This window comes from Ammospiza caudacuta, chromosome 7 (genome assembly GCF_027887145.1).
Source record: "Ammospiza caudacuta isolate bAmmCau1 chromosome 7, bAmmCau1.pri, whole genome shotgun sequence".
NCBI lineage: Eukaryota > Metazoa > Chordata > Aves > Passeriformes > Passerellidae > Ammospiza > Ammospiza caudacuta.
Genome location: NC_080599.1, coordinates 7,921,645 through 9,072,434, shown reverse-complemented (window position 1 = coordinate 9,072,434; position 1,150,790 = coordinate 7,921,645). Strand labels below are relative to the sequence as shown.

The 1,150,790-nt window shown below is 49.5% G+C and overlaps 15 protein-coding genes and 5 pseudogenes across 15 annotated transcripts; 8 read left to right on the top strand and 12 right to left on the bottom strand.

Annotated features, from left to right (window-relative positions):
* Nucleotides 1-87,620: 87,620 nt before the first annotated feature.
* LOC131559846 (olfactory receptor 14C36-like) lies at nt 87,621-88,553 on the top strand. The gene has a single exon (XM_058808353.1). It carries the CDS (start codon nt 87,621-87,623, stop codon nt 88,551-88,553), a length of 933 nt encoding a protein of 310 aa, XP_058664336.1.
* A 31,169-nt stretch (nt 88,554-119,722) lies between these two features.
* Nucleotides 119,723-133,579, top strand: LOC131559626 (zinc finger protein 3-like). Its single transcript, XM_058808042.1, has 4 exons — nt 119,723-119,992; nt 133,025-133,132; nt 133,165-133,169; nt 133,306-133,579. Exons 1-4 carry the CDS (start codon nt 119,723-119,725, stop codon nt 133,577-133,579), a joined length of 657 nt encoding a protein of 218 aa, XP_058664025.1.
* Nucleotides 133,580-144,005: 10,426 nt separating this feature from the next.
* On the top strand, nt 144,006-144,937 carry LOC131559845 (olfactory receptor 14C36-like; annotated as a pseudogene).
* Nucleotides 144,938-201,336: 56,399 nt separating this feature from the next.
* Nucleotides 201,337-942,319, bottom strand: LOC131559625 (zinc finger protein 345-like). The gene is given in 7 exon segments (XM_058808040.1): nt 201,337-201,697; nt 709,222-709,374; nt 850,764-851,406; nt 927,738-928,074; nt 928,126-928,233; nt 941,261-941,470; nt 942,167-942,319. Coding segments are annotated over 7 exon segments (1,965 nt in total).
* LOC131559860 (olfactory receptor 14J1-like) lies at nt 219,886-220,830 on the bottom strand. Its single transcript, XM_058808365.1, has one exon. It carries the CDS (start codon nt 220,648-220,650, stop codon nt 219,886-219,888), a length of 765 nt encoding a protein of 254 aa, XP_058664348.1. The 5' UTR covers nt 220,651-220,830.
* Nucleotides 289,139-294,368, top strand: LOC131559851 (cell division cycle protein 20 homolog). Its single transcript, XM_058808357.1, has 10 exons — nt 289,139-289,343; nt 289,883-290,028; nt 290,659-290,755; nt 291,684-291,812; nt 292,167-292,363; nt 292,692-292,786; nt 293,128-293,359; nt 293,469-293,594; nt 293,766-293,883; nt 294,193-294,368. Exons 1-10 carry the CDS (start codon nt 289,151-289,153, stop codon nt 294,366-294,368), a joined length of 1,509 nt encoding a protein of 502 aa, XP_058664340.1. The 5' UTR covers nt 289,139-289,150.
* On the bottom strand, nt 303,898-304,845 carry LOC131559859 (olfactory receptor 14J1-like). The gene has a single exon (XM_058808364.1). The coding sequence runs from the start codon at nt 304,828-304,830 to the stop codon at nt 303,898-303,900; it is 933 nt and encodes a 310-aa protein (XP_058664347.1). The 5' UTR covers nt 304,831-304,845.
* LOC131559858 (olfactory receptor 14J1-like) lies at nt 327,316-328,266 on the bottom strand. The gene has a single exon (XM_058808363.1). The coding sequence runs from the start codon at nt 328,246-328,248 to the stop codon at nt 327,316-327,318; it is 933 nt and encodes a 310-aa protein (XP_058664346.1). The 5' UTR covers nt 328,249-328,266.
* On the bottom strand, nt 425,890-481,015 carry LOC131560135 (synaptonemal complex protein 1-like; annotated as a pseudogene).
* Nucleotides 581,127-581,750, top strand: LOC131559863 (olfactory receptor 14J1-like; the record flags this gene model as incomplete). The annotated part of the gene is made up of 1 exon (XM_058808368.1): nt 581,127-581,750. A coding segment is annotated over one exon (624 nt), but the record flags the coding sequence as incomplete, so codon positions are not given.
* LOC131559839 (olfactory receptor 14C36-like) lies at nt 601,791-602,723 on the bottom strand. Its single transcript, XM_058808347.1, has one exon. The coding sequence runs from the start codon at nt 602,721-602,723 to the stop codon at nt 601,791-601,793; it is 933 nt and encodes a 310-aa protein (XP_058664330.1).
* LOC131560134 (serine/threonine-protein kinase pim-1-like) lies at nt 677,836-680,355 on the top strand (annotated as a pseudogene).
* LOC131559847 (olfactory receptor 14J1-like) lies at nt 700,316-701,233 on the bottom strand. Its single transcript, XM_058808355.1, has one exon. The coding sequence runs from the start codon at nt 701,231-701,233 to the stop codon at nt 700,316-700,318; it is 918 nt and encodes a 305-aa protein (XP_058664338.1).
* On the bottom strand, nt 916,283-917,214 carry LOC131559844 (olfactory receptor 14C36-like; annotated as a pseudogene).
* Nucleotides 942,320-955,609: 13,290 nt separating the features above from the next.
* LOC131559624 (olfactory receptor 14C36-like) lies at nt 955,610-956,542 on the bottom strand. The gene has a single exon (XM_058808039.1). The coding sequence runs from the start codon at nt 956,540-956,542 to the stop codon at nt 955,610-955,612; it is 933 nt and encodes a 310-aa protein (XP_058664022.1).
* Nucleotides 956,543-972,692: 16,150 nt separating this feature from the next.
* Nucleotides 972,693-973,625, bottom strand: LOC131559843 (olfactory receptor 14C36-like). The gene has a single exon (XM_058808352.1). It carries the CDS (start codon nt 973,623-973,625, stop codon nt 972,693-972,695), a length of 933 nt encoding a protein of 310 aa, XP_058664335.1.
* A 29,767-nt stretch (nt 973,626-1,003,392) lies between these two features.
* LOC131559840 (olfactory receptor 14C36-like) lies at nt 1,003,393-1,004,325 on the bottom strand. The gene has a single exon (XM_058808349.1). The coding sequence runs from the start codon at nt 1,004,323-1,004,325 to the stop codon at nt 1,003,393-1,003,395; it is 933 nt and encodes a 310-aa protein (XP_058664332.1).
* A 102,726-nt stretch (nt 1,004,326-1,107,051) lies between these two features.
* LOC131559623 (olfactory receptor 14J1-like) lies at nt 1,107,052-1,112,704 on the top strand (the record flags this gene model as incomplete). Its single annotated transcript, XM_058808038.1, has 2 exons — nt 1,107,052-1,107,513; nt 1,112,516-1,112,704. Coding segments are annotated over 2 exons (651 nt in total), but the record flags the coding sequence as incomplete, so codon positions are not given.
* Nucleotides 1,112,705-1,130,593: 17,889 nt separating this feature from the next.
* LOC131559622 (olfactory receptor 14J1-like) lies at nt 1,130,594-1,131,556 on the top strand. Its single transcript, XM_058808036.1, has one exon. The coding sequence runs from the start codon at nt 1,130,624-1,130,626 to the stop codon at nt 1,131,554-1,131,556; it is 933 nt and encodes a 310-aa protein (XP_058664019.1). The 5' UTR covers nt 1,130,594-1,130,623.
* A 9,504-nt stretch (nt 1,131,557-1,141,060) lies between these two features.
* On the bottom strand, nt 1,141,061-1,146,292 carry LOC131559852 (cell division cycle protein 20 homolog; annotated as a pseudogene).
* Between the last annotated feature and the right edge of the window lie 4,498 nt (nt 1,146,293-1,150,790).

Sequence of the window (1,150,790 nt, the reverse complement as noted above, 5' to 3'; positions counted from 1 at the left end):
AAGCAACATTGCAAAGTTCACAGTGACTACCTGCAGAGAAGTAATAGAGTCTAGACCCTTACCAACAGGTACCTCTGCACAGAAAGCTGAGATAAATGCATTGACCCATGCCTTAGAAACAGCAAAAGGCATTCAGAATTGTGCATGCACATAAAGCCATCTAGAAAGAGAAAAAACTGCTGACCTCACAAAGAAAGAAGAGACAATCCAGCTGCTAGAAGCAGTTCAGCTACCTGAAAAAGCATATTAAAGCACACCAAAGCGTGAGCTTAAAATTAGAAGAAAGAAATGAGCTAGCAGATAAAGAAGCAAAGAAAGCAACAAAGAGTGAAGTACAAATTTTCCTCGAAAGTAAGCCATAATACAATAATACTAATCAAAAGAGATGTACAACTGCAAGAAGTGAGCTACCATTGAAAGAGAGCTAGTAATCCCTTCCCATTTTCGTAGTTACTAGTGAAAAAAGAGCACTAGAAAACACACTAAATCCTAACTACTTAAAAGCCTTTTATAGAGTGTAGCTCCTTTCTTGAAACGACCAAAGCTGCAAGTGATACAGAGTGCATTGAAATGAAGTGTTGACTTTAAAGTAGTAATTTCCACAAGCTTTCTAAAACACACATCTAATTGAAAGAATCGTTGTATCATTGTCAAGAATTTATATGCCACTATCACTCAAGTAAGCCGACAATGTGATCCTTGCCTCCAGACTAACCCCAAAGTACCCCCCCAAGCCAAAACTCAATCAGACTGAGAGAAGCCATGAGCCTGTACAGCAGCAGCAAATCAACTTCTCAGAACTCCCAAGGAAAGGGGGGTATCAGTATTTACTAGTATTAATAGATACATTTTCAAAATAGCCAGAAACATTCCCAACCAAAACTGTCAAAGCTCAAAAAGTAACCAAATTATTTTTACAAAAAATAATACCATGCTTCAGAGTTCCAGCCACAATATCCTCAAATAAAGAATCACATTTCATTTCCAAAATAGTGCAACAAATTAGTAGCCATCTAGACCAAAGAGTTAGATAGCCTAGAAATGATGTATATGTTAAGTCTATTACAGAGAAGACTTCAGAACCACAGTAAGAAAAACCACTGCAAGTACTTCTCACTACCTTCACTGCAATCAAAATCAAGGAGCAAAATGCCTAAATCCATCACTCTCAAGTGAAGAAAGCCCAGAAGCCCCTTCAAAAGTGACACCAAAAGACAATGAACTGAGACTAAAACTTACTCGAGCAAAATGAGTATATTGCAATCGAGAGTAGTTCATACTTTAGTTTACAAAATTGTTTTGTATAGAATTATAACTAAAGTTTTAGAACTAGAGAGTACCTCTACCCAAAGCAATGCTGAATAGCCTTAGTCCCTAGCATTTAATCAGTATACTAAATCCATGAGAAAACCTTCTGAAATAAAAGATTTAAACATATCTACTATAGTAATCCACGAGAATCAAGTATGTGAAGAGCAAAAATAGCAAGAACAAAAACTGCAGACACTTCAAAGAATCAGAAGAAAAAAGATCAAAGTAAAGTGCCAAGTCATCAATAGAGTAGCTTATGAAAGACCAGATGTAATTAATGTCTAAACCTCCCCTAGTGTATATGAACACCAAAAAGTCTGTAATAACCTAATCAGTTTCCTTAAGTCATTTTCCAAGCTAGTTAGCTGAACACCCAAGCAATAGCTAGTAAAGAGTGCTAAACTGCAAGTAGTAAATTAACCCAAGCAAAAAAAGTGATTTTCTTTATTTATAGCTATCCCTTTTCCTACTGAGATTTAGATCAGTGATTGTCCCAGTCTGAAACAGTTAGATTCTGCTTAAAAGAAGTAGAAAGAGACCCCCCTCAGAACTCAGCAACAAACTGTAAGATTTTGAGCGTCGCTTTTGTGCTGAGTGTTTCAAGTAACAGAAACCTAATCCCAGTTTCTTCTAAAGCACTGCAATAAATTTAAGCTCTTCTCTCAAATTTCCCCATCATTATTTACTCAAAGCTTAGACCTGAAATATTTCTACCCAAATCCCATATGTTCCAGCCAGTTTTATTCTCATCTGTTTGACAAATACTGTTATCTTCTGCCCTGAACACAGTCCACAGCTTGATCTTAGCTAGAAGCAAAGTAAGTAAAGTTTTGTAGACCAAATGAGACATTCCTGCTTGCCACACATCTAAGAAATCAAGTGCTTTAGAAAGAGAAAGAGAAGTTAGATTCCCTGAAGTCTCTACATTTCAAAACAAATATCTGCCTCAAGTATGACCTAAACCTCTGTCAAATACGCTTGTGAAGTGTGTCTGAATTTACAGTGTGAGCCCAACACATCCCTCTGACAAGAAAAGACAGTCATAGACAGAAAGCAATTCCTAGTCCCCGTAACAAACATCTAACTAACATATTAAAGACAAAATTAAGAGTTTTAAATAAAATTAATTCAAAAATACTAATAAATAAACTAGCCACTGCAGCAAGTAGCCTAACAAAATTAAAGCAGCCTTTATAGTAATCTCTATTAGCATTAAGAACTAGCCAGTGACAGATTTCAAAAGTACTGCCAAAGTAAAGAAGTATAAAAAAGCCAAAGACCAAGACCACAAGTTGATAGTAGAAGCACTTAGTATAATTCAAGATAATGTATCTTTAGCTTTCAGTTGTATGCAAGCACAGTTAAAGATGCAAGCAACAGCAGCTCTAATCATATAAGAAAAGAGTAATTTTCCGGCTAAAATTAAAAAAATTGTGTAAGATAATGCAATTAATATTAAAAAGAAGTTTCAATCCTAGTAGACTATGGTGAATTTCACCTATAATCCTGTTTCTAATGTGGCCACTGCCTTTGTGCTTACCATACGTAATGCCACTGTTTATGTTATCCATCCCATCATTGCCCTAAGATTAAACCATGAAAAAACAATACTCTATCCTTCAGAACATAGAGTGTGGGCACGAAAAGATAAACGAAAAGTAACAGACAGTAAACTGATGTGTTTAGACACTAAACAAAGTATTTGCCACTTTGAAATTCATCCAGTCACTAACCAAAAAGCTGGGCTCATATATACTAAAAAAAAGTGTATGCTTGAGAACTGCTTGTGCTGCTGTACAAATTGATAGCAATGATGTTATTCTGTCTAATAAAAACCATTCTAATCTCTATATTTGTAATTTTGTTAAAATTATTGAGTGTGATTTTTTGTATTTAGTACCAGTAACATCCCACCAACTGATTACAGCCAATTACACAATGTATCACAGACTACCACCTACCCCTATTGAGATGAACCTTATATCAGTAAAACAATTAATTGAGCACCAAGACCTACTAGAAGTCTTAAAAGAAATCCAAAAAAGTAAAAAGAAAACCTTAATTGCTGTCCAACATAATACAAAAGAGATAACCAGAGTTCTACAAAAAATAAAACAAAATATAGATCATCACTAGTAAGATGTGATCTTCAAGTAGTCACCAACTGCAAATGGAATCTTTAATAAGTTGTGCCACCCCATTGTAGTTTTACTAATATTAGTTGAGATAAGCTTAAGATGACCTATTATATTATTAATTTAAAACTAAAGAATACTAAAACAAATAGCTGTGCTAACCTCTTTATCAAACGTATATAGTGAAGCATTAAAAGACACTTATTGTCATAAAAGTTTCCATTAAGTAAAAGAATTTACTTATTTCCAAGGAAAGGGGGGAATGAGACAAAGTAGAGATCCATTCTGAATTAAGTGACGTTTCTAGCAGCAGTGAAAAGTCTGTGAAGCCAAAGCTGAAAGAAAAACTCGCATGCCGAGACAGCAAAGAGACAGAGAAAAAAACCAGAAAAGACCACAAAGTCAATTTGCCCCCAACCTAAGAATTCCTTTAATAAAGAAGAACTAGCAATAAATGTCACGCAGAATGAATATGTATGAACCTATTGTGAAACTGTATACATATGCATTTAAAAAAAAGAGATAAAAAGAGACCTGAAATCTTCAAGAGTACACATGCATTTTGAAGAAAATTTTCTCCGTATGCGTACAACGCCGTAAATAAACATACCAAGCTTTACAACTTTTATAAAGTTGTGAAGTTTCTTCTTTTCTCCGCAAAACAGTGAAGATTTCTCCATGAGTTCAGAATTGTCCTTCCAGCTGCTTTGAGCCTCTGTCTGCTTCTCTGCTCTCAGGTACCTGCAGGCAGTGCCCTCAGCCCTGCTGAGCTGGGAGAGGAGCTGCTCTTTAAGAGTAATGTCTTTTTGAAGTTCTTCTTGGTTTCCAAGAGCTCCTTCTGTGCCAGGAGCCTGGGCCAGCTCATCAGCACAGCTCAGCAGCACAAGGACTTTAATGAGCCTCTTGGGGATTTGGTGTTGTTTACATCAGACTCAATCCCTGAGTCAGTGTTAAAAACACTTCTCAAGAACTCAAAGTCAGATTAAAACTTCAAATTTTCTAAAAGTTTAATAAGTCTCTCTGAGAAAGTGTCCCCAGGTTCCAGTTAGAGCAGAACAGTGGAGGCAGTGATGACAGCTGGAGACAAACAAGGAAAAGGTGTCTCTGGTGCTGAGCAAACCTGGATGTGTTTCAGGAATGCAAAGGGCCAAGGCCTGAGCCCCAGCCCCTGGCCAGGCAGATCCTGTCCCTCCCTCCTTGCTCAGGGCTCTTCCCGGGATGGGCACTGGCATGTGGGGATGTGCAATGGCAAGGGCAGGAGCATGGGGCGGCCCCTGCCAGGCTGCTGAGCAGGGACAAGGAGGCAATGAGGCTCCAGGCCTGCAAGGGTCACTTGCCCCCTCGTGGCCTCAGGCCCAGGCCCAGCAGCCACGGCCAAAGTGCTGCCCAAGTTGGCTCTGGCAGGGCTGTCTTGCAGCTGCTGCCCATCCCTGTGCCCTGTGCAGCCCAGGCTGTCCCACAGTGTCTCTGCCTTGCGCCTCTGTCCCTGCAGGCTGTCGTCATCCCCCGGCTGCCCCACCTGGCTGGGCCCTTCCTTTGCACCAAGCTCTGCCTCCTGCCTGCCTCTGCCTGCCCACACAAAGCCTTGGGCTGCTCCAGGCTCCTGCTGGGGACATGCTGCACCACAGCCCTGCGCTGGGAGGGAAATTCCTTTCTCCTTGTTCCCAAACTGGGCCTCCCCAGCCACCCTTAGCATTGATTTTTTCTATTCAGGCTGTTCTCTACTTTGTCAGAGCTATTCACCAACTCTGAAAGCACCCTTCAGTCCCTCCCAGGGCTCTCCTCTGCTGTCCTCAGTTTCTACCCCGCTGAGCACAGAGCTCCTCTGTCCCTATACAGTGCTCATCTGCTTGAGGCCATGGGTGCCTGGATAAGAAGGACAGTTCTTTTCTACAGGAAGGAAACCACAGAGCCCCAGGGTTTTGAAGGCAGATCAGAGGCAGTCACCAGAGGCCAGGGCTAGCCAGACCTGTCTGTCCTTGCAGCTTTTGTCTGAAAGCAACCCTTGGGTATTTGTGGACTTTTGGAGGTGCAATTCCATTTCAGCCATGATTGCTTGGACCAGAATGACTATTCTTCTCCACATGAAGGAAAGAGCAGAGCCTCAGTGTTTCAAAGGCTGATTAGAGGCAGCCCCAAGGAGGCCAAGGCCAGCCAGACCTGTTTGTCTCGGCAACTTTTGTCTGGGAGCAGTCCTTGGGTAGATAGATTTTGGGAAGCCAAATTCCAGTTTTGTCCATGAGCACCTGGACAAGAATGACAGTTCTTCTCCATAGGAAGGCAAGTACAGAGCCCCAGAGTTTCAAAGGCAGATAAGAGCTGGCCCTCAGGAAGCCAAGGAAACCTAGACAGTCCTGGCAGCTTTTGTCTGGGAGCTGTCCTTTGATATAAGGAATTTTGGAGGCAGATTCCCAATTTTGGCTATGAACACCTGCACTTGAAAGATGATTTTTCCATGGAAAGAAAAGCACAGCCCCCCAATGTTTTGAAGGCAGATTAGAAGTGGCCCCCAAGATGCCAAGGCCACCCAGAGCTGTCTGTTCTGGCAGGTTTCATACAGGAATCATCCTTCGATATAACTGAATTTGGACGTGGAATCCCAATTTCAGCCATGAACCCCTGGAGGAGTGGGAGAGTTCTTTCCCACAGGAAGGAAAGCACAGAATTCCAGGGTTTTAGGGTCAGATGAGAACCAACCCTCAACATGCCAAGGTCAGCTGGACCAGTCAGGCCAAGCCAACCAGAACTTTTCCATGTTCTTGGATCCTTGGGGCCCTGCAGCATCACAATTGCCCCTTGGTTCCATGAGGCCCCATAGTATCACAACAGATCTTTGTTTCCCCAAGTCCAGTGATTTCACCATGGTCTCTTTGGGTCCCCATTGGCACAATGGCCCCTTGCTTCCATGAGGCCTTGCAGTGTCAAAATGGTTTCCTTGGTTCCAGGGGACTGCGCAGAGTGCCACAATGGCCCCTTGGTTCTGTTGGGCTCCCCAGGATCACAATGAACCCTTGGTTCCAAAAGGCATGGCTGTGGCACACTGGCCTCTTGCTTCCATGAAATCTTGCAGTGTCACAATTGCTTTGGTTCTATGAGACCCTATGGTGTCACACTGGCCCCTTGGTGCCATGGGGACTCAGAGTGCCAGAACAGTCTCATTGCTTTTATGAGGCCCTGCAGTGTCACAAAGAGCTCCTTGGTTCCACAAGGCCCCGCAGAGCCCCTTGACTCAACAAGGCCTCAAAATGCCATAATGTTCTCCAGGATTCCATGAGGCCCAGCAGTGTCACAAGGGCACCTTGGCTCCATGAAGCCCTGAAGTATGGAACGGCCTCTTGATTCCATTGGGCTTCTCACTGTTACATGAGTCCCTGGTTCCACCGAGCTCTGCAGTGTCACAGTGGTCTCCTTGGTTCCAGAGAGTCAGCATGTCCCCGTGATCTCATAGAGCCCCACTACGATCCCCTTGATTCCATGAGGCCCTGCCGTGCTACAATGACCCCTTAGTTAAATGAGGCCCTGCAGTATCACAACGACCCCTTGGTTCCATTGGGACCTGAAGTGTCATAACGGTCTCCATGGTTCCATGAGGTCCCGGAATGTCACGATGAGCTTTTGGTTCCATGAGCTTTTTTACAGTCAACAACATTCTCCTTGTCTCCACAGTGTCATAATTGATCCTTTGTTCCATGACGTGCCTGGCCTCCCACAGGCTCTCAGAGACCTTCTCCCCCTCAAGGTCCCCAACAGCCTTTCATGGCCCCTCAAAACTCCTCCTGGCCCCTCATGACACCTCACAGTTCCATCATGGCCCATCACATTCCCTGACAGCCTCCCACAGCTCCTCACAGCCCGTCATGGCCCATCCCAGAGCCCCTCCCAGCCGCTCACAGCCCCTCACGGCCCCTCACGGCCCCTCACAGCCCCTCATGGCCCCTCACAGCCCCAGGCCTGGGGCTCCTCCCAAAGGAGGAGGGGTCGGGCCCTGCTTGTTCTCCTTTCATTTCAGTCCTTTCACAGCCATGAGTGCAGAACGGCTGAAATGGAGCCTTTCCACAGCGTTTCCCTCAGGGCTAACTGCGGGCTGAAGCTCTGTGCTGGCGCTGGCCCGAGCGCCACCATCCCTGCAGCCGCCAGGCCTTTGCTGTCCCCCTGTGTCCGTTCCCTGTCCCCGAGTCCAGCCCGGCTCTGGCAGCAGCAGCAGCCGCAGCACAGGGAGCGCCGGCCCGGCCCAGCCGGGGCTCCCGGCCAGGAGCAGCAGCAGACCAGGCCCCTTCCCGCCTGCTCCTGCCTCGGCTCCCGAGGGCTTTTTCCAGCTCAGTTCTGGAACAGAGCAACCAGCACCCACACAGAGCCCTGACTGCTCAGGGCCCGCCTGTGCTGCCCTGAGCCAGCCCTCAGAGGAAGACAGGATCGGGTTCCAGCGCTGTTTTCAGCTCTGTTTGACTCACCCTGAGGTGACAGCAGGAGGCTGCTGCTGCCTTTGCCTTTGGAATTGGGGATCATGGTTGCTCTTGGCCCTCTTGTGCTTGCCACTTGAATTTTATCCATAAAACTGCAAATGCCTCTTTCAGTTGGTGCTATCCATGGTGCTTTCAGGACAGTGAAGTCAGTATTATTGTAGCAGTCATAAAGATCAGCAGATACTGGAATGCCCACCAGCCCCTGAGCACTAAGGCGAGGGGAATTAAAGCCACACAGGCCACATTTGCAGAGTTCAAACAAAGCCCTGTTACTGAAGCTGTTGAAATAGAAAAAACTGACAGAGGCCACCACAGAAATTGCCTCCTCAATGTGGAATTAAATTAAAAAATCCACCAGGAGAAACAGAAACCAGAACTTCTTGACTCGCTTCATTGCTCCTTCCCAGCAGCAGGAAACACAGATGCCCAGAGGTGTTTTGCACTGCTGCTGCCCCCAGTTTGAGCCCAGGCTCTGCCCAGTCCCAGTGGGAACCTGAGCCCAGCCCAGGGAGCTCAGCGCACGCGGGGCCAGGCCCAGAGCCCCGGGCACGGCCGCCCATTGCGGGGCAGCGGCACAGGCGGAATGTCCTGCAGCCCAAACCTCCTGCTCCTGCCACACAGCACCAGCGCTCTCCCCCTCCTCCTCCTCTCCCAGCACGGCACAAATTCCAGCTCAGAGGAGGCTTCCCCATACAGGGCTCGGGCTCCTGTTCCAGCCTGAGTGTCCCTGCAGAGGAACAGGGCATCTTTCAGGCGCTTCCAGAAGCTCAGGCTTCACACTTCATGGGGAATCTGGGATGCAAATGGCCTTGTTAAGAAAGACAAAGACGAGGGAATGGATTAGCAGTTATTAGATAAAGATCACTTTTCTTCCAGGCAAGATTCACCAAGTCATTCTCTGCATTTTTCCTTTTCAGATTCTTACAGTTGGCTGCTCTGGGAGGCCCAGCTTGTTCTGGTGCTTCTCATGAACTGATTGTGCTCTTGATTTATGCACCAAGCACCAGATGTGGAATCATCTACACTGAACTCAGAAACAAACTCCCTCTGTTAGAGCATTTTCACATTCCAGATAATTTTCAAGATGTCCAGTGACAGGTTGGAATGATTATCACACAACTCTCCACTTGTGGCTGCAGGCTCTGGAGATTCTTCCTCTGCATTCAGCCAGGTTTGTATTCTCTAACAATTCCTGGTACCACCTCCTGTTTTCTTAGCCTGGAACAGTAACAATGAAAACCTTACCCACAGCACAACTCCCCAGTCCACCAGGAAAAAAAGGACAAGATGTCAAGTTCTCCAAACCTTTGTCCTGCTTTGCTGCAAGAGTCCTGCTGCATGCACAGTGCGGAAAGCCAAGAGAAGCTGCAGGTGGTGGCACATCTTGTGACAGGAGCTTGACCTCATTCTCCAGGAAAGGTTTTTGAAAAGAACAGACGGGATTACGGAGAAGATTACCGAAAAACTGAACCAGCGTTCCAGAAATGAAATGAAAATGGAAAGAAACCATCTGAAATGTTTCCCTCAATTTATTTCTATGCTCCCCTTTTCCATCTTGCACTACTTCTCCATGTCATTCATTCCAAATGGATCTCACCTTTAAGGTTTAATGACTTAGCGAGTTTTAGACACTGTAAAATACCACAAACTGCAAACAGTTTGCCTTCCCGTGTTTTTGTTGGAAAGCAATGTTGGAGCCATCAGTGCAGTACTTGGGTCGGGCATGAATCCTGCAGCCATGACCGTGGTCACAGGGGTTTTCAGGATGAGAGAGAGAAGAGAATGTTGACTCCATGATCAGAAGGCTTGATTCATTATTTTATGATATATATATATATTACATTATAACTATACTAAAAAGAAAAGAAAAGGAAAAGTTTCCTCAGAAACTCCTAAGCAAAGAATAGAAAAGAATGATAACAAAGATCAGTGTCTCGGCAGAGAGCAAGAGCCAGATCTGCTGTGAGTGTTCAGTACGTCCAAACATCCACAGGAGACCAATCATGGATCCACTTGTTGCATTCCACAGCAGCAGATAACCATTGTTTACATTTGTTGCTGAAACTTCTCAGCTTCAGCAGGAAAAATCCTAATGAAAGGATTTTAATGAAAAGATGTCTGCGACATGCAGGCAGGCAATGTGCCCCGGCAGTGTGTGACCCTCAGCAGGGACAATGCTCAGCAATGCTGCAGGCAGGGAATGTGCCCCGGCAGTGTGTGACCCTCAGCAGGGACAATGCTCAGCAATGCTGCAGGCAGGGAATGTGCCCCGGCAGTGTGTGACCCTCAGCAGGGACAATGCTCAGCAATGCTGCAGGCAGGCAATTTGCCCCGTCAGTGTGTGACCCTCAGCAGGTACAATGCTCAGCAGTGTTGCTGTGCTCGGTCTCCATGGAACCATGCCAGGAGCAGCTGCTGAGCTCAGAAGCCATCGCAGCCCCCGCCCTGCTCCAGAGCCCCTTGGCAGGGTGGGCTCCTGCCCTGGCTCTGTGTGCCAGGAGCCGGCAGCGCTGGGTGCAGGGAGCCCAGGGAGGGCACAGAAACGCTGGGTGAGAAATGCTGGGGCACAGCGAGATGGGTGAGTGCAGCCGGCCAGGGCAGAGGAGCAGCACGCACAGGGGGCACAGCCTGCAGGACAGATGGCCAAGGGGAGAAAAAAACAAATTGCTCAGGAGGGTGGAGAACAAACTTTTAGTTGCAAACTTCAGAGAATGATGTACTTGGGAAATCTTAAACAGCATTGAATTATAGTAAAGCACTTCATATAGCACTGACTTAGCAAACTCTAACCTGTCCAATTGCAAGTTAACCAGATTTTGAGAAGAGGAAGTCAGGAGAAGAGAGAGAGGGAGAGAGAGATCCATAGTCAGCCTTGGATCTCAGCTGCTGTGAGCTCTGGGGCCGTGGGACATGTCAGTGTCACACCCGTGTCACAGCCTGACCTGCTCTGGTTCCTCTCCCAGGTGGGGTTTGTGGGGTGCCAGGGGCTTGGCTGCCACTTTTGGGCTGGGCCAGAGACTGCAGTGGCTGGGGTGGGGCAGTGACCACTCCATCTTTGCAGAACTCTCCCTGCCCCCAAACACACACTGGAGATGTCTGGGGCTGTTCATCATTTCTCTGCTCTCCAGCACCAAGGCAACGGACTCTGGCTACAACTCTGAGCTCGTGCCCAAGGCAACCACCTCTGGCAATGGGGGTCCATGGAGCTGCTCTCAGGAAACTCCCATGAGCTGGGGAGTGCCCCAAAACTGCCTCAGAAAGATGAGAGACCTCAAAAATCTCTTCAGGAATGTGGATTATTAAAAAACTCACTCAGTAATGGGCTCCCCCTCCCTTCATCATCCCCAAACTTTGGCTGTCTCATTTCAGACCCCAACCCACCTCCCCAATCCCAACCCCAACTCATCCCACCCCTCCTGGACATCAAGACCCCCTTCCCAAGCCATATTTCCCCCATTTTCCACCTCCCAAACACCACTCCACCCATCCTGTCCCACCCAATGCCCATCTCAACCCTCCTGATTTGAAGCCATCTTTGCTCAATCCCCTTCCAACCCCATTCCATACCAAAGAGCAGTGGAATCGAGGAATTTTGGGGTGGGATTGAGTAGTTTTCAGTGGCATTGAGGTGACAGATTGAACCCTCTTGTCTCTTTGAGTGCCAAGAAAAAGGAAATGAGTACACCAAATACCCTCCAAAACCCCAAATTCTCGCAATTATTTCCCTGAATCTCAGATTCCCCTGAAACACAAGTAAAAAGTGAGGCTTTAGATGCCTTTGATGAATTTATTGATTTTTACCCCAATTTCCTCTGGTTTTAAGGGATGAAGATGAATCCAAAGAAAATTAGGACCAAAATAAAAGAATAACCATCCCAGTGTCTTCCCAACATGGATCACAGGGAATGTGGATCGCCAGGGCTCTGACCAATGTGGTTCCTCCCATGGGGGATGAAGCTGGAGCAGTGCATGAAGCTCCTTCTGCAGTTGGGGCACTCACAGAGCTGCCCTTACTGGTGACTCTGTTGGTGTCGGGTAAAGAACGAGCGGTCTGAGAAGCTCTTCCCACACTGGGGACACTCGTAAGGCCTCTCCCTGTTGTGGATGCGCCGGTGCCTGATGAGGGTAAAGTTGTGCTTGAAGCCCTTCCTGCAGTCAGGGCAGTGGAAAGGCCTCTCCTCTGTGTGAATGCGCTGGTGCAGGAGAAGATTTGAGCTGGTCTGAAACTTCTTCCCACATTGGGGACACTCAGAGGGCCTCTCCCCAGTGTGGATGTGCTGGTGCCTAACAAGGTTGGAGCTGCCCTTGAAGCCCTTCCCGCATTCAGGGCAGGTGAAGGGCATCTTCTCGGTGTGAATCTGCTGGTGGCAGAGGAGATCGGAGCTGGTGTGAAACCTCTTCTGACACTGGGGACACTCATAGGGCCTCTCTCCAGTGTGGGTGTGTTGATGGGTGACGAGGGCGAAGCTGCAGCTGAAGCCCTTCCCACACTCCCCACACTCGTAGGGCCATTCCCCGGTGTGGATCATCTGGTGGCTGATGAGGTGGTTGCTCTGTTTGAAGCTCTTCCCACATTGCAAGCACTTGTGGGGCTTCTCCCTATCATGAAGCTGCTCATGAACCAACATCTCTGAGCTCTGCCTAAAGCTCTGTCCCCCTTCCTGGCTCTGGGTGGTTCTTTCTTCCTCAGAGAATCCTGGGCTGGCTTTGAAGCCCCTCCTCCTGTGGGATCTCTGGAACTTTTCCTCCCCACTAGAATTCTGCACTGTGGCACTGCTCAAAACAGCCTCTTCCACGAGGTTCTGGTGCAGGGATTTGTCCTCCCTGGTCTCCATCCTCAGCTCCTTCTCTGGGGTAGGAAGGACAAGGAGAGGATGGGATTTGCCTCCATGCCACAGGGAAGGGGAAGGAGATCCCCCCAGTGCATCCCCAGCAGGACGGCGTTGACAGCAGGGTTGTCCTGCAGCCGGGGGCCATGCTGGGCTGGGAGACGGAGCAGGAGAGAGGGGGAAAGGGGCACTGACTTCCTCCTCACCTGCCTGGGTGTCCCAGGGCATATTCCTCTTCCTTGTAGCCTTCTCCTCCTCCATTCAGCCAAGGTTTGGGAATGGGATATCCTGGTTTGGGAAAAACAAGGTGTGAATCCCTTGGATTGGGAATTCCTCCCAACCAAATCCATCTCCAGAAGTCATCTGGTGTCCATAAAAACTTCCAAAAATCAAGAAAAAAAAAAGCCACCAGGAGTGTCCCATTTCCAGTCTCATCCCTCTGGGGTTCTGGTGGTTCCCCTCCTCAGGGATGCTGAGAATCCCATGGGTCCTGGGGATCCCTCTCTCCAGGGTCCTGCTTAGTGATGCTGGGGGAATTTCAGGGTCCCCCTCTCCAGCGTCCCCCCACTCCAGCCACTTGGGGATCCTCTGTCTTCCCACCACCCTGTCCTGGATTTGGGAAAATTTGGGAGAAAACCTCCAAAAGGGTTTTCTCTAAAAAGAAAATTCAAGCAGCCACTCCCCCAACCAGATCAGGAAAAGATTTCCTCAGAGAAAACGGGAAAAAAACCTGTTTATTTAACAGGCAAAACATTCACCAGCACAAAAAAATGAACAATATTAAACAATAAAACCTCTTGCCGCTACAAAAGAGATGACAAACTCAGAAAGTCCCTCTGTGGGCAGTAGCTCAGCTCAGTCTCTTATCAGTCCCTCTGGCACTGGAAATGCCACAGCCCAGGCTCAGCCTAGTGGGCCGCAGGTGCAAGCTGCTGGTGCGGTCGGGGTGTTCAGTGCAGAGCAGGTTTAAACAACTCCAAAGAAAAAGAAAAACCACAGTCCAGGGAACTTCTCTGTCTCAAGTGATCTAAAAACTAACTAAAAGCAAAGGAGAGCTCTTTCCTGCTGTCTGTCTGTCAGCAGACAACTGATACCTTAGGTTTTAAGTTTTTCTATTGTGTTTTGGTGTGCAGCTTTTAGCTGTATATTAAGTGCTACTAATAAATATCTTTTCACAGAGTGGTGAAGACAAAACAATCCTGTTCTAGCTGGATACTCAAGGACAAGCTCTTCAAACTTCAGGCCCAAAGCATAAACAACATGAAAAGAGGAGGGCAGGCAAGCAAGCAAGGAAGACGAAACTTCATAATTTGAAGCTATTAATTGGGCAGTTAACTCCTATATATAAATGTACTAAAATTTACAAAAATGTGAGATCTCGTGACCAAGCCCTCTTTTGCTCCCATCTCAGAGCCATCCAGGCAGAGCCACATCTGTGGCTCCAGTACTCCCAGGGTGTGACCTTTGAAGGCACTTCAATAAATATCTAATTTACTCCACTTAACTCAGTCTGGCCTCTATTCCAGCTCCTTAAGGCATCACAACACTCCGGGAGCCAGAATGTGGAGGAGTGAGTGCAGTATCTGAAAACAAACTGCAGCTTCTTCCTCCTGCCCTTCACTCTCAGAGCCAGCCTTCAAGGTGCAGAACTCATTTCTGGGCTAAACAGACTGATGGGGGTACAGGCATCATGAAGTCACCCCAGGACACGCCCCTGTCAGGGTCAGGGGGTTCCGTCCCCGCCTCATCTCCGGGCTGCCGGGGGGCCCGCAGCTCCGGTATCGCCCCTTCCCCTCTCCAGGCCCCGGGGGTCCCCCGTTCCACAGCCCCGGCTCACACGGGGATCCCCAAAACCAATGTCCCGCCCCGTTTGTACCCGGGACCCCCCTGAGGGGTGATCGCGGCTCCTCTCACCCAAAAAAAGCTCCTCTTAGGGAGCCCAAAGATATCCGGGGCTCGAGTCCGGGTTCTGCTGGCTCCGAACACTCACCAAAAAAATCCTCCTGGAGACCCCTGGCTGGAGTAATTTGGGAATTTAGCTACTTGAGCTGGGCTTCTTCTGGGACTTTTAGCAGCCTTGTGTTCCTCACCTTGGAGTGAATAAACCTTGTCAGTCTTGCTGGTATCATTTGCTCCCTTTCCTCCAGTGATTTTAACAAACTTTTCAAGGAAGGACAAGAAAATATTTTCTTTTTCACTGGCCATCCACAACAGCCATTTTCCTCATAAGTTCTCCCATAAGCTCCCCAGGAGGAAGGAGGGACTGTGTCCAAATTTCCAAGAGTTCTTCCAGAAAGAACCACAATCTCCTCAGAGGAAGGAACCATGCTGTTGTCAGAGGCACTTGGGGTCAAAGAACAGTGCCTGAACTCACTGTGCCAAAATATTGTTGCAATATGGTTAAGAATACTGGTAGAGAGATGCCTCTGCTCCAATTAAGGTGCTAACGAGACCAAATCCAAAGTAGATTTTATTAAACAGTAAATGTGAGGTAAAGAGAGAGATCGAAAAAAGGGAAAAGGAGGGGAGAGCAAGGGAGTGACAGGGACAGAGACCTCCCCTGGAGAAGGGCAAGTGTGACATTGTGCCCTGTGTGTGTGTTGCCATCCCACGGTGGGGGTTTTACAGCTGAGCCAGTTTGGGTAAGGGGAGTGGTGTTCACCCCCTGAGCAAGGATTACCCCACTGTTTCAGGGTGCAATGTAAGATGTAACCAAATGCATGTTTTCAATCCCCATCTTCATCAACTGTTATAAACAGGTGGGGCAGGGTTCTTTATCTCTTCCATGACTCACCCCTGATAACGCCCTCCAGGGGAGACATCTTCTGTGAATGGGCCATTGAATGTCACTGCAGGACTGATAAAATTCCATCATCCCATTGTGGGATGCTCTGCCCAGGGGGAAGAACCAAGCATTCCTACCTGGATATAAGCTGAGGTATGAAAGACCAGGAGCACCTTGCCTACTGGATTCCCAGAGGACAAGAGCTCCATAACCACCACTGGACCTTCAGAGGAAGACCAGACCCTTCTACAGGATCACTGCTTTGACAGAACCACATTCATCACTCCAACAGGACTGCAGTCACCATTTAATGGGACTGCTACCACCACCTTGACCAACAGGGTGTCAGGATATATTCTGACTCTGTCAGTTTAAGGCAGTGTTTCTGTATCATTGCCTTGGTCCTAATTTTCTTATTAAATTGTAATTCTGACTTAGACTTTCCCTCATGTTTGCCGTCAAACCAGTACAAAACTCAATGTGCTCATCCCTTGTTTTCCTCCCAAAACAAAATTTCCCATTCCCAAACCTTCACCTGATGGAGGAGAAAGCTGCGAGGAAGAGGAAGATGCCCTGGGACACCCAGGCAGGTGAGGAGGAAGTCAGTGCTCCTTTCCCCCTCTCTCCTGCTCCATCTTCCAGCCCCGCACAGCCCCCAGCTGCAGGACAACCCTGGTGCCAGTGCCATCCTGCCAGTGATGCACTGGGGGGATCCCCTTCCCTCTGGCACAGAGGCAAATCCCATCCTCTCTTTCTCCTTCCTTCCCCAGGTAAGGAGCTGAGGATGGAGACCAGGGAGGAAAAATCTCCACATCAGAACCTTGTGAAAGAGGCCATTTTGAGCGACTCTAGTGCAGAGTAATCCAACATGGAGGAAATGCCACAGAGATCCCACAGGAGGAGGGGCTCCAAAGCCAACCCAGGATTCTCTGATGAAGAAAGAACCACCCAGAGCCAGGAAGGGGGACAGAGCTTTAGGTAGAGCTCAGAGATGGTGGTTCATGAGCAGCTTCGTGATAGGGAGAAGCCCCACAAGTGCTTGCAATGTGGGAAGAGCTTCAAACAGAGCAAGCACCTGGTCAGCCACCACATGATCCACACTGGGGAATGGGCCTACGAGTGTGGGGAATGTTGGAAGGGCTTCAGCTACAGATCCACCCTTGTGACCCACCAAGGCATCCACACTGGGGAGAGGCCCTATGATGTCCCCAGTGTCAGAAGAGGTTTCACACCAGCTCCAGACTTCACCAGCACCCACAGATTTACTCGTAGGAGAGGCCCTTCTGCTGTCCTGACTGTGGAAAGGGCTTCAACCACAGCTCCCACCTCATCAGGAACCAGCGCATCCACACTGGGGAGGAGCCCTACCAGTGCGCCACATGTGGGAAGAGGTTTCACACCAGCTCCCATCTCCTCCTGCATGAGCGGATTCACACAGATGAGAGGCCATTTTGCTGTCCAGACTGTGGGAAGGGCTTCAAGCACAACTTCACCCTCATCAGGCACCGGCGCATCCACACTGGGGAGAGGCCCTTCAAGTGTCCCCAGTGTGGGAAGAGCTTCACCCAGAGCTCTCACTTGACAAGACACCAACAGACCACCAGTAAGGGAGGCCCTGCAAATGCCCCAGCTGCAGGAACAGCTTCATGCACTGCTCTATCTTCATCACCCATGGGAGAACCCACATTGAGAAGAGCCCTTGTGATCCATTTTCCCTGTGATCCATGCTGGGAAGACACCTGCCTGTCATCCTGCCCCTGTCCTTGACATGATGTGGGATTGAAGAACATGAGGGTCTGGCCATGGCCCTGTCATTACAGTCACTCCCACCTCAGGTTATTGCCAGGGGCAGGAAAGGAACTCTCTATGTCTCTTTCCCTGAGGAGAGGAGTGCCCTTTCCAGGCAGGGGGAAATTGTGGCTAGGGAGACCCAGTAAGTTGTGTTTTAGTTTTCCCTGTAAAGCTTTATTTATCCCTTCTCTTATCAATATTGTTTCTGTCCTGTATGTTTCTTATCTCGTTGCTGTTCCCAATGAATTGTTCTTATCCCAGCCCAGGATCTTTGCCTTTTGTGCTTTCCATGGGAGGCGGGAGGGCAGTGAAGGCAGAGCAGTTTTAGCAGGAGCAGGAAATTGGGGAATCCCATTCCTGAACCCCAGCCCGTGGAAACCGAGCATCCCAGCTGGTGCCAGCCCTGGCGGCCATGCCAACAGCCTTGGGAGCGGGTCCCTGGCTGGGCCTGTGGGAACCTCTTCCCTCTGGTGCCCAGGGACAGGAGTGGAGGGAACGGCTGCAGCTGAGTCGGGGCAGGCTCAGGTTGGATGTCAGGAAAAGGTTTTTGCCCAGAGGCTGCTGGGGCCCTGCCCAGGCTCCCCAGGGAAGGGTCCCAGCTCCAGGGCTCTCTGAGCTCCAGCAGCGTTTGGACAGCGCTGCCAGGCCCAGGCTGGCATTGTTGGGGTGTCTGGTGCAGGGCCAGCAGTTGGACTGGAGGATCCTGATGGGTCCCTCCCAGCTCAGCCAATTCTGTGGTTCTGGGATCCCATGGCAACCACCCCTAGCATGGGGTCTCCATGGAGCTGCCGAGGGACTGACCATAGCAACAGGGGACTAGGGATGGTTGCCATGGAAACTGACCATAGCAACAGAGTCCTGGTGATGGTTGCCATGGAAACTGACCATAGCAACAGGGTCCTGGTGGTGGTTGCCTGCTAAGGATCAGATTTGTCACAGGCCATCACAGGGGTTCCCTGGGGACTTTCCATGACTTTCTTCCAGAGCTGGAATGTCACAGGCAGACATGGGCTCTATGGAGACCTCCCAGGGCTTTCTGGGGATGGTAAAGAGCCCTGTGGTCAGAGGCAGTCACAGCCATTCCATGGTGACATCCCAGGGGACCTTGGGCTGCAAAGGCACCAATCTGTCACAGGCACTCACGTGGGCTCCACGGTGACATCCCAGGAGTCCCCAGGCTGCCAAAGAGCCGGGATGTCCCAGACACTCACAGGGGTTTCTGTCATGGGCACAGTAGGAGCTTCAGGCAAAGTTTATTAGAGAAGCTCCTGTTGGGTCACAAGGTGCAGAAAGGATTCCCAATAGCCCCCATAGATCCCCAAATGTCATTGTTGAATCAGAGATGACACAGACTCAGATCAGAAGGCTAAGGGCTCAAAGCCACCCTTTTTACAATCCTCTTCTTTTATACGTTAGTTTGCTACACATGGACCTCATTGGTCATTTAATCAACACATTTCACATGATTGGCTAATTAAGACAACATTCTTCATTAAACAACTTTATGGAAAAAACAACCTATTATAAATATTGTCAAGGTGCCAGTTATTGATATTTGTTTTACATTCGGCCTTTGTGGGCGCTCTCTGGATGTGGGAAACCCTCCTGTAGCAGTTCTGTGCCAGGTAAAAGGAGATGCACAGGACTTTTTTGGTCTTCAGCTTCTTGTATATTGTTATCTTCTCTAAAGTTTTGCATGCTGTGCATACCAGGCTAAGCATGCTGGATAAACACCTCAAAATGGCTTTAAAATGTACGGTTTCAAGGTCTTTTAAAGTTGTCTCACCAATTAACTCTTAAAATGTATATTATTTCTACTTATCTACCAATTACTCATCCCTTGACTGTCCACATAACCTCTACACTGTGCTTTCCTCGACCAATGACCCTGTGCCACCAACACTGCAGAACACGGAGTAGATGAAGAAGATGAAAGGGACTACATCCAACTTCCTCCATCTTGCTTCCTATCTACATCATATTAAAAATCCCAAGACCTAAATTTCTCACCCAAGGCACATGCTATACTACCCTCTAATCTATTTTGGACTTTGGTAAATTCTAATCTCTCTCGAAGTCCTGGAAGTCCTCTCTATGGGGGACGGTTAAAGGCAGCGTTTCTCTGGGGTCAGGACCCCTTTAGAGCAGACAGAGAATAATTCCCTGTGCCCTGGATTACCACACATTTAACCTAAAACCCTTTAATCCTTGACATGTGAAGTTACCCCAAAATGCTCCAGCTAAGTAGGATTAGAAGGAGAAGAAATAGAGAACAACAGAAAGACAGAAGATCCATAGAAAGAGATGCACATAGGTACCAACTGCTGGGGTTCCAGCATCACCAACAGAGAAACCCCAGGAGAAGGCAGGATCCAGACCATGGGCTGGCCTCGTGCTGCAGCTGTTAACCCCCTGGGCCTTCATGGCCCTGGGGTGGGACTGCCAGTTGCTTGTCCAATCAGAGCCAGGGTAGGCACCAGCTGCTAGTGTGTGATTGATTGATTAACATCTGGGCTAATCAGAGCTGGGTTAGCGCAGTCCCTGCTGTGTGATTGACAGCTCTGCCAGACCAGGGCTGGGGGCGGGGCTCGGTTCCACCACAAACCTGACCCGGCCCTGGCCCCACACGGGCATTCCAAGCATCCCAAGGTGCCTTGGGACATCGATCTCATCCAGCCTCTGACAGCGACCACGGTGACACTACGGAACCTCATGGAACCAAGGGTCAGTTGTGACAATGCATGTCCAAGGACACCACAGTGACACTATGGAATCTCATGGAACCAAGGGGCCATGGTGACACTGTGGTGCTTCATGGAATCAAGGAGACCATTGTGAAACTTGGGGGCCCCAAGGAACCAAGGGTCCATGGTGACCTTGTGCAGCCCGTAGTGTCACAGAGGAGCCACTGTGACACAGCGAGGGCGCATGGAGCCGAGGGGCCATGGTGACACATCAGAGCTTTGTGGAACCAGGAAGCCATTGTGACATTGCAAGGCCTCATGGGAGCACAGGGCCATTGTGACACTACAGAATCAAGGAGAACATTGTGACACTCCAGGGCCTCATGGAACCAAGGAGACCATTGTGACACTGTGGTGTCCCATGAAACCAAGAGAACATGGAACAGGTCTGGCTGGCTGGGCCTCCTAGCAATCACCTGAAAGGTCTGGCTGACCTTGGCATGTTGAGGGCTGCTTCTCATCAGCCCCTGAAGCACTGGGGCTCTTGGCTTTCCTTCCTATGGGAGAGAACTGTCTTTCTCCTCCAGGGAAGTACGGCCAAACTTGAATTCCTCCTCCAAATTTCCGTATATGCACAGATTGTTCTCAGATGAAATCTGCCAGAAGAGACAGGTCTGCCTGCCTTGGCCACCCAGGGGCCACCTCTCATCTGCCTTTGAAACCCTGGGACCATGTGCTTTTCCTGCTTAGGGGAAAATAACATCTATCTCGACCAGGTGCTCATGGCCAAAATTGAGAATCTGCCTCCAGAATTCCCAATATCCAAGGATAGCTCCCAGACAAAAGCTGCCAGGACTGACAAATCTGGCTGGCCTTGTCTTCCTGAGGGTTGGTATTTAACTGCCCCTGAAACACTGGGGCTCTGTGCTTTCCTTCCTAATGAAAAGAACTCTTTTTCCGTCCAGGCACCCACGGCCAAAATTGATGTTCCACCTCCAAAATTCCCTATGTCCAAGGAGAGTCCCTAGATAGAAGGTGCCAGGACAGACAGGTGTGGCTCTGTTGGCCTAAGGGTGGCCACCTCTCATCTTCTTCAAAAACATTTAGACTTGGCATTTTTCTTTCCTATTGGTAAAAACCATCCATCCTGACCTGGTGCCCATAGCCAAACCTGGAATTCTACCTCCAAAACTCTGTACATCCAAGGATTGCTCCCAAATGAAAGCCAGACAGGTTTGGCTGCCCTTGCCACTTGGGAGCTCTCCCTCACCTGCCTCAAAACACTGTGGCTCGATGCTTTCCTTCCTATGGAAAAGAACCATCCTTCTTCTCAAGGAGTCCAAGGTCAAAAGTGAGATTTCTCCTGTGAGATCCAAGGACCCTCCATGACAAAAGTGGCCATGACAATCAGGCCTGGCTGGCTTGGGAGCCAGGACAGGAGCCACCTGTCCCCTCTTTTGCCTTTGAAACACTTGGGCTCCATGCTTTCCTTCCTATGAAAAAGAACTGTCGTTCTTATCTACAAAGAAATGGCCAAAATTGGGATTCCACCTCGCAAATTCCCTATATCCAAGGGTTGCTTTCATACAAAAGCAATTAGACCAGAGAGGTCTGGCTGACTTAGGCCTCTGATGGCCACCTTTCATTTGCCCCTCAAATATTGGTGTTCCCTGCTTTCCTTCCTATGTAAAAGAACCGTCCTTCTCCTCCAGGTGTCCATGTCTGAAATTGGGATTCCACCTCCAAAATTCCCTATACCAAGGGTTGCTCCCAGGTAAATCTGTCAGTACCGTCAAGTCTGGCTGGCCTTGGCCTCTGGTGGATGCCCCTGCAACACTGGGGCTGGGTTCTTTCCTTGGGAAAGAAGGAAGATCACTGGGACACTCTGGGGACCTCGTGGAACCAAGGGGATCCTTGTGGCACCACTGGAGCCCATGGAACCAAGGGGCCATGGTGACACAGAAAGGCTCCATGGACCCAGAGACCATTATGACTCTGTGGGGCCTGATGGAACCATGGAGACCATTGTGACCATTCAGGGCCTCGTGTCACCAAGGGGGCATTATGACACCTCAGGTCCTCATGGAAGCAAGGGACCACTGGGACACTGTGGGGCCCCATGGAACCGAGGGAACAGGGAGCAGGTCTGGCTGCGAGTACTGAGCCCAGCTGGGGTCACGGAACCATCTGCAAGCCCCGGGTGAGATATGAACTCTTTCAGTGCTTCCATCCTCCCTCAAGTGAGAGAAAAGGAAAAAGTGCAGGCACATAGAGGAGCAACATGAAGACACCGAGGTCAGTGAAGAGGAAGTTGAGTCCCAGATGGGAGGGATGAGGAGATGTCCTGATCTTGGGGCTGAAATCCTCTTGTAAAGCCATGGAGAAGGATGTAATTGATACATCAGACTCTCTTTTTCCCTGTATCGCATTGAAAAGTATGGGGATGTGACTTGTTCAGCAAAGGCCTCCATGCTAAAGTAGCAAATGTCAAAGTAGCTGTGATCCAATGAGAAGTTTGAACATGGAAAAAGGGAAGGGTGATGAGATCCTGTGCCTTCACAGGGAGAAGAAAAAGATGTCCTCAGAGATGAAGATTATTTCAGAAATAGATGAGGAGAACCTTTGCTCTTACACAGCTCATCTTTTAAGTAATACCCCATAAGTTGACATGGCCCATAAACACAACTGTAAAAGAGCTTTGAACAACTGGGAGGGATGTCACAATTGCAGATTTTTCTGGGCAGTTGCTTTTCATGGAAATTGAGAGCGACAAGAGAAGTGTCTCTTCTGGAAAAGTCTCCATAGCATGAAAGAGAGACTCCTCTCCCTAAGATAACTCAAGAAAGACTATTTTAGTTGGGGTAAACTGACTGAAAATTCTAGGTTTGTCTTTACATTGTCAGTAAGAAAGAAAAGATTGTAAGGAGACGAGAAGTGTTCTGAAAGTTTTGTTCTTATTACTCTTTCTTTTAGTTGCTATTAATGAACTTTTCCTTATACCCTCTTAAAGATTTGAGCCTGCTTTGCCGTTCTCCTAATCTTATCACACAGGAGGAAATGAGTAAGTATATTCTGGTGAGTGCACTGGTAATTAGCCAACACTGAAGCCACCACAATAATTGCTGCATTCTCCAAGAAATCTCAAATTGGTGAACCAAAATCACTACAGCAATATTTCTGATGAACTGCACTAGAGCAGAGGGAAATCAAGGCAGAGCCATGGTTTGTCAGGACTTGCTTGATCCTAATGAGCCCCGTGGTGCATTTGGAGCTCAGCCCTGGAACCTCAGGGTCTGAGAGGAGATTGCAGAAACATTTCTAGGAGTCAAAGTCAGAAGAAAACCCCAAAGTGTCTCAAATCATGGATGCATCCCACTGAGGTCCATTCCCTAGACAGGCTCCTCATGGACTCCTTGGAGGAGAGATCTGGAGGCCAGGATGGCACAAAAACTTCTCAGAGATTCAGTGTGGAAAGGAAAATCCAGACTACCTAAAAAATCTTGAGTATCTCAAAGTATTAATGAGCCCCACTACATGTCAGTGCAAAGCTCTCAAGGGACTCGTTAAAGCAGATAATTAGGGCCATGATTGCAGAAACCTCTCACAGAGTCTGTATCAAAAGGGAAACACCAAGTACCTTAAAATAACTGAAGTACCTTAAAGCATTAATGAGCCTACTGAATGTTGTTACTGACAAAGCCTCTCCAAGGACTAATTGCAGCAGATAATTGGAGGCCATGATTGCACAAAGCTCTCAGAGACTCCAAGGCAAAAGCCAAACCCAAAGTCCTTTGAAAAACCTGCAGTCCCTACAGGGAGAATTAAGGAGCCCCCAAGGGCATTCCTGAGCGAGGCTCCCCAGGGACTCCTTCCAGCAGATCCTTGAGGCCCCTGGGATGTGGGCTAGGGGGGGATGCTGAGGGCAGGACAAGGGACTGACAGTGCCCAGCCTGGCTGGGGCTGTGCCAGGAGGCCCCAGGGCCTCAGGACAAAGTGTCTGCTCACAGCCCTTGGTGGCAAAGATCCTGCTGTGCCCCAGGGCACCAAGACTTGGCTTCTCTTTGTCCCCACCTGTCATCACTGCCTCCAGTTCTCTGCTCTGCCTGGGGCCTGGGGACACTTTCTCTGTCCTGTCCCTCAGTGGGACCCATTAAAAGTCCAAGAAACTTTGGAGTTGGATTCTGCCTTGGAGTTCTGGAGAGGTTTCTTCAGCTCCCTCTCAGGGACTGATGTTCAGGGCCTGAGCACAAAGCCCCATAGGCTCATTAAAGTCCTGGTGCTGTGTCTGTGCTGCTGAGCTGGGCTGGGCTCCTGGCACAGAGGCAGCTCCTGGTAACCAAGAAGAGCTTCAGAAGCACATTTCTGTTGATGAGCAGCTCTTCTGCCAGCCCAGCAGGGCTGGGGCACTGCCTGCAGCCATCCCGGGCACAGCACAGAGGCACAGAGAGCTTCAATCAGTCAGGGCTGGGAAGGTGCTGAGAAATGCCTGGGGCAGAATCACTGCCAGCCCTTGGCACAGGAACCTCTGGCTACAGGACAATGCAGCTGCAGCTCCTGGAGACATCTCCTGCAGCTGGAACATCCCAGTGCCTACAGACCCTCTAAGTACAACTCTGAATATTTTTGGTGCAGGGTAGGTGAAATGCTCATGAAACTCTGACATGCTGAGGGGTTCTAATCAGTCATAGAATATTTCCAAGTCAAGGATTTTAACAAAAATGAGAAAATTTCCTAAGACTTTGAAATCAGTTTCCTGCTTTTGGAGAATGGCAGGGAGGGGGGATAAATATTAAAGGTAGTTTATGAATTATTTATTATGAATTTTGACAAGTGTCTGAGACATCTGAACTGTTACTTTTGGTGATTATAGGGTCACAGGAGATCCCTAATGTGCTTTAAGCCTTTCTGTCCGTGGAATGTGCACCAGCATCGCCTTTGCTGGAGCCATCAGGCTAGGTCTGAGCTGTCCTTTCTCCAAGCTGCAAAGAGAACCTGCCCCATCCAGTGCCCTGCAAACAGGCAGGGTTCTGTCAGGCCAAGGAGAGGGTACAGAGATTTGGGGTCTGTGAGTGTTGGCAGGGAGAGATCAGGCACAGGGAAACACCTGCAGGAGGAAAATCTGCAGGAAGCAGAGAGAAGATCAGGCAATGAGAGAAAACAATATCCAGCAATGCTGTGGCAGGGAGAGTTTAGAGATGTCCACAGGAGCCCCTCCAGTGCAGCCCCTCCCTCTGAACAAGCCCCCTCCCTCCTGTGCCCCCAGCCAAGCCTCTGCCCTCAGGGCTGGGGCTCCAAGGCATGCAGCCCCTCCTGTGCAGGCAGAGCTGCAGCAGAGCCGTGGGGCAGCTCTGCAGCCCAGGGCCCAGTTCCCTCTGCAGAGCACAGGGCTGGGAGCAGCTGCCCGGCCCTGGGGGCTCTGGAGGGGGCACAGCTGGTTCAGGGTGATGCTGTCCCCAGTGCCCGGCTCTGGGCAATGCTGTCAGTGCAGCCAGGGAAGGAGCTGCATCTCCCTTCATCCAATGTCAGCATAAGGACACTTGGGAGTCTCCCTGAGATTTCAGTCCAAGCTGGGAGCTCCAATCCAGGGTGCAAACCTGTCCTAGAGCATCTCTGAGTTATAAGATTGATGAGGAGATGCAGAGGTGTTCTGACACTGAAAATGCTGCTGGGTTGGAGAAATGAGCAATATGAGGTTTTGGCTTCAAATGTGGATCTGGGCTGTGGTGGATCCATTTGCTCTCACCAGGACCTTGTGACATTATAGGGGAATCATTGGAATGTGACCCCCCTCCACCTGAGAAAGGTTAAAGCCCAGAGAAACTCTGAACAGGTCAGAATGTGAGACCATCTACCCTCACTTTCCATTCATCACTTTGCCTCACAGAATGCACTCTGTTTCCCTGGGGGCAGCAGAAATTCTGAGGCTTTCTGATATCCAAGAACAGCAGCAGAGAAAGGGAGAAGCTTTTTAAAAGAACCCCAGAACTCCAAAGAAAAAAAAAAAAAAGAGTGTGTGTGTCTATTCCAGAGGAGGGTATATGGGAAACGGCTTTTATTTTGGTGACAGGTATCTCCTCTAAATCTTTGCTGTCCTTTCTTCATGAACAGGTCCCCATGGCCAGCGGCAGCAAATGTCCAACAGCAGCTCCATCAGGCACTTCCTCCTGCTGGCATTGGCAGATACGCGGCAGCTGCAGCTCCTGCACTTCTGCCTCTTGCTGGGCATCTCCCTGGCTGCCCTCCTGGGCAACGGCCTCATCATCAGCGCTGTAGCCTGCGACCACCACCTGCACACGCCCATGTTCTTCTTCCTGCTCAACCTGGCCCTCAGCTACCTGGGCTCCATCTGCACCACTGTCCCCAAAGCCATGCACAATTCCCTCTGGGACACCAGGGACATCTCCTACACAGGATGTGCTGCCCAAGTCTTTCTGATTTTTTTTTTTCTTGCAACAGAGATTTGCCTCCTGACCATCATGTGCTACGACCGCTACGTGTCCATCTGCAAACCCCTGCACTACGGGATGCTCCTGGGCAGCAGAGCTTGTGCCAACATGGCAGCAGCTGCCTGGGCCAGTGCCTTTCTTCATGCTCTGCTGCAAACAGCCAATACATTTTCCCTGCCCCTGTGCCGTGGCAATGCCCTGGGCCAGTTCTTCTGTGAAATCCCACAGATCCTCAAACTCTCCTGCTCCAAATACTACCTCAGGGAATTTGGGCTGCTTGCTGTTAGTGCCTGTTTATCATTTGGTTGTTTTGTGTTCGTTGTTTTCTCCTGTGTGCAGATCTTCAGGGCTGTGCTGAGGATCCCCTCTGGGCAGAGACGGCACAAAGCCTTTTCCACCTGCCTCCCTCACCTGGCCGTGGTCTCTCTTTTCTATAGCACTGGCACATTTGCCTACCTGAAGCCCCTCTCCATATCCTCCCCATCCCTGGATCTGGCCCTGTCAGTTCTGTACTCAGTGGTGTCTCCAGCCCTGAACCCCCTCATCTACAGCCTGAGGAACCAGGAGCTCAAGGCTGCAGTGTGGAGACTGAGGACTGGATGGTTTCTAGAACATTAAACCTCTGGCAGTATTTGCAAATCACTTGTAATAAAAGTAACCTTTAATACTTCTTGGTTTTTTTCATTTTGGAGGTTCTTTGTCCTTGTTTAAAATTTTAAATATTTTCTACAAAGTGATGTCATTGTTTGTGCCAACTTGGTGTTGCCAGTGCTGCTGCTGTGGCCCTGCCCCGCTGCCCTGGTGGCCCTGGTGTTGCTGTAGGGCCTGAGTGCTCTCGGGGCCGGGCACAGCCCTGGGGGTGGCAGTGCAGGGGCTGCAGCAGGGACAGGCCAAGGGCACTGATGGGGCAGCAGTGACCCCTCAGCCCAGGGCCTGGGGGCTCCAGGCTCCTTGCCCAGGCTCTCTCAAGAACACACCCAGGCCAATGCTCAGCACAGAAACCCCCGTGACCAGCCCCAGGCTGGCCGTGGGCAGGCTGGGGGCAAACAGCATGGCTGGGGCTCTGCAAGGGCCCTGGGGCAGATGGGAAGGAGCAGCAGAGCAGGGGCTGATCCATCCCCAGTGTGCTGCACAGCACAGGGCAGCGTCCCAGGGCATCCTCATGGAGCTGCCAACAACATCCCCCCTCTGCAGCCCTGGCCTCTCCCCCAGCTCACACAGGTGCCCCATCCTTGCAGGAACAGACACGGCAACACTGGCTGAGCAGCCCCTGTTTGCATTGCACAGAGCAGGCGGGAGCACCCCCATGCTGTTGCTGTGGGGACATGAACCTGAGGGAGCACAAATGCCATCAGCCCCTGGGGCCAGCAAGGGCTGGGGGTCACCAGGGAAACCACTCAGCTTTGTTCTGGCCTCTGCACTCAGCCAGAAAGTTTGTTCCCATCAGCTGGGAGTTTCCTGTCCCACTGGAGACTCTGTTGCTCAGAGCCAGGGCTGCCTGGCAGCCACCCCCAAACTGCCCTGAGCATTTCCTTGGCTTCACTTTCCTTTACTTTCTTTACTCTTTGCTTTCTTTACTCTTCCTGCTACAAATTTCTTTGCTTCCTTTACGCTTCCTACTACACATTTCTTCTTATTTCCCACCCCTGTTCCCTGCCTTGCAAACAGCCCATCCCTGTTTGCCCTTTCCTCTCTGGCCCCACTTCCTATTGCAGTTCCTGACTTGGCCCCATGGGAACGTCCCTTGGGCCGCAGGATCATCCTACAAGTGCTGCAGGAATTTTCTGCAGGCTCCTGCAGTGCCTGGTGCTGCTCCCTTGCCAGAGGCACCCCAGGCCAGGGGGGCACATCTGGGCTGCTGTGTCTGGCTCTGGGGCTCCCTGTTCTGGGCAGTGAGGAGGGGCTGCAGAGGCTCTGCAGGACTGACAGGATGGGCTTTGGGCCTGGCAGGAGAAGCTGAGGGACCTGGGCTGCTGGAGCTTCTGAAGAGGAGGCTCAGGGGTCCTCCTGCAGCTGCTCCAAGGGTGGTTCCAGAGAGTCACAGAATCTGCGATGTTGGATAAGACCTTGGAGATCATCAAGTCCAACCTGTGCCCTGACACCGCCTTGTCTCCCCTGAGCCTTTTCTTCTCCAGGATAAACAACTGCAGGTCCCTCAGCTGCTCTTCACAGGAGTTGGTAGCTTGTGTTCCAGACCCCTTCCCAGCCTTGTTGCCTGTGGAGAGTTTAGTTCAAGCATGGCTTAAAGGAAAAGGCCATGAAGGCATACAGTTGAGAGAGCAGTAAAAGGTAGTTGCGAAGCAGTTCCAAAAGCAGTTCCCAGGCTGATTTCTATAAACAATTAGGCTCTCTCATGCATCACTTTATAAACAATAAGGTTCTCAGACAGTCTTCCCATAACAAGCAAAACACCCTCTCTGGGAAAAGATGGCACCCTGGGAACAGATATGGAAGTTTTGGGAACCTTTCATATCACAGTGGGAACACTGGTTTTGTTTTTAATAAACAATTATAGGAATTGTAAAACAAAGGGAGTGGTTAGAGTTTTCTCTGTTAGCCTATCGTGAACCTGCATTTTGGAATATGCATGATGTTAATTAGCACTGTTATTTAAAGTGACTGATCGATTAATAAATCGGAGTTCGATGCATTAAAGGATGGTCGTCTCCCCTTCACTTCAATAGTTGCCCTTCTCTGGACATGCTCCAGCCCCTCCATGGCCTTCCTAAATTGGGGGGTCCACGGCTGGACACAGCACTCGAGGTGCTGCCCAAGCAGTGCTGAGCACATGGGAACAATCACTGCCCTGCTCCTGCTGGCCACACCATTCCTGATGCAGGCCAGGAGCCATTGGCCTTCTTGGCCCCCTGAGCACACTGTTGGCCCATGTCCAGCCTGCTGTCCATCAGTCCCTGCAGGTCCCTTTCTGCCTGGCTGCTCTCCAGCCACTCTGTCCCCAGCCTGTAGCACTGCATGGGTTGTTGTGGCCAACATGCAGGGCCCAGCACTTGGACTTGTTAAACCTCACCGTGTTGGATTTGGGTCCTGGATCCAGCCTGTCCAGGACCCTCTGCAGAGCCCTCCTACCCTCCAGCAGATCCACACTCACAGCCAGCTTGGTGTCATCTGCAAATTTGCTGATGCTGGACTCAGTTCCCTCATCCAGTTCATCAATGCAGATACTGAAATCCATGCTGGCTGGCTCTGACCCCTCGGCCATCCTGTGGGTGCCCTGTGATGGCACTCAGGGTGATCTGTTCCATAACCTTGCCGGGCACCCAGGTCAGGCTGACAGGCCTGGAGTTCCCCAGCTCCTCCTTCCAGCCCTTCTTGGGGATGGGCTCACATTGGCGCCTCCAGTCCTCTGGGACCTCCCTGCTGAGCCAGCACTGATGGTGAATGATGGAGAGCAGCTTGGGGAGCTCATCCACCAGCTCCCTCATGCCCCTAGGATGGATTCCATCCTGTCCCATACACCTGTGAGCATCTGAGTGGCTCAGCATGTCACCAACTGCTCCCTCCTAGATTAGAAAGGCTGTTCTGCTCCCTGTGCCCATCCACCAGCTCAGGAGAACACTTGTCCTGAGGGCAACCTGTCCAAATACTGAAAATTGAAAAACAAGATATTAAATAGCTTTGTCTTTTTCTTATTTTCAGTTACTTTATTCTCCCTCCTTCTCCCTCCTGTTGCTATAAATTTTTTTATAAAAACATTTTTCATTCTTTTTAGACAAGCCTCCAGGTTAAATTCTAATTGAGCTTTCACCTCTCAACTTCACTTTCTTAATAACCTAATGACATCCTTATACACTTCCTGCAATTCTGGTCCTTTCTTCTCCTGAGTTCCCAGAAAAGCTGTATGGGAAGCCAGGACAGTCCTTTTCCTCACTAGATCATATTTTGGCACACTGGGACAGGCTGCTCCTTCCCCCTTAAGATTACTTTTTTAAAATGTGTCCATTCTTCCTGACTCCTTTGTTTTTAAGGGCTGTTTCCCTTCAAAAAATCAGTACCTGATTTGGTACTCCCAAAATCAGCATCCTAAACAGGCCAAAGTCTGCCCTTCCTAATTCCAGTGCAGAAGTTTGTTTGCTGCCCCTCCTTCTTTCACAGAACATTGAAACTTGATTATTTCATGGTCACTGTGCCCCAGGCAGCCTCCAACCCCCACATCTGCCACCAGCCCTTCTCTGTTTGTGAACAGCAGCAGAGAGAGCTTTCCTTGGCAGTGGGTTGTTACCAAAAATTTCGTAAAACAGAAAACTCCTTAACACCAATGTAGCATTAAGAAGTAGTATTCTTTATTCAGCTGGATGCACAGGGGATAGCTCCTCCCAAAGCTGTGCATGCTGAGTACAGGGAAGTTTCTGTTTATATTCTATATATTGCACACATATTCATTGATTTTCCCAGACTCAAAATAAATATGATAATCATTTCCCCAAAATCATTCACATATTTCCCCTCCCATTAACCCATGCATTCTTCTGTCCTGGAGGTCTCTCTGGTGGTCCCTGGTGGTCGTGGACCCCAATGTTCCAGTGGCACTGGCTGTGACATTGGTCACAAGGGCTGCAGTCGAAGAGAGAGGCGAGAATGTTGATCCATGATCAGAAGGCTTGATTTATTATTTTATGATATATATACTACATTATAACTATACTAAAAGAAATAGAAGAGAAAGGTTCTCAGAAGGCTAGCTAAGCTAAGAATAGAAAAAAAAAATGAATACCAAAGATCTGTGTCTCAGAGAGTGAGCGGGAGCCAGCTCTGCCGTGACTGGTCAGTAAATCCAAACATCCACAGGAGACCAATCATGGATCCACCTGTTACACTGCACAGCAGCAGATAACCATTGTTTACATTTGTTGCTGAAACTTCTCAGCTTCAGCAGGAAAAATCTTAATAAAAGGATTTTAATGAAAAGATGTCTGTGACACCTGGCTGAGCTGGCAGGACACTGAGGCTGCTGAACTTCCAGTTCCCCTTCTCACACAATGGGATTGTGTGGTTTCCATAGGCCTGTGGTTTTGGAGAACAAGCTCCAGGTGTCAGCTCACCTGGTGGAGACAATTTATCATCTGGTAACATGAGGTCACAGAGTGGGCTATGACATCACAGAGTGGGTTATGTGAGGTGTTTGGGCAATATGACATCATATACTGCCTCTGTGACATCACAGAGCCGGCTGTGACATCAGAGGGCAGATGTCTGACATCACAGAGCAGACTGTGACATCACAGAGTTGGCTGTGACCAGCTGTGACGAGCCATCAAAGATCAGCTGTGGGGCATTGGAGAATGGGCTGTGCCATCACAGAGCAGGCTGTGACATCCCAGAGGGGCTGTGTGACATCCCAGCAGGGCTGTGTCAGGTCACTGGGTTGGTCACTCAGAGGAGGTTCCTGGACTTTTTCATCTTTAACATTTGTGTTTCACAGAGACGTGTTCAGTATCTCAGTGGTTTAACAGATTGTCACTTACACGAAAAGTTTTACTTTTTAAAATTCTTCTCATCTCAAATTATAACAGACATTCAGTCAACATAAAATACTTCTCAAAGCATTGACTTGAGCCATTCAACTTCACAAATTCTAAGCCTGTTCCATTTAATATTAATCAAAATTTGCAGTAGCACAGAAACAGAAGAAGACGCAGAAAGAGAGAAAGACAAAAAAGATCCAGAGGAGCACACACAGAGCTACCAACTCCTGGATTCCAGCACTGTTCAGGTGGAAATTCCAAGAGGAGGTAGGGCCAAGATGTGTGCTTGCCGTGTGGTCAGCCTTCAATACCCCTTGGTCTTGCTGGGCCCTTCCCCCAGGTGGGACTTGGGCTCATTTGGTCCCTCAGGAGCTGTGTTGGGGGCTGCAGAGGTGGCTGTGGAGCATTGCCTGTGCTGTGCCAGGGACTGGCAGACACTGCTGGGCTGGGATAGAGGCTCTGGGGGGATTGGGGTTCCAGGGCAGGGCTGGGCTGGGCTTACAGGGCTGGGCAAGGCTTGATCTGCCCCTTCCTCCCTCACACATGAAATGTTTTGAGCCAAAAATCTCCTCCAGTCTGACACAACAGGCAGTGTTGGAGGTGGAACCCCAGTTCTGGCCATGGGCACCTGAAAGAGAACGGCAGTTCTTTTCCATAGGAAGGAAAGCACAGAGCCCCAGTGTTTGGAAGGCTGGTGAGAGCCTCACAAGGCCAAGGCCAGCCAGACTTGACAGGAAAGGCAGATTTTGTCTGGGAGCAGTCTTTGAATTTAGGGAATTTTGGAGGTGAAAACACAGTCTCGGCCATGGACACCTGGAGAAGCGGGACAATTCTTCCCCATGGGCAGGAAAGCATGGAGCCCAGCAAAGTCACCAGGGTCCCTTGGTCTCACAGGGCCCCACAGTGTCACAATGGTCCCTTGGTCTCACAGGGCCCCACAGTGTCACAATGGTCCCTTGGTTCCATGGCCCTGTGCTGCTGCATTCCCCCCTCCCCTTCTCAGGCCGCCCTGCCAGCTGAGAAATGCTCCTTAGGCCTCGGCCTTAGCCAACAGCCCCTGGGCTCAGCTCCTCTGCCGCTCATCAAAAACACTGTCTGCTCCAGGCACTGCTGCTGCCCAACCAGCTCCTGGTTTCTCTAGGAGCAGCCCTGGGAGGTGTTTTTGTTCCCTCAGTGGCACAACATCCCTGCTCTCACCCTGCCAAAGAAAGCTGTTGATGCCAAGTGCAGCCAGGATGAGCCATTGCTGGGACTGCAGCCCCTCTCTTGGGGCCCTGCACACAGCGCTCCAAAAGGAGCCCTTGGAGCTCTCCTGGGCCAGCGACTCCCTCTGAGTGGGGCCTCTCCCAGCCGGGAACTCTCCCGTTTGCTGCACTCGGGGATCCTGAACAAGAACGGAGCCTGGGCCGATCCCCTCACTCCTCCAGGCTCAGCCCTTCACCCACTGGGGAGATGCCAAAGGATCCACAGTGAGCATTCCCTGCCCTCAGGGGAATTTCTCACAGGTGCCTTGCACTGACTCTTTGTGTCTGTGTGTACACAGGAGTGCCTGTGCTGGGGAAATGTGGCAGAAATGCTGCTCTCTGAGGGGTTGGAGTGCCTTGGATAGCTGAGTCAGTCAGGCCTGTAAGTAAGGTCAAGTCATGAGGTATAAGCTAAGTCAAATGCTTTTAAGAGTTGTTCTTTTGCTACGTATGTTAAATATAACTTATAAACTAAGTTGAATATTGTTAAGTTTTATTCCTCTGTTAAATTTTTAACATAGGTTAGAAAGACTTGAAAAGAAAGGCAGATTTTGTCTGGGAGCAGTCTTTGGATTTAGGGAATTTTGGAGGTGACAACACAATCTTGGCCATGGACACCGGGAGAAGCAGGACATTCCTTTCCCAGAGCAAGGAAAGCACAGAGATTTCCCCAATGTTTTGGGGACAGATGGGAAGTGACCCTTGTGAAACCACTGCAGCCAGATTTGTACTGGCAATATTCCTATGGGAACAATCCCTGGATATAAGGAATTTCGGAGGAGAAATCCCAAATCTGACCATGGGTTCCTGGAGGAGAAGGAGAGTTCTTTTCCACAGGGAGAAAAGCATGGAGTCCCCATGATTCAGCATCAGATGAGAAGAGATCCTCAACATGCCAGGGTCAGCTGGACCAGTCAGGTGGCCCCTGGGAGGCCAAACCAACCAGACCTCTCCTTTGTTCCTTTGGTTTTATGGGGCCCCACACTGTCACAATGGTGCCTTGGATCTATGAGGCCCCACAGTGCCATAATGGTGACCTGTTTCTATGGGGTCCAGCAGTGTCACAATGGTCCCTTGATTACTAGAAGACCTGCAGTGTCACAATAGACCCTTGGTTCAATGGAGTCCCACAGTGTCACAATGGCCCCTAGGTTCCAGAAGGCTCCACAGTGTCACAATGGTCCCACTGATTCCATCAGCCCTTGCAGTGTCACAATGGTCTCCGTGGTTCCCCAGGTCCCACAATGTCATGTGACTCTTCTTTTCCATGAGCCTTGCAATGTCACAATGGACCTTCGGACCCTGGGGGTTTGCAGTGTCACAATGGTCTCTTTGGTTCCAGCGTGTCACAATGGACCATTGATGACAGGAGGCCACTCTGTGTCACCCTGGAGCTTTGGTTCCATGCAGCCCTGCAGTGTCACAATGAACCCTTGGTTCAATGGAGTTTCACAATGTCACCATGGCCTCGAGGTTCCGTGAAGCCCTGCAGTGTCACAAGGTCTCCTTTGGTGGCCCAGTGTCACAATGGACCACTGATGACACGAGGCCCTGCAATGTCACAATGGACCTTTGGTTCCATGCAGCCCTGCAGTGTCACAAAGGACGTTTGGTTTCACAAGGCCCCACAGTATCACAATGGTGCTCTTGGTTTATGGGGACCCCCAGGGTCACAATGGTCTCACTGGTTCCATGAGGCCCTGCAGTGTCACAATGCTTTGCTTATTCCATGGGGCCTCACAGTGTCACAATGATCTCCATGATTTCATGAGTCCCCTCAGTGTCACAATGGCCCCTTGGTTCCATGAGGCTGTCAAGTGTCTAAGTGAAGTTAAATGCTGCTAAGAGTGGTATTTTTGCTAAGTTTTAAGTTTAATATAAGCTAAGTTAAATATTGTTAAGTGTTAGTCCTCTTTTAAATTGCTAATTCATAGGTTATAATTGAAGTTAAATACTGTTTAGCAGCATTTAAATTCACTTAGACCTTGTGACTTAACCTTACCTACAGGCCTGACTGACTCAGCTATCCAAGGCACTCCAACCCCTCAGAGAGCAGCATTTCTGCCACATTTCCCCAGCACAGGCACTCCTGTGTGCACACAGACACAAAGAGTCAGTGCAAGGCACCTGTGAGCAATTGCCCTGAGGGAAGGGAATGCTCACTGTGGATCCTTTGGCATCTCCCCAGAGGTGAAGGGCTGAGCCTGGAGGAGTGGGGGGATCAGCCCAGGCTCTGTCGTTTTTCGGGATCCCCGAGTGCAGCAAACGGGAGAGTTCCCGGCTGGGAGAGGCCCCACTCAGAGGGAGTCGCTGGCCCAGGAGTGTCATTATAGGACACAAAAGTACACAAGCTCACATCGTTGTTCTCATGGTGAAGAAAAAAGGGGAAGTTTATTTTCTGACTCCAACATTTACAGTTTTCCAAAAGTGACAGTGGATTGGAGGGTGACAGTGACACCTCTCCAATAACACTGGACAAACCAACAGTCCATCAACTGTCTCCTCCTCCATAAAGGAATGCAAAACAATGAGTTATTTATAGAAAGTGTGTGAGAAAGTTCACTACAAGAATGTCAACATCAGAAGGCTTAGAAAATCTTAAAAAACCAGGGCAACATCTCACCGTTTTCCTTTAAAAAAGAAAAAAAAGAAAATGAAGAATATGATAAAGAAAACATGAACACTGTTCAGTGTCCACTTGCAGAGGAATCATCAGAGTGATCACTCTCATCATCTGCATCCAAATCATCACTTAATGATTCCCCCGCTTGATGCCTTCCAGGTTGGTCACGGTTTCCATCTTGCTCATCAGCTGGATTCTGTCTCTGCGGTTGCAGGTCAGGGTGAACACACTTCGAAGGTACCCAGCGTACCCCAGTGTGTGTGGATACACAAGCATACCCGCGCCCCGAAGCGATAAGGTCATAGGGACCTTCCCACTGTTTGGTGACTAAATTCTGCACCTGTACCTTTACTCAAGGCTGATGTGCCTCGTCCGCAGGCTGCAATGACAGATGGTGATTCAAAATGACAAGGTTATTTGAGTTCTGCGGCACAGTGAGATGATTGATTGTGCACAAAGATTTGGCAACCGACTGTGCGTGGTTTCACCCTGCATTCCCCGTTTTTGTTTTTGAAGAACCTGCTCCAGAGTACCAGGAGCACGTACTACAATAGCTTGACCAGTCAGAGAATGAGAGATACCAAACTTGTGCAAGACACCCCACAACTGCAGGAACTGCCGCGCTTTTGCAATGCGTAAGCAGGACCATTGTCGGTTTTCACAGCAGAAAGTATGCCCAGAACGGCAAAGGCCTGCCTCCAGTGGGCAAGGACATCACGGGCCTTCTCCCCAGTGTGAGCCGAAGCCCACATTTCAGAGGAGAACGTGTCCACCGTGACATGCACATACTTGAGCCAGCCAAACTCGGCAATCTGGGTGACATCGGTCCTCCAAAGCTCCAAGGCCCTAAGGCCTCTGGGGTTTACCCCTGCCGGCAAAGGCGGAGCAAGTGCATGGCAGTCATCACATGACTCAACAATGTCACGAGCCTTAGCTGGCATCAGCTGAAACTGCTTCTGCAAGGTATGTGCGTTTTGGTGGGAAAACCCATGCAATGCCTCGGCCTGCGCGAGTGTATCAGGCTGAGGCGCTACCCACGCTGGGTTAGCCAAATTGTCAGCCCTCGTGTTACCTTCCACTATAAAGCCTGGCAAATTGGTGTGACTCCTCACATGCAGAACATAGAATGGATGAACCCAGGCCTGAATGGCACACCACAAGGTCTTCAGTAAGTGAAACAAGGCAGGATTACTGACCTCCTTCAAAATGGAATGACTCAAACTCTGTGCAGTATTGGCCACATTGGCGGAATCCATGACCAAGTTGAAAGATTCCTGGGAAAATTTCCCAAATGCCATGACAGCAGCCCTCAGTTACAATCAATTGGGCCGACCCATCCTCATGAGCTTCCAGAACCTGCCACTCAGATCCATCCCTCCAGGTAACAATGGCCTTTCCTGTTTTCCCTGAACCGTCAGTGAAGATAGTGGGTCCTTGCACAGGTTCCTGGGTAGTTTTGGGCTGCAAAGGGATTTGTGTGAATTTTGCCATATGCGGTAACTTATGACTGGGCAGATGATAAATGATCTGCCCTGAAAAATTTTCCAGAGCACTCTGCAGGGACACACTGTTTGCAAAGCTCCAGTCAAAATCCCCCGTTGCACCGGGAGTATGATCTTTGCGGGATCCACACCCATCAATTGCAAACACCATTGCCGGCATTTGATTATCAAGCGAGCAATCAGCTCAAACAATGCAGTTGCCGTCTTCTGCGGCAGATGGGGCAGGAAAACCCATTCCAACACATGCAAGGAATCGGACCATTTGTCACTTCATTGGCCAATGATGCCCGTGGGATGTGAATCTGGAGTGCTGATGAACACAGTGACATCAACAGAGGGATCAATGCGATAAACTTGGCAAGCCAAAACAGCTTGCTGAACCACCTGCAATGCCTGACATGCCTCAGGGGTCAGTGTGCGAGGTGACTTTATATCAGAGTCTCTTTTCAACAAATCATACAGAGGAGACAGCTGTGCATCGGTTAGCCCCAAGTACAGATGTAAACAAGTGATGACACCTACGAATTTCTGAGCATCATTCAGTGTCTTCACAGAATGCACAAATTGCACCTCCAGGTGACGGATCATGCCTTCCAGAAATTTGATCCCCAAGTACTTCCAAGGTGGTTGTTGTTGAACCTTTTCTGGAGCCACGTGCAGTCCATGAGCATGCAAAGCATCGAGCAACCGAGGCTGAATCCTCAGCAGCTCATCCTGGGTGGGCATACCCACCAGAATGTTGTCCATATAATGATACAGATGTGCATCAGGAAACTGCTTGTGAACAACAGACAAGGCAGGAGAATTCTGCATGCTTTGGGCAACGTCCTCCATTGATATCTCTGTGTGGGTTCAGCCTCGATAATCGCTGGCACTGAGAAGGCAAACTTCAGTCTGTCATCAGGATGCAAAGGAATCGTAAAGAAACAATCCTCCAGATCCACAATGAGGACTGACCAGTCTGGGGGAAGCATGGTAGGCGATGGCATGCCCGCCTGCATTGTTCCCATGTTTCTATCACGGCATTAACCTTTTGGAGGTCTTGCAACAACCTCCACTTCCCAGATTTCTTTTTGATGCAGAAGACAGGAGTGTTCCAGACACTGGTAGAAGGCTCCAGATGACCCTGTGTGGGAATCCACAAAATTAGAGGATTTTGGGAAAGCTTCAAGATGCAGGCCTCAGAGACAGCAAAACTGTGAGCAGAGCTATGCAGCAGCCCTGAGATAGGTCAGCAGAAAAATTATTTAAACTGTAGAAAAGCAAGGGCAAATAGAACAATGCTCTGTGTGTTAACACTTGTCTAGAATAGCTCTGTAAGCTACAGAAAGTTTATCTAGCAAGATATTAGGAAGATTAAAGTTAATAATGGAGCTCTGTGCATTGTGTTTTAAGGCTTCCAAGCAGGTATTGTATTCAAAATAAGAAAGCATTGTTTTAACCAAAGGTATGTGTGCTTATGGTGATTGGCTAGAACTGCTGTCAATGTGCTTTTGCTTTGTGTGATTGGTCAAGAAACTTATAAAGTAAGTTGTAACATTAAGTTCCTGGTCTGCTGCCTGGAATGTGAGCTGCTGGCATCTTCCCATTGTCATAACCATGTAATGAGACTGATGCTGAAAATTAAAGCAGCTCGAGGCACGTTCTACAGCAGCCCTGTCTGGTTCGTGGTTTGTACAAAGCCCCCCTGCCGGCTTCACCCTGGTCCAACTGCTTCTTCACCAGATTCTGAAGGGCGACCAATTTATCTTGAGGGAGAGGCCACTGCTTCTCCCAGACAGATTTGTCCACCAGACACCGAATAGGAGGCGTAAGACACTCTGCGGAGTCAGCCTGCCGGCGAGTAAACAAAGAGCCCAGCGCAGGGGGTTCGCCCGCTCCAACACACGCGCCACGGGACTGGAGCGCTTTTTCAAGCAGGAGCGCTTCTCCCTCCGCCCCGCAGCAGGCAAAAGCTACAGTTTGAGATCTAACAGCCGTAATGAATCTGACTCTTGTCAACAAAAGAAAGATTCCTACTACAATTAAGAGACCAGTGATAACAAACAAACGACACCAAGGACCATTGCGCGAGCGTTTCTCACCCAAGTTAGAAAAACCCTTTTGTTTTTCCTAGCAGAGACTGTGAAAGACAAATCAGCGTAGTGAATGTGGGAGTCAAATTTGGGCCGAATTGGCTCAGCATTCATTATGCTGTCTTAAAATCACCTGTATTAACAGAGACTTTAAACATCAGAATCACAGACTTTAATCGGTGGAACATCAAACTCTGAAATCATATTTTGAAAAATTTAAAAATGTTAAAAATGTGTTAAAGTGGTTGTAGAAGTAAGAAGTAATGAGTGTGTTTTTTGTATTTTTTAAGCTTTGTTTAGATGTGATAAATGTAAAAGCAAGCACTGAATTCAAAAGAATTTCTCCACAGGTATACCTTGAAAAAAAACTTTTTATGTTTAAGTGCATTTAAGTATAAAATTGCTGCAGCAAATACGTGAAGAAACTTGTTTTTAGTTTAGTATTTTAGAATCAGGCCTGTAAGTAAGTTATAGTAAATGCTATATTCTCTTTCTATAGTAAGTTTTATTTGTTACTAAGTAGTTTAAGTTAAATTATCTATTAAGTGCCGTTAAATGTTAAATATTGTTAAGGTTTAGTTTTGTTAAGTTTAAATGTTTTAAGTATTTTAATTCTAGGTACTATTAAGTTTAAGTGATGTTAGGTAGATTTATGCTTTTATGATAGACGTTTATTTTATGACTTGTGTGCAAAGTGTTCTTGTGTGAACATCAGAGAAACTTTGGTTAAAAGAGACAATCAGAAGCATTTGTGAGTAAAGCTGTTCCTGTTTGAAGCATATCTGCTGTTTGAGAATAGAAAGCAAACTTACAAGACAATCAATGCAGGTGAAACCTGCGCACATGTTACTCCTTTAGCTTATTTTTGTAGGTTTTATTAGCACACCTGAGTTTTGTTTGAGCCTTGTAGCACATAGAATCCTTTTTGTATCTGTTATATAGCATATCTTATAAATAGTGATAGCCTTTTCTGTTTGTTTCCCTGGCTTACATCCCTTGTAAGGGAGAAACCTTGCTAGCTGAGAATATTGTTTAGTTGTTAGAATTGCCTATTTTTGTGTTGCAAAGAGTGTGACACAGTTATCCCATAGACTTTTGCTTTTCTAAAAAAATAAAAACAGGGGAGATGTTGGGAATTTAGCTGCTAGAGATTGGAAAATTACAAGGCTGTGGCTAATCTTAAGTCCTGCACCTGTGAGATAGTGTGTCCTTGGGCCTAGCTGTAGTAGGATAACAAATAGTAAAAGAGACATGAGAAAAGAGAGATGTAACGCCTAAGGAATGAGGAAGAGTTCATGGTATAGTTTAACCAATAGATTGCTTGGCTTACAGAATATTCATAAGCTTATTATTTGCTGTATAAGTGCTTGATGCTTTCTTCAATAAACTGGACCTGTGATGAAACACCTGGTGTCCTGATCCCCTTCCTATGACACCCCCAGACAGAAGAAGATCCCTCCCCCAGAGGTTGGGAGGAGTTGAAGTAACATGAGGCCTAACCCAGGCTGTCTGTCACTCTGGGTTTGCCACCAGCATGGGCCGCAGGCTCAAGTAGCATTGCGCCATCCCTCCCAGGCCTGCGACAGATGTCCCCACCGGATGCATGGGCCACTCTGGGGACCAGGCTGAAAGGGAGAGAACCATGATGTCAGCACCGCTGTCAAGAAGCCTGCGGAGGTGGATTTCCGATGGCGTCGCACCAGGAACAGACAGGGTACACAGCATCTCGGGACAGTCCTTGGTCAGGACAGCAGTCCAGCGAACTTGAGGCGGCCCAGTGGATCCAAAGCCACCAGCTACACGCAACCAGTCAGCTGTCCTGCCAACAGAGGACTTAAAAGGCACAAGTTGAGCAAGTCGCGTCCCTTTCGGGATCGTGACGGGAGGGGGTGGGTGTGGAGACCATGGCACAAATCTGCCCTGTGAAATCTGCATCAATGAGCCCCAGGGGCACAATGATGCCCTGAAGGGTGGCACTAGACCTCCCCATCAGGAGAGCACTCATGCCCCCACCCAAGGGATCAAAGGAATCCAGGGGAGCCTTGTGTATTTTACAAGATTCTAAGACAACTGTTGCTGTGGTGCAGACATCCACACCTCCTGATCCACGGGTGCTGGCTGCAAGCTGGCAAAGGAGACCTCCATTGGCTCCAGGGTCTGGAGAGAAGCTTGTGTCTGGGCACATCCCTGCTGCACACTCTGCTTCATGTTTCCCGAGACCAGTAAAGCCTGGCCATTAACATGAAGAGTCGCCTTGCAGACACTGGACATGTGATTCAGCCTACCACACCAACCTCATAAGAACATGGGGAATTTGACCTTCTGTGCTTTCCTCCCCCGCTTCTTGCCAGCCTGCACAGTCCCATGCTGTGGCTGCCTGCGCTGCGGTGCTGCCCAGACTGGCTGCACAGCGGCAGCTACGGCAGCCAGCTTCTGACCCAAGGGGATGATGTCCGCACAGGCCTCCACCATCTGAGAGACAGTAGGAACACCAGGCACAGCCACTATGACCCTCCTACAAGCATCCTTGCAATTACACCTCGCAAGGTTTGCAATCACAATCCTCTTTGCCACAGGATAAGACACCTACCTCTCCACAGACCCAGCCAGCCTTGCCGCAAATGCCATGAAAGCCTCATCAAATCAACCCCCTGGACAATGGTCGCAAATGGCTGCCTTGGAGCAGCCATTTCCAGGGTCTGAACAATCGCTGCCGTGCCCAGCATGTGGCACTGGTCAAGCACAAGGGGATCGAATCCAGCCTTGTCCTGAACATTGGCATAAAGCCCTGTGCCCAACAGCACGTCAGTGACAACCCCACGCCTGGGGTCCTGTGGCGCCAGCACAGCATTCTGCACCACCGCTTGGGCCACCAAACGAGCCCACTTGGTCTCAAAAACACCAAATTGCACTCGGTCAACAAGAGAATATGCCACACAATCGAGGTCATGAGGTGACAGCACGTCCGTAGCAACCCTCCCGAGAGTCTGCATAAACTCAGCAGACCCCAAACCATGCTGAGCAACCGAGTCATGGACTTCCCTCTCCAGCTTATATAAAAGTGGTTTATGAGTGTTATCAGTAACACCCCTGAGCATAGGGAAAGCCTGGGAACCTCCTGGCAAAGCCACAGCACCTGTTGTGTCCTGGTACTTGGGCCCCACAGGGACAAGAGGCGATGACTGACTGAGAGCCAGGTCAACACCACTCACCCCCACGCCTCCTGCAGCACTGGCAGAGCCAGAGGAACCTGCTCCGCGACCCAGCAGATGCCGCGAGGAGGCAGGCTCAGACATCTCGTTAGTCTTAGTTCTGGCTTCTTGCCAGAAACGCACGGCATCCCTAGGACACACAGTCACCTGGCACGAGGGAAGCGTCCACATATTCAACGAGGAGACGCCATGGCCCCAGGAACCCACCGGCCTCCCACCGGCTGTGTCGGCATTCGCGCTAAAGGTAAATACCTCAGTGCCCTGTCGCGCCGCAGCCCCGGCAGGGGGCGCCTTGGCAGGCACAGGTGCCGGCATGGCCTGCAAACCCTATGTGGGCTGGCACATGTGACTGTGGCCACAGGGGTTTTCAGGATGAGAGAGAGACAAGAATGTTGACTCCATGATCAGAAGGCTTGATTTATTATTTTATTATATACACTACATTGTAACTATACTAAAAAGTAATAGAAAGGAAAAGGTTTCTCGGAAGGCTAAGCTAAGAATAGAATCAAAAGGAATGAATAACAAAGATCTGTGTCTCGGCAGAGAGCAAGAGCAGGTCTGCCGTGAGTGGTCAGTAAATCCAAACATCCACAGGAGACCAACCACGGATCCACCTGTTGCATTCCACAGCAGCAGATAACCATTGTTTACACTTTGTTGCTGAAAGGTCTCAGCTTCAGCAGGAAAAATCCTAATGAAAGGATTTTAATGAAAAGATGCCTGCGACAGGACGAGACTGGCGCAGGGCCCTGTCCCTGACATGGAGGAGTGGAGGGGTGCCAAGAGAGGTGCAGCCCGTGGAGCCGCATCACTGCAGAGCGGCACAAGGGAGCCTGGCACAGCTAAATCTACCCCGGGGGCACCATCACCATCCCCTGTGTTGGACCCGTCCCCTAGAACACCGTCCCAGGGTGGGGAGAGAGCTCCACATTGCACAGAAACTCAAACTTCCCCTCGTCCATGTCCAAGACAGAAAGGCTCCACTGGGAACTCCGAGGGGTACAAGAGCCAGACCCCTGCCAAAGCTCCTCACACTTTTTCCACTGCACCAGCAGTGATCCCACGTCTACATGGTGCAATCATCAAAGAGGGCCTCCATGAGGTGTACCCCCAGAAGAGACCACTCCTCCTTGGAGAACACCTTCTCAGAGTCCGAAAAGAGCCCTCGCTCTCGGGCCCACAGAAGCAATCGCTCAAAATCATTCCAGGAAATAGAAACCTGTTTCCACTCCAGGACCCCCCCCCTGCAGAGATCCAAAATGAGGGAATCCTTCTTGAAACCCACAGAGGTTGCCATCACCACAAGAACAGCAGGCAAAGCACCAAAGAGGGGGGATGTGGGATCTCAGCACCTCAGGATGGAGGTGCAGAGAGGCCGAGACCACCCTTGGGGGGGCTCGGGAATCTTGGAATGTTGCCAGAAGTGTCTGGTGGCAGGATTTTGATCCTACACAGGAGATGAGACCTGTATGAAGGCTGGGGGGAATTCACTGGGTGAATGGTGAAGGGATAAGTTAGTTAAAGTGTAAAACACAGGGTTTAGGATTTTGGTACAGGGGGGTCTAAAGAAGTAAGATGGAGGAATTGGGGCGTGTCCTGTCCTTCTTCTTCTTCTTCTTGGCCTCCATCTTCTGTGGTGGTGGTGGCACTTTGGGATTGGTCATTACTAAAAGTGCACCGGTTAATAAGGGTAGAAGGTATTGGAGTAAAATGATAAATATTGTACACGTAACTTAGGGTATAAAGATAAGTGACCGCCCGGGGGCTTCCGGAGTGTGCCCATGGCTGACTTGCTGTGCAGACCTCTGTCGGGCTGAAAGAAAATCTTTTAGATAAACAATTAATAAACACCAAGACCGAGACAAGATCAGAAGTCTCTCCTCGTCCTTTGAAGCGTCGGCTCTCCAAGGCCATCCCTGGGAATTCCCTGAGAATTCCAGAACATCTAAACAGCAGAAGCAGAAAACCTTACAAGCCTAAACAGCCGAGAAACCGAGCAAGTGGCATTCTCTGAGCTATCTCTCGCCGGTCATAAATCAGCAGCGAAAAGAAGAACGCCGGAAAATTTACAAATGGCGTTCGTTGCGTGGGCACCCCCCACCAACCCTTTCGGGGGGGGATCAGCCCTGAAGAGCTGAAGAGCTGAAGAGCTGAAGAGCCGAGAGGGCAGCTCCTAAGGAGAGAAGCCTGAGGAAAAAAAAAAAAAGGAAAAGAAGAAAGAAGAAAAGAAAAAAACAGCCAGAAGAGTCTGCAAAAAAAAAACCAGCAGTCACTGAGAATTCCATCTCTCAGCTTCTGCCGAAGACAAGTTCGTAGCAGAGCAGCCTGGATCGGAACCGGAAGGCGCCTCTGGATCCTTCTCCTGTGACCTGCTGGACAGAGACGGGAGCCTTCGGACAGCTCTGACGACAGATTCGGTGAGAAGGTCAAAAAATAAGAACATAATTGCACACTCTCCCAAAAAACAACGGGAAATTTTGTCCGCCTTACAAGGCGTGGCTCAAGCATATACAGAAGGGATCCCAAGAAAGGAATTAAAACAGCTGTTCTTGTGGGCAAGGCTTAATTACCCACTGGCCGAAACATGCCTGCTATTCGAAGTGGGGTCTTGGCAGGAAATTAATAGACACTTATATTTCTTAACAAAAAAACAAAAAAGGACGAGACAGCATTAAAGCTGCTCTCGCCGGCAAGAGTAATGCCAGAAAGGCATTTCGGCACAGTCGAAAAGACTGGGAGAGCAACGAAAAGTTGCCGGCACCCTCAGAAGGAGGGTGGGGAGCAAAGCTCCAGGAAAAAAAAAAAAAGAAAAAAATTTTAATTAGCTCTGGCCTCAAGAAGCCAGGGGAAAGGGCTCTCGAGAAAAGAGAGCAGGAAATACTATTAAAGCCCCGGTCCCAAAACCCAGAAACCCCAGGAAGCTCCTAAAGCGTCCTGAAACTCCAGAGAGTACAAGGGAGTCAGGATCGGAGGGGGGGGTGCAGGGGGGAGAGAAGGGATCGGGGGGGGGAGGCGCTTCCTCGCGGGGGGCACGGCGCGGCAGCGGCGGAGCCGGCGGGGAGCGCGGGTGAAGAGATAAAGGGAGACATGAGTGCAGACGCGGCTTTTATCAGCGCGGCGCCGGGGGGTGGCGGCCGGCCCGGCCGGCAGAGTAGCGGGAACGCGCGCGGCGGGCAAAACTCGCAAAAACCCGGGAGCGAAGTCGGGTCGAATTGCGGGGCGGGCCCGGGTGCCGGCGGGGGGCGGGCTGTACACACCGGTGGGAGGAGCCAGGGACACAACGTCAGAGGGAGAGGAGACAGAGTCGGGACAGACCGAGGGGAGGAGATTCGGAGGTGGAACGAGGGGGAGAGAGTGACGTCTCAGGCGAGGAGGGGCCGTGCTCGGGATCCTATGTCCCAGCAGCTCCACACCCTCTTCGGAATTGGCACCTTCGGTTGTAACCCTCGGAGTCCCAGTCCCTTCCCTTCAAGGGAGACGTTCTGGTGTTCAAGCTCCATTTCCAGCTGAATTAAAAGCCAGGCAGACACGGTCTCAAATGAGATCACGAACACGGCAGTCGACAGGGGCGGTAGAGCTCAGGCTGTCACCCGAGCTGGGGAGGCCGGTGACAGCGCCACCTAGTGGGGGGCAAGGCTTTCGCTTGTATCTCCACAGATCGAGACGTGGGTGTCGGCACGACACGTGAAACCATTTCGAGTGCGAGAACATGAAAATGCGGATCCCAGAAACAAAGATCCAAGAAAAAAAAAGAGACGAGTACTCAGACAGGGGTCGAGACTCAGATTGCCAAGACAACTCAAAAGAAAAATAAGAAGAAACTAAGGACTTTGGGGGAATTCTCTGTTAAGGTCCTGAATGAAAAGCAAAGCAATGATGTCACACAGAAGTGAAGCCATGAGTTTCATGATGCTTATGTGCATCATTCTTTCATTCATTGAAATAAGCAATGGGGGTAATTTACCTATTAGTCAGCCAAAGCAAAATGTATGGTAGAGTTCTTTGACATCTCTCCCATTTGGAGAGGAATTTTAAGAGTAGGGTTCTATGTTTTAATAATTCTCCTATTCCTCATACTTGTCATCCCATGCATATTTGCATGTTTAAAACACGCTATGAATCGGATAGTAAAAGAGGTCTTCCTGGTGCAAACAGAAGGGGGAGATGTGGGATCTCAGCACCTCAGGATGGAGGTGCAGAGAGGCCGAGACCACCCTTGGGGGGGCTCGGGAATCCTGGAATGTTGCCAGAAGTGTCTGGTGGCAGGATTTTGATCCTACACAGGAGATGAGACCTGTATGAAGGCTGGGAGGAATTCACTGGGTGAATGGTGAAGGGATAAGTTAGTTAAAGTGTAAAACACAGGGTTTAGGATTTTGGTACAGGGGGGTCTAAAGAAGTAAGATGGAGGAATTGGGGCGTGTCCTGTCCTTCTTCTTCTTCTTCTTGGCCTCCATCTTCTGTGGTGGTGGTGGCACTTTGGGATTGGTCATTACTAAAAGTGCACCGGTTAATAAGGGTAGAAGGTATTGGAGTAAAATGATAAATATTGTACACGTAACTTAGGGTATAAAGATAAGTGACCGCCCGGGGGCTTCCGGAGTGTGCCCATGGCTGACTTGCTGTGCAGACCTCTGTCGGGCTGAAAGAAAATCTTTTAGATAAACAATTAATAAACACCAAGACCGAGACAAGATCAGAAGTCTCTCCTCGTCCTTTGAAGCGTCGGCTCTCCAAGGCCATCCCTGGGCCTTTCCAGGCCACCAGAACAGCAACACAGAAAACCTTACAGGGGGACAATACCAGCAATCTGGACTTTGTCTCAGCCTAGGCTGCAGTACACTTCGGCAGTCACCAGATGTCACTAGAGGACAGGAAAGAACAGAAGCACACATCACTGTTCTCAAGGTGAAAGAAAAAAGGGAAGTTTATATTCTGACTCCAACATTTATAGTTTTCCAAAAGTGACAGCGGATTGGAAGGTGACAGTGCCACCTCTCCAATGATACTGGTAAAACCAACAGCCCTTCAACTCTCTCCTCCTCCATAAAAGGAATGCGAAACAATGAGTTATTTACAAGAAAGTGTGTGAGAAAATTCACTACAAGAATGTCAACATCAGAAGGCTTAGAAAATCTTAAAAAAACAGGATGACACAAGTCTGGCTAGGCTTGTCCTCTGGTGACTGCCTCTCTGGTGACTGCCCCTGCACCACTGGGGCTCACTTGTTTCCTTCCTATGGAGACCATTGTGACACTGCGGAGCACTGTGGAAACAATGGACCATGGTGACACTGCAGGCCCTTGTGGAACCTGTTACACTGTAGACCCTTAAGAACCAAGAGGAACATTGTGACCCTGCAGGGTGGATCCCAGGGGCCACAGTGACACTGTGGGGCCTTGTGGAACCAAGGACATCTTTGTGGGTCTGTTGGGCTGCATGGTCCCAAGGGGCCAGTGTGAAGCAGAAGGGCTTTGTGGAACCAAGAGGCCATTGCTGCATTTCAGGGCCTCATGGAGCCAAAGAGCCATTGTAATCCTGCAGGGCACCATGGATCCATGGAGAGCACTGTGGCATTGCAAGGCCCTGTGGAATCATGGAGACCGTTGTGACCCTGCAGGGCCTTATGGAAGGAAGGGGCCATTGTGACGCTATGGGAAGTTGTGGAACCAAGGGAATCATTGTTGCACTACTGGGCCCCAATGGAACCAAGGGGCCATTGGACACAGTGAGGCTTCATGGAAACCAAAGTCCATTATGGCATTGTGGGGCCTTGTTCTTGTGGAACCATGGAGACCATTAGGATCCTTAAGGACTTGTGTAACCAAGGAGCTATTATGACACCTCAGGGCATCATGGAAGCAAAAGAATCCTTGCGGCACTGCGAGACCTCATAGAAGCAAGGAGCCATTGTGACACTGCAGGGCCCTGTGGAACCAAGGCAACAATAAATAGGTGTGGCTGCCTTGGCCTCCCAGGGTTTACCTGACAGGTCTGGCTGACCTTGGAATGTGGAAGGCCATTCCCATCTGCCCCTGAAACACTGAGGCTCTGCACTTTCTTTCTTATGGAAAAGAACTGTACATCTTTTCCTGGCATCCATGGCCAAAATTAGTATTCCACCTCCAAAATTCTGTGTATCCAAGGATTGCTCCCAGACAAAAGCTCCCAGGACAGACAAGTCTGGCTGGTCTTTGACTCCTGAAGGGCAGCACTCACCTGTTTTCCAAACACTGGAAAGGGCTCTGTGCTTTTCTTTATATGAAAAAACCCCCATCCCTCTTCTCCAGGCACAAATGTTTTCAATTAGGACTCCACATTCATCATTTCAAAAATCCAAGTGTTGCTCCAAGCAAACCTGCCAGGACAGACAGGTCAGGCTTGCCTTGGCCTCTGGTGATTGCTGTTCATCAGCTCCTGAAACATGAGGGCTGCATGGTTTCCTTCCTATGGAGACCAATGTGACACTTGGGAGCCTTGTAAAATGAAGGGGCCATTATGACACTGCCAAACACCATGGATCCAAGGGACCATTGTGACACTGTGGAGCCTTGTGGAACCCAGGACATCTTTGTGGCTCTGTTAGGCCAAATGGTCCCACAGGACCAGAGCAAAACAGCGGTGTGGGAGTTAGCCCAGCTGTAACTTAGTCAGACAGATTTTACCTCGGAAGTACTGGGCTCGAGTTTCAAGCCCTGGGAATCATTTGTTTAACTTAAGGTGAGTTATAGAGTTGCCCCATGAGCCTTTAGTGTTGTTATGCTAAGTTGTCCAAGTTCTCCTCCTCTACTGGTTACTTGTGTCCCCTATATGGTTATTGTTCTAGAGTGTTCTACCCTCAAGTGTATATATTGTTGCTTCGCCTTTATCTTAGGTCTTTGAATGCCACCCCTTGTACTGTCCTCGACTTCTCCATGTTTATTGTTTTTCACCCTGCTATTAAAGTTTTTTTTTTGGCAACTCCATTGATCCTGCTTGTAGGGTCATTGGGGGCTAGGACGGTTGGGACGGACAGAGACGTCTGAAGCCAGGTCTTGGAACTTGTGGTTTATTGCAAAGGGTGTGGGTGCAGGGACCTTGTTTGGAGCTGCCAGCCACAGCTCAGAGCAGGCCCGAAAGAGGAGCTCGAAAGAGGCGCCCAAAATGGATGCCAGAAAGAGGAGGGGCGTTCCTGTTACAATACAATAAATCTTCTTCTGTGCTGCATATTCTGTTTTTCACTAACCAGTCTGGTACAAGACAAATCTTATAGCATTTACATACAGCCTATAAGAATCATTACATTACCATACTGTGTTACATTTTAAACCCTGAAAACAACTCTGTGGACTCCTTCTGCCAAGTTAGTAGGGTCTGCTCTGACCCTTGGACCGGTCTGCAAGCAGAGGGTATTGTTTCATCAAAAGAAGTTTACCTTCAGCCGGCCATACCATTGTTTTCCAGTTGTTCAGTAACCAAGGCTTGGTATCTCAAAGCTTGCTTTTATTTCAGTCTCACTTGTAGTTTCTATATTCTCAAAATCTTTTGCCAGGAAATCATATTTAGAAGGCCTTCCTGTTTCATCTTCCCCAGCATCTGCTTCTTTTCATTTTCACCACCCTTGCCCTGAAGCTGGGGAACCAGAAAGGTTTGTCACAGCCACCCTCATTGTGACCTTTGGCACCTGAACAGGGACCCTGACATTCAGTCATTTCAGCTGGGGTTAGCTGATGGATAGGCCAGTGCTCCTCGGGATTTTGGATTGTGCTGGGCCAGCAGATTCATCATTGCTTTGAGGGACCTTGGCCAGGATCTCCAGGGACAATGATGGTTGCACCTATGTAGGATTGCAGGTGGGTTTGGGGAAAGGCAGAACAATTATTGCCCATTTTGCCACTGTGTTTTTACAATATGCATCCACATCCCTTAACTGATTTGGGGTGTTCCAGTGGCTCTTCCACCTAAGGCAGAGAAAGAGAAAAATGGGCAGCTGGAAGTCCAAAGTAGAAAGGTGTGTATATGGATGCTTTAAGTTAATTCTCACTGATCATGACCAAGTATCTTCAAAGAACAAATTAAAATCAATTGTGAGGTGGATCATTAAAAATTTTCCAGATGCCTGTGAGCCTGACCGTCCTCCCTCCACCTTGGCTCCTCCACTTCCTGCTACCACAACCTTCCCTTCCACCCTGAATGAACTCCAGACTCCACCCCCAGAACTGCAGGTCATGCCCCCACTTTCAATCATTCCACCTCCACCCTGGGCCATGCCTCCAGAAGACCAGCCCTGAAGTCTGCCATCCTAAATCAAGGCCCTTCCTCTCCAACACCTGACAAAATGGCAGCGCCATTTACATCACCCTCTGGCAACAATATAACCCTATGCTCAAGGTACTAAGCCCAACTGTCACACTATTTCTAATCCAAATAATTCTCCTCCAAGTTATTCTTCCTCCCGAGAAGACAGTTTGGATTCCCCAGAGCCACCTCGCCCCTCACCCCAGAAGATCCCTAGGAAAGGATCTGGAAAGAAGCAGTTAAGGAAGGAGACTGGCAAATAGTCTCAAAACTCCTTGTGGACCCTGATTGTTATGAAAGAAGGGGGCAGAATCCCAGGTAACAGCCATTGGTTTACGGGGAAATAAAGGATCTGTGTAGGGCAGGTAAAGACCATAGGAAGGACTTACCTTGTTTTAATGGCCTGATGAGGGCCATGTTTACAGCACATGTCTTAACCCCCTATGATTTAAAATATATTATGACCATGTTGTTATCACCTACAGAATACACCCTGTGGGAAGCGGGATGGAAGTGTTTGCTGAATCAATTAATAGCAGACTATGCTAATAATGAGGCAAGGGCGGAATTGACAAACAACCATCTAGCTGGAGAAGGACAACACAGCCTACCAGAGGATCGGCCAGTAGGTATCGCCAGAGAAGTATTGAATGATACCAAAGAGATGGCTCTGAAAGCTTTAATCCAGGTATTGGATGGTAGCACTCCCAATTTGGACTGCCTTGGGTGGCTGCAGCTAAAGCTTTAGGACAATTAGACCATCCTGGGTGCCTGTTAAGTAAGCAAACCAATGCTACCTCCCTCACACTGAGTGGCCTGGTCTCAGAGACAGAGACCATCAGACATGCCACCTTGCAAAAGAGAGATAAAGTTTTTACTCTGGGCACATGGGCATGGCTGTGTAGACTCTGAGGGCATGTGTTCCATGAATGTCTCCAGCCACAGCGAGTCAATCCATAAGGGCATTAAGGTACTGAAGAAAGGGTTCAAGAAGCTTCAAGTGGAAAACAATGACTGGGTCAATAAACTCTCCCAATCCAAGGGACTAAAGGGTTGGATGCTGTCTAGCTAAAACAGGACTATTCATTCTCTTAGTGATTGTTGTTGTATTGTTAATTGTCCCATGTTTGTTTGGATGCTTTTAGAAAGTCTTACAAAATTCTTTCAGTTACATCTTTATTATAAAACAGAAACAGGGAAGGTACCCAACACTGGCTCCTCATGGACTCCTTGGAAAAGAGAATTGGAAGCCAGGATGGCACAAAAACCTCTCAGAGACTCAGTTTGGGAAGGAAACACATTAAAAGTACCTAAAAGTATTCTTAAATCCATAAAGTACCTCAAAAATCTTGAGTATCTTTAGGCATTAATGAGCCCCACTGAGTGTCAGTACAAAGCTCTCCTGGGACTTGTTAAAGCATATAATTGAGGCCATGATTGCACAAACCTCTCACAGAGTCAGTATCAAAAGTGAAAAACCAAGTACCTTAAAATAACTGAAGTACCATGAAGTAATAATGAGCCCCAATGAGTGTTGTTACTGACAAAGCCTCTCCAGGGACTAATTACAGCAGATAATTGGAGGCCATGATTGCACAAACCTCTCAGAGACTCCAAGGCAAAAGCCAAACCCAAAGTCCTTTGAAAAACCTGCAGTCCCTAAAAGGAGCATTAAAGACCCCCCTAGGGCCATTGCTGAGCAAGGCTCCCCAGGGACTCCTTCCAGCAGATCCCTGAGGCCACTGGGATGTGGGCTAGGGGAGGATGCTGAGGGCAGGATAAGGGACTGACAGTGCCCAGCTTGGCTGGGGCTGTGCCAGGAGGCCCCAGGGCCTCAGGGCAAGGTGTCTCATCACAGCCCTTGGTGGCACAGACCCTGCTGTGCCTCAGGACCCCAGGACTTGGTTTCTCTCTGTCCCCACCTGTCATCACTGCCTCCAGTTCTCTGCTCTGCCTGGGGCCTGGGGACACTTTCTCTGTCCTGTCCCTCAGTGGGACCCATTAAAAGTCCAAGAAACTTTGGAGTTGGATTCTGCCTTGGAGTTCTGGAGAGGTTTCTTCAGCTCCCTCTCAGGGACTGATGTTCAGGGCCTGAGCACAAAGCCCCATAGGCTCATTAAAATCTTTGTGCTCTGTCTGTGCTGATGAGCTGGGCTGGGCTTGTGGCACAGAAGCAGCTCTTGGAAACCAAGAGGAGCTTCAAAAGCACATTTCTCTCGATGAGCAGCTTTTCTCCAGCCCAGCAGGGCTGGGGCACTGCCTGCAGCCATCCCGGGCACAGCACAGAGGCACAGAGAGCTTCAATCAGTCAGGGCTGGGAAGGTGCTGAGAAAGGCCTGGGGCAGAATCTCTGCCAGCCCTTGGCACAGGAACCTCTGGCTGCAGGACAATGCAGCTGCAGCTCCTGGAGCCATCTCCTGCTGCTGGAACATCCCAATGCCTACAGACTCTGTGAGTACAACTCTGAGTACTTCTGGTGCAGGGCAAAATAAATGTTCAGGAAGCTTTCTGATCAGTCTTAGAATATTTCCAAAGCAAGGATTCTGCCAAAAATAAAGACATTTCCTAAGACTTTGTATTCATTTTCCTAATATTGGAGAGTGGCAGGTAGGGGGGATAAATATTAAAGGTTGATTATGAGTTCTGACAAGTGCCTGAGACATCTGAACTGTTCCATTTAGTGATCAATAGGTTCACAGGAGATCCCTAATGTACTTTAAGCCTTTCTGTCCGTGGAATGTGCACCAGCATCACCTTTGCTGGAGCCATCAGGCCCAGTCTGAGCTGTCCTGTCTCCAAGCTGCAAAGAGAACCTGCCCCAGCCAGTGCCCTGCAAACAGACAGGGTTCTCTCAGGCTAAAGCAGAGTGCACAGAGATTTGGGGTCTGTGAGTGCTGGCAGGGAGAGGTCAGGCACAGAGAAACACCTGCAGGATGGAAATATCCAGGAAGCAGAGACAAGATCAGGCAATGAGAGAACACAAACCCAGAATTGCTGTGGCAGGGAGAGTTTAGAGATGCCCACAGGACCCCCTCCAGTGCAGCCCCTCCCTCTGAACAAGCCCCCTCCCTCCTGTGCCCCCAGCCAAGCCTCTGCCCTCAGGGCCGGGGCTCCAAGGCATGCAGCCCCTCCTGTGCAGGCAGAGCTGCAGCAGAGCCGTGGGGCAGCTCTGCAGCCCAGGGCCCAGTTCCCTCTGCAGAGCGCATGGTTGGGAGCAGCTGCCCGGCACTGGGGGCTCTGGCAGGGGGCACAGCTGGCTCAGGGTGACGCTGTCCCCAGTGCCCGGCTCTGGGCAATGCTGTCAGTGCAGCCAGGGAAGGAGCTGCATCTTCCTCCATCCAATGCCATCATAAGGACACTTGGGAGTCTCCCTGAGATTTCAATGCAAGCTTGGGAGCTCCAATCCAGGGTGTAAACCTGTCCTAGAGCATCTCTGAGTTATAAGATTAATGGGGAAAGGCAGAGGTGCTGTGACACTGAAAATGCTGCTATTGGGTTGGTGAAATGAGCAAGGCGAATCCTTGGCTACAAATGTGGTTCTGGGCTGTGATGGACACATCTCCTCTCAGCAGTGCCTGGTGACATTTTAGGGGAAGCATGGGAAGGTTATCACCCTCCACCAGAAAAAGGTTAAAGCCCAAGGAAACTCGGAACAGGTCAGAATGACAGACCATCTCCCCTCAGTCTCCACTCATCACTTTGCCTCCCAGAAATTGCTCTGTTCTCCCTGAGTCAAGTAGAAATGCTGAGGGTTTCCTGATATCCAAGAATACCAGGAATAACATTGGGGAGCTTATAAAGAAAACCTCAGATCTTGAAAATACTAAAGACCATATCTGTGTGTTCCAGAGGTGGGTGTATAGGAAATGGCTTTGATTTTGGTTACAGGAATCTCCTCCAACTCTTCACTGTCCTTTTCTGCATGAACAGGTCCCTGTGCCCAGCCACAGCAAATGTCCAACAGCAGCTCCATCAGGCACTTCCTCCTGCTGGCATTGGCAGACACGTGGTAGCTGCAGCTCCTGCACTTCTGCCTCTTGCTGGGCATCTCCCTGGCTGCCCTCCTGGGCAACGGCCTCATCATCAGCGCCGTAGCCTGCGGCCACCACCTGCACATGCCCATGTTCTTCTTCCTGCTCAACCTGGCCCTCAGCGACCTGGGCTCCCTCTGCACCACTGTCCCCAAAGCCATGCACAATTCCCTCTGGGACACCAGGAACATCTCCTATTGGAAAAAATGCTCCCAATATTACCAGTTAGATTGTGCCTGGGCCAGTCTGACCCTCGCTGCTGGGCCAAAGGCAGCAACTGCGGCGTGTCACCCCAGAGATACCTTGGCTAGCTGGTGGTTGCAGCTGGGCACTGAACAAGTCCAGGCTTGTTGGAACCCCGTTCACCTCAGGAGGAATAGCTTCAGGCGATGGTGAAGAGAAAAAGGAGAGGATTCCGCTGGAGGGTTTAATGTCCAGAGGTTTATTCCATGGTTACAGAGGTCTGAACGTGAGCAACTGCTCCAACAGAATCCCGACCGCATGGTCTGATGACCTTTTTAAGCTCAGGGACAGGGGGAGGGGAGGTACAGGTGAGCCACCAACCAGGTGAGAGGGGCAGGGGCCCAGTGGAAGATGACACCCAGACAGGCCAATGACCCCTGGGCCTGAGTGGCATCCTTTGAACTTGACCAACCACACGATGCCTTGCTGGAATGCTGTCTGAGTGACAGGACTCACTCAGCATGGGGGTAAGGGGGAAGGGAGAGAGTATAGGCACACCTGGGAAAGTGACCTGGAAGGCCAAAATGGGACATTACAGCACAACAATCTCCTACTCCGGATGTGCTGCACAGCTCTTTTTCTTTATCTTCTTCATCTCAGCAGAGTATTTCCTCCTGACAATCATGTGCTACAACCGCTACGTGTCCATCTGCAAACCCCTGCACTACGGGACCCTCCTGGGCAGCAGAGCTTGTGCCCACATGGCAGCAGCTGCCCGGGCCAGTGGCTTTCTCAATGCTCTGCTGCACACAGCCAATACATTTTCCCTGCCCCTGTGCCATGGCAATGCCCTGGGCCAGTTCTTCTGTGAAATCCCACAGATCCTGAACCTCTCCTGCTCACACTCCAACTTTAAAGAACTGGGGCTCATTGCTGTAATTGTGTCTTTTGGACTTGGATGTTTTTTGTTCATTGTTTTCTCCTGTGTGCAGATATTCAGGGCTGTGCTGAGGATCCCTACTGAGCAGGGACGGCACAAAGCCTTTTCCACCTGCCTCCCTCACGTGGCTGTTCTCTCCCTATTCCTCAGCACTCTAATCTTTGCTCACTTGAAGCCCCCCTCCATGTCCTTCCCATCCCTGGATCTGGCCCTGTCAGTTCTGTACTCGGTGGTGCCTCCAGCCCTGAACCCCCTCACCTACAGCCTGAGGAACCAGGAGCTGAAGGCTGCAGTGTGGATACTGATGACTGGATGCTTTCAGAAACATTAAACCTCTGGCCAGTGTTTGCAAATCACTTGTAATAAAAGTTATTTTTGATATTTCTTGTTGGTTTGGTTGTGGGTTTTCTTCCCCTTTTTTTAGGTTTTTCATATTGTCCATAATTAAATATCAGTGTTTGGGCCATTTCTCATTTTCTTTCTCTCCACCTTCCCTGAGGCCAAAGACTGTGTCAATGAGGGGCTGCACTGTTGGTGGCTTTAAAGGAACTAAAGGATCTCCCAGCAGAGTTTTCTGCAGAGATGCCCTTGTGTTGCCTTCTCGGGAGCTGCAGCAGCAATGTCTGTGTGCAGAGCTGGGGGCAGATCAGTGCTGGCCCAGCAGCTGTGCCCAGCAGCAGCAGCACTTGGTGTTGCCAGTGCTGCTGCCGTTGCCCTGCCCCGCTGCCCTGGTAGCCCTGGTGTTGCTGTAGGGCCTGAGTCCTCTCGGGGCTGGGCACAGCCCTGGGGGTGGCAGTGCTGGGGCTGCAGTAGGGACAGGCCAAGTAATATAATTAATTAATAATATAAATAATTTCTAATATAAATATTCTTTGATAGTTCTTTTGGCTTTGTTCTTTTTTCCCCCCTGTGTTTTAGTTTTTCAATATTGTTCATAAAATAAAACCATTGGTTTGCCATTTCTCTTTTTCTTTTCCTCCACCTTCCCTGGAGCCACTGACTGTGTCAATGAGGAGCTGCACTGTTGGTGGCTTTAATAGAACTAAAAGATCTCCCAGCAGAGTTTTCTGCAGAGATGCCCTTTTGTTGCCTTCTCTGGAGCTGCAGCAGCAATGTCTGTGTGCAGAGCTGGGGACAGATCAGTGCTGAGTACAGCAGCCCTGGTCCTGCTGGCTGCACCATTCCTGGTCCAGGCCAGGAGCCATTTGCCTTCTTGGCCACCTTGGCACACTGCTGCCTCATGTCCAGCCTGCTGTCCAACAGTGCCCCCAGATCCCTTTCTGCCTCGCTGCTCTCCAGCCACTCTGTCCCCAGCCTGTAGTGCTGCAGGGGATGTTGTGGCCAAAGGGCAGGACCCGGCACTGGGACTTGTTCAACCTTGCCTTGTTGGATTTGGGCCCTGGATCCAGCCTGTCCAGGGCCCTGTGCAGAGCCCTCCTGCCCTCCAGCAGATCAACACTCACATCCAGCTTGGTGTCATCTGCAAAGATGTCCTTGGTTCCATGGGGGCCCTCAGTGTCACAATGGCCTCTTGGTTACACCAGGCCCTGCACTGTCACACTGGTCTCCTTGGTTCCATAGGGCCCCAAAATGTGACAGTTGACCCCTTGGTTCTGTGGGTCTTCACAGTGTGATAATGTTCTCGTTGGTGCTGCAGTTCCACAGTGGGCCCTTGGTTCCATGAGGCCCCAGAGTGTCACAATGCCCCTATGGTTACATGAGGTCCCACACTGTCACCATGGTGCCTGTGGTTCCACAAGTCCCCTCAGTGTCACAATGGACTCCTTGTTTTCACAAGGTCACACAGTGTCACAACATTCTTGCAGATTCCTTGAGGCTCCATCGTGTCACAGTGGCCCCTTGGTTACACAGGATCCGGCAGTGTCACAATGTCCCCTTGGTTTCACTGGGCCCTGGAGTCTCCCAATGGTCTCCTTGGTTTTGCAGTGCCAAAATGGTGAAACCCCTTGGTTACACAAGGCCCTGCAGTGTCACAATGGCCTCTGTAGTTCCATGAGGACCCAGAGTGTCATGGAGCACTCTGTGGGTCCATTTGGCCCCAGAGCACCACAGTGGACCCCTGGTTCTGTGGGCCTGCACGGTGTCACCATGGTCCTCTTAGTTCCACTAGGCCCTGCAGTGTCACAATGGCCCCAGAATATCCCAGTCATCACAGAATGACAGAATCAAATAGGCTGGACAAGACCTTTGAGATGATGAAGTCCAACAAATGCCCTAATACTGCCTTGTTACCCACATCATGGCACTAAGTGCCACTGGAGAGGGACAGTGACAATGCCACCCCCTCCCCGGCCAGCCCATTCCAATTCCCATTCACCCTTTCTGTGAAGAACTTCTTCCTATTGCCCAGCCTGAACCTCCCCAGGTGCAGCTAAAGGCTGTGTCTTCTTGTCCTGCCCTCCAGCAGATCCACACTCACACCCAGCTTGGTGCCATCTGCAATTTGTGAATGGTGGACTCGATCCCCTCACCCAGATCATCAGTGAAGATATTAAACAGGACTGGGCCCAGCACAGATCCCTGGGGGACAGCACCAGTGCCTGGACACCAGCTGGGTGCAGCACCATCCCCACCACTCTCTGGGCCCAGTCTCCAGCCAGCTCTTTACCCTGGGAGGGGTGAACATGTCCAAGCCATGGGCTGCAGTTTTTCCAGGGAATTCTGTGGCTCATGGTTTTAAAGGCTTTGAAGTCCAGGCACACAACATCCACAGCATTTCCTGCATCCATAGGTGGGTCACCTGGTCATAAAAGGAGATCAAGTTGGTCAGGCAGGACCTGCCACCCCTAAATCCATGCTGGCTGGCTCTGATCCCTCGGCCATCCCATGGGTGCCCTGTGATGGCACTCAGGGTGATCTGTTCCATAACCTTGCTGGGCACCCAGGTCAGGCTGACAGGCCTGGAGTTCCTCAGATCCTCCTTCCAGCCCTTCTTGGGGATGGTCTAACAGTGGCACCTCCAGTGCTCTGGAACCTCCCCACTGAGCCAGGACTGATGGTAAATGTTGGAGAGCAGCCTGGGGAGCTCACCCACCAGCTCGTTCATCCCCCTAGGATGGATTTCATCCGATCCCATACACCTGGGAGCATCTGAGTGGCTCAGCAGGCCAGCAGCTTCTTCCTCCTAGATTGCAGGGGGCTGTTCTGCTCCCTGTGCCCATCCACCAGCTCAGGAGAACACTTGTCCTGAGGACAGCCTGTCCTAATACTGAAAATTGACACAAGATATTAAGTAGCTTAGTCTTTTACTTATCCTCAATTACTCTGTTCTCAACTGCAATCAATAAAGGGTTGTGGTTCTCCTTCTCCCTCCTTTTGCTATAAACTTTTTATAAAAACAGTTTTTATTCTTCTTATAGAAACTGCCAGGTTAAGTTCTAATTGAGCTTTCACCTCTCAACTTTTTTTCCTGCATAATCTAACAACATCCTTAAACACTTCCTGAGTTTCTGGCCCTTTTTCCCTGAGTTCCTACAAAAACTCCATGCCCTGCCAGGCCAGTCATTTACCTCACTAACTCATCTTTTGCCACACTGGGACAGGCTGCTCCTTCCCCCTTAAGATTACTTTCTTGAAACGTGTCCATCCTTCCTGGATCCCTTGGTTTTTAAGGCCTGTGTCCCCTAAAAAGATCAGTACCAGATTTAGTACTCCACACATCAGCATCCTAAATAGATCAAAGTCTGCCCTTCCTAATTCCAGTGTAGAAGTTTTGTTGCTGTCCCTCCTTCTTTCCCAGAACATTGAAAACTTGATTATTTCATGGTCACTGTGCCCCAGGCTGCCTCCAAGCCCCACATCTGCCACCAGCCCTTCTCTGTTTGTGAACAGCAGCAGACAGAGCTTTCCTTGGCAGTGTGAGTGTCACCAAAAATTTGGTAAAACAGAAAACTCCTTAACACCAATGCAGCATTAAGAATCAGCATTCTTTATTCAGCTGGATGCATGGGGGATAGCTCCTCCCAAAGCTGTGCATGCTGAGTGCAGAAAAGTTTCTGTTTATTTTCTGTATTTTGCACATTTATTCATTGATTGTCCTAAACTAAACCTATATATGATAATCATTTCCCCAAAATCATTAGCATATTTCCCCTCCCCTTACGCATGTGTTCTTCTATCCTGGGGTGGTCTCTGGTGGTTGTGGACCCCAATGTTCCTGCAGGCCTTGCTGAGCTAGCAGGAAACTGAGGCTGGTGGACATCCAGCTCCCCTTCTCACACAATGGGCATTGTGTGGTTTCCATAGGCCTGGGGCTTTGGAGAACAAGCTCCAGGTGTCAACTCACCTGGTGTAGACAATATATCATCTGGTAACATGAGGTCACAGATGAGGCTATGACATCACAGAGTGGGTTAGGTAAGGTGTTTGAGCAGCTATGACATCATATACTGCCTCTGTGACATCACAGAGCCAGCTGTGACAGGGCAGAGGTCTGACATTCCAGAGCCGACTGTGACATCACAGATTTGGCTGTAACATCAGAGATCAGCTGTGGGGCATTGGAGAATGGGCTGTGCCATCACAGAGCAGGCTGTGACATCCCAGAGGGGCTGTGTGACATCCCAGCAGGGCTGTGTCAGGTCACTGGGTTGGTCACTCTGCCCCAGCTCCCCCTCACTGTTTCTCCCAACAAGTCCAATGCTGTTCATGCCCAGCAGGGTCCCTGTCCTGCGGGATCCCCCCGGCCCACCTGGAGCCACAGCTTCCACCAAAGGATGTTCCACAGGATCCACCCCAGAGCCTGACATGGGGACAAGGGGCCAGGGCTGTGTGACCAGGACATCAAGGACAGGGATTATCCAGGTCACTGTGGCCTGGGTGGGGTTCCCCAGGCTAGGAAAGATGACTGGCAGCTGGAGCAGGGTCTGGGAAGGGCCTCCAAGGTGGGGCTGGAGCCCTTGGGCTGTGAGCAGAGGCTGAGGGAGCTGGGCTGGTCCAGCCCAGAGCAGGGAAGGCTGAGGGGCTCCTCATGCCAGCCTGGCAGTGCCAGCGAGGAGGGGATGGAAAGCACAGAGCCAGGCTCTTCACAGGCTGCTGGGGGGAGACAAAAGCCAATGGGTGGAAGGGGAAAGAGGGGAGATCAGCCAGGACAGGAGGAGATGAAATGAGTCAGGCTGGTTTCAGCATTTCCTCAACACCAAGAGCAGCCTGACCTCCCTTCTCCATTCACCAGTGACAGCTTTGCAAATCAGGAATTGTTTGAGCTGTTTTGTCCCCACTACAGAATGAGCATCCTGATACAAGAACTTAATTGTGTTTATATCTATCACAGAACCACATTTGTCTGAAATTACTTTTTAGTATGGAAATCACTTAATGGATGGTGGACTCATCAGGTACTGCTGGGACACTATGCATAACTCAGGGAAGAGCGTGATTGCTAGTAAATTCTGTCCTGTTCAAGTGTGGTCTGTTGGCCATGAAGAGAAACTTTCTGTGCCTCTGAGTCTCAGCAGTTCCTGATCCCTCAAAAGACAAAACCTTGATGAGTTGTGGCTCCGTCTCCAGTGGTGGCACTTGGACATCGCTCCACATCCAGAGCAGAGCTCCCTTGTCCCAGAAAGTCCCTGGCAATGCAGGGATGAAGGAAACGGGACAGGCTGTGGGGATCAGGGGCGGGCAGAGCCAGGAAAAAGAACGACTTTTGCATTTGATGGAGCTGTGACTTGCCTTGGCTTTGTTGGCTGACAAGAAATGAACATCCCTCTGTGTTTCAGGCAGCTCCTTCTCCAAGGAAAGCAGGTGGGAGTTTGAGCCAAGGAGCTGAAAGCTGCAGGTGCAGCCTGTGCTGGAGGGAGCTCAGGTTTGCACAAGGCTGCTCTGAGTGCCAGGGCTGGGATGGGGGACATAGTGGGGTGGGGGTAGGGACAGAGTCTGATTGATTGTCAGCCAGGAAGGGTCTTGATTTCATATCTATTCAAACTGCATGATGAGGTCCTTGGATTCAGTGTCAGCTGGAGATAGGACGTATCAATAAATTAACAGGGAGAAGAAACCTAATTTGGACCTAGGAAATCTTTGCTGGGGTTCCAGGGCAGGGCAAGGCTGTAGACCTGCCCCTTCCTCCCCCACACATGAAATGTTTTGCAGCCAACAATCTCCTCCTGTCTGACACAACAGGCAATGCTGGAGGTGAAATTCCTATTCTGGCCATGGGCATCTGGATGAGAAGGAAAATTATTTTCCATAGGAAGGAAAGCAGAGTGTCCCTGTGTTTGGAAGGCCAGTGAAAGCCTCACTAGGCCAAGGCCAGACAGACTTGTCAGGAATGGCATATTTTGTCTGGGAGCAATCTTTGCATTTAGGGAATTTTGGAGGTGAAAGCCCAATCTCAGCCATGGCCACCTGGAGAAGAAGGACAGTTCTTTTTCATAGGAGGGAAAGCACAGAGCCTTCCCCAATGTTTTAGGGGCAGATGAGAGGTGACCCTTGTTAAACCATTACCTGCCAGACTTGTCCTGGAAATATTCCTTTTGGAACAATTCCTGGATATAAGGAAATTTGGAGGTGAAATCCCAGTTTTGGGCATGGATGCTTGGAGGAGAAGGAGAGTTCTTTTTCTATAGGAAGGAAAGCACAGAGCCCCAGTGTTTCATTAGCAGAAGAGACAACTGAGTTCTTGAGGGTCTTGGCACCAAAGAGCACCGCATTCCATGGGGTCCAGCAGTGTCACAATGGTCCCAATGATTCCATGAGCCCTTTCAGTGTCAGAATGGTCTCCATGGTTCCACAGGCCCCACAATATCACTTGACTCCTCTATTCCATGAGCCCTGCAATGTCACAATGGACCTTTGGCTCCATGGGATGTCACAGTGTCCCAATGGCCCCTTGGTTCCATGATACCCCAAAGTGTCACAATGGTCTCCACAGTTCCAAGAGGCCCTGTGGTGTCACAATGGACCTTGGTTTGTTGGGGCCTCTCAGTGTCACACTCCATGGAGCCACACAGCTGGCATTCCACACATGGAATAGATGTGTGTGGTTCCATGGAATGTAGGGATCATTGTGACACTGGTGGTGGGACCTGGGGGCACAGGGGACCCCACTGTGCATGAGCAGGGTTGGACTGCTCTGGGGGGAGCTGTGAGGGGGGCCGGGGCAGAGTGACCTCCCCAGTGACCTCACACAGCCCCCGTGATGTCACACACCATCATGTGATGTCACACAGCCCCTGTGATGTCACACAGCATCTTGTGATGTCACACAACTGCTCTGTGATGTCACAGAAGACTCTGATATAAAAAATCACACCGTGATGTCACTGTCTCTTCTGTGATGTCACAGCCTGCTCTATGATATTACACAGCCACCCAGTGTTGTCACAACCCACTCTCTGATATCACAGAGACACCCTCTATAATGGCAGGATCGGCTCTATGGCCTCACACCCTACTCTGCAATGTCACGGCCAACTCTGTGATGCCAAAAGCCCTCTCTGTGATGTCATACTGCCGCTCTATAATATCACAGCACACACTTTCACATCAAAGCCTGCACTATGACATCATACAGCCATACAATGGGGTCACAGCCTATTCTGTGATGGCACAGAATCCCCTCTATGATGGTGTAGCTGTTCAATGACCTCACTCAACAACCTCTGTGATGTCATAGCCCAATCTGTGATCTCACACAGCCCACTCTTGCCTGTCACACAGCCCCTTGCTGACATCACAGATGCTCTGTGCCTCTGTGACACAGCCCCAGAGAAGCTGCTGTGACACAGCCCCTTCTGGGCCATCCCACAGTCCCTACCAGTACTGAGCCCCTGTGAGCTCTGTCTGTGCCCTGCTGGTGTCCCTGAGGGGCCCTGGCAATGCCCCAGCCCTGCTTGGCTGTGCACAGGAGCTGCTCCTGGCCAGAGCTGTCTCTCTGCAGCGCTGCCTCTGCCAGGAGCTGCCTCTGGGCCAGGAGCCCAGCCCAGCTCAGCAGCACAGACACAGCACAGGGACTTCAATGACCCTCTGGGGCTTTGGTGCTCTTTGCATCAGACCCAGTCCCTCAGAGTGTGCTCAAAGAACTTCTCAAGAACTCAAAGTCAGGTAGAAACAGTGAAGTTTCTTATACTTTAAAGAGATCCCTGTGAGGGATATGACTGAGAAAATGTCCCCAGGTTCCAGTTAGAGCAGAACCCTGGAAGCACTGATGACAAGCAGGGACAAGCAAGGCAAAGGTGTCTCTGGTGCTGAGCACACCTGGATGTGTTTCAGGAATGCAAAGGGCCAAGACCTGAGCCCCAGCCCCCAACCAGGCAGATCCTGTCCCTCCCTCCTTGCTCAGGGCCCTTCCTGGGATGGGTACTGGCATGTTGGGATGTGCAATGGCAAGGGCAGGAGCATGGGGTGGCCCCTGCCAGGCTGCTGAGCAGGGACAAGGAGGCAATGAGGCCCCAGCCCTGCAAGGGTCACTTGTCTCCTGCTCCTGCCTCAGGCCCAGGGCCAGCAGCCATGGCCAAAGTGCTGCCCAAGTTGGCTCTGGCAGGGCTGTCTTGCAGCTGCTGCCCATTCCTGTGCCCTGTGCAGCCCAGGCTGTCCCACGGTGTCCCTGCCCTGCGCCTCTGTCCCTGCAGGCTGTCGGCATCCCCCGACTGCCCCACCTGGCTGGGCCCTTCCTTTGCACCCAGCTCTGCCTCCTGCCTGCCTCTGCCTGCCCACACAAAGCCTTGGCCTTGATATCAAAAGGATTAATTCAATTTTTACTGTGCCTGTGAACTTTTAGCACAGAAACAAGACATGCAGGGGCTGCTTTCTCAGAAAGAATGGTTGGAAGTGAAGACATCTGGCTCAAAAATGTAGCAATAGAAAATCGAAGGAGTGAATCTGGGAACTTGGGGTGGGTTTTATGTAAGTGAGTAAATTGTAATACACACTTACTGATGCTGGTAGAATAACATGTCCACATAAGGTTAGAAGTTATCCCTCACGAGACCTCAGGCCTGAATAAATGATCCCCTCTTAAAAAGCAAATTAGTGTTATTGGGTCTTATTCTGATATTTTCGAGATTTGGTGATGGCGAGGCCTCACAGAACAAGGAGTCAACTGTGATACTGAGCAAACTCATGGAACAAAGTGTCCATTGTGACACAGCAGAACCCCATGGAACCAAAATCCATTTTGGCACATTGGTGCCACGTGGAAGCAATGGTCAATTGTGATACTGCGGATCCAAGGAGACCATTGTGACCTGAAAAACCTCCCTGAACCATGGGACCATTGTGACACAGCACGGCCTGGTGGAACGATGGGTCCGTTGTTAAACTGCAGAACCTCATGGAACCAAGGTGACCGTGTTCTACTGCGGAACCTCATGGAACAAAGGGTCCATGGTGTCACTGAAGAACCAAGGAGACTGCTGCTGGCAGTGTGAGAGCTCATGGAACCAGAAGTCCATTATGACACAGCAAGGCCTCATGGAGCCAAGGGTCCCTTGTTAAACTGTGTGGCCTCATGGAACCGTGAGCCATTGTGACACAGCGTGGCCACATGGAGCCAAGGGGCCACTGTGACACTGTGGATCCAAGGAGACCATTGGGACTGAGGAACCTCATGGAACCAAGAATTCATTGTTCCACTGTGGGGCCCTGTGGAACCAAGGGGAGCACAGGGACATTGCAGGGCCTCATGGAACAATGGAGACTGTTCTGACACTTTGGGACCCACATGGAACCAAGGGGCCTGTAGAGCATGGCAGGGCCTGGTGGAATCAAGGGGACTGCAGGGAACACTGTGGGTGTCCATGCGATGAAGGGTCCATTCTGACACCATGGGACGAAGGATACCATTGTGACACTCTGGGGCATCATGGAACCAAGGGTCCATTGTGACAATGCATGGAGGAACCATGCAGGCCATGGAACCATGGAGGCCATTTTTACACTTGGAGGCCTTGTGGAACCAAAGGGCCATTGTGGCACTTCAGAGTCTTGTGAAGCCAAGAGGACTATAGTGACACTGTGGGGCTGCATGAAACCAATGGTCTGTGGTGACACTGCAAGGCCTTACAGGATCATGGAGACCATTGTGACACTACAAGGAAGCAAGGAACAACCTCATGGAAGCAAGGAACCATTGTGACATTGTGGGGTCTTGGCAAGCCAAGGGGCAGTTGTCACACTGTGCGGCACCATGGACCCAAGGAGGCCATTGTGACACTCCAGGGCCCCATGGAACTAAGGATTCATGGAACAGTGCAGTACCCCGTGGAACCAAAGGTCCATTGGGACATTGCGGAGCCTCATGGAATACTGGAGGCCATGATGACACTTGGAGGCCTTGTTGAATCAAGGGGCTCTCCAGGGCCTCATGGAAGTAAGGAGACCCTTCTGACATTGCGAGTCCCCATGGAACCAAGGATCCGTTGTGATACTGCAGCACCAAGGAGACCCCTGTGACACTGCCAGGCCTCATGGAAGCCAGGGACGATTGTGACCCAGGGGACCTCATGGAACCAAAGGAGCATTGTGACACAGCAAAGCCTCATGGAACCAAGGGCACAATAGTGACACTGTGAGGCTCCAAGGGACCAAGGGGGGATTCTTAAAGTGCAGAATCAATGAGACCATTGTGACACTATGCGGCATCATGGAACCAAAGGCCATTTTTACACAGGAGGACTTCATGGAACCATGGAGGCCATTTTCACACTTTGAGGCCTTGAGAAACCAAAGGGCCATTGTGGCACTTTGTGTCTCCATGGAACCAAGGAGTCCGTTATGACACTATGAGGCCCTGTTGGGTCAAAGGGCAATTGTCACCCTGTGTGGCACCATGGAACCAAGGGACCATTGTGACACTACAGGGCCCCATGGACCTAAGGATTCTTGGAACAATGTGGGACTCATGGAATCAAAGATCCATTGTGACTTTGCGGGGCCTCATGGAATTAAGGGAGGATAATTGTGATACTGTGGGGCTCCATGGGACAAAGGGGCCATTGTGATACAGCTGGGCCACATGGAACCATGGGAGACCATTATGACACATGGGGCCTCATGGAAACAAAGGAGCATTGTGACACAGCAAGGCCTCAGTGAATCAAGGGAAGACAATAGTGACACTGTGGGGCTCTATGGGACAAAGGGGCCATTCTGACACCAGCTCATGGAGTCATGGATCCATAGTGAAACAAAACAAGGCCTTATGGAACCAAGGAGACTATTGTGACATCAGGGAAACTCATGGAACCAAGGGTCCATTGTTAGAGTCCAGAACCAAAGAGACCATTGTGACAGTACAGAACCTAAAGGGACCAAGATTCCATTATTATGCAGCGGAACCAAGGAACCACTGTGACACAGCAGGGCCACATGGAACCAATGGTCCATGGAGATACTGTGGATCCAAGGAGACCATGGTGATGCAGTGGAACCTCATGGAACCAAGGGGCCATTGTGACACTGTGGGGGGCCCGTGGAACCAAATATTCATGGTGACACAGCGGGGCTGCTTCTGACCAATTGTCCATTGTGACACTGCAGATCCAAGAGACCAGGGTGAAACTGTGGCAGCTGATGGAACCAAGGGGCTGTTGTTACACACCAAGGCCTGGTGGAACCAAGGAGAGCATTGTGGCAGTGCAGAACCAAGGAGGCCATTTTGACAGTACAGAACCCAATGGAACCAACAGTCCATTGTTATACAGAGGGGCCTCATGGAACTAAGGGGCCATTGTGACACTACAGTGCCCCATGGAACTGAGGATTCCTGGAACAACGTGGGGCTCATGGAACCAAAGGTCCATTGTGAAATTGAGGGGCCTCATGGAACTAAGAGGGCACAATTGTGATGCTTTGGGGCCCCATGGAAGCAAGGGGCCAGTGTGACACAGCTGGGCCTCATGCAGCCTAGGGACCACTGGGATCCTGAGGAGCCCAAAAGAACCAAGGGGCCATTTTTTTCACTCTGCAGCTGTGGAGACCCTGAGAGGCATTCCCTGGGTTAGGTAGACACAAGAAGCTTCCCTCATAACCCATTTGACCCCATTGGCTCCTTCCCCTTGTTCTGTGTCCCTCAGCCACTCCCTCCCCATTCCTCCATTGGCCCCATCTTTGTACTGCCCTCATGCCACTGATCAGCCCCTTCCTCTGGAGATACAGAAACCTGGACTCCCTCCAGGAGTCCTGCCTTGTGACCCTGAACATCTCACTGCATGGCTGAATTAAACATCTGTGCATTCCAGAATAGAAATGTTCCACAGTGGTGGCCAGGGGCTGGTCACTGAGGGATGTCACCAGGGCGTGGCTGCCAAGAGGACTCTGTACCATGGATGACATTTGACCCTCATTGTTCAGCCAAACTCCCACCCAGCCCATGTTCCACTCCTTCAGCCCAGCTCTCTCCAGTCTGGCTCTGAGGAGACCACAGCAGAACCTGTCCCAGGCCTGGCTGAAGTCTGGGCACACAACATCCCCTCCTTTCCCCTCCCACGTGGGTTCTGCAATGCCTGCCCTGTCCTGCCAGTGCCTGAAATGGCTGCAGGAGGATTTGCCACATCCCCTTCCCTGCTGAGCCTGACCAGGCTGTGACTCTCCCAGTGCCCCTCCCTGCCCTGTTTGCAGACTGGTTCCATGTCTGCCCTTCCCAAGTGCCCAGGACCCTCTGGGATGGCTCTGGCCTTTCCAAGGGGTTTGAGAGAGGTCCCACAGTGACACTGCCCAGCCTTCTCAACAGCCCTGACACCAAAGGCCTTTTCCACATCCCTCAGTGCCAGCTAAGTGCCCATAACACAGCACAGCCCTGTCAGGTCCTTGGGCTGGTTCAGAAGGGAGGCAGCTCTGATTTCTCCCCACAGACCCTCACTCTATCCGATGTCCTTTTGTGCACTCCATGGCTGCCCTGAGCATTTTTTCCCGGGAGCCTCCCTGCCTGGGATATTTCTCTCTGTGCAGTCCTAACCACAACCCAGCAAAGAATTCAGGTGTTTTCCCAGAGGACGTTACTCTCAGAGTGAAGTGGCCTCAAGGCCCTATTTGTGCCACTGGAATTGTGCCACCCCCGGGTGCTCCTGATGCCCAGGAGGGCAGCCAGGGAGATGCCCAACAAGAGGCAGAAGTGCAGGAGCTGCAGCTGCCGCGTGTCTGCCAATGCCAGCAGGAGGAAGTGGCTGATGGACCTGCTGTTGGACATTTGCTGTCTCCAGACATTGGAACCTTTTGAAGAAGGAATCACAGTGATAATTGAGAGGAGGTTTCTCCAGAAGAGTCAAAGCCTTTTCTCATAGACCCTTTCTTGCCACTAAACACCTGCCCCCATCTACGTCTAGGAGACCTTCCTTCACCTTTGTTGCTGATTGCTGCTGGCCAATGTTGTGTCAGGAGCTGGACCTTGGCCTGCAGGACACCTGGGAGTCAGACCTGACCCTCAGTGCAGGGGAACAGTGAGAGCAGGGACCAGTCCTGGTTTTGGGACTTGGATAAAGAATGATCCCCTATGGAAGAGGACCTGTCTACATGAAGGGATGGGGGTAACAGAAGGCAGAATGAGAGATTCTGCTGCATGTGGGGAGAACAGAGAGTCCAGCGAGGCAGGAGGATTGTCTGAGGCTTAGTGCAGACTGAGGGGAGCTGCTCTGTCCCTCTCTCCTGTTCCAACTGCCCTGCACTTGCATCTTTCTGAGATCCACTCCTGCGTTAGCCTGGACAGCCATGAGACACTGCTGAGAGCAGAGGGATCCCTGGCACACAAAGTGGCTCCTGCCTTTCCCAGAGTCAGGAAAGTGGGCTCATTGCCAGCCTCCCAGGCTGCCCTGTCCAGAGCTGCCTGGGCACAGGGAGCTGGGACACCCCATTGCTGTGCTCAGCCTGCACAGGAGGAGCCCAAGGTCTGGGCCTGGCCCTGCAGCTGGAACTGCCATTGCAGAGAGCCCCTCAGCAATGCCAGCAGCACCTGGGCAAGGCAAGGAGAGAGAGAGAGCTGGGCCTGAGGAAAAGCCTTTCCCTGGCCAGCCCTGCCCAGCCCCTGCCAGGCAGCAGCAGGGCAGGACAGTGGCCCTCAGGCCCTGGTCAGCAGGGAATGGGCACATGGCCGCAGAGATGCCCTTCATCTCTGGGGCTGCTCTGCCAGCCCAGGAGGGACTGAGGGCCCCGAGCACCCGGGCCGATGGCTGTGCTGGCTGCGAGGGGACACAAGAGCTGTGCTGCTCACGGCAGTGTTTGCCCTGCAGGGCAGGCCCGGCAGGTGCCACATCTGCCCTGCAGCAGGGCTGCCCTCAGCACTGCCTCCCTCCCTGCTTGCCCACAGCTCTGCTTGCTGGAGCTGTCCCATCCCCAGTTGCTCCTGTGGCCCCAGGCTCCTTCCCTGCCAGAGCTGCCAGAGCCCAGCCCAGCCCCTGGGCCAGCCCTGCTCTACAGCTGCTGGGCCCTGCAGGGATTAAAGAACAGCTCCCCCAGCCTGGGCACCATGGGAAGCTGACGCTGCATGGATCTGGAGGCTGGGCAGGTGCAGGCACTTGCTGAGGTGCCCAGGAATCCTCAGCCCCTGCTCTACCCTGCACAGCTGAGTTTCCATTGCCACCAAGCTGAGCCCGGGAAAAGTTGGAGCACACATTCAGGAAAGCAGAGACCCGAGCAGGAAACTCCTGCCCTGAATGAGTTCATGACAAATCTTCTCAGAAATGAGCAGGGCATGAGCTGGAGCTCTGGGCAGCCCTGGCTGCAGCCCCAGCTTCACCCCCTGCAGCCGTCCCTGGCAGCATGAGCTGTCCTGCCCTGTCCCTCTGACGGTGCCCAGGGCAGCCCTGCTCTGCAGCACATCCTCCTCCTCCACCTCCTCCTCCTGTGCCACAGAGAAACTCAAAGAGTCCTCCTGACACATCCCCCAGGCTGTGGGGTGTGCTGGCTTCAGGAGGTCCCTCCAGGAGCAAAGGGGACATTGCCCTGCATCCACACACTCACCATGCACAGAGCTGTGGAGATCTTTCCCCAAGTGAAATCTCAGCTCAATGTCTTCCCAATCCTGATTGCCTTCAGCCTGTCTCTGCCTGGCTCCTGTCCCCTCAATGCCTGCAGGCAGAGCCCTCGCCCTGCTGGGCTGGGAGAGGAGCTGGCCCTGGGAAGAGCTGTTCCTTTAAAGCTCAGCAGTACAGACACAGCACAAGAACTTTAATGAGCCTCTTGGGGATTTGGTGTTTTTAACATCAGACTCACTCCCTGAGAGAGCATTCAAAAAACTTATCAAGAACTCAAAGTTAAATCAAAACACTGAACTTAAAAAAAGTTTTAATGGGTTCTGTGGAGAGACACGACTGGGAAAGTGTCCCCAGGTGCCACTTAGAGCAGAACCCTGGAGGCAGTGTTGACAGCTGGGGACAAAGAAGGCAAAGGTGTCTCTTGTGCTGAGCACACCTGGATGTGTTTCAGGAATGCAAAGGGCCAAGACCTGAGCCCCTGGCCAGGCAGATGCTGTCCCTCCCTCCTTGCTCAGGGCTCTTCCCGGGATGGGTACTGGCATATGGGGATGTGCAATGCCAGGGACAGGAGCATGGGGTGGCCCCTGCCAGGCTGCTGAACAGGGACAAGGAGGCAATGAGGCCCCAGCCCTGCAAGGGTCACTTGTCTCCTGCTCCTGCCTCAGGCCCAGGGCCAGCAGCCATGGCCAAAGTGCTGCCCAGGTTGGCTCTGGCAGGGCTGTCTTGCAGCTGCTGCCCATCCCTGTACAGCCCAGGCTGTCCTACAGTGTCCTTGCCCTGCGCCTCTGTCCCTGCAGGCTGTCGGTAACCCCTGGCTGCCCCACCTGGCTGGGCCCTTCCTTTGCTGACAGCTCTGCCTCCTGCCTGCCCACACAAAGCCTGGGGCCGACCCAGGCTCCTTCTGGGGGATGTGTTGCACCACAGCCCTGCTCTGGGAGGGATATTTCTCATCTCCTCATGTCCAGTCTTGGTCTCCCCTTCTGCATTTGTGGTATAATTTCTCTATCTAGCTGTTTCCCATTATGGAGAAAAAGCTCAACCGTTTCCTAATCCACCCTTCCAGCCCTTCCAGGCCACTGCTGTTCTATCCTCAATCTCTTCACAGGTGAGCCCTGGCATATCAGCCTCCAAACATTAGTTATGTTCTTGAGACCTGAAAATCCCAGCCTGGGAGATCTTTCTGCCCTCTCCAAGGTGTTTTCAGATGAAAACATTCTGCTCATAGTCTTAGAATATCACCAGAGGCCAAGACCAGGCAGAGCTGTCTATCTGGCCAGCGTTTGTCTGGGAGCAATCCCAGAATAGATGGAATTTTGGCAACCAAATTCCAATTTTTGCCATGGCCCCTGGAAAAGGCCAGTTCTTTTCCATAGGAAGGCAGGCACAGAGCCCTTGTGCTTCTAAGGAAGATGAGATGTGACCACCAGAAGCCCAGGCCAGGCAGATCTGGCAGGTTTTTCTTCTGCGAATACCCTTGCATACAGGAAATTTTTAGCGGGGAATACCAATTTTGTCCATGGGGTTCTGGAAAGAGAGACAGTTCTTTCCATAGGAAGGAAAGCATGGAGCCCCAGTGTTTCATGGGCAGATGAGAGGCAGCCCTTGACATTCCAAGATCTGCCAGACCTGTCAGGTCCCCCCTGGGAGGCCAAATCAGCCAGAGTTGTTCCATGTTCCCCTGGTTCTATGAGGCCCCACAATGTCCCAGTGTCCCGTTGCTTCCATGAGGCCCTGAGGTGTCACAATGGCCCTGTGGTTACATGAGGCCGTGAAGGGTCCTAATGATCTCTATGGTTCCATGAGGCCCCATAGAGCCATGGTGGTCTCTTGGTTCCATGAAGCCCCACGGTGTCACCATGGTATCTCAAAGTGTCACAATGGTCTCCATGGTTCCACCAGGTCCTCACAGGGTCCCAGTGGTGTCCATAGGAAGGAAACAACCAAGCCCCAGTGTTCCAGGGGCAGATGAAGGGTAGCCATCAGAGGTCAAGGGCAGCCAGATTAGATGGGTCTGGCAGATTTTGTCTGGGAGCAATCTCTGGATATAAGAAATTGTAGAGGTGGAATACCAGTTTTGGACATTGATGACTGGAGAAGAAGGACGGTTCTTTTCCATAGGAAGGAAAGCACGGAACACTGGTGTTTCAGGGCCAGATGAAAGGCGGCCATCAGAGGCCAAGGCCAGCCAGAGCTCTCTGTCCTGGCAGCTTCGGTCTGAAAGCAGCCCTTGAATATAGGGAATTTTGCAGGTGGAATCCCAATTTTGGCCATTTCTGCATATATCTATGATATCTAGGATGGTTTTTTCCACAGGAAGGAAAGCACAGAGCCCAAGTGTTTCAGGGGCAGAAGCAGAGAGAGAAGGCTCCTGAGAGGCCAACTCAGCCAGACCTTTCTCTCCTGGCACCTTTCATCTGGGGGAAATCCTTCCATATAGGGAATTTTGGAGGTGGAATCTCAGATTTGGCCATGGGCACCAGGATAGGAAGAAGAGTTCTTTTCAGTAAGATGGAAAGTACAGAGCCCCAGTGTTTCAAAGGCAGATGAGAGACAGCTCTTCAGAAACCAAGGCCAGCCAGACCTGTCTCTTCTGGCAGCTTTTGTGTGGGAGAAATCCTTGGATATAGGGAATTCTGGAGGTGGATTCCCAACTTTGGTCATGGGTGCCTGGATGTGAAAGGTGCTTTTTTCCCATAAGAAAGAAAAGCACATTGACCCTGTTACCTTCTCAAGGCGTGGCGACCTGGTTCTTAGTGCGGCATGGTGGCCCAAACCCCAGGGTCACTCGGTCCATATGCTCCTGACACCAACGTGGTGGACAGCAAATGGCATTTATTGAGGGGTCACAAGGGTTTTTATAGCTTGGGCAGTCAGTGTCATTTCCTTCTGCTCACGTCTGGCTGGGTGCGGCCAGGTACGGAGCAAAGGTCTGACTGCGGGGGGGGGGGGGATGTCCTGACTGACCCTACAGCCCGATTTCTTCCGCACGCAGATCCCTAACTCTCCGCAGCATCCACACTGAAAAGAGGCCCTACAAGTGTCTCCCGTGTGGGAAGAGGTTTCACACCAGCTCCAATCTCCTCCGGCACCAGCGGATTCATACAGACGAGAGGCCCTTCCAATGCCCCGACTGCGGGAAGGGATTCAGAGACAACTCCACCCTCATCACCCATGGCGCATCCACACTGGGGAGAGGCCCTACGAGTGTCCCCAGTGTGGGAAGAGCTTCACAAACAGCTCTCACTTGACCAAACACCAACAGAGGCACTGATAAGGGAAGCCCTGGAAATGCTCCAATTGCAGGAAGAGCTTCATGTACCACTCCAGCTTCATCCCCCATGGGAGGATCCACGTTGGGCAGAGCCCTGCTGACCCACATTCAGTGATCTGTGCTGGGAGGACACCTGCCTGGTTATCCTTTGGTTTGGCCCCAATTTCCTCTTGATTTTTCTTTATCACTTAAAAACACCTGGAATAGGACTAAAAAGAAAGAAATTTAACAAAGATGTCTAAAGTTCCATCAGTTAACAGATACTTGAGCAGCAATTTATCATTTTGGGACATATTCTGGAAGATTTGTGGGTTCTTGGGGGATTTCAGGAAGTGTTCTCCCTATCTTTGCACTCCAAAAGTCAAGATGGATTGATCTGTCACCTCAAAATGACTCAGTCCCACTAAAAACAGCTCAATCTTACCCTCAAGGGGCTCAATCCCATTATAAATTGCCTTGTTCCCATCTCAAAAAAACTCAGTCCCTGCTAAAATTACTCAATTCCACAGCCTCCAGGCTGAGATGGGATTGGATACAGACTGGCAGAAGTGGCATCCAAATTTGAGGGTGTGGGATGGGGATTGTGGGGGGCTGGGTGTGTGGGATGTATTTTGATAGTAAATAATATTTTCAGAACTATTAGTTTCTGTCCCATTCATTTTCCATCAGTTCCAGTTCTGTTTTTCAGAGTGTCACCTTCTCAGCTGATTGTGTTTGTGTTCTCCTTTCTCTCCTGCCTTTCTTTGCCTGCTCTGTTTCTCTCTCAGTGTCTCCCTTGAGCCAGGACAGCTCCCACCAAAGACCCTGCCCTGATTTAATTCCATATCCATGATCTTCAACAGCCATGGGTGAAGTTATGAAAGCTGGCAGTGAAATGTCACTGTAAGATCTTGCTCCACTTGGCCTTTGGCTCCTTCTTAAGAGCATTGCCTCCCAGGGGAGGAACATCTTTTCTTGTCTGGGAACTGGAATTCCAGCCCCTGGGATTGTGTGCCATGGATCCCAGAGGGACATTCCCGAGGTTCCCAGGGTGCTGCTCCTGCCGTGCTTCCCAAGGAGCTCTGCAGGGCCAGGGCACAAGGTCCAGCAGCTCTGTTGGTTCTGCAGTGCCACAACGGCTCCTGGTTCCATGAGTTTCTTTACTGCCAACAGCAGTTCCTTGGTTCCCATGATGCCCTGCTGTGTCACCATGGATATTTGGTGTCATGAAGTTCTTCAGTGTCACAATGGCCTCCCTCGCTCCATGAGCTTCCGCAGTGTCACAATGGCCTCCTTAGATGGGCAGTGCCCATCAGTGGGTCACCATGGACTCCTTGGTTCAATGAGGTTCTGAAGGGGTCTCCATTGTCTCCTTGGACCCACAGTGTCACAATGAACCACTGTGTCGAAGGAAGGAGACCAGGACACCAGATGGTTCATTGCAGGTCCAGTTTATTGAAAAAAGCATCAAACACTTATACAGCAAATAATAAGCTTATGAATATTCTGCAAGCCAAGCAATCTATTGGTTAAACTATACCATCGACTCTTCCTCATTCCTTTGGGCCTACGTTCTCTACTTCTCACGTCTCTCTGTCCACTATCATACTCAGCTAGGCCCAAGGACACGCTATCTGCAGAACTTGGAATTAGCCACGGCTTTGTACTTTTCCAGTCTCTAGTCAAGTTAATTCCCAACATTTCCCCTGTTTTCTTTTTGGAAAAAGCAAAGTTCTATGGGCTAACTGTGTCACACTCCTTGCAACACAAAAATAGGCAATTCTAAAAACTATTACATTACAAGCAGTATTCTCAACTAGTAAGGTTTCTCTATTATAAGGGATCTAAGCCAGGGAGACAAACCAAAAAGGCTATCACTATTTATAGGATATGCTATATGACAGATACAAAAAGGATTCTATGTGCTACAAGGCTCAAACAAAACTCAGGTGTGCTAATACAACCTAAAAAAATAAGCTAAAGGAGCAACATGTGTGCAGGTTTCATCTGCATTGATTGTCTGGTAAGTTTGCTTTCTATTCTCAAACAGCAGATATACTTCAAACAGGAATGGCTCTACTCACAAATGCTTCTGATTGTCTCTTCTAACTAAAGTTTCTCTGATGTTCACAACAACACCTTGCGCACAAGTCATAAAATAAACACTTATCATAAAAGCATAAATCTATCTAACATCACTTAAACTTAATAGCACTTAGACTTAAAATACTTAAACTTAAAATATTTAAACTTAACAGAACTTAACATCACTTAAACTTATCTTTACTTAAACTTAACAGAAATTAAACTCAACAGAACTTACATGTAAAATCACTTAAATTTAACAGAACTTAACCTTAACAGAACTTAACTGACTTTAAAATCTACATAACTTAAACCTAATATAATTTAAACTTAACAGAATCTAACTTCACTTAAACTTAATAACACTTAAACTTAACAGAAATTAAACTGAACAGCACTTAAACCTAACAGGACATAAACTTAACAAAACTTAACCTTAACAGTATTTAACATTTAATGGCACTTAATAGATAATTTAACTTAAACTACTTAGCAACAGATAAAACTTACTATAGAAATAGAATATAGCATTTACTATAACTTACTTACAGGCCTGACTCTAAAATACTAAGCTAAAACAACTTTCTTCATGTGTTTGCTACAGCATTTTTACACTTGAATGCACTTAAACATAAGGAGTTTTTTCAAGGTATAGCTGTGGAAAAATTCTTTTGAATTCAGTGCTTGCTTTTACATCTACCACGTCCGAGCAAATCTCAAAGAATACAAAAAGAACACTCATTACATCTAATTTATACAATCACTTTAACATATCTTTAACATTTTTAAATTTTTGAAAATACAAATTCAGAGTTTGATGTTCTACTGACTGAGTTATCTGGGCTTCTGATGTTTAAAGTCTATGTTAATAGAGGTGACTTTAAGACAGCATAACGGATGCTAAGCCAAATCAGCCGAAATTTGACTCACACATTCACTACGCTGATTTCTCTTTCACAGTTTCTGCTGGGAAGAACAAAAATCTTTTTAACTTAGGTGAGGAACGTCTTGACAGCAATGCTCTTTGGTGTCGCTTGTTTATTATCACTGGTTTCTTAATTGCAGTAGGGATCTTTTCTTTTGTTGACAAGAGTCACATTTAGTATGGCTGTTAGGTCTAAAACTAAAGCTTTTTGCCGGCCGTGAGGCGGAGGGAGAAGCGCTGACGCTGGAAAAGCGCTCTGGTCCTGCGCCGCTTGTGTCAGAGCGGGCGACCCCCCCGCGCTGGGCTTCTTGTTTCGCGAGACTCGCCAGCAGCATGTGCTGCACCCAGCGATGCACCCATGGCAGCGTGGGTCACTCCCCCCGCAGCGGCTCCACTACCACTGCTGCAGTGCAGCACCTCAGGCAGCCACTCGCTGCAGCTGCTCCCCATGGTGCAGCACCCATGCCGAGTTCGGAGTGGCACAGCCCCGCAGGCGCCCCAAGCCACGGCTGCTGCCTTGCACTCAGAGACATGCTGAAGCAGTGTATTGTACACCACCCGCCATGGCTTACCCAATTTCTTTGCTGTCTTATCCTCTTCTAACACCGCTTCCCATAGTATATCCCCAAATTTTCTCCATTCCGCGAGTTCATGAACCGTATGTGGGTTAAGGAAAATCCCCTTAGCATATCCGTAGGCTAATAACCTTGGTAGCTCCTTTTTTAAATCTATCCCCTTTACCCCTTGCCTTTCTAGATACGTGGCGAATAAATCATATGCTGCTTGCCTATCCATACCTATTCGTGAGCGTGCTCTTTGAAGCTTTCCACGCTCCGGCAGCATGTATGGCTCGGGTCACCGATGTGAACCCCGAGGGTGCTCCTAAAAATTCTGGCACCGTCCCGGCTGCAAACAGGACCCAACTCCAGCTTCCTCGACCATGGCGTGTTCTCCTCCTTTTTCTTTTAGTGCGAGACGAGGGGGTCAACATTCGGGGTCACTATTTGTCAAAGGAAGGAGACCAGGACACCCGATGGTTCATCGCAGGTCCAGTTTATTGAAAAAAGCATCAAACATTTATACAGCAAATAATAAGCTTATGAATATTCTGTAAGCCAAGCGATCTATTGGTTAAACTATACCATCAACTCTTCCTCATTCCTTTGGGCCTACGTTCTCTACTTCTCACGTCTCTCTGTCCACTATCATACTCAGCTAGGCCCAAGGACACGCTATCTTGCTGGTGCAGAACTTGGAATTAGCCACAGCTTTGTACTTTTCCAGTCTCTAGTCAGCTAAATTCCCAACACCACTGGATCCACGTGGCCCTGCTGTGTCACCATGGCCCCATGGTTCCATGGCACTCGAGTGTCACAAGTGACTCCTCGCTTCCATGTCAACCCCTCAGTGCCAAAATGGCCCCTTCATTCCATGAGGAACACAAAAGTTTTGTAGAAATATTGAGCAAATCCTGCTGAAAACACCTGGGAACATCTGTTTGCATTCAAGAGAGAGGTTAAAGGTGAGGATGGCACCAGCAGCTTCCATCTGCAACAGAGATCCAGGGAAAGGACACAGACAGAGAATTCAGCTGCAAGACTCAGAGAATTCTGCTCCCAGAGATCATTTCTGCTCACACTGTCCCTTGGAGAAAGGTGACACCATTCCAGGGCAGCCTGGCCTGAGCAGGTGGTTCCTGAGTGGGGTTTGTTGTTTCGGAAACCTGCTCGGACTTTTCCATTCTTTCCTTTCCAACAGGAAAACTTCTCCTGGGCCTGTGTGCAGGCAGAGCCCTGAGGAGAGCAGGTGGGACATGGTGCATGGGCTGGACATGGAGCTGCAGAGGTCAGGGGACAAGGCTCTGCTGCATGGTACAGGGATGTCAGTGCCAGATGGGCCATGTCAGACATGATGAGGCTGGGGGTGAGGAGCAGTTTGTCCAAAAAGGGTCAGCCCTCAAGGGGCTCATTCTTCTCTGGGCCCAGACCTCCTAAGGAGACATTCAGCATTAGCATCACCTGGGGAATGCCTCTATCAGCTCTTCTCTGAACTGGGAAATAAAAAAATACTCACTTGATTAAAGAAAAATTTTCATGAGGTGCATTTTGATATCTTCATCCTTAAAGGAAGTCCAAACTGACTCCAATCATCTGCACAAGCCCTGGAGACTTGAAGATTTGGATTTGGGGCTGGGTCCAGGACCCTCAGGCACTGAGAGAAGGCTGAAGAAGCTTGTCAAGAAGTCAGAAGCAAAACTCCAAGTGCCTTGGAGCATCACTGGGCCCCACTGAGGGCAGGGAGTGCCAAAGGCTCCCCAGGGACTGGTAAGAGCAGATCCTTGAAGCCAGGATTGCAGGCAGCCAAAGGCTCTGAGCAGGGAACTGCAATGCTGAGCAAGGCCTGGGCTGGTTGGGGGAAGCAGAAAGGCCAAGCCCTGAGCCCAGCCTGGGCCAGCAGGGCCTGTCCCTCATGGGTGGCTCGTGGCTGTTTGTGGGGGAGCAGGATGTGAGGGACAGCAAGGACAAATGTCATAAACCTGTGTGACACTCCAGATCCTCAGGGAACCAAGGGGCCAGTGTGACACTGTGAGGCCTCATGGAAACAAGAGGCCAGTGTGGGCCTGCAGGGCTGGAACAGCCCAAAACACTGAAATGCTGGGGGCAACCAAAGGTTCCTTGACTTGAGTTTGGTGCACAGGAGAAACATCAACCAACTATTGTCAACATGGGCAGATGCAAAGAATATTCTTGGTAGCAAGGGACCCACAAGGATCATCAAGTCCACCTCTTTAGTGAATGGCCCACACAGGGATTGAATCCACAGCCTCAGCGATACCAGCACCATGCAAAAACCAGCTGAGCTAAGATGTCCAAATGACACAAAACTTTACTGGGAAAATATCAACAGTCAAGGAACTTGGGCAAAGGGTTTATTACAACATCCATTTCAACATAAAACTCTTATCAGAGCATTAACTTCATTAACTTAGCCCATTTAACCTAAAGACCTTCAACCCTTAAGATGTTAAGTTACCCAAAATGTTCCAGGTAAGTAGGATTATAAGGAGAACAAATAGAGACAGAAGATCCATAGAAAAACACACACATAGGTACCAACTACTCAGCTTCCAGCTACACCAACAGAGGAAACCCAGGAGAAACTGGGATGCAGGCCAGGGGCTGGCCTCGTGCTCTGGCTTTTAATCCCCTGGGCCTCCATGGGCCTGCCCCTGGGGTGGGACTGCCAGCTGCTTGTCCAATCAGATTTAGGGTAGGCACTGGCTGGTAGTGTGTGATTGATTGAAAGCTCAGCCAATCAGAGTGGTGTTGGCACAGCATCTGCCATGGTATTGACAGCTCTGCCAGGTCAGGGCTGTGGGTGGGGTTCTGTCCCACCACAAACCAAGGCCTGACCCGGCCCTGGCCACACATGGGCATTCTGAACATCCCAAGGTGTCTCAGGACATTGATCTCATGCAGCCTCTGACAGTGACCACGGTGACACTACAGAACCTCTTGGAACCATGGGTCAGTTGTGACAATGCAGGTCAAAGGACACCATGGTGACACTACAGAATCTCAAAGAATCAAGGGTACTGTTGTGCAACTCAGGGGGCCCTGTGGAAGGAAGGGTCAATAATGAAATTGTGGGACCAATATATAAAAGGAACCATTGTGACACAGCGGGGCTACATGAAGAAAATGGACCCTTGTGACTCTGTAGGGGCTCATGAAACAAAGAAGCCATTGTGACATTGCAAGACCTCGTGGAATAATGAGACCATTGTGACAGTATGGGGCTCCATGAAATCAAAGGAACATGGAACAAGTCTGCCTGGTTTGGCCTCCTGGAGGCTGTCTGACAGGTCCCACTGAATTTGACATGTCAAGGGCCACTTCCCATCTGACTGCGAAGCACTGGGGCTCTGTGCTTTCATTCCTGTGGGAAAGAACTGCCTTTCTTGTCTAGGCGCCTTCACCAAAATTGGAATTCCATGTCTAAAATTCTCTATATCCAAGGGTTACTCCCAGACAAAATCTGCCCATACAGTCAAACCTGGCTAGACTTGGCCTCTGGTGACTGCCTCTAATCTGCCCCTGCACCACTGGGACTCACATGTTTCCTTCCTATGGAGATTGTTGATTGTTGTGACACTGTGGAAGATTGTGGAACCAATGGGCCATGGTGACACTGCAGGCCCTTGTGGACCCTGTTCCACTGTAGGAACTTGTGGAACCAAGGGGAACATTTTGATCCTGCAGGGTACCATGGATCCAGGGGACCACTGTGACACTGTGGGGCCTTGTGGAACCAAGGGCATAATTGTGGCTCTGTTGAGCTGCATGGTCCCAAGGGGCCAGTGTGAAGCCGTGAGGCTTTGTGGAACCAAAAGACAATTGTAGCATTTTAGGGCCTCATGGAGTCAAAGGGCCATTGTGATCCTTCAGGGCACCATGGATCCATGGAGACCATTGTGGCATTGCAAGGCCCCATGGAATCATGGAGACCATTGTGACCCTGCAGGGCCTCATGGAAGGAAGGGGCCATTGTGACACTTTGGGAACTTGTGGAACCAAGGGAATCATTGTTGCACTACTGGGCCCCAATGGAACCAAGGGGCCATTGGACACAGCGAGCCTTCATGGAACCAATAGACCATTAAAATACTGGTCACTATATTGTTGCTTCGCCTCTATCTCAGGTCTTTGAATCCCAACCCTTGTATGTGCTTGACTTCTCCATGTTAATAGTTTTTCACCCATGTTAATTGTTTTTCACTTTTACTAAAGTTCTTTTTGGGCAACTCCATTGATCCTGCTTGTAGGATCATTGGGGGCTAGGACGGTTGGGACTGACAGAGACAAGAGATATTTGAAGCCAGGTCTTGGAACTTGTGGTTTATTGCAAAGGGTGTGGGTGCAGGGGCCTTGTTTGAAGCTGCCAGCCACAGCTCGGAGCAGGCCCGAAAGAGGAGCTCGAAAGAGGCTCCCAAAATGGATGCCCAAAAGAGGAGGGGACTTCCCAATACTATACAATAAATCTTTCTCTGTACTGCATATTCTAATTTTCACTAACCAATCTAGTACAAGATACAAATCTTATAGCATTTATATACAGCCTATAAGAATCATTACATTACCATACTGTACTACATTTTAAACCCTAAAAACTACTATTTGGACTCCTTCTGCCAAGCTAGTAGGGTCTGCTCTGACCCTTGGACCTGTCTGCAAGCAGAGGGTATTGTTTCGTCAAAGGAAGATTACTTTCAGCTGGCCATACCATTGTTTTCCAGTTGTTCAGTAACTAAGGCTTGGTGTCTCAAAGCTTGATTTCATTTTAATCTCACTTATAGTTTCCATATTCTCAAAATCTTTTGCCAGGCAATCATATTTATAAGGCTATCCTGTCTCATCTTCCCCAGCATCTGCTTCTTTTCGTTTTCACCACCCTTGCCCTGAAGCTGGGGAACCAGAGAGGTTTGTCACAGCCACCCTCATTGCGACCTTTGCCGTCCAAACAGAGACCCTGACATTTAGTCTCATCACAGTGGTTAGCTGATGGATAGACCAGTGCTCCCCAGGATTTTGGATTGTGTCAGGCTGGCAGATTCATCATTGTTTTGAGGGATCTCAGCCAGGATCCCCAGGGACAACAACGGTTTCACCTGTGTAGGATTGCAGGTGGGTTTAGGGAAATGCAGGACAATTATTGCCTATTTTGCCACTGTGTTTTTACAATATGCACCCACGTCCCATTATTGATTTGGGGTGTTCCAGTGGCTCTTCCACCTAAGGTGGAGAAAGAGAAAAATGGGCAGCCGAATCTCCAAAGTAGAAAGGTGCATATATGGATGCTCTAAGTTAATTCTCACTGATCATGACCAAGTATCTTCAAAGAACAAATTAAAATCAATCGTGAGGTGGATCATTAAAAATTTTCCAGATGCCTGTGAGCCTGACCGTCCTCCCTCCATCTTGGCTCCTCCACTTCCTGCTACCACAACCTTCTCTTCCACCCTGAATGAACTCCAGACTCCACCCCCAGAACTGCAGGTCACGCCTCCACATTCAATCATTCCACCTTCAGCCTGGGCCATGCCTCCAGAATGCCAGCCCAGGGGTATGCCATCCTAAATCAAGACTCTTCCTCCCCAACACCTGATAAAATGGCAGTGCCCTTTGCCTTACCCTCTGGCAACAATATAACCCCATGGTCACAGATACTAACCCAACTGTCACACTATTTCTAATCCAAATGTTTCTCCTCCAAGTTATTCTTCCTCCTTAAAAAACAGTTTGGATTCCCCAGAGCCACCTTGCCCCTCAACCCCAGAAGATCCCCAGGAAAGGATCCAGAAAGAAGCAGTAAAGGAAGGAGACTGGCCAATAGTCTCGAAACTCCTCGTTGCCCCGGTATGTTATGAAAGAAGGGGGCAGAATCCCAGGTATCAGCCATTGGTTTACGGGGAAGTCAAGGATCTGTGTAGGGCAGCTAAAGACCATAGGAAGGACTTACCTTGTTTTAATGGACTAATGAGGGCCATGTTTACGCACATGTCTCAATCTCATATGACTTAAAATATATTATGACCATGTTGTTGTCACCTACAGAATACACCCTGTGGGAAGGGGGATGAAAGTGTTTACTAAATCAATTAATAGCAGACTATGCTAATAATGAGGCAAGGGTGGAATTCACAAACAATCATCCAGCTGGAGAAGGACAACACAGCCTACCAGATGATCAAGCAGCAGGTGTCCTGAGAGAAGTATTGGATGATATCAAAGAGATGGCTTTGAAAGCTTTAATCCAGGTATCGGATGGTAGCACCCCCAATGTGGACTGCCTTGGGTGGCTGCAGCTAAAGCTTTAGGACAATCAGACCATCTTAGGTGCCTGTTAAGTAAGCAAACCAATGCTACCTCCCTCACACTGAGTGGCCTGGTCTCAGACATAGAGACCATCAGACATGCCATCTTGCAGAACAGTGATAGAGTTTTTACTCTGGGCACAGGGGCATGGCTGTGTAGACTCTGAGGGCATGTGTTGCATGAACCTCTCCATCCACAGCTAGTCAATCCACAAGAGCATTCAGGTACTTGAAGGATTCAAGAAGCTTCAAGTGGAAAAAAAAGACTGGTTCAATAACTCTTCCAGTCCAAGGGACTAAAGGGTTGGATGATGTCTAGCTAAAACAGGACTATTAATTCTCTTAGTGGTTGTTGTTGCATTGTTAATTTTTCCATGATTGTTTGAATGCTTTTAGAGAGTCTTACAAAATTCTTTCAGTTACATCTTTGTTGTAAAACAGAAAGGGGAAAGATACCCAACACAGGCTCCTCATGGACTCCTTGGAGGAGAGAATTGGAGGCCAGGATGGCACAAAAACCTCTCAGAGACTCAGTGAGGAAAGGAAAATCCTGAAAAGTACCTAAAAGTATTCTTAAATCCACAAAGTACCTTAAAAACCTTGAGTATCTCAAAGCATTAATAAGCCCTGCTAAGTTTCAGTACAAAGCTCTCAAGGGACTTGTTAAAGCAGATAATTGGGGCCATGATTGCACAAACCTCTCACAGAGTCTGTATCAAAAGGGAAACATCAAGTACTTTGAAAAAACTGAAGTACCTTGAAGCATTAATGAGCCCACTGAGTGTTGTTACTGACAAAGACTCTCCAGGGACTAATTACAGCAGATAATTGGAGGCCATGATTGCACAAACCTTTCAGAGACTCCAAGGCAAAAGCCAAACCCAAAGTCCTTTGAAAAACCTGCACAGAGGCTCCCGGCACAGAGGCAGCTCCTGGCAAAGGCAGCGCTGCAGAGAGACAGCTCTGCACAGGAGCAGCTCCTGTGCACAGCCCAGCAGGGCTGGGGCACTGCCTGCAGCCACCCCGGGCACAGCACAGGGGCACGGAGGGGTTAAACTCAGCCTGGGCTGGGAGCACAGAGCAGAGCTCACTCAGGGCTCACTAGAGCAGAAATCAGCCCAGGTTTGAAACAGTCATTCCCTGGCTGTGGGAAGAGAAGTTGCAGTTCCTGCCAGGATCTCCTGGAGCTGGCACATCCCACAGCTTTGAGGACCTTTCAGGAGGACTCTCAGAGCTGCTCCAGGGCAGGGCTCTGGCCCTAGGGCAGGGCTGGCTTTCCCTGCTGCCCCAGCCCAGGCACAGCCCAAGGCAGCTCCTGTTGCCAGGCTCTGCTGCAGGGCTGAGCAGCCGGGGCTGCAGACAGGGGTGCCCAGGGCTGTCCTGCAGAGCAGGGTCCTGCAGCCCAGGGCGCTGTGCTGGGGCAGGGACTCTGCTGCCTGCCCAGGAACGCTCTCAGCCAGCCCTGGCAGCTGTTCCCAGCCCAGGGGGGGAAGCTGTGGGGGGAAGGAGCCACCCTGAGCAGGGCAGGGGCTGCTGCTGAGAGGGGCTGGGTGGGGCAGGGCTGCTCCCAGCTCCAGATCAGCCTGGGCACAGCTCCGGAGGACACTTCCCAAAGAAGGTAAGCCAGGGATTGCTGTAAATGTCAGGAGCTTTCCTGAGAGTGTTTTCAATTTCCTACTTAGAGAAAGATGGGAATATTGGGGTGGTGACAAAAAGTTTCTTGTACTTTTTACATTTTTATATATTTGTAGCTCTCTAAATTACTATTATATAGTTACAATACTATAATCCTTACTTAACTCTATTAAACTCTTAACTGTATTAAACCACTATTATATTCTTATATAGCTTTAATCCTGAATTAAATCTAGTATGTTTCCTTACCTTTCTCTTAATAACCTGACTGTCTAAATATATTCCTAAAATGCTGTATAGTCCTATTCTTTTATATAGTCCTGAAATACTATATAGTCTTCCAGGAACTGGACATATAGGAGCATTTTGGGTTTTGAGAATGAGCAGAATATGAGCAGTCATTATAAAAAGTGAAGGCAAAGAAGCCTTTGCACCTACTCCAATGGGTTGACCCAGGGGTGTGTAACTAGGGAAACTGAATCTCCTTTTGGAGGTTCCTGTTAAATATCCTAATTATGAACCTTAATAAATTGTTGAAATCAGGAGGTGGGTGTGCCCTTTCCCACTGGGACACCTGGAAGCTTCCAATAAGTGTCTGGCTTTTACTTTACTTTACTGTTCTAACACTGCTGCAAGGGTTTTTTTTTTTTTTTTCTCTTTGGATTATAAACAACACAGGGATGAGAGAAGCAGAACAGGAATTGTAATCCCAGAATCACAGAATATTCTGAGTTGAAAGGGACACAGAGGATCATCAAAGGAATGTTTGAACATTTACACAGACTCCAGAACTGTAACTTTGGGTGGTCAGTATCTCTGCTGGGAGCCTCCCAAAGGCCCTCAGCCACTCCTCAGCCCTGGACAGCAGCAGCATCACCTCTGCAGGGCCCAGCAGGGCTCTCCTGAGCTGCCCTTGCCCAGCTGCACACAGAGCCTGCCCCAGCCAGGGCCCTGCACACAGGCAGGTTTCTGTAGGGCCCCAGCCAGGGCACACAGGCTGGGATGGGCTCTGTGAGTGCTGGCAGGAACAAGGCTCCTCTCAGGAGGGAATGTCCAGGCCCAGGGAGATACTCAGAGAAGGAGAGGGGGCTGAAGAGAGCAGTGCTGGGGCAGGATGAGGGCACTGTTGGTGTGTGGGAGGTGCTGGGCACAGCTGGGCACGGGAACACTGTCCTGAGTGCCCGGCTGTCTCTGCCCTGCCCTCACAGGCACAGCACCACAACATCTTCTCTTGGTTCTGCCCTGCCCTGATATTGTCACTGTTATCTGCTGCTCTCAGGGAGGCTCTGGCATTTGCAGCAGCTGAGTCAGGCACTGCCCTTGGCATTCCTGCCAGGCAGGGGTGTGTCCATGGGAATGGGGTGTCCAAGCTTCCCTGGCACCTGTGGGGCTGTGGGCAAAGCAGTCCATGGGAAAGGGGAATGAGCTGAGCCCCCTCCCTGAGATTCCATCATGGACACAGCCAGGGTTCTCCTTGCTGTGCCCTTCCAAGCTCTGAGCTGCCCTCCTGGGTTCAAATCTGTGCCAGAGCCTCTGGGAGTTCCCTGAATGTCCCGTGGGGAACTGCAGAGGTGCCACAGCTGAGGAAATGCTGCTGGGTTTGCCAAGGGAGCCGTGAGTGTCTTTGGCAGAAGGGGGGGCTGAGACCTTACCCAGACACCTTTAGAGATGGTAAGACATTCAGGGATCCTATTATCTGGGAAGGGGCTGGTTTATCCCAGGGTGACCTGGGAGTGTGACTGTGCTCTGATTGCAAACAAAGGTTCCCCCCAGAGCAGGAATGGGGGGTGAGTGAGTCCCAGCTGTAGGGACTGTCTACAGGGAATGGACCAGGTTTGGCTCCAAGCAGCCTCTCCTGACTTGTCACTGTCCTTTCTCCATGAACAGGTCCCCATCAGCCTCAGCAAATGTCCAACAGCAGCTCCATCAGGCACTTCCTCCTGCTGGCATTGGCAGACACGTGGCAGCTGCAGCTCCTGCACTTCTGCCTCTTGCTGGGCATCTCCCTGGCTGCCCTCCTGGGCAACGGCCTCATCATCAGCGCCATAGCCTGCGGCCACCACCTGCACACGCCCATGTTCTTCTTCCTGCTCAACCTGGCCCTCAGCGACCTGGGCTCCCTCTGCACCACTGTCCCCAAAGCCATGCACAATTCCCTCTGGGACACCAGGGACATCTCCTATACTGGATGTGCTGCACAGCTCTTTTTCTTTCTTTTCTTTATCTCAGCAGAGTTTTTCCTCCTGACCATCATGTGCTACGACCGCTACGTGTCCATCTGCAAACCCCTGCACTACGGGACCCTCCTGGGCAGCAGAGCTTGTGCCCACATGGCAGCAGCTGCCTGGGCCAGTGCCTTTCTCAATGCTCTGCTACTCATGGCCTATACATTTTCCTTGCCCCTGTGCCATGGCAATGCCCTGGGCCAGTTCTTCTGTGAAATCCCACAGATCCTCAAGCTCTCCTGCTCACAGTCCAAACTGAGGAAACAGGGGCTCATTATTGGTAGTTCCTGTTTAGGTTTGTGTTGTTTTGTGTTCATGGTTTTCTCCTATGTGCAGATCTTCAGGGTTGTCCTGAGGATCCCCTCTGAGCAGGGACGGCACAAAGCCTTTTCTACCTGCCTCCCTCACCTGGCTGTGATCTCCATGTTCCTCAGCACTAGTGTCTTTGCTCACCTGAAGCCCCCCTCAGTCTCATCCCCATCCCTGGATCTGGCCCTTTCAGTTCTGTACGCGGTGGTGCCTCCAGCCCTGAACCCCCTCATCTACAGCCTGAGGAACCAGGAACTCAAGGCTGCAGTGTGGAGACTGATGGCTGGATGCATTCAGGAACATTAAAATGCTGGCCAATTTCTGCCAATCACTTCTACTAAAAGACATCTTTCCTACTTCTTGTTGCTTTGGTTTTGGTTTGTTCTTTTTTTCCTTTGTATTAGTTTTTCATATTGTCCACAAAGGAATGTCATTGTTTTTGCCATTTCTCATTTTGTTTCTCTCTAACTTCCCTATGGCCAGAGACTGTGTCAATGAGGGGCCACGCTCTTGTGGCTTTAAAGGAACTAAAGGATCTCCCAGCCAAGTTTTTTTGCATAGATGCCCTTTTGTTCCCTTCTCTGGAGCTGCAGCAGCAATGTCTGTGTGCAGAGCTGGGGGCAGATCAGTGTTGGCACAGCAGCTCTGCTCCTGCTGGCCACACCATTCCTGATCCAGCCCAGGAGCCATTGGCCTTCTTGGCCACCTGGGCAGACTGCTGCCTCATGTCCAGCCTGCTGTCCATCAGTCCCTGCAGGTCCCTTTCTGCCTGGCTGCTGTCCAGCCATTCTGTCCCCAGCCTGTATGTAGTACTGCAGGTGTTGTTGTGGCCAAAGTGCAGGACTCGGCACTTGGTCTGTTTAAACCTCACTTTGTTGGATTCACCCCCTAGATCCACCTGTCCAGGTCCCTGTGCAGAGCCCTCCTATGCTCCCACAGAATCAACACTCACACCCAGCTTGGTGTCATCTGCAAAGATGTCCTTGGTTCCATGAGGCCTCTCATTGTCACAATGGCCTCCTTGTTACACCAGGCCCTGCACTGTCACACTGGCCTCCTGGGTTCCATAGGGCCCCAATATTTGACAATGGACTCCTTGGTTCCATGGGGCTTCACAGTGTCACAATGTTCCCATTGGTGCCACAGTTTCACAGTGGCTCCTTGGTCTATGGGGCCCCAGAGTGTCACAATGGCCCCATGGTTGTTTTGCGGAGAAAAGAAGAAACCTCACAACTTTGTAAAAGTTGTAAAGCCCGGTATGCTTTTATTACGACACGTGCCGGATGCAAGTCCCCCAAAAAGGCATGCGTACCTCTGAAGACCTCAGGTCTTCTTTTATCCCCCTTCCAAATGCATATGCATACAGTTTCACAATAAGTTCATGTATATTCATTCCGCGTGACATTTAGCACCAGTTCTTCTTTATCAAAGGAATTTCTAAGTCGGGGGCAAATCGACCTTGTGGTCTTTTCTGTTTTTCTTTCTCTGTCTCCTTGCTGTCTCGGCATGCAAGTTTTTCTTTCAGCTTTGGCCTCACAGACTTTTCACCTTTCTTAGACACTTCACCTAATTCAGAATGGATCTTTACTCTGTCTCATTCCCCCCCTTTCCTAGGAAATAAGTAAATTCTTTTACTTAATGAAACCTTCATGACAGTAAGTGTCTTTTAGTGCTTCACCACGTACGTTTGACACAGAGGTTAGTACAGCTATTCGTTGTAGCATTCTCCAGTTCCAAATTAACATATATAATAGATATATAATATATAATATAATAGATAATCCTAATCTTATCCCAACTAATATTAGTAAAACTACAATGGGGTGGCACAATTTATTAAAGATTCCATTTGCAGTTTGTGACCACCCAAAGATCACATCTCACCAGTGATGATCTATATTTTGTTTTATTCTTTGTAGAACTCTGGTTATCTCCTTTGTATCATGTTGGACAGTAATTAAGGTTTTCTTTCCGCTTCCTTGAATTTTTTTCAAGCCTTCCAATAGGTCTTGGTGCTTAATTAATTGTTTTACCAATGTAAGGTTCATCCCACTAGGGGTAGGTGGTAGTCTGTGATACATTGTGTAATTGCCTTAAATCAGCTGGTGGGATGTTACTGGTACGAAATACGAAAAATCACACCCAATAATCTTAACAAAATTACATATACAGAGATTAGAATGGTTTCTACTAGACAGAATAACATCATTGCTATCAATTTGTACAGCAGCACAAGCAGTTCTCAAGCATACACCCTTTTCCAGTATATACGAGCACAGTTTTCTGGTCAGTGACTGGATGAATTTCAAAGTGACAAATACTCTGTTCAGTGTCCAAACACACATCCTGAGCATTAATAGTATTGCTTTCACAAATGAATCCCATCTGTTCTCTAGTAATGCAGGATTCCAAGTTTACTGTCTGCCACTTTCCATTCATCTTTTGTGCCCACACTCTATGTTCTGGAGGATAGAGTATTGTTTTTTCATGGTTTAATCCTAGGGCAACGATGGGATGGATAACATAAACAGTGGCATTACGTATGGTAAGCACAAAGGCATTTGCCACATTAGAAACAGGATCATAGGTGAAATTCACCATAGTCCGCCAGGATTGAAACTTCCTTTCAATATCAATTGCATTATCCCACACAATTTCTTGAATTTCAGCTGGAAAATTACTTTCACCCCTTTCCCATATGATCAGAGCTGCTGTTGCTTGTATCCATAACTGTTATTGTATACAACTGACAGCTAAAGCACATTATCTTGAACTGTACTAAGTGCTTCTGCTATCAGCTTGTGGTCTTGGACCCTGGCCTTTTCATACTTCCTTACTTTGGCAGTACTTTTGAAATCTGTCACTGGCTAGTTCCTAATGCCAATAGAGATTACTATAAAGGCTGCTTCAATTTTGTTAGGCTACCTGCTGCAGTGGCCAGTTTATTCACCAGTATTTCTGAATCAATTCCATTTAAAACTCCTAATTTTGTCCCTAATATGCCAGTTAGATGTTTGTTATGGGGAACAGGAACTGCTTTCTGTCCATGACCATCCCTCCCTGCCAGAGGGATGTGCTGGGCTCACACTGCAAATTCAGACACACTTCACAAGTGTATCTGACAGAGGTTTGGGTCATACTTGAGGCAGATGTTTGTTCTGAAATGTAGAGACCTCAAGGAATCTCTTTCCCCCTCCAAAGCACCTGATTTCCCAGATGTGTGGCAAGCAGGAATGTCTCTCCTGGTCTACAAAATCTCACCCACCTTGCCCCTAGCTTCAGGTCCAAGCCTCAAGTAAATAATGAAGGGGAAGTGTGAGAGAAGAGCCTAAATTCATTGCAGTGCCTCAGAAGAAACTGGGATCAGGTTTCTGCTACTTGAAACACTCAGCACAAAAGTGATGCTCAAAATCCTACAGCCTGCTGCTGAGCTCTGAGGGGGGGGGTCTCTCTCTACCTCTTTTAAGCAGAATCCAACTGCCTCAGACTGCGACAATCATTGATCCAAATCTCAGTAGGAAAAGGGATAGCTATAAATAAAGAAAATCACCTTCCTTGCTTGGGTTAATTTACCACCTGCAGTTCAGCACCCTTTACCAGCCATTGCCTGAGTGTTCAGCCAACCAGCTTGGAAAATGACCTAAGGAAACTGATTTCTTGGTGTTCCTGGTTTTAGGCACCAGGAGAGCTGGCTCCTTCCTTTCTTGTCCTGAGATATGCCTGTTTTTGTAACCATGTTGTCCAGCCCTCAAAGGAAGTTTTTAGGAAGGAGGAGCAGGCTGGTTGGATTTTTGAGATGCTAATTTGCATTATCAACTCTACACATTTGAGAGACCATTCTGGATTGAATAATAGCTGTTGTTCAGTCACATCCTTTACTACGTTAGGTTCTAGTTTGGAGTTTGGGTAGAGTCTGAACTAGTAGGGGGTGTATAAGGCCCTGCTATGGTAAAAAGGGCAGTGTTCACTTTGAATTCAAATGAAAGTCTGATAGTAATTTGAGCTCAAAGGCAGGTCACTTCTACAGGCTGTATCAAGGTGAAATTACACCAACAGTCTGATTCACTTAGGTTATCACAGACTTCCTGGTGTTCATATATACCAGGGGAGGTTCAGACACTAATTACATCTGGTCTCTCATAAGCTGTCCTATTGATGACCTGGCACCCTACTTTGATTTCTTCTCCTCAGATTCCTTTAAGTGTTCACAGTTCCTGTTCCTGCCATTCTTGCTCCTCACATACCTGATTCTCGTGGATTACTACAGTAGATATGTTTAAATCTTTTATCTCAGAAGGTTTTCCTATGGATCCAGTATACTGATTAAATTCCAGGGACCAAGGCCATTCAGCATTGCTTTGAATAGAGCTACTCTCAAGTTCTAAAACTTCAGTTATGATTACACACAAAACAATTCTACAAACTAAAATATGAGCTACTCCCGACCGCAATGTACTCATTTTGCCTGAGTAAGTTTTAATCTCAGTTCATTGTCTCCTGGCGTCACTCCTTAAGGGGTTTCTGGGCCTTCTTCACCCGAGAGTGATGAATCCAGGCATCCTGCTCCTTGATTTTGATTGCAGTGAAGGTGGTGAGAAGTACTTGCAGTGGTCTCTCCCACTGCGGTTCCGAAGTCTTCTCTGTAAGAGACTTAACATATACATCATCCCCAGGCTATCTAATTCCCTGCTCCGAGTTCCAGCCACATGTACTCTGAGCTGTTTGCTTAATGCCACCATGTAGGTGGACATTCTGGACATTCTCTTTGTATTCTATATGGTCTTCTATAAGGCATTCTAAAAGGACTCAGCATTCCTTTAGCTCAAGATTTAGTTTGAATTTGCAATAGTGCTAGTGAAAGAGCTTGGGCTAGGGTAGATTAACTTCTTGCCCCAGTCTTATTCATTCTCTCCACCTGGACGCTTGATTGGTGGTGGTATGAGGTGTGAAGTTCCTAATCTATGCCCAGATGGCTACTAATCTGTTGCACTATTTTGGAAATGAAATGTGATTCTTTATCTGAGGATATCATGGCTGGAACTCTGAAGCGTGGTATTATTTCTTGTAAAAATAATCTGGTCACCTTTTGAGTTTTGACAGTTCTGGTGGGGAATGTTTCTGGCCACCCTGAAAATGTATCTATGAATACCAGTAAATACTGATACCCCCCCTTTCCTTGGGAGTTCTGAAAAGTTGATTTGCCACTGCTGTACAGGCCCATGGCCTCTCCCAGTCTGACCGAGTTTTGGCCGGGGGGTATTTTGGGGTTAGTCTGGAGGCAAGGATCACACTGTCAGCTCACCTTAGTGATAGTGGCATATAAATTCCTGACAACGATACAACGATTGTTTCAATCAGATGTGTGTTCTAGAAAGCCTGTGGAAATTACTACTTCAAAGTCAATACTTCATTTCAATACATTCTGTATCACTCGCAGCCTTGGTCATTTTGAGAAAGGAGCCACACTCTATAAAAGGCTTTTAAGTAGTTAGGCCCTAGTGTGTTTTCTAGTGCCCTTCCTTCACTAGTAACCACTAAAAATGGGAAGGGATTACTAGCTCTCTTTAAATGGTAGCCCACCCCTTGCAGTTGTACGTCTCTTTTGATTAGTATTATTGTATTATGGCTTACGTTTGAGGAAAATCTGTACCTCACCCTTTGCTGCTTTCTTTGCCTCTCCATCCGCCAGCTCATTTCTTTCTTCTAATTTTAAGCTCACTCTCTGGTGTGCCTTAATATGCTTTTCCAGGTAGCTGAACTGCTTCCAGCAGCTGGATTGTCTCTTCTTTCCCTGTGAGGTCAGCAGTCCCCTCTCCTTCCAAATGGCTCCATGTGCATGTATAACTCCAAATGCATACCTTGGGTCTGTGTAGATGGTTATTCTCCTCCCTTTTGCCCTTTCCAGGGCACGGGTCAGGGTAATTTTCTCAGCCTTCTGTGCAGAGGTACCTGTTGGTAAGGGTCCAGACTCTATTACCTCTCTGCAGGTAGTCACTGTGAACTTTGCAGTGTCGCTCTCCTGTCAGTGAACCAGGTCTCTGCATCGTCTGGAGGAGTGTCCTTTAAGTCTGGGTGGCTGGAGTAGGTAGCTTCAGTGGTCTCTAGGCAACTATGATGTACTGCTTCTCCCTGATTCCACTGAGAAAAGAAGCTGGGTTGACAATATTAGTCACCACTATCTCTACATAATCTTGCTCTACCATTATGGCCTGGTATTTCAGAAATCTCTGTGGTGAAAGCCAGTGGCCACCCTTTACTTCCAGTACTGCGACACTGTGTGGGACACTAGCACAGTCATTTTTGTCCCAGGGTAAACTTGCGTGCCTCTTGAATATTCAGCACAACTGCTGCTACAGCTCTGAGGCAACCTGGCCGTCCGTTGGCTGTTGCATCTAGTTGCTTAGAGAAGTAAGCAACTGCCCTTCAGTATGGGCCCAACTCCTGAGCCAATATTCCCTGGGCAATTCCTTGCGTGGAAAAACAGAAAGAGTGCTGGAAGTTTCAAAGCTGGAGCAGACATGAGGGCACTCTCTCTAGCTGGCGAAAGGCCCGTGTGGCGTCTCTTGTCCACTGGAGATCTCTGTTTCCATTGGCAATAAGAGCATAGAGGGGTCTGATGAGCAGTCCATAATTATAAACCCACAGCTGGCACTACCCTGCCGTGGCTAGGAGGGTTCGGAATTCTTTTATTGTCTGGGGTTTCGGGGTTTGGCATGTGGCTTCCCTGCCTTAAAGTCTGCTGCTCAGCACTCACTTCTTACCCCAGGTAGATTACCTTCTGTTTCACTACCCGTGCCTTTTTCTTTTGGACTCTGCATCCTTGGAGTCCTAGGAAATTCAAAAGGCTTACCGTCCAGGCTTCCCTCATCCGAGTGGCTACTAGAAGATCATCCACGTACTGCAACATCCTCCTTTCCTCTTGTGGAGCTTCCCAGGACTCTGGGTCTTTGCAAGGTGTTGTCTAATAGGAGTGGGGAATTTTTGAAGCCTTCAGGCACATGGACTATGTGAGCTTGTGTTTGAATGCAAAAATTTTCTGGCTGGCTTCGTGGATAGGGAGGCAAAAGAAAGCATCTCTTAGGCCTAAAACAGTGAACCAGGTTAGCTCAGATGTTAGACAAGTTAGTAAAGTATATGGATTTGCTACCACAGGGTATAAATTCTGTGTTATCTTATTGACAGCCCTCAATCCAATACTATAAATTATTGGGCTGATTCCTTTCCTATCTTGCTTTTGAGGGTACTGCTCACTTCTCACTGGTTGTGTTCCTTCCTTAAGCTTGATTACTATGTGGGAGTACTTTTCACCTTCCTTGGTACAGCAGAGGCCTATACCCTCGAAAACACTTATTTACTTACTGTAATATCTCTTTACTAATGTCTTTCTTAATTTCAATGGCTGTTAATGTTAAGCCTAACATCTTTATATCATTCATTTGCCTCCAGAGTAACCTTTCTCATTTGAGAATGTTTAGCAAATTGAGCAAATTGTACAAAAGCTTCTAAGCACACATAGTAAACATTACTTTAAAGGTTTGCAAAACTATACCTTCTCAGACTGGCCAGTTTTTCCCCACACTACAACATAAACATTCTCCACAGGTAGTAAAGCTTTATTTAAAACTGAATATATGGCCCTTGTGTCGACTAAAATTCTACCCTTTTCTTTCTTCTGATCTCACTGCCTCTCACAGAGGGGTTACATCCTAGTTCTGGATGAAATTGAAATGCCAGGAGCGGGATGGGTTCAAGTGGGTATACTTTTGGGGCCTAAGTCTTCTTCCGTTTTGGGGAGGTCATCTTTATCCTTCCTCCCTTACCTTAGGAGGAGCCTTTAACAAATCATATGTACTCATTTTGCGAACTGTAATCGCTTTGCATTTCAGCATGATAATCTTTGTTTGACTTCATACGTAGCTATCTTATGCTGCAAGCTGAACAATACATTTGATTTGTTTTCTCTTTGCCTTGTTTTCCTCAAGGGTCAAGACCAGAGGGTGGTCTGATCTCCCAGTCTCTTTGCCATTCTTGGTGATTTCTTAAAACAAAAAGACATATCAGCATACAAAACCCCATCCCATTTACCTTCCTATTTTAAAACAGTTTTAACTGCAATGAAGTATTATAAATCTTTTTATTTTCTGAGCTGCTTTTCTGGCAGTCTTCTCCCAGTGAGCCCCTCTTAAAAGGGGCTAATTTAGGAACTTCTTTGCTCTGGTCAGTTCTCATTATCTCTTTTTCCTTGCCCTGTCTCGGTTCCCCCCAAACTTCTCTTTACAAAGCTTTACAGTAGTTTCTCAGTCTTGCTCCCACACCCCCACACAGATCCAGGTGGCAGGTATCAGATGTGATTTCCCACACACCTTAAGATCTTAAGAGCCTTAAGATCTTAGGTTCTGAATCAGCTTGATCAGCAACCTTTAATTTACACTCGGGGCATGTGCCCTGATGCTCATTAGAACAGCAATACTAGCGTTTCTCACAAACACCGCACTGCAGTAATACCCAAGCAGCGTGCCAGCCTCTTGATGCACCAAAGGCTCCCCAGAATTGCCCGCAAAGGCAGGCTATTCTGTTTATTACAGAGAACTCTAAATCCTTCCCGCAGGCCGTTCCCAGTCCAGACTTATTATAGTACCAGCTGAAGTCTCATAAACTCATTCATCTCTTCTATCTAAACTCTGTTTTCCAAAATATCAATCTTTTCTAGTTCTCTTCTTGCACAATCTAATTAAGCACTGTGTCTACTTACACTTGTTTTACTGCCTTGCAGAAAGACTGTGCATGTCACAGCCGGAACTCTGATATGCCCACAGACACAGACACAGACACACATACCCCCCCCCTTTATCTCAAATTCACTAGAGCCAAGGCTTGAATTGCTGATGGGGGGAGAATTCTTGGAATTTCTTTAATTCGCTTTATCATAGTTAAGCATAAATCAGCATACCATAGTTCTTCTGTGTAAAATGTTACTCTTGTTGCAAACAAAATCTTAAAATCTCCACAAACACCACTATACAATCTGAGAATCAAATTACCACAATGCAGTGGAAGAAAATCACCGCACAAAATCACTGGGAAAGGGCATATCTCTCAAAGTGCCCACTTTTCTCAACACAACACAGCATACCATAATTCAGCATTTACTCACATCAGTTTTTCCTGGACACAATCAAAATAACAGCACACAGTCCAGAGATCAAATCCAAACATCCAGGGCAAAGGAACTCTCTGAGCTCGTACTCTCATTTAAAATGTACCAAATTTACACAAATCACTGCATGTAAACACAATAGATACCATCACTGACGTTCCTCCACTCGCTTCTCTGCAGGGCACTTCTCTCCCTCCCCCTACAGCCTGCTGCAGCCGGCACCTCAGGCCTAACTCAGCTGCTTCAAACACGGGACGTACTCACCCCCACGCACTGTAAAGCACTGTAGATCTACTCTCTTTTATACACCATACACTTATACACTTGCACGATTAGAAACACAGTGCACTGACCGTACAATGAATTAACCATACAGCGACACAGTGTTTGACACACACGCACAGAGAGATTCACTCGACCCACCCCCAGGGTCGCTAGCAGCTGCTCTATCAGACAATGAACCCCCATACAGTGTCCTGACACTATACATACACACACACATAGAGATTCATTTGACCCACCCCTAGGGTCGCTAGCGGTCTGCCCTGTCAGAACAATGAACCCCCATCTCTACTCCAGCTGCTCCATCAGCTGGACCCAGACATCTCTGAGTGATTTACTCCCTAGGTCTCTTTTCCCCCAGGGGCCCCTCAGTACATACCATATCTTCCTCTGCAGCCAGCAGGTCCTTGTCTGTCCTCGCAGGAGGCAAGTTGAGACAAGCGGAGACCCACCAGGAAAAAAAATCCTAGGGCGCGCCTTGGAGGTCCATTTATCCTCCCTGCCCCTGCGGGGACAGAGAATCCCTGGCTGGCTCGCCATAATGTTTTGCAGAGAAAAGAAGAAACATCACAACTTTGTGTAAAAGTTGTAAAGCTTGGTATGTTTCTTACAGCGCTGGACGCATGCGGAGATTGCTCTCCTAAAAAAAGGCATGTGTACCTCTCAGAACTTCAGATTTCCTTTTATCTCCCCTTCCAAATACATATGCATACAGTTTCACAATAGGTTCATACAGATTCATTCCGTGTGACATTTATTGCCAGTTCCTCTTTGTCAAAAGAATTTCTAGGTCAGGGCAGATCGACCTTGTGGCCATTTCTGGTTATTTTTCTCTGTCTCCTCACTATCTCTGTCCTGCAGTTTTTCCCTTCAGCTTTGGCCTTACAGACTTTTTACCTTTCCTAGACACTTCACCTAATTCAAAATGGATTTTTACTCTGTCTTATTGGGCTGGCCTCGTGCTCCTGGTTTTAACCCCCTGGGCCTTCATGGGCCCATCCCTGGGGTAGGACTGCTAGTTGTTTACCCAATCAGAGTCAGGGTAGCGCCAGCTTCTAGTGTGTGATTGATTGACAGCTGGGCCAATCAGAGCTGGGTTAGCACAGCCCCTACTGTGTGATTGACAGCTCTGCCAGGCCAGGGCTGGGGCAGGGCTCTGTCCCACCACAAACCAAGGCCTGACCCAGCCCTGGCCCCACACGGGCATTACAAGCATCCCAAGGTGTCTCGGGACATTGATCTCATCCAGCCTCTGACAGTGACAATGGTGGCACTACAAAACCTCATGGAACCATGGGTCAGTTGTGACAATGGAGATCCAAAGAAACTATGGTGAGACTGTGGAATCCGGGAATCATGGAATCAAGGAGACCATTGTGACACTGTGAGGCCCCATGGAACCAAAAGGCCATTGTGACCCTGCAGGGCCTCATGGAAGCAAGGGGGCCATTGTGACACTATGGGAACTTGTGGAAACAAGGGGATCATGATTGCACTACTGGGCTCCAATGGAACTAAGGGGCCATTGGACACAGCAAGGCTTCATGGAACCAATAGGCCATTATGGCACTGTGGGGCCTTGTGGAACCATGGAGACCATTAAGATCCTTAAGGACTTGTGTAACCAAGAGGCCATTATGACACCAGAGGGCATCGTGGAAGCAAGAGAACCATTGTGACACTGCAGGGCCCTGTGGAAGCAAGAGAACATGAAATAGATGTGGCCTCCCAGGGGTGATCTGACAGGTCTGTTTGACCTTGGAATGTAGAAGGCCACTCCCATCTGCCAATGAAACACCGGGGTTTTGGGCTTTTCTTTTTCTGGAAAAGAACTGCCCGTTTTTTCCAGGCATCCATGGCCAAAATCAGGATTCCACCTCCCAACGTTTGTCTATCCAAGGATTGCTCCCAGACGAAAGCTGCAGGACAGAAAAGTCTGGCTTGTCTTTCACTCCTGAGGGGCAGCATTCACCTGTTTTCCAAACACTTGAAAGGAATCTGTGCTTTTCTTTTTGTGAAAAAAAAAAAAAAAAACTCTTCTCCAGGCACAAATGTTTTAAATTGGACTCCGCATTAATAATTTCAAATATCCAAGGGTTGCTGCAAGCAAACCTGCCAAGACAGGAAGGTCAGGCTTGCCTTGGCCTCTGGTGGCTGCCATTCATCAGCTCCTGAAACATGGAGGTTTCCTCCGTGGTTTCCTCCCTATGGAGACCAATGTGACTTTTGGGAGCCTTGTGAAATGAAGGGGCCATTGTGGTACCACAGAGCACTATGGATACAAGGGACCAATGTGACACTGTGGAGCCTCATGGAACCAATGACATCATTGTGGCTCTGCTGGGCTGCATGGTCACAAGGAGCCAGTGCAAACAAGCGGTACGGTAGTTAGGCCAGCTGTAACTCAGAGTCAGCCAGATTTTATCCCAAAAGAATTGGGCATGAGTTTCAAGCCCTGGGAATCATTTGTTTAACTTAAAGTGAGCTTGAGAGTTCCCCCATAAGCCTTTAGTGTTGGTATGCTAAGTTGTCCAAATTCTATTCCCCTATTGGTTACTTTCCCTTATAGAGTTATTGTTCTAGAGTGTTCTACCTCCAAGCATACATGTTTTTGCTTCCTCTTAGTCTTGGATCTTTGGATCCTGCCCCTCATACTGTTCTCAGCTTCTCCATTTTTGTTGTTTTTCACCCTGTTAATAAAGTTCCTTTTAAACAACTCCATTGATCCTACTCCTTTTCCTTTTTGCCACCCTTGCCCTGAAGTCAGGAGAACTGGAGAGATTTGTTGCAGCCACCTTCATTGTGACAATTGGCATCCGAACAGGGACCATGATATTCAGGGCTCCCTGTGTCAGTCATGTCAGCTGGGGTTAGCTGATGGATAGGCCAGTGCTTCCCGGGATTTTGGATTGTGCCAGGCCCGGTGGATTCATCGTTTCTTCAAGGGACCTTGGCCAGGATCAGCAGGGACAATGATGGTTTCACCTGCATAGGATTGCAGGTGGGTTTGGGGAAATGCAAGATATTTATTGCCCATTTTGCCACTTTGTTTTTACAAGATGCACCCACATCCCATTATTGATTTGGGGTGTTCTGGTGGCTCTTCCCCATAAGGGAAAGAAAAGGAAAAATGGGCAGCCAGATGTCCAAAGTAGAAAGGAGCATATATGGATGCTTTAATTCTCACTGATCATGACATCATATTTTCAAAGAATGAATTAAAATCAATCATGAGGTGGATGTTTAAAAGTTTTCTGGAGGCCTCTGCTGACGAAATCCATACCACTGAATTTTGGGACTCAGTGGGAGTTAAACTGTCTTTCAATCAAGAAGGACCCCATTGCACCCCGCATGCTCCCCATTTTCCACACCAAATTTGAGACCCTTTACCAGCAAGAAACATGTTGAAAACCCAATCCGCTGGTAACTCCTAACTCAGGACCTCCCCTCAAACCTGCCCTTCTCAGACCTTTTGTGATGGTCCAAGATGGCAATGGCCACGCCGTCTTGGAGCATCATGCCCTGGAGAGTCAAGATGGAAGGAGCCTGAATGTGACTTGGGAGCCTGACCATTCTCCCTCCATCTTGGTTCCTCCACTTCCTGCTACCACAACCTTCTCTTCCGCCCTGAACAAATCTCCAGACTCCACCCCCACAACTGCGGGTCATTCCCCCACTGTCAATCATTCCATCTTCAGCCTGGGCAATGCCTCAAGAACTCCACCCCAGAAGTCCGCCATCCTAAATCAAGGCCTGGAATACCTGACAAAATGGCAGTGCCCCTTGCCTCACCGTCCAGAAACAATATAACACCCATGGTCAAAGATACTAAGCCCAACTGTCACACTATTTCTAATCCGAATGTTTCTCCTCCAAGTTATTCTTGTTCTCCAGAAGACAGTTTGGATTCCCCAGAGCCACCTTTCCCCTCAACCCCAGAAGACCCCTAGGAAAGAATCCAGCAAGAAGCAGTTAAGGAAGGAGACTGGCCAATAGTCTCGAAACTCCTCGTTGCCCCGGTATGTTATGAAAGAAGGGGGCAGAATCCCAGGTATCAGCAATTGATTTACGGGGAAATCAAGGATCTGTGCAGGGCAGCTAAAGACCATAGGAAGGACTTACCTTGTTTTAATGACCTAATGAGGCCCATGTTTACAGCATGTCTTAACCCCTATGATTTAAAATATATTATGACCATGTTGTTGTCACATACAGAATACACCCTGTGGGAAGGGGGATGGAAGTGTTTACTAAATCAATTAATAGCAGACTATGCTAATAATGAGGCAAGGGCAGAATTGACAATCAACCATCCAGCTGGAGAAGGATAACATAGCCTACCAGATGATCAAGCAGCAGGTATCCTGAGAGAAGTATTGGATGATATCAAAGAGATGGTTTTGCAAGCTTTAATCCAGATATCGGATGGTAGCACCCCCAATTTGGACTACCTTAGGTGGCTGCAGCTAAAGCTTTAGGACAATTAGAACATCTTGGGTACATGTTAAGTAAGCAAACCAATGCTACTCCCTCACATTCAGTGGCGTGCTCTCAGACATACAGACCATCAGACATGCCACCTTGCAGAACAGTGATAGAGTTTTTACTCTGGGCACATGGGCATGGCTGTGTAGACTCCGAGAGCTGTGTTATAAGAAATTTTCCAGCCAAAGCGAGTCAATCCACAAGAGCATTCAGGTACTGAATGAAGGGTTCAAGAAGCTTAAAGTGGAAAACAACAACTGGTTTAATAAACTCTTCCAGTCCAAGGGACTAAAGGGTTGGATGCTGTCTAGCTAAAACAGGACTATTCATTCTCTTAGTGGTTGTTGCTGTATTGTTAATTGTCCCATATTTGTTTGGATGCTTTTAGAAAGTCTTAAAAAATTCTTTCAGTTCCATCTTGGTTGTAAAACAGAAAGGGGGAAGATACCCAACACAGGATCCTCATGGACACCTTGGACAACAGAATTGGAGGCCAGGATGGCACAAAAACCTCTCAGACACTCAATACTGGAAGGAAATTCCTTAAAAGTACCTAAAACGTAAAAGTATACTAAAATCCAAAAAGTACATTAAAAATCTTGAGTATGTCAAGACATTAATGAGCCCCACTGAGTGTCAGTACAAAGCTCTCCTGGGACTCATTAAAGCAGATAATTGGGGCCATGATTGCAAAACCTCTCACACAGTGTGTATCAAAAGGGAAACACCAAGTACCTTAAAATAACTGAAGTACCCTGTAGTATTAATGAGCCCCACTGAGTGTTGTTACTGACAAAGCCTCTCCAGGGAATAATTACCACATATAATTGGAGGCCATGATTGCATAAAGCTCTCAGAGACTCCAAGGCAAAAGCCAAACCCAAAGTTCTTTGAAAAACCTGCAGTCCCTGCAGGGAGCATTCAGGAGCCCCCAGGGCCATTACTGAGCAAGGCTCCCCAGGGACTCCTTCCAGCAGATCCTTGAGGCCACTGGGATATGGGCTGGGGGGGTATGCTGAGGGCAGGACAAGGGGCTGACAGTGCCCAGCCTGGCTGGGGCTGTGCCAGGAGGCCCCAGTGCCTCAGGACAAGGTGTCTCCTCACAGCCCTTGGTGGTACAGACCCTGATGCTGTGTCCCAGGGCACCAAGACTTGGCTTCTCTTTGTCCCCCACTGCCATCACTGCCTCCAGTTCTCTGCTCTGCCTGGGGACACTTTCTCATTTGTGCTCCTCAGTGGGACCCATTAAAAGTCCAAGAAACTTTGGAGTTGGATTCTGCCTTGGAGTTCTGGAGAGGTTTCTTCAGCTCCCTCTCAGGGACTGATATTCAGGGCCTGAGCACAAAGCCCCAGAGGCTCATTTAAATCCTTGTGCTGTGTCTGTGCTGCTGAGCTGGGCTGGGCTCCTGGCACAGAGGCAGCTCCTGGTAACCAAGAAGAGCTTCAAAAGCACATTTCTCTTGATGAGCAGCACTTCTGCCAGCCCAGCAGGGCTGGGACACTGCCTGCAGCCACCCCGGGCACAGCACAGAGGCACAGAGAGCTTCAATCAGTCAGGGCTGGGGAGGTGCTGAGAAGTGCCTGGGGCAGAATCTCTGCCAGCCCTTGGCACAGGAACCTCTGGCTGCAGGACAATGCAGCTGCAGCTTCTGGAGTGATCTCCTGAAGCTGGAACATCCCAATGCCTACAGACCCTGTGAGTACATTCTCTGATTGTCTCCTGTGCAGAGCAGCCAGGGGTGCCCAGGGCTGTCGTGCAGAGCAGGGTCCTGAAGCCCAGGGCACTGTGCTGGGGCAGGGACTCTGCTGCCTGCCAGGGACAGCTCTCAGTCAGCCCTGGCAGCTGGTCCCAGCACTGGTGGACAAGATCTAGGTGGAAGGAGACAACTGGTGCAACTTGAAAGTGTTCTCCTTGTGTGGTGAGGATGATGCATTGTTCAGGACTGCTCCCAGTCTGACATTTAACTCCATAACATTTCCAAGTAGGTTATACAGGAAGCACAGCAAGGCAGAGGCTGCATAAAAGGGAAAATCCTGCTTTTATATTCTACTACTCTGGGTGGCCATGATAGGAAATTGCCCATAGGTATTCATCTCTCATTTCATGCGGAGAAAAATCAAAATATTTTCCCTCAGATCTTAATAAACCAGGCAATGCAGAATTAAGCACAGGAGCCTTTAGAGGCAGCATCAGTGTCACTTTTCCAGGCTCCTCAGGGTTGCTGTGATGTTGCCATCAGAGCCTGCAGAGCAGAGCTGTCCCTAGGAAGTGCCTGAGCTGGGAGGGGTCTGCAGGGCAGGGATGAGACCTCGGGGCTGGGCTGGGCTCTGGTAGCATTGGCAGGGCCCAGCCCTGGGCACAGGGAAGCAGCTGCTGGCAGGGACAGCTCCAGGCAGCAGAGCCCTAGGCAGGCAGTGGGGGGAAAGTGCCCCAACGCTGTGCTGGGATATTTCAAGTCCTCTCCAAATCCAACTATTCCATGGTTCCTTTTTTTAAAGATCCCCATGCCAAGACACAGCAAATGTCCAACAGCAGCTCCATCAGCCACTTCCTCCTGCTGGCATTGGCAGACACGCGGCAGCTGCAGCTCCTGCACTTCTGCCTCTTGCTGGGCATCTCCCTGGCTGCCCTCCTGGGCAACGGCCTCATCATCAGCACTGTAGCCTGCGGCCACCACCTGCACACGCCCATGTTCTTCTTCCTGCTCAACCTGGCCCTCAGCGACCTGGGCTCCATCTGCACCACTGTCCCCAAAGCCATGCACAATTCCCTCTGGGACACCAGGAACATCTCCTACACTGGATGTGCGGCTCAGCTCTTTTTCTTTGTGTTTTTCATTGGAGCAGAGTTTTATCTGCTGACCATCATGTGCTACGACCGCTACTTGTCCATCTGCAAACCCCCGCACTACGGGACCCTCCTGGGCAGCAGAGCTTGTGCCCACATGGCAGCAGCTGCCTGGGCCAATGCCTTTCTTCATGCTCTGGTGCACACAGCCAATACATTTTCTCTGCCCCTATGCCATGGCAATGCCCTGGGCCAGTTCTTCTGTGAAATCCCACACATCCTCAAACTCTCCTGCTCCCACTCCAACCTCAAGGAACTGGGGTTTCTTTCTGTCAGTGCATCTTTATCATTGTGTTGTTTTGTGTTCATTGTTTTCTCCTATGTGCAGATCTTCAGGGCTGTACTGAGAATCCCCTCTGAGCAGGGATGGCACAAAGCCTTTTCCACCTGTCTCCCTCACCTTGCCGTGGTCTCCCTGTTCATCAGCACTTGCATATTTGCCAATCTAAAGTCCTCATCCATCTCGTCGCCATCCCTGGATGTGGCCCTGTCATTTCTGTACTCGGTGGTGCCTCCAGTCCTGAACCCCCTCATCTACAGCCTGAGGAACCAGGAGCTCAAAGCTGCAATGTTGAGACTGATAACTAGATGGTTTCAGGAACATTAAACTGCTAACAAATTTTTGCAAACCATTTGTAATACAATTTCTCTTTGATAGATCTTCTTGGTGTCATTTTGAGAGTTGTTTTTTTTTTTTTGTTTTACTTTTAAAGTATTGTCCACAAAATAAAGTCATTGTTTGTGCCATTTCTCCTTTTGTTTCTTTGCATCCTCCCTGTGACCACAGACTCTGTCAATGAGGGGCTGTGCTCTCAGTGCCTTTAAATGAAGTAAAGGATCTGCCAGCCGAGTTTTCTGCAGAGATGCCCTTTTGTTGCCTTCTCTGGAGCTGCAGCAGCAATGTCTGTGTGCAGAGATGGGGCAGATCAGTGCTGGCCCAGCAGCTGTGCCCAGCAGCAGCAGCACTTGGTGTTGCCAGTGCTGCTGCCGTGGCCCTGCCCCGCTGCCCTGGTGGCCCTGGTGTTGCTGCAGGGCCTGAGTGCTCTCGGGGTTGGCACAGCCCTGGGGGTGGCAGTGCTGGGGCTGCAGCAGGGACAGGCCATGGGCACTGCTGGGGCAGCGCTGACGCCTCAGCCCAGGGCCTGGGGGCTCCTTGCCCAGGCTCTCTCAAGAAAACGGCCAGGCCAATGCTCAGCACTGAAAACCCCCGTGAGCAGCCCCAGGCTGGCCATGGGCAGGCTGGGGGCAAACAGCATGGCTGGGGCTCTGCAAGGGCCCTGGGGCAGACGGGAAGGAGCAGCAGAGCAGGGACTGATCCATCCCCAGTGCGCTGCACAGCCCAGGGCAGCGTCCCAGAGCGTCCTGATGGAGCTGCCAACAACATCCTCCCCTCTGTAGCCCTGGCCTCTCCCCCAGCTCATACAGGTGCCCCATCCTTACAGGGACAGACATGGCAGCACTGGCTCAGCAGCCCCTGTTTGCATTGCACGGAGCAGGCAGGAGAACACCCATGCTGTTGGTGTGGGGACATGAACCTGAGGGAGCACAAATGCCATCAGACCCTGGGGCCAGCAAGGGCTGGGGGACACCAGGGAAACCACTCAGCTTTGTCCTGGCCTCTGCAGTCAGCCAGAAAGTTTGTTCCCATCAGCTGGGAGTTTCCTGTGCCACTGCAGACGCTGTTGCTCAGAGCCAGGGCTGCCTGGCAGCCACCCCCAAACTGCCCTGAGCATTTCCTTTCCTTCACCTTTGCTTTCTTTACTCTTCCTGATACAAATTTCTTCTAATTCCCCACCCCAGGGGACCCAGAACTAGACATAGCACTCGAGGTACTGCCCAAACAGTGCCCAGCACAGGGAAAGAATCACTGCCCTGCTCCTGCTGGCCACACCATTCCTGATCCAGGCCAGGAGCCATTGGCCTTCTTGGCCACCTGGGCACACTGCTGCCTCATGTCCAGCCTGCTGTCTATCAGTCCCTGCAGGTCCCTTTCTGCCTGGCTGCTGTCCAGCCACTCTGTCCCCAGCCTGTAGCACTGCAGGGGTTGTTGTGGCCAAAGTGCAGGACCTGGCACTTGGACTTGTTAAACCTGACCTTGTTGGATCACACATCCTTGTTAAACCACACCTGGATCCAGCCTGTCCAGGGCCCTGTGCAGAGCCCTCCTACCTCCATCCTCCATCAGATCCAAACTCACACCCAGTTTGGTGTCATCTGCAGATTTGCTGATGTTGATCACAATCCCCTCATCCAGACCGTTCCATGCAGACATTGGAATCCATGCTGGCTGGCTCTGACCCCTTGACCATCCTGTGGGTGTCCTGTGATGGCACTCAGGGTGATCTGTTCCATAACCTTGCTGGGCACCCAGGTCAGGCTGACAGGCCTGGAGTTCCCCAGCTCCTCCTTCCAGCCCTTCTTGGGGATGGGCTCACACTGGCACCTCCAGTCCTCTGGGACCTCCCTGCTGAGCCAGGACTGATGGTAAATGATGGAGAGCAGCTTGGGGAGCTCATCCACAGCTCCCTCATCTCCCTGGGATGGATCACATCTGATCCCACACATCTGTGAGCATCTCAGTGGCTCAGCAGGTCACCAACTGCTTCCGCCTGGATTACAGGGGGCTGTTCTGCTCCCTGTGCCCATCTACCAGCTCAGCAGAGCACTTGTCCTGAGGACAGCCTGCCCTAATATCGAAAATTGAGAGAAACAAGATGTTAAGTAGCTCGGCCTTCTCCCTATCTTTAGTTACTATATTCCCCACTGCATCCAATAAAGAGTAGAGGTTCTCCTTATCCCATGTTTTGCTATCAATTTAATTGTGCAAACATTTTTTTTTTTTTTCACAGAAGTTGTCAGGTTAAACTCTAATTGAGCTTTCACCTCTTGACTTTTTTTCTGCACGACTTCACAACATCCTTAAACATTTCCTAAGCTGCTTGACCTTCTGTCCAAAGTTGATGCACCTCTTGTTACCCTTGAGTTCCCACAAAATCTCCACACCCAGCCAGGCCAGTCATTTTCCTCACTAGCTCATCTTTTGCCACACTGGGACAGGCTGCTCCTTCCCCCTTAAGATTACTTTCTTGAAGTGTGTCCATCCTTCCTGGACCCCTTTGTTTTTAAGGGATGTTTTCCTTAAAAAGAATCAACGCCTGATTCAGTACTCCCCAAATCAGCATCCTAAATAGGCCAAAGTCTGCCCTTCCTAATTCCAGTGTAGAAGTTTTGTTGCTGTCCCTCCTTCTTTCCCAGAACATTGAAAACTTGATATTTCATGGTCACTGTGCCCCAGGCAACCTCTGAGCCCCACATCTGCCACCAGCCCTTCTCTGTTTGTGAACAGCAGCAGACAGAGCTTTGCTTGGCAGTGGAGTTTTACCAAAAATTCAGTAAAACAGAAAACTCCTTAACACCAGTGTAGCATTAAGAATCAGCATTCTTTATTCAGCTGGATGCACGGGGGATGGCTCCTCCCAAAGCCATGCAGGCTGAGTGCAGGAAAGTTTCTCTTTATTTTCTCTATTTTGCACACATATTCATTGATTTTCCTAGAACAAACTTACATATGATAATCGTTTCACCAAAATCATTAACATATTTCCCATCCCCTATACCCATGTGTTCTTCTCTTCTGGGGGTCTCTCTGCTGGTCGTGGACCCCAATGTTCCAGTGGGTCTGGCTGAGCTGGGAGGACACTGAGGCTGCTGAACTTCCAGTTCCCCTTCTCATACAATGGGCATTGTGTGGTTTCCAGAGGCCTGGGGTTGTGGAGAGCAAGCTCCAGGTGTCAGCTCACCTGGTGGAGACAATTGATCATCTGTTGACATGAAGTCATAGAGTGGGCTATGATATCACAGAGTGGAGAATGGGAGGTCATGGAGAAGCTACAGCATCATAGATTGCATTTATGACATCACAGAGCAAGCTGTGACAGCACAGGGCAGCAGTCGGACATCACAGAGCAACTAGGACATCGCAGAGTTGGCTGTGACATCAGAGACCAGCTGTGTGACATTAGAGAGCAGACTATGACATCACAGTGCAAGCTGTGACATCCCAGAGGGGCTGTGTGACATCCCAGCAGGGCTGTGTCAGGTCACTGGGTTGGTCACTCTGCCCCAGCTCCCCCTCACAGTTTCTCCCAACAAGTCCAATGCTGTCCATGCCCAGCAGGGTCCCTGTCCTGCGGGATCCCTCCGGCCCACCTGGAGCCACAGCCTCCACCAAAGGATGTTCCACAGGATCCACCCCAGAGCCTGACAGGGGACAAGGGGCCAGGGCTGTGTGACCAGGACATCAAGGACGTGGATTTTCCCGGTCACTGTGGCCTGGGTTGGGTTCCCCAGGGCAGGAAAGATGTTTGGCAGCTGGAGCGGGGTCTGGGAAGGGCCTCCAAGGTGGGGCTGGAGCCCTTGGGCTTTGAGCAGAGGCTGAGGGAGCTGGGCTTGTCCAGCCCAGAGCAGGGAAGGCTGACGGGCTCCTCATGCCAGCCTGGCAGTGCCAGCGAGGAGGGGATGGAGAACACAGAGCCAGGCTCTTCACCGGGGGGCCTGGGGGGCAGACAAAAGCCGATGGGTGGAAGGGGAAAGAGGGGAGATCAGCCAGGACATGAGGAGGTGAAATGAGTCAGCCTGGTTTCAGCATTTCCTCAACACCAAGAGCAGCCTAACTTCCCTTCTCCATCCACCACTGACAGCTTGGCAAATCAGGAATTGTTTGAGCTGTTTTGTCCCCACTACAGAACGAGCATCCTGATACAAGAACTTAATTGTGCTTATATCTATCACAGAACCACGTTTCTATAAAATTAATTTTAGTATGGAAATAACGTGTGAATGGTGGACTCATCAGACGCTGCTGGGGTGTTGCACATAGCTCAGGGAATAGCGTGGTTGTTATTAAATTGTGTCCTGTTCCACTGTGGTCCATTGGCCATGAAGAGAAACTTTTCGTGCCTCTGAGTCTCAGCAGTTCCTGACCCCCAAAGGACAGAAACCTGCTGAGCTGTGCTTCCCACTCCAGTGGTGGCACTTCCACCTTCCTCCATAGCCAGAGCAGAGCTCCCTTGTCCCAAAAGTCCCTGGCAAAGGAGGAATGAAGTAAACAGGACAGGCTGTGGGGATCAGGTGTGGTATAGAGCCAGAGAGAAGAATGACCTTAGCATTTGATGGAGCTGTGCCTTCCCCTGGCTTTGTTGGCTGACAAGAAATGAACATCCCTCTGTGTCTCGGGCAGCTCCTTCGCCAAGGAAAGCAGGTGGGAGCTGGAGCCAAGGAGCTGAAAGCTGCAGGTTCAGCCTGGGCTGGAGGGAGCTCAGATTTGCACAAGGCTGCTCTGAGTGCCAGGGCTTGGATGGGAAAATGGTGGGGTGGGGGTAGGGACAGAGTCTGATTGATGGTCAGCTGTGAAGGGTCTTGATTTTTATATCTTCAAACTGCTTGAGGAGGTACTTGGTTTCAATGTCAAGTGGAGATTGCTATTAATAGGGAAAAAAAATTAAAAAAACTAAACAGGTCCTAAAAAATGTTTCCTCACAGTATTTTTAAAAAGAACATATTCAGTTGAACACACTTCTGAAATCTCCCTTTTTAAACACACAATATTTGGAAACTGAAATCAAATTATTCCCAGGCGCTTGGCTTGTTAAGGTGTTCTCAATGTTAATGAGCCCTGTGACACTGAATTCCTGCACTGAAGAGCTGAAGGCTGAACAAGCCTCTGCAGCAGGAAAATTCACCAGCAGCCTCCAAGCTGCTGAGGATGTCAGCAGCCCCCACTGAGGCCATCCCTGCCCAGAGACCGTGGGGGAATGGGCAGACAAGGAGAGCGTCCCTGGGGCTGGGGCAGCACAACTCAGAGGCAGTAGCGGCTCCAGCTGGGAAATGGAGTGTGGAATGTGGCTGGGAAAGCCCTGCCTGGGCTGTGCCAAGCAGGACACACAAGCCCTGACCCTCATCCCCCAAACAATTTTTTCAAGGAGACATTTCAAAGGAATTGCATTTGTTTGTCCTCTGAGTTGGACTCCCTGGAGAAATAACAACAAGAGATTCTTAGGAGCTCAAAAGAAATAAACAGCCTTTACTGGGTACTTTAGAAAATCAGAGAAACTTTGGCAAAGGGTTTACTATGACATTGTAGTGGTTTTGGTTTGATAATTCAAGATTTTTCTAATCTTGAGATTTCTTAATTATTGTATTGATGAATGTGGTGGGTTTTAGTATCGGGTAATTATTTATGTATTTATTTATTTTAAGATTGGATTAAGACAAAGGTAAAGTATGCCGAAAATTTAAAAGGGTATAAAGAAAATTTTATTAAAAGCAGGTAAAAGAAAAAAGGTAAGTAAGTATTAAAATAAATTCTTTAGAACACAGTTTTTTCTTTACAACTTTCCTTTTTTTTTTTTTTAACCTGACAATGTAAAGAAACTAAACGGAAAATTTCTAGTAGTTTACTATTTCTAGATTTGTCTTTTTTTAGTTTTAGGGAGAGACGGTTTTCTTGTTAAGTCAATGGAGGTTTTTTACACAATGAAATTCTTTTTTGGGGTGCTTAATTTTGTCATGGATAACAGTTGTCTGGGGAACTTCGCTACTGTGAAGTTGTTTTTTTGCTACAAGCTGTTTTACAACTTGTTGATGGGCCATGTTGACTTATGAGGTATAGTTTTAAATATGAGTTGTTTAAAGGTAAATGTTTTTATTATTTCCTTTAAAAAAATATTTTTATCTCTGGGAATAGCGATCTTCTCTTGGGGGTACTGGATTACATTTTCCCCCCTGTTTAAATTTTTATGAAAGTACAGTTATTTAAACAGTTGTTTTATTTTAGCATGGAGGTTTTTCTTTGATATGAATTTGAATTTTTTATAGCTTTATGTTTTTTAATGAAAAGAGTTTTTTCCTTATAGTTTATAAGAGGGTTTTAGTTTTAAGGATAAAGTATTTTTTCTTTTTTTTTTTTTTAATTTTGGATTTAATTTCTTCTTTAATGACTTTGATGGTTTTTAATTGTTTTTTATATGCTTGCATTTTGTTTTTCTTTTACTCAAGGTAGGATTGAAGTAGTAAAAGGATTAACACCTTACCTATCAGTAGCTTGTGGTTGAAGTTGTGGTTGGGTTGTGATAGGGTTTGTTTTATGGTTATGGTTGGTTTTTGTGGGGTTTTGTTTTTAATTTTACTTGTAGGGTTATTTTGTGTGGGTTGTAGGTTCTGGGGGTTTTTAATTTTAATTGTCTTGTGGGGAGGGGACTTGATGGTAAGATTTTAATAGCTGTGGCCAGCTTTGTTCTGGTTAGGGTTTTGTAGCCTCTTTTGTTTTCCTTTTTGGTGGCTGTTGGGGTTTGGTTTGGTTAGAATGGCACCAATGGCGGGGGGAGGGGGCAGCCTGGGGAGGGGGGAAGGGGCTTAGGCCACAGCAGGGTTGCTTGGTTTGGTTTGGTTTGGTTGAGATGGGGGCCTGGGCTAGGGCCCGCTACTTCTTTATTGATTGGAAAAGAAAGAGGAGGTTCCTGAGTTTTTTCACCTTTAACATATGTGTTTCACAGAGGCATGTCCAGTATCTTAGTGGTTTAACAGATTGTCAGTTACACAAGAAATTTTATGTTACTCTTTAAAATTCTTCTCATGTCAAATTACAACAGATATTCAATGAGCAAAACGCACTTCTAGAAGCATTGACTTGGGCCATTCAGCTTTACAAACTCTATGCCTGTCCAAATTAATGCTAATCAAAATTTGCAGATGTACAGAAACAGAAGAAGAAGACACAGAAGGAGAGAAAGAAAAAAAGATCCAGAGAAGCACAAACACAGATACCAACTCCTGGATTCCAGCACTGTTCAGGTGAAAATTCCAAGAGGAGGTAGGGCCAAGATGTGTGCTTGCCTTGTGGTCAGCCTAAATATCGCTGGTCTTGCTAGGCCCTTCCCCCATGTGGGACTTGGGCTCATTTTGTCCCTCAGGAGCTGGGCTGGGGCTGCAGAGGTGGCTGTGGAGCATTGCCTGTGCTGTGCCAGGGACTGGCAGCCACTGCTGGGCTGGGATAGAGGCTCTGGGGGGATTGGGGTTCCAGGGCAGGGCAGGGCTGGGGTTCCAGGGCAGGGCAAGGCTGGACCTGCCCCTTGCTCCCCCACACACAAAATGTTTCCAGCTAACAATCTCCTCCAGTCTGTCACAACAGGGAAATGCTGGAGTTGAAATCCCAATTCTGGCCATGGGCACCTGGCTGAGAAGGACAGTTCTTTTCCATGGGAAAGAGAGCACAGAGCCCCAGTGTTTAGAAGGCAGGTGAGAGCCTCACTAGTCCAAGGCCAGCCAGACTTGTCAGGAATGTCAGATTTTTTCTGGAAGCAGTCTTTCAATTTAGGAAATTTTGGAGGTGGAAGATCAATCTCTGCCATGGGCACCTGAAGAAGCAGGACATTTTTTTCCCATAGGAAGGAAAATACAGAGCCTTCCCCAGTATTTTGGGGACAGATGAGAGCTGACCCTTCTTAAACCATTACCAGCCAGACTTGTCCTGGCAACATTCCGATTGGAACAATCCATGGATGTAAGGAAATTTGGAGGTGAAATCCCAGTTCTGTCCACGGGTGCCTGGAGGAGAAGGAGAGCTGTTTTCAATTGGGAAGGAAAGCGCGGAGCCCCGTCATTTGAATAGGAGATGAGAAGAGACCCTCAATAGGCTGTGGTAGATAGGTAAAAGGCGCTGCGGAAGATCACGCGATGTCACGGAAAGCCAGGACCCTTTGTTCCTCTAAGATAAGAGATTACCCTAGGAATGTGGCCCCACTAACAGTAGGAATGTGGCCCCACTAACAGTAGTGCCAGTAACTTTCCATTCCTTACCCAGTACTTTTCCATTCCTTGCTAACCATAGATAAGAAGGACAAACCCCCTTTTGACGTAGAAGACCCCTTAGACTATAAGACCCCACGAGAAGAAGTAATAAACGCCTTTTGACCGTCCATCATATTGATGTCTGCATGTGTCCTTGGCCCGAGCGGCCCTGGGGAGTCGGCCGCCATGCTGATCCTCAGAACCAGGTCACCTGCCTTGCTCCAGAGGGCAACATTTGGTGCCGGGAACCCGGGAAGCGATCTGCGCCCGGGGAACGGGGATTCTCCTGGACAGAGGACAGCGGCTGTGGCAGCAGGTCTGACCACAGCGGGAGGGATGCCTCCGGACCAGCGTGGACCATGGAATCCACAGCGAAAGATGTAAGTCAAGCTCATGAGCAATGGGGAATTAAAGGTGAGCTCAGGAACTCTAATCTTGCTATTGCAAGGCTCCTAGAGCTGGGGACGATCGAACGTCTGGTAAATATATTATATTCGGAAGCGCGGGAGAAGTGCACTGCCGCCTCAGCAGAAGACTCTAAGTCCGCAGGCAGTGGTAAAAACCTCAAAGCGTGAGGGAAAGTAGAAGAGGCCCTATGCAAGACGTTAGAAGAACAGGAGACGCGGGAAGCCGCGCGTACACGTTTATTAGCTACACCAAAGCTGGGGGTGGGGGCCGCGACGCAGACCACCTCTGAGAGCGATTGGATTGAAGGCGGGAATATGCGGGGGCCGGGCATGTTCCACCCCTTCCCGAGCCCGAGCCCAGACCCCCTGGAGCCCCCAGGAGACCACCCGGAACCCCAGGGGACCCCCCGACCTTCCCGCGGAGCCCGCCGAGTCCTAGCCCCACCGCGGCCGATCTGGCGCAAGAAGCAGAGCAGGGCACGCGATGCTTCTGGCAGGGACTCGCAGAGGAGGCGCGGAACGAGGCCGGATTGTCGGACCCCACCAGGATTGGTAAAAACTCGCCCCCGCCATGTGCGTTTAAAAATGGCGCCGAACCACATGGCGAGGGCAGAAAGGAAGAGGCGGAGGGCGGAAACAGAGTCAGCCTGCTTAACAACTCATGCGCAGGTGAGCGGAGAGACGGGGTTGTCCCCCCGGTAGAGTGGAAAACCAATCAGAGCGCTCTATTCAAATTAGGTCCTTATAGGGTAAGGACCTCCCCCGGCAGGAGGCGGGGGGACCCCAGGGGGAGGGAGCGGCACCACCCCCAAAGGGAGGAGTGAGGTCGAAGCCGAACAAGATGGCACGGAGCGCCGGAAGTGTACCGGCAGTCAGCTTCCGGCTCAGAGTCAAGTAACAGCTGCTCAGACAGCTCGGAAGAGCCGACTGAGTCCGGCTGGGACTGGGAAACCGAGAGAGCAGAATTAATGCGGTTTCGAGCGAAACCGAATAAAGCTTTAAACAATATCGGGAAACAATCGCAACACAAACTCACCGATTGGGGAAAAATAAAAGCAGCCTGTGGGGACCGGGCACCGGCAGCCTCCATGCACGCTTTCCTGGTGGGGGTTGCCGGAGCGCGGGGGAACCACTAAGGGCATATACCCCAGTTAACCCAAAAGAAGCCAAAGCGATTTCAGAAATAGGGATCAACTCAGCTGTAGTACCCACTCTTGAGGACGACCTTTCTAGCAATAACAATCTGCTCACTTTTGATATTATGCAAATAAGCCGTATGCTTTTTGATGGGGCAGGGCGGATTGTATTTAAGCAGGAATGGCAGGACGACCGCGTTAGCCCAGGCTTCTGGGGAAGGGCAACAACTCAGCGAGCTGTCCCCAGCCGGCACAGCTTTCCCTGGCAGCACCCTCACTCCAAGCATCCCGGCCCCGGGGAAACGGGACGTCCTTTCCATGCTTGGATTTCGGATTACAAATTTATCATGAGGGCCACTGCCGTACACCCTCACTGCCAATTAAATTGACTTGGAAATCATCAGACCCTGTATGGGTTGAGCAGTGGCCCCTGACAGAGCCTCGAATGGCAGCCTTGCTGGAACTGGTCAACCGCGAACTGCAAAATGGTCACATAGAACCCTCCACCAGCCTATGGAACACCCCCGTATTTGTGATCCCCAAAAGGTCCGGAGAAGGCTATCGCCTCGTCCACGACCTGAGAGAAGTGAACAAGACGATCCGGCCCCTGGGTCCAGTCCAGACACTGCTACCCACGAACTCAGCCATCCCCACAGGGCAGCCGTGCACAGTACTGGATATCAAGGACTGTTTCTTTTCGATACCCCTGCACCCTGAGGACAGAGAACGATTCGCCTTTTCCATGGCGTTTCGAAACGGCGAGCGGCCCAACCTTCGCTTCCAATGGAGAGTGCCTCCACAAGGCCTTGTCGACAGCCCGACCACATGCCAAATCACCGTGGACAAAGCACTAATGCCAGTCCGACACTCCTATCCCACTGCAACCATCATTCAGTACATGGATGATATCCTAGTCGCAGCACCATCGACAAGCCAAGTAGATCACCTGGTGTCCACAATCACGGAGACCCTTCAGGCCAATGGCTTCGAGATCGCGAGCGCAAAGATCAAGAGAGGACCCTGCGTGACCTTCCTGGGAGTAGGAATTACAAGCTCCTACGTGACTCCCCCCGAGATGAAGGTCAACCGAGATGTCAAGACGCTCCATGACATGCAACGCCTGGTGGGATCGCTGCAATGGCTTCGCAGCATTGTCCTGATTCCTCCCGAGGTCATGGACCCTCTCTGAAAGGAAAGCACCCCTGGGAACCCAAGGAGCTGACCCCGCAAGCAACGAGCTCCCTCGACTTCATCGAAAGCCAGATGTCCACTGGCACACTTGCCAGGTGGAACCCAGCCATGCCACTGGACCTGTACGTCCACTTTACACCGAAGGGGGGAGTGGGAGCACTGGCCCAAGGACTTGCTGAAAAGGCCCGGCCAATCCAATGGGTGGTCCTCAGAAGACCCGCTCGTGCATTTTCCCCAGGAATCGAATGCATCGCCAGCCTCATCATGAAAGGCAGGAGACTCGCCTTGAAACACCTAGGGACAGAGCCGACAAGCATCCACCTTCCATTTCGCAAGCAGCCGACCACGGAGTCATCCACAATATCGGAGTACCTGGCCCTTGCTCTCTCCGGCTTCGGAGGAGAAATCTCCTACTCCTCCAAGCCACCCTGGACTCAGCTGCTGACCGTAGTCAACATGGACATGCCACCGTAGGTCAAGGACAAACCGCAGCCGGGACCAACGGTCTTCACAGATGCTTCCTCCATGACTTCAACCGCAGCAGCAGTGTGGCAGGCAGGAGAGCAATAGCACTGCGTCAGAGTGTGACCCCACACTGTCAGTGCAACAGCTGGAGGCAGCAGCAGTGGTTTTGGCGTGCAGACTCTTCCAAGATGAACACCTCAGCATTGCAACGGACTCTATATTCGTGGCAAGGCTCTGCCTAGCTACGGCAGGACCAGGAGTGTCAACATCAGCAGCAGCCCTAATGCTGGAAGGGGCACTCTCCTCACGACAGGGCACCGTGTCAGTCATCCACATCAACAGCCATGACCCAGTCAAAGGTTACTTCCAGATCGGCAATGTCAAAGCGGATGCTGCAGCAAAAGGCGTTTGGACCTTGCAAAGAGCTCGTCGACTGCACGAGTCGCTCCACATCGGAGCCAAAGCACTGGCGAAGAGATGCGAAATCTTGACAGCGGACGCGAAACATGTGGTAGCCACCTGCCCTCATTGCCAGAAGTCACCCCTTTGGACCTGCGAGGTCAACCCGAGAGGTCTCAAGCCCTCAGAAATCTGGCAGTCGGACTTCACCTTATGTCAACTGCTGAAGCCCCGAGCATGGCTTGCAGTGACAGTGGACACTTATAGCGGAACGATCATAGCCACACAGCACCCCAAAACTAACTCCAAAACCACAATTCAGCACTGGCTGACAGCCATGGCTTGGCTTGGTATCCCCAAGCAGATTAAAACGGACAATGGCTCCAATTTCACCTCCAAACCAGTACAGGAATTCGCCTCGAAATAGGGCATCACGTTAGTGCAAGGCATCCCATATAACAGTACCGGGCAGGCCATAGTTGAGAGAGCAAACCAGACCCTGAAAACCAAGCTAGAAGTGTTGGCAAAAGCAGAGGGCTTTGCCTACGCCATTCCCCCAGGAGATCAGGCACGTATGCTGGCAACCGCTTTGCTGGCACTGAATCAATTCCCTAGGGGAGATGAAACAAACAGTCCCGTCCAAAAACACTGGGCCACTCGAACGCTAGAAGAGGGCCCACAGGTGGTAATTAGAAATGAGCTAGGCGAGTGGGAATGGGGTTGGAGGCTGATGCTCACGAGGCGAGGGTACGCAGCTGTCAAAAAGGACGGCAAAATCAGGTGGTGTCCACTTAAGTTGATTAAACCGGACCTCCATAGCGAGCAGAATGAGACTGACGAGAATTGCGAGTCTTTGTTTACAGGACATGCTCATGGGACGTCCTCGTGACACGTACATCCCAGTTCCAGACGAAAGTGACAGACCACCAAGCCGTCAGGCAGCACCCAAAAGACCCGCACGGGTGACACCCAAGCATCAATGGTGTTTCTGTGTGATTTTGCTGTTGGGGCTTGTCGCCAGAGGGCAAGCCAGCCCAGATCACTACCCCCATCGGCCCTTCAGGTGGGTCATGCAACACCTTAGTAGTGGCGAAGTACTCAGAGAAATCACCACACCAAACACCCCATCCTTCATGCTCCGCATCACCAACCTGTTTCCAGGACAGCCAAGGATAAACTCTTATTCCCCACATGTCACACACTTGTACATATCCTACTGGTGCCCAGCTTCAAACCCTGGGAAAAGCTACTGCAATCACCCAGGGTGGGGATATTGTGGGCACTGGGGCTGCGGAACCATAGTTACAGATGCCAGATCATCGGGGCCTGGGTGGGATCCACAAGAGCCAGACAAATTCTTACAGTTCACCTGGGCACCCATCGGCTGCAAAACACCCTTCTTCTTTCACGAAAACTTCCATCGAAACCGATATAAAATCCCTAGATTTTGGGCATGCACTGATTACAACATGACGGTCTTGCAGCCAGATCACCCTAGCTGGGCCACAGGCAAAACGTGGACAGTAGTCCTTCAAGGGTCAAAAGAGAGGGTGAACGTGCAAATTATCAGGCTCCAACCGTCGGCACCCCGAGCGGTCAGACCCAACAAAGCGATTAAAAGCGTGCCGAAAGGGAGAAACGTAACCTACCCCAAAACCTTACCCACAGGGGTCAGGAATGTCCTGACCAGTCAAGCGGAAACCTTTCAGATGAGCCGCTTAACCGAGTCAGACTCAGACCCAATCCTTCGTATGTTAGAAGCTACCTTTGTATCCCTGAACAAATCCAACCCTAACCTAACCGAATCCTGCTGGCTTTGTTACGATGTCAAACCCCCCTTTTATGAAGGAGTCGCTCTAAACACTCCCTTCAGTTATTCCTCAGCCGACGCCCCTCACCAGTGCAGATGGGATACCCCTCACAAAGGAATCACCCTGAGTCAAGTCACAGGCTGAGGCAGATGCTTTGGCAATGCAACCCTAGCTAGGCGGAAAGGAAACATCTGCACCAAAATTGTCAAGCCTAACAGGAAAAACAACAAGTGGGCAGTCCCATCCGCATCGGGGATGTGGGTTTGCCAGCGATCTGGAGTGAGTCCTTGTGTGTTCCTTCCCAAATTCAATGACTCTAACGACTTCTGTGTCCAAGTTCTGATTGTTCCTAGGGTCCTGTACCACTCAGACGAAGAAGTGTACCATCTTCTTGAGGGACCCAGCTGGATCCACAAAAGAGAAATAATGACAGGTATAATTATTGCAATGCTGCTCAGCCTGGGAGCAGCCGGAACGGCCACGGGTGTCTCAGCCCTTGCGACCCAGCACCAAGGACTGTCCCAGGTGCAACAGACCATTGATGAGGACCTGCAAAGGATTGAGAACTCCATCTCCTTTCTAGAGAAGTCAGTCTCCTCACTCTCAGAAGTAGTCTTGCAGAACAGACGAGGCCTGGACCTCCTGTTCCTGCAGCAAGGGGGCCTGTGTGCCGCCTTGAAAGAGGAGTGTTGTTTCTATGCAGACCACACGGGAGTAGTGAGAGACTCCATGGCAGAACTCCGGAACCGACTGGCTCAGAGACAGAAAGACAGGGAAGCCCAACAGGGCTGGTACGAGTCCTGGTTCAATCAATTACCTTGGCTAACCACTCTGATTTCTGCCCTGATAGGTCCATTGGCGATGCTGTTTCTAACAGTTACCTTCGGACCATGCCTGCTGAACAAGCTGGTCTCGTTTGTTCAGAGCTGCCTGGAACGGACCAACATCCAGTTCTTAGGCCGACGACAATTGCTGTGAATTCAACCAGGGAACACTGCCAGTCACAAGATTTTCTGAACTTGTCTGGCAAAAGCTTACTCAGATTTCCCAAAACCCCTTTCCCTTGTCAAGTTACAACCTTATACCTCATTTTAGTACCTATGTATATGACTACCTCATTTATTTGTGAAAAAGGGGGGGGAGATGTGGTAGATAGGTAAAAGGCGCTGCGGAAGATCACGCGATGTCACGGAAAGCCAGGACCCTTTGTTCCTCTAAGATAAGAGATTACCCTAGGAATGTGGCCCCACTAACAGTAGGAATGTGGCCCCACTAACAGGAGTGCCAGTAACTTTCCATTCCTTACCCAGTACTTTTCCATTCCCTACTAACCATAGATAAGAAGGACAAACCCCCTTTTGACGCAGAGACCCCTTAGACTATAAGACCCCACGAGAAGAAGTAATAAACGCCTTTTGACCGTCCGTCATATTGATGTCTGCGTGTGTCATTGGCCCGAACGGCCCTGGAGAGTAGGCCGTCGTGCTGATCCTCAGAACCAGGTCGCCTGCCTTGATCCAGAAGGCAACTGGGGCTATGTTGGGCTGGGAGATGGAGCAGGAGAGAGGGGGAAAGGGGCACTGACTTCCTCCTCACCTGCCTGGGTGTCCCAGGGCATCTTCCTCTTCCTTGTAGCCTTCTCCTCCTCCATTCAGCCAAGGTTTGGGAATGGGAAATCCTGGTTTGGGAAAAACAAGGTGTGAATCCCTTGGATTGGGAATTCCTCCCAACCAAATCCATCTCCAGAAGTCATCTGGTGTCCATAAAAACTTCCAAAAATCAAGAAAAAAAAAAAGCCACCAGGAGTGTCCCATTTCCAGTCTCATCCCTCTGGGGTTCTGGTGGTTCCCCTCCTCAGGGATGCTGGGAATCCCATGGGTCCTGGGGATCCCTCTGCAGGGTCCTGATTAGGGATGCTGGGGGATTTCAGGGTCCCCCTCTCCAACCTCCCCCCACTCCAGCCACTTGGGGGTCCTCTGTCTTCCCACCAACCTGTCCTGGATTTGGGCAAATTTGGGAGAAAACCTCCAAAAGGATTTTCTCTAAAAAGCAAATTCAAGCAGCCACTCCCCCAACCAGATCAGGAAAAGATTTCCTCAGAGACAACGGGAAAAAAAACTCTTTATTTAACAGGCAAAGTATTCATCAGCACAAAAAATGAACAATATTAAACAATAAAACCTCTTGCCGCTACAAAAGAGATGACAAACTCAGAAAGTCCCTCTGTGGGCAGTAGCTCAGCTCAGTCTCTTATCAGTCCCTCTGGCACTGGAAATGCCACAGCCCAGGCTCAGCCTAGCGGGCCGCAGATGCAAGCTGCTTGTGCGGTCGGGGTGTTCAGTGCAGAGCAGGTTTAAACAACCCCAAAGAAAAAGAAAAACCACAGTCCAGGGAACTTCTCTGTCTCAAGTGATCTAAAAACTAACTAAAAGCAAAGGAGAGCTCTTTCCTGCTGTCTGTCTGTCTGTCAGCAGACAACTGATACCTTAGGTTTTAAGTTTTTCTATTGTGTTTTGGTGTGCAGCTTTTAGCTTTATATTAAGTGTTACTGAAATCTTTTCACAAAGTGGTGAAGACAAAACAATCCTGTTCTAGCTGGAGACTCAAGGACAATCTCTTCAAACTTCAGGCCCAAATCATAAACAACATGAAAAGAGGAGGGCAGGCAAGCAAGCAAGGAAGACAAAACTTCATAATTTGAAGCTATTGAAGCTATTAATTGGGCAGTTAACTCCTATATATAAATGTACTAAAATTTACAAAAATGTGAGATCTTGTGACCAAGCCCTCTTTTGCTCCCATCTCAGAGCCATCCAGGCAGCGCCACATCTGTGGCTCCAGTACTCCCAGGGTGTGACCTTTGAAGGCACTACAATAAATATCTAATTTACTCCACTTAACTCCGTCTGGCCTCTATTCCAGCTCCTTAAGGCACCACAACACTCCAGGAGCCAGAATGTGGAGGAGTGAGTGCAGTATCTGAAAACAAACTGCAGATTCTTCCTCCTGCCCTTCACTCTCAGAGCCAGCCTTCAAGGTGCAGAACTCATTTCTGGGCTAAACAGACCATTGGGGGTACGAGCATCATGAAGTCACCCCAGGACACGCCCCTGTCAGGGTCAGGGGGTCCTGTCCCTACCTCATCTCCGGGCTTCCGGGGGTCCCTCAGCTCCGGTATCGCCCCTTCCCCTCTCCAGGCCCCCGGGGGTCCCCTGTTCCACAGCCCCGGCTCGCACGGGGATCCCCAAAACCAATGTCCCGCCCCGTTTGTACCCGAGACCCCCCTGAGGGGTGATCGCGGCTCCTCTTGCCCCGAAAAAGCTCCTCTTAGAGAGCCCGAAGATATCCAGGGCTTGAGTCTGGGTTCTGCTGGCTCCGAACACTCACCAAAAAAATCCTCCTGGAGACCCCTGGCTGGAGTTATTTGGGAATTTAGCTACTTGAGCTGGGTTTCTTCTGGGACTTTCAGCAGCCTTGTGTTCCTCACCTTGGAGTGAATAAACCTTGTCAGTCTTGCTGGTATCATTTGCTCCCTTTCCTCCAGTGATTTTAACAAACTTTTCAAGGAAGGACAAGAAAATATTTTCTTTTTCACTGGCCATCCACAACAGCCATTTTCCTCATAAGTTCTCCCATAAGCTCCCCAGGAGGAAGGAGGGACTGTGTCCAAATTTCCAAGAGTTCTTCCAGAAAGAACCACAATCTCCTCAGAGGAAGGAACCATGCTGTTGTCAGAGGCACTTGGGGTCAAAGAACAGTGCCTGAACTCACTGTGCCAAAATATTGTTGCAATATGGTTAAGAATACTGGTAGAGAGATGCCTCTGCTCCAATTAAGGTGCTAACGAGACCAAATCCAAAGTAGATTTTATTAAACAGTAAATGTGAGGTAGAGAGAGAGATCGAAAAAAGGGAAAAGGAGGGGAGAGTAAGGGAGTGACAGGGACAGAGTGGAGCAGGGCAAGTGTGACATTGTGCCCTGTGTGTGTGTTGCCATCCCACGGTGGTGGTTTTACACCTGAGCCAGTTTGGGTAAGGGGGTGGTGTTCACCCCCTGAGCAGGGATTACCCCACTGTTTCAGGGTGCAATGTAAGATGTAACCAAATGCATGTTTTCAATCCCCATCTTCATCAACTGTTATAAACAGGTGGGCCAGTGTTCTTTATCTCTTCCATGACTCACCCCTGATAACGCCCTCCAAAGGAGATATCTTCTGTGAATGGGCCATTGAGTGTCACTGCAGGACTGATAAAATTCCATCATCCCATTGTGGGATGCTCCGCCTAGGGGGAGGAACCAAGCATTCCTACCTAGATATAAGCTGAGTAATGAAAGACCAGGAGCAGCTTGCCTACTGGATTCCCAGAGGACAAGAGCTCCATAACCACCACTGGACCTTCAGAGGAAGACCAGACCCTTCTGCAGGACCACTGCTTTGACAAAATCACGTTCATCACTCCAACAGGACTGCACCCACCATTTAATGGGACTGCTACCACCACCGTGACCAACAGGGTGTCAGGTTATATTCTGACTCTGTCAGTTTAAGGCAGTGTTTCTGTATCATTGCCTTGGTCCTAATTTTCTTATTAAATTGTAATTCTGACTTACATTTTCCCTCATGTTTGCCATCAAACCAGTACAAAACTCAATGTGCTCATCCCTTGTTTTCCTCCCAAAATAAAATTTCCCATTCCCAAACCTTCACCTGATGGAGGAGAAAGCTGCGAGGAAGAGGAAGATGCCCTGGGACACCCAGGCAGGTGAGGAGAAAGTCAGTGCCCCTTTCCCCCTCTCTCCTGCTCCATCTTCCAGCCCCGCACAGCCCCCGGCTGCAGGACAACCCTGGTGCCAATGCCATCCTGCCAGTGATGCACTGGGGGGATCCCCTTCCCTCTGGCACGGAGGCAAATCCCATCCTCTCTTTCTCCTTCCTTCCCCAGGTAAGGAGCTGAGGATGGAGACCAGGGAGGAAAAATCTCCACATCAGAACCTTGTGAAAGAGGCCGTTTTGAGTTACTCTAGTTGAGACGGAGTGGGGATCCATTCTGAATTAGGTGAAGTGCCTGGAAGAGGTGAGAGGTCTGTAGGGCCAAAGCTGAAGAAAGGCCGCATTCCAGAGACAGCAAGGAGACAGAGAAAGAAAAACAGAAATTACCACAAGGTCGATCTGCCCCAGACCTAGGAATTCTTCTGATAAAGAAGAACTAGTGCTAAATGTCACGCGGAATGAATATGTATGAACTTACTGTGAAACTGTATGCATATGCATTTGGGAGGGGGATAAAAGACGACCTGAGATCTTCAGAGGTACGCATGCCTTGTTGGGGGACTTGCGTCCGGCGCGTGTCGTAAAATAAACATACCGGGCTTTACAACTTTTATAAAGTTGTGAGGTTTCTTCTTTTCTCCGCAAAACATTATGGCGAGCCAGGCAGGAGTTCTCTGTCCCCGCAGGGGCAGGGGGGATAGACGGACTTCCAAGGCGCGCCCTAGGATTTTTTCCTGGTGGGGCTCCGCTCGTCTCAACTTGCCACCTGCGAGGACAGACAAGGACCTGCTGGCCTGCGGAGGAAGATACGGTATGTACTGAGGGCCCCTGGGGGAGGGAAAGGAGAGCAAGGGAGTAAACCACCCGGAGATGTCTGGGTTCAGCTGATAGAGCAGCTGTAATAGAGATGGGGTTCATCATTCTGATAGAGCAGACCGCTAGTGGCTCTGGGGGTGAGCCGGGTGAACCCGTGTATGTGTGTTGGGGGTTCATAGTTCTGATAGAGCAGAACCGCTAGAGGCTCTGGGGGTGAGCCGGGTGAACCCGTATATATGTGTTGGGGGTTCATAGTTCTGATAGAGCAGAACTGTTGAGCCCGTGTGTGCTTTGTTTGTATGTGTGTGTGATGTCCGGACATTGTGTTGCTGTATGGTTAATGTGTACATTGTGTGGTCAGTGCACTGTGTTTCTAATCGTGCAAGTGTATAAGTGTATGGTGTATAAAAGAGAATAAATCTACAGTGCGGGGGGGTCAGTACTACCCGTGCTTGAAGCAGCCGAGTGAGGCCTGAGGCGCCGGCTGCAACAGGCTGCGGGGGCAGGGACAGAAGTGCCCCACAGAGAAGCGAGTGGAAGAATGTCAGTGATGGTACTAATCGTGTTTAAATGTAGTGATTTGTGTAGATCTGGTACATTTTAACCGTAAGTATGAGCTCAGAGAGTTCCTTTGCCTTGGATGTTTGATTTTGATCTGCAGACTGTATGATGTTATTTTGATTGTGTCCAAGAAAAATTGATGTGAGTAAATGTTGAATTATGGTATGCTATGTTGTGTTGAGAAAAGCGAGCACTTTGAGAGATATGCCCTTTCCCAGTGATTTTGTGCGGTGATTTTCTTCCGCTGCATTGTGGTAATTTGATTTTCATTGTAGTGTTTGTGGAGATTTTAAGATTTTGTTGCAACAAGAGTGGCATTTTACATAGGAGAACTATAGTACAGTGATTTATGCTTAACTACGATAGAGTTAAAGGAATTCTAAGAATTCCCCCCCTCACAGCAATTCAAGCCTTGGCTCTAGGGAATTTGAGATAAAGGGGGGTACGGGTGCGAGTGTTTCTGTCTGAAGGCATATCAGAGTTTCGGCTGTGACTAGCACAGCCTTTTTGCAAAGCAGTAAAACAAGTGTAAGTAGGCACAGTGCTTAATTAGATTGTGCAAGGAAAGAACTAGAAAAGACTGATATTTTGTCTGATCAGAATATAGTGTCTATATCACGTTTTTGATTAGCATGCTGTGTGAGGTGACAGTGGCTGTCCCCTGGGCACAGGGACAACTCTGGCTGCCCCGTCTCCCCAGGGAACACGGGATTGGCCTGTGAGCAAAAGCTGGATGTGCAGTTATTATTGCAGTGCGGTGTTTATGAGAAACACTGGTTTTGCTGTTCTAATAAGTGTTAGGGCACATGTAAATTAGAAGTTTCTGGTCAAGCGGATTCAGAACCTAAGGTGTTAGAACTTGTGTGTGGGAACCACATTTGATACCTGCCACCTGGAGCTGTGTGTGTATAGGAGGAAAACTGAGAAACTACTGTGAAGGTCTGTAAAAAGGTTTGAGTGGAAGTGAGATAGGGCAAGGAGAAATAAATAATGAGAACTGACCAGAGCAAAGAGGTTCCTAAATTAGCCCCTTTTGGGAGGGGCTCACTGGGAGAAGGCTGCCAGTAGGAGCAGCTCAGAAAATAAAAAGATTTATAATACTTCATTGCTGTTAGTACTGTTTTAAAGTAGGAGGATAAATGGGATAGAGTTTTGTATGCTGAAATGTCTTTGTGTTTTAAGAAATCACCCAGATTTCTTGAAAAGGGAAAACAAGGCAAAGAGAAAGCAAATCAAACATGTTGTTCAGCATGCAGCATAAGATAGCAACGTATGAAACCAGGCAAGGATCATCATGCTGAAATGCAAAGCAATCACAGTTCACAAAATGAGTACACATGATTTGCTAAAGGCTCCTCCCAAGGTAAGGGAGGAAGGGTAAAGATGACCTCCCCAAAAGGGAAGAATTTTTGTTGACACAAGGGCCATATATTCAGTTTTAAATAAAACTTTAGTACCTGTGGAGAATGTTTATGTTGTAGTGTGGGGAATGAACAACTGGCCAGTCTGAGAAGGCATACTTGTGCAAACCTTTAAAGTAACATGTGTACTATGTGTACCTAAAAGCTTTTGTACAATTCGCTCAATTTGCTAAACATTCTCAAATGAGAAAGGTTACTCTGGAGGCAAATGATATAAAGATGTTTGGCTTAACATTAACAGACACTGAAATTAAGAAAGACATTAGTAAGGAGGTATTAGAATAAGTAAACAAGTGTTTTCAAGGGTATGGGCCTCTGCTGTACCAGGGAGACTGAAAGATGCTCCCCCATGAGCATCAAGTTTAAGGAAAGAACACAACTAGTGAGAACTGAGTAGTACCCTCAAAAGAAAGATAAGGAAGGAATCAGCCCAATAACTGATAGTACTGGATTAAGGGCTGTCAATAAGATAACACAGAATTTATACCCTGTGGTAGCAAATCCATATACTTTACTAACTTGTTTAACACCTGAGCTAACCTGGTTCACTGTTTTAGGCCTAAGAGATGCCTTCTTTTGCCTCCCTATCCACGAAGCCAGCCAGAAAATTTTTGCATTCAAACACAAGCTCACATAGTCCATGTGCCTGAAGGCTTCAAGATTCCCCACTCCGATTGGAGAACAGCTTGCAAAGACCCAGAGTCCCAGGAAGCTCCACAAGAGGAAAGGAGGATGTTGCAGTACATGGACGATCTTCTAGTAGCCACTCGGATGAGGGAAGCGAGAGAAGCCTGGACAGTAAGCCTTTTGAATTTCCTAGGACTCCAAGGACGCAGAGTCTCAAAGAAAAGGCACAGGTAGTGAAACAGAAGGTAATCTACCTGGGGTAAGAATTATGGACTGCTCGCCAGACCCCTCTATGCTCTTATTGCCAATGGAAACAGAGATCTCCAGTGGACACAAGACACCACATGGGCCTTTCGCCAACTAGAGGGAGTGCCCTCGTGTCAGTTCCAGCTTTGAAACTTCCAGATGTAAGTAAACCATTCTTTCTATTTTTCCCAAGCAAGGAATTGCCCAGGGAATACTGGCTCAGGACTTGGACCCTTACTGAAGGGCAGTTGCTTACTTCTCAAAGCAACTAGATGCAACAGCCAAAGGATAGCCAGGTTGCCTCAGAGCTGTAGCAGCAGTCATGCTGAATATTCAAGAGGCATGCAAGTTTACCCTTGGACAAAAATGTGTTAGTGTCCCACACAGTGTCGCAGTACTGGAAGTAAAGGGTGGCCACTGGCTCTCACCACAGAGGTTTACGATGTAGAGATAGTGGTGACTAACATTGCCAACCCAGCTTCTTTTCTCAGTGGACACCATAGTTGCCTAGAGACCACCGAAGCTACGGACTCCCGTCGCCCAGACTTAAGGGACACTCCTCCGGACGATGCAGAGACCTGGTTCACTGACAGGAAAGCGACATTGCAAAGTTCACAGTGACTACCTGCAGAGAGGTAATCGAGTCTGGACCCTTACCAACAGGTACCTCTGCGCAGAAGGCTGAGGTAATTGCCCTGACCCGTGCCCTGGAAAGGGCAAAAGGGAGGAGAATAACCATCTACACAGACCTAAGGAATGCATTTGGAGTCACACATGCACATGGAGCCATCTGGAAAGAGAGGGGACTGCTGACCTCACAGGGAAAGAAGAGACAATCCAGCTGCTAGAAGCAGTTCAGCTACCTGAAAAGGCATATTAAGGCACACTAGAGAGTGAGCTTAAAATTGGAGGAAAGAAATGAGCTGGCGGATGGAGAGGCAAAGAAAGCAGCAAAGGGTGAGGTACAGATTTTCCTCGAAGGTAAGCCATAATACAATAATACTAACCAAAAGAGACGTACAACTGCAAGGGGTGGGCTACCATTTAAAGAGATCTAGTAATCCCTTCCCATTTTTAGTGGTTACTAGTGAAGGAAGGGCACTAGAAAACACACTAGGGCCTAACTACTTAGAAGCCTTTTATAGAGTGTGGCTCCTTTTCAAAATGACCAAGGCTGCGAGTGATACAGAGTGCATTGAAATGAAGTGTTGACTTTGAAGCAGTAATTTCCACAGGCTTTCTAGAACACACATCTGATTGAAACAATCGTTGTATCGTTGTCAGGAATTTATATGCCACTATCACTCAGGTAAGCCGACAATGTGATCCTTGCCTCCAGACTAACCCCAAAATACGCCCCCGGCCAAAACTCGGTCAGACTGGGAGAGGCCATGGGCCTGTACAGCAGTGGCAAATTAACTTTTCAGAACTCCCAAGGAAAGGGGGGTATCAGTATTTACTGGTATTGATAGATACATTTTCAGGGTGGCCAGAAACATTCCCCACCAGAACTGTCAAAGCTCAAGAGGTGACCAGATTATTTTTATAAGGAATAATACCACGCTTCAGAGTTCCAGCCACGATATCCTCAGATAAAGAATCACATTTCATTTCCAAAATAGTGCAACAGATTAGTAGCCATCTGGGCACAGATTAGGAACTTCACACCCCATACCACCCCAATCAAGCGGCCAGGTGGAGAGAATGAATCATTTGATTAAGCAGCAAATCATAAGACTGGGGCAAGAAGTTAATCTACCCTAGCCCAAGCTCTTCCACTAGCACTTTTGCAAATTCAAACTAAAACCTTGAGCTAAAGGAATGCTGAGTCCTTTTGGAATGCCTTATAGAAGACCATATAGAACACAAAGGGAATGTCCAGAATGTCCACCTACATGGTGGAATTAAGAAAACAGCTCAGAGTAATTGAGAAACATGTGGCTGGAACTTGGAGTAGGGAGTTAGATAGCCTGGGGATGATGTATATGTTAAGTCTCTTACAGAGAAGACTTCGGAACCGCAGTGGGAGAGACCACTGCAAATACTTCTCACCACCTTCACTGCAATCAAAATCAAGGAGCAGAATGCCTGGATTCATCACTCTCGGGTGAAGAAGGCCCAGAAACCCCTTCAGGAGTGACGCCAGGAGACAATGAACTGAGATTAAAACTTACTCAGGCAAAATGAGTACATTGCGGTCGGGAGTAGCTCATATTTTAGTTTGTAGAATTGTATTGTGTGTAATCATAACTGAAGTTTCAGAACTTGAGAGTACCTCTGTTCAAAGTAATGCTAAATGGCCTTGGTCCCTGGCATTTAATCAGTATACTGGATCCATAGGAAAACCTTCTGAGATAAAAGATTTAAACATATCTACTGTAGTAACCCACGAGAATCAGATATGTGAGGAGCAAGAATGGCAGGAACAGGAACTGTGGACTCTTCAAGGAATCAGAGGAGAAGAAATCAAAGTAGGGTGCCAGGTCATCAATAGGGTAGCTTATGAGAGACCAGATGTAATTAGTGTCTGAACCTCCCCTGGTGTATATGAACACCAGGAAGTCTGTGATAACCTAAGTGAATCAGACTGTTGGTGTAATTTCACCTTGATACAGCCTGTAGAAGTGACCTGCCTTTGAGCTCGAATTAATATCAGACTTTCATTTGAATTCAAAGTAGATGTGACTGAACAACAGCTATTATTCAATCCAGAATGGTCTCTCAAATGTGTGGAGTTGATAATGCAAATTAACATCTCAAAAATCCAACCAGCCTGCTCCTCCTTCCTAAAAACTCCCTTTGAGGGCTGGACACTGCACTTTTTACCACAGCAGGGCCTTATACACCCCATACTAGTTCAGACTAAAACAGGCATATCTCAGGAGAAGAACAAGAAAGGAAGGAGCCAGCTCTCCTGGTGCCTAAAACCAGGAACACCAAGAAATCAGTTTCCTTAGGTCATTTTCCAAGCCGGTTAGCTGAACACCCAGGCAATGACTGGTAAAGGGTGCTGAACTGCAGGTGGTAAATTAACCCAAGCAAGGAAGGTGATTTTCTTTACTTATAGCTATCCCCTTTCCTACTGAGATCAGTGATTGTCCCAGTCTGAGGCGGTTGGATTCTGCTTAAAAGAGGTAGAGAGAGAGACCCCCCCTCAGAGCTGAGCAGCAGGCTGTAAGATTTTGAGCATCACTTTTGTGCTGAGTGTTTCAAGTAGCAGAAACCTGATCCCAGTTTCTTCTGAGGCACTGCAATGAATTTAAGCTCTTCTCTCAGACTTCCCCCTTCATTATTTACTTGAGGCTTGGACCTGAAGCTAGGGGCAAGGTGGGTGAGGTTTCGTAGACCAGGAGAGACATTCCCGCTTGCCACACATCTGAGAAATCAGGTGCTCTGGAGGGGGAAGGAGATTCCTGAGGCCTCTACATTTCAGAACAAACATCTGCCTCAAATATGACCTAAACCTCTGTCAGATACACTTGTGAAGTATGTCTGAATTTGCAGTGTGAGCCAGCACATCCCTCTGGCAGGGAGGGATGGTCATAAACAGAAAGCAGTTCCTGTTCCCCATAACAAACATCTAACTGGTATATTAGGGACAAAATTAGGAGTTTTAAATGGAATTGATTCAGAAATACTGGTGAATAAACTGGCCACTGCAGCAGGTAGCCTAACAAAATTGAAGCAGCCTTTATAGTAATCTCTATTGGCATTAGGAACTAGCCAGTGACAGATTTCAAAAGTACTGCCAAAGTAAGGAAGTATGAAAAGGCCAGGGACCAAGACCACAAGTTGATAGTAGAAACACTTAGTATAGTACAAGATAATGTGTCTTTAGCTTTCAGTTGTATACAAGCACAGTTATGGATACAAGCAACAGCAGCTCTGATCATATGGGAAAGGGGTGAAGGTAATTTTCCAGCTAAAATTCAAGAAATTGTGTGGGATAATGCAATTGATATTGAAAGGAAGTTTCAATCCTGGCGGACTATGGTGAATTTCACCTATGATCCTGTTTCTAATGTGGCAACTGCCTTTGTGCTTACCATACATAATGCCACTGTTTATGTTGTCCATCCCATCATTGCTCTAGGATCAAACCATGAAAAATCAATACTCTGTCCTTCAGAACATAGAGTATGGGCACGAAAGATGAATGGAAAGTGGCAGACAGTAAACTTAGAATCCTGCATTACTAGAGAACAGATGGGATTCATTTGCGAAAGCAATACTATTAATGCTCAGGATGTGTGTTTGGACACTGAACAGAGTATTTGTCCCTTCAAAGTCCATCCAGTCACTGACCAGAAAACTGTGCTCGTATATACTGGAAAAGGGTGTATGCTTGAGAACTGCTTGTGCTGCTGTACAAATTGATAGCAATGATGTTATTCTGTCTAGTAGAAACCATTCTAATCTCTGTATATGTAATTTTGTTAAGGTTATTGGATGTGATCTTTGGGTGGTCACCAACTGCGAATAGAATCTTTAATAAGTTTTGTCACCCCATTGTAGTCTTACTAATATTAGTTGGGATAAGTTTAGGACTATCTATTATATTGTTAATTTGGTACTGGAGAATGCTACAACAAATAGCTGTACTAACATCTTTGTCAAAAGCACACGGTGAAGCACTAAAAGACACTTACTGTTGTGAAAGTTTTCATTAAGTAAAAGAATTTACTTATTTCCTAGGAAAGGGGGGAATGAGACGGAGTGGGGATCCATTCTTAATTAGGTGAAAGTGCCTGGAAGAGGTGAGAGGTCTGTAGGGCCAAAGCTGAAGAAAGGCCGCATTCCAGAGACAGCAAGGAGACAGAGAAAGAAAAACAGAAATTACCGCAAGGTCGATCTGCCCCAGACCTAGGAATTCCTCTGATAAAGAAGAACTAGTGCTAAATGTCACGCGGAATGAATATGTATGAACTTATTGTGAAACTGTATGCATATGCATTTGGGAGGGGGATAAAAGACGACCTGAGATCTTCAGAGGTACGCATGCCTTGTTGGGGGACTTGCGTCCGGCGCGTGTCGTAAAATAAACATACCGGGCTTTACAACTTTTATAAAGTTGTGAGGTTTCTTCTTTTCTCCGCAAAACATAGTGCAGAGGAATCCAACATGGAGGAAATGCCACAGAGATCCCACAGGAGGAGGGGCTCCAAAGCCAGCCCAGGATTCTCTGAGGAAGAAAGAACCACCCAGAGCCAGGAAGGGGGACAGAGCTTTAGGCAGAGCTCAGAGATGTTGGTTCATGAGCAGCTTCGTGATGGGGAGAAGCCCCACAAGTGCTTGCAATGTGGGAAGAGCTTCAAACAGAGCAAGCACCTGGTCAGCCACCACATGATCCACACTGGGGAATGGGCCTACGAGTGTGGGGAATGTGGGAAGGGCTTCAGCTACAGATCCACCCTTGTGACCCACCAAGGCATCCACACTGGGGAGAGGCCCTGTGGGTGTCCCTAGTGTCAGAAGAGGTTTCACACCAGCTCCAGGCTCCTCCAGCACCCACAGATTCACTCGTAGGAGAGGCCCTTCTGCTGTCCTGACTGTGCAAATGGCTTCAACCACAGCTCCCACCTCATCAGGCACCAGCGCATCCACACTGGGGAAGGGCCCTACCAGTGCGCCACATGTGGGAAGAGGTTTCACACCAGCTCCCATCTCCTCCTGCATGAGCGGATTCACACAGATGAGAGGCCATTTTGCTGTCCCGACTCTGGGAAGGGCTTCAAGCACAACTTCACCCTCATCAGGCACCGGCGCATCCACACTGGGGAGAGGCCCTTCGAGTGTCCCCAGTGTGGGAAGAGCTTCACCCAGAGCTCTCACTTGACAAGACACCAACAGAGCCACCAGTAAGGGAGGCCCTGCAAATGCCCCAGCTGCAGGAACAGCTTCATGCACTGCTCTATTTTCATTCCCCATGGGAGAACCCACATTGAGAAGAGCCCTTGTGATCCATTTTCCCTGTGATCCATGCTGGGAAGACACCTGCCTGTTGTCCTGCCCCTGCCCTTGACATCATGTGGGATTGAAGAACATGAGAGTCTGGCCATGGCCCTGTCATTACATTTACTCCAACCTCAGGTTATGGCCAGGGGCAGGAAAGGGACTCTGTATGTCTCTTTCCCTGAGGAGAGGAGTGCCCTTTCCAGGCAGGGGGAAATACGTGGCCAGGAAGAGCCTGCTGTTGATGTTGTAGTTTTCCCTGTAAATAGCTTTTCTTATCTCTTCTGTTATCAATATTGTTTCTGTTCCATTTTTTCCTCATCTTGTTGCTGTTCCCAATAAATTGTTTTTATCCCAGCCCAGGATCTTTGCCTTTTGTGCTTTCCATTGGAGGCAAGAGGGCAGTGAGGGAAGCGCAGTTTTAGCAGGAGCAGGAATTTGGGGAATCCCATTCCTGAACCCCGGCCCGTGGAAACCGAGCATCCCAGCTGGTCCCAGCCCTGGTGGCCATGGCAACAGCCCTGGGAGCGGGTCCCTGGCTGGGGCTGTGGGAACCTCTTCCCTCTGGTGCCCAGGGACAGGAGTGGAGGGAACAGCTGCAGCTGAGTCAGGGCAGGCTCAGGTTGGATGTCAGGAAAAGGTTTTTGTCCAGAGGCTGCTGGGGCCCTGCCCAGGCTCCCCAGGGAAGGGTCCCAGCTCCAGGGCTCTCTGAGCTGCAGCAGTGTTTGGACAGCGCTGCCAGGCCCCGGCTGGCATTGTTGGGGTGTTCTGTGCAGGGCCAGCAGTTGGACTGGAGGATCCTGATGGGTCCCTCCCAGCTCAGCCAATTCTGTGGTTCTGGGATCCCATGAGCCTGGGGATGGGGCTGCCAATGGTTGCCATGGCAACGGGCTCTGGCTGGAGGCCTGAGCTGGTGTCCGTGGCAACCACCTCTGGCATGGGATCTCCATGGAGCTGCCATGGAAACTGACCATAGCAAGAGCGGCTGGTGATGGTTTCCATGGAAACTGACCATAGCAACAGGGGGCCCCTGATGGTTGCCTGCTAAGGATCAGATTTGCCACAGGCCCTCAGAGGGGTTCCATGGGGATTTCCAAGAGTCTCCAGGCTGTTCCAAAGCTGGAATGTCACAAGCACAGACAGGGGCTCTATGGAGACCTGCCAGAGCTTCTGGAGATGGTAAAGAGCCCTGTGGTCAGAGGCAGTCACAGCCATTCCATGGTGACATCCCAGGGACTTTGGGCTGCAAAGGCACAAATCTGTCACAGGCACTCACGTGGGCTCCACGGTGACATCCCAGGAGTCCCCAGGCTGCCAAAGAGCCAGGATGTCCCAGACACTCACAGGGGTTTCTGTTACAGGCAGAGTGGGGCCTTCAGGCAAAGTTCATTAGAGAAGCTCCTGTTGGGTAACAAGGCACAGAAAGGATCCCCAATAGCCCCCATAGATCCCCAAATGTCACTGTTGAGTCAGAGATGACACGGACTCAGATCAGGAGGCTAAGGGCCAAAAACCACCCGTTTATTCAATCCTCTTCTTTTATACATTGGTTTGCTACAGGTGGACCTCACTGGTCCTTTAATCAACACATTTCACATGATTGGCCAGTTAAGACAACACCCTTCAGTAAACACTTTCATGGAAAAGAACCAACTTTTTACAAACATTGTTGGGGCACCAGTTATTGATGTTTATTTTATGTTGAGCCTTTTTGGGGACTCCCTGGATGGGGTAAACCCTCCTGTAGCAATTCTGTGCCAGATAAAAGGAGATGCAGGGGACTTTTTTGGTCTTCAGCTTCTTGTTTATTGTCATCTTATCTAAAGTTTTGTGTTGCTGTCCACACCAGGCTCAGCACACTGGAAAGACACCTCAAAACGGCCCTAAAATGCACAGTTTCAAGGTCTTTTAATGTTGTCTCATTCAATTAACTCTTAAAATGTACATTATTTCTACTTATCTGCCAATAACTCATCCCCTGACTGTCCACATAAACTCTACACTGTGCTTTCCTTGACCAATCACCCTGTGCCACCAACACTGCAGAACATGGAGTAGATGAAAAAGAAGACAGGCACTACACCGCAATTCCTCCATCTTGCTTCCTATCTACAATATACCAAAAGTCCCAAAACCTAAATTTCTCATCGAAGTGACATACTACACTACTCCCCATTACCTATTTCACACTTTGGTAAATTCTAATCTATCTCAAAGTCTTGGAAGTCCTCTCCAGGGCGAAGGGTAAAGACAGTGTTTCTCTGGGGGTCAGGACCCCTCAGAGCAGACACAGAAATATTCCCTGTGCCCTGGATTGCCACACATTTAACCTAAAATCCTTTAACCCTTAACATGTGAAGTTACCAAAAATGTTCCAGGTAAGCAGGATTAGAAGGAGAAGAAATAGAGAACAACAGAAAGACAGCAGATCCATAGAAAGACATACACATAGGCACCAACTGCTGGGGTACCAGCATTGCTAACAGAGGAACCACAGGAGAAGGCAGGATCCAGACCATGAGCTGGCCTTGTGCTCCGGCTTTTAACCCCCTCAGCCTTCACGGGCCCGCCCCTGGGATGGGACTACCAGTTGTTTGTCCAATCAGAGCCAGGGTGGCACCAGCTTCTGGGGTGTGATTGATTGACAGCTCAGCCAATCAGAGCTCAGTTAACACTGCCCCTGCTATGTGACTGACAGCTCTGCCAGGCCAGGGCTGGGGATGGGGCTCTGTTCCACCACAAACCAAGGCCTGACCCGGCCCTGGCCCTACACGGGCATTCCGAGCATCCCAAGGTGTCTCGGGACATTGATCTCATGCAGCCTCTGACAGTGACCACGGTGACATTACGGAACCTCATGGAACCAAGGGTCTACGGTGACATGGTGGACCTCCGTGTACTGAGGAGTCCATTGTGGCTGAGAGGCAAGATGTCTTCACAGACTATTCAATGGGTGAATGTAGGGATGTTAGCATCTTTGAAATGGGTCTTAATGTCTCTACTAACTTCAAGAAACATTTTAACTACAGAGGCCGGACAGCTTGGTATAGGAACGTGCTTCTTGTTGACGGAGTGACAAAACTATTCTTTGTTTTCTTAAAAAGGAAAAAAAGCTCGGAAGTTTCTCTCCTCAATTATGTGAAAAGACATTTCATAGGAAGCCTCCTGAAACAGAAAAGGGTCTGCACAAGCCTGAACTTCTGAACTCTGGGTTAAAATCACTGGTTCAAGAGGGGAATATAGGGTAGGGGGTTCAAAAAGTCTGTATCGTCTGAGTACCTCAGCCAATGGGGAAAGGAAGGGGGCAACATGTGGCTAGGAGCTTTGATAAAAGGAGGCTGATCCCTCTTGAAACTTCGAGGAGAAAACTCCATGGGCATGTGCCCTGGTGGATTCTCTCCCTTTATTCCATTAAAGTTGAAGGACTCTGCTGTCTCCTTTATAGACACTGGCTTTTCACAGTGTGATTTTCCGTACATGACACCATGGAACACCACAGAACCAAGGAGCCATTGTGACACATCAAGGCCCTGTTTGAACAGAAAAACCATTGCTGACAGTACAGAACTCATGGAACCAAGGGGCCATTGGAACAATGCACATCCAAGGACACCGTGGTGACACTATGGAACCTCATGGAATCAGGGAGACCATTGTGATACTCTGGTACCTCATAGAATCAGGGGGACCATTACGAAATTCAGGACCCCTGTGGAACCAAGGGTCAAGGATGAAGCTGTGGGGCCCGTAGAACCAAGGAGCCATTGGGACACAGTGGGGCCGCAGGGAGCTGAGGAGCCATGGTGACACTGCAAGGCCTCAGGGAAGCATGGGGCTATTGTGACACTACAGAAGAAAGGAGAACAATGTGACACTCCAGGGCCCTATGGAACCAAGGGCACAGGGAACAGGTGTGGCTGGTTTGGCCTCCCAGGGGCTGCTGGACAGGTCTGGCTGACCTTGGCATGTCAAGGCTGCTTCTCCTCTTCCCCTGAAGCGCTGGGACTCTGGGCTTTCCTTCCTATGGGAGAGAATTGTCCTTGCCCTCCAGGAGCTCATGGCCAAAACTGGGATTCCTCCCCCAAATATTTTTATATGCAAAGATTGTTCCCAGATGAAATCTGCCAGGAGAGACAGATCTGGATGCCTTGGCCACCCAGGGGCCACCTCTCATCTGCCTTTGAAACACTGGGATCATGTGCTTTTCTTTCTTATGGGAAAAAACCATCCATCTCGACCAGGTGCCCATGGCCAAAATTGAGAATCTGCCTCCAGAATTCCCAACATCCAAGGATAGCTCCCAGACAAAAGCTGCCAGGACTGATAAGTCTGGCTGGCCTTGGCTTTCTGAGGGCTGGCACTCATCTGCCTCTGAAACACTAGGGATTTGTGCTTTCCTTCCTAATGAAAAGGACTTGTCTTCCTGTCCAAGCACCCATAGCCAAAACTGAGATTCCACCTCCAAAATGCCCTATGTCCAAGGAGAGTCCCTAGATGAAAGGTGCCAGGACAGACAGATCTGGCTGTGTTGGCCTAAGGGTGGCCACCTCTCATCTTCTTCAAAAACACTTAGACTTGGCTTTTTTTTTTTTTTTGGTAAAAACCATCCATCCTGACCCAGTGCTCATAGCCAAACCTGGAATTCTACCTCCAAAACTCTGTACATCCAAGGATTGCTCCCAAATGAAAGCCAGACAGGTCTAGCTGCCCTTGCCACTTGGGAGCTGTCCCTCACCTGCCTCAAAAACCTGTGGCTCAATACTTTCCTTCCTATGAAAAAGAACCATCCTTCTTCTCAAGGAGTCCAAAGTCAAAATTGAGATTTCTCCTCTGAAATTCCAAATATCCAAGGACTCCTCTATGACAAAAGCTGCCATGACAATCAGATCTGGCTGGCTTGGGAGCCAGGACAGGAGCCACCTGTCTCCTCTTCTGGCTTTGAAACACTTGGGCTCCGTGCTTTCCTTCCTATGAAAAAGAACTGTCGTTCTTATCTACAAAGAAATGGCCAAAATTGGGATTCCACCTCGCAAATTCCCTATATCCAAGGGTTGCTTTCATACAAAAGCAATTAGAACAGAGAGGCCTGGCTGACTTAGGCCTCTGATGGCCACCTTTCATTTGCCCCTCAAATATCGGTGTTCCCTGCTTTCCTTCCTATGTAAAAGAACCGTCCTTCTCCTCCAGGTGTCCATGTCTGAAATTGGGATTCCACCTCCAAAATTCTGCATATCCAAGGGTTGCTCCCAGGTAAATCTGTCAGTACCATCAAGTCTGGCCGGCCTTGGCCTCTGGTGGATGCCCCTGCAACACTGGGGTTGGGTTCCTTCCTTCCCATGGAGATCCTGGGACACTGTGGGGACCTCATGGAACCAAGGGGATCCTTGTGGTACCACTGGAGCCCATGGAACCAAGGGGATCATTGTGGCACCACTGGAGCCCATGCAACCAAGGAGCCATTGTAACACAGCGGGGCTTCATGGAACCCAGAGACCATTATGACTCTGTGGGGCCTGATGGAACCATGGAGACCATTGTGACCTTTCAGGGCCTCATGTCACCAAGGGGGCATTATGACACCTCAGGTCCTCATGGAAGCAAGGGACCATTGGGACACTGTGGGGACCCATGGAACCGAGGGAACAGGGAGCAGGTCTGGCTGCAAGCACTGAGCCTGCAGGCCCCAGGTGAGATATGAACTCTTTCAGTGCTTCCATCCTCCCTCGAGTGAGAGAAAAGGACAAAGTGCAGGCACATAGAGGAGCAACATGAAGACACCGAGGTCAGTGAAGAGGAAGTTGAGTCCCAGATGGGAGGGATGAGGAGATGTCCTGATCTTGGGGCTGAAATCCTCTTGTAAAGCTATGGAGAAGGATGTAACTGATACATCAGACTCTCTTTTTCCCTGTATCGCATTGAAAAGTACAAGGAAATTACTTGTTCAGCAAAGGCCTCCATGCTAAAGCAAATGTTGAAGTAGCTGTGATCCCATGAGAAGTTAGAACACTGAAAAAGTGAAGAGTGATGAGATCCTGTGCTTTCAGAGGGAAAAGAAAAAGACCTCTGTTCTCAGAGATGAAGATGATTTCAGAAATAGATGAGGAGAACCTTTGCTCTTAAACAACTCATCATTAAACTAATACCCCATAAGTTGACTTGGCCCACAAACACAACTGTAAAAGAGCTTTGAAAAACTGGGAGGGATGTCACAATTGCAGATTTTTTCTGGGCAGTTGCTATTCATGGAAATTGAGAGCCACAACAGAAGTGTTTCTTCTGGAGCAGTCTCCATAGCATGAAAGAGAGACTCCTCTCCCTAAGTGAACTAAAGAAAGACTATTCTAGTTGGGGTAAACTGACTGAAAATTCTAGGTTTGTCTCTTTTTATTGTCAGTAAGAAAGAAAAGGTTGTAGGGAGAGGAGAAGTGCTCTGAAAGTTTTGTTCTTATTACTCTTTCTTTTAGTTGCTATTAATGAACTTTTCCTTACACCCTTTAAAGTTTTGAGCCTGCTTTGCCGTTCTCCTAATCTCATCACACAGGAGGAAATGAGTAAGTATATTCTAGTGAGTGCACTGGTAATTAGCCCATACTGGACCTAATGAGACGGAGTGGAGATCCATTCTGAATTAGGTGAAGTGCCTGGAAGAGGTTAGAGGTCTGTAGGGCCAAAGCTGAAAGAAAAGCCGCATTCCAGAGACAGCAAGGAGACAGAGAAAGAAAAACAGAAATTACCGCAAGGTCGATCTGCCCCAGACCTAGGAATTCCTCTGATAAAGAAGAACTAGTGCTAAATGTCACGCGGAATGAATATGTATGAACTTATTGTGAAACTGTATGCATATGCATTTGGGAGGGGGATAAAAGACGACCTGAGATCTTCAGAGGTACGCATGCCTTGTTGGGGGACTTGCGTCCGGCGCGTGTCGTAAAATAAACATACCGGGCTTTACAACTTTTATAAAGTTGTGAGGTTTCTTCTTTTCTCCGCAAAACACTACTACAATAATTGCTGCATTCTCCAAGAAATATTAAACTGGTGAACCAAACCACTACAGAAATATTTCTGATGAACTGCACTAGAGCAGAGGGAAATCAAGGCAGAGCCATGGTTTGTCAGGACTTGCTTGATCCTAATGAGCCCCATAGTGCATTTGGAGCTGAGCCCTGGAACCTCAGGGCCTGAGAGGAGATTGCACAAACCTTTCGAGGAGTCAAAGTCAGAAGACAACCCCAAAGGTTCTCAAATCATGGATGTGTCCCACTGAGATCCATCCCCTACACAGGCTCCTAATGGACTCCTTGGAGGAGAGAATTGGAGGCCAGGATGGCACAAAAACCTCTCAGAGATTCAGTGTGGAAAGGAAAATCCAGAGTACCTTAAAAATCTTGAGTATCTCAAAGTATTAATGAGCCCCACTACATGTCAGTACAAAGCTCTCAAGGGACTTGTTAAAGCAGATAATTGGGGCCATGATTGCAGAAACCTCTCACAGTGTCTGTATCAAAAGAGAAACACCAAGTACATTAAAATAACTGAAGTACTTTGAAGCATTAATGAGCCCAACTGAGTGTTGTTACACACAAACCCTCTCCAGGGACTCATTACAGCAGATAATTGGAGGCCATGATTTCACAAATCTCTCAGAGACTCAGTGTCGGAAGAAAAATCCATAAAAGTACCTAAAACTATCCTTAAATCCATAAAGTACCTTAAAAACCTTGAGTATCTCAAGCCATTAATGAGCCCCACTGAGTGTCAGTACAAAGCTTTCCTGGGACTCATTAAAGCAGATAATTGGGGCCATGATTGCAAAACCTCTCACACAGTGTGTATCAAAAGGGAAACACCAAGTACCTTAAAATAACTGAAGTACCCTGTAGTATTAATGAGCCCCACTGAGTGTTGTTACTGACAAAGCCTCTCCAGGGAATAATTACCACATATAATTGGAGGCCATGATTGCATAAAGCTCTCAGAGACTCCAAGGCAAAAGCCAAACCCAAAGTCCTTTGAAAAACTCTGTGAGCATTAAGGAGCCCCCAGGGCCATTACTGAGCAAGGCTCCCCAGGGACTCCTTCCAGCAGATCCTTGAGGCCACTGGGATGTGGGCTAGGGGGGGATGCTGAAGGCAGGACAAGGGGCTGACAGTGTCCAGCCTGGCTGGGGCTGTGCCAGGAGGCCCCAGTGCCTCAGGACAAGGTGTCTCCTCACAGCCCTTATTGGCACAGACCCTGATGCTGTGCCCCAGGACACCAAGACTTGGCTTCCCTTTGTCCCCACCTGTCATCACTGCCTCCAGTTCTCTGCTCTGCCTGGGGCCTGGGGACACTTTCTCAGTCGTGTCCCTCAGTGGGACCCATTAAAAGTCCAAGAAACTTTGGAGTTGGATTCTGACTTGGAGATCTCGAGAGGTTTCTTCAGCTCCTTCTCAGGGACTGATATTCAGGGCCTGAGCACAAAGCCCCAGAGGCTCATTAAAGTCCTGGTGCTGTGTCTGTGCTGCTGAGCTGGGCTGGGCTCCTGGCACAGAGGCAGCTCCTGGTAACCAAGAGGAGCTTCAAAAGCACATTTCTCTTGATGAGCAGCTCTTCTTCCAGCCCAGCAGGGCTGGGGCACTGACTGCAGCCATCCCGGGCACAGCACAGAGGCACAGAGAGCGTCAATCAGTCAGGGCTGGGAAGGTGCTGAGAAGTGCCTGGGGCAGAATCACTGCCAGCCCTTGGCATAGGAACCTCTGGCTGCAGGACAATGCAGCTGCAGCTCCTGGAGCCATCTCCTGCAGCTGGAACATCCCAGTGCCTACAGATGCTGTGAGTACAACTCTGAGTATTTTTGGTGCAGGGGAGGTGAAATGCTCATTAAGGTCTGATATGCTGAGGGGTTCTAATCAGTCATAGAATATTTCCAGGTCAAGGATTTTAACAAAAATGAGAAAATTTCCTAAGACTTTGAAATCAGTTTCCTGCTTTTGGAGAATGGCAGGAAGGGGGGATAAATATTAAAGGTAGTTTATGAATTATTAATTATGAATTTTGACAAGTGTCTGAGACATCTGAACTGTTACTTTTGGTGATTATAGGGTCACAGGAGATCCCTAATATGCTTTCAGCCTTTCTGTCCATGGACAGCACCAGCATCCCCTTTGCTGGACCCATCAGGCTCAGTCTGAGCTGTCCTTTCTCCAAACTACAAACAGAACCTGCCCCCAGTGTGTGCCCTGCAAACATGCAGGGTTCTGTATGGCCAAGGAGAGTGCACAGAGATTTGTGAGTGTTGGCAGGGAGAGATCAGGCACAGGGAAGTACCTGCAGGAGGAAAATCTGCAGGAAGCAGAGAGAAGATCAGGCAAGGAGAGAAAACAAAACCCAGAGATGCTGTGGCAGGGAGAGTTTAGAGATGCCCACAGGACCCCCTCCAGTGCAGCCCCTCCCTCTGAACAAGCCCCCTCCCTCCTGTGCCCCCAGCCCAGCCTCTGCCCTCAGGGCCGGGGCTCCAAGGCGTGCAGCCCCTCCTGTGCAGGCAGAGCTGCAGCAGAGCCGTGGGGCAGCTCTGCAGCCCAGGGTCCAGTTCCCTCTGCAGAGCGCATGGTTGGGAGCAGCTGCCCGGCACTGGGGGCTCTGGCAGGGGGCACAGCTGGCTCAGGGTGACACTGTCCCCAGTGCCCAGCTCTGGGCAATGCTGTCAGTCCAGCCAGGGAAGGAGCTGCATCTCCCTCAATCCAATGCCATCATAAGGACACTTGGGAGTCTCCCTGAGATTTCAATCCAAGCTGGGAGCTCCAATCCAGGGTGCAAACCTGTCCTAGAGCATCTCTGAGTTATAAGATTAATGGGGAAAGGCAGAGGTGCTGTGACACTGAAAATGCTGCTATTGGGTTGGTGAAATGAGCAAGGCGAATCCATGGCTACAAATGTGGTTCTGGGCTGTGATGGACACATCTCCTCTCAGCAGTGCCTGGTGACATTTTAGGGGAAGCATGGCAAGGTTATCACCCTCCACCAGAGAAAGGTTAAAGCCCAAGGAAACTCGGAACAGGTCAGAATGACAGACCATCTCCCCTCAGTCTCCACTCATCACTTTGCTTCCCAGAAATTGCTCTGTTCTCCCTGAGTCAAGTAGAAATGCTGAGGGTTTCCTGATATCCAAGAATACCAGGAATAACATTGGGGAGCTTATAAAGAAAACCTCAGATCTTGAAAATACTAAAGACCATATCTGTGTGTTCCAGAGGTGGGTGTGTAGGAAATGGCTTTGATTTTGGTTACAGGAATCTCCTCCAACTTTTCACTGTCCTTTTCTGCATGAACAGGTCCCTGTGCCCAGCCACAGCAAATGTCCAACAGCAGCTCCATCAGGCACTTCCTCCTCCTGGCCTTAGCAGACACGTGGTAGCTGCAGCTCCTGCACTTCTGCCTCTTGCTGGGCATCTCCCTGGCTGCCCTCCTGGGCAACGGCCTCATCATCAGCGCCGTAGCCTGCGGCCACCACCTGCACACGCCCATGTTCTTCTTCCTGCTCAACCTGGCCCTCAGCGACCTGGGCTCCATCTGCACCACTGTCCCCAAAGCCATGCACAATTCCCTCTGGGACACAAGGACTATCTCCTACACAGGATGTGCTGCTCAGCTCTTTTTCTTTATCTTCTTCATCTCAGAAGAGCTTTTCCTCCTGAGCGTCATGTGCTACGACCGGTACGTGTCCATTTGCAAACCCCTGCACTACGGGACCCTCCTGGGCAGCAGAGCTTGTGCCCACATGGCAGCAGCTGCCTTGGCCAGTGCCTTTCTCAACGCTCTCATGCACACAGCCAATACATTTTCCTTGCCCCTGTGCCATGGCAATGCCCTGGGCCAGTTCTTCTGTGAAATCCCACAGATCCTGAAGCTCTCCTGCTCACACTCCAACTTTAAAGAACTGGGGCTCATTGCTGTAATTGCGTCTTTTGGACTTGGATGTTTTTGTTCATTGTTTTCTCCTATGTGCAGATCTTCAAGGCTGTTCTGAGGATCCCCTCTGAGCAGGGACGGCACAAAGCCTTTTCCACGTGCCTCCCTCACCTGGCTGTTCTCTCCCTATTCCTCAGCACTCTAATCTTTGCTCACTTGAAACCCCCCTCCATGTCCTTCCCATCCCTGGATCTGGCCCTGTCAGTTCTGTACTCGGTGGTGCCTCCAGCCCTGAACCCCCTCACCTACAGCCTGAGGAACCAGGAGCTCAAGGCTGCAGTGTGGACACTGATGACTGGATGCTTTCAGAAACATTAAACTGCTGGCCAGTGTTTGCAAATCACTTGTAATAAAAGTTATTTTTGATATTTCTTGTTGGTTTGGTTGTGGGTTTTCTTCCCCTTTTTTTAGGTTTTTCATATTGTCCATAATTAAATATCAGTGTTTGGGCCGTTTCTCATTTTCTTTCTCTCCACCTTCCCTGAGCCCACAGACTGTGTCATGGAGCACTCCGTGGGTGCATTAGGCCCCAGAGCACCACAGTGGACCCCTGGTTCTGTGGGGCTGCACGGTGTCACCATGGTCCTCTTAGTTCCACTAGGCCCTGCAGTGTCACAATGGCCCCAGAATATCCCAGTCATCACAGAATGACAGAATCAAATAGGCTGGACAAGACCTTTGAGATGATCAAGTCCAACCAATGCCATAATACTGCCTTGTTACCCAGAGCGTGTCACTAAGTGCCACTGGAGAGGGGCAGTGACACTGCCACCCCCTCCCCGGCCAGCCCATTCCAATTCCCATTTACCCTTTCTGTGAAGAACTTCTTCCTATTGCCCATCATAAACCTCCCCAGGTGCAGCTTAAGGCTGTGTCTTCTTGTCCTGCCCTCCAGCAGATCCACACTCACACCCAGCTTGGTCCCATCTGCAATTTTTGAATGGTGGACTCGATCCCCTCACCCAGATCATCAGTGAAGATATTAAACAGGACTGGGCCCAGCACAGATCCCTGGGGGACACCACCAGTGCCTGGACACCAGCTGGGTGCAGCACCATCCCCACCACTCTCTGGGCCCAGTCTCCAGCCAGCTCTTTGCCCTGGGAGGGGTGAACATGTCCAAGCCATGGGCTGCAGTTTTTCCAGGGAATTCTGTGGCTCATGGTTTTAAAGGCTTTGAAGTCCAGGCACACAACATCCACAGCATTTCCTGCATCCATAGGTGGGTCACCTGGTCATAAAAGGAGACCAGGTTGGCCAGGCATGACCTGCCACCCCTAAATCCACGCTGGCTGGCTCTGATCCCTTGGCCATACCATGGGTGCCCTGTGATGGCACTCAAGGTGATCTGTTCCATAACCTTGCCAGGCACCCAGGTCAGGCTGACAGGCCTGGAGTTCCCCAGCTCCTTCTTCCAGCCCTTCTTGGGGACGGGCTCACATTGGCACCTCCAGTGCTCTGGAACCTCCCCACTGAGCAAGGACTGATGGTAAATGTTGGAGAGCAGCCTGGGGAGCTCATCCACCAGCTCGTTCATCCCCCTAGGATGGATTCCATCCGATCCCATAAACCTGGGAGCATCTGATTGGCTCAGCAGGTCAGCAACTTCTTCCTCCTAGATTCCAGGGGGCTGTTTTGCTCCCTGTGCCCACCTACCAGCTCAGGAGAGCACTTGTCCTGAGGACAGCCTGCCCTAATATTGAACATTGAGACATACAAGGTATTAAGCAGCTCAGCCTTTCCTTATCTTTAGTTACTATATTCTACACTGTGTCAAAAAAAAAAAAAAGTAGAGGTTCTCCTTATCCCATATTTTGCTAAAAATTTATTTCTAGAAACATATTCTACTATTTTTCACAGAAGTGGCCAGGTTAAGCTCTAATTGATCTTTCACCTCTCAGCTTTTCTTTCTGCATGACCTAGCAAGATCCTTAAGAATTTCCTAAGTTGCCTGACCTTTTGTCCAAAGTTGATACTCTCTCTTTTTTCCCCTGAGTTCCCACAAAAGCTGCACGGCCAGCCAGGCCAATCATTTTCCTCACTAGCTCATCTTTTGCCACACAGGCTGCTCCTTCCCCCTTAAGATTACTTTCTTGAAATGTGTCCATCCTTCCTGGACCCCTTTATTTTTAAAGGCTGTTTCCCCTTTAAAAAAATCAGTACCTGATTTGGTACTCCCCAAATCAGCATCCTAAATAGGCCAAAGTCTGCCCTTCCTAATTCCAGTGCAGAAGTTTTCTTGCTGCCCCTCCTTTCAACAACATTGAAAACTTGATTATTTCATTGTCACCCTGTCCCAGGCAGCCTCTGAACCCCACATCTGCCACCAGCCCTTCTCTGTTTGTGAACAGCAGCAGACAGAGCTTTCCTTGGCAGTGGGAGTGTTACCAAAAATTCGGTAAAACAGAAAACTCCTTAACACCAGTGTAGCATTAAGAATCAGCATTCTTTATTCAGTTGGATGCACAGGGGAGAGCTCCTCCCAAAGCCATGCAGGCTGAGTGCAGGAAAGTTTCTCTTTATTTTCTCTATTTTGCACAGATATTCATTGATTTTCCTGGACTAAATTTACATATGATAATCATTTCACCAAAATCATTAACATATTTCCCATCCTCTATACCCATGTGTTCTTCTCTTCTGGGGGTCTCTCTGCTGGTCGTGGACCCCAGTGTTCCAGTGGGTCTGGCTGAGCTGGGAGGACACTGAGGCTGCTGAACTTCCAGTTCCCCTTCTCACACAATGGGCATTGTGTGGTTTCCAGAGGCCTGGGGTTGTGGAGAGCAAGCTCCAGGTGTCAGCTCACCTGGTGGAGACAATTGATCATCTGTTGACATGAAGTCATAGAGTGGGCTATGATATCACAGAGTGGAGAATGGGAGGTCATGGAGAAGCTACAGCATCATAGATTGCATTTATGACATCACAGAGCAAGCTGTGACAGCAGAGGGCAGCAGTCTGACATCACAGAGCAACTAGGACACCACAGAGTTGGCTGTGACATCAGAGACCAGCTGTGTGACATTAGAGAATGGGCTGTGACATCCCAGAGCAGGCTGTGACATCCCAGAGGGGCTGTGTGACATCCCAGCAGGGCTGTGTCAGGTCACTGGGTTGGTCACTCTGCCTCAGCTCCCCCTCACAGTTTCTCCCAACAAGTTCAATGCTGTTCATGCCCAGCAGGGTCCCTGTCCCCCAGGATCCCCCCGGCCCACCTGGAGCCACAGCCTCCACCAAAGGATGTTCCACAGGATCCACCCCAGAGCCTGACAGGGGACAAGGGGCCAGGGCTGTGTGACCAGGACAGCAAGGACAGGGATTATCCAGGTCACTGTGGCCTGGGTTGGGTTTCTCAGGGCAGGAAAGATGTTTGGCAGCTGGAGCAGGGTCTGGGAAGGGCCTCCAAGGTGGGGCTGGAGCCCTTGGGCTGTGAGCAGAGGCTGAGGGAGCTGGGCTGGTCCAGCCTGGAGCAGGGAAGGCTGACGGGCTCCTCATGCCAGCCTGGCAGTGCCAGTGAGGAGGGGATGGAGAACACAGAGCCAGGCTCTTCACCGGGGGCTGGGGGGAGACAAAAGCCGATGGGTGGGGGGGAAAGAGGGGAGATCAGCCAGGGCATGAGGAGATGAAATGAGTCAGGCTGCTTTCAGCATTTCCTCAACACCAAGAGCAGCCTGACCTCCCTTCTCCATCCACCACTGATATATTTGCAAATCAGGAATTGTTTGAGCTGTTCTGTCCTCAGTCCAGGACAAGAATCCTGATACAAGAACTTAATTGTGTTTATATCTATCACAGAACCACATTAGTCAAAAATTAATTTTAGTATGCAAATCAATTGTGAACAGTGGACTCATCAGACATGCTGGGACATTGCACATAGCTCAGAGAAGAGTTTGGAATTGTGTGATTGTTATTTTAATGGTGTAATTTTTATTAAGTTATATCCTGTTCAACTGTGGTCTGTTGGCTAGGTCCAGTGTGGGCTGGAGGGAGCTCAGATTTGCACAAGGCTGCTCTGAATGCCAGCCTTGGATGGGGAAAATGGTGGGGTGGGTGTAGGGACAGAGTCTGATTGATTGTCAGCCATGAAAGGTCTTGATTTTCATACCCAGTCAAACTGCATGAGGAGGTACTTGGATTCAATGTCAATTGGAGATTGCACATTTCAATGAATTACTAGTAAAAAAAAAATTACAGGACCTAAAAAGAAATTTTCTTGCTGTTTTTTTAAATTCAGGGTATTCACATTGAATTGGCTTCTGAAATCTGACTAATTAACCACACGTTTGATTTGAACAAATTATTAATTAAATCAAATTATTCCCAGAAGCTTAGCTTGTTTAGCTGTTCTGAATGTTAATGAGCCCTGGGACACTGAATTCCTGCACTGAAGAGCTGAAGGCTGAACAAGCCTCTGGAGTAGGAAAATTCAGCAGCAGCCTCCAAGGTGCTGAGGATGTCAGCAGCCCCCACTGAGGCCATCCCTGCCCAGAGACCGTGGGGGAATGGGCAGACAAGGAGAGCATCCCTGGGGCTGGGGCAGCACAACTCAGAGGCACCAGCGGCTCCAGCTGGGAAATGGAGTGTGGAATGTGGCTGGGAAAGCCCTGCCTGGGCTGGGCCAAGCAGGACACACAAGCCCTGACTTCCATCCAGTAGAAAACTCTGTCAAGGAGATATTTAAAAGGAATTACAATTGTTTCTGTATTCTGAATTGGACTTCCTGGAGAAATACCAACAAGAGATCCTCAGGAGCTCAAAACAACAAAACAGTCTTTACTGGGAACTTTAGAAAATCAGAGAATCTTTGGCAAAATCTTTAATATGACATTCAATCATAAAGAAACACTTCTCATTACATTGACTTGGCCCATTCAACTTCACGAACTCTAAGCCTATTCAATTTTAAGTCAATCGAAATTTGCAAGAAGAGGAAATTAGAAGAAGACACAGAAAGAGAGAAAGAAACAAAAAATATTAGAGATGCACACACACACAGCTGCCAGTCCCTGGAGTCCAGCTATGTTCAGATGGGAATTCCAAGAAGAAGTAGGGTCAAGATGTGTGCTTGCCTTGTGGTCAGCCTTCAATATCCCTTGGTCTTCCTGGGCCCTTCCCCCAGGTGGGACTGTGGCTCATTTGGTCCCTCAGGAGCTGGGCTGGGGCTGCAGAGGTGGCTGTGGAGCATTGCCTGTGCTGTGCCAGGCACTGGCAGACACTGCTGGGCTGGGATAGAGGCTCTGGGGGGATTGGGGTTCCAGGGCAGGGCAAGGCTGGACCTGCCCCTTCCTCCCCCACACACAAAATGTTTCAAGCCAACAATCTCCTCCAGTCTGTCAGAACAGGGAAATGCTGGAAGTGAAATCCCAATTCTAGCCATGGGCACCTGGCTGAGAAGGACAGTTCTTTTCCATAGGAAGGAAAGCACAGAGCCCCAGTGTTTAGAAGGTAGGTGAGAGCCTCACTAGGCCAAGGCCAGTCAGACTGGAATGGCAGATTTTGTCTGGGAGCAGTCTTTGGATTTAGGGAATTTTGGAGGTGGAAGCTTAATCTCAGCCATGGGCACCTGAAGAATCAGGACATTTTTTTCCCATAGGAAAGAGAGTACGGAGCTTTCCCCACTGTTTTGGGGACAGATGAGAGCTGACCCTTGTGAAACCACTGCCAGCCAGACTTGTCCTGGCAACATTCCTATTGGAACAATACCTGGACATAAGGAAATTTGGAGGTGAAATCCCAGTTTTGGCCATGGATGCTTGGAGAAGAAGTAGAGTTCTTTTTCTATAGGAAGGAAAGCACGGAGCCCCAGTGTTTTATTAGCAGAAGAGACAACTGAATTCTTGATGATCTTGGCACCAAGGGGCACTGCATTCCATGAGGCCTTGCAGTGTCACAATGGTCCCAAGGATTCCATGAGGCCTTGCAGTGTCACAATGGTCCCAAGGATTCCATGAGGCCTTGCAGTGTCACAATGGTGCCAAGGATTCCATGAGGCCTTGCAGTGTCACAATGGTGCCAAGGATTCCATGAGGCCTTGCAGTGTCACAATGGTGCCAAGGATTCCATGAGGCCTTGCAGTGTCACAATGGTCCCAAGGATTCCATGAGGCCTTGCAGTGTCACAATGGTGCCAAGGATTCCATAAGGCCTTGCAGTGTCACAATGGTCCCAAGGATTCCATAAGCCCTGAAATGTCACAATGGACCTTTGGGCACAGGGGGTTTGCAGTGTCACAATGGTCTTGTTTGATTCCCAATCGTCACAATGGACCACTGATGACAGGAGGCCCTGCAATGTCACAATGGAGCCTTGATTTCATGGGGCCTCTCAGTGTCACAATGATCCCCACATTCCATGGGGCCACAGAGCTGGCATTGCACACATGGAATAGAGGTGTGTGGCTCCATGGAATGTAGGGATCATTGTGACACTGGCGGAGGGGGACCCAGGGGGACAGGAGACCCCACTGTGCATGAACAGGGTTGGATTTCTCTGGAGTAAACTGTGAGGGGGGGCTGGGGAAGATTGACATCCTCAGTGACTTCACACAGCTCCTTTGATGTCACATAGCCCCCTTGTGATGTCACACTGCCCCTGTGATGTCATACATCACCTGTGATGTCACACAGCTCCTGTGATGTCACACAGCTAACTCAGTTACCCTGTAATGTCATACAGCAGTGCTGTGATGTCATAAAAGACTGTGATGTCACAGTCTGTTCTGTGATGTCACAGCCTGCTCTATGATGTTACACAGCCACCCGGTGAAGTCACAACCCACTCTCTGATGCCACAGAGCCACACTCTATGATGGCAGAGTCTGCTCTATGCTCTCACATCCTACTATGTGATGACACATCCAGCTCTGTGATCTCATAGAACACTCAAGAACTCAGTTACATTGAAACCCTGAAGTCTCTTGGACTTTGAAGAGATCCCTGTCAGGGACACAAGTGAGAAAGTGTCCCCAGGTTCCAGGTAGAGCAGAACACTGGAGGCAGTGATGACAGCTGGGGACAAGCAAGGCAAAGGTGTCTCTGGTGCTGAGCAAAGCTGGATGTGTTTGAGGAATGCAAAGGGCCAAGGCCTGAGCCCCAGCCCCTGGCCAGGCAGATCCTGTCCCTCCCTCCTTGCTCAGGGCTCTTCCCGGGATGGGCACTGGCATGTGGGGATGTGCAATGCCAAGGGCAGGAGCATGGGGCGGCCCCTGCCAGGCTGCTGATCAGGGATGAGGAGGCAATGAGGCCCCAGGCCTGCAAGGGTCACTTGTCCCCTCCTGGCCCCAGGCCCAGCAGCCATGGCCAAAATGCTGCCCAAGTTGGCTCTGGCAGGGCTGTCTTGCAGCTGCTGCCCATCCCTGTGCCCTGTGCAGCCCACGCTGTCCTACGGTGTCCCTGCCCTGCGCCTCTGTCCCTGCAGGCTGTCGGCATCCCCTGGCTGCCCCACCTGGCTGGGCCCTTCCTTTGCTGACAGCTCTGCCTCCTGCCTGCCTCTGCCTGCCCACACAGAGCCTGGGGCTGCTCCAGGCTCTGGCAGGGAAATTCCTTTCTGCTGCTGCCCAGACTGGACCTCCCCAGCTGCCCTTGCTGCCATTATTTCCTTCTCATGCTTATATCCTCCAGGAAGAAAAGCTTCAGCCTCTCCGAAACCACCCTTCAGTCCCTGCCAGGCTACTCCTGTTCTGTCCTCAGTCTCCACCCCACTGAGCCCAGAGCCTGCAGCCTCCACCTGCTGTAATGAGGCCTCCAAACCCCATCTTGGGAGGTTTTTGGGTCCTCTCCAAGGTCTGTGAAAATGGGAAAATAGAGGTCAAAGCTATTTTCAGGCAAATCTTGCAGTGGCAGAACACGGTCAATATCTCTAATGTGAATGAGGTGGGATTTACATTTGTTAGAAGGAGGAAATAATTTGCAATGATGAGAGTGAAACAAAACTGAAACTGTTTCTCCAGAGAAGTGGATGTGCCATCCCAGGAATTGTCCAGGAGCAGGAGCTTTGTGCAACCTGACATAGTGAAACCCCATCCCCTACCCAAGGATGGAATTCCTGTTGTGTGGGTTCTCTGATGTGCTGGGTGAGCTCACAAGGCTTCTGGTCAGAATGTCAGCTGAGGGCAGCCAGGCTGCTGCAGCAATTCAGAGGCATCTCCCTAATAATTTTAATAACCAGATGATAACAACCCACTGAAACTTGAACAGAACTCATTCACATTTAAGCAGTTAAGCAATCACTATAGGGAAAAAAAATGGATAGGATGGGATGGAATGGCGCCAAGTTGGCTGCAGGCACCGACCCTGTGGCCCAGCTCTGCCACTCACCCTCCTGCGGCAGCTCAAACGGCACCACCGCTGTTGAAGTGAGGGGGAGAATGACCATTGTGCATCGAACTCCGAATTTATTGATCGATCAGTCACTTTAAATAACAGTGTTAACGAACTTCATGCATATTCCAAAATACAGCTTTATGATAGGCTAACAGAGAAAACTCTAACCACTCCTTTTGTTTTACAATACCGTTGATTGTTTACATCAAACAAAATCAGTGTTCTCACTGTGATACGAACGGTTCTCAAAACTTCCATAACTGTTCCCAGGGTGCCATCTTTTCCCAGAGAGGATGTTACCTTTGTTATGAGAAGACTGCCTGAGAACCTTATTGTTTATACAATGATGCCCGAGAGAGACTAATTGGTTATAGAAGTCAGGCTGGGAACTGCTTTGAAACTGCTTCACAGCTACCTGTTACTTTTCTCTCAGTTGCATGGCTTCGTGGCCTTTTTCTTTAAGCCATGCTTGAACTACACTCCCGACATTTCCCCCGTCTTTTTCTTTAAAAGAAAGGAGGTTAGTTTGCCACATTTTCTCTATCATCCTACTAACCATCTTTTGGATACAGCTATAGAAACAAGGTAAGATAAGTAAAAGCAATAAGAGTACACCTAATATCCCTATAGCATATTTTACAAGGTTTCTTAGCCATGGTCCCAATCTTAAACTTTTAAGCCACTCATCAATACCCAATCCTTCTTCTTCCTTAAGGCTGTTAAGCCCTAGCCGTAGCTCTTTCAACTTAGCATGAATAGATACAGAATGATCAGACAGGTTCATGCAACACATCCCTTTAAACTCCTCACATCCATGGCCTTGAGCCAATAACAAGAAATCTATAGCAGCTCTATTTTGTAAAACAGTGTGGTTAACACTTTGTACATCTGAAGATAACATATCTAATATCTGTGAAGTTCTATTTAATTCACCCTTAGCCCAACACCCTATTTGTTTTGCAAGAGTCATTGCTTTGCTTGCAACACCCCATGGTAGGAGAGCTGGAACAATCACTTGTTTAAATCTACTCCAGAACCATGGATCTCCTATCTGACTACAGTCTAAATTGTGTAAGCTACGCTTTTGCCTGCTTATCTGATGACTTAATTGCATCAGCACAGATATATTAGGGTGAAATAGTGATAACTTGCCTAAATAACAAGGTCCACCCTGAGGTTGAGCTGGTATTCCACCTTGACTCTATCTCCACAAATTAGAAATATTCCTGTAGGTAATTTCTTAGGTGTCATGATGCTAGAGCCTTTACAATGATTATAAAGCTGTTTGGACACTATGTCTGGGCTTAGAGATGAATCCAGAGTAGCCCATGTCTGTTTATATGGATTCATCTTTTGAGGATTAGAATAATCAAAGCTAAACCATCCACTGTTGGAAGTGCTGGTCATGCTAGCATTTGCACTTCCAAAAAGCTCTAACTCCTCAGGTGGAGAATGCAAAGGAGTATTAAGTGATTGAATTAACAGACATTGTCGGTAGCCATCACTCTGACTGGCAGTATACCCTTTCTGTGCAGGCAATTTAATATTTACCATATTGTGCATACATAAAGCACGATTATTAATAAGACTGCAGAATTCTTGAGGAGACGATACTGGCAATGCTGAGACAAAGCGACGACTGATTAATCTGTCTAGCAAGTGTTATTCATACATTATCTCTAGGTTGATTAAACTGTATTACCCTTAATTCTTCAGCTACCACTACACCTAGCAATATAACAAAAGTAAACCTCATTTTTCTGTTTTTACTTTGACCTTTTTTTTTTTCTTATCAGTTTTTAACCTTTAACCCTTTTCAAAATACACTGTACCTCCCACCGATAATAAGCCAAGATTTTCTGCTCATGTGATTCATAAAGATCTAAAGCTGAGGCAGTGTTTAGTCCTGTTTCGTTCCTTAGAGCCCACTCCCAATTATGTTTTCAGGTATGTCTATAATTACAGGTGTTACACCATAAATGGAAAAGTGACAGCTGATCCACCCAAAAGGTCCTGTCACAACCTTCACAACACAGTGCAACCCAAGCAGCACATTTTGGGCTGTGACATTCAAGGCAGTTCTCTTTTGCCGGTCCTTTTATATGGAAAGATGATAATGATTCAATAATGTCAATCAGTTCCCTGGTCGTCCGGCAACAGCGTTTTATCCCAAAGGGTTAAAACCACCCTCAGCTGAGCCACAATGTCGGGCCTTATCAGGCATTGCACGGTAGGTGGTAATTGGACTAAGAAAAGAAAGCTGTTAGCTGTTTTCATTTATGTAAACCTGGAGAGGAGGTGAAAGGCAAGTCTGAAAACGATCCTTTCTGTCCTTGAGATTTTCACATCCACCTCTTCCCTGGGTTTCTCAAAAATGTTCAAAATCAGTTTTATAGTCTGTAATCCTTTAGTCATTTGGCTGAAATGGTATCAGCTGGGTAATTCTCAGTCCTTTGTTGATTTGGAGTGGTGAGAAAGTAGTATGCACTTGAAGCACTTAAAATACTTAACTTAGCAGACTTATTTTCAAATTAATAGAACTTAACTGGCTTCAAAATTCTATGGGCTAACTGTGCTACACTCTTTGCAACATAAGAATAGGCAATTCTAATAACTAAATAGTATTTTCAGCTAGCAAGGTTTCTCTGATGTTCACAACAACACTTTGAACACAAGTCATAAAACAAACACCTATCGTAAAAGCATAAATCTATCTAACATCAGTTAAACTTAATAGCACTTATACTTAAAATACTTAAAATATTTAAACTTAATAGAACTTAACATTACTTAAACTTATCTTTACTTAAACTTAATAGAATTTTAAATCAACTGAACTTACATGTAAAATCTCTTAATTCTAACAAAACTATAACAAAATTTAACTGATTTTAGACTTATTTGTAAATAATGTAAGATCAAACTTAACAGAATCTAACTTATCTTAAACCTAATATGATTTAACCTTAACAGACCTCGAACTTAACAGCAAATAAACTTAACAAACTTAACCTTAATAGTATTTAGCATTTAATTTAACTTAAACTACTTAATAACAGATAAAACTTACTATAGACATAAAATATAGCATTTACTATAACTTACTTACAGGCCTGATTCTAAAATATTAAGCTAAAATAACTTTGTTCACGTGTTTGCTATAGCATTTCTATATCAAAAAGCACACTCACAACATCTCACTCATACAATCAGTCTAACATATCTTAACATTTTTAAACTTTTCAAAATATAATTCTAGAGTCTGATGTTCCACTGACTGAGCCATCTGGGCTTCTGATGTTAAAGTCTCTGCCAATACAGGTGATTTCAAGACAGCATAACCAATGCCGAGCCAAACCGGCCGAAATTTGACCCATGCATACAGTACGCTGATTCCTGTTTCAGTCTCTGCCAGGAAGAACTAAAGTGCCTTTAACTTTCCTTGTTTACCATCACTTGTTTCTTAATTTCAACAGGGATCTTTTCCTTTTGTTGACAAAAGTTACATCCATTAGGCTGTTAGGTCTTAAACTGAAGCTTTTGCCGGCTATAGGGGGAGGGAGAAACGCTCCCGCTGCAAAAAGCGCTCCAGTCCCGTGGTGCGTGTGTCGGAGCGGGCGAAAACCCCCCCTGCGCTGGGCTCTTTGTTTACTCGCCGGCAGGCTGACTCCGCTGCAGGCACCGCTGCACCCGTGGCTCCCCCCGCGGCGGCTTCGCTCTCCCCCCGCGGCGGCTTCGCTCTCTCCCGGGGCGGCTCGCCTCGGCTCCCGCGGCGGCGGCTCCGCTCTCCCCGCCGCTGCAGTGCAGCATTTTAGGCGGTCGCTCGCCGCGGCTGCTCCCCATGGCGGAGCGCCCATGCCGAATTCGGAGTAGCACAGACTCGGAAGCGCCACGAGCTGCGGCCGCTGTCTTGCACTCAGAGAGATAGTAAAATAGTGCACCATATATCACTCGCCATGGCCTGCTTAGCTTCTTGGCAGATTTACCACTCTCTAAAGCAGCCTCTGACAATAAATCACCGAATTCACGCAATTCCGTTAACTCGTAAACTGTGTGGGGATTCACAAAGATTCCCCGTTCCAGACCATAAGCCAAAACACCTTGCAATTCCTTCCGTAAGTCTATTCCCTTAATTTGCCTTTTTTGCAAAAACATAATAAAAAGTTCATATGCGGCTTGTCTTTCCATACCTCTTTTTAAGTGCGCACTTTCACCTAGCAGCGTTTTCCCAGACTATGCCGCACGTATCAGCTGGTCCCATCTAATATGGTCGCCAGGGCACGGCGCGTATCGGCGGTTTTCTTTTTTCCTCCGCTTTAATTTTGCGCTTATTGCCGCTCCCGCTGCTTCGGAGCCTGAACCAGTCCTCACTTATCCTTTGGTGTTCGCAATCCCCGTGGTGGCCGCGATCGTCGTGGTGTCCGCTATCACGTCCGGGTGTCACCAATTTGTTGAAGTGAGGGGGAGAACGACCATTGTGCATCGAACTCCGAATTTATTGATCGATCAGTCACTTTAAATAACAGTGTTAACGAACTTCATGCATATTCCAAAATACAGCTTTATGATAGGCTAACAGAGAAAACTCTAACCACTCCTTTTGTTTTACAATACCGTTGATTGTTTACATCAAACAAAATCAGTGTTCTCACTGTGATACGAACGGTTCTCAAAACTTCCATAACTGTTCCCAGGGTGCCATCTTTTCCCAGAGAGGATGTTACCTTTGTTATGGGAAGACTGCCTGAGAACCTTATTGTTTATACAATGATGCCCGAGAGAGACTAATTGGTTATAGAAGTCAGGCTGGGAACTGCTTTGAAACTGCTTCACAGCTACCTGTTACTTTTCTCTCAGTTGCATGGCTTCGTGGCCTTTTTCTTTAAGCCATGCTTGAACTAAACTCCCGACACACCGCTTTGGTTGCATGTGCTGGGGCAGCTCCAGGGCCTTCTTCCTCCTCTTTCCCCCAGGCCACCTTGGGCGCTTTCAGGGGTCTCTGCTCCATGATAATGACTGGATTTGTGAGGGCACCTGCAGAAGAGAAGCCTCGGGAAGGCCACGGGTCAACAAGTCCTGTGGTCTGGCCTCGAGCTCAGCTGCAGGAAGAACGCCTCGAAAAGGCTCCGGGTCAGACAGGAACGAGTGCGCTGTGTGGGGGCTCCTCACAGCACCGCTCTGTCCCGTTCTGCCCAGTTGTGCGTTCCCAGCAGCCGGGAAAGCTTCTGTTTCCCACGTGTCACAAAGGGCCCTTGGTCACCAGGTTCCGTTCCATGGCACAGAGACCATGCTGCAGCGTGCCACCCAGGGCCCTTGCACACACTGCCTTCTGCCCTGGGGCTGCCCCCAGCCCAGCCAAAGTGGCCCAGCATGGAAGGAGTCCCTGGCCCCAGGTGTCTAAGACAGCCCGACAGGATCTTTAGGAAGGGCTCAGACCATCAGCAAACGCTGCCCAGCTCTGCGGGCTCAGTCCTATCCCCATATCTTTCCCTGAGAACATTTCAATTTCTAAATGAGAATCATTTGAAGGGAGGGGATTTGCATTTTCCATTTCAGAGAAGCCTTCTGCCTTCATTAGCCAACACCTCTCTCTTCAAACCAAGACAATTGTTTATCATCTTGCAGATGCGCAGTTGCTGGGGAGCCCCGTTTTACACCAGGGACCTGGAGAACCATTCCCAGCAATTGGGAAAATCCTAGGTGCTCCATCCACCCACAGATGAGGTCTCCAAATGTGCCCCGAAATTGGGTCCACCTCTTAGAGGCCTAAAAGAGCAAGTCCAAGTGACTTGATGATATTTTTAGCCCAGAAAGCCCTGCAGCTGATGGCACACTTCACGATCAGCAGGGGACACAGCTAGGCCGAAGCCCAGACCTCTGTTGGGAGCCTTTCTCCTCAAATACCCTTCAAACAAACCTGCATGCAAGTCACTTGGGAAAGTTTCTTCAAATGATCCATTTCTGCCACATGACTACACAGGCTTATGTGAAAGATTCTAAAGCAGCTGCTGTGGAGTCAAGGAGCCAGCACTAAGAGTCCTTGTCATCTCTTCGTAGCTAAATCCCACTTTGGGGGATGTGAGGGATTTTGGAATGAGCTAGAGAGCAGACCTCCGAGTTTTTTAGATGATGCCGTTGCTATTTTTTCTCTTCTACATAGACAGGAAGGGTGAGTTTGGCTCACATCTGCACTGCATGGCTCACAAGGCCCGCAAGACTTGTAGTTACAAGAGCTTTGAAGGATTTCTTGGCCAAGAAGACACTGCCAACAGGGATATTTATGTTTTGCAGCCAATCCTTCAATATTTCGTCTTAGGGACTCGTGCTACAGTGTAAGCTTCCTTAGCCAATCACGTTATGACACACAAACTCACAGCACTGCATCCGAAGCTTCTTGTTTACCATTGTAACTATTTATATTTTTTCTAGATCTTCAGCACTAAAGCTCTAAACTTTCCTCCACTTCAACATTCCTCCCTGTGTCTCTGCTATAATAAACTAGAAATTCACATTCTTGCTTCTAGTACCTAGTGTTTCAAGCCCTTTCCAAGGTCTCCGATCAAATCCTGTGTTTAATTCTAAGCTTTGCTGACAAGACCAAAGGTCTGAGATTTCCTTGCATTTGGGTTTCCAACAACACCGATGCTGTTAGTTCCAGAGTGCCCAGGGTCCGTCTTGCAAGTCAGCTCTGGCAGGAACAGGGCGCGCAGCTGCCAGGGGGCTGCTTGTAGCCTCTGACAGCCCATTGCTCAAGGCTTGCCAGCGCCCCAGCCCCTCAGGCTCTGCCCCAGCTCGGCCAAGCTGCCCGGCAGCAGTGCCGCAGCCCCACAGCAGCTCCAGAGCAGCCCCATCCAGAGGCACCTGGGAGCCCTCAGCAAGGCAGCAAGCAGCACACGGGCAGGAGGAAACGGCTGGCGCTTCCTGCCTGGCACAGGGCTTGTGGCCATCTCCAGGCACCGCTCTGGCAGGGATCCCCGCAGCCCCGGGCCCTGCCCACCCGCTCTGTCACCAGCACAAAGGCTTCAGCAGTACCACCACAGGACAAGGGGCTTCTGGCCATTTTCCCTTGACCACTGCATGCCTGGGCAGCTGGCTGAGCCAAGGTACCTTTCTCCCCTCTTCCCCTATGCCCTGCAGACCCTGGGTAGCAAAGGAAAGCCCCGGGGAGTCTGTGTATTATAACACTCTATATTCATATACTAATGAAAAAATAAAAAAAAGAAAAGAACAACCTCAAAGAAATGGAAAATTCCCGCTGACTCGGGTGGCCTCAGCAGAAAGAGGCATCAGCACTCGGCAGAGCTCCAGCAGCGCAGATAGCCGAGCCCCGACAGACGAGGCCGTGTCTTCCATGCCCAGCGCAGATGTTCTTGCACCCTCTGGAAGACGGACTATCGCTCACTCTGCAGTGCCTGGAGGACATCCAATGTTTGATGTGCCAGGTCCGACACAGTACTGCTGGTGTCCTCTGTCAGGTGTTCAAGGGCTGAAAGAGAAAGGAACAGAGCCATGGTCAGATCCCGGATCTGTGGGGAGCCGAGGAGAGCCCCCTGCCAGGGCCATCCCAGCCGGCTCTTGCCATGGCCAGGAGGGAGCAGGGACCAACGGTACCAGCCTGAAGCTGCTGGCCACGAATTTCCCCAGGTGGCCCTGAAATCTCTGTGTGCTCTGCCCACGCCGCCCCTGGTCTGCACAGGGAGCAGAGCCCTCTTGCAGCCGGGGCAAGGCTTGCAGCTCCCCCGGCAGCCCCCGCTGCCAGCCCGCTGCCCTCACTCACCGTTGCAGATGAGCCGGAGCTCTTACTTCTTCCCCCTCAGGCGCCGGCCGGCCATGCCTGTGAACACAGAGCCTGTCACGGCCCCAGCGGCACAGCTCCCTGCCAGCGGCGCTGCCGGCGCTGTGGCCACACGGGCTGCTGGCCCGGCAGGGCTCAGCCCGGCCCTTGCCGCACGCTGCCGGCCCAGGGCACGGCTGCCAGAGGGCGGCAGCAGCAATGCCCAGGCCAGGCGGGGCTCCACGGCGCCGGGCCCGGCTGGCGCTGCCGGGGCAGCAGGTGCGGCTGGGGCCGAGCTGCGGCGGGCCGGGCCGGGGAGGGAGCCCGGGCTCGTGGCTCACCCATGAACCTGATGGCCGCCGCTCGCAGGGGCTCCTGTGGGCTCTGCACGTACGGGAGGGCCCGGCGCAGGTGCTCGGCTGCTCGGCTCCTGTCCTCTGCCAGCTGCAGAGAGCGGCAGGAGGGAAGGGTTGGCGCGGGCTCAGCCCCTGGGCCGGGCGCTGCCTGCGCCCAGCCCCGGCCTCCCCTGCCCGCACAGCCCTGAGGCGCGGCCAGCAGCCTCTGGCGCCGGGCTCCCGAGGGGCGGGGCAGAGGGCCGGCTGCTGCCCGGGGAGCCGCGGTGCCGCCCCGCCCCGCAGCCCCGCCGGGCCGGGGCTCCCCCGGCAGCCTGGAGAAGAGCCCGCGCGTCCTCTGGCTGCAGCACCGGGCAGGACCACAGCTGCCCGCCCCGCACATTGAGCACCGTGCTCAGGGAGTTTCTCCGGGCTGAGGCTGGGGCTTGCAGGCTGTCCTTACCAGGCACTTGCTGAACTTCCACAGATTCTGGCTCTTCACCAGTCTTTCAAGATCTCTCCTCTTCAGGAACTCAGCCACACAAAGCAGAGTTTCCTGAGAAGCCTGGAGAGCAGCAGAGACACGGAGATGGCCCCACAGCCCAGGGCGCAGGACCCGCGTCCCTGTGCCAAGGCCTGCAGGAGGCTGCAGCCCAGCAGGTGCCAGGGCAGGAGGCAGCCGAGCCCCCTGCCAGGGGGACAGCAGCGGCCCACGAGTCCTCACCCGTGCCACAAGCCACTTCTCATCATGGCAGTGGAGGATGAGGGGCAGCAGGCTCTGGCGCAGGGGTGTCTTCAGGGCCTTTTTTTCCTTTTGCTGTGGAAGAGTCAGCAATGTTCGGAAGAGCAGTATGGAGATCAGCTGAACCTGCCAATTGTTCTGTATGGAAGGAAGAAAAAAGACCTCAGCATCGGCTGCACGGGGCTCAGCCTGGAACAGGCCTGCAAATTCACAGGGCACAAAGTGTCCAGACAGCACCCAGTGGCTGTGGCTGGGAGCAGTGAGCCTTACGTGGTCAAAGAGTGGCAGCAGCACCTCAAGCAGCTGCAGTGTGATGGGGCCCAGCATCAGCACGTCACTGTCCAAGATGATAAAGCTGAGTAGCATGACTGTCATGAAAACTATCTCTCCATCTGCATCCCACAGGAAGTCCACAAGACTTTCCGTCAGACTCCACATTTTTTTGGTCTGTGCAGAACACAAGTTTGTGAAACGCCATCCGGCTGCCGCAGGGCCCAGAGGCCAAAGGCCTGTCCCAAAGCACTTGGGCAGCTGAACTGGGAGGCAGGAGAGCTGGGAGCAGCTGCCACAGCGCCTGAAGGCCAGGCAAGGCCAAGCGACTGCGTTGTCCAGCCCCACGCTGCCTGCACGGCTTCAGCCACTGCCCCCTACTCACCATCATGGGATTCTTACCCAGCACTACGAGGCCTCGGAGTGCCAAGTAACGCCTGGCCATGTGCTCGCTCTGCAGGTTCTTTGCCATGATCTCCAGAACGCTGCCACTGCATTCCCTCAAGTCCAGGCACTCGAGGACCTGAAAGGCACAGGGCAGTGACAGGGAGCCAGCTGGCAGGAGCCCGGAGCCGCACGGGGCTGGGCCCAGGCAGCAGCACTGGGAACGGGCACTGTCCTGGCAGCTGTGCCTACGAGTGGGCAGAGAGCTGGGAGGCAGCTCAGCCAGGCAGCGCTTGCCTTGAGGCTCACCTCCACAAGGAATGCCAGAGCAGGGAAATCCCAGTGTGGCATCTCTTCATCGAGCATGGCGAGCAGGTAGAATGCAATCCCGGAACAAAGTGTATGGCTTAATGGCAAAGTATCCTGACGAGAGGAAAAGGAAACAAGACCCTGAGCCAGTGGGGCAATCCTCTCCCACGAGTGACTCACAGAGTTCTCATGTTTCCCCACCACCCTTCCAGCAAGGGGACCTGGGCCACTTGAGAGTTGGTTGCTCATGGGCACCCTCCTCTCCCAGCCTTTTCCAGTGTGCTTGTCCATCCCTCAGTGACAAGGCCCTCTGGCCCATGACCATGGGGACTTTGTGGGACACCTGGGCACAGAGCACAAATGTCAGAGGCAGTGGGAAGAAGGGGATCTCACCTGGCCAGCAGAGCCACGGCAGAGTGATGGGTGTCAAGAGAGAGCAGCATGTCCCAGGCACACCTGCGCTCCATTGCCACCACCACATCCTCACAGTGGAGAAGGCAGAGCAGCTTCTTCAGGGTGCACACTGCAAACCTGTGTGCACAGCAAAGCCCAGGTCACACTGGCAGCACTGGCTCCTTGGCAGGCCACATGGTAGGGACAGGAGGAGTGGGATGGAGCACCTGTTGGGGCTGGTGGCAAGGCCATGCTCTTCCTGGCATGCCTTGCAGAATGTATCGACCTCCTCTGGCATATCCAGAGTGCTGAAAAACACTTGGAAGAGCAGATGCACAAATAGGCAGGGGAAATACACCTTTAATATCCGTGGCAGATGGCACCTGCAGGATCTTCCATATCACCACAGTTGCCTGCAAAGGACAAAGCCCCCCGAGACAGCGCTCAGTGCCGAGGTGTCCATGTGGCAGGGCCCGAGCGTGGCAGGTAGAGGCCCAGAGAGACGCAGGGGGAGCATGGGGCCTGGTGGGCCTGAAACTGCCCCTGGGCCAGGTTTCAGGCCAGCGCCTGAGGCAGGGAGATGCAGTGAGGGAAGGAGGATGGAGAGCTGCTGGAGAGGCAGCCTTGGGGCCAGCAAAGGCCAGTTACAGAAACTCACAGCCAGGACAAAGACACCCGTTTCGTCCCCATCGGAGGTGCACATGCTGTGCTCTGGCCAGCTCCCCAGCATATCCAGGAGGATCAGCTGCGCCAGCTCCGTAGTCCTGGCTGAGCCCATGATGGTCTTCCACATGGCCATGGCAGCTCTGTGGGGTCAGAACTCTGTCTCAGGGGGGTCTCAGACACAGCCCCGCGGGAAGCTGAGCTGCCTGCCAGTTCTGCCTCTGCCCACTGGCCCTGGCTAGCAGCAGACAGGCAGCCCAGCCCTGTGGGGACAGAGCCCTGAGGGAGGGAGTACGGCAGCAGGCTCATGGGCTGACGTGTCAGGGCTGGGAATGGCAGCAGCCAGAGGGCCCTGGAACTCTCTGTTGCTCAGACACCTGGGACAGGCTGTACAGGCTGATGGGCTGGGGAGGCCTGAGCCCTGTGCACAGGTGGGCCCCATACCTGTCACAGGACAGGGCCACACGCAGGAGCGTCATGACTGCGTCATTTGGCTGTGCTTCGGTGAGATCCAGCAAGGTCTTGTCCAGCCTGTGCTCAGCACAATCATTGGCCAGGAGCCACTGGTGGATGAACCTCACCATGGAGGGCACCTGGATAATGCACCAGGAGACTTGGAAAGCTGCCAGAGGGAGCAATGTTCCCAGCTTCCCCAGAGAAGTGCTTCCCTTCCCACCCCACTGCCATGTGGCCCCAAAGGCTCACAGCAACCAGCATTGCTTGGCTTGGGAGGCCAAGCAATTCCTGGGAGGATCAAACCCTGGCCTCAGGCTGCTTACTTGGTTTGGATAGTAAAAATTTTCCTCTACAAGCATACACAGGAGGGCAGCGCTGGGCTTTGTTTGGAAGATGGGAGAGTAGGGTCTGAGCCCAGTGCCCATGGCGATGGTCTCTTCCTCCTGCATTCTATTGATGAATTTGCAGACAAACTGTAGGAGAAGGGCAGGAAGCTGGGGATGTTGCATGGAGTGCTGCACACACGGTGCTGGGCTGAACAGGGACAGCAGGCCCAGCCCAGGTGAGGGTGGCTGCAGGTACCTGCGCTGTGCTGCAGAAGCGGCCACGGCTTGACTCCTGCTCTTGTGTGCGCTCCAGGGCTGCATCTGGCAAAGAGCGAGCGCAGCCAGAGATGAGGGGCTGCGGGAGAGGCCGGACAACACGGCCCAGCCCTGCGCTCCCCAGGCAGGGACAGCCCCGGGATGCCCCAGGGGATGGAGCACGGTCCCTGTGGGGTGTCTGCCCGGCCCCTCTTCCATCCTGTCCTCAGGCACTTCCCCAGGGGATGGCATGGCATGGCATGGCATGGCATGGGGCCAAGCTGGCTGCAGGCACCAGTCCTACAGTCAGTCTCTGCCACTCACCCTCCTGCGATGGATGGAACGGCACCACCTCCTTGGTCTCCTGTGATGGGGCAGCTCCATGGCCTTCTTCCTCCTCCTCCACCCAGGCCATCTTGGGCACTACTGGGGGTCTCTGCTCCATATCTTTGACTGGGTTGGTGGCAAGTTGCAGGAGAGATGCCTTGGAAAAGCTCCAAGTTGCCAAGTCCTGCAGTTGTGCCTGGAAGGCACCTTGAAGAGGAGAAGCCTCATGAAGGCTGCAGGACAGCAAGTCCTGCACTCGGTCTCAAGGGCTCCTGCCACAAGGACGGGAGACTCCTGTCAAGGACTGTGGTCTGGCCTCGAGCTCAGCTGCAGGAACAAGGCCTTGGAAAAGCTCCGGGTGTGACACGATCGAGCGCGCTGTTGTCAAGGTCCGCCCGAATGAACGGGTGACGGATGATTTTTTGGTGCAAAAAATAACCAACAAGGCACAGGGGGTTTGCAGTAACAAATCAACAAAATGCAATTTTATTGATAATAACCACAGCTTAATATGTGTTTGTATTAAAAACATAAAGACATATAAAGCTTTGCTCAACCTCATCTGGGGTGTTGCTTGGGCCACTCCCCGTTTTCTTGATGTAGAATGGTTTTAGAGTGTGGTGCGTCCTTTCAACAATTGCCTGACCTGTGTAGGAATAGGGAATTCCAAAATGTGGCGAACACCCCAGTCCATCAAAAATGTGGCCAATTTTTGAGCTGTGTATATGGGACCATTTGTCAGTTTTCATCTTGTGGGGGATCAGTTTGGCGAGCTCTGGGCCCAGTGACACTGACAAGGACAAAAGCAAAAGACGAGAGGCGCTCTCTCTTCCCAGGACCAAGTCCCACAGCTTTAATGGAGAACAGCTCCAGGAGAGAAAGGGAGTGTCCAGGAAAGGAAAGAGGATGTCCAGGGGAGGAAAGAGAGCGTCCACTTTGTGGCAGGAGACTTTAAATGCTCGGAGAGGGGGGCAGTAGAAAGGAACTGCCATAGTTTAACATAATAAATCACCACACTGTAGTTTTCTGCATAAATTGCTGCACTTGTTGCAAACAAAATCCTGAAATCTCCCCAAACACAACCGTGCAGTCCCAAATGACCACAGTGTGGGAGGAAAAACCACTCAACCCCCCTGTATACCCAAGCACCAGGTGTCACAGGGAGCATCAACCCCTGCAACTAGAAAGTCCACACACACACACACACACAGGCTCACCGGGAAGGGAATATCTCTTTATGAGGGGACAGAGAGCTCACTCTTCTCAACACAACACACACCATACACCACATCGGCATCCACCCACATCATCTTCCTCAAACATTCACACACTGAAAACACAGCCACAATTACAACACACAGGAAAAATAGCAGCAATAAAACAGGATTTGCTCAATTCACCCCCAGAATTGGTAGCAGGTCCTTATTGACACAGCAAATCCTTTCTGCCATCAGCCAGACCCAAGCCCAAACTGTACAGGTGTACGTTGTGCACAGGACATCTCTGTGTGACTTGTGAACAGCCCTTCCCCTGCATACGCCTTAGGGTTACTTTATACAGAGTTAAACGTTTCTTTCTCCACAGTGCCAGCAGTCTTGTCTGTCCCCCACGAGGAGCAGCCGAGAGCGGAGGTGCCTCCAGGAAAGGAATGTCCTGGCAGCGCCCAGAGATGTCCAGAGCCCGGATGTTCTCGCTGGAGCAGGGAAGCGTTCCTGCCCCGGTCACCAAATGAGGTGTGGAATAGAACTCCCCACAGTTAAAGGTAGGAGGTGGTGTGTTTATTACAGCCAGGCACAGGAGGAGTTGTCTCCTAAAGGCATGTGTGAAGAATCACTGTCTCTCTCTCTCATCTCTACTCATCTAAAATATCTTACACATTCATATAAATACCAAAAAACCTAACACTTATTCATTAGATAACACTGCCTACCCTCCTTTGAATTAAAATGTATTATAATTGAGTCCAAAGTTCCTTCACATTTCTGCAGTCTTTCACTTCAAATGGGTTGGTGGGTTTTAAAGTGGGGAATGGTCTCCTTCTAATGAAGGCCAAGACGTCTTCCTCAATTTGACCTCTTTCCTTATGATCTGTTGGCAGGCTTTCACACCCCTTGGCTATAGTTGTAGTTTCGGGGCCCAGGTGCAGGCTACGGTCCTCTTCTTTGTCACAAAGAAATCCGCAACCCATCCTACTTCTTTAAACATAGTAAAGACAGGCAAGTGATATATTACCCTAGCCTTAACTACCTTATCTGATAAAAATTTACTATCCCTTATTATTTCTACTCTTCTTGCTATACTCTTTCCCCCTAACTAAATCTTGCTAAAATTTTAACTCTTCCAGTTCTTTTAAATCCTGGATTCATGGCCTCATCTCACACACCAGCCATGTGTGAGCCGATGCTGTAACTGGGAAATTCCACTCCTGAGCAGGAGATCCCAGGCCTGGTTCTGAGCTGGAAGGGTGAGAAGGATGAGATGCACGTGGTTTTGCTCCAGGGGATGTCCTGAAAGTGCACTGCCTACCTGCCCCTGCTGCCGAGCACCACGCTCCACCTCCTTCTCCCGCTCAGCAGATTTTTAGGAATCCAGGGCTTGGTATGTATTATTTGCTACTACAACAAATAGAATGAATTTGCTTTGCAAGCCCAGTTTTGTCCTGGGTTATTTTCTGCATGGGTCTCCTCCTGAACCTGGGGCAATGACCAGTAGGGCCCTACAGGACACTCCTATTCTCTTGTCAGTAAATTCAGAGAAGTGATTTAAGTATCAAGAAGTCAATAAGTATCAATCAGTAAATCAAATAATTTGGGGGAATATTTAGCCTGTGAGTTTCAGCAAAGTATGGAATATGTCTTAGATCCATGGATACAAAGTAGTAAGTGAGATTGCTGGGTGTGCACGTGTTAGGGAAGTGATTCCCCACACACCCAGTGCTGAGATCAAGGATTGCCTCTCTTCTAACCCTGAGCTGGCAGCAGGAATTGGGCCCTGCTTGGTAACGTTCATTTTGAAGACTTCTGTTGAGCAGGTAAGAATGGCCAAAATGAAATCTTTTCCAGCTGTTTCCCTTTGGTTTACCAGTTTGAGGGTTAAAATTCTGTGCTGCAGGTGTCCTGGGTGTGTGCAGAGCAGTGCAGCCCCAGAAACCCCTTGGCTTGCCCACAGGTTGCCATGCCTTGTTGCCAGGTGTGCCCAGCTGTGGCAGGGGAAGGAGCCCGCAGCGCAGTGGGCACCGTGCCCTGCCCAGCCGGGGCTCTCTGGCACAGAGCAGCAGCAGCGCCAGCGCCGTTCAACCCGCTCCTGCCTTGGCTTCCCCTGGCACACAGAAGCCTCTGGAAATCAGCACCGCCAGTGGCGTTCCCAGCTGGGAGCAGCTGCTGCTGGCGGGCAGATGCTGCCAGTTCCACTGCTGCCAAAGGGGAAGAGAGGCAGAGATGTACATGCACTGGAGCCCTGGGCATGTCCAGTAAACGTGCAAATATGTGGGGAGATTTGTTAGGAAACATTTCAGCTGTGATGCCAACAGTGGCTTCTCTCCTGGTTCTGTGTGTTCTGGACAAGTAATGCAATGGTTGGGTCTGACAATTAAGAAGCAGATGTTATGTGGATGTTCAAATGAGTAGTGATTATATTGTAATATATCCTCCCATAGTCCTCTTTCCCGTCCCCTTGTAACAGCCTGGGTAGTCAGGGCATTTGGGGAGGGCTGGCTTGTGACCAGCAGGCAGGGTGTAACAACACCTGACCTCCAGTCAGGATGCAGGAAAGTAATCTCCACCAATATACAGCAGAGAAAGAGTTGACTGACAAAACTTTTGGAGGGGCTGAGGGTATAAAAGGCAGAGCATCCTTTTTGCAGATGAGCACGTGGCTGCTAGTCAAAGAGACTCCCAATGCTGCAATTTTTCCTTATTCAGTCCTTTGTTAAGGTTTACTAAACCTTTAAAATTTTAAAAGTGAGAGTCATTTCTCACACGTGCAATGCTGTGGGCCATTATCTTGGTCTGGTCTCCTTTGCTTGTTTCCCATCTGAGTGCTCAGTTGGGGTACAGGCTGTAGGTGCTTGGGGCATTCCTGGAGTTCCTCCTGGATCCCCTGAACAACAGGGTTTGGCCCATGAGGGGAATTTTTGCTGCTTTGTGACAGATGAGAACTTCCCAGGCTCTTTTGTGTTTTCTGTAGGGAAGGTTGGTTATTGCTTTGCATAAACTCACAGACCAACACAGAGCTGTCCCTTTGTGATGTCAGGGCATGGTTGCCCCGTCGTCATAGTGGCATCAGAAGGTTGCCTTGGTGCACGGAAGGCCTGAGTGTCAGAGCAGCCCTAGGCCTTGCTCACATCAGGAGAACCTTCCTGGTCAAAGCATCTGTCAGTAGGCAGCTGCCCACTGACAAGAGGCTTGTTGTTTTAGCGTTTAGAAAAATTGCAGAAATGCCAATAATTAACCATCTGGCCACTGCAGCTTTTGCTGCATATGGCATTACTTATTCCATTTATTATTTCATGAATTTTGCACATAAGTAGAGGCTTCCCTTCTGCTTAGGTTAGGGTGTATCCTAACCTGGCTTTTGTATGTCTTCCTGCTCTTTCTTGGGGGCTGAGTTTCTGATTTTGAAAGAGAAAGAGCATTAGGATGCCTCTGCTTTGGTAAAGCTCCTGTCAAGTGGTTCAGCTAAAAGGGGGTGTCTGTAGCCACAGGGGCAGCATTTGCAGGGGAACCTCCAGGGCTTCCGTTCCCTGCATGGGAGAGTCTGTGCCAGCAGAGTCTGTAATTTCCTCAGGTTGCTGGGAGAAGCAAGACACCTTTGAAAATGTAGACTGGCAGACCTTCTTTAAGGCTTTCCAAAAACTCTGCAGTTGTTCCCAGAATTCAGAGAAAGCTTCTTTCTTTTTAAATTTTGTCATGAAAGGATTTGACTAACTTGACCTTTTACTAAATGCTAAAATAGTTGTTCCCTTTGAAAGGAAGTGCTGCTGTGCTTTTCCACAATAGAACTGCGCCACCTCTGGGGGATTTTGGGGAAGCTTTTCTGGGCAATGGTTTCCTGCAAGTTAATCAGAATTAGTGCATGACACTGAGCGGAAAAAAAAGAGTGCCTGAAGGAGAAGATTTCAGAACCTGTCTTATGTGTTTGGTAGAACAGGAGCATTGAGTGTTAAAAACACTTTGCATTTGCTTGATCATATTTGTATTCATTTCCTGGCTAAACTGGCTGCAGTGTAGGCAGAACCAAGAATATTGTCCTGATCTCTTGCTGGCTGTGTGAATGAGATGTGTCTCCTGGAGGGATGTTGTGAAATGGGAAATCATCTCTGTTTGGGTTGACTTGTTCTGTGGGATTCAGCAGCCCAGGCAGTTTTCTCACAGCATCTGGTTCATTTTCCCTTCCCACTACAGGACACCTGAGGCGTGTATTCAGCAGCGCTGAAGATCCTGAGGTGAGTGAGAAAGGAACATTTCATGTTCCTGGTGTTTAAGACTTGTAGAGCAAGCTGAGAGCTTGGCCAGTAGCAGTAGACTGAAGAGGGCCAGCTAGGAAGGCCGAAAGAAAAACCATATTCATGCCTGTAACAAAAATAATAAAGACAGCGATAGATATTTTTAAATTTCCTTCTCAGAGTTTGAAGAACTAAAAACCTAGTTTTGAAAAGACAACGATGCTTGCAGACAGCAGATAGGGAAAATTTAATTAAGAGCAATTTCCTGTACATTTGAATTGGATCGTTTTAATTTAAAGAGTGTGACTTAGAATCCTATTCCTATCAAACTTTATGATATCCACTTGGAACATGAGGTGGTAGGACAGGAAGGCCATCTTGCAATGGTGCCTGCAGTATCTGAAGTGCAATGGGCACCTTTGTGGCTGGGGAGCTGCGTGGGCCCAAAGGACGCAGGGCTGGCGGCCGTGAGCAGCTGAAGATGAGGCAGCGTGGGGCCAGGGGGCCAAGAAGGCCAAGGGCACGGTGGCTGTGCCAGCAGCAGTGGGGCAGCAGGAGCAGGGCAGGGAGCGTGGCCCTGTGCTGGGCAGCGCTGCGGCCACAGCTGGAGTGCTGTGTGCAGCTGTGGGCCCTGGGAAGCAGAAAGTCATGGAGGGGCTGCAGCGTGGGCACAGAGGGACAGGGGAGCTGGGCAAGGGGTGCAGCACAAGGCCAGGGAGGAGGTGCTGAGGGAGCTTTAGCCTGGACAATGGGGGCTCATGAGGGACCTTCAGGCAGACTTCCATAGATCCCTGCCTTGGATCCATAGAGCCAATGCTCAGCACGAGGGCTGTTTCCCTGCCAAACATCCCTTCACTGCATCCAAGTGCTTTAGACACTGGTGTGGGTAACACTTTCACATTTTGTTTGTTTATTTGTTTGTTTGTTTGCTAGAAGGAGAAGCCTTGTGTAATTTCTCCTTCTCCAGGGAGCTTTTTCTCAATCTTTCCTGGCCTTTTTCCAGCCATGGCAGAAACTTTCAGGTTAACGGCTCCCGTGTCTTTTGGCTGCCCAGGGAATCAGTGTGTGTTGTGTTTGGGAACTGAGTAGGAAATCAATGCCCTTGCATTCCAGCTGGTGCTCAGAGATTAGAGGAGCTGGGAGGCGCTGGGCTGCATTTCTGATTCCAGCCACTTTAGCACCATCAGTGTGGGTGAGTCCAAGCGAAGAACTTGCCCGAGCACAGATGCACAAAGAGAGCCGTTCCCAGTGCAATGCTCTGGGTCTGATTGCATTCCATAAGGATCTACATGCTCCAGATTCCCCAAGAGTGTGGGTTACTGAAGCAACAGGACAGCAAGTTCAGGATGGCTGCTGGTTGGGGCACTGCTGCCGAGTGCTGATGTGTGTAGCGACAGAAAGGACAGTAAAGGGAGATTTCAGTAATAAGATCTGTCTATCTATGTATCTATGTATCTATGTATCTATGTATCTATCTATCTATCTATCTATCTATCTATCTATCTATCTATCTATCTATCCATCTATCTATCTATCGAACTAACTAACTAACTAACTAACTAACTAACTAACTAACTAACTAATTATGTAGCATTTACATAATTGAATCTTCCTGCCTCTGGTCCAAGGCAGTTGGAGGTGCAAAGGTGACCTAAACCATCCCTTTCTGGAGAGGATTACAGACATGTTCCCCTGACTGATTCTGAGCAGGCAGAGATGTTTCCCCCTCCAGAGATGGTGATTTTTCCCCTCAGTGCTGTTTTCCTCCTCCAGCCTCTTGTGCCCTGAAGTCTCCAGTTAATTCTTTAAACTTCTGCCTCTCCTAGAGAGGTGGAACAATTCCATGTTTAGGTGGTCTTTGGTGACTCTGGTCATACATGCCATGCCACACATGACACATGGTTTCCTTCACTGGCATCCCCAGGGCTGTGTAAGTGCATTCGTTAATGGGGCCTTATGAGAAACTCTGTTACTGCTGGTCAGAATTCTCCGTTGACAAAAGAGGGAGAAGAAACACCTTGGTCCCCCTCCATATACTGAGGTGGCCATAGAGGTTCTCTGACTTCCATCAGAGATCTTTGCATGCATCCTTATCTCCTGAATGACCCGGTTTTCTAACAAGAGTGTGGATGTCAGGAAGGAGGAATGCTGGTGCAGGCCTGAAGAGAAGGTGAACTCCAGAAGTGTCTCTCACAAGGGCTGAGCTCACCCAGGAAGCCCCTGCAGAGCCAGGATGGAGCTGTGGGACAGGGCGGGGAGTCAGTCACTACTGAAAGACAAACAGGACACGGCAGAAGAAGAGGGAGGCCCTCAGCAGACCCTTGAGAAATGCCACCCCTTCCCTGTCAGCTGCCTGAGAGGCTGCTGGAGCTTCAGTCCCAGATGGCCCCTGGTTGTAGGGCCAGGGTCACTTTGGAATCTGTGCCTCCCCTCGGGCAGAGAACGACCCAGGAGAGCAGCAGCACAGTGCTTTGGGAACGTGTGAGCCAGGCAGTCTGTGAGTCTTGGCCCACAAAGGGCGTATGGGAAGTTGAAACCCATCTTCTCTTGCTTTCTGTGCAGGTGCTTCTAGAGAAAGAGCAGGAGCACACTGCCTCATCTGAGCTGCCATGCCAGACTCAGGGAGAGCTGTTCCCTGCCCGAGAGCAGGAAGAGCAGCTCAGGCAGCAGGTGGAAGAGCCACAGGAGAATGGCCAGGTAAGCCTGAGTGGCCAGGGCACAGAGGGAAGGGCAGGGAGAGGGGCATAAACCAGAGCTCTTGGGACTAAGGAGGCCAGGAGTCCCACAGGCAATGGAGGCACAGAGCCTTGCAATCTGCAGAGATCAGGCCTGGGACAGGAGGTTTGCAATGGAGGCAGATGTGGGGAGGGAAGCAGAAAGAAGGGGCTGAATAAATGTGATTTGGAGGCTGCAAGAGGAAAAAAGCTGAGCCTGATGGCAGCTCTCAGTCCCTTGCTCTGCTTTTGTGTGTACAGAACATCAAGGCAGAGCCACAAGCAGAGCTGCCCGAAGCTCAGAGTGACATCATGGCAGTGAAGAGAAAGAACAAGGAAGACATGGGAAGAATTCAAGAGGAGAATCTCCATCAGCAGAGGGGTGATCAACAAAACCAGGTGAATGAAAGAGTGGCAGCCACTCCACTCATGAAATGTCCTCTCTTTTGTTTATTAGAGAACATGAAGGAACGGCTGGATGCAGAGCTTCAGACAGCTCACAGTATGATCAAGGCAAGGCATAAGCGGCTGGAGGAAGAAATGAAAATCATCAGAGAGAAACTTAATCGCTTCCGTCAGTCTCTGCAAAACCAAGTGAGTGAAAGAGGGATGCAGCCACTGCAGTCACCAATCTGGTGGTTTCTGCCCTTCTTGCCTTTCCAGTGCAGAGCAGCAGGGAGTGGGGCCATGCCTCTGAATGCCATGCTGCTGTAGTGTGTGTATCACAGTCACTCTGAAGGACATTTCCTGGTGTGCTGAATCTCAACATCTGCCCTGGACAGTGAAACTTGTCCTTTGGCCTTTTGGCCAGCAGTCATCCAAATTGATTCCTGCTGGCCTGTTCCTGCTCTCCTTTTTTCTTGAGGTGTTTTTACAGTGGCACTTGGTGACCCAGATGGAGGATTGAAACAAGCTGTTGTATCCCCTGTCAATCTGTTCTTTGCCTTTCCTCACAGTCGATGACTCCTGGCTGACAGGGACAAGCTGTAGTGTCTGACTGCTTTGTTCTGTTTGACTTGAGGTGCAAGTGTTGACATCTCACCGGGCAGCCTGCAAAGACTTGCAGGGAATGTGTGGCAATGAAGGACCCCAAGTTAGAAGTGAGGCACAGGAGCAGTGCCCACCAGAAATGCTCCAGGTCCAGCACATCATGGGCTCTGAACCTGCTGCTGCAGCAGCATCACCTCGAGGAAGCCCTTCTGTGAAACCTGGGAACTCAGGCTCGGGCACATCCCGGGAACAGGAGATTGAGGAGGAGTACCTGGAGCTGCTGGGTGCGTCTGGGGTGTTTCTTATCTGAGGGACAGTGTGTTGTGTGCAGGTGTCAGCAGAGCTGTACCAAATGCTCCTCCTGAGCTCGGTGTCACAGGGCCATTTAGGACTCCCCAGAGGCAGTGCTGTGCTCCGAGGCAGCGAGAGAGCTCTGGGTGTTCCTGCTGCCTCTGAGGGCACCTGGGACTGGCTTGGGTTTGCCTGAGCTTCCCTCTCTGCTAAAGGCTGAAGCAGGGATTGTTCTTGGATCAGCAGAAGGCTGTGACCTTGCAAATGATCCAGGCAAGTCCTGTGTGCTAGTGGCCAAACTGAACAAAATTTTTAGCTTCCTAAACTCTCCTTAGACTCCTGACTTCCAACCAGTCATCACAGCAAAAAAACTTCACAGAAATGGACTGACTTTGGAGTTTTGTCATTTTGGTTGGGGATTTTTTTGGGGGGAGTGGGGTGGGATTGCTTTTCTGTTGTTCATTTTTGGTGGGGGTTTTTTTGTTGTGTTTTTCTCCATCCTGAAGGAGCCCTTCTACCCCACGTTTTACTGATGTCATTTTTATGACTGTTACGGTTACCACTACTACATCTGCAGTTTATTTTCATGAGAATGCTATGTTTTTGTCAAGAAGAGAATGCTATCTTTTTGTCAATAAGAACTACTTTGAAAGAATATCAGGTTACAGGAAAAATAGAGAGCACAAGGTATTTTCCATGTGCCCCCAAAGAAAAAACAGAGACTTTGATAACAAACTTTATTTAATCTTCTAGTTTTATGCTTATCAAGATGTGTCCAGGAGACACATCCAAGTGGCGTGATCAGATAAAACTGTACTGCGGGCATTTCTCAGGAGAGAGCCTCCAGCCCAGCCATGGTATATCCCTCATATCCATGGCACTTTTCCATACCTGATTCCCACTCTTTCCCATGACTGTTAGAATCGTACCCATTGGCTCAGGCCCTGCTCAGATCAGTCTCTAGGAAAACACATCAAGCCCTTTGTGATTCTGCAGCACAACCCAATGAATCTGCTTCTTGCCCGTAACAGCTGCCAGTGCTGTGCTCTCAGATAAGAGACCTGGTGGGGCTGAGACCAGAGCCCAGTGGATTCTGTGTCTGCCATCACCTGTTGGGACAAAAAGGGCACTGATCTGTGCCTCGGTGTGGCTGATCTCAAAGCCCATCCTGTTGTGTCTTGAATGGGGGCAACAGCTTGTCTGGGGCTCAGGCTCACTCTGGCTTCTTCCCATCAGTGCCTGTCAGTGCTCATGCTTGGGCTTTGCCAGCCTTGTTGTGGTCGCTGCCCTGTCCCTGAGGGCTGGAGGGACTGCAGAGGCTGGAGCCTTCCTTAGCTGGGAGAGGGGCATCTTTGAGCTCAGCCTGCTCACAAACAGGTCAGGGTCCTGATGCTGAAAGCCCCGTCAGGATCAGTTACAGCTTGAGCTGCTCTGGTTTACAAATGGGAAGGCATTCCTTTGGCAAACTGCTGGAAGGTGGGGAAGATGTCCTCCTCTCCTGGGATTGTATGTCCCTGTGCTTTGTTTCCTGTCAAGAGAACTCTTCAAAGGACTGTACAAATCAGTCTCTGTGCTGGCCACCTGTGCTGCAGGGCTGTCTGCCTGGTTGTGGTTGTTGTTACCCAGCCGACCACAAAGGGCTCAGAGCTCCAGGTGCTGGGGCTGCCTTTTGTATCTCCTGGAAGCTGGGATCTCTGCCTTAAAATCAGCATCTTGCATTTTGTTTCCCTCAGGAAGAATGGTGAACACCACTGAAAATCCCCTGATGAAATACACGCATCTGAATTTTATTGACAGCGGGTGAGTCCAACAGCAGTTACTCCTGCACAACCGTGGGCCAGGTGTTTTTGGGGTGGAATGTCTATCCAGCGTGAAGTCAGGCCAGCTGCAAAGATGATCACACACTGGGGATAGATTGTCCCATCTCTCAATGCTGCTCAGAATTTGTGAGTGGGCTCAGAAGGCATTGTCAGAGATGCCTTGCTACCGAGGTCTTGCCTGCATCAAGGAACAGGACCTGGAAGGTCTCCTTGTCTCTCAAGTGTGGGACAGCTCTGTGTTAATTTCTTTAGCATTTTGTGTATGTCTCAAAATCATACTGGAACACTAATGAAAAGAGAAGAAACTTGCTTGCCTGAAAGAGCAACCTATGCCCTATCAAAGCTGTGAGATAACAGTTCCCAGGAACAATTCATTCCCCTGGTTTGAAGAGGGAAACACTCTGTGGTCAGGATAGGAACCACACTGTTTAGACAGTGAAACCCAAGAGGAAAGACTAAACTCCCTTTAGAAATTGAACCCCAGTGCTTCAGGAACAGGCCCAGTGCCCATGCACTTGAGCGGAAAATGCATCATCTCTCTTCTGGCAGAGCCCTCCTGCATCCTGCAGGTTTTGACACTTCCAGCAGAGATCTCCTGTGTGGGCTGGCTTTCACTGCAAGATCTAAACAGCTTCTCCTTTCTCTGCTTCTGTTTTTTTTCTAGGACTTTTGGAGATGTTTACAGAGCACTCGACAGTGCCACAGGAGGAGAGGTAAATGTCAACAGCCCCTGCAGGCTCTGCTGCACTCGAGGCTTTCCCCTCTGGTGTGAGCTGTGGCTGGAGCTTTGGGCAGAGCTGTGCTGAAAAGGCACAAGAAGCACAGACTGGTGCCAGCCCACAGAACACATTTGGGACTTTGTCCTCCTCAGCTGCCGGAAGGAAGGCACGGAGGGCAGCGGTTCCTTTCAGAGAAGGATGCGCTCACTCGCTCTCCATTGCTAAAACAAAGGTGGTGCCTGCGAGCACCTCACTGCTCTTTGGGGCTACAGCTTCAGAGTCCTGAATTCTCATTTCTGGCTGCCAGCAAATCCATCTGAAAGTTACTGGTAGTTCCTTAGCCACCTGCAGTGCTGCACTTGGGAACTGCACGTAGGGAGAGATCTGCAAGGCATCCCTGAAAGCCCTAAGCCCTGCCCATATCACAAGATGTATCCACAGAGTATTAAGACATGGATTCCTTCTTCTGAGTCCCAAACAAAGCAGCAGAGAGTGCGGTCAGAGGTTTGTGGGTGATAACTGAGACACCGCTGTTACCAAGTGGTCAAGGCCAAAATGTCAGTGGCCCCACGTGCCCTGTAACTGGCTCCCAAGGGAGCAGAGAAATGGGCTCTTGGAATGTCAGTTCCTGATTACTGCAGTGCCTAATCACAAGGCAGTTTGGCACAGCTCAGCTATCTCATTGCAAAATCACTCGCTCCACGTGCCTTGTGGTCTCGTGCCACCAACCTCTCAAGTTACTGATTTTCAATGTCATTTTAGGTGGCAATAAAAATAATAAATCTTCAAGGAGTGAGGAGGAAGGAGCTAACCTTTAATGAAATAATGATCATGAAGAGGTATAGGAGTCCCAATGTTGTGAATTATTTAGACAGGTGAGAGGTCATGGTCTTATCCCATGGATGTGTGTTTACATAAAGCAAACATGAGAGGTTCAAAACCCACTTTGGTCAGTGGCAGCAAGTAAAGCTGTTAATTTTTATTTATTCGTATTTCTCTACTCATCTCCAATGGATGAGAAGAGAGTGCATCTTGTCTGCATGAGTCTTCCCTGGCACACCTAGTTTGATAATTACTCCAAAATTATTCAAAACCTGGATCAGCTGTATCTTCCTAACTCAATAGCCTCAAAGTTCACTGCCTCCACATTTATTTGGGATTGATTTTTTAAAGTTTCTTAAGTGCAGATGAACCATCCTAAAGTGGATTTCCCTTGGATTGTTGCCCCTCTTTGCCATTGCTATGCATGCCAGGAAGACTAGGTGCTTATTTCCAGAAACACCATGCCTGACATGTTTTTTATCTGGGCTGTTTCTAAACTGCACTTTTCATTTGCTGCCCATCTAAGACATCTCCTTTTTCACAGATGTGTCTTTCTCTATGAGACTGCACAGATTGCAAATAATGCACAGCCAAGAGGGAATGTCTATTCCTTTGATTCTGTCCTTGTCACAAAGGCATCTGGAAATAAGAAACCTGGAAGCAAAAAGTCAACGTAGCCATGTATGTCCATCTCTACCCCCTTGTTTCCTTCTTTCAGCTACCTTCTGGGCAAGGAACTCTTGCTGGTTATAGAGTACATGGATGGAGGTGTCCTGAGCGACATTGTCAGCCAGACCTGCCTGTCTGAAGATGAGATGGCAGCCATCAGTCAGGAGGTCAGCACTCCCAGCTCTGTTTCCAAGGGCTTGGGCAGGATTGTCTGGGAAACAGGGGCTCAGAACAGGGGAGGTTTCCTGTGCCGAGCTTTGTTTCTGTGTTGCTGTTATGCTATGGGCAAGTAAAAGCATCTCAAGTGAAAGGCCTGCCAGTGCCCTTGCACTCCCTGTACTCAGTGCCAGTACTCTTATCTCCTGCTGTTGTATTCTCGCTCTGTCTCTTGTATTTGTAATTTGCTGTTCTCCACCTTGCCTCTCTAAATGTTTGCCTGGAGTCTGTCTTCACTGCATTCCTTGCCTGTAAAAGCAAAGGTGCTGGTGGCAGGATTTGAAACAAACAGCAAAGAAAGAAGAGTGAGACTCGTTTCTCTCAGTGCTCAGCTAAAAAGGATAGGAGTGCAGCCAGAATGCTCTTTGCTTCTGAGCACATGCGCTGCAGCAGGAGTCATCCTGGCTGGTTGGCAGGGGACAGCCTACAACAGCAGGTGCTGTTGCTCTTTCAAAAGCTGACATGCCTTTCCTCAGAAAGGTCCTGCTCTGCAAGTGTTGGAGCAGCAAGCTCTTCCTCTCAGTGGCCATTACTGTTCTGCCATTACTCCCCATTCCCCTGGAGAGGAAATCTTTTAGATTCTTTGTTTCCTTTCTTGTGTGATGAAATCACATCACTCATTTTTGCCCTTCTGTTTCTGTTTTCTCGCTCAGTGCCTGCAAGGACTGGATTTTCTTCATGCAAACGATGTGATCCATGGAGACGTGAAGAGTGACAACATCCTTCTCAGAACCGACGGTTCTGTCAAACTGGGTCAGTATATTCTTGGTCAGGTGCAGCGTTCCAGGGATGTGGGTGTGGGGCTGCTTGGCGTGACTGCCAGCTCCCCAAAAATGGTGCTGGTGGCAGTGCAGGGACCCCTGCTGCGAGCTGAGGGCACAGTTGCAACGTGCACAGAGGTAGAAGGAGCCACAAGCAGTCAAGAGTGGCCTTGCTCTGTGTGGGTCCCTTCCAGAGGGAGGGAGTTACAAGTCTAAAGTTTCCAAAGAACAAAAGCCACTGCTAGAGGCAGTGTAAAACATGGGGGGAGTTTTAAAGTCACCAGTGCCAGGAGATTCAACAGAGCAATTTCAAACTTCTACTGGGGAATTCTTTTGCTTGCTTTCCTAATTGCACAGAATTCAGATAAAACCAGTATTTTGTTTTCTCCTCAGCTGATTTTGGCCTCGCTACTCAGCTCACCCCTGAGCAGAGCAGACGGTGCTCGGTAACCGGGACTCCTTGGTGGATGGCGCCTGAAGTGGTGACAGGTCAACCATATGGCCCCAAAGTGGACATATGGTCTTTTGGAATTGTGGGAATTGAAATGATAGAACAAGAACCTCCTTACTTGAGAGAAAGTTCTGGCACGGTAAGGAGCAAATACTAACTGATCCCACTTTCTTTCTCATCTCTCCCATGTCCTGTGTGCCACTGGACAAAATCCCATTGCCATCTGCTGGAACTACTTCCACCAAGGTCCCCTCCTACAAATGTCCCTGCAACACATCAGCATCTGCTGGACTTTTGGTTGCATCAGTGCGGGAACTCAAGCCTTACCACATGCAAACAAACTCCAAACAAACTCCATTCTCACTCAACACTTTCCTTTGGGTTAGTGGTTCCAGTTCTTTTGTCTTTGTAGATGGCCTTAATAACAGAAAAAAGCATCTTAAAACTGTTGTTATCTTTCCAGAAATGAAGGAAGGAAACCCAAACCCACCAAAGTTTCTAAAACCGTGGTCTTTAGAGAGGACCCTAACTGTGTGCAGTTTCTTCTCACTGGGAAACATGGGCATGAGGGTGTAATGCACAGAGTCTCTTCTGCTTCTTGTGCAGTGCTGCTGAAACACTCAGTGACCGTGTTTCTCTCCTAGCCCAAGCAACATTCTGCACGTCACCAAGCCAGAGCCTGGTGATGAGGAGAGCCTGCTAAAACCTCCTGTTTGTTTCCTGGCACTTTCTGGCATGGGCCTACCATTAATGCATTGACTTGAGCAGCCAAATGACTAGAGGGTGTCCATAGGGATGGAACCTCTCCTTCTTCTGACCTAGACAATTTTTCTTTTGCTGCAAAAATGGGAAGCTGAAATTTTCAGACTGCTGAGAGACAGAGCTGCAGGTGCCTCCTGTTTGCCCAAGCAGGCATTTTCATCCCAATACATTTGTGCAGGCATCTTAATGTGTCTGTGTTGAAGAGGAGCTTGTAAATGTTTGTTTCCCTACCTGGCTATTAACTGATGGATTTCCTTTCTTTTCTTCCAATTCCCATTGTTTTCAAGAACAGCACAAAAAGCTTGATGAGTTTTGTTCTAGGGCATGTGCGCTTAAAGGACCAACAAGCACTGCAGAGATGCCTTTCATGTACTAACCCTTCAAATTAGCTAGTATAGCAAAGTCCCTCTTCCAAAAGCCCTCTCAAGCTGGCATGAATCCTCAGAGAAGCAAATGTCCTTTTGCTGATGTAGTTCCCACTAACTAGGTCAGGCGATGAAATCAGCTGCCAAGGCAGGATCTGCAGGATGGTGGAAAAGCTGTGGCTGCATCGGGGTTTGGGTTTTTGGTTGGTAAAGGAAAGTCATCTCTAGGTCTGTGCCAGGGCAGAAACTGCCACTGAAGAACAGAGGTTAAACAAAGGGATCTGGGAGAGCCTTAGAGATGTGAAAGCAGGAGGTGGAGCCTGGTGTCTCCTTTCTCTCCAGGCTACATACCTGATAGCCACAGTAGGGACTCCACAGCTGCGGCAGCCCAAGCTCCTCTCGGCTTTGCTGCGTGACTTCCTGAGCTGCTGCCTGCAGACAGACGAGGAGCAGCGCTGGTCTGCCAAGGAGCTCCTGCAGGTAAAATGTGAAGGGGCTGCAGGTGAAACAGGCTCTGAGGGATGGGCTCCTCCTCCACTCAAGCCCAAGGCAGCAGATGAGCCCCCTTCCTCCTCACCTCCACTCTTGCTGCTCTTCAAATGAAAATGGTGAGGAATCCTAGACTGGGCTGGGCTGGCAGGGCCCTGTAAATATCCTCTGGTGCAAGTGTCCTGCAATGAGCAGGGACATCTTTAAAGAGATCGGGTTGCTCAGAGCCCTTTGCCACCGGAGCCGGAATGGTTGCAGGGATGGGGCACCTACAAGCTCTTGGGGCAAGCTATGCCAGGGTCACACCATGCTCCAAGTAAACAAGTTCTTCCTTAGACCTACTCTGATTAGGTGCCCTTGGTGTTTAAAAATATTTGTGCATATCCTATTGTAACTGGCCCTGTTAAAAAAGATGTCCCGCACTTTCTTCAAAGTCACTCTGAAGTCTTGGAAAGTGGCAATAAAGTCTCCCCGGGGCCTGTCCTTCACAAAACTGAATAACTCCAGCTCCCTCTGCGTTTCCTGTGAGGAGAGGTGCTCTGTCCTCTGACTGTGTCTGTTGCCCTCTTTTGTGATTTGGTGGAGTGTTCAGTTTTATCTAATGGCAAAAGAATTGAAGTAGAGCAATGCAGGGTACAGAGACATGAAATGGTGGTGGAGGAACCCAAGGAAGCCAGTCCCAGCCTAGGGGTCAGAGATTTGGCTGTGGGCAGGAGGGGCTGTGGGGGGCTCACTGTGAGCCTCTGAGGGGCCCTGGTTTGTGCCCCCCAGCCCACCCTCAGAGGTTTCTGCCACGCAAACAGGGACAGCTGTGAGGGACTTGTCCCAGCCCCATCTGCTGCCTGGCACGCTCAAGCAGACGGGAACTGTGCCAGGGTTACTGCCAGGTTGTGAGGCAGAGAGGGAACTGCAGGGCCCAGGGCCACTTGGGCTGGCCCTGCTGGGAAGGAAGGTGCCATCCAGCACACGATGGAAAGGCAGACACTGCTTTCTGTCCCTGTGGGAATCAGCACAGTGCCTGTCTTTCAAAGGCAGGGACCTATGTGAGTCATTGGAGTTTCCTGAAAGGAAGAAAACCCAGGGACACAAAGCACTATTTCTAGAGCACTGGCAGGGCAAAAATCCCAGCAAGATGAAGACATCACAATAAACAGATGAGTGGGATTCTGGGCCAGGTTTGCCTGTGATGGCAAGGTCTTGCACATTGGGGATGACTGGGGAGCAGATGGTCCCATTGCTCCTCTTTCTGGGTCTTTCCAGGAACTTCATGTATCCTGATTGAGTCCCTGAAGCAATGAGCTTGGAAAGTAATGGTTCACTGTTCTTTGTTGTATTTTTTTTTCCGGTGGACAGCATCCATTTGTAACTTCAGCCAAGCCACCATTCATCCTGGCACAAGTCATCAACTCAGTGAAGAAGACGAATAACCCTAACCCTAAATTATAAACCTAAACCCTAACCCTAACCTTAAATGCTAACCCAAACCCTAACCCTATCCCTATCTCTATCCCTTACCCTTTCCCTTACCCTTTCCCTAACCCCAACCCTAAGCCTAAGCCAAAGCCTAAACCTAAACCCAAACCTGAACCTAAGTCTAAGCCTAAACCTAACCCTAAACCTAAGCCTAAGCCTAAGCCTAACCCTAGGATACGAGAACATAGCAATCATGTCAAGATGTTATCTCTGTTACCAATTTAGAGTAGGATTGTAGAGTAGGGTTGCTAAAGAAATTTGTAGCATAGAATTATAGATTAGAGTTGTAATTAATAAAGTTTCTGAAACATCAACTCACTTGGAAGATTCTCCTCCTTCTGACCCCTTCAGAAAATTCAACATTTTTTTCTGAATTACCAATTGTTTCTTATTGGTACTAAGTCACACATATGGCTTTTTTTGTATGGTTTCATAAGTGAGGAGGGCTCCTCTTCATTCATCCTCTCCAGACCGCACTGCCTTTGGAATATGACCCACTGGCTGGTTATGGCACAGCTGTGGTATTTCTAGTTGAGGCAGGAAGGGCAATGGCATTTGAAGGCAAAACCAAAGGAAGAATGAGGCAGCCCAAACACCCTGTGCAGATGCAAGCCTTCAGCTGTGACTGGAGAGCAATGGGGTTCCTGCCACTTGGATTTGTATCCCTAAATGCAATAATCCCTTTGGCTGGAGGAGAGCCTTGCTCAAGTGAGAAAGCAGAAAGATCAGAGAGGGTGCTCGGGAAGGTCTCCTGTGGTGCAGAGCTGTCAGCGCCTGTGAGGTGAGAGCGGGCCCGGCCTTGCCCGGGCTGGAGCCCCAGCAGAGCCCCAGCAGAGGCCGGAGCAGCCTGAGCCCGGCAGAGGCAGGCTGGAAGGAGGCCCTTGGAGCTGCAAGAGGCAGCAGCCGGGCCCTGGGTGCCTCTTCCTGGGAGCAGGCGAATCCTCTGCTCTCAGAGCCCAGGTGGCAGCTGGCTGCTGCCAAGGGGAAGCGCAGCCATGCTGGGCACAGCCCGGCTTGGAGGCCATGGCCGTCTGGAGTGTGCCCAGGAGCAGAGAAAGGCCAAGGGCAGCTGCGGGCTGCTGGGCTGGCTGAGGATTCCTCCTCTTCTGCCGGCTGCCCTGCAACTCCTGGCAAAGGCCAGCAGTGTGTGCAGCACTCTGGGCACCGGGGCAGGGAGCCGGGCTGCTCGGCAGGCTGGAGCACAGGGCAGCTCCTTCAGGCCCGGCACTTGTGCCAGGGAAGCGAGGCCAGCGTGAGGCAGGGACAGCTTGGCAGGGCCCATCTGCAGGAGCCAGCGCCTCACGCAGCTCTGGGAGGAAGCGCCTGCAACCCTGCAGTTCTGCACTGAGCCAGAGCAAAGGTGTGAGATGCAGAGTGTTTGGCAGAAATATTCAGGCCCACCAGGCCAGCCTGCTTTGTGCTCTGTGGTGCACAGCAAGCGCTGTGCAATGCAGCTCTGAGCTGCTGGGAGAGAGGCAGTCGGGGATGTGCCTGAGGTGAGCCAAGGGGTTAGCTGAAAATGGAATTAGGATAATTGAAAAGCGCAGATGAGTCGAGGGGCCAGCTGGGAATAGAACTGGGATAGTAGGAGACTGCATGTTTTAGTTAAGATTTTAAAATGAGGTAAGAAGCTAAATTTGTAATACAGCTAGCAGCAATCATGTCCCTTAGTTAAAGAGTACCAAATATATTAGGAAGGTAAAGCTAGGAGTGACAGGGATAGAGGAAGCAATTGTGAAGAAGCAGAGACCATAGAAATACCTTGCCTTAAGAATAATTGAACAGTTAGGAGAGGCTTGGACCATGAGCAGCAGGTCCAAAGGTCTCGCCAGCTGGCCATGGGAGAAGAGTTCACTATGAGCAAGATGGCTTTCTTCCTCCTATACAACCACTCCCTCATTTCAAAATCCCACCGACCCAGTTAAGGGAGTACAATTGTGCAGCTGTGATAGATATTCAGCTGATAAAAATGCGAAGCAGGTAGGTAAGAACTATGTACTATGGGTCCGTAGAAACCCAATGTAAAACCTTTTCTGTAGAAATAGAGAACAGGAGTCTGCAGCTCCTTGCACATGTCTTTGGAAACTACATCACATGTGTCCAGGGCTACAATAAATACCCTTCTTTTCTACTATAATTAGTTGAAGAGTTGTTTGTCGGTGCTTCAAGGGTTATGCTGGAGTAGTGAACTGATTTGGAAGGGAGCAGAAGACTTTCAGCAGGCAATTTTTGGAAGAGATGGAAGGCTCTTGTGACTGAAGGGAAAGCTATTTGGAATGGAGAAATGATCCCAAAGTCCATACAATTTTATCTTTGTGTCTGAATTTAAATCAGAATGCTTATAGATAGCTTCATGCAATTTGTCTACAAATTTATCAAAGTCTTCATTCTTCTTTGGTGAATTTGTGTAAAAGACATAGTGTGTAACCCATCTGGAAGTGCAAGGATAGCATCATATGCCAGTTGTTGGCTCATCTGCAAGACTTGATCAATGCTCTTAGCCTGGGCAGTAGCAGTAGCCCAGGGCCCTTTGCCAAGTAACTGTTGTGCTGTTAAACCATACAGAGGATCACCCTGCACTCTAGGTCTTTCTGCTTCTTGAGCACACTTTTCCTCCCAGCTTTTATGAAACATCACCTGCTGATAGGGTGGCATTATAAGTCATGTTAGGGTATGCACATCAGCTGGAATTAATGTGTTAGATGGAAAAATAAACTGCAGAAGTGACTGTGCAAGTTGGGATTTTCAACCAAATTCTGAAATTACAGCTCTCAATTTTTCTAAAATCTTCCAATCGAAAGGTTTTCAAACTCTACTGGCAGTAATAGTTACTACAGGAAAAGCTTATATATCATTTGATAGAAAGGTCCCTTCTACAATAGCTTCTGGAATAACTTTTTTCTACTTTATTTTCTGAGCTGCTTCTATTTCAGGGTCACATTCCAACTCTAATTCCACATTCTTTACAGTGTGAGAGGGAGGATTTTGTTTAACTGTCTTGAATGCTGGCTCGGAGACAAAATGGAGAAGTTTTTGCAAGATAGTGGCCATATTCAGCCAATGCCCAATCCAGCCTGCTTGTAATAATGGACAATGAACACGTTCATAAAGAATGAATTATGGACATATTCAGAAATGGGCTCAGTATATCCTTGAAAAAGATACAAGAAGAAGAGTCATCAGGACTCAGCAAGTTTGTCAGCAAGTTTTGGAAAGTGAGCCATCGGTGGGCCAGACAACCCCAGCCAGAGACATGTGAAAAATTAGGTGATCCAATCAGCATTCTATTTTAGACGTGTGAACAGCTAGGATTAACCAATCATGTATTAGCTAGAGACACATGGACAGTAGAGATTTATTATAAATAGAGTCTTTTTAGGAATAATAAATTTAGCTTCACTGGATCATATTGGTTATGTTGTGATGTCCCTGAATCTCCGCACCATGCACTTAAGGGTGGGTTGGTGTTGCCCAGGAAATGTACACATCTGGGGAAGTGCCCTTGGCAGAGAGGGGCTTGATTCCCATGGAAACTGCTTCCCCAGGAGCCCCCATGGAGACAGGTGCAAGTGTCTCCATTTGACTCTCTGTGTTTCCTTCAGTCCTTGACGCCCCTTGCACTTGGCAGAGGGGCTTGCAAAGGGAGAAGGCTGTGAAGAAATACCAATTATGTTCTCTTGATGCAGAGTGTGATTTTATACACTCTCTGCTATGGTGCATATGCTCTTCATCTCTACTGTGTTGATTATTCTTATCAATACATATTTTCATTTGCTCTGGCATTCTTCCCATAGAAAAGCTTTCCTTGTGTATTTGATTTATGTCTGCAAATGTTGATACGTAACTTTAGGTACCTGAATTTAGCCCATTTCTCCTCTCACTTTAATTTCAGAAAATGTCAGAATTACAGATGTACGCACTAAAGTATCCAAGATTTCTGTGCAACAGAAAGATGAGTAAGCAGTAGTACAGTTCAATCTACACTACCTTTAGCAGTTACCAAAGCCAGTAGGCATTTAGAAAAGTGTGCCTTCTTTCGGCAATATTACAAATAGATTGTTATATAAAAATTATAATACTGGCTTTACGGAAATCTTAAAATGGATTCTATATGTGTGATGTTAAAGTTGTGATCTTTATAACTTTGTTATAAAGATAGAGTTTTTATTTCTGTTGTTAATTAAAGCTTAGAGAGCTCCCAAGGCCTTGAAGATACTTGAGACTGACTTTGTAATAAACTATCTTTTAAAACTCTGTTTGGAAAGCAGAAGGTAGGAACATCAGTCATCTGTTGTGTTTGACTTTATTGTTATTTGAGATTGTAGTAAATACTGAGCATGAGCTGGGATGCAGATTGTAATTGCTCATCTTTCCAAAGACAGATATGGATACTATTAACATGTGCCCTGTTTATTGTTCCTAACTGACTAATTTACTGCAGTAGTTTTATAGAGCATTTTTATTGTTGTAATGTCTAAATGTAGTGGGACAATATATATTTGACTTGGGGTACTATGGCTTTTGTTTTTCAAATAATAAAACCACTCTCTTCAGCCTGGTGAAGAAGAAATCTGCCTCTGTCCTTGTGTACAGCTATGGGTTTGTTCACATAGCTTCTCCTTCCCTTTTCTGCCTAGGCTTTCTCACCTGCAGTTTTCAGTAGAAAAGCAACAAACCTTTGAAAGGCTAAACCTCAACATAACTGTGACTCTCAATCAATATTTCTTTCTTCCAATTTCTTAAGATCTCTTTGTCCTGGGCACTCAGTATGGCCTTTTTCCTCAAAGTTCTTTAGCTGTCTTGAATGCTTACAGTGTAAAAGGTAATCCCTGCTCTATTTTCAACTCCCTGCTCAGATGCAGACTGCTGGAAGGGAGCTAGGACTGGTACTGGAGACCTGGCAGCTTGTCCAGGAAGCAAAATTTTTGAAATAATGGTAATGTGGAGAAGCATGCAAGTCCGGGTGGTAAACTCAAATATGCAAGTACTTGCAGTTTCCTGACAGGACTTTACAGTTCAAGGGTATGGTCTCTTCTTATTTCTGTCCCTTAATGCTCAATCCTTGCCACATTTCTTCAACTTCTTTTGCATTGTCATCTTCTGTGTTTTCTTCCTCTCTTCTTCTCTCTGTGATTTTCTATGCAGGATGGATAACCTGTCATACTCTGTCAGCTTGCTCAGTGACCGAGTAGTGATATGATGGTGTAGAAATTGTAGGTGCACAGTAGGCAAACGTGTCATGCTTCTGTGTGCCCTCTGCCGGCAGACCTGCGTCCCAAACCTTAAGTCAGACTTGGAAAAAAGGCTTGTCACTGCCACTTTGTTGTGGTTTATGCATTGATGAATAAACACTTCCATCTCAGCCCGCTTAAGCCACTGCAGAGCAGGAGTTGTTGCTTTGGTAGCAGATGTGCTGTCAGGGTCCTTACAGCTCCACAAGATGTGCCTCTCCTAGAACAGATTTTTGCATTTTTGTACAATAAAAACTATGCTTTAAATTGCACCAGTGTAAGTCATGCACTCCTGTAGATGTGTTTTCAGACATAGATATTTACATATATATGCCTAGTGAATGGCCTTGTGGGGAGCAGGAACAAATGAGGAAGGAAACTGGGCTGATAAAACATGCTTCTCCTTCAAGAAAAACCCCCCAGTCTTCCCTTTCCAGAGAAGGCTATAAACTTTTTCTTGATTGGCCTAAAGAGGATAAACAAGTCTCTCCATATCCTGATCTTTTACTAGTCTCAAATTATTTAGAAAAGTTTTAATTTCTTTTTTTTTTTTTTTTTTTGTTGGGGGGGTGGTGGTGTTGGGGTCTGCACTTCAGACATGTTCTCCCAGCAGCCAGGGACCTACAGCTGCTGTGGGTGGGGCAGGTGCTCAGGTAATTACCAACAGGTGCTTGGTAATTGCTAACAGCAGTTGAGGTGAGAAGTTGGCTGGTGCCTGGCTGAGGGCTTGAGGACTGTGGTGACGGAAGGGATAGGGAGTGGAGTGGAAAATATCAGTTACGCAGGCAAATCTGAGGTGTAGGTGGGATTTAACTGGATTAGGTACTGCATTTCATGGACTTGATCACATGAAGAACTGAACATGAGGTAGGACTATTTAGTTGTTATTCTAGATGCTGCATTTACTAATATGTAATGTAGTTTCTTCGTATTTTGCTCAGAAGCTGTCCCAAAAGCATTGAGGTCCAACTAAAGTCTTCATAAACACAAGTTAATAGCTTACTTTTTGTTAAAAAGAGAAGCTGAAAGGGTCAATGGCTCTTGCATTCAGTAATTCACACATTTTAAAAGAAGTGGCTCTCTCTTCTTCCTGTAGCTAGCTTGTCTCTTCAGGCTAGAAAACATTTCTGGGAGCATTTCCTTGCTGCTCCTATATCTCTATGCCCTTGGAATCTGATGCTAATACTATATTTTTTCTAAAATTAGAAAATTTTAAATGTCTGTAGGCCCTTTCATTTTGTAATCTGCACCTGTCACTCAGAGGGGAAAAAAGTCTGGAAAGTTTTTTTTCTTGTAGGCCTCTCAAATTGCAGCCCATTGCATTTAGCTGCAAAATCCTAAGTCATGCTAACAGGATGCCTGAAATGGACACTGGTAGAGAGTAAAAAAATTGCCTGATACAGATGCTATCAACTATTTTTAGTTCCTGACAGTCCAGTATTTCCCTTACCTAAGGGATACCTGTTCATATTTCTTTCTCTTTTTCTTGCAGCTCTCAGTTCTGTGATGACTGAGAAACAAAAATACAAAGTAAGGGTGTGCAGAGTAGATGGACTTTATGAGAATTAGGGGGCAATTTGACCATACACTGATCTGTATGATTGCCTTCTTCTGTGAGATTGTAGTGGTGTTGTAATATGTGTTGGGAAATAATTAATGCTATAAAGCATGTATTTCATATAAAGATTGCAAAATCAAACCATGTCTCTGATCACAAGCAACCTGAGAGGCAGGAGTCTATTCAAATTCCGAAATTCCTGAAGGTGGCCAGATAACAATCTGCACTTTAGCCCAAGAATAGACACACCCAGCACAATGATCACCATTATCCCGAGTCATGGGAAGACGCCTAAGAGCGATCATTGCCCTGTTGATAACATCGATCAAGATAGCCAAAGTCACCAGAAAGATACCTGTGAATAACGTGACTTCCCTGAATCTGATCAGCACTGGCTATCAACAAGGAAATGGCGATTGTCCAGCTCTGCACACTGCAAGAACCAACTATGAATATGCAGAGTTACAAAAGAAACTGGGACTTCTTCGCTCAGGCATAGTAAACTATATAAAGCATCCCTGCAAGAAGCAGCTCTCGTGAATGGTGGAGGGTCCGATGCAATAGAGGTGGGATCCAGGTTCACCCAGCACCGAACCCGGGCTCGACACTGTCTCTTTGGCTGTGGTGGTTTTGAAGACCATATTTTAGTCATGGAAAAAGATAAAGAAATCTTTTCCCATTTTTTATAATTTGGCTTTTGACTGATCATTCATAACAGTTCCACATAGATGATTCCACATTTGGTGTCTTGCTGCATAAATCAAGAGCACAATCAGTTCATGATTAGCACCAGTACAAGGTGGACTTCCCAGAGTAGCCAACTGAAAGAATCTGAAAAGAAGAAATGCAGGAAATGACTTGGTAAACCTTGCCTGAAAGATAGGTGACTTTTTTTTTCAGTAATCTATAATCCATTCCCTTGGCTTTTGGCTTTCTTAGCAAGGCCATCTGCATCCCAGATTCCCAATGAAGTGAGAAGCCTGGGCTTGTGCAAGTGCCTGAAAGATGCCCTGTTCCTCTGCAGGGACATTCAGGCTGGAACAGGAGCTGAAGCCCTCTCTGGGGCAGACTCCTCCAAGCTGGAATTTGTGCCGTGCTGGGAGAGGAGGAGGGGGAGAAGGCTGGCGCTGTGTGGCAGGAGCAGGAGGTTTGGCCGCAGGACATTCCGTCTGCGCCACTGCCCCGCAATGGGTGGCTGTGCCCGGGGCTCTGGGCCTGGCCCCGCATGCGCTGAGCTCCCTGGGCTGGACTCAGGTTCCCGCTGGGACTGGGCAGAGCCTGGGCTCAAACTGGGGGCAGCAGCAGTGCAAAACACCTCTGGGCATCTGCATTTCCTGCTGCTGGGAAGGAGCAATGAAGCGAGTCGAGAAGTTCTGGTTTCTCTTTCTCCTGGTGGATTTTTTAGTTTAATTCCACATTGCGGAGGCAATTTCTGTGATGGCCTCTGTCAGTTTATTCTATTTCAACAGTGCCAGCAACAGGGCTCTGTTTGAGCACTGCAAATGTGGCCTGGGTGGCTTTAATTCCCCTCACTTTAGTGCTCAGGGGCTGGTGGACATTCCAGTATCTGCTGATCTTTATGCCTGTGACAAAAATACTGACTTCACTGTCATGAAAGCACCAGGGGTAGCACCAACTGAAAGAGGCACTTGCAGTTTTATGGATAAAATTCAGGTGGCAAGCAGAAGAGGGCCAAGAGCAGTCATGATCCCCAATTCCCAAGGCAAAGGCGCCAGCAGCCTCCTGCTGTCACCTCAGGGTGAGTCAAACAGAGCTGAAAACAGTGCTGGAACCTGATCCTTTCTTCCTCTGACGGCTGGCTCAGGGCAGCACAGGCAGGCCCTGAGCAGTCAGGGCTCTGTGTGGGTGCTGGTTGCTCTGCTCCAGAACTGAGCTGGGAAAAGCCCTTGGGAGCCGAGGCAGGAGCAGGCGGGAAGGGGCCGGCGCTGCTGCTGCTCCTGGCCGGGAGCCCCGGCTGGGCCGGGCCGGCACCCCCTGCGCTGCGGCTGCTGCTGCTGCCAGAGCCGGGCGGGACTCGGGGACAGGGAATGGACACGGGGGGACAACAAAGGCCTGGCATCTGCAGGGATGGTGGTGCTGGGGCCAGCGCCAGCACAGAGCTTCAGCCCACAGTTAACCCCGAAGGAAACGCTGGGGAAAGGCTCCATTTCAGCCTTTCTGCACTCATGGCTGTGAAGGGACTGAAATAAAAGGAGAACAAGCAGGGCCTGACCCCTTCTCCTTTTGGAGGAGCCCTGCGCCTGGGGCTGTGAGGGGCCATGAGGGGCTGTGAGGGGCCATCAGTCATGAGGCGCCATTAAGGGCCTTGAGAGGCCATGAGGGGCCATGGGGAACTCTGAGAGGCCATAGGGGTCTGTGAGGGGCTGTGGGAGCCCAGGCACCTCATGCAACCAAGGGTCCATCATGTCCCAGCAGGGCCTTGTGGAACCAAAGGGACCATGGTGACACTATGGAGCCTCATGGTATCACAGGTCCATTGTTACACAGCAGCCACAGCAGGACTGCAGAACCAAGGAGATCATTGTGACACTGCACAACTGTGCAAACCTGTGAGCCTACCAGGGAAAAGGCAGTAGCAGTGCCCTGGAAAGACACACCACAGGCTCCAGGCACTCCTCACAGCTCAGGGTGCGAAAAAAGCTTCCCCATGGTGCTCTGCAGGACTATGTTAATTTATCCCAGTCCTGTCCTCTCCATTGGCCTTCTCTACCCCTTTTACACTTACATGTTCATGTTCTGGCGAGTTCTCCCTTCCCATTGGTGTATAACTCTGTCCATCTACCCTGGCATTTCCCACTGGTTCCTTCCCACTGTACCACCCCTGAGGCCTCAGGATACCTGGTGCTCTCAATTGCACCCTCTTTCCCTCCATTTATGCCCTGGACAATCCTTTCTCTTTGGCCTCTGGACACTTTCAGCATTTCTCACTCTCTGTGTGTGTGTGTTTGTGTGTGTATCTGTGTGTCTGTGTGTGTGTGTGAGGGTCCGCCCGAAATAAATGGGTGATGAATGATTTTTGGGTGCAAAAATAACCAAAAAAAGGCACAGGGGTTTTGCAGTAACAAATCAACAAGGTGCAATTTTATTGATTATAACCACAGATAAATATGCGTTTGGTTAAGGGATCCGGGGAAGAGAAGGGTAAGACAAGGAAAAAAAAGGGAGGAAAGAAGGTCAGGGAATAGGGTATAGCTACCAAAACGTGATGTCTTCAGGGTCCCGCCGCCGAAACTCGCTGGTACACGTCTTGGGGAGATCTCAGAGGACAGTCGAACCGAACCCCAATATATATACTGTTCTTGGTTGGGGGAAGGGTGGCTGAAATTAGGTTTCCATGGAGGGGAGAAGAATAGGAACAGGAGGAGGGGGTGAGACAGTTCCATTGTTTTCATGGTCGAATGCTCACAGGTACGTTAGGTTTTTCCCCCTCCCTGAGTTGGGAGGGAGTACAGTCCCAGTCTCTGGAAGGAGGTTGCCACGGGGGTGCCATGAGGGTACCAATAGGGTGCCAGAGGGGTTCTTGGTTCCTTGATGAGGGGATTCGCATCTCTGTTTGTCCATCACAGTGGTTGAAGACAGGCAAGAAGGGTCTTCTCATGGAGTGGGGGGGGAGCCACCCCAGAGCTCAGTCCAGCCAGGTCAGGAGTTTGGAAGAAAGTCCAGTTCAATTGTCCAGAAAAGGGCAGCATGCCCCCTTCGAGTACAGCATGGCGTGTTCTGCAAACATCACTTGTGAACACACTAGATAAGCAGGAGACTTTCTTTCCCAACTGGCTCAGCAGTTTTAACCCTTCGGCAGTCTTTTCTCATGACGATCGTGAGGCAAAAAATGAAGGATTTTCAGATGGACTTCTACACGACCCTGTGACTCACGATTGTCTTGAGGAATCTTCATCAGCTGAGCTCTAGAGTGTCTTCGAGACTCGTTGGACGTCGGTAGCATAACCCCGGAAAAGTAGGGATGACAGGAAAGAGGGGATAAAAGGGGAAGAGAAGGAAAAGAAAGAGGGAAAAAGGGAACCAACAAACATAAACATATTTAATATTGATCATCATAACAATTTCACATGTGGTTATCTGTTATAACAATTTCAAAAAAAATTATAATTAATTTTAACAATTTCAAAAAAATATTAATCAAAGCAATATCATTTGTTTAACAATGTCAAAATGATTAAGACAAATCACAAATAATCAAAACAACAAACAAATCATAATATAATCATCGTCTTTTAAAATTATTTTCTAAAAATTAAAGTAACTTTCTGTAAATCATACTTGATATTTAAGAAGTTGTTCTAAAGCACATATGCTTGATTCATAACTGTTTCGTATCAAGTGTTTTAGGGGACATCTATTGTATCGAGTACACCAGCTAAGCGGTGTGCATTGACTACAGTTGACAGTCTCTTAAGCTTTTTCATCATTCTCCAATTCAAAATGAATAGGGCTGCTGACACGATAAAGCCAAGCATAACTAGGATCAAAAGAACAACAATTGGATGGCACACACTGTTCAGAACACCTGTGGCAGTAGGTGACCACCCAAAGAGAGTATCCCACCACCTATGCTCAGCATCCTGCTTTACCCTCTCCATAACCCGGTGTATTTGTCTCATGTTGTGATGAACAGTCACCAGGGTCTTCTCCTTGATTTTCTCGAGGATGTCAACCAGGTCTTGATGGAGCAATAGTTGTCTCACAAGGGTGAGGTTCATTCCGATAGGAGTGGGCATCAGCTTCTGGATCAGTGTGTAGTTGGATTGCAGTAGGTGGTGAGAAGTAACTGGAGCTTCATAAGAGAAATTGCATCCTACTATCTTAGTAAAGTTACAAGCACAGAAATTTAAATGATTTTTAGTATCTACTATAACATTTTATATGAGCACAAAATCACAAATAGTTCTAAAGCATTCACATCTATCGCCTTTGTATATAAGAACTGTTTCAAAAGCCTCACTAGGACAAATCTCAAAATGACAGATATTTTGCTCTCTATCTTAACAAATGTCTTGAGCTATGATTGCATTGCTTTCACAAATGAGCCCTTGTTGTTCTCGGGCAATACAAGATTCCAAATTAATAGTTTACCATTTCTTACCAATTTGACGGGCCCATTCTCTGTGTTCAGAAAAAATAGAGAATGGCTCCATCGTAATTCAGTTCTAATGCTATAACAAGGAAAATCAAATGTACTGAGGCATTGCGTATGGTTAACACAAAAACTGTGGCTGTATTTGAAATGGGATCACAGGTCAAAATTCACTAGGTTCCACCAGGATTGGAATTCTCTTTCAGAGTCAGTGTCACTGTCCCAAATTATTTTCCAAATTTCAGTAGGAAAAGTGCCTTCTTCATCTTCTCTTAATAATTGAGGCAGCAACTGACTGCATCCATAATTGTGCCTGGATACAGCTGAGAGCCAAAGAAACATTGTTTTGTGTAGCACAAAGTGCATCAATTATCAATTTCTGATCATTTAATATGTTTGATAGCAGCCACTGGTGTGTTCACAAAAGCCAATAAGAATGACTGCAGTGGTTGCTGTACTTTGATCAAATCTCTAATTGTTACAGCCAATTTATTCAAGTTCAATTAATTTACATGTTATGTGTAATATCATCACCTGGTGTTACCATAAAGGAAGGGAAAACATTATTTCTGTTGTCCATCATTAGTGTTTTCATGGTTTATCAGGTCTTCATGTCCCTCGGAGTTCTTCTGAAAAAGCAAACACAACAGACTCTGCCACTAATAGGCAGAAAAATTTAGAATAATGGAATTGTCAGAGAGGTTTTGAACAGCAGTGGTACTTCCCCTACAGCAGCAGGGCGTCCACCAAAACCAGGTTGTCCAGGGTAATGTGCTGGGTTCTTGAAATCATCTGGTCCCTGTAGTGAAGGAATTGTGCTTGGAGCTGTTGGGCAAAAAGCAGTGATTTTGGAACACTCATTTACCCCCCATCTATAGTAAGAGGTATGAGAAGTCTATTTAATCTTTTCACCTTCTGCCCAATCCTGCACACTTTTGACAGTAAAGTGAGAAAAATTACCAGATTGAATTTCCTGTGGGTTTAGGAAAATCCCAAACCATCCCTGCATTGCTTTGACAGTATTATCTCCTGTAGTTCTTTTAAAAGCATCAGCCTGGAGCAACCCAAATATAAACATAGCATAGGACTTGGTGTTAATACAGACAAGAAAGTAATTCTGTCCCTCACTTTGGAAAATACTCCAAACAGTTAACAGTTCCCCAACCTGGGCATTGTCCTGTTCCTCTCTGTTAGCAGAAGCGGGGGAGAGAGGAGGGGTTGCTTTAGTCACAGGGGCAGGTTTATTTTGACTGCTACCCAAGCTGCCAGTTTCTTGGATTGCCCAGTTCTCCTCCATCTCCCTGGGAGCCAAGCCAACCACAAACACTCCCCCTTCCCAGGCAGTGTACCTTTTCTCAGCATCTTTGAAACCACAGGAATAAAAACCAACAGGCTTTTTCAGACCCTCAGGACCCTGCTGCCAAATGTGTACTGAAAGTTGTGAGGAGGCAAATCCCCACTCCACCTGAAAGGGGTCTGTAGGATGGATAGGGTCCACTGCCTGATGAGCTGTCACTTCAAGAATCAGCAATTGCAATGTTTCTTCCTGAAAAGAAGTCCAATCCCATTTTATTCTTTTTCTCAGCAAGTCATAAAGGGGAACAAAAGGGTCATTCTGCTTACTAAGAAATTTATCTGGTCTTTCTATAGGAGACAGAGCTACTATGGTTTTCTGGAGGAGAATTGCTGTAGGTTTAAGTGTTCCCGGAAGCCTTTGAGTTAAAGCGGTCATAATTTCCGGCTTTACAGGTGATTGGATTGGAGATTCAAAACCAGGAATTAATTTCTTTTCATTAATCGATTGCAGGCAGCCGGATTTGTGAATGTTTTCCAGGAGTTGGTCGGGGGTACCGACCAAAGGGTCTCTTTTTCCCAAGGGGTTAAGCCCCTCAGCCCAATGAGCTGTGTGCTGATTTAGGGACCATGGGATGTGTCTGTCTGCTGTTGTTAGGAATGCCCCATGTCCCCAGCACCCACCGGCTTCTTGTTCTGACAAAAGAATATGATCTCCCCCAGTGAGAGACAATTGACAAATGTGTTCTGTTTCAGATTTCTGGGGAAGAAGCCCGTACTGCTTTGCAAGTTTTGTTAATTCAGTAGCAGTGTACGGGATTTCTTTAGTGGTTTTGTGTGGGTTAAGATCTTCATTATTGATATAGTTGCATTCTGTTTCAATTAGAGGTTTTATGTTGTTACAGCAGTGTTTCCCGCAATTTTTCATCAGGGTTAATTCTGTTTGAGAACAATTTTGACTAGTGTGAGGAGTTTCTTTCTCCTCTGTTTCTTTTGAGGAATCAGAGTTCTGTGAATTTTTAACATGTTCCTCTCTCAGGGCAGTCCGTAACAATATATTTACATTTCTTTCTTCATCCAATTGTTTTTGCAAAACTTCAACTAGGTTTTGGAGGGAGTCTATGATAGCATTTTCCTCACTTTTTCGCTTAAAGCGAGTTTCTATGGCTGCTGTGAGACAGGCACCCAAGACTGAGCAGAAGATGGTTTTATTTGTGCCCAGTTTAAATTTTGTTTCATGTTGCAAAGAAGATATGCTATCAATAACATTTTCTAAGTTAAACCAATTGCAGTTTGCCCATTCTTCTCCCCCTGGAGAAGGTGTGGCATTGTATTTAGCAAGCAGAGCATAAAATTCAGCTTTACCTTTTGCACTGAAGTTTTTAGTCATTTTGTGAGGGGACCAAAGCTACACCAGGGAGTTAACTTAAGTTACACAAATAACACAGCCTTTTCACTGTCCCCTTACTTCCCTGGGTAGTTGAAGAGACAGAATCAGTCTGGGAGGCTCTGTGAGGTTGCTTCCAATTTGTCTCTTCCTTCCCAGACAGTGCAGATACACTCACATGAACACACACACACACAAATGTTTTCTTTGTGAGGGGACCAGAACCTAGAACAGGGGGAAAGCCACTCAGCCTTCACTGGGCTGCCCCTCACTCCCCTGTGTAGGTGAAGGGACAATATCTGTCTAAAAGGTACAGCTTAATTTCCTCAGGTCTGTCCCTTCCCTTTTAGACAGTCCAGGTACACAAATACAGCAGTAACAACAGTAACGGGTTCAGATTCAGCTCAAATACAACAGTAACAGGTTCGGATTCAACTCAAATACAACAACAACAACAACAGTATCAATATCAATATCAATATCAATATCAATATCAGTAACAGCATCAATATCAGGATCAGGAGAAGTATCAGTGTCAGTGTCCGTGCCAGTAAGATCAGTAACAGAAGTGACAGTAACAATTTCCCCTGCTTTTGCACCAAAAAATCTTTTGTGTCAATTCCGGAGCCTGTGTGCTCAGTCGAGGGTGAGATTTGGCTTTGGTGTGTGCAGTCTGCGAGAGGTTACAGACTACACAAAACCTGCAAAATCTCACTGGCTGCTGGAAATCCTGTCTGTGATGCCAATTATGTGAAGGTCCGCCCGAAATGAATGGGTGACGAATGATTTTTGGGTGCAAAAATAACCGACAAAAGGCACAGGGGTTTTGCAGTAACAAATCAACAAGGTGCAATTTTATTGATTATAACCACAGCTAAATATGCATTTGGTTAAGGGATCTAGGGAAGAGAAGGGTAAGACAAGGAAAAAGGGAGGAAAGGAGGTCAGGGAATGGGGTATAGCTACCAAAACATGATGTCTTCGGGGTCCCGCCGCCGAAACTCGCTGGTACACGCACTGGGGAGATCTCAGAGGACAGTCAAAACCGAACCCCAATATATATACTGTTCTTGGTTGGGGGAAGGGTGGCTGAAATTAGGTTTCCATGGAGGGGAGAAGAATAGGAACAGGAGGAGGGGGTGAGACAGTTCCATTGTTTTCATGGCCGAATGCTCACAGGTACGTTAGGTTTTTCCCCCTCCCTGAGCTGGGAGGGAGTACAGTCCCAGTCTCTGGAAAGAGGTTGCCAGGGGGGTGCCATGGGGGTGCCATGGGCGTGCCATGAGGGTGCCAGAGGGGTTCTTGGTTCCTTGATGAGGGGATTCGCAACTCTGTTGGTCCATCACAGTGGTTGAAGACAGGCAAGAGGAATCTTCTCATGGAGCGGGGGGGGAGCCACCCCAGAGCTCAGTCCAGCCAGGTCAGGAGTTTGGAAGAAAGTCCAGTTCAATTGTCCAGAAAAGGGCGGCATGCCCCCTTCGAGTACAGCATGGCGTGTTCTGCAAACATCACTTGTGAACACACTAGATAAGCAGGAGACTTTCTTTCCCAACTGGCTCAGCAGTTTTAACCCTTCGGCAGTCTTTTCTCATGATGATCGTGAGGCAAAAAATTAAGGATTTTCAGATGGACTTCTACAGTGTGTCTGTGTGCTGGTGCTCTCGTGGTTCCTACCCATTGGCACAAGACACTCTCGAGGAAGGTTTTGTCCAGACCACCTAAGACTGCAGCAATAACTCATTTTTTTTCATTTACTCTGTGGTGCAAATAAACCATTCTGTCTAATCATGATCAGAAAAAATCAGAGCAGTATTTATGTAAATTTATCTGGTATTCTATGATTAATCCTGTGGGACAAATAGCATTAAAGTCCAATTCCAATGTCCAATCTTTTACACCTTTGAGAAAGACTGGGGGTGGGCTTGGATCCAGCCACTCCCAGACTCCTCTCTTAGAAGGAATTTTAGAAGTCTAGGGGCCCTGCACAAGTTTGAGGAATCATGGTGGCTGTTGAGTGTCATTTTTCCACCTCACGTCTCGGCAAGAGTTTCTCCAAAAAAGAAATAAAGCTTTTGCCTGAAGCTCCCACTGTGCCCACGACAGAAACCCCCGTGAGTGTCTGGGACATCCTGGCTCTTTGGCAGCCTGGGGACTCCTGGGATGTCACCGTGGAGCCCCCGTGAGTGCCTGTGACAGATCGGTGCCTTTGCAGCCCAAGGTGCCCTGGGATGTCACCATGGAATGGCTGAGACTGCCTCTGACCACAGGGCTCTTCACCATCCCCAGAAAGCCCTGGGAGGTCTCCATGGAGCCCCTCTCTTGGCCTGTGACATTCCAGCTCTGGAAGAGCCTGGAGATTCCTGGAAAGTCCCCATGGAACCCCTCTGAGGGCCTGTGACAAACCTGATCCTTAGCAGGCAACCATCACCAGCCCCCTGTTGCTATGGTCAGTTTCCATGGCAACCATCAGCAGCCCCCTGTTGCTATGGTCAGTTTCCATGGCAACCATCACCAGCCCCCTGTTGCTATGCTCAGTCCCTTGGCAGCTCCATGGAGACCCCATGATGGGGTGGTTGCCATGGACACCAGCTGAGGCCTGCAGCCAGAGATCGTTACCATGGCAACCATTGGCAGCCCCATCCCCAGGCTCATGGGATCCCAGAACCACAGAATTGGCTGAGCTGGGAGGGACCCATCAGGATCCTCCAGTCCAACTGCTGGCCCTGCACAGGACACCCCAACAATGCCAGCCTTGGCCTGGCAGCGCTGTCCAAACGCTGCTGGAGCTCAGAGAGCCCTGGAGCTGGGACCCTTCCCTGGGGAGCCTGGGCAGGGCCCAGCAGCCTCTGGCCAAAAACCTTTTCCTGACATCTAACCTGAGCCTGCCCCGACTCAGCTGCAGCCATTGCCTCCACTCCTGTCCCTGGGCACCAGAGGGAAGAGGTTCCCACAGGCCCAGCCAGGGACCCGCTTCCAAGGCTGTTGCCATGGCCACCAGGGCTGGGACCAGCTGGGATGCTCGGTTTCAATGGGCTGGGGTTCAGGAATGGGATTCCCCAGTTTTCTGCTCTTGCTAAAACTGCACTGTCCTCGCTGCCCTCCCGCCTCCCCTGGTAAGCGCAAAAGGCAAAGGTCCCAGGCTGGGATAAGAACAATTTATTGGGAGCAACAATGAGATAAGGAACGAATGGAACAGAAACAATAATGATAACAGAGTGTATAAATAAAACTGTTTACAGGGAAAACTAAAACACAACTTACTGGGTCTGCCTTGCCACGTATTTCCTCCTGCCTGGAAAGCACACCCTTCTCCTCAGGGACAGAGTGAGAGAGAGAGAGAGAGTCCCTTTCCTGTCCCTGGCAATGTCCTGAGGTGGGAGGGAATGTAATGACACAGCCATGGCAAGACCCTCATGTTTTTCCATGCCACATCATGACACTGGTAGGGGCAGGGAAAGGGACAGGTGTCTTCCTAGCATGGATCAGAAGGAAAAATGTATCACCAGGGCTCTTCCCAACATGGATCCTCCAACTATGGATGAAGTTGGGGCAGTGCACAAAAGTCCTCCTGCATTGGGGCATTGGCAGAGCTTCCCTTACAGGTGCCTCCATTGGTGTCTGGTTAAGACAGAGATCTGGGTGAAGCTTTTCCCACTCTGGGCACACTCGTAGGGCCTCTCCCTCTCCCCAGTGTGGATGCGCCAGTGCCTGATGAGGTTGGAGTTGTGCTTGAAGCCCTTCCTGCACTCAGGGCAGCACAAGGGCCTCTCATACGTGTGAATCCGCTTATGCCGGACGAGACTGGAGCTGCTCTGAAACCTCTTCTGACACTGGGGACACTCGTAGGGCCTCTCCCCCGTGTGGATGCGTTGGTGTATGACAAGGGCAGAGCTGGAGCTGAAGCTCTTCACACATTCCTCACACTCATAGGGCCATTCCCCAGCGTGGATCCTCTGGCTGATCAGGGTGCTGCTCTGCCTGAAGCTCTTCCCACACTCCAAGTACTTGTGGGGCTTCTGCCCATCATGATGCTGCCCATGGACTACCAGCTCCGAGTTCTGGCTGAAGCTCTGTCCACCTTCCTGGCTCAGGGTGGGTCTTTCCTCCTCAGAGAACCCTGGGTTGGGTTTGGAGCCCCTCCTCCTCATGGGGGATCTCCAGGGCTTTTCCTCCCCATTGGATTCTTTTCCCATGGAGCCACTCGAACCGGCCTCTTCCATGAGGTTGTGCTGTGGGGATTTGTCATCTCTGATCTTATCCTCAGCTCCTTCTCTGGTAGAGGAAGGACAAGCACAGGATGGGATTTCCCTCCATGCAAGAGGAATGGGAAGGAGATCTCCCCAGTGCATCCCTGGCAGGATGGCGTTGGCAGCAGGGTTGTCCTGCAGCGAGGGGATTTTCTGGGCTGGGAGATGGAGCAGGAGAGAGGGGGAAAGAGGCACTGACTTCCTCCTCACCTGCCTGGGTGTCCTGAGGCATTCTCATCTTCCTTGAGGTGTCTTCCACCATCTGGCCAAGTTTTAGGAATGGGATATTCCTAAAACAAGGAAGGAAAACAAGGGTTGAGCACAATGAGCTTTGTACTGATTTAAAAACAAACCTGGGGAAGAGTCTAAGCCAGAATTCTAATTCAGTAACAAAATAAGGATCAAGGAAATGATACTGCCTTAAACTGACAGAGTCAGGATATAACCTGACACCCTGTTGGTCAGGGTGGTGGCAGCAGTCCCAGTAAATGGTGGTGCAGTCCTGTTGGAGAGATGAACACAACTCTGTCGAAGCAGTGATCCTGTAGAAGGGTCTGGTCTTCCTCTGGATGTCCAGTGGTGGTTATGGAGTTCTTGTCCTCTGGGAATTCAGTAGGCAAACTGCTCCTGGTGTAGCAAAGTGTCAGCTTATATCCAGGTAGGAATGCTTGGATCCTCCCCCTAGGCGGAGCATCCCACAATGGGAGGATAGAATTTTATCAGTTCTGCAGTGACACTCAATGGCCCATTCACAGGAGATATCTCCCCTGGAGGGCATTATCAGGGCTGAGTCATGGAAGAGATAAAGAACACTGCCCCACCTGTTTATAAGTTGCTGAAGTTGGGGATTGAAAACATGCATTTGGTTACATCTTGCATGGCAACCTGAAACAGTGGGGTAATCCCTGCTCAGGGGGTGAACACCACCCCCCCTTACCCAAACTGGCTCAGCTGTAAAACCCCCACCCCGAAAAGGCCACACACACAGGGGAGAATGTCACACTTGGCCCCCTCCAGGGGAAGTTTGTTTCAAAGGCTGGGGGACTTTGCCAAATGTTAGAATAATTTTTCTCTTTGTCCCTGTCACCTTTGTGACAGCTACACATAGCTGCCCCTTTCTTTTCATAATCTGTATTGGGCCTATTTTCCACTTTTCTTTTTTTAGAATGTGCCAGCAGCTGAGCTGGAGCTGTGCAGGACCAAAGGAATTTGGATTTGCCACAAAATAGCTTCTATTGTAAGTTTATAAAATTTTGGGATTTATTTGCCTTTCCATCACAAGTGACTTGTTGGAAGAGTAAATTCAAGGCATTTTATCTAGGGTCAATTTTGATTTCTGACAAGGAACAACATTACTTCTTCTGGTGCCCAGAGTATGCTTGTGAAGCCTCTGTTCCTCTTTCCCTGGGAGATGCTTGGGGGGGTTTTTCCCTGTCCCTGTCACTCCAGGCCATTCCCCAGGGGGTCTCCATCATTCTCACCCCCATGCCAGGGGGTACTCAGGGCAGTCTCTGTCCCTCTCAGCCCAGGGGATGCTCGGGGGTCTCTGTCCCCTCACCCTGGGGATGCTCGGGGGGTCTCCATCCCTCTGGCCTCAGGCAATGCCTGTGCAGGGCTGGGGACCAGGGGCTCTGTGTCCCTCTCACCGCTGAGGGTGCTCGGGGCTGCGGGGGCTCTCCGACCTTCTCACACCTGGGGAGGCCGGGGGGGTCTCTGTCCCTCTCAGCCCTGCTGTGACCCCACCCAAACATCATCGGGGTCAGAGGGACAGAGACACCCCCAAACCCCCAGAAGGGCTGAACCTGGGATTTGGTTTGGGGCTTAGGGTTTAGGAAGGGGCTGGAATTGGGGCTGGGCTTGGAGTTGGGGCTGAGATTTGGATTAGCGCTGGGATTGGGGTTAAGGCTAGACATGGAATTAACTATCGGGCTGGGGTTGGGATTGGGTCTTGGGATAGACGAGTCTGAAACTGGGATGAGAATAAATACAGAACTGTGAGTGTGTCTAAACATGGAGTGAGATTGAGACCAGGATCACTGTCAGGTTTGGGATTGAGCTCACCCAGAGTAGGACAGAGGGGATGTTACGGTGGGAAGGTTTGGGGAAAATCCTGGTTTGGGGAAAAACAAGGTGTGAATGCCTTGGCTTGGGGATTCCTCCCACCCACGTCCGTTTCTAGAAGTCACCTGATGTCCCAAAATCAAGAGTAATTAAAAAAAACCCACCAGGAGTTTCCCATTTCCAGTCTCATCCCTCTTGGGTTATGGTTGGTCCCCCATCTCAGGGCTGCTGGGGATCCCATGTGTCCTAGGGATCCCCCCTCTCCAGGGTCCTGCGTTTGGATTCTGGGAGGTTCTGGGGTCCCAGGGTCCTCCTCTCCAGCCTCCCCTCAATCCAGCCACTTGGGGTTCCCCCTTCTTTCTACCACCTTGTCCTGGATTAGCGCAAATTTGGTCGAAACCCTCCAAAAGGAGTTTCCTCTAGAATGCTGATTCAGCAGCCCCACCCTCAGCCAGTTTGGGAAAATATTTCCTTAGAGGAAAGTGGAAAAAAAAGTTACTTTACAGGCAAAGCATTTACCAGCACAAAAATTGAACAATATTAAGCAATAAAACCTCTTGCTGCTCCAAAATAGGTGACAAACTCCGAAAGTTCCTCCTTGGGTTGTAGCTCCCTGCACTCAGCGTCTTATCAGTGTCTTATCAGTGTCTTATCACTCTCTTATCAGTCTCTTTTCAGTCCCTCCAGCACTGGAAATGCTGTGGCCCAGGCCCAGCCAGGTGGGCCACAGGTGCGACCTGCCGGTGGTGTTCTGGCTGTTCAGTGCAGAGCAGATTTAAACAGCTCCAAAGAAAAAGAAAAACCACAGTCCAGGGAACTTCTCTGCCTCAGCGAGCAAAAACTAACTAAAAGCAAAGGACAGCTCTGTCCTGCTGTCTGTCCATCCATCAGCTGGAATGTGGAGAAGTGAGTGCAATGTATGAAAACAAACTGCAGCTTCTTCCTCCTCCCCTTTGCTCTCAGAACCAGCCTTAAAGGTGCAGAACTCATTTCTGGGCTAAACAGACCATTGGGGGTACGAGCATCATGAAGTCACCCCAGCATACGCCCCTGTCAGGGTCAGGGGGTCCCGTCCCCGCCTCATCTCCGGGCTGCCGGGGGTCTCCCAGCTCCGGTATCGCCCCTTCCCCTCTCCCCGCCCCGGGGGTCCCCCGTTCCACAGCCCCGGCTCTCACGGGGATCCCCAAAACCAATGTCCCGCCCCGTCGGTACCGGGCCATCCCTACATGGACCCGCCGGGACCCTCCCGAGGGGCGATCGCGGCTCCTCTCCCCCCGAGAAAGCTCCTCTTAGGGAGCCCGGAGATACCCGGGGCTCGAGTCCGGGATCTGCCGGCTCCGAACACTCTCCAAAAAACCCTCCCGGAGACCCCTGGCTGGAGCCGGGGCGAGCTCGGCCTCCGCCCTCCCCTGCGGCTCGGGGCTGGGGGCGATGCTCCCGGGGCAGGGGGTGCTGCCGGCTCGGCGTGCGGGCGCTGTGAGCGCCGCGATTCTCCCGCTCCCGCTCCTCCTCTCCCTCCTCTTCCTCCCGCATTTCCTCCGCTGCCAGCCCGGACCCCCCTTTCCCACCGCTCTGCCCCGCGGCCCCGCAGCCCCGGCTGCTGGGTGGGGGAGCCCCCGATCGGCCCCAGGGCTGGGCAGGGGCTCGGGGACCCCCCGGGGCGGATCCGTCCCCCCGGCCCGAGCCCCAAATTCCGCTCCGGAGCCGCCGGGCTCTGCGGGCCCGCCTGGCAACCGGTGAGTCATCAGCGAGAAAAGCTCTGGTTGGCTGGAAATTGGTTAGCGTCTCTTCTGATTGGCTGGAATTGTGAAAGGCGCTACGCCCGGCGGGTGTCCCCGAGAGCTGCGGAGTCCGGGCTGGAGCATTTAATATTTCTTTCTCTCTGAGAACATTTCTGATTTCTTTCTCTCCCTCACTCCTTTCCATTTCTTGTTCAGTACAATCCGAGTTCGAGCAGATCCACAGGTTGCGTTCCCACGGTGTCATTTGGACCTTCACTGAGGTGTGAGAAGGTGGGAGAGCCCCCCCAGCCCCGAGCACCCTCAGCGGTGAGAGGGACACAGAGCCCCTGGTCCCCAGCCCTGCACAGGCATTGCCTGAGGCTAGAGGGATGGAGACCCCCCGAGCATCCCCCAGAGGGAGGGGACAGAGACCCCCGAGCATCCCCTGGGCTGAGAGGGACAGAGACTGCCCCGAGCACCCCATGGCACAGCATCCCCTGAGAGGGAGGGAGACCCTCCAGGCATTCTCTGGGGTGAGAATGATGGAGACCCCCTGGGGAATGGCCTGGGGGGACAGGGACAGGGACAACCCCTCCAGCCCTTCCCAAGCATTCCCTGGGAATGAGGTACAGAGACCCCTCGAGCATCCACTGGGCGCTGTGTTATACATGAGAAGCTTGACTTGTCCAATATTCAAGCAGCAATCAATTTATTAATTAAAATGGTAAAGTATGAGCAATACAGCGCTGGGTACAGTGGGGGAAGTTTTCCCTCCAACTGCACACCGATAGTTGAGGCTTACAGGTATTTATAGGGATACTCATCAGCTTTCCCAGCAGTTTCTATTTCCAATTTTTACATCACAATTCTATACCTATTGTGATTTAGTTTTTCTCAGGATGTATCCCAGAAAGGAGTATCCCCAGATGGTGGGGGTCCAGCTTGCGAAAGAAGGAAGAAATCTCCCAGATGGTAAGGTCCAGCTCTCCAGATGTGGGTCCACCTTTTAATTGCAAGGACTATAAATCTCATAACAATGATATCCAGTTTCCCTTGGTCGAAACTATTAATCCTTGAGTTGATGTTCATCTTCCTTTCTCATGCTGCTTTTCACTGTTTTGTTAAGGAGAGAGATAAGCATGTTTCCTTTTCATATATTCTAAAGCTATAGTTCCAAAGATCCTTACTACAAGCAATATTATAAAATTATACTTCAAAAGGTTATTATTGCAAAACTCTTTAAGGCTTAACTACAAGCAGAAAGTTCCTGTCAAAAGGCAACATCCTTAACACTTTAATTCAAATGCTCCTAAATCAACTTAAGACTTATCAAGGTTAATTACGAACAAAAGATAGGTTCAAAGGCCTTCTACCATGCTTTACTTTCCTCAGTAATTATTAGAATTCGTCTTTATACCTGTCCCATGGTCGGTTTCCACACATATTACAATCACAAATACACACGTTGCCTGTATGTACCTGACACGAAACACAGCTTTGTATATCACAGCGGGCACAGGGATGGCTCCTGTGAGAAGCTGCTGGAAGCTTCCACCGTGTCTGGCACAGCCAATTCCTGGTGGCTTCAAAGATGGACCTGCTGCTGGCAAAGGCTGGGCCAGTTACAAATGGTGGCAATACCTCTGTGATAACAGATTTAAAAAGAAATCAAAATAGAGATTGTTGTGCAGTTTTGACTCCAGCCAGAGGAGAGCAGAGGGAGAACATGTGAGAAGAACAACTCTGCAGACATCAAGGTCAGTGCAGAAGGAGGGGCAGGAGGTGCTCCAGGCCCTGGAGAGCCAGGCACCCTGCACGAGAGCCATGGAGAGAGGGGCCCTGCTCCCAGGCTGGAGCAGCCTGTCCCTGGAGGAATGCATCCCCTGGAAGAGTGACCCATGCTGCAGCAGTTTGGGAAGGACTGGTGTCCCTGGCATGGACTCACACTGCAGCAGTTTGCAGAGGGCTGCTGCCCCTGAAATGGACTCACATGGGAGAAGCTCCTGCAGAACTGTCTCCCTTGGGAGGGACCCACGGGGCAGCAGGGGAACCACTCCTCTCCCTGAGCAGGGGCAGAAGCCATGGGTGATGAACTGACCATAACCTCCATTTCCTGTCTTCCTGCCCTGCTGGGGTGGGAGGTACAGCTGGAAGGAGGGAGGTGAGGGGCTTATTTTATTTCCCCTTTTGCTGCTCTGACTTTGTTAGTAATAAATGAATTTCACATCTCTAAGCTAAGCCTGTTTATCCAGGACTGTATTTGATGAGTGATCTCACCCAGTCCTTATCTCAACCCATGAATCCTTTATTAAATTCTCTTTGTCCAGCTGCAGAGGGGAGTGAGTGAGCAGCCCACATGGATGCCTGGCATTTGGCCTGGGTCAACCCACGACAGCTTGGGACTACAGGGTCACAATGGACCCTTGGTTCTATGGGGTCTCCCTGGTTCCATCAGGCCCTGCAGGGCCACTTCATTCAACAAGGCCCCAAAGTTTCACAGTGGTCTCCAGGATTCCATGGGACCCTGCAATGTCAAAATGGACCTTTGGATCCATGGGGGCCCATAGTGTCAGAATGGGCTCTTTTGGTTCTACAGCTTCACAATGGCCCCTTGGTTCCATGTGTCCTGCACTGTTCCATGGATCCTTAGTTCCATGGGGTCCTGTAGGGTCACAATGGTCTCCTTGGTTTCATGGTGCCGCAGTTGCCATAATTTCCATGGTATCAGAACTGCCCTTGGATCCCAAGAGGCCCCAGAGTGTGACAATGGCCCCTTGCTTCCATGACGCCCTGCAGTGTCACAATGGTGCCCATGATTCCATCAGGCCCTGCAGTGTCACCGTGGACAGTTGGTTCAATGACACTCCACAATGTCACCACGGCCACTTGGTTCCACAGAGCCCCACTGTGTCACTGTGGTCCCTTTGGTTCCAAGGCTCAGAAGTGCCAGAATGACCCTTTGGTTCCATCAGGCCTTGAAGTTTCAAAATGGTCTCCATGGTTTCATGAGTACCCCCTGTGTCACAAGAGACTCCTGGTTCCCTGAAGTTCTTCAGTGTCACAATGGGCCCTTGGTACCTAGAGGTTTGGTAGAGTCCCAGTTGACTCCTTGGTTCCATGAAGCCCTACTGTGTCACAATGCCCATGGTTCCATGAGTGTCCATGGTGTCACCACAGTCTCCTTGGATCCCCAGTATCACCATGGTCTCCTTGGTACCATCCAGGCCTTGTAACAAGAGACAGTGAGGCATTTTGTGCCTTAGATGAAAGGCTGCAGAACTCATGGTTGTGAGGCTGTGTCACTGACAAGAAACAAAAACCATCTGAATCTGAACGCCAAATATCAAGTACCTTCAATCCCAGCCTCAACAGAGGTAGAAAATACAAACAGAAATTCCACAGTGAATCAAAAACAGGGACCATATTTGGAATGCAGGCAAAATGCATTCAAGTGCATTCAAATGCACATTCAAATGCTATGATGGGGAGGTGATAATCCCCTATTCCAAGAGTAGACTTAAGAAGGGCTGACTATTGAAGGAACTGCAGAGAACCACAATATAAGAAAAGCAGGTGGCAAAGGTAATTCTGGGATAGGCAGACCAGAAAGCAAGAGCAGATGAAGCAGTGCAGTCCCCACCAAGAAGATCACGTTCACACGCTGTGGGCAGCAACCCCATCAGGCCGTGTCACCATCCCCTGGTACAAGGGGCGTCACGATGGTTCATTTCAGTGATCTGAGGGTGCAAAGACACACAGCAGGGCACTTTCAGTATTAACCAAAACAAATGCACCTTTTATTGAGTGCCCACAGCAGATGCAACAGAGGATTAGAAAGGAGATAAAGGATAGAGAGACAGAGAAAAGGAGGCGGGGAATAGCTACCAACAGAGAGATGAAATCCTTGTGGTCCAGCTAATAGATCCATGTGATCACATCGGGGAGAGTCTCAAAGCCTTTGTTGAACTCAGGGCTCTTTTATAATTGTTATGAATAAGAAGCTTGACTAGGCCAATATTAAAGCAGCAATCAATTTATTATTTAATATGGTAAAGTATGAGCAATACAGCGCTGGGTACAGTGGGGGAAATTTTCCCTCCAACTGCACACCCATAATTGATGGTTACATGTATTTATAGGGGTACTCATCAGCTTTTTTCAGCAGTTTCTATTTCCAATTTTTTACTCATCAGCAATTTTTATTCCAAATTATTACATCACAATTCTATACACTATTGTGATTTTAATTTCTCAGGATGTATCTCAAAGGAGTAACCCCAGATGGTGATGGTCCAGTTTCCGAAAGAAGAAAGACAAATTCCATCTGGTGGGGTCCAGATCCCCAAATGTGTGTCCACCTTTTAATTGCAGAGACTATAGATCTCATAACAGTGATGTCCAGCTTCCCTTTGGTCGAAATCACAAATCCTTGAGGTGATGTTCATCTTCCTTTCTTAAACTGTTTTTCTCTGCTTCACTAAGGTGTGAGATAAGCATATTTCCTTTATATATATTCTAAAGCTATAGTTTCAATGATACAAGTAATATTCTAAAATACACTTCAAAAGGTTATTATTGCAGAGCTTTTTATGGATTAAATGAAAGCAAAAAGAAACATCTTAATTCTAATGCTCCTAAATCAACCAGGGTTAATTGCAAACAAAAGATAGGTTCAAAGGCCTTTTTCCATGCTTTATTTTCCTCAGTTATTATTAGAATTCGCAACTATCCCATTGTCAGTGTCCACACATATCGCAATCACAAGTATACACGAAACACAGCTTTGTATCTCACAGTCCCCCCTCTGCTTGTATAAATTTTCATTTATCTTACTCATTCGTGTCTGGGCTTCAAATCTGGCCAAAACTTTGGAAGCTTTCTCTTTTTGGTCTCTTTTCTTTAATTTCATTATTTTGGTTATCTTAACTGTTTTCTCAAATCGACCAACTTCTCCGGTAGCCAATTCTGAGCAGGTTGCTGTAATCTGCATGTTTTGAATAACTGAGTAAATTAGTCAGATAAAACATGGAATAAGGCAAGGTAGAAACAATAACCCAGCTAATGAGCACAATATCAGCAACCCCAATTTTCTTCTACCAAGCTCCTCCTCCAAGCGTCTGGTCCCACCATGAGGCTTGAAGAAAGAAATTCCATTTTTTGGACAGGGATATGAGCTACCCTTTTGATCTCTGCTGCTAAACCCCGGATGGTTTCTCTGTTATCATCAATCTCAACACAGCATTCCGACTCACTGAATTTTCCAAACACCCCCTCTTCTTCGGCAAGCAAATAGTCCAATGCTATTCGATTCTGATACACAAAAGCCCACACCTGAGTGTGCTGCTGGCTTAACAAGTCCAGGGCCTCTGAGGAGTGATTTGAGACTACCTCTACCACTGCCTGCAGTCTAATCAACCTATTCAATAGGTAAACTGGGGTCTTATTTCTCCAGCTTCTGTCTTGAGCCTAAGTGGCTGGCTCATAATAATCTATTATTCTTTCTGCTGGCTACTCTTCTCCCAGTCCAGACAGTATGATTGCATTTGTCACAGACAGCCGGAGCAATGGGCTCTGATCCTGCAGCTTGCTCGTGGATTATGTGGAGTTCAGGAGTGAGGATATTAAGGCCCATTGCCTGGGATGCAATGATCAGTGCAGTGAAAATAATCTTCAGAGGGTTTAACTCTCTTCCTCTCTCAAGGCCCCTTGGGTTGCATCCCAGGGCCAAGATGTAGATCTTCTTGGTAGCAGAGTTTATACCTTGGGATTTAGTCACTGATATCTTTCGTTTCATTTTTGCCTTTCGCCTCATGAGCCTTCAGATCTCTATTTATGGTGGTTGTGGTCCGATTCTTTTTAATTCAGGCCAGTTGGCCCCTGAGTTCAGGGGATGTGTGACTACAATAGGGTTGGTGTATGTGCCTCCCCTTCATCCAGCGATACTTGTCTTCCTGCCACTCTTTTGCTTTAATTTGATATTCGTCCCGTATCCAATTGCTCTTGTTACTCTCTACTTTTTCTAATTTGGCCTTTGGTGCTTCCTGCAAATCAATTCCTGCTCTTGTTCCTTGTACCCAGGTCCTCTACCAATCTTTATCTCCTGTTTTAATATATCCTTTCCTTACTGCAGCCCACAAAGTTTTATCAGTTTCTTTCTCTATTTCTTTCATACAATTACAGCAGAGAGCATTAGGGATCTGTCCCCTTGGTAGGTTTGTATACCAAAATTCTTCACACTCTATACACTTAAAACAACCCCATGGATAACACTTACAGTTTGGAGTAGTACATTCTACCTCTCGTGAGTACAGTTGGTTTTGCAGCTTAAGGTAGGAGCGTTTTTGTGACATACATCAGTCCTTTTTTATCTTGGTTTTCAGTTCTCCGGGGGTAGATGCAATTCTCCACTGGGACTCAGCAGGCATCTCTGTCGGTGGTTCCGTCTCTGTCGGTGGTTCCGCTGGTCCTTTGACCCGCGACACCTGGGTCCAGCCTTTTTCCACAGTTTGGACAGCTGTATCAGTGGTCAGCAGAGTTAAATATGGACCTTCCCACCTAGGAGACAAACTTTCTTCCTTCCAGCTTTTAATCAGCACCCAGTCACCTGGTTTTATTTGATGTATGCTAAATCCAAGAGGGGCTTATTAAACAATTACTCCTTTCTCCCTTAGTTCTAGGACATGTTGTCCTATCTTCTGGATGTATTTCTGAATAGTCATATCGGCTATGATTACTGATGTTTGGGGTACTTCCTGGGAATCAGGCATCCCATAAAGCATCTCACATGCAGAAAGTCCCATATCTGCATTTGGAAGTGTCCTTATATTAAGCAATGCTAAAGGTAAACATTTTGCCCATGACGTTTGGGTCTCAATCATAAATTTTGTTAACTGCTGTTTTATAGTTTGGTTCATTCTTTCCACCCTCCCAGAGCTCTGGGGGTGCTAAGGGGTGTGATATTCCCAGGAAATACCCATAGCTTATATTACTCTTTTTATAATGCTGGAAGTAAAGTGGGAGCCTTGATCAGAATCAATGGCCCTGATAACCCCAAATCGAGGAATGATTTGTTCTAACAACATTTTATCTACAAACTGTGCCATGTCTCGGGCAGCCGGGTAGGTCTCGACCCAATGAGTTAGTTGATCTACTAATACTAACAAGTATTTCTTCTGCCCACGCTTGGTAATTCAGTATAATCCACCTGAACCCTTTCAAATAGTCAGTAGGCTATTTTTCTACCGCCAGCTGGAGCTTTTCTCATTACCTTTTTGTAAACCTTTTGACATGTCAAACACTCCTGTGTTATTTGTTTTGCTATCTCAAAAATTCCAATACATCCATAATATTTTAAAAAATTATCACATAAGGGTCTTTTTCCCCAATGAGTACGTTAGTGTAACTGGCTTAGAATCCTTCTAGCGCAAGCCTTAGGTAAAATCTCTCTCCCATCTGGCAGTACCCATTTTCCCAGCTCTTTCTTAGCTTCTAATCTTTTTATAGCTTTTTCTTCCTCTTGAGTACTATAGCATTTGGCAGCTCCTCTTGAATTTCCGCTATAGTGTTCAGCTGGATAGTTTCTTTTAATTTACATGCTGCCTCCTTTGCAGCTTGGTAGCTGTGTTGTTTCCTCTCACTAAGTAGCTTGACCCTCGTTGATGACCTCTTACATGTACTACAGCTATTCTCTTACGTTCTTTCAGGGCTTCAACCACTCTGATTATTAACTCCTGATAGATCGGTTTCTTCCTTTGAGTGTTTATCAAACCTCTTTCCATCCAGATTTTTCCAAATGTGTGTACAATTCCAAAAGCATATGTTGAGTCTGTAAATAGTGCCCACCTTATCTTTTAAAAGTTCTAAAGCTCAGTATAAAGCAAATAATTCACAAGCTTGACCTGACCAGCTAGAACCTATTTTTCCTCATTCTATTACAGACAGATTTTCTCCTTCTACAATAGCTAATCCTGAATTTCTTTTCCCTTTTATCACCCTTGATAGGCCATTGATAAAATATTTTTCCCCACTAGATAGCTCCATCTCACTTAAATCTGGTCTCACTTTTGTTTGTAATTCGATTAATTCCACACAGTTATGAGCAAGCTCTTCAGCTGGCTCCCCACAGAGGAATTGAGCAGGGCTCTGAGCCAGAGTGACTTTAAGTTCCAGTTCAGAGGAATGTATCAAGATAGCTTCATACTTTTAAAATCCGGCTATCAGTGAGCCACTTCTCTGCTTTTTGATGCAGTATGCTTCTAACGTTGTGGGGGGTATATATTACTAAAGGAGCTCCAAATGTAACTTTCTTTGCTTCTTCTACCAGAAGAGCAGTTGCTACTATAGCTTGTAAACATATTGGCCATCCTCGACTAACAGGGTCCAGTAACTTTGAATAATACCCCACCAGCTTTTATCTCCTCCCCAGTCCTGAGTGAGCACTCCATAAGCAGTTTGCTCAGCAGTATTTACAAATAATTGAAAAGGTTTACCTAAGTTAGGTAGGCTGAGTACTGGGACTTGAATTAGAGCATCTTTCAAACTCTTAAATTGTTTTTCATCCTCCTGGTTCCATTTCACTGTATTGACTGTTAGTTTTTCATACAAAAATTTCACATTTTGACTATATCTATCTATCCATTGTCTACAATATCCCAATAACTCTAAGAGTTGTGGTACTTCACTTTTGGTATTAGGGGAAGGCAGAGTCAGTTTTCCCGATATTCTCTCAGGATCCAATTTCTTTGTTCCTTTACTCAGCCAGTGACCTAGATATTTCACTTCCTCTTCAGCAAATTGTAACTTAGCCCTTGAAACCTTTAGGCCTTTCTTTCCCGAGAAATTCAACAGACTGATTGTTGCTTCTCTCACTTGCTCCTGATTCTCTCCTGCAATTAATAGATCATCTACATATTGTACTAGTTTAGTTCCTTCTGGTCTTTCAAAATCTTGTAGAACTCTTTCTAAAGCCTGGCCAAAAAGATTTGGGGATTCTGTAAAGCCTTGTGGAAGAACGGACTACCTTAATTGTTGTTTTCTCCCTGTGTCTGGATCTTGCCAGTCAAAGGCAAAATAGTCCCTGCATCCCTCCTCTAAAAGACAGGACCAAAAGGCGTCTTTCAAATCCATTACACTATACCAGATATAGTTAGAGGAAACCTTACTTAGTAATGTATACGGGTTAGCTACTACAGGAAATCTTGTGGCTTTTCGTTGACTGACACCCCTTAGGTCTTGGACTAGATGGTAGCTGCCGTCACTTTTCTTCACAGGGATATGGGGGTTTTGTGGGGTGACATACATTCTTCTAACTTGCCCTGCCATGAGTGTTCTTCAATTACTGGCTTCAGCCCTTGCCTGCCATCTAGCGGAATAGGGTATTGTCTCACTCTTACAGGAAACTCAGGGTTTACAATGGTGATTTTTAAGGGTTCTATATCCAATTTACCGATTTCCCCAGGAGTAGACCAGACATCAGGACATATTTTACTCTCATCCTGGTCCGTCAGTTTGTACATCTGTACCATTGGTTGATCATTTTGGTGTTGAATACCAATTTTTAGCGAAAGAATCAGGTCTCTCCCCAAAAGATTGCATTCTGCTTCTGAAACTAGTAATAGATCACTAATATCCACTTTTCCTTTTGCTTCAATAAGTACTTCTTCAATAATGGGAACCTTAAAGGCCTCCCCTTTTGCTACTGGTCACACAGCCCTGGCTTCTTGTCCCCATGTCAGGCTCTGGGGTGGATCCTGTGGAACATCCTTTGGTGGAGGCTGTGGCTCCAGGTGGGCCGGGGGGATCCCGGGGGACAGGGAACCTGCCGGGCATGAACAGCATTGGAGTTGTTGGGAGAAACTGTGAGGGGGAGCTGGGGCAGAGTCACCAACCCAGTGACCTGACACAGCCCTGCTGGGATGTCACACAGCCCCTCTGGGATGTCACAGCCTGCTCTGTGATGTCACAGAGGTAGTCTATCATGTCATAGTTCTTGATAATCTCACTCTGTGATGTCATAGCCCACTCTGTCACCTCATGTTACCAGATGATAAATTGTCTCCACCAGGTGAGCTGACACCTGGAGCTTGTTCTCCAAAACCCCAGGCCTATGGAAACCACACAATGCCCATTGTGTGAGAAGGGGAACTGGAATTTCAGCAGCCTCAGTGTTCTGCCAGCTCAGCCAGGCCATGGGAATATGGGGGTCCACCAGGGACCACCAGAGAGACCCCAGGACAGAAGAACTCATGGGTAAAGGGGAGGGGAAATGTGTTAATGATTTTGGGGATATGATATTCATATGTATGTTTAGTCCGGGACAATCAATGAATATGAGTGCAAAATACAGAATATAAAGAGAAACTTTCCTGTTCTCAGCATGCACAGCTTTGGGAGGAGCTATCCCCCGTGCATCCAGCTGAATAATGAATGCTGCTTCTTTATGCTACATTGGTGTTAAGGAGTTTTCTGTTTCACCAAATTTTTGGTAACACTCCCACTGCCAAGGAAAACTCTGTCTGCTGCTGTTCACAAACAGAGAAGGGCTGGTGGCAGATGTGGGGGTCAGAGGCTGCCTGGGGAACAGTGACCATGAAATAATGAAGTTTTCAATATTCTGTGAAAGAATGAGGGGCAGCAACAAAACTTCTGCACTGGTATTAGAAGGGGCAGACTTTGGCCTATTTAGGATGCAGATTTGGTGAGTATCAAATCAGATCCTAAATTTTTGAAGGGAAACAGCCCTTAAAAACAAAGGAATCCAGGAAGGATGGACACATTTCAATAAAGTAATCCTAAGTGGGAAGGAGCAGCCTCTGCCAGTGTGGCAAAAGATGATCTAGTGAGGAAAATTACTAGCTTGGCTGCCCATTCAGGTTTTCTGGGAACTCCGGTGTAAAAAAGGACCAGCAACTCAGGAAGTGTTTAAGGATGTCATTATGTTATCCGAAAGAAAATTAGAGACGTGAAGCTCAATCAGAATTTAACCTAAAAAAATTTTTTAAAAAAACTTTGTATAAAAAAGTGTATAGCAAAAGGAGGAATAAGGGAATGTCTACTCCTTATTGGATGTAGTGGAGAATATAGAAACTAAAGAGAAAAATGCTGAGCTACTTAACACCTTGTTTGTCTCAATTTTCAATATTAGGACAGGCTGTTCTCAGGACAAGTGTTCTCCTGAGCTGGTAAATGGGCACAGGGAGCAGAACAGCCCCCCCTGTAATCCAGGAGGAAGCAGCTGCTGACCTGCTGAGACACTCAGAGGCTCTCAGGTGCATGGCATTGAATGGGATCCATCCTAGGAGGATGAGGGAGCTGGGGCATGAGCTCCCCAAGCTGCTCTCCATCATTTAACATCTGTCCTGGCTCAGCCGGGAGGTCCCCGAGGACTGGAGGTGCTAATGTGAGCCCATCCCCAAGAAGGGCTGGAAGGAGGATCTGGGGAACTCCAGGCCTGTCAGCCTGACCTGGGTGCCCGGCAAGGTTATGGAACAGATCACCTTGAGTGCCATCACAGGGCACCCACAGGATGGCTGAGGGATCAGAGCCAGCCAGCGTGGATTTAGGGGTGGCAGGTCCTGTCTGACCAACCTGGTCTCCTTTCATGACCAGGTGACTCACCTGTGGATGCTGGAAATGCTGTGGATGTTGTGTGCCTAGAATTCAGCAAAGCCTTTGACTCTGTCTCTGACAGCATTGCCTGGAAAAGCTGCAGCCCACAGCTTGGGCAGGTTCCCTCCTCGCTGGGAGATTTAAGGGCTGGCTGGAGGCTGGGCCCAGAGAGTGGTGGGGATGGTGCTGCACCCAGCTGGTATCCAGGCACTGGTGGTGTCCCTCAGGGATCTGTGCTGGGCCCAGTCCTGTTTAATATCTTCACTGATGATCTGGGTGAGGGGATTGAGTCCACCATACACAAATTGCAGATGGCACCAAGCTGGGTGCGAGTGTTGATCTGCTGGAGGGCAGGACAAGAAGACACAGCCTTAAACTGCACCAGGGGAGGCTCAGACTGGACAATAGGAAGAAGTTCTTCACAGAGTGGATGAGTGGGCATTGGGAGGGGCTGGCCAGGGGGGGAGGTGGCAGAGTCACTGTCCCTGTCCAGTGGCACTTAGTGGCATGGTCTGGGTGACAAGGCAGTGTTAGGACATTGGTTGGACTTGATGATCCAAAAGTTTTTTCCAGCCTATTTGATTCTGTCACTCATTGATGATTGGGAGACTCTGGAGCCATTGTGACACTGCAGGGCCTTGTGGAACTAATTGGACCATGGTGACACCGTGCAGCCCCATAGAACCAGGGGTCCAGTGTGGTGCTGTGGGGCCAAATGGAACCAGGGAGTGCACTGTGACACTGTGAGTCCTTGTGGGACCACAGAGGCCATTGTGACACTGCAGGGCCTCGAGTAACCAAGGGGTTTCACCATTTTGGCACTGCAAAACCAAGGGCACCATTGGGAGACTCCAGGGCCGAGAGGAGCCAAGGGGCCATTGTGACACTATGGGGCCTCGTGGAACCAAGGGGACATTGGGACACTGCAGGATCCTGTGTAACCAAGGGGCCACTGTGACACGATGGGGACTCAAGGAATCTGGAATAATGTGACACTGTGTGGCCTCGTGGAAACAAGGAGTCCGTTGTGACGCTGAGGGGACTTCTGGAACCACAGAGACCATGGTGACAGTGTGGGACCGCATGTGACCATGCGGCCATTGTGACACCATGGGGCCCCATGGAACCAAGGGGCCACTGTGAAACTGTGGCACCAATGAGAACATTGTGACACTGTGAAGCCCCATGGAAACAAGTAGTCCATTGTTACATTTTGGGGCCCCACAGAACCAAGGAGACCATTGTTGCTCTGCATGGCCTCATGGAACAAAGGAGACCAGTGTGACAGTGCAGGGCCTGGTGTAACAAGGAGGCCATTGTGACAATGAGAGGCCCCATGGAACCAAGGACATCTTTGCAGATGACACCAAGCTGGATGTGAGTGTTGATTCTGTGGGAGCATAGGAGGGCTCTGCACAGGGCCCTGGACAGGCTGGATCCAGAACCCAAATCCACCAATGTGAGATTTAGCAAATCCAAGTACCGAGTTCTGCACTTTGGCCACAGCAACCCCTGCAGCACTACAGGCTGGGGACAGAGTGGCTGGACAGCAGCCAGGCAGAAAGGGACCTGCAGGGAGTGATGGACAGCAGGCTGGACATGAGCCAGCAGTGTGCCCAGGTGGGCAAGAAGGCCAATGGATCCTGGCCTGTATCAGGAATGGTGTGGCCAGCAGGACCAGAGCTGATGTGCTCAGCACTGATCTGCCCCCAGCTCTGTGCTTAGACATTGCTGCTGCAGCTCCAGAATAGGGAACACAAGGGGATCACTGCAGAAAACTTTGCTGGGAGATCCTTTAGCTCCTTTAAAGACACCAAGAGCACAGTCCCTCACTGACACAGTCTGTGGGCACAGGAAAGGTGCAGAGAACCAAAATGAGAAATGGCTCAAACAATGGTTTTACTTTGTGGACAATATTAATAAACTAAAACACAGGGGAAAAAAGAACAAATCCAAAATAACTATCAAAGATTATTTATATTACAAATTATTTATATTACAAATTATTCATATTACTTGGCCTGTTCCAGCTGCAGTCCCGGCACTGCCAACCCCAGGGCTGTGCCTGGCCCCGAAAGCACTCAGGACCTGCAGCAACACCAGGGCCACCAGGGCAGCGGGGCAGGGCCACGGCAGCAGCACTGGCAACACCAAGTGCTGCTGCTGCTGGACACAGCTGCTGGGCCAGCACTGATCTGCCCCCAGCTCTGCACACAGACATTGCTGCTGCAGCTCTAGAGAAGGCAACAAAAGGGCATCTCTACAGAAAACTTTGCTGTGAGACCCTTTAGTTCATTTAAAACCACCAAGAGTGTAGCTCCCCATTGAAATGGGCTGTGGCCACAGGGAAGGTGGAGAGAAACATAATGAGAAATGTCACAAGGAATTACATTTATTTGTAGATAATATGAAAAAAGTAAAACAAAGAAAAAGAACTTCCAAAGTGAAAACAAACAGAAGTATCAAAGATTATTTTTATTACATTTATTTGTAGAAATTGGCAAGCATTTCAACGTTTCTGAAAGCATCCAGTCATCATTGTCTGCACTGCAGCCTTGAGCTCCTGGTTCCTCAGGCTGTAGATGAGGGGGTTCAGGGCTGGAGGCACCACCGAGTACAGAACTGACACTGACATATCAAGCGATGGGGAGGAAATGGAGGGGGGCTTCAGGTGAGCAAATGTGCCAGTGCTGATAAACAAGGACACCACAGCCAGGTGAGGGAGGCAGGTGGAAAAGGCTTTGTGCTTTCCCTGCTCAGAGGGGATCCTCAGCACAGCCCTGAAGATCTGCACATAGGAGAAAACAATGAACATGAAACAACCAAATGCTAAACAGGAACTAACAGCAATGAGCCCAAGTTCCCTGAGGTATGATTGTGAGCAGGAGAGCTTGAGGATCTGTGGGATTTCACAGAAGAATTGGCCCAGGGCATTGCCATGGCACAGGGGCAGGGAAAATGCATTGGCTGTGTGCAGCAGAGCATTGAGAAAGGCAGTGGCCCAGGCAGCTGCTGCCATGTGGGCACAAGCTCTGCTGCCCAGGAGGGTCCCGTAGTGCAGGGGTTTGCAGATGGACACGTAGCGGTCGTAGCACATGATAGTCAGGAGGGAAAGCTCTGCTGAGATGAAGAACATAAAGAAAAAGAGCTGAGCAGCACATCCTGTGTAGGAGATGTCCCTGGTGTCCCAGAGGGAATTGTGCATGGCTTTGGGGACAGTGGTGCAGATGGAGCCCAGGTCACTGAGGGCCAGGTTGAGCAGGAAGAAGAACATGGGCGTGTGCAGGTGGTCGCTGCAGGCTACGGCGCTGATGATGAGGCCGTTGCCCAGGAGGGCAGCCAGGGAGATGCCCAGCAAGAGGCAGAAGTGCAGGAGCTGCAGCTGCCGTGTGTCTGCCAATGCCAGCAGGAAGAAGTGGCTGATGGAGCTGCTGTTGGACAGTTGCTGTGCCTTGGCATTTGAATCTGTAAAAAAAGTAATCATGGAATAATTGGGTTTGGAGAGGACCTTAAATATCCCAGCACAGCTTGGGGGCACATTCCACACACTCCCTACCCAGGGCTCTGCTGGCTGGAGCTGTCCCTGCCAGCAGCTGCTTCCCTGTGCCCAGGGCTGGGCCCTGCCAGTGCTGCCAGAGCTCAGCCCAGTCCTGGGGGCTCAGCTCTGCCCTGCAGACCCCTCCCAGCTCTGGCATGCCCAGGGACAGCTCTGGACCTGCAGGCTCTGATGGCAACGTCAAAGCAACCCTGAGGAGGCTGGATAAACAAGACAAAAAGCAGCTTCTAAGAGGCCCTGTGCTGATTTCTGTCACTGCCTGGTTTAGCAACATCTGAGAAAATTTTTTTATTCTCGTCCTGGACTGCCAGATGAAATTCTGTGTGCAATTTCCCATCAAGACAACCCAGAGCAGTACTTTAAAAAAGCAGGATTTTCCCTTTTATGCAGTCCCTGCCTCGCTCCGCTCCCTGCATAATCTACTTGGAAATGTTATGCAGTTAAATGTCATGCTGGGAGCAGTCCTGAACCATGCAGCATCCTCCCCACAAAAGGAGAACACTTCCAAGCCTTACCAGCTATCTCCTCCCACCCAGATCTTGTCCCCCAGTGCTGGAAGCAGCTGCCAGGGCTGGCTGAGAGCTGTCCCTGGCAGGCAGCAGAGTCCCTGCCCCAGCACAGCACCCTGGGCTGCAGGACCCTGCTCTGCACGACAGCCGTGGGCACCCCTGGCTGCTCTGCACAAGAGACAATCAGAGAATGTACTCACGGGGTCTGTAGGCATTGGGATGTTCCAGCTTGAGGAGATGGCTCCAGGAGCTGCAGCTGCATTGTCCTGCAGCCAGAGGCTCCTGTGCCAAGGGCTGGCAGTGATTGTGCCCCAGGCACTTCTCAGCACCTTCCCAGCCCTGACTGATTGAAGCTCTCTGTGCCTCTGTGCTGTGCCCAGGGTGGCTGCAGGCAGTGTCCCAGCCCTGCTGGGCTGGTAGAAGAGCTGCTCATCAAGAGAAATGTGCTTTTGAAGCTCTGCTTGGTTACCAGGAGCTTCCTCTGTGCCAGGAGCCCAGCCCAGCTCATCAGCACAGACACAGCATAAGGACATTAATGAGCCTCTGGGACTTTGTGCCCAGGTCCTGAACATCAGTCTCTGAGAGGGAGCTGAAGAAACCTCTGCAGAACTCCAAGTCAGAATCACACTCCAAACTTTCTTGGACTTTTAATGGGTCCCACTGAGGGACACAACTGAGCAAGTGTCCCCAGGCCCCAGGCAGAGCAGAGAACTGGAGGCAGTGATGACAGGTGGGGACAAAGAGAAGCCAAATCTTGGTGCCCTGGGGCACAGCAGAAGGTTCTGTGCCACCAAGGGCTGTGAGGAGACACCTTGTGCTGAGGCCCTGGGGCCTCCTGGCACAGCCCCAGCCAGGCTGGACACTGTCAGCCCCTTGTCCTGCCCTCAGCATCTCCCCCTAGCCCACATCCCAGTGGCCTCAAGGATCTGCTAGAAGGAGTCCCTGGGGAGCCTTGCTCAGGAATGGCCCTGGGGCCTCCTTAATGTTCCCTGCAGGGACTGCAGGTTTTTCAAAGGACTTTGGGTTTTGCTTTTGCCTTGAAGTCTCTGAGAGGTTTATGCAATCCTGGCCTGCAATTATCTGCTGTAATTAGTCCCGGAGAGGCTTTGTCAGTAACAACACTCATTGTGGCTCATTAATGCTTAAAGGTACTTCAGTTGTTTGAAGGTACTTGGTGTTTCCCTTTTGATACAGACTCTGTGAAAGGTTTGTGCACTCAAGGCCCCAGTTATCTGCTTTAGTGAATCCCTTGAGAGCTTTGTACTGACACTCAGTGGGGCTCATTAGTGCCTTGAGAAACTCAAGGTTTTTAAGGTACTTTATGAATTTAAGAATACTTTTAGGTACTTTTAAGAATTTTCCTTCCCACGCTGAGTCTCTGAGAGGTTTTTGTGCCATCCTGGTCTCCAATTCTCTCCTCCAAGGGGTCCATGAGGAGCTTGTGTTGGGTATCTTCCCCCTTTCTGTTTTACAACAAAGATGGAACTGAAATAATTTTGTAAGACTTTCTAAAAGCATCCAAACAAGCATGTGACAATTAACAATACAGCAACAATCAGTAAGAAAATTAATAGTCCTGTTTTAGCTAGACATCATCCAACCCTTTAGTCCCTTGAATTGGAAGATTTTATTGACCCAGTCTTTGTTTTCTACTTAAAGCTTCTTGAACCCTTCCTTCAGTACCTGAATGCTCTTGTGGATTGACTCGCTGTGGATGGAGAGGTTCATACAACACATGCCCTCAGACTCTACACAGCCATGCCCATGTGCCCACAGTAAAAACTCTGTCACTGTTCTGCAAGGTGGCATGTCTGATGGTCTCTATGTCTGAGAGCAGGGAATACAATGTGAGGGAGGCAGCATTGTTTTGCTTACTTAACAGGCACCCAAGATGGTCTAATTGTCCTAAAACTTTAGCTGCAGCCACCCAAGGTAGTCCATATTGAGGGTGCTACCATCCGATACCTGGATTAAAGCTTGCAAAGCCATCTCTTTGATATCATCCAATACTTCTCTGGGGATACCTGCTGCTTGATCATCTGGTAGGCTGTGTTGTCCTTCTCCAGCTAGATGGTTGATTGTCAATTCCACCCTTGTCTTATTATTAGCATAGTCTGCTATTAATTGATTTAGTAAACACTTCCATCCCCCTTCCCACAGGGTGTATTCTGTAGGTGACAACAACATGGTCCTAATACATTTTAAATCATAGGGGGTTAAGACATGCTGTAAACATGGGCCTCATTAGGTCATTAAAACAAGGTAAGTCCTTCCTATGGTCTTTAGCTGCCCTACACAGATCCTTGATTTCCCTGTAAACCAATGGCTGATACCTGGGATTCTGCCCCCTTCTTTTATAACATACAGGGGCAATGAGGAATTTTGAGACTATATGCCAGTCTTCTTACTTTCCCAGGGATCTTCTGGGGTTGAGGGGCAAGGTGGCTCTGAGGAGTACAAACTGTCTTCTGGGGAGGAAGAATGACTTGGAGGAGAAATATTTGGATTAGAAATAGTGTGACAGTTGGGCTTAGTACCTTGAACATAGGCTTATATTGTTGCCAGAGGGTGATGCAAAAGGCATCAGGTGTTGGGGAGGAAGGGCCTTGACCTAGGATGGCAGACTTCCAGGCTGGCCTTCTGGAGGCATGGCCCAGGGTACTGGGGGAGTGATTGACCGTGGAGGCATAACCTGTGGTTGTGGGGGTGAAGTCTGGAGGTTCATTCAGGGTGGAAGAGAAGGTTGTGGTAGCAGGAAGTGGAGCAGCCAAGATGGAGGGAAGACGGTCAGGGTGAGGGACATCTGGAAAATTTTTAATGATCCACTTCATGATTGATTTTAATTTGTTCTTTGAAGATATTTGGTCATGATCACTGAGAATTAACTTAAAGCATCCATATACGCACCTTTCTACTTTGGACATCCGGCTACCCATTTTTCTCTTTCTCCGCCTTAGGTAGAACAGCCACTGGAACAGCCTAAATCAGTTATGGGATGTGGATGCGTATTGTAAAAACACAGTAGCAAAATGGGCATTAATTGTCCTGTATTTCCCCAAACCCACCTGCAATCCTACGCAGGTGAAACTGTCATTGTCCCTGTGGATCCTGGCTGAGGTCACTCGAAGCAATGATGAATCTGCTGGCCTGGCACAATCCAAAATCCCGGGGAGCACTGGCCTATCCATCAGCTAACCCCAGCTGACATGACTGAATGTCAGGATCCCTGTTTGTGCACCAAATGTCACAATGAGGGTGGCTCTGACAAACCTTTCTGGTTCCCCAACTTCAGGGCAAGGGTGGTGAAAATGAAAAGGAGCAGATGCTGGGGAAGATGAAACAGGAAAGCCTTATAAATATGTTTGCCTGGCAAAAGATTTTGAGAATAGAGAAACTGTAAGTGAGATTGAAATGAAAGCAAGCTTTTAGATACCAAGCCTTATTTACTGAACAACTGGAAAACAATGGTATGGCCAGCTGAAGGTAATCTTCTTTTGATGAAACAATTCCCTCTGCTTGCAGACAGGTCCAAGGGTCAGAGCAGACCCTACTAGCTTGGCAGAAGGGGTCCAAAGAGTAGTTTTTAGGGTTTAAAATATAACACAGTATGGCAATGTAAAGTTTCTTATAGGTTGTATGTAAATGCCATAAGATTTGTATCTTGTACTAGAGTGGTTAGTGAAAATTAGAATATGTGTCACAGAAGAAGATTTATTGTATTGTAACGGGAACTCCTCTTCTCTTTTGGACATCCATTTTGGGTGCCTCTTTTGAGCTCCTCTTTTGGGCCTGCTCCAAGCTGTGGCTGGCAGCTCCAAACAAGGCCCCTGCACCCACACCTGTTGGGATCTCTAGCTGGTCAGATTGACCCTGAGAAAAGTTCAAAAGTTTCTTTTCCCAGCCCAGCGCTTGAAGAAGGAGTCAGGGCTCTTCATTTCTCCATCTTAAGGTTGTTTATTTTATGTTATCTGTAAAAACTTTTCTCCTGCCCTGCCGAGGTCAGCTCAGCAAGACAGTCCAAGGCATTTTGCCTGCCCCCAGGGCAGTTTTATGTCTTTATACTAAAAACTACATGTACAATGTTTACAATTACTTTCCAAAACCTATCACCTATGTTAGACAGTGAGCTTCTACTCTAAAGCAATCTCTAAGTGCCAACATCACAGCAGAAGATGGAGGCCAAGAAGAAGAAGGAGAAAGGTTGGATACACCCAGTTCCCTCCATCCTGCCTCCTGAACCCCCATACCAAAAATTCTAAAATCTACTTTTCTCCCCTGTGCTAACTTCACTGATATTCTACTTAACCTCTTGTGCCCTGCTGACCTTCATACAATGTTGGTAATTTGCTCCATGGGTCATAATCAAAACCACAGGCATTTTGGGCTCTGTGCCAGGGTCTCTGAGACCCCTGGCAGGAGTCTTGGTGCTCAGGACAGCCAGAGGGATGTCCTGGGTCCTGACACACACCCTTTGCAATAAACCACAAGTTCAAGACCTGGCTGCAGAGATCTATCATCTCCATCCATCCCAACTGTCCTACCCCCTGATGCTCCTACAAGCAGGATCAATGGAGTTACCAAAAAAAACTTTAGTAACAGGGTGAAAAACAATAAACATGGAGAAGTCGAGCACAGCATGAGGGGTGTGGGATCCAAATATCTGAGATAAAGGCGAAGCAACAATGCATACACTTGGGGGGTAGAACACTCTAGAACAAAAACCAAAGAGGGGAAACAAGTAACAAATAGGGGAGGAGAACTTGGACAACTTAGCATAACAACACTAAAGGCATATGAGGGAACTCTCAAGCTCACCCTAGGTTAAACAAATGATTCCCAGGGCTTCAAACTTGCGCCCAGGTCTTCTAGGGTAAAATCTGGCTGACTCTGAGTTACAGCCAGGCTAACTCCCACACCGCTGCTTTGCTCTGGCCCCTTGGGACCATGTGGCCCAACAGAGCCACAATGCTGTCCTTGGTTCCACGAGGCTCTGCAGTGTCACAATGGTCCCTTGGATCCATGGTGCTCTGCAGTGCCACAATGGCTCCTTCATTTCACAAGGCTATGGCTCCTTCATTTCACAAGGCTAACAAATGTCACTTTGGTCTCCATGCAAAGGAAACCACAGAGCCCCCATGTTTCAGGAGCTGATGAACAGCAACCACCAGAGGCCAAGGCAAGCCTGACCTGTCTGTCCAGGCAGGTTTGCTTGGAGCAACCCTTGGATATTTGAAATTATGGATGTGGAGCCCTAATTTAAAACATTTGTGCATGGAGAAGAGGGATGGGTTTTTTCATAAAAAGAAAAGCACAGAGCTCTTTCCAATGTTGGAAAACAGGTGAGTGGTGCCCCTCAGGAGTCAAAGGCCAGCCAGACTTGTCTGTCCTGGCAACTTTTGTCTGGCAGCAATCCTTGGATACACAGAAATTTGGAAGTGGAATCCAAATTTTGGCCATGCATGCCTGGAAAAAATGGACAGTTCTTTTCCATAAAAGAAGAGCCCAGAGCCCCAGTGTTTCCAGGGCAGATGGGAGCGGCCTTCCACATTCCAAGGTCCGCCAGACCTATCAGGTGACCCCTGAGAGACCAAGGCAGCCACACCTATTTCATGTTCCGTTGCTTCCTCAGGGCCCTGCACTGTCACAATGGCTCCTTGCTTCCATGAGGCCCTAAGGTGTCATAATGGCCCCTTGGCTACACAAGTCCTTAAAGGATCTTAATGGTCTCCATGGTTCCACAAGCCCAAGGCCCCACAGTGCCATAGTGGACTTTGGGTGTCCAATGGCCCCTTGGTTCCATTGGGGCCCAGTAGTGCAACAATGATTCCCTTGTTTCCACAACTTCCCATAGTGTCACAATGGCCCCTTCCCTCCTTGAGGTCCTGCAGGGTCACAATGGTCTCCATGATTCCATGGGGCCTTGTAATGCCACAATGCTCTGCATTGATCCACAGTGCCCTGCAGGATCACAACAGCATTTGGCTCCACGAGGCCCTGAAATGCAGCAATGGCCTCTTGGTTCCACAAAGCCCTGCTGCTTCACACTGGTCCCTTGGGACCATGGGGCCCAACAGAGCCACAAAGATATTCTTGGTTCCACAAGGCCCCATAGTGTCACAGTGCCCCCTTGGATCCGTGGTACCCTGCAGGGTCACAATGTTCCTCTTGGTTCCTTAAGGCCCAACAGTGTAACAGGTTCCAAAAGGGCTTGCAGTGTCACCATGGCCCATTGGATCCACAATGCTCCGCAGTGTCACAATGGTCTCCATAGGAAGGAAACTAGTGAGCCCCAGTGGTGCAGGGGCAGTCACCAGAGGCAGTCACCAGAGACCATGTCTAGCCAGACTTGTGTCACCCTGATTTTTAAGATTTTCTAAGTCTTCTGATGTTGACATTCTTGTAGCGAACTTTCTCAACCACTTTCTGTAAATAACTCATTATTTTGCATTCCTTTATGGAGGAGGAGAGAGTTGAAGGGCTGTTGTTTTGACCAGTGTCATTGGAGAGGTGGCACTGTCACCTTCCAATCCGCTGTCACTTTTGTAAAACTATAAATGTTGGAGTCAGAAAATAAAAGATCCCTTTTTCCTTCACCTTGAGAACAGTGGTGTGTGCTTCTGTTCTTTTGTGTTCTACAGTGAGATCTGGTGACCGCCTAAGTGTACTGCAGCCCAGGCTGAGACAGAGTGCAGATTGTCGGTGAGGTTGTATTGTTCCCCCTCTTTGGTGCTTTGCCTGCTGTTCTTGGGGTAATGGCAACCGCTGTGGGTTTCAAGGAGGATTCCTCATTTTGGATGTCTGGACAGGGGTCCTGGAGTGGAAACAGGTTTCTGTTTCCTGGGATGATTTTGAGAGATTGTTTCTGTGGGCCCGAGAGCGAGAGCTCTTTTCGGACCCTGCGAAGGTGTTCTCCAGGGAGGCGCGGTTTCTCATGGGGGTCCGCCTCATGCAGGCCCTCTTTGATGATTGCACCGTAGATGTGGGATCGCTGCTGATGCAGTGGAAGAAGTGTGAGGAGCTTTGGCAGGGGTCTGGTTCTTGCACCTCTCAGATTTCCCAGGGATGCGCTCCTGTCTCGGACGTGGACGAGGGAGAGTTTGAGTTTCTGTGTGATGTAGAGCCCTCCCCCTGGACCTAGGATGGTGTTTTGGGGAACAGGTCCAACTGGGGGATGGCTCTGTGGATTCGGCAGGTCATCCTTGCCTCGCCCTGTGCGGGTGGCAGGGCGGAGGGCGTGCTGTCCTCTCTTTGTGCCTTCTCGGCCTTTGAGGATCAGCCTCTGCCTCAGATTGAGTCTGATCCGGTGACAACTCTTTGTCCAAACTGCGGTGTTTCCTTGACATTCCCCCTGAGCACGGCAGGAGCAGGTCCAACCGCCTTCGAGTTGGGCTCATTGGTGGGGAGGGTGGCTTAACCCATCTCTGAGTCTGTGCAGTCTGCCAGGGATGCACAGTCAGTGGAAGCCTTGGGGGTGTGGGGCCATGGACAGTGTTCCATCTGGCCCCACTCTGGTAGGCAGGCAGCCCACCCCACTCCACTCAGCCGGGGCAGTGCCCACTGTGGAGTCTTGCGGTTCAGGATGGACTCTCATAGGGGCTGTGCCGGGCTCTCTTGTGCTGCTCTGCAGTGATGTGGCTCCGCGGGTCCCGCCTCTTACGGCATCCCCCTCCTCCCCCATGTTGGGGGCCGGGGGCCCCGCGCTGGTCTCATCCCAGTCCACACTGGGTTTGCAGGCTGTGCTGGCACCTGTGCCTGCCAAGGCACCCCCTGCTGCAGCTGCGGTGCGACAGGGTGCTGAGGTATTTACCTTTAGTGAAAATGCTGACACAGCCAGTGGGAGGCTGGTGGGTTCCCGGGGCCGTGGCGCCTCCTCGTTGAATTTGTGGATGTTTCCCTCATGCCAGGTGACTGTGTGTCTGAGGAACCCTGTGTGTTTCTGGTGAGAAGCCAATACTAAAACCAATGAGATGTCTGAGCCTGCCTCCTCGCGGCATCCGCAGGGTTGCAGAGTGGGGTCCTCTGGTTCTGCCGGTGCTGCAGGGGGTGCAGGGGTGAGTGGTGTTGACCTGCCTCCCAGTCAATCATCTACCCTTGTCCCTCTGGGGCCCAAGGACCGGGACACAGCAGGTGCTGTGGCTTTGCCAGGGGCTTCCCAGGCTTTCCCTGTGCTCAGGGGTGTTACTCATAACACCCATCAACCCCTTTCATATAAGCTGGAGGGGGAAGTCCGTGATGCGGTTGCTCAGCATGGTTTGGGGTCTGCTGAGGTTATGCAGACTCTCTGGAGGGTTGCTATGGACATGCTGACGCCTCATGACCTCTGTCATGTGGCGTCCTGTCTCTTTGACCCTGTGCAGTTTGATGTTTTTGAGACCAAGTGGTCTCATTTGGCATCCAATGCGGTGGTGCAAAATGTTGTGCTGGGGCCACAGGACCCCAGGCGTGTGGATGTCGCTGACATGCTGTTGGGAACAGGGATTTATGAAAATACTCAGGGGCAGAGTGGATTTGATCCCCTTGTGCTTGACCAGTGCCACACACTGGGCATGGCAGCGATTGTTCAGACCCTGGAAATGGCTGCTCCGAGGTAGCCATTTGCGACCATTATCCAGGGGGATGATTTGATGAGCCTTTCATGGCATTTGTGGCAAGGCTGGCTGCCTCTGTGGAGAGGCAGGTGCCTGATCCTGTGGCAAGGAGGATTGTGATTGCAAACCTTGCGAGGTGTAATTGCAGTGATGCTTGTAGGAGGGTCATAGCGGCTGTGCCTGGTTTTCCTGCTGTCTCCCAGATGGCAGAGGCCTGTGCGGACATCATCCCCTCGGGTTGGAAGTTGGCTGCTGTGGCTGCCACTGTGCAGCCAGTCTGGGCGGCACCGCAGGGCAGGCGGCCACAGCAGGGCACTGCGCAGGCTGGCAAGAAGCAGGGGAAGAAAGCACAGAAGGTCAAATTCCCCATGTTCTTCCACGGTCAGTGTGGTAGGCCGAATGACATGTCCATTATCTGCAAGGTGACTGTTCATGTTAATGGCCAGGGTTTACCGGACTCGGGAAACGTGAAGTGGAGCGTGCAGCAGGGACATGCCCAGACACAAGCTTCTCTCCATACCCAGGAGCCAATGGAGGTCTCCTTTGCCAGCTTGCAGCCAGCACCCATGGATCAGCAGGTGTGGATGTCTGCACCGCAGCAACAGTTGTCTTAGAATCTTGTAAAATACACAAGGCTCTCCTGGATGCCTTTGATCCCTTAGGTGGGGGCATGAGTGCTCTCCTTATGGGGAGGTCTTGTGCCACCCTTCAGGGCATCATTGTGCACTTGGGGCTCATTGATGCAGATTTCACAGGGCAGATTTGTGCCACACCCACCCCCTCCCGTCATGATCCCGAAAGGGACACAACTTGCTCAGCTTGTGCCTTTTAAGTCCTCTGTTCGCAGGACAGCTGACCAGTTGTGTGGAGCTGGTGGCTTTGGATCCACTGGGCTGACTCAAGTTCACTGGACTGCTGTCCTGACCAAGGACTGTTCCGAGATGCTGTGTACCCTGTCCATTCCTGGTGTGACGCCGTCGGAGATCCACCTCTGCAGGCTTCTTGACAGCGGTGCTGACATCCTGATTCTCTCACTTGCTGCCTCGCCCTCGGAGTGGCCTCTGGATCCGGTGGAGACGTCTGTTGTGGGCCTGGGAGGGACGGCACAATGCTACGTGAGCCTGCAGCCCGTGCTGCTCATGAACCCAGAGGGACAGATGGCCTGGGTTAGGCCTCATGTTACTTCAACTCCTCCCAACCTCTGGGGGAGGGATGTTCTGTCTGTCTGGGGGGTGCGCATCGAGACAGATTTTTGATGTGGGCCACTGCAATGAAGGACGCAGAGTGTCCTGCGCCTCCTATACGGTGGCTGCTGGACAAGCCTGTCTGGGAGAAGCAGTGGCCCCTCCCTCAAGATAAATTGATCGCTCTTCAGAATCTGGTGCAGGAACAGTTGGACCAGGGTCATCTGGAGCCTTCTACCATTCCCTGGAACACTCCGTTCTTCTGCATCAAAAGGAAATCTGGGAAATGGAGGTTGTTGCAAGACCTCCAGAAGGTTAATGCCGTGATGGAAAGCATGGGAACATTGCAGGCGGGCATGCCATCGCCTACCATGCTTACTGCAGACTGGCCAGTCCTCATTGTGGATCTGAAGGATTGTTTCTTTATGATTCCTTTGCATCCCGATGACAGATCGAAGTTTGCCTTCTCAGTGACAGCGATTAACGAGGCTGAACCTGCACTGAGATATCAATGGAGGACATTGCCCCAGGGCACACACAATTCTCCTGCCATATGCCAGTGGTATGTGGCCCGTGCCTTGTGTGGAGTTGGCAAGCAGTTTCCTGATGCGTGTCTGTATCATTATATGGACGACATTTTGGTGGCCGTGTCCACCCAGGATGAGGTGCTGAGGATTCAGCCTCGGTTGCTCGATGCTTTGCATGCTCATGGACTGCAGATGGCTCCAGAAAAGGTTCAAAAACAACCACCTTGGAAGAACTTGGAGGTCAAAATTCTGGAATGGACGATCTGTCACCAGGAGGTGCAATTTGTGCATTCTATGAAGACACTGAATGATACTCAGAAATTGGTAGGTGTCATCACTTGGTTACGTCCGTACTTGGGGCTAACCGACGCACAGCTGTCTCCTGTGTATGATTTGTTGAAAGGAGACTCTGATCTAAAGTCACCTCGCACACTGACCCCTGAGGCACTTAAGGCGTTGGAGGTGGTTCAGCAAGCTGTTTCAATGCTTGCCAAGGTTATCGCATTGATCCCTCTGTTGCTGTCACTGTGTTCATCACCACTCCAGATTCATATCCCACGGGCATCATTGGCCAATGGAGTGACAAATGGTCTGATTCCTTGCATGTGTTGGAATGGGTTTTCCTGTCCCATCAGCCGCAGAAGACGGCAGCTGCATTGTTTGAGCTGATTGCTCGCTTGATAATCAAATGCCGGCAATGGTGTTTGCAATTGATGGGTGTGGATCCTGCAAAGATCATACTCCCGGTGCAATGGGAGGATTTTGACTGGAGCTTTGCATACATTGCGTCCCTGCAGAGTGCTCTGGAAAATTTTTCAGGGCAGGTCATTTATCATCTGCCCAGTCATAGGCTACTGCATATGGCGAAATCCACACAAATTTCTTCGTGGCCCAAGAATAGTCAGGAGCCTGTGCAAGGACCCACCGTCTTCACTGACGGTTCAGAGAAAACAGGAAAAGCCATTGTTACCTGGAGGGACGGATCTGAGTGGCAGGTTCTGGAAGGCCATGAGGATGGGTCAGCCCAATTGGTTGTAACTTAGGGCTGCTGTTATGGCATTTGAGAAATTTTCCCAGGAACCTTTCAACTTGGTCACGGATTCCGCCCATGTGGCTGATATTGCACAGCAGTTGGGTCATTCGGTTTTGAAGGAGGTCGGTAATCCTGCCTTGTTTCATTTACTGAAGACCTTGTGGTGTGCCATTCAGGCCTGGGTTCATTCATTCTATGTTCTGCATGTGAGTAGTCACACCAGTTTGCCAGGCTTTATAGTGGAAGGTAATGTGAGGGCTGACAAGTTGGCTAACCCAGCGTGGGGAGCGCCTCAGCCTGATACACTCACGCAGGCCAAGGCATCCCATGGGTTTTTCCACCAAAATGCGCATACCCTGCAGAAGCAGTTTCAGCTGACGCCAGCTGAGGCTCATGACATTGTTGAGTCATGTGATGACGGCCATGCACTTGCTTCGCCTTTGCCAGCAGGGGTAAATTCCAGAGGCCTTAGGGCCTTGGAGCTTTGGCAGACTGATGTCACCCAGGTTGCCAAGTTTGGCCGGCTCAAGTATGTGCATGTCACGGTGGACACGTTCTCCTCTGCGATGTGGGCTTTGGCTCACACTGGGGAGAAGGCTCATGATGTCCTTGCCCACTGGAGGCAGGCCTTTGCCGTTCTGGGCGTACCTTCTGCAGGTCCTGCTTGCGCATTGCAAATGGTGTGGCAGTTCCTGCAGTTGTGGGGTGTCTCGCAAAAGTTTTGTATCCTTCATTCTCCAACTGGTCAAGGTATTGTAGAAGGCACTCATGGTACTCTGAAGCGAGTTCTTCAAAAACAAAAACAGGGAATGCAGGGTGAAACCCCGCACAGTCGGTTGGCAAAAGTTTTGTGCGCAGTCAATCATCTCACAGTGCCACAGAACTCAAATAATCCTGTCACTTTGAATCACCATCTCTTGTTGCAGGCTGCGGACAAGGCATATCAGCATCGAGCGAAGGTTCGGGTGTGGAATTTATTCACCAAACAGTGGGAAGGTCCCTATGACCTTATTGCTTTGGGGCGCAGGTATGTTTGTGTATCCACAGATACTGCGGTATGCTGGGTACCTTCAAAGTGTGTTTGCCCTGACCTGCGACCGCAGAGACAGAATCCAGCCGACGAGCAAGATGGAAACCGTGACCAACCTGAAAGGCATCAAGCGGGTGAATTGTCAGATGCAGATGATGAGAGTGATCACTCTGATGATTCCTCCGCAAGTGGGCACTGAACATTGTTCATGTTTTCTTTTTCATATTGTTCATTTTTTTTTTTTCTTTTTTAAATGGAAAAGGGTGAGATGTCGCCCTGGTATTTTAAGATTTTCTAAGCCTTCTGATGTTGACATTCTTGTAGTGAACTTTCTCACATACTTTCTGTAAATAACTCATTGTTTTGCATTCCTTTATGGAGGAGGAGAGAGTTGATGCACTGTTGGTTTGTCCAGTGTCATTGGAGAGATGGGACAGTGACCCTCCAATCCACTGTCACTTTTGGAAAACTGTAAATGTTGGAGTCAGAAAATAAACTTCCCCTTTTTACTTCACCTTGAGAACAACGAGGTGAGCTTGTGTTCTTTCGTGTCCTATAGTGACACTCCTGGGCTAGCGACTCCCTCTGAGTGGGGCCTCTCCCAGCCAGGAACTCTCCTGTTTGCTGCACTCAAGGATCCTGAACAAGGACGGAGCCTGGGCCAATCCCCCCATTCCTCCAGGCTCAACCCTTCGCCCACTGGGTAGATGCCAAAGCATCCACAGGGAACATTTCCTGCCTTCAGGGGAATTTCTCACAGGTGCCTTGCACTGAAGGTGAGGGTCTGTCCGAAAATCTTTCATTTTTGCCTCACAACTGTCATGAAGAGAAAAGACACTGAAAGGTTAAAAACTGTTGAGCCAGTTGGGAAAGAAAGTCTTATGCTTATTCAGTGTGTTCACAGGTGGTGTTTGCAGAACATGCCATGCTGAACTCGAAGGGGCATGCTGCCCTTTCTGAACAATGGATCTGGACTTTCTCCCTACCTCCTGACCTGGCTGGTCTGAGCTCTGGAGTGGTTCCCCCTCTCCAAGGGAAGACCCCTTTTGCCTGCCTTCAACCACTGTGACAGACAAATAGAGATGTGAGCCTCTTCATCAAGGAACCAAGACAAGACAAGAAAAACCCCCTTGGCTACCCCCTGGCACCCCCTGGCACCCCCTTAGCACCCCCTGGGACTGAACACCCCCAGCTCGGGGGGGGGGGGGTGTGCATGAAGGGGGAAAACTGCCCAGAATAAACGCACCTGTGACGCATTCGGCCATGAAAACAATGGAATAAGCACCTCCTCCTTTTGTTCCTATTCTTTTCCTCTCCTTGGAAACCTTATTTTGGCCACCCTTCCCCCAACAAAAAATGGTATATTTTGGGGTGCAATCTGACCGTGCTTTGAGATCTCCCTGGGACATGCACCAGTGAGCTTCGACGGCTGGACCCCCAAAGGACAATGACACGTTTCGGTAGCTATACCCCACCTGGCCTTCTTTCCTCCCTCTTCCCTTGTCTTACCCTTTTCTTCCCTAGATTCCCTAATCAAATGCTTATTCAGCTGTGGTTATTATCAATAAAATTGCATTTTGTTGATTTTTTACTGCAAACCCCCTGTGCCTTGTTGGTTATTTTGCACCAAAAAATCATCCGTCACCCGTTCACTCGGGCGGATCTCGAGAACTGACTCTTAGTTTCTGTGTGCACAGAGGAGTGCCTGTGCTGGGGAAATGTGGCAGAAATGCTGCTCTCTGAGGGGTTTGAGTGCTTTGGATAGCTGAGTCAGTCATGCCTGTAAGGAAGGTCAAGTCACAAGGTCTAAGCTAAGTTAAATGCTGCTAAGAGTTGCTCTTTTGCTAAGTTGTTAAGTTTAGGTTATTAGCTAAGTTAAATACTGTTAAATGTCATTTCTCTGTTGAATTGCAAAGTCATAAGTTATAAGTTAGGTTAAATACTGTTAAGTGCTGTTCTTTTGTTAAATTGTCAAGTTTAAAGTATCAGTCAAGTTTATGTTAAGTCCTGTTAAGTTTGAGCTCTGTTAAGCTTTAAGGCCGTATTCCTTTTATCCTTGCCCTCACTTTCCTTGTGACACACACACACACACACACACACACACACACACACACACAGAGGCAGTTCTCGGGTAATTTCTGGTTTGATTGCCTGGATTTGGTTTGGTTTTGTTGTTCCTTGTTTCCTTGGTGTGCCTGAACTGTCCAGTCAGGAGCAGAGTGATTCTTACCAAGGAACTTTGCCATGCTGTCCCTTAATATTAAATCTGGTTTTGGCTGATCCCTTGCTGGGGACTTTTTCAGCACTCTCAAGCCCTCGTTCATACCAGGGTGAAGGAGCCCTGGCCCAGGCTCTGGCCCTGGGGGACACGGGGACGCTGCTGGGGGGTCCCTGTCCCCCTGTGCCACCCCCAGGGCCCCAGTGCCCCATCCCCGTGTCAGGCTCTGGGCTTGATCTCGTGAACCATCCTCCGGGGGAGGCTGCGGGACCGGGGGCAGTGGGACCCAGGGGAACAGGGAACCCCACTGTGCACGGGCAGGGTTGGACTGCTCTGGGGGGGAATGTGAGGGGAGCTGGGGCAGAGTGACCTCCCCAGTGACCTCACACAGCCCCTGTGATGTAACACAGCCCTCTGTGATGTCACACTGCCTCCTGTGATGTCACAGAGCCAACTCTGAGACGTCACCCTGTGATGTGATACCGCTGCTCTGATTTGGTGGTGTTCACAGGTGTCCCAGGACAAGGGAAAAGAAGAGAATCTTGACTCCATGTTTCAAAAGGCTGATTTATTATTTTATTATATATATTACATTAAAAGAAAATTATATATTAAAACTATACTTAAAGAATAGAAGAAAGTAATTCATCAGAAGGCTAGCAAGGAGTAGAAAGGAATGGAATGATTATAAAATCTTGTGACTGACCAGAGAGTCCGAGACAGTCCTGTGATTGGCCATTAATTAGAAACAGCCAATGAGACCAATCAAAGATGTACCAGTTGCATTCCGCAGCAACAGATAATTATTGTTTACCTTTTGTTTCTAAGGCCTCTCAGCCTCTCAGGAGAAAAATCCTGGCAAAGGATCTTTCATAAAATATGTCTGTGTCACTCTGTGATGTCACAGAAGACTCTGTGATATCACACAGTCACACTGTGACATCATAGTCTGTTTTGTGATGTCACAGCTAGTTCTGTGATGTTACTTAGTCACCCAGTGATGTCACAACCCACTCTCTGGTGTCACAGAGCCACCCTCTATGATGGCAGAGTCTGCACTGTGGCATCACATCCTACTCCATGACATCACAGCCAGCTCTGTGATGTAACAATCCCTTCAGTGATGTCACAAAACCCTCTCTGTGATTTCATACTGCCACTCTGTAATGTCACAACACACACTTTGACATCACAGCCTGCTCCATGATGCCATACGGCCATGCCATGGTGTCACAGCTTGCTCTATGATGTCCCACAATCCCCTCCATGTTGCTGTATCTGCTCAATGACCTCACACAAAAAACTCTGTGATGTCAGAGCCCAATCTGTGACCTCACACAGCCCACTCTGTGCTGTCACACAGCCCATTGCTGACATCACAGATGCTCTGTGCCTCTATGACACAGCCCCAGAGGCGCTGCTGTGACACAGCCCCCTCGGGGACATGCCACAGCCCCTGCCAGTGCTGAGCCCCTGTGAGCTCTGTCTGTGCCCTGCTGGTGTCCCTGAGGGGCCCTGGCAGTGCCCCAGCCCTGCTGGGCTGTGCACAGGAGCTGCTCCTGGCCAGAGCTGTCTCTCTGCAGCGCTGCCCTTGCCAGGAGCTGCCTCTGGGCCAGGAGCCCGAATGAGCCTCTGGGGCTTTGGTGCTCTTTGCATCAGACTCAGTCCCTCAGAGAGGGCTCAAAAAACTTCTCAAGGACTCAAAAAGAGAGTGAAACACTGAAGTTTCTCATACTTTAAATAGATCCATCTGAGGGACAGGACTGAGAAAGTCTCCCCAGGTTCCAGGTAGAGCAGAACACCGGTGGCATTGATGACAGATGGTGACAAGCATGGAAAAGGTGTCTCTGATGCTGAGCAAACCTGTGACTCTGTCCCTTCAGGCTGTCGGCATCCCCTGGCTGCCCCACCTGGCTGGGCCCTTCCTTTGCGGACAGCTCTGCCTCCTGCCTGCCCACACAAAGCCTTGGGCTGCTCCAGGCCTCTTTCTGGGGGATGTGCTGCACCACAGCCCTGCTCTGGCAGGGAAATTCCTTTCTCCTGGTGTCCAGTCTGGGTCGTCCCCGCTGCTCTTGGAATTATTTTTTTCTTTCTCTGGTTCTTCTCTACTATGTGAAAAGGATCCACCATCTATGAAAATGATAGTGGAGCCCTGGAAAAAGTTAAAGATAGAATCTAAAATGTTACGTTTTGTGCTTTCCCAGATCAACTGCACCTGCATAAGCAGTATGATAAATTATATAATTGTTAGATGTGATGATTGTTTAGTAATTAAATATAATTATTATATAACCATAAGAAGAATAATGAGAAACTATTTTGGAAATTCAAAGAGGGGCTAAATTTAGGTATACAATAGAACAATAGATGTTTAATATTTAACATGAAAGTTATGTAATGATAGAGTATAAAACATGATCATTTTGGATGTTTGGTCAGAGTCAGATTTGGGTTGAATATACCCCTGACACTCAGAGCTCTTAATAAAAAGCACCGCATAAAATCCCCCGTGATTATGTTTTTGAACGTTAACATTTTGGGACCCCCAGATTGGACACTTGTGGGTGCTGCTGAGCGAGTTCGCAACTCGATCACGCTCCAGCCAGCACCGAGGGATTCTCAGGGAGCCCATCGGCCGCGACCGCTTGCGCCACTCACAAACGTCCCCGGGAGAAAGGTAAGGTGCTTTTTACTTTGGTTTGGGTGCCTGCCAATAAGACGCAGCGAAAAGCTACGCTTGGTTGGGCTAAAGGAATTCCTGTTGGTGTAAGCCTAGGCGCCGTTCCGTAAGACAATCGCAAAAGCGTTGCAGGTTCAGCATTTGTGGTATTTTTGAAATGGAGAAACTTAAAGGGATTTTGGGCAGTAACACCCCTATCCGGCAAAATTCTCCTTTGGGGTGCTTATTAGCACATTGGAAACAGGGTATCTTTGGGGAAGAATTATGTAAAACTAAGTTGATTGATTATTGTAATTCATGGTGGCCAGAATATGCCTTGGAGAATAGCAAAAAATGGCCAAAATATGGTACTCTGTAATATAACACTATTTCATGGTTGATGTTGCTTTTTAAACAAGAAGGAAAATGGGATGAAGTACCATATGTTGATCTGTTTTTCTACTTACAGGGAAAGCCAGAATGGCAGGATGAATGTGGATTATTAGTGGTTAAAACATCTGCAAAGTGTGGGGTTTGTGAGGAACGTTGTTTAGAACACTTGGCATTAAGAGAAAGCTTGAGTAGAGAAAATTATACAGATATTGATTTACAAGTAGCTCCAATAGGAACAAGAGAACCTAACCCTATCCCACCTGTTTCACCTGTTTCACCTGTCCCTATCCCACTGCCTGCTCCTCACCCACCTAGTCCTGAACCTGTCTCATCTAGTACACCTTTCCCTCTTTATCGTCCTCTCCCATCATCACCTGATCCCTCTTCCTCGAAAGATGAGCAAAACCAAAGTGTGATAGAAAGGAGAAAGAGGTATGCAAGTGAAAAAGATAGCAATGGTAATGAATCAGTGACCCCAACAGCCCATAGAAACCGGGGTCGGGCAAAGCTCGCTCCAGTTGTGCATAGAGATGGCATAAGCAAACAAAAACGGACTGTGATTGCCCCCTTGCGACAAGGTGTCGGAGTGGAAGGGCCAGTATTTGTAAAAGTGCCTTTTTCCCCGGCAGACTTAGTTATTTGGAAACAGTCAGCCAGAACTTATAGAGAAAATCCTGATAAAGAGGCACACGTAGTAAAAATGGATATAAAAACTCAAAATCCTGACTGGAATGACATACAAGTAGTATTAGATACTCTGATGGATTCTACTGAAAAAGAAATGGTACTTAAGGCGGCCAAAGAGAGGGCAAGAGAGGATATAGTAACAGGGAATTTAGTTGTGAATTGCCCAATTGAGGATCCAAATTGGGACCCTAATTTATTGTGCCATATGAGGAAATTACGGAAATATCAAGAGTGGATCCAAATAGGAGTTCAGAACGCTGTGCCCAAAACCATAAATTAGTCCCAACTATATGAGGTTCGACAGGAAAAGAAGGAATCTCCCACTGCGTTTCTGGAGAGGCTTAAGGAAGGTTGCTTGGAAGGTATATAACAATCACGAAAGAGAAGTTAGTAAAAAGGAGCACCAGAATGTTTTGGCAGTAATACATGGAAAAGGGAACCCAAATTTCAGGGGACGTAACAGGAATCGTCAGGGTAGGATACCAGTTACCCAGGGGTTAAGCCTGAATCAATGTGCATATTGCAAGGGGGTGGGACATTGGAAGTGAGATTGTCCAGAATTGTTTCACCAGGACAATCAGTTCCAGCAGGGAAACGCTGCCAAAGCCATGGTGTTAGGAGAATATAACTAACTGAACCTGTGGAACAGGTTCAAGAACTCACCACAAATATACAATAGAATTTAACCCACCAATATTTCAAGTAAGGAAACCAAATAGGTGAATATAGGTTAGCGCAGGATTTGAAAGCAAGAAATAAAAAGGGCATTTATCCAGTGGTAACAAATTCTCACACATTGGTAACATCCATAAAGGGGATACATAAGTGGTTTACTGTAATTGATTTAAAAGATGCCTTTCTCTGCATACCCTTTGACAAAGAAAGTAGGAAACTGTCTTTGAGTGGAAAAACCCAGGGAACGGAAGAAAGACCCAGCTCACCTGGACACGACAAGAACTCGCCAACCTTATTTGGAAACTAACTGTCAAAGGAACTGGAGATTTGAAGCGAAATTGGGCAAGTACCAAGAGACCAATACTTATTGTTGCAGTATGTTGATGATATACTAATAGCTACAGAAGAAAAAGCAACCTGTATAAAGGTAACCACTGTAATTTAAATTTCCCAAGGGCAATGAAAACTAGGTACTAACCATATCCAAGCAATTTGTGCTATTCCAGAGCCCCAGAATTTACATGCTGTGAGTCTTCCTTGGGATGGCAGGATGGTGTCGCTTGTGGATCATGGACTAGGGACTGATTGTGAAACCCCTGTATGAAGCTCAGAAGACGCAGCCATTCACCTGGGGCAAACCACAGAAAGAAGCCTTCCTAAAATTAAAGGAAGCACTGATAACTGCTCCAGCATTAGGGTTACCTGATCTGTCTAAAGATTTTCAGCTGTTTGTACATGAAAGGCTGTACCTAGCACTAGGAGTCCTGACCCAACGTCTGGGAAGCTGGAAAAGGCCAGTGGGCTACTTTTCCAAACAACTCGACAACATAAGTGCCGGGTGGCCCCCATGTCTGGGGGGAAGTCGCAGCTACTGTGATCCTGATACAAGAAGCCAGGAAACTTACTATGGGAAGGCACATAGATGTCTATGTACCACACATGGTAACCACTGTCTTAGAGCAAAAGGGGCGCCATTGGCTATCTCCAGCAGGATGATGAAATTCCAGGTCGTCCTGACTGAGCAGGACGATGTCACATTAAAAACAACTAACCTTTTGAATCCAGCTTTGTTCCTAGGTACCACAACTGAAGAAGGCCCATTAGAACACGACTGTGTAGAAGTAATAGAGTACACCTATTCGGCAAGAGAAGACCTGAAAGACGTCCCACTAGAGCAGCCGGAGTGGGAGCTGTTTACAGATGGGAGCAGCTTCGTGGAAAACTGAACCAGATACGCTGGATATGCGGTAACAACAGTCAATACAGTAGTGGAGGCAAAGGCATTACCACCAAATACATCTGCCCAGAAGGCAGAACTGGTTGCTTTAACCAGGGCACTAGAATTAAGTGAAGGGAAAAAGGTAAATATCTGGACTGACTCAAAATATGCCTTTGGAGTGGTGCATGTACACGGAGCACTGTGGAAAGAAAGAGGACTGTTATCTTCTCGGGGTACCCACATTAAACATCAGGATGCAGTCCTGCAATTGATAAAGGCAGTACAAAAACCTGAACAAGTGGCAATCATACACTGCAAAGCACACCAATCAGGAAACTCCAAAATCTGTGAGGGAAATTGAAAGGTAGACTGGGCAGCCCGACAGGTTGCTCGGGAGGTACAAACAACAATGGTATTGATACCTTTGAGGCTTAATGTATCCCAATTCAATATGCCTCCAAAACCAAAATATTCAGTAGAAGATGAGAGACTGGCACGTTTGCTAAATGCACAAAAGAATTCAGAGGAATGGTATGTGACTGCACAGGGACAAATAGTGGTACCCCGCTTGATAATGAGAGAGGTTCTACAAATTAAACATAACGAATGTCACTGGGGAGCAGAGGCATTGGTAAAATTGCTAAAGCAGAGTTTAATTTCAGTACGGATGTTAACAATGGCAAAATCAGTAATGTCAAAATGTGATATCTGCTTGAAAAACAACCCAGTGGCCAGGCGACAGGCACAGCTAGGAAGAATTTGGATAGGAATAGAGCCAGGAGACTATTGGCAGGTAGATTTTGTAGAACTACCAAGAACCCGAGGATACAAATACCTGTTAGTGGGGGTTGACACATTCTCTGGGTGGCCAGAAGCCCTTCCCTGTTGCATGAACCAAGCAAAGGAAACGGTTAAGTGGTTACTACAGGAGATTATTCCCAGATTTGGGGTATCCCTAGGGGTATCATCAGATAGGGGACCCCATTTCATAGCTACAGTAGTAAGAGAGGTAAGTAGGTTGCTGGGGATAAACTGGGACCTCCACACACCGTGGAGACCCCAGTCAAGTAGACAGGTAGAGAGGATGAATCAGACACTAAAAGGGCAAATCAGTAAAATATGCCAAGAAGCCAAATTGCAGTGGCCCTAGGCTTTGCCACTAGCACTGTTGAGGATTCGGATAAAGCCTAGGAGTGGGATGTCAGTCAGTCCTTATGAGATATTGTATGGGAAACCATATGAATCTCCTGAGCCTAACCCTAATGTACACGTCACAGGAAAGCAGGATGTATATAATTATGTTCTGCCTCTTGGGAAAACTTTAGCTCAGCTCCGGAGTATCCTCGTGTGGAATAGACCACTGACTCTTGAGAACCCAGTTCATAACATACATCCAGGAGACGAGGTGTACATCAAGAACTGGAATGAGGAACCGCTGAAAGAAAAGTGGAGTGGACCCTATCAGGTACTACTGACCACCTTTACAGTAGTCAAAGTAGCCAGCGTGGAACCCTGGATCCACTATACCCGAGTGAAGAAAGTCCATCCTGGATCACAGACTGTATAAACTCTGGAATGAACAAAGGCTGCAGATAAGATGTGTTTAATTGCTTTCAGAATGCTATCAGTAATTGTGCTAACATTATGGTCATTAATGTCTTTGGGATGTGGAATGCAAAATGATGAACTAACCACTCTTCATTCTAGAATGAAGAGAGAGGTACAAATATAAACACAGGTGATAAAGGTTTCTAATGCAGTTCGGGCTGAGAATGTAATGATCGGATTAGTCAAAGATTTTGCCAAAATGCAAAACACCAGCCAAATAACTGCCTGTCTGCCAATACCAAAGGCAGCAGGAGACCCAGTAAATTGGGGAATCATAACATCAAAACTACCTGAAATACAAAGGAACAAAACAATTACATGTAAACAGGTACCCGAATCGAGGCAAGTTACAGAAACAACTCTGGTATGGGAATGTGAGGCCAAGGATAGGAAAGATCAGATGGAACCTTGGGACAGTGCGTGGTCTGTGAGTATTCTTCAAAGATTCCAATATATGGCAAACACCCCTTGGTGTATTAAGTGGGAAGGCCCTGAGAATGAAACAGATCCAGCAATAACGAACACTGACACTAGTAGCAGAACGAGGGCAGACAAAGTAAGTTGGTGGGCATGTAATAAAACTTACGACTGCACTTCGGATGATGAAGAGATAAAACAGATGCCACCCCTGGCAATAGCCCTACAAACTGGTTATGCTTGCAGAGAGATTAAACATAAACAAGGCGGAGTGAATTATAGAGTAATTACAGGGTGTACCAGGGTTACAGTCCGAGGTCCAGGACAATTTGTATGGGCAGCAAGTGATGGTACCTGGACAATACATCTGCCTGTAGACGGGAAAGTAAAGGAGATTACTTTAGGCCTCCCAACCTTATGTCCAATTTGGAAAAAGTCCCCATTTAATGGAAAACATGAACTTCTGCAGATAAGAGCAAGACGAGAAGTTCTAGACAATGAAGATCCAGATGACACTTGGCAAAAACCCTTTAGTGGAGTGAAATTTGGATGGGCCCTAGAGTCATTGCTTGGTCCTATAGCAAACTATCAGAGTAGAGAGATGCTCTACAAACTTACAGGTCAGGTAGATAGAGTGGCAAGAGTCACCTGGGAAGGATTTAAAGAATTGAATATACAATTACAAGCCACCACAAAAATGACTTTACAAAATCGATTGGCCCTAGATATGTTACTCCTGAAAGAGCATGGAGTATGTGGATTTTTAAAGGGACGATCATTGCTGCGTTCATATCCCAAATGTAACTGCAGATGTAGAATATGACATCAATCAGTTGAAACAAATAGAGCATGAAGCACAAGAAGAGCAAAAGGATTTGGCTACAAGCTGGTTTGGAAAAATCTTTAAAGGATTAGGGGGGAATGTGAGTTCATGGATTAAATCTATCATTGAGAGTGTGATAATCTTACTAATTGTATTCTTAGCAATTTGGTTAGTTTACAGCATCTTAAAGGGAGAGATACAGAAGAAAACGTCCTGGAACCAGAGGATAATGAAGGCACTAACACGAGATCCACGCCCACCATCTTCTGGTTCTCCAGTTCGTAACAGCATCCACGACAACGTTTACATCAACCCTGGATTTGAAGAACCAAGTACGAACTGAGGAATAAAGGACAGTATCAAATGAAAACATTTACACCTATAGTGAAGTGAAAATGCTTTCAAAGCGAGGAGAATGATAGTGGAGCCCTGGAAAAAGTTAAAGATAGAATCTAAAATGTTAGGCTTTGTGCTTTCCCAGATCAACTGCACCTGCGTAAGCAGTATGAAAAATTATATAATTGTTAGACTTGATGATTGTTTAGTAATTAAATATAATTATTATATAACTATAAGAAGAATAATGAGAAACTATGTTGGAAATTCAGAGAGGGGCTAAATTTATGTATACAATAGAACAATAGAAGTTTAATAATTAACATGAAAGGTATGTAACGATAGAGTGTAAAAACATGATAATTTTGGATGTATGGTCGGAATCAGATTTGGGTAATACCCCGATTCCCAGAGCTCTTTAATAAAAAGCACCGCATATAATCCCCGTGATTATGTGTTTTTGAACGCTTACACAAGGAGAAAACTTTTGTATGGAAAAATGGGGAGGGAAGGAGATTGGAAAATACGTGGTTTGGGTGGTGTTCAGCACGTTTGAGGCATGGACTTGCGAGTCCTTGTATGATCACGTATTTGATTGCCGCCCGCAGGATTTTGAGGAAATCGAGTATGCCGACATGTGGAGGTACGCTTGTATGAGTTTATACCCAGTATGAACCCTCCGACGCGCGGCAAAGAGGGGAAAGGAATGGGAACCCTTTGACAATCTTCCACCTCTCTACCTTGTTCCTCTACCCCAGCCCAGACTGGCTTAGGCACCACCCATGCCCGCATTGGCTCTAGAGGCAGCAATCCCACTGGGTCAGGTCTTGGCACCGCGGCTCCCACCAGGGCCGGCTGCAGCGCCTCTCCTCCATGTGAACAAGCGGCGGCACCTCCGCTCCCATGTGAGCAACCGCTGCCGCCAACCCTTCTCAAAACAGGTAACCATCACCAAAACCAGCTCTCCCCTGGCCCATCAAACGAGGCAGTGAACGAGGAGGGCAACCATGGGAGACAGTGGGGATGAGGAAGAGAAGCCTGGCTTCTTCCCTTTACGGAGGTGCCAACGGCTCCTGGAGCGATTGGCTTCATACACGCGCCAATTGATACCAGAGATGTGAGAATGTTCAAGAAAGAGATGGGAAAATTAATGGATGATCCTTTGGGGGTGGTGGAAAGGCTAGATGAATTTCTAGGGACCAGCACCTACACCTATGAGGATCTCCAAGTGATCCTGAGATCGCTGTTCAACAATTAGGAGAGGGACATGATCAGACAAGCCGCGATCATAGATTGGGAAAAGAGAAACACCACTGGGGAAAGCGGGAATGAGAGCTGGCCAAACCAGAAACCATTCTGGAATGCCCAGATGGAGAAGGGGAGGCAGAAAATGATAAATTTGAGAAATATGATAATTCAGGGTATCAGGGAAGCCGTACCCAAGGGACAGAACATGAGCAAGGTACTCAGGGAGTGCCAGGGGAAAGGTGAAACTCCCATGGAATGGTTGGAGAGGCTCTGCAAGGGTTTGAAAATGTATTCAGGGACGATCCCGATTCTCCGATCGGGGCGGTTTTGCTAAAAACTCAGTTTGTGGCAAAATCCTGGGAAGGCATTCTGAAAAAGCTAGAAAAGATAGATGGTTGGCAGGACAAGGGGTTGCAGGAACTGCTTCGGGAAGCCCAAAAAGTCTACATGAGATGAGACAAAGAGAAACAGAAGATTCAAGCTAAGATATTGGTAGCTGCGGTAAGGGAAGCACAAAAACAGGAGCAGGACAGAGAAACGGCAAAGAAGGTGCAGGCAAAGAAGCAGAACTCTTCCCAAGGGAAAGGATCAAATGATCAGAGGAGAGATTTTGAGTGCTATTACTGTAAGCAAAAGGGACACATCCGAAGGAATTGTCCCAACAAAGCCAAGGACCAGGCAATGTTTCAGGAAGATTAGGGGTGCCAGGGGCTTTTCAGTTTGGGGTCCAGAACACCGAGGGAGCCCTTGATAAAATTAAAAGTAGGACCCCACAGGCAGGAGATGTGGTTTATGGTAGACTCAGGGACAGAACAGACAGCTGTGCAGCAGCTGCTGCAGGGGTGCTCCCTGAGCGACAATTCCATGATGGTAATTGGGACAAAAGGGGAACTCTTTGAGGTCCCGATCATAAAAGATGTAGAAATAGAAATGGAGAACAAAAAACATACAGGAAACATATTATTGATATGGGATGCGGTATTCAATTTGCTGGGGTGAGACATGATGGTTGCCCTAGAAATCAGCTTCGCAGTGGAGAATTCCCAGCTCAGGGTGAGGATGTATAAACTCACTGTCCAGGATGAGGAGAAAATAGATCCAAAGTTTTGGTATGTCCACGGGGAAGCTGGGAGGTTGGACATAGAGCCAATCCACGTTGAAACTGAGAGACCAGAGGACCCTTTCAGTTGTTTGTGGACGTGAGCAGTCACACAGCACATGGGGTGCTGACACAGGACTGGGCAGGGGTCAGGAAACCAGTAAGTTACTTGTCAAGGCTTTTGGACCTGGTCAGCAGAGGCTGGTCCACCTGCTTGCAGGCGATAGTCACCGCAACATTGCTGGTAGAGGAAGATAAGAAGGCCACCTTTGGCGCATCATTGGTAGTATTTGTACCACATAATGTGCAGGGCATACTATAGCAGAAGGCAGATAAATGGCTCACTGATGTAAGGTTGTTGAAGTATGAGGCCATTTTGATTCACTCACAGGATTTGGAATTGCGGACAATGACTGCGCAGAACCCTGTGCAGTTTTTGTTTGGGGAAGCTTCAGAGGAGCTTGTTCACAGTTGCGTGGAGGTGGTTGAATTACAAACAAAGATCTGATAGGATTTAGAAGAGGAAGAGCTAGATGAAGGAGAAAAATGGTTTGTGGATGGATCAAGCAGGGTGGTTGATGGGTAAAGGAGATCAGGATACGCAGTCATGGATGGACAAATGGGAAAAGTGATTGAAGCAGGTTCCCTGAGCGCGGGTTGGTCAGCACAGGCTTGTGAACGGTATGCAGTTCTGAGAGCCTTGGAAGGACTGAAGGGGAAGAAGGGAACAGTTTTTACAGACTCTAGGTATGCCTCTGGGGTGATTCACACATTTGGGAAAATCTAGGAAGAAAGGGGGTTGGTCCACACACGGGGCAAAGGACTGATGCATGGACAACTGATCCGGCAAATTTTGGAAGCAGTAAGGGGGCCAGAGGAAATTTCAGTTTTCCAAGTGAAAGGACACCAGGCAGGGATGCAGTTCCGAACACGAGAAACAATTTGGCAGACCAGGAAGCCAAGACCGCAGCACTGATGATGGTAAGTACCCTGGAGATGGAAGGGTTCAAGGTCCCAGACAACCCTCCTCAACCCTCCCAAAATGAGATTGAAAGCTATGAGAAGATTGGGGGGAAACTGGAGGAAGGAAAGTGGAATTTACGAGATGGGAGAGAACTAGTCTCTAAATGTTTTACCAGAAGGATTTTGAGGAAACTGCACCAGCGAACACACTGAGGGGCAGAGACCCTGGCAGAATAATTTTTGAAATTTTTCAGGTGCAGGGAAATTTATGAATTGGCCAAACAAGACGTACAAGGATGCCTGATTTACCAGAAATTAACAAGACTAAGGCCATCCTCGGGAGTCACCCCATCGCGTATCGATGATTTGAAAGGATTCAAGTCAATTTCACTGAATTGCCCAAAGTGAGGATGTTCAAATTTGTGCTTGTAATCGTGGACAAATTGACCCATTGGGTGGAAGCTTTCCCCAGTCCACAGACAATGGCTCAGACAGTGTCCAGGAAATTGCTGGAGGAAATTGTGCCCTGATATGAGGTGGTGAATTACATTTATTAGGATCAAGGAACTCATTTTATGTCAAAAATTATTAAGCAGATGGCAGAGGCGCTAGGCATTTGGTGGGAATACCACACTCCGTGGCATCCCCAGAGCTCAGGATAGGTGGAAAGGATGAATCAGATCTTGAAAGCACAGTTGTGTAAATTAATTTTAGAAACTCGGATGTCCTGGCCAAAATGCCTACCTTTAGCCTTGCTTATTATCAGGAAAATGCCTCATTCAGAGACGGGGCTCTCACCCTTCAAGATGCTATATGAAATGCCATATAAACATGGGGTGCCAGTGGGACACCCCAGACTTGAGGACAGCCAGATTCAACCGTATTTGGTTGTGATACACAAAAACTTCCAGGAAGTAAGAAAACAAGGGATAGTATCTCAGAGTGCTCCTCTGGGATTTGCTATCCACAAAATTCAACCAGATGACAGAGTGCTTGTGAAAATGTGGAAAGCTGTACCCCTCTCTCCTCACTGGGAAAGTCCTTTCCTTGTGCTGCTGACAACAGACACAGCCATTTGGACGGCGGAGAAAGGCTGGACACACGTGTCTAGGGTGAAGAAAGTCGAACACCAGGAGGAAGCGCCCCAGTGGAGGGTCACTTCTTCCCCAGGCAACTTGAAACTCAAACTCCAACATCATTGTAAATGACCAACGGCGAGCTGATAGGTTGTATACTGTCTGACTGTGTATGCTATCCGTTTGTACATTTCAAGTGTGAATATTGTCAGGAGGTGTTTGTAGTACACTGTAGAAGGGGACAGAGGCCGAAGGGGTTGTGCACTCAGTGTCTGAAGAAGGAGCTTGAGCTGACTGACCAAATCCTAACCCTAGCCACAAGCCTAGGAATCATTGAATTAGATTTACAGGAGTGGTTTCAGATTCTTCAGAACAGGGTGCATGGAAAGCTTAGATCAAAGGCAGAGGTTCTGGATGTGGAGTGCTGGAAATCAATCAAGGTACCGTGCAGCTCAGATGCTGTCAAGGTTTCACGGTGAGGCGCCTTTAAAAGGATGTATGCGGCTAGGTCAGAGAATGTGTTCCCGGAAGAATACTCCTGCTGCCACGAAGATGGTCTTCCTCGCTGCTGGTGGCACCCCAGGGGGAGGAGGCAAGGGCAGAGGAGTACGCCTGGTGGGAATCCTGATTGGCCTGAGCCTAGCCGTGTGCAGGATGCAGAGTCTGCACACTGAGGTCACAATGAGAGGCGGAAACGAGAGCTCTGCAGATGAGTGTGGAAGTTGCACTCAGGTGGTCTGAGTTGAGCAAGGGGATGGGAAACCCTCAGCATACCAAGCCCCGGAGGAGTGCATCAAGGAGCCTGGCAGGTACTGTTGGAGAACCGGCATGAGGGTCAAATTATGTAAATTGGACAGAGGGATTTGGTGTATCGATCCCAAGGCAGGGTCAAGGAACAGGCAGTCAGACAAGCACAAACATCAGATACGGAGAAGGAATGCAGAAATAATGTCAATCCCTATTTGGAACCAATGTAATCGAACAATGTGGGTTGGGGGAAAAACGGAATCAATTTTTGTAGCATATCACCAGGTGAATCCATTGTGTTATGACAATGCAAGGCTAGGGATATGCATGATGAATGGGAAAATGTATTGGATGGGAAGAAATGTTAAATTTGATAGCAAGTTTTCCTTGTGCAGGGAACCAATCATATTGGATTTGGCACAGGCAAATGATGATAGGGTGTGCCTGCAATATGACAGGGTTTCTGCTTCGTGAAAAATAAAGATGGTGAGGATCCTGAGGGAAGAATGAGGGAGATCACTCAGGAATTGAAGAGAAGGGGGTCAGAACTGAGGAAGAAATGAATTGAACAGAAAAGCTTAAAACTCCAGGAGAACAGTATTAATTACTTGAGAAACAATACGCTGATGGGGAATTACCTTAGGAACCTATTACCTAAATAGGAACATATTTATTGATTTGATGCAATAAATAGCAACTCGGATTTGTGGGGGGCTGAAGTCAGCAGAGAAATGGCCATGGAAAGGGGAAGGTTTGGCTCCAGAACAGCCTCTGAAGTGGGACAATCCAAGGGTCTCAAAATTGGCACAGAGGCCTGAGGGGTGGATTTTGGACCAGAGGGTGATTGGAACCATGTTTTATCAGTCAGGAAGGAAAGGAATATACCGAGATGGTGGAATACACTCCCTGGATAATTACTCTAACAGTAAATTCAAACAATAAGGGCAAGGTTGGGCAACTAGAACCCCCTCTGGGGTACTGAAGTCAGAAAAATGAGACCAATTGTGAATGGAACAGAAAGATAGGACTTTTCTGGGTCAAAAATCCGGGACCCAACCCTTACCAATACTTGGAGGGCATGAGAGAATACTGGGGAGACCCAGGGAGAACAAACCTTAGATGGAAAGCCCCAGATGGAATTTATTTGATTTGCAGCAAAAAGGCATACAATGAGTTATCTCCAAGGTGGAAGGGGTCATGCACTCTGGGAATGATCTGGCCAGTCTCCTTTAGTCTCCCTCGAACAAAAAGTAACCTACTAGGGGCTCCTCTGTATGAGACCCTGAGGAGGGAGAGAAGAAGTCTGAAAGAGATGATGCCTGTCATAAGTGGCAAACAAACTTGGGGGGACAAGAGTGGCCGGCTGAAATAATAATTGATTATTATGGGTCGGCCACGTGGTCCATAAGCTCAAGATGGAAGCTATGGGTATAGGACTCTAATTTATCTACTGAACTGGCTGATTCGGCAGCAGGCAGTGGTAGAAATTGTATCAAATCACACCTCTGAGGCCCTGGATTTACTTAGTCGGCAGCACACCCAGGTAAGGGCATTTGTGTACCAAAATCAAATAGCTTTAGACTATTTTCTGGCCAAAGAAGGGGGACTGTGTGGAAAATTCAATGAATCGGAATGTTGTATTGAAATTGATGATTATGGGGAAACCATAAGAGGATTGGCAGCCAAAATTAAGAAGGTGACCCATGTCCCAGTCCAAAAATGGAATTCAATTTTACAATTATCCGGGTGGGACAGATTATTTGATGAGGCCTGGTGGAACAAAATAATATTCTTTGTGCTGTGTTCAGTAGCAGGAATCCCATTTCTCCCGTTTCTAATTCCTTGTTCCTAGATTGCCATTGTGAGTCAGAGAGGAGCAGAGGGAGGAGCTTCCTGAGTTGCTGCTGAGTGGCTGATTATAAGAGGTGTCTGGGGAGTGCGGCAATCCGGAGCGCGGCGAACAGGAGCAGGCAAACAGGGGTGTGGTGAGTCTCTGGGGCATATATGAGGCAGTTTGCGCGGCATTTTGCGCAGGCAGGGTTGCCAGCTTTCTTGCTAGTAAGGAGTCCTCTGTGCTGTTTGAGGTCTTTTTGCTGCCTAGTTGTGTTTGAGGTGTTTGTCAGTAATGGTTTCTACATGGTCTAAAACTGTGGCTGGTATAAGTGACCAAGTCGAGCCCTCCAAAAAGGATGTGCCTGTACAGACCCATCCATGCCCAGAGTGTTTGTGCTTATCGGTGGTTTAAGGGAGTCTTGTGGAGGAGACCTGCCTGCGGTGTGAACAAGTGAATGACCTCCTTTCACTGGTGGCTGAGCTTAGGGAGGAAGTTGAAAGGTTAAGGAGTATCAGGGAAAGTGAAAGGGAAATAGACTGGTGTAGTTCAGCCCTACCATCTTTAAGGGAGGCTTCTGACCAAGAGACTGAGGACTTATATGCCTCCCGCTCTCAGGCAACAGAAGGGCACCTGGTAGATGAAGAGGAGTGGAAATGGGTCCCCATTCGGGGAGGTAATAACAAAAAGTCCTCCCCATCCCCATCATCCAACCAGGTACCACTTCAGAATAGATATGAGGTCCTAGATCTAAAAACCCAACTAGATGATTTAGGAGAAAATTGTCTGCCCAGTGAACCCCCCAATTATAATTCATCTGTAAGACGGATCACTACCTCTAACATCAAGAAAAAAAGAAGGGTAATCGTAATAGGTGATTCCCTCCTGAAGGGAACTGAGGGCCCCATATGTTGACCAGACCCATCCCACAGGGAGGTCTGTTGCCTCCCTGGGGCCTGGGTGCAAAATGTCACTGAGAGACTTCCTGGGCTGATTCAGTCCTCTGATTATTACCCACTTCTGATACTCCAGGCTGGCAGTGATGAGATTGATAAAAGAAGTGTCAAGGCAATTAGAAAGGACTTCAAGGTACTGGGTCAGGTAGTTGATAGGGCAGGAGCACAGGTAGTGTTCTGCTCAGTCCCTTTGGTGGTGGAGGAAAATGATGAAAGAAACAGGAGAATCTGCATCATCAACAAGTGGCTCAAGGGTTGGTGTCGTCAGCAAAATTTTGGATTCTTTGATCATGGGGAAACTTTTACAGCATCTTCTCTGCTGGAACATGATGGGGTACACCTCTCTGTTAAGGCAAAAGGTTTTTAGCTCATGAACTGGCAGACCTCATTGAGAGGGCTTTAAACAAGGTTTGAAGGGGGAAGTGGAAGAAGCTGAGCTAACTGGAAGCAGGCCCAAGGGTTGCAAGGCTAAGTTAGGGCTGAAGTCAGTAGCCCAGCTGAGGTGTGTGTATACCAATGCACGCAGTTTGGGCAACAAACAAGAAGAGCTGGAGGCCATGGTGCAACTGCAGAGCTATGATGTAGTTGCCATCACTGAAACATGGTGGAATGACTTGCATAACTGGAGTACTGCACTGGATGGATACAAGCTCTTCAGAAGAGACAGGAAAGGAAGAAAAGGTGGAGGGGTGGCCCTTTATATTAAGCAGACTTTCGATGCCATGGAAATTGAAACTAAGGCAGATGGAGTTGAATGTCTATGTGTAAACATTAAGGGGAAGGCCAACAAGGCTGACACCCTACTGGGAGTCTGTTATCATCCACCCAACCAGGAAGAAGGGGTAGATGACTTATTCTATAAGCAGCTAGGTAATGTTTCAAGATCATCAGCCCTTGTTCTTCTAGGTGACTTCAACCTACCAGACATCTGCTGGGAACTTAATACAGCAATAAAGAGGCAGTCCAGGAAAGTCTTAGAATGTATGGAGGACAACTTTTTGTCGCAGCTGGTGGGTGAACCCACCAGGGAAGGGACTATGTTAGATCTGATATTTGCAAACAGAGATGGGATGGTGGGATATGTAGTGGTTGGAGGTCGCTTGGGGCAGAATGATCATGAAATAATAGAGTTCTCAATATTTGGTGAAGTCAGGAAGAGCACCAGTAAAACTCTTGCATTGGACTTCCGGAGGGCAGACTTTGGCCTGTTTAGGAGACTTATTCAGAGTGTCCCTTGGGAAGCAGCCCTTAAAAACAAAGGAGTTCAGGAAGGGTGAGCATGCCTCAAAACAGAGATCTTGAGGGCACAGGAACAGACTATCCCTGTGTGCCGAAAGATCAGTCAACGGGGTAAACGTCCAGCCTGGCTGGGCAGGAAGGTTTTGGAGGAACTCAGGAATAAAAAGAGGATGTATCAGAGTTGGAAGGAGGGTCAGGTCTCTAAGGAAATATTCAAGAAGGCTGCTAGAGCATGCAGAAAAAAAATCAGGGAGGCCAAAGCTCAGTTTGAACTTAGAATGGTGACTTCTGAAAAGGATAATAAAAAATGTTTTTATAAACACAATAATGCTAGAAGGAAGGGTAAGACCAGCCTTTGTTCTTTATTGGACAAGGGAGGGAACTTAGTATCTGCAGATGAGGAGAAGGCAGAAGTGCGTAATGCCTACTTTGCCACAGTTTTTAGTGGGAAGATGACTTGCCCTCAAGACACCTGCCCGCCTGGGCTGGTTGGTGGTGTCAGGGAGCAGAATGGTCCCCACATTATCCAAGAGGAGGCTGTCATGGAACTACTGAAATGCTTGGATGTTCATAAATCTATGGGAGCAGACGGGATCCACCCCAGGGTAATGAGAGAGCTGGCAAATGAGCTTGCAAAGCCACTCTCCATCATTTACCAACAGTCCTGGCTCACTGGTGAGGTTCTGGATAACTGGAAGCTGGCCAATGTGATACCCATTCACAAAAAGGGTGCAAAAGAGGATCCTGGTAATTATAGACCAGTCAGCCTGACCTCAGTACCTGGCAAAATAATGGATTAGTTTATATTAAGTGCCATCACATAGAATTTACAGGATGGCCAGGGTATCAGACCCAGTCAGCATGGGTTTAGGAGGGGTAGGTCATGTTTAACCAACCTGGTCACTTTTTATGACCAGGTAACCCACCTAGTGGATGCAGGGAACGCTGTAGGTGCTGTTTATTTGGATTTCAGCAAGGCCTTTGACACTGTCTCCCACAGCATACTCCTAGACAAGCTGGCAGGCCATGGCTTGGACAGGAACACTCTGCTGGGTTAGAAACTAACTGCATGGCCGGGCCCAGAGAGTGATGGTGAATGGTGCTGCATCCAGCTGGCAACCAGTCACCAGTGGTGTCCCTCAGGGGTCTGTGCTGGGGCCAGTTCTGTTTAATATTTTTATTGATGACATGGATGAGGGTTTAGAGTCTTTCATTAGCAAATTTGCAGATGACACTAAGCTGGGAACGTGTGTTGATCTATTAGAGGGACGGAGGGCTTTGCAGAGGGACTTGGAACGGTTGGATGGATGGGCAGAATCTAATGGGATGAAGTTCAATAAGTCCATGTGCTGAGTCCTGCACTTTGACCACAGTAACCCCCCTACAATGTTCCAAGCTGGGGACGGTGTGACTGGACAGTGCTCAGGTGGAAAGGGACCTGGGGGTGCTGGTTGACAGTCGGCTGAACATGAGCCAGCAGTGTGCCCAGGTGGCCAAGAAGGCCAATGGCACCTTGGCCAGTATCAGGAATGATGTGGCCAGCAGGAACAGGGAGGTCATCCTTCCCCTGTACTCAGCACTGGTTAGACCTCACCTGGAGTATCGCGTCCAGTTCTGGGCCCCTCAGCTTAGGAGGAACGTTGAGATGCTTGAGTGAGTCCAAAGGAGAGCAACGAGGCTGGTGATAGGCTTGGAACACAAGCCATATGAAGAGCGACTGAGGGAGCTGGGGTTGTTCAGCCTGGAGAAAAGGAGACTCAGAAGTCACCTTATCACTCTCTTCCTGAAGGGTGGCTGTGGTGAGCTGTGGGTCGGTCTCTTTCTCCGGGCAACAACAGACAGAACAAGAGGACACAGTCTCAAGTTGCACCAAAGGAGATACAGGCTAGAATTAAGGAGGAAGATTTTTACAGAAAGAGTGGTCAAATACTGGAATCATCTACCCAGGGAGGTGGTGGAGTCACCATCCCTCGATGCGTTTAAAAAGACTGGATGTGGCACTTGGTGCCATGATCTAGTTGAGGTATTAGAACATGGGTTGGACTCGATGATCTTAAAGGTCTCTTCCAACCTAGAAATTCTGTGATTCTGTTCTATTAGACTGATTAATTCCATGGTACGGGGTATGCAGATAGCAATAGTACCCATGGACCCAGAGTTGGCTTCTGGAAACAACACATCCAAGATCATGAGCTTGGGAGAGAGAAAGGGTGCAAACAACGCTGCCGAAGTCTTGGCAAAATTTGAAAAACAGGTCAAAACTAGTGTGAACAATAATACTGGTTATCAGGGAATCCCACAAGGAGAACATGGAATAAGGATCTAACAAAGTTTTTCTCTTTGTAGGAGACACTTAAAGGTGGAAGGTAGAAGCAGAGAATCAAAGAATGTATTTTATAAAGATTGTTAAATCCAAATGTGTCTCTGACCACACACAGCCTTAGAGAGGATGCCTATTCAGATTCTAAGGATTCCTGGACAGGGCTAAGATAACGATCAACACTTTAGCGTAAAAATACACGCTTCCAGGAGATGATAGCTGGTATCTCGAGTCCTCGGAAACTGCCTAAGAGCGATCATCGTTGTGCAGATAAGATCAATCAAGATAGCCACGCCAAGAACATACATGTGAATATATGACTTCCCCAAACTCGATCAACCAGGACACGGCCTTTATCCAGCTCTGCACAGTGAAAGACCCAAACTATGAATGTGAAGAGTTGCAAAAGAAATTAGGACTCCTTCGCCTCGGGCAAATAAACTGTGTAAAATCTCATCGCTGGAAGTGACTCTCATGAATGGGGGGATCTGATGTGATAGACGTCAGATCCAGAGGTTTACCCAGCACCGATCCCGGGCTCAACGCTGTCTCTTTGGCTGTGATGGTTTTGAGGATCGTATTTTGGGCACATAAAGATAAAGAAATATTTTTGCATTTTTGATAATCTGGCTTTTGATTGATCATTTATAGCAGGGCTGATCCCCTTGGTCCCTGCTCCCTCCTGGCAATGGCAAGAGCTGGCTGGGATGGCCCTTGCGGGGGGCTCTCCTCAGCTCATCGCAGCTCCAGCTTCTGACCGTGGCTCTGTTCTTCTCTCTTGCAGCCCTGGAATGCCTGAGGGAGGACACCAGCAGTGCCGTGTCATAGTTGGCATTTGGAACACTGCATGTCCTCCGGCCAATAACATGTGGGCAATATTCCATCTTCCAGAGGCTGCAAGATCAGCTGCGCAGGGAATGGGAGACTCGGCCTTGTCTGTCAGGGCTTTGCTGGCTGCTCTGCAGGAGATGTGCAGAGAGCTGATCTGAGAGGCACTCTTTGCTGGGACCACATGAGCAAGGGGGAGTTTTCCTTTTCTTTAAGATTTTTCTTTTCTTCTTTTCCATTTTTTATCTCTATTATAAATAAATAAATTTTAGAATGTGTTATGATACACAGACTGTCAGGAGCATTCCTTTGCTACAAAGGGTCTGCAGGGCAAGAGGCAGGAAAGGGTGAAAAAGGAACCTTGTGCACAGCAGCACAGCAGGCTGAGGGGTGATGAGGCCCTGAAGGGGGAAAAGGATGCTTGTGCTCAGCAAGCTGCCCAGGCGTGCAGTGTTGCAAGGAAAATGGCCAGAAGCCCCTTGGCCTGTGGTGGTTCTGCTGAAGCCTTTGTGCTGCCCACAGAGCAGCTGGGCAGGGGCTGGGGCGGCAGGGATCCCTGCCAGAGCGGTGCCCGGAGATGGCCACAAGCCCTGTGCCAGCCAGGAAGCGCCATCCGTGTCCTCCTGCCCGTGTGCTGCTGGCTGCCTTGCTGAGGGCTCCCAGGTGCCTCTGGATGGGGCTGCTCTGGAGCTGCTGTGGGGCTGCGGCGCTGCTGCCGGGCAGCTTGGCCAGGCTGGGGCAGAGCCTGAGGGGACGGGGCCAGGAAGGGACGAGGGGCTGGGAAAACCTGACAGGACGCGGCAGTGGGAAGGCACGAGGGGAATGTGTGAGGGAGTGGGTGGCTGTAACGTTGGCTGGGGGGGAGTGGGTTGGAGAAGGACAGAGCACTCACCCCTATGTTCATGTGGCAAACAGAGAGCGTTCCTTCTCAAGCCCTTTGTTCTAAAGGGCCTTTAAAAAACCCAGTCTGGATATTTTCATTGCTCTGATCTTTATGCCTTGTTAGATTCTGGCCAGTAAAATGCTGCAGCCCTGGGAGAGATGTGACTGGGCGAGGCCCCTGGCAATCAAACCAGGGCTGGTACATTCACACAGCCCGAGCCAGCGTGCACTGTGACACACGGCCACAGAGTGCAAGGCACAGCTCCGGGTGCTGCCCAGGAACCTCAGCTCTGGGAGCACTGTCTGCCCCAAGCTCCAGGGGCTGCAGTGGGAGCCCGGCTGGGCTCTGCCCTGGGGCCATCCTGCAGGGACAGCTGGAAACAGGGGGCATTGCCTTGCCACAAACAGCCAAGCCAGGGCTGCAGGGCAGCTGCTCCAGCCCGGACTGCACTGTTGTGTGCTGTGCTCTGGGGCTGGGGCTCCCCGCACAGGGCACTGGACTGATGTGCCACAGGAGACAGAGAAGCTTCAGCTTCAGCCTAACTGAGGGGGGTGCATGGGCTGGGAAGAGTGGGGAGGCTCAAGGGGATTCACAGAGCTCATCCTGCTGCAAGGATGAGGAAAAGGGAGTGGGAGCTCAGCAGTGAGGAGAGCTGAGGGCTAGAGAGCGGCTTGGAATGACACTAAAATCCCACTGGACCTCTGAGACATTGCTGCTCCTCATCCAGTGACAGGATGAGTCCCTAAGCCTGGGGCTCAGCCTTCCTTGGGGTGAGGGGCATCAAGGAAGGCAACAGTGTGATGGAGACTGCAATGGGCTGGGAACTCACTGTGGGAAAAGAGGGAGCAGTTGGGAAGTAAAAGGCAGCTGGGGGGTAGAGAACTGTTCAAAGAAGGGCTGAGCTACAGCTTCAGCAAGCTGAAAAATGTCATTTGGGGTCATCCCAGATTCATTTCAGAAGTTATTGAACAAGTTTGTTTTTTGAGGGGTGTCATGTTTTCCCTTGGAGGTGTACACTCTGCACACTTGAGCTGTGCTGTGCCAAAATGCTCAAGCAAGTCTGTGCTGCAGGTCACACCATTTCTTCTTTGGCTGATTCCAGCCCAGTGCTGAGCTCCAGCAGAGCCCTGGCAGAGCCCAGAGCAGCCTCAGCACCCGCAGAGCCCGGCTGCAAGCAGAGAAAGCAGAAACCGCCCGTCAGCTGAGGGCTCCTGTGCCCTTGTCCCAGCCGCCCATGGTGCCCAGGCTGTGCTGGCTGTGCTCAGAGCGGTGCCCAGAGCTGCCCATCGCTGTTGCCTTTGGCACAGAGCAGGAGGGCAGGACATGTGCCCAGCCTGCAGCCATCCAGGGCACATCCACCTCCTCAGCAGCTGCCCAGAGCAGGATGCTCCTGTGCTCGCTGCCATCTCCCAAAAGCTCTGATCCCACCATGTCAAGCAGACGGGGACCCACCTCACGCCATCCCCCGCTGGAAGAAAAGCTGGTCCCAAACGATGTCCTCAGCCTTCTCCAAGGGCACAGCCCATCCACGCTGCAGCTGCTCCCCAGCACTTCCTGATCCAGGCTGGAGCCCACTTAGAATGATTCCCCTAGAAAAACAAATGAAAAAATTATTGAAAATAGATTACAGACAAAAAGGGGAAACAAGAAGAAAGGTAAAAAATCTTATCTCTTCCAGGGTCTTGAGGAAGGCCCAACCCCTGCATGCCAGGGAAAAACCAACCCACAGGTAAGGGAAGCCCAGGCTTTCTCCCTTCCTCCCTGCACTGCTCCCCCCACAATAACGGTGATCCCAAAGCAAACACGGGCAGTGGAGCAGCCCAAGCCCTTCCTTGCCTGCACAGCAAAGCAGCTGTGCACAGGTTCTGGAGCTCCACCTTTGCTCCCACCATGGGGGTTTGTTTGTGTCGGGCTGGCTGCCCCAGCCCCAGCCCCAGCCCCAGCCCGGGGCACGGTGGGTGCTGGGGGCTGTTGGCAGGGCCAGGAGCCCACTCCCATTTCGTACCCACCCCAGCCCCTCCTCCCAGCCCTGCCAAAAGCAGCTGGGCAGCCGACTGAAGGATCAGCTGCATCTGCCCCAGCAATGGGGGAACCTTTGGTTCCCAGCTGGGCTGCGCAATGCCCAAATCTGGGAGCATGCCCCTGTGTGTGGACTCATCTACAAATTCCCTGTGGAGCCTGGCTTTGAAGAAGGTGCCAGAATCAAAGTCCATCATCTTCAGCTGGCCAGTGGCCAGGTCCAGGAAGAGGTTGTCATCCCTGATGTCATCCTCACTGTCCCCAGCAGCAGCAGCCCCACCTGGTACAGCTTGTTCAGGGGCTGCTTCTTCTTCCCTGGGGGCAGACCCGGCTCTCAGGGCTCTGCCCAGGGCCCCAGCTGTCAGGGAACCAGGACAAGCAAAACCAGCTCAGATGGCAGCCACCAGTGCTGGGCAGAGCAGCTCAGCTCCAGCACAAGGGCTGTGTTTTCCCATCTGATGAGCCCTGGGCAGTTACACAGGCAGGACAAAAAAGTCTGGCTTCCTTTGCTCATTATCGCCAAGACATGTGTGCACCTGTAAATTGCCAGGGCCCTGCATCACAGTGTGCCTCTGGCTCTCTCCCTTCTTCTACGGCAGATAAATATCCTGCATCCAAGGATGACAGAACAGCTCCTCTAATGAGGGCCTTTCCAAGTCCAGCATGGATAAACACTGCCTGATCAGATCTTGGCACTCTGGGCAGAGAAACCAGAAACCACCGGGCAGTTGGAGAAGGCTCCTCTTGGCTTTGTCCCACTATTCCCATGCCCAGGCCTTGCTGGATGTGCTCAAAGCTGGGCCTGAACTTTCCCATCAATTCCCTGTTTTGGAGGAGAGCAGGACACTTGTCACCTCCTCAGCAGCTGCCAGTGCAGGATGCTCACGAGCCTGCTGCTGGCTCCCAGCACTGGGATTCCCCCCATGCCCAGAGATGAGGATCCACCTTGAGAAAGCCTTTGTGGCAGTGAGAGCTGATGGTCCCAGCTGATGTTCTGGCCCCTCCTGAAAGGGTGCTCCCCGCAGAGCATCTGGCGCAGCAGGATGCCCAGGGACCAGATGGTAGCTGGCTTGCCATAGTACCAGCCAGAGTCCATTCTGGGGGGCTGTATGACCATGTTCCTATGGAATACAGATGGAGTTCATCAGGGGGATGCGGCTGCTCCCAGAGCCTGGTCCCAGCATCCCTGGGCATGGGGGGCTGCCCCAATGGCACACAGGGTGAGCATTGCCCTCTCACCAGCACCTGGGACTTGTGTACAGACTTGGGGTTGGAAAAGAAGCCACCAGTGATGGAAGAGGGAAGTGGAAACCATGGCAAGGCCGGACCATGACAAGGAAGAACCCACTCAGTGCTGGGAAAACCATGCCTTCATCCTCCCTGCCTGCATTGCCCCAAAAAACATTATGAACCCAAGACAAACCAGGTGAGTGGAGCAGTCCAAGCCCTTTCTCACCTGCAAACCAAACTGGCTGGGGCACAGATTCTGCCCCCCCTCTCTGCTACCCCCACCCACGGGTGTTTGTGTTGAGCTGGCTGCCCCAGCCCCAGTTCTGGGCAGAGTGGTGGCCAAAGGCTGCCACCACAGCTGGAAGCTGACTCCGCACTCAGCCCTGCTCAAAAGCACTCAGCTGAAATCTCAGTGCCATGAAGGGCACTTAAAAAAGGGAGAATCCCTGCTGCCACACCCAGCTTGGGCTGTGAGATGTTGGGTAACGAGATGCCGGGACAGGGAGCACACCTCTGCATGGGCTCACCTGCAAAGTGAGTGTAGGCTGTCTCTTGCAGGTAGGTGCCACAGCCAAAGTCAATGAGTTTGGCCTGCCCGGTGTCCAGGTCAACCAGGATGTTCTCTGCTTTGATGTCCCTGTGCAGGACCCCGCAGCTGGTGCAGTGCCCCACGGCCTCCAGCACCTGGCGGAACAGCTCCTGCGCCTCCTCCTCGGGCAGGAACCACCGTGCCCCAATGAAATGCTGCAGGTCCTGAGAGCGCTCCAGGTGCTCCAGCACCATCACGATGTTGTTGGGGAGCTCAAGCCACTCCAGCAGCTGGACCACACCAGGGAAGCCAGTGGACACCTTGGCCAGCAGCACAAGTGGCCAAGGCGTGCGCTGGTGCCGTCGGGCTGCGGGAGGAGCACGATGCCATCAGTGGGGCTGATGCCGTGCCAGGCCTGGGGAAGCCCTCAGCCAGCCCGGGATGCTCTGCGCCCTGCGCTGGCCCCACGCCCGCTCTCCCTCGGGGCGTCCTGGCGGCTCCCACCGTGCCGGGCCCCGGCTCATCCCCGGCCGGCAGCCCCGGCTGCTGGCCCCGCTCACTCACCAGCTCGCCCCAGTGCCGGACGCGGTTCCGTGGCACCCTTTTGATGGCACCTGCAAGCCAAGGCCAGCAGCAGGTGCAGCAAATTTAGCAAAGATTTATTAATTTGTCTGTGTGACCGAATTTCAGTCTTTGAAACCACCACAGCCAAAGCGACAGCGTTGAGTCTGTGTTCGGTGGTGTGTGAACCTGGATCTGACCTCCCGGTTCATGCACGTTGCTTCTTGCAGCCACGTTTTATACAGTTTATTCTGCCCGAGGCAAAGATGACCAAATTTCCTTTGTATCTCTTCACATGTATCTCTGTTTCTTTCCATGTGCAGAGGTGGACAAAAGCCGGGTCCAGGTGTGCCACTGGTGTCAATCGGCTCCAGGAAGCCGTGTATTCAGGTGTATCAGTCTGGCGCCACTGACTATCTTGATAGATGCAATCGGCAAGGCAATAATCGCTCTTGGGTGGCTCCCGATGACTCGGGATACCGGTGATCATCGCCCTGGAAGGTTCTATTCTTACGTTAAAGCGGCAATCGTTATCTTAACTTGTGTCAGGGAACTTGCTGAATCTAAATAGACAGCTGCTCCTGGCCGGGGTGGTCAGACACATACTTTTGGGATTTTACAATATTTTATACCATATATTAATAGAATCTGCTGCTTTCCTTATCTGAAACAAAGCCCACCTGGTCTTCATTAATTACACTATCATTTCATCTAACCAGGATGCTACTAATTACAGTTATCTGTCTGTTCTTCACCAGATAATGCACAAAAAAATTGTTATCCCTGCCTGTATCTGGATTAGGTGGAGCTGTAAGGGGGTTGCACATGGTGATGGGTTTTACAGGTGGAGTGCAGGTATTTATAGGCTGTCTGAGGGAATGATGGAGGAGTGGCTGCTGTCCCACTGGCTGTGCTGCCATTCCAAGACACCTCCACGGCAAAACATACAGCAAACACTGCTTAAACACAGAAAAATCTGATTACTGCAGGGTGACTGGAGCAGGCCAGCTCCACAAGAGAGGTGATGGAGTCCTGGGACATCCCAGACCCACCTGAGCACAGCCCTAGGGCTGGATGGGACACTGCTTGAGCAGGGGTTGATCCCAGAGGTGTTTCCAGGCTCAGCTATCAGGGACTCTCTGGCAGTGCCTTTTTTGAGACAGAAAATCTCACTGGGGCTTCATAGAGGGCTGCAAGCCCTGGTGGTGGTGCTGACTGCGCCCCCACTAACATCAGCTGCAGTCTGAGCGGGGCAAGCACATAAAGGGCTCCTCTGAAAAGAGGCAGCAGGAAATGTCTGAGCTGCTGGGGAGCTGTGGGTCCAGAGGGCTGGAGCCAGGAGCCAGAGGCTGCAGGGAAGGGGGTCCATGAGGGCAGAGCCTTTGCTGGAAGAGAAGCCAAGGGGCTTTCACTTGACTCCTGTTTCATCATCCTTCCACACACTGATCTCTTCAGATGCTCTCCAAACCTTTGGTTTGCTTTCTGAAGGGGAAAGGACTTGTCCTGGAGGAGGAGCAGAGCCAGGCTGCTGAGGAGAGCTGGTCACTGTCAGCTGGCAAGAGGGGAGGGACACGGAGGCCAGAGGGGGGACACTGGGTGAGGAGATGTTCACACTCAGCTCCATCCACTGTGAGTGCCAAACACACCTGCACTCCTGTTTGTACTGTTTGCTGTACTTGATAAACTGATAGATGTGAGTTTGGGCATTTTTGTTACCTTTTTGTATTCTAAAGAGAACTAAAAGTGGTTCACATGATTTTTTTTGTGCCTTCTGCAGTGCAGGTGATACAGACAGGGATGGAACAGCAGCATCTTTATACTTGTCAAGTCTCCATCCACACCCAAGGCACTGCCTGAAGCTCAAAGTGATTTTCTTGCAGGCTTAGAACACTACACCAGCAGGGAGAACAAGAAACTCAGTGGAGATTATGCTCCAGAAAAACTGTATGCGTGGCCCAAAAGCTAAATATGGAACCATGGAAGTGCACACTGCAGTGGTAGGGGAGGTGAGAATGCTGAATGGGGAGGTTTCCTGCCCTTCTGGCACCAGGAACCAGGGGTCCTCTGGTTCTCCATGCTTCTCCTTGAGGATCTCTGGTTCTCTATGGTTCTCCTTGAGGATCTCTGGTTCTCCATGGTCTTCCTTGAGGATCTCTGGTTCTCCATGGTTTTCCACGAGGATCTCTGGCTCTCCATGGTCTTCCATGAGGACAGAAGCATAGGGAGACAATAAATACAGCCTTCCAAAATGCCATTTTATGGTGCCACTCTTCAGAATTTATTAAGACTTGGTTGCAGCCATGCCTGCAGCCTCCTGTGCTGGAATCCATAAATTGTGTTCATTATCTCCAGCACTTGCTCTGACCTGCTGTGTTTTACAAGGGGGGAGACACAGGAGGCTTGGGGACACCCCAGCTGCTTTCTGCAGCCATTCCCCTGGTGCCAATCCAGCTTTTCTGGGATTGCTGGGACACACCAGGCAGTGCTTGGCTGTGTGGATGGACCCCAGGTGTGATGTGATGGTTGAAGAGAACACTGAGGGACTGAGGAGCTGCCAAAATCACCACAGCTCCACGGGGAGCAGGGAAGGAGCTGGGCGAGGGGGGAGCCATGGGCACCTTGGAGCACACTGGCACATTTTTCACTCCACTGTGGGACCACTACAGCAGTCTTGGATGTGCTGAGGATGCTGGAGGTGGAAAAGGGCTCACAGGAGCTCCCTGAACTGCACACAGGGAGATGCTACACCCTTGCTTGGTGTCCTCTTGCATCAGTGTTTTCAAATGAAAGCACAAATGAAATTGTGCTCCTTTCACCCACTTTTTGTCATGACATATCCCTGCAGCAGCATGTTTGTGTACCTTCATCCTTATCCTCAGCATTTAGGTCCAGGATGGAGGAAAACAAGTTCAAGCCCAACCTCCTGATAATTTATTATGTTCCTTATGCTTAAAGGCAAAATTTAAGTTGCCAAATGCAGATGTTAGCATGCTCTTTTTTTAGCTCTCAAAGTACTTTCTGTGTGCTTGATTGATGGACGTCCCTGTTACATTAATAGCTGGGCTTTGCAGAAAGCTGTTATTACCAGGAGAATCTGGTGTGGGTTTCAGTTTTTCTTCTTGCATTGAAAATCCATTATTAATGTCTTTCTGAGGAAAAAAAAAAGTTTCAATTCAGGCATTTTACTTTGATTTCTCTGGCTTCTTCTCAACTGTCTTTACAGAGGTGCTTTTAAAATCAATATTACAATTGTTCTTCATATTTTACTGAGTGGTTGAGGGTTTCTGCATCTTGCTATTGATTTCTGATTGTACTGCAGGACATGTAGGTGCACACAGGTTGTTCTGTGATGGATAACTTCATATGTGTCTTCCTAATCATCACTGAGTTGCCTTCTGCATGTTCCCTCTTGCTGGATGCTGCTGCTGAGCTTGGAAGGCACCAGGAGAGCTCTGAGTGCAATCCTGAGACACCAAACTTATGAATTCTCATTTAATTCAGTTTGGTTTTCAATCAGACACAGGGGTCACATGAGGCTTGTGGGGTCTCCTCTTTTGTGTTGTCTTTGCAGAGTTCTTCTGCCCTTGCTTTTCAGGCAGCTTCATGTTCTGTGTTGTAGGAGCAAAACAAGTTATTGTCCTGGCTTTGTGTGGGGTGGTCATAATGTACCTTTAGCTTTCAGCACTGACCTTGGCCCTTGGGGCAGCTCTGCAGGCAGATCTCAGCATTTCAGAGGTGCAGAGTCATTGGATCCCAGAATGGTTTGGGTTGGAAGGGAGCCTTGAACTCATCCAATTCCAATCCCCTGCCATGGCAGGGACACCTTCCACCATCCCAGGCTGCTCCAAGCCCCAGTGTCCAGCCTGGCCCTGGGCACTGCCAGGGATCCAGGGGCAGCCCCAGTTGCTCTCGGCACCTGTGCCAGGGCCTGCCCACCCTCACAGGGAACAATTCCTGATTCCCAATATCCCATCCATCCCTGCCCTCTGGCAGTGGAAGCCATTCCCTGTGTCCTGGCACTCCAAGCCCCTGTAAAGGTCCAAGTCTCAATGAAGCAATGCAGAAGCCCAGTGTGCATTGGTAACTGCTGTAAAGCTGGATTTGCAGACTGAGGCTCTTGGAGCACATCAGCACTGATGGCACAATCTGTGTGAGAGCTTGTTGGCACCAAAGGAACCTCTGAGGAGTGACAGGACTGTGGCCAGCACGGGTGCTCCAAAATGCATCCATGGCTCCAGGTGGGTGTACAGAGGAAGAGCTCTGTGTGTGGGCACAGTCCTTCCCAGCTCTGCATGCCCTGGCACAGGCTCCACATCTGCCAGGGGCTGTGGCTGTGCCAACAGGCACTCTGGAGAGGGCTGGCTGTGCACAAACCTCTGCTGGCTGGAGTGGGCTGTTTGCTCCTCAGGCTTATCCTGGACAGGCTCCTGCACCTTCACACATGGAAGCTACACCTGGCTTCTGAGGAGCTGGTTGTTGCAGTTTGTCTGTCTGTGCTGGGGACCAGGACAGGCACAGGAGCTGGTCCTGTGTCCCCAGGGTGGCAGGGCTCGGTGGTGGCAGCGCTGGCAGGGACACAGCAGAGCTTGGGAGGGGACAGGGCTGGCACCCATAACAATGGGCAGGCTCTGGCCTTGCCGCTGGAACTCACTTAGCAATTCTGTTGATGTTCTGGAAATGAAAATATAATTCAGGCCACCTTCTCCGCCATGCTGACCCTGAGAATCTGGGAGAAGAGCTACTGAATAATTAGGGGCTTTTTTTTCTCCCCCCTTTTTGCTGGAGTTACTGCTAAGTGTTGAACTGTCCTCTAGAGTGTCATCAATTCCCTTGAACTTACTGCTCCAAGTGTACTTAGCATTAATATAATTACATAAATTGCAGTCTCATTAATCACTGGGGGCTGCAGCACATCCTTGTTGTGCTGTTTCATGGGTGGCTTGGCTGGTGGGAACCCCCTGGCCAGGAGTGAAGGCTGTGGCTGGAGCACTCCCCCTCTGCTCCTGAGCCTGGTTTAGCTGAGCTTTGTGTGTCTCACCCTGCAGGATCTGGAGTGTTTGCCAGCACTGCCATGATTGCAGCCTTGCTGCCGCAGAGGAGAAAAGGGAAGGGTGGGTTTGTCCCAAGGGAGTTTGGCTGGACCACATCCCTGCTGCTGTCCCTGTGATTTGGGTCTCTGGGGTCCCAAAATGCAGAGCCCAGCCTCGTGGCTTGGCAGTGAACACCCAGAGCCAGAGCTCTGTGCAGGGTCTACTGCAGGGCTGTTTGATGATGCTGTGCTTCTGTCTCTGTGGCAGAGCTCTCAGCCTTCCTGGCAATGTAAATTCTCCTGGCTGCATGCTAAAATTACACTGAGTTATTGATTTGTCTTTGAGAGGATTTCCTTCCCGAGGGACATTTCTGGCTGCTGTAGTGATTTAGTTCTTCTGCAAGTGCAGAATCCATGGCAGAGCAGAGCCACCCTCCTGCCCTCGAGCCTGCAGCTCAGGGTTGCGCTCCCTCAGGCTTCCTCTGCAAGCTGATTTCTGTTCCAAGGCTGGGACAAGGTTACATGGCTGTTATTTCCGTGTAACAACTGCAAATAAAAGGGCATTTTCAACTTTCCACTGCAGAAGCTGCAAGTCTGGGACAAGCCTTTGTGCCGTGGCACCAGCATTCTCTTGGGCATGTCTCCAACCCAGCTCCAAGGCTGGCACATGGGACATGTGGAGCCATGCCAGCCTTAATATACTCGGACTCCTGGGAATATTTTAGTTCCCCAAAGTGGGGTATGATGGGAGTAGGAGCATGCTCTCCTAAAGCTGCAGGGTACAACATCTCTTTTCTTAGCTTTCTGTTGACTCACCATGGACTGTCTCTAAAAACCAGGCAGATGAGTTCTTGCTGGTGGTCCTGAGGAAGCCAAGACAGTTTTCTTCTATCACCAGTTTTCTCCCCTTGACCCTGAAATCCCACTCCGCTAGCTGTGGCTCAGCTGGTGAGCACCATCAGTAGAAGGACCTGACCCTTCAGGACATGGCCCAATGTTTCAGATACTCTGTGGCTGGAAAATGCCCAGCTCTGTGTCCTTGGGTGCCCATTTGAAGCATGTCCCTGTGGGTTCCTGTATCTAACCCCACTATCTAGTGGATTTGGCACCAATCTCAGCTGCATACTGATTAAATGGGAGGCTGCTCGTGCATGTCGTGTTATAAAACAGCATCCACCAATTAGGCCCAGGGAGAATGTCAATTTATTTTCCTGTGAACCAAGTGTGGCACATCTCCTTCCTTTCCCAGTGATCTATCTGTGAGATAAAACACATCTTTAGTGTCTATCTTAAATACTGCAGTGTTGACAAGTTCTCTTGACAGAAATTAGGCTAATGTCCCTTACGACTGCATTAGCTGTAGAAACAAGGCTTTAAATTGAAGCTTCGCAAAGCGCTATTCCAGCGCCCTCTCCAAGGCATCTCCTTATTCCAGCTTTTATTATCCAAATTTGTTCTCACTCTGCCTTGGCAGCAGGGCTGGCAGGCAGCTCTTCCTATCCATCCTGCTGGTCTGGCAGCCAGGGGTGGGAGCAGCACCTCCCAAGCTGGACCAGGCAGTGCTGGCCAAGCCCCGCGGAGCCCTCGGCCCTGGGGAGGCTCCGGGCTCGGGGGTGTCAAGGTCTGCCCGAGTGAACGGGTGACGGATGATTTTTTGGTGCAAAAATAACCAACAAGGCACAGGGGCTTTGCAGTAACAAATCAACAAAATGCAATTTTATTGATAATAATCACAGCTGAATATGCGTTTGGTTAGGGAATCTAGGGAAGAAAAGGGTAAGACAAGGGAAGAGGGAGGAAAGAAGGGTCAGGTAGGGGCTATAGCTACCAAAACGTGTCGTTGTCCTTCGGGGGTCCAGCCGTCGAAGCTCACTGGTGCATGTCTCGGGGAGATCGCAAAGGATGGTCGGATTGCACCCAAAAATATACAGTTTTTTGTTGGGGGAAGGGTGGCCAAAATGAGGTTTCCGTGGAGGGGAAAAGAATAGGAACAGGAGGACGGGGATGTTATTCCATTGTTTTCATGGCCGAATGCTGGCAGGTACGTTTATTCTGGGCAGTTTTTCCCCCCCTCCCCGAGCTGGGGGGGGGTTCAGTCCCAGTCTCTGGAAGGGGGTGCCAGGGGGGTGCCGGGGGGTTTCTTGTCTTGTCTTGATTCCTTGATGAGGGGATTAGCATCTCTGTTTGTCTGTCACGATAGTTGAAGGCAGGCAAGAGGGGTCTTCTTTTGGAGGGGGAAGCCACCCCAGAGCTCAGACCAGCCAGGTCAGGATGTAGGGAAAAAGTCCAGATCCATTGTTCAGAAAATGGCAGCACGCCCCTTTCGAGTTCAGCATGGCATGTTCTGCAAACACCACCTGTGAACACCCTGAATAAGCATGAGATTTTCTTTCCCAACTGGCTCAACAGTTTTTAACCTTTTGGGGGTCTTTTCTCTTCATGACAATTGTGAGGTAAAAATGAAGGATTTTCGGATAGACTCTCACACGACTGCGTGACTCACGATTGTCTTGAGGGATCTTCATCAGCAGAACTCTGGAGTGCCGTTGATAAATCTTTGAGACTTGTTGCAAGTCGCTAGCATAACCCTGGAAAAGTAGGGATGACAGAAAAGAGGGGATAAAAGGAAAGAGAAAGAAAAGGAAAAGAGAGAGAGAGGGAAAAGGGAACCAATAAACATAAACATAATTAATATTGATCATCCTAACAATTTTCACACGTGGTTATTCTTTTGTAACAATTTCAAAAAATGATTAATCATAACAATTTCAAAAATGGTTAATTAATAAAACAATATCATTTGTTTAAAAATTTCAAAAATTATTTAAACAAATCACAAATAATCAGAACAACAAGCAAATCATAGTATAAGCATTGTCTTTTAAAAATTATTTTCTAAAAATCAATGTAACTTTCTGTAAATCATACTTGATAATTAAGAAGTTGTTCTTAAGCACATATGCTTGATTCATAATTGTTTTGTGTCAAGTGTTTCGGGGACATCTATTGTATAGAGTACATCAGCTAAGCAGTGTGCATTGATTACAGTCGTTAATCTCCTAAGCTTTTTCATCATGTTCCAATTCATAAGGAATAGGGCTGCTGACAAGATAAAGCCAAGCGTAACTAGGATCAAAAGAACAACAATTGGATGGCACACACTGTTCATGATACCTGTGGCAGTAGGTGACCACCCAAAGAGAGTATCCCACCACCTATGCTCAGCATCCTGCTTTACCCCCTCCATAACCCAGTGTATTTGTCTCACAGTGTGATGAACAGTCACCAGAGTCTTCTGTCTGCTCTCCTTGATTTTCTCGAGGATGTCAACCAGGTCCTGATGCAGCGGCAGTTGTCTCACGAGGGTGAGGTTCATTCCGATAGGAGTGGGCATCAGCTTGTGAATCAGTGCGTAGTTTGATTGCAATAGGTAGTGAGAGGTAACTGGAGCTTCGTAGGAGAAATCACATCCTACTATCTTAGTAAAGTTACAAGCACAGAACTTTGAGTGATTCTTTGTATCTACCACAACATCTTCTACAAAAACAGAATCACATATAGTTCTAAAGAATGCACAGCCATTGCCTATGTGTATAAGAACTGTCTCAGTAGCCTCATGTGGACGAATCTCAAAATGACAGATGTTTTGCTCTGTGGCTAAACAGATATCCTGAGCTACAATTGCATTGCTTGCACAGATGAACCCTTGCTGTTCTCAGACAATACAAGTTTCCAGATTAACAGTTTGCCATTTGTCATTGACCTGACGCGCCCATCTCCTATATTCAGTAGGATAGAGAACAGCTCCGTCATGGTTTAATCCTAATGCAATAACAGGGAAGACCAAATGTACAGAAGCATTGCGTATGGTTAAAACAAAAGAAGTGGCTGTGTTTGAAATGGGATCATAGGTAAAGTTCACCAGGTTCCACCAGGATTGAAATTCTCTTTCAAATTCAGTGGCACTGTCCCAGATTATTTTCCGAATTTCTGTGGGGAAGGTGCCTTCCTCGCCCTCTCTTATAATTGCAGCAGAGACTGATTGCATCCACAATTGTGCCTGGATCCAGCTGAGGGCTAAGGAAACATTGTTCTGTGTAGCACTAAGTGCATCAATTAGCAATTTGTGATCATTCACATTCACTCTTTCCCAATTTGGCAAAATGTTTGACAGCAGCCACTGGTGTGTCCCCAAGGCTGACAGAGATGACCTCAGTGGTTGCTGTAATTTGGTCAGGTCTCTAGTTGTAGCAGCCAATTTGCTCATTAGTACTTCAGAATCAATGCTATTCAGAATTTCCAATCCTGTACCCACAACACCGGTCACATCCCTTGGTGTTCTCTTAAAGGAGCTTCGTTTCCAAAGCCAAGTGATCCAGCCTTCAAAAGAAGTTTGCAGAAATGGAGAGCAGGCTGGCTGAATATCTGAAACATTGTTCTGCATTAGCAATTTGACCTGTTTGAGAGACCATGCCGGATTGAACAATATTTGTTGTTGGCCAGTTTTCCTGATTACATAAGGTCCAACCTTGAAAATTCTTGGGATAAGTATGACCGGTGGTGCGGATGAAGTGGTGACAGTGGTAACAGTGGTTTCAGCATTTATTACAAATTTGAAAGAAAGGCCTTGAGTATCCTTGGACCAGAGATAAATTACCTCTGTAGTATGGGTTAATGTGAAGCTGTGCCAGCAATCCCGTACACTTGGATGCGTACAGATTTGCTTCTGTTTGTTTTCCCAATCTGTAGAAGCACTGATAGACATTGCTTTGCTGTAGTCAGACCCATTAACCATTCAACACCTAACACTAATTAGTTCACCCACTACTCCTTGAAGCTGCCAGGTTTTGTGTTTCTCCCATTCTTGTCTAGTGTACAACTTATCTTCATGTGTGACTACTGTTAGTAAGTTCAGACCCGTGACATTTCCCATAGATCTGGTGGATTGTAGGAAGGCTTGAGACCAGGGCCACTCGAAGGGGTTCCCTGTTGCCTCTGCCAATTGGGGTGTTACGTTAGAAAAAAGGTTCACACTTTGGGTCTGAGAGAGTGTAATTACAGCACTCGGTGTGGGTTTTGGTACAGTGTTTATCTTGAATGTGTAAACCAAGCCTCTTAGTCCTAATGGACTAGCTGTGTCATCATCCCAGCGGCATGTCACATAAGTGGGTTTGACCAAAGTAAAACTGTACCAGCAATCAAGTGATTCATCATTACAATCCCTTGTAATTGCAACATTGGTGGTTTTGGTATTGGAAACATAACTACCAACATGTTCCTGGTGACAACACAGAGTAAGGGGACTTTCTATATTGGAACACCCCCATTTCTTCGTGGGACATAATTTTGCTGAGGGGATGTCCAGATGATTCCTTCCACCTGCTTCCATAAAATTTCCAGGAATTATGATGGAGGTGGCTCTTTCATGGAGGGTTCCTTCCACCTTTCTGCATGTTACCACAATTGACTCACCAACCGTTCCCGTCAGGGTTCTGATCAACTCATTCTGGTCCCATCTCCACTCATTTGGGCGGTAAACCTTGGAGTCATGCTGCACTAGGGTTGCAAGGCTCGGGTAACGGCCCTTGGGATAGGTTCCAAGGGCACTGGTGTGCTGAACGATGGCTTCGGGTCACAGCTGCTCACCAGGGGGTTGTCCATGAAATTGTGGTAAAATGCAGAAAAGTATTAGCAAGGTTATCATGTTTTCAGATGATTCTCATGTCCCTCGGGGTTCTCCTGTAAAAGCAAGAACAACAAAAAATCCTGCCACTGAGAGGCAGAAAGAGTTTAAAATGAGGGGATTATCCAGCGTGTGTGTATGCGGTGCTCTTTTCCAAGAGCGACAGAGGCTACCCACGCTTATTTATTCAGAGGGGTTTTCAGCGCAAGTGGTACTTCGCCCACCGTGAGCTTTCATTGGCCTCCTAATTGCTGGGCCTTGTCCTGGGGGGCCCTCTGGGGCTGCAGCCAGTGCTGGCTCCCACTGAGGCTGCCTGGCCAAGAGCACCCCCAGGGGCACAGGGCGGAGGCAAAGCTCGGTGGGGAGGAGAAAGAGCAGGGACGAGATTGCCCTTGAAAAGCAGAGGCGCTCTGGGGCCCGCTCCTGGCCAGGGAGCCTGCCCAGAGCCATGCCCTGCTGGCCGGGGCCTTGAGGGACAGCTGTGCAGCTGGGCCATGCTGTGCCAGCAGCTCCAGCCATGCTGGGGAGCCTTGCCAGCTCTGGGCCCTGCTGTGCAGGAGGCTCCCTGTGTGCCACTGGCAGCTGGGGCCTCAGCCACCCTCTTTCTTCACAGGAGCGCCTCTGCAGCTTCACAAGACAGCCAAATAACTCAGGCAGGGAGAACTCGACCTGTCATTTCTCATTTCCGTGGCAGTGTCCGTTGTCCCTGCCATGGCTGCAATACCAGTTTGTTGCTGGGGTCATGCTGTTGCCACCACCACCCAGAACAGGACCCTCTGTCCCCACTGGGGCTGGCTCTGCTCTACAGCCAGGCCAGGAGATGCAGCCCTCCAGACAGGGAAGGGCCTGAGTACAGCAATATCTTTGGCCTTCAGCTCATGTGTCCGTGAGCTACCACCAGCAAAGGCTGAGCTGTTTGTCTGGGCACAGCCATGGGTGGGCAGGCAGTGGCCAAGCATGGGGCTCCTGAGACACCATATTTTTGCTTAGTTCGTCATTTTATTAATTAGAAACTTTTAGAAATAGTTAGGGATTATTTTTTTCCTAATAAAGAAATCACCAAAATTTGTCCCCCTTTTTCCATAATAGTTAAGGATTTTTATAAGTAGTTTTAGAATTCAGAATAACTTTGAACATTTTTACACTTCTAGAATCAACTGGACTTGTCATCTTGCATCTCCGTGCCAGTGTCCATTGTCCCTTCCCCACAGCTGCATTACCAGCTTGTTGCTGGGGACATGCTGTTGCCTCCACCACCCAGAACAGGACCCTCTGTCCCCAAAGGTGCTGGCCCTGGTGTCCAGCCAGGCCAGGAGTTGCAGCCCTCCTGACAGGGAAGGGCCTGAGTCCACCAACATCTTTGGCCTTCAGTTCAGGTGTCTGTGTGCTACCACCAGCGCTGGCAGAGCTGCTTGTCTGGGCACAGCCAGGACTGGGCAGACAGCTACTGGGCACGGGGCTCCTGAGAAAAAGCGACCCCATTTTGTCTTCATTTTACATTTTTACAAAGCAGAAATTGTTCAAAATATTCAGAAACAGTTTTTGTTGAAAAAAAATCCCCATATCTTTCTTCCCTTTTCCCACAGGAGTTCAGGATTTTTCAAAGTAGTTGTAGAATTCTGAAAAATCTAGAACACTTTAATACTTGCAGAATAAAAAATAAAACTGCATTTAATTGGTGATCTTTACTCTAAGAAGAACTAAGTCATCACAAGGCACCCAGCGTACTGGAGAGGCTCTTTTCCCACTGGACATCCTTACTGAGCATCAACAACCAACGTAAAACCTTTTCCCTGATATTTTCTGGGATTTCTGAGAAGCTCACCTCTCAGTCTTCAGAGGCAAACTTTGAGCACAGTGGGAATCTCCTGCTGGGCAGGAGGGTCTCTGTGTGCCAGCTGCAACTGGGAGCTCAGCAACCTCCTGTCTCAACAGGCGTCCATCTGCAGCTTCACAGGAGCAGCCAAACGCCTCAGTCTGGGACATCTGTACCAGACATTCCCCATCGCCATGCCCATGCCCGATGCCCCTGTCACAGTTGCTTTACCAACTTGTTGCTGTGCAGGTGCTGCCACCACCCAAACAAGGTCCTCTCCCCCTGAAGGCACTGGCCCTGATCTCTGGCCCCTACTGAAGGTGGGCAGAGCTTGGCCCAGCATTTCTGTTGCAATAAAGAGATGGAGCTGTCAGCCCAATGTCCGGGTGGCAGCAGCAGCAAAGCCCATCTGGCAGCCACATTGGCTCAGCCCCATGCCCAGGAGCAGCCATGGATGCCCACGGTGTGGGCAGGCAGGAGCCAGGCAGGGGCTGCTGTGACCAGCAGCAGGGTCCCGAGGGCTGGGGGAGCCCATGCTGAGCGTCCCTGTGCTGAGGGCACATTTCCTTCCCTGGCATCATCTGGGCCTGGACCTCCTCCAGTGGCAAGCCCAGGAAAAGAGGGAAGCCATCAAGAGCATCTCCATGGACACAGTCTGACCCACAATGTCAGCAGGTGACAATTAAGGTTTTGCTGAGCAATGGACCTGGGATACAAAAAAACAATCAAGGCAGCCCATTTGTACAGATGTGGGCACACTCTGGGGTACAGCTGAGGCCATGAGGTCACAGTAGGCTCAGAGCTCACAGCAGGCTGAGGTCACAGTTGGCTCTAAGGTCACAGAGATGCCAGACCCGGTGGTTGCACAGCAGCACAAGGAGCGAGCACTCAGTCCTTGAGCACAACTGTTGCGGCAGCAGCGGCGGTGGCAGCAGTGGTGCTGACATTGGGACAGCACTGTCAGGACAGTGGTGGCAGCAAGAGCTGCGGGACTGGCAGAGGGCAAAGCACCATGGCCCTTGCTCTGCGCCTCTTCCTCCTGCTCCTCCTGGCCGTGGCCCTGCCTGCCAGGGCTGCCCAGGCTGCTCCGCTGCAAGCGTGGCGAGCACGTGAGCTGGCAGCCTGGCTCCCCTTTCCCGGGACAGCGCTCCCTGCTCCCTGGGAAGCGCTGGGGATGGTTTTCCCCAGGCCTTTAGGGAGGGTTTCCTCTGGGGCAGGGAGAGAGCCCCCATGGCCCTGGGCAGCCCCAGTTTCCTCTCCAGGGATGTGTCACAGGGCCTGCATAGAGGGTGCAGAGTGACCAGGAGCCAGGCCAGAGCTCCCCGGGCCCCTGTGCAGTTTGGCCTTGTCCATTCACATCTAGGTCCCGTAGTTTTAACCAACCCCCTTGCAGTGCCCTGTTCCCAAAGGCAGAAGGGGCTCCCAGCACACAAATGAAATGGTTCAGGTCTTTGCTCCATTCTAGATTTGGATCACACCTTGGAAGATTTGGAAGTCCAGGTGAATGACACTTTGAATGTCTTGGCGAATGCCAGAGGCAAGTTCTGAATTTCCCTTTTTACTGGCAAAATAATCAGTGTCCATGTGGCAAGAGCTCACCCATCAGCCATTTGTGTTAACGTTAAATCAGGGCTGAAGAATTCTGTAAACCTTGCCTGCTTCTTTCTGGAGCACCAAGGGATCACACAGGATCGCTGTCAGTGGGAGGAAGGAGCATTTAGCTGTCCATCCTCCTCCCGTGTGCAATGCCACTGTGTCCTTCCGTGTGCTGTGTGCAGTCACAGAGAAGAGCAGAATGGGCAGGGGTCAGGCCCAGGGCTGTGCCCAGGGCTGAGCCTTGCCTGCAGCCTGAGGATCTCCTACAGTGCCACAGGTGATGTTCTGTCCTGCCTTTCTTTGCAGCTGAACCTGTTGGTGAAGGTGATCTGGCTTCCCAAACCACATCCACGACTGAGCCTCTGGGAGATGGCGAGGGTAGGTCAAGGCCTTTCCCCTGGGAGAGCTGCCAGCTAAGAGCCCAAAGCTTGGCCAGGGGGGCATCGCTGCAGGTGCCAGGACAGAGCCATGCACATGTGTGCCCTCGCCCTGCGCGATCCCCTCACCGCTCCTGCGGCTCAGTGGTGCCCGTGCAGCTGAGCAGAGATGGCAGAAGCTTCTGTGGCTGATGTGTTACAGATGTGTCTGCAGGGAGGACTTTTCCTGTCCCTGTGATGATTCCTACACAGAAGCCAGTCTCCCGTCGCAGGGGTGAGTAGTGTGTCCCTGCTGACCCCACAGGCTGAGCCCTTCTTTTGTGGCATCCATTCATGGGAAATGGAACCATGTTGCTCCAAGGTCCTCCAAGGGGAAAGAACAAAGCTACAGGACAGAAGAAACCCCATGAGCCATCTGAAAAAATGAGGGAAATGCTGAAGGAGATGCAGCAGGCAGGACAAGGTGGGTGCATTCCCTCAGCCTTCACCTGGAGCTCAGCAGCCGAGGCTTTGGCAGCATATCTGGACATGCCGAGCCCGGCACAGCAGGAAGGAATCCATGGCAGCCTCACTGCCCCGCTGCTGCTTCCATGCCCTGCAGGGCAGTTTCCCAGCCTGGCCTGGCTGCAGCTTCTCCCCAGCCTCTGCAGGAAGGCATTGGTCATCAGCTGACAGGCAGCCAAAACTGCACCACAGGCATGAGATGCCCTGCAATTTCCCATCTCCAGGCAAATCAGAAGGGGCACCTATATGGAGAAGGGAGAACCTTGGCCTACCCAAAAAGTTGAAAGGGATTTCTTGAATCTTAACCATGTCTTTGAGAGGCATTGCCTCCTGAAGATGCCACCTCTCCAATGGGGAACAGCCCAATCTGATCCAGCTCTCTCTTTTCTCCAGAAGCAGATGGAGAGGCTGTGCAGAAGGAAGCATTTCCTGGAAGAAGCAGTGGCTCATGGACAGCCTCTTCTGCAGGAAGGGAGGCGATGCCAGGCACAGCCACAGGAGGTAATTACTCTGCCTCTGGGCCTGAGCCCTACGGAGGCTTGAGCTGCCCTCTCTGCTGCTTGGCACTGCGGGTACAGCCTGGACAAGATGGGCACAGCCCAGAGGAATTATCCCGAGCAGGCTCAGGGCACTTGGGTACTGAGCTGTCCTGCTGGGCTCCCTCCGTGGGTGACACGTCCTGAAACCTGTGAGGGGCTGCACGGGGTGCCCATGGTGGGAAAAGGGCAGAGGGAGAGAGCAAGGCTCCAGTGTGTCATGAGAGGGCCTGGCCATGTGCCTGTGTGCTGGGGAATTTGTCCCAGGGGAAAGACGGTTGGAGAGACTGAAGTAGGTAGAAAGGGAGGGAGAAAGTGCAGAAGGGGGACAGGGGGATAGCTGTGGCACTGCCTGCTGCAGTTTTCCCCAGGGATTAAGTAAGAGTTGCAGCTGTGGAAGTGAGAGCTCCCAGGGCCCTGGGTTGCTTCAGCCGCCCCACCATGGATGTTGCACAGGGCATGGAAAGAGGGCACAGAGTGACCAGGAGCCTGCCCAGAACTCCCGAGGCCCTTGTGCATTTTGACCTTACCCATTCACACCTGGCTCCCACGGCCTTACCTGACTCCCTTGCAGTGCCCAATTCCCAAAGCAGAAGGGGATCCCAGCACACAAATGAAATGGTTCAGGTCTTTGCTCCATTCTAGATTTGGATCATGCCTTGGAAGATTTGGAAGTCCAGGTGAATGACACTTTGAATGTTCTGGCGAATGCCAGAGGCAAGTTCTTAATTTCCCTTTTTACTGGCAAAATAATCAGTGTCCATGTGGCAAGAGCTCACCCATCAGCCATTTGTGTTAACGTTAAATCAGGGCTGAAGAATTCTGTAAACCTTGCCTGCTTCTTTCTGGAGCACCAAGGGATCACACAGGATCGCTGTCAGTGGGAGGAAGGAGCATTTAGCTGTCCATCCTCCTCCCGTGTGCAATGCCACTGTGTCCTTCCGTGTGCTGTGTGCAGTCACAGAGAAGAGCAGAATGGGCAGGGGTCAGGCCCAGGGCTGTGCCCCAGGGCTGAGCCTTGCCTGCAGCCTGAGGATCTCCTACAGTGCCACAGGTGATGTTCTGTCCTGCCTTTCTTTGCAGCTGAACCTGTTGGTGAAGGTGATCTGGCTTCCCAAACCACATCCACGACTGAGCCTCTGGGAGATGGCGAGGGTAGGTCAAGGCCTTTCCCCTGGGAGAGCTGCCAGCTAAGAGCCCAAAGCTTGGCCAGGGGGGCATCGCTGCAGGTGCCAGGACAGGGCCATGCACATGTGTGCCCTCGCCCTGCGCGATCCCCTCACCGCTCCTGCGGCTCAGTGGTGCCCATGCAGCTGAGCAGAGATGGCAGAAGCTTCTGTGGCTGATGTGTTACAGATGTGTCTGCAGGGAGGACTTTTCCTGTCCCTGTGATGATTCCTACACAGAAGCCAGTCTCCCGTCGCAGGGGTGAGTAGTGTGTCCCTGCTGACCCCACAGGCTGAGCCCTTCTTTTGTGGCATCCATTCATGGGAAATGGAACCATGTTGCTCCAAGGTCCTCCAAGGGGAAAGAACAAAGCTACAGGACAGAAGAAACCCCATGAGCCATCTGAAAAAATGAGGGAAATGCTGAAGGAGATGCAGCAGGCAGGACAAGGTGGGTGCATTCCCTCAGCCTTCACCTGGAGCTCAGCAGCCGAGGCTTTGGCAGCATATCTGGACATGCCGAGCCCGGCACAGCAGGAAGGAATCCATGGCAGCCTCACTGCCCCGCTGCTGCTTCCATGCCCTGCAGGGCAGTTTCCCAGCCTGGCCTGGCTGCAGCTTCTCCCCAGCCTCTGCAGGAAGGCATTGGTCATCAGCTGACAGGCAGCCAAAACTGCACCACAGGCATGAGATGCCCTGCAATTTCCCATCTCCAGGCAAATCAGAAGGGGCACCTATATGGAGAAGGGAGAACCTTGGCCTACCCAAAAAGTTGAAAGGGATTTCTTGAATCTTAACCATGTCTTTGAGAGGCATTGCCTCCTGAAGATGCCACCTCTCCAATGGGGAACAGCCCAATCTGATCCAGCTCTCTCTTTTCTCCAGAAGCAGATGGAGAGGCTGTGCAGAAGGAAGCATTTCCTGGAAGAAGCAGTGGCTCATGGACAGCCTCTTCTGCAGGAAGGGAGGCGATGCCAGGCACAGCCACAGGAGGTAATTACTCTGCCTCTGGGCCTGAGCCCTACGGAGGCTTGAGCTGCCCTCTCTGCTGCTTGGCACTGCGGGTACAGCCTGGACAAGATGGGCACAGCCCAGAGGAATTATCCCGAGCAGGCTCAGGGCACTTGGGTACTGAGCTGTCCTGCTGGGCTCCCTCCGTGGGTGACACGTCCTGAAACCTGTGAGGGGCTGCACGGGGTGCCCATGGTGGGAAAAGGGCAGAGGGAGAGAGCAAGGCTCCAGTGTGTCATGAGAGGGCCTGGCCATGTGCCTGTGTGCTGGGGAATTTGTCCCAGGGGAAAGACGGTTGGAGAGACTGAAGTAGGTAGAAAGGGAGGGAGAAAGTGCAGAAGGGGGACAGGGGGATAGCTGTGGCACTGCCTGCTGCAGTTTTCCCCAGGGATTAAGTAAGAGTTGCAGCTGTGGAAGTGAGAGCTCCCAGGGCCCTGGGTTGCTTCAGCCGCCCCACCATGGATGTTGCACAGGGCATGGAAAGAGGGCACAGAGTGACCAGGAGCCTGCCCAGAACTCCCGAGGCCCTTGTGCATTTTGACCTTACCCATTCACACCTGGCTCCCACGGCCTTACCTGACTCCCTTGCAGTGCCCAATTCCCAAAGCAGAAGGGGATCCCAGCACACAAATGAAATGGTTCAGGTCTTTGCTCCATTCTAGATTTGGATCATGCCTTGGAAGATTTGGAAGTCCAGGTGAATGACACTTTGAATGTTCTGGCGAATGCCAGAGGCAAGTTCTTAATTTCCCTTTTTACTGGCAAAATAATCAGTGTCCATGTGGCAAGAGCTCACCCATCAGCCATTTGTGTTAACGTTAAATCAGGGCTGAAGAATTCTGTAAACCTTGCCTGCTTCTTTCTGGAGCACCAAGGGATCACACAGGATCGCTGTCAGTGGGAGGAAGGAGCATTTAGCTGTCCATCCTCCTCCCGTGTGCAATGCCACTGTGTCCTTCCGTGTGCTGTGTGCAGTCACAGAGAAGAGCAGAATGGGCAGGGGTCAGGCCCAGGGCTGTGCCCCAGGGCTGAGCCTTGCCTGCAGCCTGAGGATCTCCTACAGTGCCACAGGTGATGTTCTGTCCTGCCTTTCTTTGCAGCTGAACCTGTTGGTGAAGGTGATCTGGCTTCCCAAACCACATCCACGACTGAGCCTCTGGGAGATGGCGAGGGTAGGTCAAGGCCTTTCCCCTGGGAGAGCTGCCAGCTAAGAGCCCAAAGCTTGGCCAGGGGGGCATCGCTGCAGGTGCCAGGACAGGGCCATGCACATGTGTGCCCTCGCCCTGCGCGATCCCCTCACCGCTCCTGCGGCTCAGTGGTGCCCATGCAGCTGAGCAGAGATGGCAGAAGCTTCTGTGGCTGATGTGTTACAGATGTGTCTGCAGGGAGGACTTTTCCTGTCCCTGTGATGATTCCTACACAGAAGCCAGTCTCCCGTCGCAGGGGTGAGTAGTGTGTCCCTGCTGACCCCACAGGCTGAGCCCTTCTTTTGTGGCATCCATTCATGGGAAATGGAACCATGTTGCTCCAAGGTCCTCCAAGGGGAAAGAACAAAGCTACAGGACAGAAGAAACCCCATGAGCCATCTGAAAAAATGAGGGAAATGCTGAAGGAGATGCAGCAGGCAGGACAAGGTGGGTGCATTCCCTCAGCCTTCACCTGGAGCTCAGCAGCCGAGGCTTTGGCGGCATATCTGGACATGCCGAGCCCGGCACAGCAGGAAGGGATCCATGGCAGCCTCACTGCCCCGCTGCTGCTTCCATGCCCTGCAGGGCAGTTTCCCAGCCTGGCCTGGCTGCAGCTTCTCCCCAGCCTCTGCAGGAAGGCATTGGTCATCAGCTGACAGGCAGCCAAAACTGCACCACAGGCATGAGATGCCCTGCAATTTCCCATCTCCAGGCAAATCAGAAGGGGCACCTATATGGAGAAGGGAGAACCTTGGCCTACCCAAAAAGTTGAAAGGGATTTCTTGAATCTTAACCATGTCTTTGAGAGGCATTGCCTCCTGAAGATGCCACCTCTCCAATGGGGAACAGCCCAATCTGATCCAGCTCTCTCTTTTCTCCAGAAGCAGATGGAGAGGCTGTGCAGAAGGAAGCATTTCCTGGAAGAAGCAGTGGCTCATGGACAGCCTCTTCTGCAGGAAGGGAGGCGATGCCAGGCACAGCCACAGGAGGTAATTACTCTGCCTCTGGGCCTGAGCCCTTCTGAGGCTTGAGCTGCCCTCTCCGCTACTTGGCACTGCGGGTACAGCCCGGACAAGATGGGCACAGCCCAGAGGAATTGTCCTGAGCAGGCTCAGGGCACTTGGGTACTGAGCTGTCCTGCTGGGCTCCCTCCATGGGAGACACGTCCTGAAACCTGGGAGCGGCTGCACGGGGTGCCCATGGTGGGGAAAGGGCAGAGGGAGAGAGCAAGGCTCCAGTGTGTCCTGAGAGGGCCTGGCCATGTGCCCATGTGCTGGGGGATTTGTCCTAGGGGAAAGACGGTTGGAGAGACAGAAGTAGGTGGAAATGGATGGAGAAGGGGCAGGAGGGATGGAGGGGGACAGGGGGATAGCTGTGGCACTTCCTGCTGCAGTTTTCCCCAGGGATTTAGCAAGAGTTGCAGCTGTGGAAGTGAGAGCTCCCAGGGCTCTGGGTTGCTTCAGCCGCCCCACCATGGATGTTGCCCAGGGCATGGAAAGAGAGTGCAGAGTGACCAGGAGCCTGCCCAGAGCTCCCAAGGCCCCTGTGCAGTTTGACCTTACCCATTTACATCTGGCTCCCACAGCTGTACCCGACCCCCTTGCAGTGCCCAATTCCCAAAGGCAGAAGGGGATCCCAACACACCCTGAAAAATGTTCTCATCTGTGCTCCGTCCTAGATGAGGTTGCTCAAAAGGCTTCCCCATTAGATTGGTTGAGAAAAGTGTTGAAGCCTTTGGGGCCTCCTTCAGGTATGTTCTCACTGTCCTACACAGTAATACTTGTTGACAACTTCACAGCAACCAGGTTATACAAGCTAGTGTGGCTGTTGTGTTACAGATGTGTCTGCAGGGAGGACTTTTCCTGCCCCTGTGATGATTCCTACACAGAGGCCTGGCTCCCATCGCAGGGGTGAGTAGTGTTGTCCCTGCTGACCCCACAGGCTGAGCCCTGCTTCTGTGGCATCCATTCCTAGGAAATGGAACTACTTTCTGTTAAGGTCCTCTGAGAGGGAAGAACAAAGCCCCAGGACACAAGAAACCCCATGAGCCAAACAACATCTTGAAACGAATAGTGACAGAACTGCTCAAAGGGAATGGTGAGAGCATTTCCCTCAGCCTTGTCCTGGGGCTCAGCAGCCAAGGGCTCTGGCTGCACGTCTGGACACGCCGTGCCTGGAACAGCAGGAAGGGATCCATGGCAGCTGGAACCCTGCTGCTGCTTCCATGCCCTGCAGGGCTGTTTCCCAGCCTGGCCTGGCTGCAGCTTCTCCCCAGCCTCTGCAGGAAGGCATTGGGCATCAGCTGACAGTCAGGCAAACTCACTAGGGATCCCCTGCATTTTCCCGGTCCCCAGTCACATCCTGAGGTGTGGCTGTGTCGAGGAGGGAGGGCCATAGCCAGCCCCAAAGGCCAGGGGGGATCAGGATTTTCCTGATCCTTACCCATGTCTTGGACAAGTATTGCCTCCTGAAGAGGCCACCTCCTGGATGTTCAATGATTCCATCTGATCCAGCTGTGCCTCTTTCTTTACAAGGGATGGACAGAGAGGCTCTATGGAAGGTGGCATTTCCTGCAGGAAGGGAGGCGATGCCAGGCACAGCCACAGGAGGTAATTACTCTGCCTCTGGGCCTGAGCCCTGCTGAGGCTTGAGCTGCCCTCTCTGCTGCTTGGCACTGCGGGCACAGCCCAGACAAGATGGGCACAGCCCAGAGGAATTATCCCGAGCAGGCTCAGGGCACTCGGGTACTGAGCTGTCCTGCTGGGCTCCCTCCGTGGGAGACACGTCCCGAAACCTGGGAGCGGCTGCACAGGGTGCCCATGGTGGGAAAGGGCAGAGGGGGAGAGCAAGGCTCCAGTGTGTCCTGAGAGGGCCTGGCTATGTGCCCGTGGGCTGTGGGAGCTGTTCCATGGGCAGGTGGGCAAGCAGGAGGGAGGGACAGAGGTTGGGAGTGACAGCTGTGGCACTGCAGATTTCCCCAGGCATTTAGTCAGGGTTTCCTGTGTGAGAGGGAGAGAGCCCCAGGGCTCTGGGCTGCTCCAGCTGCCCCTCAAGGCATGTTGCACAGGACCTGCAAAGAGCATGGAGAGTGACCAGGAGCCACAGGCTCCCACAGCCTTACCCCACCCCCTTGCAGTGCCCAATTCCCCAAGGGAGAAGGGGATCCCAGCACACCATGGAAATGGTTCTGTAGCATCTGTGCTCCCTTCTCGACTGGCATCATGACTTGGATTAGTTGGAAATGCTGGTGAAAGGTACTTTGAAGACCTTGCCAGATGCTGGAGGCATGTTTTGAATGTACCTTTCCTGACAGAATAATCCGTGGCAGTGTGGCAAGAGCTTACTCATGAGCCAGTTCCCTTAAGTTCCTCTGAAGGTTGATCAGTTCTGGAAACCTTACCCTGCTCCCTTCTGGAGCCCTGAGGGATCCCACAGGATTGCTGTCAGTGGGAGGAAGGGGCATTTAGCTGTCCATCCTCCTCCTGTGTGCAATGGCACTGTGTCCTTCTGTGTGCTCTGTGCAGCCACAGAGAAGAGAAGAGAGGGAAGGGGCCAGGCCCAGGGCTGTGCCTGGGGGCTGAGCCTTTCTCAGCTCCTTTGCTGCCCCCAGGGAGCCCGAGCTGCTTCTGCTGCCACTGCCAAGCCCCGGCCCTGCCTGGGGCTGGGTTTGGAGGTGCTGGCAGCTCCAGGGAGTCCTTTCTGCCCCAACAACCCCGCAAGGCGCTCCTTCAATCCCAGTGTGGGGCCACTGCAGGCACGAGGTCCCCCTGGCCCTGCTCCTGAGTGGAAGGCAGAGACAAGGGAATGCCTTGGAGGGCACCAATCACCCAGGTGCCTTCACTGCCACTTGGGCCTGAAGGAGAATCTTCAGCAGTGCCATTGGAGCTGTTGTGTCCTGCCTTTCTTTGCAGCTGAGCCTGTTGGTAAAGGTGATCTGGCTTCCCAGCCCACGTTCAGGATTGAGCCTCTGGGAGATGCTGAGGGTACGTCAAGGCCTTTCCCCTGAGAGAGCTGCCAGCTCAGAGCCCAGAGCTCAGCCAGGGGGGCATCGCTGCAGGTGCCAGGACAGAGCCATGGCCATGTGTGCCCTCGCCCTGCACGATCCACTCACAACTTCTGCTCAGTACTGGCAGCTGTTTGGAGGAAGGTGGGCCATGGCCCAGCGGAAAAAGCCTAGATGATTTGTTGATTTTTTCAGATTTTGCATAAGCATGACGTCCTGAACATGCCATCAAAGTAATGGAGAACAGTTCCGTCTTTTAAGGTGTACTTTTTGTTTCTCAAGTGATAGGCCAAAAGTCAGGACAGAAGGAGGTGTTTCCCCAACGAAGCAGAGGCCGACTGGGAGCCCCTGCTGCAGGAAGGAAGGCCAAGCCAAACACAGGCATGGGTACAGGCTCAGAAGGTAATTTCTGTGCTGGGCTCAGCAGGTCTCAGCCCTTGGCAGGGCTGGGTGGCTGCAGCTCTTCCCCCAGGGCCTGCCCTTGCACGGCACAACAGCAGCCAGAGCTGGAGGCGTCTTTGGAGCTCGTTCACAGCCCTGGGGTAAGGGGACTCGTGCACCAACATCCCTCCCACTGCAGCTGCTCCAGAGCTGGCCCTGAGTGCCCAGAGGCCCAAGGCACAGGAGCAGCCCTGAGCGGGAGCCCTGCCGCAAGCCCAGGGCCAGAGCCAGCCTTGGCGCCTGACTGGGCAGGGGCTGCACTGGGTCCTGACAGGGCCTGACTCTGCACCTGGGGCGGGGGGAGCTGTCACGGGGCAGGGAGGGCCAGGGCTGGCAGTGGCTGCTCAGGGATGGGTTTGGCCCATGTCCCTCCAAGCAGTGACTGCCCAAGAAGCTGCGCTGCTCCCGGGCTCTCCTCCTGGCCTGCTGGGCTTTGTTGGGTGGCACAGCCTGTGCCAAGGGGTGGCAAGGTGCCTGCAGGCCCCAGCTCTGGGGAAAATGGAAAACGGCCTGCCCACATACACCATGCTGCCAGCTCAGCAGTGCAGCACAGCACGGGCTGACGCTCCCCATTGCTCCCACAGGTGCAGCTGGAACCACAGCACATGTTCCTGATGCCCAGAAGGGCCTTGGAAGGGGTTTCTGTCAGGGAACAGGCTTCTGGTTAGGGTTACTGGCAGGCCTGCTTCTCTTGGAGCTGATCTTCATCTTAGGCTGTGTCCGAATATGGACTTGCTGGAAGAGAAAATGGTGAGTGTTTAGTTCACCTTTCCCTCAAACAGCTTCTTTTGAAATTGTACTTCAGACAGAAAACATTGCCAGTGAGGCTGCAGTGTAGGTGTGGCCAGTCCATGATTGTCCAAAGAACTCTGCTGAGGGTTCTGCTGCTGCCCAGAGTTTTCATTGGCCTCCTAATTGCTGGGCCTTGTCCTGGGGGGCCCTCTGGGGCTGCAGCCAGTGCTGGCTCCCACTGAGGCTGCCTGGCCAAGAGCACCCCCAGGGGCACAGGGCAGAGGAAAGCATGGTGGGGAGGAGAAAGAGCAGGGACGAGATTGCCCTTGAAAGGCAGAGGCGCTCTGGGGCCCACTCCTGGCCAGGGAGCCTGCCCAGAGCCATGCCCTGCTCACCCGGGCCTTTAGGGACAGCTGTGCAGCTGGGCCAAGCTGTGCCAGCAGCTCCAGCCGTGCTGGGGAGCCTTGCCAGCTCTGGGCCCTGCTGTGCAGGAGGCTCCCTGTGTGCCACTGGCAGCTGGGGCCTCAGCCACCTCCTCTTTCCTCAGCTCCACCTCTGGACAAGAGTTGTAAGACAGTGGCTGCACCTCACACCCAAACAGCAGGAGCAGCTCCTCCAGCAGTTAGAAGGGCCTGCGCAGCCCTGTCAAGAGTTCTGAGAAGAAGACTGCAGAACAGCCATCGACAAGGAAATCTCCTATTCTCCTGGCGATCCCACTGCCACCTCCTCTCCTCATGTATATCCCCAAGCTACTTTCATTTCTTTTTTGATCCTCCTCTGTCCCGTCCCGACTACTTCTATAGACCCCAGGAGCAGCGTAGCACCATCCAGCCCCTCCTGAGCCCAACATGTCCCTTCCTCCCCTGAGACCCCTGGCCCTGCCATTTAAACAACACTGAAGTTAACCCTGCTCTCTGCCAGGCCAGGTGATGGCCCTTTCTTTTGTTGCACTAAAGGGAAGGTGCCATCACCCCAGTGTTTGGGTGGCAGCAGCAGCAAAGCCAGGCCGGCAGCAGCACTGGCTGAGCTCCATGGCCAGGAGCAGCTGTGGATGCCCATGGTGTTGGCAGGCAGGAGCCAGGCAGGGGCTGCTGTGACCAGCGGCGGGGTCCCGAGGGCTGGGGGAGCCCAGGGGGCAGGCAGCAGCATGGGGCCCCCAAGAAAAAGAAACCCCATTTGCTTCATTTCTCACTTTTAAATATTAGAAATTTGTAGAAATATTTCAAAATCCTTTTTCTGTAGAGACACATCCCCAAATATTTCTTCCCAATTCCTATAGTAGTTAAAGATTTTTCTAAGTAGTTTTAGAATCCAGGAAAAGTGACCTCATTTTGTCTTCACTTTTCATTTTTAGAAATATTTAGAAATATCTCTTGTAGAGAGAAATCCCCAAATGTTTCGTTCCTGTTTCCACAACACATCCGTATTTTTGAAACTACTTTTAGAGTTCTGGAAAATATTTTGCCCTCATACAATAAAAAATAAAATTGCATTTCAGTGGTAATCCTTATTCTAGAAAGAAGTAAGACCCCTTCAGCCAGCCACCCTGGTGCAGAGGCTCTTTTTCCACAGAAGCTTTGTACCTAGTCACAACCAACATACATAAAACCTTTTCCCAGATATTTCCTGGGATTTTTGACAAGCTCACGTCTTAGTCTTCTCAGACAAACTTTGAGCACAGTGGGAATCTCTTCAAGTTACCACCTTTGTTTGCTTCTGGTGGAACTCCCTCACTTCTAGAGCAGGGCCTTCTCTCAGCTTGCTGCAGGCCCCGGGCTCTCCACCCGGCCTGCTGGGCTTTGTTGGGTGGCACAGCCTGTGCCATGGGGCGGCAAGGTGCCTGCAGGCCCCAGCTCTGGGGAAACGGAGAACGTCCTGCCCACATCCACCGTGCTGCCAGCTCAGCAGTGCAGCACAGCACGGGCTGACGCTCCCCATTGCTCCCACAGGTGCAGCTGGAACCACAGCACATGTTCCTGATGCCCAGAAGGGCCTTGGAAGGGGTTTCTGTCAGGGAACAGGCTGCTGGCTGGGGTTCCCAGCAGGCCTGCTTGTTTTGGAGCTTATCTTCATCTTATTTTCCGTCTGAATTTGGACTTACTTGAAGAGAAGACAGTGAGTGTTTAGTTCACCTTTCCCTCAAACAGCTTCTTTTGAAAGTCTACTGTACATAGAAAACATTGCCAGTGAGGCTGCAGTGTAGGTGTGGCCAGTCCATGATTGTTTAAAGAACTCTGCTGAGGGTTCTTCTGCTGCCCAGAGCATTCATTGGCCTCCTAATTGCCAGGCCTTGTCCTGGGGGGCCCTCTGGGGCTGCAGCCAGTGCTGGCTCCCACTGAGGCTGCCTGGCCAAGAGCAGCCCCAGGGGCACAGGGCAGAGGCAAAGCACAGTGGGGAAGAGAAAGAGCAGGGACGAGATTGCCCTTGAAAGGCAGGGGAAGGGAGAATGTCGCTTATCCGAGAGAGTCCCAAAGAGCGGCTGGAAGGGGTGCCGGCTGATCAAGGACCCCCGAGGAGCAGAGGGAGGGCATATCAGCTGACGGAGTGTCCCGAGGAGCGGCTGTGGAGAGTGGGGGTGTGCGTTGGCGGGGAGGAGTGGCCAGAGCGCTTGCACGGTCCGGTGGTGGGGAGGCCGGCGGGGCCTGTCGGAGTAGGCTCAGCCCGGCCGGTGGGCACGGCCAACGTCGTCCGCCCGCAGGACCATGGTGCAGGTCCTGTTGGAGGCAGACCTGCACGGGCTGCTGAAGCTGGACACACTGATCCCAAATGTGCCGCCTGCACGATGGCAGCGCAAGGCCAAGGAGAGATGCCCCGGGCCCAGCCCCGTCGGCCTGTCGCCCATGAAGCCGGCCAATCGCTCCCACAGCTCCAGCAAGACGCCGTCCACAACAGCCGGTGAGCGCCGGCCACCGGCGGCAGAGGTTGAGTGCGGGAGCCTTGCCCAGGCTGCTTGTCTGTAGCCATGGGGCTCTGGGCTCCCTGCCACGCTGCCCTACCGGCTGCTGCTCAGGCAGGAGGAGGTGGGCTGTGCTCCTGACAGCCACCCACCTCCTTGCCAGCATGAGGGGCAGAGCTCTGAGCACTGGGGCTGGCCAGCTGCTGTTTGCCCAGCTGAGCCTTGCTGGCACAGCTGTATGCTAGGACGAGTGTGGGCAGGACTGTCAGCTGACAGCTTTACATCCTGTGAGCGTTTTTGTATCTTCCCCTTATCTCTGGACTCTGGAATTGTTGCACTAAACCCAAGTGCACACACTCCCTAACCAACTTGGTGGCAGGGAGGAAAATATAAGTTAGTTGTGACTGGGTGGCATGGGACCTCAGAGTCCTACTTGTCTGGTGAGTGTGATGTGGAAGAGTGTTGGGTTTACTCCCGTGAAAGCTCTAATACAGGCTGTTAAATAGCTGTAAGACAATATTTTCATATGTGAATGCAGGTAAATCTGGATCCAAAATTCAAAGCACCCCCAAAAAGGCTGGGGGGGATTGCTACATTCCCAACTGCAGCACTATGCAGATGGAGATGGCAAATTTCCTCCTAAGCAAAGAGAATGACCCTGCTGAGGATTCCCCTACCAAGAAGGTGAGCATGTTGCTAAGTTACAATTGCTTCAACAACCGCTACTCCTTCCTGCCCCTTTACAGAGCAGTGAACAATAGGTTCTATCAAGTGGGCACACGGGACTGACAAGTCCCAGCCGTCACTACTTGCAGCTCTGGGCTTCAGGAGCCTAGCATGAGACTGAAGCTGTAGAGACTGCCATGCACTCTAAGCCTATGCTGCTTCTGGAAGCAAAATTTAGCTTTCGACTAATGAGGCGTTAAAATGTAGCAGGCAACAAAAACACAAAGCTGTAAGCCTATGCAAAGTGAAACTACTGGTGGTACTATTCTAGGACAATGTCTCCACCGGGAACACTTCTGGAATGTTTTACACTGTCTTCTGAAATCTGTTTGTGAAGCATTTGGTCGCTTTGTGGCTGTGGCTTTTCCCACTGGCAATGACACTGAATTTGCCATTGTGTGAAAATGTGAGCAGGACAATATATGAAAGTCTGAGGAAAAACTGCTTTGACCTGCCTCTGTGTGACTGACCCTTGCAGCACAGGCAAACATCTTCAGATTCTAAGAGAAGGGAACTTAGGTGTCTGTTTAAATTGCAGTGTGGGAATTGTTTTAAATGCATTGCACTGAGGGTGATTTGTCTCTGTAGGAGCAACAGAAAGCCTGGGCAGTGAATCGGAATGGTTTTGATGTAGAAGAGGCAAAAATCCTCCACCTCAGAGGAAAACCACAGAATGCTCCAGAAGGTATGATACAGGCTCTGTGTGAGCTGAATCAGCAGGAGAGATCAGGTCAGGGGAACAGCAACACAGAGGCTCTGTGTGTGGTCACAGGAGAAATCAACTGGTTTCTGAGAGCTGTACAGGCTGGAGTCTCCTTTCTTAAGGGTCCTGAGGTGGAGGGAGGGCATAAAAGTTACAGTGAATTTATTTAGGAGAGTTGCTATGACTGCCAGCTGGTCACCTGTTACAGGGCTTGCAAGGGTCTTCAGGGTGGAGAGAGAGACGAAAATCTTGACCTCATGTTCAGAAGGCTTGATTTAATATTTTATGATATATATTACATTATTACTATACTAAAAGAAATAGAAGGAAAGTTCTCAGAAGCTAGCTAAGCTAAGAATAGAAAAAGAATGAATAAACAAAGGGCTGTGTCTCAGCAGAGAGCGAGACCTAGCTCTGCCTTGAGTGGTCAGTAAATCCAAACATCCACCCGAGACCAATCACACATCCACCTGTTGCATTCCCCAGCAGCAGATAACCATTGTTTACCTTTTGTTGCTGAGGCCACAGCTTCTCAGAAGGGGGAAAAATCCTAAAAAAAGGATGTTTATGAAAAGATATCAGTGACATTTAACCTATACTGCAGCTTCCAAACCTTCCTGAAGTCTGTAAGAGCATCAAACCCTCTGCTGTGCACTTTCTAGCTTAAACTGCAACTAAATATAATGGGATGCAAAAACCCAAGTGTTTGTCAAATTTGTTTCCATGAATGAGGAAATTGTAGCTCACCCCTGTTCAGCAGTTCATACTGCCCGTGATTTTAGTGCACTGCAGGCTTGTGAGTGTTTCTCTTAGGACTTTATTTTCACTCCAAGGGATTCCTAGTTGGGTGAGCAGCACTCAGCTGGGAGGAAACTAACTCGGGTTAACAAACCTGTTCCCCTGCACACAGGCTGTCAGAATAGCCTGAAAGTGCTCTACAGTCAGAAAATGGCACCTGGATCCAGCAGGAAGAATAGCAGATATATTCCCTCAAAGCCAGACCGGGTCTTGGATGCACCAGAGATGTTCAACGACTACTGTAAGTAGGCTACAGGGTTGAGTGCTGGGCATCCAGAACATTCTGCACTGGATTGCTGTTCCTAGGACAGTGTAACTGGGCTGTCTGTATTATTTTGTGTACCCAGGCTAGCACAGACCACTGCTGGAGTGTCCCTGTGTGGCCTTAGCGGGACAGTGGTCTAGGGCAGTGTGTAGATGCCTTGGAGCAGGGTACCTGGCCCCAGCAGCTGGGCATAGTGACACTCAGAAGGCTGCCCCTCACCTGTACGTGTGTGTGTGCACATGTGCACCCACACCTGCTGCAGCAGCACGGGTGAAGGGCATGCTCTCTAGCAAAGCATGGTGTGACCTGCATTGCTCTTTCAAATTGTAGATCTGAATCTCATAGACTGGAGCTCCCAGAACTTCCTGGCAGTGGCTCTGGACAATGCTGTTTATCTGTGGAATCATGCTACTAGGGAGATTATCCTCCTGCTGCAGATGGAGCATCAAGATGTTTACATTTCCTCTGCGTCATGGATTAAAGAAGGAGACTACGTTGCTGTTGGCACAAGTAGTGCTGAGATTCAGGTGAATGCAGGAGTAAAACTAGAGGGGTTTTCTAGGGATTGACAGAACTGTGGGGTCTGGGGACAAAACCTTGGTTGGCAGAGGAAGGATGCCATGCACCTGACTTGTCTTCCCTGGTGTGGGGTGGAACTGCCCAATGTGCAAGGCAGGGTTTGGTTTGGGGGTTTTCTGATAAGTAGTGTAACCTTCTGTGCTATAGTCATGAGATCCACATTTTCTCTGTTCCCTTACTGAGAAATCTGAATGCCAGAGCCTGTGCAGTGAGGTTCCTAGGGCATAGAAACAGGATTGGGTTTCTTCTGAAGAACTTTATGATTTGCCTCTCCAGCTATGGGACGTTGAGCAGCAGAAATATCTCCGAACCATGACCAGCCATTGTGCCCCTGTGGGAACCCTCAGCTGGAACAGCTGCATCCTCTCCAGGTAAAGCAGTGGGTCAAGGGCAGTTTCCAGTTTTTGCAAACTCCTATCCCTCAATCTATGTGTGACATGGGTTAGGGATGGCAGAGAGAAGTTTGTCCTGGCTTGGGATTCTTACTCAGCCTTATCTGTTGGGGCTGTGAGGAGAAGGCCTCTTTCCTGTATTGCAATTTGTGCTGAAGTTGTAAAGAACTTGTGTGGGTGTTTCACTCACACCAACAGACCTGTGTTGCTGGTAACACTGGTTGAAACCCAGTGGCAGGTATAGCAGTCTTGCAACAACAAAAATGGATTTGGGTGAAAATGTGCAGCTTGACCCTGCAAACCTTCTCTTCTCTCTGCAGTGGTGCACGGACTGGGCACATCCATCACCACGATGTCCGAGTGGCTGAGCATCATGTGGCCACCCTTGCTGGCCACACACAGGAGGTGTGCGGACTCAGATGGTCTCTGGATGGCCACTACCTGGCCAGTGGTGGCAATGACAGTCTGGCGAATGTCTGGCCATGCACCCAAGGTGGGGGTGGAGACTTTGCTCCTGTACAGACCTTCACTCAGCACCAGGGTGCTGTCAAGGTGAGCACAGAGCTGGCACGGGCGGATATGTGAGTGCAAGGCAGGCATGCAGCACTGGCTGGGTGCAGGTTGCCTCTTGTATGTTTTAAAATGAACTCTCCTCTCTCAGGCTGTGGCGTGGTGCCCATGGCAGATGAATGTTCTAGCCACTGGAGGTGGTACTAGTGACAGACATATCCGCATCTGGAACGTGTGTTCTGGCGCCTGCCTCAGTGCTGTTGATACCTGTTCCCAGGTGAGAGATGAACATCAGCTTGGGGACAAACACCTTCTGGCAGCACACCTACACAGAGCTGCTGGCTCCTCAGGCCCAGAGGCACGGGGAAGGAGGGGGACCATGCTCGCCTCCGAGTGGTGAGCATCAGCACAAGGACCTTGTCTCACCTGTGTTACTGCCTCTTTGCAGGTGACTTTTATCCTATGGTCCACAAACTACAAGGAGCTCATTTCAGGCCATGGCTTTGCACAGAATCAGCTGGTTATATGGAAGTATCCAAGAATGAACAAGGTTGCAGAGCTGCAAGGTAGGTGGACACGGACTGGGTGTGTGGGGGGGTGTTAGAGGTTGAAGACAGCTGCACTCCTTGGTTGGAGCCTGCAGCATCACTGATACAGGACAGTATCTGGGGTCATGCTGCTAGGAGTGAAGCATGCCCACGGGGCTGTGGAAGAGATACCATTGATCCAAGTGTATGCTTGGGATCTGAAATCACGCTACCACAGCCATTGGGGGGACAGCTATGCAAGCTGGCAGGGCTCATGGGAGCATACAGGAGTAAATGTGCATGTGCTGATCAGCTCAGCCCTGACTGCACGTTCTTTCTCCTCCTCAGGTCATACTGATAGAATCTTGATCCTGACCATGAGTCCTGATAGTACATCAGTGGCCTCAGCAGCTGCTGATGAAACAGTGCAGGTCTGGAGCTGTTTGGAGATGGACCCCATAAAGAAGAAGAAAGAGAAGGCAAACAGTGCCAAAAGCAGTATTCTTCACCAGAGCATCCGCTGAGAGCACGGGATTGTTGTGGGGAGGGGGATATTTGGTTTTACACTGTAGAGTATTTTAAATGTTAATGAACTGCTTAACTTGACATTTTCTTAATGGAGTCTGATGGAAGAAAAAGCCATGGCTCCTTCTCCCTGAGTCCTTCTCCCTGAGGCTGGAGATCTGGACAAGGAGTGGAGACCTAGGTCTTAAGGGCCAGTTTACAGGCCCCTGAGCTTAGCACAGCCTAGCAGAAGGATGCTGTGCAAGGGCTGTACTTCTGTTTCTGTCCCAACTAAGATAGATATGTCACCTGCCCCATCTAGATGCTGACTACAAGCACAGCAGCTCCACCACAGGCTCAACTGAAAGCATAGCGTGGCTGTGGCCTCAGTTTGTGTTGTCCTGGCCTGTCTCACAAACCCAGGGACACCTTCCTATGGCTCTGCAGGCAGATCTCAGTTTGTCTTGTTAGCTACAGGCAGCCATCACTGCCTGCCTACGGTGCTGGAGTAGAATAGCTGTTGGAAAAAAAAGGAGGGAGGGAAATATAGAGCAACAGCTGTAATCACCCCAAAGGCTGGAAAGGGGCTGGCTCTGGCATAAAGCCTGATGCAAAACAAAAGGTTGGCTTACACTGCCACAGCCAGCCTGGGTGTCATGGAAGAGCCACGCAAAGCACCACCAACACTGTACTCAGCCTTCAGTCACGTATTCTTCCAACAACTCTGATCTCCTTTCCCCTCCTGCTGACAGGAGGCCCTGGTGCTTCACTGAGGCTTCATGCAGGGGAGCCAGCACCAGGACTCAGCTTACATTTATTGGAGCTTGACTCCCCTACACTTGGAAAAATGCCTTTTTTCCAGGCTGAACTGTGCTGGAGCAAGTTGCAGGAAATATATTTGAGCCCTTACCTGACCAACAACCAGCTCAGCCATGCTGCTTTGCACGGTGGAGCCGCAGTCTCTGAGGTTGTGGGGCTGCACCAGACCCATCAAGCCTGTCCTTCAGCTGCACCAGCATTGCCAGGGGCTGCTGGGGACACTGCACAGATGATAAGCACCTTGGCCTGTACAAAGCAGCTCCACCAAGCCTGTGCCTCCCATCAGCCCTCAGTGATTAGCTGAGGGTGGATTATTAACTGTTTTCACCTTTCCCTCAGCACAGTACCACACTGTGCCTAGCACCAGCTCTGCCTCCTGAGCCTTACAGCAGCTGGAACCTTCAAAGGTTCTGATTTGTGCTCTGCCAAGGCCAGTGAGTGTGTAACCACACCCACCAGAGCACCCCCCCCCCCCACACACACACACATAAAGCTGATATGGGGGGCACAGTCTCAAAAAACAGCCACTGAGCCAGCACCTTCCCAGCAGTGCTGCTGGTGCATCCCCATTTGGCCACTTGGGAAAGACCAGGAGGTCCAAGGATGGAGCTCTCCCTCAGACAAAAATCCTAGGACCACAGCTGTCTCTAAAGGGGAAGCAGGCAGGAACCCAGATGCAAGGCTGGGCTCTTCCACAGAGCTGTGCTGTTGTTGTAGGAGCCCTGCCCCACAGCCCTGCACTTGGTGCTGGGAGTTAGCACAGACTTGCCCTGTAGGGCCACAGCTGATTAGGCTTTCCCTGGTCCCTGACCTGGAAGGAAAGCTTTATATGCCAAAAAGTTCCTGTCATTTTTGCAGTCCCATGTAAGAGCAGCTCAGCTTTCTCACAGACTCCTTCTTTCTCCTTAGCACATGCCCCACACCCAGATGCTGTGCATTACATAGCCCTTAGAGGACTTCTGAGCAGTACCAGAGGGTAATGATACTGCAGGGTCTTTGAACCCATGCTGGTCTCTTACAGTCCTGGAGTGAGGAGGAGCAGAGGAAGGAAGTGGGCACTGATCCAGCAGGCCCAGTAAACACAGCCCTATAAGGTGTGACTTCAGTTCACAGCATGACAGCATATTAATTACCAAGTGCCATGGCCAGCCCATAGAAGAGCACAGCTAACAGGAACAATTGGAGGAAGGGAGAGCAGAGCACATGCAGGGAACAGCCCATTCTAAAATACCAAGCATAACAAGTTTAAAGCATTGTTACTATTTTGGGCAAAAGCAAAGACAATCCTATCTTTAAGCAAGACCCAGCAGGAGGGGAGAAGGAGGCTTGACAGGAAAAGGTCCATGTCAGCTGGACCACCTACAGCTCCTGATTTAACAGAGCGATAATACTTAACAATATTTAACTTAGCTTTTAATTTATATTAAACATAACAGCTTAGCAAAGGAAAAACTATTAGCAGCATTTAACGTATCTTAGGCCTCATGGTGTCATCATACCTACAGGCCTGACTGACTCAGCTATCCCAGGCACTCCAACCCCTCAGAGAGCAGAATTTCTGCCACATTTCCCCAGCACAGGCACTCCTGTGTGCACACAGACACTAAGAGTCAGTGCAAGGCATCTGTGAGAAATTCCCCTGAGGGCAGGCAATGCTCCCTGTGGATCCTTTGGCATCTCCCCAGCAGGTGAAGGGTTGAGCCTGGAGGAGTGGGGGGATCGGCCCAGGCTCCGTCGGTGTTGGGGATCCCCGAGTGCAGCAAACGGGAGAGTTCCCGGCTGGGAGAGGCCCCACTCGGACTTGCTGGCCCAGTAGAGCTCCAAGAGCTCCTTTTGGAGCGCTCTTTGTAGGGCCCCAAGAGAGGGGCTTCAGTCCCAGCAATGGTTCAGCCTGGCCGCACTTGGCATCAGCAGCTTTCTTTGGCAGTGTGAGAACAGGGATGTTGTGCCACTGAAGGAACACAAACAGCTCCCAGGGCTGCTCCTAAAGGAACCAGGAGCTGGTTGGGCAGCAGCAGTGCCTGGAGCAGGCAGTGTTTGTGATGAGCTGCAGAGGAGCTGAGCCCAGGGGCTGTTGGCCAAGGCCGAGGCCCAAGGAGCATTTCTCAGCTGGCAGGGTGGCCTGAGAAGGGGAGGGGGGAAGGCAGCAGCACAGGGCCCATGGAACCAAGGGACCATTGTGACACTGTGAGACCCCATGGAGCCAAAGGACCATTGTGGCACTGCAAGACCTCATGGAACCAGGAGAACACAGCAGAGGTGTGGCTTGTTCGGCATCCTGGGGACCACCTGACTGGTCCAGCTGACGTTGGCATGTGGAGGGTCTCTTCTCATCTGCTACTGAAACACTGGGGCTCTGTGTTTTCCTTCTCCTCCAGGTGCCCATGGCCAGAATTGGGAGCTCCACCCCAAACATTCTGTATTGTGACAGACTGGAGGAGATTGTTGGCTGGAAACATTTCATGTGTGGGGGAGGAAGGGGCAGGTCCAGCCTGGCCCTGCCCTGGAACCCCAGCTCTGCCCTGCCCTGGAACACCAATCCCCCCAGAGCCTCTATCGCAACCCAGCAGTGTCTGCCAGTCCCTGGCACAGCACAGGCAATGCTCCACAGCCACCTCTGGAGCCCCCAGCCCAGTCCTGAGGGACCAAATGAGCCCAAGTCCTACCTGGAGGAAGGGCCCAGGAAGACCAAGGGGTATTTAAGGCTGATCACAAGGCCAGCACATATCTTGACCCTACCTCCTCTTGGAATTTCCATCTAAACTCTGCTAGAATCCAGGAGTTGGTAGCTGTGTGTATGCTTCTGTATATGTTTTTTGTTTTTCTCTCTGTGTGTCTATTTATTATATTTCTGTTCTCTTGCAAGTCTTGAATAACTTAAAACTGCACAGGCTTAGAGTTTGTGAAGGTGAATGGTCCAATTTAAAGCTTTGATAAGTGTTTTTGTTTTTTCATTGAATGTCATATTAAAAACCATTTGCCAAGTTTCCAAAATTTTCTAATATTAATAGTAAAGGCTGTTTAGTACTTTTGAGCTCCTGAGGATTTCTTGTCAGAATTTCTCCAGCGAATCCAACTCAGAGGACACAAACAATTGTAATCTCTTTCAAATGTCTCCTTGAGAGAGTTGTTTGGGGAATGGCAGTCAGGGCTTGTTTGTCCTGCTTGGCCCAGCCCAGGCAGGGCTTTCCCAGCCACATTCCACACTCCATTTCCCAGCTGGAGCCGCTGCTGCCTCTGAGTTGTGCTGCCCCAGCCCCAGGGACGCTCTCCTTGTCTGCCCATTCCCCCACGGTCTCTGGGCAGGGATGGCCTCAGTGGGGACTGCTGACATCCTCAGCACCTTGGAGGCTGCTGCTGAATTTTCCTACTCCAGAGGCATGTTCAGCCTTCAGCTCTTCAGTGCAGGAATTCAGTGTCCCAGGACTCATTGACATTCAGAACACCTTAACAAGCCAAGCCTCTGGGAATAATTTGATTTTGATTTTCAAATCTTTTGTGGTTAATTAGACAGATTTCAGTTGTGTATTCAAACTGAATATATTCTATTTAAAAAGACAGTGAGAAAATATTTTTTACATCCTGTTTAGGTTCTTTTCCCCATTAATACGTTGATATGTGCAGTCTCCAATTGATATTGCATCCAAGTACCTCCTCATGCAGTCTGAAAAGATATGAAAATCAAGACCCTTCGTGGCTGACAATCAATCAGACTCTGTCCCTACCCTCACCCCACCATTTTCCCCATCCAAGCCCTGGCACTCAGAGCAGCCTTGTGCAAATCTGAGCTCCCTCTAGCCCAGGCTGCACCTGCAGCTTTCAGTTCCTTGGCTCCAACTCCCACCTGCTTTCCTTGGAGAAGGAGCTGCCCAAGACACAGAGGGATGTTCATTTCTTGTCAGCCAAAAAAGCCAAAGGAAGGGACAGCTCCATCAAATGCAAAAGTCATTCTTCTCCCTGGCTCTGCCCTGCCTCTGATCCCCACAGCCTGTCCAGTTTCCTTCATCCCTGCATTGCTAGGCACTTTCTGGGACAAGGGAGCTCTGTTCTGGCTATGGAGGGAGGTCCAAGTGCAGCCACTGCAGTGGGAATCACAACTTATCAGGTTTGTGTCCTTTGAGGGACCAGGAACAGGTGAGATTCAGAGGCACAGAAAGCATATCTCCATGGCCAACAGACCACAGTTGAACAGGATAAAATTTTCCAACAATCACACAATTTAATAACAATTACACAATTAAAAACTCTTCCCTGAGCTGTGTGCAACATCCCAGCAGTGTCTTATGAGGCCACCATCCATGAGTGATTTCCATACTAAAATTAGTTTTATACAAACGTGGTTCTGTGATAGATATAAACACAATTAAGTTCTTGTATCAGGATGCTCATCCTAGAGTGCGGGCAAAACAGCTCAAACAATTCCTGATTTGCAAAGCTTTCAGTGGTGGATGGAGAAGGGAGGTCAGGCTGCTTTTGGGATTGAGGAAATGCTGAAACCAGCCTGACTCATTTCATTTCCTCCTGTCCTGGCTGATCTCCCCTCTTTCCCCTTCCGCTCATTGGCTTTTGTCTCCCACCAGGCCCCCCTGTGAAGAGCCTGGCTTTGTGTTTTCCATCAGCTCTTTGCTGGCACTGCCAGGCTGGGATGAGGAGCCCCTCAGCCTTCCCTGCTCCAGGCTGGACCATCCCAGCTCCCTCAGCCTCTGCTCACAGCCCAAGGGCTCCAGCCCCACCTTGGAGGCCCTTCCCAGACCCTGCTCCAGCTGCCAGACATCTTTCCTGCCCTTAGCAACCCAAACCAGGCCACAGTGACCTGGATAATTCATGTCCCTGCTGTCCTGGTCACACAGCCCAGCCCCTTGTCCCCATGTCAGGCTCTGGGGTGGATCCTGTGGAACATCCTTTGATGGAGGCTGTGGCTCCAGGTGGGCCAGGGGGATCCCGGGGGCAGGGACCCTGCGGTGCATGGACAGCATTGGACTTGTAGGGAGAAACTGTGAGGGGGTGCTGGGGCAGAGTGACCAACCCAGTGACCTGACACAGCCCTGCTGGGATGTCACACAGCCCCTCTGGGATGTCACAGCCTGCTCTGTGATGTCATGGTCTGCTCTCTAATGTCACACAACTGGTCTCTGATGTCACAGTCAACTCTGTGATGTCATAGTCTGTTCTATGATGTTAGACCTCTGCCCTGTGATGTCACAGCTGGCTCTGTGATGTCACAGAGACAGTCTATGATGTCATAGCTGTTAAGTGATCTCACATAACCCACTCTGTGATGTCATAACCCACTCTGTGTCTTCATGTTAGCAGATGATAAATTGTCTCCACCAGGTGAGCTCACACCTGGAGCTTGTTCTCCAAAGGCCCCAGGCCCAGGCTCCCATTGTGTGAGAAGGGAGCTGGAAGTTCAGCAGCCTCAGTGTCCTGCCAGCTCAGCCAGGCCCACTGGAACATTGGGGTCCACGAGCACCAGGGACCACCAGAGAGAGCCCAGGACAAAAGAACACCTGGTTACAGAGGAGGGGAAACATGTTAATGATTGTGGGGAAATGATTATCATATGCGTGTTTAATCCAGGACAATCAATGAATATGTGTGCAAAATACAGAATATAAACAGAAACTTTCCTGTTCTCAGCATGCACAGCTGTGGGAGGAGCTATCCCCCGTGCATCCAGCTGAATAAACAATGCTGCTTCTTAAGGCTAGGTTGGGGTTAAGGAGTTTTTTGTTTTACCGAATTTTTGGTAACACTCCCACTCCCAAGGAAGGCTCAGTCTCCTGCTGTTCACAAACAGAGAAGGGCTGGTGGGAGATGTGGGACTCAGGGGCTGCCTGGGGCACAGTGACCATGAAACAATCAAGTTTTCAATGTTCTGTGAAAGAAGGAGGGGCAGCAACAAAACTTCTACACTGGAATTAGGAAGGGCAGACTTTGGCTTATTTAGGATGCAGATTTAGGGAGCACCAAATCAGGTACTGATTTTTTTTAAGGGAAACAGTCCTTAAAAACAAAGGGATCCAGGAAGGATGGACAAATTTCAAGAAAGTAATCTTAAGGGGGAAGGAGCAGCCTGTCCTGGTGTGGCAAGAGATGAGAAAAATGACTGTGCTGGCTGTCCATGGAGCTTTTGTGGGAACTCGGGGGAAAAAGAGGATGCATCATTTTGGAATGAGAAACAGGCAACTCAGAAAATGTTTAAGGCTGTTGTTAGGTCGTGCAGAAAGGAAACAAATGAGGTGAAAGCTCAAGTAGAGCCTAATCTGGTCACTACTGTGAAAAATAATGGGAAATGTTTCTATAAATATATTATTTGCAAAACACCAGAAAAAAAGACATGCTACCTTTATTGGATGCAGTGGGGAATATGGTAACTGAAGATAAGGAAAAGGCTGAACTGCTTACCACCTTGTTTATTTCAATTTTCAATATTAGTACAGGTTGCCCTCAGAACAAGTGTTCTCCTGAGCTGGTAGATGGGCACAGAGAGAAGAAGAGCCCCCTGGAATCCAGGAGGAAGCAGTTGGTGACCTCCTGAGCTACTCAAATTCTTACAGGTGAATGGGATACGATGGGATCCATCCTAGGGGGATGAGGGAGCTGGTGGGTGAGCAGCTCCCCAAGCTGCTCTCCATCATTTACCATCAGTGCTGGCTAAGCAGGGAGGTCCCAGAGGACTGGAGGTGCCAATGTGAGCCCATCCCCAAGAAGGGCTGGAAGTCCAAGCCTGTCAGCCTGACCTGGATGCCTGGCAAGGTTATGGAACAGATCACCTTGAGTGCCATCACAAGGCACCCACAGGATGGACTAGGGATCAAAGGCAGCCAACGTGGATTTCAGTATCTGCATTGATGGATTGAGTCCAGCATCAGCAAATTTGCAGATGATCCAAGCTGGGTGTGAGTGTGGATCTGCTGGAGGGTAGGAGGGCTCTGCAGAGGGACCTGGACAGGCTGGATCCAGGGCCCAAATCCAACAAGGTGAGGTTTAACAAGTCCAAGTGCTGGGTCCTGCACTTTGGCCACAACAAACTCTGCAGTGCTACAGGCTTGGGACAGAGTGGCTGGAGAGTGGCCAGGCAGAAAGGGACCTGCAGGGACTGATGGACAGCAGGCTGGACATGAGGCAGCAGTGTGCCCAGGTGGGCAAGAAGGCCAATGGCTCCTGGCCTGGATCAGGAATGGTGTGGCCAGCAGGAGCAGGGCAGGGATTCTTCCCCTGTGCTCGGCACTGCTTGGGCAGCACCGCGAGTTCTGTTTGCAGTTCTGGGCCCCCAATTTAGAAAGGACATGGAGGGGCTGGAGCATGTCCAGAGAAGGGCAGCAAGGCTGCGGAGGGGTCTGGGACACAAGTCCTGTGAGGAGAGGCTGAGGGAAGCTGGCATTGTTTATCCTGGAGAAGAGGAAGCTCAGGGGAGACAAGACAGTGTCAGGGCACAGGTTGGACTTGATGATCTCCAAGCTCTTTTCAAACCTTGCTGATTTGGGAATACTCTGCAGGAGGAGCCCTGGGCCTCCTCTTCAGAAGGAGGGAACAGGGCTGGGCAATAGGAAGAAATTTGGACGAGGGAAGAGTAAAAGAAGCAAATGTGAAGCAAAGGAATTGCTCTGGGGAGTTTGGGGGTGGCTGCCAGGCAGCCCTGGCTCTGAGCAACCGCGTCTGCAGTGGGACAGGAAACTCCCAGCTGATGGGAACAAACTTTCTGGCTGACTGCAGAGGCCAGGACAAAGCTGAGTGGTTTCCCTGCTGTCCCCCAGCCCTTGCTGGCCCCAGGGACTGATGGCATTTCTGCTCCCTCAGGTTCATGTCCCCACACCATCAGCATGGGGGTGCTCCCGCCTGCTGTGTGCAATGCAAACAGGGGCTGCTGAGACAGTGCTGCCTTGTCTGTGCGTGCAAGGATGGGGCACCTGTGTGAGCTGGGGGAGAGGCCAGGGCAGCAGAGGGGGGATGTTGTTGGCAGCTCCATGAGGACACTCTGGGACGCTGCCTTGGGCTGTCCAGCGCACTGGGGATGGATCAGCCCCTGCTCTGCTGCTCCTTCCCTTCTGCCCCAGGGACCTTGCAGAGCCCCAGCCATGCTGTTTGCCCCCAGCCTGCCCACAGCCAGCCTGGGGCTGTTAATGGGGGTTTTCTGTGCTGAGCATTGGCCTGGGTGTGTTCTTGAGAGAGCCTGGGCAAGGAGCCTGGAGCCCCCAGGCCCTGGCCTGAGGCGTCAGCGCTGCCCCAGCAGTGCCCATGGCCTGTCCCTGCTGCAGCCCCGGCACTGCCACCCCCAGGGCTGTGCCCGGCCCCGAGAGCACTCAGGCCCTGCAGCAACACCAGGGCCACCAGGGCAGCGGGGCAGGGCCACAGCAGCAACATGGCAACACCAAGTGCTGCTGCTGGGCACAGCTGCTGGGCCAGCACTGATCTGCCCCCAGCTCTGCACACAGACATTGCTGCTGCAGCTCCCGAGAAGGCAACAAAAGGGCATCTCTGCAGATGACTTTGCTTGGATGCCCCTTAGTTCATTTAAAGCCTTCAGGAGGACAGCCCCTCATTGACACAGTCTATGGCCACAGGGATTGTGGAGAGAAACACAATGAGAAATGGCAGAAACAATGACATTTCTTTGTAGATAGTATGAAAAATTAAACAAGGGGGAAAAAAATCCCACCTCCAAACTAACAAGACGTGTGAAAGATGACTTTTATTGCAAGTGATTTGCAGCAATTTTTCAGCAGTTTAATGTTCCTGAAACCATCCAGCCATCAGTCTCCACAATGCAGCCTTGAGCTCCTGGTTCCTCAGGCTGTAGATGAGGGGGTTCAGGGCTGGAGTCACCACCGAGTACAGAACTGACAGGGCCAGATCCAGGGATGGGGAGGAGATGGAGGGTGGCCTCAAGTGAGCAAACATGGCCGTGCTGATGAACAAGGAGAGCACAGCCAGGTGAGGGAGGCAGGTGGAAAAGGCTTTGTGCCGTCCCTGCTCAGAGGGGATCCTCAGCACGGCCCTGAAGATCTGCACATAGGAGAAAACAATGAACACAAAACAACATGATGATAAACTGGCAGTAACTACAAGAAGCCCAAGTTCCCTGAGATAGGATTTGGCACAGGAGAGCTTGAGGATCTGTGGGATTTCACAGAAGAACTGGCCTAGGACATTACCATGGCACAGGGGCAGGGAAAATGTATTGGCCGTGTGCAGCAGTGAAGAGAGAAAGGCACTGGCCCAGGCAGCTGCTGCCATGTGGGCACAAGCTCTGCTGCCCAGGAGGGTCCCGTAGTGCAGGGGTTTGCAGATGGACATGTAGCGGTCATAACACATGATGGTCAGGAAATAAAACTCTGCTGAAATGAAAAATACAAAACAAAAGACCTGTGCAGCACATCCTGTGTAGGAGATGTCCCTGGTGTCCCAGAGGGAATTGTGCATGGCTTTGGGGACAGTGGTGCAGATGGAGCCCAGGTTGCTGAGGGCCAGGTTGAGCAGGAAGAAGAACATGGGCGTGTGCAGGTGGTGGCCGCAGGCTACGGCGCTGATGATGAGGCCGTTGCCCAGGAGGGCAGCCAGGGAGATGCCCAGCAAGAGGCAGAAGTGCAGGAGCTGCAGCTGCCGCGTGTCTACCAATGCCAGCAGGAGGAAGTGGCTGATGGAGCTGCTGTTGGACATTTGCTGGGGCTGGGCATGGGGACCTGTTCATGGAGAATAGGACAGTGAAGATTTAGAGGAGATACCTGTAACCAAAATTAAAGCCATTTCCCATATACCCTTCCCTGGAAAACACACAGAAAACTTCTTTATTTAACAGTTCTGTGGTTTTGTTTTTAAGCTTTCCCCATGTCTCTCCTGGTATTCTTGGATATCAAACACTCAGCATTTCTGCGGACCTTTGGTAGAACAGACTGAGTTCCCTTAGGCAAAGTTGTTCTATATTGGCTTGGGGATCTGTAAGAAAAGTAACCATGGAATAGTTGGGTTGGAGAGGACTTTAAATATCCCAGCACAGCTTCGGGGCACTTTCCCCCCACTGCCTGCCCAGGGCTCTGCTGCCTGGAGCTGTCCCTGCCAGCAGCTGCTTCCCTGTGCCCAGGGCTGGGCCCTGCAGTGCTGCCAGAGCCCAGCCGAGACCTGGGGGTTAAGCTTTGGCCCTGCAGACCCCTCCCAGCTCTGGCACTGCCCAGGTACAGCTCTGGCTCTGCAGGCTCTGATGGCAACGTCAGAGCAACCCTGAGGAAGCTGGAACAGCAACACTGATGCTACCTGTAAGGGTCCCTGTGCTGATTTCTCTCAATGCCTGGTTTGGTAAGATCTGAGAAAAAATGTTTCTGTTTTTCCAACCTGAAGTGAGAGATGAATACCTATGGGTCATTTCCCATCCAGGCAACCCACAGCAATAAATAAAAAAAAAAGCAAGATTTCTGCTGTTATGCAGCCCCTGCCTTGCTGTGCTCCCTGTTTAGTCAACTCAGAAATGTTCTGCAGTTAAATGCCATGCTAGGAGCAGTCCTAAACAATGCAGCATCCTCCCCACACAAGGAGAACACTTTGAAGCTTTACCAGCTGTCTCCTCCCACCCAGATCTTGTCCCCCAGTGCTGGGAGCAGCTGCCAGGGCTGGCTGAGAGCTGTCCCTGGCAGGCAGCAGAGTCCCTGCCCCAGCACAGCGCCCTGGGCTGCAGGACCCTGCTCTGCAGGACAGTCCTGGGCACCCCTGGCTGCTCTGCAGAAGAGACAATCACAGAATGTACTCACAGGGTCTGTAGGTATTGGGATGTTCCAGCTGTAGGAGATGGCTCCAGGAGCTGCAGCTGCATTGTCCGGTAGCCAGAGGTTCCTGTGCCAAATGCTGGCAGTGATTGTGCCCCAGGCACTTCTCGGCACCTTCCCAGCCCTGACTGATTGAAGCTCTCTGTGCCTCTGTGCTGTGCCCAGGGTGGCTGCAGACAGTACCCAAGCCCTGCTGGGCTGGCAGAAGAGCTGCTCATCAAGAGAAATGTGCTTTTGAAGCTCTTCTTGGTTACCAGGAGCTGCCTCTGTGCCAGGAGCCCAGCCCAGCTCATCAGCACAGACACAGCACAAGGACTTTAATAAGCCTCTGGGGCTTTGTGCTCAGGCTCTGAACATCAGTCCCTGAGAGGGAGCTGAAAAAACCTCTCCAGAACTCCAAGGAAGTATCCAACTCCAAAGTTTCTTGGACTTTTAATGGGTCGCACTGAAGGACACGACTGAGAAAGTGTCCCCAGGCCCCAGGCAGAGCAGAGAACTGCAGGCAGTGATGACAGGTGGGGACAAAGAGAAGCCAAGTCTTGGTGCCCTGGGCCACAGCAGCAGGGTCTGTGCCACCAAGGGCTGGGAGGAGACACCTTGTCCTGAGGCACTGAGGCCTCCTGGCACAGCCCCGGCCAGGCTAGGCACTGTCAGCCCCTTGTACTGCCCTCAGCTTACCCCCCTAGCCCACATCCTAGTGGCCTCAAGGATCTGCTGGAAGTAGTCCCTGGGGAGCCTTGCTCAGGAATGGCCCTGGGGGCTCCTGAATGCTCCCTGCAGGGGCTGCAGGTTTTTCAAAGGACTTTGGGTTTGGCTTTTGCCTTGGAGTCTCTGAGAGCTTTCTGCAATCATGGCCTCCAATTATCTGCTGTAATTAGTCCCTGGAGAGGCTTTGTCAGTAACAACACTCAGTGGGGCTCATTAATGCTTCAGGGTACTCCAGTTATTTTAAGGTACTTGGTGTTTCCCTTTGGATACAGACTCTGGGAGAGGTTTGTGCAATCATGGCCCCAGTTATCTGCTGTAATGAGTCCCTTGAGGGCTTTGCATTGACACTCAGTGGGGCTCATTAATACTTCGAGATACTCAAGGTTTTTTAAGGTGCTTTGGGTTTTGCTTTCCACACTGAGTCTCTGAGAGATTTTTGTGACATCCTGGCCTCCAGTTCTCTCTTCCAAGGGGTCCATGAGGAGCCTGTGCTGGGGATGGACCTCAGTGGGACCCATTCATGCCTCGAGACATTTCAGGGTTTTCTTCTGACTTTGACAGGCCCTGAGGTTCAAGTTCTCAGCTTCAAATGCACCACAGGGCTCAGTAGGATCAGGCAAGTCCTGACAAACCATGGCTCTGCCTTGATTTCCCTCTGGTTTGGAGCAGTTCATTAGGAAGTTTTCCTTTTACAGTTATGGAGAAACATTTCAAAGAGCTTCTAAGAAACATGTATTCCTAGCTTCAAGGGTGTCTTTTATTGCTGTTCATGTTATACAAGAGGTGATTACAGCATTCTGTGATTGACATTGATGTAGGGCTACTCCTAAGGAGGTCTGGCCAGGTCAGTGAAGTTGTACCTTGAGAGCTGACCCAGAGTGGACATTCTTGCTTCACATTCCCCAACTCCATGTGAGAAACAATTTTCACTTCCAAAAGTTTAAATGGTTCAATAAGGGCTTATCAAAATACAACAGAAGACTGAATAAAGAAATGAATACAGCACCAGGAGCAAAGAATTTGGTCGCCATGTTCTTTTCCACAAAATGGATGCTCTGTCTATTACACCTCTAGCCTCTCCCAAAGTCTTGTCAATCGACTCCTTCTTTACTGTCCAGTGGTGGAGATCACCGTCTTACACCTTGATTGGAGGTCAGGTGCTGCCATAGTAACAAGCCGACCCTCCCAAATGCCCCAACTACTGAGGCCATCCTGTGATAACAATGCAAGGGGAGGGGAAGGATAACTATACATCTGCAACACTTCTCTTAACATATATTTAATCTTCACCTCTTAATTGTGATAGTCAACCATAGAATTACTCATCTATAACAAGCCCCCCTTTTCTTTTTCTATAAGTCATTTTGCTTGAACAATTAGGTAAAAACTTTCTCTCTCTCTTGAATGAGTCATACCAGCAGCTGTTGATGTGGGCAAAGACAGTGGGACAGGAGAAAAAAAATCTCAGGTCTTCCTTAGACACACTTATTTGGAATGGACAAAAGGGAATCACAGAGGTCCAGTATGGCTTTGACTCCCGTCTACTGTGACTTTGTGGTTGCTACCCATAGTTAGTGTATCTTAGGGGTGAGTAAAGAGGCCAACTCGGTCCTGCCTTCCAGTCCCTGTTGAATTAAAAGACAGCTGAGGAATGATAGAGGTCTGGTATGGCCTTTTGTCCCTACCTTACCATGCCTATGGGGTTTCTACCAACAGCAGGGCTATGGAGCCTTCTTGGTAGCAAACAAAGGGGCCAACTCAGTCTTGCCCTCATTCCTTTGTCTTATTTTCTTAAAGAAGCTGTCCCATTACCTTTTACAGTCCTTTGTGTACTTCCCCTCAACAGATGCTGGTAATTCTCACCCATGAAAACAGAAAGACAGTTCTCAAGCTTGTTGGTGGAAGCTTGACTCTACTTTTTGGGCACCTTTGTGTCTTTCTGGTTGTCTTTCAGTCTCTGCTTGAGAGTCAATCTTGTTTCACCTGACCCGGATGTTATAGTCCACTCTTTGGGTTCTTCTACTGGGCCTTGGATTCTGTTGCCATGAGTCCATCCCTGCTCTGTAGTTCACACGGCCGATTCTGTGGTGAGCAGTACCTGAAAGGGACCTTCCCACTTAGGAGTCATAGGCTGATCTCTCCATGACTTAAACACGCAGTTCACAGGATTAATATTATGGATTCTGAAATCCAGAGTGGTAGTTTGAGAAATTGCCCCTTTATGTCTTAGATCTTCTAAGGTTTGTGCTATAGACATAACTTATTTCTTGGCATTGATTTCCCCTTCCTCATAGGTGGCAACCTTCTGGGGTGAGGTCAGGAAGGGTAACCCAAACATCATTTCATAGGGTGACACTCCCAGATCTGACTGGGGTTGGGTTCTAATTCTTAATAAGACCAAAGAGAGACATTTTATCCATGACATTTGGCTTTCAATCATGAGCTTAACTAGAGCTCTTTTAAGAGTTTGATTCATTCTCTCAATCCAACCAGAACTTTGTGGATGCCATGGAGTGTGTAATTCCTATTTTACTCCCAAGGCCTGAAAAATTTTCTGCAATATCTTCAATGTGAAATGAGTTCCCCGGTCTGAATCAATCTGGTTTGCCATCCCATATCATGGAATGATTGATTATAGAAGTGTTTTAATCACAACACTGGCATTGGCTTTAACAGTGGGTACCACCTCTATTCAATGAGGTCACATGATCTACTATCACTAGCAAAAACTTCCACTGTTGTACCTGGGGAAGCTTGGTAAAGTCTACTTGGATGTTTTGAAAGGACTGTAAGGCTAGTTCTCAACCTCCTCTGGGTGTTTTTTCATTATTTTCTTATTAAGTTGTTGACATATCACACACTGTTCAGTTACTTGCTTAGGTATTCTGAAAATTCCTATGCAGGCCCAATCCCTTAGAAATTGATCACTTAATACTTGTGTACCTCATTGTGTTGTTCCATGTATGCCTTCTAGCATTTTCTTGGCAAGGCGTTTTTTCAACATTTTCCTCCCATCTGCTAATTTCCACTTCTCTTTGTTATCTTTCTTGGCTCCTATTTTAAGGAGTTCTTCCTCATCTCTCCCACTGAATACAGGAACTTTTTCCATTTATCTCATGGGTGTTAATACTATTAACTATTATTATTAACTATTAACTATTAAAACCTATTATTATTAGTTTTTCTGTTGCTGATTCAGTTGCATTTTAAGCTTCTAAATTGACTAAATTCTTCCCTCACTCCTCCCAAGTCACCCTTTTCTTATGTCCTTCAACAAATACCATCACTACTTCCTCTGGTAATTGTAAGGTTTCTAAATCTTCTAAAAGTATTTTTTTTTAATCACTCCCTTTCTCTTTGAATTTAATAGCACCCTCTCTTCCCAAATTTTTCCAATGGTATTCATTATGCCAAAAGTGTATTTTGAGTCTGTGTCTATTGTTCCCCTTTTCTGTGCCAATATTTCCAGAGCTTGTTTTAGGCCATACAGCTCACACGTTTGGCCTTACCAGTTGGAAGGTAACTTTCTCTTTTTTATGGCCACCAACCCTTCATGCACTATAGAGTACCCTGATACCCTGTGCCCCTTTATTACCTGTGAAGATCCATCGATGTACAATTGTCTTCCACATTGGAGTGGTTGATCTCTTAGGTCCTCTCTTCCTTTAGTTTGATAGTTTATAACCTCTAGGCAATTATGTATTAGTTCCTCACCTGGTTCACCATACAAAACCTGGGCAGGGTTGAGGTGGTTACTCACAATTAACTCCAAATCATTATCTATTAAGATCACTTCATAATTTAACATACAGGAATGTTTGAGCCATTTCTCAGCCTTTTGGCTCAGGATACTTCTAACTGAGTGTGGGGTATATATTTTCAATTTTCCCCTAAAGGTTAATGTCTTAGTTTGAAAAGACAGGTGTCTGCTAAGGAAGTCAGGAGCCTCCCTTGAAATGGAAAATGTAAACCCCCTCCCTCTGAATTATTATAATTTTGAAATTAAGAGGCCCTCAGGAAAGCTAAATGGGAATAGGAATAACAGTTATTTACTAGGAAAACTAAAAATACAAATGTAATAGTACAAACAAAAAGAACCAACCTATTGGCAGAGTCAGAATAACTGTTGGTCAGGCTGTTGGGAGCAGTCCCACTGAATGGTGGCTGCCATGCTCCTGCAGTGACAGATGTGGTCCTGTTGGAGCAGGGATCCTCTAGAAGGGTGGAGGTTTCCTCTGAAGACCCAGTGGTGGTATAGATAGGCCTGGTCTTCCTCTGGGAATCCAGTGGGGAAAAGGCTGCTCCTCTCGGAGTCCAGTGGAAAGGCTGTACTGGTGTCCCAAAATCTCAGATTATATCCAGGATGGAATGCTTGGCTCCTCCCTCTGGGTGGAGCATCTCACAATGGGATAATGTAATTTTGATCAGTCATGCAGTGATATTCAATAACCCATTAACAGTAGATGTCTCCCCAGAGGGAGAATTGGTTTGTGGAAGAGATAAAGAAAACTGCCCAATTAACAGAAGATAACTGCCACACCTCCAACAGATGGCAAATAGAATACACACATTGCCTTGCCAACCATGACATTATCCACCCCCTATCCTATTTCCATCTGCATCACAATAAAACATTACATACAGTTCTCACTTAAGACTGGGTTTCCCTGTTGTATGGTACACAACAGCTTTCTCCAACTTTCTGCGTTACCCACCAAGTGTAACCAGGTCCTTGAACAAAAACATTTCCACTGATGGGTTTGTCTTTGCCTGAGGTGGGATTAACCAAACCATCTTTCCCAAAATACCACATGTACCACAGGGACTTTGTCTCCATCCACTGTGTGCAAGGGTTCAGACTGGGCTGGACCAGCTCGATTGATGGACCCTTGGGTGTTGACTATCCAGGTGGCTTTTGCTATATTCACTTCCCAATTTCTAAAAGTTCCCTTGCCAAGTGCCTTCAAGGTAGTCTTAAATAGTCCATTGCACCGTTCAACTTTCCCATCACCTGGTGTATGATAGGGGGTATGATAAATCCATTCAATACCATGTTCTCTGGACCAGGTGTTGATAAGGCTGTTCTTGAAATAGGTCCTGTTGTCCAACTCAGTTCTCTCAGGGGTGCCATGTCTCCACAGGATTTGCTTTTCAAGGTCCAGGATGGTGTTCCAGGCAGTAGCATGAGACACTGGGTAGGTCTCCAACCATCCAGTGATGGCCTCTACCACTGTGAGCACGTAGCGCTTGCCCTGGCGTGTCTTGGGCAGTGTGATGTAGTCAATCTGCCAGGCCTCCCCATACTTGTACTTGGACCACCGCCCACCGTACCAGAGGGGCTTCACTTGCTTGGCCTGCTTGATGGCAGCACATGTCTCACAGTCATGGATAATCTGAGAAATCCTATCCATGGTTAAATCCATCCCTTGGTCTCGTGCCCACTTATAGGTGGCATCTCTACCCTGATGGCCTGAGGCATCATGGTCCCATCGAGCTAGGAATAAGTCTCCCTTGTGTTCCCAATCTAGGTCTATCTTGGACACCCCTATCTTTGCAGCATGGTCTACCTGCTCATTGTTTTGGTGCTCCTTATTCGTTCTACTCTTGGGGACATGGGCATCTACATGGCAGACCTTCACAGGTAGCTTCTCCACCTGAATGATAATATCTTTCCATTCATCAGCAGCTTGTGGGATCTCAGCACCTCAGGACTGATGTGCAGAGTGATCGAGACCACCCTCGGGGGGCTCGGGAGTCCTGGAATGTTTCCAGAAGTGTCTGGTGGCTGGACTTTGATCCTACACGGGAGACGACACCTGTATGAGGATGGGAGGATTTCACTGGGGTAAATGGTGAAGGGATAAGTTAATTAGAGTGTGAAACACAGGGTTTAAGATTTCTGTACAGGGGGGTCTAAAGAAGTAAGATGGAGGAATTGGGGCGTGTCCTGTCCTTCTTCTTCTTCTTCTTAGCCTCCATCTTCTGTGGTGATGTTGGCACTTTGGGATTGGTTATTACTAAAAGTGCACTGGTCAATAAGGGTAAAAGGTATTGGGGAAAATTGATAAATATTGTATACGTAATTTTGAGTATAAAGATAGGTGACCGCCCCGGGGGCTCTCAGTGTGCTCATGGCTGGCTTGCTGTGCAGACCTCTGTCGGGCTGAGAGAAAATCTTTTAGATAAACAACTAATAAACACTGAAGACCGAGAAAAAACCTGAAGCCTCTTTTCGTCCTTTGAAGCGCGGGCTGCCCAAGACCATCCCCGGGCCTTTCCAGGTCATTAAAACAGCTGAGAAACCGACAGCAGCCCAGATTGGTTTTCCTCTATGCTGCCAGTTAGCCTCTTTCCACCTCTCCCACCATCCTCAAAGAGCATTGGCTACCATCCATGATTCAGTGTAGAGGTAGAGCTTTGGCCACTTCTCTCTCTCAGCAATGTCCAGGGCTAGTTGAACAGCTTTGAGCTCTGCAAGTTGACGTGATCGACCTTCTCCTTCAGTAGGCTCTGTTACCTGTCCTGTGGGGCTCCATACTGCTGCTTTCCACTTCCGCTTCATCCCTACAATGCAGCAGGAATTGTCAGTGAAAAGAGCGTAGTGTGTTTCTTCTGCTGGCAGATGGTTGCACGGTGGAGCTTCTTCAGCACGTGTTACTTCTTGTTCCTCTTCATCAGTGAGACCAAAGTTTTCACCTTCCAGCCAGTTTGTAATTATTTTCAGAATCCCAGAGTGATTCAGTTTTCCAATATGGGTGCGCTGAATGATAAGAGCAATCCATTTGCTCAATGTAGCACTGGTGGCATGGTGGGTAGAGGGAACCTTTGCTTTGAACATCCACCCCAGCACTGGTAGTCAGGGTGCCAGGAGGAGTTGTGCTTCTGTGCCAATCACCTCTGAGGTGGGTTGGACTCCTTCATAGGCTGCTAAAATTTCCTTCTCTGTTGGAGTAGAGTTGGCCTCAGACTCTCTGTATCTTCATCTCCAAAATCCCAGTGATCAGCCTCAAGTCTGGGATGGCTGCTATTTATCTCCCTGCCTCTGTCTGCTGCCCTACGGTACCTAGCAGTGTGCGATAAGCATATGCCAAGGCCCAGCTCACTGCAATGATCTTCTTCTCGTTAGGGTCATCATGGTACTTCTCCTTCAGGTACTTCCCCACTTCAGCTGGGTTCTGAATTTGTTCATGGGGAAAGTCCCAGACTACAGGGTCAGAGAATTCCTTCAGGATTTAGCCCATATCCTCCCATTCGCACACCACTCAGGATTTTCCATGCCTGGGTCTATTCCTGGGTCAGGAGTCTCATCAGCCCTTCTAGAAATCTCAGCCGCCATTCTAGAGAAGCTGCAGACTGTATAGAGGAAGGTTACCAGATTGAATACCAGAAAGATGGTTTCTTTAACATTCAGGGGAAACTGAACATCCTTCAATAGTGATGCAACCGATTCATAGGAGAAGAAGGAAAGCAAAGGCTGAAAAGTCTGATCCCCTGCTGCTCCTCCTCTAACAAACTGGGTGCATAACCATAGCCATGAACCATTTATACCTGGAACAGACCCCAGCACATTTATAAACTTCTTACAAATCATTACTACCAAGCCCAGCAGGATCGCTATTCTGATCACTGCTCCTCTGCTGTAAAAGCTACATATTAGGGACAATACTAGAGCTATTTCTGGATAAGAAAATAAACCGAGGGACCATAGAGGTATTAAGATCTCAGAAAAACCCTAGGGACCAGAAATGCATGCAAGCCTTCACTGCAAGAGACATTATGAATTCAAAAGCATGACTATTAACTGCTTTACATTAATACAGAGTATAGGCAACCAAAATGCAGTCAGACTAGGGTTTTTCCACTCTCTCTCTCCCCTACATTGGGTGCAAATATTTGTCCTGGTCAGGGCAAATCTGGGAGAAAACCTCCAAAGAGGGCCTCTCCCCCAACTGGTTTGGGAAGTGTGGAGGAATGGCTACATGACAGAGGTCACGTAGACATTCGCTTGTTAGCGAACCAAAGGCTGGGAAAGTACCGAACTCAGCTAGTCTGAGTCTTGCACCTGCAAAGACACTGTCCTTGAGCATGGCTGCGTTACCATAACAAAGTGCTCTAGTTAAGAGACTAGAGACATGAAAAAAGCAAATGTAACTCCTTTGGAATGAAGAAGCTGATATTGTAGTATAACCAATAGGCTGCTTACCTTGCAGAATATGCATGAGCTTTTTACTTGTTGTGCATAAAATTAAATAAACAGGGCAAGGAGTCTTTTTCTCCTTTTAATGCCTTTATTAAAAGTGATCAGCTCAGGATTGGGCAGCTTGGACGGGTCTGCAGTCTCCCATCGTGTCTCCCAGCGTGACGAGGAGGAGGAGGAGGAGGAGGATATGCAGAGCTTTGTCCACTAGGGGCAGAGCTGGGGGCCCGGTCCTCATGGCAGCCTTTAGGGCGTGGTGACCCCTTCCCATGTTACTCCTACCGGCTCTCTTGGCCGGCTCTCAGTGCCGGGGACGACTCCCGAGCTCAGGGTGAGGGACTATGAAGGTGTTCCGCATCTCTGCAGGTCCAGCACTCTGCTCCTTACGTCCAGACATCACTCCAATCTCTCAACTCTTAGGTGGCTTGTTGTTTTGGGGGTTTTCTCAGTCCGTTTGGAGCAGTAGTCCCTCGCAGCATGCTGGTCCTGGAGTCACTTTGCATAGCCCCCCCCAGGTCTCATCACCATTCTGGGGAAAAGTACATTTTAGCCTCGGGCAAGGCTCTGTTAATACAAAAGGAGCAATTAGCCACAACAACCCAAGATTACAATAACAAAACAAGCAGAACTTTGGCAGCAACAGTAATCTGGCTGATTTTTGTAACCTTTTCTCACAAAAAAAATTAGCAGAATTTTTGTTCGTAACAGTCCCCCCTCTTTTTCTTTGATCGAACTTAAATTTTAAGCTCGCATCAACTTACAATTTTTGACTCATGAGCTTCATATTTAATTTTTTGAATTGACTATACATTCCTTGAGCACTTTGGTAATCACGGTTACTTAACTTTGTTACTTTCCTTGGTTCCTTTAGGTTGGTCTGCACGGCAAATACTATTTTAATGAAACAGATAAATAAAAAGGCAATCCTCCAAGTATACACAAAGTGAGAAAAACTACTTTTTCCCATACATCCTTTTTGAACATCTCCAGGTTCTCCCATCAACTGAAATCAAGTGTAGGAGTTTGTTCTTGTTTATTTACACATGCTAATTTTTTATTTCCTTTGAAATGTTTCTAATAATTGCATTCTTTATTTTTAATACTCTCTGGAGCCTGATGACTTTGTTTGACATAGATATTGGGGTCTGAACTTGGCTTTTACAATTTTGAATTTTCTCAATTTCTATTGCACTTTGCTTCTTCTGTTTAATTTCTCCCAAATCTTTATATATAGGAACTCCTAAACTTGATCTAGTTTCTTTGGGTAACAAGAAGAAAACTGGTTTTATCATTCTAGCCGTGCAGCTGCCAGACCAGTCTCCTGACAATTTGGTGTGTGCTGTGGTATAAGAGATCAAACCTAGGGGTTTAGAGCTCCCATGAAATGTGTTTTCAGCTTCTCTTGGGCATTCCCAACATTTACACAGTTCTTTCATTTTCCAAAAGGGGTTTATCTCTTTTTCAGTACACTCATGACATTCATAAACTTCATGGTGAGTACTCTTGTCTCTTTATTTTTCTCAACAGACTCTAATTTGTTTGGATCTCTTGGGATCCACTGGGTAGGTGAATACTTCACTGCTAAATACTTGTTATAAACAATTTTTCTTACCATTTACACAATTTCTTTTCTCTTTACTAGATCTACTGAGCTTGTTTCAGCAGCATCACATTTAGAGCACAACCAGGCTTCCCCTATAGGGCACTATCCCAGGAGAGGCTGCCTAAAAGTGACAGTATTGCGTGATATCCAATACACTCTCTTATTTTTCTGAAAAAGGACCAACTGGGAGAGGTTAACACAATCAGGGTTAAAATTGATGTGGACTCTAGACCAGGAGCTCACTTCTTCCTCCTCATAGAGGGGTTGGTAGCACTCACTGCCCAGCTCTCCTGGGCTCCCCAGAGCACCACCAGCAATCAGAGCCATCATTACTACCCTTCCCAAGGGTCTGGTATGGGTCATCTTGCACAGCCGGCCCACCCGGCCTTGCCTCTTGGGGAATTTTATTGAGAAGAAGCTTCCAAGCTCTTTAGAGTCCCTTCTACCCGCTTCTCTGGTTAAACCTCTCCTGGTCTGTTCCCTACCAATTTTGGTTTCTCCTAGGGGAGTGCTCTGTAGAGGATTAACCTGGAGTCTTTAGAATTAAATTGGGGAACTTAACCAGAATTACTTATTTACAGTCTTAAAGTTTTTACCAACATAGTTTACACAGAACAGTCTTGAAACATTTTAAGCTATGTTAGAGCTCTGATACCAATTATTTTCCCATGCAGTTCAGTCTTTTTGACTTTTCCTTCTGAGAGTCAACTTTAAATCACAGTATATTCAGGTGAATTAACTTTTGATGTGGTTGAATCCTTATCCAGTGCCCGGAGGTGAGAGTAATGTGGACTCTGGCCCAATGCCAGAGGGAAAAATTGGGAGTCTGGCCCAATGCCAGAAAGAGAATGGGGTGGAGTCTGGTCCAATGCTAGAGGGAGAATGGGGTGGAGTCCGGTCCAATGCCAGAATGCCAGAGGAAAAAAAACTGACGTTGAATCCCGGTCCAATGCCAGGGCGTGAGAGTGATGTGGGTCCAACCTTTTTCTTTTGGTCTGCACCGTCGAATTAGTAATGAAGAGTACCTGAAACGAGCTTTCAAACATAGGCATTAATGGTCTGCTATTTTATGATTCTATCAAAACTCAGTTTCTCTGTTTAATGTTATTGGTTAACTTCTCTTTTTCCATAGCTTGTATGTTTCTCTCATCAACTTCTGCATACTCTGTATTTTGCAAGGAGTTGTATTTCTGTTAGCTAACTTAACTCTTGAAGTGCTTTTATTCTCCTATTTTTCTGTGTATTTAACTTACTGGTTTTCTGTTCTATTTTCAAGATCTTATCAATTTATCTCTTTCTTCTGTTTCTTACTTTCACTTAAAGCTTAAATACTACTTTTCTTTCAACCTCTTACACCTAATTTTTTTTTTCTCACACGATTCTTCTACACAATACACTTCCCTCCAAGGGGATGTGGTAAAACTTGTAATGCACAATCTACATTACCTCTATTCTAATTCGTCTATATTCACTCTCTTTTATTTCTCATTCACTTTTACACATTCCTTCACACCCTCAAGACACAAACTGGATCATTATTGCTAGAAAATCACGGGTCCCTGTAGCACCCCCCACCTTGGGGTTGGCCCACAGGTCTCAGTATCTCAGGGCCTGTTGGAAGGGCCCTGACTCTGGTTGCCTCTGGTGTGCATTCACCTGTGAGGCTGTCTGTGTGTCACTCACACTCTTACAGCTACGGCTCCCTCACACATCTGGGGAGCACTAGTCTGGTTTGCAGGTCACTCACACACTTTGGTCACAGCCCCCACCTGCCCGGGGAACAGTATCCTGATTTTGCAGGTCACACACGCACTTCCACTGTCCCCTTCCCACCTGCCCGGGAAGTTGAGGCTGACTTTGTTTGTGACTCACTCTCAGACACACAACAAGACAACAATAACGTACCTTTGATTTTCACACTACTTATTACAAGTTTTGTGTTACTGGCCAGTTTTGGTGCTATTGGATATCCTTTCTACCTAGCTGTTTTTGTCTAACTTCAGATTTTTTTTTCACTATACTATACTTCTTTAGTTCTAATTCTTCATTTAGGGGTCTCACCTCAACATTTACCAAGGGCTCTTGTAGATGTTGCATCGGGTCCCCTAAAGTATAAAGCCCCTGACCCTCTAATCATCACCTCTAAGGATCTTCCCTAAATTATCTTGTTCCCTGGCTATTGCCACATCGAGACTGAGCTTTCTACAAAACCTCCTGGTGTGTCCTGCGTCTCCACAGTAATAGCGATGTCGTTCTCTCAAAGGGACTTGTTGTCTCTCCATCCCTCTTGCACTTGACAGTACAAGAGGCCTATCCTTGCCTCCTCCTGGTGGACCCGCCCACCCTGCACTTTCTCTAGCTACAGCAACCATGATCTTAGCCTTGGCCTTTGCTTTTTCTTCCTCCCTCCTTAAATACACCTTCAATGCCTCTCTTAATAACTCATTTATGTCCTTCTCTTGCCAATCTTCCATCTTTTCCAATTTTCTCCGTATATCAGGCCAAGATTTGGTAACAAATTGGACTTTTAGTAGCATTTGACCTTCTAGGGTGTCTGGGTCTATTCTAGAGTACAACTGGAAGTTCCGCTTTAGGCAGTTAAGCCAGGCAGCAAGAGCTTCATCTTTCTCTTGTGCACCCTCAAATGCCAATTGGGTGTCCTTTGGGAACTGACTCTTTAATCCCTGTATGATCAAAGATCTATATTCCATCATGGCCTTCCTCCCTTCCTCCTGATTAGGGTTCCAGCTGGGATCTGTTAGAGGCAATTTATGTTCACCTGTTGGCACCTGGTGTCCTGGATGGTTATCTATCTCCCATATTCTTATGCCAGCTGCCCTAATCATCTGGACCACTTCTGGGGAAAATAATATACTCAAGATGGAATTAATCTCCCCCCAAGTGTGGATATTTGGACATAAAAATTGATCCACTTGGTTGGCTATGCCCACTGGGTCCTCAACTAAATGCCCCAACTCTTTCTTGAATCCTCTCACCTCAGAAGCAGTTAGGCGAGCATTCACAAAGCCAGCACCTCCCGCTACTCCTCCCATAGGAACCTCTGAGGGGAAAGAGTTTCTCTGCCTTGGAGATCTTGGATCTGGTGCTACGGTACAGCCCATCTTCAGATGCCAAACTACTTTGAGGGGTATCTGGGTTACCCTGAACTTCCTGCCAATCAGCAGGTGTATCTGCTGATAGCTGTTTAGTGGGCAAGGAGATATTTGTGTCCCAACTAGGAGGAGGTAAAGGAACAGCAATAGAATCACAGAATCACAGAATCACAGAAGTTCAAGACTGGAAGAGACCTATAAGATCATCAAGTCCAGTCGATGTTCTAACTGTTCACTAGATCATGGCAGCAAGTGCCACATCCAGTCTTTTTTTGAATTCTTCAAGGGATGATGACTCCACCACCTCACTGGGTAAATGATTCCAGTATCTGACCACTCTTACTGTGAAATATTTCCTTCTTAATTCTAACTTACATCTCGCTTGACGCAACTTGAGACTGTGTCCTCTTGTTCTATCTGTTATCGCCCGGAGAAAGAGACCGACCCCCAGCTCACCACAGCCACCCTTCAGGAAGTTGTAGAGAGCGATGAGGTCGCCCCTTAGTCTCCTTTTCTCCAGGCTGAACAACCCCAGCTCCCTCAGTCGCTCTTCGTATGGCTTGTGTTCCAAGCCCCTTATTAGTCTCGTTGCCCTCCTCTGGACACGCTCAAGTAACTCGATGTCCCTCCTAAAGTGAGGGCCCAGAACTGGATACAATACTCCAAGTGAGGCCTCACCAGTGCCGAGTACAGGGGAAAAATGACCTCTCTGCTCCTGCTGGCCACTCCATTTCTGATACTGGCCAGGATGGCATTGGCCCTCTTGGCTACCTGGGCACACTGCTGGCTCATATTCAATCGACTGTCAACCAGCACCCCCAGGTCCCTTTCCACCTGGGCACTATCCAGCCATTCCATCCCCAGCTTATATCGGTACAGGGGGTTATTGTGGCCGAAGTGCAATACTCGGCACTTGGACTTATTGAAGTTCAGCCCGTTTGATTCTGCCCATGCATCTAACCTTTCCAAATCTCTCTGGAGAGCCCTACACCCCTCAAGCAGATCTACACTCTTTCCCAATTTAGTGTCATCAGCGAATTTGCTAATAAAAGACTCTAAGCCCTCATCCATATCATCAATAAAAATGTTGAACAAAACTGGCCCCAACACAGACCCCTGAGGGACACCACTGGTGACTGGTCGCCAGCTGGATGTGACACCATTCACCACCACTCTCTGGGCCCGGCCATCCAGCCAGTTCTGAACCCAGCAAAGGGTATTCCTATCCAGGAGATAGGAGGGGGAGAAGAGCCTGAGTGGATATTAAGTGGAGCTGGAGAAGGGGTGGAGAATGCAGCAGGTGAAGTAGGCACTTGTGGTGATGGAGAAGGAACTGGAGGAGCTGAAGGTGGTGAAGGAGTGGTTACTGGAGGAGATACTGGGTTTATCACAGGGGAATCTGAAGAGGTAGAAGGAGGAATTTTAGCAGGTGATAATGAGATGGCAGCTGGGGGAAGAACCGGACTTGCCATTTGAGGTGCTTGAAGAAGAGGATTGTAAGATAGAGGGGCAGAAGGAGGCAAATAATCCAGGGGGTCCCATCTGTTACTAGTCCTGTCATCCCCTCCTTCATTCCCCTCTTTCTTCTTCTGTACCTTACAAATTCGCACCCCTTCATCCCCAACAGCGCTCTTTAACCAGCAAGAGCAATAATTGCTCAGGATTGGTATCTCCTCGAGCTGTCAGATAATGACTCAGTTGTTGGCACATCCACTTATCCTTTGTCCCACACCATAGCCATCCTCCTTGTGCCTCTAATTCTGGCCAGACTTCTACACAGTAGTGGATCATTTTCACTTTATCTAATCCCTCCATGGCCTCTATAGAATCCCATTTCTCCAACAGTTCTCCTAAGGGACTATTGGGAGGTATATTCCTCAGTCTCTTGCCGGTCTTTTTACTGTTACACTCTCCCATTTTACAGGTCTCAATAGTAAAAAGTCCCAAAGGTGCCTTTACTGACTGGTAATTTCAAAAAAACCCTTGTTTTGAGGAGCTTCAGCCTCCTCCACCGAACTTCAAATTTCTGCCTGATGCTCAGGACTTTATACTGAAACAACTACCCGATCTCTTGATTGCCCAACATTCCCAACGTCAGGTCTTACATCTATTGGGACTTGAACACACGAAACCTCAGCCTAAGAATCCGGGTCGTGCCTGACTTCCTCAGTCAGGAAAAACAACTGCCTGATTTTTAGTTTGCCTAACCTGCCAATTTTTAGGCTTCACCGTATCAGGACTTAGAAGCAAACCGCAGCCTCCTTTGCTGGGGTTTGTGCCTGACTCCTTTGTCAGGACTTACTTTGCCTGCAGGGCTTGAGCTTACCCAAATGCTTCTCAGGACTTACAATCTACCCGAATTGTTCTTGGGACTAAAAAATCTTACCCGAATCCTTCTCGGGACTTACAATCTACCCGAATCCTTCTCGGGACTTACAATCTGCCTGACTTCCCTCTGTCAGGAATTACTTTGGATGCGTGCCACTCATACAACTATTCCCTCCGCACGCCTGTAGGGAGGGGGCCCTTCTATCCCCCTTAGGAGACAACTCACTCACACTAATTCCATGCACTTCTCCCTGTTTCCGGCCTGCTTTCTCGCGAAAGTCCGAAAATGCGATACTGAGGGGACCGCTCTCACTTCGAAGGTCCGGCCGCTGGCCCTCGTCTCACTCACACACACATGCGCACGTCTCCCATTCCCGCCACCAGATTTCTCACCAGTCCGGTGCTCCGGTGCTCCTCTGCGTTGCTTGCTCCTGAGCTGATCCCTCTGGTCCTGGTGGCCAGCTGTCCTGGAGGTCCAAGATGGCCAGTCCTGGTGTCTTCTTCCGGCGTGGCTATCCCGGACGAGAACCCCAGCTGAAATAAACAGGGCAGGAGACTTTCTCTCCTTTTAATGCCTTTATTAAAAGTGATCAGCTCAGGATTGGGCAGCTCAGACAGGTCTCCCTTCGTGTCTCCCAGGGCAACGAGGAGGAGGACGATATGCGCAGCTTTGTCCACTAGGGGCAGAGCTGGGGGCCCGGTCCTTGTGGGAGCCTTTAGGGCGTGGTGACCCCTTCCAATGTTGCTTTTCCCTGTTCCTTCCCGTCCACTCCTGGCATCGGGACGACTCCCGTGCTCAGGGTGAGAGGGACTCCAAAGGTGTTCTGCATCTCTGCAGGCTCAGCACTCCTCACGTCCAGACATCACTCCAATCTCTCAACTCTTAGGTGGCTCATTGTTTTTGGGGTTTTCTCAGTCCATTTGGAGCAGTAGTCCCTCACAGCATGCTGGTCTTAGAGTCACTTTGCATAGCCCCCCCCCCATGTCTCTTCACCATTCTGGGGAAAAGTCCAACTTAGCCTCAGGCAAGGCTCTGTTAATACAAAAGGAGCAATTAGCCTCAACGACCCAAGATTACAATAACAAAACAAGCAGAACTTCGGCAGCAACAGTAATCTGGCTGATTTTTGTAACCTTTTCTCACAAAAAAAGTTAGCAGAATTTTTGTTCATAACAGCCATGGCCGGGAACAGGCCCTGAGCTCCGGAGGAGGATAGAGATGGGTCATAGCCAAACTCAGCCCAGGGCAAAGCTGGGCTCAGCAGCCAGGGCTGCCAAGGGCTGGGGACAGAAGCTGGCTCTGTCAAATCTCCTGGGCCCCCTCCCTGCTCTGTCTGTGCCACCAAGGGTACAGAGCAGCCTCCTCTCTGGGCCACTTGCCTGTTTGCAATGCCTTGCACAGGCGCTGGCCCTGCCCCACAAGGCCTGGCCTGAGTCCTGCCCCTGCACGCTCAGCCAGGCTGAGATGGACACTGATGGTTTCTGGGCCGGGCTCTCTGAGCCCAGCCCAGCTCCCTGCAAGCTCTGCCAGCTGCCCTGAGCTCTGGGCAGCACCAAGGGCCTCTCCCCAGCCCAGCCCAGACGGCTCTGGCCCCACAGCTCTGCTCAGGCCAGGCTGCTCTGGGCACTGGCCTACAGCCTCAGCCCCTGGCAAGGACACAGCAGCAGCTGCAGCTGCCACAGGACTCAGCCCCAGCCATGGGGGAAGGGGCTAGGCCAAGACCAAAGGAGGCTCCCTGCCTGCCCTGCTCCCCTCAGGCTGAGGTGCTGAGATCTCTGCAGTCCCTGCTGCCATCCCATCTGCCTAGGGCAGCACAAGAGCCCCAGCCTTGGGGCCCTCAAGAGCTGCTCCTGCTCCAGGCCCAGGGCCCATGCCAGAGCTGGGACAGGCACAAAGCTGTGCCCATTTCTGTTCATTGCTGCTCTGATGGGGATGGATCCTCAGCCACTTGGAGATTGCTGATGGAATTTCCTCCTCCAGAGGCCTCTTTTTTCTTGATCTCTTCAGTTCATGAATTCAGTTGAAAAGGCTCATAATCATTTGTTCAAAACACCCAAACAAGAAAAACCCCTAGATATAATTCAAATTTTCAATTCTTCTGTGGTTAATTAGTCAGATTTCAGAAATGTATTAAAAGTGAATATACTGTATTGAAAACAATGCAGAGGGAACTGTTTTGTCCTGTGTTCTTTTCCTGTTGTCCTGGGGTGACGTGAGGATGCTTGTATCCCCATTCATCTGTTCTGTGCCTTTAAGACTGGCTCTGAAGAGTGGAAGTTTTGTTTGGGTTTCCCTTATCAGAGACACAGAGACAGCAGTACATAGGGCGGGTTTTCACTTCTTTCTTTCAGCTTGCTGCTTTGCTTGCTTGCTCTTCTGCTCTTGCTTCTGCTCTCGCTTTTGCTTCTGCTTATTAGCTAGTTTAGCTAAACAGTCCAAATTTCTTCCCGGACTGTTTCTCCTCTCCTGTTCCTGTGACCATCTCGAACCTGCTCCGGACTGGGACCTGGAAACACCGAGGATTTGCACCGTTCGGCTGCAGCAGCTGGCCCAGAGCCGGAGGGACTGAGAACAGAGCAACCACCCCTGAAAGAGACTTTCTGATTTTGTCATCTTTCTCAGAGCGGTGTCAGCTGGTATTGTTCATTTTGTGTGCTGGGGGGTGCTGGGCCAGTCAAATACACAGGTTCTTTCCACCTCTCTCCAAGGAATTTTTTCCCGAACCAGTTGGGGGGGAGGGGCCGTGTGGGTTTTGCTTTCTGGAGGGGCCCCCCTTTGCAGATTCTTTAACAAATTTGCCCTAAACCAGGACACCTGTTTATATGTTGGTATCAGCAATCCCCAGTTGATATTTACCCCCAGCACCTCCTAATGCAGTTTGAATAGATATGAACTCAAGACCCTTCATCTCTGACACTTTGTCCCCACCCCCACCCCACCATTTTTCTCATCAAACCCCTGGCACTCAGAGCAGCTGAGGAATGGAGTCACATCCAGGGGTGTCCCCAGGGCTCAGGATTGGGGCCAGGTCAGTGAAATCTCTTTATTGCTGATCTGACGAGGCCATTAAGAGCACCCTCAGTCAGTTCTCAGGTGAGCCCAAGCTGGGTGGGAGTATGGCTTTGCTGGAGGGCAGGAAGCTCTGTAGAGGGATCTGGACAGGCTGGAGCCATGGGCCCAGGACAATTGGATGAGGTTCACCAAGGCCAAGGGCTGGGTCCTGCCCTGGGCTCACAACCACCCCCAAATCCCTGGCCCTGCCCTGCCCCTGATCCCCACAGCCTGTCCTGTTTCCTTCATCCCTCCTTTGCCAGGGACTTTCTGGGACAAGGGAGTTCTGCTCTGGGGATGGAGGGAGGGGCAGGTGCCACCACTGGAATGGGAACCACAACTTATCAGGTTTGTGTCCTTTGGGGGTCAGGAACTGGTGAGACTCAGAGGCAGAGGAAGTTTCTCTTCATGGCCAACAGACCACAGTTGAACAGGACAATTTAATAATAATCACGCTCTTCCCTGAGCCATGTACAACATCCCAGCAGTGTCTTATGAGGCCACGATCCACAAGTGATTTCCATACTAAAATTAATTTCACACAAATGTGGTTCTGTGATTGATATAAACACAATTAAGTTCTTGTGTCAGGATGGTCATCCTGGAGTGAGGGCAAAACAGTTCCAACAATTCCTGATTTGCAAAGCTGTCAGTGGTGGATGGTGAAGGGAGGTCAGGCTGCTTTTGGTGGGGAGGAAATGCTGAAATCAGCCTGACTCATTTCATTTCCTCCTGTCCTGGCTGATCTCCCCTCTTTCCCCTTCCGCCCATTGGCTTTTGTCTCCCACCAGGCCCCCCTGTGAAGAGCCTGGCCCTGTGTTTTCCATCAGCTCCTTGCTGGCACTGCCAGGCTGGGATGAGGAGCCCCTCAGCCTTCCCTGCTCCAGGCTGGACCAGCCCAGCTCCCTCAGCCTCTGCTCACAGCCCAGGGGCTCCAGCCCCACCTTGGAGGCCCTTCCCAGACCCTGCTCCAGCTGCCAGACATCTTTCCTGCCCTTAGCAACCCAAACCAGGCCACAGTGACCTGGATAATTCATGTCCCTGCTGTCCCGGTCACACAGCCCAGCCCCTTGTCCCCATGTCAGGCTCTGGGGTGGATCCTGTGGAACATCCTTTGATGGAGGCTGTGGCTCCAGGTGGGCCGGGGGGATCCCGGGGACAGGGAACCTGCGGGGCATGAACAGCATTGGAGTTGTTGGGAGAAACTGTGAGGGGGAGCTGGGGCAGAGTGACCAACCCAGTGACCTGACACAGCCCTGCTGGGATGTCACACAGCCCCTCTGGGATGTCACAGCCTGCTCTGTGAGGTCATAGTCTGCTTTATGATGTTAGACCTCTGCCCTGTGATGTCAAATATGTGGCCTGTGGTGTCATAGCTTCTCCATGACCTTACATACCCCACTCTGTGATGTCATAGCCCACTCTATGACCTTGTGTTGCCAGATGATAAATTGTCTACACCAGGTGAACTCACACCTGGAGTTTGTTCTCCAAAACCCCAGGCCTCCTGGAAGCAAGGGAATATTGGGACACTCTGGGACCCATGGAACCAAGGGGCCTCTGTTAAACTGCAGCACCAATGATAAGATTGTGACACTGTGAAGCCACATGGAACCAAGGAGTCCATTGTCACATTTTGGGGCCCATGGAACCAAGGAGACCAGTGGGACAGTGCAGGGCCCAGTGTAACCAAAGGGCCATTGTGACACTGAGGGCACCCTTGGAACCAAGGATATCTTTGCAGATGTCACCAAGCTGGATGTGAGTTTTGATCTGAGGGAACATAGGAGTGGTCTGCACAGGGACCTTGATAGGCTGGATCCAGAGGATGAATCCAACAAGGTGAGGTTTAACAAATCCAAGTGCCAGGCCGTGCAATTTGGCCCCAGTGCTACAGGCTGGGGACAGAGTGGCTGGAGAGCAGCCAGGCAGAAAGGGACCTGCAGCGACTGGTGGACAGAAGGCTGGACATGAGCCAGCAGTGTGCCCAGGTGGCCAAGAAGGCCAATGGCTCCTGGCCTGGATCAGGAATGGTGTGGCCAGCAGGAGCAGAGCTGCTGTGCCAGCACTGATCTGCCCCCAGCTCTGCACACAGACATTGCTGCTGCAGCTCCAGAGAAGGCAACAAAAGGGCATCTCTGCAGAAAACTTTGCTGGAAAATCCTTTATTTCCTTTAAAGCCACCAAGAGTACAGCCCCTCTTTGACACAATCTGTAGCCACAGGGAAGGTTGAGAGAAAAAATATGAGAAATGGCACAAACAATGGCATTTATTTGTAGATATTATTAAAAAGAAAAACAAAGAAAAGCAACCTCCAAAATTAAACCAACAAGAAGTATCAAAGATGATTTTTATTAAAAGTGATTTGCAGGAATTGGCCAGCAGTTTAATGTTCCTGAAAGCATCCAGTCATCAGTCTCCTCACTGCAGCCTTGAGCTCCTGGTTCCTCAGGCTGTAGATGAGGGGGTTTAGGGCTGGAGGCACCACCGAGTACAGAACTGACAGGGCCAGATCCAGGGATGGGGAGGACATGGAGGGAGGCTTCTGGTAGGCAACTGCTACAGTGCTTACCAAAAGGGAAACAACAGCCAGGTGAGGGAGGCAGGTGGAAAAGGCTTTGTGCCGTCCCTGCTCAGAGGGGATTCTCAGCACGACCCTGAAGATCTGCACATAGGAGAAAACAATGAACACAAAACAGCCAACTACCAAACAGACACTAAGTGTAAGAAGCCCAAGTTCCCTGAGATAGGATTTAGAGCAGGAGAGCTTGAGGATCTGTGGGATTTCACAGAAGAACTGATCCAGGGCATTACCATTGCACAGGGGCAGGGAAAATGTATTGGCTGTGTGCAGCAGAGCAATGAGAAAGCCACTGGCCCAGGCAGCTGCTGCCATGTGGGCACAAGCTCTGCTGCCCAGGAGGGTCCCGTAGTGCAGGGGTTTGCAGATGGACACGTAGCGGTCGTAGCTCATGACGGTCAGGAGGAAATACTCTGCTGAGATGAAGAACAGAAAGAAAAAGAGCTGTGTAGCACATCCTTTGTAGGAGATGTTCCTGGTGTCCCAGAGGGAATTGTGCATGGCTTTGGGGACAGTGGTGCAGATGGAGCCCAGGTCGCTGAGGGCCAGGTTGAGCAGGAAGAAGAACATGGGCATGTGCAGGTGGTGGCCGCAGGCTACGGCGCTGATGATGAGGCCGTTGCCCAGGAGGGCAGCCAGGGAGATGCCCAGCAAGAGGCAGAAGTGCAGGAGCTGCAGCTGCCGCGTGTCTGCCAAGGCCAGCAGGAGGAAGTGGCTGATGGAGCTGCTGTTGGACATTTGCTGGGGCTGGGCATGGGGACATGTTCATGGAGAAAGGACAGTGACAAGTCAGGAGAGGCTGCTTGGAGCCAAGCCTGGGCCGTTCCCCACAGACTGTCCCACTGGGACTCACCCACCCTTGTTCCTGCTCTGGGAAATCCTTCACCCAGGTCCTTGCCTGAGCTCCAGTTGTGCTGGCTGAGTGTGCCAGGAGCAGCCAGGCCTGTGCGTGAGGGCTCTCTTGGAGCAATGCCCCCTGCCCTGGGTTTGTGGCCATGTGGCAGAAAGACAAAGAATGGATATTCAGGATTTGTCAGGGGAATCACTCTGAATGCAGAAAGGTTTGGTAGCATCTGCACTCCCATTTCTATAGGATGTGGATGGCAGGAGTTGGTTTTCGGCATTGTTTTCCTAGCCACACATTGTTCTTGGTTCTCTGAGGTCAGAAATCCCCAACATTTCTGCTGTACTCAGAGTTTGCCACTGAGAGATGGGAGAGGCAAAGGATTCCCTGTGGCTGAGGGAAGGTGAGGGGCTGTATGGGCTTGTTCCCAGCTGCTCTGGCTTTGCACCTTAGGCTGAAATCAGAGCACAATCACACTCCTGGGTCAGCCTGGGATAAACCAGACCCTGCCCAGAGCAGAGGGATCCCTGAATGTCTCACCCTCTCTAAAGGTCTCTGGGCAAGGTCTCAGCACCCCCTTGTGCCAAGGACACCCATGGCTCCCTTGGCAAACTCAGCAGCATTTCCTCAGCTCTGGCAGCTCTGCCCTTCCCCGTGGGACATTCAGGGTACTCCCAGAGACCTTGGCACAGATTTGCACCCAGGAGGGCAGCTCAGAGCTTGGAAGGGCACAGCAAAGAGATCCCTGGCTGTGCCCATGATGGGATCTCAGGGAGGGGGCTCAGCTCATTCCCCTTTCCCATGGACTGCTTTGCCCACAGCCCCACAGGTGCCAGGGAAGCTTGGACACCCCATTCCCATGGACAGCCCTGCCTGGCAGGAATGCCAAGGGCAGTGCCTGACTCAGCTGCTGCAAATGCCAGAGCCTCCCTGAGAGCAGCAGATAACAGTGACAATATCAGGGCCGGGCAGAACCAAGAGAAGATGTTGTGGTGCTGTGCCTGAGAGGGCAGGGCAGAGACAGCCGGGCACCCAGGACAGTGTTCCCCTGTCCAGCTGTGCCCGGCACCTCCCACACACCACCAGTGCCCTCATCCTGCCCCCAGCACTGCTCTCTTCAGCCCCCTCTCTTTCCCTGAGCATCTCCCTGGGCCTGGACATTCCCTCTTGAGAGGAGCCTTGTCCCTGCCAGCACTCACAGAGCCCATCCCAGCCTGTGTGCCCTGGCTGGGGCCCTACAGAAACCTGCCTGTGTGCAGGGCCCTGGCTGGGGCAGGCTCTGTGTGCAGCTGGGCAAGGGCAGCTCAGGAGAGCCCTGCTGGGCCCTGCAGAGGTGATGCTGCTGCTGCCCAGGGCTGAGGAGTGGCTGAGGGCCCTTTGGGAGGCTCCCAGCAGAGACACTGACCACCCAAAGTTACAGTTCTGGAGTCCCTGTAAATGTTCAAACATTCCTTTGATGATCCTGTGTGTCCCTTTCAACTCAGAATATTCTGTGATTCTGGGATTACAATTCCTGCTCTGCTTCTCTCATCCCCCCGTTGTCTATAATCCAAAGAGAAAAAAAAACCCCTTGCTGCAAGTGTTAGAACAGTAAAGTAAAAACCAGATATTAATTGGAAGTTTCCGGGTGTCCCAGTGGGGATGGGTCACACCCAGGCCCTGATTTCAACAATTTATTGAGATTGATTAACTAGGATATTTAACAGGAACATTCAATAAGAGATTCAGTTGCCCCAGTTACACACCCCTGTCTCAATCCATTGGAGTAGATCCAAGGGCTTTTTTGCCTTCACTTTTTATAATGACTGCTCATATTCTGCTCATTCTCAAAACCCAAAATGTTCCTGTATGTCCATTTCCTAGAAGACTATATAGTATTTCAGGACTATATAAAAGAATAGGATTATATAAAAGAATAGGACTATACAGCATTTTAGGAATATATTTAGACAGTCAGGTTATTAAGAGAAAGGTAAGGAAACATACTAGATTTAATTCAGGATTAAAGCTATATAAGAATATAATAGTGGTTTAAGAGGTTCAAGAGTTTAATAAACTAAGGATTATAGTATTGTAACTATATAATAGTAATTTACAGAGCTATGAATATATAAAATGTAAAAAATACAAAAATCTTTTGTTATCACTCCAACGTTTCCATCCTCTCCAAGTAGGAAATTGAAAACACTCTCAGGAAAGCTCCTGATCTTTCCAGCAATCCCAGGCTTACCTTCTTTGGGAAGTGTCCTCTGGAGATGTGCCAAGGCACAGCAGGGAGCAGCCCTGCCCCACCCAGCCCCTCTCAGCAGCAGCCCCTGCCCTGCTCAGGGTGGCTCCTTCCCCCCACAGCTTCCCCCCCTGGGCTGGGAACAGCTGCCAGGGCTGGCTGAGAGCGTTCCTGGGCAGGCAGCAGAGTCACTGCCCCAGCACAGCGCCCTGGGCTGCAGGACCCTGCTCTGCAGGACAGCCCTGGGCACCCCTGGCTGCAGCCCCGGCTGCTCAGCCCTGCAGCAGAGCCTGGCAACAGGAGCTGCCTTGGGCTGTGCCTGGGCTGGGGCAGCAGGGAAAGCCAGCCCTGCCCTAGGGCCACAGCCCTGCCCTGGAGCAGCTCTGAGAGTCCTCCTGAAAGGTCCTCAAAGCTGTGGGATGTGCCAGCTCCAGGAGATCCCTGCCGGAATGGCAGCTTCTCTTTCAACAGCCAGGGAATGACTGTTTCAAACCTAGGATGCTTCCTGCTCTGGTGAGCCCTGAGTGAGCTCTGCTCTGTGCTCCCAGCCCAGGCTGAGTTTAACCCCTGTGTGCCCCTGTGCTGTGCACAGGGGAGCTGCAGGCAGTGCCCCAGCCCTGCTGGGCTGTGCACAGGAGCTGCTCCTGGGCAGAGCTGTCTCTCTGCAGCGCTGCCCTTGCCAGGAGCTGCCTCTGTGCCATGAACCTCTGTGCAGGTTTTTCAAAGGACTTTGTGTTTGGCTTTTGTCTTGGAGTCTCTGAGTGGTTTGTGCAATCAAACCCCTCCAATTATCTGCTGTAATTAGTCCCTGGAGAGGTTTTGTCAGTAACAGCACTCAGTGGGGCTCATTAATACTTGAGGGTACTTCATTTATTTCAAGGTACTTGGTGTTTTCCTTTTGATACAGACTCTGTGAGAGGTTTGTGCAATCATGGCCCCAATTATCTGCTTTAACAATCCCTTGAGAGCTTTGTACTGAAACTTAGTAGGGCTCATTAATACTTTGAGGTACTCAAGGTTTTTAAAGGTATTTTAAGTATTTAAGGATACTTTTAAGTACTTTTAAGGATTTTCCTTTCTACACTGAGTCTCTGAGAGGTTTTTGTGCCATCCTGGCCTCCAAATCTCTCCTCCAAAGAGTCCATGAGGAGCCTGTGTTGAGGATGGACCTCAGTAGGACCCATCCATACTTTGAGACACTTTGGGTGTTTCCTCTGACTTTTCCTCCTGGAAAGGTTTGTGCCATCTCCTCTCAGGCCATGAGGTTCCAGTGCTCAGATCAAAATGCACCACGGGGCTCATTAGGATCAAGCAATTCCTGACAAACCATGGCTCTGCCTTGTTTTCCCTCTGCTCTCATGCAGTTCATCAGGAAGCTTTCCTTTTATGTTTTGGTTCTCCAATTTGAGATTTCTTAGCGAATTCATCAATTATTGTGGTGTGTTCAGTTTTGGCTGATTACCAGTACACTCACTAGAATATACTCACTCATTTCCTGCTGTGAGATAGGATTAGGAGAAAGGCAAAACAGGCTCAAAACTTAAAAAGGGTATAAAGAAAAGTTTATTAATAGCAACTAAAAGAAAGAGTAATAAGAATGTTGGGATCGGTGGGAGAAATGCGGAACGCAATATGAATGATCAGCAAATCTCGAACTTTATTCATAGGCACACATCTTTATGTCAGTGTTAATGAATCTCATACATATTGCTAAGGTGAGCTCACTATTGCCTAGTAACTTATCAGCCAACTACGCCTACTTCTGCATTCTTGTGGATATTTTATTGAAACTTTTCTTTGTATTTCTGGCAAAGATGTTCTCCCCTATCCTGTTGTTGCACCAAGGGCACAATGTCCTTGCCTGTTATTGGACACTGACTTCTGACTCCTATATTGTCCCCTTCAGGCTTAACCAGCAGCATTATGTCGATGTGACCTTTTTCAGCTAGCCAACTGTCCACAAAGCTCTCCACACTTCCCCCGTTTTTCTGTTGGACAAGCATAGTCTGATTAAATGCAGCAGATATCATCCTTTGCACCATGTTCTGTAAGCACATGCAAAAACACAGCAAAATTAACACTACTAACAGAGCTATAATGCCCACTCTAATGCCAACTTTAACAGCAGAATGTAACCATGATCCCAGGCCTCACGATGAGAGCCATCCATCAATACCGAAACCTGATTCTACCTGTAAGTTTCCAGTTAACGTTCAAAATTCTGCGAGCTGGGCATGGATGGAGACTGCGAATGGTCAGAAAGATTCAAGCAATACATGCCCTCAAATTCTTCACAGCCATGGCCTTGTGCAAGTAAAAGAAAGTCAATCGCAGCTCTATTTTGAAGCGTTGCATGACGAATGAAATCGACATCAAGCAAAAGGCTAGGAAGTGCCAAAGAAGTGGCATTGGTTTGCTTTGCAAGCCAGCATCCCAACTTATTTAGGGCACCATGGGCACCTGCAGCTGCCACCCCTGGAGCCAAAAAGGATGCTGCAATTATGGCCCCTGGGGACCAAAATTTTACATCGTCCCTACAGTCAGCAGTAAATGCATGGATCATTCTCTTATGTTGATAACGGTGGTGGCTCATGTTTAATATCATGGACGTATTGGGTGTAAGCAGAGACAGCCGTCCAATTGTACATGGCCCTCCGTGCCGCAACGATGGGACACCAGGCCAAGCATGGTCCCCACAGATTAAGAAGTAACCTGCTGGCAGTTGAATAGGGTCATTTGATGAGATTGACACTTTCCCTGTGGTATAATTGCACCAAGCTGTTGCATTACGGTACACAGCCATGCTGGAAGTTACAATAGTGGAATGGTTTTTTGCTGAAAGCTGGCTTCTATGGTTAAAATTAATACATGTGTCTGCCATCACTGAACCTAACAGCTCCAATTCTTGGGGTTCCTGTGGTGCTATGGGGAAGTGAGAAACCCATTGGTCCCAATTATCTACACTTGTCTTAGGACTGTTAGTTTTGCAGGTGGGTACACCTGAGGGACATGGCCAGGGATCTGCTGGTAGCCCTACTAAGCAAGTTGTGGATGGATTACCGGGAGGAGATAATAACAGGCAAATAGCCTCCTAGGTAGTTAAGTTTGCCAGGGTGACCCAAATATTAGTCTTAGGCTGAGGTGGGGCCCATGCATGATGAGTTTTCACCTCTCCGGTAGCATCTGCACTGTCTGCTAAGAGGGTGAGGATCAGCAACATAACAGCATAAAAGTGCCACATCACCCTGGTCTCCCCAGGCGCTGCTTTGAACCACCCACACATTTGGGAGATAAACGTGTTTCCCACAAGTCGTTAAGAATGTCTCTCCTTTCCCCTTCTTTCTCCTTGATCTGCCCAGATTTAACCTCTTTAGGTCTCTCAGAGAATTGTCCCACTATTGGTTGGGATCTTGATCTGCAGAAATCAGACCTATTATACTTGTCTGTGAAAGGGGGATACCCTTACCACACTTAGTCTGTAAAATATGCGACTTGGACTGTCCCAAAGCACGTTTAACTAAATGCTGGGTTTCCCACCTAAACCATGCAATAATTTTCTGTTCTGGTGACTCATACAACTGTAACACTTGGTAGCCAGCTAATTCTGTAAAGGCCCGGAGTTCTGCTTGCCAGGAGCCGAACCGCCAATAAAATTCACAGTTCCTGCACCACAAGTCAGGTAATTGAGTCTGATGTAGCCACTTAGTTTGCTGACAGCCCCCACAGAAAAAAAATACCCATGCAGCACACTGTCTATTATGACAATTAATACAAGCTCAGTCCCTAGGCCCTCTAAAATCAAATGTAGAAAGCGCTTGAAGCAGGCTTAGTATATAATCTAAGGATTTACACCGATTAATCGCTCGGTCGATAGCCAAACTACACTGTCCTTTCAGCTTAAGAAGTATTGGTCGAAGGATGATCAACAGCTTCGTCTCCACTCGCTGACAGTCTTCTGCGCTCAGTTGATGGAGTTCTGGTGGTTCCATCTAACACAGCTGCTCAGGTCCATTTAGCAGGTACCCATAAGGATCCTGTAGGGGTAGAGACACAAAGATGTTCTTGGCTCAAATATAACACCTTAGCAGGACCTTGCCATTGCCCTGTTTTAGGATCTCTGTATTTTACCCATAGGTCTTGCTTTACACTCTCTTTCTCCTGTACATAGTGGCAAATTACAGCAGGAACCTTGCTTTCCCCAAAAACACACAAGTGATTTAAAACAAATAAACACCTTAACAGTCTTTCTTGTGGTTCTCTAATATCCTTGTATTTACCTAGATATCTTTTCAAGGTACCATTAGCTCTTTCTACAATTGCTTGCCTTGTCGGGGAATTAGGAATGCCTGTCACATGTTCTATCCCCCACATTTGCATGAGCTGCTTTATTCTTTTGCTGCAGTAGGCAGGCCCGTTATCTGTCTTAATACACCGTGGCACTCCCATTACAGCAAAGCAGCTGCTGAGATGCCTCTCCACTTGCCCGGCTTTCTCACCAGTCTGTGCTGTGGCCCTTATAAAATGACTATAAGTGTCTATAGTAACATGCACATACTTCATCCTTCCTAACTCAGCAACATGTGTGACATCCATTTGCCAGATCTCATTTGTACTCAACCCACTTCGGTTAACTCCCAGACCTAACCTGCAGACCCCATTATGATGACTACACATGGGACAGGCTTTGACTATTGCCTGTGCCTCGCCCATAGATATCTGAAATTCTCTATGGAGACCTTTTGCATTTTGGTGAAACATGGAATGTGCCTCTCTGGCAATAGTCTGCCTGGGAATTGTAGTCATTTGTGTGATTGAGACTAGCTTATCTGCTCGTGCATTACCCTCTCCTAGACCAATATCCCATTTGTGACTTCTGATATGGATAACAGAAAAGGGATGTGTTCTCAGCTTAATTGCCCTCTGTAACTGAATAAACAGCTCATGTAACCTCCTGTTTTGAACCTCTTTTATAGATGCATCCTCTATTCACTCACACACTCCTGCAACATACAAAGAATCTGTCACTATGTTGAGGGGCCCCGAAAAATGCATCATGGCCCGTAAAAAAGCCAATAGCTCCATCATTTGTAAAGTATCCGACTCGGAAGCCTGGAGAATCTGATGGTGCCATTATCCCTTTTCCTGCCAGGTCACTGCAGCAGTTCTTGATTTTCTTCCTGCATCCATGTAGGCTGTTATAGCATCTGACAGGGGCTTCTGTGATCTTTTTGGGCATTGAATCCAACCCCACTGCCCTACCCAGTTCAATGGTATATTGAGAATATCATCAGTGGCAATCACGCTTCCAGCTCCCAGCAGGGCCTCTTGTAATTCCATACTGTTTATCAGGTACCAGGTCAATGTATCTTTCTTCATTGATATCCGTATCTGATCAGGCTCCTTTCCCGTAATCTGTAATCCCGTTCACGACCCTTCTTTAGCAGGACAGCCAAAATTTCAATTTTTTGAAGACGGGTTTTATGCTGTTGAAGTGGAGGAGATATCCATTCTAAGGCCCACGCCTCCCCTGTTTTACTGTCTTGCTGAATAAGTGCACCCAGTAAAAATTCAGTTCCACACCAAACTGTCAGCTGTATGGGGAGGTTAAGATCTCGTCTCCAGACACTGCCCTGTGTCACACAGTCCAATATCTGCTGAAGTGCTTTAACCTGCTCAGAGGTTATATGGACAGGTTGTGCTGGGTCAGTCCCTTTTAGTAAAGGTCGAAGTTCATCTAACAACTCATTTGGGATGCCCACAATAGGGCGCAGCCATTGCAGATCACCAAGTAACTTTTGAGCATCATGCAATGTATGTATTTTAATATTCAATTCCAATTTTTGGGGGGTAACAACCTGATCAGTAAGTGTCCATCCCAAATATTTCCAGGGTGCAGATAATTGAACTTTTTCAGGAGCTACAACTAAGCCATGTAGTTCCAGGGCCTTATGTACTTCTTGAATTTGTTGGCCTGTAAAAGGTTGCAGCTGCGCAAATAAAATATCGTCCATGTAATGATAAATGGTTGTTTTGGCCCAGGCCTGTTGCAAAAGTTGTAAAGCATTGTCAACATACAGCTGACACCAGGGGGCGCTGTTGCGCATCCCCTGTGGGAGAGTAAGCCATTCAAATCTCTTGTCTGGTTCTTCCCTGTTTAAAGCCGGTAAGGTAAATGCAAACCTCCGAGTGTCTCAAGGGTGAAGAGCAATAGTAAAAAAGCAGTCCTTCAGATCCACAATTAGCAGTGGCCAGTCCTGTGGCAACATGGCTGGGTTAAGCAAACTTGGTTGTAAGGCTCCCATAGGCTCCATTTGTTCATTTACAGCCCATAAATCTTGTAGCAAATGATACTTTCCTGACTTCTTTTTAATAACAAAAATAGGGGTATTCCATGGGCTTACTGACAACTGTAGATGACCCTGGTCATATTGTTCTTGTACTAGTACATGTGCTTGTTCCAGACTTTCCCTTTTTAATGGCCATTGCTTAACCCACACTGGTGTGTCCTTGGTCCAAATGAGTGGGATTGAGAAAGTCCACGCAATGGCCATTAGCCCAAAGGGTACTCATTTGTCAGCACAACCCCCATTTGAGCCAAAATGTCCCGACCAATGAGGCACTGCACAGTAGGGGGCAAAGGCACAACAGAGAAAACACTCCGTAAAATTTTTCCGTTGTTACTGATAACATGGGTGATTTCCTCGCAAGCGTTAAACCTCAAACCCCAGTAACTGCTACTGTGGTTTTGTGTAACGGCCAGTTATGGGGCCAGCAATCCGGGCTGATAATGCTGGAGTCTGCGCCAGTATCTAATAAACCTTCCAAGGTTTGCCTTTCACCCTGATACTCTATCAATACAGCACGTTTTGGCCGATCATTTAAGTTCATTGTTAACAGAGTAAGTCCTCCAGTGGAGCCAAAGCCCCGTTCCCCCCTGGACTGTGATTGATGAGAGGGTAATGTTTTAGTCATTTGTTCCAATGGAACTAACTGAGCTATCCTCTGTCCTTTCTCGATTTGTATCGGTGGAAAAGGAGTATGTACCATAACACAAATTTCCCCAGTAAAATCAGCGTCTATTACCCCAGTTAAAACAAATAATCTCATCATGGTAGCTGATGATCACCCCAGAAGCAAAGCTCCCATGGGTTGTCCATCAACGATGACTGGTCCCTTTATTGCAGTCGGGACCTTTTCCGGTTGGGTGGTCATCAATGTTACCACTACTGAAGCTGCCACGTCCAGCCCGAGGCTCCCGGCGGTGGCTGGTTGAAGGGGGGCTGGGCTGAGGTGTTGACAGCTGCTACTTGTGTCTGGGCGCCGCGGCTGTTGGACGTGCTGGGCCTCGCGTTTCCCGAGTGGCATCGGCAGGCTCTGGTGTTGTGGGTATCCAAGCGACAACTGTGACACCAGATAGTAGCTGCTTGGCAGGCTCGCCAGGTATGTCCCGTACCTCTGCACCGGTAACATTTAAATCGGCCAGTAGATGGAGATCGTGGACTATTTGTTGCTGCTGCCTGTAGGGGCGCAAGGGCAGCAAGGACTTGGCTCTGCGATGCTGCTGCCTGCTCCTTCAATCCTGTCCCTAGCTCTTTAATAGCTTCTACTAACATTGCCTGACTCCCTATGGGCACATTTGCCATGCATTCTAAAGCTTCTTCTAAAGTCCAATTAGCTCCTAGGGTATTTAACACATTTTTCGTAGCCTGGTTGCTATTTTGAAGTGCACACTGCTTGAGTAAGGCCCCTTTCATGAAATCTGCTACTCCAGCTCGCTCGATAGCATTGGCTGCCTAATTGATAAAAGATCCAAACAATTCATCCTTTCCTTGTTTTATACCCATGTATGAGGGAACCCTGCCTGGTTCTTTTATCCTGTCTATAGCCAGTCTCACCAGTCACATAGCCTCTCAACATTTATCAGGACCGATTAACGCTTGTGCTTTTGTTCGAGCAAAAACCCCTATACCAAATAATTCATCTAAGGTTACCCCATGTAAAGGGTCACCAGGTTGCCGAACCACTGCTACGCACTCCTGGCAGAGTGCTTGCCAATGTGCATTAAACAGAAGCTGCTGATGTTGAGTAAAAATAAGCTTCACTATTCCTCTACAATCAGCTGGCAATAACACCTGGGTCCCCCAAATATAGTCAAGCATTTGCTTTGTGGGCTCACCGGTCACCCCAAATTGACTAACTGTGGACTGTAACTGTGACAACAGTTTCCAATCTAGAGCAGTAATTGCTGCCTGTAATCCACCCCCGTCCAGAGGAGTATACACCACGAGGCAAGCCACTTCCATAGCTGCTGCCACAGCCTCACAATCCCCCGAATCCATTATCTCTTTTGCTACCGCTGCCCATGCCTTCCTCCGCTCTTGTGCAATGGCCGCCGCTAGGTCACTCTCTGCCCCAGGGATCGGCTCATTGCTAGGAGGGGGAGAGGGAGGGTCTGGCCAGGGCACAGGCGGTGCGGATGGTGCTGTTATGGGGGGTATGTTTCTGCTTGCAGCAGGAGCCGATGTTGGTGGCAAGATAACTGTGGATGTGGCAGGGGGTAATGGGCAATCTGACCAATCTCCATAACTTTTATTCTTACTATGATCAGCAGTAGCTTGCTGTGCAGCCTTCTTTTCTACCTGATATTGTTCTAACTCATTATGCACCACTCGCCATAACTTTCCTAACTTCTTTGTAGTTTTATCATCATCTAAAACCGCCTCCCACAGCTTATCTCCAAACTTTCGCCACTCACTTAATTCGTGGACTGTATGAGGATTTTAGAAGAATCCCTGTGCATACCCAGAAGCTAATAACCCATGAAGCTCTTTCTGCAAATCTATGCCCTTAACCTGTAGCTTTTTTAAAAAGCAAGAAAGTAAATCATATGCTGCTTGTCTTTCCATTTTAAAAACGTCAGCACTGTTGCAGCCCCCCAAGGTCTCGGCAGCACGTATCGACCGGGCTCTCCTTTGAAGTCACCCAGGGCGCAGCACCACCCCTGTTTTCAGCGGTGCTTTTTCGCCGTCCTTGCTGCAACAGGACCCGAACTCCTTCACCGATCCCCCGTGGTCGCCATTACTGGTATCACGTCGTTGGGGTCACCATGTTGTTGGGATCAGCGGGAGAAATGCGACACGCAATATGAGTGATCAGCAAATCTCAAACTTTATTGATAGGTACACATCTTTATGTCAATGTTAATGAGGCTCATACTTATTGCAAAGGTGAGCTCACTATTGGTTAGTTACTTATCAGGCAACTACGCCTACTTCTGCATTCTTGTGGATATTTTATTGAAACTTTTCTTCGTATTTCTGCAAAAGATGCTCTCCCCTATTCTGCTGTTGCACCAAGGGCACAATGTCCTTGCCTGTTATTGGACACTGACTGCTGACTCCTATGCTTGTCCCCTTCAGGCTTAACCAGTGGAATTATGTCGACATGACCTTTCTCAGCTAACCAACTGTCCACAAAGCTCTCCACACGATTCTCCATCTAAGATTGCATCATGAATAACTCTTGACCAGCGTTGCTGTATTGGATCTTTTTCTCGCTTGGGAGCCTGTGGAGGTGACACAAGCCACCCAGGGACTCGTAGAGCAGTAGGAGTGATAGGCACTGAAGTGGAAAGGGGTGTAGGTAAAACTTCTGATTTTTTCACGTTTTCTGTTTGTTTTTCTAATTGTTCTTGCCAGGAGGATAATTCTGCTATTTTCTTTAGTATTTCTTGAAGTGGATCATTAAGTTTAGGGTATTTTGATTCACGAGTTTGATTTCTTTCTTCTTCTTCCTTGAATTCATCTGACGATGTTTCTGGCAAGGGGGGATACAAAGGGGAGCAGCACGGTGAATGACACGAAGAACGAGAACAATATGGAGAAAAATATTATTTTTTCTTTTTATCTTGCCTGCAAGCTGTAACTTCTCTTTTTGGTCTCACACCACTAATCGCTCTGAGTGATTTATTGTTCTGCTTTTCTCCTGCAGGAGGGCGATCGAGTACTTCTTTTTGGTTTTGGTCACCTGTAAAAAGTTCCTGGGGGGAAACTTCTTCTTTTTGTGATACACTACCTATCATTTCTTGCAAAGTAGAGCAAACAGGAGTGGTAATTCCATTCAGAGGTTGAGTATTTCTGACCCCAAAGAAGGTAGCAAGACGTGATGGTTTAGGAGATGTTGGGTTTTTTATCTCTCATTGCCGTTCACTAACATCGCCTCCTAAAGCTTCAGTGGCTGCAGCAGCCATGTTTTTCTTAGCTTTCATAGTTTATAAACTGTTAATAATAGATTTACAGGTGGCTCCTAACTCTTTTGCTTCTTTTCCATCTTTTCCTCCTTCTACTGTGCTATCCCAAAGATGGTTTTCTACCTCTTTCCACTCAGTTGTATTAAATAGCAGGGAAGGCTCAAGAAATTGTTTTCTTTTTCATGCCCATTTCACTAGGGCTTCTATTTCTGTTTCTTTTATGTCCTCGCCTCTCTTAGAGAGGATACTTGTGAACAATCTAATTGCCGCATCTAATTCCATTGCAGTCTTACCTTGGCAGGTGCTTGTTCGGCCACTTAAGCTCCGGACTCTGGTCTCTGTGTTTGCCCACCAGGTATCTCCTGCCTCCAACTCTCTGGATCCTAAATCAGGTTCCTGCCTGATGCTTCAGAGTCTTCCACATTTAGGCAAACCGCATTCAAGCATCTCAGAGGGTCCCTGTTCGTGGCGCCAGTATGAAGAGGGTCCCACGGAGAGTCGGCTGAGTAATGACAATCACACCAATGTGGCTACATGTCCTCTTCCTTTATTTAGCAATTTTGTCATATTTATGCTTCTATACACTTGTCTCACACCACCACTGCTTAATGCTTATTGGTTAAGTGGCTGTATTCACACATTCATGTTACTTGTTGATAGGTTGCCACACTGTAAGTGTTTTAGCTAAGGTGAGCTAAATTAGCAGTTGTTTGGCATCCGGCTTCGTCCTTGCACAATGCTTATTCTTCCTTGTATCTATTCAAGGACAGGACATGGTCTATCTTGTGCCGAGGATGGTACATGGTCTTCAAAGTAACTGCAATCTGCAGGCCAGGGTCATCCAATTCCTGTAGGAGTATAGCATGCCCTTGTTCTGCCAAGAATTCTTCTACAAGCCCATTTCCAAGTTTTTAAAACTAGGGCAGCTGCTTCCAACATGTCCAGTCTGTGGCTCTCACACCACGGACTTAGGACTAATAAAGACCAGTCATCATATTTTTCAAATATTTTCTTTAAAATAGGAGTCCATACCTGCAGAAGGGATCCACCAGTTTCAAAGCCCCTGCTCCCATGCTAGTGGTGTCTTCCACTTTGTGGTGGTTGGACCGAAAATGGGATTTCTGGGATGCTGTGGTCACTACCATCAGGCCAATGGATGCTCAGATTGTAGGACCGCCTCTGAGAAAAAACACAGGGGTTAAAACCCAGAGCTGCACGCCCCGGGAGCTTCTTGGGACATCTGTCGGGAAAGGCTTTGGATCTCTCCCCCTGTCCCAGCTGCCGGCTGGGTAGGGGGAGGGGAAAAGCCACGCAGCCATGAGGTAGGCCCAGCCCAAGGATGGAAGGGTGGAAGAGACCAAGAGACATCAGGCAGCACCCCCCCAGGGAAGATAGAGAGAGAGAGAGAGAAAGAAAGAGACAGCGTCTGAATTCGATAGTGGTGCTGGTCCAGGAGGAGAAGGGGGGGGAGTGCAAGGGCAGCGTGGGAGTTCCGGAGCCCTGGGACAGGCAGAGACTGAAAATTTTAACCCTTTTCCTGCATGATTGAGACCTTGCAAAATGCTGATCCTCCTGGAGCTGAATAAGAAGAGAGATAAGAGATGAGATGAGATGACATAACAAGGGATAGGCCCGAGGGAAGTGGAGAAGACTCTTGAGTGGGAGAGAGATGACGGAGTGGCCTTTTGGCTGGACCTTTCTTGTGTGGTCATAGACTGAACCAGTTTTTTTCCTGTGACACAGAGACTGCATTTAGGGGGAGGCAGTGCCTCAGAACCGGGAAGGTTCAGTGTGAGTACCCCTTGGCCCCAGGGGGTGAAAAAATGGGGGGGGCAGATGTCCCAAAGGAGAGACTGTGCCTTTCTTTTTGGAGTGAGACAAGGCATCCTTGAAAGACAACCCTAGAACGAGGTCTGCTCCATGCACAGTGGTGAGAGCACTGGGCATGGAAGGAAAGATGTCACGATGGCAAAGGACTTTCTCGGCGGTGCTGAGTGACATGGAAACACTCGAGGTTTCAACGTGTTTCCAAGGGAAGCCTATGGTACAAGAAGGACTCCTCACCTCTTCATGAACTGAAGACTGAGTATTCTAAAGGGTGGTGCCAGACTGAGAGTTGGTGATTTGGGGGAATGTATTGCATTGGGAAATTTTGGTGGGGAGGAGGAGGAAAGTGCTTTTTGTAAGATTTTCAATTTTTTTTCCCTCATAGTTTTTCTTCTTTTCTAGTAGTTTAGTTAATAAAGTTATCTTTATTTCTAAGCTGGAGCCTGCTTTGCTTATTCCTGGTCACATCTCACAGCAGACACCAGGGAGAGGGTATTCTCATGGGGGCACTGGCTCTGTGCCAGGCCTAAACCATGATACACTTACAAAAAGAAAACTAATAAGAAGGAAAAAAAAGAGGGTCCAGACCAATCACAGCTCTTTATGCCACCCTTTGCAGCTCAAAGGCTGAAGGAAACTCTTCCTGGTTGCCCTGCAGTGCTGGAGGCCGCCCTTCACAGCTCAAAGGCTGTGGGCAGCTCCTCTTTGCCGCCCCATCCATCTCTCCACTCTATCAGCAGCAGCTGTTGTGATCACGTCAGGGTCACCAATGGGGTCGCAGTGTCTGAGTAATATCAGACAATATCAAAAACCCGAGGAAGCCTTTGCCTGGCGCGTTCCTGCTGGGAATGCCAGCGGAGCGCAGGCACTCTGCAGCTCTTCCCGAGACACAAAGTGAAGTGTGAGAACAGGCATTTTACTCCTCTCCCTTGCAGCAGCAGCTCGGCGCAGCTCTGTCCTATTTTAACCCTGCCATCTGCTCGCAGCTCCTCCCGTCCCCGGACGGGCAGAGCAGCTCCATCGGAGCCTCCCTGCGCTCCCACCCGCCCGGCTACGGCCGTGCCCCGGGTACCACGGCGGGAGGGAGGGAGGGATGCTCCTTAAACACCCATCCACTCATCGCTCCTGAGCCTTGGCAGGCCAGGGAAGATGCTGGATCCACCCCACTGCCGTGTCACTCTGGCTCTTCCCGGTCCCAGCGGGTTTAATGGTGCTATTAGAATCGTTTTAGTTGATAAAAGTAGATTTGTTTCACTGAGTCATGACTCAAACCCAAGACTTTGCTCCATTTACAAAAGCAAATCACCATCTTGCGCATGCCAAGCACAGATTTCAGCTCTGAAAGTGAAGCCTGGGGAGTGTTTCCAGCCAGAGGGAGAATGGAAAACTGCATCTGCAAAAGCTAGGAAACGTTTTTCTCATTTACCTTGTTTTGATAAACAGAGAGGATATCCTGTGGAATACCAGCTCCTGAAGAAACCTGATGAACTCATTCTGCATCAAGCGACTTAATCATGGATTAATAGAGGGGAGAGCAACAGCAGGAGATGCCATGGGACCAGGGACTGCAACACAACCCACGGATAATTCCAGCCAGTTCCTAGGTTGGAAGCCCTCGAGGAGAACTTGGGAGCCACAGAAAGCACCAGCAATTCATTCTGCTTTCTGATTCATCCCTACTCACCCACCCACATGCCATGGAAGAGGAGGCTGTAACTGCTACATTTAGGATGACATTTAACAATCAAGGTTGTGCTGCTGATGGTCATTAAAAATCCCACAGCATTTTTCAGAAACAAGTGGGTACTCACATCAGTGTCCCTGCCAAGTATCAGCACAGCAGTCATTTTTTTCTAGCAACTTCAGTTAAAAGATAAAAGAAAATTGTCCCAACCTATAATTACTGTTATTACTGTTGCTGTTAGTTTTTAAACATTCACTATATACCTTTACATTTCCTAAATACAAATTAAGAAAACATTCCCCTGTCACAGACATTTTTTCACAGAAATCCTTTCTTTCAGATTTCTGCGTCTTCTGGAGGGCAGAGGCCTCAGAAGAGAATGTAAACAATTGTTATCAGCTGCTGTGAAATGCAATGGGATGAACCTTGATTGGCTCATTTTCTATGTTTATAATTAAGGGCCAATCACCAGTGCAAGCTAGGGGACTGAGTCCCTGGACACAACTTTGTTTTAGATTCTTTCTTTCTATTCTTAGCTAGCAGCTCTGCAACTTCTCTCTCTTTATTCTATTTAGTATAGTTATAACGTATTATATATCATAGATCAATAAATCCAGCCTTCTGATCAAGAAACAAGATTCTCGTCTCTCTCTCACCAGCAGCGACCCACTCAGGACGCAGTAATATTCCCCCAAACCTTTCCAAGTGTCAGATTCATCTCTGTTAACATCAGACAGCTACAATTAAGACTTCCAGCCCATAAGAGCTGCCTGGGCTTCCTCAGTAACATGTCCTGACCTGTGGTCTGCATGTCCCTAGAGACCCCATGTCTGTTTTTCCATGGGACTTTCCCTGGCTAACCCAGAGAGGCAAATCCACTGCCTAGAGCTTTATGGTCACTCTAAAGGGGGCTGCATCTGTTCTGAAAAGCATCTGAGAAATTCAAGGTCAGCAGCAGCAAGCAGAAAAGATGATTTATCTAATGGGAGATGGGGCTGCCTTTGACTCCTGCCTTAGCTGGAATGATTTGCCTGCTGGAAGATTCCCTGTCCCTGGCTGGATAGCCAGCTCAGGTGGAAACTCGTGTAGGAGCACTGAAGCTGGGTGACACAGATCCCATTTTCAGAAAGAAGGTGAAGGAAACACTTATGAATGCCTGAATCAAGCTCTCAAAGAGCCAAGATGATCGAGGTAGTTAACAAAATACAGGAATAACTCAAAGGATTCATATGCAGGTGTAAGAAACAAGGCCATGGCAGGTACCAGAGCTGAACTGGGTGCTCAGGGAGAGTGGGAGCAGGGAGAGGAGCCCTTCCAGAAGGGAAGATTGTACATAAAAGATGCAATGGAATAAGATAATTATGCAGGAAGAAGAGAATGTCAGCAATGTGCCCTACATCACTGATGGATGGAGAGAGCGGATACCTTGACAAAGAAAGCCAACGTGCTAATTAAGATTTAGTGACCCTGAAGGCAAAGACAAAAAGCCCTCCTTTGCCACAGTGGAGGAGGGAGTGGACAGAAAGCCTCAGCCTGGCAAGGGAAGGGTTAGGAAAAGCCCAAAAGATCATGAGATGAACACCACCTCTGCAAGGGGGAGCATCCAGGCAGGTTCTGCCAGGCAGGAGAGAAGGGCTCCATCCCTAGGGCAGAAAAAGCTCTGAGAGCTGAGCGTGGCTGCGGAAGCTGAGCTGCCTGCATCCAGGAGCAGCTTGAAGGTGAAGGAGGAAGCGGGTTCAATTCATTCCACACTCTGGAACTGTGGAAAGACATACGCCAGGCAAATGTGAGTTGTGATGATCACTTCCCACTGCTAGACTCCGCTAGGAGGGGACAGGGAGGTGACACAACCAGGAGTTCACACATGTGCTGTGAAGGCGCAGGAGCAGTCAGGGCTTGCCAGTAATTGCTGGGGTGTAAAAGCCAGGCTGACTGCAGCCTCGTAAACAAACCTGGCTGTGCCTCCCCATGGCTCTGCTTCCCACGGGTCTGCCAGGGCCAGAGTGCACACCACGGGGCTGCCAGGGGGGTCTGGGTGCTGTCTCTGCCTTCAGAAGCTTCAGGAAATCACTCCAGAAATCACTGGTCCTGCACCAATGCTTCTTGCCCAGCTGGATGGCAGCAGGAGCAGCCTTTGCTGAGGTGGGGCAGAGCATCTCCAATCTGAGTCCATCAGCAGGACTCAGACTGAGCCTGGGCCATGCACACGAGGGAGGTGGCCACGGCCTCCAGCTGACCACACAAACCCTGCAGGAGGGGGCTGAGAAGCCATGTGCTGTGTGATGAGTGAGGATATGAGTGCAGCGTGCTCCTCTGGCCAGCCCCTGGGCTGTGACACGCTGGCCTCTTCCCAAGCCGAGCCGCCGCTGCCTCCCGCTGACAACATCCACGACTGATTTGTGGCAATGACATCAGCGGCCACAAACATCCTGCCCTTCCTCACATCCTGCCCTTCCTGCTCTCCCAGCAGCAAGGACACCAGCCTGCCACCAGGCCAGGGTGGAGGAGCACAGCTGGGCTGGCTACCACCTCACCCCATGACTGGTGGCACCCAATGGCACCAGCACAGCACGGTGACACCTTCCCTATGCTGGGCAGTGCGGAGTCCAGGTCACAGCACTTGTGAGTGATGTCTGGAAACCATCACCCCATGGAGAACAGCCATCACACTGACCTACCTCCTTTCCATTCTCTGCCTGTTGTGCAGAAGCAAGAAAAATCCTCTGCTTGATCTCAATCAGTCATTTTTAAGTTCCACAGTGGATAGCAGCTATTCCATGGATTCACCTCCACTCTGGAGACAGGCTGAAAGAGGTGGAGGGGAGAATGGAATGCTCTGAGGAAACCTCAGAGCCCCTTCCACTGCCTAGAAGGCTCCAGGAGAGCTGGAGAGGGACTTTGGACTAAGGCCTGGAGTGACAGGACGAGGGGGAATGGCTTCACACTGATGGGGGCAGGGTTAGATGGGATATTGGGAAGAAAATAAGAGCCTTGCACAAGGTTCCCAGAGCAGCTGTGTCTGCCCCTGGATCCCTGGCAGTTTCCCAGGCCAGGTTGGACACTGGGGCTTGGAGCTGCCTGGGACAGTGGAAGGTGTCCCTGTCCATGGCAGGGGGTGGAGAATGGGATTGGCTTTAAGGTCCCTTCCAACCCAAACCATTCTGGGATTCTGTGATTCTCCTCTCCCAAGAGGGCTGAGTGCCCAGAGGAGCTGGAGGCAGACCAGTTCTCATGTTGGAAAGCAGGACTTGGACAGGCTTGGTTCAAGTCCATCTTGCAGAACCATTATGTTCAGTTCCAGTTCCCTTTCTTTTCTGTGTGTTCACTGTGAATTCCCCAAATGCAGCACAATCTTTCAGCATTCCTGCCATGGGATGAATCTGGGCAGGTTCCCGGGCCTCACTCGCTGCTCCCTGTTTATGTCCTTCACGCTGTGCTGTGACATCCCGTGGCACAGGATGCCTTGGACAATCTGGGCCACACATGTATGGCCATGGACCTCTGTGGTTCACAGCACAAATTTGGGAACCCACAGATGACCATGGACACATCACTCATTCTTGAAATGTAGGCCACAAAGCTACTTTAGTTCTGCTTTTGCTTGTAAATCAAGGGCTTACATATGTAATTGGCCCAACCTTAAGAGCAAATAACAGCAGTGGTAGCACCGTGCCAGCAATTATTCATGCCTGTAATAAACGGCTGTAAAATTGAAAGCCAGCCTTTAAAAATCTGGCTCCTCACTGCACAAACAACAAAAACTCATTTGCAAGGCTTGGCCAGGGGAGTTTTTAATTTGGGGAGAGAGATTGAGGTGGGTGAGGATTTATTTTTTCTCTTTTCATTCTCTAAAAACACTATTCATGCCCATGTTTAGGTCATGGATTACACTGGCTACATTTCAGCACTGTGGAATAAACCCAGTGAGAGGCACAGGGGACAAATCTGCCCTCTGCATTCCAAGAGCAGGGCCCTGGGAGCAGGCACAGCTGATCCCCTTCCCCTGGCACATGGGAGCAGTGAATCCTTTGCAGCCCTTCCTGCCTCCTGCTGAGCCAGCAGCGAGCCCGCAGATGAGCCACCATCCCTGGGGAAGGCACAGCCACAGCAAACCCCGTGCTGCTGTTCCACACCAGGACAGGGATGCTGAGCCTTGCACAGGCCCTGCCAGTTAACAAGAGCATCCTGGCTGATAAATCACTCCTCAGGGTCAAGCAGCAAACATCCCTCTGTCTCTTGTGCCCTCTTTAACCAACCATGGCTGCCATGCAGCGCTCCTGGACTTGCAGGGGCAAAGGTGTGATGAGATCATTCCTTTTGCTATGCACATTTCTCACCCACAACGCCAGAGCAAGTCCTTCTCTTCTAGCAACTCTTCAGAGCAACTCTTCTATCACGTGGCTGAAAATCTCCTTGGTGGTTGTGGTGGTTTGACCAGAACATCCCAGAATTCCAACTTCTTTCTGGTCAAACCAATGGGTGCTTGGATTTTGATATTGGCACCTGGGGTAGCCAGTGGGCTTTAGGACACACCTCTGAGAACACCCAGGGGTTAAAAGCAGAGCTTCGGCCCTGGCAGGCTCTCTTGGGACTTTGAGGGACCGAGGTTGGAGCTCTCCCCCGTCCAGCCGCTGCCGCTGGGCGGGGGAGGGGCAGCCATGCGGTAGGCCTGGGCCTGGACAGAGATGGGAGTAAGGAGGCCTTGGAGGATGGAAGGGTGGAGAGCAACAAGAGACATCGGACAGCCATCCTCCCCCCCCCCTGCTTTTGGAGACAGAGAGACAGAGAGAGAGAGAGTGCAGCCTGTGTTACCTTGAAATTCAGTAAATATGTGCTGGCAGCAGGCAGCCCGGCTGAGGAGATGGGGGGGGTGCAGCCAGGAGTCCAGCCGCCTGGAGGAGTTTTTAACCCCCTTTGGACAATGAAAACCCTACAGAACATTAACCCTTCCTAGACGTGTGATAACAGTGGAGGAGGACGAAGGAAATGAGTGAGTGATGAAGGCCTGGACCAGAGAGAGAGAGAGAGTGAGAGATGTTGAAAGAAGGGAGAAGATGGAGTGGCATTTTATGCTGGACTCTTTTGTGTAGCCATGGACAGAGCTATCTTTCCGTGAGATACAGAGACTGAGTCCAGGGGGAGAAATGTCCCAGTGCCAGAGAAGATTCAGTGTGGGTACCCCTCGGCCCCAGGGGGTATATAAAATATGGGGGGGACGGATGTCCCAAAGGCGAGAGTGTGAGATACTGTGGTTTTCTGGAACTGGACAAAGCATCCTTAAAAAAAGACAACCCTGGAAGCAGCCCTGATCCCTGTTCGGTGGTGAGAGCACCGGAACAAGGACGGAAGAGGCCACCACGACACACGGAAGGACTCCCTCTCCTCTTGAGGAGCTGAAAGTCTAATCTGAAGGGTGGTGTTGGACTTAGAATTGGTGATTTTGGAGGGATGTATTGTATTGGGAATTTAGGGGGGAGGAGGAGGAGAGTGTTTTTGTGAGGTTTTCATTTTCCTTGTTTGTTTTTTTTTCTTTCTTTTGTGTGTAGTTTAGTAATTGTTTGTGTGTAGCTTAGTTAATAAAATTTTCTTTATGTTAAGTTTGGAGCCTGCTTTGCTTATTCCTGGTCACATCTCACAGCAGACACCGGGGAGGAGGTTGTACCCATGGGGCTCTGGCTTTGCCAGGCCCAAACCATAACATGGTGCTGAGCAATGGCACCAGAGCTGATCCCTGCTCCCAGCACGAGTAGATTTTTCCCACTCCAGCAGCAAATGACAGTAGCAGGCACCTTCCACATGCTCTGGACAAGATTAGAAGGTCTGAGGCACTGACAGACTTCCTTACTAGGGAATCAGCCGTTTTACATCCTCCTTTGGCACTTCTGATTGGCTTCCTCCTGCTTTAAGCAGTGGCAGAGCACGAATGGAAGAGCTCTGTGAGGACTGCTCTCCCTCTCTGCTGTGGAAAGCTTCCCTCGTCAGAAATCCCCTCTAACTACCAAGTTGCAGTTTCTTCTGAAGGAAGCCGCATTCATCACAGTTCAGAAGGGACCTTTTGGCCTAATCCCCACTAGAAAAACTGCCAAACTGATCCTCCCATCACACAATTAGCAGCCACGGAGACTTTGCTACACCGGGCGATGCGGTGCTGCTATGACAACAGGAACAGGAGCCTCGTTAAGGGTCTCATCGAGAGGGATAACGAGCAATCACGGCTCCAAGAGGAGCAGGAATCAATGGGAGCTGTTGATACCAGCGCGTTTTGCTGCATCGGGCCAGGTACTCGGGAGCCCTGGAAGCCTGACTCGCATTGTTACGGCACGGTCACCGCGAGTACAACTTGTGAGGACAGGCAGATTCCTGGGGAGTAGAGATGAATATTCATGAAGGAGCTCAGTTTGGGAGAGGAAATGAATCAAGTGTGACAAATGCCGCCTATTAGGAAAAGAGGGTGGCGTCTATTTTTAGTGGAGTTAAGCCAACATTAAAGCTCACTCTCTAAGAACTCCAAATAATACCACTCCCTGCTCTGCCTCCCCATCAGCAGATAAGAATTTAGCAGCACGTTCCCACCAGCCAAAACCCACTCGCCTCAACAGAACTTTTCCGATTTAGCCTCCTGAGTGTTTTATAAAAATACAAATTTTAATCTCTTATCTGCATAGGAAGATGTAACGGCTTCCACCAGGATTTATTTTTCCCCCCCTTCTCCAGCATCATAAGGCTTGAAGGAACCTTTTTAAGATGGAAGAAAACGCTGCATTGAAATCTCCTAAAAGAGCACTCACGTGGAGCTGTAATCACTTCAGATGCACAGAATTATCAGGAGGAGAAAATTCATCTCACTTAGAATCAAGCCCCAGTTTGAAGCAGAAAGGAAGAGGCTTGGTTTGCCACCGTGCCAAGCACTCAGACTTTTCACTGAAGTCAAAGAAGCTACAGCTGCTCTGAGCCATTGAAAATCATGCTCAGAATCTCTAGCGAAACTTGTTTGCAGAGATGGCAGCAGGCTGATAAGGATGTTGACTCTTCCAAATAGGCCCATGTTATTTTATATTTTTAGAGATACTTAGTCTATTATTATTATGAAGCAGAGGTGGAGTATTTACTGCCCTTTTCTAGAAATCTGTACAAATGCTGCTTTTCAGCAGGCTTCTCTGTTCTTCTGGTGAATGTTCCTTCTTTTACTTTTCAGGCTTATAAATGTCCCGTTAAGGAAGACAACAATGAGAGGATAGTGCCTAACAAAAACACCACCATGCCCACAAAGCTACTTGAGAGGCTTTCATCCCATAAGATAAGCTGCTCCCCAGCCAAGATTATGACCAGAGCATTTGGGGAGCAGTAGGACATGGGTGGTCCTAACAGTGGTCCCTAGAGGACCCCTGGGTGGGATGGTGGGAAGATGAGCCAGGGGTGAAGGACCCTTGGCACAAACTCTCCAGGCTCAGTCCAGGCTCTGCTGGCTCCTCCATGCACCAAGGGCCAACTCTTCAAGGCAAATGCCCAAACTTTCCCACATGCAACACCACATGGCCTCTGTCACCCCTCCTGTAGAGCATCAAACACAGTCTCAGCATGTGTTTAAAAAGAAGTTGCTCTGAAATTAGGCATGCCAAGTGTTTATTATCGATACCAGTCTCTGGCACCAACAGCAGAGAGACACAGCCTTTCCCAGAGCATCCAAACCCTGGGAAATCCTCTTTGGCTTTGGGATCACAGGTTGTGTCCCTCCCTGAGCTCCCCTCCTTGGCCCTTCCTTTCTGATTGAGCGTCCTCATGATTCCCCCTCAGCTTTCAGGTTACAAGCTCCCCTTCCATGTGGAGGGGAAGACACCCATGGTTAACAAATTGTGACTTGTAACTGGGTGCACTGGGGCAGCCTGCATGCCCAGCACATCTGGGACCCCACCAGGACAACAGAGCTGTCCATACATCACCTCCTGGTGCTCAGCAGGGCTATTTGTCAGGGCAGTTGGGCCCAGAGTCCTTTGGAGAGTACATCTCCGTCCCTCACCATGCCAGCCCTCAGCAACTGTTGCCATGGTTATTTTATTGGAGTGCTTTTCATCAAGGAGATGCTGCAACTGCTGAATTGTCTCTTGCAAGAGTTATATAGGAATAACTAGCTGATAAGTAGGAATAACAGGTTCAGACTGCACACGGAAGCCAGCGATCCCAATTATTTTTGTTTTGATCCTGCCTTTCTTTTGGTCTCTGCCAGGCTCAGGTTTAAAGCGGGGGTTAGAGATAAGCAGCAGAGAAGGAACACTTCCTGATGGGAAACGCACTTGGCTCTGCCAGGAGATTAAAGGTCTCTCCTCACACAAAGCCTCTGCTTTTCAATCAACCCTAAATAGGCTCTAACAAGGCACAGCAATCAACCAGGCAACATATATCCATCCTGTGGGCTTGGGGCGAGGAACAAGATGTATTTCCCGGTTCCATCATGCTAATTGTTAATCAAGATATTATCAGCACAGCCCCAGAGCCGTCCCTCAGTGGGGCAGTGAGGGATGGCTGGGCTGTGCTCCTGCCCGCAGCGGGAGCGGCTCTGCCGCTGGCCCACGGCTCTGCTGGGGCTCGTGGTGAGGCGGCTGCTTGCAGACCCACTTTCAGCATCACAGAATGCAGGAATAAAGCCTGCTCTGGAGAGCCAGGGCCATTTTGTTTAGTGCTCATTGAAAGCTCTGGGTAATGATGGATCTGCTCTTCTCCCACTGACGGGGTCCCACAGTGCAGGCCGTTAGGCTTTGAGCAACAGAAATGCCTTTTTGTGCTCTCTGCTGTCCCTGGCACAGAGCTTGGGTAGGGAGGTGCTGCCTCAGCCCTGGAGAGGCTCATGGAGCCCACTGCAGCCTGCACAGCCACCAGCAGCACCCAAACCCCAGCCTGTGACAGTGGAGGGGATGCCAAAGGAACAGGACTCTCCCCACAGACGGATGCAAAAGAGCAGGGGAAGATCTCAGCTTCCTTCACAGGAATGAGCCCAAGGGCAAACAAAATCTTTTAGATTTTTCTTTCATCTTTTTTGGAGGCATCAGGCCCAGCATTGCCACACAGGCAAGGGAAGGGATTGTCCTGCTCTATTCTGCACTGGAGTGGCCTCACCTTGAGTTCTGAGACAGTTTTGGGTGCCACAACATCAGAGCCCCAAAGCTGTTCCAGATGCCCAAAGGAGAGGCCGGGCTGGGGAAGGCTCTGCAGGTGCCACCCGAGGAGGGCTGAGGGCACTTGGCTGGTTCAGCTGCACAAGGAGCCCAGGGCAGAGCTCAGGGAAGGAGGGAACGGCTGCAGGGGAGCTTTGGGATGGACACCAGGGAAAGGTTCTGCCCCAGAGGGTGCTGGCACTGCCCAGGCTGCCCAGGGAATGGGCACGGCCCTGAGGCTGCCAGAGCTCCAGGAGCCTTTGGGCACCAGGGATGCACAGGGGGCACTGCTGGGGGGTCTGGGCAGGGACAGGGGCTGGATGGGGTGATCCTGGTGGGTCCCTTCAGCTCAGGATAGTCTGACTCCAGATGTAAGCCAAGCACACCTCACACCTGGAGCTGGACAAACACTCTGTGCTGTGCCATGGAGGCACTCAGCAGAGCCATGGGGTTGGACAGGGTGTCTGCCTGGTAGAGACACCTGAGCTGCTACCAGTGGGCTCAGACAGCCAAGCTGGAGCCCCCAGACTGGTGCCAGCCCCTCTCCCTCCCTGGGGCTGAGCTCTCCTCCTTGCACTGGCACAGGCAGACGAGGCTGCAGAGAGCCACAGCCCCTGGCAGCACCTGGACACTGCAACCACACATGAGGGATGGGCCCTTCCTGGAGAGTACTCTGCACTTCTGGAACAGCTACAGGCTAAAGACAAAGAAGTGAATGTGGATGATGTGACCCCAGGGAGATCAGGATTCAGCCATTCTCAGGGTACCAGAAGAGACAGAAGACGAGTTTGCCAATTCCAGCTGAAATAGCTGGATTTAAAGAAATTAAATTTGTCAGTTCATCAGTGTGTAACATAAGAATGAAAAAGGCATTTCTAATTCCTGATCCGCTAATCCACAATCCGCCGATCTGCAATCCCCAGAGTCCCCAGGGAAAGAAAAGAAAATCCACAGCAGCCTCATAGTGTCTCTCCACAACTTCTGGCCAGCTCCTGCAGAGAGAACTCAGCTACAGAGCCTTCCTCCCTGTAAAAACCTACCTCAGCAAACCTGCTGCCAGCCTAGGGGGCTCAGGGGTAACAAAAATCAAAGTGCACTTGTTGGAGTGAGCAAACACTGCATGTTTGGTGAGGTGCTGGGTATGATGTCCCAGGAGTTGGCTCAGCTCCCCACAGATCTGCAGGATCAGCTCATTTCCAGCTCATTTCCACTCATCAGGACAATTAGCAAGGTCTCAATCACCTTCTTAACTGGGAGGGCTGCTACTGCATCACAGGAAGGGGTGCTGGTGCCTGTTAAAACACTGTCCTGGCTGCATTTGGGAGATGCCCTCTGTACCTTGTTCCCAGCTGATGGCCCCATGGATGCTATTTGTTATCCAGTTTGCCCAGCAAGACCAGTTCAGTGCACACACACCTGCTGAGCACACATAGCTGTGGGCCCCCAGCCATGTCCACATTTTAAACCATCATCTCCACAGCCAATTTCAACTTCCCACACCAAAGCCTTCCTTAAATTATTGCCAACACTCAGCCCCATTTGGCTGCCTCAGGGGGAGGCACCCACAGGCCTCTCTTTGGCGCGTGGGCCATGGCAGCACAGCCTGTGCACAGAAGCCAGACCAGCAGTGAGCACCAGGTGGGAAACTGGGAACCCCCTGGGGCTGCCACCACTGCCCTTGACCATCCCCTTCATGCCATTTCCAAAAAGAAGTGCAGACATAGCTCCAGAATTTTCCCTTGCAAAGCAACGTTGCCTTCACTTGCTGCATCTCCTCAGCTCAAGAGCTGCTCAGGACCTGCTGACCATGAAAGCACCACCATGAGCAGTAAAGCCAGGGAGGCCTGGCTCCCAAAACATGATGGAGAACTCTCCTTTCTGCAGCACCTTTTTCTCCTCCTATCCAGCAGAAAATGCTGTAAATGTCAGTGGCTACAAACCTCAGAAATATCCACTAATGCTAAAGCCACCACACATAACACCACGTGGTATTTCTTCATTATTCCTTTCCCTCTCAAAGGCAAGGATGGGAAACCTGAGGAAACTGTGCAGGTCACACATGGAGCAGGAACCCAGAGCAGAGCTCAAATCCCCATTGCCCCACATTGCTGAATTTTTTGGAGTGTGCCTCACAACACTCCCCTGCTCCCTGCTGAGCTCCCTGGACACGGGAGCCATCGTGCCCAGCCACGGGAGGCTCGAGGCAGGAACAGCAGCTCATTACCCAAGCACATCATCCACACAAGGACCCTGACACACCACCATCCCTCCCTGCCCCCAGCCCACACCTGGGCCACCCTGCCCTCCTCCAGCCACAGGTCCCATCATAGTGGCTGAAGAGACAGAGGAAAACATGTTGTGTCCAGCTACAGAACCATGTCTGCACTGGGAAACGGCAAGTTTGGGCTGTTTTTTTTTGGCAGAAAGTGATGAGCTGGCTGTGATGAGTCTTTCCCTCCCTGCTGAAGCTCTGCTGGAGCAGCTTCCTGGTGCTCCCCATGCCTTTCACAGCCCTGGGCAGCACTGGCTGTTCTGTGGGACTGTGTTTGCAGGGCAGGACACCTCCCACAGCTCTCAGAGCACCAGCAGCTGTGGACTGAGGAGACCCTGCAGGCTCTGGGAGTACCCAGTGCTGTGTGAAGGACTCAGGAGGACAAGGCCACCTGCCTGACCCCGGGTAAGGGGGAGAAGCCAGTGGAGCCCAGTGCTGGGGGAGTGTGTGGGAGCTCACTGCCCACATGGGGTGTGAGGCCAAACACACATTTCATCCCCACTGCTTGACCTCTGTGTCCTCTCACAGCACCAGCCCAAGGCAGAGAACCCACTGCAGAATTCCCCAGTTTTACATAAAGGACAATGTCCTCAGCCTAAGCCCAGTCCCTCAGCTGAGGCCAAGGTGTCCATCCCCTCTCCAGCAGCCACAGGCACCTGGGAAAACACACCTGGCACAAGACAAGGGCCTGCCCCCACCCCCTGCCACTCCCAGCCATCAGCATTGCCCCAAATATTTCTCCCTAAAAACCCAGGAGCAAACCTTGGATTCTAGACTTTTCCCTCCTTGTCTTCCTGAGAGCACAAGGATGGCAGTTTACTCTCTAATTGTTAATTACACTTCCTTGTTAGATTTCAGAGGCTGAAAAATGTTTAGGGATTTATTCTTCTGTGTAATTAACCACAATGATGAAACACCCATTTATACTGCACTGCAGTTTTTGTTAAGGTTATTCATAATGGGAAAAGGCTAAATAGGTTGAGTTAATTATCATTACAGAAAAAAAATTGAGGTGACCCAATCAAATTAATTTGAAATTAAGTGCAGTGAGGCTGATAACTTCACACAAGTCAGGAGTTCGAATGAAAATAGAGGAGACAATCTACAAAGCAAGAAATTATAAGCAGTCAAAGAGTGGAGCTGGAATTACTGCAAGTGGGAGATGAAACACATGGTGTGGGCAAACAGGGCCACTGAAAAAATCAGGGAAAGTGGATAAAGAGATGGGCAAATACTGCAGGATGTAAAAGGAAAAGCTGGAGGAGGAAGGGATGAAGATGGATTGGAAATAAATGGGTAGGGACAGTGCTTGTTAAGCTAATCAGATTTATTTCTCTGCACAGAAATTCTTATGCCGTTACAAGACAGCATTGAAGCAAGGTCTTTAATTTTACTTTTCCTGGGTTTATTGCTTGGGCCTCTGTGTTATTTAAGCAAACACCAACCAGTTTCAGTGCACAGCTGGACCTAACTCAAACCCCTTAAATCTGGTGGAAGCTCTTTCCTCTTGTCAGAGGCATCCTGGAGGGGCTGCTGCTTCTCCAACAAAGCAGGGAAGTCTTGTGCTCTGGGAAAATGGGCACCACCAGGGGACTGCTGGACGGAGCAAGGAGACAGCATTGCCACATCCCTCTTCCCTCAGAAAAAACAATGGAAAAGCAGAAGCAAAACCAGGTGGACCCCATGATGCTGAGCTCTGTTGGATACCCCGGCACAACAGCAGGAATCAGAGCCCACCACTCTAGGAGCTTCTCTGAGGTTTCTCTCGAATGTTTTGTGCCTCTCTTGGCTTTACCAGAGTGGGGCAAGCTCTAAACGAGCCTCACAGTTGGTGATACAAATAATAGTAAATGGGGTATTCAGGATGCACATGATCATCCCTTAAGGGGTTTAATCTCTGGGAAACAGCTAAGACAATCCATGGAAAACTCTTGTGTGTGGCTACAGGATCACGCTTCAGTTCTCACCAGTGATGAGTTTACTCCCAAGCCTTTACCAAGCCCTGTGACATTATTTTAGCACTCAGGGCCAAAAGGGAGCACTGAGAGCCCAGCAGTGCTGGGCTTGTGGGCAGAGGCTGTGCTGGGACTGTCCTGTGCCCATCTAGGACACATGGTAGATGTCAACTTGGACCATCAGTGGGACATCCTTGTCCCTGGCCACCCCACATGGTGGGCTTTGGAAGGTCTGGCCAAAATGCCACAAGTCTCTCACTGCAGCTGCACAAGTGGCTGCCCTCCCAGTTCCCCACTCTGGTCAGGCCAAAATCTCACCTTCTGAGCCTTCTGCCTTGTCCCCATGAAATACAAACTGTTTCCCTTTGCCTTGAAGGTCCTACAGCTTAACTTCTCTCCATCCTCACCTCCAACTCATCCCTAAGTACACAGGGAGCGTTTGGGATAAAGCTTCAAGAAATCATTCAACATAAATTATTATTCCCCTTCTAAACGGATTACAAAAATCCTTTTATTACAAAATACTAAAATGTTCAAATTATTGGTGTGGAAAAACATTTCCTGTCGGTAAAATTTTCAAAAATGGAGGTTTTAATCGCACACATAATCCTTTCTGCCTAACATTTCCACTCTTGTGAAACATGGAGATACAGATTGCACAGAGGCCTGGCTGTGCCACGAACAAAGGGAGATGCTGCCTGTAAATAGCTCAGAGGACATCAGAGGACACTTCTCTCATCAGCAATCTTTTTTAGCTTAATATAGCTCCTCTTTGCATAAAACATTGACATTTTTGTAATGTTTGGACCCAATGGTGCGAATGCTGATTGTCATGCGAAGATACTGGAGTTTACCTTCAAAATATGCAGGAACATTTTACAGACAGTAGTTTCACTTGCCTCTAAAATGCTGGATCTTAATATTTCATACTTATATATATTTAAATGTTAGTACCACAGGATAAATTCTAACATGCTTTTATGCTAATGCAATCATTGGAAATCCAGATAATGCTGTGTATTGGCATATACTGTTAGTGAATTATGGATACCTAAATGTACAACCCCACATGCCTAGCAATTATTTTTGTTAGTGCATTTAACTTTTATTTGCAATCAGAGCACTTGAGGATTGTTCAAATGAAGTTTACTTTTGCAATCCCCTGAATGGAAAAACATTTTGTTAAAGGCTTAAAAACAGTAAGAGTGTGATGAGGTTTTAGTCTTGCAAGAAGGGCACTGCTCAGAGAACTCCACCAGATGGAATGATGTTTGATTTGGTCACAGACTCAGCAATCAAAACCCAAATGCCTGAAGTGAAGGACATATAAGAGAAACATGAGATGAAACCTTGATTTCCTCCCTGTCAAGTGAAGATATCTGCCTCTCCTATGGCAGAGGCTCCCAGAGGCAGATGGATGCCAGGAGGTCAGACCCTGGCAGCTGGACCTGGGACCCTGTGCCCCGAGGTCCCAGTCATGCTGTGCTATGGCTGCTTTTCAAGTCTGCTTTAAGCCAAATAAATAGGAGCGATAATATCAGAAGGGGAAATCCTGAGCTGGCCCTGTTGTGCCTTCTCCTCCTGCTGCCTTTGCTGATCCAAGTCTTGGCCAGCCCCCTGGCCTGTTGGCTCAAGATGCTGATCCCCTGGAAAACCTTTTTGTTCCAATGGGCTTTAAGCACAGCCAGAGCTCTGAGCCAGGTCCTGGCAGGGCCATGTGCAGGCAGGACCTGGGGGCTGCAGCTGTTTGTTCCATCCCTTACCTGCTTGACTACCTGAGCAGAGTTAAGGACAGTGCAAATCTGGAGAAGATCTGGGTATTTCTGAGAGCTGAAAAGTTCTGGATGTGTCCCAGGCATGTCTGGAATCACTCTGTGTCCAGTGATTTCCTCCTGTGTTAAACACTTTTCTACAGACAAGGCCAAACTCCCTCTTCCAGACTGAGCTGTGCCAGGAGTTACTGACCTCCTGTGCCAGGCTCTGGAGCTGCTCTCATCATGCCCAGATTTCCCTCTGGGAATGTTTGCCTGGCTTGAAACCACTGGCCTGAGCCAGCCTGGCTGAAGAGACCTGGGAGGTGGCCACAGACCCATTTGGTGAGCAGCAGACCATTGCCTCTTCCCAGGCTCAGCATCCAGCAGAGGATCTGACACCAGCCCCAGGCACACAAGCACCGAGCAGATCGTGTCCCTGTAGCCCAGCGAGCTGTGACACCTCTGGGAATTTACTGGAAAGCCCTACCACCTCTCTAAGAGTCTCAGGAACAACCATGAGGGAAGAAAATAAAAAACAAGCCCTCAGAAAAACACAAAATGCTGTGTGAAGTACCTGAAATGCCCCCAACAGTTTGACTAGAGCATGGAGTAAGCTGAGAAAATGTATGAACAAACGAATTAAACAAGTGAGCACACAGCAGACAAGTTGGCATGTAGGTGTCTACTGAGAAAGCTTAAGCACAGCAAGGGGAGAAAAAGCAAACTCAAACCAAGGCATAATATCCCTCACATTTTGTAGCAGAGCTCTCAGACCATGTATCATCCAAATCACTCCAAATTACCATCTGCCAGAATGTCCTTCAAAGAAAAAAGGTCCACAAGTTTGCAAAGCAGCAGTTTAATGTTGTCATATCAGATGAGAGGCTCTCTCCAAAGAAGATTTTTGCACTTGAGTAAGAAACACTACACAAAAGTGAGACTCTCGTGGCCAGTGCTACACTGTCAGGTACCATGAGACAATGAATTTTTGGAGTCCTGGCCATGTCATGGCAGGTACATCTGGAAAGAAGCTCTTTAGCAGCCCCTGTCATTTCATAAGTTACCTGCAAATGTTTCCAGAGCCTCTGCATGATCTTCTCGGTATGCAGAAAGAGTCTACATAAAGAACCTGAGCAAACCACTCTGGTATTGTTTCAGAGACAAAGATACACCAGAATATGAAGAGCAGGTTTTGTTTCTCATGTATCTTCCTGTCATCCCTAAATCAGGCTATGTTTCAGACTAGAAGCTGGATCCTTCCCTGGTATAAATCTGGGTACCTGCTCCTGTCCACGAGGCCCATCACTCCACACACGCTGAGGGCCAACTGAATTGCATATGAGATTGCCAAGTAAATGCAGGTCTGTGCATGCACCATGTGTTAGACTAGGCCATAAATAATTTATGATGCTGGAGAAGGTGACTGTATTTTTAGGTGTAGAAATATGCAGATAAAACAGTCCTGACCTTCAATTTTCACTCTGCACTTCTGATCCTGAATTTGAGTCCATCCAATGCATTTCTAAAGCCTCTGCACCTCTGACTGAGCAACACATCCCCTGCAAAGCCCCAAAACCCATAAATCAAAAAAGGGGCACCAGGAAAACCCATGGAGCCCACAGGACACCTCCTGCAGCCAGCACTACACAGGATGCCTTAGAATAAGGAAGAGCAGGCTCCTTCCCCTGAACCTCAAACATTCTGCAGGTCAGTCTCCTCTGGATTCTGGCTGCTGACCCTTATTCCTGACCCCACATCTAATCAACACACCTTTGGTGTGAGAGGCACGTGTTCATGGGGGCCAAATCTCTCTCTAAAGACCACGGGAGCTGCTCAAATCAGCACCTTGCCATCCTGAGGCAGCCCAGGAGCAAGGATGAGGAAGGACAAAGGTGTTCACTGGGGTGCTTGTAACTGTACCCTCTGTTACATCTTCCCCCAGAGAGAGCTGTCAGTGGGACAGAAGTAGAATTATTCCTTCCTTGGACTTTGTAGAAACAGGGAGCCCAGGGAAGCCAAGAAACAATCATAGATTTGACACCACATTACTTCTGGATGTGTCCAATAAGCAAGATAAGGACACACCGAGGAGAAGGGGAAACAGATGTTGCAAGGGCGAGGAAGGGGACAAGACAGTTTTGTGGTGTGTCACAACACAGCTTTTGGTCTCTGCTATCAGAAATAAACCAAGGGAGGTGGAGAGAGGCACAGAGCCCAGGTGAGGGCAGGTCTCACCTGGACAGGGCAGCTCCCAGGACAAAGGCAGCGTGCTCCTTCAGCGAGGCCTCGCTGCTGTTCAGCCCCTCGATCACCAGCCGGAGCCCACCCATGGACAGGAAATCCTTGGCATTGTCCACCTGGGAGAGAGCAGCTTCCATCAGCACAAAGCCCCAGCCCCTGGAGAACACCTCCCTTCACACCCACAGCATCCCTTCCCTCCTGCTCTGACCAGCAGGGAGTTTTACAAGGAATTAAAAATTCCAAGGGAATGGCTGTGGCTGAGCTTAGCACAGCCCTGCCCACGAGCAGAGATGTCACAGCTGCCCAGGCACAGTGTCCTTGTGGGAGGACATTGTCACACTCAGAAGGCATCACTGGAAACTCAAATACTTGATTATAGCTATCAAAACTGCTCTTGCCATGTATTTTGGCAATTCAGGTGGTGTCAAAAACTCAATATATCTGCTGATGTCAAAAAACTCCAGCTCTTTGCTCTCCCCTGAGCAAGCCTTTACTAGGGATCCAGGGAATTGCATGTTTTGCAAATGAAGTTAATTCATTGATGCTGTAATTGTAGCACCAGGAGTCAGGGATGTTTAGGAGCCTGTCAGCACCAACAGGGTGCAAAGGGGGCATGGGAGTGAGTAGCATGGGCAGTTCTGGGAGTTCTCCATGAGTTCCATCAACAACTTCCCATAGACAAGGAAGGAAAAGCCAGTTCCAGCTTGGAGGGGTCATCCAGGAGCTTCCCCAGGGAGCAGCCCCACAATGACTTTTCTAAGCAAACAATAATGGATTAACTGCCAGTAGGGAAAAGTTTGCACATTAGTGGGAATTTATCAGCCTCTGGCTCTAAGTGGATCAGGGGCTAGCCAGGCACAGTCCCAGCGAGCATCTGCTCTTGGAGAGGAGATCAGAAAAGGCTCTGAGGGCTCACAGATGAAATTTAGAGAAACAGCACAAACTACTTCAAGTACAAAATTCAGTCCAAAGTCAAATCAATGCATTTTGGTATTCAATGATTTTTTTTTCAGTTTAAAAGAGGATCTGATGAATGCTCAGAACTGCCTGCACAGAAAAATCAGTTTCTGCCTGCACAGAAAATTCAGGTTTAGAAATTCAACATACCTCTCTGAAAGACAGGGACACAACAGCAATCGTTGGCTGATGGAAACAGAATATAAAAATTAGTTATCAGCAGGGCAAGCCGACCCCCTGATGAGGTGGAACGGGACCACAAGCCATGCAGGGCATGTGGGACCCTCTTCTAGTCAATGACTTCATGCTCAGTGTTACATTTATCTCAACCATGTACCTTCATCAAAATTGGCCCTAAGTCAGATATTTCAGGTACCCAGGAGAAGAAGAAGCTTTGTGTCCGACAGGTCTGTCGTTACCAACCAAAGCAGGACCTGGGGAGCTCCAGCTCATCTCTGCTCCCCAGTGGGACAATACCCACCTGTCCCTCTGCAAAGCTGCTCTCTGCAGGTCTGCTGGGGCTGATTCAGGATATGCAGCAGCTTTTGTATCCTTTCAGATGCTGTTCTTTTAACTGTCCCTAAAAACCAGGCCTGCCAGAGCTCTCACTTTTCTGCAGACCCATCTTTATCTACAAAGAAATCTATGCAGCAACCCAATTTCAGCTGCCAGTGGGTCTTTTTATTACTCAGCCTCTGTAAAAACTGGTTTAGTGCTGGAATCAGACATTGACTTCTGCATGAGAGGGAATATATGGACAGGCGGGAATTTGCATCCAGCAGCTGGAGTGGTAAAACCATCCCCTGCTGTAACCTCAGCAGCACCAGAGTCCTTTGTGCTGCCCCAGCGTCAGTGAGACACCACAACAGCAGAATGTAAATTGTGCTGTCGTGCTGTAAAGCTTATTCTGAAGATGTGTTTATCTTTTTTAACAGAGTCTGTTGTGAGAGCTCCAGTTCTAAAACTAACAAAATCCCCAAACGTAACAACTTAAAGGTATTAACCTCTCTGGGGAGCAGTGTATGCTGCAAGGCAGCAGCTTCTACCTCACTTCAGTCCACTGAAATCAGCACAGAAGAAAAACCAAAGATCAAAAGAGCTCTTGAGTAAAGTACACAGGCAAAGCAGGTGAGGGGAGGGATGGGAGAAGAGCAAATATGACAGCAGTTATTCAGGGAGCAGGTTTGAATTGGAGGAGAAAGAAAATAGGGAGGGAAGGTGAGAGAGAAAATGTTAGAAAAGAGCGAGGGAAAGCAGCATGTCAATTGCACACGATGGAGAGGAAATTAGCAGAGAGAGATGGTGTAGCATGTCAGAGCAGAGAAGAGGGGAAGATAAGCAGAGTAAATAATTGAGAGAAAGAGCCTGCAATGCCTGAGAATGGGTCTTGGCTCCACACACTGCTGTGCAAGCACCGTGAATGCTGTTTATGAGTTACGCTCTGCCTTCTTCACATTTGCATTTGGGTTTTATGCATTACAGATAACTCAGCAAGCCAAACCTTCCTACTCCTTCTCCAAGACGGGCTCCCGAACATGCCAAGCTGAATCGTGGCTGAGGAGAAGCAAACCAAAAGAGCTGGCAACCAAAAGCTGAGCAAAGGCAGAGCCCTTGGGCTGACTCTTCAAAGGCAGGAGAGAGCATCTCCCCGGGCTGGGCACCAGCCATGGCTCCCACGGCACGCTCCGAGGCACGAGCTGCCCCGCATCCACTGCTCCAGGGTGACCATGGCACAGAGCAGGAAGCAGCCTTTGCTTGCACGCCCTCCAGGGCATGGCATTTTCCACTCCACAGGGCATCCCGTGTCCCGGAGACAGCAGCAGGATGGCCGGGAGCTGAACAGTTCTGAAAAGCCACGGCACGGCATGGTACTGCTCTGATGGAGGCTGGGGAAGGTGGGACTTGCAAAGTGGCCCTACACAAGTCCTTGGCCACCCACACCTGCAAGGATCCCCTGCTCCCACAGCAGGGCTGTGACTCGCTGCAGAGGAGTCCTGGCAGTTCAGCCCTTCCAGGGTTATGCGGCACCAGCATCCTTTGGCTGCTCTTCAGTAATTACATTAAGCCACTGCTGCTAAAGTCAGTCCCAAGCAGAGATAATGCTCTGGACGCATTCAACTGACTGGAAGAAGAAAGAAGAGGAAAAGCCATGCTGGCTTAGAGACAAGTCATATTTTTTATCAGCTTCCTGCCTGACGAGAAGGTGCTGCCCAGCCATCTGCCCAGACAGCGCGGGCACAGAGCAGCGCTGTGATCGGCGCACAAAGGAGCCCCTGTGCTCCTGCCAGCCTCCTGCCATTCCCCCTCTCTGACCCCTTTGATGCTGCATGTGCTTCCCTTTGATGCTCCAGTCCCTGCTCCTCTGCCATTCTGAAATTGTTTGCCCCATCCTGTGCTGCAGGGATTTTCTGCTGGAATAGTCCAGATTGCTATGCTGGAATTCAAGGCATGCCAGGGCATTTGGGGGTTGCTTTTTAGCACAATGGCCTGATGCTCTGGCACCCTTAATCAGGCAAGATTAGCCCTGAGTACAAATATGAAGCTCTTTGGGTGCCCATTGTTCACAGTTATTCTCTGAGTTACACAGATGCTGTCAGTGACACAAAAGCAGGGAGAACAAACAGCAAGGAAGCCTCTGCATGCCCACAATGACAATTCAGAGTGGAAATTCAAGACAAAGAGCCCTGGAAATAACACTTGTATCAGCTGGCACATGGACTCTCTCTCTCACAGCAGCAACACTTCAGCTACCTGCCTCCAAATACCATTTTCGTTCAACAAGTGCTGTTCCAGTGAAAGGGCTTGCACTGGCACCTCCCAAGAGTTGTCCTATTCACCCTCTGAAATGACAAAGTGCCATTGGAAACTCTCCCAGTGCACTCCAGACTCTCCCCAGTCACTGGGGAGGGAGAAGCCAAGTCCCTTCCCACACGGCAGAGCAGAGGCTGGATGCCCAGACACCCTCCCAGGGGTGGCACCAAGGCAGGCACCAAGCCCAGGGAAGCAGAGCTCTGTGCCTGCAGCTGCATCCAAGGGGAGGTAGGAATGTGTGAGCTGAAAGCAGAGCAAGAGAGATCAGAGGGAGGGGGTATTACTGCGCCTGAGTGGGTCGCTGCTGGTGAGAGAGAGACGGTGAATCTTGTTCCTTGATCAGAAGGCTGAATTTATTGATATATTATATATAATACATTATGACTATACTAATAGGAATAAAGAGAGAGGTTTGCAGAGCTGCTAGGCTAGGCTAAGAATAGCTAGAAAAGAAATCTATAACAAAGTTGTGCCCAAGGACTCAGTCCCCGGCTCGCACTTTGTGATTGGCCCTTAATTATAAACAAGAAGCATGAGCCAATCAAGAAACCCCTGTTGCATTCCACAGCATCTGATAATAATTGTTTACATTCTCTTCTGAGGCCTCTGGCCTCCAGAAGATGCAGAAATCCAAAAGAAAGGATTTCTGTGAAGAAATGTCTGCGACAAGGGGGAAAAAGTGTGAGCACAAACCCGAGGAAGCGAGATGCCAGGAAATATGTTCACCCTCACAAAGAGCTAATTAGCACAGCAAGGCTCTGCTTGCCACTGCTTTCTCACACCAAGACAAAATAGGGGGTTTTGGGTGGCTGTCACCTTTCCTGGTACAAAGACGTTCTCTGTGAACTGATATAAAGGTACCTACCATCAACCACAGCAGCTTTCCATGGAAGCAGAGAGAAAATAATTATTTTCTGAGCAACCACCACTCTACTTACCCAAAAATGGCAGCTAAAACCCCATTTTTTAACATTAAGGAGATAAAAAAGGAAAAAGAGAGGATAAGAAAACCAGCCTGAGAACAGACAACAAATCAGGCTACCACCAGGATACTGCTGGCTCCTGGCACAAGCGATGATTAATTCCATCCTGGATATAAAACAAGCCTGCACTAGTCCTCTGCTGTCTGTTATTGTCCCAGGATTATGGTAATTAAGCAATTTGTATTACCTGATACTGATAAGAAAAATAAAGCCCCGTTTATGACACCGTATCCCCTAGATTTTACATGGTAGTTACTGAGGCATTCTTGTTACCTGGTGAACATAATATTCGAGATCATAAAGCGCCGTGACTTTCTCATCCAGCATGGAGGCAGAGCTGTTGAATTTGCTGATTAATTTAACCATAATTTCATAATCTGTTTCTATCTTCATGTTCAGCTTTTCAAACTCCTCCTTCAGCTGCTGTATGGGCCGGAACTTCTTCCTCACCTCTTCCTCTCGGGCCTTGGAAACAAAAGGAGGAAAAACCAGATGTGAGATAACAAGATAGGAGATGAAGAGAGACAAGACAGACACAGAAAGGAATGCCAGCCCCAAAATTCACAAAAGGAACCTGGCTGTCTGTGCCAATGGATTTATTGCTCTACATCAGAGGTGCAGGGGCAGGGTCCTTCTGAGAAGCCCAGGAACCCAGTTAGCTGTGATATACCCACAATATGAGTGAACAGTAGAGCTCTGTGCACCACTTCTACATCTCTACAGCATTTGTGCACTATTTCTACATCCCATTTCCATCCAATCCAACATCAAGCCCACAGGCAGCAGTACTGCGGTTCTCTGCTTGCCTGCAAGTGAATCTTCTCAAAACCTGGCTGCAAAAAGCCCTGAGGCACCTCCCTGATCTTACAGCTGAACCTCTCTGGAACTGGACATGAGGCTGGAGAGCTCCAGAGGTCCCATCCAGCCCAAAGTGCCCAGTGACTCCAATGAGTTCTCAGACACAGACAAAGATGCTTTTGCCTTTCCAAGCGTTGAGCAAATTCCTGGAAGGGTCTATCTCCTAGGGAGAGGTGTGAGGACAGAAGCTGTCAGAAAGGGAGGCAGAAGGAGCAGTGATAAGCTGGGGGCAGCTGACGTGCTGTGCCATGGGGCTTGGCCAGCACACAGCCTGTCCTGAGCTCATCTCCCTCACAGTAACAGCACCCCAAGGGCTGCCCTGAACAGACAGCTGACACAAAACATGCGGTGAGGAGGAAAGGCTCTGTCAGAGATCTCAGAGAGTCCCAGAGGTGCAGGAACATCAGCACTGGTGGCACTGGGGACAGAGCCTGCTGCTGCAGGGGACAGAAGCAGCAGAGAGGCCATGCTGGAGCTGGGCTGCCCCAAGGACAGGAGAAAGGCAGAAAGCCCCTTTTGGAAGGCATTTGTCACAAATGCCAAGATGTGTTTGTATGCAGAGTGAGCCTCAGCTGGAGGGTTTGCACTGTCCTGCTCCCCATGAGGGATCAGAGAGGGCTGGAGGAAAACCAAGTGAGCAATGGAGGTGAAAGCTGTGTCAATGGAATGATAAATTACCAGAGGTACCACACCCAACCCATCCCTCCCCTAGCTGCCTCTGCCGGAGCACAGAGAGGCTCGGTGTAACTCCATTTCCTCTGACACTGAGCCTTCAGGGATGGATTTGCTCTCTGCAGGAGTGACTGCAAATGGAATACTTTAGGTCCATTAGATGTAGCTGCTTTTAGCCCAGTTGCTGGGACAAAAGCTATTCTAACAGGAGGTTTTAAAATATGGCTTATTTTCACCTAATAGAGTATCACTAATTTTTGCATTTCAATGATCCTCATTTCCAGCAGCCCTTTTCAGCAGCCCTGCAATCAATCAGCAATCCTGCTATGGAAATAATCTCCAGCAAATGAAATCATGCCGTGCTGCCACATAAGGGAAGAAAAAGCCCTTCTGTGACACCAGAACTTTAGAGCCTTGACTCCTCTTTCAGTTTTTGTTTGAGTGAGCCAAGACCAAGGCAGCAGGAGGAGCGAGGGTTAAAGAAATACTGCTGAGGGGGAGAAGGGAAAGAGGCTCTGATGTACCTGATGAGTCACACATATTCCCACCTATTTACTTCGGGCTGTGGGTTGTTTTGTAACTAAATGAACAACTTGGAGCTTGTGTAAGGAAACGTCAGCCCCTGCTTCACCATGGCCACTTGGGTTTTGCTATCCAGAGCACAAGGTTGGAAACCCAAAGCAAGGAGAGTAAAGGGAAATACCATCTGTAAATACTGTCAGCTGCAATCCAGTTCCCTTTGGGGTCTGCAGACATTTTTGTGAATTGAGCTGCAGTGAAACAGATAAATTACATTGTTCAGAGCAGCTGTGGCTGCCCCTGGATCCCTGGAAATGTCGAAGGCCAGCTTGAATGGGGCTTGGAGCAACCTGAGATAGTGGAAGGTGTCCTGCCCATGGCAGGGGTGGGACTGGATCAGCTTTAAGGTCCTATCCAACCCAAACCACTCACAGAATCTTCGAGTCGTACAGAAAAGTCAGGGAACAATATCACTAACAGGTTAATAAAGGTATTTCAGGTCCATATTCACCACAAAATTAGTTTGCACAGTGTTTTCCAAGCAATCATTTTAACCATTGTGTTTCAGCAGAGTGTAACAGGGTGTTTTCAGATCTCTGCAATGTGCATTGCTTTAGAAATGGGAAACTCACCTTCCTTTCTGCCTTCTCACTTTCCTTCATTTTTAGCCAAGGCCTTTTTAAGCTCCTCAGATGTGAATGAATTTGCATCAAGATCAACCTTGCCCAGCCTTGCAGAAGAAACAAAACAAACAAGAACATGTAATGAGTGAAAAACGGCCTCAATTCTATTTTCACTGTGACATTCTACCAATGGCTAAGGACAGGAGGAAAGGAATGAAAAAACCTACCATACTCAAGAAAAGATTAGTCTGAGTGCTGGATTCTGTGTCAGGCTCACAGACACCTCCCCCTGACAATATAGGGCTCTGCTGACCCAAATTCTCAGATCCCACCACAATAAAAACAGCTGATGAATTGATACCTCAGAATTTCGTGTTGATATTGAGGAACCATCCCAGTGCCACTATATAACTGCAGAGGGCCTACAAGTTTAAACTTGCAGATTTCAGCTTAGGAACATTGTACAGAGAGTCACAGGAGACCTCAGCACCTTTCCAGTGAGGGAAGGGACAACAGAGAAGTGGGAGAGGACTCTTGGTCAGGAAATATAGTGATGAGACAAGGAGGAATGGGATCCAACTGCAAGAGGTGGAAGAGATTTGATGATGGGAAGAAGTTCTTTACTCTCAGGATACTTGTCCCTGACACAGGGACCAGGGCAGAGAGGCTGTGGATGCCCCATCCCCAGCAACATCCAAGGCCAGGTGGGACAGGGGCCGCAGCAACCTGCTCTGCTGGGAGCTTGCTCAGCTTGGAAACAGATCATCTTAAGGATCCTTTCCAAGCCAAACCATTCAAGGATTTGATCATTCTGCCATCCCCATCTCCCACTGCACAGCACCCCTGAAACTTCAGTGACATCACAGCTCCCAGAGGGTTCCAGGTGGAATGTCCAGGACCTGGAAACGAGCACAGCAGACACTGCAACGGCTGCCAAGGGTCAGTTGCTGCTCACTCTGTGCTCTGACCCTCAGCGCTGAGCTGCTGCTGCTGCCTGGGCTTTCCCTGCTGCCTGATCTGGAGCGCCAATCCCAGCAGGATGTGCTCTGCTCTGCCCATGGAGGTACAGTGCCATGCCATGCAGGAGACACCTGACTTGGGCAGGGCGCAGCCATGTGGGAATGGATGGTGTGGGACAGGAAGCCCACTGGGAGATTGTGCTGCCCCTTGCAGACTGACAGAGACACTGTGGAGGCGATGGATGTGGACCAGGGGCTGGAAGATGATGAAATGATGGAGGTGGACTCCTCCTCTACTTACATGTCCTCCTCTGTTGAGGACATGGAAGTAGATGAGGAGGAAATGGAGGTGGATGAGGAGGATGACACGGAAGAGATGCAAGTCCATGAGGAGGATGATGAGGAGCCCATGGTCCTTGGATGAAGATGGTGCCCCACAGGTAAGACAGGCAGATGCTTCCCACGCCCTGCCCACACACACACTGGGTCCCCTGACGCCAGGCTGGGGCTGGCCTGGATGGCCCCGCTCAGGGACACGGTGCCCGCAGGGGGCCTGGATTGTGCTGCCACAAGCACAAGCCCCGGCCTGCCCTCCACTTGCCTGGGGCCACACCAGCCTTGCCAGCCCCGGCCCAGCCCCTGGGGCCCAGCTGCCAGCCCTGCTGGGCCCAGTGCTGCCAGCTGACTCCAGCTCTGCTGCTTCCTTTCTTCCAGGGCTCATGCACATGATGGCAAAGATATCACACCTTTGTAAATACGTTCGAAGCCTAGAAGTTCCTTGTAAATATGTTAACTACGTGGGAAGTTTTTTGTAAATACGTTTTGAAGATTGTAAGCCCATCGGATCCCATGTAAATATGTTCTGTATATTGTTGTTGTTGTAATAACGATTGTTATAATGACACATATTCTGTAAATCCTAGATTTGCCGATCTTCGGCAAATAAATACCGTTTCTTTTTAACACCTGACTCCTCTTGGGCATTCCTGTGGGCACAGGCACCATTTGCACACTTGTGGGTTCCACTTGTTCCGTGTTCCCAGGGCTGATGGTCCCTGGGGGTGCTGGCACGGCCACCCTGGGGCCGGGGGTCCCTGTGCACAGGGCTCCCACTGACACCACTCCTGGCCCTGGGCACTGCTGCTCTTCCTGGCCTGGGGCACAGCGCTGTCCCCAAGAGCTCAGCTCTCACCAGCTCTCACACAGGGGGCTTTCACAGCACTGGCCCCTGCAGCCATGCCACCAAAGCAGGCAGCAAACCTTCAGTCACCCTTCCTGCTGCAGCCAAAGGCACTCCTGGGCCCAGAGCCGCCAGCAGGCCACAGCCCTGCAAAATCCACCAGCACACTCTCAAGGCAACGACAGCCTTGGCAAGTGGGCCAGCTACATCTGGGCTGCTGATCTTTAAGCCTTGGTGCCTCCATAGGCCCTGGACTCTGCTTCCCAGGCTGCTCTGCATTGCCCTGAGCCCGCTTTGTTCCAGAGACAAAAGCCAGGCCTAGGGCATCCTCACCCTGCCTGCATTCCTGCTGCTGCCAGCGGCCACCGGCCCTGGGTCCCACTCGGGTGACAGCTGCAGGGACAGGGCAGCCTGTGCTGGGCAGGGGGCACGGGGCTTTGCGCCCTGGGGCGGCTGCTGCTTCTGCTGCTGCTGCTGCTGGGGGCCATGGGCCCAACAGGGCCCCGAGCTCAGCCCCTGCCCGGGCAGCTGCCCCCAAAGCCCCACACTCCTCGAGCATCCCCATCACAGCTGCCAGGGGGAAAATCACACGGGCTTCAGGAAAGAAATTCCCCATAGTGACTAAACCAAGGGGTTTCAAGGGGAAATTCAGCACAGGCTGAGGTTAACAGCAACTTTACAATGGTGGCTGCAGGGCAGGTGAGATCTCCAGGGCCTCTGGCAGTGCCTGCTCTGCACGTGAGCCTGTGGGGCTGCTCCCAATGGGACACAGCACCGGGCTCACGCCAGCCCTCAGCCCCTCACAGCTGATCCCACGGAGCAGGCTCAGAAAGCAGTTTCAGACCACTGCCTGCATATATTTCAAAGGATTAAATGTCATTCAAAAAACCCAAAATACCAATTTAGTTTTGGTGTCGTGGCATGAGAAGCCATGAAGGTGCCTCTCAATGTGCACTCAGGGTACTTCCACTGCCATCCCATGGGGAAAACAAATGACAGGCCTCAGCTTTCAGCACTGCTGAGCTCCTTACCCAGCAAGGAAGTCTGAGGTAAATGCAGGAACTGAGTGCACCAGGGGACCTGGCCTCTAATAAAAGGCATACATCCCTCAGGCCACTCAAACCAATGCCTTGCATGTCTGTACATTTTTTTGTCCTTCTCTCATCCTTCATGTCACTTTCCCCAAAACCTACCATTGGACAAATGGTCAAGGCATGCCCCATTAGGGCATCCTTACACCGTGATGCCAGCCTATATAATGCTAACAGTCAGGGTGTAGTAGAGGTGCTAGTAGCCTCCCAAGTTTTTCAACAACAAACATGAAAAAGAACCGTGCATTATATGTGGGGAGATGGGGAATTTTCAATAGATTTGTACAAATAAAGGCTATCACCAGGGACCTTCTAACTCTCACAGGCACTGTCCTCACTGCCCCCTCGTCCACATGCATTCCAACACCAGCAAAACCGGTGGCCTGCAGGAAACCCCACACAGACAAAGAATGGCCCTGTGCAATAACACCAAATGCGAGGCTGTTCCGCCCTACTCTCCCCAACATCGTGGAGAACCAGCACAGTGACCTTCTCAGATCCAGTGGAACAGCTCGATCACTGCAGAAAACTGGACAGAAGACAGCTCTGTCCTGGAACCTAAAGGCAGCTGGTAAGCGCCTTTTCAATTCCAATCCACAATATTTATGTTCACCATATTCCCACAGGCAAATACAGGCCTGAGGAACATCCCAGAGACATTTTGATTTTAACCAACACCAGGGAAGGGATGGAGACACTCACTATACTACCTGAGGTACTTGCCTTGACGTCTTTGCAGGAGCTAACTGTCCAGGCTCTATGCTTATTCCCTCCCCTTTTCATTCCAAAAGGAACAGTTACAGCCAGAGCCTACCTCCCATGGGACATGATCCCCACACCAACTGATCCAATGGTGATGTGGGCACAGATTATGGGCCCAAATAGACCCATTCTAAATTGTGCTTTGTTAAGTAGGGGGAGAAATAGATGTCTCTTGGGACTATTAGATACCGGAGCTGACATCATCATAATTTCATGCTCTGATTGGCTAAAAGAAGGGCCCCTGGTTCCAGCTGTTAGGGTAATTATTAGTTACCAAGGGAGCCACTACCAGCTTCTGGAGTCAAGGTACCATCGGCATGGAAGGTCCTGAGGGCACAGTTGCTACAGTAAAATCATTTGTCTCCTGGGCACCAATAACACTTTGGGGAAGGGACCTCTTGTACCAATGGAGGAGAAGGCTAGAGATCTGTCATGGTTTGATGCTGGCACAATGCCAGTGCCCCCATGAAAATACACACTCCCTTGTTTCTGCTGTTAGATGTGACCAGTAATAAGTAAAGGAGGGTCCCATTTAGAAATAAAGAAAACTTTATTAACTAAACTACAAGTAAAAAGAAACACAGAGGGAAAATGAAGACCTGCCAAAAACTTTTCCTCCTCCCCCCACCCAATCTCCAGTACATCTATCCCCAAATCACCAACTCTTGGTCCAGCACCCCCCTTGAGATAATCAATACTCAGTTCATCAAGAGGAGTGGAGTCCTTCTTGTGCCATAGGCTTCCCCAGCAAACACCATTGAAACCTCGTGTGTTCCCATGTCACTCGTGGCACCGCCCAGAGAACATCTGCCATCATGAAATCTTCCTTCCATCTCCAGTGCTCTCACCACTGCACATGGACCAGAGCTGCTTCTAGGGTCATCTTTTAAGGATGCTTTGTCCCATTCCAAAAAGAGCACAGTCTCACTTTTGGGACACCTGTCTCCCCCAAATTTCACCTCCTGCGGCCGAGGGGTACCAACACTGAACCCTCTTGGTTCTTAGCTATTGTGTCCCCCTGGATGCAGTCTCTGTGTCACAGGAAACATGGTTCTGTCCATGGCTATAACAAGAAGAGTCCAGCTAAGGCCACTTCATCATCTCTTCCCACCTAAGATTCTTCTCTCCCAACGTCGTTCACTTGCCCAGACCTTCATCACACTTGCCCATTTCCTTCTTAATCTTCCACTCTATCCCTCTTCTAGGGAAGGTTAATGTTATGTAAAGTTTTTATTGTACAAAAAGGGGTTAAAAACTCAGGCTCTGCCTGCCCGGAGACTCCCACAAGCGGCCAGACACCTCCTCGCTGCACCCGCCTTTGTCCGCAAGCCAGGCTGTTCTGCCAGGACATGATATTAAATTTCAAGGCGGTCCAGGCTCTCTCTCTCTCTGTCTCCTGGGGGGGTCTGCCCGATGCCTCCTGGTGCTTCTCTCTCTTTAACCCCTCCAGACTCGGGACGGGCCTACCTCTCCCGGCCGCATGGCTTTTACCCTCCCCCCGCCCAGCCAGCAGCTGGGACAGGGGTGAGATCCCAACTCTTTCCCACCAGAAACCCAAAAGAGCTTCCCCCGGGGCGTGCTCTGCTTTTGAACCCCTGTGTTCTCAGAAGCGTGTCCAATGTCCCCAGTGGCCAAACCAGGTGCCAATATTAAAATCTGAAAACCTATTGGTGTGACGACAGCGTCCCAGAAAACTTACTTCCTCTCAAACCACGAAAGATCCTATTCTCACCTCAGGATTTCTAGACGGCGCAACTGAGCAGCCTGCCACACTTTGGTCAACCTGGAAGACCAACGACCCCATATGGGTGGATCAGTGGCCCCTCTCAGGCAGATAAGTTAAAGGCCCTGCAGTCCCTTGTGCCGGAGCAGCTGCCTGTGGGCCACATTGTACCATCTACTAGCCTCTGCAATGCGCCAGTCATTATCATATGAAAGCCTGGCAAAGACAAGAGGCGGTTCCTGCAGGACCTCAGGAAAATCAACGAGGTCATCGAGGACATGGGTGCCCTCCAGTCCAGCCTGCCCTCAGCCTACATGTTACCTCGAGTTTGGAAGATGGTTGTTACAGATCTAAATGACTGCTTTTTTGACTTCTCCTTGCACCCCAATGAAAGCGCCTTGTTTGCCTTTTTGTCCCCAAATCGACAGCACCGGTGCAGAGGTACCAGTGGACTGTATTGCCTCAAAGAATAAAGCAGAGCCCAACTACTTGTCAATAGCTTGCAGCCCAAAATCCCTCACCCTTGCAGAAAAAACATACTATCTTTATTATTTTTATTACATGGGTGATACATTAGTTTGTGCAGAAGCTCAAATCATTTTGGATGTTGCAGTACAAAAGGTCATAACGGCGGTACAGCAGAAAGGTTTTGAGATTGCAACAGATAAAGTCCAAAAGACAGACCCATGGAAGTTCCTTGGCCTAAAAAGCACAGAGAGAACCATCACAGCCCAAACATCGCACATCAAGGACAACCCAAACACTCTGCATGAATTCCACCAGCTCTGTGGAAGCATCAGTTGGGTATGCTCACTGCTGGGAATCACCACAGAAGATCTCATGCCATTGTTCCTGCTCCTTATAGGCAGAGAAGGACTTGATTCTCGTGATCACTGACACCAGAGGCAGAAGCAGCTGTACAAAAGGTCTCCTGGGTGATTCAAACTAAACAGGCACACAGATACCACACTACTTTTCCTTTCTCCCTGGCAATCCTTGGTGTAAGTCCAAAATTCCATACATTATTCTTTCAGTGGGACTATACTATCTCAGATCCCCTGATAATAATTGAATGCATTTTCAGAGCACACCAACCTACTAAAACGATAACAACCCAACAGAAAATTATTGCAGAACTATTGCAGGAAACCTAGAGAGCGTCTGTGCTCCCTTGCAGGAATAGACCTTGTGAATATTTACTTACTTCTCACTCAGGAGCACCTCAATTGCCTACTTCAAACATCTGAACCGCTGCAATATGCCTTAGATCATTTTTACACAGACAGGATCAGCCACCTGTTCTACCATCAAAACATTCCTGCGCTGCTCAGGATGTTCAAAATTACCCCAGACCTGGCAAGATCCCTTGTTGCCACCTGCCCAAATTGTCAGGAACATGGCCTTGCTTCTCTCAGAGCTGGAGTCAGTCCAAGAGGACTAGAGAGTCTCCACATCTGGCAATCAGACACAACACACTAAGCCTCTTTTGGCAGACTAAAATACATCCACGTCTCAATCGACACCTTATTCACTGTGATTTTTGCCTCTGCCCATGTTGTTGAAAAATAAAAAGATGATGCTATAAAACATTACTTTTTCGTTTTTTCCACCTTAGCAGTTCTACAGGGAATTAAATTTGATAATGCTCCTGCATATACCTTGCATTGATTCCAGCAAGTTTCTGACCACTGGGGTATAAAACATGTCACAGGCATACCACACTCCGCCACAGGAAAGTCCATAGCTGAGAGGGCCAACTGATCCACCAAAAGGATCCTTGATCAACTGAGAGGGGTAATCCAGATATTATCTTCACCTGACAGACTGGCCAAGGCCTTTTATGTACTCAACTTTTTGAACAACTCATTCATGGAGCCAACTCCCCCAGTCATCAGGCAGTTTACTAATTCAACTGCAGCCCAATTAAAGAAAAGCCACCTGTGTTGAGCAAAGACCCTGAATCTGAACAAATTATGGGCCCTTTTCCATTAATTACTTGGGAAAGAAAAGATGCCCTTGTCTCTACAGCAACACTCCTAAGATGAAACCCAGAAAAATACATAAAAACTCATTCTGGGAACGCTGAGGCAAACACCAGAGCCACCATCAGAAGAACAGAATGAATGCCTAAGAGAGACAGTAGCAGCCTAGAAAAGAAGAAGGGGAAGGACAGAAGAAGATCTCCTAAGCAGCGTTGACCACACACACCAAGACCAAGATAGCTCAGACACCACTAACCAGGATCTATGTCTTAACATTTGTAAAAATTATATTTTAGCATTGATACATGATTATTCTAATAAGCTGTGTTCACACCTTTGGCTTACAGAAGAGAAAGTTTAGTGGGAACAAAACTTAAGTTACACCTTCTAATCGCTTTATCTGTTTACTTTTAGTACACCCAAGCCTCCAGATAATAAATCAGACTAAGTCAGAGGGTGCTGCCGTTTGTAGCCGCTGCAGCAGGAATCTGGACGCTCCTCACTGAGCCGCATGCCTCCAGCTGGGCGCTTCCACAAACAAGCCACAATGTCTTGTCCGTGGCCATGCCTGCCAGACATTTGAAGGCAGCTGTTTTTTCTACCTGTTGTCACAGAGGGAGTCAGTATACCAGGGCATCCAGCTGCTAAAAGATCAAGGAAACAAGATCCAGATGGAAGGCAACTACGACTGGTTCACTGGACTTTGCAAACACAGGGGTTTGCGAGGCTGGCTTTCATCTTTAGTTAAGACTGTTGTGTGGGCTTTGTTTTTTGTATTCATTGTGTTGGTTATTTTATCCTTTTTTGCTAAATACCTCCAAAAGTCTATGGCATAAGCCTTCTTTCTAGATAACAAAAAGGGGGAGATGTGAGGGCCCAGGGGCCTACCACTGGAACTGTAATACCTCTGGGCAAAGTGACCAAGGTAAAAAAAGTCCCCGCTCTGAATGCAATGGTGTCGCCCATGGGCATTTGCAGGCTCATGGTGATGCAGCACGTTTTGCTGGCATCACCCAGTTCAACGGCTGCATTCTCCTTATATGTTCTCCCTCAGAATGTTCCAATTCTCTTGTATCAATTTGGTCCTGGCTTACTGTAATGATCCTGTACTGTTCACCCCCATATTGTGTGCCCAGCCCCATTTTGTCTCCATTACTGGACCCTCTTCAGCGCAATCCACAGTGTTTGGATTTCCACACAACAATCCCTCTCTTGCCTCATACATCAGCCATCCAAGCAAGCCGGCTCCCAGCTCTGGGAGTGCAGGTCCCTCACAGAAGTTGCTGTGGCCAGGCTGCAACACAGGAACTCAGTGCACCAGGGACCGGGCCTCTAATAAAAGGCATGAACCCCACAGCCCACGCAACTCAAAGACTTCCATGTCTTTACTTTTTCCTTATTCTCTCAGTTCTCAAGCCATATTTTGCATTTTTTCTGACTGGGAACTTGGCTTGTCTCTTTCCTGTCTGCAGGTCAAGCCACACTTGTAACCCTGCAGGAACAGCCTCAAACACAGGGAAGTGGGAGAGGACACTTTCTCAGGAACTGTAGTGACAGGACACGGAGGAATGGGATCAAACTGCAAGAGCTGGAAGAGATTTGAGGATGGGAAGAAGTTCTTTACTCTCAGGGTGCTTGTCCCTGACACAGAGACCAGTGCAGAGGGGTTGTGGATGCCCCATCTCCAGCAACATCCAAGGACAGGTGGGACACGGGCCACATCCACATGGTGTGCTGGGAGCTTGCTCAGCTTGGAACAAGATCATCTTTAGGGTCCCTTCCAAGCTAAACAATTCAAGGATTGGATCATTCTGCCATCCCCATCTCCCACTGCACAGCACCCCTGAATCTTCAGTGACATCACCGCTCCCAGAGGGTTCCAGGTGGAACGTCCAGGACCTGGAAACAAGCACAGCAGACACTGCAACGGCTGCCAAGGGTCAGTTGCTGCTCACCCTGCGTTCTGACACTCAGCGCTGAGGTGCTGCTGTTGCCTGGGCTTTTCCCGCTGCCGGATCTGGAGCGCCAATCCCAGCAGGATGTGCTGTGCTGTGCCCATGGAGGTACAGTGCCATGCCAGGCAGGGGGCACCCGGCTTGGGCAGGCTTTAGCCATGTGGGAATGGATGGTGTGGGACAGGAAGCCCACTGGGAGATTGTGCTGCCCCTTGCAGACTGACAGAGACACCGTGGAGGCGATGGATGTGGACCAGGGGCTGGAAGAGGATGACATGATGGAGGTGGACTCCTCCTCTACTTCCATGTCCTCCCCTGTTGAGGACATGGAAGTAGACGAGGAGGAGACCATCGAGGAGATGGAGGTGGACAAGGAGGATGACACGGAAGATATGGATGTGGACAAGAAGGATGAAGAGGAGCCCATGGTCCTTGGATGAAGATGGTGCCCCACAGGTAAGACAGGCAGATGCTTCCCACGCCCTGCCCACACACACACTGGGTCCCCTGACACCAGGCTGGGGCTGGCCTGGATGGCCCCACTCAGGGACACGGTGCCCACAGGGGGCCTGGATTGTGCTGCCGCAAGCACCAGCCCCCGCCTGCCCTGCGCTTGCCTGGGGCCATGCCAGCCCTGCCAGCCCAGCCCCTGGGGCCCAGCTGCCAGCCCTGCTGGGCCCAGTGCTGCCAGCTGACTCCAGCTCTGCTGCTTCCTTTCTTCCAGGGCTCATGCACATGATGGCACCGATCCGATACCTTTGTAAATATGTTTGAAAGTTTAGAAGTTTCCTGTAAATATGTTTTCTACGTTAGAAGTTCTCTGTAAATACATTTTGAAGATTGTTACCCCATCGGATGCCATGTAAATATCTTCTGTACATTGTTGTTGTTGTTGTTATAACGATTGTTATAATGACACATATTCTGTAAATCCTAGATTTGCTGATTTTGGCAAATAAATACTGTTTCTTTTTAAAACCTGACTTCTCTTGTCCATTCCTTTGGGCACGGGCAGCCTTTGCACATTTTTGGGTTCCACTTGTTCTGTTTTCCCGGGGCTGGAGGTCCCTGCAGGTGCTGGCACGGCCACCCCGGGGCCGGGGGTCCCTGTGCACAGGGCTCCCACTGACACCACTCCTGGCCCTGGGCACTGCTGCTCTTCCTGGCCTGGGGCACAGCGCTGTCCCCAAGAGCTCAGCTCTCACCAGCTCTCACCCAGGGGGCTCTCACAGCACTGGCCCCTGCACCCGTGCCACCAAAGCAGCCAGCAAACCTTCAGCCACCCTTCCTGCTGCAGACACAGGCACTGCTGGGCCCAGAGCCGCCAGCAGGCCACAGCCATGCAAAATCCACCAGCACACTCTCAAGGCCCCCACAGCCTTGGCAACTGGGCCAGCTACATCTGGGCTGCTGCAGGGCCTGATCTTTAAGCCTTGGCGCCTCCACAGGCCCTGGGCTCTGCTTCCCAGACTGCTCTGCACTGCCCTGAGCCCGCATTGTTCCAGAGACAAAAGCCAGGCCAAGGCATCCTCACCCTGCCCGCATTCCTGCTGCTGCCAGTGGCCACCGGCCCTGGGCCCCACTCGGGTGACAGCTGCAGGGACAGGGCAGCCTGTGCTGGGCAGGGGGCACGGGGCTGTGGGCCCTGGGGCTGCTGCTGCTTCTGCTGCTGTTGCTGGGGGCCATGGGCCCAACAGGGCCCCGAACTCAGGCCCTGCCTGGCCAGCTGCCCCCAAAGCCCCACACTCCCCAAGCATCCCCATCACAGCTGCCAGGGGGAAAATCACATGGGCTTCAGGAAAGAAATTCCCCATAGTGACTAAACCAAGGGGTCCAAGGGGAAAGTCAGCACAGGCTGAGGTTAACAACACATTTACAATGGTGGCTGCAGGGCAGGTGAGATCTACAGGGCCTCTGGCAGTGCCTGCTCTGCACATGAGCCTGTGGGGCTGCTCCCAGTGGGACACAGCACTGGGCTCAGGCCAGCCCTCAGCCCCTCACAGCTGATCCCACGGAGCAGGCTCAGAAAGCATTTCCAGACCACTTCCTGTAGATATTACAAAGGACTTAATGTCATTCTAGGAAGCCACCTTGCACACTTAGATTTGGTGTCGTGGCATGAGAAGCCGTGAAGGTGCATCTGAATGTGCACTCAGGACACTTCCACTGCCATCCCAATGGCAACACAATGAACAGGCCTCAGCTTTCAGTACTGTTGAGCTTCTTACTATCAATGATATCTCAGGAGGACGCATAGTTGTGCAGGCCCATGGGCCTATTTACTGGAACTATGCTACCTCAGGACAAAAATGACAAATTAAAGAAAAGTGAGGCAGCCCTCAAAATACAATGTTTTATCAGTTGTATCAAGGCTTGCTAAATGCTGTGTTGGCACCCTCCAGCAGTATGAGGGATGAGGGCTGACTCTGCTGCTGAAGCTCAGGGGACATTTTGACACCTCTGCATCCAGCACCACCAGAGCAATCAATGGGGAGATAGCCGCCTGCAGTGCAGGATCCTTGGGTGATTTTTCAGTCCTCTGGGTGGGCCACCCTTTACATCAGGGGCAGCTCTGGGTAACAAATTTTCCAAAGCTGAGAGGGATACATAATTTCGAGTTAGGGAGGTTCTCCTTTTAGAGGGGAAGACTTTTGCTTAGGGAAGTTGGAAGTTGTTTGTTCATTGGCTCTTTAAAGAGTTCCCAGTCATTTTTGTGTATTCTGTTCATCTTATAGCATTCTGGGACTGAGTTAGGGAAAGTCGCTATTTTTAGAAAACTCAGGGAGTGAGAAGAGTTGCAAAATTTTTCCCACTTTTTCATATGATTTATAGAGTTTTCCCAAGGGTTCAAAGTTCTAATATTCAACACAGACTTTCTGTTCTGCCCCTGGCATTCCTGATTCCACTGATACCAAGATAAGGATGAGAGATGGAAACTGCTGTAAAGCACAGACAAGCCACCTGCTATCTGCCATCTCCCCTCCTTCTCTACCCCCTGCCCACGTCTGTACGGATCACACAGGCCTGGATTCTACACTAACCCCTTCTCCAGTACCTCTCCTCCCTGGATCCCCCTCAGATAGCTCACAAAGGAGTCCCTCCTCTGGAGGGGGTTGTCAACGTCAAACACCCTCCCACCCCCAGCTGTTTTATCGGGTCGTGGCCCTATGTTGGGTCCCAGCTCTGCGTCAGGAACCACCCCTGCATTGGGATCCAGCACTTCCTTGCCTACTCCCGCTGCCCTACCCCCGTCCAAGTCAGCCATGTTGCGGATCCCACACTGTCGGAGCCGGAAGTGTGAGGGGCGGTAACCGGAAGGCCGCCATCTTGGCTACCAGAGGCCCACAACACCGGGCCTGGCCAGTCACCCCAAGGCCCCGCTCCTCTGCCAAAGAACAAGTTCCCTCTTCTGGAGAGGAGAGGGAAGGGTCATCCCACCTTCAGCATGAGCCTGAGGATTCTTGGCAGAGGATGGAGAAGCTCGTGGCTGAGAGGGGAACTGGGAATTGGTAGCTAAAATACAAGCAGCACCGGTGCAGTACCAGAGGGGGGCTAACCTCTGATGGGAAGCTGTCACACACGGGAGATGAAAGACCTTTATAAAGCAGCAAAAGACCATGGGAGGGGCTCACAGTATTTTAATAATTTCTTAAATGGCGTCTTTGCTGCACATGTAATGGGGCTCACAATCTGCGCCATTTCATGCACATCCTATTCTCTCCACTGAATTTGTTCTGTGAGAAGGAATGGGGAAAAATCTAATACAACAACTATTAAAAGACTATGCTTGAGAAGACAGGCGGGCACACCTAACACTAGTCCATCTAGCCCGGGAGGAATATTTCATTAAACCTGAGAATCACGCAAGACACCTTCCCTGAACTGTGTTAGAAGAGATAAAAGTGCTGAAAGACAGCTCTCATGCAGACACCCAATGGAGCAACACCTACTCTAGATTTCACAGACAATCTGCAGGGACCTGGGAATAATTTATAAAATTTAATGACCACCTTACACAAGCAATAGAGAAGCAAGTTGAACATACAAAAGTCAGGAAGGTACTACTTCCTACCCTTGCTGAAACAAATCTTAACAACACCTGAAAAGACATATTACCCTCTCTACCCCCCACCCCAAAGCCTACCATTGCACAAATGGTCGAGGCATGCACCCTTAGGGCAACCATACACCGTGATGCCAGCCTACATAAGGCTACCAGTCAGGGTGTAGAAGAGGTGCTAGTAGCCTCCCAAGCTATTCCCTGACAAACACATGGAAAAGGACCTGGCTTTAAATCTGGGGAAATGGGGAGATGAGGCATTTTTGACAGAATCGTAAAAATACAGGCTGTTAGCAGGGACCTTCTAGGTGTCACAGCCACTGTCCTCACTTTCCCCCTTGTCCACACGCTTTCCAACACCAGCAAAACCGGTGGCCTGCGGGAAACCCCACACAGACACAGAAAGGCCCCGCGCAATGACACCAAATGCGAGGCTATTCCGCCCTACTCTCCCCAACATCATGGAGAACCAGCACAGCGACCTTCTCAGATCCAGCGGGACAGCTCGATCACTGCACAAAACCCGACAGAAGACAGCTCTGTCCTGGAACCTAAAGGCAGCTGGTAAGCGCCTTTTCAATTCCAATCCACAATATTTATGTTCACCATATTCCTACAGGCAAATACAGGCCTGAGGAACATCCCAGAGACATTTTGATTTTAACCAACACCAGGGAAGGGATGGAGACACTCACTATACTACCTGAGGTACTTGCCTTGACGTCTTTGCAGGAGCTAACTGTCCAGGCTCTATGCTTATTCCCTCCCCTTTTCATTCCAAAAGGAACAGTTATAGCCAGAGCCTACCTCCCACAGGATATGAACCCCACACCAGCTGATCCCATGGTGATGTGGGCACAGACAACAGGCAGAAATAGACCCATTCTAAAGTGTGCTTTGTCATGTAAAGGGAGAAAGAGATGTCTTTCACGACTATTAGAAACAGGCGTTGACACCACCATAATTTCCCTTTCTGACTGGCAAAAAGAATCGCCCCTGGTTCCAGCTGCTGGAGTGATTATTGGCATTGGGAGAGCCACTACCAGCTTCTGGAGTCAAGGTACCATCTGCATGGAAGGTCCTGAGGGCACAGTTGCTACAGTAAGATCATTCATCACCCGGGCAACAATAACAATTTGTGAAAAGGTCTCTTGTCCCCATGGGGGACAAGGCTAGAGATCATATCAGCACCTCAAGATTTCTAGATGGGGCAACCGAGCAGCATGCCACCCTTCAGTTAAACTGGAAGACCAACGACCCCATATGGGTGGATCAGAGGGCCCTCCCAGGCAGAAAGTTAAAGGCCCTGCAGTCCCTCCTGCCAGAGCAGCTGCCTGTGGGCCACATTGTACCATCTACTACCCTCTGCAATGTGCCTGTCCTTGACATACAAAAGCCTGGCAAAGACAAGAGGTGGCTCCTGCAGGACCTCAGGAAAATCAACTAGGTCACTGAGGAGGTGACCTCAGTGGGTGCACTCCAGTCCTGCCTGCTCTCAGCCTCCAAGTTACATCGACTTTGGGAGATGGTTGTTATACATCTAAATGACTGCTCTTTTGACTTCTCCTTTTTGAGAAGTCAGGAGTTTCTTGTAAATATGTTAATTACGTTGGATGTTGTTTGTAAATATATTTCGAAGATTGTTAGCCCATTGGATCCCATGTAAATATCTTCTGTAAGGTTTTGAGATTGCAGCAGATAAAGTCCAAAAGACAGCCCCCTGGAAGTTCCTCGGCCTAAAAAGCACAGAGAGAACCATCACAGGCTAAACACTGCACATCAAGGACAACCCAAAGACTCTGCAAGAACTCCAAACGCTTTGTGGAAGCATCAGTTGGGTACGTTCACTGCTGGGAATCACCACAGAAGATCTCGTGCCACTGTTCCTGCTCCTTAAAGGCAGAGAAGGACTCAATTCCCGTGATCACTGACACCGGAGGCAGAAGCAGCTGTACAAAAGGTCTCCTGGGTGATTCAAACTAAACAGGCACACAGATACCACCCTAATTTTCCTTTCTCCCTGGCAATCCTTGGTGTAAGTCCAAAATTCCATGCATTATTGTTTCAGTGGGACTATATTATCTCAGGTGCCCTGATAATAATTCATTGGGTTTTCAGAGCACACCAACCTACTGAAATGATAACAACCCAACAGAAAGTTATTGCACAACTAATCAGGAAAGCTAGAAAGTGTCTGTACTCCCTATCAGGAACAGACCTTGTGAATATTTACTTACTTCTCACTCAAGAGGACCTCAATTGCCTACTTCAAACATCTGAACCACTGCAATAATGGCTTAGATAGTTTTTGAACAGGCTGGGATCAGCCACCAATTCTACCATCAAAACATTCCTGCGCTGCTCAGGATGTTCAAAAACACCCCAGACCTGGCAAGATCCCTTGTTGCCACCTGCCCAAATTGTCAGGAACATGGCCTTGCTTCTCTCAGAGCTGGAGTCAATCCAAGAGGACTAGAGAGTCTCCACATCTGGCAATCAGAAATCACAAACTAAGCCCTTTTTGGCAGACTAAAGTCCATCCACGTCTCAATCAAAATCTTTTCCACTGGGATTTTTGCCTCTGCCCATGCTGGTGAATAATCAAAGATGCTATAAAACATTAATTTTTAATTTCTCCACCTTAGCAATTCCACAGGAAATTAAAACTGATAATGCTCCTGCTTATACCTCACACTGATTCCAACAAGTTTCTGACCACTGGGGTATAAAACATGTCACAGGCATACCACACTCCACCACAGGACAGTCCATAGCTGAGAGGGCACACTGATCCATCAAAGGGATCCTTGATCAACTGAGAGGGGTAATCCAGATATTATCTTCCACTGACAGACTGGCCAAGGCCTTTTATGTACTCAACTTTTTGAACAACTCATTCATGGAGCCAACTCCCCCAGTCATCAGGCAGTTTACTAATTCAACTGCAGCCCAATTAAAGAAAAGCCACCTGTGTTGAGCAAAGACCCTGAATCTGAACAAATTATGGGCCCTTTTCCATTAATTACATGGGGAAGAGGAGATGCCCTTGTCTTTACAGCAACACTCCTAAGATGGATCCCAGCAAAATACATAAAAACTGTTTCTGGGAACAGCGAGGCAAACACCAGAGCCACCACCAGAAGAACAGAATGAAAGCTTAAGAGAGACAGCAGCAGCCTGGGAAAGAAGAACAAGGACAGAAGAAGATCTCCTAAGCAGCGTTGACCACACACACCAAGACCAAGATAGCTCAGACACCACTAACCAGGATCTATGTCTTAACATTTGTAAAAATTATATTTTAGCATTGATACATGATTCTTCTAATAAGCTGTGTTCACACCCTTGGCTTATAGAAGAGAAAGTTTAGTGGGAACACAACTTAAGTTTCATCTTCTCATCTCTTTATCTGTTTACTTTTAGCCCAACTAAGCCTCCAGATAATAAATCAGACTAAGTCAGAGGGTGCTGCCGTTTGTAGCTGCTGCAGCAGGAATCTGGACGCTCCTCACTGAGCCGCATGCCTTCAGCTGGCTGCTTCCACAGACAAGCCACAATTTCTTCTCCATGGCCATGACTGTCATGCATTTGAAGGCATGTGCTTTTTATACCTGTTCTCACATAGGGAGTCAGTGTACCAGGGCATCCAGCTGCTGAAAGATCAAGGAAAGAAGATCCAGGTAGAAGGCAACAACGACTGGTTCACTGGAACTTTCAAACACTGGGTGATGAAAGGCTGGTTTTCATCTTTAGTTAAGACTGTTTTGTGGACTTTGTTTATTTTAATCATTGTGCAGGTTATATTATCCTTTTTTGCTAAATGCCTGCAAAACTCTATGGCAGAAGCCTTCTTTATAGGCAACAAAAAGGGGGAGTTGTGAGGACCCAGGGGCCTACTACTGGAACTGTAATACCTCAGGGCAAAGTGACCAAGGAAAAAGGGAGACACCGCTCTGAATGCAACGGTGTCGCCCATGAGCATTTGCAGGCTCATGGTGATGCAGCACGTTTTGTTGATATCACCCAGTTCAACTGCTGCATTTTCCTTATATGTACTCCCCCAAGAATATTCTCCCCTCTCTTGTACCATTTTGGTCGAGGCTTACTGCATTGCACCCCTGCTTTTCCCCCCCCATTTTCCAACTGTGTGCCCAGCCCCATTTTGTCTCCCTTCCTGGACCCTCTTCAGGGCAATCCACAGTGTTTGCACTTCCACACAAAGATCCCTCATTCACCTTGTTCACCAGCAGTTTAAGCAAGCGTGCTCCCAGCTCTGGGAATGCAGGTCGCTCAGAGAGGCTGGCTGTGGGCAGGCTAAAACACAGGAACTGAGTGCAACAGGGAGCCTGGCCTCTAATAAAAGGAATGAATCCCACAGGCCACACAAACCAATGCCATGCATGTATCTTTTATTTCCGCATTCTCTCGTCTCTTGTGTCACTTTCCCCATTTTCTCTGACTGGGAATTTAGATCTCTCTCTCCTGTCTGCAGGTTCAGCCAAAAGTGTGACCCTGCAGGGAGATCCTGACCCAAAGGGAAGTGGGACAGGACTCTTGGTCAGGAAATATAGTGAAAGGGCACGGGAGAATGGGATCAAACCGCAAGAGGTGAAAGAGATTTGAAGATGGGAAGAAGTTCTTTACTCTCAGGATACTTGTCCCTGACACAGGGACCAGTGCAGTGAGGCTGTGGATGCCCCATCCCCAGCAACGTCCAAAGCCAGGTGGGACAGGGGCCGCAGACACCTGCTCTGCTGGGAGCTTGCTCAGCTTGGAACCAGACCATCTTTAGGGTCCCTTCCAAGCCAAACCATTCAAGGATTTGATCATTCTGCCATCAACATCTCCAACTGCGCAGCGGCCCTGAAACATCAGTGACATCACAGCTCCCATAGGGTTCAGAGGGTTCCAGGTGGAATGTCCAGGACCTGGAAACGAGCACAGCAGACACTGCAACGGCTGCCAAGGGTCAGTTGCTGCTCACTCTGCGCTCTGACCCTCAGCGCAGAGGTGCTGCTGCTGCCTGGGCTTTCCCTGCTGCCTGATCTGGAGCGCCAATCCCAGGAGGATGTGCTCTGCTGTGCCAATGGAGGTACAGTGCCATGCCAGGCAGGGGGCACCCGGCTTGGGCAGGCTTTAGCCATGTGGGAATGGATGGTGTGGGACAGGAAGCCCACTGGGAGATTGTGCTGCCCCTTGCAGACTGACAGAGACACTGTGCAGGACATGGAAGTGGACCATGGGCTGCATGAGGAAGAAATGATGGAGGTGGACTCCTCCTCTACTTCCATATCCTCCCCTGTTGAGGACATGGAAGTAGACGAGGAGGAGACCATTGAAGAGATGGAGGTGGATGTGGAGGATGACATGGAAGATATGGAAGTGGATGAGAATGATGAGGAGGAGCCCATGGTCCTTGGATGAAGATGGAGCCCCACAGGTAAGACAGGCAGATGCTTCCCACGCCCTGCCCACACACACACTGGGTCCCCTGACGCCAGGCTGGGGCTGGCCTGGATGGCCCCGCTCAGGGACACGGTGCCCACAGGGGGCCTGGATTGTGCTGCCGCAAGCACCAGCCCCGGCCTGCCCTGCGCTTGCCTGGGGCCATGCCAGCCCTGCCAGCCCAGCCCCTGGGGCCCAGCTGCCAGCCCTGCTGGGCCCAGTGCTGCCAGCTGACTCCAGCTCTGCTGCTTCCTTTCTTACAGGACTCATGCACATGATGGCACCGATCCGATACCTTTGTAAATACGTTTGGAAGTTTAGAAGTTCCTTGTAAATACGTTCACTACGTTCCAAGTTCCCTGTAAATACGTTCACTACGTTCAAAGTTTTCTGTAAATACGTTTTGAAGATTGTCAGCCCATCGGATCCCATGTAAATATCTTCTGTACATTGTTGTTGTTGTTGTTATAACAATTTTTATAATGACACATGTTCTGTAAATCCTAGATTTGCCGATCTTCGGCAAATAAATACTGTTTCTTTTTAAAACCTGACTCCTCTTGGCCATTCCTGCTGGCACAGGCACCCTTTGCACACTTGTGGGTTCCACTTGTTCCGTGTTCCCAGGGCTGGAGGTCCCTGCAGGTGCTGGCACGGCCACCCTTGGGCTGGGGGTCCCTGTGCACAGGGGCTCCCACTGACACCACTCCTGCCACTGCGCACTGCTGCTCTTCCTGGCCTGGGGCACAGCGCTGTCCCCAAGAGCTCAGCTGTCACCAGCTCTCACCCAGGGGGCTTTCACAGCACTGGCCCCTGCAGCCATGCCACCAAAGCAGGCAGCAAACCTTCAGCCACCCTTCCTGCTGCAGCCACAGGCACTCCTGGGCCCAGAGCCGCCAGCAGGCCACAGCCCTGCAAAATCCACCTGCACGCTCTCAAGGCCACCACAGCCTTGGCAACTGGGCCAGCTACATCTGGGCTGCTGCAGTGGTTGATCTTTAGGCCTTGGTGCCTCCACAGGCCCTGGGCTCTGCTTCCCAGACTGCTCTGCACTGCCCTGAGCCCGCATTGTTCCAGAGACAAAAGCCAGGCCAAGGCATCCTCACCCTGCCCGCATTCCTGCTGCTGCCAGTGGCCACCGGCCCTGGGCCCCACTCGGGTGACAGCTGCAGGGACAGGGCAGCCTGTGCTGGGCAGGGGGCACGGGGCTGTGGGCCCTGGGGCTGCTGCTGCTTCTGCTGCTGTTGCTGGGGGCCATGGGCCCAACAGGGCCCCGAACTCAGGCCCTGCCCGTCCAGCTGCCCCCAAAGCCCCACACTCCCCAAGCATCCCCATCACAGCTGCCAGGGGGAAAATCACATGGGCTTCAGGAAAGAAATTCCCCATAGTGACTAAACCAAGGGGTCCAAGGGGAAAGTCAGCACAGGCTGAGGTTAACAACACATTTACAATGGTGGCTGCAGGGCAGGTGAGATCTACAGGGCCTCTGGCAGTGCCTGCTCTGCACATGAGCCTGTGGGGCTGCTCCCAGTGGGACACAGCACTGGGCTCAGGCCAGCCCTCAGCCCCTCACAGCTGATCCCACGGAGCAGGCTCAGAAAGCATTTCCAGACCACTTCCTGTAGATATTACAAAGGACTTAATGTCATTCTAGGAAGCCACCTTGCACACTTAGATTTGGTGTCGTGGCATGAGAAGCCGTGAAGGTGCATCTGAATGTGCACTCAGGACACTTCCACTGCCATCCCAATGGCAACACAATGAACAGGCCTCAGCTTTCAGTACTGTTGAGCTTCTTACTATCAATGATATCTCAGGAGGACGCATAGTTGTGCAGGCCCATGGGCCTATTTACTGGAACTATGCTACCTCAGGACAAAAATGACAAATTAAAGAAAAGTGAGGCAGCCCTCAAAATACAATGTTTTATCAGTTGTATCAAGGCTTGCTAAATGCTGTGTTGGCACCCTCCAGCAGTATGAGGGATGAGGGCTGACTCTGCTGCTGAAGCTCAGGGGACATTTTGACACCTCTGCATCCAGCACCACCAGAGCAATCAATGGGGAGATAGCCGCCTGCAGTGCAGGATCCTTGGGTGATTTTTCAGTCCTCTGGGTGGGCCACCCTTTACATCAGGGGCAGCTCTGGGTAACAAATTTTCCAAAGCTGAGAGGGATACATAATTTCGAGTTAGGGAGGTTCTCCTTTTAGAGGGGAAGACTTTTGCTTAGGGAAGTTGGAAGTTGTTTGTTCATTGGCTCTTTAAAGAGTTCCCAGTCATTTTTGTGTATTCTGTTCATCTTATAGCATTCTGGGACTGAGTTAGGGAAAGTCGCTATTTTTAGAAAACTCAGGGAGTGAGAAGAGTTGCAAAATTTTTCCCACTTTTTCATATGATTTATAGAGTTTTCCCAAGGGTTCAAAGTTCTAATATTCAACACAGACTTTCTGTTCTGCCCCTGGCATTCCTGATTCCACTGATACCAAGATAAGGATGAGAGATGGAAACTGCTGTAAAGCACAGACAAGCCACCTGCTATCTGCCATCTCCCCTCCTTCTCTACCCCCTGCCCACGTCTGTACGGATCACACAGGCCTGGATTCTACACTAACCCCTTCTCCAGTACCTCTCCTCCCTGGATCCCCCTCAGATAGCTCACAAAGGAGTCCCTCCTCTGGAGGGGGTTGTCAACGTCAAACACCCTCCCACCCCCAGCTGTTTTATCGGGTCGTGGCCCTATGTTGGGTCCCAGCTCTGCGTCAGGAACCACCCCTGCATTGGGATCCAGCACTTCCTTGCCTACTCCCGCTGCCCTACCCCCGTCCAAGTCAGCCATGTTGCGGATCCCACACTGTCGGAGCCGGAAGTGTGAGGGGCGGTAACCGGAAGGCCGCCATCTTGGCTACCAGAGGCCCACAACACCGGGCCTGGCCAGTCACCCCAAGGCCCCGCTCCTCTGCCAAAGAACAAGTTCCCTCTTCTGGAGAGGAGAGGGAAGGGTCATCCCACCTTCAGCATGAGCCTGAGGATTCTTGGCAGAGGATGGAGAAGCTCGTGGCTGAGAGGGGAACTGGGAATTGGTAGCTAAAATACAAGCAGCACCGGTGCAGTACCAGAGGGGGGCTAACCTCTGATGGGAAGCTGTCACACACGGGAGATGAAAGACCTTTATAAAGCAGCAAAAGACCATGGGAGGGGCTCACAGTATTTTAATAATTTCTTAAATGGCGTCTTTGCTGCACATGTAATGGGGCTCACAATCTGCGCCATTTCATGCACATCCTATTCTCTCCACTGAATTTGTTCTGTGAGAAGGAATGGGGAAAAATCTAATACAACAACTATTAAAAGACTATGCTTGAGAAGACAGGCGGGCACACCTAACACTAGTCCATCTAGCCCGGGAGGAATATTTCATTAAACCTGAGAATCACGCAAGACACCTTCCCTGAACTGTGTTAGAAGAGATAAAAGTGCTGAAAGACAGCTCTCATGCAGACACCCAATGGAGCAACACCTACTCTAGATTTCACAGACAATCTGCAGGGACCTGGGAATAATTTATAAAATTTAATGACCACCTTACACAAGCAATAGAGAAGCAAGTTGAACATACAAAAGTCAGGAAGGTACTACTTCCTACCCTTGCTGAAACAAATCTTAACAACACCTGAAAAGACATATTACCCTCTCTACCCCCCACCCCAAAGCCTACCATTGCACAAATGGTCGAGGCATGCACCCTTAGGGCAACCATACACCGTGATGCCAGCCTACATAAGGCTACCAGTCAGGGTGTAGAAGAGGTGCTAGTAGCCTCCCAAGCTATTCCCTGACAAACACATGGAAAAGGACCTGGCTTTAAATCTGGGGAAATGGGGAGATGAGGCATTTTTGACAGAATCGTAAAAATACAGGCTGTTAGCAGGGACCTTCTAGGTGTCACAGCCACTGTCCTCACTTTCCCCCTTGTCCACACGCTTTCCAACACCAGCAAAACCGGTGGCCTGCGGGAAACCCCACACAGACACAGAAAGGCCCCGCGCAATGACACCAAATGCGAGGCTATTCCGCCCTACTCTCCCCAACATCATGGAGAACCAGCACAGCGACCTTCTCAGATCCAGCGGGACAGCTCGATCACTGCACAAAACCCGACAGAAGACAGCTCTGTCCTGGAACCTAAAGGCAGCTGGTAAGCGCCTTTTCAATTCCAATCCACAATATTTATGTTCACCATATTCCTACAGGCAAATACAGGCCTGAGGAACATCCCAGAGACATTTTGATTTTAACCAACACCAGGGAAGGGATGGAGACACTCACTATACTACCTGAGGTACTTGCCTTGACGTCTTTGCAGGAGCTAACTGTCCAGGCTCTATGCTTATTCCCTCCCCTTTTCATTCCAAAAGGAACAGTTATAGCCAGAGCCTACCTCCCACAGGATATGAACCCCACACCAGCTGATCCCATGGTGATGTGGGCACAGACAACAGGCAGAAATAGACCCATTCTAAAGTGTGCTTTGTCATGTAAAGGGAGAAAGAGATGTCTTTCACGACTATTAGAAACAGGCGTTGACACCACCATAATTTCCCTTTCTGACTGGCAAAAAGAATCGCCCCTGGTTCCAGCTGCTGGAGTGATTATTGGCATTGGGAGAGCCACTACCAGCTTCTGGAGTCAAGGTACCATCTGCATGGAAGGTCCTGAGGGCACAGTTGCTACAGTAAGATCATTCATCACCCGGGCAACAATAACAATTTGTGAAAAGGTCTCTTGTCCCCATGGGGGACAAGGCTAGAGATCATATCAGCACCTCAAGATTTCTAGATGGGGCAACCGAGCAGCATGCCACCCTTCAGTTAAACTGGAAGACCAACGACCCCATATGGGTGGATCAGAGGGCCCTCCCAGGCAGAAAGTTAAAGGCCCTGCAGTCCCTCCTGCCAGAGCAGCTGCCTGTGGGCCACATTGTACCATCTACTACCCTCTGCAATGTGCCTGTCCTTGACATACAAAAGCCTGGCAAAGACAAGAGGTGGCTCCTGCAGGACCTCAGGAAAATCAACTAGGTCACTGAGGAGGTGACCTCAGTGGGTGCACTCCAGTCCTGCCTGCTCTCAGCCTCCAAGTTACATCGACTTTGGGAGATGGTTGTTATACATCTAAATGACTGCTCTTTTGACTTCTCCTTTTTGAGAAGTCAGGAGTTTCTTGTAAATATGTTAATTACGTTGGATGTTGTTTGTAAATATATTTCGAAGATTGTTAGCCCATTGGATCCCATGTAAATATCTTCTGTAAGGTTTTGAGATTGCAGCAGATAAAGTCCAAAAGACAGCCCCCTGGAAGTTCCTCGGCCTAAAAAGCACAGAGAGAACCATCACAGGCTAAACACTGCACATCAAGGACAACCCAAAGACTCTGCAAGAACTCCAAACGCTTTGTGGAAGCATCAGTTGGGTACGTTCACTGCTGGGAATCACCACAGAAGATCTCGTGCCACTGTTCCTGCTCCTTAAAGGCAGAGAAGGACTCAATTCCCGTGATCACTGACACCGGAGGCAGAAGCAGCTGTACAAAAGGTCTCCTGGGTGATTCAAACTAAACAGGCACACAGATACCACCCTAATTTTCCTTTCTCCCTGGCAATCCTTGGTGTAAGTCCAAAATTCCATGCATTATTGTTTCAGTGGGACTATATTATCTCAGGTGCCCTGATAATAATTCATTGGGTTTTCAGAGCACACCAACCTACTGAAATGATAACAACCCAACAGAAAGTTATTGCACAACTAATCAGGAAAGCTAGAAAGTGTCTGTACTCCCTATCAGGAACAGACCTTGTGAATATTTACTTACTTCTCACTCAAGAGGACCTCAATTGCCTACTTCAAACATCTGAACCACTGCAATAATGGCTTAGATAGTTTTTGAACAGGCTGGGATCAGCCACCAATTCTACCATCAAAACATTCCTGCGCTGCTCAGGATGTTCAAAAACACCCCAGACCTGGCAAGATCCCTTGTTGCCACCTGCCCAAATTGTCAGGAACATGGCCTTGCTTCTCTCAGAGCTGGAGTCAATCCAAGAGGACTAGAGAGTCTCCACATCTGGCAATCAGAAATCACAAACTAAGCCCTTTTTGGCAGACTAAAGTCCATCCACGTCTCAATCAAAATCTTTTCCACTGGGATTTTTGCCTCTGCCCATGCTGGTGAATAATCAAAGATGCTATAAAACATTAATTTTTAATTTCTCCACCTTAGCAATTCCACAGGAAATTAAAACTGATAATGCTCCTGCTTATACCTCACACTGATTCCAACAAGTTTCTGACCACTGGGGTATAAAACATGTCACAGGCATACCACACTCCACCACAGGACAGTCCATAGCTGAGAGGGCACACTGATCCATCAAAGGGATCCTTGATCAACTGAGAGGGGTAATCCAGATATTATCTTCCACTGACAGACTGGCCAAGGCCTTTTATGTACTCAACTTTTTGAACAACTCATTCATGGAGCCAACTCCCCCAGTCATCAGGCAGTTTACTAATTCAACTGCAGCCCAATTAAAGAAAAGCCACCTGTGTTGAGCAAAGACCCTGAATCTGAACAAATTATGGGCCCTTTTCCATTAATTACATGGGGAAGAGGAGATGCCCTTGTCTTTACAGCAACACTCCTAAGATGGATCCCAGCAAAATACATAAAAACTGTTTCTGGGAACAGCGAGGCAAACACCAGAGCCACCACCAGAAGAACAGAATGAAAGCTTAAGAGAGACAGCAGCAGCCTGGGAAAGAAGAACAAGGACAGAAGAAGATCTCCTAAGCAGCGTTGACCACACACACCAAGACCAAGATAGCTCAGACACCACTAACCAGGATCTATGTCTTAACATTTGTAAAAATTATATTTTAGCATTGATACATGATTCTTCTAATAAGCTGTGTTCACACCCTTGGCTTATAGAAGAGAAAGTTTAGTGGGAACACAACTTAAGTTTCATCTTCTCATCTCTTTATCTGTTTACTTTTAGCCCAACTAAGCCTCCAGATAATAAATCAGACTAAGTCAGAGGGTGCTGCCGTTTGTAGCTGCTGCAGCAGGAATCTGGACGCTCCTCACTGAGCCGCATGCCTTCAGCTGGCTGCTTCCACAGACAAGCCACAATTTCTTCTCCATGGCCATGACTGTCATGCATTTGAAGGCATGTGCTTTTTATACCTGTTCTCACATAGGGAGTCAGTGTACCAGGGCATCCAGCTGCTGAAAGATCAAGGAAAGAAGATCCAGGTAGAAGGCAACAACGACTGGTTCACTGGAACTTTCAAACACTGGGTGATGAAAGGCTGGTTTTCATCTTTAGTTAAGACTGTTTTGTGGACTTTGTTTATTTTAATCATTGTGCAGGTTATATTATCCTTTTTTGCTAAATGCCTGCAAAACTCTATGGCAGAAGCCTTCTTTATAGGCAACAAAAAGGGGGAGTTGTGAGGACCCAGGGGCCTACTACTGGAACTGTAATACCTCAGGGCAAAGTGACCAAGGAAAAAGGGAGACACCGCTCTGAATGCAACGGTGTCGCCCATGAGCATTTGCAGGCTCATGGTGATGCAGCACGTTTTGTTGATATCACCCAGTTCAACTGCTGCATTTTCCTTATATGTACTCCCCCAAGAATATTCTCCCCTCTCTTGTACCATTTTGGTCGAGGCTTACTGCATTGCACCCCTGCTTTTCCCCCCCCATTTTCCAACTGTGTGCCCAGCCCCATTTTGTCTCCCTTCCTGGACCCTCTTCAGGGCAATCCACAGTGTTTGCACTTCCACACAAAGATCCCTCATTCACCTTGTTCACCAGCAGTTTAAGCAAGCGTGCTCCCAGCTCTGGGAATGCAGGTCGCTCAGAGAGGCTGGCTGTGGGCAGGCTAAAACACAGGAACTGAGTGCAACAGGGAGCCTGGCCTCTAATAAAAGGAATGAATCCCACAGGCCACACAAACCAATGCCATGCATGTATCTTTTATTTCCGCATTCTCTCGTCTCTTGTGTCACTTTCCCCATTTTCTCTGACTGGGAATTTAGATCTCTCTCTCCTGTCTGCAGGTTCAGCCAAAAGTGTGACCCTGCAGGGAGATCCTGACCCAAAGGGAAGTGGGACAGGACTCTTGGTCAGGAAATATAGTGAAAGGGCACGGGAGAATGGGATCAAACCGCAAGAGGTGAAAGAGATTTGAAGATGGGAAGAAGTTCTTTACTCTCAGGATACTTGTCCCTGACACAGGGACCAGTGCAGTGAGGCTGTGGATGCCCCATCCCCAGCAACGTCCAAAGCCAGGTGGGACAGGGGCCGCAGACACCTGCTCTGCTGGGAGCTTGCTCAGCTTGGAACCAGACCATCTTTAGGGTCCCTTCCAAGCCAAACCATTCAAGGATTTGATCATTCTGCCATCAACATCTCCAACTGCGCAGCGGCCCTGAAACATCAGTGACATCACAGCTCCCATAGGGTTCAGAGGGTTCCAGGTGGAATGTCCAGGACCTGGAAACGAGCACAGCAGACACTGCAACGGCTGCCAAGGGTCAGTTGCTGCTCACTCTGCGCTCTGACCCTCAGCGCTGAGGTGCTGCTGCTGCCTGGGCTTTCCCTGCTGCCTGATCTGGAGCGCCAATCCCAGGAGGATGTGCTCTGCTGTGCCAATGGAGGTACAGTGCCATGCCAGGCAGGGGGCACCCGGCTTGGGCAGGCTTTAGCCATGTGGGAATGGATGGTGTGGGACAGGAAGCCCACTGGGAGATTGTGCTGCCCCTTGCAGACTGACAGAGACACTGTGCAGGACATGGAAGTGGACCATGGGCTGCATGAGGAAGAAATGATGGAGGTGGACTCCTCCTCTACTTCCATATCCTCCCCTGTTGAGGACATGGAAGTAGACGAGGAGGAGACCATTGAAGAGATGGAGGTGGATGTGGAGGATGACATGGAAGATATGGAAGTGGATGAGAATGATGAGGAGGAGCCCATGGTCCTTGGATGAAGATGGAGCCCCACAGGTAAGACAGGCAGATGCTTCCCACGCCCTGCCCACACACACACTGGGTCCCCTGACGCCAGGCTGGGGCTGGCCTGGATGGCCCCGCTCAGGGACACGGTGCCCACAGGGGGCCTGGATTGTGCTGCCGCAAGCACCAGCCCCGGCCTGCCCTGCGCTTGCCTGGGGCCATGCCAGCCCTGCCAGCCCAGCCCCTGGGGCCCAGCTGCCAGCCCTGCTGGGCCCAGTGCTGCCAGCTGACTCCAGCTCTGCTGCTTCCTTTCTTACAGGACTCATGCACATGATGGCACCGATCCGATACCTTTGTAAATACGTTTGGAAGTTTAGAAGTTCCTTGTAAATACGTTCACTACGTTCCAAGTTCCCTGTAAATACGTTCACTACGTTCAAAGTTTTCTGTAAATACGTTTTGAAGATTGTCAGCCCATCGGATCCCATGTAAATATCTTCTGTACATTGTTGTTGTTGTTGTTATAACAATTTTTATAATGACACATGTTCTGTAAATCCTAGATTTGCCGATCTTCGGCAAATAAATACTGTTTCTTTTTAAAACCTGACTCCTCTTGGCCATTCCTGCTGGCACAGGCACCCTTTGCACACTTGTGGGTTCCACTTGTTCCGTGTTCCCAGGGCTGGAGGTCCCTGCAGGTGCTGGCACGGCCACCCTTGGGCTGGGGGTCCCTGTGCACAGGGGCTCCCACTGACACCACTCCTGCCACTGCGCACTGCTGCTCTTCCTGGCCTGGGGCACAGCGCTGTCCCCAAGAGCTCAGCTGTCACCAGCTCTCACCCAGGGGGCTTTCACAGCACTGGCCCCTGCAGCCATGCCACCAAAGCAGGCAGAAAACCTTCAGCCACCCTTCCTGCTGCAGCCACAGGCACTCCTGGGCCCAGAGCCGCCAGCAGGCCACAGCCCTGCAAAATCCACCTGCACGCTCTCAAGGCCACCACAGCCTTGGCAACTGGGCCAGCTACATCTGGGCTGCTGCAGTGGTTGATCTTTAGGCCTTGGTGCCTCCACAGGCCCTGGGCTCTGCTTCCCAGCCTGCTCTGCACTGCCCTGAGCCCGCATTGTTCCAGAGACAAAAGCCAAGCCATGGCATCCTCACCCTGCCCGCATTCCTGCTGCTGCCAGAGGCCACCGGCCCTGGGCCCCACTCGGGTGACAGCTGCAGGGACAGGGCAGCCTGTGCTGGGCAGGGGGCACGGCGCTTTGCGCCCTGGGGCTGCTGCTGCTGCTGGGGGCCATGGGCCCAACAGGGCTCCGAGCTCAGGCCCTGCCCGGCCAGCTGCCCCCAAAGCCCCACACTCCTCGAGCATCCCTATCACAGCTGCCAGGGGGAAAATCACATGGGCTTCAGGAAAGAAATTCCCCATAGTGACTAAACCAAGGGGTCCAAGGGGAAAGTCAGCACAGGCTGAGGTTAACAGCAACTTTACAATGGTGGCTGCAGGGCAGGTGAAATCTCCAGGGCCTCTGGCAGTGCCTGCTCTGCACGTGAGCCTGTGCGGCTGCTCCCAATGGGACACAGCACCGGGCTCAGGCCAGCCCTCAGCCCCTCACAGCTGATCCCACGGAGCAGGCTCAGAAAGCAGTTTCAGACCACTGCCTGCATATATTTCAAAGGATTAAATGTCATTCAAAAAACCCAAAATACCAATTTAGTTTTGGTGTCGTGGCATGAGAAGCCATGAAGGTGCCTCTCAATGTGCACTCAGGGTACTTCCACTGCCATCCCATGGGGAAAACAAATGACAGGCCTCAGCTTTCAGCACTGCTGAGCTCCTTACCCAGCAAGGAAGTCTGAGGTAAATGCAGGAACTGAGTGCACCATGGGACCTGGCCTCTAATAAAAGGCATAAATCCCTCAGGCCACTCAAACCAATGCCTTGCATGTCTGTACATTTTTTTGTCCTTCTCTCATCCTTCATGTCACTTTCCCCAAAACCTACCATTGGACAAATGGTCAAGGCATGCCCCATTAGGGCATCCTTACACCGTGATGCCAGCCTATATAATGCTAACAGTCAGGGTGTAGTAGAGGTGCTAGTAGCCTCCCAAGTTTTTCAACAACAAACATGAAAAAGAACCGTTCATTATATGTGGGGAGATGGGGCATTTTCAATAGATTTGTACAAATAAAGGCTATCACCAGGGACCTTCTAACTCTCACAGGCACTGTCCTCACTGCCCCCTCGTCCACATGCTTTCCAACACCAGCAAAACCGGTGGCCTGCGGGAAACCCCACAAAGACAAAGAATGGCCCTGTGCAATGACACCAAATGCGAGGCTGTTCCGCCCTACTCTTCCCAACATCGTGGAGAACCAGCACAGCGACCTTCTCAGATCCAGCGGGACGGCTCGATCGCTGCAGAAAACTGGACAGAAGACAGCTCTGTCCTGGAACCTAAAGGCAGCTGGTAAGCGCCTTTTCAATTCCAATCCACAATATTTATGTTCACCATATTCCCACAGGCAAATACAGGCCTGAGGAACATCCCAGAGACATTTTGATTTTAACCAACACCAGGGAAGGGATGGAGACACTCACTATACTACCTGAGGTACTTGCCTTGACGTCTTTGCAGGAGCTAACTGTCCAGGCTCTATGCTTATTCCCTCCCCTTTTCATTCCAAAAGGAACAGTTACAGCCAGAGCCTACCTCCCATGGGACATGATCCCCACACCAACTGATCCAATGGTGATGTGGGCACAGATTATGGGCCCAAATAGACCCATTCTAAATTGTGCTTTGTTAAGTAGGGGGAGAAAGAGACGTCTCTTGGGACTATTAGATACCGGAGCTGACATCATCATAATTTCCTGCTCTGATTGGCTAAAAGAAGGGCCCCTGGTTCCAGCTGCAGGGGTAATTATTAGCTACCAAGGGAGCCACTACCAGCTTCTGGAGTCAAGGTACCATCTGCATGGAAGGTCCTGAGGGCACAGTTGCTACAGTAAAATCATTTGTCTCCTGGGCACCAATAACACTTTGGGGAAGGGACCTCTTGTCCCAATGGAGGAGAAGGCTAGAGATCTGTCATGGTTTGATGCTGGCACAATGCCAGTGCCCCCATGAAAATACACACTCCCTTGTTTCTGCTGTTAGATGTGACCAGTAATAAGTAAAGGAGGGTCCCATTTAGAAATAAAGAAAACTTTATTAACTAAACTACAAGTAAAAAGAAACACAGAGGGAAAATGAAGACCTGCCAAAAATTTTTCCTCCTCCCCCCACCCAATCTCCAGTACATCTATCCCCAAATCACCAACTCTTGGTCCAGCACCCCCCTTGAGATAATCAATACTCAGTTCATCAAGAGGAGTGGAGTCCTTCTTGTGCCATAGGCTTCCCCAGCAAACACCATTGAAACCTCGTGTGTTCCCATGTCACTCGTGGCACCGCCCAGAGAACATCTGCCATCATGACCTCTTCCTTCCATCTCCAGTGCTCTCACCACTGCACATGGACCAGAGCTGCTTCTAGGGTCATCTTTTAAGGATGCTTTGTCCCGTTCCAAAAAGAGCACAGTCTCACTTTTGGGACACCTGTCTCCCCCAAATTTCACCTCCTGGGGCCAAGGGGTACCAACACTGAACCCTCTTGGTTCTTAGCCATTGTCTCCCCCTGGATGCAGTCTCTGTGTCACAGAAAACATGGTTCTGTCCATGGCTATAACAAGAAGAGTACAGCTAAGGCCACTTCATCATCTCTTCCCACCTAAGATTCTTCTCTCCCAACATCTTTCACTTGCCCAGACCTTCATCACACTTGCCCATTTCCTTCTTAATCTTCCACTCTATCCCTCTTCTAGGGAAGGTTAATGTTATGTAAAGTTTTTATTGTACAAAAAAGGGGTTAAACACTCAGGCTCTGCCTGCCCAGAGACTCCCACAAGCGGCCGGACACCTCCTCGCTGCACCCCCCTTTGTCCGCAAGCCAGGCTGTTCTGCAAGGACATGATATTAAATTTCAAGGCGGTCCAGGCTCTCTCTCTCTCTGTCTCCTGGGGGGGTCTGCCCAATGCCTCCTGGTGCTTCTCTCTCTTTAACCCCTCCAGACTCGGGGACGGGCCTACCTCTCCCGGCCGCATGGCTTTTACCCTCCCCCCGCCCAGCCAGCAGCTGGGACAGGGGTGAGATCCCAACTCTTTCCCACCAGAAACCCAAAAGAGCTTCCCCCAGGGCGTGCTCTGCTTTTGAACCCCTGTGTTCTCAGAAGCGTGTCCAATGTCCCCAGTGGCCAAACCAGGTGCCAATATTAAAATCTGAAAACCTATTGGTGTGACAACAGCGTCCCAGAAAACTTACTTCCTCTCAAACCACGAAAGATCCTATTCTCACCTCAGGATTTCTAGACGGCGCAACTGAGCAGCCTGCCACACTTTGGTCAACCTGGAAGACCAACGACCCCATATGGGTGGATCAGTGGCCCTCCCAGGCAGAAACTTAATGGCCCTGCAGTCCCTCGTGCCGGAGCAGCTGCCTGTGGGCCACATTGTACCATCTACTAGCCTCTGCAATGCGCCAGTCATTATCATATGAAAGCCTGGCAAAGACAAGAGGCGGCTCTGGCAGGACCTCAGGAAAATCAATGAGGTCATTGAGGACATGGGTTCCCTCCAGTCCAGTCTGCCCTCAGCCTCCATGATACCTCGAGATTGCCGATGGTGCACCATGCCGTAGTTGTGGGTAGCAGTTTTTGGAGTCCTCCTATTTTTCGGATATCTTCTTTGCCACTTAGGCTGTGATTGATGGAGCCTGAGCATAGGAAGAGCATTGCTTTTAAGATTGCATAGGTTGAGATGTGAACGGAAGGCTAGTTCAGGGAGGTTTAGTCCAATTGTAACTTTGATTACACTGTTATTGGCAGATGGTTGATATAGATCTTAATGACTACTTTTTTGACACCCCCATGCAGCCCAATGACACCCTCCTGGGGTTGCCTTTTCCGTCACTAAATCGACAAGCACCTTTACAGAGCTACCAGTGGACTGTATTGCCTCAATGAATGAAGAGTAGACCAAATATTTGTCAATGGCTTGATGTCCAAATTCTCTCACCCAAATGCTAATCGCTTTTCGTTATATGGACCATTAAATGAACATCCTAATGCTATCATTTTTCATTACATGGACATCACAGTCATTTGTGCAGAAGCTCAAATCATTTTGGATGTTGCAGTACAAGATGTCATCACTGTGGTACAGGAGAAAGGTTTTAAGATTGCAGCAGAATAAGTTCAAAGGACAGCCCCCTGGAAGTGTCTCAGCCTAAAAACTGCAGAGAGAACCATCACACCACAAACACTGCACATCAAGGACAACCCAAAGACTCTGCAAGAACTCCAAATGCTCTGTGGAAGCATCAGTTGGGTACGTTCACTGCTGGGAATCACCACAGAAGATCTCATGCCACTGTTCCTGCTGCTCCTTAAAGGCAGTGAAGGACTCGATTCCCGTGATCACTGACACCGGAGGCTTAAGCAACTGTACAAAAGGTCTCCTGGGTGATTCAAACTAAACAGGCACACAGATACCACACTACTTTTCCTTTCTCCCTGGCAATGCTTGGTGTAAGTCCAATATTCCATGCATTATTCTTTCAGGGGAACTCAGCTATCTCAGATCCCCTCATAGAAATTGAATGCGTTTTCAGATGACACCAACCTACTAAAAAGATAACCCAACAGAAAGTTATTGCACAACTAATCAGGAAAGCTAGAGAGCATCTGTGCTCCCTTGCAGGAACAGACCTTGTGAATATTTACTTACTTCTCACTCAAGAGGACCTCAATTGCCTACTTCAAACATCTGAACCACTGCAATATGCCTTAGATTTTTTTTTACACAGGCTGGGATCAGCCACCAATTCTACCATCAAAACATTCCTGCGCTGCTCAGGATGTTCAAAAACACCCCAGACCTGGCAAGATCCCTTGTTGCCACCTGCCCAAATTGTCAGGAACATGGCCTTGCTTCTCTCAGAGCTGGAGTCAATCCAAGAGGACTAGAGAGTCTCCACATCTGGCAATCAGACATCACAAACTAAGCCCCTTTCGCCAGACTAAAATATATCCAGGTCACATTCGACATCTTTTCCAGTGTGGTTTTCACCTCTGCCCATGCTGGTGAAAAATCAGAAGATGCTATAAAACATTACTTTTTAGTTTTTTCCACCTTAGCAGTTCTACAGGAAATTAAAACTGATAATGCTCTTGCTTATACGTTGCACTGATTCCAACAAGATTCTAACCACTGGGGTATAAAACATGTCACAGGCATACCACACTCCACCACTGGAAAGTCCATAGCTGAGAGGGCCAACTGATCCACCAAAAGGATCCTTGATCAACTGAGAGGGGTAATCCAGATATTATCTTCAACTGACTGACTGGCCAAGGCCTTTAATGTATTCAACTTATAGAACAATTCTTTTATGGAGACAACTCTCCCAGTCATCAGGCATTTTACTAGTTCAATTGCAGTCCAATTAAAAGAACAGTCACCTGTGTTGACCAAAGACCCCGAATCTAAACAAATTATCTGCCCTTTTCCATTATTTACTTGGGAAAGAAAAGATGCCCTTGTCTCTACAGCAACATTCCTAAGATGGATCCCAGCAAAATACATAAAAACTCTTTCTGGAAACAGTGAGGCAAACACCAGAGCCACCATTAGAAGAACAGAATGAAAGCCTAAGAGAGACAGCAGCAGCCTGGAAAAGAAGAAGGAGAAGGACAGAAGAAGATCTCCTAAACATCGTTGACCACACACACCAAGACCAAGATGGCTCAGACACCACTAACCAGGATCTATGTCTTAACATTTGTAAAAATTATATTTTAGCATTGATACATGATTCTTCTAATAAGCTGTGTTCACACCCTTGCCTTACAGAAGAGAAAGTTTAGTGGTAACACAAGTTTCATATTCTAATCTCTTTATCTGTTTACTTTTAGGACACCCAAGCCTCCAGATACTAAATTAGCCCAAGTCAGAGGATGCTGCCGTTTGTAGCCGCTGCAGCAGAGAACTGGATGCTCCTCACTGAGCCGCATGCCTTCAGCTGGCTGCTTCCACAGACAAGCCACAATTTCTTCTCCATGGCCATGCCTGTCATGCATTTGAAGGCATGTGCTTTTTATACCTGTTCTCACATAGGGAGTCAGTATACCAGGGCATCCAGCTGCTAAAAGATCAAGGAAACAAGATCCAGATGGAAGGCAACAACGACTGGTTCACTGGACTTTGCAAACACAGGGGTTTGCGAGGCTGGCTTTCATCTTTAGTTAAGACTGTTGTGTGGGCTTTGTTTTTTGTATTCATTGTGTTGGTTATATTATCCTTTTTTGCTAAATGCCTCCAAAACTCTATGGCAGAAGCCTTCTTTATAGACAACAAAAAGGGGGAGATGTGAGGGCCCAGGGGCCTACCACTGGAACTGTAATACCTCTGGGCAAAGTGACCAAGGTAAAAGAGAGAAACTGCTCTGAATGCAATGGTGTCGCCCATGGGCATTTGCAGGCTCATGGTGATGCAGCACGTTTTGCTGGTATCACCCAGTTCAACTGCTGCATTCTCCTTATATGTACTCCCTCGGAATGTTCCAGCTCCCTTTTATCAATTTGGTCCTGGCTTACTGTAATGATCCTGCACTGTTCACCCCCATATTGTGTGCGCAGCCCCATTTTGTCTCCATTCCTGGACCCTCTTCAGCGCAATCCACATTATTTGGATTTCCACACAACGATCCCTCTCTTGCCTCATACATCAGCCATCCAAGCAAGCCGGCTCCCAGCTCTGGGAGTGCAGGTCCCTCACTGAGGTTGCTGTGGGCAGGCTGCAACACAGGAACTCAGAGCACCAGGGACCGGGCCTCTAATAAAAGGCATGAACCCCACAGCCCACGCAAGCCAAAGACTTCCATATCTTTTCTTTTTCCTTATTCTCTCAGCTCTCAAGCCACATTCCGCATTTTTTCTGACTGGGAACTTGGCTTCTCTCTCTCCTGTCTGCAGGTCCAGCCAGACGTGTAACCCTGAAGGAACAGCCTGAAACACAGGGAAGTGGGAGAGCACACTTTTTCAGGAACTGTAGTGACAGGACACGGAGGAATGGGTTCAAACTGCAAGAGACGGAAGAGATTTGATGATGGGAAGAAGTTCTTTACTCTCAGGGTGCTTGTCCCTGACACAGGGACCAGTGCAGAGAGGCTGTGGATGGTCCATCCCCAGCAACATCCAAGGCTAGGTGGGACAGGGGCCGCAGCAACCTGCTCTGCTGGGAGCTTGCTCAGCTTGGAACCAGATCATCTTTAGGGTCCCTTCCAAGCCAAACCATTCAAGGATTGGATCATTCTGCCATCAACATCTCCCACTGAGCAGCGGCCCTGAAACTTCAGTGACATCACAGCTTCCAGAGGGTTCCAGGTGGAATGTCCAGGACCTGGAAACGAGCACAGCAGACACTGCAACGGCTGCCAAGGGTCAGTTGCCACTCGCTCTGCGCTCTGACCCTCAGCGCTGAGGTGCTGCTGCTGCCTGGGCTTTTACTGCCGCCTGCTCTGGAATACCAATCCCTGCAGAATGTGCTCTTCTGTGCCAATAGAGTTACAGTGCCATGCCAGGCAGGGGGCACCCGGCTTGGGCAGGCTGCAGCCATGTGGGAATGGATGGTGTGGGACAGGAAGCCCACTGGGAGATTGTGCTGCCCCTTGCAGGCTGCCAGAGACACTGTGAAGGCGACGGATGTGGACCAGGGGCTGGATGAGGAAGAAATGATGGAGGTGGACTCCTCCTCTACTTCCATGTCCTCCCCTGTTGAGGACATGAAGTAGATGAGGAGGAGACCATTGAAGAGATGGAGGTGGATGAGGAGGATAACATGGAAGATATGGAAGTTGACGAGAAAGATGAGGAGGAGCCCATGGTCCTTGGATGAAGATGGAGCCCCACAGGTAAGACAGGCAGATGCTTCCCACGCCCTGCCCACACACACACTGGGTCCCCTGACGCCAGGCTGGGGCTGGCCTGGATGGCCCCGCTCAGGGACACGGTGCCCGCAGGGGGCCTGGATTGTGCTGCCACAAGCACCAGCCCTGGCCTGCCCTGCGCTTGCCTGGGGCCACGCCAGCCCTGCCAGCCCCGGCCCAGCCCCTGGGGCCCAGCTGCCAGCTGACTCCAGCTCTGCTGCTTCCTTTCTTCCAGGGCTCATGCACATGATGGCACCGATCCAATACCTTTGTAAATACGTTTGAAAGTTTAGAAGTTCCTGTAAATATGTTGACTACGTTAGAAGATTTCTGTAAATACGTTTTGAAGATTGTTAGCCCATAGGATCCCATGTAAATATCTTCTGTACATTGTTGTTGTTGTTGTTATAACAATTGTTATAATGACACGTGTTCTGCAAATCCTAGATTTGCTGATCTTCGGGAAATAAATACTGTTTCTTTTTCAAACCTGACTTCTCTTGGCCAATCCTTTGGGCACGGGCAGCCTTTGCACACTTGTGGATTCCACTTGTTCCGCGTTCCCAGGGATGATGGTCCCTGGGGGTGATGGCACGGCCACCCTGGGGCTCGGGGTCCCTGTGCACAGGGCTCCCACTGACACCACTCCTGCCACTGCGCACTGCTGCTCTTCCTGGCCTGGGGCACAGCGCTGTCCCCAAGAGCTCAGCTCTCACCAGCTCTCACACAGGGGGCTCTCACAGCACTGGCCCCTGCAGCCATGCCACCAAAGCCGGCAGCAAACCTTCAGCCACCCTTCCTGCTGCAGCCACAGGCACTCCTGGGCCCAGAGCCGCCAGCAGGCCACAGCCATGCAAAATCTAACTGCATGCTCTCAAGGGCACCACAGCCTTGGCAACTGGGCCACCTGCTTCTGGGCTGCTGCAGGGGCTGATCTGTAAGCCTTGCAGCCTCCAAAGGCCTTGGGCTCTGCTTCCCAGCCTGCTCTGCACTGCCCTGAGCCCGCATTTTTCCAGAGACAAAAGCCAGGCCAGAGTTTCTTCACCCTGCCCGCATTCCTGCTGCTGCCAGCAGCCACTGGCCCCTGGGCCCCGCCCGGGTGACAGCTGCAGGGACAGGGTAGCCTGTGCTAGGCAGGGAGCCGGGGGCTTTGGGCCCTGGGGCTGCTGCTGCTGCTGCTGCTGCTGCTGCTGGGGGCCATGGGCCCAACAGGGCCCCGAGCTCAGCCCCTGCCCGTCCAGCTGCCCCCAAAGCCCCACACTCCTTGAGCATCCCCATCACACCTGCCAGGGGAAATCCCACGGGCTTCAGGAAAGAAATTCCCCATAGTGACTAAACCAAGGGGTCCAAGGGGAAAGTCAGCACAGGCTGAGGTTAACAGCAACTTTACAATGGTGGCTGCAGGGAAGGTGAAATCTCCAGGGCCTCTGGCAGTGCCTGCTCTGCACGTGAGCCTGTGCGGCTGCTCCCAGTGGGACACAGCACTGGGCTCAGGCCAGACCTCAGCCCCTCACAGCTGATCCTAAGGAGCAGGCTCAGAAAGCATTTCCAGACCACTTCCTGTAGATATTTCAAAGGACTAAATGTCATTCTAGGAAGCCACTTTGCACATTTAGTTTTGGTGTCATGGCATGAGAAGCCATGAAGTTGCCTCTGATTGTGCACTCAGGGCACTTCCACTAGCATCCCAAAGGGATCACAAAGGACAGGCATCAGCTTTCAGCACTGCTGAGCTCCTCACCTAGCAATGAAATCTCAGAAAGAGGCAGGAATTATGTGCTCCAGAGATTCTGGACTCCAATAAATGGCCTAAATTCCACAGGCTATCTAACTGAATGACCTGCATGTTTCTTTTTCCTCTTTCTCTCATCCCTCATGTCACTGTCCCCAAAACCTACCATTGCACAAATGGCCAAAGCATTAACCATTAGGATATCCTTACACCATGATGCCAGCCTAGCTAAGGCAACATTAGTTTGAGCAGAAGCTCAAATCATTTTGCATGTTGCAGTACAAGATATCATCACCGCGGTACGGGAGAAAGGTTTTTAGATTGCAGCAGATAAATTCCAAAAGACAGACTCCTGGAAGTAGCTCGGCCTAAAAAGCGCAGAGAGAACCATCACACTCCAAACACAGCAAATCAAGGATAACCCAAAGACTTTGCCAGAACTCCACAGGCTGTGTGGAAACTGTTTTGATGTCGTGGCATGAGAAGCCATGAAGTGCTCTGAAAGTGCACTCAGGGCACTTCCACTGCCATCCCAAGTGGAACACAAAGGACAGGCCTCTGCTTTCAGCTCTGCTGAGCTCCTCACCCAGCAATGAAGTCTCTGGAAGATGCAGGAATTGAGTGTACCAGGGAACCTGGCCTCTAATAAAAGGCATGAATCCTACAGCCCTCCCAACCCAAAGCCTTGTATATCTGTACCTTTTTCTTCTTCTTTCTTCTCTCGTGTCACCTTCCCCATATTCTCTGTCCGGGAGTTTGGCTTCTCTCTCTCCTGTCTGCAGGTTCAGCCGCACGTGTGACCCTGCAGGAACAGCCTGACCTGCAAGCAAAGGTCACGTTATTTCAGAGCACTGCACTGCTCCAGCTTGGGGAGGAACTGGGAACTGAAGACATGTGCTCCTCCTTGGGAGCAGCTCCTCCCCATCCCATACAGCGAGGAGTGGGATATCTACCACTGACCTCCTCCCATGCAGCAGCACCCCTGAAGTGCTGCTTTTCCCTCCCAGAATTGCCACCCTGAGCCACCCAAAGTGTCCCTCTGCTGCCAGGCTGGCTCTGATCCACAGTGGAGGTGGAACCCTGAGCCCAGCAGACACTGATTCCTTCCCTTCTAGCCCAGGTCCTAGCAGAGCACTAAAACTCCACACCAGGAGTGGATTTGGAGGCTACATGGAGAAAGGGGAATTGTGTCTGATTGGGGCAGACAGAATAAAATGCAGCTGCCAAAGGGAAATCAAAGCATCACACAGAGTACAGCCAGGTACGCTGCACATCAAGGCTGTGCTGGTGTAGAAATACTGTATTAAAAGGAATTTATGATCACTACTATCTGCCAACAAAAATACACAGAATACATTAAGCTTCCGTTTTAAATGCAGAAAAGATGGGAAATTCAGAGTGGTTTTCACCACAAACACATCTCAATGGCCAGCCCAGCACTGGGGTCAAGGTGAGGCAATATTTTGTTGCTACCTCTTGATGGCATTTCTTCTTCTCCTAATGCAGGAATTCTGCCTGCCCAGGACAGCAAGGATGCAGGTGAACAGCCACAGAGCTGCTCACAGATGGACAGACAGACCAAAGCTGCTCATCTTCCCACTTCTGAGGAGGATTTCTTATTCAGCCTTTCCTTTCTCTCTTCCTTTTACCTAAAAAGATACCTGGGATAGAGTAACAGCTTGCAGGAGACAGGGAGCATCTCCTACCAAAGGGAAGTGAAGGCAAGGGTAATTATTTTGTAGAATAAATACATGTACTCACAGACAAAAAGCTCTGGTCTTGGGAACAACTGGATTGATCCCTCCCTGCTCAAGACCAAAGAGACATTTCCCTGATCAAAGGACCTGGTCCTTCCTGTGTAAGACTGGGATGTTTGTCACAATTCAGACAGAAACATTTCAAAGCCTGTAGTCATCCAATAGGTATAAATGCTTTTAAAAAATGCAGGAAAATCCATCTTCGAGGATTTCCTATTAAAACAAGGTTTGTATTTCTGGTAGACTCTCTTTCTCTCCATCAGTCCTGTCCACTGGAAGCTGCATTGGTTGCATATGTGAGAGGACAGGTATGATTATCTCCCCATTTTAGGGGAGGATAGGCTACATGTGCCTCCTCCACACTTGGAATGCTTTCCATGGACAGATCCCAACCTCCTACTGCTCCTTAAATTTGTGATACACAGGACCTTTAATCTCTGTCTATCTATGGGAGCATCCTCCCACACTGAGCAATCAGGCTCTGCAGGAATTTGGTGCCCTCACCAATGTGTGCCCCTTGCTGGTGGTGGAGTGCTGGTCAGAAAGGAGTTTGTAGGATCTCCATGAAAAGGCCAACACCACATCTCCTGTCCCTGGCTCGGGCAACACCAGGACAGGGCTCTGCCAGCAAGGAAAACACAGCCAATGTTAACCTGCTCTAGTGGGAGACGTCCCTGCCCACGGCAGGGAGGTGGAACAAGGTGAGCTGTGAGGTCCCTTCCAGGCCAGGCTCTGAAGGATGAAATGCCATCGCGGGCTAAACGGGAGGCGGGAGGACGATCCCCTCCTCCGCAGACACAGCCAGGGCCCGGCTGGCTGCCTCCCCCCAAAGCCCAAAGCGTTCCTGACCGTGCCACCGTGCCACCAGTGCTGGTGGCCAGAAGTGGCTGTGGCAGCTCTGGGCTGTCACACAGCCGGAAATGGCCCCTGACAGGGAGCACAGCACAGCTCCAGCTGCATCCAGCCACAGCAGCCTGCCAGGGAGGGGAAGGAGGTGGATGGAATCCCATTGAGGGAATCACACAAAGGGAAAGCACAGGAGCAGGCTCCAGAAGGGTGGGGGGCTGGGGGGCCCAGCCCTCCTGTTTCTGTTCTCAGTGTGAGAAATGCTACTCACTGCCAAAAAATTTAAAAGGTTTATTAAAACCCTATCAAAAATAAAACAGAAGACTGAATAGAGACAATATGACAGTGCTGGGAGGAGAGGATTTTCCCCACCATGTGCTCACCCACACCAGGGAGGTTTCATCTTTTAACCCTTTAGCCCCCCCAAAGTTCTGTCCATCAACTCCTCCTTCCCTGCCCAGGGGTGGAGATCCCTTCCTGACACTGTGAGTGGGGCTCAGGTGCTGCCACAGGAACGAGTGACCCTCCCAAATGTCCCAAACCCAGGGCATCCCTGATAACAACACAAGGGGGTAAAACACAACTATAAAACTTCTGTTAACATTTCCCTTTTAAATGTGAGAGTCAGCCGTGGCATTACTCATCTGTCTAATCAGCAAGCAGAAAACAAAACCAAACCCAGGCCTGGTGCTCATGAGCTGCACCCCCAGCACAGCCAAATCCCCGAGGCTGCATCAGCCAAGGCACAAACCCTTCCTGCTCCTCCTTTGCACACTAAATGGGATTTAACCAGGAGCATCCGAACCCCAGAGCAAAACTCACAGCCCTGATGTGTTTAAGCAGCTCTTGGTGCTCCAGAGATTTCCCCTCCCCACCCAGCACAGCGACCCAGGCTCATGGCACAACAGGACAAATGTGCTGCTTTAATAAATAAACCATGAAAAACATCTCTGTTTTCAACAAAAAGATTGACACTGACACATAAAAATGTTACAGCTGCTCAAGGAAGGTCTTCTGTCTTCTTTAGTTTGGGGTATTTTGAAGTCAAAAGTGTGTTTGAGGGTAGGTTGGCTTGAATAATGTGATTAAAATTGCTGATTTAGAGTAGTAAGTTGGAAATCTTGAATTTTAATCATGTTTCAGTATGTAGCTTCTAGACACTTCCCTTAAAAATAGTTGATTCTCTTTGATTCCTATAATTTGATACTATTCAACAACTGGGAGCACACACTGGAGCAATACATGTGTAAGCAATTACACAGCTTCACATGCTGCTAAAACAGAACCATTCAGTTAATAGCTTTTTCCCAAGAGAAATTAATTTCTTACTTATTGTTTGCATTAAGTTGCATTTGAGAAATGAAACTCAATTGAAAAAATACAAAACCATGTTTTCATTTAAGCAATTTTGTAACATTTTTTCTCTTTGACACCTCAGACAAATAAAATATGTGTATCCACAGGTAGGCACTGCATAGGTGTGTTACTGAATCGTCCCTCTTCCCTGAGAGCTGCAAATCCTACAGCTGCCAGACCTCATCCCTTGCTCCTCATAAAGGGAAAGAAGAGTTTCCATTCTAGTTAATTTTCCAGCTTTAAATCAACTACCCAGTGAGCAGAAATAGCTGTGAAATCCCCTCCACAAACCTGCAAGAAGGGTTCCAGCTGTGGAGGGGGAAGCAGCAAATTCCTGCTTCCACAATTGGTTTGGAACCCTTACCAATTAAAAAATATCCCACTCTTGGGATTTTTTTAACCACAACTAAAATAAATTAAAATCAATTAAAAATAAGATCACAGAATCACAGAATGACTTGGGTGGAAAGGAACCTTAAAGCTCATCCAGTGCCACCCCCTGCCACAGCAGGGACACATCCCACTGTCCCAGGCTGCTCCAAGCCCCATCCAGCCTGGCCTTGGGCACTGCCAAGGATCCAGGTGCAGCCACAGCTGCTCTGGGCACCCTGTGCCAGGGCCTGCCCGCCCTCACAGGGAAGAATTCCTCCCTAATATCCAATCTGAACCTGCTCTCAGTTGGAATAGGTGTTATTGCATTGCCTTGGGATGATGGATCAGGAGAAAGCCCCAGGGTGTGAGCAGAGCTCCCAATGCCGCTGCTGGGGACGTGCCACCCACCTGCTCCTCAGTCACTCAGCTGCCTCACAGCCAAAAAGACAGTGTCCAACAGGAAAAGTACTCCCAGAGGATGAAACCCTTGTCACTGCACAAATGACAAGGCCTTCATTGGGAATAAATGTCAAAGCAGAGTGACAGCATTTATTTTCCAAGCACGAGACACTGATCCTGTGGTGACACTGCAGGGATGGTGTTATTCCTGCTCCTGATTTAATCCCTTTATCAGCTGCAGAAGCACCAGGACAGGCTTTGGTCTCCCATGCCAGCTCTGACAGACACTGCTGTCCCCACAAGCTGTCCCCACCCCTGGCTGCTGCCTCTGCAGCCCAAAGCACCTGGAGGTCACTCTGAGCACTGGCACTCCTTCATTTGGATGCACTCTGTCCATAAAGATGCTTAAAGAGACGCCGAGGAAGACTTTAATTTATAGCCCCATTCTTTTAATCTTGGTCAGCCAGATTTTTTCAGACATCTCTTTATATCTCCTTATAATATATTGGCGGGAGCAGCAGTACCAGGCAGCAGCTCCCTCGCAGGGGCTCTGCTGACATTTATAAACCAAAGCGATTTCTCTCGTGTGCTTTATGTTACCAGCTAAACCTGTCCACTTAAATTATTGCCTTGTAACCAAATCACAACTATCTGTTACTCTGCTCTGTGCACGTTTCCCAGGCTCTATACCAATATCAAGCTTTGCAGAGGCTAAAAACAAGATTATAAATTAATAAACAAATGGAAAACAGGACATGCTTCCACCAGGCTCACAACTGAGGGAGGATCAGGCACGTTGTGCACCACATTAGTAAAAGCAGAGGGCTGCTGTGTGGAGTATGCAGCACGCAGTGATAACCAAAGAACCCCATCTCTCTTCTTCTAGAGTAACCAAATGACCAGTTGTGTTCCCTCACTAAAGGAGAAAGGTCTCATCCTGGGCTCCTTTCCAGCACATCATTCCACATTCCACAGGTGGGTTTGTGTTCCAGCACGGGGACAGGGCTGAGCCCCAACTCACTGCACAGCTACAGGCTGGCAAGTTGTACATCACACACTGACCTGCAAACCTCCCACCAAGGTTGTGCAGTAACTCACTGCACTCCTGAGAGTGGCTTCCCATCCCATCCCATCCCATCCCATCCCATCCCATCCCATTCCATCCCATCCCACCCCATCCCCACCCCTTGGACAAAGCTGACAGCCACTGACTGCCCATCAAGAGGAGCCCAAGAGGGACAGGAGACTCTCCCCCTGCAGCACCACCCTGTCCCCTTGGCACAGGAATGTCCCCTGGGAAGGCTGGAGCAAGCAGAACAAAGGTGATCCAGCTCACTGAGGCAGATTCCTGGCTTGTCCCCAAGTGAGCATCCTTGTTTGCCATTGTAAGAGAATTCAAAAATCTATCAAGGGTTTGAAAACAAGCCCCAGTTATGAGTCAGTAAGTGGCTCTGCAGCTCTCAAAAATTACCTTGGTGTGTGAGCAAGCCTCAGATAACATCTACCTTCCTTTACTCTTTGTTTCTCTCCACGCAGGGAGTGAGGGAAAAGGGACTTTCTTTCTAGTACAGGCAACAAATTGGAATCAATATGTGAATGTTCCAGCAAACCACACCGGCAGTGCCGCAGTACTGAAATAATCACACTGCCAGAGCATCCATAATAAGTTATCTGATGGCACCACACCTTGTCCCTTAATAAAATAATGATTAAAAACCACCAAGAGACAAATCCCAGCAAACAGCAGAGCTCCCCACAGCTGCGTCCCCAGCTCCAGGAGCCACCAGTGCCAGGGCTGGGGACCCGGCTGGGATTGGGGCATCCCGTGCTGGTGGCACATGGGGACACTGTGCCTGACTCCAGCTGTGCCTGCGTGGATGGGATGTCCCACACCAGCGTGCTCAGAGGAAAACAGAGGAGCCAGACTCAGTCTGGGGGCTCAGCTCACACCCTGACCCCAGACTCTGGTTAGAGCTGCTGAGCAACGAAGCAGCAAAGCCTGCCTCCATTTTTCTTTCCTTTCTTTCCTACAAAGGCAAGTCTACCACTCTCCAGATTGTTTGTTACTTCAAAAGAAAACATTTTTACATGCAAAAGGAAGACATGTAAAAGGCACAGGTAAGGATGAGATGGATTACTGATGGGAAGAAGAGGCTCAGAGCCTGAATCTCATTTTATTTCTGTCTGTCCCTTCTTCACTCAGCATTAGTTCACTGTCTGGCATTTACTGCTCCTCCCAATTAAGCGCCACTAGAAAATGTCATTAATATGCTCTGTGTCACCTCCTCCTGAGAGCTAGTGGGGAGGTTTCACAGCACCAGGCCTGGAAGCTCCCCCAGCAGCTGCCCCAGCACTCCCAGCATTCCCCACCTCAGGCAGGGAGGAAGCTCAGACACCTGTGTGCACATCCCAAGTACATACAAACTCCTGTGACAAACTCCTCTTCCTGGGGAAGAAATGCTTTACAAATGCACTCCATGGGCAGCTCCTCCTCCCACGGTACTGCTGGGGAGCCAGAGCTGCCTGCTGAGTGCAGCATCTCCTCAGAGCAGCACCAGCCTGGGCACTGCCTCCCCATTGCTCAGGTAACCAGGGACAGCAGGGGCTCTGCAGGGGATGGGATGCAGGAGGAACCCCTGGGGTGATGCACCATGCCCAGTGCCATGGTGTCACCTCTCCCAGGCGCTGCCCAGCTCGGGCTGGAGGAGCTGGGCTGCCTCTGCCTGCGAGCAACCAGCCCTGGTGCTGCCAGCCTGGTTTCGTCACTGTTCTGTCTGATCATTGCCCAGAGGGCTGACAAGGACAGAGATGTCCTTCTCTTCCTGGGATTGCAGAGGAAACCCTAAGAGAGGAGTTCTGTTCTTACAGCATGAGCAAACAATTGGCACTGCTGCTTCCTTCTGCCTCCCAGGGCACCCCGATGGAGCAACACAGGGGTTTGGATGGTGGATGCTCCTGCCTATTTCCCAATAAGCATCTCCTTGGAAAAGCTGCTTGGGTAAACATTCAGGGAGAGCAGCCAAGTCCACACACCACACTCACCATGGCCAGTTCAGCCACGAGACGCAGAAGGGCCTTTTGTATGACAAATTCCAGAAAAGGCTTATTCCAGCACGCCAAAGGGGAATCAGAGACAAAAGAGCTGGACATGTGGTGTGCACAGGGTTAATTAGGGGTCAGTGGCCAATGGTCCAAAGGCACTGGGGTGGCACAAATGGCAGGGCAAAGAGCACTGCCCTACAGGGAAGACACAGAGCCAGCCACCAGGGATACCACAACCAATGAGGCAACAGGGAAAGGAGAAACTACCAGAGTTTGGGACCTATGGGGAAAGGAACTGGGGTGGTTCATAGTGTTGTGCAAGGCTCCATGGGGAAATTTTCCCTTTCAGCCTAGGTGGAGACTCTACAGCATATTCTTCCAGGGCAAGGCCCTGGGGATTGCCCTGAGGGATTCAAAGGATTCCACACCCAGACACACAGGGAGCAGGCAGGGCCTGATCCCCCAGCCACAGACCTTGCAGAGGCTCTTCCAGAAAGGCCTGAATGGGATGAATTGTTGAGAGACTAAATGAAGACTTCAAAGCACCTGAATAAAACCAAGGAAGTCTCATGTAAGAACTTCAGTTGGCTAGTTTATCTGACAAACCTTTCTGTGACATTCCAAGCTATGTTAATAAACATCCTGGAAATCAACATGTCAGATGGTGATGTCTAAGTATGACATCTTCTCCAACATCTGATTTTGTTCTGTGCTGAACTGGATCAGGGACAGAAGCCATCTGAAATGCTTTCAAGCTTGCCAAGGGTGAATCTGTCCCCTGTTCAACATCCAGCACAGCTGCTGGCAGCAAAGGCATTCCTGAGAAAGCCCCAAAGCCACCCTGTTCTGGTACATCCCAACAGCAGGTGTGCTCCTGCCCAGGCTCCTCACAGGTCCCAAAGCAGCAGCACTGCTTTCTGCTTGAACCCCACTTGAACAGGGGCAGGGAACGAATTATGGAATGGTTTGGTTGGAAGGGACCTTAAAGATCATCCAGTTCCAGCCCTCCTGCCACAGTGATGCCACCCAAAAAGGGCTGATCCCATTGCAGTTTCTCATTTAGCAAGAGACAAGTGACCCACTGGTGCTTGCTGTGCTGCTGCTCTCCCATGGCTGATGCCACAGAGCTCACTGGTGGACTCAGGGTGTTAAGGGCTGCTCACACCAGGATTACAGGGAGACAACCTCCACAGTAACCCCTGGGAGAACTTTCTTGCACCCAGTGATTTTTAATGCCAACCTTGCTGCAGTAACCACATCTTTAAGCACCATCCATCAGGCCTTCAGCTCAAACACTTGTTTGGCTGAAAAGGGTTTTAGAGCCACTCTTTTGTCACAGTGCTGAGAGGTCTTCTGTGTAATTTGTTCCCCTCAGCAAACAGAATGAAAACATTTTTAAAATGATGCCAGAATCCGATCCCTCCTCCCGTGATTCAATCCACAGCTAGCAGAGAACAAAGCCTCACAAGGAAGGGGCTCTCCACTAAGTAACCCTTGATAAGAGATGTGAAAGCACCATTCCATTTGGACACTGGGCTGGACAGCGCTCACAACTGGCCTTTTTCCCTGAGCCAGGATGTGGAGAGTTTAGTTCAAGCATGGCTTAAAGAAAAAGGCCATGAACGCATACAGTTGAGAGAGCAGTAAAAGGTAGTTGTGAAGCAGTTCCAAAAGCAGTTCCCAGGCTGATTTCTATAAAAAATTAGACTTTCTCAGGCATCACTTTATAAACAATAAGGTTCTCAGACAGTCTTCCCATAATAAGCAAAACACCCTCTCTGGGAAAAGATGGCACCCTGGGAACAGATATGGAAGTTTTGGGAACCTTTCATATCACAGTGGGAACACTGGTTTTGTTTTTAATAAACAATTATAGGCATTGTAAAACAAAAAGGAGTGGTTAGAGTTTTCTCTGTTAGCCTATCGTGAACCTGGATTTTGGAATATGCATGAAGTTAATTAGCACTGTTATTTAAAGTGACTAATCGATCAATAAATTGGAGTTTGATGCATTAAAGGATGGTCGTTTCCCCTTCACTTCAATAAATGGTGACACCCGGACGTGATAGCAAACACCACAAGGATTGCGAACACCACGGGGATTGCGAACACCACGGGAAGTGAGGACTGGTTCGGGTTCCAAAGCAGCCGGAACGGCAAATAGGCGCGAAGAAAAAAGCGGAGGAAAACCCGCCAAGACGCGCCGTGCCCTGGACGACTGTATAGACGGGCCTGGCTGCAAAGTGCGCACTTATATAGGTATGGAAAGGCAAGCCCCATATGAACTTTTTATTACTTTCTTGCAAAAAAGGCAAATTAAGGGAATAGACTTACAGAAAGAATTACCGGGTGTTTTGGCTTATGGTCTGGAAAGGGGAATCTTTGTAGATCCCCACACGGTTCACGAATTGTCGGAATGGCATAAATTTGGTGATATATTATGGCAGGCTACGTTAGACAATGATAAAACTGCTAAAAAGTGGGGTAAATTATGGCGGGTCGTTAATACCGAACTGTTGCAGTTTCAGGCTGAAAAAAGGGCTACCCACCAGGCTACTGCCGCTCATGATCGTAACAAAGAGTACGATGAAGACAGGGAGTTTGATAAGGAGTCGGGAACTCCTCTCGGTCCTGCTACGAGGACGGTTTTATTACCAGCCTCACCACCTCCCTCGGCGAGTCAGGCTGCGAGCCCGACTGCGAGCCAGGTTGCGAGTCAGGCTGTGAGTCAGGCTGCGAGCCAGGCTGCGAGCCAGGCTGTGTGTCAGGCTGCGAGCCAGGCTGCGAGCCAGGCTACAAGCCAGGCTCCATAGAGCGCTGTATTACCTGCTTCGCCGCCTCCCTTAACGAGCCAGCCCCCCTTAACGAGCCAAGCTCTGCAGGGTGCTTTATTGCCCGCTTTGCCGCAGGCTACACGGAGCACCTCTGAGTCTCCCGTATCTGCTGTATCGCAGCAGCCGGGGCCACAAACGCATACTCCGTTCCCGAAAAGCAATCAGTCGATCCCTGGGGCGGATGACCTAGCGGCGACGATTGCGAAGGATAGACGAGATGCGTGGGCTGCCCTGGCCAAAGATGCCATGGAAAAGGGAGATCAAGAGCTGATAAGCAAGGCTAGCGAGCTGGCTTGTCCGGTTGTTTTCACTGCTCAGGCCGGGGGGGCATACAGGCGACAATCACTGCTCTTGACTGGAAAATGTTATCTCAATTGCGAGCTACTGTTAGTCAGTTTGGCTTTAAAAGCGAACCAGCCAAACAAATGCTCGACTATATTTTTGACACCAGCATCCTTCTCGTTAATGATTGTCGTGGCATTGTTAAATTAATCTTTACCCAACATCAACAATTGCTGTTTAATGCTCATTGGCAAGCGCTCATTAGCGAGTGTGTGGCAGTACAAATGCAGCAGGGTGACCCCCTCCATGGCGTCACTGTTAATGAGCTTATGGGTCTGGGACCTTTCTTTCGTCCTGAGGCACAAGCCTTAATAGGCCAGGAGAAGTGCCGGGAGGCAATGAGGTTAGTCAGACTCGTGATGGAAAGGGTAAAGGAACCAGAAGGGATACCTGTATATATAGGAATCAAGCAAGGCAGAAAGGAATCATTTGGCTCTTTTATTGATAAGGTTGCTGCAGCAACTGAAAGAGCTGAGGTGCCAAAATATCTTAGGGGGGTATTACTCAAGGAATGTGCTCTCCAAAATTGTAATTCTACTACTAGGAGAGTACTTAACACCCTAGGTACCAATTGGACTATAGAAGAGGCATTAGAGAGGATGGCCCTCATACCTACAGGACAGCAGGCTTTTGTGGTAGATGTGATCAAACAGTCAGGAATAGGCTTGCAAGAACAGGCAAAATCCTCTCAGAGTCAGGTATTAGCCGCTCTTGCACCTCTCCAAGCATCAGCTGCATTTGCAACACCAAATAATTGGGGCCAAAAATGCCGCTCAGACAACCAGACACCAACAGAAGTCATTGCTGCAGCATCGGCACCCTCTCCTGTCTCCAACCCGACACCACAGAGAGCCGCCGCGGGGGGAGCGGGACCGCCGCAGAGGGAATGATCCGCAGCGCGGAGCGGGGGGGGGGCCCGTCCACTCCGGCACAAGCGGCGACCAGAGTGCATTTCCAGCACCAGAACTTGTCTCTCCGCCCCGCAGCTGGCAAAGACCCTCGGTTTTGGACCTAACAGCCTAATGGATGTGACCCTTTGTCAACAAGGGAGGGGATCCCTGCTGAAATTGAGAAACCAGTGATGGTAAACAAGTGAAGTTAAAGGAACTTTTGTTCTTCCTGGCAGAGACTGTGAAACAGGAATCAGCGTAAATGAATGTGGGAGTCAAATTTCGGCCGATTTGGCTCGGCATTGGTTATGCTGTCAGAATCACCTGCATTGACATAGACTTTAACATCAGAAGCCCGGATGGCTCAGTCGGTGGAACATCAAACTCTAAAATTATATTTTGAAAAATTTAAAAATGTTAAGATGTGTTGGACTGATTGTATGAGTGAGATGTTGTGAGTGTGCTTTTTGATATAGAAATGCTATAGCAAACACGTGAAGAAAGTTATTTTGGCTTAATATTTTGGAATCAGGCCTGTAAGTAAGTTATAGTAAATGCTATATATTATTCCTATGGTAAGTTTATCTGTTGTTAAGTGATTTAAGTTAAATTATCTATTGAGTGCCGTTAAATGCTAAATACTATTAAGGTTAAGTTTGTTAAATTTATTTTCTGTTAAGTTCAAGGTCTGTTAAGTTTAAATTGTATTTGGGTTTAAGTTATGTAGGATTTGAAGCCAGTTAAGTTCTGTTGATTTGAAAATAAGTCTGCTAAGTTAAGTATTTTAAGTGCTTCAAGTGCATACTACTTTCTCACCACTCCAAATCAACAAAGGACTGAGAATCACCCAGCTGATGCCATTTGAGTCAAATGACTAAAGGATTACAGACTGTAAAACTGATTTTGAACTTTTCTGGGAAACCCAAGAAAAGGGTGGATGTGAAAATCTCAAGGACCGTCTGGAGAAGAAGCTGCTCCTGATCCTGCGACCACTACTGCTACAACTGAAGGGACACTCGAAAGCAATTGACAGGGCCATAACACGCCGTTGCCAGACGACCAGGGAACTGATTGACATTATTGAATCATTATCATCTTTCCATATAAGAGGACCGGCAAAAGAGAACTGCCTTGAATGTCACAGCCCAAATTGTGCTGCTTGGGTTGCACTGTGTTGTGGGGGTTGTGATAAGACCTTTTGGGTGGATCAGTTGTCACTTTTTCATTTATGGTGTAACACCTGTAATTATAGACATACCTGGGAACATAATTGGGAGTGGGCACTGCAGAATGAAAAAGGGCTAAACACTGCCTCAGCTTTAGATCTTTATGAATCGTATGAGCAGAAAATCTTGGTTTATTATCGGTGGGAGGTACAGTGTATTTTGAAAAGGGTTAAAGCTCAAAGTACATCATATATAGCCTCTGTAAGGTGTAGAAAACTGGTGCCTTTAACACAACATTCTGTTGTAGGGCCTATAAAAGGAGATCCCAATCAGGCATTAGCTAACTGCATTAGAAGGTTGCAAAGGTGTGGTCTTCAAGTACCAGGAACAGTAAGGTTAAAAACTGATAAGAAAAAGAAGGTCAAAGTAAAAACAGAAAAATGAGGTTCATTTTTGTTATATTGCTAGTTGTAGTAGTAGCTGAAGAATTAAGGGTAATACAGTTTAATCAACCTAGAGATAATGTATGGATAACACTTGCTAGACAGATTAATCAGTCATTGCTTTGTCTCAGCATTGGAGGAGTTACTAACCCTTTTCGAACATGTTTGGTAGGGCTTCCAGTATGGTCTCCTCAAGAATTCTGCAGTCTTATTAATAATCGTGCCTTATGTATGCGCAATATGGTAAATATTAAATTGCCTGCACAAAAAGGGTATACTGCCAGTCAGAGTGACGGCTATCACCAATGCCTGTTAATTCAATCACTTAGTACTCCTTTGCATTCCCCACCTGAGGAGTCAGTTCTTTTTGGAAGTGCAAATGCTAGCGTGACCAGCCCTTCCAACGGTGGGTGGTTTAGCTGTGATTACTCTAATTCTCAAAAGATGAATCAACATAAACAGACATGGGCTACTCTGGATTCATCTCTAAGCCCAGACATAGTGTCCAAACAGCTTTATAACCAATGTAAAGGCTCTAGTATCATGACACCTAAGAAATTACCTACAGGGATATTTCTAATTTGCGGAGATAGAGCCTGGAATGGAATACCAGCCCAACCTCAGGGTGGACCTTGTTATTCGGCCAAGTTATCATTATTCCACCCTAATATATCTGTGTTAATGCAACTAAGTCATAATACAAGCAGGCAAAGGCGCAGCTTACATGATTTAGACTGTAGTCAAATGGTTTCAGCTCTCCTACCATGGGGTGCTGCAAGCAAAGCAATGACTTTAGCAAAGCAAATAGGGTGTTGGGCTGTCATGGGTTGACAGCCTTTATCCCAATATCGTGTGTTGTGTCTGGCAGCTGTGCCTTTTCCCTCTTCCCCCCCCCCCCCGGCCGTCTTGCTGCGGCAGGGCGGGGAAGAGAGGAGGGAGTGTTTGACCAGGCCTTTTTTGCTTTTGGCTTTTGGCTGTTTGGCTTGGCTAGCCGCTTGCTTTCTTGCTTTCTGCTTTTTGCACTGTTTCTTTTTTTTCCTTTTCTTTTGTTCCCTCTTTCTTACCCTCCCCTGAAGATACTGGACCGGCTCCGGACCTGACCTGGACGTCCAGGACACCTGGAGCTTGTGAGAGAAGCTCAGCGCCCTTCACAACACAGTCTGTTTTCTTTTCTTTTCTTCTGTTGGGGAGTGTTCTTTTGTTACTTGTAAATAAATAGGTTTTGTTTTCCACTTTGCTCCTCTGAGAAATTCCTTCCCGAACCCGGTGTTGGGGGAGGGGTGGTTGGAGGTTTGTTTTGTTTTGGGGGGCTCCCTTTTGAAGATTTCCCCTAATTTGTCCTAAACCAGGACATGGTCTAAGGGTGAATTAAATAAGACATCACAGATATTAGATGTGTTAACTGCATATGTATAGAATGTTAATCGCGCTGTTTTACAAAATAGAGCTGCCATAGATTTTTTACTACTAGCACAAAGCCATGGGTGTGAAGAGTTTGAAGGGATGTGTTGCATGAATTTATCTGATCATTCTGTATCTATTCATGCTAAGATAAAAGAGCTACAGCTAGGGCTTAACAGCCTTAAGGAAGAAGAAGGATTGGGAATTGATGAGTGGCTTAAAAGTTTTGGATTGGGACCATGGCTAAGAAACCTTGTAATATATGCTATAGGGATATTAGGTGTACTCTTATTGCTTTTATTTATCTTACCTTGTTTCTGTAGCTGTATCCAAAAAATGGGTAGTAGGATGATAGAGAAAACGTGGCAAACTAACCTCCTTTCTCAAAAAGAAAAAGATGGGGGAAATGTTGGGAGTTTAGTTCAAGCATGGCTTAAAGAAAAAGGCCATGAAGATATACAATTGAGAGAAAAGTAAAAGGTAGTTGCAAAGCAGTTCCCAGCCTGATTTCTATAAACAATTAGACTTTCTCAGGCATCACTTTATAAACAATAAGGTTCTCAGGCAGTCTTCCCATAATAAGCAAAACACCCTCTCTGGGAAAAGATGGCACCCTCGGAACAGATGTGGAAGTTTTGGGAACCTCTCATATCACAGTGGGAACACTGGTTTTGTTTTGTGTAAACAATTATAGGTATTGTAAAACAAAAGGAGTGGTTAGAGTTTTCTCTGTTAGCCTATCATGAACGTGGATTTTGGAATATGCATGAAGTTCGTTAACACTGTTATTTAAAGTGACTGATCGATCAATAAACCTCAGTTCAATGCATTAAAGGATGGTCGTTCTCCCTTCATCTCAACATGAGACCTAGGGGTGGATCTAACCATGGACAGTATTTCTCAGGTTATCCATGACTGTGAGATGTGTGCTGCCATCAAGCAGGCCAAGCGAGTGAAGCCCCTGTGGTACGGTGGGTGGTGGTGCAAGTAAAAGTATGGGGAGGCCTGGAAGATTGACTGCAAAACACTGCCCCAGACACGCCAGGGCAAGCCCTACGTGCTGACCATGGTGGAAGCCACCACTGGATGGTTGGAAACCTACTCTGTGTCTCATGCTACGGCCCAGAACACCATCCTGGGCCTTGAAAAGCAAGTTCTGTGGAGACATGGTACCCCTGAGAGGACTGAATCAGACCACAGGACCCATTTCAAGAACAGCCTTATCAACACCTGGGCTAGGGAACATGGCACTGAGTGGGTGTACCATATCCCCTACCATGCACCAGCTGCAGGAAAAGTGGAGAGGTACAACGGACTGTTGAAAACCACATTGAAAGCATTAGGTGGGGGAATCTTTTAAGAACTGGGAGCAGCATCTGGCAAAAGCCACCTGGGTAGTTAACACCCGAGGCTCTACTAACCGAGTGGGCCCTGCCCAATCTGAGCCTTTGCAGAGAGTAGATGGAGACAAAGTCCCAGTGGTACATGTCAGAGGTTTATTAGAGAAGACAGTTTGGATTAATCCTGCCTCAAATACAGACAAACCCATTTGTGGGGTTGCTTTTGCTCAGGGACCAGGTTGCACATGGTGGATAATGCAAAAAGATGGAAGAACACGATGTGTACCTCAGGGATATCTGATTGTTGGATAAAACCTGTGTAAATATTACTGTTTGCTGAATGTTATTACCATTGTCCGTGTATAGCTGTATAATGGATGTATCATGTATGTACTTGTAGAGTTAGAATTTATATTAGTTTTAGTAGTAAGCAGAAGATATGGGGATAAGGGGTGGAATGTCCTGGGTTGACTATATGATGCTTTTATCCCCAATCGTCTCATTCTGTTCATGTTGAATAATAAGTTTTGTACCTTTAAGAGTGTTCCAGAGAGTGAAGGAGGGGAGAGAAGAAGCGCGCAGTTTGTTTTCAGACACTGCACTTCACATCCACATTCCTGCTCCTGGACTGTGTTGTCTGCGGATGGACAGACAGCAGGACAGAGCTCTTCCTTTGCTTTTTAGTTAGTGTTAGCTAGCTGAGGCAAAGAAGTTCCCTGTACTGTTTTTTTTCCTTTTTTTTTGGACCTCTTGAAACTGCTCTGGACTGAACACCCAGGAGAGCACCGGCAGCTGCAGCTGTGGCCCACCGGGCCGGGCCTGGCCTGTGACAATTCCAGCACTGGAGGGACTGATCAGAGACTGAGTGAGACGAGCTACAACCCGGGGTTTTCTCAGTTTGTCATCTCTTTTAGAGTGCCAAGGGGTCTCATTGTTTGATATTGTGTTGGTTTTATTGTTTAATAAACCGTTTTTTCTACCTTTCTCCAAGGAGGTATTTTTTCCCTCCCAGACCAGTTGGGGGGAAGGGCCGATTTGGTCTGCTTTTCCCACCAGAGTCCTTTGGGGTATTTTCCCCCAAATTTGATCTAAACCTGGACACCAGCCCCATTCTCTGCCCTCCTCCTCTTCCTTGTCCGCCCCCTCCTCCTGTGCCCGCCGCCGGCCCCGCTGCTCACCGGGCCGCCGTCCGAGAGCAGCGTGGCCAGGAAGACGCTGCTGAAGCCGCTGCGCCCCAGCAGCGAGCCCAGCCTGTCCCGCTCCTTCAGGCCTTGCTGCGCCTTCCCTGACGGCGGGACGCGGCTGTCAGCACTCGGCCCGGGGCCAGCAACGCCCCCGAGCGCCCCTCAAGCGCCGCGGGCTGGCCATGCCCAGGCGTTCGCTCCTGGGAACGGGACAGCGGCGGCTCGGGGCCGGCAGCTGCGCTGCCGAGCGGAGGAGCTCGGGCCGGGCAAGCTGCACTGGAGGCGGCGGGAGCGGCTGCGCCGCGTGTGTCCTCTGCGAGCCCCGGCAGGAGCCAGGAACGGGGCCGGCAATGGGGCCGGGGCTGGGCTCGGGCCAGGCGGAGCCAAAGGGAGGCGATGCCACCCCAGCCCCAGGCACTGATGTCCGTCCAGCAGTGCCACCTCTAGCACGGCCAGAGCCAGCCGGAGGCGAGACTGTGGCGGGACGCCCGGGGCCGGGCACGGGGCAGCCCCGCCCGGGGCTGCGGGTGGGCCGGGGCCATGGCCCGGCCGGGCATGGGGAGAGAGAGACTGGGAGAGGAGGAGACACCAGGAAAGGGAGACCGAGACAGGTGCGGGACTGAGGGAGAGGGAGGGCAGAAGCGAGAGGGAGTCACCAAAGTCGCTGCTTTCGCTGCCGCTGCTGCCACTGCAACTGAAGCACCTGGGCCGTTTGTCCCCGTGTCCGTTTGTCCGTTGTCCGCTCGCCCCCGGGCCGAGCCCCGCGCTCCCCGGGGGCAGCCCCTGAGTCTGTCCAAACACGGGAACTTTGCCGTGTTCAGCCAAGACCCAGAATCTGGACTCTGGGCAGTGGCACAGGAATCCCCTTGGTCACTGCATTGTCCCTACTGAGGGTCAAACACTATTGGAGCCCATTTCCTGAATGCAGAATTTGTACCTGACCCATGCACTGCATTTACCTCTCCAGGATTACTTTCCAAGAAAAAAAAAAGCAGGGGAAGGCAAACTGTGTATAGCTCATGGAATTTTAGTGTCTAAAACATGCCAAGTCATGGATCTTAGAGGAGAAATCCATTTGGAATTCATGGGATGGAGAAGCAGTGCAAAGGGGAGCATGAAACTAAATAGAGTAAAACATCTCAGATTGTTTCTTTCTGTTTTCATTTCATTTCCTAAAAGCTGTTTCAGTTCTTCCAGAATCTTGTCCACAGTCCTGTTTGCTCTTTCCAACAACATTTCCTGGAGAACGAGGTGCAGCTTCTGTCACAAGATGTGCCACCAACTGCAGCTTCTCATGGCTTTCCACACCATGTGTGCAGCACGACTCTTGCAGCAAAGCAGGACAAATGTTTGAAGAACTTTACAGCTTGTTCTTTCTTTTCTTTGTGGGCTGGGCACTTGTGCCATTGGTAAGGTTTTCATTGTTCCTGTTCTACACTAAGAAAACATGACTGGCTACCAGGAATTGTTAGGGAATGCAAGCCTGACTGAATGCAGAGAATCTCCAGAGCCTGCAGCCAGAAAAAGACAGCAGTGGGATAATCATTCCAACACCCCCATGGACATTTTGAAAATGATCTAGAAGATGAAAATGGGCTGACAGAGAGAATTTGTTTCAGTGTTCAGTTCAGATGTTGCTACATCTCATGCATTGATATAAATCAAGAGTACAATCTGTTCATGAAGGGCACCAGAACAAGCTGGACCTCTCAGGAGATGACTGAAAGAATGTGAAAAGGAGAAATGCAGGGAATGACTTAGTGAGCTTTGCCTGTACAAAGGATCATTTTTCCTAATAATTTCCAATCCATTCCGTCTGCTTTTGTCCTTCTTAACAAGGCCATTTTCATCCCAGATTCTGCATGAAATGGGAAAGCTGAGATTGTGGAAGTTCCTGAAAGATGCCCTGTTCCTCTGCAGGGACACTGAGGCTGAGGCAGGAGCCTGAGCCCTCTCTGGGGCCACCACCCCCCGAGCTGGAATTTGTGCTGTGCTGGGAGAGGAGGAGGAGGGGGAGAGCGCTGGTGCTGTGTGGCAGGAGCAGGAGGTTTGGGCCTCAGGACATTCCTGCGCCGCTGCCCCGCAATGGGCGGCCATGCCCAAGGCTCTGGGCCTGGGCCCGCGTGTGCTGAGCTCCTGACACTGCAGGAGCTCCCTGGGCTGGGCTCAGCTTCCCACTGGGCCTGGGCAGCAGGCTGGGCTCCAGCTGGGATCAGCAGCAGCTGGAAATACCTCTGCATATCTCCATTTGCTGCTGCTGCTGCTTGGGAGAAACAATGGATGGAGTCAAGAGGTTCTGCGTTCTCTTTCTCCTGGTGGATTTTTTCATTTGATTTGACTCTCAAGAGGCAATTTCTGTGATGGCCTCTGTCAGTTGATTCTATTTCAGCAGCAGCAACAGGGCTGTGTTTGAGCACTGCAAATGTCACCTGTGTGGCTGCTTTATTCTCCTTGACTCTGTGCTCAGGGATTTGTGAGAATTTCAAGATCTGCTAAGCATGATGCCTGGGACCAAAAGCTTGAGTTCACCTATTGCCAGCCAGGGGCTATGTACAAATCACCAACAGGATGGGACTGCTGAGGAACGTGTCTGGAGCTGTTTATTTTCCAGCATCAGTCTCATTACATGGGTATGACAATGGGAAGATGCCAGCAGCTCGTGTCCTCGGCAGCAGACAAAGAACTTAATGTTACAACTTACTTTAAAAGTTTTTTGACCAATCACACAATGAAAAAGCATATTGACAGTAGTTCTATGCAACCACTATAAGCACAGGTTCCTTTGGTTAAAACAATGCTTGCTTGTTTTGAATACAATACCTGCTTGTGAGCCTTTAATCCCAACGCACATAGCTCCATTATTAAGCTTAGAACTTCCTAATATCCCTGGGCTTAGGGATTTATTCTAGACAAGCGTTAATACACCAACCGTTGTTCTATTTTTCCTTACTTTCTACTTCTAATATAACTTTTCTGCTGACAAATCTCATGGCTACCGCTTAGCTCTAATCACAGTTCTGCTGGCTCTGAGGCCTGCCTTTTGCAGCTTTCCCAAAACCCTCTAATTTTATGGATTCCCACATTCACCATTACAAAACTGATCAAAAAAGGCAATTGCAGTTCTACAGATAAATTTAAAGTGGCAAGCAGAAGAGTGGCAAAAGCAGCCAGGATCTCCAGTTCCCAAGGCAAAGGCAACAGCAGTCTCCTGCTGTCAGCTCAGGGTGAGTGAAACAGTGCTGAAAACAGTGCTGGAACCCAATCCTTTCTTTCTCTGAGAGTTTGCTGAAGGCAGCACAGGCGAGCCCTGAGCAGTCAGGGCTGTGTGTGGGTGATGGCTGCTCTAATCCAGAATTGAACTGGAAAAAGCCCTTGGGAGCAGAGGCAGGAGCAGGCGGGAAGGGGCCGGCGCTGCTGCTGCTCCTGGCCGGGAGCCCCGGCTGGGCCGGGACGGCGCCCCCTGCGCTGCGGCTGCTGCTGCTGCCAGAGCCGGGCGGGACTCGGGGACAGGGAATGGACACGGGGGGACAGCAAAGGCCTGGCGGCTGCAGGGATGGTCACGCTCGGGCCAGCACCAGCACAGAGCTTTAGCCTGCAGTTAACCCTGAGGGAAACGCTGGGGAAAGGCTCCATTTCAGCCTTGCTTTACTCGTGGTTGTGAAGGGTTCAAAATAAAAGGAGAACAAGCTGGGCCCGACCCCTTCTCCTTTGGGAGGAGCCCCAGGCCTGGGGCTGTGAGGGGCCATGATGGAACCGTGAGGGGTTGTAAGCGGTTATGAGGAAATTTGACTGGCCATGGGGTTCTCTTAGAAGCCATGAAAGGCTGTTGGGGACCTTGTTGGGAGAAGGCTCTCTGAGAGGCTGGGGGAGGCCAGGCACCTCATGGAACAAAGGATTCATTATGACCCTGTGGAGACAAGGAGGCTGTTGTATGCAGTATGGAAACTTATGGAGTCAAAAGTCCATAGTGACATTCTGGGGCCTCATGGAACCATGGAGACCATTATGACACTTCAGGACCCTCTGGAACCAAGGGGCCATCGTGATACTGCAGGGCCTTGTTTAACCAAGGGGTCATTGTAGCACGGCAGGGCCTCATGGAATCAAGGGGATTACACTGGGGCTCCATGAGACAAAAGGCACTTTCTGACTCTGTGGAACAAAAGAGACCATTGTGATACTACGAGGCTTGGTGGAACCAGGAACTCATGTAACAGTGAGGAGCCCAATGGAATCAAGGGGCCATTCCGTACTTCAGGACTTCGTGGAGCCAAGGTGCCCGTGTGACACTGCAGGACCTCATGGAATCCTGGAGACCATTATGGCACTTTGAGGCCTTGTTGAGTCTATGGGCTCTGCAGGGCCTTGTGGAACCAAGGAACTCTTTATGACAGTGCAGAGCCTCACAATGAGACCATTCTGGCACTCTGAGTCCCCATGGCACCAAGAGGCCATTGTGCCAAAGCCATGCTCTGAGGAACCATGTGTCCATTGTGATTCTGGAGAGCCAAATAGAACCAAGAAGCTGTTGTGCCATTGTGCTATTCCATGGAACGAAATAAATAATTTTGACTGCAAGGCTTCATGGAAGCAAGGGGTCATTGTGCCACTGCAGAGCCAAGGCAACTATTGTGGTATTGCTGGGCCTTGTGGAAACAAAGATCTGTTGTGATACTGTGGGGCCTCCGAGGGGCAATTGTGATGCTGCAGGGCCCCAGGGATCCAAGAACATGGAAAAGTTCTGGTTGGTTTGGCCTGACTGGTCCAGCTGACCTTGGAATGTTGAGGATTGCTTCTCATCTAGCCCTGGAGTTCTGTGCTTTCCTTCCTGTGGGAAAGAACTCTCCTTCTCCAGGGGTTCATGACTGAAATTGGGATTCTACCTCCATATTTGATTGTATCCAAAGATTGTCCCACATGAAACCTGCCAGAATAGACAGCTCTGGATGGCCTTGGCATCTTGGGGGCCACCTCTCATCTGCCTTCAAAATGCTGAGCGGCCAAGCTCTTCTTTCCATGCAAAAAAAATCTTTCAAGTCCAGATGTCCATAGCCAAAATTGGGAATCCGCCTCAAAAATTCTTTATATCCAAGGACAGCTCCCAGACAAAAGCTGCCAGGACTGTCTAGGTTCCCTTGGCTTCCTGAGGGCCAGCTCTCATCTGCCTTTGAAACACTGGGGCTCTGTACTTTCCTTCCAATGGAAAAGAACTGTCCTCCTTTTGCCCAGAAGCCCATTGACAAAACTGGGATTTGGCCTCCCAAACTCTGTCTACCCAAGGATTGCTCCCAGACAAATATTCCCAAGGGAAACAGGTCTGGCTGGCCTTGGCCTCCTTGGGGCTGCCTCTAATCAGCCTTTGAAACACTGGGGCTCTGCCCTTTCCTTCGTGTGGAGAAGAACTGTCATTCTGGTGCAGGCACCCATGGCTGAAATGGAATTCCACCTCCAAAACTCCCCAAATATCCAAAGGCTCATTTCAGACAAAAGCTGCAAGGACCGGCAGGTCTGGCTGGCCTTGGCCTCTGGTGACTGCCTCTAATCTGCCTTCAAAACCCTGGGGCTCTGTGGGATCCTTCCTGTAGAAAAGAACCGTCCTTCTTGTCAAGGCACCCATGGTCTCAAGCACATGAGCACTGTACAGGGACAGAGGAGCTCTGTGCTCAGTGGGGTGGAGACTGAGGAGAGCAGAAGAGAGCCCTGGGAGGGACTGAAGGGTGGTTTCAGAGATGGTGGATCCTTTTGACATAATAGAAAAAAGACAGAAAAAGAAAGAATTAATAAAAATGGCAGCTGGGGAGGTCCAGACTGGACAGCTGGAGAACAAAATTTCCCTCCCAGGGCAGGGCTCTGGTCCAACACCAGAAGGAGTCTGGGTCAGTCCAAAGCTTTGTGTGGGCAGGCAGAGGCAGGCAGGAGGCAGAGCTGTCAGCAAAGGAAGGGGCCAGCCAGGTGGGGCAGCCGGGGGATGAGTTTTACAACATGGCTTATGTGGTCTAAGACCTGTGCCACATTGCCAAAAGATGGCTACATCCTTGGGAATATTTAGTTGACCAACACCCCTGTCAATCACTGTAACATAAGGTGACCAGGAGAGATTGACATCAGACCTCTGTCATTAGTTTGGTTCCACTGAAGGACAGAAATTTATTCATTATTGTCTTCATTTTGAAAGTAAGAGCAGTGATACTGGAGTCTTCTGTAGCAGGGGACATGGTATACCATATGGAACATGTGGACCATGGTAAAAGATGTTAAATAAATAAAGAAATAAAATACATTAAATTAAAAAATATATTTATAAATACATAAATACAAACATTCCCAGATGTTCCAGGAGAGCCTCAGCCTCATGATCTGGGAAGAAAACTTATCACCATGAGTCAGCAGAGTGGCTCTCCAGATGGCTTTGCAGAATGGCTGGTATTACTGCCTAGTGTTACAGGGTTAATATTGGGGTGCAAGGAAGCAGCATTTTGAATTTCACTGGGCTTAATATGGAATGTTAGGGGAAGAACCAAAGAAGGAAAAGGGAGGGATCAAGGTGGTTTGGAGAGAAATAGACCTAGGAAAATAAAGGAATAATACAGTAAGTGGGGTCAGTCATGCTGACAGATGCTGACAAATGCTGATCAGTGGGCTTGTAAGGCCCTGCCTTGCACCTGGTCCCTGCACTGCTCCACAGTACCCTGTTTCCTCATTGGACTCTATGTGTATTTTCTGACTGCTCTGCAGAGCCACTGGGATCTGGTGAAGTCAGATGAGAAACCTTTTTGCACTCTTGTCTGTGTGTATGAACATGTCTGTATGAGGTAGCTGAAAAGTTGAGTGTCCAAAGGCCAGATAAGCGGTGATCCATATGGTGTTGATAAAGGTACCCTTTGTTTTGCAGAGAAAAGAAGAAACCTCACAACTTTGTAAAAGTTGTAAAGCCCAGTATGCTTTTATTACGACACGCGCCGGACGGAAGTCCCTCAAAAAGGCAAGCGTACCTCTGAAGACCTCGGGTCTTCTTTTATCCCCCTTCCAAATGCATATGCATACAGTTTCACAATAAGTTCATACATATTCATTCCGCGTGACATTTAGCACCAGTTCTTCTTTATCAAAGAAATTTCTAAGTCGGGGGCAAATCGACCTTGTGGTCTTTTCTGTTTTTCTTTCTCTGTCTCCTTGCTGTCTCGGCATGCGAGTTTTTCCTTCAGCTTTGGCCTCACAGACTTTTCACCTTTCTTAGACACTTCACCTAATTCAGAATGGATCTTTACTCTGTCTCATTCCCCCCTTTCTTAGGAAATAAGTAAATTCTTTTACTTAATGAAAACCTTCACGACAGTAAGTGTCTTTTAGTGCTTCACCATGTACGTTTGACAAAGATGTAAGTACAGCTATTCGTTGTAGCATTCTCCAGTTCCAAATTAAAAATATAATAGATAATCCTAAGCTTATCCCAACTAATATTATGAACACTACAATGGGGTGGCACAACTTATTAAAGATTCCATTTGCAGTTGGTGACCACCCAAAGATCACATCTCACCAGTGATGATCCATATTTTGTTTTATTCTTTGTAGAACTCTGGTTATCTCCTTTGTAACATGTTGGACTGTAATTAAGGTTTTCTTTCTGCTTCCTTGGATTACTTTCAAGCCTTCCAATAGGTCTTGGTGCTTAATTAATTGTTTTACCAATGTAAGGTTCATCCCACTAGGGGTAGGTGGTAGTCTGTGATACAGTGTGTAATTGGCTTTAATCAGCTGGTGGGATGTTACTGGTACCAAATACCAAAAATCACACCCAATAATCTTAACAAAATTACAAATCAGAGATTAGAATGGTTTCTACTAGACAGAATAACATCATTGCTATCAATTTGTACAGCAGCACAAGCAGTTCTCAAGCATACACCCTTTTCCAGTATATACAAGCACAGTTTTCTGGTCAGTGACTGGATGAATTTCAAAGTGACAAATACTCTGTTCAGTGTCCAAACACACATCCTGAACATTAATAGTATTGCTTTCACAAATGAATCCCATCTGTTCTCTAGTAATGCAGGATTCCAAGTTTACTGTCTGCCACTTTCCATTCATCTTTCGTGCCCACACTCTATGTTCTGAAGGATAGAGTATTGTTCTTTCATGGTTTAATCCTAGGGCAATGATGGGATGGATAACATAAACAGTGGCATTATGTATGGTAAGCACAAAGGCAGTTGCCACATTAGAAACAGGATCATAGGTGAAATTCACCATAGTCCGCCAGGATTGAAACTTCCTTTCAATATCAATTGCATTATCCCACACAATCTCTTGAATTTCAGCTGGAAAATTACCTTCACTCCTTTCCTATATGATCAGAGCTGCTGTTGCTTGTATCCATAACTGTGCTTATATACAACTGAAAGCTAAAGACACATTATCTTGAACTATACTAAGTGCTTCTACTATCAACTTGTGGTCTTGGTCCCCGGCCTTTTCATACTTCCTTACTTTGGCAGTACTTTTGAAATCTGTCACTGGCAAGTTCCTAATGCCAATAGAGATTACTATAAAGGCTGCTTCAATTTTGTTAGGCTACCTGCTGCAGTGGCCAGTTTATTCACCAGTATTTCTGAATCAATTCCATTTAAAACTCCTAATCTTGTCCCTAATATGCCAGTTAGATGTTTGGTATGGGGAACAGGAACTGCTTTCTGTCCATGACTATCCCTCCCTGCCAGAGGGATGTGCCGGGCTCACACTGCAAATTCAGACACACTTCACAAGTGTATCTGACAGAGGTTTAGGTCATATTTGAGGCAGATGTTTGTTCTGAAATGTAGAGACCTCAGGGAATCTCCTTCCCCCTCCAAAGCACCTGATTTTCCAGATGTGTGGCAAGCAGGAATGTCTCTCCTGGTCTACAAAACTTCACCCACCTTGCCCCTAGCTTCAGGTCCAAGCCTCAAGTAAATAATGAAGGGGAAGTCTGAGAGAAGAGCCTAAATTCATTGCAGTGCCTCAGAAGAAACTGGGATCAGGTTTCTGCTACTTGAAACACTCAGCACATAAGTGATGCTCAAAATCCTACAGCCTGCTGCTGAGCTCTGAGGGGGGGTCTCTCTCTCTACCTCTTTTAAGCAGAATCCAACCGCCTCAGACTGGGACAATCACTGATCCAGATCTCAGTAGGAAAAGGGATAGCTATAAGTAAAGAAAATCACCTTCCTTGCTTGGGTTAATTTACCACCTGCAGTTCAGCACCCTTTACCAGCCATTGCCTGAGTATTCAGCCAACCAGCTTGGAAAATGACCTAAGGAAACTGATTTCTTTGTGTTCCTGGTTTTAGGCACCAGGAGAGCTGACTCATTCCTTTCTGCTTCTGCTCCTGAGATATGCCTGTTTTTGTAACCATGTTGTGCAGCCCTCAAAGGAAGTTTTTAGGAAGGAGGAGCAGGCTGGTTGGATTTTTGAGATGTTAATTTGCATTATCAACTCCACACATTTGAGAGACCATTCTGGATTGAATAATAGCTGTTGTTCAGTCACATTCTTTACTACGTAAGGTTCAAGTTTGGAGTTTGGGTAGAGTCTGAACTAGTAGGGGGTGTATAAGGCCCTGCTGTGGTAAAAAGTGCAGAGTCCACTTTGAATTCAAATGAAAGTCTGATAGTAATTTGAGCTCAAAGGCAGGTCACTTCTACAGGCTGTATCAAGGTGAAATTACACCAACAGTCTGATTCACTTAGGTTATCACAGACTTCCTGGTGTTCATATATACCAGGGGAGGTTCAGACACTAATTACATCTGGTCTCTCATAAGCTACCCTATTGATGACCTGGCACCCTACTTTGATTTCTTCTCCTCAGATTCCTTGAAGTGTCCACAGTTCCTGTTCCTGCCATTCTTGCTCCTCACATACCTGATTCTCGTGGATAACTACAGTAGATACGTTTAAATCTTTTATCTCAGAAGGTTTTCCTATGGATCCAGTATACTGATTAAATGCCAGGGACCAAGGCCATTCAGCATTGCTTTGAATAGAGGTACTCTCAAGTTCTAAAACTTCAGTTATGATTACACACAAAACAATTCTACAAACTAAAATATGAGCTACTCCCAACCGCAATGTACTCGTTTTGCCCGAGTAAGTTTTAATCTCAGTTCATTGTCTCCTGGCGTCACTCCTCAAGGGGTTTCTGGGCCTTCTTCACCCGAGAGTGATGAATCCAGGCATCCTGCTCCTTGATTTTGATTGCAGTGAAGGTAGTGAGAAGTACTTGCAGTGGTCTCTCCCACTGTGGTTCCGAAGTCTTCTCTGAAAGAGACTTAACATATACATCATCCCCAGGCTATCTAACTCCCTGCTCCGAGTTCCAGCCACATGTTTCTCAATTTCTCTGAGCTGTTTGCTTAATGCCACCATGTAGGTGGACATTCTGGACATTCCCTTTGTATTCTATATGGTCTTCTATAAGGCATTCCAAAAGGACTCACCATTCCTTTAGCTCAAATTTTAGTTTGAATTTGCAATAGTGCTAGTGGAAGAGCTTGGGCTAGGGTAGATTAACTTCTTGCCCCAGTCTTATTCATTCTCTCCACCTGGTCGCTTGACTGGGGGTGGTATGGGGTGTAAAGTTCCTAATCTATGCCCAGATGGCTACTAATCTGTTGCACTATTTTGGAAATGAAATGTGATTCTTTATCTGAGGATATCGTGGCTGGAACTCTGAAGCGTGGTATTATTTCTTGTAAAAATAATCTGGTCACCTCTTGAGCTTTGACAGTTCTGGTGGGGAATGTTTCTGGCCACCCTGAAAATGTTTCTATTAATACCAGTAAATACTGATACCCCCCTTTCCTTGGGAGTTCTGAAAAGTTGATTTGCCACTGCTGTATAGGCCCATGGCCTCTCCCAGTCTGACCAAGTTTTGGCCAGGGGGTATTTTGGGGTTAGTCTGGAGGCAAGGATCACACTGTCGGCTCACCTGAGTGATAGTGGCATATAAATTCCTGACAACGATACAACAATTCTTTCAGTCAGATGTGTGTTCTAGAAAGCCTGTGGAAATTACTGCTTCAAAGTCAACACTTCATTTCAATGCACTCTGTATCACTCGCAGCCTTGGTCATTTTGAGAAAGGAGCCACACTCTATAAAAGACTTTTAAGTAGTTAGGCCCTAGTGTGTTTTCTAGTGCCCTTCCTTCAGTAGTAACCACGAAAATGGGAAGAGATTGCTAGCTCTCTTTCAATGGTAGCCCACCCCTTGCAGTCGTACATCTCTTTTGATTAGTATTATTGTATTATGGCTTACCTTTGAGGAAAATCTGTACCTCACCCTTTGCTGCTTTCTTTGCCTCTCCATCCGCCAGCTCATTTCTTTCCTCCAATTTTAAGCTCATTCTCTGGTGTGCCTTAATATGCTTTTTCAGGTAGCTGAACTGCTTCCAGCAGCTGGATTGTCTCTTCTTTCCCTGTGAGGTCAGAAGTCCCCTCTCTTTCCAGATGGCTCCATGTGCATGTATGACTCCAAATGCATTCCTTGGGTCTGTGTAGATGGTTATTCTCCTCCCTTTTGCCCTTTCCAGGGCACGGGTCAGGGCAATTATCTCAGCCTTCTGCGCAGAGGTACCTGTTGGTAAGGGTCTAGACTCTATTACCTCTCTGCAGGTAGTCACTGTGAACTTTGCAATGTCGCTTTCCTGTCAGTGAACCAGGTCTCTGCATCATCCGGAGGAGTGTCCCTTAATTCTGGGCCGCTGGAGTAGGTAGCTTCAATGGTCTCTAGGCAACTATGGTGTACTGCTTCTCCTTGATTCCACTGAGAAAAGAAGCTGGGTTGACAATATTAGTCACCACTATCTCTACATCGTCTTGCTCTACCATGATGGCCTGGCATTTCAGAAACCTCTGTGGTGAGAGCCAGTGGCCACCCTTTACTTCCAGTGCTGCGGACACTGTGTGGGACACTAGCACAGTCATTTTTGTCCCAGGGTAAACTTGCGTGCCTCTTGAATATTCAGCACAACTGCTGCTACACCTCTGAGGCAACCTGGCCATCCTTTGGCTGTTGCATCTAGTTACTTAGAGAAGTAAGCAACTGCCCTTCAGTATGGGCCCAAGTCCTGAGCCAATATTCCCTGGGCAATTCCTTGCATGGAAAAATAGAAAGAATGGTTTACTTACATCTGGAAGTTTCAAAGCTGGAGCTGACATGAGGGCACTCTCTAGCTGGCGAAAGGCCCGTGTGGCGTCTTTTGTCCACTGGAGATCTCAGTTTCCATTGGCAATAAGAGCATAGAGGGGTCTGGTGAACAGTCCATAATTATAAACCCACAGCTGGCACTATCCTACCATGCCTAAGAAGGTTCAGAGTTCCTTCGTTGTCTGGGGTTTCAGGGTTTGGCATATGGCTTCCCTGCCTTAAAGTCTGCTGCTCAGCACTCACTTCTTACCCCAGGTAGATTACCTTCTGTTTCACTACCTGTGCCTTTTTCTTTGAGACTCTGCGTCCTTGGAGTCCTAGGAAATTCAAAAGGCTTACCGTCCAGGCTTCTCCTGCTTCCCTTATCCGAGTGGCTACTAGAAGATCGTCCACGTACTGCAACAGCCTCCTTTCCTCTTGTGAGCTTCCCGGGACTCTGGGTCTTTGCAAGCTGTTCTCCAATCGGAGTGGGGAATTTTGAAGCCTTCAGGCACATGGATTATGTGAGCTGTGTTTGAATGCAAAAATTTTCTGGCTGGCTTCGTGGATAGGGAGGCAAAAGAAGGCATCTCTTAGGCCTAAAACAGTGAACCAGGTTAGCTCAGGTGTTAAACAAGTTAGTAAAGTATATGGATTTGCTACCACAGGGTATAAATTCTGTGTCATCAGATTAACAGCCCTTAATCCAGTTCTATCACTTATTGGGCTGATTCCTTCCTTACCTTCTTTTTGAGGGTACTACTCAGTTCTCACTAGTTGCGTTCTTTCCTTAAGCTTGATGCTCATGGGGGAGCATCTTTCACTCTCCCTGGTGCAGCAGAGGCCCATACCCTTGAAAACACTTATTTACTTATTCTAATATCTTCTTACTAATGTCTTTAATTTCAGTGTCTGTTAATGTTAAGCCTAACATCTTTTTATCATTTGCCTCCAGAGTAACCTTTCTCATTTGAGAATGTTTAGAAAATTGAGCAAATTGTACAAAAGCTTTTAGGTACAAATAGTACACATGTTACTTTAAAGGTTTGCACAAGTATGCCTTCTCAGACTGGCCAGTTGTTGTTCATTCCCACACTACAACATAAACATTCTCCACAGGTACTAAAGCTTTATTAAAACTGAATATATGACCCTTGTGTCGACAAAAATTCTTCCCTTTTGGGGAGGTCATCTTTACCCTTCCTCCCTTTGGGAGGAGCCTTTAGCAAATCATATGTACTCATTTTGTGAACTGTGATTGCTTTGCATTTCAGCATGATGATCCTTGCCTGATTTCATATGTTGCTGTCTTATGCTGCACGCTGAACAACATGTTTGATTTGCTTTCTCTTTGCCTTGTTTTCCTTTTTCAAGGGCCAAGACCAGAGGGCGGTCTGATCTTACAGTCTCTTTGCCATTCTGGGTGATTTCTTAAAACAAAAAGACATTTCAGCATACAAAAACTCTATCCCATTTATCCTCCTATTTTAAAACAGTACTAACAGCAAAGAAGTATTATAAATCTTTTTATTTTCTGAGCTGCTACTACTGGCAGCCTTCTCTAAGTGAGCCCCTCCTAAAAGGGGCTAATTTAGGAACATCTTTGCTCTGGTCAGTTCTCATTATCTCTTTCTCCCTGCCCTATCTCACTTCCACACAAACCTCTTTTCACAGACCTTCACAGTAGTTTCTCAGTTTTCCTCCTACACACACACAGCTCCAGGTGGCAGATATCAGATGTGATTCCCACACACAAGCTCTAAGACCTTAGGTTCTGATCAGAAACCTCTAATTTGCACTCGGGGCTTGTGCCCTGACGCTTATTATAACAGCAATACCTGCGTTTCTCACAAACACTGCGCTGCAATAATACTTGCACATCCAGCTTTTGCCCACAGGTCATTCCCGTGTTCCCTGGGGAGACAGGGCAGCCAGAGCTGTCCCTGTGCCCAGGGGACAGCCACCGTCACCTCATGCAGCGTGCCAGCCTCTCGATGCACCAAAGGCTCCCCAAAATTGCCCTCAAAGGCAGGCTATCCTATTTGTTACAGAGAACTTTAAATTCCTACAGCAGATTGTTTCCAGTCCAGACTTACTGCAGTACCAGCTGAAGTCTCATAAATCTCATAAGTCTCATTAACTAATTCATTTCATTCATCTCTTCTATATAAACTCTGTTTTACAAAATATCAGTCTTTTCTAGTTCTCTTCTTGCACAATCTAATTAAGCACCATGCCTACTTACACTTGTTTTACTGCTTTGCAAAAAGGCTGTGCTAGTCACAGCCGAAACTCTGATATGCCCACAGATGCACGCACCCCCCCGCCCCTTTATCTCAAATTCACTAGAGCCAAGGCTTGAATTGCTGTGAGGGGAAGAATTCTTGGAATTCCTTTAACTCGCTTTATCGTAGTTAAGCATAAATCACTGTACTATAGTTCTCCTATGTAAAATGCTACTCTTGTTGCAAACAAAATCTTAAAATCTCCACAAACACTACTATACAATCTGAGAATCAAATTACCACAATGCAGCGGAAGAAAATCACCACACAAAATCACTGGGAAAGGGCATATTTCTCAAAGTGCTCACTTTTCTCAACACAACACAGCATACCATAATTCGGCATTTACTCACATCAATTTTCCTGGACACAATCAGAATAACAGCACACAGTCTAGAGAACAAGTCCAAACATCCAAGGCAAAGGAACTCTCTGAGCTCATACTCACGGTTAGAATGTACCAAATCTACACAAATCACTACATTTAAACACAATCACTGTCGTTCCTCCACTTGCTTCTCCGCGGGGGCACTTCTCTCCCTGCCCCCACAACCTGCAGCAGCCGGCGCCTCAGGCCTCACTCGGCTGCTTCAAACACGGGTAGTACTGACTCCCCCCCGCCCCACACTGTACGGCCCTGTAGATCTACTCTCTTTTATATACCATACACTTATACACTTGCACAATTAGAAACACAGTGCACTGACCACACAATGCATTGACCATACAGCGCCACAGTGTCCGGACATTACACACGCACACAAACAAAACACACACGGGCTCAGCAGTTCTGCTCTATCAGAACAATGAACCCCCAACACACACATACACAGGTTCACCCAGCTCACCCCAGAGCTGCTGGCGGTTCCGCTCCATCAGAACGATGAACCCCGTCTCAAATACAGCTGCTCCATCAGCTGAACCCAGACGTCTCTGGGTGGTTTACTCCCCTGCTCTCCTTTCCCTCCCCCAGGGGCCCCTCAGTACATACCGTATCTTCCTCCGCAGGCCAGCAGGTCCTTGTCTGTCCTTGCAGGTGGCAAGTTGAGACGAGTGGAGCCCCACCAGGAAAAAAAATCCTAGGGCGCGCCTTGGAGGTCTGTCTATCCCCCCTGCCCCTGTGGGGACAGAGATCTCCTGGCTGGCTCGCCATAATGTTTTGCAGAGACAAGAAGAAACTTCACAACTTTGTAAAAGTTGTAAAGCCCGCTATGCTTTTATTACGACACGCGCCGGACGCAAGTCCCCCAAAAAGGCATGCATACCTCTGAAGACCTCGGGTCTTCTTTTATCCCCCTTCCAAATGCATATGCATACAGTTTCACAATAAGTTCATACATATTCATTCCACGTGACATTTAGCACCAGTTCTTCTTTATCAAAGGAATTTCTAAGTCGGGGGCAAATCGACCTTGTGGTCTTTTCTGTTTTTCTTTCTCTGTCTCCTTGCTGTCTCAGCATGCGAGTTTTTCCTTCAGCTTTGGCCTCACAGACTTTTCACCTTTCTTAGACACTTCACCTAATTCAGAATGGATCTTTACTCTGTCTTACCTTTATCATGGTATACCATGATAACTTATCCTTTGGGGCTCAGTAATCTGAAGATTTATGGAATGTCTTATGGATATGCCTTAGTTACCCTTAATGATCCCTTTTTTCCTCTAAAAATAAAAATTACATCAGGTTAGTTATAATTTCACGCATGAATTTCTTAAAAAAGAAGCACCATAAGACTGCAGGACAAAGTCACTTCCCAGTTGTCCTCTTCAGTTATGTTTCAAGCTTCCAGAACAATAGTTGTATTGAAAAACACATGTATTCTAAATTCGCCTTCCTGGAGTGCTATGGTCAAGAATTCCAATGCCTAAAATGATTCCTAATTATTTTTACCTTTGTATTAGATATTACACACAAAGAAGGGCAGTCTTCTATTCAGAAAGGTAAGTTTCATTATAAAGAAAACCACCAAAGCATAGTATACGGACTTATGATCCTATATATTCAGAAAAAAAGGACGAGAATTTATGTTTTGGTGTTCTGTAGCCATCCATATGGACAACATTTCAATCTGCCAAGGTATGTGGCCAAAATGTAGAGGGGCACCTGTTCCCAGAGCCTGCAGGGACAGAGGCACAGGGCAGGGACACGGTGGGACAGCCTGGGCTGCACAGGGCACAGGCATGTGCAGCAGCTGCAAGACAACCCTGCCAGAGCCAACTTGGGCAGCACTTTGGCCATGGCTGCTGGCCCCGGGCCTGAGGCAGGAGTGGGAGACAAGTGACCCTTGCAGGCCTGGGGCCTCATTGCCTCCTTGTCCCTGCTCAGCAGCCTGGCAGGGCCCACCCCATGCTCCTGCCCTTGCCATTGCACAGCCCCACATGCCAGTGCCCATCCCGGGAAGAGCCCTGAGCAAGGAGGGAGGGACAGCATCTGCCTGGCCAGGGGCTGGGGCTCAGGCGTTGGACATTGGCATTCCTCAAACACATCCAGGTTTGCTCAGCACCAGAGACATCTTTGCCTTCTTTGTCCCCAGCTGTCATCACTGCCTCCAGCGTTCTGCTCTAACTGGAACGTGGGGACACTTTCTCAGTCGGGTCTCTCAGTGAGACCCATTAAAACTTCAAGAAACTTCAGAGTTTCAATTTAATTTTGAGTTCTTGAGAAGTTTTATGAACACCCTCTTAGGCACTGAGTCTGATGTAAACAACACCAAATCCCCTAGAGGCTCATTAAAGTCCTTGTGCTGTGTCTGTGCTGCTGAGCTTTAAAGGAACAGCTCTTCCCAGGGCCAGCTCCTCTCCCAGTCCAGCAGGGCTGAGGGCTCTGTCTGCAGGCACTGAGGGGACAGGAGCCAGACAGAGACAGGCTGAAGGCAATCAGGATTAGGAAGACATTGAGCTGAGACTTCACTTGGGGAAACATCTCCACAATCCTCTACGTGGTGAGTTTTCTGTGGCAGAGGAGGAGGAGGAGGAGGATGTGTTGCAGAGCGGGGCTGCCAGGGGCACCGTCAGAGGGACAGGGCAAGATGGCTCCTGCTGCCAGGGACGGCTGCAGGGGGTGAAGCTGGGGCTGCAGCCAGGGCTGCTCTGAGATGCAGCTCATGCCCAGCTCATTTCTGAGGGGACTTTTCATGAACTCATTTAGGGCAGGAGTTTCCTGCTTGGGTCTCTGCTTTCCAGAATCTGTGCTCCCATTTTTGCCTGGCTCAGTTTGGGGGCAATAGAAACTCAGCTGTGCAGGGCACAGCAGGGGCTGAGACTCCTAAACCATCACAGTGAGGATTCCTGGGAACCTCAGCAAGTGTCTGCATCTGCCCAGCCTCCAGATCCATGCAGCATCACCTTTCCATGGTGCCCAGGCTGGGGGAGCTGTTCTTTAATCCCTGCAGGGCCCAGCAGCTGCAGGGCAGAGCTGACCCAGGGGCTGGGCTGGGCTCTGGCAGCTCTGGCAGAGAAGGAGCCTGGGGCCACAGGAGCAGCTGGGGCTGGGACAGCTCCAGCAGCAGAGCTGTGGGCAGGGAGGGAGGGCGGCAGTGCTGCGGGAAGCCCTGCTGCAGGGCAGATGTGGCACCTGCTGGGCCTGCCCTGCAGGGCAGACACTGCCCTGAGCAGCACAGCTCTTGTGTCCCCTTGCAGACAGCACAGCCCTCAGCCCGGGGGCTCAGGGCCCTCAGTCCCTCCTGGGCGGGCAGAGCAGCCCCAGAGATGAAGGGCATCTCTGCGGCCATGTGCCCATTCCCTGCTGACCAGGGCCTGAGGGCCACTGTCCTGCCCTGCTGCTGCCTGGCAGGGGCTGGGCAGGGCTGGCCAGGGAACGGCTTTTCCTCAGGCCCGGCTCTCTCTCTCTCCTTGCCTTGCCCAGGTGCTGCTGGCATTGCTGAGGGGCTCTCTGCAATGGCAGTTCCAGCGGCAGGGCCAGGCCCAGCGCTTTGGCTCCTCCTGTGCATGCTGAGCACAGCAATGGGGTGTCCCAGCTCCCTATGCCCGGGCAGCTCTGGGCAGGGCAGCCTGGGAGGCTGGCAATGAGCCCACTGTCCTGACTCTGGGAAAGGCAGGAGCCACTTTGTGTGCCAGGGATCCCTCTGCTCTCAGCTGTGTCTCCTGGCTGTCCAGGGTAACAGAGGAGTGGATCTCAGAAAGGTGCAAGTCCAGGGCAGCTGGAACAGGAGAGAGGGACAGAGCAGCTCCCCTCATTCTGCACTAAGCCTCAGACAATCCTCCTGCCTCTCTGGACTCTGTTCTTCCACAGTGCCGCAGAATCTCGCGTTCTGCCTCTTGCATTCCCCATCCCATCACCCAAGCAGCTCCTCTGCCATAGGAGAATATTCTTTATCCAAGTCCTAACACAGGACTGGCCTCTGCCCTCACTGTTCTCCTGCACTGACTGGGAGTCAGGGCTGATTCCCAGGTGTCCTGCAGGTCAAGGTCCAGCTCCTCACACAACATTGGCCAGCAGCAATCGGGGCTCTAGCAACAAAAGTTGAAGGAAGATCTCCTAGACATAGACAGGGGGAGGTGTTTAGTGGCAGGAAAGGGTCTATGAGAAACAACTTTGATTTTCTGTGAGAAATCTCCCCTCAATTACCACTCTAATTCCTTCTTCAAAAGGTTCCAATGTCTGGAGACAGAAAACGTCCAACAGCAGCTCCATCAGCCACTTCCTCCTGCTGGCATTGGCAGACACACGGCAGCTGCAGCTCCTGCACTTCTGCCTCTTGCTGGGCATCTCCCTGGCTGCCCTCCTGGGCAACGGCCTCATCATCAGTGCCGTAGCCTGCAGCCACCACCTGCACACACCCATGTTCTTCTTCCTGCTCAACCTGGCCCTCAGCGACCTGGGCTCCATCTGCACCACTGTCCCCAAAGCCATGCACAATTCCCTCTGGGACACCAGGGACATCTCCTACTCAGGATGTGCTGCTCAGGTGTTTCTGTTTGTCTTTTTCTTTTCAGCAGAGGTTTCCCTCCTGACCGTCATGTGCTACGACCGCTACGTATCCATCTGCAAACCCCTGCACTACGGGACCCTCCTGGGCAGCAGAGCTTGTGCCCACATGGCAGCAGCTGCCTGGGCCAGTGGCTTTCTCATTGCTCTGCTGCACACAGCCAATACATTTTCCCTGCCCCTGTGCCATGGCAATGCCTTGGGCCAGTTGTTCTGTGAAATGCCCCACATCCTCAAGCTCTCCTGCTCCAAGTCTTACCTCAGGAAAATTGGGCTCATTGTGGTTACTGCCAGTTTATCATTGTGTTGTTTTGTGTTCATGGTTTTCTCCTATGTTCAGATCTTCAGAGCTGTGCTGAGGATCCCCTCTGAGCAAGGACGGCACAAAGCCTTTTCTACCTGCCTCCCTCACCTGTCTGTGGTCTCCCTGTTTTTCAGTACTGGCACATTTGCCTACTTGAAGCCGCCCTCCATCTCCTCTCCTTCCCTGGATCTTGCCCTATCAGTTCTGTACTCGGTGGTGCCTCCAGCCCTGAACCCCCTCATCTACAGCCTGAGGAACCAGGAGCTCAAGGCTGCAGTGTGGACACTGATGACTGGATGGTTTAAGAAACCCTAAACTGCTGGTCATGTTCTGCAATACGCTTGCAATTCAAGTTGTCTTTGATAGTAGTTAGGTTTGGTGCTTTATGTGTTGTCTTTTTCTTTTGTTTTAGTTTTTTAAGATTGTCCAGAAATAAATGCCATTGTTTGTGCCATTTCTATATTTGTTTCTTTCCACCTTTGCTGTGGTCATAGACTGTGTCAATGAGGTGCTGCACTCTCGGTGGCTTCAAGTGAACTAAAGTATCTCCCAGCAGTTTTCAAGGGAGATCCCCTTTTTTTCCTTCTCTGGAGCTGCAGCAGCAATGTCTGTGTGCAGAGCTGGGGGCAGATCAGCGCTGGCCCAGCAGCTGTGCCCAGCTGCACTTGGTGTTGCCAGTGCTGCTGCCATGGCCCTGCCCCACTGCCCTGGTGGCCCTGGTGTTGCTGCAGGGCCTGAGTGCTCTCGGGGCCGGACACAGTCCTGGGGGTGGCCGTGCCGGGGCTGCAGCAGGGACAGGCCATGGGCACTGCTGGGGCAGCACTGACACCTCAGCCCAGGGCCTGGGGGCTCCAGGCTCCTTGCCCAGACTCTCTCAAGAACACGCCCAGGCCAATGCTCAGCACAGAAAACCCCCGTGAGCAGCCCCAGGATGACCGTGGGCAGGCTGGGGGCAAACAGCATGGCTGGGGCTCTGCAAGGGCCCTGGGGCAGACGGGAAGGAGCAGCAGAGCAGGGGCTGATCCATCCCCAGTGTGCTGGACAGCCCAGGGCAGCGTCCCAGAGCATCCTGATGGAGCTGCCAACAACAGCCCCCCTCTGCAGCTCTGGCCTCTCCCCCAGCTCACACAGGTGCCCCATCCTTGCAGACACAGACACAGCAGCACTGGCTCAGGAGCCCCTGTTTGCATTGAACAGAGCAGGGGGAGACCCCCATGCTGTTGCTGTGGGGACATGAACCTGAGGGAGCACAAATGCCATCAGCCCCTGGGGCCAGCAAGGGCTGGGGGACACCAGGGAAACTACTCAGCTTTGTCCTGGCCTCTGCAGTCAGCCAGAAAGTTTGCTCCCATCAGCTGGGAGTTTTCTGTCCCACTGCAGATGCTGTTGCTCAGAGCCAGGGCTGCCTGGCAGCCACCCCCAAACTGCCCTGAGCATTTCTTTTCCTTCAGCTGTGCTTTCGTTTTTTTTTCCTGATCCAGATTTCTTCCTCTTGCCCACCCCTGTTCCCTCCCCTGCAAACAGCCCATCCCTGTTTGCCCTTTCCTCTCTGGCCCCACTCCCCATTGCAGTTCCTGACTTGGCACCATGGGAATGTCCCTTGGGGAGCAGGATCATCCTACAAGTGCTGCAGGAATTGTCTGCAGGCTCCTGCAGTGCCTGGTGCTGCTCCCTTGCCAGAGGCACCCCAGGCCAGGGGTGCACATCTGGGCTGCTGTGTCTGGCTCTGGGGCTCCCTGTTCTGGGCAGTGAGGAGGAGCTGCAGAGGCTCTGCAGGACTGACAGGATGGGCTTTGGGGCTGGCAGGAGAAGCTGAGGGACCTGGGCTGCTGGAGCTCCTGAAGAGGAGGCCCAGGGCTCATCCTGCAACTGCTCCAAGGGTGGTTTCAGAGAATCGCAGAATCAACAAGGTCTTAAAAGACCTTAGAGATCATCAAGTCCAATCTGTGCCCTGATACCACCTTGTGTCCCCTGAACCTCCTCTTCTCCAGGATAAACAACCTGAGCTCCCTCAGCCACTCCTCACAGGACCTGTTTTGCAGACCCCTCACCAGCCTTGTTGCCCTTCTCTTGACACACTCCAGCCCCTCCATGTCCTTCCTACACTGGGGGCCCAGAACTGGACACAGCACTCAAGATGCTGCCCAAGCAGTGCTGAGCACAGGGGAAGAATCCCTGCCCTGCTCCTGCTGGCCACACCATTCCTGATCCATAGGAGTGTCAGGAGTCTGATGAGAGAAATGGTGGGGAGGGAGTGGGGATAAGGTCTAATTGATTGTCAGCCATGAAGGGTCTTGATTTTCATATATGTTCAAACTGCATTAAAAGGTGCAGGGGGTCAAAATCAATTGCTCATTGCTGAAAATCTATCTATAAACAGGAAAAAAAAACAGGACAAAACAATTTTTTCCGTTTTGTTTTCAATACCATATATTGACTCTCAATATACTTCTGGAATGTGCATAATTAACCATAAGAGAATTGAAAACAAATTATTCCTAGGGACTTTCCATGTTCAGGTGTTTTGAACAAATATTTATGTGCTTTTCTCACTGAATTCCTGAATTTAAGAGCTCAAGAAAGAAGCGGCCACTGGAGTAATTAAATTCATCAGCAACCTCCAAGTGGCTGAGGATCCATCCTCATCAGAGCAGAAATGAACAGAAATGGGCACAGCTTTGTGGCTGCCCCAGCTTTGGCATGGGCCCTGGGCCTGCAGCAGGAGCAGCTCTTGAGGGCCCCAAGGCCGGGGCTCTTGTGCTGCCCTGGGCAGATGGGATGGCAGCAGGGGCTGCAGAGCCCTCAGCACCTCAGCCCGAGGGGAGCAGGGCAGCCAGGGAGCCTCCTTTGGCCTTGGCCAAGCACCTTCCCCCATGGCTGGGGCTGAGTCCTGTGGCAGCTGCAGCTGCTGCTGTGCCCTTGCCAGGGGCTGAGGCCGTGGGGCAATGCCCAGAGCAGCCTGGCCTGAGCAGAGCTGTGGGGCCAGAGCTGGCTGGGCTGGGCTGGGGAGAGGTCAGCCAGAAAAGGAGGGAAGTGAAAGAAAAATGAATGAGTGGGGACCCCGGGAGGGTTTGACCCAAGGGGAAGGAGGGGATCCCTGGTCCAGGCACCTGTAGGAAGGTCTTTGGGCAGGAGGGATTTACTCAGTAGGGAGACTGAGAAAGAGAGTGAATTAATAGGTTCAATTTCCTTGGAGGGGTTGGTAGCAGGCAATTTTGTATGTGATGAGATGGTGAGAGGACGGGGCTAATAGATTGAGAAAGAGGGAGAGATAGGAGTGGAACAAGTAGATTGCAGAGGGAGAGATAGGAGTGGAACAGGTAGATTGAAAAGGCAGTGTGACAGAGTAGTAAGTGAGGAAGTTGAGCCACGAGGTGAGTGTGGGAAACTAAGACTCTCCTGGTACCGGGGATTTTTTAGTTTGTTGCCGCCAGAAATGGTTCAGGGAAAGAGTAAGTTCCTTGACCCAGGGGCTGCGGATTGTGTGAAAAATTCGCAGTGGTTTGAGGGATCTGGGAACCGTGAGGAGGGTTCTCAGGGGGGGAGCATTCCTCAGGACAGCCCACGGGGGATGATAATACAGTTTTGGGATGAATGGGAATCCCGAAGGGAAGAAAATCAAGAAATTCAGAGGGCAGTGCCTAAGGGACATAATATAGGAAAAGCTTTGAGTGAGCATCAGAAAAAATATGAGTCCCCAGCAGAATGGTTAAAAAGATTAAAAAGAGACTTGCAATTATATTCAGGTATAGATACTGATACTGCAGTAGGGCAGGTTCTGTTAAAAATTCAGTTTGTGACCAGGTCTTGCAGTGACATCAGAAAAATCTGGAAAAATTAGAAGACTGGCAGGACAGGGGACTTCAAGAGTTACTGAGAGAAGCACAAAGGGTGTATGTGAACAGAGATGAGGAAAAGCAGAAAGCAGATGCCAGAATTTTGGTGGCAGCAGTTCACGAAATGCAGGCAGCTTTGAATACAGAAAAACAAACAGCCGATGTCAGGATCTATTTTTAGGAACACAGGACCTGTGCATTTTTCCCGCCACAAGAAAAGACACTTAAAAAATTCTTGACTCCCTTTGAATGGTGCGGGACACACCTGTTTTTATTGTCATAAAAAGGGGCAACTGCAAAAAAATTGCAGAAAGAAACAGCAAGATGAGAAAACTACTCAGGAGAATCAGAGAGGTCAGGAGTTTTGTTTAATGAAGAGGACCAAAATACAACCAAAAGAGCCCTTGATAATAAAGCTAAAAATAGGTCCTCAGAGTGAAGAAGTTATATTTTTAGTCAATACAGGAGTTTCTTGGTTGACAGTGACAAAATTACCCCAGGGAGATAAGTCGTGAGTGAGTTTCAGTAATTGGAATTATGGGAGAGGCTTTCCCTGTAATAAAAGGAGTGCAAATTGAAACAGATGACAAATTTGGAGTAAGTGATTTATTGTTGATACCGGAGGCTGAGAATAATTTTTTAGGCAGAGATCTAATAATAACCTTAAATTTGTGGATAAAACCCTGTGAAGGAAAACTTAAAATTTATTCTTTAACTGAAGAAGATAATCTAGAAATTAATGACATGGGTTGGCATTCAGGTGAAGTGGGAAAAAGTTTAGGCTAAAGGAGTCTGGTCCCCTTAGTCCCTCCTGGTCAGCACAAGCCTGTGAATTTTATGCATTTCTTTGTGCATTATTAATACTAAAAGGGCAAGAAGGGACTATTTATACAAGAAGACTTAGAAACACTCAAGGGAAAGGGTTAGTAAATGGGGAATTAATATTTCAGATACTTGAAGCTTTAAAAGGCTCAAAGAAAATAGCAGTAGTTCATGTAAAGGGACACCAGAGAGGGAGGGATATAAGAGTCCGAGAAATAATTTGGCTGATGAAGAAGCAAAAGAAGAACGACCTTAAGAAAGGGAGATACTGAAATCATCACCTAACAAAAAACAGAAATTCAGCAAGAGACACTTTCCCTTCCACTAGAAGAACTGGCAGCTATAAGGAAATTAGGAGTAACATTTAAGGAGGGAAAGTGAGTTTTTCCTGATGGCAAGATTATGATGCCAAAACCAGTGGCACATTAGATCTTAGATAACTTGCATAGACAGACACACTGGGGAACAAGAACCTTTTGTGATCACTTTTTAAAATTTATGGGTGTATAAGGATATTTGAAATTGGAGAGCAAATTACCCAGGGGTGTCTTATCTGTCAAAAAGTAAATAAGAAAGCGTTAAGAAGCCCTCCCTCTGGAGGATGCAAAACAGCCTTCAGGCTATTTGAAAAGATCCAGGTTGATTTTATAGAATTGCCTAAAGTGGGTTGGTGGAAATATTTGTTAGTTATAATAGATCAATTAACTCAGTGGGTTGAAGCATTTCCAGCAGCTTAGGCTACAGTTCAAACAGTAACTAAAATACTGTTAGAACATGTAATTCCAATAATATGATAATATGGTAGTGTTAGCATTCAAAAACACATAATCACGGGGGATTATATGCGGTGCTTTACATTGAAGAGCTCTGGGAATCGGGGTATATTCAACCCAAATCTGATTCCGACCATACATCCAAAATGATCATGTTTTTATACTCCATCGTTACATAACTTTCATGTTAATTATTAAACTTATATTGTTCTATTGTATCCATAAATTTAACCCCTCTCTGAATTTCCAACATAGTTTTTCATTATTTTTCCCATGGTTATATAATAATTACATTTAATTACTAAATAATCATCACATCTAACAATTATATAATTTATCATACTGCTTACGCAGGTGCAGTTGATCTGGGAAAGCACAAAGCCTAACATTTTAGATTCTATCTTTAACTTTTTCCAGGGCTCCACTGTCAGTAGGATTTAAGTTGCTTTTATTAACCCTGATTTATTAAGAATGAACTAGGCACTCTGGAGTGGCTGTGGACTGCAATTCCCTTGAGCTCAGACGCAGAAGAACACCGGTGGAAAAGAATAAAAAGACTTTCTGAATCGGTGGGAATGGCCTAAAAGGATCAAAGATCTCCTCCAGGGTCACCCACCAGCAACATTATTAGAATTGATTACAGAATTGCAATTTCAGAAACTGAGATTGATAACACCTGTTGTTAAAAGAGCTCAGAGCCAAGTAAAATGTTGGGAGTGCGGTAAACATGGTTTAAGGTGTCATCCCTGGATATGTATTGTTTGCACACTTTGCTTTAACTCATGCTGGAAAGTAAGAGGGAAGAGAAGGAGAGACAATTGATTTGCTTGTTTTGCTATGGTTATGTATTTAGCCGGCTAACTACAGAACGCATTGCTAGTGATTTTTTGTGGGATGCCTTTGAGATTGGGAGATGGGACCCTTCCAGCAGTAACTGGATTAATAGAGAACCCTCATTAATTGGTTTTTGCTATATTGGCTATAGCACAAATAAGAGAACGAGCAATTCATAACATTATAACCAGTGTCTCATAATTGATAGTCATTGTAGAGAGGAAGTCTATATACCACAACATAGGTGCATTCCAAGGGCACATTGGGACCGCGAGTGTGCCTATTGGAGGTGGCGACTTAATGAACTCCTTGCCCTGGAAGCAGAAAATAATTAGAAAAATCTTATTGTGGTTGGCACATCCCTGAAATTTTGGAAAATATAGGTTTATGGTATTCCGGCCTAATCTTTTCCCTTTTCTTTTTGTTTTAATTATTTCTTCTTAACCAGTTAGAACTGGGAAATGGCATTTAAAAGGAGACAAACAAACTCTGTGGGGCTATGGGTGCCAAGGAAACTAAAAGCACCAGTGACTAGATCCCAGGATATTACCTTTGCTACCGAGAAGTCTGGTATCTCGGCCCTTGGTTGCAACCCAAGGGGCCTTGAGAAAGGTAGAAAGGTAGATTTTCTGAGGATTATTTTTGCTGTGATCATTCTGGTACCCTTGGCGGTTGGCCAAAGCCAGAAGGCCACACTGAACAGAGTTTCGGCAATGAAAAAACAATCAGGGCAAAACCCAAGTCCCAGCAGTTTCAACATTTGTGACTGTTGCAATCACTCTGTGTGGATTAAGGACAAGATGGAATCTGTGTTTGTGACACACCCATATGTTAGTTCTGCCTGCTACAATCACAGCAGTGTTGCAGATGTTTGTATTAAGGAAGGAAAGATGTATTGGTAAGGGAAAAAATTGGGATATTATGGACGAGCTCCTTATCCCCATGGTAATCAGATTGGCCCTCAATACAAAAAGTTCTTTTGTTTTGAAAGAAATTATAATGGAGATGATCCAAGTATAGGAACAGGAGGCCCGGCACTAAGAGAAAAATTAAAAGAGAAAATAAAGGAAGAAAAGAAAAAAAAAGGGGAATAGAGAAAAGAACAGGAGAAAAGAGTCAAAAGAATTAGCTGAATTGTATAAACAGCTAAAACAGCACTGCAAAGATTGGGATCTGCCAGCCTTGAATAAGAATCTGTTTGTAGGATTGATGCAAAGGATTGCTACAGAATTGGAATTATCAAAATGTTGGATGTGTGGAGGTCTAAAAATGGCTGAAAGATGGCTGTGGAAAGGTGAGAGCTTAGCTCCAGAGCAATTTCTAAAGTGGAATCACACCCAAATTTCTGAAACATTGAAGAGACCTGAAGGATGGATTTTAAGCCATCAAGTAATTGGAATCATTTGTATAACTCGAGAAGGAAGGAAATTTAATAAAGTAGTAGGGCATAGTCCTTATAAATTCATATTTGTGGTTAATATGGATAATCCTTCAATATTTTGGTGACCTGAAAACCCAATTGGATATTGGGGACCAATAAAAGGAATAAATTGTGAATAAGATGAACAGATTAATTTATGCTAGTAAAAAACTCCTGGAGCTCACCCCTACCAATCCATTGACAGCCTGAGGTCCTGTTGAGAACAACTGGAGAAAACTGATAAGAAGTGGAAAGCCTCAGATAAGATATATTAGATTTGTGGGCAATGAGCATACAGTGAGTTACCTCAAAAATGGAGAGGAACCTGTACTTTGGGAATAATACAACCCTCCTTCTTTGTTCTACTGATGTCGCAGACATTTCTCCACAGAAATCCTTTCTTTCAGATTTCTGCGTCTTCGGGAGGCCAGAGGCCCCCGAAGAGAAGGTAAACAATTATTATCAGCTGCTGGGGAATGCAACAGGAACACCTTGATTGGCTCATTTTCTATGTTTATAATTAAGAGCCAATCACCAGCTCAAGCCAGGGGAATGAGTCCTTGGCCACAACTTTGTTGTGGATTCTTTTCTATCTCTTCTTAGCTTAGCTAGCAGCCCTGCAAACCTCTCTCTATATTCTATTTAGTATAACTATAATGTATTATATTATATATTAATAAATCAAGCCTTCTGATTCAAGAAACAAGATTCACCGTCTCTCTCTCACCAGCTGTGACCCACACAGGTCGCTGTAATATCTGGTGACCCCTCGTGTCAGAGCAAAAATTAATCTGATAAGACCAGAGGAGCAAAATTGCTGCACTGGGTAAAAATCCTGTATGTGTGGCATTTGATGGTTGCTCTGAAGTGATCAGAAAGTGGATTCAAGCCAGGAGCTGAAGAACTGAAGATTTGGACAGAGTTCACAGCCAAGGCTGACCACAACAGAATCTTTCTTCTGGAAAACCATCAGGAAAGATGATGGAAAAGAGCAGCAGACCTGTGGAGCTGGCCAGAGCAAGCTGGACTCTTTTAAAAGGTACTGTTCACTTTTCTATCCCTGATGAACCAGCCCTTCGTAGCTTGTGGCTGTTCGTATGGCAAACACATGCCTTGCCAGAAGAGATTCAATTCTCCCCTTCAGAGGAAAAGCTTATTGCCCTTTGGAAATATTGGTGCAGAGAAGATGGTTGTTTTTTGTCAAAAACAGATATCTATGGGTTCTTTAGATGGGCAAAGCTTTTTGGGTTCTTTGCTGATGTCTTATATGCTTTAGATGTTTTTGTCTGGGAGTGCATGGACTCCATTATCCAGTGCGTCTACATTGAGGGACGTGTCCTGCCTTCTATCTACCCAGCATTTATAAAGCTTTTCCCTGTCCTGAAACGCAGAGCAGCTTGTTTTCAATGGATCTCTAACTGTTATGGCCAGGCTCCGTTTCCACCGCCTTTGGCAGAAGACCCCGTGGGTGATGACTTTGGGCTTTTTCCCCCCCCCCGCTTCGTGGCGGGGGGGGCCGAAACTTCGCGGCGCGAAGAAGTTTTTTTACTCTTGCTCCGGAGCATGCTCAGATGGAGTCATCTCCTTCCCCCCCTTCTCTCTCTCCGGGGGGATGGGAGCGGCCGCTCAAGCCAGCGCTGGCCTCTCAGACTCCGCCTCCTTCAGACATGGGGGCGGCACCAGTCTCTGAGGTTTCCTCCACGCCCCTGCTAGAGCTGTCACTCCAGGAGATCCCGCCCCCGCCAGAGCCTGTGTCGGAGAAGGCCGAAGAGACAGCACCTTCCGCGATTGACCTGTTGCTAAGCAACAGCGACGCTCTGCCGCTCCTCGCGGCTCTGCTGGTGCCCGTGCTGTGTCTGCCGCCGCTTTCAGAGCCAAGGGACGCAGCAACAGCGTGTTCCCGCGCGTCCCCGCCGCCTCCGCAGCGGACCCCAGAGTCAGCAGCAGAAAACAGAGTTGAGCCCGCGGGACCCTCGGAGCAGCCCGCGGCGGATCCCACGCTCAGCGCGGTTCCCCCCCCGGTTCCGGCTCCCTCCCTGCTGCTTCCACTGGACGTCCCAGCAGTCGCTCCGGCGGGGGGTCTCTCCTTCCGTGGAGCGGGGGCTGCCCGCCAGCTCACTGTTGTGGCAGTCCAGCTGCCTGTTTTTAAGATCAGCAGTCTCGGCGGTTTGGGGGGTGGTTTTTCGGGGATTGTCCCATGGAGGCCGCCGCCTCTCTTGTGCCCTAGTGGCATGGGGGGGCAGGTGCATCCAGAGAGTTCTGCCTCTGATCCCCAGCCCGGAGGGGATGGGGATGAAGCCAGGGGGCGGATGAGAGACAAACCCGATGCATTGCAGAGGGAGAGGGCACAGTTGGAGGAGACCATAGCTGGTTTGCTGTGGGAAACAAACGTCTCCAGACCCCAGATGGGATTGCTGGGGAAGGCTTCTATTTCTCTGCTGCTGGCATGCCTCAGTGGCTTAGGGGAAAGGAAGCGTCTCACTACCCGTGCTGCCATTGTGCTGGCAGCAGGGTTCAGGCCTGCGGGAATGCAGAGCCTTCCTCATGGGTTTGGCCTGGGCCGTTTGGCTCAGGAAATTCCTGGGCCGGGCCCACTGCGAGGCCTCCTTATATTTTTGGGGATTCTGGTTTGTCCTACCGGTCCGGGTCCCCCTGTGTGAGCCAGTTTTGGGGTTCCTGGTCCAGTATGGGCAGGGCCCCCAGGGCTTTTCCTTCTCTGGCACTGCTCTGCTCTTTTGCTTCTTTTGCTTTTCGATAAAAAAAAAAAAAAAAAAAAAAAATTAAAAATTAAATAAAAAGGATTGAAAATACTGGGCAGCAGCTCTGAAGCGCTGAAGCACTGAAAGGCCAGCAGAAAGGACATTTCAAAATTGTACAAATTGTTTTAAATTGTTTAAAATTGTATTAAGACTGTCAATGGTTTTTGATAACTATTGATGGAACTCTTTTGCAGAAGTCTGTTTCAGGACCAAAAGGACTCTCAGATATTCCAAGGGAAACAACTTTGGCTCTTGGACTGTTTCCTGAAACTCAGCTGCATGGACTCAAATTCTCTTTAGATTGTATTTTGCATTTTTCTTATATTGTAGGATTGTTTAGTGATTTGTGAGTATTCTATATTTTATAGGTGAAGGAATTTCCTGTTCATTCCACATCAGCATTTTTCTTTTATTTTTATACAATTTAGAAAGGTGAGATGTCGCAGACATTTCTCCACAGAAATCCTTTCTTTCAGATTTCTGCGTCTTCGGGAGGCCAGAGGCCCCCGAAGAGAAGGTAAACAATTATTATCAGCTGCTGGGGAATGCAACAGGAACACCTTGATTGGCTCATTTTCTATGTTTATAATTAAGAGCCAATCACCAGTTCAAGCCAGGGGACTGAGTCCTTGGCCACAACTTTGTTGTGGATTCTTTTCTATCTCTTCTTAGCTTAGCTAGCAGCTCTGCAAACCTCTCTCTATATTCTATTTAGTATAACTATAATGTATTATATTATATATTAATAAATCAAGCCTTCTGATTCAAGAAACAAGATTCACCGTCTCTCTCTCACCAGCTGCGACCCACACAGGTCACTGTAATATACTGAGGTCTAGGAGCAATGTGCTAGGAACTCCACTGTATGAAACCCTGCAGTGGAATAAAGGAGATTTGAATTTAAATTTTCCAACAGCAGGAGGGAATCAAAAATGGGGAGAGGACGAATGGCCTGCAGAACAAATGATAGCATATTATGACCCAGCAACATGGGCTCAGGATGGATCATGGGGATATAGGACCCCAATTTACCTATTGAATAGATTAATAAGGCTCCAAGCAGTAGTGGAGATGGTGTCAAATCGCACCTCCGGTGCCTTAAAAACGTTGGCCAGGCAGTATACACAAATGTGGGCATTTGTGTACCAAAACATGATCGCCCTAGACTATCTGTTGGCAGAAGAAGGAGTTTGTGGGAGATTTAATGAATTAAGGTGCTGTATAGAAATTGATGATTATGGGGAAGTTATCACAGAACTTGCAGAAGAAATTAAGAGGGTGGCTCATGTGCTGGTACAAAAGTGGAATTCAATTTTGAAAGCAGATTGGTGGGATAACCTCTTTGGAGGTGTTTGGTGGAAAAAGTTAGGGTTCATGTTGTTGTGTTCAGTTCTGGGACTTCTGTTTCTGCCTTGTATGATTCCAGGTTTTATTAGGTTAATTCATTCAGTGATTCAGGGGGTGCATATTACAACTATGTCTCAAGATTCAGAATCCCCAGAAAAAGGAAAACCAAAATATATAATGGTCCTAACAGCTAAATCAACCCAGGTAAAAGAACAAGGACCTAGAGAGATTGAAATGTTAACTTAATTTGAAAAAGAGTGTGAAAAATTAGACCCAGCAGCAGAAATGCTGGAAAAGATTGAAGCTGAAAGGAGACAACGAGAGAATCAAAATTTTGAAGAATATAAAGGTTATCAGGGCACAGCCTTTTAAATACAGCACAAATCAATGATCAAAAAGAGAAATGGGGGATTTGTGGTAAATAGGTATGATTCATGCTGATAAAAATTGAAACAGTAATCAATATTGATACAGTAACTAATATCTGGGAAAAAATAAAATAAGTTAAAAATTGTAATGCCAAAGAAGAGAGGGAGAGGAGGGCCTCCGCCCCCCCTTTCCAGCAGATGTTTTTTTCAAGGACCACAGGAAAGAAGCTGAAGATACAGCTGCTAAAAATGACCAAGAACCTGGTTCGGTCCCAGAAAAAGCTAATTATAAGGGATTTACTGCCTTCATATGTAGATGCAGTGATACGTTAGTCTTGGCTTACATTGTATTGGCTTGGTGCGCATGTGTAACCCAAATGTGAATTAAAGGACAACGAAGAAGACTACAGGGCCTTCATCAGCGATGACCCCCAAAGACTTGTGCGACCACCAAACCGAGTGGTGGCGCATGCGTGGTAAAGGTGGTAATGAAGGCGGAGACAGAAAAGTGACGAACCGAAAATAGGAGGAGATGGCATTGACACATGGCATATAAGGGGTGATTTTTACTTGGCAAGCTTGTACGTGAAGTGGCAAGGGTCATTGAACCCTGCCCTCCGTACCCCGTGGTTGTTTTTGCTTATGCGCTATTATTTTAACCAAATTATCCCTTGTTTATATATTTTTTTAAACTATTTAATTAAAATTGTTACTATTTTTAATATTGTTTGGCCTTTTTATGTTGGGATAATTGGGCAAACATAACACTTGTAATTTTGTTGTTATGTCTAGGCTCTGAAGCAGGATTTGTCATTGTTCTGGAACCAAGATTTGTCAGGACCCAGGACATCCCTCTGGCTGTCCTGAGCAGCCCAGACCCCTGCCAGGGGGCTCAGAGACCCTGGCACAGAGCCCAAAATGCCCCTATGGTTTTGATTATGACCCATGGAGCAAATTACCAATCTGGTATGAAGATCAGCAAGCCACAACACTTTAGGTAGCATATTGGTGAAGTTATTACAGGATGGAAAAGTAGATTTTAGGGTTTTTGGTATGGGGGTTCAGTAGGGAAGATGGTGGGAACTGGATGTGTCTAGCTTTCTCCTTCTTCTTCTTGGCCTCCATCTTCTGCTGTGATGGTGGCACTTACAGATTGGTTTAGAGTAGAAGCCCACTGTCTAACACAGGTGATAGGTATTGGAAAGTAATTGTAAACATTGTAAATGTCGTTTTTAGTATAAAGACGTAACACAACCCTGGGGGAGGCAGAGTGCCTGGAACTGTCTTGCTGAGCTCACCTTGGCAGGACAGGAGAAAATTTTTTATAGGTAAGATAAAATAAACAACCTTGAGACTGAGAAATGAAGAGCCCTGACTCCTTCTTCAAGCACCAGACTGGGAAAAGAGACTTTGGAACTTTTCTCAGGGTCACTCTGACCAGCCAGAGATCCTGACAAAGATTAACCAAGGATTAATACAGAAATAGATGTTCTAATCTATCCTTGCACTTCTGCTGGTCCCTAGGAAGGCTGGTGGGTGATTTCTGTCTGTGTTCAAATATTTAAAGCAACAACAAATAGTCCCACACTTTATATTTCAGATAAACAATTTAATGGCATCTTAACATTGGTTTCACAATCTTATAACGTGCATATTTTACTCCTTGTGAAGCTGAAATCTTTTTAAATACAAGTAATTCTACTGAAATTTTAGAAGTTTCGAAACCATTTTAACATACTGAAAACAAAACAGTCTAAAAAGACAGGTCTAACAGCCATTAAAATGCAGGAAAAAGCAAGAGGACTTCAGGTAAAAGAACATTCATTTAACAGCTACATTTCTTCCACTAAGTAGTTATGTGTTAAGAAAAACAGAGTAAATGTAAAAGAACAGAAGTTCTTTGAAACCAGAATTTCTAATGCCAGAAACAGCTTTGAAACAACTTTCTGTGTAGTTCTATTTATTTCCAAATTTAAAATTGGCTAATTTGTGTCCCAACATTTTGAAGCACAAGGGAGGAAAGGTGGAAAATGCTCTGCAGGGGTTGCAGTTATAGATCTATAAAGTTTATACGTGTAAAGGAATGAACACAGTATTAAACACACTGAGTATGACAGAAAAATGCAACAAAGCACCAACTCTGAGAGAAAAACAGCCTTGCAAGCAATGCCAGGGCACTGGGCATTTCTGCATTTTAAGCAAAGAGCTTTACAGTATCTTTAATTTTCCTTTTCCTGTCCATTTTGGAGAGCACAGTCCAGCCCGCCTCGTGCATTCTCCTCATGGTTTTGAGTTTCAGAGCAGAGCCTGGAGATTTCACACTGCATGGAGCTGGGCTCTGGGAAGGAAAATAAAGCCATCCTTTAGTTTCTGTAAACAATCTGATTAACTGCTTGGTTTAATCTTAGGAAAGGCTAACATACCTTTTTTGGTGCTGTGGAATGTAACTGTGAAGCTTGTGGATAATCTTTGTACAAATTTTTAAACATTTCTTCTTCCGAGACTATGCTCTAATAAATTAAAAAGTTACTTAGTCACACTATATTAAAAATACTTTTTCTTTCCCCCTAATGATATTAGACTATGAAAAAAAAGATGTCATTATGAGGCATAACAGTTCAATAAAAAGAATGTTAATTATATACATACAATGACAATTCCAGAAAGAACCAATAAATTAAAAATATACACATAAATATTGGCTGGAATGTGGAAGCTCTTTATTTCATTCTCAGCCCCAGCAATGAGCACAAAGAGCTGCTCAGCCCATGATTTGTTCTCTGGCTCTTACCAGGAGGTCAGTGTGCTCAGAGCTGTCTGACTGAGTGTCAGCTGCACAAGCACTTTCTGCTTTTTCCTGCTGCTCTGCCCTGCAGGCAGGTTTGTGCTTCTTCCACTCTGCATTTTATCCATTGGAGGAGTCTTTATAACACATGTCTGGGAAAGAAAATGTTTCTCTTTTTAGATTATATTTTATGGGGTAAGTATGGAATCTAAAGCCAAACTCAGGACCCAGTTTACAGTCTGAGTGTCCCAGAATTCACCTGACAGAAATGGTGGAACTCTGATCTTTCCATCCAAACATGAAGCAAAGACCCAAACAAAGTGGGGTGGGGTGGAAATATAATTTTTTATATTATTTTTGTTGCCAAATGAGGAGAATGAAGGGGAAGCTATGGAAGAGCTGAGTTTCATGGCACATTGTATTTAAGTTCTCCGTGCTTATCTGCAGAAATTCAGGTTATTCTGAACTGTAGCCACTACGTTGGACTCTATCAAACATCAAAGAAAATGGGAACAAACAAAACTGCAGGAAAAGGCTTTCAGAGAAAGATTGATAGCTACATCAAGATTGGTGTTATTTAAAATAGTCTTTTCACTAGAAGTGAAACTGAGAAGCATTGAATGGTCCAGTGCAGTCCTTTTTTAGACTGGTAACATCAAAATGGTGCTGGATTCCATTGTTCCAATGTGAAAACCACAAGTGAACTCCTGACAGGAAGAAGGGTGAGTTCTGCCGTCAGGACTACTTTGATACTTTGACCATTTTTACAGCTGTATCAGCTTTTTTCTTTTTCATAGAGGAAAAGTGCCTTTACAAATGGACACTTTTAAAGACTAAGTAAATCAGTTCTAGAGACATTAAAAAATCAACAACTGAGCAAGAAAAATTACACACTGGGAGCCCTTCCAGAAACTGCTGTCTAATATCTCCATGGGATGGTGTGACCCTTTAAAATCCCTTCTTATCCCAGGGGGAAAAAAATAATCTACAGAGAAGTAAGAAATATAGGCAGAAAAATGCAACAAGAAAAATTCACTGTTAGGAGTTACAAAACTTCAATGTTGGACTGCCCAAGAGGCTTCCTGTACTGAAGGAGGCATTTTTATTTTTATTTAAATTTTTTTTTTTATTTCAGGAATATAATTTGGAGATTTTCTATTTTTACGTGAATAGATTCACTGTATAGATCTAAACAAGGTTTAGCAGTCAGGAACATAAATTTGTATTTTCTATAATTTAAAAAGATTGAAGTCAAAAGCATTCCAATGTCTTTTGTTGAATGCAAATAAATTCTCATGGCACTTCAATTGATTCTACAAATATAAATATTACCAAATTGTAAAAGCAATTAAAAAGTTAAAGTTACCTTGTGTTTCTTTTCACTGTCAGGAATCACACTGCCAGAGTGCTCTTTTACAAGATTCTCCTACAAAAGAGTTATGTGACAGCAAGGAAATATTGATTTGAATTCAGTTGTTAAAAATCTTCTTGGTGTAATTACAGAGCACAGTCTACAATCGCAGACTGCTACAAAGTTCACACAAATAGATGACCAGATTTAGCACAAGCCCAGCATTCCAAAGTCACTGTTTTTCTGTTCAGTTTCATTTCTTATCCAACTTCTCACACAGCACAAGCCCAGGCCACACCTCTCACCCCCAGTGCTCAGGGAATAAACAAACTCCACCTTTTCTTCCATTTCTGCTCTCAGCTGTTCCTTAAGGCAGGACAATTCCCGTTTCAAACATGACAGCTCATTTTCCTACAAACCATTAAATAAAGGACAGGGTTAACTCTGCACAGCCCAGAAAAAGGAAAACAGTCCCAGGTGAGACAGTAATTAACAGGGACACTCATTAGATACACAAGATAATTCTATGTGCTTTTCAGCCCTATACTTGAAGCTTTGCTTTAGCTTGTTTAACAAAGACTGAAGCACTGTAAGAAACAGGTACTTGATCAGAAGTGTTCAAGGTAATACCTTAAAACCCTTGGGAGAGCAGGGGTGAGAGAGCACAATCTAAATATTTAAAACAAAAGTTTCCTATTCAAAGTCAGAAACATGGGAAGTCAGAACATGACACGCTACCTGGAGGAGCAGACACAAACACACTGCTACTGCAATTTATTTTTAGAAACATTTTGAGTTTTTAGTGCCCAGAATAAGATCTGTTGCAGCAGGTTGGGTGGGACTGCTACTGGTAAAAATCAAAAGCACACTGGAAGAGTTCCCAGAGAATGTCTCTGGTGGGAAGACCCCAGAGCACAGCAGGAAAAGAAACTCTCTAAGCAAACTGAAAAAAGATCTTTAGAAGTCACAAACTGACTGAAGATCACATCTTTTGTCTCTCTGTGCTGTTGGTGGGCAAGAGGGAGGGATTGGGAAAAAAGATGTTTTAAGGATTTTTTAAAATTCTTATTACTCACTTTTAATTCTATTATTAATTTTTATACTATTTATTTTGAATCTGCTTTACCCTCAAAGTGTTTTTCTCCTAATCCTTATCTCAACTCAGTCCTTGAATTTTTCTTTCCCCTCCTCTGCTCAACAATAGCAGAGAAAAATGAGTAAATGTTTTTTTTGTGTGTGCCTGCACTTAGCCAGTATAAAACCCCTACACAAGGACATCAACCCCTTCACTGAATTATTGACCATTGCAAAGTGCTCCCTACCAGTGCTCTTTCTGATGAGAACTGCTTTTGCTGTTTCATTTTATATACTTTTAACTCTGCATCTTTTTCTTCAACCATTTTATCATATTCATTCTGTGGTAAAAAAAAAACCAAACCAACAACAAACTCAAAACATGTGACTAAATGTTGCAATTATAGAGTTATCCAGTCTTTAAACATCATTTTTTCAAACCAGGCCCTTAAGATTCATAAAGAAAAGATTCATTGATGCTTCCGCAGAAACTGTAAAACAGGAAATGCTCAATTCAAGTATTATTTTGTGGACTGGCAGAGAGTGCTTTATTTCTGTGCAGCAATATGTGCTCAACACTAAGCCAGCTGTGCCATCTTTATTAATGTATCTGCTAAAGATATTGCAAAATGAGGAATAGAAAGGTAAACTAAAATGTGTCAGGCTAAACTGCTGATGGTCACTAAGTAATCTCAGAGAGAGCCAAACTGATACTGAAAAATATTGCATTCACATGGTATCAAAGGAAGCCTGAATTGAAAAAAATCTAAAAATCCCAGAAGTTTAGATGAATGGAATTTATCTGCCCATAGGAATGTGTTCATAATCTTCAAATGAATTTGATTTTAGATGATGCAAAGTGCAGCATGTGTTCAGCTTCCTTTTCCCAGACTCAGGCCTGTTTCTGCTTTTGAAAGGTCATTAACGTGGTGTCACAAGTTATAAACATGGTATTGACATGGTATCACCCATTGCAAACCACAGCAAGCACGAAAATCTCTGACCTTGTGCTTTTCCATCAGTGTCACCATCTCAGTTTTCTTGTGCTGACATTTGGTATCGGTTTCTCTCCGTATCATTGCAGTTTCATCACAAAGCAACCTCATATTTTCTACCTGTCAGTAATAAATTGCATCTCATTCATCAACATAACAATATAATTTTTTTTAGATCTTAATTTCTTCTTCCCCCTGTGGGTGCAAAGTTTGCAGTCCCACTTGGGCTTCATTTGCTTTTAAGATCCCTTTCAAATACCTCATCTTTTCTGCAGATTGTTAAAATGGGCAAGATCAAAGGTACAGCCATGGCAGGCAAGCTCACTGCAAACCAAAAGGCCATTTCAAGCCCTCTGCCCTAACATTTCTTAGTATTGCCATCAAAAAAGTGTGGGCGGAAAAGTCCTAATGTGGGAGACGTTATAATCTAATTTAATTGTGCTGACTTTATACCAAGGGTGGAATTTCTTTGCACTATATCTTGAAAGAAAGAATTTTTAATGGAGTTCTTATTTTAAAGATATTTTCAAATACTCCAACCTAAGAACCAAATGTACTAAAGCTTTGCTCACAGGCAAACACAACAAGTTCCATTTATATCTGAAATGTAAGAACAAGGACTCCTGCCAATAAAGCTTCATAAAAACATTTTAAATTAAAAAAAAATTAGATTGTAAAAATTAACACCTCTCACCTCTTCACGAAGTTTATTTTAATTTACTTTTCTTGTTTCTATGTCTTTTTGATAGATGTCAACTTCTTCCTTATGTTGCTTGTTCATATTTTCCTTGTCTAACTGCAATTTATTCACCTTTTGAGAATGCAGAATTGCTGCTGTTATTTGTTTAGGAATTACTATGTTGATGATTTTTTCTTACCTCTTATTTTTGAGCACAAACACTCTGTTACTTTTCAGGCATATGATTAAAGTGTTTGCTATTTAGAAGTTCACCTTTTTTTTTAATAAAGAGTTGAACTTAGGCCTGAAGTGAGTTAGAAAATACTCAAAGGAACAATGGCAACAGCACAATGGGGAAGACTGTCCTAAGCACTCACCCTAAATGCTGTGAATGCCTTGGAAAAAACAAATACAGATGGAGATTTTATTCCCTCTCTTATAAATCTGTATCAGATTTTCACAGGTTTTATGGTACATTTTCCTCCCAGCTGTGCATTTTGATTTTTTCCTTTTAAGTTTATCCTTACAGTTTTTCCTTTTAAGTTTATCATATGAAAATCCTCAAAAACTTCACTTTTCTTCATGTGCAGTATCCAAAGCTGGACACAATATTCCCATCAGAGGGATTGCCACTGCAGAACACATTTAAAGAACAGACTAAAAAGAGTTATATTTATATATATATTTTTTTTTTTTTAATGCTTTTCTGTTACAATGAGGTTGCTGAACCCTGTTCAGTCCACTATCAACAAAAGAAAAAAAAAAGTAAGGAACAGATTAGAAACACAATCAATTGCAATGTGAATCCATCTCTTAAATGTCCAATAGTCAATGCCCAATGATTAAAAATGGAAGCATCTTCTAAAAACTATGAGCTCATTCCTGCAAAGTCTGTATCCCAGATCCAGAAACCAGCTCAGAATGTATTTAACAAGTGGATAACGTATTTAACATTATTTACAGTGGAACTTAAAAACACTCACCTCATCTTCTACATGATGTTAGTTAAACCTACCTTCCCTTCATAAGTATTGCTTTTCTTGCTTTCTGCAGTAATTTTCTTTTTCAGCACCTTATTCTGTTGAAATAAAACAAAACAAGCACTGTACCATAATAGAATTATGTCATGGTTTAACTGCATCAAGAAATTCCAGCTTTCATCAGGCAAATACCTCTCAGCTGTTGAGCAGCTCAGGTTCCAGAACAATTCTTCAAACAAATGAATGCTCAGCTAATTTCTGTGATAATTACTATTTCTTCATGGCCTTAAGAAAGGCTCCTCCTGAGCAGCAGCAGGGAATAACAAATGAGGTGCAGAATGGGAATTAAAACTAAGATGCTGCTGACAGAAGGTGTGAAGATGTCATGACCAAAAATACAAGTTATTTATTTTTACAGTCAAGTTACTACAGTTTGTGCCATGCAGAATTCTTTTCTACTAGTGGTAACTGAGATACTCTTTAAAAGTACATAAATAACACTATGCACTAAATGAAAAAGAGTAGAAGTTTATTAAAGATATTATTTTTGTAATTGCTTTTTTCAAATTAAGGCTCATTTAACAAATTAAGTGATCCCTAAGATGACTCCCTAGTTTGCTCAGGGTTAGGATAAGAAAGGAGAATTTTTAAATTAAATAGGTGTATCTAAAGACATCACAGCAGACACAAACCTGCTGAAAAGCAACCCAAAATATAATGTGTTTATGTATTTGTGACATTTAAAATCTCTACACACCTCCTGCTGCAACTCTTCAATGCATTTGGTTTTATTTTCCACCTGTTTCTTTAAATTATTCATCTGAAAGAGATATTTCAGACATGAATTAGTAAGTTCTACAAATGACTCCCTATGTGAGCAATTCCTGTACATGTTCTCAAACCTGCACTTGCACCAGTCTGGTTTGTTCCAATGGGACTGAAACACCAGCTGACATGTTAGAATAATCAGAATTTTAGCCATAAAGTACCACAAGATGTTAATTAATAGCAGTGAACCAGTTCTTTAGTGGTTATGGAGTTAAGAAAGAAGAAGAAAAAAACCCCAAGATCTTCACAATTTAAAAAATGCACTTGTATAAAGTTCCCTACATCCATGAAAAAATGAATTTTCCCAATTATTTTCTAGAATTTTCAATGGCTTTTCCTTTCTTGAAATTTCATTTTCAGTTCTCTTAACCTGAAATTAAATTGTAAATCTTTGACTTTTAGAATGAAATTTTGAAATTTGCTAAAAACCCCAGGTTGCTTTGAACCAATAGAAAGAAAAGTAAAAATGTTTGAATCTATTTAAGCTCAAAATCACACTACATATAAAAAGCAAATCCAGAGCCCATCCACCACTGAGTGGGTATATGAAAAACAGAAAAGCAGGTTCTCTGTTTGCCTGAAAACAAACAAATCTTTAATATTAAACTTCCAGGAAAGAGTGAACATCCCAGTGACTGTGCTTGTCTTTTGAAATACCAGGGCTCACATGTGGACACACAAGGGCACAGCTGGCAGCAGCTGGGAAAGAAGAAACCTCTGGCAGAGATCACATCCCCCAGGCAGAGCTTTGCAGGAAAAACCCCAACAAAGATTTTACATTGAATGCTGTCCTCCAGGTTCTGTAAGATATTTTCATGACACAGGACATACATTTTCTTCTCTTTCATCCAGTGTACTTTTCATCTCTTCACCTGTCTTTGCCATTTTCTCCTTCAAAGACTCCAGTTCATTTTTAAGCGCCAAATTAACAAGCATTAGTAAATATTTCCTTATTGCCTTTAACTTATTTTCAGTACTTCTAATAAACCCATATTTTATTTTCTGAAGAGAGCTGCTAATGTTGATGGGAACTTCATAAGCTGCTCAATGAAAATGTTCTTAAAATGCAGCAACATGCCCATTAAGTCAATATGTGAACTGTCCATACTTCTTTTAAGTAGGAAAAGATGTTCCAGGAACCCAAGGAAGGTACATCCTAACCTGGACTATTGCAATGCAGCTGTGAAACACGGGAGCTGCCTATTGAACTGGGGATACAGAGAGTAACTCTGAACCAGTTTTGCCTTGTCACATTTCATCCATAACCTTCAACTTCCATTTGAATTTCCTTCACACCTGGGATGTCTAATGCAAAACAAGACAGCTCCTACTGTGTAATACAAAATATTGGCAAACACTGTTCCTGCAGCAATTGGTATTTCTAATCTGAGAAAATTTCTACTTGGCCAACAGCAATTCTGAATAGTTTCTGCTTAGCTATGTAATCTAGAAAAACATTAATCAAAAAATCCCAGAAAGCAGCATTTGAACATAACCAACTATTTGAGTCTACTTCCTTAAACAATATCAAATATTATTATATTTGTTTTTACTTGCCTTAGCTGGCTATTTGCCTCTTCTAGATTTTTAACCAACTTCTTTGTATTTTCTTCTTCTTTCTTACTATCCTAAATAAAGACCCATGTGTCAGCAAAGAAATAAAATTCAAAGTGACTTCTTAAACAATTCAAAGACATCCAAAGCACACAGACCTGCCTTGTTCACAAGTGTAAATACACTTCCTTTCCAATTCAAACACAAAAAATAGCTCAGGTACTCTACAGACCCAAGTCATGTTGCAGCTCATCATCTAATTTGTGAAACTGAGTCATTTGTCAAATTGAGTATTGACTCAAATTGAGTCCTTTCAAGAAAGCTGGAAGTTTACAACTTGCCTCTTGTTGTTCTTGCAGTTTCTTGAGTTCTGCTGCCACAGCATTTTCTTTTGTGCTGTTTGTTCTTTCTCTAGTGAAAGCTTACTGAGATACACTGTTAGTTGTTCATTCTTTAACCTAATTTAAAACAAATGGCCAAGAGGAATAACAGGATGCATTTTGAAATCTCCTTTTAAATAAACATACCCATTATCAAGTGTTATTCCATGCTGAAAGAAGTCCAGGTCTTTATCTACAAATATAAGCTTTGCAGCAGAGCCAGAGAGATATAAAAAGGTGACAGAAGAAGGAAAGAAAATCAAAGTCAACTTTTATATAAATATAATGGTTAGTGAAGATGATGTAGTTCAAAGCAATATTAACAATGAATTCAGAAACTTTCTCTTCTTGTTAAATAAGTCAGAGAGATATGGAACAACTACATATGCCATAGAACACATACAAATAGAGAAAGTGGAATTTAGAAATGTAAGTATATAATTATTGTCATATATGTGGTTCAAAACTTCCATTAGAAAACAACCATAGTTCATTTCACTGTGGATTAAAGCAACTTCTATATTACACCAAAACTAATTCAATATTATATTTTCAAAATGGTCATACGCCTCTTGTTCAAGATCTGTTTTCAGTCACAAGCTGCTTTAAATAATTTTGCTCCGTCTCAGCTGTTTTTGTCAGCTGTGCTTTCAGATCCTGGAATTCTTGCTGCAAAATGAAAAGGAAGAGTTTTGAGTATCTATGTGCAAACTCCAACTGCTGGAGGTTATCAGACATGAACTAAGAGCACAAGGCTTTCAGAAGAACCAAACAACATCCATGCCATGGATTATCCAGATTGGATCTTTCCAGTCTGCTGTGATCTGGAAGTGGTGTGAGACAGTGAATTGTGACACCAGTGCTATTCAAGTCTGTTCCATGCTGTGAGTTTCATTACCTGGGCTGCAAAATTAGGGTGGGACCCTGCTCTGGGTGCTGTTTCTATGTATAAACTCATATCCAAGTCATGATGTGTAACTGAACTATTTCTAAAAACATGTTACTGTTGCCCTGCTTCAGACCTCTCTCATCTGGAGAGCATTTTCATTTCTCTCTCCACATTTTTCTCTCTCTGCATATTTTCTACAGTAGCCTCAAGATTCTTCTTCAATAAAAGTCCTCCAAGTTACCCATTTTAGAAAATGAGTAAAACTCAGTTCAGAACACTCAATGCACAGATTATAACAACAAGCACACACAGTATAATGCACACCTGATTTCACACTATCTTAACTTTCGTTGATACGGATTCTTGTTAGGCTTGTAAATATAAAATCATAATGAAAATAAACCTCTGTTAAGAGTGTATTTCATATAGCTTAGGCTGCTGTGACAGAAAATGGGCCTATGTCACAGCACAGCAGGGTTCACAGAGGCAAGAGCTAATTACCTTCCTGGAAGGAAGAAAAAATGGGAAAACTTTATATCCAGAGAGAGTGGCATTTGAATGGGCATGAACAAAGAAGGAAATAACCAAAAACCTTGAGAAGGAAAACCAAAAACATGGGAGACAAGAAAAACCAAAAGCACAGGAGACAAGAAAAACAGAGGCAATAAAGAAGTTCTTCAAAGAAAACACTGAAATTGTGTGTGAGAAAGTTTAGTAGAAATGTTAAGGTTGACTAGATGGAGTTTATTTATGGCATTTAAGATACTTACAAAGCAAGAGGAATTTCATATGAAGAGCAAATGCCATGAGATTAATAAAATGAACATTTACCAGAGTTTCTGACAGCTCTTCAAGTTGCACTTCTTTATCACATTTCACTTTAGTCATCTCTTCTACAGCACATGGAATGTAAAATGAACGGAACATAAATGATTTTTCATATTTAGCAGGCAGTATAAAACATTTACCCTTTTGCAATACCCAGTTCTCGAAACTTGTTGGATTAAGTTAAGAAACTGAAAAGCTAATTTATGATTTAATCTAAATGTAGACTTGAAAAAATGATTCAGACATTAGCAAATCTATATCTGAAGAGAAACTAAATATTTATCCTAAATAAAATTTAGAGCCTATTATGTTTCACAAATATAGCTTCAAATAAACGATGGACTGTAAGACTAGAGTATTCTCCAAGTATTGATGCACCTGCATTGTTCCAGAAAAAAAATCTGAACTGCTGAAGCTATCAGATGGATATGCTGAGAAAGGAAAGCAGTTGTTACTAACTTCCAGATGGTTTCTATGTGCACATCCACAATTCTGGTATTTTTTGCAAGTTCTCAACAGCAAGGCAGAGCTCTGACTCTGGGGACTAAGGAGCACATCCCTAGAAACCACAGGATTTCAAATTGATGATATTTAAAGACAACCCCTGCCAGCATCATTCCACTTCCAGCATGGGGAGGGTCACAGAAACCTCCATGGGAGGGTTTTATCTCTGCTGCAGAAGTCACTCCTGGCACCTGCAGTGCTGCTGCTCTGAGCTGCAAACCAAAATGACCTGCAGAGGAATTCATGCATGAATGGTCTGACTATTGGAGCTGTGCACATCACTGCCCTAAGGCTGCTGCCAGCACCAATGAGCCCCAAAGAAAAGGGATAAGCTGAGTAAAAATAAATCCAGGCATTCCTGACAGGTACAGGCACTGTAAAATCATTTCTCCAACTACCAGAGACAGTCCATTTCCAGAAAAGAGCAGAAAACATTTTTATTACTGCCTAGCTCATTTTCTGCCTTTCTACAAGCCTTACCCAGTTCAGCAGATTTATTCTGGAGCTCCAAGGAAGCAGCTTTGAATCGTCTTCAGATTTCTTTAATCTAAGGAAATGGTAAATTAAAAATCCCAAATGTAGAGTAAAAAGCACTGCATTTGAAACTTACAGGACAAGAAGACAAAGTCTTAGCACAAGCACTTTAAGAACATTTACCTTTCACCAGGCAGGTGATGTATCTGCCTGCAACACATATCAAATTTCACTTTTACAACCTCAGAACAGCAGACATAAAAGTAAACAAATATATACCTACAGAAATCTGTATATCTTAAAGAGAGAATTATGAAAGTTGGAGGGGGCAAAAATTTACTTTTTATACAGTATCAACTATCACAAACAAAACAAAAAACTGCAATAAATTCTTTGCATTTAGACCACTGTGTGAAAAAAAACTCCAAATTTCAGCTTAATTTCCAATTGTTCTTGATTTTGTCATAGACTGCAACCTGTAAGATCACTCTTGGAATTTAAACTCATTAATTTACTTATTTTGCTCTTCTTGCAGCAAGCTTTTCAAATTGGCAACAGAAGTCTCAAACTCCTCTGTCAGGGCTGCAAGCAAAGCCTTCAGTTTTTAACATTCTTCCTCCTGCTCTTCCTTTTCTCCAGTGACCTGAATTAATGTTTTCACTGTAGTCTGGAATTCAGTTTCCAAGTTCTTATGAGTAACCTTCAAGACATGATATCATTTCTAAACATGTTTTGCAACAAAAAGCTACAGCTGTTTCATGTGTAAAGTAGCCATTATTATTTATGCAAATACTCATCTAGTCTATTTGTACTGTAAAACTATAAGCAAGGGGTACCTCTGCCTTTTGCAATGAAATTTTAGCCTCTTCCAGCTCTGCTCTCAAATGTTCTTTACTGACCTGGGATTCCTTTAACATCTCTTCATTGTGTACTAAATAAAAAACCATTTTTATGTTTTTAAAAATAGGATTATTTACTAAAAATGCTGCTAAAATGGAAAATTACATACATTTAAAGAATTTAACAAAGACCAATGGTACTGACATCATATACTAAAAAATAATAGATGAAATTTGAATATAGGTGGCTTAAAAATATTGAAAATCAAGTTCTGGAAAGTAAGTTTCCTCAGTGACATCTGCCTGACTGTACATTTGCAAAACTGAAGCAACATATTTTCCCCTTGCAGTTTTCAAAAGCTCTCACTGCTTAACTCACCCTGAAAACTGCCCTGCCAGTCCTGCTCCCACATGAGCAGCTCCTGTTCCAAACAAAAATAAGGCCTTCAAGGCCCCAGAATTCTGCTGCCAAGCAGCAACAGAATAAGACTATCATAGCCCTGTTTCCTATGCTTCTATAAACAATTACATATAATAAATAAACAATCATAACCAATCACATTTAAATTCTATAAACAATTACATTTAAACACAGCAGGCAGAACTCTTACATTTTGCTTCCATTAAGTCAGCAATCTTATTTTGTGATGTCTGCAGCTGAGCCTTGATGTCTTTTATGACATCATTTTTTTCATGTCTCTGTATGGTAAGAGCTGAAATCTAGAAAAATGCAAGAAATATCATCATGAAGTCTGGAGAAGGGACAAATATTAATTTTCATTTGTACCCAGGTATGATAAGCAGACATTTTGCTGTCATTCAAGTTAGATTAGATAGATAGATAGATAGATAGATAGATAGATAGATAGATAGATAGATAGACAGACAGATAGAAAATATTTGCTAGATATAATCTTAGCTAAATATTGATCAAGTCACATTACTCTAAACAAAAAAGATCTCAATTCAAAATAAAGCCATGAATTCCAGTAGACTAAAGGTACTGAAACATCACTAAATTCAGAAAGACTTCTTGGCTCTTGCATTGCCCCTTTAGGCACAAATAAAGCTCTACATCTTAGATAGTAAAATGAGCAAACCTGCTTTTCCTTTTACTGACTTCCAGTTTGCATTCTTTCTCAAACTTGTCCACCTTTTCTGCTTCTTCTTTTACTTTGGAGATACAGTAACATCCATAGTTAACATTCTAGCTGAAATGTACTCCAAGTTCAATACAACTTCCACTTTAAGATTGCTTGGAATTGTACAGCTGTACCATTTGTTTCCCCAGAGTAATTGTTGAGGCAATGCTTGATTTTATAATCAAAATACAAACAGAAAAGAGCATGTGAAAATGAAACAGGAACACACCAGACTATACATACACAGAGAGAGCATTTAGCTAAAGTTTCTGTAGCTATACACTAGTGCATTGTCATTTAAATAAACAAACTATGGGAAGTAAGTATTGATCTCTAGACTGTACTTCACAGAAAAAACTTCATTTTTGAGTGACTGTTTGAGAAATAAAGTTCCAGCTTTGGCCCAGTGGAACAGCAACAGAAAGGGCCAGGCAGTGACCAAAGGCAGCAGGAATAAAAGAAGGGTCCCAGTGTCTCAGTGTGAGCTGGTCACCATTCCAGCCCTTCACATCTGCCTGCCCTGACACTGCATGTGTAACACAAGCTATGAAGTACAAAACTGAGCCAGCTGCATAAACTAAATAAACAGAATTCTCACATTTGAAACTAATTTCCAATCTGTCGTTCTCTGCTTGCACACGAAGCTCTTCAAATGCCACTGTCATTCTCTAAAAACAAAACTTAATATTTGAAGTTCAATATTGGAAACCCTGGAACTTCTCCAGGGGCTGCTGCCCACCTCAGCCATTCTGAGGAACCAGCAGGGAGGTGAAACAGAGCCCAAAGAGAAGCCAGAAGTTGTGGCAGTGACCCAGCACTAAGCACACATCACCCAGACCATAGCACATATCACCCAGACCACAGGATCTACATCCCACACACTGCTGCACCTTCTCCATTGAATGTGTTTGATATAACGCAAAAATAACTCTTGAAAAGGGATTGAAAACCCAACTTCCTGCATCACACATGACATGAGACCCACACATGATAGATACAAACAGTATCCCAACATAAACATGGAACTCAGCTCAGCTCACATAACTCACATTCCTTTCATCAAGCTTGCTCACTTACTTCTATGTTGCTGCGAAGTTCCTCATACAATTGTATTGTTGCTTCCTTTTCCTGTTCATCTATCAAAGCAAGAACATATGAGAAAGTTTTTCTTTTGAACAAGAACGCCAGCTGTCCAAATCATTATACTTAATCAGCATAATGAATTAACAAAGGAATTATCAGCTCCATTCTTACTAAATAAGTCATTATGAAACATGGTGCCAAAAGTTACAAACTCTAGGGAAAATGTGTATTTCATTGAAACGTTAAGCAAGTTCAGCTTTTAAATTTCCTTCCTAAGATATTTTTTTCTGTGAAAAGTGTAATTCTGGATCAGTTTATGCAACCATATTAATTACTATAGTATTAATGCTGTTGAATAATAATGTATCAAAACTGTTAGTATTTATAAACTGTAATCTAGGGTTTAGCACGGAATTTCTTCTTATCAGCAGATACCTATAACCACAGAGCTGTCATGATAAAATTACAACACTCCATGTCCAAATTTTCCTTCTTTCCTTTCACTTTTGTAATTGATACTATTTTTTCCTAAGAAAACAATTAAAAAGAGAACAGTAAAAGAAACAGCTATCAAAAAAGAACAGTACAACTATATACAAGTGTTTCTAGAATTAAGGCTAAAAAGAAGGAGACACTTCTTAAGTATCCAGGATCAAGTTAATAAAGTTCTAATGATTATAATAACAATTCTAAATTGCATATTGAATAGAATTTCCAATCAAGAAGATATTTTAAAACCTCAAGAATTTAAACTTCATTAAATTATCCAACTGCCTTGGCTTGTTCAGTTTCATGAGAAGAATTCCAGTTACTCATTATACCTTGGGGCTCAGACCTTTTTTCCCCATAAATGTGTGATGGCTGAAAACAGGAAATGTCAGCTCTGGAAATTTGTTCCAGAGTGCTGGGAATTTAGAGCAGATTCTACTGCCTAAAATCAGGCATGAAGTGTCACTTCTTATGTCTGAATATATTCCCAGACTGTGGCTGGGACTGCAAAGCTTCAATGGGCTGAGCAGCCTTGGGGAGCCCTGCCCTGCCCTGCAGCGGCTCCAGTGCCAGTCGGGGCTGTGGGCACTGCCTCAAACCTGGAGCACTGTTTGGGCACCCAAAGAGCTCCCAGGCTGGCAACCTTGCAGCAAGCAATCTCAGTGCCTTCAAAAGCCGTCTGCCTTCAGCATTACAAACCACAAGTCTGTTAGACCTGGGGCTTCACTTCCAATTTTGTGAGCCACTTAAAATTCACTTCTCATTCTGAGAGCCACATCCAGTCAATCTCAACTGGAGAACTTTTCTGAACAGTACGAGAAATTTCTTTTTCTTGCTTCTGTTTGTGAATTTAGAGCAAGCTAGAAGCACATTTACTCTGATAAATAAAAACTAAAAAAGCATTTACATTTGCTGGTCTTCTCTGTGAAGCGAGTGCAGGTTTCCTTGAGCAGATTACACAGATGCCTCGAAGCAGCAGCTCTAAAGGAGGGAAAAATATCATGTTTGCACAGGAGTGCGCAGTGCTTTGTGCACCTAAAGAGTAGCAATGGAAATGACCTTCAAAATTTAACAGCTACATAAAACTGCCCACGTGAAAACTGAGTATTTCCACCACAAAAATATATCCTTGGTTCTATTACTTACTCTTTCAAGAGATCTTTATTTTCACATATTTCATCTTCCAGTTTCAAATGGAGTTTCTAATTTTCAAACTGATTTCATGGAGAACAGATGCAAAAAGACACTGTTATTGAAAAATATATTAGAAATGCACTTGAACTTCTCAAATCCTTCATGAAAAAGTCATTTGGGGCATCAGTAGACAGAAGTCTGTTTTATCTGGTATTACATGCTGAGTCATCTTTTGCATGAAAGATGCAATAATTAATGAACAATAATTTACCAGCAAATGAGACACTTACAGGTATATTCTTCATACACACCCTCACACAGGACAGGCGCCTGCAACTTCTCAAAATAATAATTTTCTCAAGGCACAAACCAAACTGCAACAGTCTTTAATATTTAACTGTATCAATAATAGTGTCATACTGAATCAGGAAGCACTGAACTTCATCTATTCAATGTACACTATACAATACTGGCCTGCAGCTCTTGAATGGCTTTCTTCTGTGCTTCAATAATCTTTCTATTCTCTTGGAGTTTTCTTTCTTTCTGGTTTAGTTCAGTTTCCACAGTCAGTTTCCAGTGCTTGATCTTCTCAGCCTCTTTGTAGAGTTTTGAGAACAATTCATTCGTTGTTTCTGGATTCTATTAAAACAGGTTCCACAAGTTAATCTCAAATACTATCTAATTAATAGTATATAATATCTAATTAATACTGTTGTAGATAATGTATTTATCTCTTAGAAACATCCCAAGAGTAATATTTTTTCCACAGATGGTGATATAAGCTTACATATGATCAGGAGCCCAAGTTTAAATCTTTGTGCATCCTCTGTGTATGTATCAAAAGGCATTACAGGGCACATAGGAGATACAAATACAATGAAATATCCTAAACCCCCTTCAGACAACACCAAATAGATGGGCTTAAAGACATGGATAACTGCAGTCCACCAAAATCAATAAAAATTTTGCCAGAATTATCAGTGAAGCAAAAATTCCTTCTAGCAGGTTCTTCACCCCATTTCTGTCCTCTCCTTCTGACAGACACTGCTGAGTTAAGTAAAAGCAGCTTCAGAGACTTTGCCCAGGAGTACCTGTGATATTGCCATGAACACACACAGAATCACAGAATAATGAGGCTGGAAGAGACCTCTCAGATCATCGAGTCCAACCTATGCCCTGACACCCCAACTACAGCACCGAGTGCCATGTCCAGCTTATTTAAACACATCCAGAGATGGTGATTCTACCACCTCCCTGGGAAGAGCATTCCAGTGCTTCATTATTCTTTTGGTGAAATTTTTTTCCTAATATCCAACCTATCCCTTCCCTGCTAGAGCTTGAGACTGTGTCCTCTGGTTCTGTCAGTGCTGCCCTGTGGAAGAGACCGACCCCACCTGGCTCCAACCTTCCTGCAGGAAGCTGTAGAGAGCAATAAGGTCACCCCTGAGCCTCCTCTTCTCCAGGCTAAACAGCCCCAGCTCCTTCAAACGTTCCTCACAGGACTTGTGTTCCAAACCCCTCACCAGCCTTGCTGCCCTCCTCTGGATGTGCTCCAGCATCTCAACGTCCTTGCTAAGCTGAGGGCCCAGAACTGGACACAGCACTCAAGGTGCAGCCTAGCAGTGCCCAGTACAGGGGCAGAATGAGCTCCCTGCTCCTGCTGGCCACACCATTCCTGAGCCAGACCAGGATGCCATTGGCCTTCCTGGCCACCAGGGCACACTGCTGGCTCATATTCAACCGGCTGTCCCCAGCATCCCCAGGGCCTTTTCTGCCTGAGCACTATCCAGCCACACTGTCCCCAGTTTGGAACGTTGTAGGTGATTTTTGTGGCCAAAATGTGGAATTCAGCTCTTGGACTTATTGAACTTCATGCTGCTGGACTCTGCCCATCCATCCCACTGATCTAAGTCTCTCTGCAGAGCCCTCCTTTGTCAAAGGAAGGAGACCAGGACACCAGATTGTCATCAACAGGTATAATTTATTGATTGATTCGGCAACCTAAATACAGTACATAATGAGCCTCATACATATTGCAAAAGCTGAGCTCAGGGTTGGCTATTCAGCTACATGTCAACCCCGTGTGATTTAGCCTTTAGCTACATTCCTGTGGTTAGCCAGAATAGCAACTTCTGCATTCCACACCCTGTTCTTGTATAACTTCAGCATCTTCTTTGTGAACAAGGACACCCTGCCCGCAAAAGGGCCTCTGCCCTAGTTAGGACATCTTTACCAAATTGATTCAGCTGTGTCCTCTCTCCTCGAGCCACTCTTTGACAAAACTCTCCACACTTCCCCCGTTTTGTTCTTGGGCAAGAAGGCTAGTCTGCCAGGTTCTTTCTATCATTCGGCTAACCATATTTTGAATACAATTAAAGATACAAGGCAAAAGAGGCAAAAGCATCAAAATCACACCCAGTATCCCTATAGCATATGTCACAAGGTTTCTCAGCCACGGTCCAAGTCCTAAGCTTTTAAGCCATTCGTCGATTCCTAAACCCTCTTCTTCTTTAAGATTGTGAAGTCCCTGCTGTAATTCTTTTATCTTCGCATGAATAGATACAGAGTGATCAGACAAATTCATGCAGCACATTCCCTCAAACTCTTCACATCCATGCCCTTGTGCTAAAAGCAAAAAATCTATAGCAGCTCTATTTTGCAAAACAGCATGATTAACACTTTGCACATCTGCGGTTAGCATATCTAAAATTTGTGACATCTTGTTTAGCTCATCCTTGGCCCAGCATCCCAATTGCTTTGCTAAGTTCATAGCTTTATTAGCAGCTCCTCCTGGCAAGACAGTTGAAACTATCACTTGCTTTAACTCATTCCAAAACTGTGGGTCTCCTATCTGGCTGCAGTCTAAGTCCATGCAGGCTACATCTCTTCCTCCTTGAATTTTGACTGAGTTGCATTAATGAAAACACACTGGGGTGAAACAATGACAATTTCCCCAAATAGCAAGGTCCACCTTGTGGCCTGACTGGTATACCATTCCAAGCTATGTCTCCACTAATTAGAAATATCCCTGTGGTATTTTCATCGGTGCCGTGATGTTAGTGCCGTTACATTGACTATAAATCTGTTTAGACACTGTATCCGAACTAAGGGATGAATCCAGGGTAGCCCATGTGTCTCTAGGCCAATGTAAATTCTGTGGATCTAAGGGCTCAAAACTGAACCATCTGCCATTTGAGGTGTTAGTTATACTGGCGTTTGCACTTCCGAAGAGATCCAGTTCCTCTGGAGGAGAATGCAGGGTAGTATTAAGCGATAAGGTTATTAGGCATTGGCGGTAACTGTCACTTTGACCTGCGGTGTAACCTGGCATGGGTGGTTTAATGTTTGTCATATTGCTCATGCATAGAGTTTGATTATTGATCAGACTGCAAAATTCCCGAGGAGACCACACTGGAAGACCCACCAAGCATGTTCGAAATGGATTAGTAACCCCCCCAAGGCTAAGACAAAACAATGATTGGTTAGTTTGATTAGCAAGCGTTATCCACGTTATCTCTTGGCTGATTAAAGTGCATTACTCCTACTGCCCCATCTATCACAGCACTGAGCAGTATAACAAAAATAAGCCTCATTTTTCTGTTTTCTTTCTCGCTTTCCTTTTCTTATCTGTCTTTAACCTCATCAATCCTAACTCTTGCAATCTCCATCTCTGTAGGGCCTTGATGCAGGAGTCCAGTGCCTGATTGGGATCTCCTGTGATGGGTCCTACAACCGAATGCTGTGTTAAAGGCACCAATTTTCTACACCTAGCAGAGGCTATGTATGACTTACTTTGAGCTTTAACTCTTTTCACAATACACTGTACCTCCCACCGGCAATAGGACAAGATTTTCTGCTCAGGAGACTCATAAAGATTTAAAGCTAGAGCCGTACCTAGCCCCGTCTGTCTCCTTAGTTCCCTTTGCCAGTCTTCCCCCCATGTGTAGTCATGCTTGCAGGTGTTACACCATAAACCCCAGATCCCGCACTGTTCTAACCAAAAGGTTTTACCACAACCCCCACAATACCGAGCTACCCACACAGCACAACAGGGGCTGTGACACTCAAGGCAGCGCTCCCTCACTGGTCCTTTTATGTGGAAGGTTGATAGTGCTTCAACCGTGTCAATCAGCTCCCTGGCCGTCCGGTAGCGGCGTGTTACTGCTCTGTCCACTGCTTTCGAGTGTCCCCTCAGTTGCAGCAATAAGGGTCGTAAGATCAGCGGCAGCTTCTTCTTCAGACGCTCCTTGTCCGCCTCTGTAAGATTGTCCACCAGATGCTGCATCAAAGACAGGTTTAGTCCACTTGGCAGGCACCCACAAAGGCCCTGTTGGTGAGGAAACACAAAGATACCCCCAACCCCAGTATAGCACTTTTGTGGGCTTTTCCCATATCCCTGTGCTTGGGTTCTTATACTACACCCAGACCTCTGTTTCCTTAAGCGTTTCCTGACTTGATCTTGGGGGATGTTTAACTGCAGTTGGGGGGGGGGGGGGGGGGGCATCGTCCTCCCCAAAAATGCATAAATGATTGATAAAATACAAAACCTTAACCAGGCATGCTTGTGGGTCCTTTAAATCCTGGTGTTTGTCAATATATTGTTTGAGGGTACCATTTGCTCTTTCTACTATCGCCTGTCCTGTGGGGGAATGTGGAACACCTGTCACATGCTTGACAGACCATTGGTCCAAAAACTTTCGGACCCTAGCACTTGTGTAAGCCAGACCATTATCCATTTTGATATCTTTTGGGACTCCCATGACAGCAAAGCAGCTCAATAAGTGCCTGATCACATGTATTGCTTTCTCTCCTCCCTGAGCTGTAGCCCATATGTAGTGGCTATATCTATCTATAGTAACATGCACATACTTGAGCCTACAAAACCTAGCTACATGTGTGACATCCATTTGCCATTTCTCATTCATTTCTAAACCTCGAGGATTAACTCCGCAGCCCAGACCTATTCCCCCATTATGATAACTGCATATTGGACATGCCCTGACAATGGCCTTAGCTTCTGATAAGCCCAGACCAAAGTTCCTCGCCAACCCTTTCGCATTTTGATGATATCTACTATGGGCTTCTCTTGCCAATGTATGCTTATCAACAGGACAAGAGTTATCAATGGGTAAAGTAACCAATTTATCTGCATGCTCATTCCTTTCTCCTAGGCCCTCGGACCATTTATGGCTCCTGATATTGATTACAGAGTACACTGCACTTCTATCCTGGAGAGCTTTCCTTAATTGAACCAGTAGCTCGTACAGCCGTTTGTTATTCACTTCCTTAATTGCTGCTCCTTCTATACATCTGGCTACTCCCGCGACATACATAGAGTCTGTGACCACATTCAAGGGCTCATGCAGGTTGGACATTGCCCATACTACTGATAACAATTCTAAGGTTTGTAGGCTGTCTGCAGGGTCTGCTGTAAGAAGTTCGTGCTTCCATTGTCCTTTTTCTTGCCAAGTAACAGCAGCACGTCTCGATTTCTTCCCTGCGTCTGTAAAGCCTGTGGTGGCTCCTTCTATGGGTCGTCCTCTTCTCAGCGGCCGAGTGATCCAGTCCCATTCTGTCATCCATTGCAGGACCCTGGGCACTAACATGCTTGTCTCCACCTTTGCAGATGATGTCAATAATGCTTCCTGTAAGTCCACTGAATTAACCAGGTACCAGTCCAGCATCTCTTTTTCCATGGGTAGCCTAATGGTGGCAGGTTCTCGACTGTCCACTTCAGTAATTCTGAGATGGCCTTTTTTAATCAACGCAGCCAATTGTTCAATTTTCGAAAATATTGTTCTTTTATGTTGTAATGTTGGTGACAGCCATTCCAACACCCGTATCTCCCCCATTTTGTTCTCATATTGGAAGAGAGAGCCAAGCAGGTGACAAGGACTATTCCAAACAGTGAGGTCAATAGGGCAATCTAGCTGTTGATGGGGACACGTATCCTTGTTGTACACAATTATTGATTTGCTGTAGGGCAGTATGCTGTTCCTTAGTGAGGCATACAGGGGTAGTGGGATCAGTACCCTTTAACAAGGGTCATAGGGTCTCCAACAAGTGATTTAGTACTCCCACAATGGGTTTTAACCACTGTAAGTCTCCTAGCAACTTTTGAGCATCATGTAAAGTCTTAATGTCCAAGTGCAGTTCTAATTTTTGGGGTACCACTGTTTGGTCCATTAGAATCCATCCCAAATACTTCCATGGTTTCGTGGTTTGAATTTTCTCTGTGGCAATAACAAGTGAAGATGCTGCAAGAGTGTCTCTGATGCTGTCAACCTGTAAAGGGGAAAATGGCTGTTGCTGTGCAAACAAAATATCATCCATGTAATGATATATTGTGGTAGCTGGCCACTGCTGATGTAATGGCTGTAATGCAGCTGGCATAACATAAAGCTGGCACAACGTGGGGGAGTTCCGCATGCCCTGCAGAAGTGTCGTCCACTCCACTCAAATCTTTTGTCTGGTTCCCCACGATTTATTGCTGGTAGGGTAAAGGCAAACCTCTTCATGTCATCAGGATGCAGTCCAATAGTGAAAAAACCATCCTTTAAATCAATGATTAGAAGTGGCCAATCTTGAGGGATCATGGCTGGATTCGGAAGACCAGGCTGCAAGGCCCCCATCGGTTCCATCTGGTCATTCACAGCTCGTAGATCGTGTACCAGGCGGTATTTCCCTGACTTCTTCTTGATCACAAAGATGGGCGTGTTCCATGGACTCGTTGAGAGTCGTAAATGTCCTTGCTCGTATTATTCCTTCACCAATTCATGGGCATGCATAAGACTCTCCCCTTTCAAGGGCCATTGCTTAACCATCACCAGTGTATCTGTTTTCCAGGTGAGTGGAATGGGGAAAGTCCAAGCAATGGCAATTACCCCAAAGGGTGGTGATTGGTCAACACCACCCCCAGCTGTGTGAAAACATCCCTGCCTATCAGGCAAGAGACTGTAGGAGGCAACTGAACAACTGAAAACACAACAGACACTTGTTCCCCATCAATGCGCACCGACAGGGGTGGTGTTTTACTTGCCAAAGTGAGTCCTCCTACTCCCGTGAGCATGTTTGTTGATGGGAGCAGGGGCCAATGCTGTGGCCATGCTTCTGGCGATATGATGCTGGTGTCTGCTCCCGTATCCAATAATCCAGAAAGGGTATGCTCTGATGTCCATGGGTAATTTCAACTTTTTGTTTTGGCCTCTCTTGAAGATTTACAGTCAGGAGTGCAACACCTGTAGAGCCAAAACCCTTTCTATCCTGCTTCTGTCAAGTAAATGATGGAATACCAGATGTCATCAGTGGTAGTGGTACCAATTGTGTGATGCGTTGTCCTTTGGTTATCTTTATCGGGGGATAAGGGGTGTAAGTCATGATTTGTATTTCTCCGGTATAGTCCACATCTATGACCCCGGGTAATACAAATAGTCCCAGCATGGATGTTGAGGAGCGTCCCAGCAATAAGGCTCCACATTTTTGCCCTTGTAGTGAGAGAGGACCGTTTACTCCAGTTGGTATCCTTTCAGGCCGGTTCGTCATTAACGTGACATCTACTGCTGCTGATACGTCCAAGCCGAGGCTGCCTGCTGTTGCTGGCTTCAGACAGGAGGTGGCGCTGTTGTCACGGCGGCAACTTGTGTCTGGGCGCGGCCGGGAATCGCGCTTCGCCGCCTGTTTCCTGATCGGCGCCGGCAAGCCAAGGTGTTGTGGGAGCTGGATTGGCAGTTTTGGCACCACACGCCAGTTGCTCTGCATTCTCAGCGCATGTGTCCCCCACTGCCGCATCGGTAACATTTGGGGTATGTTCTCTAGCCTCCCTGCGTGACTGCCATTGAGCCGTTTTGGAGAGGAGCAAGAGCAGCTAACACCTGATTTTGAGTGGATTCTGCTTGTTTTTGCAGCCCTACTCCTAATTCCTTTATTGCATCTACCAAGAATACTTGTGAGGCTGCTGGCTGTAACGCCATTCGCTCTAGCGCTTCCTCAATGGTCCAATTTGCTCCCAGAGTGGCTAGCACCCTTTGCGTGGCCAGATTGCTATTCTGTAATGCACACTGCTTCAATAACGCCCCCTTCATGTATTCTGCAACTCCCGCCCGGTCTATGGTCACAGCTGCTTTGTCAATAAAACTCCCAAACGATTCCTCTCTGCCTTGTTTTACGCCCATGTACGCCGGCAGCCCTCCTGGCTCTTTAACTCTTTTTATGGCTGCACGTACCAACCACATGGCTTCTCTAAGCTTATCTGCTCCTGATATCAACTGTGCCTCCGTGTGCAAGTATGCCCCTAAGCCCATGAGCTCATCCATTGTCACTCCATGCAACGGGTCCCCCTGAGCTCGCTGTGTCACGACCGACTCATTAACCAAGGCTTGCCAATGCGCATTAAACAACAACTGTTGGTGCTGAGTAAATATTAGCCGCACTATTCCCCTCAAATCATTCGGGCACAAAATTTGCGTATTAAAGAGGTAATCTAGCATCTGCCTAAAAGGTTTGCTTTTCACCCTGAACTGACTAACCATGGACCGCAACTGGGATAGCAACTTCCAGTCTAAAGGGGTATACTCCGCCAGATGCTGTGTGTGGTTCCCCTGAGCATCCTACTGTGGCGTGTATGTAACCAGACAGGCGAGAGCAGAAGTGGCCTCCATTGCCTCATGATCCCCCATTTGCATTGCCTCTTTTGCCAGAGCAGCCCAAGCCTCTCTCCTTTGTTTAGCCATCTCCCACCATGGGTCACTGAGTGCCCCTGAGATAGGATCTGACTCTCGGACAGTTTTGCGCTGTTACCGCCTCTGCGCGGGCCGTTTGGGTGGGGGAGGTGGCAAGCTCAGCTCACGCTCTCTGTGGGGGGGCGGCTGGCTTAGCCCACGTTCCCTGCGTGGGGGCAGCGGGCTCGGCTCGCTCTCTCTGCGGGGGGGGCAGCGGGCTTTGTCTGAGCTCTCCTCTATCCTCTAGCTCATCCTCCTCCTCCGACAGAGGAGGTGCAGATGGCCCCCCCGGGCTTGAAATCGGATCCTCCATCCCAGACTGTTGTTAACCCATCGGTATTAACACCTTGTTTACCGAAGGCACAAGAGGATCGTCCTTGCGACCATACCCTATATTTTTCTTATGAGCTTCTGTCACCCTTTCTGCCGCCTTACGCTCAGAGACATGTTGAAGTAGTGTGTTATGAACCACACGCCATAGCTTGCCCAATTTCTTTGCTGTTTTATCATCTTCTAACACCGCCTCCCACAATATATCCCCAAACTTTCTCCATTCAGCGAGTTCATGAATTGTATGTGGGTTAAGGAAAACCCCTTTAGCATAGCCGTAGGCTAGCAACCCTGGGAGTTCCTTTTTTAAATCTATCCCCTTTACCCCTCGCCTTTCTAAATACGCGGCAAAGAGTTCGTAGGCTGCTTGCCTATCCATACTGTTTTTTCGTGAGCGCTCTTGCAGCTTTCCAGGCTCTGGCAGCACGTGGATGGCTTGATGTGAATCTGATGTGAATCTGATTCACTGATGTGAATCCCAAGGGTGCTTCAAAACTCTGGCACCGTCCCGGCTGCGAACAGGACCCAGCTCCAACTTCCTCGACCGTGGGAGATGTTCTCTCCCCCTTTTTCTTTTAGTCGAGACGAGGGGTCAGCAGAAGGGGTCACCATGTGTCATAGGAAGGAGACCAAGACACCAGATGGTTCATCACAGGTCCAGTTTATTAAAGAAAGCATCAAACACTTATACAGCAAATAATAAGCTCATGAATATTCTGTAAGCCAAGCAATCTATTGGTTAAACTATACCATTAACTCATCCACATTCTTTTGGGCCTACGTTCTCTACTTCTCACACCTCGCTGTCCATTTCGTTATCATCCTCCGCTAGGCCCAAGGACACGTTATCTTTGCAGGTGCAAGATTTGGAATTAACCACTGTCTTGTACTTTTCCATTCTTTAGCCTGCTACTTTCTCAACAGACACCCTGCCTGCAAAAAGGCCTCTGCCCTAGTTAGGACATCTCTACCAAATCAATTCACCTGTGTCCTCTCTCCTCAAGCCACTCTTTGACAAAACTCTCCACATCCCCAAGGTCTCCAATGTCCTCAGTATCCCCAAGACCCCATCACCCCAACATCTCCAGTGTCCCAAAGGTCCCCAATATCTCCAGTTTCTCCAAGGTCAGCAATGTCCCAAGGTGCCCAACATCTCCAAGGTTCCCAAGGTCCCAATCACCCCAACATCTCCAACATCTCCAGCATCTCCAAGGTCTCCAAGGTCTCCTCACTCGTGTTCCCTTTTCCCCAGGCTTGTCCCCAGTGTCCTGCCACCCCGTCCTGGTGGGTGACACGCTGTTCCTGGTGGTGGCCCAGCTGCGCAGTGGCTCCTGGATGTGGTCCCATCACCCCAACATCTCCAATGTCCCCAATGTCCCCAAGGTCCCCATCACCCCAACATCTCCAATGTCCCGAATGTCTCCAATGTCCTCAAGGCTTCCAGTGTCCCCAAGGTCTCCATCACCCCAACATCTCGAGTGTCCCCAGTGTCCCATCACCCCAACATCTCCAATGTCCAAACATCTCCAATGTCCCCCACGTTTCCAATGTCCCCAGTGTCCCCATCACCCCAACATCTCCAGTGTCCCCAGTGTCCTATCACCCCAAAATCTCCAATGTCCCCAACGCCCTCCACCATCACCATGTCCCCAGGGTCCTCAAGGTCCCCATCACCCCAAAATCTCCAATGTCCCAAGGTCTCCAATGTCCCCAGTATCCCCAAGGTTCCATCACCCCAACATCTCCAATGTCCCAAGGTCCCCATCACCCCAACATCACCAAGGTTCCCAATGTCCCCAAGATCCCAAAGGTCCCCAACATCTCCAATGTCCCCAAGCTCCCCAAGGTCCCCAAGATAGCCATCACCCCAACATCTCCAATGTCCCAAAGGTCCCCAACATCTCCATGATTCCCAAGGTCCCCATCAGGCCAACATGCCCAATGTCCCCAAGTTCTCTAAGGTCCCCAACATCTCCAATGTCCCCAGTGTCCCCAAGGTCCCCATCACCCCAACATCTCCAATGCCCCCATCACCCCAACATCTCCAGTGTGCCCAAGGTCCCCATCATCCCAATGTCCCCAAGGTCTCCAGTGTCCCCATCACCCCAACATCCCCAGTGTCCCCAAGGTCCCAATCACCGCAACATCTCCAACATCTCCAAGGTCCCCAAGGTCTCTAAGGTCTCCTCACTCGTGTCCCCTCTCCCCAAGGCTCATCCCCGGTGTCCTTCCACCACATCCTGGTGGGTGATGAGCTGTTCCTGGTGGTGGCCCAGCTGCCCCGGGTGTTCCTGTGGGGCGCCGGTGGCTTCGCGCCGCACGCGGACATCCTGCACAGAGACATCCTGCACGGGGACATCCCGCACGTGGACAGCCCGCATGTGGACGTCCCGCACGTGGACATCCCGCACGCGAACATCCCGCACAGGGACATCCCGCACGCGGCCGAGCCCTTCAGGGTGGGGGGGAGCGCATTCTTCTGTCTCACCAGGTTCCTGGGGGACGCCAAGGTGAGGAACGGGGTGGGAGGGGTTGTGGGGGTTGGTGATGGGGGCTGTTGTGGGGTTTGGGGGGTCCATCGAGGTTGTGGGGGTCCATCAGGGACGTGTGGTTATGGGGTTCCATCAGGGTCATGGAGATATGGGGTTATGGGGTTCCATTAAGGCCATGTGGTTGTGGGGGTCCATCAGGGTCATGGGGGTCCATCAGGGTTATGGGATCAGGGGTTTATGGGGGTCCATCAGAGTCATGGGGTTATGGGCGTCCATCAGGGTTATGGGGTCATGTGGTTATGGGGGTCCATCATGGTTATGGAGTTATGGAGGCCCATCAAGGTCATGGGGCCATGTGGTTATGAGGGTCCATCATAGTTATGGGGTTATGGACGTCCATCAAAGTAATGGGGTTATGGGGGGTCCATCAAGGTCATGTGGTCATGGGGGTCCATTATGGTTAAGGGGTTATGGGGTTCTATCAAGGTTATGGGTTTATGGAGGTCCATCAAGCCATGTCGTTATGGGGGTCAATCATGGTTATGGGATCATGGGGTTATGGGATATGGGGTCATGGGGTTATTGGGGTCGATCAAGGTCATGGAGTTATCGGGTTCCATCATGGTTATGGGGTTATGGAGGTCCATCAAGGTCATGGGGTCAGGGGGGGTTCATCATAGTTATGGGGTTATGGGGGTCCATCATGGTTATGGGGTCATGTGGTTATGGGGTTCCATCATGGTCATGGGGTTATGAAGGTCTATCAGGGTCATGGTGTTATGGAGGTCCATTGAGATTATGGGGTTATGGAGGTCCATCATGGTTATGGGGTCATGGGGTTATGGGGTTCCATCAAGGCCATGTGGTTATGGAGGTCCATCAGGGTCAAGTGGTTATGGGGGTCCATCAGGGTTATGGGGTTATGGAGGTCCATCAAGGTCATGGAGTTATGGGGTTATGGGGTTCCATCACGGTTTTGGGGTTATGGAGTTCCATCATGGTTATGAGATCATGGAGTTATGGAGGTCCATCAAGGTCATGTGGTTATGGGGGTCCATCATGGTTATGGGATTATGGGGGTCCACCAGGATCATGGGGGTCCATCAAGGTCCTCAGAGTTCATCAAGGTCATGGAGTTATGGAGGTCCATCAGGGTCATGGTAGGTCAGCAGGGTCATGGAGTTATGGGGTTAATCAAGGTCACGTGGTCATGGGAGGTAACCAGGGTCATGGGGTTATGGAGCTCCATAAGGGTCATGGGGTCATGGGGTTACATGGAGATCATGGGGTTATGCAGTTCCATCAAGGTCATGGGGTCATGGGGTTCCATTAAGATCATGTGGTCAAGGGGGGTCACCAGGGTCATGCAGGGCCACCATGGTCATGATGGTCACCACATGGCCACGGGGGCCAACCAGCGTCACGTGAGCCACCTCTGACCCCCTGACCCCATGTGCAGGTAGGTGATGGTGCTGGGAGGGCTCCAACCCCACCCAACCCAAACACCCCATGGTCCCACCACCCATCTCATGGGCCCACTGCTGACCCCATGGTCCCACCACCACCCCATGGTCCCACCACCCATTTCATGGTCCCACTGCTGACACCATGGTTCCACCACCATCCCATGGTCCCACCACCCATCTCATGGTCCCACTGCTGACTCCATGGTCCCACCACCACCCCATGGTCCCACCATCCATCTCATGGTTCCACTGCTGACCCCATGGTCCCACCACCAAATCAGCTCAACCCAAATCAACCCAACCCAACCAACCCAACCCACCCAACCCAACCCACCCAACCAATGCAACCTAACCTAACCCATCCCAACCCAACCCAACCCAACTCAACCCAACAAATCCCAACACCACCAACTCAACCCAACCAACCCAACTCAACTCAACTCAACTGAGCTCAACCCAACCCAACTCAATAAAACCCAACCCAACTCAACCCAACCCAATCAAACATAACCCAACCCTACTCAATCCAACTGAACCCAACCCAATCAACCCAACCCAACTTAACCCAACCTTACCTAACCCATCCCAACCAAACCCAACCCAACTCAACCCAACTCAATACAACCTAACCAACCCAACCAAACCCAACCCATCCCAACCCAACTCAACTCAACTCAACTCAACTCAACTCAACTCAACGCAACTCAACCCAACTGAACCCAACCCAACCATTTCAACCCACCCAACCCAACCCAACTCAACCCAACCCAACCAACCCAACCCAACCAACCCAACTCAACCCAACCACTGATCCCAACCCAACTCAACCCAACCCAACTCAACCTAACCCAACCAACCCAACCAACCCAACCCAACTCAACCCAACCCATGGTCCCACCACTGATGTCCTGACCCATGTCCAGGTGATGCGCTGGGAGGGCTCCAACCAAACCCAACCCAACTCAACCATCCCATGGTCCCACCACCCATCTCATGTCCCACCACGCATCCCATGGTCCCATCACCACCCCATAACCCACCAACACCCCATGGTCCCACCACCCATCCCATGACCCATCATCCATCCCATGGTCCCACCACCCATCCTATGACCCCACCACTTATCCCATGGTCCCACCATCTCATGACCCCACCACTGATCTCATGACCCCATGGTCCCACCACCATCTCATGACCCCACCACCATCTCATGACCACCCTGGTGCCCAGGTGATGCTCTGGGAGGGCTCCAACCCAACCCAACCCAATGAACCCACCCCATGGTCCCACCACCCACCCCATGGTCCCATCACCACCGCATGACCCATCATCCATTCCATGGTCCCACCACCATCTTGTGGTCCCACCTCACACCCAGGTGATGCGCTGAGAGGGCTCCAATGCCACCACCAGCTTCAGGGGCGCCACGCAGATCTACACCCACGTCACCGAGGACATCAGCACCTAGGGGACCTGTGGTGGTGGCATCTGGAGGGACGTGGGGGTGGTGGCCACCATGATCTTGTGGAGATGGGGACATCAGGAGACACCTGGAGGGACGTGGGCATGGTGGCCACCACGTCACCATGGAGATGGGGACATCAGGGGACATCAGGGGACACTTGGTGGTGGCATCTGGAGGGCCATGGGGATGGTGGCCACCACATCACCATGGAGATGGGGACACCAGGGGACACGTTGTGGTGGCTGGTGGGACGTGGGGATGGTGGCCACCACAACATCATGGAGATGGGGACATCAGGGGACATCAGGGGACATCAGGGAACATGTGGTGGTGGCATCTGGAGGGATGTGGGGATGGTGGCCACCACATCACCATGGAGATGGGTACAATCAGGAGACACTTGGTGGCATCTGGAGGGATGTGGGGACGGTGGCCACCATGATCTTGTGGAGATGGGGACAGCTGGGAACACATGGTGGTGGCATCTGGTGGGATGTGGGGATGGTGGCCACCACAACATCATGGACATGGGGACATCAGGAGACACTTGGTGGCATCTGGAGGGACGTGGGGACAGTGGCCACCATGATGTTTTGGAGATGGGGACACCAGGGGACACGTGGTGGTGGCTGGAAGGATGTGGGGACAGTGGCCACCATGATCTCGTGGAGATGGGGACACCAGGGGAATCAGGAGACACATGGTGGTGGCATCTGGAGGGACGTGGGGATGGTGGCCACCATGTTGTTGTGGAGATGGGGACATTCTGGGGACACCACGGGGACACCGTGGGGACGTTGCTGCCGCCACCGCGGCCTCGTGCAGCTGCAGGGACCGGGGGACGTCCCCTGGGCTCGGTCACCCGAGGGACGCGGGGACATCGGGGAGTGGACACAGCCGGACCTGGGGCCACCCTCACCCCCTGTCCCCATGGCCACCGGTGACCCGATGTCCCCAAGGCCACCAATGACCCGATGTCCCCAAGGCCACCCTCACCCCCTGTCCCCACGGCCACCGGTGACCCGATGTCCCCAAGGCCACCAATGACCCAATGTCCCCACGGCCACCGGTGACCCGATGTCCCCAAGGCCACCAATGACCCAATGTCCCCATGGCCACTGGTGACCCGATGTCCCCAAGGCCACCCTCACCCCCTGTCCCCACGGCCACCACTGACCCGATGTCCCCAAGGCCAGCCTCACCCCCTGTCCTCACGGCCACCACTGACCCAATGTCCCCAGAGCCACCCTCACCCCGATGTCCCCAAGGCCACCAATGACCCAGTGTCCCCAGAGCCACTGTCACCTTGATGTCCCCTCCTGGTGTCACCATGGCCACAATGTCCCCAAGGCCACCATTTACTCAATGTCCCCTCCTGGTGCCACCATCGTCCTGATGTCCCCAAGGCCACCACCACTGACCCGATGTCCCCACAGTCGCTGTCACCCCGATGTCACCCTTGGCTTTGTGTCCTCACCAATGACCCGATGTCCCCAAGGCCACCACTGACCCAAGGTCCCCTCCTGGTGCCACCATGGCCCCAGTGTCCCCAAATCCACTCATGTCCCAATGTCCCCAAAGCCACCATTGTCACTTCAGTGTCACCGCTGCTCTCATGTCCTGTTCTGTTGCCACCATGGCCTCAGTGTCCCCAAGGCCACCACTGCCCCGATGTCCCCAAGGCCACCATCATCTCAATGTCCCCACAGTCGCTGTCACCCCAATGTCACCCTTGGCTTTGTGTCCCCTCCTGGTGCCACCATGGCCTCAGTGTCCCCAAGGCCACCATCACTCAATGTCTCCAATGCCTTGTGTCACCTTCTGGTGCCACCAATGACCCGATGTCCCCAGGGCCACCATTGTCACTTCAGTGTCACCTCTGCCCTCGTGTCCTCTTCAGGTGCCACCATCGCCTCAGTGTCCCCAAGGCCACGATGGCCCCGATGTCCCCAAGGCCATGATGGCCCCGATGTCCCCTCCCGGTGCCACCGCTGTCCCCGTGTCCCCTCCCCCAGTGACGAAAATCCCATTTTTTCATCCATTTTTATTCACTGCATTTGCTGGGGACATTTGGGGCCATTTGGGGACATTTTGGGGACATTTTGGGGGCATTTGGGGACATTTTGGGGGCATTTGGGGACAATTTGGGGACAATTTGGGGGCATTTTGGGGCCATTTGGGGACAATTTGGGGACATTTGGGGCCATTTTGGGGCCCTCCCAGTTTGTCCCAGTTTGTCACTCACCGTACTGGAACGGACTGGAGGCACCTGGGGGGGAGGGGAGGGGTCAGAAACCAGTACGGCACAGTATGGACCAGTATAAACCAGTATGGACCAGTATGGACCAGTACAGACCAGTATGGACCAGTATGGACCCTCCCTCCCAGTATAAACCAGTATCCCCAGTTTGTCCCAGTCCCTCCCAGTATAACCCAGTCCCTCCCATTTAATCCCAGTTTATCCCAGTAACCCCAAAACCATCCCAGCTCAGACCAGTTTGTCCCAGTTCCACCCAGTAACCCCCCAATTCCCTCCCAGTGCCCTCCCAGTATAAACCAGTACCCCCAGTCCCTCCCAGTCCATCCCAGTTCCCTCCCAGTCCCTCCCAGTTCCCTCCCAGTTTGTCCCAGTTTGTCCCAGTATCACCAGTGCCCGCAGCCGCTCTTGCTCCATTCTGTGACCTTTGAGGGAACTGGGACAGACTGGGATGGACTGGGAGGGACTGGGAGGGACTGGGAGGGACTGGGATGGAACTGGGAGGGAACTGGGACAGACTGGCGGATACTGGTTTATACTGGGAGGGACTGGGAGGGGATTGGGGGATACTGGGAGGAGGGAATGGGACAGACTGGGAGGGACTGGGGGGAACTGGGAGGGACTGAGGGAGAATTGGGAGTGATTGGGTTATACTGGGAGGGACTGGGATAAACTGGGAGGGACTGGGAGGGTATTGGGACAAACTGGGAGGGGACTGGTTTATACTGGGAGGGCACTGGGAGGGACTGGGGTGAACTGGGAGGGACTGGGGTGGACTGGGAGGGCACTGGGTCATACTGGGAGGGGACTGGGATGGTTTTGGGGTTACTGGGACAAACTGGAAGGGAACTGGGATGGACTGGGGGAGAATTTGGATGGACTGGGATATACTGGGAGGGGACTGGGGGATACTGGGAGGGAACTGGGATAAACTGGGAGGGAACTGGGACAGACTGGAGGGATACTGGGAGGGACTGGGCGGAACTGGGAATGGATGAAGGGGGAACTGGAGGGACAAACTGGGAGGGACTGGGAGGGACTGGTTTATACTGGGAGGGACTGGGAGGGGACTGGCAGATACTGGTTTATACTGGGAGGGACTGGGGGTGCACTGGGAGGGGATTGAGGGATACTGGGAGGAGGGAATGGGACAGACTGGGACAAACTGGGGGATACTGGGAGGGAACTGGGACAAACTGGGAGGGACTGGGGGGAACTGGGAAGGGACTGGGACAAACTGGGAGGGGACAGGAGGGGAACTGGGATGAACTGGGAGGGACTGGGAGGGAACTGGTTTATACTGGGAGTGACTGGGTTATAGTGGGAGGGGACGGGGGCCGGGGGAGTCACTGGGATTCCTGAGCAGGGCGGGACTGGAACAAACTGGGACAAACTGGGGGGGACTGGGATAGACTGGGAGTTACTGGGATGGACTGGGGAGCACTGGGGAGGTTACTGGGAATTACTGGGATGAACTGGGAGTTACTGGGAGTTACTGGGATGGACTGGGAGTTACTGGGGGGTTACTGGGATGAACTGGGAGTTACTGGGATGAACTGGGATGAACTGGGGCCCCACGCACCTTCCCAGAGCAGCTGCTGGAACTGGAAATGGGGGGGGAGAACTGGGAGGGGGCGGGGCCAATGGAAGGGGCGTGGCAAAGGAAAGAAGGGGCGTGGTCATAGAAGGGGCGGGGGCAGAGCTGAGGAGGGGCCGGGGAGGGACTGGGACAAACTGGGGCATACTGGGATGGACTGGGAGGGACTGGGACATACTGGGAGGGGACTGGGGCAAACTCGGACATACTGGAAGTGATACTGGGATGAACTGGGAGGGACTGGGAGCGACTGGGAGTGATGCTGGGATGGACTGGTCTGTACTGGGATGTACTGGGAGTGATCAAAGAATGGACTGGGAGAGCCTGGAAGGGCATGGGGGCTGTACTGGGACAGACTGGGATGAACTGGGACAGACTGGGATGGACTGGGAGATACTGGGAGGCACTGGGGCAAACTGGGATGTACTAGGAGTGATACTGGGATGGACTGAGATGAACTGGGAGGGACTGAGAGGCACTGGAGGGTTAAAGGGGCTGTTCCCGCCGCCTGCCATTGGCTAACTCTCCCGCCCGTCACTTGCTGAGACCAATCAGTGCCTGGGAACACAACACTGGGGCGGGGCCTAGAGGCGGTGCCATTTTAGAAACTTTTAGCCTTCAACTCCCATCATGCACCGCGGCCCCATAGACGCCTAATGGAGCCGGGCCTACAGCTCCCGTCATGCCGCGTGGCCCAATAGACCCTAATGGAGCCGGGCCTACAGTTCCCGTCATGCCCCGGGCTCCCCACAGTGCCCGTTATCGCCTTCCCGTGCCCCATTGGTGCCCTCCAGAGCTCACCCAGGACCCCCAAATGCCTCCTGGGACCCCCAAACGCCCCAGAGCACACAGAGGCCTTCGAGAGCCGCTTTTGAGCCTACATCTCCCATCATCCCCCGCAGCCACAGAGCCCCCTCATAGACGAGTTCCGGCCCTGCCAGCCCCGACACGTCCCGCGCCCCAAGGAGACCCCTCAGAGCACCCCCAGGTGACCCCCAAGGGCGCCCCGAGGCCACAGGGTCCCCCCAGAGGCCCTCCCGGACCCCAAAACGCTCCGTCACAGCCACTTCCGGGATTACAGCTCCCATCGTGCCCCACAGCTCCATTAAGTGCCATTAAAGCAGGGCCTCTATCCCCCATGATGCCCCGCGGCCTGATTAAAACAAAGCCTTCATCTCCTGTGATGCACCGCGACTCTAATAAAGCAGCGCCTACAACTCCCATCATCCTCCGCGCCCCATAGATCCCTATTATATCCGTGCAAACACCTCCCATCATTCCTCGCGCCCTGTTGAGCCCCCTTATACACAGGCCTGCATAGAGCTCTATTATACCCACGCCTACATCTCCCATCATCCCCCGCGCTCCTTAGAGCCCCCTTATACACAGGCCTCCAACTCCCATCATGCCCCGTGCTCCATAGAGCTCATTATACCCGCGCCTCCAACTCCCATCATCACCTGCGCCCCATGGATCCCTATTATATCCATGCAAACAACTCCCATCATCCCCCGCGCCCCATAGAGCCCTATTATATCCGTGCATACAACTCCCATCATCCCCTAAGACCTCTAGAGCTCTATTATACCCGTGCATACAACTCCCATCATCCCTCACGCTCCACAGATCCCTATTATACCCGTGCCTACATCTCCAATCAACCCCCGCTCTCCGTTGAGCCCCATTATACCCGCGCCCACATCTCCATTATATCCGCGCATACAACTCCCATCATCCCCCGCGCCCCATAGAGCCTCATTATAGCCACGCCTCCAACTCCCATCAGCCCCCGCGCCCCACAGATCGCCGTTAATTCCCTCCCACACCCCAAAAACCCCTCAAAACAACGAAAAAACCCCAAATTTCTTTGACCACCAACACTCAGACACCTCTGAGCTCCCAAATCCTTTAATATTCGCAATTTCCCCCTGTTTAACCCCTCCCTCCCATTGAGTTCAGCTCAGCGCGTTTGACTGAGCTCCATCTCCTCCACCGGGGATTTTTGGGGGTATTTGGGGTTTTTTGGGGGGTTTTTGGGGTCCCTCAGAGCAGGGCCCGGCCCCGCTGGGTGGGCAGGACCCTGAATCTCCGTTTCAGGGCCAGGCGGTGCTGCCAGAATTTGTCATCGGGGGAGAAGCGGGTGGGGTGGGCCAAGCGTGTGGGGAGCCCGGCCGGGGACACTTTCTGAGGGGAAAATTACACAGAATCCTATAAAATCCCACAAAATCCCACAAATTATCCCAAATCCCCCCTCAGGACAAGCGAACTCCCCCAAAATTCCCCCAAAATCCTTAAAATTCCCCCCCCCCCCCCAAATTCCTCTCCTCTGGACACCTGAAGTTTCCCACCAAATTCCCCCCTCAGGACACCCCAAAATTCCTCCAAAATCCCAACCTGCCACTTCAGGACACTCAAAATCCCCCAAATTCCCCCCAAATGCCCCAAATTCCCCCCAAAAATCCTCCAAATTTCCCCAAAATCGCCCAGCTTCCCCCTCAGAGTCCCCCCCAAATCCCCCTAATCTCCCCCTCAAATTCCCCCCAAAATCTCTCAAATTGCCCCTCAGGACACCCCAAATCCCACAGATACCCCCAAAATGCCCCAAATTTCCCCCAAATTCCCCAATTTCCCAAAAATCTCCCAAATTTCCCCCTCAGGATCCCCCAAATTGCCCCAAAATCCCCAAATTCCCCCTCAAGACACCCAAAGTGCCCCAAATTCCCCCAAATCCTCCAAATTTCCCCAGTTATCCCCTCAGGACACCCAAATTCCCCCAAATTTCTCCAAAATAACCCAAATTCCCCCTCAGGACAACAGAAATCTCCCAAATTCCTCTAAAATTCCCCAAATTTCCCCCAAATCCCCAAATTCCCCCCTCAGGACACCCAAAATGCCCCAGATTCTCCAAATTTCCCCAAATTCCTCCCTCAGGAAACAAAAAATCCCCCAAAATGCCCCCAAATTCTCCCTCAGGATGCCCCAAATTTTCCAAACTGCCCCAAATCCCTCAAAATCCCCAAAATCCTCTAAATTCCCTCAAATTCCCCCTCAGGACATCAAAAATCCTCCAAAATTCCCCAGATTCTTCCCCAAATTCCTCCAATCATCCCCAAATTCCCCCTCAGGACAGCCAAAAATCCACAAAAATCTCCCCAAAATTCCCCAAATTCCCCCAAAATCCCCTCTAAGGACACCTAAAATCCCCCAAAATGCTCCAAATCCCCCAATTTCCCCCAAATCTCCCAAATTCCCCCCTCAGGACACCCTAATTCCCCCTCCGGACACCTAAAATCCCCCAAATTCCACCCAAAATCTCCAAATTTTCCCAAATTCCCCCTCAGGAGAACAAAAATGCCACAATTTCCTCTCAAATTCTCCAAATTCCCCCTCAGGACACCCAAATTCCACCAAAATCCTCCAAAATGCCCCAAATTCCCCCAAAAATTCCCTCTCAGAATAATCAAATTCTCCCAAATCCCCTCAAATTCACCTCTCAGGACACCCCAAATCAAAAAAATCTCCACACGATCTCCCAAATTCCCCCAAATTTTCTCAAAATCCCCCAAATTCCTCCAAAATTCCCCCAAAACTCTCTAAATTCCCTCAAATTCCCCCTCAGGACATCAAAAATCCTCCAAAATTCCCCAGATTCTCCCCCAAATTCCTCCAAAAATCCCCCAAATTCACCCTCAGGACACCCCAAAATCCCAAATTACCCCAAAATTCCTCAAATTCCCCCTCAGGACACCCAAAATGCCCCAAAATGCCCCAAATCCCCCAATTTCCCCAAAATCTCCCAAAATTCCCCCTCAGGATCCCCCAAATCTCTCCAAAATCCACAAACTCCCCCTCAGGACACCCAAAATCCCCCAAATTCCCCCTTAAGACACCCAAATCCCATACATTCCCCCCAAAATCCCTCAAATTCCCCCTCAGGACACCCCAAATTTCCTCCTCAGGAAACCAAAAACTCCCCAGATGTCCCCCAAATTGCCTCGAAAATCCACACTCAGGACACCCAAAATGTCTCAATTTCCCCCAAAATCCCCAAATTCCCCCCTCTGGACACCCAAAATCCCCAAAATGCCTCAAAAATCCCCCAAATTCCCTCCAAAATCCTTCAAATTGCCCCAAAATTCCCCAAATTTGCCCTTCAGGGCACTCAACTTCCTCCAAATTCCTTCCCCCAAATTCCCTCAAAATCCCCCCTCAGGACACCCAAAATCCTCCAAATTTCCCCAAAATTCCCTCTCAGAACACCCAAATTCTCCCAAATTCCTCAAATTCCCCCTCAGAACACCCCAAATCCCCCAAATTCCTCCCAAAATTCCACAAATTCCCTCAAAATCCTCGAAATTTCTCCCTAGATCCCCCAAATCCCTCAAAATTCCCCCAAATTCCCCCCTCAGGACACCCAAATTCCCCCAAACTTCCCCCTCAGGAAACCCAAAATTCCCCAAAATAACCCAAATTCCCCCATCCGGACAACAAAAATCCCCCAAATTCCTCTCAAATCCTCCAAAATTTCCTCTCAGAACCCCCAAATTCTCCCAAATCCCCCCCTCAGGACACCTAAAATCCCTCAAAATCCCCAAAGTCTCCAAATTTCCCCAAACTCCCCCTCAGAACATCCAAAATCGCCCAAATTCTCCCTCAGAACACCCAAACTCCCCAAAAATGCCCCAAATTTCCCCCTCAGGATGCCCAAATTCCCCCCAAAATCCCCCAAATTCCCATAAACTCCACCAAATTTCCCCAAAATTCCCCCAATTTCCCCAAAATTTCCCAAATTCCCTCCACAGGACAACCTGAATCCCACTAAAAAACCCCTTAGGACACCCAAATTTCCTCAAATTCCCCCCAAAATTCCCCCTCAGGATGCCCCAAATTCTTCCCCAAATTCCCCCCTCAAGACATCCAAACTCCCCCAAAATCCCCCTCAGGACACCCAAAGTCCCTCAAATTCCCCCAAAATCCCCTCAAATTCCCCCTCAGGACACCCCAAATCCCCCCCAAAATCCTCCAAAAACCCTCCCAAATTCCCCCAAATTCCCCAAAATCCCCCGTATTATCCCTCAGGACACCCCAAATCCCCCCCAAAATCCTCCAAATTTCCTCCTCAGGACACCCAAATTCCCATGAATTCCCCCCAAATTCCCCCAAAATTCCCCTCTCAGGAAACCCAAACTTCCCCAAAATGCCTCAAACTCCCCCAAATCCCCCCTCAGGACACCCCAAATCCCCCAAATTCTCCAAAATCCCCCAAATTCCCCCCTTGGGACACCCAAAATCCCCCAAATTCCCATTTTTGACCCCAAACTTTCCCTTCCTTGACACAAATTCTCCTTTTTCAGTCCCCAATTTCCCTTTTTGGCCCCAAATTCCCCTTCTTTGGTCCAATTTTTCCCTTTTTTAGACTAAAATTCCCCTTTTTTAGATCCAGACTTCTCACCTGAGCACCCAAATTCCCCTTTTAGACCCAAATTCTCCTTTTTGAGCCCAAATTTTCCCTTTTTTCAGCCCAAATTTCCCTTGTGGAGCCCAATCTTCCCACCTGAGCACCCAAATTCCCCTTTTAGACCCGAATTCTCCTTTTTTGGTACAAATTTCCCTCTTTTGGACCCAAATTCTCCCATTTTCAGCCCAAATTCTCCATTCTTGGCCCCAAATCCTCCATTTTTGAACCAAATTTTCCCTTTTTAGTCCCAAATTTCCCTTTTTTGGACCCAAATTCCCCCCCCCCCTTTTTTTTTTTTGTTACAAATTTCTCATTTTTGGACCCAAAACACTTGATTCCAGTGGGTGGGAGAACCCAGAGATTTTCAAAAAGGATGGATGGGAAAGAGTAGTTTTCTTCACTGTGTGTGTACTTGGAGGATTGCTCTTTTTACTGTGCTTATTTATCTGTTTCACTAAAACAGCATTTGCCGTGCAGACCAACCTAAAGAAACCAAGGAAAGTGACAAAGTTAAGTAACCGTGATTACCAAAGTGCACAAGAAATTTACAGCCGATTCAAGAAATTAAATGGGAAACCCACAAATCAAAAATTGTAAGTTAATACGAGCTTCAAATTTAAGCTCGATCAAAGAGAAAGAGGGGGGACTGTTATGCACAAAAATTCTGTTGATTTTTTCTGTGAGAAAAAGGTTACCACTGTTGCTGCTGGGGTTCTGCCTGTGTTATGGTAGTTACGGGTCGCTGTTGTTAATGGTTGTTTCTGTATCACTGAAAGCCCTGGCTGGGGCGAGGTAATGGCCCTGCTCTGAGACAGTGAAGGGTGAGGACATCCCGAACAGCGAGGAGAAGAGACTTTGGAGGGGAGGGATGTGCAAAATACTCCAAGGACCAGCATGCTGTGTGGGACCCCTGCTCCGAATGCGCTGAGAAAACCCCAAAAACAACGAGCCAGCTAAGAGTTGACAGATTGGAGTGATGTCTGGATGAGAGGAGCGGAGTGCTGGGCCTGCAGAGATGCTGAAAACCTTCGTTGTTCCTCACCCTGCGTTCGAGAGCCCCCGGGCCGGGTCTGGGAGGAAGTGAGACTGAGACCAATCCAACATCAGAGGGTGTTGATGCCCTAAAGGCTCCCACGAGGAGCGGACCCCCAGCTCTGCCCGTGGTGGACAAAGCTGCGCATGTCGTCCTCCTCCTCTGAGTCGCCCTGGGAGAGACGACGGGGACTGCAGCCCCGCCGAGCTGCCCAATCCTGAGCTGATCACTTATAGTAAAGGCATTAAAAGGAGAAGAAGTCTCATGGCCCTGTTTATTTCAAGCAGCACAAAGTTCCTTGGCAAGAGTCACTCTGCTCCTGAGGGGACATTTAAGGCACACCAAGGCAACAAAGCAACAACAAAACCAAACCAAATCCAGGCAATAAAACCAGAAATGAACCGAGAACAGTCCCTGTGTGTGTGTGAGACACAAGGACAATGAGGGCAAGGATAAAAGGAATATGGCCTAAAAGCTTAACAGAGCCCAAACTTTAAAGGACTTAACTTATTCCTAAACTTTACCTGATCCCGTCAACTTCAAAATTTAGTGAAAGAGCAGCACTTAACAGTATTTAACCCAAAATAAAACCTATGACTTAGAAATTCAACAGAGGAATCACACTTAACAATCCTTAACTTAGCTAATAACTTAAACTTAACAACTTACAAACAGTACAACTCTCAGGAGCATTTAACTTAGTTTAGACCTTGTGACTTGTCCTTACCTACTGATATCTGGATATCTGACTGACTCAGCTATCCAAGGCACTCCAACCCCTCAGAGAGCAGCATTTCTGCCTCATTTCCCCAGCACAGGCACTCCTGTGTGCACACAGACACAAAGAGTCAGTGCCAGGCACCTGTGAGAAATTCCCCTGAGGACAGGAAATGCTCCCTGTGGATCCTTTGCCATCTCCCCAGCAGGCAAAGGGTTGAGCCTGGAGGAGTGGGGGGATCGGTCCAGGCTCCGTCGTTGTTCGGGATCCCCGAGTGCAGCAAACGGGAGAGTTCCCAGCTGGGAGAGGCCCCACTCAGAGGGAGTGCTGGCCCAGGAGAGCTCCAAGGGCTCCTTTTGGAGCGCTGTTTGCAGGGCCCCAAGAGAGGGGCTGCAGTCCCAGCAATGGCTCATCCTGTCCGCACTTGGCACCAATAGCTGGCACCAATAGCTTTCTTTGGCAGTGTGAGAACAGGGATGTTGTGCCACGGAGGGAACAAACACAGTTCCCAGGGCTACTCCTACAGAAAGCAGGAGCTGGTTGGGCAGCAGCAGTGTCTGGAGCAGACAGTGTTTGTGATGAGCTGCAGAGGAGCTGAGCCCAGGGGCTGTTGGCCAAGGCCGAGGCCCAAGGAGCATTTCTCAGCTGGCAGGGCAGCCTGAGAAGGGGAGGGGGGAATGCAGCAGCGCAGGGCCCATGGAACCAAGGGACCATTGTGACACTGTGGGGCCCTGTGAGACCAAGGGATCATTGTCACACTGTGGGGCCCTGTGAGACCAATGGACCATTGTGACACTGTGGGGCATCAAGGAATCATGGAGACCACTGTGACATTGCTGGGCCTCATGGAACCAAGGGGACTGTCCTGACACTGTGTGGGTCCATGGAATGTAGGGATCATTGTGACACTGAGAGGCGCCATCAAACCAAGGGTCCATTGTGACACTGCCGGGAGTCCTCAAACTGTGGAGACCATTGTGACACTTTGAGGTGTCATGGAACCAAGGGGCCATTGTGACACTGCAAGACTCCACGGAGCCAAGGGTCCAAACTGTGACATTGCAGGGCCTCATGGAACCGTGGAGAGATCATTAGGACACTTCACAGCCTCATGGAATGAAGGAGACCATTGTGACACTGAGGGGCACCATGGAATCATGGAGACCATTGTGACACTTTGGGGCCCCATGGAATAACCAAAGCATTGTGTCACTGTGAGTCCTCATGGAACCAGTGAGGCCATTGTGACCCTGGAGGTCACCAGAGAACCAAGAGGATCATTGTGATACTGTGGGGCCTCGTGAAAACAAGAGGCCTTTGTGACACTGCAGGGCTGCCTGGAACCAAAGGTCCGGTGTGACATTGCAGGCCCTCATGTCATCAATGGTCCATTGTGACACTGTTGAGCCAAAGGAGACCATTGTGACACGGCAAACCCTCGGGGTCCTAAGGTCCATTGTGACATTGCAGACCTCATGGAACAGTGGAGTCATGCAACATTGTGGGGCCTGGGGAACCATGGAGAGCACTATGACACTGCAAGGCCTTATGGAATCAGTGGGAGAATTGTGACACTGCAAGGCCTCATGGAATCAGTGGGACCATTGTGACACTGCAAGGCCTCATGGAATCAGTGGGACCATTGTGAGACTTCAGGGCCTTGTGGAGCCGAGGGGACATTGTGACACTGCTGGGCCCCATGGAAACAAGACACCAATATGTCACTGATATTTTTTCATAAAAGTCCTTTCTTTGCATTTTTCCTCTTCTGGGAAGCTGAGGCCCCAGAAGAAGAATGTAAACAATTGTTATCTGCTGCTGTGGAATGTAGCAGGTGCACCTATGATTGGCCCATGGTCCATGTTTACAATTAAGGGCCAATCAGGACCAAGCTCTCTGGGACAGATTCACAGAGAGCTCTCTTGTTTATTGCTATTCCCATTCTTTTCTTAGCTTAGCAGCTTCTGAACTTTTCTCTCTATTCCTTTCAGTATAGTCATAATGTATTATATATCATGAAGTAATAAATCCAGCCTTCTGATCATGAAGCCAAGATTCTCGTCCATCTCTTCACCCCTGAGGAACCCTTGCAAAGCCATGTAACACCATTATGGCACTGTGGGGCCTCATCCAAGGCACCATTGTGACACCATGGAGCCCCACAAAACCAAGGGAAGATGGAACAGATCTTGCTGGTTTGGCCTCCCAGGGGCCGCCTGACTGGTCCAGCTGACCTTGGAACATTAAGACTCTCTTGTCATCTGCTTCTGAAACACTGGTACTCTGTGCTTTCCTTCCCAATGGAAAAGAACTGTTCTTTTCCGCCAGGCACCCATGGCCAGAATTGGGATTTCACCTCCAAATTTCCCTATATCCAGAGATTGTTCCAATAGGAATATTGCCAGGACAAGTTTAGCTGCCAGTGGTTTCATGAGGGTCACTTCCCATCTGTCCCCAAAATACTGGGGAAGGCTCCATGCTTTCCTTCCTGTGGAAAGAACTGTCCTGCTTCTCCAGCTGCCCATGGCCAAGACTGGCCTTCCACCTCCAAAATTCCTTCAGTTCAAAAATGCTCCCAGACAAAATCTGCCCTTATTGACAAGTCTGCCAGGCCTTGGCCTTGTGAGGCTCTCAGCTGCCTTCCAAACACTGGAGCCCTGCGTTTTCCTTCCTATGGAATAGAACTTTCCTTCTCCTCCAGGCATTGGGAATTCACCTCCAACATTCCCTGTTGTGAGAGACTGGAGGAGACTGTTGGCTCAAACCATTTTTGCACAGGGGAGGAAGGGCAGGTCCAGCCTTCCCCTGCCCTGGAACTCCAATGCTGCTGTGCCCTGGAACCCCAATCGCCCCAGAGCCTCTCTCCCAGCCCAGCAGTGTCTGCCAGTCCCTGGCACAGCACAGGCAATGCTCCACAGCCACCTCTGCAGCCCCAGCCCAGCTCCTGAGGGACCAAATGAGCCACAGTCCCACCTGGGGGAAGGGCCCAGGGAAACCAAGGGGTATTGAAGGCTGACCACAAGGCAAGCACACATCTTGACCCTACCTCCTCTTGGAATTTCCATCTAAACACTCCTGGAATTCAGGACTTGGTAGCAGGGTGGGTGCTTCTGTATATGTTTTTTGTTTTTCTCTTTCTGTGTATATTTCTTCTATTTCTGTTCTCTTGCAAATCTTGAGTAACTTAAAACTGCACAGGCTTAGAGTTTGTGAAGGTGAATGGTCCAATTTAAAGCTTTGATAAGTGGGTTTGTTTTTTTTTTCCACTGAATGTCATATTAAACCATTTGCCAAGTTTCCATAATTTTCTAATATAACTAGTAAAAGCTGTCTTGTTCTTTTGAGCTCCTGATGATCTCTTGTCAGAATTTCTGCACTGCATCCAACTCAGAGGAAACAAACAATTGCAATTCCTTTTAAATCTCTCATTGAGAAAGTTTTTTACTGGATAGGAGTCAGGGCTTGTGTGTCCTGCTTGGCCCAGCCCAGGCAGGGCTTTCCCAGCCACATTCCACACTCCATTTCCCAGCTGGAGCCGCTGGTGCCTCTGAGTTGTGCTGCCCCAGCCCCAGGGACGCTCTCCTTGTCTGCCCATTCCCCCACGGTCTCTGGGCAGGGATGGCCTCAGTGGGGGCTGCTGACATCCTCAGCACCTTGGAGGCTGCTGCTGAATTTTCCTGCTCCAGAGGCTTGTTCAGCCTTCAGCTCTTCAGTGCAGGAATTCAGTGTCCCAGGGCTCAATAACACTCCAACACCTTACAAGCCAAGCCTCTGCGAAATAATTTTATTTCAGTTTCCAAATAATTTGTAGTTACGTAGATCCCAGTAGTGTATTCAAAGTGAATACATTTTATTTAAAAAGACAGTGAGAAAACATTTTTTAGGTCCAATTTAGTTTTGTTTTCCTGTTAATTCATTGATATATGCAATCTCCAATTGACATTGAATCCAAGTACCTCCTCATGCAGTTTGTATAGAGATGAAAATCAAGACCCTTCATGGCTGACAATCAATCAGACTCTGTCCCTACCCCCACCCCACCATTTTCCCCATCCAAGCCCTGGCACTCAGAGCAGCCTTGTGCAAATCTGAGCTCCCTCCAGCCCAGGCTGCACCTGCAGCTTTCAGCTCCTTGGCTCCAGCTCCCACCTGCTTTCCTTGGAGAAGGAGCTGCCCAAGACACAGAGGGATGTTCATTTATTGTCAGCCAACGAAGCCAAGGGAAAGCACAGCTCCATCAATGCAAAAGTCATTACTCTGTGGGATATTGAATCCACTTTCCACAGCAGACAGTCTCAGAGCAATGGAAAACCTTCTGAACCCAGCACAGATCCCAAGGTCCCCCCAAACCCTCCCTGCCCCGATTCTGCCCAGATTTGCTCTTTGCACACATGAGTCACACACTGAAGCCAGGAGCTCCCTCCATGCCCAGAGGGAGGAAAAGAGAGAAAGGGGATGAAGAGCTCTCCTGTGCAGAGCCAAGGTCCATGTGCAGCCCCTGCAGTGGGAAACACAACTCATCAGGTTTGTGTCCTTTGGGCTCAGGGCCTGGTGACACTCAGAGGCACAGAAAAGTTTCTTGCCAACAAACACACGTTGAACGCAGTCTCACTTCCACAGCCACTGGAGCTGACCGGCTGGCTAGCCGCTCCTGGAGTGACCGGTGGAGACTATGAATCCCACCACTCCCAGGTTCTCGGCAAGAACCCCTGAGTAGTGACTCCGTCTGCCATGTGGTGATGCAGGCGAGAGCAGGACTGCGAAGAACTGAGGTAATGGAATGAAGGAGTGGACAAGAGTGTGGATGCCAAGGCGCCTTTTTAGCCCGGGTGGGGCCAGTGACGGTGTCAGGTAAAAACTGTTAGGGAGGCACTTAAAAAGGGGATGGGGGCAACAGAAGAGACACGAGGGGCCAATGAGCAAAACCCAGGGGAGCAGCGAGGGACACAACTGAACCAATAGGAAGGGCCCAGAGGAGAGAAAAGGCTGAAGGGAAAAATCATATTCTAGGTGAGGGATGATTGACATAGAAGATTCTCGACATGAGAGGTGACGGTTACAGTGATTGACAGGCAACAGGTGGGAGAAACAAACCATTAGGAGGGAGAACATGGAGGGAACCGAGGGTCAAATCAAATTATTAACTTATAAAAAAGAACCAACTTTACAATAAACCCATATAAAACACACACAATGCTACAGTCGAACATTTGAACAGTTTAATATTCCTCACAGCTCTTTCCTCAGCTCTCTGTGATGTACCAGCAGCATCTGAAATGTCCCCCATCCCCAAGGGATTTCTGTACATAACAGTTTTAGGCAAAGACATAGGAAAAATTAAGTGATAGATATAAACACAACTAAGATGTTGACTAACATGATATTTATTTGAACTTCAGAAATATGGGGCAACTCTCTGCAACTAAAAGCATGAAACCAGTCATTTGACAGGCACTTGAAAGACCAGAGAGCATCTGGAGGAGGAAATCAAAAACCAACAAGGTGGGCATCGATCCAGCTGCTCTAGTGAAGGGGCATCCTTAGTCATGGCCATCTAACCAGGAGAGCTGGAAACACATGAAGGAAGATTGAGAGGAAGTAATACACTGGATATTGGTGACACAAGTCCACAGGAAGATCAGTACTTTTTCTTCTGCCATCATTACACTTCCAGGAAGTTCCTGTTCCTGGTGGGAAAAATTTGTCATGGCTTAAAAGTACTCAAATGACCCAGGTAACAAAGATCCATTTGTATATTAGGAAACTAACAGGTATTAAAACCTGTGCCACTTTCCAGACAGACATCAGCTGTGTGCCCATGAACAGGCAGTGCCACGTGTGCCCTGAGGTGCCCAGCTGGAACTGGATCTCTCTGAGAGCACCTGAGGGAGAGCAGAGCACCTTGCAGGCTGCAGGTCCCTGACAGCCCCGCAGGGCTCCTGTCCCATCAACATCTGCTCTGCTCCAGTCTGAAAGAGGGCCCAGAATGGTGCCGGGATTGCCAGAGAGCTGAGGTGTGTGCTGGAATTTAATGCCCTCCCCATCCCGCAGCAGCCCTGCATTTCCCTCCTGCAGCCTTGGTCTCCAGCACAGCCATGGAGGCTCTTTGGGTTCTGGACTGTTCCTGCAGCCCCCAAGGGCAGCTGAGCTCTGCCTTTGGCACAGTCAGGCCTGGCCAGTGCAGGCCATGCTCAGCAATTCCCTCTGTGTGCCTGGCCTTGCTGTCAGCCCCGGCAGCGGCTGCGTGGCCCCTTTGTGGCCCTGTGCTGGCCCAGCCATGGTGGCCCAGCCCCTGTGCAGGCCCAGCCCAGGCCAGGAGCATTGCGGCTGGGAATGGCCCCTGTGCTGTGGTGCCCACAGCAGCCTTGGGGCTCTGTGCCCCATGGCCTCCCTGCTGGGCAGCCTCTGCCAGCTCCTGCAGAGCCCGTGGCACCTGTGGGGCTGCACAGACAGCCCTGCCCTGGGCTCTGCCGGCCTCTGGGCCAGCAGAGAGGCAGCCAGGGCTGGCCATGGCCGGGAACAGGCCCTGAGCCCCGCAGGAGGATGGAGCTGGGCCACAGCCAAACTCAGCCTAGGCCAAAGCTGGGCTCAGCAGCCAGGCCTGCCAATGCATGGGCACAGAGGCTGGTGCTGGCAAATGTCCTGGGCCCCCTCCCTGCTCTGTCCATGCCACCAAGGGCACCGAGCAACCTCCTCTCTGGGCCACTTGCCTGTTTGCAATGCCTTGCACAGGCGCTGGCCCTGCCCCACAAGGCCTGGCCTGAGTCCTGCCCCTGCACACTCAGCCAGGCTGAGATGGACACTGATGGTTTCTGGGCCAGGCTCTCTGAGCCCAGCCCAGCTCCCTGCAAGCTCTGCCAGCTGCCCTGAGCTCTGGGCAGCACCAAGGGCCACTCCCCAGCCCATCCCAGCCAGCTCTGGCCCCACAGCTCTGCTCAGGCCAGGCTGCTCTGGGCACTGCCCCACGGCCTCAGCCCCTGGCAAGGGCACAGCAGCAGCTGCAGCTGCCACAGGACTCAGCCCCAGCCATGGGGGAAGGTGCTTGCCCGAGGCCAAAGGAGGCTCCCTGGCTGCCCTGCTCCCCTCGGGCTGAGGTGTTGAGAGCTCTGCAGCCCCTGCTGCCATCCCATCTGCCCAGGGCAGCACAAGAGCCGTGGCCTTGGAGCCCTCAAGAGCTGCTCCTGCTGCAGGCCCAGGGCCCATGCCAAAGCTGTGGCAGCCAAAAAGCTGTGCCAATTTCTGTTCATTGCTGCTCTGTTGGCAATGGGTTCTCAGCCACTTGGAGGTTGATGATGAATTTTATTTCTCCAGAGGCCTCTTTTTTCTTGAGGTCTTCCGTTCAGAAATTCAATGTAAAAGGTTAATAAATATTTGTTCCAAACACGCCTGAACAAGAAAAACCCTTGGGAATGATCTAAGTTTTCAAGTGTTCTTTGGGTAATTAGACAGATTTCAGAAGTCTATTTAAAATGAATATACTGTATTTAAAACAATGCAGAGAGAATTGTTTTTTCCTGTTTTCTTATTTTGTTCATAGATTGATAGCAGCAATGTTCAATTGATATTGAACCCCAGCACCTCTTCATGCAGTCTGAACAGATATGAAAATCCAGACCCTTCATGGCTGACAATCAATCACACTTTGTCTCTATCTCCTCCCCACCCTTTCCCTCATCCAACCCCTGGCACTCAGAGCAGCTGAGGAATGGAATCACATCCAGGGGTGTCCCAAGGGCTCAGAACTGGGGCTAGGTCAGTTCAATCTCTTTATTGCTGATCTGGATGAGGCCATCGAGAGTACCCTCAGTCAGTTCCCAGGTGAGCCCAAGCTGGGTGGGAGTGTGGCTGTGCTGGAGGGCAGGAAGCTCTGCAGATAGATCTGGGCAGGATGGAGCCATGGGCCCAGGACAATTGGATGAGGTTCACCAAGGCCAATGGCCGGGTCCTACCCTGGTCTTACAACCACCCCAAATCCCTGGCCCTACCCTGTCCCTGATCCCCACAGCCTGTCCTGTTTTCTTCACCCCTGCATTGCCAGGGACTTTGTGGGATAAGGGAACTCTGCTCTGGCTATGGAGGGAGGTCCAAGTTCCACCACTGGAGTGGGAACCACAACTCACCATGTTTGTGTCATTTGGGGGGTGTGGAACTAGTGACACTTTGAGGCACAGAAAATTTCTCTTCATGGCAAACAGGCCCCAGTTGAACAGGACACCATTTCATAACAATCACAATCCTCCCTCAGATATGTGCAACGTCCCAGCAGCATCTGATGAGTCCACCATTCACAGGTGATTTCTATACTAAAATTAATTTCAAACAAAAGAACAATTAAGTTATTGTATCAGGATGCTTGTCCTGGAGTGGGTGCAAAACAGCTCCAACAATTCCTGATTTGCTAAGCTGTCAGTGGTGGATGGAGATGGGAGGTCAGGCTGCTCTTGGTGTTGAGGAAATGCTGAAAGCAGCCTGACTCATTTCATCTCCTCATGTCCTGGCTGATGTCTCCTCTTTCCCCTTCCACCCACTGGCTTTTGTCTCCCATAAGCCCCCCTGTGAAGAGCCTGGCTCTGTGTTCTCCATCCCCTCCTCGCTGGCACAGCCAGGCTGGGATGAGGAGCCCCTCAGCCTTCCCTGCTCCGGGATGGACAAGCCCAGCTCCTTCAGCCTCTGCTCACAGCCCAAGGACTCCAGCCCCACCTTGGAGGCCCTTCCCAGACCCTGCTCCAGCTGCCAGACATCTTTCCTGCCATGGGCAACCCAATCCAGGTCACAGTGACCTGGATAATCCACGTCCTTGATGTTCTGGTCACACAGCCCTGGCCCCTTGTCCCCATGTCAGGCTCTGGGGTGGATCCTGTGGAACATCCTTTGGTGGAGTCTGGCTCCAGGTGGGCTGGGGGGATCCCGGGGGACAGGGACCCTGCTGGGCATGGACAGCATTGGACTTGTTGGGAGAAACTGTGAGGGGGAGCTGGGGCAGAGTGACCAACCCGGTGACCTCACACAGCCCTGCCAGGATGTCACACAGCTCCTCTGGGATGTCACAGCCTGCTCTGTGATATCACAGCCCATTCTCTGTGGGATCTCAGCACCTCAGGATGGAGGTGCAGAGAGGCCGAGACCACCCTTGGGGGGCTCGGGAATCCTGGAATGTTGCCAGAAGTGTCTGGTGGCAGGATTTTGATCCTACACAGGAGATGAGACCTGTATGAGGACTGGGAGGATTCCACTGGGTGAATGGTGAAGGGATAAGTTAGTTAGAGTGTAAAACACAGGATTTAGGATTTTGGTACAGGGGGGTCTAAAGAAGTAAGATGGAGGAATTGGGGCGTGTCCTGTCCTTCTTCTTCTTCTTCTTGGCCTCCATCTTCTGTGGTGGTGGTGGCACTTTGGGATTGGTCATTACTAAAAGTGCACCGGTTAATAAGAGTAGAAGGTATTGGAGTAAAATGATAAATATTGTACACGTAACTTAGGGTATAAAGATAAGTGACCGCCCGGGGGCTTGGGGAGTGTGCCTATGGCTGACTTGCTGTGCAGACCTCTGTCGGGCTGAAAGAAAATCTTTTAGATAAACAATTAATAAACACCGAGACCGAGACAAGATCAGAAGTCTCTCCTCGTTCTTTGAAGCGTCGGCTCTCCAAGGCCATCCCTGGGCCTTTCCAGGCCACCTAAACAGCAACAGCCAGAAAACCCTGCAATTCTCCAATGTCACACAGCTGATCTCTGATGGTTGGTCACAGCTGGTAACAGCCAACTCTGTGATGTCACAGTCTGCTCTGTGATGTCAGACATCTGCCCTCTGATGTCACAGCTGGCTCTGTGATGTCACAGGGGCAGTATATGATGTCATAGCTGCTCAAACACCTCACATAACCCGCTCTGTGATGTCAAAGCCCACTCTGTGACCTCATGTTACCAGATGATAAATTGTCTCCACCAGGTGAGCTGACACCTGGACCTTGTTCTCCAAAACCCCAGGCTTATGGAAGCCACACAATGCCCATTGTGTGAGAAGGGGAACTAGAAGTTCAGCAGCCTCAGTGTCCTGCCAGCTCAGCCAGGCCCTCTGGAACATTGGGGTCCATGACTACCAGGGACCACCAGAGAGACCCCAAGACAGAACAACACATGGGTGAAGGGGAGGGGAAATAGGTGAATGATTTTAGGGAAACCATTATCATATTTATGTTTAGTCTGGGACAATCAATGAATATGTGTGCAATATACAGAATATAAACAGAAACTTTCCTTTACTCAGCCTGCAGGGCTTTGGGAGGAGCTGTCCCCCGTGCATCCCCCTGAATAAATAATGATGCTTTTTAATGCTGCATTGGTGTAAAGGAGTTCTCTATTTTACTGATTTTTGGTAACACTCCCACTGCCAAGAAAAGTTCTGTCTGCTGCTGTTCACAAACAGAGAAGGGCTGGTGGCAGATGTGAGGCTTGGAGGTTGCCTGGGGCACAGTGACCATGAAATAATTAAGGTTTCAATGTTCTGGAAAAGAAGCGGGGGCAGCAACAAAACTTCTACAATGGAATTAGGAAGAGCAGACTTTGGCCTGTTTAGGATGCTGATTTTGGGAGTACCAAATCAGGTCCTGATTTTTTTTAAGGAAAACATCCATTAAAAACAAATGGGTCCATGAAGGATGGACACATTTCAAGGAAGTAATCTTAAGGGGGAAGGAGCAGCCTGTCTCAATGTGGCAAAAGATGAGCTAGTGCGGAAAATTACTGGCCTGGCTGGCCATGGAGATTTTGTGGGAACTCAAGGGTAACAAGAGGAGCATCAACTTTGGACAGAAGGTCAAGCAGCTTAGGAAATGTTTATGGATGTTGTGAAGTCGTGCAGAAAAAAAGTCAAGAGGTGAAAGCTCAATTAGAGGTTAACTTGACCAGTTCTGTGAAAAAAAATAGACAATGTTTCCACAATTAAATTAATAGCAAAACATGGGGTAAGGAAAACCTCTACTCTTTATTGGATGCAGTGGGGAATATAGTAACTAAAGATAAGGAGAAGGCAGAGCTACTTAACATCTTGTTTCTCTCAATTTTCGATATTAGGGCAGGCTGTCATCAGGACAAGTGCTCTGCTGAGCTGGTAGATGGGCACATGGAGCAGAACAGCCCCTGGAATCCAGGAGGAAGCAGTTGGTGACCTGCTTAGCCACTCAGATGCTCACAGGTGTGTGGGATCAGATGGGATCCATCCCAGGGGGATGAGGGAGCTGTGGATGAGTTCCCCAAGCTGCTCTCCATCATTTACCATCAGTGCTGGCTCAGCAGGGAGGTCCCAGAGCACTGGAGGTGCCAATGTGACCCCATCCCCAAGAAGGGCTGGAAGGAGGAGCTGGGGAACTCCAAGCCTGTCTGCCTGACCTGGGTGCCCAGCAAGGTTATGGAACAGATCACCTTGAGTGTGAGTGCCATCACAGGGCACCCACAGGATGGCTGAGGGGTCAGAGCCAGCCAGGGTGGATTTCAATGTCTGCATGGAATGGTCTGGATGAGGGGATTGTGTCCAACATCAGCAAATCCGCAGATGACACCAAACTGGGTGTGAGTTTGGATCTGATAGAGGATGGAAGTAGGAGGGCTCTGCACAGGGCCCTGGACAGGCTGGATCCAGGGCCCAAATCCAACCAGGTGAGGTTTAACAAGTCCAAGTGCCGGGTCCTGCACTTTGGCCACAACAACACCTGCAGCACTACAGGCTGGGGACAGAGTGGCTGGAGAGCAGCCAGGCAGAAAGGGACCTGGAGGCACTGATGGACAGCAGGCTGGACAGGAGCCAGCAGTGTGCTCAGGTGGGCAAGAAGGCCAATGGCTCCTGGCCTGGATCAGGAATGGTGTGGCCAGCAGGAGCAGGGCAGGGATTCTTCCCCTGTGCTCAGCACTGCTTGGGCAGCACCTCGAGTGCTGTGTCTAGTTCTGGGTCCCCTGGGGTGGGGAATTAGAAGAAATTTGTATCAGGAAGAGTAAAGAAAGCCAAGGTGAAGCAAGGGAAATGCTCAGGGCATTTTGGGAGTGGCTGCCAGGAAGCCCTGGCTCTGAGCAACAGCGTCTGCAGTGGGACAGGAAACTCCCAGCTGATGGGAACAAACTTTCTGGCTGACTGCAGAGGCCAGGACAAAGCTGAGTGGTTTGCCTGGTGTCCCCCAGCCCTTGCTGGCCCCAGGGGTTGATGGCATTTTTGCTCCCTCAGGTTCATGTCCCCACACCAACAGCATGGGGGTGCTTCCCCTGCTGTGTGCAAGGCAAACAGGGGCTCCTGAGCCAGTGCTGCCTTGTCTGTGCCTGCAAGGATGGAGCACCTGTGTGAGCTGGAGGAGAGGCCAGGGCAGCAGAGGGGGGATGTTGTTGGCAGCTCCATGAGGACGCTCTGGGACGCTGCCCTGGGCTGTGCAGCACATTGGGGATGGATCAGCCCCTGCTATGCTGCTCCTTCCCATCTCCCCCAGATGCACCAGCTGCTGCTGTCCTCAGCTGCCATGGCAACCCTCAGGACAAAGCGGTGCCAGGGCTGTTCCAGGTACAATTACAGTGACACTCGTTGGTGCCACCAGGTGCCATGGCAATGGCCACGGGGACCCATTCCTTGGTTTGATGCCATGGCAACCAATGCCCGGCCCCGTTGCGATGGCTGGTGGCCATGGGAAGCTGCCCTGGCCCCTTGCTCAGGGCTGGTGTCAGTGCCCTGAGCCAGAGGGGATCCCTTGCTGGGGGCTGTGCCATGGCCACCTGCCCTGTGCCGCGCTGGCCGCTCTGGCACCAGGAACCAGCAGCCAGCGGCACTGCCAGGGCCAAAGGCCAGGTCAGCCAGACAGAAAGGGACGGGGCTGGGCACTGTTTCCATGGCAACCGGCACTGGGGGGACACCTGGGTCACCTGGCCTGGCAGTTGCCATGGAAACCCCTGGCAGGGACTGAGGGCACAGCCCCTGGCACTGAGACACTGCTGGGCCGGGTGCTGAGCGCAGGGCTGAGCACGCAGAGATGGTTTTGTTCTTGCTGAGCTGCAGCACAGCCAAGGCCTGTCCTGCCCCTCGTCCAGCCACGCTGGGGAGGGGCTGGGGCTGCGGGGGAGCTGGGCAGGGACACAGCCAGGACAGGGGACCCCACCTGACCCCGGGCATAGCCCAGACCAGAGCACATCATGCTCAGGGTGTGAAGGGGGGAACAAGGAGGAAGGGGGGAATTTTGGAGTGAGGGCTTTTGCCTTCCCAGGGAACACTTAGGCAAGAGGGGGCCCTGTATCACCAGTGGGCAGGGACACTACCAAAGACACAGACACCAACTGAAGGAATTGTGTCATTTATATCATGCACAGCTGCAGAGATTTACAAAAGGATAAGCTCAGCAAAGCACATCATCATTAGCAAAGAATTACAAAAGAAGCTCAGCAATCCATCATAACCCATCATTACATTTTGATGACCAATCCCTTGGTGAAACACCAGAGGTGTTTGTGGCAGACAAAGATTCTGGCTGACTATCAATGTACACCTTACAGACATCAGGAGTACTTTAGTGACACCATTCTTCATTCTTTTTTTTCAATCTCATTCGAGTTAGGAACAAGAATTCTGTTGTCCATGGAGCTGGCACCTTTTTAATTCCAGAATAATGCCCCCAGGCCCTTTGCTGTTCAGCTTTCCCATGCTGTCTGTGGCTAACAAGGCCTGGGGGGGCCCTTTCCCCTTTGGCTGGAAGGGGCCGGGTCCCAGTCCCTGAGGGGCACCCAGGCTCCTGGATGGAATTCCTGTGCAAGTCCCTCAGTGTCACAGCAGCCTTCACATGGAGCCCCGTGGATCAGAGCATTTTCCAAAGGGGCCCTTGGGGCAAACAGGGAGATCTGGTCTGGCAGGATGTGTAAAACAATCTCCTGGCAGATCTACTTGTTCTCACATAGAATCCCTGGCTGCAGGGACACATTCCCTTTGTTCCTGCCCAGGTTTCAGGACTCAGAGTTGTCTTTCCTAGGAGCTGCTCCTTCAGCTGCCTTGGGAGGGCCATTTGGCCTCAGGACCCACACTCTGGCTCCATTATTAGGGCTGCTGGATCCAAACCCTTTATCTCCACAAACAGTGGTGACTGGAGCTGGATCTCCTTTTTTTCACAATCGTTCTTAAAATTGCAAGATCAATAATTGTGCTACCCTGTCATGGGGTTGAATAATCCAATCTTGTTTGGTATTGTTTACAGAATTAATGTAATTTCTCCTTGATATTCTGCCTCAATTCCTCCTGCCATGACAGGAACACTTTGCAAGGCCAAGCTCCAAGGGAGCAGTTACCAAAGCAAAGTGTCCTGGAGGAATCTGAATTCCTGTTTCAGAATTGACAGCTCTCATTTGCTTTAATTTTTTCCTAATGAATTCCAATGCATGAAGGCCCAGCCCTGCAGCCTCTGGGCTGGCCCTGCCAGGAGCCATCACAGCCAGAACAATTTCCCAGGCAGCCCAAGTCTCACTGCCCATGGCTGGATTTGCAAATTGGGGGCAGCCGTGCACAGCCAGGGGGTTTCCATTTCCCCAGTGGGCCATTGTGAAGGGCATGGAGCACATCTGGGAGATGGGTTCTCCATGGGCAAAGGTTCCCATCTCCTCATTTTTTCAACTGCTCTTTTAACAACCCCTTCACCCTTTTAACCAATCCTGCAGCTTGTGCGTAATCTGGTACATGAAAAACCCTGCAGGCAAAATCACTGTATTTTTCACAGGAACAGACAAAGCACTCTGCATTACAGTATCAGCAAACCCTGTAAAAACAGCCAATTTCCTCCCTTTCTCCCTTTTTCATTGTATACAATCTCAAAAGGTTGACCGCTGACATTAGGGTCCTGGCCAATCCTGTTTTGTAGGGTATTTAGTGTTTCATCCCTGAGCAGCCAAAGATACCAAATTAGTATTGTCAGCACTATTTCACATTATTATATAATTTTATACATAGATAGTGATATAGAAATATAGATAGATACAGACATAAATAAATATATAAAAATAGATATATTGAGGTATTATTATACTATAAATACATATATATTATTACGTATATAGATATTTCACTTGCACAAATGCATCTGAGCTCAAGATTAAAACCTTCTTCTCTTGCTCCATGTGGGAGCATTCCAACCATAATTGTTTCTTTTGAAGGTGCTGTTTCCTATGTACTCACAACAAATTCATCTTTGTCTGCCCAAACCCACAAGGTCTTTTCCTTTTCCATGTGCAATTTTTGGATGCATTTGAAGACATCCAGGGGTGCAGCCTCTTTTACCCGACTGTCCCACTGCCCACACAGGGATCCAAACTCAGCCCACTCCAGAGCCAGGGAACTCCAGGGAAGGGCTTCCCAGCTGGGAATTTCTGATGGGACTGATTCCTCACACTGACACTGAACAAGTGACATTTTGTTGGGATCTGGCCAGACTGAGCCAGTTTTGTTTTACCAGTGGGCAGGGTCAGCACCAAAGACACAGACTCCAACTTAAGGAATCAGTGTCATTTCCTGCAGTTCAGAGCAGCAAAGAATCACAAAAGGAGCAGCTCAGCAATGCACCCAACCATCCCCACCAAAGATTGCCTGCAGTGATTAAGAAAGATCCAGCAGCATTTACCCTCAGCCTCAGCACAAGGAGGAACCAAGGGAGCTGACTTTGACCATACAGCCCCAAACAAGGCCAGATGTCAGATTTCATGGCCTTGTCTGGCTTCCAAATACACAAAGGTCAATACATGTTTCACTAATGAGTGGCTACATCTATCACACTGCTAATGACCATGCATCTTTCATCAGGGAGCAGATACAAAGATAACCTTTGCTTGGAAGGTTCATCCAGAGGCCACCTTTGGCTCAGGGCCTGCTGTCCAGGCCTCACTCAGGGCTGGTGTCCAGGCCTTGGCACTTCAGGGACGTGGTTTACTGCTGGGCTTGGCACTGATGGGTGAGTGGCTGCACTGGGTGAGCTCAGAGGGCTTTTCCAACAGAAAGGATTCTGTGATTCCATGATTCTATCCACAGCATTCAGCTGGGTCTATTTTAGCAGCATTCCTTTGCTCCAAAAGTTCCCTCTTGCCCAGCTCCTGTGGCCTGAGGCTTCAGCTCCTTCAGCTCCCGGTGCTGAGCTGCTCATGCTGAACGAGATGGCTCAGAGAGAAGAACACAGTCCATGCAATTCCTTCTGGGACACGGAGAGGGGAGGCTGTGCAGACAGGAGCATTGTTTGCTGTGGCCTCCTCTCTGCCCTTCACGCCTTTCAGCGCTTTGAACCAGCCAAGAGCTTTCTCCAAGAGTGCAATGGAGCAGCTGCTCCTGCTCCCGGGCCTGGCTCTCTCCAGTCTCTGCCCTTGCCTGGTTCTGTCCCTCTTGCTGTGCCCTGTGTTCCCCCAGGGCTCGCTGGCTGCTGCCCAGGACTGTGGCACTGGCACAGATCCAGTGCTCCAGAGCCTCCTTTCTGTGCCCTTGGAGTTGCCTGGGCACAGCAGCCTTTTCCATCTGGAAGCTCCCCATGCACAGGGAGTGCCCAGCTCCGTTCCCTGCACAGCCTCCAGGAGCCCAGGGCTGCCATCTCCAGTCCCTGCTGGCCCTGGGGGCTCCCAGGTGCCTCAGGCTGCTGTGACACCACTGCACACGGGAGGGAAGAGGAGCATGGGCTGTGCTCAAAGTCAGCTCAATGTGCTGCTGCTGCTGCTGCTGCTGTGGGGTCATTGGTGCAGCCCTGTCCGCCCAGAGTCAGGGATCAGATCCTGCCAGTCTCTTCCAGCCCTGGCTGCTCAGAATTTGGGCCTTGGAGCCTCAGGTGGCCAAAGGCAGCTGCTGCTGCTCCCTCTGTGTGCCCGTGTTCAGCAGCGCTGCTCCATCAGTCTGTGCCCAGCAACGGGGAAAAGCCTCAGCCCTGTAGGGCCAGGAGCTGCCGGGCTCTGCCTGAGCAGCTCAGCCAGCAGGAAGGGAGCTGCTCCACACGGGAACCAGGAGCAAAGGACATTTCTTCTGTAGGACATGTTTTCTACTGAAAGGGAAAAAAAAGAAAAAGAAAAAAAAAAAAACTAGGTAAATTGTAAAAGATAAGAATAAAATCCAAGTGTTAGTGAAAAAACATAACATGCCAGTGAAAAAACCAAAACATAAATGCAAAGTTACATTATTTGCATTAAGAGGTAAATGATCTTTTTAAAAAGTCATTTACATTGTAAATGTGCTGATGGCATGGATCCATCTTACTGACCTCAGTAGCCTTTTAAAAGATTTTGAGCTTTGTTTCCAACATTGGTATTTGAAATTGTGGTCGAAGCAAGAGGAAATTGCTTTGTGCCCTTCCAGCTCCAAGCAGGACTGGGAATGGAAACTCTGTCAAAGCCCAAATCCTTTAGAAGATTACCTTCCTTCTCAGCCTGGGAATGAGCTGCACATTCCCTTTGAAACTGTCAGGGATTTCTTAGAGATACAAAGTCCCACTGACAGCTTTTTGCTCTGGTTTGGAAGTGCAGAAGGGCAATTCTCCATCCACCAGCTCCAGACTGCACTGCCTCAGGAGCACGGCCCACTCGCCAGCTTTGGCCCACTCGTGGCACTGCTAGAGGATGAACAAAGTGCAATTGCACAATTCCAGACAATAAAGAAGGAATAATGGGACAGACAAAACACCCTGTGCAGATCCAGGTGTTCAACCGGGACTGTGGAGAGTTTGGGTCCTTGCCAATTGGATGTGTGTCCCCAGCTGCAATCTCTGGGCCTGCAGCACAGTCTCACTCACCTGCCAAAGCAGAAAGCTCAGGTGCTGTGCTCACAACGGGCTCGTCTGATGCAAAGCTGTGAGAGCAATGTGAGGGCAGAGTCAGCCCAGCTGGGCCCAGAGCTGAGCCCAGCAGAGCCCTGACAGAGCCCAGAGCAGCCTCAGCACCTGCAGAGCCCGGCTGCAAGGAGAGAAAGCAGAAACCGCCCGTCAGCTGAGGGCTCCTGTGCCCTTGTGCCAAGGCCTGCGGTACCCAGGCCATGCTGGCCGTGCCCAGAGCTGTGCCCAGAGCTGCCCATCCCTGCTGCCTTTGGCACAGAGCAGGAGGGCAGGACATGTGCCCAGCCTGCAGCCAGCCACGGCACATCCAGCCCTCAGCAGCTGCCCAGAGCAGGATGCTCCTGTGCTCGCTGTCATCTCCCAAAAGCTCTGATCCTACCCTGCCAAGCACACAGGGACCCACCTCACGCCAGCCATGGCTGGAAGAAAAGCTGCTCCCAAACCATGGCCTCAGCCTTCTCCAAGGGCACGGCCCATCCACGCCACAGCTGCTCCCAAGCACTTCCCCATCCACACTGGACCACCTGCAACGCTTCCTCTGGAAAAGAAACAACACATTCTTGAAAAGAGATTAGATTCAAAAAGGGAAAACAAGAAAAACGCTAAAAACTCCTATGTCTGTCAGAGCCTTGAGGAAAGCCCAACCCCTGCATGCCAAGGAAAAACCCACCCACTGGCGAGGGAAGCCCACACTTTCTCTCTTCCCCCCTGCACTGCTCCCCAAAATCATGGTGACCCCAAAGCAAACAAGGGCAGTGGAGCAGCCCAGCCCTTCCTTGCCTGCACAGCAAAGCAGCTGTGCACAGGTTCTGGAGTCCCACCTCTGCTCCCACCATGGGGGTTGGTTTGTGTCGGGCTGGCTGCCCCAGCCCCAGCCCCAGCCCTGGGCACAGTGGGTGCTGGGGGGCTGTTGGCAGGGCCAGGAGCCCACTCCCATTTCGTACCCACCCCAGCCCATCCTCCCAGCCCTGCCAAAAGCAGCTGGGCAGCCACTGAAGAATGAGTTGCATCTGCCCCAGCAAAGGGGGAGCCTTTGGTTCCCAGCCAGGCTGGGCCATGCCCAAATCTGGCAGAATTTCCCCAGGTGGGGACTCACCTGCAAATTCCCTGTGGAGTTTGGCTTTGAAGAAGGTGCCAGAATCAAAGTGCATCACCTTCAGCCTCCCGTGGCCAGGCTGAGGAAGAGCTTGTCATCCCTGATGTCACCCTCACTGTCTCCAGCAGCAGCAGCAGCAGCAGCAGCATCCCCACCCGGTACAGCTTCTCCAGGGGCTCCTTCTCCTTCCCTGGGGGCAGACCAGGCTCTCAGGGCTCTGCCCAGGGCCCCAGCTGTCAGGGAACCAGGACAAGCAAAACCAGCTGGGATGGCGGCCACCAGTACTGGGTAGAGCAGCTCAGCCCCAGCACAAGGGCTGCGTGTTCCCATCCCTTGACCCCAGTGCAGTGACACTGGCAGCACAAAAAGCTCTGGGTTCCTTTGCTTCTCATTGCCACAGCATGTGTGGAGCAGGAACTTACCAGGGCTCTGGATCAAAGTGTGCCTGTGGCTCTCTCCCTTCTTCTATGGCAGAGGAATATCCCACATCCAAGGATCACAGAACAGGTCTTCCAATGCGGGTCTGTCCAAGGAGTTCACGGATAAACACCACCTGATCAGGTCTTTGCACTCTGGGGAGAGAAAGCAGAAACTGACGGTCAGCCAGAGAAGGCTCCTGTCTGCTTTACCCCACTATTCCCGTGCCCAGGCCATGCTGGATGTGCTCAGAGCTGGGCCTAAACTTTCCCATCAATTCCCTGTTTTGGAGGAGAGCAGGACATGTGCCACCTCCTCAGCAGCTGCCAGAGCGGGATGCCCACGAGCCCGCTGCTGGCTCCCAGCACTGGGATTCCCCCCATGCCCAGAGAAGAGGATCCACCTTGAGAGAGCCGTTGTGGCAGCGGGAGCTGGCCCCAGCTGAGGTTCTGGCCCCTCCTGAAAGGGTGCTCCCCGCAGACCATCTGGTGCAGCAGGATGCCCAGGGACCAGACCGTTGCTGCCTCGCCATGGTACCAGCCAAAGTCGTTCCATTCCGGGGGGCTGTAGGACAGTGTTCCTATGGAATACAGATGGAGTTCATCAGGGGGATGCTGCTGCTCCCCGAGCCTGGCCCCAGCATCCCTGCGCCGGCGGGGGCTGCATCAGGGGCACACAGGGTGACCACTGCCCTCTCGCCAGCACCTGGGACTTGTGCACAACGTTAGGGTTGGAAAAGAAGCCTCTGGTGTTGGAAGAGGGCAGCCCTGGCTAGGCCCGACCATGACATGCAAAGGAAAAACCCACTCCATGCTGGGGAAAAAACCTGCCCTTATCCTCCCTGCCTGCATTGCCCCAAAAATATTATGAAGCCAAGGCAAACAGGGTGAGTGGAGCAGCCCAAGCCCTTCCTCTCGTCTGCACACCAAAGTGGCTGGGGCACAGGTTCCGCCCTCCCTCTCTGCTACCCCCACCCATGGGGGTTTTGGTCGGGCTGGCTGCCCCAGCCCAGCCCCAGTCCTTGGCAGAGTGGCTGGCAGAGGCTGCCAGCCGGGCTGGAAGATGGCTTCCCACCCAGCCCTGCTCTAAAGCAACTCAGCTGAAGACTCAGTGCCCTGACTGGCAGCAAAAGGGAGAATCCCCGCTGCCACAGCCAGCTTGGGCTGGGAGATGTTGGGCCATGAGATGTCAGCAGTGGGAGCACAGCCCTGGGTAGGCTCACCTGCAAAGTGAGTGTAGACTGTGTCCTGCAGGTAGGTGCCACAGCCAAAGTCAATCAGTTTGGCCTGCCCGGTGTCCAGGTCAACCAGGATGTTCTCTGGCTTGATGTCACGGTGCAGGACCCCGCAGCTGGTGCAGTGCCGCACGGCCTCCAGCACCTGGCGGAACAGCTCCCGCGCTACCTCCTCGGGCAGGAACTGCCGTGCCCGAATGAAACGCTGCAGGTCCTGACACTGTTCTGGCCGCTCCAGCACCATCACGATGCAGTTGGGGAGCTCGAGCCACTCCAGCAGCTGGACCACACCGGGGAAGCCAGTGGACACCTTGGCCAGCAGCACAACCTCCAGGGGTGCGCTGGTGCCGTCGGGCTGCGGGAGGAGCACGATGCCGTGCCAGGCCTGGGGAAGCCCTCACCCAGCCAGGGATGCTCTGCACCCTGCGCTGGCCCCACGCTCGCTCTCCCTCGGGGCGTCCTGGCGGCTTCCACCCTGCCGGGCCTCGGCTCATCCCCGGCCGGCAGCCCCGGCTGCTGGCCCCTCTCACTCACCAGCTCGCCCCAGTGCCGGACGCGGTTCCGTGGCACCCTTTGGATGCCCACCTGCAAGCCAAGGGCAGCAGCGGGGTGAGCTCGCCGCCCGCACTGTGAGCCCCATCCTCCGCCCTCCGCCTCCTCCTCCTCCATCCCCTCCTCCTGCGCCCGCCGCCGGCCCCGCCGCTCACCGGGGCGCCGTCTGAGAGCCGCGTGGCCGCGAAGACTCTTCCGAAGCCGCCGCGCCCCAGCAGCGATCCCAGCCGGTACCGCTCCTGCAGGGCCTCCTGCGCCGTCCCTGCGGGCGGGACGCGGCTGTCAGAGCTCGGCCCGGGGCCAGCAACGGCCCCCGAGCGCCCCTCACCCGCCCCGGGCCGGCCATGCCCAGGCGTTCGCTCCCGGGAACGCGGCACGGGAGGCTCGGGGCCGGCGGCCGCGCTGCCGAGCGGCGCAGCTCGGGCCGGGGAAGCCGCACCGGAGGCGGCGGGAGCGGCCCCGCCACGTGTGTGCTCCGCGGGGCCCGGGAGGAGCCGGGGCCAGGGCCGGGGCCAGGGCCCGGGAGGAGCCGGGGCCGGGGCCGGGGCCGGGGCCGGGGCCGGGGCCGGGGCCGGGGCCGGGGCCGGGGCCGGGCTCGGGACTGGACCCTGCGTCGGGTCTGGGGCCGGGCTCGGGCCAGGCGGAGGCAAAGGGCGGCGATGCCGCCCCCGCCCCAGGCACTGATGCCCGCCCAGCAGCGCCACCGACAGTACAGCCAGAGCCGGGCGGAGGCGAGACCGCGGCGGGACGGCCGGGGCCGGGCACGGGGCAGCCCCGCCCGGGGCCGGGGGCGGGCCGGGGGCATGGCCCAGCCAGGCAGGGGAGAGGGAGGCGGGGAGAGGAAAGGGACGCCGGGCAAGGGACCCCGAGAGAAGGGTGCCCGACTGCGGGAAAGGGAGAGAGAGAGAAAGAAAGAGAGAAAGAGAAAGAACGATTTTTCTAGTCTATCTGCTTTTGCTGCTGTCGCCGCTGCTGCTGCCGCCGCTGCCGCCGCTGCAACTGAAGCACCGGGGCCGTTCGTCCCCGTGTCCGTTCCCCGCTCGCCCCACGAGCCCCACGTTCGAGCCCCGCGCGCCCCGGGGACAGCCCCTCCGTCTGCCCAAACACGGGAACTTTGCAGCCTTGAGCCCGGATGCAGAGCCCTGACTCCTGCACACTGGCACAGCGATCCCCTCGCTTGCTGCTGTGCATTGTCCTTGCTGAGGGTCAAACACTGTCGGGGCACCTTCCCTTGGGTAGGATTCCTACCAGAGCCCAGCACTGCACTTACATCTCCAGTGTTGCTTTCCAGTAAAAACAGGGGAAGGAAAACTGTGTGTGGCTCATGGTATTTTAGAGTGTCTAAAAATCACTAAGTCACCGATCTTAGAGATGAGGTGCATCTGGAATTACTGGGATGAAGAAGTAGTGCAACATGGAAAAGGGGAGCATAGAAATAAATAGAGGAAAACATCTTGGATTGTTTCTTTCATTTTCATTTCACTTCTGGAAAGCTGTTTCAATTTTCCAGGAATCTTCTCCTGTCTGCTCTTTCCAATAATCTCTCATGGAGAACAAGGTCAATTTTCTGTCACAAGATTTGCCACCAGGAAATGATGCCACTGGTGAAATTTTCATTGTAACTGTTTGTGCTTGCTTAGGGCTAATTTTGGTAGGAAGCCTCCAAAAGGGGTCCGCCTAGAAAGCGAATTGAAGCGGCCCCTCCCCCTACTAGTTCAGGAAAAGACTTCACTTGAGAAAAGTGAAAAAACCCCAGTTTATTTAACAAGTAAAGTATTCACAAGCATGAAAAATGAATAATATTAAATCAAACCTCTGACAGTGGTGAAGAGATGGCAAATTCAGAAAGTCCTTTTTGTGGGTTGTAGTTGGCTCACTCGGTCTCTTCTAAGTCCCTCTGGTGCTGGAATGCAGCGTCCCAGAGCTTGGTGGGCCACAGGTGTGAGCTGCTGCCGGTGTTTTTCTGGGTTTTCAGTCCAGAGCAGGTGTAAACAGTTCCAAAAAAAAGGAAAGCCACAGTCCAAGGAACTTTTTTTCCTAAGCTAGCTAAAACCAAATTGCTAGACCTGGGCTGTGAAGGCATCGGGAAATTTCCAAATCTGGGCACTGGGGGTCCCAGCAAACACCAGATCTGGATGGTGCTGGTGCCAGAACCTGCAGATTTCCAAATTTTGGCTTTCTGTGCCAGCAAATCCCCAGACTTGGGCTGTGCCAGCACCAGGAAGTTTCCAGATCTGGGCACTGGCACTGCCAGCCAACACCAGATCTGGGTGGTGTCATTGCCAACGACAGAAATCTGCCAGATTTGGGCTCTGCTGGCACTGAGAAATTTCCAAATCTGGGTTCTGGTGCAGGAAACACAAGATGTGGGTGGTGCCAGACCCCGCAGCAGGAAGCTGCCACAGGTTTTGGATTTCTGTGCCAGCAAATTGCTGCACTTGGGCTGTGTCAGAATAGGGAAATTTCCAGATCTGGGCACTGGCAGTGCCAGCAAACAGCCCATTTCAGGCTCCAGGCTCCAGGAAGGACTGAATCTGGATGCCTTCCTCTTTTCTTTCCTTCTTTCCTTCCATCTTTCTTGGGATCCTGCTGCCAACAAACTCCAGATAGGGTGGTGTTGGCAAGAGGAAATTGCCGGGTTTTAGCTTTCTTTGCCTGCAAATTCTGGATATGGGTGGTGCCAGAAGAGGGAAATTGCCAGATGTGGGCACTGGCAGTGCCAGCGCACACCAGATCTGGGTGGGGAATGTGCTGGCACTGAGAAATTGCCAGATGCCTATTTTCTGTGCCAGCAAACTGCTGGAATTAGGCTGTGCAGGCATCTGAAAAATTCCCGATCTGGGTACTGGGGGTGTCAGCAAACCCGAGATCGGGTTGCTGTAGGTACCAGGTCTTTGCTTGGTTTTGGCTTTCTTTGCCAGCAAATTGCTGCACTTGGGCTGTGCCAGAATAGGGAAATATCAAGATCTGGGAACTGCAAACACCACATTTCAGGAAGGATTGGATCTGGACCCGTTCCCTCCCTGCATCCCTCCCTCAACAAAGTGCCAGAGGGGCTGGAGAGCAGCCAGGCAGAAAAGGACCTGCAGGGACTGATTGACAGCAGGCTGGACATGAGCCAGCAGAGTACCCAGGTGGCCAAGAAGGCCAATGGCTCCTGGCCTGGATCAGGAATGGTGTGGCCAGCAGGAGCAGGGCAGGGATTCTTCCCCTGTGCTCAGCACTGCTTGGGCAGCACCTCGAGTGCTGTGTCCAGTTCTGGGCCCCCAATTTAGCAAGGACATGGAAGGGCTGGAGCGTGTCCAGAGAAGGGCAACAAGGCTGGGGAGGGGTCTGGAGCACAAGAGCTGTGGGGAGTGCCTGAGAGAGCTGGGGTTGTTTATCCTGGAGGAGAGGAGGCTCAGGGGAGACAAGGTGGTGCCAGGGCACAGGTTGGACTTGATGATCTCCATGGCCTGTTCCACCCTTGCTGATTCTGGGATTCTCTGAAAGAACCCTTGGAGCAGTTGCAGGAGGAGGCCTGGGCCTCCTCTTCAGAAGCTCCAGCAGCCCAGGTCCCTCAGCTTCTCCTGCCAGCCCAAAGCCCATCCTGTCAGTCCAGCGGAGCCTCTGCAGCTCCTCCTCACTGCCCAGAACAGGGAGCCCCAGAGCCAGACACAGCAGCCCAGATGTGCCCCCCTGGCCTGGGGTGCCTCTGGCAAGGGAGCAGCACCAGGCACTGCAGGAGCCTGCAGACAATTGATCTGAAGGCCAAAGCTCCTTAGCTCCTTCTGAAAGAGCAGGAACAGTTCCTCATTGCAGTGTGGTGGAAGGCTGGGCACCACAGCTCCAGGAGAGGACTGGACACAAGTTTGCTCCCACTGAGTGCTGTGATGGGTTCTGCAGGAGCTCTGGGCTCCTGTGCTTGCCAGGCACAATGAGGAGAGAAGGAGCCAAGTGCACTGATGTGGGAAATGGATTTGTAGAAAGTTTTTAGAGCCTAATAGAAGGCCCACAAAGTATGAATATGTATATAAATCTTGAGACAAGAAATGCTAACTTAAAAATTTCCATGGAATAGGACAGATATTGTTGAGAGAGAAATGGAGCTAGATAAAAGTTTCTAAAGATGGCCTTGCAAATAAGACTTTGGATAAACAGAGGTATGAAAGATGCATTGTAGTGGGACCCACTAGGAGTAGTTTCAAAGAATTGGCTTTAAGGCATCTACAACATGGCATGGCAAAAAGGCTGATAGACCAAGAAACGCTTATAGTGTATTATAATTAGGAAGTAGTTGGCTTCTGATTGTGATGGCGTGAATTATAACATCTGTATTGTCTCACCCTTCTCATGAGACTGAAAATGGAATAAAAGTTTTTAAAACACTTCTCAGTGTCCCTATCTCTAGGTCAAGAAAAGAGTATTATCCAACACACTGACACACCTTTGCCTCGAGCATAACCCAGCCTGGACCAAACACACTGCAAGGTTTCCCCTTTGGCCCATGTCTCGAAACATCAGGTCTGCTGTTTGACAGCTCAGGTTGGTTTGGTGTCAAGGAGTTCCCTCAGAAATACTGGGTTTGTCCTCCTCTGTGCCTTCCCCTCAGCAGCCTTGGGGATGCTCCTGTGTGAAGCCATCTGTCTCACACAGTTTCAGACAACTTCAAACAGGATATTGTGCAAGAAGTCGTCTCCTCTAAAGTGTTCCAACAACCCCTTTCCAGCAATAGGAAATTATTACTAATAGATGAAAGTGGAAAACCCCCAACAGTTTATTATCAAACAGAATCCCCCATGACACGCGTTCCAAGAAGGCGCCGGGGTCTCTCTCGGAAGAACAGGAGCTGTCACGGAGCAGTTCCAGCAGCTGATGGAAGGTCGGGGACTCATCCGGTGTCGGCTTTCTCCCACGGCAGAGCTCCATGGAGCGGGCAGGGCAGTGAAGCAGCTGGGCTGGAGCCCCTCGCTGCCTTGTCTCCCCGGCGTGGCTCAGCTCACAGACTCTCGGGCTGGGAGCGGGGCCGCTCCGCTCCTGCCGGCACCGTGTCCCTGGGCTTGGACAAACAGTTTCCTGCCAGGAGAGCCCTCCACACTGCTCCACAGATCTTTCATAAAGGCCCAAACCAACTCCAAACACTCTGTCTGCAGCAGCTTTTCACAAAGGGCTGCAGCAATCCAGGACAGCTGCAAGTGAGTGTCGGAAGGCTCTTGTCTTGTTCCTGCCAGCAGAATTCTTGATGATCTTGTGCAATTTTCTTCAGATGTAACATGAGAGCTGAGGTTTTTTTGTTAAAATACTTTATGATGAGTAACAAGCCTTGGGAGCATGAGGTACAGGACTGACATGCATGAGCATATCCTCCAAAGTGGCCAGTTTAATTGTCCATTTTATTACTCTTGTATTTACTCCACACTAATAAGGAAAACCAAGCTCTGCTTGGAGGCAAAACAGGCATGGGATACACTACAGTCCCTCGCAGGCTCAGCAGGGCTGGCAGTGACAGAGCAGGCAGTCTGCTTCATTGTGAACCACTACAGAGCTGCGTCCCAATGTGGTTTAAGTAGCGTGGTATTATTAAGAGCTCCTTTTCTGCATGAGACAAAAAAGGAGATCCCAAATGATCTTCTGCAAACAAGGTGCAAACAACACAGCTGCACTGCTGTCCCGGGTAAATATACATACAGGTGACCTTTGCCAAAGCAGTGCATCATTTCCCAGTGAAATCCATGACTTCTTCTTACCTATGGAATTGTGGTTGAAGACACCTGTGAGCCAGATCAGTGGGAGATTGCAAAGGAGCAAAGCTTTGGGATTTGGGCACACTTCTCTTGGTTTCTTTGCTCAGGCCTTTGGTGAGCACAGAACACACCTAGGTAGAAAACCGTTGACTAGACAGGATCTTTTGGATCCATTATCCCCCAAACATGTCAATGTGTGGCCCTGTTGTAATGGCAAGTAACAAAGAGCAGCACAGATGACACAAAGAAAACATGGCCAAAGAGGAAGAGGAGAGGCCCAATGAGGAAAGGATGTGGTGAGACACTGGCACATCGAGTGAGCTGCACTCCCATAATCTCTTGGCTAGCAGGTCCTGGTCTCACATTCTCCTTTTGGTTTTTTCAATTGTGTTTTTTTATTTACTTTTTTTCATCATCAAAATAAAATATATAGAATTAAAAAAAATGTCATCAAAACTTAAAGACAGAATCAAAACACATTAATTCAAAACAAACTCTAACCCTAACCCCTAACCGCTAACCCTAACCCTAACCCCTAAACCTAACCCTAACCCCAACCCTAACCCTAACCCTAACATAACCCTAACCTTCTTTACCCCGATCCCGCCCGGCCGTGCCCGGTTCTTTACCCCGATCTCGCCCGGCCGTTCACGGCCCTTGCCCGTCCCCGTGCCCGGGCCGGCCCTGGGGCTCTCCCTTGCCGGCCCCGGGCGGGTGCGGGAGAGAGAAAATCCAATAAAATGGAACAAAACCAAATCCAACCGTGCGGGGCCTCGGTGGGGTTTGGGGTGCACAGCTGGGATTTGGGGCGTGCGGGTGGCACCTGGGGCTCCCTCCCGGGTGGGCTTTGGGGTCAGCTGGGGCCGGTTCGGGGCTCCCGTCGACAGAGGAGCCGGGCCCGGTCGGAGGAGTCTGCAGGGGATTTGGGGGCAGCTGAGCTGGTTTTGGGGGAAACGAGGGCATTTTGGGGGCTCCGAGATGAATGCTGGGATGACCTGGGGGCATTTTGGGGCTCCCGAGTGGGTTTTCGGGGCACTTGGAGGCATTTGGACAGTCCCGGAGGGATGCTGAGCTGAACTTGTGGCCATCGCAGCTCAGCAAGGAAAGAAAAGCTAAAACAGAAAGCCTGAAAGCCAGGCAGAAAGAAATTCCCAATTTTTAACCCCAAAAATGCCGGTTGGAGCCCTAAACACTCCAAGATTTTCTCCCTGCAAGGACCCAAAATTCCCATTTCCCCCCCTTTCTCAGGCCCTACAAATGCAGGATTTTACCCCAAAAATCCGGAGATCCATCCCTAAAAGATTCGGGTTTTGAAGCCCAGAAATGCCGGGCTTGAACCCCAAACAATCCGATTTTGAACCCCAAATCTTCCCCGATTTTTTTCCCCTTCCAGGACCCAAAGGTCCCGGTCTGGAACCCCTAGAGTCGCGTTTTGAAGGCCAACATTCCCGGGTTTTCACCCCCAAAATCCCCACCCAAATGCATGCCCAGAACGGGGGGGATTGAAGCCCAAAAGCCCCGACTTTTCGGGCCGGAGTTCCGGGAATTTCCCGCCAAAATGCCCCGGATGTTTCCCGCCAAAATGCTCAGGGCTTGCGGGCGCGGCAATGGTGGCGGCGGGATCGGCCCGGCTCAGGTTGGGGGTGTCCGCGGGGGGGGTTGGGGGGAATCGGGGGGATTTTGGGGCTGCTGGGGGGATCGGGGGGCTGCCAGGCCGGTTTTGGGGTGAATCGGGGCCGTTTCTGGACTCGCATCGAGCGCGGCCGAACCGAGCGCGGCATAGGCGGCGGCGGGAAGGGGGCGGGGAGGCGGCGGCGGGAAGGGGGCGGGGGGGCAGCGGCGGCGGGAGCGGCCGGGCCGGGGCGGAGGTGTCCGAGGGGATTTTGCGGGGATTTGCGGGGACTCTGGGGCAACTGGGGGGGATTTTGGGGCTCCGAGGCCGGTTTTGGGGGGGATTTGGGTGGTTTCTGGGTTCTCATAAGCGGCGCCGAGCCAAGCGCGGCAGAGGCGGCGGGGGAGGGGGAGGGGGGCGCAGCAGCGGGAGCAGCCGGGCCAGGGTCGAGGCGTCCGGGGGGGGATTTGGGGGGAACTGGGGGGGATTTGGGGATGGTAGCCGAGGCTGGAGGGGTCCTGAGGCGATTTTGGGGGTAGTTGAGGCTTTTTGGGGGATTTTGGGGGGAACTGGGGGGGTTTTGGGGCTCCCGGGTGAGGTTTTGGGGGGGTCCGTGAGGGGTCGTGGGGGTCCTGGATGGGATTTGGGGAGATGGGAGGGATTTTTGGGGTGAATGTGGGGGATTTGGGGGCTGGCAGGTGAATCTTGGGGGGGAATTGGGCCATTGTGGGGGTCCCGAGTTGCTTTTCCCAATCTTTACCCCCAAGTTCCCGATATTTCGGCCGTCGGTCCCTGCGCCCGTTCCCCGCTGGCCCCACAAGCCCCACGTCCGAGCCCCACGCGCCCCCGGGACGGCCCCTGCGCCTGCCCCAACATGGAAAAGGGGAGCGCAGAAATAAATAGAGGAAAACATCTTGGATTGTTTCTTTCGTTTACATTTCACTTCTGGAAAGCTCTTTCTGTTTTCCAGGAATCTTCTCCTGTCTGCTCTTCCCAAGAATCTCTCATGGAGAACAAGGTCAAGCTTCTGTCGCAAGATTTGCCACCAGGAAATGATGCCACTGGTGAAGTTTTCATGGTTACTGTTTGTGCTTGCTTAGGGCTAATTTTGGGAGGAAATCTCCAAAAGGGGTCCGCCTAGAAAGCAAGTTCAAGCAGCCCCTCCTCCTACTAGTTCAGGAAAAGACTTCCCTTGAGAAAAGTGAAAAAACCTCCAGTTTGTTATCAAGTAAAGTATTCACAAGCATGAAAAATTAATAATTTTAAATAAAGTCTCAGACAGTGCTGAAGAGATGGCAAATTCAGGAAGTCCTTTTTGTGGGTTGTAGTTGGCTCCCTCGGTCTCTTCTAAGTCCCTCTGGTGCTGGAATGCAGTGTCCCAGAGCTCGGGGGGCCACAGGTGTGAGCTGCCGGTGTTTGTCTGGGTTTTCAGTCCAGAGCAGGTGTAAACAGTTCCAAGAAAAAGGAAAGTCACAGTTCCTCCACAGAAAGAGGAACTTCTCTTCCTAAGCTAGCTAAAACCAAGTTGCTAGAGCTGGGCTGCGAAGGCACCGGGAAATTTCCACATCTGGGTGCTGGACCACTGGTGGTCCAGCAAACACCAGAGCTGGATGGTGCTGGTGCCAGAACCTGCAGATTTCCAAATTTTGGCTGTCTGTGCCAGCAAATCGCTGGACTTGGGCCGTGCCAGCACCAGGATGTTTTCAGATCTGGGCGCTGGCGCTGCCAGCCAACACCAGATGTGGGTGGTGTCATTGCCAGCGACAGAAATCTGCCAGATTTGGGCTCTGCTGGCACTGAGAAATTTCCAAATCTGGGTTCTGGTTACATGAAACACAAGATGTGGGGGTGGTGCCAGAGCCAGTAGCAGGAAGCTGCCACAGGTTTTGGATTTCTGTGCCAGCAAATTGCTGCACTTGGGCTGTGCCAGAATAGGGAAATTTCCAGATCTGGGCACTGGCAGTGCCAGCAAACAGCCCATTTCAGGCTCCAGGCTCCAGGAAGGACTGGATCTGGATGCCTTCCTCTTTTCTTTCCTTCTTTCCTTCCTTCCTTCTTTCTTGGGGTCCTGCTGCCAGCAAACTCCAGATTGGGCAGTGCTGGCAAGGGGAAATTGCCAGGTTTTAGCTTTCTTTGCCAGCAAATTGCTGGACCTGGGCGGTGCCAGAAGAGGGAAATTGCCAGATGTGGGCACTGGCAGTGCCAGCGCACACCAGGTCTGGGTGGGGAACGTACCAGCACCAGGAAATTGCCAGATGTGAACTTCTAGTGCCAGCAAATTGCTGGAATGATGCTGCGCAGGAACCTGAACAATTCTGCATCTGGGCGGTGCTGGTGGCAGCACTGGGAAGCTGCTGGGTTCTGGCTTTCTTTGCCAGAAAATTGCTGCATTTGGGTTGTGCTGGCACTGAGAAATTTCCAGACGCTTATTTTCTGTGCCAGCAAACTGCTGGAATTGTGCTGTGCAGGCATCTGAAACATTCCCGATCTGGGTACTGGCGGTGTCAGCAAACCCGAGATCGGGTTGCTGTAGGTACCAGGTATTTGCTTGGTTTTGGCTTTCTTTGCCAGCAAGTTGCTGCACTTGGGCTGTACCAGAATAGGGAAATATCAAGATCTGGGAACTGGCAGTGCCAGCAAACACCACATTTCAGGAAGGACTGGATCTGGACCCGTTCCCTCCCTGCCTCCCTCCCCCAACAACATGCCAGAGTGGCTGGAGAGCAACCAGGCAGAAAGGGAACCTGCAGGGACTGATGGAGAGCAGGCTGGACATGAGGCAGCAGTGTGCCCAGGTGGCCAAGGAGGCCAATGGCTCCTGGCCTGGCTCAGGAATGGTGTGGCCAGCAGGAGCAGGGCAGGGATTGTTCCCCTGTGCTCAGCACTGCTTGGGCAGCACCTCGAGTGCTGTGTCCACTTCTGGGCCCCCCAATTTAGGAAGGACATGGAGGGGCTGGAGCGTGTCCAGAGAAAGGCAACAAGGCTGGGGAGGGGTCTGGAACACAAGAGCTTTGAGGAGTGGCTGAGGGAGCTGCTGGGGTTGTTTATCCTGGAGGAGAGGAGGCCCAGGGGAGAAAGGACAGTGTCAGGGCATAGGTTGGACTTGATGATCTCCATGGTCTGTTCCACCCTTGCTGATTCTGGGGTTCTCTGAAAGCACCCTTGGAGCAGTTGCAGGATGAGCCCTGGGCCTCCTGTTCAGAAGCTCCAGCAGCCCAGGTCCCTCAGCTTCTCCTGGCAGCCCCAAAGCCCATCCTGTCAGTCCTGCAGAGCCTCTGCAGCTCCTCCTCACTGCCCAGAACAGGGAGCCCCAGAGCCAGACACAGCAGCCCAGATGTGCCCCCCTGGCCTGGGGTGCCTCTGGCAAGGGAGCAGCACCAAGCACTGCAGGAGCCTGCAGACAATTGATCTGAAGGCCAAAGCTCCTTAGCTCCTTGTGAAAGAGCAGGAACAGTTCCTCATTCCAGAGTGGTGGAAGGCTGGGCACCGCAGCTCTGGGTGAGGACTGGACACAAGTTTGCTCCCACTGAGTGCTGTGATGGGTTCTGCAGCAGCTCTGGGCTCCTGTGCTTGCCAGGCACAATGAGGAGAGAAGGAGCCAAGTGCACTGATGTGGGAAATGGGTTTGTAGAAAGTTTTTAGGGCCTAATAGAAGGCCCAGAAAGTATGAATCAGTATATAAATCTTGAGACAAGAAATGGTAACTTAAACATTTCCATGGAATAGGACAGATATTGTTGAGAGAGGAATGCAGCTGGAAAAAAGTTTCAAAAGATGGCCTTGCAAATAAGATTTTGGAAAAACAGAGCTATGAAAGATGCATTGTAGTGGGACCCACAAAGAGTGTTTTTAAATCATTGGCTTTAAGGCATCTACAACATGGCATGGCAAAAGGCTGATTGACCAAGAAATGCTTATAGTGTATTATAATTAGGAAGTAGTTGGCTTCTGATTGTGATGGCGTGAATTATAACATCTGTATTGTCTCACCCTTCTCATAAGACTGAAGATTGAATAAAAGTTTTTAACCCATCTCTAGGTCAAGAAGAGTATTATCCAACACGCTGACACACCTTTGCCTCGAGCATAACCCAGCCTGGACCAAACACACTGAAAGGTTTCCCCTTTGGCCCATGTCTCGAAACATCAGGTCTGCTGTTTGACAACTCATGTTGGGTTGGTGTCAAGGAGTTTCCCTCAGAAATACTGGGTTTTTCTTCCTCTGTGCCTTCCACCTCAGCAGCCTTGGGGATGCTCCTATGTGAAGCCATCTGTCTCACACAGTTTCAGACAACTTCAAACAGGATATTGTGCAATAAATTGTTTCCTCTAAAGTGTTCCAACAACCCCTTTCCAGCAATAGGAAATTATTACTAATGGATGGAAGTGGCAAACCCCCAACAGTTTATTAACAAACAGAATCCCCCCATGACACGCGTTCCAAGAAGGCGCCGGGGTCTCTCTCGGAAGAACAGGAGCTGTCACGGAGCAGTTCCAGCAGCTGATGGAAGGTCGGGGACTCATCCGGTGTCGGCTTTCTCCCACGGCAGAGCTCCATGGGGCGGGCAGGGCAGTGAAGCAGCTGGGCTGGAGCTCCTCGCTGCCTTGTCTCCCCGGCGTGGCTCAGCTCACAGACTCTCGGGCTGGGAGCGGGGCCGCTCCGCTCCTGCCGGCACCGTGTCCCTGGGCTTGGACAAACAGTTTCCTGCCAGGAGAGCCCTGCACACTGCTCCACAGATCTTTCATAAAGGCCCAAACCAACTCCAAACACTCTGTCTGCAGCAGCTTTTCACAAAGGGCTGCAGCAATCCAGGACAGCTGCAAGTGAGTGTCGCAAGGCTCCTGTCTTGTTCCTGACAGCAGAATTCTTGATGATCTGATGCAGTTTTATTCAGATGTAACATGAGAGCTGATGTTTTTTGTTAAAATATTTCATGATGAGTAACAAGCCGTGGGAGCATGAGGTACAGGACTGACATGCCAAAGCATGAGCATATCCTCCTAAGTGGCCAGTTTAATTGCCCATTTTATTACTCTTGTATTTACTCCACACTAATAAGGAAAACCAAGCTTTGCTTGGAGGCAAAACAGGCATGGGATACACTACAGTCCCTCGCAGGCTCAGCAGGGCTGGCAGTGACACAGCAGGCAGTCTGCTTCATTGTGAACCACTACAGACCTACATCCCAATCTGGTTTAAGTAGCATGGTATTATTAAGAGTCCCTTTTCTGCATGAGACATAAAAAAGAGATTCCAAATGATCTTCATGCAAGCATGCAGTAAAGAACTGCTCCTGCTATCCTAACAAAGCGTTTGCTCTGGCAATTACACTCTTCACATTCATCTTTTGATGCAGACACTTCAGGTTTTTCCCTCACACCCCTGCAAGGCTGGCAGTCGCTGTTTCCCAGTTCCTGTTCTTCCCTAGAGATGGTGCAGTGGCTGCTTTGAAACAAAAAGCCCTGAGATATGGACAGCTTGAAGGAGCATGAAATGCTAATTAAGTGCTCATATTGGTAATACCCAGGCCTTCACTGCCCAGTCCTCTGCAGCAGCAGCAGCAGGACCATGCATCATTCCTGTTGGTGGATGTTCATGTTTCTGGTGTGCAAGAGCAATGACTTTGAGGAGGGACAAAAATGCCCCTCTTCAAACACTGGCTGTGCAAGGAGATGTGAAGTTTCACAGCCTTTTCCAGGATATTTTAGAAAGATCTAAGAGAATATTGTGGCATGGAGTAGGTCCCTAATTTTGTCTCCAGAGAAGTCCCCAAAGGGCACATTCACTCTGCTGCTGATGGCAACCCCATAAGCTCATGGACCAGTTTTCCCTGCAACGTGCCACCCTTCCTGGGCTTTGCTAGGCCGAGACTAGACCCAGAGCTAAGCAAACACATGCAGCCAGGTGACATTGTGTAACATCAGAAGCTGGCAACCATGAGGACTTTGCTGCCAAAAGGTTACAGTTTGCACTGGGCCCAGAAGTGTTTTTCCCTAAGGCAAAGCAAATTGAAATGTGAAGTTTAAAAGCTTCAAACGACTATGAAAGGAAACTGCAGAATAATTTCTGGAAGGGCAGCATTGTCAATGATCATGCAGCCCACCAAGAGCTGGAGCTGAATCCAGAATTGCTTCTTCCAGCTGTGCAGGAATTCATTCCACTGGCAAGCACTGGTCCATGGGAACAAATGATCCCCTAGCTCTGGGCTGAATGGCACCCAGGCTGCAGTGCAGATTTGAGGAACCCTTGTCACTTGTTATTGGCCTCCCAGGGCACTCATCCTTCTGCAAACAAGGTGCAAACAACACAGCTGGAGTGCTGTCCTGGGTAAATATACATACGGGTGACTTTGCCAAAGCAGTGCATCATTTCCCAGTGAAATCCATGACCTCTTCTTACCTATGGAATTGTGATTGAAGACACCTGTGAGCCAGATCTGTGGGAGATTGCAAAGGAGCAAAGCTTTGGGATTTGGGCATACTTCTCTTGGTTTCTTTGCTCAGGCCTTTGGTGAGCACAGAACACACCTAGGTAGGAAACCTTTGACTAGACAGGATCTTTTGGATCCATTGTCCCCCAAACATGTCAATGTGTGGCCCTGTTACAATGACAAGTTTAAAACGGCAGCACAAATGACACAATGAAAACATGGCCAAAGTGGAAGAGGAGAGGCCCAATGAGGAAAGGAAGTGGTGAGACACTGGCACATTGAGTGAGCTGCACTCCCATAATCTCTAGGCTAGCAGGTCCTGGTCTCACATTCTCCTCTTGGTTTTTTCAATTTTGTTTATTTATTTACTTTTTTTCATCATCAAAATGAAATATATAGAATAGTTCCCCTTTGAACATAGAAGACAAAGAAGAAAAGTGGAAAATAGGCAGCTAATGCCTCTAATGTTGAGCCTTGCCGGTGGCTGCTCTGCAGAAGCTCTGATGGTCGGTGTCCCTTCATGCCAACAGCAAAGCTGTTCATTTGGGAAGTCAGACGGGGCCCAAGCAAACTCCAAACCCCCTTTGCCCCTGAACTGTAGCAGAGCTGTAGCCCAGGACTTGCTCTTCAGACAAGCAGCACAGAGCCAAGGGCTCCTGGGACTGTTGGGAAATGCTGATCCCATTCCAGCCTGTTGGGGATGGTGCATAAGGACTGCACCTGCACAGCCTCTGGTGGGTGTCAGCTGCAGTGTTCCCCAGACAAGAGCAGCTGTCAAGGCACTCAGCGCTCTCTTGTGCAGGAGAGACAGAGACAAAGCTGAGGAGAGTCCCTGCCAGGGCTCAGCCTTACCCAAATGAGCAATGGATTCTCCCAGTGCTTTCACAGCTGCCCCACGAACCCTGGGATCCTTTGAGTTCAGGTTCTTTGTTATTCCTTCCACCAAACCAATGATCATCGGGTTCAAGGCATCTTTCAGGGCTCCTGTGATTTCAGCCAGCACGTCCAGCACCCTCTGCTTCACTTTCTTGTGGCTGTCAGATATTCTCAGGACAAAATAATCAAAAATCTGTGAAGAGAACAAGCAATGTGAAAGCTGGATTCAAATGCCCCTGTTTGAAGAGTGTCTGTAGCAGTCAGCAATGTCAAAGATGAAAGTGATCCTTTCTGTCAGGTCAGCACTCGCTTGCACAATTTCACTGTTTTCATGTGGGCCACTCACTGGAATGGTGGCACAACCTCATGCTGGTTGAAAGATTTTCTTCTGATTTTAAGAGGTTTGGCTGGGGACAGAATAGTTCCTACGGTATTTCTCTCCATCTATAAATCATTAAATCAATTCCATTTATTAATGCTAAAGAGTACCTTTGCTTTGAATGGAAGCAGATGTTTACAATGCCTGGTTTTCTATACAGTTGCCTCAAGTACTGAGGGCAATTATGATTTTGCCAAAACTATGGCTGGAAGAGATCTAAGTTTTATTTTGTTTGTCTCAGAACCAGTGTCTAGAGAAGTGCAGGGCTTGGATCAACTCTTCTAGGATCCAGACCATTTCTCTAAGTAATAGGTAGACTTCTGAAATGTAATGTGCTGTACAGCTCTCATTAGAGCAGGTTCAGTCCCTTGACAGCCTCATTATCAGGCCCCTTTTCCTGGAAAAGGGGAAAAAGCAGCTACTGGGAGGAGAAGGCAGAGATGAGTCCTTAGCTGTTTTCCTCCTTTTCCAAAGAGAAAAACAGACCCCCAAGAAGGGTGAGCACTGTCTTTACCAAGAGGAATAGGAACAAGGATGGAAATGAGTAGCCAGAGCTGTGACAAGATGGAGTGTATAGAAGTATTCTTGAAAAAAACCAACTGAATTTAAACCAACCCAGCCTGATACTTCTCTTCCCTATGCAAACCCATTTTTGGTCTACAGAACAATTGCCATGCTTTCAGGGGCTGGATTCCCTTCCCTTAACACAGCTGGGAGTAGGAGAGAGCAGCAGTTACACCAGCAGAAAATTCTGCCATCATCTGATGAACAGAATCAATAGGCACCTGCCAGACAAATACAGCTGGACTGAAATAACTTGTCCTGAAGCCTGGACCTGAATTACATTTGTCTGGGTGAGAGGGACCAGCGTGTCCCAAACAGCCAGGACAGAGTGCCAAGACACACTGAATTAACTTTGCTGCTACAGGCTGAGGAAAGGAGCTAAAGGAAAGGAGCAGCGAAGATACCCTACATACTTGGGCAATGTTAGTGGAGATGAGCTGGGGGCTGGTTTTGCACAGGGCTTGGAGGAGTTCCACTCCTTCCATCCTTGTCTGAAACCCCTTGGCTTCCAGGAGATGGTGAAGCTTCTGGAGCAGCTCCGTTTCTTCCACAGCTGGAGGTGACGTGACCTGGGCTTGTGCACGGGGTAGGAGGTGTCCATCAGAGGGAGATTTCACCCTGGGAAATAAAACAAAATGAGGACGTGGTGGTGATAATTATCATAGCATGGCATCCCCATAGTGGAAATAATTAGCATTGACTCCATGATTCCAGAAGGCTGATCAATCACTCTATTATACTATACTATACTATACTATACTATACTATACTATACTATACTATACTGAAACTCATCGCCCTTACAGACAGTCTGATACGGACAAACCCGAATTGGTCAATTGAATCCAAAACACCATCACCAGTGGCCAGTTAAGAAATCGCCCTTTGGTAAACAAATCTCCATAACACATTCCACATTTTCACAACAACAGGTGCAGCAAGTGAGGATAAGAATTGTTTCTCATTCTTTTCTCTGATCTTCTCACAGCCTTCCCCAGGACAATGCCTGGCAAAGTTGTGCCTGCTGCTCTCTATGGAGAGAGCTGTAGCCACAGACAATACCTTCAAATAATTGTCAGCAAAACATCTTGAGCAGCTTTCCTAATTATGTGATTTCTAGCTGGAAGGTCATGAGGGTCTGAAGAACAATGTGCACCTCATGACAATCATTACAGGAGACAATCTGCAAGAAACATTCTTGCCAGTGCTCAGGAAAACCAAGGATGAGATGCATCTGATCTATCTTCAGATGGCTGCCAGGGCACACAGGTCACCTTGCTTTGTGGAGAAAGAGAGACACTACTTCCAAGTTTAAATGCCTCCTCATATGGGACATGTGTGTCTTAGAATAAGGAAACTCATCACTCTGGAGAAGTGTCTCTACAACCAGGCATGACAATCTGGAAAAGCAGCTCAGATGCATCTGAACAGATGAACAGGGCCATATTTGAAGGATTCAGAAAATCAGTGACAGAGATAAAAACAGAAGCCAGACATCCCAGAACTACACTCACATTTCATTTGCTTCCCTGGAGACTTGATGCACAGCTTAACAACCCCACTGGGAACAATTCTCCTGATCAACCTGTCTCTTCCATGAGCACAGGAGGATGCCAGCTGTGCTACTGAGGCATGTGGTCACTTTCCTGCCACTGCTGAGCAGGACAGAGCTAAATAAATCCCCTCTGCTATCAGAGGAGAACAGGTACAAGCAGCTCTGCAGCTGCCATGAAGGGACAGAAAGGAGCAAATTCCTGTCTTAAATGCTGATTGCAGCACAGGGGGAAATAAACCAAACATGCTGTCCATCAAGCAAATTACATGAAGGACAGGAATATCAAGACAAAAAGTGCACATTCAGACACCTGTTGACTGAAGTTGTTCAGGAATTGCCTTGCTCCTTACTACTCAAACTTGGCACTGTTTGAGGGTAAGGAAACCATGATTCCTCCAGGCAAAACCACACGGATGAGAACTGCATCTCTGTGGAACGGCATCTTGCTTCCAGACTGAGATTTCTCATCAAAACACCCATCTGAAAACGACTCCACTCAGGTGAAAAAAAAAGCCCTGTTTGAATTTACTTGTCCCAAGTCAGGCAGCAGAAACTTGGCTCTCTCCCAGCCTCCACAACACTGCCCTTGCCACTGCACTGGATCGTCTGAGCTGCCACCAATGGGTGTCTGTTTGTCTCTCCATTTTTGTGGAAACCCCTCCAGAGAAGTTGTGTTCAGCACAATGCACAAATAGACATTTTTTATCCTAGAGCATTTGTAGGGAAAGGAAGCAATCTGTGGCATTGGTCATCTCTGCCAGAAAGTTTTTCCTGAGGAAGAGGCATGTAAAGCTTGCCATGTGCTTTGTCACATCTGACAAAAGTGCTCAGTACCGTTTGCTAGCAGACAATGTGGCCTGGGGCTCCTCTGAGCCATCGTTCCTCTCCTTCACCGGCTCCTTGACAGATGGGCCTTCAGCCTTCTGGTTTTCCATCCCCTACAAAGACACAGAGAAACCCCATCAATCTTTAGAATATAAAACAGGAAATTCCCCGTTGAAAACAAAAGTTAGAACCAGGATCACTGCTACCAAGGCCTAGGGAAACATTTCCTAACTTACAAATGGAAACAGACCAGAGATTCAGTGATGCCAACTCTTTGTTTTCAATAGCCCAAGGCAGGTTATGGGTGCTGCCACACTGAGCAGCAGTTTAAAATCCCAAATTCCGTTAGTCTTGAGCATAAATGGGAATAATGCAAACTGGCAGGCAACGAGTGTTTGTGAAGGAAGCAGCAGAACAAATTGGACTCTTTGGGGGTCGGCCCATTGTGTTGGAAGTTGATTTGGTTCAACACTCACTCTCCCTGTGCCTGCACAAAGGCAGGCTCCCTTCTGTATCGTCAATAAAAAATATAAAAACCCATCAAACAAACAAAGGATTTTCCACTGGATGCTGCTGAATTCACCAAGCTTCTTCCAGCTCCACAGGGCTGGACAGCAGGGCAGTATTCCCAAAAGACACACAGTAATTGTAGTAACTAGGATTGACCTGGACATCTTTTGTAAATTTGGAAATTTTCTTGGCACTACTACTTCCAGTGTCCTTTGCAAAGACTCTGTTACCTTCAGAAGCACAATACTCACTTAACTGCTTTACAGGGGGCAGAGTAGGGAGAGCATGGTGGGGGCTTACGCTTAAATGTAAACCCATTTTCTCCTCTTTCCCTTTCCTCTTTGTGACCGATATTGAAAATATTCAAAACCCCACTTTTCCCTAATAATATCAGTTCCTTTGTGGTCTGCAGATGAACAGGCTGAGGATTAACAGCTCATTCCAGGAGCAAAATGATTCAGCAGAAGAGGAATGAGCTAAAGATATATTGGGTATGTTTGATCTCATATTAGCAGTGGTAATACTTGCACAAAGGAGACATTTCTCCTGCCAAGCACTTACTTTTTCTTAATTCTTGTCAGGATATCTTCCAGGTCACAGGGGGGAAAGAGATTGTTCCAAAAGCATTTTAAATTGTTGATGATTGAGCAACATCTTCAGCATCTCCTGTCCATAATGCCTAAGGAAGGAAGAAATGAAGGAAGGAAAAAAACAAAAGAAAAGTGAACAAACAAAGGAAGAGTGTTAACAGAAGAGGGCTGATACCTTAAACTCATCAGGTGCAATCCTTACACGAGAAGGCATTACTTACTCAGCAAAGAGGGAAATTTACCTCACTTGACACTGCACAGTGCTGTCAGCTGAACACAAAAGGCAAGAGGAGAATGTGGGGCAACAGAAAAATACCATTTCTCTCTGAAACTGGGGGTGTGCTTCTGTGGCATCAAAGGATCCCAGGGAACAAGCAAAACACATCTGCTTTGTTGTCAGAGCCTATTAGCAGTGTCTTGCTGCCATTGCACAATAATTTGCCTTTCTTTAACTGGCGGGGAAGCCAGGACAAAACACCTCATGCATCCTATTGATTGTTCTATACTATGGGTATGCACAGGGGCAGCTAGTTGCTCTGGTGTTCTTGGCAGCTATTCATGGGAATTTAATCACCAAAGGAAGGGAATTTTGGTGGTTTGGGTTGATTTTGCCACTAGGAAACCACAGTTTTCTTCAAGAAAAAATGTGGAGCTCACTGAGCCACAGATAACAGCGTTCTAGAAATCTTCAGAACAAGTTTAGAAAGACTGAATATGTTGGCTAAAGACCCCTGAAATATTTCTAGGAAAGTCTGAAGTTAATGAGAAATGGATGTTTGGGATCCTTCAGCGATGAACATTAGCCAACACTTTGGCTTTGTGTTGTGCACCTAAGGCCCAACAAAACTGTTGGACTGGGTGATATGAGCTCTTTTGATCTCAGTAAAGAATCCTTCAAGCCACCGGAAAAAGGTGGCAATGCTCCTTTTTTTGCTGGCCAACCTCAGGTTTCCCAGCACAGCCATTTGCCCAGGCAGCCCAGAGCAGTGGTCACAGTGCCAAGGCTGACAGAGCTCAAGAAGAGTTTGGACAATGCTCTCAAGCACATGGAGTGACTCTTGGGGTCACTGCACATGGCCAGGAGATGGACTCGATGATCCTGATGGGCCCTTCCAACTCAGCATATTCCATGGTTCTATGACCCTTATTCACACCGTGAGGTAACTTCATATTCCCTTTAGTTTCCACTCTTGTGTGGTTTCACCTTTACAGCCAGACACAAAGCGGTTTTCCTGTTTTGGGAGGTGAAATGAAGATCATTACTTGTGTCCTTGTGGCAGTCCTGAGCAAGCTTCCCTGCCACGTGTGGCAGCCTCTCAGCCCTGGGGGTGCCTGCGAGCTGGGTGACTCCAATTCTCTCCACCAGGCACAGGAGGAGTTGGGCCGCACACTCGCGCACCGGGGCGGGGCGGCTGCTGGGGAGGAGAGAGCAAACCCTGGGCACAGGGACAAGGAGCAGCGGCAGCGCCGGCCTTGGCCAGAGCTGCTCCCTGCCCTTGCTGGGGGAAGGAGCCCGGGCTCTCCCTGCACCTTCAGACACCTGCACAAGGCTCTGTCCTCAGCTAAACACAAAGGTAGCATTGCACACTAGGCCTGCCTGCACGGAAGAGGGAGGAATTCAGTCTCCCTGCACTGTCTGATACTCAATTTCTTTCACAGTATTTACTCGGAGAAAGATTACAGAAATAGATGACATATGAATAATTTAGAAATTAAGGATAATAGATGCTGATCCATCAGAGGGCACCCAGTACACAGAGCTGCAGCAGGATTGAGGCTCTTTCCACCCATTTATCCCCAAATCTGCAGAACTTTGGAAAACAAAAAATGCAGGGAAAACACGTTGTAGGCTGTGAAGTTGCAGAATATCCAGCAATGCAGCCTGTTTCTTCTGTGAGGCATACCAATGGATCTATCTGAATGTTTTACCCTATTCCAAAGCTGAGGAAAGGGTGGCAGGCAGTTTAGCCAGGCTGTCCTGTTCTAGAGAGTGTCTCTTGGGAACTATCAGGCCCAGCACCAACATTTAAGGCAGCATTTGCTTCAACTGTCCCATGGCAGTCAGCCTGTGGAGGTGCCTGTAAAGTGATTCATCATCTCAAGGCTAACATGAAACATCAGTTTGAATAGAAAGTAGAGCTCTAAGGCCAGGACAGTCATACCAGACTCCTTTGGCAGGAGCTGCACCTGCTGTGCAGGCTGTGCCACACCCAGCAGATTGTCCCCCATGTGCTCCATGCCCCAGCAAGTACCCTCCTCATTTCCCAAGTTAATGGCATCATGAGGAGACATGGTTTTCCCAGGGCCTCTGTGGTTAGCACTGTGAAATACCAAACACTGCTCACAGCTGCAATTGCAATTGCCCCTCTGCCCACAAAAGCACAAGGCTCTATCCTTGGCCTTTGCAGGCACTTTCACTTCCCCATCAGTCACCACATCTAGGAAAATCTGACAGACTGGGAGAACTCCAGGAAGCAGCAGGAAGCTGAGTCAGAGGAGCTTTAGTTTGGATATCAGGAAAAAGGGTTTTTCACCCAGAGGGTGGTTGGGCACTGGAACAGGCTCCCCAGGGCAGTGGTCACAGCACCAAGCCTGACAGGGCTGAAGGAGCATTTGGACAGCAATCTCAGGCACTTGGTGTGACCCTTGGGCTGTTCTGGGCAAGGCCAGGAGCTGGACTCCATGGTCCTGATGGGCCCCTTCCAGCTCTCCATATTCTACAGTTCTGTGATTCTGAGAACTAATGGACTGCAGGAGGGCAGAAATAGGTGATAAGAGGAAAGAAGTGAGGTTAGTTGGAGAATCAAGTCACTGAGTCCACAGAAGATGCAGGATACAGGACCCTTCCCTCCAGCCATTCCCATTCTCTGTCTCATCACTTCTCCCTCCCACACACACAAAGGTGAAGAATATCACTAAAAGAAGAAGAACCTACTTGACGCCCATGTCCATGAGAGCAGTCATTGCTCGTGCAGGAGTCACATTCTCCACCAGGATCCCCAGGGTCTGACTGGCTGCTTTCTGAACAAATTCTGGGCAGTTGGACACCATCTGGAGAAGGACCCGAGCAACCTCATCCACCTCAGAGTCCATGTCCTTCTTCAAGGTCACAGAGAGCTCTCCCAGAGTGACAATGGCAGAGCAGGACACCTTGGAACGGAGGTTGGTCACCTGGGGAAGTCATGAGGGGAAACATAAGAATCACCTTGAAAAGAAAACCAGTTGCCTTCAGGAGAAGTCCCAGGAAATGACAACACATCCCACTGTGTCCAGAGGAACATACAAGTACAGGAAGAGCTGGAGAGCACAAGCACAGAAAGGCACTTACTCTGGCACCAGTTTCTGGGATCAGACCTGCTCACTGTGGGCCTAAAGTAAAAATTTCATTCAGTGTTCTACTTAACACTTCTAAAATGTCCACAGCTTTCATTTTAGGCCTTTTTACTAGAAAATTAAAGCAAGGGCTGCTTTCAAATCATCAAGGCACACGTCATAAAGATAAAAGAGTCAGGTGCTCCTGTTCCAAAAAGCAACACCAGCAGTTGAAGCACTCAGCCAGGAAACAGAAAACACAGGCTCAGGTCTACAGAATAATTTGCAGTGTTGAATTACAGCTTGGGCAGAAACTGGGACTCTGGGAAATAACATCATTAGCGTCTCAGTTTCTGCATTTGCACTCAAAGATGAGTGTCAGATTCCCGACCTGCCAGTAAATACAGCTGCATGTGCCCACAGATCCTACAGATAGCTGACAGAAATTAGAAATCTCAGGTCTAAAACCAGAAATGAAGGCAGACCCTTAGCACACATGGAGATGAACAAGCACATACCTACTCTACACACCGTGTATGAACTATGGGGGACAATTCAGAACAATGTTCTCACCTCGCTGGTAACTGCCAAGCAAACCTCACAGAGGCTTCAAAGCAGGACCTCTGAATGGGACCCAGCCAGGTGTTGGATGGTGAAGAGTCCCTTCTCGTTCAGCTCCCCAAAAGGCAGAAGATTGATTTTTCTCTCCACCAAGGCAGCACCCTCTGAAATGAGCAGCACTGGGACAGGTACATAGAGGTGTCAGGGATGGGCAGGAGCGTTTGGAGCCTGCAGTTGCTCCTCAGCTTGGCCCCTCTCCTGCAGAGGCTGGTCCAGGCCAACACTTGGGTGGTGCTCCGGGGCCTGGAGCCAGGGGTGAGGTACCACATCTGTACCAGCTGCACAGCAAGCCCGACGGTACCTCCATGGACGGCGTCTGGGGGCCCTGGTCGCAGGCTCTGGCTGCAGAGACCCCCCACTCCTCCGGTGAGCAGCCATCCCCTCTGCAGGGGTGCTGGCAGCAACAGCAGGGAGGCACCCACGCCTGGGGCTGCAGGGGTGGGGGTCCTGTTGTAGCAAGGTGTGACTCCCAAGTTTTGGGGGGCCAAGGGGAAGCCGCCCCCTCCCTGTCCTGGCTCTCCCTGCCCAGGAGACATCGGGCTGTGCTGCAGAACCCCTGACCTGCGGCACGTGCGCTGCGAGTGGGGCTGGGACCCTGCAGAGCCCCACAGCTCCCACCAGCTCCTCTACCGGCCACCTCCGAGCGGGGCTGGCACAAGGTAAGGGGCATGGCAGGCAGGTGGCACCCATGCAGGCACATCCCAGAGACCACTGGTCCTGCTGTGTCCCAATATCCCACACTGGGCCCCTTGCCCATGCCCTGCTCTGTCCTGCCCTTCCACCACCAATCTCATACCCCCTCACCACATTCCACCTCCAACTACAAGCAGCAGTAGCTTTCCTGGGGAAGAGCAGGAGGAATGCTGGCTGTGGGTATGCTTTGGTGAGACTGACTGGCTCCCCACTCCTCCCACAGGGAAGATGCATGGCAACAGTGCGAGGAGGTAAGCAGGGGGCATAAGGCACCTATGCCTGCACCTTTCAGCCCAAGGCTGGCAGTGCCATCTCTGTCCTGGTGAATGTCACCAGGACCCACATGCTGCCCACACTCAGCTACTTCAAGGAGCCCTTTTGGCTGCACCAGGCTGGTGAGTCCCAGTGCCACCGCAGCCCCTGCTTGGCTCACAGGGGACACAGTGTCCCATGTCCCGTTTCACAGGAGTGACAAATGCCTATCCCCAACACCAGCAGTGCTCACAGATGCCCCACAGCTTGTGCAGGCAACAGCGTCGCAGGGCCGGCTGAGCCTGCAGTGGCTGCCGCCCCTGGAGCTGCCTGCAGAGCAGCTGGACTACCAGGTCCGCTATGCCATGGAGAACAGCCATGACTGGAAGGCAAGGCCTGCCCAGGGTACCCCGGGCAGCGCTGACCCCTCCGCTGCTGACACACGGCAGCAGCGGGGTCGGGCCAAGCGGGACCCGCCCCTTGGTGCCAGCCCACAGCAGCCCTGCCTCCAGCTCGGCTCTGCCCTGCAGGTCCTGCAGGTTCCGCGAGCAGCGAGGAAAGAGGTCCTGGACCTGCGCCCAGGCTCCCGCTACCCCGCGCAGGTGCCGGCCCAGCCCAGCGGGCCGTGGTACCGGGGCAGCTGGAGCGCCGGGCCCAAACCTGTTGTGGTTGATGCCGTGGCCGATGCGGGTAAGGGGCAGGGCTGGAGGCTGCGGCCGCAGGAGCCACACGGCTGACGGCAAGAGGCGGACAGTGCTGGAAATGGGGAGGGGGGCACGGGGCAGGGGGCTGCGAGGGGCTCAGAGATGGTGGCTCTGGGAAAGGCTACAGTTCTGGCATTCCTCCTCCGATGCAGGCTGGCTCATCCCCAGTGTTACAGTGGTGCTGCTGCTCTTCTCAGCAGCGCTCCTGGGGCTGCGCTGCACCTTCCCCTCCCTCTACAGGTAAGGGCTGTGCCGGGGGCATGCGGGGGGGTCCAGCACCAAGCCTGGGCACCTTGCATGGGGCATTAGGGCACCTCAAGTCTGAGGGTCAATTCTATGCCCCTTCCTGCGTACCCAGCAACATGAAGCAGAAACTCTGGCCGCCCGTTCCTGAGCTGCACCGTGCTCTGGGCAGCTTCCTCCAGGAAAGCAGCAAGCACGGCCAGGTGAGTGGGTGGGCAGGGCGACTCAGCTGATCCCGGGGGCAGCTCGAAGGGCAGCCCCTACCCCGTCCACTCCATGTCGGCCCAGGCCATGCCTTCGACAAGCAGCCGCCGGAGGAGACCGTCCCGCCCTGCCTGCTGGAGGTGCTGCCCGGCCCGCGGCGTGAGGCGGGCCCGCCGCCAGAGCACGCTGGGGGCTGCCTGTCTAGCACCGACATCGCCAACCAGTCCTACCTGCTTATGGGTGGCTGGGAGCCGCAGGCAGCCACGACCGCCCCCATCCCGCCATAAACTCCTGTTCCCCCCAAGCCCCCGCCTGGTCCCTCCTGCGCCGCCGCGCCCCCAGCCCGGATCGCCCCGCCTTAACAAGAACGCCCCGCTCTGGTCCCGCCCCCGTTCCTGCCGCCTCACTTCACGCGCGGAGCGCTCCGCCCCGTCCCGCGGCTCAGCCAATCGCGTTGCGTCGCGCCGCCGTCACCGGGCAGTGCACGGCCGGTGGGTGTGAAGCGGCCAAGCGCGGCCCCGTCCGCCCGTCATTTGAAATGCTGCGGGGCGGGCGAGCGGCGGCGGCGCCGTGGAGGTGAGCGTGCCACAGGGCCGGAGAGGCGGCCTGGAGGTGCTGTCCCGAGCGGGGAGGCTGTGGTGAGGCGGGCAGGGGAAGGGAGAATGTCGCTTATCAGAGGGAGCCCCAAAGAACGGCTGGAAGAGGTGCCGGCTGATCAAGGAGCTCCGAGGAGTGGAGGGAGGGCGTATCGGCTGACGGCGTGTCCCGAGGAGCGGCTGGGGAGAGTGGGGGTGTGCTTTGGCGGGGAGGAGCGGCCGGAGCGCTTGCACGGTCCGGTGGGGGGAGGCCGGCGGGGCTGTCGGAGTAGGCTCAGCCCGGCCGGTGGGCACGGCTAACCCCGCCCGCCCGCAGGACCATGGCGCAGTTCCTGTTGGAGGCGGACCTGCACGGGCTGCTGAAGCTGGACACGCTGATCCCGAACGCGCCGCCTGCGCGATGGCAGCGCAAGGTCAAGGAGAGCGGCCCCGGGCCCAGCCCCGTCGGCGTGTCGCCCGTGAAGCCGGCCAATCGCCCCCACAGCTCCAGCAAGATGCCGTCCACGACAGCCGGTGAGCGCCGGCCACCGGTGGCAGAGGTTGAGTGCAGGAGCCTCACCCAGGCTGCTTGTCCGTAGCCATGGGGCTCTGGGCTCCCTGCCACGCTGCCCTACCGGCTGCTGCTCAGGCAGGAGGAGGTGGGCTGTGCTCCTGACAGCCACCCACCTCCTTGCCAGCATGAGGGGCAGAGCTCGGAGCACTGGGGCTGGCCAGCTGCTGTTCACCCAGCTGAGCCTTGCTGGCACAGCTGTATGCTAGGACGAGTGTGGGCAGGACTGTCAGCTGACAGCTTTACATCCTGTGAGCATTTTTGTATCTTCCCCTTATCTCTGGACTCTGGAATTGTTGCACTAGACCCAAGGAGTTGCACCACACTGTCCCTAACCAACTTGGTGGCAGGGAGGAAAATATAAGTTAGTTGTGACTGTGTGGCATGAGACCTCAGAGTCCTACTGGTCTGGTGGGTGTGATGTGGAAGAGTGTTGGGTTTGCTCCCGTGAAAGCTCTAATACAGGCTGTTAAATAGCTGCAAGACAATATTTTCATATGTGAATGCAGGTAAATCTGGATCCAAAATTCAAAGCTACCCCACAAAGGCCGGGGGGGATCGCTACATTCCCAAACGCAGCACTATGCAGATGGAGATGGCAAATTTCCTCCTAACCAAAGAGAATGACCCTGCTGAGGATTCCCCTACCAAGAAGGTGAGCATGTTGCTAAGTTACAATTGCTTCAACAACCGCTACTCCTTCCTGCCCCTTTACAGAGCAGTGAACAGTAGGTTCTATCAAGTGGGCACACGGGACTGACAAGTCCCAGCCATCACTACTTGCAGCTCTGGGCTTCAGGAGCCTAGGATGAGATTGAAGCTGTAGAGACTGCCATGCACTCTAAGCCTATGCTGCTTCTGGTAGCAAAATTTAGCTTTTGACTAATGAGGCTTTAAAATGTAGCAGGCAACACAAACACAAAGCTGTGAGCCTATGCAAAGTGAAACTGCTGGTGGTAGCTATTCTAGGACAATGTCTCCACAGGGAACACTTCTGGAATGTTTTACACTGTGTTCTGAAATCTGTTTGTGAAGCATTTGATCGCTTTGTGGCTGTGGCTTTTCCCACTGGCAATGACACTGAATTTGCCATTGTGTGAAAATGTGAGCAGGACGATGTATGAAAGTGTGAGGAAAAACTGCTTTGACCTGCCTCTGTGTGACTGACCCTTGCAGCACAGTCAAACATCTTCAGATTCTAAGAGAAGGGGACTTAGGTGTCTGTTTAAATTGCAGTGTGGGAATTGTTTTAAATGCATTGCACTGAGGGTGATTTGTCTCTGTTGGAGCAACAGAAAGCCTGGGCAGTGAATCTGAATGGTTTTGATGTAGAAGAGGCAAAAATCCTCCACCTCAGAGGAAAACCACAGAATGCTCCAGAAGGTGTGATACAGGCTCTGTGTGAGCTGAATCAGCAGGAGAGATCAGGTCAGGGGAACAGCAACACAGAGGCTCTGTGTGTGGTCACAGGAGAAATCAACTGGTTTCTGAGAGCTGTACAGGCTGGAGTCTCCTTTCTTAAGGTTCCTGAGGTGGAGGGAGGGCATAACATTTACAGTGAATTTATTTAGGAGAGTTGCTATGACTGCCAGTTGGTCACCTGTTACAGGGCTTGCAAGGGTCTTCAGAGTGGAGAGAGAGATGAGAATCTTGACCTCATGTTCAGAAGGCTTGATTTAATATTTTATGATATATATTACATTATTACTATACTAAAAGAAATAGAAGGAAAGTTCTCAGAAGCTAGCTAAGCTAAGAATAGAAAAAGAATGAATAAACAAAGGGCTGTGTCTCAGCAGAGAGCGAGACCCAGCTCTGCCTTGAGTGGTCAGTAAATCCAAACATCCACCCGAGACCAATCACACATCCACCTGTTGCATTCCCCAGCAGCAGATAACCATTGTTTACCTTTGGTTGCTGAGGCCACAGCTTCTCAGAAGGGGGAAAAATCCTAAAAAAAGGATTTTTATGAAAAGATATCAGTGACATTTCACCTATACTGCAGGTTCCAAACCTTCCTGAAGTCTGTAAGAGCATCAAACTCTCTGCTGTGCACTTTCTAGCTTAAACTGCAACTAAATATAATGGGATTCAAAAACCCAAGTGTTTGTCAAATTTGTTTCCATGAATGAGGAAATTGTAGCTCACCCCTGTTCAGCAGTTCATACTGCCAGTGATTTTAGTGCACTGCAGGCTTGTGAGTGTTTCTCTTAGGACTTTATTTTCCCTCCAAGGGATTCCTAGTTGGGTGAGCAGCACTCAGCTGGGAGGAAACTAACTCAGGTTAACAAACCTGTTCCCCTGCACACAGGCTGTCAGAATAGCCTGAAAGTGCTCTACAGTCAGAAAATGGCACCTGGATCCAGCAGGAAGAATAGCAGAAATATTCCCTCAAAGCCAGAACGGGTCTTGGATGCACCAGAGATGTTCAACGACTACTGTAAGTAGGCTACAGGGTTGAGTGCTGGGCATCCAGAACATTCTGCACTGGATTGCTGTTCCTAGGACAGTGTAACTGGGCTGTCTGTATTATTTGGTGTACCCAGGCTAGCACAGACCCCTTCTGGAGTGTCCCTGTGTGGCCTTAGCGGGACAGTGGTCTAGGGCACAGTGTAGATGCCTTGGAGCAGGGTACCTGGCCCCAGCAGCTGGGCATAGTGACACTCAGAAGGCTGCCCCTCACCTGCATATGTGTGTGTGCACATGTGCACCCACACCTGCTGCAGCAGCACGGGTGAAGGGCAGGGCTCTCTAGCCATCATGGTGTGACCTGCATTGCTCTTTCAAATTGTAGAACTGAATCTCATAGACTGGAGCTCCCAGAACTTCCTGGCAGTGGCTCTGGACAACACTGCTACACAGCGCTCTCATACCAGGACCTCAGTGCTGCCTCACCTGAGGATTTAGAGCTGCCTCCCGGCCTTTCCAGGCTAAGTGCAGGTGCTCAGGACTCTGAGGTTTCCTAGCTTCTTGGGAGAAGGTGTTTGCTTCATCTGGAATTCTTGGGGTTTCCTCGGAGGAGCCAGGCACAGGCAAATTTCATCTCCACTGTGAGCTCTTCATTCTGCTTGTTCCCATGAAGCTCAAATGCCAACCTGAGCTCATCGTTCCTCTGAATCCTGTAGACCATCACAGCCCTTCCATGGCCTCTCCAGAGAGGAGCAGCTGCACATCTTCAGAGCAGCAGTTGCCGGCCCGCATCCCATCAGGGAGGGAAAGAGTTTCTACCCTTGCTTTCCAAGCAGGCTCTGGTTAATGACCCTTTAAAGTGTTTTCCTGCAGTGCTCTATCATGGGTAGATCTCAAGTGAGAATCAGGTAGAAAGGGTCAAGTCGCCTAGGAAGGGGGACCTTGAAAACAGAAAGATTCTCTGCCTGCTTTTCCTGTCCTTGCTGCAGATTTGGAGGGTGTTCTGGGCATTTTGCAGACAGCCTCTCTGTAGGGGTACAAAGGCAAGGTGGAAGATATTGCCTAACAAGTGGTCAGTGTTAGGTGCACTCTCCTCTTTCTTTGAATGAAGCCAAACTAGGACTCTGACAGGATATTGCAGATGTTTAAGACTGTCTGCCCTGCAAATCAAGCCGTGCCATTTGGCGCTGGCAGGGGCTATGTAGAAATCCCGAGCGGGCCGGGGCTGCTGAGGAACGCGCCTCGAGCTGTTTGTTTTCCAGCATCAGTCTCAATACATGGTTATGACAATGGGAAGATGCCAGCAGCTCACATCCCAGGCAGCAGACAAAGAACCTAATGTTAAAACTTACTTGAAAAGTTTTTTGACCAATCACACAAAGCAAAAGCATATTGACAGTAGTTCTATCCAATCACTATAAGCACAGGTACCTTTGGTTAAAACAGTGCTTGTTTATTTCAAAGACAATACCTACTAGTAAGCCTTAAAACACAGTGCACTGAGCTCCATTATTAAGCTTCAAACTTCCCAATATCTTGCTAGATAAACTTTTCTGTAGCTTGGAGATTTATTCTAGACCAGCATTAATACACAGACCATTGTTCTATTTGTCCTTGCTTTTCTGCAGTTTAAATAATTTTTCTGCTGACCTATCTCACGGCTGCTGCTTGGCTCTAATCACAGTTCTGCTGTATCTGAGACCTGCCTTTTGCAGCTTTCCCAAAACTCTCTAATTTTGTGGATTCCCTCAGAGGACTCAATGTCAGAGCCTCTGGAGAAGCGTGGAGGGCAGGGCTCAGGCAGGCTGTGCCAGCGCAGGATTTGAACTCAAGGCACCAGGAAGCACCAAGGCTGCAGACAGGAACTCAACCCTTCTCATCTCCCTCACTGCCAGAGGCAGGCTCAGAGCAGCCATCTCACACCTCTCTAAACCAGTGGGGGCTCTGTCCTTACCAGGCTCCTCGGGCTCCTGGGGATTGTTCCCACAGCTCTCGGTGCCAGGCAAAGCTCCCTCTGCTGCAGCTCTGTCCACAGGCTCCCCTCCTGAGGACTCAGGGGCAACATTAATATTCCCCTTGAAAGGGAAACAGAAAGGAAGAAACCCTTCTCACCACTTACACAAAACACCTGGTCCAACAACTCCATGGCTCACACGCTTAATCCCTTGTTCCTAACAAGAACTCTGGGCCCCAAAGCCCTTCAACAGTCAGAAAAAATTGACTTCTCAAACACAGTCCAAAAGCTGTCAAAGCTGACAGTGACAGTGTTGAACATGGGGGTGACACTGAACACATGGAATGGCTGCTAAGGAAATCAGTTGCTGCTCTGTTCTGTAAGGTTGCATGTCTGACAGCACTAACATCAGTCCTCATGTCACTAATTGCAATGGAAGTAGCACTGTCTCCTTTCTTCAGCCAACACCCCAATCAGTGTAATGGTTTCAATGCCTCACCCAAGGCAAGTTGATGTAGAAATAAATTCAATGTACCTCATTTTGCAGGGCCCTAGGGTCTGAAATTGCTATTACAGTTTTCTTGATAATGATGGGCAAATCTTTTTTTCTGTGTTTTCTCTTGATGGCTTTTTTAACGATAGGTGCTATCACAGTGAGTTGTCTGATGCTACATGGGCCACTTTAATTTTTGAGGGAATGTCCTGCCAGGCTCTATCTCCACAAATGAGCCAATATTCTGTTGCTAATTGATGTGGGGACTCATCTAGGTCATCTACTCGTCAGAGTTTCACCCTTAGGGGGGCACTGGGGTACTACAATTGCACCACAAACTGGAGTATCTGTCCTCAGGATGATGGGGAGTAACATTCAACTGTGGATCTCCCTGGTACTGAAACTCAGCAAAAAATTCCATCACCAATGAACCAAGAATCCCAATTCTTGAGGTTCAGAAGGTGCTTTAAGAAGATCAGGGGCCCAGTGATGTCAGCTGGTTATGGGATTGGTCTCGTTGGCAGCCTCACACCAATATTTGTCATGATTGGGTATTGGCTGCTCCTTGGCTGGCACAGGCACACCGGCCAGACAGGTTGCAAAGGATTTGTCTGGGCTGAAATGGGTCAAACACATGGTGACTGAGCCTGCTGACTTGGCTAAAGCAAGGCAAACATTCATTTTTGGTTGATCTACAGGCATGTATGCATGCAAAAGCAAGCAAGCAAAACCAACAAGTGCCAGTATATCATTTGATCAAGCTCCATGTTCCTGTTCAGCTGTTCTTTGGCAAAAGCTTCCCCATCTATTTCAGTTCTCAAGCAAATCTTTTAGCGCTTGTTCAGGGACTGGCCAACTACAGGGCACTAAACTGTCCCTCTAACCTTCAATTTTTACAAATTTGGATATCTTAGAATTCTTTAGAACACAATGGACACCATGCTTTTGCTGAAAGAGCTCTACGATACAAACCATTTTCCCAGTCCAAAAATCAACATCAAACTCCAGAATTGTAGCTTTCACAGGTTGAACGGGGAACGCCTGGCATGCACCGTAGCTTCTCGTGCAGCTCACATCTGCGTGCTCATTTCCCTGCTGGTGGAATTGTCGGTGCGCTCTTGTGTATGAGACGGTTTCACATCCTTCACCAGGACCCACTTAGGTCCGGCACCTGTGCAAATACAAGCATACCCTTTGTCCCAAGTGATTAGTGAAAATGGTCCTTCAGTTTGTCCTAACTCAAGGTTTCTGATCAAAACTGAAGGATTTTCTTTCAATTTTTCCTGTGTGCTGTTTGAAAAGTGCCTAAAAATTGGAGGATTAGTTCCTGCAAATGAGCTACTAAAAACATAAAGACATATAAAGCTTTGCTCAACCTCATCAGGGGTGTTGCTTGGGCCACTCCCCGTTTTCTTGATGTAGAATGGTTTTAGAGTGTGTTGCGTCCTTTCAACAATTGCCTGACCTATGTAGGAATAGGGAATTCCAAAATGTGGCGAACACCTCAGTCCATCAAAAATGTGGCCAATTTTTGAGCTGTGTATATGGGACCATTTGTCAGTTTTCATCTGGTGGGGGATCAGTTTGGCGAGCTCTGGGCCCAGTGACACTGACAAGGACAAAAGCAAAAGACGAGAGGCGCTCTCTCTTCCCGGGACCAAGTCCCACAGCTTTAATGGAGAAAAGCTCCAGGAGAGAAAGGGAGTGTCCAGGAAAGGAAAGAGGATGTCCAGGGGAGGCAAGAGAGTGTCCTCCTCGTGGCAGGAGACTGTAAATGCTCGGAGAGGGGGGCAGTAGAAAGGAACTGCCATAGTTCAGCATAATAAATCACCACACTGTAGTTTTCTGCATAAATTGCTGCACTTGTTGCAAACAAAATCCTGAAATCTCCCCAAACACAACCGTGCAGTCCCAAATGACCACAATGTGGGAGAAAAACCACTCAACCCCCCTGTATACCCAAGCACCAGGTGTCACAGGGAGTACCAACCCCTGCAACTAGAAAGTCCACACACACAGGCTTACCGGGAAGGGAATATCTCTTTATGAGGGGACAGAGAGCTCACTCTTCTCAACACAACACACACCATACACCACATCGGCATCCACCCACATCATCTTCCTCAAACATTCACACACTGAAAATACAACCACAATTACAACACACAGGAAAAACAGCAGCAATAAAACAGGATTTGCTCAATTCACCCCCAGAATTACTAGCAGGTCCTTATTGACACAGCAAATCCTTTCTGCCATCAGCCAGACCCAAGCCCAAACTGTACAGGTGTACGTTGTGCACAGGACATCTCTGTGTGACTTGTGAACAGCCCTTCCCCTGCATACGCCTTACGGGTTACTTTATACAGAGTTAAACGTTCCTTTCTCCACAGTGCCAGCAGTCTTGTCTGTCCCCCACGAGGAGCAGCCGAGAGCGGAGGTGCCTCCAGGAAAGGAATGTCCTGGCAGCGCCCAGAGACGTCCAGAGCCCGGATGTTCTCGCTGGAGCAGGGAAGCGTTCCTGCTGCGGTCACCAAATGAGGTGTGGAATAGAACTCCCCACAGTTAAAGGTAGGAGGTGGTGTGTTTATTACAGCCAGGCACAGGAGGAGTTGTCTCCTAAAGACATGTGTGAAGAATCACTGGCTCTCTCTCTCATCTCTACTCATCTAAAATATCTTACACATTCATATAAATCCCAAAAAACCTAACACTTATTCATTAGATAACACTGCTTACCCTCCTTTGAATTAAAATGTATTATAATTGAGTCCAAAGTTCCTTCACATTTCTTCAGTCTTTCACTTCAAATGGGTTGGTGGGTTTTAAAGTGGGGAATGGTCTCCTTCTAATGAAGGCCAAGACGTCTTCCTCAATTTGACCTCTTTCCTTATGATCTGTTGGCAGGCTTTCACACCCCTTGGCTATAGTTGTAGTTTTGGGGCCCAGGTGCAGGCTACGGTCCTCTTCTTTGTCACAAAGAAATCCGCATCCCATCCCGCTTCTTTAAACATAGTAAAGACAGGCAAGTGATATATTACCCTAGCCTTAACTACCTTATCTGATAAAAATTAATTATCCCTTATTATTTCTACTCTTCTTGCTATACTCTTTCCCCCTAACTAAATCTTGCTAAAATTTTAACTCTTCCAGTTCTTTTAAATCCTGGATTCATGGCCTCATCTCACACACCAGCCATGTGTGAGCTGATGCTGTAACTGGGAAATTCTACTCCTGAGCAGGAGATCCCAGGCCTGGTTCTGAGCTGGAAGGGTGAGAAGGATGAGATGCACAGCGTTTTGCTCCTGTGGATGTCCTGAAAGTGCACTGCCTACCTGCTCCTGCTGCCGAGCACCACGCTCCACCTCCTTCTCCCGCTCAGCAGATTTTTAGGAATCCAGGGCTTGGTATGTACTATTTACTACTGCAGCAAATAGAATGAATTTGCTTTGCAAGCCCAGTTTTGTCCTGGGTTATTTTCTGCATGGGTCTCCTCCTGAACCTGGGACAATGACCAGTAGGGCCCTACAGGACACTCCTATTCTCTTGTCAGTAAATTCGGAGAAGTGATTTAAGTATCAAGAAGTCAATAGGTATCAATCAGTAAATCAAATAATTTGGGGGAATATTTAGCCTGTGAGTTTCAGCAAAGTATTGAATATGTCTTAGATCCATGGATACAAACTAGTAAGTGAGATTGCTGGGTGTGCACGTGTTAGGGAAGTGATTCCCCACACACCCAGTGCTGAGATCAAGGATTGCCTCTCTTCTAACCCTGAGCTGGCAGCAGGAATTGGGCCCTGCTTGGTAACGTTCATTTTGAAGACTTCTGTTGAGCAGGTAAGAATGGCCAAAATGAAATCTTTTCCTGCTGTTTCCCTTTGGTTTACCAGTTTGAGGGTTAAAATTGTGTGCTGCAGGTGTGCTGGGCGTGTGCAGAGCAGTGCAGCCCCAGAAACCCCTTGGCTTGCCCACAGGTTGTCATGCCTTGCTGCCAGGTGTGCCCAGCTGTGGCAGCAGAAGGAGCCCGCAGCGCAGTGGGCACCGTGCCCTGCCCAGCCGGGGCTCTCTGGCACAGAGCAGCAGCAGCGCCAGCACCGTTCAACCCGCTCCTGCCTTGGCTTCCCCTGGCACACAGAAGCCTCTGGAAATCAGCACCGCCAGCGGCGTTCCTAGCTGCGAGCAGCTGCTGCTGGCGGGCAGATGCTGCCAGTTCGACTGCTGCCAAAGGGGAAGAGAGGCAGAGATGTAGCCGCACCGGAGCCCTGGGCATGTCCAATAAAGGTGCAAATATATGGGGAGATTTGTTAGGAAGCATTTCAGCTGTGATGCCAACAGTGGCTTCTCTCTTGGTTCTGTGTGTTCTAGACAAGTAATGCAATGGTTGGGTCTGACAATTAAGAAGCAGATGTTACGTGGATGTTCAAATGTGTAGTGATGGTATTGTAATATATCCTCTCATAGTCCTCTTTCCCATCCCCCTTGTAACAGCCTGGGTAGTCAGGGCATTTGGGGACGGCTGGCTTGTGACCAGCAGGCAGGGTGTAACAACACCTGACCTCCAGTCAGGATGCAAGAATGTAATATCCTCCAATGGATAGCAGAGAAAGAGTTGACTGACAAAACTTTGGCAGGGGCTAAGGGTATAAAAGGCAGAGCATCGTTATTGTAGATGAGCACATGGCTGCTAGTCACAGAGACTCCCAATGCTGCAATTTTTCCTTATTCAGTCCTTTGTTAAGGTTTAGTAAACCTTTAAAATTTTAAAAGTGATAGTCATTTCTCACATGTGCAATGCTGTGGGGCATTGTCTTGGTCTGGTTTCCTTTGCTTGTGTCCCATCTGAGTGCTCAGCTGGGGTACAGGCTATAGGTGCTTGTGGCTCTCTTTGAGTTCCTCTTGGATCCCCTGAACAACAAGGTTTGTCCCATGTGGGGATTTTGTGCTGCTTTGTGACAGAGAAGAACTTCCCAGGCTCTTTTGTGTTTGCTGTAGGGAAGGTTGGTTATTGCTTGGCATAAATTCACAGAGAAACATGGAGCATTTGCTTTGTGATGTCAGGGCATGGTTTCCACCTTGTCTTAGTGACATCAGAAGGTTGCCTTGGTGCATGGAAGGCCTGAGCGCCAGAGCAGCCCTAGGCCTTGCTCACATCAGGAGAGCCCTCCTAGTTGGGGAATTTCTCAGTGGGTAGCTACCCACTGACAAGAGCCTTCTTTTTTCTATATTTACTTAACTTTCAAAAATGACAATGTTTCACCATCTGGCCACAGCAGCTTTTGCTGCGTACGGCATTTCTTTTTCCATGTATTATGTGACACACTTCACCCGTAAGTAGAGATTTCTCTTCTACTTAGGCTAGGGTGTATCCTAACCTGGCTTTTTTATGTCTTCCTGCTCTTTCTTGGGCGCTCAGTTGATTTTGAAAGAGAAAGAGCATTAGGATGCCAGTGGTTTGGTAAAGCTCCTGTCAAGAGGTTCAGCTAAAAAGGGGGTGTCTGTAGCCACAGGGGCAGCATTTGCAAGGGAACCTGCAGGGCTTCCGTTCCCTCCACAGGAGAGACTGTGGCAGCAGAGTCTGTCATTTCCTTAATTTGCTGAGACAAGCAGGACAACTTCCAAAATGCCGACCAGGAGGCCTTCTCAGAAGGCCTTCTAAGGACTTTGTAGTTCTTCCCAGAACTCAGGGAAAGCTTCTTTTATTCTCAATTTTGTAATGAAAGGATTTGACTGTCTATTTTGACCCTTCACTGAGTGCTAGAAGAGTGATTCCCTTTGCAGTGAAGTGCAAACGCCAAAGCAGTGAGTGTCTGCTCCTGAGGCCTGGAGTTGCTGCTGTGCTCTTTCACAGCAGAACTGCCACAGCTCAGGGGGATTTGGGGCAAGCTTTTCTGTTTTCAGCAACTTAATGGGAATTAGTGCATTCAACTTCTTTTTTTAAAAAAGTACCTGAAAGACAAGAGAACAAAAGCTGCTTTATCTGCTGGACAGAACAGAAGCATTGAGTGTTGAAGAAGAATTTGTATTTTCTTGATCATGTTTGTATTCATTTACTGGCTCAACAGGCCAAAGTGTAGGCACAACCAAGATTATTGTCCTGATCTCTTGCTGGCTGTGTGAAGGAACTATGTCATGTGGAGGGATGTTGATAAAGAAAAATGCTCTCTGTTTGGGTTGACTTCTTCTCTTCTGTGGGATTCAGCAGCCCAGGCAGTTTTCTCACAGCACTTGTTCATTTTCCGTTGCCCAGTACAGGTCACCTGAAGCGTGTATTCAGAGGTGTTGATCCTGAGGTGAGTGAGAAAGGAACATTTCATGTTCCTGGTGCTTAAGAATTGTAGAGCAAGCTGTGAGCTTGGCCTGTGGCAGTAGAGTGTAGAGGGCCAGCTGTGCAGGCTGAAAGAAAATCCATTTCCATGTCTGCAGCAGCAATAACAAAAGCATTGCTGGCTATTTCCTAATTTTCCATTTCAGAACTTTCAAGGCATGAAAAGCTCATTTTGCAGAGAGAATGTTGCTTCTTGATAGTAGCCAGGGCGAAATGTCTAATTCAGAACTATTAGCAATTCTGTTGAATTAGCCCATTTAAATTTAGTTGCAGTGACTTAGAATCCCATTGTTATCAAAGTTTCTGATTTGTCCTTAGCAGAGCTGGTTGTAGAAATAGAGCTGAATAGCATAAAGTGCTGAATAGAAAAAAGGTTATAAATTATAGGTAACTTTCTTTTTTATAGGTAACAGTCCCTCACACTGCTGTCTGTCCACAGATCACAGAACCAACAGCAGTCTCTCCTCTGGCTCCCTCTGCTCATGGAGAGGAGGCCGAAGAGGAGGCAAATGAGATGGATGAGCGCCAGCCTCCAGCTGTGCTCACACCACAGCCTGAACATTCTGGGCCAGTAAATGCCAGCTGTGTGTGCTGCTGTCTTTAGTGCAGGACAGAGCTGCAAGTTTCTGACCAACCAGCACTTACTGTTGCTGGCTGAGGATGCTGAGTGCTGGAGTCCTGCCAGGGCTTGGTGATTGCCCCCAGCCTGTGAGAGGTGGACAATGGGCTTTGGTCTGTCACGTTTAGGCACCAGCTTCCTGGCATTTTGATAGAGGCCAGCCTGAAGCACGAAGGCTCCCTGTTCCCAGAGCAGGAGCATGTCAAAGACACTGTGCTCAGCCTTGTTGGATACACAGGGGACACTGTGGCGTGGAGAGACCTGTCCCCCTTCACACACTGGCCAAGTAGCTGCAGTCACAAAAAAATGTTGATCTGACCACACAAGTTCTTTCTGGTGCTTTGTCTCCACAAACTTCTTAGGTGTGCTTACTTGGGACTATTTCAGAGACACACTGGGGATGTAGAGTTGCTGCTTGAAGTCAGGGATTTTGGTGCCTTTGTTGCCAGGTTGCTCTTTTGCCTCTTCAAGCAGAGCAGCCAGTAGCAGAGCAGATAGGTGCTCTGAGTCTGCCTGTTTCTTGGTCTTTGATAAGCTGCAAGGAGATGACTATGTTGTCCATGAATCTGTGGGGATCCATTCTTGTCTAGTGTGGCCAAAGAAACAAAGTGAGTAGTTCTGAACCTTTCTTCTGAGGCACAAACCAGATGCTGACTGTGTCTGTTGATACCTTCTATTGTGTAGTGTGCTTTGAAAACTGCATTTGAAAACTGCGTTGGAGCCTAGAGTGGGAGCAAAGCTGCAAGTCCTTGACTGCTGTCTTGTAATGTTAAACCCAGGATGTACACCTTGCAATGATGCCTGCAGTATCTGAAGTGCAATGGGCACCTTTGTGGCTGGGGAGCTGCGTGGGCCCAAAGGACGCAGGGCTGGCGGTTGTGAGCAGCTGGAGATGAGGCAGCGTGGGGCCAGGGGGCCAAGAAGGCCAAGGGCACGGTGGCTGTGCCAGCAGCAGTGGGGCAGCAGGAGCAGGGCAGGGAGCGTGGCCCTGTGCTGGGCAGCGCTGCGGCCACAGCTGGAGTGCTGTGTGCAGCTGTGGGCCCTGGGAAGCAGAAAGTCATGGAGGGGCTGCAGCGTGGGCACAGAGGGACAGGGGAGCTGGGCAAGGGGTGCAGCACAAGGCCAGGGAGGAGGTGCTGAGGGAGCTTCAGCCTGGACAATGGGAGCCTCATTAGGGACCTTCAGGCAGACTTCCATAGATCCCTGCCTTAGATCCATAGAGCCAATGCTCAGCACAAGGGCTGTTTCCCTGCCAAACATCCCCTCACTGCATCCAAGTGGTTTAGAAACTGGAGTAGGTAAAACTTTCATATTTTGTTTATTTGTTTGTTTGTTTGTTTGCTAGAAGAAGCCTTGTGTAATTTCTCCTTCTCCAGGGAGCTTTTTCTCAATCTTTCCTGCCCTTTTCCAGCACTGTCAGAAACACATCACTTTCAAGTTAATGACTCCCGTGTCTTTTGGCACCCCAGGGAATGAGTGTGTGTTGTGTTTGGGAATTGAGCAGGAAATCAATGCCCTTGCATTCCAGCTGGTGCTCAGAGATTAGAGGAGCTGGAGGGGCTGGGTTGCATTTCTGATTCCAGCCACTTTAGCACCATCAGTGTGGTCGAGTCCAGAAAAAGAACTTGCCTGAGCACACATGCACAAAGAGTGCAGTTCCCAGCAATGCTCTGGGTCTGATTGCATTCCATAAGGACCCAAACGCTCCAGATTCCCCAAGAGTGTGGGTTACTGAAGCAAAAGGAGAGCAAGTTCAGGATTGTAGTTGAGCGGGACACTGGCTACCAAGTTCTGATGTGTGTAGCAACAGAGAGCACAGTAAAGAGGGATTGCAGTAATGAGATCTGCCTGTCTATCTATCTATTTATCTATCTATCTATCTATCTATCTATCTATCTATCTATGTAACATTTACATAATTGAATCTTCCTGGCTCTGGTCCAAGGCAGTTGGAGGTGCAGAGCTCACCTAAAGCATCCCTTTCTGGAGAGAATTAGAGACATGTTCCCTCAACCAATTCTGAGCAGGCAGAGATGTTTTCCCCTCCAGATATGGTGGTTTGTTTCCCCTCAGAGTTGTTTTCCTCATCTGGACTCTTCTGCCCTCAAGTGCCCAGTAAATTCTTTAAATTTCTGCTGGTCCTAGAGAGGTGCAACAATTCCATGTTTTGGTGGTGTTTGGTGACTCTGGTCACACATGCATTATGTGACACATGGTTTCCTTCACTGGCATTCCCAGGGCTGTGTAAGTGCATTTGTTCATGGGGCCTTAGGAGAGTCTTCTCTTTCCCTCAGCAGCAGCAGCAGCAGCAGGGAGCGGTGGCAGGGTCAGGACGAGGAGGAGGTGCCTGCCCTGTCCCTTTGCTCCCGGGCCCCAGCAATACCCTAGCTCCTCTTCACAAGGAAAAAACTCCAGCAATCTAAAAAGAGATCATTCAAGTACAGTTCTACCTGCCTTTGTATTGTAGTTCAGGGCATATCTTTTTTGTCTATAATTTCATGATTTTTATGAAAACATGCATTCATATCTGCACATTTTTGTAGTTTTAATTATTCATATACATAAACATTCCGTTTTAAACTATTGATTTATTGCAGTTGGTAATTTTGAGGTAGTATATTTTAAAATGTCAAAGAACAACATCTTTTGGGTAGTTTTCCTCACTCTTAAAAAAAAACCCCATAAGCCATTTTAGTCTCTGTCTCTCCAAGTTGGTTCATATCGGCCTATTTTAAATCAGGGCTACAATACTTTTATAGGATTTAGAGAGGTCCAATGAAATGCACACCAGTGATTCCTCTTGTGGAATAGCATGGCCCTGCCATAACGCCTCTATTTACTTTTTTTCCTCTCATTAGCTCAACTGCAAACTCACATTTAGTTGCAAACTTACACAAGATGAGCAAAATCAAAACTATATGATGGGCCTTTGGGAGCTCCTTGCTGATCTTTCTGCTTCTTCAGCTGAGCAAGGCTCTGATCCAGGTAAAGAGATTGCACTTAGTACTACACAACCATTTGGCTGGAACTCTGCTGATTTCTAGGAACAGCTGGAGGCCTCTATCTCCCCAGGATGTTTTGGCTGAGCCAAGCTTTGCTGGGTTTTGGCTGCAAACACCATTGCCCTTGCTTTCTTATATCCACAAGTACCATGGCTGGGCAAAAACTGCCACTTGGGCCATCTTCCAAAGGCACTTTGGTCTGGAGTTTGTGAATGAACGAGAGCCTCATCCACTTCCAAACCACATGAAAATAATCATGAAAGAGAACTTCCCATCTTTAACAAACAACTGACAATTCACAAGTGGATCTAGAACTTCTTTACGCAATGAAAAGGAAGGCAATCTTCCAATGGAGTTGTGCTTTCGAGAGCTTTTCTTCTGACTCCCATTCCCAGCTGGCACTGGAAAAAGTCATGTCTCTGCAAGTGTCAGTGTCTTCTGTCTGCCATCAGTTGTTTTGCTGCAACAATCAGAACAGGCATCAGACTGGAGAGAGGCTCAGCTGATCCTAGGAACAGGAGCTGCCCCAAGTGTGGAGAGTCAGGGATCTGTGTGCGGAAGATCTCGGGCTTTACGGGTAGATAGGAAGCCCCCCTCACCCTGCAGTCAGACCTCTGCTCCGTGCCTGGCCGCACCCAGCCGGACGTGAGCAGAAGGAAATGACACTGACTGCCCAAGGCATAAAAACCCCTGAGAGCCCTCAATAAACGCCATTTTCTGTCCACACATTGGTGTCTGTAGCATGTGAACCGAGTGAGCCTGGGCTTTGGGTCACCGTGCTGGACTCCGAACCAGGTCGCCACGCCGTAACAGCGATATCTGGTGACGAAACCCGGGACTGAGCAGCGCCCGGGGTTCGGGGATCGCCTGGATGAGGGACCGAAGGCTGCACAGCTGGCCTAGTGCAGCAGGGGGGGTGCCCCCGGACCAGCGTGGACCATGGAAGCCATAGCGAAGGTCGTAACTCAGATGCATGCGCAATGGAGTATTGGGGGTAAGCTTAAAGATCTATGTCTTGCATTACCAAGACTGATTAAGCTTGGGGCTATAGAAAGCCCAGTAGACATCCTCCATCCGGAGGTTTGGGATAATTGTACAAAGGCTCTGGCCGAGGAAACCATGTCCTCAGGCTCAGGGAAAGCCCTAAAATCGTGGGGCAGAGTTATCCAGGCTCGGCAAAAAGCTCGGCAAGAGCAGGAAACCTGGAAAGCCGCGCAAACTTGTTTATTAGCCACGCCGCAGCTGGGGGTAGGGGCAGCAACGCAAACCGCGGAGGATTTTTACCAGGGCGAGCGCGCGGAGGCGCGAACGCCGGAACCCCCTCAGTGAGCAGACTCACCATTGGAGCGGGGGGAGTACGCGCGGGCGTTATGGCAGGGGCTAGCAGAGGAGGCGCGGAACGCGGCCATAATATCAGACCCCAAAGCGGTTGATATAAAAGCACCCCCGCTATATCCATTTGAAAATGGCGCCGAACCACGTGTTCAGGGAGGAAAGGAAGACGCGGGGGGTGGAAATGCAGTCAGCCTGCTGAACAAGGCATGCGCAGGCAAGCGGGGAGAAGGGGTGGCCCCCGCGGAGGAGCGTAAGACCAATCAGAGCGCTCGATTCACATTAGGTCCTTATAGGGCAAGGACCTCCCCCAGCAGGAGGCGGGGGGACCCCAGGAGGAGGGAACGGCCCGACCTTCGCAGGAAGGGGCGGGGTCGGAGCCCGATAAAATGGCTGAGCAGCCAGGAAACGTCCGGCCAGTCGACTTCTGGCTCGGACTCGGGCTCCAAGCTCGAGAGGGGCTTGGGGGGTTCCGACTCGGATTCTAGTTTTAACAGAAAGAGAGCAGCGGCATATAAGGTCACTAGCCACAGCGCTCCTGCGTGGGTGAAGGGGTTATCAGAGAAAGATCGAACCCCGCTTACAGACTCGTGGAAAATAAAAATAGCGTGTGTAGAATGGGCTCCGTTGGCAACACTGGTGTTTCCAGTCCGTGTGGGGGGAGCAGGCGGAAACCAAAGGACCTATTCCCCGGTAAACCCGGAAGACGTCCAGGCAATTATTAAAGCGATTGCAGACAGGGGAATTAATTCTGCCATGGTTTCCACACTCATTGACAGTGTTTTTGGAGGGGATGACATGCTACCTTTTGATATTAAGCAGACTTGCAGGATGATTTTTGATGGGGCAGGGATGATCGTTTTTAAACAGGAATGGGAGGACAACTGTGTAAAGCAGCTAGCCTTGGTAACCGGAGCAGACCATCCACTGCATGGCTCCAGCATACAGAGGCTAATGGGCACAGACCCCACTATGATCAGCCCCCAGGCGCAGGCTGAGGGCTTGCGGGCCCATGAGGTTATGACAACAACCCATGCTGCCCGAGAAGCCATCCAGGTTGCTTCCAAAGTAATAGCCAAACCCTCCCCATGGTCAACTATAAAGCAGAGTGAGAGTGAGAGCTTCACTCAGTTTGTGGACCGCTTTCAGGCAGCATTAGATTCCTCTGCATTACCCTCAGAGGCGAAGGGTCCTGTGCTGGCAGAGTGCCTACACCAGCAATGCAACTCAGCCACCAAGGACATTTTAAGATCACTGCCGCAGGGGTCTAATATAGCTGCCATGATCAGACACGTTGCAAAGCAAGAACACCTAGCTCCCATCCAAGCAGCAGTTCACACTGCAATAACCAGTGTGATGGCATGCCTTAAGTGTGGCCAGGCAGGCCACTTGGCAGTAAACTGCCCTCAGCCAGGATGCCCACCAGCAGCTGCTCCACTACGCCAGGGGAGACTGAGGGGACCATGCTGGGCATGTGGAAGGAAGGGGCATTTAGCTAAGGAATGCAGATCCAGGCCTCAGGGAAACAGGAAGGGGAGGGGGCAGCTCAGCCGTACACAGCCTCCTCCTACCTGCAACATGCAGCGGCCCAGCTACAGCAACCCCCAATGGGGCCCAGGGCTCTCATGCCCACCACCACCACCCCCTCAGGGAATGACCAACTTCGTCGCCCAGCCAATGGCTCAATCAAACCCACCTGCACCTCAGGAATACCAAGAACAGCCTCCTGGGGGCGAAGCCCCTGGGTAGCTTTGGCCATGAAAGCATGGGAACGAGACCCATGGGTGGCCTTCGCCGCGAAGGTGGGCAAGCACCCACTGATCGTGTGGGCAGTGTGTCGTCTCCACAACAGCTCTGATGACTTGGCCATCTGCCTTCCCTTTTGGGTGGACACAGGATCAGATGTCACCGTCATCCCAGACATACACTGACCTCAACCATGGAAACTAGAAGTAGCCCCCATGGTGGGCAGAGTTGGAGTGCTGTCCTGAGCCCACAAAAGCACCCAACCAGTAGCAATAAACCTCTGCACTGAGAGAGGACCAGGAAGAACTATCACCCTCACTACATACGTTATGTTGGATTGCCCACCCTTGTTGGGGAGGGATGCCCTAGCCTTGCTGGACGTTAGGGTGACAAATTTATTCTAAGGGCCACTGTCGCATACCTGCCATTGCCCATCAAACTAACTTGGAAATAAGTCGATCCGGTGTGGATCGAGCAGTGGCCCTTGTCAACGCCTCGAATGACTGCTCTCCTTGAGCTAGTTAGCTGTGAATTACACAAGAATCATATAGAACCCTCCACCAGCCTATGGAATACCCCGATCTTTGTAATACCTAAACAGTCTGGTGAAGGCTTTCGTCTCCTGCACGACCTGTGGGAAGTGAACAAAAGAATCCAGCCTATGGGCCCCGTGCAAACTTCGCTGCCCATGAACTCGATGATACCGAGAGGACAACCCTGTGCAGTGCTCGACATCAAAGACTGCTTCTTTTCTATTCCCCTGCACGAAGATGACAAGGAGCGTTTCACTTTCTCCATCGTCTTCCCAAATAGCCAGTCGCCCAACCTACGTTTCCAATGGAGGATGCTTCCACAAGGGATGGTCAACTCTCCCACCATCTGCCAGATCACAGTGGACCGAGCGCTAGCACCAGTCTGGCAGAACAATCCGACTGTGACCATCATGCAGTACATGGACGACATCCTGATCGCCACGCCATCAACAAGACAAGTAGACCAGCTGATATCAACCATCTCCGAGACCATAAAGACAAATGGCTTCGAGGTAGCGAGTGCGAAAATAAAAAGGGACCATGCGTGACCTTCCTAGGAGTGGGAATCACAAGGTCCTACATAACTCCTCCCCGAATGAAAATCCGCCGGGACATCAAGACGCTCCACGACGTGCAACAGCTGGTAGGGTCCTTACAGTGGCTCCGCAACATCGTCCTGATTCCTCCCAAGGTCATGGACCCTCTAAATGACCTCTTGAAAGGGAAGAACCCATGGGAACAGAAAACCCTGACACTGGAAACGATAAGCTCACTCAACTTCATCGATGGTCAGGTGTCAGAGAGCGTGCTCACCAGATGGGATTCAAGTGCTCCAGTCGATCTGTATGTCCACTTTACACAAAAGGGGGGAGTGGGAGCCTTAGCCCAAGGACCCCCTGACAAAGCCCAACCGATACTATGGGTTGTCTTGGGGAAACCGTCACATGCCTTTTCTCCGAGAGTCGAGTGCCTCAGCAGCCTCATCATGAAAGGCAGGAAACTCGCCCTAAGACATCTAGGCATCGAGCCTTCCAACATATACTTGCCCTTCCGCAAACAGCTCTCTGCGCAGTCAACAACAACCACATCTGAATATCTAGCCATGGCCCTTGCAGGCTTTGGAGGAGAGATTCGCTATGCAGAAAAACCCCCTTGGACTTGGCTGCTCACGGTCATCAATATCAACCTCCCACCAAAAGTAATCGACCGACCGCAAGCAGGACCAGCCATCTTCACAGACGCATCATCGCTGACCTCCACCGCGGTGGCATTATGGCAGTCAGGAGAGGAGTGGCAACGTGTCAAGGCAACCGACCCCACGCTTTCAGTCCAACAGCTTGAAGCAGCAGCCGTAGTGCTAGCATGCAGACTGTTCCCAGAAGAACACCTTAACATTGTGACTGACTCCATATTTGTGGTCAAGCTCTGCCTAGCCATGTCCGGACCAGGTGTGTCAGTGTCCACAGTGGCAACGATGCTGGAGGAAGCACTCTGTTCACGGAAAGGCACCATATCAGTCATCCGCATCAACAGCCATGACCCGATCAAAGGATTCTACCAAATAGGCAACGACAAGGCTGACGCCGCCGCAAAAGGTGTATGGACACTGAAAGAAGCTCGTCAGTTGCACTAATCCCTTCACATTGGAGCTAAAGCGCTTGCGAAAAGGTGCCGGATTTCTACTGCAGATCACAGAATCACAGAATCACAGAATTTTCAAGACTGGAAGAGACCTATAAGATCATCTAGTCCAGCCGATGTTCTAACTGTTCAGCTAGATCATGGCAGCAAGTGCCACATCCAGTCTTTTTTTAAATTCTTCAAGGGATGATGCCTCTACCACCTCACTGGGTAAATGATTCCAGTTTCTGACCACTCTTTCTGTGAAGTATTTCCTTCTTACTTCTAACTTACATCTAGCTTGACGCAACTTGAGACTGTGTCCTCTTGTTCTATCCGTTGTCGCCCGGAGAAAGAGGCCGACCCCCAGCTCACTACAGCCACCCTTCAGGAAGTTGTAGAGAGTGATGAGGTCACCCCTTAGTCTCCTTTTCTCCAGGCTGAACAACCCCAGCTCCCTCAGTCGCTCTTCATATGGCTTGTGTTCCAAGCCCCTTATTAGTTTCGTTGCTCTCCTCTGGACACGCTCAAGTAACTCAACGTCCCTCTTAAAGTGAGGGGCCCAGAACTGGATACAGTACTCCAAGTGAGGCCTCACCAGTGCCGAGTACAGGGGAAGAATGACCTCTCTGTTCCTGCTGGCCATACCATTTCTGATACTGGCCAGGATGGCATTGGCCCTCTTGGCTACCTGGGCACATTGCTGGCTCATATTCAATCGACTGTCAACCAGCACCCCCAGGTCCCTTTCCACCTGGGCACTATCCAGCCACTCCATCCCCAGCTTGTATCGGTACAGGGGATTATTATGGCCGAAGTGCAATACTCGGCACTTGGACTTATTGAAGTTCATCCCATTTGATTCTGTCCATTTGTCCAGCCGTTCCAAGTCTCTCTGGAGAGCCCAACACCCCTCTAGTTGAACTACACTCATTCCCAATTTGGTATCATCAGCGAAACTACTAATAAAAGACTCTAAGCCCTCATCCATATCGTCAATAAAAATATTGAACAAAACTGGTCCCAACACAGAACCCTGAGGGACACCACTTGTGACTGGTCGCCAGCTAGATGTGACACCATTCACCAGCACTCTTTGGGCCCGGCCATCCAGCCAGTTTTGAACCCAGCAAAGGGTATTCCTATCCAGACCACGGCCAGCTAGCTTGTGTAGGAGTATGCTATGGGAAACAGTGTAGAAGGCCTTTCTGAAATCCAGAAAAACAACATCTACAGCCTTCCCTGCATCCACTAGCCGGGTTACCTGATCATAAAAAGTGATCAGGTTAGTTAGACATGATCTACCCCTCCTAAATCCGTGCTGGCTAGGTCTGATACCCTGGCCATCCTGCAAGTCTTGCATGATGGCACGTAATATGAACTGTTCCATTATTTTGCCAGGTATAGATGTCAGACTGACTGGTCTATAATTGCCAGGGTCATCCTTTGCGCCCTTTTTGTGAATAGGTATCACATTGGCCAGCTTCCAGTCATCCGGAATCTCACCAGTAATCCACGACTGTTGGTAAATGATAGAGAGTGGCTTTGCAATCTCACTCGCCAACTCTCTCATCACCCTGGGGTGGATCCCGTCTGGTCCCATAGATTTGTGAATGTCCAGGCATTTCAATAGTTCTATAACTGTCTCTTCTTGGATAATGTGGGGACCATTCTGTTCCCTAAAACCATCTACCAGTCCAGACGGACGGGAGTCTTGAGGGCAAGTTATCTTCTCATTAAAAACCGAGGTAAAATAGGCATTGAACACTTCTGCCTTCTCCTCGTCTGTAAATACTAAATTACCACCTGTGTCCATTAAGGAACAAAGGCTGGTCTTACCTTTTTTCCTACTATTAATATATTTATAAAAACATTTTTTGTTGTCCTTAACAGCAGTTGCTATCCTGAGTTCAAACTGGGCTTTGGCCTCCCTAATTTTTTTCCTGCATACTCTAGCAGCCCTCTTGAATACATCCTTGGAGACCTGACCCTTTTTCCAACTCTGATACGTCCTCTTTTTATTCCTAAGCTCTTCCAAGATCTCCTTACCCAGCCAGGCTGGACGTTTGCCCCGTTGACTGATCTTTCGGGATACAGGAATGGTTTGTTCCTGCGCCTTCAAGATCTCTGCCTTGAAGTAAGCCCACCCTTCCTGAACTCCTTTATTTTTAAGGGCGGCTTCCCAAGGGACACTCTGAATTAATCTCTTAAACAGGCCAAAGTCCGCCCTCCGGAAGTCCAAAAGCATCGTCGTCGCCACGTGCCCCCACTGCCAGAAGTCACCACTGTGGTCGAGTGGCGTGAACCTCAGAGGCCTCAAAGCCTCAGAAATATGGCAGACAGACTTTACACAATGCCAGCTGTTGAGACCCCGAACGTAGCTTGCAGTTACCATAGATACGTACAGCGGCATGACTGTGGCCACACAGCATCTCAAGACCAATTCCAAAGCGACCATCCAACATTGGCTGACAGCCATGGCATGGCTTGGAGTGCCAAAACAAATCAAAACAGACAACAGCTCAAACTTCATTTCAAAGGTGGTACAAGCATTCGTCTCAAGATGGAACATCGCCTTGGTGCATGGCATCCCATACAACAGCACCAGACAAGCTATTGTCGAAAGAACAAACCAGACTCTGAAAACTAAACTGGAAGTATTAGCAAAGGCAGAAGGCTTCACCAATGCCATTCCCCCGGGTGACCAGATGCGCATACTGGCAACTGCGCTGGTAGCATTAAATCAATTCCCTAGGGGGGATGAAACAAACGGTCCAGCCCCGAGACACTGGGCCACTTGAGCACTAGAGAAAGGCCCACGGGTGGTGATCAAAAATGAACTAGGGGAGTGGGAACAAGGTTGGAGACTAGTGCTCATGGGGCGGGGATATGTGGCCGTTAAAAAAGACGAGGACATTAAATGGTGTCCACTCAAATCTATTAAACCAGACCTTCAAAGAGAAACTCATGAGAATTGTGAGACTCTGTTTGCAGGACTGGATCTTTGGATGCCCCCGCAACCCATATGCCCCACTATTGGGAAAGAGAGAGAGACCACCGAGCAACCAGACATCACCTGAGAAGCTCGCACCATCAAAATCAAAGCAGCAACGGTATCTCTGTGTGATCTTGTTTCTAGGGTTAGTAGGCGGAGGACAGGCAGACACAAAATATTACCCTCACCAGCCATTCAGGCGGGTTCTAAGCCATCTCTCAGGTGAGGGGGCCATCAAAGAAATGGTTACAGCTGACACCCCATCTTTCGAGTTCAGGTTGAAAGACATTTTTCCCATGCATACAGGGAACCCCAAGGGATTTCAGGAGACAACAGTATTTGGGATCTACTGGTGCCCTGCTTCCAACCCAGGGAAAAGTGATTGTAATTATCCAGGGTATGGATATTGTGGATATTGGGGGTGTGAAACTATTGTGGTAAGCAATAGATGGACACCACAACAGCCTGATAAGTTCCTGCAAATTAAGTATACTCCGCATGGCTGTATCGAACCAAAATATGATAGGGAGAGGTATGCGCTTGCGCCCGAAGGCTTGAAACAGCACACCTGCACAGGCTATATAATGACAATCTTGCAGCCGACCCATGATGGCTGGGCCACGGGCAAAGTGTGGACAGCGTATGTTCATCTCACTCATTGCTACATCTGGGTGAACATACAAATTATAAGACTCTCAGCTCCAATATCCCAATCAGTCGGACCCAATCCAGTTCTAGCAATGAGTAGACCCAGAAAGGGGATTGCAGCTAAGGGCAGTTCTAGCCACAAAACACAGATGTCGAAACTAGCCTCCCCATCCAATCTCTTAGCCAAACCGACCCTCTCCAATCCATTCTTAAGCATGTTAAATGCGACCTTCTTATCGTTAAACCAATCCAACCCAAACTTCACAGAATCATGCTGGTTATGCTATGATGCACAACCCCCTTTTTATGAAGGTGTTGCCTTCAATTTCCCATCCATCTTCTCAAAGTCAGACAATCCATGTCAATGCAGATGGGACACCCCCCGGAGAGGCATTACCCTAAGTCAGGTTACGGGCCAAGGCAAATGCTTTGGAAATGCAACCTTGGTAAAGCAGATGGGCAATGTCTGCCGGGAATTCGTCAGACTTAATGGAGGGAAGTTCCAGTGGGTGATCCCAGCTGCATCGGGAATGTGGGTCTGTCAACGGTCTGGGGTAAGCCCATGTGTACTCCTTGACAAATTCGATCATTCTACCGACTTTTGTGTCCAAGTTCTAATTGTCCCCAGAGTCCTGTATCTCCAGGAAGAAGAGGTGTACCGCTTGTTTGAGGAACCTGACTGGCTCCACAAATGAGAAGTGATAACAGGCGTCACCATCGCAATGCTCCTCGGTTTAGGAGCTACCGGCGTTGCCACAGGCATCTTGGCTCTTTCAACACAACATCAGGGACTGGCACAACTGCAGATGACTGTCGACGAGGACTTGCAAAGGATCGAGAAATCCATCTCTTCCCTAGAAAAATCCCTTTCCTCGCTCTCAGAGGTTGTCCTCCAAAACAGGAGAGGACTGGACCTCTTGTACATGCAGCAAGGGGGCCTGTGTGCCACCTTGAAAGAGGAATGCTGCTTTTATGCAGACCACACCGGAGTCGTGAGAGACTCCACGGCCGAACTGAGAAATTGACTAAACCTAAGAAAAGTGGATAGAGAAGCTCAACAGGGCTGGTTCGAGTCGTGGTTCAACCAGTCCCCATGGCTCACCACCCTGATTTCTACCCTAATAGGCCCACTCACTATAATCTTACTAACCCTAATCTTTGGGCGTTGCATATTAAACAAACTGGTGCTATTCGTTAAAAGGCGTTTAGAAACGGCTAACATATTGTTTCTCGAGCGCCGACAATTACTTTAAGGCGTGCCAGTTACTAACACACTTGCAATTTTACACTAATCCTACTAACCCATGAAATTTTGTAACCTCTACATTTTATAGCTTTGTAAGATTTTTACTAATCATGGGGGGGGGGGGGGAATATGTGGAGAGTCAGGGATCTGTGTGCGGAAGATCTCGGGCTGTACGGTTAGATAGGAAGCCCCCCTCACCCTGCAGTCAGACCTCTGCTCCGTGCCTGGCCGCACCCAGCCGGACGTGAGCAGAAGGAAATGACACTGACTGCCCAAGGCCCAGCCATAAAAACCCCTGAGACTCCTCAATAAACGCCATTTGCTGTCCACACATTGGTGTCTGTAGCATGTAGACCGAGTGACCCTGGCCTTTGGGTCACCGTGCCGGACTCCGAACCAGGTCGCCACGCTGTAACGGCGACACCCAAGGAGAAAAAAAGACACGAACTTTTACCTCCCAAACCCATCTCCCCAGAGGCTCAAGCAAAATTCCTCTGGTTCCCAGAAATACAAAGAAATAGGGCTGAGAAGACCCTTTGCAGCTATGTGTTCATGCCCAAGACTTTGCTGATGTCATTTTGATTTTGCCTTTTTTTCTTTTTAAGTTTTTCTGTATTCCTTGCACATCAATTTAGAGCTCTGTAGGCTACTCGATTTGTGACTACTTTTCCCAGTCCTTTTCCATGGCCTTTGCCTAAGCAGAAAGACAAACTTCCAGAGCTCCAAGCGCCAGGGGGTAAAAGGCCCCAGTGTTATCTTGGTTCTTCCTGGGACAGACCCCTCCAGGGAGCTGGTGGACTCACCATCCCTGCAAGCCTTTAAAACACGACTGGTTGTGGTACTCGGTGCCGTGCTTTAGTTGAGGTATTAGGCCATAGGTTGGACTCAACCATCTTGAAAGTGTCTTCCATGCCAGTGATTCTGTGATTCTGTGCCTGAGGCAGCTTTTCCTGCAGCCCTGGAAAGGGCTGCGGGGGCCCTTGGCCAAGGATAGCGATCAGGGCTCATGGAAAAGAAGCAAAGGGCTCAAGGCAAAGGCTGACAGGGCAGAGCTGCTCCAGCGTGGCCCAGAGCGAGCCTCATGTCCTCCTCCTCAGCCTGCACCCTCTGCGCTGCCCTTTGCGGCGCTGGCGGCTCCTCTCGCTGCGGGGCTCCAGGGCGTGCTGGAGGCCGGGCCCCTCGTCTTCGGGAAGCACCGGAGCCTCGGAGGCGAGCGGCTGCTGCTGTGGCCGGCAGGGGAGAGCTGTGGCTGCGGCCCCGGGCACGGCGAGCTCCCGCTATGGCTGGCTCCTGCTGCGGCTCCTGCCTCTGCTCTGGGCTCTGCTCCTGCCCTGTGCGGAGGGCTGCCCGGCAGCTCCATGCTGCTCCACAGTGGGCCCGGCTGGGCTGCTGCTCTCTGCGGCCTCTGCCCGCCGCTGCCGGCCTGCCTCTGCCGCAGCCGGGCCCACACGGGAGGCAGCACACTGCGGGCGGCTCGGAAAAGCTCTGCCCGCAAAGTGCCCACCATGGCCTCGGCCTCAGTGCACAGGCTGCCAGCGTCCTCGCAGCTGTGAGCCGGCCCGGGCCGCCTGCCGGCCTCGGCCACAGCTCCCGCCTGTGTCTCCACGGCCGCGGCTGCTCGGCACAGCGGGCTGAGCACAGCCAGGGCCAGCAGCAGCTCCTCACGGGCCCAGGCTCCGGGCGCTCCGAGCCTGCCCAACCCCGAATTCCAGCCCTGAGGGGCTTGGCATCCCAATGCATCCCCTGGGGACAGCAGGGTCGGCCGCTGAGCTCAGCCCATGGTGACACCACCAAGTGACCAGTGGAAAATTCACCAAATCCTCATCAGAGACAAGAGAAAACTCCCATAGTACCTGACAGCCTGAACCAACTGCCAAAATTCCAGATTATTCCACCCATGTAGGAAAAGAGGCTTTTGCATTAAAGCAGAAAAGAGTTATCTAAAAGGAGGGCAGGAACAAACAACGAAGTTATTTGGACTCATGCTTCTTGTGTCTGTTAAAAAGGCCAAGAAAATGCACTCCTTGATCTCCTGACACAGCTCTCTCTGTTCATGATGTGGGGCAGCAAGTGCTGATGATGTGCAGGAGCTGATGCAAGGGATAGGGACGAGGATGTAGCAGGCACAGTGCCAAGCTGACAGAGGGATGATCTCTGGCAGTGGCACTGAAGGAGAAGAGTTTGCAGTCAGGACAGAAAATGGCTCTGTTATGAATAACAGCTTGACTAGGCCAATGTTCAAGCAGCAATCAATTTATTATTTAATATGGTAAAGTATGAGCAATGCAGCGCTGGGTACAGTGGGGGAAGTTTTCTCTCCAACTGCACACCAATAATTGAGAGTTACAGGTATTTATAGGGGTACTCATCAGCTTTTTCAGCAGTTTCTATTTCAAATTTTTTTACTCATCAGCAATTTTTATTCCAAATTATTACATCATGATTCTATACACTATTGTGATCTTAGTTTCTCAGGATGTATCTCAAAGGAGTATCCCCAGATGGTGATGGTCCAGTTTCCAAAAGAAGAAAGACGAATCCCATCTGGTGGGGTCCAGCTCCCCAGATGTGTGTCCACCTTTTAATTGCAGAGACTATAAATCTCATAACAGTGATATCCAGCTTCCCTTTGGTCGAAACCATAAACCCTTGAGGTGATGTTCATCTTCCTTTCTCAAGCTGTTTTTCTCTGCTTCAATAATGCGTGAGATAAGCATATTTCCTTTATATATATTCCAAAGCTATAGTTTCAAGGATACAAGTAATATTCTAAAATTATACTTCAAAAGGTTATTATTGCAGAGCTTTTTATGGATTAAATGCAAGGAAAAAGCAACATCTTTAATACCTTAATTCCAATGCTCCTAAATCAACCAGGGTTAATTGCAAACAAAAGATAGGTTCAAAGGCCTTTTTCCATGCTTTATTTTCCTCAGTTATTATTAGAATTCACAGCTCTCCCATTGTCGGGGTCCACAAATTTCACATTCACAAATACACACGTCGCCTGTTTGTACCTGACACGAAACACAGCTTTGCATCTCACACCAGGGACCCCACCAGGCCCCATCGGCTGCTGGGCTGGGCAGGGGAGGCTGCAGGGCCGAGGCCGTGCCAGGCCATGGCTGCAGTTGGCAACATCTGGGCTCTGCTGAGCCCTGCCCTGCTGCCAGCCCGGCCCCAGCCAGGATCTGCTGGGCCCCAGGAGCAGCCCCGGGCCAGGCCGGCTTGGCCAAGATTCTGCCACCGTTGGGGTTCACCAGCAAGCCCTGGGCAGGGGGATGAGAAGTCGTCGGCCCTGGGCCGTGCTGCTGCTGTGCTCTGGCCTGGATGCTGAGATCCTGGCCCTGCCCCAGCACGGCCCATCCTGACACAGCCCCAGTGAAGCCGCTGCAGAAACCTCCATTGTAAAACAGCTCCAGCCCAAGCACCAAGCCTGGCCGGGGTCACAGAACCATCTGCAGGCCCTGGGTGAGATATGAACTCTTTCAGTGCTTCCATCCTCCCTCGAGTGAGAGAAAAGGACTAAGTGCAGGCTCATAGAGGAGCAATATGAAGACACCAAGGTCATTGAAGATGAAGTTGAGTCCCAGATGGGAGGGATGAGGAGATATCCTGATCTTGGGGCTGAAATCCTCTTGTAAAGCTATGGAGAAGGATGTAATTGATACATCAGACTCTTTTTCCCTATAACGCACTAAAAGGTATGAGGAAATTTCTTGTTCACCAAAGCCTTCTATGGCAGCAGCTCTCTGGCCACAGAGAGAAACACAACTTTCCAAGCATTATTTTGGAAAAGCCTTTGGAGAAGATAAGAAAAAAGTAAAAATTCTTAGCTTAACTTGCTGCACTTGGTATTTTAATCAAGTTGAATGTGTTATGGAGATTTGTTTATCAAAGGGTGGGTTCTTATTTAGCCAATGGTGATGATGTTTGGATTGGAGGACCATTTAAGTCCACATGTATCAAACTGGGGTATAAAAGTATGAGTTTCTTAATAAAGATTATTGATCAGCCTTCTGTGAATCATTGAGTCAATGTCTATTATTACCTGGCTGGGAGCCTTTAACATGACAGGCCTCCATGCTAAAGTAAGCAAATGTTGAAGTAGCTGTGATCGCATGAGAAGTCTGAACAGAGAAAGAGAGAAGATTGTTGAGACCCTGTGTCCTCATGAAGAGAAGAAGATCTCTGTATTCAGAGATGAAGATAATTTCAGAAATACATGAAGAGGACCTTTGCTCTTCAACAGCTCATCTTTAAACTAATACCCCATAAGCAGACATGGCCTATGAACACAGCTGTGGGAAAAGTTGTGGAAAAAATAGGAGGGACTTCACAATTGCAGATTTGCCAGGCAGCTGCTATTCACTGAAATTGAAAGCAATGAGAGAACTATTTTCTTATGGAGAAGTCTCCATAGAAGGAAAGAGAGACTCCTCTCCCCAAGAGAACTGAAGAAAGGCTCTTATAGAAGTGGTAAACTGACTGAAACCTTTAGGTTTTGTCTCATTACATTGTCAGTAACAAAGAAAAGGTTTTAGAGAGAGGAGAAGTATTCTAAAAGTTTTGTTCTGATTCTTATTTCTCTTTCTTTGAGTTACTATTAATAATCTTTTCTTTATACTCTTTTAAAGTTTTGAGCCCACTTTGCCTTTCTCCTAATTCGATCTCACAGCAGAAAATCAGTAAGAATATTCTAGTGAGTGCACAGGTAATTAGCCAACACTGAATCCACCACACTAATTGATGCATTGGCTAAGAAATCTCATATTGGTGAACTAAAACCACTACAGAGAACTTCCTGATGAACTGCATGAGAACAGAGGGAAATCAAGGCAGAGCCATGGTTTGTCAGGACTTGTTTGATCCTAATGAGCCCTGTGGTGCATTTGGAGGTGAGCCCTGGAACCTCAGGGCATGAGAGGAGATTGCACAAACCTTTCCAGATCTCAAAGTCAGAGGAAACACTCAAAGTGTCTCAAAGCATGAATGGGTCCCACTGAGGTCCATCCCCAATGCAGGCTCCTCCTGGACTCCTTGGAGGAGTGAATTGGAGGCCAGGATGGCACTAAATGCTCTCAGAGATTCAGTGTGGAAAGGAAATTCCAAAGTACCTTAAAAACCTTGAGTATTTCAAATCATTGATGAGGCCCACTGAATGTCAGTACAGAGTTCTCAAGGGACTCATTAAAGCAGAAAACTGGGGCCATGATTGAAGAAACTTCTCATTGAGTTTGTATTAAGAGTGAAACACCAAGTACCTTAAAATACTTGAAGTACCTTGAGGCATTAATGAGCCCACTGAGTGTTGTTACTGACAAAGGCTCTCAGGGGACTCATTAAAGCAGATAATTGGAGGCCATGTTTGCAATAAACCTCTCAGAGACTCCAAGGCAAAAGCCCAACCTTAAGTCCTTTGAAACACTCTGTGACCATTAAGGAGCCCCTAGGGCCATTTCTGACCAAGACTCCCCAGGGACTCCTTCCAGCAGATCCTTGAGGCCACTGGGATGTGGGCTGAGGGGAATTCTGATGGCAGGACAAGGGGCTGACAGTACCCAGCCTGGCTGGGGCTGTGCCAGGAGGCCCCAGGGCCTCAGGACAAAGTGTCTCCTCCCAGCCCTTGGTGGCACAGACCCTGCTGCTGTGCCCCAGGGCACCAAGACTTGGCTTCTCTTTGTCCCCACCTGTCATCAGTGCTTCCAGTTCTCTGCTCTGCCTGGGGCCTGGAGACACATTCTCTGTCTTCTCACTCAGTAGGACCCATTAAAACTTCAAGAAACTTTGGAGTTGGATTCTGACTTGGAGTTCTGGAGAGGTTTATTCTGCTCCCTCTCAGGGACTGATATTCAGGGCCTGAGCACAAAGCCCCAGAGGCTCATTAAAGTCCTTGTGCTGTTTATGCTGCTGAGCTGGGCTGGGCTCCTGGCACAGAGGCAGCTCCTGTAGAGCTGCACAACCAAGCAGAGCTTCAAAAGCACATTTCTCTTGATGAGCAGCTCTTCTGCCAGCCCAGCAGGGCTGGGGCACTGCCTGCAGCCAGCCCGGGCACAGCACAGAGGCACAGAGAGCTTCAATCAGTCAGGGCTGGGAAGGTGCTGAGAAGTGCCTGGGGCAGAATCTCTGCCAGCCCTTGGCACAGGAACCTCTGGCTGCAGGACAATGCAACTGCAGCTCCTGGAGCCATCTCCTGCAGCTGGAACATCCCAATGCCTACAGACTCTGTGAGTACAACTCTTGAGTATTTCTGGTGCAGGGGAGGTGAAATTCTCATGAAGCTCTGACATGCTTTGGGGTTCAGATCAGTCATGGAATATTTCCAAGACAAGAATTTTGATAAGAACGTGGAAATTTCCAAAGATTTTGTATTCCATTTCATATTACTGGTTGATGGCAGGGATGGGGGTATAAATATTAACGGCTGATTATGAATTTTGACTAGTGTCTGAGACATTTGAACTGTTCCTATTAGTGATCAATAGGTTCACGGGAGATCCCTAATGTGCTTGCAGCCACTCTGCCCATGGACAGCAGAAGCATCACTTTTGCTCTTAACCATCAGGCTCAGTCTGAGCTGTCCTTTCTCCAAGCTGCAAACAGAACCTGCCCCCAGCCAGCACCCTGCAAACAGGCAGGGTTCTGTCAGTCCAAGGAGAGTGCACAGAGATTTGGGGTCTGTGAGTGCTGGCAGGGAGAGATCAGGCACAGGGAAACACCTGCAGGAAGGAAAATCTCCTGGAAGCAGAGAGAAGATCAGGCAATAAGAGAAAACAAAACCCAGCAATGCTGTGGCAAGGAGAGTTTGGAGATGTCCACAGGAGCCCCTGCAGTGCAGCCCCTCTCTCTGAACAAGCCCCCTCCCTCCTGTGCCCCAGCCAAGCCTCTGCCCTCAGGGCCGGGGCTCCAAGGCGTGCAGCCCCTCCTGTGCAGGCAGAGCTGCAGCAGAGCCGTGGGGCAGCTCTGCAGCCCCGGGCCCAGTTCCCTCTGCAGTGCACAGGGCTGGGAGCTGCTGCCGGGCACTGGGGGCTCTGGAGGGGGCACAGCTGGCTCAGGGTGACGCTGTCCCCAGTGCCTGGCTCTGGGCGATGCTGTCAGTGCAGCCAGAGAAGGAGCTGCATCTCCCTTCATCCAATGCCATCATAAGGACACTTGGAAGTCTCCCTGAGATTTCAGTCCAAGCTGGGAGCTTCAATCCCAGATGCAAACCTGTCCGAGAGCATCTCTGAGTTATAGGATTAATGGGGAAAGGCAGAGGTGTTGTGACATGGAAAATGCTGCTGGGTTGGTGAAATGAGCAACGTGAGTCCTTGGCTATAAGTATGAAGCTGGGCTGTGATGGATCCATCTGCTCTCAGCAGTACCTGGTGATATTTTATGGGCAGCATAAGAAAGTTATTATCCTTCACCTGAGGATGGTTAAAGACCAGAGAAACTCCAAAGAGAATAACATGACAGACCATCTCCCATCACGCTCCACTCATCATCTTGCCTCAGGGAACTCACTCTGTTCTACCAGAGGGCAGCAGAAATACGGAGAGTTTGATATCCAAGAATACCAGGAGAAACATGGGGGAAGCTCAAAAAGAAAACCACAGAACTCCTAAATACAGAAGTGTTTCTGTGTGTATTTCAGGGGAGGGTATATGGGAGATTTGATTTTGGTTACAGATATCTCTTCTAACTCTTCACTGTCCTTTTCTCCATGAACAGGTCCCCATGTCCAGCCCCAGCAAATGTCCAACAGCAGCTCCATCAGCCACTTCCTCCTGCTGGCATTGGCAGACACGCGGCAGCTGCAGCTCCTGCACTTCTGCCTCTTGCTGGGCATCTCCCTGGCTGCCCTCCTGGGCAACGGCCTCATCATCTGTGCCGTAGCCTGCGGCCACCACCTGCACACACCCATGTTCTTCTTCCTGCTCAACCTGGCCCTCAGCGACCTGGGCTCCATCTGCACCACTGTCCCCAAAGCCATGCACAATTCCCTCTGGGACACCAGGGACATCTCCTATGAAGGATGTGCTGCTCAGCTCTTTTTTTTTGCCTTTTTCATGTCAGCAGAGCTTTCCCTCCTGACCATCATGTGCTATGACCGCTACGTGTCCATCTGCAAACCCCTGCACTATAGGACCCTCCTGGGCAGCAGAGCTTGTGCCCACATGGCAGCAGCTGCCTGGGCCAGTGGTTTTCTCTTTTCACTGCTGCACACAGTCAATACATTTTCCCTGCCCATGTGCCATGGCAATGTCCTGGGCCAGTTCTTCTGTGAAATCCCACAGATCCTCAAGCTCTCCTGTGCTAAAACCTTTCTCAGAGAACTTGGGCTTCTTGCAGTGTGTGCCTTTTTAGGAATTGGCTGTTTTGTGTTCATTGTTTTCTCCTATGTGCAGATCTTCAGGGCCGTGCAGAGGATTCTCTCGGAGCAGGAACGGCACAAAGCCTTTTCCACCTGCCTCCCTCACCTGGCCGTGATCTCTCTATTCATCAGCACCTCATTTTTTACTTACCTAAAGCCCCCCTCCAAGTCCTCTCCATCCTTGGATCTGGCCCTGTCAGTTCTGTACTCAGTGGTACCTCCAGCCCTGAACCCCCTCATCTACAGCCTGAGGAACCAGGAGCTCAAGGCTGCAGTGTGGACAATGATGACTGGATGGTTTCAGAAACATTAAACTCCTGGCCAATTGCTGCAAATCACTTGTAATAAAAGTAATCTTTGATACTTCTGCTTGGTTTCATTTTGGAGGTTCTTTCTCTTTTTATTTTACTTTTTTCACCTTGTCCACTAATAAATATGATTGTTTGTGCCATTTCTAATTTTGTTTCTCTCCACCTTCCTTGTGGCAACAGCCTGTGTCAATGAGGGGCTGTGCTCTTGGTTGGTTTAAAGGAACTAAATAATCTCCCAGCAGAGTTTCCTGCAGAGATGCCCTTTTGTTGCCTTCTCTGGATCTGCAGCAGCAATGTCTGTGTGCAGAGCTGGGGCAGATCAGCGCTGGCCCAGCAGCTGTGCCCAGCAGCAGCAGCAGCACTTGGTGTTGCCAGTGCTGCTGCCGTGGCCCTGCCCCGCTGCCCTGGTGGCCCTGGTGTTGCTGCAGGGCCTGAGTGCACTCAGGGCCGGGCACAGCCCTGGGGGTGGCAGTGCCGGGGCTGCAGCAGGGACAGGGCATGGGCACTGCTGGGGCAGCGCTGACGCCTCAGCCCAGGCCCTGGGGGCTCCAGGCTCCTTGCCCAGGCTCTCTCAAGAACACGCCCAGGCCAATGCTCAGCACAGAAAACTGCTGTGAGCAGCCCCAGGCTGGCTGTGGGCAGGCTGGGGGCAAACAGCATGGCTGGGGCTCTGCAAGGGTCCTGGGGCAGATGGGAAGGAGCAGCAGAGCAGGGGCTGATCCATCCCCAGTGCTCTGGACAGCCCAGGGCAGCGTCCCAAAGCGTCTTCATGGAGCTTCCAACAACATCCCCCCTCTGCAGCCCTGCCCTCTCCCCCAGCTCACACAGGTGCCCCATCCTTGCAGGCACAGACACGGCAGCACTGGCTCAGCAGCCCCTGTTTGCATTGCACAGAGCAGGGTTAGCACCCCCATGCTGTTGGTGTGGGGACATGAACCTGAGGGAGCACAAATGCCATCAGCCCCTGGGGCCAGCAAGGGCTGGGGGACACCAGGGAAACCACTCAGCTTTGTCCTGGCCTCTGCTGTCAGCCAGAAAGTTTGTTCCTATCAGCTGGGAGTTTCCTGTCCCACTGCAGATGCTGTTGCTCAGAGAAAGGGCTGCCTGGCAGCCACCCCCAAAGTGCCCTGAGCATTTCCTATGCTTCCCCTTTGCTTTCTTTACTCTTCCCTTATACAAATTTCTTCCTCTTGCCCAGCCCTGTTCCCTCCCCTGCAAACAGGCCATCCCTGGTTGCCCTTTCATCTCTGGCCCTACTCCCCATTGCAGTTCCTGACTTGGCACCATGGGAACGTCCACTGGGGAGAAGGATCATCCTACAAGTGCTGCAGGAATTGTCTGCAGGCTCCTGCAGTGCCTGGTGCTGCTCCCTTGCCAGAGGCACTCCAGGCCAGGGGGGCACATCTGGGCTGCTGTGTCTGCCTCTGGGGCTCCCTGTTCTGGGCAATGAGGAGGAGCTGCATCTCCCTGGCTGCCCTCCTGGGCAACGGTCTCATCATCAGCGCCGTAGCCTGCGGCCACCACCTGCACACACCCGTGTTCTTCTTCCTGCTCAACCTGGCCCTCAGTGACCTGGGCTCCATCTGCACCACTGTCCCCAAAGCCATGCACAATTCCCTCTGGGACACCAGGGACATCTCCTACACAGGATGTGCTGCTCAGCTCTTTTTATTTGCCTTTTTCATGTCAGCAGAGCTTTCCCTCCTGACCATCATGTGCTACGACCGCTATGTGTCCATCTGCAAACCCCTGCACTACGGGACCCTCCTGGGCAGCAGAGCTTGTGCCCACATGGCAGCAGCTGCCTGGGCCAGTTCCTTTCTCAATGCTCTTGTGCACACAGCCAATACATTTTCATTGCCCCTGTGCCATGGCAATGCCCTGGGCAAGTTCTTCTGTGAAGTTCCCCAGATCCTCAAACTCTCCTGCTCCAAATCCTGCCACAGGGAATTTAGGCTTCTTGCTGTCAGTGTCTGTTTAGCATTTGGCTGTTTTGTGTTCATTGTTTTCTCCTATGTGCAGATCTTCAGGGCCGTGCTGAGGATCCCCTCTGAGCAGGGACGGCACAAAGCCTTTTCCACCTGCCTCCCTCACCTGGCCGTGGTCTCACTGTTTCTTAGCACTGCAGCATTTGCCCACCTGAAGCCCCCCTCCATCTCTTCCCCATCCCTGGATCTGTCAGTGTCAGTTATGTACTCGGTGGTGTCTCCAGCCCTTAATCCCATCATCTACAGCCTGAGGAACCAGGAGCTCAAGGCTGCAGTGTGGAGACTTATGACTGGATGCTTTTCAGAAACATTAAACTGCTGGCCAATTTCCAATTTCTTAAATAAAAGACTTATAATAAAAATCATCTTTGATACTTGTTGTTGGTTTGGTTGTGGGTGTTTTTTCCTTTGTTTTGTTTTTTTTTTTTTCTATTGTCCACAAAGGACTGTCATTCCTTGTGCCATTTCTCCTTTTGTTTCCCTCCACTTTAACTGTGGCCCCAGACTGCGTCAATGAGGAGCTGGTCTCTTGGTGCCTTTGAAGGAACTAAATGATCTCCCAGCATTGTTTTCACCAGAGATGCCCCTTCTATTCTCTTCTCTGGAGCTGCAGCAGCAATGTCTGTGTGCAGAGCTGCAGCGCTGGCCCAGCAGCTGTGCCCAGCAGCAGCAGCACTTGGTGTTGCCAGTGCTGCTGCCGTGGCCCTGCCCCGCTGCCCTGGTGGCCCTGGTGTTGCTGCAGGGCCTGAGTGCTCTCGGGGTTGGCACAGCCCTGGGGGTGGCAGTGCTGGGGCTGCAGCAGGGACAGCCCATGGGCACTGCTGGGCCAGAGCTGATGCCTCAGGCCAGGGCCTGGGGGCTCCAGGCTCCTTGCCTAGGCTCTCTCAAGAACATGCCCAGGCCAATGCTCAGTAAAGAAAAGCCCCGTGAGCAGCCCCATGCTGGCTGTGGGCAGGCTGGGGGCAAACAGCATGGCTGGGGCTCTGCAAGGGCCCTGGGGGAGATGGGAAGGAGCAGCAGAGCAAGGGCTGATCCATCCCCAGTGCGCTGGACAGCCCAGGGCAGCGTCCCAGAGCGTCCTCATGGAGCTTCCAACAACATCCCCCCTCTGCAGCCCTGGCTTCTCCTCCAGCTCACACAGGTGCCCCATCCTTGCAGGCACAGACACGGCAGCAATGGCTCAGCAGCCCCTGTTTGCATTGCACAGAGCAGGGTTAGCACCCCCATGCTGTTGGTGTGGGGACATGAACCTGAGGGAGCACAAATGCCATCAGCCCCTGGGGCCAGCAAGGGCTGGGGGACACCAGGGAAACCACTCAGCTTTGTCCTGGCCTCTGCAGTCAGCCAGAAAGTTTGTTCCCATCAACTGGGAGTTTTCTGTACCACTGCAGATACTGTTGCTCAGAGCCAGGGCTGCCTGGCAGCCACCCCCAAACTGCCCTGAGCATTTCATTTGCTTCACCTCTGCTTTCTTTACTCTTTCTGCTACAAATTTCTTCCTGTTGCCTGCCCCTGTTCCTTCCCCTGCAAACAGCCCATCTCTGCCCTGGTACACCATTGCAGAGATTTGTATTGCCTGCAATGCTGGCACTGGCTACACCATTCCTGATCCAGCCAGGAGCCATTGCCCTTCTTGGCCACCTGGGCACACTGCTGGCTCATGTCCAGCCTGCTGTCCAGCAGTGCCTCCAGGTCCCTTTCTGCCTGGCCGCTGTCCAGCCACTCTGTGCCCAGCCTGTAGTGCTGCAGGGGTTGTTGTGGCCAAAGTGCAGGATCCAATACTTGGACTGATTAAACCTCACCTTGTTGGATTTGGGCCCTGGATCCAGCCTTTCCAAGTCCTGTGCAGAGCCCTCCTACCCTCGAGCAGATCAGCACTCCCAGACAACTTGGTGTCATCTGCAAATTTGCCAATGGTTGACTCAATCCCGCCATCCAGATCATCAGTGCAGACATTGAAATCCACGCTGGCTGGCTCTGATCCATCGGCCATCCTGTGGGTGTCCTGGGATGGCACTCAAGGTGATCTGTTCCATAACCTTGCCGGGCACCCAGGTCAGGCTGACAGGCCTGGAGTTCCCCAGATCCTCCTTCCAGCCCTTGTTTGAGTGGGGTGTCAAGGTTTGACACTGGCACAAGGCCAAATGCCCCCATGAAAATACACCTTCTCTGGTGTCTGCTGTGAGATGTGACCAGGAATAAGCAAAGCAGGCTCCAGCTTAAACATAAAGAAAAGTTTATTAACTAAACTACACAAACAATTACTAAACTACACACAAAAGAAAAAAAGAAAACACAAGGAAAATGAAAACCTCACAAAAACACTCTCCTCCTCCTCTCCCCCTAAATTCCCAATACAATACATCTTCCAAAATCACCAGTTCTGGGTCCAGCACCACCCTTTAGAATGCTCAACTTTCAATTCCTCAAGAGGAGAGGGAGTTCTTCCGTGTGTCGTGGTGGCCTTTTCCGTCCTTGTTCCGGTGCTCTCACCACCGAACAAGAATCAGGGCTGCTTCCAGGGTTGTCTTTTTAAGGATGCTTTGTCCAGTTCCAGAAAAGCACAGTATCTCACCTTTGGGACATCTATCCCCCCCATATTTTATATACCCCCTGGGGCCGAGGGATACCCACACTGAATCTTCTTTGGCTCTGGGACATTTCTCCCCCTGGGCTCAGTCTCTGTATCACACGGAAACATGGCTCTGTCCATGGCTACACAAAAGAGTCCAGCATAAAATGCCACTCCCTCTTCTCCATTCTTTCAACATCCCTCACTCTCTCTCTCTCTGGTCCAGACCTTCATCACTCGTCTAGGAAGGGTTAATGTTCTGTGAAGTTTTCATTGTCCAAGAAGGGTAAAAACTCCTCCAAGCAGCTGGACTCCTGGCTGCACACCGCCCCCCATCTCCTCAGCCGGGCTGCCTGCTGCCAGCACATGTTTACTGAATTTCAAGGTAACGGCCACAAACACAGGCTGCACTCTCTCTCTGTCTGTCTCCAAGGGGGGGGGGTGGAACAGGCTGCCCATTGCTTCCCGGCATTTCTTTACTTCTTCCTTCCACCCTTGGGAGGGCCAGGCCTACCTCTCTCGGGCCGGGCCGCATGGCTTTTCCCCTCCCCCCGCCCAGCCAGCAACTGGGCCGGGGGAGAGACCCAACTCCTTCCCGCTGGAAATCCAAAGAGAAACTGCCAGGGGGAGAGCCCTGCTTTTACCCTGTGTTCTCAGAGGTGGATCCAATGCCCAGTGGTTGGGCCAGATGGCAATATTCAAATCTGAGCACTCATTGGCCCCATCCACAGCATCCCAGAAATCCTGTTTCCGGGTCAAACCATGACATGGGGTCACACTGGCACCTCCAGTTCTCTGGGTGGGAGTGTTACCCAAAATTTGTTAAAATAGAAAACTCCTTAACACCAATGTAGCATTAAGAAGCAACATTCTTTATTCAGCCAGATACACGGGGGACAGCTCCTCCCAAAGCCGTGCATGCTGAGTACAGGAAAGTTTCTGTTTATTTTCTGTATTTTGCACACATATGCATTGATTGTCCTGGACTAAACACACGTATGAATATAATTTCCCCAAAATCATTAACGTATTTCCCCTCCCCTTTACCCATGTGTTCTTCTGTCCTGGGGGTCTCTCTGGTGAGCCCTGGTGCTCGTGAACCCCAATGTTTCAGTGGGCCTGGCTGAGCTGGCAGGACACTCAGGCTGGTGACCTTCCAGTTCCCCTTCTCACACAATGGGTATTGTGTGGTTTCCACAGGCCTGGGGTTTTGGAGAACAAGCTCCAGGTGTCAGCTCACCTGGTGGAGACAATTGATCATCTGGTAACATGAGGTCACAGAGCAGGCTGTGACATCCCAGCAGGGCTGTGTCAGGTCACTGGGTTCGTCACTCTGCCCCAGCTCCCCCTCACAGTTTCTCCCAACAACTCCAATGCTGCTCATGCCCAGCAGGGTCCCTGTCCCCTGGGATTCCCCCGGCCCACCTGGAGCCACAGCCTCCACCAAAGGATGTTCCACAGGATCCACCCCAGAGCCTGACAGGGGACAAGGGGCCAGGGCTGTGTGACCAGGACATCAAGGATGTGGATTATCCAGGTCACTGTGGCCTGGGTTGGGTTGCCAAGGGCAGGAAAGATGTCTGGCAGCTGGAGCAGGTCTGGGAAGGGCCTCCAAGGTGGGGCTGGAGCCCTTGGGCTATGTAGGGCAGAGGCTGAGGGAGCTGGGCTTGTCCAGCCCGGAGCAGGGAAGGCTGAGGGGCTCCTCATCCCAGCCTGGCAGTGCCAGCCAGGAGGGGATGGAGAACACAGAGCCAGGCTCTTCACAGGGGGCTGGGGGGAGACAAAAGCCAATGGGTGGAAGGGGAAAGAGGGGAGATCAGTCAGGGCATGAGGAGATGAAATGAGTCAGGCTGCTTTCAGCATTTCCTCAACACCAAGAGCAGCCTAACCTCCCTTCTTCATCAACCACTGACAGCTTTGCAAATCAGGAATTGTTCAGGCTGTTTTGCACCACACCAGGATAAGCACCCTGATACAATAACTAATTGTGTTTGTATCTATTACAGAACCACATTGTGTGAAATTAATTTTAGTATGGAAATCACTTGTGGATGGTGGACTCATCAGATGATGCAGGGACCATGCACATAGCTCAGGGAAGAGTGTGATTGTTATTAAATTGTGTCCTGTTCCACTATAGTCTGTTGGCACTGAAGAGAAACTTTCTGTGCCTCTGAGTCTCATCAGTTCCTGACCCCCAAAGGACACAAACCTGATGAGTTGTGGTTCCCACCCCAGTGGTGGCACTTGCATCTCCCTCCATCCCCAGAGCAGAGCTCCCTTGTCCCACAAAGTCTCTGGCAATGCAGGGATGAAGGAAACAGGACAGGCTGTGGGGAATCAAGTGCAGGGCAGTGCCCAGGAGAAGAATGACTTTTGCATTTGATGGAGATGTGCCTTCCCTTGTCTTTGTTGGCTGACAAGAAATGAACATCCCTCTGTGTCTCAGGCAGCTCCTTCTCCAAGGAAAGCAGGTGGGAGTTGGAGCCAAGGAGCTGAAAGCTGCAGGTGCAGCCTGGGCTGGAGGGAGCTCAGATTTGCACAAGGCTGCTCTGAGTGCCAGGGCTTGGATGGGTGAAATGGTGGGGTGGGGGTAGGGACAGAGTCTGATTGATTGTCAGCCATGAAGGGTCTTGATTTTCATATCTACTCAAACTGCATGAGGAGCTACTTGCATTCATTGTCAATTGGAGATTGCTATTAACATTCCCCTGTTAATAAAATAAATATAAAAAAAAAACTGAAGCAGGACCTAAGAAATGTTTTCTCACAGTGTTTTTAAATAGAACATATTCAGTTGAATGCACTTATGAATTCTCTCTTATTAACCACACAAGATTTGGAAACTGAAATCAAATTATTCCCAGAGGCTTGGCTTGTTAAGGTGTTCTGAATGTTAATGAGCCCTGGGACACTGAATTCCTGCACTGAAGAGCTGAAGGCTGAACAAGCCTCTGGAGCAGGAAAATTCAGCAGCAGCCTCCAAGTTGCTGAGGACGTCAGCAGCCCCCACTGAGGCCATCCCTGCCCAGAGACCATGGGGGAATGGGCAGACAAGGAGAGCGTCCCTGGGGCTGGGGCAGCACAACTCAGAGGCACCAGCGGCTCCAGCTGGGAAATGGAGTGTGGAATGGGGCTGGGAAAGCCCTGCCTGGGCTGTGCCAAGCAGGACACACAAGCCCTGACTGCCATCCTCCAAACAACTCTCTCAAGGAGACATTTAAAAGGAATTACAATTGTTTGTGTACTCTGAGTTGGACTCCCTGGAAAATACCAACAAGAGATTCTCAGGGGCTCAAAACAACCAAACAGGCTTTACTGGCAACTTTAGAAAATCAGAGAAACTTTGGCAAAAGGTTTATTTCGACATTGTAGTGGTTTTGGTTTGTTAATTTAAGATTTTTCTAATTGTGAGATTTCCTAATTAATGTACTGATGAGTGTGGTGGATTTTAGTGTCGGTTAATTATTTATGTATATATTTTGTTGTGAGATTGGATTACGAGAAAGGTAAAGTAAGCCAAAAAATTTAAAAGGGTTTAAAGGAAAATTTTATTAAAAATAAATTTAAAAGAGAAAGGTAGTAAGAATTAAATTAAATTCTTTAGAACATTTTTTTTCTCTGCAACTTTTTCTTTTTACTGACAATGTAAAGAAAGTAAACTTAAAATTTCTACTTAGTTTACGATTTGTAGAATACTCTTTTTTTCAGTTTAATTCTAAAATGTTTTAAAGATGAGTTGTTTAAAGGTAACAGTTTTTATTATTTTCTTCTAAAATTATTTTTATCTCTGGGAATAGAGATTTTCTCTTGGAGATACTGGATTACTTCTTTTCCCCTGCCTAATCTTTTGATGAAATTACAGTTATTTAAATGTTTGTTTACTTTAGTATGGAAGTTTTTGTTTGATATTATTTTGAATTTTGGTTTTTAGTTTTATGTGTAATAAAGGAAAAGAGTTTTTTCTTTATAGTTTATAAGAAGATTTTAGTTTTAAGATGAAGATATTTTTTTCTTCTTTTTTATTTGGGATTTAATTTCTTGTTTACTGACTTTGATGGTTTTATATTGCTTTTTATATGCTTGTATTTTGGGTTTTTTTTATACTTGAGGGAGGATTGAAGTATTGAAAGGATTAACACCTGACCTGTCAATAACTTGTGGTGGAAGTTGTGGTTGGACTCTGTTGGGATTGGTTTTATGGTTTGTTTTTGGGGTGTTTTGTGTTTAATTTCAGTTTTAGGGTTATTTTGTATGAGTTGCAGGTTGTAGAGGTTTATGGTTTGAGTGGTGTTGGGGTAAGGGGACTTGATCGTAAGTTTAATAGGTGTGTCTAGCTTTGTTCTGGTTAGAGTTTTGTAGAACCTTTTTTTTCCTGTTTGGTAGTTTTTGGGTATGGTTTGGTTAGAATGGGGCCAATGGGAGGGGGGCATCCTGGGGGAGGTGGGGGAAAGGGGCTCAGCCTAAGGCAGGGTTCCTTGGTTTGGTTTGGTTTGGTTTGGTTTGGTTTGGTTTGGTTTGGTTTGGTTTGGTTGAGATGGGGGCCAGGGCCAGGGCCTGCTGCTGCTTTGTTGACTGGAAAAGAAATAGGAGGTTCCTGTTTTTTTTCATCTTTAACATATGTGTTTCACAGAGGTGTGTTCAGTATCTTAATAGCTTAACAGATTGTCAGTTACACAAAAAGTTTTGAATTGCTTTTGAAAATTCTTCTCATGTCAAACGATGACAGACATTCAATCAACAAAAAACACTTCTCAAAGCATTGACTAGGCCCATTCGACTTGACAAACTCTAAGCCTGTTCAATTTAATGTTAATCAAAAGTTGCAGGAGCACAGAAACAGAAAACACAGAAAGACAGAAAGACAAAAAAGGTATAGAGAGGCACACACAGAGCTACCAGCTCCTGGATTTCAGTGGTGTTCAGATGGAAAATCCAAGAGGAGGTAGGGTCAAGATATGTGCTTGCATTGTGGTCAGCCTTTAATACCCCTTGATCTGCCTGAGCCCTTCCGCCAGGTCAGACTTGGTGGCATTTAGTCTCTCAGGAGCTGGGCTGGGGGCTGCAGAGGTGGCTGTGGAGCATTGCCTGTGCTGTGCCAGGGACAACAGCCTGCAAGGACAGAGGAACAGGGCAGGGACACCGTGGGACAGCCTGGGCTGCACAGGGCACAGGGATGGGCAGCAGCTGCAAGACAGCCCTGCCAGAGCCAACATGGGCAGCACTTTGGCCATGGCTGCTGGGCCTGGGCCTGAGGCCAGGAGGGAACAAGTGACCCTTGCAGGCCTGGGACCTCATTGCCTCCTTGTCCCTGCTCAGCAGCCTGGCAGGAGCTGCCCCATGCTCCTGTCCCTGGCATTGCACATGCCCACATGCCAGTGCCCATCCTGGGAAGAGCCCTGAGCAAGGAGGGCGGGACAGGATCTGCCTGGCCAGGGGCTTGGGCTCAGGCCTTGGCCCTTTGCATTCCTCAAACACATCCAGGTTTGCTAAACACCAGAGACACCTTTGCCTTCTTTGTCCCAGCTGTCATCACTGCCTCCAGTGTTCTGCTCTGACTGGAACCTGGGGACACTTTCTCAGTCCTGTCCCTGACAGGGATCTCTTCAAAGTGCAAGAAACTTCAGCATTTCAATGTAACTGAGTTCTTGAGTGTTTTGTGTCATCACTGAGGGAATTGTGACATCACAGAGCTGGCTGTTGCATCACAGAGTAGGATGTGAGGCGATAGAGCAGACTCTGCCATCATAAAGTGTGAATCTGTGGCATCAAAGATTGGTTTGTGACATCACCAGGTGGCTGTGTAACATCATAGAGCAGGCTGTGACCTCACAGAACAGACTGTGACATCACAAAAAGACAGTGACATCACATGGTGACTTTTTTGACATGACAGTGTCTTCTGTGGCATCACAGAGATGGCTGTATCACATCACAGGGTGACGTCTCAGATGACTGTGTGACATCACAGGGGCAGTGTGAGGTCCCTGGGGAGGTCACTCTGCCCCAGCCCCCCTCACAGTTCCCCCCAGAGCAGTCCAACACTGCTCGTGCACAGCGGGGTCCCCTGTCCCCCCGGGTCCCCCCGCCCCTGGCCCTGCAGCTTCCCCCAGAGGATGTTCCACGAGATTGACCCCAGAGCCTGACACGGGGACAGGGGGACGGGGCCCTGGGGGTGGCACAGGGGGACAGGGACCCCCTGGCAGCATCCCCGTGTCCCCCAGGGCCAGAGCCTGGGCCACGGCTCCTTCACCCTGTTATAAACGAGGCCTTGAGAGCGCTGAAAAAATCCCCAGCAAGGGATCAGCAAAAACCAGATTTAATATTAAGGGACAGCAGCACAAAGTTCCTTGGCAAGAGTCACTCTGCTCCTGACTGGACTCTTCAGGCACACCAGGGAAACAAAGCAACAACAAAACCAAACACAATCCAGGCAGTCATACCAGAAATGAACCAAGAACTGTCCCTCTGTGTGTGTAACACAAGAACAGGGAGAGTAAGGATAAAAGGAATATGGCCCAACAGCTTACAGAGCTCAAATTTAACAGGAGTTAACTTACACCTTAACTGGTACCTAAAAACTTCATAATTTAGCAAAATAACAGCACTTAAGACTATTTAACCTCACTTAAAAACTATGACAATTGAACAAAGGAATAACACTTAACAATATTTAACTTAGCTAATAACTCAAATTAAACTTGACAACATAGCAAAAGAACAACTCTTAGCAGCATTTAACTTTGTTTAGACCTTGTGACTTACTGATACCTGGATATCTGACTGACTCAGCTATCCCAGGCACTCAAGCCCCTCAGAGTGCAGCATTTCTTCCACATTTCTCCAGCACAGGCACTCCTGTGTGCACACAGACACAAAGAGTCAGTGCAAGGCACCTGTGAGAAATTCCCGAGGGCAGGAAATGCTCCCTGTGGATCCTCTGGCATCTCCCCAGCAGGCCAAGGGTTGAGCCTAGAGGAGTGGGGGGATTGGCCCAGGCCCCGTCGTTGTTGGGGATCCCCGAGTGAAGCAAACAAGAGAGTTCCCGGCTGGGAGAGGCCCCACTCAGAGGGAGTCGCTGGCCCAGGAGAGCTCCAAGGGTTCCTTTTGGAGCGCTGTTTGCAGGACCCCAAGAGAGGGGCTTCATTCCCAGCAATGGTTCATCCTGGCTGCACTTGGCATCAACTGCTTTCTTTGGTAGGGTGAGAACAGGGATGTTGTGCCACTGGGGGAACAAAAACACTTCACAGGTGTTGCAGTGTGCTGCAATTTCCTGTTTTAGACTTCCTAGTCACCTCCCCTCTCCCTTTCCCCTTGCCCCCTTGCTGAGTGAGTTCTGTCAATCAGGCTTAACATTCCAGCAAGGCCTCGTGTTGTTGGTCAAGTTCAAAGGATGCCCTTCCGGCCTGGGGGTCATTGGCCTGTCTGGGTGTCATCGTACCCTGAGACCCTGCCCCTCCCACCTGGTTGGTGGCTAACCTGTCCCTTCCCCTCCCCCTGTCCCTGGGCTTAAATTGACCAAGGACCATGTGCTTGCCATTCTGTTGGAGCTGTTACCTGAGATTCAGACCTCTGTGACCATGCAATAAACTCTGGATATTAACCCTCTGGCAGAATCCATCCCCTTTCTATTCACCATTGCCTGAAGCCTTCCCACCTGAGGTAAACTGAGTTTCTACAAGCCTGGACTTGTTTCAGCCCCCAGCTGCAACCTCCAGCCAGCCAAAAGTGTCTGTGGGGTGAAACACCACAGTTGCCGCCTTTGGCCCAGGAGCAGGGGTCAGACGGGCCCAGGCACAATCTATCTGGTAATATTGGGATTCATATTCCAATACCCTGGGCTCCTCCTAAAGGAATCAGGAGCTGGTCGGGCAGCAGAAGTGACTGGAGCAGACAGTGTTTGTGATGAGCTGCAGAGGAGCTGAGCCCAGGGGCTGTTGGCCAAGGCCGAGGCCCAAGGAGCATTTCGCAGCTGGCAGGGCGGCCTGAGAAGGGGAGGGGGGGATGCAGCAGCACAGGACCCATGGAACCAAGGGACCATTGTGACACTGTGGAGGCCTGTGACACCAAGGGACCATGGTGACACTGTGCGGCCTCATGGAATCACAGAGAGCACTGTGACATTGCTGGGCCTCATGGAACCAAGGGGGGCATACTGACGCTGTATGGCTCCATGGAATGTAGGGATCATTGTGACACTGAGAGGCCTCATCAAACCAAGGGTCCATTGTGACACTGCAGGGCCTCATTTAACCATGGAGGCCATTGTGACACTTTGGGGTGTCATGGAACTAAGGGGCCATTTTGACACCATGAGACCCAATGGAGCCAAAGGTCTATTGTGACATTGCAAGGCCTGATGGAATCATGGAGACACCATTAAGACACTTTTCAGCCTCATGGAACCAAGGGGCCATTGTGACACTGAGGGGCCTTGGGGAAGCATGGAGACCATTGTGACACTATGAGGCCCCATGGAATAAGCAAATCATTGTGATACTGTGAGGCTTCATCGAACCAGTAAGACCATTGTGACCCCGGGGGTCCCCACAGAACCAAGAGTACCATTGTGATACTCTGGGGCTTCATGAAACCAAGAGACCTTTGTGACACTGCAGGGCTGTGCAGGACTAAAGCTCCAGGGTGGCTCAGAGGGGCCTCCTGTCATCAATGGTCCATTGTGACACTGCGGAGCCAAAAAAGACCATTGGGACACTGAAAACCCTGAGGTCCAAAGGTCCATTGTGACATTGCAAGGCTTATGGTACAGAAGCATCACGTGACATTGTGAGGCCTGGGGAACCACAGAGACCATTGTGACCCTGCAAGGCCTCATGGAGTCATTGGTACCATTGTGACACTGAGGGGCATTATGACACTGCAGGGCCCCATGGGTCCAAGGCACTATTGTGACATTATGGGGCATCGTAAAAACAAAAGAACATGGAACAGGTCTGGCTGGCTTGGCCTCCCAGGGACCACCAAACTGGTCCAGCTAACGTTTGCAGGTTGAGGGTCTCTTCTCATCTGCTGCTGAAACAATGGGTCTCTGTGCTTTCCTTGCCATGGAAAAGAACTGTCCCTCTCCTCCAGGCACCCATGGATGGCAGTGGGAGTTCCACCTCCAACATTGCCTGTTGTGACAGACTGGAGGAGATTGTTGGTGGAAACATTTAGTGTGTGGGGGAGGAAGGGGCAGGTCCAGCCTTGCCCTGCCCTGGAAACCCAATCCCCCCAGAGCCTCTATCCCAGCCCAGCAGTGTCTGCCAGTGCCTGGCACAGCACAGGCAATGCTCCACAGCCACCTCTGTAGCCCCCAGCCCAGCTCCTGAGGGAGAAAATGAGCCCAAGTCCCACCTGGGGGAAGGGCCCAGGGAGACCAAGGGGTATTTAAGGATGACAAGAAGGCAAGCACACATCTTGACCCTACATCCTCTTGGAATTTCAATCTGAACACTGCTGGAATCCAGGAGTTGGTACCTCTCTTTGTGCTCCTCTCTATTTTTTTTTGCCTTTCTCTCTTTCTGTCCTCTCCTTCTATTTCTGTACTTTTGACAATTTGAGTAATGTAAAATTCAAATAGCTTAGAGTTTGTGAAGTTGGCCAAGTCAGTGCTTTAAGAAGTGTTCTGTGTTGATTGAATGTTGTATTAAACCTGTTGCTAAAATTTCTTTAATTATCTAAAGTTCCCAGTAAAGGCTGTTTGGTTGTTTGGAGCTCCTGAGAAGCTCTTGTTGGTATTTCTCCAGTGCATCCACCTCAGAGGACACAAACAATTGTAATTCCTTTTAAATGTCTCATTAAGAGAATTGTTTGGAGGATGGGGTTTCAGGGCTTTTGTGTCCGGCTTGGCACAGCCCAGGCAGGGCTTTCCCAGCCACATTCCACACTCCATTTCCCAGCTGGAGCCGCTGGTGCCTCTGAGTTGTGCTGCCCCAGCCCCAGGGACGCTCTCCTTGTCTGCCCATTCCCCCACGGTCTCTGGGCAGGGATGGCCTCAGTGGGGGCTGCTGACATCCTCAGCACCTTGGAGGCTGCTGCTGAATTTTCCTGCTCCACAGGCTTGTTCAGCCTTCAGCTCTTCAGTGCGGGAATTCAGTGTCCCAGGGCTCATTAACATTAAGAACACCTTGAAAAGCCAAGCTTGTGGGAGTAATTTGATTTTCATTTTCAAATCTTTTGTGATTAATTAGATGAATTCCAGTAGTGTATTCAAACTAAATAGATTCTATTTAAAAACACAGTGAGAAAAGATTTCTTACCTCAAATTTAGGGTTTTTTTCCCTGTCAATTTATTGATGTATGCAGTCTCCAGCTGACACTGAATCCAAGTACCTCCTCATGCAGTTTGAATAGATATGAAAATCAAGACCCTTCATGGCTGACAATCAATCAGACTCTGTCCCTACCCCCACCCCACCATTTTCCCCATCCAAGCCCTGGCACTCAGAGCAGCCTTGTGCAAATCTGAGCTCCCTCCAGCCAAGGCTGCACTTGCAGCTTTCAGCTCCTTGGCTCTAACTCCCACCTGCTTTCTTTGGAGAAGGAACTGCCCGAGGCACAGAGGGATGTTCATTTATTGTCAGCCAACAAACCCATGGGAACCGAGGTGTGTGCTGGAATTCAATGCCCTCCCCATCCCACAGCAGCCCTGCATTTCCCTCCTGCAGCCTTGGTCTCCAGCACAGCCATGGAGGCTCTTTGGGCTCTGGATTGTTGCTACAGTCCCCAAGGGAAGCTGAGCTCTGCCTTTGGCACAGTCAGGCCTGGCCAGTGCAGGCCATGCTCAGCAACTGCTTGTGTGTGCCTGGCCTTGGTGTCAGCCCCGGCAGTGGCTGCATGGCCCCTTTGCGGCCTTGTGCTGGCCCAGCCATGGTGGCCCAGCCCCTGTGCAGGCCCAGCCCAGGCCAGGAGCATTGCGGCTGGGAACAGCCCCTGTGCCGTGGTGCCCACAGCAGCCTTGGGGCTCTGTGCCCCATGGCCTCCCTGCTGGGCAGCCTCTGCCAGCTCCTGCAGAGCCCGTGGCACCTGTGGGGCTGCACAGACCGCCCTGCCCTGGGCTCTGCCGGCCTCTGGGCCAGCAGAGCGGCAGCCAGGGCTGGCCATGGCCGGGAACAGGCCCTGAGCCCCACAGGAGGATGGAGCTGGGCCACAGCCAAACTCAGCGCAGGCCAAAGCTGGACTCAGCAGCCAGGGCTGCCAAGGGCTGGGCACAGAGGCTGGCACTGACAAATGTCCTGGGCCCCCTCCCTGCTCTGTCCATGCCACCAAGGGCACAGAGCAGCCTCCTCTCTGGGCCACTTGCCTGTTTGCAGTGCCTTGCACAGGCGCTGACCCTGCCCCACAAGGCCTGGCCTGAGTCCTGCCCCTGCACGCTCAGCCAGGCTGAGATGGACACTGATGGTTTCTGGGCCAGGCTCTCTGAGCCCAACCCAGCTCCCTGCAAGCTCTGCCAGCTGCCCTGAGCTCTGGGCAGCACCGAGGGCACTGCTCCCCAGCCCAGCCCAGCCGGCTCTGGCCCCACAGCTCTGCTCAGACCAGGCTGCTCTGGGCACTGCCCCACAGCCTCAGCCCCTGGCAAGGGCACAGCAGCAGCTGCAGCTGCCACAGGACTCAGCCCCAGCCATGGGGGAAGGTGCTTGGCCAAGGCCAAAGGAGGCTCCCTGGCTGCCCTGCTCCCCTCGGGCTGAGGTGCTGAGAGCTCTGCAGCCCTTGCTGCCATCCCATCTGCCCAGGGCAGCACAAGAGCCCCGGCCTTGGGGCTCTCAAGAGCTGCTCCTGCTCCAGGCCCAGGGCCCGTGCCAAAGCTGGGGCAGCCACAAAGCTGTGCCCATTTCTGTTCATTTCTGCTCTGAAGGGGATGAATCCTCAGCCACTTGGAGAGTGCTGATGAATTTTACTCCTCTAGAGGCCTCTTCTTTCTTGAGCTCTTCATTTCAGGAATTTAGTGACAAATGCTCATAAATATTTTTGCAAAACGCTTGAAAAAGAAAAGCCCCTTGGAATAATTGAAGTTTTCAATTCTTCTGTGGTTAATTAGATAGATTACAGAAGTGGATTCAAAGTGAATATACTATGTTGAAAAAAATGCAGAGATAACTGTTTTTTCCTGTTTAGTGTTCATTTCCTGACTATAAATTTTTATCAGCTATGTCCAATTGGTATTCATCTCTAGCACCTTCTAATGCAGTCTGAATAGATATGAAAATCACGATTCTTCATGGCTGACAATCAATGACACTTTGCCCTCACCCTCTCCCCACCATTTCCCTTATCCAACCCCTGGCACTCCTATGGATCAGGAACGGTGTGGCTGGGAGGACCAGGACAGTGATGTTCCCGCTGTTCTTGGCACTAGTTGGGCAGCACAATGTTAGGCCACAGGCTGCCCAGGGAGGTGGGTGAGTCACCAACCCTGGAAGTGTTTAAGGAAAGACTGGATGTGGCGCTCACCGCCATGGTCTTGGTGGCAAGGTGGCCTTGGATCCCAGGTTGGACTTGGTGCTCTCCAAGGTCTTTTGCAGTCTGGTTGATTCTCTGATGATTGTGACAGTGCAGGGCCCTGGGGAAGCAAGGGGCCATTGTGACACTGGGGGCCTGGTGGCACTAAGAGGACCATGGTGACATTGTGTAAGACATGGCAGCACATAGCCAAGGGGCCATTGTGACACTGTGGAATCAAGAAGAGCATTGCTGTGTGGTGTTTGTGAGGTGCTCAGGATGAGGTGAGAGATGAGAATCTGACTCCATGTTCTCAGAAAGCTGATTTATATTATATTATATTATATTATATTATATTATATTATATTATATTATATTATATTATGCTTTTCAAAAACTGTACTTTAGAAAAAGAAGAATACAGACAGAGGGCTTTACAAGAATGATAATGAAAACTCACTACTGACTCCTCAGGGTCCAATACAGTTGGTAGTGATTGGTCATTAGTTAAAACAATTCACATGTTTGGATAAACAATCTCCAGACCACATTCCAGAGAAGCAAAACACGGAGAAGCTGAGGCTTCTCATCTTCCCAGGAGAAGAAATCCTGGCGAAGGGAATTTTCAGAAAATATGACATTGACATTGCTGCACTGCCAGATCTCATGGAACAAACGGTCCATTGTGACAGTGCAGGGTCTTGGGGGACCAAGGGACATTGTGGCACTGCAGCGGCCCAAGGATCCAAGGGACTTTGTGACAGCAAGGGGTCCCACGGAACCAAAGGAACATTGTGACACTGGGAGGCCTCATGGAACCCTGGTAACACCAAGTTGTCTGGGAGTGTGGATCTCCTGGAGGATAGGAGGGCTCTGCACAGGGTCCTGAACAGGCAGGATCCAGGGCCCAGATCCAACAATGTGAGGGTTAAGAAGTCCAAGTGCCAGGTCCTGTACTTTGGTCACAACAACCCCTGCAGCACTACAGGCTGGGGACAGAGTGGCTGGAGAGCAGCCAGGCAGAAAGGGACCTGCAGAGACTGATGGACAGCAAGCTGGACATGAGCCAGCAGTGTGCCCGGGTGACCAAGAAGGCCAATGGCTCCTGGCCTTGATCAGGAATGGTGTTGCCAGCAGGAGCAGGGCAGGGATTCTTCCCCTGTGCTCAGGACTGCTTGGGCAGCGCCTTGAGCGCTGTGTCCAGTTCTGGGCCCCACAATTTAGGAGGTACATGGAGGGGCTGGAGCACGTCCAGAGAAGGGCCGCAAGGCTGATGAGGGGTCTGGAACACAAGTCCTGTGAGGAGTGGCTGAGAGAGCTGGGGTTGTTTATCCTGGAGAAGAGGAGGCACAGGGGAGACAATAAAGTGTCAGGGCACAGGTTGAACTTGATGATCTCCAAGGACTTTTCCAACCATGCTGATTCTGGGATTCTCTGAAACCACCCTTGGAGCAGTTGCACGATGAGCCCTGGGCGTCATCTTCAGGAGCTCCAGCAGCCCAGGTTGCTCAGCTTCTCCTGCCAGCCCCAAAGCCCATCCTGTCAGTCCTGCAGAGCCTCTGCAGCTCCTCCTCATTGCCCAGAACAGGGAGCCCCAGAGGCAGACACAGCAGCCCAGATGTGCCCCCCTGGCCTGGGGTGTCTCTGGCAAGGGAGCAGCACCAGGCACTGCAGGAGCCTGCAGACAATTCCTGCAGCACTTGTAGGATGATCCTTCTCCCCAGTGGACGTTCCCATGGGGGCAAGTCAGGAACTGCAATGGGGAGTGGGGCCAGAGATGAAAGGGCAACCAGGGATGGCCTGTTTGCAGGGGAGGGAACAGGGGTGGGCAAGAGGAAGAAATTTGTATAAGGGAAGAGTAAAGAAAGCAAAGGGGAAGCATAGGAAATGCTCAGGGCACTTTGGGGGTGGCTGCCAGGCAGCCCTTTCTCTGAGCAACAGCATCTGCAGTGGGACAGGAAACTCCCAGTTGATGGGAACAAACTTTCTGGCTGACAGCAGAGGCCAGGACAAAGCTGAGTGGTTTCCCTGGTGTCCCCCAGCCCTTGCTGGCCCCAGGGGCTAATGGCATTTGTGCTCCCTCAGGTTCATGTCCCCACACCAACAGCATGGGGGTGCTAACCCTGCTCTGTGCAATGCAAACAGGGGCTGCTGAGCCATTGCTGCCGTGTCTGTGCCTGCAAGGATGGGGCACCTGTGTGAGCTGGAGGAGAAGCCAGGGCTGCAGAGGGGGGATGTTGTTGGAAGCTCCATGAGGACACTCTGGGACGCTGCCCTGGGCTGTCCAGCGCACTGGGGATGGATCAGCCCTTGCTCTGCTGCTCCTTCCCATCTCCCCCAGGGCCCTTGCAGAGCCCCAGCCATGCTGTTTGCACCCAGCCTGCCCACAGCCAGCCTGGGGCTGCTCATGGGGCTTTTCTTTACTGAGCATTGGCCTGGGCGTGTTCTTGAGAGAGCCTGGGCAAGGAGCCTGGAGCCCCCAGGGCCTGGGCTGAGGCATCAGCGCTGCCCCGGCAGTGCCCATGGGCTCTCCCTGCTGCAGCCCCGGCACTGCCACCCCCAGGGCTGTGCCCGGCCCTGAGTGCACTCAGGCCCTGCAGCAACACCAGGGCCACCAGGGCAGCGGGGCAGGGCCACGGCAGCAGCACTGGCAACACCAAGTGCTGCTGCTGCTGGGCACAGCTGCTGGGCCAGCGCTGATCTGCCCCCAGCTCTGCACACAGACATTGCTGCTGCAGCTCCAGAGAAGGTAACAAAAGGGCATCTCTGCAGAAAACTCTGCTGGGACATCCTTTAGTTCATTTAAAGCCACTGAGAGCACAGCCCCTCATTGACACAGTCTGTGGGCACAGGGAAGGTGGAAAGAAACAAAATGAGAAATGTCAGAAGAAATGAAATTTTTTGTGGTCAGTATAAAAAAAGTAAAAATACAAACACAACCAAACCCAAAATAACTTTTAAAGATGAATTTGATTATAAGTTATTTGCAGAAATGAATCAGCAGTTTAATGTTCCTGAAAGCATCCAGTCATCAGTTTCCACACTGCAGCCTTGAGCTCCTTGTTCCTCAGGCTGTAGATGAGGGGGTTCAGGGCTGGAGGCACCACCGAGTACAGAACTGACAGGGTCAGATCCAGGGATGGGGAGGACATGGAGGGAGGTTTCAGGTTCGCAAATGAGCCAGTGCTGAGGAACAGTGAGACCACGGCCAGGTGAGGGAGGCAGGTGGAAAAGGCTTTGTGCCGTCCCTGCTCAGAGGGGATCCTCAGCACGGCCCTGAAGATCTGCACATAGGAGAAAACAATGAATACAAAGAAACCAAATATTAAACAAACACTAACAGCAAGAAATCCCAGTTCCCTGAGGTAGGATTTGGAACAGGAGAGCTTGAGGATTGGGGGAATTTCACAGAAGAACTGGCCCAGGGCGTTGCCATGGCACAAGGGCAGGGAAAATGTATTGGCTGTGTGCAGCAGTGAATAGACAAAGGCACTGGCCCAGGCAGCTGCTGCCATGTGGGCACAAGCTCTGCTGCCCAGGAGGGTCCCGTAGTGCAGGGGTTTGCAAATGGACACGTAGCGGTCGTAGCACATGATCGTCAGGAGGGAGAAATCTGCTCCAGTAAAGAACAGAAAGAAAAAGAGCTGAGCAGCACATCCTGTGTCGGAGATGTTCCTGGTGTCCCAGAGGGAATTGTGCATGGCTTTGGGGACAGTGGTGCAGATGGAGCCCAGGTCGCTGAGGGCCAGGTTGAGCAGGAAGAAGAACATGGGCATGTGCAGGTGGTGGCTGCAGGCTACGGCGCTGATGATGAGGCCGTTGCCCAGGAGGGCAGCCAGGGTGATGCCCAGCAAGAGGCAGAAGTGCAGGAGCTGCAGCTGCCGTGTGTCTGCCAAAGCCAGCAGGAGGAAGTGCCTGATGGAGCTGCTGTTGGACATTCCTTCACTCTGGGCATAGTGAACTGTTGAAAGAAGACACTGACAAGCTTGGACAGATTTCCTTGAGTCCATCCTATGCTCTTTCATTAGGAATCCCCTCAAAATATTTATCTTGTTTTGAAGGAAATTTTCTTTAATTTCTTTATTTTTGATTTTGGATTTCTGCTCCTTCTGAGTTACTGCTTTATCTTCAGCATTGCTCTCAGGCTGAACACTGGGGAGCCCAGAGGGAAAACAGGCTCGCTGTGCCCCAGTGCAGTCAGACCTGCTGGTCCCACACAGGTGCCCTTTGTTCATTTAACCTGTCTCTATTTCAGCATGATCGCACTTAAATCTTTCTTGAAAAATACTGTGGACTCTTGGAATTCTCCAGTTTAAAAATAATTTTATCCAAACCCTTCTCTCTTTCCCTATGCAGCTTAACAGGATGGGATACCAAGGGATGGTCTGGCTCTCTGCTGCCTGGAGTTGTGCCTACTGGGAGCTGTTTCTCTCTATCCAAGCCTTGTCCCTGCATGTGCTGCCACAGCCCAGCCCAGCCCTGGAGGCTCAGCTCTGCCCTGCAGACCCCTCCCAGCACAGGGCACTGCTCAGGGGCATCTCCCTGGAAGCAGGGCCTTAAGGGCAGGCCAGACAAACAGAGATGCTGCAAGCCAAGGTGCTGCTGCTGCTGTCTGTAGGGAGAGGAGAGTAAGGAGGCACTTTCTGACAGAGATCTGAGGCCCATCTGCTGATGCCCAGGCTGACAGTACAGGAGTCTCAGTGACACAGCCAAAGCTTACAGCCCCTTTCCCTTCCCTTTAGGAGAAAGCTGAGAGCAGCCCTGGCCATGCAGCACCATCTCCAGAGCAGGAGGAATCTGCCCTGATGGAGGTGGCTCCTTCCACCTCCAACTCCTCCCCTGCAGTGTCCATGGGGAGCTGCCAGGCAGGCTGAGAGCTGCCCCTGGCAGGTGGCACATGCCCTGGGCTGGCCAAGAGCCCTGAGGGCTGCAGGAGCTGCTCTGCAGGACAGCCCTGGGCAGCCCTGGCTGCAGCCCCAGCTTCACCCCGTGCAGCTGTCCCTGGCAGCAGGAGCCGTCCTGCCCTGTCCCTGTGATGGTGCCCAGGGCAGCCCTGCTCTGCAGCACATCCTCCTCCTCCTCCCCCTCCTCCTCCTCCTCCTCCTCCTCCTCCTCCTCCTGCTCCTGTGCCACAGAGAAACTGGGAGAGTCCTCCTGACACATCCCCCAGGCTGTGGGGTGCGCTGGCTTCAGGGGATCCCTCCAGGAGCACAGGGGACATTGCCCTGCACGCACACACTCACCATGCACAGGGCTGTGAAGATCTTTCCCCAAGTGAAATCTCAGCTCAATGTCTTCCCAATCCTGATTGCCTTCAGCCTGTCTCTGCCTGGCTCCTGTCCCCTCAGTGCCTGCAGGCAGAGCCCTCAGCCCTGCTGGGCTGGGAGAGGAGCTGGCCCTGGGAAGAGCTGTTCCTTTAAAGCTCAGCAGTAGACACAGCACAAGGACTTTAATGAGCCCCTCAGGGGTTTGGTGTTGTTTACATCAAACTCAGTCCCTGAGAGAGCGTTTTAAATAACTTCTCAAGAACTCAAAGTTAAATTGAAATTCAAAAGTTTCTAAAAGTTTAATAAGTCTCTCTGAGAAAGTGTCCCCAGGTTCCAGTTAGAGCAGAACACTGGAGGCAGTGAGGACAGCTGGGGACAAACAAGGCCAAGGTGTCTCTGGTGCTGAGCAAAGCTGGACGTGTTGCAGGAATGCAAAGGGCCAAGGCCTGAGCCCCAGCCCCTGGCCAGGCAGATCCTGTCCCTCCCTCCTTGCTCAGGGCTCTTCCCGGGATGGGCACTGGCATGTGGGGATGTAAAATGCCCAGGGCAGGAGCATGGGGCGGCCCCTGCCAGGCTGCTGAGCAGGGACGAGGAGGCAATGAGGCCCCAGGTCTGCAAGGGTCACTTGTCTCCTGCTCCTGCCTCAGTGCTTTCCTTTTTATGGAAAACAATCCTCTCTCCTTCCCAGGCACCCATTGTGGGAAAACAGGACTCCCATACTACTAACCAGTATGGTTAAGCAGAAGCCATTTATTGTTTACATAATGCACTTATTCATTCATTCTAACCCTACTGCATACACTGATCAGGCTCTTCTTCATTGGTGCCTATCTCTTGTCCATGTGTTCTGCACACACTTCCCAGAGTATGTGACTGGTTACAGTTCAGGTGGTACACAGCCCTCTGTTATTGAGTTCTTGCAGTCCTGGTATTTTGCTTCTCAGCCTTTTCTTTCTTCATTTAGCACAGTTTATGTCTTAGTAACCTTGATGAATTCCAGAGGGCTCTGATAAGAACAACTACAAGCAATATGGCTGGTGCACAATGTCGCCAAGTTGTTCAGATACATTGCTACAATTCCCCCTTCTTCTACTTGCACCAGCCAAACCCTTTTCACTGTATTCTCTACCGAGCGGGTCACCAATTTCACTATGCATGGAATAGCACAAAGCAATATAAAAATAACTACTAGTAATAACAAAGCTCCCTTTAAGATGTCTTTCAATCATCCAGTTATTACCCATTCCTCAAACCATTCATCCAAGCCCAAACCATTCATAGTCAATTTCTTCATGTTGTCTTCTAGTCGTTTGAGTTTCCTGTGAATGGAAGAGAGGTACATAAAACACATTCCTTCATAATTCTCACACCTGTGCCCATGTGCTAACAGCAAAAAATCTATAGCAGCTCTATTTTGCAGTGTGCCATGTCTAATATTATCTAAATCAGTGAGCATTTGATTTAAAATAGCTGAACTTGTTTCCACTGTGGGAATCCACAAAATCAGAGGGTTTTGGGAAAGTTGCAAAAGGCGGGCCTCAGAGACAGCAGAACTGTGATTAGAGCTAAGCAGTAGCCATGAGATAGATCAGCAGAAAAATTATTTTAAAAGTAGAAAAGCAAGGACAAATAGAACAATTGTCTGTGTATTAACACTTGTGTAGAATAACTCTCTAAGATACGTAAAAGTTTTTCTAGCAAGGTATTAGGAAGTTTGAAGCTTAATAATGGAGCTCTGTGCATTGTGTTTTAAGGCTTACAAGCAGGTATTGTATTCAAAATAAGCAAGCATTGTTTTAACCAAAGGTATGTGTGCTTATAGTGGTTGGATAGAACTGCTGTCAATATGCTTTTGCTTTGTGTGATTGGTCAAAAAACTTATAAATTAAGTTGTACTATTAAGTTCTTGGTTTGCTGCTTGGGATACGAGCTGCTGGCATCTTCGCATTGTCACAACCATGTAATGAGACTGATGCTGAAAAATAAAACAGCTCAAGACACATTCCACAGCAGTCCCGTCCTGTTTGTGGTTTGTAAATAGCCCCCAGCTCTCTCCCTTCAAAGGAGAGACTGTGCAAAGTACTTTACGTTATTTGAATTTCATGAATTCTAATATGATATATATTTCATTAATTGCTCTCAAAAAGAACCAAATCCCCCTATCTTAAGGCACTTTCATAACACCATGTACACACTCCTCAAAGAAAGACCTCCAGTACTTGACCAGAACCATGAATCTAAAATTATTGAAAGGACATAGCCTCTCATTATGTGGGGGACAGAATATGCTTGTGTTTCTAGAGATACTGGACCCCGGTGGATTCCCAGAAGATTTATCAGTCCCTACGTAGAACACAGATCTGAAGACAACCCCTCAAATGAACACAAAGTCAGCTCCCTGTCCCACCATGCCACAGAAGCAGCTTTCTCTTGGAGATGAAGAAAAAAGAAATTCATATATCCAAACATTGTGACAAGGACACTCATCGCATGTAGACATATCCCACTGATAACATCCATATCAATCTCAAATGCAGACACACCCCTCCCTTTTCCATCCCTCTACCAGTGACCATTTATCCCTACCCCTCCCTCTTTCCCCTCTTGAAACTACTCCTTTTACCCTCCCTCAAACTTCCCTTAAAAAAGAGAAGGGAGTGATTGGAAGGAGTTGGTAAGAACTATAGGGGGAACTTAATATTTAAGGATGTCTTAAAATAAGTCAACTAATGTGTGTTTTTACCATCCACAAGTGAAAACTAACCAGTGGGAAAGAAGAAGTATGATTCTTTCGGCCATACCCTCCAGGGCACCCTGCAGGAGTACCGATGCCACCGTTGCCATCTTTATTGTTACCAGTCTTTATCAGCGCCCTCATCCGTATCCAAGTGACCACCAGGTGGATCGTCCCTCAGCCAAAACAAAACATCTGGGTCACATTGGTGAAGTCATTAAAGCAAGACAATCTTTGCATGGCCATGGAAAGGGTAGATGATCCGCTCTTAACATGCCTGGTGGGAGTCTCCCTGTCACCAAATGACTGCCCATACGTAGGTATAAAACCCAACCCCTTGGACACCTGGGGCAAATGGACAACGATCCTCCCACGCCATGTCTCCACAGGATTTGCTTTTCCAGGCTCAGGATGGTGTTACGGGCAGTGGTGTGAGGCACAGGGTAGGTCTCCAGCCATCCAGTGGTGGCTTCCACCATGGTCAGCATGTAGTGCATTCCTTGGCGTGTCTGGGGCAGTGTGATGGAGTCAATCTGCCAGGCCTCCCCATACTTGTACTTGGACCACCGCCCACCGTACCAGAGGGGCTTCACTCGCTTGGCCTGCTTGATGGCAGCACACGTCTCACAGTCATGGATAACCTGAGAAATACTGTCCATGGTTAAATCCACCCCTTGGTCTCGTGCCCACTTACAGGTGGCATCTCTGCCTTGATGACCTGAGGCATCGTGGGCCCATCGAGCTGGGAACAACTCCCCCTTATGTTGCCAATCTAAGTCTATCTTTGGCACCTCTATCTTTGCAGCCTGACCTACCTGCTCATTGTTTTGGTGCTCCTTATTGGCTCTACTCTTGGGGACATGGGCATCTACATGGTGGACATTCACAGCTAGATTTTCTACCCAAGAGGCAATGTCTTTCATCAGCATCCCAGACTGGTTTTCCCCTATGCTGCCAGTTGGCCTTTTTCCACCTTCCCAGCCAACCTAACAGAGCATTGGCAACCATCCTCAAATCAGTATAAAGGTAGAGCTTTGGCCACTTCTCTCTTTCAGCAATGTCCAGGGACAGCTGAACGACCTTGAGTTCCTCAAGTTGACTTGATCCACCTTCTCCTTCAGTAGCTTGTGCAAGCTGTCGTTTGGGGCTCCATACGGCTGCTTTCCACTTCCAGTTCATCCCTACGATGTGATAGGAACCATCAGTGAAAAGAGCATGGTGTGCTTCCTCTGCTGGTAGCTAATTGTACGGTGGAGCTTCTTTAGCCTTGTCACTTACTCTGGATTCTCTTCATCAGTGAGACCAAAGTTCTCACCTTCCAGAAAGTTTGTAATTATCTCTAAAACCCCAGGGTGATTCAGCTTCCCAATACAGGCATGCTGTGTGATGAGGGCAATCCATTTGCTCCATCTGGGGTCAATGGCTTGGTTGTTAGTGGGAACCTTTCCTTTAAACATCCACCCCAGCAATGGTATTCAGAGTCCCAGGGAGGACTTGTGCTTCTGTACCAGTTAACTCTGAGTGTGACCATGGTCACAAAGGTTGCAGGTGAAAAGAGAGGCGAGAATGTTGACCTCATGTTCAGAAGGCTTGATTTATTATTTTATGATATATATATGGCTATACTAAAAAGAAATAGAAGGAAAAGTTCTCAGAAAGCTAGCTAAGCTAAGAACAGAAAAGAATGAATAACAAGAGCAAGACCCAGCTCTGCCGTGAGTGGTAAGTAAATCCAAACATCCACTGGAGACCAATCACAGATCCACCTGTTGCATTCCACAGCAGCAGATAACCCTTGTTTACACTTTGTTGATGAAACTTCTCAGCTTCAGCAGGAAAACATCCTAAGAAAGGATTTTAATGAAAATATGTCTGTGACATGTCACCTTTCTTTATTTAATAAATTAAAAAGTGTTTGTAATTTTCTCTGCTGTGCACATGCAGAGGAAAGAACAAACACCTTGCAGGTTATCTGTTGCCAATCAAAACCTCACTCAAGTGCTGGTGTGGAATGAACAGGGAATTTCTTCACCTGTAGAACATAGAATTCTATCAAATCACTAAAACAGTCTTACAATATAAGAAAACACAAAAACAGTGCAAAGAAAATTCAAGTCCAAGCAGCTGAGTTTCAGGAAAAGTCCATGGACTGAAGATGTTCCTCTTTGCCATCTCTGAAAGTCCTTTTTGGTCCTGAAACAGGCTTGCTGCAGGAAAGTGCATCAATAGTTATCAAAAGTGCATTGACAGTCATAAAACAATTTCAAACAGTTTTGAGTCAACTTCTGGAATGTCTTGGCCACAGCCCTTTATTGAACAACTTGGGGTGAAGCAAATTTTTGGCCCGTCAATGCTTCAGGGCTGCTGCCAGCTATTTCAACTCTTTTTATTTAATTGGGGTTTTTTTCTTTTTTTTTTTTTTTGTCTTCTTTTTTATTTTTATTTTTTTTTTGTCAGAAAGAGCAGCAGCAGCAGAGCAGCCCAAGACCCAAGAGAGGCCCTGGGGGGCCCTGGCCCACAGAAAGGCCGCCCAGGACCGGAAAGGGGAAGCAAAACCCCCAACCCCATCAGGAGGCCGGGAGGTGGCCCTGGCCCAGGGACCCGAGCCCAACAGCCCAGGCCCCACCAGCCAGGCAGGCTCTGCATTCCCACAGCCTGGCCCCACACTGCCAGAACAATGGCAGAACAGGTGACCAAACGCTTCCTTTCACCAAAATCACCGAGGCATGCCGGCAGTGGGGAGACAGAAGCTGTCCCCATAAACTCCATCTTGGGTCAGGGAATGATTTTTCCCCAAAGCAAGCAAGCCATGATCGCTTCCCGCTGTGCCCTCTGCCTCTGCAATACAGATGCAGAAGATGTGTCTCCCATCTGCCTCACGGCACCACCCCAACCTTCTCTGGCCTGGGGACCGGTGCCAGAACTTTCGGGACCCACCTGCCCCTCGCCGCTGGGGCGCACAAGGGGCAGCAGAGATGGCAACCTCCAAGGGACTATCCCCGAACAAACAGCTCCCAACCCGCTGAGAATGCTGATTTTGAACGCAGGCTGCAGGGCTGCACTCACAGCCAGCTGGCGAGCCACACCTCCTCCACGGAAGGAGAGACTGACGCCCTCTTCCCCTGTCCCAGCTCCCCCCGCAGGGGCAGCCCCGGGACAACCTGCAAAATTCGGGGGGGGAAGTCACACTGGGGGCAGGAGCTGCCATGGCAGCTGCCACCAGGAGCACTGGGAGCGCAGGCAGCTCTTAGGGTCCCGCAGGCTCGGTGTCATTGTCAGCAGCATCCTGAACTGGGACTGGCTCGGTGGAAGGCGGCCGGGGTGCCCGGGAACACGCCGCTGTTGTGTCGCTTGGCTCCGGCAGCGGCAGCGTAGGTGCACGCTCTGCCTCTGTGGGAGAGGCTGGCGGGCACAGCACAGGGTCAGCAGCATCTTCTTCTCCTGGCTCTGGGGTCAGCTTGGTGAAAGGCGCAGTCGCAGTCTCGGGTGGAGTGTGCACGGGCAGCAGTGAAATAGCCGGGGGGGGGGGCGCAGCGGAGAATCGCTGTTGCCTAGCAACATTGGCGCAGCTGTGAGTCGCGGCAGAAGCGACGCCGGATCGCCGTTGCTTAGCAACAGCAGCGCAGCCACAGGGAGCGGTGTTTCTGAGCTCTCCGGCACAGGCATGGAAGCCAGTGGAGGCAGGACCGCCCGGGGAGGCGGCTGTGGGGCGGGCCAGGGAGGTGGCCCCGCTGGCCCAGCAGGCAGGGCCTCGGAGACCGGTGCCGCCCCCATCTCTGAGTGGGGCGGGGTCCAGGAGGCCGGCCGTGGCGGGGCCTGCAGGGCTGCCAGGGGCGGTGCTTGCAGCACTGGCCAGGGAGGCACCGCCCACTCCCATCACCCCAGAGAGAGAGAAGTAGGGGGAAAATATGGCTCCATCTGAGCATGCTCCGAAAACGCAGAGAAAAAAACTTCGGCCCTGGACAAGGTCTCACCCCCCCGCTGGGATGCAGGGGAGCTGGGAAGCAGCAGATCATCCCCCTCCAAAGGGTCCTGTCCTGCTGGAGTTGGGGGAAATGGGGCGAGCCCGTTGCAGCTAGCAATCTAGGGAAAAACAGCTGCTCTCCATTTCAAAACTGGAAACAGCATCCTAAATGCTGGATAAATCCAGAGGTATCCAAACCCACGGTCCAAAACAAATTGGAAAATGGAGTCCATGCACTCCGATACGAACACATCGAGTGCATACATCACATTCGTAAAGAACCCAAAGAGCTTTGCCCATTGAAAAAACTCATAGAAATCTGTCTCCAACAGGAGAATTCTATCCTCTTCATTCCATTTGTGCCAGAGTGAAATAAGCGTCTCCTCTGAAAGGGAGAATCGAACCTCCTTCTCTATGGAGGAAGTCCTCCACATCAGCAGCCACAAACTGCGAATGGCTGCATTTTCAGGGAGGGAAAAACCAACAGTACCTTGTACCAGGGTCCAGCACTCCCTGGCCATCTGCATTGTGCTGCTAGGCTCTCCAAACATCTTCCTGGAGGCTTTTCAGATGGTTCTCTTTGTGGTAAGCCTTGCTGTGAACTCTGTCCAAATCAGGATCTTCAGTTCTTCAGCTCCTGGCTAGAATCCACTTTTGTGGTCACTTGTGAAGCAACAATCAATGCCACACATTCAGGGTTTACCCAGTGCAGCAAATGCTCCTCTGGGATCTCATCAAGTGATGACTTGTCCTCTTCAGACGAGGGGTCACCAATTGTGACGGTGGTCACAAGGCAGGAGGAGAGAGGTGAGAATGTTGACCTCATGTTCAGAAGGCTTGATTTATTATTTTATTATATATATATAACATTATGACTATACTAAAAAGAAATAGAAGGAAAAGTTCTCAGAAAGCTAGCTAAGCTAAGAACAGAAAAGAATGAATAACAAAGATCTGTGTCTCAGCAGAGAGCGAGACCCAGCTCTGCCGTGAGTGGTCAGTAAATCCAAACATCCACAGAAGATCAATCACGGATCCACCTGTTGCATTCCACAGCAGCAGATAACCCTTGTTTATACTTTGTTGCTGAAACTTCTCAGCTTCAGCAGGAAAAAATCCTAAGAAAGGATTTTAATGAAAAGATGTCTGTGACATCTGAGGCCCCTTGAACTACTTCATAGGTGGCCAAGATTTCCTTCTCTGTTGGAGTGTAGTTGGCTTCGGACCCTCTGTAGCTTCAGCTCCAGAATCCCAGTGGTTGAGCCTGAGTCTCCCCAGGCACCTTCTGCCTAAGGTTCAGGACAAGCCATGGTTCCCAGCTGCAGAGTAGAGCATGTTCTTCACCTCTCGTCCTGTCCTGACTGGGCCAAGGGCTACTGCATGAGTGATCTCCTGCTTGATCTGGACAAAGGCCTGTTGCTGCTCTGGGCCCCAGTGGAAAGTGTTCTTCTTGCGGGTGACCAGGTATAGAGGGTTCACAATCTGGCTGTACTCGGGAATGTGCATTCACCAAAAGCCTATGGCACCTGGAAAAGCTTGTGTTTCCTTTTTGCTGGTTGATGGAGACATCGCGGTGATCTTACTGATGACCTCAGTGGGAATCTGACACCGTCCATCTTGCCACTTTACTCCCAAGCACTGGATCTCTTGGGCAGGTACTTTCATTTTGCTCATCTTGAAGGTGAAGCTGTTTTCCAGCAGAATCTGTATGATCCACTCTCCTTTCTCAAACACTTCCATTGCTGTGTTCCCCTAAAAAATGATGTAATTGATGTACTGCAGATGTTCTGGAGCCTCACCCTTTTGCATTGCAGCCTGGATCAGTCCATGGCAGATGGTGGGGCTGTGCTTCCACCCCTGGGGCAGTCGATTCCAGGTGTACTGCACGTCCCTCCAGTGAAAGCAAACCGAGGCCTGCATTCTGCAGCCAGAGGAATGGAGAAAAATGCATTGGCAATGTCAAGAGTGGCAAAGCACTTTCCTGACTTGGACTCCAGCTCGTACTGGAGTTCCAGCATGTCCGGCACAGCAGTGCTCAACAGAGGAGTCACTTCATTCAAGGCACGATAGTCCACAGTCAATCTCCATTCTCTGTCAGACTTGTGCACAGGCCAGATGGGACTGTTGAAGGGTGAGTGGGTCTTGCTGACAACCCCGTGGCTCTCCAGCTCACGGATCGTTCTGTGGATGGGGATCATGGCATCTCAATTTGTTCAATATTGCCAGCGATGCACAGTCGAGGTGACAATTGGCACTTGCTGCTCTTCCACCCTCAGGAGTCCTACTGCAGATGGGTTTTCTGATAGTCCAGGCAAGGTGTTTAATTGATTAATGTCCTCTACCTCTAGAGCAGCTATTCCAAAGGCCCACCTGAGTCCCTTTGGGTCTTTGTAAAGCTGTTCCAGAGGAAGTCTATGCCCAGAATCCAGGGGGCCTCTGGGCCAGTCACAATAGGATGTTTCTGCCACTCCTTCCCAGTCAGGCTCACCTCAGCTCCCAATAGGGTCAATTGCTGTGATCCCCCTGTCACCCCAGCAATGGAAACAGGTTCTGCCCCCACATGTCCCGATGGTATCAGGGTACACTGCACACCTGTATCAACAAAGGCGTTGTATTTTTGTGCTCTGATGTGCCAGGCCATTGGATCCAAACTGTCCAGAGGATCCAGTTTTCCCCATGCCTCTTCCTTCCTGGCTAGAGGCAGGGCCCCTCTAACCCTGGTTATTATTTCTTTCCTGGGCATACATACTAGAGGTACTTTCAAGGGAATCTGACAGATCACACCTGGTAGCTTGGTCATGGAACCTTCATTTTGGTGGAACTCTTTGGTTTCCCTCTTTGAGTTGATGCACTTGTGCTGCCAGGACAGAAGTGGGCTTCCCATCCCACCCTCATATGTCTTCCCCATGGTCACACAGGAAGAGCCACAGGTCAGCCCATGGGGTGTACCCTCTCTCTCTGGCTGGGGGATATTGGTCCCTGACTTTGGGGCCTGTGACTCGCACTGGTGCCATATAGGAACTGTTTCTCTTTACCTCCTCCTTCATCTCCCTCCTCTCCTCTCTGATCAGGTCCTTGATCTCCAGAAACAGAGAGAAACAGCAAGTGTTTCTCACAGCAGCGTGTGAGAATTTTTAGGGTATTGTAGGGATGCGATAACTTGTTAAGTATAAACAATCTGCAGGTGGTGTTCTTCTACTTCGTCTTTCTGTTCTTCTCAAGAACAGTGTAATGTGTTTTTGTTAACCAGCCAAACAAATAGAATAAATCATCTCACTCCATAAAAACCACAAGGTTCTCTTGAATAAAACTGGGTAAAATACTTCCCACTAGAAAACACTTGCAGCTTGATGGTGATCCACAGTTCCCAGTTCAGACCACAGGCAGTGCCAGCAGTCACCAGTTTGCTGCCTGCTCTGTGCAGAGCTGGTGGCTGTGAGTGGCAGAGCTTTGGGGTGAACAGGCTGGTGGCTTTTTGGGGCACACAGAACCTTCCATATCTACTGCTTTGTCCCCACTAGAGAGAGGATTTTCCTAGAGAAATACCTGGAGAGTGGGAAGGATGAAGAGCAAATCATTCCCTGCCAGTGGATGCTGTGCTTGTTGCAAACACAAGTTACATCTGGTAGGAGTCCTTGCTGTCAACCCTCAGGGATTCCAGGCTGAGATCAGCTCAGCTCTGTCATTTGCCAGGGGAGTGAGGATCAGACTCCACCACACCTCCAGAGCTGGGGATGAGTGGGTTGAATCACATCCAGAGCCAGGATGAGGAATGGGTGGTGTTTTGTCTTGCCATGCACAGCAGACATCCTAATTTAAAGCTGTGCTGTCTTCCCAGATTCTGCTTCTTCCTCTGAGAAGACCCATCCATTTTGATCCTGTTCCTTTCCACCCATCCCTCTAAGGATCTCCATTACTGGAGCAATTGGCACTATTGGATCAACTTTTGATGTGATGAGCAGTGGATTTTTGTAGTCAACATGCCAATTTAAAGTGCCACAAATAAAAGATCAATTACTTCTTTCCTGGAGAAGAAATTAAGGTAAAATCTTTCAATGTAATGGGCTGAGTGTACAAAGCTAAAGAGGTAGAAGATTTAAATGAGACTGTCTCCTGAGAGGATGTGTTTTTAATGTAAAAGTCACAAAAACAACCCAAACAGTGAGAGAGCATCACTTGAACTGCACCTCTGTCAGTAAGGGATGGATCCCTCCTGTTCTTTCTCCTGCCTGGGGCACCTGTGTGGGGCTAGTTGTCCCTGTCATTTACCTTTTGATTGCACAACCATTTCTTAGAAAACAGTTGGCTCTTCAGACCCTCCTGGGCATTCAAGTGAGTCCAGGAGATGTGGGGGTGAGCTGACAAGTGGGTTTGGATGGTCCTGGCTGTTGGGTGTTGCTATGTTTCCTGATGCTGGTCTCCAAAGCAATCCCTGGCACGCTGCTTTTGTGGAAGGCAGAACAGCTCTGTGCTTGAAATTACCTGTTCTGGGAAATGCAATGAATTTTCTGCTAGGAGCTGCATGTAAGCAGGGATGGAGCCTGAATTAGGGATCTGCCCTTGTGGGGATCCCTTACACTGACACAAAGCTCTCTGTGCCTGTCCAGAGGGCTGTCACCCTATAGAAACATATCACTTCAGGGCAGGGAGGGGGACTTGACATCACAAAACATCAAGGGAAAAACATCGAGGCAAATTCTCCTTTTCTGGTCAGGAAAACCAGGGTGTGTGCTGTGTTCCACGAGCAGCAAACCAATTGCTGAGGGATTTCTGCTGGGAGATTTGTGCTTTATGAAATTCCTGCCAGTGGCAGAGGGCTGGGGAGATGGAAATGATAGCGCTGTCTTCCTCCCCTCTGCTGCTTTAATTGTTTCTAATGATTTAATAAGCAGCACTATTCTTCCCTGCAGCAAACACAGGTGGCATTTTATTACCTTTATTAGGGCCCCTGTTTGGAATTTCTTTGCTGTATTTCCTTCTTTGCAGGCTTGGTCCAAAACTTGGAGAGGTCAGTGTAAGAACTGGACTTTGTGCTGTCAATATTCTGAGTGTTGAGCCAGCACCAAATCCATGCAATTTTATGGGAAAGAAATAATAAGGACAAATGACATGATTTAAACAAGGAAATGCTCTTGGCTTTGGCATTTTATGTGCACACCAGGAGAGAAAGAGCAAAGCAGGTACAAACTCCCAGTACTTGCAGAAGAATAAATGGAAATAACTTCCCGTTTAGGCTGGGAATCAGGAGAAAACTTAACACTCATCAGAAGGGTGTTGAAGAGGAGCAGCTGCCTAGTGACAGCAGACAGGTGGAGAAGTGAAACCCCAAATTAAAGGCTTTTAATGTGGAGTTTTTTGGATGTTGGGATCTTTAGAAGCAGATTTTGTGAGTCCCATGGGCAATGGAGGTGACTTCCCAGGGGAGCATCCCTGTCCCATGCCTGGGATCTGCTGCCCTGGTCCCACAGAGTGATTTGGGTTGTACCTGATGGCTCAGCGGAGCTTGGGGAAATGCCTCAGTGTTGGTTGGATTTGAATGGCATTTGGGTCAAATCGAGTTTCTCCTCTGAGGGATGGAGTCTTGACCTCTCACAGGTTTCGTCTGAGTATTTCTTTAATCTGTCCCCCACCCCAAAACCCCCCAGCAGATCCCCTTCTCCTGCCACTCTGTGTCTCCCACAGCTGTGATCCTCAGAGCTTTTCCCTTACACTAAAAGAACTGGAAATCGGCTGGGTTTTGTTAGCTCTTGGCAACAAAATTGTCTCCTATTATGCAGCTCAGGGGAAAAGAAACCTCTTCCTCCCTTCAGTCTGCTGCAACAAAGTGTTTTGTTCCTCTTTGTGAAGAACCAGGAAGAAACATTTCTTTTTAAGATGAGGGAGCCCAATTCAATTCCCTTATCATTCTGAGCAAAATAACCCAGTTATTTATGTTGAAAGTCACTCCAAAATTTTGAAGAGATATTTTTAGAAAATATTTCTCTTGGTGACTGATTATGAGTGGGTATGGGAAGAAACTCTTTGCATTGAACCACTCAAAGCAGTAATTTCTTCCCAAAGAGTAGATGTAATTCCATTTTTTGGGTGAAAAAAAAAAAGTAGTAGTGGGCCAAAGGATCTCTATTTGCTGCCAATGACTGAATTAAATGCACAGGGTTCCTATCAGCTCTGCCAGACAAAACGTTGTATTTGGGTTATTGGGGGTTTTGTCAGAAATCTTTGTAGCATGAATAGTTCATGGACTTATCTCTGCTGGCTTCAGCCATTCCTGCTGTCCATCATATCTTGCTATTATAAGGCAGCTCTTTTCATTATGTTGTCTTTTAATTCAGATATCTGAGCCTTTTTCTACTTCTAGTCCCACTTTTCAGTAGGACAAACATTTTCACATTATCGGTGAATGTATTCAGTGGTGGCCACACTAGTAAAGGCAAGGAGCTGGCAGGTAATAATTTATGAAACTTTCTATAATGGGAAAAAACTCAGCATTCAATTTCCATCTCCTTAGAAATCTCTATTTCTTTTCTTGTCTCTTGTGCTCTTTGTGGCTGGTCTGAGTTTAGTGCTTGGAAATGCAATTAGATGGATTCCAATCCTTTTGAGAGAGAATAATCTTTTACACAAAGCCAAATAAATTTAACTTTCCAATATTAGAGCAGTTTGACATCCAGGTTGGGGACCTGGCAGTGGTTAGTGCTTGGCCAGCCTCAGAACACAGAGTTTGTCTGATTTAGGTCCAGCCCCTCAGGGTGCTCAGGAACAGGGGTTCCCCACAGCCCAGCGCACCCTCCTTAGCCCTGGGCTCCCAAGGGCAGAGCCATGGCTGAGGCTCTGCAGGAGCAGACGGGCTCAGCCCTGCTCCAACATGGGATCCCATGGGACAGGGCACGCTGGGATTTGCCCCTGCAGCTACCAGGTGTGTCCAGAGAAACTGCAGGGAGGGGGTGACCTCTGTCAGTGGGACCCCTCTGTGCACAGGTGCCCCCACTCCTGGGGTGGCTGTGCCAGCTCCCCCAGGGACCTCCAGCCCAGAGAACCTGGAGCAAGTGGAAACCACAACTTTGCAAATGCTGCCTGTGCCCAATGCAAATGGTAAGAGAACAGGGGTGTGAAAAAAAAATTGTTTCTTACAGAAGAACATCAACAGCAATACAGAACACTTTAACAATGTAAGAACATTTGTAACAACAACAATCCGTAGAACGTATATACATAAGAACCTATCTAGCTAAAATATATGAAAGGCATTTGTAGAAGATAAAACAATTCTACAAGTCTTAAGTCCTAAATCCTATTCCTAAAGACAAAAAAATGTAGAACATATGTACAAAAGGGTGGCATCTCTGTCCGGAATGTTCATCAGTGCTGGAAGAGAAGCAGGTGCCATGGTCACTGCAGTCAGGCCCAGAGGGCTCTTCCATGTGTCCCCAGGTTGGCACATGTGGGCAAAGCAGGACTCTGCTACCAGAGCTGAGCCTGGCTGGCTGTGGGATGGAGCTTGAGTGGCCCAAAGTGAGCACAGGACAGGCAGTGTGTGGCCACCAGACTCCAGTTCGCGAGGTGCCATGTCTCTGCACAGGGACCAGCCTAGCTCCAGCCTGGCAGCAGGGGACCCACTCTGCCTGTGGGGATCACATGCCTATCCGGCTGCTGGCATTGGTCTTCATCCCAAAATCATCTCCTCTTCCTCATCTTTTATATCAATGTCCATGTCCTCAATGTATTCTTCCATTTCCACTTCCATCTCCTCCTCTTCCTCATAAACATCCACTTCCATTTCCTCTTCCACATCCACCTCCATCTCTTCTTCCATATCCATATCCACCTCCATCTCTTCCTCTTCAGTCTCTTCTTCCTCCATTTCCACGTCCTCCCTTGTAGGAGTCTGGACATCCACCTCCATCTCTTCCTCTCTGTCCATGACAGCCTGCAGAGGTGGAAAAACCTCAGAGTGGGGTCCCTGTCCCACACCATCCCCACAGAGCTGCAGCCTACTCGGGCAGCTGGAGGTGTCCACCTCCATGGAATGGCACCATACCTCCCTCAGTTGACAAATGAGACAAAGGATAAACGTGAGCATCCTGAAGTGATGGATGACAAAATCCAGGCACCAGGGAGCTCTCAGCACTGATGGGAGTAGCAGCGGGCAGGTGACAAGAAGGGCGGCAAGAACGGTGATGAGGGTGAGCAGGAGTGCACCGAACGGTAGGCTGACACAAGGGCCAGTGGTTGAGTTGTGCTCTGTGCTGGGTGGTGGCAGTTCCAGTTGGAACGTGGGAAGTGACATCACAGAGATCCCAAGATTCCAGGGTCAACAGAAGTGGTCACTGGGGATCCCTGAATGGTTGGCCTTGAAACGGACCCTGAAGATCATCTTGTTCCAAGCTGAGCAATCTTCCCCCAGACCTTGGGGGAGCCCTGTTCCCAAGGATGGGGCATGCAAAGCCTCTGTGCCCAGCCTGGGCCAGTGCCTCACTGTCCTCAGTGTAAAACAGCAGCTTCCTTAGATCCAGCTTCAATCAATCGGCAGTTGAAAGCCATCCCCCTTGCCCTGTCACCACAGGCCCTGTTGAACACTCTGTCCCCTTCTTTCCTGTGGGACCCTCCCAGTCCTGCACAGCCACAGTGGGGCCTCCCAGTGTCTCCTCTTTTCAGGCTGAGCATCCCCAGTGCCACTTGGACAGCAGTCAGTCAGATCAGGGGATGTCAAGGCTGAAGGGTAGCAAATAGCATCAGGAACTGAGAGATGGAAGCTTTAGACCCAGATTTGCCTCTAAATGTACAAAATTAATAACAGTGGAGGGAAAGATGGTGGGACACTGGTTCTAACTGGTGAATTTTATTTTTTTCTTCTTTTCTGTCATGCTGACGGTTTTTCTGTTTGAAAGGAAGCTTGGCACAATGTCCACTGTCTCCTCCATTTGTGAAACACCAAGCAGAGTCTGGGCAGGCTGATGATGCAGAGCAAAACCTGCAAATATACTGGTGATCCTGAGTCTAGAGATGCAGCTAAACCCAGCCAAAAGTAATTTCTGGAAAGTCAAGCCTGGTTTACATTTTCTTGAGTTTGGCTATGCCAACTTAAACCAGTCATTTATAAAAAAAGCAAATAAAAAGCTCAAACCAAAACAGACAAAAACCCAAATAAACAAACCCATGCAAACCAACCAAACAAATAAAAATCCCAAATAAAACCAAAGGGAATGAGGAGTTAGTGTTAGTTGTGAGGATATCACAGCAGGCAAATGGCTGCTTCCCACAGGATCACCATAAAAAGCCACATAAAACAGCTGCTCCAAAATATACCCAACAGGAGAAAAATAAAAAGTGATAGATGGCAATTTTGGGGGCAGCTCCACATTAAGGTGAAGGATGAGCAGTGGTTCAGATCAGCATTCCCCACTCTCCAGGCTGCTGTTTGCTCCTGATGAAAGACCCTTGCAGGACTGTGGCCCCTCTCAGTGCAGTGTAAATCATCCCCACAGCTCTCAGCTGATCCACTGGCATTTCCAGAGCAAGATCCAGGCACAATCCTGAGCATCTGTGGAAGATCCTGAGCATCTTCATGCCTGGAACTACAAAACAGCTCAGGCTCTCCCTGGACTGGGTTTTCAGGGGAGGTTTCCATATGCCTGTGAGATCTGTTCATCCCTCAACACATCTGACTTGATGTACAATGATGCATTTTTGTTCCTTCCTTGTTCCTGTGTGCCAGTGAGGAAGCATCCATGTGAATGGAGGATGTTGTGCACAGGAACATTTATTCCTGGATTGCCATTTTGCTTCACTGTCACTCAGCTGAACATGGTCCTTTTCTAAGAGGGACTTAGAAGAAATGTGTAGGAATTTTGGCTCTGAGAGGAGCAGAAAGCACATTTTCTACACCCCATTCCCAGCAGATGCAGTTTCCCTGGCAGACCAGTGATTGCCATTCATCTTCCTGGGAAGATTGTGAAGACATTCAGAGATCACAGGTTCAGCTGGCCTTTGGCTTTGTGTCCCTCATTTCACATGGCCAGTTTCAAGGGCCATTGAAAGAGGCTCATGTTTGCCTTGCTACCCAGAAGTGCTGGAGTTATTTCCAGGAGAAAACAAAAAATTGATTGTCCTCTAGTGTGGTAGAAATCCCACCACAATTGTGACTCTGTGAGCAAAGACAGCCTGTGCTTTTTGGGGCTGTAACAGCTGAGAGTGTGGCACAGCAGTTTTTATATTATTTTTAGAGTGCTGAAAACATTGTTCCCTAAACAATCTTTCTCTTCTGTCTTCTATCATAAACTGTAGAACAGAGAAAATGGAAAGGAGCAGAGGTTTGTTTAAATTGGCTGGGGTTTAAAAAAGTCTTAAAATAGTGTCAGCTTGATGCATGATACTTTAGATATTGGATTAGTAGCACCTATTTCATCCCACCAGAGAGGTGGGATTGAAGACTTCCAACAACAGAAACACTAGATGTGCAAGAGCTGTTTTCCACCCCTCACACAAGTGTCTTGCTGTACTATTTTAAGCAGCTCAGCCAGATATATTAAAATATTGCTCCAAACAACAACAGAATGAAAATGTTCCACCAAATGGGGAAAAATAAGAAAAGTGGGCGGCAGCCCTTTCTGAAGAGCTCGTGTTGATTTTGCAAAGTTGGATGCAAACAAGGTTTGCCATATTTCTTTCCTAGAAAAATGTAGATATTTAATAGAAATCTGTGTCTGAGGCTGCTAAATTGGGTATGATTTTAGATCTGGGTGGAGCAGAACAGGTTCCAGAGAAGCTGTGCTTGGGTCACCTTTGGAAGTGTTCAAGGCCAGGTTGCATGGGGCTTGGAGCAATCTGGTCTAGGGGAAGTGTCCTGAGTACGGTGAGTCCATGGAAAGAAACTTCTGGTTTTCCTGAGATGCTGCCTTTGCAAGGGGAGCTCACAAACACCCCATAGTTTGAAATGCTCTGAGCAGAACCCAGCTGTGCTTTCTTACAGGTGATGAGGGATTTTCACTTGTATTTTATGGGGGATTTTCAAAGGGCAGTGCAAGAGTATCTGAGTGTATTTGACAGGCAGAGAGGGCCAGTGTGGCAGCAGCTTAATGCAATGGAGCTTTTCCTTCTGTGATCCTGTATAACCCGAGGCACTCTGGGGCTCTTGGACCCGGCAGCTGGACAAGTTAATCATTGTAACAAGTGATAAATTAACCTGCTCCACTCTCCTCAGCATGGCTGTGATGAGCATTAAGTAAACCAGCGAGCCCTTGCCAAGGTGGGAGCTTGTTCTTAGCCAGGGAGGAGGGAGAAAATATTGCTTGGAGTAAATAAAGCAACTCTGCTTCCCCAGGAAGAGGAAAAGAAGTAATTAAATATGTGAGTGCTGCATGGAATAATTTGCACAAGGATATATCTTGTCTGCTATGCAGGAATGTTCCCAATCAATTATGCTTCTCCTGACCTTTATTTTTCTGTATTTCTACCACATCATATAAGTGCCTCTTGATTTAAAAAAACCAAAGCACCTTGTGTGGAGGCATTTTTTTCCTTTCTTCAGAGTGCCTCTTTCTTTTGGTCCCTCCAGAGCTCTCACTTCGTTTCTGCTGTTCTTTGGAGCACAGGCTTACCTCTTTCCTGATCCCCTGGGCTTGTTTTGCCTCTGGGTGTCATGAACACTATTAATTGTGGATTTTTTCTCTCCATCTTAAATCTGTCTCTTCAAGTGGTTTACCTTCATTTACCTGTTCGAGTGATGGATTTTTCTCACCTTTTATTACTTAGTGCTTTTTCTTCATTCTCTAAACCCAACTTCTCCCTTGCCCTGTGGCTGTTAGATGCCATTATAGGAGCATTCATTCTTTCTCTGCTGCTTCTCTCGGCTTTCACAGGGAGCTGAGAGCTCTTTGGGGTTAAACTTGACTCACTTCAGTGCCTTCCTTGATGCTGCCTGTGTACTTGGACACTTTAAGGGAATAAAGTCTCAGTGTGGAGACTACAGCTGTGAAATAATGGCTCTTTTGAAGAAGACAAGAATGCTGTTGTCAATCTTTCCAAGGATAAACTGAGCACCTTCTTTTGGGGAGAAACAGGCTCAGCTCAGCACAGAGGTGGCTGATGCAGGTACCCAGGTTTGGAGGGAAGTGTGCAGCTCCTGGGGGTGTGTTTGTGGGGGGCTGTAAGGTTTGTGTGGGGTTCTTGGAGCAGTGGGAAGACCCCACTGGGAGATGCACATCAGGAAATGGGTGCACAAAGGGCCTGAAGTGTGACCAGCTTTGGTGAAGGTTTCCATAGGAAAAAAAAAATTTTACTGGGATTTTGGGCAATTTGAAGCTCCTTCTCATATCCTTTGCCTGATGAACATTCCCCCTCTGCAAGAGCATGGGGAATCCTGAGCTCACACCATGAAAACCCCTGATAATTATAAATTTTTTTCTATTTTTCAATGTTGTCATCCCAGCAGGAGTCAGAGAAAGAGAACATGTGTGACCTGCCTGTCTTTGACTTCGTGACAAGAACAATGCCATGGGGAAGCTGGTCAGAGGAGCATCACTGCTCTGTCCTTAATTTTCCTGCACAACTGAGGATGATTGAAGAACCAAGGCACAGCCAAGACCTTTCCTCCTGCTGTTGCTCATCAAGCAATCAGTGCCTCATCACACCTCAGCTTCAAACACCTCGTTTGCATCTGGCTGACCTTGACTGCCCTCCCTGGATGGGAAGATGAAGAGGTGGAAGTGTCAAAGATTGGGATTTTAGGGGTGAGTTGTGAAATAGTGTCTGGGGCAGGCTGATTCTGTGGAAACATTGTGTGCTGTGCCATGGAGGATGAGAGTAAATGGATTAAACAGGAGATAAAAAGGGCAAGGTACCTGGTTAGCTGCTGATGAAGAAAATGTTGGGAAAAAAAAATACATGTAAGAAATATGTCAGAGATGGTCATTAACTGCCTTGCAGGGTCAGAGCTCCTTTAGTAATTGGCCATGTAGTGAATACTAGAAATTATTTAAAAAGTTCTTAAGTGACTGAGGGCTTTTAGTGAATGGTTGGGGGAAACAAAGGAATAATGTTTCTGTCAGAACTTTTATTATAAATTAAGCATCATCCTCTTTCTGAGATAACAGCTGCTTTGATTAAACTGAAATATCCCATGGAGGTCTGGGGTAAGTCAGTGGTCAAAGCCACGATGGTGGCCAGGTGGAAGGGGGTCCAACAGAAGAGGAACACAGCCAGGACTATGAAGACCATGATGGTGACTTTCTTCTTGGCTTTGTCCAGGGCACTGGCATTGGAGTTCAGGTGCATGTTCCTCAGCTTGAAGAGCATCATGGTGTACAGGATGCAGAAGGTGGATACTGGAATGGCAAAGCCAAGGATGCGGAGAAAAGGAATCTTGCGATTTCAATGGGGCCTAATAGAGGAATCTTTGGTGCATATCCCTGCCCTTGATGGCATGCCATGCCTTTTGATGGCTTTGACTTTGGGAAAGATTTTTTTCTTTTTTTGATTGTTTTCTGAAGTGTCCATGCCATGTCCCTCACATCTTGCCCCCTAAGTTGTGTCTTCCTCCTTGACTTTTTCCCCCGCTTTTGCAACATCTGTGAGCTTAGTTTTGGCATGTTTTGGTCTTTTGCACTGTACCTGATATAATCCCGGGCCATTTTCTTACAGTCACTAAATTTCCCAAATTTTCTGTTTTTCTCCTCCAATTGCAATTCCTTTGATGGTGTCTCCATTCCACCGTGTTTGTAGGTCCTTCTTTTCTGTTTTGGCCTTCAGTGGGGATCAATTTTGGCAAGCTTTGCTGCATGTGCCTGCACTTGCTGGCATATGGCCTGCCTGCATTTTGATGGCTTTGACTTTGGGAAACATTTTTTTCTTTTTTTCGTTGTTTTCTAAAGTGTCCATGCCATGTCCCTCATATCTTGCCCCCTAAGTTGTGTCTTCCTCCTTGACTTTTTCCCCTGCTTTTGCAACATCTGTGAGCTTAGTTTTGGTATGTTTTGGTCCTTTGCAATGCAGCTGATTTCCTCACAGCCTATTTTTTGAAGACAGTAAAATTCCCGATTTTCTGCTTTTTTCAATTGCATTGCATTTGAACCTATCTCCTTTCCAGAGTGTTTGGAAGCCTTTCTTTTGGGATTCGCAAGATTCCGTTTTCCTTCCTGACATTAAATGAAATTTCCTTTAGTGAAGGGAAAAGGAATCTTACGATTTCAATGGGGCCTAATAGAGGAATCTTTGGTGCATGTTCCTGCCCTTGATGGCATGCCATGCCTTTTGATGGCTTTGACTTTGGGAAACATTTTTTTCTTTTTTTTTGTTGTTTTTTGAAGTGTCCATGCCATGTCCCTCATATCTTGCCCCCTAAGTTGTGTCTTCATTCTTGACATTTTCCCCTGCTTTTGCAACATCTGTGAGCTTCGTTTTGGCATGTTTTGGTCCTTTGCACTGCACCTGATATAATCCTGGGCCATTTCCTTAGAGTCACTAAATTTCCCAAATTTCCTTTTTTTCTCCTGCAATTGCAATTCCTTTCATGGTGTCTCCATTCCAGCATGTTTGTAGGTCCTTCTTTTCTGTTTTGGCCTTCAGTGGGGATCAATTTTGGCAAGCTTTGCTGCATGTGCCTGCACTTGCTGGTGTATAGCCTGCCTGCATTTTGATGGCTTTGACTTTGGGAAAGATTTCTTTCTTGTTTTGGTTGTTTTCTGAAGTGTCCATGCCATGTCCCTCATATCTTGCCCCCTAAGTTGTGTCTTCCTCCTTGACTTTTTCCCCTGCTTTTGCAAAATCTGTGAGCTTAGTTTTTGCATGTTGGCCCCTGCCAGGCTGCTGAGCAGGGACGAGGAGGCAATGAGGCCCCAGGCCTGCAAGGGTCACTTGTCCCCTCCTGGCCTCAGGCCCAGGGCCAGCAGCCATGGCCAAAGTGCTGCCCATGTTGGCTCTGGCAGGGCTGTCTTGCAGCTGCTGCCCGTCCCTGTGCCCTGTGCAGCCCAGGCTGTCCCACGGTGTCCCTGCCCTGTGCCTCTGTCCCTGCAGGCTCTCGGCATCCCCTGGCTGCCCCACCTGGCTGGGCCCTTCCTTTGCTGACAGCTCTGCCTCCTGCCTGCCCCTGCCTGCCCACACAGAGCCTGGGGCTGCTCCAGGCTCCTGCTGGGGACGTGCTGCACCACAGCCCTGCCCTGCCAGGGAAATTCCTTTCTGCTGCTGCCCAGGCTGGGCCTCCCCAGCTGCCCTTGTGCGGGGTGCGGAAGTTCAGGGATATCACACCATAACCAATATGATCCAGTGAAGCCAAATTTATTATCCCTAAAAAAGACTATATTTATAATAAATCTCTACTGTCCACATGTCTCTAGCTAATACATGATTGGTTAATCCTAGCTGTTTACACATCTAAATTAGAATGCTGATTGGATCACCTAATTTTTCACGCGTCTTGCTGTCGTCTTCTGGCCCACTCATGGTTCAATTTTTTCCTTCTTTCCCAAGTTTGCTGTCAAACTTGCTGAGTCCTGATGACTCTTCTTGTATTTTTCTCAAGGATATACCAACCCCATTTCTGAATATGTCCATTATCCATTGTTTGTGAATTTGTCCATTGTCCATTAGTACAAGCAGGTTGGATTGTGCATCGGCTGAATATGGCCCTTGTCTAGCAAGAACTCCTCAATCTGCAAAAATCTCTCAACAGTTCCCCGGTTTTGTTTTTGCACAAACCAGACTGATTTAAAAGCACGCTCAATTATTTTCTGCACAGCAAGGCACTACACGCAGAATTGAAAAAAGAAGACAAAGTATCATTATGCCAAAGGGTACTAAATCCTTGAGCCAGCCTGTTATTCCCCAGGATTTTAGCCACTCATCAGAAGAATTCTCAACCACTGTGAGCTTTTTCATATTCTCCTTAAGCAATGACAATTTCTTGTCAATAGATCCAGAGTGGTCAGAGAGATTCATGCAAAACATGCCTTCAAAATCTTCACGCTCATCTCCTTGTGCTAGCAACAAAAAATTTATAGCAGTCCTATCCTGTAACACAGCGTGGTGTATGCTACCTACATCAGTGGTAAGCTCATTCTGGATTGCAGATGTAATGTTAATTTGTTTTCCTGTCCAACAAGCCAATCGTTTGAATGATGTAAGGGCCTGTGATGAAGCTAATCCCGGTGTAAAAAGTGATGCCAGGATAACCGAAGGCCAATTCCACAATTCTACATTGTCCTTGCAGTCTGAGCCTAATAGATGCTCACTACATTTTGGACGTTGGAATTTGTGCCTGATGTCAAGCATCTGTTGAATGCTAGGGGCAAACAGTGTCAATTTCCCAAACTAGCATGGTCCTCCTAATCCTTTCTGAGGAATTGCAGGCCAAGCTTTATCTCCACCAAAGAGAAACAAAAGTAGAAAAAAGTTATTGCAGAAGCTATTGTAGAAGGGACTTTTCTCTCCAATGATGTAGAAGCTTTTCTTGTAGTAACTAATGCTGCAAGTAGAGTTTGAGAACCTTTCGATTGGAAGATTTTAGAAAAGATGAGAGCTGCATTTTCACAATTTGGTTGAAAATGCCAACTTGCACAGTCACTTCTGCAGTATATTTTTCCATCTAACGCATTAATTCCAGCTGATGTGCATACCCTAATCAGACTTAGAGTGCCACCCTATCAGCAGGTGATGTTTCATAAAAGCTGGGAGGAAAAGTGTGCTCAAGAAGCTGCAAGACCTAGAGTGCAGGGTGATCCTCTGTATGGTTTAACAGCACAACAGTTACTTGGAAAGGGGCCCTGGGCTACTGCCACTGCCCAGGCTAGGAGCATTGATCAAGTCTTACAGATGAGCCAAAAACTAGCATGTAATGCATTTCTTGCACTTCCAGATAAGTTACACACTATGTCTTTTACACAGATTTGTCAAAGAAAGAATGAAGTCTTTGATAAATTTGTAGACAAATTGCATGAAGCTATCTATAATCATTCTGATTTAAATTCAGACACAAAGATACAATTGGATGGACTTTGGAATAATTTCTCCATTCCAAATGGCTTTCCCTTCAGTCACAAGAGCCTTCCATCTCTTCCAAAAATTGCCTGCTGAAACTCTTCTGCTCCCATCCAAATCAGTTCACTACTCCAGCATAACCCTTGAAGCACGGACAGATGACTCTTCAACTAATTATAGTAGAAAAGAAGGATATTTATTGCAGCCCTGGTCACATGTGAACTAGTTTCCAAAGACACGTGCAAGGAGTTGCAGACTCCTGCTCTCTATTTCTACAAAAAAGGTTTTACATTAGGTTTCTAAGGACCCATAATACATAATTATTACCTGCCTGCTTCGCATTTTTATCAGCTGAATATCGAATACAGCTGCGCAATTGTATTCCCTTAACTGGATCGGTGGGATTTTGAAATGAGGGAGTGGTTGTATGGGAGGAAGAAAGCAGTCTTCCTCATGGTGAACTCTCCTCCCATGGCCAGTTGGCAAGACCTTTGGACCTGCTGCTCATGGTCCAAGCCTCTCCTAACTGTTCAATTATTCTTAAGGCAAGGTCTTTCTATGGTCTCTGCTTCTTCACAATTGCTTCCTCTATCCCTGTCACTCCTAGCTTTATGTTCCTAATATATTTGGTACTCTTTAACTAAGGCACATGATTTCTGCTAGCTGTAGTACTAACTTAGCTTCTTACCTCATTTTAAAATCTTAACTAAAATATGCAGTCTTCTACTATCCCAATTCTATTCCCAGCTGGGCCCTCGACCCATCTGCACTTTTCAATTTTCCTCATTACATTTTCAGCTAACCCCTTGACTCACCTCAGGCACATCCCCGACTGCCTCTCTCCCAGCAGCTCAGAGCTGCATTGCACAGCGCTTGCTGTGCACCACAGAGCACAAAGCAGGCTGGCCTGGTGGGCCTGAATATTTCTGCCAAACACTGCACCTCACACCTTTGCTCTGGCTCAGTGCAGAACTGCAGGATTGCAGGCGCTTCCTCCCAGAGCTGCGTGAGGCGCTGGCTCCTGCAGATGGGCCCTGCCAAGCTGTCCCTGCCTCACGCTGGCCTCGCTTCCCTGGCACAAGTGCCGGGCCTGAAGGAGCTGCCCTGTGCTCCAGCCTGCCGAGCAGCCCGGCTCCCTGCCCCGGTGCCCAGAGTGCTGCACACACTGCTGGCCTTTGCCAGGAGGTGCAGGGCAGCCGGCAGAAGAGGAGGAATCCTCAGCCAGCCCAGTGGCCCGTGGCTGCCCTTGGCCTTTCTCTGCTCCTGGGCACACTCCAGACGGCCATGGCCCCCAGGCCGGGCTGTGCCCAGCACGGCTGCGCTTCCCCTCGGCAGCAGCCAGCTGCCACCTGGGCTCTGAGAGCAGAGGATTCGCCCGCTCCCAGCAAGAGACACCCAGGGCCCGGCTGCTGCCTCTTGCAGCTCCAAGGGCCTCCTTCCAGCCTGCCTCTGCTGGGGCTCAGGCTGCTCCGGCCTCTACCGGGGCTCTGCTGGGGCTCCAGCCCGGGCAAGGCTGGGCCCGCTCTCACCTCACAGGTGCTGACAGCTCTGCGCCACAGGAGACCTTCCCGAGCACCCTCTCTGATCTTTCTGCTTTCTCACTTGAGCAAGGCTCTCCTCCAGCCAAAGAGATTATTGCATTTAGGGATACAAATCCAAGTGGCAGGAACCCCATTGCTCTCCAGTCACAGCTGAAGGCCTGCATCTGCACAGGGTGTTTGGGCTGCCTCATTCTTCCTTTGGTTTTGCCTTCAAATGCCATTGCCCTTTCTGCCTCAACTAGAAATACCACAGCTGCGCCATAACCAGCCAGTGGGTCATATTCCAAAGGCAGTGTGCTCTGGAGAGGATGAATGAAGAAGAGCCCTCCTCACTTATGAAACCATACAAAAGAAGCCATATGTGTGACTTAGTACCAATAAAAAACAATTGGTAATTCAGAAGGAAATGTTGAATTTTCTGAAGGGGTCAGAAGGAGGAGAATCTTCCAAGTGAGTTGATGTTTCAGAAACTTTATTAATTACAACTCTAATCTATAATTCTATGCTACAAATCTCTTTAGTAACCCTACTCTACAATCCTACTCTAAATTGGTAACAGAGATAACATCTTGACATGATTGCTATGTTCTGGTCTCCCAGGGTTAGGGTTAGGGTTAGGCTTAGGCTTAGGCTTAGGCTTAGGCTTAGTCTTGGGCTTAGACTTAGGTTCAGGTTTGGGTTTAGGTTAAGGCTTTGGCTTAGGCTTAGGGTTGGGTTTAGGGAAAGGGTAAGGGAAAGGGTAAGGGATAGAGATAGGGATAGGGTTAGGGTTTGCGTTAGCATTTAAGGTTAAGTTTAGGTTTTAGGTTTAGAGTTTAGGGTTAGGGTTATTCGTCTTCTTCACTGAGTTGATGACTTGTGCCAGGATGAATGGTGGCTTGGCTGAAGTTACAAATGGATGCTGTCCACCGGAAAAAAAAATACAACAAAGAACAGTGAGCCATTACTTTCCAAGCTCATTGCTTCAGGGACTCAATCAGGATACATCAAGTTCCTGGAAAGACCCAGAAAGAGGAGCAATGGGACCATCTGCTCCCCAGTCATCCCCAATGTGCAAGACCTTGCCATCACAGGCAAACCTGGCCCAGAATCCCACTCATCTGTTTATTGTGATGTCTTCATCATGCTGGGATTTTTGCCCTGCCAGTACTCTAGAAATGGCGCTTTCTGTCCCTGGGTTTTCTTCCTTTCAGGAAACTCCAATGACTCACATAGGTCCCTGCCTTTGAAAGACAGGCACTGTGCTGATTCCCACAGGGACAGAAAGCAGTGTCTGCCTTTCCATGCCCTGCCCCTCGTGTGCTGGATGGCACCTTCCTTCCCAGCAGGGCCAGCCCAGTGGCACTGGGCCCTGCAGTTCCCTCTCTGCCACACAACCTGGCAGTAACCCTGGCACAGTTCCCGTCTGCTTGAGCGTGCCAGGCAGCAGATGGGGCTGGGACAAGTCCCTCTCAGCTGTCCCTGTTTGCGTGGCAGAAACCTCTGAGGGTGGGCTGGGGGGTGTCGACGGAAGGAGACCCAGACATCGGTTTGATCATCACAGGCCCAATTTTATTGATCAGTATGGCGGGTTAAATACAGTTAATAATGAGCTTCATACATATTGCAAAAGTTGAGCTCAGGATTGGTCAGTTACATATCAGCACCTACGCCTACTTCTGCATTCCTATGGTTCTACTTTTGATACTTTTCACATATTCTCAGGATATATTCAGGACTAATCTCTACTCCCTCTCCTCATGTTGCAGCAAGGTCACTGCTGACCTTTCCTTTTAGCTTGCTGACTGCTGGCTTTTCTCCTTCAGCTTAAAGCGGCATTATTTCAGCACGGCATTATTTCAGCGTGGCCTTTCTCGGCTAACCAATTATTAATAATACTCTCCACATTTCCCCCGTTTTCTTCTTGCACAAGGAGATTAGTTTGCCATGTTTTTGCTATGGTACGGCTGACCATGTTTTGAATACAGTTAAAGATACAAGGCAAAATAAGCAAAAACAAGTGAGATTACACCCAGCAGGCCTATAGCATAGATCACAAGGTTCCTCAGCCACGGTCCAAGTCCTAGGCCTTTAAGCCATTCGTCAATTCCTAAACCGTCTTCTTCCTTAAGTTTGTGAAGTCCCTGTTGCAATTCTTTTATCTTAGTGTGAATGGACACCGAATGATCAGACAGATTCATGCAACACATTCCCTTGAACTCTTCACATCCATGCCCTTGTGCTAAGAGCAAAAAATCTACAGCAGCTCTATTCTGCAAAACAGCATGGTTAACACTTTGCACATCTGCAGTTAGCATGTCTAGAATTTGTGATGTCTTGTTCAGCTCATCCCTTGCCCAGCATCCTAATTGTTTTGCTAAATTCATAGCTTTATTGGCAGATCCTCCTGGCAAGATAGTTGAAACCACCACCTGTTTGAATGTGCCCCAAAACCGTGGATCTCCTATCTTGCTGCAGTCTAAGTCATGTATGATACGTTTTTTCCTGTTTGAATTTTGACTCAGCTGCATTAGCAAGGACACATTAGGGTGAAACAATGACAATTTTCCCAAAAAACAGGGTCCACCCTGTGGTTTAGCTGGTATACCATTCCACGCCCTGTCTCCACAAATCAAAAATATTCCTGTGGGTAATTTCATCGGTGCTGTGATATTTGTGCTGTTACATTGACTGTAATGCTGTGGAGAGAATTCACTCACATTCAGGGATGAATCTAGGGTGGCCCATGTTTCTTTAGGTTGGTTTAAATTCTGAGCACCCGAAAGTCTGAAGCTAAACCATCCACCAGCTGTAGTGTTAGATATGCTGGCATTCGTACTTCCAAAAAGATCTAATTCCTCAGGAGGAGAATGCAAAGAGGTGTTAAGTGATTGGATTAGTAAGCATGGACAATAGCCATCACTCTGACCTGCAGTATACCCTTGTTGCACCGGCAATGTGATGTTTGACATGTTAGACATACATAAGGTTTGATTGTTTATCAAACTGCAAAATTCTCCAGGAGACCACACAGGAAGTCCTACCAGGCATGTTCGAAATGGGTTAGTGACTCCTCCAAGACTAAGAGAAAGTGATGATTGGTTAGTTTGATTAGCAAGTGTCACCCATAAATTTTCCCTTGGTTGACTAAAGTGTGTTATTCCTACTGCTTCACTTGCTACAGCATTGAGCAGTATAATAAGAACAAACCTCATTTTTCCTTCTGCTTGCTTTGCTTCTCTTTTCCTTCCTTCTGCTTGCTTTGTTTTTCTGTTCTTCGCTGTCTTTTCCCTGGTTTGCTAGATTGTCTATTGTAAGGCTGAGCCAATTTTTGAATATACTGATCTAATTCTAAATCAGCATCCTTGCTCACAAGTATAGCATGAGATAAGTTTGAAGGCAAATCAGCTTTACAGCGAGCTGCTATGATGCGTGAGGCTTTAGTAATTTCAAATATTCTAAGGTTTTCCTGCAACTTCCACCTAAGATATGCTATAACCACTTGTTCTGCACTCTCAAAAAGCTGTAATCCTGTCCGTCCTGGCAGGCCAGTACTTTGTTCAAGAGCTCTAACCCAGAAATAATTTCGAATCCACCTTCCAGAACAAAGGTTACACCATAAATAATCTACTGACCTCTGTGAATACCAATAAACCTGATTACAATCTGCACAATGCAAAGCTACCCATGCATAGCATTTATCATTATCCATTTTGCAAACATAACAAGGAAGTGAATATAAGTAAGGACCAGTATAAAAGTCTGGTTCTTCAACCCAAAGCAACCAATTCAATGGTGGTGATCGCAAAGCCTCTTCAGCTTTTTTACTATATGAGGCTAATAGTTCAAGCTCTTTCTTTAATACAAGGCGTATCTTATTTCGTAATCGTAGTTCTTGTTCGTTATCCTCCTCAACAACTATATCCTCCTGAGGGTTCCACAACTGTAAAATTGTTCTAATCATAGAAAATTAATTAGCAATCACTGATACCCCTATTCAAATGAGACCGTTCCCTTTTTGCCTTCTTTTTCTTATCTGTCTTTAATCTTGCTGCTCCTGATTTTACTGGTCCTTCCACTTGCAAACTCAATTTTTGCAACTTGTCAATGCAGCAATCTAATGCTCTATCAGGATCCCCTTTGAAGGGTCCTACAATTGAATGCTGTGCTAAAGGCACTAATTTCCTACACCTTATAGAAACTATACGTGATTTACTTTGAACTTTAATTCTATTTACAATACATTGTACTTCCCATCGATAATAAGCAAGAATTTTCTGTTCAGGAGACTCATAAAGATTTAAAGCTATATATGCATTTTGCCCTGTTTGTCTCCTTAATTTATCTTGCCAGCTTTTACCCCACGTGTGCTCGTGTTCACAAGTATGACACCACAAATCCCACAATAATGATTGTTCTATCCAAAAAGTTCTTTCACAACCCCCACAACGTAGAGCTATCCAGGCAGCACAATGTGGATTGTGACAGTCAAGGCAATGTAGTTTTGCTGGATTTGTTAAGCAAAAAGTTGATAATGAGTCAATAAAACCAATCAATTCCTGGGCCGTCCGATAGTGACGTGTCAGTGCTCTGTCCACCGCTTTTGAGTGCCCCTTCAATTGTAACAGTAGTGGTTGTAGAACTAGAAGCAGTTTCTTCCCCAGTCGCTCCCTGTCCTCCTCCGTAAGGCGATCCACCAGAGGGTGCATCAAAAACAGGTTTAGTCCACTTAGCAGGCACCCACAAAGGTCCTGTAGGTGAGGAAACACAAAGATACCCCCGACCCCAATATAATACTTTTGCAGGTTTTTCCCATAATCCTGTACTCAGGTTCTTATACTTAACCCAGACCTCTGTTTCCTTAGTATTTTTCTGACCTGACCTTGGATGATGTTTCATTGCAGGGGGTGTATCATCTTCCCCAAAAATGCATAAATGGTTAATCACATACAAAACCTTAGCCAAACATGCTTGTGGATCTGCCAAATCTTGATGTTTTTCAATATACTGCTTAAGGGTACCGTTTGCTCTTTCCACTATTGCCTGTCCAGTAGGAGAGTGTGGAATACCTGTCACGTGCTTAACAGACCACTGATTCAAAAATTTCCAAACCCTAGCACTTACATAAGCTGGACCATTATCGGTTTTAATACTCTTTGGAACTCCCATAACAGCGAAACAACTTAACAGGTGTCTGATAACATGTATAGCTTTCTCTCCTGCCTGAGCCGTAGCCCATATGTAATGACTATATGTATCTATGGTGACGTGCACATGCTTGACTTTACCAAATCTGGCTATGTGTGTAACATCCATTTGCCATTTCTCATTTATTTCTAAACCTCGAGGATTAACCCCGATGCCTAGACCTATCCCACCATTATGATAACTACATGTTGGACATGCTCTGACAATGGCCTTGGCTTCTGACAAACTCAGCTCAAAGTGTTTTGCTAAACCTCTTGCATTTTGATGATATCTACTATGTGCTTCTCTGGCCAATGTGTGCTTGTCAATAGGACAAGAATTATCAATGGGTAGGGTAACCAATTTATCTGCACGTTCATTCCCTTCTCCTAAACCTTCAGACCACTTATGACTCCTAATATGAATCACAGAATATGCTGCATTTCTTTCTCGTAAAGCCTTCCTTAACTGTATCAGTAACTCATACAATCGTTTATTATTCACTTCCTTAATTGCTGCTTCCTCTATTCGTTTGGCTACACCTGCAACATACATAGAGTCTGTGACCACATTTAAAGGCTCCTGTAAGTTGGACACCGCCCATACTACTGCTAACAATTCCAAAGTTTGTAAGCTATCTGCAGGGTCTGCTGTGAGGAGTTGATGCTTCCATTGTCCCTTTTCTTGCCAGGTAACAGCAGCACACCTTGATTTCTTTCCTGCATCCGTAAAAGCTGTAATAGCTCCTTCTATGGGGTTTTCTTCTCTCAAAGGTCGAGTGATCCAGTTCCATTCTGTCATCCATTGCAAAACTCTAGGCACTAATTTACTAGTCTCTACTTTAGCAGGTGACATCAATAATGCTTCTTGTAAATTCTTTGAATTAATCAAGTACCAGTCCAAGGTTTCTTTTTCCATAGGCAATCTAATGGTAGCAGGTTCTCTACCATCCACTTCAAGAATTCTGAGACGCCCCTTTTTGATTAATGCAGCCAATTGTTCAGTTTTTGAAGATATTGTTTTCTTATGCTGTAGTGGTGGCGATAACCATTCCAACACCCGTATCTCCCCCGTTTTCTTTTGCAACTTAGAGAGAGCACCAAGCAAGTGGCAAGGGCTATTCCAGATAGTAAGGTCAATGGGGTGGTCGACTTGTCGACGAGACACATACCCTTGCTGTACACAGTTACCAATTTGCTGCAAGGCAAGATGATGCTCCTTTGTCAGGCGTACAGGAGGAGTAGGGTCCACGCCTTTTAACAAAGGCCGTAGGGTTTCTAATAAATGATTTGGTATTCCCACAATAGGCTTCAGCCACTGTAAGTCTCCCAGCAACTTCTGTGCATCATGTAGAGTTTTAATATCCAATTGTAATTCCAATTTTTGTGGTATTACTATTTGATCAATCAGAGTCCATCCCAAATATTTCCAGGGCTTTGTAGTCTGAATTTTCTCTGCAGCAATAACAAGTGAATATGCAAGGGCTTGTGGATAAACGTAGGTGTCCCTTTTGTATATTGATCCTGTACCAATTCATGGGCATGCATAAGACTCTTCCCTTTTAATGGCCATTGCTTAACCATCACCGGTGTATCCATTTTCCAGGTGAGTGGAATGGGGAAAGTCCAAGCAATGGCAATTACCCCAAAGGGTGCTGATTAGTTAACACCACTCCCAATTGTGTTAAAATGTCCCTTCCAATTAAACAAGAAACTGTAGGAGGCAGTTGAACAATTGAAAACACAGCAGATATCTGTTGATTCTCAATACACACAGACAAAGACGGCGATCTGCTTGCCAATGTAAATCCTCCCACTCCTGTGAGCATGTTTGATGAAGGAAATAGAGGCCAATGTTGTGGCCATACTTCTGGAGAAATGATGCTGGTATCTGCTCCTGTATCCAATAATCCATAAAGGGTTATGCTTTGATGCCCATAAGTAATTTCAACCATTTGCTTTGGTCTATTTTGTAAATCCACAGTTAAAAGTGTAACACCAGTAAAGCCAAAACCTTTTTCATCCCGTGTTTGTCCAGTAAATGATTGTATTCCTGATGTCATTTGTGACAGTGGTACCAATTATGCAATGTGTTGTCCCTTTGTAATTTTAATCGGAGGATAAAGGGTGTAAGCCATGATTTGTATTTCCCCTGTAAAGTCTGCATCGATAACACCAGGCAAAACAAATAATCCCAACATAGTTGTAGAAGAACGTCCCAGCAATAATGCTCTGTATGTTTGTCCATTTAATATAAGAGGGCCCTTTACTCCAGTGGGTATCCTCTCAGGCCGGTTCGTCCTTAGTGCGACGTCTACTGCTGCTGATAAATCCAAGCCGAGGCTCCCGGTTGTTGCGGGTTGCAGACAGGAGGTAGCAACGATGTTACGGCAGCAGCTGGTGTCTCCGATGACACGGCGGCAACTTGTGTCTGTCCCTCATTGCCGCATCGGTAACACTTGATGAATGGTCTCGAGCCTCCTTGCGTGACTGCCAGTGAGCCGCTTCGGAGAGGAGCAAGAGCAGCTAACACCTGATTTTGAGTAGACTATGCTTTTGCAACCCTAATCCTAATTCCTTTAAGGCTTCTGCTATAAATGCCTGTGAAGCTGTTGGCATTAATGCCATTCGCTCTAATGCTTCCTCAATAGTCCAATTTGCCCCTAAAGTAGCTAACACTCTTTGGGTTGCTGGATTGCTATTTTGCAAGGCACACTACTTCAATAGCGCCCTGCAACACCAGCCCAATCTATAGCAGTAGCTGTTCCATCGATAAAATTTCCAAATGATTCTTCTCTACCTTGTTTAATGCCCATATAAGCCGGTAACCCTCCTGGCTCTTTAACCATGTCTATTGCAGCATGCACTAACCACACAGACTCTCTAAGTTTATCTTCTCCCGATATCATCTGTGCCTCTGTACGTAAAAATGCCTCTAAGCCCATCAGCTCCTTTACTGTTACTCCATGTAATGGGTCATGTGCATTAAACAACAACTGCTGATGCTGAGTGAATATCAACCGAACTATTCCTCTTAAATCATTAGGACATAAAACCTGAGTATTAAAAAGATAATCTAGCATTTGCCTAACAGGTTCACTTTTTACTCCAAACTGACTAACCGTAGAACGTAGCTGAGTTAACAGCTTCCAATCTAAGGGAGTATATTCTGCTATATTATGCGTAAGGTTCCCCTGTGCATCATACTGTGGTGTGTATGTTACCGGACATGCAAGACTAGAGGCTATTTCCACCGCTTCACCATCCCCCATTTGCATTACTTCTTTTGCCAAAGCAGCCCAAGCTTCCCTCCTCTGTTTAGCCATCTCCCCCCATGGATCACGGTGTGCCCCTGGGATGGGATTTGACTCTTTAAGGGTGCTATGCTGCTGGCGCTTCGGTGCAGACACCGAGTTTTCGTACGGGGAAGGCAGTGAAGCAGAGGCTGGCTCGCGCGGGGGAAGCAGGGGAAGCGGCCCCCCCGCTGGAGCTGACAGTGAAACCGGAGCCGACTCTAGCGGAGCCGGCCTGCGGGGGGCAATCAGCTCCCCCGCTGGAGCCGGCTCGCGCGGGGGAATGGCAAGCGGCGGAGGCAAAGCTGGCGGCGGAGGCGAAGCTGGCTTGCTCCCACCCCCACCATCCGACCCGCCTGAAGCTGGTGGCGGAGGCAAAGCTGGTTTGCTCTTACCCCCACCATCCAACTCGCCCTCCCCCTCTGACAGGAAAGGTGCAGACGGTTCCACTGCGCCTATAGAAAAATCCTCCACACCACTTTGCTGGGGACCCTTAGGCATAAGTATCTTAGTTACAGAAGGTGCCAGGGGATCATCTTCACGACCATACCCTATATTCCTCTTATGAGCTTCTGCTGCCCTTTCTGCTGCCTTTCTCTCAGAGACCTGCTGAAGTAACGTGTTATACACCACCCGCCATAACTTCCCGAATTTCTTTGCTGACTTATCATCGTCTAGCACTGTATCCCACAATATTTCCCCAAACTTCTTCCACTCTGCTAGCTCATGAACTGTATGAGGATTAGAAAAAATACCCTTAGCATGGCCATTTTTTAAATTTTTAAATCTAAAACTCCTTTTTTAAATCTATCCCTTTTATCTCTCGCCTCTCTAAATATGGGGCGAATAAATCATATGCCGCTTGCCTATCCATACCTATTAATCAGCGCGCGCTGTTGCAGCTCTCCAAGCTCCGGCGCACACGTATTGGCTTAAGTCACCGTTGTGAACCTTAAGGGTGCTTCAAATTCCGTCCCGGCTGCAAGGACCCAAACCCAACTTCCTCGACCCTGGCGTAATCTCTTTTTCTTTTAATCCGAGAAAAAGGGCAGAGATTCGGCTTTGCCCGCATTCTTCACCATTTGTCGACGGAAGGAGACCCAGACATCGGTTTGATCATCACAGGCCCAATTTTATTGATCAGTACAGTGGGTTAAATACAGTTCATAATGAGCTTCATACATATTGCAAAAGTTGAGCTCAGGATTGGTCAGTTACATATCAGCACCTACGCCTACTTCTGCATTCCTATGGTTCTACTTTTGATACTTTTCACATATTCTCAGGATATATTCAGGACTAATCTCTACTCCCTCTCCTCATGTTGCAGCAAGGTCACTGCTGACCTTTCCTTTTAGCTTGCTGACTGCTGGCTTTTCTCCTTCAGCTTAAAGCGGCATTATTTCAGTGTGGCCTTTCTCGGCTAACCAATTATTAATAATACTCTCCACAGGGGGGCACCAACCAGGGGCCCTCAGAGGCTCACAGTGAGCCCCCCACAGCCCCTCCTGCCCACAGCCAAATCTCTGACTGCTCAACTGGGACTGGCTTCCTTGGGTTCCTCCACCACCATTTCATGTCTCTGTACCCTGCATTGCTCTACTTCAATTCTTTTGCCATTAAATAAAACTGAACACTCCACCAAATCACAAAAGAGGGCAACAGACACAGTCAGAGGACAGAGCACCTCTCCTCTCAGGAAATGCAGAGGGAGCTGGAGTTATTCAGTTTTGTGAAGGACAGGCCCCAGGGAGACTTTATTTCCACTTTCCAAGACTTCAGAATGGCTTTGAAGAAAGTGGGGGACATCTTTTTAGACAGGGCCAGTTACAATAGGATATGGACAAATATTTTTAAACACTTAGGGCATCTAATCAGAGTAGGTCTAAGGAAGAACTTGTTTACTCAGAGCATGGTGCCACCCTGGCACAGCTTGCCCAAGGAGCTTGTAGGAGCCCCATCCCTGCAACCATTCCGGCTCCGGTGGCAAAGGGCTCTGAGCAACCTGATCTCTTTAAAGATGTCCCTGCTCATTGCAGGACACTTGCACCAGAGGACATTTACAGGGCCCTGCCAGCCCAGCCCAGTCTAGGATTCCTCACCATTTTCATTTGAAGAGCAGCAAGAGTGGAGGTGAGGAGGAAGGGGGCTCATCTGCTGCCTTGGGCTTGAGTGGAGGAGGAGCCCATCCCTCAGAGCCTGTTTCACCTGCAGCCCCATCACATTTTACCTGCAGGAGCTCCTTGGCAGACCAGCGCTGCTCCTCGTCTGTCTGCAGGCAGCAGCTCAGGAAGTCACGCAGCAAAGCCGAGAGGAGCTTGGGCTGCCGCAGCTGTGGAGTCCCTACTGTGGCTATCAGGTGTGTAGCCTGGAGAAAAAGGAGACACCAGGCTCCACCTCCTGCTTTCACATCTCTAAGGCTCTCCCAGATCCCTTTGTTTAACCTCTGTTCTTCAGTGGCAGTTTCTGCCCTGGCACAGACCCAGAGATGACTTTCCTTTACCAACCAAAAACCCAAACCCCGATGCAGCCACAGCTTTTCCACCATCCTGCAGATCTTGCCTTGGCAGCTGATTTCATTGCCTGACCTAGTTCCTAGTGGGAACTACATCAGCAAAAGGACATTTGTTTCTATGAGGATTCATGCCAGCTTGAGAGGGCTTTTGGAAGAGGGACTTTGCTATACATACTAATTTGAAGGGTTAGTACATGAAAGGCATCTCTGCAGTGCTTGTTGGTCCTTTAAGCGCACGTGCCCTAGAACAAAACTCATCAAGCTTTTTGTGCTGTTCTTGAAAACAATGGGAATTGGAAGAAAAGAAAGGAAAACCATCAGTTAATACCCAGGTAGGGAAACAAACATTTACAATCTCCTCTTCAACATAGACACATTAAGATGCCTGCACAAATGTATTGGGATGAAAATGCCTGCTTGGGCACACAGGAGCCACCTGCAGCTCTCAGCAGTCTGAAAATTTCAGCTTCCCATTTTTGCAGCAAAAGAAAAATTGTCTAGGTCAGAAGAAGGAGAGGTTCCATCCCTATGGACACCCTCTAGTCATTTGGCTGCTCAAGTCAATGCATTAATGGTAGGCCCATCCCAGAAAGTGCCAGGAAACAAACAGGAGGTTTTGGCAGGCTCTCCACATCACCAGGCTCTGGCTTGGTGACGGGCAGAATGTTGCTTGGGCTAGGAGAGAAACACGGTCACTGAGTGTTTCAGCAGCACTGCACAAGCAGCAGAAGAGACTCTGTGCATTACACCCTCATGCCCATGTTTCCCAGTGAGAAGAAACTGCACACAGGGTTAGGTTCCTCTCTAAAGACCACGGTTTTAGAAACTTTGTTGGGTTTGGGTTTCCTTCCTTCATTTCTGGAAAGATAACAAGACTTTTAAGATGCTTTTTTCCTGTTATTTAGGCCATCTACACAGACAAAAGAACTGGAACCACTAACCCAAAGGAAAGTGTTGCCTGAGAACACTTTGTTTGGAATTTGTTTGCATGTGGTAAGGCTTGAATTCCCCCACTGATGCAACCAAAAGTCCAGCAGATGCTGATGTGTTGCAGGGACATTTGTAGGAGGGGACCTTGGTGGAAGTAGTTCCAGCAGAAGGCAATGGGATTTTGTCCAGTGGCACACAGGACATGGGACAGGTGAGAAAGACAGTGGGATCAGTTAGTATTTGCTCCTTACCGTGCCAGAACTTTCGCTCAAGTAAGGAGGTTCTTGTTCTATCATTTCAATTCCCACAATTCCAAAAGACCATATGTCCCACTTTGGGGCCATATGGTTGACCTGTCACCACTTCAGGCGCCATCCACCAAGGAGTCCCGGTTACTGAGCACCATCTGCTCTGCTCAGGGGTGAGCTGAGTAGCGAGGCCAAAATCAGCTGAGGAGAAAACAAAATACTGGTTTTATCTGAATTCTGTGCAATTAGGAAAGCAAGCAAAAGAATTCCCCAGCAGAAGTTTGAAAATGTGCTGTTGAATCTCCTGGCATTGGTGACTTTAAAAATCCCCCCATGTTTTACACTGCCTCTAGCAGTGGCTTTTGTTCTTTGGAAACTTTAGACTTGTAACTCCCTCCCTCTGGAAGGGACCCACACAGAGCAAGCCCACTCTTGACTGCTTGTGGCTCCTTCTACCTCTGTGCACGTTGCAACTGTGCCCTCAGCTCGCAGCAGGGGTCCCTGCACTGCCACCAGCACCATTTTTGGGGAGCTGGCAGTCACGCCAAGCAGCCCCACACCCACATCCCTGGAACGCTGCACCTGACCAAGAATATACTGACCCAGTTTGACAGAACCGTCGGTTCTGAGAAGGATGTTGTCACTCTTCACATCTCGATGGATCACATCGTTTGCATGAAGAAAATCCAGTCCTTGCAGGCACTGAGGGAGAAAACAGAAACAGAAGGGCAAAAATGAGTGATGTGATTTCATCACACAAGAAAGGAAACAAAGAATCTAAAAGATTCCCTCTCCAGGGGAATGGGGAGTAATGGCAGAACACAATGCCACTGAGAGGAAGAGCTTGCTGCTCCAACACTTGCAGAGCAGGACCTTTCTGAGGAAAGGCACGTCAGCTTTTGAAAGAGCAACAGCACCTGCTGTTGTAGGCTGTCCCCTGCCAACCAGCCAGGATGACTCCTGCTGCAGCACATGTGCTCAGAAGCAAAGAGCATTCTGGCTGCACTCCTATCCTTTTTAGCTGAGCACTGAGAGAAACGAGTCTCTCTCTTCTTTCTTTGCTGTTTGTTTCAAATCCTGCCACCAGCACCTTTGCTTTTACAGGCAAGGAATGCAGTGAAGACAGACTCCAGGCAAACATTTAGAGAGGCAAGGTGGAGAACAGCAAATACAAATACAAGAGACAGAGTGAGAATACAACAGCAGGAGATAAGAGTACTGGCACTGAGTACAGGGAGTGCAGGGGCACTGGCAGGCCTTTCACTTGAGATGCTTTTACTTGCCCATAGCATACCAGCAACACAGAAACAAAGCTCGGCACAGGAAACCTCTCCTGTTCTGAGCCCCTGTTTCCCAGACAATCCTGCCCAAGCCCTTGGAAACACAGCTGGGATTGCTGACCTCCCGACTGATGGCTGCCATCTCATCTTCAGACAGGCAGGTCTGGCTGACGATGTCGCTCAGGACACCTCCATCCATGTACTCTATAACCAGCAAGAGTTCCTCACCCAGAAGGTAGCTGAAAGAAGGAAACAAGGCGGTAGAGATGGACATACATGGCTATGTTGATTTTTTTGCTTCCAGGTTTCTTATTTCCAGATGCCTTTGTGACAAGAACAGAATCAAAGGAATAGGCATTCCCTCTTGGCTGTGCATTATTTGCAATCTGTGCAGTCTGATAGAGAAAGACACATCTGTGAAAAAGGAGATGTCTTAGATGGGCAGCAAATGAAAAGTGCAGTTTAGAAACAGCCCAGATAAAAAACATGTCAGGCATGGTGTTTCTGGAAATAAGCACCTAGTCTTCCTGGCATGCATAGCAATGGCAAAGAGGGTCAACAATCCAAGGGAAATCCACTTTAGGATGGTTCATCTGCACTTAAGAAACTTTAAAAAATCAATCCCAAATAAATGTGGAGGCAGTGAACTTTGAGGCTATTGAGTTAGGAAGATACAGCTGATCCAGGTTTTGAATAATTTTGGAGTAATTATCAAACTAGGTGTGCCAGGGAAGACTCATGCAGACAAGATGCACTCTCTTCTCATCCATTGGAGATGAGTAGAGAAATATGAATAAATAAAAATTAACAGCTTTACTTGCTGCCACTGACCAAAGTGGGTTTTGAACCTCTCATGTTTGCTTTATGTAAACACACATCCATGGGATAAGACCATGACCTCTCACCTGTCTAAATAATTCACAACATTGGGATACCTCTTCATGATCATTATTTCATTAAAGGTTAGCTCCTTCCTCCTCAGTCCTTGAAGATTTATTTTTTTTATTGCCACCTAAAATGACATTGAAAATCAGTAACTTGAGAGGTTGGTGGCACGAGACCACAAGGCACGTGGAGCGAGTGATTTTGCAATGACACAGCTGAGCTGTGCCAAACTGCCTTGTGATTAGGCACTGCAGTAATCAGGAACTGACATTCCAACAGCCCATTTCTCTGCTCCCTTGGGAGCCAGTTACAGGGCACGTGAGGCCACTGACATTTTGCCTTGACCACTTGGTAACAACGGTGTCTCAGTTATCACCCACAAACCTCTGACCGCACTCTCTGCTGCTTTGTTTGGGACTCAGAAGAAGGAATCCATGCCTTAATACTCTGAGGATACATCTTGTGATATGGGCAGGGATTAGGGCTTTCAGGGATGCCTTGCAGATCTCTCCCTACGTGCAGTTCCCAAGTGCAGCACTGCAGGTGGCTAAGGAACTACCAGTAACTTTCAGATGGATTTGCTGGCAGCCAGAAATGAGAATCCAGGACTCTGAAGCTGTAGCCCCAAAGAGCAGTGAGGTGCTCGCAGGCACCACCTTTGTTTTAGCAATGGAGAGCGAGTGAGCGCGTCCTTCTCTGAAAAGAACCGCTGCCCTCCGTGCCTTCCTTCCGGCAGCTGAGGAGGACAAAGTCCCAAATGTGTTCTGTGGGCTGGCACCAGTCTGTGCTTCTTGTGCCTTTTCAGCACAGCTCTGCCCAAAGCTCCAGCCACAGCTCACACCAGAGGGGAAAGCCCTCGAGTGCAGCAGAGCCTGCAGGGGCTGCTGACATTTACCTCTCCTCCTGTGGCACTGTCAAGTGCTCTGTAAACATCTCCAAAAGTCCTAGAAACAAAACAGAAGCAGAGAAAGGAGAAGCTGTTTAGATCTTGCAGTGAAAGCCAGCCCACACAGGAGATCTCTGCTGGAAGTGTCAAAACCTGCAGGATGCAGGAGGGCTTTGCCAGAAGGCAGATGATGCATTTTCCTCTCAAGTGCATGGGCACTGGGCCTGTTCCTGAAGCACTGGGGTTCAATTTCTAATAGGAGTTTAGTCTTTCCTCTTGGGTTTCACTGTCTAAACAGTGTGGTTCCTATCCTGACCACAGAGTGTTTCCCTCTTCAAACCAGGGGAAAAAATTGTTCCTGGGAACTGTTATCTCACAGCTTTGATAGGGCATAGGTTGCTCTTTCAGGCAAGCAAGTTTTTTCTCTTTTCATTAGTGTGCCAGTATGATTTTGAGACATACACAAAATGCTAAAGAAATAAACACAGAGCTGTCCCACACTTGAGAGACAAGGAGACCTTCCAGGTCCTGTTCCTTGATGCAGGCAAGATCTCGGTAGCAAGGCATCTCTGACAATGCCTTCTGAGCCCACTCACAAATTCTGAGCAGCATTGAGAGATGGGACAATCTATCCCCAGTGTGTGATCATCTTTGCAGCTGGCCTGACTTCACGCTGGATAGACATTCCACCCCAAAAACACCTGGCCCACGGTTGTGCAGGAGTAACTGTTGTTGGACTCACCCGCTGCCAATATAATTCAGATGCGTGTATTTCATCAGGGGATTTTCAGTGGGGTTCACCATTCTCCCTGAGGGAAACAAAATGCAAGATGCTGACTTTAAAGCAGAGATCCCAGCTTCCAGGAGATACAAAAGGCAGCCCCAGCGCCTGGACCTCTGAGCCCTTTGTGGTCGGCTGGGTAACAACAACCACAACCAGGCAGACAGCCCTGCAGCACAGGTGGCCAGCACAGAGACTGATTTGTACAGTCCTTTGAAGAGTTCTCTTGACAGGAAACAAAGAACAGGGACATACAATCCCAGGAGAGGAGGACATCTTCCCCACCTTTCAGCAGTTTGCCAAAGGAATGCCTTCCCATTTGTAAACCAGAGCAGCTCAAGCTGTAACTGATCCTGACGGGGCTTTCAGCATCAGGACCCTGACCTGTTTATGAGCAGGCTGAGCTCAAAGATGCCCCTCTCCCAGCTAAGGAAGGCTCCAGCCTCTGCAGTCCCTCCAGCCCTCAGGGACAGGGCAGCGACCACAACAAGGCTGGCAAAGCCCAAGCATGAGCACTGACAGGCACTGATGGGAAGAAGCCAGAGTGAGTCTGAGCCCCAGACAAGCTGTTGCCCCCATTCAGGCCACAACAGGATGGGCTTTGTGATCAGCCACACCGAGGCACAGATCAGTGCCCTTTTTCTCCCAACTGGTGATGGCAGACACAGAATCCACTGGGCTCTGGTCTCCACCCCACCAGGTCTCTTATCTGAGAGCACAGCACTGGCAGCTGTTACGGGCAAGAAGCAGATTCATTGGGTTGTGCTGCAGAATCACAAAGGGCTTGATGTGTTTTCCTAGAGACTGATCTGAGCAGGGCCCGGGCCAATGGATAGGATTCTAACAGTCACGGGAAAGAGTGGGAATCAGGTAGGGAAAAGTGCCATGGATTTCAGGAATATACCATGGCTGGGCTGGAGGCCCTCTCCTGAGAAATGCCTGCAGTACAGTTTTATCTGATCACGCCACTTGGATGTGTCTCCTGGACACATCTTGATAAGCATAAAACTAGAAGATTAAATCAAGTTTGTTATCAAAGTCTCTGTTTTTACTTTGGGGGCACATGGAAAACATTTTGTGCTTTCTATTTGTCCTGAAACCTGATGTTCTTTAAAAGTAGTTCTTATTGACAAAAAGATAGCATTCTCTTATTGACAAAAATATCGCATTCTCATGAAAATAAACTGCAGATGTAGTAGTGGTAACAGTACAGTCATAAAAAATCGATCAGTAAGACGTGGGGTAGAAGGGCTCCTTCAGGATGGAGAAAATACAACAAAAAACCCCCACCAAAAACAAACAACACAAAAGAAATCCCACCCCACTCCCCCAAAAAGAAATCCCCAACCAAAAAGACAAAACTCCAAAGCCAATCCATTTCTGTGAAGTTTTTTTGCTGTGATGACTGGTTGGAAGTCAGGAGTCTAAGGAGAATTTAGGAAGCTAAAAATTCTGTTCAGTTTGGCCACTAGCACACGGGACTTGCCTAGATCATTTGCTAGGTCACAGCCTTCTGCTGATCCAAGAACAATCCCTGCTTCAGCCTTTAGCAGAGAGGGAAGCTCAGGCAAACCCAAGCCAGTGCCAGGTGCCCTCAGAGGCAGCAGGAACACCCAGAGCTCTCTCGCTGCCTCAGAGCACAGCACTGCCTCTGGGGAGTCCTAAATGGCCCTGTGACACCGAGCTCAGGAGGAGCATTTGGTACAGCTCTGCTGACACCTGCACACAACACAATCAGATAAGAAACACCCCAGACGTACCCAGCAGCTCCAGGTACTCCTCCTCAATCTCCTGTTCCAAGGATGTGCCCGAGCCTGAGTTCCCAGGTTTCACAGAAGGGCTTCCTTGAGGTGATGCTGCTGCGGCAGCAGGTTCAGAGCCCATGATGTGCTGGACCTGGAGCATTTCTGGTGGGCACTGCTCCTGTGCCTCACTTCTAACTTGGGGTCCTTCATTGCCACACATTCCCTGCAAGTCTTCGCAGGCTGCCCAGTGAGATGTCAACACTCGCACCTCAAGTCAAACAGAACAAAGCAGTCAGACACTACAGCTTGTCCCTGTCAGCCAGGAGTCATCGACTGTGAGGAAAGGCAAAGAACAGATTGACAGGGGATACAACAGCTTGTTTCAATCCTCCATCTGGGTCACCAAGTTCCACTGTAAAAACATCCCAAGAAAAAAGGAGAGCAGGAACAGGCCAGCAGGAATCAATTTGGATGACTGCTGGCCAAAAGGCCAAAGGACAAGTTTCACTGTCCAGTGCAGATGTTGAGATTCAGCACACCGGGAAATGTCCTTCAGAGTGACTGTGATACACACACTACAGCAGCACGGCACTCAGAGGCATGGCCCCACTCCCTGCTGCTCTGCACTGGAAAGGCAAGAAGGGCAGAAACCACCAGATTGGTGACTGCAGTGGCTGCATCCCTCTTTCACTCACTTGGTTTTGCAGAGACTGATGGAAGCAATTAAGTTTCTCTCTGATGATTTTCATTTCTTCCTCCAGCCGCTTATGCCTTCCCTTGATCATACTGTGAGCTGTCTGAAGCTCTGCATCCAGCTGTTCCTTCATGTTCTCTAATAAACAAAAGAGAGGACATTTCATGAGTGGAGTGGCTCCCACTCTTTCATTCACCTGGTTTTGTTGATCGCCCCTCTGCTGATGGAGACTCTCCTCTTGAATTCTTCCCATGTCTTCCTTGTTCTTTCTCTTCACTGCCATGATGTCACTCTGAGCTTCGGGCAGCTCTGCTTGTGACTCTGCCTTGATGTTCTGTACACACAAAAGCAGAGCAAGGGACTGAGAGCTGCCATCAGGCTCAGCTTTTTTCCTCTTGCAGCCTCCAAATCACATTTATTCAGCCCCTTCTTTCTGCTTCCCTCCCCACATCCGCCTCCATTGCAAACCTCCTGTCCCAGGGCTGATCTCTGCAGATTGCAAGGCTCTGTGCTTCCATTGCCTGTGGGACTCCTGGCCTCCTCAGTCCCAAGAGCTCTGGTTTATGCCCCTCTTCCTGCCCTTCCCTCTGTCCCCTGCCCAGTCAGGCTCACCTGGCCATTCTCCTGTGGCTCTTCCACCTGCTGCCTGAGCTGCTCTTTCCTGCTCTCGGGCAGGGAACAGCTCTCCCTGAGTCTGGCATGGCAGCTCAGATGAGGCCATGTGCTCCTGCTCCTTCTCTAGAAGCACCTGCACAGAAAGCAAGAGAAGATGGGTTTCAACTTCCCATACGACCTTTGTGGGCCAAGACTCAAAGGCTGCTGGGCTCACACGTTCCCAAAGCACTGTGCTGCTGCTCTCCTGGGTCATTCTCTGCCCGATGGGAGGCACAGATTCCAAAGTGACCCTGGCCCTACAATCAGGGGCCATCTGGGACTGAAGCTCCAACAGCCTCTCAGGCAGCTGACAGGGAAGGGGTGGCATTTCTCAAGGGTCTGCTGAGGGCCTCCCTCTGCTTCTGCCGTGTCCTGTTTGTCTTTCAGTAGTGACTGACTCCCTGCCCTGTCCCACAGCTCCATCCTGGCTCTGCAGGGGCTTCCTGGGTGAGCTCACTCCTTGTGAGAGACACTCCTGGAGTTCATTTTCTCTTCAGGCCTGCACCAGCATTCCTCCTTCCTGACATCTACACTCTTTTTAGAAATCCGGGTCATTCAGGACATATGGATACATGCAAAGATCTCTGATGGAAGTCAGAGAACCTCTATGACCATCTCAGTATATGGAGGAGGACCAAGGTGTTTCTTCTCCCTCTTTTGTCAACTGAGAATTCTGACCAGCAGTAACAGAGTTTCTCATAAGGCCCCATTAACGAATGCACATACACAGCCCTGGGGATGCCAGTGAAGGAAACCATGTGTCATGTAATGCATGTATGAGCAAAGTCACCAGACCCCACCTACAGCATGGGATAGTTCCACTCCCTTAGGATATGCAAAAATTTAAAGGACAAATGAAGGCTTCAGGTCAGAAAAGGCTGGAGTAGGAAAACATGAGGGGAAAAAACAACCATCTCTGGAGGGGGAAACATCTCTGCCTGCTCAGGATCAGTCAATGGAACTTGTCTCTACTTCTCTCCGCAGGGATGCTTTTAGGTGAGCTTTGCATCTTCCACTGCTTTGGAGCAGAGCCAGGAAGATTAAAATAGATAGACAGACAGATCTCACTTTTATAATCTCTCTTTACTGTGCTGTAGTATTTACATTCTTTGAATGGAGAGAGATATAATTCTCTCTCCTAGGTTTTTTTTTAAGGGAAGGTAGTGAGAAACTTAGAGAAGAAGAGAACACAATTATTATCTCTACTTGCTGTTATTGTTTTTTACTACATGGAGAATGTGTTATAGTGATTGTTTACTGAAAGTGATTTGTTAGTTGGATTTTAGTGATAGTTGTTTAGATTGATTAGCTAATTAGATAAAAGACTGCCTGGAGACAGTCACGAGTTTTTCTTTAGTATGTTTTTAGTATAATATCTCTTTAGTATAGTTTTAATATAGTACTAGTGTAATATAACATAGCTTAATAAAGTATTTCTTTAACCTTCTAAATCATAGAGCCAAAGCTCATTATTCCCCACGTGGGGGTCACCCTGAATCAATCCTGTCCTTTCTGTTGCTACACACATCAGCACTCCATAGCAGTGCCCCGATCAGCTGCCATCCTGAACTTGCTCTCCTGTTGCTTCAGTAACCCACACTCTTGGGGAATCTGGAGCATGTGGGTCCCTATGGAATGCAACCAGACCCAGAGCATTGCACTGGGAACGGCTCACTTTGTGCATCTGTGCTCGGGCAAGTTCTTCGCTTGGACTCGGCCACACTGATGGTGCTAAAGTGGCTGGAATCAGAAATGCAGCCCAGCCCCTCCCAGCTCCTCTAATCTCTGAGCACCAGCTGGAATGCAAGGGCATTGATTTCCTACTCAGTTCCCAAACACAACACACACTGATTCCCTGGGCAGCCAAAAGACATGGGAGCCGTTAACTTGAAAAGGATGGGCAAGCCCTACTGGCTGGTCTGGCACCAGAACAGCTCGTTCTGCACCAACATCCCTGCCCCAAACTATGTGTTCTTGTGCAAAAATACTGCATTATCCAGAACTGCCTCCTTGAACACTAAAATTCTAGCAGAATTTCTGCCAGTGCTGTAAAAGGGTAGGAAAGATTGAGAAAAAAAGCTCCCTTGCTCCCTGGAGAAGGAGAAATTGCACAAGGCTTCTCCTTCTAGCAAACAAACAAATAAGCAAAATATGAAAGTGTTACCTACTCCAGTGTCTAAAGCACTTGGATGCAGTGAGGGGATGTTTGGCAGGGAAACAGCCCTCATGCTGAGCATTGGCTCTATGGATCCAAGGCAGGGATCTATGGAAGTCTGCCTGAAGGTCCCTCATGAGCCCCCATTGTCCAGGCTAAAGGTCCCTCAGCCCCTCCTCCCTGGCCTTGTGCTGCACCCCTTGCCCAGCTCCCCTGTCCCTCTGTGCCCACGCTGCAGCCCCTCCATGACTTTCTGCTTCCCAGGGCCCACAGCTGCACACAGCACTCCAGCTGTGGCCGCAGAGCTGCCCAGCACAGGGCCACGCTCCCTGCCCTGCTCCTGCTGCCCCACTGCTGCTGGCACAGCCACCGTGCCCTTGGCCTTCTGGGCCCCCTGGCCCCACGCTGCCTCATCTCCAGCTGCTCACGGCCGCCAGCCCTGCGTCCTTTGGGCCCACGCAGCTCCCCAGCCACAAAGGGGCCCATTGCACTTCAGATACTGCAAGCATCATTGCAAGGTGTACATCCTGGGTTTAGCATTACAAGACAGCAGTCAAGGACTTGCAGCTTTGCTCCCACTCTAGGCTCCAATGCAGTTTTCAAATGCAGTTTTCAAAGCAGACTACACAATAGAAGGTATCAACAGACACATGCAGTGTCTGGTTTTTGCCTCAGAAGAAGGGTTCAGAACTACTCCCTTTGTTTCTTTTGCCACACTAGACAAGAATGGTCCCCCACAGCTTCATGGACAACACAGTCATCTCCTTGCAGCTTATCAAAGACCAAGAAACAGGCAGACTCAGAGCACCTATCTGCTCTGCTACTGGCTGCTCTGCCTGAAGAGGCAAAAGAGCAACCTGGCAACAAAGGCACCAAAATCCCTGACTTCAAGCAGCAACTCTACATCCCCAGTGTGTCTCGGAAATACTCCCAAGTAAACACACCCAAGAAGTTTGTGGAGACAAAGCACCAGAAAGAACTTGTGTGGTCAGATCAACATTTTTTTTGTGCCTGCAGCTATTTGGCCAGTGTGTGCAGGGGGACAGGTCTCTCCACGCCACAGTGTCCCCTGTGTAGCCAACAAGGCTGAGCACAGTGTCTTTGACATGCTCCCCTGTGGGATCTCAGCACCTCAGGATGGAGGTGCAGAGAGGCCGAGACCACCCTTGGGGGGCTCGGGAATCCTGGAATGTTGCCAGAAGCGTCTGGTGGCAGGATTTTGATCCTACACAGGAGATGAGACCTGTATGAAGGCTGGGAGGAATTCACTGGGTAAATGGTGAAGGGATAAGTTAGTTAAAGTGTAAAACACAGGGTTTAGGATTTTGGTACAGGGGGGTCTAAAGAAGTAAGATGGAGGAATTGGGGTGTGTCCTGTCCTTCTTCTTCTTCTTCTTGGCCTCCATCTTCTGTGGTGGTGGTGGCACTTTGGGATTGGTCATTACTAAAAGTGCACCGGTTAATAAGGGTAGAAGGTATTGGGGAGAAATGATAAATATTGTACACGTAACTTAGAGTATAAAGATAAGTGACCGCCCCGGGGGCTCGCAGTGTGCCCATGGCTGACTTGCTGTGCAGACCTCTGTCGGGCTGAAAGAAAATCTTTTAGATAAACAATTAATAAACACCAAGACCGAGACAAGATCAGAAGTCTCTCCTCGTCCTTTGAAGCGTCGGCTCTCCAAGGCCATCCCTGGGCCTTTCCAGGCCACCTAAACAGCAACACAGAAAACCTTACAAGTGGCGTTCGCTGCGTGGGCACCCCCCACCAACCCTTTCGGGGGGGGATCAGCCCTGAAGAGCTGAAGAGCTGAAGAGCCGAGAGGGCAGCTCCTGAGGAGAGAAGCCTGAGAAAAAAAAAAAAAAAAGGAAAAGAAGAAAAAAGAAAAGAAAAAAAAACAGCCAGAAGAGTCTGCAAAAAAACAGCAGTCACTGAGAATTCCATCTCTCAGCTTCTGCCGAAGGGAGTTCGTAGCAGAGCAGCCCGGATCGGAACCGGAAGGCGCCTCTGGATCCTTCTCCTGTGACCTGCTGGGCAGAGATCAGGAGCTTCCGGACAGCTCTGACGACAGAGTCGGTGAGAAGGCCAAAAAAATAAGAATATGGGGGGTACACTGTCCCAAGAGCAAAAACAAATTTTGTCCGCCTTACAAGGCGTGGCTCAAGCATATACAGAAGGGATCCCAAGAGAAGAATTAAAACAGCTGTTGTTGTGGGCAAGGCTTAATTACCCACTGGCCGAAACATGCCTGCTATTCGAAGTGGGGTTTTGGCAGGAAATTAATAGGCACTTATATTTTCTAGCAACAAAGAAGGACGAGACAGCGTTAAAGCTGCTCTCGCCGGCAAGAACAATGCTAGAATCTATATCTGAACAGTCGAAAAGACTGGGAGAGCAACGAAAAGTTGCTGCGCCCTCGGAAGGAGGGGGAGGAGCAAAGCTCCAGGAAAGAATTACCTCTGACCTCAAGAAGCCAGGGGAAAGGGCTCTCGAGAAAAGAGAGCAGGAAATAATATTAAAGCCCCCGGTCCCAAAACCCAGAAACCCCAGGAAGCTCCTAAAGCGTCCTGAAACTCCGGAGAGTACAAGGGAGTCAGGATCGGAGGGGGGGGTGCAGGGGGAAGAGAAGGGATCGGGGGGGGAGGCGCTTCCTCGCGGGGGGCACGGCGCGGCAGCGACGGAGCTGGCGGGGAGCGCGGGTGAAGAGACAGAAAAGGGAGACGCGAGTGCAGACGCGGCTTTTGTCAGCACAGCGCTGGGGGTGGCGGCCGCCCCAACAGGCAGGGTAGCAGAAAAACGCGCGGCAAGCAAAATTCGCAAAAACCAGGGGCGAGAGTCACAAACCAGCACGGAGGCGGTAAACACGGGCGGCAAAATGGGGGAAAATGCACAGCCCCAAAGGGCCACCGTAGTGAGACGCGGGAGGCGCATGATTGTGACGTCAGACCCGGTGCAGAGGTCGGCTCGGATCGCGGAGCGAACCCGGGTGCCGGCAGGGGGGCGGGCTGTACACACCGGCGGGAGTGGACACAACGTCAGAGGGGGAGGAGACAGAGTCAGGGACGGACCGAGGGGAAGAAACCTCGGAGGTGGAACTGGAGGGGGAGAGTGACATCAGCTCGGGAGAGACAGGGAGCAGCTCACAGAGCACGCATGCGCAGAGAGTAGAGCGCAGGCGGGGGCGGGCTCGATCCCTTGTGACGTCTCGGGCGAGGAGGGGCCGTGCTCGGGACTCTACGTCCCCCGGCACCACACCCTCTCCAGAGTTGATACCTTCGGATGAAATCCTCGGAGTCCCAGTCCCTTCCCTTCAAGGGAGACGTTCTGATGTTCAAGTTCCATTTTCAGTTGAATTAAAAACAAAGCAAACACGGTCTCAAGTGAGATCGCCGACACGGCAGCCGACCGGAAGAGGAACCGGAGCAGTCGAGCTCATTCCGTCATCCGAGCTGGGGAGGCCGGTGACAGCGCCACCTAGTGGCAGGAGGACAGAAGTGCACGACATGTCGGACCGGTTCGGCGGAGCCACAGCGCCATCTCGTGGCGAGACTGCAACAATGCAGCAATTTTTTCCAACATTATATAAAAAGAAAACCACTTTAAAGAAAACAATATTAACAAAACAAAGGGATTATCCATCGACTTCGGGATTTCATGAAGATGATGAAAGCTCAGATGAAGAACAACTACAAGGGGAAGATGTCATAAGGATCACAGCATCGGAAGGTGTTCCGACATGGATGTTGTCAGCAGCAGAAGCAGCAAAAAGCTTCTTGCATTCAGTTGATGCAGCGAAAAAGAAATATCAATGGGATCCTCGAGTTTTCTTTTCGGATTTAGGAGCGAGGCCAAAAACCTCAAGGCGAGAAAAGAGGCACAATGAATCACCGATGACATCCACAACACCATTGTTCATGCAAATCCCAATGGAACCTCAAGAAGAGGAATTTGAAGAGCCAGTGAATACGATGGACTGGAAACAAATTAGAAAAGCATTAGCAAAAGAAAAGCACTTATTTCCAGGATCAGGAGATTTGACAATGCCAGTGACATATGATGCCCAGGGGCAGAACCCAAGGTGGGAAAGGATGGGTCACGAGACACTTAAAGACTTGGGGAAGGCAGCTCAAACCTTTGGGCTGAATTCACAATACTTCAAACAGCTATTAAGAGGAACATTCACTACATATGACCTCACACCATATGACATTCGAAGTATTGTGGCAATGATTCTTACTGACACGCAAAGTCTTGTCTGGGAAAAAAGGTGGAGAAAATATCTTGCTGAATTGCGGAACAGATATCAAGGCGGGCCAAACGCGAACCTCACAGAAGGGCAATTAGCAGGAGATCCTCCAGATGACAACCCAGGGGAGCAAGCAGCGCGGCTTCCACGAAGAGTGCTGAGTGACATGAAAGAAGCAGCGCGATTGGCAATCATGCAAATTACACCAACAGGAGCTCCAGAAGTCCCGTTCTCTTGCATCAGGCAAGGTCCCACAGAGTCATTCATGTCGTTCATCGATCGACTCACGCAAGCCGTGGATCGACAAGTGACGAACGAAGAAGCGAAGAGACCTCTCTTGGAGAGTTTAGCTTTTGGCAATGCCAACCCGGATTGTCAACGGGTCATCAGCACCATGCCAGGACGGCCATCCTTGGCAGAGATGGTGGAGGCATGCAGCAAGGTGGGAACGCCTCAGCATGTCGCAGCGATTGTGAAGAGTGAATTAAGAGAGGAATGGGAAGAACAGTTAAAGGGACATTCAGAAAGGCAAGCAGAGAACAAGACACTGGAAAAGATGTTCGAAAAAATACTGCAACAGCAGGACGAGAACATCAACAAAGTTCTTGCGACGATGCAGAAAAGGAACAATCCCCCTAGAGGACAGTGCTACAAATGTGGGGAGTTTGGCTACATGAAAAGGAATTGTCCACGGACAAATCCGCCAGCGCCAGCACAGAAGGCGGAAAGGCCAGTTTGTGCGCGGTGCGGAAGAGGCAGACATTCAGCAAAAGAATGTTATTCCCGGACAGACGTGGACGGAAACCCGTTACCGCGTCCGGGAAACGGAAAGCTCAGCGCGCCCATAACTCGCCAGCGCGCTCAGACACAAGTACTGGCGGTGTCACAAGAGCAGACAGGGCAATCATCAGCGAGCGACAAGCAGATGCCCTCAGCAAAACCCTCAGTCGATTCCACAGTGACCCAGACCTCCTCCCACCAGGGGCACAGTGTGCATTGGCAGCTTCAAAACTAGTATGCTTTTTAGACGAAAGTCATGCAGAGATACCAACGGGTATCCGCGGGGACTCATATAAGAAACAAGATTTCTTAATAATCGGACAAGATAAATGCAGTATTCTTGGACTTATTGTCTATCCAACAGTCATCTCAGTGGACAAAAATACGGAATTAACAGTTTTGGCAAGAGCGCTTCGTCCACCATTGACTGTACCAGAAAACACTGTGGTTGCGAGAGCTTTCGCATTGCCGCCACACGCAGTTGGAGAGGTCATGTCAATCTTCGACGAAGAAGGTTTCCCTATGAAGGAACATGTTGAAGTACATACAACATGGGTGAAACACATAGGTCGAGACCGACCCACGCTCACATGCCAATTGACATGTGGGGACAGAACAATAGCGATCAGAGGCATGCTCGACACAGGGGCGGATGTAACGGTAATATCGTACATCTTTTGGCCACGCAGTTGGAGCTTGGTCGCGCCATTGGGCTCTCTCTCAGGCATAGGGGGAGCATCTCTGTGTCTGCAAAGTGAGAATTCTGTCGTTGTCACAGGACCAGGAGACAAGACGGCGATCATTCGTCCTTTTGTCGTCCAAAAGCCGATCACAGTCTGGGGTCGGGACCTTTTGGCACAATGGGGCGCGAAGATTGAGGTGGATTTTTACTAGGGGTCACTGCAGCACTCGCCACACTGAAGCTGACATGGAAAACCAATGATCCAGTTTGGGTGGATCAGTGGCCCCTTGAGCGAAGAAAATTAAGTGCTTTGAAAGACCTGGTCCAAGAGCAATTGCGAAAAGGACACATCAAGCCAACAGACAGCCCTTGGAATTCTCCAGTGTTTGTCATCAAGAAAAAACTATCGGGCAAATGGAGATTGTTACACGATCTCAGGAAGATCAACGAAGTCATAGAAGACATGGGACCCCTTCAGTTGGGACTTCCATCTGTCTCAATGATTCCCAGAGATTGGCAGCTTGTGGTCATTGACCTCAAGGATTGTTTTTTCAGTATTCCACTCCATCCAGATGATGCTCCGAGATTTGCCTTTTCAGTTCCGAGTATCAACAGGGAAACGCCTCTGCAGCGGTACCATTGGGTCATTCTTCCACAAGGTCTAAAAAATTCTCCGACGATCTGTCAATGGTACGTGGCACGAGCTTTGGCACCAGCGCGGAAGAAATTTCCGAAGGTGAAAATCATTCATTACATGGATGATTTGCTCATTGCAGCGTCAACACGGCAGGAGCTGCAAGAAGCTCGTGACTGTGTGATTGCAGAGGTGCAAAAGGCAGGTCTGGAAATCAGCATTTCAAAGATTCAAGAGGTTGCACCTTGGAAATATCTAGGGTGGAAAATTTCAGAAAGAACAATAAAACCTCAAAAAATGGAGATCAGCACCAAGGTCAGCAATTTGCATGATCTGCAACAGCTTTTGGGAGAAATCAACTGGATGAGGCCAGTCTTGGGAATCACGAACAGCGACATCCCAGCGCTGCTTGATCTTTTGAGAGGAGACGCAGACATTCGGTCTCCCAGGACGCTCACGCCAGAAGCGAAAAAGGAGTTGGAGAAAGTCGCAGACGCGATACAGAAAAGGCAGGCACATCGATTTGTTCCAACGTTGCCTTTTCAGTTGGCAGTGCTGGGGAAGAAAACACAGTTCCATGGTTTGATCTTCCAATGGGACGAATCGCAAACAGATTCTTTGATAATCATAGAGTGGATTTTCTTACCACACAGGCCCGCAAAAACAATTCTTACATATTTAGAGATGGCAGCACAGATCATCATAAAGGCAAGAACAAGGTTGCTGACAATGGCAGGAAGAGAATTCTCAGTCATCAGACTACCTCTGAAGCGAGACTATTTCGACTGGGCGATGCAACAATCGAAAGATCTGTTAATCGCGTTGTTGGCGTTCCCAGGAACTTGTACAGTCCACTTTCCGCGACATAGAATACTGCAATCGCAGATATGCTATAGAGCAAAACCAAAAATGAGTGAAGAGCCTTTGGACGGGATCACAGTGTTCACGGATGGCTCAGGAAAGACACACAAGTCAGTGATCACGTGGAGAGACTCAATGACAGGGGATTGGGAATCTGACGTGAGGATGGTGCAGGGCTCTCCACAAATTGTGGAGTTGGCAGCCGTTGTCCGAGCATTTCAGTTGTTTGAACAACCTCTCAATCTGGTGACAGACTCCGCGTATGTTGCGGGTGTGGTCAGGAGATTGGAAGGTTCGCTCTTGAAAGAAGTCAGTAATGAGGTTTTATACTCATATCTGACAAGCTTGAAAATGCTGCTAGAGAGCAGGGAAGGAAAGTATTTTATCACACACGTTAGAGCGCACACAACACTTCCGGGGTTTTTAGCGGAAGGGAATGCTCGGGCGGACAGGTTGACAATGCCCATTTCGCAAACACTGCCGGACATTTTTGAGCAGGCAAGATTAAGTCATGCGTTCTTTCACCAGAATGCGCAGGGGCTAATGGAATCCTTTCGCCTCACAAAGAGTCAGGCGAGGGAAATCATTAGTGCCTGTCCAGATTGCCAGCTTGTGCAGCCACCTTCCTCTACCGGAGCCATTAATCCGCGGGGGCTGCAAAGTCTTCAGTTGTGGCAGGCTGATGTCACAAAATATCCATCTTTTGGGAGGCTCAAAAATGTTCATGTTTCTGTAGATACGTTCTCAGGGGCAGTCTTTGCATCAGCACATGCAGGGGAAACGGCAGATCATGCTTGCCGACATTTCCTGCAAGCATTTGCAGCGTTAGGTGTGCCTCAGGAGATAAAAACAGATAATGGGCCAACGTATACAGGCAGGGTGCTTGACAGATTCCTGAAGAGGTGGGGTGTCAGACATACGTTTGGTATTCCACATTCACCCACAGGTCAGGCGATCATTGAAAGAACACATCACACCCTGAAATCCCTTCTGGACAGACAGAGAAGGGGTGAGCCAGAGGCAACACCTCACATGAAATTAAATAAGGCACTGTATGTGTTGAATTTCCTAAATAGCTCATCCTCAGAACCTAATCCACCAATCGTGAGACATTTTTTGAATAGCACACAGACAAGGCTAAAGGAAAATCCTTTAGTTTTGATCAGAAACCCAGAGACAGGACAAATAGAAGGTCCTTTCAAGCTAATCACTTGGGGCAAGGGTTTCGCTTGTATCTCCACAGATCGAGGTCTGAAGTGGGTGTCGGCACGGCACGTGAAGCCATTCCGAATGCGAGAATACGAGAACGTTGATCCAAAAGACAAAGAGACGAGCACTCAAACGGAAGCCGAGACTCAAATGGCAGTGAACGATTCAGAAGAAAAATAAAAAGAAGCTAAAGACTTTGGGGGAATCTTCTCTAGGGTCTTGAACGGAAAACAGAATAATAATTTCACGCAGGAGCGGAATTATGGGTTTTATGATGCTTATGTGCATCATTCTTTCATTCGTTACAGTAAACAATGGGGGTAATTTACCTATTACTCAACCAAGGCAAAATGTATGGGAGGCTTTAGCTCAGGCAGCAAATTTAGATAGTATTTGCCTGACACATTCGAGGCCAGGAAAACCATTTTCAGCATGCATGGTTGGATTGCCAGTGGACGAATGGCCAGTTCCAGGGCACTCCGCAGTTAACATTTCGCAGATCATTAAAGATCCTGTGAAAGAGTGGTGTGCTTGGACACATCTACTTCCTGTGGCTTCTACAGAACCTCAGGAATTGGAGATTTTTGGGTCCATGACAATGGAACTCTGCATGCAGTTTGAGACTCCGAATGTCACAAAGGCGAAAACTGTCGATTTGACTCCCATTCATGAATTCTATAAGAATGCGTCAGCATGGTGTAAATATATAGAGAAAACTACCAAAGGATCGGTCCAAGTCCCAGTGCAATTGCCACGGGGTTTGTTCTTAATTTGCGGGGACAGAATTTGGCACGGCATTCCTGCTAATGCCACGGGAGGTCCATGCAGCATTGGGGAAATTTCAATACTATCGCCTGATTTGAACATGTTAAGGGAGAAAAAACGCAGAGAAAAAAGATCAATAGAACAATATGCGACAGATTGCAATGATAAAATGTTTTCTTGGGACAAGAAAGCGAGTATTGCTACCGCAATTTTCTCACCCCAAACAGCATCAGGGGTAGCCTTGACTCAAATCGACCGCATGGGTTGTTGGCTGAGCAAACATGCACAGTCTGTGTCTGTCGCATTGGATGACATGTTAAAAGACATCAGTGGTACAAGGCAGGCGACTCTTCAAAACAGAGCGGCGATCGATTATCTATTGCTCGCTCATGGACATGGGTGTGAAGAGTTTGAAGGAATGTGCTGCATGAATCTCTCAGATCATTCAAGGTCAATTCATGAAAGTATCAAAAATATAAAGGACAGCATAAATAAACTTGGCGAGATCACAGGATCATGGATCGATCAGCTGGTAGACTTCTTTGACATCTCTCCCATTTGGAGAGGAATTTTAAGAGTAGGGTTTTATGTTTTAATAGTTCTCCTATTCCTCATACTTGTCGTCCCATGCATATTTGCATGTTTAAAACACGCTATGAATCGGATAGTAAAAGAGATCTTCCTGGTGCAAACAGAAGGTGGAGATGTGGGATCTCAGCACCTCAGGATGGAGGTGCAGAGAGGCCGAGACCACCCTTGGGGGGCTCGGGAATCCTGGAATGTTGCCAGAAGCTTCTGGTGGCAGGATTTTGATCCTACACAGGAGATGAGACCTGTATGAAGGCTGGGAGGAATTCACTGGGTGAATGGTGAAGGGATAAGTTAGTTAAAGTGTAAAACACAGGGTTCAGGATTTTGGTACAGGGGGGTCTAAAGAAGTAAGATGGAGGAATTGGGGTGTGTCCTGTCCTTCTTCTTCTTCTTCTTGGCCTCCATCTTCTGTGGTGGTGGTGGCACTTTGGGATTGGTCATTACTAAAAGTGCACCGGTTAATAAGTGTAGAAGGTATTGGGGAGAAATGATAAATATTGTACACGTAACTTAGAGTATAAAGATAAGTGACCGCCCCGGGGGCTCGCAGTGTGCCCATGGCTGACTTGCTGTGCAGACCTCTGTCGGGCTGAAAGAAAATCTTTTAGATAAACAATTAATAAACACCAAGACCGAGACAAGATCAGAAGTCTCTCCTCGTCCTTTGAAGCGTCGGCTCTCCAAGGCCATCCCTGGGCCTTTCCAGGCCACCAGAACAGCAACACAGAAAACCTTACACTCCCCCCTCTGGGAACAGAGAGCCTTCCTGCTTCAGGCTGGCCCCTATCAAAATGCCAGGAAGCTGGTGCCTAAATTTGACAGACCAACACCCATTGTCCAGCTGTCACAGGCTGGAGGCAATCTCTGGGTACTGGCAGGACTCCAGCACTCAGCATCCTCAGCCAGCAACAGTAAAGTGCTGGCTGGTCAGAAACTTGCAGCTCTGCCCTGCACTAAAGACAGCAGCACACACAGCTGGCACTTACTGGCTCAGAATGTTCAGGCTGTGGTGTGAGCACTGATGGAGGCTGGCGGTCATCCACCTCATTTGCCTCCTCTTCGGCCTCCTCTCCATGAGCAGAGGGAGCCAGAGGAGAGACTGCTGTTGGTTCTGTGATCTGTGGACCGACAGCAGTGTGAGCGACACAAAGTTACCTATAATTTATAACCTTATTTCTATTCAGCACTTTAATCTATTCAGCTCTATTTCTACAACCAGCTCTGCTAAGGACAAATCAGAAACTTTGGTAACAATGGGATTCTGAGTCACTGCAACTAAATATAAATGGGCTAATTCAATAGAATTGCTAATAGTTCTGAATTAGACATTCCACCCTGGCTACTATCAAGAAGCAACATTCTCTCTGCAAAATGAGCTTTTCATTCCTTGAAAGTTCTGAAATGGAAAATTAGGAAATAGCCAGCGATGCCTTTGTTATTGCTGCTGCAGACATGGAAATGGATTTTCTTTCAGCCTACCCAGCTGGCCCTCTACACTCTACTGCCACAGGCCAAGCTCACAGCTTGGTCTACAATTCCTAAGCACCAGGAACATGAAATGTTCCTTTCTCACTCACCTCAGGATCAGCACCTCTGAATACACACTTCAGGTGACCTGGAGTGGGCAAGGGAAAATGAACAAGTGCTGTGAGAAAACTGCCTGGGCTGCTGAATCCAACAGAAGAGAAGTCAACCCAAACAGAGAGTATTTTTCTTTATCAACATCCCTCCACATGACATAGTTCTTTCAGACAGCCAGCAAGAGATCAGGACAATAATCTTGGTTGTGCCTACACTTTGCCCTGTCTAGTCAGGAAATGAATACAAACATGATCAAGAAAATGCAAATTCTTCTTCAACACTCAATGCTTCTGTTCTGTCCAGCAGATAAAGCAGCTTTTGTTCTCTTGTCTTTCAGGTACTTTTTTCAAAAAAGAAGTTGCATGCACTAATTCCCATTAAGTTGCTGAAAACAGTCACCAGGAAAAGCTTGCCCCAAATGCCCCTGAGCTGTGGCAGTTCTATTGTGAAACAGTACAGCAGCAGCTCCAGGCTCAGGAGCAGACACTCACTGCTTTGGCGGTTGCACTTCACTGCAAAGGGAATCACTCTTTTAGCACTCAGTCAAGGGTCAAAACGGACAGTCAAATCCTTTCATTACAAAATTTAGAATAAAAGAAGCTTTCCCTGAGTTCTGGGGAGAACTACAAAGTCCTTAGAAGGCCTTCTGAGAAGGCCTCCCAGTCTGCATTTTGGAAGTTGTCCTGCCTGTCCCAGCAACCTGAGGAAATGACAGACTCTGCTGCCACAGACTCTCCTGTGGAGGGAACAGAAGCCCAGCAGGTTTCCCTGCAAATGCTGCCCCTGTGGCTACAGACACCCCCTTTTAGCTGAACTTCTTGACAGGAGCTTTACCAAACCAGTGGCATCCTAATGCTCTTTCTCTTTCAAAATCAACTCAGTCACTAAGAAAGAGCAAGAAGACATGCAAAAGCTGGGTTAGGTTACACCCTAGCCTAAATAGAGTTGTAACCTCTACTTACTTGCCAGGCTGGTAATGAAATAGGCGGAATAAACAGTGCCATACATGGTGCAAACTGCAGCAGTGAGTTGCTCAATCATTGTAGCACTGTGCTTCAAGTTTACTCCAACCAAGACTCCTGTCAGTGTGCAGCTACACGCTTACAAATGCCACAATCAGGAGGATGCTCCTGATCTGAGCAACCCCTAGGACTGCTCTGGCACTGAAGCCTTCCGTGCACCAAGGCAACCTTCTGATGTCACCACGACAACGTGGCAACCATGCCCTGATATCACAAAGCAAAGTATGACAAAGCAAAGCATCACAAACCATGTGAATTTATGCAAAGCAATCACCAGCCTTTCCTACAGCAAACACAAAATGGCCTCGGAAGTTCTCCTCTGACACAAAGCAGCACAAACACCCCCCATGGGCCAAACCCTGTTGTTCAGGGATCCAAGAGGAACTCCAAGAGTGCCCCAAGCACCTACAGCCTGTACCCCAGCTGAGCGCTCAGATGGGACACAAGAAAAGGAAACCAGACCAAGAAAATGGCCCACAGCATTGTACAGAACCAGGAGAGAAAGCATTATTGGCATAGCAGCTGAAGTAATTCCTAACAAATCACCCCATATACCTGCATGTTTACAGGATGTTTCCATGGCTGCTGTGTATGTACATCTCTTCCTCTGCTCTTTCTTCCCCTTTGGCAGCAGTCGAACTGGCAGCATCTGCCCGCCAGCAGCAGCTGCTCCAAGCTGGGAACGCCGCTGGCGGTGCTGATTTCCAGAGGCTTCTGTGTGCCAGGGGAAGCCAAGGCAGGAGCGGGTTGAACGGTGCTGGCGCTGCTGCTGCTCTGTGCCAGAGAGCCCCGGCTGGGCAGGGCACGGTGCCCACTGCGCTGCGGGCTCCTTCTCCTGCCACAGCTGGGCACACCTGGCAGCAAGGCATGACAACCTGTGGGCAAGCCAAGGGGTGTCTGGGGCTGCACTGCTCTGCACACACCCAGCACATCTGCAGCACACAATTTTAACCCTCAAACAGGTAAACCAAAGGGAAACAGCTGGAAAATATTTCATTTCAACCATTCTTTATGCTTCAATAGTAATGACCAAAATGAAAGCTACCAAGCAGGGCCCAATCCACACTGCCAGCTCAGTGTGAGAAAAGAGGCATTACTTTATTTCAGTGATGGGTGTGTGAGGAATCACTTCCCTGAAACATGCACACCCACGTGTTAGTATCCATGGATCTAAGACATTACTTTCATTACTTTTATTCATTACTTTGCTCAAACTCGCAGGCTAAACATTTTCACAAAGTATTTGACATGTTTAAATCACTTCCCCAAAATTACTGACATTTAGAGTAGGGGTCTCTTGAGGGTCTCTGGTGGTCATGTGCTGAACATCCCATTCCTCAAATTCTCCTCTCATGGTTAAGAGCCTTCTTCTCCTTGAATGCATTGCAGCTACCTCCTCAGTGGGCCCACTGTGTTTATTCTCAAGGCTAAGACATCCACTTGCACACATTAACCACTGGTGTGAGGGAAGGTACGACTAAGCACTGTCGCAGACATTTCTCCACAGAAATCCTTTCTTTCAGATTTCTGCGTCTTCGGGAGGCCAGAGGCCCCCGAAGAGAAGGTAAACAATTATTATCAGCTGCTGGGGAATGCAACAGGAACACCTTGATTGGCTCATTTTCTATGTTTATAATTAAGAGCCAATCACCAGTGCAAGCTAGGGGACTGGGTCCTTGAACACAACTTTGTTGTAGATTCTTTTCTATCTCTTCCTAGCTAGCCTAGCTGCTCTGCAAAACCTCTCTCTATATTCTTTTTAGTATAACTATAATGTATTATATCATATATTAATAAATCAAGCCTTCTGATTCAAGAAACAAGATTCACCGTCTCTCTCTCACCAGCTGCGCCCATTCAGGCGCGGTAATATCTGGTGACCCCTCGTGTCAGAGCAAAGATTAATCTGATAAGACCAGAGCAGCAAAATTGCTGCACTGGGTAAAAATCCTGTATGTGTAGCATTGGAGGGTTGCTTTGAAGTGACCTCAGAAAGTGGATTCAAGCCAGGAGCTGAAGAACAGAAGATCCTGATTTGGACAGAGTTCACAGCCAAGGCTGACCACAAAGAGAACCTTCTTCTGGAAAACGATCAGGAAAGATGATGGAAAAGAGCAGCAGACTGTGGAGCTGGCAACAGCAAGCTGGACTCTTTCAAAAGGTACTGTGGGCTTTTCTATCCCTGATGAACCAGCCCTTCGTAGCTTGTGGCTGTTCGTATGGCAGACACATGCCTTGCCAGAAGAGATTCAATTCTCTCCTTCGGAGGAGAAAGTCATAGCCCTCTGGAAACATTGGTGCAGGGAAGACGGTTTCCTTTTGTCAGAAACAGATATCTATGAATTCTTTCGATGGGCAAAGCTTTTTGGGTTCTTTGCTGATGTCTTATATGCTTTAGATGTTTTTGTCTGGGAGTGCATGGGCTCCATTATCCAGCGCGTCTACATTGAGGGACGCGTGTTGCCTTCTATCTACCCAGCATTTATAAAGCTTTTCCCTGTCCTGAAACGCAGAGCAGCTTGTTTTCAATGGATCTCTAACTGTTACGGCCAAGCTCCGTTTCCACCACCTTTGGCAGAAGACCCGGTGGGTGATGACTTTGGGCTTTTTTCCCCCCCGCTTCACAGCGGGGGGGGCGAAACTTCGCGGCGCGAAGAAGTTTTTTTTACTCTTTCTCCGGAGCATGCTCAGATGGAGTTTTCTCCTTCCCCCCCTTCTCTCTCTCCGGGGGGATGGGAGTGGCCGCTCAAGCCAGCGCCGGCCTCTCAGACTCCTCCTTCAGACATGGGGGCGGCACCGGTCTCTGAGGTTTCCTCCATGGCCCTGCTAGAGCTGTCACTCCAGGAGATCCCATCTCCACCTCTCCAGGAGGTGCCGCCCGCGGTTTCACCGGCCTCCCTGCCCCCGCAAGAGCCTGTGTCAGAGAAGGCAGAAGAGACAGCACTTCCAGCGATTGACCTGTTGCTAAGCAACAGCGACGCTCCGCCGCTTCTCCAAGCTCCGCTGCTGCCCATGCTGTGCCTGCCGCCGCTTTCAGAGCCAAGGGACGCAGCAACAGCGTGTTCCCGCGCATCCCCGCCTCCTCCAGCCGAGACAGTTCCTGTTCAGGATGGGGCTGAAAACGGAGCTGAACTTGCGGGACCCTCGGAGCAGCCCGCGGCTGATCCCACACTCAGCGTGGTTCCCTCCCCAGTTCCAGCTTCACCCCCGCTGCTTCCACCGGACGTCCCAGCAGCCGCCCTGGCGGCTGGTCTCTCCTTCCGTGGAGCAGGAGCTGCCCGCCAGCTCACTGTTGTGGCAGTCCAGCTGCCTGTTTTTAAGATCAGCATTCTCGGCGGTTTGGGGGGTGGTTTTTCAGGGATTGTCCCATGGAGGCCGCCGCCTCTCTTGTGTCCTAGTGGCATGGGGGGGCAGGTGCATCCAGAGAGTTCTGCCTCTGATTCCCAGCCCAGAGGGGATGGGGATGATGCCACGGGGCGGATGAGAGACAAACCCGATGCATTGCAGAGGGAGAGGGCACAGTTGGAGGAGACCATAGCTGGTTTGCTGTGGGAGACAAACATCTCCAGACCCCAGATGGGATTTCTGGGGAAGGCTTCTATTTCCCTGCTGCTGGCATGCCTCAGTGGTTTAGGGGAAAGGAAGCGTCTCACTACCCGTGCTGCCATTGTGCTGGCAGCAGGGTTCAGGCATGTGGATATGCACGGCCTTCCTTATGGGTTTGGCCTGGGCCGTTTGGCTCAGGAGGTTCCTGGGCCAGGGCCATCACTTGGCCTCCTTATGTTTTTGGGGATTCTGGTTTGTCCTACCGGTCCGGGTCCCCCTTTGTGAGCCAGTTTTGGGGTTCCTGGTCCAACATGGGCCAGGGCCCCCAGGGCCTTTCCTTCTGTGGCACTGCTCTGCTCAGCTGGCTGCTGCTCTTTTGCTTTCCGATCCAAAAAAAAAAAAAAAAAAAAAAAAAAAAAATTTAAAAATTAAATAAAAAAGATTGAAAATAGTGGGCAGCAGCTCTGAAGCGCTTAAACACTGAAAGGCCAGAAAGGACATTTCAAAATTGTACAAATTGTTTTAAATTGTTTAAAATTGTATTAAGACTGTCAATGGTTTTTGACGACTATTGATGGAACTCTTTTGCAGAAGTCGGTTTCAGGACCAAAAGGACTCTCACATATTCCAAGGGAAACAACTTCGGCTCTTGGACTGTTCCTGAAACTCAGCTGCATGGACTTCAATTTCCTTTGCTTTGTTTTTGGCAATTTTCTTATATTGTAGGATTGTTTTAGTGAATTGTAAGTATTCTATATTTTATAGGTGAAGGAATTTCCTGTTCATTCCACATCAGCATTTTTCTTTTATTTTTATACAATTTAGAAAGGCGAGATGTCGCAGACATTTCTCCACAGAAATCCTTTCTTTCAGATTTCTGCGTCTTCGGGAGGCCAGAGGCCCCCGAAGAGAAGGTAAACAATTATTATCAGCTGCTGGGGAATGCAACAGGAACACCTTGATTTGGCTCATTTTCTATGTTTATAATTAAGAGCCAATCACCAGTGCAAGCTAGGGGACTGGGTCCTTGAACACAACTTTGTTGTAGATTCTTTTCTATCTCTTCCTAGCTAGCCTAGCTGCTCTGCAAAACCTCTCTCTATATTCTTTTTAGTATAACTATAATGTATTATATCATATATTAATAAATCAAGCCTTCTGATTCAAGAAACAAGATTCACCGTCTCTCTCTCACCAGCTGCGCCCATTCAGGCGCGGTAATAAAGCACTGCCTGTTAAAGCTTAACAAATTCACAATTTGTTGCAGGTCAACACTTGCCCAACATCTCTTGTTCCTTCTCTGGGAATCAAACACAAGCATTTTTTGAACACTGAGTCCAAGGCCACGTCCAGCCCTCCTGTCACCCATCAGCCCTTCTCTCCTCACAAACAGCAGGCCCAGCAGTGCCTTCCATCACTGGCTCAGTCCCCAGCTGTGTCAGGAGTTCTTTGTCACACACTGCAGGACCATCCTGGACTGTTTGCTCTCCGCTGCACTCTGTTGCCAGCAGACATCCCCACCCTGTTCCATGCCCCTTGCAGAGCCCTGCACCTGCTGTCCATGGGCACCTGGCAAGGGGAGGCACTCACGGCAGAGATGCACCAGCTACACTGGGCAGGAACCAAAACCCTCTGGCGGCACAGCTGCTCGCCTGGGTCTGCACAGCTCTGCAAGCCCCACTCCTCATGGACTTTGGGCTGGAAATGTAATTTCACTTTCTGCCTCATGGAGAAATATCAGGGCTGCACAAACAACGGCCAGCAGGCCACATCCCAAAGGCACTGCAGCATGGAGCTGAGAAGGAAGAAGACCCTTCCCCAATTCCTAACCATACCAAAACCACCATAATGGGGACTTTTAATCTTCTAAATGTAGAATTGATTTACAGGGTGACAAGGGAATCTTCCAATGGAGTTGAAGTTTGGTAGAGTTTTTATTCTGAGTCCTACTCAGACTGTTGATTTCAAAATTTATTTTAAAATAGTTTTTAAAAGGCTGTGCAGTCATATGGTTTTGTTCAGATACCAGAATGGCCAGATGAAATGTACTGGCATTTTAATTACATCCAAACTGATTAGTCTGTAAAAGCTTTCCTGCAGAATAGCCACTAAACAAGAAATGAAAATCTGTGGACTGTTGACTTTGCAAATTTCTAATAAACTTATCAGGCAATGAGGTATTTTTAGTTAGACCATAGAGCAAATTAATTCCTATGGATAACTTGATTTGGATAAACCTGTTGATTTCAAATTAAAACTGCCAGCACGTACTAAGTGGAAATCTAAATACTCACTTCTATGAGCTCTGAATTATTAGATGGTCATTGTTTGCCATATTAACAAAAATTAACATTCTGGCTGTTTTTTTTTACTTACAGCCAGCTCTTCAACACTCTTTGTAACATCAGAAAGAGAGTTTGTAGCAATTTGAACCATGGGTTGGTGGAGCATTGCAGAAGGCTCCTATGCCAGGACTAAACGTTCACATTTACCATAGCATCACTTCTTGCCTTTAATTCCAAGCTACAGCTCAGTTCCTGCAGTATAGATTCACACCTGTAGTCTGTATTTGCAGCTGGTTCTTACTTTCCTGTCCAGAAAAAATCATGCTTGGATCTCAAATCAAAATAAAATGAAGAGAAAGTCACGTTCTGGATAGGTATAGCAAGAACTAAGAGATTTTTTTACAAATATGGTGAAGAGTTGTTTGTAGATGCTGCAAAAAAGGCAGATTAAAGACTTGCACCCTAACTTGAAAGCTGATGTTTGCCTGTTCTTTCTGGACTGATTTCTTGAGGCCAGACACTGAACCTAATCAGTAAGAAAATCAAAACCACAGGAGTAGTTTGGAGAATATTGTAAATTATTCTGTCATGATGCTTTTTGCCTAAAAGTTCTGGCCATCGTCTGATTGGAGTAATTTAAGGAGATCGAAGCCATCACACTGTACCTGTGCACACAATTCCACATGACTTTGCAGCTTGAAATCACATAATTAGGAAAGATGCTTAAGATGTTTTACTCACAATTAACTGAAGGTATTATCTGTGGCTGCAGCTCTCTCCATAGAGAGCAGCAGGCACAACTTTCCCAGGCATTTTTCTGGGGAAGGCTGTGAGAAGATCAGAGAAAAGAATGAGAAACAATTCTTATCTTCACTTGCTGCACCTGTTGTTGTGAACACGTGGAATGTGTTATGGAGATTTGTTTACCAAAGGGTAATTTCTTAATTGGGCACTGGTGATGGTGTTTTGGATTCAATTGCCCAATCTGGTCTGTCGGTATCAGACTGTCTGTGAGGGCAATGAGTTTCAGTATAGTATAGTATAGTATAGTATAGTATAGTATAGTATAGTATAGTATAGTATAATAGAGTGATTGATCAGCCTTCTGGAATCATGGAGTCAATGCTAATTATTTCCACGATGGGGATGCCATGCTATGATAATTATCACCACCACATCCTCATTTGGTTTTATTTTCCAGGGTGAAATCTCCCTCTGATGGACACCTCCTACCCCGTGCAAAAGCTCAGGTCACGTCACCTCCAGCTGAGGAAGAAACGGATCTGCTCCAGAAGCTTTACCATCTCCTGGAAGCCAAGGGGTTTCAGACAAGGATGGAAGGAGTGGAACTCCTCCAAGACCTGTGCAAAAACAGCCCCCAGCTCATCTCCACTAACATTGCCCAAGTATGTAGGGTATCTTCACTGCTCCCTTCCTTTAGCTCCTTTCCTAAGCCTGTAGAAGCAAAGTTAATTCAGTGTGTCTTGGCACTCTGTCCTGGCTGTTTGGGACACGCTGGACCCTCTCACCCAGACAAATATAATTCAGGTCCAGGCTTCAGGACAAGTTATTTCAGTCCAGCTGTATTTGTCTGGCAGGTGCCTATTGATGCTGTTCATCAGATGATGGCAGAATTTTCTGCTGCTGTAACTGCTGCTCTCTCCTACTCCCAGCTGGGTGAAGTGAAGGGAATCCAGCCCCTGAAAGCATGGCAATTGTTCTCTAGACCAAAAATGGGTTTGCACAGGGAAGAGAAGTATCAGGCTGGGTTGGTTTAAACACAGATGTTTTTTTGAAGAATACTTCTATATACTCCATCTTGTCATACACAGGCACAGCTCTGGCTACTCATTTCCATCCTTGTTCCTATTCCTCTTCGTAAAGACAGTGGTCACCCTTCTTGGAGGTCTCTTTTTCTCTTTGGAAAAGGAGGAAAACAGCTAAGCACTCATCTCTGCCTTCTCTTCCCAGTAGCTGCTTTTTCCATTTTTCCAGGGAAAGGTGCCTGATAATGTGGCTGTCAAGGGACTGAACCTGCTCTAATGAGAGCTGTACAGCACATTACATTTCAGAAGTCCACCTGTTACTTAGAGAAATGGTCTGGATCCTGGAAGAGTTGATCAGGGCCCTGCAATTCTCCAGACACTGGGTCTGAGACAAACAAAATAAAACTTAGATCTTTTCCAGCCATAGTTTTGGCAAAATCATAATTGCCCTCAGTACTTGAGGCAACTGTATAGAAAACCAGGCATTGTAAACATCTGCTTCCATTCAAAGAAAATGTACTCTTTAGCTCTAATAAATGGAATTGATTTAATGATTTATAGATGGAGAGAAATACCATAGGAACCATTCAGTCCCCAGCCAAACCTCCTAAAAACAGAAGAAAAATCTTTCAACCAGCATGAGGTCGTGCCACCATTCCAGTGAGTGGCCCACAGGAAAACAGTGAAATTGTGCAAGCGAGTGCTGACCTGACAGAAAGGATCACTTTCATCTTTGACATTGCTGACTGCTACAGCCACTCTTCAAACAAGGACATTTGAATCCAGCTTTCACATTGCTTGTTCTCTTCACAGATTTTTGATTATTTTGTCCTGAGAATATCTGACAGCCACAAGAAAGTGCAGCAGAGGGTGCTGGACGTGCTGGCTGAAATCACAGGAGGCCTGAAAGATGCCTTGAACCCAGTGATCATTGGTTTGGTGGAAGGAATAACAAAGAACCTGAACTCAAAGGATCCCAGGGTTCGTGGGGCAGCTGTGAAAGCACTGGAAGAATCCATTGCTCATTTGGGTAAGGCTGAGCCCTGGCAGGGACTCTCCTCAGCTTCGTCTCTGTCTCTCCTGCACAAGAGAGCGCTGAGTGCCTTGACAGCTGCTCTTGTCTGTGGAACACTGCAGCTGACACCCACCAGAGGCTGTGCAGGTGCAGTCCTTATGCACCATCCCCAACAGGCTGGAATGGGATCAGCATTTCCCAACAGTCCCAGGAGCCCTTGGCTCTGTGCTGCTTGTCTGAAGAGCAAGTCCTGGACTGCAGCTCTGCTACAGTTCAGAGGCAAAGGGGGTTTGGAGTTTGCTTGGGCCCCGTCTGACTTCCCAAATGAACAGCTTTGCTGTTGGCATGAAGGGAAGCTGACCCATCAGAGCTTCTGCAGGGCAGCCACCTGCAAGGCTCCACATGAGAGGCATTAGCTGCCTATTTTCCACTTTTCTTCTTTGTCTTCTATGCTCAAAGGGGAACTGATGATTGACCAAGTTCATTTCATTAGAACAAACAGGTATAAACCCAGCTGTCAATGATGCCTTGTTCCACATGTTGTTTTGCATTGGGCAAGATGGCCACAGCAATTAACTACATAGGCAAGGGCTGCTGTAAATTCCTTTGCCACACAGATTTATGTCAGCTCTAAGAATGCTGCACTGGGGAAATATGCCTGAAAAAAGGAGTGTTGAAGAGGCAGGTCTTCAAGAGGAGTTTCACTTTCTCCTCCCTGGCTGCTCTGTGAGCTCAGGAACTGCCTGACTCAGTGCCTTTCTGTGTCCCAAGTATGGGGCTCTTCCTTTGTGCTCTGGGATGCAAAACCTTTTCACTACTTCCATGTGACTGAACTCTCGAGGTCCCTGATGTGAAATGTTTTTACACAGCTCCTGGTACAGCAGACAAGTTTGGATTTACAAATGTGAAAGGAGAGCTTTTCTTTTGAAATTTAAAACCTTGCCAAGCAGGCTAGAAGGAAAGAAGAAAAGGATTCAAAAATCCACAGAAATGTACTTTATTTTATAAAATGGGGTTGGCCCTGCCCTTTCCCTCCCCACTGTCCTTCCTCCTATGACCTGAGAAAAGTGAGCAGAAACGTGTGTTTCCCTTGTAGATAAAGTGTCCCTGCTGAAAGAGTTCAGCAACCAATGGAATCACCTGAGCGGCCAAGCCCTGCTGGATGTCACCGAGCGTATCACAGGCTTGGCCTCCCCTTCTGAGCCCAGAGCTCTTCCCAGGGAGCATTTACAGGGAATGCCTGTGAGCAGACAGCAGAGCAGCTCCTCCAAACCAGGAGGTGCTGAGCTTGTCCCTGCTGCTCCATAGCAAAGGCAGGTGGGTTTGGCAGGTTTTCCCTGGCTGCTGCAGAGCTGGGCAGCACCTGAGATGGGGGCAGCGCTCGGCCTGGGGCTGAGCTCTCACTGGGGCATCTCAGAACCACCTCCAGCAAAGGGAGGGCTAAAAATGCCCCAGATGGCTCGTCTCTGGGAAGCTCAGGGACATCTGTGATCTTTGAGGGGAAATGGTGGCAAATGCTGTTTCAGGGCATCAGTTTGTTTTGTCCTCACAGAATTCTTGTTTTTCTCTTGGAAAGTTTTGAGGCTGAACCGTGCAGAGCCTGGGGGTCACAGCTTAGGCCAGAACTCAACAGAGGTACCAGAGGCACAGGTTTAGTGCAAGGCACCCTCTGGGGCACAGGGACAGAAGCAGAGTGCTGAGGCTCCCTGCCTGTGCTGTCAGAGGGGCCTTGGACTGAGCCTTTCAGGGTGTGCAAACAGTGTCTGCCTGTGTCAGCACTGTCCAAAATGCTACAAATGCAGCTGATAATTGATTCGTCAGCGGAGCTTGCTGTGCCAGCAGTAGCCAAGGAATGGAAAAAGGATAATCTCAATATATAGCAGAGAAGATGATTGATAGCCATGCTTCAACTGGGGCTAAATCCACTGCTAATTATGCCAACGTCTTTGAATGCAAGGTTTAATACACTTTGTGTCTTCATTAGGAATTGCTAAAGGGCATGTTCTGAGATTGGGAATGTCAAAGGCCCTTTAAAGAGTATTTGAATAAAGTAGATCTCCAGCAATAGAGAATTTAGTTTAGCAGTTCTTTTGATCTATTTTTCAAATAAAGGAATAAACCAATTATTAGGACTACTTTAGAAAGAGCAGATATTCTCGCTGAGATTTAGTAGGAACACATACCTGTTCCTCACATTCAGTAGTCACCGATGTCTTTAATTGCATTTAAATTCAAATGAATTCCCATTTTAAAATGGGTGCCATAACTCTTTTCCTGCTTAGCAGAATTGGTTTTGGGTACTTGCAGGAGCTCTTTCAATGTTGATGACTGCTGGTGGATTAACAGCATAGAGAAAATGAAGTCTCTTCCACCACAGAATATTAAATGCCTACTAGATAACATTTTGTCTGATCAGAAAATAAGAATTGTCTCCAAAGGACTTCAGGTTTTTTTCTCTCAGCAAAATCTGCCATGCAAGAAGCCTGTTGGTAGTAAATATTTGTCTGTGTTTGATACAGTTCAGTTCAGAAAATGAGCAGAGAGATTTCAGAGACAATATGAGAAAACACTCGTGTTTTGGTTACATTTCAGTCCCCTGTGTAGCATTTTTCTTTCTCTATGCCCCTATTTCAGTGAACATTAAAAGAAAAAATGCCATTAACATTGGGAGGGGAAGTGGCAATAAAATGTGGAGATGCCCAAATGCCAAGGCAATGGGATCTGGATAATTATCTAAGACACCCTGAGGTTTGAAACAGCTCTTTGTTGGAAGCCACAAAAGCATTCTGCCAAAGACACCAGCTGGTAACTGATGTTTCTCATCCAGCTGTCAGGCAGCAGCCATCTCTGGTGGGCTGGAGTTTTGAGGTGTGTTCTAATCCTGCCCTTTGCTGTGTGCCGCTGAGCACAGGGAAGAGCCAGATTAGACATTTGGCACTTGACATCAAAGTTACAAAAATGGAATTATTTCTTTTATTAGAAATCTCTTCATTTCCTCTCTATGATGCATTTCCAAATCTTCAGTGTGGGTTTAGAAAACTTCTTAATGGAAATCAAAGGCAATTGGACATTTCATTTATTGTTCATGCAGAGATTGTGAAATAATTTAGTACAGGTAGGAAGTCTGCCGCAGGGACAAGGCTCTGGTTGGAGCAGTTAGTGCTGAGGGGTTGGTGGTTCTGTTTCCAAGATGATCAGCTGCTTTGCCCGTTTCTGGACCAAGGGGCTCTGGGTGCTGTTTTGCTGCTCTTGGCCAGAGAGGCTGGCAAGAAGCAGAAGCAGAGGCAGATCCTTGTTGCAGGGAGGCTGGTGGGTAAAGAGCTGTGTCTCTGTCCCGGCAGTGCTTGTGCAGGGGGTTCATGCCAGGAGCCCTGAAGTCGCCCAGCGCGACGCCCTGCCCGTGCTCTGGTCCTGCCTGGAGAACAAGGCGCTGCCTGTGCGGAGTGCCAACGTCCGCACCGTGGCCACCAAGCTGGCCTCTGCCCTCTGCAAGGTGATGGGCACCCAGCTGAAGGAATGTGCTGCCAGCAAGCCTCCACATGTGCGGGAAAACCTCTCCAAAATGCTGGGCTGGTGAAGGCGAGATGTTCTCCAGAAAGCTGAGGAAGCGCTGAGTTGGACACCTCTGGATTTGCCTTTTGAGCTGTGACAAAAATGACAAAATGCTAAGGAAGGGTGTGCATCTGGCCCCGCTCTCTCCATTGCCCTTCCTAGTCATGGCATGGGGGGCTGAAGCAGCTCCAGATTGAGGACAAGGTGAAGGCAATCATGGCTCAGCCTCACACAGAGGTGAGGGGGGAGCTGGGCCAATCTCTGCTGGCAGGAAGGGTCTTGTGGCAGCCCAGAGAGGCTGTGCACATTGCCAGGGAACAGCTGTGCCCTGCACGTGCCCCTGCAATGATCTGTGCTGCTGCCAGTGCCCCTGGAGCTGTGAGGCTGCTGAGCTGTGGGGCAGGCAGAGGAGCAGGAGCAGCTGAGCCATTCCTGGAGAGCAGCTGAGCACCATTCCTGATCCAGGCCAGGAGCCATTGGCCTCCTTGGCCACCTGGGCACACTGCTGGCTCCTGACCAGCCTGCTGTCCATCAGTCCCTGCAAGTCCCTTTCCGCCTGGCTGCTGTCCAGCCCCTCTGGCACGTTGTTGAGGGAGGCGGGCAGGGAGGGAACAGGTCCGAACAGGTCCAGATCCAATCCTTCCTGAAATGTGGTGTTTGCTGGCACTGCCAGTTCCCAGATCTTGATATTTCCCTATTCTGTCACAGCTCAAGTGCAGCAACTTACTGGCAAAGAAAGCCAAAACCAAGCAAAGACCTGGTACCTACAGCAACACAATCTCGGGTTTGCTGACACCACCAGTACCCAGATCGGGAATGTTCCAGATGCCTGCACAGCTTAATTCCAGCAGTTTGCTGGCACAGAAAATTAGCATCTGGCAATTTCTCAGTGCCAGCAAAACCTGGCTGCAAAAAATGCAGCAATTTTCTGGAAAGAAAGCCAGAACCCAGCACCTTCCCAGTGCTGCCACCAGCATCGCCCAGGTCTGGTGTTTGCTGGTCAAGTGCCCAGATCTGGAAATTTCCCAGTGCTGGCACAGCCCAAGTCCAGCAATTTGCTGGAACAGAAAGCCAAAATCCAGCAATTTCCTGATGCCTATACAGGAGCCCAGACCTGATGTTTGCTGCCAGTGCCAGTGCTCACATCTGGAAATGTCCCTATTCTGACACAGCCCAAGTGCAGCAATTTGCTGGCACAGAAATCCAAAACCTGTGGCAGCTTCCAGCTACTAGGTCTGGCACCACCTACATCTTGTGTTTCCTGCACCAGAACCCAGATTTGGAAATTTCTCAGTGCCAGCAGAGCCCAAATCTGGCAGATTTCTGTCTCTGCCAATGACACCACCCAGATCTGGTGTTGGCTGGCAGTGCCAGTGCCCAGATCTGAAAACTTCCTGGTGCTGGCACAGCCCAAGTCCAGTGATTTGCTGGCACAGAAAGCCAAAATTTGGAAATCTGCAGGTTCTGGCACCAGCATCATCCAGCTCTGGTGTTTGCTGGGACCGCCAGTGCCCAGATTTGGAAATTTCCCGATGCCTTCACAGCCCAGGTCTAGCAATGTGGTTTTAGCTAGCTTAGGAAGCGAAGCGAGGAAGCGAAGTTCCTCGGACTGTGGCTTTCCTTTTCCTTGGAACTGTTTACACCTGCTCTGGACTGAAAACCCAGAAAATCACCAGTAGCAGCTCACACCTGTGGCACACCAAGGTCTGGGACGCTGCATTCCAGCGCCAGAGGGACTTAGAAGAGACCAAGTGAGCCAACTACAACCCACAAAAAGGACTTTCTGAATTTGCCATCTCTTCAGCACTGCCCAAGGTTTTATTTAATATTATTCATTTTTCATGCTTGTGAATACTTCACTTGTTAAATAAACTGGGGTTTTTTTCACTTTTGTTGAAGGAAGTCTTTTCCTGAACTAGTAGGGGTAGGGGCCATTTGAACTTGCTTTCTAGACAGGCCCCTTTTGGAGATTTCCTCCCAAAATTTGCCCTAAGCCAACACAGTCATCATGAAAATTTCACCAGTAGCGTAATTTCCCGGTGACAAATCTTGTGACAGAAGCTTGACCTTGTTCTCCATGAGAGATTTTTGGGAAGAGCAGACAGGAGGATTCCTGGAAAACTAAAACAGCTTTCCAGAAGTGAAATATAAATGAAAGAAACATTCCAAGATCTTTTCCTCTATTTATTTCTATGCTCCCCTTTTCCATGTTGCATCCCAGTAATTCGAGATGCACTGCACCTCTAAGATGGGTGACTTAGTGATTTTTAGACACTCTAAAATACCATGAGCCACACACAGTGTTCCTTCCCCTGTTTTTACTGGAAAGCAACACTGGAGATGCAAGTGCAGTGCTTGGGTCAGGTAGGAATCCTACCCCTAGGGAAGGTGTCCCGACAGTGTTTGACCCTCAGCAAGGACAATGCACAGCAGCACGCGAGGGGATCGCTGTGCCCAGGAGTCAGGGCTCTGCATCCGGGCTCAAGGCTGCAAAGTTCCCGTGTTTGGACAGACGGAGGGGCTGTCGCCGGGGCGCGCGGGGCTCGAACGTGGGGCTCGTGGGGCGAGCGGGGAATGGACACAAGGACGAATGGCCCCGGTGCTTCAGTTGCAGCAGCGGCAGCGGCGGCAGCAGCAGCGGCGGCAGCAGTAGCGGCGGCAGCAGAAGCGGCAGCAGCAAAGAGATATTTTGAATACTCTCTTTCTTTCTCTTCTCTCTTTCTTTCTCTCTCTCTCCCTTTACCGCTGTCGGGCACCCTTCTCTCGCGGTCCTTTGCCCGGCGTCCCTTTCCTCTCCCCGCTTCTCTCTCCCCTGCCGGGCCGGGCCATGCCCCCGGCCCGGCCCCGGCCCCGGGCGGCGCTGCCCTGTGCCCGGCTCCGGCCGTCCCGCCGCGGTCTCGCCGCCGCCCGGCTCTGGCTGTACTAGCGGTGGAGCCACCGGGCGGGCATCAGTGCCTGGGGCGGGGGCGGCATCGCCGCCCTTTGCCTTCGCCTGGCCCGAGCCCGGCCCCAGACCCGACGCAGGGTCCAATCCCGACCCTGGCCCTGGCCCCGGCCCTTGCCCCGGCCCTGGCCCTGGCCCGTGCTCCTCCCGGGGCCCGTGGAGGACGCACGCGGCGCGGCCGCTCCCGCCGCCTCCGCTGCGGCTTCCCCACCACGAGCTCCGCTGCTCGGCAGCGCGGCCGCCGGCCCCGAGCCTCCCGTGCCGCGTTCCGAAGACCGAACGCCTGGGCATGGCCGGCCCGGCGTGGGTGAGGGGCGCTCGGGGGTCGTTGCTGGCCCCGGGCCGCGCGCTGACAGCCGCGTCCCGCCCGCAGGGACAGCGCAGGAGGCCCTGCAGGAGCGATACCGGCTGGGATCGCTGCTGGGGCGCGGCGGCTTCAGAAGAGTCTTCGTGGCCACGCGGCTCTCGGACGGCGCCCCAGTGAGCGGCGGGGCCGGCGGCGGGTGCAGGAGGAGGGGATGGAGGAGGAGGAGGGCGGAGGATGTGGCTCGCAGTGCAGGCGGCAAGCTCACCCCGCTGCTGCCCTTGGCTTGCAGGTGGCCATCAAAAGGGTGCCACGGAACCGCGTCCGGCACTGGGGCGAGCTGGTGAGTGAGCGGGGCCAGCAGCCGGGGCTGCCTGCCGGGGATGAGCCGAGGCCCGGCAGGGTGGGAGCCACCAGGATGCCCCGAAGGAGAGCGGGCGTGGGCCTAGCGCAGGGCGCAGAGCATCCCGGGCTGGCTGAGGGCTTCCCCAGGCCTGGCACGGCATCGGCCCCACTGACGGCATCGTGCTCCTCCCGCAGCCCGACGGCACCAGCGCACCCCTGGAGGTTGTGCTGCTGGCCAAGGTGTCCACTGGCTTCCCTGGTGTGGTCCAGCTGCTGGAGTGGCTCGAGCTCCCCAACTGCATCGTGATGGTGCTGGAGTGACCAGAGCAGTGTCAGGACCTGCATCGTTTCATTCAGGCACTGCAGTTCCTGCCCAAGGAGGAGGCGCGGGAGCTGTTCCACCAGGTGCTGGAGGCCGTGCGGCACTGCACCAGCTGCGGGGTCCTGCACAGGGACATCAAGCCAGAGAACATCCTGGTTGACCTGGACACCAGGCAGGCCAAACTGATTGACTTTGGCTGTGGCACCTACCTGCAGGACACAGTCTACACTCACTTTGCAGGTGAGCCTACACAGGGCTGTGCTCCTGCTGCTGACATCTCATGGCCCAACATCTCCCAGCCCAAGCTGGCTGTGGCAGTGGGAGTTCTCCCTTTTGCTGCCAGTCAGGGCACTGAATCTTCAGCTGAGTTACTTTAGAGCCGGGCTGGGTGGGCAGCCATCTTCCAGCCCTGCTGGCAGCCTCTGCCAGCCACTCTGCCCAGGACTGGGGCTGGGCTGGGGCAGCCAGCCCGACCAAAACCCCCATGGGTGGGGGTAGCAGAGAGGGAGGGCGGAGCCTGTGCCCCAGCCAGTTTGGTGTGCAGACGAGAGGAAGGGCTTGGGCTGATCCACTCGCCCTGTTTCCCTTGGCTTCATAATATTTTTGAGGAAATGCAGGCAGGGAGGATAAGGGCATGTTTTTTCCCCAGCATGGAGTGGGTTTTTCCTTTGCATGTCATGGTTGGGCGTAGCCAGGGCTGCCCTCTTCCAGCACCAGAGGCTTCTTTTCCAACCCTAAATTTGTGCACAAGTCCCAGGTTCTGGCGAGAGGGCAGTGGTCACCCTGTGTGCCCCTGATGCAGCCCCCGCACACTCAGGGATGCTGGGGCCAGGCTCTGGGAGCAGCAGCATCCCCCTGATGAACTCCATCTGTATTCCATAGAAACACTGTCGTACAGCCCCCCGGAATGGAACGACTTTGGCTGGTACCATGGCGAGCCAGCTACCATCTGGTCCCTGGGCATCCTGCTACACCAGATGGTCTGCGGGGAGCACCCTTTCAGGAGGGGCCAGAACCTCAGCTGGGGCCAGCTCCCGCTGCCACAAAGGCTCTCTCAAGGTGGATCCTCTTCTCTGGGCATTGGAGGAATCCCAATGCTGGGAGCCAGCAGCGGGCTCATGGGCATCCCGCTCTGGCAGCTGCTGAGGAGGTGGCACATGTCCTGCTCTCCTCCAAAACAGGGAATTGATGGGAAAGTTTAGGCCCAGCTCTGAGCACATCCAGCATGGCCTGGGCACGGGAATAGTGGGGTAAAGCAGACAGGAGCCTTCGCTGGCTGACCGGCAGTTTCTGCTTTCTCTCCCCAGAGTGCAAAGACCTGATCAGGTGGTGTTTATCCGTGAACGCCTTGGACAGACCCGCACTGGAAGACCTGTTCTGTGATCCTTGGATGTGGGATATTCCTCTGCCATAGAAGAAGGGAGAGAGCCACAGGCACACTTTGATCCAGGGCCCTGGTAAGCTCCTGCTCCACATGTGCCTTGGCAATGAGAACCAAAGGAACCCAGAGCTTTTTGTGCTGCCTGTGTCACTGCACCGGGGTCATGGGATGGGAACACGCAGCCCTTGTGCTGGGGCTGAGCTACTCTGCCCAGCACTGGTGGCCGCCTTCCCAGCTGGTTTTGCTTGTCCTGGTTCCCTGACAGCTGGGGCCCTGGGCAGAGCACTGAGAGGCTGGTCTGCCCCCAGGGAAGGAGAAGGAGCCCCTGGAGAAGCTGTACCGGGTGGGGATGCTGCTGCTGCTGCTGCTGCTGCTGCTGCTGGAGACAGCGAGGATGACATCAAGGATGACAAGCCCTTCCTCAGCCTGGCCACGGGAGGCTGAAGGTGATGGACTTTGATTCTGGCACCTTCTTCAAAGCCAAACTCCACAGGGAATTTGCAGATGAGTCCCTAGCTGGGGAAATTCTGCCAGATTTGGGCATGGCCCAGCCTGGCTGGGAACCAAAGGCTCTCCCTTTTGCTGGCGCAGATGCAACTCATTCTTCAGTGGCTGCCCAGCTGCTTTTGGCAGGGCTGGGGCATGGGCTGGGGTGGGTACGAAATGGGAGTGGGCTCCTGGCCCTGCCAACAGCCCCCAGCACCCACCGTGCCCCGGGCTGGGGCTGGGGCAGCCAGCCCGACACAAACCAACCCCATGGTGGGAGCAAAGGTGGGACTCCAGAACCTGTGCTGGGGCTGCTTTGCTGTGCAGGCAAGGAAGGGCTTGGGCTGCTCCACTGCCCTTGTTTGCTTTGGGGTCACCCTGATTTTGGGGGGCAGTGCAGGGGGGAAGAGAGAAAGTGTGGGCTTCCCTCACCAGTGGGTGGGTTTTTCCCTAGCATGTAGGGGTTGGGCCTTCCTCAAGGCCCTGACAGAGATAAGAGTTTTACTGTTTTTCTTGTTTTCCCTTTTTGCATCTAATCTCTTTTCAATAATGTGTTGTTTGTTTTAGCAGAGGAAATGTTCCAGGTGATCCAGTGTGGATGGGGAAGTGCTGGGGAGCAACTGTGGCGTGGATGGGCCATGCCCTTGGAGAAGGCTGAGGCCATGGTTTGGGAGCAGCTTTTCTTGCAGCCGTGGCTGGCGTGAGGTGGGTCCCTGTGTGCTTGGCAGGGTGGGATCAGAGCTTTTGGGAGATGGCAGCGAGCACAGGAGCATCCTGCTCTGGGCAGCTGCTGAGGGCTGGATGTGCTGTGGCTGGCTGCAGGCTGGGCACATGTCCTGCCCTCCTGCTCTGCTGCCAAAGGCAGCAGGGATGGGCAGCTCTGGGCACAGCTCTGGGCACGGCCAGCATGGCCTGGGCACCACAGGCCTTGGCACAAGGGCACAGGAGCCCTCAGCTGATGGGCGGTTTCTGCTTTCTCTCCTTGCAGCCAGGCTCTGCGGGTGCTGAGGCTGCTCTGGGGTCTGCCAGGGCTCTGCTGGGCTCAGCCCTGGGCCCAGCTGGGCTGGCTCTGCCCTCACATTGCTCTGACAGCTCTGCATCAGACGAGCCCCTTGCGAGCACAGCGCCTGAGCTTTCTGCTTTGGCAGGTGAGTGAGACTCTGCTGCAGGCCCAGAGATTGCAGCTGGGGACACACATCCAACTGGCAAGGACCCAAACTCTCCACAGTCCCGGCTGAACGCCTGGATCTGCACAGGGTGTTTTGTGTGTCCCATTCTTCCTTCTTGATTGGCTGCAATTGTGCAAATGCACTTTCTTCCTCCTCTAGAAGTGCCACGAGTGGGCCAAAGCTGGCGAGTGGGCCGTGCTCCTGAGGCAGTGCAGTCTGGAGCTGGTGGATGGAGAATTGCCCTTCTGCACTGCCAAACCAGAGCAAAAAGCTGTCAGTGGGACTTTGTGTCTCTAAGAGATCCCTGACAGTTTCAAAGGGAATGTGCAGCTCATTTGCAGGGTGAGAAGGAAGGTCATCTTCTAAAGGATTTGGGGTTTGACAGAGTTTCCATTCCCAGTCCTGCTTGGAGCTGGAAGGGCACAAAGCAATTTCCTCTTGCTTCAACCACAATTTCAAATACAAATTTCAAAAGTTTGGAAACAAAGCCCAAAATCTTTTAAAAGGCTGCTGAGGTCAGTAAGATGGATGCATGCCATCGGCACATTTACAATGTAAATAACTGAGTTCTCTTTTTAAAAAGATCATTTACCTCTTAATGCAAAGAATTTAACTTTGCCTTTATGTTTTGTTTTTTCACTAACATTATGTTTTTTCACTAACACCTGGATTTTATTCCTATCTTTTACAATTTACCTAACTTTTTCCGTTTTCCTTTTTTCTCCTTTCAATAGAAAACATGTCCTATAAAAGGAATGTCCTTTGCTCCTGATTCCCATGTGGAGCAGCTCCCTTCCTGCTGGCTGAGCTGCTCAGGCAGAGCCCGGCAGCTCCTGACCCTGCAGGGCTGAGGCTTTTCCCCGTTGCTGGGCACAGACTGATGGAGCAGCACTGCTGAACTCGGGCACACAGAGGCACCAGCAGCAGCTGCCTTTGGCTACCTGAGGCTCCAAGGCCCAAACTCTGAGCAGCCAGGGCTGGGAGAGACTGGCAGGATCTGATCCCTGACTCTGGGCCGGGGCTGCACAAATGACCCCACAGCAGCAGCAGCAGCAGCAGCAGCAGCAGATGGAGCTGACTTTGAGCACAGCCCCTGCCCCTCTTCCCTCCCGTGTGCAGCGGTGTCACAGCAGCCTGAGGCACCTGGGAGCCCCCAGTGGCAGCAGGGACTGGAGATGGCAGCCCTGGGCTCCTGGAGGCTGTGCAAGGAATGGAGCTGGGCACTCCCTGTCCATGGGGAGCTTCCAGATGGAAAAGGCTGCTGTGCCCAGGCAGCTGCAAGGGCACAGAAAGGAGGCTCTGGAGCACTGGATCTGTGCCAGTGCCACAATCCTGGGCAGCAGCCAGCGAGCCCTGGGAGAACAGAGGGCACAGCAAGAGGGACAGAAGCAGGCAAGGGCAGAGACTGGAGAGAGCCAGGCCCGGGAGCAGGAACAGCTGCTCCATTGCACTCTTGGAGAAAGCTCTTGGCTGGTTCAAGGCGCTGAAAGTGGTGAAGGGCAGAGAGGAGGCCACAGCAAACAATGCTCCTGTTTGCACAGCCTCCTCTCTCCGTGTCCCAGAAGGAATTGCATGGACTGTGTTCTACTCTCTGAGTCGTCTCGTTCAGCATGAGCAACTCAGCACCAGGAGCTGAAGGAGCTGAAGCCTCAGGCCACAGGAGCTGGGCAAGAGGGAACTTTTGGAGCAAAGGAATGCTGCTAAAATAGACCCAGCTGAATGCAGTGGATATAATAATGGAATCACAGAATCCTTTCTGTTGGAAAAGCCCTCTGAGCTCACCCAGTGCAGCTGCTCACCCAGCAGTGCCAAGCCCAGCACTAAACCACGTCCCTGAAGTGCCAAGGCCTGGACACCAGCCCTGAGTGAGGCCTGGACAGCAGGCCCTGAGCCAAAGATGGCCTCTGGATGAACCTTCCAACCAAAGGTTATCTTTGTATCTGCTCCCTGATGAAATATGCATGGTCATTAGCACTGAGATAGATGTAGCCACTCATTAGTGAAACATGTATTGACCTTTGTGTATTTAGAAGCCAGACAAGGCCATGAAATCTGACATCTGGCCTTATTTGAGGCTGTATGGTCAAAGTCACCTCCCTTGGTTCCTCCTTGAGCCCTGGCCAGGCTTTGGGAGGGACCCAAGAGGAGGATGAAAGCAGATGGTGCCACACTAGCAGTGCTGTCAGTTTGTTCATTCAGCACTGTCAGACCTGGGCCCTCTCCCAGCAGGGTTGGAGCCTCACCTGGGGCTGGAGGCACCTGCAGGAATTCCCAGTGCCCAGGAGTGGCTTTGCAGCCCTTGGCTGTGACAGTTTCCCCAGCTGCTGTGTGGGTCTGGGGGATGGTAAAGGCTGAGGGTAAATGCTGCTGGATCTTTGTTAATCTCTGAAGGCAATCTTTGGTGGGGATGGTTGGGTGCATTGCTGAGCTGCTCCTTTTGTGATTCTTTGCTTCCCTGAACTGCAGGAAATGACACTGATTCCTTCAGCTGGAGTCTGTGTCTTTGGTGCTGACTTTGCCCACTGGCCAAACAAAACTGGCACAGTCTGGCCAGATGCCAACAAAATGTCACTTGTTCAATGTAAATGTGAGGAATCAGTCCCATCAGAAATTCCCATCTGGGAAGCCCTTCCCTGGAGTTCCCTGGCTCTGGAGTGGGCTGAGGTCGTAGCCCCGTGTGAGCAGTGGGGCAGTTGGGTAAAAGAAGCTGCACCCCTGGATGGCTTCAAATGCATCCAAAAATTGCATATGGAATAGGAAAAGGTCTTGTGGGTTTGGGCAGACAAAGCTGAATTTGCTGAGAGCACATAGGAAACAGCACCGTCAGGAGGAGCAATTATTGTTGGAATGCTCCCACATGGAACAACAGAAGAAGGTTTTAATCTTGAGCTCAGATGCACTTGTGCAAGTGAAATATCAATATAATAAATAAGTATATACGTATTTATAGGATAATAAGACCTTCATGTTTATATTTATAGATTTTTATAGATATATTTCTATATCTGCGTATCTGTATCTATATTTCTATATCAATATGTACATGTAAAATAAGAATAATGTAAACTATTGACAATAATAATGTGAAATGCTGACAATACTAATTTGGTATCTTTGGCTGCTCAGGGATGCAACACTAAATACCCTACAGAACAGGATTGGCCAGGACCCTAATTTCAGTGCTCAACTTTGTGAGATTGTATACAAGGAAAAAGGAGAAAGAGATGAAATTGGCTATTTTTACAGGGTGTGCTGATACTGTGATGCAGTGTGCTTTGTCTGTTCCTGTGAAAAATACAGTGATTAAGCCTGCAGGGTTTTTCATGTACCAGACAATGCACAAGTTGCAGGATTGGTTGAAAGGGTGAAGGGGTCGTTAAAAGAGCAGTTGGAAAATTGAGGAGATGGGAACCTTTGCCCATGGAGAACCCATCTCCCAGATGTGCTCCATGCCCTTAACAATGGCCCACGGGGGAAATGGAAACGCCCTGGCTGTGCACAGCTGCCCCCAATTTGCAAATCCAGCCATGGGCAGTGAGACTTGGGCTGCCTGGGAAATTGTTCTGGCTGTGATGGCCCCTGGCAGGGCCAGCCCAGAGGCTGCAGGGCTGGGCCTTCATGCATTGGAATTAATGAGGAGAAATTCAAAGCAAATGAGAGCTATCAATTCTGAAACAGGAATTCAGATTCCTCCAGGACACTTTGCTTTGGTAACTGCTCCCTTGGAGCTTGGCCTTGCAAAGTGTTCCTGTCGTGGCAGGAGGAATTGATGCAGAATATCAAGGAGAAATTACAGTAATTCTGTAAACAATAATGAACAAGATTGGATTATTCAACCCCATGACAGGGTAGCATAATTATTGATCTTGCAATTTTAAGAACGATTGTGAAAAAAGGAGATCCAGCTCCAGTCATCACCGTTTGGGGAGATAAAGGGTTTGGATGCAGCAGCCCTAATAATGGAGCCAGAGTGTGGGTCTGGAGGCCAAATGGCCCTCCCGAGGCAGCTGAAGGAGCAGCTCCTAGGAAAGACAACTCTGAGTCCTGAAACCTGGGCAGGAACAATGAGAATGTGTCCCTGCAGCCAAGGATTCTGTGTGAGAACAAGTAGATCTGACAGGAGATTGTTTTACACATCCTGCCAGACCAGATCTCCCTGTTTGCCCCAAGGGCCCCTTTGGGAAATGCTCTGATCCACTGGGCTCCATGTGAAGGCTGCTGTGACACTGAGGGACTTGCACAGGAATTCCATCCAGGAGCCTGGGTGCCCCTCAGGTACTGGGACCCGGCCCCTTCCAGCCAGAGGGGAAAGGGCCCCCCCAGCCTTGTTAGCCACAGACAGCATGGTAAAGCTGAACAGCAAAGGGCCTGGGGGCATTATTCTGGAATTAAAAAGGTGCCAGCTCCATTGGCAACAGAATTCTTGTTCCTAATTGGAATGAGATTGAGAAAAAAGAATGAAGAACGGTGTCACTAAAGTACTACTGATGTCTGTAAGGTGTACCTTGATAGTCAGCCAGAATCTTTGTCTGCCACACACACCTCTGGTGTTGCACCAAGGGATTGGTCATCAAAATGTAATGATGGGTTATGATGGATTGCTGAGCTTCTTTTGTAATTCTTTGCTAATGATGATGTGCTTTGCTGAGCTTATCCTTTTGTAAATCTTTGCAGATGTGCATGATATAAATGACACAATTCCTTAAGTTGGTGTCTGTGTCTTTGGTAGTGACCCTGGGCCCTGGTGAAACAGGGCCCCCTCTTGCCCAAGTGTTCCCTGGGAAGGCAAAAGCCCTCCCGCCAAAATTCCCCCCTTCCTCCCTGTTCCCCCCTTCACACCCTGAGCATGATGTGCTCTGGTCTGGGCTATGCCCAGGGTCAGTTGGGGTCCCCTGTCCTGGCTGTGTCCCCTGCCCAGCTCCCCCGCAGCCCCAGCCCCTCCCCAGCGTGGCTGGACGAGGGGCAGGACAGGCCTTGGCTGTGCTGCAGCTCAGCAAGAACAAAACCATCTCTGCGTGCTCAGCCCTGTGGTCAGCACCCGGCCCAGCAGTGTCTCAGTGCCAGGGGCTGTGCCCTCAGTCCCTGCCAGTGGTTTCCATGACAACTGCCAGGCCAGGTGACCCAGGTGTCCCCCACAGTGCCGGTTGCCATGGAAACAGTGCCCAGCCCTGCCCCTTTCTGTCTGGCTGACCTGGCCTTTGGCCCCGGCAGTGCCGGTGGCTGCTGGTTCCTGGTGCCTGAGCGGCCAGCGCGGCACAGGGCAGGTGGCCATGGCACAGCCCCCAGCAAGGGATCCCCTCTGGGTCTGGGCACTGACACCAGCCCTGAGCAAGGGCCAGGGCAGCTTTCCATGGCCACCAACCATCACAACAGCTCCGGGCATTGGTTGCCATGGCACCAAACCAAGGAATGGGTCCCCGTGGACGTTGCCATGGCACCTGGTGGCACCAACGAGTGTCACTGCAATTGTACCTGGAACAGCCCTGGCACTGCTTTGTCCCAGGGTTGCCATGGAGCTGAGGGCAGCAGCAGGTGGTGCTCTGCAAGGGCCCTGGGGCAGACGGGAAGGAGCAGCAGAGCAGGGACTGATCCATCCCCAGTGGGCTGCACAGCCCAGGGCAGCGTCCCAGAGCGTCCCCATGGAGCTGCCAACAACATCCCCCCTCTGCAGCCCTGGTGTCTGCCCCAGCTCACACAAGTGCCCCATCCTTGCAGGCACAGACGCAGCAGCACTGGCTCAGCAGCCCCTGTTTGCATTGCACACAGCAGGGGGAGCACCCCCATGCTGTTGCTGTGGGGTCATGAACCTGAGGGAGCACAAATGCCATCAGCCCTGGGGCCAGCAAGGGCTGGGGGATGGCAGGGAAACCACCCAGGTTTGTCCTGGCCTCTGCAGTCAGCCGGAAAGTTTGTTCCCATGAGCTGGGAGTGCCCTGTGAGGTGCCCTGTGATGGCACTCAAGGTGATCTGTTCCATAACCTTGCTGGGCACCCAGGTCAGGCTGACAGGCCTGGAGGTCCCCAGCTCCTCCTTCCAGCCCTTCTTGGGGATGGGCTCACATTGGCACCTCCAGTCCTCTAGGAGCTCCCTGCTGAGCCAGCACTGATGGTAAATGATGGAGAGCAGCCTGGGGAGCTCATCTACAACTCCCTCATTGCCCTAGGATGGATCCTGTCTGATCCCATTCACCTGTGAGCATCTGAGTGCCTCAGCAGGTCATCCACTGCTTCCTCCTGGATTACAGGGGCTGTTCTGGTCCCTGTGCCCATCTACCAGCTCAGGAGAACACTTGTCCTGAGGATATCCTCTCCTAATATTGAAAATTGAAACAAACTTGGGGTAAAGTAGCTCAGCCTTTTCTTTATCTTTTGTTACTATATTCTCCACTGCATCCAATAAAGAGTAGAGGTTCTCCTACTCCTCCTTTTTGCTATTATTTTTTTTATAAAAACATTTTTATTCTTTTTGCTGAACCCTCCAGGTTAAGTTTTATTAGAGTTTTCAACTCTCAGCTTTTCTTTCTGTATGACCCAACAACACGCTTAAAGACTTCCTGAGTTGCTGGTCCTTTTTCCACCCCTGAGTCTCCAGAAAAGCTCCATGGGCAGCCAGGCCAGTCATTTTCCTCACTAGCTCATCTTCTGCCGCACTGGGACAGGCTGCTTCTTCCCCCTTATGATTACTTTCTTAAAATGTGTCCGTCCTTCCAGGACCCCTTTGTTGTTAAGGGCTGTTTCCCTTAAAGCAATCAGTACCTGATTTGGTGTTCCCCAAATCTGCAGCCTAAACAGGCCAAAGTCTGCCCTTCCTATTTCCAGTGCAGAATTTTTGTTGCTGCCCCTCCCTCTTTCCCAGAACATTGAACACTTCATTATTTCATGGTCACTGTGCCCCAGGCAGCCTCTGAGCCCACATCTGCCACCAGCCCTTCTCTGTTTGTGAACAGCAGCAGACTGAGCTTTCCTTGGCAGTGGGAGTGTTACCAAAAATTTAGTAAAACAGAAAATTCCTTAACCCCAATGTAGCATTAAGAAGCAGCATTCTTTATTCAGCTGGATGCACGGGGGAGCTCCTCCCAAAGCTGTGCTTGCTGAGTACAGGAAAGTTTCTGTTTATATTCTGTATTTTGCATGCATATTCATTGATTGTCCAGGACTAAAAATACATATGATAATCATTTCCCCAAAATCATTAATATATTTTCCCTCCCCTTTACCCGGGTATTCTCCTGTCCTGGGGGTCTCCCTGGTGGTCCCTGGTGGTCGTGGATCCCAATGTTCCAGTGGGCGTGGCTGAGCTGGCAGGACACTGAGGCTGCTGAACTTCCAGTTCCCCTTCTCACACAATGGGCACTGTGTGGTTTCCACAGGCCTGGGGTTGTGGAGAACATGCTCCAGGTGTCAGCTCACCTGGTGGAGACAATTGATCATCTGGTAACATGTGGTCACAGAGTGGGCTATGACATCACAGAGTGGGTTATGTGAGGTCATCAAGAAGCCATGGCATCATAGTCTGCCTCTGTGACATCAGAGATCCAGCTGTGACATCACAGGGCAGAGGTCTGACATCACAGTGCAGACTATGGCATCACAGACTCTGGTGTGACATCATAGACCAGCTGTGTGACATTGGAGAATGGTCTGTGACATCCCAGAGCAGGCTGTGACATCCCAGAGGGGCTGTGTGACATCGCAGAGGGGCTGTGTGACATCCCATCAGGGCTCTGTCAGGTCACTGGGTTGGTCACTCTGCCCCAGCTCCCCCTCACAGTTTCTCCCAACAAGTCCAATGCTGTTCATGCCCAGCAGGGTCCCTTGTCCCCCGGGATCCCCCCGGCCCACCTGGAGCCACAGCTTCCACCAAAGGATGTTCCACAGGATCCACCCCAGAGCCTGACACAGGGACAAGGGGCCAGGGCTGTGTGACCAGGACAGCAAGGACGTGGACTATCCAGGTCACTGTGGCCTGGGTTGGGTTTCCCAGGGCAGGAGAGATGTCTGGCAGCTGGAGCAGGGTCTGGGAAGGGCATCCAAGGTGGGGCTGGAGCCCTTGGGCTGTGAGCAGAGGCTGAGGGAGCTGGGCTGGTCCAGCCCGGAGCAGGGAAGGCTGAGGGGCTCCTCATCCCAGCCTGGCAGTGCCAGCGAGGAGGAGATGGAGAACACAGAGCCAGGCTCTTCACTGGGGGGCTGGGGGGGGACAAAAGCCGATGGGTGGAAGGGGAAAGAGGGGAGATCAGTCAGGGCATGAGGAGATGAAATGAGTCAGGCTGCTTTCAGCATTTCCTCAACACCAAGAGCAGCCTGACCTCCCTTCTCCATTCACCACTGATAGATTTGCAAATCAGGAATTGTTTGAGCTGTTCTGTCCTCAGTCCAGGACAAGAATCCTGATACAAGAAGTTAATTGTGTTTATATCTATCACAGAACCACATTAGTCAAAAATTAATTTTAGTATGCAAATAAGTTGTGAACAGTGGACTCATCAGACATGCTGGGACATTGCACATAGCTCAGGGAAGAGTTTGTAATTGTGTGATTTTTATTTTAATGGTGTAATTTTTATTAAGTTATATCCTGTTCAACTGTGGTCTGTTGGCTAGGTCCAGTGTGGGCTGGAGGGACCTCAGATTTGCACAAGGCTGCTCTGAGTGCCAGCCTTGGATGGGGAAAATGGTGGGGTGGGGGTAGGGACAGAGTCTGATTGATTGTCAGCCATGAAAGGTCTTGATATTCATACCCAGTCAAACTGCATGAGGAGGTACTTGGATTCAATGTCAATTGGAGATTGCACATTTCAATGAATTACTAGTGAAAAAAAAAATTACAGGACCTAAAAAAAATATTTTCTTGCTGTTTTTTTAAATTCAGGGTATTCACATTGAATTGGCTTCTGAAATATGACTAATTAACCACACATTTGATTTGAACACCTAAATCAAATTATTCCCAGAGGCTTGGCTTTTTAGCTGTTCTGAATGGTAATGAGTCCTGGGACACTGAATTCCTGCACTGAAGCAATGAAGGCTGAACAAGCCTCTGGAGCGGGAAAATTCAGCAGCAGCCTCCAAGGTGCTGAGGATGTCAGCAGCCCCCACTGAGGCCATCCCTGCCCAGAGACCGTGGGGGAATGGGCAGACAAGGAGAGCGTCCCTGGGGCTGGGGCAGCACAACTCAGAGGCACCAGCGGCTCCAGCTGGGCAATGGAGTGTGGAATGTGGCTGGGAAAGCCCTGCCTGGGCTGTGCCAAGCAGGACACACAAGCCCTGACCCCCATCCCTGAAACAAATCTCTCACTGAGACATTTTAAAGGAATTACAATTGTTTGTGTACTGTGAGTTGGACTCCCTAGAGAAATACCAACAGGAGATTCTCAGGAGCTCAAAACAACCAAACAGCTTTTACTGGTAACTTTACAAAATCAGAGAAACTTTGGCAAAAGGTTCTTTATGACTTTGTAGTGGTTTTGGTTTGTTAATTCAAGATTTTTCTAATATTGAGATTTCTTAATTAATGGATTTGTGAATGTGGTGGGTTTTATTGTTGGTTAATTATTTATGTATGTATTTTGTTTTAAGACTGGATTACAAGAAAGGTAAAGTAGGCCTAAAATTTTAATTAGGTATAAAGGAGTTTTATTAAAAGTAAATTAAAAAAGAAAAAAGTAGAAAGAATTAAAATAAACTCTTTATTACACTTTTTTTTGTCTTTACAACTTTTTACTGACAATGTGGAGAAACAGAACTTAAAATTTCTAGTTAGTTTACTATTTCTAGAACAGGACTACCTTGAGAGAGAAGTTTTGGTGTTAAGCTTACTGAGATTTTTTTACAAGAGGAAAAAATAGGGCTTTTGTGGTTCTTTATTTGGTCATGGATAGCAGTTGCTGGCGGAAGTTAGTTATTGTGAAGGTTTTTTTATTGCTACAAGTTTTTTTACAGTTTGCTGATGGGCCATGTTGACTTATGGGGTATTGTTTAAAAGATGAGTTGTTTAAAGGTAAAAGTTTTTATTATTTACTTTTAAAATTATTTTTATCTCTGAGAATAGAGATTTTCTTTTGAGGATACTGGACTTTTTTTCCTGTTTAAATTTTTGATGAATTTCCAGTTATTTTAACATTTGTTTATTTTAGTATGGAGGTTTTTGTTTGATATTATTTTGAAAATATTTTAAATAGTTTTTTGTGTTTTAAAGAAAAAGAGTTTTTTTCTTTACAGTTTATAAGAGGATTATAGTTTTTAGATTTAGGTAATTTTTCTTCTTTTTTTTTATTTGGGATTTATTTTTTTCTTTACTGACTTTGATGGTTTCATATTGTTTTTTATATGCTTATATTTTGCCTTTTTCCTATACTCAAGGGAGAATTGACGTTTTGAAAGGACTGACACCTGACCTGCCAGTAAGTTGTGGTGGAAGTTGTGGTTTGGCTGTGTTAGGATTGGTTTTATGGTGTGTTTTTGACTTTTTTTTTGTGTTTAAGTTTTTAGTTGTAGGGTTATTTTGTATGGGTTGTGGGTTGTAGGAGTTTTTTGTTTGAGTTGTGTTGGAGGAAAGGGACTTGTAGGTAAGATTTTAATAGTTGTGCCTAGCTTTGTTTTGGTTGGGGTTTTGTAGCCTCTTGTTTTCCTGTTTGGTAGTTGTTGGGTTTGGTTTGGTTAGAATGTGGCTGATGGGGATCGGGGCAGCCTGGGGAGAGAGGAAGGGGCTCAGCCCATGGCAGGTTCCTGGGTTTGGTTTGGTTTGGTTTGGTTTGGTTTGGTTTAGTTTGGTTGAGATGGGGGCCAGGGCTTGCTGCTTCTTTGTTGACTGGAAAAGAAAGAGGAGGTTCCTGGGTTTCTTTGTCTTTAACATTTGTGTTTAACAGAGGTGTTTTCAGTATCTCAGTGGTTTAACAGATTGTCAGTTACACAAAAAGTTTTGTATTACTTTTTAAAATTCTTCTCATGTCAAACTACGACAGATAATCAGTCAACAAAAAACACTTCTGAAAGCATTGACTTGGCCCATTCAACTTCACAAACTCTAAGCCTGTTAAATTTTAAGTTACTCAACATTTCCAGGAGCACAGAAACAGAAGAAGAAGACACAGAAAGAGAGAAAGGCAAAAAAGATCCAGAGAAGCTCATACACAGGTACCAGCTCCTGGATTCCAGCACTGGTAAGATGGAAATTCCAATTTGGTCAGCCTTCAATTCCCCTTGGTCTTCCTGGGCCCTGCCCCCAGGTGGCACCTGGAGTCATTTGGTCCCTCAGGAGCTGGGCTGGGGCTGCAGAGGTGGCTGTGGAGCATTGCCTGTGCTGTGCCAGGGACTGGCAGACACTGCTGGGCTGGGATAGAGGCTCTGGGGGGATTGGAGTTCCAGGGCAGGGCAGGGCTGTGGTTCCAGGGCAGGGCAAGGCTGGACCTGCCCCTTCCTCCCCACACATGAAATGTTTCAAGCCAACAATCTCCTCCAGTCTATCAGAATACGGAATGTTGGAGGTGAAATCCCAATTCTGGCCATGGGTGCCTAGAGGTGCAGGACAGTTCTTTTCCATAGGAAGGAAAGCACAGAGCCTAATGTTTGTAAGGCAGGTGAGAGACTGACTTGGCCAAGGCCAGCCAGACTTGTCAGGAATGGCAGATTTTGTCTGGGAGCAGTCCTTGGATTATGGGAATTTTGGAGGTGGAAGCCCAATCTTGGCCATGGGCACCTGGAGAAGCAGGACAGTTCTTTTCCATGGGAAGGAAAGCATGGAGCCTTCCCCAGTGGTTTGAGGACAGATGGGAAGTGACCCTTGTGAAACCACTGCAAGACAGACTTCTCCTGGCAATATTCCCATTGGAACAATCACTGGATATAAGGAAATTCGGAGGTGAAATCCCAATTCTGGTCATGGGTGCTTGGAGGAGGAGAAGATAATTTCCATAGGAAGGAAAACATGGACCCCAGTGTTTCAGCAGCAGAAGAGAAGAGACCCTCAACATGCTAAGGTCAGCTGAACCAGTCAGATGGTCCCTGGGAGGCCAAACCAGCCAGAGCTGTTCTGTGTTCCCTTGTTTTTATGGGGTCATAAAAACAGTGCCATAATGGTGACTTGTTTCCAAGGGGTCCAGCAGTGTCACAATGGCCCCTAGGTTTCATAAGGCCCTGCAGTATCACAATGGTCTCCATGATTCCATGAGTCCTCTCAGTGTCACAATGGCTCCTTGGTTCCATGAGGGTGTGAAGTGTCTTAATGGTCTCCCCATGTTTTCATGAGGCCCTGCAATGTCATAATGGACCTTTGGCTCCATGGAGTCTCACAGTGTCACAATGGCCCCTTGGTCCCATGACACCCCAAAGTGTCACAATGGTCTCCATGGTGCCATGAGGCCCCTTGATGTCACAATGGACCCTTGGTTTGATGGGGCCCCTCAGTGTCACAATCATCCCTACATTCCATGGAGTCACACAGCATCAGTACAGACCCCTTGGTTCCATGAGATCCAGCAATGTCACAGTGGTCTCCATGATTCCATGAGGCCCCACAGTGTCACAATGGTCTCTTGGTCTCACAGGGCCCCACAGTGTCACAATGGTCCCTTGGTGTCAGAGGGCCCCACAGTGTCACAATGCTCCCTTGGTTCCATGGGCCCTGTGCTGCTGCATTCCCCCCTCCCCTTCTCAGGCCACCCCGCCAGCTGAGAAATGCTCCTTGGGCCTCAGCCTTGGCCAACAGCCCTGGGCTCAGCTCCTCTGCAGCTCATCACAAACACTGTCTGCTCCAGGCACTGCTGCTGCCCAACCAGCTCCTGGTTTCTCTAGGAGCAGCCCTGGGAACTGTTTTTGTTCCCTCAGTGGCACAACATGCCTGTTCTCACACTGCCAAAGAAGGGTGTTGGTGCCAAGTGTGGCCAGGATGAACCATTGCTGGGACTGGAGCCCCTCTCTTGGGGCCCTGCAAACAGCACTCCAAAAGGAGCCCTTGGAGCTCTCCTGGGCCAGCCACTCCCTCTGAGTGGGGCCTCTCCCAGCCGGGAACTCTCCCATTTGCTGCACTTGGGGATCCCCAACAACCACAGAGCCTGGGCCGATCCCCCCACTCCTTCAGGCTCGACCCTTTGCCGTTTGCTGGGGAGATGCCAAAGCATCCACAGGGAGCATTGTCTGCCCTCAGGGGAATTGCTCACAGGTGCCTTGCACTGACTCTTTGTGTCTGTGTGCACACAGGAGTGCCTGTGCTGGGGAAATGTGGCAGAAATGCTGCTCTCTGAGGGGCTGGAGTGCCGTGGATAGCTGAGTCAGTCAGGTCTGTAGGGAAGGTAAAATCACAAGGTCTAAGTGAAGTTAATTGCTGATGAGAGTTGTTCTTTTGCGAAGTTGTTACCTTTAATATAAGTTATAAGCTAAGTTCAATATTGTTAAGTGTTATTCCTCTGTTAACTTGCAAACTCATATGTTTAAGTTAGGTTAAATGCTGTTATGCTCTGCTCTTTTGCTAAATTGTGAAGTTGAAAGTATCAGTTAAGGTATAAGTTAAGTCCTCTTAATTTTGAGCTCAGTGAAGCTTTTAGGCCATATTCCTTTTATCCCTGCCCTCACTGTCCTTGTGTCACACACACACACACACACACACACGGACAGTTCTCAGGTAATTTCTGGTTTGATTGCATGGATTCTGTTTGGTTTTGTTGTGTCTTTGTTTCCCTGGTGTGCCTGAAGTGTCCAGTCACCAGCAGAGTGACTCTTGCCAAGGAACTTTGTGCTGCTGTCCCTTAATATTAAATCTGGTTTTTGCTGATCCCTTGCTGGGGATTTTTTCAGCACTCTCAAGGCCTCGTTGGTAGCAGGGTGAAGGAGCCCTGGCCCATGCTCTGGCCCTGGGGGACATGGGGACGCTGCCAGGGGGTCCCTGTCCCCCTGTGCCACCCCCAGGGTCCCGTCCCCCTGTCCCCGTGTCAGGCCCTGGGGTCGATCTCGTGGAACATCCTCTGGGGGAGGCTGCGGGGCTGGGGGTGGGGGGACCCGGGGGGACAGGGGACCCTGCTGTGACGAGCAGGGTTGGACTGCTCTGGGGAGAGCTGTGAGGGGGGACGGGGCAGAGTGACCTCCCCAGGGACCTCACACAGCCCCTGTGATGTCACACTGCCCCCGTGATGTCACACTGCCCCTGTGATGTGACATAGCCATCTCTGTGATGTCACACAGCCCCTGTGATGTCACAGAGCCAACTCTGTGTCACCTTGTGATGTCATACAGCAGTACTGTGAGGTCACAAAAGACTGATGTCACAAAGTCACCCTGTGATGTCACAATCTGTTCTGTGAGGTCACAGCCTGCTTTATGATCTTACACAGCCACCAGGTGATGTCACAACCCACTCGCTGATGCCACAGAGTCACCCTCTATGATGGCACACTCTACTCTATGACCTCAGACCCTACTCTGGGATGTCACAGCCCTCTCAGTGATGTCACAATACCATCAAGAACTCAGTTCTATTGAAACATTGACGTTTCTTGCAATTTAAAGAGATCCCTGTCAGGGACACAACTGAGAAAGTGTCCCCAGGTTCCAGTTAGAGCAGAACACTGGAGGCAGTGATCACAGCTGGGGACAAGCAAGGCAAAGGTGTCTCTGGTGCTGGGCACCACTGGATGTGTTTCAGGAATGAAAAGGGCCAAGGCCTGAGCCCCAGCTCCTGGCCCGGCAGATCTGTCCCTCCCTCCTTGCTCCGGGCTCTTCCCGGGATGGGCACTGGCATGTGGGGATGTACAATGGCAAGGGCAGGAGCATGGGGCAACCCCTGCCAGGCTGCTGAGCAGGGACAAGGAGGCAATGAGGCCCCAGGCCTGCAAGGGTCACTTGTCCTCTCCTGGCCTCAGGCCCAGGCCCAGCAGCCATGGCCAAAGTGCTGCCCAAGTTGGCTCTGTCAGGGCTGTCTTGCAGCTGCTGCCCATCCCTGTGCCACCTGCAGCCCAGGCTGTCCCACGGTGTCCCTGCCCTGCACCTCTGTCCCTGCAGGCTGTCGGCATCCCCCGGCTGCCCCACCTGGCTGGGCCCTTCCTTTGCTGACAGCTCTGCCTCCTGCCTGCCTCTGCCTGCCCACACAAAGCCTTGGCCTTGATACCAAAAGGGGTAATTCAAATTTTACTGTGCCTATGAACTTTGAGCAGAGAAACAAGGCATTCAGGGGCTCCCTTCCCAGCAGGAATGGTTGGAAGAGTAGATGAAGACATCTGGCTCAAGAATGCAGTGATAGAAAAAGCAAGGGCTGAATCTGGGAACTTGGGGTGGGTTTTATGGAAATGGGTAAATTATAATACACACATAGGGACTGTATATAGGCGATACACTGGTAGAGTCACTTGTCCACGTCAGGAGTCATCACCTGCTGCACCTCAGGCTTGAATAAATTATGCTCTCTTTAACATCAGATTAGTATTAAGGAGTCTTATTCTGATATTTTGGCTATTTGGTGACAGCAGAGGCTCACAGAACCAAGGATCCAGCTGTGATACTTGGAACCCCATGGAACAAAGGATCCATTGTGATGCAGTGGAACCCCATGCAACCAAGAGTCCATTGTATCAGAGCAAGGCCTCATGGAACCCAGGAGATCATTGCTGACAGTTTGGAAGCTCATGGAACCATAGGGTCATTGTGAGAGTTTGGGGCTGCATTGAACCAATGGTCCATTGTGGCACTGCAGAACCTTCTGGAATCAAGGCGGTCATGTTATTCTATAGAACCTCATGGAACAAAGGATCAATGGTGACCCTGTGGAACTCAGACCATTGCTGACAGTGTGAAAGCTCATGGAACCAAGGGTCCATTGTGACACAGCAGGGCCTCATGGAACAAAGGGTCCACTGTGGCTCTGTAGGGTTTCACAGAACAAAGAAGAACATTTTGACCCTATGGGGCCTCATGGAACCACCTGGCACTGTGACACACTGGGGCCACATGGAGCCAAGGGGCCATTTAGACACTGAGGAACCTCACAGAACCAAAATCTATTGTGATGCCTTGGAACCTCATGGAACCAAAGGTCCATTGTTACACTGTGGGGCCCTGTGGAACCAATGGGACCATGGTGACACTGTGGTGCTCCATGGAATCAATGGGACCATGGTGACACTGTGGTACTCCATGGAACCAAGGGGCCATTCTGATTCTGCTTTTCCTCATGGAACCAAGGGGCCACTAAAGCACTGCAGGGCCTTGTCAAACTAAGGCAGCCTTGTGACACTGCAGGCCCCCTTGGAACCGATGGTCCATTGGGATATTGCAGGGCCTCATGGAAACACGGAGACCATTATGAGCCTTTGGAACCCATTGTAACCAAGGGGCCATTGTAGCACGGCAGGGCCTCATGGAATCAAGGGACCACAGTGACACTCTGGGGCTCCATGAACAAAGGGGCCATACTGACACTGTGGAACCAAGGAGGCCATTGCTGAGCTATGGGGCATCATGGAGTTGAGGGTCCACTGTGACACAGCACGGCCTCATGAAACCATGGAGGCCATTTTTACACTTTGAGGCCTTGTGAAACCAAAGGGCCATTGTGGCACTTTGCATCCCCATGGAACCATGGAACCAAGGTGTCCATTGGGACACTATGAGGCCCTGTTTGGCCAAAGGGCAAGTGTGGAAGAGTGTGGCACCATGGAACCAAGGAGACAATTGTGACACTAAAAGGCCCCATGGAACAAAGGATTCATGGAAGAATGTGGGACTCAAGGAACCAAGGTTCACTGTGACATTGCAGGGCCTCATGGAATACTGGAGAGCATTTTGACCCTTCAAGGCCTCATTGAACCAAGGAGACCATTTTGAGACTGCAAAAAACTCTATTGAAAACAATGCAGTGAGAATAAATTTGTCGTGGTTACTTTTCCTGTTTATAGGTTGATATCAGCAATGTCCAATTGATATTGACCCCAAGCAACTTCTAGTGCAGTCAGAACAGATATGAAAGTCAAGACCCTTAATGGCTGACAATCAATAACACTTTGTCCCCACCCTCTCCCCACCATTTCTCTCGTCTAACCTGTGGCACTCCTATCGATCAGGAAGGATGTGCCCAGCAGGAGCAGGGCAGTGATTCTTCCCCTGTGTTAGCACTTGTTGGGAAGCACCTAAAGTGCTGTGTCCAGTTCTAGGAGCCCTGGAGTTGGCAATAGGAAGAAATTTGTACCAGGAAAGAGTAAAGAAAGCAAAGGTGAAGCCAAGGAAATGCTCAGGGCAGTTTTGGGGGGTTGCCAGGCAGCCCTGGCTCTGAGCAACAGCGTCTGCAGTGGCACAGGAAACTCCCAGCTGATGGGAACAAACATTCTGGCTGACTGCAGAGGCCAGGACAAACCTGGGTGGTTTCCCTGCCATCCCCCAGCCCTTGCTGGCCCCAGGGGCTGATGGCATTTGTGCTCCCTCAGGTTCATGTCCCCACACCAACAGCATGGGGGTGCTTCCCCTGCTCTGTGCAATGCAAACAGGGGCTCCTGAGCCAGTGCTGCTGTGTCTGTGCCTGCAAGGATGGGGCACCTGTGTGAGCTGGGGGAGAGGCCAGGGCTGCAGAGGGGGGATGTTGTTGGCAGCTCCATGAGGACGCTCTGGGACACTGCCCTGGGCTGTACAGCGCACTGGGGATGGATCAGTCCCTGCTCTGCTGCTCCTTCCCATCTGTCCCAGGCCCCAGCCATGCTGTTTCTCCCCAGCCTGCCCACAGCCAGCCTGTGGCTTCTCACGGGGGTTTTCTGTGCTGAGCATTGGCCTGGCCGTGTTCTTGAGAGAGTCTGGGCAAGGAGCCTGGAGCCCCCAGGCTCTGGCCTGAGGCATCAGCGCTGCCCCAGCAGTGCCCATGGCCTGTCCCTGCTGCAGCCCCGGCACTGCCACCTCCAGGGCTGTGCCCAGCCCCGAGAGCACTCAGGCCCTACAGCAACACCAGGGCCACCAGGGCAGCGGGGCAGGGCCATGGCAGCAGCACTGGCAACACCAAGTGCTGCTGCTGCTGCTGGGCACAGCTGCTGGGCCAGCACTGATCTGCCCCCAGCTCTGCACACAGACATTGCTGCTGCAGCTCCAGAGAAGGCAACAAAAGGGCATCTCTGGTGAAAACTTTGCTGGGACGTCCTTTACTTCCTTTAAATACACCAAGAGTGCAGTCCCCCATTGACACAGTCTGTGGCCACAGGGAAGGTGGAGAGAAACACAATGAATAATGGTACAAACAATGACATTTATTTGTGGAAAATATTAAAAAAACTAAAGCAAGGAAAAAAATACTCCACAAGCAAACCAACAGAAAGTATCAAATATGACTTTGTTAGAAGTGATTTGCTGAAATTGGCAAGCAGTTTATTGTTTCTGAAATCATCCAGTCATCAGTCTCCACACTGCAGCCTTCAGCTCCTGGTTCCTCAGGCTGTAGATGAGGGGGTTCAGGGCTGGAGGCACCACTGAGTACAGAACTGACAGGGCCACATCCAGGGATCTGGAGGCGATGGAGGGGGGCTTCAGGTAGGCAAATGCTGCAGTGCTGATGAACAGGGAGACCACAGCCAGGTGAGGGAGGCAGGTGGAAAAGGCTTTGTGCCGTCCCTGCTCAGAGGGGATCCTCAGCACAGCCCTGAAGATCTGCACATAGGAGAAAATAATGAACACAAAACAACCAAATGATAAACTGCTAGTAACCACAAGAAGTCCAAGTTCCCTGAGATAGGATTTGGAACAGGAGAGTTTCAGGATCTGTGGGATTTCACAGAAGAACTGGCCCAGGGCATTTCCCTGGCACAGGGGCAGGGAAAATGTATTGGCTGTGTGCACAAGAGCATTGAGAAAGCCACTGGCCCAGGCAGCTGCTGCCATGTGGGCACAAGCTCTGCTGCCCAGGAGGGTCCCATAGTGCAGGGGTTTGCAGATGGACACGTAGCGGTCGTAACACATGACGGTCAGGAGTGAAAACTCTGTTGCAAGAAAGAAGATTAGTAAAAATAGCTGTGCAGCACATCCAGTGTAGGAGATGTTCCTGGTGTCCCAGAGGGAATTGTGCATGGCTTTGGGGACAGTGGTGCAGATGGAGCCCAGGTCAGTGAGGGCCAGGTTGAGCAGGAAGAAGAACATGGGCGTGTGTAGGTGGTGGCCGCAGGCTACGGCGCTGATGATGAGGCCGTTGCCCAGGAGGGCAGCCAGGGAGATGCCCAGCAAGAGGCAGAAGTTCAGGAGCTGCAGCTGCCGTGTGTCTGCCAGTGCCAGCAGGAGGAAGCGTCTGATGCAGCTGCTGTTGGACATTTGTGCTGTCTTTACATGGTGATCTGTAAAAAAATAAATGATGGGATATCTGGGCTTGGAGAGGACTTTAAATATCCCAGCACAGCTTGGGGGCACTTTCCCCCCACTACCTGCTAAGGGCTCTCCCTGCCAGCAGCTGCTTCCCTGTGCCCAGGGCTGGGCCCTGCCGGTGCTGCCAGAGCCCAGCCCAGCCCTGGGGGCTCACCTCTGCCCTGCAGACCCCTCCCAGCTCTGGCACTGCCCAGGGGCAGCTCTCGCTCTGCAGGCTCTGATGGCAACATCAGAGTAACCCCAAGGAGACTGGAAAAATGACACGGATGCAGCCTCTAAGGGGTCCTGTGGTGATTGCTGTTGCTGCCTGCTTTATTCAGATCTGAGAGAATTTTTTAAATTTTTCTCAACCTGAACTGAGAGATGAATATCTATGTGCAATTTCCAACCCAGAGTAGTGGATTAATAAAGCAGGATATCCCCTTTCATGCAGCCCTTGCCTTGCTATGCTCCCTGTATAATCTACTTGGAAATGTGCTGCAGTTAAATGCCATGCTAAGAGCAGTCCTGAACAATGCAGCATCCTCCCCACACAAGGAGAACACTTCCAATCCTTACCAGCTGTCTCCTCCCACCCAGATCTTGTCCCCCAGTGCTGGGAGCAGCTGCCAGGGCTGGCTGAGAGCTGTCCCTGGCAGGCAGCAGAGTCCCTGCCCAAGCACAGAGCCCTGGGCTGCAGGACCCTGCTCTGTAGACAGCCCTGGGCACCCCTGGCTCCTCTGCACAAGAGACAATCAGAGAACGTACTCACAGAGTCTGTAGGCTTTGGGATGTTCCAGCTTTAGGAGATCACTGCAGGAACTGCAGCTGCATTGTCCTACAGCCAGAGGTTCCTGTGCCAAGGGCTGGCAGTGATTCTGCCCCAGGCACTTCTCAGCACCTTCCCAGCCCTGACTGATTGAAGCTCTCTGTGCCTCTGTGCTGTGCCCAGGGTGGCTGCAGGCAGTGCCCCAGCCCTGCTGGGCTGGCAGAAGAGCTGCTCATCAAGAGAAATGTGCTTTTGAAGCTCTTCTTGTTTACCAGGAGCTGCCTCTGGGCCAGGAGCCCAGCCCAGCTCAGCAGCACAGACAAGAACTTTAATGAGCCTCTGGGGCTTTGTGCTAAGGCCCTGAACATCAGTCCCTTAGAGGGAGCTGAAGAAACCTCACCAGAACTCCAAGTCAAAATCCAACTCCAAAGTTTTTTTTTACTTCTTGGACTTGTAATGGGTCCCACTGAGGGACAAAACTGAGAAAGTGTCCACAGGCCCCAGGCAGAGCAGAGAACTGGAGGCACTGATGGCAGGTGGGGACAAAGAGAAGCCAAGCCTTGGTGCCCTGGGGCACAGCAAGGTCTGTGCCACCAAGGGCTGTGAGGAAACACCTTGTTGTGAGGCCCTGGGGCCTCCTGGCACAGCCCCAGCCAGGCTGGGCACTGTCAGCCCCTTGTCCTGACCTCAGCATCCCTCCCTAGCCCACATCCCATGGCCTCAAGGATCTGCTGGAAGGAGTCCCTGGGGAGCCTTGCTCAGGAATGGTCCTGGGGGCTCCTTAATGCTCCCTGCAGGTAATGCAGGTTTTTCAAAGGACTTTGGGTTTTGCTTTAGCCTTGCAGTCTCTGAGAGCTTTGTGCAATCATGACCTCCAATTATCTGCTGTAATTAGTCCCTGGAGAGGCTCTGTCAGTAACAACACTCAGTGGGGCTCATTAATGCTTCAAGGTACTTCAGTTATTTTAAGTTACTTGGTGTTTCCCTTTTGATACAGACTCTGTGAGAGATTTGTGCAATCATGGCCTCAATTATCTGCTTTAACAAGTCCCTTGAGAGCTTTGTATTGACACTCAGTGGAACTCATTAATACTTTGAGATAATAATTTCTCTAGGTGCTTTAAGCTTTTTAAGGTGCTTTGGAATTTCCTTTCCTCAATGAGGCTTCTGAGAGGTTTTTGTGCCATCTGGCCTCCAATTCTCTCCTACAAGGAGTCATGAGGAGCATGTTTGGGGAGGGATCTCAGTGGGACTCATTCATGCTTTGAGACACTTTGGGGTTTTCTTCTGTCTTTGACTCCTGGAAAGGTTTGTGCAATCTCCTCTCAGACCTTGAGATTCAAGGGCTCAGCTCCAAATGTACCATGGGGCTCATTAGAATCAAGCAAGTCCTGACACACCATGGTTTTGCCTTGATTTCCCTCTACTGTAGTGCAGTTCACTAGGAAGTTTTTTTTCTATTGTTACGGAGAAATATTTCAAAGAGCTTCTAATAAATCCACATTCCTGTTTTAAGGGTGTATGGTTCTATTTAGAGAAGAAATGATAGCAGCATTCTGTGACTGATATTGACTTTGAAAGGAGCTCTGGCCTGCTCTGAAAAGCTGTGTCTTGAGATCTGACATAGTGTGGAGAGCCTTGTTTCACATTTCCAAACTCCATCCTGTCTCTCCTCACTCACCTGGCATCAGCTTAGCTTGGAGAACTGGCTGGTCTCAGGCAAAGAGGGTTTTTTTTCTTTTCTGTTAGCACTCTAAAACTCCTAAGCTCCCTGTTGAAAACAGACACCCTCCTCAAGTGTGTGCCAAGCCCAAGCTGCCACCAAGAGCACTCCAGACGTGCCCTGGGCCAGCTGTGAGGATGTGTGGAGGCCCAGAGGCCTACCATCAGAGTCTCAATCCCCCAGACATGGAGGACTGGTTCTAGATAAGAGGAATAGGCTTTCAGGTTAGGGTGAGATGCTTTCTTCTCATATTGATCTTTGCAGACACATGCTGATTTATGTTACGTTAGGTTACCCCATTGGCCTAATTACCCTAGTTCAACACCTGTTGCCCACTTTTGTTTGGCCCTAGAAAGTTCTCTCTCCGTCCCTCCATTGGCCCTAGTTTGCTGTATTCCGCCACCCTTGTTTCCTATTGGCTGACCTGAGCTCTGACCCCTCCTCTGCACCATCTTCCCCCATATCCATTGGACCCTGACCCTCAGCTACACCCTCACTACCCCATATAAGGCCCTGTTCCCTTAGTCTACACCCTGCCTTCGTCCCTGGATCCTGTTCAGCTGTGTAGCCTGTTCTGTACCAATAAACCCAGTTTGCTGGAGATCATATGAAGACCCATCCTGCTCATTCTGTCAGCTTTCTAAGGCAGCAGTGAGGTTTGGGCTCATGAGTGCTGGACGCTCCAAGGGCCTCAGTAGGGCCATGATGCTACACATGGCGCCCAAAGAGGAACCACATTCCTTGAGGTCCCTGTGAGTGTCTCCAGCAGTGATCCTGCCAGCAAGACGTCACTGGAAGCTGTACCCCTTTGGGTCAGCCACAACACTGAAGTGAGACTCCAGTTTTATGGAATCTCACTGAAGAAGAAGTTGACAATCCCCTCAACATCCGTGGGACCAGCTTCTCTGACATTCCCACAAGCCCCACTTTGGCTGGAGATTGTGCCTGTGAGACTGAGAGTGAGTACTGAGTGGCAGAGAGCTCCCAGGGCTTCTGATTTTCTGCTCCTGTGGGTGTGCATTCCCTCTTCCACTGGGGGCAGCTACGGGAAATACTCATTCCCAAGCTGAAAAGGATGTTTTTGTTAAGTTTTGGAGAGTTTTAAATTTAGAGGGGAGTTAATTTTCTGAAGGGAGTTTAAAAGGTATTGTTCATGGTTATTTGAGGAGCTTCCTGATATCTCTGTTGATTCTATCTATCAGTTATCATTTTGGGATGCTGTCGGGGAAAAGTTTTATATTTTACAAACACAAAGGGTTTTAAAAGTTGGGAAATTTTATCTGTTGTTTCATTCAATTTATAGGATCATTTAATGAGTTCATGATTCCAACCCTTTGCCCTGGTTTATTCAACCCGCCCTCCACGTTCCCAAACCCAGGTTCCCTGAGAACAGGATGGGAGATGGAGCCCGCCCTTTGGCACAGACAAGCCATCTGCTGTCTGCCATCTCCCCTCCTTTTCTGTCCTCTCCTCAGGATGGTAGTGGCCATGCTGCCTTGAAATATTCCCTCACCCACATTCCTTCATTCCCTAGTTCTAATCCTCCTTCCTATAAATCACAAAATGGCAATACTCCTGTTAGAGAGACCGCCATTTTAGATTCCCTCCCACCTTCATCCCCATTTCCTGCCTTTGCTCCAGGTGCCTCCTCTGTGACGGGTCTCACCTTAATGTTGAATTCCACCACTGCATTGGGTCCCTCCCCTGTCATCAGAAAGCTCTTCCCCAACACGGGCTTCACCTCTCTATTTTCAGGCCCCTTCTCCAGTCCAGCCTCTTCCAGTTCCCACATCACTGGAACCAGACATGGGGCCAACTGGAAGGAAGCCATTTTGGCTACCAAAGGCATTCAACACCAGGCATTGCCAGGTGGCAGAAAGGCCTGCGCCTCTGCCAGCAGACCTGCCTCCTCTACAGAGGAAAAGAGTGATAGCTTATCTGAGAGTGAGGATAAGCCCAAGGATTCTTGGCAGAGGATGCGGAGAAAAGCTGCAAAGGAGGGGGACTGGGAGGTGGTATCCAAGATTCAGGTGGCACCTGTGCAGTATAAGCAGGGGCCAAAACCTAAATGGGAATCCATAGGGAATAGATTCCCATTTAGGTTTTGGCCCCTGCTTATACTGCACAGGTGCCACCTGAATCTTGGATTCCCTACCTCCATAGGGAAATGAAGGACTTAGTAAAGGCTGCCACTGGACTGCCATTTACTACCCACACAATGGTACCACAAAATTTAAAATGATGTATAAAAATTATATTGTCTCCTTATGAATTTATTTTCTGGAAAGGAGTTTGGATAAATAAAGTTAATGAGTTACCAAAAGGTTATGTTGGGGAGGAAGGGCGACAACACCTCACAATGGACCACATTACCAGGGAAGGAGACTGTACTAGACTGCAGTAGCAGGCTGAAGTCATCCCCCAGTCAGTACTGGAAAATCTCAAAGGCGCTGCACGGTCCACCCTCCTCCAAACACCTGATGCTTCTACACCCGACACTGACTTTCACCAGGGCCCGGATGAGAGCTATATCAAGTTCATAAAGCACCTTATGAAAGCCTTGGAAAAACAGGTAGATGATAAAAAGGTCCAGGATTATCTTATTAGCAAATTAGTTTTCTGTAATGCCAGTATTGACTGCAGAAAGGTTCTTCACAGCCTCCCCCTTGACCCTGAGCCGACGACTGCTCAGATGGTTGATGCTTGTTTTTGCCAGGCAGTCTCAGACTGTGACTCCAGCCAGGGTGCAATTGAAATGCTGGTGTCAGCAAACGTGCTTCCCCACAATACAGAATGTAATAAAGGCAGTGGAAACTGTAATAACTGCAGGAAAACTGGACATGTAGCAAAAGATTATAAATACAAGAATACTGTTCTGGTTTTTTTCCCAGCCCTCAGTCCTACAGCCATTACCCAAACTGTTCCTGAAGCCAACAGCACTACCAGCCCTCGTGAAACTCCCAGCAGAGCATGAAATGACACCAAATATGAAGTTATTCTGTCCCACCCTTCCATTGGTGAGAGATGAGCTAGGTTACAACATAAAGATGTACTCTATTCCCATCCTCAAGAGCAGTAGAAACAGGAGGGGTATTGTTTTATTCCTTATCTCCTGTTAATAGGCCCATCAATGCCTTTCTGCATGACTCAGAGATAATGCCCTCCAGGAGCCATTTCTGTTTAATGGACCCACCTCATGACTTATAGAATGATATCAGCCCATTGCGAGATGCTCCACCCAGGGGGGAAGAGCTAAGCATCCCCCCCCTGGATATTATCTGGGGTTTGGGACAAAACAAACTGCCTTTCCACTGGATTCCCCAGAGCAACAGCTACCTTTTCCACTGGGTCTTCAGAGGTAGGCTACACCCTACTACAACTGGACTGCTATCAACACCCTGACCAACAGAGTGACAGGTTATATACTGACTTTATCAGTGTGTTTTCTTTTGCATTATTGCATGATTTTTGATATTTTTTTCCTAATAAATTGTATTTCTGACATTGAGTCTCTCTCTCATTTTGCTTTCAAACCAGAACAAATGGAAAAGCCTGAGTGGGTTTCCTGAAAAACAAACCCAGCTCAGAAACCACCTGCTCAGTCCAGGCTGCCTGGAATGATGTCACCTTTCTCCAAAGGACAGTGTGAGCAGAAATGGTCTCTGGGGACAGAATTCTCTGAGTCTTGCAGCTGAATTCTCTGTCCCTGTCCTTTCCCTGGATCTCTGTTCAGATGAAGCTGCTGGTGCCATCCTCACCTTTTACCTCTCTCTTGAATGTAAACAGATGTTCCCAGGTGTATTAAGCACGATTTTTCAAAGTTGCTACAAAACATTTGTGTTCCTCATGGAACGAACAGGCTATTTTGGCACTGAGGGGGCGATGTGGAAGCAAGGAGTCAATTGTGACCCTGGGGTCCCATGGAACTAAGGGGCTATGGTGACACAGCAGGGCCACATGGATCCAGTGGTCCATTGTCACACTGTGGATCCAAGGAGACAATGGAGACACCCCCAGAACCTCATGGAACCAAAGAGTCCATGTGACCAAGCAAGGCTGCATGGAGGCAATGGTCCATAGTGACACTGCCTATCCAAGGAGGCCATTGTGACACTGCGGAGGCTCATGGAGTGAGGGAGGCCATTGTGACACTGAAGAACTTCATGGCACCAAATATCTATGGTTACACAGCAGGGCATCATGGGAACCAAGGAACAGCTGTTGGCAGTAGGGAAACTCATTGAACCAGTGGCCCTTGTGGCACTGCAGAACCAACAGAGCTGCTGGACCTTGTCCCCTTGCCCTGCACAGCTCCTTGGGAGGCACGGCAGGAGTAGCACCCTGGGAGCCTCGGGAATGCCCCTCTGGGATCCATGGCATACACTCCCAGGGGTGGGAATTTCAGTTCCCAGCCAGGAAAAGATGTTCCTGCCCTGGAAGGCAAAGCTCTGAAGAAGGAGAAAAAGGCCAAGTGGAGCAAGATCTTACAGTGACATTTCACTGCCAGCCTTCATAGCTTCACCCGTGGTTGTTGTAGCTCCTGGAGTGGGAATTAAATCAGGTCAGGGTCTTTGGTGGGAGCTGCCCTGGGTCAAGAGAGACACTGAGAGAGAAACAGAGCAGGCAAAGAAAGGCAGGAGAGAAAGAAGGGCACAAACACAATCAGCTGTGAAGGTGGCACTCTGAAAAACAAACTGGAACTGACAAAAAATGAATGGGACAGAAATCAATAATTCTGAAAGTTTTATTTACTATCAAAATACAGGCCACACATCCAGCCCCACAAAATCGCCATCCCACACCCTCAAATTTGGATGCTACTCCTCCCAATCTCCTTCCAACCCCATCTCACCCTGGACATTGTGGAATCAAGTAGATTTGTCATGGGACTGAGTTTTTCTTCGGTGGGAATAAGGAATTTTGACATAGATTGGTCAATTTTGGGGTAAAATTGAGGTGTTTTGAATGGGATTGAATCATTTTGAGGTGACAGACCAATCTATCTGGAATTCTGGAGTGCAAAGATATGGAGAACACTTGCTGAAATCCCCCAAGAACCCACAAATCCTACAGAACAAATGTTCACAAACCATAAATTCCACCTCAAATACCTGTTAAATGGCGGGACTTTAGACATCCCTGATCAATTACTTTCATTTTAGTCCTATTTCAGGTGTTTTTAAGTGATAAAGACAAATCAGAAGAAAATTAGGGCCAAAAGGATAACCAGCCAGGTGTCCTCCCAACATGGATCACTGGGAATGTGGGTCACCAGTGTTCTGACCAGTGTGTGTCCTCCCATGGGGGATGAAGCTGCACCAGTGCACAAAGCTCCTCCTGCAGTTGGAGCACGCACAAGGCTTCCCTTACCGGTGCCTCCGTTGGTGTTGGGTCAAGGTAGAGCTGTGTGAGAAGCTCTTCCCACACTGGGGACGCTCGTAGGGCCTCTCCCTGGTGTGGATGCACTGGTGGATGATGAAGTGGGAGTTGCATTGGAAGCCCTTCCCGCAGTCAGGGCAGCGGAAGGACCTCTCTTCAGTGTGAATCCACTCATGCAGGATGAGATGGGAGCTGATCCGAAATCTCTTCCCACACTGGGGACAATCGTAGGGCCTCTCCCTGTTGGAAAAGAAATGAAATTTAGCAAAATGTTTAATTATAGTGAGTTGTGTGTGAACTGGTTTGTTAAAAAGTAGTTTTGTAGTCGTTGAAAGTGTGTTGGGTTTTGTGTGTAACCTAGCAGGTAGTCTTAGGGATTTAATAAATATTTAAACTAGTGCAGGAAAGTAAGAATGCTAACCTGTCTGGAGGCAGCATACAATGCTCTTAGAATAAGATAAGCAGAAGATTAATGATCTTGTTTGTGAACCAAAGAATGTATCACAAGGGGTCTGTGACTAGGCAAGGGGAACGGGGAACTGTTTCTTGGAGACTTTGTTATGAATTGCATGTATAAGAGGGAAGCACCCATACGTGAAATTGGGGGCTCGGGCTTTGGGACGTGAGTCCCCCAGCTCCCCGGGCCCTTAATAAAGCACCCACAAAACTTATCCGAGTTTTGTGTAATTTATCAATCGGGCAACAGTTTTCTGGCGACTGCGGCAGGACTCCAAGGGTTGCTGGGACGGTTCGCGTCTCAATCCACTCCAAGCTGGCACCAAGCACTTCTTGGGGAGTAATCGGTTGTGCCCGACCCCCCGCGCCTGTCGGACAAACTGCATTAAGGTAAGCCCAAAGGTGCTTTATATTGAAAAAAGGTGATAATTGGATTTGGATTTGGTGGTTGGTAGAAAAGCCTAGGCTCTGGCCATAAGACGTCTAAGGACGCAGGACCGGAACTCACCTCCTGTTTTTTTTTAGGGAAGGACGGCGAGAAGGTATATTGGTTTAAGGTATATTGGTTTATTGGGATTAAAGGTGGAATTAAAGGCTGTAATATGATGTCTTTTAAAACTTTTAAAACCTTAGTGCAAGCCAATGGTAAAATACCTGGAAATACGCCATTAGGTTGTATATTGAAACGATGGAAAAGTGAGGGGTATTATCAAGAATTGGACAAAAGTAAAATGATAGATTATTGTAATCTTTGGTGGCCTGAATATGAGATTGGGGAAGCGGGATGGCCGGTGAATGGTACACTGGAATTGGGGATAATGGAATCTTTGATGCAATTTTTAAGGAGAAATGAGAAATGGGATGAAATACCATATTTGGATTTGTTTTTCGTTTTATATCGGAAAGAGGAATGGCAAAAGGAATGTGGTATTTTGGTTTTAGAAGTGAATGATGAGAGGGAGTGTGTGGGATGTAAAGAAAGAAAGGAGCGTAATTTGTATCCTTCAATAGAGGAAGATTTGTCCTATTGTATAGCACCCTCGAGGGTTCCGGTTGCTCCTAATGTGCCCCATGCTCCCCCTGCGGATATAGCTATAAAAACGGGATCTAGTGAGAGTGATATTGATGGTAATGATGGTGAAAAGAATGAGAGTGTTAAAAGAACTCCGTTAACAGGGCGGACTCGCCAGGGAAGGAAGGGGCAGAAGGGGCCACAGTTAATTGCGCCGTTAAGGGAAGCTAGAGGAACAACCATTTTTACAACCTTTAAATTTTAGGTTTGGGGGGAAGGAATTAGATCACCAATTTTTCTATATGCCAAACTGCCCCACACCCCTTCTTGGCAGAGACCTGTTGTCCCGACTTAATGTGAAAATAATATTTGAGGGAGGAAGGGTGAAATTGGAAATACCTGAGGAACAAATAGCAGGCATTTTTGTGATCAAGGAAGTGGATGCCTCTCCTATTCCAGAAGAAATTGAGCAGACTGTAGTACCCTGGATATCGGAGTCAGGGGTCCCCGGAAAATCTAAAGCTGCGCAGCCAGTAAAGGTGGAACTAAAGGAAGGAGTCGAACCAGTGAGGGTAAAGCAATACCCCTTGAAGCTTGAGGCAAGGAGGGGAGTAGCCCTGTTAATTAAACAATTTTTGGTTCAAGGAATATTACAGGAATGTGAATCAGAGTATAATACTCCAATTTTTCCAGTAAAGAAACCTAATGGTAAGTACCGTTTAGTACAGGACTTAAGGGCTATTAATGAAATAGTGAAAGACATACATCCAGTTGTTGCTAATCCTTATACCTTGTTAACATCTGTATTGGAGGAGTTTAAATGGTTCTCAGTGATTGACCTTAAAGATGCCTTCTTCTGCATCCCACTGGCAGTAGAGAGTAGGAAATATTTTGCCTTCGAGTGGGAGAGTCCTGATTTTGGGAGAAAGAAGCAGCTTACATGGACGAGACTCCCACAGGGATTTAAATGCTCCCCCTACTATTTTTGGAAACCAACTGGCCAAGGAGCTGGAGGAATGGAAGATAACCCAGGTAACAATATCCCCATCCTTGTATGTAGTCCTGCAGTACGTGGACGACATTTTTCTGGCTACTAAGGAAAGGGAAATGTGCGTGGAATTAACAATTAAATTACTCAACATGCTTGGCCAAGCAGGGTATCGGGTTTCTAAGGAAAAAGCTCAATTGGTCAAAAATAGCGTTATTTATCTCGGTTGTGAGATCACACAAGGGCAGAGACGTTTGGGAGTAAACCAAATAGAGGCAATATGTGCTATTCCTTTGCCTCATAACCATCAGGAATTGAGATCTTTTCTAGGAATGGTGGGATGGTGTCGACTGTGGATCGTGAATTTCAGTCTCCTAGCCAAGCCACTGTATGAGGCCTTGAAGCAGCATCTGTTGGAGTGGACGACACAGCAAAAGAAGGCCTTCCAGGAATTGAAGCAGGCACTAAAAGAGGCCCCAGCCCTAGGACTCCCTGACGTGACCAAGGAATTCCAGTTGTACGTGAATGAGAGGCAAAAACTGGCATTGGGGGTCCTCACCCAGAAGGTGGGATCCTGGAAGAGGCCAGTGGGATACTTCTCTAAACAACTGGATTCAGTAAGTTCCGGGTGGCCCTCGTGTTTACGAGCCGTGGCGGCAACAATAATTCTTATTCAAGAGGCCCGGAAATTGACTTTGGGGGCAAAAATGAAAGTGTTTGTTCCCCATATGGTCATGGCCGTTTTGGAGCAAAAGGGGGGTCACTGGCTATCATCCAGTCGAATGTTGCAATACCAGGCCATCCTGAGAGAACAGGATGATATTGAAATAAGGACTACTAATCATGTTAACCCAGCAGAGTTTTTACGCAGTGACCAGGAGGCTGGGGGAGTGGTGCACGATTGCGTAGAGGTAATTGAACAAGTATATGCCAGCAGACCTGACCTAAAGGATGAACCATTGGAAGAACCTGAATGGGAACTCTACACTGATGGATCCAGTTTTGTTGAGAATGGGACTCGCTATGCCAGGTATGCAGTGGTAACATTGGATCAGGTAATAGAGGCAAAGGCTTTGTTACCTGGAACTTCAGCCCAGAAGGCAGAAGTGGTTGGACTCAACAGAGCCCTGTATTTGAGCAAGGACAAAAGGGTTAATATCTGGACAGATTCTAAATATGCCTTTGGTGTGGTTCATGTACATGGGGCGTTATGGAAGGAAAGGGGGCTTTTGAATTCACAGGGAAGCAACATCAAGCACCGGGAAGAAGTGCTACAGCTAATGGATGCGATACACAGTCCCAAAGCAGTTGCAGTAATGCATGTTAGAGGACATAGTCTGCGGAAGGAGACGTTTACAGAGGAAATCGATTTGCTGATGTTACAGCACGGCAAGTGTCACGGGAAGTATGGACTCAAATGGCATTGGTACTGGTAAGAACAAATCCGGCTACCCCATACCTGAATCAGGAGCCCAAATATTCAATAGAAGATGGAAAACTAATAAACTTGCTAGGGGCACAGAGGAATCAACTTGGGTGGTATGTTACACCAATGGGACAAATAGTGGTACCTACTCGCATAATGAAATTTATTTTGGAATCAGAACATAATAAATGTCATTGGGGGGCAGAAGTATTGGTAAAATTTTTGAAGAATGAGATAATCTCTAATCAGATGTTAACAATGGCAAAAAGAGTTACTGCAATGTGCCCGGTATGTTTGAAAAATAATCCAGTAGTTAGGAGATAAATACAAATGGGAAAGTTGCAAGTCGGGCCACAACCGGGAGATTACTGGCAAGTTGATTTTTCTGAATTGCCTAGGGCACAGGGATACAGATACTTGTTAGTGTACGTATGTACGTTCTCAGGGTGGCTGGAAGCTTTTCCATGTAGAACTAATCAGGCTAAGGAGGTGGTAAAAACCTTGTTAAAAGAAATAATACCAAGATTTGGAGTACCTTTAGGATTGTCATCAGATAGGGGTCCGCATTTTATAGCTGACGTAGTGCAGGAATTAGCACGACTGTTAGATATAACCTGGAATTTGCATACCCCCTGGAGACCTTAGTCTAGTGGGCAGGTGGAAAGGATGAATCAAACCCTGAAAGGACAAATCAAAAAGATTTGCCAGGAAGCTAAACTGCACTGGCCTCAAGCTTTGCCTTTGGCCCTACTCAGGATTCGAATTAAACCAAGGGAAAAGGTAGGCGTAAGTCCATATGAGATATTATATGGCAAACCATATCATGCAACTGTGTTAAAAGGGGAGGTACATGTGAGTGGGGACCAGGCGATTGCAGAGTATGTTATGTCACTTAATAAGATCTTGAATTCTTTAAGAAATACGTTACAGTGGAATAGACCGCTCACGCTGGAGAATTCTGTCCACGACATCCAGCCTGGGGACCAGGTGTACGTCAAGAAGTGGATCACGGATCCGCTATGGGAATCATGGAGCGGACCCCACCAGGTGATGATGACAACCTACACGGCGGTGAAGGTCCAGGGGATGGATGCTTGGATCCATTACACCAGGGTAAAGAAGGCACCGTTCCAATGGGAAACCCAGATAGTGTCTCCAACCCGGATGATCTTCCGCGCAAAGCTGCCTTCTTAATTATATTACTGCTAGTAATCATGAGACTAGTACCCGTTCAAGGGTCTACTCTAGTACAGGTTGAAGAAACAAAGGTTACAGTCATGGAAGGGATGGATGTTCAATTAACTTGTGTTATCTTTGACAGCCAGAAAGTTGAGGCCGCTGAAGCTATTGCAATATGGCAACGGGGGGCTGAAAGAAGCTGAGGCAAGATAGGAGTCGGTTGGGATCAGGATAAACAATAAGGAAACATGGTACTGAATCTTACCAAGGTAACCACAAACGATACAGGGGAATATACAGGTTTGGTCAAAATACGGGATAGTTTTGATTACAAAAGAGTGAGTATGAGGGTTTTGCCATGGACAGGGGATCGTGCTGAAAACATAAAGGTTAATCCAGTATGAATGGCAGTGGACATGTGGGATGGGCCACCTCTCAGAATAAATTGTTCCTTCCTAGTAAGATCAAGATATCTAAGGAACCTTTGGGTCAAATGGTAGAAGCAAAATAGGGAACTGACCTGGGACGGAATAGAGGACGGAACCAGTTGGTGGGGGAAGGAAGGCAAAGGTTGTGGGTGGTCGAGTGTCACTAATCCTAGAATAGGAAATGCATGGTGGAGGCATGACAGAATGATGTTATCCTTACAGAGACACAGTAGAAGGAGTAGACGGGAGGTTAATGATACAATAGAACGAAATACTGAGCAGGAAAACTTAGTGGTAGGATTAATCAGAGATTTTGGGATCATGCAGAACGTGACTAAAATAACAGCTTGCCTGCCATTACCACAGGCTGCAGGTGAACCAATTCCCTGGGGAATAATACCAGTAACCAAAATGCCTGAAACATTCAAGAATGCGTCATGGTCCTGCCAGTCAGTTCCCAAACCAGTAGAGGTATGGAGGGATTTGTGTATGACCATTCGGGCTATGACTAGAGAGGAATGTGAAAAGAAATCCAATCATTATGGTTGGATTCAAAATACCAGGAGGTGTTTAATTGCAACCCCAATAGATGAGCCATGCAATACAGTACGAATAAGAACGAAATCCCACCAAAATGAGATGAGTTGTCAGAATGTCGCACAGAATTTTGACACCTGGAATAGTTGGAAGACATTATGGGGACCTAGTGTTTTGGAGCACTATAATTACCTTGGGGAAGTACAATGGTGCATCCAATGGTCAGGAGTAAAGAATCAGTCACATTATAGGGCCCTTATCACGTCTACATCTTCCCGAGAGTTCAGACCGCAGAAAGAGGATTGGAATTGTACTGAGGTTTTTACATGTGATACACCGGAAGACCGAATCGGATTGTTACCGGTGAAAATGGCATTAAAGTGGGGATGCGAGTGTAGGGGGTATGATCACACGGTTAGCAGAGAGTCCATGGATGGACCTATAGATTGCAGATATACTACTGTGCATAGCCCTGGAAATCTAGTCTGGGTGTTGGGACACGGACAGTGGACCACACATTTACCTCTAGATGGATCAGTAACACAAATCACCCTAGGGGTTCCCACATTGTGTCCATACTGGAAACAGAGTAGATTGATCCAAAGGAAAGGATTCAGAAAGAGGGAAGAATCCCTAGAGGAACAGTGGCATGAACCTGGCTCAGGAGTACAATTTGGATGGATATTAGAGTCATTATTCCCTCCGGTAGTGACATATCGAAACAGGGAAATGCTCAACAATTTGTTAGGACAGACAGAAAGGTTGGCAGCAGCTACTAAGAAGGGATTTAAAGATCTAAATTTGCAATTGCAAGCTACATCGAGAATGACCCTACAAAACAGAATGGCATTGGATTTGCTACTGTTAAAGGAACATGGAGTTTGTGGTTACCTGAGTAGGAGAATAGATCATTGCTGTGTACACATTCCAAATGTTACACTTGAAGTTGAGAAAGGTATTTCTCAACTGGCAGAAGTGGAAACAAAAACCAAGGAAATTGAAAAGGAAGAATAGCATAATTGGATAGGAGCAGTATTTGATTCTTTGGGGCTTCACCTGTCTGGCTGGATTACATCTGCTATACAGTATGTACTAATGTTTTTAGTATTTTTAGTGACTATATGGATTGTATATAGATGCCTCTTAGGTGTGATCGAAAAGGAAAAGATCTCTCTGGTTGCTGAAGGCAATGACCCGTGGGCGGCAGAATGAAGAACACTCCTCACCTCTGTATGAAGATATTACTGTTGATTGAGCATCCTTGCAGCAGGACTGAAGGATGCTCAAAAGGGGGGAAATGTTGGAAAAGAAATGAAATTTAGCAAAATGTTTAATTATAGTGAGTTGTGTGTGAACTGGTTTGTTAAAAAGTAGTTTTGTAGTCGTTGAAAGTGTGTTGGGTTTTGTGTGTAACCTAGCAGGTAGTCTTAGGGATTTAATAAATATTTAAACTAGTGCAGGAAAGTAAGAATGCTAACCTGTCTGGAGGCAGCATACAATGCTCTTAGAATAAGATAAGCAGAAGATTAATGATCTTGTTTGTGAACCAAGGAATGTATCACAAGGGGTCTGTGACTAGGCAAGGGAAACGGGGAACTGTTTCTTGGAGACTTTGTTGTGAATCGCATGTATAAGAGGGAAGCACCCATACGTGAAATTGGGGGCTCGGGCTTTGGGACGTGAGTCCCCCAGCTCCCCGGGCCCTTAATAAAGCACCCACAAAACTTATCCGAGTTTTGTGTCATTTATCAATCGGCACCATCAACAAGACAAGTAGACCAGCTGGTACCAACCATCTCTGAGACCTTAAAGACAAATGGCTTTGAGATAGCGAGTGCGAAAATAAAAAAGGGACCGTGCGTGACCTTCCTAGGAGTAGGAATCACAAGCTCCTACATAACTCCTCTCCAGATGAAAATCTGCCGAGATATCAAGACGCTCCACGACATGCAGCAGCTGGAAGGGTCCTTACAGTGGTTCCACAACATCGTCCTGATTCCTCCCAAGGTCATGGACCCTCCAAATGACCTCTTGAAAGGAAAGAACCCATGGGAGCAGAAAACCCTGACACCAGAAGCGATAAGCTCGCTCAACTTCATCGAACGCCAGATGTCAGTGAGCATGCTTACCAGATGGGATTCAAGTGCACCAGTTGATCTATATGTCCACTTTACAAAAAAGGGGGGAGTGGGAGCCTTAGCCAAAGGACCCCCCGACAAAGCCCAACCGATACTATGGGTAATCTTGGGGAAACCGTCACATGCCTTTTCCCTGGGAGTCGAGTGCCTCAGCAGCCTCATCATGCAAGGCAGGAAACTCGCCCTAAGACATCTGGGCATCGAACCTTCCAAGATATACTTGCCCTTCCGCAAACAGCTCTCTGCGCAGTCAACAACAATATCTGAATATCTAGCCATGGCCCTTGCAGGCTTTGGAGGAGAGATTCGCTACGCGGCAAAACCCCCTTGGAGTCGGCTGCTCACGGTCATCGACATCGACCTCCCACCAAAGATAATCAACTGACCGCAGGCAGGACCAACCATCTTCACAGACGCATCATCGGTGGCCTCCACCGCAGCAGCAGTATGGCAGTCAGGAGAACAGTGGCAATGTGTCAAGAAAACTGACCCCACGCTTTCAGTCCAACAGCTTGAAGCAGCAGCCGTAGTGCTATCATGCAGACTGTTCCCAGAAGAACACCTTAACATTGTGACTGACTCCATATTTGTGGCCAAGCTCTGCCTAGCCATGTCCAGACCAGGTGTGTCAGTGTCCACAGTGGTAACGATGCTGGAGGAAGCACTCTATTCACGGAAAGGCACTATATCAGTCATGCACGTCAACAGCCATGACCCGATCAAAGGATTCTACCAAATTGGCAACGACAAGGCTGACGCAGCCATAAAAGGTGTATGGACACTGAAAGAAGCTTGTCAGTTGCACGAATCCCTTCACATCGGAGCTAAAGCACTTGTGAAAAAGTGCGGGATTTCTACCGCACATGCAAAGCACGTTGTCGCCACGTGCCCCCACCGTGGCCAAGTGGCGTCAACCCCAGAGGCCTCAAAGCCTCAGAAATATGGAAAACAGAATTTACAAAATGCCAGCTGTTGAGACCCCAAGCGTGGCTTGCAGTTACCGTAGACACGTACAGTGGTATGATTGTGGCCACACAGCATCCCAAGACCGATTCCAAAGCGACCATCCAACATTGGCTAACAGCCATGGCATGGCTTGGAGTTCCAAAACAAATCAAAACAGACAACGGCACAAACTTCATCTCAAAGACGGTCCAAGCATTCATCTCAAAATGGAGCATCGCCTTGGTACATGGCATCCCATACAACAGCACTGGACAAGCCATCGTTGAAAGAGCAAACCAGACTCTGAAAACTAAACTGGAAGTATTAGCAAAGGCAGAAGGCTTCACCAATACCATTCCCCTGAGTGACCAGGCGTGCATACTAGCAACTGCACTGCTAGCGTTAAATCAGTTCCCTAGGGGGGATGAAACAAACAGTCCTGCCCAGAGACACTGGGCCACTCGAGCACTAGAGGAAGGCCTACGGGTTGTGATCAAAAATGAACTAGGGGAGCGGGAACAAGGTTGGAGACTAGTGCTCACGGGGCAGGGGTATGCGGCCGTTAAAAAACATGGGGACATGAAATGGTGTCCACTCAAATCTATTAAACCAGACCTTCAGAGTGAAACTCATGAGCATTGTGAGACTTTGTTTGCAGGACTGGATCATTGGACGCCCCTGCAACCCATATGCCCCACTACCAGGAAAGAGAGAGAGACCACCGAGCAACCTGACATCACCTGAGAAGCTCGCACCATTAAAATCAAAGCAGCAACGGTATCTCTGTGTGATCTTGTTTCTAGGGTTAGCAGGTGGAGGACAGGCAGACACAAAACATTACCCTCACCAGCCATTCAGGTGGGTTCTACACCATCTCTCAGGTGAAGGGTCATCAAAGAAATTGTTATGGCCGACACCCCATCTTTCGAGTTCAGGCTAAAAGACATTTTTCCCTCGCATACAGGGCACACCAAAATTTGAGGAGATGACATTATTTCAGACCTACTGGTGCCCAGCTTCCAACCCAGGAAAAAGTTACTGTAATTACCCAGGGTATGGATATTGTGGATATTGGGGGTGTGAAACTATTGTGACAAGCAATAGATGGAAACCACAACAGCCTGGTAAGTTCCTGAAAATTAAGTATACTCCCCACGGCTATCTCAAACCAAAATTTTATATGGATGGGTACGTGATTTTGCCCCAAGGCAGGAAACAGCACACCTGAACAGGCTACATAATGACAATCCTGCAGCCGACCCATCATGGCTGGGCCACGGGAAAAGTGTGGACAGCGTTTGTTTATCTCTCTCGCCGCATCTGGGTGAGCATACAAATTATGAGATTCCCACCTCCAATATCCCAATCAGTCGGACCCAATCCGATTCTTGCAATGAGTAGACCCAGGAAGGGGATCACAGCTAAGGGCAGTTCTAGCCACAAAACACAGATGCTAAAACTTACCTCCCCATCCGATCTCTTAGCCAAACCAACCCTCTCCAATCCATTCTTAAGCGTGTTAAATGCTACCTTCTTATCATTAAACCAATCCAACCCAAACCTCACAGAGTCATGCTGGTTATGCTATGATGCACAACCCCCTTTTTACGAAGGTGTTGCCCTTGATCTCCCATTCATCTTCTCAAAGTTAGACAATCCACACCAATGCAGATGGGACACCCCCCAGAGAGGCATTACCCTAAGTCAGGTTATGGGCCAAGGCAAATTCTTTGGCAATGCAACCTTGGCAAAGCAGACGAGCAATGTCTGCCAGGAATTCGTCAAACTTAAGGGAGGGAAGTTCCAGTGGGTGATCCCAGCTGCATTGTGAATGTGGGTCTGTCAACGATCCGGGGTAAGCCCATGTGTACTCCTTAACAAATTCGATCATTCTACTGACTTTTGTGTCCAAGTTTTAATTGTCCCCAGAGTCCTGTATCGCCAGGAAGAAGAGGTGTACCACTTGTTTGAGGAACCTGACTGGCTCCACAAACAAGAAGTGATAACAGACATCACCATCGCAATGCTCCTCGGTTTAGGAGCTACCGGCGCTGCCACAGGCATCTCAGCCCTTGCAACACAACATCAAGGACTGGCACAACTGCAGATGACTGTCGACAAGGACTTGCAGAGGATCGAGAAATCCATTTCTTCCCTAGAAAAATCCCTTTCCTCGCTCTCAGAAGTTGTCCTCCAAAACAGGCGAGGACTGGACCTTTTTTTCATGCAGCAAGGAGGCCTGTGTGCTGCCTTGAAAGAGGAATGCTGCTTTTATGTGGACCACACCAGAGTCGTTAGAGACTCCATGGCTGAACTGAGAAACCGACTAAACCTAAGAAAAATGGACAGAGAAGCTCAACAAGGCTGGTTCGAGTCGTGGTTCAACTGGTCCCCATGGCTCACCACCGTGATTTCTACCCTAATAGGCCCACTCACTATAATCTTACTAACCCTAATCTTCGGGCCTTGCAAATTAAACAAACTGGGTGCTATTCATTAAAAAGCGTTTAGAAACAGTTAATATTATGTTTGTCGAGCGCCGACAATTACTTTAAGGCGTGCCAGTTACTAACACACTTACAATTTTATACTAATTTTACTAACCATGAAATTTTGTAACCTCTACATTTTATAATTTTATGCAATTTTTACTAATCATGAGGGAGGGAGGAAATGTGGACAGTTAGGGATATGCATGCGGAAGAAATCGGGCTGTACAGTCAGTCAGGACATCCCCCCCCCTGCAGTCAGACCTTTGCTCCGTACCTGGCCACACCCAGCCGGACGTGAGCAGAAAGAAATGACACTGACTGCCCAAGCTATAAAAACCCTTGTGACCCCTCAATAAACATAATTTGCTGTCCACCACATTGGTGTCAGGAGCATATAGACCGAGTGACCCTGGGGTTAGGGCCACCGTGCTGGACTAAGAACCAGGTCGCCACACCTTGAGAAGGTAACACACTCACGTCAGGATCTTCAGCACTGCTGAATATGCACTTCAGGCGACCTGTAGTGGGAAGGGAAAATGAACCAGATGCTGTCAGAAAACTGCCTGGGCCTCTGAATCCCACAGAACAAGTCAACGCAAACAGAGACGATTTCCCATTTCACAGCTTCCCTCCAGCAGACACATTTCATTCACACAGCCAGCAAGGAATCATGGCGATATTCTTGGCTGTGCCTACACTTCGGCCTGTGTAGCCAGTAAATGAATACAAATATGATCAAGAAAATGCAAATTGTTCTTTAACACTCAATGCTCCTGTTCTACCAAAGACATAAAACAGCTTCTGAAATCCTCTCCTTCAGGTCCTTTTTATTTTTAATCACTTACATGCACCAATTCTCATTAACTTGCAGGAAACAGTTGCTCAGAAAAGCTTCCCAAAATTCCCCTGAGCTGTGGCAGACACTCACTGCTTTTAGAGTTTGCACTTCCTTTCAAAGGGAATCACTATTTTAGCACTCAGTAAAAGGTCAAGTTAGACAGTCAAATCCTTTCATGACAAAATTTAAAAAGAAATAAGCTTTCTCTGAATTCTGGGAACAACTGCAGAGTTTTTAGAAGGCCTTCCAAGAAGCTCTGCCAGTTCTACATTTTCAAAGGTGTCTTGCCTGTCCCAGAAACCTGGGGAAACGACAGACACTGCTGCCACAGACTCTCCCGCGGAGGGAACGGAAGCCCTGCAGGTTCCCCTGCAAATGCTGCCCCTGTGGCTACAGACACCCCCTTTTTAGCTGAACCTCTCAACAGGAGCTTGACCAAACCAGTGGCATCCTAATGCTCTTTCTCTTTCCAAATCAGTAACTCAGCCACCAAGAAAGAGCAAGGAGACATACAAAAGCAAGGTTAGGATACACCCTAACCTAAGTAGAATAGAAAACGCTACTTACAAACAAAGTGTGTCACGTAATAGGCGGAAAAACAAACACCATAAGCAGCAAAAGCTGCCGTGGCCAGATGGTGAAGCATGGTAGCAGTGTTGTGGGAGTTCACCACAACACTAGAAAACACAAGGCTCTTGTCAGTGGGCAGCTACCCACTGACAAATTCCCCAACCAGGAGGGTTCTCCTGATACGAGCAAGCACTAGGGCTGCTCTGACACTCAGGCCTTCCGTGCACCAAGGCCACCTTCTGATGTCACTACGACAATGTGGCAACCATGCCCTGACATCACAAAGCAAACATTCCATGTCAGTCTGTGAATTTATGCCAAGCAATAACCAACCTTCCCTACAGCAAACACAAAAGAGCCTGGGAAGTTCTTCTCTGTCACAAAGCAGCACAAATTCCCTTCATGGGCCAAACCCTGTTGTTCAGGGATCCAAGAGGAACTCCAAGAGTTTCAAGGGGGACGGGAAAGAGGACTATGGGAGGATATATTACATTACCATCACTACACATTTGAACATCCATATAGCATCTACTTCTTAATTGTCAGAGCCAACCATTGCATTATTCGTCTAGAACACACAGAACCAGGAGAGAAGCCACTGTTGGCATCACAGCTGAAATGCTACCTAACAAATCTCCCCACATATTTGCACCTTTATTGGACATGCCCAGGGCTCCGGTGCATGTACATCTCTGCCTTTCTTCCCCTTTGGCAGCAGTCGAACTGGCAGCATCTGCCCGCCAGCAGCAGCTGCTCCCAGCTGGGAACGCTGCTGGTGCTGCTGATTTCCAGAGGCTTCTGTGTGCCAGGGGAAGGCAAGGCAGGAGCGGGTTGAACAGTGCTGGCGCTGCTGCTGCTCTGTGCCAGAGAGCCCCGGCTGGGCAGGGCACGGTGCCCACTGTGCTGTGGGCTCCTTCTCCTGCCACAGCTGGGCACACCTGGCAGCAAGGCATGACAACCTGTGGGCAAGCCAAGGGGTTTCTGGGGCTGCTCTGCTCTGCACACACCCAGGACACCTGCAGCACAGAATTTTAACCCTCAAACAGGTAAACCAAAGGGAAACAGCTGGAAAAGATTTCATTTCAACCATTCTTTATGCTTCAATAGAAATGACCAAAATGAAAGTTACCGAGCAGGGCCCAATCCACACTGCCAGCTCAGTGTGAGAAAAGAGGCATTACTTTATTTCAGTGCTGGGTGCATGGGACTCCCTGCCCTGAAACATGCACACCCATGTGTTAGTATCCATGGAACTAAGACATTATTTTCATTACTTTTATTCATTACTTTGCTCAAACTCACAGGCTAAACATTCTCACAAAGTATTTGACATGTTTAAATCACTTCCCCAAAATTACTGACATTTAGAGTAGGGGTCTCTTGAGGGTCTCTGGTGGTCATGTGGTGAACATCCCATTATTCAAATTCTCCTCCCATGGTTAGGAGCCTTCTTCTCCTTGAATGCATTGCAGCTACCTCCTCAGTAAGCCCACTGTCTTTATTCTCAAGGCTAAGACATCCACTTGCAAACATTAACCACTGCTGTGAGGGAAGGTACGACTAACCACTGCCTGGTAAAGCTTAATAAATTCACAATTTGTTGCAGGTCAACTCTTCCCCAATATCTCTCATTCCTTCTCTGGGAATCAAACACAAGCATTTTGTCATCACTGAGCCCAAGGCCGCCTCCAACCCTCCTGTCACCCAGCAGCCCTTCTCTCCTCACAAACAGCAAGCCCAGCAGTGCCTTCCCTCACTAGCTTAGTCACCAGCTGTGGCAGGAGTTCTCTGTCACACACTCCAGGACCATCCTGGACTGTTTGCTCTCCGCTGCACTCTGTTGCCGGCAGACATCCCCACCCTGTTCCCCGTGCAGAACCCTGCACCTGCTGTCCATGGGCACCTGGAAGGGGAGGCACTCACGGCAGAGATGCACCAGCTTCCCTGGGCAGGAACCAAAACCCTCTGGCGGCTCAGCTGCTGGCCTGGGTCTGGCACAGCCCTGCACACCCCTCTCCTCATGGGCTCTGGGCTGGAAATGCAATGGCACTTTCTGCCTCACGGAGAAATACCAGGGCTGCACAAACAATGGCCAGCAGGCCACATCCCAAAAGCACTGCAGCATGGAGTTGAGAAGGAAGAAGACCCTTACCCAATTCCTAACCATACCAAAACCACCATAATGGGGACTTTTAATCTTCTGAATGTAGAGTTGATTCACAGGGTGACAAGGGAATCTTCCAATGGAGTTGAAGTTTGGTAGAGTTTTTATTCTGAGTCCTACTCAGACTGTTGATTTCAAAATTTATTTTAAAATAGTTTTTAAAAGGCTGTGCAGTCATATGGTTTTGTTCAGATACCAGAATGGCCAGATGAAATGTACTGGCATTTTAATTACATCCAAACTGATTAGTCTGTAAAAGCTTTCCTGCAGAATAGCCACTAAACAAGAAATTCAAGTCTGTGGACTGTTGACTTTGCAAATTTCTACTAAACTTATGAGATAATGAGGCATTTTTAGGTAGATCATAGAGCAAATTAATTCCTATGGATAACTTGATTTAGATAAACCTGTTGATTTCAAATTAAAACTGCCAGCATGTACTAAGTGGAAATCTGAATGCTCACTTCTATGAGTTCTGAATTATTAGATAGTCATTGTTCACCATATTAACAAAAATTAACATTCTGGCTATTTTTTTTACTTACAGTCAGGTCTTCAACATTCTTTGTAACATCAAAAAGAGAGTTTGTAGCAATGTGAACCATGGGTTGGTGGAGCATTGCAGAAGGCTCCTATGCCAGCACTAAATGTTCACATTTACCGTGGTGTCAGTTTCTCGGCTGTTTAGGTGGCCTGGAAAGGCCCAGGGATGGCCTTGAAGAGCCGGCGCTTCAAAGGACGAGAAGAGACTTCTGATCTTTTCTCGGTCTCGGTGTTTATTAATTGTTTATCTAAAAGATTTTCTTTCGGCCCAACAGAGGTCTGCACAGCATGTCAGCCATGGGCACATTGAGAGCCCCCGGGGCGGTCACCTATCTTTATACTCTAAGTTACGTGTACAATATTTATTATTTTTCCCCAATACCTTCTACCCTTATTAACCGGTGCACTTCTAGTAATAACCAATCCCAAAGTGCCACCATCACCACAGAAGATGGAGGCCAAGAAGAAGAAGAAGAAGGACAGGACACGCCCCAATTCCTCCATCTTACTTCTTTAGACCCCCCTGTACAGAAATCCTAAACCCTGTGTCTTACACTCTAATCAACTTATCCCTTCACCATTCACCCAGTGAATTCCTCCTATCCTCATACAGGTGTCGTCTCCTGTGTAGGATCAAAGTCCAGCCACCAGACACTTCTGGCAACATTCCAGGACTCCCGAGCCCCCCAAGGGTGGTCTCGGCCACTCTGCACCTCCGTCCTGAGGTGCTGAGATCCCACATCTCCCCCTTCTGTTTGCACCAGGAAGACCTCTTTTGCTATCCAATTCATAACGTGTTTTAAACATGCAAATATGCATGGGACAACAAGTATGAGGACTAGGAGAACTATTAAAACATAGAACCCTACTCTTAAAATTCCTCTCCAAATGGGAGAGATGTCAAAGAAGTCTACCAGCTGATCAATCCATGATCCTGTGATCTCGCCAAGCTTATTTATGCTGTCCTTTATATTTTTGATACTTTCATGAATTGACCTTGAATGATCTGAGAGATTCATGCAGCACATTCCTTCAAACTCTTCACACCCATGTCCATGAGCGAGCAATAGATAATCGATCGCCGCTCTGTTCTGAAGAGTCGCCTGCCTTACACCACTGATATCTTTTAACATGTCATCCAATGCGACAGACACAGACCGCGCATGTTTGCTCAACCAACAACCCATGCGGTCGACTTGAGTCAAGGCTACCCCTGATGCTGTTTGAGGTGAGAAGATTGCTGTAGCAATACTCGCTTTCTTGTCCCAAGAAAATATTTTATCATTGCAATCTGCCGCATATTGTTCTATTGATCTTTTTTCTCTGCGTTCTCTTTCCCTTAGCATGTTCAAATCAGGCGATAGTATTGAAATTTCCCCAATGCTGCATGGACCTCCCGTGGCATTAGCAGGAATGCCGTGCCAAATTCTGTCCCTGCAAATTAAGAACAAACCCCGTGGCAATTGCACTGGGACTTGGATCGATCCTTTGGTAGTTTTCTCTGTATATTTACACCATGCTGACGCATTCTTATAGAATTCATGAATGGGAGTCAAATCGATAGTTTTTGCCTTTTTGACATTCGGAGCCTCAAACTGCATGCAAAGTTCCATTGTCATGGACCCAAAAATCTCCAATTCCTGAGGTTCTGTAGAAGCCACAGGAAGTAGATGTGTCCAAGCACACCACTCTTTCACAGGATCTTTAATGACCTGCGAAATGTTAACTGCGGAGTTCCCTGGAACTGGCCATTTGTACACTGGTAATCCAACCATGCATGCTGAAAATGGTTTTCCTGGCCTCGAATGTGTCAGGCAAATACTATCTAAATTCGCTGCCTGAGCTAAAGTCTCCCATACATTTTGCCTTGGCTGAGTAATAGGTAAATTACCCCCATTGCTTACTGCAATGAATGAAAGAATGATGCACATAAGCATCATGAAACCCATGACTCCGCTTCTGCGTGAAATCATTGTTCTGTTTTTTCATTCAAGACCCTAAAGAAAATTCCCCCAAAGTCTTTAGTTTCTTTTTATATCTCTTCTGAATCGCTCTTTCCAGTCTGAGTCTTGACTTCTGTCTGAGTACTCGTCTCTTTGTTTCTTGGATCAGCGTTCTCGTGTTCTCATGTTCGGAATGGCTTCACGTGCCCCGCCGACACCCACTTCAGACCTCGATCTGTGGAGATAAAAGCGAAACCCTTGCCCCAAGTGATTAGTTTCAAAGGACCCTCTATTTGTCCTGTCTCTGGGTTTCTGATCAAAACTAAAGGATTTTCCCTTAGCTTTGCCTGTGTGCTGTTTAGAAAATGTCTCACGATTGGTGGATTAGGTTCTGAGGATGAGCTATTTAGAAAATTCAACACATACAATGCCTTATTTAATTTCATGTGAGGTGTTGCCTCTGGTTCACCCCTTCTCTGCCTGTCCCGAAGGGATTTCAGGGTGTGATGTGTTCTTTCAATGATTGCCTGACCTGTGGGTGAATGTGGAATACCAAACGTGTGTCCGACACCCCACCTCTTCAGGAATCTGTCAAGCACCCTGCCTGTATACGTTGGCCCATTGCAGAAAATGTCGGCAAGCATGGTCTGCTCTTTCCCCTGCATGTGCTGAAGCAAAGACTGCCCCTGAGAATGTATCTACAGAAACATGAACATTTTTGAGCCTCCCAAAAGATGGATATTTCGTGACATCAGCTTGCCACAACTGAAGACTTTGCAGCCCCCGCGGATTGATGGCTCCGGTAGAAGAGGATGGCTGCACAAGCTGACAGTCTGGACAAGCACTAATGATCTCTCTCGCCTGACTCTTTGTGAGGCGAAAGGACTCCATTAGCACCTGCGCATTCTGGTGAAAGAACGCATGACTTAATCTTGCCTGCTCAAAAATGTCTGGCAGTGTTTGCGAAATGAGCATTGTCAACCTGTCCGCCCGAGCATTACCTTCCGCTAAAAATCCCGGAAGTGTTGTGTGCGCTCTAATGTGTGTGATAAAATACTTTCTTTCCCTGCTCTCTAGCAGTATTTTCAACCTTGTCAGATATGAGTATAAAACCTCATTACTGACTTCTTTCAAGAGCGAACCTTCCAATCTCTTGACCACACCCGCAACATATGCGGAGTCTGTCACCAGATTGAGAGGTTGTTCGAACAACTGAAATGCTCGGACAACGGCTGCCAACTCCACAATTTGTGGAGAGCCCTGAACCATCCTCACGTCAGATTCCCAATCCCCTGTCGTTGAGTCTCTCCACGTGATCACTGACTTATGTGTCTTCCCTGAGCCATCCGTGAACACTGTGATCCCGTCCAAAGGCTCTTCACTTATTCTTGGTTTTGCTCTATAGCATATTTGCGATTGCAGTATTCTATGTCGTGGAAAGTGGACTGAGCAAGTTCCTGGGAACGCTAACAACGCGATTAACAGATCTTTTGATTGTTGCATTGCCCAATCAAAATAGTCTCGCTTCAAAGGTAATCTGATGACTGAGAATTCTCTTCCTGCCATTGTCAGCAACCTTGTTCTTGCCTTTATGATGATTTGTGCTGCCCTCTCCAAATCTGTGAGAATCGTTTTTGCGGGCCTGTGTGGTAGGAAAATCCACTCTATGATTATCAAAGAATCTGTTTGCGATTCGTCCCATTGGAAGATCAAACCATGGAACTGTGTTTTCTTCCCCAGCACTGCCAACTGAAAAGGCAACGTTGGAACAAATCGATGTGCCTGCCTTTTCTGTATCGCGTCTGTGACTTTCTCCAACTCCTTTTTCGCTTCTGGCGTGAGCGTCCTGGGAGACCGAATGTCTGTGTCTCCTCTCAAAAGATTGAGCGACGCTGAGATGTCGCTGTTCGTGATTCCCAAGACTGGCCTCATCCAGTTGATTTCTCCCAAAAGCTGTTGCAGATCATGCAAATTGCTGACCTTGGTGCTGATCTCCATTTTTTGAGGTTTTATTGTTATTTCTGAAATTTTCCACCCTAGATATTTCCAAGGTGCAACCTCTTGAATCTTCGAAATGCTGATTTCCGGACCTGCCTTTTGCACCTCTGCAATCACACAGTCACGAGCTTCTTGCAGCTCCCGTCGTGTTGATGCTGCAATGAGCAAATCATCCATGTAATGAATGATCTTCACCTTCGGAAATTTCTTCCGCGCTGGTGCCAAAGCTCGTGCCACGTACCATTGACAGATCATCGGAGAATTTTTCAGTCCTTGTGGAAGGACGACCCCATGGTACCGCTGCAGAGGTGTTTCCCTGTTGATACTCGGAACTGAAAAGGCAAATCTCGGAGCATCATCTGGATGGAGTGGAATACTGAAAAAACAATCCTTGAGGTCAATGACCACAAGCTGCCAATCTCTGGGAATCATTGAGACAGATGGAAGTCCCAACTGAAGGGGTCCCATGTCTTCTATGACTTCGTTGATCTTCCTGAGATCGTGTAACAATCTCCATTTGCCCAATAGTTTTTTCTTGATGACAAACACTGGAGAATTCCAAGGGCTGTCTGTTGGCTTGATGTGTCCCTTCCGCAATTGTTCTTGGACCAGGTCTTTCAAAGCACTCAATTTTCTCCGCTCAAGGGGCCACTGATCCACCCAAACTGGATCATCTGTTTTCCATGTCAGCTTCAGTGTGGCGAGTGCTGCAGTGACCCCTATTAAAAATCCACTTCGATCTTCGCGCCCCATTGTGCCAAAAGGTCCCGACCCCAGACTGTGATCGGCTTTTGGACGACAAAAGGACGAATGATCGCCGTCTTGTCTCCTGGTCCTGTGACAACGACAGAATTCTCACTTTGCAGACACAGAGATGCTCCCCCTCTGCCTGAGAGAGAACCCAATGGCGCGACCAAGCTCCAACTGCGTGGCCAAAAGATGTACGATATTACCGTTACATCCGCCCCTGTGTCGAGCATACCTCTGATCGCTATTGTCCTGTCCCCACATGTCAATTGGCATGTGAGCGTGGGTCGGTCTCGACCTATGTGTTTCACCCATGTTGTATGTACTTCAACATGTTCCTTCATAGGGAAACCTTCTTCGTCGAAGATTGACATTACCTCTCCAACTGCGTGTGGCGGCAAGGTGAAAGCTCTCGCAATCACAGTATTTTCCGGTACAGTCAATGGTGGATGAAGGGCTCTTGCCAAACCTGTTAATTCTGTATTTTTGTCCGCTGAGACAACTGTTGGATAGACAATGAGTCCAAGAATACTGCACTTATCTTGTCCGATTATCAAGAAATCTTGCTTCTTATATGAGTCCCCACTGATACCCGTTGGTATCTCCGCATGACTTTCATCTAAGAAGCATACTAGTCTTGAAGCTGCCAATGCACACTGTGCCCCTGGTGGGAGGAGGTCTGGGTCACTGTGGAATCGACTGAGGGTTTTGCTGAGGGCATCTGCTTGTCGCTCGCTGATGATTGCCCTGTCTGCTCTTGTGACACCACCAGTACTTGTGTCTGAGCGCGCTGGCTTACGGGCGCGCTGAGCTTTCCGTTTCCCGGATGTGGTAACGGATTTTCGTCCACGTCTGTCTGGGAATAACATTCTTTCGCTGAGTGTCTTCCTCTTCCGCACCGCGCACAAATTGGTCTTTCTGCTTTTTGTGCTGGTGCTGGCGTATGTGTCCGTGGACAATTCCTTTTCATGTGGCTAAACTCCCCACATTTGTAGCACTGTCCTCTCGGGGGATTGTTCTTTTTCTGCATCGTCGCAAGAACTTTGTTGATGTTCTCCTCCTGCTGTTGCAGTATCTTTTCGAGCATCTTCTCCAATGTCTTGTTCTCTGTTTGCCTTTCTGAATGTCCCTTTAACTGTTCTTCCCATTCCTCTCTTAATTCACTCTTCACGATCGCTGCGACATGCTGAGATGTTCCCACCTTGCTGCATGCCTCCACCATCTCTGCCAAGGATGGCCGTCCTGGCATGGTGCTAATCACCCGTTGACAATCCGGGTTGGCATTGCCGAAAGCTAAACTCTCCAAGAGAGGCCTCTTCGCTTCTTCGATCGTCACCTGTCAATCCACGGCTTGCGTGAGTCGATCGATGAACGACATGAATGGCTCTGTGGGACCTTGCCTGATGCAAGAGAACGGGACTTCTGGAGCTCCTGTTGGTGTGATTTGCATGATTGCCAATCGCGCTGCTTCTTTGATGTCACTTAACACTCTTCGTGGAAGCCGCGCTGCTTGTTCCCCTGGGTTGTCATCTGGAGGATCTCCTGCTAACTGCGCTTCTGTGAGGTTTGTGTTTGGCCCACCTTGATATCTGTTCCGCAATTCAGCAAGATATTTTCTCCACCTTTTTTCCCAGACAAGACTTTGCGTGTCAGTGAGAATCATTGCCACAATACTTCGCATATCATATGGTGTGAGGTCATATGTAGTGAATGTCCCTCTTAATAGCTGTTTGAAGTATTGTGAATTCAGCCCAAAAGTTTGAGCCGCCTTCCCTAAGTCTTTGAGTGTCTCATGACCCATCCTTTCCCACCTTGGATTCTGTCCCTGGGCATCATATGTCACTGGCATTGTCAGATCTCCTGATCCCAGAAATAAATGCTTTTCCTTTGCTACTGCTTTTCTAATTTGCTTCCAATCCATCATCTTCACTGGCTCTTGAAATTCCTGTTCTTGAGGTTCCATTGGGATTTGCATGAATAATGGTGTTGTGGATGTCATTGGTGATTCATCGTGCCTCATTTCTCGCCTTGAGGTTTTTGGCCTCGCTCCTAAATCCGAAAAGGAAACTCGAGGATCCTGTTGATATTTCTTTTTCGCTGCATCAACTGAATGCAAGAAGCTTTTTGCTGCTTCTGCTGCTGACAGCATCCATGTCGGAACACCTTCCGATGCTGTGATCCTTATGACATCTTCTCCTTGTAGCTGTTCTTCATCTGAGCTTTCATCATCTTCATGAAATCCTGAAGTCGATGGATAATCCCTTTGTCGTGTTAACATTGTCTTCTTTAAAGTGCTTTTCTTTTTGTATAATGTTGGAAAAAATTGCTGCATTGTGTCAGTCTCGCCACGAGACGGCGCTGTGGCTCCGCCGAACCGATCCGGCATGTCGTGCACTTCTGTCCTCCCGCCACTAGGTGGCGCTGTCACCAGCCTCCCCAGCTCAGATGACGGAATGAGCTCGACTGCCCCAGTTCCTCTTCCAGTCGACTGCCGTGTCGGCGATCTCATTTGAGACCGTGTTTACTCGGCTTTTAATTCAACTGAAAATGGAGCTTGAACACAAGAACGTCTCCTTTGAAGGGAAGGGACTGGAACTCCGAGGGTGTCAACCAGAGGTACCAAGTCTGAAGAGGGTGTGGAGCCAGGGGACGTAGAGTCCCGAGCACGGCCCCTCCTCGCCTGAGACGTCACAGGGGATCGGGCCCGCCCCCGCCCGCGCTCTACTCTCTGCGCATGCGTGCTCTCTGAGCCGCTCCCTGTCTCTCCCGAGCTGACGTCACTCTCCCCCCCTTGTTCCACCTCCGAGGCCTCCTCCCCTCGGTCTGTCCCTGACTCTGTCTCCTCCTCTGACGCTGTGTCCATTTCTCCCGCCGGTGTGTGCAGCCCGCCCCCTGCTGGCACCCGAGCACGTTCCGCAATCCAAGCGGACCTCCGCACCGGGTCTGACGTCACAACAGCGCGCCTCCCGCGTCTCACTACGGTGGCCCTTTGGGGCTGCGCGATTTCCCCAATATCGCAGCCCATGTTTACCCCCCCCACGCTGGTATGTGACACCCCCCCCCGGTTCTTGCGAGTTTTGCCCGCTGCGTGCGTCTCCTCTACCCTGCCGGCCGGGGCGGCCGCTGCCCCCGGCGCTGCGCTGACAAAAGCCGCACCAGAACTTGTGTCTCCTATTATCTCTTCACCCGCGCTCCCCGCCTGCACCGCCGCAGCCTGGCCGCCTTGCCCTCCGCGAGAATGCGCCCCCCCGATCCCTTGTCTCCCCCCTGCACCCCCCCTTCCGATCCTGACTCCCCTGTACTCTCCGGGGTTTCAGGACGCTTTAGGAGTTTCCTGGGGTTTCTGGGTTTTGGGACCGGGGGCTTTAATATTATTTCCTGCTCTCTTTTCTCGAGAGCCCTTTCCCCCTGGCTTCTTGAGGCCAGAGCTAATTTTTTCCCGGAGCTTTTCTCCCCACCTCCTTCCGAGGATGCCGCAACTTTTCGTTGCTCTTCCAGTCTTTTCGACTGCACCGAGATGCCTTCCAGCATCAATCTTGCCGGCGAGAGCAGCTTTAACGTTGTCTCGTCTTTTTTTGTTGCTAAGAGATATAAATGTCTATTGATTTCTTGCCAAAACCCCACTTCGAATAGCAGGCGTGTTTTGGCAAGTGGGTAGTTAAGCCTTGTCCACAACAATAACTGTTTTAATTCTTTCTTTGGGATCCCTTCTGTGTATGCTTGAGCCACGCCTTGTAAGGCGGACAAAATTTCCCGTTGTTCCTGGGAGAGTGTGCCCCCCATGTTCTTATTTTTGACCGTCTCACCGAATCTGTCGTCAGAGCTGTCCGAAGACTCCCGGTCTCTGTCCAGCAGGTCACAGGAGAAGGAATCCAGAGGCGCCTTCCAGTTCCAATCCGGGCTGCTCTGCTACGAACTTTCTTCGGCAGAAGCTGAGAGATGTAATTCTCAGTGACTGCTGTTTTTTGCAGACTCTTCTGGCCGTTTTTTTTTCCTTTTTTCTTCAGGCTTCTCTCCTCAGGAGCTATCAGTGCTCTCCTGGGAACTTGTCCTAGATCGGAGCTGCCCTCTCGGCTATTCAGCTTTTCAGCTCTTCAGCTCTTCAGGGCTGATCCCCCCCCGAAAGGGTTGGTGGGGAGTAGCCCACGCAGCGAACGCCTCTTGACGGTTTCTCAGCTGTTTAGGTGGCCTGGAAAGGCCCAGGGATGGCCGTGAAGAGCTTGTGCTTCAAAGGACGAGAAGAGACTTCAGATCTTTTCTCGGTCTCGGTGTTTATTAATTGTTTATTTAAAAGATTTTCTTTCGGCCCAACAGAGGTCTGCACAGCATGTCAGCCATGGGCACACTGCGAGCCCCCGGGGCGGTCACCTATCTTTATACTCAAAGTTAGGTAGACAATATTTATTATTTTTCCCCAATACCTTTTACCCTTATTAACCGGTGCACTTCTAGTAATAACCAATCCCAAAGTGCCAACATCACCACAGAAGATGGAGGCTAAGAAGAAGAAGGAGAAGAACAGGACACGCCCCAATTCCTCCATCTTACTTCTTTAGACCCCCCTGTACAGAAATCCTAAACCCTGTGTCTTACACTCTAATTAACTTATCCCTTCACCATTCACCCAGTGAAATCCTCCCATCCTCATACAGGTGTCGTCTCCTGTGTAGGATCAAAGTCCAGCCACCAGACACTTCTGGCAACATTCCAGGACTCCCGAGCCCCCCAAGGGTGGTCTCGGCCTCTCTGCACCTCCGTCCTGAGGTGCTGAGATCTCACATGTACCCACTCAGAGAAAATGGGGAAAGTGACAAGAGAGATGAGAGTAGGAGGAAAAAGTAGAGACATGCAAGGCATTGGTTTGGGTGTGCTGTGGGATTCATGCCTTTTATTAGAGGCCAGGTTCCCTGGTGCACTCAGTTCCTGTGTTGCAGCCTGCCCACTGCCAACCTCGGTGAGTGACCTGCACTCCCAGAGCTGGGAGCACGCTTGCTTAAACTGCTGGTGGATGAGGCTCTAAAGGGATCTTTGTGTGGAACTCCAAACACTGTGGTTTTCACTGAAGAGGGTCCAGGGAGGGAGATAAAATGGGTCTGGGGACACAGGGTTTTAGATGGGGTGGGAAAGCAGGGTAGCATTGCAGTAAGCCAGGACCCATAGGGGACTAGAGAGAGGAGAACATTCTAGAGGGAGTACATATAAGGAAAAAACAGCAATTGAACTGGGTGATACCAGCAAAACATGCTGCATCACCATGAGCCTGCAAATGCCCATGGGTGACACCATTGCATTCAGAGGCATGCCTCTCTTCGTCACTTTACCCTGAGGTATTACAGTTCCAATGGTAGGCTTCTGGGCCTTCACAACTCCCTCCTTTTTGTTTTCTATAAAGAAGGCTTCTGCCATAGAGGTTTGCAGGAATTTAGCAAAAAAAGGATAATATAACCAACACAATGAATACAATAAACAAAGTCCACAAAACAGTCTTTACTAGAGATGAAAGCCAGCCTTTCATCCCCCAGTGTTTGAAAAGTCCACTGAACCAGTCGTTGTCGCCTTCCGTCTGGATCTCGTTTCCTTGATCCTTTAGCAGCTGGATGCTCTGATATACTGAATCCCTATGTGACAGCAGGTTGAAAAAAAACATGCCTTTAAATGCCTGACAGCCATGGCCATGGACAAGAAATTGTGGCTTGACTGTGGAAGCACCCAGGTGAAGGCATGCGCCTCAGTGAGGAGCATCCAGATTCCTGCTGCAGCAGCAACAAATGGCAGCATTCTCTGACTTTAGCTCATGTACTATCTGGAGGCTTGGGTGGCCTAAAAGTAAACAGATAAAGAGAAGGTGAAACGTAAGTTCTGGTCCCACTAAACTCTCTCTTCTGTAAGCCAAGGGTGTGGACACAGCTTATTAGAAGAATCATATATCAATGCTAAAATATAGTTTTTACAAACTTTAAGTCATACATCGTGGTCGTGGTTTGAGAGGAAGTGAGTTTTTTGGGATGGTGTGGTCACACCAATGGGTGTTCAGATTTGAATATTGGCACCTGGTGTGGCCACTGGGGACATGGATACCCCTCTGCGAATACAGGGATTAAAAGCAGAGAACTCCCAGGGGAAGCTCTCTTGGGTTCTGGCAGGGAAAAAAGGTCAGAGCTCCCATGCCATCTGGGTGGGGGAAGCGAAGCCATGCAGCCAGGTGAGGAAGGTCTGGCCCCAAGGATGGAAGGATGGAAGAGTGGAAGAGCACCGAGAGGCATCGGGCAGCCACCCACTCCCAGGAGAGAGAGAGAGATAGAGAGAGAGAGAGCGAGCCAGCCTGTGTCTGTGACTGTGCTACCTTGAAACTTGATAACGTGTGCCCGCAGCACGGATGAGAAGGAGAAGGGAGGGAGGAGGGCTGCAGCAAGAAGGTGTCCAGCCGCTGTGGGAGTTCTGGGCGGGCTGAGCCCAAGATTTTAACCCTTATTTTGGACAATGAAAACTTTGCAGAACAGTAACCTTCCTGGAAGAGAGATGCAGATGTAACAGAGGAAGAAATGGGCAAGTGTGATGAAAGTTCCTGTAAGTGAAAGATGTCAGAAGAGCGGGGAAGAATCTTAGGTGAGAAGAGATGATGCAGTGGGCTTAGCTGGACTTTTCTTGTATAGCCCTGGACAGAACCATGTTTCCTGTGACACAGAGACTGCATCCAGGGGGAGGCAATGGCTCAAAGCCAAGAGGGTTAAGTGATGACATACCTTGGCCCCAAGGGGTGAAATTTGGGAGGGACAGGTGTCCCAAAAGTGAGAGACTGTGCTCTTTTTGGAACGGGACAAAGCATCCTTAAAAGGAAAACCCTAGAAGCAGCTCTGGTCCATGTGCAGTGGTGAGAGCGCTGGACATGGAAGGAAGAGTGGAAGATGGATCTGCCATCACGATGGCAGATGTTCTCCAGGCGGTGCCACGAGTGACATGGAAACACATATGTAGGAATCCATAAAAATCAGAGAGTTTTAGGAAGGTTGTAAAAAGGACAGGCCGCAGAAACAGCAAGAATTGTGAAGTGCTAAAGCAGCAAAAAAAGATATATAAGCTGTAGTGAAGACAACAGGGCTGTGTAATGGGCCTGTTAATTTGCAAAAAGTTTATTTAGTATATATCTAGAAGGTTATGCTTATGAATGCAGCTTTATTCGTTGTCTCTTATAAATGAGGCATTGTGTTGGAGAATCGGCCGCTCATGTTTTAACCAAAGCTACGTGTGTTTAAGATGATTGGATAGAACTACTGTCGGTATGCTTTTGCTCTATGTAATTGGCTGAGATGCATTTATGGTGTGTTGTAACATTAAGTTTCTTTGGCCTGCTGCCTGGTCAGCGAGCTGTACGCATCTTTCCATTGTCATAACCATGTAATGAGATTGATGCTGAAAACATAAAAAGCTCTAGACGCTGATCAAAGCAGCCCCATCCTGTTTGCGTCTGTATATAAACTGGCAGCATACCAAACATGAGGTTTTGACAGTGTTTCCTGGGGAAACCTATGGCACAGGAAGGACTCCTGTCCTCTTGATAAACAAAGAATTGATTATCTAAAGGGTGGTGATGGACCGAGAGCTGGTGATCTGAGGGATGGATGTATTGGAAATTTGGTGGGGGGAGGAGGAAATGTTTCTGGAAGGTTTTCATTTTCCCTGTGTGTTTCTTTCTACTTGTAGTGTCGTTAATAAAGTTTTCTTTTCTTTATTTCTAAGTGGGGGCCTGCTTTGCTTATTCCTGTCACATCTCACAGCAGAAACCAGGGAGAGTGTATTTTCATGGGGGCACTGGCTTTGTGCCAATGTCAAACCATAAAATATATATATAATAAAATAATAAATCAAGCCTTCTGAAATATGGAGTAAAATCCTCATCTCTTCCCACATGCAAAGACCCCTTTGACCACCATCACATGTGCCCTGGCTGGCTGCAGGCTGGGCACATGTGCTGCCCTCCTGCTCTGCTGCCAAAGGCAGCAGGGATGGGCAGCTCTGGGCACAGCTCTGGGCACAGCCAGCATGGCCTGGGCACCGCAGGCCTTGGCACAAGGGCACAGGAACCCTCAGCTGACAGGCGGTTTCTGCTTTCTCTCCTTGCAGCCGGGCTCTGCGGGTGCTGAGGCTGCTCTGCGCTCTGCCAGGGCTCTGCTGGAGCTCAGCACCGGGCTGGAATCAGCCAAAGAAGAAATGGTGTGACCTGCAGCATTTGCTTGAGCATTTTGGCAGCACAGCTCAAGTTTGCAGAGCGTGCCCCTCCAAGGGAAAACATAACACCCCTGAAAAAATAAACTTGTTCAGTAACTTCTGAAATGAAATCAATCTGGCATGACCCCAAATGACATTTCTCAGTTTGCTCAAGCTGTAGCTCAGCCCTTCTCTGAACAGTTCTCTCTCCCACCCTCCTTTTACTTCCCAACTGCTCCCTCTTTTCCCTCAGTGAGTTCCCAGTCCATTGCAGTCTCCATCACACTGTTGCCTTCCTTGGTGCCCCTCACCACAAGGAAGGCTGAGCCCCAGGCTTAGGGACTCATCCTGTCACTGGCTGAGGAGCAGCAATGTCTCAGAGGTCCAGTGGGATTTTAGTGTCATTCAGAGCCACTCTCCAGCCGTCAGCTCTCCTCACTGCTGAGCTCCCACTCCCTTTTCCTCATCCTTGCAGCAGGATGAGCTCTGTGAATCCCCTTGAGCCTCCCCACCCTTCCCAGCCCATGCACCCCCCTCAGTTAGGCGGAAGCTGAAGCTTCTCTGTCTCCTCTGGCACACCAGTCCAGTTCCCTGTGCGGGGAGCCCCAGCCCCAGAGCACAGCACACAACAGTGCAGTCCGGGCTGGAGCAGCTGCCCTGCAGCCCTGGCTTGGCTGTTTGTGGCAAGGCAATGCCCCCTGTTTCCAGCTGTCCCTGCAGGATGGCCCCAGGGCAGAGCCCAGCCGGGCTCCCACTGCAGCCCCTGGAGCTTGGGGCAGACAGTGCTCCCAGAGCTGAGGTTCCTGGGGAGCACTCAGAGCTGTGCCTTGCCCTCTGTTGCCGTGTGTCACAGTGCTGGCTGGCTCGTGCTGTGTGAATATACCAGCCCTGGTTTGACTGCCAGGGGCCTCGCCCAGTCACATCTCTCCCAGGGCTGCAGCATTTTACTGGCCAGAAACTGACAAGGCATAAAGATCAGAGCAATGAAAGTTTCCAGACAGGGTTTTTCAAAGGCCCTTTAGAAGGAAGGGCTTGAGAATGAACGCTTTCTGTTTGCCACATGAACATAGGGGTGAATACTCTCTCTGTCTCGAACCCACTCCCTGAAACCAAAGTTACAGCCACCCACTCCCTCACACATCCCCCTCGTGCCTTCCTACTGCCATGTCCTGTCAGGGCTTCCGAGACCCTCATCCCTTCATGGCCCTGTCCCCTCAGGCTTTGCCACAGCCCGGCCAAGATTCCCGGCAGCAGCGCCAAAGCCCCAGAGCAGCTCCAGAGCAGCCCCATCCAGAGGCACCTGGGAGCCCTCAGCACTGCAGCCAGCAGCTGACGGGCAGGAGGACACGGATGGCGCTTCCTGGCTGGCAGAGGGCTTGTGGCCATCTCCAGGCACCGCTCTGGCAGGGATCCCTGCAGCTCCAGCCCCTGCCCAGCTGCTCTGTGGGCAGCACAAAGGCTTCAGCAGAACCAACAAAGGCCAAAAGGCTTCTGGCCATTTTCCCTGCGACACTGCATGCCTGGGCAGCTGGCTGAGAACAAGCACCCTTTTCCCCATCTTCTCCGATGCCCTACAGACCCTGTGTAGGAAAAGAAAGATCCTGGGACTCCGTATATTGTAAGATATTCTATTCTATTCTACTCTAAGATACTCCATACACAACAAAAACGAAAATACAAACAGAAAAATATTCAAGAACAAAAAGAAAATCCCTGCTTGCCCAAATGGCCCCAGCAGACACAGTCTTCACATCATCTCTCTGTGGAGCTCCAGCAGAAAACCAAAGCAGTGCCGCACAGATGAGGCCATTTCCTCCATGCACTGTGGAATCCATCTCGCAGCTGTCACCATGGGGAGTAGGAAGTTCTCTGTAAGGCTCGGAGAATTAAACAAGACTCAATGGCAGCAAAAGAGGATGGAGAGCTTCTGGAGAGGCAGCCTTGGGGCCTGCAAAGGCCACTTGCAGAAACTCACAGCCAGGGCAAAGACAGCCGTTTCGTCCCCGTCGGAGGTGCACGTGCTGTACTCTGGCCAGCTCCCCAGCACATCCAGGAGGATCAGCTGCGCCAGCTCCGCAGTCCTGGCTGAGCCCATGATGGTCTTCCACATGGCCATGGCAGCTCTGTGGGGTTAGAGCTGTGTCTCAGGGGGGGTCTCAGACACAGCAGCGGGGGCAGCTGAGCCGGCTGCCAGTTCTGCTTCTGCCCACTGCCCCCCTGCCAGCAGCAGCCAGGCAGCCCAGCCCTGTGGGGACAGAGCCCTGAGAGGCGGCAAGGGAGCATGGCAGCAGGCTCAGGGGCTGACATGGCAGGGCTGGGAAAGGGAGCAGCCAGAGGGCCCTGGAACTCTCTGTTGCTCCGACACCTGGGGCAGGCTGTGCAGGGTGATGGGCTGGAGAGGCCTGAGCCCTGTGGGCAGGTGGGCCCCATACCTGTCACAGGACGGGGCCACACGCAGGAGCGTCATGACTGCGTCATTTGGCTGTGCTTCGGTGAGATCCAGCAGGGTCTTGTCCAGCCTGTGCTCAGCAGAATCATTGGCCACAAGCCACTGGTGGATGTAGCTCACCATGGCAGGCACCTGGAGAAGGCATGGGGAGACTTGGAAAGCTGCCAGAGGGAGCAATGTTCCCAGCTTCCCCAGAGGAGTGCTTCCCTTCCCACCCCACTGCCAGGTGGCCTGAAAGACTCACAGCAAGCAGCATGCGTGGATTGGGAGGCCAAGCAATTGCTGGGAGGATCAAAGCCTGGCCACAGGCTGCTTACTTGCTTTGGAGTGTAAAAATCTTCCTCTACAAGCATAGACAGCAGGGCAGCACTGGTCTTGCTTAGGAAGATGGGCGAGTATGGTCTGAGGCCTACGCCTGTGGCGATGGTTTCTTCCTCCTCAATTCTCTTGAGGAAGTTGCAAACAAACTGTAGGAGAAGGGCAAGAAGCCGAGGATGTTGCATGGAGTGCCGCACACACGGTGCTGGGCTGAGCATGGACAGCAGGCCCAGCCCAGGTGGGGGTGGCTGCAGGTACCTGCGCTGTTCTGCGGAAGCGGCCACGGCTGGACTCCTGCTCTTGTGTGCGCTCCAGGGCTGCATCTGGCAAAGAGCGAGCGCAGCCAGAGATGAGGGGCTGCGGGAGAGGCCGGAGAACACGGGCCAGCCCTGCGATCCGCAGGGGATCCCAGGGATGCCCCAGGGGATGGAGCACGGCAACTGCGGGGTGTCTGCCCGGCCCTTCTTCCATCCTGTCCGTGGGCATGTCCCCAGGGGATAGCATGGCACGGCACGGCACGGCATGGGGTCCAAGCTGGCAGCAGGCACCAGTCCTGTGGCCCAGCTCTGCCACTCACCCTCCTGCAGTGGCTGGAGTGGCACCACCTCTTCAGTCTGCTGTGCCGGGGCAGCTCCAGGGCCTTCTTCCTCCTCCTCCACCCAGGCCAGCTCAGGCACTGCCGGGTGTCTCTGCTCCATGTCTCTGCCTGGATTTGTGGCTATTTGCAGGAGAGTTGCCTTGGAAAAGCTCCAAGGCACCAAGTCCTGCAGTGGTGCCTGGAAGGTACCTTCAAGTAAGAAGCCTCAGGAAGGCTACAGGACAGCAAGTCCTGCACTCGCTCTCAAGGGCCCCTGCCACAAGGACAGGGGACTCCTGACAAGGACTATGATATGGCCTCAAGGGCACCTGCAGAAGAGAAGCCTCAGGGAGACCACGGGTCAGCAAGTCCTGTGGTCTGGCCTCGAGCTCAGCTGCAGGAACAAGGCTTCAGAAAAGCTCCGGGTGGGACGCGAACGGGCACGCTGTGCGGGGGCTCCTCACGGCACCGCTCTGTCCCGTCCTGTCCCGTCGCGTGCTCTGAGCACTGTGGCGTGCTCTTGTCACCTCCAGCTCCTATGTCACCCCGTGTCACAAAGGGCCTTTGGACACCCGTTCCATTTCACAGTGACTGTGCGGCACCGTGTCACCAAGGGCCCTTGCACACACTGCCGCCTGCCCTGGGGCCACGCCCAGCCCACCCAAAGTGGCCCAGTTTGGAAGGAATGGCTGGCCCCAGGAGTCTAAGCAAGGCCGACAGGATCTTTAAGAAGGGCTCAGAGCATCAGCAAATGCTGCCATGCTCTGTGGGCTCAGGGCAGCAGAAGGAGCCCCCAGGGCTGCCGACGCAGCCGTTCTGGGAAGGGCACGGGGCCTTGCAGGGAAGCTGGCACAGCCTCCTTGGGAGACGTCGTCCCGGCTGGTGGCCATCCTAAAGCTGCCGGTGTGACACGCACAAGGAACGTGTGGGCCCGGGCACGAATGCTGCTCTGAGGCCTGGGGCCCGGGGAGCGCTGACATCAGCAGGTGTGGCAGAGTGCCCGGCCAAGCAGACCTGCCACCCCCCGAGCCCTGGCAGCGCTGGTGCCTGTCTCCTGCCCCAGAGACCTGTGCCCCCGGGGGGCTTCTGTGCCAGAAGGAGCCAAAGGCCACGTGCCTTGGGGGCTGTGCCTCTTTCCTGCAGGGGCTGATGGCAGGAGCACCTGGAGCAACTGCTGGCACACTTGGTCTCTGTCAGATGATGTTGCTCCTTCCTGAAATGAATTTTTTCTCATGGAAGGCATTGGCAGTAGCACCAGAGCACCATCCATTGCTGAGTTTGGCAGGGCAATTAGAATGCAAATTACCAGTCTGAAATTTCCTTGTGCTTTTCTCACCCTCTTTCCCACATTCTAGAAAAAACGGCATCTGCCCAGCCTCTGCTATTCTCAGCTTCAGTTGCTGCATGTCTTGCTCTGGCAGCTCATGTCCAAACAAAACTGTGTCCCTGCTGAGCACAGCAATGAGCGGCCACAAAGTGGCAAGTTCCCCAGTGAAGATCAAGGCAGAGACGTGGAAGTGCGGAGGATAAGGACAACTCTGGGAGGAGAAGCTCTTCTGTGTCTCTGATGATGGTGCCCACACCCTGAAGCAGCAGCCAAGAGAAGCGCTGGAAGCAGACGGGCGCACTTTTGGGCAGTACAATATCAAAAGATATGAAACCATTAGCCAGAATGCAAAGGAGGACTGCAAGGATGGAGTGTGGCCTGGAGGGGAAGCCATCCAGGTGCAGCTGAAGCCACTTTCTTCAGCCTGGAGGAGAGTAAAGGGCGTCATTGTGGTCTTCAACCTCCTCCTGAGAGGAATCAGAGGGGCAGCTGCAGCTCTCGTCACTGTTGGGACCAGTGATAGGACTGGAGAAAAGGGCAGGGAGTGGGGACAAAGGAGAAGTTTCATTTCCGTATCAGATCAAGGTTTTTCACCCAGAGCACGGTCTGGCACTGGGATGGGTTCCCCATTGACGCAGCCCAGTGGAGCCCGGGCTGGCTGTTGGGAAAACTGCGGCGCTGCGCCAGGAGTGGGGAACGGCCAAGGCGTGGGTCCTGCCCGCGGCTGACCCTGGTGAGCCACTGCTCAGTGGTTCGGGATGCACTAACTGCAGCACAGAGCAGGCCAAAGAGAAGGAGGAGGCTCCTCGATTGTGAGGTTCCACAGGCCAAGGCTTATTCCAAGGGAAGGATTCAGCAGCAAAGAGCCGCCAACACTTCTGTGCACGGGATTTTATCGGGGTACAACTCAGGGGGTGGATACAAACGATTGAGCAATAAGGAATCTGCAGGGGAGGAGCGAGGGGATTCCATCAGTTGCTGGGGACTAATTAGGACAGATGGGAAGAGAGGGTAGGTCACATGCGCCAGTGGGGCTTCCAGCAATAGAGGGATTCCAAAGGGGTGGTGCAGTCAGGGGTTGGTCCAAGGCAAAAGTGACAGGGAAGGTTCAGGAATAAAGAGCTGGATTATCTTGGGAGGCAGGGAAGGAGCTGGAACAAAGAGTGGGGAATGGCATGAGGGAGACAGCTTTGAGGGAGGGCAGAGCCTAGGGGTAAACCAACTTGGGGAAAATACGGGGTACATGAAAACAAACCATTCTACGATAACTGATAAATAAACACGAACTGGAACACCCCAGGGAAATGGTCACAGCACCAAGCCCATCTGAGTTTGAGAAGTGTTCAAAGAACATTGAGCAGTCACGCAAGCTTTTAGACACTACATCAGAAGTAGAAAGTGTACGATAGTCAAGAGAGGGAAAAAGAAAAAGAGCTCCCTGCAGCCATGGTGGCAGCTCTGGATCTGCACCAGGGAGAGGACGGATGTAGGCGTGGTTGAAGCAGAGGCAGGGGCGAAAATAGCAGAGGCAGAGGAGGTTCAAAGCAGCCACAGACCAAGCTGGGGCCAAATTAATGTGCATCATGTAACAAATCAGGACACTGGAAATAGGGCCAGTGCCCAGAGTAAGCAGACAAAGTACACAAAACTCTTGCAGCCACTCTAGATGATAAGAAATGACCGAGACTGGCAATTCTTACCCTAGCAGGCCACTGTTTAAAATACAGCTAAAGAATGATGAAGAAGTTGAAATTTTAAGAAATAGTGGAGACACATTTTCACTCTTGAATCAAGAACTGATACCCAAAAGTGAAAACTATCTTCAAGCAATAGGAGCAACTATAGGGCAGCCAGAAAATGCATTCTTCCTGAAACCACTTTGATGTAAAATCAAGAAGAAAATGGGAATACATCAGTTTCTTTCTTTACCAAACTCAGCCAAATCTGTCCTATGCAGGGATTTGCTTGAAAATTTAGAAGCAACAGTTCCGTTTAGAAAAAGAAAACTTCAATGGAAGGTACCTGAAGACAAGTGAGCGGTTTTAGCAGTAGGACTGACAATTGACACCAGACCAACAAACAAGAAGAGCTAGTTAGAGCAAGTATTGAATCAGGTGTACCCAAGAGTATGGGATACTGATAGCCCAGGAAAATCAAAACGAGCAGACCCTATGAAAATTGAGCTACAGACAAGAGTTAGGGCAGTAGTCAGAAAGCAATACCCTTGAAGATTAGAAGCTAGGAAAGGAATAGAGCCAACAATCAATTAAATCCCTGACATCAGGACTATTGGAAGAATGGCAGTCAAAATTTAATACTGCTAGATCAGCAATAAAGAAACCTAACGGAACTCAGAGACTAGTGCCAGATTTCCAGACAATTAATGGTGTATACCTTACTAGCTTACTAGCTAAACTTGGAGATGATTTTATTTGGTGCGGGGAATGTCCATGGGCAGGTGCTGTCGAGAGCCGTTCCCTCCTGGTCTGAGAGACCAGCTCCCCCAGCCCACCCTGCTCTCAGGCCCGGAGGTTGTAACGTGCCCTCGACCGGCAGCCGAAGGAGGGCTCTTGACACCGTGTCTGATGCAACAGGCTTTATTGAAGGTAGGTCAGAGGGTGCAGGTTGGGTGAGGGTGAGAAGAGGGACAGGAAGAGGCAGGAGCACAAGCACTGTAACATGACACATAAGGCACCTGCAAGCTGCTGGGGAAGCCTCAAGTCTGCTCAGTGAGCCACGTGTGCCCTCAGCATTGGGACAGCCACCTTTCCCTGTGTGAGCCTCACATCCCAGGGTCAGCAAATCAAGAGGCACCAGGCATGCTGTAGGTGACTCAGAGCGAGTGCAGTGGGTCAGGGTGGCCAGGGGCCAGAAGCAGGCAGAAAGCCAACGGGGCTGGGGAAAAGGCTCTGCTCTGCTTACAGCGTAGGCTGAGGGCTGGGAGAGCTCCATTTCCCCCTTGAGATGTTGGAGATGGGGCCTTTCACCCTCCTGATAGGGCTGCCCCTGGCTGCAGACAGCCAGAGGAGTACAACAACACAAGGCCGAGAGCAGCAAAGCAAAGAGCCAGCCGTGCGCAGCACAGGGAGGTGGCCCAGTGCAAAGCCAGCGTGGCACCCTGAAGGTGCCTGCTGCACTCTCATGTGTCCCTGGCCTGGGCAGGACAGGAATGTCCGTGATCCAAGAGGGCCCTTCTGTGGCCCCTGTGGGCTCAAAGCTGCTGCTCTTCTGGCTCAATGGGGCCTAAAGCCACAGAGCTTGGCCTCCCCCACAGCAGGAGGAACAAGACTTGGATATCAGGCAGTGGAGCTCAATGCCTAAGGCTGAGGGGCGAGGGGCTCCAGTCTGGAGCACAGGGAGGGCACCCCCCCAGCCCCACAACAGCTGGCCTCCCAGCCCTGAAAGGCCAGGACCAGGGTTCCACGCCTGATTCCAGGGCATCCCTCCAACCGGCCACCAACCTTGAAGTGCCAGAGCAGCCGGCTGTCGGGATCAAGGTGGCTGCCAGGGGGCTGCCTATGGCCTCTGCCAGCCAATTGCTCAGGGCTTAGCAGTGCCTCAGCCCCTCAGGGTCTCCACCAGCCTGGCCAAGCTTCCCGGCAGCAGCGCCGCAGCCCCAGAGCAGCTGCAGAGGAGCCCCATCCAGAGGCACCTGGGAGCCCTCAGCACTGCAGCCAGCAGCAGAAGGGCAGGAGGACACGGATGGCCCTTCCTGTCCAGCACAGGGCTTGTGGCCATCTCCAGGCACCGCTCTGGCAGGGATCTCCGCAGCTCCAGCCCCTGCCCAGCCGCTCTGTGGGCAGCACAAACGCTTCAGCAGAACCACCAAAGGCCAAAAGGCTTCTGGCCATTTCCCCTGCAACACTGCATGCCTGGGCAGCTGGCTGAGTACAAGCAACCTTTTCCCCCTCTTCTCTTTTGCCCTACAGACCTTGCGTAGGAAAAGAAAGATCCTGGGACTCTGTGTATTGTAACGTATTTCATATTTACATACTCAACAATGAAAATGCAAACACAAAAATGTTAAAGAGGAAAAAGAAAATTCCTGCTGGCTTAAATGGCCCCAGATCATCTCTCTGCAGAGCTCCAGCAGAACAGCAAGGCAGTGCCACACAGACGAGGCCGTTTCCTCCATGCACTGCGGAAGCGATCTCGCAGCTGACGCCATGGGGAGTAGGGAGCTCTCTGTATGGCTCGGACAACTAAACAAGATTCAATGGCAGCATTTCTGATTGCAGGACTGCTGTCATATGCCATTTCTTCAAGGGCTGCAAGAGAGAGGAACAGAGGCAAGGTCAGATCCTGCATGTGCAGGGAGCCAAGGAGAGCCCCCTGCCAGGGCCATCCCGGTCGTCTCTTGCCATGGCCCGCAGGGAGCAGGGAGCAAGGGGAACAGCCTGAAGTTGCTGGCCACGAATGCCACACGTAGCCCTGATATCTCTGTGTGCTCTGCCCAGGGGTGCAGATCCCTCCGCAGCCGGGGCAGGGCTTGCAGCTGCCCCCTCCAGCCCCGACGGTCAGTTCGCTGCCCTCAATCACTCACCAGCGCAGATCAGCTGGAGCTCTTGCTGCTGCCCCCTCAGGTGCCGCCCGGCCATGCCTGTGAACACAGAGCCTGTCAGGGCGCCAGCAGCACAGCTCCCTGCCAGCGGCGCTGCCGGCGCTGTGGCCACACGGGCTGCTGGCCAGGCAGAGCTCAGCCCGGGCCCTTGCCGCACGCTGCCGCCCCAGGGCACGGCTGCCAGAGGGCGGCAGCAACGCCCAGGCCAGGCGGGGCTCCACGGCGCCGGGCCCGGCTGGCGCTGCCGGGGCAGCAGGCGGGGCCGCAGCCGAGCTGCGGCGGGCCGGGGAGGAGCCCGGGCTCGGGACTCACCCACGAACCTGACGGCCGCCTCTCGCAGGGACTCCTGTGGGCTCTGCAGGTAGTGCAGCGCCCGGCGCAGGTGCTCGGCCGCTCGGCTCCTGTCCTCTGCCAGCTGCAGAGAGCGGCAGGAGGGAAGGGTTGGCGCGGGCTCAGCTCCTGGGCCGGGCGCTGCCTGCGCCCATCGCCGGCCTCGCCTGCCCGCACAGCCCTGAGGCGCGGGCAGCAGCCCCTGGCCAAGGGCTCCCGAGGGGAGGGGCGGAGGGCCGGCTGCTGCCCGGGGAGCCGTGGTGCCGCCCCGCAGCCCCGCCGGGCCGGGGCTCCATGGGCACCCGGCTCAGGCCCACGGGAGCCTGGAGAAGAGCCCGCGCGGCCTCTGGCTGCAGCAGCGGGCACAGCTGCCAGCCCCGCATGCTGAGCACCGCCCTCAGGGACCTTGGCCATGCTGAGGCTGGAGGGTCTCTGCTGTTCTTACCAGGCACTCCCCAAAGCTCTGATCCATGTGTAGCATTTGTTCTGTATCTCTCCTCTTCAGGAATCTGGCTGAGGAATGCAGCGTTTCCCGGGAGGCCTGGAGATGGACAGAGATGCACAGATGGCCCCACAGTCCTGGGCACAGGAGCATCCCAATGGCACAGGCTGGAGGAGGCTGCAGCCCACAAGGTGCCAGGGCAGGAGGCAGCCCAAGCCCCTTCCAGGGGGACCGCAGCTGGCCACAAGTGCTCACCTCAGCAACAATCTGATTCTCATCATGGCAGTGGAAGTAGAGAGGGAGCAGGCTCTGGCGCACGTGGCACTTGAGGGCCTTTCTTCCCTCTTCTGTTAATAAGTCCAGCATCTCTTGAAATAGAGCCATGGAGCTCAGCTGCACCTGGATATCATCCTGGATGAAAGGAAAGGGCAAAAGACCTGAGCATCAGCTGCTTCAGGCCCCCCAGGGCACAGGCGTGCATCTGCACGGAGCACCAAGGGTCTGTGCAGCAGCCAGTGGCTGTGGCTGTGGGCACAGAGCCTTACGCTGTCAAAGAGTGGCAGGAGCGCCTCAGCCAGCTGCAGGGCGATGGGGGTGGCTATTGGAGCACCATTATCCAGGAGCAAATATCTGAGGAGAAGAATGCTCATCCTGATCATGTCGCTGTCATTTTCCTCCAGGAGCTCCACAAGACTTCCAGTCAGGCTCCGCATTTTTTCAGCCTGTGCGAAACACGACTTTGTGAAAGGCCGCCCTGCTGCCGCAGGGCCCAGAGGCCAAAGGCCTGTCCCAAAGCACTGGGGCAGCTGAAGCAGGAAGCAGGAGAGATGGGAACAGCTGCCCCAGCGGCCGAAGCCCAGACAATGCCAAGTGACTGCGTTGCCCAGCCCCATGCTGCCTGCACGGCTTCAGCCACTGCCCCCTTCTCACCATCAAGGGATTCTTGCCCAGCACTACGAGGCCTCGGAGTGCCAAGTAACGCCTGGCCATGTGCTCGCTCTGCAGGTTCTGTGCCAGGATCTCCAGAACGCTGTCACTGCATTCGCTCAAGTCCAGGCACTCGAGGACCTGAAAGGCACAGGGCAGTGACAGGGGAGCCAGCCGGCAGGGGCCCAGAAGCGCACAGGGCCGGGCCCAGGCAGCAGCACAGGGCACGGGCACTGTCCTGGCAGCTGTGGCTGCGAGAGGCCAGAGGGCTGGGAGGCAGCTCAGCCAGGCAGCGCTGGCCTTGAGGCTCACCTCCACAAGGAATGCCAGGGCAGGGAAATCCCAGTATGGCATCTCTTTGCCGAGCAGGGCGAGCAGGTAGATTGCAATTGCGGAACAAAAGTGGATGGCTAAGCGGCGAATTTCTCTGAAGAGCGGAAAAAGGAAACAAGACCCTGATGCAGTGTGGCAAACCTCTCCCAGGCATGACTCACCCAGTTCTCATCTTTCCCCAGCACCCTTCCAGCAAGGGGACGTGGGCCATTTGGGAGTTGGTTGCTCATGGGCACCCTCCTGTGCCAGCCTTTTCCAGTCTGCTTGGCCGTCCCTCAGTGACAAGGCCCTCTGACCCATGGCCACCACGGACACTTTGTGGGGCACCTGGGCACAGAGCAGCAATGTCAGAGGCAGTGCGGAGAAGGGGGTCTCACCTGGCAAGCAGAGCCACGGCAAAGTGGTGAGTGTCAAGAGAGAGCAGCGTGTCCCAGGCACACCTGCGCTCCATTGCCACCACCACATCTTCGCAGCGGAGAAGGCAGAGCAGGGACTTCAGGGTGCGCACAGCAAACCTGTGTGCACAGCAAAGCCCAGGTCACACTGGCAGCACTGGCTCCTTGGCAGGCCACGTGGCGGCGACAGGAGGAGTGGGACGGAGCACCTGTTGGGGCTGGTGGCAAGGCCGTGCTCTTCCTGGCATCCCTTCCAGAACGTGTCGACCTCCTCTGGCATATCCAGAGTGCTGAAGAACACTTGGAATAGCAGATGCACAAATAGGCGGGGGAAATACACCTTCAAGATCCGTGGGAGACAGGGCACCTGGAGGATCTTCCACATCACCTCAGTTGCCTGCAAGGGACAAAGCCCCCCGAGACAGCGCTCAGTGCCCAGGTGTGCGTGGGGCAGGGCCCGAGCGTGGCAGGGAGAGGCCCGGAGAGACCTTGGCAGGCGGAGCACGGGGCCTGGTGGGCCTGAAGCTGCCCCTGGGCCAGGTTTCAGGCCAGCGCCTGAGGCAGGGAGATGCAGTGGGGGAAGGAGGATGGAGAGCTGCTGGAGAGGCAGCCTTGGGGCCTGCAAAGGCCACTTGCAGAAACTCACAGCCAGGGCAAAGACAGCCGTTTCGTCCCCGTCGGAGGTGCACGTGCTGTACTCTGGCCAGCTCCCCAGCACATCCAGGAGGATCAGCTGCGCCAGCTCCGCAGTCCTGGCTGAGCCCATGATGGTCTTCCACATGGCCATGGCAGCTCTGTGGGGTTAGAGCTGTGTCTCAGGGGGCGTCTCAGACACAGCAGCGGGGGGCAGCTGAGCCGGCTGCCAGTTCTGCTTCTGCCCACTGCCCCCCTGCCAGCAGCAGCCAGGCAGCCCAGCCCTGTGGGGACAGAGCCCTGAGAGGCGGCAAGGGAGCATGGCAGCAGGCTCAGGGGCTGACATGGCAGGGCTGGGAAAGGGAGCAGCCAGAGGGCCCTGGAACTCTCTGTTGCTCCGACACCTGGGGCAGGCTGTGCAGGGTGATGGGCTGGAGAGGCCTGAGCCCTGTGGGCAGGTGGGCCCATACCTGTCACAGGACGGGGCCACACGCAGGAGCGTCATGACTGCGTCATTTGGCTGTGCTTCGGTGAGATCCAGCAGGGTCTTGTCCAGCCTGTGCTCAGCAGAATCATTGGCCACAAGCCACTGGTGGATGTAGCTCACCATGGCAGGCACCTGGAGAAGGCACGGGGAGACTTGGAAAGCTGCCAGAGGGAGCAATGTTCCCAGCTTCCCCAGAGGAGTGCTTCCCTTCCCACCCCACTGCCATGTGGCCTGAAAGACTCACAGCAAGCAGCATGCGTGGATTGGGAGGCCAAGCAATTGCTGGGAGGATCAAAGCCTGGCCACAGGCTGCTTACTTGCTTTGGAGTGTAAAAATCTTCCTCTACAAGCATAGACAGCAGGGCAGCACTGGTCTTGCTTAGGAAGATGGGCGAGTATGGTCTGAGGCCTACGCCTGTGGCGATGGTTTCTTCCTCCTCAATTCTCTTGAGGAAGTTGCAAACAAACTGTAGGAGAAGGGCAAGAAGCCGAGGATGTTGCATGGAGTGCCGCACACACGGTGCTGGGCTGAGCATGGACAGCAGGCCCAGCCCAGGTGGGGGCGGCTGCAGGTACCTGCGCTGTTCTGCGGAAGCGGCCACGGCTGGACTCCTGCTCTTGTGTGCGCTCCAGGGCTGCATCTGGCAAAGAGCGAGCGCAGCCAGAGATGAGGGGCTGCGGGAGAGGCCGGAGAACACGGGCCAGCCCTGCGATCCGCAGGGGATCCCAGGGATGCCCCAGGGGATGGAGCACGGCAACTGCGGGGTGTCTGCCCGGCCCTTCTTCCATCCTGTCCATGGGCATGTCCCCAGGGGATAGCATGGCACGGCACGGCACGGCATGGGGTCCAAGCTGGCAGCAGGCACCAGTCCTGTGGCCCAGCTCTGCCACTCACCCTCCTGCGGTGGCTGGAGTGGCACCACCTCTTCAGTCTGCTGTGCCGGGGCAGCTCCAGGGCCTTCTTCCTCCTCCTCCACCCAGGCCAGCTCAGGCACTGCCGGGTGTCTCTGCTCCATGTCTCTGCCTGGATTTGTGGCTATTTGCAGGAGAGTTGCCTTGGAAAAGCTCCAAGGCACCAAGTCCTGCAGTGGTGCCTGGAAGGTACCTTCAAGTAAGAAGCCTCAGGAAGGCTACAGGACAGCAAGTCCTGCACTCGCTCTCAAGGGCCCCTGCCACAAGGACAGGGGACTCCTGACAAGGACTATGATATGGCCTCAAGGGCACCTGCAGAAGAGAAGCCTCAGGGAGACCACGGGTCAGCAAGTCCTGTGGTCTGGCCTCGAGCTCAGCTGCAGGAACAAGGCTTCAGAAAAGCTCCGGGTGGGACGCGAACGGGCACGCTGTGTGGGGGCTCCTCACGGCACCGCTCTGTCCCGTCCTGTCCCGTCGCGTGCTCTGAGCACTGTGGCGTGCTCTTGTCACCTCCAGCTCCTATGTCACCCCGTGTCACAAAGGGCCTTTGGACACCCGTTCCATTTCACAGTGACTGTGCGGCACCGTGTCACCAAGGGCCCTTGCACACACTGCCGCCTGCCCTGGGGCCACGCCCAGCCCACCCAAAGTGGCCCAGTTTGGAAGGAATGGCTGGCCCCAGGAGTCTAAGCAAGGCCGACAGGATCTTTAAGAAGGGCTCAGAGCATCAGCAAACGCTGCCATGCTCTGTGGGCTCAGGGCAGCAGAAGGAGCCCCCAGGGCTGCCGACGCAGCCGTTCTGGGAAGGGCACGGGGCCTTGCAGGGAAGCTGGCACGGCCTCCTTGGGAGACGTCGTCCCGGCTGGTGGCCATCCTAAAGCTGCCGGTGTGACACGCACAAGGAACGTGTGGGCCCGGGCACGAATGCTGCTCTGAGGCCTGGGGCCCGGGGAGCGCTGACATCAGCAGGTGTGGCAGAGTGCCCGGCCAAGCAGACCTGCCACCCCCCGAGCCCTGGCAGCGCTGGTGCCTGTCTCCTGCCCCAGAGACCTGTGCCCCCGGGGGGCTTCTGTGCCAGAAGGAGCCAAAGGCCACGTGCCTTGGGGGCTGTGCCTCTTTCCTGCAGGGGCTGATGGCAGGAGCACCTGGAGCAACTGCTGGCACACTTGGTCTCTGTCAGATGATGTTGCTCCTTCCTGAAATGAATTTTTCTCATGGAAGGCATTGGCAGTAGCACCAGAGCACCATCCATTGCTGAGTTTGGCAGGGCAATTAGAATGCAAAGTTAACTGTCGACGAAAGGAGACCCAGACATCAATTTGATCATCACAGGCCCAATTTTATTGATCAGTACGGCGGGTTAAATACAGTTCATAATGAGCTTCATACATATTGCAAAAGTTGAGCTCAGGATTGGTCAGTTACATATCAGCACCTATGCCTACTTCTGCATTCCTGTGGTTCTACTTTTGATACTTTCTACATATTCTCAGGATATATTCAGGAGTAATCGCTACTCCCTATCCTCATGTTGCAGCAAGGTCAGTGCTGACTTTTCCTTTTAGCTTGTTGACTGCTGAATTCCCTTTCTCAGCTTAACCAGCGGCATTATGTCAGTATGGCCTTTCTCAGCTAACCAATTATTAATAAATCTCTCCACATTTCCCCCGTTTTCTTCTTGAGCAAGGAGATTAGTTTGCCATGTTTTTGCTATTGTACGGCTTACCATGTTTTGAATACAGTTAAAGATACAAGGCAAAATAAGCAAAAACTGTAAAATTACACCCAGAAGTCCTATAGCATAGATCATAAGGTTCCTCAGCCACGGTCCAAGTCCTAAGCCTTTAAGCCATTCGTCAATTCCTAAACCGTCTTCTTCCTTAAGTTTGTGAAGTCCCTGTTGTAATTCTTTTATCTTAGTGTGAATGGACACCGAATGATCAGACAGATTCATGCAACACATTCCCTTGAACTCTTCACATCCATGCCCTTGTGCTAAGAGCAAAAAATCTACAGCAGCTCTATTTTGCAAAACAGCATGGTTAACACTTTGCACATCTGCAGTTAGCATGTCTAGAATTTGTGATGTCTTGTCCAGCTAATCCCTTGCCCAGCATCCTAATTGTTTTGCTAAATTCATGGCTTTATTGGCAGATCCTCCTGGCAAGATAGTTGAAACCACCACTTGTTTGAATGTGCCCCAAAACCGTGGATCTCCTATCTGGCTGCAGTCTAAGTCATGTATGCTACGTTTTTTCCTGTTTGAATTTTGACTCAGCTGCATTAGCAAGGATACATTAGGGTGAAACAGTGACAATTTTCCCAAAAAACAGGGTCCACCCTGTGGTTTAGCTGGTATACCATTCCACGCCCTGTCTCCACAAATCAAGAATATTCCTGTGGGTAATTTCATTGGTGCTGTGATATTTGTGCCGTTACATTGACTGTAATGCTGTGGAGAGAATTCACTCACATTCAGGGATGAATCTAGGGTGGCCCATGTTTCTTTAGGTTGGTTTAAATTCTGAGCAGCCCAAAAGTTTGAAGCAAAACCATCCGCCAGCTGTAGTGTTAGACATACTGGCATTTGTACTTCCAAAAAAATCCAATTCCTCAGGAGGAGAATGCAAAGAGGTGTTAAGTGATTGGATTAGTAAGCATTGACGATAGCCATCACTCTGACCTGCAGTATACCCTTGTACTGGCAATGTGATGTTTGACATGTTAGACATACATAAGGTTTGATTGTTTATCAAACTGCAAAATTCTCCAGGAGACCACACAGGAAGTCCCACCAGGCATGTTCGAAATGGGTTAGTGACTCCTCCAAGACTAAGACAAAGTGATGATTGGTTAGTTTGATTAGCAAGTGTCACCCATAAATTTTCTCTTGGTTGACTAAAGTGTGTTATTCCTACTGCTTCACTTGCTACAGCATTGAGCAGTATACCAAGAACAAACCTCATTTTTCTTTCTGCTTGCTTTGTTTTTCCTTTCTTCGTAGTCTTTTCCCTGGTTTGCTAGATTGTCTATTGTAAGGTTGAGTCAATTTTTGAATACACTGATCTAATTCCAAATCAGCATCCTTGCTTACAGGTATAGCATGAGGTAAGTTTGAAGGCAAATCAGCTTTACAGTGAGCTACTATGATGCGTGAGGCTTTATTAATTTCAAATATTCTAAGTATTTCCTGCAACTTCCACCTAAGATATGCTATAACCACTTGTTCTGCACTCTCAAAAAGCTGTAATCCTGTCCGTCCTGGCAGGCCAGTACTTTGTTCAAGAGCTCTAACCCAGATAAAATTTCGAATCCACTTTCCAAAAAAAGGTGCACACCATAAATAGTCTATTGACCTCTGTGAATACCAATAAACCTGATTACAATCTGCACAATGCAAAGCTATCCATGCATAGCACTTATCAACATCCCTTTTACAAACATAACAAGGAAGTGAATGTAAGTAAGGACCAGTATAAAAGTCTGTTTCTTCAACCCAATGCAATCAATTCAATGGTGGTGATTGCAAAGCCTCTTCAGCTTTTTTACTATATGAGGCTGATAGTTCAAGCTCTTTCTTTAATACGAGGCGTATCTTATTTCGTAATCCTAGTTCTTGTTCATTATCTTCTTCAACAACTATATCCTCCCGAGGGTCCCACAACTGTAAAATTGTCCTAATCATAGAAAATTAATTAGCAATCACTGATATCCTTATTTAGATAAGGTCGTTCTCTTTCTTGCCTTCTTTTTCTTACCTGTCTTCAATCTTGCTGCTCCAAATTTTACTGGTCCTGCCACTTGCAAACTCAATTTTTGCAACTTGTCAATGCAGCAATCTAATGCTCTATTAGGATTCCCCTTGAAGGGTCCTACAATTGAATGCTGTGCTAAAGGCACTAATTTCCTACACCTTATAGAAACTATATGTAATTTACTTTGAACCTTAATTCTATTCACAATACATTGTACCTCCCATCGATAATAAGCAAGAATTTTCTGTTCAGGAGACTCATAAAGATTTAAAGCTATATATGCATTTTGCCCTGTTTGTTTCCTCAATTCATCTTGCAAGCTTTTACCCCACTTGTGCTCGTGCTTAAAAGTGTGACACCACAAATCCCATAATAATGATTGTTCTATCCAAAAAGTTCTTTCACAACCCCCACAACGTAGAGCTATCCAGGCAGCACAATGTGGATCGTGACAGTCAAGGCAATGTTCTTTCGCTGGATTTGTTAAGCGAAAAGTTGATAATGAGTCAATAAAACCAATCAACTCCTGGGCTGTCCGGTAGTGATGTGTCAGTTCTCTGTCCACCACTTCCGAGTACGCCTTCAATTGTAACAGTAGCAGTCGTAGGACTAGAAGCAGTTTCTTCCCCAGTCGCTCCTTGTCCTCCTCTGTGAGGTGGTCCACTAGAGGCTGCATCAAAAACAGGTTTAGTCCACTTAGCAGGCACCCACAAGGGCCCTGTAGGTGAGGAAATACAAAGATACCCCCGACCCCAATATAATACTTTTGCAGGTTTTTCCCATAATCCTGTACTCGGGTTCTTATACTTAACCCAGACCTCTGTTTCCTTAGTATTTTCCTGACCTGACCTCGGATGATGTTTAATTGCTGGAGGGGTATTGTCTTCCCCAAAATACATAAATGATTAATCACATACAAAACCTTAGCCAAACATGCTTGTGTTTGATGATGGAAATAGAGGCCAATGTTGTGGCCACGCTTCTGGAGAAATGATGCTGGTATCTGCTCCTGTATCTAATAATCCATAAAGGGTTATGCTTTGATGCCCATAGGTAATTTCAACATTTTGCTTTGGTCTATTTTGTAAATCCACAGTCAAAAGTGTAACACCAGTAGAGCCAAAACCTTTTTCATCCCGTGTTTGCCCAGTAAATGATTGTATTCCCGATGTCATTTGTGATAGCCACACCAATTGTGCGATGCGTTGTCCTTTTGTTATTTTAATCTGAGGATAAAGGGTGTAAACCATGATTTGTATTTCTCCTGTATAGTCTGCATCAATAACACCAGTCAAAACAAATAATCCCAACATGGTTTTGGAGGAACGTCCTAGTAATATTGCTCCACATGTTTGTCCATTTAATATAAGAGGACCTTTTACTCCAGTTGGTATCCTCTCAGGCCGGTTCGTCATTAGCGTGACATGTACTGCTGCTGATAAGTCTAAACCGAGGCTCCCTGCTGTTGCGGGTTGCAGACAGGAGGTAGCAGCGATGTTACGGCAGCAGCTGGTGTCTCTGATGTCACGGCGGCTACTTGTATCTGTCCCTCATTGCCTCATCGGTAACACTTGATGAATGGTCTTGAAACTCCTTGTGTGAATGCCAGTGAGCCGCTTCGGAGAGGAGCAAGAGCAGCTAACACCTGACTCTGAGTAGACTCTGCTTGCTTTTGTAACCCTAATCCTAATTCCTTTAAGGCTTCTGCTATAAATGCCTGTGAAGCTGTTGGCATTAATGCCATTCGCTCTAATGCTTCCTCAATAGTCCAATTTGCCCCTAAAGTAGCTAACACTCTTTGTGTTGCTGGATTGCTATTTTGCAAAGCACACTGCTTCAATAGCGCCCTGCAACACCAGCCCGATCTATAGCAGTAGCTGTTCTATCGATAAAATTTCCAAATGATTCTTCTCTACCCTGTTTAATACCCATATAAGCCGGTAACCCTCCTGGCTCTTTAACCATATCTATTGCAGCACGCACTAACCGCATAGACTCTCTAAGTTTATCTGCTCCCGATATCATCTGTGCCTCTGTACGCAAAGATGCCCCTAAGCCCATCAGCTCCTCTACTGTTACTCCATGCAATGGGTCTCCCTGGGCTCGTTGTACAGCAACCGACTCATTAACCAGAGCTTGCCAATGTGCATTAAACAATAACTGCTGATGCTGAGTGAATATCAACCAAACTATTCCTCTTAAATCATTAGGGCATAAAACCTGAGTATTAAAAAGATAATCTAGCATTTGCCTAACAGGTTCACTTTTTACTCCAAACTGACTAACCGTAGAACGTAGCTGAGTTAGCAGCTTCCAATCTAAGGGAGTATATTCCGCTATATTATGCGTAAGGTTCCCCTGTGCATCATACTGTGGTGTGTATGTGACTGGACATGCAAGACTAGAAGCTATTTCCACCGCCTCACCATCCCCCATTTGCATTACTTCTTTCGCCAAAGCAGCCCAAGCTTCCGTCCTCTGTTTAGCCATCTCCCCGCATGGATCACGGTGTGCTCCTGGGATGGGATCTGACTCTTTAAGGGTGCTATGCTGCTGGCGCTTCGGTGCAGACACCGAGTTTTCGCACGGGGAAGGCAGTGGAGCAGAGGCTGGCTCGCGTGGGGGAAGCGGCCCCCCCACTGGAGCCGGCTCGCGTGGGGGAAGTGGCCCCCCCGCTGGAGCTGTAACCGGAGCTGGCTCACTCGGGGCAAGCGGCGGAGGCAAAGCTGGTTTGTTCTTACTTCCACCATCCGACTCGCCCTCCCCCTCTGACAGAAAGGGTGCAGACGGTTCCACTGTGCCTATAGGAAAATCCTCCACACCACTTTGCTGAGGACCCTTAGGCATAAGTATCTTAGTTACAGAAGGTGCCAGGGGATCATCCTCACGACCATACCCTATATTCCTCTTATGAGCTTCTGTCGCCCTTTCTGCTGCCTTTCTCTCAGAGACCTGCTGAAGTAATGTGTTATACACCACCCGCCATAACTTCCCGAATTTCTTTGCTGACTTATCATCGTCTAACACTGTATCCCACAGTATTTCCCCAAACTACTTCCACTCTGCTAGCTCATGAACTGTATGCGGATTAGCAAAGATGCCTTTAGCATGGCCATAGGCTAATAACCCTGGTAATTCCTTTTTTAAATCTATCCCTTTTATTCCTCGCCGTTCTAAATACGCGGCGAATAAATCGTATGCCGCTTGCCTATCCATACCTATTAGTCAGCACGCGCTGTTGCAGCTCTTCAGGCTCCTGCGACACATATTGGCTTGATTCACCGTTGTAAACCTCAAGGGTGCTTCAAATTCCGGCACCGTCCCGGTTGCAAGGAACCAAACCCAACTTCCTCGACCGTGGCGTAATCCCCTTTTTCTTTTAATCCGAGAAAAAAGGACAGAGATTCGGCGATGCCCACATTCTCCACCATTTGTCGACGGAAGGAGACCCAGACATCAATTAGATCATCACAGGCCCAATTTTACTGATCAGTACAGCAGGTTAAATACAGTTCATAATGAGCTTCATACATATTGCAAAAGTTGAGCTCAGGATTGGTTAGTTACATATCAGCAACTACGCCTACTTCTGCATTCTTATGGTTCTACTTTTGATACTTTCTACATATTCTCAGGAAGAATCTCTCTTCCCTATCCTCATGTTGCGGCAAGGGCATTCTGTCCTTGCCTGTCATTGGTCACCGACTGCTGAATTCTCCTTTCAGCTTACTGACTGCTGACTTCCCTCTCTCAGCTTAACCAGCGGCATTATGTCAGTATGGCCTTTCTCAGCTAATCAACTGTTGATAAATCTCTCCACAGGTAGGGTCAAGATGTGTGCTTGCCGTATGGTCAGTCTTCAATACCACTTGGTCTTCCTGGGCCCTTCCTCCAGGTGGGCCTTGGGCTCATTTGGTCCCTCAGAAGCTGGGCTGGGGGCTGCAGAGGTGGCTGTGGAGCATTGCCTGTGCTGTGCCAGGGACTGGCAGACACTGCTGGGCTGGGATACAGGCTCTGGGGGGATTGAGGTTCCAGGGCAGGGCAAGGCTGGACCTGCCCCTTCCTCCCTCACACATGAAATGTTTTGAGCCAGAAATCTCCTCCAGTCTGTCACAACAGGCAATATTGGAGGTTGAACCCCAGTTCTGGCCATGGGCGCCTGAAAGAGAACGGCAGTTCTTTTCCATAGGAAGGAAAGCACAGAGCCCCAGTGTTTGGAAAGCTGGTGAGAGCCTCACAAGGCCAAGGCCAGCCAGACTTGTCAGCAATGGTACATTTTGTCTGGGAGCAGTCTTTGGATATAGGGAATTTTGGAGGTGACAACACAATCTCAGCCATGGACACCTGGAGAAGCAGAACAGTCCTTTGCCATAGGAAGGAAAGCGCAGAGATTTCCCCAATGTTTTGGGGACAGATGGGATGTGACCCTTGTGAAACCACTGCAGCCAGATTTGTACTGGCAATATTCCTATGGGAACAATTCCTGGATATAAGGAAATTCGGAGGAGAAATCCCAAATCTGACCATGGGTTCCTGGAGGAGAAGGAGAGTTCTTTTCCATAGGAAGGAAAGCATGGAGTCCCTGTGCTTCAGCAGCAGATGAGAAGAGATCCTCAACATGCCAGGGTCAGCTGGACCAGTCAGGTGGCCCCTGGGAGGCCAAACCAACCAGACCTGTCCTTTGTTCCTTTGGTTTTATGGGGCCCCACACTGTCACAATGGTGCCTTGGATCTATGAGGCCTCACAGTGCCATAATGGTTACCTGTTTCTATGGTGTCCAGAAGTGTCACAATGGTCCCTTGATTACAAGAAGACCTGCAGTGTCACAATGGTCCCACTGATTCTATCAGCCCTTGCAGTGTCACAATGGTCTCTGTGGTTCCCCAGGTCCCACAATGTTATGTGACTCTTCTTTTCCATGAGCCTTGCAATGTCACAATGGACCTTCGGACCCTGGGAGTTTGCAGTGTCACAATGGTCTCTTTGGTTCCACCGTGTCACAATGGACCACTGGTGACAGGAGGCCACTCTGTGTCACCCTGGAGCTTTGGTTCCATGCAGCCCTGCAGTGTCACAATGAACCCTTGGTTCAATGGAGTTCCACAATGTCACCATGGCCTCGAGGTTCCGTGAAGCCCTGCAGTGTCACAATGGTCTCCTTTGGTGGCCCAGTGTCACAGTGGACCACTGATTACACGAGGCCCTGCAATGTCACAATGGACCTTTGGTTCCATGCAGCCCTGCAGTGTCACAAAGGACGTTTGGTTTCACAAGGCCCCAGAGTATCACAATGGAGCTCTTGGTTTATGGGGACCCCCAGGGTCACAATGGTCTCACTGCTTCCATGAGGCCCTGCAGTGTCACAATGCTTTGCTTATTCCATGGGGCCTCATAGTGTCACAATGATCTCCATGATTTCATGAGTCCCTTCAGTGTCACAATGGCCCCTGGGTTCCATGAGGCCATGAAGTGTCTTAATGCTGTCTCCATGTTTCCATGAGCCCCTGTAATATCACATTGGACCTTGGCTCCACGGAGTCTCGCAGTGTCCCAATGGCCCCTTGGTTCCATGAAACCCCAAAGTGTCACAATGGTCTCAACAGTTCCATGAGGCCCTGTGGTGTCACAATGGACCCTTGGTTTCATGGGATCCCTCAGTGTCACAATGATCCCTACATTCCATGGAGCCACAGTGTCAGTACGGTCCCCTTGATTCCGTGAGGCCCAGCAGTATCACAGTGCCCTCCATGATTCCATTACACCCCACAGTGTCACACTGGTCCCTTGGTGTCACAGGACCCCACAGTGTCACAATGGTCCCTTGGTCTCACAAGGCCCCACAGTGTCACACTTGTCCCTTCGTCTCACAGGGTCCCACAGTGTCACAATGGTCCCTTGGTTCCATGGGCCCTGTGCTGCTGCATTCCCCCCTCCCCTTCTCAGGCCGCCCTGCCAGCTGAGAAATGCTCCTTGAGCCTCGGCCTTGGCCAACAGCCCCTGGGCTCAGCTCCTCTGCAGCTCATCACAAACACTGTCTGCTCCAGGCACTGCTGCTGCCCAACCAGCTTCTGGTTCCTCTAGGAGCAGCCCTGGGAGCTGTTTCTGCTCCCTCAGGGGCACAACATCTCTGTTCTCACACTGCCAAAGGAAGCTGTTGGTGCCAAGTGCGGCCAGGATGAACCATTGCTGGGACTGAAGCGCCTCTCTTGGGGCCCTGCAAACAGCGCTCCAAAGGGAGCCCTTGGAGCTCTCCTGGGCCAGCCACTCCCTCTGAGTGGGGCCTCTCCCAGCTGGGAACTCTCCCGTTTGCTGCACTCGGGGATCCTGAACAACCACAGAGCCTGGGCCGATCCCCCCACTCCTCCAGGCTCAACCCTTCACCTCTGGGGAGATGCCAAAGCATCCACAGGGAGCATTGCCTGCCCTCAGGGGAATTGCTCACAGGTGCCTTGCACTGACTCTTTGCGTCTGTGTGCACACAGGAGTGCCTGTGCTGGGGAAATGTGGCAGAAATGCTGCTCTGTGAGGGGTTGGAGTGCCTTGGATAGCTGAGTCAGTCAGGCCTGTAAGTGAAGTTAAATCACAAGGTCTAAGCTAAGTTAAATGCTGCTAAGAGTTGTTCTATTGCTAAGTTGTTAAGTCTTAGTTATTAGCTAAGTTAAATGTTTTTAAGTGTTATTACTCTGTTAAATTGCCAAGTCATAGGTTTTAAGTTAGGTCAAATACTGTAAGGTGCTGTTCTTTTGCTAAATTGTGAAGTTGAAGGTATCAGTTAAGGTTAAGTCCTGTTAAGTTTGAGCCCTGTTAAGCTTTTGGGTCATATTCCTTTTATCCTTGCCCCCACTGTTCTTGTGTCACACACAGATACAGGGACAGTTCTCTATACATTTCTGGTTTTATTGCCTGGATTTGGTTTGGTTTTGTTGTTGCTTTGTTTTCTTGGTGTGCCTGAAATGTCCCCTCAGGAGCAGAGTGAGTCTTGCCAAGGAACTTTGTGCTTCTGTCCCTTAATATTAAATCTGTTTTTTGCTGCTCTCTTGTTGGGGATATTTTCAGCGCTCTCAAGGCCTCGTTCATAACAGGGTGAAGGAGCCCTGGCCCAGGCTCTGGCCCTGGGGGACACGGGGACGCTGCCGGGGGTTCCCTGTCCCCCTTTGCCACTCCCAGGGCCCCGGCCCCCCATCCCCGTGTCAGGCTCTGGGGTCGATATCGTGGAACATCCTCTGGGGGAGGCTGCGGGGCCGGGGGCGAGGGGAACCCGGGGGGACAGGGGACCCCGCTGTGCACGAGCAGGGTTGGACTGCTGTGGGGGAACTGTGAGGGGGGCCAGGGAAGAGTGACCTCCCCACTGACCTCACACAGTCCCTGTGGTGTCACACTGACCCCTTGGATATCATGCAGCCAATGTCATAGAACCACCTGTGATGTCACACAGCTTCCTGGGATGTCACATAGCTATCTCTGTGATATCATATTACCCCTGTGACATCACAACGCCCACCTTGATGTCACATGGACATCTCTGTGATGTCACACTGCCCCTGTGATGTCACAAAGCCTCCAGAGATGACACAAAGCCCATGTGATGTCACAGAGCCAACTCTATGATGTCACCCTGTGATGTCATACAACAGTGCTGTAATGTCATAGAAGACTGCTATGTCACAAAGTTACCCTGTGATGTCACAGTCTGTTCTGTGATGTCACAGCCTGCCCTATGATGTTACACAGCCACCTGGTGATGCTACAACCCATTCTCTGATGCCACAGAGCCACACTCTATGATGGCAGAGTCTGCTGTATGGCATTACACCCTCCTCTGTGACATTACAGCCAGCTCTGTGATCTCACAGAACACTCAATAACTCAGTTACATTGAAACACTGAAATTTCTTGTATTTGAAGAGATTTCTGTCAGGGACACAACTGAGAAAGTGTCCCCAAGTTCCAGTCAGAACAGAACACTGGAGGCAGTGATGGCAGGTGGAGACAAGCAAGGCAAAGGTGTCTCTGGTGCTGAGCAAACCTGGATGTGTTTGAGGAATTCAAAGGGCCAAGGCCTGAGCCCCAGCCCCTGGCCAGGCAGATCCTGTCCCTCCCTCCTTGCTCAGGGCTCTTCCCAGGATGGGCACTGGCATGTGGGCATGTGCAATGGCAAGGGCAGGAGCATGGGGCGGCCCCTGCCAGGCTGCTGAGCAGGGACAAGGAGGCAATGAGGCCCCAGGCCTGCAAGGGTCACTTGCCCCCTCGTGGCCTCAGGCCCAGGGCCAGCAGCCACGGCCAAAGTGCTGCCCATGTTGGCTCTGGCAGGGCTGTCTTGCAGCTGCTGCCCATCCCTGTGCCCTGTGCAGCCCAGGCTGTCCCACGGTGTCCCTGCCCTGCGCCTCTGTCCCTGCAGGCTGTCGGCATCCCCCGGCTGCCCCACCTGGCTGGGCCCTTCCTTTGCTGACAGCTCTGCCTCCTGCCTGCCTCTGCCTGCCCACACAAAGCATTGGGCTGCTCCAGGATCTTTCTGGGGACATGCTGTACCAAAGCCCTGCCCTGCCAGGGAAATTCCTTTCTCCTGGTGCCAGTCTGGGCCTCCGCAGCTGCCCTTCCCATTAATTCTTTGTCTCTCTGGCTGTTTTCCACTATGCCAACAGGATCCACCATCCCTGAAATTGCTCTTTAAACACTCTCCTGGCTCTGCTCCACTGTCCTCAGTCTCCACCCCACTGAGCACAGAGCTCCTTTGTCCCTATACAGTGCTCATGTTCCCAAGGCCTCCAACCCCTCCTTGGGACATTCCTGGGCCCTCTCCAAGGTGTTTCCAAATGAAAACATTCAGCTCATTGTCTAAGAAAATCACCAGAGGACAGGGCCAGCCTGACCTGTCTGTCCTGGCTACTTTTGTCTGTGAGCAATCCTTGGATATACAGAATTTGGGAGGCCAAATTTTAGCTTTGGCCATGGTCCCTGGACAAGAAGGCTGGTTCTTTTCCGTAGGATGAAGGAACAGAGCCACAGTGCTTTGGGACAGATGAGTGGCGATCACCAGAGGGCAAGGCCAGCCAAAGGTAGCAGGCTTTTTTTCTGGGAGGTACCCTTGCATATAGGAAATTTTTAAGGGTGTCTTCCGATTTTGACAATGGGCATCTGAAAAGACAGAAAGTTCTTTTCCATAGCAAGGAAAGCACAGAGCCCCAGTGCTCCAGGAGCTGATGAGAGGCAGCCCTTGACATTCCAAGATCAGCCAGACCTGTCAGGTGGCCTCTGGGAGGCCAAGCCAGCCAGACCTGTTCCATGTTCCCTGGGTTCAATGGGGCCCCACGGTGTCCCAATGGTCCCTTGCTTCCATGAGGCCCTGAGGTGTCATAATGCCCCCTTAGTGACACGAGACCCTGAAGGGTCACAATGGTCTCCATGGTTCCATCAGGTCCCACAGAGTCATAACGGTCTCTGGGTCCATAAAGCCCCTCTGTGTCACCATGGCCCCTTGGTTCCATGGGCTCCAGTGGTGCCACAATGATCTCCTTGGTTCCATGGGCTCCAGTAGTGCCACAATGATCCCCTTGGTTCCATGGGCTCCAGTGGTGCCACAATGATCCCCTTGGTTCCATGGGCTCCAGTGGGGCCACAGTGACCCCATTTGTTCCATGAGGTCCCCACAGTGTCCCAGTGATCTCCATGGGAAAGAGAGAACCCTGCCCCAGTGTTGCAGGGGCAGCCACCAGAGGCCAAGGCCAGCCAGACTTGATGGTACTGGCAGATTTTGCCTGGAAGCAACCCTTGGATATGCAGAATTTTAGAGGTGGAATCCCAATTTCAGACATGGACACCTGGAGGAGAAGGATGGTTCTTTTCCATAGGAAGGAAAGCACCAAACACTGGTGTTTGAGTGGCAGATGAAAGGCAGACATCAGAGGCCTAGGCCAGCCAGACCTCTCTGTCCTGGTAGCTTTTGTCTGAAGGAAACCCTGGGATCTAGGGAATTTGGGAGGTGGAATCCCATTTTCAGCCATTTCTACATACATAAGAAGGATGGTTCTTTTCCTTGGAAGGAAAGCTCCAAGCCCCAGTATTTGGAAAGCAGAGGAGAGGCAACCCCCAAGAGGGCAAGGGCAGCCAGACCTGGCTGTCCTGGCAGCTTTCTCTTGGGAGCAATTCTTAGATGTACAAAGTTTTGGAGGTGGAATCCCAGTTTTGGCTATGGGCACCTGGTCAAGATGGATTGTTTTTTTCTATAGGAAAGAAAAGCACAAAGTCCGAGTGTTTTGGAAGAAGATGAGAGGTGGCCACCCTGAGGCCAAGCCAGCCAGACCTATCTCTACTGGCACCTTTTGTCTAGGGGCTATCCTTGGACATAGGGACTTTTGGAGGTGGAATCTCAATTTTGGCTGTGGGCACCTGGACAGAAAAAAGAGTTCTTTTCATAAGGAAGGAAAGCACTAAGCCCCAGTGTTTCAGAGGCAGATGAGTGCCAAGGCCAGCCAGGCTTGTCAGTCCTGGCACCTTTTGTCTGGGAGCTATCCTTGGATATAGGAAATTCTGGGGGCAGATGCCCAATTTTGGCCATGGGTGCCTCGTCGAGATGGATGTTTTTTCCCATAAGAAAGAAAAACACATGGTCCCAGTGTTTGAAAGGCAGATGAGAGGTGGCCCCTGGTTAGCCAAGGCAGCAAGATCTGTCTGTCCTGGCAGATTTCATCTGAGAACAATCTTTGCATAGAAGGCAATTTGGAGAAGGAATCCCAGTTTTGGCAATGGCCTGGAGGAGAAGGACAGTTCTTTCCCATAGGAAGGAAAACCCAGAGCCCCAATGCTCCAGGGGCAGATGAGAAGCCCTCAACATGCCAAGGTCAGCTGGACCTGTCAGGTGGTCCCCAGGAGGCCCAGCCAGCCAGACCTACTCCATGTTCCCTTGGTTCCATGGGACCCACAGTGTCACAATGGTCTCCTTGGTTCCATAAGGCCCTGGAGTGTCACAATGTTCCCCTTGCTTCTGTAGTGTCACAATGGCTCCGTGCTTCCATGAGGCCTTGCAATGTCTCAACGGCTTCCTGGTTCCACAAAGCCCTGATGTGTCACCATGGCCCCTCAGCTCCATGCGCCCCCGCTGTGTCACAGTGGCTCCTCTGTGACACTATAGGCTCCACAAGGTCACCATGGACCCTTGGTTTCTTGGGGTCCCCGAGTTTCACAATGGTCTCTTTGATTCCATGAGGCACAACAGTGTCACCATGGCCCCTTGGTTCCATGAGGTTCTGTAGTGTCACCATGGTGTCCTTTGACCTTCATTGTCACAACGGACCATGGTTCCATGAGTTTCCATAGCGTTAGAGCTGGAATGAGAGATGCGGGATGCCAGGTGCAGTTTATTGTGTCTAAGATGCTACAGCAGTCCAGGGTCGTGGGTGACAGAGCCTATGCCTGCAGCTGTCAGCTCCAGCTTCAGACAAGCCTGAAAACCCTTTAGTTTAGGTTACAAATGCATTATATGCTTTCCTTGCTGAGCATCCTAATACAGAAGAACCAGTCTATACCTTAACTTTTACCTATAGCCTATCAGAACTATTATGATTACCATATTCATATTACTATTCTTCAATCATTAAAGTTACTACGTTACAGTTAAGCTTGTTTAGATTAACAAGCTAGAAGTGGGTTTTCAGTTTTCTTGCAGTGGAAAATTCTGAGACCTTTTTTCTACTCGGCAGTCTTGTTTGCCAGTGGTATCTTTTGCTTGGTAAAAACATCTTGTTTGACATGGGTTTATCCTTTGCTCTAAGCCATAAAAACCCCTTCTAAGTAAGATACCCTTCGCCTTAGCTATCCAGTAAGACTGGCTCAGCAATTCTTTTCTTCTATATCAAAAGTTGCTTTCATTTATATTCCTTGTTCAGATTTTACATTCAAAAATCTTTCTGCCGAGCATACATATCTGTGAGACATTCTTGCGTAACTTTTATTCTTCCCAACAGAGCCCCATTGCCAGGGGTGGTTGCCATGGGCACGAGCTCAGAGCTGTAGCCACGGTCCGTTGCCTCGTGCTGGAGAGCAGAGAAATGATGAACATCTCCAGTCTATGTTTGGGGCAGGGAGAGTTCTGCATAGGTAGGGTGGTCCCTGCCCCACCCCAGCCACTGCAGACTCTGGCCCAGCCCCAAAGCCCCATGGCACCCTGAAAAGCCCACCTGGGAGAGGGACAAGAGCAGGTCAGGCTGTGACACGAGTGTGACACTGACACGTCACATGGCCCCGGAGCTCACAGCAGCTGAGATCCAAGACTGACTGTGGATCTCTCTCTCCTCTCTCTCTTCAGCTGACTTCCTCTTCTCAAAATCTGGTTAACTTGCAATTGGACAGGGTAGAGTTTGCTAAGTCAGTGCTTTATGAAGTGCTTTACTGTAATTCAATGCTGTTTAAGATTTCCCAAGTACCTCATTCTTGGAAGTTTGCAACTAAAAATTTGTTCTCCACCCTCCTGAGCAGTTTGTTGTTTTCTCCCCTTGGCATCTGTCCTGCAGGCTGTGCCCCTTGTGCGTGCTGCTCCTCTGCCCTAGCCGGCTGCACTTGCCCATCTTGCTGTGCCCCAGCATTTCTCACCCAACGTTTCTGTGCCCTCCCTGGGCTCCCTGCACCCAGCGCTGCCGGCTCCTGGCACACAGAGCCAGGGCAGGAGCCCACCCTGCCAAGGGGCTCTGGGGCAGGGCGCGGGCTGCGATGGCTTCTGAGCTCAGCAGCTGCTCCTGGCATGGTTCCATGGGGACCAAGCACCGCAACGCTGCTGAGCATTGTCCCTGCTGAGGGTCTCACACAGCCGGGGCACATTCCCTGCCTGCAGGATTGCTGAGCATTGTCCCTGCTGAGGATCACACACTGCTGGGGCACATTGCCTGCCTGCATGTCACAGACATCTTTTCATTAAAATCCTTTCATTAGGATTTTTCCTGCTGAAGCTGAGAAGTTTCAGCAACAAATGTAAACAATGGTTATCTGCTGCTGTGGAATGCAACAAGTGGATCCATGATTGGTCTCCTGTGGATGTTTGGATGTACTGAATACTCACGGCAGAGCTGGCTCTTGCTCTCTGCCGAGACACGGATCTTTGTTATCATTCTTTTCTATTCTTTGCTTAGGAGCTTCTGAGGAAACTTTTCCTTTTCTTTTCTTTTTAGTATAGTTATAATGTAATATATATATATATCATAAAATAATGCATCAAGCCTTCTGATCATGGAGTTAACATTCTCTTCTCTCTCTCATCCTGAAAACCCCTGTGACCACGGCCACGGCTGCAGGATTCGTGCCCGACCCAAGTACTGCACTGATGACTCCAGCATTGCTTTCCAACAAAAACAGGGGAAGGCAAACTGTGTGCAGTTCATGGTATTTTACAGTGTCTAAAACTCGCTAAGTCATTAAACCTTAAAGGTGAGATCCATTTGGAATTAATGAAACGGAGAAGTAGTGCAAGATGGAAAAGGGGAGCATAGAAATAAATTGAGGGAAACATTTCAGATGGTTTCTTTCCATTTTCATTTCATTTCTGGAATGCTGGTTTAGTTTTTCGGTAATCTTCTCCGTAATCCCGTCTGTTCTTTTCAAAAATTTTTCCTGGAGAATGAGGTTGAGCTCCCGTTACAAGATGTGTCACCACCTGCAGCTTCTCTTGGCTTTCCGCACTGTGCATGCAGCAGGACTTTTGCAGCAAAGCAGGACAAAGGTTTGGAGAACTTGACATCTTGTCCTTTCTTTTCCTGGTGGACTGGGGAGTTGTGCTGTGGGTAAGGTTTTCATTGTTACTGTTCCAGGCTAAGAAAACAGGAGGTGGTACCAGGAATTGTTAGGGAATACAAACCTGGCTGAATGCAGAGAAAGAATCTCCAGAGCCTGCAGCCACAAGTGGAGAGTTGTGTGATGATCATTCCAACATGTCAACAGAAATCTTGAAAATTATCTGGAATGGGAAAATGCTCTAACAGAGGGAGTTTGTTTCTGAGTTCAGTGTAGATGATTCCACATCTGGTGCCTTGGTGCATAAATCAAGAGCACAATCAGTTCATGAGAAGCACCAGAAGAAGCTGAACCTCCCAGAGCAGCCAACTGAAAGACTCTGAAAAGGAAAACTGCAGAGAATGATTTGGTGAACCTTGCCTGGAAGAAAAGTGATCTTTATCTAATAACTACTAATCCATTCCCTCGTCTTTGTCTTCCTTAACAAGGCCATTTGCATCCCAGATTCTCCATGAAGTGCGAAGCCTGAGCTTGTGGAAGTGCCTGAAAGATGCCCTGTACCTCTGCAGGGACACTCAGGCTGGAACAGGAGCCCAAGCCATGTCTGGGGAAGCCTCCTCCACACTGGAATTTGTGCCGTGCTGGGAGAGGAGGAGGAGGGGGAGAAGGCTGGCGCTGTGTGGCAGGAGCAGGAGGTTTGGGCCGCAGGACATTCCGTCTGTGCCGCTGCCCCGCAATGGGCGGCCGTGCCTGGGGCTCTGGGCCTGGCCCCGCGTGCGCTGAGCTCCCTGGGCTGGGCTCAGGTTCCCGCTGGGACTGGGCAGAGCCTGGGCTCAAACTGGGGGCAGCAGCAGTGCAAAACGCCTCTGGGCATCTGTGTTTCCTGCTGCTGGGAAGGAGCAATGAAGCGAGTCAAGAAGTTCTGGTTTCTGTTTCTCCTGGTGAATTTTTTAATTTAATTCCACACTGTGGAGGCAATTTCTGTGGTGGCCTCTGTCAGTTTTTTCTATTTCAACAGCTTCAGCAACAGGGCTTTGTTTGAACTCTGCAAATGGCCTGTGTGGCTTTAATTCCCCTCGCCTTAGTGCTCAGGGGCTGGTGGGCATTCCAGTATCTGCTGATCTTTATGACTGCCACAATAATACTGACTTCACTGTCATGAAAGCACCATGGATAGCACCAACTGAAAGAGACATTTGCAGTTTTATGGATAAAATTCAAGTGGCAAGCACAAGAGGGCCAAGAGCAACCATGATCCCCAATTCCAAAGGCAAAGGCAGCAGCAGCCTCCTGCTGTCACCTCAGGGTGAGTCAAACAGTGCTGTAAACAGCTCTGGAACCCGATCCTGTCTTCCTCTGAGGGCTGGCTCAGGGCAGCACAGTCAGGCCCTGAGCAGTCAGGGCTGTGTGTGGGTGCTGGTTGCTCTGCTCCAGAACTGAGCTGGAAAAAGCCCTTGGGAGCCGAGGCAGGAGCAGGCGGGAAGGGGCCTGGTCTGCTGCTGCTCCTGGCCGGGAGCCCCGGCTGGGCCGGGCCGGCGCCCCCTGCACTGCGGCTGCTGCTGCTGCCAGAGCCGGGCGGGACTCGGGGACAGGGAACGGACACGGGGGGACAGCAAAGGCCTGGCGGCTGCAGGGATGGTGGCGCTCGGGCCAGCACCAGCACAGAGCTTCAGCCCGCAGTTAACCCCAAGGGAAACACTGTGGAAAGGCTCCATTTCAGCTGTTCTGCTCTCGTGGCTGTGAAATGACTGAAATGAAAGGAGAACAAGCAGGGCCCGACCCCTCCTCCTTTGGGAGGAGCCCCAGGCCTGGGGCTGTGAGGGGCCGTGAGGGGCTGTGAGCGGCTGGGAGGAGATCTGGGATGGGCCATGATGGGCTGTGAGGAGCTGTGGGAGGCTGTCAGGGACTGTGATGGGCCATGATGGAACTGTGAGGTGTCATGAGGGGCCAGGAGGAGTTTTGAGGGGCCATGAAGGGCTGTTGGGGACCTTGAGGGGGAGACGGTCTCTGAGAGGCTGTGGGAGGCCAGGCACGTCATGGAACAAAGGATCCATTATGACACTGTGGAGACAAGGAGAATGTTGTTGGCTGTACAAAAGCTCATGGAACCAAAAGGCCATTGTGACATTCCGGGACCTCATGGAACCATGGAGACCGTTATGACACTTCAGGTCCCAATGGAACCAAGGGGTCGTTGTGATACTGCAGGGCCTCATTTAACTAAGGGGTCATTGTAACACAGCTGGGCCTCATGGAATCAAGGGGATCGTAGTGGGGCTCTATGAGACCACAGGGACATTCTGACTCTCTGGAACCAAGGAGACCACTGTGACACTGCAAAGCTCGGTGGAACCAGGAACTCATGTAACAGTGAGAAGCCCAATGGAATCAAGAGGCCATTCCATACTTCAGGGCTTCATGGAGCCAAGGTGCCCTTGTGACACTCCTGGGCCTCACGGAATCCTGGAGACCATTATGGCACTTTGAGGCCTTCTTGAGTCAAGGTGCTCTGCAGGGCCTTGTGGAACCAAGGAACTCTTTGTGACCCAGCAGGGCCTCATAAAAGCAATGAGACTGTTCTGGCACTCTGAGTCCCCATGGCACCAAGGGGCCAGTGTGACACCACAGGGTCTCATAGAACCAAAGCAATTGTGACACTGCAAGATTTCATGGAAGCAAGAGGCCAGTGTGCCACAGCCATGCCTGTTGGAACCAACAGTTCATTGTGATCCTGGGGAGCCCAACAGAACCAAGGGGCCATTGTGGCACTCTGCACAGTGCCCTGGAACCAAGGAAACTATTTTGACACTGCAAGGCCTCATGGAAGCAAGGGGCCATTGTGCCAATGGGGACCCAAAGAGACCATTGTGACATCACTGGACTTGGGGAAACAAAGATCTGTTGTGATACTACGGGGCCTCATGGAACCAAGGGGCAATTGGGATGCTGCAGGGCCCCAAGGATCCAAGAACATGGAAAAGTTCTGGTTGGCTTGGCCTGACTGGTCCAGCTGACCTTGGCATGTTGAGGGTTGGTTCTCATCTGCCCCTAAAACCCTGAACTTCTGTGCTTTCCTTCCTGTGGGAAAGAACTCTTCCACTCCTCCAGGGGTTCATGGCTGAAATTGGGATTCCACCTCCAAATTCAGTTATATCGAAGGATGATTCCTGTATGAAGCCTGCCAGAACAGACAGCTCTGGATGGCTTTGGCATCTTGGCGGCCACCTCTTATCTGCCTTCAAAACACTGGGGGGCTGTGCTTTTTTTTCCATGGAAAAATCATCTTTCAAGTACAGGTGTTCATAGCCAAAATTGGGAATCTGCCTCCAAAATTCCTTATATCCAAGGACAGCTCCCAGACAAAAGCTGCCAGGACTGTCTAGGTTTCCTTGGCTTCCTGAGGGCCAGCTAGCTCTTATCTGCCTTTGAAACTCTGGGGCTCTGTACTTTCCTTCCTATTGAAATGAACTGTCATTCTTCTCCAGGTGCTCATGGACAAAACTGGAATTTGGCCTCCCAAGATCTATCTACCCAAGGACTGCTCCCAGACAAAAGTTGCCAAGACAAACAGGTCTGGCTGGCCTTGGCCTCCTTGGGTATGCCTCTAATCAGCCTTTGAAACACTGGGGCTCTGCCCTTTCCTTCCTGTGGAGAACTGCCATTCTGTTCCAAGCAATCATGGCTTAAATGGAATTCCACCTCCAAAACTCCACAAATATCCAAGGGTTGTTTTCAGACAAAAGCTGTAAGGAAAGACAGGTCTGGCTGGCCTTGGCCTCTGGTGACTGCCTCTGATCTGCCTTCAAAACCCTGGGGCTCTGTGGGTTCCTTCCTGTAGAAAAGAACAGTGCCTCTTGTCCAGGTGCCCATGGCCTCTAGCACATGAGCACTGTATAGGGCTAAAGGAGCTCTGTGCTCAGTGGGGTGGAAACTGAGGACAGCAGAGGAGAGCCCTGGGAGGGACTGAAGGGTGCTTTCAGAGTTGGTGAATAATTCTGACAAAGTAGAGAACAGCCTGAATAGAAAAAATCAATGCCAAGGGTGGCTGGGGAGGCCCAGATTGGGAACAAGGAGAAAGGAATTTCCCTCCCAGGGCAGGGCTGTGGTGCAGCACATCTGCAGCAGGAGCCTGAAGCAGCCCAATGCTTTGTGTGGAGAGGCAGAGGCAGGCAGGAGGCAGAGCTGGGTGCAAAGAAAGGGCCCAGCCAGGTGGGGCAGCCGGGGGATGCCGCCAGCCTGAAGGGACAGAGGCGCAGGGCAGGGACACCGTGGGACAGCCTGGGCTGCACAGGGCACAGGGATGGGCAGCAGCTGCAAGACAGCCCTGCCAGAGCCAACTTGGGCAACACTTTGGCCATGGCTGCTGGGACTGGGCCTGAGGCCATGAGGGGACAAGTGACCCTTACGGGCCTGGGGCCTCATTGCCTCCTTGTCCCTGCTCAGCAGCCTGGCAGGGGCTGCCCCATGCTCCTGCCCTTGCTATTGCACAGCCCCACATGCCAGTGCCCATCCTGGGAAGAGACCTGAGCAAGGAGGGAGGGACAGGATCTGCCTGGCCAGGGGCTAGGGCTCAGGCCTGGGCGCTTTGCATCCCTAAAACACATCCAGGTGATGTGTGCTCAGCACCAGAGACACCTTTGCCTTGTTTGTCCCCAGCTGTGATCACTGCCTCCAGTGTTCTGCACTAACTGGAACTTGGGGACACTTTCTCAGTCGTGTTCCTCAGTGGGAACCATTAAATCTTCAAGATGTTTAAGAGTTTCAATTTAATTTTGAGTTCTTGAGAAGTTTTTGAGCACTCTCTCAGGGACTGAGTCTGATGTAAACAACACCAAAGTCCCAAGAGGTTCACTAAAGTCCTTGGGCTGTGTCTGTGCTGCTGAGCTTTAAAGGAACAACTCTTCCCAGCACCAGCTCCTCTCCCAGCCCAGCAGGGCTGAGGGCTCTGCCTGCAGGCACTGAGGGGACAGGAGCCAGGCAGAGACAGGCTGAAGGCAATCAGGATTGGGAAGACATTGAGCTGAGACTTCACCTGGGGAAACATTTTCACAGCCCTGTGCATGGTGAGTGTGTGGGTGCAGGGCAATGTCCCCTGTGCTCCTGGAGGGATCTCCTGAAGCCAGCACACCCCACAGCCTGGGGGATGTGTCAGGAGGACTCTCCCAGTTTCTCTGTGGCACAGGAGGAGGAGGAGGAGGATGTGCTGCAGAGCCGGGCTGCCCTGGGCACCATCAGAGGGACAGGGCAGGACGGCTCCTGCTGCCAGGGACGGCTGCAGGGGGTGAAGCTGGGGCTGCAGCCAGGGCTGCCCAGGGCTGTCCTGCAGAGTAGCTCCTGCAGCCCTCAGGGCTCTTGGCCAGCCCAGGGCATGTGCCACCTGCCAGGGGCAGCTCTCAGCCTGCCTGGCAGCTCCCCATGGATGCTGCAGGGAAGAAGTTGGAGGTGGAAGGAGCCACCCCCATCAGGGCAGATTCTTCCTGCTCTGGAGATGGTGCTGTATGGCCCGGGCTGTTCTCAGCTTTCTCCTAAAGGGAAGGGAAAGGGGCTGTCAGCTTTGGCTGTGTCACTTAGACTCCTGCACTGTCACCCTGGGCATCAGCAGATGGGCCTCAGCTCTCCCTCAGAAAGTGCCTCCTCAGCCTCCTCTCCCTATAGACAGCAGCAGCAGCTCCTTGGCTTGCAGCATCCCTGTTTGTCTGGACTGCCCTTAAGGCCCTGCTGCCAGGGAGATGCCCCTGGGCGGTGCCCTGTGCTGGGAGGGGTCTGCAGGGCAGAGCTGAGCCCCCAGAGCTGGGCTGGGCTCTGGCAGCACTGGCAGGGACAAGGCTTGGATAGAGAGAAACAACTCCCAGTAGGCACAAATCGAGGCAGCAGAGAGCCAGACCAACCCTTGGCATCCCTCCCTGTCCAGCTGTGTAGGGAAAGAGAGAAGGGCTTAGATAAATTGACTTTTAAACTGGAGTCTTTAAAAACTCGACTTAATTTTCCAAGCTCAGTTTAAGTTGGATCACCCTGAACTAGAGGGAGGTGGAATCGGCAAAGTGCACCTGTGTGGGGACCAGCAGGTCTGACTGCAATGGGGCAGAGGGAGCCCTGTTTTCCCTGTGGGCTTCCCCAGGGTTCAGGCTGAGAGCAGTGCTTAAGATGAATCAGTAAATCAGGAGCATAAACCCAAGCTCAAGAATAAACATATTGAGTGAAGTTTCCCCACAGGTAGAGAAGTAATTTTGAGGGAATTCCTAAAATAACCCTATAGGGTTGATTCCAAGAGCTTGGTCTCAGCTTTTCAATGTCTTGTTTCTACAGTCCACAATGCCCAGAGTTAGGAATGTCCAACAGCAGCTCCATCAGGCACTTCCTCCTGCTGGCATTGGCAGACACGCGGCAGCTGCAGCTCCTGCACTTCTGCCTCTTGCTGGGCATCTCCCTGGCTGCCCTCCTGGCCAACGGCCTCATCATCAGCGCTGTAGCCTGCGGCCACCACCTGCACACGCCCATGTTCTTCTTCCTGCTCAACCTGGCCCTCAGTGATCTGGGCATGATCTGCACCACTGTCCCCAAAGCCATGCACAATTCCCTCTGGGACACCAGGAACATCTCCTACACTGGATGTGCTGCTCAGCTCTTTTTCTTTACATTCTTCATTGGAGCAGAGTTTTATCTGCTGACCATCATGTGCTACGACCGCTACGTGTCCATCTGCAAACCCCTGCACTACGGGACCCTCGTGGGCAGCAGAGCTTGTGTCCACATGGCAGCAGCTGCCTGGGCCAGTGCCTTTCTCTATTCTCTGCTGCACACAGCCAATACATTTGCCCTGCCCCTGTGCCGTGGCAATGCCCTGGGCCAGTTCTTCTGTGAAATCCCACAGATCCTGAAGCTTTCCTGCTACAAATCCTACCTCAGGGAACTTGGGCTTCTTGTGCTAAGTGCTCTTCTATTCTTTGCTTGTTTTGTGTTCATTGTTTTCTCCTATGTGCAGATCTTCAGGGCTGTGCTGAGGATCCCCTCTGAGCAGGGACGGCACAAAGCCTTTTCCACCTGCCTCCCTCACCTGGCCGTGGTCTCCTTGTTTCTCAGCACTGGGTTTTTTGCCTACCTGAAGCCCCCCTCCATCTCCTCCCCATCTCTGGATCTAGCCCTGTCACTTCTGTACTCAGTGGTGCCTCCAGCCCTGAACCCACTCATCTACAGCCTGAGGAACCAGGAGCTCAAGGAGGCCCTGAGAAAATTGATTGTACTGTATTTTCAGAAGCATTTCAGAACCATTTTCTGATGCAGAGCCTTCAGAATGTAACTCTTTAGAATCTCATCCTTTTTTCCCCTATGTCTCTGTTTTTATTTTGTAACTTTTTTCTATTGTTGGTATGTTTTTTACAAAATACTGCAGTATTGAACTTAGCATTTCTACATTAATATCTACCTTCTTTTGAAATATGAAGACTTGCAAGAGGCTTTTTCCCTTGAGATTTAAATAAAAACAAGTGCTTGCCCTGACCTGTGTGCCCGTAATTCTTCCTGAGCCCTTCTCTTTCCCTGCAGGGGCAGTGCCTGTGAGCAGGGCTGCAGGGTAGAGACTCCCAGCACAGCAGCACAGCCAGGGATAATGGCTCTGGCTCTTCCCACATCTGCTCTGCCCAACTGCACCCTGTCCTTGCCAGTCCTGCTGTGGCTGTAAGGCCGGAGTGCTCCTGCAGCTTGGTCACTGTCCTGCTGTGTGTCCCTGCTGTGGCCACAGGCTGGGCCAGGCCGTGGGCACTGCTGGGACACAGCTGGGCTCCAGCACAGCAGCCCTAGCAGCAAAGGGCATCTCCTGAGGGCAGGGCAGGGAGGCTTTGCTCCCCTCCAGAGCTGCTGTCAGCAATGTGCCCCAGGAATGCCCTGGCACAGCTGAGCCCAGTGCCTGGGGCAGGGGCGGAGTGTGCAGGGGGGGCTCACAGCAGTGTCCTGGCACAGCCAGAGCTCCTGGTATGGACCTGAGGCAGCAGCAGAGCAGGGCCTGGGCTGTGTCTTTGTTCTGGGGCAGCCTGGGAAGGTGGCCCAGGGAAATTGTCCCACACCAGCCCCTGCAACCACCATTGCCAGCACTGGCCTCTCCCCACCTGCAGGAGGTTGTTTGTCCCTGCATGGAGGGACACCAAGTGACCAGGCCAGCAGGCCATGTTTGCTCTGTGCTGAGGAGATCTCAGCAGTGCATAATGTGTGTGTGGGGAGATGAACCCCAGTGAGCACAAACACCATCAGCAGCACCCGGGGCTGGCACAGTTCCAGTGGCACAAACAGGGCCTTGAGGCCACTTCACTCTGAGAGTAACGTCCTCTGGGCAAACACCTGAATCCTTTGCTGGGTTGTGGTTAGGACTGCACAGAGAGAAATATCCCAGGCAGGGAGGCTCCCAGGAAAAAATGCCCAGGGTAGCCATGGAGTGCACAAAGGGACGTTGGATAAAGTGAGGGTCTGAGGGGAGAAATCAGAGCTGCCTCCCTTCTGAACCAGCCCGAGGACCTGACAGGGCTGTGCTGTGTTCTGGGCACTGAGCTGACACTGAGGGAGGTGGAAAAGGCCTTTGGTGTCAGGGCTGTTGAGAAGGCTGGGCAGCGTCACTGTGGGACCTCTCTCAAACCCCTTGGAAAGGCCAGAGCCATCCCAGAGGGTCCTGGGCACTTGGGAAGGGCAGACATGGAACCAGTCTGCAAACAGGGCAGGGAGGGGGACTGGGAGAGTCACAGCCTGCTCAGGCTCAGCAGGGAAGGGGATGTGGCAAATCCTCCTGCAGCCATTCCAGGCACTAGCAGGACAGGGAAGGGACTGCAGAACCCACATGGGAGGGAACAGAAGGGGATGTTGTGTGCCCAGACTTCAGCCAGGCCTGGGACAGGGTCTGCTGTGGCCTCCTCAGAGCCAGACTGGAGAGAGCTGGGCTGAAGGAGTGGAACAGGGGCTGGGTGGGAGTTTGGCTGAACAATGAGGGTCAAATGTCATCCATGGTACAGAGTCCTCTTGGCGGCCATGCCACTCCCAGTTCCTCCCAGTTGCTCCTTGCATGGTCCCAGTTGCTCAGAACTGCTCCTGGTCACCCTCAGAATGATCCCAGTCATTCCCAGTATATCCCATCTGTCCCCGATATGGTCTCAATTGACCCCTGCAGGCTCCTACTCCATTCCAGTGTGATCCCAGTATGATCCAGTCTCCCTCAGTGTGATCGCAGTCTGCCCCGGCATGGGCCCAGCAGCTGCCAGTATGATCCTTGTAGCATCCCAGTACAATCCCAGTCATTGGAGATGTTGATCTTTGACATCCCTGAATGATCCCTTTTGGTCCTGAAACAGACTTGCAGAATCCTGAAACAAAGAACTGCTGAAGAAAAATCACTAATAACTATTTTAAAAAATCCATTGATAATTATCAAACAATATTGAGAAAATTTCTGGAATGCCTTGGCCACTGTCCTTAATTGAATCACTTGGGCTGAGTCTGACTCGTGGCTTTCCAGTACTTTGAGCTGGTAGCTCTGTCCACCTTCCACAGAACAGTGCCCCGGCTCCAGGTAGGGGGATCACAGCCCCCAAACCCGGCGGTGGGCAGGCCAAACAGCCCAGACCTGGCCTGCAGGGCAGGGTCTTTGTTCTCACAGCCCAACCCCACTGTGCTGCCAGTGCCTCGGCAGCAGGAGTGACCAAACGCTTTTTCCCTCTCCCCACAGAACCACCAGTGCACGCCGGCAGCTGGGAAGGAGAAGCTTTCCCAGGGATCTCCAACCTGGATCTGCGGGTCTTCTTTCCCCAGAAAAAGTGAGCAATGCTCGCTCTCCAACCCCCCCCCCCCCCGCCCCTCCACCCCAACCCCATGATTCAAATTCCAGTGTTCCTGTTTTCTGTTCCTCAACATCACCCCCATCCCCTCCAGGCTTGTGGACAGAGGCAGCACCTCTGGGAGCCACATCCCCCACGCCGCTGGCGCACGTGAGGGGAGTCAGGCACCCCAAATCCCAGTGGGAAGCCCCTGACCAAACATGAATTAGCCTGTGAAAAATGTTGTGTCCCAGAAACACACTGAGTTTGAAAGTTTTCAGCTGGGAGGCACCAGCTGTCAGCAAATGAGCCGCGCCTCCCCTGAGGGACAGGCCAGCGTCCCCTTCTTCTCTCCCAGCTCCCACCACAGGGGTGTTATACATGAGAAGCTTGACTGGGCCAATATTCAAGCAGCAATCAATTCATTAATTAATATGGTAAAGCATGAGCAATACAGCGATGGGTACAGTGGGGGAAGTTTTCCCTCCAACTGCACACTGATAGTTGAGGCTTACAGGCATTTATAGGGGTACTCATCAGCTTTCTCAGCAGTTTCTATTCCCAAATCTTCTATTCCTAATTCCATACCTATTGTGATTTAGTTTTTCTCAGGATGTATCCCAGAAAGGAATATCCCCAGATGCTGGTGGTTTGGTTTCTGAAAGAAGGAAGAAATCTCCCAGATGCTGTGGTCCAGATTCCAGATGTGGGTCCACCGCTTAATTGCAGAGATTATAAATCTCAAAACAGTGATGCCCAGCTCCCCTTGGTTGAAACTATTAATCCTTGAGTTGATGTTCGTCTTCCTTTCTCAAGCTGCTTTTCACTGTTTTGTTAAAGTGTGAGATAAGCATGTTTCTTTTTATATATATTCTAAAGCTATCGTTTCAAAGATCCTTACTACAAGCAATATTCTAAAATTATACTTCAAAAGGTTATTATTGCCAAACTCCTTAAGGCTTAGCTACAAGCAGAAAGTTCCTGTCAAAAAGCAACATACTTAAAGCTTTAATTCAAATGCTCCTAAATCAACTTAAGACTTATCAAGGTTAATTGCGAACAAAAGATAGGTTCAAAGGCCTTCTTCCATGCTTTACTTTCCTCAGTAATTATTAGAATTCATCTTTATAACTGTCCCATGGTCAGTTTCCACACATATTACAATCACAAATACAAACATTGCCTGTATGTACCTGACACGAAACACAGCTTTGTATTTCACAGGGGGCACAGGGACGGCTCCTGTGAAAAGCTGCTGGAAGCCTCCATCATGTCTGGCACAGCCAATTCCTGGTGGCTGCAAAGATGGACCTGCTGCTGGCAAAGGATGGGCCAGTTACAAATGGTGGCAATGCCTCTGTGATAACAAATTGAAAAAGAAATAAAAATAGAGATTGTTGCACAATTTTATCTCCAGTCAGAGGAGAGCAGAGGGAGAACATGTGAAAAGAACAACTCTGCAGACATCAAGGTCGGTGGAGATAGAGGGGCAAGAGGTGCTCCAGGCACTGAAGACCCAGGCACCCTGCAGCACAGCCATGGAGAGAGGGGCCCTGCTCCCAGGCTGGAGCAGCCTGTCCCTAGAGGAATGCACCCCTGGAAGAGTGACCCATGCTGCAGCAGTTTGGGAAGGACTGCTGTCCCTGGCATGGACTCACACTGCAGCAGTTTGCAGAGGGCTGCTGCCCCTGAAATGGACTCACATGGGAGAAGCTCCTGCAGAACTGTCTCCCTTGGGATGGACCCATGGTGCAGCAGGGGAACCACTCCTCTCCCTGAGCAGGGCCAGAAGCCATGGGTGATGAACTGGCCATAACCCCCATTCCCTGTCTCCCTGCACTGCTGGGGTGGGAGGTAGAGCAGTAAGGAGGGAGGGAAGGGGCTTATATTATTTCCCCTTTTCCTGCTCTGACTTTGTTAGTAATAAATGAATTTCACATCTCTAAGCTAAGCCTGTTTTTCCCAGGACAGTATTTGATGAGTGAACTCACCCAGACCTTATCTCAACCCATGAATCTTTTATTAAATTCTCTTTGTCCAGCTGCAGAGGGGATTGAGTGAGCAGCCCACATGGATGCCGAGCACTTGGCCTGGGTCAACCCACGACACCTTGGTACCACAGGGTCACAATGGACCCTTGGCTCTATGGGGTCTCATTGGTTCCATCAGGCCCTGCAGGGCCACTTCATTCAACAAGGCCCCAAAGTTTCACAGTGGTCTCCAGGATTCCATGGGACCCTGCAATGTCAAAATGGACCTTAGGATCCATGGGGGCCCACAGTGTCACAATGGGCTCTTTTGGTTCTACAGCTTCACAATGGCCCCTTGGTTCCATGTGTCCTGCACTGTTCCATGAATCCTTAGTTCCATGTAGGGTCACAATGGTCTCCTTGGTTTCATGGTGCCACACTTGCCATAATTTCCATGGTATCCCAAGTGCCCTTGGATCCCAAGAGGCCCCAGAGTGTGACAATGGCCCCTTGCTTCCATGACGCCCTGCACTGTCACAATGGTGTCCGTAATTCCATCAGGCCCTGCAGTGTCACCATGGGCAGTTGGTTCAATGACACTCCACAATGTCACCACGGCCCCTTGGTTCCACAGAGCCCCACTGTGTCACTGTGGTCCCTTTGCTTTCAAGGCTCAGAAGTGCCAGAATGACCCTTTGGTTCCATCAGGCCTTGAAGTTTCTAAATGGTCTCCATGGTTTCATGAGTACCCCCTGTATCACAAGAGACTCTTGGTTCCCTGAAGTTCTCCAGTGTCACAATGGGCACTTGGTTCCAAGAGGTTTGGTAGAGTCACAATTGACTCCCTGGTTCCTTGAAGCCTTGCTGTGTCACAATGTCCATGGTTCCATGAGTGTCCATGGTGTCACCACGGTCTCCTTGGATCCCCAGTATCACCATGGTCTCCTTGGCACCATCCAGGCCTTGTAACAAGAGACAGTGAGCCATTTTGTGCCTTAGATGAAAGGCTGCAGAACTCATGGTGGTGAGGCTGTGTCACTGATAAGAAACAAAAACCACCTGAATCTAAACGCGAAATATCATCTCAAGTACCTTCAATCCCAGCCTCAACAGAGGTGGAAAATACAAACAGAGATTCCACAGTAAATCAAAAACAGGGACCATATTTGGAATGCAGACAAAATGCATTCAAGTGCATTCAAATGCACTCGCTATGATGGGGAGGTGATGATCCCCTATTCCAAGAGTGAACTTAAGAAGGGCTGACGATTGAAGGAACTGCAGAGAACCACAATATAAGAAAAGCAGGTGGCACAGGTAATTCTGGGATAGGGAGACCAGAAAGCAAGAGCAGATGAACCAGTGCAGTCCCCACCAAGAAGATCACGTTCACACACTGTGGGCAGCAACCCCATCAGGCCGTGTCACCATCCCCTGGTACAAGGGGGTTCACAATGGCTCATTTCAGTGATCTCAGGGTGCAAAGACACACAGCAGGGGACTTTCAGTATTAACCAAAACAAATGCACCTTTTATTGAGTGCCCACAGCAGATGCAGCACAAGGATTAGAATGGGGATAAAGGATAGAGAGACAGAGAAAAGGAGGGCGGGAATAGCTGCCAACAGAGAGATTAAATCCTTGTGGTCCAGCCAATAGATCCGTCTGGTCACGTCAGGGAGAGTCTCAAAGCCTTTGGTTAACTCAGGGCTCTTTTATAATCTACCGCCGGGAGGGGAGTAGGACGGCACATGGAGGGAACAGTGGAGAATAAATCCATTGGAACAGGTACAGACAGTCCAGTTCTGAGCAGCACAAACCAGTGCCAGCAGTGAGCAGGGCCCGTTGTTTCAGGACTGGTTCCTATGGGAAACATCCCGCTTTCCATGGCAGACATCCAGCTCCAGTCAGGCCTGCACCCCTGGGTTAGAATTTGAAGGGTCTCAGTCTCAGTCCTTGGGGAGAGCTTTAATCTCCGTTCTTGACAGTGGCTGTAAGGCAGATGAGGGATCTTTGGACCGTCTCTTACAGACTGACATCGCAAAGCAAAAAAATAATTATTCATCTCCCCTTAAAAGAAAATTAACTGAATTAATAAAATTATAATTATTTTTCTTATTTAGAGTATTATTATTCTATATTTGTATTACCAAATTTGAATGTTTATATTAAAAAACCCATACCATTTTAGCAAGCAAAAAATTTATTGGTCATTGGTTCTAAGTAACATGATTCCCTTCATTAATTCACTGCCCAGTGCGGCTCTCAATTTCTCCTTTATGCTAATTAGTCCCATTTTAAATCCTGTTGTCATCTTTTTTATCATTTTAACAGACAGGGTAAAAAAGGCCACTTTGGGGTCCATGGAGACATTTCTGGGGCACATTTGGGGCAGTTCAGGGTCTGGAGAGGGAATTCAGAGAGAACTTGATGGTCTGGAGGACACTTGCAGGAGCCGGGTGGGCACTTGGAGGGGCACTGAGGGATTCTGAGGGACAGTTCGGGGTCTGGGGCAGCACTTGGGGGTCCAGGGTGGCCCTTGGAGGTCAGGGAGGGGAATTTGGGGCCCTTCAAAGTCCGGGCGGGCCCTTGGAGGGCTCAAACTGGGATCTCTGGGACGCGAGGGGTGATAGGAGGTGTAAGCGCGGGTCTAATACGGTTAAACGGGGCCGCGGAGCATCACGGGAGTTCGAGACGCAGCTGCAATAGCTCTCAGTGGGGCGCAGGGAATTACGGGAGATGAAGTCCCGGCTGGAAAAGCTCTGGACATGCGCCACAGAGCATGATGGGAGTCGTAGTCCCGGAAGTGGCTCCAAAGCTTTGTTTGGGAGTACGGGAAGGCTCTTCGGGGAGATTCCTGCGTCCGAGCCGCGACTTGAGATCCTGGGGGGAACGTAAGCGGTTGGAGAGAACTTGCGGGGAGTTCGAGGACCTCTAACAAGGCTCTTTAGGGTGCGGGGCACGGCAGGAGTTTTAGGCGCAGGACTGTGTTCTGAGGGGCTCTGGGGCTCTGCGGGGGAGGAGATGAGATGAATTCCCAGAAGTGGCTGTACCGGGCATCTGTGGGGTCGGGAGCACTCAGGGGATCCGGGGACGCTTTTGGGGAGTCCCGAATGGGCGCTGAGGGGGCACTGAGGGATCCTGGAGGGTCGGCGGGATACTTAAGGGACAAAGAGGAGGCGGATCCCGGGGTTCTGTGGAGCGCAGGGCATGACGGGCGTTGTAGTCCCGGCTCCAATGGGGCTCAATTGGGCCGCGGGGCATGACGGGAGTTGTGGCTACCGTAGGCACCGGCCCCGAGTCTCTAATCTCTGGCAGTGATTGGCTTTGGGCAGTGATGGGCGGGAGTCTCAGCAAATGGGATGCGGTGGAGGCGGGAACAGCCCATTCAACTTCTCCACTCCCTCCCATTACAGCCCAGTCTCTTCCAGTATACCTGAGTTTATTCCCAGTCCCTTCCAGTTTCCTCCCAGAGTCATGCACAGGATGCCTCAGTGTCCCCAGTCACCCCCGCAATGGCCCCAGTGTCCTCAGTTTGCACCCGTATTCCCTAGTATCACTCCCAGTATGTCCCAGACCTCCCCAATGTCACTCCCAGTATGTCCCGGTGTCTCCCACAGCGTTCCCAGTGTTCCCCAGTATGTCCCAGTCCCCCCCCAGTGTCACTCCCAGTATGTCCCAGTCTCTCCCACAGCGTTCCCAGTGTCCCCAGTATGTCCCAGTCCTCCCCAGTGTCACTCCCAGTATGTCCCAGTGTCTCCCACAGCGTTCCCAGTGTCCCCAGTATGTCCCAGTCCTCCCCAGTGTTTCCAAGGACAGTTTCATTTCTCTCGGTGGCCGTGGCAGCCAAACCCAGCAGTGGGGTCAGTGCAGTGCCCATGGCCACAGCCCCTTGCAGGGGCCCAGTGCAGCTTGGGCTGATGATCCACCCTCACAGCTGGCCCAGGGCAGCTCTGCAGGGGCTTTGGTGGCACCTGGGGCTGGCACACACCTGAGCAGTGTGTCTGTTTGCACTGGGGAAACTCAGCAGTTTGAGATGGCTGCAAAAAGTACAAAAAGGGAAAACCCCTCTCAGGCTGGGTGCAGCCAGCTCTGCAAGCACAGCAGGGCCCAGGGCAGTGAGGACAGACAGGATGGGGCTGGGCAATGTGGAGCAAGGCTGTCCACACTGGGTCAGAGCTCCAGGCACAGCTTCTGTGAGCAGGCCAGAGCTGCTGAGGAGAGACCCTAGGTCAATATCAATCACAGACTGCTGCAATCACCTCTGCTCTTAACAGAAATTTAATAAAAGACACCCTTTAAAACAGGAATGTATATTTTATTACTGCTCTTTGAAATCTTTCTCCATGACTGGACTAGGAAAACTTTAATGACCCTCTCAGGGCTTTCCTGTTGTTTACATCAGACTCAGTCCTTGAGAGTGTCTTGAAAAAACTTCTCAAGAACTCAAAGGTAAATTTAGACTCCAAATTTTCTTGAAGTTTTAATGGCTCCCACTGAGGGACACGACTGCCTGCCTCTGCCTGCCCACACAAAGGCTACTGCTGGGGCACATGCTGAACTACAGCCCTGCCCTGGCAGGGAGATTCCTTTCTGTTTGGGTTCTGTCTGGCTCTCCCTATCTGCCCTTTGCATTAATTATTTCTCCCTCTGTCTGTTTTCTATTATGCCAAAAGGATCCACCATCTCTGAAATCTCCCTTCAGTCCCTCCCAGGGCTCCTCTGCTGTCCTCAGTCTCCACCCCACTGAGCACAGAGCTGCTTTGTCCCTGTACACAAATTTGCTGTTTCAGAGGGTGTCATTTATTCAGGCCTGAGCTCTAGTGAGGGATAACTCCCAACCTCACATGGACATGTAATTCTACCAGCGTGTTGCTTCTATACAGTCACTAAATGTGAATTACAATTTACCCATTTCCATAAAACCCACTTCAAGTTCCCAGATTCAGTCCTTGTTTTCTCTATCACTGCACCCTTGAGCCAGATGTCTTCATCTTCTCTTCCAACCATTCCTGCTGGGAAAGCAGCCCCTGCATGCCTTGTTCCTGCGCTGAAAGTTCACAGGCACAGGAAAAACTGAATGAACCCTTTTGGTATCAGCCCCAGGCTCTGTGTGGGCAGGCAGGGGCTGGCAGGAAGCAGAGCTGTCAGCAAAGGAAGGGCCCAGCCAGGTGGGGCAGCCGGGGGATGCCGACAGCCTGCAGGGACAGAGGCGCAGGGCAGGGACACCGTGGGACAGCCTGGGCTGCACAGGGCACAGGGATGGGCAGCAGCTGCCAGACAGCCCTGCCAGAGCCAACTTGGGCAGCACTTTGGCCATGGCTGCTGGGCCTGGGCCTGAGGCAGGAGCAGGAGAGAAGTGACCCTTGCAGGCCTGGGGCCTCATTGCCTCCTTGGCCCTGCTCAGCAGCCTGGCAGGGGCCGCCCCATGCTCCTGCCCTTGGCATTGCACATCCCCACATGCCAGTGCCCATCCCGGGAAGAGCCCTGAGCAAGGAGGGAGGGACAGGATCTGCCTGGCCAGGGGCTGGGGCTCAGGCCTTGGCCCTTTGCATTCCTGAAACACATCCAGGTTTTCTCAGCACCAGAGACACCTTTGCCTTGCTTGTCCCCAGCTGCCATCACTGCCTCCAGTGTTTTGCTTTATCTGGAACCTGGGGACACTTTCTCAGTCATGTCCCTCAGTGGGACCCATTAAAACTCCAAGAAAATTTGGAGTCTAAATTTAACTTTGTGTTCTTGAGAAGTTTTTCAAGATACTCTCAAGGACTGAGTCTGATGTAAACAACAGGAAAGCCCTGAGAGGGTCATTACAGTTTTCCTAGTCCAGTTATGGAGAAAGGTTTCAAAGAGCAGTAATAAAATATACATTCCTATTTTAAAGGGTGTCTTTTATTAAATTTCTGTTAAGAGCAGAGGTGATTGCAGCATTCTGTGATTGACATTGACCCAGGTCTCTCCTCAGCAGCTCTGGCCTGCTCACAGAAGCTGTGCCTGGAGCTCTGACCCAGTGTGGACAACCTTGCTCCACATTGCCCAGCCCCATCCTGTCTGTCCTCACTGCCCTGGGCCCTGCTGTGCTTGCAGAGCTGGCTGCACCCAGCCTGAGAGGGGTTTTCCCTTTTTGTACTTTTTGCAGCAATCTCAAACTGCTGAGTTTCCCCACTGCAAACAGACACACTGCTCAGGTGTGTGCCAGCCCCAGGTGCCACCAAAGGCACTGCAGAGCTGCCCTGGGCCAGCTGTGAGGGTGGATCATCAGCCCAAGCTGCACTGGGCCCCTGCAAGGGGCTGTGGCCATGGGCACTGCACTGACCCCACTGCTGGGTTTGGCTGCCACGGCCACCAAGAGAAATGAAACTGTCCTTGGAAACACTGGGGAGGACTGGGACATACTGGGGAACACTTGGAATGCTGTGGGAGACACTGGGACATACTGGGAATGGCACTCGGGAGGACTGGGACATACTGTGAGCACTGGGAATGCTGTGGGAGACACTGGGGCATACTGAGAGTGACACTGGGGCTGTTGCGGGGAGGACTGGGGACACTGGGGCACCCTGTGGATGACACTGGAGGGAACTTGGAGGGACTGGGTATAAACTCAGGTGTATGTGGAAGGACTGGGCTGTACTGGGAGGGATTGGAGTGTCACTGGGGTTGAAATGGGTTCTACTTGGGCTGTAGATGACGTGGGCTGTACTGGGGATGAACTGGGCTGTACTGGGAAGGACTGGAGAAGTTGAATGGGCTGTTCCCGCTTCTGCCGCATCCCATTTGCCGAGGCTTCTGCCCATCACTGACCGAAGCCAATCAGCGCCAGAGATCGGAGACTCGGGGACGGTGCCTAGGGTAGCCACAGCTCCCGTCATGCCCCGCGGCCCGATTGAGCCCCATTGGAGCCGGGACTACAACGCCCGTCATACCCCGCGCTCTCCCTGGGATCCGCCACCCCTTTGTCCGTTAAGCGTCCCCCAGACCCTCCAGGATCCCTCACTGCCCCCTCAGTGCCCATTCGGGACTCCCCAAAAGCGTCCCCGGACGCCCTGAGTGCTCCCAACCCCACAGATGCCCGGTACAGCCACTTCTGGGAATTCATCTCCTCTCATCCCCCGCGGCCCCAGAGCCCCTCAGAACAGAACAGTCAGGCGCCTAAAACTCCTGCCGTGCCCCGCGCCCTAAAGAGCCCGGTTCGAGCTCCCCGAGCTCCCCTCAAGTTCTCTCGAACCGTTTACGTTCCCCCGAGGACCTCAAGTCGCGGCTCGGATGCAGAAGTGTCCGCCTTCCCGGACCTCCAAACAAAGCGTTGGAGCCACTTCCGGGACTACAGCTCCCATCATGCTCTGCGGCACTTGCCCAGTGGTGTTTTAGCCGGGACTTCATCTCCCGTCATGCCCCGCACCTCCGCCCACGTCCATTGCAGCTGCGCCTCCAACTTCCATGATGCTCCGCGGCCCCGTTAAACTGCATTAGACCCGCGCCTACAACTCCCATCACCGCTCGCGCCCCAGAGAGCCCTGTCAGAGTCCTCCAAGGGCCTACCCGGACCCCGAAGGGCCCCAAATTCCCCTCCCTGACCTCCAAGCGCCCCCCTGGACCCCCAAGTGCTGCCCCGGACCCCGAACTGGAAGCCCTGAGTGCCCCACCAAGTGCCCACCCGGCTCCCCCGAGTGTCCTCCAGACCATCAAGTTCTCTCTGAATTTCCTCTCCAGACCCAAAACTGCCCCAAATGTGCCCCAGAAATGTCTCCACGGACCGCAAAGTGGCCCCTTTTATCCTGTCTTTTAAAATGATAAAAAAGATAACAAAAGGATTAAAATAGGACAGATTAGCCTAAAGAAGTAGAAATTAATAGCCACACTGGTCAATGAATTAATGTTGGGAATTGTGTTACTTAGAACTAATGACCAATAAATTTTTTGCTTGCTAAAAAGGTATGGATTTTTAAATACAAATATTAAAATTTTGTAATACAAATATAGAATATTACTACCATAAATAATAAAAATATTTATAATTTTCCTAATTCCGTAAATTTTATTTTTAAGGGGAAATGCACATTTATTTTTATGTTTAGGGATGTCAGTCTGTAGGAGACGGTCCAAAGATCCCTCATCTGCCTCACAGCCGCCGTCAAGGATGGAGATGGAAGCCCTCCCCAAGGACTGAGACTGAGATAAAATTCTAACCCAGGGGTGCAGGCCTGACTGGAGCGGGATGTCTGCCATAGGAAGCGGGATGTTTCCCATAGGAACCAGTCCTGAAACAACGGGCCCCGCTCACTGCTGGCACCGGTTTGTGCTGTTCAGAACTGGACTGTCTGTACCTGTTCCCAATGGATTTATTCTCCACTGTTCCCTCCATGTGCCATCCTGCTCCCCTCCCGGCAGTAGATTATAAAAGAGCCCTGAGTTAACCAAAGGCTTTGAGACTCTCCCCAACGTGACCAGACGGATCTATTGGCCGGACCACAAGGATTTCATCTCTCTGTTGGCAGCTATTCCCCCCCTCCTTTTCTCTGTCTCTCTATCCTTTATCTCCTTTCTAATCCTTCTGTTGCATCTGCTGTGGACTCTCAATAAAAGGTGCATTTGTTTTGGTTAATACTGAAAGTCCCCTGCTGTGTGTCTTTGCACCCTGAGATCACTGAAATGAACCATTGTGACCCCCCCTTGCACCAGGGGATGGTGACACGGCCTGATGGGGTTGCTGCCCACGGCATGTGAACGTGATCTTCTTGGTGGCGACTGCACTGGTTCATCTGCTCTTGCTTTCTGGTCTCCCTATCCCAGAATTACCCTTGCCACCTGCTTTTCTTATATTGTGGTTCTCTGCAGTTCCTTCAATCGTCAGCCCTTCTTAAGTTCACTCTTGGAATAGGGGATCATCACCTCCCCATCATAGCGAGTGCATTCGAATGCATTTTGCCTGCATTCCAAATATGGTCCCTGTTTTTGATTTACTGGGAGATCTCTGTATTTTCTACCTCTGTTGAGGCTGGGATTAAAGGTACTTGAGATGATATTTCACGTTCAGATTCAGGTGGTATTTGTTTCTTATCAGTGACACAGCCTCACAACCATGAGTACTGCAGCCTTTCATCTAAGGCACAAAATGGCTCCCTGTCTCTTGTTACAAGGCCTGGATGCTACCAAGGAGACCATGGTGATACTGGGGATCCAAGGAGACCGTGGTGACACCATGGACACTCATGGAACCATGGACATTGTGACACAGCAAGGCTTCAAGGAACCAGGAAGTCAATTGTGACTCTACCAAACCTCTTGGAACCAAGGGCCCATTGTGACACTGAAGAACTTCAGGGAACCAAGAGTCTCTTGTGACACAGGGGGTACTCATGAAACCATGGAGACCATTTTGAAACTTCAAGGCCTGATGGAACCAAAGGGTCATTCTGGCACTTCTGAGCCCTGGAAGCAAAGGGACCACAGTGACACAGTGGGGCTCTGTGGAACCAAGGGGCCGTGGTGACATTGTGGAGTGTCCTTGAACCAACTGCCCATGGTGACACTGCAGGGCCTGATGGAATCACGGACACCATTGTGACAGTGCAGGGCGTCATGGAAGCAAGGGACCATTGTCACACTCTGGGGCCTCCTGGGATCCAAGGGCAATTGTGAGACCATGGAAATTATGGCAGCTGTGGCACCACGAAACCCAGGAGACCATTGTGACCCTACAGGACCCCATGGAACTAAGGATTCATGGAACAGTGCAGGACACATGGAACCAAGGGGCCATTGTGAAGCTGTAGAATCAAAAGAGCCCATTGTGACACTGTGGGCCCCCATGGATCCTAAGGTCCATTTTGACATTGCAGGGTCCCATGGAATCCTGGAGACCACTGTGAAACTTTGGGGCCTTGTTGAATGAAGTGGCCCTGCAGGGCCTGATGGAACCAATGAGACCCCATAGAACCAAGGGTCCATTGTGACCCTGTGGTACCAAGGTGTCGTGGGTTGACCCAGGCCAAATGCCAGGCATCCATGTGGGCTGCTCACTCACTCCCCTCTGCAGCTGGACAAAGAGAATTTAATAAATGGTTCGTGGGTTGAGATAAGGACTGGGTGAAATCACTCATCGAATATTGTCCTGGAGAAACAGGCTTAGCTTAGAGATGTGAAATTCATTTATTACTAACAAAGTAAGAGCAGGAAAAGGGGAAATAAAATAAGCTCCTCACCTCCCTCCTTCCAGCTCTGCCTCCCACCCCAGCAGTGCAGGGAGACAGGGAATGGGGGTTATGGTCAGTTCATCACCCATGGCTTCTGCCCCTGCTCAGGGAGAGGAGTGGTTCCCCTGCTGCACCGTGGGTCCCTCCCAAGGGAGACAGTTCTGCAGGAGCTTCTCCCATGTGAGTCCATCCCAGGGACAGCAGTCCTTCCCAAACTGCTGCAGCATGGGTCACTCTTCCAGGGGGTGCATTCCTCCAGGGACAGGCTGCTCCAGCCTGGGAGCAGGGCCCCTCTCTCCATGGCTCTCCTGCAGGGTGCCTGGGTCTCCAGGGCCTGGAGCACCTCCTGCCCCTCCTTCTGCACTGACCTTGATGTGTGCAGAGTTGTTCTTCTCACATGTTCTCCCTCTGCTCTCCTCTGGCTGCAGTTAAAACTGCGCCACAATCTCTATTTTGATTTCTTTTACAATCTGTTATCACAGAGGCATTGCCACCATTTGTAACTGGCCCAGCCTTTGCCAGCAGCAGGTCCATCTTTGAAGCCACCAGGAATTGGCTGTGCCAGACATGGTGGAAGCTTCCAGCAGCTTCTCACAGGAGCCATCCCTGTGCCCCCCTGTGAAATACAAAGCTGTGTTTCGTGTCAGGTACATACAGGCAACGTGTGTATTTGTGATTGTAATATGTGTGGAAACCGACCATGGGACAGGTATAAAGACAAATTCTAATAATTACTGAGGAACGTAAAGCGTGGAAGAAGGCCTTTGAACCTATCCTTTTTTCTTAATTAACCTTTATAAGTGTTAAGTTGATTTAGGAGCATTTGAATTAAAGCTTTAAGGATGTTGCTTTTTGACAGGAACTTTCTGCGTGTAGCTAAGCCTGAAAGAGTTTTGCAATAATAACCTTTTGAAGTATAATTTTAGAATATTGCTTGTAGTAAGGAACTTTGAAACTATACCTTTAGAATAAATAAAAGGAAACACGCTTATCTCACACCTTAACAAAACTGTGAAAAGCAGCCTGAGAAAGGAAGATGAACCTCAACCCAAGGATTAATAGCCAAGGGAACCTGGACATCACTGTTTTGAGATTTATAGTCTCTGCAATTAAAAGGTGGACCCACATCTGGATTCTGGACCACACCATCTGGGAGATTTCTTCCTTCTTTCAGAAACTGAACCACCAGCATCTTGAGATACTCCTTTCTGGGATACATCCTGAGAATAACTAAATCATAATAGGTATGGAATTGTGACATAAAAATTGGGAATAGAAACTACTGAAAAAGCTGATGAGTACCCCTACAAATACCTGTAAGCCTCAACTATCACTGTGCAGCTGGAGGGAAAACTTCCCTCACTGTACCCAGCGCTGTATTGCTCATGCTTTACCATATTAATTAATGACTTTATTGCTGCTTGAATATTGGCCTAGTCAAGCTTCTCATTTATAACACCCCTGTGGTGGGAGCTGGGAGAGAAGAAGGGGACGCTGGCCTGTCCCTCAGGGGAGGCGCGGCTCATTTGCTGACAGCCGGGGCCTCCCAGCTGAAAACTTTCAAACTGAGTGTTTTTCTGGGACACAACATTTTTCACAGGCTGATCCACGTTTGGTCAGGGGCTTCTCGCTGGGATTTGGGGTGCCTGACTCCCCTCACGTGCGCCAGCGGCGTGGAGGATTTGGCTCCCAGAGGCGCTGCCTCTGGCCACAAGCCCGGAGGGGATGGGGGTGATGTTGAGTAGCAGAAAACAGGAACATTGGAATTTGAATCGCAGGGTTGGGGGGGGGGGGGGGGTTGGAGAGCGAGCATCGCTCACTTTTTCCGGGGAAAGAAGACCCGCAGATCCAGGTTGGAGATCCCTGGGAAAGCTTCTCCTTCCCATCACCAGTGTGCACTGGTGGTTCTGCGGGGAAAGGGAAAAAGCGTTCGGTTACTCCTGCTGCCAAGGTACTGGCAGCATGGTGGGGGTGGGCTGTGAGAACAAAGACCCTGCCCTGCAGGCCAGGTCTGGGCTGTTTGGCCTGCCCACCGCCGGGTTTGGGGGCTGTGATCCCCCTACCTGGAGCCGGGGCACTGCTCTGTGGAAGGTGGACAGAGCTACCAGCTCAAAGTACTGGAAAGCCATGAGTCAGACTCAGCCCAAGTGATTCAATTAAGGACAGCGGCCAAGGCATTCCAGAAATTTTCTCAATATTGTTTTATAAATATCAATGGATTTCTTTTAATATTTATTAGTGATTTTTCTTCAGCAGTTCTTTGTTTCAGGATTCTGCAAGTCTGTTTCAGGACCAAAAGGGACCTTCAGAGATGTCAAAGATCAACATCTCTAATGACTGGGATTGTACTGGGATACTACGGGGATCATACTGGGAGCAGCTGGGCCCATGCTGGGGTAAACTGTGATCACACTGAGGGAGACTGGATCATACTGGGATCATACTGGGATGGAGTAGGAGCCTGCAGGGGGATATTGAGACCATATTGGGGACAGATGGGATATACTGGGAATGACTGGGATCATTCTGAGGGTGACCAGGAGCAGCTCTGAGCAACTGGGATCATGCAAGGAGCAACTGGGAGGAACTGGGAGTGACTGAGTGCATGATGGGCATGATTGGAAGCCACTGGGTTTATACTGGGATGAACTGGGGTCATGCTGGAGGTGACTGGGATCATACTGGCAGTGAGTGCCACTAGACTGAGGCTGACTGGGAGTGGTTGTGAGCAAATGGGATCATGCTGGAAGGAACTGGGAGTGACTGGGAATGTGCTGGAGGGAACTGGGGTACACTGGGAGAGACTGGGAGTGACTGGAACAAAAGTGAGGGTGAAAGGGAACAACTGGGACCATGTGGAGCACAACTGGTTCATACTGGCAGGGACTGGGAGCACACTGGGGTCATCTCTGGATCATACTGGGAGGGACTAATACTGGGAGTATCTGAGAGCGACTGGGAACACACCCTGCACATCATCCTCCACAGTGGGGGTGACTGGGAGCAACTGGGAGCATGCTGGGAGCAAATGGCATCATACTGGGACTGACTGGGCTGATCTAGTTGGAGGCAACTGGGACCATACTGGGAGTGATTGGAAGTTACTGGGATTATACTGGGACCATACTGGGAGTGCTGGCATGTGACAAGGATCAAACTGGAACTTCCTAGCTCCTATTGGTGTTGAAAGGGAGCAACTGGGTTCACACTTTGGGCAACTGGGATCATGCTGCAAGCAAACTGGAGGAACTGGGAATGACTGGATGCAGGCTGGAGGCAACTGGGATATACTGGGCATGACTGATATCATACTGGGATGTAAATCAGCTTACTGGGGTGTCTGGGAATGACTTCAGGCATGCTGAGGGAGACTGGGATATACTGGGAGTGTCAGTAACCATACTGGGGATGACTGGGATCATATGGGGAGTGTGTGGGACTATACTGGGAGCAAATGGCATCACACTGGGAGCAACACGGAGCAACTGGAACCATCCTGGGGACAACTGGGTTCCTACTGGGATTACAGTGGGAGCAGTTGGGCCCATGCTGGGATTGACTGGGATCACACTGGGTCATTCTTGGAGCAACTGGGAGTGCACTGAGGGTGACTGGGAGTGGCTGTGAGCAACTGGCATCAGGCTGGAAGCAACTGAGGGTTGATTGGGAGTGACTGAAAACATGCTGGGAGGAATTGGGACCACACTGGGAGCAGCTGGGACCATGCTGGGGGCAAGTGGGAGTGAGTGGGACTATGCCGAGAGGGACTGGGACTATTCGAGGGACAACTGGGATCATACTGGGAGGAACTGGGAACAACTGGGACTATTCGGGCAGCAGCTGGGATCATACTGGGATCACAGTGGGAGCAGCTGGGTCCATGCTGGCTGAGACTGGGATCACACTGTGGGTGGCTGGAATCATACTGGGATTGACTAGGAGGGGCTGTGGGCAACTGGAATCATGCTGAAAGGAACTGGGAGGAACTGGGAGTGACCGGGAACATGCTGGGGGTGACTGAGATATACTGGGAGAGACTGGGAGTCATGAGGATCATACTGGACACTACTGGGGTCCTGCTGGCATTGACAGGGAACAACTGGGATCCCACTGGGGGTGACTGGCATCATACTGGGAGTGACTGGGATCACACTGGGATTATAGTGGGTGTCAATAGACCCTGACTGGGGTTCCTGAGAGCTACCAGGCCCATGCTGGGAGCTGACTGTGCACACACTGGGAGGAACTGGGAGAAACTGGGAATGACAGGATGCATGCTGGTGACAACTGGGATATCCTGGCAGTGACTGGGATGAAACTGGGGGCAGCTGAACCACGCTGAGGTAACTGGGAGTGCCTGGCAATGAATACAAGAATGTTCAGGCAACTGGGATATGCTGGGAGTGCCTGAGACCATGCAGGTGGTGACTGGAACCACACTGGGAGCCACTGGGAATGCGCTGGGGAAACTGGGACCATGCTGGGGGCAGCTGGGGGCAAGTGTGAGTGACTGAGGCCCTGCTGGGAGAGACTGGGATCATACTGGGAGTTACTGGGACTATACTAGGGGCAACTGGGAGAATGGGGAACACAATGGATGAAAGTGGGAGCAACTGGGACCATGTTGGGGACAAATTGCATCATAACGGGGAATGACTGGGAGTGCCTGGGCTCATACTGGGAAGAAGAGGGATCCTGCCAGGAGTGAGGGGAAGTGACCAGGATCATCATGGGAGTGACAAGAAAACTGGAAGCACACAGGGGCAGCAACTGGGCTCATGCTGGGACCACGGCTCCTGGACAGGATAGATGCAGAGGCCAAACCCAACAAGGTCAGGTTTAACAAGTCCAAGTGCCAGGTCCTGCACTTTGGCCACAACAACCCCTGCAGTGCTACAGGCTGGGGAGAGAGTGGCTGGACAGCAGCCAGGCAGAAAGGGACGTGCAGGGAGTGATGGACAGCAGGCTGGACATGAGGCAGCAGAGTGCCCAGGTGGCCAAGAAGGCCAATGGCTCCTGGCCTGGATCAGGAATGGTGTGGCCAGCAGGAGCAGGGCAGGGATTGTTCCCCTGTGCTCAGCAATGCTTGGGCAGCGCCTCGAGTGCTGTTTGCAGTTCTGGGCCCCTCTAATTAGGAAGGACATGGAGGAGCTGGAGCGTGTCCAGAGAAGGGCAACAAGGCTGAGGAGGGGTCTGGAACACAAGAGCTTTGAGGAGTGGCTGAGGGAGCTGCTGGGGTTTTTTATCCTGGAGGAGGCTCAGGTGAGACAAGGCAGTGTCAGGGAACAGGTTGGACTTGATGACCTCCAAGGTCTTTTCCAACCTTGCTGATTCTGGGATTCTCTGAAAGCACCCTTGGAACAGTTGCAGGATGAACCCCGGGCCTCCTCTTCAGAAGCTCCAGCAGGCCAGGTCCCTCAGCTTCTCCTGCCAGCCCCAAAGCCCATCCTGTCAGTCCTGCAGAGCCTCTGCAGCTCCTCCTCACTGCCCAGAACAGGGAGCCCCAGAGCCAGACAGAGCAGCCCAGATGTGCCCCCTTGGCCTGGGGTGCCTCTGGCAAGGGAGCAGCACCAGGCACTGCAGGAGCCTGCAGACAATTCCTGCAGCACTTGCAGGATGATCCTGCTGCCCAAGGGACGTTCCCATGGGGCCAAGTCAGGAACTGCAATGGGGAGTGGGGCCAGAGAGGAAAGGGCAAACAGGGATGGGCTGTTTGCAGGAGAGGGAACAGGGATGGGCAGCAGGAAGAAATTTGTGCCAGACACAGTAAAGAAAGCCAAGGTGAAGCAAAGGAAATGCCCAGGGCAGTTTAGGGGTGGCTGCCAGGCTGCCAGAGCAACAGCGTCTGCAGTGGGACAGGAAACTCTCAGCTGATGGGAACAAACTTTCTGGCTGACTGCAGAGGCCAGGACAAAGCTGAGTGGTTTCCCTGGTGTCCCCCAGCCCTTGCTGGCCCCAGGGGCTGATGGCATTTGTGCTCCCTCAGGTTCATGTCCCCACAGCAACAGCATGGGGGTGCTCCCCCTGATCTGTGCAATGCAAACAGGGGCTGCTGAGCCAGTGCTGCCGTGTCTGTGCCTGCAAGGATGGGGCACCTGTGTGAGCAGGGGGAGAGGCCAGGGCTGCAGAGGGGGGATGTTGTTGGCAGCTCCATGAGGATGCTCTGGGACACTGCCCTGGGCTGTGCAGCGCACTGGGGGTGGATCAGCCCCTGCTCTGCTGTTCCTTCCCGTCTGCCTCAGGGACCTTGCAGAGCCCCAGCCATGCTGTTTGCCCCCAGCCTGCCCACAGCCAGCCTGGGGCTGCTCACGGGGCTTTTCTGTGCTGAGCATTGGCCTGGCCGTGTTCTTGGGAGAGCCTGGGAAAGGGGCCTGGAGCCCCCAGGCCTCGGCCTGAGGCGTCAGCGCTGCCCCAGCAGTGCCCATGGCCTGTCCCTGCTGCAGCCCCGGCACTGCCACCCCCAGGGCTGTTCCCAGCCCTGAGAGCACTCAGGCCCTGCAGCAACACCAGGGCCACCAGGGCAGTGGGGCAGGGCCACGGCAGCAGCACTGGCAACACCAAGCGCTGCTTCTGCAGGGCACAGTGGCTGGGCCAGCCCTGATCTGCCCCCAGCTCTGCACACAGACATTGCTGCTGCAGCTCCAGAGAAGGCAACAAAAGGGCATCTCTGCAGAAAACTTTGCTGGGAGATCCTTTAGTTCCTTTAAAGCCACAAAGAGCATAGCCCCTCATTGACACAGTCTGTGCCCACAGGGAAAATGGAGAGAAACAAAATGAAAAATGGCACAAGGAATGATATTTCTTTATCAAGATTAATAGATGTAGAACAAAGGAAACTAATTCCGAAAATGAAACCATCAAGAACTATCAAAAATGAGTTTCGTTACAAGTGATATGCAGAAGTTGGCCAGAAGTTTAATGTTTCTGAAACCATCCAGTCATCAGTCTCCACACTGCAGCCTTGAGCTCCTGGTTCCTCAGGCTACAGATGAGGGGGTTCAGGGCTGGTGACACTACCGAGTACAGAACTGACAGGGCCAGATCCAGGGATGGGGAGGACATGGAGAGGGGTTTCAGATGAGCAAGTGCTGCAGTGCTGAGGAACATGGAGACCACGGCCAGGTGAGGGAGGCAGGTGGAAAAGGCTTTGTGCCGTCCATGCTCAGAGGGGATCCTCAGCACGGCCATGAAGATCTGCACATAGGAGAAAACAATGAACGCAAAACAGCTGAGTCCTAAACAAAGGCTAACCACAATGAACCCAAGTTCCCTGAGGTTGGAGTGTGAGCAGGAAAGCTTGAGAATGGCGGGGATTTCACAGAAGAACTGGCCCAGGGCATTGCTATGGCACAGGGGCAGGGAAAATGTATTGACCGTGTGCATGAGAGCATTGAGGAAGGCACTGGCCCAGGCAGCTGCTGCCATGTGGGCACAAGCTCTGCTGCCCAGCAAGGTCCCGTAGTGCAGGGGTTTGCAGATGGACACATATCGGTCATAGCACATGATGGTCAGGAGGGTAAGCTCTGTTCCGAGGAAGCAGATGATCAGAAAAACCTGGGCTGCACATCCTGTGTAGGAGATATTCCTGGTGTCCCAGAGGCAATTGTGCATGGCTTTGGGGACAGTGGTGCAGATGGAGCCCAGGTCAGCAAGGGCCAGATTGAGCAGGAAGAAGAACATGGGCGTGTGCAGGTGGTGGCCGCAGGCTACGGCACTGATGATGAGGCCGTTGCCCAGGAGGGCAGCCAGGGAGATGCCCAGCAAGAGGCAGAAGTGCAGGAGCTGCAGCTGCCGTGTGTCTGCCAACGCCAGCAGGAGGAAGTGGCTGATGGAGCTGCTGTTGGACATTTGCTGTGGCTTCACATGGGAACCTGTGAAGAGAAAGGAGAACCTGTGAAAAGAATGGAGAAAGGAACAGTGAAGAGTTAGAGGAAATACCTGTAACCAAAATCAAAGCCATTTCCCATACACCCTCCTTTGTAATGCAGATGGACATGATGTTATTTTTCTGGGGTTTTTTTAAGCACTCTCATATCTCTGCTGGTGTTGTTGGATATTAGAAACCCTCAGGGAGAAAAGAGCAAATTCTGTGAGGCAAAGAGATGAGGGGAGATGATCTGTAATTCTGACCTGTTCAGAGTTTCTCTGGGCTTTAACCTTTTCAAGGGGAGAATTATCAGCTTCCCACGTTTTCCCTAAAAATCTCCCATGTACTGCTGAGAGAAGATGGATACACCACAGCCCAGCTCCACAATTGTAGCCAAGGACTCACGTTGCTCATTTCACCAACCCAGCAACATTTTCTGTGTCACAACTCCTCTGCCTTTCCCTATCAATCTTAAAACTCGGAGATGCTCTAGGACAGGTTTGCACCCTGGATTAAAGCTCCCAGCTTGGACTGAAATCTCAGGGAGACTTCCAAGTGCCCTTATGATGGTGTTGGATTGAGGGAGATGCAGCTCCTTCCCTGGCTGCACTGACAGCATTGCCCAGAGCCTGGCACTGGGGACAGCATCACCCTGAGCCAGCTGTGCCCCCTGCCAGAGCCTCCAGTGCCGGGCAGCTGCTTCCAGCCCTGTGCTCTACAGAGGGAACTGGGCCCAGGGCTGCAGAGCTGCCCCACGGCTCTGCTGCAGCTCTGCCTGCACAGGAGGGGCTGCATGCCTTGGAGCCCCAGCCCGGAGGGCAGAGGCTTGGCTGGGGGCACAGGAGGGAGGGGGCTTGTTCAGATGGAGGGGCTGCACTGGAGGGGACCCTTTGGGCATCTCTAAACTCTCCCTGCCAGAGCATTGCTGGGGTTTGTTTTCTCTCGTTGCCTGATCTTCTATCTGCTTCCTGCAGATTTTCCTCCTGCAGGTGTTTCCCTGTGCCTGATCTCTCCCTGCCAACACTCACAGAGCCCAAATCTCTGTGCACTCTCCTTGGCCTGACAGAACCCTGCCTGTTTGCAGGGCACTGGCTGGGAGCAGGTTCTGTTTGCAGCTTGGAGAAAGGACATCTCAGACTGAGCCTGACGGGTCCAGCAAAAGCGATGCTGGTGCTGTCCATGGGCAGAGGGGCTGAAAGAAAATTAGAGATCTCCTACTGATCACTAAAACATACAGTTTGCATTGTCTCAGGCACTTGTCAACATTAATAATAAATAAGTAATAATCAACTTTTAATATTTATCTCCCCCTCCCTGCCGTTGTCCAATATTAGGAAACTGAATACAATGTCTTAGGAAATAACTTCATTTTTACAAAGTCCTTGTCATGGAAATATTCTATGACTGATCAGAAACCATCAGCATGTCAGACCTTCAAGAGCATTTCACCTCCCCCACACCAGAAATACTCAGAGTTGTACTCACAGAGTCTGTAGGCATTGGGATGTTCCAGCTTGAGGAGATGGCTCCAGGAGCTGCAGCTGCATTGTCCTGCAGCCAGAGGTTCCTGTGCCAAGGGCTGGCAGTGATTCTGCCCCAGGCACTTCTCAGCACCTTCCCAATCCTCACTGACTGAAGCTCTCTGTGCCTCTGTGCTGTGCCCGGAGTGGCTGCAGGCAGTGCCCCAGCCCTGCTGGTCTGGGAGTAAAGCTGCTCATCAAGAGAAATGTGCTTTTGAATCTCTTCTTGCTTACCAGAAGCTGCCTCTGTGCCAGGAGCCCAGCCCAGCTCAGCAGCACAGACACAGCACAAGGACTTTAATGAGCCTCTGGGGATTTGTGCTCAGGCCCTGAACATCAGTCCCTGAGAGGCAGCTGAAGAAACCTCTCCAGAACTCCAAGTCAGAATCCAACTCCAAACTTTCTTGGACTTTTAAGGGGTCCCAGTGAAGGACACGACTGAGAAAGTGTCCCCAGGCCCCAGGCATAGCAGAAAACTGGAGGCAGTGATGACAGCTGGGGACAAAGAGAAGCCAAGTCTTTGTGCCCTGGGGCACAGCAGGGTCTGTGCCACCAAGGGCTGTGAGGAGACACCTTGTCCTGAGGCCCTGGGGCCTCCTGGCACAGCCTCAGCCAGGCTGGGCACTGTCAGCCCCTTGTTCTGCCCTCAGCATCCCCCCCTTGCCCACATCCCAGTGGCCTCAAGGATCTGCTGGAAGGAGTCCCTGGGGAGCCTTGGTCAGCAATGGCCCTGGGGGCTCCTGAATGCTCCCTTCAGGGACTGCAGGTTTTTCAAAGGACTTTGGGTTTGGCTTTTGCCTTGGAGTCTCTGAGGGGTTTGTGCAATCCTGGCCTCCAATTATCTACTGTAATTAGTCCCTTGAGAGGCTTTGTCAGTAACAACACTGAGCAGGGCTCATTAATACTGCAAGGTACTTCAGTTATTTTAAGGTACTTGGTGTTTCCCTTTTGATACAGACTCTGTGAGAGGTTTGTGCAATCATGGCCCCAATTATCTGCTTTAACCAGTCCCTTGAGGGCTTTGTACTGACACTCAGTGGGGCTCATTAATGCTTTGAGATACTCAAGGTTTTTAAGGTAGTATGGATTTTTCCTTTCTACACTGAATTTCTCAGAGATTTTTTTTTGCCATCCTGGCCTCCAGTTCTCTCCTCCAATGAGTCCATGAGGAGCCTGTGTTGGCGATGGACCTCAATGAGACCCATTCATGCTTTGAGACACTTTGGGGTTTTTCTCTGACTTTGACTCCTGGAAAGGTTTGTGCAATCTCCTCTCAAGCCCTGATGTTCAAGGGCTCAGCTCCAAATGCACCACGGGGCTCATTAGGATCAAGCCTGTCCTGACAAACTATGGCTCTGCCTTGATTTCTCTCTGGTCTGGAGCAGTTCTTTAGGAAGTATTCCTTTTACAGTTATGGAGAATTACTTTAAACAGCTTCTAAGAAATATGTATTCCTGTCTTAAAGGGTGTCTTTTATTGCTGTTCTTACTATACAAGAGGTGATTGCAGCATTCTGTGATTGATATTGATCCAGGGTCTCTCCTAAGGAGGTCTGGCCAGGTCAGGGAAGTTGTACCTTGGAGCTGACCCAGTGTGGACAACCTTGCCCTACATTCCCCAACCCCATGTGAGAAACAATTTTTAATTTCAAATATTTTAAATGGTTTTTTAAGGCCATATCAAAATACAACAGAAGACTTAATAAAGAAAAGAATACAGCACCAGGAGCAAAGGATTAAGTCACTGTGTGCTCATCTACAAAATGGATGTTCTGTCTTTTACACCTCTTGCCCCTCCCAAAGTCTTGTCAATCGACTCTTTCTTCACTGTCCAGTGGTGGAGATCACTGTCTAACACCATGATTGGAGGTCAGGGGCTGCCATAGTAACAAGCCAACCCTCCCAAATCCCCCAACTACTGAGGCCATCCTGTGATAACAATGCAATGGGGAGGGGAAGGATAACTATACATCTAAAAAACTTTTCTCAACATATATTTAATATTCACCCCTTAATTGTGATAGTCAACCATAGAATTACTCATCTATAACAAGCTCCCCTTTTCTTTTTCTGTAAGTCCTTTTGCTTGAACAATTAGGTAAAAACTTTCTCTCTCTCTTGAATGAGTCATACTAGTATCTGTTGATGTGGGCATGGACAACGGGACAGGAGAAAAAATCTCAGTTTTTTCTTAGACACACTTAATTTGGTATGGACAAAAGGGCATCACAGAGGTCCAGTATGGCTTTGACTCCCATCTGCCGTGCCTATGTGGCTGCTACCCATAGTCAATGTATCTTAGGGGTGAGTACAGAGGCCAACTCGGTCCTGCCCTCCAGTCCCTGTTGAATTAAAAGGCAACTGAGCAATGATAGAGGTCCGGTATGGCCTTTAGTCCCTTCCTTACCATGCCTTAGGGATTGCTACCCACAGCAGGGCTATGGAGCCTTCTTGGTAGTGAACAAAGGGGCCAACCTGATCTTGCCCTCTAGTCCTTGTCTTACTTCTTAAGGATGCTGCCCCATTATGTTTTACAGTCCTTTGTGTACTTCTCCTCAACAGATGCTGGTAATTCTCACCCACTAAAACAGGAAGACAGTTCTCAAGCTGTTTGGTGGAAGCTTAACTCTACTTTTTGGGCGTCTTGGTATTTTTTTCTGGTTGTCTTTCAGTCTCTGCTTGAAAGTCAATCTTGTTTCACCCAGCCTGGATGTTATACTCCATTCTTTGAGTTCTTCTACTGGGCCTTTGACTCTGTTGGCATGAGTCATCCCCACTCTGCAGTTCACACGGCCAATTCAGTGGTGAGCAGTACCTGAAAGGGACCTTCCCACTGAGGAGTTAGAGGCTGATCTCTCCATGGATTAATTATCACCCAATCCCCAGGATTAATATTATGGATTCTGAAATCCAGGGTGGTAGTTTGAGGAATTGCCCCTTTATGCCTTAGCCCTTCTAAGGTTTGTGCTATAGACATAACTTATTTCTTGGCATTGGCTTCCCTTTCCTCATAGGTGGCAACCTTCTGGGGTGAGGTCTGGAAGGGTAACCAAAACATCATTTCATAGGGTGACACCCCCAGATCTGACTGGGGTTGGCATCTAATTCTTAATAAGGCCAAAGGGAGACATTTTATCCATGACATTTGGGGTTTCAGTCATTAGCTTAACTAGAGCTCTTTTAAGAGTTTGATTCATTCTCCCAACCCAACCGGAGCTCTGTGGATGCCGTGGAGTGTGTAATTCCTAATTTTCTTCCAAGGCCTGAACAACTTTCTGCAATATCGTAGATATGAAATGAGTTCCCCGGTCTGAATCAATCCTGTTTGCCATCCCATATTGGGGAATGATTCATTCTAGAAGTGTTTTCCTCACAACACTGGCATTGGCTTTCACAGTGGCTACCACCCCATGAGTCGCGTGATCTACTATCACTGGCAAAAACTTTCCCTGTTGTACCTGAGGAAGCTCTGTAAAGTCTACTTGGATGTTTTGGAAGGGCTGTAAGGCAGTTCTCACCCTCCTCTGGGTGTTTTCCTCATGATTTTCTTATTCACTTGTTGACTTATCACACACTGATCAGTTACTTGCTTAGCTATTCTGAAAATTCCTCTGCATCTCCAGTCCCTCAGAAACCGATCACTTAGCGCTTCTGTACTCCAATGTGTTGTTCCATGTATGCCTTCTAGCATTTTCCTGGCAAAGGGTTTATTCAACATTTGCCTCCCATCTGCTAATCTCCACTTCCCTTCATTATCTTTCTTCTCTCCTGTTTTGAGGAGTTCTTCCTCTTCTGCCACACTCAATATGGGGACTTTTTGCATATCTCTCATGGGTGTTAATACTAATCTTAGTTTTTCTGTGTCTTAAAACTGGTGTCAGACCCAGAACTACCCCAAATGTGCCCCAGAAATGTCACCAGGGACCCCAAATTGGCCTCTTTTACCCTGTCTGTTAAAATTATATAAAAGATGACAAAAGGATTTAAAATAGGACTGATTAGCATAAAGAAGGAAAAATCAATAGCCACACTGCTCAATTAATTAATGAAGGGAATTGTGTTACTTAGAAACAATGACCAATAAATTTTTTGCTTGCTAAAAAGGTATGGACTTTATAATATTAATTATAAAATTTGGTATTACAAATATAGAATTATACTATTAAAATAAGAAAACTAATTATAATTTTATCAATTCAGTTTTTTGGGTTTTTTTTAAGGGGAAATGCATAATTATTTTTTATGTTTTGGGATGTCAGTCTGTTAGAGACGGTCCAAAGATCCCTCATCTGCCTCACAGCCACCATTAAGGATGGAGATTGAAGCCCTCCCCAAGAAGTGAGACTGAGACCCTTCAAATTCTAACCCAGGGGTGCTAGCCTGACTGGAGCAGGATGTCTGCCATGGGAAGCGGGATGTTTCCCTTAGGAACCAGTCCTGAAACAACGGGCCCCGCTCACTGCTGGCACTGGTTTGTGCTGTTCAGAACTGAACTGTCTGTACCTGTTCCCAATGGATTTATTCTCCACTGTTCCCTCCATGTGCCGTCCTGCTCCCCTCCCGGCGGTAGATTATAAAAGAGCCTTGAGTTAACCAAAGACTTTGAGACTCTCCCCGACATGACCAGACAGATCTATTGGCTGGACCACGAGGATTTCATCTCTCTGTTGGCAGCTATCCCCCCGCTCCTTTTCTCTGTCTCTCTGTCCTTTATCTCCTTTCTAATCCTTGTGCTGCATCTGCTGTGGACACTCAATAAAAGGTGCATTTGTTTTGGTTAATACTGAAAGTCCCTTGCTGTGTGTCTTTGCGCCCTGAGATCAGTGAAATGAACCATCGTGACCCCCCTTGTACCAGGGGATTGTGACACAGCCTGATGGGGTTGCTGCCCACAGCATGTGAACGTGATCTTCTTGGTGGCAACTGCACTGGTTCATCTGATCTTGCTTTCTGGTCTCTGTATCCCAGAATTACCTGTGCCACCTGCCTTTCTTATATTGTGGTTCTCTGTAGTTCCTTCAATAGTCAGCCCTTCTTAAGTTCACTCTTGGAATAGGGGATCATCACCTCCCCATATTAGCGAGTGCATTTGAATGCACTTGAATGCAGCATTCAAAATATGGTCCCTGTTTTTAATTTGCTGGGGAATCTCTGTATTTTCTACCTCTGTTGAGGCTGAGATTGAAGGTACTTGAGATGATATTTGGCATTCATATTCAGGTGGTGTTTGTTTCTTATCAGTGACACAGCCTCACCACCATGAGTTCTGCAGCCTTTCATTTAAGGCACAAAATGGCTCCCTGTCTCTTGTTACAAGGCCTGGATGGTGCCAAGGAGACCATGGTGATACTGGGGGTCCAAGGAGACCGTGGTGACACCATGGACATTCATGGAACCATGGGCATTGTGACACAGCAGGGCTTCATGGAACCCAGGAGTCAATTGTGACTCTACCAAACCTCATGGAACCAAGGGCCCATTGTGACCCTGAAGAATTTCAGGGAACCGAGAGTCTCTTGTGGCACAGGGGGTACTCATGAAACCATGGAGACCATTTTGAACCTTCAAGGCCTGATGGAACCAAAGGGTCATTCTGGCACTTCTGAGCCTTGGAACCAAAGAGACCACAGTGACACAGTGGGGCTCTGTGGAACCAAGGGGCCGTGGTGACGTTAGGGAGTGTCATTGAACCAACTGTCCCCGGTGACACTGCAGGGCCTGATGGAATCATGGGCACCATTGTGACACTACAGGGTGTCATGCAAGCAAGGGGCCATTGTCACACTCTGGGGCCTCTTGGGATCCAAAGGCAGTTGTGATACCATGGAAATTATGGCAAGTGTGGCACCATGAAACCAAGGAGACCATTGTGACCCTACAGGACCCCATGGAACTAAGGATTCATGGAACAGTGCAGGACACATGGAACCGAGGGGCCATTGTGTAGCTGTAGAACCAAAAGAGCCGATTCTGACACCGTGGGCCCCCATGGATCCAAAGGTCCATTTTGACATTGCAGGGCCTCATGGAATCCTGGAGACCATGGTGAAACTTTGGGGCCTTGTTGAATGAAGTGGCCCTGCAGGGCCTGATGGAACCAATGAGACCCCATAGAACCAAGGGTCCATTGTGACCCTGTGGTACCATGGTGTCGTGGGTTGACCCAGGCCAAATGCCAGGCATCCATGGGGGCTGCTCACTCACTCCCCTCTGCAGCTGGACAAAGAGAATTTAATAAAGGGTTCATGGGTTGAGATAAGGACTGGGCAAGATCACTCATCAAATACTGTCCTGGGAAAAACAGGCTTAGCTTAGAGATGTGAAATTCATTTATTGCTAACAAAATCAGAGCAAGAAAAGGGGAAATAAAATATGCCCCTCAGCTCCCTCCTTACTGCTCTACCTCCCACCCCAGCAGTGCAGGGAGATAGGGAATGGGGGTTATGGTCAGTTCATCACCCATGGCTTCTGGCCCGGCTCAGGGAGAGGAGTGGTTCCCCTGCTGCACTGTGGGTCCCTCCCAGGGGAGACAGTTCTGCAGGAGCTTCTCCAATGTGAGTCCATTTCAGGGGCAACAGCCCTCTGCAAACTGCTGCAGTGTGAGTCCATGCCAGGGACAACAGTCCTTCCCAAACTGCTGCAGCATGGGTCACTCTTCCAGGGGGTGCATTCCTGCAGGGACAGGCTGCTCCAGCCTGGGAGCAGGGCCCCTTCTCTCCATGGCTCTCCTGCAAGGTGCCTGGGTCTCCAGTGCCTGGAGCACCTCCTGCCTCTCCTTCTGCACCGACCTTGATGTCTGCAGAGTTGTTCTTCTCACATGTTCTCCCTCTGCTCTCCTCTGACTGCAGTTAAAACTGCGCCACAATCTCTATTTTGATTTCTTTTACAATCTGTTATCGCAGAGGCATTGCCACCATTTGTAACTGGCCCAGCCTTTGCCAGCAGCAGGTCCATCTTTGAAGCCACCAGGAATTGGCTGTGCCAGACACAGTGGAAGCTTCCAGCAGCTTCTCACAGGAGCCGTCCCTGTGCCCCCCTGTGAAATACAAAGCTGTGTTTTGTGTCAGGTACATACAGGCAACTTGTGTATTTGTGATTGTAATATGTCTGGAAAAGGACCATGGGACAGTTATAAAGACGAATTCTAACAATTACTGAGGAAAGTAAAGCATGGAAGAAGGCCTTTGAACCTATCTTTTGTTCATAATTAACCTTTATAAGTCTTAAGTTGATTTAGGAGCATTTGAATTAAAGCTTTAAGGATGTTACTCTTTGACATTAACTTTCTTCTTGTAGCTAAGCCTGAAAGAGTTTTGCAATAATAACCTTTTGAAGTATAATTTTAGAATATTGCTTGTAGTAAGGATCTTTGAAACTATAGCTTTATAATATATATAAAGGAAACATGCTTATCTCATGCCTTAACAAAACAGTGAAAAGCAGCTTAAGAAAGGAAGATGAACATCAACTCAAGATTTATAGTTTTGACCAAGGGAAGCTGGACATCATTGTTATGAGATTTATAGTCTCTGCAATAAAAGGTGGATCCACATCTGGAATCTGGACCACACCATCTGGGAGACTTCTTCCTTCTTTCAGAAACCGAACCACCACCATATGGGGACACTCCTTTCTGGGATATATCTTGATAAAAACTAATTCACAATAGGTATAGAATTGGGATGTAAAAATTTGGAATAGAAACTGCTGATGAGTAAAAATTCGGAATTGGAACTGCTGAGAAAGCTGATGCGTACCCCTATAAATACCTGTGAGCCTCAACTATCGGTGTGCAGTTGGAGAGAAAACTTCCCCCACTGTACCCAGCGCTGTATTGCTCATAATTTAACATATTAATTAATAAATTGATTTCTGCTTGGATATTGGCCTAGTCAAGCTTCTTATTTATAACACAGTGCCCAGAGGATGCTCAAGGGGTCCCTGTACCTCATGCCCTGGGAATGCTTTGGAGCGGCTGGAGGGGTTGTTCCAGTCCCTGTCACCCCAGGCCATTCCCCAGGGGGTCTCCATCATTTTCATTCAGGGAATGCCTGGGGGGTCTCCCTCCTTCTCATCCCTGTGCCAGGGGGTGCTCAGGGCAGTCTCCGTCCCTCTCAGCCCAGGGGATGCTCGGGGCTCTCTGTCCCCTCACCCTGGAGGATGCTCAGGGGGTCTCCCTCCCTCTGGCCCCAGGGAATGCCTGTGCAGGGCTGGGGACCAGGGGCTCTGTGTCCCTCTCACCGCTGAGGGTGCTCAGGGCTGGGGGAGCTCTCCCACCTTCTCACACCTGGGGAGGCCGGGGGGTCTCTGTCCCTCTCTGCTCTGCTGTGACCCCACCCAAACATCATCGGGGTCAGAGGGACAGAGACACCCCCAAAGCCCCAGAAGGGCTGAACCTGGGATTTGGTTTGGGGCTGAGGATTTAGGAAGGGGCTGGAATTGGGACTGGGCTTGGAGTTGGGGCTAAGATTTGGATTAGAGCTGGGACTGGGGTTAAGGCTAGACATGGGATTGGCTTTAGGGCTGGGGTTGGGATTGGGTCTGGGGCTAGACGAGTTTGGGACTGGGATGAGATTAAATACAGAACTGTGAGTGTGTCTCAACATGGTCTGAGATTGAGACCAGGATCAGGGTCAGGTTTGGGACTGAGTTCACCCAGAGTGGGACAGGGGGGATATCACAGTGGGAAGGTTTGGGGAAAATCCTGGTTTGGGGAAAAAAAAGGTGTGAATGCCTTGTGTTGGGGATTCCTCCCACCCAAGTGCATGTCTAGAAGTCACCTGATGTCCAGAAATCAAGAGTGAATAAAAAAAGGCCACCCGGAGTTTCCCATTTCCGGTCTCGTCATTCTCAGGTTCTGGTTAGTCCCCCATCTCAGGGCTGGTGGGAATCCCATGGGTCCTGGGGATGCCCCCTCTTCAGGGCTGCTTAGGGATTCTGGGGCATTTTGGGGTCCTGCTCTCCAGCCTCCCCTCAATCCAGCCACTTGGGGCTCCCCCCACTTGCCACCACCCTGTCCTGGTTTAAAGCAAATTTGGGAGAAAATCCCCAAAAGAGGTTTCTCTAGACAGGAGATTCAAGCAGATTCTTCCCTGGCTGATTCAGAAAAATATTTCCTTGGAGAAAATTGAAAAAAATCTCTTTATTTAGCAGGCAAAGCATTCACCAACAAAACAAATGAACAATATCAAACAATAAAACCTCTTGCTTCTCCAAAAGAGATGACAAACTCACAAAGTCCTTCCATGGGCAGTAGCTGGGCTCACTCAGTGTCTTATCAGTGTCTTATCAGTCTCTTATCAGTCTCTGCAGCACTGGAAATGCCCAGCCCAGGCCCAGCCTGGTGGGCCACAGGTGCGAGGTGCTGGTGGTGTTCTGGGTGTTCCGTTTCAAGCAATTTTAAACTGCACCAAAGAAAAAGAAAAACAACAGTTAGGGGAACTTCTCTGCCTCAGAGAGCTAAAAATTAACTAAAAGCAAAGGAGAGCTCTGTCCGCCCTCTTTCCATCCAGGAGCTGGCATGTGGAGGATGAGTGCAGTATCTGAAAACAAACTGCTGCTTCTTCCTTCTCCCCTTCACTCTCAGAACCAGCCTTAAAGGTGCAGAACTCATTTCTGGGCTAAACAGACCATTGGGGGTACGAGCATCATGAAGTCACCCCAGGGCATGCATGAGGCAGGGTCAGGAGGTCCCGTCCCTGCCTCATCTCCGGGCTGCCGGGGGTCCCCCAGCTCTGGTATCGCCCTTTCCCCTCTCCCCACCCCGGGGATCCTTCGTTCCACAGCCCCACTTCTCACGGGGATCCCCAAAACCAATGTCCCGCCTCATCGGTACTGGGCAATCCCCACGTGGACCCCCGGGACCCTCCCAAGGGGCGATCGTGGCTCCTCTCCCCCTGAAAAAGCTCCTCTTGGGGAGCCCGGAGATATCCGGGGCTCGAGTCTGGGATCTGCCGGCTCCGAACACTGTCCAAAAAAATCCTCCTGGAGACCTCTGGCTGGAGTTATTTGGGAATTTAGCTGCTTGAGCTGGGCTTCTTGTGGGACTTTCAGAAGCCTTGTGTTCCTCAGTGGGGGGTGAATGAACCTTTTCAGTCTCGCTGGTATCATTTGCTCCCTTTCCTCCAGTGATTTTAACAAACTTCTCAATAAAGGACAACAAAATTTTCTTTACACATGGCACCCACAACAGCCATTTTCCTCATCAGTTCTCCCATAAGTTCCCCAGGAAGAAGGAGGGACTGTGTCCAAGTTTTCAAGAGTTCTTCCAGAAAGAACCACAACCTCCTCAGTGGAGCGAACCACGCGGTTTTCAAAGGCACTTGGGGTCAGAGAACAGTGCTCTGAACTCACTGTGCCAAAATAATGTCACAGTCTGGTTAAGAAAATTGTTACAGAGATGCCTTTGCCCCAATTAAGGTGCTAACGAGACCAAATCCAAAGTGTACTTTATTGAACAGTAAATACGAGATAGAGAGAGATCTGGAAAGAAAGAGAAAAGAGGAGGACAGTGTCCTGGGTTGACTATAAGATGCTTTTATCCCCAATCATCTCATTCTGTTTCTGTTGTATAATACATTTTGCACCTTTAAGAGTGTTCCAGAGAGTGAAAGGTGGGGGAGAGAAGAAGTGCACTGGAGGGACTGATCAGAGACTGAGTGAGCTGAGCTTCAACCCAGGGTTTTCTCAGTTTGTCATCTCTTTTAGAGTGGCAAGGGGTCTCATTGTTTGATATTGTTTTGGTTTTATTTTTTAATAAACAGGTTTTTCCCACCTTTCTCCAAGGAGGTATTTTTTCCCCCCGGGCCAGTTGGGGGGAGGGGCCGATTGGATCTGCTTTTCCCACCGGAGCTCCTTTGGGGGATTCTTCCCCAGATTTGCTCTAAACCTGGACAAATACATGAATTGGCGCCCAACGCGTGGCTGGAAAAGGTGGAAAAAAACTCTATTAATTGTGTGTTTTTTGTTGTTAAAGCAGTTAGTAGCCATGCTGCTTGAACCCCTGATGTCTCTGGGGATGAAAGCCTTCGTGGGGCTCTGGGCTATAGACCTTTTTGAGGTTCCATTTTGGTCACTAGGATTATTGTCCATAACAAGTAATTTTTTACGGTAGAGGGGTACGGATTGGAATAGCTGTTGTGCTGGCCTTGGTGATAATGATTTATAAAGCATTTACAAAGATACTGGCGTCTGTTTACAATATGTATGGTTTATGGTTTCTTCATCCTACCCTGCATCCCAATTCCAGTAGTACGTTTTGGGAATTTATTAGTAATTACACTCAGTCTGCTAGAGGTGGAGCCAAGAATGAGACTTTCCAACCTTCCTTTTCCTTCTTCTCCTTTGAATAGGTTATGTCACTTTTTGAGAATGTTCAGTTTCCCCTGAATGTTAAAGAGACCATCTTTCTGGTATTTAATCTGGTAAGCTTCCTCTATATGGTCTGCAGCTTCTCTAGAATGAGGGCTGAGATATCCAGAGGAGCTGGTGAGACGCCTGACCCAGAAGTAGATGCAGGCGTGAAAAATCCTGAGTAGTGTGGACAGTGGGAAAATATAGGCCAAACCCTGAAAGAATTTTCTGAACCTGTAGACTGGGATTTTCCATGGGAACAAATTCAGAATGCAGCAGAAGTGGGGAAATACCTAAAAGAGAAGTGCCATGATGATTCTAAGGAGAAAAGGCTAATTGCAATAAGCTGGGCCCTGGCCTATGCTTATCGCACTTTGTTCGATAGTGTAGGGCAGCAGACAGAGGCAGGGGGGCAGGGAGATAAATCAGCTATCCCAGTCACTCAAGCTATAGCCACCAGCCCAGGCTCGAAGCCAGCAGCCAAGCCAGATAGTGAGCCTAAGCCAGCATCTAAACCCATGGCTGTTGCTACCAGTACTAGAAGTGGGAAATGCACGGAAAAAACTAATCGACCAGTGGATGATGATGATGATGGTGATACAGGAGAAGGAACCTCGATGTCTCCTGACATAAAATCAGGAGTCCAAGCAGCAGGTGCAAGATCAGACGCAAATATTGAGTCCTTTTCCCTGAAGGACCTTCGTGGCTTATGGAATGATTACACCCGATGACCTGATGAATCCATAATTAGTTGGTTAGTCCATCTCTGGGATGCTGCGGGCAAGGCTACAATTCTGGATGGCACTGAAGTGAGGCATTTGGGATCCCTGTCATATGATCTTGTCATCAACCAAGGAATGATGAGCGGGGGCTAACACTCACAGCCTCTGGGCAGGGGTCTTAGAAAGTATTGCACAAAGATATCTGTGTGCAGATGATCTTTATATGCAGCAAACACAATGGAAGACCATGGAACAAGGGATCCAAAGCCTGAGAGAAATGGCAGTGGCAGAGATTGTCTTCTCAGATGACGTAACAACTAGGAATCCAGACTTAGTACCATGCACATCTGTGATGTGGTGGAAACTTGTGTGACAAGAAATGGGTCACATGAATATGCTTCTGCCTTAGCCATAATGAAGTGGGATGAGAGGGATGAGACTGTGCTGGATATGGCAAGGAAGCTCCGAGCATATGCAGATGCTGTACATGGCCCGACACATGCCAGAATCGCAGCGGTGGAAACACGTCTGCAGAACTTAGAGGGTAAGATAGAGGAGAATCAAAGGAAGCTCAGAGAGGAGATTAAAGAAGACCTCCAAATCTCAGCAGTACAGATAAGAGGTTCTGGTATCCAAGGCAGATGTTCCCCAGATGGCAAGAGAAGGTACACCCCATGAGCTGAGCTGTGGTTCTTCCTGTGTGATTGCAGAGAAGACATGGGAAGGTGGGATGGAAAAACTACTGCTGTTCTGGCACAACGGGTGCATGAACTGAAGGAAGTCACCAGGAGGAAAGCAGCTCCAGTTGCCTGTAGCCGAACTGCCAGGTATGATGATGATGACATGTCTGATCCCATTGAAGGAACATCCAAGACATATGCCCAGGGAAAGAAGGATAACCAGGCTTAGAGGGGCCCTGCCTCTAGCCAAGTAGAGGCCAGGGAAAATCGTGTTTTCTGGTCTTTGTGGATTCGTTGGCCCGGAACATCGGAACCATAAGAGTACAAAGCTTTGGTTGATACTGGTGCGCAATGCACATTAATCCCATCAAGACATGTGGGGACAGAATCTGTTTCTATTGCTGGTGTGACAGGGGGATCACAGGATTTTAGTTTGGTGGAAGCTGATGGGAGCCTGACTGGGTATGAGTGGAAGAAACATCCTATCGTGATGTTACAGAGGCCTCGTGTATTTTGGGCATAGACTACCTTCAAAGCGGATGTTTCAAAGACCTGAAAGGACTCAAGTGGGCATTTGGAATAGCGGCTGTAATGACAGAGGGTGTGCAGCAATTGAACACCTTGCCTGGACTGTCTGAGAATTCATCTGCAGTAGGAGGCCTGACGAGAGAAGAGCAACAGGTGCCAATTGCCACTTCCACAGTGCATTGATGACAGTATAGAACCACTCGAGATGCTGTGATCCCCATCCATAAGATGATCCGAGAGCAGGAGACCCAAGGGGTTGTCAGCAAGACCCACTCACCCTTCAACAGCCCCATCTGGCCTGTGCGTAAATCTGAAGGAGAATGGAGATTGACTGTGGACTACCGTGCATTGAATGAAGTGACTCCACCACTGAGTGCTGCCGTGCCAGACATATTAGAGCTCCAGTACGAGCTGGAGTCCAAGGCAGGAAAGTGATACTGATAGTGGAACCCTGGAAAAAGTTAAAGATAGAAACTAAAATGTTAGGCTTTGTGCTTTCCCTGATCAACTGCACCTGCATAAGCAGTATGATAAATTATATAATTGTTAGATGTGATGACTGTTTAGTAATTAAATGTAATTATTATATAACCATAAGAAGAATAGTGAGAAACTATGTTGGAAATTCAGAGAGGGGCTAAATTTATGTATACAATAGAACAATATAAGTTTAACAATTAACATGAAAGTTATGTAACAATAGAGTATAAAACATGATCATTTCGGATGTAAGGTCGGAGTCAGATTTGGGTTAAATATACCCTGATTGCCAGAGCTCTTAATAAAAAGCACCACATAAAATCACCCGTGATTATGTGTTTTTGAACGCTAACATTTTGGAGACCCACAGATGGGACCCTTGTGAGTGCCGCTGAGCAAGTTCGCGACTCGATCACGCTCCAGCCGGCACCGACGGATTCTTGGGGAGCCCATCGGCCGCGACCACTTCCGCCGCTCACAAACGTCCCCGGGAGAAAGGTAAGGTGCTTTTTACTTTGGTTTGGATGCCTGCCAATAAGACGCAGCGAAAGCTACGCTTGGTTGGGCTAAAGGAATTCCTGTTGGTACAAGCCTAGGCGCCGTTCCGTAAGACAATTGCAAAAGCGTTGCAGGTTCGGCATTTGTGGCATTTTTGAAATGGAGAAACTTAAAGGGATTTTGGGCAGTAACACCGCTATCCCGCAAAATTCTCCTTTGGGGTGCTTATTAACACATTGGAAACAAGGTAACTTTGGGGAAGGATTACATAAAACTAAGTTGATTGATTATTGTAATTCATGGTGGCCAGAATATGCCTTGGAGAACGGTTAAAAATGGCCAAAATACGGTACTCTGCAATATAACACTATTTCGCAGTTAATGTCATTTTGTAAACAAGAAGGAAAATGGGATGAAGTCCCATATGTTGATCTGTTTTTCTACTTATGGGGAAAGCCAGAATGGCAGAATGAATGTGGATTATTAATGGTTAAAACATCTGCAAAGTGTGGGGTTTGTGAGGAACGTTGTTTAGAACACTTGGCGTTAAAAGAAAGCTCGAGTAGGGAAAATTATACAGATATTGATTTACAAGTAGCTCCAATAGGAACAAGAGAACCTAACCCTATCCCACCTGTTTCATCTGTCGCTATCCCACTACCTGCTCCTCACCCACCTACCCCTGAACCTGTCTCATCTAGTACACCTTTCCCTCTTTATCCTCCTCTCCCATTATCACCCGATCCCTCCTCCTCGCAAAATAAGCAAAATCTAACTGTGATAGAAAGGGGAAAGAGGTATGCGAGTGAAAAAGATAGCAATGGTAATGAATCAGTGACCCCAATGGCCCATAGAATCCGGGGTCAGGCAAAGCTTGCTCCTGTTGTGCATAGAGACGGTATAAGGAAACAAAAACGGACTGTGATTGCCCCCTTGCGACAAGGTGTAGGAGTGGAAGGGCCAGTATTTGTAAAAGGGCCTTTTTCCCCGGCAGACGTAATTATTTGGAAACAGTCAGCCGGAACTTATAGAGAAAATCCTGATAAAGTGGCACGTGTAGTAAAAATGGTTATGAAAACTCAAAATCCTGACTGGGATGACATACAAGTAATATTAGATACTCTGATGGATTCTATTGAAAAAGAAATGGTACTTAAGGCAGCCAAAGAGAGGCCAAGAGAAGATATTAGAAATGGGCTGGTAACAGGGAATTTAGATGTGAATTTCCCAATTGAGGATCCAAATTGGGACCCTAATTTATTGTGCGATATGAGGAGATTATGGAAATATCAAGAGTGGATCCAAACAGGAGTTCAGAATGCTGTGCCCAAAACTATCAAATGGTCCAAACTATATGAGGTTTGACAAGAAAAGAAGGAATCTCCCACTGCGTTTTTGGAGAGGCTTAAGGAGGTAGCAAGGAAATATGCAGACCTCCAAATGGATACAGAGCAAGCAAAGGTTCAGCTCGCTCTCATATTCTTGGGCCAATCACAGGATGACATTCGTAGAAAATTGCAAAAATTAGAAGGGGAAGAATTAAGGAATTTGGATAAGTTACTCGAGGTTGCTTGGAAGGTATATAACAATCAGGTAAAAGAAGCTAGTAAAAGGCAGCAGCAGAATCTTTTGGCAGTAATACAGGGGAGAGGGAACCCAAATTTCAGGGGGTGTGACAGGAATGGTTGGGGTAGGAGACCAGTTACCCAGGGGTTAAGCCTGAATCAATGTGCATATTGCAATGGGGTGGGACATTGGAAGCGAAATTGCCCAAGTTTGAATAACCAGTTTGACCAGGGCAATCAGTTCCAGCAGGCTACCAAGGAGATTATCCTGGGGGAGTATACCAGCTGACTAGACGTTGAACCGGTAGAACAAGTTAAGGAACCTGTTGTAAATATACAGTTAGGGCATAAAGAGGTCAGATTTCTAATAGATACGGGAGCTACTTTTTCTGTATTGAATCATTTGCAAGGACAAATTGGGGACAAGGAAACGACAATAGTCGGCGCTACAGGGAAAGAGGAAAAACGGCCTTTCCTGCAACCCCTAGATTTGTGTTTTGGAAACAAGATTATAACACATGAATTTTTATATGTACCTGAGTGTCCAATTCCGTTTTTAGGGAGAGATTTGCTAGCAAAACTTGATGCAGTAATAACCTTTGAAAATGGACAGCTTATAATGAAAATACCTGAATCAAAGATGGGACAGATATTAATGATCAAAGAAAAACCTGTTCCCTCTATCCCTAGGGAGGTAGAAGATGCAGTGATTCCCTCTGTATGGGAGACAGATATACCAGGGAAATCTAAATTGGCACAACCAGTGCACATAGAGTTAAAAGAAGGGGCAAGGGCTGTACAAGTCAAACAATATCCCATAAAACCAGAAGCACGGCAAGGAATAGTAAAGATTATTGAGAAATTCTTGAAATACTGAATTTTAGAAGAATGTGAATCAGAATTTAATACACCGATATTTCCAGTAAAGAAGCTAAATGGTGAATATAGATTAGTGCAGGATTTGAGAGCAATAAATAAAATAACAAAGGACATTTATCCAGTGGTAACAAATCCTTATACATTGCTAACATCCGAAAAGGAGATATATAAATGGTTTACCGTAATTGATTTAAAAGATGCCTTTTTCTGCATCCCCCTTGACAAAGAAAGTAGGAAACTGTTTGCCTTTGAGTGGGAAAACCCAGGGGATGGAAGAAACACCCAGCTCACATGGACACGACTCCCACAAGGCTACAAGAACTCGCTGACCGTATTCGGAAACCAATTGGCAAAGGAACTGGAGATTTGGACTGAAAATGGGCAAGTACCAAGAGACGAATACTTATTGTTGCAGTATGTTGATGATATACTAATAGCTACAGAAGAAAGAGCAACCTGTATAAAGGTAACCATTGAGATTTTAAATTCACTGGGAATGGGAGGCTATTAAGTATCCAGAGGAAAGGCACAAATTGCACAACATACTGTGATTTACCTGGGATGTGAAATTTCACAAGGGCAACAAAAACTAGGTACTAACCGTATCCAAGCTATTTGTGCTATTCCAGAGCCCCAGAATTCACATGAGCTGCGAGTCTTCCTTGGGATGGCAGGATGGTGTCGCTTTTAGATCATGGACTATGGACTGATTGCAAAACCCCTGTATGAAGCCTGGGGCAAACCACAGAAAGAAGCCTTCCTAAAATTAAAGGAAGCACTGACAACTGCTCCAGCATTAGAGTTACCTGATTTGTCTAAAGATTTTCAGCTGTTTGTACATGAAAGGCTGCGCCTAGCACTAGGAGTCCTGACCCAACGTCTGGGAAGCTGGAAAAGGCCAGTGGGCTACTTTTCCAAACAACTCGACAACATAAGTGCCGGGTGGCCCCCATGTCTGTGGGCAGTCTCAGCTACTGTGATCCTGATACAAGAAGCCAGGAAACTTACTATGGGAAGGCACATAGATGTCTATGTACCACACATGGTAACCACTGTCTTAGAACAAAAGGGGGGCCATTGGCTATCTCCCAGCAGGATGATGAAATTCCAGGTAGTTCTGACTGAACAGGATGATGTCACATTAAAAACAACTGACCTTTTGAATCCAGCTTTGTTCCTAGGTACCACAACTGAAGAAGGCCCATTAGAACACAACTGTTTAGAAGTAATAGAGTACACCTATTCAGCAAGAGAAGACATGAAAGACATCCCACTAGAGCAGCTGGAGTGGGAGCTGTTTACAGATGGGAGCAGCTTCATGGAAAACTGAACCAGATACGCTGGATATGCGGTAACAACAGTCAATACAGTAGTGGAGGCAAAGGCATTACCACCAAATACATCTGCCCAGAAGGCAGAACTGGTTGCTTTAACCAGGGCACTAGAATTAAGTGAAGGGAAAAAGGTAAATATCTGGACTGACTCAAAATATGCTTTTGGAGTGGTGCATGTACACGGAGCACTGTGGAAAGAAAGAGGACTGTTATCTTCTCGGGGTACGCACATTAAACATCAGGATGCAGTCCTGCAATTGATAAAGGCAGTACAAAAACCTGAACAAGTGGCAATCATACACTGCAAAGCACACCAATCAGGAAACTCCAAAATCTGTGAGGTAAATCGAAAGGCAGACTGGGCAGCCCGACAGGTTGCTCGAGAGGTACAAACAACAATGGTATTGATACCTTTGAAGCTTAATGTATCCCAATTCAATTTGCCTCAAAAACCAAAATATTCAGTAGAAGATGAGAGACTGGCACGTTTGCTAAATGCACAAAAGAATTCAGAAGGATGATATGTAACCGCACAAGGACAAATAGTGGTACCCCCCTTGATAATGAGAGAAGTTCTACAAATTAAACATAATGAATGTCACTGGGGAGCAGAGGCATTGGTAAAATTACTAAAGCAGAGTTTAATTTCAGTACGGATGTTAACAATGGCAAAATTAGTAATGTCAAAATGTGATATCTGCTTGAAAACAACCCAGTGGCCTGGCAACAGGCACAGCTGGGAAGAATTTGGATAGGAATAGAGCCAGGAGACTATTGGCAGGTAGATTTTGTAGAGCTACGAAAAACTCGAGGATACAAATACCTGTTAGTGGGGATTGACACATTCTCTGGGTGGCCAGAAGCCCTTCCCTGTCGCACGAACCAAGCAAAGGAAACAGTTAAGTGGTTACTACAGGAGATTATTCCCAGATTCGGGGTATCCCTAGGGGTATCATCAGATAGGGGACCCCATTTCATAGCTACAGTAGTAAAAGAGGTAAGTAGCCTGCTGGGGATAAATTGGGACCTCCACACACTGTGGAGACCCCAGTCAAGTGGACAGGTAGAGAGGATCAATCAGACACTAAAAAGGCAAATCAGTAAAATATGCCAAGAAGTCAAATTGCAGTGGCCGCAGGCTTTGCCAATAGCACTGTTGAGGATTCGGATAAAGCCTAGGAGTGGGATGTCAGTCAGTCCTTATGAGATATTGTATGGGAAACCATATGAATCTCCTGAGCCTAACCCTAATGTACATATCACAGGAAAGCAGGAAGTATATAATTATGTTCTGTCTCTTGGGAAAACTTTAGCTCGGCTCCGGAGTATCCTCGTGTGGAATAAACCATTGAGAACCCAGTTCATAACATAGATCCAGGAGACAAGGTGTACATCAAGAACTGGAACGAGGAACCGCTGAAAGAAAAGTGGAGTGGACCCCATCAGGTACTACTGACCACCTTTACAGCAGTCAAAGTAGCCGGTGTGGAACCCTGGATCCACTATACCCAAGAGAAAAAAGTCCATCCTGGATCACAGACTGTATAAACTCCGGAATGAACAAAGGCTGCAGATAAGATGTGTTTAATTGCTTTCAGAATGCTATCAGTAATTGTGCTAACGTTATGGTTATTAATATCTTTGGGATGTGGAATGCAAAATGATCAACTAACCACTCTTCATTCTAGAATGAAGAGAGAGGTACAAACAGAAACACAGGTGATAAAGGTTTCTAATGCAGTTTGGGCTGAGAATGTAATGATTGGATTAGTCAAAGATTTTGCCAAAATGCAAAACACCAGCTGAATAACTGCCTGTCTGCCAACACCAAAGGCAGCAGGAGACCCAGTAAATTGGGGAATCATAACATCAAAACTACCTGAAATACAAAAGAACAAAATAATTACATGTAAACTGGTACCCGAATCGAGACAAGTTACAGAAACAACTCTGGTATGGGAATGTGAGGCCAAGGATAAGAAAGATCAGATGGAACCTTGGGACAGTGCGTGGTCTGTGAGTATTCTTCAAAGATTTCAATATATGGCAAACACCCCTTGGTGTATTAAGTGGGAAGGCCCCGAGAATGAAACAGATCCAGCAATAACGAACACTGACACTAGTAGCAGAACGAGGGCAGACAAAGTAAGTTGGTGGGCATGTAATAAAACTTACGACTGCACTTCAGATGATGAAGAGATAAAACAGATGCCACCCCTGGCAATAGCCCTACAATTTGGTTGTGCTTGCAGAGGGATCAAACATAAACCAGGCAGAGTGAATTATAAAGTAATTATAGGGCGTACCAGGATTACAATCCGAGGTCCAGGACAATTTGTATGGGCAGCAAGTGATGGTACCTGGACAACACATCTGCCTGTAGACAGGAAAGTAAAGGAGATTACTTTAGGCCTCCCAACCTTATGTCCAATTTGGAAATTTGGAAAAGGTCCCCATTTAATGGAAAACATGAACTTCTGCAGATAAGAGCAAGACGAGAAGTTCTAGATGATGAAAATCCACATGACACTTGGCAAGAACCCTCTAGTGGAGTGAAATTTGGATGGGCCCTAGAGTCATTGCTTGCTCCTATAGCAAACTATCAGAGTAGAGAGATGCTGTACAAACTTACAGGTCAGGTAGGTAGACTGGCAAGAGTTACTCGGGAAGGATTTAAAGAATTAAATATACAATTACAAGCCACCACAAAAATTACTTTACAAAATCGATTGGCCCTAGATATGTTACTCCTGAAAGAGCATGGAGTATGTGGATTTTTAAAGGGACAAGTTGATCATTGCTGCGTTCATATCCCAAATGTAACTGCAGATGTAGAATATGACATCAATCAGCTGAAACAAATAGACCATGAAGCACAAGAAGAACAAAAGGATTTGGCTACAACCTGGTTAGGAAAAATCTTTAAAGGATTAGGGTGGAATGTGAGTTCATGGATTAAATGTATCATTGAGAATGTGATAATCTTACCAACTGTATTCTTAGCAATTTGGTTAGTTTACAGCATCTAAAAGGGAGAGATACAGAAGAAAACATCCTGGAACATGAGGATAATAAAGGCACTAACACAAGATCCATGCCCACCATCTTCTGGTTCTCCAGTTTGTAACAGCATCCACGACAACGTTTACATCAACCCTGGATTTGAAGAACCAAATACGAACTGAGGAATAAAGGACTGTATTAAGTGAAAACATTTACACCTATAGTGAAGTGAAAATGCCTTCAAAGGGGGGAGAATGATAGTGGAACCCTGGAAAAAGTTAGAGATAGAATCTAAAATGTTAGGCTTTGTGCTTTCCCAGATCAACTACACCTGCGTAAGCAGTATGATAAATTATATAATTGTTAGATGTGATGATTGTTTAGTAATTAAATGTAATTATTATATAACCATAAGAAGAATAGTGAGAAACTATGTTGGAAATTCAAAGAGGGGCTAAATTTATGTATACAATAGAACAATATAAGTTTAATAATTAACATAAAAGTTATGTAACGATAGAGTATAAAACATGATCATTTCGGATGTATGGTCGGAGTCAGATTTGGGTTGAATATACCCCGATTCCCAGAGCTCTTAATAAAAAGCACCGCATATAACCCCCGGGATTATGTGTTTTTGAATGCTAACAGCCTCAGAGGAGGGAACCATGCTGTTTGTCAAAGGCACTTGGGGTCAGAGAACAGTGCCAAAACTCACTGTGCCAAAATAATTTCACAGTCTGGTGAGTCTGGTTAAGAAAATTGTTAGAGAGATTCCTCTCCCCAGTTAAGATGATAATGAAATCAAATTCAAAATGAATTTTATTGAACAGTAAATGGGAGAGAATAGGGGGGACAGGAAGGGAATGATAGGAAAAAGAGCCCTCCCCTGGAGCAGGGTAAGTGTGACATTGTCCCCTATGTGCCTGGCCTTCCCGGAGTGGAGATTTTACACCGGAGCCAGTTTGGGTAAGCGGGGTGGTATTCACCCCCTGAGCAGAGATTACCCCACTGTTTCACGTTGCAATGCAAGATGTAACCAAATGCATGTTTTTATGACCATCTTCATCAACTGTTATAAACAGGTGGGGCAGTGTTTTTTACCTCTTCCATGACTCAGCCCTGATAACGCCCTCCAGGGGAGATATCTTCTGATAATGGGCCATTGTGTGGCACTGCAAGACTGATAAAATTCCATCATCCTCTTGTGGGATGCTCTGCCCAAGGGGAGGATCCAAGCATTCCTACATGGATATAAGCTGAGACTTGCAACACCAGGAGCAGCTTGCCTACTGGACTGCCAGAGGACAAGAGCTCCATAACCTCCACTGGACCTTCAGAGGAAGACCAGACCCTTCTACAGGATCACTGCTTTGACAGAATCACGTTCATCTCTCCAACAGGACTGCAGCCACTATTTAATTAGACTGCAGTCACCACCCTGACCAGCAGGTTATATCCCGACCCTGTCAGTTTAAGGCAGTGTTTCTGTATCATTGCCTTGATCTTCATTTTCCTCTTAAATTGTAATTCCGGCTTAGACCCTTCCCCAGGTTTGCCTTCCAGTACAAAACTCAACGTGCTCATCTGTTGTTTTCCTCCAAAAACAGGATTTCCCATTTCCAAACCTTTGCCAGATGGAAGAGGAGGCTGCAAGGAAAAGGAACATGCCCAGGACACCGAGGCAGGTGAGGAGGAAGTCAGTGCCCCTTTCCCTCTCTCTCCTGCTCCATCTCCCAGCCCAGGTTGGCTCCCAGCTGCAGGACAACCCTGCTGCCAAGGCTGTCCTGCCGGAGATGGGCTAGGGGGATCTCCTTCCCCTTCCGTGTGGCAAGGAGGCAAATCCCATCCTCTCCTTGTCCTTCCTCCCCCAAGGAAGGAGCTCAGGATGGAGACCAGAGACGACAAATCCCCACAACAGAAGCTCATGGAAGCGGCTGTTTTGAGTGGCTCCATGGCACAGGAATCCAACGGGGAGGAAAATCCCCAGAGATTCCACAAGAGGAGGGGCTCCAAAGCCAGCCAAGGGTGCTCTGAGGAGGAAAGACCCACCCTGTGCCAGGAGGGTGGACAGAGGTTGATCCAGAGCTCGGAACTGGTGGTCCATGAGCAGCTTCATGATGGGGAGAAGCCACACAAGTGCTTGGAGTGTGGGAAGAGCTTCAGGCAGAGCAACCACATGATCAGCCACCAGATGATCCACACCGGGGAATGGGCCTATGAGTGTGGGGAGTGTGGGAAGGGCTTCAGCTACAGATCCGCCCTTGCCATCCACCAACACATCCATATTGGGGAGAGGCTCTATGAGAGACCCATTTGTCAGGAGAGGTTCAGATCAGCTCCCATCTCATCCACCACCAGCAGATTCACCGAGGAGAGGCCCTTCTGCTGCCCTGACTGCGGGAAGGGCTTCAAGCACAACTCCACCCTTGTCAACCATCGGCACATCCATACCAGCAAGAGGCCCTATGAGTTTGGGGAATGTGGGATAAGCTTCAGCTGCAGCTTCCACTTGATCCACCACCAGAGAATCCACACTGGGGAAAGTCCATACAGTGGTGGGGAATGTGGGATGACCTTCAGTCGGAGGTCCCAGCTGATCATCCACCAAATGATCCACAGTGGGAAGAGGCCATACAAGTGCTGTGAGTGTCAGAAGAGGTTTCAGACCAGCTCCAATCTCCTCAAGCACCAGTGGATTCACACAGAGGAGAGGCCCTTCCGCTGCCCCAGCTGTGGGAAGGGCTTCAAGGACAACTCCCACCTCATCACCCACTGGCACATCCACACTCGGGAGAGGCCCTACAAGAGTCCCCAGTGTGGAGAAAGCATCTCCATGAGCTGTCACTTTACCAGACACCAATGGACGCACTGGTAAGGGAAACCCTGCAAATGCCCCAACTGCTGGAAGAGCTTCGTGCACCGCTCCAGCTTCAACACCCTGGGAGGATCCACGTTGGGCAGAGCCCTGGTAACTCACATTCAGTGATCTGTGCTGGAAGGACACTTGGCTTGTTATCCTTTTGGTTTGGTCCCAATTTCCTCATGATTTTTCTTTATCGCTTAAAAACATCTGAAATAGGATTAAAAAGAAAGAAATTTATCAAAGATGTCGAAAGTTCCATCAGTTAACAGTTACTTGAGAAGGCATTTATAGTTTGGGGACATATTCTGGAAGATTTGTGGGTTCTTGGGGCATTTCAGGAAGTGTTCTCCATATCTTTGCACTCCAAAAGTAAAGAGAAATTGATCTGTCACCTCAAAATGACTCAGTCCCACTGAAAACACCACAATCTGACCCCAAAGGGCTCAATCCAACCTCAAATTGCCTTGTTCCCACCTCAAAAAAGTCAATCCTGTGCTAAAATTACTGAATTCCACAGCCTCCAGGGTGAGATGGGATTGGCTACAGACTGGGAGAAGTGGGATCCAAATTTGAGGGTGTGGGATCGGGATTGTGGGACCTGGGTGTGTGGGATGCATTTTGATAGTAAATAAAATTTTCAGAACTATTAGTTTCTGTCCCATTAATTTTCCATCATTTCCAGTTTGTTTTTCAGAGTGCCACCTTCTCAGCTGATTGTGTTTGTGCCCTCCTTTCCCTCCTGCCTCTCTTTGCCTGCTCTGTTTCTCTCTCAGTGGCTCCCTTGACCCAGGGCAGCTCCCACCACAGACCCTGCCCTGATTTAATTCCCAATCCACGAGCTACAACAACCATGGGTGAAGTTATGAACGCTGGCAGTGAAATGTCACTGTAGGATCTTGCTGCGCTTGGCTTTTATCTCCTTTTAAGGTCTTTGCATCCCAGGGCAGGAACACCTTTTCCTGGCTGGGAACTGGAATTCCAGCCCCTGGGAGTGTGTTCCACGGATCCCAGAGGGGCATTCCCAGGGTTCCCAGGGTGCTGCTCCTGCCGTGCCTCCCAAGGAGCTGTGCAGGGCCAGGGAACAAGGTCCAGCTGCTCTCTTGGTTCTGCAGTACCACAAGGGCCCCGGGTCCATGAGTTTCCCTACTGCCAGCAGCGGTTCCTTGGTTCCCATGATGCCCTGCTGTGTCACCATGGATATTTGGTTCCATGAGGTTCTTCTGTGTCACAATGGCCTCCCTTAGTCCATGAGCTTCCACAGTGTCACAATGGCCTCCTTGGATGGGCAGTGTCACAATGGCCTCCTTGGATGGGCAGTGTCACCATGGACTATTGGCTCCATGCAGCCCTGCTGGGTCACCATGGACTCCTTGGTTCCATGAGGTTCTGGGGGTGTCTCCATGGTCTCCTTGGATCCACAGTGTCACAATGGACCACTGGATCCACCTGGCCCTGCTGTGTCATCATAGCCCCTTGGTTCCATGGGACCCCAGGGTCACAATTGACTCCTTGCTTCCACATCAACCCCTCGGTCCCAAAATGGCCCCTTCATTCCATAAGGAAGACAAAACTTTTGTAGAAACATTGAGCAAATCCTGCTTAACACACCTGGGAACATCTGTTGTAATTCAAGAGAGAGGTTAAAGGTGAGGATGGCACCAGCAGCTTCCATCTGCAACAGAGATCCAGGGAAAAGACAGGGACAGAGAATTCAGCTGGGAGACTCAGAGAATTCTGCTTCCAGAGATCATTTCTCCTCACACTGTCCCTTGGAGAAAGGTGACACCTTTCCAGGGCAGCCTGGCCTGAGCAGGTGGTTCCTGAGTGGGGTTTTTTGTTTTGGAAACCTGCTCAGGCTTTTCCATTTTTTCCTTCCCAGAAGGAAAACTTCTCCTGGGCCTGTGTGCAGGCAGAGCCCTGAGGAGAGCAGGTGGGACATGGTGCAATGGGCTGGGATATGGAGCTGCAGAGCTCAGGGGACAAGGTTCTGCTGCAGGGCACAGGGATGTCAGTGCCAGGTGGGTCATGTCAGACATGGTGAGGCTGGTGGTGAGGAACAGCTTATCCAAACTGGGTCAGCCCTCAAGGGGCTCATTCTTCTCTGTGCCCAGACCTCCTAAGCATCAAGATCACCTGGGAATGCTTCTATCAGCTCTTTTTGTAACTGGAAAATAAAAAATTACTCACTTGATTAATGAAAATGTCATGAGGTGCACTTTGAAATCTTCCTCCTTAAAGATGCTCTAAACAGACTCCAGTGTGCTGCACAAGGCCTGGAGACATGAACACCACTGAAGGAAGGGAAAGAGCTTCTAGAGGGCTTTCTGCATTTTAATCAGCCCTTACATGGGTTGAGGCTGAGTCCAGGACCCTCAGGCACTGAGAGAAGGATGAAGAAGCTGCTGAAGGAGTCAGAAGCAAAACTCCAAGTCCCTTGGAGCATCACTGGGCCCCAATGAGGGTAGGAAGTGCCAAAGGCTCCCCAGGGACTGATGAGGGCAGATCCTTGAGGCCAGGATTGCAGGCAGCCAAAGGCTCTGAGCAGGGAACTGCAATGTTGAGCAAGGCCTGGGCTGGTTGGGGGAAGGAGAAAGGCCAAGGCCTGAGCCCAGCCTGGGCCAGCAGGGCCTGTCCCTCAAGGATGGCTCAGGGTTGTTTGTGGGGCAGGGGGATGTGAGGGCAAGAAAGGACAAATGTAATAAACCTCTGTGACACTGCAGATCCTCATGGAACCAAGGGGCCAGTGGGACACTGTGGGGACTCATGGAAACAAGAGGCCACTGTAAGCCTGCAGGGCTGGAACACCCTATAACACTGAAATGCTGGGAGTAACCAAAGGTTCATTTACTCGAGTTTTGGTGCACAGGAGAAACATCAAACAGACACTCTCAAAATGGACAGATACAAAGAGTATTATTGGTAGGAAGGGGCCACAAGGATCATCAAGTCCGGACCTTAAGTGAATGGCCCACACAGGGATTGAACCCACAGCCTCAGTGATGCCAGCACAATGCTCTAACCAACTGAGGTAAGATGTCAAAATGACACAAAATTGTACTGACAAAATATAGACAGTCGAGGAACTTTGGCAAATGTTTTAATACAACATCCACTTCAACATAAATCTCTCATCATAGCTTTAACTTCATTAAACTTAGCCCATTTAACCTCAAAACCTTTAACCCGTATGATATTAAGTTACCCAAAATAATTTCAGGTAAGTAGGATTAGAAGGAGAAAAAATAGAAAATAACAGAAAGACAGAAGATGTTTAGAAAGACACGCACATATAGAAAGGCACCAGCTACTCAGGTTCCAGCATCACCAACAGAGGAACCCCAGGAGAAGACAGGATCCACACCATGAGCTGGCTTCATGCTCTGGCTTTTAACCCCTGGGCCTTCATGGGCCTGCCCCTGGGGTGGGACTGCCAGTTGCTTGTCCAATCAGAGTCAGGGCAGGCACCAGCTGCTCCTGGTGTGTGATTGATTGACAGCTCAACCAATCAGAGCTGGGTTAGCATCACCCCCTGCTGTGTGATTGACAGCTCTGCCAGGCCAGAGCTGGGGGCGGGGCTCTGTCCCACCACAAACCAAGGCCTGACCTGGCCCTGGCCCCACATGGGCATTCTGAGCATCCCAAGGTGTCTCGGGACATCGATCTCATCCAGCCTCTGACAACAACCATGGTGACTCTACAGAACCTCATGGGGCCAAGGGGCTCTTGTGACACTGTGGTGCCTCATGGGATCAAGGAGACCATTGTGAAACTCGGAGGCCCCAAGAAACCAAGCGTCCATGGTGACCTTGTGCAGCCCATAGTGTAACAGATGAGCCACTGTGACATAGCAAGGGCGCATGGAGCCGAGGGGCCACGGTGACACATCAGGGCTTTGTGGAACCATGAAGCCATTGTGACATTTCAAGGTCCAATGGAAGCACGGGGCCATTGTGACACTACAGAAGCAAGGGGAACATTGTGACACTGCAGAGCCTCATGGAACCAAGGAGAGACCATTGTGACACTGTGGGGTCCCACCAAACCAAGGGAACATGGAACAGATCTGGCTCGCTGGGCCTCCTGGGGACCACCTGACAGGTCCAGCTGACCTTGGCATGTTGAGGGCTGCTTCTCATCTACCCCTGGAGCACTGGGGCTCTGGGCTTTACTTCCTATGGGAGAGAACTGTCCTTCTCCTCCAGTGGCCCATGGCCAAATTGTGATTCCTTCTCTAAATTTCCTTATATGCACAGATTGTTCCCAGATGAAATCTGCCAGGACAGACAGATCTGCCTGCCTTGGCCACCCAGGGGCCACCTCTCATCTGCCTTTCAAAAGGTGAGACCAGGGGATTTTCTTTCTTATGGGAAAAAAACATCCATCTCAACCAGGCACTCATGGCCAAAATTGGGCAACTGCCTCTGGAATTCCCTATATCCAAGGATAGCTCCCAGACAAAAGCTGCCAGGACTGACAAGTCTGGCTGGCCTTGGCTTGCTGAGGGCTGGCCCTCATCTGCCTCTGAAACACTGGGGCTCTGTGCTTTCCTTCCTAATGAAAAGAACTCTTCTTCCTGTCCAGGCACCCACGGCCAAAACTGAGATTCCACCTCCAAAATGCCCTATCTCCAAGGATAGCCCCTAGACAAAAGGTGCCAGGAGAGACAGGTCTGGCTGGCTTGGCCTGAGGGTGGCCACCTCTCACCTGCTTCCAAAACACTTGGACTTTGTGCTTTTGTTTGCTGTGGGAAAAAAACACCCATCTTCACCAGGTGCCCATGGCCAAAACTGGGATTCCACCTCCAAAACTCCTCACATCCAAGGACTGCTCCCAGGTGAAAGCTTCCAGGACAGACAGGTCTGGCTGCTCTTGGCCTCTTGGGAGCTGCCTCTCACCTACTTTCCAGAAACTGGGGATTGGTGCTTTCCTTCCAATGGAAAAGAACCATCCTTCTTCTTATGTCACTTGGGTGAGAAATTGAGATTCCTCCTCCCAAATTCCATATATCCAAGGATTCTTCCATGAGAAAAGCTGCCAGGGCAAACAGGTCGGGCTGGCTTGGCATCCAAGGAGCCACCTCTCTCCTCATCTGCCTTTGAAACACTTGGGCTTGGTGCTTTCCTTCCTTTGGAGAAGAACCGTCCTTCTTATCTACACAGAAATGGCCAAAACTGGGGCTCCACCACACAAAATTCTGTATATCCAAGGGTTGCTTTCAGACAAAAGCTACCAGGACAGAAAGTCTGGCTGGCCTAGGCCTCTGATGACCACCTTTCATCTGCCTCTCAAACACCAGTGTTCCGTGCTTTCCTTCCTATGGAAAAAAACCATCCTTCTCCTCTGGGTGTCCATGTCTGAAATTGGGATTCCATCTCTAAAATTCTGAATATCCAAGGGTTGCTCCCAGGCAAAATCTGCCAGTACCATCAAGTCTGGCTGGCCTTGCCCTCTGGTAGCTGCCCCTGCAACACTGGGGCAGGGTTCTTTCCTCCCCATGGAGATCCCTGGGACACTGTAGGGCCTCATGGAACCAAGGGGATCATGGTGGCACCACTGGAGCCCATGGAACCAAGGGGATCATTGTGGCACCACTGGAGCCCATGGAACCAAGGGGAACATGGTGGCACCACTGGAGCCCATGGAACCAAGGGGCCATGGTGACACAGAAAGGCTCCATGGACCCAGAGACCATTATGACTCTTTGGGGCCTGATGGAACTATGGAGACCATTGTGACCCTTCAGGCCCTCGTGTCACCAAGGGGGCATTATGGCACCTCAGGGCCTCATGGAAGCAAGGGACCATTGGGACACTGTGGGGCCCCATGGAACCAAGGGAACATGGAGCAGGTCTGGCTGCAAGTACTGAGCCCAGCTGGGGTCACGAAACAATCTGCAGGCCCCAGGTGAGATATTAACTCTTTCACTGCTTCCATCCTCCCTCAAGTGAGAGAAAAGGACAAAGTGCAGTCCTACAGAGGAGCAACATGAAGACACCAAGGTCAGTGAAGGGGAAGTTGAGTCCCAGATGGGAGGGATGAGGAGATGCCTTGATCTTGGGGCTGAAATCCTCTTGTAAAGCAATAGAGAAGGATGTAACTGATACATCAGACTCTCTTTTTCCCTGTATCGCATTGAAAATTATGGGGAACTGACTTGTTCAGCAAAGACCTCCATGCTAAAGTAAGCAAATGTTGAAGTAGCTGTGATCCCATGAGAAGTTAGAACATTGAAAAATGGAAGAGTGATGACATCCTGTGCCTTCACTGAGAGAAGAAAAGTATCTCTGTTCTCAGAGATGAAGATTATTTCAGAAATAGATGAGGAGAACGTTTGCTCTTAAACAGCTCATCTTTAAACTAATACCCCACCAAGTTGACATGGCTCATAAACACAACTGTAAAAGAGCTTTGAAAAACTGGGAGGGATGTCACAGTTGCAGATTTTTCTGGGCAGTTGCTATTCATGGAAATTGAGAGCCACAAGAGAAGTGTTTCTTCTGGAGAAGTCTCCATAGCATTAAAGAGAGACTCCTCTCCCTAAGTGAACTCAAGAAAGACTATTCTAGTTGAGGTAAACTGACTGAAAATTCTAGGTTTGTCTCTTTTTATTGTCAGTAAGAAAGAAAAGGTTGTAGGGAGAGGAGAAGTGTTCGGAAAGTTTTGTTCTTCTTACTCTTTCTTTTAGTTGCTCTTAATGAACTTTTCCTTATACCCTCTTAAAGTTTTGAATCTGCTTTGCCGTTCTCCTAATCTTATCACACAGGAGGAAATGAGTAAGTATATTCTGGTGAGTGCACTGGTAATTAGCCAACACTGAACTCACAACAATAATTGCTGCATTCTCCAAGAAATCTCAAATTGGTGAACGAAAACCACTACAGAAATATTTCTGAGGAGCTGCACTACAGCAGAGGGAAATCAAGGCAGAGCCATGGTTTGTCAAGACTTGTTTGATCCTAATGAGCCACGTGGTGCATTTGGAGCTGAGCCCTGGATTCTTACGGCCTGAGAGGAGATTCCACAAACCTTTCCAGGAGTCAAAGTCAGAAGAAAACCCCAAAGTGTCTCAGAGCATGGATGGGTCCCACTGAGGTCCATCCCCTACACAGGCTCCTCATGGACTCCTTGGAGGAGAGAACTGGAGGCCAGGATGGCACAAAAACTTCTAAGAGATTCAGTGTGGAAAGGAAAATCCAAAGTACTTTAAAAACCTTGAGTATCTCAAAGTATTAATGAGCACCACTGAGTGTCAGTACAAAGCTCTCAAGGGATTCGTTAAAACAGATAATTGGGGCCATGATTGCACAAACCTCTCAGAGAGTCTGTATCAAGAGGGAAACACCAAGTACCTTAAAATAACTGAAGTACCTTGAAGCATTAATGAGCCCCACTGAGTGTTGTTACTGACAAAGCCTCTCAAGGGACTAATTACAGCAGATAATTGGAGGCCATGATTGCAGAAACTTCTCAGCGACTGCCAGGCAAAAGCCAAACTCAAAATACTTTGAAAAACCTGCAGTCCCTTCAGGGAGCATGAAGGAGCCCCCAGGGACATTCCTAAACAAGGCTCCCCAGGGACTGCTTCCAGCAGATCCTTGAGGCCACAGGGATGTGGGTTAGGGGGGATGCTGAGGGCGTGACAAGGGGCTGACAGTGCCCAGCCTGGCTGGGGCTGTGCCAGGAGGCCCCAGGGCCTCAGGACAAGGTGTCTCCTCACAGCCCTTGGTGGCACAGACCCTGCTGTGCCCCAGGGCACCAAGGCTTGGCTTCTCTTTGTCCTCACCTGTCATCACTGCCTGCAGTTCTCTGCTCTGCCTGGGGCCTGGGGACACTTTCCCAGTTGTGTCCTTCAGTGGGACCCATTAAAACTTCAAGAAACTTTGGAGTTGGATTCTGCCTTGTAGTTCTGGAGAGGTTTCTTCGGCTCCCTCTCAGGGACTGATGTTCAGAGCCTAAGCAAAAAGCCCCAGAGGCTCATTAAAGTCCTTGTGCTGTGTCTGTGCTGCTGAGCTCGGCTGGGCTCCTGGCCCAGAGGCACCTCCTGGTAACCAAGAAGAGCTCCAAAAGCACATTTCTCCTGATGAGCAGCTCTTCTGCCAGCCCAGCAGGGCTGGGGCACTGCCTGCAGCCGCCCCAGGCACAGCACAGAGGCACAGAGAGCTTCAATCAGTCAGGGCTGGGAAGGTGCTGAGAAGTGCCTGGGGCAGAATCACTGCCAATCCTTGGCACCGGATCCTCTGGCTACAGGACAATGCAGCTGCAGCTCCTGCAGCCATCTCCTAAACCTGGAACATCCCAGTGCCTACAGACCCTGTGAGTACATTCTCTGATTGTCTTTTGTGCAGAGCAGCCAGAGGTGCCCAGGGCTGTCCTGCAGAGCAGGGTCCTGCAGCCCAGGGCGCTGTGCTGGGGCAGGGACTCTGCTGCCTTCCAGGGACAGCTCTCAGTCAGCCCTGGCAGCTTCTCCCAGCGCTGGGGAGAAGCTGTGGGGGGAAGGAGCCACCCTGAGCAGGGCAGGGGCTGCTGCTGAGAGGGGCTGGATGGGGCAGGCTGCTCTCAGCTCCAGACCAGCATGCGTACAGCTCCAGAGCACACTTCCCAAAGAAGGTAAGCCTGGGATTGCTGTAAAGATCAGGAGCTTTCCTGAGAGTGTTTTCAATTTCTTGCTTGGAGAAGGATGGGAATGTTGGGGTGAGGACAAAAAGATTTTTTCATTTTATACATTTTTCATATATTTGTAGCTCTATAAATTACTTTTACATAGTTATAAATCTATAATCCTTATTTAAGTCTATTAATCTCTTAATGAACTTTATTACTATTATATACTTCTATAACTATCATCCTGTATTTTCTATTATTTTCCCTAAGCTTTTTCTATGATTTTAGAAAAATAAGCTGATTGTCTAAATACATTCCTGAAATACATATAGTATACAATACATATAGTATCCTGTATAGTCTTATTATCAGGAAGAGGACCTACAAGAACATTTTGTTTTTTGACCAGAATGAGAGCAGTCATAACAAAAATAGAAGGCAAAGAAGCCCTTGGACTTACTTCAATGGATTGAGCCAGGGGTGTGCAACTGGGGTAAGTGAATCTCCTCTTGGATGTTCCTGTTAAATATCCTAATTAATCAACCTTAATAAATTGTGTAAATGAGGGCCCGGGTGTTCCCCATCCCCACTGGGACACCTGGAAGCTTCCAATAAGTGTCTGGTTTTTACTTTACTGTTCTAACACTGTTGCAAGGGTTTTTTGATTTTTTTTCTCTTTTGATTATAAAAAACAAGGGGATGAGAGAAAAAGAACAGGAATTGTAATCCCAGAATCCCAGGACATTCTGAGTTGAAAGGGACACACCGGATCGTCCAAGGAATGTTTGCACATTTACAGAGACTCCAGAACTGTAACTTTGGGTGGTCTGTCTCTCTGCTGGGAGCCTCCCAAAGGGCCCTCAGCCACTCCTCAGCCCTGGACAGCAGCAGCATCACCTCTGCAGGGCCCAGCAGGGCTCTCCTGAGTTGCCCTTGCCCAGCTGCACACAGAGCCTGCCCCAGCCAGGGCCCTGCACACAGACAGGTTTCTGTAGGGCCCCAGCCAGGGCACACAGGCAGGGATGGGCTCTGTGAGCACGGGCAGGGACAAGGCTCCTCTCAGGAGGGAATGTCCAGGCCCAGGGACATGCTCAGGGAGGGAGAGGGGGCTGAAGAGAGCAGTGCTGGGGGCAGGAGGGCACTGTTGGTGTGTGGGAGGTGCTGGACACAGCTGGGCAGAGGAACAGTGTCCTGAGTGCCTGGCTGTCTCTGCCCTGCCCTCTCAGGCACAGCACCACAACATCTCTTGGTTCTGCCCTGCCCTGATATTGTCACTATTATCTGCTGCTCCCAGGGAGGCTCTGGCATTTGCAGCAGCTGAGTCAGGCACTGCCTTTGGCATTCCTGCAAGGCAGGGCTGTCCATGGGAGTGGGGTGTCCAAGCTTCCCTGGCACCTGTGGGGCTGTGGGCAAAGCAGTCCATGGGAAAGGGGAATGAGCTGAGCCCGCTCCCTGAGATCCCATTATGGGCACAGCCGGGGATCTCCTTGCTGTGTCCTTCCAAGCTCTGAGCTGCCCTCCTGGGTGCAAATCTGTGCCAGAGCCTCTGGGAGTTCCCTGAATGTCCCACGGGGAAGGGCAGAGCTGCCACAGCTGAGGAAATGCTGTTGGGTTTGCCAAGGGAGCCGTGAGTGTCCTTGGCACAAGGAGGTGCTGAGACCTTGCCCAGACACCTTTAGAGATGGTGAGACATTCAGGGATCCCTCTGCTCTGGGCAGGGTCAGGTTTATCCCAGGGTGATCCGGGAGTGTGATTGTGCTCTGATTTCAGCCAAAGGTGCAAAGCCAGGGCAGTTTGGAACAAGCCCATCCAGCCCCGCATCTTCCCTCAGCCACAGGGAATCCTTTGCCTCTCTCGTCTCTCAGTGGCAAACTCTGAGTGCAGCAGGAATGCCGGGGATTTCTGACCTCAGAGAGCCAGAAATGATGTTTGGGTAGGAAAACAATTCCTTAAACCAGCTCCTGCCACCCATGTCCTAAAAAACTAGGAGTGCAGATGCTACCAAGCCTGTCTTCATTCTGAGTGATTCCCCTGACAAATCCTGAATATCCAGCCTTGTCCCTCTGCCACATGGCCACAAACCTAGGGCAGTAGGGCAGGGATGGCTCCTTGAGGGCCCCCATGCACAGACATGGCTGCTCCTGGCACACTCAGCCAGCACAACTGGAGCTCAGGCAGGGACCCGGGTGAAGGATTTCCCAGAGCAGGAACAAGGGTGGGTGAGTCCCCGTGGGACAGTGTCTTGGGGTGACGTTATGATGCTTGTACCCCATTCATATGTTCTGTGCCTTTAAGACCATCTCTGAAGAGTGAAAGTTTTGTTTGGGTTTCTCTTATCAGGGACACAGAAACGGGCAGTATATAGGGCTGTTTTCGCTTCTTGCTTTCGGCTTGCTGCTTTGCTTGCTCTCGTTTCTGCTCTCGCTTCTGCTCTGCTTTGGCCTCTGCTTATTAGCTAGTTTAGCTAAACAGTCCAAATTCCTTCCTGGACTGTTTCTCTTCTCCTGTTTCTGTGACCATCTCGAACCTGCTCCAGACTGGGACCTGGGAACACCGAGGGTTTGCACCGTTTGGATGCAGCAGCTGCCCCAGCACTGGAGGGACTGAGAACAGAGCAACCACCCCTGGAAGAGACTTTCTGATTTTGCCATCTTTCTCAGAGCGGTGTCATCTGGTATTGTGCATTTTGTGTGCTGAGGGGTGCTGTGCCAGTCAAATAAACAGGTTCTTTCCACTTCTCTCCGAGGAAATCTTCCTGAACCAGCTGAGGGGGAGGGGCTGTGTGGGTTTGCTTTCTGGAGGGGCCCTCCTTTGCAGATTCTCTAACAAATTTGCCCTAAACCAGGACAGACAGTCTGCAGGAAATGGCCCAGATTTGGCTCAAAGCAGCCTCTCCTGACTTGTCACTGTCCTTTATCCATGAACAGGTTCCCATGTGCAGCCCCAGCAAATGTCCAACAGCAGCTCCATCAGCCACTACTTCCTGCTGGCACTGGCAGACACGCGGCAGCTGCAGCTCCTGCACTTCTGCCTCTTGCTGGGCATCTCCCTGGCTGCCCTCCTGGGCAACGGCCTCATCATCAGTGCCGTAGCCTGCGGCCACCACTTGCACACGCCCATGTTCTTCTTCCTGCTCAACCTGGCCCTCAGCGACCTGGGATTCATCTGCACCACTGTCCCTAAAGCCGTGCACAATTCCCTCTGGAACACCAGGACCATCTCTTACACAGGATGTGCTGCACAGGTCTTTTTTTTTGGATATTTCATCTCGGCAGAGTTTTCCCTCCTGACCATCATGTGCTACGACCGCTATGTGTCCATCTGCAAACCCCTGCACTACGGGACCCTCCTGGGCAGCAGAGCTTGTGCCCACATGGCAGCAGCTGCCTGGGCCACTGCCTTTCTCTATTCACTGCTGCACACAGCCAATACATTTTCCCTGCCCCTGTGCAATGGCAATGCCTTGGATCAGTTCTTCTGTGAAATCCCTCAGATCCTCAAGCTGTCCTGCTCTATATCATATCTCAGGGAACTCGGGGTCGTTGCAGTTAGTGTTTGTTTGGTATTTGGCTGTTTTGTGTTCATTGTTTTTTCCTATGTGCAGATCTTCAGGGCTGTGCTGAGGATCCCCTCTGAGCAGGGACGGCACAAAGCCTTTTCCACCTGCCTCCCTCACCTGGCTGTGGTCTCTCTGTTGGTCATCACTGTAGCAGTTGCCTACCTGAAGCCCCCCTCCATGTCCTCCCCATCCCTGGATCTGGCCCTATCAGTTCTGTACTCAGTGGTGCCTCCTGCCCTGAACCCCCTCATCTACAGCCTGAGGAACCAGGAGCTCAAGGCTGCAGTGTGGAGACTGATGACTGGATGCTTTCAGGAACATTAAACTGATGGCCCATTTCTGCAAATCACTTCTAATGAAATCATCTTTGATACTTCTTATTGGCTTCAGTGTGGAAGTTTGTTTTCTTTGCTTTATTTTTTTCATACTATCCACAAAGACGTGTCATTCTTTCTGCCATTTCGCATTTTGTTTCTCTCCACCTTCCCTGTGGCCACAGACTGTGTCAATGGGGGGCTATGCTCTTGGTGCCTTTAAATGAACTAAAGGATCTCCCAGGAGAGTTTTCTGCAGAGATGCCCTTTTGTTGCCTTCTCTGCAGCTTTAGCAGCAATGTCTGTGTGCAGAGCTGGGGGCAGAGCAGTGCTGGCCTAGCATCTGTGCCCAGCAGCAGCAGCACTTGGTGTTGCCAGCGCTGCTGCCGTGGCCTTGCCCCACTGCCCTGAAGGCCCTGGTGTTGCTGTAGGGCCTGAGTGCTCTCAGGGCTGGGCACAGCCCTGGGGGTGGCAGTGCCGGGGCTGCAGCAGGGACAGGCCATGGGCACTGCTGGGGGAGCGCTGATGCCTCAGGCCAGGCCCTGGGGGCTCCAGGCTCCTTGCCCTGACTCTCTCAAGAACACAGCCAGGCCAATGCTCAGCACAGAAAACCCCCGTGAGCAGCCCCAGGCTGGCCGTGGGCAGGCTGGGGGCAAACAGCATGGCTGGGGCTCTGCAAGGGCCCTGGGGGAGAGGGGAAGGAGCAGCAGAGCAGGGGCTGATCCATCCCCATTGTGTGCTGCACAGCCCAGGGCAGTGTCCCAGAGTGTCCTCAGGGAGCTGCCAATAAGGTCCCCCCTCTGCAGCCCTGGCCATTCCCCCAGCTCACACAGGTGCCCCATCCTTGCAGGCACAGACATGGCAGCACTGCCTCAATAGCCCCCGTTTGCATTGCACAGAGCAGGTGGGAGCACCCCCAAGCTGTTGCTGTGGGGACATGAACCTGTGGGAGCACAAATGCCATCAGGCCCTGAGGCCAGCAAGGGCTGGGGACACCAGGGAAAGCACTCAGCTTTGTCCTGGCGTCTGCAGTCAGCCAGAAAGTTTGTTCCCATCAGCTGGGAGTTTCCTGTGCCACTGCAGACGCTGTTGGTCAGAGCCAGGGCTACCTGGCAGCCACCCCCAACTGCCCTGAGCATTTCCTTTGCTTCACCTTTGCTTTCTTTACTCTTCCTGTTACAAATTTCTTCCTATTACCCATGCCTGCTTCCTCTCCTGCAAACAGCCCATCCCTGTTTGCTCTTTCCTCTCTGGCCCCATTCCCCATTGCAGTTCCTGACTTGGCCCCATGGGAGCATTCCTTGGGCAGCAGGATCATCCTACAGGTGCTGCAGGAATTGTCTGCAGGCTCCTGCAGTGCCTGGTGCTGCTCCCTTGCCAGAGGCACCCCAGGCCAGGGGGGCACATCTGGGCTGCTGTGTCTGGCTCTGGGGCTCCCTGTTCTGGGCAGTGAGGAGGAGCTGCAGAGGCTCTGCAGAGCTGACAGGATGGGTTTTGAGGCTGGCAGGAGAAGCTGAGGGACCTGGGCTGCTGGAGGTCCTCAAGAGGAGGCCCAGGGCTCATCCTGCAACTGTTCCAAGGGTGCTTTCAGAGAATCCCAGAATCAGCAAGATTGGAAAAGTCCTTGGAGATCATCCAGTCCAACCTGTGCCCTGACACCACCTTGTCTCCCCTGAGCCTCCTTTCCTCCAGGATAAACAACCCCAGCTCCCTCAGCCACTCCTCCCAGGACCTGTGTTCCAGACCCCTCCAAAGTCTTGTTGACCTTCTCTGGACACGCTCCAGCCCCTCGATGTCCTTCCTAAATTGGGGGCCCCAGAACTGCAAAGAGCACTCGAGGTGCTGCCCAACCAGTGCCAAGCACAGAGGAAAATTGGGTGCTCTGCTCCTGCTGGCCACACCGTTTCTCATCCATACGTGTCCCAGGGCTTTAATGAGGGAAATGGTGGGGAGGAGGTAGGAACAAAGTAGGATTGGTTGTCAGCAGCCATGAAGGATCTTTATTTTCATCTCTGTCCAGACTGCATTAGAAGGTGCTGGGGGTCAATATCAATTGTAAATTGTAGATATGAACCTATAAAGAGGAAAAGGAAAGAGGAAAAAACATTTCTCTCTGATTTTTTTTTTAAGATAGCAGATAAACTTTGAATATATTTTAGAAATGTGTACACCACAGAAAAATTGAAAATCTAAATTATTCCCAAGAGCTTTCCTTGTTCAGTTCGTTTGAGCAAATACTTATCAGTTTTTGTCACTGAATTCCTGAACTGAGGAGATCCAGAACGAAGAGGCCTCTGGAGTAGTAAAATTCATCAGCAACCTCCAAATGGCTGAGGATGCATCCCCATCAGAGCAGCAATGAATAGAATTTGGCACAGCTTTGTGGCTGCCCCAACTCTGGGATGGGTCCTGGGCCTGGAGCAAGAGCAGCTCTTGAGGGCCCCAAGGCCGAGGCTCTTGTGCTGCCCTGGGCAGATGGGATGGCAGCAGGGGCTGCAGAGCTCTCAGCACCTCAGCCCGAGGGGAGCAGGGCAGCCAGGGAGCCTCCTTTGGCCTTGGCCCAGCACCTTCCCCCATGGCTGGGGCTGAGTCCTGTGGCAGCTGCAGCTGCTGCTGTGCCCTTGCCAGGGGCTGAGGCCATGGGGCAGTGCCCAGAGCAGCCTGGCCTGAGCAGAGCTGTGGGGCCAGAGCCGGCTGGGCTGGGCTGGGGAGAGGCCCTTGGTGCTGCCCAGAGCTCAGGGCAGCTGGCAGAGCTTGCAGAGAGCTGGGCTGGGCTCAGAGAGCCTGGCCCAGAAACCATCAGTGTCCATCCCAGCCTGGCTGAGCGTGCAGGGGCAGGACTCAGGCCAGGCCTTGTGGGGCAGGGCCAGCGCCTGTGCAAGGCATTGCAAACACGGAAGTTGCCCAGAGAGGAGGCTGCTCTGTGCCCTTGGTGGCATGGACAGAGCAGGGAGGGGGCCCAGGACATTTGTCAGCGCCAGCCTCTGTGCCCAGCCCTTGGCAGCCCTGGCTGCTGAGCCCAGCTTTGGCCTGGGCTGAGCTTGGCTGTGGCCCAGCTCCATCCTCCTGCGGGGCTCAGGGCCTGTTCCCAGCCATGGCCAGCCCTGGCTGCCTCTCTGCTGGCCCAGGGGCCGGCAGAGCCCAGGGCAGGGCTGTCTGTGCAGCCCCACAGGTGCCCCAGGCTCTGCAGGAGCTGGCAGAGGCTGCCCAGCAGGGAGGCCACAGGGCACAGAGCCCCAAGACTGATGTGGGCACCACAGCACAGGGGCCGTTCCCAGCCGCAATGTTCCTGGCCTGGGCTGGGCCTGCACAGGGGTTGGGCCGCCATGGCTGGGCCAGCACAGGGCCATAAAGGGGCCACGCAGGTGCTCTGGGGCTGACAGCAAGGCCAGGCACACACAGGCAATTGCTGAGCATGGCCTGTGCTGGCCAGGCCTGACTGTGCCAAAGGCAGAGCTCAGCTGCCCTTGGGGGCTGCAGCAACAGTCCAGAGCCCAAAGAGCCTCCATGGCTGTGCTGGAGACCAAGGCTGCAGGAGGGAAATGCAGAGCTGCTGCGGAATGGGGAGGGCATTGAATTCCAGCACACACCTCATCTCTCTGATGATCCCGACACCATGCTGGGCCCTGTTTCAGACTGGAGCAGAGCAGATGTTGATGGGACAGGAGCCCTGTGAAGCTGTCATGGACCTGCAGCTTGCAAGGTGCTCTGCTCTCCCTCAGTTACTCTTGGAGAGATCCAATCCCAGCTGGGCACCTCAGGGTACGAGTGGCACTGCCTGTTCATGGACACACAGCATAAGTCTGCTAGGAAAGGGGCACAGGTTTTAATACCTGTTAGTTTCATCATATACAAACAAATCTTTATTACCAGGGTCATTTCAGTACTTTTAAGAAATGGCACAATTTTCCCACCAGGAACAGGAATTTCCTGGAAGTGTACTGATGGCAGGAGGAGAAATACTGATCTTCCCTTCTACTGGTGTCACCAATATTCTGTTTATTACTTCTTTTCCCTTTTCCTTCAGGTGTTTTCAGCTCCTCTGTTGAAATGGCAATATCTAAGGACATCTCTTCTATTACAGCAGGTGGATCTATGTACTTCTACTGCTCTCTGATTTCCTCCTCTAGATGCTCTCTGGTCATTCAAGTGTCTCTCAACTGGCTGGCTTCATAGTTTGAGCTGGAAAAAATTGCCCAATATTTCTGAAGTTCAAATAAATATATAATAAATATCCTTTTAATTGTGTTTTTATCTATCACAGAATTACCTTATGTCTTTGTCTAAAACTGTTCATGTACAGAAATCCCTGGGGGACGGGGCACATGTCAGATGCTGCTGGGACAACACAGAGAGCTAAGGGAAGAGCTGTGATGGTTATTAAACTGTTCAAATGTACAAATTGTGTCTGTTGGCAAGAAACCTTTCCGTGCCTCTGAGTGTCACCAGTCCCTGAGCCCAAAGGACACAAACATGATGAGTTGTGGTTCCCACTGCAGGGGCTGCACATGGACCTTGGCTCTGCACAGGAGACCTCATCATCCCCTTTCTCTCTTTTCCTTCCTCTGGGCATGGAGGGAGCTCCTGACTTCAGCCTGTGACTCGTGTGTGCAAAGAGCAAATCTGGGCAGAATCGGGGCAGGGAGGGTTTGGGGAAACATTGGGATCTGTGCTGGGCACAGAAGGTGTTTTCCATTGCTCTGAGACTGTCAGCTGTGGAAAGTAGATTTAATATCCAGCAGAGAAATGACTTTTGCCTTTGATGGAGCTGTACCTTCCCCTGACTTTGTTGGCTGACAAGAAATGAACATCCCTCTGTCTTGGACAGCTCCTTCTCCAAGGAAAGCAGGTGGGAGTTGGAGCCAAGGAGCTGAAAGCTGCAGGTGCAGCCTGGGCTGGAGGGAGCTCAGATTTGCACAAGGCTGCTCTGAGTGCCAGGGCTTGGATGGGGAAATGGTGGAGTGGGGATAGGGACAGAGTCTGATTGATTGTCAGCCATGGAGGGTCTTGATTTTCATATCCATTCAAACTGCATGAGGAGGTACTTGGATTCAGTGACAATTGGAGATTGCACATATCAATTTGTGAACAGGAAAAAATGCTATACAGGATGAAAAAAATATTTTCTTACTGTATTTTTAAATATAATGCATTCACTTTGAACACACTACTGAAATCTGTCAAATTAACCGCAAATGATTTGAACATTAAATCGAATTTTCCCCTGAGGCTTGGCTTGTTAAGGTGTTCTGAATGTCAATGAGCCCTTGGACACTGAATTCCTGCACTGAAGAGCTGAATGCTGAACAAGCCTGTGCAGCAGGAAAATGCAGCAGCAGCCTCCAAGGTGCTGAGGATGTCAGCAGCCCCCGCTGAGGCCATCCCTGCCCAGAGACCGTGGGGGAATGGGCAGACAAGGAGAGCGTCCCTGGGGCTGGGGCAGCACAACTCAGAGGCAGCAGCGGCTCCAGCTGGAAAATGGAGTGTGGAATGTGGCTAGGAAAGCCCTGCCTGGGCTGTGCCAAGCAGGACAGACAAGCCCTTACTGCCATTCCCCAAAAAACTCCCTCAATGAGACATTTAAAAGGAATTACAGTTGTTTCTGTACTCTTAGTTGGATGTACCAGAGAAATGCCAACAAGAAATTCTTAGGAGCTCAAAACAACTAAACAGTCTTTATTGCGAACTTTAGAAAAGCAGAAAAACTTTGGCAAAGGTTTATTACAACATCCAATCAACAAAAAACACTTCTGAAAGCATTACCTTGGCCCATTCTACTTCACAAACTACAAGACTGTTCAATGTAATGTTAATCAAAATTTGCAAGAGGGTATTATAAAGAGAGAAAGACAAAAAAGATACAGAGGAGTACACACAGAGCTACAAACTCCTGGATTCCAACACTGTTCAGATGGAAATTCCAGGAGGAGGTAGGGTCAAGATGTGTGCTTGCCTTGTGGTCAGCCTTAAATACCCTTTTGTCTTCCTGGGCCCTTCCCCCAGGTGGGACTTGGGGTCATTTGGTCCCTCAGGAGCTGGGCTGGGGGCTGCAGAGGTGGCTGTGGAGCATTGCATGTGCTGTGCCAGGGACTGACAGAAACTCCTGGGCTGGGATAGAGGCTCTGGGGGGATTGGGGTTCCAGGCCAGGGAGGGGCTGGTGTTCCAGGGCAGGGCAGTGCTGGGCTTACAGAGCAGGTCAAGGCTGGACCTCGTCCTTCCTCCCCTGTGACCCCCCTCCCAAGAAAATGTTTTGAGCCAGCAATCTCCTCCAGTCTCTCACAACAGGGAATGTTGTAGGTGATATCCCTACAACAATCTTGGCCATGGGCACCTGGACTAGAAGGACAGTTCTTTCCCATAGGAAGGAAAGCACAGAGCCTTCGCCAGTTTTTTGGGGACAGATGAAAGGTGACCCTTGTGAAACCATTGCCAGCCAGACTTGTCCTGGAAATCTTCCTATTGGAACAATCCCTGGAAATATGGAATTTTTGGAGGTGAAATCCCAATTCTGGCCATGGGGGCCTGGAGGACAAATCCAGTTATTTTCCATGGGAAGAAAAGCACGGAGCCCCAGTGTTTCAACAGCAGATGAGGAGACTCTCAATGTGCCAAGGAAAGCTGGACCAGTCAGCCAGACTTGTGGTGAAGCCAGACCTGTTCTATGTTCTCCTAGTTTTATGGGACCCCACAGTGTCACAATGGCCTGTTAATTACAAGAAGACCTACAGTGTCACAACAGACCCTTGGTTCAACGGGTCCAACAGTGTCACAATGATCCCAATGATTCCATGAAACCTTGATGTGTCACAATGGTCTCCGTGGTTCCCCAGGCCCCACAATATCACGTAACTCCGCTATTCCATGATCCTGCAATGCCACAATGGACCTTGCACCCTGGGGCTTTGCGTTGTCACAATGGTCTCCATTGGCTCCACAGTGTCACAATGGACCATTGTGACAGAGGGGCCCTGTGTCACCCTGGAGCTTTGGTTCCATGCAGCCTTGCAGTGTCACAATGAACTCTTGGTTTCACAAGGCCCCAGAGTATCACAATGGTCCTCTTGGTTCTGTAGGGAGCCCCAGGGTCACAATGAGGCCTCATGAGGCCTCACAGTGTCACAATGCTTTGCTTATTCCCTGAGGCCTCATAGTGTCACAATGTTGTCCGTGATTCCATGAGTCTCCTCAGTATCACAATGGTGTCCTTTGTGCCATGGTGCCCTACAGTGTAACAATGGCCCCTTGGTTCCATGAGGCTGTGAAGTGTCCTAATGGTCTCTCCTTTAGGTTCCATGAGGCTTCTCAGTGTCACAATGGTCCTTGGTTTGATGGGGGCTCTCAGGGTCACAATGTTCCCTACCTTACATGGAAGCACACAGTGTTAGTACGGTCCCCTTGGTTCCATGAAGCCCCACAATGTCACACTGGTCTCCATGATTCCATGATGCCCCAGAGTGTCACAATGGTCCCTTGGTCTCACAGGGCGCACACTGTCACAATGGTCCCTTGGTCTCACAGGGCACACAGTGTCACAATCGTCCCTTGGTGTCACAGGGCCCCACAGTGTCACAATGGTCCCTTGGTTCCATGGCCCTGTGCTGCTGCATTCCGTCCTCCCCTTCTAAGGCCGCCCTGCCAGCTGAGAAATGCTCCTTGGGCCTCGGCCTTGGCCAACAGCCTTTGGGCTCAGCTCCTCTGCAGCTCATCACAAACACTGTCTGCACCAGGCACTGCTGCTGCCCAAACAGCTCCTGGTTCCTTTAGCAGCAGCCCTGGGAACTGGTTTTGTTCTCTCCGTAGCACAACATCCCTGTTCTCACACTGCCAAAGAAAGCTGCTGATGCCAAGTGTGGCCAGGATGAACCATTGCTGGGACTGCAGTCCCTCTCTTGGGCCCTGCAAACAGCACTCCAAAAGGAGCCCTCGGAGCTCTCCTGGGCCAGCCACTCCCTCTGAGTGGGGCCTCTCCCAGCTGGGAACTCTCCCATTTGCTGCACTCAGGGATCCTGAACAACGACGGAGCCTGGGCCGATCCCCCCACTCCTCCAGACTCAACCCTTTGCCCTTTGCTGGGGAGATGCCAAAGCATCAGCAGTGAGCATTGCCTGCCCTCAGGGGAATTGCTCCCGGGTGCCTTGCACTGACTCTTTGTGTCTGTGTGCACACCGGAGTGCCTGTGCTGGGGAAATGTGGCAGAAATGCTGCTCTCTGAGCCGTCTGAGTGCCTTGGATAGCTGAGTCAGTCAGATATCCAGATATCAGCAAGAAAGGTTAAGTCACAAGGTCTAAGCTAAATTAAATGCTGCTAAGAGTTGTTCTTTTGCTAAATTGTTCCATTTTATTTAAGTTATTGGTTAAGTTAAATATTAAGTGTTATTCCTCTGTTAAATTGCTAAGTCATAGGTTATAAGTTCGGTTAAATAGTGTTAAATGCTGTTGTTTTGCTAAACTTTGATGTTTAAGGTATCGGTCACATTTAAGGTGGAAGTCCTGTTAAGTTTGAGGCCTGTTAAGCCTTTGGGCCGTATTCCTTTTATCCTTACCCTCACTTGTATCACACACACAGAGGGATATTTCTCGGTTAATTTCTGGTTTGATTGCCTGGATTCTGTTTGGTTTTGTTGTTGCTTTGTTTCCTTGTTGTGCCTGAAGTGTCCAGTCAGGAGCAGAGTGACTCTTGCCAAGGAACTTTGTGCTGCTGTCCCGTAATATTCAGTCTGGTTTTTGCTGCTCCCTTGCTGGGGATTTTTTCAGCGCTCTCAAGGCCTCGTTGGCAGCAGGGTGAAGGAGCCCTGGCCCAGGCTCTGGCCCTGGGGGACACAGGGATGCTGCCGGGGGGTCCCTGTCCCCCTGTGCCACCCCCAGGGCCCCGGCCCCCTGTCCCCGTGTCAGGCTCTGGGGTCGATCTCATGGAACATCCTCTGGGGGAGGTTGCGGAGCCGGGGGAGGGGGGACCCGGGGGGACAGGGGACCCCGCTGTGCACGAGCAGGGTTGGACTGCCCTGGGGGGAGCTGTGAGGGGGGCTGGGGCAGAGTGACCTCCCCAGTGACCTCACACAGCCCCTGTGATGTCACACAGCTGCCTCTATGATGTCACACTGCCCCTGTGATATCACACTGCCCCTGTGGTGTCCCAGAGCCAACTCTGAGACGCCACGCTATGATGTGATACAGCTGCTCTGTGAGGGCACAGAAGTCTCTGTGATGTCAGAAAGTCACTCTATGATTTCACAATCTCTCCTGTGATGTCACAGCCTGCTCTATGATGTTACACAGCTACCCAGTGTTGTCACAGCCCACTCCCTGATGTCACAGAGCCACCTTCTGTGATGTCAGGATCTGCTCTATGGCCTCACACCCTACTCTATGATGTCACAGCCAGCTCTGTGATGTAACAACCCCCCTCAGTGATGTCACAAAACCCTCTCTGTGATGTCATACTGACACTCTGTAAGGTCACAGCACATACTCTGACCTCACAGTCTGCTCTATGATGCCATACAGCCATGCCATGATCTCACAGCCTGCTCTGTGATGTCACAAAGTCCCCTCTATGACGCTGTAGCTGCTCAGTGACCTCACACAACAAACTCTGTGATGTCACAGCCCAATCTGTGACCTCACACAGCCCACTCTGTGCTGTCACACAGCCCCTTGCTGACATCCCAGCTGCTCTGTGCCTCTGTGACACAGCCCCAGAGGTGCTGCTGTGACACAGCCCCCTCTGGGACATCCCACAGCCCCTGCCAGTGCTGAGCCCCTGTGAGCTCTGTCTGTGCCCTGCTGGTGTCCCTGAGGGGCCCTGGCAGTGCCCCAGCCCTGCTGGGCTGTGCACAGGAGCTGCTCCTGGCCAGAGCTGTCTCTCTGCAGCGCTGCCCCTGCATGGAGCTGCCTCTGGGCCAGGAGCCCGGCCCAGCTCAGCAGCACAGACACAGCACAGGGACTTTAATGACCCTCTGGGGCTTTGCTGCTCTTTGCATCAGACTCAGTCCCTCGGAGTGTGCTCAAAAAACCTTCTCAGGGACTCAAAAAGAGGGTGAAACACTGAAGTTTCTCATACTTTAAATAGATCCATCTGAGGGACAGGACTGAGAAAATGTCCCCAGGTTCCAGGTAGAGCAGAACACTGGTGGCAGTGATGACAGCTGGGGACAAGCAAGGGAAAGGTATTTCTGCTGTTAAGGAAACCTGCACCTCTGTCCCTGCAGGCTGTCGGCATCCCCGGCTGTCCCACGTGGCTGGGTCCTTCCTTTGCTGACAGCTCTGCCTCCTGCCTGCCCCTGCCTGCCCACACAGAGCCTGGGGCTGCTCCCGGCTCCTGCTGGGGACGTGCTGCACCACAGCCCTGCCCTGGCAGGGAAATTCCCTTCTCCTGGTGTTCAGTCTGGACCTCCCAAGCTCCACTTGGTGCTATTAGGTCTTCTTCAGGCTTATTCCTACTATGAAGAAAAGCTCCAGCCTCTCTGAAACCACCCATCCATCCCTCCCAGGCTATTCCCTTTCAGTCCTCAGTCTCTACACCGCTGACCACAGAGGCCGCAGACTCTGCCTGGTGTTTTGTGATGAGGCCTCCAAACCCCATTCTGGGAGATTTTTGAGTCCTCTCCAAGGTCTGTGAAAAGGGAAAAATAGCATTCTAAGTTATTTTCTCCTAAATCCTACAGTGACAGAAAACGGGTCAGTATCATTAAACTGAATGGGGACAAATTAACATTTGTTAGAAGGAGGAAATATTTTACAATTAAGAAAGTGGCAGGAAACTGCAACCGTTTTTCCAGAGAAGTGGATTCCCCATCCCAGGAATTGTCAAAGAGCAGGAGCTTTGTGCAGCATTGCCCATTGAAACCCTCTCATCTCCAGTGACAGAATTCCTGCATTGTGGGTTCTCTGATATGCTGGGTGCCCTCACAAGGCTTCTGGCCAGAATGTCTGCTGAGGGCAGCCAGGCTGCTGCAGGGGCAGTGACCTCACAGCCATCACCACGGCAGCCCTGTCCCCTGGGCCTGGCTGTGTCCTTTCCTCTGCCCCTGCCTTGTCTCTGCTGGCATGAAGATTTTGTCATTAATATCTTGTCCCCAAGGTGCTGGGGCCAATGGCTTCCCAGTCAGGCTCCTGGGGCAGAAGTGGCTTTTCAGAGCCCAGCCAGGAATGAGCCCTGAGGCAGCAGCTCTGCAGTGGTGGCCACCAGGCCGGGCTGCCAAGGGAGGCTTCTGGCCATGGCCTGCAAGCAGCTGCTGGTGCCAAGGTGCCTTTGGTGCCTCAGGCTGTTCCTGGCACAGCTCCCAGCACGGCACTCTGCCCTTGTGCCGAGCCCTTCCCTGTGCTGGGGCTGGCCTGGGGCTTTTCCTGCAGCGGGACCTGCCCTGCTGATGGCACAGGAAAGGCAGTTCCTGCTGGAGCAGGAGGCTCTGCCTGCAATGGGCTCCAACAACTCCAACAAGGTCCTGTTTGCAAAGCCCCCAGTGGGAAATGAAGGAGGGGAGTCTCACTGCTTTTGGGGTGAATAATGCTGAAACCAGCCTGACTCCTCCATCTCAAAGTTCAACATCCTCAGAGGGAGCAGAAGCTGTGGCAGAGCTGGAAAAATCCCCAGAGAAAGGAACAACCAAGTGACACCACTGAGAGCTTCTGCAGAGCTGCTGAGCTGGCCCAGCCTGGGCACATCTGACTGACAGGGCAGCACCTCAGACGAGAAAAGCCCCATCCCATATTTTAATGGCAGCATCTCCTGACATTTCCCTTCTTGAGGGGTGTGGGGATTCCTCCCAGCGGTGGGGACACCCTCAAGGTCACTGCTCCAGGCTGAGCCAAAGGGAATTGCCCATGGTCATTGGTCTAGGGGAGTGACATCAATCTCTGCTTAATTACAGGTTTTGCTTAATACAGTTGCTTTGAAATAATTTCCTAGTGCTCTGAATAATATATTTTACGTCTCTTACATCCTGGCATAAATATGTCTGATTAAGGCAATTTTGTCTAATCATTACCATAATAGAGGATACATATTTATATAAATATATCTGCCCATGACAGGAACCCTGTGAGTGTCTGAGACATCCTGGGTCTTTGGCAGCCTGGGGACTCCTGGGATGTCACCATGGAGCCCCCGTGAGTGCCTGTGACAGACCGGTGCCTTTGCAGCCCAAGGTGCCCTGGGATGTCACCATGGAATGGCTGAGACTGCCTCTGACCACAGGGCTCTTTACCATCCTCAGAAAGCCCTGGGAGGTCTCCATGGAGCCCCTGTCTGTGCCTGTGAGATTCCAGCTCTGGAACAGCTTGGAGACTCTTGGAAAGTCCCCAAGGAACCCCTCTGAGGGCCTGTGACAAATCTGATCTTAAGCAGGCAACCATCAGCAGCCCCCTTTTGCTATGGTCAGTTTCCATGGCAACCATCACCAGCCCCCTGTTGCTATGGTCAGTTTCCATGGCAACCATCACCAGCCCCCTGTTGCTATGGTCAGTCCCTTGGCAGCTCCATGGATACCCCATGCCAGGGATGGTTGCCATGCACACCAGCTCAGGCCACAGCCCGTTGCCATGGCAACCATTGGCAGCCCCATCCCCAGGCTCATGGGATCCCAGAACCACAGAATTGGCTGAGCTGGGAGGGACCCATCAGGATCCTCCAGTCCAACTGCTGGCCCTGCACAGGACACCCCAACAATGCCAGCCTGGGCCTGGCAGCGCTGTCCAAATGCTGCTGCAGCTCAGAGAGCCCTGGAGCTGGGACCCTTCCCTGGGGAGCCTGGGCAGGGCCCCAGCAGCCTCTGGGCAAAAACCTTTTCCTGACATCCAACCGGAGCCTGCCCTGACTCAGCTGCAGCCGTTCCCTTCACTCCTGTCCCTGGGCACCAGAGGGAAGAGGTTCCCACAGCCCCAGCCAGGGACCCACTCCAAAGGCTGCTGCTATGGCCACCAGGGCTGGGACCAGCTGGGATGCTCGGTTTCAATGGGCCGGGGTTCAGAAATGGGATTCCCCAATTTCCTGACCCCGCTAAAACCACGCTGCCCTCACTGCCGTCCCACCTCCCATGGAAAGCACAAAGGCAAAGATCCCGGGCTGGGATAATGTGGGATCTCAGCACCTCAGGACTGAGGTGCAGAGTGACCGAGACCACCCTTGGGGCTCTCAGGAGTCCTGGAATGTTGCCAGAAGTGTCTGGTGGCTGGACTTTGATCCTACACAGGAGACGACACCTGTATGAGGATAGGAGGATTTCACTGGGGTAAATGGTGAAGGGATAATTTAATTAGAGTGTAAGACACACGGTTTAGGATTTCTGTACAGGGGGGTCTAAAGAAGTAAGATGGAGGAATTGGGGCGTGTCCTGTTCTTCTTCTTCTTCTTGGCCTCCATCTTCTGTGGTGATGCTGGCACTTTGGGATTGGTTATTACTAAAAGTGCATTGGTTAATAAGGGTAAAAGGTATTGGGGAAAAAATGATAAATATTGTATACGTAACTTTGAGTATAAAGATAGGTGACCGCCCCGGGGGCGCTCAGTGTGCTCATGGCTGGCTGCTGTGCAGACCTCTGTCAGGCCAAGAGAAAATCTTTTAGATAAACAATTAATAAACACCGAGACCGAGAAAAGATCTGGAGCCTCTTCTCGTCCTTTGAAGCGCGGGTTGTCCAAGACCACCCCGGGCCTTTCCAGGTCACCTAAACAGCTGAGAAACTGACAGGAGAAGAACAATTTATTAGGAACAGGAACAAGATAAGGGACAAACAGAACTGAAACAATATTGATAACAGAAGGGATAAATGAAACAGTTCACTGGGAAAACTAAAACACAACTCACTGGGTATTCCTGGCCACAATTTCCCCTGTTTGGAAAGGACACCCTTCTTCTCAGGGAGAGACAGAGAGTGTGTCCCTTTTCTGCACCTGGAAATTCTCTGAGGTGGGAGTGAATGTAATGACACAGCCATGATAAGACCTTCATGTTTTTCAATGCCACATCATGACACTGGTAGGGGCAGGGAAAGGGACTGGTGTCTTCCCAGCATGGATCATGGGGAACATGGATCACCAGGGCTATTCCCAGTGTGGGTTCTCCTATGGGGGATGAAGCTGGAGTGGTGGATGAAGCTGTTCCTGCATTTGTGGCATTTTCAGGGATCCCTTACTGGTGGCTCCGTTGGTGTCTGGTCAAGTGAGAGCTACTGGTGAAGCTCTTCCCACACTGGGGACACTCGTAGGGCCTCTCCCCTGTGTGGATGCGCTGGTGGATGATGAGGGTGAAGTTGTGCTTGAAGCCCTTCCCGCGCTCAGGGCAGTGGAAGGGCCTCTCATCTGTGTGAATCCGCTGGTGCTGGAGGAGACTGGAACTGGTCTGAAACCTCTTCCCACATGTGGCGCACTGGTAGGGCCTCTCCCCAGTGTGGATGCGCCGGTGCTTGATGAGGTCGGAGTTGTGCTTAAAGCCCTTCCCACACTCAGGGCAGAGGAAGGGCCTCTCCTCAGTGTGAATCCGCTGGTGCTGGAGGAGATTGGAGCTGGTCTGAAACCTCTTCTGACACTGGGAACACTCGTAGGGCTTCTCCCCAGTGTGGATGCGTTGGTGGGTCACAAGGTTGGATCTGTAGCTGAAGCCCTTCCCACACTCCCCACACTTGTAGGGCCATTCCCTGGTGTGGATCATCTGGTGGCTGATCAGGTGGCAGCTCCGCCTAAAACTCCTCCCACACTCGAAGCACTTGTGGGGCTTCTCCCCATCATGAAGCTGCTCATGGACCACCAGCTCTGAACTCTGGCTGAAGCTCTGCCCACCTTCCTGGCTCAAGGTGGCTCTTTCTTCTTCAGAGCACCCTGAGCTGGGTTTGGAGCCCCTCCTCATGGGGGATGTCTGAGGTTTTTCTTCCCTGTTGGATTCCTGTGCGCTAGAGTCACTCAAAACGGCCTCTTTCACGAGGTTCTGCCATGCAGATTTTTCCTCCCTGGTCTCCATCCTCAGTTCCTTCCCTGGGGAAGGAAGGACAAGGACAGGATTGGATTTGCCTCCATGCCAGAGGGAAGGGGAAGGAGATTCCCCCAGTACATCCCCAGCAGGATGGGGTTGGCAGCAGGGTTGTCCTGCAGCCAGGGGCTGTGCTGGGCTGGGAGATGGAGCAGGAGAGAGGGGGAAATAGGAAATGACTTCCTCCTCACCTATCTGGGTGTCCTGGGGATCCTTCCTCTTCCTCACAGCCTCCTTCTCCATCCAATCAAGGTTTGGAAATGGGAAATCCTGTTCTGGGAAGAAAACAAAGGGTGTGCACATTGTCTTTTGTACTGGTTTGAAGGCAAACCTGGGGATGGTCTTAACCAGAATTACAATTTAAAAGAAAATGAAGATCAAGGCAATGATACAGAAACACTGCCTTAAACTGACAGAGTCAGGATATAACCTGACACCCTGTTGGTCAGGGTGGTGGCAGCAGTCCCAGTAGATGGTGGTGCAGTCCTGTTGGAGAGATGAACACGATTCTGTCAAAGCAGTGATCCTGTAGAAGGGTCTGGTCTTCCTCTGGATGTCCAGTGGTGGCTAGGGAGTTCTCGTCCTCTGGGAATTCAGTAAGCAAACTGCTCCTGGTGTAGCAAAGTGTCAGCTTATATCCAGGTAGGAATGCTTGGATCCTCCCCCTGGGCGGAGCATCCCACAATGGGAGGATGGAATTTTATCAGTTCTGCAGTGACATTTAATGGCCCATTCACAGTAGATATCTCCCCTGGAGGGCATTATCAGGGCTGAGTCATGAACCAAGATTCTCGTCCACTTCTCTCACCCTGAAGACCTTCATCAGGTCGCTGTAATAGAAGGACAACAAAATATTTTCTTTACACTCCGGGCCCACAAAGGCGATTTACCTCATCGGTTCTCCCATAAGTCACTCAGAGGAAGCTGCAGCCCAGTTTCAAAGAGTTCCTCCAGAGAGAACCACAACCTCCTCAGAGGAGGGAACCATGCTGTTGTCAAAGGCACTTGGGGTCAGAGAACAGTGCCTAAACTCACTGTGCCAAAATAATTTCACAGTCTGGTGAGTCTGGTTAAGAAAAGTGTTAGAGAGATTCCTCTGCCCCAATTAAGGTGATAATGAGACCAAACCCAAAATGAATTTTATTGAACAGTAAATGGGATAGAAAAGGGGGGACAGGAAGGGAATGACAGGAAAAAGAGCCCTCCCCTGGGGCAGGGCAAGTGTGACATTGTCCCCTGTATGCGTGGCCTTCCCGGGGTGGGGGTTTTACAGCTGAGCCAGTTTGGGAAAGGGGGGTAGTGTTCACCCCCTGAGCAGGGATTACCCCACTGATTCAGGTTGCCATGCAAGATGTAACCAAATGCATGTTTTCAATCCCCACCTTCAGCAACTGCTATAAACAGGTGGGGCAGTGTTCTTTATCTCTTCCATGACTCAGCCCTGATAATGCCCTCCAGGGGAGATATCTACTGTGAATGGGCCATTAAATGTCACTGCAGAACTGATAAAATTCCATCCTCCCATTGTGGGATGCTCCGCCCAGGGGGAGGATCCAAGCATTCCTACCTGGATATAAGCTGACACTTTGCTACACCAGGAGCAGTTTGCCTACTGAATTCCCAGAGGACGAGAACTCCCTAGCCACCACTGGACATCCAGAGGAAGACCAGACCCTTCTACAGGATCACTGCTTTGACAGAATCGTGTTCATCTCTCCAACAGGACTGCAGTCACCATTTCATGGGACGGCTGCCACCATCCTGACCAACAGGGTGTCAGGTTATATCCTGACTCTGTCAGTTTAAGGCGGTGTTTCTGTATCATTGCCTTGATCTTAATTTTCTTTTAAATTGTACTTCTGGTTTAGACCCTCCCCAGGTTTGCCTTCAAACCAGTACAAAAGACAATGTGCACACCCTTTGTTTTCTTCCCAGAACAGGATTTCCCATTTCCAAACCTTGATTGGATGGAGAAGGAGGCTGTGAGGAAGAGGAAGGAGCCCCGGGACACCCACATAGGTGAGGAGGAAGTCAGTTCCTATTTCCCCCTCTCTCCTGCTCCATCTCCCAGCCCAGGACAGCCCTTGGCTGCAGGACAACCCCGGTGCCAACACCGTCCTGCCGGGGATGCACTGGGGGAATCTCCTTCCTCTTCCCTCTGGCATGGAGGCAAATCCCATACTCTCCTTGTCCTTCCTTCCCCAGGGAAGGAACTGAGGATGGAGACCAGGGAGGAAAAATCTGCATGGCAGAACCTCGTGAAAGAGGCCGCTTTGAGTGATTCTAATGCACAGGAATACAACAGGGAAGAAAAACCTCAGACATCCCCCATGAGGAGGGGCTCCAAACCCAGCCCAGGGTGCTCTGAAGAAGAAAGAGCCACCCTGAGCCAGGAAGGTGGGCAGAGCTTCAGCCAGAGTTCAGAGCTGGTGGTCCATGAGCAGCTTCATGATGGGGAGAAGCCCCACAAGTGCTTGCAGTGTGGGAAGAGTTTTAGGCGGAGGTGCCACCTGATCAGCCACCGATGATCCACACCGGGGAATGGCCCTACAAGTGTGGGGAGTGTGGGAAGGGCTTCAGCTACAGATCCAACCTTGTGACCCACCAACGCATCCACACTGGAGAGAGGCCCTATGAGTGTCCCCAGTTTCAGAAGAGGTTTCAGAGCAGCTCCAATCTCCTCCAGCACCAGCGGATTCACACCGAGGAGAGGCCCTTCCTCTGCCCTGAGTGCGGGAAGGGCTTCAAGCACAACTCCGACCTCATCAAGCACCGGCGCATCCACACTGGGGAGAGGCCCTACCAGTGCGCCACATGTGGGAAGAGGTTTCAGACCAGTTCCAGTCTCCTCCAGCACCAGCGGATTCACACAGATGAGAGGCCCTTCCACTGCCCTGAGCGCGGGAAGGGCTTCAAGCACAACTTCACCCTCATCATCCACCGACGCATCCACACAGGGGAGAGGCCCTACGAGTGTCCCCAGTGTGGGAAGAACTTCACCACCAGCTCTCACTTGACCAGACACCAACGGAGCCACCAGTAAGGGATCCCTGGAAATGCCACAAATGCAGGAACAGCTTCATCCACCACTCCAGCTTCATCCCCCATGGGAGAACCCACATTGGGAAGAGCCCTGGTGATCCATGTTCCCCATGATCCATGCTGGGAAGACACCAGTCCCTTTCCCTGCCCCTACCAGTGTCATGATGTGGCATTGAAAAACATGAGGGTCTTACCATGGCTGTGTCATTACATTCACTCCCACCTCAGAGAATTTCCAGGTGCAGAAAAGGGACACTCTCTCTCTCTCTCCTTGAGAAGAAGGGTGTCCTTTCCAAACAGGGGAAATTGTGGCCAGGAATACCCAGTGAGTTGTGTTTTAGTTTTCCCAGTGAACTGTTTCATTTATCCCTTCTGTTATCAATAATTTTTCAGGTCTGTTTGTCCCTTATCTTGTTCCTGTTCCTAATAAATTGTTCTTATCCCAGCCCGGGATCTTTGCCTTTGTGCTTTCCATGGGAGGTGGGAGGGCAGTGAGGGCAGCGTGGTTTTAGCGTGGGCAGGAAATTGGGGAATCCCATTTCTGAACCCCAGCCCATGCAAACCGAGCATCCCAGCTGGTCCCAGCCCTGGTGGCCATGGCAACAGCCTTAGGAGCGGGTCCCTGGCTGGGGCTGTGGGAACCTCTTCCCTCTGGTGCTCAGGGACGGGAGTGGAGGGAACGGCTGCAGCTGAGTCGGGGCAGGCTCAGGTTGGATGTCAGGAAAAGGTTTTTGCCCAGAGGCTGCTGGGGCCCTGCCCAGGCTCCCCAGGGAAGGGTCCCAGCTCCAGGGCTCTCTGAGCTCCAGCAGTGTTTGGACAGCGCTGCCAGGCCCAGGCTGGCATTGTTGGGGTGTCCTGTGCAGGGCCAGCAGTTGGACTGGAGGATCCTGATGGGTCCCTCCCAGCTCAGCCAATTCTGTGGTTCTGGGATCCCATGAGCCTGGGGATGGGGCTGCCAATGGTTGCCATGGCAACGGGCTCTGGCTGGAGGCCTGAGCTGGTGTCCATGGCAACCACCCCTGGCATGGGGTCTCCATGGAGCTGCCAAGGGACTGACCATAGCAACAGGGGGCTGGTGATGGTTGCCATGGAAACTGACCATAGCAACAGAGGGCTGGTGATGGTTGCCATGGAAACTGACCATAGCAACAGGGGGCTGGTAGTGGTTGCTGGCTAAGGATCAGATTTGTCACAGGCCCTCAGAGGGGTTCCCTGGGGACTTTCCAAGAGTCTCCAGGCTGTTCCAGAGCTGGAATGTCACAGGCAGAGACAGGGGCTCCATGGACACCTCTCAGGGCTTTCTGGGGATGGTAAAGGCCCTGTGGTCAGAGGTAGTCACAGCCATTCCATGGTGATATCCCAGGGGACCTTGGGCTGCAAAGGCACCGGTCTGTCACAGGCACTCACGGGGGCTCTACAGTGACATCCCTGGCTGCCAAAGAGCTGGAGTGTCCCAGACACTCACAGGCGTTCCTGTCATGGGCACAGTGAGACCTTCAGGCAAAATTTATTAGGGAAACTCCTGTTGGGTCACAACGTGCAGAAAGGATTCCCAATAGCCCCCATAGATGCCCAAACGTCACCATTGAATCAGAGATGACACAGATTCAGATCAGAAGGCTAAGGGCTAAAAGCCACCTGTTTTTTCAATCCTCTTCTTTTATACCTTGGTTTGCTACAGGTGGACCTCACTGGTCATTTAATCAACACATTTCACATGATTGGCCAATTAAGACAACACCCTTCAGTAAACAATTTTATGGAAAAAAGCCAACTTATTCCAAACATTGTCAGTCAAGTGTTTCCGCAAAAATCCACTCAGATAACACCATTTATTGATGTTCATTTTATGTTGGGCCTTTCTTGGGTTTCCCTGGATGGGAGAATCCCTCCTGTAGCAGTTCTATGCCAGGTAAAAAGAGATGCATGGGACTTTTTCAGTCTTCAGCTTCTTGTTTATTGTTATCTCATCTAAAGTTTTGCATTGCTGTCCACACCAGGCTCAGTGCACTGGAAAAGCACTGCAAAATGGCCCCAAAACATACAGTTTCAAGCTCTTTTAACATTGTCTCATCCAATAAACACTTGAAAGGTGCATTATTTCTACTTATCTACCAATAACTCATCCCTTGACTGTCCATATAACCTCTGCACTGTGCTTTCCATGACCAATCACCCTGTGCTACCAACAGTGCAGAAAATAGAGCAGATGAAGAAGACAGGGACTACACCCCAATTCCTCCATCTTGCTTCCTATCTACACCATACTAACAACCCCAAACACCTAAATTTCTCACCCAAGGAACATACTATAGTACTCCCTATTACCTATTTCACACTTTGGTAAATTCTAATCTATCTCAATGTCTTGGAAATCCTCTCCATGGGGATTGAAAGGCAGTGTTTCTCTGGGCATCAGGACCCCTCAGAGCAGAGAAATATTCCCTGTGCCTTGGATTCCCACACATTTAACCTAAAATCCTTTAACCCTTAATATGTGAAGTTGCCCAAAAATGTTCCAGGTAAGTAGGATTAGAAGGAGGAGAAAGAGAGAACAACAGAAAGACAGAAGATCCATAGAAAAACATGCACATAGGTACCAACTGCTGGGGTTCCAGCATCGCGAAGAGAGGAACCACAGGAGAAGGCAGGATCCAGACCCTGGACTGCCCTCAAGCCCCAGCTTTTAACCCCCTGCTCCTTCATGGGCCCGCCCCTGGGGTGAGACTGCCAGTTGCATGTCCAATCAGAGCCATGGTAGGCACCAGCAGCTGGTGTGTGATTGATTGACAGCTCAGCCAATCGGAACTATGTTAGCACTGCCCGTACTGTGTGACTGACAGCTCTGCCAGGCCAGAGCTGGGGGCGGGCCTCTGTCCCACCACAAACCAAGGCCTGACCCGGCCCTGGCCCCACATGGGCATTCTGAGCATCCCAAGGTGTCTCGGGACATCAATCTCATCCAGCCTCTGACAGCAACCACAATGACAGTACAGAATCTCATGGAATCAAGGGTCAGTTGTGATCTCATGGTGCCTCATGGAATCAAGCAGACCACTGTGCAACTCAGGGGCAGTATGGATGCAAGGGTCAAAAATCAAACACTGGGGCCCATAGAAGCAAGGAACCATTGTGACACAGCAGGGCCGCATGGAGCCAATGGACCCTTGTGACTCTGTTGAGGGTCATGAAACCAAGAAGCCATTGTGACCCTGCAAGACTTCATGGAATCAAGGAGAATACTGTGACAGTGTGGGGACCCATGAAATCAAGGAACCATGGAACAGGTCTGCCTGCTTTGACCTCCTGGGGGCTGTTTGACAGGTCCCACTGAATTTGACATGTCAAGGACCACTTCTCATCTGACTGTGAAACACTGGGGCTCTGTGCTTTCCTTCCTATGGAAAAGAGCTCTCTTTCTTGTCTAGGCTTCTATGCCTGAAATTAGGAATCCACCTCTAAAATTCCCTTTATGCAAGGGTTTCTCCAAAACAAAATCTGCCAATACAGTCAAGTGTGGCGAGACTCGGCCTCTGGTGACTGCCTCTCATCTGCCCCGGTGCTCGGTTGTTTCCTACATATGGAGACCATTGTGACAATGTGGGGGCTTGTGGAGCCAAAGGGCATTGTTACACTGTAGGAACTTGTGGAACCAAGGGAATCATTGTGACACTATGAGTACCATGAATCCAAGGGGCCATTATGACACTGTGGAGTCTTGAGGAACTATGGGGGCCATTGTGACACTTTGGGGTCTTCCGAAATGCAGGGAACATTGTGACACTGCAGAGTACTACGGATCCAAGGGACCATTGAGACACTGTGGAGCCTCATGGAACCAAGGACATCACTGTGGTTCTGTTGGGCTGCATGGTCCCAAGGGGCCAATGTGAAGCCACCGGGCTTTGTGGAACCAAGAGACAATTGTAGCATTTCAGACCCTCATGGAGCCAAAGGGTCATTGTGATCCTGCAGGGCACCATGGATCCGTGGAGAAAATTGTGGCATTGCAAGGCCCCATGGAATCATGGAGACCATTGTGACCCTGCAGGGCCTCATGGAGGGAAGGGGCCATTGTGACACGATGGGAACTTGTGGAGCCAAGGGGATCATTGTGGTACCACTGGAGCCCATGGAACCAAGGGGCCATGGTGACACAGAGGAGCTTCATGGAACCAATAGATAATTATGATAGCCTGGGCTTTTGGAACCATGGAGACCATTTAGATCCCTAAAGACTTGTGTAACCAAGGGGCCATTATGACACCAGAGGGCATCATGGAAGCAAGAGAACCATTCTGACACTGCAGGGCCCTGTGGAACCAAGGGAACATGAAATAGGTGTGCCTGCCTTGGACTCCCAGGGTTCACCTGACAGGTCTGGCCGACCTTGGAATGTGGAAGGCCACTCCCATCTGCCCCTGAAACACTGGGGCTCTGGGCTTTCCTTTGTATAGAAAAGAACTCTCCATCTTTTCCAGGTATCCATGGCCAAAACTTGGATTCCACCTCCAAATTTCTCTGTATCCAAGGAATACTGCCAGACAAAAGTTGCCAGGACAGAGAGGTCTGGCTGGTCTTTGATTCCTGAGTGCCAGAACTGACCTGTTTTGCAAACACTGGAAAGGGCTCTGTGCTTTTCTTTTTATGGAAGAAAAACATCTGTCTTCTCCAGGCACAAATGTCTGAAATTAGGATTCCACATCCATAATTTCAAATATCCAAGGGTTGGTCCAAGCAAACACGCCAGGACAGACAGGTCAGGCTTGCCTTGGCCTCTGGTGGTTGCCATGCATCAGCTTCTGAATCATGGGGGCTCCGTGGCTTTCTTCCTATGGAGACAAATGCGACATTTGGGAGCCTTGTGAAATGAAGGGGCCATTGTTACACTGCAGAGCACCATGGATCCAAGGGACATTTTGACACTGTGGAGCCTCGTGGAACCAAGGACATCATTGTGGCTCTGTTGGGCTGCATGGTCCCAAGGGACCATTGCAAATCAGCAATGTGAGAATTATCCCAGCTGTAACTCAGAGTCAGCCAGATTTCACTCCGGAAGAACTGGGCGCAAGTTTCAAGTCCTAGGAGTCATTCAAAGAACAAATTAAAATCAATCATGAGGTGGATCATTAACAATTTTCCAGATGCCTCTGCTGATGAAATCCATACCACTGAGTTTTGCGACTCAGTGGGAGTTGATCTGTATAATTTTTGATCAAAAGGGACCCCATTGCACCCTGCGTGCTCCCCATCTTCCACACAACACTTGACCAGCTAGCAGTGTGTTGAAAACTCAATCCGTTGGTAACTCCTAACTCGGGAACTCCCCTCAAACCTGCCTTTCTCAAACCTTTAATGATGGTCCAAGATGGCAATGGCCATGCTGTCTTGGAGCATCATGCCCTGGAGACTCAAGACAGAACGAGCCAAAATATGGCTCAGGAGCCTGACCACCCTCCCTCCATCTTGGCTCCTCCACTTCCTGCTACCACAACTTTCGCCTCTGCCCTGAAAAAAGCTCCAGACTCCAACCACACAACTACGGGTCCTGCCCTCACTGTCAATCATTCCCTCTCCACCCTGGATCATGCCTCCAGTTAAGGAAGGAGACTGGCACATAGCCTCGAAATTCCTCATTGCCCTGTTATGTTATGAAAAAAGGGGGCAGAATCCCAGGTATCAGCTACTGGTTTGCAGGGAAATCAAGGATTTTTGTATCTAAAGACCATAGGAAGGACTTACCTTGCTTTAATGACCTAATGAGGGCCATGTTTACAGCACATGTCTCAACCACCTATGATTTAAAATATATTATGTTGTTGTCACCTACAGAATACACCCGGTGGGAAGTGGGGTGGAAGTGTTTATTATGCTAATAGCAATGACTATGCTAATAATGAAGCAAGGGCGGAATTGAAAATCAACTATCTAGCTGGAGAATGACAACACAGCCTACCAGATGATCAAGCAGTAGGTATCGCCAGAGAAGTATTGAATGATATCAAAGAGATAGCTTTGAAAGCTTTAATCCAGGTATCAGATGGTAGCACCCCCAATTTGAAATACTTTGGGTGGCTGCAGCTAAAGCTCTAGGAAAATCAGACCATCCTGGGTGCCTGTTAAGTAAGCAAACCAATGCTACCTACCTCACAATGAGTGGCCTGCTCTCAGACATAGAGACCATCAGACATGCCATCTTGCAGAACAGTGATAGAGTTTTTACTCTGGGCACAGGGGCATGGCTGTGTAGACTCTGAGGGCATGTGTTGCATGAACCTCTCCATCCACAGCGAGTCAATCCACAAGAGCATTCAAGTACTGAAGGAAGGGTTCAAGAAGCTTCAAGTGGAAAACAACGACTGGTTAAATAAACTCTTCCAATCCAAGGGACTAAAGGGTTGGAAGATGTTTATCTAAAACAGGACTATTAATTCTCTTAGTGATTGTTGCTGCATTGTTAATTGTCCCATGTTTGTTTGGATGCTTTTAGAAAGTCTTACAAAATTCTTTCAGTTCCATTTTTGTTGTACAAGAGAAAAGGGGGAAGATACCCAACACAGGATCCTCATGGACTCCTTGGACGAGAGAATTGGAGGCCAGGATGGCACAAAAACCTCTCAGAGACTCAGTGTCGGAAGAAAAATCCATAAAAGTATCTAAAAGTATCCTTAAATCCATAAAGTACCATAAAAACCTTGAGTATCTCAAAGTGCTAATGAGTCCTACTGAGTGTCAGTGCAAAGCTCTCAAAGGACTCGTTAAACCAGAGAATTTGGGCCATGATTGCACAAACCTCTCACAGAGTCTGTATCAAAAGGGAAACACCAAGTACCTTAAAATAACTAAAGTACCTTGAAGCATTAATGGGCCCCACTGAGTGTCATTAGTGATAAAGGCTCTCCAGGGACTAATTACAGCAGATAATTGGAGGCCATGATTGCACAAAGCTCTCAGAGACTCCAAGGCAAAAGCCAAACCCAAAGTCCTTTGAAAAACCTGCAGTCCCTGCAGGGAGCATGAAGGAGCCCCCAGGGCCTTTTCTGACTAAAGCTCCCCAGGGACTCCTTCCAGCAGATCCTTGTGTTAGAAAAGAAATGAAATTTAGCAAAATATTTAATTATAGTGAGTTGTGTGTGAACTGGTTTGTTAAAAAGTAGTTTTGTAGCCGTTAAAAGTGTGTTGGGTTTTGTGTGTTACCTAGCAAGTAGTCTTAGAGATTTAATAAATAATTAAACTAGTGCAAGAAGGTAAGAATGCTAAACTGTCTAGAGGCAGCATACAATGCTCTTAGAATAAGATAAGCAGAGGATTAATGATCCTATTTGTGAACCAAGGAATGTATCACAAGGGGTCTGTGACCAGGCAAGGGGAACGGGGAAACTGTTCCTTAGAGACTTTGTTGTGAATCGCATGTATAAGAGGGAAGCACCCATACGCGAATTCGGGGGCTGGGACTTTGGGACGTGAGTCCCCCAGTTCCCCGGGCCCTTAATAAAGCACCCACAAAACTTATCTGAGTTTTGTGTCATTTATCAATCGGGCAACAGTTTTCTGGCGACCGCGGCAGGACTCCAAGGGCTGCTGGGGCGGTTCGCGTCCCGATCCACTCCAAGCCGGCACCGAGCACTTCTCGGGGAGTCATTGGTCGTGACCGACACCCCCCGCGCCTGTTGGACAACTGCCAAGGTAAGCCCGAAAGTGCTTTATATTGGAAAAAGGTGATAATTAGATTTGGATTTGGTGGTTAGTAAAAAAGCCTAGGCTCCGGCCATAAGACGTCTAAGGACGCAGGACCGGAACTCGCCTCCTGTTTGTTTTAGGGAAGGACGGCGAGAAGGTATATTGGTTTAAGGTATATTAGTTTATTGAGATTAATAGTAGAATTAAAGGTTGTAATATGATGTCTTTTAAAACTTTTAAAACCTTAGTGCAAGCCAATAGTAAAATACCTGGAAATACACCATTAGGTTGTATATTAAAACAGTAGAAAAGTGAGGGGTATTATCAAGAATTAGATAAAAGCAAAATGATAGATTATTGTAATCATTGGTGGCCTGAATATGAGATTGGGGAAGCGGGATGGCCGGTGAATAGTACACTGGAATTGAAGATAATAGAATCTTTGATGCAATTTTTAAAGAGAAATGAGAAATGGGATGAAATACCATATTTAGATTTGTTTTTCGTTTTATATCGGAAAAAAAAATGGCAAAAAGAATGCGGTATTTTTGTTTTAGAAGTGAATGATGAAAGAGAGTGTGTAGAATGTAAAGAAAGAAAGGAGCGTAATTTGTATCCTTCAGTCGAAGAAGATTTGTCTTATTGTATAGCACCTCCAAAGGTTCCGGTTGCTCCTAATGTGCCCCCTGCTCCCCCTGCAGATATAGCTATAAAAACAAGATCTAGTGAGAGTAATAGTGATAGTAGTGATAGTGAAAAGAATGAGAGTGTTAAAAGAACTCCGTTAGCAGGGCGGACTCACAAGAGAAAGAAGAAGCAGAAAGGGCCACAGTTAATTGCGCCATTGAGAGAAGCTGTAAGACCACAGAGAGAAAGGATACTCATAAAGGTGCCTTTCTCCCCCGGAGATCTAGTAATATAGAAGCAATCAGCAGAGAGTTATCGAGAAGATCCTGAAAAGGTAGCAGCAGTGGTTAAAATGGTAATAAAGACTCAGAATCCGGACTGGAATGATTTACAAGTATTATTAGATACTATAATAGATTCCACGGAAAAGGAAATGGTTATTAGAGCCACTAGAGAAAAGGCTCGTGAAGAAATTCGGTTGAGACAACTAAATGAGACAGTTGATGAATTGGTACCAAGTGAAGAACCTAAGTGAGACCCGAACTCTACGAGAGGAATAAGGGCTGTAAAACGATATCAAGAATTGTTGGTGGAAAGAATTAAGACAGGAATACCTAAGACTATGAACTAGTCTAAGTTGTATTCGGTCAAGCAAGACAAGAATGAGTCTCCGTCTGCCTTTTTAGAACGATTAAAAGACATGGCTCGAAAGTTTACTAATTTAGATGTAGAGGATCAATCAAGAAAACTTCAATTGGCATTGTTGTTTATGGGGCAATCACAAGAAGATATTAAGAAAAAGTTACAAAAGCTAGAAGGAGAAGATACTAGAAGTTTAGATAAAATGCTGGAGGTAGCGTAGAAGGTATACAACAACAGGGAAAAAGAAACTGCAAAAAGACAACAAGCTAGTATTCTAGCTGTAATGCAACAGGCAGGGGCAGGAGGAAGACCCATTAAGAGTCGAAGTTGGGGAGGAGCTAATCACAGACAAAGGGAGTTGCCAAGAAGTCGGGGAAGATTTGAGTTTGCACCTAACATAGAGAAGTTAGATCCAAACTGTGGAGAGTATTATTAATAATTGGTTAGCTGAGAAAGGCCACGCTGAAATAATGCCGCTGGTTAAGCTGAAGGAGAAAAGCCAGCAGTCAGCAAGCTAAAAGGAAAAGTCAGCAGTGACCTTGCTGCAACATGAGGAAAGGGAGTAGAGATTAGTCCTGAATATATCCTGAGAATATGTGAAAAGTATCAAAAGTAGAACCATAGGAATGCAGAAGTAGGCGTAGGTGCTGATATGTAACTGACCAATCCTGAGCTCAACTTTTGCAATATGTATGAAGCTCATTATGAACTGTATTTAAACCGCCGTACTGATCAATAAAATTGGGCCTGTGATGATAAAATTGATGTCTGGGTGTCCTTCCGTCGACACTTTTCCCCGTCTCTCTCCCATACACCTTGTTTCTCTATCTGGCGTCCGTATACTTTCTTTCTTTACAGGAATGAACCTGCAAGGCTTGGATAAACACCACTGGTGTCCGTCCCCCAGAGCACGAGCAGCTCCCCAACAAGACTTCAGGACTAAGGGACAAAGCTTCCCCCCTCAGCTCTCGACAGCAGCTCTAGGGAGTCTCTCCATTGCAAGATCTCCTTTGTCAGTCCACAGTGACAAGAGTTGGCTGCAGGAAGCATTTGCATTGGAGCTCTCCCCAAATGGGGGGAAAAAAAAGAAGAGGTGATTCCTGTGGAAATACAAAGGCAACGCTGCTTGGGAAGAGACCAATGTAAGTATGCTACAGCTCTAGGCCAAAAATCCCTTGAAGAAAGCAACATCCATCCATGGGGAAGCACTTTGGCTTTGATATCAATGCTAACAAAATTGCTTCCCATTCCTGCTGCTGTAGCTGACTCCGAATCACGAGAAATGTGCCAACCCTGCCAAAGACAGGCAGATATAGTGAGATAAAACCAGCTAGTCTATGGAAAAGGAGACCAAATGAATGTTTTCTAATCACCCCTTTTCATCCTTTTCCCAGCCAAAACAGAGCAATGTCCTTCCTCTCTGTCACTGATGGTGACCCAGGCACGGCATGCAGCGTAGGGATAACCTGCTGTGCTGTGCCGAGCCGAGCCGAGCCGAGCCCGGCCAGCCCCGGAGCCGCCCCGCCCGCGCTGTGCCCGCAGCCCTGGCTCTGCCGCGCGCGTCCCCGCGGGCTCGAGCGCACCGCCCCCCTCAGGCCGCGCGCCGCCGGTGCAGCCGCGGCCGTTGCGCTGCGGGCGTTGTGGCCGCAGTCGGCGATGGACGCCATGGCGGAACTGCCGCTGCCCACCGGGCTCAGCGCCCGCACCTTCCCCGCCAAGCTCTGGCGCCTGGTGAGCAGCCCCCGCGTCCGCTCCGTGCGCTGGGACAGCCGCGCCCAGGGGCTGCTCATCGACCGCTCCCTCTTGGAGCGGGAGCTGCTCAGCTCGGGCCGCGCCCACAGGGGCCGTGGCCATGGGCCGGCCCTGGTGCCGCACACCTTCAGGGCCACGCAGTTCCGCAGCTTCGTGCGGCAGCTCTACCGCTACGGCTTCCGCAAGGTGCCGGGCTGGCTCGGCTCGGCCGCGCCGGGCGATGCCGGGGCCTGGCTCCACTACAGCAACCCCTGCTTTCGCCGCGACCGCCCCGACCTCCTGCTCCGCATCAAGCGCCGGAGCGCGGCCAACAGGCAGCGGCCGGCGGCGGGCCGGGATGGCCGCAGGCGCCCGCCCCGCGGCTCCCAGCAGCTCCCCGGGGCGCGGCCGCTGCCGGACGGGCGGCACGGGCGCGGTCGCTTCACGCCGCTGCCCAGGGAGCGGCCGCCGCTGCCGGCCGGGCGCCCGCCCAGCGGCTTCCTCCTGCTGCACAGGGAGCGGGCGCTGCCGGACGGGCGGGAGCTGCGCAGCCCCCAGCCCGGCCGCCTCCAGCAGCGCCCCGGGGAGCGGCCGCTGCTCGCCCGGCGCCCGCCCTGCGGCTTCCACCTGCTGCACAGGGAGCGGCCGCTGCCGGCCCGGCGGGAGGGGCCGAGCCGCTTCCAGGAGCTCTACGGGGAGCGGCCGCCGCCCGCCGAGCGGGAGGTGCTCGGCATCCCGCCCTGCCACTTGCTCGGGCTCCACGGGGAGCCGCAGCCGCTCGGGCGGGAGGGGCCCCGCAGCCGCTCGCAGGAGCTCCACACAGAGCAGCAGCCCCCAGCCTGCGACACACGAGGTAGGAAAAGTGTTGTGGCCTTGTTTTTCCAAAAGGTCGTGAAAAGTGTCCGTTTGAAGTATTTTGCTGCAAGGCTCTGCCATTCTCGGCCAGAAGTTGTCAAGCCTACTAGGAAGGGGCACCTAGGAGGCCAAAAGATTCTCTGCCTGGTTTTGCTGTGTGCTTCCCGTGATGTTTGATCCACAGCAGCACTAGAGCTCTGTGTCCCACAGCCACGTTGTGGAGCCTGACCAATGTGTTTGGATTCTTGCAGCCACCCCGGGCACTTCAGGGCCCAGCGCTCCACCCGGCAGTGCAGCTTGTGCAGCATGGACGGCCTCCAGCTCAGCACAGAACGCACCTGGGGAGGAGGAATGGCCACCAGCAGATCTGGGCCTGCCGTAGAGAAAATGATTCAGGAGATCAGGAGGTCCCTGTCTGAAAGATCTCCCTCTGTGCAGGTAATTCCATTGGATGGGGATAAAAGGGCTGGACTGAGAGCTTTTGAATGTTGTTACACAGTTGAGAAGCAAAGGCTTCTTTAATTGAGCTTACTTCATTATTATTTAGTTATTGAATTATTCTTGGTATTGGATTCTTCTTGGATTTCTAAAAGAGGGGATGAAAAAGAAATGAAGAAGAGGTTTTACTTGCTGGGAAAGAGGAGAAGAGTGTTTGGAGAAGTGGCACTGAAGGCCAAGTGTCCTGTGCAGGGAGGGGCATGCCAGAGGTGCCTCTGTTGCAGCTGCAGCAGATGTGGGCTGTGCCTCTTTTGGGTGGGAAGGCCAAGGCAAAGCAAGGGCTGGGCTGCAGCTGCTGCTTCCTGGAGCCTTCTACTACTGCCCCATGTGTGTCCTCCAGGCATCACCTTGGCCCCCTGAATCCTGAGTTTAAAAGGCTTGTCATGTGAACCATGTGGGCAGTGTTCCCTCCTCTGTGCTCCATGTCCTTTGGGAGTGGAGAAGGACAGTTATTGTATCCCTGATATGATTCCAGCAAAACAGTGAGTGATCTTTGGGTTCCTTTCTTTCTGTTTTTCTGTTCAGGGCAATGTTGATGTTGCCCCTGATTCTTCAGGAGGGGAGCCTGTGAACAGAGCTGCAGCAGAGGAAGCTTCATCTGGCACCAAGAGCTGCAGGAACAGTTCCCAGGAGCCCGAGGAGCCTGGTAAGGACAGAGCCCCCACTGGTTTAGAGAGCTGTGAGATGGCTGCTCTGAGCAGGGTTGGTGCTTCCTGGTGCCTTGAGTTCAAATCCTGCATGGGCACAACCTCCCTGAGCCCTGCCCTCCACACTTCTCAGAGGCTCTGACACAGAGTCCTCTGCTGGGGCAGAGAGCATGGAATAAACCTGACCTTGTGGGAGTTGTGTCACCAAGCCGGGTGTCCCAATTTTGTGCTGAAGTTGGTGGATAAATTTACTGCAAGGTGCCAGGGGAGGCCAGGCTGAGCGACACTTGAAGGAGCAGGGGAAAAACAGAGCAAAAATTCAGGGTAGAAGTCCAAATCACTGACTAAATGTAGTACCAGTCTGCTGGTATTGGTCCTGACCCACAAGAAAAACAAGGAGCACAACATCAGAGGCCAACCAATTGAAAAATCACGGTAACTCCAGTATCAGAAGGAAAAGCTTGAATGACCCCTGATTAGGGAGGCCTAAGAGGTGAGAAGGAGCACTTTGCATCCATCCCTTAGCCCAGCTGGTGCAGCCTGCAGGCCTCGTAGGGAGCTCTGTCCCTCCCAGCCCTTCCTGCCAGAGCTGATGATCAAGTTGGAGCAGCTGCTGCTCACTGCAGAGTTTGTAGATGGCAGGTAATGGAACTGGTTCAGGACTCAGCTCCCAGCACCTTCAGCTTCAGCCATTTCAGTGAGGACTGAGGTGTCTCTGTCAGCTCAGAGAAAGAACAAGGCTGGGCTTCCTTGTGGCAGCTGGGACTGTCTGTGTTTCAAGCTCTCCTGGGTGCCCTTTGCACTGCGGGGGCTGGGACTTTATCGAGATAATTCAATGCTTTGAAGCACACTTTTGAACCCTTGGAATGGTCCCTGTTCTTTTAAGGGCACATTGCTCCAAATTGCCAAGTGAGAGTCTGTCTGTCAGGCCATCTTTGAGAGCCCCTGGTAGAAGGACAATTGCTGCCCAAGGGAAAGGTGCAGAAGGGCCAATATTGACTGAGCGTTCCCTTTGCTTCCCAGATGCCATCTGACCAACATCTCCAGGAGGGCTGGAAGAGACAGGGGAGAGCCTGTGATCATCATGCAGGTAGAACTCCTGTGCTTGTAGATATGTTTATCGATTTCTATGGTTATTTATTAGTGGTTATAGTTCCATTTATAGATGATAGTGTTCTATTTATATAGACATATATTGATAGATCTGTATAGTTAAATGTGGATATGTATATAGGTATAGATATGATATAATTATTTTTTATAATATAATTAATTTTATAATATATTTACATTTGTAGGTTTTCAGAGTTAGATTTTTTTATGTGTAGAGTAAAATATTTTTATATATATATATATGAAGTTACATTTATGAATGTGTATAGTTATATAGTAAGAGGAATGTTTAGATGGAGAGATTGATGGAAGGATTGCTGTTTGTGCAAGCCTAGGCTGCATTTGTAGCTCTTTCCCCCCTCAGCTGCCTTTTTCACCTCTTGCTTTTCCCCCGGTGCCCCCTGTGTCCCCTGTCCCTGTGCTGGGTCCGAGCTGGCAGCCACGCCAGGCGGAGCAGCACTTCCAGCCCCGGCTGTCCCTGGAGCGGTGGGAGCTGCCGCTGCCCCCAGGCACCGTCCCTGAGGAGCTGCTATAGGACGGTGAGACTGAGGGGGCTGAGGGGGCCGTGGCGCTGAAGGGACAGTGACCCTGAGCTGCTGCTGGGGCTGAGGGCTGTGGGGCAGCCGAGGGCCATGGTGGCACTGAGGTGACAGGGAAGTGGCACAGGCTGGCAGGGTGGTGGGTCTCAGGGGACGGGATGGCTCAGAAGGGACTGAGGGGCGTGAGAGGACTTTGAGGGGCTGCAGAAACTGAAGGCGGCTGGGGCTTCACCGAGAGCATGGCGGGGCTGAGGGGATGGAGGGGGCCAGCAGGGAGCGCAGAGGGCTCCAGGACTGCAGCTCTGCCAGGCCTTGGAAGCAATTCCAGAGCCTCCACTTTTTCCACAGCTGCCATGAAGACCTTGAGGACAGTCGGAGACTGACAGGAGCCAGCAGGGAAGAGCTGAAGGCCAGCAGCAAGAGCAGTGAACGGGGCCCTGCTGCTGCCAGCCTGGAGAGAGCCCGGCCGAGGCCACAGGCCCGGGGAGGCAGGTGGGGCTGAGGCTGCCGTGGGCTGTGGCCGTGGGCACTGCCCGGCGGGGCAGGAGCGGGCCCTGCCCGTGCTGGGGCTGCTCAGCGCAACTGCCCCGGCTGGCACAGGGGCTGTCCTTGGGCAAGGCAGCTGTGCCGCAGGGCCCGGGAGCTGTGCCGGCTCTGCCGGGCTGCCGGGGCTGCGGGACAGTCCCACCGCGGCTGCGCTCACCACAGCCCGGCCCGCCCGGCTGCTTTCTCTTTCTGACCCCCCGGGGAGGCTCTGACATTTCCTCTTCCCTGATGGAAGCGCAGCTGCTGCCAAGGGAAATGTCCCCACACTCACTCAGTGTTCCCTTTGCTTCCCAGATGTCCCATCTGCTGTCACTGTCCAGGAGAGCTGCTCTGCACGGGAGGAGGAGACCGAGCAAGAGGCTTTGAAGATGGGGCAGCTGGGATCCTCTGCTTTGAGTTCTGTGTAGACATGTCTAGAATTGCATTGTCCATTTGGATAGACATGTCTGTCCATCTCTAGACATATCTGTTATGTAGAAATGTCTAAAGATATCATTTGGATATTCACATTTGTGAGTTGCTATTTGTATAGGACTACTTTTGTATGTGTGGTGTTTAGGGATGTACCCTCTGTATATATGTACGTGTATATATACATATTTGTTTGTAATTACATCTATATATATTTCTATCTAAGTATACATGGATGTTATTGTATCTGTGTTTAGTTCTGTTTCCTATATATACAGTTGTGTTGCTATTTATTCATTTGTAGTTATATGTAATAAATTAAGTTGTTAAATGCCTAATTGATCTTTGTGTATAGTGAGTTGTTGTAGAGGTTGGCAATAAATTTAGTTTTGTTAACTGAATTAGTATTTGTATATTTTTACACAGACTGGTTGTAATAATCTAATAAATTCCTGGTTTTAACTTAAATTGAGATTTGTATAGTTGTATATTGTCAGTGTGAGTGCAGCAATTTGTAATAAATGACATTTTTCAACTGAAATTGATTCTTGTGTATTTGTGGATCAGCAGTGCTGGTGTAGCAATCTGCAAGAAATGCCGTTTGTCAGCTGTGATGGGTGTTCTGTGATCTGTGCTACCCAAAGCCATTGGCAGATGTAAATACTGGAGGATTCTGGCCGTGCCAATCTCTGGCCATGCCCAGCACATGCCCCACCTGCACTCAGGCTGGGCAGGGGAAGGGCAGATTTGGGCTGGCAGCAGAGCCCCACGTTGGCTCAGAACTCGCTGCAGAGGCAGCTGAGAAAACTCCGGGGCTCCACTGAGAGTAGAACTCCAAGCAGGAGCAACCCTGGCAGGAGAAATCATTCACAATGAAAAAAAGAGAGAAAATGTGGGAAAGCAGATGTGGAGATACTCTGTGAGGCTGATAAATTGCTCTGAATCACCCCTGCCTAGGCACGTCTTCTGCAAAAAGGTTTTGTGAAAAACTGAACACCTCCCATGAAATACAGATTGCTCTTTCCCCTTCACTTACCTTGCTGTGTGAGTGGAGACACTCTCTCCTTATCACTGAGAATTTTTGCCCTTCAGCACCTCTCATTTAATCACAGATGATGTACCTACCACTTGGCACCATCAATGAAAACAGCCCTGCCCTTGTGGCAGTGTTTGCAAAGTCTTCCCTCCTCCTGTCCCCACATGTGACAGACGGAACCATCCCCTTCTGTCCAAACTGTGCCTGAGCTGAGTGAGGGCTCCAGGAGCTCAGGAGGGTGCAAGAGCACTGCACGTGGGAAGGTTTTGCAAAGCTTCCTAAGCCCCAGTAAACTCTGGGTTTGCCAGTCTTCCCCTGCAATGTTGTCATACTTAAGAATGATCTTGGAGGACACTGTGCCTCCAGCTCACTCAAGAAAAGTTTGTTTACTTCAAGGCTTGAATAGAGGAAAATGAAAATTGTGGTTTTTAGAGTGAAATTCGGGGGGTGGTGCAGCTGGGTTTGCTCCACTATTTGCTGGGGAAAGTAGGGCAAAAGCTTTAAATTCCCAGCAGAAGCTGACTACCAGCCCACAAAGACCTGAATGAGGCCCAGGTGGGCTTGCTGCACGCTGGTCCAAGGGAAAAGCTGGAACAAAGTCCCCTTTTATTGCAGATGGAGCCTGTGCTGGTGTCTCCAGGGCTGTCTGTGGTACTACACGGCAATCCAGCCAGAAACTGTGGATATGAGAGTTCCAACAGCAACCTGCTTCTCCAGGGTGAGGGACGAGGCCAGCCCGAAAGCCTGGAAGGTGCTCTGGGCACTGGAGAAGGCCAGGCTGTCCTTGTGCAGGGATGGCCTTCAAAGGGGACCTCACACCTTGTGCTGGTGCCCTTCCACAAAATGCTTCTTTTGTCCAGTTCTTGGAAAATTCCAGCCAGCAACAATTCCTGCTGCTCACACCAGCCCTTTCCAAGCAGGAGGAATTTCAGCAGTAGCCTGATTGCTTAGTGGCAGGAGAATAAAATACTTAGCTGAGCGTTATCAACTCTCTGTCAGAAGCCACATCCTCAGCCCCTCATCTCCTCCAGTTGTCTCAGATGTGGAGGAAACAGCAGGAAATCTCTGATCATGGAAGGGAAAGCAGAAGGAGGAGAGGCAGTGGCTGGTCCCTGGGGCCTTGGGAGCAGTGAGAGCCATCCAAAACAGGATCTCTGCTGGGCTGTGGAGATAAGAGTGACCAATCAGCAATGCCCTGTGTCAGACTGGAGCCATCTGTGAAAGTGAGCATGGAAATCTGACCTTGCAAAACAGAGGAAAAGGTGTCTTTGGGTATTTGCCAAAGCTTGCAGGGGCTCTGAGCCACCTGGTGTAGTGGAAGGTGTCCCTGCCCATGGCAGGGGATTGGATCTAGAGGGTCTTTAAGGCCCCTTCCAACTCAAGCCCTTCTGTGAGTCTGAATTACAAACCCACAATGACAAAGAGAACACAGCAAACCTGGCCTCCACTGGGTTGTTGGAATTGTCTGCAGTCACTTGTGTCACCTGGAGACTGGTTTGGATCTGAAGAAATTTTCATGGTCCCAAAGTATTTCAGTGTGACTTTCCTGGTTCAGGGCCCCAAAAGATGCCAGAACAGATTATCTGCAAGCACAGAATTGGTTAAGCTGCCTGTGAGCCTGATGGAAGAAGTGTATTCATGTTATTGCAGCATTTACCCTGTACAGGTGATATTTGGTTTCCATTTGAAGATGAAATGCTCTTGCACAATGCTTGTATATGCAAAAATACTGGCTTTAAATCCTAATTCCATCTTCACACAAGGATGTATAATCCCTCAGAAATGTTTAACACAGAGCCATATTAGTTTTGGGCTGGGTGGTGTGGGTTGTTTAAAGTGTGTGATGAGTAATGGCAGCGTTAACAAATACCACTCTTGTTAATTTGGGTCCTCCCTTTATCAACCCTGTTGCATAGAAGTCACTTCTTTACAGAAGAGACTAAATGAAATTCCTTCATACAGATGAGAATCATGCAATTCAGGCTGATTAAAGGGGAAGTTTCCTGTTATTGTGAAAGGACAAATTTAGATAACCTGTTTGCTGTTCATCCTGGAGGGGCTTTGCAGTTAAGAGTGAAAAGGAAAAAGACATTTCTCTTAAGAAGTGTCTTGAAAGAGCTTTTTGTATTTCCAGAAGCAGCTACATTGATATTGATCTCCACAAGTTGAAATGCACAACAACCACTTAGGTGACTTTATCTGACCATGACTTTTAGCTGCAATGCCAAAATCTCATCAAATATGTTGCTATCCTTTAAAAAAGGAAGGAGAGCACAAATACCAACAATTCTCATCAGCCTTCTGGGTTGGAAAGACCATTTAATTTATGCTCCCTTAGGTGTCAGCCTAAAGTCTGCTGCGCAAACCTTAGGTCTATGTTGGACCTCATAAACTTCTTGAGCATCAACTTAGGTGCAACCCTGCTACAAAACCCTTCAGGTACCACACTGATTTAGAGTGGCAGGACTTCACTGTTCTAGCAGAGAATTTTATTTACTTGCTCCTGCAAATCATTTCCAGAGTGGAAGTGAAATCAGTGCCTTGCTATCTGGATGTGATAGGATTTTCCTTCTTTCCCAACAGACAACAGGGGAAAAGATTTGTTTCTATTATACCATTACATCTAAATCTTTGGTTTGAGAGCAAAAGGAAAATGCTCCTTTAAGAAGTTCTGCCTGGACTTTTTGGCATGAGGACAAACTGTGGTGTGTTGGCAGGAGCAGCACTGTCCCTGTGGGTGCAAACCCCCTGAAGGATGAACAGGCTGCTGTCACAGGGGCCACACCTGCAGCATGAAAACCCACCATGCCATTAACTCGATGCAAACTAAACACAAGTGACTCAGCTCTGCATCCTCGGCAAGGACTTGCCTCTGCAGAGATGTTACTGACAGACTCAGCTCTTGTTTGCAAGGGCTGTTAAATTGTCACACAAATCAACCACCCCTCCCTCTCTTGTCCTTGGCATCCGGCTGCTGAGCTGCTGCTGAGAAAGAAGAGGCAGAGTCCTTCAGGGCAAACAGGGACTTTCCAATGGGCAGAAACTTTCTCCTTTCTTTTGTTTTCAGTGACAACAGAGGGGTTTGTCTTCAGTCCCTGTGTCAGCAGGGAAATTGTGCCTGATCATCACACCTAGGATCTGAACAACCTGAATTTTTATTGGTGTAAAATCCACAGTGACCTGACCTTCTGCAGGAATATGGAGAGAAGAGTCAAAAGCGATTCCTGGAATGTTGCAATAAGCAGATAGTGGTAATAAACATATATAGATAAAAAGGCATAAAAGCTCATAAAAGCATATGGAACTGATGTAAACCTAATAAAAAGAAGCATTCTATTGTAATAAAGAGTGAGAGTTGCAGACCACAGTGTGAGAAATAGCTACTCACTTTTCATAGTTTAGGAAGGTTTATTAAACCTTATCAAAAATACAACAGAAGATTGAATGAAGAAAAAAGGTTACAGCACCGGGAGCAAAAGATTTTCCCCACCATGTTCTCAGGCCCCTCACAATGGAGGTTTTCCCTTTTTAACCCTTTAACCCCTCCTGAAGTTCTGTCCATCAACCCCTTCTTCGCTGTCCACTGGTGGAGATCTCTTCCTCAAATCCTGACTGGGGGTCAGGTGTGGCCATAGCGACACGCCAGCCCTCACAGATGTCCCAACCCCAGCTGTCCCTTGATAACCATGTCAGGGGTACAGCACAACTATAAATCTATAAACTTTTCTTAACCTGTATACATTGTGAAAAATGCCCATCACTTGTTTGTAAAATTTGTAAAGTTCATTAGTAATAAAATTGTTATAAAAATAGTAATGCAATTAGAATAATTTGGACAAGCTGAATTAGGACAATATGAGACAATAGAGACAAAGAGTTATGGATGTCCGGGTACCTTTTTCTGGGCAGCAGGAGCCCGAAAAAGGATACACATTAACAAAGGATTAACCCTTAAAAGGAATGGCCCGTTGCATATTCATACACTTCATACATGATGCATAAATTCCATTCAAATACAGGATTCTGTCTGGTCATCATCAACTTCTTCCTTCTAATCCTAACAGTGCTTTCGAGGCAGGAAGAAGTTTGTTTCTTCTGATAAAAGGGCAATAAATTATTTTCTCTGAAAGATTTAGGTTTCCTGTTGCTGCTATCGGGTGCAAGTGCCTCATTCCTTTCTTAAAAAAATCCCACTGACATAGTTCTGATTTTAATTACAAAAGCTACCTTTCAATTACAAGACTACATTTATCATATTATTAAAATGTTAATACAGCACTACTAATCAATACATCAAAACACATATGGTAAATATCTGCATAGAGCCATATAATGTGCTCTTTTCACATACATTATATTTGTCTAATAATTGTGAGAGTCAATCATCACATGACTCATCTATCACAACAGGAAAAGAAGTTTCTGGTGGGAGGGACACTGGTTTTAAAGGTAGGACCTGTTCTTGAGGTTTGATTTGTTCCCTCTTTCAGATTACAAAGAAGTCATGGTGTTCCAGAGTAGAAGCTGGAGCCAAAAGTTTGAGAACAGGATGTGATAAGATCACCAGAGTATTTTATCTGTATCTAGGAAGAAGCCTTGCAGAGCTTCTTTTTGACTTTTACTGAAAGTAGAAGTCCTGTTTTTACCAAGAATTTTGATCTCTTGGTGTTTTGGAGGAAGAAAAAGAAAACAACAAAGCACCTGAAGTGTGCATTGAGGTGAGGTATATCACAGAAGGCTGAGGGCTCACCAAGGCAAGAGAGACCCTCCTGTGACCGTGGTCACAGGGGTTTTCAGGTGAAGGGAGAGATGAGAATGGTGACTCCATGTTCAGAAGGCTTGATTTATTATTTTATGATATATATATTACATTATAACTATACTAAAATGGAAAAGAAGGTAAGGTTTCCTCTCATAAGCTAAGCTAAGAATAGAAAAGAATGATAACAAAAGGCAGCTCTCTTGGGCTTTGTCCAAGATAGCTTGGTCCTTGATTGACCACTCATTATAAAGATCCAAGATGGGCCAGTCACAGGTGGACCTGTTGCATTCCACAGCAGCAGATAATAATTGTTTACATTTTGTTGCTGAAACTGCAGCTTCTCAGAAGGAAAAATCCTAAGAAAGGATTTTTCATAGAAGATGTCTGCAACATGTCACCTTTTTTTATTTAGTTAAATTAAAAAGGAAAAATGCTTGTAATTTTCTCTGCTGGGCTCATGCAGAGAAAAGGACCAACACTTGACTAGTTATCTGTTGCCAATCAAACATCACTCAAGTGCTCCTGTGGAATGAACAGGGAATTTCTTCACCTGTAGAACATAAAATTCTATCATATCACTGAAACAATTTTACAATATAAGATAAAGCAAAAACAATGCAAAGAAAATTCAAGTTCAAGGAGCTGAGTTTCAGGAAAAGTCCATGGACTGAAGATATTCCTCTTTGCCATCTCTGAAAGTCCCTTTTGGTCCTGAAACAGGCTTGCTACAGAAAAATCCATCAATAGTTATCAAAAGTCCATTGACAGTCATCAAACAAAATGCTTTTGAGCTGCTGCCAGCTCTTTCAACCCTTTTCTTTTTTTTTTTTTCTTTTTTTTTTTTTTTTGTCTTTTTGTCTTTGTCTGAAAGAGCAGCCAGAGAGGCCTTGGGGGACCCTGGCCCAAGTGGACGGACAAGGAACCCCAGATCTGGCCCACAAAGCAGTGGCCCAGGACCAGAAGGGGGAAGCAAAACCCCCAACCCCATCAGGAGGCTGGGAGATGGCCCTGGCCCAGGGACCCGAGCCCAACAGCCCAGGCCCAACCCACGAGGCAGGCTCGGCCTTGCCACAGGCCTGCACCCTACTGCCAGTACAAAGGCTGAATGGGCCGAACGCTTCTTTTCCCCAAAATCACCAAGGCACACCGGCAGTGGGGGAATTGAAGATGCCCCGAAGATCTCCATCTCAGGTCTGGGAATGTTTGTTCGTCACAATTATTCTTTTTTTGCATTTCTGCAGTAATATTGTCATCATCTATTCCTTCCAGACAATCTTTTCCTACTTTTTGGGGAATTCCTTTTGCTGCCCTCCCAGAGCAGCCCAATTTCCAGGGCTCCTTCCCAAAGTGAGGTGCAGCCCATGGCCTCTGTAACGGATAGCCCTGTTCCCTAAACCCCGATATAGAAAACCCTATGATTGCGTTTAAGAAATACATGGTCAGACTGGTCAGACGTATGATTGTGATTAAGAGATACATAGTCAACTATATGATTAAGAAATACATAACCGCATAACCTAAAAATAATATATATCAAGTTGCTATTGTTTGCTAAATTCAACCATGTATTGCGCAAATACTAACCATGCGAAAGGCTAAGGTTTTGGGAACTAAGAAGAGCTAGCCGAGAAACAGAAACCAACCAAACACCACCCCATATAAGGAAGGCAAGAGCTCCGAGGTCAAGAGTACAGGCCTGAGGAAGACTTCAAGCCTTCATCCAGCGACGACCAGAGGGTAGAAGACAACCCCCTAGCAACAACTGGAGCATGCGCCAAGGGAAGGCCATGCCTACGGAAGTGGACTAATATAAAAAGGGGACTTGTGAGACACTGGGCGCGGCAGTTGGTGGAGCGGAGACTCCCCTGTCGCCCAGCGCTGCTTTGCTTATTACCTATGCTTGCTTTAATTAATAAATTCTAAATGGGCAACTTAACTCGTTGCGGAGTTCCATTTATAACAGCCTCTACTCTCCAGCTGGAACAGAAGGAAGCACAGAGTTTGCTGATGTGGGAGAGGAGCTTCTCTTTCCTGCCTGCTTTTCGCTCTGGGACAGGTTGGTGTGTGCTCCTTTGGTAAAGGCAGGTTTAAACTCTGCAGCAGTTGTGTTTCAAACTGCTCCCTTCTCCAGCTCTTCTGTGGGTATCCTCGGACAAAAGGCCTCTTGGTGGGAGCTCTCTGTGGAAGGTTAAGGAAGGAGGTTGATATTTCAGGGTTGTGACTGCTGAAAGCAGCTGGTTTCTGGAGGTGTCCAGAACTGGGAGTGGCTCCTTTTCTCACCTGCCTGCAGAAAAGCAAGTTGCAAAGTGGGAATTTCATTTGTGGAGATGGCCATCAGGGGTGTTTGCCAAGAGATGGGCTGGCAGAGAGGCAGGTCTCGTGCTAAACTGGCTGTGTGTTTGTTTTGATGGTGGGGAGGGTCAGAGATGCAGACACAGACACCAGCTGAAGGAACAGTGTGATTTCCTGTAATGGAAAAGTGCAAAAAAGAGTCAGGAAAGGATTGGCTAAGCAATGCACCTCAGCATAAACTCTGGTGATTAAGGAAGATCCATCACCAGGTACCCCAATGGTTTCCCCTTCATCCAGAGCTGCACATCAGCTGGGGGAAGCTGTCCCAGCCCAGCCCTGCAGAGCCACGGCTGGGAACTGGGAAATCCTGCGGTGCCTCCACCTTTGGCGGCGACGAGGCTCCTGAGTGTGCTGTGAGAGTAGCCCGGCTCTGATCGTGCTGGACGAGCAATGTGCCAGAGCTTCTCCTGGGGGCACAGCTGGTGTCATTCTCCTCTTGGTTTTCTCCCCGAGCCTGCCCAGGGCTCAAGGAGGAGCCAAGGCCAGGTGTGACTTTGTCCATTTTCCTCATGCAGAAAGGTGAAGACGTGTTTAACCAGTGAATGGGTGCAACATTCCTTTTGATAATAACACTTGGTTAAGTAGCAGATAAATAGAACATTGGGTTGGGAAGGTGATCTAGAGGGCAGCTTTGGCTCAGGTCCTGTTGTTGAGGCTTCAGTCAGGGTCTGTTGTTCAGGCCTTAGTCCTTCAGTATTTTGTGGTGCAAATCACACCTGTGTAGAGCTGCAAAAAAACAAGTCTGTCTTTAGCACATTTGAGACAGGGAACAGCATTAGCCCTGCAAGGCCAGGCTGGGGCCAAGAGCAGAAGGTCAGCACCCTGCTTTTGCCCACAGGCAGCCCTGCAGAGCAAGCAGCCCCTCCTGCCCAGGGGCTGAGGTGCCCGAAGCTGCCTCCCCGCTGTGCAGCTCTGCAGAGCCCGCGGGGCGCAAGGTCCTGGGCAGCCAGGGCAGCCCGGCTGCCTTGGAGCACAAGGAGTGGCCCAGAGAGAAGCTGCTGCCCTTGGCTTTGGAACTGTTCCTCAGAGTCTTGTCAATAATCCACAGTGTTTGATGTGTTTTCCTTTCCTCTCCCAAATTTAACACAGCTTTTTGAGAAATTTGACTGATGTAGCTGCTGCTGGTGGTGGTGCTTTTGTCTGCAGGTAATGGCAGGTGATTTGAACCAAGGACAGAGTCCACTGTTTACACCCCAGCTTTGCCAAGTCAAGAAAACCATTCACAAGTGGTCTGCAACTGCTGAGCAGTTTTCCTAGGTTTTGGAAAGCTATCACCTTAAGAAACCCAAGAGATTTTCTTCCAGGAGGACACCAGCAGTAGCATGATGCCAATGTTTTCCACCCCTTTTCTGTGTCTTTTAAGAGTTCCTCAGTGCCCAGCAGGAATGAAATGACCTGTGATAATGGGATTTGACAGCTCTCTGTTGTTCATTGCCACATGAGTGTTCATGACAAGCTGGACACACCACTCGTGGCTCTGTCGAGTTAAATTCATCCCAATTGTGTGCAAACAGCAGCCCCGAGATGCTGAGAAGAGCAGGCACAGTGGGTGGGTGTGCATGCACGCACCCGGGGGCTGACTGCTCTGTGGGCAGATGGTTTTGCACTCTCCCAAAAACTACACTCTCCCAAGCTGAAAGACTATTTCAAATAGATATCTTAAATGAAAATATATATAAAAAATAAAATTGTCCAAAAATACATGTGCATTAAATTTCATGCATATTATGTATTATATATTTTGATTAACATAACATAATATAGTATAATATATTATAATGTAATGTAATATAATATATACATGAGATCATTTTTGAAGCCATTGCTTGTGGGGGATATTAGATGATCTCCTAGTGTTTGTACATTTTAGTTTCTGCTACTGCTGATCCTAGCAGCAACTCCCTGTCAGTTCTTCCAGGTCACTTCACACAAAGGGATTCCATCATTTCAGTGCCTGTGAGAGCTTGGCACTGAAATGCCAAGTTGATTCCCAGCTCTCCAGCCTCCCTCTGGATTTTGGAGCATCTCAGCACTTGTGTCCATGGCCCTTCCTTCATCCCCAGCCTGCAGCAGTTACAGTCGCTGCTGCCTCCCCCTTGCTGCAGCTCATTTGCCAAAGTGCTGCCAAAGGCAGCAGAGCTGGCTCAGGATCCCTGCTGGCTTCTGCTCTCTGGCATGAGCTTCAGGGGCACACTTGGAGCACTTTCCTAAAGAGCTGCCCGTGGGATGAGGGATTTGTCCTCCCCGGGTGGCTCCTGCTTGGATTCTGTGCTCATGGAGCCCCGGAGTTTTCTCAGCAGCCTCTGCAGCGAGTTCTGAGCCACCGTGGGGCTCTGCTGCCAGCCCAAATCTGCGCTTCCCCTGCCCAGCCCGAGTGCAGGTGGGGCATGTGCTGGGCATGGCCGGAGATTTGCATGGCCAGAATCCTCCAGCATTTACACCTGCTCATGGCTTTGGGTAGCACAAATCTACACTTACTTCACTTGAAACACTGCATTTATTGCAGATAGTTACACCCACACTACTAATGTGGGTGTACTAATTTGTACTAATGTACAAATACACAAACATTAACTTGTTTACAAATGAAATTTATTTTAAATTGCAACACCTGTGCTACCAATATAGAAACACAGAAATATCAATTTATGATTAAAATCTAATTTATTCTGAGAATTGTGCTATGTAAATATATACAGATATCAACTTCAGTGAAAAAAAATTACTTTATTGCAACCCTCTGCAACAACTCACTGTACACAAATATTGAAGTTACTGAATTGAAGTTTAACAATTTAATTTATTACATATTACTACAACTGTACAGCCCATATACAAATACAGAAACATCAATATCCCTCTCTAAAGAATCTCAGATCCAGAACTAAATAAATAGAATTTTAGAACTATACAACTCCATACATAATAAATAGAAGTAAATACATATATAGGCATAACAATATAGAGATGTAAACATGCATTGCATATTTCATGACATATAACATGACAATATAGTACAAACATAACAAACCTGTCTATAAATACACAAATATCAATGGACCAAAACAAAAATCCATACAACCCCAGCAATAGAAATGCACAGCTACAGAGCTGTACAAGTATGTAAACAGATGAATATACACGCATCAGTATAACAATACACACACATAATATCCCCATACAAATATCAGTCAGTGTATGTAAATATCCCTATACTTGTAACTATCCAAATCTAACTACACATCCACAAACAGCGCTAGATCAGGAGGGATTGCAGCCGCCGATGTTCCCAGGCTCTCGCTCGGTCTCCTCCTCCCGAGCAGAGCAGCTCTCCTGGACAGGGACAGCAGATGGGACATCTGGAAAGCACAGGGAACACTGAGTGAGTGTGGGGACGTTTCCCTTGGCAGCAGCTGCGCTTCCATCAGGGAAGAGGAAATGTCAGAGCCTCCCCAGGAGGGTCAGAAGGAAAAGCAGCCGAGCGGGCCAGGCTGTGGTGAGCTGTTCGCTTCTTTCTGGCATCCCAGTTGCTCTGAGGGAACTCCCTCATGTCAGGTTATTGAACCACCTCTGCACTTATCAAGACTGTGGCCCCCAAATCAATCAGCATTTATGTCTCCAGCTGCTTGCACCAATGACAGGGAATGTCCTCTAACAGTGCTGGGGCACAAAGTTACCTTGCACAGATCATCTGACAGGGCCTTGTTCTTTCTGTGCTTCCTGTGTTTCTCCTTACCTTCAACTTGGAATTGTTACAGCATTTCTTTTCCTTTCCCCTTGATCAGTGCCGAAATGTGTGTTTCTCTTCCAAGTTACAGTTTGTTCAGTGATCCTGTCAAGGCTTTACTCAGAAGCTTTTATCATAGAATTGTGTGTTAATTTCAGAAATTTTGGCGATTTTCTGTGAGATTTATGCGAGTGTCCTGTTCATTGGGCACCATTTAGGAAGGTGCAAAAGAGAAAAAGGATGCTCTGTAGGTCAGTTCACTAGTGGAATATCCATGGATAGAGAGAGTGATTAGCTGAATTTTACATCTACTCCTAACCTGAAAGTGCAACAGGTAATTTGGGGAGAAATTTAAGCCAAATTTCTGCTTCTACCAGCCTGTATTCAAATGTAAAGTAAATAGAGCAGGGTGAGAATGTCAGTGTTCAGTTCCTGAAGTGCCTTATTAAGGTGTTCTTAAAGTAAGGGAGATAAAATCTGGGTGGGCATTCCTGATTTCCAGACACTCATTGTCAATTTCACTGACTCTGAAAACAGCAGAGATGTGCACATCATACCTTATCAATCCATTTGGGGATGGTTTAGGTTCAGATTCTCTGAGGCTTTAGATTTTTAGATCTCTAGACAATGCTTCCAGCAATCTAAACAGCTTTCAGAAATTAAACTTTTCTCCTTTTTTCCTCAGTCTTTGCACTCATGTGCACCAGAGACCTTCAGTGAATGGATTCCACTCTAATCCATCTCCAAGCTGAATCTCCCAGCTGTGTTCACATTGGTGGTTCGTGTGTCTCTTCTGCACAGTGCAATTTTAAAATCTTCGTTCCTTATTATCTCTGCCCTTCCTTTTCTGTTTCAGCTTGCAAATGCATGCAGATGTATCAGAAATGATACACCTCATTTCTGATGCATCAGTTCCTGTCTAGCAATTTCATTTTATCCTGTTCTGATGTTATGCTAGCCTTATATGTTTTATTCTAAGTGGACTCCTGTTTTCTTGCATGTGGAAGTTTTACAACGCAATGCTCTCATTCACCTGCTTTCATGAAACCCTTCATTAACATTAGCACAAGTAACTGTGTGATTCCCTTCTGCTTTGTAGAAGATTTGGGAAGTTCATGTCCTGCTCAACTACAGAAAAACATACATAGTGCTTGGTAATTCCCCTAAGAGCTTAAGTTAATGGTAAACAACTGCAGCTTATTCATTTCATAGAAATTGGGAGAAAAGACATTGCAAATATTGAGGAATATAGTGCAATATTGATGGTCATCCCTCAGTTATCCAGACAGACTGATGTCACTGGCAAAATTCCCTCTTTTCCAAAGGTTTTCATTTGCTTTGGCTGTACTTTCTATGGCTGCAGGTCACATTTCCCTTGATTTAAGGACGTATCTTGGCAGTTACTTTTGGTAATATATCTTGCTAATTCTGCCCTTGGAGGAATTACTCAGTTCTGCAGTGCTTATTACACACCCTGTTCTAAAAGACTTTTATGCTATTTTCCCTCTCTCTGTGTTTTCACACTTGTTCAACAAGGTTTTCTTTCTAAGAATATTACCCACAATATCCCAAAGGATTAAAAAATGCTTAGGTATTTTTTTCCTTAAGTATTTACTAAAGAAAAATAATAATTAAAAAAAACCCTGTATGCATGCTGGATGTAAAATACAAACAGAAATAAACTTGAGAGTTCTCCCAAAAACCTTAAGAAAAAACCCTATGTATTCTATAAAACCCCGAGTATTCATCTACAGTATAAAAAAATGGGCAGGTTCTAGAAGAGAAAATTTATGCAACGGTTCCGCACAGAATTCTATGCTTTTGAGCTTTTTGCCCTTCAGGAGCAGTGCCATTCTCTGAACTGTAATGCTCTGAGCATGTTCTGCTCACCATGGCAGCTTTCTGCTCTGCCCTGGTACAGATCACCCTCCCAGCAAAGGGGGAGTGCAGCCACCACAACTCTCAGCACCTTCCCACACAGCAAGAACCTGAAGGACAGAGACGGATTTCACCAGCTGCTGCGGGTTCTAATAGTGCCACCTCTCAGCTGCCGAAAGCCTGAATTTCTGTGTTGCAGTGCGTTAGTTTATTGAGTCAAATGTTCTGTTATATAGGGGTATGTTCAAGCGTTCCCCGAGTTATTACAGTTAATTTCTCCCCTGTGTTATGCCCTCCTACCCAAGTGTCCCTCAAGGAATCCCCTCCCTCCTCACCAGATTTTTTCCTGTCTGTCAAGACAACCCAGTCCCTTTGCCCCATCCATCAGCCCAAACCCTACCCTTTGTTCCAGAAAGTTCCCTGTCCCTCACCCTAAGATCCAATCCCTATCCCAACGCTCTCTCCTCCCCTTGTTCTGATTTGTTGTAGCCCTCAAAACCACACCCCAAGAGTCGCTTATTGGTTACTGTATGGTGTCCACACCCTGTTTTGAAAGGTTTTAAAAACCCATGCACAGGGGTACTGGGGCTTCTTTGAACAGCTGTTCCCATTGGGCATTCTCACCTGTGAAACTTCCCCCCCCGCCTCTCCTGATGAATTTGCTGCCCTTTACACCGCAGAAGAGCCTCCTCTGCTTCCTTCACTCAGCCCTCCAGGGGTCTCTACTGCTGGGCATTTGGCTTAGAAGTTCTGGCTCAGGCAAAACCCTAACCTAGCCAGTTCCCCACTCTTGTCATTGTCCCTGGAGCATCACAGAGCTAGCCAGGGCTGCAGAGGGCAGTGACAGTGATCCATGCCCTGGCATGTCACAGCCCCCAGAGCCACACCTGCCAGGCCACAAGCCCCAGCCCTGGTCCCCACTGCCGGCCTCAGGGGCTCCTGGGCATCCTCACCCCGAGAGCAAAGGCAGCCTCAGGAGCCCCCCAGGGCGCTCTGGATCCAGGCTGCAGACACCCTAAAGCCGTCACTGAAAGGGACATGGATGGGGACTGCAGCTGGATCTTCCAGTGCTCACCACTCCTGACTGCTCTCTGAGTGAACTCAAACCTCATTTGCAGGACCTTGAGCACATTTATCATGCTTGCCCATCCTGGAACGTGGTGTTCTCACATCATACACCAGCCCTTTGCAGGGAGTGACCAGCTCCCAGCTGCTCTGCTACCCTGGCCTTACTTTCTGTTTGCCAGCCATGAACTTAACAGATACACTCCTGAGAAACCTAGCACAACATTTGCCGCTCAGGAGCTCTGTGGCAAAAAAACTCCACTAATACCTAGTTTTTGCACAGAGAAGGAGGTCCTGACATAAGGCACAGGCACAGGCAGGGCTCTGGCATATGAATTCTCGAGTTGTAGGATTCCACCCATTGTTATTCCTAGCTGCTTTGCTGATATTTTAGAGCCAAGTTCTGGACAGGGGCTGCTGCTGACAGGGTAGGAAAATTTGGAGAAAAAGAGGTGCAGGAGACAACCAAAAAAACCAAGGGGGGAAAACCCTTAGAAATACAGAGCACAACACAAGTCCTTGGAGATGGTTCAACAGAAAATGCCAGCAGCAGTGAGCAGAGCCCGAGGTTGCTCACTGCCACCCCAGGGGCTCCTCAGTCCCCTGCTGGTTTGTGTCTGATGCAGCCCTGCCTGGAAAGGGCTCCAGGCTCTGGTGTTCCCAGCTCGCTCCAGGCTACATTCTTAGCAGCACTGAAAGAAGAGGTGAAACAAAGAGCCATTTTCTGTGCTGCATTGAAACTCTTCTTCTTCAGTGCCATTGCCAGAGATCATCCCTCTGTCAGCTTGGCACTGTGCCTGCTGCATCCTTGTCCCTGTCCCTTGCATCAGCTCCTGGACATCATCAGCACTCTCTGTCCCACATCATGAACAGAGAGAGCTGTGTCAGAAGAGCAAGGAGTGCATCTTCTTGGCCTTTCTAACAGACACAAGAAGAATGAGTCCAAATAACTTTGCTGTTTGTTCCTGCCCTCCTTTTTGCTAAGTCTTTTCTGCTTTAATGCAAAAGCCTCTTCGTACATGGATGGAATGATCTGGAATTGGCAGTTGCTTCAGGCTGTCAGGCACCATGGGAGTTTTGTCTTGTCTCTGATGAGGATTTGGTGAATTTTCCATTGGTCACTTGGGCTGAGCTCAGCGGCCGACCCTGCTGTCCCCATGGGATGCATTGGGATGCCAAGCCCCTCAGGGCTGGAATTCGGGGTTGGGCGGGCTCGGAGCGCCCAGGTCCTGGGCCCGTGAGGAGCTGCTGCTGGCGCTGGCTGTGCTCAGCCCGCTGTGCCGAGCAGCCGCGGCCGTGGAGACACAAGCGGGAGCTGTGGCCGAGGCCAGCAGGCGGCCCGGGCCGGCTCGCAGCTGTGAGGACGCCGGCAGCCTGTGCCCTGAGGCCGAGGCCGTGGCGGGCGGTTTGCGGGCAGGGCTTTTCCGAGCCAGCCGCAATGTGCTGCCTCCCGTGTCGGCCGGCTGCGGCAGAGGCAGGCGGGAGCGCGGCAGGGCCAGCAGCGGCGGGCAGAGGCCGCAGAGAGCAGCAGCCTGGCCGGGCCCACTGCAGAGCAGCACGGAGCTGCTGGGCAGCCCTCAGCTGTGTCTGTGCACACAGGGCAGGAGCAGAGGCCGCAGCAGAGGCCGGAGCAGAGGCAGGAGCCGTGGCAGGAGCCGGCCATAGCGGCAGCTCGCCGTGCCCAGGGCTGCAGCCGCAGCTCTCCCCTGCCGGCCACAGCAGCAGTCGCTCACCTCCGAGGCTCTGGCGCTTCCCGAAGACGAGGGGCCCGGCCTCCAGCAAGCCCTGGAGCCCCGCAGCGAGAGCAGCCGCCGGCACCGCAAAGGGCAGCGCAGAGGGCGCAGGGTGAGGAGGAGGACATGAGGCTCGCTCTGGGCCGCGTTGGGGCAGCTCTGCCCTCTCAGCCTTCGCGTTGAGCCCTTTGCTTCTTTGTCATGAGCCCTGATCGCCGTCCTTGGCCAAGGGCCCCCACAGCCCTTTCCCGGGCTGCAGGAAAAGCTGCGTCAGTCACAGAGTCACGGAATCACTGGCTTGGAAGACAGACACTTCAAAAATGATCGAGTCCAAACTATGGCCTAATACCTCAACTAAAGCAGGGCGCTGAGTGCCCCATCCAGTTTTCTTTTAAAGGCTTGCAGGGATGGTGAGTCCACCAGCTCCCTGCAGGGGTCTGTCCCAGGAAGAACCACGACAACACTGGGGCCTTCTACCCCTTGGCGCTTGGAGCTCTGGAAATTTGTCTTACTGCTTCGGCAAAGGCCATGGAAGAGGACTGGGAAAAGTAGTCACTAATCAAGTAGCCTAGAGAGCTCTAAATTGATGTGCAAGGAATATGGAAAAGACAGAAAAGAAAAAAGGCCAAACCCAAATGGCATCAGCAAAGTCTTGGGCATGAACACATTGCTGCAGAGGGTCTTCTCAGCCCTATTTCTTTGTATTTCTGGGAACCAGATGAATCCTGCTTGAGCCTCTGGGGAGATGGGTTTGGGAGGTAAAAGTTAATTTCTTTTTTCTCCTTGGGGCAGCTCCTGTTCCTAGCATCAGCTGAGCCTCTCTCCAGCCTGATGCCTATTCTGATTGTTGCAGCAAAACAATTGATGGCAGTCAGAAGACACTAATGCTTCCAGAGCCATGACTTTTTCCAGTGCCAGCTGGGAGTGGGAGTCAGAAGAAAAACTCGTGAAAGCACAACTCCATTGGAAGATTGCCTTCCTTTTCAATGCGTAAAGAAGCTCTAGATCCACTTGTAAATTGTCAGTTGTTCATTAAGGATGGGAGGTTCTCTTTCATGATTTTTTTCATGTGGTTTGGAAGTGGATGAGGCTCTTGTTCATTCACAAACTCCAGACCAAAATGCCTTTGGAAGATGGCCCATGTGGCAGTTTTTGCCCAGCCATGGTACTTGTGGATATAAGAAAGCAAGGGCAATGGTGTTTGCAGCCAAAACCCAGCAAAGCTTGGCTCAGCCAAAACATCCTGGGGAGATAGAGGCCTCCAGCTGTTCCTAGAAATCAGCAGAGTTCCAGCCAAATGGTTGTATAGCACTAAGTGCAATCTCTTTCCCTGGATCAGATCTTTGCTCAGCTGAAGAAGCAGAAAGATCAACAAGGAGCTCCCAAAGGCCCATCACATCATTTTGATTTTGCTCATCTTGTGTAAGTTTGCAACTAAACATGTGCTTGCAGTTGAGCTAATGAGAGAAAAAAAAAGTAAATAGAGGCTTTATGGTAGGGCCATGATATTCCACAAGAGGAATCACTGGTGTGCATTTCATTGGACCTCTCTAAATCCTATAAAAGTATTGTAGCTCTGATTTAAAATAGACCAATATGAACCAACTTGGAGAGACAGAGACTAAAATGGCTTATGGGGTTTCTTTTAAGAGTGAGAAAAACTACCCGAAAGGTGTTGTTTTGTGACATTTTAAAATATACTACCTGAAAATTACCAACTGCAATAAATCAAGAGTTTAAAACTGAGTGTTTAGGTATATGAATAATTAAAACCACAAAAATGTGCAGATATGAATGCATGTTTTCATAAAAATCATGAAATTACAGACAAAAAATCACATGCCCTGAACTACAATACAAAGGCGGGTAGAACTGTACTGGAATGATCTCTTTTTAGATTGCTGGAGTTTTTTCCTTGTGAAGAGGAGCTAGGATATTGCTGAAGAAAAGTGGCACAAGCAGGATGGGGCAGCGTGCCGTGCTCCATGCAGAGGCTGCCAGGGGCTGCCCGAAGAGCGTCCTGCTGCAGCCAGAGCCCTCCTGGCCTGGGGCCCGGGAGCAAAGGGACAGGGCAGGCACCTCCTCCTCGTCCTGACCCTGCCACCGCTCCCTGCTGCTGCTGCTGCTGCTGCTGCTGCTGCTGCTGCTGCTGAGGGAAAGAGACTCTCCTAAGGCCCCATGAATGAATGCACTTACACAGCCCTGGGGATGCCAGTGAAGGAAACCATGTGTCACATAATGCATGTGTGACCAGAGTCACCAAACACCACCTAAACATGGAATTGTTGCACCTCTCTAGGACAGGCAGAAATTTATAGAATTAACTGGGGACTTGAGGGCAGAAGAGGCCGGAGGAGGAAATCAACTCTGAGGGGAAAAAACCCACCATATCTGGAGGGGAAAGCATATCCGCCTGCTCAGAATTGGTCGAGGGAACATGTTTCTAATCCTCTCCTGAAAGGGATGCTTTAGGTGAGCTCTGCACCTCCAACTGCCTTGGACCAGAGCCAGGAAGATTCAATTATGTAAATGTTACATGGATAGAGAGATAGATAGATAGATAGATAGATAGATAGATAGATAGATAGATAGATAGATGGACAGACAGATCTCATTACTGGAATGTCTCTTTACTGTCCTCTCTGTTGCTACGCACATCAAAATTTGGTAGCCAGTGTCCCGCTCAACTACAATCCTGAGATTGCTCTCCGGTTGCTTCAAAAAAGCACACTCTTGGGGAATCTGTAGCGTGTGGGTCCTTATGGAATGCAGCCAGACCCAGAGCATTGCACTGGGAACGGCTCTCTTTGTGCATCTGTGCTCGGACAAGTTCTTCTCTCAGACTCGGCCACACTGATGGTGCTGAAGTGGCTGGAATGAGAAATGCAGCCCAGCCCCTCCCAGCTCCTGTGATCTCTGAGCACCAGCTGGAATGCAAGGGCATTGATTTCCTGCTCAATTCCCAAACACAACACACACTCATTCCCTGGGGTGCCAAAAGACACAGGAGCCATTAACCTGAAAGTGATGTGTTTCTGCCAGTGCTGGAAAAGGGCAGGAAAGATTGAGAAAAAGCTCCCTTGCTCCCTGGAGAAGGAGAAATTACACAAGGCTTCCCCTTCTAGCTAACAAACAAGCAAATAAACAAACAAAATATGAATGTGTTACCTACTCCAGTGTCTAAAGCACTTGGATGCAGTGAAGGGATGTTTGGCAGGGAAACAGCCCTCGTGCTGAGCATTGGCTCTATGGATCCAAGGCAGGGATCTATGGAAGTCTGCCTGAAGGTCCCTCATGAGCCCCCATTGTCCAGGCTAAAGCTCCCTCAATCCCTCCTCCCTGGCCTTGTGCTGCACCCCTTGCCCAGCTCCCCTGTCCCTCTGTGCCCACGCTGCAGCCCCTCCATGACTTTCTGCTTCCCAGGGCCCACAGCTGCACACAGCACTCCAGCTGTGGCCGCAGCGCTGCCCAGCACAGGGCCACGCTCCCTGCCCTGCTCCTGCTGCCCCACTGCTGCTGGCACAGCCACCGTGCCCTTGGCCTTCTTGGCCCCCTGGCCCCACGCTGCCTCATCTCCAGCTGCTCACGGCCGCCAGCCCTGCGTCCTTTGGGCCCACGCAGCTCCCCAGCCACAAAGGTGCTCATTGCACTTCAGATACAGCAGGCACCATTGCAAGATGGCCTTCCTGTTCTACCACCTCATGTTCCAAGTGGATATCATAAAGTTTGATAGGAATAGGATTCTAAGTCACTCTGTTTAAATTAAAATGATCTAATTCAACTGTACATAAAATTGCTCTTAATTAAATTTTCCCTATCTGCTGTCTGCAAGCATCATTCTCTTTTCAAAACTAGGTTTTTAGTTCTTCAAACTCTGAGAAGGAAATTTAAAAATATCTATCGCTGCCTTTGTTACTTTTGTTTCAGGCATGAATATGGTTTTTCTTTCGGCCTTCCTAGCTGGCCCTCTTCAGTCTACTGCTACTGGCCAAGCTCACATCTTCCTCTACAATTCTTAAACACCAGGAACATGAAATGTTCCTTTCTCACTCACCTCAGGATCTTCAGCGCTGCTGAATACACGCTTCAGGTGACCTGTAGTGGGAAGGGAAAATGAACCAGATGCTGTCAGAAAACTGCCTGGGCTGCTGAATCCCACAGAACAAGTCAACCCAAACAGAGATGATTTCCTGTTTCACAACATCCCTCCAGGAGACACATTTCATTCACACAGCCAGCAAGAGATCAAGACAATATTCATGGTTGTGCCAACACTTTGGCCTGTTTAGCTAGTAAATGAATACAAATATTAGCAAGAAAATGCAAATTGTTCTTCAACACTCAATGCTCCTGTTCTACCAAACACATAAAACAGCTTCTGAAATCCTCTCCTTCAGGTACTCTTTTTTTCCCCCAATCAGTTACATGCACTAATTCTCATTAACTTGCAGGAAATAGTTGCCCAGAAAAGCTTCCCAAAATTCCCCTCAGCTGTGACAGTTCTATTGTGGAAGAGCACAGCAGCACTTCTAGGGTTCAGGAGCAGACACTCACTGCTTTAGAGTTTGCATTTTCTTTCAAAGGTAATAACTATTTTGGCACACAGTAAAAGGTTATTAATTTAGACAGTCAAATCCTTTCATGAAAAAATTTAAAAAGAAAATAAGCTTTCTCTGAATCCTGGGAACAACTGAAGAGTTTTTAGAAGGCCTTCCAAGAAGCTCTGCCAGTCTACATTTTCAAAGGTGTCTTGCTTGTCCCAGCAACCTGAGGAAATGACAGACTCTGCTGCCACAGACTCTCCCGTGCAGGGAACAGAAGCCCTGCAGGTTCCCCTGCAAATGCTGCCCCTGTGGCTACAGACACCCCCTTTTAGCTGGACCTCTTGACAGGAGCTTTAGCAAACCACTGGCATCCTAATGCTCTTTCTCTTTCAAAATCAGAAACTCAGCCCCCAAGAAAGAGGAGGAAGACATACAAAAGCCAGGTTAGGATACACCCTAACCTAAGTAGAATGGAAACCTCTACTTACGTGCAAAATGTGTAATGTAATACACAGAAAAAGAAATGCCATAGGCAGCAAATGCTGCTTTAGCCAGATGATGAAACATTGTAACAGTGTTGTATGAGTTTTTCCTAAACTAGGAAAAACAAGGCTCTTGTCAGTGGGCAGCTACCCACTGACAAAGGCGCCAGCCAGGAAAGTTCTCCTGATGTGAGCAAGGCCTAGGGCTGCTCTGACACTCAGGCCTTCCGTGCACCAAGGCAACCTTCTGATGCCACTATGACGACGGGGCAACCATGCCCTGACATCACAAAGGGAGAGTTATGTGTTGGTCTGTGAGTTTATGCAAAGCAATAACCAACCTTCCCTACAGAAAACACAAAAGAGCCTGGGAAGTTCTCATCTGTCACAAAGCAGCAAAAATTCCCCTCATGGGCCAAACCCTGTTGTTCAGGGGATCCAAGAGGAACTCCAGGAGTGCCCCAAGCACCTACAGCCTGTACCCCAACTGAGCACTCAGATGGGACACAAGCAAAGGAAACCAGACCAAGACAATGGCCCACAGCATTGCACATGCGAGAAATGACTCTCAGTTTTAAAATTTTAAAGGTTTAGTAAACCTTAGCAAAGGACTGACTAAGGAAGACTCGCATCATTGGGAGTCTCTTTGACTAGCAGCCACGTGCTCATCTACAAAAAGGATGCTCTGCCTTTTATACCCTCAGCCCCTCTAAAAGTTTTGTCAGTCAACTCTTTCTCTGCTGTCCATTGGTGGAGATTACTTTCCTGCATCCCGACTGGAGGTCAGGTGTTGTTACACCCTGCCCGCTGGTCACAAGCCAGCCCTCCCCAAATGCCCTGACTACCCAGGCTGTTACAAGGGGGACGGGAAAGAGGACTATGGGAGGATATATTACAATATAATCACTACTCATTTGAACATCCACATAACATCTGCTTCTTAATTGTCAGACCCAACCATTGCATTACTTGTCCAGAACACACAGAACCAGGAGAGAAGCCACTGTTGGCATCACAGCTGAAATGCTTCCTAACAAATCTCCCCACATATTTGCACGTTTACTGGACATGCCCAGGGCTCCGGTGTGTGTACATCTCTGCCTCTCTTCCCCTTTGGCAGCAGTCGAACTGGCAGCATCTGCCCGCCAGCAGCAGCTGCTCCCAGCTGGGAACGCCGCTGGCGGTGCTGATTTCCAGAGGCTTCTGTGTGCCAGGGGAAGCCAAGGCAGGAGCGGCTTGAACGGCGCTGGCGCTGCTGCTGCTCTGTGCCAGAGAGCCCTGGCTGGGCAGGGCACGGTGCCCACTGCGCTGCGGGCTCCTTCCCCTGCCACAGCTGGGCACACCTGGCAGCAAGGCATGACAACCTGTGGGCAAGCCAAGGGGTTTCTGGGGCTGCACTGCTCTGCACACACCCAGCACACCTGCAGCACACAATTTTAACCCTCAAACAGGTAAACCAAAGGGAAACAGCTGGAAAAGATTTCATTTTGACCATTCTTACCTGCTCAACAGAAGTCTTCAAAATGAACATTACCAAGCAGGGCCCAATTCCTGCTGCCAGCTCAGGGTTAGAAGAGAGGCAATCCTTGATCTCAGCACTGGGTGTGTGGGGAATCACTTCCCTAACACGTGCACACCCAGCAATCTCACTTACTAGTTTGTATCCATGGATCTAAGACATATTCCATACTTTGCTGAAACTCACAGGCTAAATATTCCCCCAAATTATTTGATTTACTGATTGATACTTATTGACTTCTTGATACTTAAATCACTTCTCCGAATTTACTGACAAGAGAATAGGAGTGTCCTGTAGGGCCCTACTGGTCATTGCCCCAGGTTCAGGAGGAGACCCATGCAGAAAATAACCCAGGACAAAATTGGGCTTGCAAAGCAAATTCATTCTATTTGTTGTAGTAGCAAATAATACATACCAAGCCCTGGATTCCTAAAAATCTGCTGAGCGGGAGAAGGAGGTGGAGCGTGGTGCTCGGCAGCAGGGGCAGGTAGGCAGTGCACTTTCAGGACATCCCCTGGAGCAAAACCACGTGCATCTCATCCTTCTCACCCTTCCAGCTCAGAACCAGGCCTGGGATCTCCTGCTCAGGAGTGGAATTTCCCAGTTACAGCATCGGCTCACACATGGCTGGTGTGTGAGATGAGGCCATGAATCCAGGATTTAAAAGAACTGGAAGAGTTAAAATTTTAGCAAGATTTAGTTAGGGGGAAAGAGTATAGCAAGAAGAGTAGAAATAATAAGGGATAGTTAATTTTTATCAGATAAGGTAGTTAAGGCTAGGGTAATATATCACTTGCCTGTCTTTACTATGTTTAAAGAAGTAGGATGGGTTGCGGATTTCTTTGTGACAAAGAAGAGGACCGTAGCCTGCACCTGGGCCCCGGAACTACAACTATAGCCAAGGGGTGTGAAAGCCTGCCAACAGATCATAAGGAAAGAGGTCAAATTGAGGAAGACGTCTTGGCCTTCATTAGAAGGAGACCATTCCCCACTTTAAAACCTACCAACCCATTTGAAGTGAAAGACTGCAGAAATGTGAAGGAACTTTGGACTCAATTATAATACATTTGAATTCAAAGGAGGGTAGGCAGTGTTATCTAATGAATAAGTGTTAGGTTTTTTGGGATTTATATGAATGTGTAAGATATTTTAGATGAGTAGAGATGAGAGAGAGAGACAGTGATTCTTCACACATGTCTTTAGGAGACAACTCCTCCTGTGCCTGGCTGTAATAAACACACCACCTCCTACCTTTAACTGTGGGGAGTTCTATTCCACACCTCATTTGCTGACCACGGCAGGAACGCTTCCCTGCTCCAGCGAGAACATCCGGGCTCTGGACGTCTCTGGGCGCTGCCAGGACATTCCTTTCCTGGAGGCACCTCCGCTCTCGGCTGCTCCTCGTGGGGGACAGACAAGACTGCTGGCACTGTGGAGAAAGGAACGTTTAACTCTGTATAAAGTAACCCGTAAGTAACCCGTAAGGCGTATGCAGGGGAAGGGCTGTTCACAAGTCACACAGAGATGTCCTGTGCACAACGTACACCTGTGCAGTTTGGGCTTGGGTCTGGCTGATGGCAGAAAGGATTTGCTGTGTCAATAAGGACCTGCTAGCAATTCTGGGGGTGAATTGAGCAAATCCTGTTTTATTGCTGCTATTTTTCCTGTGTGTTGTAATTGTGGCTGTGTTTTCAGTGTGTGAATGTTTGAGGAAGATGATGTGGGTGGATGCCGATGTGGTGTATGGTATGTGTTGTGTTGAGAAGAGTGAGTTCTCTGTCCCCTCATAAAGAGATATTCCCTTCCCAGTGAGCCTGTGTGTGTGGACTTTCTAGTTGCAGGGGTTGGTGCTCCCTGTGACACCTGGTGCTTGGGTATACAGGGGGGTTGAGTGGTTTTTCCTCCCACACTGTGGTCATTTGGGACTGCACGGTTGTGTTTGGGGAGATTTCAGGATTTTGTTTGCAACAAGTGCAGCAATTTATGCAGAAAACTACAGTGTGGTGATTTATTATGTTAAACTATGGCAGTTCCTTTCTACTGCCCCCCTCTCCGAGCATTTAAAGTCTCCTGCCACGAGGTGGACGCTCTCTTTCTTCCCCTGGACATCCTCTTTCCTTTCCTGGACACTCTCTTTCTCTCCTGGAGCTGTTCTCCATTAAAGCTGTGGGACTTGGTCCTGGGAAGAGAGAGCGCCTCTCGTCTTTTACTTTTGTCCTTGTCAGTGTCACTGGGCCCAGAGCTCGCCAAACTGATCCCCCACAAGATGAAAACTGACAAATGGTCCCATATACACAACTCAAAAATTGGCCACATTTTTGATGGACTGGGGTGTTCGCCACATTTTGGAATTCCCTATTCCTACACAGGTCAGGCAATTGTTGAAAGGACGCACCACACTCTAAAACCATTCTACATCAAGAAAACGGGGAGTGGCCCAAGCAACACCCCAGATGAGGTTGAGCAAAGCTTTATATGTCTTTATGTTTTTAATACAAACACATATTAAGCTGTGGTTATTATCAATAAAATTGCATTTTGTTGATTTGTTACTGCAAACCCCCTGTGCCTTGTTGGTTATTTTTTGCACCAAAAAATCATCCGTCACCCGTTCATTCGGGCGGACCTTGACAACAGCGCGCTCGATCGTGTCACACCCGGAGCTTTTCCAAGGCCTTGTTCCTGCAGCTGAGCTCGAGGCCAGATCACAGTCCTTGACAGGAGTCTCCCGTCCTTGTGGCAGGAGCCCTTGAGACCGAGTGCAGGACTTGCTGTCCTGCAGCCTTCATGAGGCTTCTCCTCTTCAAGGTGCCTTCCAGGCACAACTGCAGGACTTGGCAACTTGGAGCTTTTCCAAGGCATCTCTCCTGCAACTTGCCACCAACCCAGTCAAAGATATGGAGCAGAGACCCCCAGTAGTGCCCAAGATGGCCTGGGTGGAGGAGGAGGAAGAAGGCCATGGAGCTGCCCCATCACAGGAGACCAAGGAGGTGGTGCCGTTCCATCCATCGCAGGAGGGTGAGTGGCAGAGACTGACTGTAGGACTGGTGCCTGCAGCCAGCTTGGCCCCATGCCATGCCATGCCATGCCATGCCATCCCCTGGGGAAGTGCCTGAGGACAGGATGGAAGAGGGGCCGGGCAGACACCCCACAGGGACCGTGCTCCATCCCCTGGGGCATCCCGGGGCTGTCCCTGCCTGGGGAGCGCAGGGCTGGGCCGTGTTGTCCGGCCTCTCCCGCAGCCCCTCATCTCTGGCTGTGCTCGCTCTTTGCCAGATGCAGCCCTGGAGCGCACACAAGAGCAGGAGTCCAGCCGTGGCCGCTTCTGCAGCACAGCGCAGGTACCTGCAGCCATCCTCACCTGGGCTGGGCCTGCTGTCCCTGCTCAGCCCAGCACCGTGTGTGCAGCACTCCATGCAACATCCCCAGCTTCCTGCCCTTCTCCTACAGTTTGTCTGCAAATTCATCAATAGAATGCAGGAGGAAGAGACCATCGCCATGGGCACTGGGCTCAGACCCTACTCTCCCATCTTCCAAACCAAGCCCAGCGCTGCCCTCCTGTGTATGCTTGTAGAGGAAAATTTTTACTATCCAAACCAAGTAAGCAGCTTGAGGCCAGGGTTTGATCCTCCCAGGAATTGCTTGGCCTCCCAAGCCAAGCAATGCTGGTTGCTGTGAGCCTTTGGGGCCACATGGCAGTGGGGTGGGAAGGGAAGCACTTCTCTGGGGAAGCTGGGAACATTGCTCCCTCTGGCAGCTTTCCAAGTCTCCTGGTGCATTATCCAGGTGCCCTCCATGGTGAGGTTCATCCACCAGTGGCTCCTGGCCAATGATTCTGCTGAGCACAGGCTGGACAAGACCTTGCTGGATCTCACCGAAGCACAGCCAAATGACGCAGTCATGACGCTCCTGCGTGTGGCCCTGTCCTGTGACAGGTATGGGGCCCACCTGCCCACAGGGCTCAGGCCTCCCCAGCCCATCAGCCTGTACAGCCTGCCCCAGGTGTCGGAGCAACAGAGAGTTCCAGGGCCCTCTGGCTGCTGCCATTCCCAGCCCTGACACGTCAGCCCATGAGCCTGCTGCCGTACTCCCTCCCTCAGGGCTCTGTCCCCACAGGGCTGGGCTGCCTGTCTGCTGCTAGCCAGGGCCAGTGGGCAGAGGCAGAACTGGCAGGCAGCTCAGCTTCCCACGGGGCTGTGTCTGAGACCCCCCTGAGACAGAGTTCTGACCCCACAGAGCTGCCATGGCCATGTGGAAGACCATCATGGGCTCAGCCAGGACTACGGAGCTGGCGCAGCTGATCCTCCTGGATATGCTGGGGAGCTGGCCAGAGCACAGCACGTGCACCTCCAATGGGGACGAAACGGGTGTCTTTGTCCTGGCTGTGAGTTTCTGTAACTGGCCTTTGCTGGCCCCAAGGCTGCCTCTCCAGCAGCTCTCCATCCTCCTTCCCTCACTGCATCTCCCTGCCTCAGGCGCTGGCCTGAAACCTGGCCCAGGGGCAGTTTCAGGCCCACCAGGCCCCGCGCTCCCCCTGCCAAGGTCTCTCCGGGCCTCTCCCTGCCACGCTCGGGCCCTGCCACACGCACACCTCGGCACTGAGCGCTGTCTCGGGGGGCTTTGTCCTTTGCAGGCAACTGTGGTGATATGGAAGATCCTGCAGGTGCCATCTGCCACGGATATTAAAGGTGTATTTCCCCTGCCTATTTGTGCATCTGCTCTTCCAAGTGTTTTTCAGCACTCTGGATATGCCAGAGGAGGTCGATACATTCTGCAAGGCATGCCAGGAAGAGCATGGCCTTGCCACCAGCCCCAACAGGTGCTCCATCCCACTCCTCCTGTCCCTACCATGTGGCCTGCCAAGGAGCCAGTGCTGCCAGTGTGACCTGGGCTTTGCTGTGCACACAGGTTTGCAGTGTGCACCCTGAAGAAGCTGCTCTGCCTTCTCCACTGTGAGGATGTGGTGGTGGCAATGGAGCGCAGGTGTGCCTGGGACATGCTGCTCTCTCTTGACACCCATCACTGTGCCGTGGCTCTGCTGGCCAGGTGAGATCCCCTTCTTCCCACTGCCTCTGACATTTGTGCTCTGTGCCCAGGTGTCCCACAAAGTCCCCGTGGTCATGGGCCAGAGGGCCTTGTCACTGAGGGATGGACAAGCACACTGGAAAAGGCTGGGAGAGGAGGGTGCCCATGAGCAACCAACTCTCAAGTGGCCCAGGTCCCCTTGCTGGAAGGGTGGTGGGGAAACATGAGAACTCTGTGAGTCACTCGTGGGAGAGGATTGCCCCACTGGCTCAGGGTCTTGTTTCCTTTTCCTCTCGTCAGGATACTTTGCCATTAAGCCATACACTTTGTTCCGGGATTGCATTCTACCTGCTCGCCATGCTCGATGAAGAGATGCCACACTGGGATTTCCCTGCTCTGGCATTCCTTGTGGAGGTGAGCCTCAAGGCAAGCGCTGCCTGGCTGAGCTGCCTCCCAGCTCTCTGCCCACTCGTAGGCACAGCTGCCAGGACAGTGCCCGTTCCCAGTGCTGCTGCCTGGGCCCAGCCCCGTGCGGCTCCGGGCTCCTGCCAGCTGGCTCCCTGTCACTGCCCTGTGCCTTTCAGGTCCTCGAGTGCCTGGACTTGAGGGAATGCAGTGGCAGCGTTCTGGAGATCATGGCAAAGAACCTGCAGAGCGAGCACATGGCCAGGCGTTACTTGGCACTCCGAGGCCTCGTAGTGCTGGGTAAGAATCCCATGATGGTGAGTAGGGGGCAGTGGCTGAAGCCGTGCAGGCAGCGTGGGGCTGGACAACGCAGTCGCTTGGCCTTGCCTGGCCTTCAGGCGCTGTGGCAGCTGCTCCCAGCTCTCCTGCCTCCCAGTTCAGCTGCCCAAGTGCTTTGGGACAGGCCTTTGGCCTCTGGGCCCTGCGGCAGCCGGATGGCGTTTCACAAACTTGTGTTCTGCACAGACCAAAAAAATGTGGAGTCTGACGGAAAGTCTTGTGGACTTCCTGTGGGATGCAGATGGAGAGATAGCTTTCATGACAGTCATGCTACTCAGCTTTATCATCTTGGACAGTGACGTGCTGATGCTGGGCCCCATCACACTGCAGCTCCTTGAGGCGCTGCTGCCACTCTTTGACCACGTAAGGCTCACTGCTCCCAGCCACAGCCACTGGGTGCTGTCTGGACACTTTGTGCCCTGTGAATTTGCAGGCCTGTTCCAGGCTGAGCCCCGTGCAGCCAATGCTGAGGTCTTTTTTCTTCCTTCCATACAGAACAATTGGCAGGTTCAGCTGATCTCCATACTGCTCTTCCGAACATTGCTGACTCTTCCACAGCAAAAGGAAAAAAAGGCCCTGAAGACACCCCTGCGCCAGAGCCTGCTGCCCCTCATCCTCCACTGCCATGATGAGAAGTGGCTTGTGGCACGGGTGAGGACTCGTGGGCCGCTGCTGTCCCCCTGGCAGGGGGCTCGGCTGCCTCCTGCCCTGGCACCTGCTGGGCTGCAGCCTCCTGCAGGCCTTGGCACAGGGACGCGGGTCCTGCGCCCTGGGCTGTGGGGCCATCTCCGTGTCTCTGCTGCTCTCCAGGCTTCTCAGGAAACTCTGCTTTGTGTGGCTGAGTTCCTGAAGAGGAGAGATCTTGAAAGACTGGTGAAGAGCCAGAATCTGTGGAAGTTCAGCAAGTGCCTGGTAAGGACAGCCTGCAAGCCCCAGCCTCAGCCCGGAGAAACTCCCTGAGCACGGTGCTCAATGTGCGGGGCGGGCAGCTGTGGTCCTGCCCGGTGCTGCAGCCAGAGGACGCGCGGGCTCTTCTCCAGGCTGCCGGGGGAGCCCCGGCCCGGCGGGGCTGCGGGGCGGGGCGGCACCGCGGCTCCCCGGGCAGCAGCCGGCCCTCTGCCCCGCCCCTCGGGAGCCCGGCGCCAGAGGCTGCTGGCCGCGCCTCAGGGCTGTGCGGGCAGGGGAGGCCGGGGCTGGGCGCAGGCAGCGCCCGGCCCAGGGGCTGAGCCCGCGCCAACCCTTCCCTCCTGCCGCTCTCTGCAGCTGGCAGAGGACAGGAGCCGAGCGGCCGAGCACCTGCGCCGGGCCCTCCCGTACGTGCAGAGCCCACAGGAGCCCCTGCGAGCGGCGGCCATCAGGTTCATGGGTGAGCCACGAGCCCGGGCTCCCTCCCCGGCCCGGCCCGCCGCAGCTCGGCCCCAGCCCCGCCTGCTGCCCCGGCAGCGCCAGCCGGGCCCGGCGCCGTGGAGCCCCGCCTGGCCTGGGCATTGCTGCTGCCGCCCTCTGGCAGCCGTGCCCTGGGGCGGCAGCGTGCGGTAAGGGCCGGGCTGAGCCCTGCCGGGCCAGCAGCCCGTGTGGCCACAGCGCCGGCAGCGCCGCTGGCAGGGAGCTGTGCCGCTGGCGCCGTGACAGGCTCTGTGTTCACAGGCATGGCCGGCCGGCGCCTGAGGGGGAAGAAGTAAGAGCTCCGGCTCATCTGCAACGGTGAGTGAGGGCAGCGGGCTGGCAGCGGGGGCTGCCGGGGGAGCTGCAAGCCTTGCCCCGGCTGCAAGAGGGCTCTGCTCCCTGTGCAGACCAGGGGCGGCGTGGGCAGAGCACACAGAGATTTCAGGGCCACCTGGGGGAATTCGTGGCCAGCAGCTTCAGGCTGGTACCGTTGGTCCCTGCTCCCTCCTGGCCATGGCAAGAGCCGGTTGGGATGGCCCTGGCAGGGGGCTCTCCTCGGCTCCCCACAGATCCGGGATCTGACCATGGCTCTGTTCCTTTCTCTTTCAGCCCTTGAACACCTGACAGAGGACACCAGCAGTACTGTGTCGGACCTGGCACATCAAACATTGGATGTCCTCCAGGCACTGCAGAGTGAGCGATATTCCGTCTTCCAGAGGGTGCAAGAACATCTGCGCTGGGCATGGAAGACACGGCCTCGTCTGTCGGGGCTCGGCTATCTGCGCTGCTGGAGCTCTGCCGAGTGCTGATGCCTCTTTCTGCTGAGGCCACCCGAGTCAGCGGGAATTTTCCATTTCTTTGAGGTTGTTCTTTTCTTTTTTTTATTTTTTCATTAGTATATGAATATAGAGTGTTATAATACACAGACTCCCCGGGGCTTTCCTTTGCTACCCAGGGTCTGCAGGGCATAGGGGAAGAGGGGAGAAAGGTACCTTGGCTCAGCCAGCTGCCCAGGCATGCAGTGGTCAAGGGAAAATGGCCAGAAGCCCCTTGTCCTGTGGTGGTACTGCTGAAGCCTTTGTGCTGGTGACAGAGCGGGTGGGCAGGGCCCGGGGCTGCGGGGATCCCTGCCAGAGCGGTGCCTGGAGATGGCCACAAGCCCTGTGCCAGGCAGGAAGCGCCAGCCGTTTCCTCCTGCCCGTGTGCTGCTTGCTGCCTTGCTGAGGGCTCCCAGGTGCCTCTGGATGGGGCTGCTCTGGAGCTGCTGTGGGGCTGCGGCACTGCTGCCGGGCAGCTTGGCCGAGCTGGGGCAGAGCCTGAGGGGCTGGGGCGCTGGCAAGCCTTGAGCAATGGGCTGTCAGAGGCTACAAGCAGCCCCCTGGCAGCTGCGCGCCCTGTTCCTGCCAGAGCTGACTTGCAAGACGGACCCTGGGCACTCTGGAACTAACAGCATCGGTGTTGTTGGAAACCCAAATGCAAGGAAATCTCAGACCTTTGGTCTTGTCAGCAAAGCTTAGAATTAAACACAGGATTTGATCGGAGACCTTGGAAAGGGCTTGCAACACTAGGTACTAGAAGCGAGAATGTGAATTTCTAGTTTATTATAGCAGAGACACAGGGAGGAATGTTGAAGTGGAGGAAAGTTTAGAGCTTTAGTGCTGAAGATCTAGAAAAAATATAAATAGTTACAATGGTAAACAAGAAGCTTCGGATGCAGTGCTGTGAGTTTGTGTGTCATAACGTGATTGGCTAAGGAAGCTTACACTGTAGCACGAGTCCCTAAGACGAAATATTGAAGGATTGGCTGCAAAACATAAATATCCCTGTTGGCAGTGTCTTCTTGGCCAAGAAATCCTTCAAAGCTCTTGTAACTACAAGTCTTGCGGGCCTTGTGAGCCATGCAGTGCAGATGTGAGCCAAACTCACCCTTCCTGTCTATGTAGAAGAGAAGAAATAGCAACGGCATCATCTAAAAAACTCGGAGGTCTGCTCTCTAGCTCATTCCAAAATCCCTCACATCCCCCAAAGTGGGATTTAGCTACGAAGAGATGACAAGGACTCTTAGTGCTGGCTCCTTGACTCCACAGCAGCTGCTTTAGAATCTTTCACATAAGCCTGTGTAGTCATGTGGCAGAAATGGATCATTTGAAGAAACTTTCCCAAGTGACTTGCATGCAGGTTTGTTTGAAGGGTATTTGAGAAGAAAGGCTCCCAACAGAGGTCTGGGCTTCGGCCTAGCTGTGTCCCCTGCTGATCGTGAAGTGTGCCATCAGCTGCAGGGCTTTCTGGGCTAAAAATATCATCAAGTCACTTGGACTTGCTCTTTTAGGCCTCTAAGAGGTGGACCCAATTTCGGGGCACATTTGGAGACCTCATCTGTGGGTGGATGGAGCACCTAGGATTTTCCCAATTGCTGGGAATGGTTCTCCAGGTCCCTGGTGTAAAACGGGGCTCCCCAGCAACTGCGCATCTGCAAGATGATAAACAATTGTCTTGGTTTGAAGAGAGAGGTGTTGGCTAATGAAGGCAGAAGGCTTCTCTGAAATGGAAAATGCAAATCCCCTCCCTTCAAATGATTCTCATTTAGAAATTCAAATGTTCTCAGGGAAAGATATGGGGATAGGACTGAGCCCGCAGAGCTGGGCAGCGTTTGCTGATGGTCTGAGCCCTTCCTAAAGATCCTGTCGGGCTGTCTTAGACACCTGGGGCCAGGGACTCCTTCCAAGCTGGGCCACTTTGGCTGGGCTGGGGGCGGCCCCAGGGCAGAAGGCAGTGTGTGCAAGGGCCCTGGGTGGCACGCTGCAGCATGGTCTCTGTGCCATGGAACGGAACCTGGTGACCAAGGGCCCTTTGTGACACGTGGGAAACAGAAGCTTTCCCGGCTGCTGGGAACGCACAACTGGGCAGAACGGGACAGAGCGGTGCTGTGAGGAGCCCCCACACAGCGTACTCGTTCCTGTCTGACCCGGAGCCTTTTCGAGGCGTTCTTCCTGCAGCTGAGCTCGAGGCCTGACCACAGGACTTGTTGACCCGTGGCCTTCCCGAGGCTTCTCTTCTGCAGGTGCCCTCACAAATCCAGTCATTATCATGGAGCAGAGACCCCTGAAAGCGCCCAAGGTGGCCTGGGGGAAAGAGGAGGAAGAAGGCCCTGGAGCTGCCCCAGCACATGCAACCAAAGCGGTGTGTCGGGAGTTTAGTTCAAGCATGGCTTAAAGAAAAAGGCCACGAAGCCATGCAACTGAGAGAAAAGTAACAGGTAGCTGTGAAGCAGTTTCAAAGCAGTTCCCAGCCTGACTTCTATAACCAATTAGTCTCTCTCGGGCATCATTGTATAAACAATAAGGTTCTCAGGCAGTCTTCCCATAACAAAGGTAACATCCTCTCTGGGAAAAGATGGCACCCTGGGAACAGTTATGGAAGTTTTGAGAACCGTTCGTATCACAGTGAGAACACTGATTTTGTTTGATGTAAACAATCAACGGTATTGTAAAACAAAAGGAGTGGTTAGAGTTTTCTCTGTTAGCCTATCATAAAGCTGTATTTTGGAATATGCATGAAGTTCGTTAACACTGTTATTTAAAGTGACTGATCGATCAATAAATTCGGAGTTCGATGCACATTGGTCGTTCTCCCCCTCACTTCAACAAATTGGTGACACCCGGACGTGATAGCGGACACCACGACGATCGCGGCCACCACGGGGATTGCGAACACCAAAGGATAAGTGAGGACTGGTTCAGGCTCCGAAGCAGCGGGAGCGGCAATAAGCGCGAAATTAAAGCGGAGGAAAAAAGAAAACCGCCGATACGCGCCGTGCCCTGGCGACCATATTAGATGGGACCAGCTGATACGTGCGGCATAGTCTGGGAAAACGCTGCTAGGTGAAAGTGCGCACTTAAAAAGAGGTATGGAAAGACAAGCCGCATATGAACTTTTTATTATGTTTTTGCAAAAAAGGCAAATTAAGGGAATAGACTTACGGAAGGAATTGCAAGGTGTTTTGGCTTATGGTCTGGAACGGGGAATCTTTGTGAATCCCCACACAGTTTACGAGTTAACGGAATTGCGTGAATTCGGTGATTTATTGTCAGAGGCTGCTTTAGAGAGTGGTAAATCTGCCAAGAAGCTAAGCAGGCCATGGCGAGTGATATATGGTGCACTATTTTACTATCTCTCTGAGTGCAAGACAGCGGCCGCAGCTCGTGGCGCTTCCGAGTCTGTGCTACTCCGAACTCGGCATGGGCGCTCCGCCATGGGGAGCAGCCGCGGCGAGCGACCGCCTAAAATGCTGCGCTGCAGCGGCGGGGAGAGCGGAGCCGCCACCGCGGGAGCCGAGGCGAGCCGCCCCGGGAGAGAGCGAAGCCGCCGCGGGGGGAGAGTGAAGCCGCCGCGGGGGGAGCCACGGGTGCAGCGGTGCCTGCAGCGGAGTCAGCCTGCCGGCGAGTAAACAAAGAGCCCAGCGCAGGGGGGGTTTTCGCCCGCTCCGACACACGCACCGCGGGACTGGAGCGCTTTTTGCAGCGGGAGCGTTTCTCCCTCCCCCTATAGCCGGCAAAAGCTTCAGTTTAAGACCTAACAGCCTCATGGATGTAACTTTTGTCAACAAAAGGAAAAGATTCCTGTTGAAATTAAGAAACAAGTGATGGTAAACAAGGAAAGTTAAAGGCACTTTAGTTCTTCCTGGCAGAGACTGAAACAGGAATCAGCGTACTGTATGCATGGGTCAAATTTCGGCCGGTTTGGCTCGGCATTGGTTATGCTGTCTTGAAATCACCTGCATTGGCAGAGACTTTAACATCAGAAGCCCAGATGGCTCAGTCAGTGGAACATCAGACTCTAGAATTATATTTTGAAAAGTTTAAAAATGTTAAGATATGTTAGACTGATTGTATGAGTGAGATGTTGTGAGTGTGCTTTTTGATATAGAAATGCTATAGCAAACACGTGAACAAAGTTATTTTAGCTTAATATTTTAGAATCAGGCCTGTAAGTAAGTTATAGTAAATGCTATATTTTATGTCTATAGTAAGTTTTATCTGTTATTAAGTAGTTTAAGTTAAATTAAATGCTAAATACTATTAAGGTTAAGTTTGTTAAGTTTATTTGCTGTTAAGTTCGAGGTCTGTTAAGGTTAAATCATATTAGGTTTAAGATAAGTTAGATTCTGTTAAGTTTGATCTTACATTATTTACAAATAAGTCTAAAATCAGTTAAATTTTGTTATAGTTTTGTTAGAATTAAGAGATTTTACATGTAAGTTCAGTTGATTTAAAATTCTATTAAGTTTAAGTAAAGATAAGTTTAAGTAATGTTAAGTTCTATTAAGTTTAAATATTTTAAGTATTTTAAGTATAAGTGCTATTAAGTTTAAGTGATGTTAGATAGATTTATGCTTTTACGATAGGTGTTTGTTTTATGACTTGTGTTCAAAGTGTTGTTGTGAACATCAGAGAAACCTTGCTAGCTGAAAATACTATTTAGTTATTAGAATTGCCTATTCTTATGTTGCAAAGAGTGTAGCACAGTTAGCCCATAGAATTTTGAAGCCAGTTAAGTTCTATTAATTTGAAAATAAGTCTGCTAAGTTAAGTATTTTAAGTGCTTCAAGTGCATACTACTTTCTCACCACTCCAAATCAACAAAGGACTGAGAATTACCCAGCTGATACCATTTCAGCCAAATGACTAAAGGATTACAGACTATAAAACTGATTTTGAACATTTTTGAGAAACCCAGGGAAGAGGTGGATGTGAAAATCTCAAGGACAGAAAGGATCGTTTTCAGACTTGCCTTTCACCTCCTCTCCAGGTTTACATAAATGAAAACAGCTAACAGCTTTCTTTTCTTAGTCCAATTACCACCTACCGTGCAATGCCTGATAAGGCCCGACATTGTGGCTCAGCTGAGGGTGGTTTTAACCCTTTGGGATAAAACGCTGTTCCCGGACGACCAGGGAACTGATTGACATTATTGAATCATTATCATCTTTCCATATAAAAGGACCGGCAAAAGAGAACTGCCTTGAATGTCACAGCCCAAAATGTGCTGCTTGGGTTGCACTGTGTTGTGAAGGTTGTGACAGGACCTTTTGGGTGGATCAGCTGTCACTTTTCCATTTATGGTGTAACACCTGTAATTATAGGCATACCTGAAAACATAATTGGGAGTGGGCTCTAAGGAACGAAACAGGACTAAACACTGCCTCAGCTTTAGATCTTTATGAATCACATGAGCAGAAAATCTTGGCTTATTATCGGTGGGAGGTACAGTGTATTTTGAAAAGGGTTAAAGGTTAAAAACTGATAAGAAAAAAAAAAAGGTCAAAGTAAAAACAGAAAAATTAGGTTTACTTTTGTTATATTGCTAGGTGTAGTGGTAGCTGAAGAATTAAGGGTAATACAGTTTAATCAACCTAGAGATAATGTATGAATAACACTTGCTAGACAGATTAATCAGTCGTCGCTTTGTCTCAGCATTGCCAGTATCGTCTCCTCAAGAATTCCGCAGTCTTATTAATAATCGTGCTTTATGTATGCACAATATGGTAAATATTAAATTGCCTGCACAGAAAGGGTATACTGCCAGTCAGAGTGATGGCTACCGACAATGTCTGTTAATTCAATCACTTAATACTCCTTTGCATTCTCCACCTGAGGAGTTAGAGCTTTTTGGAAGTGCAAATGCTAGCATGACCAGCACTTCCAACAGTGGATGGTTTAGCTTTGATTATTCTAATCCTCAAAAGATGAATCCATATAAACAGACATGGGCTACTCTGGATTCATCTCTAAGCCCAGACATAGTGTCCAAACAGCTTTATAATCATTGTAAAGGCTCTAGCATCATGACACCTAAGAAATTACCTACAGGAATATTTCTAATTTGTGGAGATAGAGTCAAGGTGGAATACCAGCTCAACCTCAGGGTGGACCTTGTTATTTAGGCAAGTTATCACTATTTCACCCTAATATATCTGTGCTGATGCAATTAAGTCATCAGATAAGCAGGCAAAAGCGTAGCTTACACAATTTAGACTGTAGTCAGATAGGAGATCCATGGTTCTGGAGTAGATTTAAACAAGTGATTGTTCCAGCTCTCCTACCATGGGGTGTTGCAAGCAAAGCAATGACTCTTGCAAAACAAATAGGGTGTTGGGCTAAGGGTGAATTAAATAGAACTTCACAGATATTAGATATGTTATCTTCAGATGTACAAAGTGTTAACCACACTGTTTTACAAAATAGAGCTGCTATAGATTTCTTGTTATTGGCTCAAGGCCATGGATGTGAGGAGTTTAAAGGGATGTGTTGCATGAACCTGTCTGATCATTCTGTATCTATTCATGCTAAGTTGAAAGAGCTACGGCTAGGGCTTAACAGCCTTAAGGAAGAAGAAGGATTGGGTATTGATGAGTGGCTTAAAAGTTTAAGATTGGGACCATGGCTAAGAAACCTTGTAAAATATGCTATAGGGATATTAGGTGTACTCTTATTGCTTTTACTTATCTTACCTTGTTTCTATAGCTGTATCCAAAAGATGGTTAGTAGGATGATAGAGAAAATGTGGCAAACTAACCTCCTTTCTTTTAAAGAAAAAGACGGGGGAAATGTCGGGAGTTTAGTTCAAGCATGGCTTAAAGAAAAAGGCCACGAAGCCATGCAACTGAGAGAAAAGTAACAGGTAGCTGTGAAGCAGTTTCAAAGCAGTTCCCAGCCTGACTTCTATAACCAATTAGTCTCTCTCGGGCATCATTGTATAAACAATAAGGTTCTCAGGCAGTCTTCTCATAACAAAGGTAACATCCTCTCTGGGAAAAGATGGCACCCTGGGAACAGTTATGGAAGTTTTGAGAACCATTCGTATCACAGTGAGAACACTGATTTTGTTTGATGTAAACAATCAACGGTATTGTAAAACAAAAGGAGTGGTTAGAGTTTTCTCTGTTAGCCTATCATAAAGCTGTATTTTGGAATATGCATGAAGTTCGTTAACACTGTTATTTAAAGTGACTGATCGATCAATAAATTCGGAGTTCGATGCACAATGGTCATTCTCCCCCTCACTTCAACAGCGGTGGTGCCGTTTGAGCTGCCGCAGGAGGGTGAGTGGCAGAGCTGGGCCACAGGGTCAGTGCCTGCAGCCAACTTGGCGCCATTCCATCCCATCCTATCCATTTTTTTTCCCTATAGTGATTGCTTAACTGCTTAAATGTGAATGAGTTCTGTTCAAGTTTCAGTGGGTTGTTATCATCTGGTTATTAAAATTATTAGGGAGATGCCTCTGAATTGCTGCAGCAGCCTGGCTGCCCTCAGCTGACATTCTGACCAGAAGCCTTGTGAGCTCACCCAGCACATCAGAGAACCCACACAACAGGAATTCCATCCTTGGGTAGGGGATGGGGTTTCACTATGTCAGGTTGCACAAAGCTCCTGCTCCTGGACAATTCCTGGGATGGCACATCCACTTCTCTGGAGAAACAGTTTCAGTTTTGTTTCACTCTCATCATTGCAAATTATTTCCTCCTTCTAACAAATGTAAATCCCACCTCATTCACATTAGAGATATTGACCGTGTTCTGCCACTGCAAGATTTGCCTGAAAATAGCTTTGACCTCTATTTTCCCATTTTCACAGACCTTGGAGAGGACCCAAAAACCTCCCAAGATGGGGTTTGGAGGCCTCATTACAGCAGGTGGAGGCTGCAGGCTCTGGGCTCAGTGGGGTGGAGACTGAGGACAGAACAGGAGTAGCCTGGCAGGGACTGAAGGGTGGTTTCGGAGAGGCTGAAGCTTTTCTTCCTGGAGGATATAAGCATGAGAAGGAAATAATGGCAGCAAGGGCAGCTGGGGAGGTCCAGTCTGGGCAGCAGCAGAAAGGAATTTCCCTGCCAGAGCCTGGAGCAGCCCCAGGCTCTGTGTGGGCAGGCAGAGGCAGGCAGGAGGCAGAGCTGTCAGCAAAGGAAGGGCCCAGCCAGGTGGGGCAGCCGGGGGATGCCGACAGCCTGCAGGGACAGAGGCGCAGGGCAGGGACACCGTAGGACAGCGTGGGCTGCACAGGGCACAGGGATGGGCAGCAGCTGCAAGACAGCCCTGCCAGAACCAACTTGGGCAGCATTTTGGCCATGGCTGCTGGGCCTGGGGCCAGGAGGGGACAAGTGACCCTTGCAGGCCTGGGGCCTCATTGCCTCCTCATCCCTGCTCAGCAGCCTGGCAGGGGCCGCCCCATGCTCCTGCCCTTGGCATTGCACATCCCCACATGCCAGTGCCCATCCCGGGAAGAGCCCTGAGCAAGGAGGGAGGGACAGGATCTGCCTGGCCAGGGGCTGGGGCTCAGGCCTTGGCCCTTTGCATTCCTCAAACACATCAAGCTTTGCTCAGCACCAGAGACACCTTTGCCTTGCTTGTCCCCAGCTGTCATCACTGCCTCCAGTGTTCTGCTCTACCTGGAACCTGGGGACACTTTCTCACTTGTGTCCCTGACAGGGATCTCTTCAAAGTCCAAGAGACTTCAGGGTTTCAATGTAACTGAGTTCTTGAGTGTTCTATGAGATCACAGAGCTGGATGTGTCATCACATAGTAGGATGTGAGAGCATAGAGCAGACTCTGCCATCATAGAGTGTGGCTCTGTGGCATCAGAGAGTGGGTTGTGACTTCACCGGGTGGCTGTGTAACATCATAGAGCAGGCTGTGACATCACAGAACAGACTGTGACATCACAGTCTTTTATGACATCACAGCACTGCTGTATGACATTACAGGGTAACTGAGTTAGCTGTGTGACATCACAGGAGCTGTGTGACATCACAGGTGATGTATGACATCACAGGGGCAGTGTGACATCACAAGGGGGCTATGTGACATCAAAGGAGCTGTGTGAAGTCACTGAGGATGTCAATCTTCCCCAGCCCCCCCTCACAGTTTACTCCAGAGAAATCCAACCCTGTTCATGCACAGTGGGGTCTCCTGTCCCCCTGGGTCCCCCTCTGCCAGTGTCACAATGATCCCTACATTCCATGGAGCCACACACCTCTATTCCATGTGTGCAATGCCAGCTCTGTGGCCCCATGGAATGTGGGGATCATTGTGACACTGAGAGGCCCCATGAAATCAAGGCTCCACTGTGACATTGCAGGGCCTCCTGTCATCAGTGGTCCATTGTGACGATTGGGAATCAAACAAGACCATTGTGACACTGCAAACCCCCTGTGCCCAAAGGTCCATTGTGACATTTCAGGGCTTATGGAATCCTTGGGACCATTGTGACACTGCAAGGCCTTATGGAATCCTTGGCACCATTGTGACACTGCAAGGCCTCATGGAATCCTTGGGACCATTGTGACACTGCAAGGCCTCATGGAATCCTTGGCACCATTGTGACACTGCAAGGCCTTATGGAATCCTTGGCACCATTGTGACACTGCAAGGCCTCATGGAATCCTTGGGACCATTGTGACACTGCAAGGCCTCATGGAATCCTTGGCACCATTGTGACACTGCAAGGCCTCATGGAATCCTTGGGACCATTGTGACACTGCAAGGCCTCATGGAATGCAGTGCCCCTTGGTGCCAAGATCATCAAGAATTCAGTTGTCTCTTCTGCTAATAAAACACTGGGGCTCCGTGCTTTCCTTCCTATAGAAAAAGAACTCTACTTCTTCTCCAAGCATCCATGGCCAAAACTGGGATTTCACCTCCAAATTTCCTTATGTCCAGGTATTGTTCCAATAGGAATGTTGCCAGGACAAGTCTGGCTGGCAGTGGTTTCACAAGGGTCAGCTCTCATCTGTCCCCAAAACAGTGGGGAAAGCTCCGTACTCTCTTTCCTATGGGAAAAAAATGTCCTGATTCTTCAGGTGCCCATGGCTGAGATTGAGCTTCCACCTCCAAAATTCCCTAAATCCAAAGACTGCTCCCAGACAAAATCTGCCATTCCAGTCTGACTGGCCTTGGCCTAGTGAGGCTCTCACCTACCTTCTAAACACTGGGGCTCTGTGCTTTCCTTCCTATGGAAAAGAACTGTCCTTCTCAGCCAGGTGCCCATGGCTAGAATTGGGATTTCACTTCCAGCATTTCCCTGTTCTGACAGACTGGAGGAGATTGTTGGCTTGAAACATTTTGTGTGTGGGGGAGGAAGGGGCAGGTCCAGCCTTGCCCTGCCCTGGAACCCCAATCCCCCCAGAGCCTCTATCCCAGCCCAGCAGTGTCTGCCAGTCCCTGGCACAGCACAGGCAATGCTCCACAGCCACCTCTGCAGCCCCAGCCCAGCTCCTGAGGGACCAAATGAGCCACAGTCCCACCTGGGGGAAGGGCCCAGGAAGACCAAGGGATATTGAAGGCTGACCACAAGGCAAGCACACATCTTGACCCTACTTCTTCTTGGAATTCCCATCTGAACATAGCTGGACTCCAGGGACTGGCAGCTGTGTGTGTGTGCATCTCTAATATTTTTTGTTTCTTTCTCTCTTTCTGTGTCTTCTTCTAATTTCCTCTTCTTGCAAATTTCGATTGACTTAAAATTGAATAGGCTTAGAGTTCGTGAAGTTGAATGGGCCAAGTCAATGTAATGAGAAGTGTTTCTTTATGATTGAATGTCATATTAAAGATTTTGCCAAAGATTCTCTGATTTTCTGAAGTTCCCAGTAAAGACTGTTTTGTTGTTTTGAGCTCCTGAGGATCTCTTGTTGGTATTTCTCCAGGAAGTCCAATTCAGAATACAGAAACAATTGTAATTCCTTTTAAATATCTCCTTGACAGAGTTTTCTACTGGATGGAAGTCAGGGCTTGTGTGTCCTGCTTGGCCCAGCCCAGGCAGGGCTTTCCTAGCCACATTCCACACTCCATTTCCCAGCTGGAGCCGCTGGTGCCTCTGAGTTGTGCTGCCCCAGCCCCAGGGATGCTCTCCTTGTCTGCCCATTCCCCCACGGTCTCTGGGCAGGGATGGCCTCAGTGGGGGCTGCTGACATCCTCAGCACCTTGGAGGCTGCTGCTGAATTTTCCTACTCCAGAGGCTTGTTCAGCCTTCAGCTCTTCAGTGCAGGAATTCAGTGTCCCAGGGCTCATTAACATTCAGAACAGCTAAACAAGCTAAGCTTCTGGGAATAATTTGATTTAATTAATAATTTGTTCAAATCAAACGTGTGGTTAATTAGTCAGATTTCAGAAGCCAATTCAATGTGAATACCCTGAATTTAAAAAAACAGCAAGAAAATTTCTTTTTAGGTCCTGTAATTTTTTTTTTACTAGTAATTCATTGAAATGTGCAATCTCCAATTGACATTGAATCCAAGTACCTCCTCATGCAGTTTGACTGGGTATGAAAATCAAGACCTTTCATGGCTGACAATCAATCAGACTCTGTCCCTACACCCACCCCACCATTTTCCCCATCCAAGGCTGGCATTCAGAGCAGCCTTGTGCAAATCTGAGCTCCCTCCAGCCCACACTGGACCTAGCCAACAGACCACAGTTGAACAGGATATAACTTAATAAAAATTACACCATTAAAATAACAATCACACAATTCCAAACTCTTCTCTGAGCTATGTGCAATGTCCCAGCATGTCTGATGAGTCCACTGTTCACAATTGATTTGCATACTAAAATTAATTTTTGACTAATGTGGTTCTGTGATAGATATAAACACAATTAAGTTCTTGTATCAGGATTCTTGTCCTGGACTGAGGACAGAACAGCTCAAACAATTCCTGATTTGCAAATATATCAGTGGTGGATGGAGAAGGGAGGTCAGGCTGCTCTTGGTGTTGAGGAAATGCTGAAAGCAGCCTGACTCATTTCATCTCCTCATGCCCTGGCTGATCTCCCCTCTTTCCCCCCCACCCATCGGCTTTTGTCTCCCCCCAGCCCCCGGTGAAGAGCCTGGCTCTGTGTTCTCCATCCCCTCCTCACTGGCACTGCCAGGCTGGCATGAGGAGCCCGTCAGCCTTCCCTGCTCCAGGCTGGACCAGCCCAGCTCCCTCAGCCTCTGCTCACAGCCCAAGGGCTCCAGCCCCACCTTGGAGGCCCTTCCCAGACCCTGCTCCAGCTGCCAAACATCTTTCCTGCCCTGAGAAACCCAACCCAGGCCACAGTGACCTGGATAATCCCTGTCCTTGCTGTCCTGGTCACACAGCCCTGGCCCCTTGTCCCCTGTCAGGCTCTGGGGTGGATCCTGTGGAACATCCTTTGGTGGAGGCTGTGGCTCCAGGTGGGCCGGGGGGATCCTGGGGGACAGGGACCCTGCTGGGCATGAACAGCATTGAACTTGTTGGGAGAAACTGTGAGGGGGAGCTGAGGCAGAGTGACCAACCCAGTGACCTGACACAGCCCTGCTGGGATGTCACACAGCCCCTCTGGGATGTCACAGCCTGCTCTGGGATGTCACAGCCCATTCTCTAATGTCACACAACTGGTCTCTGATGTCACAGCCAACTCTGTGGTGTCCTAGTTGCTCTGTGATGTCAGACTGCTGCCCTCTGCTGTCACAGCTTGCTCTGTGATGTCATAAATGCAATCTATGATGCTGTAGCTTCTCCATGACCTCCCATTCTCCACTCTGTGATATCATAGCCCACTCTATGACTTCATGTCAACAGATGATCAATTGTCTCCATCAGGTGAGCTGACACCTGGAGCTTGCTCTCCACAACCCCAGGCCTCTGGAAACCACACAATGCCCATTGTGTGAGAAGGGGAACTGAAGTTCAGCAGCCTCAGTGTCCTCCCAGCTCAGCCAGACCCACTGGAACACTGGGGTCCACGACCAGCAGAGAGACCCCCAGAAGAGAAGAACACATGGGTATAGAGGATGGGAAATATGTTAATGATTTTGGTGAAATGATTATCATATGTAAGTTTAGTCCAGGAAAATCAATGAATATCTGTGCAAAATAGAGAAAATAAAGAGAAACTTTCCTGCACTCAGCCTGCATGGCTTTGGGAGGAGCTCTCCCCTGTGCATCCAACTGAATAAAGAATGCTGATTCTTAATGCTACACTGGTTTTAAGGAGTTTTCTGTTTTACCGAATTTTTGGTAACACTCCCACTGCCAAGGAAAGCTCTGTCTGCTGCTGTTCACAAACAGAGAAGGGCTGGTGGCAGATGTGGGGTTCAGAGGCTGCCTGGGACAGGGTGACAATGAAATAATCAAGTTTTCAATGTTGTTGAAAGGAGGGGCAGCAAGAAAACTTCTGCACTGGAATTAGGAAGGGCAGACTTTGGCCTATTTAGGATGCTGATTTGGGGAGTACCAAATCAGGTACTGATTTTTTTAAAGGGGAAACAGCCTTTAAAAATAAAGGGGTCCAGGAAGGATGGACACATTTCAAGAAAGTAATCTTAAGGGGGAAGGGGAAGGAGCAGCCTGTGTGGCAAAAGATGAGCTAGTGAGGAAAATGACTGGCCTGGCTGGCCGTGCAGCTTTTGTGGGAACTCAGGGGAAAAAAGAGAGAGCATCAACTTTGGACAAAAGGTCAGGCAACTTAGGAAATTCTTAAGGATCTTGCTAGGTCATGCAGAAAGAAAAGCTGAGAGGTGAAAGATCAATTAGAGCTTAACCTGGCCACTTCTGTGAAAAATAGTAGAATATGTTTCTAGAAATAAATTTTTAGCAAAATATGGGATAAGGAGAACCTCTACTTTTTTTTTTTTTTGACACAGTGTAGAATATAGTAACTAAAGATAAGGAAAGGCTGAGCTGCTTAATACCTTGTATGTCTCAATGTTCAATATTAGGGCAGGCTGTCCTCAGGACAAGTGCTCTCCTGAGCTGGTAGGTGGGCACAGGGAGCAAAACAGCCCCCTGGAATCTAGGAGGAAGAAGTTGCTGACCTGCTGAGCCAATCAGATGCTCCCAGGTTTATGGGATCGGATGGAATCCATCCTAGGGGGATGAACGAGCTGGTGGATGAGCTCCCCAGGCTGCTCTCCAACATTTACCATCAGTCCTTGCTCAGTGGGGAGGTTCCAGAGCACTGGAGGTGCCAATGTGAGCCCGTCCCCAAGAAGGGCTGGAAGAAGGATCTGGGGAACTCCAGGCCTGTCAGCCTGATCTGGGTGCCTGGCAAGGTTATGGAACAGATCACCTTGAGTGCCATCACAGGGCACCCATGGTATGGCCAAGGGATCAGAGCCAGCCAGCGTGGATTTAGGGGTGGCAGGTCATGCCTGGCCAACCTGGTCTCCCTTTATGACCAGGTGACCCACCTATGGATGCAGGAAATGCTGTGGATGTTGTGTGCCTGGACTTCAAAGCCTTTAAAACCATGAGCCACAGAATTCCCTGGAAAAACTGCAGCCCATGGCTTGGACATGTTCACCCCTCCCAGGGTAAAGAGCTGGCTGGAGACTGGGCCCAGAGAGTGGTGGGGATGGTGCTGCACCCAGCTGGTGTCCAGGCACTGGTGGTGTCCCCCAGGGATCTGTGCTGGGCCCAGTCCTGTTTAATATCTTCACTGATGATCTGGGTGAGGGGATCGAGTCCACCATTCACAAATTGCAGATGGCACCAAGCTGGGTGTGAGTGTGGATCTGCTGGAGGGCAGGACAAGAAGACACAGCCTTAAGCTGCACCTGGGGAGGTTTATGATGGGCAATAGGAAGAAGTTCTTCACAGAAAGGGTGAATGGGAATTGGAATGGGCTGGCCGGGGAGGGGGTGGCAGTGTCACTGCCCCTCTCCAGTGGCACTTAGTGACACGCTCTGGGTAACAAGGCAGTATTATGGCATTGGTTGGACTTGATCATCTCAAAGGTCTTGTCCAGCCTATTTGATTCTGTCATTCTGTGATGACTGGGATATTCTGGGGCCATTGTGACACTGCAGGGCCTAGTGGAACTAAGAGGACCATGGTGACACCGTGCAGCCCCACAGAACCAGGGGTCCACTGTGGTGCTCTGGGGCCTAATGCACCCACGGAGTGCTCCATGACACAGTCTGTGGGCTCAGGGAAGGTGGAGAGAAAGAAAATGAGAAACGGCCCAAACACTGATATTTAATTATGGACAATATGAAAAACCTAAAAAAAGGGGAAGAAAACCCACAACCAAACCAACAAGAAATATCAAAAATAACTTTTATTACAAGTGATTTGCAAACACTGGCCAGCAGTTTAATGTTTCTGAAAGTATCCAGTCATCAGTGTCCACACTGCAGCCTTGAGCTCCTGGTTCCTCAGGCTGTAGATGAGGGGGTTCAGGGCTGGAGGCACCACCGAGTACAGAACTGACAGGGCCAGATCCAGGGATGGGAAGGACATGGAGGGGGGTTTCAAGTGAGCAAAGATTAGAGTGCTGAGGAATAGGGAGAGAACAGCCAGGTGAGGGAGGCAGGTGGAAAAGGCTTTGTGCCGTCCCTGCTCAGAGGGGATCCTCAGAACAGCCTTGAAGATCTGCACATAGGAGAAAACAATGAACAAAAACATCCAAGTCCAAAAGACGCAATTACAGCAATGAGCCCCAGTTCTTTAAAGTTGGAGTGTGAGCAGGAGAGCTTGAGGATCTGTGGGATTTCACAGAAGAACTGGCCCAGGGCATTGCCATGGCACAGGGTCAAGGAAAATGTATTGGCTGTGTGCATGAGAGCGTTGAGAAAGGCACTGGCCCAGGCAGCTGCTGCCATGTGGGCACAAGCTCTGCTGCCCAGGAGGGTCCCGTAGTGCAGGGGTTTGCAAATGGACACGTACCGGTCGTAGCACATGACGCTCAGGAGGAAAAGCTCTTCTGAGATGAAGAAGATAAAGAAAAAGAGCTGAGCAGCACATCCTGTGTAGGAGATAGTCCTTGTGTCCCAGAGGGAATTGTGCATGGCTTTGGGGACAGTGGTGCAGAGGGAGCCCAGGTCGCTGAGGGCCAGGTTGAGCAGGAAGAAGAACATGGGCGTGTGCAGGTGGTGGCCACAGGCTACAGCGCTGATGATGAGGCCGTTGGCCAGGAGGGCAGCCAGGGAGATGCCCAGCAAGAGGCAGAAGTGCAGGAGCTGCAGCTACCACGTGTCTGCTAAGGCCAGGAGGAGGAAGTGCCTGATGGAGCTGCTGTTGGACATTTGCTGTGGCTGGGCACAGGGACCTGTTCATGCAGAAAAGGACAGTGAAAAGTTGGAGGAGATTCCTGTAACCAAAATCAAAGCCATTTCCTATACACCCACCTCTGGAACACACAGATATGGTCTTTAGTATTTTCAAGATCTGAGGTTTTCTTTATAAGCTCCCCAATGTTATTCCTGGTATTCTTGGATATCAGGAAACCCTCAGCATTTCTACTTGACTCAGGGAGAACAGAGCAATTTCTGGGAGGCAAAGTGATGAGTGGAGACTGAGGGGAGATGGTCTGTCATTCTGATCTGTTCCGAGTTTCCTTGGGCTTTAACCTTTCTCTGGTGGAGGGTGATAACCTTGCCATGCTTCCCCTAAAATGTCACCAGGCACTGCTGAGAGGAGATGTGTCCATCACAGCCCAGAACCACATTTGTAGCCATGGATTCGCCTTGCTCATTTCACCAACCCAATAGCAGCATTTTCAGTGTCACAGCACCTCTGCCTTTCCCCATTAATCTTATAACTCAGAGATGCTCTAGGACAGGTTTGCACCCTGGATTGGAGCTCCCAGCTTGGATTGAAATCTCAGGGAGACTCCCAAGTGTCCTTATGATGGCATTGGATTGAGGGAGATGCAGCTCCTTCCCTGGCTGGACTGACAGCATTGCCCAGAGCTGGGCACTGGGGACAGTGTCACCCTGAGCCAGCTGTGCCCCCTGCCAGAGCCCCCAGTGCCGGGCAGCTGCTCCCAACCATGCGCTCTGCAGAGGGAACTGGGCCCTGGGCTGCAGAGCTGCCCCACGGCTCTGCTGCAGCTCTGCCTGCACAGGAGGGGCTGCACGCCTTGGAGCCCCGGCCCTGAGGGCAGAGGCTGGGCTGGGGGCACAGGAGGGAGGGGGCTTGTTCAGAGGGAGGGGCTGCACTGGAGGGGGTCCTGTGGGCATCTCTAAACTCTCCCTGCCACAGCATCTCTGGGTTTTGTTTTCTCTCCTTGCCTGATCTTCTCTCTGCTTCCTGCAGATTTTCCTCCTGCAGGTACTTCCCTGTGCCTGATCTCTCCCTGCCAACACTCACAAATCTCTGTGCACTCTCCTTGGCCATACAGAACCCTGCATGTTTGCAGGGCACACACTGGGGGCAGGTTCTGTTTGTAGTTTGGAGAAAGGACAGCTCAGACTGAGCCTGATGGGTCCAGCAAAGGGGATGCTGGTGCTGTCCATGGACAGAAAGGCTGAAAGCATATTAGGGATCTCCTGTGACCCTATAATCACCAAAAGTAACATATCAGATGTCTCAGACACTTGTCAAAATTCATAATTAATAATTCATAACCTACCTTTAATATTTATCCCCCCTTCCTGCCATTCTCCAAAAGCAGGAAACTGATTTCAAAGTCTTAGGAAATTTTCTCATTTTTGTTAAAATCCTTGACCTGGAAATATTCTATGACTGATTAGAACCCCTCAGCATATCAGACCTTAATGAGCATTTCACCTCCCCTGCACCAAAAATACTCAGAGTTGTACTCACAGCATCTGTAGGCACTGGGATGTTCCAGCTGCAGGAGATGGCTCCAGGAGCTGCAGCTGCATTGTCCTGCAGCCAGAGGTTCCTATGCCAAGGGCTGGCAGTGATTCTGCCCCAGGCACTTCTCAGCACCTTCCCAGCCCTGACTGATTGACGCTCTCTGTGCCTCTGTGCTGTGCCCGGGATGGCTGCAGGCAGTGCCCCAGCCCTGCTGGGCTGGAAGAAGAGCTGCTCATCAAGAGAAATGTGCTTTTGAAGCTCCTCTTGGTTACCAGGAGCTGCCTCTGTGCCAGGAGCCCAGCCCAGCTCAGCAGCACAGACACAGCACCAGGACTTTAATGAGCCTCTGGGGCTTTGTGCTCAGGCCCTGAATATCAGTCCCTGAGAAGGAGCTGAAGAAACCTCTCGAGATCTCCAAGTCAGAATCCAACTCCAAAGTTTCTTGGACTTTTAATGGGTCCCACTGAGGGACACGACTGAGAAAGTGTCCCCAGGCCCCAGGCAGAGCAGAGAACTGGAGGCAGTGATGACAGGTGGGGACAAAGGGAAGCCAAGTCTTGGTGTCCTGGGGCACAGCATCAGGGTCTGTGCCAATAAGGGCTGTGAGGAGACACCTTGTCCTGAGGCACTGGGGCCTCCTGGCACAGCCCCAGCCAGGCTGGACACTGTCAGCCCCTTGTCCTGCCTTCAGCATCCCCCCCTAGCCCACATCCCAGTGGCCTCAAGGATCTGCTGGAAGGAGTCCCTGGGGAGCCTTGCTCAGTAATGGCCCTGGGGGCTCCTTAATGCTCACAGAGTTTTTCAAAGGACTTTGGGTTTGGCTTTTGCCTTGGAGTCTCTGAGAGCTTTATGCAATCATGGCCTCCAATTATATGTGGTAATTATTCCCTGGAGAGGCTTTGTCAGTAACAACACTCAGTGGGGCTCATTAATACTACAGGGTACTTCAGTTATTTTAAGGTACTTGGTGTTTCCCTTTTGATACACACTGTGTGAGAGGTTTTGCAATCATGGCCCCAATTATCTGCTTTAATGAGTCCCAGGAAAGCTTTGTACTGACACTCAGTGGGGCTCATTAATGGCTTGAGATACTCAAGGTTTTTAAGGTACTTTATGGATTTAAGGATAGTTTTAGGTACTTTTATGGATTTTTCTTCCGACACTGAGTCTCTGAGAGATTTGTGAAATCATGGCCTCCAATTATCTGCTGTAATGAGTCCCTGGAGAGGGTTTGTGTGTAACAACACTCAGTTGGGCTCATTAATGCTTCAAAGTACTTCAGTTATTTTAATGTACTTGGTGTTTCTCTTTTGATACAGACACTGTGAGAGGTTTCTGCAATCATGGCCCCAATTATCTGCTTTAACAAGTCCCTTGAGAGCTTTGTACTGACATGTAGTGGGGCTCATTAATACTTTGAGATACTCAAGATTTTTAAGGTACTCTGGATTTTCCTTTCCACACTGAATCTCTGAGAGGTTTTTGTGCCATCCTGGCCTCCAATTCTCTCCTCCAAGGAGTCCATTAGGAGCCTGTGTAGGGGATGGATCTCAGTGGGACACATCCATGATTTGAGAACCTTTGGGGTTGTCTTCTGACTTTGACTCCTCAAAAGGTTTGTGCAATCTCCTCTCAGGCCCTGAGGTTCCAGGGCTCAGCTCCAAATGCACTATGGGGCTCATTAGGATCAAGCAAGTCCTGACAAACCATGGCTCTGCCTTGATTTCCCTCTGCTCTAGTGCAGTTCATCAGAAATATTTCTGTAGTGGTTTTGGTTCACCAGTTTAATATTTCTTGGAGAATGCAGCAATTATTGTAGTAGTGTTTTGCGGAGAAAAGAAGAAACCTCACAACTTTATAAAAGTTGTAAAGCCCGGTATGTTTATTTTACGACACGCGCCGGACGCAAGTCCCCCAACAAGGCATGCGTACCTCTGAAGACCTCAGGTCGTCTTTTATCCCCCTCCCAAATGCATATGCATACAGTTTCACAGTAAGTTCATACATATTCATTCCGCGTGACATTTAGCACTAGTTCTTCTTTATCAGAAGAATTCCTAGGTCTGGGGCAGATCGACCTTGCGGTAATTTCTGTTTTTCTTTCTCTGTCTCCTTGCTATCTCTGGAATGCGGCTTTTCTTTCAGCTTTGGCCCTACAGACCTCTAACCTCTTCCAGGCACTTCACCTAATTCAGAATGGATCTCCACTCCGTCTCATTAGGTCCAGTATGGGCTAATTACCAGTGCACTCACTAGAATATACTTACTCATTTCCTCCTGTGTGATGAGATTAGGAGAACGGCAAAGCAGGCTCAAAACTTTAAAGGGTGTAAGGAAAAGTTCATTAATAGCAACTAAAAGAAAGAGTAATAAGAACAAAACTTTCAGAGCACTTCTCCTCTCCCTACAACCTTTTCTTTCTTACTGACAATAAAAAGAGACAAACCTAGAATTTTCAGTCAGTTTACCCCAACTAGAATAGTCTTTCTTTAGTTCACTTAGGGAGAGGAGTCTCTCTTTCATGCTATGGAGACTGCTCCAGAAGAAACACTTCTGTTGTGGCTCTCAATTTCCATGAATAGCAACTGCCCAGAAAAAATCTGCAATTGTGACATCCCTCCCAGTTTTTCAAAGCTCTTTTACAGTTGTGTTTGTGGGCCAAGTCAACTTATGGGGTATTAGTTTAATGATGAGTTGTTTAAGAGCAAAGGTTCTCCTCATCTATTTCTGAAATCATCTTCATCTCTGAGAACAGAGGTCTTTTTCTTTTCCCTCTGAAAGCACAGGATCTCATCACTCTTCACTTTTTCAGTGTTCTAACTTCTCATGGGATCACAGCTACTTCAACATTTGCTTTAGCATGGAGGCCTTTGCTGAACAAGTAATTTCCTTGTACTTTTCAATGCGATACAGGGAAAAAGAGAGTCTGATGTATCAGTTACATCCTTCTCCATAGCTTTACAAGAGGATTTCAGCCCCAAGATCAGGACATCTCCTCATCCCTCCCATCTGGGACTCAACTTCCTCTTCACTGACCTCGGTGTCTTCATGTTGCTCCTCTATGTGCCTGCACTTTGTCCTTTTCTCTCACTCGAGGGAGGATGGAAGCACTGAAAGAGTTCATATCTCACCTGGGGCCTGCAGGCTCAGTGCTTGCAGCCAGACCTGCTCCCTGTTCCCTCGGTTCCATGGGTCCCCACAGTGTCCCAATGGTCCCTTGCTTCCATGAGGACCTGAGGTGTCATAATACCCCCTTGGTGACATGAGGCCCTGAAAGGTCACAATGGTCTCCATGGTTCCATCAGGCCCCACAGAGTCATAATGGTCTCTGGGTTCCATGAAGCCCCGCTGTGTTACAATGGCCCCTTGGTTGCATGGGCTCCAGTGGTGCCACAATGATCCCCTTGGTTCCATGGGCTCCAGTGGTACCACAAGGATCCCCTTGGTTCCATGAGGTCCCCACAGTGTCCCAGGATCTCCATGGGAAGGAAGGAACCCAACCCCAGTGTTGCAGGGGCATCCACCAGAGGCCAAGGCCGGCCAGACTTGATGGTACTGACAGATTTACCTGGGAGCAACCCTTGGATATGCAGAATTTTGGAGGTGGAATCCCAATTTCAGACATGGACACCTGGAGGAGAAGGACGGTTCTTTTATATAGGAAGGAAAGCAGGGAACACCGATATTTGAGGGGCAAATGAAAGGTGGCCATCAGAGGCCTAAGTCAGCCAGGCCTCTCTGTTCTAATTGCTTTTGTATGAAAGCAACCCTTGGATATAGGGAATTTGCGAGGTGGAATCCCAATTTTGGCCATTTCTTTGTAGATAAGAACGACAGTTCTTTTTCATAGGAAGGAAAGCACGGAGCCCAAGTGTTTCAAAGCCAGAAGAGGAGACAGGTGGCTCCTGTCCTGGCTCCCAAGCCAGCCAGATCTGATTGTCATGGCAGCTTTTGTCATAGAGGAGTCCTTGGATATTTGGAATTTCAGAGGAGAAATCTCAATTTTGACTTTGGACTCCTTGAGAAGAAGGATGGTTCTTTTTCATAGGAAGGAAAGTATTGAGCCACAGGTTTTTGAGGCAGGTGAGGGACAGCTCCCAAGTGGCAAGGGCAGCTAGACCTGTCTGGCTTTCATTTGGGAGCAATCCTTGGATGTACAGAGTTTTGGAGGTAGAATTCCAGGTTTGGCTATGAGCACTGGGTCAGGATGGATGGTTTTTACCAAAAAAAAAAAAAAAGCCAAGTCTAAGTGTTTTTGAAGAAGATGAGAGGTGGCCACCCTTAGGCCAACACAGCCAGATCTGTCTGTCCTGGCACCTTTCATCTAGGGACTCTCCTTGGACATAGGGCATTTTGGAGGTGGAATCTCAGTTTTGGCTATGGGTGCTTGGACAGGAAGACAAGTCCTTTTCATTAGGAAGGAAAGCACAAAGCCCTAGTGTTTCAGAGGCAGATGAGTGCCAGCCCTCAGAAAGCCAAGGCCAGCTAGACTTATCAGTCCTGGCAGCTTTTGTCTGGGAGCTATCCTTGGATGTTGGGAATTCTGGAGGCAGATTCTCAATTTTGGCCATGGGCACCTGGTTGAGATGGATGGTTTTTTCCCATAAGAAAGAAAAGCACATGATCCCAGTGTTTCAAAGGCAGATGAGAGGTGGCCCCTGGGTGGCCAAGGCATCCAGATCTGTCTCTCCTGGCAGATTTCATCTGGGAACAATCTTTGCATATAAAAATATTTGGGGGAGGAATCCCAGTTTTGGCCATGAGCTCCTGGAGGGCAAGGACAATTCTCTCCCATAGGAAGGAAAGCCCAGAGTCCCAGCGCTTCAGGGGAAGAGGAGAAGCAGCCTTGACATGCCAAGGTCAGCCAGACCTGTCCAGCAGCCCCTGGGAGGCCAAACCAGCCACACCTGTTCCCTGTGCCCTTGGTTCCATAGGGCCCCACAGTGTCACAATGGTCTCCTTGGTTCCATGAGGCCCTGGAGTGTCACATTGTTCTCCTTTCTTCTGTAGTGTCACAATAGCCCCATGCTTCCCTGAGGCCTTGCAATGTCACCATGGCTCCTCAGCTCCCTGCGGCCCCACTGTGTCCCAATGGCTCCTTGGTTCTACGGGCCCCACAGCTTCATCCTTGACCCTTGGTTCCACAGGGGTCCTGAATTTCGTAATGGTCCCCCTGATTCTATGAGGTACCAGAGTATCACAATGGTCTCCCTGATTCCATGAGGTTCCATAGTGTCACCACGGTGTCCTTGGATGTGCATTGTTCCAATGGCCCCTTGGTTCCATGAGTTCTGTACTGTCAGCAATGGTTTTTCTGTTCAAACAGGGCCTTGATGTGTCACAATGGCTCCTTGGTTCTGTGGTGTTCCATGGTGTCATGTACGGAAAATCACACTGTGAAAAGCCAGTGTCTATAAAGGAGACAGCAGAGTCCTTCAACTTTAATGGAATAAAGGGAGAGAATCCACCAGGGCACATGCCCATGGAGTTTTCTCCTCGAAGTTTCAAGAGGGATCAGCCTCCTTTTATCAAAGCTCCTAGCCACATGTTGCCCCCTTCCTTTCCCCATTGGCTGAGGTACTCAGACGATACAGACTTTTTGAACCCCCTACCCTATATTCCCCTCTTGAACCAGTGATTTTAACCCAGAGTTCAGAAGTTCAGGCTTGTGCAGACCCTTTTCTGTTTCAGGAGGCTTCCTATGAAATGTCTTTTCACATAATTGAGGAGAGAAACTTCTGAGCTTTTTTTCCTTTTTAAGAAAACAAAGAATAGTTTTGTCACTCCGTCAACAAGAAGCACGTTCCTATACCAAGCTGTCCGGCCTCTGTAGTTAAAATGTTTCTTGAAGTTAGTAGAGACATTAAGACCCATTTCAAAGATGCTAACATCCCTACATTCACCCATTGAATAGTCTGTGAAGACATCTTGCCTCTCAGCCACAATGGACTCCTCAGTACACGGAGGTCCACCATGTCACCGTAGACCCTTGGTTTCATGAGGTTCCGTAATGTCACCGTGGTCACTGTCAGAGGCTGCATGAGATCAATGTCCCGAGACACCTTGGGATGCTCGGAATGCCCGTGTAGGGCCAGGGCCGGGTCAGGCCTTGGTTTGTGGTGGAACAGAGCCCCATCCCCAGCCCTGGCCTGGCAGAGCTGTCAGTCACATAGCAGGGGCAGTGTTAACTGAGCTCTGATTGGCTGAGCTGTCAATCAATCACACCCCAGAAGCTGGTGCCACCCTGGCTCTGATTGGACAAACAACTGGTAGTCCCATCCCAGGGGCGGGCCCGTGAAGGCTGAGGGGGTTAAAAGCCGGAGCACAAGGCCAGCTCATGGTCTGGATCCTGTCTTCTCCTGTGGTTCCTCTGTTAGCAATGCTGGTACCCCAGCAGTTGGTGCCTATGTGTATGTCTTTCTATGGATCTGCTGTCTTTCTGTTGTTCTCTATTTCTTCTCCTTCTAATCCTGCTTACCTGGAACATTTTTGGTAACTTCACATGTTAAGGGTTAAAGGATTTTAGGTTAAATGTGTGGCAATCCAGGGCACAGGGAATATTTCTGTGTCTGCTCTGAGGGGTCCTGACCCCCAGAGAAACACTGTCTTTACCCTTCGCCCTGGAGAGGACTTCCAAGACTTTGAGATAGATTAGAATTTACCAAAGTGTGAAATAGGTAATGGGGAGTAGTGTAGTATGTCACTTCGATGAGAAATTTAGGTTTTGGGATTTTTGGTATATTGTAGATAGGAAGCAAGATGGAGGAATTGCGGTGTAGTGCCTGTCTTCTTTTTCATCTACTCCATGTTCTGCAGTGTTGGTGGCACAGGGTGATTGGTCAAGGAAAGCACAGTGTAGAGTTTATGTGGACAGTCAGGGGATGAGTTATTGGCAGATAAGTAGAAATAATGTACATTTTAAGAGTTAATTGAATGAGACAACAATAAAGACCTTGAAACTGTGCATTTTAGGGCCGTTTTGAGGTGTCTTTCCAGTGTGCTGAGCCTGGTGTGGACAGCAACACAAAACTTTAGATAAGATGACAATAAACAAGAAGCTGAAGACCAAAAAAGTCCCCTGCATCTCCTTTTATCTGGCACAGAATTGCTACAGGAGGGTTTACCCCATCCAGGGAGTCCCCAAAAAGGCTCAACATAAAATAAACATCAATAACTGGTGCCCCAACAATGTTTGTAAAAAGTTGGTTCTTTTCCATGAAAGTGTTTACTGAAGGGTGTTGTCTTAACTGGCCAATCATGTGAAATGTGTTGATTAAAGGACCAGTGAGGTCCACCTGTAGCAAACCAATGTATAAAAGAAGAGGATTGAATAAACGGGTGGTTTTTGGCCCTTAGCCTCCTGATCTGAGTCCGTGTCATCTCTGACTCAACAGTGACATTTGGGGATCTATGGGGGCTATTGGGGATCCTTTCTGTGCCTTGTTACCCAACAGGAGCTTCTCTAATGAACTTTGCCTGAAGGTACCACTGTGCCCGTAACAGAAACCCCTGTGAGTGTCTGGGACATCCTGGCTCTTTGGCAGCCTGGGGACTCCTGGGATGTCACCGTGGAGCCCACGTGAGTGCCTGTGACAGATTTGTGCCTTTGCAGCCCAAAGTCCCTGGGATGTCACCATGGAATGGCTGTGACTGCCTCTGACCACAGGGCTCTTTACCATCTCCAGAAGCTCTGGCAGGTCTCCATAGAGCCCCTGTGTGTGCTTGTGACATTCCAGCTTTGGAACAGCCTGGAGACTCTTGGAAATCCCCATGGAACCCCTCTGAGGGCCTGTGGCAAATCTGATCCTTAGCAGGCAACCATCAGGGGCCCCCTGTTGCTATGGTCAGTTTCCATGGAAACCATCACCAGCCGCTCTTGCTATGGTCAGTTTCCATGGCAGCTCCATGGAGATCCCATGCCAGAGGTGGTTGCCACGGACACCAGCTCAGGCCTCCAGCCAGAGCCCGTTGCCATGGCAACCATTGGCAGCCCCATCCCCAGGCTCATGGGATCCCAGAACCACAGAATGGGCTGAGCTGGGAGGGACCCATCAGGATCCTCCAGTCCAACTGCTGGCCCTGCACAGAACACCCCAACAATGCCAGCCTGGGCCTGGCAGCGCTGTCCAAACACTGCTGCAGCTCAGAGAGCCCTGGAGCTGGGACCCTTCCCTGGGGAGCCTGGGCAGGGCCCCAGCAGCCTCTGGACAAAAACCTTTTCCTGACATCCAACCTGAGCCTGCCCTGACTCAGCTGCAGCTGTTCCCTCCACTCCTGTCCCTGGGCACCAGAGGGAAGAGGTTCCCACAGCCCCAGCCAGGGACCCGCTCCCAGGGCTGTTGCCATGGCCACCAGGGCTGGGACCAGCTGGGATGCTCGGTTTCCACGGGCCGGGGTTCAGGAATGGGATTCCCCAAATTCCTGCTCCTGCTAAAACTGCGCTTCCCTCACTGCCCTCTTGCCTCCAATGGAAAGCACAAAAGGCAAAGATCCTGGGCTGGGATAAAAACAATTTATTGGGAACAGCAACAAGATGAGGAAAAAATGGAACAGAAACAATATTGATAACAGAAGAGATAAGAAAAGCTATTTACAGGGAAAACTACAACATCAACAGCAGGCTCTTCCTGGCCACGTATTTCCCCCTGCCTGGAAAGGGCACTCCTCTCCTCAGGGAAAGAGACATAGAGAGTCCCTTTCCTGCCCCTGGCCATAACCTGAGGTTGGAGTAAATGTAATGACAGGGCCATGGCCAGACTCTCATGTTCTTCAACCCCACATGATGTCAAGGGCAGGGGCAGGACAACAGGCAGGTGTCTTCCCAGCATGGATCACAGGGAAAATGGATCACAAGGGCTCTTCTCAATGTGGGTTCTCCCATGGGGAATGAAAATAGAGCAGTGCATGAAGCTGTTCCTGCAGCTGGGGCATTTGCAGGGCCTCCCTTACTGGTGGCTCTGTTGGTGTCTTGTCAAGTGAGAGCTCTGGGTGAAGCTCTTCCCACACTGGGGACACTCGAAGGGCCTCTCCCCAGTGTGGATGCGCCGGTGCCTGATGAGGGTGAAGTTGTGCTTGAAGCCCTTCCCAGAGTCGGGACAGCAAAATGGCCTCTCATCTGTGTGAATCCGCTCATGCAGGAGGAGATGGGAGCTGGTGTGAAACCTCTTCCCACATGTGGCGCACTGGTAGGGCCCTTCCCCAGTGTGGATGTGCTGGTGCCTGATGAGGTGGGAGCTGTGGTTGAAGCCCTTTGCACAGTCAGGACAGCAGAAGGGCCTCTCCTACGAGTGAATCTGTGGGTGCTGGAGGAGCCTGGAGCTGGTGTGAAACCTCTTCTGACACTAGGGACACCCACAGGGCCTCTCCCCAGTGTGGATGCCTTGGTGGGTCACAAGGGTGGATCTGTAGCTGAAGCCCTTCCCACATTCCCCACACTCGTAGGCCCATTCCCCGGTGTGGATCATGTGGTGGCTGACCAGGTGCTTGCTGTGTTTGAAGCTCTTCCCACATTGCAAGCACTTGTGGGGCTTCTCCCCATCACGAAGCTGCTCATGAACCACCATCTCTGAGCTCTGCCTAAAGCTCTGTCCCCCTTCCTGGCTCTGGGTGGTTCTTTCTTCCTCAGAGAATCCTGGGCTGGCTTTGGAGCCCCTCCTCCTGTGGGATCTCTGTGGCATTTCCTCCATGTTGGATTCCTCTGCACTATGTTTTGCGGAGAAAAGAAGAAACCTCACAACTTTATAAAAGTTGTAAAGCCCGGTATGTTTATTTTACGACACGCGCCGGACGCAAGTCCCCCAACAAGGCATGCGTACCTCTGAAGATCTCAGGTCGTCTTTTATCCCCCTCCCAAATGCATATGCATACAGTTTCACAATAAGTTCATACATATTCATTCCGCGTGACATTTAGCACTAGTTCTTCTTTATCAGAGGAATTCCTAGGTCTGGGGCAGATCGACCTTGCGGTAATTTCTGTTTTTCTTTCTCTGTCTCCTTGCTGTCTCTGGAATGCGGCCTTTCTTCAGCTTTGGCCCTACAGACCTCTCACCTCTTCCAGGCACTTCACCTAATTAAGAATGGATCCCCACTCCGTCTCATTCCCCCCTTTCCTAGGAAATAAGTAAATTCTTTTACTTAATGAAAACTTTCACAACAGTAAGTGTCTTTTAGTGCTTCACCGTGTGCTTTTGACAAAGATGTTAGTACAGCTATTTGTTGTAGCATTCTCCAGTACCAAATTAACAATATAATAGATAGTCCTAAACTTATCCCAACTAATATTAGTAAGACTACAATGGGGTGACAAAACTTATTAAAGATTCTATTCGCAGTTGGTGACGACCCAAAGATCACATCCAATAACCTTAACAAAATTACATATACAGAGATTAGAATGGTTTCTACTAGACAGAATAACATCATTGCTATCAATTTGTACAGCAGCACAAGCAGTTCTCAAGCATACACCCTTTTCCAGTATATACGAGCACAGTTTTCTGGTCAGTGACTGGATGGACTTTGAAGGGACAAATACTCTGTTCAGTGTCCAAACACACATCCTGAGCATTAATAGTATTGCTTTCGCAAATGAATCCCATCTGTTCTCTAGTAATGCAGGATTCTAAGTTTACTGTCTGCCACTTTCCATTCATCTTTCGTGCCCATACTCTATGTTCTGAAGGACAGAGTATTGATTTTTCATGGTTTGATCCTAGAGCAATGATGGGATGGACAACATAAACAGTGGCATTATGTATGGTAAGCACAAAGGCAGTTGCCACATTAGAAACAGGATCATAGGTGAAATTCACCATAGTCTGCCAGGATTGAAACTTCCTTTCAATATCAATTGCATTATCCCACACAATTTCTTGAATTTTAGCTGGAAAATTACCTTCACCCCTTTCCCATATGATCAGAGCTGCTGTTGCTTGTATCCATAACTGTGCTTGTATACAACTGAAAGCTAAAGACACATTATCTTGTACTATACTAAGTGTTTCTACTATCAACTTGTGGTCTTGGTCCCTGGCCTTTTCATACTTCCTTACTTTGGCAGTACTTTTGAAATCTGTCACTGGCTAGTTCCTAATGCCAATAGAGATTACTATAAAGGCTGCTTCAATTTTGTTAGGCTACCTGCTGCAGTGGCCAGTTTATTCACCAGTATTTCTGAATCAATTCCATTTAAAACTCCTAATTTTGTCCCTAATATACCAGTTAGATGTTTGTTATGGGGAACAGGAACTGCTTTCTGTTTATGACCATCCCTCCCTGCCAGAGGGATGTGCTGGCTCACACTGCAAATTCAGACACACTTCACAAGTGTATCTGACAGAGGTTTAGGTCATATTTGAGGCAGATGTTTGTTCTGAAATGTAGAGGCCTCAGGAATCTCCTTCCCCCTCCAGAGCACCTGATTTCTCAGATGTGTGGCAAGCAGGAATGTCTCTCCTGGTCTACAAAACTTCACCCACCTTGCCCCTAGCTTCAGGTCCAAGCCTCAAGTAAATAATGAAGGGGGAAGTCTGAGAGAAGAGCTTAAATTCATTGCAGTGCCTCAGAAGAAACTGGGATCAGGTTTCTGCTACTTGAAACACTCAGCACAAAAGTGATGCTCAAAATCTTACAGCCTGCTGCTCAGCTCTGAGGGGGGGTCTCTCTCTCTACCTCTTTTAAGCAGAATCCAACCGCCTCAGACTGGGACAATCACTGATCTCAGTAGGAAAGGGGATAGCTATAAGTAAAGAAAATCACCTTCCTTGCTTGGGTTAATTTACCACCTGCAGTTCAGCACCCTTTACCAGTCATTGCCTGGGTGTTCAGCTAACCGGCTTGGAAAATGACCTAAGGAAACTGATTTCTTGGTGTTCCTGGTTTTAGGCACCAGGAGAGCTGGCTCCTTCCTTTCTTGTTCTTCTCCTGAGATATGCCTGTTTTAGTCTGAACTAGTATGGGGTGTATAAGGCCCTGCTGTGGTAAAAAGTGCAGTGTCCAGCCCTCAAAGGAAGTTTTTAGGAAGGAGGAGCAGGCTGGTTGGATTTTTGAGATGTTAATTTGCATTATCAACTCCACACATTTGAGAGACCATTCTGGATTGAATAATAGCTGTTGTTCAGTCACATCTACTTTGAATTCAAATGAAAGTCTGATATTAATTCGAGCTCAAAGGCAGGTCACTTCTACAGGCTGTATCAAGGTGAAATTACACCAACAGTCTGATTCACTTAGGTTATCACAGACTTCCTGGTGTTCATATACACCAGGGGAGGTTCAGACACTAATTACATCTGGTCTCTCATAAGCTACCCTATTGATGACCTGGCACCCTACTTTGATTTCTTCTCCTCTGATTCCTTGAAGAGTCCACAGTTCCTGTTCCTGCCATTCTTGCTCCTCACATATCTGATTCTCGTGGGTTACTACAGTAGATATGTTTAAATCTTTTATCTCAGAAGGTTTTCCTATGGATCCAGTATACTGATTAAATTCCAGGGACCAAGGCCATTTAGCATTACTTTGAACAGAGGTACTCTCAAGTTCTGAAACTTCAGTTATGATTACACACAATACAATTCTACAAACTAAAATATGAGCTACTCCCGACCGCAATGTACTCATTTTGCCTGAGTAAGTTTTAATCTCAGTTCATTGTCTCCTGGCGTCACTCCTTAAGGGGTTTCTGGGCCTTCTTCACCCAAGAGTGATGAATCCAGGCATTCTGCTCCTTGATTTTGATTGCAGTGAAGGTGGTGAGAAGTATTTGCAGTGGTCTCTCCCACTGCGGTTCCGAAGTCTTCTCTGTAAGAGACTTAACATATACATCATCCCCAGGCTATCTAACTCCCTACTCCAAGTTCCAGCCACATGTTTCTCAATTACTCTGAGCTGTTTGCTTAATTCCACCATGTAGGTGGACATTCTGGACATTCCCTTTGTGTTCTATATGGTCTTCTATAAGGCATTCCAAAAGGACTCAGCATTCCTTTAGCTCAAGGTTTTAGTTTGAATTTGCAATATTGCTAGTGGAAGAGCTTGGGCTAGGGTAGATTAACTTCTTGCCCCAGTCTTATGATTTGCTGCTTAATCAAATTTTTCATTCTCTCCACCTGGCCGCTTGATTGGGGTGGTATGGGGTGTGAAGTTCCTAATCTGTGCCCAGATGGCTACTAATCTGTTGCACTATTTTGGAAATGAAATGTGATTCTTTATCTGAGGATATCGTGGCTGGAACTCTGAAGCGTGGTATTATTCCTTATAAAAATAATCTGGTCACCTCTTGAGTTTTGACAGTTCTGGTGGGGAATGTTTCTGGCCACCCTGAAAATGTATCTATCAATACCAGTAAATACTGATACCCCCCTTTCCTTGGGAGTTCTGAAAAGTTAATTTGCCACTGCTGTACAGGCCCATGGCCTCTCCCAGTCTGACCGAGTTTTGGCCGGGGGTGTATTTTGGGGTTAGTCTGGAGGCAAGGATCACATTGTCGGCTTACCTGAGTGATAGTGGCATATAAATTCCTGACAACGATACAACGATTGTTTCAATCAGATGTGTGTTCTAGAAAGCCTGTGGAAATTACTGCTTCAAAGTCAACACTTCATTTCAAAGCACTCTGTATCACTCGCAGCCTTGGTCATTTTGATAAGGAGCCACACTCTATAAAAGGCTTTTAAGTAGTTAGGCCCTAGTGTGTTTTCTAGTGCCCTTCCTTCACTAGTAACCACTAAAAATGGGAAGGGATTACTAGCTCTCTTTAAATGGTAGCCCACCCCTTGCAGTTGTACGTCTCTTTTGGTTAGTATTATTGTATTATGGCTTACCTTCGAGGAAAATCTGTACCTCACCCTTTGCTGCTTTCTTTGCCTCTCCATCCGCCAGCTCATTTCTTTCCTCCAATTTTAAGCTCACTCTCTAGTGTGCCTTAATATGCCTTTTCAGGTAGCTGAACTGCTTCTAGCAGCTGGATTGTCTCTTCTTTCCCTGTGAGGTCAGCAGTCGCCTCTCTTTCCAGATGGCTCCATGTGCATGTGTGACTCCAAATGCATTCCTTAGGTCTGTGTAGATGGTTATTCTCCTCCCTTTTGCCCTTTCCAGGGCACGGGTCAGGGCAATTACCTCAGCCTTCTGCGCAGAGGTACCTGTTGGTAAGGGTCCAGACTCGATTACCTCTCTGCAGGTAGTCACTGTGAACTTTGCAATGTCGCTTTCCTGTCAGTGAACCAGGTCTCTGCATCGTCCGGAGGAGTGTCCCTTAAGTCTGGGCGACGGGAGTCCGTAGCTTCGGTGGTCTCTAGGCAACTATGGTGTCCACTGAGAAAAGAAGCTGGGTTGACAATGTTAGTCACCACTATCTCTACATCGTAAACCTCTGTGGTGAGAGCCAGTGGCCACCCTTTACTTCCAGTACTGCGACACTGTGTGGGACACTAACACATTTTTGTCCCAGGGTAAACTTGCATGCCTCTTGAATATTCAGCATGACTGCTGCTACAGCTCTGAGGCAACCTGGCTATCCTTTGGCTGTTGCATCTAGTTGCTTAGAGAAGTAAGCAACTGCCCTTCAGTAAGGGTCCAAGTCCTGAGCCAGTATTCCCTGGGCAATTCCTTGCTTGGGAAAAATAGAAAGAATGGTTTACTTACATCTGGAAGTTTCAAAGCTGGAACTGACACGAGGGCACTCCCTCTAGTTGGCGAAAGGCCCATGTGGTGTCTTGTGTCCACTGGAGATCTCTGTTTCCATTGGCAATAAGAGCATAGAGGGGTCTGGCGAGCAGTCCATAATTCTTACCCCAGGTAGATTACCTTCTGTTTCACTACCTGTGCCTTTTCTTTGAGACTCTGCGTCCTTGGAGTCCTAGGAAATTCAAAAGGCTTACTGTCCAGGCTTCTCTCGCTTCCCTCATCCGAGTGGCTACTAGAAGATCGTCCATGTACTGCAACAGCCTCCTTTCCTCTTGTGGAGCTTCCCGGGACTCTGGGTCTTTGCAAGCTGTTCTCCAATCGGAGTGGGGAATCTTGAAGCCTTCAGGCACATGGACTATGTGAGCTTGTGTTTGAATGCAAAAATTTTCTGGCTGGCTTCGTGGATAGGGAGGCAAAAGAAGGCATCTCTTAGGCCTAAAACAGTGAACCAGGTTAGCTCAGGTGTTAAACAAGTTAGTAAGGTATATGGATTTGCTACCACAGGGTATAAATTCTGTGTTATCTTATTGACAGCCCTTAATCCAGTACTATCAGTTATTGGGCTGATTCCTTCCTTATCTTTCTTTTGAGGGTACTACTCAGTTCTCACTAGTTGTGTTCTTTCCTTAAACTTGATGCTCATGGGGGAGCATCTTTCAGTCTCCCTGGTACAGCAGAGGCCCATACCCTTGAAAACACTTGTTTACTTATTCTAATACCTCCTTACTAATGTCTTTCTTAATTTCAGTGTCTGTTAATGTTAAGCCAAACATCTTTATATCATTTGCCTCCAGAGTAACCTTTCTCATTTGAGAATGTTTAGCAAATTGAGCGAATTGTACAAAAGCTTTTAGGTACACATAGTACACATGTTACTTTAAAGGTTTGCACAAGTATGCCTTCTCAGACTGGCCAGTTGTTCATTCCCCACACTACAACATAAACATTCTCCACAGGTACTAAAGTTTTATTTAAAACTGAATATATGGCCCTTGTGTCAACAAAAATTCTTCCCTTTTGGGGAGGTCAACTTTACCCTTCCTCCCTTACCTTGGGAGGAGCCTTTAGCAAATCATGTGTACTCATTTTGTGAACTGTGATTGCTTTGCATTTCAGCATGATGATCCTTGCCTGGTTTCATACGTTGCTATCTTATGCTGCATGCTGAACAACATGTTTGATTTGCTTTCTCTTTGCCTTGTTTTCCCTTTTCAAGAAATCTGGGTGATTTCTTAAAACACAAAGACATTTCAGCATACAAAACTCTATCCCATTTATCCTCCTACTTTAAAACAGTACTAACAGCAATGAAGTATTATAAATCTTTTTATTTTCTGAGCTGCTCCTACTGGCAGCCTTCTCCCAGTGAGCCCCTCCCAAAAGGGGCTAATTTAGGAACCTCTTTGCTCTGGTCAGTTCTCATTATTTATTTCTCCTTGCCCTATCTCGCTTCCACTCAAACCTTTTTACAGACCTTCACAGTAGTTTCTCAGTTTTCCTCCTATACACACACAGCTCCAGGTGGCAGGTATCAAATGTGGTTCCCACACACAAGTTCTAAGACCTTAGGTTCTGAATCCGCTTGACCAGAAACTTCTAATTTACATGTGCCCTAACACTTATTAGAACAGCAAAACCAGTGTTTCTCATAAACACCGCACTGCAATAATAACTGCACATCCAGCTTTTGCTCACAGGCCAATCCCGTGTTCCCTGGGGAGACGGGGCAGCCAGAGTTGTCCCTGTGCCCAGGGGACAGCCACTGTCACCTCACACAGCATGCTAATCAAAAACGTGATATAGACACTATATTCTGATCAGACAAAATATCAGTCTTTTCTAGTTCTTTCCTTGCACAATCTAATTAAGCACTGTGCCTACTTACACTTGTTTTACTGCTTTGCAAAAAGGCTGTGCTAGTCACAGCCGAAACTCTGATATGCCTTCAGACAGAAACACTCGCACCCGTACCCCCCTTTATCTCAAATTCCCTAGAGCCAAGGCTTGAATTGCTGTGAGGGGGGGAATTCTTAGAATTCCTTTAACTCTATCGTAGTTAAGCATAAATCACTGTACTATAGTTCTCCTATGTAAAATGCCACTCTTGTTGCAACAAAATCTTAAAATCTCCACAAACACTACTATACAATGAAAATCAAATTACCACAATGCAGCGGAAGAAAATCACCACACAAAACCACTGGGAAAGGGCATATCTCTCAAAGTGCTCGCTTTTCTCAACACAACATAGCATACCATAATTCAGCATTTACTCACATCAATTTTTCTTGGACACAATCAAAATAACATCATACAGTCTGCAGATCAAAATCAAACATCCAAGGCAAAGGAACTCTCTGAGCTCATACTCACGGTTAAAATGTACCAGATCTACACAAATCACTACATTTAAACACGATTAGTACCATCACTGACATTCTTCCACTCGCTTCTCTGTGGGGCACTTCTGTCCCTGCCCCCGCAGCCTGTTGCAGCCGGCGCCTCAGGCCTCACTCGGCTGCTTCAAGCACGGGTAGTACTGACCCCCCCGCACTGTAGATTTATTCTCTTTTATACACCATACACTTATACACTTGCACGATTAGAAACACAGTGCACCGACCACACAATGCACACATTAACCATACAGCAACACAATGTCCGGACATCACACACACATACAAACAAAGCACACACGGGCTCAACAGTTCTGCTCTATCAGAACTATGAACCCCCAACACACATATACGGGTTCACCCGGCTCACCCCCAGAGCCTCTAGCGGTTCTGCTCTATCAGAACTATGAACCCCCAACACACATACACGGGTTCACCCGGCTCACCCCCAGAGCCGCTTGCGGTCTGCTCTATCAGAACGATGAACCCCATCTCTAATACAGCTGCTCTATCAGCTGAACCCAGACGTCTCCGGGTGGTTTACTCCCTTGCTCTCCTTTCCCTCCCCCAGGGGTCCTCAGTACATACCGTATCTTCCTCTGCAGGCCAGCAGGTCCTTGTCTGTCCTCGCAGGTGGCAAGTTGAGACGAGCGGAGCCCCACCAGGAAAAAATCCTAGGGCGCGCCTTGGAAGTCCGTCTATCCCCCCTGCCCCTGCGGGGACAGAGAACTCCTGCCTGGCTCGCCATAATGTTTTGCGGAGAAAAGAAGAAACCTCACAACTTTATAAAAGTTGTAAAGCCCGGTATGTTTATTTTACGACACGCGCCGGACGCAAGTCCCCCAACAAGGCATGCGTACCTCTGAAGATCTCAGGTCGTCTTTTATCCCCCTCCCAAATGCATATGCATACAGTTTCACAATAAGTTCATACATATTCATTCCGCGTGACATTTAGCACTAGTTCTTCTTTATCAGAAGAATTCCTAGGTCTGGGGCAGATCGACCTTGCGGTAATTTCTGTTTTTCTTTCTCTGTCTCCTTGCTGTCTCTGGAATGCGGCCTTTCTTCAGCTTTGGCCCTACAGACCTCTCACCTCTTCCAGGCACTTCACCTAATTCAGAATGGATCCCCACTCCGTCTCAACTAGAGTAACTCAAAACGGCCTCTTTCACAAGGTTCTGATGTGGAGATTTTTCCTCCCTGGTCTCCATCCTCAGCTCCTTACCTGGGGAAGGAAGGAGAAAGAGAGGATGGGATTTGCCTCCGTGCCAGAGGGAAGGGGATCCCCCCAGTGCATCACTGGCAGGATGGCATTGGCACCAGGGTTGTCCTGCAGCCGGGGGCTGTGCGGGGCTGGAAGATGGAGCAGGAGAGAGGGGGAAAGGGGCACTGACTTCCTCCTCACCTGCCTGGGTGTCCCAGGGCATCTTCCTCTTCCTCGCAGCTTTCTCCTCCATCAGGTGAAGGTTTGGGAATGGGAAATTTTATTTTGGGAGGAAAACAAGGGATGAGCACATTGAGTTTTGTACTGGTTTGATGGCAAACATGAGGGAAAATATAAGTCAGAATTACAATTTAATAAGAAAATTAGGACCAAGGCAATGATACAGAAACACTGCCTTAAACTGACAGAGTCAGAATATAACCTGACACCCTGTTGGTCAAGGTGGTGGTAGCAGTCCCATTAAATGGTGGGTGCAGTCCTGTTGGAGTGATGAACGTGATTTTGTCAAAGCAGTGGTCCTGCAGAAGGGTCTGGTCTTCCTCTGAAGGTCCAGTGGTGGTTATGGAGCTCTTGTCCTCTGGGAATCCAGTAGGCAAGCTGCTCCTGGTCTTTCATTACTCAGCTTATATCTAGGTAGGAATGCTTGGTTCCTCCCCCTAGGCGGAGCATCCCACAATGGGATGATGGAATTTTATCAGTCCTGCAGTGACACTCAATGGCCCATTCACAGAAGATATCTCCTTTGGAGGGCGTTATCAGGGGTGAGTCATGGAAGAGATAAAGAACACTGGCCCACCTGTTTATAACAGTTGATGAAGATGGGGATTGAAAACATGCATTTGGTTACATCTTACATTGCACCCTGAAACAGTGGGGTAATCCCTGCTCAGGGGGTGAACACCACCCCCTTACCCAAACTGGCTCAGGTGTAAAACCCCCACCGTGGGATGGCAACACACACACAGGGCACAATGTCACACTTGCCCTGCTCCACTCTGTCCCTGTCACTCCCTTACTCTCCCCTCCTTTTCCCTTTTTTCGATCTCTCTCTCTACCTCACATTTACTGTTTAATAAAATCTACTTTGGATTTGGTCTCGTTAGCACCTTAATTGGAGCAGAGGCATCTCTCTACCAGTATTCTTAACCATATTGCAACAATATTTTGGCACAGTGAGTTCAGGCAATGTTCTTTGACCCCAAGTGCCTCTGACAACAGCATGGTTCCTTCCTCTTAGGAGATTGTGGTTCTTTCTGGAAGAACTCTTGGAAACGTGGACACAGTCCCTCCTTCATCCTGGGGAACTTATGGGAGAACTTATGAGGAAAATGGCTTTTGTGGATGGCCAGTGAAAAAGAAAATATTTTCTTGTCCTTCCTTGAAAAGTTTGTTAAAATCACTGGAGGAAAGGGAGCAAATGATACCAGCAAGACTGACAAGGTTTATTCACTCCAAGGTGAGGAACACAAGGCTGCTGAAAGTCCCAGAAGAAACCCAGCTCAAGTAGCTAAATTCCCAAATAACTCCAGCCAGGGGTCTCCAGGAGGATTTTTTTGGTGAGTGTTCGGAGCCAGCAGAACCCAGACTCAAGCCCTGGATATCTTCGGGCTCCCTAAGAGGAGCTTTTTCGGGGCAAGAGGAGCCGCGATCACCCCTCAGGGGGGTCTCGGGTACAAACGGGGTGGGACATTGGTTTTGGGGATCCCCGTGCGAGCCGGGGCTGTGGAACAGGGGACCCCCGGGGGCCTGGAGAGGGGAAGGGGCGATACCGGAGCTGCGGGACCCCCGGAAGCCCGGAGATGAGGTAGGGACAGGACCCCCTGACCCTGACAGGGGCGTGTCCTGGGGTGACTTCATGATGCTCGTACCCCCAATGGTCTGTTTAGCCCAGAAATGAGTTCTGCACCTTGAAGGCTGGCTCTGAGAGTGAAGGGCAGGAGGAAGAATCTGCAGTTTGTTTTCACTCACTCCTCCACATTCTGGCTCCTGGAGTGTTGTGGTGCCTTAAGGAGCTGGAATAGAGGCCAGACGGAGTTAAGTGGAGTAAATTAGATATTTATTGTAGTGCCTTCAAAGGTCACACCCTGGGAGTACTGGAGCCACAGATGTGGCGCTGCCTGGATGGCTCTGAGATGGGAGCAAAAGAGGGCTTGGTCACAAGATCTCACATTTTTGTAAATTTTAGTACATTTATATATAGGAGTTAACTGCCAAATTAATAGCTTCAAGAGCTTCAAATTATGAAGTTTTGTCTTCCTTGCTTGCTTGCCTGCCCTCCTCTTTTCATGTTGTTTATGATTTGGGCCTGAAGTTTGAAGAGATTGTCCTTGAGTCTCCAGCTAGAACAGGATTGTTTTGTCTTCACCACTTTGTGAAAAGATCTCAGTAACACTTAATATAAAGCTAAAAGCTGCACACCAAAACACAATAGAAAAACTTAAAACCTAAGGTATCAGTTGTCTGCTGACAGACAGACAGACAGCAGGAAAGAGCTCTCCTTTGCTTTTAGTTAGTTTTTAGATCACTTGAGGCAGAGAAGTTCCCTGGACTGTGGTTTTTCTTTTTCTTTGGGGTTGTTTAAACCTGCTCTGCACTGAACACCCCGACCGCACAAGCAGCTTGCATCTGCGGCCCGCTAGGCTGAGCCTGGGCTGTGGCATTTCCAGTGCCAGAGGGACTGATAAGAGACTGAGCTGAGCTACTGCCCACAGAGGGACTTTCTGAGTTTGTCATCTCTTTTGTAGCGGCAAGAGGTTTTATTGTTTAATATTGTTCATTTTTTGTGCTGATGAATACTTTGCCTGTTAAATAAAGAGTTTTTTTTCCCGTTTTCTCTGAGGAAATCTTTTCCTGATCTGGTTGGGGGAGTGGCTGCTTGAATTTGCTTTTTAGAGAAAATCCTTTTGGAGGTTTTCTCCCAAATTTGCCCAAATCCAGGACAGGTTGGTGGGAAGACAGAGGACCCCCAAGTGGCTGGAGTGGGGGGAGGTTGGAGAGGGGGACCCTGAAATCCCCCAGCATCCCTAATCAGGACCCTGCAGAGGGATCCCCAGGACCCATGGGATTCCCAGCATCCCTGAGGAGGGGAACCACCAGAACCCCAGAGGGATGAGACTGGAAATGGGACACTCCTGGTGGCTTTTTTTTTTTCTTGATTTTTGGAAGTTTTTATGGACACCAGATGACTTCTGGAGATGGATTTGGTTGGGAGGAATTCCCAATCCAAGGGATTCACACCTTGTTTTTCCCAAACCAGGATTTCCCATTCCCAAACCTTGGCTGAATGGAGGAGGAGAAGGCTACAAGGAAGAGGAAGATGCCCTGGGACACCCAGGCAGGTGAGGAGGAAGTCAGTGCCCCTTTCCCCCTCTCTCCTGCTCCATCTCCCAGCCCAACATAGCCCCAGTTGCCTTCTGGATCAAGGCAGGCGACCTGGTTCTGAGGATCAGCACGACGGCCTACTCTCCAGGGCCATTCGGGCCAATGACACACGCAGACATCAATATGACGGACGGTCAAAAGGCGTTTATTACTTCTTCTCGTGGGGTCTTATAGTCTAAGGGGTCTCTGCGTCAAAAGGGGGTTTGTCCTTCTTATCTATGGTTAGTAGGGAATGGAAAAGTACTGGGTAAGGAATGGAAAGTTACTGGCACTCCTGTTAGTGGGGCCACATTCCTACTGTTAGTGGGGCCACATTCCTAGGGTAATCTCTTATCTTAGAGGAACAAAGGGTCCTGGCTTTCCGTGACATCGCGTGATCTTCCGCAGCACCTTTTACCTATCTACCACATCTCCCCCCCCTTTTTCACAAATAAATGAGGTAGTCATATACATAGGTACTAAAATGAGGTATAAGGTTGTAACTTGACAAGGGAAAGGGGTTTTGGGAAATCTGAGTAAGCTTTTGCCAGACAAGTTCAGAAAATCTTGTGACTGGCAGTGTTCCCTGGTTGAATTCACAGCAATTGTCGTCGGCCTAAGAACTGGATGTTGGTCCGTTCCAGGCAGCTCTGAACAAACGAGACCAGCTTGTTCAGCAGGCCTGGTCCGAAGGTAACTGTTAGAAACAGCATCGCCAATGGACCTATCAGGGCAGAAATCAGAGTGGTTAGCCAAGGTAATTGATTAAACCAGGACTCGTACCAGCCCTGTTGGGCTTCCCTGTCTTTCTGTCTCTGAGCCAGTCGGTTCCGGAGTTCTGCCATGGAGTCTCTCACTACTCCCGTGTGGTCTGCATAGAAACAACACTCCTCTTTCAAGGCGGCACACAGGCCCCCTTGCTGCAGGAACAGGAGGTCCAGGCCTCGTCTGTTCTGCAAGACTACTTCTGAGAGTGAGGAGACTGACTTCTCTAGAAAGGAGATGGAGTTCTCAATCCTTTGCAGGTCCTCATCAATGGTCTGTTGCACCTGGGACAGTCCTTGGTGCTGGGTCGCAAGGGCTGAGACACCCGTGGCCGTTCCGGCTGCTCCCAGGCTGAGCAGCATTGCAATAATTATACCTGTCATTATTTCTCTTTTGTGGATCCAGCTGGGTCCCTCAAGAAGATGGTACACTTCTTCGTCTGAGTGGTACAGGACCCTAGGAACAATCAGAACTTGGACACAGAAGTCGTTAGAGTCATTGAATTTGGGAAGGAACACACAAGGACTCACTCCAGATCGCTGGCAAACCCACATCCCCGATGCGGATGGGACTGCCCACTTGTTGTTTTTCCTGTTAGGCTTGACAATTTTGGTGCAGATGTTTCCTTTCTGCCTAGCTAGGGTTGCATTGCCAAAGCATCTGCCTCAGCCTGTGACTTGACTCAGGGTGATTCCTTTGTGAGGGGTATCCCATCTGCACTGGTGAGGGGCGTCGGCTGAGGAATAACTGAAGGGAGTGTTTAAAGCGACTCCTTCATAAAAGGGGGGTTTGACATCGTAACAAAGCCAGCAGGATTCGGTTAGGTTAGGGTTGGATTTGTTCAGGGATACAAAGGTAGCTTCTAACATACGAAGGATTGGGTCTGAGTCTGACTCGGTTAAGCGGCTCATCTGAAAGGTTTCCGCTTGACTGGTCAGGACATTGCTGACCCCTGTGGGTAAGGTTTTGGGGTAGGTTACGTTTCTCCCTTTCGGCACGCTTTTAATCGCTTTGTTGGGTCCGACCGCTCGGGGTGCCGACGGTTGGAGCCTGATAATTTGCACGTTCACCCTCTCTTTTGACCCTTGAAGGACTACTGTCCACGTTTTGCCTGTGGCCCAGCTAGGGTGATCTGGCTGCAAGACCGTCATGTTGTAATCAGTGCATGCCCAAAATCTAGGGATTTTATATCGGTTTCGATGGAAGTTTTCGTGAAAGAAGAAGGGTGTTTTGCAGCCGATGGGTGCCCAGGTAAACTGTAAGAATTTGTCTGGCTCTTGTGGATCCCACCCAGGCCCCGACGATCTGGCATCTGTAACTATGGTTCCGCAGCCCCAGTGCCCACAATATCCCCACCCTGGGTGATTGCAGTAGCTTTTCCCAGGGTTTGAAGCTGGGCACCAGTAGGATATGTACAAGTGTGTGACATGTGGGGAATAAGAGTTTATCCTTGGCTGTCCTGGAAACAGGTTGGTGATGCGGAGCACGAAGGATGGGGTGTTTGGTGTGGTGATTTCTCTGAGTACTTCGCCACTACTAAGGTGTTGCATGACCCACCTGAAGGGCCGATGGGGGTAGTGATCTGGGCTGGCTTGCCCTCTGGCGACAAGCCCCAACAGCAAAATCACACAGAAACACCATTGATGCTTGGGTGTCACCCGTGCGGGTCTTTTGGGTGCTGCCTGACGGCTTGGTGGTCTGTCACTTTCGTCTGGAACTGGGATGTACGTGTCACGAGGACGTCCCATGAGCATGTCCTGTAAACAAAGACTCGCAATTCTCGTCAGTCTCATTCTGCTCGCTATGGAGGTCCGGTTTAATCAACTTAAGTGGACACCACCTGATTTTGCCGTCCTTTTTGACAGCTGCGTACCCTCGCCTCGTGAGCATCAGCCTCCAACCCCATTCCCACTCTCCTAGCTCATTTCTAATTACCACCTGTGGGCCCTCTTCTAGCGTTCGAGTGGCCCAGTGTTTTTGGACGGGACTGTTTGTTTCATCTCCCCTAGGGAATTGATTCAGTGCCAGCAAAGCGGTCGCCAGCATACGTGCCTGATCTCCTGGGGGAATGGCGTTGGCAAAGCCCTCTGCTTTTGCCAACACTTCTAGCTTGGTTTTCAGGGTCTGGTTTGCTCTCTCAACTATGGCCTGCCCGGTACTGTTATATGGGATGCCTTGCACTAACGTGATGCCCTATTTCGAGGCGAATTCCTGTACTGGTTTGGAGGTGAAATTGGAGCCATTGTCCGTTTTAATCTGCTTGGGGATACCAAGCCAAGCCATGGCTGTCAGCCAGTTCTGAATTGTGGCTTTGGAGTTAGTTTTGGGGTGCTGTGTGGCTATGATCGTTCCGCTATAAGTGTCCACTGTCACTGCAAGCCATGCTCGGGGCTTCAGCAGTTGACATAAGGTGAAGTCCGACTGCCAGATTTCTGAGGGCTTGAGACCTCTCGGGTTGACCTCGCAGGTCCAAAGGGGTGACTTCTGGCAATGAGGGCAGGTGGCTACCACATGTTTCGCGTCCGCTGTCAAGATTTCGCATCTCTTCGCCAGTGCTTTGGCTCCGATGTGGAGCGACTCGTGCAGTCGACGAGCTCTTTGCCAGGTCCAAACGCCTTTTGCTGCAGCATCCGCTTTGACATTGCCGATCTGGAAGTAACCTTTGACTGGGTCATGGCTGTTGATGTGGATGACTGACACGGTGCCCTGTCGTGAGGAGAGTGCCCCTTCCAGCATTAGGGCTGCTGCTGATGTTGACACTCCTGGTCCTGCCGTAGCTAGGCAGAGCCTTGCCACGAATATAGAGTCCGTTGCAATGCTGAGGTGTTCATCTTGGAAGAGTCTGCACGCCAAAACCACTGCTGCTGCCTCCAGCTGTTGCACTGACAGTGTGGGGTCACATTCTTTGATGCAGTGCCATTGCTCTCCTGCCTGCCACACTGCTGCTGCGGTTGAAGTCATGGAGGAAGCATCTGTGAAGACCGTTGGTCCCGGCTGCGGTTTGTCCTTGACCTACGGTGGCATGTCCATGTCGACTATGGTCAGCAGCTGAGTCCAGGGTGGCTTGGAGGAGTAGGAGATTTCTCCTCCGAAGCCGGAGAGAGCAAGGGCCAGGTACTCCGATATTGTGGATGACTCCGTGGTCGGCTGCTTGCGAAATGGAAGGTGGATGCTTGTCGGCTCTGTCCCTAGGTTTTTCAAGGCGAGTCTCCTGCCTTTCATGATGAGGCTGGCGATGCATTCGATTCCTGGGGAAAATGCACAAGCGGGTCTTCTGAGGACCACCCATTGGATTGGCCGGGCCTTTTCAGCAAGTCCTTGGGCCAGTGCTCCCACTCCCCCCTTCGGTGTAAAGTGGACGTACAGGTCCAGTGGCATGGCTGGGTTCCACCTGGCAAGTGTGCCAGTGGACATCTGGCTTTCGATGAAGTCGAGGGAGCTCGTTGCTTGCGGGGTCAGCTCCTTGGGTTCCCAGGGGTGCTTTCCTTTCAGAGAGGGTCCATGACCTCGGGAGGAATCAGGACAATGCTGCGAAGCCATTGCAGTGATCCCACCAGGCGTTGCATGTCATGGAGCGTCTTGACATCTCGGTTGACCTTCATCTCGGGGGGAGTCACGTAGGAGCTTGTAATTCCTACTCCCAGGAAGGTCACGCAGGGTCCTCTCTTGATCTTTGCGCTCGCGATCTCGAAGCCATTGGCCTGAAGGGTCTCCGTGATTGTGGACACCAGGTGATCTACTTGGCTTGTCGATGGTGCTGCGACTAGGATATCATCCATGTACTGAATGATGGTTGCAGTGGGATAGGAGTGTCGGACTGGCATTAGTGCTTTGTCCACGGTGATTTGGCATGTGGTCGGGCTGTCGACAAGGCCTTGTGGAGGCACTCTCCATTGGAAGCGAAGGTTGGGCCGCTCGCCGTTTCGAAACGCCATGGAAAAGGCGAATCGTTCTCTGTCCTCAGGGTGCAGGGGTATCGAAAAGAAACAGTCCTTGATATCCAGTACTGTGCACGGCTGCCCTGTGGGGATGGCTGAGTTCGTGGGTAGCAGTGTCTGGACTGGACCCAGGGGCCGGATCGTCTTGTTCACTTCTCTCAGGTCGTGGACGAGGCGATAGCCTTCTCCGGACCTTTTGGGGATCACAAATACAGGGGTGTTCCATAGGCTGGTGGAGGGTTCTACGTGACCATTTTGCAGTTCGCGGTTGACCAGTTCCAGCAAGGCTGCCATTCGAGGCTCTGTCAGGGGCCACTGCTCCACCCATACAGGGTCTGATGATTTCCAAGTCAATTTAATTGGCAGCGAGGGTGTACGGCAGTGGCCCTCATGATAAATTTGTAATCCGAAATCCGAGCATGGAAAGGACGTCCCATTTCCCCGGGGCCGGGATGCTTGGAGTGAGGGTGCTGCCAGGGAAAGCTGTGCCGGCTGGGGACAGCTCGCTGAGTTGTTGCCCTTCCCCAGAAGCCTGGGCTAACGCGGTCGTCCTGCCGTTCCTGCTTAAATACAATCCGCCCTGCCCCATCAAAAAGCATACGGCTTATTTGCATAATATCAAAAGTGAGCAGATTGTTATTGCTAGAAAGGTCGTCCTCAAGAGTGGGTACTACAGCTGAGTTGATCCCTATTTCTGAAATCGCTTTGGCTTCTTTTGGGTTAACTGGGGTATATGCCCTTAGTGGTTCCCCCGCGCTCCGGCAACCCCCACCAGGAAAGCGTGCATGGAGGCTGCCGGTGCCCGGTCCCCACAGGCTGCTTTTATTTTTCCCCAATCGGTGAGTTTGTGTTGCGATTGTTTCCCGATATTGTTTAAAGCTTTATTCGGTTTCGCTCGAAACCGCATTAATTCTGCTCTCTCGGTTTCCGAGTCCCAGCCGGGCTCGGTCGGCTCTTCCGAGCTGTCTGAGCAGCTGTTACTTGACTCTGAGCCGGAAGCTGACTGCCGGTACACTTCCGGCGCTCCGTGCCATCTTGTTCGGCTTCGACCTCACTCCTCCCTTTGGGGGTGGTGCCGCTCCCTCCCCCTGGGGTCCCCCCGCCTCCTGCCGGGGGAGGTCCTTACCCTATAAGGACCTAATTTGAATAGAGCGCTCTGATTGGTTTTGCACTCTACCGGGGGGACAGCCCAATCTCTCCGCTCACCTGTGCATGAGTTGTTAAGCAGGCTGACTCTGTTTCCGCCCTCCGCCTCTTCCTTTCTGCCCTCGCCATGTGGTTCGGCGCCATTTTTAAACGCACATGGCGGGGGCGAGTTTTTACCGATCCTGGTGGGGTCCGACAATCCGGCCTCGTTCCGCGCCTCCTCCGCGAGTCCCTGCCAGAAGCATCGCGTGCCCTGCTCTGCTTCTTGCGCCAGATCGGCCGTGGTGGGGCTAGGACTCGGCGGGCTCCGCGGGAAGGTCGGGGGGTCCCCTGGGGGTTCCGGGGGGTCTCCTGGGGGCTCCAGGGGGTCTGGGCTCGGGCTCGGGAAGGGGTGGAACGTGCCCGGCCCCCGCATATTCCCGCCTTCAATCCAATCGCTCTCAGAGGTGGTCTGCGTCGCGGCCCCCACCCCCAGCTTTGGTGTAGCTAATAAACATGTACGCGCGGCTTCCCGCGTCTCCTGTTCTTCTAACGTCTTGCATAGGGCCTCTTCTACTTTCCCTCACGCTTTGAGGTTTTTACCACTGCCTGCGGACTTAGAGTCTTCTGCTGAGGCGGCAGTGACTTCTCCCGCGCTTCCGAATATAATATATTTACCAGACGTTCGATCGTCCCCAGCTCTAGGAGCCTTGCAATGGCAAGATTAGAGTTCCTGAGCTCACCTTTAATTCCCCATTGCTCATGAGCTTGACTTACGTCTTTCGCTGTGGATTCCATGGTCCACGCTGGTCCGGAGGCGTCCCTCCCGCTGTGGTCAGACCTGCTGCCACAGCCGCTGTCCTATGTCCAGGAGAATCCCCGTTCCCCGGGCGCAGATCGCTTCCCGGGTTCCCGGCACCAAATGTTGCCCTCTGGAGCAAGGCAGGTGACCTGGTTCTGAGGATCAGCATGGCGGCCGACTCCCCAGGGCCGCTCGGGCCAAGGACACATGCAGACATCAATATGATGGACGGTCAAAAGGCCTTTATTACTTCTTCTCGTGGGGTCTTATAGTCTAAGGGGTCTTCTACGTCAAAAGGGGGTTTGTCCTTCTTATCTATGGTTAGCAAGGAATGGAAAAGTACTGGGTAAGGAATGGAAAGTTACTGGCACTACTGTTAGTGGGGCCACATTCCTAGGGTAATCTCTTATCTTAGAGGAACAAAGGGTCCTGGCTTTCCGTGACATCGCGTGATCTTCCGCAGCGCCTTTTACCTATCTACCACAACCTATTGAGGGTCTCTTCTCATCTCCTATTCAAATGACGGGGCTCCGCGCTTTCCTTCCCAATTGAAAAGAGCTCTCCTTCTCCTCCAGGCACCCGTGGACAGAACTGGGATTTCACCTCCAAATTTCCTTACATCCATGGATTGTTCCAATCGGAATGTTGCCAGGACAAGTCTGGCTGGTAATGGTTTAACAAGGGTCAGCTCTCATCTGTCCCCAAAATACTGGGGAAGGCTCTGTATTTTCCTTCCTATGGGAAAAAAATGTCCTGCTTCTTCAGGTGCCCATGGCTGAGATTGATCTTCCACCTCCAAAATTTCCTAAATTGAAAGACTGCTTCCAGAAAAAATCTGACATTCCTGACAAGTCTGGCTGGCCTTGGACTAGTGAGGCTCTCACCTGCCTTCTAAACACTGGGGCTCTGTGCTCTCTTTCCCATGGAAAAGAACTGTCCTTCTCAGCCAGGTGCCCATGGCCAGAATTGGGATTTCAACTCCAGCATTTCCCTGTTGTGACAGACTGGAGGAGATTGTTAGCTGGAAACATTTTGTGTGTGGGGGAGCAAGGGGCAGGTCCAGCCTTGCCCTGCCCTGGAACCCCAGCCCTGCCCTGCCCTGGAACCCCAATCCCCCCAGAGCCTCTATCCCAGCCCAGCAGTGTCTGCCAGTCCCTGGCATAGCACAGGCAATGCTCCACAGCCACCTCTGCAGCCCCAGCCCAGCTCCTGAGGGACAAAATGAGCCCATGTCCCACCTGGGGGAAGGGCCTAGCAAGACCAGCGATATTTAGGCTGACCACAAGGCAAGCACACATCTTGACCCTACCTCCTCTTGGAATTTTCACCTGAACAGTGCTGGAATCCAGGAGTTGGTATCTGTGTTTGTGCTTCTCTGGATCTTTTTTTCTTTCTCTCCTTCTGTGTCTTCTTCTTCTGTTTCTGTACATCTGCAAATTTTCGATTAGCATTAATTTGGACAGGCATAGAGTTTGTGAAGCTGAATGGCCCAAGTCAATGCTTCTAGAAGTGCTTTTTGCTCATTGAATATCTGTTGTAATTTGACATGAGAAGAATTTTAAAGAGTAACATAAAATTTCTTGTGTAACTGACAATCTGTTAAACCACTAAGATACTGGACATGCCTCTGTGAAACACATATGTTAAAGGTGAAAAAACTCAGGAACCTCCTCTTTCTTTTCCAATCAATAAAGAAGTAGCGGGCCCTAGCCCAGGCCCCCATCTCAACCAAACCAAACCAAACCAAGCAACCCTGCTGTGGCCTAAGCCCCTTCCCCCCTCCCCAGGCTGCCCCCTCCCCCCGCCATTGGCGCCATTCTAACCAAACCAAACCCCAACAGCCACCAAAAAGGAAAACAAAAGAGGCTACAAAACCCTAACCAGAACAAAGCTGGCCACAGCTATTAAAATCTTACCATCAAGTCCCCTCCCCACAAGACAATTAAAATTAAAAACCCCCAGAACCTACAACCCACACAAAATAACCCTACAAGTAAAATTAAAAACAAAACCCCACAAAAACCAACCATAACCATAAAACAAACCCTATCACAACCCAACCACAACTTCAACCACAAGCTACTGATAGGTAAGGTGTTAATCCTTTTACTACTTCAATCCTACCTTGAGTAAAAGAAAAACAAAATGCAAGCATATAAAAAACAATTAAAAACCATCAAAGTCATTAAAGAAGAAATTAAATCCAAAATTAAAAAAAAAAAAAAGAAAAAATACTTTATCCTTAAAACTAAAACCCTCTTATAAACTATAAGGAAAAAACTCTTTTCATTAAAAAAAATAAAGCTATAAAAAATTCAAATTCATATCAAAGAAAAACCTCCATGTAAAATAAAACAACTGTTTAAATAACTGTACTTTCATAAAAATTTAAACAGGGGGGAAAATGTAATCCAGTACCCCCAAGAGAAGATCGCTATTCCCAGAGATAAAAATATTTTTTTAAAGGAAATAATAAAAACATTTACCTTTAAACAACTCATATTTAAAACTATACCTCATAAGTCAACATGGCCCATCAACAAGTTGTAAAACAGCTTGTAGCAAAAAAACAACGTCACGGTAGTGAAGTTCCCCAGACAACTGTTATCCATGACAAAATTAAGCACCCCAAAAAAGAATTTCATTGTGTAAAAAACCTCCATTGACTTAACAAAAAAACCGTCTCTCCCTAAAACTAAAAAAAGACAAATCTAGAAATAGTAAACTACTAGAAATTTTCCGTTTAGTTTCTTTACATTGTCAGGTTAAAAAAAAAAAAAGGAAAGTTGTAAAGAAAAAACTGTGTTCTAAAGAATTTATTTTAATACTTACTTACCTTTTTTCTTTTACCTGCTTTTAATAAAATTTTCTTTATACCCTTTTAAATTTTCGGCATACTTTACCTTTGTCTTAATCCAATCTTATAACAAAATAAATAAATACATAAATAATTACCCGATACTAAAACCCACCACATTCATCAATACAATAATTAAGAAATCTCAAGATTAGAAAAATCTTGAATTATCAAACCAAAACCACTACAATGTCATAGTAAACCCTTTGCCAAAGTTTCTCTGATTTTCTAAAGTACCCAGTAAAGGCTGTTTATTTCTTTTGAGCTCCTAAGAATCTCTTGTTGTTATTTCTCCAGGGAGTCCAACTCAGAGGACAAACAAATGCAATTCCTTTGAAATGTCTCCTTGAAAAAATTGTTTGGGGGATGAGGGTCAGGGCTTGTGTGTCCTGCTTGGCACAGCCCAGGCAGGGCTTTCCCAGCCACATTCCACACTCCGTTTCCCAGCTGGAGCCGCTACTGCCTCTGAGTTGTGCTGCCCCAGCCCCAGGGACGCTCTCCTTGTCTGCCCATTCCCCCACGGTCTCTGGGCAGGGATGGCCTCAGTGGGGGCTGCTGACATCCTCAGCACCTTGGAGGCTGCTGGTGAATTTTCCTGCTCCAGAGGCTTGTTCAGCCTTCAGCTCTTCAGTGCAGGAATTCAGTGTCACAGGGCTCATTAACATTGAGAACACCTTAACAAGCCAAGCGCCTGGGAATAATTTGATTTCAGTTTCCAAATTTTGTGTGTTTAAAAAGGGAGATTTCAGAAGTGTGTTCAACTGAATATGTTCTTTTTAAAAATACTGTGAGGAAACATTTTTTAGGACCTGTTTAGTTTTTTTAATTTTTTTTCCCTATTAATAGCAATCTCCACTTGACATTGAAACCAAGTACCTCCTCAAGCAGTTTGAAGATATAAAAATCAAGACCCTTCACAGCTGACCATCAATCAGACTCTGTCCCTACCCCCACCCCACCATTTTCCCATCCAAGCCCTGGCACTCAGAGCAGCCTTGTGCAAATCTGAGCTCCCTCCAGCCCAGGCTGAACCTGCAGCTTTCAGCTCCTTGGCTCCAGCTCCCACCTGCTTTCCTTGGCGAAGGAGCTGCCCGAGACACAGAGGGATGTTCATTTCTTGTCAGCCAACAAGGCCAGGGGAAGGCACAGCTCCATCAAATGCTAAGGTCATTCTTCTCTCTGGCTCTATACCACACCTGATCCCCACAGCCTGTCCTGTTTCCTTCATTCCTCCTTTGCCAGGGACTTTTGGGACAAGGGAGCTCTGCTCTGGCTATGGAGGAAGGTGGAAGTGCCACCACTGGAGTGGGAAGCACAGCTCATCAGGTTTCTGTCCTTTGGGGGTCAGGAACTGCTGAGACTCAGAGGCACGAAAAGTTTCTCTTCATGGCCAATGGACCACAGTGGAACAGGACACAATTTAATAACAACCACGCTATTCCCTGAGCTATGTGCAACACCCCAGCAGCGTCTGATGAGTACACCATTCACACGTTATTTCCATACTAAAATTAATTTTATAGAAACGTGGTTCTGTGATAGATATAAGCACAATTAAGTTCTTGTATCAGGATGCTCGTTCTGTAGTGGGGACAAAACAGCTCAAACAATTCCTGATTTGCCAAGCTGTCAGTGGTGGATGGAGAAGGGAAGTTAGGCTGCTCTTGGTGTTGAGGAAATGCTGAAACCAGGCTGACTCATTTCACCTCCTCATGTCCTGGCTGATCTCCCCTCTTTCCCCTTCCACCCATCGGCTTTTGTCTGCCCCCCAGGCCCCCCGGTGAAGAGCCTGGCTCTGTGTTATCCATCCCCTCCTCGCTGGCACTGCCAGGCTGGCATGAGGAGCCCGTCAGCCTTCCCTGCTCTGGGCTGGACAAGCCCAGCTCCCTCAGCCTCTGCTCAAAGCCCAAGGGCTCCAGCCCCACCTTGGAGGCCCTTCCCAGACCCCGCTCCAGCTGCCAAACATCTTTCCTGCCCTGGGGAACCCAACCCAGGCCACAGTGACCTGGAAAATCCACGTCCTTGATGTCCTGGTCACACAGCCCTGGCCCCTTTTCCCCATGTCAGGCTCTGGGGTGGATCCTGTGGAACATCCTTTGGTGGAGGCTGTGGCTCCAGGTGGGCCGGAGGGATCCCGCAGGACAGGGACCCTGCTGGGCATGGACAGCATTGGACTTGTTGGGAGAAACTGTGAGGGGGAGCTGGGGCAGAGTGACCAACCCAGTGACCTGACACAGCCCTGCTGGGATGTCACACAGCCCCTCTGGGATGTCACAGCTTGCACTGTGATGTCATAGTCTGCTCTCTAATGTCACACAGCTGGTCTCTGATGTCACAGCCAACTCTGCGATGTCCTAGTTGCTCTGTGATGTCCGACTGCTGCCCTGTGCTGTCACAGCTTGCTCTGTGATGTCATAAATGCAATCTATGATGCTGTAGCTTCTCCATGACCTCCCATTCTCCACTCTGTGATATCATAGCCCACTCTATGACTTCATGTCAACAGATGATCAATTGTCTCCACCAGGTGAGCTGACACCTGGAGCTTGCTCTCCACAACCCCAGGCCTCTGGAAACCACACAATGCCCATTGTATGAGAAGGGGAACTGGAAGTTCAGCAGCCTCAGTGTCCTCCCAGCTCAGCCAGACCCACTGGAACATTGGGGTCCACGACCAGCAGAGAGACCCCCAGAAGAGAAGAACACATGGGTATAGGGGATGGGAAATATGTTAATGATTTTGGTGAAACGATTATCATATGTAAGTTTGTTCTTGGAAAATCAATGAATATGTGTGCAAAATAGAGAAAATAAAGAGAAACTTTCCTGCACTCAGCCTGCATGGCTTTGGGAGGAGCCATCCCCCGTGCATCCAGCTGAATAAAGAATGCTGATTCTTAATGCTACACTGGTGTTAAGGAGTTTTCTGTTTTACTGAATTTTTGGTAAAACTCCACTGCCAAGCAAAGCTCTGTCTGCTGCTGTTCACAAACAGAGAAGGGCTGGTGGCAGATGTGGGGCTCAGAGGTTGCCTGGGGCACAGTGACCATGAAATATCAAGTTTTCAATGTTCTGGGAAAGAAGGAGGGGCAGCAACAAAACTTCTACACTGGAATTAGGAAGGGCAGACTTTGGCCTCCTTAGGATGCTGATTTGGGGAGTACTGAATCAGGCGTTGATTCTTTTTAAGGAAAACATCCCTTAAAAACAAAGGGGTCCAGGAAGGATGGACACACTTCAAGAAAGTAATCTTAAGGGGGAAGGAGCAGCCTGTCCCAGTGTGGCAAAAGATGAGCTAGTGAGGAAAATGACTGGCCTGGCTGGCTGTGCAGCTTTTGTGGGAACTCAAGGGTAACAAGAGGTGCATCAACTTTGGACAGAAGGTCAAGCAGCTTAGGAAATGTTTAAGGATGTTGTGAAGTCGTGCAGAAAAAAAGTCAAGAGGTGAAAGCTCAATTAGAGTTTAACCTGACAACTTCCGTGAAAAAAAAAAAAAAATGTTTGCACAATTAAATTGATAGCAAAACATGGGATAAGGAGAACCTCTACTCTTTATTGGATGCAGTGGGGAATATAGTAACTAAAGATAGGGAGAAGGCCGAGCTACTTAACATCTTGTTTCTCTCAATTTTCGATATTAGGGCAGGCTGTCCTCAGGACAAGTGCTCTGCTGAGCTGGTAGATGGGCACAGGGAGCAGAACAGCCCCCTGTAATCCAGGAGGAAGCAGTTGGTGACCTGCTGAGCCACTGAGATGCTCACAGATGTGTGGGATCAGATGTGATCCATCCCAGGGAGATGAGGGAGCTGTGGATGAGCTCCCCAAGCTGCTCTCCATCATTTACCATCAGTCCTGGCTCAGCAGGGAGGTCCCAGAGGACTGGAGGTGCCAGTGTGAGCCCATCCCCAAGAAGGGCTGGAAGGAGGAGCTGGGGAACTCCAGGCCTGTCAGCCTGACCTGGGTGCCTGGCAAGGTTATGGAACAGATCACCCTGAGTGCCATCACAGGCCACCCACAGGATGGTCAAGGGGTCAGAGCCAGCCAGCATGGATTCCAATGTCTGCATGGAACGGTCTGGATGAGGGGATTGTGATCAACATCAGCAAATCTGCAGATGACACCAAACTGGGTGTGAGTTTGGATCTGATGGAGGATGGAGGTAGGAGGGCTCTGCACAGGGCCCTGGACAGGCTGGATCCAGGTGTGGTTTAACAAGGATGTGTGATCCAACAAGGTCAGGTTTAACAAGTCCAAGTGCCAGGTCCTGCACTTTGGCCACAACAAAACCTGCAGTGCTACAGGCTGGGGACAGAGTGGCTGGACAGCAGCCAGGCAGAAAGGGACCTGCAGGGACTGATAGACAGCGGGCTGGACATGAGCCAGCAGTGTGCCCAGGTGGCCAAGAAGGCCAATGGCTCCTGGCCTGGATCAGGAATGGTGTGGCCAGCAGGAGCAGGGCAGTGATTCTTTCCCTGTGCTGGGCACTGTTTGGGCAGTACCTCAAGTGCTATGTCTAGTTCTGGGTCCCCTGGGGTGGGGAATTAGAAGAAATTTGTATCAGGAAGAGTAAAGAAAGCAAAGGTGAAGCAAAGGAAATGCTCAGGGCAGTTTGGGGGTGGCTGCCAGGCAGCCCTGGCTCTGAGCAACAGCGTCTGCAGTGGCACAGGAAACTCCCAGCTGATGGGAACAAACTTTCTGGCTGACTGCAGAGGCCAGGAAAAAGCTGAGTGGTTTCCCTGGTGTCCCCCAGCCCTTGCTGGCCCCAGGGGCTGATGGCATTTGTGCTGCCTCAGGTTCATGTCCCCACACCAACAGCATGGGTGTTCTCCTGCCTGCTCCGTGCAATGCAAACAGGGGCTGCTGAGCCAGTGCTGCCATGTCTGTCCCTGTAAGGATGGGGCACCTGTATGAGCTGGGGGAGAGGCCAGGGCTACAGAGGGGAGGATGTTGTTGGCAGCTCCATCAGGACGCTCTGGGACGCTGCCCTGGGCTGTGCAGCGCACTGGGGATGGATCAGCCCCTGCTCTGCTGCTCCTTCCCGTCTGCCGCAGGGCCCTTGCAGAGCCCCAGCCATGCTGTTTGCCCACAGCCTGCCCATGGCCAGCCTGGGGCTGCTCACGGGGGTTTTCAGTGCTGAGCATTGGCCTGGCCGTTTTCTTGAGAGAGCCTGGGCAAGGAGCCCCCAGGCCCTGGGCTGAGGCGTCAGCGCTGCCCCAGCAGTGCCCATGGCCTGTCCCTGCTGCAGCCCCAGCACTGCCACCCCCAGGGCTGTGCCAACCCCGAGAGCACTCAGGCCCTGCAGCAACACCAGGGCCACCAGGGCAGCGGGGCAGGGCCACGGCAGCAGCACTGGCAACACTAAGTGCTGCTGCTGCTGGGCACAGCTGCTGGGCCAGCACTGATCTGCCCCATCTCTGCACACAGACATTGCTGCTGGAGCTCCAGAGAAGGCAACAAAAGGGCATCTCTGCAGAAAACTCGGCTGGCAGATCCTTTACTTCATTTAAAGGCACTGAGAGCACAGCCCCTCATTGACAGAGTCTGTGGTCACAGGGAGGATGCAAAGAAACAAAAGGAGAAATGGCACAAACAATGACTTTATTTGTGGACAATACTTAAAAAGTAAAACAAAAAAAAAAAACAACTCTCAAAATGACACCAAGAAGAACTATCAAAGAGAAATTGTATTACAAATGGTTTGCAAAAATTTGTTAGCAGTTTAATGTTCCTGAAACCATCTAGTTATCAGTCTCAACATTGCAGCTTTGAGCTCCTGGTTCCTCAGGCTGTAGATGAGGGGGTTCAGGACTGGAGGCACCACCGAGTACAGAAATGACAGGGCCACATCCAGGGATGGCGACGAGATGGATGAGGACTTTAGATTGGCAAATATGCAAGTGCTGATGAACAGGGAGACCACGGCAAGGTGAGGGAGACAGGTGGAAAAGGCTTTGTGCCATCCCTGCACAGAGGGGATTCTCAGTACAGCCCTGAAGATCTGCACATAGGAGAAAACAATGAACACAAAACAACACAATGATAAAGATGCACTGACAGAAAGAAACCCCAGTTCCTTGAGGTTGGAGTGGGAGCAGGAGAGTTTGAGGATGTGTGGGATTTCACAGAAGAACTGGCCCAGGGCATTGCCATGGCATAGGGGCAGAGAAAATGTATTGGCTGTGTGCACCAGAGCATGAAGAAAGGCATTGGCCCAGGCAGCTGCTGCCATGTGGGCACAAGCTCTGCTGCCCAGGAGGGTCCCGTAGTGCAGGGGTTTGCAGATGGACAAGTAGCGGTCGTAGCACATGATGGTCAGCAGATAAAACTCTGCTCCAATGAAAAACACAAAGAAAAAGAGCTGAGCCGCACATCCAGTGTAGGAGATGTTCCTGGTGTCCCAGAGGGAATTGTGCATGGCTTTGGGGACAGTGGTGCAGATGGAGCCCAGGTCGCTGAGGGCCAGGTTGAGCAGGAAGAAGAACATGGGCGTGTGCAGGTGGTGGCCGCAGGCTACAGCGCTGATGATGAGGCCGTTGGCCAGGAGGGCAGCCAGGGAGATGCCCAGCAAGAGGCAGAAGTGCAGGAGCTGCAGCTGCCACGTGTCTGCCAATGCCAGCAGGAGGAAGTGCCTGATGGAGCTGCTGTTGGACATTTGCTGTGTCTTGGCATGGGGATCTTTAAAAAAAGGAACCATGGAATAGTTGGATTTGGAGAGGACTTGAAATATCCCAGCACAGCGTTGGGGCACTTTCCCCCCACTGCCTGCCTAGGGCTCTGCTGCCTGGAGCTGTCCCTGCCAGCAGCTGCTTCCCTGTGCCCAGGGCTGGGCCCTGCCAATGCTACCAGAGCCCAGCCCAGCCCCGAGGTCTCATCCCTGCCCTGCAGACCCCTCCCAGCTCAGGCACTTCCTAGGGACAGCTCTGCTCTGCAGGCTCTGATGGCAACATCACAGCAACCCTGAGGAGCCTGGAAAAGTGACACTGATGCTGCCTCTAAAGGCTCCTGTGCTTAATTCTGCATTGCCTGGTTTATTAAGATCTGAGGGAAAATATTTTGATTTTTCTCAGCATGAAATGAGAGATGAATACCTATGGGCAATTTCCTATCATGGCCACCCAGAGTAGTAGAATATAAAAGCAGGATTTTCCCTTTTATGCAGCCTCTGCCTTGCTGTGCTTCCTGTATAACCTACTTGGAAATGTTATGGAGTTAAATGTCAGGCTGGGAGCAGTCCTGAACAATGCATCATCCTCACCACACAAGGAGAACACTTTCAAGTTGCACCAGTTGTCTCCTTCTACCTAGATCTTGTCCACCAGTGCTGGGACCAGCTGCCAGGGCTGACTGAGAGCTGTCCCTGGCAGGCAGCAGAGTCCCTGCCCCAGCACAGTGCCCTGGGCTTCAGGACCCTGCTCTGCACGACAGCCCTGGGCACCCCTGGCTGCTCTGCACAGGAGACAATCAGAGAATGTACTCACAGGGTCTGTAGGCATTGGGATGTTCCAGCTTCAGGAGATCACTCCAGAAGCTGCAGCTGCATTGTCCTGCAGCCAGAGGTTCCTGTGCCAAGGGCTGGCAGTGATTCTGCCCCAGGCACTTCTCAGCACCTCCCCAGCCCTGACTGATTGAAGCTCTCTGTGCCTCTGTGCTGTGCCCGGGGTGGCTGCAGGCAGTGCCCCAGCCCTGCTGGGCTGGCAGAAGTGCTGGTCATCAAGAGAAATGTGCTTTTGAAGCTCTTCTTGGTTACCAGGAGCTGCCTCTGTGCCAGGAGCCCAGCCCAGCTCAGCAGCACAGACACAGCACAAGGATTTAAATGAGCCTCTGGGGCTTTGTGCTCAGGCCCTGAATATCAGTCCCTGAGAGGGAGCTGAAGAAACCTCTCCAGAACTCCAAGGCAGAATCCAACTCCAAAGTTTCTTGGACTTTTAATGGGTCCCACTGAGGGACATGACTGAGAAAGTGTCCCCAGGCAGAGCAGAGAACTGGAGGCAGTGATGGCAGTGGGGGACAAAGAGAAGCAAAGTCTTGGTGCCCTGGGACACAGCATCAGGGTCTGTACCACCAAGGGCTGTGAGGAGACACCTTGTCCTGAGGCACTGGGGCCTCCTGGCACAGCCCCAGCCAGGCTGGGCACTGTCAGCCCCTTGTCCTGCCCTCAGCATACCCCCCCAGCCCATATCCCAGTGGCCTCAAGGATCTGCTGGAAGGAGTCCCTGGGGAGCCTTGCTCAGTAATGGCCCTGGGGGCTCCTTAATGCTCCCTGCAGGGACTGCAGGTTTTTCAAAGAACTTTGGGTTTGGCTTTTGCCTTGGAGTCTCTGAGAGCTTTATGCAATCATGGCCTCCAATTATATGTGGTAATTATTCCCTGGAGAGGCTTTGTCAGTAACAACACTCAGTGGGGCTCATTAATACTACAGGGTACTTCAGTTATTTTAAGGTACTTGGTGTTTCCCTTTTGATACACACTGTGTGAGAGGTTTTGCAATCATGGCCCCAATTATCTGCTTTAATGAGTCCCAGGAGAGCTTTGTACTGACACTCAGTGGGGCTCATTAATGTCTTGACATACTCAAGATTTTTAATGTACTTTTTGGATTTTAGTATACTTTTAGGTTTTAGGTACTTTTAAGGAATTTCCTTCCAGTGTTGAGTGTCTGACAGGTTTTTGTGCCATCCTGGTCTCCAATTCTGTTGTCCAAGGTGTCCATGAGGATCCTGTGTTGGGTATCTTCCCCCTTTCTGTTTTACAACCATGATGGAACTGAAAGAATTTTTTAAGACTTTCTAAAAGCATCCAAACAAACATGGGACAATTAACAATACAGCAACAACCACTAAGAGAATGAATAGTCCTGTTTTAGCTAGACAGCATCCAACCCTTAATCCCTTGGACTAGAAGAGTTTATTGAACCAGTTGTTGTTTTCCACTTGAAGCTTCTTGAACCCTTCATTCAGTACCTGAATGCTCTTGTGGATTGACTCGCTTTGGCTGGAAAATTTCTTATAACACAGCTCTCGGAGTCTACACAGCCATGCCCATGTGCCCAGAGTAAAAACTCTATCACTGTTCTGCAAGGTGGCATGTCTGATGGTCTCTATGTCTGAGAGCACGCCACTGAATGTGAGGGAGTAGCATTGGTTTGCTTACTTAACATGTACCCAAGATGTTCTAATTGTCCTAAAGCTTTAGCTGCAGCCACCCAAGGCAGTCCACATTGGGGGTGCTACCATCCGATATCTGGATTAAAGCTTGCAAAACCATCTCTTTGATATCATCCAATACTTCTCTGAGGATACCTGCTGCTTGATCATCTGGTAGGCTATGTTATCCTTCTCCAGCTGGATGGTTGATTGTCAATTCTGCCCTTGCCTCATTATTAGCATAGTCTGCTATTAATTGATTTAGTAAACACTTCCATCCCCCTTCCCACAGGGTGTATTCTGTATGTGACAACAACATGGTCATAATATATTTTAAATCATAGGGGTTAAGACATGCTGTAAACATGGGCCTCATTAGGTCATTAAAACAAGGTAAGTCCTTCCTATGGTCTTTAGCTGCCCTGCACAGATCCTTGATTTCCCCGTAAATCAATTGCTGATACCTGGGATTCTGCCCCCTTCTTTCATAACATATGGAGGCAAAGGGAGTTTTGAGACTATTGGCCAGTCTCCTTCCTTAACTGCTTCTTGCTGGATTCTTTCCTAGGGGTCTTCTGGGGTTGAGGGGAAAGGTGGCTCTGGGGAATCCAAACTGTCTTCTGGAGAACAAGAATAACTTGGAGGAGAAACATTTGGATTAGAAATAGTGTGACAGTTGGGCTTAGTATCTTTGACCATGGGTGTTATATTGTTTCTGGACGGTGAGGCAAGGGGCACTGCCATTTTGTCAGGTATTCCAGGCCTTGATTTAGGATGGCGGACTTCTGGGGTGGAGTTCTTGAGGCATTGCCCAGGCCTAAGATGGAATGATTGACAGTGGGGGAATGACCCGCAGTTGTGGGGGTGGAGTCTGGAGATTTGTTCAGGGCGGAAGAGAAGGTTGTGGTAGCAGGAAGTGGAGGAGCCAAGATGGAGGGAGAATGGTCAGGCTCCCAAGTCACATTCAGGCTCCTTCCATCTTGACTCTCCAGGGCATGATGCTCCAAGACGGCGTGGCCATTGCCATCTTGGACCATTATAAAAGGTCTGAGAAGGGCAGGTTTGAGGGGAGGTCCTGAGTTAGGAGTTACCAGCGGATTGAGTTTTCAACATGTTTCTTGCTGGTAAAGGGTCTCAAATTTGGTGTGGAAAATGGGGAGCATGCGGGGTGCAATGGGGTCCTTCTTGATTGAAAGACAGTTTAACTCCCACTGAGTCCCAAAATTCAGTGGTATGGATTTCGTCAGCAGAGGCCTCCAGAAAACTTTTAAACATCCACCTCATGATTGATTTTAATTCATTCTTTGAAAATATGATGTCATGATCAGTGAGAATGAAAGGATCCATATATGCTCCTTTCTACTTTGGACATCTGGCTGCCCATTTTTCCTTTTCTTTCCCTTATGGGGAAGAGCCACCAGAACACCCCAAATCAATAATGGGATGTGGGTGCATCTTGTAAAAACAAAGTGGCAAAATGGGCAATAAATATCTTGCATTTCCCCAAACCCACCTGCAATCCTATGCAGGTGAAACCATCATTGTCCCTGCTGATCCTGGCCAAGGTCCCTTGAAGAAACGATGAATCCACCGGGCCTGGCACAATCCAAAATCCCGGGAAGCACTGGCCTATCCATCAGCTAACCCCAGCTGACATGACTGACACAGGGAGCCCTGAATATCATGGTCCCTGTTCGGATGCCAATTGTCACAATGAAGGTGGCTGCAACAAATCTCTCCAGTTCTCCTGACTTCAGGGCAAGGGTGGCAAAAAGGAAAAGGAGTAGGATCAATGGAGTTGTTTAAAAGGAACTTTATTAACAGGGTGAAAAACAACAAAAATGGAGAAGCTGAGAACAGTATGAGGGGCAGGATCCAAAGATCCAAGACTAAGAGGAAGCAAAAACATGTATGCTTGGAGGTAGAACACTCTAGAACAATAACTCTATAAGGGAAAGTAACCAATAGGGGAATAGAATTTGGACAACTTAGCATACCAACACTAAAGGCTTATGGGGGAACTCTCAAGCTCACTTTAAGTTAAACAAATGATTCCTAGGGCTTGAAACTCATGCCCAATTCTTTTGGGGTAAAATCTGGCTGACTCTGAGTTACAGCTGGCCCTACTACCGTACCGCTTGTTTGCACTGGCTCCTTGTGACCATGCAGCCCAGCAGAGCCACAATGATGTCGTTGGTTCCATGAGGCTCCACAGTGTCACATTGGTCCCTTGTATCCATAGTGCTCTGTGGTACCACAATGGCCCCTTCATTTCACAAGGCTCCCAAAAGTCACATTGGTCTCCATAGGAAGGAAACCACGGAGGAAACCTCCATGTTTCAGGAGCTGATGAATGGCAGACACCAGAGGCCAAGGCAAGCCTGACCTTCCTGTCTTGGCAGGTTGCAGCAACCCTTGGATATTTGAAATTATTAATGCGGAGTCCAATTTAAAACATTTGTGCCTGGAGAAGAGTTTTTTTTTTTTTTTTTCACAAAAAGAAAAGCACAGATTCCTTTCAAGTGTTTGGAAAACAGGTGAATGCTGCCCCTCAGGAGTGAAAGACAAGCCAGACTTTTCTGTCCTGCAGCTTTCGTCTGGGAGCAATCCTTGGATAGACAAACGTTGGGAGGTGGAATCCTGATTTTGGCCATGGATGCCTGGAAAAAACGGACAGTTCTTTTCCAGAAAAAGAAAAGCCCAAAACCCCGGTGTTTCATTGGCAGATGGGAGGGGCCTTCTACATTCCAAGGTCAAACAGACCTGTCAGATGACCCCTGGGAGGCCAAGGCTGCCACATCTATTTCATGTTCTCTTGCTTCCACAGGGCCCTGCAGTGTCACAATGGTTCTCTTGCTTCCACGATGCCCTCTGGTGTCATAATGGCCTCTTGGTTACACAAGTCCTTAAGGATCTTAATGGTCTCCATGGTTCCACAAGGCCCCACAGTGCCATAATGGCCTATTGGTTCCATGAAGCCTTGCTGTGTCCAATGGCCCCTTAGTTCCATTGGAGCCCAGTAGTGCAACCATGATCCCCTTGTTTCCACAAGTTCCCATAGTGTCACAATGGCCCCCTTGCTTCCATGAGGCCCTGCAGGGTCACAATGGCCTTTTGGTTCCATGGGGCCTCACAGTGTCACAATGGTCTCCTTGATTCCATGATTCCCGGATTCCACAGTCTCACCATAGTTTCTTTGGATCTCCATTGTCACAACTGACCCATGGTTCCATGAGGTTTTGTAGTGCCACCATTGTCGCTGTCAGAGGCTGGATGAGATCAATGTCCCGAGACACCTTGGGATGCTTGTAATGCCCGTGTGGGGCCAGGGCTGGGTCAGGCCTTGGTTTGTGGTGGGACAGAGCCCTGCCCCAGCCCTGGCCTGGCAGAGCTGTCAATCACACAGTAGGGGCTGTGCTAACCCAGCTCTGATTGGCCCAGCTGTCAATCAATCACACACTAGAAGCTGGCGCTACCCTGACTCTGATTGGGTAAACAACTAGCAGTCCTACCCCAGGGATGGGCCCATGAAGGCCCAGGGGGTTAAAACCAGGAGCACGAGGCCAGCCCAATAAGACAGAGTAAAAATCCATTTTGAATTAGGTGAAGTGTCTAGGAAAGGTAAAAAGTCTGTAAGGCCAAAGCTGAAGGGAAAAACTGCAGGACAGAGATAGTGAGGAGACAGAGAAAAATAACCAGAAATGGCCACAAGGTCGATCTGCCCTGACCTAGAAATTCTTTTGACAAAGAGGAACTGGCAATAAATGTCACACGGAATGAATCTGTATGAACCTATTGTGAAACTGTATGCATATGTATTTGGAAGGGGAGATAAAAGGAAATCTGAAGTTCTGAGAGGTACACATGCCTTTTTTTAGGAGAGCAGTCTCCGCATGCGTCCAGCGCTGTAAGAAACATACCAAGCTTTACAACTTTTACACAAAGTTGTGATGTTTCTTCTTTTCTCTGCAAAACATTATGGCGAGCCAGCCAGGGATTCTCTGTCCCCGCAGGGGCAGGGAGGATAAATGGACCTCCAAGGCGCGCCCTAGGATTTTTTTTCCTGGTGGGTCTCCGCTTGTCTCAACTTGCCTCCTGCGAGGACAGACAAGGACCTGCTGGCTGCAGAGGAAGATATGGTATGTACTGAGGGGCCCCTGGGGGAAAAGAGACCTAGGGAGTAAATCACTCAGAGATGTCTGGGTCCAGCTGATGGAGCAGCTGGAGTAGAGATGGGGGTTCATTGTTCTGACAGGGCAGACCGCTAGCGACCCTAGGGGTAGGTCGAATGAATCTCTATGTGTGTGTGTATGTATAGTGTCAGGACACTGTATGGGGGTTCATTGTCTGATAGAGCAGCTGCTAGCGACCCTGGGGGTGGGTCGAGTGAATCTCTCTGTGCGTGTGTGTCAAACACTGTGTCGCTGTATGGTTAATTCATTGTACGGTCAGTGCACTGTGTTTCTAATCGTGCAAGTGTATAAGTGTATGGTGTATAAAAGAGAGTAGATCTACAGTGCTTTACAGTGCGTGGGGGTGAGTACGTCCCGTGTTTGAAGCAGCTGAGTTAGGCCTGAGGTGCCGGCTGCAGCAGGCTGTAGGGGGAGGGAGAGAAGTGCCCTGCAGAGAAGCGAGTGGAGGAACGTCAGTGATGGTATCTATTGTGTTTACATGCAGTGATTTGTGTAAATTTGGTACATTTTAAATGAGAGTACGAGCTCAGAGAGTTCCTTTGCCCTGGATGTTTGGATTTGATCTCTGGACTGTGTGCTGTTATTTTGATTGTGTCCAGGAAAAACTGATGTGAGTAAATGCTGAATTATGGTATGCTGTGTTGTGTTGAGAAAAGTGGGCACTTTGAGAGATATGCCCTTTCCCAGTGATTTTGTGCGGTGATTTTCTTCCACTGCATTGTGGTAATTTGATTCTCAGATTGTATAGTGGTGTTTGTGAAGATTTTAAGATTTTGTTTGCAACAAGAGTAACATTTTACACAGAAGAACTATGGTATGCTGATTTATGCTTAACTATGATAAAGCGAATTAAAGAAATTCCAAGAATTCTCCCCCCATCAGCAATTCAAGCCTTGGCTCTAGTGAATTTGAGATAAAGGGGGGGGGTATGTGTGTCTGTGTCTGTGTCTGTGGGCATATCAGAGTTCCGGCTGTGACATGCACAGTCTTTCTGCAAGGCAGTAAAACAAGTGTAAGTAGACACAGTGCTTAATTAGATTGTGCAAGAAGAGAACTAGAAAAGATTGATATTTTGGAAAACAGAGTTTAGATAGAAGAGATGAATGAGTTTATGAGACTTCAGCTGGTACTATAATAAGTCTGGACTGGGAACGGCCTGCGGGAAGGATTTAGAGTTCTCTGTAATAAACAGAATAGCCTGCCTTTGCGGGCAATTCTGGGGAGCCTTTGGTGCATCAAGAGGCTGGCACGCTGCTTGGGTATTACTGCAGTGCGGTGTTTGTGAGAAACGCTAGTATTGCTGTTCTAATGAGCATCAGGGCACATGCCCCGAGTGTAAATTAAAGGTTGCTGATCAAGCTGATTCAGAACCTAAGATCTTAAGGCTCTTAAGATCTTAAGGTGTGTGGGAAATCACATCTGATACCTGCCACCTGGATCTGTGTGGGGGTGTGGGAGCAAGACTGAGAAACTACTGTAAAGCTTTGTAAAGAGAAGTTTGGGGGGAACCGAGACAGGGCAAGGAAAAAGAGATAATGAGAACTGACCAGAGCAAAGAAGTTCCTAAATTAGCCCCTTTTAAGAGGGGCTCACTGGGAGAAGGCTGCCAGTAAGAGCAGCTCAGAAAATAAAAAGATTTATAATACTTCATTGCAGTTAAAACTGTTTTAAAATAGGAAGGTAAATGGGATGGGGTTTTGTATGCTGATATGTCTTTTTGTTTTAAGAAATCACCAAGAATGGCAAAGAGACTGGGAGATCAGACCACCCTCTGGTCTTGACCCTTGAGGAAAACAAGGCAAAGAGAAAACAAATCAAATGTATTGTTCAGCTTGCAGCATAAGATAGCAACGTATGAAGTCAAACAAAGATTATCATGCTGAAATGCAAAGCGATTACAGTTCGCAAAATGAGTACATATGATTTGTTAAAGGCTCCTCCTAAGGTAAGGGAGGAAGGATAAAGATGACCTCCCCAAAACGGAAGAAGACTTAGGCCCCAAAAGTATACCCACTTGAACCCATCCCGCTCCTGGCATTTCAATTTCATCCAGAACTAGGATGTAACCCCTCTGTGAGAGGCAGTGAGATCAGAAGAAAGAAAAGGGTAGAATTTTAGTCGACACAAGGGCCATATATTGTTTTAAATAAAGCTTTACTACCTGTGGAGAATGTTCATGTTGTAGTGTGGGGAAAAACTGGCCAGTCTGAGAAGGTATAGTTTTGAAAACCTTTAAAGTAACGTTTACTATGTGTGCTTAGAAGCTTTTGTACAATTTGCTCAATTTGCTAAACATTCTCAAATGAGAAAGGTTACTCTGGAGGCAAATGAATGATATAAAGATGTTAGGCTTAACATTAACAGCCATTGAAATTAAGAAAGACATTAGTAAAGAGATATTACAGTAAGTAAATAAGTGTTTTCGAGGGTATAGGCCTCTGCTGTACCAAGGAAGGTGAAAAATACTCCCACATAGTAATCAAGCTTAAGGAAGGAACACAACCAGTGAGAAGTGAGCAGTACCCTCAAAAGCAAGATAGGAAAGGAATCAGCCCAATAATTTATAGTATTGGATTGAGGGCTGTCAATAAGATAACACAGAATTTATACCCTGTGGTAGCAAATCCATATACTTTACTAACTTGTCTAACATCTGAGCTAACCTGGTTCACTGTTTTAGGCCTAAGAGATGCTTTCTTTTGCCTCCCTATCCACGAAGCCAGCCAGAAAATTTTTGCATTCAAACACAAGCTCACATAGTCCATGTGCCTGAAGGCTTCAAAAATTCCCCACTCCTATTAGACAACACCTTGCAAAGACCCAGAGTCCTGGGAAGCTCCACAAGAGGAAAGGAGGATGTTGCAGTACGTGGATGATCTTCTAGTAGCCACTCGGATGAGGGAAGCGAGAGAAGCCTGGACAGTAAGCCTTTTGAATTTCCTAGGACTCCAAGGATGCAGAGTCCAAAAGAAAAAGGCACGGGTAGTAAAACAGAAGGTAATCTACCTGGGGTAAGAAGTGAGTGCTGAGCAGCAGACTTTAAGGCAGGGAAGCCACATGCCAAACCCCAAAACCCCAGACAATAAAAGAATTCCGAACCCTCCTAGCCACGGCAGGGTAGTGCCAGCTGTGGGTTTATAATTATGGACTGCTCATCAGACCCCTCTATGCTCTTATTGCCAATGGAAACAGAGATCTCCAGTGGACAAGAGACGCCACACGGGCCTTTCGCCAGCTAGAGAGAGTGCCCTCATGTCTGCTCCAGCTTTGAAACTTCCAGCACTCTTTCTGTTTTTCCACGCAAGGAATTGCCCAGGGAATATTGGCTCAGGAGTTGGGCCCATACTGAAGGGCAGTTGCTTACTTCTCTAAGCAACTAGATGCAACAGCCAACGGACGGCCAGGTTGCCTCAGAGCTGTAGCAGCAGTTGTGCTGAATATTCAAGAGGCACGCAAGTTTACCCTGGGACAAAAATGACTGTGCTAGTGTCCCACACAGTGTCGCAGTACTGGAAGTAAAGGGTGGCCACTGGCTTTCACCACAGAGGTTTCTGAAATACCAGGCCATAATGGTAGAGCAAGATTATGTAGAGATAGTGGTGACTAATATTGTCAACCCAGCTTCTTTTCTCAGTGGAATCAAGGAGAAGCAGTACATCATAGTTGCCTAGAGACCACTGAAGCTACCTACTCCAGCCACCCAGACTTAAAGGACACTCCTCCAGACGATGCAGAGACCTGGTACACTGACAGGAAAGCGACATTGCAAAGTTCACAGTGACTACCTGCAGAGAGGTAATAGAGTCTGGACCCTTACCAACAGGTACCTCTGCGCAGAAGGCTGAGAAAATTACCCTGACCCGTGCCCTGGAAAGGGCAAAAGGGAGGAGAATAACCATCTACACAGACTCAAGGTATGCATTTGGAGTTATACATGCACATGGAGCCATTTGGAAAGAGAGGGGACTGCTGACCTCACAGGGAAGGAAGAGACAATCCAGCTGCTGGAAGCAGTTCAGCTACCTGGAAAAGCATATTAAGGCACACCAGAGAGTGAGCTTAAAATTAGAAGAAAGAAATGAGCTGGCGGATGGAGAGGCAAAGAAAGCAGCAAAGGGTGAGGTACAGATTTTCCTCAAACATAAGCCATAATACAATAATACTAATCAAAAGAGACGTACAACTGCAAGGGGTGGGCTACCATTTAAAGAGAGCTAGTAATCCCTTCCCATTTTTAGTGGTTACTAGTGAAGGAAGGGCACTAGAAAACACACTAGGGCCTAACTACTTAAAAGCCTTTTATAGAGTGTGGCTCCTTTCTCAAAATGACCAAGGCTGCGAGTGATACAGAATGTATTGAAATGAAGTATTGACTTTGAAGTAGTAATTTCCACAGGCTTTCTAGAACACACATCTGATTGAAACAATCGTTGTATCGTTGTCAGGAATTTATATGCCACTATCACTAAGGTGAGCTGACAGTGTGATCCTTGCCTCCAGACTAACCCCAAAATACCCCCCGGCCAAAGCTCGGTCAGACTGGGAGAGGCCATGGGCCTGTACAGCAGTGGCAAATCAACTTTTCAGAACTCCCAAGGAAAGGGGGGGTATCAGTATTTACTGGTATTCATAGATACATTTTCAGGGTGGCCAGAAACATTCCCCACCAGAACTGTCAAAACTCAAGAGGTGACCAGATTATTTTTACAAGAAATAATACCACGCTTCAGAGTTCCAGCCATGATATCCTCAGATAAAGAATCACATTTCATTTCCAAAATAGTGCAACAGATTAGTAGCCATCTGGGCATAGATTAGGAACTTCACACCTCATACCACCCCCAATCAAGCGGCCAGGTGGAGAGAATGAATAAGACTGGGGCAAGAAGTTAATCTACCCTAGCCCAAGCTCTTTCACTAGCACTATTGCAAATTCAAACTAAATCTTGAGCTAAAGGAATGCTGAGTCCTTTTAGAATGCCTTATAGAAGACCATATAGAATACAAAGAGAATGTCCAGAATGTCCACCTACATGGTGGCATTAAGCAAACAGCTCAGAGTACATGTGGCTGGAACTCGGAGCAGGGAATTAGATAGCCTGGGGATGATGTATATGTTAAGTCTCTTACAGAGAAGACTTCGGAACCGCAGTGGGAGAGACCACTGCAAGTACTTCTCACCACCTTCACTGCAATCAAAATCAAGGAGCAGGATGCCTGGATTCATCACTCTCGGGTGAAGAAGGCCCAGAAACCCCTTAAGGAGTGACGCCAGGAGACAATGAACTGAGATTAAAACTTACTCAGGCAAAATGAGTACATTGCGGTCGGGAGTAGCTCATATTTTAGTTTGTAGAATTGTTTTGTGTGTAATCATAACTGAAGTTTTAGAACTTGAGAGTAGCTCTATTCAAAGCAATGCTGAATGGCCTTGGTCCCTGGAATTTAATCGGTATACTGGATCCATAGGAAAACCTTCTGAGATAAAAGATTTAAACATATCTACTGTAGTAATCCACGAGAATCAGGTATGTGAGGAGCAGGAATGGCAGGAACAGGAACTGTGGACACTTCAAGGAATCTGAGGAGAAGAAATCAAAGTCGGGTGCCAGGTCATCAATAGGACAGCTTATGAGAGACCAGATGTAATTAGTGTCTGAACCTCCCCTGGTATATATGAACACCAGGAAGTCTGTGATAACCTAAGTGAATCAGACTGTTGGTGTAATTTCACCTTGATACAGCCTGTAGAAGTGACCTGCCTTTGAGCTCAAATTACTATCAGACTTTCATTTGAATTCAAAGTGAACACTGCCCTTTTTACCATAGCAGGGCCTTATACACCCCCTACTAGTTCAGACTCTACCCAAACTCCAAACTAGAACCTAACGTAGTAAAGAATGTGACTGAACAACAGCTATTATTCAATCCAGAATGGTCTCTCAAATGTGTAGAGTTGATAATGCAAATTAGCATCTCAAAAATCCAACCAGCCTGCTCCTCCTTCCTAAAAACTTCCTTTGAGGGCTGGACAACATGGTTACAAAAACAGGCATATCTCAGGACAAGAAAGGAAGGAGCCAGCTCTCCTGGTGCCTAAAACCAGGAACACCAAGAAATCAGTTTCCTTAGGTCATTTTCCAAGCTGGTTGGCTGAACACTCAGGCAATGGCTGGTAAAGGGTGCTGAACTGCAGGTGGTAAATTAACCCAAGCAAGGAAGGTGATTTTCTTTATTTATAGCTATCCCTTTTCCTACTGAGATTTGGATCAATGATTGTCCCAGTCTGAGGCGGTTGGATTCTGCTTAAAAGAGGTAGAGAGAGACCCCCCCCCTCAGAGCTCAGCAGCAGGCTGTAGGATTTTGAGCATCACTTTTGTGCTGAGTGTTTCAAGTAGCAGAAACCTGATCCCAGTTTCTTCTGAGGCACTGCAATGAATTTAGGCTCTTCTCTCACACTTCCCCTTCATTATTTACTTGAGGCTTGGACCTGAAGCTAGGGGCAAGGTGGGTGAGATTTTGTAGACCAGGAGAGACATTCCTGCTTGCCACACATCTGGGAAATCAGGTGCTTTGGAGGGGGAAGGAGATTCCTTGAGGTCTCTACATTTCAGAACAAACATCTGCCTCAAGTATGACCCAAACCTCTGTCAGATACACTTGTGAAGTGTGTCTGAATTTGCAGTGTGAGCCCAGCACATCCCTCTGGCAGGGAGGGATGGTCATGGACAGAAAGCAGTTCCTGTTCCCCATAACAAACATCTAACTGGTATATTAGGGAAAAAATTAGGAGTTTTAAATGGAATTGATTCAGAAATACTGGTGAATAAACTGGCCACTGCAGCAGGTAGCCTAACAAAATTGAAGCAGCCTTTATAGTAATCTCTATTGGCATTAGGAACTAGCCAGTGACAGATTTCAAAAGTACTGCCAAAGTAAGGAAGTATGAAAAGGCCAGGGACCAAGACCACAAGCTGATAGCAGAAGCACTTAGTACAGTTCAAGATAATGTGCTTTAGCTGTCAGTTGTATACAATAACAGTTATGGATACAAGCAACAGCAGCTCTGATCATATGGGAAAGGGGTGAAAGTAATTTTCCAGCTGAAATTCAAGAAATTGTGTGGGATAATGCAATTGATATTGAAAGGAAGTTTCAATCCTGGCGGACTATGGTGAATTTCACCTATGATCCTGTTTCTAATGTGGCAACTGCCTTTGTGCTTACCATACGTAATGCCACTGTTTATGTTATCCATCCCATCGTTGCCCTAGGATTAAACCATGAAAAAACAATACTCTATCCTCCAGAACATAGAGTGTGGGCACAAAAGATGAATGGAAAGTGGCAGACAGTAAACTTGGAATCCTGCATTACTAGAGAAGAGATGGGATTCATTTGTGAAAGCAATACTATTAATGCTCAGGATGTGTGTTTGGACACTGAACAGAGTATTTGTCACTTTGAAATTCATCCAGTCACTGACCAGACAACTGTGCTTGTATATACTGGAAAAGGGTGTATGCTTGAGAACTGCTTGTGCTGCTGTACAAATTGATAGCAATGATGTTATTCTGTCTAGTAGAAACCATTCTAATCTCTGTATTTGTAATTTTGTTAAGATTATTGGGTGTGATTTTTCGTATTTCGTACCAGTAACATCCCACCAGCTGATTTAAGGCAATTACACAATGTATCACAGACTACCACCTACCCCTAGTGGGATGAACCTTACATTGGTAAAACAATTAATTAAGCACCAAGACCTATTGGAAGGCTTGAAAGGAATTCAAGGAAGCGGAAAGAAAACCTTAATTACTGTCCAACATGATACAAAGGAGATAACCAGAGTTCTACAAAGAATAAAACAAAATATAGATCATCACTGGTGAGATGTGATCTTTGGGTGGTCACCAACTGCAAATGGAATCTTTAATAAATTGTGCCACCCCATTGTAGTTTTACTAATATTAGTTGGGATAAGATTAGGATTATCTATTATATTATATATTATATATCTATTATATATGTTAATTTGGAACTGGAGAATGCTACAACGAATAGCTGTACTAACCTCTGTGTCAAACGTACATGGTGAAGCACTAAAAGACACTTACTGTCATGAAGGTTTCATTAAGTAAAAGAATTTACTTATTTCCTAGGAAAGGGGGGGAATGAGACAGAGTAAAGATCCATTCTGAATTAGGTGAAGTGACTAAGAAAGGTGAAAAGTCTGTGAGGCCAAAGCTGAAAGAAAAACTTGCATGCCGAGACAGCAAGGAGACAGAGAAAGAAAAACAGAAAAGACCACAAGGTCGATTTGCCCCCGACTTAGAAATTCCTTTGATAAAGAAGAACTGGTGCTAAATGTCACGCGGAATGAATATACATGAACTTATTGTGAAACTGTATGCATATGCATTTGGAAGGGGGATAAAAGAAGACCTGAGGTCTTCAGAGGTACGCATGCCTTTTTGGGGGACTTGCATCCGGCACGTGTCGTAATAAAAGCATACCGGGCTTTACAACTTTTACAAAGTTGTGAGGTTTCTTCTTTTCTCCGCAAAACAACCATGGGGCCATTGTGACACTCTGGGGCCCCATAGACCAAGGAGCCACTGTGAAACTGTGGCACCAATGGGAACATTGTGACACTGTGAAGCCCCATGGAACCAAGGAGTCCATTGTCAAATATTGGGGCCCTATGGAACCCAGGAGGCCAGTGTGACAGTGCAGGGCCTGGTGTAACAAGGAGGCCATTGTGACAATGAGAGGCCTCATGGAACCAAGGACATCTTTGCAGATGACACCAAGCTGGGTGTGAGTGTTGATTCTGTGGGAGCATAGGAGGGCTCTGCACAGGGACCTGGACAGGTGGATCTAGGGGGTGAATCCAACAAAGTGAGGTTTAAACAGACCAAGTGCCGAGTCCTGCACTTTGGCCACAACAACACCTGCAGTACTACATACAGCCTGGGGACAGAATGGCTGGACAGCAGCCAGGCAGAAAGGGACCTGCAGGGACTGATGGACAGCAGGCTGGACATGAGGCAGCAGTCTGCCCAGGTGGCCAAGAAGGCCAATGGCTCCTGGGCTGGATCAGGAATGGTGTGGCCAGCAGGAGCAGAGCTGCTGTGCCAACACTGATCTGCCCCCAGCTCTGCACACAGACATTGCTGCTGCAGCTCCAGAGAAGGGAACAAAAGGGCATCTATGCAAAAAAACTTGGCTGGGAGATCCTTTAGTTCCTTTAAAGCCACAAGAGCGTGGCCCCTCATTGACACAGTCTCTGGCCATAGGGAAGTTAGAGAGAAACAAAATGAGAAATGGCAAAAACAATGACATTCCTTTGTGGACAATATGAAAAACTAATACAAAGGAAAAAAAGAACAAACCAAAACCAAAGCAACAAGAAGTAGGAAAGATGTCTTTTAGTAGAAGTGATTGGCAGAAATTGGCCAGCATTTTAATGTTCCTGAATGCATCCAGCCATCAGTCTCCACACTGCAGCCTTGAGTTCCTGGTTCCTCAGGCTGTAGATGAGGGGGTTCAGGGCTGGAGGCACCACCGCGTACAGAACTGAAAGGGCCAGATCCAGGGATGGGGATGAGACTGAGGGGGGCTTCAGGTGAGCAAAGACAATAGTGCTGAGGAACATGGAGATCACAGCCAGGTGAGGGAGGCAGGTAGAAAAGGCTTTGTGCCGTCCCTGCTCAGAGGGGATCCTCAGGACAACCCTGAAGATCTGCACATAGGAGAAAACCATGAACACAAAACAACACAAACCTAAACAGGAACTACCAACAATGAGCCCCAGTTTCCTCAGTTTGGACTGTGAGCAGGAGAGCTTGAGGATCTGTGGGATTTCACAGAAGAACTGGCCCAGGGCATTGCCATGGCACAGGGGCAAGGAAAATGTATAGGCCATGAGTAGCAGAGCATTGAGAAAGGCACTGGCCCAGGCAGCTGCTGCCATGTGGGCACAAGCTCTGCTGCCCAGGAGGGTCCCGTAGTGCAGGGGTTTGCAGATGGACACGTAGCGGTCGTAGCACATGACGGTCAGGAGGAAAAGCTCTGCTGAGATAAAGAAAAGAAAGAAAAAGAGCTGTGCAGCACATCCAGTATAGGAGATGTCCCTGGTGTCCCAGAGGGAATTGTTCATGGCTTTGGGGACAGTGGTGCAGAGGGAGCCCAGGTCGCTGAGGGCCAGGTTGAGCAGGAAGAAGAACATGGGCGTGTGCAGGTGGTGGCCGCAGGCTACGGCGCTGATGATGAGGCCGTTGGCCAGGAGGGCAGCCAGGGAGATGCCCAGCAAGAGGCAGAAGTGCAGGAGCTGCAGCTGCCACGTGTCTGCCAATGCCAGCAGGAGGAAGTGCCTGATGGAGCTGCTGTTGGACATTTGCTGAGGCTGATGGGGACCTGTTCATGGAGAAAGGACAGTGACAAGTCAGGAGAGGCTGCTTGGAGCCAAACCTGGTCCATTCCCTGTAGACAGTCCCTACAGCTGGGACTCACTCACCCCCCATTCCTGCTCTGGGGGGAACCTTTGTTTGCAATCAGAGCACAGTCACACTCCCAGGTCACCCTGGGATAAACCAGCCCCTTCCCAGATAATAGGATCCCTGAATGTCTTACCATCTCTAAAGGTGTCTGGGTAAGGTCTCAGCCCCCCCTTCTGCCAAAGACACTCACGGCTCCCTTGGCAAACCCAGCAGCATTTCCTCAGCTGTGGCACCTCTGCAGTTCCCCACGGGACATTCAGGGAACTCCCAGAGGCTCTGGCACAGATTTGAACCCAGGAGGGCAGCTCAGAGCTTGGAAGGGCACAGCAAGGAGAACCCTGGCTGTGTCCATGATGGGATCTCAGGGAGGGGGCTCAGCTCATTCCCCTTTTCCCATGGACTGCTTTGCCCACAGCCCCACAGGTGCCAGGGAAGCTTGGACACCCCATTCCCATGGACACACCCCTGCCTGGCAGGAATGCCAAGGGCAGTGCCTGACTCAGCTGCTGCAAATGCCAGAGCCTCCCTGAGAGCAGCAGATAACAGTGACAATATCAGGGCAGGGCAGAACCAAGATGCTGTGCCTGTGAGGGCAGGGCAGAGACAGCCGGGCACTCAGGACAGTGTTCCCGTGCCCAGCTGTGCCCAGCACCTCCCACACACCAACAGTGCCCTCATCCTGCCCCCAGCACTGCTCTCTTCAGCCCCCTCTCCTTCTCTGAGTATCTCCCTGGGCCTGGACATTCCCTCCTGAGAGGAGCCTTGTTCCTGCCAGCACTCACAGAGCCCATCCCAGCCTGTGTGCCCTGGCTGGGGCCATACAGAAACCTGCCTGTGTGCAGGGCCCTGGCTGGGGCAGGCTCTGTGTGCAGCTGGGCAAGGGCAGCTCAGGAGAGCCCTGCTGGGCCCTGCAGAGGTGATGCTGCTGCTGTCCAGGGCTGAGGAGTGGCTGAGGGCCTTTGGGAGGCTCCCAGCAGAGATACTGACCAGCTTAATCACAGTTCTGGAGTCTGTGTAAATGTTCAAACATTCCTTTGATGATCCTCTGTGTCCCTTTCAACTCAGAATATTCTGTGATTCTGGGATTACAATTCCTGTTCTGCTTCTCTCATCCCTGTGTTGTTTATAATCCAAAGAGAAAAAAAAAAACCCCTTGCAGCAGTGTTAGAACAGTAAAGTAAAGTAAAAGCCAGACACTTATTGGAAGCTTCCAGGTGTCCCAGTGGGAAAGGGCACACCCACCTCCCGATTTCAACAATTTATTAATGTTCATAATTAGGATATTTAACAGGAACCTCCAAAAGGAGATTCAGTTTCCCTAGTTACACACCCCTGGGTCAACCCATTGGAGTAGGTGCAAAGGCTTCTTTGCCTTCACTTTTTATAATGACTGCTCATATTCTGCTCATTCTCAAAACCCAAAATGCTCCTATATGTCCAGTTCCAGGAAGACTATATAGTATTTCAGGACTATATAAAAGAATAGGACTATACAGCATTTTAGGAATATATTTAGACAGTCAGGTTATTAAGAGAAAGGTAAGGAAACATACTAGATTTAATTCAGGATTAAAGCTATATAAGAATATAATAGTGGTTTAATACAGTTAAGAGTTTAATAGAGTTAAGTAAGGATTATAGTATTGTAACTATATAATAGTAATTTAGAGAGCTACAAATATATAAAAATGTAAAAAGTACAAGAAACTTTTTGTCACCACCCCAATATTCCCATCTTTCTCTAAGTAGGAAATTGAAAACACTCTCAGGAAAGCTCCTGACATTTACAGCAATCCCTGGCTTACCTTCTTTGGGAAGTGTCCTCCGGAGCTGTGCCCAGGCAGGTCTGGAGCTGGGAGCAGCCCTGCCCCACCCAGCCCCTCTCAGCAGCAGCCCCTGCCCTGCTCAGGGTGGCTCCTTCCCTCCACAGCTTCCCCCCCTGGGCTGGGAACAGCTGCCAGGGCTGGCTGAGAGCGTTCCTGGGCAGGCAGCAGAGTCCCTGCCCCAGCACAGCTCCCTGGGCTGCAGGACCCTGCTCTGCAGGACAGCCCTGGGCACCCCTGGCTGCAGCCCTGGCTGCTCAGCCCTGCAGCAGAGCCTGGCAACAGGAGCTGCCTTGGGCTGTGCCTGGGCTGGGGCAGCAGGGAAAGCCAGCCCTGCCCTAGGGCCAGAGCCCTGCCCTGGAGCAGCTCTGAGAGTCCTCCTGAAAGGTCCTCAAAGCTGTGGGATGTGCCAGCTCCAGGAGATCCTGGCAGGAACTGCAACTTCTCTTCCCACAGCCAGGGAATGACTGTTTCAAACCTGGGCTGATTTCTGCTCTGGTGAGCCCTGGGTGAGCTCTGCTCTGTGCTCCCAGCCCAGGCTGAGTTTAACCCCTCTGTGCCCCTGTGCTGTGCCCGGGGTGGCTGCAGGCAGTGCCCAGCCCTGCTGGGCTGTGCACAGGAGCTGCTCCTGTGCAGAGCTGTCTCTCTGCAGCGCTGCCTTTGCCAGGAGCTGCCTCTGTGCCGGGAGCCTCTGTGCAGGTTTTTCAAAGGACTTTGGGTTTGGCTTTTGCCTTGGAGTCTCTGAAAGGTTTGTGCAATCATGGCCTCCAATTATCTGCTGTAATTAGTCCCTGGAGAGTCTTTGTCAGTAACAAAACTCAGTGGGCTCATTAATGCTTCAAGGTACTTCAGTTTTTTCAAAGTACTTGATGTTTCCCTTTTGATACTGACTCTGTGAGAGGTTTGTGCAATCATGGCCCCAATTATCTGCTTTAACAAGTCCCTTGAGAGCTTTGTACTGAAACTTAGCAGGGCTTATTAATGCTTTGAGATACTCAAGGTTTTTAAGGTACTTTGTGGATTTAAGAATACTTTTAGGTACTTTTCAGGATTTTCCTTTCCTCACTGAGTCTCTGAGAGGTTTTTGTGCCATCCTGGCCTCCAATTCTCTCCTCCAAGGAGTCCATGAGGAGCCTGTGTTGGGTATCTTTCCCCTTTCTGTTTTACAACAAAGATGTAACTGAAAGAATTTTGTAAGACTCTCTAAAAGCATTCAAACAATCATGGGAAAATTAACAATGCAACAACAACCACTAAGAGAATTAATAGTCCTGTTTTAGCTAGACATCATCCAACCCTTTAGTCCCTTGGACTGGAAGAGTTATTGAACCAGTCTTTTTTTTCCACTTGAAGCTTCTTGAATCCTTCAAGTACCTGAATGCTCTTGTGGATTGACTAGCTGTGGATGGAGAGGTTCATGCAACACATGCCCTCAGAGTCTACACAGCCATGCCCCTGTGCCCAGAGTAAAAACTCTATCACTGTTCTGCAAGATGGCATGTCTGATGGTCTCTATGTCTGAGACCAGGCCACTCAGTGTGAGGGAGGTAGCATTGGTTTGCTTACTTAACAGGCACCTAAGATGGTCTGATTGTCCTAAAGCTTTAGCTGCAGCCACCCAAGGCAGTCCACATTGGGGGTGCTACCATCCGATACCTGGATTAAAGCTTTCAAAGCCATCTCTTTGATATCATCCAATACTTCTCTCAGGACACCTGCTGCTTGATCATCTGGTAGGCTGTGTTGTCCTTCTCCAGCTGGATGATTGTTTGTGAATTCCACCCTTGCCTCATTATTAGCATAGTCTGCTATTAATTGATTCAGTAAACACTTTCATCCCCCTTCCCACAGGGTGTATTCTGTAGGTGACAACAACATGGTCATAATATATTTTAAGTCATATGAGGTTGAGACATGTGCGTAAACATGGCCCTCATTAGTCCATTAAAACAAGGTAAGTCCTTCCTATGGTCTTTAGCTGCCCTACACAGATCCTTGACTTCCCCGTAAACCAATGGCTGATACCTGGGATTCTGCCCCCTTCTTTCATAACATACCGGGGCAACAAGGAGTTTCGAGACTATTTGCCAGTCTCCTTCCTTTACTGCTTCTTTCTGGATCCTTTCCTGGGGATCTTCTGGGGTTGAGGGGCAAGGTGGCTCTGGGGAATCCAAACTGTTTTTTAAGGAGGAAGAATAACTTGGAGGAGAAACATTTGGATTAGAAATAGTGTGACAGTTGGGTTAGTATCTGTGACCATGGGGTTATATTGTTGCCAGAGGGTGAGGCAAAGGGCACTGCCATTTTATCAGGTGTTGGGGAGGAAGAGTCTTGATTTAGGATGGCATACCCCTGGGCTGGCATTCTGGAGGCATGGCCCAGGCTGAAGGTGGAATGATTGAATGTGGAGGCGTGACCTGCAGTTCTGGGGGTGGAGTCTGGAGTTCATTCAGGGTGGAAGAAAAGGTTGTGGTAGCAGGAAGTGGAGGAGCCAAGATGGAGGGAGGACAGTCAGGCTCAGGGGCATCTGGAAAATTTTTAATGATCCACCTCACGATTGATTTTAATTTGTTTCTTTGAAGATACTTGGTCATGATCAGTGAGAATTAACTTAGAGCATCCATATATGCACCTTTCTACTTTGGAGATTCGGCTGCCCATTTTTCTCTTTCTCCACCTTAGGTGGAAGAGCCACTGGAACACCCCAAATCAATAATGGGACGTGGGTGCATATTGTAAAAACACAGTGGCAAAATGGGCAATAATTGTCCTGCATTTCCCTAAACCCACCTGCAATCCTACACAGGTGAAACCGTTGTTGTCCCTGGGGATCCTGGCTGAGATCCCTCAAAACAATGATGAATCTGCCAGCCTGACACAATCCAAAATCCTGGGGAGCACTGGTCTATCCATCAGCTAACCACTGTGATGAGACTAAATGTCAGGGTCTCTGTTTGGACGGCAAAGGTCGCAATGAGGGTGGCTGTGACAAACCTCTCTGGTTCCCCAGCTTCAGGGCAAGGGTGGTGAAAACGAAAAGAAGCAGATGCTGGGGAAGATGAGACAGGATAGCCTTATAAATATGATTGCCTGCAAAAGATTTTGAGAATATGGAAACTATAAGTGAGATTAAAATGAAATCAAGCTTTGAGACACCAAGCCTTAGTTACTGAACAACTGGAAAACAATGGTATGGCCAGCTGAAAGTAATATTCCTTTGACGAAACAATACCCTCTGCTTGCAGACAGGTCCAAGGGTCAGAGCACACCCTACTAGCTTGGCAGAAGGAGTCCAAATAGTAGTTTTTAGGGTTTAAAATGTAGTACAGTATGGTAATGTAATCATTCTTATAGGCTGTATATAAATGCTATAAGATTTGTATCTTGTACTAGATTGGTTAGTGAAAATTAGAATATGCAGTACAGAAGAAGATTTATTGTATAGTATTGGGAAGTCCCCTCCTCTTTTGGGCATCCATTTTGGGAGCCTCTTTCGAGCTCCTCTTTCGGGCCTGCTCCGAGCTGTGGCTGGCAGCTTCAAACAAGGCCCCTGCACCCACACCCTTTGCAATAAACCACAAGTTCCAAGACCTGGCTTCAAATATCTCTTGTCTCTGTCAGTCCCAACCGTCCTAGCCCCCAATGATCCTACAAGCAGGATCAATGGAGTTGCCCAAAAAGAACTTTAGTAAAAGTGAAAAACAATTAACATGGGTGAAAAACAATTAACATGGAGAAGTCAAGCACATACAAGGGTTGGGATTCAAAGACCTGAGATAAAGGCGAAGCAACAATATAGTGACCAGTATTTTAATGGTCTATTGGTTCCATGAAGGCTCGCTGTGTCCAATGGCCCCTTGGTTCCATTGGGGCCCAGTAGTGCAACAATGATTCCCTTGGTTCCACAAGTTCCCAAAGTGTCACAATGGCCCCTTCCTTCCATGAGGCCCTGCAGGGTCACAATGGTCTCCATGATTCCATGGGGCCTTGCAATGCCACAATGGTCTCCATGGATCCATGGTGCCCTGAAGGATCACAATGGCCCTTTGACTCCATGAGGCCCTAAAATGCTACAATTGTCTTTTGGTTCCACAAAGCCTCACGGCTTCACACTGGCCCCTTGGGACCATGCAGCTCAACAGAGCCACAATTATGCCCTTGGTTCCACAAGGCCCCACAGTGTCACAGTGGTCCCCTGGATCCATGGTACCCTGCAGGATCAAAATGTTCCCCTTGGTTCCACAAGTTCCTACAGTGGAACAGGGTCCACAAGGGCCTGCAGTGTCACCATGGCCCATTGGTTCCACAATCTTCCACAGTGTCACAACAATCAACAATCTCCATAGGAAGGAAACATGTGAGTCCCAGTGGTGCAGGGGCAGATTAGAGGCAGTCACCAGAGGCCAAGTCTAGCCAGGTTTGACTGTATGGGCAGATTTTGTCTGGGAGTAACCCTTGGATATAGAGAATTTTAGACATGGAATTCCAGTTTTGGTGAAGGCGCCTAGACAAGAAAGGCAGTTCTTTCCCACAGGAATGAAAGCACAGAGCCCCAGTGCTTCGCAGTCAGATGGGAAGTGGCCCTTGACATGTCAAATTCAGTGGGACCTGTCAGACAGCCTCCAGGAGGCCAAACCAGGCAGACTTGTTCCATGTTCCTTTGATTTCATGGAGCCCCATACTGTCACAATGGTCTCATTATTCCACGAGGTCTTGCAATGTCACAATGGCTTCTTTGTTTCATGAGCCCCTACAGAGTCACAAGGGTCCATTTTCTTCATGTAGCCCCGCTGTGTCACAATGGTTCCTTTTATATATTGGTCCCACAATTTCATTATTGACCCTTCCTTCCACAGGGCCCCCTGAGTTGCACAACAGTACCCTTGATTCTTTGAGATTCTGTAGTGTCACCATGGTGTCCTTTGACCTGCATTGTCACAACTGACCCATGGTTCCAAGAGGTTCTGTAGTGTCACCGTGGTCACTGTCAGAGGCTGCATGAGATCAATGTCCTGAGACACCTTGGGATGTTCAGAATGCCCATGTGTGGCCAGGGCCGGGTCAGGCCTTGGTTTGTGGTGGGACAGAACCCCACCCACAGCCCTGACCTGGCAGAGCTGTCAATACCATGGCAGATGCTGTGCCAACACCACTCTGATTGGCTGAGCTTTCAATCAATCACACACTACCAGCCAGTGCCTACCCTAAATCTGATTGGACAAGCAGCTGGCAGTCCCACCCCAGGGGCAGGCCCATGGAGGCCCAGGGATTAAAAGCCAGAGCACGAGGCCAGCCCCTGGCCTGCATCCCAGTTTCTCCTGGGTTTCATCTGTTGGTGTAGCTGGAAGCTGAGTAGTTGGTACCTATGTGTGTGTTTTTCTATGGATCTTCTGTCTCTATTTGTTCTCCTTATAATCCTACTTACCTGGAACATTTTGGGTAACTTAACATCTTAAGGGTTGAAGGTCTTTAGGTTAAATGGGCTAAGTTAATGAAGTTAATGCTCTGATAAGAGTTTTATGTTGAAATGGATGTTGTAATAAACCCTTTGCCCAAGTTCCTTGACTGTTGATATTTTCCCAGTAAAGTTTTGTGTCATTTGGACATCTTAGCTCAGCTGGTTTTTGCATGGTGCTGGTATCGCTGAGGCTGTGGATTCAATCCCTGTGTGGGCCATTCACTAAAGAGGTGGACTTGATGATCCTTGTGGGTCCCTTGCTACCAAGAATATTCTTTGCATCTGCCCATGTTGACAATAGTTGGTTGATGTTTCTCCTGTGCACCAAACTCAAGTCAAGGAACCTTTGGTTGCCCCCAGCATTTCAGTGTTTTGGGCTGTTCCAGCCCTGCAGGCCCACACTGGCCTCTTGTTTCCATGAGGCCTCACAGTGTCACACTGGCCCCTTGGTTCCCTGAGGATCTGGAGTGTCACACAGGTTTATGACATTTGTCCTTGCTGTCCCTCACATCCTGCTCCCCCACAAACAGCCCCCAGGCAACCATGAGGGACAGGCCCTGCTGTCCCAGGCTGGGCTCAGGGCTTGGCCTTTCTGCTTCCCCCAACCAGCCCAGGCCTTGCTCAGCATTGCAGTTCCCTGCTCAGAGCCTTTGGCTGCCTGCAATCCTGGCTTCAAGGATCTGCTCTTACCAGTCCCTGGGGAGCCTTTGGCACTCCCTGCCCTCAGTGGAGCCCAGTGATGCTCCAAGGCACTTGGAGTTTTGCTTCTGACTTCTTGACAAGCTTCTTCAGCCTTCTCTCAGTGCCTGAGGGTCCTGGACCCAGCCCCAAATCCAAATCTTCAAGTCTCCAGGGCTTGTGCAGATGATTGGAGTCAGTTTGGACTTCCTTTAAGGATGAAGATATCAAAATGCACCTCATGAAAATTTTTCTTTAATCAAGTGAGTATTTTTTTATTTCCCAGTTCAGAGAAGAGCTGATAGAGGCATTCCCCAGGTGATGCTAATGCTGAATGTCTCCTTAGGAGGTCTGGGCCCAGAGAAGAATGAGCCCCTTGAGGGCTGGCCCTTTTTGGACAAGCTGCTCCTCACCCCCAGCCTCATCATGTCTGACATGGCCCATCTGGCACTGACATCCCTGTACCATGCAGCAGAGCCTTGTCCCCTGACCTCTGCAGCTCCATGTCCAGCCCATGCACCATGTCCCACCTGCTCTCCTCAGGGCTCTGCCTGCACACAGGCCCAGGAGAAGTTTTCCTGTTGGAAAGGAAAGAATGGAAAAGTCCGAGCAGGTTTCCGAAACAACAAACCCCACTCAGGAACCACCTGCTCAGGCCAGGCTGCCCTGGAATGGTGTCACCTTTCTCCAAGGGACAGTGTGAGCAGAAATGATCTCTGGGAGCAGAATTCTCTGAGTCTTGCAGCTGAATTCTCTGTCTGTGTCCTTTCCCTGGATCTCTGTTGCAGATGGAAGCTGCTGGTGCCATCCTCACCTTTAACCTCTCTCTTGAATGCAAACAGATGTTCCCAGGTGTTTTCAGCAGGATTTGCTCAATATTTCTACAAAACTTTTGTGTTCCTCATGGAATGAAGGGGCCATTTTGGCACTGAGGGGTTGACATGGAAGCGAGGAGTCACTTGTGACACTCGAGTGCCATGGAACCATGGGGCCATGGTGACACAGCAGGGCCACGTGGATCCAATGGTGTTGGGAATTTAGCTGACTAGAGACTGGAAAAGTACAAAGCTGTGGCTAATTCCAAGTTCTGCACCAGCAAGATAGCGTGTCCTTGGGCCTAGCTGAGTATGATAGTGGACAGAGAGACGTGAGAAGTAGAGAACGTAGGCCCAAAGGAATGAGGAAGAGTTGATGGTATAGTTTAACCAATAGATCGCTTGGCTTACAGAATATTCATAAGCTTATTATTTGCTGTATAAATGTTTGATGCTTTTTTCAATAAACTGGACCTGCGATGAACCATCGGGTGTCCTGGTCTCCTTCCTTTGACAAATAGTGACCCCGAATGTTGACCCCCTCGTCTCGCACTAAAAGAAAAAGGAGGAGAACACGCCATGGTCGAGGAAGCTGGAGTTGGGTCCTGTTTGCAGCCAGGACGGTGCCAGAATTTTTAGGAGCACCCTCGGGGTTCACATCGGTGACCCGAGCCATACATGCTGCCGGAGCGTGGAAAGCTTCAAAGAGCACGCTCACGAATAGGTATGGATAGGCAAGCAGCATATGATTTATTCGCCGCGTATCTAGAAAGGCGAGGGGTAAAGGGGATAGATTTAAAAAAGGAGCTACCAAGGTTATTAGCCTACGGATATGCTAAGGGGATTTTCCTTAACCCACATACGGTTCATGAACTCGCGGAATGGAGAAAATTTGGGGATATACTATGGGAAGCGGTGTTAGAAGATGATAAGACAGCAAAGAAATTGGGTAAGCCATGGCGGGTGGTGTACAATACACTGCTTCAGCATGTCTCTGAGCGCAAGGCAGCAGCCGTGGCTCGGGGCGCCTGCGGGGCTGTGCCACTCCGAACTCGGCATGGGTGCTGCACCATGGGGAGCAGCTGCAGCGAGTGGCTGCCTGAGGTGCTGCACTGCAGCAGTGGTAGTGGAGCCGCTGCGGGGGGAGTGACCCACGCTGCCATGGGTGCATCGCTGGGTGCAGCACATGCTGCTGGCGAGTCTCGCGAAACAAGAAGCCCAGCGCGGGGGGGTCGCCCGCTCTGACACAAGCGGCGCAGGACCAGAGCGCTTTTCCAGCGTCAGCGCTTCTCCCTCCGCCCCACGGCCGGCAAAAAGCTTTAGTTTTAGACCTAACAGCCATACTAAATGTGACTCTTGTCAACAAAAGAAAAGATCCCTACTGCAATTAAGAAACCAGTGATAATAAACAAGCGACACCAAAGAGCATTGCTGTCAAGACGTTCCTCACCTAAGTTAAAAAGATTTTTGTTCTTCCCAGCAGAAACTGTGAAAGAGAAATCAGCGTAGTGAATGTGTGAGTCAAATTTCGGCTGATTTGGCTTAGCATCCGTTATGCTGTCTTAAAGTCACCTCTATTAACATAGACTTTAAACATCAGAAGCCCAGATAACTCAGTCAGTAGAACATCAAACTCTGAATTTGTATTTTCAAAAATTTAAAAATGTTAAAGATATGTTAAAGTGATTGTATAAGTTAGATGTAATGAGTGTTCTTTTTGTATTCTTTGAGATTTGCTCGGACGTGGTAGATGTAAAAGCAAGCACTGAATTCAAAAGAATTTTTCCACAGCTATACCTTGAAAAAACTCCTTATGTTTAAGTGCATTCAAGTGTAAAAATGCTGTAGCAAACACATGAAGAAAGTTGTTTTAGCTTAGTATTTTAGAATCAGGCCTGTAAGTAAGTTATAGTAAATGCTATATTCTATTTCTATAGTAAGTTTTATCTGTTGCTAAGTAGTTTAAGTTAAATTATCTATTAAGTGCCATTAAATGTTAAATACTGTTAAGGTTAAGTTTTGTTAAGTTTATGTCCTGTTAGGTTTAAGTGCTGTTCAGTTTAATTTCTGTTAAGTTTAAGTGTTATTAAGTTTAAGTGAAGTTAGATTCTGTTAAGTTTAAATTATATTAGGTTTAAGTTATGTAGATTTTAAAGTCAGTTAAGTTCTGTTAAGGTTAAGTTCTGTTAAATTTAAGTGATTTTACATGTAAGTTCTGTTGAGTTTAATTTCTGTTAAGTTTAAGTAAAGATAAGTTTAAGTGATGTTAAGTTCTGTTAAGTTTAAATATTTTAAGTTTAAGTATTTTAAGTCTAAGTGCTATTAAGTTTAAGTGATGTTAGATAGATTTATGCTTTTATGATAGGTGTTTATTTTATGACTTGTGCGCAAGGTGTTGTTGTGAACATCAGAGAAACTTTAGTTAGAAGAGACAATCAGAAGCATTTGTGAGTAGAGCCATTCCTGTTTGAAGTATATCTGCTGTTTGAGAATAGAAAGCAAACTTACCAGACAATCAATGCAGATGAAACCTGCACACATGTTGCTCCTTTAGCTTATTTTTTTAGGTTGTATTAGCACACCTGAGTTTTGTTTGAGCCTTGTAGCACATAGAATCCTTTTTGTATCTGTCATATAGCATATCCTATAAATAGTGATAGCCTTTTTGGTTTGTCTCCCTGGCTTAGATCCCTTATAACAGAGAAACCTTACTAGTTGAGAATACTGCTTGTAATGTAATAGTTTTTAGAATTGCCTATTTTTGTGTTGCAAGGAGTGTGACACAGTTAGCCCATAGAACTTTGCTTTTTCCAAAAAGAAAACAGGGGAAATGTTGGGAATTAACTTGACTAGAGACTGGAAAAGTACAAAGCCGTGGCTAATTCCAAGTTCTGCAGATAGCGTGTCCTTGGGCCTAGCTGAGTATGATAGTGGACAGAGAGACGTGAGAAGTAGAGAACGTAGGCCCAAAGGAATGAGGAAGAGTCGATGGTATAGTTTAACCAATAGATTGCTTGGCTTGCAGAATATTCATAAGCTTATTATTTGCTGTATAAGTGTTTGATGCTTTTTTCAATAAACTGGACCTGCAATGAACCATCTGGTGTCCTGGTCTCCTTCCTTCGACACAGTGGTTCATTGTGACACTGTGGGTCCAAGGAGACAATGGAGACCCCTTCAGAACCTCATTGAACCAAGGAGTCCATGGTGACCCACTGATGGGCACTGCCCATCTAAGGAGGCCATTGTGACACTGCGGAAGCTCATGGAGCGAGGGAGGCCATTGTGACACTGAAGAACTTCATGACACCAAATATCCATGGTGACACAGCAGGGCATCATGGGAACCAAGGAACTGCTGTTGGCAGTAAAGAAACTCATGGAACCAGGAGCCGTTGTGGCACTGCAGAACCAACAGAGCTGCTGGACCTTGTGCCCTGGCCCTGCAGAGCTCCTTGGGAAGCACGGCAGGAGCAGCACCCTGGGAACCTCGGGAATGTCCCTCTGGGATCCATGGCACACAATCCCAGGGGCTGGAATTCCAGTTCCCAGACAAGAAAAGATGTTCCTCCCCTGGGAGGCAATGCTCTTAAGAAGGAGCCAAAGGCCAAGTGGAGCAAGATCTTACAGTGACATTTCACTGCCAGCTTTCATAACTTCACCCATGGCTGTTGAAGATCATGGATATGGAATTAAATCAGGGCAGGGTCTTTGGTGGGAGCTGTCCTGGCTCAAGGGAGACACTGAGAGAGAAACAGAGCAGGCAAAGAAAGGCAGGAGAGAAAGGAGAACACAAACACAATCAGCTGAGAAGGTGACACTCTGAAAAACAGAACTGGAACTGATGGAAAATGAATGGGACAGAAACTAATAGTTCTGAAAATATTATTTACTATCAAAATACATCCCACACACCCAGCCCCCCACAATCCCCATCCCACACCCTCAAATTTGGATGCCACTTCTGCCAGTCTGTATCCAATCCCATCTCAGCCTGGAGGCTGTGGAATTGAGTAATTTTAGCAGGGACTGAGTTTTTTTGAGATGGGAACAAGGCAATTTATAATGGGATTGAGCCCCTTGAGGGTAAGATTGAGCTGTTTTTAGTGGGACTGAGTCATTTTGAGGTGACAGATCAATCCATCTTGACTTTTGGAGTGCAAAGATAGGGAGAACACTTCCTGAAATCCCCCAAGAACCCACAAATCTTCCAGAATATGTCCCAAAATGATAAATTGCTGCTCAAGTATCTGTTAACTGATGGAACTTTAGACATCTTTGTTAAATTTCTTTCTTTTTAGTCCTATTCCAGGTGTTTTTAAGTGATAAAGAAAAATCAAGAGGAAATTGGGGCCAAACCAAAGGATAACCAGGCAGGTGTCCTCCCAGCACAGATCACTGAATGTGGGTCAGCAGGGCTCTGCCCAACGTGGATCCTCCCATGGGGGATGAAGCTGGAGTGGTACATGAAGCTCTTCCTGCAATTGGAGCATTTCCAGGGCTTCCCTTATCAGTGCCTCTGTTGGTGTTTGGTCAAGTGAGAGCTGTTTGTGAAGCTCTTCCCACACTGGGGACACTCGTAGGGCCTCTCCCCAGTGTGGATGCGCCATGGGTGATGAGGGTGGAGTTGTCTCTGAATCCCTTCCCGCAGTCGGGGCATTGGAAGGGCCTCTCGTCTGTGTGAATCCGCTGGTGCCGGAGGAGATTGGAGCTGGTGTGAAACCTCTTCCCACACGGGAGACACTTGTAGGGCCTCTTTTCAGTGTGGATGCTGCGGAGAGTTAGGGATCTGCGTGCGGAAGAAATCGGGCTGTAGGGTCAGTCAGGACATCCCCCCCCCCCCCCCCCCCCGCAGTCAGACCTTTGCTCCGTACCTGGCCGCACCCAGCCAGACGTGAGCAGAAGGAAATGACACTGACTGCCCAAGCTATAAAAACCCTTGTGACCCCTCAATAAATGCCATTTGCTGTCCACCACGTTGGTGTCAGGAGCATATGGACCGAGTGACCCTGGGGTTTGGGCCACCATGCCGCACTAAGAACCAGGTCGCCACGCCTTGAGAAGGTAACAGGGTCAATGTGCTTTTCTTTCTTATGGGAAAAAAGCACCTTTCACATCCAGGCACCCATGACCAAAGTTGGGAATCCACCTCCAGAATTCCCTATATCCAAGGATTTCTCCCACACAAAAGCTGCCAGAAGAGACAGGTCTGGCTGGCCTTGGTTTCTGAAGAGCTGTCTCTCATCTGCCTTTGAAACACTGGGGCTCTGTACTTTCCATCTTACTGAAAAGAACTCTTCTTCCTATCCTGGTGCCCATGGCCAAATCTGAGATTCCACCTCCAAAATTCCCTATATGGAAGGATTTCCCCCAGATGAAAGGTGCCAGGAGAGAAAGGTCTGGCTGAGTTGGCCTCTCAGGAGCCTTCTCTCTCTGCTTCTGCCCCTGAAACACTTGGGCTCTGTGCTTTCCTTCCTGTGGAAAAAACCATCCTAGATATCATAGATATATGCAGAAATGGCCAAAATTGGGATTCCACCTGCAAAATTCCCTATATTCAAGGGCTGCTTTCAGACCGAAGCTGCCAGGACAGAGAGCTCTGGCTGGCCTTGGCCTCTGATGGCCGCCTTTCATCTGGCCCTGAAACACCAGTGTTCCGTGCTTTCCTTCCTATGGAAAAGAACCGTCCTTCTTCTCCAGTCATCAATGTCCAAAACTGGTATTCCACCTCTACAATTTCTTATATCCAGAGATTGCTCCCAGACAAAATCTGCCAGACCCATCTAATCTGGCTGCCCTTGACCTCTGATGGCTACCCTTCATCTGCCCCTAGAACACTGGGGCTTGGTTGTTTCCTTCCTATGGACACCACTGGGACCCTGTGAGGACCTGGTGGAACCATGGAGACCATTGTGACACTTTGAGATACCATGGTGACACTGTGGGGCTTCATGGAACCAAGAGACCACCATGGCTCTATGGGGCCTCATGGAACCATAGAGATCATTAGGACCCTTCACGGCCTCATGTAACCACAGGGCCATTGTGACACCTCAGGGCCTCATGGAAGCAACGGGACACTGGGACATTGTGGGGCCTCATAGAACCAGGGGAACATGGAACAACTCTGGCTGATTTGGCCTCCCAGGGGGGACCTGACAGGTCTGGCAGATCTTGGAATGTCAAGGGCTGCCTCTCATCTGCCCATGAAACACTGGGGCTCCATGCTTTCCTTCCTATGGAAAGAACTGTCTCTCTTTCCAGAACCCCATGGACAAAATTGGTATTCCCCGCTAAAAATTTCCTGTATGCAAGGGTATTCGCAGAAGAAAAACCTGCCAGATCTGCCTGGCCTGGGCTTCTGGTGGTCACATCTCATCTTCCTTAGAAGCACAAGGGCTCTGTGCCTGCCTTCCTATGGAAAAGAACTGGCCTTTTCCAGGGGCCATGGCAAAAATTGGAATTTGGTTGCCAAAATTCCATCTATCCTGGGATTGCTCCCAGACAAACGCTGGCCAGATAGACAGCTCTGCCTGGTCTTGGCCTCTGGTGATATTCTAAGACTATGAGCAGAATGTTTTCATCTGAAAACACCTTGGAGAGGGCAGAAAGATCTCCCAGGCTGGGATTTTCAGGTCTCAAGAACATAACTAATGTTTGGAGGCTGATATGCCAGGGCTCACCTGTGAAGAGACTGAGGATAGAACAGCAGTGGCCTGGAAGGGCTGGAAGGGTGGATTAGGAAACGGTTGAGCTTTTTCTCCATAATGGGAAACAGCCAGATAGAGAAATTATACCACAAATGCAGAAGGGGAGACCAAGACTGGACATGAGGAGATGAGAAATATCCCTCCCAGAGCAGGGCTGTGGTGCAACACATCCCCCAGAAGGAGCCTGGGTCGGCCCCAGGCTTTGTGTGGGCAGGCAGGAGGCAGAGCTGTCAGCAAAGGAAGGGCCCAGCCAGGTGGGGCAGCCAGGGGTTACCGACAGCCTGCAGGGACAGAGGCGCAGGGCAAGGACACTGTAGGACAGCCTGGGCTGTACAGGGATGGGCAGCAGCTGCAAGACAGCCCTGCCAGAGCCAACTTGGGCAGCACTTTGGCCATGGCTGCTTGCCCTGGGCCTGAGGCAGGAGCAGGAGACAAGTGACCCTTGCAGGGCTGGGGCCTCATTGCCTCCTTGTCCCTGTTCAGCAGCCTGGCAGGGGCCACCCCATGCTCCTGTCCCTGGCATTGCACATCCCCATATGCCAGTACCCATCCCGGGAAGAGCCCTGAGCAAGGAGGGAGGGACAGCATCTGCCTGGCCAGGGGCTCAGGTCTTGGCCCTTTGCATTCCTGAAACACATCCAGGTGTGCTCAGCACAAGAGACACCTTTGCCTTCTTTGTCCCCAGCTGTCAACACTGCCTCCAGGGTTCTGCTCTAAGTGGCACCTGGGGACACTTTCCCAGTCGTGTCTCTCCACAGAACCCATTAAAACTTTTTTTAAGTTCAGTGTTTTGATTTAACTTTGAGTTCTTGATAAGTTTTTTGAATGCTCTCTCAGGGAGTGAGTCTGATGTTAAAAACACCAAATCCCCAAGAGGCTCATTAAAGTTCTTGTGCTGTGTCTGTACTGCTGAGCTTTAAAGGAACAGCTCTTCCCAGGGCCAGCTCCTCTCCCAGCCCAGCAGGGCGAGGGCTCTGCCTGCAGGCATTGAGGGGACAGGAGCCAGGCAGAGACAGGCTGAAGGCAATCAGGATTGGGAAGACATTGAGCTGAGATTTCACTTGGGGAAAGATCTCCACAGCTCTGTGCATGGTGAGTGTGTGGATGCAGGGCAATGTCCCCTTTGCTCCTGGAGGGACCTCCTGAAGCCAGCACACCCCACAGCCTGGGGGATGTGTCAGGAGGACTCTTTGAGTTTCTCTGTGGCACAGGAGGAGGAGGTGGAGGAGGAGGATGTGCTGCAGAGCAGGGCTGCCCTGGGCACCGTCAGAGGGACAGGGCAGGACAGCTCATGCTGCCAGGGACGGCTGCAGGGGGTGAAGCTGGGGCTGCAGCCAGGGCTGCCCAGAGCTCCAGCTCATGCCCTGCTCATTTCTGAGAAGATTTGTCATGAACTCATTCAGGGCAGGAGTTTCCTGCTCGGGTCTCTGCTTTCCTGAATGTGTGCTCCAACTTTTCCCGGGCTCAGCTTGGTGGCAATGGAAACTCAGCTGTGCAGGGTAGAGCAGGGGCTGAGGATTCCTGGGCACCTCAGCAAGTGCCTGCACCTGCCCAGCCTCCAGATCCATGCAGCGTCAGCTTCCCATGGTGCCCAGGCTGGGGGAGCTGTTCTTTAATCCCTGCAGGGCCCAGCAGCTGTAGAGCAGGGCTGGCCCAGGGGCTGGGCTGGGCTCTGGCAGCTCTGGCAGGGAAGGAGCCTGGGGCCACAGGAGCAACTGGGGATGGGACAGCTCCAGCAAGCAGAGCTGTGGGCAAGCAGGGAGGGAGGCAGTGCTGAGGGCAGCCCTGCTGCAGGGCAGATGTGGCACCTGCCGGGCCTGCCCTGCAGGGCAAACACTGCCGTGAGCAGCACAGCTCTTGTGTCCCCTCGCAGCCAGCACAGCCATCGGCCCGGGTGCTCGGGGCCCTCAGTCCCTCCTGGGCTGGCAGAGCAGCCCCAGAGATGAAGGGCATCTCTGCGGCCGTGTGCCCATTCCCTGCTGACCAGGGCCTGAGGGCCTCTGTCCTGCCCTGCTGCTGCCTGGCAGGGGCTGGGCAGGGCTGGCCAGGGAAAGGCTTTTCCTCAGGCCCAGCTCTCTCTCTCTCCTTGCCTTGCCCAGGTGCTGCTGGCATTGCTGAGGGGCTCTCTGCAATGGCAGTTCCAGCTGCAGGGCCAGGCCCAGACCTTGGGCTCCTCCTGTGCAGGCTGAGCACAGCAATGGGGTGTCCCAGCTCCCTGTGCCCAGGCAGCTCTGGACAGGGCAGCCTGGGAGGCTGGCAATGAGCCCACTTTCCTGACTCTGGGAAAGGCAGGAGCCACTTTGTGTGCCAGGGATCCCTCTGCTCTCAGCAGTGTCTCATGGCTGTCCAGGCTAACGCAGGAGTGGATCTCAGAAAGGTGCAAGTGCAGGGCAGTTGGAACAGGAGAGAGGGACAGAGCAGCTCCCCTCAGTCTGCACTAAGCCTCAGACAATCCTCCTGCCTCGCTGGACTCTCTGTTCTCCCCACATGCAGCAGAATCTCTCATTCTGCCTTCTGTTACCCCCATCCCTTCATGCAGACAGGTCCTCTTCCATAGGGGATCATTCTTTATCCAAGTCCCAAAACCAGGACTGGTCCCTGCTCTCACTGTTCCCCTGCACTGAGGGTCAGGTCTGACTCCCAGGTGTCCTGCAGGCCAAGGTCCAGCTCCTGGCACAACATTGGCCAGCAGCAATCAGCAACAAAGGTGAAGGAAGGTCTCCTAGACGTAGATGGGGGCAGGTGTTTAGTGGCAAGAAAGGGTCTATGAGAAAAGGCTTTGACTCTTCTGGAGAAACCTCCTCTCAATTATCACTGTGATTCCTTCTTCAAAAGGTTCCAATGTCTGGAGACAGCAAATGTCCAACAGCAGGTCCATCAGCCACTTCCTCCTGCTGGCATTGGCAGACACGCGGCAGCTGCAGCTCCTGCACTTCTGCCTCTTGTTGGGCATCTCCCTGGCTGCCCTCCTGGGCATCAGGAGCACCCGGGGGTGGCACAATTCCAGTGGCACAAATAGGGCCTTGAGGCCACTTCACTCTGAGAGTAACGTCCTCTGGGAAAACACCTGAATTCTTTGCTGGGTTGTGGTTAGGACTGCACAGAGAGAAATATCCCAGGCAGGGAGGCTCCCGGGAAAAAATGCTCAGGGCAGCCATGGAGTGCACAAAGGACATCGGATAGAGTGAGGGTCTGTGGGGAGAAATCAGAGCTGCCTCCCTTCTGAACCAGCCCAAGGACCTGACAGGGCTGTGCTGTGTTATGGGCACTTAGCTGGCACTGAGGGATGTGGAAAAGGCCTTTGGTGTCAGGGCTGTTGAGAAGGCTGGGCAGTGTCACTGTGGGACCTCTCTCAAACCCCTTGGAAAGGCCAGAGCCATCCCAGAGGGTCCTGGGCACTTGGGAAGGGCAGACATGGAACCAGTCTGCAAACAGGGCAGGGAGGGGCACTGGGAGAGTCACAGCCTGGTCAGGCTCAGCAGGGAAGGGGATGTGGCAAATCCTCCTGCAGCCATTTCAGGCACTGGCAGGACAGGGCAGGCATTGCAGAACCCACGTGGGAGGGGAAAGGAGGGGATGTTGTGTGCCCAGACTTCAGCCAGGCCTGGGACAGGTTCTGCTGTGGTCTCCTCAGAGCCAGACTGGAGAGAGCTGGGCTGAAGGAGTGGAACATGGGCTGGGTGGGAGTTTGGCTGAACAATGAGGGTCAAATGTCATCCATGGTACAGAGTCCTCTTGGCAGCCACGCCCTGGTGACATCCCTCAGTGACCAGCCCCTGGCCACCACTGTGGAACATTTCTATTCTGGAATGCACAGATGTTTAATTCAGCCGTGCAGTGAGATGTTCAGGGTCACAAGGCAGGACTCCTGGAGGGAGTCCAGGTTTCTGTATCTCCAGAGGAAGGGGCTGATCAGTGGCATGAGGGCAGTACAAAGATGGGGCCAATGGAGGAATGGGGAGGGAGTGGCTGAGGGACACAGAACAAGGGGAAGGAGCCAATGGGGTCAAATGGGTTATGAGGGAAGCTTCTTGTGTCTACCTAACCCAGGGAATGCCTCTCAGGGTCTCCACAGCTGCAGAGTGAAAAAAATGGCCCCTTGGTTCTTTTGGGCTCCTCAGGATCCCAGTGGTCCCTAGGCTGCATGAGGCCCAGCTGTGTCACACTGGCCCCTTGCTTCCATGGGGCCCCAAAGCATCACAATTGTGCCCTCTTAGTTCCATGAGGCCACTCAATTTCACAATGGACCTTTGGTTCCATGAGCCCCACGTTGTTCCAGGAATCCTCAGTTCCATGGGGCACTGTAGTGTCACAATGGCCCCTTAGTTCCATGAGGCCCCTCTGTATAACAATGGACCGTTGGTTCCATTGGGTTCTGTACTGTCAAAATGGCCTCCTTGGTTCTGCACTGCCACAATGCTCTCCTTGGTTCCACCAGGCCTTGGTGTGTAACAACAGCCCCTTGGTTCCATCAGCTGCCACAGTTTCACCCTGGTCTCTTGGATCTGCAGTGTCACAATGGACAATTGGTCAGAAGCAGCCCCGCTGTGTCACCATGAATATTTGGTTCCATGGGCCCCCCACAGTGTCACAATGGCCCCTTGGTTCCATGAGGTTCCACTGCATCACCATGGTCTCCTTGGATCCACAGTATCTCCATGGACCATTGGTTCCATGTGGCCCTGCTGTGTCACAGTGGTTCCTTGGTTCCGCTGCATAATAATGGAATCTTGGTCCCTTTAGGTTCTGTACTGTCACAATGGTCTCTTTGGTTCTGGACTCTAACAATGGACCCTTGGTTCCATGAGTTTCCCTGATGTCACAATAGTCTCCTTGGTTCCATAAGGCCTTGTTTTGTTTCACTATGGATCCATGACTCCATGAGCTGGTGTCAGAATGGCCCCTTTGTCCCATAGAGCCCCACAGTGTCACTATTGTCTTCCCTTGATTCACTGAGGCCTTGCTGTGTCACAATGCTCCTTTGTTTCCATGAGGCCCCATGTGTCATAATGGTCTCCCATGGTTCCATGTGGCCCAGCTGTATCACAATGGCCCCTTTGTCCCATGGAGCCCCACAGTATCACAATTATCCTCCCTTAATTCCATGAGGCCCCGCAAAGTCACAATGGATCTTTGATTCCATGAGTCCCACATTGTTCCAAGAATCCTTAGGTCCATGGGGCCCTGTAGTGTCACAATGGTCCCTTGGTTCCATGGTGCCACACAGGGTGACAATTGCCCTTTGACCCAACAGGGCCTCATAGTGTCATAACGGACTCCTTGGTTCCATGGAGACACAAAGTGCCACAATGGCCCTTTGGTTTCTCAAGGCCTCAAAGTGTGAAAATGGCCTCCATGGTTCCATGAAGTCCTCCTGTGTAAAAATGGCCTTTGGTTCCATGATGCCGCATAGTGTCACAATGGTCTCATTGATTCTGCACTTTAAGAATCCCCCCTTGGTCCCTTGGAGCCTCACAGTGTCACTATTGTGCCCTTGGTTCCATGAGGCTTTGCTGTGTCACAATGCTCCTTTGGTTCCATGAGGTCCCCTGGGTCACAATCGTCCCTGGCTTCCACGAGGCCTGGCAGTGTCACAGGGGTCTCCTTGGTGCTGCAGTATCACAACGGATCCGTGGTTCCATGGGGACTCGCAATGTCAGAAGGGTCTCCTTACTTCCATGAGGCCCTGGAGAGCCCCTTGATTCAACAAGGCCTCCAAGTGTCATCATGGCCTCCAGTATTCCATGAGGCTCCGCAATGTCCCAATGGACCTTTGGTTCCACGGGGTCCTGCACTGTTCCATGAATCCTTAGTTCCATGGGGCCCTGGAGTGTCACAATGGCCTCCTTGGGTCCATGGTGCCGCACAGTGTGACAACTGCCCCTTGGCTTGCCAAGACCCCACAATGTCACAATGGTTCCTTGCTTCCATGAGGTTGTTCCTTGCTTCCTTGTAGTGTCACAATGGTCTCCATGATCCTGTAAGGCCTTGCAGTGTCACCACAGACCATTGGTTTCATGCAGCCCCACAGTGTCACTATAGTCCTCTTGGCTTCACAAGACTCTGAAGTGCCACAATGGCCCTTTGGTTCCACAAGGCCTCCAAGTGTAAAAATGGCCTCCATGGTTCCATGGCCTGCATGGTTCCTCCATGCATTGTCACAATGGACCCTTGGTTCCATGATGCCCCAGAGTGTCACAATGGTATCGTTCGTCCCATGGTGTCAGAATGGACCCTTCATCGCATGGACACCCACAGTGTTCCCTGCAGTCCCCTTGATTCCACCAGGCCCTGCCATGCTCTACAGGCCCCTTGGTTCCATGTGGGTCCCAAAGTGTCAGAACAGTCTCCATTGTTCCATGAGGCCCTGCAATGTCCCTGTGCTCCCCTTGGTTCCACAGGGCCCCACAGTGGAACAATGGATTCTTGGTTCCATGAGGTTCCTCAGTCCCAATGGTCTCCTTGGATCCACAGTGTCACAGTGGCCCCTTGGCTCCATGTGGCCACGCTGTGTCACAATGGCTCACGGTTCCATGAGGCCACACAGTTTAACAAGGGACCCTTGGCTCCATGAGGCCTTGCTGTGTCATAATGGACTTCTGGTTCCATGAGCTCTCACACTGCCAGCAGCAGTCTCCTTGGTTCTTCAGTGACACCATGGACCCTTTGTTCCATGAGGTTCCGCAGTAGAACACGGTCACCTTGGTTCCATGAGGTTCTGCAGTTTAACAACGGACCCATCGTTCCACCAGGCCGTGCTGTGTCACAATGGTCCCATGGTTCAGGGAGGTTTTTCAGGTCACAATGGTCTCCTTGGATCCGCAGTATCACAATTGACCATTGCTTCCACGTGGCACCAATGTGCCAAAATGGATTTTGGTTCCATGGGGTTCTGCTGTGTCACAATGGACCCTTTGTTCCATGAGTTTGCTCAGTATCACAGTTGACTCCTTGTTCTGTGAGGCCTCGCCATCACCAAATCTCGAAAATATCAGAATAAGACCCAATAACACTAATTTGCTTTTTAAGAGGGGATCATTTATTCAGGCCTGAGGTCTCGTGAGGGATAACTTCTAACCTTATGTGGACATGTTATTCTACCAGCATCAGTAAGTGTGTATTACAATTTACTCACTTACATAAAACCCACCCCAAGTTCCCAGATTCACTCCTTCGATTTTCTATTGCTACATTTTTGAGCCAGATGTCTTCACTTCCAACCATTCTTTCTGAGAAAGCAGCCCCTGCATGCCTTGTTTCTGTGCTAAAAGTTCACAGGCACAGTAAAAATTGAATTAATCCTTTTGATATCAAGGCCAAGGCTTTGTGTGGGCAGGCAGAGGCAGGCAGGAGGCAGAGCTGGGTGCAAAGGAAGGGCCCAGCCAGGTGGGGCAGTCGGGGGATGCCGACAGCCTGCAGGGACAGAGGCGCAGGGCAGGGACACCGTGGGACAGCCTGGGCTGCACAGGGCACAGGGATGGGCAGCAGCTGCAAGACAGCCCTGCCAGAGCCAACTTGGGCAGCACTTTGGCCATGGCTGCTGGCCCTGGGCCTGAGGCAGGAGCAGGAGACAAGTGACCCTTGCAGGGCTGGGGCCTCATTGCCTCCTTGTCCCTGTTCAGCAGCCTGGCAGGGGCCACCCCATGCTCCTGCCCTTGCCATTGCACATCCCAACATGCCAGTACCCATCCCAGGAAGGGCCCTGAGCAAGGAGGGAGGGACAGGATCTGCCTGGCTGGGGGCTGGGGCTCAGGTCTTGGCCCTTTGCATTCCTGAAACACATCCAGGTGTGCTCAGCACCAGAGACACCTTTGCCTTGCTTGTCCCTGCCTGTCATCAGTGCTTCCAGGGTTCTGCTCTAACTGGAACCTGGGGACATTTTCTCAGTCATATCCCTCACAGGGATCTCTTTAAAGTATAAGAAACTTCACTGTTTCTACCTGACTTTGAGTTCTTGAGAAGTTCTTTGAGCACACTCTGAGGGACTGGGTCTGATGCAAAGAGCACCAAAGCCCCAGAGGGTCATTGAAGTCCCTGTGCTGTGTCTGTGCTGCTGAGCTGGGCTGGGCTCCTGGCCCAGAGGCAGCTCCTGGCAGGGGCAGCGCTGCAGAGAGACAGCTCTGGCCAGGAGCAGCTCCTGTGCACAGCCCAGCAGGGCTGGGGCATTGCCAGGGCCCCTCAGGGACACCAGCAGGGCACAGACAGAGCTCACAGGGGCTCAGAACTGGCAGGGGCTGTGGGATGGCCCAGAAGGGGCTGTGTCACAGCAGCTTCTCTGGGGCTGTGTCACAGAGGCACAGAGCATCTGTGATGTCAGCAAGGGGCTGTGTGACAGGCAAGAGTGGGCTGTGTGAGATCACAGATTGGGCTATGACATCACAGAGGTTGTTGAGTGAGGTCATTGAACAGCTACACCATCATAGAGGGGATTCTGTGCCATCACAGAATAGGCTGTGACCCCATTGTATGGCTGTATGATGTCATAGTGCAGGCTTTGATGTGAAAGTGTGTGCTGTGATATTATAGAGCGGCAGTATGACATCACAGAGAGGGCTTTGTGGCATCACAGAGTTGGCCGTGACATTGCAGAGTAGGGTGTGAGGCCATAGAGCCGATCCTGCCATTATAGAGGGTGTCTCTGTGATATCAGAGAGTGGGTTTTGACAACACTGGGTGGCTGTGTAATATCATAGAGCAGGCTGTGACATCACAGAAGAGACAGTGACATCACGGTGTGATTTTTTTATATCAGAGTCTTCTGTGACATCACAGAGCAGTTGTGTGACATCACAAGATGCTGTGTGACATCACAGGGGCTGTGTGACATCACATGATGGTGTGTGACATCACAGGAGCTGTGTGAGGTCACTGGGGAGGTCACTCTGCCCTGGCCCCCCTCACAGCTCCCCCCAGAGCAGTCCAACCCTGCTCATGCACAGTGGGGTCCCCTGTGCCCCCAGGTCCCACCACCAGTGTCACAATGATCCCTACATTCCATGGAACCACACACATCTATTCCATGTGTGGCATGCCACCTGTGTGGCTCCATGGAGTGTGACACTGAGAGGCCCCAACAAACCAAGGTCCATTGTGACACCGCAGGGCCTCTTGGAACTGCGGAGACCATTGTGACACTTTGGGGTATCATGGAACCAAGGGACCATTGGGACACTGTGACATCCCATGGAGCCAAAGGTCCATTGTGACATTGCAGGGCTCATGGAATAGAGGAGTCAAGTGACATTGTGGGGCCTGTGGAACCATGGAGACCATTGTGACACTGCAAGGCCTCATGGAATCATTGGGACCATTGTGACACTGCTGGACCCCATGGAATGCGATGCCCCTTGGTGCCAAGACCCTCAAGAACTCAGTTGTCTCTTCTGCTAATGAAACACTGGGGCTCTGTGCTTTCCTTCCTATAGAAAAAGAACTCTCCTTCTCCTCCAAGCATCCATGCCCAAAACTGGGATTTCACCTCCAAATTTCCTTATATTCAGGAATTGTTCCAAAAGGAATATTTCCAGGACAAGTCTGGCAGGTAATGGTTTAACAAGGGTCACCTCTCATCTGCCCCTAAAACATTGGGGAAGGCTCCGTGCTTTCCCTCCTATGAAAAAGAACTGTCCTTCTTCTCCAGGTGGCCATGGCTGAGATTGGGCTTTCACCTCCAAAATTCCCTAAATGCAAAGATTGCTCCCAGACAAAATATGCCATTCCTGACAAGTCTGTCTGGCCTTGGCCTAGTGAGGCTTTCACCGGCCTTCCAAACACAGGGACACTCTGCTTTCCTTCCTATGGAAAATAATTTTCCTTCTCATCCAGATGCCCATGGCCAGAATAGGAATTTCACCTCCAGCATTGCCTGTTGTGTCAGACAGGAGGAGATTGTTGGCTGCAAAACATTTCATGTGTGGGGGAGGAAGGGGCAGGTCTACAGCCTTGCCCTGCCCTGGAAACCCAGCAAAGATTTCCTAGGTCCAATTTAGGTTTCTTCTCCCTGTTAATTTATTGATACGTCCTATCTCCAGCTGACACTGAATCCAAGGACCTCCTCATGCAGTTTGAATAGATATGAAATCAAGACCCTTCCTGGCTGACAATCAATCAGACTCTGTCCCTACCCCCACCCCACCATTTCCCCCATCCAAGCCCTGGCACTCAGAGCAGCCTTGTGCAAACCTGAGCTCCCTCCAGCACAGGCTGCACCTGCAGCTTTCAGCTCCTTGGCTCCAATTCCCACCTGCTTTCCTTGGAGAAGGAGCAGCCTGAGACACAGAGGGATGTTAAATCTTGTCTGCCAACAAAGCCAAGGCAAGTCACAGCTCCATCAAATGCAAAAGTCGTTCTTTTTCCTGGCTCTGCCCGCCCCTGATCCCCACAGCCTGTCCTGTTTCCTTCATCCCTGCATTGCCAGGGACTTTCTGGGACAAGGGAGCTCTGCTCTGGATGTGGACCGATGTCCAAGTGCCACCACTGGAGACGGAGCCACAACTCATCAGGTTTTTGTCTTTTGAGGGATCAGGAACTGCTGAGACTCAGAGGCACAGAAAGTTTCTCTTCATGGCCAACAGACCACACTTGAACAGCACAGAATTTACTAGCAATCACGCTCTTCCCTAAGCTATGCATAGTGTCCCAGCAGTACCTGATGAGTCCACCATCCATTAAGTGATTTCCATACTAAAAAGTAATTTTAGACAAATGTGGTTCTGTGATAGATATAAACACAATTAAGTTCTTGTATCAGGATGCCCATCCTGGAGTGAGGAAAAACAGCTCAAACAATTCCTGATTTGCAAAGCTGTCACTGGTGAATGGAGAAGGGAGGTCAGACTGCTCTTGGTGTTGAGGAAATGCTGAAACCAGCCTGACTCATTTCATCTCCTCCTGTCCTGGCTGATCTCCCCTCTTTCCCCTTCCACCCATTGGCTTTTCTCTCCCACCAGCCCCCTGTCAAGAGCCTGGCTCTGTGTTCTCCATCCCCTCCTCGCTGGCACTGCCAGGCTGGCATGAGGAGCCCATCAGCCTTCCCTGCTCCAGGCTGGACCAGCCCAGCTCCTTCAGCCTCTGCTCACAGCCCAAGGGCTCCAGCCCCACCTTGGAGGCCCTTCCCAGACCCTGCTCCAGCTGCCAGTCATCTTTCCTAGCCTGGGGAACCCCACCCAGGCCACAGTGACCTGGATAATCCCCACCCTTGATGTCCTGGTCACACAGCCCTGGCCCCTTGTCCCCATGTCAGGCTCTGGGGTGGATCCTGGGGAACATCCTTTGGTGGAGGCTGTGGCTCCAGGTGGGCCGGGGGGATCCCGGGGGACAGGGACCCTGCTGGGCATGGACAGCATTGGACTTGTTGGGAGAAACTGTGAGGGAGAAGTGGGGCAGAGTGACCAACCCAGTGACCTGACACAGCCCCTCTGGGATGTCACACAGCCCCTCTGTGATGTCACAGCCTGCTCTGTGATGGCACAGCCCATTCTCTAATGTCACACAACTGGTCTCTGATGTTACAGACAACTCTGTGATGTCCTAGTTGCTCTGTGATGTCAGACCTCTGCCCTGTGCTGTCACAGCTTGCTCTGTGATGTCATAAATGCAATCTATGATGCTGTAGCTTCTCCATGACCTCCCATTCTCCATTCTGTGATATCATAGCCCACTCTATGACTTCATGTCAACAGATGATCAATTGTCTCCACCAGGTGAGCTGACACCTGGAGCTTGCTCTCCACAACCCCAGGCCTCTGGAAACCACACAATGCCCATTGTGTGAGAAGGGGAACTGGAAGTTCAGCAGCCTCAGTGTCCTCCCAGCTCAGCCAGACCCACTGGAACACTGGGGTCCACGACCACCAGAGAGACCACCAGAAGAGAAGAACACATGGGTATAGAGGATGGGAAATATGTTAATGATTTTGGTGAAATGATTATCATATGTAAGTTTAGTCCAGGAAAATCAATGAATATGTGTGCAAAATAGAGAAAATAAAGAGAAACTTTCCTGCACTCAGCCTGCATGGCTTTGGGAGGAGCTCTCCCCTGTGCATCCAACTGAATAAAGAATGCTGATTCTTAACGCTACACTGGTTTTAAGGAGTTTTCTGTTTTACCGAATTTTTGGTAACACTCCCACTGCCAAGGAAAGCTCTGTCTGCTGCTGTTCACAAACAGAGAAGGGCTGGTGGCAGATGTGGGGTTCAGAGGCTGCCTGGGACAGGGTGACCATGAAATAATCAAGTTTTCAATGTTGTTGAAAGGAGGGGCAGCAAGAAAACTTCTGCACTGGAATTAGGAAGGGCAGACTTTGGCCTATTTAGGATGCTGATTTGGGGAGTACCAAATCAGGTACTGATTTTTTTAAAGGGGAAACAGCCTTTAAAAACAAAGGGGTCCAGGAAGGATGGACACATTTCAAGAAAGTAATCTTAAGGGGGAAGGAGCAGCCTGTGTGGCAAAAGATGAGCTAGTGAGGAAAATGACTGGCCTGGCTGGCCGTGCAGCTTTTGTGGGAACTCAGGGGAAAAAAGACAGAGCATCAACTTTGGACAAAAGGTCAGGCAACTTAGGAAATGTTTAAGGATCTTGCTAGGTCATGCAGAAAGAAAAGCTGAGAGGTGAAAGATCAATTAGAGCTTAACCTGGCCACTTCTGTGAAAAATAGTAGAATATGTTTCTAGAAATAAATTTTTAGCAAAATATGGGATAAGGAGAACCTCTACTTTTTTTTTTTTTTTTGACACAGTGTAGAATATAGTATCTAAAGATAAGGAAAGGCTGAGCTGCTTAATACCTTGTATGTCTCAATGTTCAATATTAGGGCAGGCTATCCTCAGGACAAGTGCTCTCCTGAGCTGGTAGGTGGGCACAGGGAGCAAAACAGCCCCCTGGAATCTAGGAGGAAGAAGTTGCTGACCTGCTGAGCCAATCAGATGCTCCCAGGTGTATGGGATCGGATGGAATCCATCCTAGGGGGATGAACGAGCTGGTGGATGAGCTCCCCAACATTTACCATCAGTCCTTGCTCAGTGGGGAGGTTCCAGAGCACTGGAGGTGCCAATGTGAGCCCGTCCCCAAGAAGGGCTGGAAGAAGGATCTGGGGAACTCCAGGCCTGTCAGCCTGATCTGGGTGCCTGGCAAGGTTATGGAACAGATCACCTTGAGTGCCATCACAGGGCACCCATGGGATGGCCAAGGGATCAGAGCCAGCCAGCGTGGATTTAGGGGTGGCAGGTCATGCCTGGCCAACCTGGTCTCCTTTTATGACCAGGTGACCCACCTATGGATGCAGGAAATGCTGTGGATGTTGTGTGCCTGGACTTCAAAGCCTTTAAAACCATGAGCCACCGAATTCCCTGGAAAAACTGCAGCCCATGGCTTGGACATGTTCACCCTTCCCAGGGTAAAGAGCTGACTGGAGACTGGGCCCAGAGAGTGGTGGGGATGGTGCTGCACCCAGCTGGTGTCCAGGCACTGGTGCTGTCCCCCAGGGATCTGTGTTGGGCCCAGTCCTGTTTAATATCTTCACTGATGATCTGGGTCAGGGGATCGAGTCCACCGTTCACAAATTGCAGATGGCACCAAGCTGGGTGTGAGTGTGGATCTGCTGGAGGGCAGGACAAGAAGACACAGCCTTAAGCTGCACCTGGGGAGGTTTATGCTGGGCAATAGGAAGAAGTTCTTCACAGAAAGGGTGAATGGGAATTGGAATGGGCTGGCTGGGGAGGGGGTGGCAGTGTCACTGCCCCTCTCCAGTGGCACTTAGTGACATGCTCTGGGTAACAAGGCAGTATTATGGCATTGGTTGGACTTGATCATCTCAAAGGTCTTGTCCAGCCTATTTGATTCTGTCATTCTGTGATGACTGGGATATTCTGGGGCCATTGTGACACTGCAGGGCCTAGTGGAACTAAGAGGACCATGGTGACACCATGCAGCCCCACAGAACCAGGGGTCCACTGTGGTGCTCTGGGGCCTAATGCACCCACGGAGTGCTCCATGACACAGTCTGTGGGCTCAGGGAAGGTGGAGAGAAAGAAAATGAGAAACGGCCCAAACACTGATATTTAATTATGGACAATATGAAAAACCTAAAAAAAGGGGAAGAAAAGCCACAACCAAACCAACAAGAAATATCAAAAATAACTTTTATTACAAGTGATTTGCAAGCACTGGCCAGCAGTTTAATGTTTCTGAAAGCATCCAGTCATCAGTGTCCACACTGCAGCCTTCAGCTCCTGGTTCCTCAGGCTGTAGATGAGGGGGTTCAGGGCTGGAGGCACCACCGAGTACAGAACTGACAGGGCCAGATCCAGGGATGGGAAGGACATGGAGGGGGGTTTCAAGTGAGCAAAGATTAGAGTGCTAAGGAATAGGGAGAGAACAGCCAGGTGAGGGAGGCAGGTGGAAAAGGCTTTGTGCCGTCCCTGCTCAGAGGGGATCCTTAGCACAGCCCTGAAGATCTGCACATAGGAGAAAACAATGAACACAAAACATCCAAGTCCAAAAGACGCAATTACAGCAATGAGCCCCAGTTCTTTAAAGTTGGAGTGTGAGCAGGAGAGCTTCAGGATCTGTGGGATTTCACAGAAGAACTGGCCCAGGGCATTGCCATGGCACAGGGGCAAGGAAAATGTATTGGCTGTGTGCATGAGAGCATTGAGAAAGGCACTGGCCCAGGCAGCTGCTGCCATGTGGGCACAAGCTCTGCTGCCCAGGAGGGTCCCGTAGTGCAGGGGTTTGCAAATGGACACGTACCAGTCGTAGCACATGACGGTCAGGAGGAAAAGCTCTGCTGAGATGAAGAAGATAAAGAAAAAGAGCTGAGTAGCACATCCTGTGTAGGAGATAGTCCTTGTGTCCCAGAGGGAATTGTGCATGGCTTTGGGGACAGTGGTGCAGATGGAGCCCAGGTCGCTGAGGGCCAGGTTGAGCAGGAAGAAGAACATGGGCGTGTGCAGGTGGTGGCCGCAGGCTACAGCGCTGATGATGAGGCCGTTGGCCAGGAGGGCAGCCAGGGAGATGCCCAGCAAGAGGCAGAAGTGCAGGAGCTGCAGCTGCCACGTGTCTGCTAAGGCCAGCAGGAGGAAGTGTCTGATGGAGCTGCTGTTGGACATTTGCTGTGGCTGGGCACAGGGACCTGTTCATGCAGAAAAGGACAGTGAAGAGTTGGAGGAGATTCCTGTAACCAAAATCAAAGCCATTTCCTATACACCCACCCCTGGAACACACAGATATGGTCTTTAGTATTTTCAAGATCTGAGGTTTTCTTTATAAGCTCCCCAATGTTATTCCTGGTATTCTTGGATATCAGGAAACCCTCAGCATTTCTACTTGACTCAGGGAGAACAGAGCAATTTCTGGGAGGCAAAGTGATGAGTGGAGACTGAGGGGAGATGGTCTGTCATTCTGACCTGTTCCGAGTTTCCTTGGGCTTTAACCTTTCTCTGGTGGAGGGTGATCACCTTGCCATGCTTCTCCTAAAATGTCACCAGGCACTGCTGAGAGGAGATGTGTCCATCACAGCCCAGAACCACATTTGTAGCCATGGATTCGCCTTGCTCATTTCACCAACCCAATAGCAGCATTTTCAGTGTCACAGCACCTCTGCCTTTCCCCATTAATCTTATAACTCAGAGATGCTCTAGGACAGGTTTGCACCCTGGATTGGAGCTCCCAGCTTGGATTGAAATCTCAGGGAGACTCCCAAGTGTCCTTATGATGGCATTGGATTGAGGGAGATGCAGCTCCTTCCCTGGCTGGACTGACAGCATTGCCCAGAGCCGGGCAGTGGGGACAGTGTCACCCTGAGCCAGCTGTGCCCCCTGCCAGAGCCCCCAGTGCTGGGCAGCTGCTCCCAGCCCTGTGCTCTGCAGAGGGAACTGGGCCCTGGGCTGCAGAGCTGCCCCACGGCTCTGCTGCAGCTCTGCCTGCACAGGAGGGGCTGCACGCCTTGGAGCCCCAGCCCTGAGGGCAGAGGCTTGGCTGGGGCACAGGAGGGAGGGGGCTTGTTCAGAGGGAGGGGCTGCACTGGAGGGGGTCCTGTGGGCATCTCTAAACTCTCCCTGCCACAGCATCTCTGGGTTTTGTTTTCTCTCCTTGCCTGATCTTCTCTCTGCTTCCTGCAGATTTTCCTCCAGCAGGTACTTCCCTGTGCCTGATCTCTCCCTGCCAACACTCACAGACCCCAAATCTCTGTGCACTCTCCTTGGCCGGACAGAACCCTGCATGTTTGCAGGGCACAAGCTGGGGGCAGGTTCTGTTTGTAGTTTGGAGAAAGGACAGCTCAGACTGAGCCTGATGGGTCCAGCAAAGGGGATGCTGGTGCTGTCCATGGACAGAAAGGCTGAAAGCATATTAGGGATCTCCTGTGACCCTATAATCACCAAAAGTAACATATCAGATGTCTCAGACACTTGTCAAAATTCATAATTAATAATTCATAACCTACCTTTAATATTTATCCCCCCTTCCTGCCATTCTCCAAAAGCAGGAAACTGATTTCAAAGTCTTAGGAAATTTTCTCATTTTTGTTAAAATCCTTGACCTGGAAATATTCTATGACTGATTAGAACCCCTCAGCATATAAGACCTTAATGAGCATTTCACCTCCCCTGCACCAAAAATACTCAGAGTTGTACTCACAGCATCTGTAGGCACTGGGATGTTCCAGCTGCAGGAGATGGCTCCAGGAGCTGCAGCTGCATTGTCCTGCAGCCAGAGGTTCCTATGCCAAGGGCTGGCAGTGATTCTGCCCCAGGCACTTCTCAGCACCTTCCCAGCCCTGACTGATTGACGCTCTCTGTGCCTCTGTGCTGTGCCCGGGATGGCTGCAGGCAGTGCCCCAGCCCTGCTGGGCTGGAAGAAGAGCTGCTCATCAAGACAAATGTGCTTTTGAAGCTCCTCTTGGTTACCAGGAGCTGCCTCTGTGCCAGGAGCCCAGCCCAGCTCATTAGCACAGACACAGCACAAGGACTTTAATGAGCCTCTGGGCCTTTGTGCTCAGGCCCTGAATATCAGTCCCTGAGAAGGAGCTGAAGAAACCTCTCCAGAACTCCAAGTCAGAATCCAACTCCAAAGTTTCTTGGACTTTTAATGGGTCCCACTGAGGGACACAACTGAGAAAGTGTCCCCAGGCCCCAGGCAGAGCAGAGAACTGCAGGCAGTGATGACAGGTGGGGACAAAGGGAAGCCAAGTCTTGGTGCCCTGGGGCACAGCATCAGGGTCTGTGCCAATAAGGGCTGTGAGGAGACACCTTGTCCTGAGGCCCTGGGGGCTCCTGGCACAGCCCCAGCCAGGCTGGGCACTGACAGCCCCTTGTCCTGCACTCAGCATCGCCCCCTAGCCCACATCCCATGGCCTCAAGGATCTGCTGGAAGGAGTCCCTGGGGAGCCTTGCTCAGTAATGGCCCTGGGGGCTCCTTAATGCTCACAGAGTTTTTCAAAGGACTTTGGGTTTGGCTTTTGCCTTGGAGTCTCTGAGAGCTTTATGCAATCATGGCCTTCAATTATATGTGGTAATTATTCCCTGGAGAGGCTTTCTAAGTAACAACACTCAGTGGGGCTCATTAATACTACAGGGTACTTCAGTTATTTTAAGGTACTTGGTGTTTCCCTTTTGATACACACTGTGTGAGAGGTTTTGCAATCATGGCCCCAATTATCTGCTTTAATGAGTCCCAGGAAAGCTTTGTACTGACACTCAGTGGGGCTCCTTAATGGCTTGAGATACTCAAGGTTTTTAAGGTACTGTATGGATTTAAGGATACTTTTAGGTACTTTTATGGATTTTTCTTCCGACACTGAGTCTCTGAGAGGTTTGTGCAATCATGGCCTCCAATTATCTGCTGTAATGAGTCCCTGGAGAGGGTTTGTGTGTAACAACACTCAGTTGGGCTCATTAATGCTTCAAAGTACTTCAGTCATTTTAATGTACTTGGTGTTTCTCTTTTGATACAGACACTGTGAGAGGTTTCTGCAATCATGGCCCCAATTATCTGCTTTAACAAGTCCCTTGAGAGCTTTGTACTGATATGTAGTGGGGCTCATTAATACTTTGAGATACTCAAGATTTTTAAGGTACTCTGGATTTTCCTTTCCACACTGAATCTCTGAGAAGTTTTTGTGCCATCCTGGCCTCCAATTCTCTCCTCCAAGGAGTCCATTAGGAGCCTGTGTAGGGGATGGATCTCAGTGGGACACAATCATGATTTGAGAAACTTTGGGGTTTTCTTCTGACTTTGACTCCTGGAAAGGTTTGTGCAATCTCCTCTCAGGCCCTGAGGTTCCAGGGCTCAGCTCCAAATGCACTATGGGGCTCATTAGGATCAAGCAAGTCCTGACAAACCATGGCTCTGCCTTGATTTCCCTCTGCTCTAGTGCAGTTCATCAGAAATATTTCTGTAGTGGTTTTGGTTCACCAGTTTAATATTTCTTGAAGAATGCAGCAATTATTGTAGTGGGTCCAGTATGGGCTAATTACCCATGCACTCACTAGAATATACTTACTCATTTCCTCCTGTGTGATGAGATTAGGAGAACGGCAAAGCAGGCTCAAAACTTTAAAGGGTGTAAGGAAAAGTTCATTAATAGCAACTAAAAGAAAGAGTAATAAGAACAAAACTTTCAGAGCACTTCTCCTCTCCCTACAACCTTTTCTTTCTTACTGACAATAAAAAGAGACAAACCTAGAATTTTCAGTCAGTTTACCCCAACTAGAATAGTCTTTCTTGAGTTCACATAGGGAGAGGAGTCTCTCTTTCATGCTATGGAGACTTCTTCAGAAGAAACACTTCTGTTGTGGCTCTCAATTTCCATGAATAGCAACTGCCCAGAAAAAATCTGCAATTGTGACATCCCTCCCAGTTTTTCAAAGCTCTTTTACAGTTGTGTTTGTGGGCCAAGTCAACTTATGGGGTATTAGTTTAATGATGAGTTGTTTAAGAGCAAAGGTTCTCCTCATCTATTTCTGAAATCATCTTCATCTCTGAGAACAGAGGTCTTTTTCTTCTCCCTCTGAAAGCACAGGATCTCATCACTCTTCACTTTTTCAGTGTTCTAACTTCTCATGGGATCACAGCTACTTCAACATTTGCTTTAGCATGGAGGCCTTTGCTGAACAAGTAATTTCCTTGTACTTTTCAATGCGATACAGGGAAAAAGAGAGTCTGATGTATCAGTTACATCCTTCTCCATAGCTTTACAAGAGGATTTCAGCCCCAAGATCAGGACATCTCCTCATCCCTCCCATCTGGGACTCAACTTCCTCTTCACTGACCTCGGTGTCTTCATGTTGCTCCTCTATGTGCCTGCACTTTGTCCTTTTCTCTCACTCGAGGGAGGATGGAAGCACTGAAAGAGTTCATATCTCACCTGGGGCCTGCAGGCTCAGTGCTTGCAGCCAGACCTGCTCCCTGTTCCCTCGTTTCCATGGGTCCCCACAGTGTCCCAATGGTCCCTTGCTTCCATGAGGACCTGAGGTGTCATAATGCCCCCTTGGTGACATGAGGCCCTGAAAGGTCACAATGGTCTCCATGGTTCCATCAGGCCCCACAGAGTCATAATGGTCTCTGGGTTCCATGAAGCCCCGCTGTGTTACAATAGCCCCTTGGTTGCATGGGCTCCAGTGGTGCCACAATGATCCCCTTGGTTCCATGGGCTCCAGTGGTACCACAAGGATCCCCTTGGTTCCATGAGGTCCCCACAGTGTCCCAGGATCTCCATGGGAAGGAAGGAACGCAACCCCAGTGTTGCAGGGGCATCCACCAGAGGCCAAGGCCAGCCAGACTTGATGGTACTGACAGATTTACCTGGGAGCAACCCTTGGATATGCAGAATTTTGGAGGTGGAATCCCAATTTCAGACATGGACACCTGGAGGAGAAGCACGGTTCTTTTACATAGGAAGGAAAGCAGGGAACACCGATATTTGAGGGGCAAACAAAAGGTGGCCATCAGAGGCCTAAGTCAGCCAGGCCTCTCTGTTCTTGTTGCTTTTGTATGAAAGCAACCCTTGGATATAGGGAATTTGCGAGGTGGAATCCCAATTTTGGCCATTTCTTTGTAGATAAGAACGACAGTTCTTTTTCATAGGAAGGAAAGCACGGAGCCCAAGTGTTTCAAAGCCAGAAGAGGAGACAGGTGGCTCCTGTCCTGGCTCCCAAGCCAGCCAGACCTGATTGTCATGGCAGCTTTTGTCATAGAGGAGTCCTTGGATATTTGGAATTTCAGAGGAGAAATCTCAATTTTGACTTTGGACTCCTTGAGAAGAAGGATGGTTCTTTTTCATAGGAAGGAAAGTATTGAGCCACAGTTTTTTGAGGCAGGTGAGGGACAGCTCCCAAGTGGCAAGGGCAGCTAGACCTGTCTGGCTTTCATTTGGGAGCAATCCTTGGATGTACGGAGTTTTGGAGGTAGAATTCCAGGTTTGGCTATGAGCACTGGGTCAGGATGGATGGTTTTTACCAAAAAAAAAAAAAAAAAGCCAAGTCTAAGTGTTTTTGAAGAAGATGAGAGGTGGCCACCCTTAGGCCAACACAGCCAGATCTGTCTGTCCTGGCACCTTTCATCTAGGGACTCTCCTTGGACATAGGGCATTTTGGAGGTGGAATCTCAGTTTTGGCTATGGGTGCCTGGACAGGAAGACAAGTCCTTTTCATTAGGAAGGAAAGCACAAAGCCCCAGTGTTTCAGAGGCAGATGAGTGCCAGCCCTCAGAAAGCCAAGGCCAGCCAGACTTATCAGTCCTGGCAGCTTTTGTCTGTGAGCTATCCTTGGATGTTGGGAATTCTGGAGGCAGATTCTCAATTTTGGCCATGGGCACCTGGTTGAGATGGATGGTTTTTTCCCATAAGAAAGAAAAGCACATGATCCCAGTGTTTCAAAGGCAGATGAGAGGTGGCCCCTGGGTGGCCAAGGCATCCAGATCTGTCTCTCCTGGCAGATTTCATCTGGGAACAATCTTTGCATATAAAAATATTTGGGAGAGGAATCCCAGTTTTGGCCATGAACTCCTGGAGGGCAAGGACAATTCTCTCCCATAGGAAGGAAAGCCCAGAGTCCCAGTGCTTCAGGGGCAGAGGAGAAGCAGCCTTGACATGCCAAGGTCAGCCAGACCTGTCCAGCAGCCCCTGGGAGGCCAAACCAGCCACACCTGTTCCCTGTGCCCTTGGTTCCATAGGGCCCCACAGTGTCACAATGGTCTCCTTGGTTCCATGAGGCCCTGGAGTGTCACATTGTTCTCCTTTCTTCTATAGTGTCACAATAGCCCCATGCTTCCCTGAGGCCTTGCAATGTCACCATGGCTCCTCAGCTCCCTGCGGCCCCACTGTGTCCCAATGGCTCCTTGGTTCTACGGGCCCCACAGCTTCATCCTTGACCCTTGGTTCCACAGGGGTCCTGAATTTCGTAATGGTCCCCCTGATTCTGTGAGGTACCAGAGTATCACAATGGTCTCCCTGATTCCATGAGGTTCCATAGTGTCACCACGGTGTCCTTGGATGTGCATTGTTCCAATGGCCCCTTGGTTCCATGAGTTCTGTACTGTAAGCAATGGTTTTTCTGTTCAAACAGGGCCTTGATGTGTCACAATGGCTCCTTGGTTCTGTGGTGTTCCATGGTGTCATGTACGGAAAATCACACTGTGAAAAGCCAGTGTCTATAAAGGAGACAGCAGAGTCCTTCAACTTTAATGGAATAAAGGGAGAGAATCCACCAGGGCACATGCGCATGGAGTTTTCTCCTCGAAGTTTCAAGAGGGATCAGCCTCCTTTTATCAAAGCTCCTAGCCACATGTTGCCCCCTTCCTTTCCCCATTGGCTGAGGTACTCAGACGATACAGACTTTTTGAACCCCCTACCCTATATTCCCCTCTTGAACCAGTGATTTTAACCCAGAGTTCAGAAGTTCAGGCTTGTGCAGACCCTTTTCTGTTTCAGGAGGCTTCCTATGAAATGTCTTTTCACATAATTGAGGAGAGAAACTTCTGAGCTTTTTTTCCTTTTTAAGAAAACAAAGAATAGTTTTGTCACTCCGTCAACAAGAAGCATGTTCCTATACCAAGCTGTCTGGCCTCTGTAGTTAAAATGTTTCTTGAAGTTAGTAGAGACATTAAGACCCATTTCAAAGATGCTAACATCCCTACATTCACCCATTGAATAGTCTGTGAAGACATCTTGCCTCTCAGCCACAATGGACTCCTCAGTACACGGAGGTCCACCATGTCACCGTGGACCCTTGGTTCCATGAGGTTCCATAATGTCACCGTGGTCACTGTCAGAGGCTGCATGAGATCAATGTCCCGAGACACCTTGGGATGCTCGGAATGCCCGTGTAGGGCCAGGGCCTGGTCAGGCCTTGGTTTGTGGTGGAACAGAGCCCCATCCCCAGCCCTGGCCTGGCAGAGCTGTCAGTCACATAGCAGGGGCAGTGTTAACCGAGCTCTGATTGGCTGAGCTGTCAATCAATCACACCCCAGAAGCTGGCGCCACCCTGGCTCTGATTGGACAAACAACTGGTAGTCCCATCCCAGGGGCGGGCCCGTGAAGGCCGAGGGGGTTAAAAGCCGGAGCACAAGGCCAGCTCATGGTCTGGATCCTGCCTTCTCCTGGGGTTCCTCTGTTAGCAATGCTGGTACCCCAGCAGTTGGTGCCTATGTGTATGTCTTTCTATGGATCTGCTGTCTTTCTGTTGTTCTCTATTTCTTCTCCTTCTAATCCTGCTTACCTGGAACATTTTTGGTAACTTCACATGTTAAGGGTTAAAGGATTTTAGGTTAAATGTGTGGCAATCCAGGGCACAGGGAATATTTCTGTGTCTACTCTGAGGGGTCCTGACCCCCAGAGAAACACTGTCTTTACCCTTCGCCCTGGAGAGGACTTCCAAGACTTTGAGATAGATTAGAATTTACCAAAGTGTGAAATAGGTAATGGGGAGTAGTGTAGTATGTCACTTCGATGAGAAATTTAGGTTTTGGGATTTTTGGTATATTGTAGATAGGAAGCAAGATGGAGGAATTGGGGTGTAGTCCCTGTCTTCTTTTTCATCTACTCCATGTTCTGCAGTGTTGGTGGCACAGGGTGATTGGTCAAGGAAAGCACAGTGTAGAGTTTATGTGGACAGTCAGGGGATGAGTTATTGGCAGATAAGTAGAAATAATGTACATTTTAAGAGTTAATTGAATGAGACAACATTAAAAGACCTTGAAACCGTGCATTTTAGGGCCGTTTTGAGGTGTCTTTCCAGTGTGCTGAGCCTGGTGTGGACAGCAACGCAAAACTTTAGATAAGATGACAATAAACAAGAAGCTGAAGACCAAAAAAGTCCCGTGCATTTCCTTTTATCTGGCACAGAATTGCTACAGGAGGGTTTACCCCATCCAGGGAGTCCCCAAAGAGGCTCAACATAAAATAAACATCAATAACTGGTGCCCCAACAATGTTTGTAAAAAGTTGGTTCTTTTCCATGAAAGTGTTTACTGAAGGGTGTTGTCTTAACTGGCCAATCATGTGAAATGTGTTGATTAAAGGACCAGTGAGGTCCACCTGTAGCAAACCAAGGTATAAAATAAGAGGATTGAATAAACGGGTGGTTTTTGGCCCTTAGCCTTCTGATCTGAGTCCGTGTCATCTCTGACTCAACAGTGACATTTGGGGATCTATGGGGGCTATTGGGGATCCTTTCTGTGCCTTGTTACCCAACAGGAGCTTCTCTAATGAACTTTGCCTGAAGGCCCCACTCTGCCCATAACAGAAACCCCTGTGAGTGTCTGGGACATCCTGGCTCTTTGGCAGCCTGGGGACTCCTGGGATGTCACCGTGGAGCCCACATGAGTGCCTGTGACAGATTGGTGCCTTTGCAGCCCAAAGTCCCTGGGATGTCACCATGGAATGGCTGTGACTGCCTCTGACCACAGGGCTCTTTACCATCTCCAGAAGCCCTGGCAGGTCTCCATGGAGCCCCTGTCTGTGTTTGTGACATTCCAGCTTTGGAACAGCCTGGAGACTCTTGGAAATCCCCATGGAACCCCTCTGAGGGCCTGTGGCAAATCTGATCCTTAGCAGGCAACCATCAGGGGCCCCCTGTTGCTATGGTCAGTTTCCATGGAAACCATCACCAGCCGCTCTTGCTATGGTCAGTTTCCATGGCAGCTCCATGGAGACCCCATGCCAGGGGTGGTTGCCATGGACACCAGTTAAGGTCTGCAGCCAGAGCCCGTTGCCATGGCAACCATTGGCAGCCCCATCCCCAGGCTCATGGGAACCCAGAACCACAGAATGGGCTGAGCTGGGAGGGACCCATCGGGATCCTCCAGTCCAACTGCTGGCCCTGCACAGAAAACCCCAACAATGCCAGCCTGGGCCTGGCAGCGCTGGCCAAACACTGCTGCAGCTCAGAGAGCCCTGGAGCTGGGACCCTTCCCTGGGGAGCCTGGGCAGGGCCCCAGCAGCCTCTGGGCAAAAACCTTTTCCTGACATCCAACCTGAGCCTGCCCCAACTCAGCTGCAGCCGTTCCCTCCACTCCTGTCCCTGGGCACCAGAGGGAACAGGTTCCCACAGCCCCAGCCAGGGACCCACTCCCAGGGCTGTTGCCATGGCCACCAGGGCTGGGACCAGCTGGGATGCACGGTTTCCACGGGCTGGGGTTCAGGAATGGGATTCCCCAATTTCCTGCTCCTGCTAAAACTGCGCTTCCCTCACTGCCCTCTTGCCTCCAATGGAAAGCACAAAAGGCAAAGATCCCAGGCTGGGATAAAAACAAATTCTTGGGAACAGCAACAAGATGAGGAAAAAATGGAACAGAAACAATATTGATAACAGAAGAGATAAGAAAAGCTATTTACAGGGAAAACTACAACATCAACAGCAGGCTCTTCCTGGCCACGTATTTCCCCCTGCCTGGAAGGGGCACTCCTCTCCTCAGGGAAAGAGACATAGAGAGTCCCTTTCCTGCCCCTGGCCATAACCTGAGGTTGGAGTAAATGTAACGACAGGGCCATGGCCAGACTCTCATGTTCTTCAACCCCACATGATGTCAAGGGCAGGGGCAGGACAACAGGCAGGTGTCTTCCCAGCATGGATCACAGGGAAAATGGATCACAAGGGCTCTTCTCAATGTGGGTTCTCCCATGGGGAATGAAAGTAGAGCAGTGCATGAAGCTGTTCCTGCAGCTGGGGCAATTGCAGGGCCTCCCTTGCTGGTGGCTCTGTTGGTGTCTTGTCAAGTGAGAGCTCTGGGTGAAGCTCTTCCCACACTGGGGACACTTGAAGGGCCTCTCCCCAGTGTGGATGCGCCGGTGCCTGATGAGGGTGAAGTTGTGCTTGAAGCCCTTCCCAGAGTCGGGACAGCAAAATGGCCTCTCATCTGTGTGAATCCGCTCATGCAGGAGGAGATGGGAGCTGGTGTGAAACCTCTTCCCACATGTGGCGCACTGGTAGGGCCCTTCCTCAGTGTGGATGCGCTGGTGCATGATGAGGTGGGAGCTGTGGTTGAAGCCCTTCCCACAGTCAGGACAGCAGAAGGGCCTCTCCTACGAGTGAATCTGTGGGTGCTGGAGGAGCCTGGAGCTGGTGTGAAACCTCTTCTGACACTGGGGACACCCACAGGGCCTCTCCCCAGTGTGGATGCCTTGGTGGGTCACAAGGGTGGATCTGTAGCTGAAGCCCTTCCCACATTCCCCACACTCGTAGGCCCATTCCCCGGTGTGGATCATGTGGTGGCTGACCAGGTGCTTGCTCTGTTTGAAGCTCTTCCCACATTGCAAACACTTGGGGGGCTTCTCCCCATCACGAAGCTGCCTATGAACCACCATCTCTGAGCTCTGCCTAAAGCTCTGTCCCCCTTCCTGGCTCTGGGTGGTTCTTTCTTCCTCAGAGAATCCTGGGCTGGCTTTGGAGCCCCTCCTCCTGTGGGATCTCTGTGGCATTTCCTCCATGTTGGATTCCTCTGCACTAGAGTAGCTCAAAACGGCCTCTTTCACAAGGTTCTGATGTGGAGATTTTTCCTCCCTGCTGTCCATCCTCAGCTCCTTACCTGGGGAAGGAAGGAGAAAGAGAGGATGGGATTTGCCTCTGTGCCAGAGGGAAGGGGATCCCCCCAGTGCATCACTGGCAGGATGGCATTGGCACCAGGGTTGTCCTGCAGCCGGGGGCTGTGCGGGGCTGGAAGATGGAGCAGGAGAGAGGGGGAAAGGGGCACTGACTTCCTCCTCACCTGCCTGGGTGTCCCAGGGCATCTTCCTCTTCCTCGCAGCTTTCTCCTCCATCAGGTGAAGGTTTGGGAATGGGAAATTTTATTTTGGGAGGAAAACAAGGGATGAGCACATTGAGTTTTGTACTGGTTTGATGGCAAACATGAGGGAAAATGTAAGTCAGAATTACAATTTAATAAGAAAATTAGGACCAAGGCAATGATACAGAAACACTGCCTTAAACTGACAGAGTCAGGATATAACCTGACACCCTGTTGGTCAAGGTGGTGGTAGCAGTCCCATTAAATGGTGGCTGCAGTCCTGTTGGAGTGATGAATGTGATTTTGTCAAAGCAGTGATCCTGTAGAAGGGTCTGGTCTTCCTCTGAAGGTCCAGTGGTGGTTATGGAGCTCTTGTCCTCTGGGAATCCAGTAGGCAAGCTGCTCCTGGTCTTTCATTACTCAGCCTATATCTAGGTAGGAATGCTTGGTTCCTCCCCCTGGGCGGAGCATCCCACAATGGGATGATGGAATTTTATCAGTCCTGCAGTGACACTCAATGGCCCATTCACAGAAGATATCTCCCTTGGAGGGAGTTATCAGGGCTGAGTCATGGAAGAGATAAAGAACACTGCCCCACCTGTTTATAAGTTGATGAAGATGGGGATTGAAACATGCATTTGGTTACATCTTACATTGCACCCTGAAACAGTGGGGTAATCCCTGCTCAGGGGGTGAACACCACCCCCTTACCCAAACTGGCTCAGGTGTAAAACCCCCACCGTGGGATGGCAACACACACACAGGCACAATGTCACACTTGCCCTGCTCCATCTGTCCCTGTCACTCCCTTACTCTCCCCTCCTTTTCCCTTTTTTCGATCTCTCTCTCTACCTCACATTTACTGTTTAATAAAATCTACTTTGGATTTGGTCTCGTTAGCACCTTAATTGGGGCAGAGGCATCTCTCTACCAGTATTCTTAACCATATTGCAACAATATTTTGGCACAGTGAGTTCAGGCAATGTTCTTTGACCCCAAGTGCCTTTGACAACAGCATGGTTCCTTCCTCTGAGGAGATTGTGGTTCTTTCTGGAAGAACTCTTGGAAACGTGGACACAGTCCCTCCTTCATCCTGGGGAACTTATGGGAGAACTTATGAGGAAAATGGCTTTTGTGGATGGCCAGTGAAAAAGAAAATATTTTCTTGTCCTTCCTTGAAAAGTTTGTTAAAATCACTGGAGGAAAGGGAGCAAATGATACCAGCAAGACTGACAAGGTTTATTCACTCCAAGGTGAGGAACACAAGGCTGCTGAAAGTCCCAGAAGAAACCCAGCTCAAGTAGCTAAATTCCCAAATAACTCCAGCCTGGGGTCTCCAGGAGGATTTTTTTGGTGAGTGTTCGGAGCCAGCAGAACCCAGACTTGAGCCCCGGATATCTTCGGGCTCCCTAAGAGGAGCTTTTTCGGGGCAAGAGGAGCCACGATCACCCCTCAGGGGGGTCCCGGGTACAAACGGGGTGGGACATTGGTTTTGGGGATCCCCGTGCGAGCCGGGGCTGTGGAACGGGGGACCCCCGGGGCCTGGAGAGGGGAAGGGGCGATACCGGAGCTGGGGGCCCCCCGGCAGCCCGGAGATGAGGTGGGGACAGGACCCCCTGACCCTGACAGGGGCGTGTCCTGGGGTGACTGCATGATGCTCGTACCCCCATCAGTCTGTTTAGCCCAGAAATGAGTTCTGCACCTTGAAGGCTGGCTCTGAGAGTGAAGGGCAGGAGGAAGAAGCTGCAGTTTGTTTTCAGATACTGCACTCACTCCTCCACATTCTGGCTCCTGGAGTGTTGTGATGCCTTAAGGAGCTGGAATAGAGGCCAGACGGAGTTAAGTGGAGTAAATTAGATATTTATTGTAGTGCCTTCAAAGGTCACACCCTGGGAGTACTGGAGCCACAGATGTGGCGCTGCCTGGATGGCTCTGAGATGGGAGCAAAAGAGGGCTTGGTCACAAGATCTCACATTTTTGTAAATTTTAGTACATTTATATATAGGAGTTAACTGCCCAATTAATAGCTTCAAGAGCTTCAAATTATGAAGTTTTGTCTTCCTTGCTTGCTTGCCTGCCCTCCTCTTTACATGTTGTTTATGATTTGGGTCTGAAGTTTGAAGAGATTGTCCTTGAGTCTCCAGCTAGAACAGGATTGTTTTGTCTTCACCACTCTGTGAAAAGATCTCAGTAACACTTAATATAAAGCTAAAAGCTGCACACCAAAACACAATAGAAAAACTTAAAACCTAAGGTATCAGTTGTCTGCTGACAGACAGACAGCAGGACAGAGCTCTCCTTTGCTTTTAGTTAGTTTTTAGATCACTTGAGGCAGAGAAGTTCCCTGGACTGTGGTTTTTCTTTTTCTTTGGAGTTGTTTAAACCTGCTCTGCACTGAACACCCCGACCGCACAAGCAGCTTGCACCTGCGGCCCACTAGGCTGAGCCTGGGCTGTGGCATTTCCAGTGCCAGAGGGACTGATAAGAGACTGAGCTGAGCTACTGCCCACAGAGGGACTTTCTGAGTTTGTCATCTCTTTTGTAGCGGCAAGAGGTTTTATTGTTTAATATTGTTCATTTTTTGTGCTGATGAATACTTTGCCTGTTAAATAAACAGGTTTTCTTTTCCCATTTTCTCTGAGGAAATCTTTTCCTGATCTGGTTGGGGGAGTGGCTGCTTGAATTTGCTTTTTAGAGAAAATCCTTTTGGAGGTTTTCTCCCAAATTTGCCCAAATCCAGGACAGGTTGGTGGGAAGACAGAGGACCCCCAAGTGGCTGGAGTGGGGGGAGGTTGGAGAGGGGGACCCTGAAATCCCCCAGCATCCCTAAGCAGGACCCTGCAGAGAGGGATCCCCAGGACCCATGGGATTCCCAGCATCCCTGAGGAGGGGAACCACCAGAACCCCAGAGGGATGAGACTGGAAATGGGACACTCCTGGTGGCTTTTTTTTTTGATTATTGGAAGTTTTTATGGACACCAGATGACTTCTGGAGATGGATTTGGTTGGGAGGAATTCCCAATCCAAGGGATTCACACCTTGTTTTTCCCAAACCAGGATTTCCCATTCCCAAACCTTGGCTGAATGGAGGAGGAGAAGGCTACAAGGAAGAGGAAGATGCCCTGGGACACCCAGGCAGGTGAGGAGGAAGTCAGTGCCCCTTTACCCCTCTCTCCTGCTCCATCTCCCAGCCCAACATAGCCCCAGTTGCCTTCTGGATCAAGGCAGGCGACCTGGTTCTGAGGATCAGCACGACGGCCTACTCTCCAGGGCCATTCGGGCCAATGACACACGCAGACATCAATATGACGGACGGTCAAAAGGCGTTTATTACTTCTTCTTGTGGGGTCTTATAGTCTAAGAGGTCTCTACATCAAAAGGGGGTTTGTCCTTCTTATCTATGGTTAGTAGGGAATGGAAAAGTACTGGGTAAGGAATGGAAAGTTACTAGCACTCCTGTTAGTGGGGCCACATTCCTAGGGTAATCTCTTATCTTAGATGAACAAAGGGTCCTGCCTTTCCGTGACATCGCGTGATCTTCCGCAGCGCCTTTTACCTATCTACCACATCTCCCCCCACTTTTTCACAAATGAATGAGGTAGTCATATACATAGTATTGGAAAAAAGGCTCCCAATATTACCAGTTAGATTGTGCCTGGGCCAGTCTGACCCTTGCTGCTGGGCCAAAGGCAGCAACTGCGGCGTGTCACCCCAGAGATACCTTGGCTAGCTGGTGGTTGCAGCTGGGCACTGAACAAGTCCAGGCTTGTTGGAACCCCGTTCACCTCAGGAGGAATAGCTTCAGGCGATGGTGAAGAGAAAAAGGAGAGGATTCCGCTGGAGGGTTTAATGTCCAGAGGTTTATTCCATGGTTACAGAGGTCTGAACGTGAGCAACTGCTCCAACAGAATCCCGACCACATGGTCTGATGACCTTTTTAAGCTCAGGGACAGGGGGAGGGGAGGTACAGGTGAGCCACCAACCAGGTGAGAGGGGCAGGGGCCCAGTGGAAGATGACACCCAGACAGGCCAATGACCCCTGGGCCTGAGTGGCATCCTTTGAACTTGACCAACCACACGATGCCTTGCTGGAATGCTAAGTCTGAGTGACAGGACTCACTCAGCATGGGGGTAAGGGGGAAGGGAGAGAGTATAGGCACACCTGGGAAAGTGACCTGGAAGGCCAAAATGGGACATTACAGCACACCACAACACATAGGTACTAAAATGAGGTATAAGGTTGTAACTTGACAAGGAAAAGGGGTTTTGGGAAACCTGAGTAAGCTTTTGCCAGACAAGTTCAGAAAATCTTGTGACTGGCAGTGTTCCCTGGTTGAATTCACAGCAATTGTCGTCGGCCTAAGAACTGGATGTTGGTCCGTTCCAGGTGGCTCTGAACGAACGAGACCAGCTTGTTCAGCAGGCATGGTCCGAAGGTAACTGTTAGAAACAGCATCGCCAATGGACCTATCAGGGCAGAAATCAGAGTGGTTAGCCAAGGTAATTGATTGAACCAGGACTCGTACCAGCCCTGTTGGGCTTCCCTGTCTTTCTGTCTCTGAGCCAGTCGGTTCCGGAGTTCTGCCATGGAGTCCCTCACTACTCCCGTGTGGTCTGCATAGAAACAACACTCCTCTTTCAAGGCGGCACACAGGCCCCCTTGCTGCATGAACAGGAGGTCCAGGCCTCGTCTGTTCTGCAAGACCACTTCTGAGAGTGAGGAGACCGACTTCTCTAGAAAGGAGATGGAGTTCTCGATCCTTTGCAGGTCCTCATCAATGGTCTGTTGCAGCTGGGACAGTCCTTGATGCTGGGTCGCAAGGGCTGAGACACCCGTGGCCGTTCCGGCTGCTCCCAGGCTGAGCAGCATTGCAATAATTATACCTGTCATTATTTCTCTTTTGTGGATCCAGCTGGGTCCCTCAAGAAGATGGTACACTTCTTCGTCTGAGTGGTACAGGACCCTAGGAACAATCAGAACTTGGACACAGAAGTCGTTAGAGTCATTGAATTTGGGAAGGAACACACAAGGACTCACTCCAGATCGCTGGCAAACCCACATCCCCGATGCGGATGGGACTGCCCACTTGTTGTTTTTCCTGTTAGGCTTGACAATTTTGGTGCAGATGTTTCCTTTCCGCCTAGCTAGGGTTGCATTGCCAAAGCATCTGCCTCGGCCTGTGACTTGACTCAGGGTGATTCCTTTGTGAGGGGTATCCCATCTGCACTGGTGAGGGGCGTCGGCTGAGGAATAACTGAAGGGAGTGTTTAGAGCGACTCCTTCGTAAAAGGGGGGTTTGACATCATAACAAAGCCAGCAGGAGTCGGTTAGGTTAGGGTTGGATTTGTTCAGGGATACAAAGGTAGCTTCTAACATACGAAGGATTGGGTCTGAGTCTGACTCGGTTAAGCGGCTCATCTGAAAGGTTTCCGCTTGACTGGTCAGGACATTGCTGACCCCTGTGGGTAAGGTTTTGGGGTAGGTTACGTTTCTCCCTTTCGGCACGCTTTTAATCGCTTTGTTGGGTCCGACCGCTCAGGGTGCCGATGGTTGGAGCCTGATAATTTGCACGTTCACCCTCTCTTTTGACCCTTGAAGGACTACTGTCCACGTTTTGCCTGTGGCCCAGCTAGGGTGATCTGGCTGCAAGGCCGTCATGTTGTAATCAGTGCATGCCCGAAAACTAGGGATTTTATATCGGTTTCGATGGAAGTTTTCGTGAAAGAAGAAGGGTGTTTTGCAGCCGATGGGTGCCCAGGTAAACTGTAAGAATTTGTCTGGCTCTTGTGGATCCCACCCAGGCCCCGACGGTCTGGCATCTGTAACTATGGTTCCGCAGCCCCAGTGCCCACAATATCCCCACCCTGGGTGATTGCAGTAGCTTTTCCCAGGGTTTGAAGCTGGGCACCAGTAGGATATGTACAAGTGTGTGACATGTGGGGAATAAGGGTTTATCCTTGGCTGTCCTGGAAACAGGTTGGTGATGTGGAGCACGAAGGATGGGGTGTTTGGTGTGGTGATTTCTCTGAGTACTTCGCCACTACTAAGGTATTGCATGACCCACCTGAAGGGCCGATGGGGATAGTGATCTGGGCTGGCTTGCCCTCTGGCAACAAGCCCCAACAGCAAAATCACACAGAAACACCATTGATGCTTGGGTGTCACCCGTGCGGGTCTTTTGGGTGCTGCCTGACGGCTTGGTGGTCTGTCACTTTCGTCTGGAACTGGGATGTACGTGTCACGAGGACGTCCCACGAGCATGTCCTGTAAACAAAGACTCGCAATTCTCGTCAGTCTCATTCTGCTCGCTATGGAGGTCCGGTTTAATCGACTTAAGTGGACACCACCTGATTTTGCCGTCCTTTTTGACAGCTGCGTACCCTCGCCTCGTGAGCATCAGCCTCCAACCCCATTCCCACTCGCCTAGCTCATTTCTAATTACCACCTGTGGGCCCTCTTCTAGCGTTCGAGTGGCCCAGTGTTTTTGGACAGGACTGTTTGTTTCATCTCCCCTAGGGAATTGATTCAGTGCCAGCAAAGCGGTTGCCAGCATACGTGCCTGATCTCCTGGGGGAATGGCGTTGGCAAAGCCCTCTGCTTTTGCCAACACTTCTAGCTTGGTTTTCAGGGTCTGGTTTGCTCTCTCAACTATGGCCTGCCCGGTACTGTTATATGGGATGCCTTGCACTAACGTGATGCCCTATTTCGAGGCGAATTCCTGTACTGGTTTGGAGGTGAAATTGGAGCCGTTGTCCGTTTTAATCTGCTTGGGGATACCAAGCCAAGCCATGGCTGTCAGCCAGTTCTGAATTGTGGCTTTGGAGTTAGTTTTGGGGTGCTGTGTGGCTATGATCGTTCCGCTATAAGTGTCCACTGTCACTGCAAGCCATGCTCGGGGCTTCAGCAGTTGACATAAGGTGAAGTCCGACTGCCAGATTTCTGAGGGCTTGAGACCTCTCGGGTTGACCTCGCAGGTCCAAAGGGGTGACTTCTGGCAATGAGGGCAGGTGGCTACCACATGTTTTGTGTCCGCTGTCAAGATTTCGCATCTCTTCGCCAGTGCTTTGGCTCCGATGTGGAGCGACTCGTGCAGTCGACGAGCTCTTTGCAAGGTCCAAACGCCTTTTGCTGCAGCATCCGCTTTGACATTGCCAATCTGGAAGTAACCTTTGACTGGGTCATGGCTGTTGATGTGGATGACTGACACGGTGCCCTGTCGCGAGGAGAGTGCCCCTTCCAGCATTAGGGCTGCTGCTGATGTTGACACTCCTGGTCCTGCCGTAGCTAGGCAAAGCCTTGCCACGAATATAGAGTCCGTTGCAATGCTGAGGTGTTCGTCTTGGAAGAGTCTGCACGCCAAAACCACTGCTGCTGCCTCCAGCTGTTGCACTGACAGTGTGGGGTCACACGCTTTGATGCAGTGCCATTGCTCTCCTGCCTGCCACACTGCTGCTGTGGTTGAAGTCGTGGAGGAAGCGTCTGTGAAGACCGTTGGTCCCGGCTGCGGTTTGTCCTTGACCTACGGTGGCATGTCCATGTCGACTACGGTCAGCAGCTGAGTCCAGGGTGGCTTGGAGGAGTAGGAGATTTCTCCTCCGAAGCCGGAGAGAGCAAGGGCCAGGTACTCCGATATTGTGGATGACTCCGTGGTCGGCTGCTTGCGAAACGGAAGGTGGATGCTTGTCGGCTCTGTCCCTAGGTGTTTCAAGGCGAGTCTCCTGCCTTTCATGATGAGGCTGGCGATGCATTCGATTCCTGGGGAAAATGCACGAGCGGGTCTTCCGAGGACCACCCATTGGATCGGCCGGGCCTTTTCAGCAAGTCCTTGGGCCAGTGCTCCCACTCCCCCCTTCGGTGTAAAGTGGACGTACAGGTCCAGTGGCATGGCTGGGTTCCACCTGGCAAGTGTGCCAGTGGACATCTGGCTTTTGATGAAGTCGAGGGAGCTCGTTGCTTGCGGGGTCAGCTCCTTGGGTTCCCAGGGGTGCTTTCCTTTCAGAGGGTCCATGACCTCGGGAGCAATCAGGACAATGTTGCGAAGCCATTGCAGCGATCCCACCAGGCGTTGCATGTCGTGGAGCGTCTTGACGTCTCGGTTGACCTTCATCTCGGGGGGAGTCACGTAGGAGCTTGTAATTCCTACTCCCAGGAAGGTCACGCAGGGTCCTCTCTTGATCTTTGCGCTCACGATCTCGAAGCCGTTGGCCTGAAGGGTCTCCGTGATTGTGGACACCAGGTGATCTACTTGGCTTGTCGATGGTGCTGCGACTAGGATATCATCCATGTACTGAATGATGGTTGCGGTGGGATAGGAGTGTCGGACTGGCATCAGTGCTTTGTCCACGGTGATTTGGCATATGGTCGGGCTGTCGACAAGGCCTTGTGGAGGCACTCTCCATTGGAAGCGAAGGTTGGGCCGCTCGCCGTTTCGAAACGCCATGGAAAAGGTGAATCGTTCTCTGTCCTCAGGGTGCAGGGGTATCGAAAAGAAACAGTCCTTGATATCCAGTACTGCACACGGCTGCCCTGCGGGGATGGCTGAGTTCGTGGGTAGCAGTGTCTGGACTGGACCCAGGGGCCGGATTGTCTTGTTCACTTCTCTCAGGTCATGGACGAGGCGATAGCCTTCTCCGGACCTTTTGGGGATCACAAATACGGGGGTGTTCCATAGGCTGGTGGAGGGTTCTACGTGACCATTTTGCAGTTCGCGGTTGACCAGTTCCAGCAAGGCTGCCATTCGAGGCTCTGTCAGGGGCCACTGCTCAACCCATACAGGGTGTGATGATTTCCAAGTCAATTTAATTGGCAGCGAGGGTGTACGGCAGTGGCCCTCATGATAAATTTGTAATCCGAAATCCGAGCTTGGAAAGGACGTCCCGTTTCCCCGGGGCCGGGATGCTTGGAGTGAGGGTGCTGCCAGGGAAAGCTGTGCCGGCTGGGGACAGCTCGCTGAGTTGTTGCCCTTCCCCAGAAGCCTGGGCTAACGCGGTCGTCCTGCCATTCCTGCTTAAATACAATCCGCCCTGCCCCATCAAAAAGCATACGGCTTATTTGTGTAATATCAAAAGTGAGCAGATCGTTATTGCTAGAAAGGTCGTCCTCAAGAGTGGGTACTACAGCTGAGTTGATCCCTATTTCTGAAACCGCTTTGGCTTCTTTTGGGTTAACTGGGGTATATGCCCTTAGTGGTTCCCCCGCGCTCCGGCAACCCCCACCGGGAAAGCGTGCATGGAGGCTGCTGGTGCCTGGTCCCCACAGGCTGCTTTTATTTTTCCCCAATCGGTGAGTTTGTGTTGTGATTGTTTCCCGATATTGTTTAAAGCTTTATTCGGTTTCGCTCGAAACCGCATTAATTCTGCTCTCTCGGTTTCCGAGTCCCAGCCGGGCTCGGTCGGCTCTTCCGAGCTGTCTGAGCAGCTGTTACTTGACTCTGAGCCGGAAGCTGACTGCCGGTACACTTCCGGCGCTCTGTGCCATCTTGTTCGGCTTCGACCTCGCTCCTCCCTTTGGGGGTGGTGCCGCTCCCTCCCCCTGGGGTCCCCCCGCCTCCTGCCGGGGGAGGTCCTTACCCTATAAGGACCTAATTTGGATAGAGCGCTCTGATTGGTTTTGCACTCTACCGGGGGGACCGCCCTGTCTCTCCGCTCACCTGCGCATGAGTTGTTAAGCAGGCTGACTCTGTTTCCGCCCTCTGCCTCTTCCTTTCTGCCCTCGCCATGTGGTTCGGCGCCATTTTTAAACGCACATGGCGGGGGCGAGTTTTTACCGATCCTGGTGGGGTCCGACAATCCGGCCTCGTTCCGCGCCTCCTCCGCGAGTCCCTGCCAGAAGCATCGCGTGAGCTGCTCTGCTTCTTGCGCCGGATCGGCCGCGGTGGGGCTAGGACTCGGCGGGCTCCGCGGGAAGGTCGGGGGGTCCCCTGGGGTTCCGGGGGGTCTTCTGGGGGCTCCAGGGGGTCTGGGCTCGGGCTCGGGAAGGGGTGGAACGTGCCCGGCCCCCGCATATTCCCGCCTTCAATCCGATCGCTCTCAGAGGTGGTCTGCGTCGCGGCCCCCACCCCCAGCTTTGGTGTAGCTAATAAACATGTACGCGCGGCTTCCCGCGTCTCCTGTTCTTCTAACGTCTTGCATAGGGCCTCTTCTACTTTCCCTCACGCTTTGAGGTTTTTACCACTGCCTGCGGACTTAGAGTCTTCTGCTGAGGCGGCAGTGCACTTCTCCCACGCTTCCGAATATAATATATTTACCAGATGTTCGATCGTCCCCAGCTCTAGGAGCCTTGCAATAGCAAGATTAGAGTTCCTGAGCTCACCTTTAATTCCCCATTGCTCATGAGCTTGACTTACGACTTTCGCTGTGGATTCCATGGTCCACGCTGGTCCGGAGGCGTCCCTCCTGCTGTGGTCAGACCTGCTGCCACAGCCGCTGTCCTCTGTCCAGGAGAATCCCCATTCCCCGGGCGCAGATCGCTTCCCGGGTTCCCGGCACCAAATGTTGCCCTCTGGAGCAAGGCAGGTGACCTGGTTCTGAGGATCAGCATGGCGGCCGACTCCCCAGGGCCGCTCGGGCCAATGACACATGCAGACATCAATATGATGGACGGTCAAAAGGCGTTTATTACTTCTTCTTGTGGGGTCTTATAGTCTAAGGGGTCTTCTACGTCAAAAGGGGGTTTGTCCTTCTTATCTATGGTTAGCAAGGAATGGAAAAGTACTGGGTAAGGAATGGAAAGTTACTGGCACTACTGTTAGTGGGGCCACTTTCCTACTGTTAGTGGGGCCACATTCCTAGGGTAATCTCTTATCTTAGAGGAACAAAGGGTCCTGGCTTTCCGTGACATCGCGTGATCTTCCACAGCGCCTTTTCCCTATCTACCACATCCTATTGAGGGTCTCTTCTCATCTCCTATTCAAATGACGGGGCTCCGCGCTTTCCTTCCCAATTGAAAAGAGCTCTCCTTCTCCTCCAGGCACCCGCGGACAGAGCTGGGATTTCACCTCCAAATTTCCTTACATCCATGGATTGTTCCAATCGGAATGTTGCCAGGACAAGTCTGGCTGGTAATGGTTTAACAAGGGTCAGCTCTCATCTGTCCCCAAAATACTGGGGAAGGCTCTGTATTCTCGTTCCTATGGGAAAAAAATGTCCTGCTTCTTCAGGTGCCCATGGCAGAGATTGATCTTCCACCTCCAAAATTTCCTAAATTGAAAGACTGCTTCCAGAAAAAATCTGACATTCCTGACAAGTCTGGCTGGCCTTGGACTAGTGAGGCTCTCACCTGCCTTCTAAACACTGGGGCTCTGTGCTTTCCTTCCCATGGAAAAGAAGTCTCCTTCTCAGCCGGGTGCCCATGGCCAGAATTGGGATTTCAACTCCAGCATTTCCCTGTTGTGACAGACTGGAGGAGATTGTTAGCTGGAAACATTTTGTGTGTGGGGGAGCAAGGGGCAGGTCCAGCCTTGCCCTGCCCTGGAACCCCAATCCCCCCAGAGCCTCTATCCCAGCCCAGCAGTGTCTGCCAGTCCCTGGCATAGCACAGGCAATGCTCCACAGCCACCTCTCCAGCCCCAGCCCAGCTCCTGAGGGACAAAATGAGCCCAAGTCCCACCTGGGGGAAGGGCCCAGGAAGACCAAGGGGTATTGAAGGCTGACCACAAGGCAAGCACACATCTTGACCTTACCTCCTCTTGGAATTTTCACCTGAACAGTGCTGGAATCCAGGAGTTGGTATCTGTGTTTGTGCTTCTCTGGATATTTTTTTCTTTCTCTCCTTCTGTGTCTTCTTCTGTTTCTGTACATCTGCAAATTTTGATTAGCATTAATTTGGGCAGGCATAGAGTTTGTGAAGCTGAATGGCCCAAGTCAATGCTTCTAGAAGTGCTTTTTGCTCATTGAATATCTGTTGTAATTTGACATGAGAAGAATTTTAAAAAGTAACATAAAATTTCTTGTGTAACTGACAATCTGTTAAACCACTAAGATACTGAACATGCCTCTGTGAAACACATATGTTAAAGGTGAAAAAACTCAGGAACCTCCTCTTTCTTTTCCAATCAATAAAGAAGTAGCGGGCCCTAGCCCAGGCCCCCATCTCAACCAAACCAAACCAAACCAAGCAACCCTGCTGTGGCCTGAGCCCCTTCCCCCCTCCCCAGGCTGCCCCCTCCCCCCGCCATTGGCGCCATTCTAACCAAACCAAACCCCAACAGCCACCAAAAAGGAAAACAAAAGAGGCTACAAAACCCTAACCAGAACAAAGCTGGCCACAGCTATTAAAATCTTACCATCAAGTCCCCTCCCCACAAGACAATTAAAATTAAAAACCCCCAGAACCTACAAACCACACAAAATAACCCTACAAGTAAAATTAAAAACAAAACCCCACAAAAACCAACCATAACCATAAAACAAACCTTATCACAACCCAACCACAACTTCAACCACAAGCTACTGATAGGTAAGGTGTTAATCCTTTTACTACTTCAATCCTACCTTGAGTAAAAGAAAAACAAAATACAAGCATATAAAAAACAATTAAAAACCATCAAAGTCATTAAAGAAAAAATTAAATCCAAAATTAAAAAAAAAAAAGAAAAAATACTTTATCCTTAAAACTAAAATCCTCTTATAAACTATAAGGAAAAAACTCTTTTCATTAAAAAAAATAAAGCTATAAAAAATTCAAATTCATATCAAAGAAAAACCTCCATGCTAAAATAAAACAACTGTTTAAATAACTGTACTTTCATAAAAATTTAAACAGGGGGGAAAATGTAATCCAGTACCCCCAAGAGAAGATCGCTATTCCCAGAGATAAAAATATTTTTAAAAGGAAATAATAAAAACATTTACCTTTAAACAACTCATATTTAAAACTATACCTCATAAGTCAACATGGCCCATCAACAAGTTGTAAAACAGCTTGTAGCAAAAAAACAACGTCACGGTAGTGAAGTTCCCCAGACAACTGTTATCCATGACAAAATTAAGCACCCCAAAAAAGAATTTCATTGTGTAAAAAAACTCCATTGACTTAACAAGAAAACCATCTCTCCCTAAAACTAAAAAAAGAAAAATCTAGAAATAGTAAACTACTAGAAATTTTCCGTTTAGTTTCTTTACATTGTCAGGTTAAAAAAAAAAAAAGGAAAGTTGTAAAGAAAAAACTGTGTTCTAAAGAATTTATTTTAATACTTACTTACCTTTTTTCTTTTACCTGCTTTTAATAAAATTTTCTTTATACCCTTTTAAATTTTCGGCATACTTTACCTTTGTCTTAATCCAATCTCACAATAAAATAAATAAATACATAAATAATTACCCGATACTAAAAACCACCACACTCATCAATACAATAATTAAGAAATCTCAAGATTAGAAAAATCTTAAATTATCAAACCAAAACCACTACAATGTCATAGTAAACCCTTTGCCAAAGTTTCTCTGATTTTCTAAAATACCCAGTAAAGGCTGTTTATTTCTTTTGAGCTCCTAAGAATCTCTTGTTGTTATTTCTCCAGGGAGTCCAACTCAGAGGACAAACAAATGCAATTCATTTGAAATGTCTCCTTGAAAAAATTGTTTGGGGGATGAGGGTCAGGGCTTGTGTGTCCTGCTTGGCACAGCCCAGGCAGGGCTTTCCCAGCCACATTCCACACTCCATTTCCCAGCTGGAGCCGCTGGTGCCTCTGAGTTGTGCTGCCCCAGCCCCAGGGACGCTCTCCTTGTCTGCCCATTCCCCCACGGTCTCTGGGCAGGGATGGCCTCAGTGGGGGCTGCTGACATCCTCAGCACCTTGGAGGCTGCTGCTGAATTTTCCTGCTCCAGAGGCTTGTTCAGCCTTCAGCTCTTCAGTGCAGGAATTCAGTGTCACAGGGCTCATTAACATTGAGAACACCTTAACAAGCCAAGCGCCTGGGAATAATTTGATTTCAGTTTCCAAATTTTGTGTGTTTAAAAAGGGAGATTTCAGAAGTGCGTTCAATTGAATATGTTCTTTTTAAAAATACTGTGAGGAAACATTTTTTAGGACCTGTTTAGTTTTTTTAATTTTTTTTCCCTATTAATAGCAATCTCCACTTGACATTGAAACCAAGTACCTCCTCATGCAGTTTGAAGATATAAAAATCAACACCATTCATGGCTGACAATCAATCAGACTCTGTCCCTACCCCGACCCCACCATTTCCCCCATCCAAGCCCTGGCACTCAGAGCAGCCTTGTGCAAATCTGAGCTCCCTCCAGCCCAGGCTGAACCGGCAGCTTTCAGCTCCTTGGCTCCAGCTCCCACCTGCTTTCCTTGGAGAAGGAGCTGCCCGAGACACAGAGGGATGTTCATTTCTTGTCAGCCAACAAAGCCAGGGGAAGGCACAGCTCCATCAAATGCTAAGGTCATTCTTCTCTCTGGCTCTATACCACACCTGATCCCCACAGCCTGTCCTGTTTCCTTCATTCCTCCTTTGCCAGGGACTTTTGGGACAAGGGAGCTCTGCTCTGGCTATGGAGGAAGGTGGAAGTGCCACCACTGGAGTGGGAAGCACAGCTCATCAGGTTTCTGTCCTTTGGGGGTCAGGAACTGCTGAGCCTCAGAGGCCGAAAAGTTTCTCTTCATGGCCAATGGACCACAGTTGAACAGGACACAATTTAATAACAATCCCGCTCTTCCCTGAGCTATGTGCAACATCCCAGCAGCGTCTGATGAGTCCACCATTCACACGTTATTTCCATACTAAAATTAATTTTATAGAAACGTGGTTCTGTGATAGATATAAGCACAATTAAGTTCTTGTATCAGGATGCTCATTCTGTAGTGGGAACAAAATAGCTCAAACAATTCCTGATTTGCCAAGCTGTCAGTGGTGGATGGAGAAGGGAAGTTAGGCTGCTCTTGGTGTTGAGGAAATGCTTAAACCAGGCTGACTCATTTCACCTCCTCATGTCCTGGCTGATCTCCCCTATTTCCCCTTCCACCCATCGGCTTTTGTCTGCCCCCTAGGCCCCCCAGGTGAAGAGCCTGGCTCTGTGTTATCCATCCCCTCCTTGCTGGCACTGCCAGGCTGGCATGAGGAGCCCATCAGCCTTCCCTGCTCTGGGCTGGACAAGCCCAGCTCCCTCAGCCTCTGTTCAAAGCCCAAGGGCTCCAGCCCCACCTTGGAGGCCCTTCCCAGACCCCGCTCCATCTGCCAAACATCTTTCCTGCCCTGGGGAACCCAACCCAGGCCACAGTGACCTGGATAATCCCCATCCTTGATGTCCTGGTCACACAGCCCTGGCCCCTTGTCCCCATGTCAGGCTCTGGGGTGGATCCTGTGGAACATCCTTTGGTGGAGGCTGTGGCTCCAGGTGGGCCGGGGGGATCCCGCAGGACAGGGACCCTGCTGGGCATGAACAGCATTGGACTTGTTCGGAGAAACAATGAGGGGGAGCTGGGGCAGAGTGACCAACCCAGTGACCTGACACAGCCCTGCTGGGATGTCACACATCCCCTCTGCGATGTCACAGCCTGCTCTGTGATGGCACAGCCCATTCTCCAATGCCCCACAGCTGATCTCTGATGTTACAGCCAAATCTGTGATGTCACGGTCGGCTCTGGAATGTCAGACCTCTGCCCTGTCACAGCTGGCTCTGTGATGTCACAGAGGCAGTATATGATGTCATAGCTGCTCAAACACCTTACCTAACCCACTCTGTGATGTCATAGCCTCATCTGTGACCTCATTGGACTTGTTGGGAGAAACTGTGAGGGGGAGCTGGGGCTGAGTGACCAACGGAGTGACCTGACAAAGCCCTGCTGGGATGTCACACAGCCCCTCTGGGATGTCACAGCTTGCACTGTGATGTCTTAGTCTGCTCTCTAATGTCACACAGCTGGTCTCTGATGTCACAGCCAACTCTGCGATGTCCTAGTTGCTCTGTGATGTCAGACCTCTGCCCTGTGCTGTCACAGCTTGCTCTGTGATGTCATAAATGCAATCTATGATGCTGTAGCTTCTCCATGACCTTCCATTCTCCACTCTGTGATATCATAGCCCACTCTATGACTTGATGACAACAGATGATCAATGGTCTCCACCAGGTGAGCTGACACCTGGAGCTTGCTCTCCACAACCCCAGGCCTCTGGAAACCACACAATGCCCATTGTATGAGAAGGGGAACTGGAAGTTCAGCAGCCTCAGTGTCCTCCCAGCTCAGCCAGACCCACTGGAACATTGGGGTCCACGACCAGCAGAGAGACCCCCAGAAGAGAAGAACACATGGGTATAGGGGATGGGAAATATGTTAATGATTTTGGTGAAATGATTATCATATGTAAGTTTGGTCTAGGAAAATCAATGAATATGTGTGCAAAACAGAGAAAATAAAGAGAAACTTTCCTGCACTCAGCCTGCATGGCTTTGGGAGGAGCTCTCCCCTGTGCATCCAGCTGAATAAAGAATGCTGATTCTTAATGCTACACTGGTGTTAAGGAGTTTTCTGTTTTACTGAATTTTTGGTAAAACTCCACTGCCAAGGAAAGCTCTGTCTGCTGCTGTTCACAAACAGAGAAGGTCTGGTGCCAGATGTGGGGCTCAGAGGTTGCCTGGGGCACAGTGACCATGAAATAATCAAGTTTTCAATGTTCTGGGAAAGAAGGAGGGGCAGTGTAGGGTTTTCTGGCTGTTGCTGTTTAGGTGGCCTGGAAAGGCCCAGGGATGGCCTTGGAGAGCCGACGCTTCAAAGAACGAGGAGAGACTTCTGATCTTGTCTCGGTCTCGGTGTTTATTAATTGTTTATCTAAAAGATTTTCTTTCAGCCCGACAGAGGTCTGCACAGCAAGTCAGCCATGGGCACACTGCCTAAGCCCCCGGGCGGTCACTTATCTTTATACCCTAAGTTACGTGTACAATATTTATCATTTTTCTCCAATACTTTCTACTCTTATTAACCGGTGCACTTTTAGTAACAACCAATCCCCAAGTGCCACCACCACCACAGAAGATGGAGGCCAAGAAGAAGAAGAAGAAGGACAGGACACGCCCCAATTCCTCCATCTTACTTCTTTAGACCCCCCTGTACCAAAATCCTAAACCCTGTGTTTTACACTTTAACTAACTTATCCCTTCACCATTCACCCAGTGAATTCCTCCTATCCTCATACAGGTCTCATCTCCTGTGTAGGATCAAAATCCTGCCACCAGACACTTCTGGCAACATTCCAGGATTTCCGAGCCCCCCAAGGGTGGTCTCGGCCTCTCTGCACCTCCATCCTGAGGTGCTGAGATCCCACATCTCCCCCTTCTGTTTGCACCAGGAAGACTTCCTTTGTTATCCGATTCATAGTGTGTTTTAAACATGCAAATATGCATGGGATGACAAGTATGAGGAATAGGAGAATTATTAAAACATAGAACCCTACTCTTAAAATTCCTCTCCAAATGGGAGAGATGTCAAACTATTCTACCATACATTTTGCTTTGGCTGACAGATAGGTAAATTACCCCCATTGCTTATTGCAATGAATGAAAGAATGATGCACATAAGCATCATGAAACTCATGGCTTCACTTCTGTGTGACATCATTGTTTTGCTTTTCATTCAGGACCTTAACAGAGAATCCCCCCAAAGTCCTTAGTTTCTTCTTATTTCTCTTCCGAGTCGTCTTGGCAATCTGAGTCTCGACCCCTGTCTGAGTACTCGTCTTTTTGTTTTTCTTGGATCTTTGTTTCTGGGATCCGCATTTTCATGTTCTCGCACTCGAAATGGTTTCACGTGTCGTGCTGACACCCACATCTCGATCTGTGGAGATACAAGCGAAAGCCTTGCCCCCCACTAGGTGGCGCTGTCACCGGCTTCCCCAGCTCGGATGACAGCATGAGCTCTACCGCCCCTGTCCTGTCGACTGCCGTGTTCGTGATCTCATTTGAGACCGTGTCTGCTTGGCTTTTAATTCAGCTGAAAATGGAGCTTGAACACCAGAACGTCTCCCTTGAAGGGAAGGGACTGGGACTCCGAGGGTTGTACCAGAAGCATCAAGTCTGAAGAGAGTGTGGAGCCGCTGGGACATAGGATCCCGAGCACGGCCCCTCCTCGCCCGAGACGTCACTCTCTCCCCCTCGTTCCACCTCCGAATCTCCTCCCTCGGTCTGCCCCGACTCTGTCTCCTCTCCCTCTGACACTGTGTCCCTGGCTCCTCCCGCCGGTGTGTACAGCCCGCCCCCCGCCGGCACCCAGGCCCGCCCCGCAATTCGAGCCGACTTTGCTCCCGGGTTACTCTGCCGGCCGGCCGGAGCGGCCGGAGCGGCCGCCACCCCACGGCGCCGCGCTGATAAAAGCCGCGTCTGCACTCATGTCTCCCTTTATCTCTTCACCCGCGCTCCCCGCCGGCTCCGCCGCTGCCGCGCCGTGCCCCCCGCGGGAAACGCCTCCCCCCCCCGATCCCTTCTCTTCCCCCTGCACCCCCCCCTCCGATCCTGACTCCCTTATAGTCTCCGGAGTTTCAGGACGCTTTAGGAGCTTCTTGGGGTTTCTGGGTTTTGGGACCGGGGGCTTTAATATTATTTCCTGCTCTCTTTTCTCGAGAGCCCTTTCCCCTGCCTTCTTGAGGTCAGAGGTAATTCTTTCCTGGAGCTTTGCTCCCCACCCTCCTTCCGAGGGTGCAGCAACTTTTCGTTGCTCTCCCAGTCTTTTCGACTGTTCAGATAGAGATTCTAGCATTTTTCTTGCCGGCGAGAGCAGCTTTAACGCTGTCTCGTCCTTCTTTGTTGCTAGAAAATATAAATGCCTATTAATTTCCTGCCAAAACCCCACTTCGAATAGCAGGCATGTTTCGGCCAGTGGGTAATTAAGCCTTGCCCACAACAACAGCTGTTTTAATTCTTTCTTTTGAGATCCTTTCTGTATATGTTTGAGCCACGCCTTGTAAGGCGGACAAAATTTCCCGTTGTTTTTTGGGAGAGTGTGCAATTATGTTCTTATTTTTTGACCTTCTCACCGACTCTGTCGTCAGAGCTGTCGGGAGGCTCCTGTCTCTGTCCAGCAGGTCACAGGAGAAGGAATCCAGAGGCGCCTTCTGGTTCCGATCCGGGCTGCTCTGCGAACTGCCTTCGGCAGAAGCTGAGAGATGGAATTCTCAGTGACTGCTGTTTTTTTGCAGACTCTTCTGGCTGTTTTTTTTTTTTCTTTTCTTTTCTTCTTTCTTCTTTTCCTTTTTTTTTTTTTTCTCAGGCTTCTCTCCTCAGGAGCTGCTCTCTCGGCTCTTCAGCTCTTCAGCTCTTCAGGGCTGATCCCCCCCCGAAAGGGTTGGTGGGGGGTGCCCACGCAGCGAACGCCACTTGTAAATTTCCTGGCGTTCTTCTTTTCTCTTTGCTGGGCTGATTTATGTCCAGAGCTATTTCAGGGACGCCGCTTGTAAGGTTTTCTGTGTTGCTGTTCTGGCTGATTTATGTCCAGGGACGCCACTTGTAAATTTTTCTGGCGTTCTTCTTTTCGGCTGTTAACCGAAAAGTTGGTGGTTCGAGCCCACCCAGGGACGCCACTTGTAGGGTTTTCTGGCTGTTGCTGTTTAGGTGGCCTGGAAAGGCCCAGGGATGGCCTTGGAGAGCCGACGCTTCAAAGAACGAGGAGAGACTTCTGATCTTGTCTCGGTCTCGGTGTTTATTAATTGTTTATCTAAAAGATTTTCTTTCAGCCCGACAGAGGTCTGCACAGCAAGTCAGCCATGGGCACACTGCGAGCCCCCAGGGCGGTCACTTATCTTTATACTCGAAGTTACGTATACAATATTTATTATTTCTCCCCAATACCTTCTACCCTTATTAACCGGTGCACTTTTAGTAATGACCAATCCCAAAGTGCCACCACCACCACAGAAGATGGAGGCCAAGAAGAAGAAGAAGAAGGACAGGACACGCCCCAATTCCTCCATCTTACTTCTTTAGACCCCCCTGTACCAAAATCCTAAACCCTGTGTTCTACACTTTAACTAACTTATCCCTTCACCATTCACCCAGTGAATTCCTCCCAGTCCTCATACAGGTCTCATCTCCTGTGTAGGATCAAAATCCTGCCACCAGACACTTCTGGCAACATTCCAGGATTCCCGAGCCCCCCAAGGGTGGTCTCGGCCTCTCTGCACCTCCATCCTGAGGTGCTGAGATCCCACAATTGTCCTGGCTTTGTGTGGGGTGGTCATAATGCACCTTTAGCTTCCAGCACTGACCTTGGCCCTTGGGGCAGCTCTGCAGGCAGATCTCAGCATTTCAGAGGTGCAGAGTCATTGGATCCCAGAATGGTTTGGGTTGGAAGGGAACCTTGAAGCTCATCCAATTCCAATCCCCTGCCATGGCAGGGACACCTCCCACTGTCCCAGGCTGCTCCAGCCCCAATGTCCAGCCTGGCCCTGGGCACTGCCAGGGATCCAGGGGCCCAGTCGCTCTGGACACCTGTTCCAGGGCCTGCCCACCCTCCCAGGGAACAATTCCTAATTCCCAATATCCCATCCATCCCTGCCCTCTGGCAGTGGAAGCCATTCCCTGTGTCCTGGCACTCCAGGCCCCTGTAAAGGTTCAAGTCTCAATGAAGCAATGCAGAAGCCCAGTGTGCATTGGTAACTGCTGTAAAGCTGGATTTGCAGACTGAGGCTCTTGGAGCACATCAGCACTGATGGCACAATCTGTGTGAGAGCTTGTTGGCACCAGAGGAACCTGTGAGGAGTGACTGTGGCCAGCACGGGTGCTCCAAAATGCTTCCGTGGCTCCAGGTGGGTGTACAGGGGAAGAGCTCTGTGTGTGTGTGGGCACAGTCCTTGCCAGCTCTGCCACCCTGGCACAGGCTCCACATCTGCCAGGGGCTGTGGCTGTGCCAACAGGCACCTGGAGAGGGCTGGCTGTGCACAATCCTCTGCTGGCTGGACCAGGCTGTTTGCTCCTCAGGCTTATCCTGGACAGGCTCCTGCACCTTCACACATGGAGGCTACACCTGGCTTCTGAGGAATTGGTTGTTGCAGTTTGTCTGTCCGTGCTGGGGACCAGGACAGGCACTGGCACAGGAGCTGGTCCTGTGTCCCCGGGGTGGCAGGGCTCAGTGGTGGCAGTGCTGGCAGGGACACGGCAGAGCTTGGGAGGGGACGGGGCTGGCACCCATAACAATGGGCAGGCTCTGACCTTGCTGCTGCAACTCACTTAGCAATTCTGTTGATGTTCTGGAAACGAAAATATAATTCAGGCCACCTTCTCCTCCAAGCTGACCCTGAGAATCTGGGAGAAGAGCTACTGAATAATTAGGGGCTTTTTTTTCTCCCCCCTTTTTGCTGCAGTTACTGCTCAGTGTTGAACTGTCCTCTACAGTGTCATCACTTCCCTTGAACTTGCTGCTCCGAGTGTACTTAGCATTAATATAATTACGTAAATTGCAGTCTCATTAATCACCGGCGGCTGCGGCACATCCTTGTTGTGCTGTTTTGTGGGTGGCTTGGCTGGTGGGAACCCCTGACCAGGGATGGGGGCTGTGGCTGGAGCACTCCCCCTCTGGTCCTGAGCCTGGTTTAGCTGAGCTTTGTGTGTCTCACCCTACAGGATCTGGAGTGTTTGCCAGCACTGCCATGATTGCAGCCTTGCTGCTGCAGAGGAGAAAAGGGAAAGGTGGGTTTGTCCCAAGGGAGTTTGGCTGGACCACATCCCTGCTGCTGTCCCTGTGCTTTGGGTCTCTGGGGTCCCAAAATGCAGAGCCCAGCCTCGTGGCTTGGCAGTGAACACCCAGAGCCCGAGCTCTGTGCAGGGTCTGCTGCAGGGCTGTTTGATGATGCTGTGCTTCTGTCTCTGTGGCAGAGCTCTCAGCCTTCCTGGCAATGTAAATTCTCCCGGCTGCATGCTAAAATTACACTGAGTTATTGATTTGTCTTTGAGAGGATTTCCTTCCCGAGGGACATTTCTGACTGCTGTAGTGATTTAGTTCTTCTGCAAGTGCAGAATCCATGGCAGAGCAGAGCCACCCTCCTGCCCTCGAGCCTGCAGCTCAGGGTCACGCTCCCTCAGGCTTCCTCTGCAAACTGATTTCTTTTCCAAGGCTGGGACAAGGTTACATGGCTGTTATTTCTGTGTAACAACTGCAAATAAAAGGGCATTTTCAACTTTCCACTGCAGAAGCTGCAAGTCTGGGACAAGCCTTTGTGCCGTGGCACCAGCATTCTCTTGGGCGTGTCTCAAACCCAGCTCCAAGGCTGGCACATGGGACATGTGGAGCCATGCCAGCCTTAATATACTTGGACTCCTGGGAATGTTTTAGTTCCTCAGAGTGGGGTATGATGGGAGCAGGAGCTTGCAACACTTTTCTCCTAAAGCTTCAGGGTACAGCCTCTCTTTTCTTTGCTTTCTATTGACTCACAATGGAGCATCTCTAAAAACCAGGCCAGGTGAGTTCCTGCTGCTGGTCCTGAGGAAGCCAAGACAGTTCTTTTCTTCTATCACCAGTTTTCTCCCCTTGACCCTGAAATCCCACCCCGCTAGCTATGGCTCAGCTGGTGAGCACCATCAGTAGAAGGACCTGACCCTTCAGGACATGGCCCAATGTTTCAGACACTCTGTGGCTGGAAAATGCCCAGCTCTGTGTCCTTGGGTGCCCATTTGAAGCATGTCCCTGTGGGTTCCTGTATCTAACCCCACTATCTAGTGGATTTGGCACCAATCTCAGCTGCACAATGATAAAATGGGAGGCTGCTCGTGCATGTGGTGTTATAAAACAGCATCCACCAATTAGGCCCAGGGAGAACGTCAATTTATTTTCCTGTGAACCAAGTGTGGCACAGCTCCTTCCTTTCCCAGTGATCTATCTGTGAGATAAAACACATCTTTAGTGTCTATCTTAAATATTGCAGTGTTGGCAAGTTCTCTTGACAGAAATTAGGCTAATATCCCTTACGGCTGCGTTAGCTGTAGAAACAAGGCTTTAAATTGAAGCTTCGCAAAGCGCTATTCCAGTGCCCTCTCCAAGGCATCTCCTTATTCCAGCTTTTATTATCCAAATTTGTTCTCACTCTGCCTTGGCAGCAGGGCTGGCAGGCAGCTCTGTCCATCCATCCTGCTGGTCTGGCAGCCAGGGGGTGGGAGCAGCACCTCCAGGCTGGCCCGGGCAGTGCTGGCCAAGCCCTGCGGAGCCCTTGGCCCCGGGATGCTCCGGCTTGGGGGCACCACTGCTGGGACGGGGCTGGGGCCTGGGTGAGGGGAGGCAGCTGACACCCATCGAGCACAGAGGGGATCCAAGGCAGTCAGCTGCATGCCCTGACAGCGGCACAGTGTGTCCTGAAATGCTCCCACTCGGAGCTGGAGCTGGGAGAAGGGAGTTTGTGTCGTGCGTGTCTCATCCTTGCAATTTCAGCGCTGAGTTACAGACTCAGACCCTGAGGACAGGAAGAGAGAGTGCTGAGGCCTGGTCATGAATCCCCTTCTTGAGCTTCCCAGCCCTCCCCTGGAAAATAGTTTCCTTTTGAGCTCCTTTACCCTCCTCAAGTTCAGCCCTTTTAGCCTTTAACTCCTTGTTTCCAACAACAGATTAACCGTGGCTGTTTTAAACCTCCTCATTCTCACACTGGTGTTGGTCCTGATGGATTATTCCCCCCTATTGTGTCCTTTCTGTGCCTCCACATTGCCAGGTTCTTTGGTGGCCCTCTCCTGAGTCGCTGAGAGAGGAGGAGAGGCTGAGAGTGACACATGTGGGAGACATGATGGTTGATGATGTTCTGGAGGTGCTAACCTCCATCATAGTAAAGAAGCCTCTCTCAAAAGGTATTAAATGCCTAAAATCCCACCAAATTAATATCATCCTCAGTTCCTTTTGTCAGGTTCTCAATTCTCCTGGACAGCTGCCTTGTTCTTCTCTGCCTACATCCTGTATTGATCTTCTCTGAACGTAGCCAAGCCTTCAGTATCCCAGATGGGCTTTCTGGAGTAACAAATAGACCTGAGGAATGACAATTATTGAATGGATTGTAGCATTGGCTTGGGGATAAATATTGTAAGGAGTTGGAAAGGGATTAAAACTGGCTTTTGTAAGTAAGCTTCTCATGGATGTTGACTTGGGGACATTATGAGACAAAGGTCACTGCAGTGTCTCTGCAGCCTGGTGTGCCATTTGAGAGATGAAATATCAGTGTGGCTGGATACGTTTGGTCTCTCTGTTTCTTCTGCTTGGACCTTTGTGGGATTAAACTCTCTAAACTGCTGCAGTTCACAGACTTCAAGCCCAGCATCAGAAGAAAAAATAAATCAAGTGCCTTGTATTAAATCCTGAGCACATGGCTCCTGCTGCACCTGGGGCTGTGGTAACTCACTGCAGTGTGCCTGCCTTGAAGCTGGGGAGAAGGCTTTGCTGGCAAAGTGAAAACAGGTTGTGCCCACTCTACAAAAGGACACCTCTTCTTCTTCCTGCCCTGTGGTTATTTTTTCCTGGTGTGTTTGCTGCTGTTGCACTGAAGGCAGAGCAGCCCTCCCAGGAGGGAGGTGGAGAATGGAGCACTTGTTGGACGAGCTCTTTGCCACAGGAAACATTTCCCTCCTGCAGCAGCAGCAGCAGCAGCAGGTACATCAGCAGATGTTGCAGCAGTGCCCCCATCAGAGGCCCTGTATATCCCCCTGGAGCCCTCCTGTCACCCCTCATCCCTGAGATCCCTCCTCCCCAGGCTCCTCACTGGCTTCCACCTTCAATTCCATCACTTCTAGACTTCCCAGGGGGCCTCATGGGAGGGCCACGCTGTGCCCTGTGTGTGACAACACCCCTCCTGTCCTTGTGGCTCCCCTGCATGGGAGGGATGAGCTTTGGTGTGTGTTCAGCAGGCTCAGCTCTGGGCATGAGGCTGGGCCCCCTGGTGTGCCACCACCATCATCATCGTCACCTTGGCTGCCATCGAGGGTGGGTGGCAGTCACAGGAACCTGCTCTGGCACTGCCATGCCCTGCCTGTCCCCACGGCCCTGCCTGTCCCAGGGGCTCGCCTGCCCCTCCTTCCCCCTTGCTGCAGGAGCTGCAGGAGAAGCCAAGTGGATTGGGCAGGCGGTGTGAGGAGAGAGCCCAGCCCAGCCTCCCCCACAGGGTGCCTCTGAATAGCAGCGTTCAGAGCACTCAGCACCCACTGATCAGCTGGGAGAACATAAATCCCAGTGCCACAGGAGAGCCCTGGCTCAGGGAAAAGGGCCAGTTGTGAGTACTGTCCAGCCCAGTGTCCAAATGGAATGGTGCTTTCACATCTCTTATCAAGGGTTACTTAGTGGAGAGCCCCTTCCTTGTGAGGCTTTGTTCTCTGCTAGCTGTGGATTGAATCACAGGAGGAGGGATTGGATTCTGGTATCATTTTAAAAATGTTTTCATTCTATTTGCTGAGGGGAACAAATTACAGAGAAGACCTCTCAGCACTGTGACAAAAGAGTGGCTCTAAAACCCTTTTCAGCCAAACAAGTGTTTGAGCTGAAGGCCTGATGGATGGTGCTTAAAGATGTGGTTACTGCAGCAAGGTTGGCATTAAAAATCACTGGGTGCAAGAAAGTTCTCCCAAGGTTACTATGGGGGTGTGTCTCCCTGTAATCCTGGTGTGAGCAGCCCTTAACACCCTGAGTCCACCAGTGAGCTCTGTGGCATCAGCCATGGGAGAGCAGCAGCACAGCAAGCACCAGTGGGTCACTTGTCTCTTGCTAAATGAGAAACTGCAATGGGATCAGCCCTTTTGGGGTGGCATCACTGTGGCAGGAGGGCTGGAACTGGATGATCTTTAAGGTCCCTTCCAACCAAACCATTCCATAATTCGTTCCCTGCCCCTGTTCAAGTGGGGTTCAAGCAGAAAGCAGAGCTGCTGCTTTGGGACCTGTGAGGAGCCTGGGCAGGAGCACACCTGCTGTTGGGATGTACCAGAACAGGGTGGCTTTGGGGCTTTCTCAGGAATGCCTTTGCTGCCAGCAGCTGTGCTGGATGTTGAACAGGGGACAGATTCACCCTTGGCAAGGTTGAAAGCATTTCAGGTGGCTTCTGTCCCTGCTCCAGTGCAGCACAGAACAAAATCAGATGCTGGAGAAGATGTCATACTTAGACATCACCATCTGACAGGTTGATTTCCAGGATGTTTATTAACATAGCTTGGAATGTCACAGAAAGGTTTGTCAGATAAACTAGCCAACTGAAGTTCTTACATGAGACTTCCTTGGTTTTATTCAGGTGCTTTGAAGTCTTCATTTAGTCTCTCAACAATTCATCCCATTCAGGCCTTTCTGGAAGAGCCTCTGCAAGGTCTGTGGCTGGGGGATCAGGCCCTGCCTGCTCCCTGTGTGTCTGGGTGTGGAATCCTTTGAATCCCTCAGGGCAATCCCCAGGGCCTTGCCCTGGAAGAATATGCTATAGAGTCTCCACCTAGGCTGCAAGAGAAAACTTCCCCATGGAGCCTTGCACAACACTATGAACCACCCCAGTTCCTTTCCCATATGTCCCAAACTCTGGTAGTTTCTCCTTTCCCTGTTCCCTCATTGGTTGTGGTATCCCTGGTGCCTGGCTCTGTGTCTTCCCTGTAGGGCAGTGCCCTTTGCCCTGCCCTTTGTGCCACCCAGTGCCTTTGGACCATTGGCCACTGACCCCTAATTAACCCTGTGCACACCACGTGGCCAGCTCTTTTGTCTCTGATTCCCCTTTGGCGTGCTGGAATAAGCCTTTGCTGGAATTTGTCATACAAAAAGCCCTTCTGCCTCTCGTGGCTGAACTGGCCATGGTGAGTGTGGTGTGTGGACTTGGCTGCTCTCCCTGAATGTTCACCCAAGCAGCTTTTCCAAGGAGATGCTTATTGGGAAATAGGCAGGAGCATCCACCATCCAAACCCCTGTGTTGCTTCATCTGGGTGCCCTGGGAGGCAGAAGGAAGCAGCAGAGCCAATTGTTTGTTCATGCTGTAAGGACATAACTCCTCTCTGAGGGTTTCCTCTGCAGCCCCTGGAAGAGAAGGACATCTCTGTCCTTGTCAGCCCTCTGGGCAATGATCAGACAGAACAGTGCTGAAACCAGGCTGGCAGCACCAGGGCTGGTCACTCGCAGGCAGAGGCAGCCCAGCTCCTCCAGCCCGAGCTGGGCAGCGCCTGGGAGAGGTGACACCATGGCACTGGGCATGGTGCATCACCCCAGGGGTTCCTCCTGCATCCCATCCCCTGCAGAGCCCCTGCTGTCCCTGGTTACCTGACAGTGGAGAGGCAGTGCCCAGGCTGGTGCTGCTCTGAGGAGATGCTGCACTCAGCAGGCAGCTCTGGCTCTCCAGCAGTACCGTGGGAGGAGGAGCTGCCCAGGGAGTGCATTTGTAAAGCATTTCTTCCCCAGGAAGAGGAGTTTGTCACAGGAGTTTGTACTTGGGATGTGCACACAGGTGTCTGAGCTTCCTCCCTGCCTGAGGTGGGGAATGCTGGGGGTGCTGGGGCAGCTGCTGGGGGAGCTTCCAGGCCTGGTGCTGTGAAACCTCTCCACCAGCTATCAGGAGGAGGTGACATAGAGCATATTAATGACATTTTCCAGTGGCGCTTAACTGGGAGGAGCAGTAAAAGCCAGACAGTGAACTAATGGAAAAGGCTGAGTGAAGAAGGGATAGAAAGAAATAAAATGAGATTCAGGTTCTGGGCCTCTTCTTCCCATCAGTAATCCATCTCATTCTTACCTGTGTCTGTTACATGTCTTCCTTTTGCATGTGTAAAAATGTTCTGTTTTGAAGTAATAAACAATCTGGAGAGTGGTAGACTTGCCTTTGTAGGAAAGAAAGGAAAGAAAAACGGAGGCAGGCTTTGCTGCTTCCTTGCTCAGCAGCTCTAACCAGAGTCTTGGGTCAGGGTGTGAGCTGAGCCCCCAGACTGGGTCTGGCTCCTCTGTTTCCCTCTGAGCACGCTGGTGTGGGACATCCCATCCACCCAGGCACAGCTGGAGTCAGGCACAGTGTCCCCATGTGCCACCAGCACGGGATGCCCCAGCCTCAGCCGGGTCCCCAGCCCTGGCACTGGTGGCTCCTGGAGCTGGGGACGCAGCTGTGGGGAGCTCTGCTGCTCGCTGGGATTTGTTTCCTGGTGGTTTTTAATCATTATTTTATTAAGGGGGAGGGTGTGGTGCCATCAGATAACTTATTATGGATGCTCTGGCAGTGTGATTATTTCAGTACTGCAGCACTGCCGGTGTGTTTTGCTGAAACATTCACATATTGATTCCAAATTCCTTTGTTGCCTGTACTAGAAAGAAAGTCCCTTTTCCCTCACTCCCTGCGTGGAGAGAAACAAAGAGTAAAGGAAGGTAGATGTTATCTGAGGCTTGCTCACACACCAAGGTAATTTTTGAGAGTTGCAGAGCCACATACTGACTCATAACTGGGGCTTGTTTTCAAACCCTTTATAGATTTTTGAATTCTCTTACAATGGCAAACAAGGATGCTCACTTGGGGACAAGCCAGGAATCTGCCTCAGTGAGCTGGATCACCTTTGTTCTGCTTGCTCCAGCCTTCCCAGGGGACATTCCTGTGCCAAGGGGGCAGGGTGGTGCTGCAGGGGGAGAGTCTCCTGTCCCTCTTGGGCTCCTCTTGGTGGGCAGTCAGTGGCTGGCAGCTTTGTTCAAGGGGTGGGGATGGGATGGGATGGGATGGGATGGGATGGGATGGGATGGGATGGGATGGGATGGGATGGGGTGGGATGGGATGGGATGGGATGGGATGGGATGGGGTGGGGTGGGATGGGATGGGATGGGATGGGATGGGATGGGATGGGATGGGATGGGATGGGATGGGATGGGATGGGATGGGGTGGGGTGGGATGGGATGGGATGGGGTGGGGTGGGATGGGATGGGGTGGGGTGGGATGGAATGGGATGGGATGGGATGGGATGGGATGGGATGGGATGGGATGGGATGGGATGGGATGGGGAAGCCACTGCCAGGAGTGCAGTGAGTTACTGCACAACCTTGGTGGGAGGTTTGCAGGTCAGTGTGTGATGTACAACTTCCCAGCCTGTAGCTGTGCAGTGAGCTGGGGCTCAGCCCTGTCCCCATGCTTGAACACAAACCCACTTGTGGAATGTGGAATGATGTGCTGGAAAGGAGCCCAGGATGAGACCTTTCTCCTTTAGTGAGGAAACACAGCTGATCATTTGGTTGCTCTAGAAGAAGAGAGATGGGGTTCTTTGGTTATCACTGCGTGCTGCATATTCCACACAGCAGCCCTCTGCTTTTACTAATGTGGTGCACAACGTGCCTGATCCTCCCTCAGTTGTGAGCCTGGTGGAAGCATGTCCTGTTTTCCATTTGTTTATTAATTTATAATCTTGTTTTTAGCCTCTGCAAAGCTTGATATTGGTATAGAGCCTGGAAAATGTGCACAGAGCAGAGTAACAGTTGTGATTTGGTTACAAGGCAATAATTTAAGTGGACAGGTTTAGCTGATAACATAAAGCACACAAGAGAAATCGCTTTGGTTTATAAATGTCAGCAGAGCCCCTGTGAGGGAGCTGCTGCCTGGTGCTGCTGCTCCAGCCAATATATTATAAGGAGATATAAACAGATGTCTGAAAAAATCTGGCTGACCAAGATTAAAAGAATGGGGCTATAAATTAAAGTCTTCCTCGGCGTCTCTTTAAGCATCTTTATGGACAGCGCGCATCCAAATGAAGGAGTGCCAGTGCTCAGAGGGACCTGCAGGTGCTTTGGGCTGCAGAGGCAGCACCCAGGGGTGGGGACAGCTTGTGGGGACAGCAGTGTCTGTCAGAGCTGGCATGGGAGACCAAAGCCTGTCCCGGTGCTTCTGCAGCTGATAAAGGGATTAAATCAGGAGCAGGAATAACACCATCCCTGCAGCGTCGCCAAAGGATCAGTGTCTCCTGCTTGGAAAATAAACGCTGTCGCTCTGCTTTGACATTTATTCCCAATAAAGACCTTGTCATTTGTGCAGTGACAAGGATTTTATCCTTTGGGAGTACTTTTCCTGTTGGACACTGTCTTTTTGGCTGTGAGGCAGCTGAATGACTGAGGAGCAGGTGGGTGGCACGTCCCCAGCAGCGGCATTGGGAGCTCTGCTCACACCCTGGGGCTTTCTCCTGATCCATCATGCCAAGGCAATGCAATAACACCTATTCCAACTGAGAGCAGGTTCAGATTGGATATTAGGGAGGAATTTTTCCCTGTGAGGGTGGGTAGGCCCTGGCACAGGGTGCCCAGAGCAGCTGTGGCTGCCCCTGGATCCCTGGCAGTGCCCAAGGCCAGGCTGGACATTGGGACAGTGGGAGGTGTCCCTGCCATGGCAGGGGATGGCACTGGATGAGCTTTAAGGTTCCTTTCCACCCAAGTCATTCTGTGATTCTGTGATCTTTTTTTAATTGACTTTAATTTATTTTAGTTGTGGTTAAAAAAATCCCAAGAGTGGGATATTTTTTAATTGGTAAGGGTTCCAAACCAATTGTGGAAGCAGGAATTTGCTGCTTCCCCCTCCACAGCTGGAACCCTTCTGGCAGGTTTTTGGAGGGGATTTCACAGCTATTTCTACTCACTGGGTAGTTGATTTAGAGCTGGAAAATTAACTAGAATGGAAACTCTTCTTTCCCTTTATGAGGAGCAAGGGATGAGGTCTGGCAGTTGTAGGATTTGCAGCTCTCAGGGAAGAGGGACAATTCAGTAACACATCTATGCAGTGCCTACCTGTGGATACACATATTTTATTTGTCTGAGGTGTCAAGGAGAAAAAATGCTACGAAATGGCTTAAATGAAAATGTGGTTTTGTATTTTTTCAGTTGAGTTTCATTTCTCAAATGCAACTTAATGCAAACAATAAGTAAGAAATTACTTATTGGGAAAAAGCTATTAACCGAATGGTTCTGTTTTAGCAGCATGTGAAGCTGTGTAATTGCTTACACATGTATTGCTCCAGTGTGTGCTCCCAGTTGTTGAATAGTATCAAATTATAGGAATCAAAGAGAATCAACTATTTTTAAGGGAAATGTCTAGAAGCTACATACTGAAACATGATTAAAATTCAGTATTCCCAGCTTACTTGTCTAAATCAGCAATTTTAATCACATTATTCAAGCCAACCCACCCTCAAACACACTTTTGACTTCAAAATACCCCAAACTAAATAAGACAGAAGACCTTCCTTGAGCAGCTGTAACATTGTTATGTGTCAGTGTCAATCTTTTTGTTGAAAACAGAGATGTTTTTCATGGTTTATTTATTAAAGCAGCGCATTTGTCCTGTTGTGCCATGAACCTGGGTCGCTGTGCTGGGTGGGGAGGGGAAATCTCTGGAGCACCAAGAGCTGCTTAAACACATCAGGGCTGTGAGTTTTGCTCTGGGGTTCGGATGCTCCTGGGTAAATCCCATTTAGTGTGCAAAGGAGGAGCAGGAAGGGTTTGTGCCTTGGCTGATGCAGCCTCGGGGATTTGGCTGTGCTGGGGGTGCAGCTCATGAGCACCAGGCCTGGGTTTGGTTTTGTTTTCTGCTTGCTGATTAGACAGATGAGTAATGCCATGGTTGACTCTCACATTTAAAAGGGAAATGTTAACAGAAGTTTTATAGTTGTGTTTTACCCCCTTGTGTTGTTATCAGGGCTGCCCTGGGTTTGGGACATTTGGGAGGGTCACTCGTTCCTGTGGCAGCACCTGAGCCCCACTCAAGGTGTCAGGAAGGGATCTCCACCCCTGGGCAGGGAAGGAGGAGTCGATGGACAGAACTTTGGGGGGGCTAAAGGGTTAAAAGATGAAACCTCCCTGGTGTGGATGAGCACATGGTGGGGAAAATCCTCTGCTCCCAGCAGTCATATTGTCTCTAATGAGTCTTCTGTTTTATTTTTGATAGGGTTTTAATAAACCTTTTAAATTTTTTGGAAGTGTGTAGCATTTCTCACACTGAGAATAGAGGGCTGGGCCCCCCATTTCCCCACCCTTCTGGAGCCTGCTCCTGTTCTTTCCCTTTTGGATGAATCCCTCGATGGGATTCCATCCCCCTCCCTCCTCTCCCCTGGCTGGATGCAGCTGGAGCTGTGCTGTGCTCCCTGTCAGGGGCCATTCCCGGCTGTGTGACAGCCCAGAGCTGCCACAGCCACTGCTGGGGCTGTGACCTGGCCTGCCCAGCGCTGGTGGCACGGTCAGGAACGCTTTGGGCTTTGGGGGGAGGCAGCCGGGCCCTGGCTGTGTCTGCGGAGGAGGGGATCGTCCTCCCGCCTCCCGTTCAGCCCGCGATGGCATTTCATCCTTCAGAGCCTGGCCTGGAAGGGACCTCACAGCTCACCTTGTTCCACCTCCCTGCCATGGGCAGGGATATCTCCCACTAGAGCAGGTTAGCATTGGCTGTGTTTTCCTTGCTGGCAGAGCCCTGTCCTGGTGTTGCCCGAGCCAGGGACAGGAGATGTGGTGTTGGCCTTTTCATGGAGATCCTACAAACTCCTTTCTGACCAGCACTCCACCACCAGCAAGGGGCACACATTGGTGAGGGCACCAAATTCCTGCAGAGCCCGATTTCTCAGCGTGGGAGGATGCTCCCATAGATAGACAGAGATTAAAGGTCCTGTGTATCACAAATTTAAGGAGCAGGAGAAGATTGGGATCTGTCTATGGAAAGCATTCCAAGTGTGGAGGAGGAACATGTAGCCTATCCTCCCCTAAAATGGGGAGATAATCACACCTGTCCTCTCACATATGCAACCAATGCAACTTCCAATGGACAGGACTGGTAGAGAGAAAGAGAGTCTACCAGAAATACAAACCTTGTTTTAATAGGAAATCCTCCAAGATGGATTTTCTTGCATTTTCTAAAAGCATTTATACCTATTGGATAACTACAGGCTTTGAAATGTTTCTGTCTGAATTGTGACAAACATCCCAGTCTTACACAGGAAGGACCAGGTCCTTTGATCAGGGAAATGTCTCTTTGGTCTTGAACAGGGAGGGATCAATCCAGTTGTTCCCAAAACCAGAGCTTTTTGTCTGTGAGTACATGTATTTATTCTACAAAATAATTACCCTTGCCTTCACTTCCCTTTGGTAGGAGATGCTCCCTGTCTCCTGCAAGCTGTTACTCTATCCCAGGTATCTTTTTAGGTAAAAGGAAGAGAGAAAGGAAAGGCTGAATAAGAAATCCTCCTCAGAAGGGGGAAGATGAGAAGCTTTGGTCTGTCTGTCCATCTGTGAGCAGCTCTGTGGCTGTTCACCTGCATCCTTGCTGTCCTGGGCAGGCAGAATTCCTGCATTAGGAGAAGAAGAAATGCCATCAAGAGGTAGCAACAAAATATTGCCTCCCCTAGACCCCAGTGCTGGGCTGGCCATTGAGATGTGTTTGTGGTGAAAACCACTCTGAATTTCTTATCTTTTCTGCATTTAAAACTGAAGCTTAATGTATTCTGTGTATTTTTGTTGGCAGATAGTAGTGATCATAAATTCCTTTTAATACAGTATTTCTACACCAGCACAGCCTTGATGTGCAGCATACCTGGCTGTACTCTGCGGGATGCTTTGATTTCCCTTTGGCAGCTGCATTTTATTCTGTCTGCCCCAATCAGACACAATTCCCCTTTCTCCATGTAGCCTCCAAATCCACTCCTGGTGTGGAGTTTTAGTGCTCTGCTAGGACCTGGGCTAGAAGGGAAGGAATCAGTGTCTGCTGGGCTCAGGGTTCCACCTCCACTGTGGATCAGAGCCAGCCTGGCAGCGGAGGGACACCTTGGGTGGCTCAGGGTGGCAATTCTGGGAGGGAAAAGCAGCACTTTAGGGGTGCTGCCGCATGGGAGGAGGTCAGTGGTAGATATCCCACTCCTCACTGTATGGGATGGGGAGGAGCTGCTCCCAAGGACGAGCATGTGTCTTCAGTTCCCAGTTCCTCCCCAAGCTGGAGCAGTGCAGTGCTCTAAAATAACGTGACCTTTGCTTGCAGGTCAGGCTGTTCCTGCAGAGTCACACGTGCGGCTGAACCTGCAGACAGGAGACAGAGAAGCCAAACTCCCGGACAGAGAAGGTGACACGAGAGAAGAGAGAAGAAGAAAAAGGTACAGATATACAAGGCTTTGGGTTGGGTGGGCTGTGGGATTCATGCCTTTTATTAGAGGCCAGGTTCCCTGGTACACTCAATTCCTGCATCTTCCAGAGACTTCATTGCTGGGTGAGGAGCTCAGCAGTGCTGAAAGCAGAGGCCTGTCCTTTGTGTTCCATTTGGGATGGCAGTGGAAGTGCCCTGAGTGCACTTTCAGAGCACTTCATGGCTTCTCAGGCCACGACATCAAAACAGTTTCCACACAGCCTGTGGAGTTCTGGCAAAGTCTTTGGGTTGTCCTTGATTTGATGTGTTTGGAGTGTGATGGTTCTCTCTGTGCTTTTTAGGCCGAGCTACTTCCAGGAGTCTGTCTTTTGGAATTTATCTGCTGCAATCTAAAAACCTTTCTCCCGTACCGCGGTGATGACATCTTGTACTGCAACATGCAAAATTATTTGAGCTTCTGCTCAAACTAATGTTGCCTTAGCTAGGCTGGCATCATGGTGTAAGGATATCCTAATGGTTGATGCTTCGGCCATTTGTGCAATGGTAGGTTTTGGGGACAGTGACATGAGGGATGAGAGAAAGAGGAAAAAGAAACATGCAGGTCATTCGGTTAGATAGCCTGTGGAATTTAGGCCATTTATTGGAGTCCAGAATCTCTTCAGCACATAATTCCTGCCTCTTTCTGAGATTTCATTGCTGGGTGAGGAGCTCAGCAGTGCTGAAAGCAGAGGCCTGTCCTTTGTGATCCCTTTGGGATGCCAGTGGAAGTGCCCTGAGTGCACATTCAGAGGCAACTTCATGGCTTCTCATGCCATGGCACCAAAACTAAATGTGCCAGGTGGCTTCCTAGAATGACATTTAGTCCTTTGAAATATCTACAGGAAGTGGTCTGGAAATGCTTTCTGAGCCTGCTCCTTGGGATCAGCTGTGAGGGGCTGAGGGCTGGCCTGAGCCCGGTGCTGTGTCCCACTGGGAGCAGCCCCACAGGCTCACGTGCAGAGCAGGCCCTGCCAGAGGCCCTGGAGATCTCACCTGCCCTGCAGCCACCATTGTCAAGGTGCTGTAAACATCAGCTGGTGCTGACTTTCCCCTCGGACCCCGTGGTGTAGTCACTATAGGGAATTTCTTTCCTGAAGCCTGTGGGATTTCCCCCTGGCAGGTGTGAGGGGAATGCTTGGGGAGTGTGGGGTTTTGGGGGCAGCTGGCCGGGCAGGGCCTGAGCTCGGGGCCCTGTTGGGCCCATGGCCCCCAGCAGCAGCAGCAGCAGCCCCAGGGCCCAAAGTACCGTGCCCTCTGCCCAGCACAGGCTGCCCTGTCCCTGCAGCTGTCACCCGAGTGGGGCCCAGGGGCCAGTGGCCGCTGGCAGCAGCAGGAATGTGGGCAGGGTGAGGAAACTCTGGCCTGGCTTTTGTCTCTGGAACAATGCGGGCTCAAGGCAGTGCAGAGCAGGCTGGAAAGCAGAGCCCAAGGCCTTTGGAGGCTGCAAGGCTTACAGATCAGCCCCTGCAGCAGCCCAGAAGCAGGTGGCCCAGTTGCCAAGGCTGTGGTGGCCTTGAGAGTGTGCAGTTAGATTTTGCAGGGCTGTGGCCTGCTGGCGGCTCTGGGCCCAGGAGTGCCTGTGGCTGCAGCAGGAAGGGTGGCTGAAGGTTTGCTGCCTGCTTTGGTGGCATGGCTGCAGGGGCCAGTGCTGTGAAAGCCCGCTGTGTGAGAGCTGGTGAGAGCTGAGCTCTTGGGGACAGCGCTGTGCCCCAGGCCAGGAAGAGCAGCAGTGCCCAGTGGCAGGAGTGGTGTCAGTGGGAGCCCCTGTGCACAGGGACCCCCAGCCCCAGGGTGGCCGTGCCAGCACCCCCAGGGACCTCCATCCCGGGGAACGCGGAACAAGTGGAACCCACAAGTGTGCAAATGCTGCCCGTGCCCAAAGGAATGGCCAAGAGAAGTCAGGTTTGAAAAAGAAACAGTATTTATTTGCCGAAGATCAGCAAATCTAGGATTTTCAGAACATGTGTCATTATAACAATTGTTATAACAACAACAACAACAATATACAGAACATATTTACATGGGATCCGATGGGCTAACAATCTTCAAAATGTATTTACAGAAATCTTCTAACGTAGTGAACATATTTACAGGAACTTCTAAACTTTCAAACGTATTTACAAAGGTATCGGATCTGTGCCATCTTGAGCATGAGCCCTGTAAGAAAGGAAGCAGCAGAGCTGGACTCAGCTGCCAGCACTGGGTCCAGCAGGGCTGGGAGCTGGGCCCCAGGGGCTGGGCCGGGGCTGGCAGGGCTGGCGTGGCCCCAGGCAAGCGCAGGGCAAGCCGGGGCTGGTGCTTGTGGCAGCACAGTCCATGCCCCCTGCGGGCACCGTGTCCCTGAGCGGGGCCATCCAGGCCAGCCCCAGCCTGGCGTCAGGGGACCCAGTGTGTGTGCGGGCAGGGCGTGGGAAGCATCTGCCTGTCTTACCTGTGGGGCTCCATCTTCATCCAAGGACCATGGGCTCCTCCTCATCCTTCTCGTCAACTTCCATATCTTCCATGTTATCCTCCTCATCCACCTCCATCTCTTCGATGTTGTCCTCCTCATCTACTTCCATGTCCTCAACAGGGGAGGACATGGAAGTAGAGGAGGAGTCCACCTCCATCATTTCTTCCTCATCCAGCCCCTGGTCCACATCCATCGCCTCCACAGTGTCTCTGGCAGCCTGCAAGGGTCAGCACAATCTCCCAGTGGGCTTCCTGTCCCACACAATCCATTCCCACATGGCTGCAGCATGCCCAAGCCGGGTGAACCCTGCATGGCATGGCACTGTACCTCCATTGGCACAGAAGAGCACATTCTGCCGGGATTGGCACTCCAGAGCAGGCGGCAGGAATAGCCCAGGCAGCAGCAGCACCTCAGCGCTGAGGGTCAGAGCGCAGAGTGAGCAGCAACTGACCCTTGGCAGCCGTTGCAGTGTCTGCTGTGCTCGTTTCCAGGTCCTGGACGTTCCACCTGGAACCCTCTGTGAGCTGTGATGTCACTGAAGTTTCAGAGCCGCTGCTCAGTGGGAGATGGGGATGGCAGAATGATCAAATCCTTGAATGGTTTGGCTTGGAAGGGACCCTAAAGATTATCTGATTCCAAGCTGAGCAACCTCCCATCACACCAGGTTGCTGCGGCCCCTGTCCTACCTAGCCTTGGATGTTGCTGGGGATGGACCATCCACAGCCTCTCTGCACTGGTCCCTGTGTCAGGGACAAGCACGCTGAGAGTAAAGAACTTCTTCCCATCATCAAATCTCTTCCACCTCTTGCAGTTTGAACCCATTCCTCCGTGTCCTGTCACTACAGTTCCTGAAAAAGTGTGCTCTCCCACTTCCCTGTGTTTCAGGCTGTTCCTTCAGGGTTACACGTGTGGCTGGACCTGCAGACAGGAGAGAGAGAAGCCAAGTTCCCAGTCAGAAAAAATGCGGAATGTGGCTTGAAAACTGAGAGAATAAGGAAAAAGAAAAGACATGGAAGTCTTTGGCTTGCGTGGGCTGTGGGACTCATGCCTTTTATTAGAGGCCCGGTCCCTGGTGCTCTGAGTTCCTGTGTTGCAGCCTGCCCACAGCGAACTGTGTGACGGACCTGGACTCTCAGAGCTGGGAGCCGGCTTGCTTGGATGGCTGATGGATGAGGCAAGAGAGGGATCGTTGTGTGGAAATCCAAATAATGTGGATTGCGCTGAAGAGGGTCCAGGAAGGGAGACAAAATGGGGCTGCGCACACAATATGGGGGTGAACAGTGCAGGATCATTACAGTAAGCCAGGACCAAATGGATACAAGAGAGCTGGAACATTCCGAGGGAGTACATATAAGAAAAATGCAGCAGTTGAACTGGGTGATACCAGCAAAACGTGCTGCATCACCATGAGCCTGCAAATGCCCATGGGCGACACCATTGCATTCAGAGTGGTTTCTCTCTTTTACCTTGGTCACTTTGCCCTGAGGTATTACAGTTCCAGTGGCAGGCCCCTGGGCCCTCACATCTCCCCCTTTTTGTTGTCTATAAAGAAGGCTTCTGCCATAGAGTTTTGCAGGCATTTAGCAAAAAAGGATAATATAACCAACACAATGAATACAAAAAACAAAGTCCACACAAGAGTCTTAACTAAAGATGAAAGCCAGCCTCGCAAACCCCTGTGTTTGGAAAGTCCAGTGAACCAGTCGTTGTTGCCTTCTACCTGGATCTTCTTTCCTTGATCTTTTAGGAGCTGGATGCCCTGGTATACTGACTCCCTATGTGAGAACAGGTATAAAAAGCACATGCCTTCAAATGCCTGACAGGCATGGCCATGGACAAGAAATTGTGGCTTGTCTGTGGAAGCAGCCAGCTGAAGGCATGCGGCTCAGTGAGGAGCATCCAGATTCCAGCTGCAGTGGCAACCAACGGCAGCATCCTCTGACTTTAGCTTATTTAGTATCTGGAGGCTTGGGTGTCCTAAAAGTAAACAGATAAAGTGAGTAGAAGATGAAATTTAAGTTCTGGTCCCACTAAACTTTCTCTCCCGTAAGGCAAGGGTGTGAACACAGCTTATTAGAAGAATCATGTATCAATGCTAAAATATAATTTTTACAAATGTTAAGACATAGATCCTGGTTAGTGGTATCTGAGCTATCTTGGTCTTGGTGTGTGTGGTCAACGCTGCTTAGGAGATTTTCTTCTGTCCTTCTCCTTCTTTTCCAGGCTGCTACTCTCTCTCTTAGGCTTTCATTCTGTTCTTCTGATGGTGGCTCTGGTGTTTGCCTCACTGTTTCCAGAAAGAGTTTTTATGTATTTTGCTGGGATCCATCTTAGGAATGTTGCTGTAGAGAAAAGGGCATCTTTTCTTTCCCAAGTAATTAATGGAAAAGGGCACATAATTTGTTTAGATTCGGGGTCTTTGTTCAACACAGGTGACTGTTCTTTTAATTGGACTGCAATTGAATTAGTAAAATGCCTGATGACTGGGAGAGTTGTCTCCATAAATGAATTGTTCAAAAAGTTGAATACATTAAAGGCCTTGGCCAGTCAGTCAGTGGAAGATAATATCTGGATTACCCCTCTCAGTTGATCAAGGATCCTTTTGGTGGATCAGTTGGCCCTCTCATCTATGGACTTTCCAGTGGCGGAGTGTGGAATGCCTGTGATATGTTTTATACCCCAGTGGTTAGAATCTTGTTGGAATCAGTGCAAGTTATAAACAAGAGCATTATCAAATTTAATTTCCTGTGGAACTACTAAGATGGAAAAAACTGAAATGTAATGTTTTATAGCATCTTCTGATTTTTCACCAGCATGGGCAGAGGTGAAAACCACACTGGAAAAGATGTTGAATGAGACGTGGATGTATTTTAGTCTGGCGAAAGGGGCTTAGTGTGTGATGTCTGATTGCCAGATGTGAAGACTCTCTAGTCCTCTTGGATTGGCTCCAGCTCTGACAGAAGCAAGGCCATGTTCCTGACAATTTGGGCAGGTGGCTACAATGGATCTTGCTGGGTCTCGGGTGTTTTTGAACATCCTGAGCAGTGCAGGAATGTTTTGATGGTAGAATTGTTGGCTGATCCTAGCCTGTGTAAAAAAAATCTAAGGCATATTGCAGTGGTTCAGATGTTTGAAGTAGGCAATTGAGATCCTCTTGAGTGAGAAGTAAGTAAATATTCACAAGGTCTGTTCCTGCAAGGGAGCACAGATGCTCTCTAGCTTTCCTGATTAATTGTGTAATACCTTTCCGTTGGGTTATCATTTTAGTAGGCTGGTGTCATCTGAAAACGCATTCAATTTCTATGAGGGGATGTGAGATAGTTGAGTCCCCCTGAAAGAATAATGCATGGAATTTTGGACTTACACCAAGCATTGCCAGGGAGAAAGGAAAAGTAGTGTGGTATCTGTGTGCCTGTTTAGTTTGAATCACCCAGGAGACCTTTTGTACAGTTGCTTAAGCCTCCGGTGTCAGTGATCACGGGAATCGAGTCCTTCACTGCCTTTAAGGAGCAGCCGGAACAGTGGCATGAGATCTTCTGTGGTGATTCCCAGCAATGAACGTACCCAACTGATGCTTCCAGAGAGCATTTGGAGTTCTAGCAGAGTCTTTGGGTTGTCCTTGATGTGCAGTGTTTGTGGTGTGATGGTTCTCTCTGCAGTTTTTAGGCCGAGACACTTCCAAGGGGCTGTCCTTTGAACTTAATCTGCTGCAATCTTAAAACCTTTCTCCTGTACCACAATGATGACATCTTGTACTGCAACATCCAAAATGATTTGAGCTTCTGCACAAATGACTGTGATGTCCATGTAATGAAAAATGATAGCATTAGGATGTTCATTTAATGGTCCATATAAGGAAAAGCGATTAGCATTAGGGCGAGAGAATTTGGACATCAAGCCATTGACAAATATTTGGTCTACTCTTCATTCGTTGAGGCAATACAGTCCACTGGTACCTCTGTAAAGGTGCTTGTCGATTTAGTGACGGAAAAGGCAACCCCAGGAGGGTGTCATTGGGCTGCATGGGGGTGTCAAAAAAGTAGTCATTAAGATCTATATCAACCATCTGCCAATAACAGTGTAATCATAGTTACAATTGGACTAAACCTCCCTGAACTAGCCTTCCTTCACATCTCAACCTATGCAATCTTAAAAGCAATGCTCTTCCTATGCTCAGGCTCCATCAATCACAGCCTAAGTGGCAAAGAAGATATCCGAAAAATAGGAGGACTCCAAAAACTGCTACCCACAACTACGGCATGGTGCACCATCGGCAATCTCGAGGTATCATGGAGGCTGAGGGCAGGCTGGACTGGAGGGAACCCATGTCCTCAATGACCTCATTGATTTTCCTGAGGTCCTGCAGGAGCCGCCTCTTGTCCTTGCCAGGCTTTCATATGATAATGACAGGTGCACTGCAGGGGCTAGTAGATGATACAATGTGGCCCACAGAAAGCTGCTCCTGCAGGAGGGACTGCAGGGCCTTTAAGTTTCTGCCTGGGAGGGGCCACTGATCCACCCATATGGGGTCGTTGGTCTTCCAGGTTGACTGAAGGGTGGCACGCTACTCAGTGGCCCCGTCTAGAAATCCTGAGGTGTTGATAGGATCGCCGGACCTGTCCCCCTTTGGGACAAGAGGTCTTTTCCTCAAATTGTTATTGGTGCCTGGGTGACAAAAGATCTTACTGTAGAAACTGTGCCCTCAAGACCTTCCATGCAGATGTTACTGTGACTCTATAGGCTGGTAGTGGCTGCCCTGGTAGCTAATATTTACCTCAGCAGCTGGAACCAGGGGCCATTCTTTTAGCAAATCAGAGCAGGAAATTATGGTCGTGTCAAGTCCTGTATCTAATAATCCTGAAAGACATCTCTTTCTCGCTTTAAATGACCAAGCACACTTTAGAACGGGTCTATTTCTGCATGTTGTCTGTGCCCACATCACCATTGGATCAACTGGTGTGGTGATCATGTCCCGTAGGAGGTAGGCTCTGACTATAACTGTTCGTTTTGGAATGAAAAGTTGAGGGTCTAAGCATAGAGCCTGGACAGTTATCTCCTGCTAAGACGTCAAGGCGAGTACCTTGGGTAGTATCGTGAGTGTCTCCGTCCCTTCCCCGGTGTTGGTTTAAATCAAAATGTTTTTGGGCAATCCTTCAGGCCTGTATTTGCCTGTGGGAATATGGTGAACATAAATATCGTGGATGGGAATTGAAAAGGCTCTTACCAGCTGCCTTTGGGTTCCAGGGCAGAGCTGTCTTCTGTCAAGTTTTCTGCAGTGATCAACCTGTCCCGCTGGATCTGAGAAGGTCGCTGTGCTGGTTCTCCATGGTGTTGGGGAGAGTGGGGCGGAATGGCCACGCATTTGGTGTCATCGTGCAGGGCCTCTCTGTGTCTGTGTAGGGTTTCCGACAGGCCACCAGTTTTGCTGGTGTTGGAAAGCGTGTGGACGAGGGGGGCAGTGAGGACAGTGGCTGTGACACCTAGAAGGTCCCCGGTAATAGACTATTTTTACAATTGTGTTGAAAATGCCCCATCTCCCTACACTTAAAGCAAGGTCCTTTTTCATGTGTATGTCAGGGAATAACTTGGGAGGCTACTAGCACCTCTACTACACCCTGACTGGTAGCCTTAGCTTGGCTGGCGTGACAGTGTAGGGATGCCCTAAGTGTGCATGCCTTGACCATTTGTGCAATGGTAAGCTTTGGGTTAAGGGGTAGCGAAGGAAAAATGTCTTTACAGGTGTTATTAGCATTTGTTTCAGCAAGTTTAGTAAGGAGTACCTTCCTGGCTTTTGAATGTTCAGCTTGTTTCTCTATTGCTTGTGGAATGTGGTCAATAAATTTTAGAAAGGATTGCCCAGTCCCTGCAGAATGTCTGTGAAGTCTAGAGTAGGTGTTTCTCCATTGGGTGTCTGCATGAAAGCTGTCTTTGCAGCACTTTTATCTCTTCTAACAGAGCTCAGGGAAGGTCTATTGAATGAGGTTTTGTGAAATCTACCTCACTGGCTAGATGGACTAGTGTTATGTGTGTCCACCTGTCTTCCCTAGTATAGTCTTTTAATAATTGTTTTACTAGTTTTTTCCCCATTTCTTCCCACAGAATAATTTCAGTGGAGAAAGTAGGATGTGCATAAAATGGAGCAGATTGTGAGGCACCATAACATGTGCAGTGAAGATGGCATTTAACAAATTATTAAAGTACAGTGAGCCCCTCCCATGGTCTTTTGCTGCTTTACAAAGACCTTTCATCTCCCCGTCTGTTACAGCTTCCCATCAGGTGTTAGCCCCCCTCTGGTACTGCACCGGTGCTGCTTGTATTTTAGCTACCAATTCCCAGTCCCCCTCTTCAGCTGCCAGCTTTTCCATCCCCTGCCAAGAATCCTCAGGCTCATGCTGAAGGTGGGATGAACCTTCCCTTTCCTCTCCAGAAGAGGGAACTTGATCTTTGGCAGAGGAGCGGGGCCTTGGGGTGACTGGCCAGGCCTGGTGTTGTGGGCCTTTGGTAGCCAAGATGGCGGCCTTCCGGTTACCGCCCCTAACACTTCCAGCTCTGACAGTGTGGGATCCGTAAGGGGCTGAATTGGAGGGGGTAGGCCAGCGGGAGTAGGCAAGGAAGCGCTGGATCCCAATGCAGGGGTGGTTCCTGATGCAGGGGTAGGACCCAAACAGGGGGAAGACCCGATGAGAGAGCTGGGAGTGGGAGGGAGTTTGACATTGATGACCCCCTCCAGAGGAGGGACTCCATTTTGTGAGCTATCTGATGGGAATCCAGTGAGGAGAGGTACTGGAGAATGGGTTAGGGTAGAATCCAGGCCTGTGTGACTTGGGCAGGGGGTAGAGAAGGAGGGGAGATGGCAGATAGCAGGTGTCTTGTCTGTACTTTTCAGCAGTTTCTGTCTCTCATCCTATTGGTGTGAGACAGTTCAGGAATGCGGGGGGCAGAACGCAAAGACTGGATTGAATATAAGAACTTTGAACCTTTGAGAAAACTCTATAAATCATATGAAAAATTGGGTAAAATGTTGCGACTCTTATCACTCCCGGAGCTTTCTAAAAATAGAGACTTTTCCTAACTCAGTCCCAGAATGCTATAAAACGAACAGAATATACAGAAATGTCTGGGAACTCCGTAAACAGCCAATGAACAAATGTCTTCCAACTTCCCTTAGTAAAAGTCTTCCACTCTGAAAGGAGAGACTACCATAACCTCTCAGCTTTGGATAATTTGTTACTCAGAGCTGCCCCTGATGTACAGGGTGGCCCACCCACAGGACTAAAAAATCACCCAAGGATCCTGCACTGCAGGTGGCTGTCCCCCAGCTCACTGCTCTGGTGGTGCTGGATGCAGATGTTTCAAAATGTCCCCTGAGCTTCAGCAGCTGAGTCGGCCCTGTTGCTGCTGCAGGGTGCCAACGCTGCATTCAGTAAGCCCTGATTAAACTGATAAAACATTGCATTGAAAGGGCTGCCTCACTTTATTGTAATTTGTCATTTTTGTCGTGCGGTATTATAATTCCTGTAATAGGCCCCTGGGCCTCCACAACCTTGTGTTCTCCTGAGATATCATTGCAGTGAGGAGCTCAGCAGTGCTGAAAGCAGAGGCCTGTCCTTTGTGTTCCCTTTGGGATGCCAGTGGAAGTGCCCTGAGTGCACATTCAGAGGCAACTTCATGGCTTCTCATGCCACGACACCAAAACTAAATGTGTAAGGTGGCTTCTTTTAATTACATTCAGTCTTTTGAAATATCTAGAGGAAGTGGTCTGGAAATGCTTTCTGAGCCTGCTCTGTGGGATCTTCTGTGAGGGGCTGAGGGCTGGCCTGAGCCCGGTGCTGTGTCCCACTGGGAGCAGCCGCACAGGCTCACGTGCAGAGCAGGCCCTGCCAGAGGCCCTGGAGATCTCACCTGCCCTGCAGCCACCATTGTCAAGGTGCTGTAAACATCAGCTGGTGCTGACTTTCCCCTTGGACCTCGTGGTTTAGTCACTATGGGAAATTTCTTTCCTGAAGCCCGTGGGATTTTCCCCCTGGCAGCTGTGATGGGGATGCTCGAGGAGTATGGGGCTTTGGGGGCAGCTGGCCGGGCAGGGCCTAAGCTCAGGGCCCTGTTGGGCCCATGGTCCCCAGCAGCCGCAGAAGCCCCAGGGACCAAAGCCCCGTGCCCCCTGCCCAGCACAGGCTGCCCTGTCCCTGCAGCTGTCACCCGAGTGCGGCCCAGGGCCCAGTGGCCGCTGGCAGCAGCAGGAATGCGGGCAGGGTGAGGATGCCCTGGCCGGGCTTTTGTCTCTGGAACAAAGCGGGCTCAGGGCAGTGCAGAGCAGGCTGGGAAGCAGAGCCCAGGGCCTATGGAGGCACCAAGGCTTAAAGATCAGCAGCCCAGATGTAGCAGGCCGAGTTGCCAAGGCTGTGGTGGCCTTGAGAGTGTGCTGGTGGATTTTGCATGGCTGTGGCCTGCTGGCGGCTCTGGGCCCAGGAGTGCCTGTGGCTGCAGCAGGAAGGGTGGCTGAAGGTTTGCTGGCTGCTTTGGTGGCATAGGTGCAAGGGCCAGTGCTGTGAGAGCCCCCTGTGTGAGAGCTGGTGAGAGCTGAGCTCTTGGGGACAGCGCTGTGCCCCAGGCCAGGAAGAGCAGCAGTGCCCAGTGGCAGGAGTGGTGTCAGTGGGAGCCCCTGTGCACAGGGACCCCCAGCCCCAGGGTGGCCGTGCCAGCACCCCCAGGGACCTCCAGCCCTGGGAACACGGAACAAGTGGAACCCACAAGTGTGCAAATGCTGCCTGTGCCCAAAGGAATGCCCAAGAGGAGTCAGGTGTTAAAAAGAAACAGTATTTATTTGCCGAAGATCGGCAAATCTAGGATTTACAGAATATGTGTCATTATAACAATCGTTATTACAAGAACAACAACAATATACAGAACATATTTACATGGGATCCGATGGGCTAACAATCTTCAAAACATATTTACAAAAAACTTCCCACGTAGTTAACATATTTACAAGGAACTTCTATGCTTCGAACGTATTTACAAAGGTGTGATATCTTTGCCATCATGTGCATGAGTCCTGTTAGAAAGGAAGCAGCAGAGCTGGAGTCAGCTGGCAGCTGGGCCCCAGGGGCTGGGCCGGGGCTGGCAGGGCTGGCGTGGCCCCAGGCAAGCGCAGGGCAGGCCGGGGCTGGTGCTTGTGGCAGCACAATCCAGGCCCCCTGCGGGCACCGTGTCCCTGAGCGGGCCATCCAGGCCAGCCCCAGCCTGGCGTCAGGGGACCCAGTGTGTGTGTGGGCAGGGTGTGGGAAGCATCTGCCTGTCTTACCTGTGGGGCTCCATCTTCATCCAAGGACCATGGGCTCCTCCTCATCCTTCTCGTCCACTTCCATATCTTCCATGTCATCCTCCACGTCCACCTCCATCTCTTCAATGTTCTCCTCCTCGTCTACTTCCATGTCCTCAACAGGGGAGGACATGGAAGTAGAGGAGGAGTCCACCTCTATCATTTCATCCTCTTCCAGCCCCTGGTCCACATTCATGTCCTCCACAGTGTCTCTGTCAGTCTGCAAGGGGCAGCACAATCTCCCAGTGGGCTTCCTGTCCCACACCATCCATTCCCACATGGCTAAAGCCTGCCCAGGCCAGGTGCCCCCTGCCTGGCATGGCACTGTACCTGCATTCGCACAGCAGAGCACATCCTTCTGGGATTGGCTCTCCAGATCAGGCAGCAGGGAAAGCCCAGGCAGCAGCAGCACCTCAGCGCTGAGGGTCAGAGCGCAGAGTGAGCAGCAACTGACCCTTGGCAGCCGTTGCAGTGTCTGCTGTGCTCGTTTCCAGGTCCTGGACATTCCACCTGGAACCCTCTGGAAGCTGTGATGTCACTGAAGATTCAGGGGTGCTGTGCAGTGGGAGATGGGGATGGCAGAATGATCAGATCCTTGAATGGTTTGGCTTGGAAAGGACCCTTAAGATGATCTGTTTCCAAGCTGAGCAAGCTCCCAGCAGAGCAGGTTGCTGCGGCCCTTGTCCCACCTGGGCTTGGATGTTGCTGGGGATGGGGCATCCACAGCCTCTCTGCCCTGGTCCCTGTGTCTGGGACAAGCACGCTGAGAGTAAAGAACTTCTTCCCATCATCAAATCTCTTCCACCTCTTGCAGTTGGATCCCATTCCTCCTTGTCTCATCACTGAAGTTCCTGACCAAGAGTCCTCTCCCACTTCTCTGTTGTCCCTTCCCTCACTGGAAAGGTGCTGAGGTCTCCTGTGACTCTCTGTACAATGTTCCTAAGCTGAAATCTGCAAGTTGAAGCTTGTAGGCCCTCTGCAGTTATATAGTGGCACTGGGGTGGTTCCTTAATTGCAACACGAAATTCTGAGGTATCAATTCATCAGCTGTTTTTATTTTGGTGGGATCTGAGAATTTGGGTCAGCAGAGCCCTATATTGTCACGGGGAGGTGTCTTTGAGCCTGATACAGAATCCAGCACTCAGACTAATCTTTTCTTGAGTATGGTAGGTTTTTTCATTCCTTTCCTCCTGTCCTTAGCCATTGGTAGAATGTCACAGTGAAAATAGAATTGAGGCCGTTTTTCACTCATTACATGTTCTTGTTTGTTTTGTTGCTTCTGCAAGGCTGGGCAAGGTTGATCTTGATGCAAATTCATTCACATCTGAGGAGCTTAAAAAGGCCTTGGCTAAAATGAAGGAAAGTGAGAAGGCAGAAAGGAAGGTGAGTTTCCCATTTCTAAAGCAATTCACATTGCAGGGATCTGAAAACACCCTGTTACACTCTGCTGAAACACAATTGTTAAAATGATTGCTTGGAAAACACTGTGCAAACTAATTTTGTGGTGAATATGGACCTGAAATACCTTTATTAACCTGTTAGTGATATTGTTCCCTGACTTTTCTGTACGACTCGAAGATTCTGTGAGTGGTTTGGGTTGGATAGGACCTTAAAGCTGATCCAGTCCCACCCCTGCCATGGGCAGGGACACCTTCCACTATCTCAGGTTGCTCCAAGCCCCATTCAAGCTGGCCTTCGACATTTCCAGGGATCCAGGGGCAGCCACAGCTGCTCTGAACAATGTAATTTATCTGTTTCACTGCAGCTCAATTCACAAAAATGTCTGCAGACCCCAAAGGGAACTGGATTGCAGCTGACAGTATTTACAGATGGTATTTCCCTTTACTCTCCTTGCTTTGGGTTTCCAACCTTGTGCTCTGGATAGCAAAACCCAAGTGGCCATGGTGAAGCAGGGGCTGACGTTTCCTTACACAAGCTCCAAGTTGTCCATTTAGTTACAAAACAACCCACAACTCGAAGTAAATAGGTGGGAAGATGTGTGACTCATCAGGTGCATCAGAGCCTCTTTCCCTTCTCCCCCTCAGCAGTATTTCTTTAACCCTCGCTCCTCCTGCTGCCTTGGTCTTGGCTCACTCAAACAAAAACTGAAAGAGGAGTCAAGGCTCTAAAGTTCTGGTGTCACAGAAGGGCTTTTTCTTCCCTTATGTGGCAGCACGGCATGATTTCATTTGCTGGAGATTATTTCCATAGCAGCATTGCTGATTGATTGCAGGGCTGCTGAAAAGGGCTGCTGGAAATGAGGATCATTGAAATGCAAAAATTAGTGATACTCTATTAGGTGAAAATAGCCATATTTTAAAACCCCCTGTTAGAATAGCTTTTGTCCCAGCAACTGGGCTAAAAGCAGCTACATCTAATGGACCTAAAGTATTCTATTTGCAGTCACTCCTGCAGAGAGCAAATCCATCCCTGAAGGCTCAGTGTCAGAGGAAATGGAGTTACACCGAGCCTCTCTGTGCTCCGGCAGAGGCAGCTCGGGGAGGGATGGGTTGGGTGTGGTACCTCTGGTAATTTATCATTCCATTGACACAGCTTTCACCTCCATTGCTCACTTGGTTTTCCTCCAGCCCTCTCTGATCCCTCATGGGGAGCAGGACAGTGCAAACCCTCCAGCTGAGGCTCACTCCGCATACAAACACATCTTGGCATTTGTGACAAATGCCTTCCAAAAGGGGCTTTCTGCCTTTCTCCTGTCCTTGGGGCAGCCCAGCTCCAGCATGGCCTCTCTGCTGCTTCTGTCCCCTGCAGCAGCAGGCTCTGTCCCCAGTGCCACCAGTGCTGATGTTCCTGCACCTCTGGGGCTCTCTGAGATCTCTGACAGAGCCTTTCCTCCTCACCACATGTTTTGTGTCAGCTCTCTGTTCAGGGCAGCCCTTGGAGTGCTGTTACTGTGAGGGAGATGAGCTCAGGACAGGCTGTGTGCTGGCCAAGCCCCATGGCACAGCACGTCAGCTGCCCCCAGCTTATCACTGCTCCTTCTGCCTCCCTTTCTGACAGCTTCTATCCTCACACCTCTCCCTAGGAGATAGACCCTTCCAGGAATTTGCTCAACGCTTGGAAAGGCAAAAGCATCTTTGTGTCTGAGAACTCGTTGGAGTCACTGGGCACTTTGGGCTGGATGGGACCTCTGGAGCTCTCCAGCCTCATGTCCAGTTCCAGAGAGGTTCAGCTGTAAGATCAGGGAGGTGCCTCAGGGATTTTTGCAGCCAGGTTTTGAGAAGATTCACTTGCAGGCAAGCAGAGAACCGCAGTACTGCTGCCTGTGGGCTTGATGTTGAATTGGATGGAAATGGGATGTAGAAATAGTGCACAAATGCTGTAGAGATGTAGAAGTGGTGCACAGAGCTCTACTGTTCACTCATATTGTGGATATATCACAGCTAACTGGGTTCCTGGGCTTCTCAGAAGGACCCTGCCCCTGCACCTCTGATGTAGAACAATAAATCCATTGGCACAGACAGCCAGGTTCCCTTTGAGAATTTTGGGGCTGGCATTCCTTTCTGTGTCTGTCTTGTCTCTCTTCATCTCCTATCTTCTTATCTCACATCTGGTTTTTCCTCCTTTTGTTTCCAAGGCCCGAGAGGAAGAGGTGAGGAAAAAGTTCTGGCCCATAGAGCAGCTGAAGGAGGAGTTTGAAAAGCTGAACATGAAGATAGAAACAGATTATGAAATTATGGTTAAATTAATCAGCAAATTCAACAGCTCTGCCTCCATGCTGGATGAGAAAGTCACGGCGCTTTATGATCTCGAATATTATGTTCACCAGGTAACAAGAATGCCTCAGTAACTACCATGTAAAATCTAGGGGATACGGTGTCATAAACGGGGCTTTATTTTTCTTATCAGTATCAGGTAATACAAATTGCTTAATTACCATAATCCTGGGACAATAACAGACAGCAGAGGACTAGTGCAGGCTTGTTTTATATCCAGGTTGGAATTAATCATCGCTTGTGCCAGGAGCCAGCAGTATCCTGGTGGTTGCCTGATTTGTTGTCTGTTCTCAGGCTGGTTTTCTTATCCTCTCTTTTTCCTTTTTTATCTCCTTAATGTTAAAAAATGGGGTTTTAGCTGCCATTTTTGGGTAAGTAGAGTGGTGGTTGCTCAGAAAATAATTATTTTCTCTCTGCTTCCATGGAAAGCTGCCGTGGCTGATGGTAGGTGCCTTTATATCAGTTCACAGAGAACGTCTTTGTACCAGGAAAGGTGACAGCCACCCAAAACCCCCTATTTTGTCTTGGTGTGAGTAAGCAGTGGCAAGCAGAGCCTTGCTGTGCTAATTAGCTCTTTGTGAGGGTGAACATATTTCCTGGCATCTCGCTTCCTCGGGTTTGTGCTCACACTTTTCCCCCCTTGTTGCAGACATTTCTTCACAGAAATCCTTTCTTTTGGATTTCTGTGTCTTCTGGAGGCCAGAAGCCTCAGAAGAGAATGTAAACAATTATTATCAGATGCTGTGGAATGCAACAGGGGTTTCTTGATTGGCTCATGCTTCTTGTTTATAATTAAGGGCCAATCACAAAGTGCAAGCCGGGGACTGAGTCCTTGGGCACAACTTTGTTATAGATTTCTTTTCTAGCTATTCTTAGCCTAGCCTAGCAGCTCTGCAAACCTCTCTCTTTATTCCTATTAGTATAGTCATAATGTATTATATATAATATATCAATAAATTCAGCCTTCTGATCAAGAAACAAGATTCACCGTCTCTCTCTCACCAGCAGCGACCCCCTCAGGTGCAGTAATACCCCCCCCCCCTCTGATCTCTCTTGCTCTGCTTTCAGCTCACACATTCCTACCTCCCCTTGGATGCAGCTGCAGGCACAGAGCTCTGCTCCCCTGGGCTTGGTGCCTGCCTTGGTGCCACCCCTGGGAGGGTGTCTGGGCATCCAGCCTCTGCTCTGCCATGTGGGAAGGGACTTGGCTTCTCCCTCCCCAGTGACTGGGGAGAGTCTGGAGTGCACTGGGAGAGTTTCCAATGGCACTTTGTCATTTCAGAGGGTGAATAGGACAACTCTTGGGAGGTGCCAGTGCAAGCCCTTTCACTGGAACAGCACTTGTTGAACCAAATGTGGTATTTGGAGGCAGGTAGCTGAAGTGTTGCTGCTGTGAGAGAGAGAGTCCGTGTGCCAGCTGATACAAGTGTTATTTCCAGGGCTCTTTGTCTTGAATTTCCACTCTGAATTGTCATTGTGGGCATGCAGAGGCTTCCTTGCTGTTTGTTCTCCCTGCTTTTGTGTCACTGACAGCATCTGTGTGACTCAGAGAATAACTGTGAACAATGGGCACCCAAAGAGCTTCATATTTGTACTCAGGGCTAATCTTGCCTGACTAAGGATGCCAGAGCATCAGGCCATTGTGCTAAAAAGCAACCTCAAATGCCCTGGCATGCCTTGAATTCCAGCATAGCGATCTGGACTATTCCAGCAGAAAATCCCTGCAGCACAGGATGGGGCAAACAATTTCAGAATGGCAGAGGAGCAGGGACTGGAGCATCAAAGGGAAGCACATGCAGCATCAAAGGGGTCAGAGAGGGGGAATGGCAGGAGGCTGGCAGGAGCACAGGGGCTCCTTTGTGCGCCGATCACAGCGCTGCTCTGTGCCCGCGCTTTCGGGGCAGATGGCTGGGCAGCACCTTCTCATCAGGCAGGAAGCTGATAAGAAATACGACTTGTCTCTAAGCCAGCATGGCTTTTCCTCCTCTTTCTTCTTCCAGTCAGCTGAATGCGTCCAGAGCATTATCTCTGCTTGGGACTGACTTTAGCAGCAGTGGCTTAATGTAATTACTGAACAGCAGCCAAAGGACGCTGGTGCCACATAACCCTGGAAGGGCTGAACTGCCAGGACTCCTCTGCAGTGAGTCACAGCCCTGCTGTGGGAGCAGGGGATCCTTGCAGGTGTGGGTGGCCAAGGACTTGTGTAGGGCCACTTTGCAAGTCCCACCTTCCCCAGCCTCCATCAGAGCAGTACCATGCCGTGCTGTGGTTTTTCAGAACTGTTCAGCTCCCGGCCATCCTGCTGCTGTCTCCGGGACACGGGATGCCCTGTGGAGTGGAAAATGCCATGCCCTGGAGGGCGTGCAAGCAAAGGCTGCTCCCTGCTCTGTGCCATGGTCACCCTGGGGCAGTGGATGCGGGGCAGCTCGTGCCTCAGAGCGTGCCATGGGAGCCATGGCTGGTGCCCAGCCCGGGGAGATGCTCTCTCCTGCCTTTGAAGAGTCAGCCCAAGGGCTCTGCCTTTGCTCAGCTTTTGGTTGCCAGCTCTGGTTTGCTTCTCCTCAGCCACGATTCAGCTTGGCATGTTCGGGAGCCCGTCTTGGAGAAGGAGGAGGAAGGTTTGGCTTGTTGGGTTATCTGTAATGCAGAAAACCCAAATGCAAATGTGAAGAGGGCAGAGCGTAACTCATAAACAGCATTCACGGTGCTTGCACAGCAATGTATGGAGCCAAGACCCATTCTCAGGCATTGCAGGCTCTTTCTCTCAATTATTTACTCTGCTTATCTTCCCCTCTCCTCTGCTCTGACATGCTACACCATCTCTCTCTGCTAATTTCCTCTCCATCGTGTGCAGTTGACATGCTGCTTTCCCTCGCTCTTGTTTTCTAACATTTTCTCTCTCACCTTCCCTCCCTATTTTCTTTCTCCTCCAATTCAAACCTGCTCCCTGAATAACTGCTGTCATATTTGCTCTTCTCCCATCCCTCCCCTCGCCTGCTTTGCCTGTGTACTTTACTCAAGAGCTCTTTTGATCTTTGGTTTTTCTTCTGTGCTGATTTCAGTGGACTGAAGTGAGGTAGGAGCTGCTGCCTTGCAGCATACATTGCTCCCCAGAGAGGTTAATACCTTCAAGTTGTTAAGTTTGGGGATTTTGTTAGTTTTAGAACTGGAGCTCTCACAACAGACTCTGGTTAAAAAAGATAAACACATCTTCAGAATAAGCTTTACAGCACAACAACACAATTTACATTCTGCTGTTGTGGTGTCTCACTGACGCTGGGGCAGCACAAAGGACTCTGGTGCTGCTGAGGTTACAGCAGGGGATGGTTTTACCACTCCAGCTGCTGGATGCAAATTCCCGCCTGTCCATATATTCCCTCTCATGCAGAAGTCAATGTCTGATTCCAGCACTAAACCAGTTTTTACAGAGGCTGAGTAATAAAAGGACCCACTGGCAGCTGAAATTGGGTTGCTGCATAGATTTCTTTGTAGATAAAGATGGGTCTGCAGAAAAGTGAGAGCTCTGGCAGGCCTGGTTTATAGGGACAGTTAAAAGAACAGCATCTGAAAGGATACAAAAGCTGCTGCAAATCCTGAATCAGCCCCAGCAGACCTGCAGAGAGCAGCTTTGCAGAGGGACAGGTGGGTATTGTCCCACTGGGGAGCAGAGATGAGCTGGAGCTCCCCAGGTCCTGCTTTGGTTGGTAACGACAGACCTGTCGGACACAAAGCTTCTTCTTCTCCTGGGTACCTGAAATATCTGACTTAGGGCCAATTTTGATGAAGGTACATGGTTGAGATAAATATAACACTGAGCATGAAGTCATTGACTAGAAGAGGGTCCCACATGTCCTGCATGGCTTGTGGTCCTGTTCCACCTCATCAGGGGGTCGGCTTGCCCTGCTGATAACTCATTTTTATATTCTGTTTCCATCAGCCAACAATTGCTGTTGTGTCCCTGTCTTTCAGAGAGATATGTCGAATTTCTAAACCTGATTTTTCTGTGCAGGCAGAAACTGATTTTTCTGTGCAGGCAGTTCTGAGCATTCATCAGATCCTCTTTTAAACTGAAAAAAAAAAATCATTGATTACCAAAATGCATTGATGTGACTTTGGACTGAATTTTGTACTTGAAGTAGTTTGTGCTGTTTCTCTAAATTTTGTCTGTGAGCCCTCAGAGCCTTTTCTGATCTCCTCTCCAAGAGCAGATGCCCACTGGGACTGTGCCTGGCTAGCCCCTGATCCACTTAGAGCCAGAGGCTGATAAATTCCCACTAATGTGCAAACTTTTCCCTACTGGCAGTTAATCCATTATTGTTTGCTTAGAAAAGTCATTGTGGGGCTGCTCCCTGGGGAAGCTCCTGGATGACCCCTCCAAGCTGGGACTGGCTTTTTCCTTCCTTGTCCATGGGAAGTTGTTGATGGAACTCATGGAGAACTCCCAGAACTGCCCATGCTACTCACTCCCATGCCCCCTTTGCACCCTGTTGGTGCTGACAGGCTCCTAAACATCCCTGACTCCTGGTGCTACAATTACAGCATCAATGAATTAACTTCATTTGCAAAACATGCAATTCCCTGGATCCCTAGTAAAGGCTTGCTCAGGGGAGAGCAAAGAGCTGGAGTTTTATGACATCAGCAGATATATCGAGTTTTTGACACCACCTGAATTGCCAAAATACATGTCAAGAGCAGTTTTGATAGCTATAATCAAAGTATTTGAGTTTCCAGTGATCCTTCTGAGTGTGACAATGTCCTCCCACAAGGACCCTGCCTGGGCAGCTGTGACATCTCTGCTCGTGGGCAGGGCTGTGCTAAGCTCAGCCACAGCCATTCCCTTGGAATTTTTAATTCCTTGTAAAACTCCCTGCTGGTCAGAGCAGGAGGGAAGTGATGCTGTGGGTGTGAAGGGAGGTATTCTCCAGGGGCTGGGGCTTTGTGCTGATGGAAGCTGCTCTCTCCCAGGCGGACAATGCCAAGGATTTCCTGTCCATGGGTGGGCTCCAGCTGGTGATCGAGGGGCTGAACAGCAGCGAGGCCTCGCTGAAGGAGCACGCTGCCTTTGTCCTGGGAGCTGCCCTGTCCAGGTGAGACCTGCCCTCACCTGGGCTCTGTGCCTCTCTCCACCTCCCTTGGTTTATTTCTGATAGCAGAGACCAAAAGCTGTGTTGTGACACACCACAAAACTGTCTTGTCCCCTTCCTCGCCCTTGCAACATCCGTTTCCCCTTCTCCTCGGTGTGTCCTTATCTTGCTCATTGGACACATCCAGAAGTAATGTGGTGTCAAATCTATGATTGTTTCTTGGTTTCCCTGGGCTCCCTGTTTCTACAAAGTCCAAGGAAGGAATAATTCTCCTTCTGTCCCACTGACAGCTCTCTCTGGGGGAAGATGTAACATAGGGTACAGTTACAAGCACCCCAGTGAGCACCTTTGTCCTTCCTCATCCTTGCTCCTGGGCTACCTCAGGATGGCAAGGTGCTGATTTGAGCAGCTCCCATGGTCTTTAGAGAGAGATTTGGGCCCCATGAACACGTGCCTCTGACATCAAAGGCGTGTTGATTAGATGTGGGGTCAGGAATAAGGGTCAGCAGCCAGAATCCAGAGGAGACTGACCTGCAGAATGTTTGAGGTTCAGGGGAAGGAGCCTGCTCTTCCTTATGCTGGGGCATCCTGTGTAGTGCTGGCTGCAGGAGGTATCCTGTGGGCTCCATGGGTTTTCCTGGTGCCCCTTTTTTGATTTATGCGTTTTGGGGCTTTGCAGGGGATGTGTTGCTCAGTCAGAGGTGCAGAGGCTTTAGAAATGCATTGGATGGACTCAAATTCAGGATCAGAAGTGCAGAGTGAAAATTGAAGGTCAGGACTGTTTTATCTGCATATTTCTACACCTAAAAATACAGTCACCTTCTCCAGCATCATAAATTATTTATGGCCTAGTCTAACACATGGTGCATGCACAGACCTGCATTTACTTGGCAATCTCATATGCAATGCAGTTGGCCCTCAGCGTGTGTGGAGTGATGGGCCTCGTGGACAGGAGCAGGTACCCAGGTTTATACCAGGGAAGGATCCAGCTTCTAGTCTGAAACAGAGCCTGATTTAGGGATGACAGGAAGATACATGAGAAACAAAACCTGCTCTTCATATTCTGGTGTATCTTTGTCTCTGAAACAATACCAGAGTACCAGAATGCTTTGCTCAGGTTCTTTATGTAGACACTTTCTGCATACCGAGAAGATCATGTAGAGGATCTGGAAACATTTGCAGGTAACTTATGAAATGACAGGGGCTGCTAAAGAGCTTCTTTCCAGATGTACCTGCCATGACATGGCCAGGACTCCAAAAATTCATTGTCTCATGGTACCTGACAGTGTAGCACTGGCCACGAGAGTCTCACTTTTGTGTAGTGTTTCTTACTCAAGTGCAAAAATCTTCTTTGGAGAGAGCCTCTCATCTGATATGACAACATTAAACTGCTGCTGTGCAAACTTGTGGACCTTTTGTCTTTGAAGGACATTCTGGCAGATGGTAATTTGGAGTGGTTTGGATGATACATGGTCTGAGAGTTCTGCTCCAAAATGTGAGGGATATTATGCCTTGGTTTGAGTTTTCTTTTTCTCCCCTTGCTGTGCTTAAGCTTTCTCAGTAGACACCTACATGCCAACTTGTCTGCTGTGTGCTCACTTGTTTAATTAGTTTGTTCATACATTTTCTCAGCTTACTCCATGCTCTAGTTAAACTGTTGGGGGCATTTCAGGTACTTCACACAGCATTTTGTGTTTTTATGAGGGCTTGTTTTTTATTTCCTTCCCTCATGGTTGTTCCTGAGAGCCTTAGAGAGGTGGTAGGGCTTTCCAGTAAATTCCCAGAGGTGTCACAGCTCGCTGGGCTGCAGGGACACAATCTGCTCTGTGCTTGTGTGCCTGGGGCTGGTGTCAGATCCTCTGCTGGATGCTGAGCCTGGGAAGAGGCAATGGTCTGCTGCTCACCAAATGGGTCTGTGGCCACCTCCCAGGTCTCTTCAGCCAGGCTGGCTCAGGCCAGTGCTTTCAAGACAGGCAAACATTCCCAGAGGGAAATCTGGGCATGATGAGAGCAGCTCCAGAGCCTGGCACAGGAGGTCAGTAACTCCTGGCACAGCTCAGTCTGGAAGAGGGAGTTTGGCCTTGTCTGTAGACAAGTGTTTAACACAGGAGGAAACCACTGGACACAGAGTGATTCCAGACATGCCTGGGACACATCCAGAACTTTTCAGCTCTCAGAAATACCCAGATCTCCTCCAGATTTGCGCTGTCCTTAACTCTGCTCAGGTAGTCAAGCAGGTAAGGGATGGAACAAACAGCTGCAGCCCCCAGGTCCTGTCTGCACATGGCCCTGCCAGGACCTGGCTCAGAGCTCTGGCTGTGCTGGAAGCCCATTGGAACAAAAAGGTTTTCCAGGGGATCAGCATCTTGAGCCAACAGGCCAGGGGGCTGGCCAAGACTTGGATCAGCAAAGGCAGCAGGAGGAGAAGGCACAACAGGGCCAGCTCAGGATTTCCCCTTCTGATATTATCGCTCCTATTTATTTGGCTTAAAGCAGACTTGAAAAGCAGCCATAGCACAGCATGACTGGGACCTCGGGGCACAGGGTCCCAGGTCCAGCTGCCAGGGTCTGACCTCCTGGCATCCATCTGCCTCTGGGAGCCTCTGCCATAGGAGAGGCAGATATCTTCACTTGACAGGGAGGAAATCACGGTTTCATCTCATGTTTCTCTTATATGTCCTTCACTTCAGGCATTTGGGTTTTAATTGCTGAGTCTGTGACCAAATCAAACATCATTCCATCTGGTGGAGTTCTCTGAGCAGTGCCCTTATTGCAAGTCTAAAACCTCATCACACTTACTGTTTTTAAGCCTTTAATAAAATGTTTTTCCATTCAGCAGTTTGCAAAAGTAAACTTCATTTGAACAATCCTCAAGTGCTCTGATTGCAAATAAAAGTTAAATGCACTAACAAAAATAATTGCTAGGCATGTGGGGTTGTACATTTAGGTATCCATAATTCACTAACAGTATATGCCAATACACAGCATTATCTGGATTTCCAGTGATTGCATTAGCATAAAAGCATGTTAGAATTTATCCTGTGGTACTAACATTTAAATATATATAAGTATGAAATATTAAGATCCAGCATTTTGGAGGCAAGTGAAACTACTGTCTGTAAAATGTTCCTGCATATTTTGAAGGTAAACTCCAGTATCTTCGCATGACAATCAGCATTCGCACCATTGGGTCCAAACATTACAAAAATGTCAATGTTTTATGCAAAGAGGAGCTATATTAAGCTAAAAAAGATTGCTGATGAGAGAAGTGTCTTCTGATGTCCTCTGAGCTATTTACAGGCAGCATCTTCCTTTGTTCGTGGCACAGCCAGGCCTCTGTGCAATCTGTATCTCCATGTTTCACAAGAGTGGAAATGTTAGCCAGAAAGGATTATGTGTGCTATTAAAACCTCCATTTTTGAAAATTTTACCCACAGGAAACGTTTTTCCACACCAATAATTTGAACATTTTAGTATTTTGTAATAAAAGGATTTTTGTAATCCGTTTAGAAGGGGAATAATAATTTATGTTGAATGATTTCTTGAAGCTTTATCCCAAACGCTCCCTGTGTACTTGGGGATGAGTTGGAGGTGAGGATGGAGAGAAGTTAAGCTGTAGGACCTTCAAGGTAAAGGGAAGCAGTTTGTATTTCATGGAGACAAGGCAGAAGGCTCAGAAGGTGAGATTTTGGCCTGACCAGAGTGGGGAACTGGGAGGGCAGCCACTTATGCAGCTGCAGTGAGAGACTCATGGCATTTTGGCCAGACCTTCCAAAGCCCACCCTGTGGGGTGGCCAGGGACAAGAATGTCCCACTGATGGTCCAAGCTGACATCTACCATGTGTCCTAGAAGGGCACAGGACAGTCCCAGCATAGCCTCTGCCCACAAGCCCAGCACTGCTGGGCTCTCACTGCTCCCTTTTGGCCCTGAGTGCTAAAATAATGTCACAGGGCTTGGTAAAGGCTTGGGAGTAAATTCATCACTGGTGAGAATTGAAGCGTGATCCTGTAGCCACACACAAGAATTTTCCATGGATTGTCTTAGCTGTTTCCCAGAGATTAAACCCCTTAAGGAATGATCATGTGCATCCTGAATACCCCATTTACTATTATTTGTATCACCAACTGTGAGGCTCGTTCAGAGCTTGCCCCACTCTGGTAAAGCCAAGAGAAGCACAAAACATGTATTTACTTCTCAAGAGAAACCTCAGAGAAGCTCCTAGAGTGATGGGCTCTGATTCCTGCTGTTGTGCCGGGGTGTCCAACAGAGCTCAGCATCATGGGGTCCACCTGGTTTTGCTTCTGCTTTTCCATTGTTTTTTCTGAGGGAAGAGGGATGTGGCAATGCTGTCTCCTTGCTCTCCAGCAGTCCCCTGGTGGTGCCCATTTTCCCAGAGCACAAGACTTCCCTGCTCTGTTGGAGAAGAAGCAGCCCCTCCAGGATGCCTCTGACAAGAGGAAAGAGCTTCCACCAGATTTAAGGGGTTTGAGTTAGGTCCAGCTGTGCACTGAAACTGGTTGGTGTTTGCTTAAATAACACAGAGGCCCAAGCAATAAACCCAGGAAAAGTAAAATTAAAGGCCTTGCTTCAATGCTGTCTTGTAAGGGCATAAGAATTTCTGTGCAGAGAAATAAATCTGATTAGCTTAACAAGCACTGTCCCTACCCATTTATTTCCGTTCCATCTTCATCCCTTCCTCCTCCAGCTTTTCCTTTTACATCCTGCAGTATTTGCCCATCTCTTTATCCACTTTCCCTGATTTTTTCAGTGGCCCTGTTTGCCCACACCATGTGTTTCATCTCCCAGTTGCAGTAATTCCAGCTCCACTCTTTGACTGCTTATAATTTCTTGCTTTGTAGATTGTCTCCTCTATTTTCATTTGAACTCCTGACTTGTGTGAAGTTATCAGCCTCACTGCACTTAATTTCAAATTAATTTGATTGGGTCACCTCAATTTTTTTTCTGTAATGATAATGAACTCAACCTATTTAGCCTTTTCCCATTATGAATAACCTTAACAAATCTGCAGTGCAGTATAAATGGGTGTTTCATCATTGTGGTTAATTACACAGAAGAATAAATCCCTAAACATTTTTCAGCCTCTGAAATCTAACAAGGAAGTGTAATTAACAATTAGAGAGTAAACTGCCATCCTTGTGCTCTCAGGAAGACAAGGAGGGAAAAGTCTAGAATCCAAGGTTTGCTCCTGGGTTTTTAGGGAGAAATATTTGGGGCAATGCTGATGGCTGGGAGTGGCAGGGGGTGGGGGCAGGCCCTTGTCTTGTGGCAGGTGTGTTTTCCCAGGTGCCTGTGGCTGCTGGAGAGGGGATGGACACCTTGGCCTCAGCTGAGGGACTGGGCTTAGTCTGAGGACATTGTCCTTTCTGTAAAACAGGGGAATTCTGCAGTGAGTTCTCTGACTTGGGCTGGTGCTGTGAGAGGACACAGAGGTCAAGCAGTGGGGATGAAATGTGTGTTTGGCCTCACACCCCATGTGGGCAGTGAGCTCCCACACACTCCCCCAGCACTGGGCTCCACTGGCTTCTCCCCCTTACTCGGGGTCAGGCAGGTGGCCTTGTCCTCCTGAGTCCTTCACACAGCACTGGGTGCTCCCAGAGCCTGCAGGGTCTCCTCAGTCCACAGCTGCTGGTGCTCTGAGAGCTGTGGGAGGTGTCCTGCCCTGCAAACACAGTGCCACAGAACAGCCAGTGCTGCCCGGGGCTGTGACAGGCATGGGGAGCACCAGGAAGCTGCTCCAGCAGAGCTTCAGCAGGGAGGGAAAGACTCACCACAGCCAGCTCATGCATTATATAAAACATGTTGTTTCTGTCTCATCGTGTTTAGTAAATGCTCTCTGCTGAAGCCTTTGAGTTATTGTGGTGGTTTCCATTTAAAATACATGTTCAGGCTGGTTACCTAATCACTTTCTGCCAAAAAAACCAGCCCAAACTTGCTGTTTCCCAGTGCAGACATGGTTCTGTAGCTGAACACAACATATATTCCTCTGTCTCTTCAGCCACTATTCATTCATCCTTCTTGTTCTCTACAATTCCCTGGCAGGAGGGTGGAGCCAGGCAGGGGTCAGTCTCTTCCCTCAAGTAACAAGCAGTAGGACATGAGAAAACAGCCTCAGGTTCTGCCAGGGGAGGTTTAGATTCAGGAAATTTTTTTTCACTGAAAGGGTTGTGAAGTACTGGAGCAGCCCTGGAGGGGTTGAAAAGCTGCACAGATTTGGCACTTAGGGACACAGCTTAGCAGTGAACACGGTGGTGTGAGATTAATGGTTGGCCTTGATGATCTTGGATGTCTTTTCCAGCCTAAATGATTTTGTGATCCTATGTTTTCTGTTTATCCTTTTTACTACAGCCTGTACACTCTGCTAATGCCTTCACAGGCTTCAGAGATTTTCCTCCCTAACCACCTACATTATTTTCCTGACCTGCTGTGACTTTCCCAGGTCTTGGCATGTTCTCTGCATCCCCTCCAAGCAATAGGTGTAGAGCACTCACCAAGAGGAGGCAGCTGCATTTGCTCTTTGCTATGGAAGGGTGCAGATCCCATCTCTGCCTCTGTAGGTCCTGCTGCCTGCACCCTCCTAGCCCTTTCTGATGGTGGCTTTTGTTGGATTTCATTGCCAACTGGCAGAACTGGGCTGTCAGAGGGATGTTGGGGGGCTGCCGATTCCTCTTGTAGCCTCTCTTCTGGATTTAGCCATATTTTCTTTCCCATTTCTCTCCTTGTGCTGAGGGAGAGGGCAGCAGATCTTTCACAGGAGGCAAAATAACACAAACCAGCAACTGCAGGCTCCCATGGCATCCAAGAACAGCCCTTGGCTGTCCTGACTGAAGAGGGATCAAGTTCTTTTCCAGGCTGGCATCTTCCAGCCTATCTGTTCTCTTAATACAGTGCTTTGATAAGTTTTCTCTCATCTTGTCCTTTCTGCTGCATTTAATGAGTTTCCAAGGTACTGCAGCCAGTTCCAGAAGGCTGCCATCAAAGGATCTTGGCTTCCATCAGAATCCTCGTGCCCCTCAGCGCTCTGCACTTCTCACATGTCTCTTATGAATTCAACGCAGAGCACATCGTATAATTTCTTGCAAACATCCTTTCCAGACTGTCTCTCCTTTTTTCCTGAATGCCTTGAACACAGGGCATGAGAGAGAGGAAGGGCTCTTCCTGCAGTGAGGTGGTGTTAGCTGGAGCCCAGGCGAAATGTGGGTCATGCTAAACGTCCTGTCACTGCTGCTCCCCATGGTCATGACTCCCTCAGTTATTCCCTCCTGGGGCTCACCATAACAGTTCCCTTGTGTTAATCATCCTGAAGCTGGCTTTGGGCATCCCAGCCTCAGCTGTCACCATGTGGGACAACACCTCCATGTGGATGAGGAGGGTGCTGCCAGACTGACAGCCAGGGGACAATGGGCACAGCCCTGCAGTGGCAGTTCCAAGGGACAGATCATTAATCCGTAGCTGCATCTGCTGAGATCAATAATTAGGGCTGTTGTTTTGTAAAACCCCCCAGATCCACATGGGAATTGCCTTATTGAAGTGGACATGCAGGCCTGGCTGGCTGGAAAGGCCCCATGGGGGGATTGCAGAGGAAGGAACACAAAACCCAGGTGCCAACAGTGTGCTGACATGTAAATGAGGTTTCCTGAAGCCTTTAGCAGTTTAAACCTGCCATACACGATGAACCACAAGGGTTCTTGGATTTTATCTCTTTCTGTCACTGCAACAGGGAGGGTTGGAGAGGGTTCCTGGGTGCTGGGCCATGCCTGGATGCTGCTGCCAGCATCCCTCTGCTCAGGGCTGCACATGGGAGCCTGTGTGAGCTCCTATGCATGTTCCTCCTCTGCTTCTGGAGGCAGGTTGTGTTATATTTCCATACATACTTTGTCATAAAAGCCCCTAAATATGATTTTTGTTTGTTTGCATATCTTGCAATGAGAAGGAACTCGCCTTAGTTGTTTTCCAAATTAATACCCTGCTGGTTTTACTTAACAAGGTGTTTTTTCCAAGCTGAGAACAGTAACGACTCTGAGATTTCTTTTTAAAAAATGCATTTTCTTCTCAGGTACTTCATATTGAAATCTGTCTTAATTTCAGTTCAGCTAGTGTGTGAAAACACACGGTGTGGCATTATTAGTCCCTGAAGGAATAAAGATAGATGGAGCCCAAAATGGAATTGGCTTTCTAATTAATTGAAATCTTCAAGAGTGCAGTGGAATCAGGGCTTGGTCCTGCCCTGGCAGCACCTGGGGATCAATTCAACAGGCATGAAGAGCTCAGGGGGAGAGACACAGCTGCCACCTGGCAGAGCCAGCCCCGAGCTGTCCCCTCCTGGTGGGACCTGTGGCTGGAGGAGGGCAGGGTGGCCCAGGTGTGGGCTGGGGGCAGGGAGGGATGGTGGTGTGTCGGGGTCCTTGTGTGGATGATGTGCTTGGTAATGAGCTGCTGTTCCTGCCTCGAGCCTCCCGTGGCTGGGCACGATGGCTCCCGTGTCCAGGGAGCTCAGCAGGGAGCAGGGGAGTGTTGTGAGGCACACTCCAAAAAACTCGGCAATGTGGGGCAATGGGGATTTGAGCTCTGCTCTGGGTTCCTGCTCCATGTGTGACCTGCACAGTTTCCTCAGGTTTCCCATCCTTTCCTGTGAGAGGGAAAGGAATAATGAAGAAACACCACGTGGTGTTATGTGTGGTGGCTTTAGCATTAGTGGATATTTCTGAGGTTTGTAGCCACTGACATTTACAGCATTTTCTGCTGGATAGGAGGAGAAAAAGGTACTGCAGAAAGGAGAGTTCTCCTTTGGGAGAGAACTTTGGGAGAATGTTTTGGGAGCCAGGCCTCCCTGGCTTTACTGCTCATGGTGGTGCTTTCATGGTCAGCAGGTCCTGAGCTGGGGAGATGCAGCAAGTGAAGGCAAAGTTGCTTTGCAAGGGCAAATTCTGGAGCTATGTCTGCACCTCTTTTTGGAAATGGCATGAAGGGGATGGTCAAGGGCAGTGGTGGCAGCCCCAGGGGGTTCCCAGTTTCCCACCTGGTGCTCACTGCTGGTCTGGCCTCTGTGCACAGGCTGTGCTGCCATGGTCCACGCGCCAAAGAGAGGCCTGTGGGTGCCTCCCCCTGAGGCAGCCAAATGGGGCTGAGTGTTGGCAATAATTTAAGGAAGGATTTGATGTGGGAAGTTGAAATTGGCTGTGGAGATGATGGTTTAAATTGTGGACGTGGCTGGGGGCCCACAGCTATGTGTGCTCAGAGGGTGTGTGTGCACTGAACTGGTCTTGCTGGGCAAACTGGATAACAAATAGCATCCATGAGGCCATCAGCTGGGAACAAGGTACAGAGGGCATCTCCCAAATGCAGCCAGGACAGTGTTTTAACAGGCACCAGCATCCCTTCCTGTGATGCAGTAGCAGCCCTCCCAGTTAAGAAGGTGATTGAGACCTTGCTAATTGTCCTGATGAGTGGAAATGAGCTGGAAATGAGCTGATCCTGCAGATCTGTGGGGAGCTGAGCCAACTCCTGGGACATCATACCCAGCACCTCACCAAACATGCAGTGTTTGCTCAGTCCAACAAGTGCAGTTTGATTTTTGTTACCCCTGAGCCCCCTAGGGTGGCAGCAGGTTTGCTGAGGTAGGTTTTGTACAGGGAGGAAGGCTCTGTAGCTAAGCTGTCTCTGCAGGAGCTGGCCAGAAGTTGTGGAGAGACACTATGAGGCTGCTGTGGATTTTCTTTTCTTTCCCTGGGGACTCTGGGGATTGCAGATCAGCGGATTGTGGATTAGCGGATCAGGAATTAGAAATGCCTTTTTCATTCTTATGTTACACACTGATGAACTGACAAATTTAATTTCTTTAAATCCAGCTATTTCAGCTGGAATTGGCAAAGTCGTCTTCTGTCTCTTCTGGTACCCTGAGAATGGCTGAATCCTGATCTCCCTGGGGTCACATCATCCACATTCACTTCTTTGTCTTTAGCCTGTAGCTGTTCCAGAAGTGCAGAGCGCTCTCCAGGAAGGGCCCATCCCTCATGTGTGGTTGCAGTGTCCAGGTGCTGCCAGGGGCTGTGGCTCTCTGCAGCCACGTCTGCCTGTGCCAGTGCAAGGAGGGGAGATCAGCCCCAGGGAGGGAGAGGGGCTGGCACCAGTCTGGGGGCTCCAGCTTGGCTGTCTGAGCCCACTGGTAGCAGCTCAGGTGTCTCTACCAGGCAGACACCCTGTCCAACCCCATGGCTCTGCTGAATGCCTCCATGGCACAGCACAGAGTGTTTGTCCAGCTCCAGGTGTGAGGTGTGTTTGGCTTACATCTGGAGTCAGACTATCCTGAGCTAAAGGGACCCACCAGGATCACCCCATCCAGCCCCTGTCCCTGCCCAGACCCCCCAGCAGTGCCCCCTGTGCATCCCTGGTGCCCAAAGGCTCCTGGAGCTCTGGCAGCCTCAGGGCCGTGCCCATTCCCTGGGCAGCCTGGGCAGTGCCAGCACCCTCTGGGGCAGAACCTTTCCCTGGTGTCCATCCCAAAGCTCCCCTGCAGCCATTCCCTCCTTCCCTGAGCTCTTCCCTGGGCTCCTCTCTGCAGCTGAACCAGCCCAGTGCCCTCAGCCCTCCTCGGGTGGCCCCTGCAGAGCCTTCCCCAGCCCGGCCTCTCCTTTGGGCATCTGGAACAGCTTTGGGGCTCTGATGTTGTGGCACCCAAAACTGTCTCAGAACTCAAGGTGAGGCCACTCCAGTGCAGAATAGAGCAGGACAATCCCTTCCCTTGCCTGTGTGGCAATGCTGGGCCTGATGCCTCCAAAAAAGATGAAAGAAAGATCTAATAGGTTTTGTTTGCCCTTGGGCTCATTCCTGTGAAGGAAGCTGAGATCTTCCCCTGCTCTTTTGCATCCGTCTGTGGGGAGAGTCCTGTTCCTTGGGCAGCCCCTCCACTGTCACAGGCTGGGGTTTGGGTGCTGCTGGTGGCTGTGCAGGCTGCAGTGGGCTCCATGAGCCTCTCCAGGGCTGAGGCAGCACCTCCCTACCCAAGCTCTGTGCCAGGGACAGCAGAGAGCACAAAAAGGCATTTCTGTTGCTCAAAGCCTAACGGCCTGCACTGTGGGACCCCGTCAGCGGGGGAAGAGCAGATCCATCATTACCCAGAGCTTTCAATGAGCACTAAACAAAATGGCCCTGGCTCTCCAGAGCAGGCTTTATTCCTGCATTCTGTGATGCTGAAAGTGGGTCTGCAAGCGGCTGCCTCACCACGAGCCCCAGCAGAGCCGTGGGCCGGCGGCAGAGCCGCTCCCGCTGCGGGCAGGAGCACAGCCCGGCCATCCCTCACTGCCCCACTGAGGGACGGCTCTGGGGCTGTGCCGATAATATCTTGATTAACAATTAGCATGATGGAACCGGGAAATACATCTTGTTCCTCGCCCCAAGCCAACAGGTGAGGATGGATATATGTTGCCTGGTTGATTGCTGTGCCTTGTTAGAGCCTATTTAGAGTTGATTGAAAAGCAGAGGCTTTGTGTGAGGAGAGACCTTTAATCTCCTGGCAGAGCCAAGTGCGTTTCCCATCAGGAAGCGTTCCTTCTCTGCTGCTTATCTCTAACCCCCGCTTTAAACCTGAGCCTGGCAGAGACCAAAAGAAAGGCAGGATCAAAACAAAAATAATTGGGATCGCTGGCTTCCGTGTGCAGTCTGAACCTGTTATTCCTACTTATCAGCTATTTATTCCTATATAACTCTTGCAAGAGACAATTCAGCAGTTGCAGCATCTCCTTGATGAAAAGCACTCCAATAAAATAACCATGGCAACAGTTGCTGAGGGCTGGCATGGTGAGGGAGGGAGATGTACTCTCCAAAGGACTCTGGGCCCAACTGCCCTGACAAATAGCCCTGCTGAGCACCAGGAGGTGATGTATGGACAGCTCTGTTGTCCTGGTGGGGTCCCAGATGTGCTGGGCATGCAGGCTGCCCCAGTGCACCCAGTTACAAGTCACAATTTGTTAACCATGGGTGTCTTCCCCTCCACATGGAAGGGGAGCTTGTAACCTGAAAGCTGAGGGGGAATCATGAGGACGCTCAATCAGAAAGGAAGGGCCAAGGAGGGGAGCTCAAGGAGGGACACAACCTGTGATCCCAAAGCCAAAGAGGATTTCCCAGGGTTTGGATGCTCTGGGAAAGGCTGTGTCTCTCTGCTGTTGGTGCCAGAGACTGGTATCGATAATAAACACTTGGCATGCCTAATTTCAGAGCAACTTCTTTTTAAACACATGCTGAGACTGTGTTTGATGCTCTACAGGAGGGGTGACAGAGGCCATGTGGTGTTGCATGTGGGAAAGTTTGGGCATTTGCCTTGAAGAGTTGGCCCTTGGTGCATGGAGGAGCCAGCAGAGCCTGGACTGAGCCTGGAGAGTTTGTGCCAAGGGTCCTTCACCCCTGGCTCATCTCCCCACCATCCCACCCAGGGGTCCTCTAGGGACCACTGTTAGGACCACCCATGTCCTACTGCTCCCCAAATGCTCTGGTCATAATCTTGGCTGGGGAGCAGCTTATCTTATGGGATGAAGGCCTCTCAAGTAGCTTTGTGGGCATGGTGGTGTTTTTGTTAGGCACTATCCTCTCATTGTTGTCTTCCTTAACGGGACATTTATAAGCCTGAAAAGTAAAAGAAGGAACATTCACCAGAAGAACAGAGAAGCCTGCTGAAAAGCAGCATTTGTACAGATTTCTAGAAAAGGGCAGTAAATACTCCACCTCTGCTTCATAATAATAATAGACTAAGTATCTCTAAAAATATAAAATAACATGGGCCTATTTGGAATAGTCAACATCCTTATCAGCCTGCTGCCATCTCTGCAAACAAGTTTCGCTAGAGATTCTGAGCATGATTTTCAATGGCTCAGAGCAGCTGTAGCTTCTTTGACTTCAGTGAAAAGTCTGAGTGCTTGGCACAGTGGCAAACCAAGCCTCTTCCTTTCTGCTTCAAACTGGGGCTTGATTCTAAGTGAGATGAATTTTCTCCTCCTGATAATTCTGTGCATCTGAAGTGATTACAGCTCCACGTGAGTGCTCTTTTAGGAGATTTCAATGCAGCGTTTTCTTCCATCTTAAAAAGGTTCCTTCAAGCCTTATGATGCTGGAGAAGGGGGGGAAAAATAAATCCTGGTGGAAGCCGTTACATCTTCCTATGCAGATAAGAGATTAAAATTTGTATTTTCATAAAACACTCAGGAGGCTAAATTGGAAAAGTTCTGTTGAGGTGAGTGGGTTTTGGCTGGTGGGAACGTGCTGCTAAATTCTTATCTGCTGATGGGGAGGCAGAGCAGGGAGTGGTATTATTTGGAGTTCTTAGAGAGTGAGCTTTAATGTTGGCTTAACTCCACTAAAAATAGACGCCACCCTCTTTTCCTAATAGGCGGCATTTGTCACACTTGATTCATTTCCTCTCCCAAACTGAGCTCCTTCATGAATATTCATCTCTACTCCCCAGGAATCTGCCTGTCCTCACAAGTTGTACTCGCGGCGACCCTGCTGTAACAATGCGAGTCAGGCTTCCAGGGCTCCCGAGTACCTGGCCCGATGCAGCAAAACGCGCTGGTATCAACAGCTCCCATTGATTCCTGCTCCTCTCGGAGCCGTGATTGCTCGTTATCCCTCTCGATGAGACCCTTAACGAGGCTCCTGTTCCTGTTGTCATAGCAGCACCGCATCGCCCGGTGTAGCAAAGTCTCCGTGGCTGCTAATTGTGTGATGGGAGGATCAGTTTGGCAGTTTTTCTAGTGGGGATTAGGCCAAAAGGTCCCTTCTGAACTGTGATGAATGCGGCTTCCTTCAGAAGAAACTGCAACTTGGTAGTTAGAGGGGATTTCTGACGAGGGAAGCAGAGAGGGAGAGCAGTCCTCACAGAGCTCTTCCATTCGTGCTCTGCCACTGCTTAAAGCAGGAGGAAGCCAATCAGAAGTGCCAAAGGAGGATGTAAAACGGCTGATTCCCTAGTAAGGAAGTCTGTCAGTGCCTCAGACCTTCTAATCTTGTCCAGAGCATGTGGAAGGTGCCTGCTACTGTCATTTGCTGCTGGAGTGGGAAAAATCTACTCGTGCTGGGAGCAGGGATCAGCTCTGGTGCCATTGCTCATCACCATGTTATGGTTTGGGCCTGGCAAAGCCAGAGCCCCATGGGTACAACCTCCTCCCCGGTGTCTGCTGTGAGATGTGACCAGGAATAAGCAAAGCAGGCTCCAAACTTAACATAAAGAAAATTTTATTGACTAAGCTACACACAAACAATTACTAAACTACACACAAAAGAAAGAAAAAAAAACAAACAAGGAAAATGAAAACCTCACAAAAACACTCTCCTCCTCCTCCCCCCTAAATTCCCAATACAATACATCCCTCCAAAATCACCAATTCTAAGTCCAACACCACCCTTCAGATTAGACTTTCAGCTCCTCAAGAGGAGAGGGAGTCCTTCCGTGTGTCGTGGTGGCCTCTTCCGTCCTTGTTCCGGTGCTCTCACCACCGAACAGGGATCAGGGCTGCTTCCAGGGTTGTCTTTTTTTAAGGATGCTTTGTCCAGTTCCAGAAAACCACAGTATCTCACACTCTCGCCTTTGGGACATCCGTCCCCCCCATATTTTATATACCCCCTGGGGCCGAGGGGTACCCACACTGAATCTTCTCTGGCACTGGGACATTTCTCCCCCTGGACTCAGTCTCTGTATCTCACGGAAAGATAGCTCTGTCCATGGCTACACAAAAGAGTCCAGCATAAAATGCCACTCCATCTTCTCCCTTCTTTCAACATCTCTCACTCTCTCTCTCTCTCTGGTCCAGGCCTTCATCACTCACTCATTTCCTTCGTCCTCCTCCACTGTTATCACACATCTAGGAAGGGTTAATATTCTGTAGGGTTTTCATTGTCCAAAGGGGGTTAAAAACTCCTCCAGGCGGCTGGACTCCTGGCTGCACCCCCCCCATCTCCTCAGCCGGGCTGCCTGCTGCCAGCACATATTTACTGAATTTCAAGGTAACACAGGCTGCACTCTCTCTCTCTCTGTCTCTCTGTCTCCAAAAGGGGGGGGGGGGAGGATGGCTGTCCGATGTCTCTTGTTGCTCTCCACCCTTCCATCCTCCAAGGCCTCCTTACTCCCATCTCTGTCCAGGCCCAGGCCTACCGCATGGCTGCCCCTCCCCCGCCCAGCGGCAGCGGCTGGACGGGGGAGAGCTCCAACCTCGGTCCCTCAAAGTCCCAAGAGAGCCTCCCAAGGCCGAAGCTCTGCTTTTAACCCCTGGGTGTTCTCGGAGGTGTGTCCTAAAACCCACTGGCTACCCCAGGTGCCAATATCAAAATCCAAGCACCCATTGGTTTGACCAGAAAGAAGTTGGAATTCTGGGATGTTCTGGTCAAACCACCACAACCACCAAGGAGATTTTCAGCCATGTGCTAGAAGAGTTGCTCTGAAGAGTTGCTAGAAGAGAAGGACTTGCTCTGGCGTTGTGGGTGAGAAATGTGCATAGCAAAAGGAATGATCTCATCACACCTTTGCCCCTGCAAGTCCAGGAGCGCTGCATGGCAGCCATGGTTGGTTAAAGAGGGCACAAGAGACAGAGGGATGTTTGCTGCTTGACCCTGAGGAGTGATTTATCAGCCAGGATGCTCTTGTTAACTGGCAGGGCCTGTGCAAGGCTCAGCATCCCTGTCCTGGTGTGGAACAGCAGCACGGGGTTTGCTGTGGCTGTGCCTTCCCCAGGGATGGTGGCTCATCTGCGGGCTCGCTGCTGGCTCAGCAGGAGGCAGGAAGGGCTGCAAAGGATTCACTGCTCCCATGTGCCAGGGGAAGGGGATCAGCTGTGCCTGCTCCCAGGGCCCTGCTCTTGGAATGCAGAGGGCAGATTTGTCCCCTGTGCCTCTCACTGGGTTTATTCCACAGTGCTGAAATGTAGCCAGTGTAATCCATGACCTAAACATGGGCATGAATAGTGTTTTTAGAGAATGAAAAGAGAAAAAATAAATCCTCACCCACCTCAATCTCTCTCCCCAAATTAAAAACTCCCCTGGCCAAGCCTTGCAAATGACTTTTTGTTGTTTGTGCAGTGAGGAGCCAGATTTTTAAAGGCTGGCTTTCAATTTTACAGCCGTTTATTACAGGCATGAATAATTGCTGGCATGGTGCTACCACTGCTGTTGTTTGCTCTTAAGGTTGGGCCAATTACATATGTAAGCCCTTGATTTACAAGCAAAAGCAGAACTAAAGTAGCTTTGTGGCCTACATTTCAAGAATGAGTGATGTGTCCATGGTCATCTGTGGGTTCCCAAATTTGTGCTGTGAACCACAGAGGTCCATGGCCATACATGTGTGGCCCAGATTGTCCAAGGCATCCTGTGCCACGGGATGTCACAGCACAGCGTGAAGGACATAAACAGGGAGCAGCGAGTGAGGCCCGGGAACCTGCCCAGATTCATCCCATGGCAGGAATGCTGAAAGATTGTGCTGCATTTGGGGAATTCACAGTGAACACACAGAAAAGAAAGGGAACTGGAACTGAACATAATGGTTCTGCAAGATGGACTTGAACCAAGCCTGTCCAAGTCCTGCTTTCCAACATGAGAACTGGTCTGCCTCCAGCTCCTCTGGGCACTCAGCCCTCTTGGGAGAGGAGAATCACAGAATCCCAGAATGGTTTGGGTTGGAAGGGACCTTAAAGCCAATCCCATTCTCCACCCCCTGCCATGGACAGGGACACCTTCCACTGTCCCAGGCAGCTCCAAGCCCCAGTGTCCAACCTGGCCTGGGAAACTGCCAGGGATCCAGGGGCAGACACAGCTGCTCTGGGAACCTTGTGCAAGGCTCTTATTTTCTTCCCAATATCCCATCTAACCCTGCCCCCATCAGTGTGAAGCCATTCCCCCTCGTCCTGTCACTCCAGGCCTTAGTCCAAAGTCCCTCTCCAGCTCTCCTGGAGCCTTCTAGGCAGTGGAAGGGGCTCTGAGGTTTCCTCAGAGCATTCCATTCTCCCCTCCACCTCTTTCAGCCTGTCTCCAGAGTGGAGGTGAATCCATGGAATAGCTGCTATCCACTGTGGAACTTAAAAATGACTGATTGAGATCAAGCAGAGGATTTTTCTTGCTTCTGCACAACAGGCAGAGAATGGAAAGGAGGTAGGTCAGTGTGATGGCTGTTCTCCATGGGGTGATGGTTTCCAGACATCACCCACAAGTGCTGTGACCTGGACTCCGCACTGCCCAGCATAGGGAAGGTGTCACCGTGCTGTGCTGGTGCCATTGGGTGCCACCAGCCATGGGGTGAGGTGGTAGCCAGCCCAGCTGTGCTCCTCCACCCTGGCCTGGTGGTGTGGGATCTCAGCACCTCAGGATGGAGGTGCAGAGAGGCCGAGACCACCCTTGGGGGGCTCGGGAATCCTGGAATGTTGCCAGAAGTGTCTGGTGGCTGGACTTTGATCCTACACAGGAGATGAGACCTGTATGAGGACTGGGAGGATTCCACTGGGTGAATGGTGAAGGGATAAGTTAGTTAAAGTGTAAAACACAGGGTTTAGGATTTTGGTACAGGGGGGTCTAAAGAAGTAAGATGGAGGAATTGGGGCGTGTCCTGTCCTTCTTCTTCTTCTTCTTGGCCTCCATCTTCTGTGGTGGTGGTGGCACTTTGGGATTGGTCATTACTAAAAGTGCACCGGTTAATAAGAGTAGAAGGTATTGGAGAGAAATGATAAATATTGTACACGTAACTTAGGGTATAAAGATAAGTGACCGCCCGGGGGCTTGGGCAGTGTGCCCATGGCTGACTTGCTGTGCAGACCTCTGTCGGGCTGAAAGAAAATCTTTTAGATAAACAATTAATAAACACCAAGACCGAGACAAGATCAGAAGTCTCTCCTCGTCCTTTGAAGCGTCGGCTCTCCAAGGACATCCTTGAGAATTCCAGCACACCTAAAACAGCAGAAAACCTAAACAGCCTAAACAGCCGAGAAACAGAGCAAAAATGGCATTCCCTGAGCTAACTATCTCCGGTAATAAATCAGCCCAGCAAAGAGAAAAGAAGAACGCCAGGAAATTTACATGGTGGCAGGCTGGTGTCCTTGCTGCTGGGAGAGCAGGAAGGGCAGGATGTGAGGAAGGGCAGGATGTTTGTGGCCGCTGATGTCATTGCCACAAATCAGTCGTGGATGTTGTCAGCGGGAGGCAGCGGCGGCTCGGCTTGGGAAGAGGCCAGCGTGTCACAGCCCAGGGGCTGGCCAGAGGAGCACGCTGCACTCATATCCTCACTCATCACACAGCACATGGCTTCTCAGCCACCTCCTGCAGGGTTTGTGTGGTCAGCTGGAGGCCGTGGCCACCTCCCTCGTGTGCATGGCCCAGGCTCAGTCTGAGTCCTGCTGATGGACTCAGATTGGAGATGCTCTGCCCCACCTCAGCAAAGGCTGCTCCTGCTGCCATCCAGCTGGGCAAGAAGCATTGGTGCAGGACCAGTGATTTCTGGAGTGATTTCCTGAAGCTTCTGAAGGCAGAGACAGCACCCAGACCCCCCTGGCAGCCCCGTGGTGTGCACTCTGGCCCTGGCAGACCCGTGGGAAGCAGAGCCATGGGGAGGCACAGCCAGGTTTGTTTACGAGGCTGCAGTCAGCCTGGCTTTTACACCCCAGCAATTACTGGCAAGCCCTGACTGCTCCTGCGCCTTCACAGCACATGTGTGAACTCCTGGTTGTGTCACCTCCCTGTCCCCTCCTAGCGGAGTCTAGCAGTGGGAAGTGATCATCACAACTCACATTTGCCTGGCGTATGTCTTTCCACAGTTCCAGAGTGTGGAATGAATTGAACCCGCTTCCTCCTTCACCTTCAAGCTGCTCCTGGATGCAGGCAGCTCAGCTTCCGCAGCCACGCTCAGCTCTCAGAGCTTTTTCTGCCCTAGGGATGGAGCCCTTCTCTCCTGCCTGGCAGAACCTGCCTGGATGCTCCCCCTTGCAGAGGTGGTGTTCATCTCATGATCTTTTGGGCTTTTCCTAACCCTTCCCTTGCCAGGCTGAGGCTTTCTGTCCACTCCCTCCTCCACTGTGGCAAAGGAGGGCTTTTTGTCTTTGCCTTCAGGGTCACTAAATCTTAATTAGCACGTTGGCTTTCTTTGTCAAGGTATCCGCTCTCTCCATCCATCAGTGATGTAGGGCACATTGCTGACATTCTCTTCTTCCTGCATAATTATCTTATTCCATTGCATCTTTTATGTACAATCTTCCCTTCTGGAAGGGCTCCTCTCCCTGCTCCCACTCTCCCTGAGCACCCAGTTCAGCTCTGGTACCTGCCATGGCCTTGTTTCTTACACCTGCATATGAATCCTTTGAGTTATTCCTGTATTTTGTTAACTACCTCGATCATCTTGGCTCTTTGAGAGCTTGATTCAGGCATTCATAAGTGTTTCCTTCACCTTCTTTCTGAAAATGGGATCTGTGTCACCCAGCTTCAGTGCTCCTACACGAGTTTCCACCTGAGCTGGCTATCCAGCCAGGGACAGGGAATCTTCCAGCAGGCAAATCATTCCAGCTAAGGCAGGAGTCAAAGGCAGCCCCATCTCCCATTAGATAAATCATCTTTTCTGCTTGCTGCTGCTGACCTTGAATTTCTCAGATGCTTTTCAGAACAGATGCAGCCCCCTTTAGAGTGACCATAAAGCTCTAGGCAGTGGATTTGCCTCTCTGGGTTAGCCAGGGAAAGTCCCATGGAAAAACAGACATGGGGTCTCTAGGGACATGCAGACCACAGGTCAGGACATGTTACTGAGGAAGCCCAGGCAGCTCTTATGGGCTGGAAGTCTTAATTGTAGCTGTCTGATGTTAACAGAGATGAATCTGACACTTGGAAAGGTTTGGGGGAATATTACTGCGTCCTGAGTGGGTCGCTGCTGGTGAGAGAGAGATGAGAATCTTGTTTCTTGATCAGAAGGCTGGATTTATTGATCTATGATATATAATACGTTATAACTATACTAAATAGAATAAAGAGAGAGAAGTTGCAGAGCTGCTAGCTAAGAATAGAAAGAAAGAAAGAATCTAAAACAAAGTTGTGTCCAGGGACTCAGTCCCCTAGCTTGCACTGGTGATTGGCCCTTAATTATAAACATAGAAAATGAGCCAATCAAGGTTCATCCCATTGCATTTCACAGCAGCTGATAACAATTGTTTACATTCTCTTCTGAGGCCTCTGCCCTCCAGAAGACACAGAAATCTGAAAGAAAGGATTTCTGTGAAAAAATGTCTGTGACAGGGGAATGTTTTCTTAATTTGTATTTAGGAAATGTAAAGGTATATAGTGAATGTTTAAAAACTAACAGCAACAGTAATAACAGTAATTATAGGTTGGGACAATTTTCTTTTATCTTTTAACTGAAGTTGCTAGAAAAAAATGACTGCTGTGCTGATACTTGGCAGGGACACTGATGTGAGTACCCACTTGTTTCTGAAAAATGCTGTGGGATTTTTAATGACCATCAGCAGCACAACCTTGATTGTTAAATGTCATCCTAAATGTAGCAGTTACAGCCTCCTCTTCCGTGGCATGTGGGTGGGTGAGTAGGGATGAATCAGAAAGCAGAATGAATTGCTGGTGCTTTCTGTGGCTCCCAAGTTCTCCTCGAGGGCTTCCAACCTAGGAACTGGCTGGAATTATCCGTGGGTTGTGTTGCAGTCCCTGGTCCCATGGCATCTCCTGCTGTTGCTCTCCCCTCTATTAATCCATGATTAAGTCGCTTGATGCAGAATGAGTTCATCAGGTTTCTTCAGGAGCTGGTATTCCACAGGATATCCTCTCTGTTTATCAAAACAAGGTAAATGAGAAAAACGTTTCCTAGCTTTTGCAGATGCAGTTTTCCATTCTCCCTCTGGCTGGAAACACTCCCCAGGCTTCACTTTCAGAGCTGAAATCTGTGCTTGGCATGCGCAAGATGGTGATTTGCTTTTGTAAATGGAGCAAAGTCTTGGGTTTGAGTCATGACTCAGTGAAACAAATCTACTTTTATCGACTAAAACGATTCTAATAGCACCATTAAACCCGCTGGGACCGGGAAGAGCCAGAGTGACACGGCAGTGGGGTGGATCCAGCATCTTCCCTGGCCTGCCAAGGCTCAGGAGCGATGAATGGATGGGTGTTTAAGGAGCATCCCTCCCTCCCTCCCGCCGTGGTACCCGGGGCACGGCCGCAGCCGGGCAGGTGGGAGCGCAGGGAGGCTCCGATGGAGCTGCTCTGCCCGTCCGAGGACGGGAGGAGCTGCGAGCAGATGGCAGGGTTAAAATAGGACAGAGCTGCGCCGAGCTGCTGCTGCAAGGGAGAGGAGTAAAATGCCTGTTCTCACACTTCACTTTGTGTCTCGGGAAGAGCTGCGGAGTGCCTGCGCTCCGCTGGCATTCCCAGCAGGAACACGCCAGGCAAAGGCTTCCTCAGGTTTTTGATATTGTCTGATATTACTCAGACACTGCGACCCCATTGGTGACCCTGACGTGATCACAACAGCTGCTGCTGATAGAGTGGAGAGATGGATGGGGCGGCAAAGAGGAGCTGCCCACAGCCTTTGAGCTGTGAAGGGCGGCCTCCAGCACTGCAGGGCAACCAGGAAGAGTTTCCTTCAGCCTTTGAGCTGCAAAGGGTGGCATAAAGAGCTGTGATTGGTCTGGACCCTCTTTTTTTTCCTTCTTATTAGTTTTCTTTTTGTAAGTGTATCATGGTTTAGGCCTGGCACAGAGCCAGTGCCCCCATGAGAATACCCTCTCCCTGGTGTCTGCTGTGAGATGTGACCAGGAATAAGCAAAGCAGGCTCCAGCTTAGAAATAAAGATAACTTTATTAACTAAACTACTAGAAAAGAAGAAAAACTATGAGGGAAAAAAAATTGAAAATCTTACAAAAAGCACTTTCCTCCTAGTCCCCACCAAAATTTCCCAATGCAATACATTCCCCCAAATCACCAACTCTCAGTCTGGCACCACCCTTTAGAATACTCAGTCTTCAGTTCATGAAGAGGTGAGGAGTCCTTCTTGTACCATAGGCTTCCCTTGGAAACACGTTGAAACCTCGAGTGTTTCCATGTCACTCAGCACCGCCGGGAAAGTCCTTTGCCATCGTGACATCTTTCCTTCCATGCCCAGTGCTCTCACCACTGTGCATGGAGCAGACCTCGTTCTAGGGTTGTCTTTCAAGGATGCCTTGTCTCACTCCAAAAAGAAAGGCACAGTCTCTCCTTCGGGACATCTGCCCCCCCCATTTTTTCACCCCCTGGGGCCGAGGGGTACTCACACTGAACCCTCCCGGTTCTGAGGCACTGCCTCCCCCTAAATGCAGTCTCTGTGTCACAGGAAAAAAACTGGTTCAGTCTATGACCACACAAGAAAGGTCCAGCCAAAAGGCCACTCCGTCATCTCTCTCCCACTCAAGAGTCTTCTCCACTTCCCTCGGGCCTATCCCTTGTTATGTCATCTCATCTCTTATCTCTCTTCTTATTCAGCTCCAGGAGGATCAGCATTTTGCAAGGTCTCAATCATGCAGGAAAAGGGTTAAAATTTTCAGTCTCTGCCTGTCCCAGGGCTCCGGAACTCCCACGCTGCCCTTGCACTCCCCCCCCTTCTCCTCCTGGACCAGCACCACTATCGAATTCAGACGCTGTCTCTTTCTTTCTCTCTCTCTCTCTCTCTCTATCTTCCCTGGGGGGGGCTGCCTGATGTCTCTTGGTCTCTTCCACCCTTCCATCCTTGGGCTGGGCCTACCTCATGGCTGCGTGGCTTTTCCCCTCCCCCTACCCAGCCGGCAGCTGGGACAGGGGGAGAGATCCAAACCCTTTCCTGACAGATGTCCCAAGAAGCTCCCGGGGCGTGCAGCTCTGGGTTTTAACCCCTGTGTTTTTTCTCAGAGGCGGTCCTACAATCTGAGCATCCATTGGCCTGATGGTAGTGACCACAGCATCCCAGAAATCCCATTTTCGGTCCAACCACCACAAAGTGGAAGACACCACTAGCATGGGAGCAGGGGCTTTGAAACTGGTGGATCCCTTCTGCAGGTATGGACTCCTATTTTAAAGAAAATATTTGAAAAATATGATGACTGGTCTTTATTAGTCCTAAGTCCGTGGTGTGAGAGCCACAGACTGGACATGTTGGAAGCAGCTGCCCTAGTTTTAAAAACTTGGAAATGGGCTTGTAGAAGAATTCTTGGCAGAACAAGGGCATGCTATACTCCTACAGGAATTGGATGACCCTGGCCTGCAGATTGCAGTTACTTTGAAGACCATGTACCATCCTCGGCACAAGACAGACCATGTCCTGTCCTTGAATAGATACAAGGAAGAATAAGCATTGTGCAAGGACGAAGCCGGATGCCAAACAACTGCTAATTTAGCTCACCTTAGCTAAAACACTTACAGTGTGGCAACCTATCAACAAGTAACATGAATGTGTGAATACAGCCACTTAACCAATAAGCATTAAGCAGTGGTGGTGTGAGACAAGTGTATAGAAGCATAAATATGACAAAATTGCTAAATAAAGGAAGAGGACATGTAGCCACATTGGTGTGATTGTCATTACTCAGCCGACTCTCCGTGGGACCCTCTTCATACTGGCGCCACGAACAGGGACCCTCTGAGATGCTTGAATGCGGTTTGCCTAAATGTGGAAGACTCTGAAGCATCAGGCAGGAACCTGATTTAGGATCCAGAGAGTTGGAGGCAGGAGATACCTGGTGGGCAAACACAGAGACCAGAGTCCGGAGCTTAAGTGGCCGAACAAGCACCTGCCAAGGTAAGACTGCAATGGAATTAGATGCGGCAATTAGATTGTTCACAAGTATCCTCTCTAAGAGAGGCGAGGACATAAAAGAAACAGAAATAGAAGCCCTAGTGAAATGGGCATGAAAAAGAAAACAATTTCTTGAGCCTTCCCTGCTATTTAGTACAACTGAGTGGAAAGAGGTAGAAAACCATCTTTGGGATAGCACAGTAGAAGGAGGAAAAGATGGAAAAGAAGCAAAAGAGTTAGGAGCCACCTGTAAATCTATTATTAACAGTTTATAAACTATGAAAGCTAAGAAAAACATGGCTGCTGCAGCCACTGAAGCTTTAGGAGGCGATGTTAGTGAACGGCAATGAGAGATAAAAAACCCAACATCTCCTAAACCATCACGTCTTGCTACCTTCTTTGGGGTCAGAAATACTCAACCTCTGAATGGAATTACCACTCCTGTTTGCTCTACTTTGCAAGAAATGATAGGTAGTGTATCACAAAAAGAAGAAGTTTCCCCCCAGGAACTTTTTACAGGTGACCAAAACCAAAAAGAAGTACTCGATCGCCCTCCTGCAGGAGAAAAGCAGAACAATAAATCACTCAGAGCGATTAGTGGTGTGAGACCAAAAAGAGAAGTTACAGCTTGCAGGCAAGATAAAAAGAAAAAATAATATTTTTCTCCATATTGTTCTCGTTCTTCGTGTCATTCACCGTGCTGCTCCCCTTTGTATCCCCCCTTGCCAGAAACATCGTCAGATGAATTCAAGGAAGAAGAAGAAAGAAATCAAACTCGTGAATCAAAATACCCTAAACTTAATGATCCACTTCAAGAAATATTAAAGAAAATAGCAGAATTATCCTCCTGGCAAGAACAATTAGAAAAACAAACAGAAAACGTGAAAAAATCAGAAGTTTTACCTACACCCCTTTCCACTTCAGTGCCTATCACTCCTACTGCTCTACGAGTCCCTGGGTGGCTTGTGTCACCTCCACAGGCTCCCAAGCAAGAAAAAGATCCAATACAGCAACGCTGGTCAAGAGTTATTCATGATGCAATCTTAGATGGAGAATCGTGTGGAGAGCTTTGTGGACAGTTGGTTAGCTGAGAAAGGTCATGTCGACATAATTCCACTGGTTAAGCCTGAAGGGGACAAGCATAGGAGTCAGCAGTCAGTGTCCAATAACAGGCAAGGACATTGTGCCCTTGGTGCAACAGCAGAATAGGGGAGAGCATCTTTTGCAGAAATACAAAGAAAAGTTTCAATAAAATATCCACAAGAATGCAGAAGTAGGCGTAGTTGCCTGATAAGTAACTAACCAATAGTGAGCTCACCTTTGCAATAAGTATGAGCCTCATTAACATTGACATAAAGATGTGTACCTATCAATAAAGTTTGAGATTTGCTGATCACTCATATTGCGTGTCGCATTTCTCCCGCTGATCCCAACAACATGGTGACCCCAACGACATGATACCAGTAATGGCGACCACGGGGGATCGGTGAAGGAGTTCGGGTCCTGTTGCAGCAAGGACGGCGAAAAAGCACCGCTGAAAACAGGGGTGGTGCTGCGCCCTGGGTGACTTCAAAGGAGAGCCCGGTCGATACGTGCTGCCGAGACCTTGGAGGGCTGCAACAGTGCTGACATTTTTAAAATGGAAAGACAAGCAGCATATGATTTACTTTCTTGCTTTTTAAAAAAGCTACAGGTTAAGGGCATAGATTTGCAGAAAGAGCTTCATGGGTTATTAGCTTCTGGGTATGCACAGGGATTCTTCTAAAATCCTCATACAGTCCACGAATTAAGTGAGTGGCGAAAGTTTGGAGATAAGCTGTGGGAGGCGGTTTTAGATGATGATAAAACTACAAAGAAGTTAGGAAAGTTATGGCGAGTGGTGCATAATGAGTTAGAACAATATCAGGTAGAAAAGAAGGCTGCACAGCAAGCTACTGCTGATCATAGTAAGAATAAAAGTTATGGAGATTGGTCAGATTGCCCATTACCCCCTGCCACATCCACAGTTATCTTGCCACCAACATCGGCTCCTGCTGCAAGCAGCAACATACCCCCCATAACAGCACCATCCGCACCGCCTGTGCCCTGGCCAGACCCTCCCTCTCCCCCTCCTAGCAATGAGCCGATCCCTGGGGCAGAGAGTGACCTAGCGGCGGCCATTGCACAAGAGCGGAGGAAGGCATGGGCAGCGGTAGCAAAAGAGATCATGGATTCGGGGGATTGTGAGGCTGTGGCAGCAGCTATGGAAGTGGCTTGCCCGGTGGTGTATACTGCTCTGGACGGGGGTGGATTACAGGCAGCAATTACTGCTCTAGATTGGAAACTGTTGTCACAGTTACAGTCCACAGTTAGTCAATTTGGGGTGACCGGTGAGCCCACAAAGCAAATGCTTGACTATATTTGGGGGACCCAGGTGTTATTGCCAGCTGATTGTAGAGGAATAGTGAAGCTTATTTTTACTCAACATCAGCAGCTTCTGTTTAATGCACATTGGCAAGCACTCTGCCAGGAGTGCGTAGCAGTGGTTCAGCAACCTGGTGACCCTTTACATGGGGTAACCTTAGATGAATTATTTGGTATAGGGGTTTTTGCTCGAACAAAAGCACAAGCGTTAATCGGTCCTGATAAATGTTGAGAGGCTATGTGACTGGTGAGACTGGCTATAGACAGGATAAAAGAACCAGGCAGGGTTCCCTCATACATGGGTATAAAACAAGGAAAGGATGAATTGTTTGGATCTTTTATCAATTAGGCAGCCAATGCTATCGAGCGAGCTGGAGTAGCAGATTTCATGAAAGGGGCCTTACTCAAGCAGTGTGCACTTCAAAATAGCAACCAGGCTACGAAAAATGTGTTAAATACCCTAGGAGCTAATTGGACTTTAGAAGAAGCTTTAGAATGCATTGGCAAATGTGCCCATAGGGAGTCAGGCAATGTTAGTAGAAGCTATTAAAGAGCTAGGGACAGGATTGAAGGAGCAGGCAGCAGCATCGCAGAGCCAAGTCCTTGCTGCCCTTGCGCCCCTACAGGCAGCAGCAACAAATAGTCCACGATCTCCATCTACTGGCCGATTTAAATGTTACCGGTGCAGAGGTACGGGACATACCTGGCGAGCCTGCCAAGCAGCTACTATCTGGTGTCACAGTTGTCGCTTGGATACCCACAACACCAGAGCCTGCCGATGCCGCTCGGGAAACGCGAGGCCCAGCACGTCCAACAGCCGCGGCGCCCAGACACAAGTAGCAGCTGTCAACACCTCAGCCCAGCCCCCCTTCAACCAGCCACCGCCGGGAGCCTCGGGCTGGACGTGGCAGCTTCAGTAGTGGTAACATTGATGACCACCCAACCGGAAAAGGTCCCGACTGCAATAAAGGGACCAGTCATCGTTGATGGACAACCCATGGGAGCTTTGCTTCTGGGGTGATCATCAGCTACCATGATGAGATTATTTGTTTTAACTGGGGTAATAGATGCTGATTTTACTGGGGAAATTTGTGTTATGGTACATACTCCTTTTCCACCGATACAAATCGAGAAAGGACAGAGGATAGCTCAGTTAGTTCCATTGGAACAAATGACTAAAACATTACCCTCTCATCAATCACAGTCCAGGGGGGAACGGGGCTTTGGCTCCACTGGAGGACTTACTCTGTTAACAATGAACTTAAATGATCGGCCAAAACGTGCTGTATTGATAGAGTATCAGGGTGAAAGGCAAACCTTGGAAGGTTTATTAGATACTGGCGCAGACTCCAGCATTATCAGCCCGGATTGCTGGCCCCATAACTGGCCGTTACACAAAACCACAGTAGCAGTTACTGGGGTTTGAGGTTTAACGCTTGCGAGGAAATCACCCATGTTATCAGTAACAACGGAAAAATTTTACGGAGTGTTTTCTCTGTTGTGCCTTTGCCCCCTACTGTGCAGTGCCTCATTGGTCGGGACATTTTGGCTCAAATGGGGGTTGTGCTGACAAATGAGTACCCTTTGGGCTAATGGCCATTGCGTGGACTTTCTCAATCCCACTCATTTGGACCAAGGACACACCAGTGTGGGTTAAACAATGGCCATTAAAAAGGGAAAGTCTGGAACAAGCACATGTACTAGTACAAGAACAATATGACCAGGGTCATCTACAGTTGTCAGTAAGCCCATGGAATACCCCTATTTTTGTTATTAAAAAGAAGTCAGGAAAGTATCATTTGCTACAAGATTTATGGGCTGTAAATGAACAAATGGAGCCTATGGGAGCCTTACAACCAAGTTTGCTTAACCCAGCCATGTTGCCAAAGGACTGGCCACTGCTAATTGTGGATCTGAAGGACTGCTTTTTTACTATTGCTCTTCACCCTTGAGACACTCGGAGGTTTGCATTTACCTTACCGACTTTAAACAGGGAAGAACCAGACAAGAGATTTGAATGGCTTACTCTCCCACAGGGGATGCGCAACAGCGCCCCCTGGTGTCAGCTGTATGTTGACAATGCTTTACAACTTTTGCAACAGGCCTGGGCCAAAACAACCATTTATCATTACATGGACGATATTTTATTTGTGCAGCTGCAACCTTTTACAGGCCAACAAATTCAAGAAGTACATAAGGCCCTGGAACTACATGGCTTAGTTGTAGCTCCTGAAAAAGTTCAATTATCTGCACCCTGGAAATATTTGGGATGGACACTTACTGATCAGGTTGTTACCCCCCAAAAATTGGAATTGAATATTAAAATACATACATTGCATGATGCTCAAAAGTTACTTGGTGATCTGCAATGGCTGCGCCCTATTGTGGGCATCCCAAATGAGTTGTTAGATGAACTTCGACCTTTACTAAAAGGGACTGACCCAGCACAACCTGTCCATATAACCTCTGAGCAGGTTAAAGCACTTCAGCAGATATTGGACTGTGTGACACAGGGCAGTGTCTGGAGACGAGATCTTAACCTCCCCATACAGCTGACAGTTTGATGTGGAACTAAATTTTTACTGGGTGCACTTATTCAGCAAGACAGTAAAACAGGGGAGGCGTGGGCCTTAGAATGGATATCTCCTCCACTTCAACAGCATAAAACCCGTCTTCAAAAAATTGAAATTTTGGCTGTCCTGCTAAAGAAGGGTCGTGAACGGGATTACAGATTACGGGAAAGGAGCCTGATCAGATACGGATATCAATGAAGAAAGATACATTGACCTGGTACCTGATAAACAGTATGGAATTACAAGAGGCCCTGCTGGGAGCTGGAAGCGTGATTGCCACTGATGATATTCTCAATATACCATTGAACTGGGTAGGGCAGTGGGGTTGGATTCAATGCCCAAAAAGATCACAGAAGCCCCTGTCAGATGCTATAACAGCCTACATGGATGCAGGAAGAAAATCAAGAACTGCTGCAGTGACCTGGCAGGAAAAGGGATAATGGCACCATCAGATTCTCCAGGCTTCCGAGTCGGATACTTTACAAGTGATGGAGCTATTGGCTTTTTTACGGGCCATGATGCATTTTTCGGGGCCCCTCAACATAGTGACAGATTCTTTGTATGTTGCAGGAGTGTGTGAGTGAATAGAGGATGCATCTATAAAAGAGGTTCAAAACAGGAGGTTACATGAGCTGTTTATTCAGTTACAGAGGGCAATTAAGCTGAGAACACATCCCTTTTCTGTTATCCATATCAGAAGTCACAAATGGGATATTGGTCTAGGAGAGGGTAATGCACGAGCAGATAAGCTAGTCTCAATCACACAAATGACTACAATTCCCAGGCAGACTATTGCCAGAGAGGCACATTCCATGTTTCACCAAAATGCAAAAGGTCTCCATAGAGAATTTCAGATATCTATGGGCGAGGCACAGGCAATAGTCAAAGCCTGTCCCATGTGTAGTCATCATAATGGGGTCTGCAGGTTAGGTCTGGGAGTTAACCGAAGTGGGTTGAGTACAAATGAGATCTGGCAAATGGATGTCACACATGTTGCTGAGTTAGGAAGGATGAAGTATGTGCATGTTACTATAGACACTTATAGTCATTTTATAAGGGCCACAGCACAGACTGGTGAGAAAGCCGGGCAAGTGGAGAGGCATCTCAGCAGCTGCTTTGCTGTAATGGGAGTGCCACGGTATATTAAGACAGATAACGGGCCTGCCTACTGCAGCAAAAGAATAAAGCAGTTCATGCAAATGTGGGGGATAGAACATGTGACAGGCATTCCTAATTCCCCGACAAGGCAAGCAATTGTAGAAAGAGCTAATGGTACCTTGAAAAGATATCTAGGTAAATACAAGGATATTAGAGAACCACAAGAAAGACTGTTAAGGTGTTTATTTGTTTTAAATCACTTGTGTGTTTTTGGGGAAAGCAAGGTTCCTGCTGTAATTTGCCACTATGTACAGGAGAAAGAGAGTGTAAAGCAAGACCTATGGGTAAAATACAGAGATCCTAAAACAGGGCAATGGCAAGGTCCTGCTAAGGTGTTATATTTGAGCCAAGAACATCTTTGTGTCTCTACCCCTACAGGATCCTTATGGGTACCTGCTAAATGGACCTGAGCAGCTGTGTTAGATGGAACCACCAGAACTCCATCAACTGAGCGCAGAAGACTGTCAGCGAGTGGAGACGAAGCTGTTGATCATCCTTCGACCAATACTTCTTAAGCTGAAAGGACAGTGTAGTTTGGCTATCGACCGAGCGATTAATCGGTGTAAATCTTTAGATTATATACTAAGCCTGCTTCAAGCGCTTTCTACATTTGATTTTAGAGGGCCTAGGGACTGAGCTTGTATTAATTGTAATAATAGACAGTGTGCTGCATGGGTATTTTTTTTCTGTGGGGGCTGTCAGCAAACTAAGTGGCTACATCAGACTCAATTACCTGACTTGTGGTGCAGGAACTGTGAATTTTATTGGCGGTTCGGCTCCTGGCAAGCAGAACTCCGGGCCTTTACAGAATTAGCTGGCTACCAAGTGTTACAGTTGTATGAGTCACCAGAACAGAAAATTATTGCATGGTTTAGGTGGGAAACCCAGCATTTAGTTAAACGTGCTTTGGGACAGTCCAAGTCGCATATTTTACAGACTAAGTGTGGTAAGGGTATCCCCCTTTCACAGACAAGTATAATAGGTCTGATTTCTGCAGATCAAGATCCCAACCAATAGTGGGACAATTCTCTGAGAGACCTAAAGAGGTTAAATCTGGGCAGATCAAGGAGAAAGAAGGGGAAAGGAGAGACATTCTTAACGACTTGTGGGAAACACGTTTATCTCCCAAATGTCTGGGTGGTTCAAAGCAGCGCCTGGGGAGACCAGGGTGATGTGGCACTTTTATGCTGTTATGTTGCTGATCCTCACCCTCTTAGCAGACAGTGCAGATGCTACCGGAGAGGTGAAAACTCATCATGCATGGGCCCCACCTCAGCCTAAGACTAATATTTGGGTCACCCTGGCAAACTTAACTAACTAGGAGGCTATTTGCCTGTTATTATCTCCTCCCGGTAATCCATCCACAACTTGCTTAGTAGGGCTACCAGCAGATCCCTGGCCATGTCCCTCAGGTGTACCCACCTGCAAAACTAACAGTCCTAAGACAAGTGTAGATAATTGGGACCAATGGGTTTCTCACTTCCCCATAGCACCACAGGAACCCCAAGAATTGGAGCTGTTAGGTTCAGTGATGGCAGACACATGTATTAATTTTAACCATAGAAGCCAGCTTTCAGCAAAAAACCATTCCACTATTGTAACTTCCAGCATGGCTGTGTACCGTAATGCAACAGCTTGGTGCAATTATACCACAGGGAAAGTGTCAATCTCATCAAATGACCCTATTCAACTGCCAGCAGGTTACTTCTTAATCTGTGGGGACCATGCTTGGCCTGGTGTCCCATCGATGCGGCACGGAGGGCCATGTACAATTGGACGGCTGTCTCTGCTTACACCCAATACGTCCATGATATTAAACATGGGCCACCACCGTTATCGACATAAGAGAATGATCCATGCATTTACTGCTGACTGTAGGGACGATGTAAAATTTTGGTCCCCAGGGGCCATAATTGCAGCATCCTTTTTGGCTCCAGGGGTGGCAGCTGCAGGTGCCCATGGTGCCCTAAATAAGTTGGGATGCTGGCTTGCAAAGCAAACCAATGCCACTTCTTTGGCACTTCCTAGCCTTTTGCTTGATGTCGATTTCATTCGTCATGCAACGCTTCAAAATAGAGCTGCGATTGACTTTCTTTTACTTGCACAAGGCCATGGCTGTGAAGAATTTGAGGGCATGTATTGCTTGAATCTTTCTGACCATTCGCAGTCTCCATCCATGCCCAGCTCGCAGAATTTTGTACGTTAACTGGAAACTTACAGGTAGAATCAGGTTTCGGTATTGATGGATGGCTCTCATCGTGAGGCCTGGGATCATGGTTACATTCTGCTGTTAAAGTTGGCATTAGAGTGGGCATTATAGCTCTGTTAGTAGTGTTAATTTTGCTGTGTTTTTGCATGTGCTTACAGAACATGGTGCAAAGGATGATATCTGCTGCATTTAATCAGACTATGCTTGTCCAACAGAAAAACGGGGGAAGTGTGGAGAGCTTTGTGGACAGTTGGCTAGCTGAAAAAGGTCACATCGACATAATGCTGCTGGTTAAGCCTGAAGGGGACAATATAGGAGTCAGGAGTCAGTGTCCAATAACAGGCAAGGACATTGTGCCCTTGGTGCAACAACAGGATAGGGGAGAACATCTTTGCCAGAAATACAAAGAAAAGTTTCAATAAAATATCCACAAGAATGCAGAAGTAGGCGTAGTTGGCTGATAAGTTACTAGGCAATAGTGAGCTCACCTTAGCAATATGTATGAGATTCATTAACACTGACATAAAGATGTGTGCCTATGAATAAAGTTCGAGATTTGCTGATCATTCATATTGCGTTCCGCATTTCTCCCACCGATCCCAACATTCTTATTACTCTTTCTTTTAGTTGCTATTAATAAACTTTTCTTTATACCCTTTTTAAGTTTTGAGCCTGTTTTGCCTTTCTCCTAATCCTATCTCACAGCAGGAAATGAGTGAGTATATTCTAGTGAGTGCACTGGTAATCAGCCAAAACTGAACACACCACAATAATTGATGAATTCGCTAAGAAATCTCAAATTGGAGAACCAAAACATAAAAGGAAAGCTTCCTGATGAACTGCATGAGAGCAGAGGGAAAACAAGGCAGAGCCATGGTTTGTCAGGAATTGCTTGATCCTAATGAGCCCCGTGGTGCATTTTGATCTGAGCACTGGAACCTCATGGCCTGAGAGGAGATGGCACAAACCTTTCCAGGAGGAAAAGTCAGAGGAAACACCCAAAGTGTCTCAAAGTATGGATGGGTCCTACTGAGGTCCATCCTCAACACAGGCTCCTCATGGACTCTTTGGAGGAGAGATTTGGAGGCCAGGATGGCACAAAAACCTCTCAGAGACTCAGTGTAGAAAGGAAAATCCTTAAAAGTACTTAAAAGTATCCTTAAATACTTAAAATACCTTTAAAAACCTTGAGTACCTCAAAGTATTAATGAGCCCTACTAAGTTTCAGTACAAAGCTCTCAAGGGATTGTTAAAGCAGATAATTGGGGCCATGATTGCACAAACCTCTCACAGAGTCTGTATCAAAAGGAAAACACCAAGTACCTTGAAATAAATGAAGTACCCTCAAGTATTAATGAGCCCCACGGAGTGCTGTTACTGACAAAACCTCTCCAGGGACTAATTACAGCAGATAATTGGAGGGGTTTGATTGCACAAACCACTCAGAGACTCCAAGACAAAAGCCAAACACAAAGTCCTTTGAAAAACCTGCACAGAGGTTCATGGCACAGAGGCAGCTCCTGGCAAGGGCAGCGCTGCAGAGAGACAGCTCTGCCCAGGAGCAGCTCCTGTGCACAGCCCAGCAGGGCTGGGGCACTGCCTGCAGCCACCCCGGGCACAGCACAGTGGGGTTAAACTCAGCCTGGGCTGGGAGCACAGAGCAGAGCTCACTCAGGGCTCACCAGAGCAGGAAGCATCCTAGGTTTGAAACAGTCATTCCCTGGCTGTGGAAAGAGAAGCTGCCATTCCGGCAGGGATCTCCTGGAGCTGGCACATCCCACAGCTTTGAGGACCTTTCAGGAGGACTCTCAGAGCTGCTCCAAGGCAGGGCTGTGGCCCTGGGCAGGGCTGGCTTTCCCTGCTGCCCCAGCCCAGGCACAGCCCAAGGCAGCTCCTGTTGCCAGGCTCTGCTGCAGGGCTGAGCAGCCGGGGCTGCAGCCAGGGGTGCCCAGGGCTGTCCTGCAGAGCAGGGTCCTGCAGCTCAGGGCACTGTGCTGGGGCAGGGACTCTGCTGCCTGCCAGGGACAGCTCTCAGCCAGCCCTGGCAGCTGCTCCCAGCGCTGGGAAGAAGCTGTGGGGGGAACGAGCCACCCTGAGCAGGGCAGGGGCTGCTGCTGAGAGGGGCTGGGTGGGGCAGGGCTGCTCCCTGCTGTGCCTTGGCACATCTCCAGAGGACACTTCCCAAAAAAGGTAAGCCTGGGATTGCTGGAAAGATCAGGAGCTTTCCTGAGAGTGTTTTCAATTTCCTACTTGGAGAGGATGGAAACGTTGGAGTGATAACAAAAGATTTTTGTATTTTTTACATTTTATATATTCATAGCTCTCTAAATTACTATTATATAGTTACAATACTATAATCCTTAGTTTATTAAACTCTTGAACCTCTTAAACCACTATTATATTCTTATATAGCTTTAATCCTGAATTAAATCTAGTATGTTTCCTTACCTTTCTCTTAATAACCTGACTGTCTAAATATATTCCTAAAATGCTCTATAGTCCTATTCTTTTATATAGTCCTATTCTTTTATATAGTCCTGAAATACTATATAGTCTTCTAGGAAATGGACATACAGGAACATTTTGGGTTTTGAGAATGAGCAGAATATGAGCAGTCATTATAAAAAGTGAAGGCAAAAAAGCCCTTGGATCTACTCCAATGGATTGAGACAGGGGTGTGTAACTGGGGCAACTGAATCTCTTATTGAATGTTCCTGTTAAATATCCTAGTTAATCAATCTCAATAAATTGTTGAAATCAGGGCCTGGGTGTGACCCATCCCCACTGGGACACCCGGAAACTTCCAATTAATATCTGGTTTTTACTTTACTGTTCTAACACTTGCAGCAAGGGTTTTTTTTTTTCTCTTTGGATTATAGACAATGGGGGGATGAGAGAAGCAGAGCAGGAATTGTAATCCCAGAATCACAGAATATTCTGAGTTGAAAGGGACACACAGGATCATCAAAGGAATGTTTGAACATTTACAGGGACTCCAGAACTGTAACTTTGGGTGGTCAGTGTCTCTGCTGGGAGCCTCCCAAAGGACCCTCAGCCACTCCTCAGCCCTGGACAGCAGCAGCATCACCTTTGCAGGGCCCAGCAGGGCTCTCCTGAGCTGCCCTTGCCCAGCTGCACACAGAGCCTGCCCCAGCCAGGGCCCTGCACACAGGCAGGTTTCTGTAGGGCCCCGGCCAGGGCACACAGGCTGGGATGGGCTCTGTGAGCACGGGCAGGGACAAGGCTCCTCTCAAGAGGGAATGTCCAGGCCCAGGGAAGGAGAGGGGGCTGAAGAGAGCAGTGCTGGGGGCAGGATGAGGGCACTGGTGGTGTGTGGGAGGTGTCGGGCACAGCTGGGCACGGGAACAGTGTCCTGAGTGCCTGGCTGTCTCTGCCCTGCCCTCTCAGGCACAGCACCACAACATCTTCTCTTGGTTCTGCCCGGCCCTGATATTGTCACTGTTATCTGCTGCTCTCAGGGAGGCTCTGGCATTTGCAGCAGCTGAGTCAGGCACTGCCCTTGGCATTCCTGCCAGGCAGGGCTGTCCATGGGAATGGGGTGTCCAAGCTTCCCTGGCAGCTGTGGGGCTGTGGGCAAAGCAGTCCATGGGAAAGGGGAATGAGCTGAGCCCCCTCCCTGAGATCCCATCATGGGCAGAGCCAGGGATCTCTTTGCTGTGCCCTTCCAAGCTCTGAGCTGCCCTCCTGGGTGCAAATCTGTGCCAAGGTCTCTGGGAGTACCCTGAATGTCCCACGGGGAAGGGCAGAGCTGCCAGAGCTGAGGAAATGCTGCTGAGTTTGCCAAGGGAGCCATGGGTGTCCTTGGCACAAGGGGGTGCTGAGACCTTGCCCAGAGACCTTTAGAGAGGGTGAGACATTCAGGGATCCCTCTGCTCTGGGCAGGGTCTGGTTTATCCCAGGCTGACCCAGGAGTGTGATTGTGCTCTGATTGCAGCCAATGGTGCAAAGCCAGGGCAGCTGGGAACAAGCCCATCCATCCCCTCACCTTCCCTCAGCCACAGGGAATCCTTTGCCTCTCCCATCTCTCAGTGGCAAACTCTGAGTACAGCAGAAATGTTGGGGATTTCTGACCTCAGAGAACCAAGAACAATGTGTGGCTAGGAAAACAATTCCGAAAACCAACTCCTGCCATCCACATCCTATAGAAATGGGAGTGCAGATGCTACAAAGCCTTTCTGCATTCAGAGTGATTCCCCTGACAAATCCTGAATATCCATTCTTTGTCTCTCTGCCACATGGCCACAAACCCAGGGCAGGGGGCATTGCTCCAAGAGAGGCCTCACGCACAGGCCTGGCTGCTCCTGGCACACTCAGCCAGCACAACTGGAGCTCAGGCAAGGACCTGGGTGAAGGATTTCCCAGAGCAGGAACAAGGGTGGGTGAGTCCCAGTGGGACAGTCTGTGGGGAATGGCCCAGGCTTGGCTCCAAGCAGCCTCTCCTGACTTGTCACTGTCCTTTCTCCATGAACATGTCCCCATGCCCAGCCCCAGCAAATGTCCAACAGCAGCTCCATCAGCCACTTCCTCCTGCTGGCATTGGCAGACACGCGGCAGCTGCAGCTCCTGCACTTCTGCCTCTTGCTGGGCATCTCCCTGGCTGCCCTCCTGGGCAACGGCCTCATCATCAGCGCTGTAGCCTGTGGCCACCACCTGCACACACCCATGTTCTTCTTCCTGCTGAACCTGGCCCTCAGCGACCTGGGCTCCATCTGCACCACTGTCCCCAAAGCCATGCACAATTCCCTCTGGGACACCAGGAACATCTCCTACAAAGGATGTGCTGCACAGCTCTTTTTCTTTCTGTTCTTCATCTCAGCAGAGTATTTCCTCCTGACCGTCATGAGCTACGACCGCTACGTGTCCATCTGCAAACCCCTGCACTACGGGACCCTCCTGGGCAGCAGAGCTTGTGCCCACATGGCAGCAGCTGCCTGGGCCTGTGCCTTCCTCTATTCACTGCTGCACACAGCCAATACATTTTCCCTGCCCCTGTGCAATGGTAATGCCCTGGATCAGTTCTTCTGTGAAATCCCACAGATCCTCAAGCTCTCCTGCTCTAAATCCTATCTCAGGGAACTAGGGCTTCTTACACTTAGTGTCTGTTTGGTAGTTGGCTGTTTTGTGTTCATTGTTTTCTCCTATGTGCAGATCTTCAGGGTCGTGCTGAGAATCCCCTCTGAGCAGGGACGGCACAAAGCCTTTTCCACCTGCCTCCCTCACCTGGCTGTTGTTTCCCTTTTGGTAAGCACTGTAGCAGTTGCCTACCAGAAGCCTCCCTCCATGTCCTCCCCATCCCTGGATCTGGCCCTGTCAGTTCTGTACTCGGTGGTGCCTCCAGCCCTAAACCCCTCATCTACAGCCTGAGGAACCAGGAGCTCAAGGCTGCAGTGAGGAGACTGATGACTGGATGCTTTCAGGAACTGCTGGCCAATTAAACTGCTGGCCAATTCCTGCAAATCACTTTTAATAAAAATCATCTTTGATACTTCTTGTTGGTTTAATTTTGGAGGTTGCTTTTCTTTGTTTTTCTTTTTAATAATATCTACAAATAAATGCCATTGTTTGTGCCATTTCTCATATTTTTTCTCTCAACCTTCCCTGTGGCTACAGACTGTGTCAAAGAGGGGCTGTACTCTTGGTGGCTTTAAAGGAAATAAAGGATTTTCCAGCAAAGTTTTCTGCAGAGATGCCCTTTTGTTGCCTTCTCTGGAGCTGCAGCAGCAATGTCTGTGTGCAGAGCTGGGGGCAGATCAGTGCTGGCACAGCAGCTCTGCTCCTGCTGGCCACACCATTCCTGATCCAGGCCAGGAGCCATTGGCCTTCTTGGCCACCTGGGCACACTGCTGGCTCATGTCCAGCCTTCTGTCCACCAGTCGCTGCAGGTCCCTTTCTGCCTGGCTGCTCTCCAGCCACTCTGTCCCCAGCCTGTAGCACTGGGGCCAAATTGCACGGCCTGGCACTTGGATTTGTTAAACCTCACCTTGTTGGATTCATCCTCTGGATCCAGCCTATCAAGGTCCCTGTGCAGACCACTCCTATGTTCCCTCAGATCAAAACTCACATCCAGCTTGGTGACATCTGCAAAGATATCCTTGGTTCCAAGGGTGCCCTCAGTGTCACAATGGCCCTTTGGTTACACTGGGCCCTGCACTGTCCCACTGGTCTCCTTGGTTCCATGGGCCCCAAAATGTGACAATGGACTCCTTGGTTCCATGTGGCTTCACAGTGTCACAATCTTATCATTGGTGCTGCAGTTTAACAGAGGCCCCTTGGTTCCATGGGTCCCAGAGTGTCCCAATATTCCCTTGCTTCCAGGAGGCCTGGGGTTTTGGAGAACAAACTCCAGGTGTGAGTTCACCTGGTGTAGACAATTTATCATCTGGCAACACAAGGTCATAGAGTGGGCTATGACATCACAGAGTGGGGTATGTAAGGTCATGGAGAAGCTATGACACCACAGGCCACATATTTGACATCACAGGGCAGAGGTCTAACATCATAAAGCAGACTATGACCTCACAGAGCAGGCTGTGACATCCCGGAGGGGCTGTGTGACATCCCAGCAGGGCTGTGTCAGGTCACTGGGTTGGTCACTCTGCCTCAGCTCCCCCTCACAGTTTCTCCCTACAAGTCCAATGCTGTCCATGCACCGCAGGGTCCCTGCCCCCGGGATCCCCCCGGCCCACCTGGAGCCACAGCCTCCATCAAAGGATGTTCCACAGGATCCACCCCAGAGCCTGACATGGGGACAAGGGGCTGGGCTGTGTGACCAGGACAGCAGGGACATGAATTATCCAGGTCACTGTGGCCTGGTTTGGGTTGCTAAGGGCAGGAAAGATGTCTGGCAGCTGGAGCAGGGTCTGGGAAGGGCCTCCAAGGTGGGGCTGGAGCCCTTGGGCTGTGAGCAGAGGCTGAGGGAGCTGGGCTGGTCCAGCCTGGAGCAGGGAAGGCTGAGGGGCTCCTCATCCCAGCCTGGCAGTGCCAGCAAGGAGCTGATGGAAAACACAGGGCCAGGCTCTTCACAGGGGGGCCTGGTGGGAGACAAAAGCCAATGGGCGGAAGGGGAAAGAGGGGAGATCAGCCAGGACAGGAGGAAATGAAATGAGTCAGGCTGATTTCAGCATTTCCTCCCCACCAAAAGCAGCCTGACCTCCCTTCACCATCCACCACTGACAGCTTTGCAAATCAGGAATTGTTGGAACTGTTTTGCCCGCACTCCAGGATGACCATCCTGACACAAGAACTTAATTGTGTTTATATCAATCACAGAACCACATTTGTGTGAAATTAATTTTAGTATGGAAATCACTTGTGGATGGTGGCCTCATAAGACACTGCTGGGATGTTGTACATGGCTCAGGGAAGAGCGTGATTGTTATTAAATTGTCCTGTTCAACTGTGGTCTGTTGGCCATGAAGAGAAACTTCCTGTGCCTCTGAGTCTCACCAGTTCCTGACCCCCAAAGGACACAAACCTGATAAGTTGTGGTTCCCATTCCAGTGGTGGCACCTGCCCCTCCCTCCATCCCCAGAGCAGAACTCCCTTGTCCCAGAAAGTCCCTGGCAAAGGAGGGATGAAGGAAACAGGACAGGCTGTGGGGATCAGGGGCAGGGCAGGGCCAGGGATTTGGGGGTGGTTGTGAGCCCAGGGCAGGACCCAGCCCTTGGCCTTGGTGAACCTCATCCAATTGTCCTGGGCCCATGGCTCCAGCCTGTCCAGATCCCTCTACAGATCTTCCTGCCCTCCAGCAAAGCCATACTCCCACCCAGCTTGGGCTCACCTGAGAACTGGCTGAGGGTGCTCTTAATGGCCTCGTCAGATCAGCAATAAAGAGATTTCACTGACCTGGCCCCAATCCTGAGCCCTGGGGACACCCCTGGATGTGACTCCATTCCTCAGCTGCTCTGAGTGCCAGGGGTTTGATGAGAAAAATGGTGGGGTGGGGGTGGGGACAAAGTGTCAGAGATGAAGGGTCTTGAGTTCATATCTATTCAAACTGCATTAGGAGGTGCTGGGGGTAAATATCAACTGGGGATTGATGATACCAACATATAAACAGGTGTCCTGGTTTAGGGCAAATTTGTTAAAGAATCTGCAAAGGGGGGCCCCTCCAGAAAGCAAAACCCACACGGCCCCTCCCCCCCAACCGGTTCGGGAAAAAATTCCTTGGAGAGAGGTGGAAAGAACCTGTGTATTTGACTGGCCCAGCACCCCCCAGCACACAAAATGAACAATACCAGCTGACACCGCTCTGAGAAAGATGACAAAATCAGAAAGTCTCTTTCAGGGGTGGTTGCTCTGTTCTCAGTCCCTCCGGCTCTGGGCCAGCTGCTGCAGCCGAACGGTGCAAATCCTCGGTGTTTCCAGGTCCCAGTCCGGAGCAGGTTCGAGATGGTCACAGGAACAGGAGAGGAGAAACAGTCCGGGAAGAAATTTGGACTGTTTAGCTAAACTAGCTAATAAGCAGAAGCAAAAGCGAGAGCAGAAGCAAGAGCAGAAGAGCAAGCAAGCAAAGCAGCAAGCTGAAAGAAAGAAGTGAAAAACCGCCCTATGTACTGCTGTCTCTGTGTCTCTGATAAGGGAAACCCAAACAAAACTTCCACTCTTCAGAGCCAGTCTTAAAGGCACAGAACAGATGAATGGGGATACAAGCATCCTCACGTCACCCCAGGACAACAGGAAAAGAACACAGGACAAAACAGTTCCCTCTGCATTGTTTTCAATACAGTATATTCACTTTTAATACATTTCTGAAATCTGACTAATTAACCACAGAAGAATTGAAAATTTGAATTATATCTAGGGGTTTTTCTTGTTTGGGTGTTTTGAACAAATGATTATGAGCCTTTTCAACTGAATTCATGAATTGAAGAGATCAAGAAAAAAGAGGCCTCTGGAGGAGGAAATTCCATCAGCAATCTCCAAGTGGCTGAGGATCCATCCCCATCAGAGCAGCAATGAACAGAAATGGGCACAGCTTTGTGCCTGTCCCAGCTCTGGCATGAGCCCTGGGCCTGGAGCAGGAGCAGCTCTTGAGGGCCCCAAGGCTGGGGCTCTTGTGCTGCCCTAGGCAGATGGGATGGCAGCAGGGGCTGCAGAGATCTCAGCACCTCAGCCTGAGGGGAGCAGGGCAGGCAGGGAGCCTCCTTTGGTCTTGGCCTAGCCCCTTCCCCCATGGCTGGGGCTGAGTCCTGTGGCAGCTGCAGCTGCTGCTGTGCCCTTGCCAGGGGCTGAGGCTGTAGGCCAGTGCCCAGAGCAGCCTGGCCTGAGCAGAGCTGTGGGGCCAGAGCCGGCTGGGCTGGGCTGGGGAGAGGCCCTTGGTGCTGCCCAGAGCTCAGGGCAGCTGGCAGAGCTTGCAGGGAGCTGGGCTGGGCTCAGAGAGCCCAGCCCAGAAACCATCAGTGTCCATCTCAGCCTGGCTGAGCGTGCAGGGGCAGGACTCAGGCCAGGCCTTGTGGGGCAGGGCCAGCGCCTGTGCAAGGCATTGCAAACAGGCAAGTGGCCCAGAGAGGAGGCTGCTCTGTACCCTTGGTGGCACAGACAGAGCAGGGAGGGGGCCCAGGAGATTTGACAGAGCCAGCTTCTGTCCCCAGCCCTTGCCAGCCCTGGCTGCTGAGCCCAGCTTTGCCCTGGGCTGAGTTTGGCTATGACCCATCTCTATCCTCCTCCGGAGCTCAGGGCCTGTTCCCGGCCATGGCTGTTATGAACAAAAATTCTGCTAACTTTTTTTGTGAGAAAAGGTTACAAAAATCAGCCAGATTACTGTTGCTGCCGAAGTTCTGCTTGTTTTGTTATTGTAATCTTGGGTCGTTGAGGCTAATTGCTCCTTTTGTATTAACAGAGCCTTGCCTGAGGCTAAGTTGGACTTTTCCCCAGAATGGTGAAGAGACATGGGGGGGGGCTATGCAAAGTGACTCTAAGACCAGCATGCTGTGAGGGACTACTGCTCCAAATGGACTGAGAAAACCCCAAAAACAACAAGCCACCTAAGAGTTGAGAGATTGGAGTGATGTCTGGACGTGAGGAGTGCTGAGCCTGCAGAGATGCAGAACACCTTTGGAGTCCCTCTCACCCTGAGCACGGGAGTCGTCCCGATGCCAGGAGTGGACGGGAAGGAACAGGGAAAAGCAACATCGGAAGGGGTCACCACGCCCTAAAGGCTCCCACAAGGACCGGGCCCCCAGCTCTGCCCCTAGTGGACAAAGCTGCGCATATCGTCCTCCTCCTCGTTGCCCTGGGAGACACGAAGGGAGACCTGTCTGAGCTGCCCAATCCTGAGCTGATCACTTTTAATAAAGGCATTAAAAGGAGAGAAAGTCTCCTGCCCTGTTTATTTCAGCTGGGGTGCTCGTCCGGGATAGCCACGCCGGAAGAAGACACCAGGACTGGCCATCTTGGACCTCCAGGACAGCTGGCCACCAGGACCAGAGGGATCAGCTCAGGAGCAAGCAACGCAGAGGAGCACCGGAGCACCGGACTGGTGAGAAATCTGGTGGCGGGAATGGGAGACGTGCGCATGTGTGTGTGAGTGAGACGAGGGCCAGCGGCCAGACCTTCGAAGTGAGAGCGGTCCCCTCAGTATCGCATTTTCGGACTTTCGCGAGAAAGCAGGCCGGAAACAGGGAGAAGTGCATGGAATTAGTGTGAGTGAGTTGTCTCCTAAGGGGGATAGAAGGGCCCCCTCCCTACGGGCGTGCGGAGGGAATAGTTGTATGAGTGGCACGCATCCAAAGTAATTCCTGACAGAGGGAAGTCAGGCAGATTGTAAGTCCCGAGAAGGATTCGGGTAGATTGTAAGTCCCGAGAAGGATTCGGGTAAGATTTTTTAGTCCCAAGAACAATTCGGGTAGATTGTAAGTCCTGAGAAGGATTTGGGTAAGCTCAAGCCCTGCAGGCAAAGTAAGTCCTGACAAAGGAGTCAGGCACAAACCCCAGCAAAGGAGGCTGCGGTTTGCTTCTAAGTCCTGATACGGTGAAGCCTAAAAATTGGCAGGTTAGGCAAACTAAAAATCAGGCAGTTGTTTTTCCTGACTGAGGAAGTCAGGCACGACCCGGATTCTTAGGCTGAGGTTTCGTGTGTTCAAGTCCCAATAGATGTAAGACCTGACGTTGGGAATGTTGGGCAATCAAGAGATCGGGTAGTTGTTTCAGTATAAAGTCCTGAGCATCAGGCAGAAATTTGAAGTTCGGTGGAGGAGGCTGAAGCTCCTCAAAACAAGGGTTTTTTTGAAATTACCAGTCAGTAAAGGCACCTTTGGGACTTTTTACTATTGAGACCTGTAAAATGGGAGAGTGTAACAGTAAAAAGACCGGCAAGAGACTGAGGAATATACCTCCCAATAGTCCCTTAGGAGAACTGTTGGAGAAATGGGATTCTATAGAGGCCATGGAGGGATTAGATAAAGTGAAAATGATCCACTACTGTGTAGAAGTCTGGCCAGAATTAGAGGCACAAGGAGGATGGCTATGGTGTGGGACAAAGGATAAGTGGATGTGCCAACAACTGAGTCATTATCTGACAGCTCGAGGAGATACCAATCCTGAGCAATTATTGCTCTTGCTGGTTAAAGAGCGCTGTTGGGGATGAAGGGGTGCGAATTTGTAAGGTACAGAAGAAGAAAGAGGGGAATGAAGGAGGGGATGACAGGACTAGTAAAAGATGGGACCCCCTGGATTATTTGCCTCCTTCTGCCCCTCTACCTTACAATCCTCTTCTTCAAGCACCTCAAATGGCAGGTCTGGTTCTTCCCCCAGCTGCCATCTCATTATCACCTGCTAAAATTCCTCCTTCTACCTCTTCAGATTCCCCTGTGATAAAACCCAGTATCTCCTCCAGTAACCACTCCTTCACCACCTTCAGCTCCTCCAGTTCCTTCTCCATCACCACAAGTGCCTACTTCACCTGCTGCATTCTCCACCCCTTCTCCAGCTCCACTTAATATCCACTCAGGCTCTTCTCCCCCTCCTATCTCCTGGATAGGAATACCCTTTGCTGGGTTCAGAACTGGCTGGATGGCCGGGCCCAGAGAGTGGTGGTGAATGGTGTCACATCCAGCTGGCGACCAGTCACCAGTGGTGTCCCTCAGGGGTCTGTGTTGGGGCCAGTTTTGTTCAACATTTTTATTGATGATATGGATGAGGGCTTAGAGTCTTTTATTAGCAAATTCGCTGATGACACTAAATTGGGAAAGAGTGTAGATCTGCTTGAGGGGTGTAGGGCTCTCCAGAGAGATTTGGAAAGGTTAGATGCATGGGCAGAATCAAACGGGCTGAACTTCAATAAGTCCAAGTGCCGAGTATTGCACTTCGGCCACAATAACCCCCTGTACCGATATAAGCTGGGGATGGAATGGCTGGATAGTGCCCAGGTGGAAAGGGACCTGGGGGTGCTGGTTGACAGTCGATTAAATATGAGCCAGCAGTGTGCCCAGGTAGCCAAGAGGGCCAATGCCATCCTGGCCAGTATCAGAAATGGAGTGGCCAGCAGGAGCAGAGAGGTCATTCTTCCCCTGTACTCGGCACTGGTGAGGCCTCACTTGGAGTATTGTATCCAGTTCTGGGCCCTCACTTTAGGAGGGACATCGAGTTACTTGAGCGTGTCCAGAGGAGGGCAACGAGACTAATAAGGGGCTTGGAACACAAGCCATACGAAGAGCGACTGAGGGATCTGGGGTTGTTCAGCCTGGAGAAAAGGAGACTAAGGGGCGACCTCATCGCTCTCTACAACTTCCTGAAGGGTGGCTGTGGTGAGCTGGGGGTCGGTCTCTTTCTCCGGGCGATAACAGATAGAACAAGAGGACACAGTCTCAAGTTGCGTCAAGCGAGATGTAAGTTAGAATTAAGAAGGAAATATTTCACAGTAAGAGTGGTCAGATACTGGAATCATTTACCCAGTGAGGTGGTAGAGGCATCATCCCTTGAAGAATTCAAAAAAAGACTGGATGTGGCACTTGCTGCCATGATCTAGTGAACAGTTAGAACATCGACTGGACTTGATGATCTTATAGGTCTCTTCCAGTCTTGAACTTCTGTGATTCTGTGATTCTGTGATTCTATTGCTGTTCCTTTACCTCCTCCTAGTTGGGACACAAATATCTCCTTGCCCACTAAACAGCTATCAGCAGATACACCTGCTGATGGGCAGGAAGTTCAGGGTAACCCAGATACCCCTCAAAGTAGTTTGGCATCTGAAGATGGGCTGTACCGTAGCACCAGATCCAAGATCTCCAAGGCAGAGAAACTCTTTCCCCTCAGAGGTTCCTATGGGAGGAGTAGCGGGAGGTATTGGCTTTGTGAATGCTCGCCTAACTGCTTCTGAGGTGAGAGGATTCAAGAAAGAGTTGGGGCATTTAGTTGAGGACCCAGTGGGCATAGCCAACCAAGTGGATCAATTTTTATGTCCAAATATCCACACTTGGGGGGAGATTAATTCCATCTTGAGTATATTATTTTCCCCAGAAGTGGTCCAGATGATTAGGGCAGCTGGCATAAGAATATGGGAGATAGATAACCATCCAGGACACCAGGTGCCAACAGGTGAACATAAATTGCCTCTAACAGATCCCAGCTGGAACCCTAATCAGGAGGAAGGGAGGAAGGCCATGATGGAATATAGATCTTTGATCATACAGGGATTAAAGAGTCAGTTCCCAAAGGACACCCAATTGGCATTTGAGGGTGCACAAGAGAAAGATGAAGCTCTTGCTGCCTGGCTTAACTGCCTAAAGCTGAACTTCCAGTTGTACTCTAGAATAGACCCAGACACCCTAGAAGGTCAAATGCTACTAAAAGTCCAATTTGTTACCAAATCTTGGCCTGATATATGGAGAAAATTGGAAAAGATGGAAGATTGGCAAGAGAAGGACATAAATGAGTTATTAAGAGAGGCATTGAAGGTGTATTTAAGGAGGGAGGAAGAAAAAGCAAAGGCCAAGGCTAAGATCATGGTTGCTGTAGCTAGAGAAAGTGCAGGGTGGGCGGGTCCAGAAGGAGGCAAGGATAGGCCTCTTGTACTGTCAAGTGCAAGAGGGATGGAGAGACCTCAAGTCCCTTTGAGAGAACGACATCGCTATTACTGTGGAGACGCAGGACACACCAGGAGGTTTTGTAGAAAGCTCAGTCTCGATGTGGCAATAGCCAGGGAACAAGATAATTTAGGGAAGATCCTTAGAGGTGATGATTAGAGGGTCAGGGGCTTTATACTTTAGGGGACCCGATGCAACATCTACAAGAGCCCTTGGTAAATGTTGAGGTGAGACCCCTAAATGAAGAATTAGAACTAAAGAAGTATAGTATAGTGAAAAAAAAATCTGAAGTTAGACAAAAACAGCTAGGTAGAAAGGATATCCAATAGCACCAAAACTGGCCAGTAACACAAAACTTGTAATAAGTAGTGTGAAAATCAAAGGTACGTTATTGTTGTCTTGTTGTGTGTCTGAGAGTGAGTCACAAACAAAGTCAGCCTCAACTTCCCGGGCAGGTGGGAAGGGGACAGTGGAAGTGCGTGTGTGACCTGCAAAATCAGGATACTGTTCCCCGGGCAGGTGGGGGCTGTGACCAAAGTGTGTGAGTGACCTGCAAACCAGACTAGTGCTCCCCAGATGTGTGAGGGAGCCGTAGCTGTAAGAGTGTGAGTGACACACAGACAGCCTCACAGGTGAATGCACACCAGAGGCAACCAGAGTCAGGGCCCTTCCAACAGGCCCTGAGATACTGAGACCTGTGGGCCAACCCCACGGTGGGGGGTGCTACAGGGACCCGTGATTTTCTAGCAATAATGATCCAGTTTGTGTCTTGAGGGTGTGAAGGAATGTGTAAAAGTGAATGAGAAATAAAAGAGAGTGAATATAGACGAATTAGAATAGAGGTAATGTAGATTGTGCATTACAAGTTTTACCACATCCCCTTGGAGGGAAGTGTATTGTGTAGAAGAATCGTGTGAGAAAAAAAAAATTAGGTGTAAGAGGTTGAAAGAAAAGTAGTATTTAAGCTTTAAGTGAAAGTAAGAAACAGAAGAAAGAGATAAATTGATAAGATCTTGAAAATAGAACAGAAAACCAGTAAGTTAAATACACAGAAAAATAGGAGAATAAAAGCACTTCGAGAGTTAAGTTGGCTAACAGAAATACAACTCCTTGCAAAATACAGAGTATGCAGAAGTTGATGAGAGAAACATACAAGCTATGGAAAAAGAGAAGTTAACCAATAACATTAAACAGAGAAACTGAGTTTTGATAGAATCATAAAATAGCAGACCATTAATGCCTATGTTTGAAAGCTCGTTTCAGGTACTCTTCATTACTAATTCGACGGTGCAGACCAAAAGAAAAAGGTTGGACCCACATCACTCTCACGCCCTGGCATTGGACCGGGATTCAACGTCAGTTTTTTTTCCTCTGGCATTCTGGCATTGGACCGGACTCCACCCCATTCTCCCTCTAGCATTGGACCAGACTCCACCCCATTCTCTTTCTGGCATTGGGCCAGACTCCCAATTTTTCCCTCTGGCATTGGGCCAGAGTCCACATTACTCTCACCTCCGGGCACTGGATAAGGATTCAACCACATCAAAAGTTAATTCACCTGAATATACTGTGATTTAAAGTTGACTCTCAGAAGGAAAAGTCAAAAAGACTGAACTGCATGGGAAAATAATTGGCATCAGAGCTCTAACATAGCTTAAAATGTTTCAAGACTGTTCTGTGTAAACTATGTTGGTAAAAACTTTAAGACTGTAAATAAGTAATTCTGGTTAAGTTCCCCAATTTAATTCTAAAGACTCCAGGTTAATCCTCTACAGAGCACTCCCCTAGGAGAAACCAAAATTGGTAGGGAACAGACCAGGAGAGGTTTAACCAGAGAAGCGGGTAGAAGGGACTCTAAAGAGCTTGGAAGCTTCTTCTCAATAAAATTCCCCAAGAGGCAAGGCCGGGTGGGCCGGCTGTGCAAGATGACCCATACCAGACCCTTGGGAAGGGTAGTAATGATGGCTCTGATTGCTGGTGGTGCTCTGGGGAGCCCAGGAGAGCTGGGCAGTGAGTGCTACCAACCCCTCTATGAGGAGGAAGAAGTGAGCTCCTGGTCTAGAGTCCACATCAATTTTAACCCTGATTGTGTTAATCTCTCCCAGTTGGTCCTTTTTCAGAAAAATAAGAGAGTGTATTGGATATCACGCAATACTGTCACTTTTAGGCAGCCTCTCCTGGGATAGTGCCCTATAGGGGAAGCCTGGTTGTGCTCTAAATGTGATGCTGCTGAAACAAGCTCAGTAGATCTAGTAAAGAGAAAAGAAATTGTGTAAATGGTAAGAAAAATTGTTTATAACAAGTATTTAGCAGTGAAGTATTCACCTACCCAGTGGATCCCAAGAGATCCAAACAAATTAGAGTCTGTTGAGAAAAATAAAGAGACAAGAGTACTCACCATGAAGTTTATGAATGTCATGAGTGTACTGAAAAAGAGATAAACCCCTTTTGGAAAATGAAAGAACCGTGTAAATGTTGGGAATGCCCAAGAGAAGCTGAAAACACATTTCATGGGAGCTCTAAACCCCTAGGTTTGATCTCTGATACCACAGCACACACCAAATTGTCAGGAGACTGGTCTGGCAGCTGCACGGCTAGAATGATAAAACCAGTTTTCTTCATGTTACCCAAAGAAACTAGATCAAGTTTAGGAGTTCCTATATATAAAGATTTGGGAGAAATTAAACAGAAGAAGCAAAGTGCAATAGAAATTGAGAAAATTCAAAATTGTAAAAGCCAAGTTCAGACCCCAATATCTATGTCAAACAAAGTCATCAGGCTCCAGAGAGTATTAAAAATAAAGAATGCAATTATTAGAAACATTTCAAAGGAAATAAAAAATTAGCATGTGTAAATAAACAAGAACAAACTCCTACACTTGATTTCAGTTGATGGGAGAACCTGGAGATGTTCAAAAAGGATGTATGGGAAAAAGTAGTTTTTCTCACTTTGTGTATACTTGGAGGATTGCCTTTTTATTTATCTGTTTCATTAAAATAGTATTTGCCGTGCAGACCAACCTAAAGGAACCAAGGAAAGTAACAAAGTTAAGTAACCATGATTACCAAAGTGCTCAAGGAATGTATAGTCAATTCAAAAAATTAAATATGAAGCTCATGAGTCAAAAATTGTAAGTTGATGCGAGCTTAAAATTTAAGTTCGATCAAAGAAAAAGAGGGGGGACTGTTACGAACAAAAATTCTGCTAATTTTTTTTGTGAGAAAAGGTTACAAAAATCAGCCAGATTACTGTTGCTGCCAAAGTTCTGCTTGTTTTGTTATTGTAATCTTGGGTTGTTGTGGCTAATTGCTCCTTTTGTATTAACAGAGCCTTGCCCGAGGCTAAAATGTACTTTTCCCCAGAATGGTGATGAGACCTGGGGGGGGCTATGCAAAGTGACTCCAGGACCAGCATGCTGTGAGGGACTACTGCTCCAAATGGACTGAGAAAACCCCAAAAACAACAAGCCACCTAAGAGTTGAGAGATTGGAGTGATGTCTGGACGTAAGGAGCAGAGTGCTGGACCTGCAGAGATGCGAAACACCTTCATAGTCCCTCACCCTGAGCTCGGTAGTCGTCCCCGGCACTGAGAGCCGGCCAAGAGAGCCGGCAGGAGTAACATGGGAAGGGGTCACCACGCCCTAAAGGCTCCCATGAGGACCGGGCCCCCAGCTCTGCCCCTAGTGGACAAAGCTCTGCATATCCTCCTCCTCCTCCTCCTCCTCGTCACGCTGGGAGACACGATGGGAGACTGCAGACCCGTCCAAGCTGCCCAATCCTGAGCTGATCACTTTTAATAAAGGCATTAAAAGGAGAAAAAGACTCCTTGCCCTGTTTATTTAATTTTATGCACAACAAGTAAAAAGCTCAGGCATATTCTGCAAGGTAAGCAGCCTATTGGTTATACTACAATATCAGCTTCTTCATTCCAAAGGAGTTACATTTGCTTTTTTCATGTCTCTAGTGTCTTAACTAGAGCACTTTGTTATGGTAACGCAGCCATGCTCAAGGACAGTGTCTTTGCAGGTGCAAGACTCAGACTAGCTGAGTTCGGTACTTTCCCAGCCTTTGGTTCGCTAACAAGCGAATGTCTACGTGACCTCTGTCATGTAGCCATTCCTCCACACTTCCCAAACCAGTTGGGGGAGAGGCCCTCTTTGGAGGTTTTCTCCCAGATTTGCCCTGACCAGGACAAATATTTGCACCCAATGTAGGGGAGAGAGAGAGTGGAAAAACCCTAGTCTGACTGCATTTTGGTTGCCTATACTCTGTATTAATGTAAAGCAGTTAATAGCCATGCTTTTGAATTCATAATGTCTCTTGCAGTGAAGGCTTGCATGCATTTCTGGTCCCTAGGGTTTTTTTGAGATCTTAATACCTCTATGGTCCCTCGGTTTATTTTCTTATCCAGAAATAGCTCTAGTATTGTCCCTAATATGTAGCTTTTACAGCAGAGGAGCAGTGATCAGAATAGCGATCCTGCTGGGCTTGGTGGTAATGATTTGTAAGAAGTTTATAAATGTGCTGGGGTCTGTTCCAGGTATAAATGGTTCATGGCTATGGTTATGCACCCAGTTTGTTAGAGGAGGAGCAGCAGGGGATCAGGCTTTTCAGCCTTTGCTTTCCTTCTTCTCCTATGAATCGGTTGCATCACTATTGAAGGATGTTCAGTTTCCCCTGAATGTTAAAGAAACCATCTTTCTGGTATTCAGTCTGGTAACCTTCCTCTATACAGTCTGCAGCTTCTCTAGAATGGCGGCTGAGATTTCTAGAAGGGCTGATGAGACCCCTGACCCAAGAATAGACCCAGGCATGGAAAATCCTGAGTGGTGTGCGAATGGGAGGATATGGGCTAAATCCTGAAGGAATTCTCTGACCCTGTAGTCTGGGACTTTCCCCATGAACAAATTCAGAACCCAGCTGAAGTGGGGAAGTACCTGAAGGAGAAGTACCATGATGACCCTAATGAGAAGAAGATCATTGCAGTGAGCTGGGCCTTGGCATATGCTTATCGCACACTGCTAGGTACTGTAGGGCAGCAGACAGAGGCAGGGAGATAAATAGCAGCCATCCCAGACTTGAGGCTGATCACTGGGATTTTGGAGATGAAGATACAGAGAGTCTGAGGCCAACTCTACTCCAACAGAGAAGGAAATTTTAGCAGCCTATGAAGGAGTCCAACCCACCTCAGAGGTGATTGGCACAGAAGCACAACTCCTCCTGGCACCCTGACTACCAGTGCTGGGGTGGATGTTCAAAGCAAAGGTTCCCTCTACCCACCATGCCACCAGTGCTACATTGAGCAAATGGATTGCTCTTATCATTCAGCGCACCCATATTGGAAAACTGAATCACTCTGGGATTCTGAAAATAATTACAAACTGGCTGGAAGGTGAAAACTTTGGTCTCACTGATGAAGAGGAACAAGAAGTAACACGTGCTGAAGAAGCTTCACCGTGCAACCATCTGCCAGCAGAAGAAACACACTACGCTCTTTTCACTGACAATTCCTGCTGCATTGTAGGGATGAAGCGGAAGTGGAAAGCAGCAGTATGGAGCCCCACAGGACAGGTAACAGAGCCTACTGAAGGAGAAGGTCGATCACGTCAACTTGCAGAGCTCAAAGCTGTTCAACTAGCCCTGGACATTGCTGAGAGAGAGAAGTGGCCAAAGCTCTACCTCTACACTGAATCATGGATGGTAGCCAATGCTCTTTGAGGATGGTGGGAGAGGTGGAAAGAGGCTAACTGGCAGCATAGAGGAAAACCAATCTGGGCTGCTGTCGGTTTCTCAGCTGTTTTAATGACCTGGAAAGGCCCGGGGATGGTCTTGGGCAGCCCGCGCTCCAAAGGACGAAAAGAGGCTTCAGGTTTTTTCTCGGTCTTCAGTGTTTATTAGTTGTTTATCTAAAAGATTTTCTCTCAGCCCGACAGAGGTCTGCACAGCAAGCCAGCCATGAGCACACTGAGAGCCCCCGGGGCGGTCACCTATCTTTATACTCAAAATTACGTATACAATATTTATCAATTTTCCCCAATACCTTTTACCCTTATTGACCAGTGCACTTTTAGTAATAACCAATCCCAAAGTGCCAACATCACCACAGAAGATGGAGGCTAAGAAGAAGAAGAAGAAGGACAGGACACGCCCCAATTCCTCCATCTTACTTCTTTAGACCCCCCTGTACCAAAATCCTAAACCCTGTGTTTTACACTTTAACTAACTTATCCCTTCACCATTCACCCAGTGGAATCCTCCCAGTCCTCATACAGGTGTCGTCTCCCGTGTAGGATCAAAGTCCAGCCACCAGACACTTCTGGCAACATTCCAGGATTCCCGAGCCCCCCAAGGGTGGTCTCGGCCTCTCTGCACCTCCATCCTGAGGTGCTGAGATCCCACATCTCCCCCTTCTGTTTGCACCAGGAAGATTTCTTTTACTATCCGATTCATAGTGTGTTTTAAACATGCAAATATGCATGGGACGACAAGTATGAGGAATAGGAGAATTATTAAAACATAGAACCCTATTCTTAAAATTCCTCTCCAAATGGGAGAGATGTCAAAGAACTCTACCATACATTTTGCTTTGGCTGATTAATAGGTAAATTATCCCCATTGCTTATTGCAATGAATGAAAGAATGATGCACATAAGCATCATAAAACTCATGGCTTCACTTCTGTGTGACATCATTGCTTTGCTTTTCATTCAGGACCTTAACAGAGAATCCCCCCAAAGTCCTTAGTTTCTTCTTATTTCTCTTCCGAGTCGTCTTGGCAATCTGAGTCTCGACCCCTGTCTGAGTACTCGCCTCTTTGTTTTTTCTTGGATCTTTGTTTCTGGGATCCACATTTTCATGTTCTCGCACTCCAAATGGTTTCACGTGTCGTGCCGACACCCACGTCTCGATCTGTGGAGATACAAGCGAAAGCCTTGCCCCCCACTAGGTGGCGCTGTCACCGGCCTCCCCAGCTCGGATGACAGCATGAGCTCTACCGCCCCTGTCCTGTCGACTGCCGTGTTCGTGATCTCATTTGAGACCGTGTCTGCTTGGCTTTTAATTCAGCTGGAAATGGAGCTTGAACACCAGAACGTCTCCCTTGAAGGGAAGGGACTGGAACTCCGAGGGTTGTACCAGAAGCATCAAGTCTGAAGAGAGTGTGGAGCCGCTGGGACATAGGATCCCGAGCACGGCCCCTCCTCGCCCGAGACGTCACTCTCTCCCCCTCGTTCCACCTCCGAATCTCCTCCCTCGGTCTGTCCCGACTCTGTCTCCTCTCCCTCTGACACTGTGTCCCTGGCTCCTCCCGCCGGTGTGTACAGCCCGCCCCCCGCCGGCACCCGGGCCCGCCCCGCAATTCGAGCCGACTTTGCTCCCGGGTTACTCTGCCGGCCGGCCGGAGCGGCCGCCACCCCCCGGCGCCGCGCTAACAAAAGCCGCGTCTGCACTCATGTCTCCCTTTTCTGTCTCTTCACCCGCGCTCCCCGCCAGCTCCGCCGCTGCCGCGCCGTGCCCCCCGCGAGGAAGCGCCTCCCCCCCCCGATCCCTTCTCTTCCCCCTGCACCCCCCCTCCGATCCTGACTCCCTTGTATTCTCCGGAGTTTTAGGACGCTTTAGGAGCTTCTTGGGGTTTCTGGGTTTTGGGACCGGGGGCTTTAATATTATTTCCTGCTCTCTTTTCTCGAGAGCCCTTTCCCCTGGCTTCTTGAGGCCAGAACTAATTAAAATTTTTTCTTTTTTTTTTTTCTCCTGGAGCTTTGCTCCCCACCCTCCTTCTGAGGGTGCCGGCAACTTTTCGTTGCTCTCCCAGTCTTTTCGACTGTGCCGAAATGCCTTTCTGGCATTACTCTTGCCGGCGAGAGCAGCTTTAATGCTGTCTCGTCCTTTTTTTTTTTTTTTTTTTTTTGTTAAGAAATATAAGTGTCTATTAATTTCCTGCCAAAACCCCACTTCAAATAGCAGGCATGTTTCGGCCAGTGGGTAATTAAGCCTTGCCCACAACAACAGCTGTTTTAATTCTTTTCTTGGGATCCCTTCTGTATATGCTTGAGCCACGCCTTGTAAGGCGGACAAAATTTCCCGTTGTTTTTTGGGAGAGTGTGCAATTATGTTCTTATTTTTTGACCTTCTCACCGAATCTGTCGTCAGAGCTGTCCGAAGGCTCCCGTCTCTGTCCAGCAGGTCACAGGAGAAGGATCCAGAGGCGCCTTCCGGTTCCGATCCGGGCTGCTCTGCTACGAACTTGTCTTCGGCAGAAGCTGAGAGATGGAATTCTCAGTGACTGCTGTTTTTTTGCAGACTCTTCTGGCTGTTTTTTTTTTTTCTTTTTTTTTTTTTTTTTTCTTTTCTTCTTTCTTCTTTTCCTTTTTTTTTTCTCTCAGGCTTCTCTCCTCAGGAGCTGCTCTCTCGGCTCTTCAGCTCTTCAGCTCTTCAGGGCTGATCCCCCCCCGAAAGGGTTGGTGGGGGGTGCCCACGCAGCGAACGCCACTTGTAAATTTTTCGGCGTTCTTCTTTTCTCTTTGCTGGGCTGATTTATTACCGGAGATAGTTAGCTCAGGGAATGCCATTTTTGCTCTGTTTCTCGGCTGTTTAGGCTGTTTAGGTTTTCTGCTGTTTTAGGTGTGCTGGAATTCTCAGGGATGGCCTTGGAGAGCCGACGCTTCAAAGGACGAGGAGAGACTTCTGATCTTGTCTCGGTCTTGGTGTTTATTAATTGTTTATCTAAAAGATTTTCTTTCAGCCCGACAGAGGTCTGCACAGCAAGTCAGCCATGGGCACACTGCCCAAGCCCCCGGGCGGTCACTTATCTTTATACCCTAAGTTACATGTACAATATTTATCATTTTACTCCAATACCTTCTACTCTTATTAACCGGTGCACTTTTAGTAATGACCAATCCCAAAGTGCCACCACCACCACAGAAGATGGAGGCCAAGAAGAAGAAGAAGAAGGACAGGACACGCCCCAATTCCTCCATCTTACTTCTTTAGACCCCCCTGTACCAAAATCCTAAACCCTGTGTTTTACACTTTAACTAACTTATCCCTTCACCATTCACCCAGTGGAATCCTCCCAGTCCTCATACAGGTCTCATCTCCTGTGTAGGATCAAAATCCTGCCACCAGACACTTCTGGCAACATTCCAGGATTCCCGAGCCCCCCAAGGGTGGTCTCGGCCTCTCTGCACCTCCATCCTGAGGTGCTGAGATCCCACAAATACCATTGGAAAAATTTGGGAAGAGAGGGTGCTATTAAATTCAAAGAGAAAGGGAGTGATTAAAAAAAAATACTTTTAGAAGATTTAGAAACCTTACAATTACCAGAGGAAGTAGTGATGGTATTTGTTGAAGGACATAAGAAAAGGGTGACTTGGGAGGAGTGAGGGAAGAATTTAGTCAATTTAGAAGCTTAAAATGCAACTGAATCAGCAACAGAAAAACTAATAATAATAGGTTTTAATAGTTAATAGTTAATAATAATAGTTAATAGTATTAACACCCATGAGATAAATGGAAAAAGTTCCTGTATTCAGTGGGAGAGATGAGGAAGAACTCCTTAAAATAGGAGCCAAGAAAGATAACAAAGAGAAGTGGAAATTAGCAGATGGGAGGAAAATGTTGAAAAAACGCCTTGCCAAGAAAATGCTAGAAGGCATACATGGAACAACACAATGAGGTACACAAGTATTAAGTGATCAATTTCTAAGGGATTGGGCCTGCATAGGAATTTTCAGAATACCTAAGCAAGTAACTGAACAGTGTGTGATATGTCAACAACTTAATAAGAAAATAATGAAAAAACACCCAGAGAAGGTTGAGAACTAGCCTTACAGTCCTTTCAAAACATCCAAGTAGACTTTACCAAGCTTCCCCAGGTACAACAGTGGAAGTTTTTGCTAGTGATAGTAGATCATGTGACCTCATTGAATAGAGGTGGTACCCACTGTTAAAGCCAATGCCAGTGTTGTGATTAAAACCCTTCTATAATCAATCATTCCATGATATGGGATGGCAAACCAGATTGATTCAGACCGGGGAACTCATTTCACATTGAAGATATTGCAGAAAATTTTTCAGGCCTTGGGAGTAAAATAGGAATTACACACTCCATGGCATCCACAAAGTTCTGGTTGGATTGAGAGAATGAATCAAACTCTTAAAAGAGCTCTAGTTAAGCTCATGATTGAAAGCCAAATGTCATGGATAAAATGTCTCTCTTTGGTCTTATTAAGAATTAGAACCCAACCCCAGTCAGATCTGGGAGTGTCACCCTATGAAATGATGTTTGGGTTACCCTTCCTGACCTCACCCCAGAAGGTTGCCACCTATGAGGAAGGGGAAATCAATGCCAAGAAATAAGTTATGTCTATAGCACAAACCTTAGAAGATCTAAGACATAAAGGGGCAATTTCTCAAACTACCACTCTGGATTTCAGAATCCATAATATTAATCCTGTGAACTGTGTGTTTAAGTCATGGAGAGATCAGCCTATAACTCCTAAGTGGGAAGGTCCCTTTCAGGTACTGCTCACCACAGAATCGGCCGTGTGAACTACAGAGCAGGGATGGACTCATGGCAACAGAGTCCAAGGCCCAGTAGAAGAACCCAAAGAGTGGACTATAACATCCGGGTCAGGTGAAACAAGATTGACTCTCAAGCAGAGACTGAAAGACAACCAGAAAGACACAAAGGTGCCCAAAAAGTAGAGTCAAGCTTCCACCAACAAGCTTGAGAACTGTCTTTCTGTTTTCATGGGTGAGAATTACCAGCATCTGTTGAGGGGAAGTACACAAAGGACTGTAAAAGGTAATGGGACAGCTTCTTTAAGAAAATAAGACAAAGGAATGAGGGCAAGACTGAGTTGGCCCCTTTGTTTGCTACCAAGAAGGCTCCATAGCCCTGCTGTTGGTAGAAACCCCATAGGCATGGTAAGGTAGGGACAAAAGGCCATACCAGACCTCTATCATTCCTCAGCTGTCTTTTAATTCAACAGGGACTGGAAGGCAGGACCGAGTTGGCCTCTTTACTCACCCCTAAGATACACTAACTATGGGTAGCAACCACAAAGTCACAGTAGACGGGAGTCAAAGCCATACTGGACCTCTGTGATTCCCTTTTGTCCATTCCAAATAAGTGTGTCTAAGGAAGACCTGAGATTTTTTTTCTCCTGTCCCACTGTCTTTGCCCACATCAACAGCTGCTGGTATGACTCATTCAAGAGAGAGAGAAAGTTTTTACCTAATTGTTCAAGCAAAATGACTTATAGAAAAAGAAAAGGGGGGCTTGTTATAGATGAGTAATTCTATGGTTGACTATCACAATTAAGAGGTGAAGATTAAATATATGTTAAGAGAAGTGTTGCAGATGTATAGTTATCCTTCCCCTCCCCTTGCATTGTTATCACAGGATGGCCTCAGTAGTTGGGGCATTTGGGAGGGTCGGCTTGTTACTATGGCAGCACCTGACCTCCAATCAAGGTGTAAGACGGTGATCTCCACCACTGGACAGTAAAGAAGGAGTCGATTGACAAGACTTTGGGAGAGGCTAGAGGTGTAATAGACAGAGCATCCATTTTGTGGAAAAGAACATGGCGACCAAATTCTTTGCTCCTGGTGCTGTATTAATTTCTTTATTCAGTCTTCTGTTGTATTTTGATAAGCCCTTATTGAACCATTTAAACTTTTGGAAGTGAAAATTGTTTCTCACATGGAGTTGGGGAATGTGAAGCAAGAATGTCCACTCTGGGTCAGCTCTCAAGGTACAACTTCACTGACCTGGCCAGACCTCCTTAGGAGTAGCCCTACATCAATGTCAATCACAGAATGCTGTAATCACCTCTTGTATAACATGAACAGCAATAAAAGACACCCTTTAAGCTAGGAATACATGTTTCTTAGAAGCTCTTTGAAATGTTTCTCCATAACTGTAAAAGGAAAACTTCCTAATGAACTGCTCCAAACCAGAGGGAAATCAAGGCAGAGCCATGGTTTGTCAGGACTTGCCTGATCCTACTGAGCCCTGTGGTGCATTTGAAGCTGAGAACTTGAACCTCAGGGCCTGTCAAAGTCAGAAGAAAACCCTGAAATGTCTCGAGGCATGAATGGGTCCCACTGAGGTCCATCCCCAGCACAGGCTCCTCATGGACCCCTTGGAAGAGAGAACTGGAGGCCAGGATGTCACAAAAATCTCTCAGAGACTCAGTGTGGAAAGCAAAACCCAAAGCACCTTAAAAAACCTTGAGTATCTCGAAGTATTAATGAGCCCCACTGAGTGTCAATGCAAAGCCCTCAAAGGACTCATTAAAGCAGATAACTGGGGCCATGATTGCACAAACCTCTCCCAGAGTCTGTATCCAAAGGGAAACACCAAGTACCTTAAAATAACTGGAGTACCCTGAAGCATTAATGAGCCCCACTGAGTGTTGTTACTGACAAAGCCTCTCCAGGGACTAATTACAGCAGATAATTGGAGGCCATGATTGCAGAAAGCTCTCAGAGACTCCAAGGCAAAAGCCAAACCCAAAGTCCTTTGAAAAACCTGCAGCCCCTGCAGGGAGCATTCAGGAGCCCCCAGGGCCATTCCTGAGCAAGGCTCCCCAGGGACTCCTTCCAGCAGATCCTTGAGGCCACTGGGAGGTGGGCTAGGGGGGTAAGCTGAGGGCAGTACAAGGGGCTGACAGTGCCTAGCCTGGCTGGGGCTGTGCCAGGAGGCCTCAGTGCCTCAGGACAAGGTGTCTCCTCCCAGCCCTTGGTGGCACAGACCCTGCTGCTGTGGCCCAGGGCACCAAGACTTGGCTTCTCTTTGTCCCTACCTGTCATCACTGCCTGCAGTTCTCTGCTCTGCCTGGGGCCTGGGGACACTTTCTCAGTCGTGTCCTTCAGTGCGACCCATTAAAAGTCCAAGAAACTTTGGAGTTGGATACTTCCTTGGAGTTCTGGAGAGGTTTTTTCAGCTCCCTCTCAGGGACTGATGTTCAGAGCCTGAGCACAAAGCCCCAGAGGCTCATTAAAGTCCTTCTGCTGTGTCTGTGCTGATGAGCTGGGCTGGGCTCCTGGCACAGAGGCAGCTCCTGGTAACCAAGAAGATCTTCAAAAGCACATTTCTCTTGATGAGCAGCTCTTCTGCCAGCCCAGCAGGGCTTGGGTACTGTCTGCAGCCACCCTGGGCACAGCACAGAGGCACAGAGAGCTTCAATCAGTCAGGGCTGGGAAGGTGCCGAGAAGTGCCTGGGACACAATCACTGCCAGCATTTGGCACAGGAACCTCTGGCTACCAGACAATGCAGCTGCAGCTCCTGGAGCCATCTCCTAAAGCTGCAACATCCCAATGCCTACAGACCCTGTGAGTACATTCTCTGATTGTCTCTTGTGCAGAGCAGCCAGGGGTGCCCAGGACTGTCCTGCAGAGCAGGGTCCTGCAGCCCAGGGCGCTGTGCTGGGGCAGGGACTCTGCTGCCTGCCAGGGACAGCTCTCAGCCAGCCCTGGCAGCTGCTCCCAGCACTGGGGGACAAGATCTGGGTGGGAGGAGACAGCTGGTAAAGCTTCAAAGTGTTCTCCTTGGGGGGAGGATGCTGCATTGTTTAGGACTGCTCCTAGCATGGCATTTAACTGCAGAACATTTCTGAGTTGACTAAACAGGGAGCACAGCAAGGCAGGGGCTGCATAACAGCAGAAATCTTGCTTTTTTTTTTTATTTATTGCTGTGGGTTGCCTGGATGGGAAATGACCCATAGGTATTCATCTCTCACTTCAGGCTGGAAAAACAGAAACATTTTTTCTCAGATCTTACCAAACCAGGCATTGAGAGAAATCAGCACAGGGACCCTTACAGGTAGGATCAGTGTTGCTGTTCCAGCTTCCTCAGGGTTGCTCTGACATTGCCATCAGAGCCTGCAGAGCCAGAGCTGTACCTGGGCAGTGCCAGAGCTGGGAGGGGTCTGCAGGGCCAAAGCTTAACCCCCAGGTCTCGGCTGGGCTCTGGCAGCACTGCAGGGCCCAGCCCTGGGCACAGGGAAGCAGCTGCTGGCAGGGACAGCTCCAGGCAGCAGAGCCCTGGGCAGGCAGTGGGGGGAAAGTGCCCCGAAGCTGTGCTGGGATATTTAAAGTCCTCTCCAACCCAACTATTCCATGATTACTTTTCTTACAGATCCCCAAGCCAATATAGAACAACTTTGCCTAAGGGAACTCAGTCTGTTCTACCAAAGGTCTGCAGAAATGCTGAGTGTTTGATATCCAAGAGTACCAGGAGAGACATGGGGAAAGCTTAAAAACAAAACCACAGAACTGTTAAATAAAGAAGTTTTCTGTGTGTTTTCCAGGGAAGGGTATATGGGAAATGGCTTTAATTTTGGTTACAGGTATCTCCTCTAAATCTTCACTGTCCTATTCTCCATGAACAGGTCCCCATGCCCAGCCCCAGCAAATGTCCAACAGCAGCTCCATCAGCCACTTCCTCCTGCTGGCATTGGCAGACACGTGGCAGCTGCAGCTCCTGCACTTCTGCCTCTTGCTGGGCATCTCCCTGGCTGCCCTCCTGGGCAACGGCCTCATCATCAGCGCTGTAGCCTGCGGCCACAACCTGCACACACCCATGTTCTTCTTCCTGCTCAACCTGGCCCTCAGCGACCTGGGCTCCATCTGCACCACTGTCCCCAAAGCCATGCACAATTCCCTCTGGGACACCAGGAACATCTCCTACAAAGGATGTGCTACACAGCTCTTTTCCTTTCTGTTCTTCATCTCAGCAGAGTATTTCCTCCTGACCGTCATGAGCTACGACCGCTACGTGTCCATCTGCAAACCCCTGCACTACGGGACCCTCCTGGGCAGCAGAGCTTGTGCCCACATGGCAGCAGCTGCCTGGGCCAGTGCCTTCCTCTATTCACTGCTGCACACAGCCAATACATTTTCCCTGCCCCTGTGCAATGGTAATGCCCTGGATCAGTTCTTCTGTGAAATCCCACAGATCCTCAAGCTCTCCTGCTCTAAATCCTATCTCAGGGAACTAGGGCTTCTTGTCGTTACTGCCAGTTTATCATCATGTTGTTTTGTGTTCATTGTTTTCTCCTATGTGCAGATCTTCAGGGCCGTGCTGAGGATCCCCTCTGAGCAGGGACGGCACAAAGCCTTTTCCACCTGCCTCCCTCACCTGGCTGTGCTCTCCTTGTTCATCAGCACGGCCATGTTTGCTCACTTGAGGCCACCCTCCATCTCCTCCCCATCCCTGGATCTGGCCCTGTCAGTTCTGTACTCGGTGGTGACTCCAGCCCTGAACCCCCTCATCTACAGCCTGAGGAACCAGGAGCTCAAGGCTGCATTGTGGAGACTGATGGCTGGATGGTTTCAGGAACATTAAACTGCTGAAAAATTGCTGCAAATCACTTGCAATAAAAGTCATCTTTCACACGTCTTGTTAGTTTGGAGTTGGGATTTTTTTCCCCCTTGTTTAATTTTTCATACTATCTACAAAGAAATGTCATTGTTTCTGCCATTTCTCATTGTGTTTCTCTCCACAATCCCTGTGGCCATAGACTGTGTCAATGAGGGGCTGTCCTCCTGAAGGCTTTAAATGAACTAAGGGGCATCCAAGCAAAGTCATCTGCAGAGATGCCCTTTTGTTGCCTTCTCGGGAGCTGCAGCAGCAATGTCTGTGTGCAGAGCTGGGGGCAGATCAGTGCTGGCCCAGCAGCTGTGCCCAGCAGCAGCACTTGGTGTTGCCATGTTGCTGCTGTGGCCCTGCCCCGCTGCCCTGGTGGCCCTGGTGTTGCTGCAGGGCCTGAGTGCTCTCGGGGCCAGGCACAGCCCTGGGGGTGGCAGTGCCGGGGCTGCAGCAGGGACAGCCCATGGGCACTGCTGGGGCAGCGCGGACGCCTCAGCCCAGGGCCTGGGGGCTCCAGGCTCCTTGCCCAGGCTCTCTCAAGAACACACCCAGGCCAATGCTCAGCACAGAAAACCCCCATTAACAGCCCCAGGCTGGCTGTGGGCAGGCTGGGGGCGAACAGCATGGCTGGGGCTCTGCAAGGGCCCTGGGGCAGAAGGGAAGGAGCAGCAGAGCAGGGGCTGATCCATCCCCAGTGCGCTGGACAGCCCAAGGCAGCGTCCCAGAGCGTCCTCATGGAGCTGCCAACAACATCCCCCCTCTGCTGCCCTGGCCTCTCCCCCAGCTCACACAGGTGCCCCATCCTTGCAGGCACAGACACGGCAGCACTGGCTCAGCAGCCCCTGTTTGCATTGCACACAGCAGGGGGAGCACCCCCATGCTGTCGCTGTGGGGACATGAACCTGAGGGAGCAGAAATGCCATCAGTCCCTGGGGCCAGCAAGGGCTGGGGGACACCAGGGAAACCACTCAGCTTTGTCCTGGCCTCTGCAGTCAGCCAGAAAGTTTGTTCCCATCAGCTGGGAGTTTCCTGTGCCACTGCAGACACTGTTGCTCAGAGCCAGGGCTGCCTGGCAGCCACCCCCAAACTCCCCAGAGCAATTCCTTTGCTTCACATTTGTTTCTTTTACTCTTCCCTCGTCCAAATTTCTTCCTATTGCCCAGCCCTGTTCCCTCCTTCTGAAGAGGAGGCCCAGGGCTCCTCCTGCAGAGTATTCCCAAATCAGCAAGGTTTGAAAAGAGCTTGGAGATCATCAAGTCCAACCTGTGCCCTGACACTGTCTTGTCTCCCCTGAGCTTCCTCTTCTCCAGGATAAACAATGCCAGCTTCCCTCAGCCTCTCCTCACAGGACTTGTGTCCCAGACCCCTCCGCAGCCTTGCTGCCCTTCTCTGGACATGCTCCAGCCCCTCCATGTCCTTTCTAAATTGGGGGCCCAGAACTGCAAACAGAACTCGCGGTGCTGCCCAAGCAGTGCCAAGCACAGGGGAAGAATCCCTGCCCTGCTCCTGCTGGCCACACCATTCCTGATCCAGGCCAGGAGCCATTGGCCTTCTTGCCCACCTGGGCACACTGCTGCCTCATGTCCAGCCTGCTGTCCATCAGTCCCTGCAGGTCCCTTTCTGCCTGGCCACTCTCCAGCCACTCTGTCCCAAGCCTGTAGCACTGCAGAGTTTGTTGTGGCCAAAGTGCAGGACCCAGCACTTGGACTTGTTAAACCTCACCTTGTTGGATTTGGGCCCTGGATCCAGCCTGTCCAGGTCCCTCTGCAGAGCCCTCCTACCCTCCAGCAGATCCACACTCACACCCAGCTTGGATCATCTGCAAATTTGCTGATGCTGGACTCAATCCATCAATGCAGATACTGAAATCCACGTTGGCTGCCTTTGATCCCTAGTCCATCCTGTGGGTGCCTTGTGATGGCACTCAAGGTGATCTGTTCCATAACCTTGCCAGGCATCCAGGTCAGGCTGACAGGCTTGGACTTCCAGCCCTTCTTGGGGATGGGCTCACATTGGCACCTCCAGTCCTCTGGGACCTCCCTGCTTAGCCAGCACTGATGGTAAATGATGCTCCCTCATCCACCAGCTCCCTCATCCCCCTAGGATGGATCCCATCGTATCCCATTCACCTGTAAGAATTTGAGTAGCTCAGGAGGTCACCAACTGCTTCCTCCTGGATTCCAGGGGGCTCTTCTTCTCTCTGTGCCCATCTACCAGCTCAGGAGAACACTTGTTCTGAGGGCAACCTGTACTAATATTGAAAATTGAAATAAACAAGGTGGTAAGCAGTTCAGCCTTTTCCTTATCTTCAGTTACCATATTCCCCACTGCATCCAATAAAGGTAGCATGTCTTTTTTTCTGGTGTTTTGCAAATAATATATTTATAGAAACATTTCCCATTATTTTTCACAGTAGTGACCAGATTAGGCTCTACTTGAGCTTTCACCTCATTTGTTTCCTTTCTGCACGACCTAACAACAGCCTTAAACATTTTCTGAGTTGCCTGTTTCTCATTCCAAAATGATGCATCCTCTTTTTCCCCCGAGTTCCCACAAAAGCTCCATGGACAGCCAGCACAGTCATTTTTCTCATCTCTTGCCACACCAGGACAGGCTGCTCCTTCCCCCTTAAGATTACTTTCTTGAAATTTGTCCATCCTTCCTGGATCCCTTTGTTTTTAAGGACTGTTTCCCTTAAAAAAAAATCAGTACCTGATTTGGTGCTCCCTAAATCTGCATCCTAAATAAGCCAAAGTCTGCCCTTCCTAATTCCAGTGTAGAAGTTTTGTTGCTGCCCCTCCTTCTTTCACAGAACATTGAAAACTTGATTGTTTCATGGTCACTGTGCCCCAGGCAGCCTCTGAGCCCCACATCTCCCACCAGCCCTTCTCTGTTTGTGAACAGCAGGAGACTGAGCCTTCCTTGGGAGTGGGCGTGTTACCAAAAATTCGGTAAAACAAAAAACTCCTTAACCCCAACCTAGCCTTAAGAAGCAGCATTATTTATTCAGCTGGATGCACGGGGGATAGCTCCTCCCACAGCTGTGCATGCTGAGAACAGGAAAGTTTCTGTTTATATTCTGTATTTTGCACACATATTCATTGATTGTCCTGGATTAAACACACATATGATAATCATTTCCCCACAATCATTAATGTTTCCCCTCCTCTGTAACCAGGTGTTCTTTTGTCCTGGGCTCTCTCTCGTGGTCCCTGGTGCTCGTGGACCCCAATGTTCCAGTGGGCCTGGCTGAGCTGGCAGGACACTGAGGCTTCTGAACTTCCAGCTCCCTTCTCACACAATGGGAGCCTGGGCCTGGGGCCTTTGGAGAACAAGCTCCAGGTGTGAGCTCACCTGGTGGAGACAATTTATCATCTGCTAACATGAAGACACAGAGTGGGTTATGACATCACAGAGTGGGTTATGTGAGATCACTTAACAGCTATGACATCATAGACTGTCTCTGTGACATCACAGAGCCAGCTGTGACATCACAGGGCAGAGGTCTAACATCATAGAACAGACTATGACATCACAGAGTTGGCTGTGACATCAGAGACCAGTTGTGTGACATTAGAGAGCAGACTATGACATCACAGAGCAGGCTGTGACATCCCAGAGGGGCTGTGTGACATCCCAGCAGGGCTGTGTCAGGTCACTGGGTTGGTCACTCTGCCCCAGCTCCCCCTCACAGTTTCTCCCTACAAGTCCAATGCTGTCCATGCACCGCAGGGTCCCTGCCCCCGGGATCCCCCCGGCCCACCTGGAGCCACAGCCTCCATCAAAGGATGTTCCACAGGATCCACCCCAGAGCCTGACATGGGGACAAGGGGCTGGGCTGTGTGACCAGGACAGCAGGGACATGAATTATCCAGGTCACTGTGGCCTGGTTTGGGTTGCTAAGGGCAGGAAAGATGTCTGGCAGCTGGAGTAGGGTCTGGGAAGGGCCTCCAAGGTGGGGCTGGAGCCCTTGGGCTGTGAGCAGAGGCTGAGGGAGCTGGGCTGGTCCAGCCTGGAGCAGGGAAGGCTGAGGGGCTCCTCATCCCAGCCTGGCAGTGCCAGCAAAGAGCTGATGGAAAACACAAAGCCAGGCTCTTCACAGGGGGGCCTGGTGGGAGACAAAAGCCAATGGGCGGAAGGGGAAAGAGGGGAGATCAGCCAGGACAGGAGGAAATGAAATGAGTCAGGCTGGTTTCAGCATTTCCTCAATCCCAAAAGCAGCCTGACCTCCCTTCTCCATCCACCACTGAAAGCTTTGCAAATCAGGAATTGTTTGAGCTGTTTTGCCCGCACTCCAGGATGAGCATCCTGATGCAAGAACTTAATTGTGTTTATATCTATCACAGAACCACGTTTCTATAAAATTAATTTTAGTATGGAAATCACTCGTGGATGGTGGACTCAGATGCTGCTGGGATGTTGCACACAGCTCAGGGAAGAGTTTTTAATTGTGTAATTGTTATTAAATTGTGTGATTGTTGGAAAATTTTATCCTGTTCAACTGTGGTCTGTTGGCCATGGAGAGATGCTTTCTGTCCCTCTGAATCTCACCTGTTCCTGGTCCCTCAAAGGACACAAACCTGATAAGTTGTGATTCCCACTGCAGTGGCTGCACTTGGACCTCCCTCCATAGCCAGAACAGAGCTCCCTTGTCCCAGAAAGTGCCTAGCAATGCAGGGATGAAGGAAACTGGACAGGCTGTGGGGATCAGAGGTAGGGCAGAGCCAGGGAGAAGAATGACTTTTGCATTTGATGGAGCTGTCCCTTCCTTTGGCTTTTTTGGCTGACAAGAAATGAACATCCCTCTGTGTCTTGGGCAGCTCCTTCTCCAAGGAAAGCAGGTGGGAGTTGGAGCCAAGGAGCTGAAAGCTGCAGGTGTAGCCTGGGCTAGAGGGAGCTCAGATTTGCACAAGGCTGCTCTGAGTGCCAGGGCTTGGATGGGGGAAATGGTGGGGTGAGGGTAGGGACAGAGTCTGATTGATTGTCAGCCATGAAGGGTCTTGATTTTCATATCTTTTCAGACTGCATGAGGAGGTACTTGGATGCAATATCAATTGGAGACTGCACATATCAACGTATTAATGGGGAAAAGAACCTAAACAGGACGTAAAAAATATTTTCTCACTGTCTTTTTAAATAGAATATATTCAGTTTGAATACACAACTGAAATCTGTCTAATTAACCACAAAAGATTTGAAAATCAAAATCAAATTATTCCCAGAGGCTTGGCTTGTTAAGGTGTTCTGAATGTCAATGAGTCCTGGGACACTGAATTCCTGCACTGAAGAGCTGAAGGCTGAACATGCCTCTGGAGCAGGAAAATTCAGCAGCAGCCTCCAAGGTGCTGAGGATGTCAGCAGTCCCCACTGAGGCCATCCCTGCCCAGAGACCGTGGGGGAATGGGCAGACAAGGAGAGCGTCCCTGGGACTGGGGCAGCACAACTCAGAGGCAGCAGCGGCTCCAGCTGGGAAATGGAGTGTGGAATGTGGCTGGGAAAGCCCTGCCTGGGCTGGGCCAAGCAGGACAAACAAGCCCTGACTGCCATTCCCCAAACAACTCTCTCAAGGAGACATTTGAAAGAGATTACAATTGTTTGTGTCCTCTGAGTTGGATTCACTGGAGAAATTCTGACAAGAAATCCTCAGGAGCTCAAAAGTACTAAACAGCCTTTACTATTAATATTAGAAAATTTTGGAAACTTGGCAAATGGTTTTTAATATGACATTCAATGAAAAAACAAAAACACTTATCAAAGCTTTAAATTGGACCATTCACCTTCACAAACTCTAAGCCTGTGCAGTTTTAAGTTATTCAAGACTTGCAAGAGAACAGAAATATAATAAATAGACACACAGAGAGAAAAACAAAAAACATATACAGAAGCATACACACAGCTACCAACTCCTGGATTCTAGCAGAGTTTAGATGGAAATTCCAAGAGGAGGTAGGGTCAAGATATGTGCTGGCCTTGTGATCAGCCTTAAATACCCCTTGGTCTTCCTGGGCCCTTCCTCCAGGTAGGACTTGGGCTCATTTGGTCCCTCAGGACTGGGCTGGGGGCTCCAGAGGTGGCTGTGGAGCATTGCCCGTGCTGTGCCAGGGACTGGCAGACACTGCTGGGTTGCGATAGAGGCTCTGGGGGGATTGGTGTTCCAGGGCAGGGCAGAGCTGGGGTTCCAGGGCAGGGCCAGGCTGGACCTGCCCCTTCCTCCCCCACACATGAAATGATTCAAGCCAACAATCTCCTCCAGTCTTTCACAATACGGAATGTTTGGGGTGGAGCTCCCAATTCTGGCCATGGGCACCTGGAGGAGAAGGAAAACACAGAGCCCCAGTGTTTCAGTAGCAGATGAGAAGAGACCCTCCACATGCCAACGTCAGCTGGACCAGTCAGGTGGTCCCCAGGATGCCGAACAAGCCACACCTCTGCTGTGTTCTCCTGGTTCCATGAGGTCCTGCAGTGCCACAATGGTCCTTTGGCTCCATGGGGTCTCACAGTGTAACAATCGTCCCTTGGTTCCATGGGCCCTGTGCTGCTGCCTTCCCCCCTCCCCTTCTCAGGCCGCCCTGCCAGCTGAGAAATGCTCCTTGGGCCTCGGCCTTGGCCAACAGCCCCTGGGCTCAGCTCCTCTGCAGCTCATCACAAACACTGTCTGCTCCAGGCACTGCTGCTGCCCAAACAGCTCCTGGTTTCTGTAGGAGCAGCCCTGGGAACTGTTGTTGTTCCCTCAGTGCCACAACATCCCTGTTCTCACACTGCCAAAGAAAGCTGTTGATGCCAAGTGCGGCCAGGCTGAACCATTGCTGGGACTGAAGCCCCTCTCTTGGGGCCCTACAAAGAACGCTCCAAAAGGAGCTTTTGGAGCTCTACTGGGCCAGCAAGTCCAAGTGGGGCCTCTCCCAGCCAGGAACTCTCCCGTTTGCTGCACTCGGGGATCCCCAACACCGACGGAGCCTGGGCCGATCCCCCCACTCCTCCAGGCTCAACCCTTCACCTGCTGGGGAGATGCCAAAGGATCCACAGGGAGCATTGCCTGCCCTCAGGGGAGTTTCTCACAGATGCCTTGCACTGACTCTTAGTGTCTGTGTGCACACAGGAGTGCCTGTGCTGGGGAAATGTGGCAGAAATTCTGCTCTCTGAGGGGTTGGAGTGCCTGGGATAGCTGAGTCAGTCAGGCCTGTAGGTATGATGACACCATGAGGCCTAAGATACGTTAAATGCTGCTAATAGTTTTTCCTTTGCTAAGCTGTTATGTTTAATATAAATTAAAAGCTAAGTTAAATATTGTTAAGTATTATCGCTCTGTTAAATCAGGAGCTGTAGGTGGTCCAGCTGACATGGACCTTTTCCTGTCAAGCCTCCTTCTCCCCTCCTGCTGGGTCTTGCTTAAAGATAGGATTGTCTTTGCTTTTGCCCAAAATAGTAACAATGCTTTAAACTTGTTATGCTTGGTATTTTAGAATGGGCTGTTCCCTGCATGTGCTCTGCTCTCCCTTCCTCCAATTGTTCCTGTTAGCTGTGCTCTTCTATGGGCTGGCCATGGCACTTGGTAATTAATATGCTGTCATGCTGTGAACTGAAGTCACACCTTATAGGGCTGTGTTTACTGGGCCTGCTGGATCAGTGCCCACTTCCTTCCTCTGCTCCTCCTCACTCCAGGACTGTAAGAGACCAGCATGGGTTCAAAGACCCTGCAGTATCATTACCCTCTGGTACTGCTCAGAAGTCCTCTAAGGGCTATGTAATGCACAGCATCTGGGTGTGGGGCATGTGCTAAGGAGAAAGAAGGAGTCTGTGAGAAAGCTGAGCTGCTCTTACATGGGACTGCAAAAATGACAGGAACTTTTTGGCATATAAAGCTTTCCTTCCAGGTCAGGGACCAGGGAAAGCCTAATCAGCTGTGGCCCTACAGGGCAAGTCTGTGCTAACTCCCAGCACCAAGTGCAGGGCTGTGGGGCAGGGCTCCTACAACAACAGCACAGCTCTGTGGAAGAGCCCAGCCTTGCATCTGGGTTCCTGCCTGCTTCCCCTTTAGAGACAGCTGTGGTCCTAGGATTTTTGTCTGAGGGAGAGCTCCATCCTTGGACCTCCTGGTCTTTCCCAAGTGGCCAAATGGGGATGCACCAGCAGCACTGCTGGGAAGGTGCTGGCTCAGTGGCTGTTTTTTGAGACTGTGCCCCCCATATCAGCTTTATGTGTGTGTGTGTGGGGGGGGTGCTCTGGTGGGTGTGGTTACACACTCACTGGCCTTGGCAGAGCACAAATCAGAACCTTTGAAGGTTCCAGCTGCTGTAAGGCTCAGGAGGCAGAGCTGGTGCTAGGCACAGTGTGGTACTGTGCTGAGGGAAAGGTGAAAACAGTTAATAATCCACCCTCAGCTAATCACTGAGGGCTGATGGGAGGCACAGGCTTGGTGGAGCTGCTTTGTACAGGCCAAGGTGCTTATCATCTGTGCAGTGTCCCCAGCAGCCCCTGGCAATGCTGGTGCAGCTGAAGGACAGGCTTGATGGGTCTGGTGCAGCCCCACAACCTCAGAGACTGCGGCTCCACCGTGCAAAGCAGCATGGCTGAGCTGGTTGTTGGTCAGGTAAGGGCTCAAATATATTTCCTGCAACTTGCTCCAGCACAGTTCAGCCTGGAAAAAAGGCATTTTTCCAAGTGTAGGGGAGTCAAGCTCCAATAAATGTAAGCTGAGTCCTGGTGCTGGCTCCCCTGCATGAAGCCTCAGTGAAGCACCAGGGCCTCCTGTCAGCAGGAGGGGAAGGGAGATCAGAGTTGTTGGAAGAATACGTGACTGAAGGCTGAGTACAGCGTTGGTGGTGCTTTGCGTGGCTCTTCCATGACACCCAGGCTGGCTGTGGCAGTGTAAGCCAACCTTTTGTTTTGCATCAGGCTTTATGCCAGAGCCAGCCTCTTTCCAGCCTTTAGGATGATTACAGCTGTTGCTCTATATTTCCCTCCCTCCTTTTTTTTCCAACAGCTATTCTACTCCAGCACCGTAGGCAGGCAGTGATGGCTGCCTGTAGCTAACAAGACAAACTGAGATCTGCCTGCAGAGCCATAGGAAGGTGTCCCTGGGTTTGTGAGACAGGCCAGGACAACACAAACTGAGGCCACAGCCACGCTATGCTTTCAGTTGAGCCTGTGGTGGAGCTGCTGTGCTTGTAGTCAGCATCTAGATGGGGCAGGTGACATATCTATCTTAGTTGGGACAGAAACAGAAGTACAGCCCTTGCACAGCATCCTTCTGCTAGGCTGTGCTAAGCTCAGGGGCCTGTAAACTGGCCCTTAAGACCTAGGTCTCCACTCCTTGTCCAGATCTCCAGCCTCAGGGAGAAGGACTCAGGGAGAAGGAGCCATGGCTTTTTCTTCCATCAGACTCCATTAAGAAAATGTCAAGTTAAGCAGTTCATTAACATTTAAAATACTCTACAGTGTAAAACCAAATATCCCCCTCCCCACAACAATCCCGTGCTCTCAGCGGATGCTCTGGTGAAGAATACTGCTTTTGGCACTGTTTGCCTTCTCTTTCTTCTTCTTTATGGGGTCCATCTCCAAACAGCTCCAGACCTGCACTGTTTCATCAGCAGCTGCTGAGGCCACTGATGTACCATCAGGACTCATGGTCAGGATCAAGATTCTATCAGTATGACCTGAGGAGGAGAAAGAACGTGCAATCAGGGCTGAGCTGATCAGCACATGCACATTTACTCCTGTATGCTCCCATGAGCCCTGCCAGCTTGCATAGCTGTCCCCCCAATGGCTGTGGTAGCGTGATTTCAGATCCCAAGCATACACTTGGATCAATGGTATCTCTTCCACAGCCCCGTGGGCATGCTTCACTCCTAGCAGCATGACCCCAGATACTGTCCTGTATCAGTGATGCTGCAGGCTCCAACCAAGGAGTGCAGCTGTCTTCAACCTCTAACACCCCCCCACACACCCAGTCCGTGTCCACCTACCTTGCAGCTCTGCAACCTTGTTCATTCTTGGATACTTCCATATAACCAGCTGATTCTGTGCAAAGCCATGGCCTGAAATGAGCTCCTTGTAGTTTGTGGACCATAGGATAAAAGTCACCTGCAAAGAGGCAGTAACACAGGTGAGACAAGGTCCTTGTGCTGATGCTCACCACTCGGAGGTGAGCATGGTCCCCCTCCTTCCCCGTGCCTCTGGGCCTGAGGAGCCAGCAGCTCTGTGTAGGTGTGCTGCCAGAAGGTGTTTGTCCCCAAGCTGATGTTCATCTCTCACCTGGGAACAGGTATCAACAGCACTGAGGCAGGCGCCAGAACACAGGTTCCAGATGCGGATATGTCTGTCACTAGTACCACCTCCAGTGGCTAGAACATTCATCTGCCATGGGCACCACGCCACAGCCTGAGAGAGGAGAGTTCATTTTAAAACATACAAGAGGCAACCTGCACCCAGCCAGTGCTGCATGCCTGCCTTGCACTCACATATCCGCCCGTGGCAGCTCTGTGCTCACCTTGACAGCACCCTGGTGCTGAGTGAAGGTCTGTACAGGAGCAAAGTCTCCACCCCCACCTTGGGTGCATGGCCAGACATTCGCCAGACTGTCATTGCCACCACTGGCCAGGTAGTGGCCATCCAGAGACCATCTGAGTCCGCACACCTCCTGTGTGTGGCCAGCAAGGGTGGCCACATGATGCTCAGCCACTCAGACATCGTGGTGATGGATATGCCCAGTCCGTGCACCACTGCAGAGAGAAGAGAAGGTTTGCAGGGTCAAGCTGCACATTTTCACCCAAATCCATTTTTGTTGTTGCAAGACTGCTATACCTGCCACTGGGTTTCAACCAGTGTTACCAGCAACACAGGTCTGTTGGTGTGAGTGAAACACCCACACAAGCTCTTTACAACTTCAGCACAAATTGCAATACAGGAAAGAGGCCTTCTCCTCACAGCCCCAACAGATAAGGCTGAGTAAGAATCCCAAGCCAGGACAAACTTCTCTCTGCCATCCCTAACCCATGCCACACATAGATTGAGGGATAGGAGTTTGCAAAAACTGGAAACTGCCCTTGACCCACTGCTTTACCTGGAGAGGATGCAGCTGTTCCAGCTGAGGGTTCCCACAGGGGCACAATGGCTGGTCATGGTTTGGAGATATTTCTGCTGCTCAACGTCCCATAGCTGGAGAGGCAAATCATAAAGTTCTTCAGAAGAAACCCAATCCTGTTTCTATGCCCTAGGAACCTCACTGCACAGGCTCTGGCATTCAGATTTCTCAGTAAGGGAACAGAGAAAATGTGGATCTCATGACTATAGCACAGAAGGTTACACTACTTATCAGAAAACCCCCAAACCAAACCCTGCCTTGCACATTGGGCAGTTCCACCCCACACCAGGGAAGACAAGTCAGGTGCATGGCATCCTTCCTCTGCCAACCAAGGTTTTGTCCCCAGACCCCACAGTTCTGTCAATCCCTAGAAAACCCCTCTAGTTTTACTCCTGCATTCACCTGAATCTCAGCACTACTTGTGCCAACAGCAACGTAGTCTCCTTCTTTAATCCATGACGCAGAGGAAATGTAAACATCTTGATGCTCCATCTGCAGCAGGAGGATAATCTCCCTAGTAGCATGATTCCACAGATAAACAGCGTTGTCCAGAGCCACTGCCAGGAAGTTCTGGGAGCTCCAGTCTATGAGATTCAGATCTACAATTTGAAAGAGCAATGCAGGTCACACCATGCTTTGCTAGAGAGCATGCCCTTCACCCGTGCTGCTGCAGCAGGTGTGGGTGCACATGTGCACACACACACGTACAGGTGAGGGGCAGCCTTCTGAGTGTCACTATGCCCAGCTGTTGGGGCCAGGTACCCTGCTCCAAGGCATCTACACACTGCCCTAGACCACTGTCCCGCTAAGGCCACACAGGGACACTCCAGCAGTGGTCTGTGCTAGCCTGGGTACACAAAATAATACAGACAGCCCAGTTACACTGTCCTAGGAACAGCAATCCAGTGCAGAATGTTCTGGATGCCCAGCACTCAACCCTGTAGCCTACTTACAGTAGTCGTTGAACATCACTGGTGCATCCAAGACCCGGTCTGGCTTTGAGGGAATATATCTGCTATTCTTCCTGCTGGATCCAGGTGCCATTTTCTGACTGTAGAGCACTTTCAGGCTATTCTGACAGCCTGTGTGCAGGGGAACAGGTTTCTTAACCCGAGTTAGTTTCCTCCCAGCTGAGTGCTGCTCACCCAACTAGGAATCCCTTGGAGTGAAAATAAAGTCCTAAGAGAAACACTCACAAGCCTGCAGTGCACTAAAATCACTGGCAGTATGAACTGCTGAACAGGGGTGAGCTACAATTTCCTCATTCATGGAAACAAATTTGACAAACACTTGGGTTTTTGCATCCCATTATATTTAGTTGCAGTTTAAGCTAGAAAGTGCACAGCAGAGGGTTTGATGCTCTTACAGACTTCATGAAGGTTTGGAACCTGCAGTATAGGTTAAATGTCACTGATATCTTTTCATAAACATCCTTTTTTTAGGATTTTTCCCCCTTCTGAGAAGCTGTGGCCTCAGCAACAAAAGGTAAACAATGGTTATCTGCTGCTGGGGAATGCAACAGGTGGATGTGTGATTGGTCTCGGGTGGATGTTTGGATTTACTGACCACTCAAGGCAGAGCTAGGTCTCGCTCTCTGCTGAGACACAGCCCTTTGTTTATTCATTCTTTTTCTATTCTTAGCTTAGCTAGCTTCTGAGAACTTTCCTTCTATTTCTTTTAGTATAGTAATAATGTAATATATATCATAAAATATTAAATCAAGCCTTCTGAACATGAGGTCAAGATTCTCGTCTCTCTCTCCACCCTGAAGACCCTTGCAAGCCCTGTAACAGGTGACCAGCTGGCAGTCATAGCAACTCTCCTAAATAAATTCACTGTAACTGTTATGCCCTCCCTCGACCTCAGGACCCTTAAGAAAGGAGACTCCAGCCTGTACAGCTCTCAGAAACCAGTTGATTTCTCCTGTGACCACACACAGAGCCTCTGTGTTGCTGTTCCCCTGACCTGATCTCTCCTGCTGATTCAGCTCACACAGACTCTTTATCATACCTTCAGGAGCATTCTGTGGTTTTCCTCTGAGGTGGAGGATTTTTCCCTCTTCTACATCAAAACCATTCAGATTCACTGCCCAGGCTTTCTGTTGCTCCTACAGAGACAAATCACCCTCAGTGCAATGCATTGAAAACAATTCCCACGCTGCAATTTAAACAGACACCTAAGTTCCCTTCTCTTAGAATCTGAAGATGTTTGACTGTGCTGCAAGGGTCAGTCACACAGAGGCAGGTCAAAGCAGTTTTTCCTCAGACTTTCATATATTGTCCTGCTCACATTTTCACACAATGGCAAATTCAGTGTCATTGTCAGTGGGAAAAGCCACAGCCACAAAGCGACCAAATGCTTCACAAACAGATTTCAGAAGACAGTGTAAAACATTCCAGAAGTGTTCCCGGTGGAGACATTGTCCTAGAATAGTACCACCAGTAGTTTCACTTTGCATAGGCTTACAGCTTTGTGTTTTTGTTGCCTGCTACATTTTAACGCCTCATTAGTCAAAAGCTAAATTTTGCTTCCAGAAGCAGCATAGGCTTAGAGTGCATGGCAGTCTCTACAGCTTCAGTCTCATGCTAGTCTCCTGAAGCCCAGAGCTGCAAGTAGTGACGGCTGGGACTTGTCAGTCCCGTGTGCCCACTTGATAGAACCTATTGTTCACTGCTCTGTAAAGGGGCAGGAAGGAGTAGCGGTTGTTGAAGCAATTGTAACTTAGCAACATGCTCACCTTCTTGGTAGGGGAATCCTCAGCAGGGTCATTCTCTTTGCTTAGGAGGAAATTTGCCATCTCCATTTGCATAGTGCTGCAGTTGGGAATGTAGCAATCCCCCCCAGCCTTTTTGGGGGTGCTTTGAATTTTGGATCCAGATTTACCTGCATTCACATATGAAAATATTGTCTTACAGCTATTTAACAGCCTGTATTACAGCTTTCACGGGAGTAAACCCAACACTCTTCCACATCACACTCACCAGACAAGTAGGACTCTGAGGTCTCATGCCACCCAGTCACAACTAACTTATATTTTCCTCCCTGCCACCAAGTTGGTTAGGGAGTGTGTGCACTTGGGTTTAGTGCAACAATTCCAGAGTCCAGAGATAAGGGGAAGATACAAAAACGCTCACAGGATGTAAAGCTGTCAGCTGACAGTCCTGCCCACACTGGTCCTAGCATACAGCTGTGTGCCAGCAAGGCTCAGCTGGGCGAACAGCAGCTGGCCAGCCCCAGTGCTCAGAGCTCTGCCCCTCATGCTGGCAAGGAGGTGGGTGGCTGTCAGGAGCACAGCCCACCTCCTCCTGCCTGAGCAGCAGCCGGTAGGGCAGCGTGGCAGGGAGCCCAGAGCCCCATGGCTACGGACAAGCAGCCTGGGCAAGGCTCCCGCACTCAACCTCTGCCGCCGGTGGCCGGCGCTCACCGGCTGTCGTGGACGGCGTCTTGCTGGAGCTGTGGGAGCGATTGGCCGGCTTCATGGGCGACAGGCCGACGGGGCTGGGCCCGGGGCATCTCTCCTTGGCCTTGCGCTGCCATCGTGCAGGCGGCACATTTGGGATCAGCGTGTCCAGCTTCAGCAGCCTGTGCAGGTCCGCCTCCAACAGGAACTGCACCGTGGTCCTGCGGGCGGACGACGTTGGCCGTGCCCACCGGCCGGGCTGAGCCTACTCCGACAGGCCCCGCTGGCCTCCCCACCACCGGACCGTGCAAGCGCTCCGGCCGCTCCTCCCCGCCAACGCACACCCCCACTCTCCACAGCCACTCCTCGGGACACTCCGTCAGCTGATATGCCCTCCCTCAGCTCCTCGGGGGTCCTTGATCAGCCGGCACCCCTTCCAGCCGCTCTTTGGGACTCTCTCGGATAAGCGACATTCTCCCTTCCCCTGCCTTTCAAGGGCAATCTCGTCCCTGCTCTTTCTCTTCCCCACTGTGCTTTGCCTCTGCCCTGTGCCCCTGGGGCTGCTCTTGGCCAGGCAGCCTCAGTGGGAGCCAGCACTGGCTGCAGCCCCAGAGGGCCCCCCAGGACAAGGCCTGGCAATTAGGAGGCCAATGAATGCTCTGGGCAGCAGAAGAACCCTCAGCAGAGTTCTTTAAACAATCATGGACTGGCCACACCTACACTGCAGCCTCACTGGCAATGTTTTCTATGTACAGTAGACTTTCAAAAGAAGCTGTTTGAGGGAAAGGTGAACTAAACACTCACTGTCTTCTCTTCAAGTAAGTCCAAATTCAGACGGAAAATAAGATGAAGATAAGCTCCAAAACAAGCAGGCCTGCTGGGAACCCCAGCCAGCAGCCTGTTCCCTGACAGAAACCCCTTCCAAGGCTCTTCTGGGCATCAGGAACATGTGCTGTGGTTCCAGCTGCACCTGTGGGAGCAATGGGGAGCGTCAGCCCATGCTGTGCTGCACTGCTGATCTGGCAGCACGGTGGATGTGGGCAGGACGTTCTCCGTTTCCCCAGAGCTGGGGCCTGCAGGCACCTTGCCACCCCTTGGCACAGGCTGTGCCACCCAACAAATCCCAGCAGGCCGGGCGGAGAGCCCGGGGCCTGCAGCAAGCTGAGAGAAGGCCCTGCTCTAGAAGTGAGGGAGTTCCACCAGAAGCAAACAAAGGTGGTAACTTGAAGAGATTCCCACTGTGCTCAAAGTTTGTCTGAGAAGACTAAGACGTGAGCTTGTCAAAAATCCCAGGAAATATCTGGGAAAAGGTTTTATGTATGTTGGTTGTGACTAGGTACAAAGCTTCTGTGGAAAAAGAACCTCTGCACCAGGGTGGCTGGCTGAAGGGGTCTTACTTCTTTCTAGAATAAGGATTACCACTCAAAGGCAATTTTATTTTTTATTGTATGAGGGCAAAATATTTTCCAGAACTCTAAAAGTAGTTTCAAAAATACGGATGTGTTGTGGAAACAGGAACGAAACATTTGGGGATTTCTCTCTACAAGAGATATTTCTAAATATTTCTAAAAATGAAAAGTGAAGACAAAATGAGGTCACTTTTCCTGGATTCTAAAACTACTTAGAAAAATCTTTAACTACTATAGGAATTGGGAAGAAATATTTGGGGATGTGTCTCTACAGAAAAAGGATTTTGAAATATTTCTACAAATTTCTAATATTTAAAAGTGAGAAATGAAGCAAATGGGGTTTCTTTTTCTTGGGGGCCCCATGCTGCTGCCTGCCCCCTGGGCTCCCCCAGCCCTCGGGACCCCGCCGCTGGTCACAGCAGCCCCTGCCTGGCTCCTGCCTGCCAACACCATGGGCATCCACAGCTGCTCCTGGCCATGGAGCTCAGCCAGTGCTGCTGCCGGCCTGGCTTTGCTGCTGCTGCCACCCAAACACTGGGGTGATGGCACCTTCCCTTTAGTGCAACAAAAGAAAGGGCCATCACCTGGCCTGGCAGAGAGCAGGGTTAACTTCAGTGTTGTTTAAATGGCAGGGCCAGGGGTCTCAGGGGAGGAAGGGACATGTTGGGCTCAGGAGGGGCTGGATGGTGCTACGCTGCTCCTGGGGTCTATAGAAGTAGTCGGGACGGGACAGAGGAGGATCAAAAATGAAATGAAAGTAGCTTGGGGATATACATGAGGACAGGAGGTGGCAGTGGGATCGCCAGGAGAATAGGAGATTTCCTTGTCGATGGCTGTTCTGCAGTCTTCTTCTCAGAACTCTTGACAGGGCTGCGCAGGCCCTTCTAACTGCTGGAGGAGCTGCTCCTGCTGTTTGGGTGTGAAGTGCAGCCACTGTCTTACAACTCTTGTCCAGAGGTGGAGCTGAGGAAAGAGGAGGTGGCTGAGGCCCCAGCTGCCAATGGCACACAGGGAGCCTCCTGCACAGCAGGGCCCAGAGCTGGCAAGGCTCCCCAGCACGGCTGGAGCTGCTGGCACAGCTTGGCCCAGCTGCACAGCTGTCCTTAAAGGCCCGGGTGAGCAGGGCATGGCTCTGGGCAGGCTCCCTGGCCAGGAGTGGGCCCCAGAGCGCCTCTGCCTTTCAAGGGCAATCTCGTCCCTGCTCTTTCTCCTCCCCACTGTGCTTTGCCTCTGCCCTGTGCCCCTGGGGGTGCTCTTGGCCAGGCAGCCTCAGTGGGAGCCAGCACTGGCTGCAGCCCCAGAGGGCCCCCCAGGACAAGGCCCAGCAATTAGGAGGCCAATGAAAACTCTGGGCAGCAGAAGAACCCTCAGCAGAGTTCTTTAAACAATCATGGACTGGCCACACCTACACTACAGCCTCACTGGCAATGTTTTCTGTCTGAAGTACAATTTCAAAAGAAGCTGTTTGAGGGAAAGGTGAACTAAACACTCACTCTTTTCTCTTCCAGAAAGTCCATATTCGGACACAGCCTAAGATGAAGATCAGCTCCAAGAGAAGCAGGCCTGCCAGTAACCCTAACCAGAAGCCTGTTCCCTGACAGAAACCCCTTCCAAGGCCCTTCTGGGCATCAGGAACATGTGCTGTGGTTCCAGCTGCACCTGTGGGAGCAATGGGGAGCGTCAGCCCGTGCTGTGCTGCACTGCTGAGCTGGCAGCATGGTGTATGTGGGCAGGCCGTTTTCCATTTTCCCCAGAGCTGGGGCCTGCAGGCACCTTGCCACCCCTTGGCACAGGCTGTGCCACCCAACAAAGCCCAGCAGGCCAGGAGGAGAGCCCGGGAGCAGCGCAGCTTCTTGGGCAGTCACTGCTTGGAGGGACATGGGCCAAACCCATCCCTGAGCAGCCACTGCCAGCCCTGGCCCTCCCTGCCCCGTGACAGCTCCCCCCGCCCCAGGGTGCCGAGTCAGGCCCTGTCAGGACCCAGTGCAGCCCCTGCCCAGTCGGGAGCCAAGGCTGGCTCTGGCCCTGGGCTTGCGGCAGGGCTCCCGCTCAGGGCTGCTCCTGTGCCTTGGGCCTCTGGGCACTCAGGGCCAGCTCTGGAGCAGCTGCAGTGGGAGGGACGTTGGTGCACGAGTCCCCTTACCCCAGGGCTGTGAACGAGCTCCAAAGACGCCTCCAGCTTTGGCTGCTGTTGGGCCGTGCAAGGGCAGGCCCTGGGGGAAGAGCTGCAGCCACCCAGCCCTGCCAAGGGCTGAGACCTGCTGAGCCCGGCACAGAAATTACCTTCTGAGCCTGTACCCATGCCTGTGTTTGGCTTGGCCTTCCTTCGTGCAGCAGGGGCTCCCAGTCGGCCTCTGCTTCGTTGGGGAAACACCTCCTTCTGTCCTGACTTTTGGCCTATCACTTGAGAAACAAAAAATACACCTTAAAAGACGGAACTGTTCTCCATTACTTTGATGGCATGTTCAGGACGTCATGCTTATGCAAAATCTGAAAAAATCAACAAATCATCTAGGCTTTTTCCGCTGGGCCATGGCCCACCTTCCTCCAAACAGCTGCCAGTACTGAGCAGAAGTTGTGAGTGGATCGTGCAGGGCGAGGGCACACATGGCCATGGCTCTGTCCTGGCACCTGCAGCGATGCCCCCCTGGCTGAGCTCTGGGCTCTGAGCTGGCAGCTCTCTCAGGGGAAAGGCCTTGACGTACCCTCAGCATCTCCCAGAGGCTCAATCCTGAACGTGGGCTGGGAAGCCAGATCACCTTTACCAACAGGCTCAGCTGCAAAGAAAGGCAGGACACAACAGCTCCAATGGCACTGCTGAAGATTCTCCTTCAGGCCCAAGTGGCAGTGAAGGCACCTGGGTGATTGGTGCCCTCCAAGGCATTCCCTTGTCTCTGCCTTCCACTCAGGAGCAGGGCCAGGGGGACCTCGTGCCTGCAGTGGCCCCACACTGGGATTGAAGGAGCGCCTTGCAGGGTTGTTGGGGCAGAAAGGACTCCCTGGAGCTGCCAGCACCTCCAAACCCAGCCCCAGGCAGGGCCAGGGCTTGGCAGTGGCAGCAGAAGCAGCTCAGGCTCCCTGGGGGCAGCAAAGGAGCTGAGAAAGGCTCAGCCCCCAGGCACAGCCCTGGGCCCAGCCCCTTCCCTCTCTTCTCTTCTCTGTGGCTGCACAGAGCACACAGAAGGACACAGTGCCATTGCACACAGGAGGAGGATGGACAGCTAAATGCCCCTTCCTCCCACTGACAGCAATCCTGTGGGATCCCTCAGGGCTCCAGAAGGGAGCAGGGTAAGGTTTCCAGAACTGATCAACCTTCAG

What these genes read in the sequence shown, in the direction of transcription:
- LOC131559622 (XM_058808036.1), top strand. Translation starts at nt 1,130,624, where the DNA reads ATGTCCAACAGCAGCTCCATCAGCCACTTCCTCCTGCTGGCATTGGCA.
- LOC131559846 (XM_058808353.1), top strand. Translation starts at nt 87,621, where the DNA reads ATGTCCAACAGCAGCTCCATCAGGCACTTCCTCCTGCTGGCATTGGCA.
- LOC131559859 (XM_058808364.1), bottom strand. Translation starts at nt 304,830, where the DNA reads ATGTCCAACAGCAGCTCCATCAGCCACTTCCTCCTGCTGGCATTGGTA.
- LOC131559851 (XM_058808357.1), top strand. Translation starts at nt 289,151, where the DNA reads ATGGTGCAGGTCCTGTTGGAGGCAGACCTGCACGGGCTGCTGAAGCTG. An exon ending in ACCACAGAATGCTCCAGAAG is followed by an intron (nt 290,756 to 291,683) that starts GTATGATACAGG and finishes CCCTGCACACAG; the next exon opens with GCTGTCAGAATAGCCTGAAA. An exon ending in CAAGTAGTGCTGAGATTCAG is followed by an intron (nt 292,364 to 292,691) that starts GTGAATGCAGGA and finishes TTGCCTCTCCAG; the next exon opens with CTATGGGACGTTGAGCAGCA.
- LOC131559624 (XM_058808039.1), bottom strand. Translation starts at nt 956,542, where the DNA reads ATGTCCAACAGCAGCTCCATCAGGCACTTCCTCCTGCTGGCATTGGCA.
- LOC131559840 (XM_058808349.1), bottom strand. Translation starts at nt 1,004,325, where the DNA reads ATGTCCAACAGCAGCTCCATCAGACACTTCCTCCTGCTGGCCTTAGCA.
- LOC131559847 (XM_058808355.1), bottom strand. Translation starts at nt 701,233, where the DNA reads ATGTCCAACAGCAGCTGCATCAGACGCTTCCTCCTGCTGGCACTGGCA.
- LOC131559843 (XM_058808352.1), bottom strand. Translation starts at nt 973,625, where the DNA reads ATGTCCAACAGCAGCTCCATCAGGCACTTCCTCCTGCTGGCATTGGCA.
- LOC131559860 (XM_058808365.1), bottom strand. Translation starts at nt 220,650, where the DNA reads ATGTTCTTCTTCCTGCTCAACCTGGCCCTCAGTGACCTGGGCTCCATC.
- LOC131559839 (XM_058808347.1), bottom strand. Translation starts at nt 602,723, where the DNA reads ATGTCCAACAGCAGCTCCATCAGGCACTTCCTCCTGCTGGCTTTGGCA.
- LOC131559858 (XM_058808363.1), bottom strand. Translation starts at nt 328,248, where the DNA reads ATGTCCAACAGCAGCTCCATCAGCCACTTCCTCCTGCTGGCCTTGGCA.
- LOC131559626 (XM_058808042.1), top strand. Translation starts at nt 119,723, where the DNA reads ATGCTGCTCAGCCTGGGAGCAGCCGGAACGGCCACGGGTGTCTCAGCC. An exon ending in ATGCAGACCACACGGGAGTA is followed by an intron (nt 119,993 to 133,024) that starts GTGAGAGACTCC and finishes CAATGTGGGAAG; the next exon opens with AGCTTCAAACAGAGCAAGCA.